Source organism: Talaromyces amestolkiae, assembly GCF_001896365.1.
Source record: "Talaromyces amestolkiae strain CIB chromosome Unknown scaffold2.1, whole genome shotgun sequence".
In the NCBI taxonomy this organism is placed as follows: Eukaryota; Fungi; Ascomycota; class Eurotiomycetes; order Eurotiales; family Trichocomaceae; genus Talaromyces; species Talaromyces amestolkiae.
Window position 1 is genome coordinate 1,009,242 of NW_024468038.1, and position 1,092,497 is coordinate 2,101,738.

Sequence of the window (1,092,497 nt, forward strand, 5' to 3'; positions counted from 1 at the left end):
GACCCTCATCAGATCATCGTGGCAGACAGGCACCATTACGATAATTCCATTCTTGTTAATCATTTCCCTACCACGTTACAGAAACGACTGCAGAGCGACTGCAGCTGTCAAGGTAATGTCCTTCCGCCGTTAATCCGATCATCCATCGTGAAACCACCCCCTTTGCATTGCTGTCAGCCCCCCCCGGAATCGACAGACTAACTCTTTGCCAGCTTCTCCAGGCTCCAACGTTGATTGTTCATGATCGCTTCGCAAAGACACGATATAAGACTAATAAACTCCACGTTATAATCCTCATGCGCCAGCACCGGTGATCTAGAATAATTGGCGATGCGTGCCGTTGACTAGAGCAGTTGCCGGCAACCATGGCATCTAACAATAATCAGGGCCACGTTCCCGGCCAAGATCCGACACAACGAGCAATTCCTTTACAGAATCTTTCCCGAGATGAAAGCGACGATTTTGAGAATATCGATGATCGCCGAGGGAGGAGGAGGAGTAGCGGCGCAAGGACTGGACATGGGCCGAGACGGTCACTACTTGCGGGCGGAACCTTTAAGACATACGAGCGCGTCGCGGAGGACTCACCTAGTCCAAAAGAGAGAGTCGGCCTGCGAATTACGCAACCATCGAGCGCGAGGCTTAGAGAGAACAATCCGTATGCGCCTGATGATCATGACTTTGTCGATGACCCAGGTGGTTTCGCCGAGGCCATGGGTTCGATAGGGTTTGGCTTTCGTCCACCGTCACCGCGGCGGCCTGATAGCGAAGAATATATGATGAGTTCATTTCCAGGGCCGTCTGGACACGGTGGAAGGGCAACTCCTGACGATTATTTTTCTTCTCCAATCGTACCGATCGATGACACCGCTCCGTTGACGGACAAGAAATACCTCCAACCTATCAGCGGCGCAAAGGAAGGAGACTCCGAAGGTCGAACGAGCATGCAGAGCATAAGGCTGGGGAATAGTTACAGCAGCTCCCGCTTAGGTGATGATTTGGAAACTGGTGCAGGAAGAAGACGGGGCAGCAGCAGTGCAGGCGGCAGTCCTTCGCGTTCGCGCTCTTTATCACCATCTGTGTCCGGCTCGGCTTTGCACAGAGCCGGTACCGTCATGCAAATGATGTCGCAGCGTGTGGTCAACTTGAGTAACGAGCCTGTCGAGCAGGCCATCATGCGCCGAGAGTCGATGAAGAGGTCAAAACACGACGAGCCACCGAATTCACCCTCGCAACACGAGTCTGATAATATTCCGCATCGAATGGAAAGTGTGTCTGAGAAAGGGAGCACTCAATCGGCCTGGAGGACAAACGTTAACCCGTTTAAAGGGAAATCACTCGGTATATTCAGCCCGGACAACCCACTGAGAACAAAGCTATGCGATGTCCTTGTGCACCCGGCTACGGAACCATTCATTTTGCTGGTCATTGTGGTCCATGCCGTATTGTTGACTGTGCAGTCTGCCCATTCAGTGTGGACTCACCCAAGGTCTGATCAATGGGGCTCACAGGCAATCGATTACGCCCTATTCGTCATTTTTGTCATTTATACAATCGAGCTGTCTGTTAGGATTATAGTATCCGGTTTTATCTGGAACTCAGCAGAGTACAGTACTATGGACAGGTCACTCGGCTTCAAAAAGGCGATTGCTGAGAGAGGAAAAAGCCTGTTATCACTCCAACGAGAACCTTCAACAAAAAAAAAATCGGTCAAGTTCGAGGACGCTCAGCCCTCATATTTGCGCAAGACTGTTACGGGGCTGCAACCATTTACCGACTCCTCAGATGATCCTCGCCACGGGTCACGTAAACGACTTGCTTACAGGGCGTTTCTCAGACACTCTTTCAACCGATTGGACTTTCTGGCTGTTATTTCATATTGGATCGCGTTCGGCTTGCAGATCACGGGGTACTCCAGCAAACATAATATATATATTTTCCAGATGCTCAGCTGTCTGCGTTTACTCCGACTACTCGGTATCACGGATGGAACTTCGGTAAGTCGATGCATAAATGTTATACTCTATCGATCTAACATAATTTAGGTCATTCTACGGAGTTTGAAAAAAGCGACTCCACTACTTCTTCACGTTGGTTTCCTCATTGGCTTCTTCTGGCTGCTCTTCGCTATTGTGGGCATTCAAAGCTTCAAATCCAGCTTACGCAGATCTTGCGTCTGGATCGATCCAGAAGGTCAGAGTAATTTTACTATGAATGACCCTTATAATGTTATCCAATTATGTGGAGGATATCTTGATAGCACTACAGGTGAAGCGCGACCTTGGGTCTATGCAAACAACGAGCCTTCGTCGTTCAGTCCTAAGGGTTACCTTTGCCCTCAAGGCTCCATGTGCATTGAAGGAACCAACCCGTACAACGGAACAGTGAGTTTCGACAACATTTTCAATTCTCTTGAGCTCGTTTTCGTTATCATGAGCTCCAATACGTTCACCGATCTCCTATATTATACGACAGACTCGGATTATCTTTCTGCCGCCTTGTTCTTTGCTATCGGATTTGTGCTGCTAAGTTTGTGGATGGTGAACTTGTTAGTCGCGGTTATCACATCCTCATTTCAAGTCATTCGAGAGGAAAGCAGGCAGAGCGCTTTTGCCATGGAGAAAGTAGAGGAACCTGAAAGCGATGAGTCGGCACATTACAAAGTCAATCACCTCAAAACCCTCTATGAGAAAACCAGATGGCTATGGATAACCTTGATCGCATACGACCTGATCGTTCAATGTATGCGAAGTGCAACGATGAGTCCCTCGACAGAAAGGTTCATTAGCGACACCGAAACAGCCGTTACCTTTGTTCTCTTGTTGGAGATCATTCTACGTTTCGCGTCTGACTGGAGACATTTCCATCAAAGCAAGCGCAACCTTGTAGATCTGGCTCTCGTGATAATAACATGCATCATACAAATTCCGCCGATCCACTCCTCGGGCCAAGTATACATGGGACTTACGCTCTTCCAAATATTGCGTGTATACCGCATCGTCTTGGCATTTTCGGTGACGAGGGACCTCATCACGGTGGTGTTTCGCAACGTTGTGGGTTTGTTGAACTTGATCCTCTTCGTGTTTTTGATCACATATCTCGCGGCCATATTTGCTGTGCAGTTATTCCGCGGTGTGATCCCAGCCGAAACCGACAATGGGAATACGATTGATATGACATTCTTCACTATATACAACTCCTTCCTCGCCATGTACCAGATTTTGTCTAGTGAGAACTGGACTACAATTTTGTACGGCACTACTACATTCACCAAAATGTATGGCACCTCCTGGATATCAGCATCATTCATCACAATATGGTTCATCCTCTCGTGTTTCATCATCTTGAACATGTTTATTGCTGTCATTCAAGAGAGCTTCGATGTCTCGGAGGATCAGAAGCGTCTGCATCAGGTGAAGGCTTTCCTACAACAAAAAGAGCTCGGGTCTTCCTCGGCCAGTAATCTTGCCCTAACGTCTATATTCAAACTCGGCCGCGACAACGCTCGGCATCGGGAGCCTTTGGATTATGGCCCTGCCACTATGGACATGCTTCTCAAGGATGCCGTAGTGCAGGAGTTTCTCGACGAGCACTTCGAGTCCTTCGACACCCAAACGCCACACCAGCCATCTGTGGACAAAGATGCGTTACAGCCAGGCTGGCTTTCTACAATCTGGACTAAGATCTCAAAGACATTCCTAAACAAGGAGCCTAATCCATTCTACTCCAGGTTAAAGTTCTCAAAAGCGTACGACGAGCTTGATCCTCGAACTTTGGCGAAAGAGGTGGTGATGGCTTCTGAGCAGCGCAAAGTCGCACAAAGAGAATACCTTCAACGTTACCCGCTATACAATAAATCTTTGTATATCTTCAGCACCAAGAATCCAATTCGAAGAGGATGCCAGCGTATGGTCGGACCAGGACGTGGCAGTCAACGATATGAAGGTGTCGAACCCTACAAACCGCTATGGTACACCTTCTCGGCCTTTATCTACGCCTGCATCGTTGCTATGGTCTTGTTGGCTTGTATCACGACGCCGTTGTATCAGAGAGATTACTTTTTGACGCGAGAGTACACTCCTGATAACTGGTTTGTTTGGACGGATGCAGGATTTGCAGCAGTATTCACTATCGAAGCCGTGATTAAAGTCATTGCTGATGGATTTTTCTGGACGCCAAATGCCTATTTCCGAAGTTCTTGGGGTTTCCTTGACGGTGTTGTGCTAATAACGCTATGGATCAATGTTTTCACTTCCTTGTTTACCGCCGGAAGTGTATCTAGAATTGTCGGAGCTTTCAAAGCTTTGAGGGCATTACGGCTTCTCAACGTTAGCGATAGCGCCCGTGATACATTTCACTCTGTTATCATCGTCGGTGGTTGGAAAGTTGTCTCTGTAAGTCTTCAAGTCTAATGGGTTTTTGACACCTCTAATCAAACACTAGGCTGCATTCGTTTCGTTGAGTTTCCTTATCCCCTTTGCCATCTACGGTTTGAACCTATTCAATGGACAGTTGGTATCATGCAACGATGGTTCGCTTTCAGGAAGTCTCGGTGGTTGTATCGGGGAATATCAAAGCTCGCCATACAATTGGAATGTCTTGGCGCCTAGGGTTGCTGCAAATCCATATTACAGCTTTGACAATTTCGGCGAATCCCTATTCATTCTCTTTCAGATTGTCTCTCAGGAAGGATGGATTGATGTTCAATCGAGTGTCATGAGCATCACGGGGCTTGGCCAGCAGCCTCAAGATTTTTCATCACAAGCGAACGGTCTTTTCTTCGTTGTTTTCAACTTGCTCGGTGCAGTTTTCGTGTTGACTTTGTTCGTCACTGTGTTTATGCGAAATTACACGGAACAGACTGGAGTTGCCTTTTTGACTGCGGAACAGCGTTCGTGGCTTGAGTTGAGAAAACTTCTACGACAAATATCGCCATCTAAAAGATCGAATAACGCTTTTGCTGATAATTGGCGCAAGACATGCTATCGCCTCGCATCAAGAAAGAACGGTAAATGGGCGCGCTTCATCACGGGCTTACTCGTATTCCATCTGCTGCTGCTCACTTTGGAGTGGTATCCATATCCGGTTATGTGGGATCTCATTAGAGGTATGTTGTCGTTTGTTAACAATTGAGCCGAGACTAATGCCGACCTAGATGTACTCTTTTTCATCCTGACCTTCTTCTATATTGCGGATATTGCGATACGTATTATTGGACTTGGTTGGCCTCGCTTTAGACGAAGCTCGTGGGATCTTTATTCCCTTTTGGTCGTCCCAGGAACTTTCATTACTATCGTTTTGGCGTTCATCTTCCGCAATGTCAACCGCATGAACGCCGTACTGCAACTTAATAAGCTGTTCATTGTCTCCATCACACTGCTGATCATCCCTCGCAACAATCAACTCGATCAGCTTTTCAAGACGGCTGCTGCTAGTTTGACGTCTATCGTCAATCTACTAGCAACTTGGTTTGTCCTGTTCCTCGTATTCGCCATCGCGATGACGCAAACTTTCGGACTCACGAAGTTTGGAGCGAACGAAAACAACAACCTCAATTTCCGGGACGTTCCGAATGCGCTGATCTTGCTCTTCCGGACAAGTGCTGGTGAAGGCTGGAATCAGCTTATGGAGGACTTTGCAACCATGCAACGACCGTACTGTACATTGAATGATGAGTTCCTTCAATCAGACTGCGGAAGCCAAGGATGGGCTCGTGGTCTTTTCATTGCGTGGAACGTGATCAGCATGTATCTCTTCGTATCGCTTTTTGTCTCTCTCATTTTCGAGAGTTTCTCCTACGTGTATCAACGAAGCAGTGGCCTTGGTCTCTATACTATTGACCGAGACGAGATTCGGCGTTTCAAGGAAGCCTGGGCTAATTTCGATCCTCGTGGTACTGGGTTTATCACGAAGGAGCAATTTCCGAGGCTACTAGGGGTAAGTTGAACAATGCCCACACTCATGAAAATATATTGACTTGTGTTTGTTAGGAACTTTCCGGTGTCTTTGAGATGCGCATCTATGATGGAAATTTCACTATTGGTCGGATCCTTGAAAAGTGTCGAAGTGGTCCCAATCCCCGAGACTCTCTAGTTTCTTTCAATCCTTCGGAGAGAGCGGGAGGCAACGAAGTTGATATCGCAAAGCTAGCTCGGATCCTTGATCAAATTCCGGTCGAGGAGATTCGTGCTCGCCGAAAACGCCTGAACATCTTCTATGAGGAAGTTTTGGTGTCGGCCGACCCAGAGCGTGGAGTGTCGTTTTCTGCGTGTCTCATGATTCTCGCTCACTACAAGATCATTGTCGATAGCAAAAGTCTACGTCTCGAGGAATTCCTTCGGCGTCGCACCAGGCTTCAACGCGTTGAAGAGGCTGTTCGACGAAACACTGTCATCGGCTTTTTTGATACGCTGTACTGGGCTCGGCGATTTCGCAAGCATATCGAGAACCGCAAATCGGCACGTCTCACAGCTGTTCCTCAATTTTCAATCCCTGAAATTTTCGTTGAGGATCAAGAACGTCAAGAAGCCGATGACGACTTTTTCGATGGCGAGTCTAGTCTGCAGAAGGACTCCAGGTTGACACTGTCTTCAGCAATCTCTCAAATAAGTGGGATGTCACCTACCACCTCTCCTCGACCATCTTTGCAGATCGATACCAGTATTGCGGCAGATTCTTCAAGCGAGTGGTCGAGAATCGGCGCTGCGCTATCACCACGATCAACCGCCGCAGAGCTCGGTGTTGMCCCCCCCGGCCGTTCGCGATCCATGAGTGGTCATTCATCACAGGGCAGCCAGTCGCAAGACAACAGTGTCATTGTGCAAGATATGATGCAAAGTTTGGGTGATTCGGCCTGGGGTCAAAGTATTCGCAGGAGCTTTACGCAGAGACGCTCAGGTCAGGGTCCTCCTCCGTCGTAAGACTGCACTGCTGGGATTGATATATCTGTTCTCCGGCTTTCTTACTAATCTTCGTTTAATGTGCCATACTATGTACATCGGAGTTATGTGTCTGTCCTTCCTTCCTTTTTCATTTCCTTGTTCCTTCTATCATGGATTATACACCTACTACATCTTGTTTCCTTTTCAATCTTGATCTCTTCTGCTCTATGCTTTCATAGATTGCGGCATTAGCACGATTCGCACGACAGGGCATAGGCGATGGCGTTTTGGATCTTACCATCAATCTTCGATGCATATACCATTTTGTCAAAGTCTTTTCTTTTCTTTTCTTTTCTTTTCTTTTCTTTTCTTTTCTTCTTTTTTCTGGTTTCATGGCTTTGCGTACGAGTCCATAGACTGTTATTGAGAAATGGCATGTATGATTCAAAGAGTGATACAGGTTTGACCTGATATATTGCTGTTCAAGAATATCACATATTACCTCAACTTAAATGCACATAAATACAATCCGTGGCCTTCCCTACGGCATTGATAATGAATCAACACACACCCAAATCATAAACAGAATCCAAATCCGTCGGAATAACACCTGCAGCCACAGCATCCTGATAGGACCATCGATAATCACCCAACTCCGACTTCCATGACCAAAACAGCCAGCCATCCTGCTTCTCGTAGGCAATGACCTGCGCCGCAAACCACTTTGCATAAAAGTCTTGGTTCGTGCTCGGGTCCCAGTCCGCTGTATACTGCACGTCGTCGGGGACACTCAAGCTCCACTCCGAGACGATGGTGGGCGTGTTTCCGCCGCGGTCGTCGTTGCATGATGTGCTAATGTAGTTATCCTGGCTCACGGCGACGCTGGTGTCCCATTTGATGTAGCGGTGGTCGTCATAGGCGGCGAAGTAGTTGTCCGTCAGGTATTCGGTGGGGTCACCGGAGCCCCAAAGATTGTTCATCATTTGGATGTGGAGTTCGTTGTTGGCGGTGATGTTGAGGGCGCTTTCGGCTGCGCGGATTCTCTGCATCAAGTTAGGCGATGTAATTTACAGACAAAAAAAGGAAAAGGCTCACGCTGAAAGCATCAGGGTAGTAGGTTGATCTCATTGTTCCAACGGAGCTGGAGTCCTGCACGGGTTCGTTCACAATCTCGAGCATACCGACGTTGCGGAAGCTGTTGCTCGAGTGAATCTGGGTAGTCATCCACTCGAGGAATTCAAGAGCTCGCTCGAACTGGTAGTCGACATAGAAACCGGGGGTGGAAGCCCACTGTCAAACGACATCTCTTAGCTTGGGAGACAAGGCAAGCATGTAGTGTAACGTACCTGTCCAGTGTCTGCATTCTGTGCGACCTGAGCACCAGGGGCACCATGCAAGTCAATGATGATGTAAAAACCATAATCCGCAGCCCAATCACAGATCTGCGCAAGATACGACAACGCTCCCTGAGGGAAGTGCTCGCTATCACTATACACGATATCCTCTCGCACCCAGTATCCAACCGGAATGCGAATGGCATTCAAGCCATAGCTTGACATATTCGCAATATCATCTTCAACAATCCACGACCCCCAGTGATCCTGGAAGTTAGTATTGGCAGTATCCTGACCCAGGGCGTTGACGCAGTCAAACTCCGAGTTTTGACCTGAACATCCAATGCTGCTCCATGAGTTTTCGGCAAGCCAGGGCTCAAACACAAACAAGGAGCCGAGGTTGACGCCTCGAATCTTGCTGGATGATGGCAGCCAGCGCTTGGTGATGGGGTCGGTCTTGTTGAAAAGGTTCTCGCCGGAAAGGGAGACGATGTCTTTGTGCACGCCTGGCATCCAGGCGGAGGCAAGACCGGCAAGGGCTGCGACTGTGATTAATGTAGTCTTCATCTTGGACTGTTGGTGCCCTGGTATCCTCGATGGTGACTCTCATCACCGCTATCGAGGGCGCGTCCGCCATCTTATATACCCGATATAGAAGTTTCGCCTCTTCCCCGTATAGGAAATAAATGCTTTGAAGTTCTTACCACCGACGGAGGATTCGTTTATTTCGCGGCCAGTGGATACTCGAGATAGGGTCACTTTCCTGGGACCGCCGGTCACTCTACAGAGAATGGGACGAATAGCATTTCTTTGTCAGAAACAGACCATGTTTAATTGTATATAGCACGCAAATCATAAGACCTTTTCTGGTTACTTCTCGGTGCACTAACGTGCTTAGCGGGTCGCTATATGTAACCCTGTCCTTGACCAGGGGAACTTGTTGACCCTTGACTCGTTGATATTTGCGATCTGTCCAGGGCGGCCCGAGGGAGTCACGCTTAGCGAAGGTCATGATGGTCAGGTGTGTAGGAATGTAGAGCTTTTAGCATTCCTGGGGCCTTTCCATGTGGAGGTATGTGGTCCTATGATGGATGTCCTTGAAATCAGGTACGTGTAACTCGACTCACGACCGCCGAGTGGGATTCAGAAGAACACCCGACGGACTGAGTATTGTGAAACGGGCACGACACTTTCTCGCTCATGTTGCACTCGTTCTTTGTCATTCGTGAATAGTGCAAATTAGTAGGCAAGCCTAAACGTTCTACAATCGACTAGGAAGGTGGTATAGAAGGGCATCTGTGAAATTAAGCTTCCCTGCGGGATAAAGTGACACCTCTAGCCTTATGGGGAAACTGGTGTATAAATTTAAAACGGTCCTAAAGTCCTGAAGGCCGAGGGTAATTAGAGTCACATTCCACGGATTGCCAAGTCCGCTAGAGGTCATCATATCAATCACTAATTCAATGGTTCTGATCAGTGCCTTATTTGGGCTTTTTTGTTTTTACAATGACAAGTGTGCAAGTTCTGGGAGAATATTTGGGAGATCTAAGAGTTCTACGACCGTCCATATGGGGCAGATGTCAATAAAGATGCTCATCGGTAAGAGAAACAGTCTCTGGGTAAGATGAATTTGCCACGAATAATATTAGTCAGAAACCAGGAGCCATTAAAGTAAAACGTGATATCTAAATCGAATAAACTACCCCGATGTTACCCTTGTCCATTCATTTTAGTTTGGCCAATCATATCAACTGCAATTAACCCTATCGTCCATGTAACCCTAATCGGAGCAAGTTTAGTGCTTACCCTATCGTCAAACATCGAGATTCAGGAGTCGAGCGTCAGAATGCGTGCGAGATTAACTTACGCCTGATCGCGCGATCCATAACTGAAGTTTGAACGATATTATAAGTGACTGCATACGTACGTGGCGGACAAGAAGGAATCTGGGGAATGAATTAGGGCTAGGAACGACGTGCCGAATATCTGCCTTGGTCAACATCTTGTTGAGTTGCGATACAGATATTCAGATCGTCAATTGGCCACGCACAATCTCGAAGTTCCATAAGATTGTTTCAACTCGTTTTTAAGATCCCAGACTCGCAGGCGCCCCCGGTCGAGGTTGATATTGGGTTCACCCATTGACCTTTCGCAATCATCCAATTTATTGATAAGTCATAACATTTGAATATATCTATCGGGGGGCAGAATTCATGATGGTCGGAGAACCGGTCAAGCTCAACGCTGAAAGGTACTACATTCATGTTATATTTTCCGGATGAAATAATACACCAACATTTTACTTTCTCTATTCAAACTTTAAGATTATTCTTGACCTCGAGAATCAGTCACGGGGAAAAAGTGTAGGGCAATCATCGACACACGAACGCATTGAGTATAAATTGACCGCACCAAGGAACGAACATAATGGTCCAAATAAAAGCAATAAATATCTAAGTGTACATAACTAGTAGACAGGAGAAGGCTCAATGCATAAGCATGGATCGCCGGAAACGGATAGCGTGTGTAGTAAGAAGCCTCCTGCAAGCCACCGGAATGTGGAATGCAATAAACCGTATTTGCGAAGGAGTCGTGTGTGTTGCAGGTGCGTTGCATGTGCAATATATACTCCGTACATGATAGTTGGCTGATTCAATACATACATATGTAGTGAATCGATGAAGGAAGGACGCACGCAGGAGGTTGTTATCAATGTTATGCTTAGTGTAGTTTATCCCTCGCAATGACCCATGGACGTCGATATGTATGTAACATATTTTGCTCGACTAGACTGCCCCTGGTACCTATATTGCCTGATCCTGTATACAAGTAAACATGCACAATGAGAGATGATACCAGTCGCGTCTGAGTCGGTCTGACATAGGGACGTGTTGCGCCCCTGGGTACTTAGGGTTGTGCGGTCATGGGGCTTGGCTTGGCTGTGCAATTATTGACATGACACGAGGCAACAGCAAGGATCTGCTTCTGTAGCATCACTATCTGAGGGTTGATTGACGAATTGCTTTTTACCAGCTCCGTGGTATCCGGTCAACTGAAAATCAGCCAGGGAGTGCGATAGGCATCTCCATTTACTACATACTCCATAGTACGTAGTCCATATTAAATCGATGCCTGGGGAATCAGGATACGGATACATCCGTTCCGTGATAGTCTAACCGCATGCGGTCAGGAACGCCACCACGATGAAACCGGCGATCTCCTTTCTGTAACAGTTGGCTTCAGTCAAGACAATTCATACCTGATCAACTGAATGAAATTGATGCAGTCAAGTCAATGGAAAACACTCGCAACAACTCACAATAGACTGAATCATATTCAATCAATGTATGCTGACAACTGAGACATCGAGCCACAGAAGCGGTACGGTGGGCCAGCTCAGCCCCTAAAATCACGAGTCTTTACACGTATGTACTAGTTCGTAGTACTATTTAGTAAATAGTCGGCCGCTAGAAGCTTCTATCGAGTATCCTTTTTGAACAACAACGCATTGAACACGGTACTCGTAGGAACAAAGGACTGTTGACGAACGCAATCATCTGCATTGAATGCCTGTATGCATCCAGCGTCGCAGTCAAGCCCTGACAATACAATTTCCGTCGCAGGTCGAGTCCGAAACCAGGCACATCGGCATGAATTCTTGAGAACTGACAGGGCTAAGCAGGATCAGGCTAGCTCTAAAAATAATTAAACGCGGCGCCCCCCCTTTTTCTCCACTTGGCTCTGTCTCTCCTGGATGGGATACGTAGTACGATGTAGGAGGATGAATCCATACATATACGTCCTCGCCAGCTACATGTCCCGGCAGCCGCCGTCATTCCTGTTCTTGCTCCCTCGTGTGTTGCTGTGACTTGTCTTATTGTCGAGAACGGCGCTTATTGATTCTTGTCCTGTTGTTGACATTGTTCTTCCTAACAATCATTGGAAGACTTGATTGTGGACTGTTTTTCTAGAAGCCGTTATTGTGGTGCCTGTCATTTCAATCCCAACGTCTTTGCAGCTCAGCTCAGCTCGACAGCTTAACTCACCATCTTATTCGAATCGACTGCATTTTCGCTTCGAAAAGCCACAGCAAATTTTTCGTACCTGATTGCCTCCCTCTGAGCGGCTCGACACGGACTGATTGGTAATTGGAGTCAGTTGCTCGGGATAAATCTTGCCGTTCGTCCACAACGTCATCACTTGCCTGGCTTTTCCGTCCAACACAACACCTACCTCAACCACAACAACAAACACAACAGTACAACAATTTTATTCAGAGTACCTTGCTGGATTACTCTGCATACAACCAATTTTTTCACTCCTTCAACTCATACACAATGCAACCCAAACGTCCCTCCAGCCCGTCCAAATCCCTCGAACCCTCGCCCATGGCCGACATCAGCCTCTCACTCCGCACAGCCTTCATGGACAACACACACTACCGCCGCGAGAGCGACTCTCTATCCACCAGCGCCCTCAGTTCCGCCAGCGGCAGCCCGACCTCCTCCCCAACCTCCGGCTGGCCCTGGCGCAAGCACCGATTCTCGGGCTCCCACACCACTGAGCCGAACAGTCGGGATCGCAGCCAAAGTCCATATGCCAGCATCATCCCATTCTCATTCCGTCGCTCATCCCCCTTCTTCCTCCGTCGACGACCATCCGCGGTGGATTTGGCGTTGAGCGAGGAACGGTCGCGCTGCGACGAGGATGCTATTGAGCGAGTGGGATTGAGCATGATGGAACCGCGTCCAGTGGACCCCGTCCCTATCGCGATGGGTTTGAATACCAACGTTCTCAGCGATATCGCGAGTCAACGAAGCTCGTATGCCCCGTCGTCTCAGGGCTCGATTCGTGGCGGCTCACAACCGCGATACGTGATGGGCGGTATTATTGAAGTTATGGAGGGGAGTGCTTAATCTCTTTCCCTGAAACGAGTCACTCAATCCATCCGTCTCAATGACATCTGCCTTGGACATTTTCTCCTCGGCGAACTCAGACCCATTCATCCACATTCTACATTTCATACATCACAGCAACAGCATTTCAGGGAGGACCGGGCAACCCACGATTACTATGTCTTTTTACTGGCGTTATTTACGGAATATATATCTACGGAACGGGACGGAGTTTGGTTTACTATTTCTCATTTGGTTGATTCACTTTGATGAATGGACTCTTTCATGATATCACTCGGCGAATGTTCACGGTGTTTTTTTCTGCTCGGATTATGAGCTTACTTCGGAGGATCTCTACCTTTTTTTCTACGATTCTTTGTCATCCTTTATCCGAGTCATGGACGTAGATGACAAGAATGGAATTATTAGATTTTAATTCATGATCCTATTTCAACAAACTGCCTTTTCATACCTAGGTACAAGTGTCAAGACATCAATTAGAAAACAAATGGGTATCATCAATTCAAAGACTAGGGACGCTATGTATGCCAGACGCTGTTCATTACCCATAAGAAAAGTTGGTGTGCCGGAACACCACGCTGATTCGCTCTGACGCCTTCTGCGAAGATTTTAAAAAAAAAACAGACATTAAAAAAAAAAGACAGTCGCACGACAGGATGACTCTTATTCCAAGAGTAACAACAAACCGCCGGAATTTTAGAAGATCAAACATTTGTGCTCTTCCGCTGGTTCGGCCACAATTGTCCACGGCACTTGGCCTCCCCACACAAACACTTGACAGCGTTAGGGTCATCGCTATTCATCTCGGGGGTCCAACCAGGGTTGTAGTCAAACGTCAACTCAACCCCCGGCGGAATATCGCGGCGTGCGAAGAATGCGAGATCGTAGATCTTTTGGTCGCCGTGATGGGTCGAAACGGGGATCATTTTGCAGTTGGGATTACACGAGTGATTCATGAAGCGAGAGGGCCCGCCGAAGCGCTGCCCATCGACGACGTAATGCGAGGAGGATGTGCCGTCCTCGTCGTTGTCACTCTCATCGTCGGAAGAAGGGGGAAACCAGTCGAGAGAGAAGAGGTAGGAAGGGCTGCTATGAGAGCCGTTGCTCCCTGCCGTAGCGTCTTCACGGAGCTCAGCCTCTGCAGAGGTTATCACCTCCCCAAGATAGGTATCGATGAACTGGCCCTTATGTACAGTGTCAAGTGATCTAAGCCCAAAACCACGGTCCCCGGTGTGAAAAATCTCTAGTCGTATCTTCCTTCCGTGTTGTACCAGGCGATTCCAGCATGTGGGTGGGCACGGACAGAGACGCGAGCACTCGTATATCATAGCTTTACGCTTCAAAAAACTCTCCTTCAGCAGAAGCTTCCCATTGCGGTGTTCATAAGCTACCATGAGTTCTTCCGAGTCCTCTTCCTTAGACAAGCAGGTACAGCTTGACGGGTCACATTGGAAACCGCAATCGCAGCCGTAGTTGAACTCCTCAGCCACCCGAGTAACGCCCTGTCGCAGCTTGTAGGTATTGGTGAACTCGAAATTCGAGGCAATACTTCCCGTACCGTCCCAGTCCCTCGCCATTGTCACTGGTGGGCCCTGAATTTTTCGCAACTTTTTCTCCAGCATTTCGCGTAAGTATAGCTTTCGACTCTGAGGGGGTTTCGGATAGCCTCTGGATATGTTGCCGTTGGGGGTCGCAGGCCGTGTAGGCAGAACAAGAGAGTCACTGTTTGTTGACCGTGCCTTCGGATACCGGCCCATATCTGCCTGCAAGTCATACATTTCAATGGGATAGTATTTCTGCTTAATCCCCTTGGGCTCGTCAGGATCAGATTCTTCTTCACTCTCAGAAGACGCAGACGGCAGCCGATTGATCTTCCTCTTTGAGAGCGAGCGGGTATCTGAGACGGGTAGTGACTGAAGAGGGGGTATAACGACCTTGACTTCAGGAAGTTTGGAAAGCTTTGTCATGACGGATGGGGATGGAGTGTGGCGTGAAGTAGATATCTCTCTCGCCTTTTTTGTAAAGCCTGCAGAGCTGTCTCTTGAGGAGACACGGGAGTCGACTGACGTAGAGGCACGGGACGTAGTCTTTGCCTTGAACGCAGGTCTCTTGGAGCTGCTTCTCGAGGATACATTGGACGAGTTGGTTTGAGAGTGTAGAGATGACATGGAAGGTAGATGAGACTGAAGAGAGGTAATCGGACGGGGCGGGGGGGGCACACCAGCAAACGACTTTGGGGTCTGGTCTCTCGACTCCCGTTTGACTCGTTTCCCAGATGCCGCAAAAAGAGACCATGGCTTAGGGCTGCTAACAGCAACCGAGATGTTTTTTTCCACGGTCTTATGATTGTCTTTGGGTTCTGGTAGAGGACCCAGAGGTGCTTCACGGCTGAATACTGCCTCGTGGTTCACTGGTATTGCTCTCACTTCAACCTCGTCCACAGGCGACTTTCGCTTCAAAGGCCGCGACTGCCCAAATGTAGGTTTAATAAACCTGGCCAAGAGGGCTTGTGCCTATGTAGTTGTCAGCCCGAACTGAGCTCCAAAAGAATGTCATGTCGCGTGCAGCGTGCGAATTGAGCCTGGCGGCCAATACTGGCAGGCCCAACGGGCCCACGAGTCGAGCATGCCCTCACCCAAAAAACAACAGCACTTAAAAACACAAAAATAATATCAAAAAATCCGTAAAAATCGCAGCAACAAATTAATATAAATTTCATGAAAATAACGAACAAATAACGCGCGCTGATTGGCGGGCGCCGCGGGCCAGCGGCGTGCTGTATGGTGGTGTCTGTAGCTTACCTGATCCGCATCATCCTCGTCCTCCATGTCGTCGTCGCTGTCTTGAGTCAAATCAATCACTTTAACCTCGCGAAGTGGCGCCATTGTGCCCTTTTTCCAAGACGGTCATCCAGTCTCAATACTTTTCATCTCTTTCATTCGTTAAAACGTTGTCGTATCATGAGAGAGGAGCAGAAGTAAGCTAGGGAAAGGCAGAGTTAGCTTCCCAACTTTTGGAGAGGCCTAAAATAAATAATAGACAATACTAGCCTCCTATTGGTTGATAGCTATCACGTGAGCTCTTATATATTATCCTTTCTTCATATATTTCTATTACTTCCTTTCTAACATAGTTCCTGGGCAAATTTAGTCTAAAAGGAAAATATATATAAATAGTTTTTTTTATTTGTAATTTTATATAATTTTTTCTCTTTTCTTGGCCCTAATCTGTGAGCTTTATCAGATTACACGCGTTGTTGACGTAGCCTGACCACATAGTAAATTACCGCCAGTTAAAGGGTCTAGAAATGCGTCTCCGGGGCTAAAATAAGTCTCCATTTTGACCATTTCCTTTTGTTGGTTTTCCAGGCCGCAGAGCCCTGCTAAATTAGTTAATTTGATACCTTACGCTGAAGAGAGATCTATCCATTCCTAGCCCGGCAATTTAGTCTAGTTTCATGTCGTCGATGGTGCTTGGTTGACAGACAAAATGCGTGCTTCCTTTCATCTCGAAATGCTCCAAGCTGCGATCTGATTCGTCGGAGGACGGGGGCGACGGGAGATAATCGTCACGTGATATCAAATAGGGGGCCGACAGACCAACCACATCAGCCAAGAGACATGAGATCCTCGATTGTGCAACGCTGCGGCCGCTCAATATGTTCCTTATGCATCATTTGTGCCGCCTTGCTGTCGCTGCGGTTGGTGGCCTCTATTGCACGTGGGTTGGTTGGATCTGATCTCCAGGATACATAACCTAGTTTCTAAAACAGCAGCATATTAACGGATTCAACCAGACTTCATCGATTTCGATCTGGAATTGAGTTGATAGGGAGATCTGAAGGAGGAAGTGCCGCATATTATTCACATATCTATCTAGCGACTGTCGGACAACAAGAAAGAAGCTATGCGATGCCATGCCATGCCAGTATAACTCTCTGTAATCAAACATGATTCTATAATATACAATAGGACAGAGAATAGATGAAGATACACAAATAATTAATTTCAAGGTAGAACCCGCTGGCAAGTTGCAATTGCATAACGTGTTGATGGAAAAGGTAAAGAACCGAAAATAGAGAGGGATCAATACAGGCAGATTTTCATCAGGGGGCATTTAAAATATAACGCAAAATAGAACACAAGGAAAAGAAGATAAGAAAAAGGTATGCAAGACCCGCATGATCAATATGTAGCAGTCTAAAGTCTCAAAGCGTCTAGTATCCGCTTGGCCATTTCTCGGTATTGCCACATACCACCTGAGACCTTCTTGAACTGGATGCCATGCAATGAAAACAACGGCACCTTCACAATGAGGATCTCGAAGCGTAAAACGAGGTTTTCGCCAGTATCGCTCTGCACCCGTGTCGTAGTTTCGCCGACTACACGCTCACCCACCACGTTGTTCTGGGATTGGCCATAATCATCAGAAGCCTCCGAATTGGACACGAAACTGCGGTCCGGAGGGCCTTGGTTGCGCCGGTTATATCGTGATGCATGGGCCGCTCTTGTATCGTCTCTGGCTTCTTCATTCGCCCGCAATCCCCCAAAGCTGATTCTCCGCCTGTGAGCAGAAACTTGACCCTGTCTTTCCGGGCTCGAAGGTCGGGCATCTACCACGCGGTCAAGGTCAATGCTAGGTGCATGTCGGCAGCTGAATCCACCCTTGATTTCTGTATACTCAACGTTCAGCTGTCTAAGCACGCGAATAATATCGGCCCGGATGAAAGGAAGAGGCTTGCTACTCGTGGTAGACACACTGAAAAGACCTTTCAGGTAGACCGGTTTGGCAAAGTCCTCGCCAGTGTTTGGTGCCTCTAATGCGTTTCCAGTATTTGATAGATCGCCGTCATCTTCATCTTCAGGAACGGTGGCTTCTCTAGCTTCTTCTCGACGAGCCCTGCGGGCTTGTATACTCTCCCGTCGTGCGTGACCAAGAGACTTGGCCCGCATAGCCCCTGATCGTGGTGCAGGTTTGGTCTCATTCAACGGAGCCGACTCTCCAAGACTAGGCTTCTGTTTCTCAATGTCACTGCCACCTAGACCATCAGATCCACTTGTAAGAGGCGGCTCATTGAGATTGGAGCCATTGCCATCCGCACCGTACTTTCGCGCCAATCTGCGGGATCGATAGTCAGCAGAGTTGACGCTCGTAGATCTCTCCAAGTACTTGTTGGATCGCGTCTCTTGAAGTGGTCCTCCTGCTGACCTGGGGGGCTGGAGCGGGTCTTGTTGTGTTTGGCTGCTTGACTCATGCAGAGTAGTCGGTGATGGCTCGGCACGCCTTGTTCTGCGGATACTAAAACCACGATGCGGTGTTGAGGCCATGTCGGCAGGCGGCTGAACATTGAGACTTGGTACAGTTTGTGGAAAGTGTTTCTCTCTTTCGCCAGATTCACGGCCTCGGTCTTTCACTCTACGGGTGCTGAAGCGCCTCAGAATACCAGCTGCAGTACTCTCCTTCTTGGCGGGCGAGTCACCTTGCGGTGTAACAATCGTCGGGTTAGTATTTGGACTAGCGGACTGGTTGACGTGAAGTTTCTTGATTCCGTCGGCCAAATCGTCATCGCCATGAGTCCTGGCTCGTGGGCGGCTTCTGCTGCTGGTATCCTTCACTCCGGGTACATCATATTGATTAGTATGTGCGGTTTCGGGTGCGGCTAAATCGGGCATTTTTAATACGGTGTCAGACGGAATAGAAAGAGCTCCCGGATTCTTTGAGGCTCTTTCCCGATCAAGCTTCTCCTTGACTAGAAAATAGACCGAAATGAGAGGGCTGTAGGCATTAAGAGGATCGCTTCCGGTCTGGACTGCCTCGACAGAGGAATTGGACAAGGTCTCTCTGCTTGCCGAGTTCCGTCGTCGATAGAAATCAAAGACACCTCTTCTCTTGTCGCTGCTTGGGTTTGGAGTTGCTGATTCTCGAGTAAAAGATCTCGCAGCAATTTGGTAGTCTTCAGATTCCAAGGTCTTTGTTAACTGAGCCGTAATAAATTCAGGAGGGCCAAAGTCGAAACCCGTCATCTTCTCTACCACCTCTGGATCCAACGGAAGCTGAAGCGGTTCTCGTACCGGGAGGTAGTTTTCTGGTGGCCCATTGAAGCCTTTCGTCATCCACGGGTGATTCATAATTTCGGCCAAGCTGGCCCGTTTCTTTGGATCTGTAACTAGCATTCGTGATATTATGTGACGACATTCTACGCCAATAGATTAGTATGTGACGGCCCAGAATGCATATAAACGCAGCTTACCTGATGTCAAACCTTGTGGGTACTCGACCTCACCCTTTTTGATTTTGGCATGAAGGTTTGGCATGCTTTGGTCGTCGAAAGGAACCTTGCCGCAGACGAGGACATAAAGGACAATACCAAAACTCCAAACGTCTACTTCAGGGCCTGTGTACTGGCGCGCCTGCAGTAATTCTGGAGCGGCAAAATACAGACTTCCACAGAATGTACGCAAATGGCTCCTCGGTGAAAATAGATTGCTCAAACCAAAATCGATAATCTTGATGTCACCGGTCTTGCTAATTAAGATGTTTTCGATCTTGAGATCGCGATGAACGATACTGTTGCGATGACAATAATCCAAAGCACTGGCAATTTGCCGAGCGAACTTCCTCGCTTGCTTCTCTTTCAGTTTGCCGTGTGATATAATATAATCCAGCATCTGGCCACCGTTGACGTATTCAAAGAGCATGTACCAGTGATAAGGGGTACGAACGACATCACGCATGCCGCAAACATACGGATGATCCACGAGGGACACGATGGCGGCCTCTCTCGCGGTACGAATTTCTTTTGACCGGTCGGCGCGCTCAGCGTCTCTTCCACTTCGATGTTCCTCGGTGGTTTGCCTCGGAACAACCTTGACAGCGACCTATGTAGCATTGAATAGTTAGCAACCAAGACGTGCATTTGATTAATAATAATTCAGAAGGCAATGATTACCTGCTCGCCCGTTTCTATATTTTTGGCAATCTTGACTTTGCCCATGCTTCCAGCACCGATAGTCTTACCGAGAGCCCATTGACCCGTTGGCGTGGATATCATGGTGCGTCGTTTGGGCTGAACTGGGTTACTGTGGCCTGCTTGTTGCGCCGAAGCAGCGGCGGCGGCGACGTTGGCCGCATTCGCATCAACAACGGTTCCAGGCATATCGACTGAGTTTCGTCTATGTCGAGAGGCGGTGCCGTGGTGTTGAGGGGCCCGAGCTGGGTCGGGGCGGTGGGAGGTGAGCGGGCGCTCCTGAGAACGTTCCCGAGAGGAGTCTCTGCGAGAGGTGGACGGACGGGCAAGGTTAGAATTCTCGAAATCTCGACGTGCTATGTTTGCAAAAGCGGCCTGATTGGAGGGAGGTCGACGGTCGTACGATTGAGATCGTGAGGAGGAGTGTTGTTGGGAATAAGATGACGGGGGCCTGGCGGTTGTGCTTCGAGTCCTGTGGGGAAGATCCGATGATGGGGGGCGATGATGCGCGTGAGGGCGGGAGGACGAATGGCTGCGAACAACCGTTGGACTCGTTGAGGTCGATGCCGCAGCGGACATACCGTTCAAGTAGCCAAGTAGAAAAGTACAGAGCTTTTCTCTCGGTGCTAAATTAGATATACACGGGGGAGGGGAACAATGGTTTGCGAAATCGAGCGGTCGCAAACAAGACAATGTTCAGCAGCCCAGCCTCCGAGGACAACTCTTAGACCTGCCAATCACAAAGAGGAACAGAAAACAAGCGAACACCAGTCTGTACTCCGTAGCGGATGCTCTATATTAATAGTCACGGGAATTAATACCAAGCCCCGCGAAGCAACAGACTGGGTGGTAGCCAGACAACAAGAGCCTTGGGGGCAGAAACAAAGGAGAAAAGGTCGGCACTGGACAGAGGCACAGGGCGATAGTTTAGTAGAGGCAGAGGGTTAAATGCGCTGGCGTAGATGGATGCAGCTGGAGCAACGGGAGGCTGGAGGAGACGGCGGCGGGAGTCAACTCAGTCAAGACTCCAGGGTTAAGCCCAGGCAGCTAGTGGGCGAGCTAGTCTGAGCGGCGTGATGTAGGTCACTAGCTGATTTGACATGAAATGACGCATGCAATGCAGAGACAGAGAGCAAGACTAGCGTGGAAGAGGTAAAGATGTGATCAAGCAAGAGTTTGGTGAGCAGCTGGAGTGGAGAGGTGGACATAGTAGGATGAGTGCCTGAGGGAAAGCGCGGACTGGGTCGGTTGGTTACTGGGTAACATAGTGGCTGATGGATGCGGCAACAACCTGGAGATACCAGACTCACTGTACTTGCTTACTATGTACACTTTCCATGTTTTAGCTACGGATGATGATTATCCCAAGGAAAGCATATTTACACAAGCTGTCTATATCTTGATCCCGACATGGCTCCTTTTTTGATCACGGACCCAGAAGTCCGAACCTTTACCTTGGAAATGGCTGCCCCGGGAGGAGGCTAAGAAACCTAGAACTCTTGGAGACCGCGGCCCCACCAGGACGTAGTGTGCCTGGTGCCCAAGATATCTTTTAGAACTTACATACCATTAGACTCATCCTGATACGTCCCAAGAACCTTAGCCCAATAGGTTTGTTTTTTCTCTACCTTAAAAAGTAGAGAGATCGGAATTTTCTGCGGAAGCAATTACGTTGGATCTGTTCCTTCTTTAATTTTCCCTGTGATACTCGTCATCTGCATGTGGCAGCTCTCAATCTTCGATCGAAAGAGATAGTATACGTATTACGTACTCTGTTATGTACGTACTTCACCTACCAGTTAAATAATTATGGAGGTTGGAGTACTATGTAAGTAAGAGGATAGAAACACATGCAATTTGTTTTACGCTTCAGCCACAGATTGTGTGTTGAAAACTTGAAAGACACCAGCCACATTGCAGMCCCGCCTCCAGTGGCGGTGCCATAGCGTCAGACAGTGATCTGACATCCGGGAAGGTGCAAGCTGCGTGGTTGCCTTTGCAACTATTCACCTGCGCCGACGATGGCTCCCATGTCAGAATATCTTGTCTCTTTCTATGATTGACTGAATACTCTGGAACACTCACCCCGTTCCCAATAATATCACCTTCAAGCAACCATGGCCAGCAAAAGATCGCGCGGCGCCTTTGAAGCCGATCTTCAAGCGCTCCAGTCGCCTTACGCTTTCTATGGCACACCACTTCCCCCTCTCGACCCCGGTACGCGCGACGATGGCTCTTACGTCCCCGTCTGGAAGCAAGAAGTAACCGACGAGCGAGGACGGAAGCGACTGCACGGCGCGTTTACCGGAGGTTTCAGCGCCGGGTGAGCTCGTCGCGTTTGGATTTTCAATCAATGGGAACATAACGACTAAAATATGATTTGGAACAGGTATTTCAATACGGTGGGCTCAAAAGAAGGCTGGACACCGTCAACTTTTGTCTCTTCAAGGCAGAACCGCGCAAGAGACACAAAACAGCAGAAGGTCGAGGACTTCATGGATGAAGAGGATATCCGTGAGGCGGAGGAATCCAAGCAACTGCAGACGTCCGAAGACTTTGCAGGTTTGGGCGGTGGGCAAACTCAGGCCACGGGCAGACGTGGCATAGTCGACCTCCTCAAGACGGAAGGTGAAACTATGGGTGTCAAGCTGTTGAAGAGGATGGGTTGGAGGGAAGGGCAGGGCATTGGACCGAAAGTGAGGCGAAGAGCCAATCTTGAAGACAGCAGCAACCTCCCACAGCACGCGATCCATCAACTTGAAACCCATTTATTCGCCCCTTCAGACGCCCCGATGGTCACCTTTGTGCGAAAAGTTGATCATTTTGGTCTCGGATTTGAGAGAGAAGAACGGCTTGACTCCAACTTGCGGCTGAAGGACACCCCGAGTCGCCAGGATGAGGATGAAGATGAAGCGGGTGATTCATTCTTCGGCGGGCGACTGACAACACAAAAGCCGAGGAAAGTGAATCAGGCTCCGCGTCGAGGAGTGTTTGGGGTCGGCATCTTGAATGATACTGGTTCTGATGACGAAGATCCATATTCGATGGGACCCCGAATATCCTACAACCGTACTATAGGAGGTGACAAGAAGAAAAAGAAGAAATTACAAAGTACCGAGGAGGGAAAGGCGGTCTCAGCAAATCCTCTTTTGAGTAACAAACCCGTTTTTATCTCCAAGAAAACGTCCCTAGCTGGGTTCCGGAAGTGTCACGACGGACGTCTACCACTCGACGGTTTCGTTCTCGCGGATGCAGTTTCCGGGTTATCACTCTCAGCTGGTAGAAAGTTCACGCCGCCAGATATACCCCCTGGTTGGAAATCGGCGAAGGCTCCTGCAGCCCAAAGTGATTTATCGAAGTATATGTCAACGGCGGACGCGGCAAAGTCTTCCAATCTCGATCCGAAGTCTCGTGCCGAGTTGCTCGGTGAGGAACAGCTTCCAGGGAAGTCTATATTTGATTGGATGACACCAGAGGCTCGTGAGAGGCTTGTCAAAGCCACTGGGAGGACTGATCTTCCACCAGCCTTGGGAGAAAAGGCTCCAAAAGGCTTTCACATATCAGAAGCCGAGCGGCGGAGGAATTTATGGGACCTCGTGCCTAAGCTTGACAAGGAGGCTGCCGTTCAGGCTCTGAAAAGAGCAGTAGGGGGTTGGATGCCATACTCGGAGGATGAAAGCAAGCGAGCACGTTATCGTATTTTCCTTGAGATTTCGGCTGGTCTGAAACAAGGTCTTCCAGATCGTCTGCCAGGATCAACAACAGATGAATGGGTAAATGAGATGCGAGAGTTCACTAGAGCAGCTGAAGTATTTAAGCCTATATCTGGCGTTATGGCCTCGCGATTTACTTCGGCAAGCTCTGCACCGAAAGTTACATCTGATCAACCAGATTCCTCTACAGAGGCTCTACTAAGTCGACCGCCTGCTAAACCGGAAGATCCGGCCGAAGAGGCGGCTAAGATTGGTATGTTTGGTCCGTTGACTCGCAGTACGATATCGTTTTATCCGACTCGCTTGCTTTGCAAGCGATTTAATATCAAGCCTCCGGCACACGTTCACATGGACCCTGGGGATCATCTCACGGGAGGGACCGGAGGCCCTACAGGAACTGCAGGCTCAACAAAGACTTCACTCGTTTCTCAGGAGACAATGGATCAGCTTCTCTTGGAATCCGGGATAGCGATGTCTGGCAAACATATTTCTGCTCCGGCACCAGAGCAGAAGCCTCTTGTGATTGAGCCTGAACGAAACGAGGCACTGGAAGGCGAACGACCAGGCGAAGCTGTTTTCAAAGCTATCTTCGGCAGTGACTCGGAAGAAGAGGATGAGGATTAATGTATATTATTTAGCATGAGACATTTACAAGCTACTATCAGGTCTCTACACTTATTATCGGCATTGTAGAGTTGAACCGGAATTGCTAAGGATGCTAAGCTTTCGGAGGATCAGTGACTGACGTCTTGGCGCGCTTTTCATAAATCAGACACCGATACACGGATTTCACTACATGTACGTGTACATTAAATATTATTAGAACGATTTTGAGAGACCAGTCGCCCCTTCTTAGATGAGGCCTTGTTTTTCCGAGACAGGTCGTCTTGCTGAACGATTGGACCGATCGGACCGCCTGCAGACTAGCTTACGAACCTTAGCTTGGCCCCTCTTTTCTGCTTCTCCTCTTGTCTCTGTCTCTGCTCCACAGATAACCGCCAACATACGACTGACTGGCTCCGTCACTATTCCCTCGACTTCTGATAATCATACTATTTGATGATGCTATCAGTCGTATATTTGCTGATTCCAACTTCGCACCTGCTTAGCGATTGCGGATATCTTTGACAGGAGTTTTAGGGAGCCCAGCATCCCATCTACATACTTCGGAATCATTTCGACTTCTGCTTGTCTATCGCTAAACTCCGCGGACTTCTTAATATACAATCATATTCATCAGCATCTTGTCTGCTTTATACTAGTCCTATCGTCCTTCTTACCCGGCGGCGACTGAAGTCTTTTAATATCTGGCGAGCGTTGCACTTTACTATTCACTCGAACGAGCATCATGCAAAATGGTGAGTCTCTTCTGTCCACTAAGCGCATTTGCTGCGTCATCTACACCGCATTATCCCGCGATTCTCTCCATGAACTAGTATCATATGCTAGAAATATAATTTTGAAACTCATTATCTAAAGGGTTGCTGTCTTTCGCGTTCGAGCAATGACGAACAGCCCACAGCGACACAAGAGCGTCAGGAAGACGCTCTTTCTACCCACCAGTCTGAGCGTCATTCACGTCAACAAGACTCGAATAGTTCGACCCGTCGCCGCTCTCGCCCCCGACGTCAGGGCGTGGCGCTCCCGCTAGACCAACATTACAACCAACCGATCAAGCCGCACGTATGGCGCAGCAAACGTCGCCTCTGGACACGAACGCAAATCGATCGGGAGCGGGATGAGTTTTTCGATACGAGGGTTACTGGCCGCGCAGAGGTGTGGGCTGCCCTCCGCGCAGCCCTGTCGCTATTGCGCGAAAGCGAGATTGAGACGGCGCAGGGAATAATCGACGCCGCTGGGGTCACTGTGCCTACTGGCGATCTATGCGAGGGCGCATATGACGAGAATGGTGTGCTGTACCGCTTACCGCAATGTATTGTGAGCGACCCGGACAACATTGTGGATGACTCTGGTGGCGCCGCCGGCGAAACCGACGGAGGCGATGATGATATCGAAGATGGCATTTCAGATCGCAAAATTGTTTCGGAAGAGTCGGACGAGGAACTCATTTCCGACGATGTTGAGAGACGTCGTGAAGAAAAGGGCAAAATGAGCGAGCGCGATATGATCAGGGTTAAAGCAAGGTTGAGTGACCGTGGTGGTCCAGATGTGATCATGCCTATTGGAAAGACGCAAAATGTGGGTGTGCTTGCTCGCAAGATACATAGTGAGGCCAAGGTATGTTCGTCGTATTTATTCTGTTTCTCCGATCTAACATTGTTTCAAAGTTGGCCAATACTCAACGTATACGAATTGTATACCTTGGCCGGATGCTGAGAGAGAACGAGCCCTTGGTCGACCAAGGCTGGAAGCCAGGTCAGGTCATCAATGCAATGGTGGTCGCCAAACCATCTTAATATTAATGAGTCTGGATTCATTTTCAAAGTTCAAAACCGTGACCACGACCGGCCGTCAAACTACTTCATATTCATCATCTACTCTCTCTCTCTCTCTCTCTCTCTCTCTCTGTGCTGCATCTTTCTTATATTGGAGTTCTGACTGAATTTTTTGCACAATACCCCAACTGTTCTACATACTGATTGTTCCATTTGTTATTTGAGCTATCTCTATTTAATTCATGAGTTTGTACTAATTGTACTTGTTCATGCATCAACACCGGCGCATTATCTCTTGTCTGGTCGACGTCGGTAGCTGCTAGCTATACCGGCTTCCCTAATCTCCCCTAACCATGTGACAATATAATTTCCACTGATTTACTATCGTTGAATGCATATTTCGATTTTGTCGTAACTATAGCGTATGGACTACAAGTTCAAATCACACATTGTAAATGTTACTACGTACTACATAAATAGAAGGATCTTATCAGATGCACCGATAAGAAGGGCGGTGAAAAGCGGAGCGGAGCTATTATCGCATACAAAAAAAAATAATCTCCGCAGCAGAAAAAGTTGTCCAGTCGGACATCGATATTGCGGCACACAATCAGGACAATAGTTCGACACCTCGGATCTTTTCTTATATGGTCTAATTCTAGAGTCCATACTGCATAGAGACGATCGCCTTGTAGCACTGCCGTCATGGCTACCGCAGATATTCAAAAAACGCCGTTCGTGAGGGAATTGGCATCGAGTGGTGAGTTCTCAACTTTATGGCTGAATGTCAACCCAATGGCGGTATGAATAAAAACTAATTGATATCGGTATAGACCGTAAAACCCGTGACAAAGCCTTCGAATCATTGACCCTCTTCCTCAAAGCTCGCAAAGACCTAAGTCTCCTCGAACTGCTCAAAGTCTGGAGAGGATTATTCTTCTGTTCGTCCCTCCTTCCTCCTCTTCTCTTTTTTTCTATGCCTAACAACAGAAACAGGCTTCTACCATTCCGACCGCCCCCTAACCCAACAAGCCCTCGCGCGCGCCCTCTCATACTCCCTCGTCCCCAGCCTCCCGCGCGAAAGCCGGCTTCGCTTCCTGCGCGCGTTCTGGATTACTATTGGCACTGAATTCCACAATCTGGACAGATTGCGACTTGATAAATACTTGTTTCTGATTAGGTGCTATGTCGGCGTTGCGTTTGAGATTTATCTGAAGGGGAAAATTAATGATAAATCGGAGACAGGAAAGGAGGAGGAGGAGAAACAAGATGAAGGGAATAAAAAGAGAAAAAGAACCGGAGAAGATAAAACCAAGAACGGCAAGAGGAGAAAACAGTCCGGGGGCAATAACAACGAGGCAACGTCAGCGCAAGGCGGGAAATGGACAGAGTTGGAATCATATATTTCGCTACTAGAGGAGGGACCGCTGTGTCCCATCAACTTTGACCCAAAAGAGCAAAAACCCGGCAAAGATGAGATAGCCATGCCACATGGTCCTGATGGATTGCGGTACCATATTACTGATATCTGGCTTGACGAGTTGGAGAAAGTTGTCTCTTCATATGATTCTGACGACAAAAGCGAGGAAAACGTACCGGTAAAAGACCGTCTTGACGTCCCCATTGAACTACTGCTCAGACCATTTGAGAAATTGAAGAAAGAATCTCAGACGAAGTCAGTGCGGGTGAAGGTGGTTAGTGAGGTGTTGGATGATGAGCGGTTGGTTGAATGGGGGTTTAAGGAGAGAAAGAAGAAGAGGAGTGTTGGAAGTGGGGATGAAGAGGATGACGAGGAAGAGGAGGATGAGAATGCATCGTGGGATGGGTTTGATGATTAGGTGTTGGCTCTGGTTTGGTTTGCACGTACTTATTCATGGGATTTGCATTTGTAGAATAACAACTTTATTAGCCTACGTCTTCAACGATTTTCTACATGTAGCACTTGAGAGCAGTTGGAAGACAGTCCGACTGATAGGTTGAGTCAACAGAATGGGAACGATATCCATTCAGCATCAATGGTTCAGATGATCATGATATAGACACAAAATCAGAAGCAAATTTAGAAAAGCACACTCGGTGATACTATATAATAGAATGGAGGACGACGGTGAATCATTTAGAAGTAGAATAGATAAAAATAGATAAACGTAGTAGCGCCACCATGAATAGACCCGGGACATGACAGACAAATACAATATGAAACGAAAAAAGTGATTATATCCATGACTTTCAAGAAGGTGTGAGGTGGGGGAAAAGGGGCAAAGTAGGAGAATTAAGAATTCATGAATGAGAAATACGCTGCGTCCTGAGTTCGTAAAGGGGAAGAAGGCGAAGGAGAAGGGTATAAGAGTATAGGAGGATATAGACATTTTGAGGAATAATGTTGGAGGCCTTCAGCCTTAGGGATAACGATTCAAGTCCTGGGCTGTATCATTGTACCAATATAACACCAGTAGTTCGTCATATGCACAAGTACATATATTATCCAGATGCCCATCAAATGACTATTTTAACGAAATTCGATCGCCGGAGTGCATCCGCGATCCGGAATATGCTTCAATTCGAGTTTTTGATACCTAGAAGGGAGGTAGTTAGCAGCTGATATAATAGACGGCGTGGGCTACATACTTTTCGCTTTTCGCGTGAAAGTAAATTCCACTGACAGTTCCTTCTATCTGATTGAAACAGATGTAATAGAACCCTTCAAAACTGGCTCCGGAGATCTGCCGCACTCGATGATCGGGTACTAGGAAATACTCTTTCCAACGCATAAACAAATGTTCGCGCTGTGCATAGTTTCGGTATGTGAAATCAGCCTTTTTGGCCTGTTTGGCGAGCGGTCTCCACGCCTCGAATCGGGCCCAATGCTGCATATCGGTTTTTTCGTTGGCACCCCAGGTCTCGTTCTTGGTCACGAATGTGTGTTTTGTGCCGATGATTTCTCCTTCAAAAAAGGTGGTCAGGGTAGGGTGTTCCTCTGTGAGGCCTGTGTCATGTTAGCTATATTCCATTTAGACTAGAAGTGAACAATTGAAAACTTGCCTTGGATACGCAAATAACCACAAAGGTAAGACTCCGCCATGTCGACGTGTTTGATTTCGACGTGCACATTGTATACTTGGTGGTCGGACTCTTGTGTACCTTCGAATCTGCTTCCGGCGCGAAGAAACGAACAGGTATGGTTTGGGACGAGCTGTTTGAAATTAGCGAATCGATTCAATTGTTCGATTTTTACCATGACATACCCTGACATTAGAAAACTCGTGGCTGAGCGACGAGCTTGTGGATGAGGTTGAAGTGACTGATGACGTCTGCGACGTCGGGCTGCCTGATGAATCGTCCTTGCTATCCGCGGGAGAACTGGCAGGACTCGGAGAATCCATATCGGTATCATCTTCGCTTTCTCGTCCCTTCATAGACGATGAGTCTGGGGTTGTCGCGATTTGTAGTGACGTAGCATCGTCGCCAACCCGTTCCTCTATAGCTGTGGACTCGACGGTGGCCGACACGGTCCCTTCTTCGAGGGCACCGTCATCGCCATCATTGACAGAGCGCTCCTCGGTCGCGATGGAAAATGCAGATGCTCGTATTATCTCTGGCGGGCAGGTAGTGTGCACGATCTGGTCATCGACGAGGGCGCTCGCGGTTAACGGTGGAGTGACTTCGCTCGGCGTCGGCATTGTACCGGTTGAGATCAGAACAAAAATGACATCGGAGGAGGAGAGGAGATGATGATGTTACACAATCGTAGGAGACATAAGGCAATTAACACAAGAACAAAAGAGGTTTCTAAGACTAAAGGATGAGATCTTTTCGCAGGAGTCGAGAAGATGAAGTGAGGAGATATGAACGTGGTTGTCTTAGCCCAAACGGGAAAGGGCAGGCATGCTACGTCTTGTTCAGGCTGATCAGGCGATCGCGGGGAAGAAAGAAGCACAGGTCACTCCCACTAATATTCAGCTTTATGAGAAGATCATCTGTGCAATGATAGCATATACTATACTATATAGTATAGCCATAACTACCAATTCTCTTCTGTCTGCGGCAAATTGAGCGATCACGCTGACTCATCGAGTATACCGGCTTAAGGCCCAAGCACCCCGGATTTGGTACAGATTCAAGGTTCGATGCCATGATTGGTTCAATTTGCTTGATCAAGTCTAGACACGCCTTTCAACAGTGAACACTCGTTTTGCCACCAATTATATGCCAATGAACGCCGCTCGTTAGATTGATATTATCATTAATTCCAGGCCTTTCACACCGCGAAAGCAATCGAAGACTAGATGGGTTTGATCTGTGTGCGTGAATATGGATTAGCACCTATGGTATGGTAGCGCGCTCTGAAGAATATCAAGTACCTTGAAATGAAGAGAGATCAGCGAGAAGACAAGTGCTTTCAGATCTTGCACAAGGTAGTAAAACACGCGGAGTCCTTCCGGGTCGGCAGATTCGGTCACATCTACTAACGATCCAATTTTCGCCGTCTATGATTATATCAGCATTCCCCAGTCAATGAGGAGAAAACTTGGGCGAAATACCTCAAACGAGATGTGCTCGGTGCCTAGTCTGATTTCCAATTCCTGTCGTCCGTCCTTATTCTTCTGAGGCCATTTGGAGTCATCTTCCCTGGAGGCAAGTTAGCATGATGCGACGCCGATGAAATACCTGGCGACTTCGTACTTCATAATCTCGCTGTCCTTGATGATGCGCTTGATCTCAGCAATCAACAGCGAGCTAACACACACTGTAATCTCACTTAGTATTACCGACGGTTGTTGACAACAGGGACGGTGAGCTCACTTTCTTTGCGGATGAGCGAGTCATTTCGGTAATTCGAGTTGTTCGCGTATCGCGCAGAGGCACTTCGTCCATCGCCGAGTGTACGAAAGTCGAATTCTGCGCGGTGTCAGCTTTCTGTTATAAAGACACAGAGCGACGGTCTTACCTAGAAACTCATGTCCAAACCGCCCAGAGTGACCTGAGCTGCTGGCTGTTAGCAGCGGAGGAAATCTGGGCCATAGTTGCGCCTTACTAGTATCTGAGGTAGAATGGTTCGTTGGTGTCCGACATGGCTGTAGTTAAGAGGTAATGCTACAGTTGGTTGATGTTGATGTCTGATTCAATGTTGGATGTCGAATGATAATAAAATGGCCTCGGCGGGGGGCACAGCAGCGACATCATTGGCGGCCAGCTGGGCTTAGTCATCCACACACTCCGGCCAGGTTGCGCTGCCCGCTCCTCCAAACAAACCAAATGGACAAGTAGATCTAGACACCCGGTCCCTGAATTGTCTGTGTTTAACAAGTGTCAACGGCTGTGGAGGGAGCTTGGAACTTTCTATTTCTGTCTGACTGACTTCTATTTGATCGAGGAGCTTGTTGAGGTATAAGGTACAACCCMCCCCGCCGATTTGTCTGCCGCTGACCACCCTTTGTAGCTCCTGATTCAACGTTTCGTTATACGTTCCTTCACCACCACTCAGCAGCAACCATGGCGTCGTACCTGGAAAATGCATACAGCCTGGTCCACCAGGATAACTCGGCGGATCAGCCTAGTCTGCAGGAATTGAAAATGCAATTGGAAAAGGGGACCGACGAGACCAAGCAGGAGACGATGCGGAGAATCATAACAATCATGCTCAATGGCGACCCAATGGCCGGACTGCTCATGCATATTATTCGTTTCGTCATGCCATCGAAGAACAAGCCTCTAAAGAAACTCCTCTACTTCTACTACGAGATATGTCCGAAGCTTGATGCCAATGGCAAATTGAAGCAAGAGATGATTCTAGTCTGGTGAGTTAGGCTCCAACATACCGTACATATTCGAGTACGCGCTGATATCACTGATTAGCAACGGTATCCGAAATGACTTGCAACACCCTAACGAGTACATTCGAGGCAATACCCTCCGCTTTCTTTGCAAGCTCCGCGAGCCCGAGCTTATCGAACCCCTCCTCTCCTCCGCTCGCTCTTGCTTGGAACACCGTCATGCCTACGTCCGGAAGAACGCAGTGTGGGCGATCTCATCTATCTTCCAACACTCCGAGTCGTTGATTCCCGATGCCCCTGAACTCCTTCAAACCTTCCTCGAATCAGAAAGTGACCACACTTGCAAGCGCAATGCGTTCGCCGCTTTGATGTCCATCAGCCACCAGAAGGCCTTGGAGTATTTGAGTACAACTTTCGACAGTATTCCCAATGCCGATGAACTGCTTCAGTTGGCCGAGCTGGAGTTTATCAGGAAAGATGCTGTTCAGAATGCGCAAAATAAGGTTAGTCAGGAGACACGACGAGAATTTGTTTCGGTGCTAATATACACCAGGCACGGTATCTACGTTTGATTTTTGACCTCCTAGATGCCTCAGCAAGCACTGTCATATACGAAGCTGCCACTTCCCTTACCGCCCTTACCAGCAACCCTGTCGCTGTCAAGGCCGCAGCTTCGAAGCTAATCGAACTCAGCATCAAAGAGGCTGATAACAACGTCAAACTCATTGTTCTTGACAGAGTAGATCAGCTAAGAATCCGAAATGAGGGAGTGCTCGAGGATCTGACCATGGAAATCCTGCGCGTTCTGTCCAGCCCTGACATTGATGTTCGTCGCAAAGCCCTCGGCATCGCAATGGAGATGGTGTCCAGCAAGAATGTGGAGGAAATCGTCATGCTCTTGAAGAAGGAACTCGCCAAGACCGTGGATGAACAGTATGAAAAGGTATGTCTATTACTCTATCGACTGGATAGCAGCTGACCACATTATACAGTCGAGCGAATACCGACAACTCCTTATACAATCCATCCATCACTGCGCCATCAAATTCTCAGAGATCGCCGCCAGTGTTGTCGATTTGTTGATGGACTTTATTGGCGACTTCAATAACAACTCAGCCGTTGATGTCATCTCCTTTGTCAAGGAGGTTGTCGAGAAATTTCCCAAGCTTCGTGGCTCTATCATCGAGCGCCTGGTAGCCACTCTCAGCGAAGTACGAGCCGGCAAGGTCTACCGAGGAGTCCTATGGGTAATTGGAGAATACTCATTGGAAACAAGTGATATCCGTGAGGCCTGGAAACGTATCAGAGCCAGTCTAGGAGAGATTCCTATCTTAGCATCAGAACAACGCTTGTTGGACGAAGTGCCTGACGACAATGCTGCTGTCCTTGAGCAGGTCAATGGCCACAAGGCAGCAGCTCCTAGCGGATCTCGCAAAGTTCTGGCAGACGGCACATACGCCACTGAAAGCGCTTTGACAAGTCAATCAGCTGCAGCTGCTAAACTAGAGGCAGTCAAGGCTGCTCAGAAGCCCCCACTGCGACAGCTTATTCTTGATGGCGACTATTACCTCGCAACAGTTTTGTCATCTACTCTCACAAAGCTCGTCATGCGACACGCTGAGGTCTCTCAGGACGCCGCTCGAACCAACGCTCTCCGTGCCGAGGCTATGCTTATCATGATTTCAATAGTCCGAGTCGGTCAGTCTCAGTTTGTCAAGGCCCCTATTGATGAGGACTCGGTGGATCGGATTATGACTTGTGTGCGATCCCTATCTGAATTTTCCGAACGAAAAGAGCTTGAAACTACATTTTTGGAAGACACTAGGAAAGCATTCAAGACTATCGTGCAAGCCGAAGAGAAGAAGCGCGCTGCCAAGGAAGCGTCCGAGAAGGCCAAGACTGCCGTCCAGATTGACGATGCCATTCCCATCAGACAACTTACCAAGAAGAATGCCGGAGAAGGTACCGATGAAATTGAGCTGGATCTCATCAAGGCTACCGGTGGAGATGCTACCGTGGAGGACCTGTCATCGAAGCTTAGCCGTATAGTACAATTGACAGGCTTTTCGGATCCTGTATATGCCGAAGCGTATGTCCAAGTACATCAATTTGATATCATCTTGGACGTGCTTTTGGTCAACCAGACAACGGAAACTCTACAGAATCTTTCAGTGGAATTCGCAACATTGGGAGATTTGAAGGTCGTCGAGCGCCCAACGACACAGAATCTAGGTCCTCGGGATTTCTTGAATGTCCAAGCCACAGTCAAAGTGTCCTCAACTGATGCAGGCGTCATCTTCGGAAATGTTGTCTACGATGGGTCTAGCTCTACGGAGACACACGTTGTCATTCTCAACGATATTCATGCTGATATCATGGACTACATTCAACCTGCTTACTGCACCGAAACGCAATTCCGCACGATGTGGACGGAATTCGAGTGGGAGAACAAGGTCAACATAAATTCAAAAGCCAAGGATCTTCGCGAATTCTTGAAACAGCTTATGGAAAGTACTAACATGACCTGCTTGACGCCTGACGCATCCCTTCAAGGTGACTGCCAGTTCCTGAGCGCCAACTTATATGCCCGCAGCGTGTTCGGTAAGCCATTTCTTCCTTTAGTATCAACTCCGCGAACATCGACTAACTCAATCATAGGCGAGGATGCGTTGGCGAACTTAAGTATCGAGAAAGAAGGAGAGGACGGTCCTATCACCGGCTTCGTGCGGATAAGAAGTCGCTCGCAAGGTCTTGCATTAGCTTTGGGCAACCTCAAGGGCCTCAAAGCTTCTGCCGCATAGAATGTTAATAATGGAAGGTTTGCTTGGGTTTGTCCGCTAGCGGTTGTTGTACTGTCCTTATGTCTAAAATTCTAACGGGGGGCATTTTTCCTTGAAGGCATGTAGTATTCTTAATTACTTATAAAAGGATTGCATGTAATGGCCTGAAGGCTGAAATGAACGGACTATGTTATCTGCGCATAGTTAGCCCTGAGAGTCCTCCACGACATCGGAATACCACACGCACAAGTGAACAGCCTAGCAGAAACATCTTAGAAGAGCATATACAAGAAAACGCGTTGCCAGAGTAGGAAGTCATCCCTGTAGGCTTTGAGAAAGGGGCTTGGCAGCTCAGCCCGGATTGCCGGGCAAAAGTCAATTAATTCCGAGGGATTCGACTAAACTAGCTGCCTGAAGCATCTCTTCTACCAGTACTCTTTCCCATATACTTATACACTGCAGCCCTATACTTACCAACCTCCACTCGTTGTCTCTACTCCTAAAGTACTCTCCGGCAATGTTGCAGACTGTATAGATAAGAATGTCCGCAGACGAAGTMCCCGCCGACGCTTCCGCCGCGAAGATGGCGGCCAGCGATATGGGAGAGTTGAGCCCGGACCTATCTCTTGCAGTGGGAAATAATGTCACTCTGACTCTGCAGTCTGATGCGCTCTTCGTGAATGGTATGTACAAGAGTATCTATGCAGTGCTGCAACCGCATTGACCTGCCCCCACTGTCCGCTGATTCCGAGCAATCGCGTATTCTGACCAGTTTCTAGATCCCGCGACAAAAAAGGACGTTCGCTACTGTGGTCTACAAGTCGTCGGTATGCATACAGCTACAATCGGTCATTGTCCAGCTACTAACTCACTCAGCTACTACCGCGTCCCAATCAATCCCCTACTACGACATCCTCTCCGCACAAATCTCCGACTCCGCTCTCATCCTCAAATACGCAAAGCCCGTCGTGAAAGACGACTACGCCCCCAGCACACTTACATACGCGCTCGACAACGACCAAACATCACTCGCCATAGCAGAGGCATGGATTGAGCAACTCCTCAAATCCGCATACGGCCAAGCTCAGCGCAACAAGCGACTACGGGTCCTGATCAACCCGTATGGTGGTAAAGGATACGCCAAGGAATTATACAATGAATATGCAGCTCCCATGTTCGAGGCGGCGGGGTGTAAAGTTGATCTGGAGCTGACCAAATACGCTGGCCATGCGACAGATATTGCTGAGAAAATGGATATCGACGCCTACGATGCAGTCCTCTGCTGTTCCGGAGACGGTCTTCCCTATGAAGTGCTCAACGGATTCGCGAAACGAGCCAATGCCGCCGAAGCACTCGCCAAAGTCGCCGTTGCCATGGTGCCCTGCGGCTCCGGAAATGCGATGGCATGGAACCTTTGCGGGACTAACAGCGTCAGTCTTGCGGCGTTGAGTATCATCAAGGGTTTGCGCACGCCCCTGGACTTAGTCTCTTTGACCCAAACGGGTACTCGGACACTATCGTTTTTGTCGCAGTCTTACGGAATCGTCGCAGAGTCTGATTTGGGCACGGATCATTTACGATGGATGGGCGCCGCGCGCTTCACGTATGGCTTCCTCACGCGGCTTCTGCGTCAGGCGACGTATCCATGCGACATATCCTTCAAGCTGGAGACGGACAGCAAACAAGCAATGAAAGAGCGATATCTTGAATACAAAAACCAGAAACCGGCCCTACGACCCATCGGCGGCAGCCAAGAAGTCATCGGTCAGGGTCTACCGGCACTCAAGTACGGCACCGTCGACGACGAAGTGCCGAGTGACTGGCAGACGATTTCGACCGACACACTGAGCAACTTCTACGCCGGTAATATGGCCATTATGACTGCCGACGCGAACTTTTTCCCGGCCACCGTGCCCAACGACGGATTGATTGATGTCGTCATGATTGACGGCGCGATTGGTCGATTGCGAGCATTATCCATGATGACCGCCGTCGAGAATGGGGGGTTTTTTGACTACCCCGAAGTCGAAGTTCGCAAAGTCCACGCTTATCGTCTTACTCCCAGGGGTAGTAAAGACGGGTATATCAGTGTGGATGGTGAACGGATCCCCTGGCAGCCGTTTCAGGTAGAGGTTCATCCGGGTCTAGGTACGGTGTTGTCTAAGAGCGGGCATTTGTATGAAGCTCAGGGACCTGTATGAGTTTGGCTCTAGTTATTGGTTTGATTTGTCTTGATTCCCTTGGTCTCTCTTTTTTGTGCGTTTCGCTCAATGATATCCTCCTGTATAGCTTCATCCTTGTATAGTAGAGAGTACATAGGTATATGCATAGTCAGGTCTACTGAACTCAATCATAGCATTATTCAGATACAGCCTTAGACGTGCGTAGTATGTGCATCAAACTGGCTGTAGCGGCTGGGGGKATGTCGTACATTTCACATTTTTGAACTTGAATGAATACTAAATGATAAGAATATACAGATGTCATGTACTACCTAACTAGGCACAGGAGACCAACAGAAATGCGGTTATGCATTACATTAAGAGGTACTCGAAACGAGTCTCGCAAGATAAGAAAAAAAGGTGAAACATGTTTGTTCCGGGTATCGATGTCGTGTACTGAAGAAGATGGTGTATATAAGAAGACAGGTGTGAGAATGAGAACGAGAACGAGGAAAATGCTAGATTCTGAGCAGATCGAAAATTATAGATATGTGCTCGAGTTATGTCGGCTGCTCGCAGCACTGGAATTACTGGCCGTCGAACTTCCGGCATCGCTAACAGGCGTCTGCGGCTCAACGACGACTTGGTTCCTGATGGATACAATCCATTCGTGCTGCAGTAATTCCGCCGCGGTGGGCCGTTTCAGAGGATCGCGCTCGAAGCAGCGGCTCAAGAAGTCGATACCGATATCACTTAGTTGTTCGCGAGTCGGGAGTTGGGGTTGGTTGCCCTGTGCAATGTTGTACATGATTGCCCACTCGTTGTCAAGGCTTGACCATGGACGACGGCCCGTGGCCATTTCTAATATAACGCAGCCAAGAGACCAGATATCGATCGCGCCCTGGCGTTCAACCAACTCGGATGCATCGCCTCGAATCACTTCGGGAGACATGTACATGGGTGTACCAGTCATGGTTTTTTGGTTCTTGCGCTGTGGCTCTTTGGCGCCGCCCAATCCTTCCTTGTGCCCACCACCAACGCCGTTTGTAAAGGCCTCGGCGTTTGCAACCGTTTTGCCCTGGCGCGCAATGATCTTGGCAGCTCCAAAGTCGACATATTTGATCACGCCATTGTGATCCAAGAGGATGTTCTCGGGTTTGATGTCACGGTGGATGATGCCAGCTTGGTGCAAGTATGCCAAACCTTCTAGCAGCTGGAGAGCGTAGACCATGATGAAAGTCTCGTCTTCCACACGACCGTGTTCCAGCAAGCCTGCTAGTGAGCCTCCAGAGCAGTACTCCATGAAGATGTAGACCTTGTCGCGATGGACTTCGATGCCATAGTAGGAGACGATGTTGGGATGATCAAGAACTTCGAGAACACCCATTTCATCTCTGATCTGTTGAGCAATCACAGGAATAAGTTGAGGATCTTGAAGACGAATCTCCTTAACAGCCATGAGGTAGTTGCTATCAAGATTGATCGCAACGTATACAGAGCCGAATGTTCCGCCGCCAATAAACTGTCCTTGCTGCCAGCGAAGTGAGACATTTGTTGCAGACGAGGACAACACTGTAAGCGACCTATCAGCCTCATTGGAACCTTCCAATACCTTTCCAACAGCCTGTCGTTTGGCATTCTCTTCGACTCGCATGTCTTCAACCGTGGCAATGTGTGCAAGACGCTGCTCACGGACAAGTTTTGTTGCCTCCTCGTCGCTGAGAATTCTTCCMCCGCCGCCATATCGCCTCGAGCCTCCGCGTGTTTCGTCCAAGCGTTTGTTCTCAGCCTGGGCGGCCAATGTTGACCTGGCGCCCATGATATCAAAGTGAGAGATGAGCACCGACATGCAGCCAGCAACCTTGACTCTGAGCTGAGAATACTGAGCATCATCCATGGATAGGAGATGGTTACTCGAGGTGATTGCCATCGCAAACTCCAGAGCAGCCACCGCCCATTTAAACGTTCTTCTATCCGAAGCATCGCAATCATCGCAGATAAAAGACACCCACTCCAGGGACAGTTCTACCAAACGAGCACTGTTCATGGCCCGTCTGTTCGCATCCACATAGTTAGAAGAGCGCTTTCCGAATTCAGTCGCGAAAGCATAGCAAGCTTGGATTAGCTCAGTATTATCGATTGCCTTCTCTCTGAGCTGCTGTCGAATGACAGCAACACTATCCATGATGGTCATGGACAATTTGAATGAGATTTTTTTGATTTTATTCAACTCAGCATTGACTCTACCCAGATTAGCACGTTGCTCAATAGCGATATCGAGATTCATGTTCGTCAACTGAGCTAGTTCATGCCGTGCGCTGACAAGTCGTTGCTGCGTGCCGTCTGCAACGAGACGGAGCTTTCCTGGACGAACATCTGTCGGATGCTCCAATCCTTCAACTTCCATGACCTTGCCCATCCATGACAGCTGACGCTCGGGACGGATAACAAGGATGTACGGAAAATTTGATCCGTCCTTGGGATGATCCTCTTCGCGGAAAGAAGTACCAAGGATTGATTGGATGTCAACAGGCTGTTCCCACAGAGCGTGATGAGCAATCAAGTAGACCCCTTTCTGGCCTACAGAGTCGTTGGAGGTAATAAGGAAATGGTCAGAGATCAGAAGGGCCTCGAAAAACTCATCAGCAATGTCTCCACCCATATTGTATTCCGTAGCATTTTCAAATAACTGTCGGAGAAAGCGCGAGAAACGATAGAGCTTTCGCTGGCGGACGCGAGTCGAATCCAAACTGCTCTTGTAGCGCTTGTCCATATCCGCGGGATCTTCATCCGAGCGCGGTGACAATTCACGTTCGAAATGAATCATCAGTCTTTGCAAAGACTTGGCAGTCAAAGCACTGTTATATTGTTAGCTCTGTGTGTGTGGAACCGAAGGGTGATTATATACCTGAACTGTTCGGCCACCTCGATATCACCGCTCTGAAGCCGACGACCAATCTCATTCGAGAAACCCCACTCCTGCTCCAAAATTTCAGCCTCCTTGAAAGTGTTCTTGTTGGCATTCAATTTCCAGTTGAGAAGTCGGAAGTAGTATTTCATAGCGTCGACCACAACGTTGTCGAAATTCTCGTCGATACAGGGCGGCAGATCCCAGCCTGGTTCGACCTTGGATATAACAAGGTAACGTTGCTTGATTTCAACAGCAACCCTCATCAATATTTGGAATTGCGAAATCATTTGGTCCACAAGTATAGGCGACTGCTGTGCTGGATCTTTCATTTTCTTAGCGTATGTGAGACGGACCCGAATGATCTCTTGAATAAGTCGAGACGGAAAATTGATTAAAGTAAGCAGCTCCTCGATATATGGTGGAAGATGGCGTTTCGAGAAAGCTTCCGCATTCTCGATTAGCGTAACTTTGGCTTTGTTGATTACTTCTCCTATGCCGATAATCATATTATGCTCGCCCTGTAAAGTTTTTAATCCATCTTCCTTCATGATCCGGTCAAGAAATGATCCATCGTCAGACAAATCAGTTCTCGTTGATCTATCTCGTGGCTTCGTAAAGTCTAGCTCATCATTGCCAACCCAGTTTTGTAGAATGGCCAATTCGGTATTAATGAGCTGTGTGATATTGTGCCAGGCACAGACGGCAGCGCAGCTTTCATGAAACTGTTCAGAAGCAGCTCTAGGATTGGCGAGTTCCATTTCCTTTCTGGTAGGATAGAGATCTTGGCATTGGCTGATTTTGCGGACGACGTCCTCCACCTGCTCGGTAGCAGGTTTACCAATTTCTTTCTCACCTTTAATCTGAAAGTTGATAATGTCTTCAATGACAGTGCCCAGGGATGCGCGAGCATCTTCAATGAGCTTCTTTTGCAATGGAACACTTCGGCCGCATGCCTTGGCCCGGACACCCAGCCAGATATCACCGTTCATAGCAGCAGAGCGCCTTGTTTCCGTCGATCCAATCAATCGCTGTTTTTCCTGTTTGACCACATCACCCTTGAGCACAGAAGCCAACATAGCGTGCCATTCTAGACGTTCCTGGTTCTTGGGATTCTTCAACTCCTCGATTGTCGGCTGATTATCGTTTTCGGCGAGAAAGAGTTGAATGTCAGGATCGTATTGGTCGTCTTCAAATGGCATTTCGGAGGATGGAGAGGGCTCGTCAACGTCTGAATCTATGGTGGCCATTCCCTGAAAGTCTCCAAATTGCTGGTACCAAGCTTGCGGGTTGGCGCGTAACCGCTGTACATAGGCCTTTTCCTGAGCGCGATATTGAGCATTAGGGTCTCGCCGGGCATTCCTTTTTGTGGACGATGAACGACGTCCATCATTTTGTAGATTAATAAAGTGCGGCGGCCGTCTTTGAGGTGCATATGTACTCGAGGGCGTTCTTGCAGGTCCCGACGGACGTTGCAGTCTCAGGTCGCGTTCGGTCAAGGGGACTTCAGGTTCGAATGCAGGAGTGCCGACAAGGCTGCTTCCTCGGGGGCGTCCCGTCGACCGTGATGACCATGTTGACGCATATCCGGATGAGAGGGTGCTGACGAGAGACGGAGGTGAGGTAGCTAAGGGCGTGGGCTGGCCTTCGAGATCGCTCAAGTCGGGGGTTGACCGGACAATAAAGGCCGGCGGCGAACTGTACTCATCGCCAGAGCCAGACCCATCCGAATCGGGGGCGTTCATGATGATATCTGCAGTGTCCATGTTTGATGATGGGCCAGAGGACACAAAGCAGTATCTGTGAAGGTCTTCGAGGTAAGCCGTAGCTGCGGAGGCTGCAGTGCTAAGTCCCAAACGGGAATGGATGTTTTTGCTTTCCCAACGGCTGTGGCGGTGCCAAGAGTGGCTTGACTTTGATAATTCTTAGGCAACAACTTACTACTTATAGTAGAGCTAGAAAGAAAAGACGAAAGAAACAAAGTGCCCAGAATGGGTTTATTGTCTTTGGCAAAGCCGCTTCCTGCATTGTGATTTGAGCATCGCGTTGTCGTCTGTCAGCTGCCCGACAGCTCAATGAGGCACGCAGCGGGATCGACACGCGCTGTATTGCTTCTCACGCTACGGCGAGACCTCTATGTGGCAGAACGTCTGACGTCTGATCAGATTCGACGCAGCTCATACAGCGGGGTCGCCGTATTGATTATGATCTAGAAGATATTCAAATATAGGATCGAGGAGCTACAATATTAGATGTAACACTGTTACTTGCTCAGATAACTAGGTCCCCTACCCATCATAGCAGCGTCATACTCACTCAGTGCAGTGCAACGCGTATGAGTCTGCACTAGTTTCTACGTATTTTGATCTTTTTATCTAATGGTCCGCTTACCGCGAAAAGTGTATGCTGGAGGATAATCACGTGACTCGACGAGAAAAGTACAGTGCGTTCCGAGTCATGCCGAGTCTCGACCCTGGAACAACTTCCTTCCCAAGCCTGGTACGGAGTACTGCTGTCGTGTTAAGTGAACAGTGGAAATAAACATAAGAGAAGAAGCTGGCGGATTCAGCGGAGATGCGAGAGTCAGATGCCGCACCGGTCCAATCAGGCGTCGCGGGCTTATCTTTTGCTTGACAGGTTGACGGACTATTCTTTATAGCCAAGCGTTTTAGGGCATGGCACTGACAACGGCTTATCGAGTCGTTATCTGCGCTGGCATTGTCGCATGTAGGTAATGCAAATTCATCATTCTGCCTCGCGATTTCAAATTGGTAGATGGCTCCATTTGGGATTTTTGGATAGCTGCCGTACGGTAACCACGGTGTCACAAACTGGAGGCTGAGAATGACAATGTCATCCGAGCCACCCTAGCCTTGCTTGGAAGATATTTTGCTCCTTTGTACTACAATCGGTCTCAGCTTCGAGTGTTTTCGCCCATCTTAGTCCCCGAAGGACTGCTTTGTGTAGAGACGTTAATCGTAATGCATACGGAGTACTCCTCCGTAAAAGATCAGAGTCGCCAACTGATGTCATGCGTCAAGGCAGGAAGACAGACACACGTGGATTCCTCCATACATGATACCCCAGTCCGTGCAGAGACGCGCGCGATATCTCGATGGCCGAAGACTCAATGACCTCCATACGTACATCATGCAATTACTTCGTGCTAGATCCAAGCGATAGGCGATGCCACTGTAAAAGAGAACCGATTAATTTCTAATGAGAATAGAAATCTCGTCCGGTGATTGGTTCTAAAAGGCGTAGATAAGAACGATTAGGTTCACCAATCAGTGGGGGCCCTTAAGATTAGGCTGGGAGGACCGCTTAGGGTTGGCGCGTTTGGGAGCTCGTATCTTTAATGCAGGTACTATGTAGAACTCATGGTCTCCATACACATTCACGAACAAGCGAAACTAATCATGACTAGTCGCCGATGTATGGCCGATGTTTATTGCCTCTGAGTGCCTTTGAGTCTTCAATGTTTGTGCAGCAAACGCACTGCGATCAAATCGAGCGAGATCAACAGGAGAGACGGTGCTTAAGCTTAGAACGCCGGACATGCAATGAGCCCATTAAACCTGTACCGCGGTGATAGACTGCAATATTGAAACCGTACATATTCAAAATTGCCAATAGACTGATTCCGCGGAAGTGATGGCTCTCCAGGATTGGGCCAGCAATTGTCCGACTTCCAATAGATTGAACCGATCCACAGTAGTCGGAGACCCCCAGCGTAGTGGATATGCCCTAAAATGGCCCCATCCGACCCTAGATTCCCAGCTGAGCTTAGGCGCTGTAATTCCACGCTATCTTCGCTTTCGAGAAAAAAGAAACAGCGATGAATATTAGTCAATTGGATCTGTTATCTCTTGGCATGATAGTAGTGGAGTCCCCATTCATGACAGCTTCCGCCTTTCAACCCATCAGAGCAGAGAGTCATGGCGAGCAGTCTGGGTCGCTCCGCGATATTATCGCCTGCTAATGTTGCTCCATGAAGTCGTAGTTTTTTATATATCCCTGCATCGTTCCTTCCTATACTCCCTTGGTGTTTTCTTTTGCTCCTCCACTCTCCATCTCCATCTCGACCTCAACCCTCGACACACCTTCCTTCAACAGTCCACCTGCTGCGCGGGCGTTCTCACTCTTCCCATTAAGAACTCGACTAAATGAATTCGAGACATCATTCATTCGACTTGTCAATTGGAATCTGGACATTATTAATATAACGCCATGTCGGACAGCGGCGATTACGTTCCCCTGGTCCCCTACAATGGGACCACTGCCACCGGTGGTGATTCCTTGACCGAGGATCTCAACCTCTATTACAATGCCGGTGATATTGCATGGATGATTACCTCCACCGCTCTCGTCTTGCTCATGATTCCCGGAGTTGGGTAGGTCAACTATCGTCCTTTCTAACATGGACAGCGTCTAATACTTTGTCCTATTACAGATTCTTCTACTCCGGTCTGGCCCGTCGTAAATCAGCTCTCTCCCTCATCTGGCTGTCCATCATGTCCGTCGGGGTTATCTCCTTCCAATGGTTCTTCTGGGGCTACTCCCTCGCCTTCTCTCACTCTGCCGGCACGTACATCGGTGACTTGAGCAACTTCGGTTTCAAGGATGTCTTGGGTGCTCCCTCTGTCGGCAGCTCCAAGGTCCCTGATCTTCTATTCGCCGTCTACCAGGGAATGTTCGCTGCCATCACGTGAGTAGCACCTGCTTGATCCTTTGAAGAGAGGTATACTAATGAATCATAGTGTTGCTCTTGCTGTTGGCGCCGTTGCTGAGCGTGGCCGCATGCTTCCTTGCATCGTCTTCATGTTCGTTTGGTCGACCATCATCTACGACCCCATTGCCTGCTGGACCTGGAACCCATCCGGTTGGGTATTCAAGCTCGGAGGTCTCGACTTCGCCGGTGGTACTCCTGTGCACATTTCGTCCGGTGCCGCCGCTCTCGCCTACTCCTTGATGCTAGGCAAGCGTCGTGGTCACGGTACTCACGAACTCAACTACCGCCCTCACAACGTTACTCACGTCGTCATTGGTACCGTCTTTCTCTGGGTCGGATGGTTCGGATTCAACGCCGGTTCTGCCTTGAGTGCTAACCTCCGCGCCGTCATGGCTGCCGTCGTTACCAACTTGGCTGCTTCCGTTGGAGGTGTCACCTGGTGTCTCCTCGACTACAGACTCGAGAAGAAGTGGTCCACCGTCGGTTTCTGCTCCGGTGTCATTGCTGGTCTCGTTGCCATTACTCCTGCTTCTGGTTTCGTCCCAGCTTGGTCTGCTGTTGTCTTCGGTATCGTCGGTGCCGCTGCTTGCAACTACGGCACTAAGCTCAAGTATGTCATGAGCATTGACGACGCTCTTGATATTTATGCTGTTCACGGCATTGGCGGTCTCGTTGGAAACCTCCTTACTGGACTCTTTGCTGCGTATGTCTCCTTTTTTTTTTCACTTAAATAACCAGTTGGCTAATCTTTCACAGTGACTACATTGCTCATCTTGACGGTGCTACCGTCATTCCCGGAGGCTGGCTCAACCAGAACTACATCCAGCTTGCTTACCAGTTGGCCGACTCCGTCAGTGGTCTTGCCTACTCTTTCTTCGGCTCCTGCCTCATTCTCCTTGTCCTCAACTTCATTCCCGGTCTCAGCCTTCGATCCACCGAAGAGGATGAGATCATGGGCATTGACGATGCTGAGATTGGAGAGTTTGCTTATGACTACGTCGAGATCACTCGCGATGTGATCGGAGCCACTGACGGAAGCTCCATCCCCGTCAGCAAGGTCAACTCCATTGAACGAACAGTCGAAGAGTCTAAGGTTTAGTGCCTTGACTGTTTTTTGAGTCACAGCACTCGTCTGTCATTTTTGGAACGCTTATAATTATCCCTTCATTACTTTTTCAGTTCTCTTGTATTTATCATCGCATCAGGATGGTGTTACACATTTGTCGCCGCACTCTGATTTACTAGATTCGATACATTTTACTTAATTATTCAGGATAGATACCCAATCAACGATTACTATGTCACTTCTCCATTGTAGAATATTCGTAAGACTATATAATAGAGTCATAAATACAATGTCTGAATGAAGAACGTGATCAGGTCATTGGACAATTGTATCCTAGTCCGGAAGAGCTGCGAAGCTCAAGCTCCGGCCCCACCAAACCTCGACTTGGCTCCGACAACTTCATCCTGTCTACAATCACATTAAATACCACTTTATTGCGATATCAGAACCCAGTACACACTTATACGAAAGCAGATTGTTTTTTATACATACCGCTGAGCGAACATATACCGCCGACCGCAAACATGGCGGAAGAAGAGCAGCCGGCAACGACATCAGCAGGCGGTTTCCCTACAGACCCAGCAGATTTCGACAGCGATCCGCGCATCTCCTTCTCGAAGCTCGATAACAAATTCATCCTCGAGACGGAAGATGGCCAGGAATATGAATACGACTCTGCGCTGAAGCGATGGGTGCAAACCGTACGTCTAGTCGCATCCTCAGATGTACAGATCAATGATGCACTGACCGAAAGTTTGTCTAGATCGATGATGCTCTACTGGAACAACAGCGACAAGCATATAGAGTCGAAGGTGTGGACGAGACAGAAGAAGTAACGCCATCCGAGTTGCGAAAGAAGAAACGAAAACAGCCTGATGAGGTGAGACACCCTCTACATCTCTTGCAACAGACGAACTGACTGTTAGACAGGAGAACGGCCAAAAACAAAAACGACAGCGCGTCAATACTGCCGTATACATTACCTCCATCCCGCTCGACGCAACCCTCGACGAAATTCGCGACGTATTCTCTAAATGCGGCGTCATCGCCGAAGAAATCGACAGCGGCCGACCACGAATAAAAATGTACATGGACGAATCCGGAAACTTCAAGGGCGAAGCGCTGGTTGTCTACTTTCGACCGGAGTCTGTGAACCTGGCAATACAGATGTTGGATGAGTCGGATTTTAGGATAGGGCAACCTGGGCCGTTGGGGCCGATGAAGGTGCAGGCGGCGGATTTTTCGTATAAGAGTCAGCAGAATGCGCCTACGAATACGAATATGAGGGACAAGAAGAAGATTATGAAGAGGACGCAGAAGCTGAATAGGTCAGTACTCAAAGGAGTTGTTTTGGTTTGGTGTCTAACGTTTGCTCATAGTAAGCTTGCCGATTGGGACGATGACGAGCCTTCTGCGCTTCCGGATACCAGTTCGCGTTTTGATAAGGTGGTGGTCTTGAAGCATATGTTTACGCTAGAGGAGATTGAGGTACGAGTCTATTTAGTAGTACAAGTGAGCACAACTAACTGCTTATAGGAGGATCCCGCGGCCATTCTCGACATCAAACAAGATATTCGCGACGAATGCTCCAAACTTGGCGACGTTACAAACGTGGTTCTCTACGACAAAGAGCCTGCAGGCGTTGTGACGGTGCGTTTTAGTGATCCGGATGCTGCCAAGCAATGTGTACAGGTAAGAAGTCAGATCTCCTCTGATAGCTATACCTCTGCTAATGATAAGCCAGACAATGGGAGGTAGATTCTTCGGCGGCACGCAAGTCGTCGCGTATATAGCGGACGGCTCAGAGAAATTCAAAAAGACCAACGAAAAGCGAGCAGCGCTGGAAGACTTGGCTGAAGGGCGTGATCCAGACGAAGAAGCCGATCGACTCGAAGGGTTTGGTTCGTGGCTAGAGAATCAGCATGAGAGCGAGCGAGTGGTGGAAAGTTTTGCTCATTGATCTCTGTCTGTAGTCAAATACTCGATATCAGATAGACTGTATTGTATGTTGAATGTACGTTCTATGATACACCATGATGATTCTCCCAGGGACGACTAGAGTCTTGGCCAGAGCTGGTGGGGTACGGCCTGATCAACAATTCTTAGTCTACTCTAACTAGTACAAGTCTGTTAGTAGTCGACGAGCTTGCACTAACATGGCATGGTTGATTGGCTAGCGCGGTCAATGTTTTTCTGCACGTAGTCAGTCCAAAGCACTCGACACAGAGGACACGCGATGTTTTTGAATTGAAAATAGCTGTAGAATATCCAGATGTAGATGATGTTCGTTCAGACAGGTAGATTCAAAATTCAAGGTTGGCTGGTCGTAGTAAATACTCAACGCGGTATGTTTATTTGTTGTCCAGCGCTAACCGCATCGAGTCTGGGCCGCCCCTGAGTGGCTCCTGCGTTCGTGCACGTCTCTCACTCGCTCGCCCTGACCGCTCAAGACTTCTTTCCTCTTAGACTCGCTCACCTCGACCTCTCCTGTTCTTCTCTTCTTCTGTCCATACCATCTTGTGAATACTACCTCCATCCTCTGTTCATATCCCATCTTCTAATTCCCATCCACATCTTTCAAAATGCGTGAGATTGTAAGTCATTCTTTCTTCTGCCCGACGCGTCTCGGGTATTCGTGTTTTGCACAACCCCCTGATCACCCCACTTTGTGTCTGCTCTGATATGTGTGTTTTGAAATGCTACATCGTGCTAATCAACGCTTGTTCTCGATATAGGTTCACCTCCAGACCGGTCAGTGCGTAAGTATTATCGATACCATCCTCGTGGAATGCTCGTCGGGTCAATATGGAAATAAATATTAAGATTGCGTTGTGATAGGGTAACCAAATTGGTGCTGCTTTCTGGTGAGTTTGACTCGTCCCAAGCTACTATCAATTGTCGCGACAGCACGCTGACTTATCCAGGCAAATCATCTCTGCTGAGCACGGTCTCGATGGCTCTGGTGTGTAAGTATTTCACAGTTCGAATACACCTACAGTCCGACAACATCTGATCATCGACAGCTACAATGGCTCCTCCGACCTCCAGTTGGAGCGTATGAACGTCTACTTCAACGAGGTGCGTTAGAAAGTCTCTCGACTCCTATAGAACAGACACTCATTCATCTAGGCCTCCGGCAACAAATACGTCCCCCGTGCCGTCCTCGTCGATTTGGAGCCCGGTACCATGGACGCCGTCCGCGCTGGTCCCTTTGGTCAGCTCTTCCGTCCCGACAACTTTGTTTTCGGTCAGTCCGGTGCTGGTAACAACTGGGCCAAGGGTCACTACACTGAGGGTGCCGAGCTCGTCGACCAAGTCATCGATGTCGTCCGTCGTGAGGCTGAGGCTTGTGACTGCCTCCAGGGTTTCCAGATCACTCACTCCCTCGGTGGTGGTACTGGTGCAGGTATGGGTACACTCCTTATCTCCAAGATCCGCGAGGAGTTCCCCGACCGTATGATGGCCACCTTCTCCGTCGTCCCCTCTCCCAAGGTGTCCGACACCGTTGTTGAGCCTTACAACGCTACCCTTTCCGTTCACCAGCTCGTTGAGCACTCCGACGAGACCTTCTGTATCGACAACGAGGTATGTCTAAATCCAATCCCTCCGACGTGTTCGAACTAACGAAATAGGCTCTCTACGACATCTGCACCCGTACTCTCAAGCTTTCCTCCCCCTCCTACGGTGACTTGAACCACCTCGTTTCCACCGTCATGTCCGGTGTCACCACCTCCTTGCGTTTCCCCGGTCAGCTCAACTCTGATCTCCGCAAGTTGGCCGTCAACATGGTTCCCTTCCCTCGTCTCCACTTCTTCATGGTCGGCTTTGCTCCTTTGACCAGCCGTGGATCTTACTCCTTCCGTGCCGTCACTGTTCCTGAGTTGACTCAGCAGATGTACGACCCTAAGAACATGATGGCTGCTTCTGACTTCCGTAACGGTCGTTACCTCACCTGCTCTGCTCTCTTGTATGTTCTTCTTCTCGACTAGGTGGATAGACTAGGTGGATATGTACTGACTTCTTACAGCCGTGGTAAGGTTTCCATGAAGGAGGTCGAGGACCAGATGCGCAACGTCCAGAACAAGAACAGCAGCTACTTCGTTGAGTGGATCCCCAACAACGTCCAGACCGCCCTCTGCTCTGTTCCTCCCCGTGGTCTCAAGATGGCTGCCACTTTCGTTGGTAACTCCACTGCTATCCAGGAGCTCTTCAAGCGTGTAGGTGACCAGTTCACTGCCATGTTCCGTCGTAAGGCTTTCTTGCATTGGTACACTGGCGAGGGTATGGACGAGATGGAGTTCACCGAAGCCGAGAGCAACATGAACGACTTGGTCTCCGAGTACCAGCAGTACCAGGATGCCTCCGTCTCCGAGGGTGAAGAGGACTAGTAAGTTCTTCGTGTCATTAGCTGTATGAATGATGCTAACTATTGCAGTGCCGAGGAGGAGCCCCTTGAGGCTGAGGAGTAAATTCAGTTTGCTAGAATATCAGCTTAATACCCTCTTCTTTTTTTTCTTTCACATGATTCTTAGCAAAATGCAGACAAATACTTAAAAGATTCAATATGTCGATACATTCATCCGCGGACCTAGTTTGTGTGATGTCTACTGTTGTCAGACAGAGTAATTAATTACCACTTCATGAGCATTCGCCTGCTTGCTTGATTTTCTATCTAGCTGTCAATTCTTGAGGAAACACGTAGAATGGTGGGTAAAGATCATGACTTCGTATAGTTCATATTTGTCTATCTAATAAAAGCAGAAGTGGCAAAGCTAACAATAAATATCAGGTAGTACAAGGGAATGCAATCATGAAAGAATCGCTGAACCAGCCTCCCACCTTGAGCACCTGTGTATGCATGTCGTCAAGTCATGGAACATGAAAAAAAGGTCATCCGGTCAAAGGAGAAGAGCTACATGAAAGGACACTGCCCCGTCCTTTGTTTCTCCATTATATTCATCTCCCGCTCCAAATACTCCTTGCCCTTACCCTCGAACGACCTTGGGCCCATGTCACCCAAGTCATACCCCTGAGGATAGTACTTATCACCCTGATCACCCGGCAAAGGGAAGCCCAGGACACGCGCCACAACAGCAGATGGACTCAACCATCTATTCCACAGCGTGGGCTTGACATAGAAGGGTTCAGCAGTCCAGGTGGTGACGTGATACGCTCCCGTTTGGGTATCCGGCTTCTCGGTAAAGGCGACATGGCGCATGAACTCGGGTCGAGGAAGACATAGGTTCTGGAGGAAGAGTTTGCGTGCCTCAAAGGCGAGCCAGAATACATTCTCTACGATCCGGGGCGCGCGCGGGTAGAGCATTGCGGTGCGGAGACGGTCGTCCATCATGGAGGAGACGAACCAGTTCCCTATAAACTTGAGTGGGCGCGGAAGGGCGTAGGTGAGTATGGCCGTTGTCTGATCCGCGGTATCCCTGTTCGTCTGAGCGGGGACCATGGCTTTCTTTTCATATTCCTGTGCCCAGGCCGTGATTTCATCGAACCAGTGGATTCCATCCGTGTATCCATTGGAACCTTCTCCAGCTTCCGCAGCTGCTTTTGCAGAAGGCAGGAAAGCAGCATAGTCAATACCCAACGCATCACCGACAGATTTCCAAAACACGCCCATGGCACAACGCTCCAGGTCCGTGGCGGCACGCCATTCGTATAGATTCACGAAACGGATGGGCTCCGTTGCGAAGAGAGAAAGAGTGTAGAGCATGTCTTCCTCGCGGACAGAGCCTGATTTGCGATACCCGCTATGCAAGTACTTTGTGCGCGCGAGTCCTATTCGAGAGCGCACTGTGGCGGGGCCATGGACTATGAACTCGCCGATTAGGACGCAGGTGTCTACGTAGCGTTTGCCGGAGTAGAGATTGTTTGAGAATTGTTTTGTTTTCATCAATGTGTTTGAGATTGTGGGGATTCCATACGTCTGTTAACAGTTAGTATCAACGAAAGATGAAATTGAGGGGGGATGGAGGGAGGGAGCATACGCGGAAAAGCGCGAATTGAAGACTCTTCTCAACGGTGAATGGGAACTCGTACTGAGCCATTGCTCGCTGAATCTCCCAGGCTTCGTGGTCCGTCATTTGAGCCATTGAGGCGCGAGTACGGTAGTTGTAATGGGCCTCAAGCTGCCTGATTCGACGATGGCGAAGCGAGCGCACAAGAAGCACGTACGCCCCCAGAGTCAAGGAGATATATAGAGCCATCTCTGACGTAGAGAGTTGCTGGACTGAGGAGATGGTCTCTTGAAGATAGCTTGGGGTGCTTTCCATTATCTTCATGCGGATTGCGCTGAGACTGAATTGCTCCATGGTGAATCCAAATCTGGGGATTGATTTGAATGCTTGAGAGGAGCTAGAAAGAAGAGGAAGGAGGATGTTTGAGGAAGGAAGTGACGAGGGGAAGAGAAAGGTATGATTAAAGTTTTCGTGAGTGGTGGCCATGTTTATCTCGTGTCTATGGTTCAATGTTGTATGCTTGCATCTTTCAGGTGACAACGACCCAGGGAATGAGTACTCTATCCAACGGCAGAGTAGACAGACAAAGAGTTGATCAACCTTGATGAAAGTCTAGATCTGGGTCAGCAACAGAACAATCAAAATGTCATCAGGTCCACCAAAGAAGGAAATCCAGGCAGTTAAATACCCGGGTATCAAAAATCAAAAAGGTCCATAAGGCTCACACGGAAGATTTCGCGCCATTCAAGGCCCCTCCGGGCATATTTCCATTCCAGCAAACCCACTCAACTGGCTAGCTATAACGCCCTAAAATATACCATCTAGATTTAATGGGACGCTAGGGCATGTGTTCGACCGCTGCACTGTCGACTTTAGTTTGGGAACCGTCATGCATGAAGTGCAATCTAGATACGTAGGAACTGAATCTAGAAAGGAGTCTGTCCACGGTCCAACGACAGCAGGCTAAATAGGTAAGTAGGTTGGTTGGCTGGTTGGTTTTTTATTATTACAATTTTGGACCCAATGTTCATTGGACGGAGATTTTAAATTCCACACTTATTGACACGAAAAGCGCCTAATCGGGTAGCTAATATCTGTCAGTCTCGCTCGCACTTCGGCGAGCCGAATCCGCTCCACCTTTTTACCTCGATCAGTGATTTGATTCTGTGCATTCAGGTCCTCCTTGTTTCTCGCTTGATGTGTCGATACAGTGCACAATGTATCTATGATGTAAAACCCTGGCCCAGGTATGGTGGGTGATACCTTCTCACCTTCCCTGTCTTTCGTCTCACATTCCGTATCGTTCACCATACATCTACCACTTACAGCTCAGACTCAGCCTATATGAGAATGTGACGAAACGAACACACCCACCCTCGGCGTACGGCATCCTATCCCCTTCTTTCATGCGCTGATTCTAGTCTTTTCTAGGGTATAACAATCGACATGGTTCATGGAGCCAACCAGAAAACACATCTCGGGATTTCCAACGTATTCACCAGCCTGGAGAAGCAGATACCGAAACAACCGAAACCAACACTTTGTACTTACTACCATGACTCAAAATTGCATCACTCAATAAAACCCTGCTTATATAGTGCTATAACTCGCTTTGCTAGCCAGCTGACTCATGAACAGGGCTGGCCTTTATCTCATTTCCCTTTGTTCGTTTCTCCCGTGTTTCAGGAAATCGTGATCATCGCTGAGGTTGAATTCCCTAGCGCTTGAACGTGGCTTTGATATATCTGAGTAGAAAGTTCTGAGGTTATTGTCTTCCTTCCTCGATCTATCATCGCTGACTCGTAGTCCAAAAGTTCAACAAAATAAGTACTTCCTTTTTTGGGAATTATGTCTCGAATGGGAAATCTTCCGTTTTTAGTGCGAAAAGCCGGCGGCAACACCAGCGCTTGCCAGTGAGGACTGAGTCCTCGGGCAGTATATAAGTGCATAAGTGCGTATACTACACTGCATATTAAGCTGTATAAACTACCCTGACTCGGTAAGAACCGCCTTAAATTATGTATAATATAGATCTTAAAGCACCGAGGCGGCGCAGCTCGAATACCCTTGCTGACACATACCAGGCTGACATTTCAAGGATATGACAACTTCCCCACCATACCACCATATATGTAGGCAGATTCGAGCTGTGCCGCATTTTGTATCTGCTCTCCGTCACTGCATAATGGGATGCGAGGCCATGCGATGCGATGCATCTGCCAGACTGCGGGGTGGATGTTTTCCTGTCGGGTCTATACGGTATGATTGGCTAAGCAGTAATAGCCATAACAGGAGAAAGTTGCTCAGAGCCAGACCCTTTATTCTCCGTAGTGCTTTGTCTCTATTTCATACAGTGTGGTAATGTCTTTGTCCAACTGCACGATGATGTACAATGTACTGTACCAAGCGAGATGGACCTTTGTTAGGGTTTAATCAAGGATCCAGTACCAGGAACCACAGATTCCCTTGAAACTCTAAGGTTGTACAAGGTCCCAATTCGTGCACCGCTCTGCGTAACCTCCCATGTCGGTACGGAGCTATGAAAGGAAATACGGTAATTGCATAGATCCTTGATGATAGGACACGGTATCATACACCGTACATCGAACATCGTAGACAACGCGGCGCTGGCAGTCAGGTGGATGTTTTTCCTGAATCTATTCCCAGCTAGGCAGTAAGTGCAATTTGAGAGCGCAGTAGACACTAAATAGTAGGCAACCGGCGACAGGCAACAGTGTGTCAAAACGACGAATCGCATTCTCATCACATTTCCCTCCAACGGCCCAACCTATGTTTGCCTTCTCTCAGCGAGTCTTATCCATCTATTCTCGCCTCGAAGCGCTGCTGTGCCGCACTTATATAGTTCGAAAAATTACTTCTCGACCTCTGACTCTCACTGCGCGAAGAGCCAACCAGCTCGTAGCCGAGACTAATTAAGTATGTACCTAGAACCGGGCTTGCTCGCTTACGGGCCAATGAGCAGACATATTGACTACATCCACCCGTGACGAAGATGTCACTAGCTACATACACAACTCTACGCATGTATTGTGAAAATCTACGACTGCTTGGCTTCTTGTGAGTTCTGTCACCCTGGCGCCACTCTGATGAATTTGTGTGTTGGCCGTGGAGAAGGAGGGAATGTGAAAATCACATGTTCATCTCCGAGATCTCGACTAAGACTGGTCAAAAGAAGAAAATACTATATGTAGCCCTACCTACTACGTACCCCGTAGACCTACTTCACCTACCTAGGCACTAAACCTAGGGTACTCGGAACTGTTCAATCCAACATGCCGGTCAACCCGTTGTGTCTGATGAAGTCGCTTGAGATTTACGCTTTGTAGACCCGTGCAAGCTTTTGTAAGACCCCCATCAAGTATGCTTACACCGCTTCTGGGACGCATCGGCTCGACTCATCCATTGCACTTTGGACTAGGTCATGTTCTACAATGTACGCAGAGAGGGGTCCAGGGGGTTCAAGGTCAAGTAGTGGTCTACTATGAACATTGAGCGAAAGTAGGCAGTAGAAAGCGAATCAGAAGGTGGATGATGATGATGCATCATGCAATTGCCACTTATGGCCAGTACTCCGCCGCTTACTGCAGGAAACTGGACCTAATGCGAAGGTTGGGAATTTCAAATTCTTGCGATGATCATTGAACTTTCGCTCTGTTCTTCGGCTGTCTCTTGTCGAGTATTCCAAATGCTGCTTCATTGTTCTACGTGTGGCTATTACGAAAGAAAGAAAGAAAGAAAGAAAGAAAAAAAAAAAGTGTGCTGATCATTGTCGATTGGCAACTAAAAACTCCTATCTAACGAATGCATATCTCTATCCCAGAGCTATCGAGCAAGTAATAAAATCAATAAAAATAAAACATGTACAAGCGAATGTAAGAATAAGAATATCAATGCCACGCACTTTACGGCAAGTAAACCGAGCAACAAGCAATCAACAACTCCGTATGCTATGTTTGACGCCCGTCTGGCAGAAACCGAGTACCATACCCGACGAGACCTCGACAGGATAATGAACCAGTATGCTTTTGAAATCACCAAAACACCACGCCACCCAGTCTATTAAAGTAATTAAGCCTTTGGGCATTCACTAACTCCTGACAAGAAAAAAAAAAGCAAAGAGAGATCCGGAAATATCAGAAAGAGATAGTAGGCCATACATTCGGCTGACGTGTTCACTCGAACACCCGAGACAAAGACCAAGTCTATTGCGGCGGCGCTTGTGAGTGGGAGGTGGATCGTCGACTATTGAAGGTAGTCATCGTGTTTGACCGTGACCGTCTTGAAGTAGAGCGTCGTCCACGACTCGGCACGCGATCCGGTGGACCATGTTCGAATACTGGGATGAGATCAGGATTCTGACTGGGTGGGGTCGAAGACGATAGTAGATTGTAGTCGTTCACAATAATGGGGTCATCCTCGGCAGTTTGTGGGTGAATGTCAATCCCTTGTTGTTTGTCCAACCCCGAGTGTGGACTGGTGCTTGACAAATGCCACGATTCTCGATCGCCTGCATTACGCTCCACAGGCGACCAGCCAGCAATGCTTCCTGCGATAACACCAGCCATCGCAGCAGCTGGTCCAAATGCAGAGTTTGACCGGGATCGCGGGGTGCGATTCCGAGAACGCGACTCTGGTGTTGCCGGAGGAGGAGAAGCAGTTTCGGTGGGCTCGCCGTTGTTTGATCCAGCAAAGATCGATCCCTCACGAGAACGGGATCCGCTACGCGATCGAGGGAGGAGAGTTTCAGGGTGCTGTAGTTTGTGCTTGATGTTCTTCAAACGTCCACCGCGGACCTTCTTCAAGAATGTGAGCTGGTCGCGAATCTCCTCTAGAGCGGGATTCCACTCATATCGCCGCTCTTCATCCGACACTAACACTTGAGGGCTCTGGCTCTTCTTGCGCTTCCAGAATGATGGTATGAGTCGTCGGACGAATTCATCGGGTATCAGTCGGATGATGATGGCCACTGGAAGAGAAATTGCGCCAAGGATCAGGGAAACTGCCCACTCAGGACCGTTCAGACGCGTAATAGCAAACGCTTGTCCTCCGACAAAAATAATCAGGACTTGTCCGCCGATAATGATCAGTTGAATTCCCAAAAACCAATAGTTGCGGAACATTCCTTCAAAGATGTTGAAGCGGTTATCCAGGCGGCGAGAATTGTACTGGTTGAAGATCTGCATCCAGACAAAGGTGTTGAAAACAACAGTCTTGAGTTCTTTCGTGGCATTTCCGGGATCGTTCGGATTGGTGAACACACTCATGCTCGATAAGATGCTTAGTCCAGCAAAATTCAAAATCAGAGTGATAACCAGTTGATAAATAGCCTGCCCAATCACCATCTTCCACATGGTGGTGGTGATGAGAGGAGCAGATTTCGGTTCAGGGCGGCGCTCAAGAACAGATGCAGCTGGTGGATCAGTAGCTAGAAATATGTTAGAATCGTAATCTTCTCGTAGTAGGATATTATAACTAACCTAACGCAAGAGCTGCGAATGTATCCATGATCAAATTGACCCAAAGCAACTGAACCGCGGTCAAAACAGAGTTCTCATCACCACTAGCAACCGCTGACACAAAAGTAAGAATGACGGCAGTGATGTTAACGGTGATCTGGAACTGTAAGAACTTCTTTACAGCGTCATTAACGGTACGACCCCACGACATAGCTTTCACAATGGAGGTGAAGTTATCATCCATTAAGATGATATCCGATGCCTCCTTTGCGACCTCAGTGCCGGCAATACCCATTGCAAACCCAACGTCGGCCGTCTTCAAAGCTGCAGCATCGTTGCTACCATCGCCTGTCACGGCAACCGTCTCGCCGAGTCGGATAAGTGCGGACACAAGAGTCTTCTTGTCTTCCGGACTAGATCGCGCCAAAACTTGCAGACGAGGGATAATCTGGTTCATTTGCTTTGTACTCAGCTTCCTGAACTTGGGACCTTCCATAGCGACTCCGCCGGCCGTGTAAATTCCACATTCCTGAGCAATAGCTTTGGCAGTGTTGATGTTGTCACCAGTGACCATTCGGACAAAGACCCCTGCGCGCTGACATTGCTGGACAGCCTCGGTAACACCGGGACGTAAGGGATCCTGAATTCCCACCACGCCGACTAGTGTCATATCCATAAAAATAGAGTCAAAAACAGCCAAATTTTTATCATCCTCTTGTGTAGGAGCTCCACGAGGAGGCCACTGTTCGAAGTCGCGGTAGAGCAAGCTGATGGCTCTCAAGGATCGCGATGCATATGTGTTGGCAATATTGAGAAGACCGGTACGAGCATCATCGCTGAGTGGGATGCTGCTCAATCCATTTTCAATCTTGTTGATAACACGGGTCGACTTTCCAAGAAGAATTTCTGAAGCACCTTTGACAAACATACGGTACTGGCCTTCCTTGCGCTTGATGACAACAGCCATACACTTGCGACCTGAGTCAAAAGGAACCATTTGAACCATGTTAGCATTAGATCGTTCTTCGTTCAAACTGCCAAGGCCAAGATAGTCTCTTGCAAATGTGAGCAAAGCCGTCTCAGTTTTAGAGCCGACATATGTCAATCGTCCGTCGTCTTCTTGTGATTCAAAAGCCGTTGAGTTGAGAGTAATAGAGTCCAGTAGGAGCTCTTTAGCATCTGCAGACAAACCAGATACAAGTGTGGAAGGGGAAACTTCTCCCGCGTCAGAATTTCCGTTCTCGTCGGATTGGGATGATTCGTTATTCTGACTGTCGGAAAACCGGTTTGAGGTGCCCAAACACCCAGCAACCACCTTCATCACATTCTGAGTCAAGGTGCCGGTCTTGTCGGAGCAGATGGTGGTGGCGTTACCCATTGTTTCACATGCGCGCAGTAGTCTGACCAAGTTGTTATCCTTGAGCATTCTCGTTGTTGCAAAAGCAAGGGCCAAAGTAACAGCAAGTGGCAATCCTTCAGGAACGGCAACCACAATGACTGTAACAGCGACGATGAAGATTTGCAAGAAAGCCTGACCCTTCTCATTGGCGCTGTCTATAGAGCCCAACTGGGCGAGAAATTTGATAAAAAGGACGACGAAGAGCAAGAGACCAGCTGCAAGACCAAGTTTGGCGATGTATTCGGCAAGCACGTTGAGTTTGGATTGCAAAGGCGTGGTTTGGCCCTCGTCCTGAAGAGACATCAAGGTCTTTCCATATACTGAATGTACGCCGACAGCGGTGACCATAAACTTGCCAACACCCTCTGACACCTTTGCTCCGGAAAGAATGAATGGATCCAACTTGTTCAACGATTCGTGGTTGTCGATGGCACGCATTACGTCGTCCGCGGAGTGTTTTCGCAAAACATCTGATTCGCCAGTGGTAGATGACTCGTCGCATTTCACGTTGTGTCCTTCGATGAGAACCCCATCGACCGGTACAAGATCACCAGGTTCGAGCAGAATTACGTCGCCAACCAGAACATCATGAACGGAGATCTCGACCGTTTTGCCGGAGCGGATAGCTTTGACCTGGCGGTCCTCCTTCTTTTTGTTGAGTTTGACGAATTGTAGTTCCTTTTGATAGTCGTTCACAGCTCCAACCCCAACGACAATTAAAATAGCGACAATAATCGCAACACCTTCAACCCATTGTACTCGAGCTTCGCCATCTGTAGCTGTGACAGATTGATAGATTCCTAGCGCCAACGAGATGACTGCAGCAATGGAAAGCAGGATGAGGACTTTGTCATTGTAAGCAATCCAAGCAAGTTCCCAAATTGTCTTGACCTTCTTTTCAGGAAGCTCATTTGCTCCGAAAATGCGTTTACGATCAGCAAATGCCTCTTTAGACTGCGAATGTCGGCTTGCTTGTGTTCGATGGGTGTCTGTTCGGCTGACTGCTTTAGGTTGATTCGCTTTTGTAGCATGCACGGCATCCTCAAAGGATACGGTACCATCGAGATAAGCTTCGTCAACGCTCAAGCCAGAGTTTCGGTCGGATCTTAAACCTTTTTCCAAACCTTTCATTCCACCCACGGCGTGGAGTGCACCCAAGCTTTTAGGGTTGAAAAACTTTTTCAAATGTCCTGGTGCAAATGCGAACTTGTTATCTTCGACTTCAAAGTCCTCCTCAGTCCCAGGATCTGGCCGCAAAGCTTCCTCATCATTTAAAACGGTGAGTCCGCGACTGAGGTCCTGCGATATGCGTTCGGTGTGCGACGGACTGGATTGCACATAGGTCTCACCGCCGAATGAATAGTCTGTGTTGGTGCCGCTCTCGGATTCTATGGAGTTCCCACGGGATCTAGTCCCTGGTACAGCGAGAAAATTTGAGTGACCTTCGCCATTAAACTTTGATGTAGGGGAAGAGAAATTATGTGGAGAGGTTGGCCTGCTTTCTCGGTACCACTCGGAGGATGTTGTTGACCGTTCGTCGGTGGGCGAGATGCCCGATTGTACTGTAATGTCTGAGTTGTCGCGTGATAGCGATGGAGCACCGGCCGGGCCTGTCGGGGATGTCGGTTGAAAGTTCTGCTCGGTAGGCGTTATCGGGCTCACTGCAGAGGTATCTATAGTGATTGTGGGCGCTCTTGCACGGCGCACGGGAGCCGAGGTGTGAGAAGGCTCTCCATCTTCCGAGACGCCAGACATGATGCCTATATTCAGACTTTCGATATGCCAATCTTTCCAGGATGGCGATTAACGAAATGTAGAAATGAGTGTCAATTGAGTCCTGGCCATCGGGAACCAAATTCAAATCGTAAAATTAGGCAATGGAAGACGCTCTTGACAGAATTGGCAATTGTGAGTGATATGCTGGGGTAGTCGATTGTAACGATGCAAGGCTCGGATATGGATGCTAGATAGTAAGCGTCAAAGACAGAGTCAGCCGTGCCACAGGCCTGAAATGGAGGACAGGCTGCTTCATAAGCTTGGAGAATGAGCCGTATGTTTGCGAGTCACCGGAGAATGAATGGTTACGTCTGCGAGTCACTAAGGCGAATCTAGGAGGCGCAGCACACCCGGCGACGTCCGTCTGATGATAAAAGGAGGGGAGAAGGTATAAAGAGGCAAAGAAAGGCCGGTGGACCTCTTGGAAGTCTTGACTGCAATACGAGACAGTTGTGTCTGGGATGTGCTAGAGGGATTGGTCGTGTGGTAAAGAGACAGAAGCTCTTGAGGGACGGAAGGCACGATGGAGTATGAACAGGGAAGGAAGGCGCCTGTCAGGGAGATGCGGCCAATCACGGCAGGCGGCAGCTTGGCGGTCAATATGCGGGAATTGCAGGCCTGTCCCAGAGCTTGAAACTTTCCAGACAGGAATGCTCTGAATCTGTGATTGAGAGCGTAAGCGAGAGGCAACCGAGGTCGTGGATCGGCCAGAGGAGGTCTCTCGATGGCGACCAAGCCGCTTAGAGTGTCTACGCTCTGAAAACTTTGTACTAGGACATAGGATGTTCCCAAATCTCGCCACTCATCACACGCGCGAAAAAACATGAGCCTGAGGAGTATCAATATTACGGAGTACAACATGCATTCCGTTCGTCAAAGGTCTTGGCATTAGCACTGCCTCAGAAACGGCGCTAGTGTTTCCACAGTGGAGACAACCGTGTTTAGTCCGTACTACATAGTATACTCCAGCAGACACTTTAACTAGAGAGGGCTAGTGTCCTCCTTACTCAATGAAACTCACTGCAGAGTACTCAACGACTACGTACATGGTATATCAACTCTCCCTATTCTTCGGTGAAACTTCCAAACATCGATGCGGATAGACTTGGAGGAAGCGTGCACGGTCGTTTGGCGCCGGCCTGTACCCCATGGCAGTGACTTGGCGCGCGGAGATGCATGAAACGCAATTTGGCTGTGATTTCGGTCTATGACGCTCTCCGTTGTTGCTCTCTCGAGTGCATGATTCATGATGTGCTTCCTACCCAACTTTCGAGGAGCACGCAGGGGTGCCTTAGAAGTTGGCCCTTGGCCTAGGCCTAGGCTATACCGCATTCCACCAATCACGGCCTGGGAATCGTTCCCTTTAAGCCAGATCAGGTCTAGTTCCTCCGTCGATGATCTGCTGCGATTTGATTGGCTGCTCCGTCATGATTGAATTTTAGCCACCAAAGCCAACGACGTAATTACTTCTTCTTCGTCTCTGCTTCAATCTCCATCCTCTGGTTGATCTGATAACTTTGGGCGCCATGCTCAGGCACAGGGTCTGACCGCATCGTTATCAATCACTATCTACAAAGTACCTACCGATATACGTAGTGTCCACTATCGGCTGACTTGTCAAGCGACTGCGCCATTTGTTTTACCATGTGATTTGTTCACGATACTCGTCCGCTTATCAGATAGATCAATATCATAGTCTCGTCTTTGATCGCCGAGTCAATCCAATATCTGTATCCATGATACCATCTCGCAGCCAATAAAGTCATTTGATCCATATTAAAGAAGACCTCTCTCAATCTTCACAGCCCCCTTGCCAATGCCGCTACATAGTACGTACCACCTTCCAGATCCAGACCAGCTCAGCACTACCTTGGTGTTTCGTGCGAACCTAGTAGGTACGTACCACTATCAACTACTCATACGGCGCCATCAACTTATTCCCCATAACCTTCGCAGGAAACTCCTCCTCGCCGAGCGCCGTCGTATGAGCCCAAGGCTTCAATCCATTCTCCTTGTGAATCGTCTCCACGAAACAACTACTCCATTTCAACCGTGGAAACGCCGTCGACACAGCCTCAATAGTATCTTGGTGCACCAGATCCGCATAAGCTCCGGTATTATCTGCTCGCCACGTTAGCCATTCTCGCCTTCTCTTGTCGATGAATGAAGAATGATGGGATTCGCACCGAAAATCGTGGCTAGTTGAATCAACTGTCCCACGGCAGTAATCGTGCCAATCTCGCACAAATCTTGATGCCGAATAATCGCCTCCGCTACACTTTCGGCCTGTTCTCTGGGCGCAACGGCAGCGTCATTTTCGTCATTCTGAAGCACATCCAGCGCAAGAAAGCCGCCGTAAAACTCAAAACTGAGCCGCGTCTTGTTCAGATTCTCCTCTGTAGTTCCAATGTCATGTAACAGACAACTCAAAAAGTACGTCTCGTCGGAGAAATCCCATACTGATGACCCTCCAATATGGCCAAATCGGTATCGCTTGATCGCCTGCCCAAAGTAGTAGACTCGCAAGCTATGGTTGTAAGTGGGTTCAGGCAAATGGGTCTTTGCGTAGGCCTGGATGCGCTTGGCTAGGGCTGTGTCTGGGATGGGGAAAGATGACACCGTAAACGCTGGTGGTGGCGATGAGGGCTTGGTAGTAGGATCATTGAGGAGTTGTGTTGGGGAGGCTGGGACGGCTGTGAAGCCGTATTCGGTGATGGGGTTTGATGACATTGCACCTATATTGCTTGCACGAATTGCCAGGATAGGTTGCTCTGATTCTAGGCAAGGCAACGATTTGCAACGAATAGGTCTAGGAGAATGACAGCCTACAGATAGCTGGTTACAGAAAGTCTCGAAACAGCACGTCAATTTATACTCCGACAGACCAAGGGTACGTCCACCCAAAATACAACGTTTGCCCCTCTATGAACCGATTTCAAAGACACACCAGTCAATTGCAAGGCGTAGAACGTCTCGAATCTGGGGTTTACCCAATCAAATAATCAGTTGGTAATCATGGTCGGTGGTTGTGGTATATCCGATCCGATAAAAACGCATGCCAGAGCCAGGGCGTAGAACCAGACATCCGCCTTGAGTTCCAAGGTTGACTTTCCCAGTGTGCAACCAGCCAACCGGATACAATAAAACCTATAAAAATCATTGAATGATGCTTAATGATGAATAGTTTTTCGCCTTATACTCAATACAATGATTCCTCCTATGCTCTGTACTTTTGCGAACGAAGAAATCTAGAAGCAAATACAAGTGACCAAACTGTCACCACATTAAGACCTAGTAGAAACCCTGCCATCATTATTGTCCTGCGCCACCTCGATATTCCAGATATCGAGTCGAGTTGGCCCATCCGCCTTCTTCCTCGTCTTAGCATCAGCGGGAGCGTTCACCATTGCTACTGACGCCAAAGCCATGGCGTCTGCCAGTTCTCTTAGGCGGCCTGACTGACGGAAGCAATCAAGAATCTGATTGTCCTCTGCAAGCAAAATCGCAATTTCCATGTTTCTGGTGAGCAGACCGCGATTGAGCTTCAGGCTAGCGTAATACACGGCACTGAGATAATTCAGAATGATGTCGGGGAAATAGGTAACTCGGATGTGTGCCAGTTTCTTTTCTTCCTCAGCTGTTTTTGTAAACTATTAGTTCTCAGGACCCAGAAAAGGGAGAAAATGGGCAGCTGATCATGCGACTTACGCTTTGACCTCTGAATGAGCGTTCCCCATTCTTTGTCGAAAAGGGCCTCTACATGCTCTGTTGCCTGTTCAATGGCTTCTTGTAGAGCTTGCGAGAGCTCTGTGATCTGCACATCATCTGCGTCTGCCGAGTTCTTGAGCCTAAACATTCAGAAGAAAGTATTGTTAGCAATCAATTGCAAGGGTAGGGTAACGAAAACTTACAATTCGAAATGCTCCCAAATCTCGGCGAAATTGTCCAAAGCATTGTATGCCCAAATGACGAACTCCAAGTCAAGCAGAACAAGAGCTGCGTCGTACTGTCCCTGTCGTTCAGCCTCAGTCTGAGGCCGGCGAAATCTTGTACTCTTCGAAGGGCTTTTTGTCGGACTCCGAAGAACCGAGTTCTCATCTATCACGGAAAGCTCTTCGAGGTATTGACCCGCGCGAATGTCATATCCAAGGAGCTTTTGCGATAGTTCAGAGAGGGGCAACCTCAAACTAAGCTCCCTGACTTCCAATAGCATACCGTTACCTGCAACACAATTAGATATTGTAGTTTGATCGGTGATCCTGCGTATACTTACCAAAAAACCTTTTGTAGAGAAATTCCAGCGAAGTGCACACTATGTCCCAACCCGCTTGGAGATCTGCAAGCCATTCAACGCATCGAATCAATTCCTCCGTCTTCGCACTGATTTCATTCCCTGTAAACCTTCTACTAACTGGTAGCAAGACCACGACTCCTTTCGCCTGATCACGCTTGACCTTATGATCCATAGTAATAGTACGGGTTTCGGCCTTTGGTGATGTGTATAGCACATATTCAGTAAGAGCCTCCTGCACTGCGACTATGTCAATGCTGTGCTTCTCTAGGAGTTTGATCATTCTGCTCTTGTCGCGAGGTTCGACGACGTCAACCAGCACTTGCACAATGACATCTGGAACCAATCGAGTCGGCATAAAAGAGACATAGAGTGGAGTCCAGTCCGTAAGCCCAGCTTGACGAAGGTTCTCAGCATAAGCGATCACAATGAGCGCAGTTGTTTCTGAAAAATGCGAGTCTGAACGAGTGTATGACAAGCGCTGAGTGATGATAAACGAATGGGCAATGATGCGCAAGGCGTCTTTATCTCGAACCGCGATAAGTGCTGAGCTATCGACACCTGTGGCTCCAAGATCCGGTATCAAGGACGAGTACCGCGAATCCTTGTTGCTCTCCGATACTGCTCTTGCCATTGATAAAAAGAACGAATCGAAGTTCCGGCCTAGAATAGCTGATTGAATCGTCACGTAGGGATTGCGAGCTTCCATGCCAATGGTTTCATGAGCCCTCAAGCTCTCCAGGAATCTTTGGACAGCGCCGTAATCCATTGGCCCAGGGACAAAAGGCACACTTGCCAAAGGGGAGTGGCTGAGCTTTCTAGAGAACTGAGAACAGAATTCCCTATAACGTGAGAGGAGGATATTGTTGTAGAATACATAGAGGTGGTCATCCCAACTTTGGCACACACGGTATGCCGGCTCTGTCTCACCGCTAAGCAATGCATACACTGCCTTTTCATATTCGCCCGTGTTTGGATTACGAGCGAGAGCGGAGCAAGCAGCTCGCCATGTGTCCTGCGACCTGCAATTCATCATACGTGTCATGCTGTCTTCTGCCTGCTTTTTGGCGCCTGATGCTTGAGTTTCAACCCTTGAGCCACAGAGGCTCACTGCACGCCAACTTTCGAGACGTTCTTGAGACCACTCTTGGATTTTTGTCCAGGTTTCTCCTTGTCTGATCATTTTCCAGCAAGTTAACCAGGTAGCTTGTTCGTAGAACTGGTCCTGTTTCTGTAGTCCATGCTTTTGACGGATGACAGCATCTGGATCGAGTTGGGTGATTAATGGTTCTTTATTGTCGGAATCGAGTAATGAAGCCAAGAGACCAGGGTCGCCTGGCTCTAGCGGTTGCGGCAATGCTCGCAGTCGCTTTTGACCTTTGATGGATTCCTTAGTGTACAGCCAACCGTGAGCCCACAACCCGCTGCCCCTGTCAGCTTGAGCTTCCAGATTCGCAATCATTGTATCCAGATGTTGGGATGACGATTGTGCCTTGACCTCAAGCCACTTCAGTACCATCGCACACTCCGAAGCATAGTTATCAGCGCTCAAAAACTGGTCCCAGATTTCCTTATCGGTGGAATAACGATGCAAGTTTTGGAAGACTGTTTCTTGTGCGTACTTGAAGTTTCGGATCGATTCGGAATCACCTGTAGCAATCAGATTGAGGAAAAGATCCCAAGTGTCGACTTCGAGCTGCAAGCGTCGCAAGTCTTCCTGTGTTTTCGCATCCGGTTGCTCTGCCACGCGATTTGTATTCCAGCCCATCCTGGCCTTTTGAAGAGTGTTCTGGCGGGATGCATCTTTGATTGCGTCCGAGGCATGCTGTTGGTAGCTTTTAATTAAAGTGTACGCGGCTTGGTAGGTAGATTCTTGTGTACGACCCTGCTGTTTGAAGCGATCAAGCTTCTCTGCAAAAGCTTGCATTTGCCGAGTAACGCGATCGGCAGTGTGTCGTAAGGGATGTAGGGCCTCTTGAATACCCGAAGAAGTGAACATCGAAGTCTGAGGAAGACGAATGGCTAGTTTGTGTAATCAGCCATGTTGAACACATAACAACCTCGGGTTGTAAAATCCTACCTGGACTACTCTGTAAAGTCCTCCTGGTGGTGAAAACATCCGTAGAATCAATACCATTGACTTTTCCGAGTGATTCCACTGTGAGTTCCTCCTCCTCCTCTTCTTCTTCCTCCTCCTCTTCACGGTCATCATCGACATTGCTCTCCTCTTCTTCGTCTTCTTCTTCGTCCTCGTCTTCGATTACTTCATCTTCATCGCTTTCATTAGCGTCGTCACTCTCATCTTGGTCCATTTCATCGACGCTATTTTCGGTGTCGCCAACTCGATCATCGTCATCGTCATCGTCAATCTCAATAATTTCGGGTGCGTTGTTGAAAGATTGGGTTTGGTTTGTCTGCGAATAGGGTACTTTGTCAACAAGATGCATAAACACCCAAGCTTAGTCGTCACTTACCCTCCCAAAAACAAAGCTTGGCGCAGTGCGCGTGGGGGCGGGTGAGTTGAAGACCGGCGCCATGCTTTCGAGTTACTGCTCGAATGGAACAGTAAGCTTGAGATAGCACGCAAGTAAAGTAAAATGAAGTTAAAGTGTCTGCAATGCAGGAACTGAAGGAAGGAAGCTCTTTTGGGCGGCGACTAAACTGGGAACTTTTGGCGCGTCGAGGCCATACCTAAAGCGGATTAGTGCAGTAAGTCTCCGCTCACTGTTTAAAAACATTTTTTCCTTCCCATCCTTCTTCCTCTTCTTTTCCTTCTTCAACAAATGTCTTTAGGCAACTATTAGAGTCTCGGATCTTACGTTTCAATGTTTGACAAGCCGCGCTCCAGTTCGCCTTATATTCAAGTTGTCAATTTCTACAACTAGTCCGGCTCTTTTCGATTTTCGACATGAGAGTTTAGACTGCAAAGGAATTGGTAAATACCGCAATCAGTATGCTGGAATTGTCGGTCTATCTCTAATCAACAAAAGAATGCCTATGTCAGGCTCCATGTACAAGGATCTTTCTCTCTCGCTAGATCTCAATTAAATGGGTCATCATATTCAGCTCTGTTGCGCCCTCTGCCTCATTTTAACCCTGAGTAGGGTGGCTTTTGGACAACTGGGTGTTTTTGCATCCTCGCCGCGTTCCTTGTAGAAGGCGTTGCAGCATTCGTACAGAGCGTCTATCTGAGCTTGACACTTTTCTTCGTTGTAGGAATTTTTAGTCAAACATGCTTGACAGCGCGGTCAATATACGGTTGGCAATCGTTCAATGAGGAGGACTCACCCTGGATGGCACACTAGAGTACCAGTGTCATTAGCGATCATTTTCTAAGGATGGTTCGATAATTTGCAAACTACAAGTAATACTTACTGCTCGAGGATGACATGGGGGGTCATGCGCAAGATCATCCTTCAGATTACCCTACGATTGCGTCCGTTTGTCAGTCTTTGTCGTTGATGGCAGACTGATCACGACATGGTTCATACCATGTTGAAAAACAATTGATGCAATAAATCAGTCAGGCAGTCACAATCAAAATCAGTCGATCTGAAATTCAACTTTCAACTGAAAAAGATACAAGGGAATAAATGTCTTGCTTAATTACACCGACTCCAATGACGTCTGGTGAACCAGGCAGCTTAGGCCTGAGGCTACCCTGATGCGCCGCAAGATAGATTTTCCGGGACAGTGGGGTTCTCACTGATTGGGCGGTGGCGGCCATTACCTTCGCATTGCGATTGCCTCTCATTCTCTTCTTGACTGCGCCAACCAATTTTCACCTTATTTTCTACTCAACTCCCTCTTAATCTTCAACGTTTGCGGGATTCAAAAGCATATCTCATCTTTGCTCAGGTCCCTCCACGCGCTTTGCGTTTCTGAGTATGTATCTGCTCTTCTCATATGCTGCCAAGTCCAGCTGCTTTGGACCTGAATTTATTGTCATTCCAGGAATACCTCGCATAACTAACCTATGCTGACTCGCAGACATCTCAACTCTCATACTATTATCTCTCGTCACCGAAGTTAATATTCATCCATCACGTCTCACAAATGGCTGACGAATCTGGAGACGCTGGCCCAGCACCTGTCGAGCACCTTAACATCAAAGTCACCGACAACCACAATGAAGTCTTCTTCAAGATCAAGCGAACAACTCAGCTGAAAAAGCTCATGGATGCCTTCTGTGATCGTCAAGGAAAACAGGCTTCGACCGTGCGTTTTTTGTTCGATGGAACACGAGTTCGTCCTGAAGACTCACCAGACACGGTACGTGTAGCTTATTCTTCTCTTTTCTTTTTCGAAAATGATGTGGACGTCGAGCCAGAATGTTTCTTTGATATTATACATTTGCTAACGTGAACTTTGGTATACAGCTGGATATGCAGGATGGCGATACTCTCGAGGTCCACCAAGAGCAGATTGGAGGTTAAACCTGACCCCGCGTCCGAAACCGCAGACCTCACTCTGGACGACTTTTTCTACACGTTTGTTACGACCGGGAGTTAATTGCCTCAAAACATGGGATTTTACCAGCTAAGCGATGATTTTTGGCGGAAATCGGATTTGTCGATAACAACGTGGCTACGGGGACAGAATTGACTTACTTCATACATATTCATGACTTTGTGTCACGGAGTTCGGACTCAACACAAGCGCATTTCCCTGCGGTGCTTTCATCAATTTAGCATATGCAGCCTTGTGACTCCATCTTAGTGTCAAAGATAGTCTAATTGATACCACAGTACTGCCTTGTTTCTGCAAAGCTTGTATCATTCGCTTCTCAAACTCCATAGACAGAAATGATTTTTTATAATACAAGTAATAAGTAGAAGATGCAAGACTCCAAGCGTCAAGCATCCCATACAGCCGCCTTTGCACGTTCCTCTTCTTGTTTTGCTTTGGCCGCTTCCTCCTTTTCTTTATTTCGCCGTTTGATCTCCTTTTCCTTCACAGCTCTGTCATAAGCACGTTGCTCCTCCGTTCGTTTCGGAGCGCGTATGCCCAACGCACCAGCAATCAGCCTGCTAGCTACCGCAGTTTGTTTCTCCGGCCTAGCGCGAGCCCCATCTCGATCTCTACCGGGAGTAGTAGTATTTGTGGAAGGAACTCTACCCCACTGAGGCAAACCGTAATCATCTCCGGCGTGGTGGGTACTTGGTGTTGAAGGAGGTGCCAATGGTCCCTCGGTTTTCGCAGCTGCCAGCGAGCTCTTTAATTGGGCATTTGGGTCGTTTTCCTTTTCTGTTTCGGTGGCGGAACCATCCTCTTCTTCATCGGAAAGCTCGTCTTCCCATGAGTCGGCTACATCAGCCTTCTTTTTCTTTGTCCCTCTCTTGTCGTTGCTTCCTTCGACAGCCGCCGACAGGCTCAGCCGCGAAATATCAGGATCGGGCTTCTTGCTCTGTATGTTCAATTCTTCTAATGACTTCTCGAGACTAGCTATAATGTATGAACTGGCTCCAAATGTTGGCCATCCAATGTATTAGCCTTAGCTTTTCGAAATATGGGTATCATCTTACAGACCTTTGGACTCTGCGGGGAGATCGCTGGCCATAATCACTCAGATTGTGCGAATTTGACAGCAGTTGAGAGATGAAATGCAATAGCGACGATGTCCAAGCCGTTCCTGGATGTATTGGAGGACAGATCAAGAGGACCAGGTACAAGTTGTCGATGTCCCACAGAGACAAGAATTCGATAGAGAAATGCGTCATTACAGACATGCAACATGCCGCGGTAAGTCCGGTCCACCATACATGAAAATTACATGAAAATTACAGTATTTTTAACCCCACGTTTTTCCGGGGTGAGCGATCGCTGGTCTGATTGGCGAGATCTACGAACACATACCATACATCTGGCGATCTTCATCTTCTTTATTGTATTTATTGTATTTGCGTGTCATTTGGAGGTAGTTTGTAGATCAGATCGTGTGCTGACCTGATGACGTCAATCATATTCTTTCGGGAACGCTTCGAGAATATCAAAAGTAGCTAGCTGTATTAGTGTATAACATGTTATTCGGCTACTAGGACTAGTATGCAAAAGGATTCGTCTGAGACAATGCCGAGAAGCTCATCTTCGGTACTGTTTTTCCTATTTCTTCGACAGTGGCGTCCAAGCTCCGCAAAAGGATCTGTATGCAACCACTTTCTTCGCCTTTGGGGACAGCATTCGATACCGTTGATGGGACTTCTTCCTGATTGTTGCCATTGACTAGATTGTCGCCCCCAGTTTTCTTCTTCAAGTAATCGGCTTTTATTCGCTTGGTGCTTCTGTCCAGTTTGACTTTCAGTGATACCAACACAGAGCGTACATTTGAGAGCGCCCGTGTAATGAGCAGAGCCGTCACCAGGCTGTGTTCTTCTGGTGAGGCCTTATATTTCCCTATGGTAATTTGATTCCCATCGAGTAACTGCGCGGACGAAGAAATGGCAGAGCCCTCGTCAACTTTATGGAGGTATATTGATTCTGCACAAAACCGCTGAAGAAGTGCAAGAACTGTCCGAATTGTCATGGCCGAAAAGATAAGGACCCCCTGATCATCATCGCTCTCACACACGGCACACTCGTTCAAATGATTCCAAGGTGTAAGAGCCTGCTGTACCGACACCAAGACATCGTCGAGCGATAGTAAGTCTTTATCGTTTTTCAAATTGCTCAATTGCAGGAGAAGAGCAGCGTGGTGCGTCATGCAGTCACATCCATTCCTCTCATCGCGGGTGGATGTTCGATTGCGATGTTGGAATGGACCGCTGGATTTATCTTGCCGTTCTGCACTCCGGCTCATGTCTTGTGACATACGATCAGCCAGACTTGGCTTGAGCCCAGCAGTGTTAACAACCACACCATCGTTCGGCGCATTGAAAAATGAGGATATATCAAAGTCAAGTGCTTCCGGATAAGATAGGCTGCCCTCCTTATTCGCAGTACCAAGCAAGTCAGCAAACGGACAAGTGGTGTAGCCAGATTCCTGTTCCTTTGAGATGGCGGATTGTGAAGTTGGAATGGTCTAAGTTTCAGTTTTAGGACATTTTTGGCAAAATCAAACACAATTATGGGAGCATGATCAGCAGGAGAAAATTTACCTCTGTTTGTATATTCTGTATATCATTCAGATCATTATTAAGTAGGAAGCCCGGTTCAATCATGGTTTCCTGACTCATCAAATCCCAAAATGACTTGGGACTCGGGACAAATAACGCATCTTGGGCTATTTCTGATGGCGGATCGACTATCATACTATCCTTCATAGGCGATGGATCCTTGTAAGGTTCTGACGTCGCAGAGCTGGAACGAGTAGTACTCGATAAAGCGGAAGAAGTATTGACTGTTCGCTGACGTTGAGTCCTGTACTTTGTTGTCCCTTTAGGTCGCCCAAGTCGATTGGAGACGCTGTACGTGCATTCAGCTCCTGAATTTTGACATCCTGTGCAGGGGTTGCCACCAGAACATCGTGTCTTTCCTTGATGACAGATATCGCAGGCTGAACGAAGTCTCCTCGTTTGCATGGTGTCATGCAACGGTTTTTGTAATGGTCTCGACATCAGTAAGTACTCGAGACAGAAGCGAGATCAACTTTGGATTTGGTTCACACACGAGTGTGTGAACTCCCATCAGACTTAGACCTTCAACTTCAGATGATCACACACGTATTTATCCTCTTGCACTAAACAGCTTACTAGTGGTACCAAAAACATACAGCTCAGTCGATTCGGGATCAAGCACGTTCCATACCGAAAAAGCAACTAGTAGTGGTTAGGCAGAACAGAGTTCTAGCATAGTCACATATGAATTCGTCACTATTCGTTGAGACTGCAACTCCTCACTATACCGACATGGTTGAAAGATTCGGCGGTATGGAGATATGTATCAGCTCACGAATTAGATACCTAAGTTGATAAGTTAAGTTGACTTGGAGGTTCAATTACTAATCAAGGCCATAAGTAACGTACTCCGCGTCGAATCACAAGGTTCAGAAAAGAGCAAGCGCTAGTCAACTGTAGTTAGCGAATATAAACCCATGAATGTCAAATGATTGGTGAAGAGAATTATTACCAAATACTTGCAATTGTTCAGGTTTTAGCCTTCGGATTTACCGATATAAGCCTTTACACGTGACTTGCCTGCCCTATTCCCTTGCTAGTATTGATCGATGTTGCAACAGCAGTTGTAGAACACACAAACCTTGCTTCAGGCACGATTCCATTTCTATAGACCGATTAAACACCTGTATGTACATTCATATGGATTGATCGAATCTTTCATCCAACATCGATATTCCTGACACCGGTTTCCCGTTGAGTGACTGTACTCGTAGCCGTATGGGCTGAAAATATCATCCCTGTCTATTTCCGGAATAAAACCAAATTGTACTGCGCCATTTTCCGCTGCCAACTCAGCGAAAGCTGCGACTCAGCTATAGTCTTCAAAGCACCAGAAACCATCATAGCATCTACCAATCCCAAGCACGAGACCGAGAGGAAGCCTTCTTCGCCTGTGAATTTAAGATGTCTGAAAAGCTCTAGGACTCGCTCAGAGATTGACCAAAACTCCCACATGCATTGGTCTTGTCGTCTTAAAAACAATTTCCGTTGCTGTGGTGTACATACCGAAGAGCGAGAAGCCGCTTGAAGGAACATCAATACAGCAGATGAGATATGCAATCTGAAATTACTCAAGTAAATGCAGTTAATTATAGAGCGTAAACTCATGTTATTGGGGTTGAGACTCGGATGCGATGCTAGCGGACGAGGAATGATGTGGTCGACGGGGTTGGTAAGAGGTTCGACATTCTCTTCTAGGCAGTCTATCTCATGAAGCACCGATGCGGACGTTGATAACACATGACTGAGATCATTCGTCTGAAGACAGGCTTGTATTTGACTGTATAAACGTGTGCAGTGGTAGACATACGTGAATAAGCGAACGAGCAGTCGGTCGGATGATCTGGAGCTGATTTCAGAAATGGAATCAAACCACAATGGGCCTTCGACAGGAGGCTTGCGACTGGTTATTAGGCATCTGGAATACTTCAGAAATCGAATTGTTAGCTATGCATGCCGCTACATAACGGATCTCTTTTTTTTTTTTTTTGACTCACTATACAGTAACTGATTGCCCATATGAGGTTCCGGCCATCTTGTCGAGTGAACTGCTCCGGTCCTCGTAGGCGAATCATCCATAACATATTACTATCCCAACCCCATCCTTGATTGGACGCCTCTGGAGGATTCACGTGTGCCGTGAGCAACAACTGATATGACTAGTCAGAGCCAAGCTTTCTTCATGAGATGCAGAGGGCCATGGCTCACCTTGTACACATCGATCATCAATACCGCCACTAGTGTGCTGTCAAGTGTCCTTTGCCGAGGATGCCGGAGAGCTACTTCAACAGCTTCAATCGCTGATTGACAGGCACGAGCCTTGTTGTCGTTGAATGCAGCAGGTTGGCTTTCATCGGTGATATAAGCAACGCTAATCGCGTCACAAACCCGTTCAAGCAGGGATCCAGCCGTTGCTTGTCGAATATTGCGCAGTATGACATCGTTTACCTCGTTGAAATGGTGGACGTTCTTTGAAACATGATTACTTACTGAGCCCGATACGATTCTGGTCATAACGAGGACCCGAGGGTTCGTCTCTACCGGATCCAGGGGATAGCGTCCAGGCGTCATATCAATAGGGGATGTTGACTTGATGCCTGATTCTATGTGATAATAGTGGTTGTAGTAGGCCTCTCCATCCCTCTCTTCAAGGGTATTGTCACATGGTCGTTTGTTGGCTGTAGTAGGTGATGGCGATGGTTCTGGCGTACGTCTCTTACGATTGTCCCGGCTCAGCACAGATGGGTATGACGAGATGTCCTCTACGATAAAACGTAGGTGTATCAGATCCCGATAACCAGGACAGACCTGTCCACGCCGGATACACTGACTGCAATGCGGATGAACGAGATCACACTACTCTGGATTAGCTGCGTATTCTTTTGTCCCTCTCTGTCAGTGTTCTATGCCGTCGTTATGACCTTGAGATACACTCCTAGACACATACATAACTCACCTTCGCTCGCCGTTTCCGGCAAGCATGACATGCTTGACTTGGTCTCCCGGTATTAGGCATAGGTTAAATCTAGAATATTGGAACTGCAGCTTGTTGTTATGCTTAAATATCCCCCAATCCGTTAGTCCATTCGAAACGCACGCAAATGACTACTTATGCTCTCGAAATCTCAAAATAGTACCTGCCAAGATGTTCTCCGGAAATTCCGTAACTTGTAGTAGCCACCGCCATGAATGATGATTGAAATCTCAGAGTATAATTAGAATGATCCCATACTACCACTAATTGGAGTCTCTCCGATTGGCTAGTAGCGGAATTACGGAGTAATCATCCATGATATACGTATAAAAACTATTCGGGGGGCAAAGTGCCTGCACAAAGTCAACGAATAAGCTACACCCCCAACTTAAGTAGTGGGCCTGGTGGCTGATTTTTTTGAGTAGGCTAAGAGCTGTGCAAGCCTATCTTTTAAGGTTTAGATAGCAGGGCTCCGCCTCTTTTTTGAATTGAGCTATAACATTATCAACGTCATGTTGGTTAACCACCATAAAAGCTTTCGTTCGCATTTGAGGCAGTCCCCGGAATTGCTAGGCAATAGTGGACTATAGGAGAACATGCAGTCAAATGCCTGCAGTATAGATTTAAATGTGTTCGCTGCGTAGTCTACCATTTTCTCGAGCACGAATTTGAGTAGGCCTCGAAATGTGTAATGACACATTGATAGAAAGGAGAATAGACTCCGCAGAGTGGATCCCCTAGGCGATATGTAACTTCCTAAGGACAAATAAGAATGAGCACTTAGATTTTATTGGGGGTTACTCTCTACCTACTCCGTAACTCCGTAAAGACTAACGAAGGCGGCGAAAGGCCTGGATAGCTTCTTCCTGTGGCTGATCGAGTGGGAACTAGGAGTTCCACAGTACCAATGTTTTTGTAGAATTTAAAGATAAACCAGACCATATTTGGAGATCCATACGTACTTACTAGAGCTGATCAGAGACAACGAAGCTTGCCAGCGAAGAGCGGCTATTGAACTGAGATGAGGCTTTGGCATGCTGAAAGACGAATAGTGTTTACATAAGTATGTTTGACCCTGCTCGAACACCCTGAAGCTATTAAATTAAAAAGCAAAACGAAGAATCTAGACTGCTCTTTCTTATCAAGCGAAATCGAGTGATCTAGTCACATTTCTATATCATCGCCTCCACTAACCAAGTACCGTACCACAACTGAGATAGAATGACCGACAATGGTGTGCATCAGGCTGAACAGTACGACACAGGTCCAGTGGGCATATTGACTACATATCAGCTAAACCGCCTCGGCATACGTACGACTCACGCCGAGAGGAATTTGGAAACAACAAGACGGCCGAAGATGGACCTAATTGACTGCAGGAGCATGGAGCTTCTTAGAGTACTGGGTCTGGCAGATGAATACAGATCCCTGGCGGAGGCTGTAAGTATCGATGCCGACTTCGATTCAATTTTGTTAACGGCCTCGCCCATGCGAGACGCGTACTCGGCTCGTGGGTAAGTTTGTCACGCCAAACAATTAATTTCCTGTGGATATCCCGCTCACCGCTGTGCATACAAAATATACTGAGGGGTTAGATTGATATAGAGAATCCTACCGGTCTGCGAACAGACAGAGTATATCGAGCTGCATAATGATGGTACTCAGCCGGCTGAATCCGGCCAGCGACGCTCCCAGATTATCTTCGAGGCTTGGTTCAAGCAGGTCATTCAAAAGAAGACGGACGTAAATTGTCTGTTTGGGTGGACGTACACAGGCCACGTTGAAGCGACGGATGGGATAATGGCGACGCCTGTAGACACTAAGGGTCAAACACGTACCCTCCGCGCCCGCTACCTAGTAGGATGTGATGGTGGAGGTAGCAGGGTTCACGCAGCACAAACATCAAGGTGGTTAGTGGTCAAATGTGAGGATTCCCTTTCAAACAACACGCATCCTCATTTCCCTTTCTGTTCCAAAAAGGACAGGCCCGAATGTCACTCTAACCTGTGCCTAATATCGTGAATAAACAGTTCACTTCAAATCAGTCGAGCTCGCAGAAAATTTTCATTTCGGACCGTTCTGGCACGCTTTCCAGGCTGGAACGGTATTTGTTATCGATCAGGATGAAAAGGGTACTTTCACAGCCCATTATTCCCTACAGGTATACAGCAGCAACCTTGATCTTCGTGAGGTAGTATACAGGATGATCAGCGGCTGTTTGGGAAGCTGGGAGATCAATATTGACGAGATCCTTGTTCATAGCAAATGGCAGCCCAGCTTCAGCATTGCGGAGCGCTATTACAGCGCTGCTGGACATGTACTGCTTGCGAGTGATGCAGGTATATACAGAAAAGGAAAAATAGGAAAAGAGCCGCTTAGCGAGAGAGGAATATGATTTTAGCATACAGATCTCGACTAAGATCTGTATTCAACGTAGACCTGAACATCTTCGGAAGATTGGGCTGATGTTCAGCTGCAGCCCGAACTATGCCGATATAATATAAAGACTCTTGCAAAAGCAAATTGGAGCCATCATTTTAATTTTGGGACCGAGGGCTGATCCGAACCTGGCGAGCTGAGCCAAAACTCAAAGCAGACCGCTGCACTAATTATGTACCGCATCTGACGGTTTATGATGCATCAGTTGCACGAACACGTAGGGATATATTGATTTCGACCTCTCCTCGGCCCTTGAATAAAACATAAATCACGGCTAAACGTGGAAGAATGCTAAAATTTACAGAATCATAAGTGAGAATTTTTTTTCAACGACATTCACTAAGGCTGACATCTCGAATCAGCCTCCGTAGAGTCGCACCTTTTATGTTCAAAAATGCAATAATTCCCTTCTGAATAATGAATTACAATTTAAGTTTAATTCTTGGCTTGCTGGTGAGTTTAATTTTAATGGCCGGAAAAATTCGCCTGACAAAGTCGCCGGGATTATCGTGTATGCGTATGCCTCCGTGCCCTAACTCCATGCTGTTCTTGAGCTGAGTCCCCAATTGGTCCACGACTCAGATTTGATTAGAAAACCAATCGAGCAAAAGAAATTTGTGAAAAGTGATTTGAAGCACACTGCTCGGCCTATAGAAACTCACCCCTCAGCCCTCTGTGTTTTAAGGCTGACTGAAGAAACACTCTTCCAGCGCTGGTTACAGTATATTACAAGTACACTCTCTAGGATTTCTCATCGACTCAAGTGATCTAAGGTTCCATCAAAGACCAGTGCGAATCAACAGTACAGTTTATTGCAAGGATTTAATGGTCGACCGTTCTCCTACGCATACTCCATGCTCCCCAAACCGGCCGAAATGACCGAAAAGCTTGACTCGGAATCTGTGCCGACAGCAGCTATTGATGCTCTGACGGAAAATGATAAAGCTTCTACATCGAACGCCATTATCTCTGGAGACAGTACTGATATCGAAAAGAGCGAGGATGCGCAAGTGGCCGCCTCGTCCGCTGCTGTTACGGAGGAAGATCCCCATCCAGTAAAAGGGATCAGATGGTGGTTATTACTCTTGGCAATCTACAGTACGACTTTTCTTTACGGACTGGATAACACTATTGTCGCCGACGTACAGGGTTCTATTTTGGACAAATTTGGTCAGATCGAGAAGTTGAGTTGGATTGGTACTGGTTTTCCTTTAGGCTCAGTTGCCGTGATTTTACCGTTGTGAGTACTCTCTTATCGAAAGGACCTTGGTATTTAGGGCTATGGCAAGTCTTCAGCTAATGCACCGTTTAAGTGGGTTTGCATATGGTAGTTTCGATAACAAATGGGTTTATGTTATGAGCATCATTATATTTGAAACGGGAAGTGCAATATGCGGCGGTGCCCCAAACATGGATGCTCTAATTGTTGGACGAGCAATAGCAGGTATAGGTGGCGCAGGGCAGTATCTTGGGTCAGCTTGATATCCTCTCTTTCCCAGACAATCCATTCTTGAGTCATCCTGGCTAATGTGTAGTTTTCAGGGTTCTGAATCTGATTACACGCTTTACCACATTGCGCGAACGATCACACTACATGGGAATGACTGGGTTGACATGGGGTGCGGGCACGATTTTAGGACCGGTTATTGGGGGAGCATTTGCAGATTCTTCAGCAACTTGGCGATGGGCATTCTATATCAATCTTGTCATTCTAGCTGCGTTCGCCCCGATATACTTCATCTGGCTTCCCGCTATTCCTGTGATACCGGAAAAGACTTTTGTTGCAAAATTTCTTGCAATGGACTGGACAGGAATGGCTCTTAATGCTGGGATTTACACTACCGTACGTAATTTTTGATTTCACTTGGCCCATCAATATTTAACCCCAAATGCTAATCGATTTGGCACACAGTGGGTTATGGCTCTCACATTTGGTGGCTCTATGTACCCTTGGAACTCCGGCAGAGAAATTGCGCTATGGATTGTCTTTGGCGTACTATTAATTGCATTTTGTGTCCAGCAATACACTTGTCTCTTCACAGATCGCAAGCGACGTATCTTTCCAGCGCAGTTCCTTCAGCGCCGAACGCTCGTCCTCTGCTTCATATGTACTAACTGTGCAGCGACAGCCTTCTTCGTCATTGTCTACTACTTACCCATCTATTTCCAATTTGTGCATAACGACACTGGTCTGGAATCTGCCGTCCGTCTTCTCCCCGTCGTTATCTGCTTTGTGGTTCTTTCTATTGTCGCTGGAACAACGATGCCCTATGTCGGATATTACTTCCCTTTCTACATCGTTGCCGGCGTTTTAATCGCTACTGGTGGAGGCTTGATGTACACAGTCGATGAAACAACCTCTACATCCGCAATATACGGATTCTCTGTACTCATAGGCTTGGGAAGTGGTTCCATGATGCAGGCTGCGTACTCCATTGGGCCGGCCAAAGTCATCCCAGTATGGGAGGATATCCCTCCCGTAATCGGTTTTATCAACGTTGCTCAAATCGGTGGAGTTGTGCATTCTCTTGCCATATCGGGAGTCATCTTTCAGAATTACGCTTTTCGTTACGTTAGCGCAGCTGTGAAAGACCTTCATCTCTCGCCCGAACAGATTCGGAGTGCCATTGCAGGTACCAACAGTGCCGTCTTTGATACGATGACCACAGAGCAGCAGTCCTTAGCAATTGGAGGCATCGTGAACGCAATGCAGAAAGTCTATATTCTAATTGCTACGGCTGGAGCTCTCTGCGTCGTTTGTGGAGCGTTGATGCATCGTGAGAAGTTGTTCTTGGAAAGTTCTGCCGGTGGTGCTTGATCTGAATCAATACCTGTTTTTGACTCCTTCTTAAGATGCTGATAGAATAAGTTTACGAAGATTTTTATAGTAATGAAATCAAATTGTATGTTTTTTGATTCGTCGTTCAGTCTCTCACGTAACCCTAAGAAGAACGTCATCAGCTAGCCCTAATCCTACGCGTATAGAATTTCGCCGACAAGACAGTGAGCCAACATTGACAGCGCCATTAGCAGCGCTCACCAGAAATTGAGTATTTAAGACCTAATAGCTGTGTGACTGTTAAAGAAAAGATCGGAGAATAAACCGGTGGTAGGCTTAGGCATTACGGGGATATACTAGGCTAATAAGGCCCCTGCCAAATAGCCGAGCCGAGACGATCAAATCGGCTTCAACAAAGCGAGTTCCGGACAGGTACTCCAGACTCTTTCTCCGCATTCTTGAACTCTCCTCTGTGAGCTGTCCCACGGTTTGGCTGTTGTGCTTGTGCCATAATCTACACGCCATATAGCCTACTGTGTCCGAAAGAGACTATTTATTCATGCTATAAGAGGCTTAATTGGGGCCTGTTACTCAACTGCTTCTCCTCCGATTTCGGGATCCTTTGTGTGCTACAGCGTACAATTAATGACTAGAGCCAGCATTCCATTCTACCAATCACACTTTTAGAGTCTAGCAAATAAGCTATCTTCTAAAAAGAGTCGGAGGAAAGGGGATGACGATGCGGGCTAAGTTATTTCCACACGTTGCGGTCCGGCTGTCAAGTGCTCGCACTGCTAGCTTTTCGACATCTTCAAGAGCGCTTGGCTATGCTGACACGCTACCAAACTTGAAGATTGGTGCGCACACAAAGGTCTTATATCAAGGATTTACTGGTATGTACTGAATTATTTACTGTCCTCAGCTGAGCTCAACATTAACTTTTTTTTCAGGTCGCCAGGTAGGAACAGCCTTGTGAGATACTGCGCTTTTCAGTACTAACCTTACCCTCCAAGGCAACTGCAAATGTCAAAGAGTCATTAGAATGGGGCACCAAAATCGTTGGAGGTGTCAAGCCCGGGGTGGAGGGTGAGCATCTGGGCTTGCCTATCTTCCCCTCGGTGCGAGTAGTAAGTTACACTAACTCCATTGTAGTTGCATAGTCATATGTACTAATAGGATATAAAAGGCCAAAGAGAAGTCAAGTCCGGATGCATCTGCTATCTATGTGCCAGGAAATCAGACGGCGCAAGCAATTGAAGAGGCGATAGAAGCCGAGATTCCTCTGGTCGTTGCCGTTGCGGAACATGTTCCTGTTCATGATATGCTACGAGTATGTGGACTGTGCTTTATAGATATTGCGGCCGTTGTTAACGCTTTTCTAGATCCATTCCATACTTCAGACACAGTCCAAGACGAGATTAGTAGGAGCTAATTGTCCTGGTATAATATCTGCCGTTGGCAAGTGTCGTATAGGATTTCAGCCTTTGCCATGTTTCACGCCCGGTAGAATCGGAGTTATTGCCAAATCTGGCACGTTGAGTTACGAGGCTGTAGCGTCATTGACCCGAGCTGGTTTGGGGCAGAGTCTGTGCATTAGTATGGGAGGTGATGTTTTGGCGGGAACAAACTTTGTCGATGCGTTGAAGGTCTTTGAGAATGACGGGGACACGGATGGCATTGTCCTCATTGGAGAGATTGGTGGCACTGCTGAAATAGATGCTGCAGAATGGATTAAAGATTACCACAGGAGGACGAAGAAACCGAAGTGAGTTTTGCATTTCCTGAAGATTGATTGATATTTGCATCTGATGATTATTCCAAGACCGATAATGGCCTTAGTTGGAGGATTGGAGGCTCCTAAAGGCCGAGTAATGGGACATGCTGGAGCATGGGTTGCACCCGGCGAGCCTGATGCCAGAGCTAAATATGACGCACTCCAAAAGGCTGGGGTCACTCTTGTGAGCCACCCAGAGAAATTTGGACCTGGAATGAAGAGCCTCTTGGGGAACACCGGACGTGTTTCAAACACTAGCGTAAGTAGGCAACTACAGGCCTCTGTTTTGAAATAGTACTGACATAAGGTGTAGACGACACCGACATCAGCCGGTCAACGCAGAGGGTTTCACACAGTGAGACAGACTAGAGACAGAGTTCAACCTGTTCAGTGCCGTTTCCTTCACATCAAACAACATCAAGCGTTCGATATGCTTGAAGTAGCACAAATCCAATCGCAAGCGAAAGAGGCTTCCTCAGAAGACTTTCACCTATCAATTACTGTTGATCGAACATATCTTTCGCCCTGCGTTACTGTCTCGTCTGGTAGTAAATCTCCAGAATCATCATTAAGAATACCGTTCAATTACGAAAATCCCGAGTTTGCCACGAATACAAACAAGGCAATTCAATCTGAGATTGTCTCATTCCTGGGCTTTGAGGCAGAGTACCAAGAGGCAGTGCGCAAGTACTTGCAAGAGCTTTATAAGATATTTAAGGATAACGAAGCATTTGCGTTAGAGACAAGAGCTTCATTTTCGGCAGGCAAGAAGATAGTGGTGCACGAGACAAGATTCGGATTTGATGATGCTGCCTACAAGAGCTCTGGACGACATGAAAAGCTACATCAGCTCCGTGATGTTGCTGCTGAGGTTACTGAAGAAGTCAGAGCTGAGAAAAGTGGTATAGTCTATGTGAAGTACGTTCTATGATGTGGTCAGAGAGTGAAAGTTGACTAACATGCTGGTTGAACCTTGTCAGACTCGACGGTGAAGGAAGTATTGGTACACTGGGTAAGTAATTTCTATGCGTGTGTTCTTGAACATAACTAACTATCATTCGCAGTCAATGGAGCCGGCCTTGCCATGAACACCGTGGATGCTCTGATCCTGAAAGGCGGCAAACCAGCCAACTTCCTCGACACTGGCGGTAAAGCCACGGCGGCCACTGTGAAAGAGTGTTTTAGCATATTGTGTGAGGATGCTCGCATAAAGACGATCTTTGTCAACATCTTCGGCGGATTGACCAGATGTGACATGATTGCGGAGGGCATTATGGATGCTTTCAAAGAACTCGACATGAAGGTACCCGTCGTTGTACGATTAAGAGGTACCAACGAAGAAAAAGGGCAGAAATTGGTTAGAGTGTCTCTCGTTTCTTCATGGCATTGCGTTACTGACAAATGTGTGTTTGTAGATTGCCGAAAGTGGACTTCCATTGCATGCCTTTGATAGCTTCGAGGCAGCAGCAGAGAAGGTCATCAGTCTTACTAAAGCTTAAGCGTCATGATCGATTTTCAACAAGTTTAGAACAATCTGGATTTCAGGAGTCTCAAGACAATGGTTGAGAGACTTTCGGCACTCGGGTGTCGTGTTAGGCACCAGTATTTGGACTTGGAAAAAATTGCCCGTCGCATTATGCCAGCACGTATAGAATAGATCTAGTCTGCTAGATAGAAAGATAGCGAATACTCAGCAATTATGATTATTGATCAGTCAAGATTTTATGTTGGGATTCTAGTTAAAGTTGCCGAGGTATGTTCTGAAGCTGGTTCCGCGATGGACGGAATCCGGCCGATAGCTACCAAGATTTCGAAGAGAAAACATTGCTAAACAATAAGAAAATTATTCACCAGCTATGCTTTCCAATGCCGATCAGGTACTGGGTGATTTCACTTTCCAGTACAACAGTCGAACATTCTGATACACAAAAATAGAGCCCAGTATCGGGCTCTCGGCAACCAGCTCGGAGTATCAACGTCTTTTGTATGGGGAAAGGGTCCAGGCTAGCCCCGAACGGTGCGGAACTCCGCTGGTCCGCTCTCGGTCTCTTTTTGAGCTCTCAGATAAACATCCCGCCTCAACATTTTCATCTCTGAGAATTGTCGGTCTGCACAGCTCATACGGCCGTTATTGAGGATCTGAATTATCCACTGGGGGGCCTCTGTGGTCTGTTTCCACATGTTGTCCACCAGATCTACTGGGCGGGCCATCGCTGGCGCCGTGCCTACAAAAGTGCCGCTCCCCTCGTCCAGCTGGAATATCCTGGTGCGTAATAGCCAGAGACGATTACTATCTACAAGATCTTCTACCGGTAGGCCTTCCATTTTTTACCATATATTTCAAGGTCATCACCCCGTACAGCGTTTCTGACAATTACTACGAATAGGATCAACGGTCCCGAAACCGCGGTCCAGAATACGTCGTGTCATCGGATTCACCTCCCTCGCCGTATTTTCATATTTCGTTGGATCGGCTATCCCGCTTAATAGAACAGTCATGGAAATCGTCACTGGCGGCATTCCTTCCGACGAGGAATCCCTCACCATCTTTCGGCCAACGGATGAAATATCCCAAGAAATCGAAACCCATATCATGACACACCCATTAGCTCAGAAATATCGCAATGACCCGGCGTTTACTGAATCGCGACCGCACATGAAAATCCCGGAGAAGCTTCGTGGGCGACACTTGATTACGGGTACTCTGCTTGGGCCGAAACGGATGGCCGTTCCGCCACTAGTTTTTCTGGAGGAGAACGGAAAGGAAATGATTGCTATCACATATTTGGGTCAAGAGGTGTGCGGGCACCCGGGTATCGTTCACGGAGGACTGTTGGCGACCATCTTGGACGAGGGATTGGGACGTTGCTGCTTCCCTGTGTTACCAAACGGTATCGGGGTCACTGCAAACCTTAGCATTGATTACCGGAAACCTGTAACTGCCGATAATTACATTGTCTTGAGAGCCGCGACAGTCAAACACGAAGGTCGTAAGGCATGGGTTGAGGGGCGTATTGAAACCTTGCCGGAAGGTGATGAGGAGCCGATCGTTCTTGTGGAGGCGAAGGGGTTGTTTATCGAACCGAAATACGCAGGTGTAAGTCATCTTGAGTCTTCAATAGGGTTGCGCGTTCTTAACATCATTTAGGGCCTATCGAACCTCTACAAAGCGACTCGGAAAAATGTTACATAGACTTTGCGCGGCGTTCGAGGATGGTTTTTGGAGTGGTTTCGGTTTTTCGTAGCATGTTGTATTTGTTACGACTGGTAATCTGCATAGACATTAAGCCTGTAATATTTCTTATATGTTGAACCAGTAAAGTTGATATTGTCGCCAGGCACCAGAGTGGTTGTAGGGTGGAGTCTGTGTGATGACGCCGGACGGAGATCCAATAGCAACCTTGGAACTAACTAAGTCCCGACTCCCCCATCTTAAGCTTCCCAAGCTCAACCTCAACAGCTCTCACACCTTCCGATATTTCCGCACTTCGTGCCCGCTTAAGAACGAGCGCGGCAGCAGGCTCGAACTACACCAGAAATCTGGTTCAGTAACACCTATAGGCGACCGCAAACATGTCGAAAAACACTCTGTACCAGTTACTTTCCCTCCCCACCACGATCGTTCCCTCGCACCACCATGACGACGCCCTCGAAGCTATCTCCTCAACGATCGGTGTCGATGGATCGGTCTCTTCGTTCCCCATTCCTGAATTCAAGATCGGCACATTAGATGCTTTGGTGCAGCAAGCGGAGGAGCTGGCCAAGTTAGAGGGTGTCTGCCAGGCCGTCGTGGGCAAGGTCGGAGAAGCGCTCAAGGGTGTCTTGGGGAATGATGAGGAGCAGATTCAGAGGATGAAGACGGTCAATGATAGTACGTTACTTTCTCTCTAGTGTGATGTGGAAAGTCATCCTTTGGGTTTTGCTGATTGAATAACAGAACCCGTCGACCAGTACCTCCGTACATTTCAATGGAACAAGGTCAAGTACCGAGCCGATAGATCGATTGGCGAATTGATTGATCTTTTGAAAAAGGTAGACTTGCTATGATCGGTTCACTGGTGTGTAATTGTTAGACTGGAACTAACGAGCAATAGGAAGCTGCCAGCATTGATAGCGACATCCGAAGCAAATATTCTCAGTATAATCAAGTCAAGAACACCCTGGCAACATTACAACGCAAACAAACGTAAGTATGTACCGCGAGAATTTCTGTTCACTCGCTGACTTGTTTCTATTAGCGGAAATCTAGCATCGAGATCCCTAGCATCAATTGTCGACCCGCAAAAACTGGTTCACGACTCGGAATATTTAGAAACACATCTCATCGCCGTCCCATCCCAACAAATCAAAGACTTCTTGAAGCTATATGAAACGATATCTCCGATGGTGGTGCCACGGTCTGCGAACCTCGTCGCCGAAGACGACGAATTCAGCCTGTATGCCGTTACGACGTTCAAGAAACACGGCGCAGAATTCACCCATAAGGCTAGGGAGAACAAGTGGATACCTCGCGACTTCAAATACACTGAAAGTGGCCGGGAAGAAGAAGCCAAGGAGGTTGAGCGAGTGGGCGGTGACGAGCGCAAACTTTGGGGCGAGACGATCCGACTTGGTCGGACAAGCTGGAGTGAGGCTGTCATGGTCTGGATTCATGTCCTGGTATTGCGCGTCTTTGTTGAGACTGTGCTCCGATATGGATTGCCTCTGGATTTTGTTTCTTCTATTGTCAGGGTGAGTCTTCCATGCCATTCCTCGTAAGAGAGGCAACTATCTAATAACATACAGACAACGTCGAAAGGCGCCGAAAGAGCAAAGAAGAACCTGGACAATAAATACAACTATCTCGCCGGAAACGCGTTCGGTCGCGACAAGAAAGGCCGGGTCAAGAAGGACGACCCGAATGAGATGCAGGTAGCAGGTGAAGGAGGCGGAGCCGATTATACGGCGTATGTGTACTATGAGTTTGAGTTTGAATGATTGCTACATATTGAAGTCTGTATATGTCTTTTGGAATCAGAGCAATGCATTTTGATAGAGGGTCAGTAGTATGCGTGTCTAGTTAGGTGACTACGTCTGTACAGAGAACCTGAAGGTCTAAACTTTTTATCATTCTAGATAAATATGGACATGAAAGGTAATTACAGAAGCATGAAGAGATTTTGTATATGAACAGGGAAACAGAAAAGCACAATCATGATATCTAGTTGGCAGTCTTTGCTGGCAGGTATCCCTTCGAGTCGAGGTAAGCAATAATCTGAGCGACAGCCTCCTGAACAGTGACTTCGTGATTCTTGATGTGCACCTCGGGCTTGAGAGGAGCCTCATAAGGAGCACTGATACCAGTGAACTCTTTAATTACACCCTCCCTGGCCTTCTTATACAGACCCTTGGGGTCTCTTTGCTCAGCAACCTCAACGGGGACATCGACATAGACCTCGACGAACGGTAATCCAGTCTCTTCACCAGGAGTAGGCACCTCATGCAATTGASGAGCCGTATCTCTGTCCACACGGTATGGAGAAATGAATGAGGTAATAGCGATAGAGGTACTGTCAGCAAACAGTTTTGCGACTTCGGCGATACGGCGAATGTTCTCATTGCGATCCTTCTCGCTGAATCCTAGATCCTTGTTGAGTCCGAAACGAACGTTGTCGCCATCGAGGCGGTAGGCGTGTACGCCACGGGTGCTGAGGAGTTGGTGCTCTAGTTCGACGGCGATGGTGGATTTGCCGGAGGCTGAGAGGCCGGTAAGCCAGATTGTGAGGCCTTGTTGGTTGCGGAGAGAGGAGCGCTCGGAGCGGGTGAGGGCTGCCGCGTGGTATGTGATGTTTCTGTTTAAGTTAAGTCAATAATCTGATGAACTGAGTGATTTGAATTGGAGCTCATGTCGCTGCTAGAGAAAGTATCGCGATTGTCTGTATCTCCAGCATGCGATGCGGGGAAGTAGACGAGGGGCAGGAACATACGTTGCCATTTTTGATCTGATGGATGGAATTGCGGTCTGGTTTCCGTAGTTCGAAAGGAATTTATATTGCAGAGTAATCCGAATCTTCACAAGACAATTGAGATAGTATAAAAGGGTATCACGAAAAGGAAGTTGTAGATGTTGTTCCATAGATCAAGGAAAAAAGAGGCCGCATCGGAGAATCCCAAAATGGTAAGGCGCAGGAACAGCGATGGCGTGATTGTGGAGCTCTACTTAGCCCTAATTTCCTGTTTGGGAATGCCTCTCGATATGCTAGTTTCCCTTCTATACTCGGGTTTCTGATATGGTCAAGTCACTCTTGGTCTTTATGGACTATACAGTGTTTCTTGTTCTTTCCAAGTGTGCTTTACTGAAAAGAGCATACGTCAAGAGTCTCTTTTAGGAAGTTTCATACCTTAGCTCCATTCCAAATATCAAAGCAGTTGCAAGGAATAGCACAAGTACATTGTGTGCTCTTCACATGCCTCAATAAACAGACAAAGACTTGGGAGCTTCTCAAGTTTTAAGACTTTGTCTATCCTGATCCCTCGTTGTTATTGCAATGTAGCAATAATGAAATAATTTTTCTATGCAGTGAGAGAGTTGTGGTAATCATTGCTTTATAAACTACCTAGATACAGTACCATCCGCTTACCACAAAGATAAGAATTAAGTGACCGGCTGTGAGCAGACACAGGTCATAATTGTATCGAGCTAAGGGATTCTCCCTGAAAAGGGCATCAAAAGAAGTCATAATAATTCTTATTATCAGGGAGACTGATTAACCCCAATCTACTCACAAAAGTGTCAGGATAACCCTTGGCCATTTCACACAAACAATGGCTCTTTATTGTATTATTTCCTCGTCAATAACCTGTCGGTCATTCCAGTAAAAAGATCAATGAAACAAGCAGACATTGTCAGTCTTCCCCAGCGAGTGATACGTCCAGAAAAGGAACTCTTCCCTCTCATCAATGAGGTCTGCCACTCCCATATGAATTACTTTTCAGATTCCATCATCACATTCAAACATCTATTAGCCTCGAAAAGTCGAGATTACCTGTAAGTATACATCCGAACCTGTTGTCTTTGGACTGGGGTTATCTTGGAGACTGATACTAACTCAGCCATCTCGATCATAGCAGACGCACAAACTCAAGCAAAAACTTTCTTTTCTATCAATATATTCCAAGCTACTGATTTCAATATCCTGCTGAGAATCCAGAATCGCAGCATCAATGGTGGTCGTTTCATCCCGTGGGCTCGAACCGCATCGGACGCCAATGCCGTCCATGCTGGATTATTTCAAGATGCGTCTTTCTCCTGGTAAGTGGCTGGTTAATCCGAGATTCCAATCCCGACGCAGTCTAATCAGCTCAAAAGGTACACGGCACAAGAACCAGGTCTTTCCCTGTCAGATGCCATACACTTTAGGGCTACAGTTGAGACTCTTGAAGCCTACCACGGCGGGAAAGGTCTTTTTGGTCAATAACAGCCCGATTCTAAGCATGCTTTTGCACGAGAAGATCTTCAAGGTTGGAAGTCAGGCAGTTAAATCTGCAGAATCGCCCACCGAGGCACAAGGACAGAACATCGACGCCCTGCCTGAAATGGAACAACCTGCAGAACCAACATCTGAGACAGAGGAACAGAATATTTGTGAGCTACCTCAAGCAGATGAATCTACCTCAGGGGAAGTAGAACCAGCTTTAGGTGCTGAAGAACAAGAAGATCAAGCCCTAGAAGACAAATGGCCAGATTGGATGAGTGACACTTCGTCAGTTTATACTTTCACGGTGACAATTCTTGACAAAGTTCTCTCTAGTGGCGGCCAACATCCCATTGTCAACTTCGGCAATTTCAACTGTGTATCAGAATCAGAGAACCCGATACCCCCTGAGTATGAGGCAGGCACTGAGTTTCTCAATGCAGCACTGAAACAGGCCCCGTCACCACGACCAAATACTCCATCAACAGCCGATACTCGCTATCAACCTCATGAAGATCCGCTGGATTTTATAAAGACGCGTCTTACCGAGAAGAATCTAGAGAAGAACCGAAAGGCTTGCATGCCGTCGATTCCCATCCTCCCACGTTTTTATCATTTTATGAAGAATCCTAGACACCCCGACCCTTGCCAAATGCCCTATGATAGAAATGGGACGCCATTGGGGTGTTGGGATGGTTGTCCAGACTGTGAAGTATGGCCCTCGGATTATGGTTCAAGGATTTGGCTCGTTAATAATTGGTTTGAGACCTACTTTACGCCTCATGAAATGGATATGTGTGATTTTCTGAAAAATCCATCACATCCTTCACTCAAATACCCGGAGCCTGATCCGAATGATGACGATGACGGCAATGTCACAGTAGACAAGCGCGAACACGATGAGGATTTTCTGATGGGAGCCGAAGGGCCCGATGATTTCCCTGGTTTCAAATGGCTATATGATAATGAGCCCGAAGATACACACCAGGACGTCGTCACTTTGTTGGCTCAATACATGCAACTTTGGGAATGTATTCATGCTGATGGAGGTCGTTATGGATTCGACTACTACTACGGTGAACGTTGCAATGCCATCATGAACGAATATGAGCCCCACGTTCTTCCCAACGTCGGGTTCGGCGCCGAAGATAAAATGCATGTTCTTCGTTATCCGGGGATAGATGATATGAGCAAGCCTATATGGCATACTAGTGGCTCCCCGTGGCCGATGCAGTGTGATTACAATACTCGTGTAGAGTACACTAGGAAGGAATACAACCGGAAGATGCTTATGTTTCGTGGACAAGATGAAGCACGTCAGCGATATATCCAGCAAGTGAGGGAAGCTGCTCGTTACGAATACGTTCAGAAGGGACATGTGGAAGAGGCGCAGTGATCTCTTATGGGCTGGTGGAGAGATCTGATTTACTTCTTGGTGCACATGTGAAGCGTGATGGTTGTTTACACATGAGGGAGGAATCACATTCAATGTTCATAATAGCTAGTATTTTTTGTTAATCCACATTGGAAGTCTACTAAAAAGTCATATTTTAAATAATATTTGACATTATCACCAAACAATTTTATTTATGTAGTCTGCCATTCAGATAACACTTTGAGGACCTTCTGACAAGGATATTGATATCCTACTGAGAGCTTCTTTACGGCATAAGAATACATACCGATGTAGTATCAGATGATGCTCGACACCCATATAAGGAGATACTGAAAGAATTGGCTAGGTACACAAAAGAGGTTCTTTGTTCGAAGCCAACTCAACGAAATCAATGAAGCTCACCGGTACATGTAGCTGCTTTATTATTATGCGATGACGAAGCATTCCTTGCCTGATATATACGATCCGGTGAGCCAATATTGGTTAAAAATGCAGAGCCTTTTCACCGAGCTCCTAATCTTTAATGAAAATTTCTGGTAATCAACATCGATATCAGTCTACATCAAATCTGGCACCATTGCAGGATGCATACATACTACATGTCGATATGTCAGGTAGCCCTATCGCCTAATGTTACCTTCTCGGTCCTCGTCAGCATTCCATCTGAAACAACACTCACATCGATCAAGGCAAACTCGCAAAATACTTTGTATGGCATAGTAGACATTGATGAGATATCTTGGTTTAAAGTTGACAACCACATATCCCTTGCGTCCCAATGATCTGCACTAACCCAAGCCACGCCAGTCTGGACTCGGGTTTGGCCGTGTCTGCTTCCATGGCTTGAGGTATATATTGGTAAAGGGGACTTATCCCTTGATACGATCAAGCGGTATAGACGATGTATGTGTTCGAGTAAAGGCACAGGGCCAACAACACATTTGATAGTAACTCAGTTAGACCGACAACCACTGAAGTCAAACAACCTTGGAAACATCAATAAAGTTTAGAAACAAATGCATCCACGACGATCATATCGTGGATTCCATTCCATCGCTCCACAACCACGATTTTCTGAGCGTCCATACTTCCATAGCGTGGTCACGGTCAATCCCTTCTCATTCCATTGAACCCAACAGAGAGTGGAGGGATAGATCTAGAACAGGCTTAGCTGTCAGCCTTTGACCCCTTACTTTGCATATCTCCCTTTATCGGGTCGATATAAATAAGCCAAGTAAGAGATCTGACCGCGTGGCTGCCATTCACCATTTCCTCCGTACTTCATACATATCTTCATGATACACTGAAATCATGCAAAAAATAGACAACACAGGTGGTCTGAGTAGCTGTCCATTCTTAGCAGAAGTTTAACCGTTTTTAAGAAATAAAGGGGCCCCTTGCTGAGGTGAGGGATATCAAGATGCTGTGCTCTGTACACACCGCAATGCCTCTTTTTGACTTTCACAGAGATATGTCGCATCTTTTCATGCCTGATTACATGTAAAAATGTATTTAATATCCGTATCTTTCAATACACCAATACCAAAATCCAGTGACGGCTCTTTCTGGAAAGTCTCTCGAGTGACACTTGGTGACCCCAACGGTGAACCGTCATACATAACTCGCCACAGTTGAAAAGGTGACATGCCATGGCTGTTAGTGTTTCAATAGGCGAGCGAGTTCGTACAACATGCAATAGCTAGCTCTTCTCTTCACAAAATTTTCTCATGTCATTCGCGCCAAAGTCGGTCTAGCACGGTATACCCTCCAAGGCTGGTAAATAGGCTTGGCAGATCGACACTGGGGCTGAACGTTGGAATTGCAGCTAAATATATGGTCTTTGTTTTTGCTCTGAGAAAAGACTGAAAATCACGCAATGCCATTCCTCTTCCCCAGAGTAATTCAACTCGATAAAATGATAGACAGTTCTAAACTACATCGATTCTCGGTGTGTCCGTTTTATCTTACTTGCATACGCATGTACGTAATAGTAATTACATACATACAATACTTGTACGTAACACATAAACCGACTAGCGTACCACGCTAAGGTCGATCATCCACAAAATCAAGACAAAAAACGCCTTCGACGCCATTCCCGCCGGACCTTGTATTCATACCGTTACTAAGCTCATGTCATGGTTCTCAACGAAGAAATAGCAACTACGTCAAGGCGTACATACATTAATTACATAGTAGACGATTTGAAGAACGCATGATGTACACTCAGTTCAGGAAATCTTCTAGAAGGAAGCGGGACTTGATGATTGTGTCCTCAGTTTTTGATTGTGATTGACATGTCAAAGGATTGCTACTCCATATGCCGGTGGATCTATCCACATCAGTGCATACTTCGAGACTAACTAAACGAACAACGTATAATACTACACTGTCTGTTCTTAAGCGCCGTCGTTAAGGACTCGTAGTTCATAGTCTTTCAGCAAAATACTGCGGAGTACTCTAAAGCCCGAGCGACTACCGACAGTTCGTAGACCCAGCCAATCCTCAGAGCAGGGAAAACTCTCCTAGCTCTCAGCCCGTACATGCCCGGAGTGACAGTTCATCATTGTAGCAATCTAGCAGAATTTTGGTACTACCTACATTGTGCGAGTGTCGTACGACAAACGACCGTTCCGGCTTATTGGTAAATAGGTATTTCGACAGGTTACATTGTCCGACGAACTATGAAACTCTCAAGACTTGAGGCATTTTTCAAAAAGGAAGTCCTAGGTATATCCTTGGTTGCACAGAATATTGAATATCTCCATCTCACAAGATTTCTGCCCAAACCTTGTCACCCTGCCTGACGGATTTGATTCTGGGTGCTTCACTGTTGGTGGTGAAGCCAAAACTCGAATTCTCCGCATGATCGCGAAACTTTGTCCTTACCAGACACGGAAATTGTTCGCGCAAAAGAGTAAAAGCAAAGCAGCTAGCTGATGCAAGCTATGCCGGAGCCGCGGATGCAACGACACTCTATTCTACCCCATGGGCCGGAATGTTTTTCTTCTCGAGCAACGTGTCTCTTACCCCGTGGGATCTCCAGACTCGTTTCCTTGGGTTTGTTGGTTTGCAGTGTTTGCATGAATGACTCGTGAAGGTGGTTGACGATGTGGTTATGACGTCGTAACCAGGGCAGAAAAAACAAGCTTTGGAGCCGCCACTTCTTTTATTATGTTACTACCTCCTTACCAAACTTACTAGTTTCTGTAATGGTTTGCTTAGTCACTGTTACGTACCTTGGTTCCGGCAAAAACAATTTAAGGGCTCTGATGAACCAAGATACAGTTCAGCACTTGGTCTCAAACCAAACTCTACCCTAGATGAATTCGATTTTTCGTACATTTTTGATCGGGTTATAGCAATCTATAATATAGACAGATAAAGAAGTTTATAGTGGACCGGAGCGTGACCCGGATCCAAAAACATGGAAGTGCGTACCTGGGATGCCGTCATCGGGGTTCAGGAAAAAAGTACTTCCGGGTAGCACTTCGGCTAGCCTGACAAAAAAACGAACTCGGCCTGCCGAGACCTGGTCCCTATGCCGAAGCCTCCATTTTTCCTTTTCACTTGGGCCCAGAAGGAGTCACTCCTGAACATTCCATGGATCTATGCTACATTTTGACTTTTTTTTTTTTTTTTTTTTTTTTTTCGAGTTGCGTTCCTATTATTTCCCGACTCGTATCGATAAGGAGAATTTCCTCAGTTGGGAAGGTAATTGTGCAACACTGCAACAGCAAGCCACGGCTCCATCCGCGTTCGGACATTCCGTCCAGTCACACGATCAACAAGTCCCCCAAGACGGGTAGATCTAGAGCATTTGTTCTGAAAAAAACCCAGTGTAAAAAAAGGTTACCTTAAGAATAGCACATGTAGAAGAAGAATGCTTGCGTGCGGCCTTAATGTCCTGATCGACGCAGGAGTCTATTGCTCTGTCCCAACTTCCCACCAAAGTTTGCTCACCACAGTCGAGAAGCATTAAGGATGACTAAGCGTTTTACGGAGTATTTGTATTTGTACTATGTAGGCCCAATGATCAGTGGAGTAAGTCAGTGCTTCTTCCCAGTCGACTACACAATGACGACAGAAGCTGGATGTAACAAGCGTCTCTTGAGTGATGATAGCGACTAGTCCGCTTCGGGCCATCGAATGAACATTGTCAAGGCACGATTCGGGGCTCCACTCTGCGCCACTTAAGCCAACTAGGTCTGCGCTCGTCACAGTGCCCTGACCGGCCGGTATCCAAAGTACGGTACATACGAACATTACCAACCTTACCGACTTTTTCCAGGTAGTTTCAATTTGCCTCTTCCAACATAACTATTTGTCAATTGTTGTAAGCAGGGATAGGTGGGAAGGAAGAAGGTATTTCCGCTTGTGGAGGCAAATAACGATTATGCCACACGCTCAGATATTAGTCAGTCCGTCCGTCCGTATGTGTTTATCCCTTGTTTATACCAGCGGAAATACTTTACCGGAATTACCGTAACCATGACTTGGCTGAAGTGAAATGTGGGTATACGGTATCGTATCGATACGATATGGAAAGCCCCAAACCAGAAACAATCCCTTCTTTTCTTTTCTTTTTCACTCTTTCGCTCTTACCTCTTCTTGGGGCCCCAGTTCCTTCCCATGTGCTAGCCAATAGCCCCATTTTTTTCTTTTCTTTTTCGTGGATCTCTGTATCTTGCTCGTTATGTCCTCTCCGGACGCAGCCTTGGTCGGATGCGGACTGGAAAACGTATATGAACGATGGTCCACCCCTCCTCGACACTGGTTTTGTTATTCCTGTTCCTCTCTTAGCTTTACTCTCTAGACAGCAAGTAGAACGGTGATCTTTCACTTTTCTTCTTTCTCTACTTCTATTCAACCTCACTCCAGCTTTTGTTGCTGTGAGAGTAAGCTTCACTATAAACAGCGGGCCTGTTGCCTGAGGCACAACTGTCATCCTACTGTCGATCACCTGTCCATTTTTCGACAGTCACCAAATACTCAGCTTTTGCTCTCGAGGTAAGAGACTTTTTCTATCTAATGTGTTTTGCGCCCTGTTGAATCCACGTGATTGCCTGTCGTGCCTATCGCACCTACCACACCAACTGTGGTAATTGCGCCCTGAGTGCCTTCCTTCCATTTTGGGGTGTTTGTGCTCGTTTGCTATGCAGATTGGTGAGCCATTGGCTCCTTCCTTTTTTGTTGACTCACGTGCACTTTCCTTACAACGCGCCTGCCACACGGCTCCTACACGGCTCCTACTCAGCACCGTCACGGCTGCCCCTCGAGATCTCCCACCTCTTCTCCTGTCTTCTTTCTCTCCTCTTTGTCTTCTTTGTCCTCCCATCACACGCTCAATTTCCGTTAGTTTGGCCATCGTCAAGCCTTCATTCTTTGTACCCAATCGTTCTTTCGACTGGTCGTCGTCACTGTACTCATCTCATCTATCACATTTGCTGATTAATCGTCATCTGAAGTCCATTATCTACTACACGCTGTCTGCTTGACGACATCCTGTCAAAATGGCACCTGGCAATGAAGTCGACCAGGCCCCAAAGCCTGTTCCTGTCGAGACTAACGAAAAGGTCCACGACTCTGAGACCTCCTCCAGCACTCAGGCAGATGTGACTGGCACTGGTGCTCTTGACGCTGAGAAGCCCTCTCGTCACACCCACTGGACCGCCGACAACCAGACTCACGAACTCGAGCCTACTCCTAGTGTTCGTAGTGATGGAAAGGTTCTGCTCCTTGAAGAAGATGTCTATGACCAGCTCGGCTACGGATTTCCAAGCTGGAAGAAGTGGACCATCCTTACTGTCATTTTCTTGGTCCAGGTTTCCATGAACTTCAACACCAGCCTGTACTCCAACGCGCTCGGTGGTATTTCTGAGGAGTTTCACATCTCTGAACAAGCTGCTCGCTGCGGTGCTATGATCTTTCTCGTTCTCTACGCTTTTGGCTGTGAGCTCTGGGCCCCATGGAGCGAGGAACTTGGACGCAAGCCCATTCTCCAGGCTAGTCTGTTCCTTGTCAATATTTGGCAACTCCCCGTCGCTCTCGGTAAGAACTTTGCAACAATTATGGTCGGTCGTGCCCTCGGCGGTCTGTCTTCTGCTGGTGGCTCCGTTACTCTCGGTATGATTGCCGATATGTGGGAGTCCGATAATCAGCAATATGCCGTTGCCTACGTTGTCTTCTCTTCCGTTGGTGGTTCCGTCTTGGGTCCTATTATCGGCGGTTTCTGCCAGGAGTATCTACACTGGCGCTGGTGCATCTGGATCCAGCTCATTTTCGGTGGCTTTGTCCAACTCTTGCATCTTTTTCTAGTGCCCGAAACTCGCTCTACTCTCATGATCGACAAGATTGCCCAGAAGATGCGCAAGAGCGGCGAGAACCCCAACATCTATGGAGAGAACGAACTTACTCCATGGAAAGAGCGCTTCTCAGCCAAGGAGATCATCAAGACTTGGATGCGTCCCTTCCACATGTTCTTGACCGAACCTATCGTCTTGACTCTTTCTTTGCTCAGCGGTTTCAGCGATGCCCTCATTTTCATGTTCATTCAGTCATTCTCTCCAATCTATCAGCAGTGGGGCTTCAGTCCTTCTCAACAGGGGTTGACATTCATCGCCATCCTTGTCGGTTATCTCCTTGCTTGGTTCTCGTTCTTCCCCGCTATCAAGCGTAACGTCCGCGAGCGTCGTGCCAAGCCTGACGATGAAGTTGCTCAGTACGAATCACGACTGTGGTGGTTGCTTTACACTGCTCCCTGCTTACCCATCGGGTTGATCGGTTTCGCTTGGACTACTATGGGTCCACCTCTTCCCTGGATTGCCAGCATGATCTTTGTAGCGATTGTCGGCATCGCCAATTACGCTATCTACATGGCAACCATTGACTACATGATCTGTGCTTATGGCCCATACTCTGCATCTGCTACAGGCGGAAACGGCTGGTCTCGCGATTTTCTTGCTGGTGTCCTCACCATTCCGGCAACTCCATTCTTCAACAACATTGGAGGACGTTATCACATCCAGTATGCGTCGACAATACTGTGTAAGTTTTTCCTCGCCACTTTGACTTTGATCAGAGCACATTGCTAACAAAGGTTCCAGTCTGCATCTCCTTCCTCCTCGTGTTGGCCGTCTACGTGATCTACTGGAAGGGGCCTGCCCTCCGCAAGCGATCTCCTTTTGCTCAGCAGCTCTCCGATGCACGTGCTACCACCGATCCCACTGGCAATCGCTTGACTCGTTTACCAACTGGCTCTCGTGCAAACTCCTTTGCTCGCTCTCAGCAAGAGCTTCGTCTCCGTCAAGCTCTTGGCAGCCGCCAGAACAGCTACTACGGTTCACGTGCTAATTCTCGAGCCAATTCCCGAGCCAATTCTCGCGTAAACTCTCGCCGCAACTCTGTTGCCGAGGTCTCAGAGGTCTAATGACAGTTTCGTTGATTGTGTCTTTTTGGGTCTTTCTTAGGATCGCTCTCCGGGGAGGCAATCAGATACGAATAAACAAATGCAGGCTATGGAGTCAATGAAAAATGGGTTGCTAACGACATGGTTTTGCAAGTGCTTCGTTGATTCTCGAAGATTCTCTATGTTTTCATTCTATCCAGTCTTGTGATGTGCAGGGCCGAAATTCGCTGTTACTGTTTGAGTTGATACCCATCTCTTATTTCTTTTTTCCTAGTGATGCTTCATGGTGCATGGTTTTGGTTGATGAGCGGATGTTTCATTTACGACTGAAGGGGGGCAGGTCATACTACTTTCCAGGTCTCTGCATCGAGAAGCATATTGCAAGTTAGCCTGTTCAGCATCGATATTAGGCAGGAAGCAATTAATTCATGTATCTTATTCGATCCACTATCTGCGCTCGACGGCCAGCCAGTTTCTAATATTGTTTGTATGTATGACTACTATCCGTACGTACCTAGGTAGCTTACATTATACTACAAACAGTTCATGCACTTCTTTTGCATATCTATTGAATGTTATGGTATTCAGAATCTCGAGCATGATATCGAAACAGTATCTCTGTCGCACAGAAGTCCACCAAAGTGACGAAAGTAAGGGAAAACGCTCAAACACAGAATCAAAATTTCTTTAACTGACATGGGTCAAGAAGGACGATGGAATTTACTCTCAATCCACGGCATCGGCGTTACTGTGGCCTTACGTAACTTATTCCTCACCAAGACCGCGACCTCAGTACCCTTCTTGTGCAGTCCGTTCTTGATATATCCCATAGCAATATTGGTGCCTCCGAGCGAAGGACTAGGCAACCCAGACGTGATAACACCAATCTGAGTAGGCGTCTTGTTCTCTTCGGTCACGCTGCTCGGATCAATAATGATAGCACCCTCGCGAGCCGGCGCACCCTTTTCAATAGTAAGACCAATCCGGCGCTGGGAGATGGTCTTGGACGGTTTCGCGAGTTGAGCAAGGATGATGGATGACCCGTTGAACTTGGATGCTGGGGATGACTCGTCTCGTCGCTCTTTGCCGACGACCCAGCCCAATGCGGCCATGGGAGGGGTCTGGGCGGTCGAGATATCGTGGCCGTAGAGACACATACCGGCCTCGAGACGGAGGGAGTCACGGGCCGCGAGACCTGCGAGACGACATTTGTCGGGTTGCGAGATCAGGAGTTCGGTCACCTGGTGCGGGAGATCGGTTGCGCCGTTGGCGGTCGGGATGGATATCTCAAAGCCATCTTCGCCTGTATACCCAGTTCGGGAGATGAGGAGTCGATGGGCTGTTTTGCTTCCGTCGGGGAGTTGGAGGTAAAGTTCTCGTGATTGACCAAAGTATAGTGTGTTGAGGTCTGTCGAGGCGGGGTCTTCGCCTTCACCGGTGTAAATGTATGATTGTAAGAGGGAGGGTGCCAATGGTCCTTGGAGAGCGATGAGGGCACGGTCACTTAGAATCTCCCATTTGATGCTGTCGGCGCCGTGCTCGCTGCGGTAAGCGTCAATTTCAGCTGTGAGGAAAGCTAGATCTTCTTCTCGTCGACCGGCGTTTGTGACGAAGTAGAAAGCCTCGGGCCCTTGTCTGGTAATGACAGTGTCATCGATGATGCCGCCGGTACCGTCTTCGAGGAGACAGGATAGGGTAGATGTGTTGTTAGCGAGTTTGTCGAGAGATGATGGCGTGACTTTCATGAGAAGCGGGAGAGCCCCGGGACCTGTCAGACGGTGCTGGACCCTGTACACAATTGATCAGTTAATCCGAACCCAAGGCAGAAGAAGAAGAAGAAAGGAGGACGAACATATGGCTGACATCGAACAAACTGGCCTTTTCTCTTGTCCAATGGTGACTCTCTGTATGCGAAAGATCGGAATATTGCAACGGCATATCGAAGCCGGCAAACGGGACCATCTTTGCTCCATATTTGAGATGCAAATCATACAATTGCGTGCGATTTAGGGATGTGCTGCTGCTGGAAGACGCATATCTCAGAGACTTCCCTGTGTATGTCGGTACTGTGGCTATTGTTGGCCTGACGATGTGTTGCTGTGCCGGAACTGATTTTCGGAGACCGGTGATAGCGGTAGTAGATGATACCGATTTGGGGATACGACCAGCGACGACGGTAGACAATTGTCGCGCATTCTGAAGAGATTTTGCGCCCCGGTACACGGATCTCGTAATTCCAGACATTTTTTATATTTTTCAATTGATCTTGTAAACTGTGTAGAAGAAAAGAAAAGTCAAAGAAGGGGAAAAGAGGGAAAGAAAAAGGTACACCGCGAGATAAAGCTTGAATGCCGATGCGGAGAAGCGGGCAACTGCTACGATAACGGAAAAGTCACGTGAAGATAAGCCGGGGATGCGTTTACCGACATGCGCCGAAAGAAACCCTAACTCGGCTTCATAAGCGGCTCTGCAAATATCCTTACGACCTGCAATCAAGACCAAATCAGATGTATCAAAGATAGGAGTCTTGCAAGGTAAGTAATTACAAGAATTCAAATAAGGATATGAGAAGAGAAGAGAAACGCGGTTTATTTAGAGATCCTTATTCAAACTGCAAACTGTGGTAGAGAATCAATCGTCGAAACAATAGCAAATTCCTAAAGCAAGTTGCATCCATCTTTCCAGAAGACGGTCGTCGTATCTAAAGACCATTGTTGGCGCACGAGAATGGTCCGCCGAATCCGCCTTCATTATAACTCAGAACGACACTTTCGATAGATGCCTAAAAGATGTGTTAGATCGTGTGATACGTCGATTGAACGAGATGACTTACGTAGGTGCCTGCGCCTAAGAAATAGAAGCCGATAGCAATCAAAAAGACATTCACAATAACTCCAATCCAGCCGCGAATGCCACGCTCTTTGTAGAAGCTCGAGCCATGGTCTTCTGCCCGCATGCGAAGATAGGCCACACCCCAGAAAATGAAGCCAAAGAATGAGTCAAAGAGCGAACTCATGATCGATTCAAGGTCCGAGAAGAAGGGGACGATTTCGGCGATTATGAAGGCAAGAATCCAGAGAACAGCGAGAATACCAGCCCATGACGCCCATCCAACCACGGTATGCTGCGTCTTGTGGCGTGTTCCATCGAAGAATTGCAAGAACACGAAGCGAGCAGAAACAGAGGCATATAGAACACCCAGGAAGATGAGAGTCGGAATCATGAATGAGAAAGCGACCTTCTTGTACAAATCATCTCCCAAAGAGCCAAAGGCGGGGGCTGTCATGTATTGGTTTCCAGTGTAAGCGTAAATGACAGCTCCGACGATGCTGAAAACGATGACCTCGGCAATGGTCACAGCAGTGACGGACTTCCAAAAATCCTCTGGCTCCTTCATTTCCGCAATGAAACTTGGCAATATGATCTGGCCGATGAAGGTGTAGCTGATATTGAGGAAAGCGCTCATACCACTGACGAAAGTAGTACCAGAGACGGGGAAGGCCGTCACTATTGGTTTACCCAGTTCCTCGGTGTAGTCTGCGGGATGAGGCTCAATACCGGCAAAGATGGTCGCCAACAGGACTGAAATGAATGTGAAAAATGCAGATACTGTAGCCATGTGGGAAAGCCCACTGAATGTTCTAGGCAGTGAAAAGAAGAACGAGATGATCGGGACGACGCAAGAGAAAACGATGGTACAAGTCGCATGTCCGGTCATGGTGTTTAGGTACTCGGCGCCGACCAAACAATGAAGACCCTGCAGTTATTAGTTTCGTAATATTGGAGATGAATATCGCAGAAAATTAGCTTACCTGAATGAAAGTATTGTTCAACAAAAACATCACAGCAGTGGCCCACCAGGCAATCTTGGAATCCCAGAACAGATACTGACCAATGTCGCAGACATCGCGGATTTCAGGGTGACGCAGACAGAATCGCCTATAAGAAGAGTGAGTATGTGAGTCTGTAGTGACATTTGGTGCAACATACCAAATTGTGAGTGACGTGTACAACACAACGAGAGCGACGAAAACCGTCAAAATCAAACCTGGAACCAGACCCAAGACGGAATACGCCCACGGAAAAGACATGATAGCCAGACAAATGTACTCGGAGAAGAGCAATGCCGCGGTCTATCCAATCAGTACAAGTACTAGCAAATCGATCCACGAAATCAACCACTCACCTTCTGCCAGCTGCATGTCCGATATTTGATAGCACTCTCCGCCTCCAACTCCAGCTGCTTCCCGATAGTAGCCCTATCAACCACCACGTCGCCTATAACGCTAGTACGACGAGTCTGGCTTTCTTCGTCAGATCCATGTTTACCGTAAATGGCATTTTCGGTTTGCTTTTCCGGGTTGTGTGACATGTTCAACGCCATTTGATCTGACGAATGAACTCCTTCTCGAGGAGAACGGCGAGGAGGGAGGTGAGTGAGCGAGTTAAAAGACCTTGTAGCTGCATGAAACGGCAGTCTTTATAAATGCTGTAGTCGGTATGTTCGCAGATAATTCGGAATGGTGATTAATTCGAGAAAACTGACTGATTCAACTGATTCGGCACTTTCGGCTGACAGATTCAATTGGTTCTTTCAATGGCGAAGGGAACAATAGTCGACGAGTTTCCGAGAGGGCTTTGCAATCAGTAATTCTTGGGGGTCGAAACGCAGACAGAAAGGAAAGCTTTGAATATATGTCTATTAAGAATGAACTAAATTAGCATTCGTTCCTTCATCATACTAACGGACACAAAGCAAGGTTTCCTTTCCACGCTAAGCTCTGATCGCTCCGTGGTAGTGTCAACCATGGGCCATTATCTCCGGACATACCTAACTGGAGTTGTTGAGCGAAAGAACACCGGGAGAACGTGGCGGAGGCAAGGCAAGGTACAGTCGATGTATCAAATTACTGGGACAATAGTCATTAAGGAGCAGGCGGCGACTTAGAGTAGAAAAATCGGAGGAGAGCGAACTGCATCATCGAATCCAATGTAAGCCGGGTCAGTAGCATCTTGACATGGGGTGGAGCCGAGGCAGATCTAACTTACCATTGGCGACTGGATGACCCTCATCCCATAGTATGGAGACTTATGGATTTAGTATGGAGCTGGTGGTGAAGCTAGACGTCGCTGGCTGACTTTAGTGCTTCTTGGGAGCCATCCTAATGGGGCTGTATGCGTATTAGTATGGTAAACCGTCAGAAATGACGTACTTCGGTAGTGGAACTCGCGCTGACCGTCCACTCACAGACTGCTACTTGCAGGACATGCGGGTAACTCTGTTATTGCAATACAATGCAATACAGTTGCAATTTACTCTTGCATGGAGGATCAGATTCACGCAGAAGGCTTTTTGTTTCTAGAAGTACCAACGTGTACATCATTTTCACAAGTTCGTGCCGGCACAAATATACTAACATGACTTGCAATGCTTCCTACGAAACTTGATTCCTCTCATTTTTCTGTGAACAAGCATTGCAGTCCGAGATCGATTTCAGCCCGCCGCATCGGGACTCGGGGAAGGGTACTGTCTTGGCTTTCGATCTCGGCCGGTTCGCAAACATCGTACAGCCTACAAACTTCGAAGAAAATTCTGCTTTCTCGTAGACTCGTACAACGTTTAATGCAATTCCAAGATTCATCGCAAAATAAGATTAACTATTAATAATGAAAACACCATCACTGGTCGGAGACTCATCTAGTTGGCGCACTAACCAGGGACAGTGCGGGTACGGCGTCACCGAAAAACTTGAAAGGCTGAAAGAAAAACAGTGGAGATGCCAGGTGGATAAGGCATTAAGGCGACAAGGCTGCATTCGGCGGGATCGTCACTGTTCGCTGCTTTTGGACTAGTGCCATTATCACCCGCCATGGCTTCAGCCAGTGGCTTGGACCCTGGCGCCACAATATACTTATGCTTAAGTGAACTGTCTCTTCTCGATTCCTGCTTGAAGATGGCAAATCGAGAATATACCCCGAGTTCTGGCCGAGATAAAGATTATGTAAATACTTCCATTATCCATGTGCCATGATCTGCACCAGGTAAGGGGATCAACGGGGAACTACGTACCACGTGGCATGACGTGAAAAATGCGATACCATGTGATTCGGCTTACCCTAATCATACGAGATTGATGAAATACTAAAAGCTTTAGTAGTAATCGAGACGTAGTGCCTTCGCTGGATGTGTTGACAAAAGACCGCTATTTACATTCACAACGCCCAGTACGTCTTCACGAGAAACCAAATCACATCATACCATCGTCCTCGTCCGCCAACAATGCCGCATAATCCTCCATGGAGGCAAAAGTAGGCAAGTGACGAAGCTTGCGTTTCTTCGACTTCTTCTTGTTGGCGGCCTCGTCCTCTGCAGTAGAAGGTAGAGCGACTCCACCCATGTCAATATCAAGATCCGAGGGAAGATCTTCATCACTGTCGCGGAAGGCCTCTTCGTCAGATACGTCCATGTCGAATGAGTCTTCGTCGTCTTCATCCTCGTCTGCCTTGGATTTCTTTTGCTTGACCTCTGTATCAACATCTCCTTCTTCGTCGTCGATCTCTTCCACATTTTCATCAGACTCGTCGTTAAAGATAACACCCCCATCTTCGGAACCATCGACTTCATCCTCATCATTGTCATAAGCTGATTCAAGATCGTCCATGTCCAAATCATCTTCATCGTCATCGTCCTCAAGACCAGGCCGCGATTCAACAAGTGCTTGCCAAATCTCGGACTCGTTGTCGCTTTCATCCGCTGCTTCCTCGTCACGAGAAACAGGATCCTTGGACTTCTTCTGGGCTTTCTTGCCAGTCTGGCTCTTGCTCATCCGGTTGAAGTATTCATGGAAGAACACATCATCGGCAGCAACATCCTCAGTGCGTTTGCGCCAGAATTCCTCCGAATTGACTGGCACTTGCGCACGTGCATCCCCAGCAAGACCACTTGCGCTGACCAGTAGATCATGGCTGTCGGTACCTGCGAGAGGCTGCATGATCGACTGTCCACGCGGTGCGCCGCCTGCCTTGGCATTGCGGTAGATGAACCGGTCCAAGAAGTGGCTCAGTGTGTGCAAGGTGAGATCTGGCTTTCCACTTAATGGCTCGTGGTTGAGAAGGTGGGAGGTCAAAGCGGAGACTGAAGGATGAAAGTGGGATAGCAAAGGTAGCTGAAAAGCATTAGCGATATCTTACCAAATACACATATCAACAAACTTACCAATTCCCACAAGCAACTCTTTTCGGCATTGCTATGTTGGGGGTCTCTTTTGCGAGCATCGTACCCATCGTTGACTTTCTTTGTCAGTTCCACTTGCTTGCTCGTCTCCGCCTCTGGCTGATCATCTTCGTCGGGTACGTCCCGGAATACTTCTTCCTCATCGCTTTCGTCTTCCTCCGGTTGATCTACTAGAGACAACAGACCAGGGTATGTCTTCTCCAGTTCCCGTATCAAAAAGAAGACACCACAAATGAACGACGGTTGATGCAACCCCAATATTTGAACAAGACGTTTGACAAACGCCTTGACTCGCTTGATGCTCGAATCGTTCTTAAGCGATTTATACAACAGATTAAGGTAGAGTGACTGCTTGGAAGAGGTGGCAACTCGAGGATCAAGAAGGGACTCGTATAGAGTACGATAGAACCGATCAGCTGCAACTTGATGTGTGACTGTGAGTTGCTGAATCAGCATCAATGCTTGAATACTCGTGTTGAAATTGGAGGAGTGGGTGACTCGGAACAATGTATCAATATGCTTGGAGAGACTGCAAATATCGGTTAGTCTGTTCCAAATTCATTCTTAGTAGGGATATGCACATACCGATCAGAGTCAGAGCTAGTAAACGGATAGGCTCGGTTGACTCCCGTAAGAACAGCAGAAATCAACTTCTCTTTCAGCTGGTCGTCATGCTCCGCTTGGGCTTTCTGGGTCTTTGCATCATCGCTCTTCTTGCCCTTCTTCTTATTGTCTGGTTTCCAGCTCTTTTTATCAGTAGATTTGAGCAACTGAAGGAAAACTGCAAAGTAAATGTCCAAAAGGTGAATGGCAACTTTCTCCTCTTTCGTGCTGAGGATAGTCTGGTTGAGTGTGATGATTGCATAGTATCTAGCGTGCGGACTTTGACCCGGGCGGAAAAGAAACTCCTCCACACTTTTGACGATCGTTGGTTTCATCAATGGATGTGCTTGACATAACTGAAGCAACAGATATGATGCCCTTGAAGCGATCTTCTTTCCAGTATCACCTAATTTGTTCACCAATAGACGCAATAGATTGGCCTCTTGCTCGGGCTTCTCCTTGAGCAGTTCATAGACGTAACTGACGGCTCGTGTGCGCGAGAACTCAATTTCGTCATTGCACCAGATTTCCAAAACTTTGAGAATCTCGAAGAATTGAACCTTGAGAAAATCCTCAAATGCCCAGAGGATCAAATGTTGAGGTTGAAGGTCACCTGGCAAAGGATCACGTTCGGTCCATTTGGGCCCGGCTTTTTGAAACGATGCCACAAGCTCGGCATGATTCGCAAATGCTTTCAGCTTGCGGTCGCTAGGAAGAAGTGTTCCTTGCGCAAACAAGTCTTTGAGAGACCGTAGAACATCAACCGCCTGAGCACGGCTTCGCTTTTTGGACAATGCAACAAGATCTCCTAGAGCCTTGGTATTGTGAATTGGTGATTCTTGCACGGCAAGAGTAAGCGCTGAAATCTTATCACTCAATGTTCCAGATGTCATGATAGTCGAATAGAACTTGTGGGATGATGAAGAAGATTGCTGTTGAATTTGCGAGTATAGTTGATTTTCTTTCTCGAGCAGTGAGGTGGCATGTTGCTGTATCCGATCCATAAGGAATTTGGGAAGGCCAGTGGTCACTTTTGGGGCGGTCACAGATGGTAACTCAGTGCTATACCAGTCCGCTCTGGGCATGACAGTCTATCAAGGACATTAGTACTTTTCCATGAACAAGTTGAGTTCGCCAAATGACTTACCAATCGTGAGTATTCCTTGGGGAACTGTGACTGAGTCTCCGCGAAAGCGGCGTTTTTCTTGTCGGGAACTTGTGTAGCGATCTTGGACTTGATTTCTTTAGAGGGCATGTTGGCGTCATCCGCCTCGGATGCACTGTCTATCTCCTCATCGCCATGCTCCTCAACCTCCCCTTCCTCATCTTCCTCCTCGCTTCCATCTTCACTCGCAGGCTGTTCTTCTTCGACTTGATCATCGGCAATTACAGGATTGTACTGCCCGGCATCTTTCAATAGTTGAGCCAATTCTTTTCTCAGTGCATTATCGTTCGACCCTGCCTTTATGTGCGAACCGGATGCCTCTTCAACTTCCGAATCCGAAGCTACCTCCGCCAGAAGATCGAAATCCTCCTTGCTGCCACCCAAAGCCAAAATTTCCTTCCTTAAAATATCATCCTGGCTCTGGTCGTTCTTGGAATTCCCGCCTTTGGCGAGTTTCTCGATAACCTCTCCATCCCGGCTCCGCTTCTTGCCCTGATTTGAGTTCTGTGACTTGACAGCAGTATCCTTCTTGTCTTTGAAGTCGTGAACCGGCACCTTTTTCGTTTCGGTCTTCGAATTGTTTGTGCGTTTCTGAGACTTGTTGTTCGCGGTGTTTTTTCCGTCTTTCAATTTCTGTTCGATATTGCGGGTGAGGTTGGCAAGTGCTCCGGCGTCGAGAGAGATGAAACTTTCGTCGGTAGAGACCTTAGACTCGCCGGCCTGCGGAACACTTCCTGTCGAGGAGCGCTTTCCTTTATTTTTTGCCATGACCCCTGTAGAAAATTACTGGTTTGGGTCGAATTGAGCAATGCTCTTAATTTGGGTGTTTTTTTCTGCCGGATAAAACAGAAAAATTATGAGCTCCGCCGGAGAATAGTTTTGCAMCCGCCGATATCAGAAGCTCGGGCCACCAGCCTGCAGAATTGGGTTTAGTTCCTATCTCCACTCATTCTCCAGCTTCATTCGACCGATAATCTTGTTCCTGATTTCTTACATTTTGTGGTAAATATCATAATCTGATCTTTCATAAGCCTTCTGGCTAGATGTTTACAAATTGCAGGCTGTTAACACGCCCGAGGCCTTTTTTCGGCCTCCGGCCGGCCTGCTCAAACGAACGGAACAGATATTTGATTTTAAAGTGCAACATCCATGTAAGCATACTATGTTAATCGGTTCATTCGTGTCTTTGCATTGCTAATCATCTACAGTATGATGGCCGTAATAGAGCCTCGAACTTCTGGCTACCTACAGGCGGCATTGAAAGGAAAGCGGATGAAAGAGAGAAAGGTTGTCATCTTGCCAATCAGCTTCTAAGCACTTGTGCTGACAAGAGCGTACAGAGGATGCAAATCACCTCTTAGTCAGAGCTGGATTCATACGCCAGGCTTATGCGGGTGTCTTTCATATGCTACCGCTGGGTCTTCTTGTTCAGAATAAGCTAGAAGCTTTAATCGATACACATATGCAATCCCTTGGTAAGGATTGATAGGCCTTAATCAAGCGATCGGAGTGAACAAAGATCTGACTTTACCTCAGGTGCATCAAAAGTTTCTCTTTCATCTATATCATCTCAAGAGCTATGGAAGCAAACAGGGCGCCTGAAAAGCGGTGCAGAGGTACGAGTAATCGCTACTTTGATTGGCTGAAAGCTAACGCTTAGCTCTATAGGTCTTCAAATTCGAGGACAGAAGAGAAGCTCGTTTTCTACTTGCGCCCACACATGAAGAAGAGATAACCTCCCTTGTCGCACGCTTGGTCCAATCATACAAGGAGCTACCACTCAGATTATATCAAATCTGTAAGAATTTTCAAATAGCACTTTTATACATTTTTGGATCATTAATACTTCTCAGCAAGGAAATACAGAGATGAAGCTAGGCCACGACAGGGTCTTCTTCGTGGCCGAGAATTCGTCATGAAAGACCTGTATACGTTCGATTACAATGCGGAACAAGCGCTAGTGACATACGAAGCAACGCGGGAAGCGTACAAGCGCATATTTGACACATTGAAAGTACCCTATTTAGTTGCTGCTGCCGATTCAGGGAACATGGGCGGCAATCTGAGTCACGAATTTCACTTCATCAGTGACAAAGGAGAAGACACACTAATCAGCTGCTCGAATTGTGATTACGTATATAACGAGGAAGTATCGGACGGCCGCACAACCGCAAGTGTTACTGAGAACCCACTGGCTGCTCCTATGCCATCGGAAACTGGCGTCGGGACTGATAACCCCCTGGCTATATCCATGGCACTGTGGACTGCCATTTCAAAGGATAAAAAGACTCTAGTCAGAGCTTGGTACCCACGATATTCGACTCAAGATCTCGGCAGTGAGCCGAGGGAAAGAGAAATCAATTCGCACGCTGTCAAGGCTGTAGCCAAATCTGCAGGGGTTGATCTCGATACTAGTGTGGAAAATCCTGTTAAACTTTGGTACGAGCACGTTAAGAATGGTGAGATAGAGACTCTTGGCTCCTACGAAGAATCAGCCCGAGCCCACAAGATTCTCGATCTATATGATTCGCAGGTTGCCCCCTACAGTCGTCCCCCTCTCAGTGGACTACCGGAGGACTTCGACAAAGTCAAACACCCCGTTGATTTTGCCCTATTGAACTGTTTCCCTGGTAGTCAAGACGGATTCAGCTTGACCCGAGTCATCGATGGCGAGAAGTGTCCGAAGTGCTCCACGGGTTCTTTACATACGCACAACGCAGTGGAACTCGGTCACACTTTTTACCTTGGTACCCGTTACTCAGAAGTTCTCAATGCCAAGGTCTTTGTGGACGACTCGGCTCTCAAGTCCAAGGAACCCATCAGCAACAAATCCCAGAAGGTTCCGATGGAAATGGGTTGTCATGGCATCGGCGTTTCTCGAATGATATCTGCAGTGGCCGATGCGTGCTCCGATGTCCACGGCTTGAATTGGCCGAGAGCAATTGCACCATTTGAAATCGTTGTTGTACCGGGTCGAGACCTCGAGTCCGAAGCTGAGAATGTCTATGATCATCTGAGACGGCATACAGATACCAGCGATGTCATTCTGGATGATCGTGCCAAAAAAGTCGGATGGAAACTTAAGGATGCTGACATGATTGGATACCCGGTGATCGTCGTCGTCGGAAAGGCGTGGCAGTCGTCACAGAAACTTGAAGTGCATTGTCGACAGTTGGATGGTCTACGGGAGGATGTTCCTGTGGACAACCTGGTTGATTGGATTCGATCGCTGTTGGAGAAGCTTTAAGCAGAGCCAGAAGCTGAATGTATACTATTCATGTAACATATCTTGTATTATTAAAACTCGTACATAGGATCAAGCGAACTGTTCTTTCCGTCTTTGTTCGGAGTCATGATTCCCTATCTAGGTAGACACAAGGCACCAGTTGGCAGATGGCTATTCTACGCAAAGCAGACTGGTACCATTGCAAGCTTCTACACCGTGGTTGCCTTCCAAGGTTGTCATCTTGTTATGGCTGTGTTTTCACTAGAGAGCTCATGTTGCTGTCTTCAAGGTGGTGGAAGAAAAGGAAGAATTGAAGCTTTCGTTGCCCCCGGCCTGTGTACGTGCGTATACTGTACTTCGTCTAACGGTACCTGACTGGCCTAATCTCATGATCGATCATCTCGCATCTCTAGGTCATTATTACAGGCGTCAAACAACTCTGCACGCTCCTTCTCCGTCCTTAATATTCTTTCTACGGAGATTACACTAGAATAGCCTTCGATACCAGATGTAATTTCATTCCATTCCCTCTTCGCGACTTTTACCATGCTTTTCTGAAAGTATGCTGCTCAGCTATTCATGATACCGTCTCTGGACACGATCTGAGCGGGGTAAAGTGTATGTAAAAGGTCGGCTCAATTAATGACTGTCTCTGGCGCCCTAGGCTATCTTCGACGGATATACCAATACTGATGATACTGTCAATCTGTTCGTCAAAAACGAATAGAAAAGAAAGCGTAGTTGGTCAAATGATGTTTGGTGCTGAATATATAGACAAGTGGGTAGTTCCCCACTTGCGGCGAGAGCTTGGATGCTTCTCCCACAACTTCACTTTGACCTAACTCCCATTCTGCATTGCACCGCGCGCAAACACTCCGGTCACTGACAGGGGCGACGATTTCAAGCAAGCCATATTCAGGTATTGAACGGAGCATATTGAAGTCAACACGCACGATTGACTCACCATCGACGATAGCCCAGCGCTCCAAATTATTCAACATCAATAAAAATGTCTACCCCCGCCTCCGGAGAAGTTCCACCAGGAGCAGGTACGTTTCTCAATCGACCTCAGGAATTGCGCCTGTCGTTTATATGATCGTCATTCTGTCATCGAGACACTGACTAACCGCAAACAACAGTCGACGTTACAACCCTCTCCGTCCCCCAACTCCGCTCTCTCCAAACGCGACTCAACTCCGAACTCGAACAACTCACTAACTCACACGCAAAGCTGCGCGCAGCACAGTCCAAATTCCGCGATTGCGTCCGGACAATCAACGATGGCGTCGTGGGGAAGAAGACGCCGCAACCACAATCCGCAGATAACAACAGTATTCTCGTACCGTTGACGAGTTCGTTGTATGTCAAGGGGAAACTTGCGGATAGAGAGAAAGTCATTGTGGATGTTGGGACGGGCTTCTATGTTGAGAAGGTGAGAAGCTTCTTTTTCCGCGGAGGGATTGTGTTTGCTGGTTTCGCTAATGGAGCTTGTTGCAATTAGACTACCGCCAAAGCTATCGAATTCTATAACAAAAAAGTCAAGGAGTTGGAAGCGAACATAACTGATTTGGAAAAGATTGTTCAAGGGAAGAGCACAAATTTGAAGATTATTGAAGATGGTATGCTATCGACAATTTGCTCCCTATCGAATACACATGGCTAACTATGATTAGCACTTCGACAAAAGGTTGTGAGCGGCGAAGCCGTCACCGCCCCCTCCGGCTAAGTCTATAAGTTAGATAATGATGAAAACTCCAGCGTGACAATTGTTCAATAACCAAGGCTAGCCTAGAATACAGAAATCGGGAAAAGCCACAGCGATATATGGCAATCGGCATAATACTACACATGCAGGATCGCTGTGATAGCCACATGAAGCGGATTCAGATAATAAACCACTGATATGAGACCATTATTTGATGATCTCTTCGTTGACAGCTTTGCCTCTGTTTCGCAAATCTTCAGAGCCAAATCTAGTTTTCTCATAGCACGAAACAATACTTGTCAAGCCATATGCTGTGCGATTTCATAGATTGCCATGATCATCAAATATTATCCATTCGTATTGTCGAGCTCTGCGCCTAGTCCAGATCGATCAAAAACCCTTCATTAACAGACATTTTGGTTGTACGGGATGTGGATGATGGTCGGGGAATGGATTCCATAGGTCGTGAGCCAGCAGGATTCCAGAGCCCTGCCACATTTGTGGCAATCAGGATAAATCGTTCGAAGGCGTCTCTCGGCGTCTCTCGCCCCTCGGGTTTGAAAAGAGCATAAAGAGCGGAATTCAAATCGAAGCTTTCCGTGCCTTGTATCCTGCCGAAGGCCTTCGTAGCATTGTCCCAACTTTGACCATACAGAACAACTTCGCTGAAGGATGTGGGAGGGTTGAACTCTAGGTACGAAGTAGAGTCTGCAGCCTGGCGTGCCCGACTTGGCTTTGGATAGTAGATATCATAGCGAGCGATTTCTAAAAAGTAGTCTGTATTTCTGACTTGATATTGCACCGTGGCCTTTTCTACAAGACGGAAGATTTTTGCGCCGATAGGAAGCTTCGAATGCCGTTTGGCCGGTGCTAGAAAAGAAAAGTCGACAGTGTCATTTTCGGATGGCCTGAATCGAATACCTTCTAGTATATCACGCATAGATTGATCAAGTTGACCAGGGTCCAGTATTGTTTTTTCTTGGATCTTGAATTCAAGATCAGCTCTGCATAATCGTCAGCTATCTCAAAAATTTAAAATAGAGGTCCATCCCTTACCTCTCCGGGTTCAGCATGACTGCTTGAAGTAGTGGTCGGTTCCCAGCTGTTGATCTACCCAGATCAGATCTCACCCAGCGAGAATTCACCTTTTCATAATGCCCTTCGGATGCTCGGAAATCGACCTCTAAGTGAATCAATTCGTTGTCTTTTGGTGGGAATTCCACCTTTACTGAACGACGAGCTGTTGAAATTGCGCTTTGATCGTTTTCAAGTACGAACATCTCATTTGCTTGCCTTATCTGGTTAAGCAATTGATCGAGCGAAAGTCTAATGATGAGATATCGCGTTAGCGAACTTTTTGTATAATAATATTGCTGCTCTCACCCCGAAGTGATACGGCCTCTAGTCATTGGCTGGGACAGCATCTCATTAAATTCGTCAAATGAGTAGCCATTCTGAGGATTCTTTGGATAACGATACTGCTCAAAAGAGAACGAGCCCAAAGTGACTCGCATCTGAGCAACTCCTTTAAGTGAAGGCACGCACCGAAAAGATTCTTCAAATGCAGCGAGCAGACGATTGATGTTGGTTGACCACAGCTCAGCTTTATCGATGAGCAGTCCCGTAAACCTAATCTCAGTCGTCACGAAATTCACTTTCGCTTTTTTGGTCTTTTGCTTATCTTCTGGTTGAATATCCAATAGGATGGATTTGACAAAGCGTCCGGGGCATGGCAACCCCAAGAGGTACAATTTCGTGCTGTTACGGCGGTCTGATATTCCCGAGTTTGCCTGGGAAAGGAGAGTCAATATTGCTCTCGAGTTGTTCGGCTAGGCAGTACTTGACCACATAAACTCACCGTGTATTTGGCACTTTGAGCTCCTCCATACCCAAAATCTGGATTTCTGGTGACATTTGGGAATGCCTGCTTTTGCAACTTTGGCGCCTGCCTGTTTCTGGTAGCCATATCTCACTTGTAGAGGGTTTGACGTCTACAGCTAAAGATCAGACGTTTCCTTGATGTTTCGACTAGAACGAACTTCGGATCAGAGCATTGGATGTAGGCTCGATAGCATTTGTCTGATTCGGACGAATAAATTGCTGTCCCCTAAGACCTTAGAGAAAGAGATATTCAGAGGGTCTCCGCTGCTCAATTTGGTAGTGGTCTTGACTTCACGGAGTAGAAGTTGAGATGGAAAGAGGAGCAGACATCTGCTGACCTCTCTCCGCGCATCCATACAAAGGAATGTCGCAGGATTGAGAGAGGAAGAGAAAAAGGAAAGATACAAAGGAGATTTCTGGGTTGGACCTGAAAATAGTCATGGTTGGAACGTTCCAAACTAGACTAGAAAGCTTGTGCATATAGTAGATGATCTAGTATGGTAGTATACATAGAGGCAACATGATTGTGTAGGATATAGACATGACTGGAGGGGGAAGGGAAGGAAGTTTCCCCTCCGTTGATGAAGAGGAAGAAGGAAGAAAGTGATGGGAATCAAAGTCCTTCGTGGGAGGAAAGAACGATTCATCTTTGGCATGCGGAAGTTGCCCGTTTGACAGGTCGCTCCTTCTCCGCCTGGCAGCAGCTGACCTCCCAATCAGACATGTCCATTTATCACACAATGAACATCGAATCCCATAATAGCTCTTCCGTTTGTTCTATTTTGTGTTTTGTTTGTCCTTTTGATGATTGACAAGCTGGCAGGCCTCGCTCCACTCAGCCAGAGCTTACTGCAAAATATTGTGTATGTGACTGGCGGCCCTTACAGCTATTCATGTAAAATCCGCGAAACGGATCTTAATTTTCTATAGTACGTAAGAAGGGAGAATATCGTGATGGGACGAAGGAGGCTATCGTTGGGTGGCACTAGTCCACTCCTGATCTAGCGGGAACCGATACACACTAGCCAGATGCAGGAAAGTGCGACGCGTCCCGCAACTCGGGGAAGGAACGCGTGTACCAGATTAGGCAAGATTGAAATTTCGCGAAATTGGCAGCACCAACTACGGGTGACAGGACGACCAATGCGGAGAAAATATGTCTGACATCTGATTGAAAATACCCACCCATCGACTCCCCGACAAGTGCCTACAGCCCGCGAACACAATGGCTGCGCAAACCAGGCCTTCATCTGGCCAAAACGTCCGAGATACCAAGGAAAAGGCTCGGCAATGGCTTACCAAGGGAGCCCTCGTCCGTGAAGACTCGGACGATGAACTAGGTTACGATGATCTTCCCTGGGAATGGATCTACGAAGAGGATACAAGCGAAGATAAAGAAAACAAGCCTCATGTATCGGCGACCGAAGAAGACGACCACGAATCGAAGACTTTGCGACGACGTTCTGGCCGCTCGAATAACAAGAAACGAAAGATCGTGGGCGCTCGTATGGGTACATTTGAATGCAGACTAGGACATGTGGTACTGCTGAAGTCTCCAGAGGCCGGCAAGGACTGGGTGGGCTTGATCACGGAATTCGTCGAGGAAGACGACGAGGATGACGACGAAGAGATAATCAAGTCAGCCAATATCATGTGGTTTGCTTCGCCAGAAGAATTCCTGTCGGCAAAAACGAAAAACAAAAAACGAGCGGACGCTTTACCCAACGAGCAATACTTAACAGCGGACTTCAACGTGAACCCTCTTACCTCGATCAATGGCAGAGGAAGGGTAATGTCGAAAGATGCTTTTTTTGCCAGATATCCAAATGGAATACCGCCCAAAGATAAAGAAGAGCTGGCAGAATATCAGAAGTGCATTGTCTGTCGAAGAGGAGTCAATCAACTCCAAGGGAAATATACTGAAGAGTTCCTTTGGGAGGATGTTTACAAGGGCGATGAAGCAAGCGTGTACAACTTGATTGAATTGATCAAAGCGGGCCTCAAAACGGCCAAGAAGCGCAAGGCCGCTGACGATGATGTGAGTATTCCTGGGCCGTTGTCACTCTTTTAGCTGCTAACAGCTCTGCTACAGTATGTCGATATGAATGACGGGGACGAGAAAGCGCCCATTACACCTAGAAAGAAGCAGCGTACGACCGCTCTAACAACGCCGCAGTCAAAACGAAAGATTTTTACCACACCGACCAGCAAACGGTCAGTCTTCTTGAGACTCATTACTAATATGGGACACGTAGCTAACATGTTGCCACATACAGGATTGTGGTGAAAAAACCACTAGAATTCACTCCACTTGGAACTCGTGTACTTGATCCTACTCATTTCACGTCTTCGCCATATCGTCAAGCACGATCATTACTGCATGTTTCCAGCGTTCCGACCTCACTACCTTGCCGTAGTGCAGAGTTTGAAACAGTGTATACTCATCTCAGTGCCGCTATCGCCGAAGGTAGTGGTACTTGCATTTATATATCAGGCACGCCAGGCACCGGCAAGACAGCCACTGTCAGGGAAGTGATTGCCCAATTGAACAATGCGGTGCTTGATGAAGAAATGGATGATTTTATCTTTGTCGAAATCAACGGTATGAAAGTGACGGACCCCCATCAGTCCTACTCTCTACTGTGGGAAGCGCTGAAAGGAGACCGCGTATCACCCTCACACGCACTTGACCTATTGGAAAGAGAATTCAACCATCCATCTCCGCGTCGAGTCCCGTGCGTCGTTTTGATGGATGAACTTGATCAGCTCGTAACGAAGAACCAGTCGGTCATGTACAACTTCTTCAACTGGCCTGCTCTCCGCCACTCACGTCTTATCGTCCTTGCTGTTGCGAATACTATGGATCTGCCAGAGAGAACACTCAGCAATAAGATCTCAAGTCGTCTTGGCCTTACTCGCATTACATTCCCTGGTTACAAGCATACAGATCTCATTGAAATTATATCATCCCGACTCGCCAACGTCCCGGGTGATATTGTCGATCCCGACGCTATTCAATTTGCTAGCCGCAAAGTTGCAGCCGTTAGCGGAGATGCTCGTCGAGCACTAGATATCTGTCGACGGGCTGTTGAAATTGCCGAGCAAGAGTGCGAAGCAAATACCTCGAAGAACGATATTGACGACGCAGAGTCACTTCCACCTACCCCAAGCAAAAGTGCCATACGCAGAACCCAAAGTCAGAAGGGTAATAGCAAGTCTCTTGTCAAGATTGAGAGTCCTCAGAAAAAGCCACCGACACAAAAAACTATTCCACGAGTCACGATCGCTACAATAAAGCAAGCCATTCAAGAAGCAACATCCACCCCTTTACAACAATCCCTTCGCTGTCTTCCACTTGCCGGAAAATTATTCCTCGCAGCTCTGCTTGCCCGAGTCCGCCGCACTGGTATATCTGAGTCTACAATGGGAGATGTCTTAGATGAAGCACGACGAATTGCAGATGCAGCAGTGGCGGTTGCCGGGCTCGCAGGATCCAGCATCAAGAATTACCTACTTGGCAAGGACAATCCGGGTGCAAGAGTACATGCCATGGTCTTTGCCGCCATGGAACTTATGAATTCAGGCGTTGTGGCTCTTGAAACCGGTGTTGGTATTAGGGTTCGTGGTGGTGGAGACAGAAGTAGTAAAGTGAGGTTACGAATTGCTGCTGAGGAAGTCAAGTCTGCCTTTAGAGATGACATTGAAGCTAAGGGATTAGGCTTGGGTTTTGATCAATAGATGTATATATGAATTTATTAATTAGAATATTGATGCATGGGTACGGCGTTGATTTGCATGTCATTAATAGCATAGCCTGCTTTCTATATTATGAACATTCGATTATAGGTTGAGCACTAGCACTGCCTAGCTTGTGAGCGTGACTATGACAAGCGTAGCGAAAGATCATTTAGAATGTTCAGCTCGAAGAGGCTATTTTCCGACGGCCTGTTTCCTGGATCTGTTTGCTGTACCATGCCTATTGAAACACGTTAGGTTAAAGTCTCATTTCTTCACAAATTGTACTCACAGGCTCAGCTCCCGAAGTAAGAACCTTGATTCCAGTCCACCTAACAAGCCACGGAGCCGTGATCTTTTTGTAAGGAAGCTGCGCCTCTTCATCAGGAACCTCATTGTTAAAAATAATACTCTTAGGAAGGGACGGCATTAGAACTGCAGGACGCGCAAGCCCAATCAGGTCACACGAATTGTTCTGCATCGCCGCTATCATTCCCCGTCTCGTACGGAAGCCACCCGTCAACAAAAGAGGGATTTCTGGAACTTGGCTACGAATAGCGTTTGCGAACTCCAAGAAGAAAGCTTCACGAGCGACTGTATGTGCTGATTTCGGATTTTGAGATTGACCGGTACCTTCTATGAACTGCTCTGCCCGTCAGACGTGTATGTCAATAGTATGGATGGGGTCTCTGTACCGTAACATCCTCGTAAGATCCACCACTAATCTCGACGAAATCGACTCCAGCTTCAATTATCATTTTGAGCTGTGTTATACATCCTTTTAGGGCCTCAGGAGATTGATGATCGACAGAGTTCATCTTGAGACCAACGCAGAAACCTTCAGGGGTTGCAGCACGGACGGCATGAATGATGTCAATGACAATCTTCGCGCGTTTTTCGGGAGATCCTCCGTACTCGTCCGTACGATGGTTTGTATCTGCAGTCAAGAACTGTGTAAGAAGGTAGCCGTGGGCAGCATGAATCTGAACGCCATGAAACCCGGTCTCTGCAGCGAGTTGACTGCATTCCACAAATTGCTGAACTACCAGATCAATATCCGTCTGATTCATTTCGCGTGGCGTACCAAAGACGAATGCAGACGCAAATTTTGCCAACAGACCCGGTCCCACGTTCAATGGGATAGCGCTGGGTGCTAAGTTTTTGGCAAAGAAAGGGCGAGTTCCTGCTCCGGCTGGCGATTGTCGTCCTGGGTGGTTGATTTGCATGATGATAGGCGTATCGTTGCTCCTGCAGGTCGATGCATATGCCTTCCATTTGGAGAGAAGCTCAGTCTTTCGGGACGGGTTGACTGCGACGTCGCCTGCGTCTCCTTTGTATGTTCTATCCACCATGACATTGCCTGGATAGGAATGAGCGAAATGTGCAGAAAAAAGGTGTTCAGTGAGATTTACCGGTCAGAACCATGCCCCATCCGCCCTCAGCCCATTCTGTATAGACACCATTGTGCACGTCAGTTGGCATGCCGTTTGCATCGGCCATGTTCTCTGCCATTGATGCCTTTACGAGGCGGTTCTTCAACTCGAGACCGCATTTTAGCTTCAATGGTTGGGCGATCGTTGACTCCATCGTTTAAAATGTCGCCCTCCGCTTCAATACTTGAAAAGACAAAGTGTCAATCAGAATTGGCAGGGAGACTGGTGATTTATGTGGACATCTCGAAACCACTCACCATGCTTGTTGCCACATGGGTAATAAGCCGAGGCCGGCTGGTACTGAAGCCTGCGGAGAAAACGGACGAATCTTATCCTGTCTCGCCGAAATCGAGAGCAAAATCATCAATTAAAATCAAAAAGTGGCGCTTGAGGTTTGTACGTGCGAAGATCCTGAGGAAGGCTATTGGACTTCACCGGGGTTAGTGCCTAATCAAGTAAGTGCAGGGGTCCACTAGATTTTCACATTACGATGCGGACACTAGGTTGAATGTAGCAATCTTCCAGAAAACTGTAAAAATATTAAATAGTATGATACGTATGTTCAATGTCCATAGAGGCTTTTGAATTTGGTCTCTTCATCCTTGCTATAACTCCATAACTCCCATGCCATGCAAAACAAGAGTTGCCACAACCTTAATACTTTTGTCTTCCCAGAGTCGGTTTCCAGTCCAAAGGATGGGATTCTGGTGTAGCTTCATCGTCCGGTTTCCAGATCTTAATCGTCTTATCAGCTTCACCAACAATCAATCGGAGACCTGTACGGTCGAATGTGGATGACATGATGCCAGCTTCGGCATCCAGGGAACCCGGCTGAGCTGTGGTATCGAGGGATTGGAATCGATGACCCGTCTTCCAGTCCCAGAAGGACATGGATCCATTGTCGCCGCCGGAGAAAAGAACATTATCTTCATTTACTGCGATAGAATTGATGACTGAATTCTGGCCTTCGAAATTCTGCATGAACGCGCCTTCGGGACATTTCCATTGTTTGATGCTGCCCGTGCTAGCACTTGCGAATGTAAACTCCTTGGGATGTATGGCAAGGCTTCGCACACCTTTCTTGTGGTGTGTCAATACCCCCATAGTCTTGCCTGCCGCGAGATCCCATAGACGAACGGTTGAATCCAGAGAACCGGTAATGATCTGAGGATCGGCCTCCTGACACTTGACATCCGCGACGGTACCCTTATGGCCGGATAAGACGTGGATGTTGCTGCGCGTTCGCATATCCCATACTCTGGCGACACCATCGCGACCTCCTGTAACGAGCACATCTAAATTTGGGTGTATAGCAAGCGTGTAGACACCACTTAGATGGCCATGGTAGTGTCGAATGACTTTATTCGCTTCCAGATCCCAGCATTTGACCATCTTGTCCTCTCCGCAAGAGAATAGATACGGGTGACGAGGTGATACCGCAAGACCCCGCACTGTCGATATATGACCGGTCAAAGTAAGACGCAGCGACCCAGTAGCCAAATTCCAAATCTTGATAGTCCGATCACCGGCACCACTAGCAAACCATTCGTTATTAGGCTCTACGGCCAATGCTCGTACCCAGCCAAGATGACCAGAAATAACTCTCATAAGCTTCCAAGGAGCATGCCAGTCAGGGCGTTGCTGTGGCGTCGCCGTGGGCCGCGCAATAAGGCTTTTGCTTTGATTTTCAGCGGACGATGGTCCTGCCGGAGTCGTCTTAACCAAGGCCTGTGAGCTACCACTTTGCTGACCCTGACCCGAGATTTTGGGCCGCTTTGTGCGAGAAGCTGTTGCTTTTGCTTGTTTTTCGGCGAGCGATTTGGGAAGCTCTTTTACGTCTTCATATTCGGCCTTTCGTCGATACGAGACACCTATTGAACCATCTCCGAGTGTCGAGGGCGTCGCCATTAGGTAATCGGATCCGAATAGCTCGACAGTGCGTTTGGCAGATTGACGCACAGCTTGGTCGGCTGGCAGTGGATGGGGAACCACGTCCATTGTGAAGGAGGAGACGAGGCTTCTCGCGTGCGCGGTAGTCAAGCTGACGATTTAAAATATTTCTTCGCGGTCGCTGTACAGTTTTAGCTCGAGTAATAATTGGCGAATCTGAGTATTATAATCTGCAAACTGTAGTCGCTTGTGGTGCGCGACAGGAGGGCGTAATTTGCAAGTGTTGAATAGACGTGGAAGAAAACTGATGGTAGAAGGCGACGAATTGCGGCGGACTTGCGAACTTTCAACTTCGACTCCAGAAGCTCGGGCCACACTTCTTTCCCCGTTGCGATAAGTTTGGCCCCGCATGATTTCTGCTTCGACATCTCAACATCTCCCACACATATCCATCTCTACATCGTCATATTTTGTTCTTTCTTCTCTCGAAGCTTGCATAATGGCTGCAGAACCTGAAGCAAAGTTCGCCATACATGAGGCCGCCCGTGAAGGCAAGAGTAAGTTCATTCGAGAAGTATAAATCAAAGTCTCCGCTGACCATTCCTGAGCTTCCGTGGTGGAATCACTATTGAATGTGAGTTTTCCTCGAATAGAAACATGTCCTTCTTATCCTAGACCTACCCTAATTCATTTTCAATCAGGCAAACCCAAAACTCGCTTCGCGTAAAGACGACGATGAGCGTTTACCGATACACTGGGCTGCAGCATACAACCGATTACCAATCGTCGAATTGCTCGTCTCGAATAAATACTTCGATCCTGATGTCACGGTTCGTCTGCCTCTGTTTTTCACTCTATTCGGACTTTCTTTTCATACCTTTTCTAGGACGGCTCCGGTTGGACGCCACTTATGATCGCCGCGAGCTTGAAGAATGCGGAAGGAGACGCTATAATTGATTTATTACTACGCAAGGATGCCGATGTCAACATCAAAAGTGTATCTGGTCAAGTAAGGAGCTGTCTAAAATCTCTTGATAGACCGCTTTCTAACGTTCGTTTTCCGACAGAACGCTCTCCACTTCGCAGCTTCTAAAGCCAACCTATCCACCGTCAAAATTCTCATCGCCCATAAATGCAGTGCGCGAGTCAAAGACAGGCGAGGCCAGCTTGCACTACATCGTGCTGCCGCTGTTGGCTCAACTCCTATATTGAAGATATTACTCGATGAAGGAAAGAGTCCTGTCAATGCTACCGATGTGGACGGCTTGACGGCGTTACATCATGCTATTTCCGAAGGTCATGGTGATGCGGCGATATTGTTGATGAAGGCCGGCACAGATCTTGAAAAAAGAGACGGTGACGGCAACCTAGCTATTGATTTAGCGCCAGATACCAAGGTGCGTTAACCCTTCTTCCAAGTTGAAGATCATTCGTTAACATGACATACGCAGGTTCGGAAATATATCCTACAGACTGCAGAGCGCGAAGGCATAGAACTACCTTGATGGAAATAGCTGGCATGGTCTATATGGCGGCTTATTAAAATCAATATAAGTTTCATCAACATACACAAGTTCGCTTGCTTGCGAAATGACACATGTACCAATGATATATATACACTATACGCAAATGATGATTGATAATACCGGGTGGCTAGAGACTTAGCCTCATTTCATGGTGCTATCAACCAACTCCCGGTATATCTTCTTGAGATCTGCAATATCGGCTTGCAGCTCATCGACTTGCTCACTCTTCTCTCCAAGGAGCTCTAGTGTCGTTTGATAGCGCTGGTCAAGCTCCGCAACTTGCATTTCCAGTTCCTCGATACGCGACTCCGCTTTGCGCCTCTCTTCGGATTCTCGCATTAATTCGACAACCTCTTTCCTGGCTTCGTCTCGCTGTGCTGTGATGCGCTCGAGCTCATCTTTTGTCGCAGCTCGTTCACTTTCGAGCCGTCGGACAGTCGCGCTCATACGCTCAACGAGCTGTACAGATGGGCCGGCTCCAACCGTGGACACAGAGATTATTTCGTTGATGCCATTTCCGCGGGAGTGGCTTGTTTGCGCTCCATAAGCCGACGGCGTGGCAGGCGTCCCGCTGTAATATTCATCTGGCTCCAGTGTGTGGATAGGCGGTGCACCCAACAAATTGGGATTGGGGAGACCATTTGATGCATGGGGCGAGCCCATACCCTGGAATGAAGGGAAGGAGTTCGTTCGTGAAGGAGCTCCCATCTCTTGAGACGGCAGAGTGGATGAGCGGCGGCTCAGTGGACGGCTATCAATGGTCAGAGGATCGAGACCTGTTGATCTACGGCTCGAAGCGACAGGCGACACTGTTCGAGGTTCTTGAAGAAAAGGCGGCGGCGAAGCAACCTGGTCTCTCCATCTTACCCTTTCTTCTTCGAGTTTCTGAGTCCAGAATGATTCGACCGACTTCTCCTTGTCTGCCAATTCCTTTCGAACTGCGTTGAGGTCTTCTTCTGACTTTTCAACTCGCTGGTCAAGTTTCTGCAATTGCTGCTTCGTCTCTTGCAGTGAGCGGTCCAAGTCCGCAATCGTTTCATTTGCAGTTTCGAGCTCATCCTCTGCCTTCTTGGCTCTAATGTTCTATTCAACCCGATTAGTATGGAAATGAATCAATTTTTGGTTATGGTGTATGCACGTACCACTTCCCGAGTTTTCCGTCGTAAGTCTGCCTCTTTACGGGCAATTTCGTCACGTTCCTTCTCCATTCCGTTCAGCCTTGACAGTAATGAACTCTCAATACCTTGCCAATTTTCACTGGCCACCGCATACTGTGTCTGCAGTGTCTCGATTTGACGAAGTAATTTCGCTTGCGTCTCTCCGGCCGTGCTAGAGGACACCTCCTCGGCTCTGGAGCGAAGACTCTCCATCTTGCTTTCCAGCACTGATTGTTCGCTCTTTAGTTCGGCTTCTAACAATCGAGCGTTCTCCTTCTCTCGTTCTAGATGATCTTGCAAACTTCGAATCTCTCTTCTCAGTTTCTCCTCGCTGAGTTCTCGTTCTATCTTTGCGCTTGATAGATCGTCTTCAAGTTCTGTGATGCGCCGTTTCGAGTGTTCCACAACCTCAGCTTGAGCTTTTGATTCTGCTATTTCGGCGCGAGAGACTGCCCTGGATAATTGACTCCTAAGTTCCTCCACTGTTGAGGATAATGCGTCTCTTTCAGATGTGATAGATTCGAAGTCCTTGGAAGCTCTCGATTGCGAAGTCAAGCTTTCCAGTGCCTTCTTCTCCGATGCCTCCGCCCTTTTCGCTCGTGCTTCTGCATCGCTAATGTCTCGCTCTAGTTTGGCCGTGCGTCGCTTTAGCTCAGTTTCCTGTTTGTTGCTTTCTGCCAACTGTTGTCGCAACTTCTTGATGACGGTACGGTTGTCTAACTCTGTTTTGGACAGTTTCTGTCCCTCTTCAAGTAGCAATGCTATGCGCTCATCCTTTTCGGATAGTCGTTTTTCGATGCTGCCTGGTTTCGCGGCGGTGGCTGCGTCGCGTGCGGAGTCTGCAGCTTCTTTAGCCAGATACATCAATTTAGACTGTAATGCGTCAATTCTTTCGATGTATTCGTGCATATCTTCCTGCCATCTAGACTCTGCAGCTTGGTGTTCAGCCCTTAGCTCCTCAAATGGGTCATTTGTAGGTGGAGAAGGCGGCTTTGTGAATTCGGGCTGTACAATGATATCTGAAGCGTCAAAAGTATCTTGCTTGGCTGAGTCGTCTGCTACTTCCGGCTCAACGATCTCTGGCACTTCGCCCTCGGCTTCTTCGTTGTTGTTATCCGGCATATGCTCAATCACGGACAATTCCTTGGAAGTCCGCGGTTGACTGACTGAGTCGAGACTATCTCTGGTCACAGTAACGGTAATAGCTTCGTTGTTGCGGGCACTGGATACACTTTGATCTAAGCTCGTCCTCGTACTGTCCAGACTAGCGCGTGCTTCGGTAGGTTGTAACGGGGTCGACGAACGAGACGGTACATCAATGGACGAGCGGGGGCTACCGGACATTGTCGGGCTTTGTGACTTGGCCACGGCTCTCGCCAGACGTTCTTGCAAGCGGTCATTTTTGCGAGCTGTGGAGGAGGTTCGAGTAACTGTTTGGCAAGATTATATTAGCCTTTGATCCCGCAAATTGAGCGTATGAACTTGTTGCTTACTTCCGGCCGGTTTTGCGGCCGTTAAAGCAGACTTGGTAGCTGCATCCTCGGCTTTGGGTCCAGACGTCTTCGGTGATTCTTCATCATTTGCCAGAATTGTATCCAGTCGAGATTCTACTCCCGAGACTGCTTGCTGTAGTAAGGCGCCAACACCCCATCTGGATTTTGTCGGCTGCGCATTGGACGTCATTGCGATAGTGGGTGCGGTCGTAGTCGGTCAGACTAAAATATAAGGATCGGTCAAGCGGGTGCATTCATGGAAAACGCTCTAGTACCAGCAGCGAGCAGAGCTGATCGGACGAGAACCGTAAATGGTACTCTTGTTGCAAGTTACGCAAGACAAGGCCAATTCCGGCGGGTCATCTACCCACGCCGGAGTCAGATACGGCGAAAGCTGTTCATTGGATCTGTATAAACAAGAATGCGATATATGTGTCACGAGAGAAAGACTGGTGAGGATGGACAGCGGACAAGCAAGGATATGGCACGGAGTGTTGAACTTGACTCTGTCCACCAGGTACCAGCGTTAACAATAAATACGGAGCGGGCTAAATTAATCTATGTCAGCCACCTGGCAAATCAGAGCCGGCGCGTGTTTCTCTTGGCGAAAACGTCTTTGCATTCATTACAGCACCCCCAGGTCTTTCTCGCTACATTCAGTACGTGTGTACAACTCTTAAGATGAAAGGAGGATAACAGTGATGAGTACTGGTGGAAAATCATGAAGCTCGATGTATTCGTAATCCCGAAGTACGTGCGCATCCCGAAGCTTGAAGCCGTCCGCGTAACTACGTATACCCAAGTACAATATACGTAAGAGCGAATGCTATGGTACATAGATTAGAAGCGGACTAGTGTCTGATCGAAACGTGTTCTGTGCAACTGGACATATCGTACAGTCAGGTGTAGCTATGGCGGAATAGCTTTGCCTAGGGACGGCTTTCACGCCTATTGCTTCGATAGCCGTTGTTACTCCTTGACGGCCCGAAATTGTAGGATATCAAAGCTGTAATTACCTGAAATCGAATAATTAATGTCTTTGCTGTACTGTTTTAAGGGAATGTGATGGTGTAGTTATTGTAAGAGTAGATTGAAGTGGGTCCTCGCCTGGTCAAGCTAACTCAAGCTCCGTCCCTGCCAGCGTCTGCGGTGCCTCTACGACATCATTCCGCCTGAAGCACTTCGTCTCTCACCCATCCTACCTGTGCTCACTTCACTCAGAATCAGGATCAAGAAGTTCTTCTCGGTATATTCTCAGTCGACGCAATGTCGCTCGAGCCGCCCACCTACCTCAACTCCCTCCAGAACAATATCCGAGCTCGACCTATTCCATGGGATGGCGCAGTGCGGGCTGGGAACATCACCGATGAGCACTTGCGCAAGATCAAAGCAGTCGACAAGGTTCGGAAACAAGAACGCAAGCAGGCAGTTGAAGCCGACTTGAATGCTTATACGACGCTTCTTGCTGGCAATCCTCCGGACGTGAAGAGTGTCCTGGACTCGGCTTCTCGACGGACTGATATAGTGCAGTATATTCTGGTACTAGCTGCAGACTTAATCAACGGTATGTGTTCAACAATAAGCCTTTACTAGGCCACCGCTAACGACTTTGTGCAGACGTTCCTGCTCTTGCCTCGGCGCTCATCTCGCATCCCAATCCCTACAATGCATTCCTTCCATTTTTACGGAACCTCACAAACCCCGAAGACCCCATCCCTCTACTCGCATCCTCGTTTTTAACGAATCTTCTTTCGAGTGCGCTTATTTCAGATCAAACTTCCGATACAGAAGAGGCAGCTCTACCACCTTTATATACATACCTGGCGGATTTGACGAAGAATCAGGATAGTGGACTACAGGATATCGGCGTTCAAGGGTTTTCGGCTTTGCTACGCAATAAAGTGGCTAGAGAGCTGCTCTGGAAACAGCGCGCAGAGACCCTTGATCCCTTGGTGGAGATACTTCGCACAGCGGCCGGCGGCAAAGACAACGGGTCGATCAACCTGGCTAGCTCTGCTGCTACCAGTAGTCTTCGCACTGCCGATATCAGCATTGGGGGTGGAGTGGGACTGCAACTGCTATACCATGTGCTTTTGGTTATCTGGCAGCTCAGTTTTGAGGGTAGTCTCGTCGGAGAAGAACTGCAGTCGTAAGAACGGTCTTCGAATCCTTCTTCAAAACTTTGCTAACCGTTGCAGGCAATACGATATAATCGAGCTATACACACAGTTACTACGGCTCTCGCCCAAGGAGAAAACTACACGCCTTCTCCTCGCTACCTTGAACAATCTCCTTGCTGCAAATCGTACACTCCTGCCTGTAGCAACATTTGTCCGCCTACCTGCATTACTTTCGAATCTGAGCGGCCGCCATTTGACTGATCCCGATCTTCTGGAAGACCTCCAGTCGCTGACGGACTTGTTGGAGGAGTATACAAAGACGCAGACTACCTTTGATGAATATGCAGCCGAACTACAATCGGGACACCTACGCTGGTCTCCTCCTCATCGCAACCCGACGTTCTGGCGAGAGAACGCGCGCCGCATTCTCGAAGAGGAGCGCGGTGCCTTACCCAAGAAATTGGCAGAGATTATTGCAAAGAGCTGGGAGAATGACAAGCAGGTTCTGGCGATCGCATGTAATGATGTCGGTAACTTGGTCAAAGAAGTTCCGGAGCGTCGTATCCAACTCGAGAAGCTGGGACTGAAGACCCGAGTGATGGAGCTGATGACTGATCGTGACGAGTCAGTGCGGTGGGAGAGCTTGCGTGCAGTAGGAGAGTGGCTTCGATACAGCTTTGATAAATAGGCGGGKCTTTTTAGGTGTTTCTCGTTGTATATACCTCTTTTCCTAGTGCGTTATTCACTGTCTGTTAAAAGACTCGAGAATCATCCGGTCTGTAATGGGGCATTAGTGTGGGGAAGAATTGCTTTAAATTGAGCACTAAGGCATCAAGGCACTAACCGGTCATGCCTTCCTTTGCAGGCGGCGATGCCATCCAATCGTCGCCGGGCGATAAGACCCCTCATCAATCTAGACTAAAACAGCCTCAACTCTCAAGTTTTCGTTTTCAATCAATTAGTTCTTCTCTATCTCTCCGAGCAGGCAGAGAGTCCCTTGTCACAACAAACTTTGGTGCTCCACTCGATTGATTGTGCTCCATTCGTTATCGCTCAACATTCTGTTATCGTATCGCGATAAGCACGCAGCGCATTTTGCGTCTCAACATTGCTACAAGCGCAGGACGGGGAAACTGTCTGATTTAGCCCATCCCCGTCCTCCCCAGATTCAGTACCCACCATTGGTCAAAAATAGATTATCAAGATGTCTCGGTCCTTCAAGGGCTGCAAGCGTTGCAAAGCAAGGAGGCAGAAATGCGACGAGCAACATCCAGAATGTACGTTCAAGCCCATGTCCTCTGATTCTCTCTTCGATACAAAGAATGCGATCTGACGAAACCTTGTGGCAGGCGGTCGATGCAAGGCAACCGGAGTGCAATGTAGATACGCCATGGAGCTGCAGTGGGGTGGACGAGCGTTCTCACGATCGAGATTTGGCGACTGCGGGCCTGGAATGCAGAAACTGGGTATGTATGGCTATTCGTCGTGGTATTTCGCAGTGCATTACGAAGAATGCTAACTGGCTGTCAACTCTTCCACGTGCAGAATATTCCCCGGGACAGTTTATCTACACTACAGTGAAATCTGAAGGTGCCTCACCTGCATCGTCGCCAAAAACTACTACCGCTTCTTCACCATCTCCCTCGCCATCTGCGGACTTGTCAATCGCTCGCAGGATTGACCCGTTCTCTTCCTTGTCACCTAGTCAAAAGGCGCTTCTCCACCATTTCATTAGCGATGCATCACGTGTCACGTCATCTCATGGTGGAATGCAGCAGGAGATCTGTCAGATGATCGTCCCCATGGCTCTGCAGACACCATCTCTTCTATATGCAACCATGGCTTTGTCCGCCATCCACATTGAGGCCTTAAACAATCATTCCGGAACAGTCAAGGCCGCCCCAGATATTGCGAGATTGATGGCACGCAGTCTGGAACACTTCCGCCTAGAATTACAGGATTCCTCGCGCAAAGGCTCGGACGTTCTTTTGGCCACCGCACGCACGCTATGTCTGGCCGAGATACATTCCGGTGCTATCCAGCCAAACACGTGGAGAGCACATGTGGAAGGGGCTAAGGCGTTGATGAGCACAACGACACAATCGTCATACACCCCGGCGACGGCGTTTCGCAAGTACCTCGATCGTTGGTATCGATCGATCGTTGCCCTTACAGCACTCAACGGAAATGGGCCTCCTATTGGTGAAACGTGGGCTCAAACGGAGACGTCTGTATCTGATGACCCGGATTATCTGGATGATTATTGGGGATTCACTGTCCACTTAGCTGACATTTTCCGAGAAATCGGAGCTTTGGCATGGCAGCGACATCAAGACGCCATCACCACGACCCAGCTGAAAACCTTGGAACCAACGAAGAAGGATGAGGATGCAGAAATGAATATTGACGAACAAGCAGCGAGATTGGAAAAGTCTGTTCTCGGACTGATAGCTCGTTATAATCAACATGGCGGACTTGTCTTTTATCCGGGCGTGAAGGAAAATCTGTCTGAAGAGTCGGTACAGGAGTTTATGTTATGCAACGAGGCTTTCCAACACACTGCACTGATACATATCCACCGCCGAGTACGTAAAGTGCCTGCTTCCTCGCCTGACGTACAGTATTCAGTTAAACGAATTCTGGCATGTACATCCCAGATTGTCCCCCGGAGCGGACTGAGTCCATGGGTGATGCTCACCACACCGCTGTTCACCGGTGGTTGTGAAGCGCTGGGTGAAGATCGTGATGCTTTCAAGCAACTGCTCACGTCATTGCATAATACGACGCGCATTCCGAACGTCTTGCAATCGCTGGAGTTCCTGGAGAAATATTGGTTGCATGGGGCGCATACTAAGAATGAAGATTGGAGCCATTTCCTAGGTATGCTCTTCGTGACGCATGAAGGATCTAATACTGACTCATCCTTTGTAGACCGAATGAGCTTCGACTTCATTCCGTACTAAATCCCTATATGGAACTGATTGTGATAACGAATACCCTTGTCGAAGGACACGATAATAATGTCGGCATATAATTTGTAGTTTTGACGGCTTGCGGCATGACCTGTGTATAGTCGGTTTATTTGGAGTTGAGGTTTCTTTGTGACATTTGCGATATACCCAGTCTATATAAATGATACTTGTTCTCGTTCTGAAATGTTTTAACCTCCATTACCGAGGTACGCACTACGTTGTCCTACACTGTTCTATATATGCAACCGAACCAGATGTCATATTCTAGATCTTGATAGCCCTCGCCCCTCCCCACAACCTCGGAATCGGTCTCCGGCTACCCTACATGTATGTGAGTAGTGCATTTCAAATTTGACTGCATGGACATCAAATAAAGGTACCAACGAACTCATATCTAGGTGCCTGTATCTTGCGTACACAGCCATGCCAACATCCAGGTCCGTGAACTCAAAGGCCATTCCGCCCCGAGAATTGATACACATACGTAGTATGGCTATTGACGGGTGGGAAACTCCGTAGGGATTATTGGATAAATCTTAGTGCTGCTAGCACACTAGTCACAACTTACTAGCAAGTAGTACTATGCAGTGCTACATACGTGCATAGATCAGCTGGTTGACCGTCCGGATGGGGATCACTCGAGAGATAAACTTAACGAGACTAGTATGATGCCGATCAATGGCTGCGAGGACCCTGATTGCGTACTCTTATGGCCGTTCAGACATACGGGTTGATAGAGCAAGGTGCAGTTTCTGATAGTCTTTGCATAATACTTGTAACTGGATGTAAACATGGTTATGAGTTCGATGATAGTCAGGCACGCCATGAGAAAGAGTCTCTTACCTCCATACTCCGCAGAGCAAAGCAACTTGATAAAAGCGTGCTACTGCATGACATCTTCACATAGTACTATGAGTATCCTCCGTACTATGTAGACTAGCCGGCCCCTCACAGATGAGCCCCTGAATGCTAAGGCCGCCATGATAAGGAGATCCCGTGATCAGCCAATGAAAGCCGCGGCTGGACAGCATGCTATTATTCGCCCCGACCGATCCTCAAAGCGTATGTACTCCGTCTATTGCCATCCCTCGCTGATGTCAAGCTCAGCTTGTTGGTAGCGGTCGCTGACTCGCTACGTTTAGTATTACCTCCCAACCTTGGCAACGTTGGTACGCAGTTCCTGCTTGCACACCAATAGTGGGAGGCAGGGTTACAAGGCTGGCAGCAGCCAGCCACTGCATTGAAGCCATCTCCAGGAACAATGCACTCTTTACTCTCACTGGTCGCGCAGCAGGATGCTGATCTTGCAGATTTCCGGCCACCGTCCAATCACCGAATAAACCGAACAGCTTCATGAGGATTGGTCGAATCCGGACTGGTCGCTCCAACCAAGGAGACGCTCGGCCGCGGTGTGCCGCTTCGTTCTCCACCAACAGCCGAAAGCGCAAAAAAAGAAAAAAAGGAGACAGGGGAAAAGTCAGGGGAGACACTGCCAGACAACCGCCCATTGGACCATCTGCATTAACCCCCTTAAGCGCCCACCAGACTAATAAAGTCTAGTCGACTTAGACTCCTTGACTACTGCCATACTAGGGCGAACTACCTGCGCGAACCGAGGAAAATTCGCATTTTGTGCAGCGACTATGGCTTGCTCTAACGATCTTGGGTAATATGGGCTATCCCATCTTCTGCAGGCTAAGCTTGCACTAGTCAACTAGCCGCTCTACTACGACGACGTCCTGTTCCTTCTTCCACTGCGTGCAGCTGTCTCCTTTTCCACCTACCAACAGTCCACTGAACAAACCAGGTCAAAGTCCGCCGATTGCTACGCCAAACCACTCATAGTGCTCCGTACGTACCTACTAGACCGCTGCTTTCGCGCGTGTGCACTTGCCCGTGCTCGTGGTCATGACTTGCCGATCAAGCCCATTAGTGCAGTCCCTTCTCTTGGTTTGTTTCATCTGAAGAAGGTTACAGCGGATGGCCAGAACCCTTGGCCTGCCCTCAGCGTGCCACTGTTCCCCCCCCAAGACCAGCGACCATCGATATTAATAGTTTTACCCTTTTTTCCTACGCAGCGCACGCTGTCATTTGCTCACGATGAGTAGCATGGAGGGAGTTATCAGCGCCAATCATCCACCGCCAATCGCTACTGGTTCCGGTGGCTTTTCCTCCTCCTTCCTCCGCCGTCAAAGGAAAGATACCTCGAGCTCAAGCTTGACCTCTACCTCTACCTCGACGACCACTGACGACCACGACCTCCCTCCTCCTATCCTCCCTGACACCGATCACTCTGCTCGATCGATCGTCGCATCTAGCTCATCCCCGGTCCGCAGGAAACCTTTGCCGAGCAATGCGTCGCCCGTGATCCTATCTAGACTATCCCAAGGTTCATCTTTATCCTCACCACTACTCTCGCCGCCACCAACTCGAATACCTCCACCCTTGCTTCCACAAACACCACCTTCGTCCAGACCTCTTGCGACTGTCCCAGCTGGCAGACAATCGACAGATTCTTCTTCAAGGCAACTTGAAACCGTCGACGAGGTACTTCCTTTTGTCCCAAGGGATCTTGACCGGTGAGTACCGTCCTTGTTCCTTCTGTCTCTCCGTCATATCAATGCGACTTCTTTATCTTATCATATCCTCCCTTTCACAAATCGTCTGAGCTTTATTGTTCCGGAACGTTACTGCTTTGGTTTATATGAAACAAGAAACCCAAGCTAATCAGAATATGGCATTGTCCCAGCTATCCTCGAGGCCAGTCTCCATTGATCCCCTTTCCCATTGATACCTCTCGCACCTACAAAGACTTTCAGCAAAAACAATCCAATTTCTCTTACAATAGAGTCGACGACGACTTCTATCTGCCGCATGGGACCCCTATCCACTCCCGTCTTTCAAGCGAACCCATTATCCCGGTGTTGAGGTCGCCGCCTCCGTCTACTAATCATAAGAGGTCCGAGACTATGGCCTTGCAGCCTCCTCAGAGCCGGCCTCCACCTCTAAATATTGACGCCAGTTTATCAGCTATGCCCAGTCCAGGTGACAGGCAGCCAAAGACGCCCGGTAATAAAATCACTTCATTCTTCGGATGGAAAACAACTTCATCTCCCGGAGCGGAGTCAACAAGCACTGAAATTAGTGATACCGGCCGTTCTCCGTTGCCTTCGCCCTTACCACAGTCTGCTAGTGCTCCTTCTTTCACAACCAAAGCCACTTCTTCTTTTCCTACCTCGATATCTGAAAATAACATCCATGGATTTCCTTTACCTCCCGCCCGTATGGGATCGCTCAGTGGCCCGGCTTCCGGTAGCAATGCAGACTTCATGAACAAGATCTCAGACCTCGAAGCCGAGCTCCGAGAGATTAGTTCTGAGCTTGCTGGTTCTATCCGTCGGGAAATGGAACTGGAGGATCTTGTTGAGAGGTTTCAGCTAGAGTCACACAACGATGCCAACCGAAGGACAAGTGATTACTTCTCGGACTCTGGTATGAGTGGTTCGATACGAACAGGAACGGATGGCGGCAAAGTTGAAGATATTGAGCGGATAAAGCGAGCCGCAGAGCAGGAACGGGCTCAGTTGAAAGTCGAGCTGAGTCAAAAATGGCAGGAGGAGCGTTCCAAGCGAGCGGCTTGCGAGTCACATGTCCAGATTCTTGAAAATCAAGTTCAACAGGTAATACCTTTGATTCTCTTGAATTATGTTATGCTAACAAGGTTTACAGTTCCGTGCTCAACGCGTCGACAACTCAAATCTATCCTCGAAAACAAGAGAGTTGGAGGTTGCCCTGGATGACACTCGACGAAAACTCCTCGAGGAAAGACAACTAAAGGACAACTTTGAGGACTTACTGACAGCTATGCGTGTGGAACTAGAGCAACTTCGTAACGAGCGTGATCATTTCCGTGACGAGGTTGTTCCTGCTTTGCAGGCAGGACAGGCAGGACAGAAAAACCGATTCCAGTCCATAGCAGAGGAGGACGGTGTCGTCCGTAACCGTGGATCTATGGTTGGCTTGTCGAGATCGAATTCCCTGGCCCGGGTGCCGAAGCGGTCGAGTATGGCCGGTGGTGGTGGTCTATCACGATCGAATTCGATCTCAGCGGGAAACAACAGACAAGTGGAGTCGCGCGAATCATTAGCTGATCGAGTAAAGGACGTCGAAGCCCAGCGGGATGCCTTGCACAAGGCATTGAAGAGTCTTTTGGATCGACAAGCATGGCAGGCTCGTGAAAATGAGAAGCGGATCACAATTCTTGAGATGGAGCTGACTAAGGCCCAAGATATCGGCTCTCCTCGAAAGCTAGGCTACGAAAGGGAAGTTCGAAATCTTCGGGAAGAAATCAACCTCCTGCGACGACGGGCCGACGATGCTCTCGAACAAAAGTGGCAGTGTGAGAAAGGTTTGAGTGGTCTCAAAATGGATTTGGACCGTGCAGAACAAGAGACTACTTCGTTGCGTATGCTCTTGCAGGAGCATGACATTGCACTACCGGCAGGAATGGATATGGCTTCGAATGAAGAGGGACTGGCCAATATGCAAATCACCTCGTCGGCATTAGAATCGGCCTATCAACAGTTGCAGGCAGAAATGGAATCGGCTGAAGCAGAATCCTGGTCTCCAGAAGATGTCAATCGTACGGAAAATCTAGCTGGGCAAGTCCGTCAGCAACTCGAGACGAACAACGCTTTGCGTCGACGCCTTGCAGAAGCCATCGCCAAGGGAGAACGAGAACAGAAAATGTCCGCATCACGCATCAATGAGATGCAAAACCGGCTAAGGAAACTAGAGGACACCGTTATGGACGCCCAGCATCACTCGGAAGATGAGATGGCCAAACATGAGGAAGAAGTCCGGGCATTAAAAGACAGTCACAGCGTACAGCTTATGCGGGCCAAGATGGGAATCAAGACCCCGGTCTCTCTATCTCCAAACCCTGCAGCCTCGCCATTCTTGGGGGCACGATCTCCGCGTCTTGATGTAACGACAACTGGAGAAGGTGTTCCATTGAGTGAAGCAGTCTCAGTAGCCAAGCTCGAAGTCAAGGTCAAAGAGCTTGAGAAGGCTCTCCGGGACGCCGATTTCGAAATGGAAGAAGTCGTGCAACGTATGAACAAGGCGCAAATTGAGGTTGCAGAACTACAATCTGATCGGTAAGTACTCTGCATGTTGGGGTACTTGCATAATGCTAATTTGTTATAGGGACGAGGCACTCCGCCAAACTCGCCGTCTCGAGGCCGCAATCAAGGCTGAACGCGAGAAAGTGAAACAATAAATTAATGAACGCTACGAAACGATCTTAAACCTGTACAATATCGAAACATTCTGATTTTGCAGTATATACACCATACACCCCGTATACATTTGAACAATTATACGGTCCTCGAGATTCATCGACTTATTCTTCGACAGCATCGGTGCCCCTGTTGGCTACCATCATGACGATACTTCTTTTTATACTTCTTTTCACCGGCGGTTTGCGACGATCAGACCCCGCGTTGTTTGCTTTCGAATACCCTTGAGCATATCTTTTCTATTTTTACAACCTACCTTCTTGGATTTGGAGAACATGACGTCGAATCATGGACGGATTTTGCGATATTGTGTCTGTACATATTTCTTGGACATTTGGAGTTTGGGGCGTGAGGGAAAATCGGCGCATGTATATACTGGTTATTGCTTTTGTGGGCCAGGCCGAATGTGGTTGGCTACCTATTTTATAATCGTGTTGATAATATCTGTTGACAACATCTATCTTGAGAAATTCTTTATAACGGAAAGTCGTTGGTAGTATTATACTAAGTACAGTGGAGACGACTTCGATTCTGCTGAAGCCACGTCTAGTGAACTTGGTATATGTCATACCTGGATGATCATTGGAACTACTAGATATCGCAACGTGTTCGAAGGCCAGGGGGTCCGAATCAGCAACGATAGACACATAGAAACAACTTGAGTTCAGAATTCACAATGACGAGAGACAAGCCTTGCAAAATAGTCGGAGACGAGAACGAAGGTGACTGATGTTGCGAATATCGCTGTGAGAGACTTTGACGCAAAAATGTAGTATGAAGAGGAAAGGCATGTAATGGTATAATTAGGTTAAGCCTGGTGGATAGGTGACCAAAAGATAAAATGTGCGTGGAAGAGTGAGAGAAAGAGAAGAGAGTGGGAGAGAACAGCGCTTTTAATGGTTGAGGAAAGATCGAGACAGACTAGGCATCCAGGCAGCAGTCCGTTTTTTGTCTGATATGTCCAAGCATTCAGTCAACAGAAACTTGATGGGGAGCTCCCGCTGGAGAGATCAAGCAAAGTTTAAGCCAGTCCTTGTCATTGACATATCTTCTTTGATTCAAATAGAAATCCTAGAAGGTCACGTCACTTGAATCAAACGGCAAAAGGTAGAGCTGCCATTATAAGAACCAAGCGCTCAATACATGACTTTTCAAAGTGACACACAGTAAACCCCATTTCAAAGTGATCATTGATTCGACGCTGTTGAGAATGTTGAAGGTCTAATGGTGAGGCAGGGTATGAGTTGAGCGAGTGTATCGACCCTCCTGGCTTGGAGCCTAGCAAACATGGGGATGGATTAGCATATTCAGATCAAAGACTGACCACGAGACAGCGATTTCCTGTCATGTTGATGTCCTCTGGTCGATGTTTTTGACCAATGCATTGAATAGCACTGAAAATGATGTCTGATAGAACTTTAAGGGTCTGTAAACACCTTACTCAAAACAGTAAGGTGATCGCCCAGCCGCATTGTACTAGGGCTTAGGGCTAGGGTGATGACCTTACATCACCACAAATAAAACCGAAGCATGAATCTTAGTCAAAGATCTGACCGCTGATTCAGTAATGCCATGAACAACAATGCGATAAGGCCTCGAGTAATTGTTTCAACTGAAGCCTCACGATTGGTTCGCAAGGGTCCCGGATAGGGCGGAAGTAACTGGGGCTTCCGAGGCGTCCTCCGAGTTCGTATTGAAGATCATTAAACGCCAGCAGTTTTGGGAGACAGGAAGATGCTACAGCTGCTTGGCTGTAAGAGGGAGAGAAATAGCTCTTGATTTACTGGTAGCTACTTGAGATAGCAACAGGTTATGTGTTCATTGATGGTAAACTCAACATTCTGTAAGATCAGACACAAAGTAAACAAGAATGTATCGTTGTTACGCGACATGTATCAGCTAGTACCAAACCGGTAAAAGAGTCTCAGAGATGGACTCCGTAAAGCCAATAATATATCTCAAAACAGGCTCATGGGTACTAAACGGGGACACTAGTATTGTACCTTGTAAGGGAGGCACCACCGTTCCTACCGAGTCTACGTCACGCATCCGGCCATCTTCAGCTTTCACCCACTCTCTTAAACAACATTTAAAAACTGATGTCTTATTCTCTGTTTGAATGATTGATCTGCTCCAAGATTATTTGTCTGTTTCTGCCTACCTTTTCAGTCGACCGTCTGTCCGATCCCTTGTTCCGGTCCTGTCTAGAACAGACCGTGAATCCATCCCACTTCGGCCTGAGCTTTGATCGTTCGCTAGTTCATCGCTCGAAATAAGAAATATGGCGGAGCATTGGCCTCATTTTCCATTCATTCCCTATCCGCCGTCCAAGGCTGGATATTGGAGTCCGGTGACATCGACCTTGAACTGGTGTGAAGAGGTATATTCCTCTCGCGATCTGATTTTCCCATGGTAGTTGACTGGTTGATTGCTAATGATATCCGATTGTAGGATTACTATGCCACGCCTTACTCCGCAGAGATTGTGAACTCGTTGACGAACCTTTTGTTCATGTTACTGGGTATCAAGGGCATCTTAAATGTTCGCAAACATGGCCACGACAGGGTGTTTGAGATTGCTTTCTATGGATACCTGCTTGTTGGAACGGGCAGTTTTCTGTTCCATTCGACTTTGAAGTGTAAGATTACGTTCTCCCCATCATGTGCGCGTGACCCGCTAACAGATATTTCATTCATGTCCAGATCCCATGCAATTGGTCGATGAACTCTCCATGATCTATACGACCTGCCTCATGTGCTACGCTTCCTTTTCATACTCGCGATCATCACCAGTGAAAATCTTCCTTGCCGTGGCGCTCGCCGGACTCGCGGTATTCATTACACTATACTATCACTACCTACAGGACCCCGTCTTCCACCAGAATGCCTACGCACTCCTCACCACTGTTGTCGTGCTCCGAAGCATGTACACCATGGAAGTCGCCCTGCGCCCGAAATGGCGCAAGTCCCGCGAAGAAGATCGTCTCGCTCGGGAGAGACAAGGTCTCCCGGTGCCCAGTAAGGAGAGACAAGAATATGAGAATGCACGTGATCTCAAGATTCTCAATACAATGTGGTTCATGGTTGTTTATGGTCTGAGCATGTTCCTTGGTGGTTTCGGAATCTGGAACTTGGATAATTTCTTCTGCAGCACATTGCGGAGCTGGAGACAGCAGATTGGTCTACCGTGGGGTATTTTGCTTGAGGGCCATGGTTGGTGGTGAGTCAAACTTTATTTTTGCAGGCTTCTACCCGTATACTAACTCGTTCTGCGTAGGCATCTGATGACCGGAATCGGCGCATACCTCTACATCGTCTGGGGAATCTGGCTACGACACGTCTTGAACAAAGAACAAGATGAATACACTCTTATATGGCCGCATACATGGAACTTTCCCGAAATTATCCGCAAACCAGGTGTTCCCTCGAAAAAGACGGAATAGATTGTGAGGATATGGAGCTGGGCTCTTGCACTCTTTAGGGGAGGTAGTGCGTGTCAGGTATACACACAAAACGACGGTACGATGCGACGATTGGCGGGCTCTGATCACTTTACTTAGACATGCTTGATGGCGGTATCAATGTGGAGTTTTTTAGATAATCCGCGAGCAGAGGGCTTGCATCACACTCATTATCGCATAGGTTGGTATGGATGATGCTGAAGTATTGTTAGAGCCCCTTTTAGAAAATGAATATCTTTGCTTCGTCGAGTTTTTCTCTAGACTATTTTATATACATCAAGCGTCTATGCTTTTACAGCTTCGGCTTAGAATTTCCATCCGTAGTCTTCGCAGCCCTCGCAGGCGGCGGACCAACCTCCTTCAACCACCTCTCATCAAAAGTMGACTTCTCAACCTGCGATTTCTCACCCCACATCTTCTGGAACACTTCCTCTTCCTTTCTCCAACGCTGCAATTCCCTCCCGAAAAACTCTGCTGCTGCCTGCGCGCATTCTTCGACCGCTTCTTGCGCCAGTAAATGACCCTTGTCCTTGAGATAGACTGACTTGACTCTCCCGGCTGCGACACCGCCGCTTCCACCTTGTCCAACGCCCGTATTGTCCATTTTATCCTTCATCATGGACGGTAGACACATGAACGACTGCCCCGCAAATATATACAAAACACTAGGTCTGACTCGCGGTAATTGACTAAAGACGAAATTCGGCTCCATCCGATAAAACGGGAATGTATTTGGTCCTCCGGGTAAAAGATCTGGCGTATCAAACCTATCGGCGGGTTTCTCCTTCTCACGGTCATAATCATAATTTGGCCTCGAAAATGTGAACACTTCCTGATGCCGTGTCGTGGCCAAAGTAACAGGCTTATCATCCCCTGCCACTTTGTGTTTTGACTCATCTGGATGAACGACAGTTGGTAATTCGCGAAGGCCGTATTTTACCCATCGATCAACCACGCGCGGATTCCATGCTTTGTAGAATGGGCTTCGTTTGAAGCCCTCTGCTGCTGCTTTCCTGGATGGCCAGATGTCGCGTCGATGCGTTGAGAGGATAGTGTTCATGGGGACAAAGCGGCCTTCGAATTTGTCGGGAAATTGGGTTGATTCATTTTGAATAACGGGATCTAGAAGTACTAGGCTGTGGAATAAGCGGGGTTGCAGAAGTGATAGATATGTCCTGAAGAACGTTAGATTGGGTGAATATATAATTGGAGAGATCTGGAGAGATATCACTAACAATTGTGCGCCGCCCATGCTATGACCAACACCTACTATCGGGCGCGGCATCTCTTCGCGCTTGAGATTGATGAGATGTAACAAGTCCCGCGAATGATCAAACCAACTTGCTGTGAATGGTCAGCTCCCCAAGTCATACATCATACACACGGCTAGCAACTCACGATCATTCCCAAGCTTATTTTCATTGATCACGCCGCTCTGACCTTGATGCGCTACATCAGCCATCCAGATACTGCGTATCCTGAACCCATGTTTCTGTGATTGGCCATATATGTCTTCCCACAATGGTTCGTAGAGCTCCTACATCACAGTCAGAATGACAATACCGAACAGCCTGTGGGTCAAGTTCTCACCTTTGGAAATCCATTCGCATGCGCAGCAATAAAAGTCACGTCTCCCGGCTGTGGTTCAGGGTTGTCCAATGGGATATATTGCTTTACAGCGAGATGCAATGTCTCTTCTTGCGAGGTTGATGTTGCTCGGGGGTACTCTCTCAAATACTGCCCGGGAATGACATGTTCCACGATGCGAAACGGAGACGTCATTACGTATACCTATAAGCTTAAAGTAATGAAGCTGGTGCAGAATTATCCTAGAAGGAATTGAAAATAAGGGAAGGTGAATTGATAGTGGTCTAGGTCTATATTTACGAGGGCTATCCGATGCAATTGCCGGGTTCTCCGCATTTTGCAATTGTTGATAAGAATACCGTCCCTTTACCGTACCATATAACCTTACGCCATGTACCGAGGCTGTTAATATGACCGAGCCAATCACAGTACGTCCCTGGATTGAGCTCACGTGACAAATCAACATTCATTCCAACCACTCGACATCTTGTTCCTCAACAAACTATATACAACAAAGTCAATCTTGAAGGAATCTATAGATTTACCGTGAGAGGTTAGTGACTATCCCTGATAAGATCAGCAGCTTTCTCAGCGACTGCAAACACAGTAGCCTGAGTATTTCCCCGAGGAATAATAGGGATGATACTGGCATCAACAACCCTGAGATTCTGCGTCCCATACACCCTGAGATGAGAATCGACAACACCACCCTGCTCACGCGGCAACATCGCGGCGGTACCCACGACATGATAATGGCAGATAATTCTGTCACGAGCTAATTCTTTCGCAGTCTCGAGGCTCATATCCGGAGACGACCTTTGCAATCGCCGACCATCAGCCTTGAGAAGAGAAGCCAATGGCTCAGTCCAAGCAAGTGTCTCCAACCAGCGGACGTGGCGGGCATGAAGCTCCAAGTCCAATGGATGTGAGAAGAAGGCCGGATCAAAGACGGGAAGAGCCTTAGTATCGGCAGAAGCGAGATGAACGCTTCCGCGAGAGAAGGGACGATTAAGAACTGAGACGATACTGACAAAGTTTTCCGGCTCAGTCATTCCAAAGATTCCCTTCGGGCTAGGTCCTTTTTCGGGGAGAATTTGGAAGGGTGCCATGGTGTATTGCCCTGTGGGCTCCTCTCTGTCCTCGAGCATTCGTCGAAGTACTTTGTACTGTGTTTTGAGGAGCGGTGAGATGGCTTCCTCTTTCAAGTACGTATCAAACAGAGCGCTCAGCTGGCCATTTTGTGATTCTGGGAGTGGCATGAATGCAGAGGGTAGAGGGCAGAGACCGAGCGGACCGGCACCAGATTGTTGCCAGGCCGCCATGGCCGCAGCTCCAATCTCAGGATTGCGAAGGGCTTCGGCTGTGGCCTGGCCTTCCGCGGCTTCCCAGCTGAATGGAACAAAGCCGTGTTCTTGAAGGTTCTCGCCGACGTTGGCATTGTCGATGATGGTCTTGATACCTTGTGATTTGAGGAGGGCGCTGTTACCGATACCGGACAGCTCCAACAAGTGCGGTGTCTTGATCGAACCTGCGGCGATTACGACCTCTCGATTAGCAGACACAGTCTTCTGGACACCATCTTTAGCACAGTACAAGACCCCAGTAGCAATGGCATCTTTGCCGCCATCTTTCTCGAGAAGGATCTTCTCCACCAGAACTTCCGTAACGACCCGGAGATTTGGTCTTTTGGCCACCTCTACATTATAGTACGCTACACCGGCGTGGCTCCGCGCTCTGGTCGTAGGATCAATACTGCCTGGACCGCAGAAGGCTCCCTTTGCAACACCAGACATAGGATCACCGGTCAGCTTGTAACCGAGATTCTCAAAGATCTTGGGCCAGGCTCCATTGAAAGCTGGAAACGGTCCATCGCCAAACGACACTTGAAGTKGGCCGGATTGACCCTGAACGGCCGGATCGATGTATTGGAGTGAAAGCTCCTGCTTGATCTCGTCGGAAGGCGGGGTCAAAGTCTGGGATTTTTTCAGGTAGTGTGAGATTGATTTCCAGTTCCATCCTTCATTGCCTAGTTCTTCCCATGCGTCGATATCGGTCCGGCTGGGGTAGATGACCATGCCCAGATTGATAGCAGAGCTACCACCGAGGGTTCGGCCGCGAGGTTCGGCGAGACTTCGTCCATTCAGCCCTACCTATGTAAGAACTTGTCAGTTGTAAGTTCCAAAGCTTATAAAATGGACTTCTTCATATGTAGACTCACCTGAGGAACACTGGTGACGCACCAGTCAAACTCAGGATCAAAATAGGTACTCGCAGCGAGACCCGGAATTGCGATCCGTGGATCACTGACACGATTGCTTCCAGCCTCGAGCACAAGCACGCTGACCGCTGGGTCTTCGGTCAAGCGGCTAGCAACTACTAGACCTGAAGTCCCTCCGCCTACAATAATGTAGTCATATTGCTCACGCAAGTCAGTGAGCGATGAAGTGTCGACGGATGCCATTGTTAGATATGAGAGTTGTGGATGATCTTAAAATCAAGTGTCCCGCATGCCACAACTATAAGAGTAGATATCGTGGACACTAGACTCAGATTCAGGAACGCAATGGGACATTGTAAGTGGTCAACGCTACGGTATGGTCTCAAGCAGACTACTGCAGGTCGCCAAAGCGGTGTTTCTTGAACCCACATCTTATCTCATGCAAATACAATGCCCAGACAAGTCGGACAGCATCACATATGCACACTTTACCATCATTTCACAGCGGAGGGTCACCACGTGCAACGCACCACATTTGAGACGTTCAAGGATATGCTCGAAACATGACTGGTGAAGTATAAACCGTCGCTCGACGCTCGACGCTCGATGCAAGGGTGGACCCTGTCGCTAATAACCCAAAACGAGTCAGTACACACAAACCCTAACACTCTCCTGACTAGCCCGTTTTTGTTGTGCAAACTCGGAGACATAACCACACCCGCACAAGCCTGAACTCTGAATGTCAAACGATAGTACGAATTAGGTCGAGATTCTCGAACATATATCTTAAGTGACCGATTCATCGGAATTGACGACAAGTACGTACGAAGTAAAGCATTCTGACTGTTGGGTGTGGTGGTCAAGGTAGTGCTAACGGGGACTGCCATTATATGGAAAACGGCTGCGGGATATGCCGAGTTCCTCAGTTGACCCTATTTGACAGTTCAACGTCCAGTTGAAACAGCTCTAATCCAACCCTGTGGGTTCGGCCCCATGAGGATTGACGAATTTCATTTCACAAAAACTCTACCCAAATACCGAAGTCCTTACTGTTCATGGCGGTTACTGATCCACTGCCTAGCCTATGCCGCGTTGTACATCCGGCGAATCCACGGAGGGCAGACGATGTGGATGAGTCCACTGTTCAGTGTTTGCAGTCTTGCACAGCGCACAGGTGTCAACAAGACATGAGACATTCCGTTCTCGAATATACTATGTAAATGTACTCCTCGCTTATTTCCGTTGTCATGATTAAACAGCCAACCTGGAGTACGAGGGATAAAATTTAGACCTGACCAGCTACCGAACCTTCTTGGTGGTGAGAGGCCCGGGGAGGATGAATAATAAGTCTGAGTGCTGGCTCCACCGTAGCCCCAGAGAAGGCTTCATACAGCCTAGCCCGCGACTATAAAACAGCCATCTAACGTGCTACTGCAAGCATCAACTCTTAGCCTGCTAGGCTAGGCAAGAATAAGAACCATATCACGATGCATCCCTGCGGAATTGACGGAATATAGTACATGAAAGTTTTGGCTTTGGTCTCCACGAGGTGGGCAATGCGGCAATGGATGGTGGCCATCCTGTTTCTTTGATAGTGCCCCAGCTACGCGGAAGAAAATGTCCAGATTTGTACGTACGTCGTAGAGGACTACCGTGATGGACTAAATTGAAAAATCTTCCCGTTTGGTCCATGCAACTATAATTGGACCATTCAATGTTGTCTACCCTATATACTGAGTATTAATGTTATATTCTCAAACTCGTTTAAACTTTCTACTGCATTGCAGTTGGAGCCATAAGCACGGATGCGGTGATCACTACCTTCTTGAAATGAGCCTAAGGTTCTAAACAACCTCAGGGTTTTGATGAAAAGTGAAAAGCCGAATGTGCGTTGAAGCCTCCTTGCCCAGTATAAAATTCGACTTTCCAGAACCAGCGGCCACCACGACTCACGACTGTGACGATTTCGCATAGTTCTGTCTGGCCGGTTGATACTACAGATTGATGAGTTGAACGATTTCTTCCTTGCGGAACAGATCCAGTGTGCCCAGGTTGGCTACACTTCACCATGGCCATTACTTATGCGCTGAATACTCCATTGAGCCGAAACCCTTGCATTGCGGTGACTGTGCTGGGTGCTGTAAGCACCATCACAACGATATTGAGGTTCTATGCCTTGCGGCTAAGAGGAGTGAAGCCGGGAGCGCCAGAATGGCTCATCGTCGCGGCATTGGTAAGACTGGCTTGCATAGCTCGGTACAAAGAATCTTGAACTGACACTCGTCATAGGGTATTGTTTATGTTGATATTGCCATTGAATTTATCCGTACGTTTGACCTCTTTAGACCCTGATATGCGGATTGTTTCTCATAGATATCTCAGTCACCATTGTTGGTGGAGCAGGCCGCAAAATGGGAGAAGTTGATCCATCATCCATAATCGTCACGCTCAAGGTACACAAGGATGATCTGCTTTTATAGCTAGTTTGCTGACATAAGGGTCCTAGACGATTCTCCCCCTTGAAGCTCTTTATGGAATCGTCCTAGGCTTAATCAAAACGTCCATCATGCTCTTCTACTTCCGAATTTTCGGCTCCAAAAAAAGCTTTCGAATTAGTGTTTTCATCACCATGGCCATCGTCTGGGCGTGGTCTGTTAGTGTGATTCTAGAGACATTCCTTCTGTGTCGGCCGCTGGCATACAATTGGGACACAACCATTCGCGGCACATGTGGCAATCGCAATGCGACGTATGTTGTAGCAGGAACAATGAACCTGATAACCGACTTGCTGGTCATGGCTCTCCCTGTGCCTCATATTTGGAAGCTGCAGCTCGACATTGCGAAAAAAGTGGCGCTGTCCAGTGTGTTCTGTTTGGGGTTATTGTAGGTTCCTTGTACTGCGCTACCATTGCGATGACTAATTGTGAATCTGGACAGTACATCCATCATCAGTATAATTCGTTTGGTAGCCCTCATGGCAATCGACTTCACCGACATCACCTATTCCGTTCAAATGGGAGTCATGTGGACGGTCATCGAGCCCGAGCTTGCCATCATCTGCGCCAACATGCCTTTACTTAAAGCAGTCTTGTCGAAGGTAGTACCCGGTTTGTTCTCAACAGCCCGCACGAAATACGGCGCCAGTGGTCCAGAGTCATTCGAAAGACTTCAGGATCCGCAATACAAGAATACTCATGTGTTGAGTCGGCTCGATCGGGGTACAATGAACACGCACCTTTCTACTACTCGGGGCACCGGAGAGCGGGAAGGTTCTGAAGAAAGTATCCCAGACGACTTTTCAGATGAGCAGCGCCTTCATAATCAGCCTGAGCATGACAAAAACGGCATCAGAGTGGACCAGAACTTTGTTGTGAAGTATGGCCAATAATGCTGGTCGTCAAGAGGAACAAGTTTTGTATCTAACCCAGGAATTTGTATAATGCTAGTCAATAATATAGAATAACGTCTTATATGATGCGTAGATCTGATGTTGCGAGGGCCATCGATCTGATAACGCATGAATTAAATGGTCCACGTGACTCGGCGTTTGTTGCGCGCGTCCGACGACCGCGTTCCGTCATCTCCTCCGCGTTTTCTTGACAAACAATTGTCAAACAATCTTCTTCCCCATAACGTCCCCGCCAACAGCTTTGGTTTTGTACTTTCTTTGCCTTGTATTTACTTTACTTTGTTGCGTTGCATATTTTGATACTCTCACAAGAACCTCCCTACTGGGAGAAAGAAGAGACGAATCATGACCGAGCGCGCGCCACTACTGAGCGACTGCAAGATATGCATCGCATGTAGCAATGCTCTGGAAGAAGATTCTGTGATGCAGGTACGCGTTCATCTCCCAAATTAACTAGCTTTATTTTGGAGTATTGAGCTTCAACTGACTCGTTTACTCGATCAGTTGGATATTTCAATCTCAGAACACGGCGGCGAGGTTGTCATACACGAAGAGCCAGCACCTTTCCCACCCGTCGAGCAATTTACGCACATCATCTCATTGACAGCCGACTTTCCTGCATATCAATCAGCATGTGATGCCCTTATCCCAGTCGTCAAGCCTCAATGGCTACAGGCCTCTATTGCAAGAAACAAACTCGCAAMCCCCCGCCAGTACAGCCCTGACCCAAGAATGTTCTTCAGCGATGTCGTGGTGACGTGCGGCGATATTCCAGATGGCGATAAGGACGCGATTATTGGTGGGGTTATGGCAATGGGTGGTCTATACTCGCCTCGTGTGACTTCACAAGTAACTCACCTTGTCGATCTCAGCATGGAGTCAGAAAAAGCGAAACTCATCGTTTCGAAAAGCCTGGGGGTAAAAGTAGTCTTACCTCACTGGTAAGTGATACATTGTGCGAATTCTTTCATACGCTTCGCTCATGACAGTTTCACAGGTTCGACGATTGCTTGAAACTCGGAAGAAGAATCGATGAGCGCCCCTACACTCTCCCAAACCCCGAAATTTTGAGCGCTGGACCAGGTGTGCCTATACGTACTTTTGGCAACAGAGACGTTGTTGGGGCATCTACACCAGAGCCTACCGCTCTGCCAACACCCAGTCGTTCGCCAAACAAACGTAGCCTAAATGTTTTGGAGGGCAAACATATTATGTTCTCTTCGGATCTTGGAATCGGAAAACATCTATTGGAGTCAATCGAAGATCTGGTGAAGCAAGGGAATGGCACAGTCACCCATGATTTGACAAAAGCGGACATGTTTATATGTCGATATCGCGAAGGGTTTGAGTATCGCACAGCATCGAGATTGAACAAAGACGTTGGCAATTTGTCGTGGCTATTTTATCTCATCACGCACAACACTTGGACATCACCTCTTCGACGGCTGTTACATTATCCGATTGATCGCCAAGGTGTCGAAGGGTTCAAAAAGTTGCGTATCAGTTTGTCCAACTATGCTGGTGAAGCCAGAGCATACCTCGAAAACCTCATTCAAGCTGCAGGTGGCGAATGCACAAAAACGCTGAAACAAGATAACACTCATCTTATCACAGCACATAGCAACAGTGAGAAATGTGCGGCCGCCAAAGAATGGGGTCTACAAGTCGTCAATCATCTCTGGCTTGAAGAGAGTTACGCAAAGTGGAAAATGCTACCAGTTTCTGATCCGCGATACACGCATTTCCCCAAACGAACAAATCTCGGAGAAGTTGTTGGTCAAACCAAGCTTGACAAAGCTGTGCTCGAACGTCACTTCTTCCCTGCAGATGACAAGGCTGACGAAAGTCGAGTAATGCAGCAAAAGAACCAGAACGTTGCTGCAAACGTCGAAGTTACTAAGACAGTTTCACCACAGGGACGAGCGAAGTCCGTAGCCAAGTCATCGCCTGCTCCGTCCAAAACAACCGCAACTATTACGCCTCAAACCAACAAGTCAACACGCAAAACGTCAAATTTGGCAGATGCAAAAACGCCAATCATTTCTCGATTCCTAGCAGATGAGAAGGAGAATGTCACCCCCTCGACGACCAGMAGCCGCAAGTCTAAAGAAGCTGCTGCTGCGCGTATTCATGATATTGCTCCAGATATTGCACTCTATGAGAAAGAAATGAAACGAGTTGGCGGAGTTGTCTACGGAGGACGGCGCAAAACAGACCCAGATCTTGTCGTTCCTGCGAAGAACAAAAAGCGAAGATCTGCTGAGCCAGATGAAGAGAGCGATGTTGAGGAGAAGGATGCTAAGCGGCAGAAAAACGCGAAGCCTCCTGTGACTATGCAATTGATGATTACTGGCTTTCAACGATGGGTCGGCAATATGAAAAAGGAGGATGCGGATAAGGTGAGTCTTGCATTATCTATGACTAGCAAATAAGTACTAATCAATCCAGCGACAACTTCGCAACCTGGGGATTGCCATAACTCAGGACGCCAAAAAATGCACCCATCTCGCCGCACCGTCCATCCTGCGTACGCCTAAATTCGTCAATGCCCTTGCATATGCTCCAATCGTTGTGCATATTGATTACATCACTGAGTGTCTTGCCAAAGATGAGCTGCTTGACCCTGATGAGTTTGCATTGGTCGATAGAGTCACCGAGAAAAAAGCCGGCATCAACTTGAAGAAAACGCTTAAGAGGGCCGCGGCTAACAAGAACAAGCTTCTTCACGACTATAGGATCTGCTGTGTTGAGACTATTCGTGGTGGCTTTGACGCATTCAAGTCGATTGTCGAGGCTAATGGAGGTGAATGCACACTGTTTCGCGGACGTGTCTCCATGAATGATCGTCGTCGAGAATCTGGTTCGGAATCAAGTCAGGACGGCAAAGGCCACCCAATGAAAGATGATGTGTTCCTTATCAGCGGCGACGAACCGGAACATGTCAAGGTCTGGCCGCGTTTCCGCCAGCTGGTTCTGGAGGCCGGAAGAACACCTCGTATTGTGAATGTCAATTGGCTATTGGACATTGCCATGTCTCAAGAGATTGGTTGGAAGGATGAATATGAGTACACAGATCGTACTGCTTGAACAGGGAGATCTTGTAATGCTCAGAAATAGAGGAAACAAGATCGTACATAGTACATAGCAAAGAGTAATGAGTTTATGTCTGCTGATCAACATATGAGCTGGATTGGTTCTCGGCGTCGAGTTTCAGCGGTCCTGGCATGTTATGATACCTTTCTGTTTGTGCATAGTGTCACTAGCGTGGATCGATACCATACATAGCAACAATAATGAACAAACTTTCTGCAAAAGATCGTGTATGTAACCGGCGGTCCCTACAGTTGTGTATGCAAACGCGAAAAGGCTCAAAGTTTTATAGAGAGGGGGCTGTTTTTTAAAAGAACTTGACGCCCTTTTCGTCGTCGTTTCCGAATACCTGGGCTTTGCCGCCTTTGACGAGGACGTTTAGCGATTTGAGCATGACGTCGGCATCCATGCCGTGGAATTCTAACAAAGTAATTAGTTTCCAGTAAGAGCCTTTACGTGTCAAGGATCATGACATACCTTGCGATGTAGTAGCCTCTCCATGTATCAATTCATAAACCGTCAAAACGGTATTCTTCTGCGCCGTTTCCTCGACCTATTACTCCGTAAGCCAGAAATTCCATGAATCGTAGAGAGCACATACCCAGTCCGCAATCACCTTCGCCCACTCCTCCGGCCTCCTCCACCATATCCACGCAATCGTCTTCTCACTTCCCCCGGCCGCAGCGGCAGGAACCCATTCCGCTCTCCTCCCACCACCCCCATCTTCCTGTGACATCACCATCCAATCCACAATGGTCTTCGCCTCCTGTATTCCTACTCTTCTCCGCATTTTGGCATTATAGAATAACGGCGACTCAACAGCTTCAGTCAGCGACAGGCGGAATGTGCGGTGATACCGACACCAGTCGGAGATGAGGTTTGCCCAGCGACGCATCTGGGCTTGACGGGTTTGGGTGTTGGGTTGTAAGGTGAAGAAGGCGGGCCAGTCGTAGACGTCAGGGAATGTATAGCCGGAGGGGGATACTGTTCGGGGACGAGTTGAAGCAGAAGTATTGCTGGGTTCGCGGGATGAGATGGTGCTTGCTGGTGTGAGGACGTTAGCTGCCGTTGTGGGCGCGGAGAGGTATGAAGTTGCAGGCGAGTTGGTTGTCATTTTGTATTTTGTCTGGTTATATGTTCTTATATCGTTTAAACAGCATTCCGACTCGACTGAAGTAGGCGGTTGTGATGATGCCTAGTGCGGGGTGTCAAGTTGTGTTGATTGATATTGAGCATATAGCCAGTGTCCTTGCAAGAAAAGCTCTGTATGTAGATTGAGTTTAATTGACTAGAAGCTTGTGTAAAATTTCAAAAATTGAAGTCGGGATTTGTTATAGAGATTTGTGTAAGAGTTGAGGTTCAAGTTTTCAAAAATTGAAGTCGGGATTTGTTATAGAGATTTGTGTAAGAGTTGAGGTTCAAGTTGAAGCTGTAGAGTATATGAACGGTCCCCGCTCTAGCCTGTCCGCGGAGACCCACTACGTCAGATCAACCGCGAATTTTGACTTCATCTTTTTTTTTATCGTTCTTCAATCAAGTTGCCTTTGATCCCAATTGAGTATTCAAGACCTTGGAAAGCTTTCTCGTTACCTATAAACTACTGCGAATATCTTTGCTTCATCTCAATTCCTTCATCTAGGTCTGCAGCATACAAAATGCCTAGTAAACCCGTCCGTCGCAGGGACTACCTCAATACGCAAAAGACATTACGGGCAGAGGGCAGCACAATCGACCTGCCCAAGAAACGCTTCTATCGTCAGCGAGCACACGCCAATCCCTTTTCGGATTATGCTTTGGAATAGTACGTCTGCACCCTGTCCTGCTGCTTTGCGAAGCTGGTTGAATGTGAATCGATTTACTAACATGCTGATAGTCCCTTGTCCCCGGCCCATATGGACTGGGCGTCGCATTATCCCGCCTTCATAGACCCGGATGCGTCGAAGCTTACTTTGTCTGGTACACGAAAGCTTCTCAAGGATGTAGAGGTTGCTGATATCGGATGTGGGTTTGGTGGACTGTTGATCGGATTGGCGCCAGTGCTACCAGAGACGTTGATGGTTGGTATGTTCGACTGCGTCGACTCATACTATTAAACTACTTTGAGCTGACGGCCGTGTTTTCCAGGTCTGGAAATCCGAGGCCAAGTAACAGAATACGTCAAAGTCCGTGTCGCAGCTCTGCGCAACCAACAACTCAAACTCCGCACCGCCTCATCATCAACCTCAACGCCTCTCCCCACAGCAGAAGAGCCAGAAATCACAAGCAACGAGAACCATGAAGATCTCCCAGAAGACGCCCCCGCCCTCCCCGACAGCAACCAACAAGCTCAGACTTTGATCCCAGGCGGTTACCAAAACATCTCCGCCATTCGCGCCAACACCATGAAATTCCTCCCCCGATTTTTCGCGCACCACCAACTCTCAAAGATCTTTATTTGTTTCCCCGATCCACATTTCAAAGCCCGCAAACATAGACAACGCATCATCTCGTCGAGTTTGAATGCGGAATATGCGTTTGTGCTGAAACCTGGTGGACTCTTGTATACGATTACAGATGTGGAGGAGTATCATTATTGGGTTTTGAGGCATTTCGGGGTTTTGGACCATGCCAATCCCGCCACCTCTGAAAATGGCGCTGAGACTACAGCTCAGGAGAAAGGTAGTGCAGAGGAAGATGATGAAGATGAGGATGATGAGAATTCGGGTGTAGCACGTGTCAGGGAGTTGTTTGAGCGTGTATCAGATGAGGAGTTGGCGGCTGATGAGTGTGTAAAAGTCATGCGTGAAGAGACGGAGGAAGGGAAAAAAGTTGCCAGGAATAAGGGGCCTAAGTTTGTGGCTGTTTTCAGACGGTTGCCGGATCCTGACTGGTCTATGTCATAAACATCATAGGTATCAGAGAAAAAAATGTTATAGACGTGTATTCAACATTTGACAGAACTCTTATCCTTTGACCTGACCTAAATGCACCCCCTGAAAGGATTCAAAATGGACACTAAATCAAACCTCGTGAAACATCAACCGAGAATGCTCGTGCCTGTATATAAGATCGTACCCAACTTAAAAAACTAAACCAAACCCTTTTAGGTAGCATCACGCCTTCAACCGTCGAGCCTCGCAAGCCTCACATACAGCCAGTTGTACAGGACCACCTATAATCCGGCCCTTGGCAGTACGTTTCGGCTCGCCTTCCTTCACAAAGAATTTACCCTCAGGCCCAAATCCACCACCACAAGTATGACAGACGAAGCATTTGTCGTGCCATTGGCCGCCGAGTGCAGTGACGACAACGTCTTCGAGGACTGGGTGCTTGCAGCCGAGGCAGCGTGAAGCCGTGCGACGGGAGTGGCAGCGGAGACACCAGGCAAAGCCGTCTTTTTCGACGAATGGGGTTTCTTGCGAGAAAGGCTGTAAAAATTGTTAGTGGCTGAAAACTTAAATTAGGGAGATCAATGGACGTACGTCACCGCATTCAGCACAGAAGAAATGACCAACGTGCCATTCAGCACCACACGCAACAACAACCTCTCCTTCAATCGGAGTCTTGCAGCTCTTGCACCGCGGGCTGAACAGTTCGTGAAAGTCAAGATGGCAGTAGAATCGCAAGACACGAGCCTCGTCGTCTTCAGGCGAAGCTTGAGATAGTCTCTCTTCTCGCTTGGCGTCTGGTTCTTGATAGAATGCGACGCATTCAAGACCTGTGCCGCAGTGGTAACAAGAAAAGCATTCAGGATGGAATCGGGACCCAGCGGCTGTGACGACTCGGCCTTCAATGGGCAACACACAATTTGTGCAGGTTGCAGTAGGGACGCCGGCTCTGGTAAAGGGAGAATACCATTTGCCTTGGGAAGTTGGTTGCATCCCTTGAGGGTTGTCGAACTTGCGGCGTCTAGATGCAACAGACTCAGTCGCTCCGGCGGTTTCTAATTTGGGTGGTTCAACAGCAATGGACGGGACATCTTCCTTCGGATCATCGGGGAAATTGATGGTTGGAACACCGTCTGATGCGTCAACAACGTTGATAACAGGAGGACCGTCTCGGGAGTTGTTCTTTTCCTCAGGAGGCTCCCATGACGGATCAAAGCTAACAATAGGCTGGCCTGGCCGGTCACTGACGGCCGTAGGCATTGGCAGCTTCTCACTTCGGTCCTTGAGTCTCATGCTCGTAGCTGCTCTGATGTCGTCACTTCGAACTTCTATCCCATTCTTCATGCGCACCTCTTCTTCCTCTTGTTCTTCTGCCTCGTCTTTCTTCTTTGACTCTCGATTCGGCTGTATAGGTGCATTCGTCGTATATAGAGGATTTCGTGTCTGAGTTGGCGGATTTTTATATATATCGACCTTATTTTTTCTGTCAAAAGGAGAGTTTCTTATTCGAACGGGAGGATTTGCGCCTTGCGGTAAAGAATTTCTAGGCTTGACTTTCAGAGCAGACCGCACATTTGTAGATGATGTCTGGCCGTGCGTCTGCATGCTCGAGTCCTCCGGCTCTTCATATATCGAGTCTTCGGGATTTCGGAAGATACCCTTCGAAGACTCGTTGCTCACCGTCCTTGTCCGTGGCGCTACACGGTGTGTCTCAGGTGAACCATCTTCAGAGGGCAGGGCGAAATTGACTCTTCCCTTCTTCTTTATACTGTCCTTCGTAGATGCGTTTGAGCTTGTTGGTGACTGCGCCTCTTCGTGACTCCCAGATTCCGACAGAGACTTCCTGTGATTGTAGGCAGTATCGGCACCAGGCACGGTCTGGCTCCTGGCATGACTCCCCTTCTCTAAGTGTTGTCGGAATCGATTCGTGCCGTGTAGGTCTGGATTGCGATAAGCAGCGTGTGGGTTTTTGTAGGCGGCCCCTGGGTTCTGATGTTCCCAAACCAACTTCGTAGCTTCATCCTGCGCAGCAGAATGCAAACGTTCCTCGTCCTGCAAATCCATCTCCTGCAGCGCATCCCGTAGCGAGCGCGCTTCTTGCTTCTCCATCCAGCGCGAGCCGCTCTCACGATAAACTGCACCAGGCGACACGGGACCTTCATACTGCGAAGTGATTCTGGCGCTAGGCGCATAGCTCGAGTCTACAGAGTAGCCATTTGGCTGCTGAACCAAGGGACGTCCCGCGGAGCTGCCGCGGTTCATGTCCGAAGATCGCCTGCTATTCGACATGGCGCTTGCTGAACGAGGGTACGGGTCGGTAGGCGATGGTCCGTTGGCCGGGGAATCGCGCCATTCGTTCATCGACAACGCGGATGCGGCCCGTGGATGAGGTTCTTCGGGAACCTTGGACACGGAGGTGGTGGAACGCGATGGGAGAGGACGAGAACCATTTGGTCTAGAGGGACGACTGGAGCGAAGATCTTTCAAGTAGCTGGCTATATGTGATGCGCACTCGATATTAGGGCCATGTGTGGTGACGCGACTGGTTGCGAGAACTCACCAACTTGGTCATCGGACATATAAGTCGGTCCCGGAGGACTGACTTTCCTCGACGAGTCTTTCATGCGGTTTCTGTGTATCATGGTTGCGTTCGATAACTGTGGAATGCCACTGTGCTTCACAGTCCAATCGATGGCAGATCGAGAAATGTGAGGGAGCCGGCGGATAAGCGCAGTCGATGTGTTTACATACAAGCCTCGGGGAGAGCCGACGATCTGGGCCCGACCTCCACAATGCGGGCGGGCTATTGATAACAGGTTTACTCCCACAACTTGAGCAATTGCCCGCAGAAAGAGTCAAATTGAATATAAGGATTGGGCGAAGTGCTTATTGTATGGTGTGAGTCAGAATCGAAATGGTGAATCGTCAGAGATTAAGAGTGTTCTGGAAGTTGGAGACTGGCTGGGCTGGCAGGGAAGGAGGAAGCTATGACCATCTGACAACAAAGCATCGCATCCACTGTTTATGCTTATCGCCAGCAGAGCTTCAGGATTGATCTCTGGGACAACCAGACACTCGGGAGGCTAATGCTCAGATAGATCATGAAGAAGGAGAATTATTGTCTACATCTGATAGAGCGTATGGAGTACAAATTAAGGTGAATCGTATTAATCATCAATAAAAGAGCCCGGAACGGACGCAAAACAGATCGTCGCGCGGCCAACCGCGGGGCGGCCCTAACATACGGTATGACGAAGGTAATAATACCCGATCTGTATTACTGCCCTACACGTCCGAAGTTGACTCATCCTCTCATTGACTTGTCAGCTATCTCATAATATTATCAATCACACTATACTTTTCCTAGAATGAGCATCCGCACTTTGCGTTTGCCAGCACCACGTCCGCCTTCTTCCTTGACCGAGCTGACATTCACCTGGACTCTCTCAAACAACTCAACCATCAGAGATCTTTCAGTCTCTGGATGGGTCTTGTCCCACACGCGTAGAGTGTACTCTTCAGCATCATATTCGCTCTCCCGTCGGTGGGCAACCTCCCTCATCTGTTCAGGATCGTGCACGTTAGGTAGTACCTTCTCTCCAGGCAGCATAAAATCTTCCAATCGCACAATGCCCTCGATACCGAATCGAGGAACAAAGACAACCACGCCGTTCTCAAAGACTCGCATGATGTAAGCCTCTTCATCGACACCGAGGTTCTTGTCATTGCCCTTGTTCTTAGCCATCATCTCACCCCGAGCCTTCAGTGCTTGGCCGACATAGTATTCAATACTGGCTCTGCCCGCGAACTGCGCATTGCGATGACGGAAATTGATATTTTTGCAGACGTCCTCTAGCTGACTTCGTCGACTAAGACCTTCAGCTGAAGTATATCCAATCGCGGCAGCAAGTTGTCGATGGACGACAAGATCGGCATAACGACGGATAGGAGACGTGAAATGTGTATAGATAGGTGAAGCAAGTCCATAATGTCGGAATTCAGCTTCGGCGTGTTGACCGGCAGTAAAGTACTCGGCTGAAGTCATACAACGAGTGGCCAAGATACGGACCAAGGTGTTGAAAAATGGATTCTTAGGGTCAACACACTTATCAAGCGAATCGGCCAAAGCTCCTGAGCTAGAAACATCGAGATTAAGGCCTCGCTTCTTCTGAAGCTGTGCAGCCAACTGTTCGAAATTTTGAGGAGGAGGTGAGGCGTGCCTTCGTAATAGGGCGGTTTGAGGGAATGCGCTGTAGATCTTAGAAGCGACTGTGATGTTGGCGAGAAGCATGAACTCTTCGACAAGACTATTTGTCGCCAGATGCGCCTTTGTCTTGACATCAGTGAGCGGGTCGTTGAGTTCCGACTCGGTTTCAATTCGAATCTCAGGAGATGCAAGGTTCAAAGCACCTGCATCCATACGTTTTTGCCGTAGGATTTTGGAAAAATGTAAAAGTGTGCGCATGCTTTGCGTCAAGTCATCAGTCTGAGACGCGTCGTCAATTCGTAACTGGGCCTGCTCGTAACTGAATGCCTCCCGTGATCGAATAACAGACTTTGTGAAATCAGAAGACACAACCTCTCCATTGGGTGTCATCTCCCAGATGGTAGAAAACGCAAAACGTTCTACATATGGTTTGAGAGAGCACAGATCAGTTCCCAAGAGCATTGGAAGCATGTCAATTCTCTTATCCACCAGATAGACAGTGGTTCCACGTAAACTTGCTTCCAAGTCCATCGCATTGTTTGGCTTGACAAAATTGGATACGTCGGCGATATGAACACCCACTTCGTAGTTTCCGTTCGGCAAGAGGCGTGCATGTAAAGCATCATCAATATCTTGACATCCAGGAGGGTCAATACTGCAAACTAGTAGATCTCGTAAGTCTCGTCGTTTTTGCCAACCAGGGTGATCCATATTTGTCGGAACCCTCCAGTCGTGGCCTTCGGCAGGCAAACAATCCAAGACCACTTTTGGGAATGGTCGATACTGCACATCATACTCAAGTAGCAGGGCTTCTGTTTCTGCGGCCTTTGTTTCTAACTCTCCTAGTGATCGCACAAAGTGGCCGGTAGGATACCGAGAATCGCGATCCCAGCTGTCCACGGTCACAAGAATTCGTTGACCGAGAAGCTCGGCTGCTTGCCGGGTTCTGATTCGAATCTTGGGTATACGCTTGTCCATGGGAAGCACAAAGACGGTTTGCTGACGCCTTCCTGAATTACCCTGGAGTGACGTCGATGATGCATCGACGTGCCCAACATATTGGCGCCAGTTTCGCTTGACGATGCCCACAATTCGAGCAGTTGGCTGGGCTTTTCCCTCGGCGACTGTACCATGGGCTTTCTTTACTTCCTCCTGAAGAGCTCTCTTTTCCCTCTCGTTCACAATAACTTCTGTCTCCTCACTGTCCGGATTCTCATTTTTGGTGACTGCTTCTTCATCTATGATCTTTGAAGACGGCGACTTCCACTGATCTTTCGGAAGCACTTCGACGACAACTACATCGCCAGAGACGGCTCGGTTGCTGTTGTCACGCCCAAGAATGAGCAGCGATTTCTCAAACGCAGGCACCTTCACAGACCCTTCCAAATAATTGTAAGGTGAAATGTTGAATATGCCTTGGTGCAATGTTCCTGCGCGTACACCCGTCATCATTTTTGACATTGTATAGTATTCCGGGTAGAAAAATTCTGTTCTCTTTCCTCTCTCCTCACGAGAATCATTAATCATGTCAATCAGAGTATCAGAGTCCTCAAGACCTGACACATAAGCAGCGAGTGACAGAGCTACAACGCCTTCCTCTTTCGCTTTGCGGAGATTCTCTTTATCATCAGTGAGTACAACAATTGCCGGAATACTTTTGCCTTTAGCGGCTTGACGGAGATGTTCAGTATACCACTTTGCGACAGCGCGCACAGCTCGGTCATTTCGGTCATTGATGGATTCATCATTCTGTCGGCGAACGTAGGTCTCAAGTCGAAATTCATTGAAGAATAGGTAGAATCGTTTCTCATCGGACTTGATAAGGGAAATAAGACGGTTGTAGAGGGGTAGCGAAAGATTTCGGAGCTCTTCCAAGACGGTTTGTAGAATTATCACGTCATAGAATGCGCCAGTGTGCTCGAAAACATCCATCCCATTCAACAATGCATTTGTATCCGGAATAATATAATGGCCTTGTGGGAAGGCTTTCGTACCGGCAGGGCGATCGGAGAGAACGAATGGTGCGACTATTTTGAAGATAAATGTCAATGGCAGATTCTATATAACCGTAAAAAGAGAATCACTCACTATTTCCACTCGCATCTGCTGGTGCATAGGTCGCACATATTGTACATAACTGCGAAGAGCATGGGATATCTTGTCTTAGGTATAATTCGCGAACGATTTTCTGAACCTTGCCGCTTTTTGTCGACCTGATGAAGACTTTGCTGGATACATTCTGAGCCTGTGGGTTCGAGGAAAAGTCTCTTCGTAGACTTTTCATTTTGACTGAAAATAGGAAACTGCCCGACAGTTCTTCTTTCTTGAAAAAGGTTGGGCTAGCTCGAAATGAGCTTTGTCTTGCGATGGACTAGCACGGCTTGTCGTCGTCAGATGAAGCAAAAAAAGGCAAGTGCGGAAGTCGACTTGGATCTGCAAAGCTTATCGGCCGGCTTCAATCACCTTATCGTTATCGCTCTCGCACGCCATGGAGAATGCCCTCATTCATCTATCTCACTTGTATATATTTATATAGCATTTTGTTGACACTATCGAGGATTCATCAATCGATTAATTCTATTATATCTGCATATGACTCATAGCGACAACAAAATGGTGAAAATTGCACGTATTTTACCTCGATCCTTGCTTCAGATAACTCGCTGACACATCCCAGGCGATAGGGCAGCTATGCTCAACAGCGAGCATGGCACACAACCTCGCTCAGTGTCAGACGTTAGTGAAAAAAGCCGTAGCTGCAGGGGCCAAGGTAATATGACTTCAAGTCGACTCATCGCAGCAATTTGGCGATTTGATCTCACAGAAAAGATAGGCGCTCTTTCTCCCCGAAGCTACCGACTATATTGCATCTTCGAGCGCTGAAAGTGTGTCACTAGTGCGCTCCGTACAACAAAGTGAATTTGTTCTTGGTCTTCAGAAAGAGGCTAGGAATGCAAAGTTTCCTATTAATGTGGGTATTCATGAGCCTGCCCAAGGTGGTATCAAGGTGAAGAATACCTTGATTTGGATTGATGAGCACGGAGAGATTGTGCAACGGTATCAGAAGATACATCTCTTTGATGTTGAGATTAAGGATGGCCCGACACTCAAGGAAAGCGCGTATGTGTATTGCAAAGATGGGCATCATTATTTGACCTAACCCATGCAAAATAGGAGCGTTGAAGCAGGTACCCAAATCCTCCCACCATTCGAAACCTCTGTGGGACGAGTTGGTCTTGCGATCTGCTTTGACGTGAGCTGAACTGACCACACCTATTTTTTCGTGCTAACGACTGGACAGCTACGATTCCCTGAGATCTCCATAGCTCTAAAGCGCCAGAATGCGCAGCTCATAACCTTCCCATCAGCCTTCACTGTACCTACAGGACAAGCACATTGGGAGGCTCTTCTCCGTGCTCGTGCCATTGAAACACAATCATATGTCATCGCTGCGGCACAAGTAGGAGCACATAATGAGAAGCGAAGAAGCTATGGAAACTCAATGATAGTTGATCCATGGGGCCAGGTGGTTGCGAAGCTGGGAGGAGAATTCAAGGAGCCTGAAATTGCGACTGCTGATATCGATTTTGATTTGATTGATAAAATCAGGAAAGAGATGCCTTTGCTGCGTCGGACTGATATCTATCCTGAGGTATGATCGTTGCTATGGGAAGCCACTTCTAAGTATCTTGACGTTCCAGGCTGATATACATATACGAGCACTATATCTCTGAATAGTTACCTTTGGTAATACATATTTAGACAAGCAGACATTGCTATGTTGACACAACCCGTTCACCACCTCTATGTTGTCAGTGTTTCTCAGTAATACATGTAGTACGCTGCCCCCAGCTAAAATAACGAATTTTCACATAACACATGCTAAACAAGTCATATTACGGAAGCGGAAAAGGAAAGGAATAAAAACGTGTCTATCAACGTGACCCAGCCATCTTTGATATGACTGCGGTACAGCAGATCAGAAAAGATAATGGAACCGATCTTTTATGTACAGCGCAGTATAACATCATGGAAAACAAAATAATTTAAAAAGGCTCACCGAGATCGATTCTTATTTCTGAGCCTTCTCGGGGTCCTCCAAGATACCCTCTGCTTCCAATCGTCGGCGAGCCTCCTCCAAGGCCCATGTTTGTATCCTGCATGACAAGCGTTAGCAACTTTGCCTCCATTCGATGACTTCAATTGTACGCATGTGTTGTAATTATGTCCACGAACAAACAGTCGAATGACTCGAAGGAAGACTCACGAGGTGTCCGGCTTGAAGACATATGCAACACCAGCAGCGACCAAGCTTCCAATAAATCCAAAGTACCAGATATTCTCCCAACCTTCCTTCACATACTTCTGACCGGGCTTGACGCCGAAAAGCCAACCACTGGGGGGGTCGTAATGGTTTCCATGATCGGCAGAGCGAAGACCGCTTTGTGTTGAGAAAGCGCGGCTAGTCTGTGGTGTGCGCAATAGGCAACGAGAGCGGAGAGCGATGGATGTAGCTTGACGCATTGTGAACGATGCTAGCGAAACTGGAGTAGCGTCAAGGGTGTGAGTGCAGAGATGAGTTCGGTAGAACGACCTGGGCGGTGCGGGCCGAGTTCTTCAGGCGGTACGACGCTTCAGTAAAGGCTGGAAGCGATTTTCGTTAGATAAAGAAAGTAATTGAACGCCCTTGATGGGTTTTCTTATGGGCTTGTGGGCGACAACTTCTGGTAGTCGCTCGGGTTGATTGGGTTGACGTTGGAAGTAGCAGTGGCCGAAATTGAAGCTAACGTAGGAGGTTTCTCCGAAAAGGCTGGACCGTTGATGCCTTACAGGACAGGCATCAGTTATGCCTTGTTGCCTCAGGCAACAATAGCCCATCCAATCTACGCGGAAAGACGCGTTTTCGTGTCGAGGGCGACAACAACCATACACCACCGTTTCAATGCGAGTCCTTACTTGGATACAACAAACCTACACATAGGCAATTGGCAGGTTTTATTTACAATGATCTGTATAATCTAGACACGGAATATCGAGGCAAGTGTTTTCCATCCGCGTCACTATATGGAATGTTGACATCGCTAACTCCATCTTGTAGATAGTAGTGTCACAGCTACATACGTCCATCATGACCACGAAACAAAATCCTTACGTTTCAGCTAGCTCAAAGTCGAAATTGAACAACTTTCAATATGTTCCTACCAACAATGATGCAATTCCCAAGAAGAGTTCGTCAAAGAAATCCGCCCAAGCTATCGCCAATGCCGACAAGGAAAACCATAAATCATGGATAAATGGTGTGATGGAACCACCCAAGTCTCCAGTAAAATCTCCAAGCAAGTCTCCCGGCAAGGCCTTGCCGTCGACACAGACCAAAGAAACGAAGCCCTTGAGTGAATGTCCCAAAACGCCGGCCAACAGAATTCCTCTAGCCGACCTGATAAGCAACGCGGAAGATGTGATGGTTATGCCTTCGGGACAAGAATTGACGCCCGATGATTATGTATCATGGCAACCAGCTCCTCCTCGCAGTTCAGCTACGCGACGTGGAACAAGCAGTCGAAGTAAAAAGCGTCGACACAGCTCGTCTCCAACAAGTTCGCCGCTTAAAGATGGTACTTCGAAGAAGCCAAAGGGGTCATTCGATATGAAGAACTTTCAACGTCTTTTGAAAACACCCCAGACCGATATGGCAACCGATCTATGGAATAAATACATTGGCCAAAGCAAACTGGAAGGAACACTGGATATACCGACAAAGTTCACAAACTTACCCTCATCGCCTCAAACTCCCGCGTCGCAGAGAACAGGACGGGACTCTTCGGCCTTGCGCAGGTCGGTCAGTTGCAATGTTGACTGGCCTTCATCCAAGACAAAAAGACGAAGAGTTGAGGGCGTTGATGGCGCTCGCACAGCCCGAGATATCTTTTCTCGGTCAAAAAGCAATGTTCTGGACTCTGGAAGCTCAACCAAATTGAGCTTTCTGTTGAACAAGATTCAAGATACGTTAGCAAGCACGAAACCAAATCCCAAGATAATGCCGCCTTCATCACCACCGCCTCCTCTTCACGATTATGTGCGGGAAGACCTCTCTCCATCGCCATCCAAGAAGCAGCAGTCCAAGCCTGCTAGCCGGCGCCACATTCCAGAGGTAACTATGGAGGAAAAAGTTCCTTGGGATCGACCACAAATAATTCAAAAAACTCACAACCTAAAATCATCATCTTCAGATTTTGGTGATGATGATTTGGATGATGATCTTCTGGCATTAGTGAACTCGTCGACATCACCAATTATGGATTCCGGCCACGAAGACAATGCGGTAGTCGACAACAATGCTCCACAACATTGGTTAGTTGAACAAAGTAACCAGCCAGATTTACCGAAATACGAACAACCACCTTCGAAAGACGACGATGATGACGAATTTGATGACGGTGTTGAGTTCGGAGAGGGTATTGAAGAACTGCTCACACAGTATGAGAAACAAGCACCTGAAATACAGAAACAAGCGTTACCCCAACCTAGTCGAAACTTGAGCCATGAACAGCCCATGATGAAAGTTTCACCAGACACGATCACACGAAATGCCGGCATTTCAGATGAAAACTCTCTCTCGGATGATGAATTTGAGGATGATCTGGACCTCAACAATGTTCTTCAAGAGATGGAACACCAATCAGAAGTCGGTTTTCCTTAGCTTATTTATATATTAGATACTTACTATGATATATGTGAATAGAAACCTAAAGCTAAACAAGCTATCAAACGCTACCTCATTGTACAGATTGCTGAAAGCACGTATACAACTCAGAAAGGGTTTGAACAACCAGAACAGGTCAGTGAAAGTATTTACTTCCTACTTGAAGCCAATTTGTAACTCACCATAAAATCATTAGGTGCTTTCCGTGATGGACGAGAAAACAAGTACTCAAAAGGTCATCATTCTTCGGGAATCATGGGCCGACAGTCCCTGCACGAAAAATTCCTACATCCATCTGATCGGCGATTACGACCATAAAGACCAATGCATAGTGGACAACGCTCACAACATGATCATCCTTCATCCGGACCACCTCATCTCGGCTACCGTCGTCGCTGACGCCATTACTTGTCAGAGACGCGCCGTCCTACAGGATCGAATCAAGGCTACCTCTGATATCAACAAGCCTCAGGTGTATGGTCATATTCTCCACGAAGTCTTTCAGGAAGCCATGAAAGTCAATCAATGGGATCTGCAGTCAATGAGAACATTGGTCGAGCGGATTCTTGTTCAGTATGTGGAGAGTTTGTATGCGATTCACGTTAGTATGATTGAAGCTGTGGAATATGTGATGAGCAAGGTGCCTGAGTTGAAGGCATGGGCAGACATTTTTCTTCGTCCCAAGCCGGATGTAAGTGCCTTCCACCACTGTGTAAGAGAGCATAAGTTGATACAATTACAGGCTGAATGCATGGTTGAAGACCGTAATGGATCCAAAGCCAATCTCAGTATCAACAAATTGCTCGAGGTTGAGGAACATGTTTGGTCTCCAATGTACGGGCTTAAAGGCAATGTCGATGCAACTGTGCAAGTAGCTTACAACGATGGCGGCAACCAAAAGACATTGACTATTCCTCTGGAAATGAAGACGGGMAAAAAAGACMCCAGCCATAGTCACCGAGCACAGACTTCATTGTATACACTTTTGCTTTCTGACCGTTACGGTAAGTCTCGACTGGGTAGATGTTGGAAAACGTGTGCTGATTTCTCTAGATGTCGAGGTTACTTTTGGATTGCTTTATTACTTGGAAATGAAGAAAATGTTTCGGATCAGGGGCATCCGTCATGAACTCCTACAGATGATCCAAGAACGAAACCGGCTGGCGGGKTTCATACGGGAAAAAATGGAATTACCGCCAATGATACAACGAAAACATCTCTGCAACCAGTGCTATTCAAAGACAGCTTGCTTTGTATATCACAAACTAGTTGATGATGGCAACGGTGAGACCAGTGGGCTTGGCCCGAAATTCGACGAGGTGGTTGGCCATTTAGACGCGCGTCATTCAGAATTTTTTAAGAAATGGGACAATCTTCTAACTCTGGAAGAAAAAAATATGATGAAGTTCAGACGCGAGTTGTGGACAATGACCAGCACAGAGCGAGAACCTCTTGGGCGTTGTTTCAGCGGTGTGGTCATTGAGCCTGGTTCTGCCTATGAGGATCCGAGCGGCTCAAAAATCAATCGCTATAGGTACAACTTTGTCAAGTCAAAAACAACACCTGGATTTTCTTTTACGGAGTCTCAGATTACTGTGGGTGAGCCCATCGTCATCTCCGATGAGAAGGGTCACTTTGCCTTGGCCAATGGCTATGTTGTGCGTACCAGTCCAAAGAGGATCTCGGTTGCTGTTGACCGCAGACTTCACAATGCGCGCGTCAGATGCAAAGATTTTGATGCAGAGCGCAATCAGAGCTTCAAGGGTATTATGGAAGTTGGACAAGGCAGCAGTTCAGAATACCCAGAGGAACAAATGGTGTACCGTCTCGACAAGGATGAATTCAGCAATGGCATGGCTACGATTCGAAATAACCTCGTCAGTCTGATGGAGAACTTCTCCATGTCTATACCTCTGAGGAAGGTTATCATCGAACAGAAGACACCTGAATTCAAGGAGCCGTCTTCGTCCGCAGAGGCAATTTTCAGCTCGTCTCAGGCAAACCTCAATATTGATCAGAAACAAGCAATCGATAAAGTCATGAGTGCAAAGGATTATGCTCTTATTCTTGGTATGCCGGGTACTGGAAAAACCACCACTATCGCTCATATCATTCGGGCCTTGGTCTCGCAAGGGAAGAGTGTGCTGTTAACGTCTTATACCCACACTGCCGTCGACAATATTCTGCTCAAGATCAAGAACGACAATATCCGGACTCTTCGTCTCGGGGCTGTTGCAAAAGTGCATCCAGAGGTACAACAGTTTGTCGACCTCGCAGCCATCCTGAAGAAGACGATTGAAGAGTTGCAAGAATCCTACCAAGAATCGAAAGTAGTGGCGACAACTTGCTTGGGCATCAATCACCCGATTTTCAACGAGCGTATATTTGACTATTGTATTGTCGACGAGGCTTCTCAAATCACGCTACCTGTTTGCCTGGGCCCGATCCGAATGGCAAAGACCTTTATTCTTGTGGGTGATCACTATCAGTTACCACCACTTGTTCAGAACAAGGCTGCTCAAGAGGGTGGTCTGGATGTGAGCTTGTTCAAGCTCTTGTCTGATGCGCAGCCTTCATCTGTTACGAACCTCGAGCACCAATACCGCATGTGTGAAGAGATCATGTTGCTATCCAACACACTTATATACTCCGGACGCCTGAAATGCGGCAGTTTCGAGGTTGCTTCACGATCCGTCAAATTGCCGAATCTGCAGAATGCTATCAAGACCCATCACGTCACTTCGCTCGCAGATATAGCCTCCGGCCGCTGCCCCGGCCCAACTCGATCTCGCTGCTGGCTCAGCGACCTCCTCTCCCCCGCCGCAAAGACCCTCCTCGTCAATACCGACACCCTCTCCAACCGCGCTCCCGAGACTCTGGTCGGCTCCCGCCTCACAAACACCAGCGAAGCAATTCTTTGCGTCCAACTCGTGCAATCCCTCATCTCATCCGGCATATCGCCCCGCGACATCGGCGTAATAACATTCTACCGCAGCCAACTCTCCCTACTCCGACAATCTCTAAGACAACACTCCTCCGAACTCGAGATGCATACAACCGACAAGTTCCAGGGCAGAGACAAGGAAATCGTGATCCTGAGCTGTGTGCGCAGCAACGGCGAGAAACAAGTCGGCGATCTACTGCGGGACTGGCGCCGTATCAACGTCGCATTCACCAGAGCGCGCACGAAGTTGTTGGTGATTGGGAGTAAATCCACCCTCAGAGACGGGAACGAGTTACTACAGAAATACGTTGAGCTCATGGAGTCGAAGCAGTGGGTTTATGATTTACCTCGCAACGCATTGCAGGACCATGTCTTTGAGTCCCTTGAGGATGGCGCAGGAATGTTTTCGCCTACACAGCGGAGAAGTATTCAGTACAATAACGTCAAGACCTCGCCTTCACCGATAAAGAGGTCGATGAACGACATACGAATGACGCCGGACAAGAACCTCAAACGGAAATATATCAATGGACCTGGATCACCGACTGGTCCAGGGGGAAAGAGTCCATTAAGTCCAGCCGCGCAGCAGCGCAAGATTATCAAACGAGAGAAGAAGATGAAGACGCCTGAGAAAAGGGGTAACAGAGTCCCGGGTGTGGAGAAGCTTGTGCATAAAAGGCCTGTTCTGCAGGATTTGTTGAATGAGTTTATGGGATGATAGGTATGGAGTTAAGGATACGCATTTGTTTTGGGGTATTGGATTACCATGGTTTGGTTGTGTGGGCATCTTGTACTGGGACCCTTGAAGGGATATCGTTTACTAGACTTGGCATGGTATAGATGTAGGTAAATAATGATATTAGTCATGAAATAGAATCGTGTGCAACTATTCGAAGTTCACCACGTTCCTCATATCGGGAGAAGGGTTGGCGTCAAGGCCATCTGCCTTGGTCGATGTCTTGACCCTGGAAGTCTGCATGCACTGCCAGTCTGAGCTATAACATGGCTCCAAAGCCTACTTGGATTATCTTTTGCTTGAATTAACCACAAAATTTTGAAATGTCGATACCTCCATAGTAGTCATCCCACAAAAACCAATCAAATACGTGGTCTGACGTTGGCCCGTGGAAGTATGTTGGTTCATCTTCCATTTTGCGGCCTGAATGATGGAGATTAGAAGCATGGATCTCGGCTTCGAGTATCCGTGATGTAACATCCATGTCGACCGGTAAACAATTCAAGTAATTCATCATGTTGAAATTACCTAGATCTGTGCCAGTCAAATCATCCCACGGCTGTGCAACATGCTCATCCATCCCGAGGCCATTGGGCTGTTGGTATGCATCGTCTTCGGCAGCAGGCTCTGTTGAGTTACTATGGTTGTGGTGGATGTGAGACTGAGCAAGTCGCAGGAATACAGTAGCAGTATGCTGAAGCTTGGAGCATACACCAGCTAGAAGCCTCATTTGGGTTCTCATCTGGGAGTAGTAGGTTACTGACGTGTTAAGTAGATGTAGATCCTGCTCAAGTGTCGGGTACGGGCCAGATTGATGGACGATGTTCTCAAAGATCACAAAGAAAGGAACGAACGGATAATAGAGAAGCTGCCAAATAACCCCGTTGTATACCGAGCTCCAGTTCGATACTAAATCTGGAAGAAGGGAAATTGCTTCGCGAGCACAAGACAAACGCAGATTTGAGGTCCAGCCAGTTTTCAGTAATATAATCAGCACGTGCAAGTATTGAAATTTGATATTACAGATTCCCAAATTCATTTCACGGGTTTTCTTGGTATCTGATAAGATACGCTCGTTGTCCATAGCCTGCGTCAATACCTGGTCTCGAGAGTTGGTCATCTATACCATACGGAAACAAAGATTCATATATGAGAAGATGGTTGCTTACCATATTTGCGTTTGAAAACCAAGTGTCTAGTTTTATTCGCATGGTATCTCTAGCTTCTTCGGAATGACCCACGGTCAAAAGATCCAAGACATCGCCCACCATCTTCGCAAACTCAACAGTATTTTGAAACAGCAAAGCACCAAATGTGGAGCTTTTATTTTGCTGCTGGTTGGTATCATGAGGACAGAACTTGAGCATATATTGTTCGTCAGGCAGCGGGACGTGGCGGTAAAGGGAAATAGGGAGAAAAGCTGGCCGGCCAAATGCGAGAGCACAGGACTTGTCAAGCGTGAATAGCATCCAAAACAGACACAACCTGTGCTGTGAATCGTCCAATAATGTATCATTGCTGGCTTCTACATGCAATCCCAAAGCTTCGGCCTGGCGGCATGCCTGGCTTAACAGCATCCAAGACACGTTGGGTGCAGCAAAATCTTCACCGTGCACAGATAGCAATGTCAAAGCTTGAACATTCGCAATACATGGTTCAAGGAAAATTCGGCTATCGTTAAGGGCCAGTCGAGCATTCTTTCGGAGTTTATCCTCATACTCATCGAGCTCGGTGGAAACAGCAGCAAGTAAGATATAATTAAAGGAGACGATCCACCCTTTCTCCCTGATTTTATGAGGCTCGAAAATGACGTGCCTTAGGATTTCGTCTGACGGAAAGCGAAAGAATGGCTGTCCGAGCTCGGCTTGCTCTAAAAATTCTTGTAGAACAAGTTCTAAGTTAATGAGGTCCTTTGATAAGAGAGAGATATGCGGCGAAGTGTAATGAGCTTACTACCAAGAAGTATATATCCTACAGCTCTCGGCGGCACGTGAAATGGTGTTGAGTTTTCCATTGAATACCTTGCTGGAGCTGTAGATAGACTGGATGACATATCACGAATCTCTGTAATCGCACGCTCTTCGAGCCCTTGCTGGTTTACGTGCTGGATGCCCACAGGTGCCTCTCGTAAGAACGAGAAGGAATGTGACGGGCCAATATAGAGCTGCGAATCAGACGCATTCTCTTCACTCGTACTCTTCTCGTGCGATCTTTCGTTGAAGTTCCTTTGTTGGGAAGTGGAAAAGGCAGTCAACGCTTCATCAATGGACTTCGCTAGAAACTGAACTGTGCGTTCTAAGCTGTCAATACGGCTCTCTATGCTTACTTCGGTAGCTGTACGAGATGTCATGGCCCCGACCCCTTTAGTGGTGGATGACGACGACTCTCGCGAATATACGCAACTACTGGGCCACGGCTTGCAAGTACTGCATTTTGGCAACTCTCGTGAACATCTTGGAATCATTAGCCAGAATTAAAACTCATGTGCGCTCAAGAAAGGTTCAGAAATACTTCAGTTTCTTCTGCCGACAAAAGTCACACTACTCCTGTCAGTTTCTGCACAGCTCGACCCGCTCTCGAGATTGTTGACTTACGGCAAATCGAGCAAATCCCGGTGCTTCCATGAAACCGGAGCCCCGAACGAACGTTTCCGGGTTACTGATTAATATTTGTTATACTGATGAGCTTTCAGCGAGAATGGCAAAGTAGTTGGGTTGGTCCAGAGAGTGTAATATCACTGTCCCCGGAATGTCTCCGGAGGGTCCGGATTCAGCCAATCAAAGATGGCGGACTCGGAGCTGGATGTATAGAAAAAGTATAGAAATTTTTACTATATATTGAGGCAGAGAGACCACTTTTTGGAAAGACTCAAAATGCTCTATATTCTATATCATCCATGTCATTCCATATCTCATATGAACATATAGATCATCCTGTTCGAACATATATTTCACCATGACTTCTCCACCCTCCATCGCAATCATCGGTGCTGGACCTGCCGGTCTTCTCTTCGCACGGCTCCTAGAGGAAAATGGACTGCGGGACTACGTTGTTTACGAACGTGATGAGTCGTCCGCCCCTGGTTTGTGGCAGCAAGGCGGCTCTCTGGACCTCCATGGCCCCTCAGGCCAACTGGCCCTCAAAGAAGCAGGTTTATTAGATGAATTCAACAAGGTCTATGCACGCTGGGACGCCTCAAAGATACACATCGTCAACGGCCATTCTGGAGAAACAATTGGATGCTTTGGAGAGGGCCGGGATGCTCCAGAGATTGACCGCTTGCAGCTACGTCAGCTTCTGCTTGAGTCTATACCTGCACATAAAGTCGAATGGGGTCACGGCGTACGCTCCATTGAGATAAAAAATCCCGGAAACTCTGGAGACAGGGATAATGGATGCATTATTCATTTTACCAATGGTAGCTCGGCTACTGGGTTCAAGTTGATCGTCGGAGCTGATGGTGGTTGGAGCAAAGTCCGTCCTCTGGTGAGTCAACATTTGATTGAAAAATAAATAATTTTAACTAAGATTAAAATATTTGGTTTAGATTACTTCCGCAAAGCCGGTGTACTCTGGAAAAATGTATATCGAAGGCCAGCTCTCGCACAACAACCCGGTTTACCGCACGGCCAAAGAGTTAGCCGGGCCTGGGACGATGATGGCGCTGGGCCCTTGTAAGAGCTTAGCATTGCAGCAAGGATCAGATGGAACGTACAGAATGTACTTTGGTCTTGTCGTGCCTGAAGACTTTTACAACCACCGCAGTGGCAATGCCGTGGAAAAGACCGAAGCTGTGCGGGAGCTCATGCTATCATCAGACAAATTTTTCGCAACCTGGGCTCCACAACTCAAAAGCATCGCTGCGAATGTCGAGGGTCCTTTCCGTGCTTGGTCCTTGCACCATCTGAAAGCAGATGAAATCGGATGGAAACGTGATACAGCTCCGGGGGTAACCTTGCTTGGAGATGCAGCGCACCTTTCAACACCGTTCGTAGGCGAGGGAGTCAATTGCGCCATGTACGATGCATTATGTCTGGCTAAATGCCTTGTCAATATTTATGAAGAAGGCTTGGGTTTCGTGGAAGCGAGTTTGGACAAGGCTTTACTTTCGTATGAAGAGGAAATGTTCGAGCGTGGCCGAGACCTCATCCGGCGCAGCGCGGAGAGTGAAGCTGTCCTGTTTAGTGAGAATGCAATGGAGGGAGTGCTAGGGTTTGTCGACGGTGAACATGAGGAATTGTTGTATGATGTGAAGGCTTCTAGTGATAAATAAATTTACCCAGTCTATTTGAGACATTTAGTTCCAAAACTTCCTCTGGTTTGCCCCAAAAGAAGCTACCTATTTCTCTAAAAGCGGCGAGGGGGTGAGCACTATAACGGAAAGATAAATCCCAGTACGCAGGTAATGCAGAGCGTGTTCAGATGAATGATTGTGGATACATGGGTTATTTACTTGATATTGAAGGGCGGTATTGTCAATGAGTATACTATCTAGGTAGGTTGAGTGTGAGTAAGGAAACGCCAGTCTTGTCCTCGGTCCTCAACCGAACTTGATTGAATGGAAGTGAGATATAATTAAAGTCTTGATGAACTTTGAAAGAGACTGATATTCATTGAAGAGTACAGAGAATATGTGTGCGACACAGCTTTTGGTCCAACATGCTTCAAATCTATAGGGACTTAACACCGTCAAGAGCAATGCAAGTGTAAAAAGTGAACTTCATGAACTCATATTCACTTCCCTCCATTACCCTGACCATGCTGATTGGCACCTTAGTTGCCCTCCTGATGACGTTGTCGCTCCTCTCGTCGTTTCTCCGCCGCCCCTGGCGCGTTCAAATACCGCCAGCCCGCCGTGGTCGAATATTCGAAGCGGCCATGATTATCAGGATTCGGGTAGAAGTCCGTCGACATGGACAGCTTGTCGTGGACGAAGACTAAAGTATCCTCGGCTCCTTTTCGCCTTTTGGGCCGTCGCCGTGCTCGCGGTGAACTGGGCTGGCTTCTCTTTGGCGGCGACAGCGTTTCGGAAGACGTATTCGAAGAGTTCTTCGAATACGTATCTGGCATTGCTGCCAGGGATGGGCGCCGTTGGGGTGTTGTTGGCGGTGTGTTGGGAGACGAAGAGATCTTCAAGTGAGTATTTGGCAAAGCCAAGGGTGCATGTATGCCAATAGGTTGGCGTGCTTGCTGGCAGGTACTAACCCAACCGCCGTTCAGCATATAAGCGCCCCCGTTTGTGCCATCGAGAAAGGCTCCGTAACTAAATCCTTGGAAAGATGACTGTTCGATTGGAGTCTGGAGGTCGATCGGCATGTTCACGTTTGCGCTTCCTGCAGTGAAGTCAAACGGTGAGAGAGCGCCTGATGCGGCGAGATTCGACATTGGGAGGCTGCCTGATACGTTGATGCCTGCGTTTTGTGTATGTATCGGCGAGCCGATTGTCGTGTTGGCGAGAGCGCTTTCTGCGCCAGAATTGAACGTCGAGGGGGCACCTGACCTGATATCTGCACTTCCAGCAGTAACGTTAAACGTCGGGGGGGCACCCGAAGTGTTGATGTTGGAGAAGCCTGGTCCGTTCCCGGCAGGCATATCAAAGTAAGGAGCGCCCTCCGGCAGCTGATCTTCTGTTATAAGATGATAATCGTCCCAACTAATGCCAGGCAGTCGATCGCTCCCGAAGCTGGCTTCCAAGCCTGTGAGGTCCCCGTTGGCGGTAAAGAGGTCGTCAAAGAAGCCATTGGGGTCGTTCTCTGAGGCATTGCAATATAAATCAAGAGAATTGCCTGGAAGAAAGGTAGGATTCATCTTGACATGAGAAGAAAAGAGAGAAAAGATGGCTAAGGAGAGAGGAGAGGAGAAAGATGGTGGGAGAAGTGGAATTGAGCAATTGAGCGATTGAGAATAGGAGGCATCCGAGTCTTTATTAAAGAAAGCAAGAAAGCAATTGGGTATAGTACAGGAAGGAAGGAAGACACTGGCCGGAGGGCACCTGCCTCATATACCTCACTCTGCGGCAGGCATCAACTGGCAATTGCAACTCAACTCAGGCAGACAGCGAGGCGCCGACGAACTCCCAGGCTACAAAACCAATTTCTCTGGGTTTCGTACTTTCTGCCATTGACAGAACTGTATATCCATCACTATTCTCAACTGCCACTCGACGGAACGTTGACGCAGAAAGAGCACTCCAGGAACTCAGTTTGTCGGTGTGGAGCCTTCGTTCTAGGCTACTTATGGTCAGTATGGTAGACCAAGGGACCGTCGAGAAAGTCAAAACGGAAGACAGACACTCACAGATAAGAAGTAAACAACTGACTGATCCAACGTGATGTTATGAACCCTTGCCAACGGAGACTCACTAGAGCCGTAGACTGGGGTTGTAGGGACTCGGACCGGGGCACGGCATAGCGACTTAGGTATGTATCGATTACATCGTCTACGGAGATACGAGGGGATTGTAGAGAGACCAGACCAAGCCATTCGGAGACATCGTTACAATAGTCCTCCAAGTCAGCTGGCGAAGACTGCGAGCGCACCTCATCCATGGAAAGGGGCGGCACATTGACGACTGGGTGCGCGATTGTCTCAAGGTGGCAGTCTAGAAGCCTAGGCTGATACTTCTGGAGGGCAGCGGCAGCTAGGTATTGTGAGCAGGCAGCCTGACGTGAGCGTAATAATACATCATACCTTTGTCTAGGGAGGTTTGGGAAAGCGCATTGCAAGCCAGGAGCCAGGTGACCGAGGCATTGAGTACATTTCGACAAGCCCAGACGATCCGTTCGAATCCTTTCTTGCCGTGCAACATCGACGGCTGGCGGAGATCAAGCTCGATTACTAGAAATGTCTTAGAAGTATGACAAGATAGTCTCCGTAAAATGAACTAACCGAATCTTTCCTTTGCATGTTTTCTGCCTCCACTGCGGATTGGTTTTCCTGTGAGGCCGGTGCGTTCGTATTTTTCTCTGCTCATTTGGAGGGTAAGGATTCCTATAGAAGGAACAACCGGTCAGCCATTACCTTGTTCAACACTATGAACCATTCGTCTTTGGCTTATACACTTGAGAAATCTGGTTTATTTTTGGTTTAGTTAGACTGATTTTGGAAAAATTACCTTGCTCTAACGAGAACAAATCGTCTACTCCAGGCCGACCTTCTGACAGCATCGAAACAGATCCTACGAGCATTAGACAGGGGCACAATGGAGTCCACGAGTACTAGTACATACCAGGCTTGACAAAATCGTTAAAAAAGTCACCTTCAATCAATGCGATGAGTGGCATAATGACTTGGATGTATCGTGGCGTTTCGACCTTTTCCTGTATTGAGCTCCATGTCGCGGTGTAGACATCCCTTGGCAGGATAAATTCTGTCTAGACGAACATCAGAAAAAGATCTGAGCCCACATTTGGAATAGAACCTACAGTATGCACAAGCGTATGTTTTGATATTATCGAAAAGGGCGCTTTTTTCGATTCAGGGTTCGCGTCTTCTAGGATCTGGCCAATCGTGATGTAACTTTTTTCATGCGCGGATGCGCCGTCTACAAAGTCGAGCATTGTGGTAGTTCGTATCTAGCTGCTAAGATTGCATGGGTCGGACACTACTGCAATGTTTTCTCAGCGTCGATTTAGATTATCAGAGGAAGCGTGAAACTCGAAAATTTCAATCTTCAAATGAGGCTAGGATAAGCTCAACCTTGTAGAATTATGTGGGGAAGCTCTATGCCCTTTGATAGACCCTTCATAGGCTAATTGAAAAGATGGTTTTGTACAAAACCATCTTTTCAATTTTCGGTTAGCGTCCTTGACTAGCTACATTGACCAGGACTAACTTAGCTAACTTAGTTATGTACTCCGTGCTGACTTAGCTTTGTAGCGTGCTTCATTGTCGAAACGCGCAGCTTGAGCGCTTTACCAGAATAGGCCAAAAAAAAGCACATGTGCGATTTTCGGCTTATTCTGGTTAGCTCCTTTTGTTTGACTAGCTATGTACCAGTGCACTTTGATATCGAAATGCGTGACTATGATTGTGGCACAACCATACAGGTCATCTTGGTTAGCACCCTGACTGGGTCTATTCAGCCGATGATGCTGTACGTAGTCGCTGTGCTGACAGCCTTTCAGGGACTACCCACAAACGTCTTTTTCTTTGGAGCGTGCCAGCCTCCCTCTCAGAGCCGAAAATGTGTTGGTACCACATCAGACCCCAAAGGCGAGCAGAATATCTCCGAGTGTGCTTTAAGCCATTGAAACTACTGTAGCAGAAGGTGTTGTTGAGATACAAGATGAGTTCTGGCGGTAATGACACCAGTGCCATATTTCAGGTAGAAAGAAGTCGAAGAGGTTGCTTGGAGGTACCAAATTCTCGGTGAAAAAAAAAAGGAGAGAATACTGTAATCAGGTATTAAGCTAGTTTGGTGACAACGACAACTACTTATTTTCGCGAGAGACCGATCATGAAACATTCCTGTACAGGTCTTTTGCTGCTAGTTCTCATTCATAAACAAAACCGATCATCAGCCTTCGGCAGACTTACTATGTAGACAGCTTATCGTACTACGTACTAATATCTTCTAAGAACCTTGAGCGTTTCTGGCCTGGCTTTGTCGAACTCGAATAGACTGACAGTCTTTCTAGGCACCTTTCGGTAAGTGGCTGATGCACTCAGCAGGGATCTAGCTTCTTACTTCATCATGCTGTGAAATATCATAGCAAATATATCTGTACAGTAACCCAGAGAGATCATATCAAACACATCATGAATCATTCCTATCCAGCTCATAATCCGCCCCCAGCAGCACCCACAATCCTCAATCCACCCGCATTACTCCCCTCCGCCATGAGCGAATATGCCAGCCAATACCTCGTCGGATGCCACGCAACCGCAGGCACACCCGCACTTGCCGCAATTTTATGCACACTATCCCCTGTCTCAGCATGAAAGATCTCCAGCCCGTTAGGACCAACTTCTTCGCTCGAGCCGCACAGGAACCTGCCATCGAAACTCCAACTTACGCCCCGGATTGTGCCGCCGCCTTCACTTGATACGGTGCGTCGACAGACCCAGTCCGTCGTATCCCAGAGCGATATCAAGGCGTCACTACCTCCGACGGCCAAGTAACGACCTGTAGGTGCGAGTGCGAGTGCTAAACAGGCTGAACTGTGTGCGTTCAAAGTGTGTTGGAGATTGAAAGAAGGATACGAAAATATTCGAACTGTGCCGTCACCTGTAGTCGCGAGGAAATCGAGGTCCGGTGCGGAGGAGGTGGGTATATGATATGAGAACGTAGTCGCATTTGTCTGCGTATTTTGCGGGTGAGACGGTAATATCGTATACGTCGACGCCGCTTTCTGCTCTCCCACCGAAGAAGAACTTGCCCCGTTGCTTACTGCTGGCGTCGACAAGCTCTCCACCGAAACAGGAACGAGTGTATCATCCTTCCTGCCCACTACAACAACCCTTCCATCCGCCGACCACGACAACGTGAACGCCTCCCCGCCAACATCCAATTTACTCACACACGTTTTTGAGCGCACGTCCCAAAATCTCACCGTACCATCGCTAGAGCAACTCGCGAGCTCGGCGTCGCGCACCGGGTTAAAGATCACTTTTTCGATGCCGGCTGTGTGGCCGCGCAGTTCGGTTGAGTAGCGCGCGTTTGCGCGCTCCGGGTTCCAGATTCGGAGCGTGCGGTTTGCAGACCCGGTTGCTATGAGGGTGCCAGTTGGGTTCCAGGCGAGTGTTCGAATACTATGACGACCATCAGTCATGTCCTCCTCCTTCTTTGTGCGTAGAAACTTGCGCGGTTCGGAGGGAGGACGAACGTGTGCGAACCAGGCCCGCGCGCAACGGGATCTTGGTAATTCTGTGTCTTCAAGTTGCCGAATACATAGCCAAAGCGATCTTTGTGTATAAGCCGGCGGTCGGGCTGCTTGGAGGCCATTGCTCAAGCTCCCTTTGTGCGCGTGAAGAGAGCTGGAGCTCCCGAGTTGGGCTGGACGTCGTCAAGTGCGCGCAACTGTACGAGTTGAATAAGATCGTTCGGTGACTCAATTATTATTCCTTATGATACTCTGCTGCTTGATATTTGGTCGTCACGGAACATTTGTTTCATATAATCGTTCAATTGGTGATCTTTATTGCTGTTAGAGAAGATCACGAACGGTGGGACTATCAGTTTATCACTTTATCGACTCTTGGCTGCCTCAGTCTTCAGGCAGCAACATGCTACCACGCTACTTTGTACTGGATATTTTCATCAAAACTCAATTGTATTGTCCTAAAATAGAGATATTTTCGAAATTAAAATCAATATATAAGAGAAGAGTTTTCAAGAATAACAAAGATTACTCCCAGGGTATGAAGACATCGTCACGAGTCAGAAAAGCCAAACGCCATCAGAAGGAGACCACAGTCCAGGTATTCATGAATAATTCACGTATCCTCCCAATATACATATTTGTGCACAGTCCAAGCCTCGAAAAGGCGTACGCCAAAGTAACCTAATCAACAGCAGTCCATTTTCAAGCTTGGTCATTCCAACCATTCCAACCCATGTTTTGAAGTAACAAGTCGAATTGGCGGTCCGAAAAGTTGTTCGTATTGCCCATCATATCCCCGAGTCCATTATTCGCAACGCCGGGGTTTTGTTGCTGTCCTCCCCAGCCGTCATTGAGAGGTAAAGGATTTTCCATGCCTATTGCGTTGATACCAGTGTCCATGGCATTGGAATCAAAGAACGGCGAGAATGACACATTGCCATTCATCGAGAAACCGTCTAGGCCGGTACTAAAATCTATCAGACTTGGGTTCATAGGAGATTTAACATGCACATTATTCAATTGACCGCCCATGGAAGTTTGCTCCATGCTTGGGGGGGTGAATGCAGGATTGGAATGGTTAGAAGACGAATTCATCGTCTGTGGTGACGCATTTTCGGAATGCATATTCTCGCTGCCGCCGCTTACGACAGGTGAAATGTCCATGTCAAAGTTCGTTAACATGGCGTTGTCATCTTGTTGAGAACTAGTGTTGTTGGAATCGGTCGAGTCCAAGGCTGTGTTGCGGGACACGTTCAGCGTTTGCTGGTCGCTTCTAGGCGTGTTGTTCGATCTTTGACGATTGGGGAGGGATCCGAAACTTTGCGAGGACGCCGAGGTGCCGACGGGCGATGAATTGTTTGCAGCGGCATCTCTGTTCAAGTTGACCTCTGCAAGGGCATCTGCTTCTGATGAGCGTATATTGGCAATAGGGTTACAGTATTGATTGCTACCGGTATTGGACTCGACCTGTCGATGTGTTAGTTCCTTTCAAGGATGCATCTCTGTCGGGAAGTCAAAAAGAAAAGGTGATTGCGATCAGAGTTGGTGGGTTATCAACACAGAAGAGAACTTCCGTAATTATTTTGAGAACTCTTTCTGACAGGGATAACAAACGATCATCATAAAGCGAGGGGAAAACGGCGAGAGCGAGAAAGCACTTACCGCTTCTTTACTACGCATACTTCGCATTGATGACCCAAAAGTTGTCCCACTCAAGTCGACATCTAGTTGAATGAGGAAAGACTCGGTCAATGCACTGAATTGCTTCAACGCGCCTAATGCTGTGAGCAGGAATTGTAACGAAGATTTGACTGCCTGGCCTTCGGGTCGGGATTTGAGATACTGCACGAAGACTCGAGCAGCGACGTATAGACAGAATGCGCTGAATGGATTCAACTTTGAAAGTATTAGTTTATAGCTAGCGACGTGAGGAGCACGAACTTACCAGAGAAAGATCGGTATGGCTGACCATCTTCATGATACTAGATATTTGGTCTGCCGCTATGATGCACCTTCTTTTACTTTCTGCGGCAATTTGTGTCATATTCTTGTGCTTTTCCGCTTTGAAAATGGCCGCTTGGTGTAAACAGATAGTAGACGTATGTATAGCCATGTTGGAGAAGATGATATTCGGATCTGCAATGCCTTGAGGCAAGCGAAGTGAGTGAGGAAGTGAGAGAGAAATGTTTAGTAGAATGTTGTCGTAGGCGCGATGGCGTTTCCAGAATTCCCCGTTCACATCATCTTCTCGGTCATGAGGGTCGGGTCGGTGAAGATGCGTCAGATTGAGACCAAAAATGCACGCCATAACAGCTACACTACCCAAGGGAGACAGATTGGCGATATCTCCGGCTAATACATCTTTCAGCGACGGCGCCGTTTCCGGAGTACCTGTCAAATAAGCCTCTTCGCTTGAAGGCAGGTTTGTCATGATCTATAACACAATGTCAGCTCTTCTCTACAAATTCCCCTATTCGAGAAACACATACATCTCTCTCGTCAAACACCATTGGCCATCCAGTTCCAATACTTGCATATCGGTCTTCAGAGAAGCACATCCAAAACGTCCGTCGTCGTTCTTCTCTTTCGACCCAGTCAACCGGTGGGGGAACGCAATGCTTGACGTCCAATCCGACTCCATCCAAGCGATTGAAGCACATCATAGCCGCCATCCTCGCGCCGCGTCCCACGCTAACCCATGCTCTTGGGAAAAACATTTGTTTGAACTCGTACAGTGAAATCAAAACCCAGGCTTGACAATGGCTGACACTGACCATATGCTCGCCATGACCTTTCATTTCGTCCAAATGGGCATACTTTCGAGCTCGAGCATAAAGATGTTCTTCTAAGAAACTGTATTTTGGCGTGATAGATGCAGCCAATGCCCACATGATATAACGTAGACAAACAGGTGGGCGCATGTGGGGAGCTAAATTCATGGAAGCAAAGAATCGAGGACGATGAATCATAGGATGGGATGGGTGGATCTTTGTGAAGAAGATATCGAATCTTGTATCGTAGTCAGTGACTTTTTGTTTTCTCAGAACCGACTGAAGTAAGAAAACTTACAACTCATCGATAACATCCTGGGTCGGCAATGGCTCTTCCAAGCCTAGACTAATAACCTCCCAGGACGATTCATGATCAAAAGTCGAGTTTGTGGTAGAAGCTCCATTTTGAGAACCTTGTGGTTGCCTCATGGCATCTGGAACTCGTGTTGTCGACCCGTTTACAAAGCTCATGAGATTTCCTACTCCTGATAAAGGATTCGATGCTGTTGGCGGCATGGATGTGTTGGGAAGAGCGTTGCGACTTGTCTCGTTCCAAGAATTCTCTGGCTCCTGGTTTTTCAAGAGAATTTCGACTTGCGCTGATTGGAGTGATCAGTCAGCTCTCCCTGAGCAGCAGCGCTACCAACTCGATAACATACCTAACCGTGCCTCCAACTGCTTGACATATCCCCTCTTCGGTCCACTCTTCTTGCGCACTTCATCATATGCACAATTGTGACCCACACGAGCACATGTCCCGCAACTCGGTTTCTGTCCGTCACATCTCAATTTCCTCTTCCTGCAGACGATGCATGCCATTCGTTTCGGACGAGGGACGGGGTTACCGTCATCTTCGGTGGGTGAAGTGTTGCCGCCTGTGTTTCCGGACTGTGATTGAATCGCATCTTGCGACATGGACTGACGGGAAAGGTCGTTGAAGTAGTCGTCGTCTTGATCCGCCATGATCAAATGGGGTAAGTATCGCGATCGTAGATGGATGGGCTGCGGTTTCCTCCCGTTGTGAATCTGGAGGCTGTCCAAAAGTATCAAGCCCTCAGGCTGACTAAAACTCTCGAGGAATAGAATACCAAACTACCGTACTCCACGAAGCATATACAAGTTCAGTTATCGATATTTGAGTCGGCGGGKGGATATTCAAGAGATCGCAGTCGCCATCTACCTACTGATTGGAAAGACAAAGATACGGGGAGTCCGGATTCAGTAAGGTCGGTCAGATAAGCAGTCCAACGCGCGCTTTTCAGCACTACCCTCAACAAGCTGATGGCGGAATCTTTCGATCTGCAATTTGTCGAAAAGTCAAGTCTTGATCATGCTGAAGTTCGATTGCTGTATGGTAGTTGCTTCGAAAGAGAGATAGAGTGACTGCCTAAGGGCTAAGGCCAGTGAGCTGAGCATGTTGGCTGATAATTGGGCGAGGGGGCCGTTGGATGGGTGGATTAGTAAGGCCCAGGTCGGACGATGTTCTCCGACATTCCGACCGTTACGATGCAGGATGATGACATTGTATAGAGACAATAGTTCAGAGAAAAAAGAATATAATACAAGTTATACAGAAGCTAGTCCCATACTCAAACTATACATTGTCCCATAGCAGAACTCCAGAAATGCCTGCATAGAGACTAAGCAGGGATTAGTCCCACATATCCTATGACAAATTGAGGAGAAAGCGAGCAGATGTAGTATCGATTTTAGTTGTAGCCTCTGCGGCGCTTTCCTTGGTTGCGCACACGAGGAACGACGACAGCCTTGTTGATTTTCCATTTGGGACGGGTCTTGTAACCGGATTTGGTCTATCGTAATATGTCGTTAGCAGACGGACAAGGCACGGAAAGCATGAAGGCTAGAACATACCGGAATACCCCAAGGACTCTTCGGGTGCACATTACCCTTGGATTTACCACGACCACCACCGTGAGGATGATCCATAGCATTCATGGCCAAACCTCGTACAGTTGGGCGAATGTTTAGCCATCGTGAACGACCAGCCTTTCCAAGCTGTGTGTACTGGTAGTTGGGATTGCTAGCAACGCCGACTGTGGCACAGCAGTCCTTGTGGATCAATCGTACTTCACCGCTCTGAAGACGGATGGTAACGTGGTTGGCATCACGAACAGTCTTCTGGCGATCTCGCTGGGTGATTCTCTTTTGTTCGGTCTCGCCAGTACCGGCCTCGGCTTCTAATTGTTGCTTGCGTTCCTCGTTCTTTTGTTGTTCGGTTCCCTTGGCGATGACCGTAGCAAAGGTACCTGCGCTACGACAAAGCTGACCACCTTTGCCCGGTCGTAAACCGACATTGAAAATCAGTGTACCAACAGGAATCATGTGGAGAGGCAGGCAATTGCCTCTCCACGCTGTTCGCGCAGCAAGCACACCAGGGTCGATGACTCCACCCATGCTCTTCCACAGATCATCGGGAATACCGGGCATATAACTCTGAATCACATCACCGGCTCTCATGCCATCGGCGGCTAGAATATAGCTCAACTTGCCATTGCTTTTGGCACGAACCAAAGCGATATGCGCAGTTCGGCCTGGATCGTGCTCGATTCTCTCCACGACGTGTGGGCCCGGATCGTTCCTGGCAAAATCTACCATTCGAATTCTCCTCTTGTGACCACCACCTCGATGTCGCACTGTAATTCTGCCGGAATGGTTACGACCACCCTTGGCATGACCTCTTTTGGGGAACGTCAATCTGTGTACAGGACGACCTTTCCATAAGTGGTCGTTGATCGGTCGCCGCAAATGTCTCACACCGGGCGTGCGAGGTTTGTATGTTCTGACTAAAACACCGGCTTCGTCTCGGGTTGGGGGAGGTGCGAAAGCGATACTCGGATCGAAGGAAGAGGTATCTTCGACGGGAGGTCGTTCGGTCTCTTGGATCACGCTCGAATACGACCGGAAAGATGAGAAAGAGACGCCACGAATTGGCAGCTGTAGAGCTCTTAAAAAGAGGCGAGGCTGGAATGAGACCGCCATTCTGATAGCTACTTGTGAAGGTCGACCGAAGCCGCAGTTAAAATTTCAATAGAAGGAAAGGGCGGCCAGCCTCTCCTGTAAAAGTCGAGGAGAAAGATTAGAGAGAAAGAAAACCACGCTTATAGCATGGCACCAATGAACCTTGACCTTGATGGCGGAAAATATAATCTGCTCTAAAAGAGCCCCCAGGTCATAGCAGTTCAATTGGTCAATCTCCTTATTGATGTCGTACCTTCCGATCTTTTGATGGCCCGGCGGAAAAGTAGAGTGTGGCTTGGAGATATACCACGTGATCCAAAGCATACCGCCACAAGTTCCTGGCAGTCTGTGTGGCTGGTGTGTATCACGTGACTCTTACACGGTCACGTTGGCACGTTTGTTGCTGGGGCGACGCTGTGTTTTGAGGCCCACTCGCGCGCTCCTCGCATGCTGAAAAGGACCCGCGTATTTTTGGCGTATTCTGCTTACCCGTCATTTACATAGTATGGCTTTTCGTGACCGAAAACAAAGCTCTTTTACCTCTTGGCCGCGTTCCTGAGCGGCAATCTGCAAGTCATTTCGAGCGTGAAAAAGAAACGAGAAAAAACTACCCGTATGGTACCGTCACGCTGTTCCAATTGCCCGTCTTCTAGTACAAAACTGGCAGTCGCGTCATCACCTACTCCTAAGCTCCAACGAAGCTACTTTACACATCGCGACTTTCACGTCTCTTCTTCTCTTGATACTCTTTACCGACAACGACCTCTCACAGCTCCTCTTGTACAGATCGTCATTCCTGCCTCTGTATTCAATTGCCTTTCAGCTTTATTCGGTAAGCAGCATTTTTCGTGTATTCCAATTTCCCGTCATCAAAAACGACGCGAGGTTTGGCCTGGCTGGCAGTGGGGCCTATTACCGTCACTGACACCAGGATCCACGCTAGAGCCCAAGCCAAACATCGCCTGTGTGTCCGTCAACCTCTTCAAATCTGCTCCATATCCGCTACCTTCACGCTGTGCTCTCATTCCCTCTTCCCTCATACAAAGACGTGCACATTCCCCAATCTCTTTTACTGACTCCATCCTCACCTCGACTGTACAGAACTGCTTTACTGCCACATTCACCACGCTTATTGCTTACTCGTCGCGCTAGATCGAACGTGACTGAAGGTAAAAACCCTGTCAACAACGCGGTTGAAGCTTTGATAGGTTTGATATTGCTCGTCAATATTGAGCTGTTGAAGTTTGAACGCACTTGCTGATCTGTCTCTGGTAGTCTTCTCGCCATTGAATATCTTTCCACGTGTGGTATGTCCAGGGATACTCCTCATTCTTTGATATCCACAGCTAGATCCAAGGCTAATGGAATGCAGCACGACTACTGTGACAACCGATCTACACCTCAGTCACCGGCTGGTACATTACCTTGATTTGTCCAGTCATCTCTTGCTGCATTGTCTTTTGACGCGTTCTTTTCCTTGACATCGATTAATATGCCTCCGGTAAGCTATTGAAAACTTCTTATATCACGTCCTTTACCGGTTACTTGGGCCTCATCACGTCCGAACATGTCCTCATTCACCGTTCTTCAGGCCCGGAGTCTCCGTCAAAGGACGGTCACTAATGAGAACGACGAAAATGCCACCTCGACACGCCTAACCAGGGCCAAGGCGGCTGCCCTCACTTCTACCGACCTCAATGGAGGCGCGATCAAAAAGCCCCTCCAGAGCAAGAGGGCGAATGCAACAACCGCCACCACAACTGTCGCACAGAAGCGACGCCCTGCCCTTGGTGATGTTAGTAACGTGACAAAAACAGATCTTGTCGACGCAAAGGATGGCAAGAAAGCTACCAGCAAGGCTAGCCTCACTTCCAAATCAACTACACATGCAGGTGGCGTACAGAAGCTCAGCAGATCAAACACCACTCGTGCTGCTCTTGGTGTGAAAGATACAAACAAGAAAGCCGCTTCCACCGAAGTGAAGCGCCCCGGAAGTGGATCTGGTGTCAAGCGTTCATCTAGCCAGAAGTCTATCAAGGATGACCTCAATCAGGAAGAGCCACCTCGCAAGAAGGTTGATGTGGAGAAGAAGACCGAATTCATCCAGAAACAGATCGTTTCTGAAAATGCTTCCGAAGTTGGCGTGGACGTGATGGATGAGAAAGATTTGGAAGCCGAGGGCGTTCTAGATCTCGACACAGAGGATCTTGACGATCCCTTGATGGCGGCTGAATACGTGGTGGATATTTTCGACTACCTCAAGGACCTCGAACACGAAACACTTCCAAGCCCAGATTACATCGACCACCAGCCGGAGCTTGAATGGAAGATGCGTGGAATTTTGATTGACTGGCTGATTGAGGTTCACGCAAGCTTCAGACTTCTTCCTGAGACTCTCTTCTTGACTGTCAACATTATCGACCGTTTCCTGTCTGCCGAGATTGTTTCTTTGGACCGCCTGCAGTTGGTTGGCGTCACCGCTATGTTCATCGCGTCAAAATACGAAGAAGTCTTGTCTCCACATGTTGCCAACTTCAGTCAAGTCGCGGATGAGACTTTCTCGGACAAAGAGATCTTGGACGCGGAGAGACACGTTCTTGCCACGCTAAATTATAACATGAGCTACCCCAACCCAATGAACTTTCTTCGACGCATTTCCAAAGCCGACAACTACGATATTCAGACGCGTACATTGGGCAAATATCTGATGGAAATCAGCTTGCTTGACCACAACTTCATGCCTTACAAGCAGAGCCACGTTGCAGCTGCAGCTATGTACCTCGCGCGTCTCATCCTTGACCGTCCTGGCTGGGATGCCACTCTTACACACTACTCTGGCTATACCGAAGAAGAAATCCAACCTGTATTCCTTCTGATGGTCGACTACCTACGCAGGTCTGTCGCGCATGAAGCTTTCTTCAAGAAGTATGCCAGCAAGAAGTTCTTGAAGGCGTCTATTGTTACCCGCCAGTGGGCCAAGAGATATCACTCCCTATATCTTGACGTCGAGTCCGAGGAGGCACCGAAAAAGTAGTGCCGAATGAGCCATGACACCTTCATCCTTATGACGTCCTTCCAGGGCTTACAGTTGGTCGGCGCTATATTAGGGTTGATTCTGTTTTATACCGGGGCGTTCTCTCTATATTCATGCGGGCGCTGGCGAGGGTTCATTTGCATATTACGATGGCATTAGTATTCAGCTTTTTTTCCACTGGCGTTTTACTTTTCTTCTTCCCCTTAACCTGTTGTTTGCATCTTCAGTACTTTCACAGTACTTATACAGTGCTCACGTGCTTCTACAAAATAAAACCGGAGGGCTTCTTGTGCTACGCATGCGTGATGCATGTGGTTGCATGCTGGCATGAGGCGGGACATGTTTATACAGACTTGTTTAATTCTGGGGGTTGCTGACTGAGGTGGCTTGTTGACTTGTTCGCTTGTTGCGAGGTATTTGTTTTGGCTGCGAGGATCGGGATACTATAGGCTTTGGATTGCACTTGAGTTATATTGATTGTTGTTTGTTTTAATAGGCGTTGTAAATACCGTCTTGAATTGAGCATTTCAAATATTGGTTCCCTATATACTAGACATTGTAAACATATCCTCAGAAAATATTGACTAAAATCTTTCAGTTCTAAGGAGGATCTCCGCAAAGCTCGGACAGCGCATCTCGCGGGCCGCGGCTTGGACTAAACGAGCATCAAAACGGAGATAATCCGGGGCTGGCGAATGACCGATCACTTCGCCCCCATCATTCAACCAATTCTTCCACCTTCCATACAGCCCTGTATATCTCAACCCAATTCAACATACATTCGACATATACAACTAGGGTATCATAAAGAAAGAGCAATGCCGACGACAACATCCCCAACATGTCCCTTTTGCTCTATCGCAACTGCACATCCACCTCTCCCACCATCGTCAGCATTACAAACAATCCCCCAACAACAAGACAATTCCTATCCCGGAAGTAGTCAAAGATCACATGCATTCCTGGTCCTATCGACGAAATATGTCCTCGCCTTTCTGGATATCATGCCCTTGTCAAAGGGACACCTTCTCGTGGTGACGAGGGAGCATTACGAGAAGGTTGGGGAATTGGGGGTTAGGATTGGGGAGGAGGTTTATTCATCTCTTCCTATTTATTGAAGGTTAAATGGACTGATGAAGGTTTACATGTAGCTGGGTAGATGGCTCCCGATTATCTCGCGGGTAGCTATGCGCGTCATTTTTGGCCAAAGCAGTGCGACGGAAGAACATCATTGGAATCTTGTACAAAACAACGGTATATCCTCTATCCCTCGACAACTTTTGAACCGATCTACTAATTACACTGCCAAAATTGTACAGGCGAAAGAGCAGCACAAGTAGTTCCCCACGTCCACTTCCACATCATCCCCAGACCACCTCTCGTCTCTGCAGATACAATGGCGGCATCGCCCAGTTGGACGATGTTTGGTCGTGGCCGCAGAGAGGATCTGGATGATAATGAAGGTGAGGAACTTGCCAGGCTGTTGAGGGAGGAGCTGGCGAGGGAAGTGATGAGGGTCAAGCAGGAGGAGGGGGTAGATCTGGATATTGATAGGGATTATAGATTGTGATTTTTCGGCCATACTACACCCTGTACATAATCTAGATATTGTAATCTTCGATAGATGTTCAGATCTGTTCTGTTGTAGGGCTTTTTGCTGGCTTTTTTGTAGCGAAGTACTATTCATGTCATTAGCTTTGTCCAAGCATTGCATGCTGTACAGTCGCACATACCAGTCGTCTAAATTCATTCAATTCATTTGCCGTAACACCGTTCGGGTCATCCGTAGCTGACTTGATGCGAGAGACAGACGACACTTCTCCTTCCGGCAATTTGCGATACGTAAGTAAACGACGTGACCCTAGAATAATCAGTCAGTAAGACCATTTCAGAAGAGCTCCAGGGCTGATTCACGTACAAGTTGAAAATGTCTGCACGCCTATACTGGCAATCTCTAATCTCGGATGAGTGGGTATAATGAATTCAACATTTTGTTCATTTGCAGTTGGCATCCACATTGCAATCCGGCCTCCAACAACCAGAGTTCGAGCTGCAAAGTTCAGGATGTCGTGTTGTAGGGTGACGAAACCGTATGGTCGTTTAGGGGGTACCCAGTCGTCCTGTCTGGTTAGTCTCAGTCAGCTAGCTCTTCTTCTACCAGGCAATTGAAGCGGATACTAACGTATAAGCCAGTACACCATCCTTGTACGCCGGCTCCTTAGACTTCCCCTCTCTCACCCCGAGAACACGGAGTCCCTCACGAATCCCATACGGCGGATCACAAATGATCCCATCCAAAAACGGCACATCCCGTATTGGCGTATTTGTAAGATCAGACATGAGCGCATCAACAAACTTATCCTCAATTCCATACTGTTGGAAATTCGCCAGTAGTCCCATGGGATTCTCCTTGGTGATTTTGTGTCGGCCCTTGAAACTGCGCCCATCGATATCTGCGCCGAACGTTGCGGCACCGAAATGTGCAGCTGCGATGAGGAAACTTCCCGTTCCTACAAAGGGGTCGAAAAAAAGCTTTCCGGGGGCGGCGTGGGCCATGTTTGCGGTGACGAGAGAGAGTTCTGCATCCATAGATGTAGTGGATATGTATTTTCGTTTTTTGAGATCGTATTTATCCATCATTGTGCGACTGCTGGCGCATATCCAGCGGCCAAAATATACATTCTTCAAATCTTTCCGTTTGCCTTGTTTGGGCGGTTTTTGTTCTTGTTGTTGCTGTTCTTGCTGTTGAATTTCTTCAGTGTCCGAAACATAGTCCTCCAAAATTACAAACAATTCATCAGGATCCTTCAATTGGATCGGTCCCTGGAGGTCAAGATACGCAAAACTCTCGATAAGGCTTCTCTTTTCGGCTTGTGACCTCTTTACCGAAAAGGTGTCTATCAAGAAACGGAAGGAGACATCCCTGTAGTCCTTCCAACGATGTTCTGTTCTGTGTCGCACATCTGCATGAAGTTCCTCGTGGGTTGCACCTCGACCCCAGAGTTCAAAGACGTCTTGGGCGAGGACGCTGCGAGAGATCACTTTGCGAGCTGCCTCCAAATCAGAGAATTTGGCGATGCAGAATGGTGACTATTCCTTCTTAGCACTTGTTCAATAATTGACAAATCCAAATCTCAGAGTGTAGCTCACATATTTATCGTACAGCACAAATTCGACATCGACCCCTGCGAGGCTGGCGAGGGCTTCGATTTCCGCCTGTCGAAAGGTCTCGTGCGATTGCGCAAAGCGGATCACGCACTCCATAGTGTCGATTGCGGCTGTTACCTCTGAAACTGAATTGATGCCGATTCTTCCTTTCTATGACGGGCCATGTAAACAATTACTGATTTGTTTGTGGTACAACTTTAGGGCTGGTGGTGATCATGAGGGGAGAAAAAACCCCTCCGGCAGCGGCAGTCGAAAATATAAAAAAAATTATTCAAATACTTCAATGTTGTGCAACTTCCTCGCCATAAATTTCGATTTTATAGCACACAACGACGTTCCATAGAAACGAACAGTTGGAAATATAGTATTGAAATACCCCTTTGATAGTTTCGCATTCTAGATTTCATCCAGTTAAATTATCGAAATGAGACTTCCCACTCTAGATGTGCTCCACGAATAGGTTGAATACCGTGTACTCTACTCTACATTGTAGGGTTGTCTTGACTTCAGTAACCACTCGAATGGACACAGATTGATTTCTTCTCAACAAATAGACCGTCAAAATAATATCTGAATCATCGCATAATGAAACCACAACGCCATGCCTAAGAAAGTATGCTCACAAACGTGGTCGTGACAAGCCTAGACGCCTTGCTAAACAACCCTGAAGGTATGTCGGGATACATAGCCTTCTTCTTGAATGATCTCAACCTTCTGATCCTCGGGTATCATGCTATGTTTCAAGTCCCACCCGGCTCGTCGACATAGCTCTGACACGACTACATCAGAATCTCCTAGAAGATCGATATCAAAGCCGATATGCGAGACAGGCTGGATGATGTTAGCTTTGTGCATGCAAAGTGTTGTTAGACAAGAACATACTGTGCGTGAGATGTAGATCTGAGGGACAGTGCTGGGTATAATGCTGGGAACGTCGGCAACAGGCGCCACCTTCATAGACGTTCCAATCACTATGACCAAGTCTGTCACCTCGCGGTCCTCCTCGACCAGTCGTCTTCCAAACTCGTCAGGAAGGTCTTCGCCAAAGAAGGTGATATCAGGCTATTCCATAGGCTTAGTATACTGAATAGCAAGAAGAGGCATGCATATTGACTCACTTTCATAACACCAGGCGTAGGGATATCATAGTCCTCCTCATCAGAATCATCGTCAAACGTACCCTTCTTGCGACTGGTTTGTAGGCCATTCGAGCTACGTTTCCGTTTCAACATCTGCGGTCGCAGAGCAATCTGTTCTTTGCAGGGCTTGCAAAGAGGTATTTTGCCAGATTTGATGGTGTCGAAAATGGCATCGCCCGGTACCTTGAAGCCGCACTTGGTACAGGTTGCGGTTGCGAAAGACCCGTGACATTGCACAATCTTCTCTGGTTTGACACCCGCATTGGCTTCGATGTTGTCAATGTTTTGGGTGTAATTTGTCAATAACTTGCCCTTGTCTTGTAACAACTTGATGAAAGCGTGCGTAGGAGAAAATTTCTTCTCGGTGGGGAGTATGTCTTTCGCGACTGAAAAGAAGATACTTGGATCCTCATGAAACAAGGAAATATCAAACACTTCTTGAGGATCACTGAGTCCGAGATGTTCTAGTCGCGAGTACAAACCGGTGTCTTTGGAACGAAAGTCTGGTATCCCAAGACTTGTAGAGATCTAGTGAGTCTCGTCAGCAACCAGATATGGAAATTTATACGGATCCCACTTACACCGGCACCAGTAATGACAATAACGTTCTTCGCCTTTTTCAGCAAGTCGACCGCATCGTCGATAGAATTGTACTCATCCAGCTTCTGACGCTTTGCAAACTCTCGGGATATGACAATACCCAATAATGGATGGTATGCCTCGTCTGGCGCATCTTCAAGGAAAGACGGAGGAACGACACCGAACGCAGTCAGGAGTTTCTTGGCCGTAATCGTACTCTTCCCGATCGTCTCTTCGACAAAGGCAACCTTTCCGATCTCACGTAATAGTTTCCGATAGGCGGTCGCCTCTTGCGGTGTGCATGCATCTGGGACTACATAACATAATGGTCAGGGACTTCCTTGAGTGCTAACAATTAGACTAAGGTACTCACCAGTCGAAAGTTGATCATCCCGAACAAAATGTAATGTCTCTTCGTACAACGAATCCGTCTCCCACTCCTCACCCTCACAAGACTCATCACTAATATCATCCGCGTCAGATGTCGGCGATTTTGACTTCTGGATAGTAGGCTGCGATGGTGTACTATCATCATCTACGTTCGTATCATCCGCCGCCTCCACCACATTCAACTCCACGACCGAGGACTTGAGCGTCTCGGTCGCATCTGGCCCTGGCGCGAGATCCATGGCTAGACGAGAGGTCGAAACACAAGCGCCTTCCCCTTGGCGCCTCTTCCCAGAGTTGAGAGGGTTTGGTCACATTGGAGTTGGCCGCGGATAAGGAAGGTCAAAGAATTAAGCCTATCGCTAATCTTATCATACTTATCGCCCGGAATGTGTGTTAATCCGGGTTCCGCCGGCCGATATGGCCAATCGGAGTGTCGCCGCAATAAAAGATTCAGGAACATTTCTACAGATATTCTTTGATGAATATAAATATTGAGGTGTTTGTTCATGACTGTACAATCTCTTCAGAAAACTGGTTGTGTCAGAGTGACCATACTTTTCTTTGTATAGAATGTATTATAACAATCATCATGAATCCTCCATCTCATGATCTTCATCGTCATCATCGGACTCTGCCTCAATCTCCCCATCCCACTCTTCATCCTCCCCTTCAGCACCCGGGAAAACAGGCCCATCGTCGTCGCTGTCATCATCCATATCATCACCGAGCTCTTTGTTCAATTCCTGAACTAGCTCAAGTGCATGGTCCCTGAGCCTCTCATCCTCATATTCGAGTTTCTGATACAGCTTCAAGCTCTGTTTTAGCCATCCGCGACTGGCGACCATGGACTCATGGCGTTTCTCTTCAGATGATTCTTCTTTCTCCTTTTCTGCCAACAAGTATAAACACCACCCACCCAGATACCAAGCCTCAATGCTCTCATCATCTTCAAGGATCAATCGCTCCAACACCTGAAGTGCCTCAACCTCCATTTGTACTTCCATGAGTAGTCGTGAAAGACTAATGCGCGAAGGGAAATCTGGGATTTTGGGGTCTTCAGGCGGTAAGTCTTGCCATAGCTCTAGACTGCGGGAAAGAGCAGCGCGCGCATCGTCAATGCGTGTCTGGGAAATTCTTACAGACGCGAGGGTCTGTAGGCAATCTGGTTGATCGGGTGCGACGAGGAGGGCTTCGGTAATTAGGGTTTCGCATCGTGTCTCGGCGTCATCTTCCCATCTATAGTAGTCAGTGTTAGCTGTAAAACCTTTTGACATTGTACAAAAAAAACACTCACGAAAGATCAGTCATATATAATTCCACCACGCCGCATAGAGCAACTGCCAACTTCTTCCTCTTCTCTTCTAACACCAAAGGCGTGTCTGTGCCCCCATTATGTTCGAGAGTTTGGATAATATGTCTCAAAGCGCTAACGCCCTTCTCATACCATGCCACACTATCCGCACCACCTTGCTCACTCAATTGCGCAAGCCACAGGAACTTCTCCGCCCCTCCACCTTGCGACTCAGGTATTATTCCTTCTGGATCAAGTTGTACAGCATGTAAAAAGCTCTCTCGTGCGGCATCGATTTCGCCAAGTTCGACATATATCTCTGCGATGAGGTTGATCGCCAATAATGTGTCCTTGGGCGAATTTTCGTCGGAGATTTCGATCACACGTTGAGCTAGAGGGAGAGCCGCTTCGGCTTGGCCTGTTTGTAAGAGGATGGTGGCCTTTTCGAGTAATTCTGTAGAGCTGTCTGCCATTTTGCGTTTGGAGACGGTGCTGCCCACTGAGTGGAGGACAGACTTTTCGGATTTGGCTGAATTCTTTTTGTTTTTTGTTCGCGAATTGCCCATAATCTGTTGAAATGAGGTTGAGATGCCAACAAGTAAGGATATTTGTTCGGGAATAGAGATTTATGATGTGTCGTTAAAATATAAAAGTGACGTGCCCAACTGAGATTTGTAGATAATTTTTGGATCTTTTTAGACATGTTTGCGGTGTTTGCATGCGGGACACAGTTCTTACTCCACCGTCCAGGAAGAAAGACCCGACTTTGCGATATCAACATAACCAAATCATATGAATTTATGACTCGAAGACTTCGAGTGTGCGCTTTTGAATAAACCCGACGGCCTTCGATCTCTCCAAAGCGTACAAGGATTGCACGCCGCAAGTTTTTTTCTCCTCAATTTAGCTATGGGTCGCGAAGAGCAGGTGGAGGAACGAGAAGTTCTCGACTCAATCTTTCCAGAGGAAATTACAGGTACATATAGCAATATGAGGCCGTTTGGGCATTCGCTAACCCATACGTCTCGGCTTCAGATATATCAGACACTTCCTATCGAATAACTATAAACCTCGACCTCGACGAAGACGAAGAAAATGATGAAGCACCAATTCTTTTATTACAAGTCTCCTATCCAGAGGCATATCCCGACGTCGCACCTGACCTTGAAATACTGACACCACCAAACTCCGCAAAACATACTCGCTTCGACATACAAGAGGACAAGGCGCGCCTCATGGAAGCAATTCAACCTAGCATCGAAGAGAACCTCGGCATGGCAATGATATTTACTTTATACAGTACGCTAAAGGAAGCGGCGGAGACCTTAATAATGGAGCGTGTAGCATCTGAGAGACAAGCGCGCGAGAGGGAGATTGCGGAAGCCGAGGAGGAAGAGAATCGGAAGTTCCAGGGCACTCTTGTCAACAAAGAGAGGTTCCTTGAATGGAGGGAAAAGTTCAGGAAAGAGATGGAGGAAGAAGAGCAGAGAGAAAAGGAGGAAAAAGAGGCAGAAGAAAAGAAGAAAAAACCGTCTGCTCGCGAAGAGCAAAAGCTTACCGGACGACAGCTCTGGGAGCGTGGCCTGGCAGGTAAGGGCGATTATGATGAGGAGGGCGAAGACGAGTTGGCGTCAGAGGGCGTCGAAAAGTTGCAGATTTCAGCATAGAAGATATCCTCATACTATACTGTGGCTTCATCTCCCACATAACACCGCACAAAGCAATGCATCTGGTCGGCGAATCATATATGTATGTATTGTAAATGACTTGCCCTGTTGGCAGATCGCCTAAATTTGGAAGACCGTAGCGGCCGGACTATATCACGCGAAAAGCTTTGCGCGAAGGGTTCTTATCAGAGATTTCCAAACCCCAATCAAAGGGGGTCTCCAGAAACCATCTGAAAGTCCGCTCTTCTTAGCTTCCTCTTCTGCAGCTAATTTACGTTCGGCGAGAATGACCTCCCACATTTTCTCTGCGAGAGCCTGTTGCTTCTTCTCAAACTCTATATTATCGTAATACGCCTTCTTGTAACACTCCAAAGGGCTCTCTAGCCAAGTTCCTTCAACCCAAGCCAAGTGATTTTGTGCATGTATCACTTTCTCGGTGAGAGTTTGGCCTGTAAGGAGCCGATCCCAGTCTTCCTCATCCTTTGCAAAGAGTGTTTCGACAAGTAATCGATCCCGCCTTTCAATGAGTTTGTCTTTGAAGCGGAGCTTGTACCGAATGATCCGACTTAGGTTCTGCGGCTGCGGTTTCTTGATTCGCAGAAAGGGTACACCGCGTGCGTTGACGAGCTTGGGTACCTGCCGCTGACCAGCAACGGAAAGTCTTGGGCGCGATAAAATAGGTTCGACGTCGGGGTGTCGGTACATTGTTTGTATCTGGAAAGCTATATTTTCGAGTCTTTTCTTTTCGCGTAGACCAGGCTTCGTCGGTATTCGAGCTTCGTTTCGTTTCGGCGTCGGCCGACTCTCAATATCTCGAACAAGTTGGTTGATTCGCAGTATGGAGTGGCTATCTCCTTGCGCCGCTGCATGCATGAGATCTAAAGCCTGTATGTTTCACTGAGCGAATGCCCGCTGCCGACGACGAAACCAGTTGCTCATACCTCGTAGCCTGCCTGCAGACTATGTATCGATTTTGTTGGACCCTTGAAAGTTCTACTTCTGTTAAATTCTCTCCTCACAATTCTCGACAGTGGTTCCTTTCCGCCAGTCGTCGGAGGTAGTTCTGAACATTGGCGCAAAAGCGCTCGATATAGGGCGAAACCTATTGAACATTGAGTTGTTAGCAATTATAATATTCCTTGCATTCTGTTAACGTACATGTATGGCGATGTACGCCATTTTTTCCAGCACAATCACCCCACTTCATCGGGCTCAGCGATGTTCAAAATTCACAAGTAGTGGTGTTGAAGCTGTCTTATTCTAAATTAAATTCCAATCCCGTCCGGGGAGATAGCATTATCACCACGTGACTTTATCGTTCTTATCAGCATGTCTGGTCAATCTACGTACGACGTCACTGGGAAATCAAATAGAAAAAGACTTGGGCTGAATATCAATAGACCCCTGTTCATTGCCTCAATTCTCCTAAAGTAGCTCCTTCGGCAATGCAGATAAGAGATTGAATCAAAAGCCCGCTAATACATAGATAAAAATGCATGAACCCCCATATACTCAAAGAAAGAAAGTGACGAGCCGTTTCCTCATAATACACCATGTGTCTTGTATAATAAGATGTCTCTCCTTAGAATGTGGTGCCTTCAGGGGGCTGGGGAAGCTTCTTGTGTTGGGGTAATGCCATAAATCTGCAACTCAAGTCTTAGTCATACTGTGTATATTCAATTGGATGGTACAAACCTGCGAAGCTCCAAAAGGATAGTTTCCATGGTGTAGTCCCTCTTCCATGTTGCTAGTGTGGGTAAAGTCGAAAGATCGACCTGTATAGACTTAGCCAAGTGTCATGGGAAACAGACCCGATAGACCAACCTTTCCGGTTCGTGAATCAACACAGGGCAAGTTGATTTTTGATACAAAGTGTAGAGTAGGTGGCGAGTCAGGGTATTCGGGTCCGCACTGAATATTGACGCTGTATATCCGATTCTCGTGCACGCTCTGTAGACGGTTGTTCAGCGACGATTCCTACGATTCCTTCCTGGTTATACGCACATGAGGAGGTCCGAGAATGGTTCCATTCCAATTGGTCATGGTAATATCATCTCCGTCGGCGAGACCGTATGAGCATGCCTCTAATGATTGCAAGAAACACATCGGTTAGTCGGGACTTCATTGACGTAGGAAGTACTGTACTATACATACCAGCTCCTTGGCCTTTCTCGCCCTTCTCCAACTCTTCAAGTAGGCGAAAGTTTCTGGGAACCTTGGCCATGGTTGCGCTGTGGTTTCTGAATGTTTCCTTGGGGGTTTTTTATGGCGGTGGTGGTTGCAGTCAAGGAAACCTTGGAAGCAAACAAATGTTGGAGGGGCAGCAGATAGTTAGTTCCTTCCTAGTGGCCATTGGCCAGCGGAGGCACTGCGGAAGGTGCGGGTCCACCACACACGTGACGCAGAGTCTTTACCGCCTTGCTTCGAACCAATCATATCGGATAACCCACTCTCCATGCCGCGGGATCCTGAGGCTTGGCGACACGCCATCACCCAACAAGGACACGCTTTCATGTATACTCTCGGTGTCTGTATAGATCTCCAGGAATGATAGAACGCATATTCAAATTGTCTCGAAAGCCTTGATGTACGGGAACTGCATCCCTATTCGCCCTGTCTCGCCAGAACTCCGCATCCGAAGATATCGCCCTGATGGACTGTTGAGCTCCGATTGCCAAGCATTGAACGTACTGGACACAGGTTCACATGAAATGTTATAGCTACAATTCGCATGATTGGATATGTCCTCTCAGATCTTGCAGACAGAGCTCTCAAATCTGATCCAGGAGTCGAAGCGCAAATACTCTGATCTGAAAAATGTAAACAGCTTGTATGGATTGCTTGAAGCCACGTCTAACGATTCGATGTAGGCGGCCGAACAATCACTAAATGAGTTGAAGTCATTGCCTTCAACCTCGGAGGCACAGATAAAAGCCGGTATGTCTATTGCAATACAACCATCTGTCAACTAGTCAGCTAATAGATCGACCTTCAGATCTCATACGGCGCCCGCACTTTGTCACTCCATTCATTCTTGCCTGTCAGACACGACAGTCTAAACTTGCGTCAATCGGAGTTGTTTGCCTGCAGAGACTCGCAACATCACATGCTATCTCACCTGCTAGGCTCAATGATACTCTATCTGCCTTGGGGGACATTACTGGGCTGAGTACGTGTATCATTCCCACGTTCGTTTACCCTTATTGACTGTCCATAGACCAGGATGTGCAGCTTAAAATCCTTCAAACATTACCAGCCTTGCTTCACAACTACTCTGATAATCTGAGTGGGGAACTGCTTGCCCATGTTCTAGAGGTATGTGCCACTTTGCAAGCTAGCAAAGTTGCTGCGGTCTCAAATACCGCAGCTGCTACCTTGCAGCAACTCATTAGTTCGGCTTTTGAAAAAGTATTGGTTGAAGATGGTAAGATGCAGCCTCTCCCCAAGCTTTTGCAAAGGATAGAGGACTTACTTACATATCACTCCATCCATAGGCTTGCAAAATGCACTTACTGTTCAGACGCAAGTCGGAGGTTCGACGGTGGACATCGGGGTGGCTGCGCACGATGCTCTTCAGGTATGCTTAGGCGTTATGCCAACTAGTCTAATCACTGATGGGGTTTGCAGATATTGAGTGATCTATGCCGTGCCGTCGAAGGCGAGAAGTTGGAATTTCTTCACATTAAGGCTCTTCCAACCAATTTCGTCCTGGAGCTCATTGAAAGTATCTTGATCAACAACATCAGACTATTTCTGAACCACCCGGAGCAGATGCAATTATTGCAAACCCGCCTCCTGCCATTGACTGTCAAGCATCTTTCAGAGAGACATAATTTTCCCCCGACTTTGCGAGTTGCCCGGATACTGCTGGTTCTTCTGCGCAATTTTATGAGCCTGCTGCAGGATGAATGTGAAATGGCTCTAGGTCTTTTGATTCATTTACTGGAACCAGAAGCATCACCGGAATGGAAAAGGGTTCTTTGCATGGAAGTTTTCCGCAGCCTACACTCAGAGCCCAGTCTGATCCGGCTTATTTTCACTTTATTTGATGGTACTCAGGGAAGAAAAGACATAGTGAAAGATCACATGACCGCTCTCTTCAAGATAGCGTCAGAAAGTCCGTCTCTCATAGGTGTCAGCCATCAGTCTACGGTACCACAAGACGCTTCGCAAACCCGATCCAATACCGATGATCAGATTACGCTCGAAGCTGGAGGCGTCGATGGGGTCATTGCAGCAGCCGTAAACTCGGCGGATGAGAGTGTGACGGGGATCAGCAGTCAGTGGAGCACGGTTCGCACACCGTATCTCGAGCTCCTTGACAAATCAGAGCCACCGCCCCCTCCAGTATCATACATCTATAGCCTCGTTTTGAACTGTCTAAGCGCACTAGCCGAAGGTCTTGCCAGATTCATCATTCCATTGACAGTAACAGAGTCGAAAAGCAAGCGGAGGAAAAGAATCGCAACTAATGATCGAGAGCAAGGCTCGAATGACTTGCATAGATCAGACTCCACAAAATCAAATGGATCTGAATCTAGAAGGCAAACAGTGCCGCTCAATCCGTTAGACCTTCAAGAACATCCACAGCGTTCCGCTATTACTTCTAGTGCTGGGATTATTGAATCATGTTGGCCTGTCATTCTGACCACATGCTCCATTTTCTTCTACGCAGCTTTGGACGCGGATTTTTATCACAATCTCGTACGGTCGTTCCAGAAACTAACACATGTCGCTGGCCTTCTCCGTCAATCTGCGGCGCGAGACGCATTTCTATCCACACTCGGGAAAGCTACTCTTCCTGTGGACGACGTGACCGCTCACCTTCCTAGCACACACGCTCCTGAAGCCAAACAATCGAGGAACTCAGATGCAGGCCATGAGCAATCGCTAGCCGCGCACTTTGACACACCCAAAGCGTCTTTTGAAGCTACAAGGGCCTCATTGAGCACTAGAAATCTCCTCTGCCTTCGAGCTCTGTTGAACCTGGGCATTGCTTTGGGACCAACACTAGACCAAAGCGCATGGTCTATACTTCTGGAAACCTTACAAAATGCGGACCTAGTAATCAATGCCTCCGCGACGGCCTCTGGTAAACAAACGCCGACTATCGGAAACGGAGAACAGGCCGCACAAAGTGGTAACGATGTTCCTAGAGCTAACATTGGAAACGAGATACTTGCTGTTTCGACTGCTGCATCGAAAATGTTTGAGAGCACAGCAGATTATCCGGACCCATCTTTTCAAGCAATTCTCGAGGCGCTTCTTGGATTGCTATCCGCTAAGGGACCAGGGGCGCTACCAACGGCTCTATCCCCCGTGAAATCTGCGAACCAGCATTTTGCGAATTCTAGAATCCAAGATGACGAAATCAATCTCGTGCTGGATCGGACCAAGGAACTCTGCGAAGCAAACATTGAACGTTTATCAGTCGTGGGCGAGGATGAAGACTTTGCTTGGATTACGTTGAATAAGAACCTGAAATCGATCATAACAAGTGGCACACATCACCGGACTCTTCGTTTGAAAGCGAGCGGTATCCTCAACTACGTTATTCTTCAAACTATGAAACATGGCTGGTTCGAAGACGACTCTCGAAACACTCTTCAACTTCGAAATTTGCAGTCGTTGCAATCGCAAATCTCATCTTTGTATGAACACCGCGACAAACTAACAAGTGTGGATGCAGAAGCTCATGGGCAAGCTCTGGACACACTAAGAGTCATGCTTGAGCAATATGGCGAGGCTTTTACATCTGGATGGGACTTGATCTTTGAGTTGATCTCGAGTGTCTTTGAAAAGCCCGAGACTGAACAAAGTGAGACATCTTTTACGAGAAAATCCCTGTCAAAAGCCAGAAATTTTAAGGCGAGATCTCCACGTTTGGTGCGAGTAGCTTACACTTCGCTTCAACTTATCGCATCCGATTTCCTTACTTTACTCCCACCGTCGTGTCTCCTTGAATTGGTCGATTCGTTGTCATTTTTTGCTTCACAGAATCAGGACTTCAACATCTCTTTGACTACCACCACCTTCTTCTGGAACGTCTCAGACTTTCTGCAGAGCCAAGTCGGCACATTCTCGATTGAGGAGTCTATGGATACATCTATAAGCGAAGAGTCACTTGCCTCGTTAACTGACGATGATGATATCTCTACATCAAGAGGAGCGCTGTGGCTACTATTGCTTCTACGCATCGTTGATCTTACTACAGATGATAGGTCCGGCATTCGCAATAGCGCCATCCATACTCTTCTTAGAATCTTAGATGCGTACGGCCCACAGCTTACGCCAAAAACATGGCATCTTTGCTTGAACCGAGTGCTATTTGTCATGATGGTGGATGTCCAAAACAAAGCACTTGAGATTGAAAGTTCTGCCGACGGGGGATCAGATGCAGTGAAAGAATGGATTGAAACATCCGTGGTTGTCATCAAAGGCAGTGCTGACCTGATTGCAACCTTCTTCGACATAATTATCCAAGACCCACGATTTGTTAATTCCTGGAAGCGAATGCTCGAATGTTTCCAAGCATTGGTCCGTATCAACAACTACGGAATCAAAGAAGCGATATTTGCTAGTACCTATGACATTGTAAAACATGCAACTTCCAGCGAATTCACCAAGGAAGCTATTGAATGTGCTTGGCTTTTATGGACAAATAATCATTTAGCCCCTGAAGGTGCCCAGTTGAATTTGGATGAGCCGAACCAGGATGCACTTATTGCCTACTTCCGGTTTTTTCAACAGATCTACAGGTTATACCGGGATGAATTGTCGAAAGAACTGGTCGCCCAGGTTCTGCATCACGTGCGAACGGCCATTTATAACGCAGTGGTTTCAAGATACTCGGTCGACATTGACCATCAGTCGACTCTGCAGGAACTGGTCCTCGATTGCATCAAAACGCTTTGTACAGATAAAGACGAGTCGCAATCTGACATTGTGATGTGCCTAGCAGATTTCAGCGATGCCGCTCTAACTCAGTGGTCGACAGACAGAGACAAGAGTCGACCATCATATGTGGCGTTCTCCAAGAGCGCCATCGATCTTCTGAGTTGGTACATTGCTGAGCATGGCATCAAAGCGGACATATTCTCTGATGGGACATTGACAACGGCACTTCAACATTTAGCTCATCCTATTACTCGCAAGTACGAATGGCGTGGCAAAGACCGTGAGCAATTGATTTGGCAAAAGGCGACGACAGCTGCTATCAAGATAATTCGTGTTGCTGTTCCGTATGTTGAGAGCAAGTATGCCTCGTCCCAAAAGTCTCTCATCACTTCGTTCTGGTCTACTGTCATTGATATTACTCGAGGTATCATCTCGGCGGACGGATATGACGACTTTGCTTTATCGACCTCGCGAATTGAGGCTGACGAAGATTTCGACATTGACTCTTTCAAGACCTTGATACCGTTGCTCATTCCATCTCTAGGAGCGAGCAACGTACCCGATAGCACTCGGAGAGATTTGGCATGCGCTCTATTCCGATCATCGCTTATCTACTTCCCCCAAAGAATGGACACGCCCATGGAAACATTGCTCGAAAACCCGCTTCATGACCTGTACAAAATCCGTCGTGGAAGGACATATGACCCATCACCCACCGCAAGATCCCGCATAGCAGACGTCCTCATCGACACAATGTTCACACTCGCCGAAGCATCGTCACTTTCCTCAACAGACGAAAGCCAAAACGCATCTCGCATTGCCATAGCACGCTCAATCCTGCCGTATCTAATTCTCCGATCTTTCCTCCCTCTCAAATCCTACATTGCCGATCAACCTTTGCGCGGATTACTACCACAACCGGCACCGGCGCATCGCGAGTTGGTCCATATTCTGGATCGTCTATTCACTCTAAAAAGCGAACCCGCAGCGATACCCGATGCACCTTGCGGAATCGTTTCGTCGCCTCAATCCACATCATCCCCTTCCAGCAAGAACGACAAGCCTGGCTCCCGATCAACCTTCCATCTGGCATATAGTAAACATCTAGGATGGGTGTATCCTCTCGTCATAAAGTGTGTGCGTGTAGCCGGAAAGCAGAAAGGGCGCGGGAACAATGATGTCGTGGTATTGCATCATTTGACGCGAATCTTGGATGCTGTGTGCGACGATGAGTATGAAGATGAAGATGTGGTCTAGAGTTTGTGGTTTGGATTGGTTTTTTACTATACTGTTATGTACTACTTGTCTTGATAGATACATAGATCCTGAAATCAGGACCGTGATTATAATGAATTGGTTTCGTATTTTCAATACAAGTCCAAACCCTTGTATCAATTAAATTATCTCATCCTGTATAATCTAGCAGACAAGCAGTACGACAAGTACATCTCCATTCACGCTCATAACTATTCATTGATATACTATACCGCCATATTTACGCACAACCAACCAAGCCCCATCTCAAACCTCAACCCTAAGCCTGAGCCTGCGCTTCTGTCGCCGGGGTAGGATTCAGAGATGAAGAAGCTTCTGCTGCTGCTGCAGCTGGAGCTGGAGCTTGACCCTGAGGCTGAGCCTGGGGAGGAGGTTGATGATACTGCGGATTCTTACTGGGACCCACGAGGACTTGCTGCTGTCTCTGCAGTTGTTGTTTTTGAATCAATTGCTGCTGCGCAACTTCCGGTGTGGGCGCGATTTCAGGGGCTTGGCGGTAGAGGACGATTTCCGACTGTTTGAAGTAGCGGCGGGCATCTGGAACTCGTTAGTTAGGAGTATATTTAATATTGCATTGAAGATCGCGTGAGAGGCAGAAAAAATTAGTCTGTTCGGGGCTTTGTTCGGGGGAAGGCAGAGTCGGCAAGTGTGGGGGATGTGGAGGCCGAGGTGATACTAGTTGTATTGTATTGTTGTCCGCGTAATGACAGCGTTTCAATTGCCGTCGGTTATAGAAGGCTTCATACCAGGAGTACCGAGTATCACACAGGGATGTATGAGGTATGGATAAGAGTTGGGGTATGAGGGGAAGAAAAAGTGTGCCAGCAGAAAGCGTGGATAGACTAACCTTCGTCGATCAAAACCAGACTGAGATAATATCGGGTTGAGTATTTCTTGTTGACGTCGCGGAAGGTTGGTGATAAATCGAATCCGCCGAGGAATAATCTGATAGGAATTGTCTCGCCTGTGTTACTGGTCAGCAATGTACTTGTGCTATCCATGCATTTGGGTTGAACATACCTCGTGAAGGAGAACCATCCATAATCTGTCAGACACAGTAGCATTAGTGACTAGTCACCTCAGCCAAGGATTGCGACAAGTCTGTAGCTTACCTCAAATCGCACCAAAGTCTCACTCTCGTTGTACTGATTAGGCGCTGCGCCCGTCGTCTCCCTCCGAATGATCGAAAGTTCCATATGCTTGATCTTCAGCCGGACCAGCAAGAAGTATATTCGCCCAACGATAACATCCTTGAGATGATACTGTGACTTCGAATACTCAAACTCAATGTGCAAACAATCCTCAATACCGACATCCATCTTAATTGGGCTGTTGGTCTCGGGGGGCATGCGATAGGAGTAGACCCAAAGGTCCTTTTCGCGGATCACGTCGGCCATGCGCCGCGATACTGTGACCCGCACAAAGTATCGCAGCTTGACGTTGATGCCGTTGTATGACTCGTATTGCTTTTCGACGTTTTTGAAGTTGAAGGGGAATGTCTGGGGGTGTTGAAGCTCGCCTGGCGCGGCGAGTTCTTGGACGAGAGAGAGGAATTCGTAGTGGTTGCCGCGGTCGAAGAACATTTCTTTAACTCGTTAGCAAGGCGATATCAAATATCGATGCAAGACAGAACGGCAGTATGCTTGCAATTGTGGGTAAAGGCTGCCTACCAATTGACCCAATAAACTGCACTTTGATACCGGTGTGCTCTAATCGCTTCCCATCCTTCGGTCGCACTGTGACTGCACCCTTGACAGACTCTCCATCCATGTAAAGCGGCGCCTTTTCACGACGGCCCTTGTCCAGTTTCATGTCGACGGTCTGTCGTTCATCGCTGTCCTCGAGAACGACGTCGATGTCGACGGGTGTCGAGAAGAAGAATGGAGCCATTGCGACTCAGGAGCTCTAGCTGTGCGTGCTGTATTAATTGGTAGCTTGTACGAAGTCAAGCATTTGGCGATATTGTACTGATTGGATCACTTGATTGGTTTCAGGTGAGATTGTAGCTATGTAGCTGTTGATGGTGGTTGTTGATATGGTGGTTAATGATACTGCCTACCCTCTTTGTGGCTTGGCTCTGCCACGAAATATGCCTTACGTAAGCAGGAGCTCAACGGCTTCGTCATAGGAGATGTATGTCAATTAGACGTTGCGCGGAGACTGTGAAGTAAGCTGTATAGATAACCTGGCATAGACTGATGACAACTACTCGTGAGATATATCAATAACTAATTTAACGTATCCTTCATGTCTTAAGTGGACTGTTTACTCCGTACAAGCTCGTGCGAGTCATTCAACGGCATCAAGAACTTCAACCAATCAGTTCAATCATGGACAGTAGGGGCTTTACTTTATCAACACGTGGATTGCATTGGCACATTACGTAGCTCCAGTCATCTTCCAATGGCCAGAATCACGGCTAAACTCGACAGAACAAAACAACAGGTTCAATATGAGAATAGTCGAGGTTTAACCAGCGGAGTACCCGGCCTGTTCTGTAACCACTAACGTATGTAATGGATGTATCAAACTCGTAACAGATACATACAGTTTCCTGCTTTTCCGCTCGGAAGCAGGTGGGGATGCTAGCGTGGGGGGCACCGATTTAGCCTCCACGGATTAAACATCCTGTAATCTATGTATTGCGTCGTATCGGGGGAGAGAAATGTCTGGCCCTCCGTGCTGTCTGGTTGGTTGATGAGGAAAGCTGGTATCGTTTCGTCTGCTGTTTTACATCCCCTGTAATTAACCCAGATTCTTCATGAAATACCGATACACCGCCGCTGGAGGCATGCAACATGCACCTGCAGCCCAGAACAATATCATGGTCATGCGCCTGCCAATTGTTTTGATCTCTGCCATACTACGTAGTACAATAATCACCTTGGGCGTGCATAGAGTGCCCAATCCGTACTGAGTATGTACATTCTACCACGTATGTACAATGTATATCGTCATATTCCGCTGACTTGCGACGACTCATGGCGAGTGGATGCCTTACCATACCGTTGGAAGGCCAGTCTGCTCCACTGTGCCGGGTCTGGCTAAGATCAAGGAAAATAAGTCGGTAAATGTGACTGGGTCTGGTAATTTTGACGTACTGCGCATGGGGGTATTTATACATATTTCAGATCGCCCTTGCTACTACTCATTTTGTGTTCTTTCAATTTTCAACGTTTTTCTCAATTTCTCGACAATTCTAGAATAACACTAATTCCAGCTCACGGCTCAGCTGACTATATTCCGCAAGCGCCAAAGGAGTATATGTGATATATCCTCCGGCACCAGGCTGTTTCGCAACGGCAATTAGACTCGTCTGTAATTATTCGGCATAGAAGAAGAGCTAAGCACTTTCAGACTCACCGATTGTTGCGCAAACTAAGCGAGAACCCGGAAAAAGAGAAGAAAAAGACGATTCATCCGTAAAGTTCGTCGAGGGAGATAGGCTATATATTGGGCGCCCTTTCCACGGATCCAAGGCGTACTTCACTACCAAGGAACGCAAGAATCAACCAACAGAAATAAAGAGAAGATGCTCTCTGCAAACGATAAACCCTCGACGACAACGTCAAATGGACTCACCTCCAACCTCTACGGCGGATGTACTGCACAACCACAATCACGACACACCGGTCCCAAAGCATATATGCGCAACCACGCCATGAACTCGGAAAGCTCGCTACAACATATATGGATAGTGACGGGACCGGCAGGGTCGGGCAAGACGACAGTTGCAAAGAATCTTCAGGCTGAGATGGGATTGCCATTTTTGGAGGGTGACGATGTACGTTTGTTTGTCTGCTGTCAGAGCATATGATGCAAGTCTGTACAACACGAACTAACCCGAATGATTGTTTGATAGTTCCACCCTCCGGCCAACAAAGAGAAAATGGCCAACGGTATCCCGCTCACAGACGCAGATCGATGGGACTGGCTCATATCCCTCCGCGATGCCGCTATCGACATCCTCACAAAGCCCCCTTCAACAGAAACCGAAACCACAGCAGCAGTAGACGGCACGTTACCCCCTCCAACGGGCGTAATAATGTCTTGCTCCGCCCTCAAACTCAAATATCGCGACGTCATCCGCGTCGCTGAATACTACAACCCATCTCTTCGGATTCATTTCATCTATCTGAAAGCCGACGAGAAGACGCTTATGGAGCGTGTCAATGGACGCGCAAGTCATTATATGAAGGGGAATATGGTACATTCGCAGTTTGAGGCGTTAGAGGATCCGTCGGATGAGGTTGATGTGTTGGCTGTGGATGTTTCGGTGCCGCCTGATGTGGTGCAGAGGAGTGTGTCGGATGTTGTGAAGAAGAAGCTTGCAGAGTACAACTCATAGTCCTCAGGCTTCGAATTTTTTTTGGCTCTCTGTTTTAGCATGGGATATAGCGGATAACAAGCTACAGCGTCCGGAGTTTCTAGAGTATGGGAACATCGACTACCATCATATTGTTGGTGATTAGTATATCTCGGCTTGTGGGTTTGGTTTTTTTGTTAGTTGCTGTATACATGACCTGGCAGTCTTTAATTGTAGACTTTTATCAATTGAATTGTTCGAGAGTATGCAGTCTATGCTATGCAATTTACGTACAAGCATCAATCATCGTAATCGTATCAACATTCTGTCAGGCTCCTCCACAAATTCTTTGACTTTACTCGCCATTCTCGCCATCGTAGCACCATCAATCACCCTGTGATCCGCACTCCAACTGAAATTCACCATCTCCCCCTTCGTCACTTGACCATTCTCATCAAACACGGGCAGAACTCTCGACCGACCAACACCCAGGATTGCAACCTCCGTCGGCACAATCACGGGTGCAAGGTATGTACCGCCAATGTTACCGATGTTAGACACAGTGATTGTGCCTCCAGTGATATCAGCAGGCTTGAGTTTCCCTTCTTTACCGAGCGCACTTAGACGGGAGATTTCAGCGGCGATCTCAAAGATGGATTTGGCGCCGACGTTTTTGATGTTGGGTACTATGAGACCCTGTGGGGTATCCATGCCAATACCGATGTTGTGGTTGGCGCGCATAATAAGTTTCGGTGACGAGGGGTCCGATGCGTCGACTTTGGCATTGAGAATGGGATATTCCTCAAGGGCTAGAGAGACCGCTTTGATAATGAAAGCTAGTGATGTAACCTTTTGGGTGTTGTTTGGGTTGCTGGCAAGTTTGCGACGTAATGCGGTCATGGTGTTAATGTTCAGTTCGTCGGCGTAGAGGAGATGGGGGATGGTCAAGGACTTGGTCATGGTCTTGAACATTTGGGATTGGATGTGGGTTAGTGATTGTGTGGATTCAACTTGTTGTGAATCATTGGATGCAGTAGCTCGCAATCCGCTGGTGGGTGTACTGCTGAAATCTGTAGATGATGCTGCGCCATTTGATTTAGGCTGATCTCTCTGCGAGACGAATTTCAAGACGTCCTCTTTCAGAACTCGACCATCCTTGCCGGTGCCTGTTATGTCGAGAATGTTGAGATTGTGTGTTTTAAGCATGCCGCGCACAGCTGGTGTCGCGAAAGAGGCATGTTTTGACTGTGACTTTTTCTCTTGTTCAGGCGCCACATCAATTTGAGCTTCGGTAGTCTGAGTGGTCTCGCCGATTGCAGCTGACTCTGCAATCTCTGGTGCGGATTCTGCCTGAACTGCTTGTGTGGGAACGTTATCATCTGGATAAAGCGCATCGTCGACTTCGATATCGCAGAGCGCCTAGCACAATGAGTATATTTTCTCACTTCTCTGAGTTGTGGAAAGGCTCAAGAGAACTTACTCGTCCTGTTGGCACCGTATCGTCTGTCTGAAAGTGGAGCTTCTTGATTACCCCGGCATATCTCGATGTAATCTTTGAAAGTTAGCTCCTCATATTCTAAAAGACGCGTGAATACAGAATATACATCATCAACAGCCTTGTCAGACTGATACTGACAAAGTGGTTTCCACTCTTCCACATGCGCACCCTCTTCCACATACCACTGTATGATCTGGACTTCCGTGATGCCTAGAACAAAGGACATATTAGCTGATAGTCACAAAGACAGCTCATATTTTGGCTCACCCTCTCCAACATCCTTCAAAACCTGCGACCGAATCCCCCAGAAAGCTGATGATCCATGAAACGCTCGACGATGACGGGCCAGGTTGAGAAACGCAGGAGCGATTGGAGACGCGCCGTGATGGACGCTGCGACATAGGAGTCGTCTCGAGAGACCCAGAGACCTCATCATGGTCTTTCCAGTGTGTGCAGATTCATACGATGTATTGGAATAAGCAGAAAAGAAAGGAATAAGTCTCTGTCCCTGTTATTATTGTCAACCACAGAGGGGAGTGGAGCGGTTAGACAAGGAGTATGAGTGTTATCGGGAGGCCGGTAATAGCCGAGCTCTTATCGCTGACTAAGTACGTAGCTGTGAATCACTCCGCCACTTTGTCTACAGCCGTTTGATGGCTTTGTGTATTGATTGTATATGCTAACAGTAGCTGAACTCTTTGTGCCAACGGTTACATCCTTGTGAATGCAATTAATGTATGTAACTGCTGGAACTCCCAACGTATCTAAACAAAGGCTGTCTGGGGTAATTGATACAGGAACCAACAACGCTCAACCTACTAATGAAGAGTTCCGAGCATATAATACAATCTAGTCTCAGTACATAATAGGGAAGAAGCAATTGGAGCTACACAACTGTATCGGCCTCAGGCAGACAGCAAAATTGGAGTCTGTTTTGATAGGGTTAGGGTTGCTGTCGGCTTCGATATGCCATCCCATTGTATACAACATTGAAACTATTGAATCTCTTCTCATGGTTTCCAGCTAATGGCTCCTATGGCTAGAAAATTATCCGCAAGCATCGAATTGTGAATTATGTGAATTATCTTGGTGACTGTTGAGATGGAAGACGTCAGGACAGTACGAAGACTCCACAATATCACCCCGCACCTAGAACAATTAAACTACGCAGTCAGATCTATCATCCAAAGGGCCAGTATCATCCGCCCAACAGCTCGAATTGTGTCAATGGATAATGCTCTCGTCGCACAGAATGCCAATCAATCGCCAAGAACACAGCCGTATGCTGCACGCAATGAGAGGGAATGATTGGCGCTCGTGGAGGCATGGCACACGCAGCACGATGTATCTCCACTCAAAAGCTCTTGCCTGAAAATCACCCCCCATTAATCTGAGTGATCTTTCTCTTCCCTCTTGTTTCCTTCCTTAACTGCAATTGTCGCAATCATCATTGTATACAAGTGCTTCAAACACCGCCAACATGGCCCAAGCACTGACAATCCGCAACTTCACCTCCACTCCACTGGAATTGAAGGTCATCGAGCGCTTCGCCCCGCAGGAAAAGCGCAAAGAAGATGGCCTCCAAGCCTTTGGCACAATGGCCAAAAACTTCACCCGTATGGTGACCGACGCCGCAACGAACGTGACTCGAGCTTCGAACTCCGCTCAACCCGTTCCCCAGGACGCGCAACCATTTGCTCATCTAGACACTAATATACGTGTTGATCCATTTGCTACCAACAAGACGGACGTCAAGACCTTTGAGAACAATGACAAAGAGCGCTTACGTCTTACCTTTGAGGTTGACGGGGAGCGACATGTCATTACCGTTCCTGTGCCGACAGTCGAATCCGCCGAGATGCGTTGCCTGACGGACAACCCTCGTCATCGATTCACTGGTGTCTATGTTACGCAAGAGGGTTATCTTGCGATATACTCTTCTGCCCAGCTCAATGCGTGGATGCGCGAGCTGCGGGATGAAACTATGCTGTCTTCATTGTCGATTCCCGGCACGCACAATTCTCCTACTTGCCATGTTGCGCCTCCGTCGGTCCGTTGTCAGGCAGTCAGCCCTAAAGAGCAGCTAGAGAATGGTGTTCGTTTCTTTGATATCCGTGTCCAGCCTCAGTCTCCTGACGATCCCTCCAAAGACGAATTAATCCTTGTCCACAGCGCGTTTCCTATCTCACTCACTGGAAACAAGTATTTCAGGGATCTGCTAAATGTCGTGAATGAGTTCCTCGACCGCAACCCCTCCGAGACCCTGATTATCTCTCTGAAAAGAGAAGGAACTGGCAAAGCAACAGACGAACAGCTCAGTCGCATCATTCGCGATCACTACGCCACTCCTGAAAGCCGCTGGTATACCGACCCCCGAACGCCAACACTAGGCGAAGTCCGCGGTAAAATCGTCCTTGTCCGACGCTACAATCTCGASGAGCCGCAAAAGGGAGAGCACGAAGGCAGAGGCTTCGGCATTGACGGCGCCGGCTGGGCTGACAATACTCCCAACGCAACCTGTCCAGGTGGCGAACTCTGCATTCAAGATTTCTACGAAGTGCTTGAAACGCAAAACATCGACAAGAAAATTCAGTACGTCAACGAGCACATCTCACGAGCAGGTGCTGCTCGCTACCCCTTTGGACGCGGTGATCCAAACCAGAAATACCCCTTCTTTGTCAATTTCTTGAGTGCCAGCAATTTCTGGAAGACTCAGACATGGCCGGAGAAGATTGCCGCGAAGCTCAACCCGGCGACTGTCAAATATCTCTGTTTGGATCATTGTAATCATCCTGACGGAGATTGGGGTACCGGTATTTTGGTGACCGATTGGGTGGGTTTGGACGGTGACTGGGATTTAGTCAGGTGCATTGTAGGTATGAATGCGAAGTTGAAGCTGAGGGAGAATTAGCAGTCAAGAAATGGCTGGGGTGATGAAACTACACACATTTTTAGTACAGAAGCGCGATGCAATTGATATAATATAAAGTATAGTACAGATGAAAATATTTAGTCGTACAAATCTAAGAGGACTCCTCCTTTTTCTCCCCACCATTCTCCTCCTCTTCTAACACACTCCGCCGACTCTCCATGGTAAGATACAAACTCTTTCCCGCACCCTCGAGAGTAGACGTGACACCAGCTCCAACAGCTTGCAAAGCATACACAAGCTGAGCACGAAGACCGTCAATACCACTCTCAATGCTTCCCACCCATTTCGTGCCTTCAAGATCGAAAACGCGGCCATCTACGCGAGCAGCCACGACCATTAGTTTCTGTAATCCGTCCTGAACGGTCAATTCATGATATCCCGGGTTCGCCTTGCGAGAAGGCGCGGAAAAGCCCGATGCCTTGGGCGCGAGAATTGAAAGAGCGGCTTTGAGATGTTCCGGCGAGACGTTGGGGATCGTAAGAACAGCTAACGGACCAGACAGGATGGTGGACAAGTCATGTTTGCCCTTCATATGTCGTACGGCACCGTGAACGGTACGCGACAGATCATGCAACAAAATATCCTCCTCTGCCTCCGCCGCGGCAATTTTATCGGCAAAATTCTCCGGCTTGAAATAGTCAACGATTCGCAGCGCAACCTCAAAGATACTCGTCTGAATAATCTGTAATTTCACATGTGGCGCTATAGGGGTCGTGCTTCGTCCCTCGGAGGCTTGTTGTTCGTCCACTTTCCTCAATGCAAGCGTCAATTCACGCCTGATCGCAGTCCATTCTGTAGACTGCAAATTGTTATGTTGGAAAAACACCATCAACGGCGCTGTGCGGATGAGGGATGTGTATTGTCGGAGTAGTTGGGAGCGGCGTTCCTCGGGTCTTCTGTGAGAAGGGGGTTGGACGGAGGGTGTGCGGGCGATGCGAGATGGGCTTTTTTTCATTTGTTCCAAAGAGGGAGGAGGGACAGTAGCTGATGATGCGGCGGCTGCCGTGGCCGTGCTGGCGTATCGAGTGCTGTGTATCATGCCATTTTGTTGTCCTAGGCGTTTTTGCGTCCGTACTGGCCGGGAGAGATGTGAGGACGAAAGACGAAGACGAGGTGGCATTGTGTTATACAGTAATTCGATCGTCAGGCCGGTTGAATGAAGGACGAAAAGGAAACTAGTCGACAATGAAGCGTAGATCACTTTGCAGGCTCCTGATCTAGCTGGTCAAGAAAAGCTTCATAAAGTTTGTGCTAGATGCGCGGGCGGTGAATTTCTGCCGATGTTAGGATGGACCGCCTAGGCTACGTATTAACCAATAAGAGCTCGAAATTCGAGCATGTCTGTTCTGCCGCTGAAATCCGCCTGAGTCACAGATAGATTCATCTGGACAATTTGATACCCCGCGCTCCATTGTCAGATTACAAGACTGGCAATTGGGAATAAAAGACTCTTCGCTCACTCAATTACGCCTAGTAGTTGCCGCTAATTAGTTGCATCATGGCTGAGGCCCCCAAGCCCGAGCCCGTCTCGATTTCGCCCCTCCTCCAACGCCTCGCATACCCCGATGTCGCCCAAATTCAAGTATCCGCGGAGGAAATCGCCGCCGCTTTTGCGCTGATATTCGAAGATAGATTATCTCTTATACAGACGGCTGCTCTGTTGACGCTTCTACATTCAACGGGTAAAGATCGTGACGCAAAAGTCATCGCGCTATGCTCGCATCGCATGAGAGAAGCTGCCAGCACGGTGGATAGGCCTGCGTTGAAAGCTGTGGTTAAAGCGAGAGGGAAACCGGAGGGACAATACAAAGGAGGATTAGTATGCGCTCTCTTGAATTGAACACAAAAACACCATAGACTAATCCATGCATAGTGTGACATTGTCGGCACCGGGGGCGACTCCCACTCAACCTTCAACGTCTCTACAACCTCGTCAATCATCGCCTCCGCCCTGCTTCTAGTAGGCAAACACGGAAACCGCTCACAAACATCCTTTTCCGGCTCAGCAGATGTCCTTAATTGTATTCTCCCTGTGCCGCCCAAGATCTCCGCGATCAAAGCAAACGATATCGCCAAAGTGCTCGAAGAGACCAATTACACTTTTCTGTTTGCGCCCAATTTCCACCAGGGCATGAAATATGCGGATCCCGTTCGTCGTGGGCTGGGTATTCGTACGATTTTCAATTTAATGGGCCCTCTGGCGAATCCCGTGGACTGGGCACTGGAAGCTCGAGTCGTCGGAGTTGCGTACCAAAGTTTAGGACCTATTTTTATCGAAGCTTTGCGGCTGGGAGGATCAAAGAAAGCGCTCGTTATCTGCGGTGAAGAAGACATGGATGAAGTCAGCTGCGCCGGTCCGACAAACTGCTGGAGGCTTTCCGAATATCCCAACCCAGCATACAAACCCGAGAACGATGACGACGAAGAGGATGACGACGAAGATGAAGAGGACTCTAATCCGCGCACACTCGCCAAACTCGACATCTTCCAACTCCACCCCCGAGATTTCGGCTTCCCTACCCACCCCATAACGGACGTCTACACGAAGAAAATGCCCAAACAAAACGCGGAGAAGCTTATGAGTATCCTGCGTAACGAGCTTGATCCCGAGGATCCGTTGATGCATTTTGTTCTGATAAATACGGCTACGCTGTTGGTGACGTCGGGCGTATGTGAAGCTGAGACTAGTAATATGGGTCCTGGAGATGATGGAAAAGTCATCACGGAGCGTGGACCGGGTGGCGGACGTTGGAAAGAGGGTGTTCGACGAGCTCGATACGCCATCACAAGCGGCCAGGCTCTGGAAAGTTTAGAGAAGTTCATAGAGGCCACGAATCGCTTGTGAGTAGTGAAGCCCAAAAAAGGAATATGAATGGAGCGGTAAAATGATATGAATATGAAAAGTTTGGAAATCAGAGCCCAAGTTCTGGGGCGTTGGAAATTTTTCACGGAGGCAGAATGGATGGAAAGCTTCGATATGGAATATTTGTAATTTGACTATGACTCCTTTCATGACCATCAGGTATATTTAAAAACCAAAGAGAAACCAACGCGCCAAATGAATGCGTAAAAACACCGATAGAAGCGGTCTATAGCTGTAGCATCTCGTGAGCATCGAACCCCAGAGAAAAATCGTAATGCTTGTTCATCGTGCCTCAAACTGGACGATTCTATACCAAAAGTCAGCATCTCGACCCTGAAATGCTTCACCAACAGCCCCAAAAAAGAGAAAGGGAGAACAAACCTCTTCGTCCGCTCCTTGTACAATATACGGTGTCCGCACTCCGTGCACCGCAACGTCGCATTAGGCGGCAACGAAAATTTTGCGTCGCATTCACCACAGATGTATCGCACGGATTGCACTTGTGGTTGAGCATAACCACCAGCACCGCCAGCGCCGGCGCTGTTCCCAAAGGCGTTTTGGTTGTCAAGGGCGGGGACTTGGTATGCTTCGCGGGACATTTTGGCTTGTGTAAATTTGACTCAAAATGCGCAGGTGTGAAGGTGGTAAGGAGGTCGGGCGCGAGGTTGTTCGAGTTGTCTTGAAGTTGAAGGTGGATGGGAAATTGATTGATTACGAGAAACTTCGATGCGTTCTTCTAAACCTCGACTCACCGCCCCGCCTCGATCTTTTATGCGCTAACCAGATACGGAAATGTTCTAGAAAAACTTCTGCCCGCCTCGAAATAGCCGATATCGGGGGCTAGACGGAGAAGCTTGAGATGTGAGGGGGGTTGTGACTCAAAAAAAAAGAAAACATTGAATCGCTCATTACTCTATGATCTAAAAATGCAAAATGGGTATGTACATATGCAAATCATCAGCATCTACCATCCTCCTCCTATCTTTCCGGCAAGTTCAGCAACTCGTGTAGTATCGTTGACATTTTTGTCTTTACCCACGTCGCTTTCGACTTTCCGGAATGTCGTATAGACAAGATCTTCTAACCGTACTTCGGTCAACTTCGTCCAATGCTGAAGAATACTCTGAGTTCTCAATTCCATGTCACACAACGAGTTATCTGCTGCTGCTGCTGCTGCATTGGCCTCGTTTTCGGAATCTGACTCCGCGGAGAAGTAGGCTTCGTCCACCCGTGAAAGCCACTCACGCTGCTCATGGGTAGTGTGTTTCTGTGTTGTAATAGCCGGATCATTGGAAGTGGTGCTATGTAAGCTAGCATTTGCTTCTCGAGCATCATCGAGGCGAATCTGTCCACCTCCATTGGTGCAGCCACCGGGGCACGCCATGACCTCCACAAATGCGTAATCAAGTCCAGACGAGCTGGCACCAGAGCCAGCAGCTCCACGTCTATTTGCACCGGGTAAGCGTGAAGCACGCGCTGGCTTCATCTTGCGAACGAGATTCTGGATATTGCGAAACCCGTAATAGCGAGCTGCTTTCATGATCGTTTCGTTCGAATCCGACAACAGAGAGTATTCAATGACATCAGAGTTTCGTCCTCGTTGAACTGCGATGCGGCTGCCGGGGTGTTTTTCTTGGTGCGACGATAATATGTAATAGAGGTAACCCCCCGAAGTTCCGTAGGCCGAGCTTTGTTTGGAAGTTTGGGAGCGAGAAAACAGGAATGAGTCAAGAGTAGAATCCGGGAAACGAGGAGCGTATGTTGGAGACAGGGACTTTAGGGGTAGTGATGGTAATGATATATTCCGCGATGATGCCAGCATCAAAAGTTCGCGCGAGGTAATAACACAGTCGACATCTCGTACAGGATGATTGGAACCAGTGTTCCATGCCGCATCCGTCAATTCTTCGCGGCTAGCCTCTAGCTTCTTATCAAAGCAAGGCATGACTGCTAGATGCCAGATCTGAGACGGAGCGATACCCAAATTGCGTCTTAATATAGATTTGACTAAAGTCCCAGATAACGCTTGAGGTGATTTCAAACGTGAGAGATGCGGCAAGACATGTGGATGTGTTTTTTCAGCGTAACAAATCCACCCAGGGCAGGCAGATGATAATATGGGCTTCTTGGGGCTCGTATATTTTCCGCTTCCACTTTTTGTAAAAGATGTCTGTAGGGTTTCTGTAACCTCTTGAGCAGCAAGAGTAAGGACCATTTGTCGTAGGACATCAGTATCAATAACCCATGTAAACCCATTTCCGTGTTTTCCTCCACCACGCAGACCTTGTGGCCCACTAAGAAGTTGATCAATCATATATCCAGCCTTGCGCTCGGAGATACCGTATGTTGCAGCTAGACTAGCCCTAACCTGCGGACTGACACTCGCAACGAATATCTTTTCATCAGGTTCGACCTTGCGAGAGACACTAACATTTCCATCTTCCGCGACTATCAATGGAGGTGGTCGATGAGCGTCTAGCGTATTCAAAACCTCCGCATGAGATTGTAAGGAAATCAACACCGCTTCGGCAGAAGTAACGCAACCTGAACAGGCGAGGCAATCTGTGAGCGAGATCTGTGTCGGCGCTTGATTTTCGGGCTGAATTTTGTCTTCTGTCGTCACTTCGTAGGCATTCTGTAGTCGCGATGAATGATTTAGAAACGAGTACTTTTCTAAAAGGGTGACTCCGCAATCTTACCTCGGTGCTGGTTGTACTGTTCTGAGGCAAAGTCTCGACGGGTTTGATACATGCCAATCCGGGAGAAATGAAGTCGTTCAAGTCATCGGCAGAAAGAATGGCGCTCATGGTCACGGTCTCGCGTGAAGCGACTCGGGTTGATGGCTTCGGCGCACGACGTCTGGCAACACTAAAAACGATCCTGAATGCTGCTATCGTACAGCGCTGCTACGAGTTGTTATCATAAAGGGAGAAGAGTCATAAAAGAGTCGTCAAGTCTAGGACAATAATCTGACTGACAAATTGAAAAAGTTGGATTTGTCACTCTCCGTGTTCACCTCTGATAAAAAGCGGCAGGTGGAAGTGGCAACCTACCCCGCCGGAATCGGCGCCAAGCGTGATTACGATAAGATTAATTACATTAGCCGCGATTGGTCACGCGTCTTCAAGTAAATTTATCAAACGACATAGACATCTCTTCTCCAATGTATTGAGTTGTGCAACTACTTGATATTGAATGACTTCGTCCATGATTTCAATCAGGTACCCATTGTGATATTTGCACGAGTGACGACGGAAGCTCTCTGACAGCCTCTCCACATAACAGTGCGATCCTGATCTCAAACCATATTACTTCTCTCAGTCGAAACTGCAACATGCACATAGATCACAGATAGATGATTCAAAATGAAGCGTGGATTGGATTGTATTCAGAGTTGAAATTCGAGTCGTTCAAAGATTGTCGTCGGCTAGAAGCATTGGATCAAATTGTCCGGATGCTAACCACTGTCAAGCAATATTGACATCCTAGAGGCATTTTCGTTGGACATACGAGCAAATGCCAACATATTATATCTGAAGCATTTAAAATACCTGCGGCGTGACCTTGATTCTAGGTTGGAGCCCTCTTCATTTGTTCCAGTTGATTTAAATTCGTGTCTCGAGCCACCCTCAATCCCGTTCTTTCTTCACACGTCCCTGTGTGCTGGTCTTTGCGCCGGATCTGGTGGATCTGGTACCCCTTTTGGATGCTGCTCGCTTCAGTGCGACTACCTCGTCTTTGACATCGTCCTCGTCCTCCTCCTCTTTCACGGCTGCTCGCTTTCGCTTGCCGGTAGCGACAACCTTCTTCTCCTTCTCATCCTCCGGATCTTCATCGCTTATCTCCTTTGCCACTGGTCCAGTCTTTCGTTGAACTGAGGGTACAACAGCACTTGTTCTACCACCAACGGTAAGGAACACGATCTTATTGCCATTCGGGAGCACGGAAGGTTGATTTTTCTTTCCTTTGCCCCATCTATGTTTGAAAAGCCATTCTTCTGGAAACTGTTCCGAGTCTGCAAGTACGCCCACAGATGTCGTGCAGACGTAGTCAATAGAGGTATGAAGTTGTTCTATTTGTTCATCGGTCAACGTATTACTATATTGCTCTGGGTGTATCTTAGAGTGATACAGAATCTCGTCACTGTCATTGGTCAGCTATAAACGAAGTGAAATCCAAAATTCGCTGGGCTTACCCCATCCAGTTGCCAATACCACTGATGTTGGCTTGATCAAGCAGCAGAGCCTTGATTGGAACTCTTTTGCTCTTAATTTTATCTTGTAACCATTCGACGGTCAAGATATCCTTATCTGTGACGGGATCCGGACCATTTTCTTTGAGAGGAGTGTATTGTCGAATTTCGTCAGCTGGACAATCAACAAGACGAATCCTCGCTAATCTGCGAGGATCTACAAAGGCTGCCTCTGTCTTTGGGCTTTCGTCGGTTTCAAGTAAAAATTTCCAATATTTCGGCGGCCACTCTTTATCATCAGCGTTGTTTGTACGGTAATAGTATGTATCCGCGTTTCTGATCTTCATCCAGCCAGTCATGCCAAAATGCATCACCACATGCGGAGGTTTTGACATTGTGATCCAAAAATATTTGCCCTGTTGGCCAGCGCCGATAACTTTGTTGCCCTGCATTGCCTTTTGAAATTCTGCAGCGCTTGTGCCAACTTTGCCATAGACAATATCGTCATTTTGCGCTTGAACGTTGGCCAGGGTCTTGCCCACGAGATGTTTTCTGATGAAGTGCACGATACGCGCAACTTCCGCAAGCTCAGGCATGTCGTGTTACAGATAGGGAGTTTCTGCGGATGTAGATCGATAATGTGATTACACTCTTATGAACACGGAAAACTAACAATCAATAAGTGATGAAAATGCGAAGTTAAGAATCATAACGATGTTGTTGGTGACGGCGAGGCTGAAGCGCGTAAAGGAGTTCTGTTGGCGCGCACGCGTGTTCCCGTGACCAAGCTCGACCATTGAGATGGACCGTGCTCATCCTTAATTGCTTTGTCAGGAAACCATCCATGACGTGCCTTACTTTGCCGTTGTACATATTTTTAATAATATAGACAAATCCAGCCCTATCACACAGGGTACTTCCGGATGCATCTGAAGTGGTTCTGGGCGCAACAGTCGAAACAAATACAGGTGGAAGAACAGGCCACTGGCAGGATGTCGACGCAGTCCTCGGTCAACTCGCCGTCGTTGACTCCGCAATTCTGCTTTAACGAACGAGTCTTACGAGGTATAGAGCTTCCATCGGATATCTTGGAGCGCGATGTCTCTAGATCTGTTCTTACACTTTATTACCAATAGATTTCCTCCGCTTATCTCGATCCACCATTGACGATTCCATCACCCAGAACCTAAATGCCTTGTTAACACCTGCCCGCGAAGGGTTCAATCCAACATCCACTGACGTCCGACAGCTCGGCACACAAAGCAGACGAAATCCCTCTAGAGGGTCATGCGATAGCTTCAAAAACAACGTTGTGTTTCCCTCATGGCAGAGCAGATCAGATGTACTCAATTACTGTGCCATGGTGGCAACGAGTCCTGATCCAGAAGACCCCGACCTTGTTACACGACAAGTGGAAACTGCGAGAGAGCAAGAGCGAGTCGTTAACGAACGTTTAGACCCTTACTCCAATCGACACTTCCCCCGCGAAGCTCGCACTGAGTCGCTGGCCAACCTTGTGCGAAACGAAAGGAGCGTGGAACAGATTATACGAACACGGACTTGGGGTATAATATCTGATAGATGCGAATCTAATGGGTCGTGGGAAGATGCTTTGAACCAGTGGCATGAAGGTGAAAAGTGACCCTCTGATGCGATATAGGATCCGGCCTTGGGTCATCACGTCAGCTCAAATTTATTGTGCTGACGAGTATATACAGTTGTACGACTATGGTGCATTGCATGGCGTTTTATATGGAAACAGCATTGGGTGTTTATAGTTGAATGATAGTCTCCTTTCGTCATATACTTTCGTGAATATAGGAACCGACTGCTCCAATGGATGGATAGATAGCTACTGAGAGCGAGAAAATCAGCAAAATATTGCTATTAGAGACTGTAGTTGAAAGCAGACATGCATTTTCAGAGATGCAAAATACGTAACTGTTCTAAAGGAGAAATCATCTGAAAATTGCTGATCAAATGTGAGCCACTGCAGTGATGGCCACAATGGAGCTGCTCCGCCGTTAGCGTCTTCTTCACCAGACGCTGGTCCCCGCACTCAACCTACCATCCACCCACATCACCAGGCTCATCTTGCTCAGGACCTGCGTGTGTTACCAACAAAGCGCTTGCCCATCATGCCTCAGCAATTGGGGTCCAAGGACTCGTCGCTGTTCCGTCAAGTGGTCCGCCACTACGAGAACAAGCAGTACAAGAAGGGTTTGTGTTATGAACACTTTGCGGTAAACTTGCAAAGAGGTGTATGAGCATTTTTCGAGGCTAACCACTCTTCTCGATGGATAATAGGTATCAAAACGGCCGATCAGATTCTCCGCAAGAATCCCAACCATGGCGATACGCAAGCGATGAAGGCTCTCATTATGAGCAACTTAGGACAACTCGAAGAAGCGTTCGTTTTGGCCAAGACGGCGCTTAAGAACGACATGAAATCCCATGTGTGCTGGCACGTGTTTGGTCTTCTTTATCGGGCAGAGAAAAACTATGAGGAGGCCATCAAAGCTTATAAATTCGCTCTGAGGCTGGAACCCGAGTCGCAGCCTATTCAGCGCGATCTCGCCCTTCTTCAGATGCAAATGCGGGATTACCAAGGGTATATACAGAGCCGCAACACAATGCTGCAAGCCCGGCCTTCGTTCAGACAAAATTGGACAGCATTAGCGATTGCTCACCATCTCGGCGGAAATTTGACCGAGGCTGAGAATGTACTCAACACCTACGAAGAGACCTTGAAGACACCTCCACCTAGAACCGACATAGAGCATTCCGAGGCTGTCTTGTATAAAAACACAATAATCGCAGAGTCTGGGGATCTTGAAAGAGCGCTTGAACATCTCGACACTGCCGGAAAGCGCTGTTCGGATGTCTTGGCTGTCATGGAAATGAGAGCTGACTACCTTCTTCGTCTCGATCGCAAGTCGGAAGCGGAGACGGCATATGCGGCTCTTCTTGATCGGAACCCCGAGAACTCACATTACTATGACGGTCTCATCAAGGCAAAGGGCCTTGCGGATACCGACCACCAAGCTCTGAAGGCCGTTTATGATGAGCTGGTGGAGAAATTTCCTCGCGGTGATGCGCCTAGGCGCATTCCCCTAGACTTCCTGGAGGGCGAGGACTTCAAGAGAGCAGCGGATAATTATCTTCAGCGGATGTTGCGCAAAGGCGTGCCGTCCTTGTTCGCTAATATCAAAGTACTTTATGACCGTCCAGCAAAGCGAGACACCGTTCAGGAACTTGTAGAGGGATATGCGGCTGGAAAGATAGAACCACAAACAAATGGATCATCCGAGTCACAAAAGCCAGAAGACAAGACTAGTTTTGACGCTTCGACCTTCTACTTCCTTGCTCAGCACTATGATTATCATCTCAGTCGTGATCTACAAAAGGCTATGGACTATGTCGAGAAAGCGATCAGTCTTGTCCCAAAGTCTGTTGACTATTACATGACGAAAGCAAGGATATACAAACATTATGGAGCTCTTCCCAAAGCAGCAGAGGTCATGGAGGAAGCTAGGAAACTTGATGAAAAAGATCGTTACATCAATACCAAAGCTGCCAAGTACCGACTTCGTAACGACGAGAACGACAAAGGACTTGAAGATATGAGCAAGTTCACTAGAAATGAGAATGTCGGTGGTCCTCTAGGTGATCTTCACGAGATGCAGTGTGTATGGTACTTGACAGAAGACGGAGAGTCATACTTACGGCAGAAGAAACTTGGACTTGCATTGAAGCGATTCCATGCAGTCTACAACATCTTTGATGTATGGCAAGAGGACCAGTTCGACTTCCACAGCTTTTCGCTCCGCAAAGGCATGATTCGGGCCTACGTCGATATGGTTCGATGGGAAGATCACTTAAGAGATCACCCCTTTTATACGCGCATGGCCTTGTCCGCGATCAAGACATATGTGTTACTGTATGACCAACCCGATCTCGCTCATGGTCCGATATTCGCGGACATGAATGGTGTGGACGAGGAAGAAAGGAAGAAGGCGATCAAGAAAGCTAAAAAGGAGCAACAGCGGTTAGAGAAGGCCGAAGCAGATAAACAGGAGCTCAAGAAGGCCAGTGCTGCCAACGCCAAGGGTGCTGATGGTGAAGTGAAGAAGGAGGATACTGATCCTTTCGGCAACAAGCTGGCTCAGACGACCGAGCCCCTTAAGGACGCCCTGAAGTTCCTCACACCTTTGCTGGAATTCAGCCCCGGTGATATTCGGGCTCAGACCGCTGGGTTTGAAGTATACATCAGAAGACGTGAGTTTTTATCCCCCTTGAAAGCAATTATAAATCAAGTGAACTAATGAATTTCTAGAAAAATATGCTCTTGCATTGAAATGCCTGCTCGCTGCACATGCCATCGACTCTTCGGATCCGACATTACATGTTCAGTTCGCACGCTTCCGCCTCGCACTCAACAATCTGAAAGAGCCACTACCCGAAAAGATCTCAGACGTTGTCCTCAAAGAATTCGAGGCTATTCTCCCTAAATCCACAAACCTCAACGAATGGAACGACACTTACTTGACATCACATAAGGAGAATGTGGACCATGTCCGCGCTGCACTTTCAGCTCGTTTGCTCATTGCCCCTAACGAAAAGTCCGCCTGCGAGAAGGAGTTTGTTGCCACCATCGACCTCGCTAGCGCGACTCTAGAAAAGGCAATCTCCGGATTGGAGACTCTGGACGAGTGGAAAGCCGACGCAGCTACCAAACAAGCATACAAAGAAAAGGCCCACAACAAGTGGAAAGAAGCCTCGGCATTTGTTTCGAAGTAAGCGTAGAAAGCAGCGCTCAGCGTTTTGCTTAACCTTCTGCTTCTTGTCGAATTCGCATGCATTTGAAGTTTGTACGTTTTAGCGTCGATGGTGAGGCTGGCCATGGGAATTGAATGGGGTATTGGCGGTGAAAAGACTTGATGAAAGTAACGATTGAGGTGTGATTCTAGCGTTTGCATGCTTTCGTGATTATCATATCATTAACTAGTATGCAATGCTCATGTATCATAGAGCCACAAAAAAGGAAATAGATGGGAAAGTGAAGGAGGGTGCAGAAACCAAAATGATAAAACTTAGATCAACGTTCTAAACAGGCAATCCACTGGTTTGTTTGATAAGATACGAAATAATGGTAGGACGATGTTCACCTTATGATAGATCCATCTAGGTGGTCACTAATCTCAACCAAGGATATTTCAGGGCATGTAAAAATCACACTGCGAGTTGAAGATACATTTGACATGAATGAGAATGACGTTGTTTAGAAAAGTAGGTATGCTAATATACAAGGTGCAAGATGCAATTATAAGACAGCCTCGTGCAAATAGTAGTGTTACATATATCGAGAATAAAGGAAAGCGCCAGAAAAGAAGGGGCATCCATCTACTCTCCCTCGTTATCAATATTTCCAAGAATGGGCTTCCGTTTAGCAACCTCTGGATCTTCGCCATAACCATAATTGATCCAGGCACGTTGCCAAAAGGGCAATTTCTTGGGTCTTTCGCCCTCGCCTAGAACCCATTCTAACCCTTCATCGATGCGTTTGGCGCGTGCCTCTTCCTCCGGTGCGAGGATGTATCGACTCATTCGGGCAGCGATGCGGGGATCAATGACGACGTCGTCAATCCATTCACGCTCTTCCTTCAAAATACCGGGCTTCTCTGTAGCTTGGATGTCATCGCTCACACTAGCTGCATTGTCTTCTTCAGCTTGCTGTTTTCGGGCTTCGGCAGCTTTGCGCACTGATTTGTGCCATTCCTTCTCTTCATGTTCGAGGAGGGTCTGCTGCTCATAGATTTGCTGTGATTGAGTTTCAGTTGTGAATGATTCAGTTGAAGGGCCTACGTCGGAATCAGAGGAGTTGGTGAGGCCTTCATAGTATGGCCTGCTTGCAGAGGCTAACACAGCTGCCGCGACTTGTTGACCAACGGCGTCCGCGAGATAACGCTTCGTCAAGTAGCGGTAGATTCTGATCGGGGTGTTCAAGAAACCGAGAAGATGGGGAAACGGAACTGGTAAAGAGGCCTCGAATGTTGCAGGGATGGTCGCAGGAAGGTTCCGCGATGAGTAGTCTACAGTAGAGATGTATGCAGGGGTCGGGCCCTTCGGCTTCTCCTTCTCTTTTTCCTTTTCAGGTTCGGTGGGTTTTTCTTCAGGCGTAGATATTGGAGAGCTGTCGGGTTCTCCGGATATTTCAGCGGCAGAGATATCAGCAGGCACCTCGGATGCGCTGATTGGGCTGGGTGATTCGATAAGTACCGGAGGAGGCAGAGGAGGATCAAGGGGTCCCAGCCAGCCTTCATGAAGACCTCGAATGTATTCCTTCCATGTATGCCGTCCAATCACGATATCTCCCAATGGCCCAGGTTCATCTGTAACACCCATCCGCCGTCTAGTTTCGGCAATGATCAATTCTTTGCTCGGCTCTTGAACCACGGTACTCGGTTCTCCAGCTTGACGTCTGCGTTCACGAATTTTCTCGGCCAAACCCGCTCGAACATCGCCTTCTTTTCTTCCCTCAATAACCTCGTAATCTAGAGCCGCAGAAACAAGAACAGGCTTCACATATTCAATAAAGTATTCACGAGCAGATCTAAGACCGTCCCCCGGAGGTGCCGACAAGAACACTGTAAGTTTCCGTCTGTTCTGCTCTATCGGTAATGTCTCTTTTGATATGTGAGCGACGAGGTCAGCCCATTTCTGCTGTGCGCGCTTCTTCTGTCGGCGGTCGTAGGTTATAGCAGCTGTGAAGCCTCCGGTGATTGAGAGGAAGATCATCCAGTTTCGCGAGGGTAATCTGAGACGAAAATTTGGGAGTCCTTTGCCGGTTAGCTTTAAGCACGATTCTTGCAAGACACTATCACTGAAAACTTACCCATCATCTTAAAGACCGGGTTCTGCGGTTTGGGCGGAGTCGGAGGCTTCGTTGTCGATGCACTTGCCGTGCCCGACGTTGGGTTGTGATTAGCATTTTCAGACATGGCTGCTGATACGGCCAGATATATTCAGATTGAACAGATATATCCCAACGGCCCAGAGCAGGCTGATGCATAGGTAATAATGTACCTAAACAAGACGGAACGTCTCAAAAAAAGTTCACGGGCCGTCCGAATGTTTTCCGGTGCATTATGTAAGCGAGCGCTAATTGGATGTTGAAGAAGTATACTATGAAGCTTGAACGAGTCGATATTGGACCTTCTTACGTGGTTGTTATTACTTTATTGCTTTGGATAATGAAAATCGATAGAATCTTTAGTGCGCTCCAGATATTTTAGACTTGCTGGTTCATTATCATTTGAAGCGACTGAACCAACAAGACCAGGTCAAATACGAAGTGCTACTGTATGCCCCCACGTTGCAACCATGATGTACTAGTTGGAGCATTCAAGAATCCAACCTTCTGTCTTGCCCAAGAAGTTGCCTCCTGTACGTCTGATAATTGTGCTATCAAGAAGCCATTCAAGATTCGTGACAGATCCCTCACGATCTCCTTACCCTGGCCCTGAAGCCACCATGCCATGGCATTTCCTTTTTTCCCATCACATCCAATGGAACACCAAATACATAAAGCTCTGAGTTTCTGGCCGCGTCAAAGAATTCCGGGTTGTTGACAGAGGCAACTATCCAGCAATAGTTTTTGACCACATCGCGTATCTCCTTAACAAAGCTGTATTTGATATGTGCAATAGCAATTTAATATATTGGCTGTCCCCAAAAAAACCTGGAAGGCTCATCATCTGTTTCTGGTAATTCGATCTGATGACTGGTTGTGCTCAGTCTGTCCAGGGAGGCTGCTGTTTCGGAGTTCAAAAGGCTCAGTATGTTCAAGTCAACCTGCGATATTATCTCAAAACTGGCAATCAGGGTGTGAAGCCCCGGTAGCTGCTGGAAACATTTTTTTGCACTGGCCATCATATCCAAGGCTGGAATGAGTCGGTCGATTTGTTCGCAGTTGAGACGAAGTAACAAAGTCGAAAGCTACCATAAGCAATGCGAAGGGATACAGCTCATCGATATTTCCGGTTAATGATCTTTAACTGGCCACGCATTTCGGCTGTGGCTTTTGCATGATACTCAAGAGCGGGCCTCAAGTATGTCTTCTGTCTCGAGTAGGCCAGTTCTGCAGCTGTAAGCGCAAGTATGCCATTCATTAGAGAGAGCTATTGATCAATGCAGCTTGTGTTGAAGCACCTCAAGATATGCTGTATCCTTGGGAATCATATAGAAGCACTACGCTGTCCTCGTCAGCTATCAATGTATAAGCTCATTCTATGATTGGTTTCTTAGAGAGGGGCTTAGTGAGTGAATAATAGGCGGACTGTGACTGAGCGACTTGTTTATGAACAATGATGGTTCTCTGACTTGTGGCACGCGGCCCCTTCTCCTCTCTAATAGTATTGCCGTCGATGGGCAAGAACTTGAATCTCTGGACTCCATACCCCGTATACGGAATCTTTAAACGTGCACAACGAGAGTATTTATCAGGGGACTCTAGTACATCACACTGCAAACAAATAAGCATCGCTGCCTATACTAGCTCCTGTCTCCTGTCAGAGAGTAACCTTCTTTTTTCTTTTGTTTCTTGCAGCCATCGCAGCCTCTGCCAAATGGAACACCTGGCATTGGAAGTAATTCAACATATCACTATTGACTGAGGGATAGTCTTGTAGGCCAGTTCCTTCTTATACGAGCATGCTGATGTCATGGCAAGCTGAATATCTTGTCTTAGGGTTAGTGCCCGTTCTCACGTGATGTAACCCAGAGTCGGCCAATCAACATATGCGGAAGAACAGTTTTTCCCCGCCCTTTTAGCCGAGTCTAACAGACCCTCAACCTGACAAAAAGGGCATAGCGCGTTCGCCCATTCTATACAAACCATCAACTACGCAGTCGCTCCCAGTCATTGCACAAGTCCGTACGAGGCAATTGTGAGATACACTTGTGTCCGTTGTAGGCACTTCGAGAATATTGCGAGATTTTGAGACAACTACAGCTTGTTGACGTGTCCTCAAGCCAGAAACTCAAGTTCTGAAGTTTGAGAGAAAACTCCACCGTTCGCCCGTCCCACACTGCCGATAACTGGCCCGCCAGTTAACTCCCCCCTTTCCCATCCTGGCCTTTGGCGCCTCGTTCTGGGCCGGGGACCACTCGACTATGCTCTCCCGTTGGTCTATCGCCCTTTGATCGGTGTGCTGTGTGCTTAGTGCTGTGCTCGTCTGTCTGTTCTTAACCCTTGATCAACCAATGCCACTTTGTGACTTGTGTCGAATCCTGAGTTGCCCTGGGATCTGGTGTGTTCCCTGTCTCACCACGGCTCATAAACATTGAACATCATCTCGCGTCTGTGTGACTTCGCTCGCTTTGCCTGGGCATCGGACGTATGCTGTCTGTTTCACATTTTTGGCTGCCCTGAAACCGACCCGTCAACCCTTGATTTCTCCTCCAACTCCTCGACCCCTCGTTCCTCCGCCCCCTTTCTTTGACCACGGTCGAGACGTCAGTTCTTTCATCCTACAGCTTACAAGCCAAGTCGAACAAACCGCTCAATATGGATCCGAATAATAATCGATTGCACTTGAACTTTGGCTTCAACAACAATAACAATGATAGAAACTACAATGCGGCCAACAACCGTGTCTACCCCACAACGCCCTCCGCATTCCCGCAACCTATATACCAGGGACAGGACTTCATGGATCCTCATGGAGCGCAGAACACCGGTTATGGTCAAGGATATTTTGTGAATGGTCAATATGCGCAGCAGGCTCATTACCCCATGCAACAGCAGCAGTATGCCCAACACAACCTCCCGTCTCCTCAGCCCGCCTACGGAGCTCGTGCCTACAACAACGACGGCACAAATGGATTGATTCAACAGTTCTCGAACCAAGACTTGAGTGCATCGCCTCGACCAGGATTGTCTCCGCGAGCTGCTTCTCCTGCGCAGCGACCTCGGACCGCTGGCTCGACCGGACCGCAACAACATGGTGGACACTTGGCTCCCGGAATTGCTAATCGCAGCTCAAAGCCACCTGGTGAAGAAGAGGAGCTTCAGAGATATCCGGAGCGGTATTCGGAGAACGTTCATAAGCGTGGAAAGGCTGCTAAGGAGCTGATCAATGTATTCTTCCAAGAGAACATCGAGCGTGCCCGTGAACGCAATATGCGGTAAGACACATTCGTCTTGACTTTGAATAAAGCCGACACTAATCTTGTAACACGACGGCAGATCCGTCAATCTTGACAAGTTGGTGCAGGCCCATAGCATGCCGGAGGCGAAGAGACGCTCAGAAGCGGAAGCTCTAGCGAAGAAAGAGTCGAACTTTCTGCGTTTCCTCCGTACCAGGGAAAGCCCATCGAACTTCCAGACAATCAAAATTATTGGAAAGGGTGCATTCGGTGAAGTCAAGCTCGTGCAGCGGAAGAGTGACGGCAAGATTTACGCTCTCAAGTCATTAATCAAGACAGAGATGTTCAAGAAAGACCAGTTGGCCCACGTTCGCGCTGAGCGTGATATTCTTGCAGACTCCAAGGATAATCCTTGGTTGGTCAAGCTTCATGCTTCGTTTCAAGACAGTGCCTACCTTTATTTGCTGATGGAGTTCTTACCTGGTGGTGATCTTATGACAATGCTTATTAAATATGAGATTTTCTCGGAAGACATTACGCGTTTTTACATGGCCGAGATTGTCATGGCCATTGAAGCGGTGCACAAATTGGGTTTCCTTCATCGGTAAGTTCCTAAGCAAGGTATTTGGGACACCGTTGATTATCTAACATATGAATAGTGATATTAAACCTGACAACATTCTGCTGGACCGAGGCGGTCATATCAAACTCACAGATTTTGGATTATCTACCGGTGGCAAGAAGACACACGATAATGCATACTATCAGAACTTGTTAAAGAATTCAACGTCCAAAGATAAGAATCGAAACTCTGGCTTCTTCTCGGACGCCATCAACCTCACAGTGTCGAATCGTGGACAGATCAACACCTGGCGAAAGTCTCGTCGTGCTATGGCCTATTCGACTGTGGGAACTCCAGATTATATTGCTCCAGAAATCTTCAATGGACAAGGTTATACCTACCTGTGCGATTGGTGGTCCGTCGGAGCAATCATGTTTGAGTGTCTTGTCGGCTGGCCTCCTTTCTGTGCCGAAGATACCACGGATACATACCGCAAGATTGTGAACTGGAGAGAATGTTTATATTTCCCAGACGAGCTTGTTTTGTCACGAGAGTCCGAGGGCTTGATCCGAAGGTACGCACTCTTTGCTATTAAAAACCATTCTGAATTGCTAACTAATTTATTCTAGCTTCCTATGCGATGCTGAGCATCGTATTGGTAACGAAGGTGGCCAACACGGTGGTGCTTCACAAATCAAGAACCACACCTTTTTCCGCGGTGTGGTCTGGGACCAACTGCGCAACATTCGTGCTCCATTCGAGCCCAGACTCAGCTCTAATATCGATGTGTCATACTTCCCCATTGACGAGATTCCTCAGGAAGATACGAGCGCGGCGCACAGAGCACAGGTCCGCGCAATGCCTGAAGAACAGGAGGCCGAAATGAGTCTTCCCTTCATCGGCTACACCTATAAAGCCTTCAATGCGTTCCAGGCGAACTAAAGTCCGACGCATCTATAACATAGAATTTCCTTGTTACAAACTGCATATTTTATGCATGCAATGATGAGCTTTGGTCAAATTCATAGGAGCAAAATGTACTTGAAGAACGTACCAATTTCCTAGATATACTTGCAGTGGAAGATATCTACAAATATGAACTTCGAGAACATTCTCAATTCTCTATACAGACAGTTATTATGATTTGAAAAGACAAGCTTAGTTCTGGTTTCCTACCAGTGTAGCTTACAGCCATTACATGGATCAATTTATTGAGTATAGCTGCTATGAACTGTCATGTAAAGGGCACCAGATAGATAGGAGGCACGATTGGGACAAAGGTCAACGTAGAATTGCCTGATATCAGACAACTAGAATAAAAATATCTAACTACAGGATAATGCGCCATGACAAGACTATCCTAAACGCCGTACGTACCAAGACCAAGATAGAAAGCAAAGAAATAAACTTTTCCCCGACCTATAAAAGTACTAAGGCCGAGGCGCCAAACCAGGAACACCACTATATCTCTCCTCACGCTCAGTTTTGAACATAATCTGTATCCAAAACTCCTTACTATCTTCGTCAAACCAAGTCCAATAACGCCCTTCCCTCCGATCAATATCGCGAGCCTGAAGTTTAAAGCCACAAGTCTGATATGGCTCCGCCGCGACGAGAAGATATTGAAAGTTCTTGTCCGGTGGATCATCCACCTTTTGCTCAAAAGCGGACATGAATCGTACACGGGGCACGACTCCTGGTGTAATTTCTTGATATTGTAACTGGAAAAGCAGACCCAACTGCCTCGTCATGGGGTCGCGTGTCTTGGTAATTTTATAACCCGGTCGGCCGATCTTAACAACATTCTTCTTAACCTGCACACCCATCGCACCGGGTACAACGCCATCTTGAGCTTTGCCTTCTTTCTGTTCGCGAGCCGCTCGACGGGCTAGGTTTGTCTGATGCTTGCGACCTTGGGTATGCGCGAGATAGGAGCCGTCATTCTGGTGCACGGTCAGACATAGACGACACTCGAAGCTGCCGAGATGGTTTTTGAAGAAGTAAGGGTCCTTGGCAAGGTCGATTGTTTCGAGAGCGAGTTTGCGAAGACGCTCGCGACGGTCTGCATTGGTTGCGGATTGGGATGCGACACCACCGCCACCGAATTTGGAGCCGGCGCGATTCTATAGCTGATAAGCACGTATCTATATGAAATGGGAGCATCACGGCAGAGAATTCTCTTACCTGGTAGTCCATGATAGCTCTGTGTTTGACTTGATATGATCTGTTTGAATCTGGAGAGCAGTCAGTCTTGAGGAGAGCCGCCTTCCTTTTCCATAATTTGAGTGGCGGTAGGAAATGGCAGAATAGCTGGGACTTCTAAAGGTATCCACCTTGAGCGCTATATCTGATTGGACGACTCTCCGATCTCAAGTGTGCAGGCCTATCAACAAGTTCCCCGGTATAGTGTGTTTACACTTCCAAGCCTACCTCTACAGTGGCCACAGGTATGAGCCAGAAATTCAATACAGGCGATCGCCTCTCCTTTGACGGCGCACTGTGTACTGTGCGATATATTGGCGACGTCGAAGGCACCAAAGGTGACTGGCTTGGAGTGGAATGGGACGATCCATTTCGAGGCAAGCATTCGGGCGAGCATAAGGGGAAGAGATATTTCACATGTAATTATTGGCTCCCTTTCTCTCTGGATTTCTGAGAGTATACCTTGTTAATAGAAGTCATAGGCATCAGTAATCAACCCACAGCCGGCTCATTTGTGCGGCCTACTCGGCCCATAGACAAACCCCAATCCTTCCTGGAAGCACTTCATCAGAAGTATGCATCTGAGTTCGAGGAAGAGATTGCAAAGCGGAAAGCCGCGAATAATGATGCGGGCTTTCAGATGAATGATACTATCCAGTTTAATGGTAAAGTCGTGGAGGAAGTTGGCTTTGAGAAAATTAGAAAACAGCTTGCCGAGCTTCAGGAGCTCAAGGTTGTTCTTCTTGATGGGTTGCGAATCGCAGGTGTACTTGCATATGATGGTCAGGATGAGTCCAGATACAGTGAAGAGTTGCAGAAGATTGAACGGACGTGTCCCAAGATTACGGAGTTGGATCTTACTCGGAACCTGATTCACCGCTGGCGGGATGTGCATGACATTTGCAAGCAGCTGAAGAAGCTGAGGAGTTTGAAATTGAAGTAAGTCTTCAGTTTTCTGCTACTCGGGAGATGGGATCTGACTTCTGAAGCGGGAATCGATTCGAGAAAGTTCAACCTGGCTTCGTGTTTAGTGGAATAACAGAGTTACATCTGGATCAGACACTCATGCCGTGGGATGAGGTATTTTCCTTTCTTCTAAAAATTCTCAATACAGTGGGCTTACTTGAATATTGATTAGGTATCTTCAATATCAGCTCAATTTCCAGACCTGCAATCCATATTGGCCTCATCAAACAGTTTGGCTTCCATAACGACGACCCTACCGGTCACTTTAACGAGTGTAGTCCTCGAGAACAACGACTTCACATCTCTTTCATCGCTCAGAGTTTTGACAGAGCTTCCGAATTTAACGCGGCTCATACTTCGCGGAAATAATATAGACACGGTCTTTGTTTCACAATCCGGAGATGACAAGGACAAACCTACTTTTCAATTTTCACGCACCTTGACATACTTAGATGTCTCTCACAACAAAATAGACTCATGGCAATTTATCAAAGATCTAGCTACAGCATTTCCCGGCTTGGACTCCCTACGAATATCCGGAAACCCGCTGCATGACAGAGCCGTCGCTCCTATGAGCGTTACAGGATTACCTGAAAAGCCCATGACAGTGGACGAGGCTTTCATGCTGACTCTAGCTCGACTCGAGAATTTAACCTCTCTCAATTACAGCAAAATCACACAACAAGACCGGATTAATGGAGAGTTATATTACCTTTCCTTGATCGGCAAAGAATTATCTGCTTCCTCGGCGTCGGATGAGGCGAGAATCCTCGGCGCGCACCCAAGGTATTCGGCTCTATGTGAGACATACGGCATACCTACGATTATACGTAAATCAGAAGGAGTTCAGGGGTCGAATATCAAGCCAGGTTCAGTCGCTGCACGATTAGTGACATTCGAATTTTACCAGATGTCGTCAGACTCAACATCAGAAACTGCCATCGATGCAGCAAGCAAGTTGTGTCTGATACCAAAGACGTTCGATACGTATAAAATAAAGACAATCGTGTCCCGACTATTTTCTCTCGCACCATTACGATTTCGTCTGGTGTGGGAGACAGAGGAGTGGGATCCCGTGGAGGAATTCAATATTCTAGGTGGAGAAGAATGGGATAGCGATGATGAAGGTGATCACCAACACAAAAGAGGTGAAAGAGGTGGCCAGAATAATGATCGCACCGAACCCACGGTCGTCAAAGCTGATGGAAGCAAGTTTGTTCGACGTGAAGTCGAGCTTGTAGATTCCACGAGACAGGTCGGGTTCTGGTTTGATGATAATACTGATAGAGTGCGCGTTCGGATAGAGAGACTATAATGAAGCTATGAATATGACCAATCTCAACAAATATATGAAAATGTTGTTATGTGATCTTTAATCAAAGTATTCGTGATGGCTGTTCTGGATTGTCCATACAAATAAGGTTCACCGCAAACGAGTTAGCTCCGATCCGTCGCCATTTTTACATGTTCAGCTTCCAACGTCATACCTTCACCACATCACATACAACAGATCTTCAGAGATATAATACAAGATGGCGGAATATTGGAAATCAACGGTACGCTTACTCACATTATATCTCGTTTTGAAATAGACACTCACGCGGAATAGCCAAAATACTGGTGCAAGCACTGCCAAATCTACATTCGCGACACCGCATTCGAAAAAACCCAGCACGAGGCCACAGGCAAACACCAAGGAAACCTGAAACGCTTCCTTCGAGATATCCACCGTAATAAAGAACGCGAAGAAAAAGAGAGCCAACGAACAAAAAATGAAGTACAAAGGCTTCGAACCCTCGTGGGTGGAAAACCAGCTGGAGGAGATGCGTCGCAAACCCGCCCGGCGGCAACGGCAGCATCAGCTGCCGCCACGCCAAGACAAGCGAGTGCAGAGGATCGAAAGAAGCAAATTGCACAACTAGCGGAAATGGGCGTTGCGGTCCCTGAAGAATATAGAAGAGAAATGGCGCTTGCGGGAGATTGGGAGACGATATCAGTACGGAGGATAACGCCAGCTGAGTTTAGCAAGGACGATGCAGAGAATAAACTTAATATCGGTGTGAGGAAACGAAAGTTGGAGAATGAGGAAGATGAGGAAGAGGCTCAAATGGTTGCTCAGCCTAGACATAAAGGATGGGGCAATACGACGAGAGATTATCCTGGGGCTGGTGGTGGTGAAGACGGTGATCTGGACGCTCTTCTCATGAATACGACGACAGTCAAGAAGAGAGATGTTCTGGACTTGAAGCCGACATTGCAATCATTAGAGGCAGAAGACGAGGCAGAACCGGGGACTGGTGAGAACACGGAAAAGGACCCAGACGTCTCAGACATGAGCAAGCTATTGAAAAAGGAAGAACCTGGCATAGAACACTCGATTGAGGCGCCACCACTGCCAGCGGGTGATGCTCCAGTTGTCTTCAAAAAGCGTAAAAATAAAGCTGCAAGGCAATGAAAGTCACTTGATGGTCTGAGTATTGACAGAGACCTCTTTACGTGCTGCACTCTTTTCAAAACCTAGAAAATGCTTGCTGCTATTAGCCGAAATGCTTAATACATACAATGCAGAGCATAGACTTAGCTATTATGTCTTACTCATTTTGTAAATACTGGGTGATTGACTGCTTGAACCTTTTGAGTATTGCTTTCTGGGCTGTGATTGGTTGAACACAACTAGTTGCTTATTAAGGCTAAGTCCGGACTCAATCCAAAAAGTACAATTTGTGCTCCAACCAGGTATTTCGATATAGATTTTAGATCCATTTCGAACTCTTGATCTATGAGTCTGACCTCAAAAAGATTCTGCTCCAATGCATTGAGTTTTAGCTGTGCAGTCGAGTCTAGATCCTCTGTCCTCTCATTCTCGGCGTGCTATCTGATCTAGTCCCACTCTTTAACTGCGGCTTCTTTCCAACCCGCAGAAATCTTAGCTCACCACTCAACATCTTCATTGCTTCGACTGTCTTGCCTGACCACTCGTGGAACGACTAGATGTTTGCCAATCGCAGAACACTCCACATGTCTTATCTATTTATATACAGGTGAGTAACCCCTGTGTCCTATGCTCCTGCTGTACTGTCCGCGTCATGATTCTCATGCATAATTTCTAGTGGTCGTGTTCTGTGTTAGACCGAGTCTCTAGGTACGCAAGACAAAGCTCTTTCTTTTGATTAGCGCGCCTTGTTCTTATGGCTACACACAAATGCCTTTCATTCTATAACTACCTAGCCCATTTGCTTTCCTAGGCTTCGGCTGAGCCTGCGATTACTCGTCATCAACTGCTACGATGCTCGAGGACGGCTTCTCGAGTGAGCTTTTCGCATTACACGGGGCTTTCACCACTTGCGGTCCACCTGCCAGAATCGCTACTTCACATGTTTGAATACTTGCTCGAGCCATTGCAGACATACTAACAAACTTCCTGGCCGCAGAAAATCCGACGACGCCACGCAACGTACGAATCCGCCCATTTTAAGCGGACACTTCGAAATGTCGGAGACTCAACCAGGTCACGTCCCTAATGGGGCGTCGCCTACTCCTACAGCTACAGCTACGGCAACCCCCGACGCTACCACGCCTGCTCCAGCCCTATCCTCTGCTTCGGCTGCCGTTGCTGCTCCTGCGCCAACGCCAAATCCTGCAGCTTCTCAACCTGCTCCAGCAACAGCACCTGCTCCGGAGCCTCTCGCAGCACCTGCAGCAACTTCGGCAGCTCCAGCTTCCTTAGTGTCTGATACTGCTGCTCCTGTTTCGTTTCCCCCTCTTCCGCATATATCAACGGATGATTTCGAGAGAACTACGGATCTTACAAGCACCGTTCCAAGTGCGCACGGCACGTCTCAAGACGTTATAAATTCCGACGTGCCTACTACTTCGTTCACTGCAGTCAATGCGCCTCCTGCAGTATCGGCACCGGCACCAGCACCTACTCTAGGAAGCGCACCGGCGCAAACATTCTCTGCGCCCCAAACAGTAGCCACGAGCGCAGCGATGCAGACATATTCTTCAGCGCCGGCATCAGCGCCTGTCCCAGCGCCTCAGGCGGTGTCTACAACTGCACCCGCACCTTCGCAAGCACCTTTGTCTCTACCCCCAACGACATATACGCCAGCGCCTTTATCTGTCCCACCACCGCCTCCAGTAGCGACGTCAGGTCCTTCACAGTCTCCGTCAGTTACTCCGGGGGGACCTCTTCCTCCGTCAATGTCACAATACCAGTCAACACCGAACGTTCCATCATCGAATCCTCCGCCGATGCAAGGGCAACCTCATATGGGATCACCGCATCCGTCTACTGTGCCTCCAATGCAATCAATGGGTCAGTATAATCCGACGTATTCTCCACAGATGGGCCAAATGGGTATGCAAACGCAAATGAGTTACCAGCTTCCGGGTAACAACTCGCGGTCACGGGCGCATCAAAGAGAAGTAAAGAGACGGACGAAAACAGGATGTTTGACTTGCCGTAAGCGCAGAATAAAGGTAAGACCTCGCATAATCTCAGTGAAAGAAAGGCAGAAGAAAAGGATAAGCAGGGTTGGCGGGCTCTTGGGCGGGTGCGGGAGGGCGGGATTTTCCATGTTTCGCGGTCGTGTCGCTTAAGCGTTGCCGCAACAGCTCCGTGACTAGCTCGCGCGTCCATCCCACTTTGCCATACAACAGCCCCGCCAGCCCTCTGTCGCTTCCCTTCCACTCCGATCTTTTCTGCCCTGCATAGCTTTCGATGGGAGAGGACTCTCGCACTTCGCAATGATGCTAACGCATAATTGGTAATTTCTAAAAGTGCGACGAAGGTCATCCAGTGTGCCGCAACTGTGTCAAAAGCAAACGCGAATGTTTAGGCTACGACCCGGGATTCCGACCACAGCCTGCGCCCTCCGATATACGACCTGCCAGCAGCACTCCCCAACCTTCGCTTGTCGTGAATCCGCAAGAAAATCACACCAACAATAATCCTTATCCTTCTGCTCCCCCGGGTTACATCCCTGCTTCAGCGCAACCCTTCGCCCCTTCTGTCCAGTCGGACTCTTCAATTCAGTCGTTCGACCAATCCAACAACAACCGACAAGGACCTGCCGAGCCCTCTGTAGAGGAAAGCGATACCATGTCAATTATGGCAAGCGTGCAGGATACTATCGACGGTTCCATGTCTCAACCTGTGGGAACGCCCGATCTATCGACGCCAGCACTCATGCCGCTCCCTGGTCAAATCAGCCAAGTCGGTCGACAAGGTGTGTTTACATCGAAACAGTCTTTATGAGCGCGTCACTGACTGTTCTAATTGCAGAAAAAGTAAAGATACAAGACCTTTTGGCGCTTCAAGGTATCGCGCCGCCTCCACCATATCCTATCGTTCCCATTCAGCAGGCTCGCTTGGACCAAATACAGACTGTTTACCTTCACACATACGCGCCAGCCATAGATCGGTTTTTGGAAACTCGGTGGTTTCGCGACAAGGGGTTGTCTCAATTGTTGACCAATGCGCAACTCATGGCCCAATATTCGGCTCTTATTGACGCTTTCAATGACCCAAAATTAGACGACATTGCCGTACGAGGGCGCGTGGAAAGCTTTGAAGCTTCTGTTGTATGGGATACAATGTCCATTTGCCGTTCAGCCCGTAATCTTGTGCGAAATGGTTCTACCGAGCCTATGCAGGAATACGATTTACTCACAACGGCGAATCGGTTCGATATTCTAGAAGCTCTTATCACCGATGACCATCTCAAGGACAATCCATTACGAGCAGATCTCGCTCGCCCGCCTTCAACAAACCTGAATCCTCTTGAGGGTCAATTGCGTACGCGGTCCTTGAATTTCTGGAACTGCATCGGGCACTTCCTCACACTCCACGATAACGAGGCATCTTCAGCCGTGGAAATTGATGAGACTTTGGCTCGTTGTCGTTCGCTACTTGACGAAATTGAGAACCGGGACGTCTTGTATTCCATGGCTATTGGACGACATCTTGGACAGCGTCTATCAGACTTCCACCCTCGCAACAGACCAGAAAACTCTAGTGACGAAAGAAACGCCAACACCAAGCTCATTGTCGCGCAGAGATTTATCGAAGATGAATCTAAAGACAAGGGCACCACGCAAGTTGTCAAACGTCTCTGCGGCATGGTCCATAGACTATGGGAGCTGAAGAATTTACTGCTACCGCGTGCATAACGATTGATGACGGAGATTTGGAATTTGAATGCATGAAATTTTGATTTGATAAGACATACAAGCTTGCGGTGTTATGGTGTTCAAAAGAAGAGACTTGACTTTTTCTGTTCATGTAATAAGACATGGCGTTATTTGTTTCCTGTTATCTTCAGCAATGGCGCTGTCCATTGAGGAGATAATATGATGCTCTTTGTGACTATACCCTTTTATTTGGATTTGCTTTAGAGCGCCATGTGGTGTATGATAATATCTGAGGCTTGTATGAGTTCTCGATTATCACATTCAACCTCACTTGAGTATAAATCAACACACATTACGTACACTTAATGTTCTTGACAAACGGATCGGGAAAGAAGATATATCGAAAAAAGGGCTCTATATATTCTGCGCTCTATAATCTGTTACCGCTCATCAAAATCTATAGCAAAAGGAGCACAATCTATAGGTCCACATGCTCAGGCACAATACTCTTCAACGTCCCTTTCTCAATAGCCTGGCGCACATTTCCAATAGCCCATTCCTCCATCTCAGTTTGTGTCTGGCTACAGTCAGTTCACACGGTCAAAAGATTACCAAAAGATAATGTAAAGAAAAAAGAATACATACCTCATAAGACCAAGTTCCCATATGAGGCACTAACATCACATTCGGATTCCGCAACAGACCAGGGTGAATCTTGGGCTCTTCCTCAAACACATCCAACCCCGCTGAAAAGACCTTGCCGCTGTCCAGGGCCTCAACGAGAGCGGCTTCATCGATGACTGCGCCTCGCGCTGTATTGACGACGACAACGCCATCTTTCATTTTTGCGAATTCGGGTTTGCCGATGATGTGGTATGTGTGTTTCTACGAAATGTCAGTACTTGTATCAGATGAAGAGAGGAAAGGGGCTCACGTTAAGAGGCAGATTCAAACTAATGACATCACTCTTCGCCAACAAGTCATCAAACGTAACATACTCTGCGCCTGCAGACATGGTCTCACTAAGCTGCCGTCTATTATGATAGATAACCTTCATCCCAAACGCCTCTGCTTTCTTTTTCAGATTTCTTCCAATACCGCCCATGCCCAGGATACCGAGGACTTTACCCTCCGGGTCATGTCCCAAAGGAGGCGCTGGGTCACCGCGCCATTTGCCCTGTCGTAGCGCGTGCATGCCCGTGTTGAAGTTGCGGATTGCGCCGATGATGAGGAACATGTTCACGTCGGCGGTGGAGTCGTCGACGGCCGTGGGCACGTTGCTGACCCGGATAGGTGGTGTGCGTTCACTGCAGGCGTGGACGTCGACTTGGTCATATCCCGCCCCTGTTCCCTCCCCTCAATCAGTATTCATCTCATACATATACAGAGACAGGATATGGACAAACCGCAATGAGCAAGGAAAAGCAAAGACTTGGGTAAAGCCGCTACGAGCTCCTCGTCAATCTGGCCCGTGACGGCAAAGGAGCCAAAAGTGCGATATGCCGCGACCACGCCGTCGAGCTTGCCGTCTTTGCATTCTTGGATGAATTCAGTGCGGTTGGTGGCGCTTGTGGTTATGAGGTCGGCGATGTCGCTGAGGTCTTCCCATGTTTTGCCAGCGCTGTTTGTATGTTAGAATGTACAGGTTCAGTTGTAGAGAGGTATGGCTTGATATACTGGACTATTTCGCCTAAGAGGAGGACTTTGGGGCGGGCCATTCTCTTTTCTTTTGGTCAATGTATGTCTCGATTAATATATATGAGCAATTCTCAATTAATCATTCGCCGTGTCCCAGCCCAATATGAGATACAAGATCAACAACCAAGGCTCGTAATCAGAAAAGAAATCGATCAAACGTGAGTCACGTCAAAAAAAATCGCTATCTCAGGGCAATTATCCCGCTGATAGAGTGCGGGGTCCAGGGGAACGGCGAGATGTCCGACTCGGCGAGTCGTGTATGTTCTATCCTCCATCTCGCCAGCCTTGAACTCACCCGAATGCAATTTCATTGGTGCAAGAACTATTTCTATAAGTTTGTATGTGTACCGTTTGCTTTTCATGTAAGAGTGATTGTTGCTAATTACCAGCTACATTTTCTTTGCCGTAATTAGAAATTGAGAATCCATTTTCCAACTGGTTCCTCTCCTTCATGTCATATTACAGGATATTGTACAGATAGAAAGTCCCGGTACTAGGAAGGTTCATGGAGCGCTTAGCTATCCGACACTGTGGTAGCTATCTGCTACGTGTTCGGGGATTCGGGTAAACAACTGCCGCACAATGGTTGCCATCATTTAGATTCGAGGAGTAGGTCGGCCTCTCAAGGAGAACATAATTAACAGCGATCGTGGCATTGTGCACTGTCTCGCATAGTTTCCAGAAATTCGTACGTATCGCAAAGATTGATTATTGACCCTCGGTGAGAATACGAGTCCAGTCAAACTTTCGCCAGCGTTTTCGAAAAGGCTCGACACGTCGATCCCCGCCTCTACTCCACCGGCCCTGTCTTTTGATAACATCCGGAGGCAGATCCAACATACCCCCTATCGTCTCTCGAGCAAAAAGATCTCCGCGCGGCCATCGGTGAGTATCCTCCACAACATGGCCCAAGCCACCATCAAGCTCAAACCAGACGTGAAAGTATGGCATTTCCTTGACTAGCGTCCGACGGAAAGCCATCTTGCCCAAGCCTTGTTTGGACTTTGCTAGAGTGTCAATTAGTTTTCGATGCTGAGTCCATTCTGAATCTGCTGCCAGTATAGACTCTCTAAAAAATGCCGGCGATGTTTCGCCTAGACTGTATGGCAATGGAACAGCTTCTAGAGATGCATGGCGTTTTCGATCCGGATGCGCTGCGTTCTCATAGAAGATTACATCTCGGCCCTGATCGTGGTACATTCGAGTCAAACTCTTCATGAAATTGCGGATTTCCTCCCACTCATCATCGTCGCATTCCATTAGATTCGTGCGGTGCTGGATGGGAACAATAGTAGCGCTTCCTTCACTGAGTTCCGGTTCTGTTGGAAGAGTCAAGAAGATTCGTGTCGCTAATGACACGATGGGGGCCACTGGCGGTGTGTCCGTATCTTCATGATGGCACAACGGGCAATTATCTAGTATTCTGTTCATCTTGTGGAACTCGCTGATGGCCGTATTTTTGAGGTTTAATTCTGATTTCTGTACACGCTTGGCGAGTTTGGCCGCATTGTCATCCATATATTCCAAATCATTCTAGGTTTCAATGTTAGTAGATATCCCTGAATAGAGTGTGTTGGCTTCACTAACGTCGAATTTGACATCCTTTGCAATTCTTTCGGCTAGTCGAAGACCTTCTCCACCAGCTTGGCCGCGCGTTCGTCGCTCTTCCACTATCATATCTTCAATCGACATATCCTCATTCTCCTGTAGCTGACCACGTTCACGGCCTCGGCGATTTTCAACCGGTTTGACTTCGCTTCTAGTGCCGCCGGCCAGCATTCGGTTTTCCATAATGCCAAGAACCACGACGTCGCCTTCTTTTCGGTTTGCCATCAAACCAGCAGCAGCATTATACTGTTCCTCCAAAGAAGCTGCATCAGACGAGCCTTTCAATTTTGCTTTCATCATTTTTGCGCGAAGTCGGTTCAGTGCAGTGGCATCCAGATGTTGCGTGGTCCTGGTAGGTTCCACGGTTTCCATCGACTTGCCCTGTTCCTTGACAGGAGATGCAATGTCCCTAGAATAACTGGCTCGAAGGTCTCTGTGAACACCTTGTTCGAGCTTCCTTTCTTGAAAAAGCTCTCCACTGGGTTTGTCTTTGCCCACATATGACTCTCCATATGTCTCTCTGCGATCCATTTCTATCTCTTCTTCTCGGGCGTCATCGAAAGACCTTAAATCTCCATACCGCTCAATCGCAACATCTTCCACCTTTTTACCCTTTTCTTCGGCTTCTCGGTAAACATTTTTCAATTTTATCATTCTCCATTGTGAGCCCGCATCGCCAAATGTATAGTCGACTTCATGTTGCGCAGGCTGATTGTCAACTTTTTCTGAAACCTTTCCTTCTTTTAAATCACGTAAATGAGTGTTGAGTTCCTTATCGTGAATCTTCAAATCGAGATCGATTCGTAGCGATTTCGCTTCGGGCTGTTTTTGGGCGCTCTTATCCGGTCTGTGTATATAATCTATGTCGTCGGCAGAGGGGGGCTGCATCCATGAATCACGTTTCAAATCATGCGCACTGACTTTAGCAGCTGATTCCCGGGCTTCACCTTGGCCGAGATCGTCATCATCGCGATTGCGGTCATGGCGATGCCGTCTCTTGAGAGAGCTCTCGTCGTCGCCATTGTCGTCTCTTCTGGACCTTTTGTGCCTATGTCTGCGCTCTTCATCTTTCTTATCGCTTCGATGATTGTGGCTTTCGCGCGTTCGGGACGAATCACGGTGATGATGTCGGTGATGGTGGTGATGGCGATGTGATCCCGACCGATCTTTGTCTTTGTGGTTATCGGATTCTCTCCGTTCGTGACCTTCCGCAAGCGATTTCTCAAAGTCCTCCAGCGTCATATTAATGGTCTGTATAATCGCGCCGGTTATTGGTGAATTGATTCCGCCCTCATGAGACGGACATGGACAGAAATTGACAAAGTAGCTTGAAGAAAAAGCTGAGCTTAAGCTCGAGCGCGGTTGCCCAAGGAAATGACGTTTCGAGCAGGGCCCCACTTGCCCTAGGACGAAACCCAAAAGTTTCTCGCCCCGCCATGGGAAAAAACTACAACGACTTGCTTGTCCAGCACCATTTGATACAATACTCAACGACGAACTACTTTCTACGAAAATCCTATTGGACGGTTTATGGGCGATAGTCGAGTAACTGGTGGAAAAGACTCTGAGATTTTGCTCCAAAAGCACAAATTGTGGCAATATGGCGGCGGCAACGACACCAGAAGCGCCCGCAGGCGAATCTGCTTCGCCAGTGACGATAGTATGCGTGGGCATGGCCGGTGAGACACCGTTTGCTCTTTTTGTTCAAGAAGCCGCCGTAGACGCTGTAGCATGGGAGACGTGGAAGTCGACATGGACAGAGTGATTCTTCAAGCAGAGGCTGACGTGTTTGACCGACTTAGGCTCAGGAAAGACGACCTTTATGCAACGAATCAACTCACACCTTCACTCTCAACGAAAAACCCCTTACGTCCTCAACCTCGACCCAGCAGTCCACTCCGTGCCGTTTGAAAGCAACATCGACATTCGCGATTCGATCAACTATAAGGAAGTGATGAAACAGTATAATCTAGGGCCCAATGGAGGAATTTTGACTTCGCTTAACCTCTTTGCGACAAAAGTAGACCAGATCATTGGTCTCTTGGAGAAACGCACGGCTCCAGTTGATCCCGCTCATTCCGGTGGACAACCGATTAAGCACATCCTAGTCGACACCCCTGGTCAGATCGAAGTGTTCGTGTGGAGTGCGTCTGGAAGCATCCTGTTGGAAACTCTTGCGTCCTCGTTTCCAACTGTCATTGCATACGTGATAGACACGCCTCGGACGAGTTCCACCAGTACCTTTATGAGTAACATGCTCTATGCTTGCAGTATCCTCTATAAGACCAAACTTCCTATGATACTAGTCTTCAATAAGACCGATGTGCAGGATGCAGAATTTGCCAAGGAGTGGATGACCGACTTTGATGCTTTCCAGACTGCTTTACGCCAGGAGGAGGATGCTGGTGCATTTGGAGCGGAAGGTGGTAGCGGTGGCTTCGGTGCTGGCAGCGGCTACATGGGATCCTTACTCAATAGTATGAGCTTAATGCTTGAGGAGTTTTACCGTCACCTGAGCGTCGTTGCGGTGAGCTCGATGACCGGAGATGGTATCGACGAGTTCTTTAGTGCCGTGGAGGAGAAGCGACAAGAGTTTGAACGTGACTACCGGCCGGAGCTTGAGCGCAAAAAGAACGAACGAGCGGAGCAGGCCACGAAGAGACGCGATATCGAGCTTGGTAAGCTCATGAAAGACATGGCTGTTTCGAACAGGGGTAAGAATAAATTGGCGGATGATCCAGCGACTGTAAGTGAAGCAGAGGACGACCCACATGGAGACGACGACGCCATTGGCGGTGACGAAAGCGACGGCTCCTCAGGGGAAGAGGACTCTGCTTCCCCGGATGGTGGTCTTGCCTCACGCTACCAGCAAGCGCTGGCGGATACTTCGCAGAATCCCACTCAGCCTTCTGATGAAGACATCAGTTTCATGAGATATCTTCGATCCAGCCAACCTTAATAAAGAGATTAGCCCAGTGTGTTTATTTTCTTGACCTCCTCCTTCCCGATAAGTACCCAGTGTTCGGCCAACGCGCTACTGCTGCAGCGCCACCGGGAATCCTCAGCTAAAGCATCATGAGTCATAAGTCACTCAAAAAAGAATAGAAATTGACCCCAAGGTTTCGTGATACAATGCGCTTTTTCACATTGTCATGGCCGACCATCATGATCCAAGTGGAGCTGCAGCGATGCTATGACATATCATTGCCTGAGTGGGATTTCGGCTCTGGTGGCTTGTGCTTTTTTCTCATGTAGGACCGTTTCTTTTTCCTTGAGCTGCACTGACCGGTCTTTTCTTTGACGCTTCCAAATTAATACACTTGTTTGCAATTTTTGGCAGCCTGAGCTTGCCGTCATCGCCCTGATCCAGCTCGACTACGGAATACTGGCCGGCCGCTCTAGAGTGTGTTTCTGTTGCGATCATTGGTGGAGATGCAGGTCATGTCGCATGCAAATTTCCTGTATTGACCGGCCTGATCGGCAGCCATCTTGTACGGTGTCACTAACATGTACGGAAACTCCACATGTTTCCAAAATGTTGGAGCGGCGGTGCTGGAATCGAGGCTTCCGTCAATTCCAAGTGAGGTCGTGACGAACGAGCTAGTGCGCTTTACCATATACCACGTAATATGATCACTTTCTCTGTGCCTCACCGAATGTTGCGATGTCTCAGTCTCTCAGACCGCGTCTTTTTTTTTTCCCTTAATCGGAGAAAGATTAACCGGACTATTAATAGTGTAGCGAGGGCTTTTCAATGACCGCACGTGAACCACCGAACCTGTGTCCTTAAAATGGAAGAATTGGCGAGGGGATGTTTCTGTAATGGGCTGGCTCGATAAACGTCTCGATTGCCGATGGCGCCAAGTTCGGTACGGGGGACTCCGTACTGGGATGGCGTTTCCCGTAGAGTCGTTAATCCTGTATCTTACTGACTCACCCTTCAGTCTTTGGCTACAGGGGCCAGTTCTACGGTGATTGCGTTGATCTTCCGACATTCCTGACAGCACTCGTGTGGATGAGCATTCGTCGTGTGCGTGGTCGCAGATTATCGTGGCTTCTCGGGAACAACAGCCGCTTTGTCGCGAGAGTTAATCGACCAAAGTCGACCCCTAGATCGAGCAGAAGCCATACGTACGGATGCATTTTCCTGTGTACCTCGATGATGTATGATTGACCGAGGTGGCTGTTGCAGACGGATGCAGCAGCTGTCACACTTGCAGGGGAGTTCATCCACGTTACTGACACGACAACCCACCGATGCCAACCTATTTCGAAAAAAGCTCGAGCGCCAGGATCTGTGGCGACAGCTGGTGGCCAGGCGGTCGTTTGCTGAGTCTCCGCAATGGCATTGTGCATGTAACTAGGTGCTTGTTGCTCTATCCATACTAGTACGATGACCAGGACAATTAGTACTTCCACGACCCACCCCCGAATGCGATTAGCTTCTGCCCTCTGCGCTTCTAGTTCGCTCTCGGGGGCGGCTAGTGTGTATGTATGTACGTAGTGCGTACATGCTGCTGCTTGAGCCTTGCACTACGTGCATGAAGCTGAAGGGAGTAAAAGGAGTGACGCGAGACGTGAGTGGTCCTTGCGCGACAAGCGTTGAGACCGGCATGGCTTCGTGGGCAATGATAAGTTGATAGTGATAAGGCTTGAGCGTCCGGTCGAATGATACTATATGCATGGATTGCCAGGGAAAACAGGAAGTCTTCCCCCGCGTGATGATTAATGATTTAGTGAAGGTCCAGAGTGGGCTATGCTGTTCTGGGCAGTGACCGCTCAGTTAGTAGATGGCTGCTAAGATGCTAAAATGCTGAGATGCTAGGCAAGGAAGGTCCTGACAGAGGTAGGTCCCTTCCTCCTTCCTTGCAGACCCGGGCAAACTGTCAGTCATCCGCGGCTGCCTCCGAGGGGGCATGCAGAAAAAGAAAAGAAAAAAAGAAAGAAAGAAAAATGTCAACAGAAACATCAGGAATTAAAAAACCCACGACTCTGTGTCAAGGTCACACCCCAAGGCTGAAGAAAAAAGAAGAAACCATCCTCGCTTGCTCGTTCAATCCCAGGACAGACACAAAGAAAGAAAGAAAGCAGACACGTAATCGGCAGCTATGATTTGAGAAGCTGATCGCTTTGCGTACCTGGTGCTTTCTTTTTCGCTTTTCTTTTTCTTTGCCTATTTCTGGGAACACATCTCTGTGCCTGCGATCTTTCTATTCAGACTGGGCTATCTTGATTATTTTATTTCTTTATATTACCCTTTTAGGCTGTTTCTCTTCGCATGCCAGTCTACGTCCAATCAGTGACCGCACCGAACTATTGCCTGCCAGCAACTTTCCCCAGAAGGATCATACGTCTTCGCAGCACCGATGTGTACTAAAGGAATGAGACTGTCGTTGCATAAATTGAGCGGATGGCTGCGTCGCTTCTACACCGGCAACAATCATCGAGAAAGTCATCCGAGACGACAGAACCCGAAAAAGTCTGACTTGAACAAGAATTTGGAATCGAGGACTTCGAGTGATACAGAGACAGAGTGTGTCCAGCATCATACCATCGTCAAGGCCAGCACGATGGCTCCTCATATGCTTGAATCCGACTCTCCCATAAGGACGAGAATTGGTATACCGGACAGCGAGGAGTACGACAAAATGATAGCAGAACTTCCGTGAGTTGTCACTTTACCGAACGACCTCTGGATCGGGAGTGTTGACATAATGGTGTAGTTTCCGAGTCATATCTTGCCCTCTACTCCAGGCTAAGAAGCTTGAGGCACGGCGTTTCTGTACTAGATATAATGTCGACGATGAGATTCTTAAAGACGATACGATACCCTTACATGAGCTGTTCATGGGTCTACGTAAAGAGCGAGAGCGCTTGCTTCGCACAGTCATCGGGACTGTTGGTCAAGGACCAGTCATTGAACCACCGTTCCATTTTCAATATGGCTGTAACATTATCCTTGGTGATTCATTCTACGCAAATGTCAAGTCCGTCTCCATCTTATATCTATTTGAGCTTTGTGACGTCTGATTACTGACAAGTATCTCAGTCTACGGATCATGGACAGCGGGCTTGTGACTATTGGCAATCGAGTTTTGATCGGACCGAACGTCACCATAGTCACCGAGCTCCATGAGAAGGAAATTATGTCTCGTCGAAGTGGCAAGGTGTTTGCCAAACCAGTTACGATCGAGGACGATTGCTGGATAGGGGTCGGGACCACAATCCTTCCTGGAGTAACGATAGGCAGGGGCTCAGTCATCGGCGCTGGGTCTATTGTGACTAGAGACGTTCCCCCTGCTAGTGTTGCATGGGGAGACCCAGTACGGGTGGTCGAACCCGTTAGCGACGCCGATGCCGTCTTTGCTGAGATGACTTAGACCCAGTTTCGTTCTATCACATTGATCGTTAGACGTCGGTTGCTTTTAGCCTTTTACGACTTCATTTACTACGAGGTGGATGATTGCATACGGTCACTAGACGATAAGGCGTTGAGGAATCATATTTGCGGGTATATATTGACATGATTGGATTGCCTCATTACGCTTACTTGTTCCTTTTTTTCGCTACATTTTCGGGCTGGTCTGATCATGAATTGCATCTCTCGCATCCCTTTATCGCGAGCTGGCTCAGGCATACAGGATATTAAATTAGTGCCATCTGTACAAAAGGTGCTAGGCACTAGTTTGCATATGCGGAGTAGCTAGGTCAGGAAAAAGAACTCGATTCTTTTTGCATACGTATTTAAGTTTCGGATCTCATATGCAATGTCACACCACGAAAGATACATCTAATGTGGTGCAAAAAAACCGGATCTGGTATCCGCTAAGTGGCTTCCACTGCTCGATCTTAGTGACTTGGTCCAAGTTAGTAGACTTGGGGGTTATTATAGTGCGTTTTAGTCTAGTGCAGTATGTCGAGTATGTAGTATGTAACTACATAGCAGCATGTAGTCAACTACTCGGCGGGTGAACTGACTAAACATTACATCATCTGTCCAACCTGACCAAACCGATCGCAGAGCTCAATTTAAAACTTCACAACTTAATCTTGCGAACCATCAATCTTTAGATCCTCTCATCAACGATCAAGTCGTGATCGAGTCAGGTTTGGAACCAAGCTGCATTAATCACTATTATTTTTTCACAGGGTTTTTCCTAGTTCTTATAGTCTGTTTCGATCTCAACTATCGTCGTTGTCCCGCGGATCGACTGAATCAGAGCAAGCACTTACTTCGGAACACTTAACCAACCAACCAAGTCCTAAACATGGATGTAAGCTATTCCAGACTCTTGAGATACGAAGTCTAGAGCTCTTTTTCTCTTTTTGGCTAACGGAAAGCATCTTGGATCAGGTCTTCTATCTGTACAACTACGGCTCAAGCGCATGGCTAGCGTTACAGGGCGTAGCTTTAGTCGCAACACCGAAGTTGATCATAACGCTGCTGATTGATGACACTCGAGCTGCGTCAGGTAGGTTGTTACCCTCCTGCAGATCGAATCAGTTGCACTGCAGGTCCAGATCTTGGGGGAAAAATCTTGGAACCAAAGCCTCACTCATGTATCTATTCTAACGTTCATTGGGTAGATATCGAAGCCTATCTATCCCGAGCCTTTGGTCTCGCCCTACTTGCAGTTTCTATACTGACCATCCTGCTCACCGGATCGGTGCCGTTGGTGTCCCCCGTTGGCGATGTTGATGCTACTACTCCATCCCCGGAAGACGAGAGTGCGCGGGCCCCTTATGCCGTACCCACACTGCTCGTGACGACCTTGTTTCAAGCCACGCTAGCATTCTACAACTATACCTGGTACCTAGCCAATGGCCAGAAGGCTTTAGGACTGGGTATGCTTGGATCGGCTGCCGTGGCCTCGTTGGGAGTCTGGTGCCTGCTTTTCGCCACGAGCAAAGGTCACATTAGCAAGAGGACGGGTGCGGATAAGAGGACGTCGGGATTTCCGTTTAGAAATACCGAGTCTGATAAGAGACACCCTGAGAGGAAGCGGTTGTAGGTCTTCTCAGTAATGGAAGGAGTTATTCACATGGGTGGGAATATCGCATGCTGCTTTAATGGTCTCCAAATATGGCGTCTCCCAAGGGTTTGGCACAAAGATTGAAGTTGTTAACCTATTGATATAATATCATGGGTCTGTGTCTGCAATAGCTCGAGCATAGCAAGCTGGTATTTTGTTCTATACTTACTGTTCATATATCTTCGCGCCTGTACCATCGTGTAATGACATTGTTCAATTGTCGCGTCAATCAATCTCAGCTGGTGCAATTATTCTTATCGCAAGCAAGGGCCAATTGATAAGCGGATAAACAATAACTCCGCCCGAGCTGTCCAATGTCTGTAAGCTCTCTGCTCTCCACTCGAACCACCAAAGGAAATCCAGTGCCGCTTCAACACAACTTTATCCCCTAGCTCCTGATTATTTGTTTTCTGCATACGTGCAGACTGTATATCGTATTGGCGCTGTATATTACATTTCTAGTGACACAGATCTTATTTATCTGTCTTTATGCAGCATGGAAAGCTCAGAGCTGCCGCATCTACCTCTGGGCTCACAGTTGCCTTCTGGCTTCAATCCTCATGATGTCCAGTCGTTTCAGAGTTTCTCTCCTGCTGATATAGATCACAGCTTACAAGCTGTTAGCAACTTTGTCCGTATACGACAATTTCCTCTGAAGCCTCACGTTGACTACTTACTTACCATCAACAGCCGCAATTCGATAATGCGAACGGCCGATATGATATAGCTCCCGCCCGAGGATCAGCTCATGGCCTGACAGCCAACAATAACCAAATTACCCCAAACCGAGCACAAGTCTGGAACGGCGCTGGTGAGCTCGAATGGGTGGCGGCATCTATATCTTCATCCTTGCCGAATGCGAAGAGCCGCGCCCAGCAAGTCGATACTTCTCTGCATGTGGGCGGAGACGGTTTGGATGTATCATCTGCGGCTGCAGCAGAGATTAAGGATAGCCATCTGGGTGGCCTGAAGATTGTGCCGAATCCCCCTGACCTTAATGCTTGGAGGGAGCGGTTGTTTAATGTTGATGAGCCTATTACGTTGACGGAAGAACAGTACGCCTCTAATATCTCACATCTCGTATTTAGCGATTGAGAACTGAACAGAAATAGGTTTCAAGTTTATTTCCCGCACGTCGACAATGTCTACTCCCATCGGTCGACGCAAAAATACAAACGCAAACCATTCGTCTCTCATTACTGGGACTGTCGCCTCAAAGGCCGTCCCTCGGGGACACCCAAATCCGATGATCCCAACAAGAAGAAACGCAAACGAGTCGCTCGAGAACGCGATTTGTGTGATGTGAAAATCAAGATTACGGAGTACTTTCCTGAGGCCACTGCAGCAGATATCGCGCATCACCAGAGGAGCGCTGCAGAATCTCCGATGTTGTCGAGCGAGAATCATCATGGTGCCACTGCAACTGGTACAACTATGTTCTTTACTACGAATGGGAGTGAGGCTCCTCGTGGTAATGGCAATGCGCAGCCATTTGGTATGTTGGCGCCCAGTGCGGCGCTATCTGAGAATCCGTCCGTTGTTCCGGGAAACGGCCATAAGTTGTACACTATTCAACGAGTCAATGGTAACGGCGGCAATGGGAAGACAGATGGCGTTGGCGGCGGTCATAGGCATACGCTGGAGGATAGTGACCGTGTCAAGAAGAATAGCGTGCATAGGTATCTGCTCAAGAAGTCGAAGGACGAGAAGAAGATTGTGGTGAGTGGACATTTTTCTTAGGACTCCTATTAGCCCCAGATGCATACGAGTAAGTCAAGGCAGGGCAGTAGGGGATCATTTGTAGTGGCCTTTTCTTGTGGATGAATGTCACGGATGCGCGTGGGGTTATGCATACGTCACGCACATATCTACCCCAGACCTCTGCTGCCCTGCTGTCAGTTGCTGCACTTGCACTTCCTCGAGTATGAGATCAAAACAGCTTTTGAGATTCAGACTACATCCCATTACCTCTACCGGACGAAGACTTCACTATCTACTATCACATCATCGCGGCTTATCAGTCATGACTGACCAGCAAAAGCAACAGACACAGCCGAAAACCTATCACAAAAAGGCCACTGGCGAAGCTAACACCACTGTGCAAAAACGCTCGCAAGAAAATGACCTTAAATTATTTGGAAGTTGTTTCTGGTAAGCCAAGACCTGATTGGCTGCTATTTACTAAACAATGAATAACTTATCATGTTCAGCCCCTTTGTCCAACGTGTATGGATTGCGCTCGAAGCCAAAGGTATCCCTTATCAGTATATAGAAGTTGATCCATATGAGAAACCGGCGGAGTTATTGGCTATAAACCCTCGTGGACTGGTGCCGGCTCTTCTTCATGGAAATTGGGGTTGTTATGAGAGTACTGTGCTCTTGGAATATGTCTGTCCTTCTTCCTGACCGACCGGTGATCATTTCTGACTCGATATTTGAACAGCTGGATGACCTTGATGAGGGAACTCCCCTTCTCCCTCCTGGTGACGCCAGGCTTCGCGCTCATTGCCGGCTCTGGAGTGACCATGTTCGTTACCTTCCTCCCATGGGAAGTTCGTACTTGATTTCATATCACTGACTTGATTGTTGTTAGATCAACCGCCACATAGTTCCCAGCTTCTACAAAGTCCTGATGGAGCAAACTCCTCAAATGCAAGCCAAGCATGCAGCAGAACTGCAGGAAGAGATTGAGAAATTGGTCAACGCGTCGCACGTCCACGGTCCATTCTTCCTAGGTCCTAGCATTTCGTTTGTCGACATTCAGCTTGCACCTTGGATACTCCGTCTAAGTCGTGTGCTCAAGCCGTATCGAGGATGGACTGAGCCAGCGATGGGTAGTCGGTTGGGTCGGTGGATCCAGGCCATTGAGGACAACGAGCACGTCGTTGCGACGACCAGTAGTGATGAGCTTTATCTGGAAAGCTACCAGCGGTATTCTGGTGAGTTTTCAATTGGCCTCAACACCATGGCCTTGCTGAATGAGCTGACATTCGTAGAAAACCGGCCGAATACCTCGCAACTGGCAAATGCAATCAACAGCGGCAGAGGTCTACCGTAGTCTGCTCCCGTTAGCTATATATCCCCCCTCGAATTGACGAGCATAAATACCATACCATAGTCTGACGCTGCTTATATTTTCTTTGTGCTTTACAAGTCTACAAAGACCTTAAGTAGAAGCATCTCTCGACAGCAAAGTGCCTCTACCCCGAGGATCAAACCCAAACCCACCCCGTCCACTTCCATCCGGGTTTCTAGGATTTCTCGTAGGCCTTATAGTCTGCTGCTGTTCACCATCCCCTCGTTCCGTAGAACCCTGCGGCGGTCTCCGTTGCGTATTCGGCTTAGTCGAATAACCCGGATCATACAACTGTCTCTGTTTATTCGGCGCTCCACCTTGCGAATCACGCTTTTCGCGACCATTGCTGTTGTTGTTTTCTCTGCCGCCAGGGCCCCGATTCCTCCCACGCCCACCACGAGGGCCACTATTCTCATACCCCGAATCCCTATCCCTATTCCTCGATGGCGGCGGCGTCCCACCAGGCGACGAAGCACCCGATCCCGGCGCAGACGACGAATTCCCAAACAGTCTCTCCCTCGCTTCTTCATATTTGCGTTGCTTCTCCTCCCTATCCTTTAATGCTTTGGCCTGTCGCTCTTCGGCAGTCAATTGGGGTGGTTTATTGGCGGACTCGTCGTCGGAGTCTGATAGATTCGCGCTGCTGCCGTTGATGCTCAGATTTGAGATACCTTCGCTGGCGGCATTGATGTTGTTGCTGTTCCGAGAGGCGATTTGGGGTCTTCGACTGAGGACTGTGACGGCGGGKTTGAAGTCTTGTTTTAGTGGGACGGCGGAGCGGGATTCGACGTAGTGGAATGTCTCCGGTGCTTCTCTTTTCAAAGTTAGTGTTTGTTCACGGTCCCGGAGGAAAAGACATACGCCTCCTCCCATAGTTTCCTGTTGAATTCTGCTTGTGCCGCTCGGCGTTGAGCTTTGGTCACTTTTGAAGAGACTTTTTTGGGCTGCGTATTGGCGGCGTCGGATTTCTGATTTGATCAGTACTAAACTCTCGTAGAATGGGTGTGTAGAGTGTGTACATCGGCGAGACTCTCCCAGTCTGCTTCCCATGCATCAGGGACATCGTTCTGTTCTTTGCTCATGTCTCGGGTACCTTTGAGTGCCTGGGCGAAAAAAGATTCTGATATGCTGAGGGAGGGATATGAGACTCAGATATGCACAGTGAGCCGCGTATAGGACAATTGCAGATATATACGAAAGGATGAAGTAAAGAGTACAGAGTCCTAATTCCTCATAATGTGTGCTCGTTGAAATAATTATCAGATGGTTGTACGTAGTTGGCGTTTGGACAAAAATCGGGTCTAGCTTGCCCGCCTATGCAGAAGTGCGCCCCGGCAATAAAATGCGGGGCGTCCGCCTTGTCTGTTAACGTGAACTAAGCAGCACATCAAACTCCATCATCGTCATCGAATATTTTCCTGACCACCCTCATTCACTGCTCAACCATCTATCGCCCTAGCAGCTCTGCATACATTACTTCAGTACCTAACTGCATCATCCTCAAGTGTATTTGTATACAATCGACTATCACCATGTCTGCCGGTGCGTTGCCTACATCTACCGTATTTCTCTTCTTACATCTAAGCTAACGCTCAGTTGATCTACAGACCTCGACGGCGACTCCGAAATGCTCTCTTCCTCCGGCTCCGAATCCCCCATCGGCGCTCGCACACCCACATTCGACAAACCCATCGAACTCTCACCTCCCGGCTCACAAACAGCATCTCACCACGAAAGCTTTGGCGGCGCTGGTAATGCGCTTGTATCTGCATTTGGTGCCGGCACCTCATCCTTCACATCCGCGTTTGACAAGTTAGCTGGAGACGGGAACAAGTCGGGGGCCCAAGGAAAAGATGCGCCTGGTGCGTCATGGAACAATCAGCGGGCGCAGGAGGAGTTTAATAGGGCTTTGGAGAATGTGGTAGATAGGGAGTTTAGTTTGGGTGAGTTTTGTCTGTCCTGATGCATGTTACCAGTGTGCCGCTTGTTGACAGCAATTATTTGATTAGGCGAATTTGGAGACCCGTTTGATGAATCGGATATGTTACAAGGCCAAGCTTGAGCTACACGGCTATTGTGGCTTACCGTCAGACTTGCTGCTTGTGAACAGTCATGATTGCGCATTGATAAGAGAAACGATTCGGACATAAGACATACACCACAGAGACATCTTTGATGCCCATCATACATGGCAAAAGCTCTCAAAGCGGAGTCCTTTCGAGCCGCGGCCATCAGGCCATGTCATGGAACGCTGTACCACGAATTTTGGTTCTTCGAGAATGATCGATGAACTCATAGAATACCTAGAATAAAGTCTCACGATAGCTAATGAACTTAATGACATGATATTCGACTGTATCTTACTCCAGTGCTCCGATCTAAGCTGTGGTGGTTGGCACGGCAACGCCACTGTTTAGGCATAGTCTCCTACCACGCGACTTAACTCCCCTAATCTCAACTCTTCAACAACAACAGCACGATACGTATACTTACACAGCAGGAAATAACGATCACCCATATCGACATTAGACTCTGCCTTGCATTATTTTAGCTCTGCATATCACGGCCCGTACCTCTTGTCTTGTTTTCTACAATAGCTATTCTTCCGAGCGACTAAGACGGAGAACAACAACATTCCTCTCGCGTTTTTTCTTCTCATTCTCCCCCCGCATGCGAGCCCCATATCGAATCGCAAAGGGTTATTCGATTGGCGAATTGAAAAAGACCGACAATTGAAGGAATTCCATCTGACATTCGACATTCCATTGGCGCGTGTCACTAGTAAATATGGAGGGTGTGGAAATGACGGGCATGGCCGATGTGGTCATTCCGATTTCACAAACAGAGTTGCCAAAACTGTGAGTCCAACCAGTTCGTACTCGTGGCTGTATTAGATCTGTTCCTACAGCGAAGCTGGATGATGCGCTTCAAGCGCGTTCGCGATTCAATACAATCGACGTAAAACTCTTGAATTAGAGCCTGTGACTAACGAGTGACCCCCATGGGGACCATCTGATTATAGCATCACACAAATAACAAATCAAATCAACTTCGCGCCGACCGCGCCAGGCAAAAAATCAACTCTACGATCCTGGGAACGTCAACCCTCCACGCCATTTCTGGCACGACACAAAACTCGCAAAATCTGGAAACGGTTCAGAAAGAGCATGGAAGCGATTCGCTCGCGGACAGGGCCATCAGCTGCACCGAGTCGCATTGAGGAGAGTGATTATGTGAATGAGATCAGTCAGTCAGCCAATGCAGCATATCTTCGTGCAGTGAAACGACAACGGGTACTACATGCGCATACGGAGCGGGGTGGTTCGTTCTTGGAGACTAAGTGGGAGCTGGAAACTGGGAGAAGAAAACGTGAGCAATTGGATTATTTGTGTCTGCAGATATGCACGTTGCACCCGATAGGTTACTAATTACCGGAACTAGGCAAACTTGCTGGCCGTACAGGAGACGAGCAATTGGTCACAAATGGTCAGGAAGTCGAAAATGAGGCGGATGGCGAGATTGCCGAGCAGTCATTGGAGGAAATTTCGCAATCTGTTGGCATGAGTGCCGCAGTCGATTCTGGTGAAGAGGAAGAGGACACCGACCAGAGTGCTGTTATTTCGGAGATAGTTGATTTGGCAATTAATGCGCAAGGTGGTCAGGTAGCAGCAGAAGTGCGAGAACTTATTGCGAAGAAGGAGACAAATTTAGTCCGGTCGGCTCTTCGTATGAACTCTCTGGACGGCGAGGACGCAGCTTTGTTAAGTGAATTTTTGTCTCGTGCTCAAGCGAAACGGGCAGCGAACGCGGCGATGGCGGGTGCAGAGAAGACTGTAGTTCGTCAGAAGAAGGAAGAAGTGTTGAGCTCACCGGCAGTACAGTCGCGCCGAGCACTTGAAGAGCTGGATGTCAATTCGCCGTCTATCAAATCATCAACATCGACTCCAGTCAAAGCTGAGAAATTACCAGAATCTCCTGATGCATCTGAAACAGCCGATATTGATCAATTGACGTCGTCGCCGACAGTCGCACGTCGCCGTAGTGGTCGGACGAAACCCACGGAGCAAACACGCAGTCTACGACCAGCGGTGCCAAACCAGATTCCAGTGCGACGGGCGAATGGGACGGAATTTGTGTTTTTGCAACGAACGGAAGCTCAAGAGCTGGCACTTGCAACCCGGAAAAACACGCGCCGCAACAAGGGCAATGCTTTACTCCCGAGGTACTTGCTACAGGCTATCGTTAAGCAAGAGAGAAAGGATGAAACGACGCAGCCGTTTGCGCAAATCGAAGGAAAGGATGGATCACGTCAGGCTCGGAAGCATACAGCGGGACGTAAGCAAGTGTGCTGGAAAGAAGACCAACTCGTCGAATATGCGCCAGAAAAGGAATCATCCCCCGCAACCGAATCCCCTTCTCCAAGCAAGAAGAAGGGTAGCTCGTCTCGACATGAAGGAAACAAGTCGGCGTCAGTGACAACGCACGCTCTGCCAGCAACACCAAGCAAGAAAGTGCGCAGAATCAACATGTCAACGTCTGGTACGAGCACAGATGACMCCGCACGAGCCATCAGCAAGCCAATGCCCGTTGGCACGCCAGTTCCGAAGCGCAAAAAGCTGACACCGAGGCTTAAGAGCACATCCGTCGCAAGCAGTGTTGAGTTCTCGTCCGACCATCCGTCCAGAGATATGCTGTCTTCTGCCGCTACAAAGACAGCCGCCAAGCATATAGCACCACCTGCACAACAAACAGCGTCGAAAATGAGTGGCATCCCAAGAAGCAAAAGTCTAATCAAACCTTCTGTGCCATCAACATTGACGACCACATCTTCGGCCGGTGCAACGCCTATGGTGAGACGGATGCGAGCACGACGGGCCGTTTGATATCATTCACAAAGTTCGGATTTTTTTTGTGCGTGGCATGTATGGCATGGCATGGCATCACCCTGTCGTTGTAAAAGTCATGGTACTTTGATAAGTTGATACCCGGTTTTGACGTTTGTTATTCTTGTATATATTATCTGTTGAGTATGATTGGTTGTCATTGTTATTGAACTTTTCACTACGTTCTCTATCGGATTGTGCTATGATCCATCAGATCTTTCCGTTTCCAGCGTTAAGAAACATAACCGTAAAGATCGATTTATCTACCCTGAGACGGTACCTGAAGAGATACGGCAACCAACCCTACCCTTACGAGTCATATCCATCTACAAACTCAATTTCAATTTCAATATCCGATACCAAACTCCACCTCGAACTGCAAGGTAATATCCCGGCCTCCAACGGAAAAAAAAAAAAAAAAAAACATTAGATTTTCAAGTTACATCCATCTCCCCGACACCACGATAATCACGAAACACACCGACACGCCAATATCCAATCTCATCCAACCATCTCCTCGTCTCCCAAAGGCATGAAAAAAAGCCGCAAAAACGGAAGACAGATCTCCGACCAGATCAGATCACTAAAAACTTAGAAAGTACCTAGTAATTAACACGAAGACCGTTGCTCGACTAAGAATTACCCAATCTGGCAATGGAGACCAAGTGGACTCAAGTGGAAACGCTAAGATTGATAGTAGATTAGCCGTAATTTAGATCCCGTATTTGTGTAAGATCCGTTACAGTGCTGTAGACCGGCGTGTATTGATGATGTATAGTGGTGACATCACCGGTTCCAGGATCCGGCGAGATGGGCCAATGGCTGTGATGGACAAAACAGGAGATTTTTGGAGGAGGATGAAAATTTGAACTGATTTTGCAGAACGCCATGTGAAAATTGAGTTGCCCGAATAGTAAGTAGCCTACAGAGTTGCTGGAGAGAGCTGATTCGCGGTTCATTCTGGACGATTCTTGAAGTACCTTCAACTTCGACAGACATCAACTTTACGATGTGTTGGACTACAATGCGCGCTGTTTTTGACACATACGCCTTAACGCAAAGCGCCAACATGTGATTTAAAGAGAACAATCATATTAAAAAGCTTGTCACCCGAATGATCACCAGATCTAGACTCTTCTGTCGGATTTTGGAGTCTAATTCTGAGTTATGACGCCAGCACTACTTCATTCAGCCATCTTCACGGAAATTACTTTTCTAGCCTTGATCAGCAGGAACAGCAATAAATTGGCGAGAAGAAGAAGAAGTTCTAGATGTTTTACAATAGGAATTGGATGATTTACAGTAAGAGATGTAAGTATTGTGTAGTCGTAGTTTGTCTATCGTCAAATCGTGGATATCCATGCATGCAAATTTGTACCGAAACAGAACATCAAACAAAGATTAGGTTGTGTCATCACCAACTTCGTGTCGAAGTTTCCCGAACGCCACAGAAAGTAAACGAAAATCTTTTCAACCAATGTAAAGCAAAGTAAACAAAGAGAGAGCAAATTACTCGACAGCAGAAAGACTATCCCCACCGTGAAGTACAGGATTGATCTTCTCGTTCCACTTGAACTTAAACTCCTTACCCAGCTCTTTGCGCACGACGGCTTGGACAGCTTGCAAAACGTTGTCGAACACGCCAAAGCTAGCCGGACTGTTCGGATCGTTTTCTCCTGGTCCACCCTGGAACACGCCGGTGCGCACCAGACAGGTGTTCCAGCCATACATGTTGCCACCAATGATGTCGGAGGCTGGGTTGTCACCGATCATGTACACGTTTTGGGGGAGACGGTTCTCGTTGTGGATCTGCTCCATCCAAGCCTTGAGGACTTCGTCCGCGTATTTGTAGGTTGCCAGTTCGGGTTTGCCGTAGACGACTCGCTCGAGGTCGGTGCCGGTCTGGGCCTTGTAGATGGCTTCGATGGCGATACGGAAGGCGCCTTGGGTCATGCGGGGGGGACCCTTGAATTGGGTGGGCATGACCATGTCGCCCTGTGAGAAGTAGATGGGGATGCTGCCAGACTCCGGGTTCTTGGATCGGGTGCCAAAGTATCCATCTTCAGAGAGTAGCAAGTCAATGATGAGTTGCATGTCTGTAGCGTAGTCGCGGGAATCGGCAAAGACGAGGATGGCATCGAACTTGACGCGCTTGAAGTCGACGGGGTGGGCGTCGGCACGCTCGGCATCGCTAAAGTTTCTCCAGGGGGAGGCTTCGGCGTCCCAGGCCAAAACGTCCTTGGGGGTGTAGACGTGCTTGAAGCCGTAGTTTTGTGCGACGCCGCGGCACTTGAAGCCCTCACCACCAACGACGAGGACAGTCTCGTAGTATTCGGACAAGGCTTGCATGGGTGTATGGGACTGAATGAACTGGTCAACGGAGATGGGACTCTCCAAGATCTCGGTCAATTGCTGGCAGCGCTCTTCTTCTGTCTTACCACCACCGTTGGTCAGCAAGATGTGCGGGATCTTGATACCCAATTCGTTGTCTCCGTTCAGCATCTTGAGGACCTCGCGAGCCTCGAGAATAGCCTGGTTGCCATGGGCCAGGACACCGTCAATATCAAAGGCGAAGGCCATGTTCTTGGCAGCAGCGACCTTCTCCTTGGCCATGTCCTGGACCTGAGAGGCCAACAGCTCGCGCGAGACGGCAGCTTTGGCGCTGTCAATGCCCGAAACGATAGAAAGGCGAGATGGTCGTGGAGAGCGGGGGATGGGCAATGAAATGCCAAACGAGTTTCGGGAGCCGCGCTTTTCGCGCATGGACGGGTTCAGGCTCAGATTGTGCATGTATTGAGATGCATCGCTGATGGAGCTGCGTGTGGCAGGCACTTCGACGACTTCACTTTCCCGGCGACCGTGATGGAGGTCGGCGGGAATGGGGAGCGTGGTGCCATCTGAAGCTGTGATGCCGCCGACACTGGGTCTGGCGTCGCGAGGAGAACGGGTTTGAGTCAAATCGGCTCCAATATCGGAGTCGTCGAAGCGAGGCATGTTGTCGTTTTTCTTAGCAAGTCAAAATACGTGATGTAAGGTAGATAGTGCTGTAGATGTAGCAATATAGTAGTAATGTAGTGAAGATAAAGAGGTGAGGGTATATATGATGTCTGAGGAGTGAGATGACCTATGAACCAGAAATTAAAAAATGTAACCATGGATTGGAGGGCCGTCCAGGGTATTTATTTACGCAGGCAGCCAGAATGCTGGCGAAGTAATAATCATCATCATTATGGCTGAGTTTCTCCAACGATATCGATACATAGTTGACCCTTCTGAAAACGGTTTAGTAGTGCTGGATCCAGGCTCCACAGAGTGCGTATCATCATCCCTAAGAATTATCGTCATCGCCAACCAGTCACCACATGCAAAGTAAATCAGCGGGCCTGTCCGTCTACCAGCTTGACAGGTAACTGAGTAAATTACGTCTACAAAAATTCAGAAAGGAAAAAGGTGGATCTAGCGGGAGGAATCTCTGGCAGACCGTGACATTGCGATGCGGCGAGAAAAGAGTGGTTCGTCCTATCTTGTCGCTCGATGGCACGCCACTGATTGGGGCGGCTTATTACGGAGGAAATGAAGTTGCAGTACTATTCGTTCAATCCAGTTGAAGCTTACAGTTTCATTTCGTTTGATCAATTTCTGAAACAGTGAAAAGCCAGTATGTAGTATACAAGGATGTATCTTGTCGGGAAGTTAGGGTTTGCTCGTTCGGTTGCCCTCGGTCGCCCAATCAGTTCGCAGATCTTGGCGTGCTACTTTTCACCGAAACGCTGCTTCGGACTGCTCCAAGCCGAGTCCTTTATCAGCACGATGCCGAAACTCGGCTTTTGTTTTGTTTTCTATATGAGTATCCTGACCGACTGCGAGGTAACTGCCGTCTGTATCTGTACAGTAAGGACGACCAGGCTGAATCCAAACAATGCCGTCATTCAACATGTATCTAAACAGCTACAATATAATCGCGTCATGCCACCTGTAAGCGCAACAGTGATGGAGCACCACACCTAACGAACGTCTTACACGGCGGACTAACTCTGTGCATGAGTTATAGGGCGTGGACCCATTTCAGTAGCACACCGTCATGAACCGAGGACCCGACTGTATCAATAATCACACTACGTATGGAGTACAGACAGTGGGATGAAATAACACTATCACGGATTGACGAGAAGAGAGAGATACGAGACCCATAAAAAGTGGGTGGATGGTGGACACCTTGATGTTTTGTTGCATGAGTCTCATATTTGCCTGTGTTGTATCGCACACTAGAAGAGTCGATCCATGCATTGTCGGCTTGCTGTGTTTGTGCTTCCCGAAGAGCCAGCCGGTGCTCAGCTCATATCAAACAGGTGGCTATCCAGAGCGACAAAAGCCTTCCGTCGGCACTCGGGAAGTATGTAGGCAAAGAACGCCTCCTAACGCCATGAACACACTGCATCCAAACCCAAGTGGATACAGAGGCGCCGCCACTAAGAGATCTGAAAGGCGCCACAAATACCCTCGCCCGTACCAAGACCCCAGCAGTAGACTAGAGATGCCCTAACGACCCTAGGAGGAACTAATGCCAGGCTAAGGCTTGCCCTAGGAACAATCCTAGAACCACCTGCAGCGAGCCGTCTAGGAACGGGCACGGGGCTGATAAGTAAATACAGCCGATAGTGATACGAGAATTGAAATTGGCTGCATACACACCTTGGAAAGATTAGGATGCATGCATTGTAATAGAGGGGAGGGACAAAGCATCCATCCTATCATTGCGAGACACTTATCCTCCAGTCCATACTCCATACTTAGTACTTGGCACTTAGCACTTACTAGTAGTCCAACGTACTACTACATTCTCAAACTGAGAGCCCACAAAGACCCATACTGACCCATAGATCCGTCGGCTCTTGGACGTTTAGTGATGTCATGGCCCTCTCTTTTTTTTGGTTGATGTAATTGGATGTACTCTGTGCAAATGTTTCAGCTTGCGAGAATATCGTCCAATTATTGACAGTACATATGAAGAGTTTTCGAGGTTGCATGGGCAGAGTAAAATGCAGAGAGTATGTACCAGACGGAGTAGTAGTACATGTTAGAAGGTAAAAGTACCGCGGCTGCCGGAATGTATGGCAAAGTATCCAACGAGGGGCAACATGACGGAATTACTCCATCAACCTAAAAAGATTCATCCAGCAACTTTTAAGCATAGCTCGGACGAGTACAATCCGGGTCGAGGTCGTGCGAAAAAATATTCAATGATGCAACAGCTTCAGAAATTGAAAATTTTACTTGATAAAAAACAGAAAACAAGACGCATTCGTGGAGACAGGAGCAGTGTCCGTGGTGGGTGAGCTTCGCAGCGCATACGTAAATATTAGTACTTAGTAAATAGCTACCCCGCGACAGCCACCGGCTCAATTTATCTTCTTACACTCCCCCAATTCTCGATATTCACTTCACCCAATTCGTTTACTTTATATATCTCCATATACATTAAATATATACTATTGCTATCAAGAAGAAAAATGTCAGACGGCAAGACATTCAAGCTAAGCAACGGCGTCACTATCCCCGCCGTTGGCTTCGGCACCTTTGCCAACGAGGGCGCGAAAGGCGAAACATACAAGGCCGTCACCCATGCCCTGCGCGTCGGATACCGCCATCTCGATTGCGCGTGGTACTACTTGAATGAAGACGAAGTCGGTGATGCTGTTCAGGACTTTTTGAAAGAAAACACCTCTGTAAAGCGCGAGGATATCTTTATCACCACCAAAGTGTGGAATCATTTGCATCGCTACGAAGATGTGATCTGGTCGTTGGAGAACTCTCTCAAAAAGCTCAAAACGAGCTATGTCGATTTGTTCCTGATACATTGGCCCATCGCTGCCGAGAAGGATGGCCAGGAGAAGCCTAAGATCGGGCCTGATGGAAAGGTACTACCAACTCTCCACTCTCTAATCATTTGTACACATAGCTGACTCGAGCAGTATGTAATCCTACACGATCTAACTGAAAACCCCGAACCAACCTGGCGCGCCATGGAAAAAATCTACGAGGACAAGAAAGCCCGCGCGATCGGCGTCTCAAACTGGACCATCAAGGGTCTCGAAAAGCTCAAATCCTTCGCCAAAATCCAGCCACACGTCAACCAAATCGAGATTCACCCATTCCTCCCCAACAACGAATTGGTCGAGTACCTATTCAAAAACAACATCCTCCCACAAGCCTACTCCCCACTTGGATCCCAGAACCAAGTCCCCAGTACAGGCGAAAAAGTCAACGAAAACGCAACCCTGAAAAATATCGCCGAGCGTCGTGGATTCACTCTCGCGCAAGTCCTGATTGCGTGGGGTATTCGCCGCGGATACGTCGTCCTCCCCAAATCCTCGACGCCGTCGAGAATCGAGTCGAATTTCAAGTCTGTGGAATTAACAGACGAAGATTTTGCGGATGTCAATTCCGTTGCGGATAATCGTCATTGCCGGTTCGTGAATATGAAGGATACTTTTGGATATGATGTCTGGGCTGAGGAGGATTAAATGATTGCCATCACTATGATTTATGTTACATTTTCGAGGCTGTCTAGAGCTACTATGATGTTATGTATTTTTTGATAGATTAGTTCAAAAGAATTAAGGAATATTAGATGTCATCTCATCTTGATGCGGAGTCACATTAAATATTCAAATTCAGGCACAGCCCTAGCCCTTGTCTTATCTATCGTAGAGATAAGGCGTCTCACCTTCCCCACGTTCAGTTCTAGAGCACATTGAGCGTAGGGCAGGAACTTAGACCTCAATTTACTTAAGCATTGATGATCTTGTTGGACTTCTACCCATGAAGCGACATCACTGTATAGTCCTGGGCTGTGGGAAGTCGTTATCGCGCCCGTCTACCTGGAGCGTTACGCACTGAACCACTCAAATACCCAGTAGACTTGCAATAGATGCACTGCCACTTTCAAACGGCTTGACCCCCTGGGTGTTTTTGTAGCACCACTGAATCCACTCATTGACATACTAACCAGATGATGATGTAAAACGCCACAAAGATCGGCATGCTACGAAAAATCGAAGCGCTGGAGGTGCTGGTTCGGGCGTTCTGCAAACGAAGAAGCGATTCTTGAATCTTTCTCGTGCTGCATATGCAGAATCTACTTCGTCTGTACAGTCTGGTCCCAGGCGAAATGAGATTCCGGACGAGTTTATTCATGCAGAGATTCATAGAAAACCCTATCTACCTAGTATACATGAGGGCGATGCCTCTGATACGTCGGACGAGTGACAAGGCATGTTCAGGCTTGATATCGGCATGGGATCCTCAAATTGCAGATTACATTCTGTCAATCCAGTCCAGTCCGCAGGGATGCTCAAGTCTCAAACGGTGCGGCTCAACATGAGCCGATTCAAAATGATCCCCTGGGTGACATGTACCATGACTTGACGTTTGATCTTGTACACTACAATGTAGCTGTATTCACAACTTCGCGATATGATTTCTATCTACCAACAGATGCTGGTCGGTACGACCAGCTCAGCAGTCAACTGAGGTCAGATCCTGACTCGAGAATCAATATGCGCAGTCCATCTCAAGGGATTATAAACACGCCATTCTACCCTAGACCTGGGACAAGTCCTACACGTGTCGCTAATCAATCAGACTATCCTAATGAGACACCGGTAGCCGGACGGAGTCCTTTGTTGGCCTCTTCACCAACAACCGCAGTGTGACAAGCACGCCGTGAATCTTATCTGCCAGAGTATCGCAACTCGTTCATGTCACCGTTTAACCGACTGAGGATAGGCCTTCTATTTCAAGTACAACTGTACGTAACAATCCATTGCTGATTGCTATACCCTCCGATAAGCGAACAGAAACACTTGAGCTTATTGCCGAGATTCGTCCACTTCGCCAATCCTGATAAATAGGAACTTTCCAGAACTCTCACTAGCAACCATGCAAACCTACCTCGATTCATTCTTCAAATACTTCAACACTTCACATCCGATATTGCATTTTCCACTCTCGAAATTTGAATCTCGATCCAATCTCTCTGCTGTCTTTCATTGTCATGGGTGCTACTTACCAAGATAAGCACGCGCATCAACTTTCCGTATGCTTATACGATGCGATTATTCCTACGTATTCAGTGGCCTGTTGAGCAGCATAGTGCCATATATCGCCATTCTACCAGCTTTTATAGTTCTGGAATGCTACGGCATGTACCGTGCTGGTCTATAACAGCGTCGGACTTTGGTGGTTTGATTGCATATGTCATTTAGACGATGGGATCTCGTAGAGATATTGTAGCATGGCGTTGGCTCTTTATTACTGAAGGCGCGATTCCAATCTTCTCCTGCAGGTTCCGCAGGCTGATATTTTCTCATACCCCGGAGACGGCGTGGCTCCTGACCGAACAGGAGAAGGCTCTCATACGCGCCTGTAAGCGGAGAGACATCGTTTACAAGGATCAAGACGAGTTCGAGTCCAAGTGGAATAAAGAGGCTTTGAGAGACCTATTTATTTACTTGGGTACAATCTGCTTTTTTATCGTCGACTGCTATCTTTGGATTTGGTACATTTCTACCAACAATCATTAGAGGTCTTGGGTATGATCCAGACATGGAGTGCTCCCCGGAAAGCTATAAGATTGACTCATTGACTATATCTAGATACTCAAAGTTGCAGGCCAAATATCTTATCATCCCGGTCTATGTCACTGGAACCCTGGTTCCTATTCTAGTGACATTCCTATCAGATCGGTTCAATAAACGCTCACTTTTCTTGTTAATCACACAAATTCCTCCAGTGATTGGATATTTGATTATTGTTGCAACACCGAGTGCAGGCGCCGGTTATTTCGCCATGTGCTTCTGCTGCTCTGGCACCTATTTTAAAAATGCCTTGATTCTTACCTAGGTCACCAAGAATCTTGCACCGTACTATAAACGATCTGCCGCTATGTCCATCTTTACTTCTTTGCCTGAGATCTCGTCTCTTATTGCTCCTCGATTATATCAGTCAACAGACGCGCCAAGATATCAGGTCGGAAATGGGGTATCGATGGAATTTGAAGCTGTGGCCGCAATCATTCTTTCGTTTGTGTACTTTTTTCCGAATTAGAGAAATGTGACAAAGCAGAATCTGCTCTCAGAGGAACAAACTTCTAATGCAATGGATGGAGATCGGGCTTTAGGTTTTATGTATGCGTTGTGAAGCTCTTCTTACTTAAATGCTTAGACAATATTCACCTATATTTCAATCCACCTGTATAATCACCTTTCCTAAATGCGAGCCCCCATACAGGTAGTCCAACGCCTCTCTTGCCTCATTAAATCCAAACACACGGTCAATCACAGGATGAACCTGAAACGGCTCATATACAGTCTTGATCATCTCCTCAGTCCTATCTCTAGGCCCGACATTGATCCCCTTAAGAGTGGCATTCTTTCTTATTAAGCTCAGGGCTATAGCTTGACCTGCACCTTTTCCTTGATCAGTAGTCCCCGATAGCACACCAATTGCGTTAATGTTCCCCCCTGCTGCCACGCATCGTATACTCTGCTCCATTGTCGCAGGACCGCCAGTCTCAAATATGATGTCTGCGCCCCTTCCGGCTGTGATGCGTAGTACTTCGGCGGCCCAATCCGGTGTGGTTTTATAATTGATTGTATGGTTTGCGCCGAGTTCACGGGCACGTTCTAGCTTTGCAGCCGAGGACGACGTGATTATAACTATGAACCAAAATTAGTAACCCAGTAATGGAAATCATTCTTGTGCTCTATTCTTACCAGTTAATCCCAATGCCTTAGCCTGCTGCAACCCAGCAATCGACACTCCTCCTGTCCCAAGCAACAAAACAACCACATCCTTACCTCGCCGTGGTCTCCCAATCTCCCGATCCCAGTTCAATGCCATCCACGCTGTAGTCGCCGCGGTAGGCAAAGTACAAGCTTCTTCGAGAGACATATAATCGGGAATAGCAACAATCCCATCTGCCGAAAAGACGCGGTACTCTGTCAGGACACCGGATCCCGGTATCCCGATTCCTGAAGCTGCATGCTCGGGAGTTGTTGGCCCTGTCAAATGCGTAGGTCGCATCAAACTCAAGACTCGATCCCCCCTTTTCCATTTTCCGGCGGCGGTGATGGAGTCGCCAACTTTCACTATTGTGCCACTAGCATCGGAAGCTGGAATTAAGGGTTGTGATGGAGTTGGATAGGAGTCATTGAAATCGCCATTTATTACTATGCTAAGTGTTAGTCCAAGGCTCTCCACTTTACTTGTTTGCTCAGCTATGCATACTCTTTGCATCGCGATGATTCAAAGCTATGCGATCAATTTTAACGAGGACTTCGTCGTCTTTGATTTCGTTTGGTTGTGGTACTGTGTTCAGCTGGAGGCTGTGGATGCCGTCCATCAAAGTCGTCCATTGTTTCATCTTGAATGTATGTCCTTCCATCATCTGAATGTGACAGTGAATCCATCACTGCGTGCTATTTGTATATGACTACTGAGTCTTTCCAAACAACATCATGTTGGTGCTGACTAATTTCAACATAAAGTCTCCGTCTCGCGGGATAATTGAGAACGAATGAACCTTAGATTTCAATGTTGGTTGGTATATCGCCAATGATCCGCCCTAAGGTTATCATCGAAGTAATTGAGTAGTTATATGTGTCTTATGATCAACCATGACAGGCGGCTAAAAGTATATGCGCCGGTCTTGTCTTTCTAATCCTTGCACATAGGGTGGATTAGCCCTAACTTGAAGAGATTTGTTCGGCAAGCACGCTACATCAATATGCAGGAAAGCTCAGGCCTTGCAGATCCTCTAAATTCTATTCTGACTATATGGGCATGTAATTTTGATTACCTACTACATACGTATCGGCACTGTTTTCTACTGGAACATGAGATGTGTGAACGTTGCTCCAAAACAGGTAAAATTGAGAGCTCCGGATAATTGCCTCTTTGGGCGCCTGTTTCTTCTTCCGGCGGGGTGCTCTGGCCAAACCCCTCCTCGTCTTACCCCAGATAGGAAGGCAGCTTGACATTTGTAAAATCAGAATGGCCTATATAAAGACTAAATTAATCTCCTCACGTATCTCTCAACGTATGATAGAAAGACGTACGTGGAGGAAAGTTCAATATGGCCTCACCTAGCGACATCCGCGACGTCACCCTCACCTCCACATTCTGGACCTCAATGCAAACCCGTTCTCGCGACATCACAATCCCAGCAATCATTCACGCCCAAAAATCCTTACAGCATTGGTACTGTCTAACATGGAAGGAAGGCCACGAGATCAAACCGCATCCGTTCTGGGACTCGGATATCTACAAAGTCACAGAAGCGGCTTGCTATTTCCTGCTGAAGAATGATGACGCAAATTTGCGACAGGAAGTTGAGCAGGCTGTTGATATGATTCGTTCTGCGCAGCATGAGGACGGGTATCTGAACTCGTACTACACCGTCAGGGACATAAGCAAGAGGTGGACGAATGTGAGGGATATGCATGAGTTGTACTGTTTGGGCCATTTGGTGGAAGCCTGCGTTGCGTACGAGACTTTGACGCGGAGTGGACGACTTTTGGAACCAGTCATGAAGGCGTTGAGACATGTCGATTCGGTATTTGGGCCCGAAGAAGGGAAACTCCATGGGTACCCCGGTCACCCGGAAATCGAGTTGGGATTATTGCGACTTTATGATCTCACACATGATCCTTTACCTCTCAAATTGGCAAAATATTTTATCCTGGAACGAGGCCAGAAAGACGAGAATGGTGAGATCTTTTATGATCATGAAGCTAGAGCCCGAGGAGGTGATCCATATGATCATATGAGTGCAGAATTGCCGAATCCTTACCATTATCCTAGGTACTACGAATACCAACAGGCACATGCCCCGATTGTTGAACAGGATGAAATCAAGGGCCATTCAGTCCGTGCAATGTACTTTGTCACTGCAGCCACGGAATTGGTTCGTTTGACTGGTGACGCTGAAGTCAAAGCAGCCCTTGACCGTCTGTGGCGAAGCACAGTCGACAAAAAGATGTATATCACCGGCGGTATCGGCACACTACGGCAGTCAGAAGGATTTGGCCCAGAATATTTCTTGAGTGACACCGAAGAGAGCCATGCCTGCTATGCCGAGACGTGTGCGACTTTTGCCTTGATCGTATGGTGCTCCAAGCTATTGCGCCAGGAGCTCAGGGGTGAGTATGCCGATGTTATGGAAGTGGCTTTGTATAACGGGTTTCTGGGAGCGGTCGGTCTGGATGGCAAATCGTTCTACTATCAGAATCCACTGAGAACGCTTACTGGGCGAAAGAAGGAACGCAGCACCTGGTTTGAGGTCGCTTGTTGTCCACCAAATGTTGCAAAGCTCCTGGCACAACTCGAGACGTTGATTTATTCTTATCAGCAAGATCTTGTTGCTATCCATCTCTGGATTGCGAGCGATTTTACTATCCCGGAGAGTGAAGGCACCATCGTTTCACAAAAGACTAATCTCCCCTGGTCTGGTGACATTGAGCTCAAGATATCAGGACCAAAAGCAGTGAGACTTGCACTGCGAATCCCCGATTGGGCAGCATCGAACTATACATGTTCGTTATCAGGTGGTGACCTCAAGGACGGATATCTCTATCTCCCAGCCGTGACCAACACAACCATCAACTTGACCTTCCCTTTACAACCACGCAAGGTTTATGCACACCCCAAGACAGGCAAAGACGAGATATGTATTATGCGCGGGCCATTGGTCTACTGCATTGAGGACGTTGACAATTCCGGCGTTGACATTGATCACATCGCCTTGATCGATGGCCCTGTGGCCGATGCCCCGGCCGCAACAATTGCTGACGTAGAGGACGTGGTGACTGTCAATTCGCCCGGGAGGGAATTGGTCAATACCAATTGGTCATCGTTATACAGTTCTGAGGGGTGGAAATATGGCGAATCGACTAAAGACTTGACCTTTGTGCCATATTTTCTGAGGATGAATCGGGGTGGTAATGGTGGGATGAGAGTGTGGGTGAAGAGGATATCATCCTAACTCGTCTCCGATGTTTGTCAGTAATATTAGACGTACACAATTAAAATGGACCAAATGCTTTTGCTATAATGATTAGTAAAGATACCACATATGATACAGTTGCTATTATTTGTAAAGATATCATGAAAAGTAATCATGATTTTATCGTCTATATGATGACCCTTCACTCATTTGTTCGGCTGATTTTTTGATATACAACTCGACAACCACTTGAAAACTCCAAAGCCTTCCGTACAGTCACACCGACCTAACGCACCTGGATGTAGAATGACTACTCCTCCGACCAGCACTATACCAATCTCATGCAGAAAGTCGCAATCATGCGTGCTTATCGCGTGCTCTGGATAGTCCTCAACTGGAGGGAGTGATGTCGAAGCTGCTGCTACGGCTGGAAATCAAAGACTTCATCAATTATGATCTGGGTGAGTAGACAGAAGAGTTCGTTGATGAGCTGATATTAGCAGTCAAGGAAAAATCAAGCTAGGTGACGACAACAATGCGTCGTCGCAAAGTGGGAAGACTTTTCTCGGACGTGAAATCTTTTATTCACCGGAGGTAGTCAAGGGAAGTTGATCACAAAGGTCGTAGACTGAAATATGACTTTTTGTGACAATTTAGTCAATGCCGATGGATTTCCTTTCCGATCTGAGTATGGGATAAGGAAAATGAAAGATAGAAGCCAAAGTCTAATTCACTCAAATCAGAAAAGTGGAACATCAGACTAAAAGACACCCCTGAATCTTTCCAACAATGGCCTCCGCTGTGATTGCCCCGACGATCCTTCCACACCACTGCTGGCACCCTGTTGAGCAGCGGCAGCCGAAGCCGCATCCAGTCGCCTTCGCAGATCTGCATATCTCTCGCCATCCTCAGCATCACCATTTCCACTAGCAGCAGAGGAAACGCCTGCAGGACGCCTAGACTCTTTTTCTCCGACTATCCAAGCGGGCACCCTCCAACTTTTAGATCCTGGCAGAATATCGGCCCTCCATGCAGTTCCTACGGCCCAGCCGACAAAGGCGGGTAGAAGTGATGCCGGGAATTGCGACAAGGCTAGCTGAGCCGCAACGAGGTAGGTCGTTGATTTGTCAGAAAGCAATATTGTTAGCGAACGTTTGGAACTGTTGTTGGTATTGTCGTTCTGTGACGTGCTAGGTTGGCGGCTTATGCTTTCACCGGTTGTCGAAATGCGATATTTAAATGTATGAGGAATTGACGCGTGGTATTGCGCCAGGAGAGCAAACATGACCGCAGTAGGTCCGGACGGCAGGTAGTTCAACGTACCGAGCGAAAGAGGGCGTAACACAAGGGCGAGAAGAAGAGGTGTGATGATTGTAGTGTACGGTAGGACGGCCACCACGAAGGTCTAGGAATGCATCAATTACGTTAGCGACCCCGTTATAAAAAGTTTTATAGACCAAAGTACTCACGGCCAACTTCCTAGGCCCCCAGACTCTCTCTACCACCCGCATATGATACGCTAACATTGCGGCGAACAGAACTTCCGTCGAATTGGCATACCCTGCTACCTGCCAGAGGAAGACTCGTGAAAACTGTCCATATCGCCATAAATGAACATCGACAAGAATATTGGCGAGGTGTTTGACGTCAAATATTGAAAGAGCGATTGACGATGCGACTATGTAGATGACGAGGGATTTGGAGACCGGAGCATTGGTGAAGCCAGATGACAACATGTTTGTATGGGTCGTTATCAGGAATTCGACACGTATTGTTCAGAAATTGTGCGACTGTTGTGGATTGGCTGATTTCGTTTGTTGTATAATGAGCGGGGTGATTAACGCGATGGTAGCGAAGAGATGATGTCGACGTGGCGGTTATCGCGAGAGTCGCAGCTATATTACTCCATGAGCAGCCACACAGCGAGCGTATTGTGATCCAATTGACCGTTGGAGCCAAATATAATCAGTACGCAGCAAGCGAGGCAACAGCCCAGAGCAGTAGATGAATTGTGTGTATCTGCAGGGTAGGATGGTGTATGAAGATAGGTCAAGCGGAAAAACATGTGACTTTGAAGACTCCCGCTTCGGATGATTGCATCAGACATGCGGATAATCTTTCCCTCAACCCAACATCAACAGTGCATCGTCACTCCCGGTTTGGGTGCACATTCTACTTGAACATATTGATAATATTCTGAAGTGTATCGCCCTTATGTTTCACCTTGCTTGCCGAGTCTATCCCTACAGAGTACTTCTATGTGAGATACTAATCATGTCTGCTGTCAACAAAATCGATTGACAAATTGTCATCCAGACAAAAGCGCCAAGCGCGCCAACTTGACTGATTTTTGAGTCTGCTAAGAATAAGCAGGAGCAAAGCCACTCAACAATCGAGCTTGTATTAATGCGCAGTCTGAGGTCGAGGGCTTGGCGACACGGGACAGAATGAAACAATTCGCAACACATCGTGGCTATGGCATCCGGTTTGGTTCGTTTCGGTAGTGTTTCCAACGGGAGATTCTGCTTCGCTAATTGCGTTCAGATAACCTTTGCAACTGAAAGAGACCTTAGTGGGTTTGCTACCTAGCATGATGTTATCCAACATTGTGAGAACAAGAGGGGCCGCACGTAGTGGCCCTTGGTGCATCCAATCCTTGGTGGATGGGACCAGTTATCAATTCCGGCCCAACTGAGGAAGCATGGAATTGCCCGGCAGTAAAGAAGAAGAAGCTGATAGGCTCTTCGGGTCACCTACCCTACACCCTGCAAATAGCACGATTGATGTAGTATCGGGTTACCGAGGAAGCAGGATGAGCAGAGCCCGGACCCGTAAGTGCCGTCACCGATATCTATGCCCTTGTCTTTTCAAGTGAGCACCCATTACACCATTCGTGGACTTATGTTTTATGCAGCAATTAATTCGCGTCTCAGGCTGGAAACCTGCGTCGATCCACAACGCTAATGCTGCGTATTTAACTAAATATACTTTATGCAGGATCCCTGGCGATCATCCGCGAAAATCATTCGTCACTCAATCCAATCACCACCACTAAATGAACCATCCGTTTAGATTCTCCGGTCTAGATGCTCGCATTATCGTTGCCGAGCTTTCCTCCGTCATCGTTGACGAATATGTCTAAGGCTTGCACTTCCCTTTTCGAGAAGATGTATCGTGCTTCTTTCGCCTTCTCGAGATAGCCAAGATAAGACCAATGCAAGATAGACGGAGATATTTCGATAACAGGAAGCTCGAATATCCCTTCTGCTTTGGGTTGCAGTTACAATCCTTTCGTATTGACGCACGTTTCAGAGCCCGCTGTCTGGATAAAGGCTTGGTATCTGTGATTCTGCAGATGGTATACATTCGCATTCTTCACGTGTGTCAGATGCAGTAAATCATTGCTGCCTGACGGAGTTTCAGTGGGAAGTTATGACAGAAAGTCAAACAGCGTATACCTGCATTGCTTGAAAATCCAGGCAGTGTAAGTAGCGTGTGTAACTGATCTGCGTAACAGGTCACATAATGGGCCGGGCGTCGGTAGGGATGTGATTTGTTCCCCTTGCCCGGCTCCCTATACGATGGCAGCCCCTCCAATATTCGTATATAGTAGCCATCACAACCTCGATTGTCATGCAAAAAGTTGTTACTCATTTTCATGAAAGCTTCAGTATCGATGATAGGCATTACGTCCCGAGGTTTCCGAAGTAGTAAACCTTCTTTTTAGTTTTCATAGCAATTGCGGACTTGCCCCTTGTTTTCTGGATAGGAGCCTACTAGCACGAGAAGAATGACTAGATTCGATTCGACAGACGCCCCATTCGAGGCATCAGCCTCTTCATCAATAACAGAGGCCGAACCACCATATCACATCCTCTCCAAAAAGCAAAAATGGAATCTCGTTATCTTTGTCTCTCTGGCCGGCGCCTTCTCACCTCTATCTTCCAATATTTACTTCCCTTCAATAGCAACCATATCCCACGACCTAAATGTGGATTCATCCCTAGTCGCTTTGACAATCACCGTGTACATGGTCGTTCAAGGGCTTGCACCTTCTCTCTTCGGCACTTTCTCGGATACTTGTGGTCGTCGGCTCACGTTTGCGATTAGTCTTACCATATACACGGCTGCAAATCTGGCTCTTGCTTTTACGTCGAGTTACCCTATGTTGATGGTGCTACGAGGTGTGCAGGCTGCAGGTTCTGCGGCGACTATTAGTATATCAGCTGGCGTTATTGCTGACATTGCTTCTCCGGATGAGAGAGGCGGGTTTATGGGGACGAATGCTGGTGTGCGGTTGGTCAAGCCTTGACTTCGATACATCTTTCTGATTCATATCCCTGACTTTGAACAGTATGACCGGTCAAGCCATCGGCCCTATTATCGGAGGTTTACTTAACAGTGCATGGGGTTTCCGAAGCATATTCTGGCTGCTTTTCGTCATGAGCGTGATTGTCCTCGGTGCTCTTCTTGTGTTCCTACCTGAGACACAACGCAGCATAGCAGGGAATGGCAGCGTTCCTCTCTCCGGCTTCCGAAAACCATTGATATACATCCTGAAACCACCTCAAGCATGGCAAGGCGAATCCTACACAGACCCGAAAGCAACAACAAACCGCGCTTCAGACCAAGCCCGTGCCAAAATCTCCTTCAAAAAAGCCTTCGCGCCCATGGTATACCTCTTCGAAAAAGATATCGCCGCACTCCTAGCCTGGGGTGCCGTCGCATACACAGCCTGGAGCATGGTGACATCCTCCACCACAACGTTACTCCTCCACAGCTTTCCGTTCCTAACGCAATGGCAAATCGGTCTCTGTTTTCTGCCAAACGGACTCGGCTGTATCTGCGGTTCTCTCAGTACAGGCTGGCTTTTAGACCACAGTTTCCGACACGTCCAGGCCCGTTTCAAGGAGGAGCACGGCATTCTATCACATGAAAATGTCATTAAAAGATCCGATTTCCCTTATATAAAAGCTCGTCTTCGTCTCGTGCCGCTGTTTAGCGTCATTCTCATGGTCTCTCTTGTCCTTTACGGGCCGAGTTTCGAATTCAACGACTTGCACAAATTTTACAGCCCTAATCTTGCGGCGCCGCTTATACTTCAGTTTATCATCGCGTTTACGGCCACGGCGATATTCAATATTAATTCTACGGTGTTGATTGACTGTTTTCCAGATCGGCCTGCTAGCGCCACTGCACTTAATAATTTGTGTCGTTGTCTGTTGGGCGCGGCCGGGGTAAGTGTTATTCAGCCAATGATCAATGCTGTGAGAGCCATGAAGGCTTTTTCTATTGTGTCTGGGGTGGTGTTGTTGTGCATGCCGTTGATATGGGTCGAATGGAAATGGGGCGAGAAATGGAGGCAAGAACGAGAGAAGAGGCTAGAGGCTAATTAATTTTTATTCTTACGTGAGGAGCTTGGAACTGCTGCACAGAGTTTGGAATCGAAAAAACGAATGTTTAGTTGGAATTGAAGATTAGATGCGAGTTAGGGTTTCAATGACCTAGCCCTAACTATATAGATACATAGACTTTAGATTGAAATGTCATGAAGGCTTCTTAGATATGACCATTCCCTTGTACAGAGCTTTTACGCATACTCCAAATTCAACAAACTGACACCCTCTACACTCAGTCTTCCAATAAACCCACTCCGCCGCCTCCGCAGCCATCCCATTGTCCCCATTTAAAAAATGCTGCAGCGTCAACAACAACCATACAACCTGCTCCGGCTCCTCCAATTGCGCCAAAAACGCTTCCCATCTCTTCGCCAATTGTGCCGGAACATCCACAATCAATTTTACAGCTGCTTCGATCTGTTGCGTGTCCATCACCAGAGTGGGTATCGATTCGACGCAAGGGTCAATGATACCCGATTCTGGATTTGGAAATTCGAAATCAGCAGGCAGAACGGCGCACAAGGGGTCGAAAATTGCGCTTGTTATGCAGGATGAATTGGAGTTAGTGGATGGGATGGATGTTGGAAGCGGGGTGTTGTGCCAGTCGCCTTTTGGGTCACCGAAGGTGACTAGGCCGATGAAGCTGTCGAGGACAGGGGAGGAGACTTGTTTTGAAGTGCTTTGTGGGCGACGAGGGCACTTTGTCTATTTCAATATCAATTGTCATGGACTTTTTTACAAAAGGGGAAGGTGTTGGGAATAGGTACCTCCATCCCGAAACGACTATCTCGCTATCAGGATACTGCGCGTTGTGCGCCGTGACACTGTCCGCCATCGATGAAGCGCCGTTGCTGCTACCGCCTTCAGCTAGATAGCCTGACAGATCAACTGCATGAACATCTGCATCACCACCCTGTAATGTCACAGAGCCTGATACACCGGAGATCTCGCGGAAAAATTGAGGTCCGACCCAATCGCCGCTATTCGCACCCATTCAACAATCTTCTTGAGGATTTAATCAAATGAAAGGGTGACTCGAATGTCCTCTGGCATAGATGACAGCTAGAGATGCGCAATCTGCGTCGCCATTTGCGGTGTCGAGCATGCCATTCGCAGTGTCGTTGAGGTTTTGGCCTGTTACGGCTGCTGCGAGGCCTAGAGCTGCGATAGTTGGTTTCTTCATTTTTCTTCTCTCCCTCTAACAGTGATTAAGAGTTGATAATGTGGCCACGTCGAACACTACGTACTCGTCGTCAATCTTGAGAAGGATCCGGATGTAGGATTGGGGCTACATCTAAAAAAAATCGCTTGTTCATTGATCGTCTAGTCAAATGGTGTCCAAATGCATACGTATATTACACCCAAATAAAAGCATATCATAATGCCATAGAATCTTCTCTAGCAGATATAGCCGTCGCCTCCGCCAACGCTTCTTTATATTTATCAACCGCCAACTTGAGCGCCGATATAGTCGGCGCAAGTAACTGATTAACCACTTTCTCTCCACCGCCGACGCCAGCTAGATTGACACGTATTTTCTTGCCTGTTGCTGCAAAGACTTCTCTCGCGTGCTGTTTCAGTTTGTTGATCTCTGTCTCTTTCTCGGCTTCGGCGTCTGTTGCGACGGCTTTGATGCGCTCCATAGCACGGTTGAGGGATTCCACAAGTGAGGCGAGTTCGCCGGCGCGTTCCGGGTTGCCAGAAAGAAAGGCGTTCCAGAACTGGTTAAGAAATTCGGTAGTAGTGGCGTGTGTGAGGGATAGACGGTCAAATAATGTAGACGACAGACCCCATGTACCCGAGTCCGAGGTCACGTCTGCCTGTGCTCGTCGTTCACGGATAATAGCAAATATTTCACTTGAGGCTTTTTGCATGTTGATTTTCGATCCTACTACTTTGCTAGCTTTGGTCTCGTCTTCCTCGTCGTCTTCATCTTCGTCCGGTTCAACAATTTTGCCCAGATGAAACGATCCATCAGCTGGTAAAGTTTGGTTTAAATCTGTCTGTAAAGACACTATAATCTCCTTTGGATCACGCTGTGCAAACAATGCCTCCTTCTCCTCTTTTCCTTCCTTCTCCTTATCCTGCCCGAAGAATCGACTTTGGTCGCGAATATTCAGAACAACGCGGCTTTGTTCTTCGTCGCCCTTAAGATCTCGTAGTAGTAGCTGGTTATACGTCTCTTCATCCATGCCAACCGGCGCAGATGGATCACCGTCAGCAGGCGCCACATTAGCCATGATACTTTCACTCAATGCATTCAAAGTCCGAATGATAGGGACTTTATCAATTGAGGCAGGCCGCATATCGAAATCAGGCCTGTTTCCCTGTCGTTGACTGTGGTTGACCTCATTTCCCGCCAGATCAATGAAATGCGGTACCTGCGTATCTCGTACTCGATCGGCATGCTCATCAATTTTCAGATATTTATCTAAAATCGCATCCGTAGCATCAGAATCAGATATACGTTCTCCTCGCAGCTTTTTGAATAGCCGACTCTGGAAGAACCGCGACCAAAACTGCTGCTCACTAAGTTTTGGGACATTCTCATCGTAGACCTTCTTGACCAAGGGGTGTTGATTAAAGATCAACTGGATTTGCTCCTTAGTAATATTGAGTTTCGTGACGTTGTTGTCTGTACGCGGTTTCAAACTCGATAACACATTATACGAACCCCGTGTCTGCGCTCTTTCTATTGCGTGTGCCCGCAGTAAATGGACGCGACTCGACCAAAACTGCGACGCAAACTGGCCAACCGACAACGTTTCCGGTCTCGTGCGAAGCGACTCCATGAACATTCGTTGCAAGTTGGCATCAGACTTGAGTAAAGACTGCTGCAACTCGGCATCCGCCTTTAATTTATCATCATTATCCCAGATCGCGAGTCCCGTGCCCGAAGACGAGATTGCATTCGCCATCGCCATCGCTGCCGATAATCCTCCTCCGCCTCCTTCGGCGCTTGGTGTGCCTGCCCCGATGGCAGCGGGTGCAGAGGCAGCTTTTGCAGCTGCAATAGCGGCGCTGAGAATATCCTTGATCCCATCTGCTTCGGGGCGGGCGTTTGCGCCAGACGTGAATGTGAAGACGTATTGTTCTTGGGTTTCATTTTGTTGCGCGAAAATTCGGAGCATGACTTTGGGGTTGCTTGCGGGGGTTTGTTGTAGGTCTGCACCATATCAGCCACCATTCTGTCATTCTCCTCGTGGAAGGAAGCTTGAGAACGTACTAGTCATATTCTGCACGGGCACCGTCACTGCACTCCCAGCACCGCCCGCCGCCGGAATCCATGATATCGACTTGTGATCCTTGGCAACTGTAAGAGTGCCATCCTTCTTTTTGTACGAAGCCGACGCAGATCGAGTAGCCATTTTAAGTTGGAGCTCAGCAGAGCGGTTTCACGGTACTGGAACCGGATTTTGGACACTGCTTCCCCCACCACCACCTTCCATCGGAAATGTAGCTCTCGTCGATATGTGACAATGCGAAGCTGTAGATTAATTCGTAGTCGTGATTTGGAGTAAATATGGAGCTGTAAGGGTGGTTGTGGTTGGAAGATGAAGTTCGATGTCTAAGGAAAGAAAGAATTATCTCAGTGCCTAGAACGCTCTCCGTCATTTCGATAAAAGTCACGTGCTACGTCTACAGAAGCCAAAAAAAATATTATATTACGAAACTAGAGAAAACAGTTTGAATTATTATGATAAGACTTTTTGGTAATTGGTGAGAAGTATATGACAATATGATAACGCTCTGTAGCGATTATTTTTGAATCATATCTGCCTGGCCGCTAGCAATGCAACAGTATATACACTTTTGATATCACAGCAATCGTTAACAAATAGCAAAAGGAGAGAAGAGAGTTCGAGATGAGAGAAAAAAAAAGCCGCTAGCACGTCAAAAGCTATGCAAATTAAAATCAATCGTTTCATCGTCGAAGCCTGCAAAACGCTCGATAATCCTGCAACTCCTGTTGCATGCAACAATAGACCACAAAAAAGGAAGTGAAAAGAAATCACTTTTTAAACATATAATGGCCATATAGACCTCCAACCTCGCCAACAGTGACAGGAATCTTCCTCATTCCCCACCATCGAGCTCCCATCTTCCACGAACGCGATCCATCGTCGATCATCCATTCGGCGCCTTCAACTTTGATGGGCTCTCGGACGTACCAGCCTCGACGACCAAGTTCTCGCAATGACCAGCCGGTTGATTTTGCGGACTTTGTGCGGTCGCGAAGAGGAGTGATGAGCTTCTCGCCTAGTTCGACCACCTCTAAAGGAAGACTTCGTGGGGAGACAAGCACGCATAGTCTAGGGTTGAAAAGTGACTGTAGAGTAATGGAAGTAACTTTACTAACGTCCAGATAGTGGAGGGCTGATGGCTGCCAGGACTTTTCAGACTCGAGATCTTGAGGGACGAAGAATGAATTGATGTCGCTAGCCGACAGGTCGGCGCCGCTGAGTCCTAACTCTTCCAAATGCTTGGTCAGAGGAATCAGAAGTGGCACATGCTCGGTAGTGATTCGTGCGCCGTTCAAGTTCAAAGATCGAAGAGTCGATGGCAACACTGGGAGGAGATTGGTAACGTCATCTGATTCGAGAAGACGATAGCGGGAAGGGTCAGTCATCAAATTGAGATAGACCAGCGATTCGGTAACGGCAGGGKGAGTTGCTAAAAAGTTGACAACCTGCGAGCCAGATAGTCGCAAGCATTTAGACAGATTCAGGTGTGTAATCTGAGCAGTAGTCGGCAAGGATAACAACGCCGTTTCAGTAACCTGTGTCCGCCCAAGATCCAAATGAGTCACATTAACCAGTCGTGGAAGCAGCTTTTCAAAAATCGCAGACGGCAACCCACTACACTCGTGCAGAGAGATCCTTTTCAACTGCGGCAGAAAGAGAGGGATGGTAGAGTTCACTGTAAATGCCTCCATGAATCCCGTCGAAAAAGTCTGCGAAGAGCAACCACAAAAGTCGACAGCCCGAAGCTTGGGCAACCCAGCAAATATCTTTTGCACCACCGCGGTGTCGATATCCGTCTCCAAATGCTCTTGGAAAAGACCTTCCATCAAGTTCGGAAGAAGATCCAAGCATTGCAGCAGTGTCTTTGAAGTCAAATTCTGTATTTCAGCGTTCATTTGCCGTGTCCGACCAAGTCCTACCGAAGTAAAGTGCGAGAAATCCAGGCGACGGACAATAGTCCCTAGAGCCGGGAAGTGAGTGAGGTGTTTGAGCAGTTTTGAGAAGATGACTGAGTGAGGAACGGTGATGTTGCGGTAGAGTACGCTCAATGTTGCCGAGTGGAGAGTGCGAGATGTCAATAAGCAAGAGATAAGGTCGACATTTCGGGGCGTGTAGCCATTTGGTGGAAGTTCCACAGCCAGATATGATATGACTTGTACTACGTAGTGATGTTAAAACGTGATCCATATATTTATATCAGCTCAATCACTTACTTAGTACTTCAACAGGTAGATCTTCAATAGTCAGAGCCGGGCGTTTCTCCTCAACTTCCACAGGCACTTCTTTGATCGTCGGACGTTTGCTCGTGGTGTCCCACATCCACCCCGTCGATGAGCTCCTTTGTCCCAACATACTCAAATCACTATAACTCTTGCTCATCTTGCGGCCTCCCAGACGAATCTGCTTCCAGCCCATGAAGCCCCCGCAGGGACAGCAAAAGTCGGGCATTTGGTCGACGGCGGCCGTCATGTCGACGAGATGTGCGTTGTCCTCTGATGAACCTTCTTTGGGTCTGGTAGTATCCAGAAAACTCTGAGCGATGCCTTCAACGTCTTCCTTGACAGAGCCAAAGGATGAGCGTCGAACACGACTTGAGGATCTAGAGCGTGACTTTGACGACTCTCTTTGCTTGATGTCACCCTTGACTGGATGAGCTAGTGCTAGAGGAGAAGAATGGGATGTGCCTGGAGAAGACACCATCTTCGCGGGCGAGGGAGTCATCGGATCCCCTTTATACACCCAGCGCAGACGGGAGCAAGCGGCGTCACAAGCCAATCAGATACCAACAAAACCTCAATGTACCCCGGATTTTGGTAAAGTTTCGACCGATCACCGAATTTGTTGTGCTTTGTGCGAGATTGTAGGAATGCTGAAATAAGGGGAAGAGCAAAAGAGGGGCCGCAAAGTTCTAGTTGCAGCAGAAGAGTTGGGAATGGGGATGTTGTTAGTCACAGAAATCGTCGTATGGTACAGGGAAGTTGCCAAAGGTAAGCACGCGGCTGCCGTCGGACAAGTCGCAACCCAAACAAGGAGGTACCCTAATATTAATAGAATGGCTGTCTGATGACGGCAGAAGCTCAACGTTCTTTTCTGTGACGAGGCGGATTATGGATCAGAGCCACTACTTTGTTATTGAACCTACGGAGTATGGGCACATGACTGGCCAAGCCCCGATGACTCAACTTCAAGATTATAAGTTATCGTGAGATGCTCTCAGAGATACAAAGCCGTCCGAGCCGTGATGAGACCTTCTTTGGCTGGGTTATGGTCAGCAGTTCTACTTATTCTCTTGCAAAACGCAATTCGCCTCTCTGATAGTCAGTGTGGCTGCCAGGGGGGCAAAGAGTGAAAAACTTGAAGGATGGCAAACTGATCGGTCCACTTTACATCTTTGTGGGTACAATTCGGATAACTCTCTATTTTTTTTTCTCAACATCCAAATCCAGCATACATTTTCCAACGCATTAATACTACATCATAGGAGGATTCCAATCGAAACCGACCATACTTGCTAGCTCTTGAAAATTAGGGAAAAATGAATAAGAGAAATAGAGCAATATCAAATCACATCCCAGCCATGCTGAGCGTGCATTCGTTGACTAACAGAAACCGTTGACGACAAATTGCATCAGCGTGTCGAATATTGTTACATAAGGGCTCTGTGCTAGCTTTGTGTAGCACGGCTGTCCTCAAGGTACGGTGGAGTGTGCCATGTGTGGGTGTACTATGTAGTACATATTAGAGGTAGAGTAACCGCCATCCGAATATCCGACAGCTACCCCGGTATTGTACTGTGGCAGTCCCAACATGAAGTACGTACATAGTAAGTATACCAGGACCCAAATGCCAACGTGGTACCTACTGCCCAGCAAACCAATACGTAATATCCAGCCACAGAAAAAGAAAAGACCACGATCCACCCTGCATAATTCTAGTGCTATTGCAGTACACAGTAATACTTACTACGTAGTATTACCCCAGAGTTCAGGCCCGGCGAGATCCTTGCTAGCCGCCCCGACAGATGGAGTACTTTACCTAACGAGAACTCGCTGTGCCAATACTACCTACACATGCGCCGACTTTTGTCTTTCGATCCAAGATTTTGAGCTGCCAGAAGAAAATCTGATCGGCCTCGTGACTTGGTCGACCTACTGAGTTCGGCCGTAGGTCAGGTCCAAACTTCGTAACTTCAGAGGGATCAGCTGACCCGTTTCCGCTGTTTGCTTGTCTACTGCCTAGTACATAGTAGTGCCCTACCAAGGGACCTACCAAAGGAACTTATGGTCAGCCTCTCCGCATATTCGTCAGGAGCTTCCCCATTCGTCTACTGTCACTTTACTAGTCATTAGGCAACGAATAGGTTTAGGGCTTGTATCGGAAGACATATCCATTGATCTACATAGTAAGTACACACTCATATCGATAGCTATGTAAGCAAGAAAAGAATTCATTTAACTCGACCTGTTCATTCATTCTGTACCACCATACACATCTGCACCTGTCGCGTATATAATGTAGGTAGGAGACTATCGAGCCGACACTCGGCCACGCTTCATACTCTCCTTGCACTCCGTGCAATACCATTTCACTACACCAGTTAGCACCACGACTTAACAAGAAAAAGAAGAGAGACGTACCATTTCGGCCAGGCGGCTTTGCCAAGCCCACGCACGACAGGTGAAACCACTCCGTCGGACAAGCATCATTGTCGCACGCAACCATCTCTCCAAAACTGACCTGGTTGCAATAACAGTACCGCGGCTCACTCTCGTCGTCCTCATCGTCACCTTCGCGCGACGATTCTTCTTCTTCCTCCTGTTGCGCGATCTTGGCCTTGTACGCTGCTGACACGGTGCTGTTGCTCTTTTTGTGAGTGTTGCGTTTCGTTGTTGCAGCCGTCTCAGAATTGTTGGTAGCGTTATTGTTGCGCGAAGAGCGGGCTCGCGTTTGTGATTCTGCAAAGGTAGATACCACCGGGGTCGATGTCTTGGATGTGCGTCCCTTTGTAACTCCAATAGTGGAAAGTGCAGGCGACATCTGCACCGCAGAAGTGATAGCTTCCAATGGCTTCACCTCGGACCGGTCTTCCTTATCAAGTGATGGGGTCGGCTTGGTCTCCAAAGCATCCTTTCTAATATTATCTCCAGGAATCAGTTGGGGCGTTTTCTCCTTGGCGGAGTCTTCTGTCGAAACGTTGACCTTGGCATCCATTGGTTTGTCTACTGTTGCCGAATTAGAATTATTACTGAGGGGAACATCTCCAGATAGAGGGAACGTACTACTGCCATTATTTGCGCGACTAGAAGCTGAAGGTGGGCGTTGCCGCGAAGTAGCCTGAGTCGTAGCTTGTTGAGCGCGTGAAGATTGTGGTCGAGGTCCTGGACTGGGGGCGCTCCTGGGAGGATTGAAAGTTCCAATGACGGGGGGAGATGGCGCCAAAGGTGAGTCCACGGCTGATGTAACAGTATTGTTCCTGTAACCAGCCACGCAATCAGTAAAGCACATATTCGACTTGTAGATAAACATACCTCTTGCGACCAGCAGTAGTAACGGCATTCGGCGCTCTTGCCCTCTTCTTAACCTCCATACCAGCACTATCCTTGGACGCCGTACGCCCATTATTCGTTACAGTGCTGGTGGAACGTTCCATTGCAGCACTACCTGTGTGAACAGCAGCTGGTTTATCCACAACCCTCCTCCGCTTTGGCACAGGAGGAGCGCCAGAGTCCACACCATCACCACCAGCAGCACGAGCCTTTGCAGCAGCATTCTTGCGCTGTGTTGGACGTGTCTCATCGAAATCCGAATCTGCCTGATTGCGACGCGGTTTCCGGACTGCTGCGTCTCGGCGGGCTTCGCTTCGATGCGCTGCGACGTCTGCCTCGTGTAGAGCTTGAACGAGGTGCGATGTTGCTGTGGCAGCTTCACGACGAGGGCGCTCGGTTGTGGTCGTTTTGGCCGCCGCTTTCGCAGTAGCACGATTCGAGTAGGCCCAGTGAGTGAGGCTACCCAGTCTGGCCTCATCGCTGACTTCATTGAAGATGAACGGGTGGACGGCGTCGAGCCGATACAATTGGTGGTCGAGCTCCTCGTTCGCATTCGTCAAGACATGATTTTTCTCGTCCGCGGTCAACATGAGGTCGGACAGGGTGCGTCTGATTCGATCGAACAGCAACCGACGCTGTTTGCTTTCTTGCGACTCGACATTTTGCGCATCACCCTGACGAAACCAGTCAGCTCGAACGAAAAAGAGAACGTGTAAATAAATAGATAGATAGAGACGTACCAAAGTATGAGCATAATCTCTGACCTCCCCATCCACAATCGGCGCCGGATTCTGCGGAAAAGGTACCGGTCGCGAATCCGACGCACTCAACAACAACTGATATAAATTATCCTCCAACGCCCAGGCCTTGGCATCGACTTCCTTCAGCAGGGAATTATGTCTGCGAAATTCTCGCGGCAATGCCGTAATCGCATCTGTGAAGTGGGTGAGAGCTGGGAATAGGCCGTGGGGGACGTTGTTTGCTGCTGATTGTCCGGCACCGTCGCTGGCGAGTGAATGCCCTTGTTGGGAGCCGTAATAAGGAAATGAGCGAGCGGCGGTCTTGGAGACGCGAGATGGGTTTGTGCGTGTTTGACGGGCGGTGGTGCGAGAGCCTGGAGCTTGGGAGAGGGAATTGCTGGCGGTCGCGCCGTTGAGAGCTGAAGCCATGCCGAGCGTCGAGACAGTGAGCTTGGAAATGAAAGTTGGTTAGATCAAAGTGAAGAAAGAGAATGCCAGATAGACTCAAAGACAAGACAGTCCCATGCTCTTGACTGACTCAGAAAACTCGACAATCCTGGGGAGATTTCCGAAGATGCGAGACGAAGAAAAGGATTGTCATGAACGAAGACGGACGGCCGGCCTCATTTGCATTGCCGCATGCCCGTGTCCTGAAGCGGTTAGTCCCGCGATAAGCTGTTATCAGTCTTATCGGCATCAACATCAGTTTTTGGAAGATAAATTGTGATAAATTGTCATTTCCAAACCATTATATTAGTTTATAAATGAGTGTAAAAGAAGCGATGAATGGTGTATAGGAACAAATAATACAGATGCATTGCTATTACAAAGTAAAATGCTGAAACAAAAGAATTATCCAGTTTTACATCAGGTATCCCGACATTGGTTCACCGTTCTATAGAACAAAAAGGCCCGGAATCAGGCCTCACCATAGTTGCACACAGATTACTCCCCCTTAAGACGCTCCTGATGCACGCTAAAAGCATGCTCTAACAAATCTTGCTCTTCCTTGACGTGGCTGGCCTTGAGACCCGTGGCGACAGAGGCGCTAGGGGCACGACCGGCGTACATGACGTGGCGGCGGTTGTGGTGCTCAGTGGCATTGAGCAAGGTCTCGATACGGGGCTGGACGAAAGACCAGGCACCGGCGTTGAGGGGCTCTTCTTGAGCCCAGACAATGTCCTTGGCGTTGGGGTAGCTGTCCAAGTTCTCCTTCAACTGAGCCCAAGGGAAGGGGTTGAGCTGTTCGACACGAGTGATGGCGGTGTTGCGGATGCCATTGGCTTCACGATGCTTGGTGAGAGCAGCGTAGACTTGACCAGAGCACATAATAACACGCTCAATCTTCTCAGGCTCGTCGATAGTGGTACCGTGGGCTGAGTCGGGGATGATCCACTGGAAGTGAGACTCGCCAGTGAATTCCTCAATGTCGGAACGAGCAATAGGATGACGCAACAAGGATTTCGAGAAGAAGATGATGAGGGCTATAAAAATTAGCGGGGTTTTCAAATACAAATGAAGAGAAGGATGACTCACGTTTACGGAATTGACGGTTGATCTGACGACGCAGAATGTGGAACAAATTGGAAGGGGAAGTCATGCAAACAATCTGCATGTTGCAGTCCTGGTGCTGACGGTCAAGCTTGTCAGGCGAAGGGAAGACACGAGGCTCCTCGTTGGACAGCTGCAACCAGCGCTCCATACGTCCAGAAGAATGCTCAGGGCCCTGACCATCGTAACCGTGAGGCAGCGAGACAACCAAACCAGAACGCTGCAACCACTTGACTTCACCAGAGGCAATGAATTGATCAATGATACACTGAGCGTTGTTGGCAAAGTCACCGAACTGAGCTTCCCACATGACGAGGGCATTAGGGGAAGTCAAAGAGTATCCGTACTCGAAACCGAGACTATAATCATCAGCACTGACCTAACTATGAGACAGAGAAAATACTTACACGCCAAATTCACTCAATGAAGAGTTGGAGATGACAAAGGTACCTTGGTCTTGGCTAATGTGCTGCAAAGGAGTATAAGTAGCCTCAGACTCCTGGTCGTGGAGAACAGCATGACGCTGCGAGAAAGTACCACGCTCAACATCCTGTCCCGAAACACGGACGTGGTGACCCTCCTTGACCAAGGTACCGAAAGCGAGAGCCTCGGCGGTAGCCCAGTCAATGTTCTGACCCTCATCAACAGCCTTCTTTCGGTTGCCCAAAATACGCTTGAGGTTGCGGTGGACGTTGAAACCCTCAGGAGCTCCGCCGATCTTGTCACCAATAGACCTCAAGGTTTCAATGTCAACCCCAGTAGGCAAATGAGGCAAGACCTCAGTGGCCAACTCCTTGGGGCTCTTGAAACCGTTCCATGCAGAAGTCAACCATTCCTTACCAGTAGGCTGGTAGTCTTTGCTGCGGTCGAAGCTGTCGTTCAACATACCCCAGACCCACTTCTTGTGCTCGTCAATGTCCTCCTTGGTGAAGGTACCCTCGGAAATGAGCTTGTTGACATAGATATCGAGCTGGTTCTTCTTCTCAGCGATACGCTTGTACATCAGAGGCTGGGTGAAGGATGGCTGATCAGTCTCGTTGTGACCCTGCTTACGGTAGCAAACAATGTCAATGACAACGTCGCGCTTGAACTCGGCGCGCCAATCGGCAGCAACCTGGCAAACGTAGTTGACAGCTTCGACATCGTCACCGTTGACGTGGAAGACTGGAGCATCAATAGCCTTGGCGATATCAGAGCAATAAGGAGTAGAACGAGCAAATCGAGGATCGGTAGTGAAACCGATCTGGTTGTTGACAACAATGTGAACAGTACCGCCAGTGGAGTAAGCAGGGAGAGAGTGGAAGCCCATAGTCTCGTAGACAACACCCTGGGCAGCAAAGGCTGCGTCACCGTGAAGCAGAACACCCATTGCGGTGTTGAATTCTGTTTCGTCTCCGTTGTAGTGCTGGATAGCACGAGTCTTACCAAGAACAACTGGGTCCTCAGCTTCCAAGTGAGACGGGTTGGCGACCAACGACAACTGAACACGCTTTCCAGAAGGAGTAGGACGCTCAAAGTTCATACCAAGATGGTATTTCACATCACCGGAACCTTCATCGGAAGGTTCGGTAGAACCAGAGAACTCACTGAAGATAGACTCGTTAGGCTTTCGGACAACATTGGACAAGACGTTCAAACGACCACGATGGGGCATTCCGATAACAATGTCCTTGACTCCGTAGTCGACACTGCGGTCAATAAGAGCCTTCATACCGGGCACCAGTGTCTCACAACCTTCCAAACCAAACCGCTTGTCGTTGGGGAATTTGGTAGCCAAGAAAGACTCAAAGCTGGAACTCCAGATCAGGCGATCCAAGATGCGGCGCTTCTCATCGACAGAGTACTTGTATGGTTGAGGGATTTCGAAACGATCGCGGATCCAGTCGCAGGGCTTGCGGTCAGGGATGTGGATGTACTCGACACCGTAGGAACCGCAGTAGATCTTCTCGCACGCAGCGATAATCTCACGAAGAGTCATCTTCTTACGTGACTCGGTCTCGAATCGGGGCAGGATACCAGGACCAAGCGTAAACTCCTGGTCGAGATCTCTCTCGGTGAATCCATAGTGATCAAGCTCCAATTCCTTGGGTTTGTTGTAACCAAAAGCCTCTGCCTCGCCACGGATACCGAGGGGATCGGTCTTGGCTTTGTGGTGACCACGAGCCTGGTAAGCGCGGACGAGAAGTTGCACCTTCAAGTGGTTCGTCAAATCCTGCCCTGCGGCGTGCATATGCTGTGGCACACCTCCGACAGGGGTAGGAACGATGGTTGGGGGAGGTTGGAAGGCCTGGGAGATGGGCATGTCGCCATTCTCCATGTTTTTGAAGTATGTTTGCCAGGAAATGTGGACGCTGGAAGGATCTTTACGCCAGGCTAGGTACATCTCGTCGATATAGTTTGCGGTGTTTCCCTGGAGGAAGGAATCGTTGGCATCCTATTCAGGTCATCTCGCGGATTGCGCAAGATGCGCACGCGAGAGTCATAGATCAGCTTCAAAAGCTTCAATTGCTAGATGAGAACTTCTTCTTACCACTCCCCGCGAAGTCTCCTCCGCACTCTGCGCATATTCCCTCCGGCCAGCAAAGACCCGATCGATAACGGCCAGCGGTCTCCGGGCAGTCAATTGCAAATTCGATCGCGCACCAAGAGCGGCAGTGGTGGTCTTGGAGGTAGCAAGAAAATGAGATCGGCGACACGCGGAGCAGGCAGAGCTGGTGCTGCCACGCAGTAGCAAGCTACCGCTCGTCGCCTTTTTCGAAGCGAGAGCTCTCATCATCTTGAGAACGAACAATCAATAAATTCAATCAGAAGAAAAAGATAGCCGCGAAGGCATTAAATAAGGGGAAAGCTTCTTGATGGAAGATTGACACGCGGTAGAGTAAGAGAAAAGGTCAGGGTATGGGGGAATGACGGAGTGGAGAGGTGTGTATTTTTTCCTTTCCCGTTCGTCCCTTGCCCGACACTAGAAATCTCAACAACGACCAAAGAACAACACAAACAAGGATACACAATAACAAGGTATCTTTATCTTGTTTGGAGAAGTTTTGGTAATGATGATAATTAAGGGAAAAACAAGCCCCCAGAAATCCCAAGTAGCGAAGATCGGATCGATCCGGACGGGCCTTACTTTAGTTGGCAGGCGGAATGATGTCGATTCGGCTATGGGAGTCTATCTCAGCTTCCGTTCTTGCCGTAGACCCGTGAATATATCCCGACTTTTGCTTCCTGAGTCTAGATTGCGAACAACAGAGTTGACGGGTCGAATTTGCATTACTATGTACTATTTCGCTGGGGCAGAAAATATGAAAGGTCACAAGACTGCCCCTATATGTATTAAGTATACGTAAATGCCATACAGACAGACACTTGAGTCATTTGCTCCTCCTGCAGACGAATGATCCTTGGAATCGTGGCCATGTAACATCTACACAGAGTCTCAGATGATTGGTACGTAGAGTACAAAATGCGCCATTTTTTGTCCTTCTCCTGTGGCGCAGTTACGGCTTACATACAAGTTTCTTGTTATTTGGTGAATCCTGACTGGCTGTTGTTTTGTCTCAGTAATCGCGCTAGCTGGGTTCGTCACGTATTACGTTACTGGGCTAGTCAGAGTCCTACATTCTATGATTCAAGGCTGGTGAGGTTAGTGACCTATCAGTCTGCTTGGATGATATTATTATTATATTACTACTTATTATTTAGAGATAAATTCAAAACGACTACTGCAAATGACCACCATGATGTCAGATCTGCAAGTCAAAAAGACCTCCCCCAAACGCCAGGAAAAGGAGGTGAAATGGCCAAAAATATCGAAGGTTGATGCATTCGTCAATTCGTGAATTCGTAAATATCGAAGTTGTGATTATGAAACACTTGCAGTAAGTCTAGGTGGTATTGCCGACAGAGCTGCGTCTCTCGCCACCCGTCAACCTATCAAGCGTAAGCGTCGGGCTGCCAGGTAGACTCTGGCCCTCTGACAAGGGTGACTGGTTCATGTTACTGTTGTGGTAGTAAACACCACTAAGGCCACTGCCATGTTCATAACTTTGTTGAAATCCCATGTCCGGAGTCAAATCTACAGGACTGTCTTCAGGGATACTGAGAAAACTGCCTCGATTCGAATGACCGACAGGTCCAGGTTGAGGCGACAAGCTCCCTGTACTGCGGAGACTGCCGTTACTACCACCAAAGGCACCACGACGAAGCTTCATAAGTGCGCCGAGGGACATATCTTCTTCGTTGTATTCCATATCGACCAACTGGGACAGTCCAGGGTTCGGCGGCGGTGGCTGCTGCACAGCACTTGGGCCATGAGTGGTTAGGGAAATGATCGAGTTACGAGTACTCCATTCACTGCGTTCGGTGATTGGGGTCAAACTTGGTTCACGAAAACCTGCGCCGCCACTGTGACTGCGATTTAAGCCCCCGGCCCCTGAAGGACCAAAGTATCCACCGTAAACCGGCTCATCGATGCAGTTTTCAGTATTGGAACGTGCATAGAAACCAAATTCTTGTCCGTAGAATCCTTCATCATCATTCTCCAAAGCGTCTGCGTTGGCCTCTGCGATTATAAGATCGTCATCAAATCCATCGTCGTCATCGTAATTAAAGTCATCGAGAACCTCATCATCGAATCCCGAATGCTGGCTGCTCACACGGTTATCATCCAAGACCAGACCGGGATGTGAGTCTGCCAGCTGCGAATTACTTCCCTGGCCGAGTGAATTCTCACTCAGGCTAGTATTTCGTTGCAAGCTACCCGCAGCAGCCTCATCCGCAACTCGAGCCAAGGCACTGTGAAAGGCTTCCAGGTTCTGTTCAGAAAGCACACCACCAGGTGCTTTTGTATTCTCACTAGCACCACCAGTGGCTTTTGCTGGAGGATTCCCGTTTCGAAAATCCCAAGACTCCGGGCGAAACTCACTAGCTAAGCTGGGAACATGTCGGATTTGAGATTCTGTATTCTGCTGCTCATCCCCTTCTTGCAGAGCAATTGGTATTTTGGTACCGGGATAGAACTTGCGTTCGTATAATTGGCCGCTTTCTTCGTCAAATATGGACTCGTCAAACTTATCATTTTCTTCGTTGTCGGGTAGTTCGCCAAAATCTCCATCGTCATAGTACATGTCGTCTTCATCTTCTTCAATCAGTGGAAGCGGCTGTCCACTTAGGGTTGTTGTCAAATTCAATGTATTGACCACAGTTCCTTCAATTTCATCGTCACTCTGGTCAAATCCATCCTCCTCCTCCTCCTCCTCCTCCTCCTCCTCCAAAGACGTGTTTAGATCAAATGGCGCTGTCATATCTACCGGAACATCACTAACACTTGCAAGCGGAGTGCCACTAGCAGCATTAAACACACCCACCACCGAATAAGAAGGCGTAATCGGACTAGCAGCAATGGTAGGCAGCATCGGAACAAATGTAGATGGCTCAGAAGTCCTGACCACCCCTGAGAAATTCTGAAATTCGTCGTCGTACTCATCCTCGGCATCAGCGTTGATCCCAGGTATTCGCTCCTCGAACCCGTCATCATCTTCCATTGCGTCGTAGTCAAAGTCGTCATCATCATAGTCACTGAAGCTAGATCGTTCTTGTTGTGCTTTTTCCTTGCGCGCGGCTTCTTTTTCTTTGCCTTTTTCTTCTAATATTTTTTCCTGCACCGAGGACCCTACGCCGTTCATGTCGAAGCTGAATCGTGAGGCATCGCTTTTGAGACGGATGGGGATACTGGAGGCCTGGTTCGGTGCCACTTCAACTGATTTCCGTGGGCTGGATCGTGGCGTTTGCTGAATGGAAGCTGGAGGTTGCGGCGTTACTGAAATAGTATCTTGACTATCACTCTCATCTTCGACCTCAACAGGCTGTTGATGTTGATTATCATGCACCGGCAAGCTAGATGGCAATCTGCGCGCAAATTCAGGCAACTCAACAATATCGTGATCAGCATCAGTAAGCAACGATGACTGCAAAAAACCCTTTTTTTCTATCTGCAAGACTTTGCCATCTTCTTCAAAATGTTCTTTGAATACAGGTGAATGCTCGCTATGCCGTGTGACTGCACTTGACGGCAAGCTGCTCTTCTTGGCAGACTCACCACTACCATCTCTTCCGGCTAACTGCGGACGTGGTCGCGGTGCAGAAAAGTCGTGTACAATATTTCCACGGATTCGAGGATCATAGTCATCTGGAATTGCAGGTACCAAATTCCGGCCTCCCAGGCTACCTTCGTCAACGCGTGATCCAGTATTTTGCGACGATCTCCGCCGTGCCAGTAAAGTCATGGGATTCAAGAGATGACGTTTGGTCTTACCATGCTTCTGCTGGCTCGTATGTTCTTGCTGTGACTGTGGTTGTACTTGTTGTTGTTGCTCATGATAGTAACTATCCGTCCTCAATTCCTTCAATGTAACCCCTCCAATGAACCCAAGCTCGCCATCGACATTCGTATTGATCCGTAGATCCTTCCCGACAGTCTTCCTAGGATATGCACCTCGGTGATCCTCAGCCTGATTGCGATTGAAACCCAATCTCCATGATCCATTGTTCGACCTGTGCTGCGACTGTACATCCGGTTGAACTCCATATGCGTTCGACGACGGCGACTGAATCGAGTCCACCGCCAACAATGACTCGTCATTCTTTGCCGTGTTCCCTGGACTCGAATGAGGGCGCACAAGGTTATCCGTTGACGTGGTAGACGGTACTCGAAGGTTATTATATGAATGCTGCGAGCTCAGAGCACTTGATAAGCGCTTGTCTCCTGCGCCCAGATAGACCACCGAATCTGGCCGCTGCTCATATTCAGGCAAGTCGTGCGCATCAATGAACGTCTCACTCAATGTTGTCGGTGCTGGTAATCCTGGCAGACGCGGCGGGGCATTGGTCGTCGTTGGCGAATATGCTCCTCCCGTTGCAACAGCTCCAGGCGAAACCGATCCGGGGGCAGGGCTTGTTCGACGATGATCGCGACGCCAGTACGAGAAAACGGTAGACGGGGGCATTGTCGTTGTTGTACGGGCAGTTGGTCTTGTAACGCCCCCAAGACCAGGCGCTCGGTGGGAAAATGGAAACAATTGTCGCACCACTTAGGGTGTTGCTCATAATTAGATTTTCATTGTTATAAGAGAGTAATCGTTTGTGTCATGAGACAGCTGAAATATATAAAATTGATGGCTGCAAAAAGAACAAGAGGCAGATCAATGATGAGGAATAGCTCTCAGTGGCAGATTGTCTGGTGTTGTTGCTGAGCTAGGCCCACACGTGCTGACTGCAATGCAATCTATAAAAGAAGAACGTTCTAGAGGTCGTGCGTCAATGAGATGCAAGGGAAAAATATTGGAAAGAGAAAAAAGTGCAGTAAACCGCCGAATCTTGAATAACAAGGGAGAAAAATAAATTATAAAATCGTAGAAAAATTTGGAGGAAATTGTCAGGATGTTTCAGTTGTTTTTATTTATGCTCAGCAGACGGTAGGGCGGGCAAGAGCGGGCCTGCCCCAGAGAAGTTAAGATGCACCGAAAGAATGTAAACGATACGGAGAACTGAGACAGGCTGCGAGCTGACGCACGCTCATCACATACTGAATATATTAGAATTACTTGAAAGGGTTGGATGCAGACGGTTGAAGCTATATTAATCTATAACTCGCTATGGGCTTCTCTGTGACACTAACAAAACTGCTTTCCTGAGGTCATATACCATCCAAGAAAGACAAAAATAAAATTGCATTAGGGGGAAATAATTGACTCAAGATAGGAAGAAAAAACTGGGGTATGACTCAACATAAAAATCAAAAGACCACCGGGTACGCTATGCTGATGCGAATCGCTCATATGCGGCAAAATATCATTCACAAAAGAGATAGAAATCGTAAAGTAGAACATCTGCCAGTTGATAGGGGACTATCTGGCAACACTTTGGCGCCATCGATCAATGACATCGGCCTGTCTCGAGTCAACAATGTTTTGCTGCATCATTGCTGCATTATGTGGATGTTGCATGCCCCCGCCGTAAGCGTTCATGCCTGCTGCTGCACCGGACATAAATGCTGCATTGTATGGCATATTTCCGTAGGCCGGCTGGGTCTCGTAGCCAAGCATTGAAGGGTGGTGACTGGGGGTTTGCGCAAGGCCCGTGTGGAAGGTCATGCTGGGTGGTACTGTAAATCCGGTGGATAATCGTTGAGTATGGACAGAAGCTGGTCTCAAAGATGTCTGACGAGCGTGGGCGTTGCCAGAGACAGGAAACCCAGCGTTGGATGCGGGATATGCCGAAAGGATATCAGCCATACTGCGGCTAGCTCGCACGTTCTTCGATTGTGCCTGCGCAGCTTCGGCTTGCAGGCGCTTTCTACGCTGAGCCAGTGTTTCTTCCTCTTCTTCCTCACCTGCAACGACCTTTTCAGCCGCCTTGGTAGTCGGTTCCGGTTCTGGTTCTTTGACAGGCTCTGCTGGTAAAAGTTTGCCCAGTTCGCTCATGATTTCAGTCTCAAATTCAGTCGAGATGACGCTCTTTGTCTTGTCCTTCTTCTCCTGTTTTAGACGACTTATTCGCTGGGCAAGAGTCTCGCCTTCATCCTCGCTGTCAGATTGTGCCGCAGGGAATGACTGCAACTGTGTCATTGTGCTAGCGCGCTTGTTGGGCATCGTCGCAGGAATTACCTCTCCACGTAGTCGTGCTCGACGTTTACTCAACGGTTCGTTCTCCTCAAGCTCTCGGCGCTCCATGAGACCCAGAGGTCGGTCTTCTTCCGCAGGGTTCTTATTGCCATATAAAATGCCAAGCGGTATGTCTTCGTCATCGGCATCGTCGGGATCTCCAACGGCTTCAGCCTCCCAAGCCAGAGTAACATGTTTTTGTCGTCGTTTATTACTTTGTGCTTGAGCAACAGCGTCGAGCTGCAACAATGTCGAGTGCAATCCATTAGGGAATGCTTTAGCCGCTGAACGGTTTCGCTGTTTTTGTTCCTCTTTCCTCATCTGTAACTCTGCAAGAAGTGTTGTTGGGCGACCGAACAGCATTGACTCGTCATTGTCGAATCTCTCCGGCTCACTGGTACTATCTTCCTCCTCGTCATCGTTTTCATCGCTTGTGTGTTCCTCACTACCGTGTTCATCACTAGATTCAGCGTCCGACGAAGACTGCGAATGGGAACGATGCTCGTGCTCGGAACCACCGGGGTGCATTGGATCTCCCTCAGCTGCGTCTGTGTCAGAGTATGCGTGCAATCCTTGACCTGGAACGAAAAGTGCGCTTTCACGAGGGCCAGGACTTGATTTGATCCTATCTTTACTACCCTTCCCAGCCAATAGCCGAGACGCGCGCTTCTTGTCCGCCGATCCATAGACCTTGGCTCCAGCACTGCCCACAATTGGGTGATCTGTAAATGCAGAGACAGGAGCATGTGTAGAAGCATCCAGAATACTATCCAGAGTAGTAACTGCAGAGTGGTCTTTTAATTGAACTTCAAGAGATGCGAGATTGGATGATGGTTGATCAAAGAAGACACTGGCTCGTAGTTGCGGAGGTAGAGTTGAAAGTCTTTTGCTGACACGTTGTGCATTCATTTCCTCGACCTTGGCTTCCTTGTCTGTAGCGCTAATGATGTCCATCAACTGTGTGCGACGCTTCTCATTGTTGACTTTTGCGGACTGTTTCGAAAGACGCTGCGGGAGATTCAAGAATTTAGGTATGGGAGCTGGATAGTAGACCATATCCTTGCCAGCCTGTGGTTCTTTGTGACGTTCGGCGGATGTCGCTAGTGGTGGCCTGTTCAGTGACAATTGACGCGAGAGACCGGGCTCTTTTGGATGTGGAACGAAATGGACGCCATCGAAATCGAGGAATAGATTGGTTGCCTGTTGATAGGTATCGGTCGACTGCGCAGTCAATGGCCGATCAGGCACGTCCTGAAACGGTTCCTCCGGCGCGTAGGGATTGTGTAATTCGACCTCATTGTTGCGAGCATGAGCTGGCAAAGGACGTGGCGTCAAAATAGGAATGTCTTTATCGTCGAAATTGTCAACTGCAGAGGCTTCCATCTCCTCCTCGTGGCCTGGTTCGTGAATCTCCTGTAACGGCGAGGTAACGGAGGTTGACCGAAAGCGCGAACCTGAGATGATCGACCCACGCGGCGAAGTAAGAAATCCTCCTGGAGAGTACCCTCCTGAACGAGCGGCGGAATTTACAGCGATAATAGAGTTTGACAAGGAACCGATCGACATCTGACGCGTTGACGGAGAATCAGGACCCTGATAAGCTGAAGAAGCCGAAGAGCGTCGCTTTTGCTCGAGATCTAGCTTTCGGAGCTCGACCCCTATGTCGGAAGAAGTCAAGCTGAGGCGCTCGGCACTCTTCTCTAGCCTTTCAATGTTGCCGACATAAGCGCCTTGTAACGATTGTAAATCAGGGGTTGGGTGGCGTAATGGGATGGAAACATCGCTCGAGGTACGAACTAGCGGCTCCGGCGACGTGGATCGTGGTGCTATTTCCGCGCCGGTGGACAAGTCGGCGACCGTTGAAGTTTGGTGAGCGCTATTTGTCCCAGCCACTGGAATTGGTTTGTTTTGCTCGGTAGTCTCTTCATAGTCGTCGTCTTCGATTAACTCGTAACTGGATGAATGATTTCTGTCGCCGGTATTGATGCTGTCGATCAGATTTTCCATTCCCTGCTGGACAGAAGCGATCGACTCGTGTGCTTTGTGTCCCGAATTGGCAGCCTTGACAGATGGATGATCTGCGATATCTGAATCACTTGACTGGGATGCAACATCATTATCGTCAACCTGAGCAACAGGATTGTAGTCCATCGTGAGAGAAAGCACTGAGGATCATGCAAACAATGGCCATCAAAGCAGGAAAGGAAGTCTGTTCAGTGTTCACGACTGTGTTCGTTTGTGAGGGATGTTGTTCCAAGATAAGAGATTGTCAAGTGGCAGCAAAGATAAGCAAAGTGAACGACTGAATAATAACTGAAAAGCCAAAGCCCAACTCTTGAATGATTTACTCCTTCATTGTGTAGGCAACGCTAAGACCGGGGAGTTGTCAAGGACAAGTGCAAATCTAAGGGAGAGTTTTTGCAACCAACAAATTCAAGAATCTTGTTTATCTGACTTGGAAGGTGGTCACTCGTCCCTCCCGCGACATTCCTCGGTCTGGAAGGCCTAATAATAACAATGACAAACAGGCTCACCAATTGAACTGAAGGATCGACTGTACCGCCACTACATCATACACATCACTAAGAAATTGAGACATCGCTCAGAGCCCACAGCCCACAATTATGGTGGAGTTGTGTCCGGGTCTAGACTTGTGAGCCACACTCGGGCGAGCGTTGATTGAATCGGTACCTGGGCAGATTACGAACGTTGTGTAAATGGTAAAAAGTAAATTCTTAGATTATGCTATACAACATCCGAAAACAGCGTCGCACATCCAGGGGTTGATGCAGATACAAAGCACAAATAGCGTACGTAGCAACCCATCCATGCTCAGCTGGAATGAGAATGTTTCACCGGCCTGGTCACTATTTCGAGACATTTCAAGACATTACAAAGTTACCGACTCCACTACCCGAGGCTGGCTCCATGTATCGTAAGCTGTTACGTTACATGTGGAATAGTTACGTAGAAGCAAAAAATATTCTGTGATCCATACTACTACACTCTACATGGTAAAAGTGTTAGTCCCAGATAGATTGAAAGTATCTCCTTGGAACATCACTTTCGTGTTCCCATTGTTGTTCCATTGATTCTTCTGTTCCATGATTAGCCTTCCCCAAGTTGTTAATTAAAAAGGGCTCTGGCTTACCACTCGATATTGCTCCTTGGTGGCTTGCTTCTCCCATTTTTCGATAATTGCCTTGGTACATGCCCATGCGCTCGCAGAGGCAAATTCTCTCCACAGATCATTCTTATGGCTATCGGCGTAGTCGCTCACGCCCTTGACAACAAGCGTCGGAAGCTGGTCCCATACCCCGGCCGCCTCCATCTCGAACGCAATGACCTTTTCCGCCTTCGCAATTCTGTCTCGATGGATGCCAGACTTCATGACCGAATCGCTAGACGCGACTCCGCCGAAGTGGATGTTTGGCTCACTATGTGATCGTTCTCGAGAAATCGTGGGGGGGCTTCCAGCCAACAACTGGTCCTCGTGTACCCCGGGAAATCTGGCCGTCTCAAAGCCGGGCTTCTCAAGCAACATAGCAAGATAGCTTAACGTGGTTGCGCTGATATTCGACTTGTCAGATTCTAATTTCGCGAGGAAAGAACCAATCTCTGGCGGCGGTTTTCTTAGGTTGTCCCGGGTTGTGTCCTTCCTGTCGAAGCCCTTTGGGGTCCACTGTCCAAAGTCTGTTTGGACGACACTCGTACCAATAACCACGTCTCCCAGAAATATTCGCTCTTCGTTAGCACCCTCTGGCACTCCACCGCATATCCCAATAAGTAGCACGAGTTTCAAATTCCTGAACGTGGACTTAAGGGTAGATCCCGCCGCTGCAGCATTTACCTTGCCCATTCCAGGCAGGTGCGCCAGCACTACCTTATGCTGTCCGATTGACCCTTTGGTGTATGAATTCAAATCACCCGGTTCCTTGCCATCGAACTGATTCTCGCTATAAATGGTATGAAAAATCTCTTTGAGTGCAACTGCTTCTAGGGGAAGGGCGCAGATGATACCAATCTCGAAATCGGAATTTCGAGTCGCTTCTGACGCTTCTGCATTCATACCGTGATGTTTATTGGCGGTGGATCTTATGAGATACCCAGGTGAGAAGGATGGGTAGCCGGAAATTAAAGAACAAGGGGGTTGAAGGTCAGGCCGATTATCTAAGTTCGATTTATGCTAACTACCACTGGTCTTCCTTGTGGTCGATAAATTGATGTATTAGAATATTTGCGATATAAGCTATGATCCAAGAACCGAAAAGAGGCGAATTGCTCAAAGAATTACCGTCGACAGCCTTGCGATCAAGCCTCAGCCTCAGCCTTCTTCGACATTTGGATTGCTTGGTGTCTATTTACGGACCCCTGTTCGCCCGCGAGAACATTGCTTTTTTCGATGGGCTTCTGCACGTTCTGTTAGGTAGTCAATCAGGCGGTCACCCAGTCACTCCCAATCAATTCTAGAAAAATCTCAAAACTACTACCAAGTTTCAGAAAATCTCATAGCAACTGCATTTTTTAACCCTCAACCATATTCTCACAAAGAGATAGCAGAACCCAAGCGAGATATCACACAGAAGTCAATCAGGTATTACACAAAGTGGATTCAAGACTGTTCTCAGTTAAGGCGCGGGGTGTGATGGACTTGTGGACGCCACTCATTGTGTGAGACAGGGTTGCAGATTACAGTCCAAGTACGAAAAGGCAGTATTAGCCTATAGTTGACCTTGCCTATTTTGACTCTGGTTCTATTTGTGACAGCATAAAACGAGATTTTGATCTTCCAGGCAAGCTCTCGCTTGTAAGTGATACGGCGCCTCAGCACTAGATTATTCTTTTGCTTTCAAGAATGAGGTAGTGCATGTCAATATGGAATTAGAAGACAGTAATTTCGGTGCTGTTCATAATCATGGGGGTAGTTATGGGGTGCAAGCACGAGAATTCAACAATAATGGATCCATGACCATTAACATCACAGGATCCAACCATACAGAGGACGAAAAGAAAAGTAAGATATTACGATTCTAATAGCATCAAGTCCATTTCTAATCAGTCCAGAATGTCTCCAAACTCTATTTTTCAAGAATTACGATTTACGAAAACAAGGCATTTCAGAAGCATTCAGTAAGACCTGCAGCTGGCTCCTTGAAACGTCCGAGTTCAAACAGTGGCGTGATCGCTCCCATATAATAGAAGACAACGGAGTTTTCTGGCTGAAGGGAAAACCTGGTAGCGGCAAATCAACCATGATGAGCCACATCTCACATCATCTACAAGAATCTGAGAACGCTGTCCTAGTGGAACATTTCTTCAACGCCCGCGGGAGTGGCCTCGAAAAGACTTTTCTGGGATTACTTCGATCTTTAATTTACCAACTCGTGAGCGAAGTCCCGGAGCTTTATAGTGCATTTGTCCCCATCTATCACAAAAAGGACATGATTCAAGGACGGTGGGAATGGCGACAAAACGAGCTCAGAAACTTTTTGCGGTCTGAACTGAAACGCTCTAAGCTAAGAATCATCATCTTAGTAGACGCAATAGACGAGTGTAGTCTTGATGAGATAGCGTCGGTCGTGTCATTCCTTGAAGACTTAAGTTTGGACGCAGTGGAAGCTGGCTTCAATCTCCGGATCTGCTTGTCCAGTCGCCCTTACCCTAACATCAGTATGAGAAAGCACTTGGGATTTACTCTTGACGGCAACGCTGCGCACGATGAAGATATCAAAATATATGTCCGAGCTAAACTAAAGTGGGAAAATCTAGAGATAGAGAATAAGGTTCTCCAAAAGGCACATGGTGTCTTCCTCTGGGTTGCCCTCGTTGTTGCAATGCTCAATGAAGCCGTCGAACGTGGACGTCCCGAAGATATGCAGAAGACGCTGGAAGACACTCCAAGTGATCTCGACAAGTATTTCGAAAGGATTATCTTTGGCGATCCAGAAAAGAATCCTGAGACACTTCTCATGTTTCAACTTGTTCTATTTAGCAAAGAAGAGTTAACTCCTGCAGAGCTAGTGTTTGCTGTGATCGCCAGACTTCAAGAGGTCTACCTGAAACCCAGGCGTCAATCCAGAATGACTGATGCCATGCTGAAAGCCCGGATCGTCGATTCATCTAAAGGATTGATTGAAGTATATAGGGAGAGGAGAGTACAATTTATACATCAAACTGTTACAGACTTCTTTCTTCGAAACAGAAGACTCGAGAGACTTTATGCTACGTCCGAGCCAGACGCCATAGCCGSGAGCCATGACCGACTAAGAGCTTGCTGCCTAGACTATATCTTGAAATTTCCAATCGACTCTCAATCGCACAATGGCTGGTCCGCTGAGGAATTGAAAAATGAGTATCCATTTCTCAACTACTCCGCAATGTATCTATTAAGCCATACTGAAGCCGCAATAGAAGGTCATCAGTTGGGCATTGAGAGTGCGAAATGGCTTCTATCACCAGATCCTTGGTTCCAAACCTGGAAGCGCGTTGTGTCTGCCGTCGAGTCGACCTGGTATCTCCATGGCGATCTCAACGTCGGCTTAGTATACGTTCTCCTCCTTCATAATTTTCATAATTCTCTTGCGGTGGTCTTGAGGCGCGGTGATGTGGATGTCAATACCCAGGCAGGATTCTTCAACAATGCGTTACAGCTTGCATGTGCCCAAGGAAACCACAGTCTTGTTTCTATGATCCTAAAGAGAGGCGCTGATTTGAATGCTTCGGGTGGACATTACGGAACTGCACTCCAGGCAGCAGCTGCTCGGGGGAACATTCGCATTCTGAAAACTCTGCTTGAAAGAGGTGCTAAAGTGGATATTTCCGGGGGCATTTATGGAAGTGCTCTTCAAGGTGCCGCACATAATGGCAACCTAGAAGCCGTCAACCTCCTTTTAGAACAGGGTGCCTTGGTAAATTCCCAGGGTGGCATATATGGCAGTGCGCTACATGCAGCTATGGAGCCCCGAAAAACCGAGATTTTCCAACGCTTGCTACGGGCAGGAGCTGATGTGAATAGCTGCGGTAGGATATACGGATCTTGGTTGGATCTAGACGGAATGATTGATCGGTATCTTAAATTCGTCCGGTCATTTTCATTTTCATCTTCATTTTCACCTATATTGAAGGGTACAGCTTTTAGCCTTGAGAATAGTCCATCAATAGTTTGGGCAGCGAGAAATTTGGATTATGATCAAGTCAAGCTACTTCTTGAGAATGGTGCAAATGTGAATGCTGCCAGTGGGCCCTGGAAATCCGACGTTCCTGTGGTGTTCCGAATGGACCACACCGGATCTTTTAATTTCGAATTAGGTATGACAGCCCTGATCTGGGCAGCTCGAAACGGAAGGAGAGACATTATTGAGCTCCTACTGGAATATGGGGCTGATATAGAGGCACGTACATCCTCTGGCCAAACAGCGCTTCTAGCTGGATCAGAGGCTGGGCATGAAGGAGCAGTGAGGTTTTTGATCGAGTGTGGGGCTGATCCATTTACAAAGGATAATTCTGGACAGAACGCTTTGTTCAAAGCTGCCGCTAATGGTCATGTAAATGTCATGCACCTTTTTCTCGGCCACGAGGGTTTCCACGACATCCAGAATCAGAATGTGAGAGACCCCAATGTGATCAGATATCTAAATCGAAATATCAAAACAATCATTGTCAATGGCGGATTTTTCACATACCGGCCCTTCGACAACAGTAACTATTCAATTCAATGTCTGGTCATGAATGGGGGCTTTTTATACTATCAGAATAGCGTTTCTATTCAGAGCTTTCAAATCAATGGCGGTATCTGCTATTTTGATATGAATAATGGCCTCGACATTCGAAAGCTTGAGGTGAATGGTGGCTCTTTTCATTTGATGGTACATAGCGGGAATGTGCGTATCAGCAGCCTCGAGTTAAATAATGGACACCTATCCATTTCTGCACAGCGTGTGAATTTCGATGAAGTTTCATTACTGGGAGGGTCATTCATTTGCAATTCGAGGTCGAAAATCTATGCTGAGCATGTCAAGATGGGCAACACCCTTTCGCATTCTTCTGACAGACAGAGCACAGCAGGTCCACTGTCCACCGGTGGCCTGCCAGATATGTATATAGAGAATTCAAAAGGTCGGATAGAACAGTACGGAATTGCACGAACTGGAGAACAAAATATTCAAATCGACGCCGTGCTAAGTCCACTTGATGTGGCAGTCCAAAATGGCCATCTGGAGGCTGTACAGCTCCTTATTAAGTCAAAGGCCAAATTCGACAAAGTGCTGCCTACAATAACACCCTTGGATATAGCTCAACGACATGGTCATCGTGGAATAACTACAATTTTGAAAGCAGAAGACATAAAAAGGATAATGGAATCGAGGAGAAGAAGGAAGGAAGAAGCAGAAGACAATGAGAATGTAGGAGAATTGGAAGAAAGAAAGGGGCGAGTAGGAGACGATAAAGGGAAGGAAATGAGAAGCACAAGAGAAGGAGGAGAGGACACGAAGCAGAATAGCAATAATGAATGGCAAAACGGAACTGAAACAAACGAGAGAGACTGTCGGATACTTTAGCTCTAGGTTGATAATTGTGATGCCCTGTCTTCTGAATTGTTGCGTCAAACCTGTCAATAATTCGATATCACGAATAGGCAAGGATACAAGAATTTGTACGTCCAAAGTAACAACACTATGTACAAGCAGTCAATTTCGCATGGCGACAAATGATCGTGCCGTATTCCACCATAAAGCAATGATTCTAGTAATCGAGATAGCGAGCAAGTAAAATGCTGACAGGGACATCTTAAGCTATCACAACCCCTTTTTCCTATGTTTGAAAAATAAATGACACATATCGCCTCAATATCTCTGGATATATTACATGGGGAGGCAGCTCAAACAATCCCTTCTATAACAGAAAACGAAGAAAATAGGTGTTAAAAGCAATGAGCTAAGCTTTAACATTACATATACTATCAATGGTTCTCACCAACACACTTACGGTTCTTATACAGCGTCGCAGTATCAAGCACAGATCCATTGCGGCTCGCAACGAAATCATGCGTCAAGTGCGTGCAATTGTGGAACGTCAAACGGCTCCAGCCATACGCCGTATCCTGAGCGTATTGATTGTATTGCTGAAGGGGATAGACCAGACTGTCGAGACCATCGTAGTGTCCCGCAGCGCCGTTTGTGATGTACCAAGGGCTACTAGGGTTGTCCAATCCCTTAGGGTCAACGTTAAATTTGGCCACGGGCGAGTTTCGCTCGTAGACGTGAACGTGCCCGGACAGGACGAGATCGACGTCGTATTGCAGGAAGAGAGGCTCGAAGACTTCGCGGCACTCTTCGCAGATTGTGCTGCTTCTGTTGGAAGCGCTGACGTACCAGGGGCGATGGCCGGCTACGATAAGTTAGCTATGTATATCAAATCACCCCAAATCGGAATAAGTTCGGACTGACCAACGACAACCCATGGAGTCTTCTTGCGGTCTACGCTCGCGAGGTCCTTTTGCAACCAGTTCGTTTGCGCGTCTTTGAGAGTGCTGAATGGGCCGGCATCTTCAGCCTCAGGACCGCCAGGCTCATCCGGAGCAATCAAGCCGTGACCCAAGTCAGTCTCAGTGTCGAGCTGGATATAGTGCACCATGCCATGGTCAAATGAGTACCAGAAATTGCCAAGGCCGCCGGATTGAGGACTGGGCATGCGGAAGTGGTTGATATAACCGGTGAAATTAGTTTGGCCTGGCATGCAGATATCAACAGTGTAAGAGATGTTGTGGGTCTTGTCGGTGGTGCCGCCATTGTCGCCTAAAAACGATTAACATTGATAAAAGTAATGTGGTGCTAGGGCAGAACGTACAGTTCGCTTCATGATTACCGGGACCAACCATGTATGGCTTGACGGAAGTGAGGGGAGTAATTTCATCATAAAACTGGTTCAGAAGAGACTCGTAGACTTTATAGCCATCGGCAATTGTCGTGTTAGGGAGATATCCCTGGATTTCTTCCTTGAGCCAGTAGTCTGCGTAAGCAATATCACCCGCTGTTCATGATGTATGGTTAGCACAGAAGGTTTGAAGAGTGTGCACGAAGCGGGAGAGTTCGCGGACATACGGTGCCAGATGAAATCAATGCCATCAAGATGCTTTTCGATAGACTGGATAGTGTTGGTATCGTTAGGACCGAGCGGGTTTGCAGCGCCAGTTCCAACGCGTGTGCTCAACCCATCAGGTCCCATGAGCCCCATGTCCACAACCACTGCCATTGTAAAAGGCGTCTTGTCACCAGCACGGCGGCTCGTCCGGAACGTGTAAGGCTCGGTAGCGTTGCTGTGTTCTGGAAGATAGTAGTAAAGCGTATCCTCCTCCAAGTGCTCGAGCGTTACGTGGTTGTTGTATGTGGTTGATGTTGGGTAGGTGACCGACACATCCGATGATGCTTCGTGGATCAGAGCATCGGGGGATCGTCCGTATTGAACCATTGGACGCTCCAACTGCGAGTATGTGTTCCAACTGACAATCATTCCCTTTGGACCGGCATAAGCCAAGCGGACTTGCATGGGGATGATGTCGTCGCAGGCCGCCGAGCCTGGAGCGAGCAGGACAGCGGCAAGCGCGAAGCTTGCTGCAATCCTAGGAACGTTCATCGTGTTGAACATTTCGAAAACCAAAGGTGAGCTGTCAGACTCAGTGCAGATCGAGAGGCTCGAAGTCTGACCGGCTAATCGTGTCGCTTTATACCTTAGTACATCGAGACGAGCGTTACATCCGAAATAGGCATATGGATATGGTAAGCAATGAGCCCGAATACGAAAACTAAGCTCAGTCCCTGCAGCTTATCAAATATCTTCGATATGTCACTCTTCCGTACAGGAAATTGCCAGTTTGAGTAATTCTCGATAAACGTGCCACGCACGGTCCTCATATCTGATAGCTAGACCCTACTCGAAGTTTGTGTTGATCGTCTTCGTCTGCGGCTCGTACATGGCAGATCTACATAGTACATGGCACGTGGAACAAGGGCATGTCTGGTTGGTCGTAAATCGTCGAAGTCTTCATAGGCGCTTGCTTGGACGGTTTAGTCTCCACGGTTAGCCCGGATAGAAATTATGGACGAGGCTATCATTACTTGAAGAGAAGTTTTCCTAACCCGAGCACGAGCACGTGTACAGTCGAGTTCTGGAAACTACGTAAGTAACATGTAGTATACATATATAACAGTAGAAGCATGGGAAAACCGGCTTCATCGGGATTGCACCGATTTAAATGAATTGGCAAAACTTAAAACGAGCCCTAACGTCGGCTAAGTGACTCAGGTACCTGAGTATATACTTGTACATCACGGTCTATTATTTCGCTACCAATGTCAATTAGGACCAGGGACTCGAGATTACAGTCCACCGCAGGGACTGTACACGGTACAGCCACATGGATGTGCATAGCTCTATGATTGGCCTCTTCTTCGAGTAGAAATGTGATGCCTAAGGCAGAAAACGCGAGCTGAGTCTGCACGTGACGTAACGCGACCTGGATGCGCGAACCAATCAATCCTGCTGCGGGGCATCTCCAATCTGTTTGTCGCGTTCTCGACACAAGTATTACTACGTATATATCTGTCTGTCGAATACATTAAAAACACCATGTCTTACTACGATATTGATGCCATTTTGACGGATGCTCAAGTATGTGCGCAGTCGAAACTCTACAATGACAGCCCAAGCTCACTGATCACCTCAATGTACAGAAGCTCCCATGCACATTCGAATTGGAAGTACCTGGACTTGGGTTCCTTGAGGGGAATCCAGGCGAAAATGTGCGTTCCTGCGACGAGTCTCAACAGACAGTGCCTAATTCGACCGACGGTCACAGATCAAGACAGGAACCCAGGTAGACTTGCCGTTATGGCTCSGCGAGATGCTCTCTATCGGGTAGGCCGACTACACTCAATATCCTGTCAGACACGCGTCTAAATCAAACCACAGTGCTCGACTCGGCACATCGCGACTCGTCACTCTAGATCTACCCTCGGCGCTCTCCGAACGCGTCTTGAATGCCCTCAAAGCAGACCCTCGAACCGTCGACCTTCGATCGCTGGCGCCGCATTTCTATAGTCTGGGAATAAGAGTATTGGAATTGTTTGAAGCAGATAACATGGCGGATATCTTGAGCGATGTACGTATATTCGAATGCTCGTCATCTTCACTGGGTTGCTGACGGTGGTGATTCCGCAGACGTTCCGGAAACGAGCATCGGAAATCGCAGACCACGCGCACAACTCACGCGGTGCTTTGGGTGAAGGAGTCGAGTTCTTGAGAGGGTTGGACGAGACCGAAAGACAATGTAAGTCCTCTTCTTGCCCAATGATTACGAACAGATTGACTGACAAACGTAGTATTCCGCATAGCTCACGACAGCGCCAAGGAGATTCGGATCTGGTCAGGCGAAGCCAAAAAGTCAAAGTAAAGACAAAGTCGGTGGTGTATCTGTTGCAGGTTTGTTTCATGTCACGACGTCACGAATGGAGTTGGAGTGTTTCTGTTATACCAGTGCCATTAATTGCCATTGATGGTGCGATGGATTGGGCGTTTCGTCATTTCTTGGTCCATGCGGGGGCTAGTCCAAGTTTAGATTCTTTGTTCTCGTCTCATACATAATACTATGTATGTAGTACGTACAATAACCGTACATCGATTGTGTTTGAGTTGATTCGATCTATCATAGTTTCGAGATGAGGCACCATTGTCGACTCCATTACATAGTAAATGTATAAAGTCAATGTATCCGAAGATTAAATGGCATACTACGTAGTGAAGAGGCACAAAAAAGGGCATTCCCAATGAGGCTTAATGCAAGGGGTAATTCGAGCCAGCCACTTCTGCGGGCATTCTTCCGATTGGGCGTCCAGGCCACTACTGCACCGTCTTTCTTTTGCTCTCGCAGACACCCCCAATCACCGCGTCCATCCCATATCAGCTCTATCACCGTCCAATTACTGCCTCGGGACGCAGACCCGTTTTCGAAGTCTAGACGAACCATGGCGGCGCTAGCTTGTGTGATTTCCTGGTACGCTTTTTCACTGACAGAATCTTAACGGAGTCCTTCCTCCTGATTGCCGACTCGACTCGTCACTGTCGCTTTTCAGCTTCAATTTTCGCTGTTGCGCCATACTAATCGTCCCTCGCTTTGTTTTTCGGACCCCACCATGCTGGTTAAAGTATGCTCAGTCAATTGCATACATCTGATTCACGTTTAAACTCAATTTACTCATCGGCGCACTCTTTTGTCTGTACTCGAAGCACCCGTGCGGAGTATTCTCTTCTTGTGTGCGAACTCACCACCCCCTCGCATATCTCCAACCCCTTTATGTCGACTTCAATGCGCTTTGTCGTCGCCCTCGCTGGACCTGCCAATCAATAATTGCTTGCGCACTCTGTCTGCAGGCAATTCGAGGCACAAATAACCTCCGACACTGGCTGCGTCTGTGGGCAAAGAAAAGTGCTGCAGGACGGGGTCCCGCCTTCCGATTTATTCGATTTTCGCTGTGTACCTTTAAAGCAGGGCCTCACCTGCAACCTGTGGGACAAGATGAGTCTCTTCGATCAGAGACGCAGGCCCTCTCGCTCTCCTTCACCCTCACTGTCGCCGTCACCTTCCCCTCTACTGCAGCGCATTCGTGGCGTGTCGCCAACACAAAGGACCTCCTCTCAGCGACGAACACACAGTCAAAGGCTTCCTTCGCGTGAGTTCCTTTCTGAACATTTACTTGTTTACGTCACACAATACTAACAGTATTCTGGTGCGAAGGAACCCCTAATACTGCACACTCACTTCGTCATTCATCTTCCCGGAAGATCTCTCGCAATAATCCACCCCACGTCAATCATAGTATGTTATGAAGGAATTTCACTGTCGTGCTTCGGATGTTGATGTTAATCTGTATTCATTCTAGACATTGCAAAATCACAGTTCGCCATCATGAGCTCCCCAAGCTCACGTCCCCAAACACCAGATTATGAGAACTTTCGTATGCCTCTCTCTATCCCTCACTCTTTCACTGCACTACTAACCGTCATTTACTACAGTTGGCACTGACTCCTCCTCCCCCTCCACCACACTCGTGAATCCAGTGTCGAGCTTTCTTCAAGATGCGATCGAAGAACGACGAGCAAGTCGGAATACCAAAACTCCCCAGCCCTCAGAAATTGTTGATAATAGACCTACAACCTCGGGGTCGCATTCCAAGTCACTTGTGGCTAGTCGCTCTGGGAAAGAGAAAGAGAATGAGCGATCCGATCATAAGAAACCGCAAGACATGGGCCTGCTTGCAACGAAAGAGGTTTGCCTCCTCTCTGTCAGGGGTAAAGTTCTTGACTAACGAGTTTTGATAGTACATATCTAAAATAAGCAAATTAAATTTCGATTTGCAAATGCGGATTGCCCTGCGCGAACAACAGCTCGCCACCTTAGAGAGAAAAGTGGAGCGCATGCATCAGATAGAGCAGGAGTTGGAACGAATGCAAGGCTTAGAGGATGAGTTGCACCGATTACAAGCGGTCGAGGAGCACAACCAACGATTGCAAGAAGTCAATGATCAACTAAAGTCAGAAATCGACGTAAGAGACCAAGCTGTCCGCGAGGCTGTGGACTTGATTGATGAGTTGGAGACAAAGAACGAGGAGTTACGAGCGGAGTTACGAGCTGGTCGTGGGAAAACATCGCTACCCAGAAATGGTTCCACCGATGATGTCTCTGAAGTGTGCACTCCAAAAGCTCAAACCTTTGTCGATATTCCGGACCGAACGTCTTCAAGAAAGGGAACCGTCCGTCGGCCACGCAAATCCCCTTCTTTCTTGCTTGAAAAGAGCGGAAGCACCGCAGCTCTACGAAGCGTCTTTCTGGCCGAAGAAAACAAATCGGTTCGGTCTGTCAGTGCCTCAACGATAGCTACTACTGTTGACTCGAAGGCGGACCCACAATCACCGAGACTGAGTACGCTCAGCGAGTGCAGTGACTTTTTTCCACAGCTCACAGCTACTGGATTTGACCAATTGGATCGCTTGGATGTACTTACTCTTGTCAACAACGACCACTCACCTGTGGTCGCTGCTCCTACAGAAAATCTTTCACAGGGCCGCCTCTCTGACCGAATCAGTGAATGGATGCAATTCGACGAGCACAGTCCACGACGTAGAAATAGCAACAGACCACGTGCTCTTTCTGATGTATCTAGAGTCTCACAGGTTCCTATTACTCCTCTAGACGAGCCGTTTCAGCCGATGCGCAAGACGAGACGTACTCAACGAGCGAGCCCACGTCAACAGCACTTGGCTGATTTTGGAGGCAATCTGCCACCAACCCCAGATACGATGAGCACCTTTCGCCCTACTTTCAAGAACGGATCAAATGCTAGTCTTCGCATGGATAGGTCATTGAGTCGGCCACGTTCTGCTGGCGAACTCACTACCCGAAGTGCTAGCATGAGCACACACTCTGATGGTATCGATACTGCAGCAAGTGTGATTTCGCAGTACAACGTGCAGAACAACTCTATCGCTCAAAATTCGACCTTCAAATATTACGGCAGAGGTTCGGCCAAAACCACCCGCGTGCGAGGGCCCGGAAGTCCAATTGATCCCCGAATTAGCTACCACGGCGGGGATCTGCTTTTTAACGAAGAAGTGATTGAGAATGCTGTCTCGGACATGGATATGACGCGGGCTTTGTCTCTCAAGGCTACTACTCCTGAAGCCTCTGGTGAGTCGTTATACGCTTCAGCGTTGACGCCACAGGATTGGCTAGACGCAGCAAAGCCAGAACAGGAAAAGAGTAAGATGCAATATTCTAGTCCAGAGCTGGAAACAGACGAGATGTCGCTTGAGGACAACAATCCCATCGAATTTACGACTGAGGTCAACACTCCGCGTAACTCACCGCTTCGGCTTCATGCCTGGGCTAACGAATCACAGCCTATGCCGGAGGTGCAGCAACATCGCAGGCGATTATCACGATTCTTCACTCGAAACCGTCAGTCAAAGGATGCACAGCCGGAATCGGTCCCTACGCCAAAAACAGGGCCTTCGCCCATTCCACAGAAAATTGTGCTGGTTAAGCATCGGCGAACAAGCTCAGGACCCGGACTTAATTCCGACGAAGGTACCGCTGCTATTGGTCGTGCTTCTGGCCGCGCACTGTCAAAGTCGCTTTTGGATCATCGTCCCTCGACAGCTTCGCGGCCAATCACCTCTGACAGCGCTGAGCCGCGCAGCAAAGGATCCGGTTTGTTGGGCTGGATGAAGAGCTCCGCCTCACACAACAAGGATAATGAGCCATCTCCCAGTGGCCACCTACGGTTCGCTCGTTCTACAACAGAACGGCCTCAATCTACCGCCAGCCTTGATGTTTCGAATCTTGGTCTTGGTCTTGACGTAGCGGCGCCTGATGATGAACCTGCCTGGCGAGCCCGAAGACGGTCTAGAAGGATGGCATAGACTGTACCAACCACTACTGCATCTTGTTCCATATCTACTCTATCACCACCGACCACTCATTGACAATAGCCAGGTGTTTACACACGCTTGGCTTCACACACACATGATACCCAAATTTGTACCAATACCAAACTCTGTTTCATGCACAACTCTTTCCCTATTACTACCAACATCACTTTCTTTTTCATATCAAGTTGATGCTGTTCTTGCCTATATGTTTCATTACTATCTTGCCACTACTGGAGAAACCGTCTCCATTTCTCTTTGTCTTATACAGTCTCTATCTTTCTTTCTGTCCTTTGCTTCCCTCTGCTTATCAGCGTTCTGATACTTTCCTTGCCTCCGTGCTACGGGCTACGACTATACTTATGTCTTGCATGTATATATTGAGACAGCAGTGATGTATGAATACAATTGACAATGCTTCATCATGGATACACGAGAAGTAGGAATGACCTAAATAGTATGATACGGTATATCTTCATTAAAATTATGTCGTAGGAATACCTACCTCTGTGTACTAGACCTCTCCTCGTTTCCTTTATATGTACTACGACTCAAGCGTATCAAGCAATCCATCCCACTCAACCCTCAGCTCCTCCATCTGCCGCCAACACTCCCTCCCCAGTTCCTCAAACCTTACTTTATCCTCTGCAGTCGCAACCTTCATGCCCCTCCGCCTTCTTCTCACTCTATCCGCCTCTACGACATGTTCTCCATCAACGACGCCGCCATACCCCCACCCATCCGTCTCGGTACTAGCCACAAGTGGCCGTCCCCAAAAGTCGACCGAAGAGCCCCATTTCGCGTGTCCGCCACCTCGGTCCCGATATGGTTTCTCGGCTGCGTCGAGGGTTGATTGTGGACTCAGCGCGAGCCAGACGAGTGAATTGGCGCCTGGGTACGGGAAGATGGTGTGCCAGGGCGACCCTAACCAGCGCGCAAGATACATAATAGCTACAAAGGACCAGTACAGCGGAAGGATAAGGGGCACAATCGATGTGCCGCAGACGCCTGGGTGGCTGAGATATGTGACAGGCGCTGCTGATTCTGCATCTGTTCCTGTTTCTGTTTCTGCTTCATCATCGGCGGACAGAAATTTCCGCACCCATGGCGCGGTACTCGGCAAATCTGACGTCAAAGCCAATATATCCGTCAGCGTCTTCGAGCTTTCATACGACACGTCCGTTCTCAGTCCCTGTATGTCCTCGACATCAAACGACTCGGCCCTCGCCTCGACACTACCAACCCAAATCACGCGTCCGGGACTCTTCGACCGTCTAAGTAACGGCATCACATTATGAGAAAGCATATAATGCCCAAACACATTTGCGCAAAACACCGATCCCAATGGGTTTTCCTTCGGTGATTGGGTCTGTTTCGGGACCACCATACCGACGTACCCGAGCTTGAAACTCGGCCACGTTGCGGCGTGGAGTGTATCGGTCAGCACATTCCAGATGGCCACGGGCCAGTTTATGCCTGACCAACCACCTATGCCCGCGTTCAGGATTATGGAGTCGAGTTTGGGGAAGTTGCGATTTAGGCGTATGGAGAGCGCGCGAATGGAGGGTAGATTGAGTAGATCGACGGTTTCGGCGAGGATGTTTATACGTGCTGCGACCTGAGTTCCGAGACGGACGGCATAATTTCGCATGTCATCTTTGAGCGTCTGGACTTGCGCGGGTGGACGGCGCGTGGTGAATATGAGGGTTAGTTGTTTGCTGTTATTGGCCGGGTCTTTGGCGAATTCGTCGATTAGGCGGAGGCAGGTTGAGTAGCCGAGGCCACTGTATCGTTTTGCATGCGATTAGCTGGTGGGCATTCTGAGATTGTTCTTGAGGGGACGTACGAGTTGGCTCCCGTCACGAGCACGACGGTATGGTTCTCGAGCTTGTCGTCGGGTTCTAGTTTGAGACGTGGCTCGTCCTCCGTCGGGTAGGGAGTTTTGATTGACATGGCGTAGGAGAAATAGAAACGATTCAATGTTCCTGCAGATTGCTCACTGCGCAGAGTGAAGGATAACAGGAAGAAGTTGGCGGTTACCCCGTATCAGAAGAAAAATAATATGCGGAGCTATACAAACAATGATTGGTCACTGCTCAGCTCCCTCCCGCGGCGCTAAAATTAGGCTCGATATCAAACTCGGACAGAATAAGGTACTCTTTTGTACTGATGCTTTCAACTACTTGACAATGCCCGGTATTTGGGATGAAAATAATAGTATTGACATTTATTATGATATTGAAGTTTTAACAAAGTATTGTTCAATTGCAGTGCTGACCGACCAAATCACTATCTTCTCTGGGTCAGGCACATCCGAGTCGTTCGACGTTTTCTCGATCCACTTCCGTTGACTCTCACCTATGAACTTTGTTCTCGGCACGGTCTCAGAGAAACAATTCATAGTATAGATTGTTCGGTTGGTTGAGCATAACCTCCATTAAACCATTTGCACCTTGCGTGCTCAGCCACTCGTGCGTGACTGAATGGCCAGCAGCCGCATTTCCATGTTCGTCTTGGTCGTATAGGGCCGACTCGGCAACCACATGCATGAGATGGTTCACTTGGATAATACACTCCAGCAACTTTCTGTCGATGCCGTCAAAGTCAATCTCTCGTTTCGTTGCGGGTATGACCACAGTAGCGCCATTGTCGACATAGACTTTATATTGCACACCGGTGTTCCGAAGACACGCCAGGAATGTGTGGGATACTTCGCTGCGGAGCTCATCGGGTTCGTATCTGGTCGTATTTTGTGACGATGCGGTCACTAATTGGACATATGACCACACCGGCAGTATCACGGCCAAGAAAGGCCTCATACTTAGGTTCTGAGTATATGTATAGAAACGACGGATAAAATGAGAAAGACAACCTTGCTAGGCAGAGAAGAGTTTGTTACTCGGAGGCAAGCAGGGCTTTTAAATATCTTAGGCTTGAACGAGAACCAGATGAGTTGTTGGTCATAGATCATCAATCCAATCAAGTATTGTTATTTTGCTTAACCGTTGGTAGATTGCCCGTCCTCGTATTAATTCGGAACCACCCCTGGGCCCTGGGTGTTCCGGATGAGTCAGTATTGATGTAAGTCAGCCATCTGCTCACCGGCTTTCCATCCAGCATCGTCGCGCTGATAATCAAGTCAACCAGTCCAGTGTAATCCGCTGCTCAATAATTGCAGAACGGCTTCCAGTGAGTCCTTTATAGAAACATTGATATCGTCAACACGACCACGCAATCTTTTTCTTTCGTCATCGGTACAGTCAACGCATACACAAAGGCGTTTGAAGCAGAAGAAAAAATGGGTTGGTCTTACCGAGGATGGTTTCTGGCTGCTGTCGCCAGACATTATCCAACGCCTTTCAGAATGACAGACGCTGTCAGACCGTGTAGTATTCAGCTTGGTATCTCGCTAGATTTTGCGACGCGGCAGGAGATAGGGACCTGGGTACATATGATCTGCGAGAGTCGGAAGTCTACAAGTTCGGAGCATATTTTACAGATCAACTAATGGTGCAGTGCCTGATATGGAGCGGCTAACTGGTCAAGGTAGACTCAAGCTTGACCATAAGCCCTCGCATGCACAATATAATGCTTTCACGGGGTGCCAACCTATTCGCAAATATCTTGAAGCCCATGGAAGAATTCTCATATTTCGTGATTGTGTCTACTACCAGCTAACCAAATCAAAATGGAAAGCTGATCGCGCAAAGGATTTTGTGGAGCTTCAAAGCCCTTGACGTAGAGTTTGAGGATGATGCTATGGTTCAAATAGTGACTGACCTTTAGATTCCAAAGTTGCTGGTCATTTAGACTTGGACAGCAAATCGTCGATACCATCACAGAGATATCAATGGAGTTGTGGCCAGCGCACGAATCTTACTGTGGGAAGCTCAGTTATTCAACGCTTCCTATACACACTATAAACTAAATCCTGCATCACAAGATAACAGTTGCCTCGAACAGGCCATGCTAGCATTGGTATGACATAACAGTGTGGAATAGAATGGGGTCTTTGGGGCAATATCCCCACAATATTGGAGCTATTGATGGATAAAATTGAACGACCATGCCCTGTACAGACGTGTATTAGGCTGGCCACTCGATCATACGGCGTGACGCCATCAGTATCTTTCAGGCACACCCGACGAGGGGCGAATCAGGACGAGAATAGGGTTTGCCTGGATCCTTACAATATGCATATGCAGTTCGACACTGCATCCTATGCTACGGCAATAGCCACGGTGTCGAAACACTACGGCGGGCAGCGCAACTACACGTATCGACTTTCCCACGGGCAGGTATAACCTTGTAGTGAATTACCACGATATCACTGGAGATATACCTCGATGGAGACTGTTCTTCGGTGATAGACAGATTGGAGAATGGTCTGGGTAACACGAGTATACGTTGGGGCACGCTCCAAATGTGTTTTTGTATAGCCATTCTACTTCGAGAACTAAATTCAGAGGCATCTCGATCAGGAAGGTGATGACCCCATTCTGGAGTCAGCCCAATGGAATTGAGCAATCTGCATTTGTTCATGTAGTCTTCTTACCTGAAGGGTTGGCATCTAACTGATATTCGTCACTTCAGGACAAAGGGTAGACCTTGAGTTGTCAAGCAGCTATGTGGTTAACGAGACTCCTACACGCAAGACTTGGCTCTTCGCGATATTCAATGGTCAACGTCTACATGGTCTCACAGTTCCTCGGTGGACGATATTTGTCTTCCTGAGTTTTGTCGGTAACATTTGCCTTACATACCCAAATAGGAAAGTGAGCAAGATCAGCTTCGTACGAGGTAGATTTCATGCATGTTGTAATATTATAATATTCTATATCTGAATCATATTGTACCCTGTCATGTAACTCTCTTTTGTCTACAGGTACTTGCTCCGGTGGTTACACAAGAACGCACAAGGGCACATACCTAGGCACCTCATATGCAAAGCCGGAAGAAGCGAGAACCCTCGATATACCTAGGTAATTTTGTTGGAGGAGTGACAACTGTTCTATCATTCAGTCCGAGATGTAATCTAACAACGCGACTGTCAATCAATTTTGTTTCGGATCGATGATGGACGGTCATCACATTCCGCCTCACTGCATACTGCATCAATATACAAAGGTCAGGATGCATAACGAATATTTTACCCGAGCCGTATTCCAAGAAAAGATCAGCCGACCTAACTTACCCAACAGCATTGCCTACTGCGTTGTCCCCTCGAAGATCCCCCCAGAACTGTCGGAACATCGACCCAGGGATATCAAAATGTGATACAACACATTTTCTGGCAGGACAGATAAGACCAGCGTCTAGTACATATTCGTACTAGAATCGCGATTCATCCTCTATCATTAGAAGTTTAGCTTAGTCGCTAAGCATGAATTTCGAGGCAAGTGTCGCCGTCTCTAACCATAGGATCAAATTGATCGGCATTCACTTTAGACCTGATATGTAACATTTAGGTTTCAGCGATGACAATAATAGTTACCAAGATATTATAACTCATAGTGGCCACAAAACCTACCGGCTAGTACTCTCCAAATGATCATCATATATATGATCTAGAAATTACGACGCAAACTTCGTAATCTAATACATGTACGTGCCGCGCTGATGGCATGAAATCATGCCAATATTACTAGTTCACACTACTGTGAGTAAGAAGACAATCAATTTGGTAGAAGAGACTGTTCCTTTGCGAGTAATGTGAACTAAAACAGAGCTAAGGAGCCGAATATCAATCCAGGTGGTTTTAGGGCATACATTATGTAGTCATCGTTGCCAAGCGAAGTGTACTAGGAAGAAACTAGGTATGCACGAAATCAGGATCTCGGAACATAGTGTCCCAGAGAGTTAGTATCAGCTCTCTAGTCAGCTCAACCACGTACTTTAGTAACATACTTTGAGATTCGATACCACGGGATCAAGTCAGGAATGTTTATTGAATGACAGTATCCAATGAATTGATCTCGATCTCAATGAGAAATCCAAAGTTTATTAGCTTTCTTACGTACATTCTTTGGAGTGATAAGAGGAAAGACTACGTAGTTGTCTGTCTGCTTCATAGCCCACGAGTATGGACGGATGGATACTCTCTCATCCTAGCGCCGATCTCTTCGCCACCAGATGACTGCCAAACGTATACAAGGCCACCAATCAACTGCATACAGGACAAGTGGGCTTGGAAGACCGAAGGTCATTCTCGATATCAATTAAAGTTCGGCGTAAGTCATGCCATACCCAGTCTGATAAGAGATTCTATCATATGGAATCAAAGTGAGGGGGTGTTTGCCAGTGGTCGGCCGATCGCCGAGGGTGAAATGTGAAGTCGTACGAGCAGACGAAAGTCGTTTCGTATGCCTAGGCACTCTAATTGCATACGAAGTTCTCTCCCACGCGGGGGCTTTGTCATAACGAATGCATATACTTATATAGTTAGTGGGTCTCATGCCTAGGTATTATACATATGCTCAATCAAATCTATCGCCAATCAATAACCCGAGATTTAGGTTTGGGGTGCCCTGTTTATCATATACATCTTAGATGCGGATTCAATTTCCAGCAATAGATATCGTCAGCTCACATTGACTATAATTATATGCTCAAATCTTGTTACTTTGATCTCCTGGCTCAGCAATCCGTCGTTAGTTGCAGGGTACCTATACCAGATAAACGGTGAATGAATTGTCTACGTACATACTCACCGTCGGGATATGAAACTTCATGTATAATCTTATCGGGATATAGCATCATTCCAAATATGTCGAACCTAAATTCTGTAGTCGCATACGTTGTAAATGTTCGCAACACTTACCATCCCTACCCACGATGAACCAACATTGTGTTGGGCTGAATCAACACAACCAATCATTTGTATCAATCAATCAGTCACCGTTGTTGGCTACTAGAACCGCTTCGGTATAACCGATCAAGCCGGCGGCTGATGTTCCGCGTTCTTACTGGCGAGGACGCCGAGACAATATATCAACTAGCGAACTGTGGCCGGCGTCGCAATGCTTTTATTTCTTTTACTTTCCATGCAGCTGAACCGGTGATGCGGGGTCTGTTGTAATGAGATACGTACTTTTAGTTCGCGACATACCTATCTGAGAACGGAACTTCCGAGCAGGTCAGCTGTTCGGCGCCTCTTTTTCCCTGCAAGCAATTAGAGGCGTCCCGAGTGATTATTTTTTATATTGAGAAGCAATCAATTAATTGCACAATAATCAATCAGAATGATGAGTGGCTTGAGAAGGATGCGCCGTGGTAACTCGCAACTGACCGAAATGGGATCCACGAACTTCTTTTTATAGAATAGATGGAATGAAATAGAGAATTGTCGACGAAAGGAAAAAAGCCACCATGTACGTGCTATGTACGTGCTACTGTAGTCAGACAGATTTTCCACATGTCAGAAACGCAGGTCGTCCGTCCGTATGGCTTGGCCGAATAGGGCAAATGATAACGATCCTTGGGAGAGAAATTTGGGGCTTTTGAGCCGAGGAGGTGTTACCTCGTCGGTACGTTAGGCGAGGTATGTCTCAATATCTGCGTCTCGGCGCCAATTGGCTTGCTTGGCATGGGTATTGTGAATGCAATGCCATTCAAACGTTGCATTCGACAATGGGGTGTTATACATAAAGACTTGATTATTATGCATAACGAAGGATTCCTAGGTAGGGATGTGGGAATTTCGGACGCGAGATAAGTAGTTTTAAATATAAATTTGGATTCGTATATTAATCATCACCAACAAGAATGAATCGCCGGATTGTGCGATTGTTGGTGTTTTATTGCCTCTAGCTTCGACTCTTCGAGAAGGCTGACAGCTGGTGAAAGAAGGGAGGAAGGTTGATCCGACCACCCAGACTGCTGGGTCGGTCTAATTGTGACCTACGTATGTAACGCGTTACAGTAGATCTACGCTATTTCGTGTATTATTTATGTATATCTACGTATTGATAAGAGTAATGTTGCAGTATGTTTCCGTCAGAATACAAGTATTACGCTGATTACCGTATACTTCGTATTGCTCGTAACAGTGCAGCCAATCATCTTGACCAGATATAAAGTGGCTTGTAACTCCATATTCTCATTATAATCAATATACGCATGTTCGCAAGCCATAATGAATATAAATCCCGAACGATGAACGATATACCTTGACCACAAGAAAGAGGTGTAGTTGCGCGTAAAGATACTCGGCCAAATCTTCCTAATCGGGAACTAAATATACTAATATATCTCATCACAAGGTCGCAAGAGGTTCGCAGATGATCACAGAATATACGCTGAGTAAGACATTCGGCCAGTGCGAAAGAGCTCATCCACTAAAAGCGCGAAGTTGCCGAGTGACCGAGTCGTTGAGGCTTGCTGCCCGATAATTGGAAAAGAGCGACATACGTACCCTTTATGAGTGATCAATCTTGAAGGGAAGTATAAACCATGGATTCTGCCGACCGGCCAACTAACATATTATCCACAGTGTTCTTTTGACAAGCCCGAAGTCGGGTTGTGACTGATTCCGTCAAGGGAGATAACGACATATACCTTGGGTGGGTGGAAGTATACAACCATGCCAATGATATATGTTTCATTTTCCTTTCCCACCGAGTAGTGCAATGAGCCTCATAGGATCCTGTAGATAATCGGTAGACAACCGCCAAGAGACTTTGAATACTGTCGATCCACTGCCAAGTGACTTAGATAGACGGACCAGTATCCCTATCGAGTCTGTATGACCGTGATCACCCCTCGATGCGGATGATACGTAGTAATCAGGTTCATTAGAACATGCATCATGCGCACATGGAGATCTGCATTGTTACATGGCCTCATATGAGGTAGAGGTACGTACTGCACTCGCAAATCCTGGGGTTGGGCTGCCCTATGGACAAGGGCTATGATCCTGTAGGCCAACTAGTTTACCCCGTGGGAAGCTAAAATGTCTGGAACGTAGTCGATGCCCGTGGGTAGCAGATCTAGCTAGATGTCAGGAATGGCAGATGAGTTATCCTTCGGAATGATTATTCTGCGGGTCACTAGTAATACTTACTAGCATATCCCTAGTGAGGCAAAACTTGCTAGATCTGTTCGCGAAACAGCCACAGTACACCACACCGACGACTCGGAAGAGTATTCGATGCAGAGAGGCTTTCCGCATGGACACAAACTGCATGCCAACCGGTGCTAATAACCTGACCACGAGATTTGGCCCTTGGCAGTTGCCAATCTGTCGGGTTGATCCGACTTAATCGAACAATGATATAATGAACATTGCATGATGGGATTTGAAAGTAAAGAGTATCGAACGGTTGAAAAAAAAATTGAAAGAAAGCTGGGACTCGGTTCAGGGTCTACACCTAGGCGGAAAAGAAACGTGGCTATGGAATGAGGTTTCGGTGTGTTCGAACAGTCCCAGGTGATTGTCCGAACTGTTCTTAGTGCCCTGAGGCTATTCCCGCGTCCTAACCATGCTTGGAACTTGGGAGGGAGCTTTGAACAACACCTGAAAGTTACCAAAGTTGGAAGCTCAACCAACACAGAACTGTAAAATTCCGTCGCTTTCATTCGTGAACTCTATTATCCTTGTTGCTTCTTCAATCTTGAGTTGTCTGCATCAATACTTTGTACCTCAAAATCAAACTTGAAGTATCTGTATCACCTCGCATCTAATACGACAATTGCACGCCGTTTGTCATCAGCTCATCGAGCGATAGATATATTGTATAATCTTACTAAATATTAAATATTAAAAAAATATCATTAGGATTTAATAACTTATCTAGAGTTCGAGAGGCTGTAGTAGCCTCACGTACAACTGTGGGTGCCGAAACAACTGATCAGAAATTGCCGGTGAAGTGACAGATTTGGCTTTATCATTATCCACTTTGAACTCTTCCTCCCCCTATCATAGGTACAGAGTCCAAACCTTGTTGACCCTGAAATGAGGGGATCCACCATTATGCACTATTAGCAAAAGCAAAGGCCACAACCTAGAAAATCTAAAACGAAAGAAAGAAAAGTAAAGAAGGCCATGATACAGAGTCTCGGAGTATCGTTGCGAAGTACACACTACATAGTAAGTACGTAACTTTACACGCCTTCACAAGCCATTTGTGTAGGGGTTATGTATTGACGATTGACAAGTGACCGTAACCATGCTGACCAATCGAGAGACAATACAATGCTAGCCTGAAAGTACTAATCCTCAGGTGTGTCAGAAAAGTCAAGAATATTTTGAGTTTTGCCCCAGAAAGCCACCAAAAGTTAAATTGACTAGACTGGATGACCTTGGTGCACTCGGTGGTGAAAGATCTGACCAGGGGATGTATGATAAAAAGACGCATACCAATGATTGCATTTCAAGCTTGTATGCCTGTACTACGTAGTACGTACAGGGTAGTACGTATGCACTGCACAGTAACGTAATTGGAAGGTCTGGCCAGTCCGGAGTGTAAGTAGGTGTTTTGCTGACTGGAGTTGGGAATTGGGCCAGACCGCGGCCATTTCTAGTGACTTCACCGCGGACTAGACTGACTGACTAAACTTGTTGACCATCGATCTGGCCGATCGTCCTTTTTCTTCCATTGCCATCGTCGAAGTACAAGGATCTTACAAGGGTAACTGGGTGGATCAATTAGTTATTAGGTAATTAATTACTGTCAGAATCAGGAAAAGAAAAATACGTAGACGCGTATTCAGTAATGTATTACCAAGCTACCAATACGGCGTATTATAATACATCGTCCCAAACGTAATTTACGGAAAGGTGCGGTGAGACTACCACACACACTAAGTGCGCGCTTTCACCGTCCCGTTAGGTCAACCCTGTCGGGCTCCACTCGTGTTTGCAAGTCGACCCGAGACACTGGAGACTGGAGACGCGGGCTATATGGTTTGGCCAATAAGAGTTGGATGACTTGATTGCACAGTGTTAACTGGTCAGTGGTCACCGGGTGTGTGTTTGTGGTATTTGCAATGTAGTCTGGTTGAGAATCATCAGAGATTGCTGGGCATCTTGATCAATCTGTGAGACTGTGCTCCGTCGTTACTGAGATACCGTGAAGACTCCTCTGATACTGGTATATGACACAGTCTGCATCGTGGCATGGCATCTTGGCGCCACTTGGCGCCACTTGGCGCCAAGTTGCCTGCTTATCTGTATGCTGTATGTATGCTGTATGTAGGGAGTACATTGTGCGGGGAAGGAGAGTTTGCATGACTGTGGGCCAATTACACGGCTCATTTGCTCACCCACTACGTAGTATGCAGTTAAATCGCGATCGAAACAGTGCTTACTGGGTGGCCTCTTACTCTGTACTATGTATGCCGTTGGTTCTTGGCCGCTGCCTCTGTCTCAGCCTCAGGCATTCATTGGAAGATCAGGCACACGAGCTGAGTGTCATCACCTGAATCCGCGTAAATACGAGATATGTACTAGTCCTGTAAATTACCAGCCAGGCCGAGCTGTAATACTGTAAGTAGTATTTCGTCCGAATACCACCGTAACGACGTATCAACTCAGTGATGGACCACCAAGATAAGGACAGGGTCCGGACGGAAACTCACGACGACCCACCCACTAGGATAGTATCGGATGAAACTACGCTTGTGAGCACTAGCTCTGTATTTAATTGGCTCGATTTGCTGGCTGCCTGTCACTACCCCGGTAATAATACACCTACCTGCGCGATACACAGTACAATATCCGCTAGTAACAACAGCGGATGTTGCCATCCTTTTTCTTATTTCCTCGCCTTCGTTTTTCTCCCTATTGATGTTTGAGACTAGACTGGGATAATACGCATCTGTCGACGTTTGCTTTTTTATCGTCACTTCGTGTCTTCTACGCGGCTCGTAAATTAAGTGTGATTCTCAACCACCCCGTGTGGTTAATGGCAGACACTAAGATTTTCACCGGGCTGATGGACTTGCACCAAGAGCGAACTAACTAATTTATGCTAGCCCCTCTTGTCGCTCGTCCCATGTTCGTAAAAAAATGTAATCTAAATTAGCCCTTAGGATGTCATTTTAGTCGGCGGGTCATATAGACACATTTGTTTTTACATACGTAGGGGCATGCTGGTAGAGAGCTTGAGAGGGGATGTTCTATATTACTCGCCCTTTTCCTCGGTGTTATGCTGAGTTAATGTCAATTGTAACTGCACCACAACATGTTAAGCTTTTGACCTTCCATCCGGAGCTCTATACATGATTTTATCATAATCTTCTCCTTACAACTCGGCGTTCTATAACAATCACCAACATTCCGCAACCCGTCTCCCCCTCTCCGTCTTGACTCTCCTCTTTTCTCTTTCCATCGCGCAATTCATTGAATCACCGCCATCTAACCCAGTTGATTACTGCTCGTTCTAGCCCCCTCCCCATCCGGACTGCCAATTATAATACCCTGCGATCCCCCGTTAGAAGGAGACGGCGCACCCAGAAAGTCCAGCCGGTCCACCCTACCAAACCCCGGGCTTTTCGCAACCTTGGATTCACTTAAAACAACTTAGCTCGAATAGCCTTGCCCATAACCAGTGAATCACCTGTTTGTTGCCTCTGATCAAAAATCGAGATATATTATTCCGTCGGCCTGGGTTCTTTCTCCTTTCCTTCCCTCATCCACCAACGTTCTTCCGACTATTTACCAACCCCACTCTTCCTTCCCTTTTCTTAATTTCTCTATTTGCTCTCCACATACAAATCCTCCATCTTCGTCTCTGCATATTTAACTTCGTTGCAACTTTCAATTATTTCGCAACAAACACAATTCACAAAAATCATCATGGCTCCTGGAGGTTCACGAGGGTTCAACTGTTCGTGGGAGAGATGCGGAAAGGTAAATACCAATACACTATCTCTACTGAGCTAATTTACTAACTCGACTAGTCGTTCAATCGCAAATCCGACTTGTGCAGACACTATCGCATTCATACCAATGAACGTCCATACCATTGCACAGTGCCCAGTTGCAACAAGAGCTTTATCCAACGCAGTGCGCTAACAGTACACTCGCGGACTCATACCGGCGAAAAGCCCCATGTCTGCGACCACGAAGATTGTCGCAAGGCCTTTTCTGACGTGAGCATCAGCATCTTTTGATTATCTTTCCTGGTCACTGACTTTTTTTCAAGTCATCGAGTCTGGCGCGCCATCGTCGTATACACACCGGCAGACGTCCCTACATTTGCTCCGAGCCTGCGTGCGACAGAAGGTTTGCTTTACTCTTGGCCAGCCATATATCAAACACGACTAACTATTTCAGCTTTTGCCGGAAAACCACCTTGACAAAGCACCAAAGTCGTACTCATCAACCAGGTGGAAACACTCGCCCATCGTCTGAAGAGGCGCCTACTCCAGAAAGCATGACCTACCAGACGCCTGTTATTACAACGATGACTCCTAATTCTAATCAATACATGATTGCGCAACAACCCTACTACCACAATGGACCTCCACCAACTACAGTCGACTTCTACCAGAATTCCCAGCCGGCTATTCATTTCCCTCAGCCCCAGGCAATGGTGCCTCAGCCTATCCCCACCGCTGGACTTCCAACACCACCTTTTGAGCCTCAACACTATGCGCAAATAATGCAACAGCAACAACCCAGATACGACCCAAATCCTCATCCAACTTACATTCACCCGCAATATCAGTCTCCAACTCCGCCGTTTGTCGCGCAACAGCAACAGCAACACCACATGACAGCGGATGTTCGCCCTCTGATGGCCACATATCATCCTGACCAATTTAAACCACCTGCTCGGATCTTGAGCTCACAGGAAGGTACGGACTGGTCGTTCCTCGGAGTAAGCTGAGCGGGTCGCAAATATTGAAAAAACTCGTGTTAATCAATTTTTCGTCCTCTTAGTGCCTTGACTGGAGGTGCAACCCCGGGCCCGGAACACAGGATTACGCAATTACTTTCTCGGGTAATGAGAAACGGCCACTTCTAGGACTGTCCTGACTATTCTGTCTAACTGGTCTTCCCGCAGCGATGGATTTTTTACTTCGTCGAAAGACAGCGTTCTACATAATGAACCACCTAACGAACCCTTGTTTTGTCTTCTTGCCAAAATGATTCTTCTTCTGCTTTTTCCTCCATCTTTTATCCTGAAACGCTCTATTGTAATTACGGATATGCAATTGGCGGGATCTTGAGGCGGTTTTTTGCCTGTGATTTACGACTTTTACTGGTTTTGGCTGGCATATTGACTTTACTGGGAGGTCTGCGTCGAGACCCACAAGAGGGCTCATTTTACTGTTCTGTTCAGTGTTCATATGTACGCCTAATTGTTCACAGCCTGTCGTTCGTCCACTAGTACTGTTTATCTGTCTGTGTCTGTCTTTCTTTATTGCAATAGGGATCGGCGATCACTCGCTGGTTCAAACGGTTTTTAGCAGCCGTTTCTATGTGACTACTTGATACCCCATCATTCCTTCGATCGATCGATCAAAATGCAATTCTACTCATTATTTGCCTCGGCGCATATGCCTTCAACATCTAGATATGAAGTTTCTATCGGTATTAGCCATCGGCAAAGCACCTCAAAAAGGACTAAGTTTTGTGAAATCTAAGGTTTCAGATGTCACTTCCCGACAACCTAAATACATGTGATAACTATCCGACATTGACAGTGGCAAGATGCATATTCGCCTTCAGAAGACAACAAACCGGGACTGAGCGGCTATGTTCGGAGGAAGTGCCTATCTATCTAAACGGAGGGGCTATGTGTTCGGGGACAAGACCGAAATGATGAAGCGACTTGACTAGTAGCCTGGGCTATATCGACTATCAGATATGATTGACAATTGGCGGGCCTAAAACTCTAGTTGAGACTCTTGAGAAGGAGAGGGGGGGGGGAAGTCAAGTCAAAATTCAATCACGGGCTCTGAGTCTCTGACTTTGGCCAAATGGGTCCCTTTTTTTTAAGTTCTTATGCACCTAGTAAGAAATAGGTTAGGAAAGAGTGTGATTTCTCCACTGTAAACAAAGTCAAAACGACAACATGAAAGTCTAATGTCGTCGACATGGGATTACGCCTCAGTGCTTCACTGGACTAGAAGGACGACAGTGGAAATCATGAATGGAGTCAAATATCCACCTTCGCGGGCAAAAGGGAGAAGTATAGCCTGCCAATAAGACGTTAGTCTCGGCAGCCTGTCGGCAAGGGTCTAGTCTAATTTTTTGATTTATCTTGTAGATTTGTACGTACTGGTCTGTGTTTAAACTTCGTACATCTAGAGTTTGGTGTTGATAGGGACTAGCGAAGATTGAAGTAAGTTGGCGAAATATTACCTGTTGTGGCAATTTTCGTGAGTTTATGGTTCCTCCTTTTTTTTGCCCCTTCACGCGATTTTAGGACTTAAACATCAGGCACTTTGATGAGACTCAGATTGATTCTTCACTACATGTACATGTTATGTGGAAACTGGGAATGAGGATAGAGAATATCCGGGTTTGTTAGCGTGGCCGTCATCAAGATATTTGTCGGGGTACTACGAGCGTCTAAACTAGGTCGACAAAAAACCTGCTTTTCCTTCTAAGGTAATAGTATGGTGATCACATTCGTATAGAAAACAGAAAATTCGCACAAGAAAGGGAGATGGGCAAACAAGTCTAACTGGACACTCTCAGATAACTCTATGCTCGATGATGGAATTATTGTCTCCTCGATTCCCCCCTGCAACTTTTCACGAATTTACGGGAAAACGGAGAACATCCTTGTCCATGTCGGAAAATTGTTGCGAGAAGATAATTGTTGAGGGCATTATTGCAAGGATAATTTCAAGGATGGCTCCAGAATTATTTGGTTTGTTATTTATTTGCTTTTTGGTTTTGGTATCTTGATTGGTAGCGGTACGTCGTGGGTGCATGGCTACATAGCTAGGTACATATGTATTATGTACTGACGGGTGGTAGGTACGTAAGCTTGTGATACTGCTGATCTATTGAATCTTGACTGGAAGTAGATCTTGGAACTGTCGTTCAATACGTAGTGCATGAAATCAGTCATCTGATTACTGACTAACAAAAAGTACATAACTAACAGCCCATACGTAGTTTGCAGTAGCGAGATAGGTCGATGGTTTTTATCCATTCCTTCCTTTATCGCATCCGATCCCTATCCCTAGTGCCTTGCCTACCCATGAATCAACGTAGAAAACATGCCTAAACAGGCAGTTTCGGTCACCTTGAAAGGTAAATAGAGTTAAATAGACAGAAAAGGCTCAAAGATTGATCGCCGACCAATTATTAGCACTATCGGCAATTGAACACGAAACATGGTACGGAGTAAAGAGCTAGGATAATCATCAATTTGACGAATCCAGCCGGTAATTCTTTCTCTCATTTCTTTTTCCTTCTCGCCAGGAAAAAGCAAAGATACTCCGTCTCTCATTCCCAGTTCTGCGGAACAGATATATAGGCAAACACGGGGTAAGAGAATGATACTTGCCGAATGTGATTGGCCAACAGAGAGCTTTGCCTTGAAAAAGCTGGGGCCAGTTTTTATTAATTAGATTAATCCCGTAACCCAAGAGGTTTGGAGGTTCGCAACAGACTGATCCAAGCTTGGTTCTCGACTTTCCAGGTTTCCATGGATCTGGATTATATTCATCGTAGTCCTCCGGTTAGGTCCAATCATGTGTGACATATGGCAAGCTTATGGATGAGTTCCTCCTTGAAAGCTTTAAGTTGTTCAACCGACAACGGTTCCCGAGTCCTGATACAGCCAATCATTCACCCTCGTGCTGTTGCCGTAACTTTCCTTAGAAAAGCTGAGACCAGCAAAAGGGAGTTGGAAGTCTATCCCACCGGTAATGACGATCATCGTACTCCGTATACACAGCCACGTCGAGGAACCAGCTTGAATCCATCTCTTGTAAGGAGTACGGAGCAGTCCGCACCGTGTCCGTCGTAACAAAAGCAACAAGAGCAGTTCATTAGCCGTCAGGGATGAAGCATCATCAAGAGTGGAACAAAGAGCGCAAAGATTTATATAGCCGCTTATTGGCTCATCGGCAGAGACGGATTACATAATGGACATGCCTGTACAAGCGGACCCATAAAAGCTTGGCTGTGTGGAGACTMCCCGCCGCTCCACTATTTACAAATCAGGAAGGTAACTAGCGCCATTGGCTGGCCGTTGATTGGCGGGCAGTGAAAATGTTGAGATGGCTCCTTACTACGTACCATGAACAACGTAGTACGTAGTAACTTACCCAGCCTCTAGCAGCCCGTAGAGAAAAAAAAAAATCAAGTAATGGCTACAAAGACTCAAAATAATTGACGGCGAAAGAAGCAATGTTACGGTTCGTATAGGGAAGAATACATCCGCCTGTCTGGCCAAGCTTCGGCGAAGGGAGAGTGATCCATGGGCCAGGAGACGTTGAATGTTCGTGGTCTACATACTACGTGGAACATAGTATATTATTGTATGGAGATGGACAATCATTGAGAAAATGTACGATGATCTACCCTAATTTCGGGGATAAGTCTTTCAGTCGAGACTCTTTTGCCATACTGCTGTATTACAGGAGTACGCTCCGAGGAGACTCTCAACTCAAATGACGTCCAGAGTGCAATCTGCCTGCCGCGTGGGGCTGCATCACGAAACAATGTCATTGACTGAAGTCCTGGCTGAAGGTTTAGTTTGTGTCAATCAGAAGTTTATCTAAACTCTGACTCTCTGAGCTAAATCATCCTTTTCTCCTTGCTCCTTTTGCCTCCTTCACGTGTTCTCGGCCATGGTATTCTGAACATTGGCCATTCGGCCGACACATCGACGATCGAAAACCGTTGGAGCAGCGAAGCAGAGGACCCTGCATTTTTTTTGAGAGTTGAAACGAGTCCAACGACGCAGCCACGCTGCACGAAGTATGGAGTAGACCGAGTCACGGGTATGTGATTTGATGCATGTACAGTAAATTATCGGGACATATGCGGTGATGGCTCGAGACCAACCAATAAGAGAGCCTGCATTAGTAATGGAGACCACAGTGGGTCGTGGAAATGTCTAGATGATCTATGCTCTACCTGGTAACCAGGAATACCAGATGATACGCATCATGATCCAACAGCACGTATTACGAAGAACGAGGAGGCTCATTTAAGTTAGTGTCCGTGATGGTCAGTGTTCACCTGTCATCGATATCCGTGAAGAAAGTTTAACCCAGATTCCTGCCTTAAGGATGCCAAGATACTTTATTGGCAATGTGAGAACAAAACGTACGAGTCAAGTACTTACGGCTTKTACTGTTACAATCTGTAACATGGTCGAAATACGACGAATGGAAACCGGCTGGCGCTCATATCGGTATTACCAGGAACCAACATGTAATCTTTGTTACACGGCGCGACCACTGTATTAACCCTTTACGGAATATGGGGTAGAAAATCATTTGAACTTGTGTAGCCAACTTTCAACCTGTCAACATATACTATGCGAACCGTAGTGGAAGCATGTACTTCGTACAACATGCTAGGCCTCATACGTAGCGACTATGTATTACATAGTGCGACAACGTATGTACTCCGCTTTCTCAAGTGTCAAATTTCATGCGCGTGTCGTCTAGGAATAGTCTCGGAAGTTCCGGCGTCTTTCGATCCACAAAGCATTTTTCAGACTAAGTCAACTCTACCTGTCAAGTCGCAAAACGAGATTATTTCTTTCGCGTGGCTAGAGACCCTGATCATCGTCTGCCTATTGGTCAAAACCGTTGTATCTTTTTGCAAACCCCCTTACATCAAATTACATGAAAATGACTCAAACCCCATGATTTCATTCACAAAAAGATAAACTGTAACATTTCTTTTCCCTTTTTCTTTCTGCATGGCATGAATTAGGTTTACTTCGTAACATAGCTTTTAACCCCCAGGCGGCCAGATAGAATGCAGACGTACAGCTTCTCTTTCCCGCAACTGCGATCGAACCCATCACAGCTTGCTAATTGGAGGGAACATTGTCCCGATGGGGCATCTCCGAATAAGCATCTCCTCCTTACATTTCCTCGTTTTTCAAGATTTTTTTTTTTGTTCGTTGCACGTGAGATTGACCGTTTGGTGAAGCGTTGTTGAGTTGGCTATTCTAGACTTTCTAGCAGAACAAGATTCGTCACGTCCTTGATTCGCTGAGGAGATATACCAACTTTCTCTCCTAGATGCGCAGTGTATGGCGCGAAGGATCGTGAAATATCATTAGCCTCAACGATGGGACCAGACTAAACCAACACCCAACTACTACTACGTACAAGCCACAACATGCCAGGCAAGTTATCTGCCATGTGGTTCTTGAGAAACTCAATTCAATGTAACATGGCTGGTACATATCAACCTGTCTTCTATATACTCAGTGCAATATGTCGTAGAAGACATGCAAAGTCGTACTAAATACTCGGAATCAAGTTCCGGCTTATGCGTCATTTCATATCCTAATACAGACAGGCATGTGTTACGCTAGTACGTATGCAAATGCACGCTATCCGAGGAATAACAAGCAATCATGGGATGTTTCGAGTTTGTGCCCAGGTAAAATTAGATGGAACTTGGAAAAGCTGCGGCAGCTATCGATACTCTGTTTCTCCATCTCATGTATTTAGTCAATAATGGGATTAAAATACTTCATGTTTGCTTACTTGATACAAAATGACGAGGTGGATTTACATGGTACGCGCTCTGTATGTACTGGTACTTACAGTTACACGTCCGACGCTAAGACGGGGTGTAATTACGATGTTTTACCGCTCTATCTCGGCATTCTAGCTAATCAACGTAAACAGCATTAGCGTTAATACCGGGATCTGAAATCGTCCAAAACCAACACAGCGAAAAGCGGGAGTGTAAGACGTGCGTATCCCTGTTATTTTGCTTCAGACTGGCTTGGTAACTGTGTTGCCTTGTAGTCCGTAATTTATTCGATCGGGAATCGAGATCACGAGAAATGTCATCAGTTACATCTCATTGGCTCCCGTTGTCCACACACTGCCACAGCCCCATAACCCGCTTACAACTTGGTCTAAATAGGTTAGCAGGTCGTAAACTAAGCCAATATAATCATCTCCACTTGGCGTACGTTGGTTGGTAATCTGGGCGAAAGAAAAACGAACACTGATGTCAAGTCTGCGCACTAACCGATTCTGTCATTCTGGGTCTAGAGTAGAAGAGCTGGGCAAGCTAGGCTAAGGTTTCAAGGGTTTGGGAATTTAAACTCAAATTCTAATTTGTCTGCGAAGCCAATCATAACTTCGAATAGACGAGGTGGCATGTGCTAAGTTAGAGTAGGCTCCCTAGTCCGTGATGGCGGATCAACGGAGTGGGAACGTTTTCTTCTGTGGAGCATATCGTTTGATTGTGATTAACGTTTTGATATTCAATGTCGGAATCTATGGCGATGGTTACTCAATAAGTTAGCTCACAACGGGGGGTATGTACGTACACACTACGGCGGCGGTTAGCTAGTTCGTTGCGACGGGATGTCAGCTCGCGAAGACACTATTCAACTATACGAGATATCTCTTGCATCTAGAGCATCGGATTCTGGTTCCCGTAACTTTGTTTTCAGCTTCTTATCTTAAGTTACGCATCGGCTCCTCAAACAGGACTCCCGGCGGCAAGCAGTCCGACTCCGAGCGAGATCTTCTCTCCTTTATGCGTAGGAAATGAGGCCGAAAGCACTGAATGACTCGAAAAACAAACCTTAAACCAAAATCAATCCATTTGAATGCGTCTTCTTTGTCAGACATGTGCCTGGGTAATTTGACAGGAGTTTAGCTTTTCAGAAAGTTAGGTAACTACGCACATACTACTAATTTGCCTGTGCTCGTCGATCAAGTTTGATGAGTGATCATTGCGCAGGTTCGAAACCTACCTACCTGTTTGAGTAATTTTTCCCATATGTCAAAGTTCAAGGGACTCGGAGATGAGGAGCAAGACCACGAGGATTGGCACGTGGAAGGGACTTGCCAAGGTTGTTCATAGACCTTGTCAACGGCTCTGACATCCGTCTTACGTATGGGAAAGAGAGAGCTTTGTACTGTGTCGATTCTGCCTTTGTGGCTCSACTGTTGCATCGTTGGCTTCCGTAGTACATGGTCATCATCACATAACATCAGCATACTGGCATACATTCATGATTATAATTTATACAGTCAATAAAAATGAAGTCAAAGACAAATAGAATAGCATAAGCCAAATCGCCCTTGAGTAAATATCAAAAAGTCATCATATGCATAAGTTTCGCAATGAAGCCAGGATACCGCGAAGTCAATTCGAAGAGAAATATATTAGAAAGAGATAACTATGCGCTAAATGATCAATTCTTTGCGTTGTACTTTTCGTTAAAGGCGTTAACAGCTATAGAGACACATTAGCAAGTCCTCACTCGAACGATGATGATAGCGACAAAAACTAACCGATAGCAATCTGCCTGTACAACCAATTCCGAGAACTCTCATCCTGCACTGGGATATATGGCCCATTGGCACCTCCTTTGAGAGTGATGCTCATGCCCGTCCGCTCTTTAGAAATGGTTTGGATATCTGTAAGCTTAATCTCCCATTCAGAGCGAAGTTTGTCGGAGCGAACGAGTAGTATGCGGTCGTAGGTTAACATCACGATCATGTCTCGGCCCGGCAGTTCAAGATGAGCAATGTAGTCTTCCTTGAAGAATTTACCATCATCGGTGGTTTTGAGCCAGAATTGTCCGAGTGCTTCGCGCTGAGAGTAGGGTCGGACAATGCCATCCATGCCAATGAAGCGAGTGAGACGGACGCGGTCAAGGCCATCAGAGTCAAAAACGGTTGTAGTATTTCGAACACCCTCGGCAAGATCTGTATTCAAGTTAGCAAGAAGAAGTAGCAAAATCTATATAAGTATACTCACTAGATGCAAGATCAAATGCTCCAATTGCTGGCTTGGTTACAACACCGAGCATGCCCACGCCAACACCTTTCATGAAGCCACCAAAGCCACCTTTCTCTGCGCCTTGAAGGGGATGACGGGCAAGACCTTCGATACCGCTCACAATACTGCTAGCGAAAGCATTACCACCAGAAGTGACACCATAAAGCGCATGTTTAGGTCGATTACGTGCTTTTGACATACGCCGTTGATCTTGGAACTCCTTATCAAGAGTCGCAGCTGCGAGGCCCTTGGACATACTGCCGGTGATTTTGGCCATACTATCCGAGAAACCAAAGACGGATTTCTTTACAAAGCTAGAAGCACCTTTGGCAATGCCATAACCCAGATCCTGAGGTCGATCGGTGACAAGACCCTGGTATGGTTCGTAGAAAATGTCCGCTACACCTGAGCTCACGGTGTTGAAGAGACCAACTGGGTTCCCAAGGAAATCCGCAGAACCCAAGACGATGTGTATTTGACGGAGGAATTCCTGAGTGTAGTGCTTTCTCATGTTGGATATGAGCAGGGGCACAGATACCCTGGCGTTCTCCAACATGAGTGCATTCAGTCGGACTGGAGCGTCATTGACATTGCCAATAGACATTGTCATGACATTAACGAAGAACATGAGTGGGTTCGATGGCTGAAGTTTATCTTCAGCGTTCACTCGTTCAGTGCGCATAAAGGAAATATCCAGCTGCATAGGCTGAAGATGCAAGAGCTCAAAGTACACGTCTTGTCGATTCTCCTCGTACTTTGGTTCGGGGATATCGAGGTCTTCATCACAGAGCTTGCCCTCTTGTTCGATAGACCAAGAAGCACCTGGCACTTTGGCAAAGTCAAGCATGGCGAAAACAAAGTCCTCGTCTAGTTCCAGAGTCATCTGTTGCAAGAGCAAGGTGGCATACTTGATGTACAAGACTCCATACGAATCGTCCTTGACTCTCGTGACCATAGCATGGAAGATAGGATGGGCCTCCATCTCCTTTCCAGTCTTTGGCACAACACTGGGATAAAGCAGAATGGGGAAAATGCCTCCGTACAGCTGATTATCGATCTGGATCCATTTGATCGTGGTGTCCAAAGTCTGATATACCTTGCTCTCTCGCAATTTAATCTCAATCTCTCGGAACGTGCAGTAGAGCAGCTCTTTCATGTTTTGATTGATGAGCGAAATGCCCACTCCACCAAGCCGTAGCTGTGCTTTGAAAGTTACATCGGAGTTTTCCACCTTGACTTCGAAGCCAGTTGCAACACTGGCTTGAGACGTCTGGCCCTTTTGCTGTCTATATATACTCTTGGATGGCTTATAGTTGGACAAGACCAACGTCTGCGTCGGACCCTCTGCGACGATGTTCAGATCGACGATGCTCTGACCATTAGGGTTGTTGTTCGAAGGAACCCTCATGGGAATCAAGTTTCCAATTTCTGCCAATCGAATGTGACGCTCTTTTCCGTTGCAGTTGAGAACAAGTGATTTGCTCTTCGCAGCAGGATAATCCCAAGCATATGGCATGATACTGCGAGGTGGCAAACGGTACCGAATGGGCCGCCATCCGCTGCTTGTATCTTCATACTCATCCTCGTCAACATTAGGGTTTGATTGATAGAAGATGAACTCCATATCACTTTCATTCCGCATAGAGTATGGCCAATGTCTGGTCTCCATTCTCAAGTGAATGAAGATGGTCGCATTCTCCATCACCACTTCCACCTTGATCAGTCGCTGTCGCTGAGATGCCTTGGCCAGTTTCACATGTATGATACCCACATCGGCAATATTGAAAGGCGAGGACCATTGGTTGTTGACACCAGGGAAGCACAAACACAACTGTTTTTCTGGAACTTGACGTAGGAAATGAAGAGGAACCAGATCTCCGGCTTTCATCGTCAACACATTCGATGTTCCTGGCTCCCGCACCTGAAGCTCTTCATTGAGTTTATTGTTGAGAATAAATCTCGGTGTTATCGTGACCACCCTCGTCAGTTTATATTTGCCCTCACCCTCAGCAACAGACACGCCGGCATGGAATTCAGCTCGCTCCGTTCTCGCTCCGACGATGACCTCGAAAGTACTACCGATCGCATCAAAACTCTGTGGCTTGCTCCATCTGGAGTCACCTATTTTGATGATCGATCGATTCTTCTGGTCATCAGTAGGATAAGAGTACATATAAGGTTTCGCGTGACCAGCTGCCGAATCAGCATGGATGCCTTGCCCGGCTGATGATTTGGCAGATTGCATGAATCCTTTACTTTGGACTTCCATGCTCAACCCAGTCTTGTTCAATACAAGATACGGGCTGTACACGCTGACCTTGAAGGCACCTCCACTGTCCGGCAAGTTGAAGTAGTGCAGTTTAAGCCTCAGCTCTACGCCCCGCTCATCCTTGAGCGATAACGCATCTTCTCGCCGAAAGTCTTGAGAGGTTCCATTGATGATGGCAAACTCGCTTTGCTTAAATACCGAGTCTTGTAAATCGATACTGAGGAGAAGCAAATGAGACAGTTCCACTACATGTACTGGACTGACACCGCCCCGCCTGAGAAAGTTTGTCCAATCTTTGCGAGTATTCTTGTCGTAGATTCGATACTTGAAATCATAGGGAAGCAAATTTTGTATCTCGACGGGAGCTGATAATCGAAGCTTCATGTGAGGATAGTTGTTGATAATAGGGTCACGTTTGTCATATGAAGCATTCAGCTGGAAGTAAAATGGTGGAGCCTGCTGTCCACTTTCACTGCGGCACTCAATTGTTCGCGTTGGTCGGCGCAAAAGGTCTTTCCAATACAATTCTTCTTTCGACCAATCATACCCAAATCCTTGATCAGGGCGCACGAGTAGTTGATGCAGGTACGCAGACCCGACTGGTGCGGGTCGGGCATCACCTGGTTGAATCTTCTCAATCTTGAGGAGGTGGCCATCTTCGGAACTGAAAATCCCCATCTCAACAGGTATCTGCGTGTTGTTTTCCAATAGCAATGGAGATCGGAAAGTGATATATTTGACATTATCTGAGCCCAGCTTGACTTCAACAAGTAGCTTATGGAGGACCTTGTTCTTTTTGGGCTTCAAGTTGTACAGAGTTTCACCTTCCCTGATGACGGGTATGCGCTGAATACTGTCAAAGCCACTGCCCTCCAACTTGATGCCCACCAGGCCTGCGTTACCCTCTGGGGTGAGGTTTTCACGCATCGTAGTTGCGTCCTCAAAGCGCCAGGGATATTCCTCACCGTCGCTTAGTTTAGCGGCTGGTCCATTCTCTCCATCTTCGACGTCTGCCCACACATTGAGGTCAAATCCAGTGTGATTGCGGATCCTATATGGTGCGTCGGCTCCTCTAGGTTTGGACAAGACATCCTCGTCAGTGTTAAGGAATTGGAATGACTTGGACGCGAGAGCGATAGTTGCAGAGGTTAGAGTCAGATCCATGTTCTTGTGAGAGTAGGCCTCGACTGAGAAGACATCTGGATTCACTTCCTTAGACATGTGGAATCCAAGCTGCCAGGGTTCGATGAGAGGCTCCCAGGCCGATTTCGAGAAGTTGTAGACATTGATAAAAGTGTCAAATGATGTATCAGCATTCAAAGTGGACGACCAGTCTTTAACATCGACACTGAATTTCTTGACACTCCAATCAAGCAAGGGCAGTTCGTGCAGATCTCCAATGAGAATAACTCGAATGCCATCAAACTGAGCACCCAACTCCTCCCTTCGAATGACTGCAGATTGCTGTGGTGCGAGCCTTTGTTCGGGGACCAAATGACTCCTTGACTTCAAAGCTGTTGCTGAACTAGCTTTTCCTCCTATCGTAGAACGCCTCTTCGATGATTTCTTGCCAGTGCCCTTGATTTCCTTGATTCTTTGCGGCTCATCAGTCTTCTCTACTTCAGGTGGCTTTCTCATCTCGGACACCTTGTTCATGATCTGAGTGGCAAGGAGAATATCACGCAATGACAGTCTCAAAACCAGGGGCTCCACATGGACATCAATGCTAGTCAGAGCTGATCCCTTGTCTTGCGAACGGCTATCTACAGACAATTCCAACGTAAAGTCGTCTAAAATGCGCAGCCGGCTTGTTTCGAATTTGTCCATCCGGCAGAGAAACATGCCAACTTTGTTGATCTGTAGAGTGGAGACGTTTTGATGAGAAAAGAGCACCTGTTTTGTCCCTAGTACGATTGCTTCCGTGTTTGCTATTGCAGGATTGGCAATCATGATGACCTGAGCGTCGACGATATCAGCTCTAAGCGAGAAAGTCATCTGCTGTTCTTCTGAAGAGGTGCGGAACTGTTCATCAGTAGATGATTTTATACCGCTTACTGCAGCGCTAGACGCGGCATCGGAGTCCTCGGGCGTCTCGTCGATTTCTTCGATCTCCAAGGGCTGATCTTGCGCGAATGCTTCACTAGCAAATGTTTGCAGTGCTATCAAATAATCAAGTGCAAGTATGATGCGTGGACTATCAATAGTAACCATGGCTATGACATGCTTCTTAGGTCCCGGAGACATTGAGATACTAGCCATGAATTGTTGCTGAACGTCGTTGTTGATCAGCGACATGATCTTCCGGAACTTGTTCGTCTCTTGGGCGCGACTATCCCTGATTGAAAAGGAGTGTATCAAAAGTTCCGATTCCAAGGCACCATCGCTCAACATGCGTAATTTCACCCTAGTGTTATTCAGTGAGAATCTAGACAAGCTAGAATCCTCTATTTGGCCAACAGGTTTGTTCTCCTTTGCCAAGAGCAGCTCCAAGCCAACGCTTTCCACCTTGAATATCATATCAAGTTTCACCCACGTGTCCTTTTCTGTACTGGTGGGTGGACTTGGATTCGCCGGCTTTTTTACCTGCTGAATTTCTGGGCTCTGCTCCTCGTTTTGTGTATTGAGTGAAGGAAGTGACTGCATTGCTTCAAGTTCCTGCTCATCAAGATCTGGGGTAAAGACACCCGGTACTGTCTTCAAAATCTCTAGCAGAAATTTGAGTTGTGGTTGCGAGATGCGTAGCTTGATTGGAGACATTGTTCCCTCAACCTCAATGTCAGGACGAGGTTGGTTCGGTTGGTGTTCGAGATAACAAATACTGAAATCAAGATTAACCTTTTGGATCATCTCCAGTTGTTCGTGTGTAGCATCATCATAGTACAAATCAGACGTGAGGCGGATGTTGCGAATACCAGTCGTGATCATATTGACCGCTGGACTATCTTTTCGGTCATCCAAAGGAACAAAGGTATTATTTGCGTAGATCTCTCCGAGCTCTGCAGTAACGGTATCACGTTGCTTGTTTTCTGACATGGCTCTTGGAAAGACCACAATTGGGGTGCGAACGATGATATCAAATCGCATACGTGACGCATTCTCTTGAAGTTGATTAGCCTGGTTTGCCGCTGCCTGTCGAGCCGCATTGAATATCGCTTGCATCTTTCCGAATTTAACCAGGAAATTGACAATCTTCCGGTATGGCTCCTCCAGAAGCTGGATCTTGATCGATCCAGATCTCAAGAATACTTCAGAGTCATAGCCAGGGTATTCTGCCGAGTCCGGATCAAAGGTTTGATATCTGAAATCAGCAAAGTTCTCGCCCTCGATTGTCATAAGTCTCCTAAGAGAGGAGTGCTCTGACGCGCCAACATTCACGTCATCCACTAGCGTCAAACTTCCAATCCGAGATTGGATCTGCATGGTCCGGCCGACTAAGAAAATGCCGACATCTCCAGTATTGAGACTCAAAGTTGCAAGTCTCACACCGTCGTTATTCAAGATCAACGCAATACTCTTCAATTGCGACTTGATTCTGATTTTGCGAACCTCTTGCGATTCCGGTTGCCCTTGAGAAACGTCCACGGCAGTACTATCCGCCGATTGATCGACCGCTTTTGGCTGTTCAGGATTTGTGAAAGTAATCAGCACGAAATCCAATAATGTCAAAAGCGTCCTTCTGGTGACTATGATATTGATTGTGGACACTGTAATGTCAAGATTCATATCAACGCCCTCATATGTCGAATGAAATTCAGGGGAATCCGGTCTAACTCGAACGAATTTGAGATTGAACAGATCCTTATCTTCCTCCGCATTGAAGCCTTTGGAGGAAACAATCTGTTTGAATTCTGGTGTCGCATTCTGTTCTATGTAGTCATCCACGCTCAGAGACTTTAGTGTCAGCTCGGCTACCATATCAAATGGTCGAAGGTAGTAGTCCAACTCGAAGGCTTCTGCAACCAACTCGGCCAGTAACTGGTCAGATTTCGCTTCTCTTGGATCAGATCTGAACAAAGAACCACGAAGCTTTCCCACAGTGAACTTGAACTCAAAGATTCGCTGGTGCAAGTTGATGGGCTGGTCGTCTTTCTTCGCGACTTCACGTTTCCCAGAGTCTTCCGAATCAGACTCCTCGTCGAGAAGTGGGATGTCTCTTCTAAAAGACGGCTGAAACGAGGCTGATCTCGCTCTATTCCTCGCTTCCTGTTCGGAAGTTTTATCAACAATTGCTTCTGGGCGGTCAGACTTTTCTTCACAATCCTCTTCAAAGCGTGGGATAGCTATTTCTATAAGTTTCATTAGATTCTTATACTTCGAATCTGACATTGAGGCATGCAACTCTGGCAAATGACCGGAAACACGTGTTCTAGTGAGGGCAGTGGTTTTCGGAACAATACAAAGTTCGAGAACAAAATCCACATTGATGCGATCGACGATATGGAGGTCTTTGGTCGGGTCGTTTGAGGTGAGTTGCGCTTTGGTAGCTTCGATGTTTGGGCCTATGAGCAACTGGATCGAATCGAGCTTGATCAAGAATTTGTCATAAAGAAGCTCTTCCAGCTGTTTGTAGTCTTCTTCGCTATACTGCCTTTTCTGCTTGTTTTGGAGCTCTGACATCGTTCCTCTATCAACAAGCTCGCTGTTTAGTCTGATGTGACCGGCGTCAAGGATGAGACAAAGCGCGCCTTCCTCTGTAATACTCTCTGGTATAATGATGAGAGGGGCTTGCAGATCGAACTGAGCGTCTACTTTTCTGTGCGCTTCAAGAGCGTATTCAAGACCTGCTCTAGTTTGTTGCCTGATTTCTTGTACCGTGGCCCCAGCGGAGTCAAGAAGGGCTCCTACCGACTCCATATGGCGCTCAGGGGGTTTGAAAAAGCGGGCGACCTCAACCACAAATCTAGGATTATAGATGACCTCAATACTCTTAAGTTTTACCTTGACAGCGGTATCGGCATCGCTTTCGAGCGGATTCTGTTCGACTTGAAGGTGGAACAAGTTGTCATCTTGCCCGCCGTCGTCTGATTCTTCCTCGTATTCTAATTCTTGCGAGTCGTCTGGGGATGAATTCTCTATCTGGCCTTGAGAATCTTTGACACGTACGATCTGCGGGAAGATAGTGCCTTCCGTAGTCCCGTCGTATACTCGCAAGCCACCAAGATTTAGATCAACAAAGAATGAATCAGGTCGCTGTAGAGCTTTGGCTCTAAAGTTATCGAACACAAGCTTCATAACTTCTGTTGCCGCACCATGTGGATCGCGTTTCAAGGTCAAGCTACCAGCTCTGAGGCTCGAATTGACCTGTAGCTTGACTGATTCTCTAGGAAGTTCCACACTCTCGGCCAGGGCTTTTTTCTCGTCCCAGTCGATCGCATTGTATAGTTCCTGTCGTTGCTCATCCGTCATTGTTTCTGTTTCATCTTCCTCTTGTTTCTTCGCTCCCCACATCCATTCGCTCCATGTTTGCGCCCTAACGGGCTTCTTAACGCCAACGTTCTCTTTCCGTAGCTGATTTCGTGCTAGAGAACGCCAAAAGCGGAGATCTTCGTAGGTATATTTCCTTTCCAATTCATTTAACTCCGTGTTCTGATCCACTGTAAGTGCCTCTTCTCTTTTCTTTTTCTTGAACAGATAAATATAGGCTAGTCGATCATCTCTCCGCTCTTTGATATAATCCCAAGTCCACACTCTGTTCCGTTCATGGATCTTAGATAGGATAGCATTTCCGGCAAATCGGAACCAGGCTCGCGGATCCTCCTTCGGGTTCTTCGAAGGCCGTAGTTTCTTATACTCTTGATGGCGGATGAAATAATGAAACAAATCTACCAGCATCAATGTGTCACGGTACTGATCACTATCAAGAACGAAACCCAATTCATTGAATAAGAGACGGGCTTTCATTCTGGGCCTCTCAAGCTTTCCCGTTTTGTCCATCTCGAGCCCCGCGCGACCACTCACAGGTCGCAGGATATACTGGTTATTTTCGTCCAGTTCGATACCATCTCTGAGTTTGGCCATGAGCTCTGCATGCGGTATACCTTGGGCTTCCGCGCCAAAGTCTGCGCCACTTCCGGTACCTAGTAGCTCAGTGTCGGTATTCCAGTAGACCGCTAAGGCTCCTAAAACTGCTAGCTTGTGTGTCGTGCCAGATGTAGATTGAATGAAAGTAGGACGCCATTCTGAGTCTGTGCTCACGGCACTCAATTCTTTCAAGGTCATGCCGACAGCGAAGGGGTGGCCGGGAGAAGCAATAGAGTCCTCATATCGGATATGGACATTCTTGATGGAGACCTGCAGATTATCAACGATGGCAGTTGTAAAACTCTGTGTAAAGCTTTGATTTCTCTTCTGCTCCTCTTGAGTCATTCCTTCTGCGTTACGCTCACGCAGGATCTCCGCACTCTCGAGTTTATCCATCTTGATATTATGAGCCCGTTTTTCTTCCTCCTCTGGGTCGTAGTCGGTCTCCACCTTCGGAGCTGCGAGAAGAAAAACATCCTCGATTTCCACCCTAACCGGCTTCCCTCGTAGGTTCGACCAGGGGATGGATAATGTAAGCTGCCCGATGTGTCCTTCGACGACGTTGAGGGGGAGGTGGAGTTGATCAAGTGCTTCTCGGCGCAGTTCGAGGTCATGCAGTTTAACGTCGCCCGACCAGATTCCGATGTTTAGTTGTTTCCCATCGAAGTTCTTGACGTACATGCCCAAAAACCTGTTGAGCAGGTTTGCAACCACGCCTTCCAACATGGCGGGCAGTGCGGGCCGTTACCCAGGCCGGGAGCGATGCTTTATTGTACCGAGTCGATCGTTGCTTATCGAGGGTCAAATCTCGCTTGATAATTTGCGAAATTCGTTGGTTAGGTGGTCAAGACGTGATCCTGAAGTAGATCCTCGGTGGTCAGTTAACTATCCAGAAACATTCAAGAAAAGTGCATCGCATGTTAACACGATTATAATAGCACCGGATAACACCAATAAGGCTTACCGAAAATATATCGGAGCGATCCATTCAGATGCGCTGTATGTTCTGCTGTAATGGTATCTCTTTGGACGCTCACTTGACCAACATCGATAGCAGGCCACAAGAACTCGAGTACAGCGTCGTTCTCGAGCCTTTTTGCAATTATGAAAACTTCGACTTTGAGATCAAAAATTTAAAAGGAAGATCTTTCGTGGCTGTTGAGATGAACAGGGCCGAAGAACGATGAAGTGTCGTCCCTGATGCCTAGTGTGATTGTCCCAATCGTATGAGGAGGATTGGGCTTGTTTGTGTTGGATAATCTCGCGGGGAGGTGACGTCGTCTGCTTGGCAGCCGCACATACAGGCTTCATATTATATGTACCTGGTAGTCAGTCCCCACAGACATTGGGCTGTGCAAAGGGTTATCATACACTGTTTACGATCATGAGCATACTGATATGTATGGAATTTAGCTAGCTGCACTATATGCCTCAAGGCTCTTCTATGCGCTATCAAAGTATCTGATTCATGTTTCAGAAATTTGTCTTTCCGAACCTATCTCCGGAGCTTTGACGCTGTTGACACATGGAACGTATGATTTCTTACTCGCTTCCTCCAGGAAGGACTTACCTAGTTGGTAGTATAAGTATCCCGACCATCTTCATCACTTAAAAACGCTGTTAAATCTAGCAATTGAGTTTGTTTTTCTGTCTCACGAATAGAATAGACTAGTACTAGTTCGGCCTGAGGCACAAGTGCGGTCATGGTCGCTACGGGCGGGCGGAACGAGAGCAACTTCGGCTCAGTTCCTCATGCTTTCATCACCGGCAGCAGTCTATCTTCAGACCTCACGTCAATCCGCCAACGCCGCACCCTCGCGTCACACGAGAGTAGCTGAAGCTCTTTAGAGCAGACAATCACCCATCTCCACTCCAGAATCTCGTTTTCCTTGTCTCTTGGCTTCGATTGGGCAATCCGCTGGTTGTCCATCTGAATTCCTACTATACCCGAAGCTTTTTGCAACCGTCCACAACAATGCTTTACCGCATGTCCGCTGCCCGCGCGGCCTTCCGCGCTGCTTCCAGCTCCAATGCCTCTGCCGCTATTAGAGCTGCTGTTCCTGGCAATGTCTTCCGGGCTCAATTGACCTCCGCTAGCCGCCAACGTTTGACCACACCAAAACTCGCTTTGGCCGTCCGCAAGCCAGTTACCACCGCCCTCGTCCGTTATGCTTCTACTGCTACAGAGAAGGCTGGTTCTTCGGTCAGCAAGTCACTGAGATTGTTAATGAAAACATGACTGATGGATTAATTGCAGGCTGCTGGTCTTCCCGAGGATGAACCCGATATGCTCGCTGGTGTCAAGAACGATGCGGTACGTTGAATAATGTCTAGCTATTTTGGGCTATAGCATGCTAAACAATCGCGGTACAGAAAGTCATCAAGGAGACCTTCACCCTCAATGAGGTCCCCAAGGAGGCTCTTTACTTCGGCCTTGCCGGTGTCGTTCCTTACTTGGTTACCTCTTTGAACACCTGCTACCTCGCATGGGAAATCAACAACAACGTCATCAATGGCTCTGGCTTTTTGCTCTCTGGAGAGACTGCCTCTTTCCTCCTCCACCTTACTGAGCCTATCCAAGTCGGATACGGTGCTGTTGTAAGTTATGACCGCAACACTAATTCAGTGGGGATTTCTAACGACTAGTCATAGATCTTGTCCTTCCTCGGTGCTATCCACTGGGGTCTTGAATGGGCTGGATATGGTGGTAATCACGGCTTCCGCCGTTATGCCACTGGCGTCATCGCCCCTGCTATCGCTTGGCCCACCTTATTGCTCCCCATTGAGCACGCCCTTATCACCCAGTTCCTCGCCTTCACTTTCTTGTACTACAATGACGCCCGTGCTGCCAGCCGAGGGCTTGCTCCTCACTGGTACGGCATGTACCGCTTCGTCTTGACGTTTGTTGTCGGTGCCAGCATTGTTGCCACCCTCATTGGTCGCGAGCGCATTTCCCAGAGCGACTCTGAGGAGCACACTTTGACCGAGAAGATCCAGGCTCTTCTCTTCCTCCGCAAGAAGGAGATCGAGGAGGCCAAGAAGCGTGCTCAGGAGGCCAAGGAGGCTCTTGAGGAGTAATTGATCCAGAATTTGGGTATAGGAACAGAAACAGTGGACTCACCCAGCCTTTAGGGCTGAGATGACAAAAGTTGTTTCATTATTGGATGCCGCTGCTGCATTGTGTATTGATCAATGTTTCTGGCTAGTCGTTTCTTCTAAGCAGACTTTCCTTTTGTCTTTGTAGATTATTCAAAGAGTGATTTAAATACGAGCTGTTTGGTGAATAGATCTACTTATCTGTTACATATATATATATATACAACTGGGTAGAAGAAGTGTTTCCAAGGTTCCGTAGTACCTACGTAGAAGCTTGCTAACCGACCCATGGATGAAGAGAAATCCGTTCTCATCGTGGCGGAACCCTAGAGGCCCAGCACCAAACGATCGACATATCAACACAGCCTCTCCGGTCGCGGTGTACATATTGATCTACACTGAACCAGAGAAACTGATTTGTCAATTCTCGCGTCGACCTCGGAATTGATAATTGAATCAAAATGAGACGAATACATGTGTGCCGAGAGGGGCCGACAGAATCAGACACAATCAAGATTGACCAACACACGGGAAGAGTCTGGACCGTGAAAGCGATATCACGAGGACGTAGGCTAGGTACATCTTTTCTCAGGTAGGTAGGTAACTAATGCACCGAGATTATTAGGTCTCCGTGGGGAGCAGTCAGCATCACGTGGACCGCTATAAAATCTTGCATTAGCATCAGTTAGTTGTTTTACCCAAGATGCGGACCTAGATTGAGCTGCAGTGCCCCTTGTATAATCATATTAGGTGTTCATTAAATTGCAGCATATATGAAAAATAGACATTGAGCTAATTGGCATCGCAGCTTATCGCACACGACCTTGGTAATATGAAACCGCGCATGAAAAAGGGTCGTGCTCAATTGATCGTCGACTGTTCAGTGTGTATTGGAAATTGAATAGATACAATCAATGTCTACCTTCAGTAGGTAAATAATGTTCACCACAGACCCGAACCGATTATCGGCATACGCATGCCGGGAGGGGCACAGGAGACCCGAGACTGTGATTGCTGGAAATATAAAGCACCGAGGGAAAGCAATGCCTAAAGCCCGGTGGCTTGGGTAGAGATTGGATCGCAGGAAAAAGAAGAAAAGAAGATGGAACGGAAAAGGACGAAAGGGTCGGTCCAGACAGACACTTGATGGAGGATAATGCTGATGCAGTGGGGGGGCAACCTATGTACTCCGTCGAGAGACCCAATTTTCCGAGGTCGCCTGATCAAGAAAAAAATTTTGGAGGTAGATTGAGTGTATGTACTCCAGTCGAGCACGCAAAGCACGCTCTATGGCTGCGGGGATACTTTCTGAGGAACCCCCACCATTGCATATTTTTAGCTGTTCCTTGCTTGTTCTAGCCTTCCAGCCGGCCTTTGCTCCGTGAATACATCCGATTAGTTAAGTTACATAGTAGTAAGTACACACGGTGCACGGTGCTAACAAACTGCACACGTTAAAGCCGGCTGCCTCCCTTCCCCCTCCTCGTTCTTTCGTTTTTCTTCTCCTTTTCCTCGTCACCACATCCTAATCATTCTAATAATTTTTAATATTTTCTTATTCTCTTGCATTGCATCTTCTTTGCCGGGTGGATAGACATAGAACGCTGATATACTTCTATCGGCAACAAGCATCCTCATTGGTCGAGAGCGTCCGTACTGCGTCATCATCAGCCGTACGTCACAACCCACCAGCAAGACCGAAAAATCGAGCATTGCGAACCTGCTTCTTTTCCAACTGGCAACTCCTCCTGCCCCTGAACTTGCTACTCCCCTCTTCGCTCCCTTGTACATTTAGCTTCATCTAGCTCCCTGAAAAAAACTCGCCCATTGCATCCATTGCATCCATTGCATCCATTGCATCCATTGGCAAACTCTATAAAAAACCGACATCCCGCCCTGCCCTTTCCCCTTTTATAGATATAGATATTTTTCTTTCGGTCATGGCTCCTCATAGACGTCGAGAATCCGTGATCAACAAAACGACCACCCATGACGGAGACCGGTCAATCATCCAAGATGAGACTTCGCGCACCGATAATCTGAAGGACAAGTTTATCGGTGCCATCGACCAGGGAACTACGAGCACCAGATTCATTGTCTTTGATGGCACGGGTCTGCCGGTTGCTTCGTATCAGTCTGAATTCCGACAGATTCATGCTCATTCAGGGTGCGTTACCCCGAAGACCTAATTAGAAAGCACTAGCTAACACGGCTAAAACAGATGGCACGAACAAGATCCTCGAGAACTCGTGTCGACGGTCGAGAAGTGTATAGAAGAAACCATGAAAGCCTTCCTGGCTCTCGGCCACTCCAAATCCGATATCGTAACCATCGGCATCACCAATCAGCGTGAGACCACGGTCGTCTGGGATTGGGAAACCGGCGAGCCCCTACACAATGCCATTGCGTGGCCTGATACCAGAACAAAGGGGATGGTACGAGAGTTGAGATCCAAAGAAGGAGCCGATGAATTGGACAAGATTTGTGGACTTCCGCTATCTACGTATCCTTCGTCCGTCACTCTCATGTGGTTGCTCCGCCATCGACCGGATGTCAAAAAGGCCTACGACGAAGGTCGTTTGGCATTCGGAACAGTCGATTCGTGGCTCCTATACAACCTCAACGGAGGCGTCAAGAATAAAGTATTTGTCACTGACGTGACCAACGCGTCGCGTACCATGTTCATGAACTTGCACGAATTGAAATATGACGACAAGCTGTTGAATTTTTTTGGACTTGACAAGAATAAACTGCGGTTACCGAAAATCGTGCCGTCAGCAGACCCAACTGCATTCGGCAAGCTTGACGGTGGACCATTAGCCGGTACGACCATTACCAGCTGTCTTGGAGATCAATCGGCCGCCTTGGTGGGCCATTGCGCCTTTGAGCCGGGTTATGCAAAGAATACATACGGCACAGGTTGTTTCTTGCTTTATAACGTTGGAGAAAAGCCAGTTATCTCGCAACATGGGCTCTTAGCGACGGTGGCCTTCCAGTTGGGCGCTGACCGAAAACCGGTATACGCTCTGGAGGGTAGTATTGCTGTTGCTGGTAGTGGTGTCTCGTTTTTGATGAACAACATGGGTTTCTTCCGTGACTCTAAGAAAGTGAGTGAAGTCGCTGCAACTGTGCCAGACAACGGAGGTTGTGTGTTTGTCACAGCTTTCAGTGGTCTTTTTGCCCCATACTGGATTGATGATGCCAAGGGGACTATCTGTGAGTATTCTCTCGAATCGACGATAATGACTATGGCTAAACCTTTTCAGTTGGTATCACGCAGCACACACAACGTGGCCATATCGCTCGCGCAACACTAGAAGCTGCATGTTTCCAGACTAAAGCCATCTTGGATGCAATGGCCAAGGACAGTGGTCATAAATTGACCGATCTGGCCGTGGACGGAGGAATGAGCAATTCAGATATTTGCATGCAGGTATGTACAGCCTGCTCTAATGTTTTAAAAATTGGAGCAACGAACTGACTTCTTTCTTTAGTCTCAAGCGGATATCATTCAAATTCCAGTCGAGCGGCCCTCGATGCACGAAACGACTGCTCTCGGTGCAGCGATTGCAGCTGGATTCGCAAGTGGCATTTGGTCAACATACGACGAACTCCGACACATGAACCGAGCTAACAGAAGCGTCTTMAAGCCATATCTTGATGCCCAAGAGAGTGCGTTGATGTATAAACAATGGACTAAAGCGGTAGAAATGACTCGCGGCTGGCTGGACGCCAGTGAAATCGGCATGGACGAGGATGACGAGGACGCTGCAGGCGGCGAAGAGCCATCACACGCAACACATGAGACTGCCGAGCACGTCGTGCGAGTACTACAAAAAGAAGAATCCGACAACAGCGCCGACGATGTCGCCGTTGGTTCGGAGTCGGATTGATTTCTCTCACCGTGATGATTAGACTTGTTTTCTACATGATGATATAATGTCTGGGATCTTTTTACGTGAGCGGCATTCTTGTTTGTTCGGTATTGGGCTGGATTACTGTGCAGTAAGCGTCCATGGCGTGTGTGCGCATTTTGTTGGGGAGTGTTTTATATATAGTGGTATAGCGGTTTTAGACAGGATTTAAATGAATGATTTACTATAGATTGTGTCAAGTATTAATCTATCGTACAGTAAGCACCATCCAAGACCCAGCAGCAAATACGACTTCATACATGATAGAGTCGCCATGGTCCAGATGGCGTGAATCATTCTCCATAATTGAACTCCCCACACATGTAACCCCCAGGAAACCAATCTCAAGTGCGGAGGAAACATTATCTCAAATTTAGTGCTTGACATTAGCTTCATAGGATCTGGGGTATGACACTGATGGCTTTCAAACCTCATTAACCTCCTCCATACTACCCAGTCAGCTTAGACGGAATCATTAGGCACTTACTACTTGGGTATACTTGAAGCGGAAAGTGACAATATGATTGTTGAGGTATCTGCCTAGTACCTAGTCAGTACAAATTCCTCATTGAACGTTGATGACATGACATCCATAATGTGGATCGACGAATGTAATGTATGCAAGTCAATTCTTTGAGTCAACTGACTGACTGACAAGTGAACAAAGCTAATAACAATAACTTACCTACGTAGATCCTGATTTAGATACCCTCACATGTTGTCGCAGCAATTGCAGCGTACGTAGATGTATATGCAGCGGTGAAAGAAGAAAAGTTGATACATCCCATTTCCCCTCAAGACTCAACTTTCGAGAAAACCAATCCCATCATTGATGGTTTAGGGTACATCGCTACTCCGTAGATGTGTAGGATATGCAGGTGTGTTTCTTTGTTCTCTTTCTCCATTCGGTCTCCAACACGAAAACAAAAAGTCAAACCAGACGGAATTTTACTGGCTTCTTTCCCTATTCGGCGGATGTTCTCCGAGCATTACAGATGAAACGGCGTCATCTTGTTCAAAAGGTCAGTGCAGTTGATAACCGTTCTGAAGAATCAAGAAGGATCAACTAGAGTCTGTTTTGGATGTAGCACACTAGAAGCCTGGAAGAAAACCGCCAGAATACTTTACTAGGACTTAGTACAGACTAGATATTATTTCCCGAACCTCTCAGGAACTATCGAACCAACCGGATAGCACCGCCGGCGCCGCGCATCCTTCGTTAGCACTACTACGAGCCTAAGGCATGCATGGACTAGTGCAGTGTCAAATGTCTGTAATTTTTGTCTGTCCAAATGTCAGCTCGGCCGTGTCATCCGTCGGTAACGGAGAGGTCTGAGTGAGACTTGAGCCGGCAATTGGCATTCGATTCAAATTGACTGTAGCCCTTGCTTCAAGCCTTCAATGTCCCCTGCCCGTCATAAGGCCGCTAGAAAATAGAAATGCACTTACATCCACTTGTTCCAGACTCTGGCAATTCCGTTTTGTTACGTGCATTAGTGCCAATACTACGGATCCACTGTCCATAGTCGTACTACGTAGAGTCTAGTACGACTCCAACCAACCCGTACCTGAAACATGGAGTTATGGAGAGAAAATTTTATTCAATCAGTCCGGTTGGTCTTGACTTTGTCAAACGTTGGCTGGTCAAACTCAATTGATTTAGTGTTTTCGACAGAGAAAAGAGAGAGAGAAAAAAGATCCAATGCGGGGCCTTCTCGTTTTATCGATGGTGTCGTCCCGGCTGATGCTATGGGATGGACAGTGCATGGCGTGCCATGATGCATGTAACAAGTGTCAAGACGCAAGAAAGCAAGCGTCGACGCCCCTACCAACAGGTTGAAACCAAGCCAGGGTGATCCTTAAAGCCACTAGACCTAGCAGACCAAAGTTGCAGGGATTGCTTTCCCGTCCAAACTTCGCCAGGATGTGTTCGGGATCTGGAGCTGAGGCCATAGCATGGCCCTTGTCTTCCCGGCGGATTAGATTCTTTGACTTTTCCATTCGAGGAAGTAAATCAGAAGGATCCTGGGTGTACGTAGTCTCATCGAGATTGAATATCCAAGGTCTAGGTACTCCGTGAGACTGACAATAGAAAGACACGGTAAGTAGAATGAACCTTGTCATTTATAAGTCTGACCCGCTCTGCTCATCCTGTCATACATGCATTGCATATGTATACAATACTAGTCTGTCTAAATATTAGTCTAACGGCAACGCCACTACGTAATAACATATGGTGATATGATAAGTATAAGAAATAATGTAATATATGGGGATTCCAAGGCAGAGAGTTTCCTGATCCTCGCTCCATTTCCGTACACACAAAGTTGACGGCAAATACTACTAGTAATAGATAAGCACAAGTAAGGAAGAAAATATTATTCTAGAAGGAAAAAGAAAAGAGCGAAAGAAAAGAGCCCAAACTCAAAAGATTGAAAAGTAAAAGCTTCTTCGTATTTACCTTGCCGCGTTAATGTACAGCACCATCAGACTCTTTGCAGTTCCAGGGCAATTTGCATGGGGGTATCTTTATTCAGAACTTTCTTTTCCCTCATTTCCCTCTTTTTTAATCATTTTCATTTTTTCCTTTTCCTCTCGAATCAATTCAAATACGTACTTTAATCGCGATATCGCCATTCAAAAATTCGGTACATCCTGTGATCATTCCAAACTTGGTTTTTTTGATTCGTACTCATCCAAGACCTATTAGATATATCAGTGACCTGAATAAAAGCCAAAAAAGGAAAGAAAAGTAAAAAGACGTTGTATGTGATCAAAAGCAAATTTACATTTTGATGTCTACATATTTAAGGCTAACTGTTTGCTTCAGAATCCCTTGTTCTCTTTCTCTGGATATGTCTTCTCATCAATGATCTGCAACCTGCATCGTACATCAATCAGCACGCCTTTGAAGGAACGTACAGCAAGAGAAAAAGCAAAATACGGGAAACCACTTCAAAAACAGGAACCTTATCTTATTTTACACAACGAAGCAGAAAAGACAAAATGTGTGACCATTTCGAGGTCACGTTTCGTTGCGGCCATATGCGAATATTGGTCAATGCCTGGTGCACCAAATATGCTAGCACTCATAAGCCTTGCCCGGCGAACATTGTTGCGAGGTAAGGGCTGAATCACGTGGCCAACGAATCATGAGAACTGATCGAATGGTTTCCTGAGCAGGGAACGCAGAATTGATGAAGATTGTGGTATGTCTTTCTACCTAGGAACCTGGGTACCGAGGTACCTGCACACACCAGTTGACTATAGATGGTGTTTGTATATGCAATTACATCAATCGTCTCGAACAAATTTGACACTCGACTTCCTAGAAAGCCACACCGACAAAACTGACTCGTGTTTTCTAGGATCATGCAAAAACAAAAAAGGGTAGCCCCCTTTTATTCTGTTCTGTCGACATTTCTTCAACTCATTTCGCGGCTATCATATTTCTAAAATTCGTCTTCCACAAGCATCAGTCAGGCAAAAAAACAAATTCGATGATGCCATGGATTTTTTTTAAAAAAAAGCAAAACTATATTCCATTGCTTAGGGCGGATAATCCTTCCACAGCCTCGGAACCGAAATCGTTTTAACTTTCTTTCTGGAATTTTCCTCACGAATTATCGAATGCGTTCTCCGGGGAGCAGCAAAACGGAAAACATCGCAAACGGCGCATGGCAATAAAATCGATCTCATTTCCTTCGACGGCATTTTCCCGGTGACTTTTGGATCTACGGACGACAAATTGTTTACGCATTTACATTGATTATTACCCGGCCGGCGGCTTGGACCGCTACGTTCCTGGAATTGTTTCGGGCGTTTGAAGAATCGCTTCCTTTCAAAGCTTACTTGCTTTTTTCGTTCTTCATCATCAATCCTCTGGTTCTGGGATATCTGTTACACATTTCCTTTCTCTTTTTTCTTTTTCTGCCTTGCGCGCGGCATAGATGAAATTCGGGACATGGGCATTTAGCATTGGTGTTCAAAACTGTTTCTTTTTCCTGTTTTATTATTTCCGGGATTGAATCCTTACATATAGCGTGTCTGGAATATGGTCAGAGCTTCATTTAATTCCCGTATTCACAAGTGCCGTCTGGGCCGTGGCCATTTCATCATTTCCATGGAGTTATGGACCATGTGGCCCACTGTCACATCAAGCTAACTAAAGTAGCTGCTAATTATGCCTGCTAGGCTGCTTTGCTCCATGCGTGTCAACTGTCTGTACCTGGTTTATATTCTAGTTCAGCCAGACGTTCTAATTTCCTGCTTAACGGACGGCGTGTGCATGTAACTTGACACTGCTTTATCTTCCTCAGGGTGTGCGCAGCAGGAAAGAGAAAGGAAATAGATACTTCATGTCGTCCGTCGTTCGACGTCGCGTGATGAGGGCAAGAGCAATCACGTGGTCTCGTCGCTCTTCGGACTATGTCATCGCACGAGAAATTCCCCACCAACTCCGTACGTATTTGTAGTAATATAAATGAAACAAAAACCGTTGAGAAAAAGGAACAGGTTCGGGAATTTTTTTTTACATGCCAGGTGATTGCCTAGTACGTATATATACAATTACTACAATGCTGTCGGTGCCCACTATTCATCATCGATAGACCAACGGCCCGCTCTGCCCGAGCCGGACCTTGTACCTAGTAGAGCCCGTCCCGCAAAAATATCGGACGAGCAGCGAGTAATATCACCATCTTGATCCTTGGATAGTGATACAATGCATGAGATCAGATTGGGTTTGAGAAGTCTATGAGTCCACGTTCAGAATTACATGGTCTGTGGGATTCCTCTGAGAGGTTCCAAAATTATGGCTAGCTTGCACGTAGGTACTCCGTCGGATTTCCTACAAGTCAGGATGCTACGTTGTGTGAATTTCCGAGCTTCCGGACCCATGATCCTATTCTTCAGGTTAAATTACACGGATGAGGCCATCATGGTTGCATTGACCACTGGTCATTGGTGTAGAGCTATCGCGAATTTGGATAATGCATATCTAGTCAGAACGATATGAGATCATGCATGATGCCGATTTGATCCTTGTTTTTAGGTAGTTCGAACAAGTCGATCACCAGCCGCTGACAAGTAAAGAAGTGTAGTGACAAATAGGAAAAGGGGATGAAGTGGTAGAGACAGTTGAGAGGTGACGAAGAAATGTAGTAATTTTCTGGTAGAAATTACATGCAATAAAGTTATACATGGAGACACTATGAAAAAAAAAAAAAAGTATCAGGCTTCCGTCGAGCCTGTTCAATCTTTGATTTGACAGGACGTGGAAAAGAAGACGAAATGGCTATGAAAAAATCAAGAAATATGCAATGGAGCGGTACTATTTCGCCGTTGTGTCGGACTCAGGAAGTTGAGTTATCGGATTCAGTCTCACCGCAGTCAACGCTTCTGGCAATTTGAGTGGCGCCGACGGTGTGGACTGCATCTTGTCGAGTTTCTCGCCTCTGAGAACCTTCTCCATTTCCTCTTTAGTCAGCGTCTCGTATTCTATGAGTGCTTTGGTGAGCAGCTCCAATTCTTTCCGCTTCTCGGTCAGAATCTTGGTAGCACGAGATCGACCTTCTTCAACAAGGCGTCTGATTTCGGCTTCAATTTCTTGTTTTGTTTCTGACGATAGCTTGTCGTAGTTTGTTGATAAGTCGACGTTTCCTAATTTCTTGGAATAACCGAATTGTGTGACAAGTGTGAAGGCTGTCTCTGTGGCTGATTGGATGTCCTATGGTAATCATGTCAGTGATCAACTATACAGTAAAAAGGGAATATGATGCTTACCGCGGAAATACCACTGGTCACATTGTCAGGACCAAAGATCAATTCCTCCGCAGCCTTGCCACCCATGGCGACATCAATATCGGACAGATACTCAACATAATTCCTAGAAACCATGTCCATTTCAGGCAAGAAATGAGTGATACCTAACGCCATACCACGAGGAACAATGGTAATCTTATAGAGAGGCGTAGCAGATGGAGAAAAGTAAGCAACAAGGGCATGACCGGCTTCATGGTAGGCAGTAAGCAGTTTGTCCTTATCTTGAATGATACGGCTTCGAGCCTCTGCGCCCATCATGATCTTATCCTTGGCCCAGTCAAAGTCCCTTGGTCCTACTCTGTCTTGTTTGTGTCGGCTGGCATGGACAGCTGCTTGGTTTACGAGATTCTCCAAGTCGGCACCAGAGAAGCCAGGAGTACCACGTGCGACAACCGCAACATCGACATCGGTACTGGTTTGTACACCTTTCATGTGATGCTTTAGAATTTCCATACGGCCTCTCACATCTGGAAGACCAACAACGACTCGTCGATCAAATCGACCAGGACGGGTCAAAGCCTTGTCGAGTAGCTGAGGGTAGTTGGTAGCTGCGAGAATGATAACACCGCTAGTTTGAGAAAAGCCGTCCAATTCGGTCAATAGCTGGTTCAAAGTCTGCTTGACATATGCCGCATCACGTTCGTTTCGCTTAGCGCCAATGGCGTCCAACTCATCAATGAAAATGATGGCAGGAGCCTTTGCACGAGCTTGAGTAAATAGATCACGTACGCGCTTAGCGCCAACGCCAACGTAAACCTCGTCAAACTCAGATCCAGACATGTAAAAGAAAGGTACMCCAGCCTCTCCAGCGACGGCGCGTGCAAGTAGCGTTTTTCCGGTACCGGGAGGTCCAACCAAGAGAACACCTTTGGGAAGTTTACCACCCAAGGTAGAGAATCGTTCTGGGTTCAACAAGAACTCAACCACTTCTTGCAGTTCATCCTTGGCTTCGTCGCAACCATGCACATCGCTGAAACGGACCTTTTGTTGTTGAGGCGTAGCTTCGTTGGTTTGAGTTCCTCGGACGTTCTTCAGAACACCAGTCGTTTCAACCAAGAGAGTAATCACCACAAGAGACATGTAGGTAAAGAAGCCAAAGATGAGAAGGAATCTCACCCAGCGAAAGACAGAGCTGCCTAGGGATTCCTCGACAACGACATATAATGGAGACTCTTTTGCGCCAGTTCCGGCTTGTTTTGTTGACACGCCAACCTGACTACCATGAGTACGAGCCGCTACCGCTTGTCCAACAGACTGCAGCTGCTCAGAGTCCAATCCTTGGCTGCCAGAAAATGAGCCTTGAACTGCGCCGTCACCCCCAAGTCGCTGGAGAGCCTTCAGGTAGATGGTCTCAGTAGCTGCGTTACTGGCAAATTGACCGGTTCGATAACGTTCGACGATTATGGCGGGCATGTTTGCGCGTAGGAGAGCTTGGTAAAAGGTGTTCTGAGCATTAGCACTGCCAGGATTGCTATTCGCCGCCCTTTCCTTTTGCGCAAGGAAGTTCTGCGATAGTCCTCCAAAAATCGACCTCTGTTGTTGGACCTTGGGACCCGACAGTACATTTGGCTTTCGAAATCCTTTGAAACCGATAGTTGACAACGAAGAATAGTTTCGGGTAGAGTGAGCGGAATGACTTGCGCCAACAAGCAAGCTTGCCGTTCTTAACGTGTTTTGTCCAAAAGTAGGCCTTCGATATACCTGACCCAGCGCGAGTTGAGATCTCATCTTGTCGAGAGGTACCGGTCGCAACGCTTCTTGGAGTGAAAATGGTTCGACCTGGAACAGAAGTTTAGTATGCAACATACATCGAAAATGATCGCCACGGACCCTTACCGATACCGGTGACGCTTCGGTGTGCTGTCTGCGAGTAGAAGGAGCTCTATAAACTGTATTGGCACGGCGCCAATGAGAATTCATCAGCGCCCAGATGTCGGAAGTAGCGGATTGTATGTTCTAGTCGTAATTCAACTGTGTTAGTCTTGTAGAGTAAGCCCGTCGCAGAGAACTCCGACTCACCGGCAAATTGACTGTAGCGTTGAAAGCCATGACTGTAGCTCAGCGGCACCTGGCCGCAACCACACTGAGAAAAGACCACAGTCCGAGCGTAAGTGCGATTATACGTCCTCGAGTAAGACCAAAAAATATCAAAATGCAATGAGATGGATTATGCGATTGGGAGGATGAACTGAGGGTGGTGATGATGCGCTCAGCGTATCGTACAGATGCCTGCTGGAACTGCGGCGAAATTCGTGGACGGCCGGATATCATTTGCCACGATCGACCTCCGCTTCCATATGCAGATTAGTCATATCGGTATATCACGTGACTGCATATAATCAATTAGGTGCCCGCTTGCTTCTACCTTGCGGATTTGCTGAATCGAGTTATTATAAACACAACCATGTCATGATCTAGCCAACTACTACAATAGTGTAATTGACTATGCCATCCACAGACAATGTCGCGGAAGACCATCTTTCTGATGGGAGCTCCATCCGGAAAACTACAATGGGATGATAAGGATCTTCTCCAGGTCGCTGTACCGCCATTCACTAAGCTGTCTACTACCATTCCATCTACAAGCAACTCATCCGGGACGGATTCGACCAAATGGAGGGTCTTACAAAGCGCCGGTACGGCTAGGCTGCATCATCCAGAGTGGACGCAGGATACGCTTTTTCTAGATACCGCCAACCTGCCTGCTAAAATGCCCAGGATGTCCGATGATGTTCTTCTTTCGCAATTTTATGAACATTCACTGTCTGTTTTAGGGACAAGCTTCTCCTCTGAGTCTGATAACAATGACACTACTCTGCCTTTTGATGAAGATAGTGACATCAATGAGATCACAAGCTCCGGGATTGCGGGCAGCGCCGAAGCAGTACCTTTCCCTTATCCATGTGAACTGCATAATATCAAGGATATCCCCAATACAACGTATCTTCGATCCATAATTCCGCAAACTCCGAGTGTCAATCTTGTTGTGGCAGTCATAGGCATCAACCCCGTACGGCGAGTGACAGCACGACAATCAAAACAAGAGCTAGATATCTTGGAGATCATTGTCGGAGACGAGACCAGGACCGGATTTGGAGTTACTTTCTGGCTTCCCAGAAACCATAAACAACTAAACACTCTTGCCGCTGAGTTTAGAGAGAAAATTTTGGGCATACGCCTCCGCGATATCGTACTTATAAGGAACGTGGGACTAAGTTCCTTTCAGGACCTGGTATACGGTCAAAGTCTTTGGAAAGGTATGACCAAAGTGGAACTCTTGCATCGACAACAGGTTGACTCGCAAGATGTCCAGGGGGCATACTCTACAGTCGCGATTGAAACAGCGACTCGTGAAGATAGACTACTTTACAAAGTATGCAATGTGCGTAACTGGTTGATGAATTTTGTCGGGACTAAAGCGCGATGTGGCCGTCATGATGTTGGACAGCCATTACCACCAGACACTCAGTAAATTGAACTCGTCATTCGATTACTCGTCAGCGTTACACCTACTTATCTATCTATCTATCTATATATATATTCATGTAACAATAAGGGATGATTATTGTATCCATATCATAAATCATTAAGTACTATTCATCATAGTTGAGCGAGTTCGTTCGCTTTCGGCCACAAAAGATGTTCCCGTCTGTCACATTCCCCAAAACGGAAGTTGACCCCTACGTATTTCGACGATCCACATGTAAGGATGCAATAGATATCTAATAAAAAATGGGAAAAAGAATGAAAATATGACTAGAATGTAAACATTATCGTCCTAATCTTGGCCAAATTCCCTTGCTAAAAAATAGCCGTATAGTCGACTTTCAGGCTAAGGAGGTAGACCCTACGCAAACCCTAGACGCGACACCTTGCAAGGAGAGAAAAAGCAGCAAAATGATCGAAAATCAGTCAGAGAAGAGCGGCGGCCAGATATTAGAGCACAACAATAATAGCAGCAGCAGTCGCGACATTGAGAATAATTTTCTGAGTGAAGGCTCTACTCCTCCTATCTCGAGTGGTGCTACTACACCTCCGCCAAAGCCTGTCTTACCAGAAGGTGGCCGGCAAGGATGGTTGGCAGTGTTGGCTTGTTGGTGTATTATGTTCAACACATTTGGATATATCAATGCTTTTGGGTATGTTTATCCTTTTATGTGAGGTTGTGGCTTCGTATAGTCGATGCTGATGCCATTGGTTAGCATTTTCGAGGCATATTACAAAAGCACTATATTGCCTCATGAAAGTCAATCCAGCATTGCTTGGATAGGATCCATCCAAGTCTTTTTCATGTTTTCAGCAGGACTCATATCTGGTCCGCTAATGGACCGATATGGACCAAGAGTCAGTATTCATTGCCGCTTTCTGAACCGAGAGGCTAATTGAGAATAGCCGATTCTGATTCCATGCTCATTCCTCTTTATTCTGTCGGTTATGCTCACAAGTTTGTGTCGCGAATATTATCAATTCATTCTCGCACAAGGCATACTAGGAGGTCTCACCAATGGTCTTACGTATACTCCTGCGCTGGCCGCAGTTGGACACTATTTTTCGAAGAAACGACCTCTTGCCATGGGTATTGCTTCGACCGGCGCTTCAATCTCCGGCATTACACTCCCAATTGCTCTTAACCGTCTCCTTAATCAAACGACAGTCGGCTTTGGATGGTCGGTTAGAGTGTTGGGGTTTGTGATGCTCGTCCTAAGTGTCATAGCGTGTCTGTCTGTTAGCTCGAATGCGCCCAAAAGACGCAGTGGACCTCCTCTCCTGCTGAAAGCTTGGAAGAATCGAGCGTATTCGCTCCAGGTCGCTGGTACATTTCTGGTGATATGGGCTGTCTTCGTCCCATTATTCTACCTGCCAGGGTTTGGACAATCCATCGGATTGAGCGTGGATTTGTCTTTTTATCTCCTTGCAATCCTCAACGCAGCATCGCTGTTTGGTCGACTTCTTGGCGGCGCGGCTGCTGATCGCATGGGTCGAATCAACACTTTATCATTCGCCTGCCTAATCTGCGGTATTCTGATTCTCTGCTGGTTACCTATTCGAACCCAGGGAGCGATTATCGCATTCGCAGCTCTGTTTGGATTCTTTTCCGGAGCAGTCATTGCTGTGTTTCCGGCGACAATTGCCATGACGGCGCCTCAACCAAACGAAATCGGGTCGTATCTGGGAATGGCGTTGGGTGTGTACAGTTTTGCAGGTTTGAGTGGCACGCCCATCACGGGAGCCATGATCAACGATCATAACTCGTACCGTCCAGCAATCACTTTTGCCGGCGTGTCAGCCTTGCTCGGAGCGCTGATCATATTCGCGTCGAGGTATTATATTGCAGCAACCAGGATGGTTGTGTGACGCTGTCGGAGACCCATGGATGACATTCGGTCAGGTGGTTGACTTGTGAATGGTTTCATTCGGCGTACAGAGGGGAAATTGTTAGGTGGCGTCCTTGTCCATTGGTCAATGGCGACCAAGGGGTTGTCATCACGTGTTTTGAGGGAGTCGTTGACTCGTCGACGGTCTTTCCTGTGGTTGCGGCGGCAGGCTCCGTTTGCCACTCAATGCGGAGTATCTCATGTTTGTCCATCACATGGCACGTACATAATACTATGTAAATACTACGTATCAATAAAATTTTCGTATCCGATGCGTATGTCATGGACGAAATTGAAACATGCCAGATTCGTCCAGAACAACTGTTATACGAATCCGGCTGTCAATTGGCTGTGAGAGGTTTTATTGCTCGGTACCTAGGTCCACCGAGGGACGGGGCGAACGCGTACTACATAGTACATCACATTCGTAAACTCGTAAGAGGCAGTTAATGGCGGGCGATTGGTGGTACTTGGCACTCCAGACGCTCTGGCTTCTTAATGAGCAGGGTCAATTACTATAACAGTGCCAGTTTCAGGGGGGAAATAGCCAAGTGGCTGCAAACGAGTGCCTCAACAGTCCTCGGGGGCCAGGTGACCAGTGGTGTCCCAGAGCGGCAACACTCTTAGGGTCAAACTGCCCCACATAGGCAAGCTCCCAGAACTTCCAAGCCACGATTCACCTCAAACTAGGCCAGGCTCGCTTTGCATGACAGTTGTTCTCTACGCATACCTTTCTCCTTCTCTTTTCTTCTTACTTTCTTTCTCTTCGCCCATACCATCGCGCATTGGGTCATTGAGCATCGAACATTGGATTTCACGGAAGCTTCATCAACTACGTACTACATACCGTACTATTCTCTAGTCCTGTCGCCCACTACTGCGCTGGTCGTCATCGATTCGAGCCAGGAAAAGAGAACACAACACTTCTATCCTTTAATTCACAGTATTCTCTCTATCCACAATGAAAGGTAAGCTCCTGCTCATCAATCAGTTTTTCGGCACAAAGCTAATTGATCGGCAGCTTTAATTCTCGTCGGAGGGTTTGGAACCCGTCTACGACCCCTCGTACGTTCCCCTCCGCTGCCTACAAGTCTAGCCCAGCGTCAATTGATTGCGCAACTCATTGAAGCTAATTTTTGACTGCATAATGATAGACCCTCACACTCCCAAAACCTCTGGTCGAATTTGGCAATCGTCCCATGATTCTCCATCAAGTTGAAAGCTTGGCTGCAGCCGGCGTCACTGACATTGTTTTGGCTGTTAATTATCGTCCCGATATTATGGTGGCAGCTTTGAAAAAGGTATGCGACTGTCGTAAGAGTCCTTAATCTAGGCTAATACGTTATGACAGTACGAAGAACAATACAATATCAACATCGAATTCTCCGTCGAGTCTGAGCCCCTGGGTACCGCCGGTCCCCTGAAGTTGGCAGAAAAGATCCTTGGCAAGGATGACTCGCCATTCTTCGTCCTAAACTCCGATGTCATTTGCGAATACCCCTTTAAACAGCTGGCCGAGTTCCATAGAGCACACGGCGACGAAGGCACAATTGTGGTTACCAAGGTCGACGAACCATCGAAGTACGGTGTCGTTGTTCATAAGCCCAACCATCCCTCGCGAATTGACCGTTTCGTCGAAAAGCCTGTCGAGTTCGTCGGAAATCGTATCAACGCCGGTATCTATATCCTCAACCCAAGCGTTTTGAACCGTATTGAATTGCGCCCAACTTCAATTGAGCAAGAGACTTTCCCCGCCATTGTCAAGGAGGGAAAATTGCATTCTTTCGACCTTGAAGGTTTCTGGATGGACGTCGGCCAGCCTAAAGACTTTCTAAGCGGTACTTGCCTGTATCTTACGTCGCTTGCCAAGCGAAACTCGAAGCTCCTTTCGCCTTCTTCCGAGCCTTTTGTGCACGGGGGCAATGTGATGGTCGACCCCTCTGCGAAGATTGGCAAAAATTGTCGCATTGGTCCCAATGTCGTGATTGGTCCCAACGTTGTCGTCGGTGATGGAGTACGACTTCAGCGATGTGTTCTTCTTGAGAACAGTAAGGTCAAGGACCACGCCTGGGTCAAGTCGACCATTGTCGGATGGAACAGCTCCGTCGGCAAGTGGGCACGTCTAGAGAATGTCACCGTTCTTGGTGACGATGTCACCATCGCCGATGAGGTTTATGTCAATGGAGGATCCATTTTACCTCACAAGAGCATCAAGCAGAATATTGATGGTAAGTTAGGTAGTCGTCCAAAAATTGAGGTATCAACTAATGTAGTTTCTTCCTGCAGTACCCGCTATCATCATGTAAGCTGCTACAGCTATCACCTTCGGCTTCCGGCGCATTGATGCACTTTCACGCCCTGTCCGAGTCGCTCATACTCCTTCTCATCCGCTCTACAACAATTTACCTTCACATGTTCATCTTATTTCTCCTTAAGCCCTGGTGGCGAGAGGGGCTTCGTTTGTCTTCACTGTATGCATCTAATCCAAAAGGCGCACATTGTCTGAGTTGTCCTCATCTACTCAATTGAGTGACGATCATCAGGCACTGCGCTATCAGCCACGTTTTTCACCTTAGTCACACGCTTTATAACTGAAAAGATGCCCCCTGCATCATCATCTTGCGATTCCAGCCCTGTCGCGCACACACATACCCCCGCATCATCTCTTCTCGTTTTGACTCGAGACGAATCTCCTCTGCTCTCTTCAATTTCTAGCAAATCCAATTCTAATCAATTTAATGTCATTTCATTTCCCCCTCAGTTCTGCGCTTCTACAATTATGTATAATGCGATTTCTGCCACTGCTCCTCAAAAAGAAACTATTTATTCGAATCTTCTAGCTTAGCTGCTTGTTTTTGTTCGTTGTTATTTTCATGGCATATTTTTAGGGTGGAAATGAGAAAATCTTGGTGGGTTTAGAAAGGAAAGACACAGTATGGAGCAACATCGAAGTATACGGAGATTTAATCCCTATTTCGTCTACAGCAGACACCAAAAAAAAGGTTTCAAAACAAGATGATGTCGAATATTTTTGGGAAGGGAAAGGTAGAGGAAAGAGATACGGAAAAGAATATCTTTGATATCAATGTGAAACTAGGTGAGAAGGATGATTGTATACCTATATAGCAAGTAGATAGGTATGTAATGAGAGGATTTCATTACTTGGAAAGCAAGAACGATACACTTGCCAGTGGCCTTTACTAACTATTTGCTTGATTTAAGCACCGAAACGCTTTTCAGCAGCCTTCCAGTTGAGGACCTCCCAGATAGCCTTGAAGTACTCGGCCTTGCGGTTCTGGTATTGGAGGCTGTGGGTTCATTTGATTAGTCTCGCTGTTCCTCTTGGAGAAGTTAAGAAATGGTGACAACTTACTAGTAAGCGTGCTCCCAGGCATCGACACCGAGAAGAGGGGTGTATTGGCCAACGACAGGGTCCTGGTTCTATTCACCCAGTCAATCGTGTCTTCTCATCCAAAGGAGAACTGAGTAAACTCACAGCATAAGTCTTGATCGAAATATCCCCCGTCTCCTTATCCTTCACCAACCACGCCCAACCACTACCCTGAATCGCAGCAAGAGCAGTGTTGAACTTATTCTGAAACTCCCCGAAGCTACCATACGTCTCATCAATAGCCTTACCAAGCACACCGCTGGGGGGTTCACCACCACCGGCACTCTTAGGAGCCAAATTCTCCCAGAACAAGGAGTGGTTGATGTGGCCACCGCCGTGGAAGTTGATGAGCGGCTTAAGGGCGATTTGAGCTGCAATGTCGTTCTTGGCCTGCGCTTCTTGGAGCTTTTCGATGTTGGTGTTGTAGCCGGTCACGTAGACGTTGTGGTGGCCCTTGTGATGTATTTCCATGATTTTGCCGGAGATGGATGGTTCGAGGGCGCCGTAGTCGTCTTCACTTTTTGTTAGTAACTTGTCGTTAAGCTTCTGAGGTTCGAGGTATGGCCTGGTCTTATAGCCGGTTGCAAGAGTGCGGATAGCTTCGGGGACCCAAACTATGGCCTGGCATCCAAGAAAAGCAATGAAATAGAGAATAATTCATGGAAACCTACATGACAGATCAGGCAGAGTGACCTTGGTGCGAACAAAGCTGGTTCCAGCAAGACCAGCACGAGAAGCCGAAGCTCCAGAGCGCAGAGCTGCGCGAGCGGTGGAGTTGCGCAAAAGAGTAGCAGACATTGTTAATTTACTTGGGAACTGAAGTTAGCTTGATTCTTTACCCAAACTTAAACTCAATTGGAATGGAGAAGGACTTACTACAAGATTCCTGACTCAGATAGATGATGTTTTGAAAATTGAAGATCCGTATTTCAAATGCTCGGAAGCTGGGACTGGCGATAACCGGAAGGAGCATAGGCCAACAAAACGTCATCGGAAGTAACGTAAACCCGCGGCTTGCTATTGGAAATTCGTTTTTCCGTGTTCCGCCTAGAAGCTTGAGTCTTATCTCCGTTCGGAAAATTAAAGGTGCCACGATAAACATGTCTAACTTTGTATATATTTGAACCACAAGACGAACAGCGTCTTATTTGACTGAAGACAACGGTCTACCCATCAGTTCGCGTCGGAGGCGAGGTTTCGAATGATCATCAAGAACGACAAGATGGACTACGACGACGATGAATCCCCAGCGCGATCGCCTTTTGCAGGACAGAAGCGCAAACTGCGGGAGGTGAGCTCTTCAGACGAGGAAGAAGAAGCTACTGCTCGGCCATCGTTTGGATTTCAGCCTTTCCGGCGCGCTGCTTCTCGCTCCGAATCCCCGCCAACGATGACCGCCGGCTTGGGTGGCGGCGCTGCTCGAAGCGCCTGGAACAGCACTGCATCTACCCCAACCGCTACAATGCAAAGTCGTGGGCGCGGAGGAGGAACTGGTGGAGGTGACAATAAAGGCGGATCTACCATGGGGAAGAACTCATTTGCGGCCAGGATGATGGCGAAGATGGGTTACGTCGAAGGCCAAGGTTTGGGTGAAGGCGGTCGCGGTATTGTCAATCCGATCGAGGCGCAGGGGCGTCCACAAAGAATCGGTCTCGGTGCTGTCAAGGAGAAATCAAAACAGGCAAGAGAGGAGGAAAAGCGACAGGCTGCTGCGAGAGGCGAAGTCATTGAGGATAGTTCTGACGAAGGACGACAAAGACGGCAGAAGCGCAAGGCTCAACGGCATAAAGCTGATGATCGTAGTGGAGTATCAACGCCAGCTGGTCCGCCCAAGACTAGGTTTCGGACAGCCCGAGAATTGGAGGCGGAGGTCGAAGGTCTTGTTGTGCCTAATGTGCTCAAGTCACTGGTTGATGCGACGGGAAGGGAACAGAAAGTTCTGACGTCTACCGCCGGATTAATGACTCCTATGGAATTCGTGAATCAAGCAGAAGGAGAAGCTTTGAAGATTGCTCGGCGTGCACGCCATGATCTCGAAGCATTTGTCGATGAGTGGAAGGGCCTGACGGAGCGAAAGAAGTTCATTGACCTGGAGGAAACCCAAGTTGTCGAAGAGATGGATAGTTATCAAGTCAAATCAGAGCAACTGGCACGTTTGGTATCGGCTCTCGAAGGCATCCAGATAATGGAACCCAGAGAGACTATTTTACAACGATTCGAAGAAGTTACGAGCAAGCTTGAATTGATCGAAGTTGAGTATCGGGATGTTATTGACGAATATCGGCTTTCGGATGCAGCTGTAGCTGCCATTCATCCTTTGTTCCGCGAAGCCATGGAGGAGTGGGAGCCCTTGAAAGATCCCACCTTTCTTGTTGCAGACCTCTCGCGTTTACTCCCCCTTCTTTCTAGGAAAAGTCAGCAGATTGAAGACGAGCAAGTACAAAGACACCGGCAGTCTACATCACCCTTTGAAAGTCTCATATATTCTATTTGGCTTCCTCGCGTACGTTCTGTGCTCTTGAACGAGTGGGACGTCTACGAGCCGTCGCCCGCTACGTCGCTTGTTGTTGCGTGGAAGGATGTCATCCCCACTTTTGTCTATTCGAATATCCTCAATCAAGTCATAGTGCCTAAGCTTAGCGCTGCAATTAGGGAGTGGAAACCTCGCAGCAGTCGTCGACATCCCGACTCATCACAGGGGTCTCGATTCCCATGGTGGCTTTTCACATGGTTGCAGTACCTGGATGAACGACACACTAACCCCAGACATGCAACCGGACTGCTTTCTGATGTGAGACGAAAGTTCCGCGTCATCCTAGACACATGGGATCTACGAAAGGGTTTGTTGAATGGGGCTGATCTATGGAAAGAGGCTCTTGGCTCAGAGTTTGATGCTGCCCTTCACAAACACCTACTTCCACGACTCGCGCGTCATTTGCGAGAAAACTTTGAAGTCAATCCTCAAGATCAGAATTTGACTGCATTCGAAGATGTGCTCAAATGGAAGGATCTATTTAAACCAAAGGTCTTCGGTCTACTCCTGGTTGCGGAATTTTTCCCCAAGTGGCACAATATTCTGTATATCTGGTTGACGAACGATCCCAACTTTGAAGAAGTCGCCGAGTGGTTCACATGGTGGAGATCTCAGATCCCCGCGGATCTCAATGAGATCGTCATGGTCGATGAGGAATGGACCCAGGGCCTTAAAATGATGGACTTGGCCTCCCAACTCGGCGATCGTGCCGCAACAGAACTTCCTGCGCCTGAAAAGATTCCCACAGCAGCACCAATCACTGCCGCCGGTCTTCAACCTGAAAAGACCGTCCCCGCCAAAGCGGCGAAACCAAAAGCTCCTGTCAAAGAGATCGCTTTTAAGGATATTGTGGAAGAATGGTGCGCAGATCAAGGTCTTATCATTCTGCCACTGCGAGAAGCGCACCCTCAAAATGGGCAGCCTTTATTTCGGATCACCGCCAGCGCGAGCGGCAAAGGAGGGGTTATTGCATTTTTACAGGGAGATGTTGTCTGGGTGCAGAACCGCAAGGCACGGGATACCTGGGAGCCGATGGGTTTGGAGGATCAATTGGTCGAACGTGCCGAGGGGAAATAACATCATGGACATGGCATATTAGTGTGTGACACACGATTAAATGACTTATACTGTATGATAGAAGCAGATTCTCAAAAGGAGCAGTATGCATAATGATTACATAGCAATGATACCATATTGATTTTGTCAGTATTATCTTGCAAATTATCAGGTACCTAGATAAGGCTTAACTAATGGCTGTAACGACTTGACCTTCCAAATCTCGCTGTATACATAATTAGTGTTGTTCTAGTCGAGACCGTATTAATCTCGACAATGGCTAGTATATCTGCTTTTCTGCCTTCTATCCATCAATCTTTATCGTCTATCCGTCATTTGGTATGCAAGTAAAACAACATCAATATTTCAAAGGCATCAACACACTACCATTGCGTCTCATCACCAACTAACCAATCCCTTTTCTCTGTCAAACCCACCTCGCAACTGATCCGGCTTCACAAGCTTACCCTGCAAAATCGTAAACTTGATGATGTTCTCACACTCCTCTGGACGCACTCGCGCCAGCCAAATACCCTGAGCCGCACCTTCATCTTGACTCTGCTGAGCTTGAACCTTCTCCTCCTCCGTAGCTGCTGCCGCCGTTGACGAAGACGCAATCTTCTTGTGCCAATCAAAATCTCGTCGTCGGTAGATAATGACATTAGCAGAGTATTTGTGACCACCCACGTGGCTGATAAAGTGAACGGCGACACCACCGGGTCGCTCATCGTGGGAATCCCTGTATAGACCGTGAGTGCGCAGATGGCGCTCAAATTCGCGTTTCAGTAGAGGAGCGGATTGGCCGCAGCGAGCGTCGCGAGTCTTTTGGCTGCAGAGGAGGATGACAGCTGCATGAGGCAGGGGCCGGGATCGGAGTGGTGTCAGTGACGATAAATCTTGCTCACTGATCCCGTTAGCAGGGATTGTTGTTGTTGATGGATTGCTACGAAGTGGTGTCGTGGTGGTAATCGATGGATTGACAAAGTACTTGATCAGATCCGGCGCAAGGGCTGGGGTGACGTGGTCAATGATCTTGAATGCGGGTAGCAAGACAACTGTGGTAGGTCTGGCGCCATCTTCTGCATGATGATATTCATCGGGGACCGGAATATTAGAAGCAGATAGCTTCAGATTCTGCAGATACAGTCAGCTCCCATTCCAGAGGATGATGAGAGGTGTGAACACACTCCATTAGTAGGTGTCAAACCGCCTTTATCAATAGCCTCCATCACACTCCCCTTCTCATCCGCCACATCCCTAACCCAATCCGCCTTTCCTGTCGCAACAAGTACATGAGTAGCCCACCCTTTTACATGTCCATACAACTTATCACTCATCTCAACTTCAAACCTCGCCGGGTAATGGATCGTACAACTAGAGCAGTCATGATCACAATCCTCACCGTCTACTGCGGGATCAACCTTGGGAAACAAAGCGGTCTGTGTCGATGCTGTTTTGAAGCCGTAATTCTCGTCGTCGTCCGTGGTGGCGGGACTGCCGGTGCGCGGAGATAGGAGCTCTGCGCCGCGGCGGAGAAATTTCTGCATGTTTTCGTGATGAAGTTAGGGTTTTACACACGCACTGTCGGTTTGAGATACAGCGAAGCCTCTTTTGATTAGGAAATATTTGTGAATCCAGTGCAATCGAGGATGTTTCTACAAACAATACTCAAGTTGTGGTCTTGTAAACGCTGCACGGTGGGGTGTTGACGCAACCTCGGAGATATCTTATCTGATCAAACGTCATCTCCGAGCTCTCGGAGTTGTTGCTACAGCACCACTTCTTCGGGTTTAAGCGTGTTTACGACGTCTGTAAAGAAAAAGATTCTGTTGGTATTAATAAGACGATGGTATTATGTACTAAAATAATATATGTACAAGGTGAATTAAAAATTAGATGTGAGGCTCATACAGAGCCTGCAGTGTTCAACCTTGATAGGTTGATCTCGTACGGAAGTTCTGACGGACTGCGCGTTCTCGTGAGACGAATGACGCTGCCGCCGCCGGAGCTCTGAGAAGCAATCGATCGAGCGCGCGATACAGACCTCGACCACGGGCTTTGCAGGCCACGACTCGCATACCGGTCCGTATGTCGAGCAAGTGTCGGCGAGGAGCCAGAGGGCTCCATTGGCGCAGTATGCACGGAATGGAAACTACTGCTCCATGTCGACGAGTCTGTGCTCCGTTCACGCCGCAGAGGAACAATACTCTGTTCCGAATTCAACGTATCGGTTTCCCCCTCTTCGTCTGATGGACCGATGAATGACTCGCTATCAACCCTAGACTCAAACCCTCCAAGTTCTTGCAAATAATGGTAATCCAACTCCTTCATCCCTCGCAAAATCTCCGCAAATATTCCCATCAATGCCCGAAACTCATCCTCGAATAACGGACGAGATGAGAAGCGTGACTGCTCATAGATAACCAAGAATTCAGATCCCAACTCAGGCGGATTGATCAAACCAAAAGTTGTAAGGTGTGCAATATACTCCCGCAACCCCATCGCCGACGGTCTTTGCAACAACTCGACCAACCGCGGGTCGGGAGCGTCGTCGTCCCCGGGCATTGTAGGATCAATAAAGCCCCTCACAGGCTTTGAAGGAACGAGAGAAACCGCTTTAGCTTCGATCAAATGCGGCAGCTCTTCGATGACCGACTCATATCGTAATCCAGGTAAATCAGTAGACGACGGCGCTGACCATCCAGCATGCGATACTGCACCCCACGGCGGTCGATCAGCCGCGATAGAGAGCTCAACATCATGGACCGGTTCGCTGCTTTCGTCTGACACATTACGTGGCCGTGCCTGAAACGCAATTATCGCACTCCGATTCAGACCTTCCTCCACCACTCTCTGCACCTTTTTATCCACCTCGCCTTTCGAAACGGGTATCCATGCTTTTGGGATTCCGCTAAGCGCGGTACGATTCGTATATATACGGCTTGCGTAAATCAGCAGGCCGAGCAGGACCGTGAGGACATATACACCAGCAACGATGAAGATATTCGTAAATCTATGGTTGACGCGACACTGATAGATGAAGTCGCCCGGGGTGAGAAGGCTGAGGGCGAGGAGAACGATCGTGAGGATGAAATAGACCGTCGAATTGAGGATACTAAGAGCATTAAAAATCATTGTGGAAAGGTAATTCCATGGCTTCGCAGACCGGGTTGTTCTCGGTGCATGTGAGCGGACAGCTCACTAGACCAGCGAACCCTTTTGCTGCCGTTGCGATGTGGTGATAGCGGTTACTCTAGAAAATGAGGAGGAGCTCGGATGAACGTATGACGGAGAAATGGAGATGACGATGTTTGTTGCTGGTGTATCACGTGATTGCAATGCCGATGAATACCTAGGCAATTGGACAGTTAGTAGCCGTGGCTATACGATTTCCGATTTATTTTCAACTTATTAATATCAGCTGACGGCCGTAAGCTAGACATAAATGAAATTCGTAAATCCCTCATTCAATATATGTTCATGTATCTACATCCCAAAGGCAATTCTCTCTTCATCCTCGGTTTACAGATCTCCAGCATCTAGTGTGTATAGCAAAATCTCACGAAAATTGCAACATCGCTTAATCCTCCTCAATGGCAACCTCATCTTCCAATGTCGGGCCTACATTCTCTCCTCTGGCGCGACGGACGACACGTTCAATGCCGTCCAAACCCTTCTTCAAGACTTCCATCTTGGGTCCGTAACTGAGACGCACGAAGTGATGGCAAGGACTATCGAACAAATCACGACGCTTGGCAGGGTTCAAGTCGAAGAAGATACCAGGAACGACAATAGTCTTCTCTCTCAACAAAGCATTGAAGAAGTTAAGACCGTCGGAGATGTTGGCACTTTCGGGCAGAGGAGGCTCGATTGAAGTCAAGTCCAGCCAGATGTAGAAAGTGGCCTCTGGGATATCCTTGATACGGAAACCAATCTCCTGGAGACGACTAACGACATAGTCGCGTTTGTTACGGAAATGAAGTTGCAGTGCCTTCATCTCTTGCTTTACGAGGGATGGTTCGAGCATAGGAACGGCTGCTTCTTGGAAAGGGACGTTGGCACCACCGTCCAAGTAGGAACCTGCAGACCCGAGAGCCTCAACGAACTCCTTGGGTCCGACAATCCAAGCGATACGCCATCCTGGAAGACGGAATCGTTTGGTCAGACCGTCAATGAGGAGAACATCTGATTACATTGTCAGCCTCCGTTTTCTATATTAAAAGACTCAGCTGACGTACCATCCTGATCAACATCGATAACATTCTCAGCACCACTCAATGTCGTTCCGTCACAGTCAGTGGTGTAATTGTAACCGCCATAAAACTCATCCAAGATGAGGGTAGCACGATCACGGCAAATATCTTGAATCTTGGCAAGATTCGGGTTCTGGATAACGTGACCAGTGGGGTTACGAGGGTTTGATGTCAAAAGCACCGAGGTACCACGCGCAATCTCCTCTGCGATCTTATCAGGGTGAATTTGATAGTGATCACCTTCCGAAAGGGGGATGGGAATAGGAGAGAACTAGCACGGGTCAGTATCTTTTCCTCGACAACAGTCAAATTGGCTGACATACGTTCTTGAACAAAGACAACATCTCCGAATAGGCGGTATAATCGGGGATAGGGAACGACAAGTACGAGTTTCCCAGAATAGCCGCAATTCTGATCAACCCGGCACGACCACCAGGCACAATGCACACATTCTCCCATGTGTATTGGCTCTCCTTGCCCTGTCGGTACTGCTCATTATAGAGCCGAGCTACAGCAGCACGGAGAGACTTGATACCGGCAGTGGGGCCATATTCTCGGGCAGCCGAGTCGATGGGAATCGTCGTCGGACGAGGGAAACTGCCAGCAATATCGTCGTCTGCCTCGGGAGCACCCTGGCCTAGATTGGCCCAGTCTCCAGGACGTTCTGAGAAGCCATGCTCATTGGCACGCTCTGTGCACCAGATGACACCTGTAGAAGCACGGGAAGCGTCGAGACCGGCGTGGGGTTTGTGACCTTCGTGCGCAGAACGGAAGTGACGATGGGTTTCGGAATTCTTTTCTATTTAGATAGAAGCAGGGTCTTTGATTAGCGGAGATCTAACGCATACTGCGATGGAGAAAAAGGAAAGAAGATGTGTGACAATGCTGGAGGTAAGCGTTTGCCAAGAACGAAGTTTGACCGCTCCGACTGGATATGAGGGGGAAGATTTCAATACTTCGACAGGAAGCACTCGACAAACATACCGTTCTGAGAAAGATCCTTGCTGGCAGAAAAACGCCTGGTTTCTGCAGGACGCAGAATGCTCACACGGCGACCGGAGAACGACATCTTGGATTTGTAGATGGTTGTTGCGATAGGTTTGTGTTCAAATGTTTTTCTGGGGTAACGACTTTCCACGGAGTTAGCACTTGGCACAGGTCAGGTACAGATCTGCCAAGACTCAACGAGATGCATACCCAGTTTTCCCGGACAGGCAGTATCAAGAAGAATTACAAGTCCCTTTTTGATCAATTCAACGATTATGTATGATGTTCAGAAATTGATCTTAAAATACTTCATGTAAAATCTGTCAACAAGAGCAAGAATTAACTGGAAGTAGTACGTAGTAGATCTACTGGAGGACGCCACGTATTTATTCGTTAGGTAGCCGCGCGCTATCCATGAATCGTTGTCTCATCAGAGTCACCACCAAACTCATCATCTCCTTCGTCAAACACGCAAATGCCACAGTGCAATTTAATCACTCATGTTCTAGCCCTGAAGGCTGACGTGACGAAACGCTCGGGTCAGCAATGGTTATAGCTCATCGGGATGATGAATCCGATGAGACATTTTATTTTTCTTCTTCTTCGAAGAACGACTACGTACTGCGCCACTTGGCTTCAAGGTTCACAGTCCAAACTTGCAAGCCTTAGCCATAAAAAAGAGGTCCTTACTGAAACAGGAATACGCCGATCGGCCCATAAGCCGGTCGGGCGCCCCGAAAAAAAGCGCTGCATGTACTATGTAAGAGAAAGGCTGCCCAAGTTTCTTGCACTGGCTAACGGCGCAAGAAAAAGCAAAGAAAGACGAGAATAGAAAATCCCGCCCCCTTAAGTCACAAGTGCCCAACCCGAAAATGTGACCAAAATGTCGACTCCTTTGCGCATATCGCGGAATGTAAGTATGTCATGTCATTGGCTTGCACAAACGCCTCCCTGCCTTGCCCATATGCCGGCTAGCCGATCGTGTATCCCTGCTAGCTTTGCATTGCAGGGAGTTCTGAATCTGTTGAGTCGCGTTACAAGGACATGGATGATCACGTAGGCTATTGAGTAACTAGAAATTCTGGCAAACTATTAAATTGGACTCAGTACATGCTGTCAAACAATACAAATATCAAGATTCATTTCGAGGTACATGACGGTTCGTTCAATGCTCATTAAAATGCAAAAATGCCTCTAAGAAGAAATTTGTAGCACCAGATTGCGGAATCCGATCAAATGGTTATCGAGTACAGCTGGCCAAAGACAACTGAAACAATTAATCGGATCGTAGATGAGCCACAACGGGCTATTAGTAGAAGAAGCAGAAGGAGCAAGAATAGCAGTAGTGAATCAATAGAGCAAGGCTCAACACCGGGTACTGGTCATAACGAGTTGCATCATACCAGTCTCTTGCTGATGAACAAATGTAGAACGCTTGACGATCATGATCTTGCGAAACAGCGAACAACACCACCCATTTTCTTTCTATCTGCAACCGGAATGAGAACGCCATAAGACAAAATAAACGCCATAAACTGCCTCATTGAATGCTACATGAATCATAACGTAGGAATGTTTGGTTGGTCAATCAAGCAACGCAGCAGTTTGATCCAAGGCGGACTGGAGACGACCTTAGTTTTCGACGGCTTGACAGAAAAGCTGAATCTCGCCGACCTGGCCTTGAGCGAGGCTGTCCTGATGCTGATCCCTCCATTCCATAAATGCGAGTTGGACCGCTTCATCACTGTCAATAGTGATGAAGTCGCCATCCTCATCTTTATAACGTAGTCTCACAGACCTATTGCCGATGGAGCGATTGGTAAAACGAGCAAGTTTGGCATCAACCCGGTCAGTCAAAGAGCGGAAAAGGATGTTGCTGGCTATGACAAGCGTTACATAATTGTCATCAAAGTTGACTTTCGCCTTGAGCTGAGTTGGCATGATAGGCTCTTGAGAAGCCTGCGTGTCTGGTTCGAGGGTGCCAGAATTGGCTAGAGGATGCTCCGAGAGTGAAGACTGGCTGTTGGCCATCATGGGGAAATATCCATCACTATAATCGTTTCCTTGCATGTGTCGTGACGCCCCAGATGGCGTTTGAGTCGCGGATCGGAGTGGAAGTCCGTTGTTTGTAGGCGAATTATTCTGACTTCGGTTGACTGGTGCTCGCATACTCGCGAGTTGGGGCGGAATTGGGGGTACCGGAACGTTATCGATTGTTTGCATGGAATGCCCATTCATATATCTGGGAGTGTTGTGGATATCCGGGCTACTCGCCGATCGCATTCGTTGTGACATTTGGCTAGACCCTGACCCTGACATTGGCGGTAAAGAAGGTCGCTGAACGCGGCCGTTAGCGCCATTTGATGTACTGAAATAAGGATTGCCATTAGTCCCATCTCTTGAAACTCCTCTAGATAGAGCTGGCGCAGTATACCGATTTGATTCTTCATTCCACGCATTAGTTGGCGTCATCTGTCGAGGATAATTGAATGTTGACTGTGAACTGGAGCGCGTAGAAGGGGTTTCGGTGACTGGAGAAAAGTAAGACGTGCCAATCACTCGTTCACCAGGAGACAGGTTGCCATTTGATAACTGTGTTTGCAACAACGGCGGGACCTCCGGCAAAGGGAAACGAGGAGGCGGACGGGCCGCAGGAAGACCGATCGACCCGCTGCTACCTCCTGTTGCTGATCTGGCTCGAAGGCTGGTGCTTGATGCATTTCTGCTGACCGGGAATTCCGAAAAGGAGGCAGATTGGATGTGAGGTACTTCTTCAGAATCGTATTCCTGCTGATATGGATTGACCATTCCTGCGGTCATACTCTGCATATACGTGAACTCGGAATCCGATGTTCCAGTGTTGCGAGGATTACGTAGGCCGACACTCTCAACCCGTAGCCTGTCGATATCCTGGTACCACTTCTTCATAGTGTCTTCATTAACATATCGGATAATGAAATTGTCAACCACGCCTGGGTCACCTTTCCAAAAGATCTGGATACGGTAAGAACCTATGGAAAGATAGTCCTGTTAATGCAAGAAGCCAAGCAACGCTTTGATCGGGTGCTATACAAGGACGTACCTGGTTTTTGAAGCAGTACAACATCTGTGACGTTCGCCATATAGATCCGGCCCTTGAGCTGAAGACGTGGCTTGCCTTTTAGATTTGCTGATGGCTTATCCTTTGAGCCCATAAGTTTGGTCTTTTGTTTATTAGGATTGATATCCTTGCAACAAAGAAGAATTCGCTGGAATAGATAGATATGATACTGTTGAACAGCAGTTAGCAGAAGAACATGCAGATATAGCGACGAAATTCTAGCTGTAGCCAACTATCGCAAGGCATCTGAATACCAACTTACTTCTCTTTCTGAATCCTTGTTGCCTTCTCCTTTCAAGACAGTAAAGGTTCCGAAGCGCAGCAGTTCTCCGAAGCCATCGACTTTAAGAGCTTTCCAATCATCAACACGATTTGCGAGGTCGACCATTGCCATTTGCAGATGTTCCCTATCAATGGCGGCATTCGCGGAATCAAGGACAGATTGAATCATGTTGATGGCTATGGTGATCCTTGACTGTAACGCTTCGTCATCGATTTGCTTTCGAAGTTCCTAATTTTTGAATTAGCGTACAAAGTCGCAGTCAAGAAAAAAGAGAGAGCTTATTTCGACCGAATACGTACCCCGAGCATGAGTGGATACTTAGTGAGTCGTTGAAATGGCTTGACAAAGAAGCTGTTAAGAGTAGCGGGCATTGCAACCATTTGCTGTAGGTCTGAAGACCGCGGGGCGACCCTGATCTTGTCCCATTCACGAAGACATACTTCATCACACTGTAATTGATTCGAGATGAAGGGCTCGTATCTTCGTAAAAATTCTTCATTCTCGACAAAAAGATGGCCCCAGTCTTGACGTTCCTCGGGCAAAGCATAATGTTGCTCCATTCGGATAAGGAAACGCTGCGCAGAGTCCAACAAATCGTTCAAGTTCATGAAGATTTGATGGCTCAAGTCACCAGTGATTGCGCCAGTCTCCTCAAGCTCCTTCTTCAGCGCCTGAAGATTCTGTAGATGATGCACGTAGTCACGTTCCGTGACAAGCAGTTCCTTAAGGATGTGTTCGCGTTTCGTGAGCTTCACGCTGCCCTCTGGACCTTCTTGCAGGCTAGATACTGCTGCGGAGGGCCGGCGAAGACGACCTTGCATCTCTAGTATATCCAAGACACGGTTCACCATTTTGATAACCTATTCTCGTGAGTTAACCGGATGAGATATTTGATACATTATTCAAAGAATCCGAAACTAACCTTGATGAAACCAGTTGTGTTTTCACCGTAAAGATCGGTGATCAGAAAGCAGTCCTGCTGAGGAAATCCCATGTCCTGAAGACATGCCTGAAGAAACTTGAAAGTAGCAGCCTTAGGTCTCTTCGCTTCCGGTACTTTTTCAGGGTCGATCTCGAGCATCTCATCAGGTTGCGAAGCGTTGAAGATGGTAATCAGCGGGTAACCTGCCCGAAGACAGGTCCATAAAGAATTCACTGGGTCTGCCGTGTGTCGTTCTTCAGCTTCCATCTCGTCTAAATGTTGTTCGAAGCCTGGAACCTCTGCGAGACGCAATTTCAAATTCACGCAGCTCTGGTAGATGGACTCGCCACCTCTTCGGTTGATGATATTGTCCTCTGCAACCGGCCCTCCAACGGGAAGTCCATTACTCAACGGAGTATCCATATTGAAATCCTCCCCTACTTCGAAACTCGGTCACGCCGTGTTCTTTAACTATAATCACTCAAGTATCTGTCCCAGCCAGCGTACCTATTGCGCTTTAAGACTTGTGTATCATGGATATCGAACGTGGTGCCGCAAATCAATGCGTCCGGATCGGGAGGAATCGAAAGGTTGACAGAAGCGACACGGCGAAGTTCCAGTCGGGGCCACTAGGATCTTTCGCAAAACGAATGGGTCCGAGTTGTTGGACAGCTGGTATCTGCCGCACGACTATTTCTGCGATCGCGAATCAAGCGAGGAAGGAAATAGAAAGCTACCGGCGTGGCGCGCAGAGGAAGGGGAGTGGCGGAATAAATTATAGTCAGCGGCCGGCCCCAGTGGATTCGAGTCGTGGTTGCTGGAGACAGCGCTCAGTATCGGGGTTTGTAAGATGGCGGCAACACCCAACAACACGCAGCAGCAGCGACCAGGCAGGTGATCTGTATCGACGTGCTTTATGAAGTCTCTTGTGATCGAGAAGGGTTGGAGTCAGATCTATCCAGGACAGCACTTACCAGGGGGTTGCAATAGTGGTGGGGGGGAAAGGGAAAGTTGTGTGGTCGGGGTGTGGAGAGGGGGGATAAGCAGAGGAGAAAGTTGCCAAGGGTCTCAGAACGGGAGCGGCTTGAGCAACAACAGAGGAATTATACAACAAGTATTATGTTACTACATACAATATAGCGAGGAGCAGCAGTATCAGTCGTGGGAAGGAAAAGACTGAACGAAAGGGACATGGATCAAATGACTACCTTGAGTTTCTTTAACAGTTTGCGCCTGACAGACTAGTGGCCTCAGTCATCCTAATTGCAGTGTGCTCCCGTCGTAGCGTGTTTCGGCAACGCGGGCTAGCCGTCATTGGGGAAAGCCTGTTCAATTAGTTTAAAGATGTCGAAGAGGTGAGAACAAACAAAACTCCTCGTGCAATCAGTGTTTATTCGGACTAGGGATGATCATTTCCCTACAACTTCGGCTTGGAAGACGATTCACACTAGAATCTCAGAGTAGTCCTCGTCGGGCCATTTTAAACTTCCATCAGGACGTGGGCATATACCATACATAGTTGTAAAGTCACTGCTGGTAACAAGCACATGTCGTTTAATGAAACGTTTCACCCTAGTTCCGTCTAAGAAGATGTGGATTGGCTTCTAGATCATGGCTCCCACCCAAGCCGCCACTCATCACTGTGACTGGAGAGATGGGTTCACAGCCTTATGTAGAAGCGAGACTTTGCCCAGATTTAGTAGCCACCAACTCGATTATCTAGTAAACCTATATTATTGTAAAGTGAAATCCTATGACAGCTCTCGACTATGTAGCCACCTAAGCTAGGTAACGCTACCTTCCATGACTAGCCTCGTGTTTGTGGCGTAACAGCACTTTAGACTCATTGCCCATTACTGCAGTCATGGTCCTTATGGATAGAGTAGTACTACTTATAAACACGAACCTGTTGATTCCTTGAACAAAGAAATATTGACAGGCCTGAGGCATCCACCTCATTATGGGCGCGCTAACCCCAAAACGTCATTAGCCCGCGTCTCCAGCAGCTTCCACCGTTCCAGCCTTCCAGCGTCCCCGAAGGGTAGCGAACGATCTCACGCTAGACTTCGACGACGGTCACTAGTCACTGACTTGTCGACGAGGTCTCGTGTGTCACACGCTTCTCGCTTTCTTTATCGTACGAGTCCGGTATCCCTTCGCCCAAGGTAACCACAGTCTATGTACCACTGACAAACTACTTGGTCGTTCCCCCACATGAGAGACTCTGGTACCACCGCCACCAAAGAAGAAAGGGCCTTTGGTTTGTTTTGGTCTGGTCCGACTCGGCGTGCTTTGTAGGATCACTCGGTGGCTCAACTATCCTTGTCACTTCTCCCATTGACGGTCTTATCTCCAGTGTCTCCAATCGGAGAGACGGTTCTGGTCCCCTTTGTTATGCACTCATCAGAGGGTCTACTGCGAATGCGCTCTGATAAAGCCGCGTACACCGCGGCGTCATTGGCGGCGTCCTACAAACTGGACGAGGGCTATTCCGACGACACACGAAGTCAACTAGAAGGTGAAGACGGTGTCGCTCAAAATGTATCTATGCTTTTACCAGACTGGATCCTCCCCTATAGTGATTCAGAAAGAGCTGGTGCGTGTCTTTCGTCATGTTGTCTCCGTACTATGTAATTAACCGTGATTCACAGAGCTTGCCCACTCCATACTCACCAGCTTACCAACAAACTTGGTCGCCTCAGTCGTAGAGCGACTGACGCCACGGCTTCACATGGACCCCGTCCTCAGACTTCCACCCGAAATCACTGCGGAGATTTTCTCATATCTCGATCCAGCCACCTTATTCACTGCATCGTTAGCCTCGCGAGCTTGGAGGAACCGCATCATCGATCCACGCTTATGGAAGGATATGTACATCAGAGAAGGATGGCGAGTGGATATCGACGCTGTCGCAAAATATGAACAACTGCATACGGAGCGATTCGTGTCCCAAATTCGCAAGTCTCGTTCTCGACTCGCCGATTCTGACTCGCCCGAACCTCAGCTCAAGAGGCGTGTCACGGAGGCGAGCCTCCAGTCGCGAGACCCCTCCGATTACAATGCGCAGTCTAATCCCCCATGGAATGAACAGCATCCGATGGTAGAAGCTGATGTGCCAGTCTCTCCACTCGATGCTGATAATGACCGAGAAATGCGAGATGTGAATGCTGCATGTCAACCACTATCATCTGCCGACAGTCCCTTTGAACCTACAAAATCACCAAGGCAATCGCCCTGTGTGATTCGATTACCAAATGGAACTGCCAAGATCAATTGGCCCTACCTTTATAAACAACGAAGACGCTTGGAGGACAACTGGACCAAGGGCCGCTTCACCACCTTTACACTTCCCCATCCAGCATATTCGGATGAAGCTCATCAACAATGCGTCTACGCTATTCAATTTGTAGGTAAGTGGATGGTCAGCGGTAGCCGTGACACAACTATTCGTGTCTGGGATTTAAGTCGAATGCGATTATGCCTTCCACCGCTTCGGGGCCACCAGACATCAGTACTATGTCTTCAATTTGATCCCAGCCCAGAGGAAGACGTGATCATGTCCGGCGGAAGTGACAACAATGTCATCATCTGGAAGTTTTCCACAGGGCAAAAACTTCTCCAATTAACAAATGCGCACCAGGACTCTGTTTTGAACCTGAAGTTTGACAAACGCTATCTCGTGACATGCTCCAAGGACAAGTTCATCAAAGTATGGAATCGTCGAGCACTCACCCCTATGGACAAAGATTATCCGTCAGTTGTCAGGGGATCAGTCAACAAATACCCTACTTATATAATTGACACAACCCAATACTCTCCTTCCTGGCTAGAAGCGAACCTTGCGAACGGCCACATCAAAAAACTTGAACCGTATAGCCTGCTAATGACTCTTGAGGGTCATGATGCCGCTGTGAACGCAATACAAATCAATGACGACGAGATAGTCTCAGCTGCAGGAGACCGGTTGATCAAAGTATGGAGCATACACAATGGCTCATGCTTGAAAACCATTCTGGGTCACAAAAAGGGGATTGCATGCGTTCAGTTTGATAATCGACGGATTATTAGTGGTAGCAACGATGACACGATTCGTATCTACGATCACGCATCAGGAGCGGAAGTAGCTACTCTCGAAGGACACAGTAATCTGGTACGAGCCGTGCAAGCCGGGTTTGGTGATCCTCCAGGCGCAGAGGAAGCACTACGACTGGAAGCTCTTGCAGTGGACACCGACTTCTGGGATGCTGCTCGTAATGGTAATATATCTTATCAACTTCGAACACCCGTGTTCCGTCGTCGTGCGGGACCGCGAAATACAGGGTCAAGAAACCCGAATGATGTCATGGCATTAGGTGCTCATATTCCACCGGGCGGCGGAGGGAGCCGATGGGCACGAATTGTTTCGGGCTCATATGATGAAACTGTTATTATATGGAGAAAGGATCGTGATGGCAGGTGGCTAGTTGGGCATCGGCTTCGTCAAGCAGATGCTGTGACGATGGCGAGCTCGTCTAATTCAATCCGCGCTCGAGACCAAGCAATGCGTCACATGGAGACGCTGCAGTCACAACCGCGAACCGGGCCGATAATACATAACCAGGCCAGGAACCTTACCGCTGCAGCCGTGGCTGCCAACAACAACAATAATATCAACAATCAAGCACCGGGCGCCGTTTTCAATGCTCTGGCGGCACCACAACAAGCCAACCAACAAGCTGCCCCCGCAGCAGGCAATAATTTCGCGCCAAATCCATTGCAACAGGCAMAAGCCGTCAATGACATCGTTGCTCAGGCTCAGGGCGTCGCGCCTGCGCTTCAAGCGCATGCAATGGCAATAGCAGCAGCGAATCGCCACCAACACGCCCAGGCAACCACACCGGCGAGAATATACAAGCTTCAATTTGATGCGCGTAAGATCATCTGTGCCAGCCAGGATTCACGAATCGTGGGCTGGGATTTTGCCGCAGGTGACGAGGACATTATGGAAGCGTCTCAGTTTTTTCTAGGCGTATGAATGCGCAAACCTTACACATATAGCGGATGGTTCGGTGTTACTTGCCTTTTATCATACGACAAGAAGCCGAGCACTCAGATAGTCTGGACCGACGAGGTCTACGGCTCTACATCTCTACAATCAATGAAATCATAATTCTTTACCGAAATAATCAATTATTCAAATCTTATGACGACGACACGAAAAGATGCTCATGAAAACTCTGCATTTGACAAATTCCGGAGTCAACCAGTTTCTGGGAAAATCGGCCATTATTGCATGTGTCTTCTCTTGTCTTGATTCCTGCTAATATGATTGACGTCGTGTACTTATTGAGTAGTACATTTTTAGAGAAAATGCATGAAAAGGCTTGAATTGAGTTTTCAGATGTCACTTTTTTGAGTAATCTTAGAAGTATATACCCGAATAACTCGAATCATCACACCCAAAGCCCTAAGTCAGAGTATCAAATATATACATTAAATATACAAAACATTCCCTAGAAACGAAAAATAAGACAGACAGAGAAATCCGGCACATACCAGGAAAACATCCTGTTAGGTGAGTTGTGTCACCTCACCAGCGTATCCGAAAGAAAAGAAGGGAAATTATAAAGACGCCCCCCTGAATCCCCCTATATCTATGTAACAAGTTCGAAAATTCGCTATATATGTATCTTTTCACACAGGATGCAAAACAATAAATTTGAAAAAAGATCGTTTGGATCGTTTCGTTGCCCTTTGTCATCATATTCGGAAATCTTTCAAATGCGCGAAAAAAAAAGTTAGACCATAATCGATTAGTAAATATGAAGCGTGTACGTTGTGGAGCGGAGAAAGGTCTAGGTGACCATGCTCTGGTTGAGGGTTGGTTTGCCAATTGTTTGTTCCATTTTGAGACTGCGAACCAGCGCTTCGAGTCTTTTTCGTTCTTCTTGTTCGGCCTGGAGGAGTTCCTATTAGTATGATAGTTCATCAATCTATAGTGATGGGCTGTCTTACCCTGAGGAGTTTCATATTTTCTGCTCTCGTATCCCGCATCATCTTCTTGAACTCATTCTTCAGTACCATTGTCGATGTGGTTTCTGTAGCTCCGTCCCTCATGGCCGTTTGGCTCACACCCAACCATGTGATGCGTTCATCACTGAGCTGTGCTTCCAACTGCTCAATGCGATCGCGCATATTATCAATCGCGCCTTCGTATCGTTCGCGCTCCTTCTCAAACTCAATGCTTGCTTTGGTCATTGCTTCGTAATCTTCGATCGTTTCTTCGAGTTCCTTCTGCAGTGTCTCGACACGCTTCTGAAGCTCGCCTTGGCCCGCTCCATTATTGACTTGCTCGGCTCGCAGGGCTGCTAGCTCCTCTGCAAGGCTGATGTTCTTAGTGTTGAGGTCTTCTATTTCTTTGTATAAAGCTGGGCTGGCCGCAGCTTCGGCTGCACGCTCTGCACGAGTACCATATGCACCATCAAGCTCGGCTTTGACTACAGTCAACTCAGTCTGCGCGCGAGCAAATTCAGTTTCAAGGTCGTTCAATTCTTGTTGAAGCCGCTGGGCTTCCGTTTCTGCACCCTGTGCACGTGCGTACTCCGCTTCAAGTTCGTTCAATTCTGCCTGAAGACGTTGGACTTCTGCCTCCGCAGTCTGTGCGCGTGTAGAACCCCCTTCAAGTTGGGCGACTTCACCCTGAAGACGTTGGACTTCTGTTTCTGCTCTCGATCGTGCCTCTCTCTCAAGCTCCAACGCTTCGGCCTGCTCGCGTGCATATTCTCCCTCGAGATGATTCAGTTTCTCCTGGAGGTGTTGAACTTCTGCTTCTGCCTTGGATCGAGCTTCCTTCTCGTTTTCGAATGCTGCTATTTGCCCGCGCTCTCTTTGTTGGTCTTGAATATTCTCCTGTTGTCTGACTGAATCAAGCTGCTCCATCACCAAAGCCAGCTCATCTCTGACGGCTTCCAACTCGCGCTCAGAAAGTTCATACTGTTTCCTTGTCTCCACGATCTGTTGCGCCAAGTCCGCGACGTGAGCGTCCTTTTCAGCATCCGATTTGGAATTCAGTTCCCTTTGTTGCTGAATCTGCGTAGTCAAAATACTCTTTTGGTCTTGTAAGCCCGCAACTCTGTTCTGCAGATCCGACATTCCAGACTTTAGATAATCTATATGACTGCTGAGAAATTCGCCAGTCGGACTAGGCGGCGGCGGCAGCGTAGGCGATAGGTGAGAGCCGGCTTGTCCCAGTAAAGTCTGTAAGCGACTGTTGATGGCACTAAGCTCAGAACCCATTTCGGTAGCAGAAAGCTCCGGTTCGCCTTCGCCCCTCCGAATCCCTTCGGTTTGGAGAGTGTCCAAGCTTCTTTCCAGGTATGAAAGGTGATCTTGGACAAACGTCAAGGAAGTATCCTGAGTGACTCTAAGCGGCAGTGGTCCTATATCATGGGTGCTGTGGTTTTCAAGCAGTAAATCGCGTAGTCGTCCATTAAGCTCCTCTAATTTTTGTTCAGTATTTCGGAGAGTGTCAACGTCTGCCGTCAATCCACTGACTCCGCTGTATGATCGCAAACCCGCATCATCCGTCTCCAATTCTCTATAGAGACTTCGATCGTCAAATTCGAATGTAGTACCATTAAGGCCGTTATTTATGCTGCCGCGGTTGGCATTCTTCTTCAATCCACGATGTGTTAACTGAAGTATCCCGGCCGTGTGTTCTAGAAGGCGTTTGTGAACATCTTGCGCTCTCCTTTCCAAAGCCCATAGTTCCTGAGAAAGCTCTTCGCATTTTCGAGAACTGACAGTATATTCCTCATCTTCGGGATGATGCGCTACGCCGTTCGTATCGCCGTTCGTCACGCCGTTCGTATATCCGTTGCTCTTCAAGCTCGAAAGGCGGCGTAGAGATTGCGCGGCGTCTCTGAGCTTGGTTTCCAATGCAAGTTTTCGCTTCGTACTTTCGACCCGGCTCGACAAAGTAGCATATTCGCGTTTCAGGTCTTCAACTTCTTCGAAGGGGAGGATTTCGTAGCCGGCGCTGTCTCCGATCGCGGTTTCGGTTAACAGATGCAACAATACCGGATCGTGGGTGTCGATAGAAGGCGCATTCATCTGAGGAATTGCAGCGGAATGCTGCAAGGCATTGCACTCGTCAACAACCGTGAGATATTGCGACGAGGGTGAGAAATCAACATACCCCACTATATCGAGACCTATCATCCGTTGCCATATCTGACGCACTTCGGTAGCCATCCACCAGGTCCCGCGACGGAACCAGAGAAACGGCGCCGTTGGGATAGCCAGTCGAGAGGTACCTAGGATCCCCATACGAGGATGTGCTCGATCGGAGGCTATCCATAGTCACCACCAAAGCAATCAATCACGCCTGGAAAAACGGCAATGAAAAGGCGTAACAAAATATGAATGCGAATATTATATAAAATGACGATAGTTCACGCGGAAGACATGACGGGACAGAAAGGATTGACTGCGGTCAGTAGTGAGGAGAATAAAGCGGAGAATGATGCGATCAGCTGGTTCGTATACCCGGGAATCTCGTTGTTTCTGATGGACAGACACAGTGTCAGTCGGGAGACTCACGCTAGAACAAGAGGAAAAGCAAATGAGAACACATCAGCCATACCTTTATATCCTTCCCGGAGTTTCTAAGCGAGACGAGAACTGGGCGCTGTATAATTTGACGATAGCCGGAGAAGAGAAAAAAGATTAAGAAGGCTCAGGGGACTTTACCTAGTTGAGCTTACGGGGGTCAACCGTTCTGGTGGCTCGATCGGGCGGCGCAGTCGAGATCCGCTTTACTCGTCTCCCCTTTCTTCGTCTGTTCGTCACTCCAACTCTTCCGATTTTCGTGGTTTTGTACAACGTGATTTCTCCGTTTATTATCAACTCGGTTTGCACTACATCTAATCTCCTGAACCCACACACATGTATTGTCATACGAACGTCTGTGTTCCTTAAAGTGACTCGTCATGGTTGACACGGAGCCTTCTCCGTTCAGGAGAATCTGACAGGGTCGAGGATCTAGTCTAAATGCTGCTAGCGTATTATGTTACTGCTACCGATCACATCCTATGCATAAATTGCATTGAAGCTGAATTTTTCATTTCTTATATTGCACATAGTCTGATGGCACAGAGTGACTTGGCTAAGGTTTGGTGTACACTGTCTGCTAACCCGGGACTTCCAAATAAATACCAAAGGCACCCGGACAAATCCTTGATCACGATACAAGCTTTATGAAAAGTCACCATGCGTTGGATTTAGATTGGGTTCAGTGTCGGTCATAAAGTCGAATAAGTTAAGGTCCGGTTCGAAAAAGTCCATAAAATTGAATCCAAGGAGGCTATCATCTGTGTATTCATTCGACAGCAGGGAAACGTCGTTCGGGGAAAGCTGCTGGCCGGGTCCAGTAACCGATTCTAGGAGATTGATCTCACCACACATGTCGAGCGGAAAGGGAAATAGTTCCTTAGCATGGACATCAGAATCCTGGAGAATAACATCAGGGCCTCCGTTGTGTCGTGAGCCTTTCTCAACAGTGTCTCGCAATTTCGTCATTTTTTCTAGAACCATACCCGCATCTCCGTATCTATCTCGCATTCTGTCCAAGATAGAATAGATGATAGCTACGTTCCTTTCTCGCACCGCAGTCCCGGGATCTGACTGAGGATAGTGGCAGATTAAAGGAAGAGAGATGGCCAAGCAGAAGAAGCCATGATTCGCAAGAAGAAAGACGATTTCCTCTCGACAGAGTATCTCATCATATAGAAAAACGGCGCATGACGCAGCTACGCGTGACGGAATAGATACCCGCCATGGCCTGTCTCGCTCCTTGTACCTCAGCATCTGACTCATCACGATAGCAACGAGGTACTGGATAAACATCTCTGAAGCAGGGCGATAGTATGCTCTCCTTTGCCCAGCTGCATTGTACAGCTCAAGATCTTCTGGGAGATTGTTCACCCATTCACACAAAGTAGCATCAATTCTCGACAGTTCGGCTTTTTGAATATGCCTTCTTTCCATATATAGCTCGGCTATGCGACTCATGATTGTGCATAGCTTCGTGGTTTCTATAAATACTAACGATTGCGTATTCGGCACTTCAAAATCCTCTATTGTCGGGGGCCTCACATTGAAATCTTTCTGTCGTAACCGTGAAGGACGACCCCAGCAGGCTACCTGTAGCGAGTCGTTGTTCTGAAGCAAAGGGTCAGGAACAGAATCCACATATAGAAAGGAGTAGTACGAACGTATAGGTACCAGAATATTCGCCGCAGACATCTTGAGTCAACCCTGGTTGCATATGTGCTTTCTATATGCAAGCCCATCTGTATCACTAGCTGTATAGCCAGCCCTGTCCAATGCCATGGCCCATCGAGACTCACGGGAGTTGAAGGCTTAAGACTCCAGCATGACATGAGACAGAGTATTTTGAGGGTTTGGACGCAGTCTTCTTCGAAGTTGATGGATAACAGTAGCTTCAACTTTTGATACAGCTCATGAGCTTGCTCTGGACCGCCGGAGTCGTGCGTCATGAGGCCGCCTACCATGCAGAGTCCTTGCTGCAACAAGAAGGAGGATCCAAATTCCAAAATATCGCTTGAGCTGATTACTGGACATTGATGAAAGATATGGGTCATATATGCGTCCGTCCTGGCGCTTAGCAATGCAGGTCTGGGAAGTATCGAGGCTTGCGTGGCCCTCAGGATAGCATCTCGCAACGGGGCAGAATCTACGGTCCCTAAAGAACCGATTTCTGTAGGGCCATTAAGGTGCTGTATTATCGAACAATGACTCACGAAACCAGCATTTTGGCGAGCGCGTGGTTCTGCCCTACTGCTTCCATTATCCGACTGAGCAGTAGATGTGAGCGGATCAGATATGATCGAATACCGGAAGCCATCTTGAACAATCGGCTCATTCTGTACTGATGAAAGGCGGCTTCGTTCTCGCGGCCTTTCCGAATTTCTCTTACGAATACCCCTGCGTTGCCTATTATGGTCAGCGTTCCTGAGCCGAGTCTCAAGCCGGAGACCTCACTAACATGCATGGATCGTTTGAGTGACGGCAGTTCTTGCAGATACCATCTGGACTCGTCTGTAGATCACATTTTATCTGTCTTGATCTTAGAAGCTGAACATCATAGTTTGGCTTTCTTGTTGCTCGGCAATGTGAGACTTACCTTGCGAGAGTGACATCGGGTACAGACTATATTTGCTCGATCCCGTGTGGGCATTGGCTCGACTGCTGGTACTTGCTAGCTTGGAATGTTGATGATCAGATGTGAAGAGAGTTCGGTATGCAGTTGGCATGAGAGCGAAGAATCAACTACTGAAGAGCGGGAAGGCAATGAAAGACGGCATTCGGCATTCGGGAAAACCGGTGCTCTTGCCGAGTCGCCTTGTACCAATCAGAACTAGGTATGATTTTGGATCATAAGATCTTGGATGTGTAAAACACTACTCAAAGAAGTTGAAGTGAATACGAATATGCGTTTCCGAAGACCAGTTATGGTTCGTTCCCAGGACTTTCATTTGTTCAGGAAAGGTGGAAAGCGATTAGGGCTAGGTTGATACGGAACAAGGAGAATCGATTTCTATCACTAATGAAACACTGCTGCGGAGTCTGTGTGTGCCAATAATAGGATTTATTCGAAAAAAGATGAGACGATGATCTGCTTATTGTCCAGACATAGCTGCAGGGATGAAATCATCGAGGAAAGTCCACAATGTCTTTTCCTTCCAACCCTTGTCCTTCCAGTCGTTTACAGTCTTTGGGAACAAATCGACAACATCAAGAATTCGCATATCGTGAGCGAACACAAAGAACACGTTATCCTGTGCATCTGCTTCCTGCGTCTCTTTGATACTCTGAATTGCCCTAGGTATGTCGACGGCAAGGACTGGGTCAAAGAAGGTCTCATCGGGCTCGCGGCCTCGTTCCACATTCAGCTTGCGGAATTTCTCGCCGTCAAGAAAGGTGCTTTCTTGGAGGGAGCCTGTTCGAGAGAATTGCACTTGGCTTGGAATCGAAAGGTAAGGCGAAGGTCTAATCTCTCCTCCGTGATGACAAACATCGCCGCCCATAAAGATGAATGTGTCAGGTTCAGTCTTCGTTCGTGCGAGACCTGACATGTGGCCAACAGCATGCCCAGGAGTGTCGAGAAGGTAGAAAGAGCCGTCGCCGAAAAAGTCCACTGCACGAAAAGGGCCATATTTGAGGGACAATTTATCGTTAGAGAAGTCTATTTCTCGCACATTCCGACCTCTGAGATTGCTCATAGTTAGTAAGGATACCTTTGGAGGGGATGAGTGTGGACCAGGGGTAGCCTACTCAAAATATCTTTCTGATAGCTCGACATCCGGCTTCGTTGGATAACCAGGGCAGAACGCTTCCCTGAAACCCGGACCAACAACTAGTTCTGTTGTCGATGGGAATACCGTTATGTCTCCAACGTGGTCCCAGTGCCCATGGCTTATTTTGGCTATTAGCGAAAGTCAAAGCATGGACGACTGGCATGATTATCAATACCTTAAGATCACGCTTTCAACATGAGCAAGCTCAATTCCATTCTCCACGAGAACATCTGCGACAGTCTTTGTAGCCTCAACTTTAGCGTCAGCTTGCTTCACAATATCAGCTACCAGAGGAGGAAACTGATCGATATCAGCTGGACCGCCAAGATCGAATAGAATCTTTCGTCCAGTCGAGCCTTCGATAAGGAAAGACCACGAGCCAACCCCTGGTAATCTATCGAAATGTTCAACTGGTGGGGTGAGGAGTAAGTCGGTAGCTAGGCCGGAGAGTCGAAATCCTGAATCGATGATCGAGACCTTTGCGGCAGCGCCAGCTGGCCCGGTGAATGAGACGTTTGAAGGCATGATAGGAGATTCAACTGAGTACTTTTTTATATAGTTCAATGTGAAGATAAATACGGATTTTATCTGAATAACTCATTTTATTGCTTTTTATATCTGGTGTCTCGGTATACGGTACTCGGCAGCGACGATTAAGCCGGCTGCCGTTTGTTAAACATAGGCGGTTAGAAGAGACCTGCATGCCTGGTAGAGCGAATTAGGGCTGGCTCATGGGAAACCCTAGCCTCGAGATTTTCTACAACGATCAATATGGCATATTTTAGTACAAAACAACCGATTTCATGAAATTATTGTTTTACTTCTACCAGCGGGCTTTGTACTAGATTCTTGAACATTGGTGGTGAGTCATAGTCTTTGGTAACTTCAACCCTTTCAATGTTGATTTTGGCTAGCAAAGACATTTCAAACTACAAGAGACTGTACAGTATTGAAGCAGTGCACCCATATGCAAACTTAAGGAAGTTCAACTAAAAGCTATCGATTTAAACATGAAGGTAGTCCTTCATTTAGCAAACGAGACTTCCATACATCCACATAAAAGTTCATTCATCCTCACACGTAGAAAACTCTGTCTGCGATTTGGAGAACTACTGTAGCCTAATTGACAGCTGCAGACCAATTATTGACCGTCAAGGTTGTCTGGCTGCCGGTAAATGGCTCCGTACCGAATTGCAGATCTAATAGTTGAAGCAATCATGTCAGATGAAAAGAATCTGAAATGTAACAGAAGAAGTGTATCACTTACCAATCAGATACTGGCTACTGGCTGGGAATCCCTGATTCTGGGACAAATAGTGGAAGAACTGCAAGATATCACCGCTCCATGACGTTTGTTGGCTTGGGGCGACGAAACTGTATGTCTTTTGTGATCCGTTTACACCATACCACAGCTGCCAGGTTATGCCTGCCACGGTGGCTGTACCAATTTGGCTGCCGAGGGGCTGAATACTACCGTATTTACCCAACCTGAAGATTGATTAGCAGGAGATATCTTATACTTGAATGCGAGGAACTATATTCACCAGATCATGAGCTCATAATCGCCACTGTAGGTAACATGATTGATATCCGCTGCCGTGAAGAGATCATACGAAACATCGGCATTGATGTTGGTATTGCTATAGCTCCACTGTACTGAAGTAGGAATGCTTCCAATGTTGCTGACGAGCTTCTTGGTGAGACCACTCAGCTGCGAATTGGCGTAGCTCTTGACCTGGCTGTTGCTATTTTGCCAGGCCCAGGTAGTGGACCATGAAACACCAGAGTTGGAGATTGAGTTGACATAAGTGCACTGGGAACCAGATCCACTGCTCTCACCCCATAGATTGTTGTTTACAGTGTATTGGCCGCTGGTGTAGCTAGAGTACTGAGAGCATAGACTCTGCGCGTACGCAGCAGAGGCCAAACCCAGGAGAATAGTCAACTGCATTTTGAATGGAATTGTTTTAAAGCTTTGGAAAGGAAATTGTAGGTGTAAAGCTGTGATGAACTGATGATAAAGGCTCAAAGACAACCTTGGAAGTCTAGGAATCGAGGCTTTATATAGACAAGTCAATCAATACTGACACGCAGTCTTTCCGAGCAGGCAGGAATTTCTGTCTCGATAACAAGCTTCGAGGTCTCCACAAAGTAAAAGACGGGGATTGATTTCATTTCGGCTTTTTGTCGGATCACGGAAGAGGGATACAATATGATGATTACCCTATAAGAGCGATATATAGATTACACCAGCCTTAGGCTTTGCAATTATTAATATAGATTATCAGTGCAATAACACTTTAATTCGCAAGTACAAAAATACATAGAAGTGGATGGGTCTTTCCTTACAAGATACAAACAGACATCATCTCGAGTTTTTTGCTGGTTACGCCAGGTTAAAAACAAAGGCATGATTGTACATTCATACGATTAAGATCTAAGCACTCATACTTGAAATCAGCTTCAATTGCCCGTTTGAATGACGCATCAAAGCATTGGAGAAAGAAGTCAAAAATCTCTAGAAGTCTCTCTGCTTAGGGTTTCTGATGCACGTGAACAAACTGGCAGACAGGGGCAAAGGACTTGAAACATCTTACTGTAGCGGAATATCGCATTTGTAACCATTTGGATTGGTAATTAACACGTCGATCATTTATTGACTGTTTTTATTAATTAATAGTTTGATTCTGGATGTTCATGCGAGTAGGTAACGTGCATAACAACAATTTCAATATTTCTCAATGCGGTTCACGCCGCCGAGCTGTCTTGAACAATATCCGAAATCACATCTACCTATGTAGCTATTGATTGTGTAATCTTTGATGTAGAATTATGAATACCATTTAAAACGTGTATCATCTCTCAGCTACGTACGGCCACAACTCGAAGAGAAAGTTCTTTGGTATGCCCACTGAACGCCTCCACAACCTCTAAGTCCCAATTGGGCGTTCTTAGAGCAAATTCGTATCTCGAGAAAAGGGTAGCAGTGAGCAGTGACATCTCAAAATAAAGCGATATTCCGTCCTAGACAAGCCCGATTGCCCCGCGAGAACCTCAAGAAACCACGCGGTATCTCATTACATCCAGGTTTCAGCCATCGCTCCGGCCTGGATTCTTCAGGCAAATCACGCGAGAAAGTGGGGTCACGTTGAATAGTTTCAAAGAAAACAGACAGCATGATACCTTCATCAAACCACTCACGACATGCATACCACCTGCAGGTACACGCGGCAGTTCACCGGGGAGAGATGGGAATGGCCTCATCGATGCATGCGCGGAAGTAGGGCAAAACTTTGACCATGTTGTAGGTTGGAGGGCTACCAATAGGAAGACCCTTTGCGGCATATGCATCGTTCAGTTCTTGCCGCAGTCGTAAATTAGCCGAAGGAGTCCGTGTCAACAGCCGGACGATATTGGTCAATGTAACCTGAGTTTTTTTGCCGGATGCACTGAACATGTTTTTTGTGCCTCAGTAATCAGTTCGCCAAGCTCAAGACAGAGCGGCTCATTCTTGTCTTTAATATCAAACAACAGGTTTGTCAGAATGTCTTCCAACGGTGGCTGGCCCTCACGAATCTGTTCGGTGTCCATACGTAGTCATTTTCGAATCAAATAAATCATAACATCGCGTAGACCATCACCATCGGACCACTCTTTACGCCATGCTTCATGGCTTTGATCCAATGGGTAACCCGCGAGGCCCAGCCGGCACTGATTGCCATATGAGCTGCACTCCACACAATCGGGTACATATCGACACTGTATTTCTCGCCAGCAAGAGTCTCCGTCGTAACCATAGTGTCGTTATGTTCCAAAAACTGGGGGTTGAAGCTGAACATAGTGACATTCGAGATGTTATACATGAAACTAAACATCTTCTGCCTTATATCTATCTCCTCATCAACACTGTCGTCAATTAGACGGGTAATTCGATTCAGGTAGTCTTGAATGACAGGCTCTGATTTCTAGATATTCTTTTAGGCAAAAGCAGCAGCGAAGCGTTCCCGCTTGACGCCATGTACATTTTTGTCTTGCGTATCTGACACGTCTAAATGTCCTGGGTGAAGAGAACGTAGGAGTTGTCCATGAGCGTCGGAGTTTCATTGCCGGAGGCACCCACCGTGGAGTTGTAGGTATGTGACGGCCCTACACGGACAATTTTGCCGTATCGTAGATGTGCTTTGTGTACGGCCCCGGTTCGAGTGTGGCAGAATTGGGGTATGACTCCCCATGCATTGGTGAAAAGGGCGACAGAAACTCCGGGGAAACGTCGCAATGTGAGAGGGTCTCGAAATACTTATTTATAGGGTAGGTAATGAAACGAAGAGTAGCCAGACCGATGAGTATTTGAGCACAGAGAAGTGTATACATGTTTTAAGAGTAGCCCAATAGAGGACAGATGCGTTGCAGAAATAGTCGAGAAACAATCATTAAAGGTTCATATCTATCAGAGGAAGCAGGAGGTACACTGCAGATTAATCAAGGATCTTACTATTGATTTGACCTGACTTGTGAACTTATACCCAACTCGACTTCTTTCAAGTGGGCAAAAGTGGACAGCATAGTGACGAGCCGTCATTAGTCATGATTATTGCATCTGAACTGCGTGGAACATTTCTGGCAGGCCATGTGTGACGACCCAGTGATATCTCTTCACTCGCGACTCATCTAGATTCGAAGACCTCACGGCGTATACATCGAAACAGACTCACGCGGCAAAAAATCACCAAAAATGGTAGCCAGGGGCCCGAGTCAAAGAAGCTCGAGTTCCGAGTCAACAAAGTATGGTCCATCTTCACTTGATGTCCCACGCGACTATCTACATATCGAGCTTGAAATCGGTTCTGTTACACTCAACTATCAGACTGGGGACCACATTGCTATCTGGCCCATCGACAATGAGAGAGAAGCTGATAATATGTGCCGGTCATTTGGCTGGGACAACGCCATCAGACAAGCTTCAATTGATATTTCACCAAATGAAGAGGACGATGAAATCAGCCTCCATGTCCGTTTCCTACCCCGACTACACGAATGATCGCCCTGAAGTACTGCCTTGATATTGGTGGCCCGGTCTCAGAAGAAACGATTAAAATGTTGCGTTCGAAGTATAGTTGGGACATGGTTAAATGTGACGAGTTTCTGGACTCTCTGCAATCAGAAGCACGTCTCAAAGAGGATGTATGGGCATAGAAGAGCGCGCTTTAGCTTCATTTGATTATTATTAATTAACGTCCCAGAGCAGCGATAGTTCTCATATAATATAGACGTGCACTTACACTTATCAATCGTGACACGTGAAGACGATTGTTTCCAAATGCGGAAAGTCAGCTCATGATCTCGTCGCCGACTCGTCAGCGATAAAGCCACAGTATACGAAGCACTATAAAACCCAGCCTACCCCAGGTAGTGTTCAAATAACGGGACAAAGCGTTATCGCGTGGGTACCCAAAAAAAGCAAGCTATCCTAGACATCCTCGGCAATGGTCAACGGGCTGGTCAAGTGCGACTTGTCTCAAAAGATAAGTATCACAAGTCCATAGGTTGCTCAGCGTATCAAATGCAACCCAAGCCCATTTCCCCCGCATCTACCATCCATCCATGACCAACACAACTTTCCACAAATCCGCAATGAGGTAAAAAGGTCCATGCTTCAAATACTTAAATTTGCGTTAGTACATAGTTCCAGGTTTCTTTAATGTCGGCGAGTTTCTTGCTTTTTTCCTCAGCAGTTTTTGAGATGCTACCAGTCCCATTCTTGAATACGAATACGAATGACAAGCTCCTGAAGCTATCTAAAACGCTACTTCGAACTTTAAAAGAAGAAGAGACTTGAAAAACTGTACTTGCGCAACCAACAACGGGCGTTTTGGGTATTGAAAGTTTAAGTGAATGATTTAATCTGCGACTTTTCTCAGTGCACGAGATGATCTAGGGTTGGAATCGTGTGGTCCAGTGTCGAGCAATGAGTTCTCAGAGGAAATCTACAGAGTATCTGACTGGAACATCTATTGATGAAGTTGCAAACGACACACTAGAGCAGTCCCCATCGTCTAATTCTTATGGAGACAAGAAAAGTAAGGACATCAAAATGGCGTCGGGAAAATCCGCTTCTCCTGATGAGGTGACGACGAATATGGCAACGGAAATGCCTGTTTACAAAGTCTACAAACGACGGTTCTTTGGCTTATTCCAGCTGGTTTTGCTGAATGTTGTTATAAGTTGGGATGTACGTCACATTCAAGTTGGGTATTTTGTTTGCGCGACGTACTAAAAACAAGCATTTAGTGGTTGACCTTTTCTGCGATCTCCAGTACGTCAGCCCAGTATTTCAGGGTGTCAGAAGCCACAATTAATTGGCTAAGCACTGCTTTTCAGTTCGCTTTTTGCGTGGCTACACCGTCAGTGAAAACGCCTGTCTGCTCTTTCGTCGTTGTTACTGACAACCCGTTCTAGCGTTGTGATGTACATGTTGAACAAAGGAGGTCCTAGAGTCGTCTTCATCACCGCTTCTGTCCTGATTCTAGTCGGCAACTGGATTCGTTACGCCGGCACCAGAGCCGACAATGGCATCTTCGGCTTGGTTATGTTCGGACAATTGTTGCTGGGTCTAGCGCAGCCCTTTGCTCTAGCTGCGCCTACCAGATACAGTGATTTGTGGTTTTCAGAAAAAGGTCGAACGAGCGCGACTGCATTGACGACTCTGGCGAATCCGCTGGGAGCAGCTATTGGCGAGCTTGTGGATTCGGCGTGGACTACACAGCCCGGAGATATACCTAATATGGTTTTGTATATCTCCATAATAGTAAGTCCTTTCTTGATCTTTCGAAGTTTTGTTCGCGGTTTGAATACTGATCTGGTATGTGATCATGCAGTCAACCATCGCCTGCCTTCCATCATTCTTCATTCCAGCCAAACCTCCAACACCACCTTGCGCATCAGCCGAAGTGTCCAAAACCCCATTCCTCGAATCCGTAAAGGGCATATTCCGTATTCGCGAATTCTGGCTCATGTTCATTCCTTTCTCCATCTACGTCGGCTTTTTCAACAGCGTCTCAGCCCTAATAAACCAGATCCTCGAACCATATGGCTTCACCGAGACCGAAGCCGGAATCGCAGGGGGCGTACTGATCATCGCCGGCTTGATCTCATCCGCAATCGTGTCTCCAATCAACGATCGCTTCAAGAAATACCTACTCATAATCCGAATAGCCGTACCCATACTCGCAATATGTTACATAGCGCTCTATTTCGCACCCTCGAGCCCCTATGGACTTGCCCCTAGCATCGTCGTGTGCGCACTCCTAGGCGCCAGCGCGTTCGCACTTTTACCCGTCGCACTTGAATTCATCGTCGAGATCACATATCCATACTCTCCCGAGATCGGAAGCACAATCCTCTGGACTGGTGGCCAGATACTCGGTGCAGTATTCACGATTATCCAGACAGAGCTCAAGGCCAGTCCGAATGCCAATCCACCGGCCAATATGAAAAAATCGCTGATATTCAGTGCTGTTGTGGCTTGTGTGGCTGCGATATTCCCGTTGACGCTGAATGTGTTTGGGCCGAAGATTGTGAATAGGCGATTGGAAGCGGATCATGCGCGAAACAATGTAAATGGTGTGGAGTTGGGACACAGAGTTGATGGCGAAGTAAAGCAGGTTGAAGTGGCATAAATCTAAATGATGACCTCGCCATTATTTCTGTTAGCGTTGACATCGAATCTTCCTTCTTTCTCTCATATTTTTTCCATTTGTTTCAGCGCAGTCGGCGTAAGGTGTGATGTCTGATGACTTTATGGTGTACATAGCACAACCAATGGTACATATTCCACGATTTCTGTACATTTCATACAATCATCGAGCATATGACCACGATGTTAGCATGTATTATGAATCATGTGCAAGATATAAGATATACTTGAACCAAATCTAACGTGCACAAAGTAAAAAAGACATAAGAAAATAAACATTGAATCAATATAGAAGAAAGTCACTAGCTACCTGTACATAAAAAAAGTGAAACATGACGATCTATATTCACTTCTTTTCTCTTTTGGGCTCTTTACCAAGATCAGGAAAAAAACTCCCCCAACATTTGACAGCTGGGGAGGTTTATGCAACACTTTGAATGATAATACATATAATTTGCAAAGGAAAGAGTAATCAGAACAAAGCTGAAACGATTTTTCGAAGCCAGTATGTCTATTGCCGTTCCGTAAGCTCCGATTTCTTTTCCCTTCTCTGTTCTTCGGGCGTTAAGCGTCATTTGCGGTGGAGATTCGATGGAAAGATGCGTTGTTGTTATTCTCGTAATCCGATTTTCCTCGCATGTATAATGACGCATGAACGTGATGGCGTCAAAGATGGGCGATTTACCGCAAGCTCCTCCAGAGCTTGGGGGCAGCACATTGGGTGGCGCAGTGCTGGAGGTGGAAGACTATGGAATAGAAATGTCAGCAATTGAATCATTTTCACAAATCTATACAAAGTCGATAGATTTAATTGGAAAGGAGTGGCAATTGGTGTCGCGTGCTTACATTCTTCAACGCAGTCTTCCTGGGGTCCGCTAGAGTCGCCGTCTTCCTGTGCGCGTGTGACACGCTCAACGCATTCGTCGAAGTGGTGCTTGAAGGGAGCGCATGTCTTGGAGTTGGCGCAGTCTGTTTGGTAAATCTATTAGCCGATTGGTCATGCTACATCTTTGACGAATTAAGTGTAGATTGCTCTCCGCATGACCTCATTGTTATGGATATGCAGAGATGCACGTTCGCAAGTGACAGCAGGCTCTAGAATGGATAAAATAAATCCATTGAGTATACTCACCCTCCTCGAGTTTGGGCTTGATGTCCTCAGGCTCTTCCTCCTCTTCTTCCTCTTCCTCCTCTTCCTCTTCTTCCTCCTCCTCTCCCTCCTCAGCGTCTTCGGCCTCAGCCTCAGGCTCAGCCTCCTCGGATTCTTCAGTGGACTCTTCGGTGGGCTCTTCGGTGGGCTCGGCAGACTCTTCTGTCTTCTCTTCCTGCTCTTCGGCAACGCTGTCGTCGTTCTGCTCGGCGGGAGGAGCCTCAGCGTGGGCTTCGGCCAAGCCGAAGCTAGATACCAAATCGGAGAAAAAATCCGTGAGACCCATTTCTGACCGCGTCAGCTCACTCGATGAGCGCAATTGAGGGTAGGTGGGAAGTGTAAAGGGTGGTTAAACAAGAAGTCGTGGACGGGATCGGTAAGCAGGGTCGGAAGTTGAGGTTGTGAGAGCTTCCTTGATGGAAAAACGGGACGCAGCGGTCTTCCCGGTCCCGATGCTGACTGGTCAATTCCCTTACACGTGATTGGCCGTACCCGCTCCCACCCGAAATGTTTATAAGATCAAGCATCATGCTTATCAAAATGGGTTTGAAGTAAAGCATCTTAATACAATTACAATCTTGAAAATAAGCAGAAGGTATTTCTTTCAGTATAGAGCATCCATCAAATATTCATAATTTGGCCTGCGTCTTATTAATTACGGCGAATATCAACAAAGCCTAGATTCTGCGGGTGACTACGAAAAATGCATCATACACTAGATGCTGTGATACTTAGGCATAAAGATGATTTGTGGACGTGGGCTTTCAGGTGCTGAAAATAATCTAACCTGATAAAAATGGATTAACAGTAATCTCAAAAGGCTACGCGATTTAGCGTGCCCTTCGGAGCTGCTCTTCAAGCTCTTCCGCTACACTCTGTTGCTGCACTTCTTCATATCCTGGTGGAGGCTCCACTGGAGCTGGAGAGGTTGTATTCGCAGTCTCTCTGATAGGTGGTTCGACAGCAACATTGACCGACTGATTCCGATCAGCGCTCGAGACGTTTGGCCCATCATAAGCAGGAAGTTCATCGAGATGTACGTTGGTGAAATTTACCCCACGGCCGGCTGTAGCTTGAACAGACGCAGTTCCACTGTCTCTTGCATGATCAACAGCTTGCTGTAGACGGTCTTTGATACGTTCAAAGTTGGAGTGGAAATCGAAAGCTCCTCCTTCATTGAATGTGACCTTGAGTTCCACAAGCTGTAATGACGCGGGTATACCTCCTCCAGACACTGGCTGTGCTAGGACAGTCCATGCATTCGGGCCAAACCAAGGTGCTGAGACGTGACTATCGTGAAGATTCAGGAGGGGAGCCGTGAACGATTGAATACGTTCGTTCGGTTCGGTCGGAAGGTAAACGATCTATAAGAGAATCGCACAATCAGCATAGTCGTATGCCATACGCAATCCCAGGAAATCGCACTCTTTGATTCGTGAGATATAGGCGTCCGGAGCTGCTAGATATCGAGAAGTTTTCCTTCCCTTGCCATGCGCTAGGAGGTTTGAGCGACAGTGCTGTGCGTGGCGGAGAGGTGTATATGATATGTTCGTTCGGAAGGCGGACGAAGCCCTCCTTACTCGAGAGCATAACCCAACTGCTCAATAGATTTCATTAGTCTAGAGTCTTGTTAAATGCGTTCAAATACCGATAGCACGTATGAGCCTCTAGATATGCAAAACCGATGTAGGAAAGTCATACTTCAACGACATTTCCAACACAAAGGAGTCTCTCAGTCCAGACAAAATGTTCTCGTTTGTTTCGACAAAATGTGATTTCCTTCAGGCGCGGATATTATTTGCTTCTCAGCTTTTTGACTGCGTGGATGATCGAAGGTTGTTGTAGCTTTGTTGAAGGCTAATTGCGCATTGTAGACGGGTTGAGGCTTGGAGGGGCATTTCAGATGACATCGGCACCAGCGGCAATAGTCAACATGATCATCCTTAGTTTGATCAACCTAGATCAAAGTTTTATCGGAGTTCGAATAGGAAGTAGATTTAGCGAGTGAAGTGTGTTGGAAAACACCGATTGTATAAGCATATAGAAAGAGGTAGAAACAGAGCTCCGTGTGTCCTGACTACTGCGGGCAGCCTCAGGCAGCAAGGCAGCAATGTAGCATTTCATCATGGGCTTGTGATCCTGCCGTTATTTTTAAAGTTCTAGAAGCGTCACAACGCGCCTCACCCCACTGTCGACCTTCGCATGAGATACATTCCTTGATGTATCTGCCACGAATGTCGTTTGAAGAATCTATGGTCGTCGCTAATATTTTTCGGAATCTTACTTAATATATCAAAACAACCATATGTGAATAGACTCGTGTCGCGCTGGTAAGCTCCGCTACGTCATTACCCCAGATGCGCAGACATTGGCATGGTGTACTTCAGGAGCTGACTACTAGGTGGTTGTACGCAGGAACCGTACCTCTAAATCCCAACTCGCTGCTCTCCGGCCGATACAAGAAAAGTCGTTCCGAGAGAAGTGAATAACCAATTTGTATACAACTTGACGGAACACCTGCGAAGCCTTAAAAATGGCGAAGGCGCCATATATTCCACCCCAGATTGGGTGGTTGTATGATCTAGTGCTCTGGACATTTTCGGTGCTGGTAGACCTCTTTTTCCGGGAGGTGCACCCGCGCGGCTCATGGAAAGTACCAAGAAGAGGGCCTTTGATCATCGTTGCCGCACCACATGCCAATCAGGTACAACATGCTTGCTTGCCTTGGATCATAGCGAAGAGTTACAACTGACAGCTCCTATTACATAGTTCGTCGACTCACTCATTCTCATGCGCGTCGTTCGAAGAGAAGTCGGTCGTCGCATCTCCTGGCTTATCGCAGAAAAATCATTCAAGCGCAAGTTTATCGGTCTCCTATCACGAGGGATAGGAGCGGTTCCCGTAGCACGAGCCATGGACAATTTGAAACCCGGAGCTGGAACGATTTATCTACCAGATCCAGTCAATCAGCCGACTCTATTGCGCGGTAACGGAACGAAATTTGATGGCCCCGGATTTGAGCCAGAAGGAACCATACATCTACCCACAATCAATGGCAATTCATATAGTGCAACCATTGCCGAGATCAAAGGACCCGAGGAGATTGTTCTAAAGAAGCCAGTCAAGGAGAAGGACGCCCTATTCCAATTGACGGGTAGAAATGATATCACTGATGATGGGAAATTCAACGGAGAAGGCTCTGGTGACAAGTCCGACTTTCAAGGCACTAAATTCAAGTTCGCGCCGCACGTGGATCAGAGTGCAGTGTATAAGGCAGTTTTTGGCAGACTAAGCCATGGTGGCTGCATTGGTATCTTCCCAGAGGGTGGTAGCCACGACCGTCCGGAGCTGCTACCGTTGAAAGGTATGTCCAGAAATAATCACTGAGATCAAAATAAGCATCATGTCCTGATAACGTCTTATAGCTGGTGTTGCAATTATGGCACTTGGTTCTCTCGCTGAAAACCCTGATTCTGGCTTGAAAATTGTGCCATGTGGAATGAACTACTTTCATGCGCACAAGTTTCGGTCACGAGCTGTGGTGGAATTCGGCAGCCCGATAGAAGTTCCTCGTGAGTTAGTCGAAAAATATAAGCGAGGCGAGAGACGCGAAGCTGTTGGTGAACTTCTCGATACCATTTACCATGCGCTCTTGGCTGTAACTGTGAACGGACCGGATTACGAGACATTGATGGTAAGCGTGCTTCCCTTCTTCAAAATAGCTGGTTGCTCTACTAAAATTGCTCTAGGCTGTTCAAGCTGCCCGTCGTTTGTACAATACAAAGGGAAAGAAGCTTCCTTTGCCAATGGTCATAGAGTTGAACCGTCGCCTAATTACAGGTTACGCACACTTCAAGGATGATCCTCGTATCGTAAAGCTGAAGAATTCCATCACGAGTTATAACAAACAGCTTCGCTTTTTAGGCCTTCGCGACCATCAGGTCGAATACGCTAAATTCTCAATTCTCAAAGTAGTCTTCACCTTGGTTTATAGGCTAATAAAACTCACGCTGCTAGCCATCGGCACTTTACCGGGTCTCGTCCTATTTGCGCCTGTCTTCATTGCAACAAAGTCTATATCGAAGAAGAAATCGCAAGAAGCCTTGGCTGCATCGACAGTCAAGCTGCAAGGGCGGGATGTCATGGCAACGTGGAAACTCTTAGTTGCTTTAGCCTTTGCACCCGCTGTGTACGCATTTTACACTGCAGTCTTCACATACTGGACTTATCGCAATCGTATTCAAGGCTATGTGCCGGAATGGGTTCCATTGTGGGCAATGATTCTCCTGGGCGTTGTGCTGTTTCCTACCATCACATTTGCCGCCCTTCGTATTGGAGAGATTGGCATGGACATCATCAAATCTCTTCGACCGCTCATGCTGTCGCTCAATCCCTCATCGGCCAACACACTCGTGAAACTCAGAGAACGTCGAGCCGAGCTATCTCACGAGGTGACTGAAGTTATCAACACGCTTGGTCCGGAACTTTTCCCAGACTTTGATTCGGCTCGCATCGTCGCCGACCCCTTCAAGGAATCTGGGCATGTTGAAGGCGAGAAGAGCGCGGAAGGTTACGGCGAAACTCGCTCACGACCTGGGATTCAGAAGAGTTATAGGACACAGGAACCACTACCCCGGAACGAGTCATTCCACGACTTGGCCAGCATCGGATTCTTTTCCACACGGCCGGCGAGTCGCAGTCGAAGTCGCAGCACAGCTGGCGGTCTTCGTCTTAGTTCTAGTGGCTCAGTCCAGCCTTTAAGTGAGATAGATGGACATGATCGACTCGAGGAAGTGAGCAAGCGCATTCGGGGTGCGATGAGGGAACGTGGTAAGGAACGTCGGCAACGTAGTGAAGACCTTGGTTGGGAGTCAGTCAGCGCAGGATCCATCACACCACCTGATGACGGAGAAAAGAAAACTCGATGATCAATTTTTGATAGTTGATGATATTCAAGAGAACATACCCCTCTTTGTTGGTCTGCATTTTTTTGGATTTGGAGAATAAGATACCTATATGTATACTAATGATTCAATGCGATTGTTTGTCTGTACGGAGTGACCTTGTTCGATGTCCCTGCAACTTTTTTCTTTTTGGGTAGGGAAGGAGTGCCTGCGGCATCATATGACATGTTTGATTCCAACCACAAGAATGACAAAGAAGGCACCATGGTCCGGGAATGATTCACTGAAGAACCAAACTTGGGCAATACGAGATATTGGTTTAATCATGCACTTACCAACTACATATTTGCTAACTTGAACTGGGACGCACTGAAGATAATCAGAGGCAATTGGTTATGATAGTAGGCAATGAAATTATACTAGTTGAAAAGCTGGTCTCTGCGACCCCCGGCGCCATTGGAAAGAAGATTGGTGCAGTTGTCCAAGTCTTTGTTGCAGAGCACATGGGCTACCACTTTGAGCCCGATCAGTTTGCATCGGAGCTCACGCTATGGCTCAAGTTGTCACTGCGGCTTTATATAAGAGAGCGAGAGATAGACTTTAATGCCACAGAGGGCAAATTTAAGCTGTAAGGTCTTTCCGAGCCCGTGTCGACGCTTTGTCGCTACGATAGAACTGACTTATGTTACCGATAGACTTCCATTTTGATTATTGATATCACAAAAACCTCTGTCAAAAGTAAGCGGGCTTGCAATCTACCAATTTCCGCTGATCGATCGACCGAAATTGCATGAACGGCTTGTCTCATTGATGAACCTTGAGGAAGGACCTGCAGGATTTATTCAGAGGGATCTCAAGGCAAAATGTCCATCCGCTTACATAATGCTTGCTAGCGTGGTTAACTAGTTAGTTCCCGAGGTATCCTGACATTTAGTGCCACGCGGCGTCAAAGTTAGGTCCGTAACACCATCTCCGCATTTTCAGTTTGTCCCTGTTTCCTGACCAGGGAAGATTCCAGCTTGTCATCTGATTCACACTCGTTCGCTTGTATATTTGTTTAGCTTATACCCATGCTTTTACATACATAGACTGAATTACACGAACTTCTCAAACCATCAACACCTCCCTTTCGACATACGAAGTACCAACTCCAACTGTGAGAAGACATATCAAAGAACTTTGCTTTCTACTTCGTCGTTCACAATACGTACCATAGCTTCCGACATAATCTCCTCCTACGCGTTCATATAAATTCGTCAAAATGTCGTCGTCCATGCACTTCTCGCATCTCCGAAAATGGTTCATCGCTTCTCCCCCCGTCGAATTCGTGATCAACAGAGTGCGAGAGTTGCTCCTCGGTGCCTTGAGGCAGGGTCCCATACCACAACATATCGCCTTTGTCATGGACGGAAATCGGCGCTTTGCAAAGAGCCATGGAATAGAGACTATTGAAGGACATCATCTCGGTTTTGAAGCTTTAGCTAGGGTAAGATCTCGCGCACCAAGATTGCCACGATTGAAGATGGAGTACAACTGACGTTGAATTGGTGTAGATACTCGAGGTTTGCTATAAAAGCGGAGTGAAAGTAGTTACAATCTACGCATTCAGTATCGAGAACTTCAACAGATCGCAATTCGAAGTGAACGGGCTTATGGACATGGCGAACGTGAAACTCGCGCAACTTGCTCAACATGGAGATATTTTAGACAGATACGGGGCTAGCATTCGATTCCTCGGGCGCAAAGACCTACTCAGACCCGACGTGGTTGCAGCAGTGGACCGAGCCGTCGAAGTTACGAGTCGCAATGGAGATAAAATCTTGAATATATGCTGCCCTTATACTTCGAGGGATGAAATGACGCACGCCATACGGCAAACAGTGGTTGACTATAGCACACCTTTGGAAACAACAAGGGCGAATGGGGGACGAAAACCGTTCTCCGAATCACACATTGCATCAAATATTCGTGCGCAGACCCTTCAGAATATGAAGGACCAGGATGGCAGTGCAGACTCGGACTCGGCATCTGCATTCTCACAAGATGAAGATAACGGCTCSCCCMACGTCAACCAAGCAAACAAAGWATATGACTCGCCCTCGTCCTTTTCATCATCTACTACCCTCCACCTTAACGGACAAGCCGCCGGCAGTCCGGACTATCTATCATCAGAATTCATCACCTCTCAAACACTGACAGAGCGCATGTATACCGGAAACAACCCTCCTATCGATATTCTTGTGCGAACCTCCGGCGTTGAGCGACTGAGCGACTTTATGCTCTGGCAATGCCATGAAGACACCGAAATAGCGTTCTTAGATGTCCTTTGGCCGGAATTCGATCTGTGGCATTTCCTTCCCGTCCTCTGGAAGTGGCAGCGACGGATGACGAAAGCGTGGAAAGGCGAAAATGCTCTGGACAATGACGAATGGAACAGTGCGAAGAACGCCAACATTCTCGTTCCGGAGACCAAGACGCAAGTTGAGGCATTTTAAGCATATCATGTATTGTATTCATAGTGAGCTCAGAGCATGAAGAGCTGCCAGCTTATCGCTCATATGTAAATTAGAAATTACCTTTTATCCCTGAACCCATACGGCTAGTTGCGACTACGCATAAAATTAAATCATCACAGCAACGTACTCATCGATGCTAACAAGACAGATTTTGTACCTTACTACCTATCAAGGGGAGTAAGCGAGATATTTGGCGGTATTGTGCACTACTTTACAAATATCCCTAGTGCTGCTAATGCTTATCAATTGATATTGACAACCACCTTCACTTTCATTCCCCATCCCTGTCGCCCTCCAATTCTATTCTTTTTCTTTCCCACTTTTTCTATCTTTCTTTTGGCTCCCTCGATGACCTCCTTTATCATCATATGATCAGAGCTAGCATGGGCAGTGAACGTAAGCTCGATGCCAAATTTATCTTGACGCTTTCCCAAATCGGATGCCCATCGGACTGACAGCAAGACACGCGGCCAAAGCGAATCAATAATTCCAGTAGGATAGAGAATACCTAATACCAGTCCAAGTTTCCCGACGTACCGTATCCACCATCTTTCTTGCACACTCAAGAGATCTTGGAATGCTGATTTGGCCTTTTCTTCTCGAGGGGGCAAGTGGCCGCCATATCGCTCTTGGAGCAAGAGGGCTAATCGAGTTCGGTCTCCGTGTGAGATACCGTGTACCTCTGCTAGTAGACCGGTGCTAGTGCTATAAAGTGCTGCAGTCGAAGCGAGTTCCTTCGAGATGCCTGCATGCGCATACATGAAATTGGCAAAGGCTTGAATTATATGAACATTCAGTGTGTTCGGCATAGAAAATCGGTTCGCACTAGAGGATGGCGGAATGGCCGTAAGAAGTAAATGACCGATAGAACCTGCAGATCGCGTTCTGAATGGAGTCGTTGCGACTTCCAGAGGATCCTGTCGGCGAATGACCGGCTGAAGCTGCCGGAATAGAATGCCTTCTCGAACGCCTCCTTGACAAAAGTACACTTCCTTGATCCCATGCGGAAGCGATTCGGCCAGAACGTTTATTAAGAAGGCTACTGCTGGGACCTGCTGTCGACGACGGTCTGAAACACGGAATATACGATCTGCTGTTCGAGCTATCTCCTTTAGGGTTTCTGTCTTTGCAAAATCGTCTCTGCCAGCGCGATAGCCGTTGATGATCGATATTGGATAATGACGACCCTTTGTTTGATGTAGGTAGAGCAGCAAATATCCCCATCCACGAAAACCTCCGCCGGAGATATACATGCGAAATCCTCCGTTTTGCTTGGCCTCGTCAGCTAGACGATCCGGTATTTCCAGTTTGTTGTATGCATCCAAAAAGTTATTTTTCATCTCTTGACGCAATTTGTCCCTAGCGTGCTTTGCTTCCTTCTTACTTTTTCCCTTCTCCAGTTCCGCCAGTGTTCTTGAAAGAGCCCCAGCACCATAAGGGAAACTGATAGAACCCTTTGGGCTTATGTGCAGCTCAGCGCCGTGAGAGACCACCCATGTGATTTGGGTGCTCCCACCTCCAAGATCCATAGCCAGCCCTTCGACATCCGAGTAGCCACTAGCAATCCCCCAGGCGCCGAGAAGACCCTCGTCGGTCTTTTCCAAGAGTTCGACCTCATAGCCAGTTGCATTCTTAATTGATTCAAGAATCTCCGCCGAGTTTATTGCCGTACGTGTTGCCTCCGTTGCAACAATGCGAATGCGAGATGACGGCACATCAAAATGCACACAAGTTGCCTGGAATCGCAAGATTGCTCCAATTATGGACTGGACAATCGACCGAGGAACAGGGATTTTAGAGCCTGATTCGGTGTCGTATTGTGCGTCATAGAGAGAGATTCCGACTCGATGAGCATGCACTGTAGGAATTATACGTCCAGTAGGTGATGAGAGATCGGATATGGAAAATCGAATGCCATTGCTACACATGCAACGATTGTTAGCTGTTTGTCACATTGCTAGAGGAGTAAGGTAAGAAGACGACAGAAACCAGACTCACCTTCCGATATCAACTACAGCATACAGGTTGTTAGAACTTGGAGAAGGATCTTCTGCCAATTCCGCGCCAGGCCGCTCAGGGAATAACGGACCGCCTCCCATTTTGGGCTCTCGTAAATTAGAGGATTATTTTGATCAACTTATGCATTGTTTTTCATCTTTGATACCTATCATGTTCACTTACACATGTATCTGTAGTGTTTCATGTGTTCTAACCGGTTGCGGAAACTTATATGACCTCACCACTTTGCCATCAGGTTCTAATAAAGCCGTCCCTTGAATGTTTGGATTATTCCATATTAAAGAAACCTGCTTTGATAATAAAACATACCAAGTTTCTCGCGGAAAGCCTATATGTGTTTGTCCCTGACACATACAACAGAGCTCAAAACGTCCTGCAAAGTGCATTTGAAGTAAGACTTAGGTTTAATAATTATTGTCCTCACAAGAGCACTATTTACCTTCTTGCAACTAACAATTGTGATCGATGTAGCTTATACCATTCTTTATGATCGAGTCGCCAATTGTTTATAAGGTCAATGGTTTTTGTAGTGTACAGATAGTGAGAAACTGGGTCAATAAAGAGAAATGTTTCACTTGCATTACTAAAAGTCGAATAATTGTCATCATTAAGCATGTTGGCCGACCTTAGTGTCACTCGATGCTTTGCCATTTAATCCATGCTTGTCATAGATAGTTGACTACATGTATACAAACTTGATTTTCCCTTGTAGGTGATGCTTTCCTTTTTAAGCCGGTACTACATGTACTTTTACTCCGTATACAAGTAAATATATATAATCTTACTTAGACTTAGTTATAACTCAACTAGCTATATTTATATTGAGGCCATAAGGGCCACAATTCCCAGAGAGCAGCAAATAGCTGCGAATAATATTTACACCTATGTTTCTAAACTCCATCTGCCGCCCATACTACTACGCTCTCGTGAAACCCTCTTACAAAATATGTCTGGAAGCTATTCCGCACTTCTATACCCGTAGCGTTGACCACGCGATCAGGAGAATCTTTCATGTCCACCCTATCCGGAGCCGCATGGCTTGAACAACGTTTCCCTGCTTCTGAATAGCCTCACGTCAAACTATCACACCACGAAGCTCTCGATCAGCATACCCAGGAAAGCGGGAGTGCACACTAAATATATGACTAATCCCGGTTATGTAACTTAGGGCTATGAGTGGGTGCGTGTCTGACTATGGAATCTTAGGAGTTGTATTATTAGTAAAAGTGACATATTATGACTCATGATCAATCATTGAGAAAAGTTGAAATTTACCTGGTCCTGGTGTGAGAGTAACTATCCACCGCCCATTACTCACCAGTATGGTATTGGCTGTCAGTCATAGCTGCACATGATCGAAACTTCTTCGTAGAAACCATCCATGCTCAATCCTCCTTTGTAGTACAAACAATGCAGCAAAAATGGCGCAGTATTGCATGAATAGTACATTTAGGGTACTGTAATCTTGCCTATAAGATGTAGTCGTGCGGTCCTCTCTCCCTTGCAAATTCTTGATATATCCAAGGTACTTTCTCTCAATCATAGGTAAGATAAGCTTTACGTCTTGCGCACTCCTTTTCTATGATGATTATTCTTCCTTCACTCGCCGAAATGACTGCACCCTTTTTGCTTAAGTTTGGTGCTATCTTGATTATACTCGAGGGTTACTGAGACTCTTATCTGCGAACTCTGCTCATGAAAAAACTGGTTGACACTTCGCTAACTATCTACTTAGCAGATTGGTCACTAGCACTCGCTAGAACCACATTGAAAGGACTTGATCAGCGAGTAGGCCCACTGCTAACACGAAGCCATACTCAGTTCTGCTCAGGGAGTAAAAGCGGCGACGGCGTGAGCACTAAAACGGAAAGAGAAAGCCCTAGCGCATCAGGAGAAATGAAATACGTAGGGACTACAGTGGAATGATGTCTAATCTTATTGCAATGTACTCTACCCAAGACGAGTTACGGATAAGTGCGTGCAAATTCATGTATTATATCAAATAACGAGCAGAGGCGAGCTAATGGCTCATGTTTCTTTCCATGGCCTTAATGTTGTCCAAGGCGTCACGCGCTATATGTAGGGAACAGATCTGATGAACTGAGCGCAAGTGGGAGGCTGTTAGATGGCATTCAAATCATCAAGAATCTTAGAGTTCCTGCGTCAGTCAGCAAGTGCGAGTCTATAAACTTACGGTGATATCCTCTGGTATGATCCGTTGAGTCTTCTCTTTTTAGGACTTTATCAATTAGGGTTAGTGGCAAGTTTCTGTACGGTTTTCGTTTCGGCGATTGTCTCTGTGACTTTTTCTCACCAAGTGCCCAAGTTAGAAATCATCCAAGCACTCCTCGTTTCTATTCTGTACATATGTTCGTCACTTCTCGACCACTATGCTCTTGTTCCTCTGCTCTCTGATCCCTTTGCAGTCTGATTTCAGTGACGCATCAGGTCACGTGAGCGACCCCTGGTACAGGGTTAGGGCTTCCCCATCCTCACATTCAGTTGGGAGAGAAACTGGGAATGACAACATCGTGTAGATGACCGAGTCAAGCAGCCTAGATATGAATACAAAAAACAAAGCGTAAAAAGAAGCTATACGCTGGCTCGTTGAGAGCTATCAACAAGTTCAAGATGACTAAAATCCCCACATCAACCGCGCAATTGCATATCATTGGCTGCTGATGCTTATCCTCATGCATATACAGCAAAACGAAGCATTTTTCAATGGGTCTTTCAAAGCGCAAATGTGTCTTATTCGCTGCCATTGCGAATCAATGCATCACGTTTCTATCAAAATAGAGAAAAATTCTCTGGGGCCTGAGGGCTGTTTTGACGTCACGTGAAATCCACACGTTCAAGATATAAAGCTCTCCGTTTTCGGAGAAACCCCGCGTCTGTGATTCTAAAATATCTATCTTTTAAACTATATTACTATATCAATTGACTATTTCCTTTTATCACAACATTCAATATGGGCAAGGATATATCTGGATCTAAGGTCCTTCTTTTGGGCTCTGGTTTTGGTATGCAATGTCGAATATGTTTTGTAGATAACAGAACATTGTGTGAGAGGGGAAATTGTTAACACGACCTCATTTCTAGTTGCCAAACCCACCGTTGATATTCTGGACCAAGCTGGTGTCGAGGTCACCGTCGGTAAGCACCTATTTCAACTTCATTGACCTGCAACGAAAAGAGCTAACAATTGATAGCCGCCAGAAACCTAGACAAGGCCCAGAAGCTTGCTTCCGGCGGAAAGCACACCAAGGCCATCTCTCTCGATGTCAACGACGCCGCCGCTCTGGACAAGGAGCTTGAGAAGGTCGATCTCGTCATCTCCCTCATTCCCTACACCTACCACGCCCAGGTCATCAAGGGCGCTATTCGTACCAAGAAGAATGTCGTGACGACTTCCTATGTCTCTCCGGCCATGCAGGAGCTGGAGGCGGATGCTAAGAAGGCTGGTATCACTGTCATGAACGAGATTGGCTTGGATCCTGTGAGTCTATAGAGATGATAGGAGAATAGTATCCGTACTAATATAGGGTAATAGGGTATCGATCACCTCTACGCAGTCAAGACAATCACCGAAGTCCACGAAGCCGGCGGCAAAATCACCTCCTTCCTCTCCTACTGCGGCGGTCTCCCCGCGCCCGAAGACTCCGACAACCCTCTCGGCTATAAATTCTCCTGGTCCAGCCGCGGCGTGTTACTGGCCCTCCGCAACACTGGCAAGTTCTACCGGGACGGCACCGAATTCACCGTCGACGGAACCGAGTTGATGGGTGAGGCAAAGCCGTACTTCATCTACCCTGGATACGCATTCGTTGCATACCCTAACCGTGACTCAACGCCTTACCGTGAACGATACAATATCCCCGAAGCACAGACCGTTATTCGCGGCACACTTCGTTACCAAGGATTTCCCCAGATGATCAAGGTGCTTGTCGATATCGGCTTCCTTAGCGAGACCGAGTACGATTTCCTCAAGACACCCATCTCATGGAAGGAGGCTACCAAGAAGATTATCGGCGCCAACTCGGAGAAGGAAGCTGATCTCCTCGCAGCCATCTCCTCCAAGACCACATTCGCCGACAACGATGAGCGTGACCGCATCTTGGCTGGGTTGCGTTGGATTGGTCTGTTTTCAGACGACCTCATCACACCACGCAACAACCCGCTTGATACCCTGTGCGCCACGCTTGAGCAAAAGATGCAATACGGGCCTGAGGAGCGGGACATGGTTATGCTGCAACACAAGTTCGAGATTGAGAACAAGGATGGCTCCCGCGAAACTCGCACTAGTACGCTGGTCGAGTACGGTGATCCCAAGGGTTACTCTGCCATGGCTAAATTGGTAGGTGTCCCGTGTGGTGTGGCCGTCAAGTTTGTGCTTGATGGTACCATTAGTGAGAAGGGTGTTTTGGCGCCGATGGGTATGCAGCTTTGTGCCCCTCTAATCAAGACTTTGAAAGAGGAGCATGGTATTGAGTTGATTGAGAAGACTCTGTAAATGTTACTTTGCGTCTACGGAAAGTCGTTAGAATATGAACTCTAGAGGAACCAAAAAATTTACAGTTTTGAACAAACATCCGCGAGATTTACGCATGAAATGCATTTGTCTCAAGTAAGGTAAAAGTCTTGATATGATGTCTTGATTTATTCTATTTTCATTCATCGTTTGCTCATAAAAGCGACAAAAACCGTATGACCAGAAAAGCATCTCCTGATTTCAGCGCCTTGTATCTCATGCTCCAACTATCTCTAAAAAGGGAACCGGTTCGAGTGAAATGGACTCTTCCATCGTGCAGAAATGGGTTTGAACTAGGACTGGAAGAACTTCAGGATCTCAGAGTATCGTGCCAAACCTACGCCAAGAAGAAGAACAAAGAAGAACATCAGCAATCGTGTCACCAAAGAAAACTGATTTGAAGAGGACGATGAGGTAGAAAAAGAAGGGGGAGGGGCATCTCGGGGGACAGTGGTGATGGTAGCGAAGGAAGACGGGGGACTGTACCCGAAGGTCTGCTTAATACTGCGAACATAATATCCGTCCCAGTTACGCTGCACAACCTCTTCTTGTCCAACAGGGACACCGGTCCAGGTAACCCGCATCACAGTCACACTATCCACATCGTTCTGATCGAAGACGATTTCCTGTGTACTGAAGTGACCTTCCGGCCATTGAGCCAAGCGCCATTTCTGGACAACTCGCTTCGAGGGTTCGAGCGTAACGTACTCGCCGGTCACGTTGCCGTCAAAGATGGCGAATTTGCCGCCAACGTTGGCACCTTCGAACTGGCGGGGTGGCCCGCGAGTGAACGCTGCGATGCGTTGGGGATCGGTGAACGTAGTGTACAATTCTTCCGCGGTTGTGCGGAATTCATCCGACGCAGTCACAGTCGTCGTGTTAACAGAAACCTTGCCAGTGGATGTGGTGGTTGTCTTGGGCGTACCAGCTGCTGGGCTGGGTGATTTGTGTGGGTGATAAGCAGGTGTCGCAAATCCGCTGGAAGGGTTTGAGCCGGGAGCGTGCTGGATATCCTTTCCGTGTTCCGTGACGAGAACCTTGGGAAGTTTGGCGAGTTCCACGCGTAATTGAGGAAGAATCTTGGACCGAACAAGATCCTTTACAGGCTGCTTTGACGACGACTCCGAGTAGACGCTGATTTCGAACTGATCTCTTGTCAGACCATGAATACGACACAGCAAGAGAATACAAAACATACGACAAACTCATCCTCTTCGGTATCATGAGCGACTTCGGGAATGGTGATGGTGCCGGTGACGGTCTCCTCATCCTTAGTTTTACCTACAAGTTGACGAGAAAAAGAGTGAGTCTTTATTATCCTGAGACAGACAAAAAGAGAAAACTCGCTTGAGTGAGGGGAATGATGAACCTTCGTATTCTAGCTGCAATTTCACATCATAAAGAGTAATAACCTTTCCTTTACGCTGGCTGACATCTACGTCGCCATCCATACTGAGCACTTTCTCAACCTTGGCAGAAACGCCATCTTCTTCGGCGGAGATCTTGGACAGGCTATCCTGGAGATAGGTCTTGGTCCAAGGGGCAACATCCTTATTAACCCAGTGCCAGTTGTTGGGATTGTGGAGAGCCATTGTGTGTACACGAAGTCTCGCTTGGAGAGATAATAAGACTAGAGAATTGACCAAGATGCTGCCTGACGCCCAACAATTTTGCGTGTGATGTGAAGTCTATTTCCTAGCCATGTACGTTAGCTACTGGTGACCAAGAGATATTCAAGTCAAAATAAAGCAAGGAATAATTCAGAGCGTTGGGCCGACTAAGCGACCCGTTGCAAGCAAGTCCGCAGTGAATAGAGAACAAATCTTTCTAGGACTGGTGCCAGCTATATATCTCATCATATAATCGTGGGCGAGCATCAATGCATAGCATGACGTCGAGCAGAAGTGAAGCAATGAAGCAATTGCAATGGAAAAGAGGGCAGGTAAACGGGAAGAGGGGATTCAAGTACTCACAATTTCACACACACCACAGAATAAAAAGTCGAACTTCAAGTCTAATAGCAGGTAGTAAGTACTGGTTGCTTACACTGGGATGGAGTATTTATTAGTCGAAAGAGAGGTCACAGAAGTTGTTGGGGGAAGAAGAAGGACACATCTTCCCTGCCAAAGAAAGTCGCGGAAAGAAGATTTTGGAAAGAATCAGCCGGGAAAAGGAAAGCTCTAGAAGGACGGCGTCACGTGACGGCTCCACTATCCTTCGTCACTCCATACACTCAGACGCTGAATTGCTTATACGATGATACATGTACTAGAGATAGATCATTGTAAGGTCATATATTCATAGCATTAGCGACAGTGGGTATATTGCTCTCCTCATCTCACACAATCGGAATCAAAAGGGAAAAGAAATAAGTGACAAGAAACGAGACAAAAACTATATCATCAAGCCCCCCTAATCAAGTCTTCAAAATTCATAAAATCAATTATCCCTACTCCAATTGCTCCGAGGTCTCATCCCACCCATCCTCGGCAAGAAGATGACTTTTCACCCTCGTCCGTAGACTCTGTATCTGGCTCCCCAGCGCCTCTGTCCACTGTCCCTCGACAGTGGAGACTTTCTCTTTGAGGTCGGCTGTCAACTCTCGCTCCTCGCGGGCTTGCACCTCCTGCATCTCCCTTCGGACTAAGTCCTCGGGCTCGCCGTGCCGGGTTTGCTGTGCGGCCATCAAGCGGCAGTTGGTCATCATGACCCCCGATCTCACTTCGTGTAGGAGACAGAGGAGGTTAGTCTGGGATTCGATGAACTGATAGGATGATTTCTCGGCGTGAGACAGGAGAGAGTAGAGATATTGTAGAGGGAATTGGTAGTAGCTGGGATTCTCTTCGTATTCCTGTGCCGGGATCTCAATTTGAAAGTTCGACAGATTTTCGGGAACTTGTTGCACCAGCGTGAGCAGTGAAGGCGCAATATCCCAAAATGCGGATAGATGTGTTTCAACGCCGCGCTTGACGTTCTCCTCAACGACATCCATGAATCGCTCCATTCTAGCAAGAGCCTCTGACTCATACTGCACGCGGCGGTCGTAGGAATCCTTGACGAAGAATGCATCGGCCTCACGAAGTTTTTCATCGTTTTTACTTTGCTTGTACGGCAAAGTGACGATTGCTCGGTACTTTTCATTGCTCTCCCCGAGAAGATCGTAGATTTCTCGATATAGCTGTTCGSGAGCCTCAAAGAGCCATTTCAACTGAGTAAGCTGCTCTAGAATCTCTGGCTTTTCGTCACCTTCTTCCTGCGTGCGGTCCGGATTTTCATGCTGAATATCTTCCTTGAGTTTACCGCTCAACTCATTAATCCGCTCTGTAGCCTTGTTCACCCGGTCACTAAGAATAAGATGCAATGGCTCCACTACTTTCTTTTGGTACGTATCATATTCACTCTGTGCCAAGTCTCTCTCTTTCTTTTGCTCTTCTGCTTCAAGTGCTGCTTCCGCTTCCGCGGCTTCGGCGTACTTGATGCTACCTTCTTGAATCTGTTGCTGAATATTGGCAGTAAAGAATTTGCGATTTTCTCGCATCTTGCTCTCGTGCTCCTGCTTCAATTGTGCCATTTGCTGTTTGTTTTGCTCCCTCGTCGCCCTCACCTCAGACAAATCACTGATTGAGCGGACAGTAGTCCTGTAGATGACGAGATCAGGATGGCTATTGTTAACTGCAGGATGATGTCTCGGATAAGGTGGAGGAAGCGTCACCAATCGTGAAATATCCATCTTCTTCGGTCCACGGGTTTCCCGATAATGACTTGCGTGCGAGATTTCGAGTTGGTATTGGTGGTATTGCGCGGAATTGGACTCAGGTTCATGTAACCCAACCTTTTCAGGTGGATACTCGTCCGGACCGTAGCCTCCCTGCGAGAAGTTTTGTTGGTCGCTGTACTGTTCCTCCTCCGTCACGGAAAGAGGTCCACCGTAGCCTCGTTGCATTTCTTCGCGAAGTTCTCGTGGTACCCCCATGTACTTGGATTCACGTTTCGATCGTTGGGATACTCGCTCCCCACCTTCACTACTTGAGCCAGTCTTGGATTCCCACCAGCGACTGGGCGGACGACCCCGAGAACTCATCTCATCAGCATCGATACTTATGCTGGCAATGGGGGACAAGCAGGGCTTGTAATTGTTCCACCACATAGATTCAGGCCTGGTAGGCATATTCCCTGGAGCCTTGTTGGGCTGAGTGAACGACGTGTCCAGCTTGATACCAGTAGGTTTCTCTCGAGGAGGTTGCGGGGGCTGTGGTTGCGTGAAGAGCTTCTTACGTGTGCTCTCAACGTCGATTTCGGCATCTGCAATAGCACGCACATACAGACGTCGCCGAAGTTGTGACTCGGTGACCAAAAATTCCATGAAGATTTTCAATGCCTCTGCTTCACTAGCTGCGGCAGCTTCTTTTTCGAGAGTTGCCCGATACCTTTGTAGGCCGCCTTCCAAGAAGTCGTTATCCTTGTGAAGAACCGAATCAAGTGACGGCGTCTGAGTCGTCGACATACGGCGTGGAGACAGTGGCGGGAGTACAGAAACAACATCATTCGGGATATGCAGCAGGTGAGAGACTGGCCGTTCCTCGAGTCTTGTCCCAGGACGCGAGGACGATTTTGACTCACTAGCTGGGCTTGATGGAGTTGTCGGCAGGGGTTTGGAGTTCAGCATATGCTGCTTGTCCTTGGCTAACGGCGATTCATTGTCCGGCGAGAAGGGTGGCGTTGGCGTAATCTCCGCGTGCGAGAAGATCGATTCCGGCTTTGGCGTTCCGTACGACGATTGGTCCGAGAATAGTCCAGATGATGTCCGAGAACGACTGCTGGAGGGTATCTCCTCCGATTTTGCGCTTCGTGCACTTGAAAGTGGCTTTGGGAAGGCTGATCGGCGCCCGCTTGGGGTTTTGTCTTCAGAAGTCTCAGTGTCGTTGGTACCATGAGCGCCATTGGTGCTATTTAGAACAAGATTTGTTGGCGTCAACGCATTTGCCCATGGATTGCTGGTGTTGGATATGGCGGAGAGATCTTCAGAAACTTGCTGGCGTCTATGGCGATTTTCAATTCGACGTTCACGTATACCTTTGGCGCTGGAGTCTCTTTTCACGGCAAGACTGCGGAATAGCCCCCCTCGGCTTGACGCGCGTCGAGATGATGATGGCTCTGCAGGTTCTGGCTCTGGTTCTCGTTCTCTGGCAGCTGGCACTGCCGGTGCGTTGTATGTTACTTCCGTATCGATATGTAGCCTTTGTGCTCCGTCGGCAACTCGTCTTGATACAACAGTCTCGTCTACCCAGTCTGCTGGGGTTGGTGGAACTTGGCCGAGAGATGTGCCTAGGATCGGAGGACCTCGTGAGCGCGGGACTTGCAATGCACGTCTCGAAGAAGCATCCGACGTAGTAGTGCTCGCACTTCGAGATCTTGCAGCTGGGGGAGGCCCAGGAGGCGGCGGTGGGAGCGGCATTCCAGGCTCCCAGCTATTCCTCGGCGATGAACGTTCATACGTTGGATTCAACGATACCGACGAAGTTGCCGTGTTCAAAGCGCCGGTAGAAGCAGCTCTCTTGGATGATGGAGCATGTAATGGCATATCAAATTGGCGCATATTGCTCAAGTCGCTGTACGTTGCCTGCTGCTGAGTCGCGCTAAGGTAATGGGAAACCATCGGTTCAGGTGTCGTACTGCCGTAACCGGAATCCATACTGGTCTGATAGCGATCTGCATCTGCTCGAGATGACGACCTGGAATTCCCGGCCGGAGGCGGAGGAGGAACACTATACGTCGATTGCCAACTTACGTTACCTTCAGTCATTGAGATCATCGAGAGAGGTCGAGGTTGAGAGATTCCACTATGATACCTTGCATTCCCACTAACAGTATCGTTTGATGGGCCATGTTGTGGGGGTTGAACTGATATGGAGGTTGGGCCCGAGGGTGATGGTGCTTGAGTCCGTGGAGTGTATGGAGGTGGTGGTGATGGCACGGAGTCTATATGAAAATCAGCGCAGGACAATACTATAGAAAGGAGATTTGCTACCCAAGCTATGCTGCAAATGCGATGGCTGCACAATGCGAATTGCATGACTGCGCTGAGAATGCGTAACCTGAGCAATCTGAGGCGACCCGTCTCCATTCATAGGCGCCCATTCCTGAGGATTGTAAGGCGCACTGTATGATGACGATGACATTCTCATGGTCATTGGAGAATTACCTCTCTGCGCAGCACCCGGCGATGGTAGGTAGGCCGAGTGCGGAGGTTGCGAGAAGGGGCTCGAAAGAGAAGTCGCCGGAGAAGACATGAATCCAAGACTGGCACCAGCACTGTGGCTCTGATGGTACTGATGCCCATTTAAAGATGTCATCAACGCCGGAGGCTGAATGGCATGATTCCTTCGTCCGGGCGATAAACCAGCAGCGGTCGATTGAGCAGTAGCCGGGCTGCTTGTATGACTCCAACTACTTTCTGTCAGTTCAATCCAACCAGTTCCACCGCCTCTTTTGTTTCCATTGTTCTGTTCGAGAGGCAAACTCGTGAAGCTTTGTAAATGAAATCAGCCCACCTATTAATATTCATGTTGACTGACGCCAAAGGCCGAGACGCGGCTATCAGGCGGCGTAGTTGGTATCAAACTGTTGTATGCGCCATGTCTGCCAGTAACAGAATTTCAGACCTTCTTGTGAACGAGTCAGTAACACCAACGCGAACAAAGAAGCAACAACCATGGACCGTCTCGACAAAATCGAGTCAAGTGGTGCTTGGGTGGTAAACAAGAGGGTAAGAGGGGACAGGAGAGAATCAATGCGGCTGGTTTCTATTCTTTGCAACGACTAACTGGCGGTTTCCCCATCTACCTAGTCCACAACCAGATAACATGCTTATTTTAGAAACCGCCAGCGCAAGTTAGCAGCAAGTGGTCGCAACGTGGGGACGCGGTGTGCCAGACCACTGGCGAGGCTAGCGACACTAGGGAAGCTTTAGGGTTGGTGATCGGATGGTATTTCATCAGGCTAAGGATGCTCAATGACCTGGAGGCCACAGCAGAGTGTATATAAATAGCTCGTTTGTGCCGAATGAGATGCAAGCTAGTTGGTCGGCTCATGTATGGGCCAGGGTACGACTCAAGAGCCCGCGACAAGCTTATGCGCGCCCGCAGGTCATGCCGACATTCACACAGCGAGAGGAATGGTCTAAGAGTCTGAGGAAGCATCACCCAGACGAGAGTTGTATGAGAGGAGAAGACGAAAGCTGATACGTGCAATACATGCAGCTAACCCTCGACTTATCACATGCTTGGCATCTAGGAAACTGTCCGCCGGCCCAATCACCGCCTAGAAGTAGCCGCTCATCAACTAGCTCTCGGCCAATACGTGCAACAGATAGATGAAGATCCATCAGACCATGTATGGTCTAACTGGATACAGAACACAGAGGGTGTATGGCCATGGCCAGTGGCCGCATCGTGTGGAAGACACGGCGATTCATGACTGGTTGAGCCTAGCTCGCTACAACTACGATACACTCGTCTCGACTCTGTATCTGTGTACCTGGTGAACTTAATGACAGAACTAATGCGGCTGGGATTGTGTAACTCAAACCTGAAGAATCCTGAGCTCGAATTGACCTTCCTACTATGGTTTACAACGGGACATGTCTAACATGCAATGTCATGCCTTTATAATGATGTGAATGGAGTACGTTCAAGAATCAACATGGATTGAGAAATTGGAATATATTTTACTTTTATGATAATGAATTTTCTAGTGATCGACGGCCCAACACCAAATAAACCAATGCAATCGTGCCGTCATGAACTCGAAAGAGCAACGATAGACCTACGTTCTGAATAAGCGTTAGCTTAAACTCGAAACCATGCATGAGTGGTGCGAAGAAAATTGAGAAAGAGTGTCAGTTAAAGCCCTGTCACAGGCAGTGGTCATCAATTTAAATTCCTTATGTTGACCGTCGTGATAAAAAATAAATAACTCATCATATGAAAGAAGTGTTGCGAGGGTGTCCAGCAAAGAAAGGATTAATGACTTACACAATAGCTTGAAGATGTAGCTTAGCAGAAATAAAGCCTACGTCTGATCATGTCGGTCAGCGAATGCACACGACGACCATACATGATATTTTTGCGGAAGAGACTCTCAGTCCGGACAATTCTCGTCTTTGCAGGTAAACCAGCTTGGACATATGCTTGTCTTTGATTTTGTCGAGAATTCATCATTGGAAGGGAAGGTGTAGATTGCCAAGTGGGTACGTACCTTGTAAGAATACTACACGTGTATGGCGGACAATCAAGAGCAAGCTCATCTATATATGCATCTAAAGATTCGCGGTCAGCATGGTTCGCAAATAGTATGAGCAATATCAGAAAGTAGACATGTTATTCAGTAAAGCATGAATGGTTAAAAATAAAAAGGTTGTCTGCATCGAAAACTCGTATAAGACTCGTCATCTAGGCAATCATCATGTAACAAGAAAAAAGGACACAATAAAATAAAGCTTACCATATCAGTAGTATTTCTTTTGTCGGCAAACTTCTACACGTTCTATCGAGCCAGACGTTAGACAACGCATCTACCATTTGGCAACGAGTGATAATATGTGCATGTCTCAGTGGGCGAGGTTTTCTAGGCCTGCCACAAAATAGGCGTGTCCATCATGACCGAACTGCTTTGCAGCCGTCGGAGCCCAGTGCCGCTTCATCACCGACAGAAGGATTTGTATTGTGACATGAAAGCACGGAACGAGCAGACAGAGCATACCTATAGAGGAACTTGAGACAATTAGCCGATGAAACGAATGATTGGAATAGATAATATTGTGGTGTGGTATAAAATCAGTAATAGCCATTAGATATAATCAAAGACCCGAAAGCCTCAGCCGGTAATTTCCAGCGTATATAATACGAAATGATCATCATAAAAATAGGAGATAGGGAGACGCAGAGTTTTCACCTACCCAGTAGATTTCCCTAGACTTGATCGACTTCACATTGTGTTAAAGAAGCAGTAGCTCAACATCTGTAAAACTAAATGAGGCACGTTAGCACGGTGTCTCTGAAGAGCAGCAGTGGCATTCAAAGCATGTTGGTACCAATATCAGACTGACGTGTCAATTCGAGTTTCATTCCTTGGGAGGTCAAAGACTCTAGTTTGCGGTTGTAACAAATCATCATAACAGAGGGGGAAATGTGCAAGGATCGAGCAGGTGAAGATTTTTCAAACATACCAATTGAAGTGACCTATAGTCTTTTTGGTGTTAGTCGTTTAGCAATGGATCAATCATTTAAGTTGTCCATGCTGACTTTCTTGAATAAAGACAATGCCTGTCCACAGCATTGATGGAAAGTTTTGTCTTCATGAGTGGTTAGAAGAAACAAAGCTTTGCTCAATAATTTTTTCTTCCGCAGTTTTGAAGGTCGGCTAAAAAGTGGCGCTTGACTAGATACGGCTAAAGGGTTGTCACATGACCTTTTGCAGTGTTTGCACTCTAATCGAGAGGTATGGGTCTTGGCATTAAAATGAGCAGTTACATGGAAACAGCACTATTGGAAGCTGTCGCTCAGTTCAGTCTGTGTGCTAGTCAAGATACTTACAAACATAGACTCAACCCCGATAAGTAATTAGTCCAGGGGTCTATCCCAATCAGATCCTCGGGACAACACAAGCCTTTCCGAAACAACAAGGAACATTTATCCGTTACAAAAATGAACACTCAATCAACTAAACTCGGGCCGTTTCCGTGGAGCTCTTATCACGATGCTTCGATTCTTTGATTGCTAAGTGGTCATTGATAGCTGATGCCATGTCTAGAAAAGCTCGAATTCCTCTGACATTCCCCTGAAGCAAAGCTCCTCAAGTCCAGAGCATCCTGAATTGGAATCAACTGTCCACGTGAACCCACTGATATATCCCTCAGCTAGATCCATCATCCCGCAACTTAATTTCTCCGTTGTCGAGAACATTGGGGGTAGTCAGCTGGGCGTCGATATTTTCCACCAAGCAGCCGATGCCTACGGATAACGTACCTGGAGGAGATCGGAGAGCTGTCCACACGTTCTTTTTACTACTACTTGCCAAACAGCGGAGAGGACCGGAAAGCGAGCCGGCATTTCATTTCTGCGCCTCGAAGATAAGCCGGAGCTACGGATTGCGTGTGTCTGCTTCAGGCTTAGTGCGGGGGAGCAGGAAGGCGGATCTGGACCCATTTGTATGATTTCATATACAACAGCTCCGTACATACATTGGGTACAATTAAAATGGGTAACGTGACGAAATCTTGATGTTGAAGCTTGCTGTTGAACATGGTACATAGGCCGGTTTGTTAAGTGTCTCGCCAGAGTACCTACCGAGCAAAGATCGGGACTGACGCACTGGTCCACCCGATTGGAACCTGTTGTATCCGTACCTAGGAATTCTGCTACCCTTTATATACTGTAGACTGGCTATTTTGCTCAATTGTTTCTGTAAAACTTACATTAAACCCTTGAACACTTCGAAGCCATTCTGACGTACCGAATCAAATTCTCATTTCACTCATTCTGCGCTGGTCGTGTTACAACTCAAGACTTCTGCATCCCACTTACACCTTAGGTACGGTCTCTTCTCCGCTGAACCGAGGTAATACGCTCGTTTAAACACGGATCTGTTGAGATTGGATGACTTGAATTCTAATAACTGTCTCAGTTCCTTGACTTTTTGCTCCATCTGCATCAAAGCAAAAACCAATACAAAACAGCAATCACAATGGCAGCCAACAGCAACGGCGGTTCCGGCGTTGGCCAGGAGAACATCAACACAGATATCGTCACTCTCACACGATTCCTGACGGAAGAGCAGCTTCGAGTCCCAGAGGCCACTGGTGATTTCACGTATGTTATAATGTGGACTACGTATCTGCTGTGATGACGGAGGCTAACTATGCGGTTGTGCAGTCTCCTCTGCCACGCCCTGCAATTCGCCTTCAAGTCAATTGCCTACTACATCCGACGAGCCAGCCTCATCAACCTGACTGGTCTAGCCGGTTCTTCCAACATAACTGGCGACGACCAAAAGAAACTCGATGTAATCGGCAACGATGTCTTCATCGCCGCCATGCGCGGCTCCGGCAAAGTGCGCCTGCTCGTCTCCGAAGAAGAAGAGGAAGCAATCATCTTCGACGAGCACCCAAACGCCCGCTACGCTGTCGTCTGCGACCCCATCGACGGCTCCTCCAATCTTGACGCCGGTGTCTCCGTCGGCACCATTTTTGGCATTTTCCGTCTTCCCGACGAGATTCTGGGCGCCGGCAAGACCGTCTCTGGCAAGGACATCCTGCGCGACGGCACAGAGCTCGTCGCCTCCGGATTCACCATGTACGGCGCCTCCGCCCAACTCGTCATCACCATGCGCGGCGGCTCCGTCAACGGCTTCACCATGGAAAACTCCCTCGGCGAGTTCATTCTGACGCACCCCAAGATGCAACTCCCCCCCAAACGTGCCATCTACTCCGTCAACGAAGGAAACAGCATGTACTGGGACGACTGGGTAAATGATTACTTCCACCAACTCAAATACCCCGGTGAAGGTGGAAAACCTTACAGTGCTCGTTATATTGGTAGTATGGTTGCTGATGCATACCGTACGTTGTTGTACGGAGGTATCTTTGCCTACCCGGCGGACAAGAAGAGTCCCAAGGGGAAATTGCGTATTCTGTATGAGTGTGCGCCCATGGCGATGGTGTTTGAGAATGCGGGTGGGTTGGCGATTAATTCGCATGGAGAGAGGTTATTGACCGTTTTGCCGGAGCATATTCACGATCGCAGTGGGGTGTTTTTGGGCTCGAAGGACGAGGTGCAGAAGGCTATTGATGTGTATAACAAGCATCATAAGAAATAGGTCAACTATTAATGTGAAACGATTCTGATTATGAGCTTTTAAAGGAAAATCCAGGAAGTGTAATTACATGAGCTTCAACCTGTGTTGAAGCCGATGTTGACCTGGAGGTACTGATGTGTCTAGCGAAATTAGAATATAGACAGATTCATTGTAATCTACATTTCTACACTATGCCACTGTTATAGATACAACAATTTAAAAGAAAACAAAGAGCGAAAGAATGCTTAATCAACAGGATCCTCTTCAAGAAGTGTCTTGAAGCTAAACGGCTGGAACGGAATACCGTCTCCAATGAAATGCTTGCTCATGGCTTCAACCCAGTGCAGACGCAACGAGTGCAACATGGCACTGGTGCCTTCCATGACACACAGAATGGCCACGGTCAAGAAAAACCAGAGATAAAAGCCGACAACGATCATGATGACACGGGTAGTTGGGCTCTCAATGCCGAAAGAACCGCCGAGAGTCATGGTCCAGAGAACGATGGAGAGTTGCTGGTGAGCAAGTGACAGTGCCCACAGACGGAGATAAGATGCAGTGTGAGAGATACAGTTGAGACAAAATTCTAAAAATAGTTTGTTAGTGTTGTATAAATCAAAGACCGCGTGATGTTGTAAGCTTACCGATGGTATGGATGACTTGATGGATCATTTCGTCTGAAAAGTCAAACTCTTCATGCTCACCCTCGTCGATGTCCTGCGCAATCATGGCAACTCCTTCGCCATCGCTAGCTATACTGTCACGCCCTTCGGAAGCGCGACCATTAAGATCTCCATCTTCGTCCAAAGCACTCACATGGGCACGTTCACCAATTCCTTGGTAACCGAGACCTCTAGCCCGATTATGCTCTCTTCGTAGCCAAAGTGGTTTGAGAAGGAGCATGATAGGAACCTGTAACACAGCCAATCCTAGCAAGAATTTCTGAACACCAGCTTGTCCTGGGTAGAGCTGTTGTTCGATTGTTCCGGGGCTGAGGAACATAAAGATCAACATGTTCAACAAACCAGGTGGAGAGTCTCCTCGAGCATTCCAGTCGATAGACCATTTATAGACAATGGTAAAGACGAGGTAGCCGAAGATAGATTGGAAGAAGATCATGCCCGGAAGGAAATTGCCGAGAACGTCAACTTTGGACTTGAAGTGACGAGCGTTGATGTATTGCAGAGAAAGCGAGTAGGTCATCTGCATTCGAGTTAGTGAGATTTCCTAGCATTTCTTGGGAAAGCACTGGTGATAAAGAATAGACTTACATGAGCCCATCCCATGAGAATACTGAGCTTCATCTTGTAGCTGTTTGTGAATAGCAACGCATTTTCGGCCTCGTGCCAGTTCCAATCCAAACCGAATGGGTAGCGGTAACCCTGCTTCAAAGTCGCCTGCACAACTTGACCCTCGTCGATGTTACGAGGCCATTGCCACTGACTGGGGAAGATCTCAAAAGACAAAGAAAAGACATCGTTGTAAATCAAACCGGTGTACATCGAAAAGATACCCATCATTAACATGATGTAACGACCATAGAACGCCATGTACGTCAACTCGTCCAACTTGGTCCGTAAAAGTGTCTTCTCAAATACAATCATAGCGGTAGCAGTAAGAGTCATCAAGAACCCATGACCAAAATCACCAAACATGACGGCGAAAAGAAATGGGAAAGTGATAATTGTGGGTAAACCAGGATTGACTTCACTGTACTTGGTGATACCATAGGCATTGATGATCGTTTGGAATGCTTCCGTGAACTTGTTTGTCTTGACATAAGTCGGAGGTGTCTTGTTCGTTCGAATCTGGTTGACGATGGTAGGCACTGACAATCCAGCGCGATCATTAACGTCCTGGAGAGTTGACTTGATCGATGACAAAGAGTTGGTCGGGACCCAAGCTTCCGCAATCAAAGTCTTTCTAGCCTGGTCATACGAGAATTTGTTCAGTGTATGATACACGGATTTTTCTTTCTTGACGATAATCATCCACGCAGCGAGTGAGCGAGCAATCTGAGTCAACTCAGCATCCAACGTATTCTTAGTGTTTCTCAAAACGCTTTCGACGTCTCCAAGGCGAGTGTTGACTTCGTGAATCTGGTCACGACGAAGTTCGCTGTTCTCGTCCACACCATAGAGACTTGATCCGAGCGACTCGGAAATCTTTCTGATTTTCGCCAAAATCTCTTTTCCATGAGCGAAGATGACAAAGACATTCTTGTGAATCTGTTCGTTCGTAGCAGGATCGATGATCGGCTCTGGAATCTCAGATTGGTTCATGTACAAGTTTCCACGCAAAGTACGCCACAGAATGCGCTCAAATGAACCGATGCGTTCTCTGGGGATGACACCAGCAACAAAGCCAATATTCATGACAGAGAAAGACTGCTGGCCTTGCGTTTCGCCGTTCTGGTCCCGCCCAACCTGGTGTTCAACGTCTTGCAAAAGTGGAGCATCATCGCCATCCCCGTCCACAGATGTCCTGATTTCTTCGGTATGCCCATGTGCCTGAATATACGGTATTAGCAACTTAACACCCAAAATGATCAGCAATCGTAACTTACGCGATCGAAGAACCCTCCAGCTTCCCTCAAAACCCAGCGCCATTCGGTAAGCTCCATCTCACGTTTCTTCAATGTCTCATAGCTATCATTCAGCGATACGATGCGTTGTTCGAGGCTTTCGCTTCGTTCGGCAAGCTCATCGATTTCAGCAGAGGACGGGGCAGTAAGCGTATTGCCAAACTCGGAGGAGGGTCGCATGGTGATGTTTGCTTTCTCCATTTGCGAGGAGAAATAGCGTAGCTGTCTTTCGACGTTGTCGAGCCGTCGGATCTCCTTAGTGAAAGTACGCTGGAATGCATTCGTATCCGGGTTAAGCTAGGAACCTGTTAGCTTGAGTCCCTTAAGGATGTATGTAGTATCGAGCATTAAACTCACATCTCGGAACTGGACCTGTCCAACTTCACCCAAAGCGCTTACAACCTCTCGACCGATTTCATTTGCGATATAGAGCTGAGTCAAGCTCATGTCCGCCGAGCGGAAGAACGTATCTTTCGGAGCCATGTTGTAAAGGATTGCTGGCCTCGAGAGCCAGAAGAGCCGTAGACCGAACGATCGAACCAGGTAACAGCGATGAGGAACACACTGCTGATCAACAGCTGAAGCAGTTCCTGCCAGACAAAGTGTAGCGACCGCCCTATATGAGTACAAGAGATCGTACACCCTTTTTGATAGATATAGAGGGGTTCTCTTGTCTTTCGTTGCAACACCTATCCTAACTTGAGTATGTTGTTGATGGGGTGTTTCCAAAAGCTAGAGTTGCCGATGAGTCACGTGATATCATGTGACGTCGCTCGTGGCTTGATCGATATATTGATCTGTCTGGTCATTGAACAGCAAGTATTTTGAGTTGATTAATTTTTTCTTATTTGTTTTCAAGTCACTTGCTGGCTTTTAGCCATTTGCAGATATTAAGCTGATGTCGATTATCTCCGACGTGGTCTCTTTGACATTCACTGGAAGCTATATAATTTCAAGATCTAACACACCATTGCAATATTGTACTTCACTCTCCAGTATCAAGACTCAAATGACCGCCGAGAAAGAATGCAACTGACATGTACACCGTCAGACTATACACTAGCTATTCAGCTAGTCCAGAACATAAGCTCGGAATTCGCGACATCTGGATGTCCTCTTTGCATATACTCTTCTAACATCGAGAACGCTACCTAGGTCTCGGTACACAACATGAATTACCTGCCAGCCTATTTACATATTGAACCTACAACAAGCTATAAAGGGTTACGATGCTTTTTCATCGCCTCAAATACTGACATACCCTTCTCCACGTCCGCCTTGACTTTGTCATCCTGAGTCATTAGTTTTGGGCACAACTCCAAGACATCATCAAGCAGGTTTCTTGGTATTACCACGACACCTTCCAGCGGGTCACAAAAGATGATGTCTCCCTAAATCTAGCATGAGCATTTGCCTGAGACAAGTCAAGTGTTGAAGATTAGCTTACAGTATCAACGGTCACGCCATTAAAGTCAATGGGCACATTTCGCAAGCCCGCTTTGGCCTCTGCTCCGGTACCTACTGTAGATGTTGCTTTTGACCATACCTGCGTCGAAAAATACTGCTCAGTAACCATGTAGAGACTTGGAAGCATCTTGGTGTAAAAAGTACTTACATGCAACCCCGAAGCACTCAATTCCGCTAAATCTCTAACCCTTCCATTAACCACAACAGCCTTGACTCCAATATACGACATTCTCGCCGCCATGATCCCACCGAGCACAGCACAATACTGTTCCGCCGGCTGATCAAGAACCGCGATAGTGCCTTGTTGATTCCAGTCAACCCAATGCTTCCCAGGTGGGAAGCCGTTCTTTTCAGGATCTGCGACTGTTGGAGCAGCCTCGCCTTTGGGAATGAATTTGAAGGTCACCGCTGGTGCAATTATCTTGGGTTTATTTGGCTGTCGGCCAATGAAAGGGGATATCGGGGCTACATTCTCTGCATTAGTCTGATGAAGTGCAACTATAAAATCCCATGGACGTACTAATGTCGGCCAATTGTCCTGCTCTTACTGGAGTGCCGGGAGGCACTTTTTGTAATTTCACCAATGCATCTGAAACCTAGATTCAGGTGTTACTATTTGGAGATCGATTAATAACGACGATTTTGGTTGAACTACGAAACATACATCACAAGCTGACAGGCTCTCCAGAGCCTTGAGTTTCTGCTCAATAGACCCAGCAGAAGACATATTGCGCTTATATTGATCACCGAATCTCACTGAAAAGGCTTGCTTTCTCGCAAGGGGCCTTGTCACTGTTGAGGATAGGCGGAGTATCGAGGCACCGGAATATGCTAAAGGGGATCGTTTCATTAAGGCAGTCAGGAGTACCACTTCATTAAAAACAGGAGCGTAGCATCTGAATTGAATTTTAAAGAATATACAATGTCAATCAGGATACCTAGGTTAAGCGCAACTGAGGTTACCGTCGGTTATCTCATGGGGTTGAAGCCGGGATTGTCCGTTGGATTTGATTGGAGCAATTCTTGATATTGATTATGATCGAAGATCCATTGTTCCTTTTAAAAAGATGTCTTGTTGTCTTAATATTTGATTTCTATATGAGATTTAAATGATTGACTTTATGATATCTTCCTATGTGCTGTTAGATTAGAACTGTCGTGGGTATCTGCAAAAGCAAGTTCCGGGCAAATTCTACAACCCCTCCTAGTGAATGGAATTTAGGCTAGATCGCAGAAAAACATGCCATACAAGAATGACAGGAATTCAGAAAACAAGCAGTAAAACCAGAGCCGGCTACTATCGAAGTGTGTGAATGCGGTAGATCATTGTTGAGTCGGGATCGCTCTAGTTAATCTCAACTCAAAGGTAATGTTGGAAAAGCGGTTATTTATTTCTATTTTTCCTTCAAAAAAGACACGGTTTTGCTTGCAGCCGGTGGCACATGTCGGAGTTAACTGTACAAAGGGGACCCTGAGAGCCACGGTGGAAAGGTAATTTGAATATCGTGAATGAAAACCTGAAGACAGAATGAAAAACACCGCCGCATCTAGTATTGTCTCTTCTCGAGCTATTGAAAGAGTCAATTTCTAGTCCATCCTTTTTGTAGAAAAGAGCTCACGTACCTTCCATGGGTTGCTGACTTCGAAGCCAGTAGGGGCTTCTACATTGGTAGATTGGCCTCTCATGCTTCCTGTTATCCGGAAATCTCTCTCCATCACTGCGCGTTTGCGATTAGCATCTGATTATATTCCTCCAAGTTGTATTCGATCGGTATCGAATAGAATCACACATACTTTGCTAAAGAAAAGTTAGCTTCAAGGTTCTATTTCGTGATATTGGTTTCGGCCAAGCCTACCTTATCCCAGACATCTCTGTTCCATCGTGCCTTCTTGTGATCGTTTGCATAATATTTCGTAACACTGAGGCCGACACCGGTAACGCAGTACATCTGTGCCTTGAATTAGCGGTGCTGAACGTTGTAAGGCGCTTGTCAAAGCTTACGCCGATGATGATGCCATAAGGAATCAAGGCCTCGAATGGGACACCCATTTTGGCGAATCAAGTCGTGACGATTTTATTGAGTGACCGCAACGTTTATCTGGCGTTCAAGAGCGGAATTGCGATACAATTGACGGCAGATAGTTAAAAATGATCGTTGTTGCGGAGAGCTTGCGGTCGGTGGTGGAAGGAGTCTCACGGCCATAAACGGAATAGCGGATTCACCTGGCTTGGCATGCTAAGTCAGCGGCAGTAACACCAATTGTGCCGGCACGACAAGGGGACTTCGGCGCATCGTTGCTTAGGAACGAGTACAATTTTGCGGTATTGTGCACCGAGTCCCTACAAATCTACGCGTCAGCTACGTGTTGAACCTATCTCTCTGTACGTTGAGCTCATTAATTCTCCGTTTTGGACAAAAGCGCATACGTATTTACCTCTTCAAGCCGCACCAAGCTAACGCCACAGCGATCTGCGAACAGACTTCGAATACGTTTTGCGCCTACAGCAAGCAACTTCGCAACGAGATTCACGCCAATTTCTTGAGTTTCTTCTGGATTGGTTGAGGCATTGTCATGCCTATCTCCGATGCCTTGCTGCTCTAGCCTCAAGTGACGGCGGCCTCCTCACCATCGAGGAGCCTACCCATTCTCTCAGTCGTGCATCTGTTAAGAAAACTATCCAGGGCTGGCAGCGCTAGTTTCTGAGTTCATTTGGCGACAAAGGGGCGTTGAAGGGGACATACGATATGGCCGCGATCATGCCTGCTAGCCACGAGCTAGGGGTCAATTCACATGTCGAGGATCGAGTGGACAGTGACCAGGACGCTGAAGGCGAGGAGGATACCGATCTCTACCAGCTGGATCAGGAGCTGCAAAGTGCCGTTCAGAAAGCAGATGCTGGAAGCGCGGTTGAAGAAGAAGAGCCCATGGCGGAGTCGGACGCTGCGGAGGACGATGATAAAAGTGAGGAAGAGGATTATGCAGAGCAAGTCAACGATGATGCGGTATCGAGGGAAAGTGAGAATGAATATGATGAAACACCGCGAAGGCCGCGCCGAGTTCGGAGAAGTGCCGCAATATCTTCAAAATCTGACGACGAGGAAAGCGATGCAGATGTCGCTTATGGAAACGGTGATGCACGCTCAGATTCGGAGTCGGAAAGCAATGCATCGGACAGGGAGGCAGAGGATTGGGAAGCAGAAAGCAATGGAAACGATGAAAATGATGCGGACAAGTTGATTCGATCGAATTGCATGTGAGTCGCTGCTCGCTACCGAAATTTGTGGTTGGAGTTTAACATTCAAAAGATTCTGCGGTCAGGATGAAGATCATGATCCGTCGGAGGATTTCGAAGAGTATTTGACATGCGCAGTTTGTGGCGATCACTGTAAGGCTTTTGTTCCCGAAGCTCGGGTTTTGTTGCTAAAAACAGATTCTACAGCCCATCGGCAATGCGCGCGAGAACAAAGCGCCTTTAATGACGACGAAGGTAAGCTACAGCTATATTATGATGACTTTTCAAGCATCTCTAACTTATATGAAGATGCGGAATGGTGGCGATGCACTACCTGTGTTCAGGATAATCTTCAACCTGACCCAGAAACTGACGCAGCTTCACGGAGATTAGCTGCGGAAAGTATTGCGGGCGATTTACAAGCTGCCTCAGCAGATGGTCAGCACTCTGTTTTTAATAACCTAATAGTTGACGACGATCCGATGGATGGGACGCGGTCATTGCGGAAACGCAAAACTTCACCTACCGACTCGGAAGACCACGTTCCTGCATTGCGTAAACGACAACACCGTACACCTTCGCAAGGCGCAACAGACAGCGCAGATGGCTCTTTGGATGCAGACGGCTTGCCGCGCACTCGGCCGCGCAGGGCGCGTAAAGCAGAGAAAGAGCTATGCCGTGTTGTGGAAAGCGATGTCGGCAGGTGTATCATTGCACTGCACCTAAACTTTCCGAAGATGGCCAAAATCCTCAACTCACGACCGCGGCCGAAGCAACGGCGGCGCAAGCAGCCGAAGCCGCCTCCCGTAGAACAAGAGCCTCTCTCTCATTTCGCCCCAATCCCACCAAGCTATACTACACCTTTCTACTCTTTTCATGATCGCGAAGTTGACGAGCTCAAGTCGAAACCGTACGGAGGGATTCTATCAGAAGCCGATGCCGATACTAGTCGAACGTTGCCAACGCAAGCGGACCGAGAGAAATTCGAGGCTGCTCGACGGAGCGCCGAGGAGGACTGGCAACGGAAGGTCATGGAGTCGGAACCTGTTGGAGAATTGAATCACCGTGCTTCACAAAAAGTTTCTGGCCCGCCGAGCAAAATCAAATGGATCAATTTTGGCGGTTACGAGATCGAGACATGGTATGCTGCACCATATCCTGAAGAGTACAGCCGCAACAAAGTGTTGTATATCTGTGAATTTTGTCTCAAGTACATGAATTCGGACTTTGTGGCCTGGCGGCATAAATTGAAATGTCCAGCCAAACATCCACCGGGCGATGAAATATATCGGGAAGGTTCGGTGTCCATCTACGAAGTGGATGGGAGGAAGAACCCTGTTTACTGCCAAAATCTTTGCTTATTAGCAAAGCTGTTCTTGGGCTCAAAGACACTCTACTATGATGTCGAGCCCTTTCTTTTCTACGTGATGACCGAATACGATGACTTGGGATGCCACTTTGTCGGGTATTTCAGCAAGGAAAAACGGCCCAGCTCGTCGAACAACGTTTCATGTATTCTGACGCTTCCTATTCATCAACGGAAAGGTTACGGAAACCTACTCATTGACTTTTCATATCTCTTGACACGAGTTGAGAAAAAGACCGGATCTCCTGAAAAGCCGTTGTCGGATATGGGTCTAGTTTCGTATAGAAATTACTGGCGACTTGTTCTCAGCTATCAATTGCGCGACCAGAAAACTCCAGTTAGCATTGCAGAGCTTTCTGACCGCACAGGAATGACTGCGGACGACATCGTTTCTGGTCTTGAGGGACTACGAGCGCTTGTTCGGGATCCAGTCACAAAAACCTACGCTTTACGGCTCAACTATTCGTACTTTGAAGAGTACATCAAAAGTTGGGAGGTTAAGGGCTATGTGAAACTCAACCCGGATGCCCTCGTTTGGACACCGTACGTCATGGGCCGTAGTAACCAGTCACATTATGATCGTGCCCAGCTACACACTGTCGCTCCCCGCGAAGACCCCAACGATGAAGACGAAGAGGGAGCCGACGAAGATGGAGACCTTGGTCTGGGCGCAAACGGAACGTCAAGAATGAATGGCGATTCCACAAAACCAGACGGTCTCTCATCCTATGCGCCCGCCGGTCCTCCTTCGACAGCAGGCTTATCATCATTCGGCGAAAACTCCACCGTCCTGTCCCAAACAAATGGCGAAACAAGGTCAAAGTCTCCTGATCCGGCAGCCGGTATCCCACCAACTCGATTTGAGATTTACCCTCCTGTGCGACCGCCAGTCTTCAAGCGCCGACCTGGCCGACCCTGGGGCAGCAAGACGAAGTATAACAGCGCGTATATGTCGACACCGCGAAACGCACGCTCCACACCCCGGCGCACGTCGACCTCTATGTTTGGGATTGGGTCGCCTGCGTCTACGAATGCAGCAGCTACTTCCGCGCGGAGGGGCCGGAGCGGATTAGTCTCGGAGCTTGCCTCTGGTCCCGACAGTCCTTTGGTAAACGGCACGGAAGGTCACGACGATGACGAGGAGGAAGAGGAGGAGGAACAACAACTGCAGGATCAAGAGATGGACGAAGCAGCTGAGCCTGATCAAGAGCTCACGAATGGAAATGGTGCTACTCCCGACGCCGCGATCGAGGCTGAAGAACCCTCGATCGACGACGCAAAAGGCGAGGATGAGCCCATGACTAATGGCATTGGGCAACCCGATTCTGTCTCTGTCGTGGCCGAGTCGGGTAATGATAACGCCACTACCGCGACAAACACGACCAACAGCACGGGGAATCTCACGCCTCGTCGGACTACGCGACGATCCATGGCAGATGGCGAGAAGAGGGTGACGAGGACGACGCCTGTTAAAGCTGTCTCTATCACCGCTGCTGCGAATGTACTAACAACAAATGGTAACGGAAGCGGAGATGGGAACGGCGACAGCGATATAGACGCCGACGGCGAAATTGACGACGACGTACCGATGGGATTATAACCCTCAAAATCGAAGCTTCACCTTTCACTTTTGTTTACATCTTCCTGCCGACTGTCATATGGACCATTATTTCATTCTGTTCCACTCTCCTTGTTGCTATACAGATTCAATCTCATTCTAACTTATCGCAAATGCGACCGACCCTGCCGAGACCGGGATTTCCACGAATTACCTGACCAAGGGGGGGGATAGGGGGTGGGGAGTTGGCGTTTACTTTTCTTTTCTTGCTTGTTTAAATTATATGAAGTATACTACCTAGTTAACAATACCATTGTCGTCTATTACCAACTCTCTCCAGTTTACCAATTATCACAAGACTTGACGAGCATAAGTGTTAGCACGTCACTAGACCTCCTCCCCAATTAAGCAAAACAGACAGACCCATCCCCAAATCCATGGTTGTTAGTGTCACTAAAACTTAAGCATCAAGCTATCGTACCTAGGTACACTCAAATTCACAGCATTTGGTTGACAGCGGCTCGTTAGTTAGAAGGGGAGGGKCCCCTAGTACTGTATGTACCGGATTTTGCCCTGAAACACAGGCTTTCCCTCGCCGCTTTTACTGACTGAGCACGCCGAAGTCCTACATAAGCTCACGCAGTTGAGTAACTTTACACTTCCACCCCAGTAGTACTGGCAGCACTTCTACTACGACTTCACTCGGCGAGTTTTATATTTACCATGTGAGACGTAAATCTATATGCTTCGTATATTAGATAGCATGTTGTCGAGCAGTACGAAGATACTGAGCGCCCTTACAAAAGCGGCGGCAGTTGTAGCTACCTAGGTACTGCCCCTAACTAGACCCCTCGGGCCCTAAATACCACTAAGTTAGTTAAGTCTCGGGACACGTTAGGTGCGTCCATGGTTATGGACTGGGCTTGGGTAGCCCCTGTAATACGAAGAGTTCCATGGTCTTGGGTGTCGCTATCTACTTAAATCTACCTAGGTACGTATGAGTGGGTAGCTGTCAAAGTATTTAAAGTTTGGTGGTTCAATGTTTCCATGTGTATTGAGTCTATGGATGGTTTATGCTGCTAGTCAATTTTAATGATGACTTGTTTATTTGTCAGGTACTGACGTCAATATAAAATTGACTCGTTCCTTTTTCTTTTCTTTTCTTCTGAGTTGTATTTTCGGTTTAAATGCGTTGTCACTTCACCTGCCAAACGACAAATGACAGGTAAGGATCACCGATCGGAGTAATTTCGGATACTTCGTATAATGTGTGCACAGAGTCATAAGTGTGGTAAAGTATGTTCAAACGAAGCGCTGCATATTCAGCTTCTGCCTCATGAAATTCAAATCTATGTACTCACGGCGTTTGCGATACCTGTAAGGGTAGTACCAGGTCAGCCGGAAACCACATTCCTAGTATATGAGTATATGAGTATCGTCAGTTTGTGACTTGTAGTAACGAGAGCTGTCAGTGGCAGGKACAACTTTTAGATAGCCCACACTGCGAACATTGTCACAAGTGGGCTACGAAGAAGAGGACAGCGGGCTCCTCCCCGAGTATCGAGTACAGACCACACGTATGTGTGACCCACCTGCACTGAATGATGGAGTTTGCCCCTTAGCGCCTATAGAGTGTAGACCCATGCAGTTGTGTAGCAAGCAGTCACAGCTCAGATGCCGGGCTACTAGCGAAGACAAGAGCACCCCAAGCATATGTAGTAGCTTCTTTGGGCGTCAAATGCAGAGACAGCTGCTTATCAACATGACAGGTCAATTTTTCTGCATGCATAGCGGCAACTCACAGACGAGCGCCTTAATTCTGTAGAAGGTAACAGCCGACAAGTATGCCAAGTCAGCTGATCACATTGCACCCGGAAGTATACCCCAGTCCAGTTATCGTCCTCGTCGCGCCACAGCCGAATGTCCACTGTGTGTTCATTAAACTTCATTCTTTCCTTCCACCTAGTCCAGAAACTGGCACCAGAACTTGGACTAGATTGATGCGAGGGCGGCCACTTATGCGGCTAATCGAGTAGTTCGTGATGTAGCGGCGCAGCTTAATGTTTAGTGTCGATACGGCGATACAACAATACGCGTACGGGTGGGTTGACATCATCTAGGCGTTGCGTAAGCGTAGTTGACGGTCGTCAGCCGGCGTAACTAAGGTGCACGTTTATCCGCACGAACCGTAAATGCTTCTCCAAGTCTGTATAGTTGTGCCATCACAAGGTTGACGATTATATCGCACGAGTTGTTTCGTACTAGTGCCGTTTTCACTGTACCGCATTCGATAATGGCGTAAGTGAACATTGCTTTTGCTTGAACTGAATCAAGGCGACATGGCAAGATGTCCAACTAGTCGTTCGGTGGTCAGTGTAACATACTGAAACTACTTGTGTGAGTGGTGTTGTTCCTGGTCGGCTCCGCTGCATCGCTTCTCTAGGTACGGGGCGCAATAGTCGGTGGCTTTGACATCTTCCCATTCTCGGCTCTCGACTCCTCTATTTGACGATTGTATGGATACCAAGTCAATCGTGCATATTGACCCGACGTCGCTGTGGATGCGCAAAGCGTCCATTTGCCAAGCTGATCAACCTTCTCCTAGCATGTGCTGTCAAGGTAATCGAGTAAAGCGACCCTCGAACATAATGGGACCATCATAACAATCGATATCCGCGTTTTCTTTACCTTGCGATGTAACAGTTTTAACGAGGACCGACGATCACATGGGGGGAGGGTTGGGCAATTCGTCCGTCCAGCAGGTGATAGAGCAAGACGAGACCCTTTTTCGTCACGGAGCAGTCAATCGAGGGAGATCCGATGGCAAAGGGGATCAAGCGCGTCAGAGGATGAATTCGGAGAAGGTGAGTGTTGGCAAGTTGTCGAGGTCATGGTCGCGGTCCAGGGGAAGGAACGCCCTCATAAAGGAAGGGGCTGACGACACAAAGGCAGTCATCTGACATTTTTGGCAAGACACCCGGATAATGAAAGCGTGCCTGCCTGTCAAGTAGAGAGACTGTTCTTCTTCAGGATGGAAGGTTTAAGTGAGTTACAATGTCGGGCTTCATTCAGGAGAGCCTCGAGGTTATAAAGCCAGGGCATACTCTGGTACACTAAGCATGCACTACGGCATTAGCTTGCAAAGTACCACACACTGGCCAATTTGTTTGCTACACGATTGAAGTCACACTTCTTTTGTCGCCATGGATAGGGCTACCGTACTGCAACAGATATAGGTGATGCTTGGACTGCAGTGAATGATATGGGACGATACTGGGCTACATGCTGGTTGTAATCTATTGTTCTGATGAGTATACAGAATACAGAAAGTGCGTAACGATACGGCGTATTATAATAGAGTTGTATTGACTATAACCGGGGAATCAGGGATGGAATGCTAGTCACAGGCATCCCACCCTTAAGGCCGATCTCTAAGATTGCCCTTGCATGGCTGGGGCCTGCAGCAAGACATCTTGCATATGACTACTCGGTACTAGGCGAAGTAAAAGAACAACTACGCCGTATCAAGGGAATTACCGGCAGCCGGCTGAGGGCGGCTATGCGGTCTGATTGGACCATTGCGATAAATGCAAATCTGCACAGTGGATCCCGCTTGTCCTGACTGGGAATGGCTCAGCCAGAAATCTTCCTGCTTTTCCCTCGTTTGGACGCTAGTGTACGGAGCTAGACCGATTGCGGCATCAGCTTGCATACAAGTAGTACTGTACTCGAAAGCGTATTGTGTAATATACGTGCTCACGTATTGCTTTACATAGTATTTAGTACACAGAAGATCGAGTCTCTTGTTGCCGGCATGAGTGATTGCTTCTCGGCATCATCATCGTCGTCATAAATGTGATGCCCCAACAGTGCAAACCATGGTCCCCGAACAGTCACGCTTCCTGGACTTCCGGCGACCACTGCTGTCATCTGCGGATCATTACCCACTGCATGAACCTTGCGAGCCATGGCATGGGTTCACGCTGTGGAAAAAGAAAAAGACGGATGGTGGTGTGGACTCGACAAACGGTCAACCTGCATTCGTGTGCTGATATCCACCACGAAAAATTAGCAAGCGATCAGACGAGACCTAGACCATTGTTCAACCCCTCCATCGGAAGTGTAAGAGTAAGACAGTACAGAAACTACGTCCTCAGCCCGGCCAATCGCCGACTTTTGATCATGTCATCATTGACTTACTAGGCCTATTTGAGTCAATTTTCGCTTTCTTTATTCAGTCAGTCTGATTCCTTTCGTCTTATTCGCACGGGTTATCGATAAAGACTGGCTGTGGTGGGGTGATTCATCCCTTTCATCTGCATCGATTACGATTACTTATCCAATTCTTTCTCTCATCTTCACATGATCGGACTGCAAGACTAGATTAAGCTTCTGGTTCCAAACTGTCAAAGGGTCATAACCAGCTCAAGGGCCAAGCACGGCGTGCATCGTGCTCAGTTCTTTCCATGGGTGGAGGTTGTGTGGGATAATCGATCGGTGTATCGTACCGCTATGAAACTTTCGCGGTGACCAAAATTACCGGTGGGCACTGTGGGTATGGCATGTAACGTTGTAACAGAACGTATTTTGACGCATTCGTCTGTCTTCTCTGAAGCATTGACATACTAAGTGGTAGTTATGTACTGATGCACATGTAGTTTTTGGAGAGTGTTTACTGATTGACGACACGACCAAATGACATGCAGGTGTATAGAAAAGAGCAATACAGAGTCAATGTGAAACACCAAGCCAATCACCCGAGCAGACACAGTTGTGGCGCTGCAGCTTGATTAGCAGCTGCAGCTGTATGGAGGGACGACAGATGGATCTCTGTAGCGTCTCGACCAATCTGGATGCGTGCGTTAAACCAGCCAATGTGTGTGGCATTAGCGCAAACACAGCGTACAGTGTAGTGTACAGTGTACGTACTTACATACTATGGAGGAGACTCTTGTTGCCCTAAAAGCGGAGGGTTCGTGTCGTCAGTATTGGTACCAAAGTATACCTACCCTAACGTGCTGCACGCAAGCGGCAACCACCACCCCTCCCTCTTTCCCAAAGGCAAAAAGTAACTTACCGTACTAGCTCACTTGCCTCTTTCCATTAAACAATCCACATCGCCTTCTCCATCTCATCTCACCATCAACCTCATCATTCCCATTATTCATTCTCGTCCACCCTTACAAAACGTTCCAGACCCAAAGTCTACTACGGCTGGTACTGTTGCCTTGTACCTAACTCGTACCTCACTTCTTCCTATCTTTTTACATACTAAACCAGAACCACACCCACACCCACAAAGCCAACCCACCTACGTATTATACTTATTATCTTCGAAGCTTCCATCTTCTCAATAATCTTGGGCGCGGCAGAGGACCGCGAGCTTGTCGTCTTGTCTCCGAAAATTCTCCCTTATGCCTCGCTCCGATTCCCAGAGGTTGGTCTACTGACGTCGCCCGTGTTTCTCTGCCTTCCCCGTTCCTGGTCTTTAAGAAGCTCTGTCTTCTTTGCCTTTGATTTTCTTTCCCCAAAAGTTCCTGCCGTCAACAAGACAAGCTTGGTTAAGATTGTTCCTTGTTTCCAGCACTAACCATGCTCTCCAATACTAGCCCTGACTTCGAGTTGATTGTGCGCCAACAACCGGAGCAAGCTCGCGTGGCCGGGGGCAAGGAGAAGGGTACGTTTTGCCTTTTCTCGTCTGGACGAGCTTGTAACTCACTCCCCGCAGAGCGCAAACCAGTTGATCCACCGCCGGTGATTCAGCTCAAAGTCTCGCCAGAGAACACCTATCTTGCCCAGTAAGTGACTCTTGCTTTGAGCTTTCAGGAGCAAGCTGGAAGCAGCTACCAATTCAAGGCAAAGCTCACAGTTGGCAGGCATTATCTTCAGAGTCCCTATTATTTCATGTGCTGTAGCTTATACCATGCTACCGAGGACCACCCAGTTCACTCCAGCCAGCCTTCCACAGCACTAGCCGGCACTCTCGTTTCTTCACTGCATCGTTTGAAGGATACAGACAATACTGGTGAGTGTGTCTGTTTTGCGTCTCTTTCAGCCAGCGCGTGTCTGGTTACTTGAAAGATTTGGAGAACTGCTGACTGATGCGTCGAACAGATGGAGGATTCTTTGTCTTCGGAGACTTGTCCATCAAGGTCGAGGGCGAATTTCGACTGCAGTTCACTCTTTTCGAGATGCAAAAGTAGGTGTTCTATTAAAAGATTCGGGCGAGCTTGGACTAATTGTTGTTCAGGGATAACGTCGTGGCGTTAAAGTCGATCATTTCCAATTCATTTCCAGGTCAGTATTAACCCCGGAGTCATTAGCTCAGTGCGCTAACCAGGTCAGTGTTGACACCAAAGAATTTCCCTGGAATGAGAGAGTCCACGCAGCTTTCGAGGTCGTTTGCCGATCAAGGGGTGAAATTAAGAATCCGCAAGGAAGCGCGGAACGCACAGTAAGTGTTACTCAAGCTACTCGAGAAAAAGAAGAGAGGACGTTCATTGACAGACGCAGAAAACGTGGAGGCGCAAGCAGACATGAGGAGTATGCTCCAAGTCTACCTCGCTCACCTGATCGCCCTCAAATGCCGCAAATGGTCTCTAGCGCTTTTTCAGGATACCCTCAACACACCTTCTACCCTACGACGCCAGCTCCCAAGCGTGTTCGCACGTCGATGGACATGGACCAAAGAGTTTTTGAACCTGATGCGCGGTATGCGCCCACCTATCAACCCCCAGCGATGTACTCGAATCAGCCTGGACCTTACCCAAATCCGATGTTCAGCTACACCGGGCCATCGCAGCATGTAACCGTGCCAGACTATGGCGTTCCGGTTCGACCGCAGCAGCCATTGACGAGCACAGGCTCGTCATACCCTCCCTCGGAAGATCCGATGCTGGCCATGAGATCTTTCAACAATACCGGGTATAGGTATCCCACCTAGGCAAGATGAGGGAAATGAAAGAGAAAAAAAAACTACGTGTATTCTATTGTTATGTCGTACGAAGAGAGCATGGTGGCGTCTACCATTCTTTATTTGGAGTTCGGGGTTATCCTTCTTTGATTAGAGGACGCATGGGAGGTATTGTGTGGTGTATCTTGTTCGGGTGTTCTATATTTCTAGCTATCAAGAATTTAGATATTATTAGTTCATGAAATCGGGAAGCTATTGTAAACACCCTGGCTAGAAGTTCCTTTGAGGATTACCGATCTCCAGTATTCTGTGCCACAAGTTCTTTTAGCTTTATACAGTATGAATCCAAGCTCTTGAACTAACTACTTGGCCGATAGAGACTGATATACAGCATATATTAGGATGATTTACATGGAGCCCCATCCCAGACACAGGGCTCAGTAACTCGAACGAAAATCCGCTATAATTGGGCCCTACATTTTAGCGTATAGAAGCTGATTTGATGTTCGGTTAGGGCTGTTGGGCGGCTTAGCGCTTAGCGCTGTGTTGGTTTCTTTCCCTTGGACGTCTGGACAATTTTTTATTATTGTCGGATACTTCGTTTGTATCACCGCGCGGAGATATGTTCGCATAGATACTCATGGTTGGAGCTGTTCAGAAGATTTATCTATTTGGGATAGCTGCTTGTCTGAACACTGTTGCCTGAAACAATGATAATCCCCGTTTACTCAGGCCAGGCTGGTACATAAAAATGTCCTCCAACCTCAACAACCCCGGACACATCCAACTTAAACCCCTCCCAACACTAAGCTGCGAATTCTGCCGCCACCGCAAAATCAAATGTGACAAACTTGATCCTTGCACAGCATGTCAACGAGCGGGCGTGAAGTGCGAGTCTATCCGGCGCAAGAGGTTGCCTAGAGGTCGACATATCGCCAAATCTGTTGCGGGGAGAGGGAGAGGTAGTACTAATGATAAAATGACGCGGCACGATGCTTTAAAGGAGAAGATTGATAGGTTGGAGGCGCTTGTTAATGTTGCGTTGAGTGAGGCTGATGGGAAAGGAGGAAGTGGCGGTGCGGGAGAGACTGCTTCTACTTCTTCGGCGGCCGGGATGACGGGGAAAGTCGTTTCGAGGGATGGAAATCAAGGGAGTGATGGTTTTGAGCCCACGCCGAATGCGTTGGTTTCGCAGTTTTGGTCTAGTGTTATTAATGAGATTCGCGAATCGCGTGAATCGCGCGGGTTTGCGGGTGATGATACGGAAGGTGATGATGATGAAGATGACGAGGAGGAAGAGGAGGAGAGTGAGGTCGAGAATGAAGAAGCTAAAGGCGAAAGAGTGCATCTTGCACAAGAACCGGCTCGTGCTTATTTGCCATTCATGGGCCTGTCGCTAGGACGGCTGGGCCATACCCTACCGCACTCATTGMCCCTACGCCCATCGCCCGCCATTACAGCTGCACTGTGCGATATCTACCTGAACCAAATTGACCGAATCATAAAAGTGCTACACCGGCCTTCACTGCAACGGCACCTTTTAGAAGGAATCCCCTACCCCTCCTCGCTTAAAAGCAAAAGCTCGCGCGAAGCTGAGAATGCGCTCGATACAGCAGTTTTTTATTCAGCGGTTGCGAGTATGACGGATAGACAGTGTTATAAACTTTTCCAATGCAGCAGAAATGAAGTACTGCCGGAATATCAAAGTGCATGCGAAATGGCGTTGGAGAGGGCTGATTTGATGCGGACTACTGATATGATGGTTCTACAAGCGTTTGTCCTTTATCTGGTGTGTTTATGATCGGATCGATACAGATACAGAAATGACATGCTAACGTCGGATAGGTGGCTACTCGCGCTCACGACAAGTCCCGCGCCGTCTGGACTCTGCTGGCCACAGCAGTCCGCGTCGCTCAATGGCTCAACCTGCACGTCGAGTCCCTGAGCCAGACAGAAACGTTCTTCAACCAGCAGATGCGCAAACGGCTCTGGTTTACTATCTGTTTGCTAGACCTTCAGACCTGTTTCGACCCGGACTCGCGGCCCCTGATAACCCTTGAAATGACACAGCCCACTTTACCGCTCAATGTGAATGATGCGGATTTTGATCCTTCGTTTGACAACAGCGGCAGCACTGCGTTGCAGGAGCGCGATGAGGTGACGGATATGACTTTTGCTTTATTCACGTATAACTTACAGTTCTGTGGGCGGCGATTGTATTACATCCCTCGCGGCGCGCACTCGGCACGGGAGGATATCCTGTCGGATTTTAAGAATAGTGTCCTGCCGCTGACACGACATTGCAACCCGGACGATAACAATTATTCGTGGCTTGTGTACTATGCATCGCAGAATCTGATATCATCGACGCAGTTGCATACTTTCAGACGGCCTGACTTTGTTAGTCAGCAGCAGCAGCAGCAGCAGCAGCAGCAACAACAACAACAACAACAACAACAACAACCATCTCTACTGGAACTGTGTCTAAGAAATCTCGAAAATATCCCGCGCATCCATGGTGATGACCGCGGAGAAGGATTTAGGTGGTATATACAACCCCAATGGCCCCAGATCCTGCTCGCTATCAAAGAATGCTTCGTTACAACCGACGCAGCTCTGCTGAAGCGTGCCTGGCCACTGATCGAAGACGTCGTCGGCCACTACGAGAGAACGCACCGTGGTCCAAACACGAGCTCGCGGAAGTCGATGTTGCGAAAGTCGCTGAGAAGGGCGCGGAGAAGAGTTGATTCGATTATTCAGTCTGCGGAGGAAGATTATCAAAATATCCAGGCGAACGGGTTTGAGGATCTGCCGGATATAGATGTTGGATGGGACGAGTTGTTTAATGATTTTTCGTTTGGAGAGTTTCCGTATGGCGACTGCATTGATTGGACGGGCTCGAATGTTTTTTGATCAATTACAGGATGAGCAGTACATAAAAATGTACTTAGTTCTTCATGAAGTTCACGTAAATCGAGCTCAAAGCACTGCGAACAGCTGCTAAAGTATGTAAATAGTAAATCAGCTCATCAACCAATCGTGCTCTCTGATCCACCAGATTGCGGCTCCCTTTTAGCCTTAATTGGCTCCATTATCAAGAAACTTGTATATTCACAGCTTAGTGCTTACTGCTTATGCGGAACTGCTGCTCGATATGCAACCGACTTCGCTCGCATTAATTTCCTAAAATGAGCCTACGTACTCGCTACTACTCGCGCCCCAAGCCTCCGGATTGAGCGGTAGTACGTAATATCTTTTTTGGCAAACAATGCAGAAGCGCAGACAGTTCCACAGCTGTGATCGCTGCCGCCAGGGCCGCCGGGCCTGCGACGCCGCGAAACGAGGAATCAACCCCTTTTCACTCTCAGCCACGAATCAGGATGCCGCCCAGAGTACAAGTGGCCAGGCCTTACCGGTGCTTGCATGCTCGCAATGCGAAAAAGCTAACAAGACATGCAGTTTTACATGGCTGAAGCAGCGGACGCGCGGGCAGCTTCCGGAGTCGATTAAGAGGAAGTATTTGAGGGAGATGCCGTTGCATATGCCGTTGCCGCCCTCAGAAAATTTGCAGAACACGACTGGTAGTAGTTCGGCTAGTCCGGCGACGAGTCAGGGGTGCATTTGTCAACTTCTACCACTCATAGCAAACCGCCGGCTGGGAGTGAAGTATTCCTCTACCGCGAAACGCAATCGCTAGTCTATGAAGACAACCTCGCCCGCGAACTCGGCAAGGATACAGCCTGCGATAGTTTTTTTCATGTATATGCCTCAAGTTTTGAGCGTACAATCTCTGAATGGGCTATTCCGACTGATCATGCTTCTTCGGGGATTGTGCGCTATCCCGCTTTGCACAATACATTGTATGATAGTGTCCAACGGCTTGATGGGAAAGCCTCCGCATTGATTGTGCGACGCACGAGTCCCGGACATTGTCATCGAGCAATCAGAGCTTTGAGATTGACGGTTATGGCGTTTGCGAGTCAGTCGAATTGTATCAAAAGAGCGGTTTCGCGGGATGACAGAACGCAAGCGTATGGAGAGGTGTTTGTCTCTGCGAATGATTTTCAGACTCTCCTCTTTCAGACGCTGTGGCATGAAGCGCGGCGGTCGCTAGAGTGGTTTGTGGAGGAGGACTGTCTTCAGTCGATTCTTGCAAAGATTATCTTTTGCTTGACGCACAGTCCGTACTATTACTTGCGATACGAGGACTCTGTTTCGAGGCGTGATCCGCTTGCATACGATAGTCCTGATATAATGGCATTGAGAAAGACGCATTTCGACAAGGCGTTGCAGTCTTTGTCATTGTGGAAAAAGGAGTTGCAGCATCTCTTCCAGGACCCGGAACGACTGCAAAAGTCCAGGGTCGATATTGACGATGAAGATATAACCAGTTTCTGCCTTTTTGTCAAATTTGCCATCATATGTGATGAAACGAGTGCCGTGCTGTGGAATAGAGATTTACTCATTGCTGAAGAAGAAGGAGATGTGGCCTGGCCTCAAAACGGGTTTAGTAAATCCTTACAGACCTTGTCCACGGGATTCACGAACCCAAGTCCAAGTCCATCTGCGCAGTCTGGACAGGTCACGCCGCAGAACCAGAATCATACCAGTCCCCCACGACAACCGCTGAAATTACCCTGGAACAACCTCATCACCGCCGATATCTTCCTTCAAGCGAACTTCCTCAAAGCTTCCCTGTGGCGGAAGCTAGGTCAAATACGCAGATTCGCTCGTCGCAGCCCTACTCTCACTGGAAACCCCGAGACGTACATCCAAGAAACACTTCAACTATTCCACGAATGGGGCACGTGCTGCGCATCCTTCATCGAGAACTGCATGGCGTCAATCACCACTTCGTCCTTTGATCTTCAAGCGTTATTTTTCGGGCACGTCATGCACTGGCATCTCGGCGCGCTCCTTTTCGCGACTGAAGTCGAGCTATTAGATGCCACTAGTCGTTCGGACAGCGTACGCAGTTCCATTCGACGCTCAACGGGCCTCACTAGGGAACTGAGGAAGGACAGCGTCTACGCAATCTCTGATTTGGCGCGTGCAGCAAATCGACTTGCGATAGAGGGCGTGAGTCGCCAACAGGTCGATACACGAAGAGGAGATTACTACAAGCATCCGTTACTCGTCGGCCCGCCGTCTGCCGTCAGTCACATTGTGTTTAGCGAAACGTGTGAGATTCTGATGGAATGGAGGAACCAGCTGCTATTCAAGCTGGGGGGTCATCGACCCGGAAGTTCAAGGTGTCAGGATGAGGAGTATCTTGCTGATATAGTGGGGCGGTTGGGTCATTGTATCAATACACTTGACTTGTTAGGGGCGAAATCTGTTGTTTCGAAGGGTTATGCGCATGACTTGAGAACGAGGCTTGATATTGATCGGGGGTTGTATTGATGAGAGAGATGAATAGGGGAAGAAGGCTACAATGATGTCGTTTGTCGACAAAGGCATAGTTATAGACAATAGGATTGGGCTCATTGAATGAAGAAAGTGCCAAACAAAGCGTTCCATGAGTTAGTATTGTCTGTGTTGGAGGGTATTGCCGTCTCATTTCTCCCAGGTCTGTTTGAGCAGCCTACAATTTCTTTCTCAACCTCGACATCTCTTTCTTCTCTCAACTTTACTACTCTTTATCCCTAGTATCAAGTCTCAAATCTCATCCTTACCAACTATCGCATCTTACTTCTCTTTGTCCTCGGTATCAAGTTCCAAAATCTTGTCTTGGTACACCATCAAAAAGAGCTGGCTTTCCAGCAACCGCGACAATGCCCAAAACCCTCCAGCCATATAGCATGAGGCTAGTCATCGACTGGTTCGAGCTCGAGGATGATGCCTATCCCGACGTCGGCTTGCCGCTAGGCATCACCGTCTTTGTCGAACTCCAAGTTGAGCCTGACTCTGTGTTTACGGTGATGAGAGATGTTGAAGGTGTGATCAACCTCGAATCGACTTGGTACAAAGGTGTCACGAAGATTGCAGATAGAGCGCCGGCGTCGAGCGTTGAAGATGTCGAAGACCAGGATACGAGTCTCAAGACTGAGGAGGAGGACCACAATCTTGATGCTCGAGGAGATTCGTATTCTGCAGACGATCTCGACGAAGGCGAGAGCTTCGCATCATCCACAAGAAGCTCAGATACCGTGCGACCCTCTACAATCAGACCAAAACTAAGCAGAATCCCTATCCGCAAATCAGGCACAGACGGCACATTCGACGACCTCGATCTCGAGCTCGATATGCCCCCAAGCCCAACACTGTCATCTCAAGATTCATTACCCTGGTACTCCACCAAGGATACCGGCGATAATCACATGGACGACGAAAACGGCCCGACAGGAATCGACCTCGACGACCTATTCACCGATCTAGAAGACATCTACCATCCCTTCCTGCGCTACGAGAATGGCAACATCACATTACACGCCGCCCGCGAAGTCGAGCCGGGGTTTTATCAAGTCGAAATCGCATTTTATCGGCATTTTGTCAGGGACACGCAAGGCTGGTATGGCGTTGATTTGTGTGATGTCGTCAAAAGCTGTCCCCCTATTCCGGGCAAACTCGTCTTTAATATTCAAGACCACCCTTCACTGTATCCCGACATCATTGGTCCTGACGATCTGCACGACATGGAAGATGGTTCCCGCGAAGCCACTTTCGATCCAAGAGAGGAACCCTACCTGGCATTCTGGGCGTGGACGCATGCTACATATCTCGAGTTCTGGGGCGATGGGAAAGTTGACAACAATTATTATGATGATTTGATTGCGCCGAATGCGTATTTGGATTCAGATGAATTGGTGGACTATGTGGATTTTATGTTTAAGACGAGGGATGATGAGGAGGTGGTGGATGGGGCGAGTGAGATGGCTGAGACGCCGGAAAAGGTTGCGCAGTCGAAACAATATATTTCGCCTATTGCCGACCAAGAAGATGATGATGAAGATGAAGAGGAGGAGGAGCAGGAGGAGAAAGATGGCCAGGTCGATGGTTTGATACTGGGGGATGTCACGGAAGTGAATGTTGATCATGTCGTGTCTGGTCTTGAGGAGCGCCCCATGTCTCCTATTCCTGAAGAGGAGGAGTGCGAAAGTGGGGATGATGAGGATGTGATATGGGAGGATGTTCCGATACCAGGTGTTCAGAATTTTGAATACAATCCCGAGGAGGGCCCCGAGACGGCTAAAAAGGGGGGAGTTGAGGATATGTTAATGGATAATGTCACAACACCGAATGTTAAAGATGATGCATCACAATCTGAGGAGACCGTCATCGAAGAAGAGGCCCATGATGTGATCCTGAAGGATGTCACGGCACCATATGTCGACAATGTCACGCTCGAATCTGAGGAGCTCCCCAAACCGCCTACTTTTAGAGAAAAGGCGGAAAGTTCCACATCGGAGGATATCACATCATCTCACGACGACAATCCCCCTCCTCTTTCTCCTGACGGCAAACCCCCTGCTGATGACAGTAAAGAAAACAACCTCAAACTCATCACCTTTTACCACCCGCTTCCCCCACCCCCTCTCCCTACCTATGCAGAAGCCCTAGAAGGCTACGAAAAATATCAAGCCATGATGACCTCACGAGCAATCCTTCGAAGACGCGCGATATTCTGTCTGTCTCGCATCTTACCCGCACTATTCGTCTTGGTGTTCACGATATGCGCATGTATAGGTGGTCCGCCCACAACGATCTCAACGCCGACGGCTACGTTGCAAACGGTCAGGTACTACGCCAACCATCTGGGCGGGATGGGGTACAATGCATTGATGCAAGTGCCGACATTTGCTGATTTCGGTGCATATCATCAGCGTGATTGGTATGAGGATGGCGTGGCTTTGTTGGAGAGTGGAAATGAGGGCGAAGATTTGGGCGATGTCGAGGTTCATTTGTGGTGGAAGTTGGTTGATGAAACGCTGGAAATAGCGGGTATTGCTGATTCTCCTGCTGTGCCTGAGTCTGCCGAGCCGGTGGTAGAGAGTGTGGTATCACCATCAAGATCAGAGCTTGATGCAAAGAGTCCACCTCCTGAGATTGCGGCAGAGGCTTTAACACCGAATATGTCAACTCCCGTGCCTGCGCCGGACGTCAAAACACCAGTCCAACCAGAAACAGCATCATCCTTCAACGCAACAACAGCAGCCCTCTCTCTCGCCATCAAACCACCTCCCCTCCCACGCCTCTGTCCCAACCGACACCGGCAACCCAACACTCCCTACCCACCCGACTGCCCTCTTCCTTCTCCCCCAAAACCAGCCCTAACCATCCTCGCCGACCTCACACAGGAGATATTCCGACACATCGCCTGCTCCACCTCACCGATATGCACAATCTCACGCATAAGCGACAAATACGAGCATCCTGGGGACATATTTGCGCGGTTTCAGTGTGATGGGAAAGGTGGATGGGAGCCGGAGACAAGGAGGGATGGATTTGATTGGGGTTTGGGTTGGGTGCCGGATGAATGTAGATTGCTATGATCTTTTCATCCCATGCTGCTGAGTAGATACAAGGCGGAGGTGTTTGCCTCGCTGGTCTCAGCACCTTCAATTCATGTTGATTAACCTATTGAAGGTTGGAGGTGGCTACCTGGCTCGCCTATCGCAACTTGCGGGCAAGTCGATTTTGACATTTGATGTTCTGATATTGTCTTTTCTGAAGATACCATGTTGTGATGGAAACCGTCGTATTCACATTTCAATTGTATTCTATCATATCTTCAATAGACCGTCAACATATTTCTAAAAGCATCGCTAAACCCCATAACCAAAGAAAAAAAAAGGCCCAGACTAATTAGTCTTGAAAGCCGTCAGCCGCGCCTTAATCTCCTCCTGCGACTCCTCCCCACCATCCACAGTCCTCAACAAGCCCGTCGCAACATCATAAATCAGACCCGAGACCTTGAGTCCCCTCTGCTCGATCGCCTCCAGCACGACAGACTTTTCTTTGATTTTCGCAATTCCATCCAACACATTCAACTCGGCCAATTTCACAATCGCCGCGTTTTTGGAGTCTAGCTTCTCGAGAGTCGACAAATTCTGCGCGCGCAGTTTGCGTAGCGGCAAGAGCCAGGTATCCAATACGCCCAGCTTCGCATCGCCCAACGCAGCGTTTACGCCCCCGCAAGAGGTGTGGCCGCAGATAACGATTTGCGAGACTTTAAGTGCGCCGACGGCGAAATCGATGACGCATGAAGAGCTCAGGTCCCCTTCGTGGATAATGTTTGCGATGTTGCGGTGCACAAAGACGTCACCAGGCTGGAGACCCAGGATTGTGGTCTCCGGGCAGCGAGAGTCGGAGCATCCGATCCAGAGGATTTGGGGCTGTTGGCCGCTGCCGAGAGAGGCGAATTTCTCGGCGTAGGAAGGCGCCCATTGGGATTTGTTGAATTCGAGACCTGACTGGAGTTTGTCTGTTTGATGCGAAGGGGTGGTTGAGAAGTGGTTAGTCTGGGGTTGTCTTTTGCGTGTTGTTGCGGAGTTTGTTAAAGATTTTGAGGGGTGACACGAGTGATGGTGATGACAGGAACGGCGTTGGTAATGGACATGTCGCGAAACAGCAAGAGCAGACGTATTGCTTTCAGCAAAAGCAGGACGTAATAGCGACTTGAGTGGTAATTGAAGGGAAGCCATTTTCACAATTGTAATGCCAATTTTATGTCCGGCAGCAGATGGAGATGACTCAATTCAACCAACCCGCTCAACGTTCAACAACGACGACTGCGCCAAAGAGATCATTCAAATCGATCAAACGTCCAACCAAAACTCCAGAAACAGAATAAAATCAAGTCGATAAAAAGAATGCGACAGAAATGTGCGACATATACAGGGTGAGCGTAGAGCGAAGGAGGTTAAGAGCGGAGGAAAGAAATTGGACGAAAGAAGAGGGAAAAGCGCGCCAAGCCGAAGAAAACCGTTATCAAAACGACGATCAGAAGACGAACGTACCTGCCATGATGCTGTCTGTCTTTCGACTCAACGTGTTCTAGTTCTTGCGTAAGATGGTGATCAGTCGAAGATGGCGGGATCTCTCTGATATGAAGTTTTTAAACAGTCCGAAAGTACGCAACTTATAAAAGCTGATTGAATATGAAGGCGCGCAGGAGCGGAGTTTCAACTCAATCGAGCCCCGCGGAGCAGGAACGGAGTGCTCAGTCGCTCAACAGAAAATCGATCTGCTTCCTGTTTGGACCGTTTGGGACTGATGGAAATCCCGAGGCTACTACAGTAACTCACCGGGTCAGTCGCGATCCAATCACAAGTCGCGTATAACGTAGATGGCTTGGAATGTCAGGGTCTGGCCCCCCCCTCGCGTTCGTTATCCGTTATCTCTACTGTATGGCTACACATTATCTAGCGGATGTCGTGATGTCCACTGCCAGTCACCAGTTGAGGCATCTGATTATATGCACTCATTCTGTGATTGATCCAAACCATCCATTGATTGTATACCAAATAGGTTTTGGCGGCTGGCAAGTCTCGAGTTGTTCGGTGGGGGTTTGCGCATCACCCGCTCTCCGTGGCTATCCGCGCCGATTCTGGCCCATTATGCGATTTGATTACTCACTTGGCAGACGGCAAAATATATCTTTTTAATTGAAGGAGATGATGCTATGTACAATATTGTCCGAATGACTGACAACCAGCGCCGTGTCTGTTCACTATTAACCCTAAATCAACGCCACCGCATATTCGCTTGCTATCGCTATCAAAACGTGTCGGGTATATCGCTAATGCTTTTTCCGTCCAAACATAGATGACAACCGGCGCCATTTCTTCGTCTTTGCTTTTGAGTCTTCTTCGTCCGCGTGGTCCACTTCTCGTCGTCCAGGATCCACTGAAAGACGTTGACCGCTCTCTATCGCTTTATCGACCTCGACATCCGTCCAACGCTCACCGCGATCCGCAGTCGTCAGACTTTTGCTGCGTCGCCGATTATCGCTTGATGCGTCGTGCTCCGAGAGTCTTTCGCGACTGACATCGGAATGCGTGCTGCGCCGATTGATCATTTTCTTTCGGCTAAACGAGTTCATGCGGGAGATTGTCGGTGTCGATGGGCCGCCCAGCGATCTATCTATTGACGATTCCCCTTCGACGCTGAGATAGGTCGATGATCGGATTCGCGGTGACAATGGTGAGTCGGTGCGACTTGCGTCTCCATTTACAGGCGACTTGGTGGACCAGCCCTCCATAAAAGCAACCCATGTACCAGTCATGACGATCAATTGTCGCAGTTCTTCATCCGTGGTAATGAGACCTGCTTCAGGTGCAGATCTAGTCGATGCAGTCGAGGGCGATGCTGGAGGGCTCTGTTCATCATCGTGCTGGATTGGATAAGAGTATTGGTCGAACACAGTCAACCCCTTTCGAGTCATGGATGCAATCACGGGATGTCGACGCGAGTTGGGATTAATAACGCTAAAAGTAAATCGGCCAGGGGTAGATGATGCTGACACGGTCGAACCCGACAAACCTGACCCTTGTCTAGGTTTCTTGTCTCGTGCCACCCATCGTATTTTCTTCGAATCTGCAATCCCGCTCTTGGATACAAGCTCATAGGAGCCGTTCGGCATTGCAGTACCCTCCCAGCATGCCCCCGAACTCAGAGCAAGCTCGACTTTCGATCCACGCGGAAAATCCTCAGCTGACCCAGTTTGGCAGATCGTCGCTACTACTTCTCGCTGCTCAGCGCAAGCTTCGTCCGAGGAAACGCTGCGGTCATCGCTCGTAGACACCTGCTCATACATATCACTAGTCACAATAACCAAATCCTTCGACCCAAAAGCGCGTACATTGCCGAGTGGTTTCGAAAGCCTACAAACTAGCTTTGTCGTCATATCAGGTGGAAGAACATCGTATTTCGGAAATGGTCGAGAAGACGGATTGCTCTCATGTAGCTGAAGCAATAATTTTGGTCGCAACTTTAGTCGCCGCCGACTTGCGACGGGATGACAAAACTGGTACAAGGTCTTGGGACGATTAGGAACCTGCCGAGACATGGTATATTTCTTTGCTTTTTTCTGCTCATTTCCTCTATCTTCTTCTTCCCCTTCGCTCGATGAGCTTAGTTCAGTTTGACTCGGCCTGGAAGTGATGATGGGTGGTGGTGGTGGTGTGATGTAGGAAGTCACGCCGTCTTTGAGCGGCTTCACGAAGCCCAAAGACTGCGTGATTTGCAACATGGGACAAGCCGCCGGGTTTGTCTTGGAGTATTCGTGGCGATGAGCTGCGGCTGCGTCCGCAGTGAAGCCGAGACTGAGTGGCATGGGTTGGCGCCAGCACAATCAGTATCAGATTCGAATGAAGATTTATAAGAACATGACATCAGATATAAACTTTGTCTCGCATAAGCTTCTGTGACATGGGCAGTCGACAGCAAGCAAATACCCCGCGATTGTCTGCTCAACGAGACGTTAGCCCTCGCGTACTACTTTGGGTAGATGCACGTATTCTCGGACTTTTGATCTAGAGTAGCCAGGTAGAATGCAAATAACATGACAATAGTGGCGTGGAGGTTGGAATCGTGTTGGTTACGCCGAGGAAGCGTTACACAGATAATCAGAGTGCAGGTGACCGAATCTGCAACATGCGCCGACGGAAGGTGGACGAGAGCAAAACTCACCAGCTGAGAGAGTCACTTTATAGCTGAAGGGCATAAACTCAATTCGTTGTATTACTGTCGTAGTATATGCCAATGTGGTATTGTCGAGCTTTAAAACATGTATGCCTAGAGTGCGTGTGGTAGACTTGTATAGAAGAAGTACCTCGTTACAAAAAGCAGGCAGGCAGGCAGGCAGGAAGGCAGGTAGTCTAATTCCAGTACATATGAAACTTTGGTATAAAAATCCTATTCTTAGCTCCGCTGGCTGGATCGTATCGTCGTATTTGTATTCCGTAAAAAGTCGTACACTTCTCAAAATCGTCTACGTGCGTAGCCCGGCAATGACACACTAAMCCAGCCGCTAGTGGGCTAGAGCTTTTCAGCTAGTTTGGCGGTGGATCAGCCAAGCCAACGCCTTTTGCCTCTTAGTTGATTAATTCTCAGCCCGCTGAGCAGTGAACCCAGTTGGATCCAGGAACGTCGACGTGTTTCCAGCTTATGTGTAATTCTAGCTGGACCTAGCTTGACGCTGCTTATGGTAGAGTTTGCGAGAATTGGCTAAGCATGACAGATTTTTTTCAGCCAAGTCAATTGCCATTGTTGAGTAATCAGCACCTGTTTAGGTAAAGTAGGATGTAAAATTCCGGCCGAATAAGAATAAAATACGTACATCGTATCAGATCAATTACGCCGACCCATAACTGATTCAGCGCTTTTACACTGAAGAAACTATACCGGACTCCGGCTGAAACACATCCATTACCATACAACCCGTAAAAACTGTATACAATCGCTCTGGATTCCTCCAAAATTGAGTAATGCCAAGCCTTGCCAGAATTGTATTACGCTTACATACTCCGTTCACCGTCAGGGATTAGGCCAAGTTAAATTTTAGTTATGTCAGAGCTTATGTCCGTCGATTCATACACAACGACACAAATGCCGGAACGGATCGCCCTGGGTTCCTAAAGCGGGGACAAGTATCGTGTGATTATCGTCTGGAAGCACAAAGAGACAAGACCATGCCTCAAGGAGTAGTAGCGATGTAGTACCACTACGTAGCCGCTCTCGAACATACATGGTAAGGTTTAGCGGATTTTCTACCTGATTTGAGTCCTCATCCGAATAAAATTGCTGAAGCATATGAGTATGCCATAGTCATACCATGAGCTTGCCAAGTGTCTTGTTGATCCTGGGACCCATACGGACCCGAGGCGTTTAACGCCCGAGATCTCGGTCCTTCGGCTGTCGCGAGTCCCGCGTTCGGGAGTCGGATAGTCTTTTCCTTTGCTTATCAACTACATAGTTTTTGCTTCAAAATCTGCCTGGCTGGATTCAGTGGACTGAGGCATTTTTTTTTAGGAGCATATACAAAGAGAACACATGACTTGCAAGTTTTGAGCCGTGAATCTAATCTCCTGCAGAGACAGTGCGTCATACATTGAATTGCGGGGGTTCAAATCCGGTCGCGGAAGTCTTGGCACGAGCAGGTGTCTGTTGTTACGGACGAAAACGTATACAGAGTATATTACCCAGCACGGTCTTCGACCGATCTGTATGTCACACTACCATTACAGTCAAGTTGAACTATCCCCAACATGGTGTCGATTACGACGTACTCGTATTCTCGTATCTGCGTTACTGGAATTCTGCGCCGTATTTAAGTATCTGGAGACGGAACAGGCAACGAAATAAAATAGACTCAAGTCTAGTTCGCAGTATGCCCACTTAAGAAAGATCTGATACCTGAAATCCGTTGGATTAAATCGGTTGCCTGAATTTGATGTTGTTCCTCGTTAACTTGGAACATCTTCGTATTGTTTCCTGAAGAAAATCATCTTGTATCGACCTGCATCAATCTGTACAGATAATGCGTGTGCTAATTTATTAACTAGTTAAGACGAGTTCTATACTGAAGAAGCGCTGCATATCCGTGCACAAATGCACAAGTGTCAAAACCCGGCCAAAATCCGTTCCAGATCCGGTATCGAATACGAGCTGAAAGAGTTAGGCGCGCCTGTCGAAGACCTGCCAGTGCCAGGACATAATGGGTTAGACTAGACCGGCTCACCGCCAAAAGATTGAGGGGAGCTCCACTTCTGCTCCCAACGTGACTTGTTTGGATAAGCTCTCCTGAGCAGCCACTGCTGATCTAAAGTCATCCAATCGCAACACTGCGAGATGTAGGCATTGAACAACAATTCGATTGTCTATTTGACCACAATTCGACAACAAGACTGATGCATAGAAGCAGCAGCATTGCTCGTACCACTAGTGGCCGCTGCGGGAGGTTCACACAACACCCTCTGCCATGAGTACACCCACAAGAACAAGCAACCCGATGGACGATGGCTCCAAGCGCAAAGCAATTGATCCATCTACTGATCCGTACTATCTTCGCCACCCCATCAGAACGCTAACGCTGCTATTCTTAGCCTGGAAAGCGATCCTGGACCCCATTATTGCTATCTCTCCTGGTCTTGGCTACGATACCTCCACAAACCTGTTGGCGGTTTCTTCACCGTCGATCGCTTTTGATGCTGATTCCTTAGCCACGTGGTTTGACCTGCTGCTGTCGATAGCAAATTCTTCGTCCTCGGGGATTTGGAACTTTGTGAGATGGGATGCTATTTACTTTGTTCGCGTGGCTGAAAGAGGGTATCTGTTTGAGCAAGAGTGGGCTTGGGGCTATGGATGGACGGGGTCGTTGAGCTTCCTCGGTTCTGGTACATCACTCTGTCTGTCTATCTGATGATATTCTCAATTAACTTGCTTCAAATGCAGCTTTCGCAAACACCAATGGCTCCGTCCCTTTATCGGCAATCGCAGTTAGCGGCATTGCGATCTCCCATGCCAGCCATTTCCTATCGGCATTAGTTCTGCACGCCCTCACGAAATCTTTGTTTGGACACGAAACACAATCTCAGAAAGCGTTCTGCCTCGTCTCTGCTGCCCTTCATATAATCTCCCCGGCGGGGGCGTTTCTCTCTGCTCCATACGGCGAATCGCTATTCTCGCTGTTGAACTTCACTGGCTTCTACGTTTATTCGTCCGCTTTGCTTGCCGAGAATGCTAGACACCAAGCACGGCGTGATATTCTCTTTGTGCTGGCGGGKATCATATTTGCTACGGCTACTACAATCCGGGGAAATGGTATTATAAGTGGTTGTTTGTTTGCATATGATGCTGTGCAGGGGACTTGGCAGTTTCTGAACAGCGGACTTTCGATTGACTTGATCCGTCGGACGGCCTTTGTTGTCCTTGGTGGTAGCATCGTTGCTCTGGGTTCGATCATACCCCAGTACATCGCTTACACGGAGTATTGTGTAGCCGCCACCCGGCCATGGTGTGAGCGACTATTGCCTAGTGTATATAGTTGGGTTCAAGTTCATTACTGGTGAGTTCTACACTTAAACGGATCTGCGCTTCATGTCTCTGACATCTACAGGAACAACGGCTTCTTAAGATACTGGACTGTGTCTAATCTGCCGCTATTCATACTAGCAGCGCCTGTGCTCACAGCAATGCTATACTCCTCGTTCAGAGCACTGACAGGGCGTCTCGGACCATATCACATCGATCACGTGTCTATATCCCAAATGAACACCTCCCAAACTGTGGTCCTTCGTCTCGCCATTGCGCAAGGCATCCTCGCAACGATGACCCTTACTAGTCTCCACATTCAGATCATCAACCGCATTGCGTCTGGTTATCCCGTGTGGTATTGGTATCTCGCTACCTCGGCATGGGCTTCTTCCAAACCACTCAGCAGTTGGGTTTTCGCCACGGCAATTCAAGGAATGGCCATGTACGCGCTGATACAGGCGGTCCTGTATGGCTCGTTTCTCCCACCAGCATAGCTATAGATAGAAATGTCATATCTGGTTCGCTCACAATCGAGATGGAGTCGATGGACTAGCATATTTAGAGACCCCGACTGCACCGCAAAATGGAGACACCCATCGCGCTAGACCAAATTGGTCAGCTTTTGGGTGGCTCGGACCTCCTCACCGACGAGCTATCACCATGCTAGACGCCGTCGATTGCTGGATAGAAGAGAAGAGTAGATTGTAGAAAGCAACTAGCTGATTTCTAATCTGATGTCCTTGTCTGGTGATACGTGCTAGAGTACACCTAGGCAGGCGTCGAAGATCACCGTGGCGGTAGCTTGTCAGTCTAGAATTGTATGGAGACGGGCAATCAATTGATCCGTGACCACCGCACTATGTCATCCTTAGTGGGCGGGCCCCAAAGCAAATCAGCGCTGCGGAGCTAGCTCTCGTTAGCCTCTCTCGTGACAACTACTTAGATGCTCCAAACCCCATCACTATATCATATCGTTCATTCATATCCATCTAATCGCTTGTCGCCCTTGCGAGTTGATTATAGTTAATCGAGTTTTCATCTATCTCGTATTCCGGAACCTATTCGTCTTTGCTTGTTGTCGACAGAAAAGGTGCTGCTCACTATTGCTTCACCCGCACTGCACCTATCTCATTATTATCGTCCACCCTCTTACTGCAGGTAGAGCGAAAATCAGCTGTCCTTGAAAATATTAGAAAGTTACGACCGCTTGCCGCATTCCCGTTCAGCAGATGCAAAACATATCAGGGTCGTGTCAGCTTCTCAAACGCTCCACTAGTCCCATTGAGAAGTTTCCCTTCTCATGAGGCACTATATTGAATGAAACTGTACGTCCAATCATTCTTCATTCACGACTTTTATTCTCTGCAGATTTGCCTCTGATCTACTCATACTCACTGGTCTAGTACGTATACTTGATTTGTCATTTCCACGCTTCTACTCCCCGAACGTGAACGCCGAAACGAGTTCTGCGATGGACAGAAATACTGCAGACCGCATCGCCTCAATCCTCACCTCCGAAAACTTCCAAAATGGTCACGAAATGTCAAGAGCCACATCTCCGGGTGGAGAACCCGTGGAAACAGATGGCTCAAAAAAAGCCCGAGTGCGACCTCGCACCTACCCATATTTCAGCTACTTGCCCTACCAGGCCGAAGACGACAGCCAGCGAGAGCACGATTTACATGAGATTCTGAGTTGTTTATATGTTGCTATCAAGGCGGGGGATTTTAGTCCCGGCGCTGTGCACTGGACGAGAGAGTTGAGAGGGTGGCTTTCGCTGAAGTTTGATCCTACTCGTGAAGAGCGCATTAAGCTTGTGAGGCTTTATTATGAATTGTCGCTTGCGCCGGGGATAGATCCGAATGTGGCGGAACGGTTTGCGAGCATGTTTATGCTTCTTACAAAGTAGGTGGTTCGTTCGCTTGTGTCTTCCAGCGACTAACGGGCAATAGACGGAAACATTACCTTCGACCCGTGAAAGATCTGGTGCTGGACTGGAAACCCCTGTTCAAAGAAATTAAAGCTTTCGTTTTACCGACCGAATCCGGCTTGATTCAATCGACGAACTTGAAGCGCAATATTAAGACTCTCACAAAGCTCTGTGCATTTGCTCAGCTTTATTTTGATCCATGCGAAGTACCGGCGATGCTGGAGGAATTCCTTCCTCATTTCACAACATCGTTTTCAGAAGGCGCCTTTGTCGTTGTTGGGTTGATGAATTTATTGCTGCCCACATCTCCCGCACCAGAACCCCGAGATGACCTCCGGCCACAGAAATTCCTGCCTACCTACTTCCACCTGTGGTCTCTTGTCAACCGGTCAAAGACGTTTGACATGAATTTCCTGGATCTTTTGTCTCGACTTGCAAGAGACTCCTTGCCAGCATCCCATATCCCGTTTTCCGAATATGGTATCTTTACCAAGGATCAATCCTCCGTCATCTTTACAGCCATTCTTAGACTGCTTGAAATCCCCGTKGGGMAAGCCACTTCTCCATATAGTGCCTTAGTTGATATCTCGTCTGGTTTGGGTATCATGCTCGACCGCGATTCAAGAAAGCACCCTGTTGCGCACCATATAGCCCGCTGGATTGTGATGTCCTTGTCCCCTGCATGCTTGGATTCTCCGGATTCAATCCTTCATCAGCTGGAGGGTCTCATACAGGCTGTAGAGACATTTTTCCACCCTTCCAACTCTGGAAATTGGACCAAGACGCTCGCACAGTTGGTTTATTACCTATCTGATTTCTTCATCATGCGATGGAACCGCGAGCACAATGGGGAAATGGAGGTGCCTCCTGAAAGGAAGCTCAACGAGCCTTTGAGGAAACGATTTGTGTTGTGTCTGCGCGATGTGATCTTCATGGGTATCTACGCAAAGAGCGGAACCGCAATGAACTTTTCTCTCTCTACCTTGCAAAGTCTAGCGTATCTTGAACCTCAGCTGATCTTACCCGGTGCTCTGCAACGAATATATCCGTCTATGCAAGGATTAGTCGAAGTGCATCGAACAACTTCATCACTCAGGTCTTTACAAATTCTGTCCAGGATCATCGCTCGCACCAAAGGATTCCGTTGCCACATGACGACTTTGCTAGGTCTTGCTCTACCTGGTATCGACGCCAACGATCTGGAAAAGTCCATGCACGCATTGTCCTTTATCCAATCAGTCTGCTATAACATCCCGTTTGAAGACTTGACAAAAGGACGAGATGACGTTAATTGCAACATGCTGGCTATGCAATGGATAACCGGTGAGGTTGAGAGAATGGAGGTCGAAGGCGCCAATGTGCAGCTCAATTACGACACAGACTTGAGTGACGAGACCGAGGAAATGATTCTCCGTTCATCCACCACCGGATTTGGCGAGTTTTTGACCTCATTTCTCGGACGAGTCTTTACTCTATTGGAGAACCTTCCTGATGCCTCACGGGTGAAGAGCGGCTCACCTGAGGAGAACGTTGTCAATACACTTCCTGCAACTCTTATGCCGTTATTATCGGCCTTATCTCCTGAACTGTACGATATGGCTCTGCAGAAGGTCGTTGATTTCGTCTCGAACCACGTAATCCACCAGGCCAGGGACGCAATGGCTTTCATCTGTAATGCGGTTTGCAAGGTGAACTCTGAAAAGGCTCTCAAACGTTTTGTGCCCCTCTTGATTCAAGCTATCCGTTCTGAAATCGACGAGAATGGTGCAGCTTCTACACGAACAACCGGATCAGAGGTTCTTCCAAGAGATAGGGCCCTAGTATGGAATGTCAGCATGCTGAGCATGTGCGTTGTTCACGTCGGGAGTGCAGTCCTCAATCACAAGAAAGAGCTTCTGGACATCGCGATTTACATGCAAGAAAAGTGCAAAGGCATCCCGACTATTCACGTTTCGAATTTCATCCATCATCTCCTACTCAACCTCACGGTTACCTACACCTTGGATTTCGGCCTTTTCGAACATGAAGATATCAAGGACGGAATCAAAATCGAGCACTGGGGCTATCGTCCCGATCCTCGCAACCTCAACATCAACTGGCACATACCCAACCGGGAAGAGATTGAATTTGCTGTAGCACTCTTCCAGAGTCAAGCAGAAAGCGCATTGTCACAGCTCACTGCTTTGACCGACGGAACGTCTAGCGTGAAACGTGATGGAAGTGGAAAAGAGTGGTCTGATGAAGTGACACGGAAATTAGTGCTGCTCCGACTCATCATTTCTGGCATCTCTGTGCTTTTTGATCCAAAGGCTGCTTCCAAGGCTGGCGATGACACCAATGGATCTGCCAGTGACGTTGAGATGACCAACGGGCACGTTACCGAGGAAGAAGACCAGGATAACAATGATTCTTCTCTTGACAGCTCCGACGAAGAGGCCGTGCGGGAGACCTTCACCTACCCCACTGGATACTCATTGACAGAGGATGATCCTCTGTACCATACCATACATAGTATCCGGAAGCGGGCGGGTTTCATTCTTCACGATGTACATCGATTCCTTACCGACAAACAAGAAGATGATGTACCTTGTTTTGGAGCTTTGTATACTGCTTACAGGTCCTGGTTCATTGATGTTGGAATTGAGAGATCAGCCCACGTGCTGGATCGAGTCACACGTCTTCTTGCCGCGGACATTCATCCTTACAAAGTGAGTGGAGTCCGCAAGGACTACCCACGACCACTTCTCGTTCGAAGAGCGAATGTGTATCATCTACAGCGTTTGAGACATAATGCTGCGCCTCGACCAAGATCGAAGCTTGATGAAGTCCTGTTCCTTGATTTAGCCGAATCGAGTGTCTCCCTTTATACAGACATCAGAAGAAATGCCCAGAACGCTGGCGAATCTGCGCTGAAGGCCGTCTGGGGATCTCGGCTAGTGGTTATACCTCCGCTACTAAAAGCTCTGCAAAAAGCCATCAAGGAAAATGATCATGCCAGGATAAAGGGTGCTTTGTACTCACTCTTGTACGGAAGTCTGGCCAAAACGGTCGGACGCCACTGGAAATATACTCCGGACGTCGTTCGAGCTTTCATAGACGCCAGTAGCGTCGACAAGCCGTCCGTGCAAAAACTGTGCTCGGGTGCTATCTTTCAGATCATGGACTACGGCCGGCCTCTAGAACGAATGGCTGTGCTCAATGAGGAGCTCGTCAATGCAATTGCACCAGCTGAAAATGTTGAAGACACAATCATACAAAAGCGTAAATCGATCAGCAAGAAACGTGTGCAGATTGAAGGCAAGAAAGCAGAACTTGCCGAAGAGCTGGTGGAGATGGCCCAAACTTCGCACTGGAAGATTGCTAGTCGGGCTGCTAGCATTGTAGTCAGCATGGGTTTGAGATTTGATCATATCGCAAGCGAGAAGCTTATAGATTTGGTGACCAAGGGATCTATCGATACACATCCTGGTCTTCGTGGAATGTATTCGCAGGCTCTGATAGCTCTCTTCACTATGATTGATGTTCGTGCCATCTGCAATCATAGCTACGAGAATTACATCCTCGGGGAGCAGACTTTCCTGGCCCGGATACAAGTCGCTACTAAACGGTATGAGAAAGGATGGACAGAAGAGTACTTGGCTAGCTTCGCCAAACCTTCAGCAGAATACTACATCGACCATGATTTCCCTGGGTGGCTGGTATGGTCGAGCAAGATGCCTGCATACAAGGCTAACATTAAAAGAGACATTGAATATGACGATGTAGAATGGACGATTCGGAAGCATATGGGCCAGCTTCTTGATCGCCAATGGTTCCGCAGTTTCTTTGCCTATCTCAAACAAGAACCTCGTGATGCATCTGCTGATAAATTCCGCATGGCATGTGCCATGATGCTGCTGTATACATTTGAGTTGATGATCAGAGACGGACTGACTGCGGCTACCTTTGAAGAGATTAAAGAAGAGGTTGAGCTGGTTTTTGAGGATGGAAGTGACAAACATCAACACAGAGCGACAGCAGAGATCCTCGGTGCATTGATTAGCTCTGTTGCAGACACCGACGTTGAAAAAAGGAATATGGTCTGGGAATACGCCTTTCCCATGGTCAAGAAAATCTTGGAAGACGGTCTTACTCCTGAAAATTCCGGGTACTGGACAACTTTCTTGCACATGATTCTTCAATGCAGAGATCCTCGTCGTGCTTGGCCGTTGGTTGATTGGCTGGCGTCGTTCAAGCTTGACATGGCGTCCAATGCGGCTTTCAAAGAGAGCTCCAAGATTAGTCTCTTGCACCAGTGCATTATAGACGCAGGCTGGCACTTTCAGCTTGAGAAGCCGATTGTGGAAGATTTTGTCGCTCATCTGGATCATCCATATAAGGGAGTGCGTGAGGCTATGGGTCATACTTTGGGATCGATATTTCGGACTAGATACCACGAATCCCATGCAGATGTCGATAGCTTGATCGAGGCTCAAAGCTCTTCATCGTCTATCGGAACCTATCCTTATGATCCATCAAAGGACTTTTCGGAAATGCTGACCACAGTCTTCGAGAGGCTCAAAGTGTGGCGACACGAACGTCAGCCAGGCCAGCAGACTCCTTCGTCGTACACATCCGGAAGCAAGACGGTGCTACTCTGGCTCGACTCGACACTGTCTTCCCACGAATGCACGCAATTAGTACCGTTCTTTGCGACGACATTTACCGAAGAATTGCTGCATATGATGGATGTCAAAGAAGACCCCGAACTCCAATCACTCGCGTACCACGTTTTCCGCCATCTCCCTAATATTCCTTATCCAGCCGAGAATGAGTCCGCCTTTATCCAAACCCTGGTGCATATCGGACAGCGTGCGACATCATGGCATCAGCGACTCCGTGTCATGATCAACATGCAAATCATCTACTTCCGCCGCTTGTTCCTGCTCTCTGCAGGCGACCGCGACAAGCTCTTCGAATGTATCGCCAACATGCTCCAAGACAGCCAACACGAAGTCCGCGTCGGCGCATCCGCAACCCTCTCCGGCATGATCCGATGTTCCCCCATCGCCTTACGAGAAGCATACGTCGCAAAATACCAAGAACGATTCACAAAGACCCTCGTCGAAAACCCATTACCCAAAAAACCGAAAAATCACATTGGTCGCTCATCAGCTACATCCAGTCGAACGGGTACACCGACGCCTGAACACACGCGATTAGTCATAGTCCGACACGCCGCTGTTTTGGGCCTGGGCGCTTTGGTCCAGGCTTTCCCTTATGCAAGTCCGCCACCGTCTTGGATGCCGGATGCGTTGACGACGCTGAGCACCAAAGCCGCGCATGACCCTGGCGTCGTTGGTTCGAGCGTGAAGAGTATCATTAGTGAGTTTAAGAAGACGAGACAGGATACTTGGCATATTGATCAAAAGGTACCTATCCCTCTCCCCCTCTCATTTCTCATTTCTAAAGACAGATATGCTGACGGTGTATAGGCTTTTACGTCAGATCAACTCGAGGATCTGTCGGGAGTTTTGTGGAAGAGTTATTTTGCGTAGATGTGCCTGTGACCGTCCAGTGTAATGAATAGACATTTTGGTTTAATATAATTTAAAAATATCCTTATCGTTGTTTGATTGTACTTGTAGAACTAAATTCATGTAGTCTTGATTCTACATCTGCATATGGCTTTAAAGAAATAGCATTCATGAAATAACTAAATATACATCGAAACAAGCGCCTATGACCTGAATGAATCTAACCAGTCCAGATGCTGGATAGGGCTGTGTAGTCTACTCCGCAACCCAAACAGCAGCCATGCCCATCCCCGTTCCAACACACATACTCGTAACCCCGATCTTCTTATTCGTCCTCTTCAGCTCCGTGAACAGGGTACTAACCTGTCTCGCTCCCGTACATCCCAACGGATGCCCAAACGCAATCGCGCCACCTTTCGGGTTAATTTTTTCGAAAGGTAATCCCAACTCCTTCACACACCAAACGCATTGCGACGCAAACGCTTCATTGATTTCGTAAATGTCTACATCATCCTTTGAGATTCCAGCCTTTTCGAGGGCCACGGGGATGGCTTTCCATGGTCCGATACCCATGAGTAGAGGCTCGACGCCGACGATGGAGGCCGTGACGAATTTTCCGATGATAGTTTGTCCTAGTTTTTCGGCTGTGGAGCGCTTCATGAGCAGTACAGCGGCAGCGCCGTCGGAGACTTGCGATGCGTTACCGGCGTGAATACTTCCGTCTTTGGCGAAGGCGGGTTTGATTTTGCCGAGAGACTCAGCTGTGATTCCCTCGCGCACGCCGTCGTCAGCCTTGACGGTGATGGTCTTCTCCTCGCCGGATTTGGGGTCTGTCCATTTCACGGTCAAAGGGTAGATTTCTTCGTCAAATAGACCCGCCTTCTGGGCTTTGATGGCTTTTTGGTAGGATGAGGCGGCAAAGGCGTCTTGGTCGGCGCGGGTGATGTTGCGGTCTTTGGCCATGTTTTCGGATAGGACGCCCATGGGCACTTTGCAGTTTGCGGCTTGTAGGTGGTTTTCGAGGAGGTCGGAGAATTCTGTTACGGCACCGGGTCTGTCGTCGTTTATTAGTACAAAACCGTTTTGATGATGAAGGAGAAAAGGAGGGCTAACCCGTATTGCAAACTCATACTCTCCACACCCGCACCAACACCAACCTCAATCTGACCCGCGCGGATGGCATTCGCAATATCAGTCACAGCCTGTAATCCGCTCGAACACTGCCTGTTCAAACTGCGCACAGCAGTCGACTCTGGGAACCCAGCCACAAGCGCCGCAGCTCTGAATTCAGTTGCTCCTCCGCCGGGTGGCAACACCGATCCAACGGCAATATCTTCAACGAGTTTCGGATCAATACCGCTGCGCTTCAGAAGGCCCTGGAATGCACCGACGAGGAGGTCAGAGGCGGCGGTGTCTTTGAAGCCTCCCTTTCCGCCCTTGGTAAAAGGGGTGCGGAGAGCGGCGGTTACGACGATGTCATCTGGGTTTTTGGAGAGGATGTTGTTGGAGGTGGATTTTGGCGTGGAGAGGTGCGAGGACACCTGGGAGAGGCGTTGTTGTGCTGTTCATATTGTTAGTTGGATCGTTGCAGAGATTAGATTGGTCTTACCTTGAGACATGGTGATGATAATAAACGAATCGTATACAAATCAATAAAGCGAAAAAGATGTATATATGATAAGACTTTACAAAGAAGAAGTCAAATGCAAGCCGTTTCCTTTTTGTACTTGCTTCGTCAGCGTCGTATTAACTATCTGGCAGCTGTTGAAGAATGGCCTCAAATAGCCGGCCCATCTATTATATCATTGCTCGTGAAATGCCCGCTGACAGCCGAGGCACTCGGATTATTGTTTCCCCAGCCGAACCTGACATCTCATTGGCGGACATTTAGACGACACGTGATCTGAGTGCGGCCTTAGTAATCAGGTTCTCCGCGGTTGTTGCATGTGAAAGTCAAAGTCCTCGCTGTCAGCTGATGATGAATGTCCTTCTATCGTACGTAAATTACACATGATTCTGATATACATTCCGCCATATGATATGATTTGACAGAGTCTTTTGATTTTGTTCACTAATCATCCTACTCTTTCTTCTTGATGGGTCGCTCAGGAGCCGAGAATAGCGAGTTGATCGAAGCGAAGAAATCCTTTCGGAACTATCCTCATTATCAGTATTGCTTAAATATTGCAAGTCCGGCAAAACACTCACATCTTCGAAAGGATGCTCCTCTCCTTCCTTGCCCCATTCCATGAAAAGTAGCGAATATATCACAATAACTGTTCCGACATCTGTCAGAGACTAAAGACATTTCCAGAACGAAGTAAGACACTCACAGATGATAATCCCCCACTGGGCCAGCTTTGTAAACTTCACCCATCTGGGCCGCGCATATTTCAGCGCTGCGCGCCGTCTATATTTCCGTTCTAGTCGTAACTGGTGCTTGGGCGAGAGTTTGGACATGTCCGGTGGCCATTGGCGTTTGGGTCTGTACGGGCTGTAGTATGCGCCTTCATTTTCTGCTTCGTATTCGTAGCGGTATGCGTCTTCGTCTTCGGTGGGTTGGGGTTGGGATTGAGATTGTGGCTGTTTTGGGGATGAGCTGAGCCGGAATGGAGAGGAAGATGTCGAAGCGTAGGTTGCTCGTTGAGTGTAGAAAAGCGTTCGGGATAGACTCGTGTTTAGCGATTTGTTCTTTTCAAAATCAATCAGCACAAGTCATTCACTAGAAGAGAAGCGCTGCGAGGAGAGTTGCCGTACATTCCGACATGAGCAATTGTAATAATTCCTTGATGCGACTGTAAGCGCCGACGATTGACGGGGAAGAGCGACTTGGCTTGGTCGCATAGCCAGCTCAACCAACGGCCGTAGAAGTCGTATGCTCGCCATTGTCGTATTGTGGGCTGGCAATTGATCTTCGGATATTGGTCGCCAACTCGACTGAAGTCTAACTTCACGATTGTCAAGCTGTGGAGTCGCCGAGCTTATGTGGAGCTAAGCTGTTGACCCCATAATTATGACTAACTTGTTAAGTACTAGTCGTATATTGAATGAGCCCTAACTTCTAAAACTACATACATGGACTTAGTACGTCCTTAATCGGTCATTTGAAGGTTTAACAGATCGAAAAAATAGGGATGACCGGATCGGGGCTCGTAACAAAGGAAGTATGTGGAAAGAGCGAAATGCCATACTCAGGCAGGAGCCACTACTGTTCGACATTGAACACCACGGAGATCCGATCATAAAACAGATATCAGAAATCTACTATAGACGAGCTTGGTTCTTTTATACATCTTTCAAATTATCAGCAGGGATCATACCAATTCAAGAAAGAAGTGGTGAATCACGAAGCCGTGTCTTGCGATGAATGGCGGTATAGATTGCAGAACTACTAGAATGAACATCAGAGTGCAATACTTTCACTATCACTTCGCCACTTACAAACGCATTAACAATCACAAGGTGTAATTTCAGATCCAGGCTTCCCTCCAATCGTAAGATGCCACCTCCAGGCATTTTCCGCGAACTTTCCTGGAATAAAAGCCCTCTTGCCATGTCTTTCCCATATCCCTCTCTCAGACCTCCCAACAAATATAACCTGCGGCCCTCCAAAGTGCATCAGACCTAAATGGGCCAAAGCATAGACTCGGGCCTCGCCCAGAACCACCACGTGCGACCCCGTAACGTTCTTTTGATCGACATCGCTGAAATCAAATTTCTCTCCATCGCCGCTCGTGATCGACGCACCAGACACGTTCTGGAAAGTGATGGGGAATATTTTCGCGCAGATGAGATCACCATCAAAAATACTCGTAGGAGAGGTTTGTATCTTGATATCATATTCATGGATGTACGTCCCCGACTCGGTGTATCTATTAGCAGGCACCAACTCACGGTCAATATCGTACGAAGGCATGTCATTAGGATGAAATATAGGTAAGGCAGGCACAAGCCCAAATCGTGCATCAAACGGGATATCTTCCCCTATATCCAGCCATGACGGTAGGTCCTTCGTCTTTCGCGCTAATTCTAGGATAAGATCCTCGCGCGTACGGTCATAGTCAACCTTAATGCTCACACCTAACAGGTGCATGACGCTGAAGACCATGTCTTGCGGTTTTGTCGACGTGCGCAGGTATATAGACCTCCATGCTGCGGATCTCTTCATTTCATCAGTATGGCCCCTCAACACCCCCTCCAGGGCAGTAATCAAGGATTCGTCGGCACCAAAACAACGAACGATGAATGGCACGCGGGTTTTCACTTTTGTTGATTTATTGACTCTGGTAATCTCGAGCCCTCTCTTACGGCAGCTCAGCAGGTTTTGGAGTTTTGAAAGTGCGAGGTCATCGTCTACCTGATCAATTTGATATGTAGGACCCGTGGTACCATACTCATAGTCGTAGTTCGTTGTATCCCATCTCGGTTCCTTGATTAGTACATGCACGTTTTCTGGGGACAAGGTCGCTTCTTGTAACGTCCAGGCCCGCGTTATCCATGGAGCGGTATTACCCACACCCTGCGCCGAAGCAACACCTCCAGGCATCACGATCACTGCTACTGATCTTTGGTATACATGCCCCATATGCTGAATCTGCAGCTTCTTGTCTTCCGACGAGTTTTGATGCACACAAGTCAAATCCAGCCAGATAAATACACAGCCCAAATGCTGTGCTGCTTTTGCGGCCTGAACGAGCCCTTCCCAGCTGATCGTGTGGTATTTGTCGTTACCCAGGTCGATTCTAAGCGGTCGATCAGCGATTTCACTAAGTCGTTGTACTTCGTCGCTGGCAGCCCATGAGTGCGAGATGGTGGCGTATTTGGGGATGAACGAGTCTCCCGGGTTGGTGATATCTAGTCCGCGCCATTCGGAGAGGATGAGTGTCGGATTGTCATCGTTCAACAAGTCGGAAACTGTGATGAGGCGTAGCCAGCCTGGTTTCCAGTTAATTGATGCATAGGTCCAGTCTCTGTTGTCGCGCTCTTTTATGAGTTGGATGGGATAGCCGGGCATTTTTATTTCTTGTGCCGATGACTTGGATATTATTGACCTTGGTAATTACAATATGTGTTGACAGATTACATATATCTTCGAAACTAACTCTAGAATGAGAAGACACATCGAGTCTTTTATATGAGTATTGAGAGCGCAACTGCTGCCGCATTCGGGTGCTATGTAACTTGTCCTTAATAGCTAATTATTTCCGAGTTGAGACTGTCGAAAGCCACTTGCCTATCATCGACCGGCTCAGCTAGCCATTGAAGGTGAGGGGTGTATGACCCCGGTCGCTCATGACCCCTCGGTGGGAGGCGTTGCCGATGATAGTGCTGATAGAGCTGTATTGGCTGGTAACGAGGCTTTCTTTTTTTTTTTTTCATGACGGCAATAACATATCTTATTTGACATGAGAAACCCGGAGTATATGGATATGTGGTCGGATTTCAAAAAATGAATACGAAGTAGACCCCGCGCGTTCGAGCAGCCCGTTGACTCGGACACCTTAGCTTAAAGTGTCACAGAGACGCTTTTTCTTGTAGACTTCAATTTATCTTCATTTACATCCCAGTCAATTTAGCTGCTCTTTATCTCCAAATATATATCATCCCCAATGATATAGCAACATTCTTAAACATGTGTCTAGAGCGGTTCGGTGCGAACTACATACGTGATATGCAACGAATATGTGTAATGTACTCATGATGAAGAATCTGAGCCCCATGCTCTGAAAATATAAACGTGTCTTTCTTCAATTGGTTGGTGAGACTTGCTACCAGCGCTCAAAGTCACGATTCGGCATCTCGTACTACCTGGATATCTAACCCACTCCTCACTCAGCTACAATTTTCAAAGGAAGAACTGGACTATTTATTTCATTTTTAAGCAGGTACTAGACGAGTCTCAATGAGAAAATTAGATATCCGAAAACAACAGGCTAATCTCATTTAAGAATCTCCATCTCTGTCATTTCAGTAGCCTAGCCCTAGCCCTAACTCAATTACTTAGGTTAATCCTGCTGGTTATTTAATCTTGATATCTAGTATGTCTACAAGACGCATTTTTCGGCCTACAATGTTTCCTACACTTTTAATCTCAACATCAGTGTCCAGTGGCAAAGTCTTCCGAGCTTGAGAGTCAGACTAAGTCCGGCTGACAGGTAAATGCATTAATGGAATGAACAGTAAATGATCACTTAACGGCGAGAAAGTCGACATGATAGGACAGAAATGCCTAGCATATGCTGAGCACGATCAGTCTACTCACATACGTATTTCTATCAAGGGCAGTCTTCTATAATCTGGCAAGAGGACCATCTGGACGAGCAATGCCAATCGATGCCTTTGATATTTCGGCCACTGACTTACAACCAGCCAGCTGCATCACACGTTTGAATTCATCGTAGAGAATATCGAGGGTTTTCGTCACACCTTTCTCTCCATCATACTGTTAGGTAAATGCGTCAATTTCTTGCTTCTAATGAATATAGATACGGTATAAATGTACTTACTCCAAGACCCCAGATAGCAGGTCGACCAACCCAACAGCATTGTGCACCAAGAGCAATAGCCTTGAAGATATCAGCACCCGTTCTGAATCCACCATCAATATGAACAGGAATCTTCCCGTCGGCAGCTGCGATGCACTCCGGCAAAGCATCAAGAGTAGCAGGTGTTCCGTCGAGTTGGCGGCCACCATGATTACTGACAAGCACACCGTCGCATCCATACTGGCGGGCCAATAGAACATCTTCTGCAGTCAAGATACCCTTTATCCATATCTGCATCTTAGTCTTGCTTCTTAGCCAAGGGATATCGTAGGCCCACGAATGTGAATCCGAGTTGAAGACAGTGAACGATTCATCATGCGTCTGGGATTGGATCATTTCCGTGGTCTTCTCAAGCATAGGGAACGCAAGACCGGCTGGKGTACGCCAGTCGTTCCTCCATTCATTGTAACGAAACCCCAAGACTGGGCTATCGGCAGTAAGAAAGATGGCTACACACCCTGCGGCCTCAGCACGCCTGATAACACGTTCTTGGAGAGCTCGGTCCTGCATGGTATAGAGCTGCATGACGTGTGCAGTACGCCCAAGGCCAGTCTCTTTACTAGCTGCAATCACTTCCTCGACTGTGTAGTTAGAAAATGACGAGACTCCCATGTGAACGCCCCTCTTGGCGCATGCTCTGGCCGTGGCTAGCTCGCCATCAGGATGGGCCAAGGCTTGGATGCCGGCCGGTGAGACACACAATGGGAAAGCAATCTTTCTACCTAGGACAGTGACGCTGGTATCTGCATTGGATACATCTTTTAGAACGCGGGGTCTGATGCGATACTTGGCAAATGCTGTGCTATTTTCGCGGACAGTGACCTGATCTGTAGAACCGGAGTTGAAGAAATCTAGCAGTGTGAGTCAGCGGCTAAGCCTGAAGATGAGTCGGTTGCGAAAGGCTGCTTTCTTTACCAGTTGAGCTCTTTTCCAACTTTTTTTCGGCCTCCTTGCGGATGTCATCAATGCAAAGAATTGGAGTACCCATCTCGCCTGATTATTATGAGTTTGTCACTTAGATACGAGCTTATACTTCTGTACTCGTATGATATTAGCAAGGTCTCTTCGCGGGTGTCTGCTAATGAAAGAATTCATTATTTTATATCCTTGAACTTATCTAGGTACATCTGCCTGAGTCATATGCGAGCAATAGAGGCAGAAGCCCCCACCATTCGGACATCGGACAGTTGTCCGGCGCTGATAAGACAGATCTAGATGTCGGGGCCGATGTACAACACTCGATGGGGTATACCTATATCTGAGTTATTAATTTTCTTTATCGTAGGTCGCTTGAGATAAAGTAAACTAGTTTCACAATGATATCTGCCGTTGCAAGCATGACATGGTCACAATTGAAGTATAGCCGATAGATTGAAGTGGTTTTACTCAGATACAAATTTCAAAATAACCCTAAACCAATCTCTCGCATACTTGATCAGAAGCACTCCATGTTCAATGTTGTTTTGGAAGGTCGGGGGGCTACTTTGGACTATCCTTCCAAAAATTTTTGTGTCTACAAGGTGCTGCTCTCATAAATACTCAATATGGTCTCAAAACTATCCACGAATGGCATTTCAAAAGGGACCACAACAATGATCATTGACACTCCGTTTTCTCTATGATATTCCCCGGCGAGAACTACATTCAACACCTCGTAGCTTTTCGTTGTCGATCAACGACTAGAAGGCCAGAGGATAGGGGTAATGTTCACGGTGGGCTTTCTTGAAAGTCTTTAGAACTGTGTATAAAAACTATAGAACATGACTGAAGTTGCGGCGTGATTCTTAATGATCAGATGCATTTTCGGTACACACAAAATGTATATTAATATCGATAGATCACGGGAAAATATGTGGACAAAAGACTCATCTCTATCATTCAAGGAGTATTAATTCTAATTGTAGCAAGACGGCTAAAACAGCAAATCTGATCAAAACATAGTACAAATTAAGCAACCACATCCTGCTTCGTGCTGATAGTTGCTCCATCTTCAGTGAAAGCAAGAGTCTTGCTCAACTTGGTAGTCCACTCACGGACAACATGGCCCTTGAGAATAAGTCCAATCATGATGATATCGACGAATAGAATGAAAAAAGAACCCATCCCCCACATCCAGCCCACACCAACGGCATCTTCCCAGTTAGTAGTGATGAAGACAGAGATCAGACCGAAGGTAACGCGGTAGGCATTCAGGGAGACGGAGGCCTCGACGGGGTTATGCAGGAAGCATTCGATGATGTAGTTGTAGCAGACCGGCAGGGCGAGAAGAGCGCCGAACCAGATCAAGAAGGATCCTAGAGCAAGGACCATATAATGGAGATGATATTGCAGACCAGCACCCCACAAACCGAGACCGATGGGTAGCATGATCGATGGCAGGATGGTGTTCGCCAGGCGGTACTCGGTGTGCCAGGTGCCACCGCGACGACGAGCCACCCAGAGGGGTGTCTTATCATTGAAAAAGAAGCCATAGATCTGGGCACAGAGGATGCCAACCCATGCGGTCATGGTGAAAAAAGCCATTTGCAGTGAAGAAAAGCCATAACCGCCAGCGACAACGGGAGGCTCCATAAAGGTAGCCAGAGTGGAGGCTTGCATGATGGGCAAACCAAGGGCGACGAAGATGTACGTTCCCATGAGAAGGGTAATGGGAGCAAAAGTGATTTGGAAGGGAATGATTGCCCGTCGCACCTACTTGAAGGTTAGCGTGTTTTTCAATATAGAGGGCGTAAGGCGTGATGATGACTTACAAACTCCTTGCCTTTGCCAGCAGGCTGTGTTCTTGTGCCAGGGAAAAAGGTGGCAATTCTGTTGGCTAGCCAGTTCTTGGGTAGAGGAGGACGGGGGACGGCAGCTTCGCGGTTGTATGTAGTTTCCTCAACGAAGATAAAGACCAGAATCATCGCAGCGCCGATGGGGCCGAGGGTCCACCAGAAAACAAGGTCCCAAGGATTATTGTTGGCGATGAAACCTCCCAGTGTTCCTCCGCCGACGACGGCGAAGATGATCATGATTTCGAAAACAGCAAAAGCCTTTCCACGCTGGTGCAGAAAGAACATGTCAATGATGTATCCGCTGCCAAGAATGGCTGGAATACCACCAAAAAGGCCAGTAAAGAGTCGAGAGATGGTGAACGGAATGTAATCATTGGCACCAGTCATCTCACCACCCCAAATCTGGCCGGCGAAGATGCAAACGAGACTCCAGAAAATGACAGCACCTCGTCCGATCACTCCAACCAGTGGAATAAAGAAGAAGGGACCGGCGACCCAGCCAGCGAGACCAGCTGAGACGGAGTAAAGCAGGTCGTTTGGGGTCTTGTTATATACTGGCACCTGGGACATGAAGGTGAGCATGTTTGAATTGGGCGACATCTGAGCTGCGAAAGCAGCCAGACAGACGGAGGCGAAGATGATTATCTTCTTTCTTATCGGCCAATTCTACATGCATTGCGTTAGAATGTTCGACTTCTGATGATTTAGGTAGAGCAGCATACCAAAGGATCCTCTGGATCGTCCGTAGGCTGCGGAATCAGAACTACATCACGGCCCTGCTTGTCCTTTACCATCTTTGGGGAATCCGCATTGGCAGTCGTAACTGCCAACGTGGTCTTCATCTCCTCAGAGGCAGTCTCAGACATGATGATGTTGTTGATAATGCCAGGTACACGAGAAAATATTCGTCACGCGCAGTATGACGAGGAAGAGAGATATGCAAGTGACAGGGAAAAAGAAAAAAACAACGAGACCTGGAGACATGGATTATGTATGGGCCGGTTTTGGGCCATCTCGGAATATTTCTCATTTATCCTCCATGCCAAGTGGCTCACTGAGTCGCCGGCCAGACGGGTCGACCATGCATGATTCGATGCACAAAGGGGGATCCCAGTTCTGGGATTGATTTGATCTAGAAGCTCTCTTTCGCCAGCAGCAACACTAGTACTGCGCCATTGGTTACATCGTGTAGCTATACGTGGACTCGTTGGACGTTCTGGATGGCTTGACCAGGGTGAGGCATTAGATAATGCTAGTGGCGTTTTCAATATCGGTATAAAATAATTGTGGAATATATACGAGAGAAATATACAACAGAGCCAATAGGAATAGAACCTGGAGTGAGGATAGTCAAAGACAATAAGGAGTAGAGGCTTGTTACGATACACAGACGTTACCCGTACCGTATGTACCCGTATGTATGGGTCAGGATGTAAGCCCTAATTTCGTTCATGCAGGCACTTGAGCTTTCCCAGCGGACACGCATTCTCGGTATTCTAGAATCCAATCTACTAAAGTTCTTAATCATGGAAAGGAACTAGATTAGGCATTCTGCAATGTGATGATTCCACCTCCCAGCAATCGAGATGCGTCTGGTACGTAAAGACTTTATTAGAGTCATTCATGAGCACACAATCTACCTAGATAGTTCTAAGAAATACGTAGTCTAGCGTAAAGAAATAACAGACTCTCCTCCCCATCTAACGACTCTGCTTTGGGTATACCACTGCGTCCGACACCAGCATCTCATCACTCGACCGGTCTGTTCCCCCTTCGCGACTCGAGTGAAAGACCGACACATCGGTCGTCTTCACAATACCGTGTGTCTTGCTCTCCCACAACTTCTTCTGGCTGCTACCATCCGACCCAGGCTCTTCGTCAGGCAGCTCCTGCATCTGATCGCGTTGTGATCCCAGCCAGGAACGATGGCGCGACCTCTGCCCGGAGCGAGACATGGTGTTGAGTGGAACGGAGTGCGATCGCGAGTTCGATTTCGAGTAGGATTCTGTGACGGAGTTGTGGCCGAGTAAAGGACGGACGGAGGGTGCCGCTGCTGCGATAACGCCGAATGTTGCTTCAAGTCTGATGAAGAGGTCTTATTAGCGGTTATCCATTTGAGGAATCCGGAAGTTGAGACTTACACTGCCCACTTGAAGAGCGGAACTAGATCCCCTGTTATTGAAAAGTAGGTCAGTAGATACTTCCAGAAAACAGGCGTATCAAACTCACAGGTCGGGTCATGGGTTGCAGTCAAACTAGGAACCAAAACAGTACGCGCAAGGGCAAACCCTCCGCTCCTATTGCATTGTTAGTCATTATACTGTAGAAGAGACGAGCGACAGTTTGCCGACGACGTACGCAAAACCCAAGGCCATAATAGCACAAACACCAATCTTCACTCTCCAGATAATCTTGATATTCCAGAGAAACACGATTGGCAGAATCGAAAGAACGAAGTCGGTCGCGGCAGCAATTGCTGCAAATCATGGCATTAGTCATGAGAATACTCCATGAGGACAGAATGATGGCACTTACTTCCCTGCGCGATTCCAAGCGCATTGATGGCAGTATCCGACCAGCAATGCCCTTCAATCGTTTTGTCCCAGTTCAATGCAACGGGGGTGCATTGCGGGAAGATGACGGCGGCGTCGATCAGACTTGTAAGAGTGTTAAACACAATAAAGGCCCAGAAGAAAGCCTTCCATCGTTTGCTGGTAGGACTGTCACAATAAGTCAGACCTGTATTCAGTGAAATCAAGTCAGTACTATAGCAAGCACTTACAAGAGACGTTTCAGGAACAAGCTAATCGAGATCTTCACAAAGACAGTGGAGATGATCAACATAAACTCAGCGATTCGCATGAGCATGATACTATACGTCGCGGCGTGTATATCGTTCTCTAGGAACTGAATGTGTCGTCCTATTCCATTGGATGTGCCGCCAATGACTAAACCCATTACTACGAATGTAGTAGCCTGTAGTCAGAATAGAGATTAACTTTCATCCTCGCTCAGGCCTTTTCTTTTCTCTTTCTTTTTGAAGAAACTTTGTAAAGTATCATTGAAACTCACCATGGCTAGCACATTGAAGAAATCATCCCAGTCCAGCAACTTAATAAGTCGTAAGCGCACATAGATTCGAAGCGCAGTCACAATAAAAGCAACGATTGTGGTCAGGATGGTGGGAATGAGGAGCTCAGAGGCCCTATTGACATCGACCACTGTCACCTGCGAGCTCATGATGGCCGGTCTATCACGCAGAATATAGGAAGTCGTGATGTGCTCATGAAGAAAGGAAGAAAGGTACAGCGCTGGCAACTTGTAGTATATTATGGCCCGTCTGGGATATCTTGCAGAATCTGCATGTGGCTTGTACAGGGCCTACAATCTAGTAATCTACGTACTCTTACTACTCCGTAGGTACAATCCAATGAAACTCCCTGTCGGCATTCGCCATACTCGATCAAGCCCCAGGGATCTGATGCAGCTAGTACATATACACCCCAGTACCTGCAAATCAAAACACGAAGGATCGGTTACTGCTGTGATTGTTGGATGATGATTACAGACCTAATGGATTTGCTTTTTCTACGTTTGCAGGATCTCATGCAGACTTGTCACACGGTGATCACTATGTCTTGCTGATAAAGATTACCTAAAGTTTTCTTCTTTCAAAGTTCTTGCAAGTCCGAGGGGTCCAGGGGGGGAGAGACCTCGGATAATTTCAAAAACGTGAAAATTCCAGAAAGAAAAATTACCATATTCCGCATGTGGTAAAACGTGCGAAGCTATGTATCAAAACCCTGGAACCGACCTCTACACATAATTACGTACTAGTACGACTGCGCAATAATCCCTGTCTCTTCCTCGACAAGCCACATTTCGCCGCAATGTCGTACTATGTGTACGTTCCCAGCATACCTACTACGATAGTAGGTATGAACCAAAGCCCGGAGGATCGACTACTTCATGCATACTACGCAGATATCTATCGCTGATTTGTCCAATGCGTTACATGCATGATACTAGTGGCTTTTAGGGTCGTACATGGTCGTACAAGAGCGTGCATTGGACACCTCAAGCTTTACTTTGCTCATTGGAAATGCCTGCTTGTGTACTAGTGCGGCACAGTCAAAGTGTCCAGGGTCCAGGATAGTGTAAACTAATATTCCGAGTACTAAGTGCTAATTAAGTAGCTTTATACGACCACGAGAATGCGTCTAGCCTCTAGCCTCTAGCCTCTTAGACTCTGCAAATTCTGGGTTTTCGTCAATGGTTTTGTTTTTGGAACAATCAAAAGACGGAAATGTTCTTTTGTGGTTGAGAATGAGGTGGGGAATAAGTGATCTTTGTCACGCTCAGGTCGTACGGAGAAGTACATAAAAATCTTCAGCACATAATTTAAACCTGCACAGTCTCTGAAGATAAGTTTTAAAAAAGAAAAGAAAAGTAAAAATTTGAACTAAACTTGCAAACAGCCAATAATTTCCCGGGGAAGTGATTGCTTCTATAATAAACACAGGCTATGAACAGGGGTTTTCAGGGCTAATGCAGCCGCAACCCTATTAGCCCTGATACAGGGATCCTCGCGGAACACAGCGTGTTACTCCCGTCGTTTATCCCCTCAAGCGATAAGTCTTCGTGGCGATTTTGAGTCTACCTAGGTAGAATGATTTATTTATTATTTGAACTTGTCTTCGTACGGATTGAAGTACGGTTATTCCGGGAAGCCCTCTATAGGATTAGTAAGTTAGTAACAGCTCGATACCTGTACTAGTATGTTTACATATCAGTGGCATGATATTGCACATGAAAGGATTAACATAGTAGAAGACGAGACTAGAGGTTCGGGGAACATTACAAAAAGAGAAGACGAGGGACAGAAAAAAGAAAAGAAAAAAAGGAGAGGTGAATACGAGCGACAACGTACCATCGAACGCCAAACTGCCCAGGCAAATCTTAAACATGGAACGCTCTGAAGAATCCCCCAAAAAGCAATTCACCGTCGCCATCGTAGGCGGTGGCATCGGCGGCCTGACGCTCGCTATCGGTCTTCTTCGGCGCAATGTCTCAGTACGCATCTACGAAGCAGCCGCTGCCTTTGGCGAGGTCGGGCTGGGCCTCTCCATCGGCCCAGCAGCACATCGCGCCATGCCGCTTATCGATCCCCAGATTCGGGAAATATACGATTCACTCATCACTACGCATGCTGATAGTCCTGGCTTTGAGAAATTTAGGCAAACCTGGTTTGAGGTTATATGGGCTACAGGCGGGCAGGCTGGGGAGAAGTTGATGACGCTTAATGCGTTGCCGTCTGGCCAAACGACGGTGCGACGAAGTGATTTTTTGAATGCGCTTGTCGGTCTTGTGCCAGATGGAGTGGCGCAGTTTGGGAAGAGGCTGGKTAAGCTGCAAGAGAACACCGAAGGKGTGACGCTGAGTTTTGAAGATGGTACTTCCGTTGTTGCTGATGTGGTGGTCGGCTGTGATGGTATACGCTCCAAAGTCAAAGAGGCGTTATTCCCGGATGAGGGTGATCTCGAGCGCTTTAAACCAAAGTATAGTGGCATGTATGGCTACCGCGCTGTGCTCGATATGGAGACCATGGTAGAAGCAGTGGGTGATCAGCGCGCGAAGGTCTCGACTTGGTATGTTGGTAAGGGTGCGTATGCAATCACATACCCCATCATGCGCGCCAAGAAGGTCAATGTCGGCCTTTATACGTTGAATGATACCTGGGACAGCGACAGCTGGGTTCGCGAGGCTAGTAGGGATGATATGGAAAAAGATTTTGGGTATATGGGGGACTATGTCAATAGGATTATTAAGGTATGTCTATCCTCATTGCCCGTAAATTCCTCCTCTAATTGATGGCAGTATATGACCGACGCTTCTCAATGGGCCATTTTCGAGCATCCTCACATCCCAACCTTCGCGAAATCCAAAGTCGCTATCCTTGGCGATGCAGCGCACGCTTCTACGCCGCATCAGGGCGCTGGTGCCGGACAAGCCATCGAAGACGCACACGTGCTTGCAGAATTACTAGCAGACACACACATTACTTCCCCAGAGCACGTCGCGCTCGCTTTTCAGGCATACGATGCCGTGCGGCGGGAACGTAGCCAAAGGGTTGTGACGAGTAGTAAGGAGAACATGGATCTGTTGTGCCTATGCTATGAAGGCATTGGCGACGACGGAGATAAATTGAAGGAAACATGGCAGGAGAGGTTTCGGTGGCTGTGGGATATTGATATTCAGGAGCAGGCGGAGAAGGCTAGGACTATTATGCTTGATTTGATACGCCAGCAAGAGTTGAGATCATAGGCCCGCATCTGACGTAGTCTAGGTTTAGAGCAGCGTACTCGACATAGAGATTGCACGTATTAGAAAAAAAATCATCAATTCATTCCTCAAGTCATTATATACGCCTGATGTAATCATAATCATGGTCTGGTCATGGTCATGTATGCGCGCTTTCTGAGTCCAAATGGACATGCACAAAAGATGCTGAAAGGTGCAAAAAGCCTGTTGGCACGAAGCCAGCAAGCTGAGACAGTCATACTGAGCTGAAAAAAGCAGATTGCATCTGCAAACTCCAAATGCCGATACTCCAACGCCCTTATCCACATACGCCGTTCATAAATGTAAGACATAGAAACACATAAAAAGAGAAGAGAAGAAAACATGGTGGTTATACTCAAATCCACCCATCAACATCGCAAATGCGACTGGGAGACTTTTTCTCCAGGTCAATGTCAAGGGCCAGCTTTGGTGGCTCTTCAACAGGCTTCTTGCTGGAAGTTTTAATGGGTGACTTCTTGGGGGACCCAGGTTCTGGTCCCTCGCGGACGAATTTGAAATCCCAGCCATCGTCCCGAGCTGCAGAGACCCATGTCTTCAGACAGTCGTGGACTGCGCCGTAGAACTTTTCCTTGCAAGTGCGCATACTTCCTCCCATGGCCTTTTCGAAGCCTGAAGCACGGAGGTCTTCCCGAAGAGCGTTTCGCTGCTTGGGCGTAGGCTGACACGCAATCAATCCATTCATAAGGTCGAGGTGCGTGGCAAGATAGTTTGTAGCGTCCCATTCAACACCGCCGACATATGGAGCAGCTGGTACGGGGGGCCTGGGTGCAGGGAAGTGTTTCTTGAAGTAATCTCCTTCCTTTTCAACAACAACATTGTCACGACTCAAAGGAATGACGTTCAAATGGTGAAGAAAAATCCAAAAAACTTCTTTAGTGACGTTGGTCACTTCTCTGCACCACACACGGTATGGACGGGGCTGGTAAATGTTTGAGATGAACTCAACCTGGTGTTTGTTGGAGGTAGGGTCGCGCAGGTAGGCCAGAATCTCCGCGGCTCGTGCAGGCATTTCGCCTTCAGGAGCAGTTGAAAGATGCGTGAAGAGAAGGCTGATGATGACGCCTCGAGTGGTGAACTCGCTGGGGCCTTTTTTCTCTTCGTCAAAAATCATTCCCAGCAATGCCGGGAAAAGCTCCTTGCTTAAGGCCGTCAACCGTTGCAGAGCAACAGAGGTCGTACAGAGAGCTTTGAGACAAAGCAAAGCTTCGTGGAGTAAGTTGTCCTCATGTTCCTCCCTGTATAAGGTAAGTAAAAATACAAGAACTATCTCTTAAGATACATACCTCCATTCAACCTTCATGATGCGGTAGAGAAGCTGAATGATTTCATCCATTCCATCACCCGCAATGAAGGAGTCGACCCACGCTACGGTCTCATTCCGTAGCAGGAGACGAAGCTTGTGTAGCTTGCCTACTTCGACCAGCTCAGGTTTTTGAACTTCCCGCAAGTAATGTATAAAATCGGCCGGATCCGCTGAAGTGTCAGTCTGGTTCTTCGCATGCAATGAAGTGGAAGAGGCGGACGCAGTAGGCATCATGTATGGCCGTGAAAGATCTACTGATTTTGGACGCTTGAAAGAGCTGGCACTATTCGATTTCTGATGTTTCTTAGGTGAAGTATCTCCCCTTGTAGAGCTAAATGGTGAACGAGCACGCGAAAGTGAGCGCAAGCTCTTGTCGCGAGTTTGGGAGGGGGCAGATCGATCATTCTTCCTTCCACGTCGGCCGGCACTATCAAAAGTGCTAGACGTAGCGGAGTTAGGGATCGAACTTTCGGCGTGATTCTTTTGGATAAAGTCAGCCTTGATGTTGGTATCAAGCGATCTCATCTTGTCTCGCATATTCATAGGAATGTTCCGTGCGTCCTGTTTTGGTCAGTAAAGGTCTTCTATCCGCCAAAGCTTGCATAAACTCACCAGAAGCTTTTCAAATTCACTCTCAATCTGCTTACTGTCCTGGTCCTTACGAGTAGAGTCTTTGGCTTCCAACGCCGACACGACCGCCATCACACGACCACCGCTCTGGGTAGAGTTCCTCTTCGACTCGTGAATGGAGCGAGCATCAGGTGCAGACTGAGGTTCAGCCTGCTTTTCCGAGTGACGCTGCTTGCCCGACGGAACGCGCTGAATCTGTCCGAGCATTTCTCTGACCTTCATTGTGCCGGACGAGATATAGTCCGATTTGGGTCTAGGCTTCTGGACAAGAGTAGGCTGGTTATCGTAAAAGTTCCGTTGCTTCGAGGGTAGGTATTGCTTTGGAGTATACAGAGACATTTCGTCTTCCAATGTCCTCTGACTTTCTGGGACATATACATTGCCCGTCTGGTCTTCCACTGGCTGGGTAGCGAACTGAGCCCAGATGGGAGAGACAACTTCTGACACTGGTCGTCGGTTCTCCTTGTCCTTTGGCTCAGCAACAGTCTCGCCTTTGCGTCCTCGGTTCGACCTCTTCAAGATAGCAGACAGACTAGCCGTAGACTTCATCTTCTTCATCGTCTTTCCCAATGAACCCTCCTCATCCGGTGAGTCCGACGAGCTCCGACTCTCTTTCTTCTCGCGGTCTCTCAACAGAGCTCTAAGTGATACAGAGCTTTTTGTCTTCTTATGCAACCCATCCCTCCTGGGTTGTGTACCCGCGGCGTCCCGATTGTGTGCTCTTTCCCCCAACGGCTGAGCATGGGGGTGATCGGCCGGAAGAAAACCGGCGTTGCCTATAAAGCTTGTTCCTGGCATGACTGATGGTAGAGCATCGCCAGCCGAGGTGTTTCTTTTGTGTGCTTTGGACGGCAAGATAGAGCGGAGCATGGACGTCTTTGTCGGCGAGCGAGTCGCGTCGTCGAAGATGGTCGGGGCTTGGGTGTTCGAAAGCATGACGCGTAGACACTAGAGAACAATGAGTATGCGAACAAGGCAAGCTATGATTATAATTAAAGACTGACCTGAAGTGTTGGTATTGAAAACAAACGCCTCTCGCAAGGTTATGCAGATAAAAACAAAGAGAAACAAACGCCCAACACGGAGTCTGAGGGAAGCGAAGCAAGGGTCCAGCCAGAAGAAACAAACATGAAGATAGCAGAGGAGAAGAGAAATCAGGGACACAGTCTCTACTGGTGACGAAGAACAAGAGAGGAAAAGGAGGAGGAGGAAGACCGAAATTAAGAAGATTTGGGATCACGGGAAGCTCGCAACTGGAGAATGAGTTGCTCCGGTTTCCTGGGTAGCTTGTCTGTTCTGAGATAGGCTCTCCACTCGAGAGAGAGAGTCAGTAGTCAGTCTACGACATGAGTAAACTAAGTGGACTAAGAATTTATGGAGCTTCCATCAGTGGTTGAAACCTTCCGGCCCCGTGCAGCCCGTAAACAGTGGGGGAGCCGCCGTTGCTGAGACAACCACCACCCACTCTCTGATAGCAAGGCCGATTTTCAACGTCCTGATCCTTGTCTAGATCATTAAGATGGTCTATAATGTAATTACTCTAAAGACCGATGACATCTCTGATCAGCGAATATGACATCTGCTTGATTGTCTAGTCTATCTGTTTCATCATATACCGGAGAATTGTGGTGATTCTAGGCCACGATCTGACTCAACTAGCTTTGATGCTACATTTAGGACTCTTCCTTGATCGTAATTGAATTCATAAACATCACTTTGCTTTGACCAGTGACGCGGAGTCTTCCGATTCGATTGGATGTTTGTTTTCATGCAATCAAGGGTTAGGGCCAGCGGACACGTAGATACATGCCTGGAGAAACTCAAATCATACACCAGACCGCTCTTTGAGTGGTTCGTGTGGTGTGGAGGGGACACGAACGATTGTGTTGACATATAAATGAGAGTATTAATGCAGCATTCTGGATTTGTCCGTTGTCCAGGTACCGACGATTCAAGGCGACGCTGTGAGAACAGATAGGGCACCGAAGCATGAGATCTCACATCGATATTGACAGGCAGCAAATCTGGGGTATGACAGAGTAGGCTTTGGTGGCTCAGAAATACATGAGAGACTAGAAAATGAGATGTACTTGACGAGTTCTAGCCTCAGCTTTGTCATAGTCGTGTAGTCAACTGGTGTCAACTAGTGGTGTGGCTAATAGATTACCTTAAAGTAGTGCTATTCTTCCCGTTGGACAGTATACATGACTGTAACGTTGAAAACAGTACTCGCCACATATATGAGTAGATTTCTTATTTTTCCACTCCGAAGTAAAGCTTCATGTAAGATATCTCTTCAGCACGGATAGTTGTAGATCTTGTGGAGAAAACCGGAGAATAAAGCTAAATAAAAATGACCCCTCCAAGACGTATCACATCGGAAATGCAATTTGGGTACGTCGGTAGGCACCTAGGCAATCGTCAACCCGCAAGTTCCTCATTTCGCAGTTTGAATACGAGCGATTACGGATATTCCGATACGATTCTCTTGTCGATTTCGGGATTCGGTTGTCTCAGAATGAAGAAAGACCGCGGGCAGAATCGGGTGGATCTGAGAACGTCGAAGTGTTCCAAGTCTGGGACGACGGCATCACGTAAGTCAGAGTAACCCTATTTCCAACTTCACTTCTTCAACTACCGACTTATATATATGTTGAAACGCCACCAGTTTGCTCAATTCACAGCGTATAATTTAACAATCTACACCATCAGAGCATATGCATTGAACAGCCATACCAACCAAGGGCTTCCAGAGGCACCAACCCGTCCACCACCAAAATGAATCAACCATCCAGGACTGACGACACTCTGGAACACCCAGGCTGGAACCAGAACCCGTCAGCCCTCAATGCAGACGCAACAACCAGAAATGATTTCAACGGCATAATCAATCTTAGAAATCGAAGAGATCATTCATTACAGACGAGCTCACAGGATGAGTTAGCCCAGATAGCTGTGATACCTCCACCGCCAGATCCATCTTCTTCACCAAAGGCAGCAGCAGGAGGCGTCTTGACGACCACGACAGGAAATGATACACCGCAATCGCGCAGTAAAGCACTCACTATGTCCATCTCAGTGCCCAAATTCCTCCGTCCCATCGTCAAATTCGCCTCCTTTATCGGCCCGGGTTTCTTGATTGCTGTTGCATACATCGACCCGGGCAACTATGCGACAGATGCCGCTGCCGGCGCCCAGAGCAAATATGCTCTACTCTTTGTCGTACTAATGTCAAATTTATTTGCTGTGTTTCTGCAATCTCTCTGCATCAAGCTGGGCAGTGTGACGGGCCTCAACCTTGCGGAGAATTGTAGAGCGCATCTTCCGAAATGGCTTAATATCATATTGTATATTCTGTCGGAAGCGGCTATTATAGCTACTGATATCGCGGAGGTGAGCTTCAGCTTTCTCTTATCCTCTGTTCTAGCCCTCAATTTGAGACTAACAATGGTACAGGTAATCGGCTCAGCGATAGCACTAAACCTCCTCCTCAAAGTTCCCCTCGTAGCAGGCTGCGTCATCACCATGGCCGACGTGCTCATTCTTCTAATCTTCTATCGCCCACAGGGATCAATGTGGGGACTTCGAGCCTTTGAGTTCTTCGTCATGCTACTTGTGCTCGGCGTGGTGGTATGTTTCTGTATTCAACTGTCCTTAGTTAAGACCCAATCCGTCGGTGAAGTGTTTCGAGGATATCTGCCCTCGCCAGCGGTCATCCAAGGCTCGGGACTGTATCAGAGTTGCGGTATTATCGGGGCTACCGTCATGCCTCATTCGCTCTTTCTGGGTAGTGGATCTGTTCAACCACGGCTTAAAGAGTATGATCTCAACGCTGGTTATATCGAGCCTTCCTCCGAACATGACGACGAGATATATCGTCCTTCGATCCACGCTATCCGTGGCTGCTTGAAATATTCCATTATTGAATTGACTCTGACCTTATTCACATTCGCGCTCTTTATCAACAGCGCCATTCTTATCGTCGCCGCAGCTGCGCTGTACGGTACCCCGGGAGCAGATAATGCAGATCTCTTCGGCATCCATGMCCTCCTCTCGCAATCCAYCGCMCCCGCCGCAGGCACCATTTTTGGTCTCGCATTACTGCTCTCAGGTCTATCTGCAGGCATCATCTGCACAATAGCCGGACAAATGGTCAGCGAGGGCATGATAAACTGGACCTTCCGACCATGGGTACGCAGATTACTTACCCGCGTTATCAGTATCGTGCCGAGTGTTATTATAGCTGCCTCCGTGGGCCGGCAGGGGTTGAGCACGGCGTTGACAGCATCCCAGGTGGTGCTGAGTGTTATATTACCATTTGTCATTGCGCCGCTCATCTATTTCACGGCCAGAAACAAGTTTATGACTGTCCGAAACGAAAGCGTCGATCTGTCGGAGTTGAACACTAACGCCGAGCAAGCGCAGTCGCAGCCCCAAGAAACGGCTTTTAAAATGAGGAATAGTTGGCCTGTGTCGGTGTTGGCGTTGATAATTTGGGCTGCTATAACTGTCATGGATGTTGCTGCGCTGGTGTTGATTGGCCTGGGATTGGCGTAATTTCGATCTTGGTCTGGTTTTTCGGTGTTCACTATTAGTTACGTACATATATATTACATATAGCTTGGTGGAGTTTTTTATTTAAAAAAGGATATCATACTATAAACCTATCCTACTGAGTAGTCACAACCCCAACAATAGGCATGATGTTAGCCAACCCCCCCAGCCGCTTCTTTGACCTTTCCCTGCTCAGGCGGCTCATCAACAAAACTCGGCGGCGCAACCTCATCCTGCAGAAAGCTTGGTACAGCCTCTGAGTCCCCCATCGGATTCTCGAACAGACTCTCCTCTCCCAACGCCTCCAACTCCGCATCCAACTCCGCCTCATCCACATCCTCGGGAATATCATACGCCCTGGATATACTCTCGTTAATCTCATTCCCGATATCCATCAAATCTGCCATCTCATCCTGCATTCTTTCGATTTTATCAATATCGATTTTCCCGTATTGTTTTTTCAGAGTCTTCGTAGTTGTCTTCATCGCATCGACGGTGGTCATTACGTTCTTGAGATTGTCCTGCATCATATTCGCCTGCTCCATGTTCCAGGATTGTTGCGAGAGTTGGTCGCGTTGCGCTTCGTACTGTTTTCGGCGCTGAAGGATCTTGAGTGCCTTTTGGCGCAGGGCGGTTTTGCCGGGCCCGTCGCGCATTTTGGAGAGGCGGGTTTGGTAGGTGGAGAGTTCGGAGTTGAGGGCGGCGAGTTTTACGTCGATTGAGGAGACGCGGTTGTCTACCTTTCAAATTCATGAGTTAGATGCAGATGACGTTGATCATTTGGTGACTTACATTTGAGATTGCAGAGTCCAGGGTTGGCTTAGGGGCCTGGTTCTTTGTGCCGAAGAGTCGATTCATTTTGTTAATCAGGTATTGGGGTTAGAATATGTTGTATTGAGATCATTCGGTCAGACCAGTGTAGTGTTGACTTGGACGGTTGGAGGGGTAACAAGAGTCGAGCAATTCCAGCCTCACCGCCTCGACATACAGCGCCTTCGACAAGCCAGTCCCATGCAGCGATAGAAATGTAAATCGAGGTTTTGGCTACGTTCTATAGCTTCACGTTGCAAAACATGTGCTGGGCTAGCCAGATTGTTGTTGGTATTAGAGGTGGTAGTGGCGACGTCAGAGTGTAGCCTAGTCTTTGTATGGACGGCGAATCGGGTTAGACTGACATGGCCATAGCATCCTTTGTACTCCAGAGCCACATGGACTTGGCCTGTTCACATGAATAGGTACATACGTAGTTCTAACGTTATTTATCATTTATCTTCAGTTCACATGAACTCTTGTCTTTTGTTCATGTGAAACATGATCCTGTATAAATGTAGCTGTCTTCTTCTATAAAATTTCCTGAACCGAGAAATCAAACCATATACGGAGTAGTAAATACTTGACTCTAGTCACTCTCCTACATCTGATGAAGCATAGCCGCCATATGCGCAGTCTACAGATAAGGCAGCAATCGAGGCCTCAGGAAAATGGCATGAAACAGTCTCGTGCTGACCGTGTGTTCTAATTGGCCACAGCCAATCGGCACCCGAAGCGGCCCCTTCCCGCAGAATCATCACACTACGCTCTCTTCAGTCACTCTCCAGCACATTATTCATTCACTGCTACATCTATCTACGGTTGAATCTTGTTGACATCCGCCATTCCATACCTACTCACTTCTCCAGAGACTAAACTTTCATGGGCTGTGTGTTGGTTGTCTCTTGTGCCATCCGCCAGCAAGGCACTGAGTCCGCCCAACAATAATATCACCAACCATCCCCCACTCGGAGACAAAGGAAACCTGCCTGCCTGATAGCTATTTCGCTATCGACAAGTGACCACTTCAGCCTCACCTGAGCACTCATATCTTCTTTTCTGTCTCTGATTGATCCATCGATACGAAGTCCGGGGTCAAGCAAGCACTGGCAGAACGCCCGTCATTCTTTCAGGTGACACGGTCCAGCCAAGTCAATTACCTTTTACGCACATGCCCCCATCGCGTAATCCGTCACTCCTTTACATCTGAACAGGTAAGACAGTTCTTTGACTTCCCCAGATTCATGTCATGTCTGTAACCTATGTGCACTATCCTGCAGTTGACTGTCTTTGGCTATTTGTCTCTGTTCCTTGATTGAATTACGCTGACTAACTCGACCAGCGCGGTCGCTAATTGTGTGCCTGTCTATTACTGATCTCATTCTGCTACGACTTACGACGCCTGATACGACTAATAATATCACGATCGAGAATACGCCTTGTATCACTATATCCATCTCATCAACACGACCAGAGCTGATAGAGCATTGCATCGAGCGCATAGACAGCAGCAGACTTGCATTCATCTTCGCACTCAACTGGACTCATTTGGGGAACTGCATACTAGATCATATGACTCTATCGTCCATCGCTCTTAGTCCTAGTTCACGATGTTCTGGCGATTCGGGGGGTACGCTAATATCTCCACCGTCGACACTCTACTCGACAAACCCGATGTCAGTCTTGAGGAGCTGTTGGACGAGCCGGAGCTCATTTCCGAACTGAAACAACATAATACGAAACTCATAGAATATTTACGAGAGGACCATATACTGAAAAAGCTGTTGGAATATGTGGTCGCGCCGCCTTTAATTAATGACGATGATAATGACGATGACGACGATGATGACGCAAAGAAAAAATCTGATGAGAAGTCCGCCGCTGAAGATGATACTAAAAAGGATGAGGATATCCTTGAACCCGAGGATCTGGAGAGGGCCGATAAGCAGCGTTCCAAGTTCGCCTACATGGCTTGCGAGATCTTATCCTCGGAAACGTGGTCAATTCTGGAGTCAATAATGCTCAACGAAGCGTATTTGCGAGAGTTTTGGAACTTTATGAAACGACCAGCGCCCTTGGACTCTGCTCAGGCCGGCTACTTCACCAAAGTCAACGAAGTTTTGTTTGATAAAAAGACGGAAGAAATGCTCGAGTTTTTCAAGTCGCTGAAAGGTATCGTTCCTGCTATATTGCAACATGTGGACAATCCCATGGTGATGGATCTGCTATTGAAAATCATTAGTCTCGAAAAGGTGGAGGGTGGACAAGGCATCGTCGACGTAAGTTTTCGTATGATATTGAAGATCAGCAGCTAACAAGTAACAGTGGTTGAAAGACGAGGATCTTATCCCTGTCCTGCTCTCTTACATTTCATCCGAACACTCATCTTCCATGCAGACTTCTGCCGGTGACTTTTTGAAAGCAATCATCACCATCTCAGCAAATGCAACCCAAAACGAGCAGTCCTGCATTGGACCAAACAGCCTAACCAGGCAACTTGTCTCGGCTCCATGCGTTGAACAACTCATCGGGTTCATGCTCCAAGGAGGAAATTCGCTTACTGTGGGCGTCGGTATCGTCATTGAAGTCATTCGCAAGAACAATTCCGACTACGATGAGAATATCGGAGGACCAGATGCACGGCCCAGCATATATGACCCGATTTACCTGGGAACTCTACTCCGACAATTTTCAACGCACATTCCCGACTTCATGGCTTTGATTCTCAGTTCAAAGCACACCGTTGTTGAAAATGGGCAAATAAAGATCAAGGACCGTGGACAGCTCAGTTCTGCATGGGGCATGAAGATTGAGCCTCTGGGCTTTGATCGCTTCAAGACCTGTGAATTGATGGCGGAGCTTCTTCACTGTAGTAATATGGGCTTGTTAAACGAAGTCGGCAGCGAGGATTACATCCGACAGCGCGATACTGAGCGGGAGAACTTGCGAGCCCAGGGCGCGTTTGACTTGAATAGGAAGGAAGCTTCTGGCATGGCTTTCAGTGAAAATGCTGGGGAGTCGGAACAAGAACAAGCCTTCAGAGTCGAACCCCAGTCAGCGACAGTAGAAAACGTCAATGCCAGCGACGATGACGGCTTCGAAGATGTTGGTTCCACGAAAGACCTTGGTCCAGAGATCAAAACAGATGCGGGAGAGCAGCCTCAACCGGAGAAAGTCGAATTCCATGCGCAAAGTCCGGGTCTTCGTATTGAAGACAGCATTGTTGAAGAAACCTTGAAGAATTCCAGCAAAACTGAGACTGGTCTTGCTCCTGTTGAGTCTTCGGTTGATCCTATATCACCTACCGCATCTGGTCTTACAGAAAGTGTCAATGAGATTACATTGAACAAGAGTGAGCAAGTTTCTGCAGTAGACGAGCTCAAAGACCAAGCCAAACCCACGGTAGAATCTCATGCTGAAGATACACTTACGTCTACGACACAATCGGAGCTGCAAAGTGAATTGAGACCAGAAGGGCCATCTGGCACAAATGACGAGGGGCAGTCAAATGACTCTCAAGCTACGCATATCGAAGATGAGTTTGCACCTCAGATTCAATATGACCATTCTGGTCAGCCTGTTGTTGGTGACTTTTTAAAAATTCAATTTGTGGAACATAAAGTTGTTCCAACAATTTTGGTATGTTCTTTCTCGTGATCAAGTAGCTTGTGGCTAACAATTTAGGATTTCTTCTTCCGCTTCCCTTGGAACAACTTTCTACATAACGTAGTGTATGATGTCGTTCAACAAGTTTTTAATGGATCAATGGATCGAGGATACAACCGATGCCTTGCTATCGATCTTTTCAATGCTGGCCGCATTACAGAGAAAGTTGTTGAAGGTCAAAAGCGCAGTGACGAGGCTCAGACTACGAAAAATACAAGGCTCGGCTACATGGGCCATTTGACTCTGATTGCAGAGGAGGTTGTGAAATTTACCGAGCGTCATCCTGCTGAAATTCTCTCGCAGAGTGTCATGGATAAGGTTCTTCATCCCGATTGGGTTGAATACGTTGAGCGAACACTCTCGGAGACGCGCGAACGTGACAATGCTATTCTAGGAGGCACCCGACCTGACCTTATGGGCCACCGCCAGGCTGTAATGAACGCCGTACAGGGCTTTACTGGCTCAAACGCTCTCGCCAACGCCGGACTCAATGGAGGAAACGGCGGTTCTAGTTTCGAAAATTTCGACTCCATGACGCATGGCAGCGCATCCAGCGGCGCGTTCGGTCTAGGAGGTAGCAACTCCCTTCTCAGCGGCTTTGGAAGCTCCAGCGATGATGAAGACGAGGAGATGGAAGATCAAGACGACGACGACACCAGAGGATTTTCAGACAACCTCGCAGAAAGCGGAATAGAAAATGTGGGTACTTCTTTTTTTGCAGACATTGAGATGCAGCAGCTATGAGAGATAGTTTTTTCTGGCATCGGAAAGACAGTAGCCAGGCTCGGTGCGGCTGGACATGGAAGTGCTACAGTGTAAGAAGCGTTGATAGAGGTTTTGCGGGTTTCAATGCCTGTCTCAAAGGTGTGCGAAATCCGCCCACTGTTCTCTCTGCATCTCTTGTTTCATTGTTGCTTCCGCGTTCTGCTGCATTGGCCGGCGCTTGTCGCTGTAAATAGTGATATCATCGATCTTTATACCCATTTACCCCCGCATTGGCCTTCGGGTCATTATTAATGATTCTCTTGGTCACATTTTATATTTTAGCTGGTTGGGCACAAATGTCTGAACGTTGCTGACATATTCACTTGCAGGAACCCGCATCATCATCAACTAGCCAGCCTATCCCCATCCTGGCTCCCCCACCTGCCCCTCTGAATATCGTCCCATCACGGGCACGTCGCCAGCTGGCTGCACGACTAGCCCTTCACAAACAACAAGCCAATGCCGCTGCCGAGAACTCAAGCGACCAGTCTAATGCTGAGGAATCGCATCACAATGGACAATGGCAGTCGAATCCGTTTATCATTGCCGATCTCGAAGATGACACCCGTGAGCTAGGGTCTGCTGAGTTTTCAGCCATGGATGAGAATGACCAACCATCTTCGCCGACATTCCACACTGGCTTTACACCCCCTGGCTCGCCGTCCACCAATTCTTCAGATGACACTAGCGGCGATCCCAGGGAAACAGTAAGACGCAAAGTCCGAATACCTTTGGAAGTAGAAGATGACGATGACGATGAAATGGGAGAAATGGTCGGTCCCGGCTCCGGCTCCGGCTCCGGCATGATGGACTCTGACGAGGAGGAAGAAGCCATCATCAACGAATCACTCGGCTATTCGAACTTGTTCGGGGCCGGTAGATACGGCGGTTTCAATCGCGCATACGGCCGCAACGGACAATCTTCATTCGACGACGATGACGACGATAACGACAGTAGCGATGGAGAGGATGGACTTGTCGAGATCTTGGTCCCTGGCCGCAAATCATTTTCTTCTAATTAGTTTCTGTTGATTCGAATTGTACATCATCCTTCCGGGTTGCGATTGCATTCGAGGAGTGGGGATTTAGTTTGTTGTTTGTTATTTGTTCTTTGTTATCGGATGGGTAAGCAAGCTTATGAGGTGAAGAGCTGACGTCTGAAATATGGCGAGATATACCACTGTACACTAGTTGCATGCAATTTGATTGTTTTCTTTTAAAACCTGTCAACTGTAGACATCGTGGATATATATATAACGTAGACATATATCTAATGTGTAGCGTAGTGTCCCGCCATCAATGATTAACGTCAGGTTCCCGAGAAAAAGTGGAACAAGTCAATCATTCAAACTTTTACAACTAAAACCCCAAACTCAATCTGTATGAACATTGAACCAAAAATAAAGCATCTCAAGTGCTGCGACTCTATATGTCGATGAACCCCACAGCATTAGGTACCTGACTTATGATCAAAATGATGGAAGCGTGGACCCATAAGTTCGTCTTCATCCCTCTCAAAATGCCTACATACTCGTCCAACTCACGGATTCCAACAGAACCCCCAACGAAACCCTCAATGCTCACATTGAGCTGGAGGCATGGGTAACCCAACACGGCGGCCGACTCGATGACACTGTCCAGTTCGCGCATGATGCGCAGCGCGGTGTACATCTGCAAGTCAAGCCATCCACCACCGGCACAACAGCAGTAGCAGCAGCTACAAAAGGGACATGCGTCATGAAAATTCCCATAGAACTAACAATGTCTTACTTTAACGCAATAAATTACCAACCCCTTTCCTCAAGCACCACTCCTCAAAAAGAACAGAGCGCAAAAACATTCTCATCCCACGGCCTCCACCTCCCCCAAAAACTGATAGAAGCAATCGGCCCCGAAGAAACGACCGCTTTCTTTCTAATGGGGCAATATCTCCTTCAAGAAAAAGGGTTTTGGTTTCCGTATATCAAGTCTTTGCCAAGAAAGGAGGATTTGACGACGCCGTTGTTTTTTGGGGAGGAAGAGGATCTGGAGTGGTTGGGGACGACGAGTCTGGCGGCTGAGAGGGAGAGGAGGTTGAGGATTTGGAGGGGGAATTATGAGCATGGGGTTCGGGTTATGAAGGATATTGGGTTTGAGGGGGTGGAGTTATATACTTGGTTAGTATATATTTCATACCTCTTTGGCAAATTGTGTGTTGCTGATTTGGGAATAGGGATTTGTATCTATGGGCGTCAACGATAATAACCTCGCGCGCCTTCACGGCCAAGGTCCTTGCAAGCGTGATCCCAACACTTCAACAGGAGGCTGAAGCAGATCGAGTGTCTGTTCTGTTGCCCTTGATTGACGCTACGAACCACAGGCCACTGGCCAAAGTTGAATGGAGGGCTGGGACTGATAGTATTGGTCTTGTAGTCATGAGCGATGTCGGTGCTGGGGAGGAGGTGGGAAATAATTATGGGCCGCGGAACAATGAGCAATGTAAGTGTCTATCGTATACCACGGCAGTTTTGTCAAATTCCGTCTCTTTCTCTAACGTGGATGGCAGTGATGATGAATTACGGCTTTTGCATACCAGACAATCCATGCGAATACCGCGTCGTAAGTCTCAGAGCACCGCCAGACAGTCCCCTGGCTCAAATCAAGGCCCAATATGAGCAACATTTCCCCAAGTCCGGCAGCAACAACAGCAAAGATTCAGAAGAAGATAAATACTACGTTTTCTCCCTACCCTACCCACTCATCGACCGATCTCAACCACTGGAATATTCAATGTTCTCCCCAGATTTGTTGCATGCATTATCAGTCATCGTCGCCAACGACCGCGAATTAGAGACCGTAACCATCGACGAGGATGGCTTCAAAATTTCGCGCAATCAGTACGCGCATTCGAGGAATTTGATTGCGTCGCTCAATCAGATTGTCGTTGAGTTGTTGTCTTATATTCGGAGACTTGAAGTGTCGGGGAGGAGATTGGGGGAGCCTAGGAATTTGAAGCAGGTTTTTGCAAAACAGTTCCGGGAGAGTCACGTCGGTCTTTCGAGGACGGCTGTTTTTGTTGCTAATTGGACGCTAATGAGGTCGAGAGGGGCTATGGAGAGGGGAAGAGAAGAGGTTCTTGACGAGTTGTTATCTCGCATTCCCTCGCAGGTGTTTGATGATGAGAAGAAGGGAAAGATCAAGGAAAGGATTCTGAGTAGAAATAGTTTACTTTCGGATAATCAGTCCGGAGAACTTTTTCGATTCGAGGATTTATTCCAGCTTCTACCCTCAGCTTTTCAGACTATTTTCCGGCAGTGTCTCGAGGATCTGGCTACGAGAACCAAGCAAGCAATTGCCATTGACGATGGCACGGGATCTGTATCTGGGACAGAAAGTGGTCCACACGCATTATTCGCCTATGCAAGCTTCATCAATCTCGTCATTGCAGTCCACAGACATAACCCATCACACCTCCCCTCTCGTCTGCGAACATGGTCCCAGTTTTTGCTGAACACATATCCCGCTCCACCAAACGACGTAGCATGGACACTCCCCGATGAAACCGACGAGACTATCCTCTCTGCATTTGACTCATTCATTAACGATCATCTCCCAGGTGAAGTTTTAGCAGCTTTCACGCCCTGGGTAGGCACGCCGGTCCCGGACCAGGGCGAAAGGGATGTTAGTGACTGGTGGCTTTCGCCGAATTGGTTGCGCTGGGCGTGGTTAGTTCTTGAGCAGGAGATGGTTATGAATGTTGTTGATGATCCATTAGGGGAGATGTCTAACGGGAGGGGGATGAAGATGAGGAATTTTTTGTATATTCCTGCTCTATAGCACTAGTGATATGAATAGAGGAAAGCTTTCAAGTCTCTCGTTATGTACTGAATTGTAGATGGTCAAATTACAAAGTTGATAATAAGATGAATAAGCTGGAAAGTCACGTGCATTCACAACCAATCAGCGTCGAGGTAAAATAAACGCGAGCATCCCGGGACCAGCGATCTCACAGGCTCACACCTTCTCTCCGCCCGCTCAGCGATTCCTTCCATTAACCTGCTCCCCGCGCCATTGAGCGTCCAGATCAAAATGATGTCTCGAGCAGCGGTCCCTTCGACCTCTACACTCGCCCACATCTCCCACCGGGCCGCCGCCCTACCCTCGTCTGCCGCTGCCCGCTTGTCGACAGCAACCCGATCTTTCGCCACCGTTCAAGATGGAGCTGCCCCGAAGAAGACATACGGCGGATTGAAGGACCAGGACCGTATTTTCACGAATCTGTACGGTCACCATGGTACTGACCTCAAATCGGCGATGAAGTATGGCGATTGGCACAAGACCAAGGAGATGATTCTCAAGGGTCATGATTGGGTATGTCAGGATAAGAATACGGTCAATTGCAAGGATTGATGGTTGACTTGATGTGAAAACAGCTTATCTCTGAAATTAAGGCTTCTGGTCTTCGTGGTCGTGGTGGTGCCGGATTTCCTTCGGGACTTAAATATGTGAGTGTTCACTGAGCAACTTGCTTACCAATGAAGCTAACACATACAGTCATTCATGAACTTCAAAGATTGGGACAAAGACTCCCGACCACGATACCTCGTCGTCAACGCTGACGAGGGCGAACCCGGAACCTGCAAAGATCGTGAAATTATGCGCAAAGACCCCCAGAAACTTATAGAGGGATGCTTGGTTGTCGGTCGTGCCATGAACGCTACGGCCGCCTACATCTATATCCGTGGTGAATTCTACCATGAAGCTACCACTCTTCAGCGCGCGATTCAAGAAGCATACCAGGCCGGTTTGATTGGCAAGAACGCTTGTGGATCTGGCTACGACTTTGATGTCTACCTCCACCGTGGAGCCGGTGCCTACGTCTGCGGTGAGGAAACCTCGCTCATTGAGTCTCTTGAAGGCAAGGCTGGTAAGCCTCGTCTCAAGCCACCTTTCCCTGCTGCTGTGGGTCTTTTCGGCTGCCCCAGTACTGTCACCAACGTCGAGACCGTCGCTGTTGTTCCTACTATTGTGCGTCGCGGTGGCAGCTGGTTTGCTGGTTTCGGTCGTGAGCGCAACCAGGGTACCAAGCTTTTCTGTATTTCGGGCCACGTCAATAACCCTTGCACCGTTGAGGAAGAGATGTCCATCCCTCTCCGTGAATTGATTGATCGTCACTGTGGTGGTGTCCGTGGTGGCTGGGACAACCTCTTGGCTGTAATCCCCGGTGGTTCATCCACACCTATCTTGCCCAAGAACATCTGCGACKACCAATTGATGGACTTTGACGCCCTCAAGGACTCCCAGAGTGGTCTCGGAACCGCCGCCGTCATTGTCATGGACAAGTCTACGGATGTCGTCCGCGCCATCTCCCGTCTGTCTCACTTTTACCGTCATGAATCTTGCGGACAATGCACACCCTGCCGTGAAGGTAGCAAATGGACACAACAAATCATGCACCGAATGGAACACGGTCAAGCCCGCGAGCGTGAAATCGACATGCTCCAGGAATTGACCAAGCAGGTCGAGGGCCATACTATCTGCGCTTTGGGTGAGGCCTTTGCCTGGCCTATCCAGGGTTTGATCCGCCACTTCCGTCCCGAGCTCGAGGCTCGCATCAAGAAGTATGAGCAGGAAAATGGCAAGCAGCCTTTCGCTGGCGGTTGGGCTCCAGGCACCAGGGATGAGGGCAAGCTTATCGCGCCGGGTCAATAAATAATCTCCTCTTCTGATTTACCTCGCGTGTTCGTTTAGATTGGTTTTTAAAAGCAAGGCCAACAAGTGTAGAAGGATCGATGTGTTATTTTACTGTACAGTCTTAGTCTAGCAATTGATTTTCTTTGTCACAATATACTGTAGACTCTTAACGACCTAGCGTCTACCGCGAATAATAAATCACACAACCATCCAACTATCACTTAAATCAGTTCTTTCCCTGTACCGCATGAACCGGCGAGACTTAACACTGCTCGGGCCGGGCCTTTCAAAGAGCTAAAGCTGCCCGGGATCGCCCCGGAACCGGCCATCGCCACTTAATGCGCTCCAAAAACCCTATACACGTGAGCGGAACCGGTATTGTTGTATTAGACCACTAATTCGCACTTAACCACTCAATTAGCTGCATAATATTTTATCCATTAAGCATGGCTCGAGTATATAAGACTTGCCTGGACCTTCATTCCCTTGATCTTTCAGTCGAGCAAGGTAGTTGGGCATAATCCTGGTGGGGTTTGATAATTCAACGTGATATCTACGTTCAGGGATTTGAGGTTCTATTGTTTGATTACGACTAAATAGAAGATCAGGTATGTATACACCATACTTATAGAGAACTTGAGCTGATATAGTCATAGCCAACTCATCGCATCCAAAATGACAACAATACCCGAAAAGGAAACCGCGATGATGCGCGATGATCCAAGCAGACACTCAATATCAAATGACACAGAATCCAGCCACGAAAACAGTCACAACACAGACCAAGCGACACACCCCGAAGAGATCGAAAAAGACGAAAAAGAAATCGAAAAAGAAGCCGCAACACCAAAAGACGAGCTCACCAAAACGAGCACAACCCTCAGCCAAAAACCATACACATCATTTAGCACAGGCCAGAAATGGTTCATCGTCGGCATGGCTACAGCAGCATCCTTCTTCTCGCCTCTCTCGGGACAAATTTATTTCCCTGTGCTACCAGTCCTAACGCAATCGTACCATCTGAGTCAGACTCTGCTGAATATATCAGTGACGACGTATTTGATCTTCCAGGGCCTGGCGCCAAGTTTCATGGGCACATTCTCAGACGCCAGCGGACGACGACCAGCGTACATTCTCGCATTCATAATCTACACAGCGGCGAACATCGGCCTTGCGCTACAGAATAGTTATGCCGCGCTGCTTGTGTTGAGGTGTTTGCAAAGTGCAGGGAGTAGTGGTACCGTCTCCTTTGGCTACGGCGTTATAGCGGATGTGACCACGACAGCGGAACGGGGAAAGTTTTTAGGTCCTATGGCTGCGGGTGTGATGGTTGGGCCTGCGCTGGGCCCCGTGATAGGTGGTTTATTGGCGCAGTATCTGGGCTGGAGGTCTGTGTTTTGGTTTCTGGTGATTATCAGTGGTGGGTATGTCGTCGTATACGCCATCCTGGCGCCCGAGACGCATAGGAAGATCGTGGGTGATGGAAGTATTCTGCCGGCTGAATCATGGCGTTTGTCGTTCTTGCAATACGTCCGTATCCGCCGCAGGATAGCACGCATGTCCCCCGAAGAGAAAAAGGAATACGACGAGCAACAAGCCGAACTTAGGGAGTCACAGAAATCGCGAAAGATTGGATTTCCGAACCCGTTGTTGTCGTTTGTGATCCTGCTGGAGATGGATGCGTTTTTGATTATTCTTTACGTTGCATTGATGATGTTTGGGGCGATGGTGATGATGACTTCGTTGCCGACTTTGTATCCCGAGTATTATGGGTTGGATGAGTTGCAGGTTGGATTGTGCTTTTTGTACGCCCCTTCCCCTCTACTACTCTTAGATCTTGAATTGATTGACTAACGACAACAGACCATTTGGAGTTTCCTCCGCCATCGGCGCAGTCATCAATGGAAAACTGCTCGACATCAACTACAAACGCATCGCACGCAAACTTAACTTCAGCATCGACCGCAAACGCGGCGACGACCTCACAAACTTCCCTATTGAAAAGGCCCGTCTGCAACTCACTTTTCTCTGGAGTATTGTACTCGCCCTTGCATTTCTGGGTTATGGCTGGGCACTCAACTACAAGGCACCCCTAGCCGTACCACTAGTCATTTCGTTCCTCATGGGGTTTACGTTGATTTGTACGATGAATAGTCTAACTACTTTGCTCGCGGATATATTTCCTGATAGAGTGAGTACGGCGTCTGCGGCGCAGAATTTGCTGCGATGTTTGCTGGGTGCCGTGGGTGCGGCGGTTGTGGATTCCATGTTGAGTGGGATGGGGGTTGGGTGGTGTTATACGTTTGTGTTTTTTATTATGATTGCTGCTGTTGGGTTGTTGTGGTTTGAGTATGTTTGGGGCATGGGATGGCGGCAGAAAAGGTGGAGGAAAGTGGCTGACAAGGCTGAGAGGGAGAGGCAGAATGGTGTTGTTTAGCGGAATGTCTCCGGTTATAATACGTACAAATAATTTGACAGCAATGTAATTAGATAAAAGTTTTCTATGGTACACTTTTTATTCGACATCAACGCTAATCGACTGATCGATCCAAAATTCAACACAAAGCAAGAAAGTAAAGGCTAATGAGCAGTAGCCATGACCATGCTGTAGTAACGACGACCTATCTCAGCGGTATGTGCTACTCTCGCTTCCCCGGTCAATGGCAACCGAAGAATAGCAGACAGATCCACACCCTATCATCAGTTAGCAAGCATTCAGCACGATCAAGATTTAACCACAACCAATAGGGAAACTTACATCCTCCTCTCGCGCMCTCCATCCCGCCACAACACGACTCATCTCCATAAACGCAACTCGCTCCTCCAACCCCTCCAGGCCAGAGGTCTGTTTAGTCTTCTCACCCATATGACCCAACGATGCGATCAGACGTTTCAGCACATTCGCATCTCGCGATCCCTGCGCCGTAACGAGCCGCAGGTAGTCCTCATACACCGCTCCTCCACTGCTCCAACCACGCACTTTTCGATCTGGCGACTCACCAAATCCTTTAATCAGCGCACGTAAGAGACCCCAATCGCCTTCTATGATGGTTCGCGGTCCCACGACACGACAGAACGTTGAGTGTGCCTCGTTCCAGTTCTTGGCGCGAATGAGATAGCCAACTTCATTGGCAAAGTCGCCACTGTACCTAGCGTATAAGGCCTTGGCGACCCAGATCCATGATTCAGGTAATTGCAAAGCTTGAACGAGGTAGTTCCAGACATTATCAGGCTTGCCATCTGACAGTGGAGATGGCAACGAAGCGGCAAATTGGCCAAGGGTCTCTTTGATGGCACGCTCTCTGGCAGTAGCGCGCGACAAGTGAAGCAAGACGAACAGAGCTGGTTCCACGGCATTAGAAGCTGCCAATTCCGATGCATAGCTCCAAGTCAGTTGATCCGTGCGAGCTTTGTCAATCGTGACACTATCATTCTGACCGACTATGGTGGCAAGTGCTTGGTGGAGTTGGAATGACAAACGGCTTGACAACCGACTGCCAGACACAGCCTCTGGGGATATCGCGTCAGGAAGATTGACTTTCAAGTCAGAAGCAACATTTGTCGACATCGTAGCAGCATAAACTTTCAATACAACCCAAAGAGGGGACTCCAAGAAAGAAGAGTTGACACCTTGACGCAAACCAGCAAGTTCTCGTTCTAAGTGCGCCGGAAAAGGGTATGCGGGTTCGTCACCTGCGGTGATATCATCCAAGAAACGTGCAACAGCAACCTCAAGAGGTTCGTCTTCTGTGATGCTGTACCATAGTCGCAAACCAAAGGCTTGGATCCAGTCAAGTTCAAATCGCTCTGATAACGTAAAAGTAGACGCGCGGTCTTCAGTGGCTCCCGAAGAACGACCAACTGACCTGAGAGCGTTGCCTGCAAGTAATTCGTACAGCGCACGGATTGGCTCGTTGAACTCGGAGTAGACATTGTGTTGACGCCATGATTCAACTTGCTTCTGCATGTTGCTTCGAATAATATGATCTCGACCTATCTGGGCAAGCATGGTCGCTAGATGAAGGTTTCCGCTATCTACCAGAGTCTTACATGCATCCTCAACACGATGTTGCGTGAGATAGGCAATAGCCACTTCTTCCGGAAGAACAAGTTTCCCCAAATCTTCACCGTGCTTTTCTCGAACGATGTTTTCCCAAAGTCGGCTGAGACGGTCCTTCTTTATACGGTGCAGGAAATTGTTGCGAAGCTGTGGTGGCACGCCAGCCGAGATGTCATCCTCAATCTCATCATTGAAGAGGATATTGACCAGTTGCCAGACATACCGCTCAGGGCCCGTAGAAGATTGTACGAATGACCGGAAATCAAAACTGTTCAAACGAGCAAATGGTGCGCTATCAATAAGACGGATTGAAGATTGGCGCCGCTGAGCTTCTAGAACATCGATTGACTAATTATCTGTTAGTTGAGAATTGCACAAATTGTTATGACTGGACAAACCTCTGCTGCCTCAGCAAACCTGAGCACATCAATCTCGCCAAAAGAAATACCACTCGACCATGGCTGATTTGAGCCCTGAACGTTACTGTAACCATCATTCACCTTCACCATGGTATCCTTACTTGCCCAGCGAGGTTTGCGTGTACGATGAAAAGCGACTTCGTCAGCAGACAGTTCAAAAGAACTGCTTGCAAAAGTTTTCGGCGTTTTCGTATGAGACAACTGTGGACAACATTTAGCTTCTTTCAATCACAATTTCCATTCTGAGGTACAATAACTAGCTACGGGTGAATTCAAGCACAAGGCTCAGAATTCTTAAATACATTGTGCTGGAACGACAGGAGTAGATGGGGGGCAAACCTCAAAAGCCTTCAATTGTCCTTTCTGCTTCTTGCCTGGTGATCCTGCGTGAACACCCTTGTGCGCAAAGAGCGAGTGCATCAAATCGATGCTCGAGGTGATAGTCTTTGTCTTTGCAGTAGGAACCCCGCGCGATTCGGGTCTTTTGTCTGGTGAGTTTCTGTCAACAAAAGCGTCGGCCTGCTTCTCTCGCAACAAGTCACGGTTCTGTTTTCGTGGACTAATCGTTCGTTGTAGCTGGTCGGCCCAATCGCCACTAAGGTCAAGGCTTGGCTTTGAGGGAGTACCCCAATGCGTGGTGCGATGTGCAGTCAAATCTTCAGACTCCGCGTCGTCAGGAGGTATCGGAAAAGAACCCGCCATCTCCATATCCCCATCATCAATAGATACATCAGAATTAATACTCTCAGTAACGTCGTCAACGTCTTGCAAGGAAATCGAGCCGGTCATGTCGTCATTTTCTACTGTAGATCCATCATCATCTTCTTCCCCCAAACTCATCTCATCACCCTCAATTTGTCCTTCCTGGGTTCCGAAAGCTCCAGGTACCAATTTACGCTTCTTAAAATCAAATGTGTCGTCAGCAATGGAATCGTCGAACGAAATCGTCGTATCGAATTCGGAGTTAACAGTGGTCTCGGCAGCTCGGTCTCCTGCGTCTCGCCGTACCTTCGGAGTCGGTGTGTCAGGGCCCGCACTTAATGTGCTTTGGTTGAGGCTCTCACCTTCATCGTCTTCATAATCAAGACCATATGTAGTAAAATGAGCAACGCGGAAGACCCAGACACCGGTGTCTTTCTCATAGGTTACAAACTCGGTGTTAGTCACCTTGCTGAGGCGGTCCACATGCTTATCGAAAAGAGGGCCGCTGATGATGCTCGACGAGGTCTTGCGATCCCTTCCACGAGGCCAAGAGTTCTCGATTCGTAGAGTTGAGGGAACATTCAGTCCTTTGCCACGGGGAGGCTTCGTCGCTTCGTCTGGATAGACAGTGATGGAACGAACAGTGATCTGCACAATACCGCCGAGGACGTTGTCTAGATCAATAGTAGTGAGATCAACCGGGCGATCAAATGTAACTTGACCGCATTTTTGTCGACCGACGGTATATCCTTCAACCTGCTTGAGCTGATCTCGCGACATCTTGCTTAATTCGGCGCGAGATGGTTTCATCCAGTATTCGCCAGGCTGGGGATCGACGGTAACACCTTTCGGGGTACCATTTGTTGTAGGCAGACCGGTTTCTGGTACAACAGCTAGTTCGCTACCCCGGGCTTGTTCCATTTCCGGTTTCTTAGGCTTGCCAGGAGCGGTTCCATTCGTGCCGTTGACTTGCTCACCCTTGCGTATAGAGCGCAAGAACCCAAGTTCTTCAGCGGTAGGTTCAGCGCTTTCGGTTTCAGCGCGAACCAAGGCTCCATTAGTCGTCGCCTCAAAACTAACACGTTTCTTGAGCTTGTCGGGGGATTGTGCTGCATCCTCGCCGTTGGTGATTGGCGCGGGAGATGCGGAAGGACGTTGGAAGAGGTCGTTTCTCAAGCTTCGATCAATAGTCAATCTCTTCAAGCTGCCACTGGAGTAACGAGATGCGGAGCCTGTAAGAGCTCCCGGTGCCAAGACACTATCGCTGTCCGGATCGAATGACTTGCGAAGGTTGCTGGTGGAGAAGCTCTTTCCGAAGCTACGTCCGAAACTGCCGTTGACATTACCTCCGCGAAGACTGCTGCTACCAAGCAAACTTCCGCTGAAACTAGAAACGCTTGAAGCACTGGCCGGGCTGCCATATGTGGAGTAAGAGAAGCCGTATCCTTGGCGTCGGGGAGGGGTGATGAGACGGTTGGCAGCGTTTGGCGTGAGTTTGTAGATTGGAAGAGGTGTACGTTGCTTCTGTCTCATGCTAGCTGATAGAGGGGTGGCGAGAGGACCTGGGCTGGGAGCGTTTTGGCCCGGCAATCCCGAGAAAATGGATTGGCCGCCGTACGGATTGCCATCAAGAAGCGAAGCCTGGAAACTTCCGGGTGCTGGAGCCTGTGCCTGTTGTTGAACCGGTTGTTGCTGGTTCTGTTGAGACGTAGAAAACATGCTTGTGCCAAACCCAGTTGTTGGTTGTTGCTGTGTCTGGCCTCCAAAGAGAGATCCGGTGGGCTGAGTGGTTGTACCTCCACCAAACATCGAATTTCCACCAGCGTTCCCGAATAGACTCGGCTTCTGCTGTGGCTGAGTCTGGGTGTTGCCAAACAAGCTGGTTGTTCCTGTTTGAGCGGGCTGATTGCCACCCAAGCCGCCAAAAGCAGAAGTGCCAGTAGCTGCCGTATTCGTACCAAGACCACCAAATAGACCAGGCTTTTGCTCTTGTTGTTGCTGAGCCCCACCAAACAGTCCAGTGCCACCGGTCTGTTGAGTTTGACCTCCTCCAAAGAGCGATGTTGTACCTTGCGGCTGTTGTTGTTGCTGATTTCCGAAGAGAGACGTGCCTGTAGTGCCACCGCTGCCAAACAGGCCTGTTCCACCTTGCTGCTGTTGAGTGTTTCCGAACAGGCCTGGCTTGGCCTGCGTCTGGGCCTGTTGACCAAAGCCGCCGCCAAAAGCAGAAGTAGTTGTTCCGGGTTGTTGGGCATTTCCAAAACCCGTGGTGGTTGTAGTACCTCCAAAAGGAGTAGTTGTGGAAGTTGTGTTTGTGTTTGCTCCGAAGCCACTAGGAGTACTTCCGAATCCAGTAGTTGTAGTTTGAGTATTACCGAACAAACCAGGCTTCTGTTGCTGTTGCTGATTTCCAAACAATCCTGAGCCTCCTCCAAAACCTGTGCCCGTCGTGTTGGTGGTATTGGCGCCAAACCCACCAGTGGTAGCTGTATTTGCTCCAAAGAGACTTGGCTGAGTAGTAGCGGTGTTGCTGGTTCCGAACAAAGAAGCGGCTGGTTTGTTTGCTCCAAAGAGTGAGTTAGTCTGGGTTGTACTAGCGCCAAACCCACCAGTGGTCTGTGTTTGAGCACCAAATGCCGGGGCACTGGTAGCAGCTGCACCGAAACCACCACCAGTAGTTCCGAAACCTCCGGTAGCAGCTGGTTGCCCGAAGCCCGAGCCGCCGAATGCTGGAGCACCAAAAGCACCTGCTTGACCGCTTGCATTTGCAAAACGACGGCCAGCCTGGTAATCTGCTAGGCGAAGTTCTTCAAAAGAATGTCGCGCGTAGGGTTGCATATACGATATGCTCTGGTAGACATTATTTGTGGTCGAGTTTGGATCCTTCTCAGTCACTGGATTGAACGGAGTGCCTGCTGTTCCATCTGTGGCTGGTGCCTGGCCGTTGAAGGCAGTGCCAGCGCCAGCTCCACCTCCAAAAGCAGGGGTTGCTGTCTGACCAAAGCCACCCCCGGTGCCGCCAAAGCCTGTGCTAGTAGTGGTAGTAGTAGTGCCAAAACCAGTAGCTGGTTTCGCTCCGAAAGGATTGGTGTTTGCGGCGGTGCTGTTGCCGAAGGCCCCAGTGGTACCTGTACCCGAGGATCCAAAGCCTCCCGACCCAAATCCGCTCGATGTGGTGGCGGTATTGTTGCCAAAGAGACCTCCTCCAGTCGTGGCTGTGGAGCCAAAGCCACTCGGTTTGTTGCCACCGAAAAGGGAGTTTGTTTGTGTTTGGTTACTACCGAAACCTGTAATGATAACTGTTAGTGAACAGTCCGAAATATGGTTGATTACAATAAAGCATTTTAATAGGGCATGAAGATTGACATGGACAAGCTTCAAGGTAACTCAATGATCAACGACAATCCTGAAAGGCCATGGCTCGAGTCCGAGTCGTTGTAGCAAAAAGCGAAAAGGTTGCCTTCCAAGCTCGACAGATGATGACTGGTAACTAGAAAAGCCTCCATGACGATTTATGTATTTGCATTGCGTTGCATACCTCCGCTGGAGCCGAAGCCTCCCGTTGTGTTACTCCCAAATGCACTTCCCCCAGTCCCGGTATTGGCAGCACCGAAGGGAGTTGTGTTACTTCCGAATCCTATATGTGATAGGTACCGTTGTCAGAGAACTGAACTGGAACTGGAACTGGAACTGGGACTAAGACGGGATACGTCGACTTCGCAGAAAAAATCGAAGCGGACACAGGACGTCGCGAAGTCGTGACACTTTGTTTTGACGTGACCCATCATTTTCGATGCAAGTGGAAACGTCGTCGCGAGCACCAGCGCCACAACATATGGAAGGCACAAATTTCGGGCCTCGAAGAGGCGTAATGATGCGAGAAACCCAAAGACGCAAGAAGGGGATATAACGTAAAACTAAGAACAAATTTCTGAAAACCTACCTCCTGCAGTTCCTGATCCTCCAAATCCTGAGCTGCCAAAGCCAGAGCCTTGCTGCTGATTGTTCTGCCCGAAGGCGTTTGACGAACCAAACCCACCGAACGACATGTTGTTTTGTCCGAATGTGTTGTCCTCAATACATTCGGTTTTGTTTTGATGAAGTAAAACTAGGTCTGAAGGTCGCCACGAGGCGCGAACTTTGACTAAATGAACACAGCCAAGTTTTGGGATAAGGTGTATCGAGTCTTGTTTTCGAATCGAAGAAAATGCGATCGAGTATTGAAAGTCAAGTCGCGACGCGCTTTTTTTTTCTCTAGCTCAGATAGCCGCAATTTCAAACGAAATGGTCGCGTTGCAGAATAAACAAAGAGAAATAAGAGAAAAGGAAAAGGAAAATAACAAGACAATCACGGGCTATTATTATATTAAGCCGTGAGACGAGAAAGAAGAGAGAGATGGAAGGTCGCAGCAAGAGGTGGGAGGAGAGACAGGTAGAGGAGTGAAGAAGAGGAAGCGAGGTTGGCTGGAGGTTGTTAAAAGAAGGTTGGCGGCGGAAGTTCCTTAGGCTGCCAAAGGACAGCGCAGCCTGCGTACTTGGTAAGTTAGCTGTGCTCCTGCAGAAGGGAGCAGCGCTGTCCGGCTGGCCAATAAGAGTACTCTATACTGTAATCATGTGACTGGCTGACTCATCAACATAGGAGTTCTCTCCTCCAGCCAACCAATCGGAGGTGAGAATGCTTGTCACAGCACAGTGACTGCAAGATGATTATAAATAGGGAGTATGGCTCTATTTGCTCTATTGATGTTGGTCATGTGAGCAATTCATTGCTGTCTGTGTAATCTAATGGCTGGGCAGTGACTGCCTACAGTAGGCAAAAGCCTGATGGTTATTCATGACATGATGTAAATGACACAACTAGTTGTGCCCTACCTCTCACTCACTTAACCCCCATCAGCTCACTCTACGACTCCGTAAAATTCTCAGAATATAAAAAGGTATCATTTTCGCATATCAACATCAGGAAAGGAAAAGAACAGAAAGAGCCACTTCTCAATGAAAGAAACAGGGGAATACAGAAGCCCAGATCCACCTCCTTCTTTCAACGCACAGATCCAAGATCATACAAGAAAAAAGTCTTCCAGAATGAAAACACATGCTCTTTAGTAGTAAGCTTGTTGATGGCTCCCCTCCAAGCCTTTTTCTGCTTTTCTTTTCTATTTGCATCTTATTTTCATTGGCAGTCGCTTGTGTTTATTTGCGCAGAGCTTTGACTGCTTCGGTGATCTTGTCAACGACGCTAGGATCCGAGAGCTGTAGTTGACAAAAAATGGAGATTAGAATTTGAATCATCACATGAATGGAAAGGGCATACCGTAGATGTATCACCAAGGCTATCCTCCTCGCCACTGAGAATCTTGCGGAGAATACGGCGCATGATCTTGCCACTACGAGTTTTAGGGAGGTCCTCGACGGGAATAATCTGCTTGGGAGCGGCGAAAGGTCCAATTGACTTTCGGACTTGCATGATGAGGTCTTTGCGTACTTGCTCGGTAGATTCGTTGCCGCTCTTGAGCGAGACAAAGGCATTGACAGCCTGTCCGGTGAGCTCATCTGCAACACCAACGACGGCGGCTTCAGCGACCATTGCTGTAATATGATCAGTACAGCTTCATGCTCTAGTGGTATATGAGAACCTACGATGCTCGAGAAGAGCAGCTTCAATCTCGGCTGTGGAAAGTCTGTGACCGGAAACATTGACCACATCGTCAACACGTCCACGGATCCAGTAGTATCCTTCGTGATCACGGCCAGCTCCATCACCAGTGAACTGCGGAAATCCATCAGTATGAGACTTTGTGATTTGTTCAAAGATCACTCACATAATAGCCCTTGTACACATTCAGATATGTGTCCATGTATCGCTTGTGAGCACCCCAGACGGTACGAGCCATGCTGGGCCATGGTTGCTTGATGGCCAAAACACCCTCGACGTCGTTTCCGGTGATTTCGGCGCCGGAGACGGGGTCAATGATAGCGGGCTCGATACCAAAGAATGGAAGAGAAGCACTGCCAGGCTTGGTAGGAGTAACACCACCCAATGGAGTGATGATATTTGATCCGGTTTCCGTCTGCCAGTAAGTCTGTTTGTAGGGGCAAATGTTAGTAACTAGTGATAATTCGAGTTATGTCGGAACAGCTTACGTCGACAATGTGAGCCTCCTCCTTGCCGACACTCTCAAAATACCATTTCCACACTTCAGCAGCGATAGGCTCGCCAACTGATCCAAGGACACGAAGGTGCTCCATCTTGTGGTGAATGTGCTCATCACCCGCACGCTTGAGCAGACGAAGTGCAGTAGGAGCGACATAGAATTGAGTGACCTTGTGCTTCTCAATGACGTCCCAGTAACGCGAGAAGTTAGGGTAGGCAGGAGTACTCTCGAAGACAACAGTTGCCACACCCAGAAGCAAAGGAGCGTAGACCACATAAGTGTGACCAGTGATCCAACCCACATCACCACCGCAGAAGTAGCGATCATCGTCGTGAATATCAAAGACGTATTTGCCAGTCATTGCAGCTCCGAGCAAGTAACCGGCAGTTGTGTGCATGACACCCTTGGGCTTACCGGTAGAACCGGATGTGTACAGAAGGAAAAGAGGGTCCTCAGAGTCCACGATTTCAGGAGCGATGTAGTTGGGGTATTTCTCGACCTCGTCGTGCCACCACAAGTCGCGGCCCTTGGTCCAAGGAACATCAGCACCGGTGCGCTTAAAGACAAGGACATTTTTGACGTCGGGGCACTGCTTCAAAGCCTCGTCGACGATCTTCTTTGTGCCAATAATCTTTCCGCCACGTTTGCCCTCGTCGGCGGTAATGACGAACTTGGAATTGGCATCGAGAACACGGTCACGCAATGAGTCGGAAGAGAAACCAGCGAAAMCCACAGAGTGAACAGCACCAATACGGGCGCAAGCCAGGAAAGCAACAAGCGCCTCGGGAATCATAGGTAGGTAAATGGCAATGGTGTCACCTTTGCGGACACCTTGCGACTTGAGCACCCAGGCGACTCTGGACACCTCACGGAGCAATTCGCCATATGTGATGCTGCGGCCCTCGCTGGGCTCATCGGCCTCGTAGATGATGGCCACTTTGTCCGGGTTCTTGATCGCATGACGGTCGACACAGTTGAAAGAAGCGTTCAACTTGCCGCCCAAAAACCAGGAATTATCTCCGTGCTCGAAAGAGCCGACGTGTGTGGTGTGGAAGTCCTGTTCGAAAGTAAGGAGCTCACGTGCCATCCGAGCCCAGAAGACATCAGGCTGTCGAATTGATTCTTCATAGAGCTTCTTGTATTCTCCGAAACTGAGATGTGGTCTGGTGGGGTGCTTCTTATGGAATGCCGCGGGGACATGGAAAGTGTCAACTTCATGAGCCTCTGCGACCTATTGAGATTATTTGTTAGTCTCCAATGCGCTTTGTCTAGCTATAGTGACTGGACGCGAGGAACTTACCACCGAGGCCTTTGGAGGCAAGACATCTCCTTCAGACATGGTAAGTGCTGATGTCCCAAGAAATTCTTATTATATGCTGTCGCGAAGTAAAATCAGTGAGGCGTCCGGAGAAAAGGGAAACAAAAGTGCATGTTATGAAATTGTAGAAGTTGTGATTGAAAGGGTCCCCCGGCACCGGAAGTAACATTACATGTACCCACAGCGCAACTTTACCGACGTTAAGGGAAGGAGGGGTGCGGAACACCGAAAATGGAAACTTACTCTCTGCAAAAGTACAGCGTGTAATTTATGCAATCAGCCTTCGAAGCTCTGTATTGAAACGTGCGGTTTATGTCCCACTCCGACAAACAATTTCCAATACAAGTCTGTTTGTATGTGTTTACTGTCGCGGAGGAGGGGAAGAGATGGGAAGAGAGGAGAGAGTTGCGATGACAAGAAAAGGCAGAACCAAATCAAAGAAGCGACGAGAATGTGCGGCTGAGGGGGGATGAACCCTTCTTATATACAAGCTTGCTATGGAGACAGCATGGAAATAGTACGGGGTCCGTTTGAAGGCCCGGGGGCATGGAGCAAGACCAGACCTGGAGTCAACTCTGACTGGTGCCGAGAAAGACAGCGCCTGATTAACGGGAATATCCATGAACATTATTAACCGGGACGAGTCAATCAGAACTCTACGCAACTCAGATCCCATGTTAGCCTGAGTGGCCAGTTGACAAGGTACGCGGACGGGCTACGGAGAGATGGAGAAAATTAATGTAGCATAGAAATGGACTCGTCTTACAGTAGGTACTTTAGCGACGATTAGCTCATTAGATTCGTGCCACAGTAATAACAATGCGGGGCTGGGCACATGAATTAGAGCAGGTCTGCTCAACAACTCGACAGCTTCCGTTACCCCGGGTGCGCGTACAACAATCCCAGCTCGAACTATGTAACCGGGACACTGAGCTCGGGTATGATCTGATAAAATCCAGTTCCCTATCGTACATTCAATACAAGATTGTGTTCTCATATTGACTACCATAGGGATTGTTCCTTCCTGGAGACAAGCACGAGCACTCGTCGTCTCCCCGCGGGGTTCGTATTCTCCGAAGCTGAGCTGGTCAGTCCATATTGATTGCTCGACAAATAATCTGTCCTACATGAGGCCTGAGCGTTCTTTGAGCTAGAAAACCCTCCGCAACACAGTAAAGGCCCTTGTACCCCTACATAGACCATGCACGCCTTTATACCTAGGCATCCTAGGTAGCTTTGCGCAATGCTCTAGCGAGGGGTACTTCTTACTCGGCGTAATTGATACACAATTAATTGTATTCGTGACGGAATCGCGTGGGGTTAAAGGAGACCAAAGCCGGAAACCATGTCACGGCCGTACGGAGTCTCTTGCGAAGTCTCTCCTAACATTACCGCCTTTGACCGTCGGAGCTGGAACCGTCGATATCGGACTTGGGGGGTTATGGGCAGCTGGTTTCAGGATCAGTGCGACTTTTTGGGTTCATGTGAGATTGTACGGGATTTCCGACCGACTCCGTTTTCAGAGGAATGGGTGATACGGAATTGATACCATACGCGTAAGTCGATACATACGTACAGTAATTGAATGGATGATGTGGGGTAAGCAGCGATCATTTCATCATGTGATTAAATTGGAGGCACTGGATTTGAACGTGAATTGCAAATCGTTGTTTATTCAACTTAATAGAAAAAAAGCAAATAGAACAATGATCTCAGTGCACAGCACGGAGTAGTGTATATAAACTTTGCAGTCACTCAACATCTACATATTGTATTCGTAATGTGTAATACACGCCGTACGACGGTATCCGCGAAACTAAAACTGTGGGGCCGGCCTGTCGACAAGCTTAAACGAGCTAGAAAGACGGCAAACTCTAGGGACATCCGTTGGACCGGCACTAGTTATAAACATTAAATAAGCATACTATAAATGACAATAGCTTGTCTGGGAGAAGAGGTGCGTAACTATACTACGTATATTAGGGGATTGTCTGCGATGGCTATTACGTAGGAGAACATGCGTGGCATTTCTCAGATATAAATAGGTGCTAGGTATGCAACATTGACAGGGATGTCACCGTCACTGTCTCTGTATGAGGACAATGCATTGTTCTGTTCTGTTCTAGGTCTCAGGTTATGCATGCCCACGAGGCAGTAGGATGAAACATCTACAGAGTCTAGGGTAGATCAGGAGCTAGTGGTATCGTTTTTGATCATCATAACAAAATATCAACTATCGTCTGCCTACTGACTTGCAGCTACTTGCCAACCGCCATTCCACCACGATGCAGCACCTAGAGCAAAAATAGCAATACTGCCATCTCTCACAAGCGTTCTGAAAATATGCAGCCCGGTAGCCAGCGTCCCCTGCTGAGTCTTCCCGAAAGCCACACGGGCCCCAATCAACAACAGTTCGACAGTCATGAAAATCACAAACGGATTCTGCGCCGTTGCTGGTGGCGGCGGGTTAACTCCGTAGGTCGTAACAGCCGAGCCCACAAGCGTAACCAGATAAACACCGATAACCAACGCGAACAATGTATGCAGTAGCTTCAGTATCCTCTCTCTGTTCTTCTGCTCCGGCGTTTGCTGCGAAGCTCCTCCACCGAAAATCATGTTGGACAGCAGCGGCGGAATGCCCAAAGCCGAGGTCAAATCGTTCATTCCTAAATCTCCCTGGTTGGGGGGTGCCATCCCGGCACCAGGAGCTGTGTTCTCGGCGCCGGGGATGCCACCGAGCATGGAGCTCAGGACCTTCATCATGGGGTCTTGGTCGATTTGTTGTTGGGCTTGTTGTTCGGGTGGGTTGGCGCGTAGGAGGGCTCTTAAATATTCTTGTTGCGCACGGATGGTTTCGGCGTCGGGCTCAGCTCCTCCTGCTGATGGGATGGTTGCTTGAGGTGAGGGCTGTGTAGGTGGATTTGGGGTAGGTACGGCTTGAGGGCGKGGKTGTGGCGATGGTGAAGGCGAGGCATCTTGCACTTCAAGGGTGTTAGCTGGATTCAATGATCGTCAGACTGGCCGTGGGAACATACTGCTAGCAGGCGTCCGTCCACTCAAACTCGTGATTTTGTCCAGTCGAGCACTTCCTCCTGCTTTGATTTTGGCTTCACGGCGTTCGCGGCGTAGGCGGGCGGCCTGTTGCGCGGGTGACTCTTCTGCGGACGACATTTTGCCCTATTTCCGTTTGTCTCAGCTTGGTAACTTTGTTGATTGACTCTCAGCTACTTTTGTAAATAGATCTCAGTGGGAAATCGACTAAGAAGATTGACGTCGCTGTGACAATGTGTGTTCCATTTAAGTCTGTATCTAACCAAAAGCGGCTAGCGGTACGATTCTATATCGACACCTTGTTTTTGAGGCGTGAAAATCGCTCCTCTTATTCTCTTCTGTCCCAATTCTCAATAGCTGATCTTTGACCGATCAAATATTAACTTCATGAGCATCTTTCTTGATGCTATTTGATACCATCATGCATCCAGTAGAGTAGATGTACATGTACGTCAGGAAAACCATCAATGGCCGCCCTTCAGACCGCATCTTCACAGATGATCTAGCCCACGTCATGGCGGAGTAGCACGCTGTACAGTAGTCCTGCTTTACCTAGTACATAGTAGCTCTTGAGTATGAGATCTAGATCTAATAAAATGCATTGATTAAGCAAGTGAGCGCTGTGATACGCACAGCAATCACTGAGTGGGTCGCCCGGGGGAAGACCGATGACGTAGCCGCCCTGCTGTCTGAGCTCGATGATATCAGTCGGCTTGGCTTCTGTATACTACTATATTACTAGTATCCTCGGGTTGCCCACGTCCGAGATGTACGGTCCATTGCGTCCTCAGAGGGGACTTCTCTACCAGCTGTTTGCTACTCGTCCATTGACCCGACAACTCGATTCCAACTGGTGGTGACGATGGTGTCTCAAGGAAGCGCCCAGCATGGCCCTGCTGGCCATTGGAGCGCCGCCAATCCAATTCCCACCATCCACAAATTCGTCGAGAACCTTGACAGGGACAAAAAAGAACGAGACAAACAGATCGACGAGGAAGTCCAGCGCAGACAGCAAAATGCCCAGGATCAGGGCCAGTCTTTCGATAAAGAAGCAGCCGATATTCAGAAGAAAGGAACCCGGAAGGTCACCGACCCGGTGACGGGTAAGGAAATCGAGATTGAGGACGTACAAAAACATTATTTGAAGGAAGCCAAAGATCCAAAGGTGAGATTTTTGGTACTATTGCTGAATCTATTGAAACAAGTCACTAATTGGCCGAATCATAGCTCACTGTCCCAAACGCGAATCTGAATAAGCCAACGGTATGTCTATGAGGCCAAACACCTGTTGAAAATTGCTGACTTTAATAGAATGTAAAAACCGATCCGAATCAGGAGTACTCGGAATACAGACACAACCAAGACATCACTGCTCCCCCAGAGCCCGTGGCCCAAGGTACAACCTCGGATGTCCCTATCCACGGCGAAAAGACGAACATTCTCTTCCMCCCTACACCGTCCGTTACTTTCCAGCCGATGTTCGATGACATTGAGAAACGTGCCAATGGTCTCGTTGCTGGCATTTTCATCGGTATCATCATAGTCGGCCGTACATTTGGTGGATCCCTATGGGGTCTTATACCTCTTGCGGCCTGTGTAGCATCAGGGGTATTTCTTTGGGTGAAAGAGCTTATTCGCAGTGGTCGGGATGCTGAATGGCGAAGCGAGCAGCTTCGAGGTGAAACGGTACGTTAAGCTTCCCTCCGTATCTACTGATACTAAGTATTGACGTCTCAAGGCAACTGTAAACCTACTCCCTGAGTCGGTAGAATGGATGAACGCCTTTATGAGCGTTACCTGGGGCTTGTTGAACCCCGACATGTTTGCTAGTGTTGCGGACACCATTGAGGATATTATGCAGGCCTCGGTGCCAAGCGTCATCGAGAACGTCCGTATCGCCGAAATTGACCAGGGAAACAATCCTATCCGAATTCTCAGTATTCGATCTCTTCCAGATGAACATGTCGAAGACTTGAAGCACAACGTCCGTGAAGAAAACAAGAAAAACAAGGACCCTCAGGAGGCAGCTGCTGATGACGAAGGGGGTGATTACTACAACTTCGAGGTATCTTTTGCGTATCATGCAAAACCAACCGAAGGATCCGCTTCTGCCAGAGCACGCAACATGCACATGCAAATTGTCTTCTATCTTGGAATCAAGGGTCTCTTTGGCGTCCCTTTACCAATCTTTGCCGAATTGATTGAGCTTATTGGCACCGTCCGTGTGCGACTCCAGATGACACCCCAGCCTCCATTTGCCAAGTCACTTACCTTCAGTTTGATGGGCTTGCCGCATGTACGCGCCGGTTGTGTTCCTCTTGTCAAGCGAGGAGTGAACATTTTGAATTTGCCATTGATTTCGAACTTTGTCAACTATGCCATCGGAGCCGCCGCCAGTCTATATGTGGCGCCCAAATCGATGTCCTTAGATTTGAGTATGATGCTCAAGGGTGATGATATCCAGAAAGACACTCAAGCATTGGGAATTTTCTGGATCCGTATTCACCGAGCAATCGGACTCAGCAAGCAGGACCGCAGGGGTTCTGAAGGCGGTGGTAGTGACCCATACATCAACCTTTCGTTCTCCAAATATGGCAAGCCGATGTACTGCACTCGTGTTATTACCGACGATTTGGATCCTGTCTGGGAGGAAACAGCAGCACTCTTGGTCACTCCAGAACTGATTAAAGCCGATGAGCAGCTCAGCGTCGAGCTGTGGGATTCGGATCGTAATTCTGCAGATGACATCGTAGGCAAAGTGGAGCTTTCTATCCAGCAGTTGATCCAGCATCCTGGCAAAATGTACCCTCAGGTTTCGAAACTACAAGGCTTAGATGAAGGAAGCAGCATGCCTGGTGAATTACACTGGGAAGTCGGCTACTTTGGAAAGCCTCGGGTACGACCTGAACTGCGAACAGACGGAAAGAACCCGGAACTCCCAGCCACTCTCCGGGATGAGCCCTCACTACAAGATGACAAGGGTGTTATCAACACTGAAGAAGAAGAAGCAATCACTAGTACACCACCCGATCCCCTGTGGCCTAGTGGTATTTGCAGTATTGTCGTGCATCAGATTGTCAACCTTCAGTTGGAGAACATCTATGGCAGCCAGGGTAATCGCAAGGGCAGAGAGTATGAACCGGCCAAGGCATATGGAGAAAACACCGAAGAGCAGGGCAAAGAGCTACCTACCAGCTATTGTACAATATTGCTCAATGACCAATTGGTAAGACACTTCAATATGCGAAATGGAAAGCAAGCTAATTTGGACCCAGGTTTATCGAACTCGTGCTAAAGCAGTTAGCAGCAAGCCTATTTTCAATGCCGGGACTGAAAGATTCGTCCGTGACTGGCGCTCTGCTCTGGTCACTGTGACTGTTCGCGATCAACGACACCGAGAGCATGACCCAATCCTCGGTGTTGTCTCCTTGAGATTGTCTGACTTGATGAAGACCTCTTCCCAAGTGACGCGCTGGTATCCACTAGATGGAGGAATAGGTTTCGGTCGTATCAGGATTTCTTTGCTATTCCGTAGCGTTGAGACTAAGCTTCCTCCAAACATGCTTGGTTGGGACGTGGGCACTTTTGAGTTTTTGTCAAACCGTATTGCATTGAAGAATTACGCGCAAACTGCTAAGATCCGAATGCGCACTGGTGGCAGCACCGGCAAAGTACCACGATCTGCGTGCAAGAGCGATGGAAACGGCGGACAGTATTTTGAGTTTTCTGACGCCATAACAGCACCACGCTTGCCAGTCAAGTACCGCTACCGCTCACCGGTTGTTTTTGAGTTTCATGTCGCAAGCAAACGTGGTGCAGCAGCATACGCGGTCCTGTGGCTGCAGCATCTCGTCGACAACGAAGAGACACAGATCGACATTCCAATCTGGACAACCAAGCGCCCAGGCCGCTTGATCCAGAACTACGTCACAGAACAGAACTACAAATCACTCAACTTACACTGCCTTGAGGATTTGACAGAGGTCGGCCGCCTCCAATTCACCGGCCGCTTCTCAGCTGGCATGGACGAATCCCACGAGAAATTCGTCATGGACAACAATTCGCGCGAAACATTCGAGACATGGGAAGCCTGCCTAGCTGAAGGTATCCGTAGCCGCGAGGTCATTGCCAAGACGCCCGAAAACGTTCAACAACTCCATGAAAAGTCTCTCGTGCAGGGTCGAGATGTCCTAAGAGATATTGATCCAAAGGAACGTCAACGCTGGATGACCAAGGAAGGCGTTGACTGGAGTGGCGCATTTGGCGAGGATCCTAAGGAGTATGTCGATCAAGAAGCCAATGAATCAAGCGCCAACTTCTACAACGCGGGCGAGCACACTGTAAAATCTCACGACCACGCTGAGGATCCCGATGATGACGATGACGATGACGATGACGACAGCAGCTCCGACGAAACCCAGTCAGTCCATGCCCGTAGCATCGGAACAGCAACCACAACCACAACCACCTCCTCATCGAGTGCACAGTCCTCCAAATCAGGCAACAAAGCCAACAAACGCACTGAACAGCGCCAACAGCGCGGCCTGATGCAATGGAAGCCCGCGCGCAACGCCTTGTTCGCGAAACACGAGGCGACGTTCGCGCTGAGGAAGGCGAAGAAGAAGTTCGGACTGGGCGATTTGACGGGGAGGGAGCCTGATGTTGAGACCGAGACTGGTTCATAGTCTACCCAAATAGGGCGTTTTGTATGTATTGGAGTCATGCGGTATTGATACGTAACGAATTTCTTTGCTTTATGTATGGCGGTATATAATGTGATCTGTGACTGTACTTTTTGACATAACCTGCAAAATTTTAATTTTGTATATCTAAAATGGTGTATATAACCAACTGCTCCCTATCGTATGATCTATCTCGTCTAACCCACCTCATTCGCGAGCAGAGTAGAGATTCACTCAGACTTGACTATATACCTCTTCAATCCCCTCAACCTCTCCTTGGCCGTCTCCAAAACATCATCATTCTTACAAACCGCAAACCTCAAATAATCCTCCGCAATATGCGCATTCTCATCTGTATAAAACTCCGTAGGCGGAATTGCGGCGACGCCGACTTCTTTGATTAGGAACCAGGCCAGTTTGAAGTCTCGCGGCCGGCTGGCGACATGTGGTGGGAAAGGGTAGTCAGATGGAAGTTTGACGGAGGCCATGTTGGCGAGGACGAAGTAGCCGCCTTCTGGGTCGGAGTACTTCAGAATACCAAGTCAGTCAAGAATTTGTAGTTTGGGGTGTCAAGTAGGACGGACCGGAATATCCAACTCATCAAAAATCTCACAAAACCTTCTGATTTTCCCTTGCATCTCATTGCGCGATTCCTCCCAGAACCCCTCGGCATCAGCCTTCTCGAAAGCGACGGCCGACGCTTCCTGCAACGGCGACACGCTACTATAACATATCCTTGTATGCGCTGCGGCGACATATTTAATCAAATGAGGCGGTCCGATGAGATATCCCACTCGCCAGCCCGTGGCATAAAACGCTTTGCCGGCAGAGCCGACAGTAATGGTGCGTTCGTACAACTCCGGAGATAGAGTGGCGATGCGCGTAAAGGGAACATAGTAGAGTCTATCGTAGACTTCATCGGAGAGGATGATGATATTGTGTTTTACAGCGAGGGCGCCGATGCGTTCGAGTTCTTCTTTGGTCAATACTTTGCCGACGGGATTGTGTCTGTCAATATTAGTGCTGTATTCTTCATGAGTCAAGTTTGGTCTTACGGTGAGTTGAGAACCTATGCATTAAATCAGTATTGACAATCATACCAGCTGATAGGGAGAATTTACAATCATCTTTGTCTTGGAGTTAATCGTCTTTTCCAATTGCTCAAAGTCAATCGTCCATTGAGAAGCCGACGAGGTCCTGACTGCACCATCTTTGGGCGGAAGTAAAGGGACATATCGAATAATACCGCCAGGCATCTCAATGTTGCTGATATATCTGTTCACCACTGATCTTAGCACTAAGAGCTTCTGGGTAGTAGTAGGTAATACTGACTGATCAAAAAAGGGCTCGAAAATTATAACCTCATCGCCTTGCTCGATGAAAGCCATAAATGCACTCAACATTCCTGCCTCATATCAATACCAAGAACGCAGTGTCATTGCATATTAGCTAATAACGCACCCTCATTCGCTCCAGTGGTAATAGTAACTTCCGTCTCCGGGTCAAGTTCGCGCCCAAAGGATTTCGAATACGCAGCAGCAATAGCCTTCTTCAGACGGGGGCGGCCCTATATAACCCGTCAATCAACCGTTTATGCATTCGTATGTCCACCGGAACGGATTGTACCTTGGTCGGAGAATACTGGTTACAATCAACCTTGTCGAGAGCTTCCTTGGCAGCATCGAGCGCGAATTTGGGTGGGTTGTAGCCACTGTACACAACAAAATGGAAATGTCAATCCTATATCCTTGCGTTGGGTGGAAGGAGACGTACAAGAACCCCTGTCCCATGTTCACAATTGGTTGCACCGGGGAAGCGGCGGCTGCTTCATTGACGATGGACCTGACCCGAACAACAGCTTATCAGCGCAAAGCTCAGAGATCCCACGTAATACAAAGAATAGTATACCAAACATCTTGTCGCTGTCCCGCAACTCTGGCCGCGGGCTGGAAAGGGTCTGATTTGGGCGCGGTAGTGGACATGTTGCGATGGTGGTGGTTGCGGCGGGGKGAAGATGGGATCGGCTGAATCACCGAGGGACGATTAGACGGGGAGATGGGGTGAGTAGCGTAGATAGCCGAGCGAACAGAGTCTCTATAGATTGAAAGCGTTGACGAGACTGATCGAGAAATGAATGAGGATATTCTTGAAGCACGAAAGGAAATCATTAGGGTCACTTCCAAGGTCGGAGGGTAAAGCAAAGTTGTTGGAGAAGATCGGGCAGATATCGGAGGTAGAGGGACGGATAGGGAAGCTGTTTGTGTCACTCACACGCCGAATCGCGTGCTTGGCTCCACCAGCTCGTTTTTTACTCTTTTGGGAAATTTCTATAAAAGAGAAGAAGCCCTAAGATCTGTGATTTTGTTTTGTTTCATTAATCCTTATGCTAAGTTGTCATTTATTGTTGAATATGTCCTATCCTCCATCGCAATGCTTTCAATTTCCAAATCCAAATGAAACGCCGTGTGGTATACCCAAACGCTTTCCATTCCAAGTCCCTTTTTAATGTACTGCCAAAATCGGTCTTTCCAATATGCTGAATAGTGGTTATAAATGTTTTAGTTGAGATGATCTCCAATAAATGCGAAGTCTTCGCCAGCAGATGGTTCAACGCCCAAGTCGACAGTGCTCTCCCGACGAGATATGGTTAGGTCTGGCACATCAGGAGGCGGATATGTTGTATTGGTGATTCCACTTCCAACTTGGTTGCTAAATATAGCTTGGTCATCGCTGCTGCACAGAGTAGTCGAATCATCATGATCTGCATCTGTGTCGTTCCGAGTCATGTCGAGTGGTAACAACGAGGGATCGATTGTCTGGGCCATGTTCTCACCGAATTCTGAGCAGAGGAGGTCACTGACGATATAACGGATTTGTGCGAAGTCTACCGAGCCACATATCCCCTGAATTTGTGATCGAACTCCAATTAAGATTTCAAATTCAGGTGGGCCGAAGTCGAAAGTATGATTTGCGTGAGATGTTGGTTTGAAGTTTTCATCAAAAAACAAAAGGCGTAGAAGGTCCTGTAAGCCCTGAAGGCGAGGCTGCGCTTGCGCAAAAATAGCAGACATCAACGAGTTCGGCCACTGCAAGTTGACCATGTCATCAATGACCTTCATGTATAAGAGGACAGGTCGCTCAGACTTTCTGGTCGATGATATCGTCTTGAGGGAGTCATAAAGACCCTTGGCCAAACGTAGCGACACCTCGTACAACTCTATTGTGTATATAGTCATCAGGAAAAACACAATCACTCTGGCGTTTCTGATGTTCACCGGGTCTGTCAAGCAATCAGACATAGAAAGTCCTTTGATTGCTGCAAGCAACCTAGAAGCCCTTTGAGCATCCCTCGAAAGATCATCTGATAGATCCGATTGAGGAGAGACAAGCAGATCCATCAAAGATTTCCCCAGTGTGGTATCAGCTTGACGCAAATCAAGTTGATCAGCAGCTGAGATTAATGTCTCACGGTATCGTTGATTATCAAAAACCCAATGAACCACAACCGGAAAAGAAAGTGGTCGTAGATTTTGCTTTAGATTCTGCAATGCGTCTTGGGCCTGTGCAAATATCGCAGGATGCAGCTCATAGTGGTCGTCGTGTTTGACTGTAAATGCCATGCATAAAGAGGAGTAGCCGCCGCGGACGCAAGGAAGATTTTTCTGTTTGCAACGATTACACGGCATTTCCGCGTCACATCCTTTCTTGCTTTTGGAGCAGAAAATACAAGAGCCCCCGGCGTCTATGGTCAAGCGCTGCATTAACGCATCTCGCTTCTTGTGGGAGCCTTTGGGTGTCTCTGCTGGATTCTCGGAAACCCATTGGAACTTCCGTGGACGATCAGCCTGATCGACATCTGATCACCATGTTAGAGGAGTTGTTACTGAGCTCAATTTCTGACTCACCATTGTCCTGTATGTATGGGAAGCCATTTCTGGCACTCTTTTCGCCAGGGGTCCCAATGTGCCCCGAAAGGGGCACGGTGTCTCGACCAATGCCATGAGCAGCAGAGACGGGTGCATTAATATCAAAGGATTGCCCTCGCACTACTTGTCCCGGGATATCATGTACGCGCCTTGAATGGGCATCTTCTGTCAGTGTTTCCAAGCCAGTCTGTATGCTAGGCCTTCCCAAGAGAGGATTGAGACGAAGATCGAGACGGGATTCGTGGAAAGGCTCAGAGTGTGAAGGCATCCGTGTGTTTGGTGGATGAGCAGGATACATATGAGACGGTTCTGGGTTCGTCGGCGGCATCGAAGAGGCAGTCGAAGGAGCAATAGCTGGAAGAATGGGCGGTGCCGTTCGTGGATGGGATCGACCGGATCTCTTATTTTCAGACGGCATCTGTAATAATCCATGTCAGTATGTAGTAAGCTGGATCAGACGTAGCAACAAAGGGTAATAACTAACTGTTTAGCATTAGAAAAAGCAAGCTGACACAAGAAGACTAAGTGCAAAGAGAGGCAGGTAGTGATGCTTCAAGCGTGTAAGGATAGGCTGGTTCACAATAAAGAATACAAAATCAACTGAAGATATTTATTCAAGCTCTAGATCCGTATGAGATGCACAAGAAGCTCTCCAGTCAGATTTCTTGCAGCTCTCTCATCTCATCTGGGCTGTGTGAGGGAGAGGACGACAAAGACAACATCGATACTCACCGCCAGGAACTTAGCGTCGGGTCCACCGGATTGAGTTAGCGATAAATGCGTGCGCGTCTCTTATTAGTCAATGGAGGCGGTAAGTCGAATATTGCCGGCAAAATCAATTGTTTACTCGCGTCAAAAAGTGTGCCACACCAGCAGCGGCAAGCTTATCTTTGAGGTAGCAAGACATTGACAGTCGAATATTCAACAGGACATACCTATGTGGGTATTCGATGCAACACACTCTAACAGTAAGATCATTGTTGAAATAAGTGAGCGCTGCGTCGAGAGGGAGGGGTGCGTCCTGCTGAGTTGCGTCATCCGTGCTGGTCTTGGCGGGCGGCCTTGCGATAACGATAAGCCGCAAGGCTAGCTAAACAGCTCAGGGTCAACGATATCGCCCAAATCGTTGTCTTCGAGGAATTTTCTTTCTTGCAGGCTCTCTGGCAGATACTGTTGAACAACTTGGCCATCCTTGTAATTAGGATTGTACTTGTACTCTTTGCCGTAGCCAAGCTCCTTCATCAGCCTTGTGGGGGCGTTGCGGAGGTGGAGTGGAATGGGTAAGCTCGCGACCCCAGGTTCTGACAACGCCGCAAACGCGTTGTTGAGGCCTCTATATGCCCTCGTACTCTTCTTCGAGAGCGCCATTGCGACCGTGGCATGGGCTAAATTGATTCGAGCCTCAGGCAGACCGACTTTTTCTACCGCACTGTGAGTGGAAATGGCGAGCGTCAACATGGAGTTGTCAGCCAGGCCAATATCCTCGGACGCGACGACGATCAAACGACGAGCGATGTACAATGGGTCCTCGCCGGACTGGATCATGCGTGCAAGATAATATAGAGCTGCGTCAGGGTCGCTGCCACGGATGGATTTATGGAAAGCTGAGATGGTGTCGTAGTGTTGGTCGCCGGCTCGGTCGTAGACCAGTGTCTTTGTAAGTGATTTCTTCAAGACGTCTTTCGTCATGCCGGGACGGTTGGACAAGCCCATGGCCAGCTCGAGCAGATTCAAAGCTGTTCGAGCATCACCGTCTGAGAATGTGGCGAGATATTTAATGAGTTCGTCGTCAACCAACTCGGATGGCGAATAGGTCGAGCCTTCTGTAGCCAAGGCGCGCTTCAAGATGGAGGTAAGGTCGTCATTCGTAAGCTTCTCCAGCGTGAATGTCCGACATCGAGACAACAGAGCATTTTGAACTTTGAAGCTGGGGTTCTCCGTCGTCGCAGCAATGAGCGTCACAACACCGCTTTCCACTGGTCCAAGAAGCACGTCTTGCTGAGTCTTTGAAAACCGATGAATTTCGTCACAGAACAGTATGGTCTTCCTCCCCGTCAAGCCAAGCTCATTTCTCGCTTCTGCAAATATCTTCTTGCATTCGGCGATGCCGCTGGTAGTGCTATTGATTTCCACGAAGCGGCTGCCAACCATGGATGCAATTACCCTTGCAATTGTTGTCTTTCCTGTACCCGCACCGCCCCAGAGTATCATACTAGGTACCCTGTCCTGCTCTATTAGAGATCGTAGGATGCCATTGGGCCCAACCAGGTCTTGTCCGCACACTTCGTCGAGGGATTTGGGACGCATGCGTTCTGCCAAGGGGGCTGCTCGTTGGAACGCCGTGGGTTTGGATCTCTTGACGGTGGCATCTTCGGGCTCTGCAGTCGACGAAGAAGGCTCTAGCTCTCGCTTTCGTTTTAGATCATCTTGTGCTGGTGATGGCTTTGAAACTTCATTGTTGCGAGACGGTGTGGACAGCGTTGATGGGTGAATGACGGTAGAACTAGCCTTGCGAGCAGAGGATGGCTGGAAGAAATTAATGGCCGTGCCATTCTTTTGAGAAGACGCGGAGTCACCCTGACTCAATGACGAGTCATCGATGACAAAGTTCTGGCAGTCTGAGTCGATATGGGCGTTGATATTGGCTTCTTTGACATTCTTTGCGCAGATGGGACATGACACCATGGTTGAGTTGAGCCTTGACTATTGACTCTCTTCCATGTCGCGTCTGGATGAAAAGGGTATTAGAGTTGGGAGGAAGTTGGGAGACAATGACGGGCACGATAGGAAAGATGATGGGGACGGCAGTCGCGTCCAGAATATCCGCTGTGATTGGTCCGAACCATAGTGCTCTTTGATAGTTCACAAATTCACAAACATCGACAGCTTAGCATTGTGGACTGTTATTTGACATCAATCCATTAACAAGGCTCACAGCATGGCGATGAGTACGAGGTCGCTGTATGGACTGAGGTTCTGGTGCAGAACCTGGTTGATACTCCATTATGCCTTACTAGGTAGTATAGAACCCTCGTGACAACGACAATTATCAAGATACAAGTATGTTGTTTTCTATAAACATAAATGTGTAGGGCGTTCCCAGAGCAATATCAAATCAATTGACTTCTTCACCAGTAATGTTGCAGTTGAACTATTCCGTGTATCTAGACCTGCCCAAAGCGGTAAGCTATTTTGGCGCGTCGCCGCGTTTTCCAGCAGAACAAAGCGAGCTGCAAGAATTTGACCGACGATCCTCCCCTCCCCGCTTGCTACACTTCACTTGGACTCACTAACATGCGCAAGACTGTGATGTTTTGAGGCTATTTACTTTCTCCGTCAGACTTGATCAGCTCTATTCAACATTAAACAGCAGAAGCAGACCGTTTCACTCCCGGCCCTCGGGCCTTTCTTCGAGATCGACCACATCCACCACAACCAACTCTGTCGCAAACCGCGCATATACCTCTCTTCAAAAACCGTATCTACACGCCCTCAAAAACCCTCAAAATGGCCGCACCACATCCCCCATTCGGCTCACGCTCCGCCTACGCAGGCGCAGGCTCAAAACTCCCCGAGCGCCCAAACCCACTCCCATTTAGCGCGTCAGCTTTTTCTCGGAATAGAGGCGTTCTCGGCAGTGTGAATAACAACATCAACAACAACAACAATACAGAGTCAGCGCAACAACAACAACAACAACAGCAMCCGCCTATACCGCCACAACATTCGCAGAATCATGCTAGTAGCAGTGCAGCAGCAGCGACGATGATGATGGGGACCGATGCTGGTAGTGGCGCGAACCCGTTGAGCCGATTGACGGAGGAGCAGCGGGAAGAGATCAATGAAGCTGTACGCTCTCCTCCCACCTACTCTCCTTTCAAGATGCCAAATGCTAATCACAAGCGCACGATCATATAGTTTACACTCTTCGACCTGGACCGCGACCGCCACCTAGACTACCATGAACTACGAGTCGCCCTCCGAGCCCTCGGCTTCACCCTCCCCAAACAAGAACTCATTTCCCTCCTCACGACATACGGCGTTCCGCGACCCCAAGTCCAGCAACAGCAACAACAAGGCCAACCATCAACAGCACACCCCAACAAACCAAACAACAACAGTAAAGACCCCCCACCGCACCCATCCTCGCTGCTCATGCCACTCTCAGCCTTCCAAACCGTCACAGCACACAAAATCCTTGAACGAGACCCGCGCGAAGAAATTTTGCGCGCCTTTGAATTGTTCGATGAAGGCGGGAAAGGGTACATTGATCTCGAGGATTTGAGGCGTGTGGCCCGCGAATTGGGTGAGACGGGTCTTGAGGAGGATGAGCTGAGAGCCATGATTGAGGAGTTTGATCTTGAGGGGGTGGGTGGTGTGACCAGGGATGGCTTTTTGAGTATTTGTTGGCAATAATCTTCCTCCCTCCCTCTTTCCTCTGTGTGCCATCTGTTCTCTGTTTCGAATGTCTGGTTTTTTGTTTATAGTCTGCTGCATATCGGGTGTATGATTCGTTGCAGGTTGAGGTTCGTCTTTTTGTTTCTCGTGTGATTGAGTCTTTCTGAGCGAGAAGTGTAGTTAGTCGGTCAGTATACGGCTTAAATCCGTTTCGCTTCGATTTGATATTTTCTACATATAGTTAGCTGTCTCTAGGTGTCCGGGCATTCAGCGGTGAATTGAGATTACTTCTACAAATAATGTCCACCTGTGCATATAGGCAATCATCATCCTGTAAGCGGCAAATATATTCATCATGAATGTTCATAAATCCCTATATACCCAAAACTCCCTATCCAAGCAGTGACATGCAATAAACCCATACCCACAAATCTAAGCGAAATACCATGCGACATTGAACCAAACTTATGCATATCGTGGCTGCACCCCCGGCCAAGGCGCGCCGTTATGATCGTATCCAGGCGGCGCATATGCAGGTGGTGCACCATATACGGGATTCCCTTGCTGCTGCATCGCAGGCGGCATTGGTCCCGACCAACCTCCAGCGTTTGTTGGAGGCTGTCCCGGCGGCCCACGATATCCCTGATACCCTCTCCCACCAGGCGGCCGCGACGCAGGGAGCGTCTTTCTAAACCTGCGTCTTCGGCACGAAGAAATAATGCAACTCAGTATAATCAGCACGAGTAACCCGCCTATACCAGCCGCCAGACCGATCACAAGAGGTTTGTGTTGGTCGACCCAGGACTTGATTTCGCCGCCTACTGAGGAACCCTGGCATTGACCGTTATTGCAGTGCCCATCGCCGTTGCACGGTGTTCCGTCGAGGAAGTTTTGTTGCATGCTGCCACATTCGTTGGAGGGGAGTTTGGAGGATGCGCACCACAGTGTGCACGAGGAGTCGTCGCAGGCGTAGGTGTCGTTACTGCCCAGGACGGCGCCGAGGATAGTGCGACATTGGAGGTCACGGCTTGTGCATTGTCCGCTGGCGCAGGKGAGTCCGGTGGTGTTTCCGCTTGTGCAGCTCTGGCCATCGGCAACGAATTGGTCGGCGGGACAGGCGCCGGATGATCCTGAGCAGACTTCAGCGATATCACAGGGACCAGTGCTGGCGCGACAGGTTGTGTTTGCAGCTTTGAATTGGCAGCTGGAACAGCATGCTTCGTTGGAGTCGTCGCAGACCGCGTTGTCCTTGAACTTGCAGGTAGTGGGGTCGCAGCAGGCGTTGTCGCCGCAAGCTGCTGTTCCTCCGCAGTCGCAATCTTCGCCGCTCTCTACAATACCGTTGCCGCATTGGCTGCCAGTATAGGTGACCACGTCTTTGTTGTTTACCAAACAGTTGGATTGGACGCTGTTTCGACCTAGGGCTGAGCAGATATTGCCAACTGTGCATTGTGAGAAGTGTTCGAGATTGGACGATGTCGAAGGGTTCATGATATATTGCCCGTTGGCATCACAGGTGCTCGAAGTCAGCGGGCAGCATTGTGAAGTTGTCTGTAGGCCTTGCTGACATGTCGAAGAGTCGCAGTCATGCACAGCACCAAAGGTATGTCCTGACTCGTGTCTATTGAAGTTAGCTTTGTCAATTCGGAATTAAGAGGTAAGACTTACGCAAAAACCTGCCACTCAGTCGACGTTTTGACTACGACATTTGCTCCTGCGACCGAAGCATTGCTCGAGCCATGAACACACAATTGCCCTAACCAGGACACTCCAACTTCGGAATCTGTAGGACAATTGGTCATCAATGTCCAGTAAGCATTTGTATCATTCTGATCGCCACGCCAGGCCGTGAAATCACTTAGTCTTGAAGAGATATTTCCCGAAGTGCATGGCATATTCCAGGGGGTGGCTGTCGACGAAACGTCAGGACAATCAGCAGGACTCATAGTCAAATTCTTCAAACCCAGAGAGATATTGAATGTGCTCTCATACACACTCGATGCAGAATTGAACATTGAAATAACATCCGCGCGAGCCGCAGACTGATTGTTCCCAAAAGCATTCAAGAAATTGCAATCCGTAGCCACGCCGACGAGAGCGACCAACTTATTTTTGGGACAGCCTGTGGTATCACCAATCGTCGACGCCAAGTTGATACCTCCCGTATTTCCGCCCACGTTGCCGGTATCAGACTGTCGCTTGGACAAGCCTAATAACTGATCAAACGTCATGGCAGCAAGATTAGTTGACTGCTGCGGAGGTCGGAAGACAGGATGGTTGGGGTCCGCATTAAAATCCAGCTTGTCCGCATGACAAGAAGGGTCGGGAACCGATCGTTTGAGCTCTGTATGTTCTTCGTCCCAATACATATCCGAGTTTCTGAACATTACCATATAATCGTCATCCTTCTCAGCGGGTATGACATCGGAATCGGATCGCGTCCGCATATAACTCGAGCGCAGTTTTATATTATGATAGTCATGCATCAGACTAAACGTACCCTCAAACAGAGGATCAGGTCCATCGCGTTTAACATATAAGCGTGCCCAGCCGACATATGTCCAATGATCCGGCTCAATCTCTGTCCATGCCGAGCCTTTAAACACCCGGTGATCTCTGCGATCGATACTCTCCGTATGGCTAATGGTACCATCAGCATTCAAGTATTGAATTTCAGCATCCTCGGCCAAAACATCATGATTCGGTTCTAGCTTGAGTTTGATTGCTTCCGCGTTGTTGTGTATTGTGAATGTGATGTCGAAGCTGGAAAGGGAGTGTATTCGATGGGAAGGGGTGTGTATCACGACGTTTTCGAGTTCAGAGACATGCTGAATTGGTGGCGGGGCTTGCGAGCGAGCTGCATATGCATCAGAGCTGAACAATGAGAAGTAGAAGGATGGAGGACTTACCATCACCGCGTTGTAGAAATATGGCTGTCGCAGTAAGGGTCGCGGATAGCCAGCCAATCCCGAGTTTCATATCTGGATGAGTCGCACTCGCGAGGCCTTCAGCGGTTGTCTCTGCGAGTCGATAGTCGAGTTCCGGCGGTTGGTGTATACAGCCTCGTGTGGACAACGTTGATGATCGCAAACAGTCAGATCAGCCCAGATCAACAATGCCAGAGTGATCGATAATCAAGACGCGCAATGTACTGAAAGACAAACGAGAGACAGCGCCAATACAGCAGCCAGCGCATAAATTATATATCGTACCACACACACTGACAGATGTAAGAAGTTGGAGCTGATCTTCTTGGAAGTTGGCGCAGCAGCCTTGGCGATCCATCAGCCTATCGCTGTCAATACGCAGGAATTACCGTGTCTCGGTAATATTACGGTCTGGGCCGCTGTCAAACAGGAGGCTCTTGGCGGCTCTTGGCGGCTCTGGTCCTTTGGGTCCGTAATAGCGCTGTTTCGGTCATCGATGATAAAGTCGATCTTGATGATTGCCAGCCAATCAGTGAGGGCTCTCAGCCGGCTGGTCCGGCAACTCCTCTACTATCTAGGCCAGCAAAGACATTATAAAGGTGAGACAAGAGTGCTATCACTGAGGAAACGCTTATTGGCAGTAAAAATAGAGGTACTGCCTTCGTTTTACAAAGCATGTGAGACATAATGTCAAGTTGAATAACTTACGGAGTACTCCGTACATAGCATGCATAAAGCTGACACCCGCAGCTCGTTCGTGGCTTGGATMCCCGCCGCTAACCCTAATCGAGGTATTTCCAAGTACAGCCTGTGACTGGCCGGCTCGATCTAGATACGGTACCTTGTACAGTATCATGATGGAGACTGTCTCTCTGCCTCTCTTGTCTAAGAAGTAACAATTGATGTCTAGTTGATGCAAAGTAGTTAGTACGCTTGCTGTTAGCCAGTCGATCGTCACTGTACATGTTTTAGACAAAAGAAACCGCAGCCGAAAGCTTGCCGATTTCTAGAGCGCATTGACAAGGTGAGGAGTTCAAGGACCCATGGAATGCGCTACTCGCATCCGATGTCGACCGGTTGCCAGGGCACTTTTATAGGTACGTACTAATTGCAATTATTACAAATCAAGTAGCACCATTGGATGGTTAGCTAGCATAGGCCATGGACTGTACCGACATTGGGAATATCCTCCACATCCCGACAGTAAGGGCTCAAAGCTGTAAACGACCAAACGGACTGCCAACGGTTCGTTCGGAATAATTACTAATAACATGTCGGAATGAGAGGGAAATAGGATAGAAATGTGAGAAAGTAATGAGGTACCAACAGACACCTCATTAATATGACTATTAGTTGTACTACAACGGCGAAGGCCGTCCTTAATACAAAGCATTGAGTGCTAACTCTCTCAGAAGTAGTTGTCTGCTATGTGGAGTCGTTGAATGAAATCTACAACTTAGCAGCCCTTTCCTCCTTGTTTTGCATATAACGACGCCACTAGGAAAATGTTAGTAAAAGCGATAACATGATTCAAACGTTGAGACTCACTCTAGGGTTCAACAAGTAAACCGGAATACCAAGCGCAAAAACCCCCGCATTGATACCCGCCAAAATCCCCATTGTAGTTTTATAACTATAAGTATTAACCATGGGGATAATTCCATAACTCAACCCAAAGGCCACAATATTCTTCATTCCCACCACAGCCACAAGCGCCGGGCCGGGATTCTTCTCCCAGGCCTCAGCAGCAAAGGAAGTAGATAGAATCAGAACAGAGACGAATGTGATCTGGTACAAAGTCCATCCCATGTACGGTCCACCCCAAGTTGCGCCGCCACTGGCGGTGAAACCGTAGAGAATGAGGGCGACTATGGCGAGGATACCCGGGAAAATGAGCAGAATCAAGCGATGCTCGGGGGCGTGAATGCCGTTGTTGCGTTTGGCCATCCAGATAATAAATTTGTCGCCTAAAAAACCGGCATAAAACATACCGCCGAAACCGCCGAATACGCCGCCAAGGTTGATGAGGCCGATCGAGCTGGCGGACCAGTTGTAGCTAGTCTCGAGGACAGTGTCGTACGTGAGTGACATGCCGATTGACGAACCGAGGACGATGGCAGAGAGCAAAGTCGAGTAGAGAATGGCGGGAGACGAGTATGCCTCAGCGATATGAAGAAAGACCTGCGGAATGAATGTCAACGCATTCTCCGTCGGAGCCGACCAAGGCTTTAACATCTGCACGTAGGTCTTTTTCTCTCGCAACTCATCCGGCACCTCGTCATTGGGGTGAACGCCCCTGGATTCGAGGTATTCACGCGTTTCATGTTCGGTAAGCACGCGAGTCACTCCGAACTGGTCTGTGAGCACCATGCGGCCATTAATGAACTGCGAACTGCGCTTGTAGCTAGTCTCGAAGCTGCCAAAGACGACCATGACGAGACCCACTGCAATCGTGATCGTGAAGACCCAGTAATACCAGCGCCATCCCAGGGCGGCGACTTCGTACGAAGCGGCTAGAGTAAGGCAGCCGGTGATGGCGTTTTGGGCAGCCCAGTAGAGACCATAGACCATGCCGTGTTGGTGGACGAATGTAATCTCGGCGAGGATCAGGGGGAGGACCTAGCTTATTAGTCTGGCACAAATCTCAAGTCTTGTTGTAAAAAGCTTACAGATTCGGTAGCACCGGCTGCTAGACCCTGGATAATTCTCAACGCAAGATGCTGTTCCCATGATTTATTGAGAGCGCATCCGATAGTAGCTCCCAAGAGGACAATTGTCGACACGATAAAAGCAAAACGACGACCATAAAGCAGTCCAAGTGGGAGAATCAAGAAGTTGCCTTGAGCTTAGTGTTAATTCAACAAGTTTCAGTCAAGTAAAATCCCACGTACCAATTCCGACAAAAAGGGAAGGAAATGTAGACAACCAGACAATCTGATTGCTGCTGTATCCTTGAGGAGCGTACATCTCGAAGAAGACACCGAGAATCGCACCGAGACCACCAACACAGGACAGAGACATTGCAGCTGCCAACATCATTAGTAAGCCGCATCCTCCAGGGCTAACAATTGTAGCTATTCGTAACGACTCACAGAACCAACAACAGCTCACAATAATCGACGCCTTCTCCTTCCAGGAGAAATTCAACGGATCATTAGGATCCTTGCTAGGCACCGGCAACTGCTGCACCAGCCCATCAGCATCAACCAAGACATGGTCCGCTGGCTTGTGCTGTTGACCCTCAACATTCTCCGTAAATTCGATGATAGGCTTGTCCCCGGACATGATTGAATCTGAAGAGTCTCGGATGAGACGAGTTGCACGACAGATAGTTCAGTACCAACGAGAGATTCCAAGTTAGAAAACTCCGGGGGTGGAGGGGGGTTATGAATAGATCCCCGTCACCGTGCCTGGAGTTAGTCTCTGGAGACGCGTAGTGTCTTCCCCATAATAAGAGCCATGTCTCTTAGGTTCAAGCAAATGGAGGAGAAGATTTTGCCGAGGAGGTCTGAGCAGTTGCGGAAATGTGGAGGAGACTCCGGCACGTTTAACAAATTTTGTGGGGAGAATTTCCTTTCTCCGCAATTTTTTGACCACCCGTGCCGATGTCCGAAACATTTTCTTTGGTCGTTGCTAGTGACCTGCCCGCTGGATTCGGGGATTTATAGCGGAGGAGTAATCAGCGATTCAACGTTTGATGTACACTGGACTTACTAGAAATTGAAGAACCATCATTGGTTTCATTAGCTCTTACTGAATCATATAGTACATACACCAAGGGGTCGAGTCACAGATTAAGGTTATTTTATAGTCTCCAAATTTAGGACAAATCCCCCAATTCCCTGATCAAATTACATAGATTTCCCACCAGCGGCGGCAAGTTGTCTCCAGAGCCCTGGCAATTCCCTTCCAGGACCTGCCGCGCAACCTCCATAATCAAATGAGGACTACATAGCTGTATGGACATCGAGACATGACCTCCCTCGGGACTGGCTGAGTAATACGTCAACCCCGGTTGGCCAACGGCTCCATTGACAAACGCCTTTGTGAATTCGTTCTCAGGACCGTCCAGCGCAATCAACGGCTCAGTTTGTTGTCCTCCACCACTACTACCGGGTGGTAAGTTCAGAGCGTCGCGCGGCTTTCCGACGCATTGCAGCAACCCGAATATCCAGAGGACCAGTGTAGCATGATATATGGACAAAGTGTCAAAACCGCGAAGTTCGAACGGTGGAACCTCTCGCGCAGCCCTAAGGACCTGACCAGCATGCCAGATTGCAGTGCGTGCTTCTCGTGTAATGCTCCAGTCTCGTAGACGGGGATATTCTTCTCTGGCCTCGAGTTCGCCGAATTGACCCGCAAAGCGTTGTATTGAGTCAAGGTTGATGTGCAGATACATTGTGGCGAATTCGGCGAGTAGAGTTGCGATTGCCGGGCGGTTTATCATATCCAGTTTGGCCGCCTGGATAGATATTGACCTGCATCTACATCAGCTGAATGATCCTTTTACACCCATGTGAATGGACTTACAGATCCTCCTGTCTGCTTTTCAACCAAAGCTGCGTTAACGCCCCTCGCTCCGAATGCCGGTTTGGTGTCAGTAGCGCCTGTTGTCGAAACTCCCAAACCTGACTCATTAGTCCATGTAGTAATGAAGACTTGCAGACTACCGTGTCCACATTAATGGGAAGATGATTCAGTATCGAAGGATCGGCGAGAAGGTCTCGTAGAGACAGAGTGGGGGGTTTCAAATGAGCATATTTGGTCACTAATAGGTGTTTCCAAGCTGCCGCTGTTGGTGCGAGCCATAGTTCACGAGAGCTCGGGAAGGGGAGTGTAAATTCCGTGTAGCTGGTTAGTGGAGGTCTGTTCATGGCGGCTGTAACTTCTGCGTCGTGTTCGAACAGGTGATATGCGAGCCTGTCTCTTGTCAGGATAATCTCAACAGGGCAGAAAAATGCCTTACCTTTTCCAAGACTCCTGCCTAATCCAGTCATTCCACGTTTCTTCCAATGTGTCGTCAATCAGATCTGGGTACAACGTGAACTGAGAGTAGAAGGACCGGTCAAAGGCACCAGCTCTTCTCAAAGCCTTTACAACATTAGATCAAACAACACAGAGGAAGTTTCTCATGCTTACAGTGCACAATGGTTGTAAATGGCTTTCTGCAATTTGCATTTTGCGTTTATGGCCACAGAAGATGCCAATATCCAGCCACATCATAGAAGCTTGAAAGTATTGTAGATCTCGGAGAACACTATTGTCCAGTTCGGCCTGCATTATAACAGCGTGGGTGACTGTCACAAAAGAAAGGTTGCATGGCTCGAAATACTTACTAGTTGTGCCAGACTGACTCGAAGAATCTCCAGTAGAAGGACCCCAGTCTTGTTGATAGACGAAATGCCACAACAAACACACCCAGCAGCAACTAAAGCTGTCAAAAGCTCAGGCCTCGAGTCCTGCCGGAAAAGTGTATATGGATGAATCCATGCATCGGTTTCCGTTCTCTTCGAGATACCGATCTTGATCAGTGCATCTAGAGACTCGGCGGATGGGAATGACGGGACGGATAGTTGTGATCTTGCAGTACTAATGATCAGTCGAAAGATATTGTCTCTGGACTGAACTGTGAGTTTTCCGCGTATATTCAAAGACTCTAAGCGCGATCTGTGCAGCCTAGTTATAAAAGCAGTCATGTCGCCATCCTCGAGGGGGATGTGGCCTTCGCCGCTGAATCCATTTTGGTTCTTTTCGGGAATCCAGAGCCTAGTATAAAGTCAACGCACACTTACAATTGTGAATTATTGGTAGATATACTTACCATAAAGACCTTCTAAAAGCAGCCACACGCTGTTTGGCAGTCTGATCATCAACAATAACGCCTGGATCGAGATTGGCGGCGACAGGAGATGCACCAGATCCGAGAATTATGTCCAAGTCGGTAATCGTATCAAAGTTGAACAAACCACCATCTGGACTCGTGAACTCTGGGTCACACATAAAATCAAAAACGCCCCGTGGTTGCTGAACACCTTGAAACCATGGCCACGGAGATGTATCCGGCGGCAACATGACCTGCTCAAAAAAAGCTGGAATCTCATTAACTTCCCGATAGATTCCCATCTGCTGTTCAGGGAGCTGATCTCTATGACGCGGCGGAAGCGCCCCCGTGAGTGGAATAGCTTGGGGAATGGAAGGATCGGACAAGCGATATGCTCCATTTCTATCTGCAAATGCGGCTTGTGGTGGCTGTGGCATACTATAGTCAGCCACAAACGGCTCTGTTGATGATGGAGTGATTTGCGACTCTTCAATAAAGCCGACCTGCATTTGGGTGTCAGGTGTTCCGTCTTCTGAGATTGGAGTAGATAAAGTCTTATTGGGGGACTGTCGAGGCTTTCTGGGGGCGCAGGCAAAGCCTTTTCGTCGGCATCTCTAAATTCGTAGTTGATTAGCGGAAGACAAAGCATAAAATGAATAGCAGTCACTCACGGTACATGGTCTGTTATGATCGCAGCTTACTTTTGAAGCTGCACATTCCTCGCAGGCTTGAATGACCCTTCCCCTACGCTTTGCATTCGGTCTTCCTTCTATGTGAAGCAAGCCGTGTCGCTGCAGCACATCCCTGTTATTCTAGTGTCAGCAACCACACAAGTCTTTCACATGAAGTAAGCTTTTGACCTTCGATTGAAGCCCCTCCCACAAATATTACACTGAAATGTCCTCTTATTCTGATCTATAAGCTTCCATTAGCCAGTTTGATGAGCCAAGTCAACCTAGCCGCTTACGGGAATCTAGGTGCCGCGTCAAATGATCTGATCTTTCATAGACTCGGTCACAGTGTGGGCAGTAGTGCAGAGACTCTGCATCCTTTGACCGAGGAGACTTGCGCGATTCTGCTAGTTCGGCCATGGTGGCCGGATATGGGCGGTTCGTTAGCAAGTGGGAAGCCGATAAAATTTGCGGAACCGACTAATGCAGGGTCCAATGCCTGCGATCTCAAAAAGGATCCGTCTTTAGCCAATTAAATAGACAGTGTATTGAAATAGATTAGAAGCAGAGCTATAGAAATCGAGTCGCGAGCTTTTGACAGGGAGTAGATGCAGCAGAAAAGCGTGTACCTGGAGAGAAAAATCCGGGGCCCCTCATTGCGCTGAGAGCCGATGTGGAGAACAATGTGCCGATGTTGGATTAGGGTTATTTCACGAACCCGGTTATGTACTGCAACGAAATGACTCGAACTATAAGCTTGGAAGTATTTTTTACATATTTTTATGTTCTATCATATAATCTAAGCCTGGAACTAGTCACACCGGTTTGCGACTCCGTTATGCCTGCTTTTGCAGCCACTCTTTGGCGCCGTTATACATGCAGTTGTAAGCCATGAATTCATCCGGCCTCCTACATGTGAAAAAAGTTGTTAGAATGAATCCAAAACCTCTGCTATGTAGGGTGCTACTGACATTGTGACCGTCTTCTTCCCTTTTGCTGTACCGGGTTTTGCAGCTTGTCGGCTATACGCTTGTATGAGACTCGCACGAGCATGTCGACTCTGGAATATGTTCTGTTGCTCATCAGTTACATATTGTTAGATATTTCGTATTTTTCAGGACATACTGTGAATATAGAACTTATTTCTTTGATGGACGGCTTCTCAGTGATATCCTCGAAAAAAGCACCCAGGGCCTCGGAGTCCTCAATTGCTTGACTGGCTCCTTGACCCTGTGTAGGAAGCATTGCATGGGCGGCGTCTCCCATCAAAATGAGGCGGCCTCGAGACCATTTCTCCAATGAGTCCTAGTATACAATGGTTAGCATGATTACGAGAAAGATCGATTGGCTATTTTGGTATATGATGATACATACAATATCTCGCAGTTGCCATAACCCTAGATCTGTTGAATGTCTATAACAGGTCAGAGGAATTTTCAAATGAGAGAAACAGCCACTCACTTAAATATGCTTGTTATCCAAGAAGGGAACTCGGAGAAAGTCTCCTGCAATTTTTCCAGGCTTCCTTCCGAAACCCAAGACTGGCTTGCATTGGGATCCTCGTTCATTCGCTCTAAGCAAAGTCAGTAATCAGTATGTACCATGACACTATGAACTGGTAACATACCATCCGAGACCATTGCAACAATACCAAAAACATCACCTTGTCTTCCCGGACCCATGATTAGCCGGCAATCGTGGGCAATAACCATTGAAGTGAATGGGCTTCGAGGATTGATTCTGTCGCAAAATTCCTTCTCGTGTTCTTCAAGCACCCTTGTGGGGAACTATTCAGTAAGCATAAGCCTTCAAAGCTTTCTAGTATTGCTTACCATCAATCGATATGCTGATCATAATTAGGTTAGCTCTTCGACTGACGAGGTTTGGATCTCACCTGAATGGCCCGTGGGCTTTGGAGTCTGATCATGATCGACTACATAATTGCGCAAAATGCTATGTCTGTCATATAAATTGATTAACAAAGTTAGTAATCAATTACTAGAGAACGTTATCCTACATTCCATCTGCCCCAATAATGACATCTCCCTCAATCTTTTCACCATTCTCAAGATGCACTATCCCGTTCAACGGATCACAATCAACCACCCGGGATGCAACCCTAATGGTAGAAGTCTTCTGTGCAGCTTTTTTAAGTGCATCATGCAAGTCCATCCGATGATAGACAATACGGCTAGCGCCATATTCTATCTTCGTTGTAAGTGGGACTTCAGTCACTAATTTACCCTCTGTTGAATACACCCGGAAACCCTCGTCTACCATTGAGCGGGCATCCTCAAGCTCTTCGCCCAATTTCCATGTATCATACACAATCTTTGTAGCATTTGGCTGAAGAGAAATCAATGCTCCGATCTCTTTATTGAGTCGAGACTGCTCAAGCACTGTGATTTGCCTGTCAGGGCCGCGGAGCGCAATAGCAGCCGTGAGGCCGGCTATACCACCACCCACAATAACAATTCGAAATGGGTTGCTTTCTGTCATTGCGTGTATGAGATCTGAGACTGCAAATCTGAAATTAGTATAGCACCTTCCTTTTAGTGTTGACGCCGATTTGTGTCAATGCTCTGAAATCTCAACACTTTGTCGATTCCTCCACCCCCACACCGATATACCGACACCGAACATTCGCCTCCTCCGCTTTTCCTTCCACCTCTGTACCGACATATCAAAACAAAAGCTTGCGTATCCAGCTGACAGACGAAGACTGTCTCTTTAATTGTTCAAATCGGAATAAAATGTGGGCAGTGGGGAGATGGAAGGATTCGACAACATCATACAGCGCAACGAGGTATCCAGAGTGCACAGTATAAACTGTCCGTTGCGATCTCTCGACATTGGGTTTGATCTTCGAGATATCAACAATAACAATCACACATTCAATTCTACATCATGTCCACCACTACTGTTACTGAGACCATCGCCGCTCCTGCGCAGAGCCTTCGCATGCGCGTCGACGGCACGGACCCCAAATTCGGCGATTTCAGAGATGACCTTGCCCGTGACGGCTACGCAGTTGTCAAGGGCGCCATACCCCGTGACCGGGCTTTGAAATATGCTGATGATATGTATTCGTGGCTAGAGGGCTTGTAAGTTTAGCTTCTGCACGTTTGTTTTTAGCAAGGCTCGTGCTAACAAAAAGCAGTAAACTTGGCTACGACCGCAAGGATCCTCAGAGTGTTCACAAGGATAAACTTCCTGTGATCAATGAGAAGGGCATGTGCTTGCAATATGCTGTCGCACATGAGAAATTTACCTGGGATGTTCGCTCCGAACCCGGCGTAGTTGAGGCATTCGAAAAAGTCTACGATGACAAAGATCTCATTGTTTCTTTCGATGCAGTTAATTTTGGATTCCCCAAGTAAGCCTCTTTAAGCTCCAATCACTATCTCGTTTTGGATTCTAATACATAGCAGCCGTACCGACCTCCCTGCCAACAAGCCATGGCCACATCAGGACCAGGACCCTTCCAAGCCCGGCTTCCGTTGCCTTCAAGGCTTGGTCAACCTCCTTCCCAACGGTCCCAATGACGGTGGTCTCATTGTCTGCCCCGGCGCCCATCTCCTCTCTGAAGAATTTCACCGTGACATGGCCGACGAAGAGCGCATTCCCGCCTGGACACCTGAATGGTACGGATACACCGAGCGAGGAATGAAGTGGCTCGAAGACCACGGATGCAAGTGGAAGAAAGTCTGTGCTGAGCCCGGTGATCTTCTCATCTGGGACTCTCGCACCCCTCACTATAACCTCAGCCCTAAGGGTGAGACCCCCCGTTTCTGTATTTACACTTGCTATATGCCCGTCGCGGATGCCACACAGGAGGACCTGCAGCGCAAGAAGGAGGCATTCGAGAAGCGATTGGGAACTACTCACTGGCCTAACGCAAAGCACACTGGTTCCAACATTGCTAAACGTGATGGTCAGGAATGTACCAGCAATCGCTTCGAGCCGGTTAATGGAGTCGATCTTGGCGAGCGAGCTTTCAAGCTTACAGGCATTCCTTATATCAAGGCCCAAGCTTAGATGTGTATTTAGTATAACGAATCTATTTTTTTTATCATTAAATGTTTAATAGTCTTAGATCTCTTGCCATCGCTTTTGTTAAGTACATATCGATGAAAGCATTGATAATATCTAGGCCTTCGCGGAATATTGCACAATCTATCTAGACAATCGGGCGAGCTCCTGCAAGATCCGGCACCCCCTCACCTTCAACAATCTTTGCCTCGACAATATCGTATATAGGAAGCTCGGCCAATCGACTAATTACATGGTGTAAAGTGGGTAACTGTTCCCAATCCAATGGGTCAATCGCAAAGCTGGCCTTCTGAGCCTTGTATGTCTTGTGGACCTTAGCTTTGGTCTCATCGGTAATTGCGTCATATAGGACAGTATATTCTTCAACAGCCTTGCCCTTGTTCTCGGGCCCAGTGGTAGGTAAGTACTTGTATGTAAGAAGGGCTTCTTCCGCTGGCTTTTCTTCGGTTAAGGATGAAGAGTCAACCTCCTCCAGACCTTGTAGCAAGAAGTCTCCCCACAAAGCGCCCTCCCAGCCTGTTCTGACACGGTAGGACGTATTGCGACGGTAGATGTCAATCGTAGAGTAGATCTTGGGCATACCTAGCTCTTCTCGGCCGGAGATGATAGGATCTGTCAACGACTCGAACAGGACGGGAAGGTAAGCTCCTTTGACAGCTGAGCCGTCTTCGCGAGTATATTCGACCCCATGGATGTACAAGCCAATGTGATTGTAACCAGACCCACCCAGCCAATCTAGCTTGTTGAGGGTTGTTTGTGAGAAAGTTGCGTACGCCACGGTGTCATGGACGCTAAAGCGCCAGCCACTGCGCATGGGCGGGAATAAGGCCTCCAAGAGGGTCCTCGAGGTTTTAAATTTAATTGAAGCGGTGCTGAAAGTCGACTTTTGACTATTTTGTGCAACGCCGAAGTGTGTTTGTCGCGGTCCGGGCATAGGTCCAAAGGCAATTGGCATACGCCAGTAAGCGTTTTTGTTACGTTTCCATGTCCATTCTCGAAGTTTTTGAGTCGAATTATCCCACTCATCGTGGCCGAAGTTGTAGTTTTGGAAATCCCATACTACAAGCAACTGGTTAGCAGTGTATCAAAAGTATGAAATATGGTGAACTCACTGTTAGGCTTTTCATCGCCTGGCTTGAGGTCTTTACCCACAAGTCTGGAAAATGACTGGATTTTGGTTGCCCTAGTGTATCGAATCTCGTTGTACAATTCTAGTCGATCCTCGATTTCATCGGTAGTCGTGTCTAGAGACAAGACTACAGCCAAAGCAGCTGCGTCCTCTATAGCAACAGCCGCACCCTGACCCTGATGAGGCAAAAATGGATGAGCTGCATCACCAATTAGGGCCAATCGACTTTCATTGAATTTGGGCAGAATATCCATGTCTAGTAACTTCCAGACACGGACGCTCTCGGGTTCTGCCTTAGACAGTAATTTCACCATGGAGGGGCTGAAAGACGAGAAGATCTTGAGCATCTTGTCGAGATTCACGGATTGATCCCAAGTATCCGATCCAGCTGTTTCGCTCGCCGACTCTTCATCGGGGTGGATGTTTACGAAGTTGAGTATACTATTGTTCGACGTCGGATACATGACGATTCGACGATCGACACCAAACCACATACTTAGTTCACCAGTATGCTGAACCAATGCTGCCGTTTCCGGGTCATCTAGCGCTTTCTGTCTGGGGAGTAGAAAGCGGAACGCGCTTTTGCCGCTAGGGAAGGGCTTAATGTGCTCGCAGTTTGGTAAGGCGGATCTCGAAATCGAATGAACTCCATCAGCGCCGACAATCAAATCTCCTTGAATTTGGGTTCCGTCGGCAAAAGTGATGGTTGCATTATATGGATCGACTCTCTCGACGCGGCTAGAGGTTTTGAATTCAATGGATGCTTTACCATCAGAGGTGGGTGTTGAGACGGCTCTTTTGAGAGCGTCGTGTAACTCGATACGATGCGCCAATTGCCATGGCTAAGATACTGTTAGAGAACTGACAGTTGCGTCATTGGGGATATTTTTGAAACCTACATGTTGCCATCGTGTGTTGGCTTCTTCGACGGAATGTGTGTGCAACTGGTGGCCGCCTGCAGTGTACTCGGTAGTCTTAAAGTGGCAATATGTTAGCACTCATCTGAGGTACAGATACTCGGAGAAAATTACTCTTTGAGTTGGATTTGCCCCAAAGTCTTCTGGAAACAGTCCCAGTCTTCTTAGGATACCATTCGCATTAGGAGCAAGGTGAAGCGCGGCTCCAGTCTCAGTAGCAAACCTCGACTGCTCAAAAATTTGTACATGGTGACCTTGTTTTCGAAGAGCAATTGCCGCTGTCAGACCACCTATACCAGCTCCGACAATCAAGATCTTCAACCCAGCTTTTTGCTCTGTTCCGTTTGTCGGCGCCATTTTGTGGTCTGTCTGAGCGGTTTCGGGTCGATGAGATAGCTCGAGAATACGGTTCCAATGGTTTAGAGAGCTACATCGGCATGATAAATATAAGATCACTTGGAAAATACCTATCCTCATGAATTACTTGCGACCCCACGCAAGAGTCAACATAGTCACGCGTTGTGCAACGGGACAGGTTCGGGTGTATACATTGATATCGGGACCACCCTCTTACGATATGAATGCTCCCTCCAGATGTCGACCTCGCAATTTTGTCCGAAGTGGCTGTTCTTAGTCCCCGCAAAGCAATTCATCTGTTTGGACGGGTTTATCGGACTTACCCCGCGGCGATGTCTGGGACGCTCTAGTACTGTTCAGATTCTGAAGCGATAATATGGCGGGGAATTGTCTTTTCATTCGGGACCTTTCTTTTCCAGTCAAACATGGCTTCAAATGAGTTTTGTGCAATATTTGATGTTAAAATAGAATTTTATTTTTCCAATAAAAAGCTCTAGATATGATTAAAAATCTATGAATGAGATGCTGGTACTCCATCCATGCCATGTCCGTAGTCCTCTCCTAAGGCCTTTCCATCCTCCAACCGCAAAGGCTGCGATTCCTGCAACACAAAAAGTACACGAGCCCATTCCGTTTTGCTGGGATTTCTCCATGCATGCATTGTACCCCGCTGAATTGCTATATCTCCCCTCTTCATGTGTCGAACTTCACCCGAGTCGAGGACAAGGTCGACTTCACCCTCAATTACGACCCCATAGTCAAGACTAACTGTTCGATGCATTGGCGAGAGCGAATCCGGATTCATATCGACGATACGTAGTACCGAGCCACCAGGAATGGTAAGACCTGGTGGGCTTTGAAGATAAGATTGATATTTACCAACATCCTTACCGTCGTTCAAATTGACGGGGAATTCGTTCGTGGTATAACTGAGCGCAAATGCTGCACCGTTTGGCAATTTTTGCCAGCTCAAAGGGGCCGGAATTTCAGTGTTGAAGACAGCTTTTCCATCCTGTCTGTGATCTGTAATATAGCGATTCATTTGAGGTAGCCCATTATCGAGGATCTGTTCTTCGGCCATTGTTTTGAGGGTAGAAAGGTATCTGCAAGGTTCGGATAGATGAAGATTGAGTTTTGAAAGGTCTGCTTTCTTTGAGCAAGTCTGCGAATTTCAGTTCAAAGTTGCGCGAAATGAAAGAGATTCTTTTTTCTTCGATTCGAGCAGAAATATTCAATTCACCCTCCAAAAACCCCACCGGATGAACGTGAGGAGGTGCCTGCGCAATCTCACCCGAGTTAGGGTTTACAACCCCAATCGGGTCTAGCGTTATACATTCTTCCCAAATTGACTTCCCGAAGTGGAGGAGCCGAGGAGTAGGGTATGTGGCCCACTTACCCATACATCTTCGTACCTGAATCGCAATGCTTGACGTGAACTTTTGTCTTGGATTAGAATATATTTCTTACAGCTTCTTTCTTCCTTTTTTCCGAAAGAGAATTGATCGCTGTTGTAAAATCAGATTGGTACGAATTTCCAGACGCTCACCATGCCGAACGAAATAAAGGATATCAGCTCGGTTGACAGCACGTCATTCCCTTATATCTTCGAACAGAATGTAGACGTGCCCCTCAAAGCTGCTAGTGGTCTCGTCCGCGTGAACGTTTACAGACCCAAAACCGAGGATGGCGCTCGTGTACCTGTTGTTGTCACTTACGGACCATACGGAAAGGATATTCATTACAAGGAGTGCGTGATGCGCAATTGCAATGTACCTACTTTGAAGGTTTCAAACTAAGTTTATTTTTGTGAATAGTTTCCATCCCCAATCATACTCTGAAGTGAACCCGGAGCATCACTCAGACCATTCAGCTTGGGAAACCCCAGATCCAGGTTTCTGGACTCGCAATGGGTACGCAGTTGTTCGCGCCGACGAGCGTGGACTTGGTCAGTCCCCAGGTGTTTTAGATACCATGTCTCGTGGTACCAGTGATGCCTTCTTTGATGTGGTAGAGTGGGCAGCAGAACAGCCATGGTCGACGGGCAAAGTTGGTCTTTTGGGAATTAGGTACGAACACTTGATTCCTTTGTCGCATCCTGGTCATGACTGATATCTTGTAGCTACTATGCTGGAAGTCAATGGCGTGTCGCAGCTCGACACCCTAAGGGATTATGTGCAATGATCCCTTGGGAGGGTATGTCCGATTATTACCGGGACCGATGCCGTCAAGGAGGCATCCTTTCCAACGGATTCATCAAGTTCTGGTGGAATCGCCAGGTTATCACCAATCAATACGGTCGTCCAGGAAGATCTGCTCGCAACTGGGGTCCCGATACAATTGAGGGAGACCTAAGCGAGGAGGAACTTGCCGCCAACCGCAATGATCAGACTGAGGATAACGCAGCAAACAAATTCCGTGACGAGCCTTATTACGCCTCCAAAGAATATAATATGGGTGATATCCAAGTCCCTTTGCTGAGTGTGGCCAATTGGGGTGGAATCTGCTTGCACCTTCGCGGAAATGTGCAGGGATGGCTCTGGGCAGGCTCTGAATTCAAGTACCTTCGGTTCATTACTGGTCGTCACGACCTTCCATTCTACTACCATGAAGAGGTCGAGATCCAAAGAAGCTTCCTTGATGCATTCCTCAAAGGCGAGGACCGCGAGGGATGGTCCGTTAAGGGTAAAGTGGCTCCTGTCAGTATTCTTTTACGCAAAGGTAACGTAGGGTTCAACGACGCCGAAGCTGAAAAAGTCTATACTCGACGCGAAGAAACCGAATGGCCCATCAGCCGAACGCAATATACAAAGTTCTTCCTCGACTCAACCGGCTCACTTACGACTTCTGAGCCATTGGTGAAGAGATCTGAGAAGCTATCATACAAGGCACTAGGCACAATTGAGCAACCTGAATTAGTCAAGTTCGAAACAAAGCCTTTCGAGGCTGAAACTGAAATCACCGGACACGTGGTGGCACACCTGAATGTATCTGTGACTCCTTATTCGGGTAGTGAGTCAATCCCAACTGATATTGACTTGTTCGTCACTTTACGATACTTCGGTCCGGATGGAAAAGAGGTTTTCTATACAGGCACAGCAGGTGACCCAGTTCCATTGACCAAGGGATGGCAACGTGTTAGTCTACGCAAGGTTGACTCTTCTCACTATAAGAACAAGACCTGGCTTCCTCACCGCAACTACACATCTGCTGATGTAGAGCCAGTCATTATTGGAGAAGTCTATCCAATTGATGTGGAGATCTGGCCGACCAATGTGGTTGTTGAGAAAGGAGGAAAGATTATTTTCGAGGTGGCATCGGGCGACACCCAAGGAGCAGGCATTTTCTTGCACAATGATGCTGTAGACAGGTATGTTCAACCCTTGTTGCTTATTTCGTTCGAAAATCTCTGACATGATGCTTTCTCTTTTTAGATCGAAAGAGAAACTTGACGGATTGAACCATATCCACTTTAGTCCTCACTTCTCGAACTATCTTACACTACCAATCATACCATAGTCATGAGTGAATGATGTTGCCATGAATGTTTATCAAGAAAAATTAGCTCCTCTATCTCAAATGTGAAAATTTTCATCCAAATTTCGCCCATGGATTGCATACATGAGCCCTAAAATATCGATACATTATTAACGGTTTAAATTTCAGCACCAACGCCGGTTCCTTCAACCTCAACGTATAATAATAGATGGCCAGAAACAGCTCTCACCTCCATCTTCTGTCAGCCTCTAAAATTCCGCTTGGATTAACGGCCGCAGAAATTGTAGCATGTGCGGCCGCATCTTGTCCTCTTCGTGAGATACACCGTCAACTATGGTCAATTGACATGATATTCCCTCGCATTCCCATGCTCCTTTTAAGTCGCAAATAGATTGTAATCTGCCCTGTTTCATCCGTTGCAATTCCTCATTCTGCCCATCTTTGTTTTTTTTCCTTCTCATCTTCTCCAGCTCTAACCAGTTCCAAAACTCCTCGCTCCCATGAACCTGATCATCTGCGGATCCAACAGCCAGTTGTATAGGAACCTGTTGGATTAGTTCCTTCCGGGTAGGTCGGCCAAATAATGTCTCCACGTTTGCTATACCCTCTGGCCATGGTTTTTCGAGGTTCAGCGTTGTTGTACGGCCCGGGGCTCCCACGCTGACTGCCAATAGTCTCTCGGGATATAGATAAAGAAATCTTTGAGTAAATTGACCACCGCCTGAGAACCCCATCATAAAAAATTTGTCCGTCCGAATACCTGGCCATCGAGCCACGACTTCTTCTAATATGGACACAATGGCAAGGTCCGCCGAAAGAGACTTTGAGCGAAGTGTTTTGTAAGAGTCTAAATCATTCGATCCATCGAGACCGCTGGGAAATAATGGGGCGAGAATTGTGCAAGGGGTCGAGTTGGCAAATGAGACTACATCTTCGGCATAGAGTGCGGTTATTTTACGCCGAGTGCCGTGCACCCAAACTATAAGTGGGAGTTTTTTTGGATCTGAAGTTGTGTCGTAATGTTTTGGGGGTATATAGAGTGCGTAGGATACCCGAGGATCCGAATCAAGGGCTTTGAGTGGTGTATGGCCAGTCAAGTATGTGGCCTGGAGGAATTGAGGAGGAACCTCCGAAGTTGACAGTGGTTTGTGCATTATCAAAGTTCTTAACACGAGACAATTGAGGAGTCTCGATTTCAGACGACTTAATGCTTACGACTTTTATAAATGCGGATCAAACAGCGAGCATCGGTTATCAATGCGAACTTCGGTCTAGGGTTACCATGGCTCTATTGACATATCTGTATCAATCAACAATCAATGAAACAATCATGTTGATTCCTTAATTCGTCTTTCCTTGTGAAACGAAATGACTAAAAGTTATGCTCCTGCTTTAAAGTACGAGAAAACCAAATATCCATCCATGAACCTTGGAATATATTACCATTCTCCACCAATCTTGTATCCAAATACCTGATCATTGATCTTTTCACCGGTCATCCTCCACAATTTATTTAATCGCTGTACTCGGTACTTGCATTAGTCTTTGCGCATGACCATCCGAGGGGGAGGAGGGGGACAAGGGCAGCCCCAAACATACAGCATTGTTCCTCACACCCAAAAACATCATTGTAATAAAGGCTCTCTCTGCACCATTGATATACACTCTTCGTTCCCCTTGGTTCAAATCATGGTTGATCGGTCGGTATGGTGGAATCCGGCGATAATGATTTGCCCATTCTGGGCCCTCACGGTCCACGTGTGTCGGTTGTTGGGATGTTGATGGTAGCTCATCTTGAGTTTCGTTATCAAGAGAAGGTGATGAAGGAGAAGTGTTAGAATGGTGTACTTCGTAGTCTGATGGATAACCAACGACTCGCAGACGGGTTTGCGACTCGGTCGTGGAGGTGAGGGTTGACGTTCGTGACATTTTTGATATTGTGGTGGTTCTGGTTATCCTGGGTTTCGAGGATAGTTGATGCGGATGCGTATATGTTGCTTAGTCTTTAATCCAATATCCCGGAGGCACTGTAGTAATACAAACCAAGTGCTGATGGCGTCTGTTACATTGCCTGTTCTCGGGTATGTGGAGGGGGGCACACCCACCTCGGATATCAACCCTACGTGATGTGGAGGTCCCCAGGAACCGCCAACTCCGAGCTCTGCCTCACACACGATCACATGTGCTATGTTTTATATTCTTTAAAGCTGATAAGCTAGAACAAACACTTGCGTCCTCATACTGTCTTTCTTGGTTGCAGCTTAGCATACCGCAATACCACACATCATGTCGCAGACACTTCGACCAATCCGTGAAGCAGTCATTGATGGGCGCACGAAAAACATCATCTGGCGTCAAATTCAGCTTGAGAATTTGCAGCGCACCTTAATCGACAATGCGGATACAATTCAGGCTGCTATTCGACAAGATAGCGCATACACCACCACCGAAGCCGCCATTGAGTACTGTCTAACTCTAAAATGTCTGAATGAGAACTATGAGTCGTTGGATGTCGAGCAAGCTCTGAAAGATGAGTATGCGGTCGCACGAGGAGAGAATGCCGAAGATTTTAGAGATCCGGTAGGAATTGTGTATATTGTTCCCACGACGCATAACTTCTTCTATTCGATCGTTAGCGCTGTAGGCGCAGCAATCACAGCTGGCAACTGTGTCGTTGTTGAGGTATGTCGTCCCATGGTCAAGCGCATTATTCGAGCCAATCTTTACTAATTTTACGCAGCTTCAGATCACCGGTGGGCAAAAAGCCGTCTCTGAAATACTACAAAACCTTTTGAAGGCCTCTCTTGACCACGGTGTCATCGAATTTGTCTCAACCCGTGCCAGCGACGAAGACCTCTCACCAAGCCACATCCGGCTTTTCCAAGAAAAGTCACAGAATGAACGTCAACCCGCTTCCTCTAAGAGTCTCTTTCCATTATCATCCGCCACCCGGAGTATCGCCATCGTCGACCGTACTGCTGATCTCACTGGCGCTGCAGAAGCGATCGCCACGGCGCGATTTGCCTATGGCGGTAACTCTCCCTATGCGCCAGACTTGGTGTTGGTGAATGAGTTTGTGAAGAGCCAATTCCTTCGCGCACTTATACAAGCTACTATGGATCAATTATCGCTTCGAATGTCGGTTGATGCAAAATTTTCTCCGTCGCGGAATACTCAGCAGACCGCGAGTTTGATTGCTGCTGAGATTGAGGGGAAACGAGCTATCAGTCTTTCCAGTGTTGGCGAGGGAAGCTTGGTAGATGTTACTAGCAGGTATGCCAGATCATTGATTCTGTCTCAGTGAGAGGAAAAATTACTAACATTGCGTACAGAGATTCACAATTGCTACGGAGCAAAATCCGAGGATACAATATTCTGCTCCATAGCGTGCGGTCGTTAGACGATGCTATTGACTTAGCTAGTCAGTGAGTATTTCTCCACGGTAAATTAACAGGACTAAGATGTATTTACTAACTTTCTCATAAAGACATGGAGAACTACTAGCTGCATACACATTCGCAGACCCTGCTTCAGGGAAATACGTATCTCAATTCGTCCCTTCGCAAGTATCTTTCGTCAACCAGATTCCGTTTGAAATCTTAGGTAAGAATCACCTCGCTCCCAACTTTTCATCGCAGCCATAACTGACACTAGACTTATTTCACAGTTGGGCCCTCATTCCCCGAAACATCTCCCCTAAACCAATCCCTCCATATTCGCTACCCAACAGACCTGTTCTCCATCCCTAGGCCCCAATATATCCTTAAAACACCACTTTCCCAACAAATCCAGCAATACTTCCTCCTCAAGGGCAGCAGCAGCAAGAACACATCCCCAGCCGTCTGGCAGAAAACCTTGATAACCAGAATCTCAAAAAGAATCTCCGCTACAAAACAGAAACGTCGTCCAGGCGGGCAGGTGGGATTCTTTGAGCAGGGGATTCTGCTTGGATTGGGAATGACTGGTGTGCCGATTTTGGTTTGTGTTGGTACATTAGCTTATTATGGATTGGGGTTTGCGTGGAGGCATTTTAGGCACTGAATATGATGTGAGGGTGGGATAGAAGAAGGAGGGTTTTCGTGTATAAGTATGATGCTTTAGCTTGAAAGAGAGTCGTTGAAGATACATGATTTGTTACTTCAAAATAAAGATAGGTTCCCGTACACATTTGTGTGGTGTGGTATAATGTGTAAATATCGTTATATCATACAAAAAAACTACCAAGGTACAATCATAAAGCCATAAATCATGGCATCCATGGTAGGATCTCATTGCACACCATCACGTTGTCTCTCAATCAAATGTATCAAATTCGCCACCAAAGGCGGTTGTTGCGAGAACTTCCACCGGTAATTTTGTTCCATCAATCTGATCATTAGATCCAATACTTCCTGTGGATGATATATATGTACTGGCATAGCATCACCTTCAAAGCCCTGTAGAACCGGGGTCCCTCTTTCAAGCGCAATATACCGGTTTACATCATCTGCTTGTATCCCGTCTACATAGACTTTAATCGGGTCAAGATCCATCGAGTCTCGGCTGTAGGGTGGGAGCGGAGCAATAGCAGTTGATTGTTGCATATCTATGTTCGGTGCAGAGGAGATCATAGACGGTTGTTGGAGAATAGGTCCTCGTCTGACAGTACCATATGCCCACAGAGTCAGACCAGCATGATAAAGTGCAACTGCACCGAAATCTCGAAGGTCTTGCGATGGAAGTAATTTTATGTGTTTGATTATCTGACCTGCATGCCACAGGGCCTGCCGAGATTCTTTGCGGTTCGCCCATTCATGGAGGGATGCTCGCGCTGGGTGGTACGTTTGTGGTTCAGCTGTAGTCAGGAATTGGACGTCTTCCAATGAGACGTGCATATTCAACAATATGACATGCAGACTAAGCGCGCTCTCATTTTCGTATGCAATTCGATAGTAATCAAGTATTCTAGTAAGCTCCTGATATCGAGATGTGAGGACTAAGCCATTGTCCCAATAGCGCGGCTTGTTCTTGAGTAATTGGTCGAATTGACGATACTCTCTAACAATGCCCCAGAAAGCATATATCACCGCTTCGCAGGACATCTTAAGGTCGATGAACCTCTGACTCAAGTCAAGGAGGTCCAAGTTTGCGACACATTGAATCACTGTGGGCACAGACATGGAGTTCATTGAAGCCAATTCTTTGCAGTACAAGTCGTGCCACTCGAAGGCCGAGCTTGCATTCCAAAGAGCCGATGTTGCTGGAAGTGGGACGGCAAACTCGGCATATGATATTAGTGGAGGGCTCAGTATGGCCAGCGACGTCTGTGCATCATGTTGGAAAAGCTGAATCGCAAGTCGCTTGAAGCTCTCCTGTCTAACCCAAGTCCTCCATGCCTCCTCGAGCGAGTGGCCTGTTTGATCATCTGGCAGGGGAATAAAAGGATAAGATGACTGATAGTACCACCCTCCGCGCCGCATCATTGTGATCAGCAGCTTTTGGATGCTCTCAGCGATCTCAATCTTCCGACTATTTCCGCTCCATAGTCCGATATCTAGATAGAGAAAAAATGCTTGATGCATCTCGAGATTCCGGGCAGCAGTGTTATCTTCCTCTACAGCGGCTGTGAGCTGGATCCGCATCACTTCGTGCATGGCGTAGCCAAGTTTTCGTAATGCAAGATCAGGTGCAAGAACAGCACCGGCCGCAGCCAATCCGAGTAACAACTCGGGCCGAGATCTCTTGAAATTAAGTGTCGGTAGATGAACCCATGACCGGACATTTGAAAATGGTGCAGTCAAATAGTATTGGATAAAACTGTCCAATAATTCTACTGACGGAAATGATAAAGGGTGAGAAATATTCGGCTGCTTCATCTGGCGGAGAAAGATACCCAGTATCTTGTCTCGCGAGGACAAGTCCAGCTTCTCGTTGGTCGTTCTATGCTCGACTTCGACAAGACTCTGGGGTGTCGGGTTCGACTCGGGCTGATCTGGCAGTAGCAGATTATCGTGCTCTGCTAGACCATGGTCCTGAGGCGCAGGAATAAATCGCCACATCAACTTTCCCAAGGATGTCGAATCGGTGATTGCTCTATCATCTTTGGTTATATTAACCTCAGGTGTAGTCACGCTCGGTAGCGGTAAGGGCTCGGGTGGAAGTTCTCCGAACTCAAAAGGATTCCGGGTATTGTACGACTCAAGAAAGCTCAAGTCCACATTACTCAAATCAAGATCGGTTTCAAGGCCAAACGCAATCAAATTACGAGGTGTTCTGATGCCGCTAGGGTAATTTGAGCTAAGAGTGTTTAAAAAGGCGTCATGATGATAGTGCCCCTCAGGGGCTAGCGAGTTCATTTGTTCAGGAGGTACGATGGATAATGCGGGCTCAACAGATACCGAAGGAAAGCTGTCAGGCACCTGTTCCGACTGGCCTGGCTGTTCTGCCAGCCAATGAGAGTCTTCTGGTTCGATTTGTACATGCGACGAATCATCATGTCGGCTGGGAGAAGTATCACGAACAGAGTTCGCATTCTGCTCTAATCGTGGCGAAGATTCGGAACCTTCGTTGGTCCGAGAAGCCACCCTACACACAATATTTCGGCGCTGACATCGGCCACAAGGCTTCGTGTCATCGCACCTCAGATGGTTTTCTGCACAAGCAACACATGCTTGCGAAGTCCGAACCGGTATACTTCGGTCATTGGCGCCGCGCCGACGCTTCCGTGAAGAGGGAGAGTCGTTGTCGGCATTGTGGAGAGCGGAATGCCGACTTAGCAGATCACTAATTCTCGAGTATCAGCATGGTGTAATACTTACAGTGATAGTAGACTCACATTCGGCCAAATTTCTTGGCACACACATGGCATTGATACGGCTTCTCTTGAGTATCTTGAGTACGGTTAGCAGGAGGTAAGAATAGCCGTGTCCCGAAAGACCTACGTGTCCGCACATGCCGAGAAAGATGGTCGATGCGTTTGTACGTTTGCGAACATTTACCGCATTGATAGAGATTCGGATTCGGATGGCTAGTGCCTGGCAACATGTCTCCCCGGGGCACCATCTGATCCTCCGTTGCTGTTGTTGACATGATGTCGGGTAATGTTTGAGAAGGTCAACTTGTCCAGGGAGGTTGGAGTTGATAAGAGGGAATGTGGAGGTGCCTCGGACCCCGCGTTTCCTCCGGTTGCCCCAGAATCTGTGTCAAATTTTTGCAAGGGTACTCAACGCTTCGTCCAGCCAACCACGTGGGTATACCCTTCCAACTCAAAAGACGAACCAACAGCTAGCCCCATATTTAGTCGTCTGGCTTGGCTGAATTGATAGCACTAAAGGAAAAGAAGCTGTTCTAGGTTAGCTGGATGGGGCACATCGGGAGCTGCGTCCTCCACCTCGGAACATGACCTTTGCGATTGGGGGTATGTGGGGGTGGGGCCGGACATCCAGCTATCCACCAGCATAGAAATGTCCACACCGTCTGTGGATAACTGTCTAAGCTAGGTAGTTAGAGATCTGAGTAGGAAAAAGTCACAGGTGCGAAATCAAAAATCAATATGGCTAGTATGCATTATCCCGTTGTATAGATCGAGAGAAAGTGTCAGCTCACAATGTCTGCAGAACCAACACCAGTGCATTTCTTCTCCCATGGCTCGACTATGATGTTGGGCGAGGAGTCCACATCGGCCGATTATTGGAAGAAGTGCGGCGATGAAGCACTTGCCAACGGCATCAAGGGAGTAGTGATGATGGTATGCCCATTCTGGTAGTTCTATTTTTTCTCTGTCGGGCAGATAATTAACAAAAGCACAGGGAGCTCACTGGGACTGCTCTGGACTCAACAAGATCCAAGTCGCAATGAACCCTAAGCCTAAAAAATCACCAGTCGCATATGTGCATCCATCAAAATATGTCGATTATGAGCTTGCGCCAGACCTAGAGCTAGGTCAGAAGTGTCTCGATCTCCTGAACAAAGATGGCTTCGATGCCTCCGCCAACGAAAGCTTCGACTGGATTCACGATACATATCTCATTTTGATTCGCATGTTCCCCGAGAAATGCCCACCGACTACCATTATATCTGCCAATTCTCGCTTTGATCCTCATTTCCATATGCGTGTTGGAGCTGCGCTGCGACCACTTCGTGAACAAGGATATCTGATTATTGGCACTGGCGGCGCTGTACACAACCTTTACCGTAATGTTTGGGCACCCATGCTCAAATACTCGGATAATTTTGCACAACTGACGCCTCCCGGAGACTGGGCAATGGACTTCCGGCAGGCGTTTGAGGACGCTATTGTTAATAACAGTGGACCGGCGCTTCGTCGAGCAATCACGCGATTAATGAAGCACCCCAAGTTCAGAGAGGCACATGCAACTGATGACCATTTTATGGCTGCATTATTTGTCGCCGGTGCTGTTGGCAGTGAGCAAGACAAGGGTGTTTATGGAAAGCTATGGGCTGAGACATGGGAGCTCACGAATATGTGCAATTCGCAATTCACTTTCGGAGAATGGTCCAAGGCTCCTCAGGCAGTCTATTGAGCGTTTTGACAGTATTGCTATAATGTACGTTTATAATTGATGTTGGATCATATCTATTTCAAAGTATCACGTGCTTGAGTAAACCCATCATTATCAATGTTTACCTGCTGAAGCAATTAATGCATGCCTAGGTCTAGCATCAATTTTGGCTTGAATTCATAGTAAATTAGCATATTCACTACTCATATGCAGACTATTGGCCTCAATGCTCAGCTTATACACATATCAGATAGGAACTAAAACAACCATTACACCCACACATTTTTAAATTCCCTGTAATCACTTCTCTGCAATCTTAGACTTAGAACCCCTCCTGCATTGGCATTTAGATTTCAATTTTTGCACCATCCACAGCATACTTGGTGGTAAAAGAGCGAATCTTCGCGCCAAAGAAGAACACAATGAAGCCAAAGGCAGAAATGACTCCCATGATAATAGCACAGATATTGAAAGCGCCATCGTATCCTTGCTTAGTGACGAAGTTGGTCACACCAAAAGAGATACCAAAAGAAATTATACCACGAATAGCACAAATTAGGGTTAGGATCGGTACAGCACGCTCACCATAACTGTCAAGCGAGTAGGTATAACCAATCAAGATGATACCGATGAAACCGAAGTAGATACCATTGTAAGTGGTGACAACAGCCCATGATGACCATTGTGTTGGATTCTGTCCGGCTTGACCAAAAATGACAGCAGAAACCAATGTAACCACTACCGGTAAAGTGATGGGGATAAGGCGCAGCTCAGAATTGACCATGCCGTCGCGATTACCGGCCATCCATTTGTATAGTATATCACCACCGTATCCAAGAACAGGGACCATGAGCATGGAGACCACGATCTGACCTCCCTGGACGAGGCCCAGGCTTGTGGACGGGTATAGATAAGGTGGTGAAGCCAGAATGGCAGCAAACTCAGTCGCGGAAACAACGTAGATGCCCAGCACTGCACTGTTCATCAAAACCACCCAAAGAATGTTGGGAAACAAAATACATTGGCCCATCTGTTTCCAGCAAGTAGTGAACTTTGTCCAGTCCGCGGGGCCGTGAAAAATCTTGAGATTGTATGAGAGCGTTCGTGCATGGTGCCTTTCGAAGTCGAGAGGTGGTCGGTTCCTTGTTGTTGCACGTACAAAAGTCGTTTCCTGGGTTTTTTCGTTATGCACATGCACAAGGCCATTGTATGCATCATCTGGTCGTGTGTAGCGAGACTCCGGGATCAGGAAGAAGGCAACGATCAATGTAAGACCGCTGAAAATGGAGAATACGCCGTACCACCACCGCCAGCCTATACTGTTGACTAGATACCCAGTCGCAATAATCAAAGCTGCAGAGCCGGTAGACTGAATAGCGCTGAACCACGCGAGTCTTCGACTACGTTCGTGCACAAAGTGAACTTCCTGTCAAACCGAAACCGATGAATTAGCTTCCATCATACAAGACGCACACAACGAATCGAACATACCTGGATAATTAGAGGGCACAAAGCTTCCGATTGCCCAGCTGCCAAAGAGAGAATATCACGACCAGCTGTATGTGAGCCGAGACTATGGCTTGCAGCACACCAGACAGCACCGACTGTCAAGAGGAGAATAGATGCCAGAAACACAGGACGTCTTCCTACTGCCATGGCAATAGGCATAGCAATCAGATTTCCAATACCCATGAACAGAGTGGGATAGGTCATGAGGTCGCTAGTTCGTGGATTGCCGTCGTAATAAGCGTCGATCGTGTTCAAAATCGCTCCCATACCACTAGTCCACGTCACAGCCAGAATGGAGACTGAATTATGCTGAATATTAGCAAGTTTCTAGCTTTCATAATCAACCCTGAACAATGTCTGGGGAAGAGTTTCTGGGTGTGCTTACACAGTCCGAGCACAATCGTGATGGTCCATTTGTGCCATTGAGGGAGATTGAGGGGATCTATGAGAAATCTAGTCAGCAAACTGCCAAACATCAAAATTGAAGCTATTCATACCTCTTGGATCCGGCGACGGAGTCGGAATAAGAATCACCTCTCCATCTTCAATCAATCTGACTGTACCAGTCGCCTGGTTCTGCGCTGCCTCCTTGGCTAGTGCCAATTCCTCATGGTGTGTTGCGTCCGCACCTTTATCCATCGTCGCAGAATGAATAATACACAAGTTCGAAGTCGAACAAGAGAGACTCTTAATTTGACAGATGCCGTATTATCCAGATGTCAGATTTGGCCTGTCATTCTTATATTCCTGGTTCTACATGTATTTCCCCATGGGGTTTCCAAAGCTCGAGCAGACACCACGGCTGGTTACAACCAGGGTGGGCAATTCCCGAACCGATGCCCTAAGTCCTCCACATTAGATGTCCATCTTCCGAAGAGCTATATTTCATATTAATATGATATTGTGGGCGTACTCATGATTGGTGAACACTAGATAGTGATATTCCTAGGACACGTAGACATGGCGATCTGTTGGACCAATTAGGAGTTGTACCCGACGTCTTTGAGTGCAGTTGTAAGTCTAATATGTCCATGTGATGCTGATGTTCCGACTAAAACTTGCGATCAAAAATCGAGTGTGCGCAAGGAATGAAGATGTAAGCCGTGTTGAAAGCATTGGCCCTTAATTGATAGTCAAGAAAAATGCAGGAGCGCTTTTGATATTATTTTCTGATGGAATAGATGTCTATTCAATTATGTCATATAGATGAAAGAAAGTATTGAGTGACAATTTGTACAGCTAGCTAAGACTCGTAAAAACATGGGTAATCATTAATCAGTAAGGAATCACTCCAGCCAACTTCAACAATCTCTCAGTACGCTCCGGCTTCGTAAGAGGCTCCTTTCGCTCCAATGGATCAGGTACCTCCTTTCCATCCACAGTAAGCGTGGCGTCGCCATGAGTATACAAATTGGTATGTGGCCAGTGAGTAGTTGTCTCCCAATTTTCAAAAAGGTCCTTCTTCAACTTCTGCTCCTCTTCCGACATCCATGCAGCTGGGGTATATGTCGCATACACAATGGTTCGAAGCACATCTGACTCTCCGAATTGAGCCCAGTGCATCTCACGCGAATCCCAAATGATTAAATCACCTGGCTCGGCGCAGACTTTGACCAATTCACAGCCGTGTTCACGGTACCAATCCAAATCCTTCTCGGCAAAAGGATGGAAATCCTTGTGTTTGGCTGTTCGCCAAGGAGTAGGTCCGGTAACAGGGTTTTCTTCAAAAAATTTATCGAACAGCGGGGCAGAGCGTTTCATAACGACAAGGCCACCGTCGTTAGGACCGGACTCGGACAAATTCACGATACCCTGAACGCAAACCATGCCACTACGCTCGGGTGCCTGGTCACAGTGTGGCCATGGCTTGGAGTCGTAACCTCCGACAATCTTTGCGGGCAGAGTGATGTTTACTGTGTCAAAGGAAACAACGAGTTCGTCTGTGCCCCATAACTTAGCAAAGGGCTCAATTACACTTGGTTCACTATAGGCAGGAATGTGTTAGCTTTTTATATACATATCGTTTCCAGTATTTCTTACGTTCGAATGTCCCAGACATATTTCTCGTGAGCAGCCCGGAAGTGAAGGTACATGCCACCCTTGAAGCTCTGAGGCACATTTTCTTTTTTCCAAGTCGATTTGTCATTGCGGTCAAATCCAAGTGGGAAGGACTCGAGCCAGTCGAGGGCCTTGCTCTGATACTCCTTTGCACGTTCTTTGCTCAGAACACCCTTGATCACTGCGTAGCCGTTGGCGTAGAATTCGTCCCGGAAGTCACCATACGTTGTCTGGGCATCAAGTTTATTCGAAGAAACTGTGGMGGCCTCGGAAACCTCAATGCGAGATGGTGCCATATTGAGTCTGCTGAATTTGATAATGACAGTATAAACTTGAAGGCTGTCTATTAGGAGATAGATGATCAAGTATGAATGGACTTTAAAGTTCTTGAAAGTCAGGGGCGATTTATATGCCAATGATCCGCTCGCTGAGATCTTTTGGGGCCGTATGATTCAGATGTACTTGTTTCAGACGCGGACTTTGATAGAGTCTCATAATTTGCCACAAAAAGACTGATGCATCGGCTCGTACATCTGAAATCTACCATGCTCATTTGAACTTGCTGTCATTCACGTTCCGAGTGGGGGATGTATGAATCCTACCCGAGATGCCCACACAACCCCGATGAGAAGGCCTCCTCGAACCCAGCAATTGACGAAGACTCTGGAGATGAGCGCGGGTTTCGTGGCAATGTAGCTCAGGTCCGCAGAAAAGATCTAAGTCGAAGGCGGAAGGTAGTAAGAAATAAAACCTTCTGCAGAAATTTCGATCTTGTAGAAATTGACAATTCCTACCTTTTCCTGCTTCCCATCAGATACAATTCACACAGTAGACAAGCATTCTGACACCATGCCTTCTCCTATACCTATTGCTACTCGTCCCATCAACGAGCCTAAAGTGGGGAGGAATAACTACCAACCTTTTGGCTTTCGAGAGGAGGTCTTACCAGCTGGTTGGACAAGTCAGGAAGGCTCACTGCCCCTTCCATGTGATATTCATGCTTCACATGATGTCAAAGTTACAGTTCGCGACGGTGCCAACCTATACATTGATATATACCGACCTAATACATCAGAACCGGTTCCAGCAATCCTTGCTTGGAGCCCCTTCGGAAAGAAGTTTAATGGCATCAGCATGCTGAGAATGCTGCCTTGGGGCCTCGGAGTTCCCAAAGGAGTTATCAGTGGACTTGAGAAGTTTGAAGGTCCTGATCCGGCCTCTTTTGTGCCTAAAGGTTTTGCCATTGTCAATGTGGATGCTCGGGGTGCTGGTGACTCGGATGGAAATGTGCATATCATGGGTACGCAGGAAGCCGAAGATGGCTATGATGTTATTGAAGCCATTGCAAAGATGCCATGGTGCAACGGTAACATTGGCTTGGCCGGCAATTCCCATCTAGCAATTGTCCAATGGCATATTGCACAATTGCAGCCGCCATCGCTTAAAGCCATCGCGCCATGGGAAGCATGTGGTGATCTGTACCGAGAGCAATTTGTGCGAGGCGGTATCTTTGATGCCGGGCTTTTTGACCTCATCATCGACCACAACATTCAGGGTCATGGTGGAGTGGAAGACTTTCACGAAATGTACCGAAGATACCCCAAAGCCGACTCTTTGTACTGGAAAGATAAGAGACCGGACATTAGCAAGATCTCTATCCCGACTTATATCACAGCCTCCTATACAAGCTTTGTACACACAATGGGTTCCTTGCGTGGATGGCTCCAACTCAGCACCTCTGAAAAGTGGTTACGAATCTGCCCGTGGCAGGAGTGGTTCGACATGTGGAATGATAAAGACTCAGCAGCCGACTTGGCGGGCTTTTTCGGTCTCTATCTGAAAGGAGAAAAGAACGGATGGGAGCGAACTCCTAAATTTAGGACCACTGCGTTGCGATTTACACAGGACCCAGTCTTTGATATTGTGGAAGAAGATTTCCCAATTCCTCGCACAGACTACCGGAAATTATACTTCCAACCTGAGCAGAAATTAGGACTCGAAGCACCTGTTGAAGCCTACTCTGTGTCGTACGACTCCGAAAAATACTTGGACCATGCTGGCTTCACCCATACATTTTTCGAAAAGACGCGACTGATGGGCATTCCCAAGGCGGTCGTCTATGTGTCTTGCGCGGACTTTCATGATCTCGATATTTACGTTCTCGTTCGAAAGCTAGACGCCCAAGGCAAGCCTCTACTCAACTTGAACATTCCTTGGTCATCTATTGCTTCTCAGGGCGCGAGCCCCGATAAGATTGATGAGATTCCACCCAGTCATAAAAACAACCTCTTGTTCCACGTCGGATCTCAAGGTATTTTACGCGCATCAAGGCGGGCTATTGACTGGTCCAAATCAATCCATGAGAATTTTCCATTCCATCCGCACGACCGTGATGAATATGTGACTCCTGGTGAGATTGTGAAGTTGGAAATTGGTATCTGGGCCATGGGTGTCGAGTATGAGGCTGGCGAGAGTGTGAGGGTGGAAGTCCACGGCAACAGTCCCGCTTTAAGAGGAGAGTTCAAGGAGGATAATGAGTTTGCCAGTCTGGCTTCTCACGGAAGGCATCAAGTGTACATTGGTGGAGAGCACGCATCGTACATTATTCTTCCTTTTGTATGATGAAATGCTACATCAGATAAGAATGCAATGTATTCGCTTTGTTGGTCCAACTTATTGGCTGAATTTACTTGGCTCAAATGAATGTTTTGCATAGTCAGCTATACATAATTCTGGGGAATTGCGGGGATTCATGAAAGAATTCATTAACTACGTATGTCAAAATGCAGAAAGCCCCCACCGGATCGGGTAGGTGGAGGAATTCAATAATTACTCTATATGAGTGACGAATGAATGTCAAAGATACTTTAAATCTTAAAATGAATCCAATCTGAAAGTTTTTAAATCTGAGAATTTTACGGCAAAAATGGCTTTCACAATCAGTGTTAGCGCGGATTCCCCCTTTACCCTAGACAACATACCATTTGGGGTAATCTCAACTGATTCTAATCCCAAACCACGCTGTGCGACGGCATTGGGTGATTATGCAATTGATTTGGCAGCATATTGGAAAGATAGAACATATGCTCAACTCGAAGGAAGCAGAAGTCTGTACGGTATTTTCAACCAGGTATTTGACACACCATATCCAACAGCCCTCTTGATCTGAGAAGCTAATTCTACTTTAGGGCTCACTGAATGAATTTGCTGCTCTAGACTCCTCAATCCGTTCAGATGTTCGTAAGCATTTGGCTACGGAGTTAGCCGCCGGAAATGTTTCTGAAACATGCGCAATTCCTCTGAAATCTGTGAAGATGCATCGTCCTATGGCTATTGGAGGGTTCGTCGACTTTTTGTGTTCGCTTGAGCATTGTAAGAATGTACGGCTCCATCTCCCATCCAAGAAGATGGATGTGGGAACACAAGGAATTTCAAGATCAAAGCTTTGACTAACTAGTCAACAGTGTGCTCCCTTGGCCGGTGGAGCGGTTTCCAACAACTTCTATTATGCGCCATCCGTATACAATGGACGAACATCAAGCATTGTACCCTCCCCAGAGCCAGTTCGTCGACCTCACGGAATCATTTACCATCCAGAAACAAAGGAACCAACATTCTGCCCTTCGAAGAAAATAGACTTTGAATTAGAAATGGGAATCTTCGTCTCCAAGCCTGTTCCCATTGGAGAGAGAATATCGATCGAAACTGCAGCTAGCCATATCTTCGGCTTTGTCTTGTTGAACGATTGGTCAGCTAGAGATCTTCAAGCATTTGAGATGAATCCTTTGGGCCCTTTCCACTCTAAGGGTGAGAGATACCATCTCCTGATATTGTCAATGAATTACTAAATTATCTATTTCCTTTTCAGGTTTCGGAACAAGCATCTCGCCATGGATCGTTACCATCGATGCTTTGATGCCATTCACCTGCAAGCCATGGCACGATCATACGAGCACAGAGTTCGAACACCAGCGTTATTCAGATCGAACCAAGGCGACATTTGATATCAAATTGGATGTGACTTTAGTTCGTAAGTTTTCCTTCTTAATGGCCACGAGTCGAAATCCTTGTACAGAATACTAATCTGAGGGATTTGCAGGAAACGGGGAATCTCATAAACTCGCAACCAGTAATTTGAATTATCTCTACTGGACACCATATCAACAAGTTACACATCATACTCTCGCCGGCTGTGGCTTGGAGACCGGCGACTTGCTTGGTACAGGAACTATTACTGGAGAGGTACCATAGCACTTCCCTGCACGTTATCTAAACAAGCTTAGTTAACTAATTTGTGCTCCGCATTTTAGACAAAACAAGAACTTGGCTCTCTATTTGAGGCTACTTACAACGGCACCAAACCCATTGAATTGGCCAATGGTGATAAGCTTGGGTTTTTACAGGATGGTGACGAGATTATTCTCGGTGCGTCTTGTGGAGGTGAAGAAGGTCAACCTCGTTTGGGCTTCGGGGAATGTCGTGGAAAGATCCTGCCTGCTAAATAGAGATTCAGTCCTCTGTAAGTAGAAATGAACTCGGGGCGCGTGCATGTCCTTAATGACGATATAGGGTTACGATAGCCTAAAAAGGACAATTTAGGGGTTTGATATTTTTTCCTTTTCTGTTCAATGCGTCATGTAGACTAAGAGTTGGGGAGGATTTGGTGCGCCCACAAGCTGTTTGCAGGCCAACAGGTTTGCTCTCCAAGCGACTCAAGATTCTAATTTTTTCTGTAAGCATTTTATTGCCGCTTTGTCGAACTTATCGATTGGAATTTGGCTGCGTTATGTATTCAATTGTCTACGACGGATAAGTGGTAGCCTGGGGTATCTCCAGATCGAATCATAGTAACATAGAATCATTAGTTCAAAACAGAGGAACAATGCTTCCAGGTCCTTGAGTGTGATTATTTTATAGTTCGATGGCCCTGGAATATGTCCTTTATTACGTGTTCTTTTTTTAACACATACTGAGATATTTGAGGGAATTGCGAACAATTTGTTGTTGTGCGAACGAAACGGGGGGCTACATTGTACTATCCAAGGGTTGGAGCGATCGAGTAGGTAACAATGAAATGACATCGGTTGTCTACTTTATTAGATCATGGAGACCTCTGTGACAGTCATTGGCTCATAGATTGCTTTCAAGATGCCTGACTAAAGTTGTCGTGTCCAAAATCATTTAAATATCGTGAGGTTCTCAACTCCTGGCCACCTCAGTAAATTCCGTCTAAATGTATCCCACACTAGTAACCAGGGCACATATTAACGGCCCAATTTTGAAAATTTCCCAAACTTTGACCGAAACTTGCTTGCCAGGCTTTTTCCAGTCTCGTCACCGTGTCCAATATCTCGCTGAATCATTCTTTTGATGTTCTTGAACCACCACCCTTTTTTTCCTCTCTCATCACAAGAACGACACTCAATGCAGAGAGCAGGCGAGGTCCAAGTCCAGTACGTATTATTCAAATCGAGATCAGTCATGCCAGCTTCATGAAAGAATCGTTGGAGCCATTCTTGGGTACTATTATGCTCATACACTGGAGGTGGTTGTCTTCCTCTCTCTGCGAAAAACCTCCGTGCTGACCTTCTCTCGTCCCTAAGGAACCTCATCAAGAACCCCTGTTCTTGAAAGCCATACGTACTTTCCACCACCAAAGTATTGGTATCACTCTCCCAATAGAGGACTGTGGAAACATAAAGCGATGAATACTCAAAGCCATTGAAAGCGCGGACATGGCTGCGGTGGCTAGGGCCTTCCCACCTCTCTGGACTGATAAATTTCCAAATCCAACTTGTTAGAACGTTCCTTGAGAGACCATTGGGCATGTCAACATATCTTACTGTCCTAAAAAAGTCGAGTTCCCCATGGTGTTTCAGGCAAGGGCAGATATCAATTATACCAGCAAAGGGCATGCAACCTAATTTGTAGGGAAGCGATTCCTTTGAGCCCAAAATCTTAGAGCTGCCCAGCGCAGAATGTCGATGGAGTTTCCAACACATACGGCAGAATCTCCATCGCCTATTCTGAATCCGATGAAGCAGTTCCACTCTCGGGGCACTATATAAAGTGCCACTACAGCGTGATCGGCTTTCATCTGGTAATAATTGAGAGAGATTATGATTCTGAGCTTCGAGATTTGATAGAAAAGATATCCATAAGGGTTTGCAAGCCAAAGCCAAACAGACTTGGTCTACCTTTGAGAGATGAGAGACGATTTCGTTCAGTACCTCAAAAGGTAGCTTGTCGAATGAGGTTGCATCATGCTTCGGTTTGAGAATTTTAAGACGTCGAAAGCTCATACTGAACTCGTTTCAGATGTAGCGTTACGAGATCTCTGAGCAGCACAGGACTTGATGCAGGACGAATGATCTCTTGAACGTGGAGGACAATGAAATCTGTGAATCTGCCTCAAAGTAGTGTCCTCAGTAAAAAGCGAGGATATTTCTATATCGTTTCTCCCCATTTCAGGCTAAGCTACTGATGGGGGCGTCCTCTAATAAAAGAAGAGGTAAAAACCAATGCTGTCTATTCACAGGCATGATGCTCGTAGTTCACAGAAAACGATGCTATTCACCGGTGAACATGGATAGATAGCAATTTAGGAGATAACAACCCTCACTAAGATTGTTCAGTGCACTCTGTACCTGCTATACCCAACAAACAAGAAATCTTTATATTATTTTTTGTCGTTTCCATGTTGCAAATATTCTTTGTTTGGTACTGGACCTGAAGGACAATGAGCAGCTCTATGTGATAGAAATAAGCCTCTATCTAGTAAACTTTGTGGTAAGCCCACCCACAGACAAGTCACCTCCGAAAGTACTACTAGGGTATTAAATTACCAGAAGACAGTAAGTCGTAGACGCAGTCTAATGAGCGGAACATATTTATGTCAGCTCGTCGTGAAAGAAGAAGTACTCATAGCTCGTCAAGATACCGCGGTTGCTTCAATCAACCGAGGAAAAAACCTTATATGGTTCCAGAACAAGATGTAGCAGATTAAACATTTTCTCCCTTTCAAGCTGAAAAGCTCAATTCTTACAATCGCTGAACGCTCGATTATTGCATTGCGCAATACCAAGTTATTTCGATTCTGTATATGATTCGGGTCAAGATCCATCCAAGAGGTGAGCTCTTCTCCATTCGCTGTTTATTGGCGGGKAGATATGCCGGAATAGCAGCTGGGTTTTATTTAAAGATAGTTGCGTCTAGCCTTTATTCAGGGTCTTAGGCCCACGACATACCGTTGATCCTTGCTTCGATCGATGGAACATCTAAGCGATGTGGACCCGGGTAATAGATCTGGAAAAGAACAGCTGGGGAGATCGATGCACTAGTACAACACTTTGATCAATATTGACGATATCAAGGAAAGATTCATGGAACAAGTGACGGAATATCGATGAAAAGTGACGAGCAGTTCAAAATTATTCATGATATTTTGGATACGAAGTCAAGTTTAGCAAGAAATTCTCAACGATGTGGATAGCTGAGCGTCCACATTAGGACAGCAGTGTACAGTCCAACTCCACATTGACTACACATTTCAAGGAACACTGATGGCCCGAACAGTCGACCTGGCTTTAGGGATAATTACATATCGATGACCGTCTATGATGATTTCCAAGTGAATCGAGCACGAATTGACATATATAAGAGGGTGTTCTCTCCCTCGAAAAGCATTCGATTCAATATCAATCCCATCAATCAATCTACAAAGACAAAAACTACTTTTACCAACACAAAACTTCTTTACACTTCCAACTATCACAATGGCAGACAAGTACAAGCCTACTGGTACGTTCTAATCTTCACCATTTCGAATCTTTTGTCGATTTTATTTGCTAATCAACTCTCCAGAGCACGGCGGCAAGCGCGAGGACGGCCAGCCCGACAAGCGCACCCAGCAAACCGAATTCGCCTATGGCAAGGTTGACCCTCACAAAGCCGGTCAACAGGGTGGTTCTACTTCCGGTGCTGGTGGCAGCGCTCCAGGAGAATTTGCGCATGGCAAAGTCGATCCTCATGAGGCTGGAAAGGAAGGTGGCAGCAACTAATTGGAATTTGGCTGGAAGTGTCAAGCCTATTACGATAATGACGATATGTAATCAGCACGATAATATCTGACTTATGTATGATAATTCAATCAACACGTATATCCTGACTGAAGTTGCATGCCCTAAGTTGATGTGACTCTTAATTTTCAACCGTAAGCCGTACGGCTGACAGAGACTGGAAAAATCTAAACACTGAATTAAATCTGAAACCCCCCAAATTTATTGGACCTGTCTACTTTTCCAATACTGTAATTAGATGTGGTAGGGTGTTAGCTTACTCTGTCATGACTCTGAGTCCTTCCTATTAGGGTTAGCATGCACTATCTTGACGATGCTGCCGATCCATCTAGCCTCCGCAGACAACATCCATCGCAACTTCGGAAGCCAACCTGACTGGATTCGATCCTTGAGAATTGAAACTCGGTGAAGTGACATATTCAGAAGCGACGCTCCACGTCAATTTTTCACCATGGCTCCAACATCCTCGATTCACCTAACATGCCTCTGCGGCTCAATCTCCGAGTCTGGCTCGATTCTATCCGACCAAGAAACACCAGTCTACGCAGAAATGTGTCATTGCGAAACCTGTCGATATACAACAGGTGCCCTGAGCGTAGCATTTTCACCACTCAAATCATCACCCTCTCAGTCAACACTCAGCAAATTACAAGCCTATAGAAGTTCTGACATTGTCACTCGTTACTTCTGCCCTAAATGCGGCTGCTCCTGCGTTTTCTATACGGCCCCACGAAATCAGTGGTATTTCATCAGCGGGGCTATTGAATATGTTCCAACTACAGAAGCCCCTACAGAACCAAACAATATCTTCAGAGTCATGCGCCATGCCCATATTCTTGACACTAAAGATGGCGGTCTTGCGCCGTTTCTACTTCAGCTGGGTAATCGATCCATTCCTACCTGGACTGGAATTCCGCCACCCATGTCTGAATCTCAGGGCTCATTTGATCTTCCGCATGAAAAGATTCTCTCTATTCTCAATTTATCGTCTGAAACCCTTACAGAACCCCCGAAAGAGGACTCGTATTTAACAGCCAAATGCCATTGCGGGGGCGTCAATCTCCGAATCAAACGTGCCAATAATGCACCTGGAGACCAAAATCGCTGGAACTATCCAGCCGACCCAACCAAATATCCAACATATCTCTGCGCATGTCGCTCCTGTCGTCTTTCGACGGGTATATCGCTCTTCCCATGGGCGCTCGTGAATGCCGATAATGTATTCAGTGGCAAAAGCGCACCGGACAGCCCCGCACGCATAACATTCGGATTCGACGCTTCGACTCTCGGCTCAAATCCGGGCCTATCCTTGAAGCATTATTGGTCTTCGACTGATACATGTCGAAGTTTTTGTGAGAAGTGTGGCGCGGCGGTGTCTTACTGGTGCGCTCAACGGCCGGAGGAGATGGATATTACGGTTGGGATTCTGAGGAGCGACGATGGGAGTATGGCGAGGAAATGGCTTGGGKGGGKATGGGGTGAGTGTAGTTTCTCTGAGGAGAGTACTAATATAGAACTCTATGAGGCTTGGACAAGGGCTCCTGGGTTGATCAGGGGATCAATTCGTAGTTAGACTCTGTGGTTTCTAAAAAAGAAAATGATATGTTTGAAGAATGAGATATGGCTTCATGAGTGATCAGAAGGTAAAAAGGCATCTGGAACTCACAACAGCTTGAGCAGCCGTCTATATACGGACCATTCTTTTTCTCGACGTGGTTCCAACATTGAACGTGAAGGTTGATAATGTAATCCAGCAACGAAGAGTAATCCACGGATGGATCGGTGTCAACTATATATTTGACACAGATCGGGTGATTAAAATTACAACAGTTCCCCTAGGCAAACACCTAATGCAAACGCATATCTCACTTTCCTTCACACCAAAACATATGTTCAATAAAAAGCAACACCTTTTCGGAACAGTAAGACTTATCCCATCTTCTCACACTGCTCTGTCTTACGAGTAACACATAGTTTTGCTTGATGTAGCACTTTTCTTCGGTCCCATACATCAATCCTCAGTGGTCTACCGGTCATGATTGGCGCTTGTCACTGCAATAGCAGCAACCCGCGCTAGAACAGGGTTCGACTGGAGGATTTCCTTTTTTACTTTTTCCCCAGCGTATATGATCGGACATCGTGCTGGTTTTGTTTTTAACTTTTTAAATTTTTTTTTTTTTTTGGCTTTCTCCAGATATCATCGTATGGTGTTTGTCAACTGATGTATGTAGGGTGGGAGATGAAATCATTGTGCAGGCTTTTTACTGCCAGTGCGGTTGCCCTCGACCGACTCATATTGGTCCGAGAATGTTTTGTAGTACGTAGGTAGTTTTATTCTTGCAGTTGAACATTTGATACAATATTGGGCTTATACTTGATTTGATAAGCGCAAATACTTTCTACCAGGACGGGTTTGGGTTCATTTGATTCAACTTAAAGCGACGTACAGAGGAGACCTCTGGAACGGTAGAATATATATCGAGGGATTGATTTCAGGTGAAGGCCATACAAGTCAGAACCAGCAAAGCCCCAGTCTATTATTAGAGCACGTTATGAGATTGTATGTATGTTCCGTTATTAATCTCTATCGACATATGCTTGATATGTAGAAGAAAAAAGAAAAGTCATCTGAAAGATGAAGAAAATTAGTCTTGCCGCTGAAGCAGACAGGCTATGTATGCAAAGAATGTTATGTCCAATGAAACTGCCATTTCCCAGAACGCCGACGCTAAATGAAAGTCGATACATATGCCGACTAAATGAGTTCGTTTATTTCATGAAATGACTGTATCGTTGCCTATAGGCGGTTCAGATGCTACAGGTCGTTCGAATGCGATAGGCTGTTCGCATGATATTACTGGTTCAGATGCCACAGGCGGTACGGATGGTGATTGTGTAGAAGGAATGGTTCCGAGCTTCGAGTCCGACTCGGTTGATGGTGAATTGCCTAGCGTCCAGCGCCATTTACACCGACGTTTCTGACTGGTTGAATCGGGCACTGCTGAAAGAGCGGCAGCAATACGATCGTTGTCAATACCATCTCGAAGCGCAGCTGCCCGGATCTGTCGCTCACTCGGAGCGGATTTCCGTTTCTTCCTCCGTATCGGCCGGTTTTGTGCGTCTCCATCGTCCTCTCCGGATGAGCTGTGGTCTGACTGTGAGTCACCAGAGTCAGAGGACTCGGAGCTATTGCCTTCTTCACCCTCAGAAACCGGTTCCTGTTCACTCTCAGAATCGATATCCGAATGTCGCGCCACGAATCGAACGGTCTTGATCTCCTCTTCTAGTTGATTTCGGAAGCCGACTTGTTTCTTGGCGGGGAAGTACACGCGACGATTCTCTGCCATAGCGCCGGCAGATATAGAAACCGAGCGACGTAGCATCATCTTTTTGAGAGGTGAATTGCGAAGAATGCTTCGTACACCGAGCGGCTGCTGATAGGGCATACCATCCGATCGATAGCTGCTAAAGGGAAACGGAGACCCATGACGAGCGCTACCCCCAGCTGATCTACTGGGTGAAGGCGAGTCAATAGCAGATAGCGTTTGCCTTATATCATAAGCATTGCTGAATGTATTGCGAATAGTAGGCGAAGCTGTTATACACGATCGAGCGACGAGCCCCGTGTTCGAGTTTCCGAATGTAGCAGGAAGAGCGGCCGTTTGTAACGAAAGCTTCGGCCTTTTCGTGATGGTAGTGTTGTGCATCACCGATGGTGTTGCTGTGGTTGTAATGGCAATCATCTTTTGCGCGGTTGTATGAGATACAGAGGATGGCGATTCACGAGCGACAGGGGAGATGTGCGATAGCTGCAAGGTCATTTGTATGCTGAAAGATCGTGGTAGAAGTATATATATTATCCCAGTGAAAGAGATGAGACAACCCGGTTGTCAGATCCGATAACAGCACTCTGTCCCACCAGCGTCTGAGGCTAGGTCATTGACGGGGCTGCTTTGTTGAGTACGTATGGTAATGTGTAGAAAGTTTGGACCATGAGCTGGGGGCCAACACAATCAGGCGCAGTCCAACATAATAAACATTGAAAGCTGAATCAGATTGAACTCGGTCAACTTCGAAATACACTTTTTTTTGGCAGTCATCAAGAGAAAATGGGGGTAAGAGCGTATAATAAAGCCATTCAGGACAGTCTTTCTTGTGGTGAATAAGTATGTGTGTTGGTGGGCGGAGAGTCACACTGTATAGATATTAATAGCAAGACGGGGGTGGAGTGAGCCGGAGAGTGGGGGAAGGAGCGGATAGAAGCCAAAGACAAAGAAGGAAGTTGCGTACCCACGGACCAACTGGAAGCTGGCCATACGTAAGCCTTCCTTTCGTCGTCTCCACCTCTCACGTGAGCCAATCAGCAGCGATTGATGCCAACGCCCACGATCATTGGACGCCATCGGTATCTATACTTAGATAAGAGTTCATTGCTAAATTTATCGACCGCCCATAATTAGCGTCAGTCTGCAACATAACTTGGCCAATTTAATTCGATTTAGCTCAATTTGCTGCATTATGGCCGGAATTACCTTTGACCGGCAGCGAGACCAGAGGCAGCCATCCAAACAGCGTCGGCCTGGAGTCGCCACCATCAACATACGCGCCAGCCATACCTCCCTCATGCGATCACACAGCATAGTCACATCGCGACACCGACTACCATGTCGGGCATCCTTACGGGTACCTACCTTCTAGGGTTACTAGACTTCAATTATGATCACCCACTGTCGGATTGACCATGCGGTCACAGCATGCGGTGTTCCTTGCTATGTGACTCCAGTTACATTCACGCCTAACTATCTCAATCCTAGCTTTCGCCAACTAAATGTACACTCCGACGCCTCAAATTGCCAAATTTAACATCGAACGTATCGTGACGTCGCCCTCGCATTCGACTCACAGAGTCACAACCACGAAGTACTACCTGGTACTGGAACGTTCGTCGTTGATCGATTCTTCATGCGTATCCCTAGAAAGAGAGGTCGTCTTCCGTGCGACTGATCAGCTAGGTCCATGATGCAATCGCATACCATCGAACGTCAACATTCTTCCCTACTTGCGCGGGTTACCGCATTATAGTGATCGTTGTCTTCATAGGTAGACGGAACACGTCAGCGTCAGGGGAAGGTCTGAGGACCTGATAACTGTGGAATGATTAGAATGAGAACCAATTAGTCGACCGTCCATTCCACAGCGGCCTGCTGGCCCAATGGCAAGGCGTCCGCCTACGGAGCGGAAGATTGCAGGTTCGATCCCTGCGTAGGTCAGCTTATCTTTTTACATTTTTTGCACTTTTTTGCTTTTGATTTCTTCCTTCATCGCCTGGATTATGATACGATTTTTGAGGCCGACATACATCAACTGGCCTGCTGGCCCAATGGCAAGGCGTCCGCCTACGGAGCGGAAGATTGCAGGTTCGATCCCTGCGTAGGTCACGTGATATCTTTTTGCATTTTCTTTGATTTGATTCAGTGATCTACGGATCATGAATAGCATCCCAATGCTTGCTCGACATATGGGATGGGAACGTAGCCTACTATGAAGACTGTAGAAGATCTTTTTTTGAATACTCTTTTGGCTGAAAAAATTCTCACATGGGTGGGTGGCACTGTATAGTGGACCTGGCATGGCACCGAAGTGAATTGCAGGGCTAGGGCCTAGGGCTCTGAATAGTACCCACTCCGTGGAGTAGGACAAACTTGAGTAACCTGTGCATAGTTTTTCTGAGCTCTCATCGTCTATACACATAGAACATACAAATGTACCGTGTAGCCTCTCTCTATCTTCTACTTCTTACTTACCATAGCCGTAATCGAAGACAATATCCACTTTCTGGTGAGACGATAATGGCATTTCCTAGCGAGTCCGTCAATTATTGGCACTCCGATATCAGCGAAAAGGCTCGCAAGTCAACCACGAGAAACACCAATCCAGTTCCATGAAGCATCCCAGAGAAAAAGAAACAGCACTCGACATGATAGGCAGAGAAAGGAAGGAAAATTGCAAAAAATTGCAAAAAGAAATTGACCTACGCAGGGATCGAACCTGCAATCTTCCGCTCCGTAGGCGGACGCCTTGCCATTGGGCCAGCAGGCCATTCATGAAAGAAGCTCCAGCCTTTTGCCTCATCAATCAAAAACCATCACACGACACGCGTGGCAAGAGTGGCCTGACGCTAGCTCAAATAAAGCTTAGCGTGGCCGAGTTGTCTAAGGCGTTAGGTCGGGGTATCCACTATCCAATCACCGGTACTCAGCCTTCTAGCTTCTTTCTCCATCATTGTTCATACCTGTGACAGGCCCATCATCAACCTTCGAAGCTGCAAGGTGTAGCATCTCATCACTTTACCAAATCGATGAAGGTGTCAAGCGCGAATGGCAGCGCTGCGTCGCGATGACAACCGCGTCATTATTCATTTTGTCAGTCCACAACAACACTCAGACCAATCTACATTGACTAACAAAGTTGTAGGACTATGACTGTTTCTACGCCAGTGTCCTCGAAGCAGAGAATCCAACCCTGAAGACTCTGCCCTTAGCTGTACAGCAGAAACAGATTGTAGTAACTTGTAACTATGAGGCTCGTCGACGGGGTCTGCGGAAGCTTCAGCTCATCAAAGAGGCGAAGCAAATATGTCCCGAAGTCGTCATTATTCTTGGGGAAGATCTGACCAAGTTCCGAAATGTTTCTAAGAGTCTTTATGGATTCTTAAAGGGTTTTACTTGGACTCAGAAGGCGGAGAGGCTGGGATTCGATGAGGTGGGCATCAAGTTTCTGATGAATGTTAAAGGCGCTAAAGTGATTGTAAGGTCTTTCTGGATGTTACGGATATGGTCGACTATAACCTATCGCTATTGAACCATCATGATTTGGCAAATTCATTCTTTTGCTTGGATAAGCAAGACCCGACAGTTGGGTTTCAATTTGATGCCGCAAGTTATTGCGGTCCAACTTATCCCGAGTTCACGGAAAATTCCCTGTCTGGGAGTACAGCCGCCGGAGATGACAATTTGGCGCAACGACTCATACTAGGCAGTCATTTGGCAGCTTATGTGAGATCTCGCCTCGACAATGAACGTGGGTACACAGCGACCGTCGGAATTTCCACGTCGAAGCTATTATCAAAGCTGGTCGGCAACGTGCACAAACCCAACAGTCAGACAACACTCATCCCACCATATTCGTCAACCGATGAGATCAGTAATGTCAATCGATTTATTGACGGCCACGAAATTGGTAAAATACCAGGGATAGGATTCAAGTCTGCACAGAAAATCAGGTCCTACATACTACACCGCGAGGCTACATTTGAGCCGTATACCGAACGGAAGGAAGAAAATCAAGTCAAAGTGCGAGACGTTCGTCTCTCTCCAACAATGGGCCCACCAAAATTACTAGACTTATTAGGTGGTTCTGGTGCTCCTAGGGATGTTGGTGCTCGAACATGGGGGTTGTTGAATGGTGTGGACAACAGTGAAGTCATGGAAGCGCGATCCGTTCCTACCCAGATTAGCATTGAGGACTCGTATATGGGACTTCAGCATTTTGAGGATGTCAAGAAGCAGCTCCAGCTCCTTGCCACGAGTTTGATAAAACGGATGAGAATTGACCTCGTAGATGATGAAGATCGCGACGATACGAAAGAGAATGATGGTCCACGTTGGATAGCGCACCCTCGTACTCTGCGACTATCAACTCGACGCAGGTCACCCAAGAACGCAGATGGTTCACGGGACCATAGCTACGCCAACGGGCGGATATCACGTTCGGGACCTGTACCAAACTACATGTTTACCCTTGCAGAAAGTGCCGAGGCAGTGGCGGAAAAATTAGTGGATGACTGCCTTGTATCCATGTTTCGAAAGTTGCATCCGGATAAAGCTTTTGGAGAGCTTAGCTTGATCAACGTCGCGGTTACTAATATGGTGGAGAGTGCGGGAGACGATAAACAGAGTAACGGGAGAGATATTGAGAAGATGTTCAAACGACAGGGTTCTCTTGCAAGTGCGGCTGTTGAAACAGTTCACCGGAATGATCAGTTGTACCAGGGTTCTGCTTCTGGAAACTTACCGGATGCGACTACTGGCACTCAGGTTGATGAAACGGCCTGGGAAGAGAGCGATGAAGAAGATGTACCATCTACTCAGCTATGCGATATATGCGGCAGTCATATTCCACTGTTCGCTTTTCGTGCGCATGCTCTGTATCACGCTGCTCCGGACTGACAAACTAACCGCTGCCGGTGAATGTTTCAATGTTTCATGTTTTGTATGCCATCTCCATAGAACACGTAGATCGCATGATAGACGTCCTGCCCTATGAATAGCTCTAAGAAAGACTCGTGCGGTTTCAGGTCGATTGGAGGCCACGAAATGATTGGCTGAGGCTGCTTTACTTTAGGCGCGTGAATCCACGCTAAAACAAGACTCACCGCTTCTAAGCACATTTATTGGCTGGAGGGTTGCTTAGAATAGCAGGACTGTACCCAGAAATAGATTAGCGTGTCTTATTCACGATCTCTATTCCAACACCAAAACAGTCTATTGTTCGAACATTGTTCGCCAAAGACCTCCTCGTCAGTTGACTGGATTGAAAATACTTGAAACAGTTTTGAATGTCTGTGACTCATGGCTATGTTTCTCAAGCAAAAGTCAAGTAATCGGGTGGAGTCTGCAAACATGAATATGAAGGCAAGAAGTCATTTAACTCGATACTCGAATTTGCTCTGTGGCTTAGCTCACGATATTACGTGCCTACAGTACCACTGGCTCTTCTTTTACACAAGAGCCGCTTGAGATCGAATCTGCGGGGAATAGATGATTGGCCATGGAGCCTCAACGGTCGCAGAGTCGCGACCCCTGGCGCTTGTAAGCCGCTTGACTCATCGCTGTCTATGAATACTTCCACTGAGTACTAGTACACGAAGGCCTCGAAAAACAACCAATCAGACCCAGCATTGCTAAATATACATTGACATCTACCTAGGTAGACTCGTTTTAGAGTATACGGACTCGCGACGATGACTGGCTGTCTGCCGCCCTGCGTCGACAATACTGTCAGATCTACTTGATCGGGCGTCAGTAGAGGAACAGTCACCGAAATTTAAAACAGTGCATATGCCCTTTCGACCAGCACAAAAGATTTGAATCACTCATTTTACTGTGTGACAAACACAAGCCCATTGTCATTGTCTTATTGTTCGTTGACTGACTCCCCTATTTAGACAACAATAGGAGTCATGCCCCAATAATCACATTGTCGTTTCTTTTCCTATATTTTAATTCTTGTCTATATTTCCCTTCTACTAAAACGTTGATCTGGGTAATGCGCTTTTTTGCAACGTGATCTTCTTCTTCAATTTCTTGCTAGAACCTTTCTATCCCTGGAGGAATACGAAGTCGTCGCCAGTCAGATCTTTTCCTCCTTACAATCTTTCTTTGCATATACGATACCAAGCGCCGGTCGCTTTACTCAACATACAACTACACCATGAGGCTATTCGGTCGCACAATCTTTCCCATGCTTCCGCCCTACGGCGCTCACGACGGCAGCGATGCTCCTCCACCATACGCAGACCCGGACAAACCAACTCCTTATCTAGGGCTCAAAGCACGTCTCTCGCAGATATGGATCAACCGATGGACCATTCTGATCCTGCTCGTTCTCGTCCGTGTTTTGCTCGCCTCGACAAACCTCCAAGGAAACATGGACAATGCGCAATCACAGGCTCTTTCTGCTTGTAACTCTGTCCAATCTGCAGGCAGTGCGATGGCGTCTTTGCCGCATTACATGGCACAGGGAGTCAATGAACTTGCGGCTGATGGAGTCACGAAAGCGGTGAATGGGCTGGTGCAAGTTCTGGAGTTGATGATTACTGGTGTTGAGGGGCTTGTGGTTTTCTACATCAACTTCCTTACGCAAATGTATTTGTGTCTGTTCACTCTTGTGGCCCGTGGAGCGGCGCAGGTGGCTCTTGGTCTTGCGGAGGATGTGACAAACTTCCTCAATCAGACACTGCCAAGCATTGGGAGTGACCTTTCCTCAGGGGTGCAGACTGCCGAAAGTGGCCTGAATGCAATTGCATCAGCACTAAACACTGTGAAAGACGAGTGTAATAAAGTCAGTATATTGGGCGATTCTCTCTGTGGAGACATTCCTACCGTCCCTACCCTCAACTTTACCAGCGAGATCAATTCCCTGAATTCTCTCACACTTCCATCTTCCATCGACAGCGACATTCAAAAGGTCAATAGCTCAATCCCCACATTCGACGAAGTCAAAAACCTCACTACAACCGCCATTGAATTCCCCTTTGAGGAACTCAAGAAACTCGTCCAGACCAATCTCGGCAACTATTCTTTCGACAGCTCCGCCTTCCCTGTCCCAGCCAAACAGTCGCTCTCTTTCTGCGGCGAGAATGATGGGATCAACGAGTTCTTCCAAAAGACAGAGGATGTCATTCTCGAAGCGAGAAAGATCTTCATTGCGGTTCTCGTCATCTTCGCTGTTCTTGCTTGCATCCCCATGGCCTGGTTGGAGATCCGAAGCTGGAAGCTGGCTCGAGACCGTGCCAAGATTATCGAGACCGGAAATCACGACGCTCTCGACGTTGTCTACCTTGTCTCTCGCCCGCATAGCTCTACCTATGGCATGAAGGCCGCAACATGGTTCAACAACAGCCGTCACCAAATCCTCGTCCGCTGGATTTTTGCCTACGCCACCACCATCCCGGCCCTTGTGCTGCTCGCTCTCGGTTTGGCCGGCCTCTTCGCCTGCCTGTGCCAATACATTTTGTTGAGAGCCGTCGAGAAAGAAGTCCCCGAATTGACGGCCGAAGTAACCCAATTCGCCGACAAAGTCATTGACTCCTTGAACAATGCCTCTGCTCAATGGGCGCTAGCCACAAACCACGTCATCAACAACACCAACACGGATATCAACAACGATCTATTCGGATGGGTGAACACCAGCACTTCCGCCCTCAACAACACTCTAAACACCTTCCTCGATAAATCCAACGAAGTTATCAACGCCACCTTCGGCGGCACACCCCTCTACGGCGCCGTTACGGGCATCTTCGACTGTGTCGTTGAGCTCAAGGTCGAAAGTGTGCAAAAGGGACTGACTTGGGCTCACGACAACGCATACATCTCCTTGCCTCAACTGCCCAACAACACGTTCTCCATCGGCGCAACGAATAGTGTCAACACAGGTGATAGTTTTCTCTCGGACCCGGGCTCGACGACATCAAACCAAATCACCGAAGTCGTAAGCGAGGTCATCGATAAACTGAAAGAGGGCATTGAGACTGAAGCCAAGATCTCTGCTGTTTTGGTGCTGCTTTGGTTCTTGCTGATTCTCATGGGTGTTCTTCGTGCGCTTATGCTCTGTGCGAGACGGGAACGTGTTCGTGGGAATGGTGGTGGTCAGGAGAATGTTGTCCCCGGGGGACCAATTGAGCCTGTCGCGTTTCATACTACGTCCAATACTACTGTCAGCAGAAGCAACGACAACAACGCGGCGATGATGACGGGTGGCATTGCGTCGAATAGTACTCGCGAAGTACACATGGATCCACCTCATGAGAACAATCCATTCGAATACGAAGACGAGAAAGTCGGCTATGCCGGCGAGCGTGATTACTCCTCCGCTGTGCACGCAGATGCACGCAAAAGCGCCTATGTCGAGTACGGCGGAGACGAGAAGCGTCGATAATCCTTTTCTTCCTGTCCATATGTTCAAAAAGCATACCTCTCTATCATCTCTATTCAATTTTCCAATTTTTGATTGTTCATATAGCTATTGCATTGATCTCAGGCGTCCTGTTATTCTGCTTCGTGGCATACACATACTTACGATACCCTCATTCCACACACATGCTCATTTGATATGATCTGTTGCTGTATGAGAAACCATATCCATGTCAACTACCTGCATTTACCGGGGAGTGTGCGCTTGTAATAGATAGCCTTGTTCGAGCCCTTATACAAAATCCATATATTCATTAATTACATGAAATCAAAAACCAAAAACGTCTTCCAATCTATACACTCGTGATAGAGATCTGGTATCATCTAAATAGCGACGAAAAAGCTCTTCTCCCCTTCCCTAGGCACAACACGCGCCCTCTCAACAATCGGATCCGCACAACTAACCCTAATCCTCTCTGGAGTCGCAGGGCTTTCCAGACGCAGAACATCCGTAACACCCCATTCCTTGCGCGCGGCTTTGAGTGCGTCGCGAATAGCAAAGAAGACTGAACTGCCCATAAACAGCGGCGGTTCACCCACACCGCGCGAACGCTGGATTGTGCGCAGATTCTCCCATTGCACGTCCTTGAGCAGTGAGATGTTGAAAGTTTGAGGAATATCGCGGAAGCCTGGGATTTTGTACGCGCCCGGTCCCTTGGTGAAGATCTGGCCTGTGCCGCGGTGCCAGAGACTTTCTTCGGTTGTGAAGAGGCCCTGGCCCTGGATAAAGGCGCCCTCGATTTGGCCGTAGTCGATAGTCGGGTTAATGCTGCGACCGACATCCATTTTGATATCGGCTCGGAGCGGTGTCCAGTCTCCGGTCAGTGTATCGATTTGAACTTCGGCGGCGGCGACACCTTGCGTGAAGTAGTAGAACATTTGGCCCTTGTTCTCGTCCCAGACGTAGCCGATATCCGGCGTGCGGTAGTACCCGTTTGCGGAGAGGTTGACACGGTCAAAGTATGCGGCATGGGCCAGTTCTTTCATCGTTGCGTTGGGCATCTTTTCGCGATAGGGGCGGAGACGTTCGTTGATCTGTTCGCAGGCGTTGTAGATGGCATACCCGTTCAGGTCGGAACTGGCGGAGGCGGCTGTGGAGGAGGTGTTGGCGACGGTGTTTGTGCCTGTTTCGGAAATGTGGACATCTGATAGAGGGACTTGTAATGCCTGTGCCGCTATCATGCTCATCTTCGTGTGCAGACCTTGGCCCATTTCTGTGCCTCCGTGCGCGACAAGGATACTGCCGTCATGGTAGATATGAACCAACGCACCGGCCTGATTCAAAAACAGAGCTGTAAATGAAATGCCAAATTTGGTGGGGATGATGGATAATCCACGTTTGGACCATTTGTGCGTTTTGTTGTATTCGTCCACAGCTTTTCGTCGCTCCGTATACGAACTTTCCTCCTTGACTTGTTTGTACATGAGGGGAACGAAATAGTCTTTGAGTTCTTGATTGAAGTGTGTTGAATCCCCGGCTTTGTACATATTCAAAACGCGCAGGTCATCGGAGGACATGCCGAGATGGTCGGCAACTTCTTCAATCATTGATTCGCACATAAACATTCCTTGGGGACCACCAAAGCCACGGAACGCAGTATTCGAGACGGTGTTGGTTTTGCACAACCATCCTCGCACATGCATGTTCGGGATTTTGTAGCAACCGTCGATATGAGATAATGATCGTTCGACCACAGCACCCGACAAATCCTGGGTATGTCCTGCATTCGCAAACACATCAGCATCAAAGGCTGTGATTTTGCCTTCCTTGGTGACGCCGACTTTCCATCGACAGAGGAATGGATGTCGCTGGCCAGAGGTGATGATATCTTCGTCACGGTTGAGCATGCATCGGACTGGTCGTCGCGTCTTGTTGGCTGCCGTGGCACAAATTCCTGCTAGTTGGATAGAGCGAGTTTCTTTTCCGCCAAATCCTCCGCCCAGTCTTTTGACCCGAGTGACGACCTTGTTTGCAGCGACACCGGTGACTTGAGCAACATATGTTTGACTGCCATACTTGTTAACGAAATTTTGCTGAGCATGAGAAGGGGGACTTACGTCTCGGTAGGATTTTGCGTGCAACTAAACACCTCAATCTCCCCATCCTCCGGCTTAGGCACAACCACACACGCCTGTGTCTCTAAATAGAAATGTTCCTGACCGCCCATCCGAGATACACCCGTGAACACATGGTCAGCGTTCTCGAATGCTGCCTCAGTATCCCCATTCTTGATATGTCTGAAGTGCTGAAAGAATGACTTGGCTTCAATGGCTTCTTCCATCGTCAGGATAGCTGGAAGTTCCTCGTATTCGACTTGGACGAGCCGTGAAGCCTCCTCTGCGATTTTGGCGGATTTTGCGAGAATCATGCCGATGGGTTGACCGGCTGTAAAGACTTCGTCGACGGCGAAAAATTGCTCGTCGGAGTTGGGAGCTCCCCACCAGTTGGCTGCTGGAGAGGGCAGATCGTGGTGGTCAACGTAGTCATGAACGCCGGGGACGTCAAGGGCTGCCTCGACATTGACGCTTAGAATTTTGGCCCGGGGTTTAGTCGACAGGACCAGACATCCGTAGAGTTCATTCTTCTGCACGGGGATATCATCCGTGTATTGAGCTTCGCCTGTACACTGCTTGAGAGCAGAAACATGGTTTCCAGACTTGCCGACAATTTTCTGCTCATATGCAGCGGAAGCATCATGATCTTTTTGACCGGAGGAGATATTTCTTTCAATCTCGTCAATGATATCTTGATCGATGTCGCTTGCTTTGACTTCGAGGGTTGACAAGACGTCATGGTAAAATCGATAGAAGAAGCTCAGCGCCAACGTCTTACGGTACGTTGCCATACCTCCTGGAACACCAAAGCGCAAATCAAAATCTTTTTCTAAAGCATTCATGACACCTTCCAGAGTCTCTGGATTTGTCAATTTCTTGCCAATAATATAAAGCTCAGCATTCTTTGCCGGCACCGTCATCGGCGCCATACCACCATATACAAGATTAGCACTCAAAACTTCATGTGTATCCGATAAGGAGACCCTCAAAGCAGCATTCACAATAGCGATGTCATCATCCTTCCGCTTTGACTGTTTATAAGCCCGGAAGTGCTCGCCTTTTGCTGCCACTGGAATGCGCAAACTAGCAATAATCGCGTCTGCAGGAAGGGCAGTGGCACGATAACCCTTGAAGAATTGCGTCATTGGGATCTCAGTTTCTGTGGTCAATGACTTGGCGACTAGAACTGTGTTGGATGCAACAAACACGGGGTTCAAGTCAGAAATCGGAGAGGCGGTGGCCAGATTGCCAGCGGGCGATGCGACATTTCGGATTTGTCTTCCCGCAAAGTAGCGCAGCTGCTTCTTGATGACAGTGAATGGTTGTCCTCGAACCGGTCCATAGCGCTCAAGTGCTTCGTCGCAGATATGCTCTAGATCTGTCAAGGAGACGTTTGCTCCTAGTTCGAGATGGTCGTCCTTGAAAGTGTATTGTTTAAGTTCAGCGATGTCGCCCACGTAGACAGACGGATCGTAACGCAGTCCCTTGAACTTGATTTCAATCTGAGTCTCAGTACTTCCTCCGATGAGCTTCGCAGATGGATACACATCTTTGATTTCCAAAAGCTGTTGAAGCGTCACTGGACGGTACCATCTCTTCTTCTTATTACCAACTGCTAATGCCTTGAAATCATGTTTCATCAGAATCGGAGGGAAAATCAATTCCGTCTCTTTGTTGTAAGGAATAAAATCTGGCTTTGGAAGATTAGGCAACTTCGAGGTATCTCCCTCAGAGACGCCATTCGATTTGCAGCAACCTCCAGCACCACTCTCTTTATTATCCATACAGCATCCCGATCCGCCATTTGTTGTACTCTTACTGCAACCCATTGGTTTCGAGAAGCTATGAGCTACATCTAGGATAGGACGGTATCCGGTACATCGACAGAGGTTTCCGTCGAATGCTTCTTCAATTTCGTCTGTAGACGGTTCGCCATCGTTGTTGCGTAATAGAGCGTATAGACTCTACACATGAATTGTTAGCACCCAATCGAAAGAGCGATACATTTATGAGTGGTATACATACCATGACAATTCCGGGTGTACAGAAACCGCACTGACTGCCGTTTCCAACAGCCATCCTCTGCTGCGCAGGATGCGGATTCTTGACGTCTCCAATCCCCTCCACGGTAACAACATGTTTCCCATCAACACTGATAACAGGCGCTAGACAAGCATTCACCGAAGCATGATACAGCTTTCCCGTCGTCGGATTGATATGTGATACCACCTTTACCAACACGTGTTATGATTAGAATCACTATCAAAGCTTATCTTTTCAAAAGGCTACTTACCACGGTACAAGCACCACACCCTCCCTCCGCGCATCCCAACTTTGTGCCCGTCAAGCCAATCCCGCGCAGGTACTCTAGGAGCGTCAATTCTGGATCGATGTCGTCCAAAACAACTTTTGTGCCGTTGAGATAGAAGCGGATTGTGTCGTGGTAGTCTTGGGTTAGGTGGAGCAGGTTGGAGATCTTTTCTGGCGCGACGGCTGGGGCAGGTTCGACGATGCCCGGCGCCATGGTGAGAACTGTTAATTCTTTATTGAATTAGGGTATAATGGTGTGTATATGATGATGATGATACCCAACATAGAAACATCTTACAGTAGATAGATAGATAGAAGACTAGAAGAATGAATGCGGGGATCGCGGTGTTATAGATACTGGAATATCTCTTATCGGCGGTCCCCACCAGCCAGCCTGCTCGCCGGCGATCGCCACCGTCCGACGCTTACTCTGGGGCCTCGCATTGGCTGAATAGGCACACTGAAGAATCTATTACCAACACAAAATACAAACATAACGCCATAAGATGCTGTCGCAACGCAAAGATTGCAGATATTTACACACAAGAGAAGTAGACGAAGATTATGTCAATGAACGTCGCGGATTTGAAGTTGTCTTTTTAGTCAGCTTTGGCTCCGATAAAGCTCTTTTCTTCCTCCTCCCATTGCTCTCGTTCAACAACACTGCGTGCTCTGTATCAAGTAAGTCAGTAAAAAATCGATTACATCAAATGGAAGAAGACATACCTATATGCTTGCACAAATCGCCACACCTCAATATCTGCCAGATTCCAGGCTTCTGCAACATTGCGCAGACTGATGCGACCCGACTTATCTCGAAGCATATCGCGTGCTTGGCTGATTAGCTCGTACTCGTGGTCTAGAGATGGCTTTTCTTTGGATTCCTCTTCACCCTTCTTGCCTTCATCTGTAGCATCTCCGGTCTTGATCTTGAATCCAAAATGCCACTCTAGCTCGGATACTAGCGCTGTAGGAAGATTGTCTCCGTCTTTTGCTGGAAGAGTCTCAACCGTCATCCAGAATGTCGACGATCCGAATTCACCACCGGCAACCAGCTCTTTGAAAGTGACCACGCGCGCAGAATTTCCACGAGTAGGCCCGAGAAGCTCGCTGGTGACGGCCGCTAGCCATGGGTCACGAGGTGTCTCCCGTCGGATGTAGCTGGCATCAATCTCAACCGAATCATGTTGAAGAGCAATCAAAGTAAGTGGATGAGGCAACACGCCAATCGAGTAAGCGTTGGTGTCATTCTTAAAAGGCTGTGGTTGATTGATTGGGATTGCCTTCGATTTCGAACAGGGCTTGCACGACGAACGATTAGGCGGGCACGAGTCGGCAAACTCGGACGTAGGGCAGTTGGAAAGTGCTTGAGCGAGCTGCACGGCGGGCTGCACTAATGCCGTTGTGTGGTCGGGAAGGGGTTTCAAAACTGTAAATCCAGATGTAAAACTATTCAGAAATGTTGTATGGAGATGCGCATCAATCATTTCGACGAGGGCTTGTCGCTCGGCACCTGGACGGGAATTATATTTCTCAGAAAGGTCGTGGTAACTGGTAGCAATGGTATCTGGGGTATAATATGCCAACGCTTTGGATTGCTCTTCCTTGAAGAGATCCTTTGGAATAATGTCCAAAATAGACGACGTTTTTTCGTTCGCGTCCAAGACTGCAGCCTTGATCGCAGCATTAATACGAGTCTTTTCACCAGCAAATAGTGCGCGATCAAGCATATCGAATCGAGTAATAAACTCAGGAATAGCGCCAGCACGGAGGTACGTAAATGTCGGGTCGTCGTATCGAGCCATTGGAAAACACAACCAATCCGCAAACAATCCACTACCCATATGACCCCAAGCCAGCCATTTGAAAAAGTCCAATTCAAGTTCCGTGTCGAGCTGTCGTCGTTGAACCTCTTCGTACAGGGGGTTCTTCATTGCTTCAGCTCGGCTGAGAACAACAGGGCGGAAACCCTTGGCATACCAAGCGCGTCTCCATGCCAAAAGTAGCTGGCCATCGGCCTTTTGTAGAGCTTCATCGTTCTTGCTATTCAGTTCGTAGAAAGTGTACACGGGCGGACGTTCCGGTAGAGGCGGGAGGACGGTACGGTGTTCGTCCAGGGTAATCGACGACGAAAAGGGATTCAACCACTGCCAATCACTGAACCATTTTGACTCGCCACTGGTACTGTGAGCTTGCTCGGGCGGTTTGTGAGCAACGGGACGGAAAGGATGGCGAATGTCTTCAAAGGAGGGTAGTTTAGTTGGAATGTATCGCGAGGGACCGAACTTGACGTTCGATACGGACTCAAAAGTGGTGTTTGTTGTTTTTGAAAGAATGAATAGCGCACACGCAACGATGGCGATGATGGCGATTAACGAAGTCGTCCGTTGAACAATCATGGCTGCTGGTGAACAGACCCTCTATGCTCAACTCCGTATGATCAGCGATGTGTCGGAGATTAGGAGCGATCTGCCTGACCGTGGATCGGCCGAGAAAAAACCGCAATTATCTCGACATGAACGAGATGAGGTCGGGGTAGATCGTGAGGCCAGATCTGATCAGGAATCATAGATAAATCGTGTAAATGATTCCGTCTCCTGAAAGCAAAGTGATTAACCTCCAACAGCCAAGCGTCAGCCTCACCATTTGCGGCCGGAGTTCATATCCAGCCATTCCGTTTCGGGAATAGTCTGTTTCACCCTGAATCTCTCAGTTTGAAGATTCCAACATTTTACAAGTCAATAGCGATCATCAATGATGGGAATTGGATGCAAAGAGGCGCCCGTACTCTCTCAATCTTCGCTTTTCATCTTCATCGACTTCGCTCAGCTTTTTATTGTGGGACGATCTTGCTTATTTCTCAATATCTTCTAACATTGGCACACTCAAGATGACTAGTATGATTGATGAATTTGACTAGCTAATCATTATTCTAAGTTCACTCTAGATACAAATCTATTTCAAGTCGACTTCTATCACCGAGAAATTTCATTTTGATAATCATTATACCGAATGCCTTCTAGATACATTCGTATTCGAAGCTGGCTTGATAAGGTTGGAATAGATGATCAATAACTTGGGTTCTCTCTAGATATCAATCTCTTCCAAACCGGCTTGTATCACTGTCCAAGTAAAAAACATACAAATGCCATTCCAAGGCCCTCCAGATAAAGATCCCTTCCAAATTGGCTGATTTACTGAATGATTCAGAGGTAGGCATTTGCTGGCCTGAGTCCCTCCCGATGCCGATCTACCCCATTCTCATGTCCGTGTCAAGCTTGGGAACCCTCTCGCTGGGTGGGTAGGCAACCTCTTCATCATCATCGAATGTATCATCAAGAGACTCGCTAGAGTGGACCTTCACCGCTTAAACTTCCACTGAGTGTCTTCGGTGAGGCTGTTAGCCGGTCTAGTGGAACCAATTGATGTCGAGTTGTCCATGTTGGACACTAGTTCAGGAGTCTGATTCTGGGAAGAAGAAGAATGTCGAGAGCGAGGTCCCTCCACTAGCTCATTCGCCGCTTCGATAAGCTCATTCCTTGTTTCTTTTGTCCAGTCTCGAGCATTCCGGTATGCTGTTAGCCCCTGCCGAAACGCCCTCAAGCTACCTATCATAGAAAAGCTGTCAAGCAGCGTCATAATGTACATGGGGCGGCCATCTCGACGCGTGGATTTGGTGACATGGGTAGCATATATTTCGAGATGACCAGAATGGTAGGCCGATGTAATGACATATGCATTGTTGTCATAGGACGGCTTTTGCCCATAGCATCGTAGAGCTTGCATGGCTCGAGCTCCTAGTGCTCCATCATAGCACGCCTGCCTTCTGATTACCGCCGGGGTACCATCGGGACCTTTGAGTTCCAGGAAGAAATTTTGACATATGGCAAGATCACTTTGTGTTGATGGAACGATCAAATGATTCAGTTCATCACGGATCTGACGATTGACATCTTCCGGTCTAACGCCGAAATGATGATCTGGTTTGGCTATAGCCAGTGATCCATCAGTCAAAGGGGCAAGATTAGAAAAGAGATAATCCCCTCCGGTGCATTTAGGATCATCATTGAGTTCACCATCGAACATCGGAATCACTGAAGTGGCAACATCCTTTTTTTTTGGATGCGCGATCTTCTGCTCGTTGGAACTTTCGAAATTCGCTTTCAAGAATCAGAGATTTTCGATGTTGAAATAGCATCTCCCGAAGTTCCTCCACATTGCTTGGCTCTGGGACACGTTTGCCTTTAATCTCGTGGCCTTTAGGATAAACACCATGTTCGACTAGATTCTGTTCAAAGTTCCTACTATAGGCCGAGGTAGCGGTAGTCTTGGTGGTTGTCTCTGTTTTCTCCGCGGTTTCTGACGGAAGATGGTCTGCCTGGAGTTTCTGCACGCGCGAGGAGGTCCGTCTAGGCTCCATGGTTTGGGGTAGGGGGTACTTGAATGATGTCAGCACACGATATTAGTCTCGAATAGTAGTTACATACATTCCTCAAATCGGTCAGATCAGCGCCCCCTGATTCTGCAAGGCTTTTGATCTCTTCCAATCGAGAAGGCGAGCAATCACGGAGGAATTCAGGCGCGAACTGAAGGTGCTCACGTTCTTTCTTTGATGAGTGATAGAACTGAGCTGCAGATCTGTTTCTTCGATCCAATTCTCGTAAAGCCCTAGTTGTCAACCAAATTTTTGATAGGTTGTCCCAAAATTCTGCAGGCGGATGCGAGTTCGACCTCTCTGGAATTATCTCAAAAGAGGAAGACTCTGAGCTCTGGCATCTGCGATCTGAAGAATATCTGGAAGTCATATTGTTGGAGTACGCGGTGGGAAGAGATGAGAAAGACACTTATTGACAATGAACCTTTCTCAGGAAAAGTACGCGTAGATATTAGGCGGGGGGTCCCGTGTGTAATGATTCGCTTGAAGATATTTTCTTTGACATGTTGACGGAGTACTTTAGATGTCCAAATCGGGACCTGGCAGGGTTACCAAATAGGCATAGCGAAAGTATATCAAAGGCGGTAGAGGCCTGCTTGAGCTACAGAATGACACGGAGGACTTTTCCAAGAAGAGTCTCAAAGAAAGAAACCACAGGCTGATATTTCATGTCGGGCGTTGCCCGATATGACAAAAAGATATGACTGAATCATGAGGTGCTCGAGAGTGTTCTGGTACATAATGAAATTGTTTGAAGAGATTCTTGATGAGGGCTCATACGGCCTTGATTGAGGCATCTCACTGACTTCTGTGTGGCCTCTAGGCGAGGTTTGATATGTGCCCTCGCCTAGGGTAGCACTATGCCCAACTAGGGCCCGTTTACTGTTTGACTCACGGATCAGCTTAAATTAGGAGTGCTTGAGCAATCTATTTATAACACGCATCGCATGCAATTCCAAGTCCTTTCTCCGGATAACTCTGTCGCATATTTTCTCTTGGCACCGATACCGCATGGATAGATCTTCTCAGAGGGTTATATAATAGGCAAATTGCAGACCTGGTGATCAAATAGTAATATGGATCTTGAAAGGTTGTCGTAGCCTAACTATGTAGTCTTACTATGGAGTAAGGGGTTCGAATATAATTTTGAGCCTCACGACGCTAACTCCGACCGCTTACGGAGTTAATATCCAGAACAGGCATAGCGCCCGCGGACCGTGCCAGGCATCGAAACGAGTGCAATTTGACGCCTCAGGTATCCAAGCAGAAGAAGATTCCAACATCATCGACGACGTTCGACATCAACCTTCACCTTTGTTCTTTGTATACAAGCCACGACAACATACTCAACCTTGCCATACAACTAGAGGGTTGATTCAACTTCCACGACCTAGTTAATTCAAAACTTTTCAGAAATTTCATTATGGGTTCTATGGTCCTTCCCCATCTCCAGAATGCCTGGCAAGTCGACCAGGCCATTCTCTCCGAAGACGAGCGTCTGGTCGTAGTCAGATTCGGGCGCGACTCACATCCTGACTGGTGAGTTTGTCTTGTTGCGAATGCGCTAGCATGTCGATATTTACCACTTATTGCTTATCATTTTCACTGGCGCTAACGCATGGAAATTTTAGCCTGCGACAAGACGATGTTTTGTCCAAGATTGCAGACCGAGTCAAGAATTTTGCTGTTGTATACCTGTGCGATATCGAGCAGACGCCGGACTTTAATGCTATGTATGTTCTGCACTGATTTGTTTTGAGATGTAATGCTAATATCTGTCTAGGTATGAATTGTACGACCCGATGACGATCATGGTATGTTTTCATCCAGACTCTTGGTATACAACCTACTAACTCGAACGTAGTTTTTCTTCCGAAATAAACATATGATGTGTATGTATCGCTATTTACTCCGCTTACGAGTAATCATTGCTAATCAAGTGTATAGGCGATTTCGGAACTGGTAACAACAACAAACTGAACTGGGTCTTGTAAGTACTCTTTTACGACGATTGATACATCGAATGCTAATAGCTTCATAGGGAAGATAAGCAAGAACTCATCGACATCATTGAAACTATCTACCGCGGCGCAAAGAAAGGTCGTGGTCTGGTCGTTAGCCCTAAGGATTACTCGACCCGTTACCGATACTAGTCTACACCATCTCTAGTTCCGGGAACATGCATGGATTGTGCTTTAAATAATGAGTTAATGATAATATATTCTACTTGATCTATCTACACCTTCAAATAACTCAATATCTCATCCACAGCCCACCTCAACACCTCACTCATAGGCATCTCACCCTTCCCAGGCGCCACCACAACACCCGCATCACTCCTTAGATTAACAGCCTGCCCAGCCAGCCTCAATAACTCTTCCTCGGTCTGCGTCGAACCAGCCGCATATCTATCAGCTAGCGACTGTCGCTCCGCCTCATCATCCTCCGCCACCAACAACCACGCATGATCCTGGACATATCTCGGCCAAACGATATCATCCACATAACCAGGGGGATCAGTCCAGAAGTTTTGGGGTTCGCTTTTGTCTTCTTCCTCCAAATTAACTGGTGCCGATGATGATCCTTTATGCTCGTCTCCTCGTTCATTTGTATCTTCTCGCTCGGCGGATGGTGTCGGCGCGGGCCCGATAGTTACATATCCACTCCTCGCCTCTCGTCGAGACTTGACAGTATCATAAGGCGCAGATAGAAAGATATGTAAATGGATGTTGTCATGAACATGTCTCAAAACATGCCCCGGATTTTCCGTAGCGGGTGGCGCGAATAGTAAAAAGCCTTCCAAGAATGCAATTGTCACTTCTCTCTCACCTTTTAGAAGGCCAGCCTGGTTCAGTTTTCCCTTAACTTCTTCCGTAATGGTTTGGATTAGTTCTTTTGCAACACCCGGATCCTTGGCTTCGTTTTGATCTTCTTTACTCCTGAGCCGAGGGGGTAAAGTACCATGGTCACGCACATAGGCCAATGCAGAAGATAAGAAGTCTACATCTATGGCACCTATGGTATCCCAGTCTTGTACTAACTCTCCTTTTTTGGTTCGAGCGACCGGTATTCTAATAAATATTAGACCGCGTCTCTCGAACGGAAGTAAAGTGAAGTGGACTCACCGGTCATCAGGGAGATAAAAGTCATCTTCATGGATAATAAATGTTCGGATCTTGTTGTCCGCGGAGAATATGGGACGCAAGAGTCTTGCTAAGGTCGTCTTGCCGCTTGATGATGGACCTGAGAGGCCGATTATGATGGTTTTGCTGTTGGCAGAGGATTGCCCCGCTTGGCTGTCGGACGACATTTCTTTCCCTTGCTCCTTTCTTCCTTCCCTAGGTATTCTTCCGTTCCTCTGCCTGTCCGCTTTCAGGTGCCGATGAGATTTATTGTCTGCTTGTCGTTAACTATCGTCCAAGCTCCATGACAAAGTCAATAAATTGTCATGCGAAGAGATGGTCTTGATAAGAACGGCCCCACGTCCAGAGTGTCTGTCAGGCACGAGCCTAAAAATAAGCAAATTTAGGGCGTGTTTAGCGTGGTTTCACCAACAACGCGATGTTCCTCAGACGCTTTGATTCGACAACATCTGGCACTTTGATCTGAGTAAGGAGACCGTTTTGGTTGGTCGCATAGACTAAATTCTCACGAGCTCAGCTATGACAATAAAAAAATAATTAGCGTTGTGGGCATTGACAAGGCTGAGAACTTGAAAAGGCCTCAATTTCTCTCAACATGGACAAACACACATCACCTTCTGCACTTGCAGTCATCTGCAGCGTAGATGCAAGTCCAGCACCATGGCGCAGCGAACTTGGATCTTTTTGATGGTATTCGCGCTGATACAGGGATCACTAGCCGCCTATCTCGCTAAGCGCACGACTATCACAATCCCCGACGGCGTCACCTACCACCCCGAGTCGCAGGACATCTGCACGCAGACCGCATGGACGGACGTGGTCTCGTTCTTCGTAGGCAACTATTTGTCGCACGTCGCAACTATCGTCAAGGCTCCCGGTGAACCTGTATACATCACCGGCATGAACATGGTCTTGGTTTTGTTATTTCCCTGCTTCGGAGCCGGTCGCGGCCTTATCACGATCTATCAACGGGCAAGCTTTTACAAAGACCCGCTGCAGCAGGCGCTCAGAGCCCAGGCGTTGGTTATGGTGATTCGTGATCCTAGACAATGGAAGCCGCAGACTGGAGACTCTTTGCGCTCGCTTTCTTTGTGGCCCCCGAAAAAGGCGCAAGGGACCCGTGCACGGATGGATCCTGATGAGTACTATCAAGCAGGTATGTAAACATACCTCAAAATCTATATTGGATGGTTATTGATTTCGGCATTAGCCCTTAGCAAGAGCTGGACGAAAATCAACTCAGAAAAATTGTACGTTGCTGGATATCTCTGACATATCATAATTCTATCTGACAGCCTCGTTTTTAGCAAGGACTACATCGGCCAATTCAAAATCATCGTCGCACTACCTCCTTGGTTGACCATGAATTATGGGCTGAGCAAATTGCATATGAAGACTGAAAGAGGCTACCACGTCTCAGGAACATGCAACCTACCGGAGGGATATCGACTCGCCTACGTTCCACCTAACGCGCAGGTGGAACATGTCATGCCTGAAGTCGCATTGAGCCGCATTCTCCAAACATCGTATAGCTTAGCCTCTGGCGTCATTTCCATCGTCCAGATATTCTCCGCTTGTTCTGCCCTGTACCAATCCAGGGGCTATCAGATCGATGCATATGGATACGCTGCATTCGGATTCACCGTCACACCGTATCTGGTCATGTCATTTCTGAACTTGCTTGCCAATTGTTTCACCCCTACGTTTCCGAACTTGTACCTTGTTCATACTGAGACGATGGATGAGGCGATAAGCCGTGGCGGTCATTTTACTGATCTTGTTGGAAAGCTGGAGAGCGAGCCACTTCTTGTCGAGGATTTGACTTTGTTTAGTGCTTCGATCGAGCCGCCGCAGGTAGGCAAAGATAATGATGAGCTTATGTGTCATATTGCGACTCGGATATTTGAGCATGGGAGCACGGAGCCGATGTCGTCCAATGAAAATACGAAGCCCGAAAGACAGGACGGCAAGCCTTCTTCTATCAGCGATAATATCGTGACATTGGCCACTCCTTTGGAAAGTATCGCATCGCCAGCAGACGAGGAAACAGCGCAGAAGCAAGCAACAGTGACAATCGAACAAAACCACATCCCCGGAGAACCTCAATCTCAAACCGAGGACGGTGACGATGACGACGATTCAGTGCCAACACTAATCATCCCCAGCTGCTACAAATTCAAAATCGCCTACTCCAACACCTCCTCCACAAGCATCCTCTGGAAAAAGAGACACTACGGCCTCCGCGGCTGGCTCATAGGGGCAACTACCTGGGGCGTAGCCGCACTGCCATTTATCCCGCTAGGCATAATGTCCAAATTCCGAACAGGGTCCAGCAGCACCGTTGCCCAGAGAGTGTGGCTTATGGCTTGGTACGTCGTGGGCATCGTGTCAGTGTCAAACCCGTATTTTACGGATAATTTGGTGGATATTATTTTTCACAACTCTCGCGCATTGATGAAGAATCATGAAATTGATAGGTTTCGGCGAGCGCAGATCCTGTTTTTGAGAGCGGCTTKGGKGGTTGGTATGTTAATTTTTTATGTTACCCCGGCTATTGGCGGGTTTGCTGTTGTCGGGCAGATGTTGATTGCGTATGGGTCTTGTACGAGTCTCTAGACTTTCTAGAGAAAGAAGAAACGCGGGATATTCAAAGAAAACCTCTATTCTGAGATCTATCGATCAAAGTCCTTATTCTCAATTGGGAAATATTCAACATAGAATGTCATCGTTAACGTAAACATAATCATAAACCATAGAAATCCAACTGTAATCATGGCAAACACAAACCCTCCAATGCGCTCAAAAAGCATCTCCTCCAAACAAACTAGATCCACGTATAGGTAGTGATGACTCATCTACACCCCCAGGACTCGCGGCCGGACTCTGATAATCCGACGCCGACGGCGGCGATCTCGACGCTCTAGACGACGACCCTCTTCTAGGAGGAGTCATCACAATCCCCTGCTCAGTCACAATCTGAAACGTCGAGACTTTCTTCTTCTTCACAGGCGTAATCAGATCAGGCGAAAGATCGACTTCAATTTGTGGGCTGGGAAGGGATCCCTGAACCAGCAGGGGTACTTTTCGTTTCTTGGTTGGTGTTGTCGATATTTGTGTCGATTGCTCCACGTAGTCATCAGGTATGGGTAGTTCATGACGGTCGAAGAATCCACATGCTTCTTGCAAATACGCTGGTTCAATAAGGTCGTCATGTTCCGGCAACTCATAGAACCGTTCGTGTTGAATTATCGAACTCATGGTCGAATCGTCAAGCATATCCTTTTCGGCATGTTGCATTTCGGAATTGGACATTTCCTGTCTTCGATGTAGCATTTTCTCTTCGAGTGTATCTTTGAGAACGAGAGTTTCGACATAAACAGGTCTCGTCTGTCCGATACGGTGGGCTCGTTTGATGGCTTGGCTCTCGACGTAGGGCCGCCAGATAGGATTCACGATAAAGACACGAGATGCACTAGCAATATGCAGTCCGTGCGATGCTTGTCGTAGATCCATGAGAAGGATTCTCACACTAGAAGACTCCTCGAATAATGATAGATATGCCGCCTTTTGGCTCGTCTTGAGAGTGTTGGCATAGATGCGGAAGTCAATACCTAACAATTCTAGTCCTTCTGCAATCCAAAATGCCGTGTTGTTGTTCTCATAAAAGATGATGATCTTCTCTTTTATGTGCAACTCCTGAACCCGGTCGAGCAGATATGTAAGCTTTGCAGATGTCGTTGCAACCATCTTCGTCCGCGAAAGCGGTGAATCCGGCGAAAGTTTTCTGCTAATACCTTTGAGGAACGTCTTTTTAGGCGATCGATTTTCCGTCGGCTTGTTCTTATGTGTAAGATTGTCCGCAACGTTTGACTCATTCCTGGCCGGCTTCTTCTCGGATCTCTGCATTAATTCACGACGAGCACTAATACCTGCTCCTGCAAGTCCCTCCGCTGGATCATCAGCCATGAGATGCGACGTTATGAAGGTCTGCGCGAGGCGTGCTTGCGATAAACCTAGCAATAGAGGTTTTGCTTCATCGGAGCTTGAAGTCAGTGACCAGTACTCGCGGGCATGGTCTGGAAACCTTTGAACATATACGCCGAGCTCATCTGAATGGCAGAACGAGCTAAAGCTCTCACTGGTAAGTGCTCGATGCGCAATCTTGAGGCCCTCTTTCAAGAGTTGAATGTCATCCGCCGCCATGTTTTCCATATTATTTGTCAGGTATTTCTCTGCCACCTCGATTGTAGACTCGATATCTTTAGGTTTATGGCCAGTCCACCAGAAGCCCGCCTGACGCAAATGGTTAATCAAAAGACTGAGATGTTTTCTATTCCGGCTTTGAAACATATAATCTTGATCCTTGCGCTCAGATGTAATCGCATTCACGGTAAGATTGAACAGAAACAGATTGATTGACATTTTGTCGTAGAATGTCGGCTCAAGACTAACAACTTTATTATGCAGTCGAGGTAGCGGAAGTTCTTCGTTGATGACATCCAAACGGTGTCTTACCACAAGACCTTGAAGTACAGCCCGCAATGACGGTGCTTTCCTTCGTTTACCGTCTTCGCCAACCGGTTTGATGTATTTCGTCCAGTTCGCCGGATCGTCATGTCGGGAGTTCGCCCAGGGCTTATGCTTCAGAAAGTCGACAACAATCAGCCGTAAATTGTCCACATCTTTCAATTCCTCGTCTGTTCCTGTCTTTTTGCGAGAATGTAACACTAAAGATGGCACATCATCTTCAGAGCTCGTGTCGCCCGCCAGTCTCTGATGCGAGGCAAGACTAAGTTCTGCGCCGTACAGCCCATTTGACGGTGTTCCTGACACGACCCATCGACGCTCGATATGCAGCTGATCTAACATGTGCATAGTGCTGGACTTGTACCCATGTCCGGCAACATTATGACCTTCATCAACAATAATTCGAAGCCAGTGGAACTTCTTCAGAGGAGATTCTGCTGCAGACATCGAAAAAGCCGAAGGGGTATGGCGACTGGTCTCTGGTTCTCCGGCTTCTTTCTCGAATCGGGTTCGGGCGAATAACACGATATCATATTTCAACAGCTCCTCCTCTGAAGGAGTCTTGTCATTTCGGCTTCTCAATACAAGAACATGAAGCCCTTCTGTGTGGGATGCGATTTCAGATGTCCAATGATCCACAAGATTAGGCGGAACGATTATGAGCGTGCTGGAAATGAGACGAAGACGAACAGCTGGTGGGCGAGACATCCATCCACCACGGCTCGTATACCTTGACGGCGGTGGCGGTATCGTATACTCACCTCTATGCCGTTCGCACTCCTCTTCGCATCGTGCGTAGTTGACACCAGTTTCTCGCAAACGTCGAAAGTGACTAGGCCATGGAACAGAAAATCGGCCCGCTGTAGCGGCTGCCATCTGCATGAGCGAGCCAACAGACTTGCGAGTTGGATTCTTAGTTTCCTGATACTCTGTCGGAATGCGAGGGAAATGGCCGCGTGTTGATAGGATAACCGCCAAGCAAATTAATGTCTTTCCGCAACCCATAGTCTCTGCAAGAATCCCTGCAATCAAATTAGCGAGTGAAAGGCACTAGCCGGAAATAGTGTACTCACCACCACAAGCCTCCTCATAGATGCGTTTACTACGTAGCATGGTTCCCTCTTCCTTGTCATAGTAGTATTCTTGGCCCAACGGTGTCTTGTAAACCTCTAACCGCGGATCCAACATTTGTCTCGGATGTACTTCTCGTTGAATCATAGTGGCAGCCGAACGGCATTGATAAGGGTGTAAAGGAGTCTTGAGTCCAATCACACTAAATATCTCTTGTACCTCCGGTCTTGACTCTCTTGAACTTGCAATCAGTTCTTGCATAGCCAACTTGCCGTCTGCATCTCGCACATCGTCTATCGTAGGATTCGGGTTATCGAGGGTATTAAATATATACCACAGCGATTCGTCGTCGGCCTTCTTACTCTGCTCCTCAGAGTTCGTGTCAAAATCACCATTCCAAGCCGCCGGAGATCTGTCAATGTTCGCCATCACAACCCGCAGTGCCTTCCTAAGCGTATTGCTCGTGCGTGAAACCGCAATCCGTGCCACATCGTGAGGTAGGACGTAGACTTGAACAAACGACCAAACGGGATAAGACTCGTATATGTTCCAACGTGTTTGTATCCATTCATGATTTTGCAGGCTGTAAAGCTCCGCCTCTGGAAATTGTGCAGACGATCTTCGCAGTATGCCGACGGGGACATATTGGTCGCTGATGACCGATTCTTCTTTAGGATATGATTGAACTGTGGATGCTGCTTTTAGAAGTGACTCAGCTATTCGGGGGAGACTCGAGGGTTGTGGTGTATCCGTCTGAGGAGGGGTGATAGCGCCGAGGCCAAGTTCGTTCGTCACAGACGATTTTCCATCATTCTGTATTGATTTTCATTAGAACCATCAAATACAAATCACTCGAAAATTACATTGATGGAGAAGAAGCACTCACATCGTTGTACGCCTCGATGCCCGAGAGAAAAGGATAACCAGCATCGGCGACAGCTGCTGGTGCCATGCCGGCGTTGGCAGTGGGCGAATATCAAGCGAATGAATCCGATGCGAGGGGAAAGGAGTGAGGCGCCAGTTTCTTATGTCATGGACTAAACTAATAACAAAATAGACTTGAATAGTATGTTTGAATCAGGGTTAATGAATGATGCCGATGGGTGAAGTTCTTTTCTTATCGGTTACTGCAATCCATTTTCTCTTGCGCGACTCGTCACACAGTGGGTTGTACACTCGGGTTGCCAATAACTCAAGAGGCCATCGAAAAAATCAAGTTTTCAGACAGCCAGAACCCTGCCTGATAAAATATAACAGATGTGCAGTTTCCCACCAGCTGGGAGTACTGGGAATGAAGTTGAATGCGGAGAAGAAACTCTGATAAGAGATTAAGTGGCAGAATAAACCAGGCAACAGTAACAAGCTTTATGGTTGGTCACTCTAATTTACCGCCTTCTAACCCGCTATCTGCTCAACTTCGACGACCTCCTTCTGATTAGAAATGATTTATTGGGTTGATTGAACTTCAATTGACCCTAGACGCTGGCCAGAATGTGCTATACTCTCTATGTAAGAATTAGAAGTGATACATATGAAAATGTGAAAAGAATGGAACAGGATTAGGTGGTATAGAAGCCAAAAAGAAATCACCGAGTGAGAAAGTCCTCAATCTCGAAGCCGACACGTCTCAATGCTTTTTCCTCGATGTCCTTTGACGGATCAGGCACTCGTCGAACGACCAAGGTGCGTGCTTCGTCAAGCCGTATCTCTACAGGGTTTGGATTACCGGGGCCATGACGCTCGATTTCTTCACACTCACAATTTCGAATGTGTACGATCMCGTCAGGGCCGATGCAYCCCCGCCACAGGGAGGCCATCCATTGCCAATGGTCCAGAAATGTGTAACAGTCATTAACCGGAGTTTTGCAGGCATATGCGTCGGCGGCTGTGAGCTGGTATCTAGGAACTAGTGCAATGGGAATGAGTGATGCGCTATATTGAGACAGCGTTGGTGAAGGGCTGGCTGTTGGGCAGCTACCTGAAGACTCCGGTGATCTGGTGCTGCAGCCGGTTGAAGACTCGCTGGAAGCGGACCCTGAAGATTTCGGGCTGATGAATTGGATAATTTCATTTGAGATGCGATGCCAGTTTGAAATAATGCTCATATATTCGACCATAGCATTCTTCATCTCACCAGGAGCCGATTCGTTGCGAGCAAGGATATCTGGCCCTTCGAAAACTCGGACAACGTATTTTCCGTCATCCATGAGAAGCTGACCAAGATATTTCATCATGACCTTGACCTGAGCTGCGTCCTGGCCGTCAACTGCAATAACGGCGCCTCGGGACGGTGTATTGTCTCGCCCAGAAAGCGGAGGAGATATTTTGGCTAAAAGCTGGATCTTATTCAAGACAGGGATTGTCATCACGCTATCAGTCTGGATGCGAGTTGTAGCAGAAGGCGAACAAGGAGAGTTGCCATCTGCTTTTAATGGCGGAAGCGTCAGACTCGGATCATAATAACCGTCACCTTCGTGTCGTGGTGGCTGTTGTTGCTGGTGAATAAGCCCAGTGTTCGACATCGACTCCACATGACTCCGGAAATAAGCGACACCCGGTCGAGAGACATAAGTCTTTTGGGACGAAAGAGAGTAAGGCTCCGTATCAGGGCTCTCAGTGCGTTGAGACGTGCCACCATTCAAACGGCGACGTTTGTTGTCTACAGGTGCGGAATCGGGTTCTTTCCACTGGTTGCTGAACATACGACGATCTGTATCAGTCGGTATGAGCAATTCATTTGGACGACGATTTGACTTGTCGTTGTTGCCTCGAGAAGAAAAAGAGGATGTGGAAGAAGAGGATCCAGCATGAGGAGACACTGAGCCCATAGAACGACTATTGGTTGGCGGTATGGTGGCAGTCAGGGGCGTATGGGGCGTGGAAGGCGGGTTCATCAGCTTTCCTCCACATCGATTACATGTCGTTGAACCCTGATTGCCCGAAGCCGACCCGTTGCGAGAATTATAGTCACGACCGTAACGTCGTGGCTGATATCGGTAGTCTGGGTACTGTTGTTGATGTCGGGCTTTCTCAGCCTGTTTTTTGTCAGCGGGTACATAAAAGGAAAAATAGGTTACAAACCTCCGCCAAAGCTTTCCATTGGTCCTTGCTTTCCGGTGATAGCGAACGCCACTGCTCTCCGATGATCTTGGAGATCTCCGGGTTTGCAAGTCCAGGATTCTGGGCAACGACGGCCCCCTGGTAATGCTGCCTGTACAGAATGAATGCTATGATTAAGATTAGCTCGTATCACATATCAGTCTTCTGTGACGCATACCATTTCTCGGCCTCGGAATCTTGGGGTCAGGCTGACACAAACAAAATTGCGCAGCCACCTCTTTAGCAGCCTCCAATCTAGTGGGACTGCGTGAAGCCGATCTATCTTCAGCTCCATTTGCCGTCGATTCGACAGTTGCGAGCACTGGAGTGTTTTGTCTAGTTGACGCCGCAGAGAAGCTAGCCGTCAGTTGGCCATTCTGAACAGCTTGCTCCCGATTGATAGCAGAAAGCTGCATCTGGGACAAGGCCGTCGAGCAATTGTCAGGCTCAATGGCTGGTCTGCTCGTTTGAATCTCTCCAACAGAGACAAGTGACATGGCTGCTGCTCTGGTGCGTTCGCTCATATTCATGATTTTGTGTTCCAAGAGACTGCTTGATTGTCTGTGCAGGAGTCGAGCTCCAGGCTCATCGTAGAGCGCCGGTGGGCGTGGGAGGACTCTATCGAAGGACATGACAATACTTTTCCAGGTGTGATACATACAATGATTGAAACACCTCGAAGCTGTCAACGTGTTGAGGTAGTTGACTTGACTTGATATGAGCCAGAGAAAGGGAAAGAAGAAAGCAAGCACAAAAGCACTTATATAGATGTAATCTATGTCTTGCTTGATGCAAAGCAAAAGGGTCAGGTGAGCAGTATCGAAAAGGAGGGGTGCAAAGAAATTCAATGAAAAGAAACGAATATTGACCGTTGAGAAATAGGTAAGAAGCTATTCTGGATATATCCGTCTAGTTGGGTTTGCAAGACTGTTTCGGTTCGAATTGAGTTGAATCTCTTTGATCTCCCTCCCCTCCGCCCTAAACCACAATGGACTTTATGGAGCTAGCTCTCTGCTTGACCTTACTTGCTTGATTATGTGTGCTGTGCACAACACAACACGGTACAGTACAAATACAATAAGGCAAATCGAGGCCAAGCCAAGACAAGTAAAAGGCAACAAGAGGGGCGAATGAGTTAAAACTTGACAAGAAGAAAAAAAATATTCCAAATGTCCGGAACAGAAAAGCCAACTTTTTCGTAGGACAGCCTTTGTTCCGGAACTTATATCATTCGTTCAAACGGTACCTTTTTCAAACCCGTGATCCATATTTAGAGCTGACTGGATGGAATCGATGAAGGAAACTGGGGAAACGTCGATTTWCTTTTTTTTTTTTTTTTTTGCTTTTTTGGATCGTGCTTTGACTCTGGCTTTAGCTTTGTCTTGTATCCTTGACGATTTGCCTAACCCTTACTAATCTGGCAGGTTGTCTGTTTAACTTACTAACCAGATGTCGTTGATAAGTGATGATGATCTTCCGGGCCGTTTATACTCTTTGCTTTTTTATTGTCTTCTATTTTTCAGGATTAATATTTCTTTTCCCATTTCCCTCCATTTACCGTATCCGGTAAGTTTTACACTGTTGTCTTTCGCGGCATACACATCTAATACCGAGACTTTCCCAATTACGATGCAAACAAAAACCCAGTTCCCTCTTCGTCTTCATCATCTTCATCATCAGTCGGTGAAGAAGGGTAAAAGGGCGGAGCAAATAAGAATCCCAACCCTCCAAAAGACAAAAGTGATGAGTGGGAAAGAAGAAGCTGCACCACACTCGAATAGGAAAGGACTCTTGTTTTAAGACCACCAAGACCCGTTCGGAAATAGGATGAATAAAGAGAATGAGTGGTAGGGCAGAACCTTTACCTACCTCAAATCAACTAAAATCCGTTCTAAGAATCAATGACAATAGAACGGATGCCGGACGTATGTAGGACGCTAATTAGGGAGATAAGGGAAAAAAGACGTGCATGCATGAATGACAGGCAGCTTTTTTAACACCTTTTCTTTGTTCTCTGGCTCAGCCTTCTGTCAGCCGCCCGCTCACTTCCCTTCTTCTAAAATCCTTCTCTTGAGAGTCTAGCGGCAAGACAGACGCTGCGCCAAATTCGGAAAGCTGCAGAGCTTTGGACACCTACGCATCTGTCTCTTGACAAGGAGTGACAAGTTGACAGAGTGGCAGCCTGATGGGGAATTCCCTTCAATTACGGGGAACTGGGATGGAATAAGGTCCGTCACCTCACCTAACCTACGGAATACTTTGTTTGGACTGGATCCAGATGTCGAATGGGGAAAAGGGAGAAGGCGCTGCACTACCGGGTGAACAATGATGCAGCTCTATCTTGTCCTGGCCTGAGATGGATGTGTCATCTACACCTGGTATAAGACGGACATGGTGGTACAGCTAGGAAGAAAAGGACAAATTAGTAAACAGTACGCAAGTCATCTATCAGTATAACACCAAGAATAGTTAGATACATCCCAAAATATATACATACATTTCTAGCACATAATATGTAAGTATAATATGTAAGTTATGTAAGTGACAGTATGTCAGGATGTACAGCCCCAAAGCTGTAGCTCAACTACCGGTCTCTTCCAATCTCAAAAGACATGATTGCATCTCGCAATAGAAACAGATTCCTGTACGTAGTGATGTCCGGACTCGACTAGCGCATCGGATCAGGGACACAGAATAATTTAGTACTGTACATTTCAGGCAACACTTTATAGCCCCACAAACAACGCAAAACAACTAGCCTGCCTCATAAAGAATGGCAACTCAGGGGTCGGTATCTCCCGAAATCTGCCAACCACGGTCCTCCAAATTATGTGCTTGGACAGCCAAGCGCGCGTCGGCGGTGTAATAAACGCCGTGATGCGTCTGTATGCATCTGCAGATGTACGTGTGTTGCTGTCAGTGAGTGTGGCAAATGACTGCAACAGACTCTATTCTCGACCAGCGAGAATATTCTCAAGTACAATATAACGTCGTAAGTCATAAATCAGAGCATCTGACCTTGGACTGAATCAGAGTCTTGTCTTAAAGAGGCTATAAATCAATTGAGCGCTCTCCAAGGTTAGACAAGCCCAAACAACCGATCATCTGACCACTAATGAGAGATCAGGTAAATCGCGGCTCGATGCGTGACTCCAAATGTGCAACCTTATGATGGAATTCTGGGGCACCAAATAATAGTTCTTTGTGAATCAAACACTGAGGTCAAGCAGAGTGCCAACTTCTTTATGTCGACTCTGTCGAATTCGAATCTTTGGCCCACAGATTCTCAATCTCGTGAAAGATCTCCGTAGCCATCATCTGATTCGCTGTCGGCCCGAGATGCAAGCCATCCCTGTAAGAATTGAAGATACATTGTCAGCAATTTTCTTTGTTATCCAGTTTTCTTTGTTTCCCAAAACGATTACTTTGTCGACAAGACGTACCAAAACAGGAATCTTTCTGGATTCTCACACCGCTGATCCTGGTTACCCAGGAATGGCAGCCAAGTATTTTTGCTGGAAACGCATGGGTTTTCGACATCATCCCACGGGGTTTGATTTCCCAGCCCTTGTCCATCGAGCATMCCCGCCATATAGAACTGGCGTGATCTGATTTGGTCGTTGAGAAATTCATTCGTGTTGAAAATTAACACCGACCCGTTCCCCCAAACATGAGCCTTTTCTTTGAGTTTGTCGTTCCAGTCGGTGACGATATCGATCATATCCTTCTGTCCCTGAGTTGGGTCGAACGCGGGCAAGAATGTGGGATCAATAGACATCATAAGCAGAATACGGAGGTCATCAGAATCGGTATACTTTTCAAGGCGATCTAGTTGCTGGAAGATGGTATCAAGACTGCGCTTCATAGATTTCTCCATGTCCTCCATCGACACACCGTTGAACTTCCAAATGTCCCATATGAGAAATGACAAAGCGAAAATGGTATTGTTTGTCCGTGCCTTCAAGCCACCGCCAGATGGGTCAGTCTGCGTTGCATTCAGCTCTGCAGCGAGCCATTGGTCAACCTGACTGCGAAGGTCGGGCAATGGTTCCAAGGAACGGGCGGCATCGGAAACGACGGTGTGAAGCTCGGTTTCGTCAACTACAGATCCGCAGACAGAGCTTTGGCAGACATGTTCCCTTTGCGCATATGTCTCCAAGCGACATGGCCACTATAAATGTGAGCTTTGGTTTGCAAAAACAATTTGAAGGAGTGTAATTGCTTACCATTGAACAAACCCATTCTGGCCAGGCTTGTCCTTGCGCGGCTAGACGCGAACCAATGGCACTCCAGGCATCTCCAAATACCACCAGTCTGTGATCGGAATTGGGTGGAATCGTTGTGGTAGGAACGTCATTTACTAGGTCTTCCTCGGCAACCTTGCCAGTCCCCTTCAGGCTCAGTTCATTACCGGCTGTGTAGAAGTTGCCGGATGCATATAAGAGAGACAAAGCGACTAATATGCTGATGAAGGCAAGACTGCCGAGCATATTCAGCCTTGTTAGATACCGCATTTTCATCCCGTCTATTCTGTACACCGTACCACCAGCACGCGGTTAATTCTGGTGTCAAGGGTTGCACAGACTATGAACTTTCCTCGCAAGAATCGTTTGTTCGAATTTGATACTTGATCTGAACAGAGCATATAATCTTGCAGGACGTCGAAACTTTGTAAAACAATGGAGTTGAAAATCCGGATTGGCGCCGAAGTATTGGATGAAACGGAATGTCTAGACTTTGTGAAACGAGAAACGAGCTGAAAAGCAGCCTCAAGGAGCAGAGACTACGAATGCTGGGTATCGAGTAGTTGCAAATAACGCGGTGATTAGGGATATTGTGACAGATCAGAGAAAGAGTAGATGAATCAGGAGAAGACGAAGTGTGCTTTCCTGCACAGTAAGCCAGGCACACGACAGAGTTGCAACTGATGCTGCTTAGTTCGCCCTAACGGTCGGATCGGCTGGTAATCTTGTAAGTTACGTACATCAAATTTACATGAATTTCATGAATTTCATGAATTTCATGAAATGACCGATTTACAGATCAAATCGACCAATAGTATGCTGAATAGATTATCTGATTTCAAGACAGTGACGCAATGACTGCAGAGACAGCGGCAATATGGGGCCCTTTCGGGGATAAGCTCAGACTCCTATTGGACGCTAATTTACATTACGCGTACCTATATCGACTCGTCTCACGTGGGGTGTTGCCGTTCCTGGTTTTCGCTTTTCAGTACGTTGTTGCGCGCCGAGATACTCTTTCTATCCAGCTTGTATTTCCCAGATATGGATATAGAAGACACATCAGGTTGACAGCTTTACTAAGATGTGACCGATCACACTTCATCGAAACACGGGAGAAAAGAAAGAAAACTTGGGCCCTTCCAGTTTCAACCAGGGTTCCGTTTACCGCCCGCTATTATCGGCATACGTAAGCCGCGTCGAAGCAACGTAAGCCAAACACCAGAGAAACGACAACGCACGTCTGCTTCCATTACACATGTAACAACATAGCCTATGTACAGAGACGGTGTGTCTGACCAAGCATCAATTTAGTACTCCCGTACTTCATATCAGAACTCTCAGATATTGCCAAATATTGACCATAATTCGGAGGTTTCGGATAGGATATGAAAACTCTAGATCGCAACTCCACAAAAGAACAAGATCTGCCTCAGCCCCAACACGGTTTGTTTGGCTTGGCAGAGGAAAACCAGGATGTTTGTATTCGGTAACTAACTCCCCGTTACGGCGCAAGCCATACAGTCGGACTAGTCTTCTTTGTGCACTAGTGAAATACCTTTCTGCCTGAGGCATTAATGTCTCGTGATCGCAGGTCACATGACCAATCTAGTCACATGACGGGAGAGCTAGCCCTACGCCAAGACCCTTCTACCTAAATAGGCTAGTGTGTCTTAGTCATCCCGCTGCCCACAATGCCTTAGCGTCGGTAAGCGAAATTTCCCACAACGCTCAGAGACAGAGGAAGAGGATCCGCGAGAGACTTCAACTTGAACATTCGACCTTCGACAATTCGCGTCTCCGTCTTGACCGCGCAACCACCCCCGTCAAGATGAAGCTCAACATTTCATACCCGGCCAACGGGTCACAGAAGCTGATCGAGATTGACGATGAGCGCAAACTCCGTGCCTTCATGGAGAAGCGTATGGGAACTGAGGTCCCTGGCGACGGTCTCGGTGATGAGTTCAAGGGCTACGTTTGTCTCCCTTTCCCATTCATTTCTTCACTTTACAATCGATCGGTACACGGGAGATTCGAATTCTGCATCATTGGGTTGGAGATTGGCAGGGACAACACTTGAAAGGAATTGTAGGATGGGTTCAACACAGTTTATAAAATTTCAGCATATGGGAAGAGACGGGCAATAAGATATGAAAAGGGAGGGGATCGAAAATCTATGAGCCCAGTGATGCAGAATACTCGAATTGCTCGGACTGAATCGATGGCACTGGTTCGAGAATACTTCATTCAATATCATGAATGAAACGGTCTCGAACAAGCATTTCGCACATCCTTCAACCCCTCTGATAGCATTGCTAACGTCTTTACAGCTCTTCAAGATCACTGGTGGTAACGACAAGCAAGGTTTCCCCATGAAGCAGGGTGGTATGTTAACACTCAATATCAGTATGACCCCAAGCCAAACTAATCATTCCACCAGTCCTCCTCCCCAACCGTGTCAAGCTCCTCCTCTCCGACGGTCACAGCTGCTACCGCCCTCGCCGCACCGGCGAGCGCAAGCGCAAGTCTATCCGCGGTGCTATCACCGGCCAGGACTTGGCTGTCCTCGCCCTCAGCATCGTCAAGCAGGGTGAAAATGAGATCCCTGGTTTGACCGACGTTGTCAACCCCAAGCGCCTTGGTCCCAAGCGTGCCACCAAGATCCGTAAATTCTTCGGTCTCGACAAGAAGGACGACGTCCGCAAGTTCGTTATCCGTCGTACCGTCACCAAGGAGGGCAAGAAGGAATACACCAAGGCCCCCAAGATTCAGCGTCTTGTTACTCCTCAACGCCTGCAGCGCAAGCGTCATCGCATTGCCATCAAGCGCCGCCGTGCTGAGGCTGCCCGTGAGGCTGCGTAAGTTCTACTTCCCGATCTCCTTAGTATCTGTCTAACCGCTATTTCAATAGTAACGACTACGCCAAACTCCTCGCTTCCCGTGTCCATGAAGAAAAGGCCAAGCGCAGCGAACTCCGCAAGCGCCGCGCCTCCTCTTTGAGGAAGTAGATGCTTGTGCGGTGTTGAATCGGGAAATGGAGAGGGGGTGGAAATCCAAAAAAGACGGTTTCTGGGGTTTTCTTTTTGACATTTCCATGTTGTATTAATGAAAGAGAGAAAAAAAGCCCCCCGAATCGAAAACACATAACTTCTTTCTTTCTGTTGTCTCTTTTCCTACTCACATGACCCAGAGGCGGGATATACCAGGAGAGTATGAAGGGAGGGAAAGGACAATGAAAAAAATCCCATAATGATGAAAGGAAACTTTACAGGCGCAATATTATTCTTTTTTTAGAATTTTTTACTTAAATCCTGTCTTTTCTCTTCATATTATTGCAGCGGGATGGGCACAACTCGTCGCTTTGGGAGGATTTTACAACGCAACACAACAAACACATACTCTCGAGAAGTTCTAGGACAGAATAGAATTTTCTCATTTTTCTTTTATCTGAATGTCTATCGGTCCTCTCCGTCTATGAGTCTCCTATAACGCCAAAGTAGCTCTATCATTCGCACTAGTTGCTTAATTGTTGTGTGCTACAAACCAGAGCATGGCCATGTCAGGCCAAGGGACATTAGGATATGGTATGTTTTCATTAGACTGAGTATTCACTCGACCTGTATTTGGACATCGTAGTTATCCTTTGGGATTGAATCTCTGCATACACATTCGATGTTGGTGTTGTTGAGATTACCTATAGATGCTTAAATATCGAAACAGGAATTCGCTATCTCATTATTGAATATGAATCTGAGGTTGATATACATCAGCAATAGGAAAAGTACAGACAGAAATAGCAACAACAATAAACAGAGATCATGATATATCATTTCAAACATAGAAGCGGAACGAAAACCCCATCACCCTTTCAATATGCATAGCAAATACAGCAGAAGTCATATATTTTACTCAACAGCATGCGAGAACAAGAAACTGACAGACTCGCCATTATGCGTCCTCCTACAGGCCTCCGCCAACGTCGCACTGATATCTATCGTCTCAATCTTGTCGCAAGCCTCCTTCTTCTCCGCATGAGGCACGGTATTCGTCACAACCAGACGACGCAGACAGCTATTATTCAGATTACTGATAGCGTTGCCCGAGAGAATTGCGTGGGTCACGATGGCATTGACTTCTTTTGCGCCGTGTTCCATTATGGTGTCGGCTGCCTTGACGAGCGTGCCGCATGTATCAGCCATGTCATCCACGATGATGGCGACTTTGTCCTTGACGTTGCCGACGAGGACCATGCGGGAGACCTCGTTGGGGCGCGCGCGTTCTTTGTGGATGAGTGCGAATTGGAGGTCGAGGCGGTCGGCGATTGCCGTTGCTCTATATCCAGTGTTAGCCAAACCTCAAACCTTATCATATCGAAGGAGGGGAATAACGCACCTCTTAGCACCGCCAGCATCAGGACTAACAATAACACAATTCGTAACATCCAGATGCTCCCGTATCCACTTCAACATACTAGGCTCAGCATAGAGATTGTCTACTGGCACCGTGAAAAATCCTTGAATCTGGCTGGCATGAAGGTCCATGGTGATGATATGGTTTGCGCCGGCAGTTTGCAGCATGGTAGCCATCAATCGAGCGGTGATGGGTGCTCGACTCTTATCCTTCTTGTCCTGGCGCGCATAAAAGAAATTGGGGATAACGGCGGTGATCCGTCTGGCTGATGCTGTTTTGCAGGCGTTGATCATGATAAGTAGCTCCATGAGACCGTCGTTTATATCGTTGGGTTTTGTGGATTGGAGGATGAATACTGTGAAAAAGACTTGACGTTAGGACATGACATGATATGATGTTCCGTGCGGAGTTGAGAGAAAAAATCGTACCATCTTCGTCACGAACACTTTCACCTATGGTCACACTCGTTTCTTGATTCGAGTATTGGAGGACCAGAATCTTGGTCATTTCAATTCCCAGTCTGTTCGTCAATTAGCCTCACACATCCTTGTAGCCTATGACAATATCGTCAACAAAAGGGTGATCACTTACCTATCTGCCACGAGCTTCGCAAGCTCGGGATGACTGTTTCCAGTCAAGAGTTTGATACTGTTCGTCGCCATTATGTAGAAATATCACTGGCGCAAAATGACAATATGAAAAAAGGTAGAGTACAGTTGAAAGCTCACTCGATCGACGAGAATCCTGATTGACCCCGCGGAGCGAAAGAGTCAAAAGTTTCTCTTTCCCCGAACTTTTTTTGCCATGTGGGGAGACTGCCTGTTGCGTCCCTCACCGCCTTGGGGCTTCCTTAAAACCTTCAAGTATACTAAGTAGCTACAAGTACAAGAGAATGGAGTAAAGTTGACTATGTTGATTGAACTATCGATATATCAATAATTCAGAGGATGTAAAGATAGCCACAAGTTCGCTCGTATTCAAAGAGACTGACTGACCTGCACTTCAAATCAATCCCCCGAAACAACGAGCTCTGCTCAGGCCATGTCAAAGTCCTTCTAACTGCCCATGAGAAGGACATGAATCTAAAATACAAAGGCCGTAAAGCGTCTCTGATCCTTCTGATGCTTTGCAAGAAACAAGAAATAAAAGTAAAACACAATTTAGTGGAAAATTACTCAAACAAACAAGCGCCCTCGCATGCTAGAACAACGTGCATAACCTTGAGATCATGATAAAACCCCAGTTATTTTTAGGCAAAGCCAAAGTAATCGCCGCCGGCAGTCATGGCTTTATACAGTCGTGAACGGAGATCCTCGTAGCTTTCGTACTCGGGCAGATCAAGTTCTATTAGGCGAATTAGTATCCGTCTCAGCATGTGTTGAGAGTGTATAACTTACGGTTGAAACATGTATGAGAACTTGGCAGGCGTTCCTTATTGCCATAATCCCGATGAATATTGAACCTGCTGAATCCATTCATACCTTCCAGCTCCTTGAAACCATTGAGTGGAACTTTACTCGTGCCGGTCACGAATTGGAGCAACTTCGCACGCTCTTCTTTGTCGAATGACCGGACTGCTCGCCAGAACCATTGAATCTGTTGCGACGAGGCAGAGTAGTTGTGATACTCCGTATTGTTCTTCCAGTCGTCAACGTCAATCTCGGGCAGACCAGAAATGAGCAGCTCGAGCTCTTGTTCATTGAAGATTGATATGAGATCAGGTGGGATAATATCGTGGAAACCTTTGAGGAAATTTTCAAGTTGTTCCTTGACAGAACCAGCCAGTTTGTATTCAACTACTCGCTGCACGTACTCCTCCTTGTTTTCCTGTGTCACGGGAATGTTGCGACCATTTGGTATGAGGTCGATAACCTGGGTCTCGCCGAAATCGTCGGTCTCGATGGCGAAGGTTTCAGTGATGATATCCGTGATATCGTTCTCCAACATCCACAGCAAAGATTTGTAGTAGTCCAAATCTAGCGTCTCCATATCTTTGATAGACACAGACTTTCCAAGGATGCTCTTGTACACAGCTCGACTGAAGTGACAATCAAGAACACGGCCTTCGTAAAGAGCCTTGCCAATGATGCGGCCGATAAATTTGAAGAACATCAAGTGTTCAGTGTTGACCCCACTCAATCGGTTTGGATGGAATGTTGTTCGATCAGAGGCAACTGGGATGAAAAGCGCATAATTGGGGTTGAACATGCCACGTGCAAGGACTTGGAACCATTCTCTCGTCACACCACCGGCATCGACACCCTCCTCGCCATGGAAACGAATGTTGAGTTTTCCATACTTGACTTCCTCTGCAGTCTTGAAGTACAGACTCTTGAAAGAGTCCAAGAACACTTGGTCTCGTCGAACAGAGAGTTGGAGAGGAGGATGAGGTTGTCGGACTTCGGCGCCCCGCGAATGGATGCGGCGGGTGAAGTAGTTTCGCTTGTTATCAAACTCCAAGACCTTCGGGTTCTTGACGAGCAGAGAGAATGTTCCGCTCATGAGTCGTGGGTTCTGACGGACAAGCTCGTTGAGAATCTTACGATGCTCTTCAGTAAAGTTGAAGAACAAGTTCTCCATTCCGGGGCCAGTTTCCGAGGTAGGCGTTGCAACCGAGTGTTCCCTAGTGAGTCGCGAAATGGGTGCATCCTTGAGGCTTGTGTTCTTGCAAACAACCATGAGAGCCTCAATCAACGGAAGTAAAGTCGTGGCGACGTTGAGCATATTCTCCTTTTGTCTAATGATTGTCAAGCACGCACTAAGCTTGTTCCAAAGAGGGCCAAATGTTGAGTTTTCGTATAATGTCCTAAGAACATCCTCTTTGGGTGCGGATTCTGGTTCAGCGCCCTTGACCTTGTCAACACGATTGGGATCAAACAGATAATCGAGTGCTGTCAAAATACGGAGCAACTTGGCTTGGTCGGAGCTAGCGGGTGAGAATTTCGACAACGCCAACCCTTGTACATCCGTGCCAGAGCTTGCTTGTTCGATATGCGGAAGCAATTCATCAAGATTGATCAAAATTGCTTCGCTTAAGGCCTGTGCTTGAGAGATGAGTTCTTTGCCGATGACATCCTTTGCGCCGGGAATCGCTGATAGATTGTTGATTGTCGAGAGCGTCTCCCGGAAAGTCTTGCCATTGCATTCACGGGCCGCAAGAATACCCACCACCAGCTGCAAATTGTGATCTGGAATTACTGGAGGTTCTATAGTCCGCTTCTTCGACTTCTCCTCATTCGCGCTTGGATTGGTGCCCGCAGCATCGGTAGCTTCAGGCATATCTGTATCATGTACCTCTGTAGCCTCAACAACGACATGACCTGAATCGTTCTCGGTTTCATCGGGACGCTGCGGTTCCTTGCCTTTGGAGGTTTCTTCTTGTTTTTCTTTTTCACGTCGAAGAAGAATAGTGAGAGGCTGAGTTACAGTGCTGAGAAGATGGGCCAGTTGTTCCATGCAATTCGGGCTTTCCATGATCATGTCTCTATCTAACAGCGAGAGAAGTGCATTGAGAGGATATCTGTTGTCCTTGGCCTCCTTTCCTTTGCCTTTGCGCAAAGCTCTAAGTTTGAGCATGGAAGCTGATTCGTGTTCTGTAAGGAAGAACCAGGATATGTGTGGATTGTACTGAGTCAGGAAAGAAAGGGTGTCAAGACATTGTTGCACAACAAGAAGAGGCGTTACGTCGTTATTGGCACCACTCGACGCCGGAGGGGCTTGATTGCGCTTGGCTGACTGAGGCGTTTTTTGAACGGGGGGCATTTTAGCACGTAGCGACAAATGAGCAAAGCTCCGCTCGATCGCTGCTGCGTCTAAGCTTCCGTCTTGGAGGATGGACAGAACAAGGCTGATCGTTTCTACCCGGTTTTGGCGATTCTCACAGACATTATGGAGGATGTCGTGTAACTGATGGCGCGCATTACCTTGTAGAGGCATGAACATCAAACGAAGTAGCGTGGCAACTCCAGCCTTGTCAAGAATCTGCACAATTTGACGGCGTTGGGGCTTTTTAGTATCATGTTCATGTACCTCATCTCGCTGTCGTTGCTCTACACGGCCGACATCTCCGAATTGTGCAAGCCGCCTTCCAGGAAGTGCACGGGCTTCTGTCAAGAACTCCGGTCCTAGTGTAGCTAGAATCTCATCGGGCTGATCTGCCAGCACAGACTGTCGCAGCGAAGGATCGAGGGTTGCCATGAAACTTGCAGGATCCATTTCTTCTGCGTGAGCTGGGGCTCCGCTCGCAGCAGCTTGTCGACGAGCAGACTCTCGCTCGCGACGTCGCCGAGCTGAGGCTTCGGCTTGAAGAATCTCCTCTCTAATTTCGGGCGGTAATGCTTCCAGGAACTCCTGGCTGATATCTGTAGGCTCCTCTCCAGAAGCAACGGCTTGAGATCGCTGTTCAGCCAATTGTTGCATAATGACCTCCTCTCTGAGATCTTCCGGCAAAGCCTCTAAGTATTCCGGATCAATGTCCATGCCTGTAATTTCTACTTGACGACCGCGTATATTGGTATAAACCCGCTGCGCTGGTTCGGAAGGTCCAGTTTCTTGAGCTTCAGCGGCGGCTTCGGCTAGCGACTCTGCACTGTCAACATCGTTCATAGGCTCATCAACCTCCTCAGCCTCTACGATAGGTGCTCCATGTTCGGCTTGTCGTGCCAACTCTTCCTGGCGCCGAGCAGCCTCCTCAGCCTCTTTTCTTCTTTGTTCACGTTCTTCTTCCTCTCTAGCGAGACGATCGGCTCTCTCCTTTTCCAATCGCTCTTCCTCCCGGCGTCTGCGGGCTGCTTCCTCTTCGGCTCGACGCTTCTTTTCTTCTTCAATGGCGGGGGGCACGAGAACACGCAATAGGGAGTTGATGACACGCTGGGTCTTTTCGAGGTGGTTACTGCTGAACAGAATGCGAGCCTCCTCTTGCCACCTAGCAGTTGTCGTTGCTAGAGCAAAGCTGATCGACTGCGATGGATCATCCCGAGATCTGCTAGATGGAATTTGTGGTCGTCCTAGTTCAAATATGCTTTGGAGCTGATTCCCAGGCAATAATGCGCGGCGGTCAACATGGACATGAATACCATCTGGTCGAGTAATGACACCAAAACCAGGGCCTCCTTGACCTTCAATGGCTTGCATGATGGCGTTCATAAAGCTTACAGGCGTGTCCATGGAAATGACGCGTCCTGCCGACGTTGAATCTACTCCATGAACCCAATCCGTGAAGGCTTCAGTGCCCGGGCCACGAATTTGCCCAGTGCCGTCAGGTCCACGATCAGTACGGATGAGGAGCGGATTCGTGCCATCGTCGGTGTTGCGAGAGGTTATTTGAGAGCGTTGAGAGCGATACGGGGGGATAGGAATGATTCCATTTCGGTTGAAGCCACTAGGAAAGCTTGTCCATGCTGGTGTTCCACGTACATGGCGATGATGGTGGTGATGATGATGGCGAGAAGTTGGTGGTTCCTCACCATCCCAGCCCCAGGGCTCCATGTCCTCATCTAAGAAATTGTTAGATATGATCAAGAAAGACAAGAATGAAGAAGGAAAAAGTAATTACCATCAATACCTTCATCGTAAGAAAGTTGATCATCGTCCATATCATCCATTCCTTCTTCCAATTCATCAACTTCATCTTCTTCCTCTTCATCTAATTCACCTATTAGCCTTGTCGAGAGCCAATGGCAGTGATGACTTACCCTCTTCTTCATTCATTCCATCAACAGCCAAGTCTTCCTGTGGATCGCCTCCCAAGCTGTTCGTTGGGAAATCGTCCATGGCACCCGCTGCTTCATGGATAACACGGAAGAGGTTCTCAAATCGCGATCCTTCAACATGAGGGTCGACCTGTCTCAAGTCACCAAATTCACTCTCAAGCTGGTTGAGCATTTCGGCTGCCTCTTCATTATCTTCCGACATGTCCTCGCTTTCCCATTCATCATCTTCATCGCCCTCTAAGCTGTCATTATCGCGATCGCCAGTAATCTCCCCAGCCATAATCTCATCATCTTCATCATCGTCATCCATGTCTGAATCATCGTCATCTTCGTCGTCTGAATCACTGTCATCATCTTCGTCTTCGTCGAGAAGGACCTCAATATCCATGCCGGTATCTCCTGGCAAGCCCTCAATAGGACCACGGCCATCAAGATCCTCATCTTCATCGCTGACAACCTCTCCATCATCTTCGGGAAGATCTTCATCGTAATCCATCTCATCACCATACTCATCATCGAACATCTCATCATCTTCTTCAGATTCCTCCTCGCTAGTGTCTTCTTCATGATTAGGCTCCAACATGCCCAGGGTGGAATGGCGGAAGAGATCTGGAGTTTCTTCGCGACCATTGTCGATATCCGAGACAGATGTCGCCGACGATATTTCGTACTCTTCGGTCTCGCCTGAAGTTGAGATACTTGAAGTTTCGCTTAGTATGACAGCAGTTTGCGTCAGCTTGTTCAGAGGCCTAAGAATGTATTTGATGACTCTTTTTGATGCGGGGAAGTTAAGATCGACATCAGCAATTGAAGCTGTCAACGAAGAGATAAAATGCTTTTCAAACATCGTCTTGGCGAGTTGTCTTGTAGACGATGGGAACGTCGTGTCACCGCTAGCAAATGTATAGCCGCTAAGCATTTTGTCAAAAAGATCTGCTAGGCACATCAATCGCGAGTACTTCATGTCCAGTGGCTCAGTGGAGGACATGGCGTCTTTGTATGCTTTCAGAGCGTGCTCAAGAGCAAACCTGCGAACGAACAGCAATTCAGGCTCTTCTTCCTCGTCTTCAACATTTCGCCGTCTATTATTTCCACCGAACTCGCCCGTCTTAGTGCACAATGCCACGAGCACTCGCATGGCACAAGAAGATGTGTTGCTGCGCTTCTTGGAAGTTACTGATTCGTCATGCTCCAATGTCCCTGTAGGCACTAGAGTATTGAGAAGGTAGTTCAGAACTCCTCCACGAGGTTTGGAAGGCGTGGTTGCCATAGGGTCTGCCTTGCGGGAATAATTTATAAACTCCACTTTCGTCCGGTTGTACGAGGAAAGCAGCTCAGTCAAACATTGAAGAAGGAAGCATCGGTAAATGTAGATGGGGTGGTCATCTGCTTTGAATGTTGGCTTTTCTTGCTTCTTAGTATCTCGAGCAGCACTGAGATCTGCAATTGAGGACGATGGCGATGTTTCAGCGACGGACATTTCAGACTCATTCTGTGGCTCTGGAATATTTGCAGTGCTTCCTTCCACGGCCTCTGAGGTGGAATCCTTGTCGTCCACATCACGATAGGACAGTAGTTCAGACAACAAGTAATGAATCACGCCGTCGGGATGCTCGATTACTGGCGGCTTCAGCTCGACGACTTTGCCCTTGTCTTTCGTTTCCGAAGGTTCCTTGTCTTCAACGGTATCCACAGCTTTGTCTGCAATATCTTTGCTCTCTGGTGCTGTTTCGGATTTGGTGACTTTCAAAGCTAGGTTCTGAGGCTTCTGACTTGGTTCGAAACGCTGGATTTTGAGTATCTCGTTTGTTACTTCAACAAACAGTTCGGGGGACCTCAAAACTAGATGGTACATCTGTCGCACATAAGCAGTCGTATCTGTCTGCCTTGAAGACCTAGACTCGAAGCTTGCAGTTATCTCGTTTCGCATGATTTGTCGAACAGTGTCATCATCTTCCACAATGTGGCGCAAGATTAGCATGAAAGCACCCTGTAGTTTATCATTGGAAGAGCTTGAGAGCTGTTTCAACATGACAAAGAGGCGTTGAAGATTACGTTTCTCGCCCATACGAACTGCAATGTGCCTAGCTCTTGTGAGAATAACAAGAATTCGACACACTGATAAGGCAAGACTTTCGTCCTTTCCGACTCTAGGTAAAACCTCAAGCAAGGATTCAAATAATTGCACCTTCTCATCGGTAGATAGCAGAGGTTGCTTGAGAGAAGCTGGTCCAGCATCTATAGGCTCATCGAGTGTTGAAGGAGCGTTCCACTGAATCTGGGGTGGCTGAGCATCGTCCGACAATAATTTCTCGATGACTAGCAGAACTTGTCCGACCCATGGTGAGGATTCTTTTGCTGCCTTGTCAGAAACAGGAATCTTGATGAACTCAAGTAGAGTCAAGAAGCACTCTTTCAGCTCTTCTATCGTTGCTTGGTAGATCGATCTGTCCTGGAGAACCAGCGCCAGTAGATTAGCGTAAGCCGCAATTTTCTTACCAGCAGGCTGGACATCGTCATCAATTTGTAGTGAAATCAGTGACTGCACCAAGGTTTCACCGACTTCCTTTCTGAATCCTTCTGGGTCCCGGTGTTTCTTCGTTGCGGATGCAATGAGATCGGCTAATTCAAAAGTGACATCGTGGTGAACATTGAGAACATCGAGACATCGTTCTATCATATTCTTCCGAACCTTGTCGCGTTCCGCATCGAGATCTTCGATCGTCGTGATCTCACGCCTGCGCAGCTCTGTTGACTGGCCTACGGACTCACTTGGGGCACGACGGTGCATTCGTGACGAGGGATCATTTTGAGACTCGTTTAGCAGAGCTTCTGGATCACTGAAATACCGACTGAGTGCTCTTGTAAGAAACTCCGCATTGCTACCGGCTTCATGATCCATATTATTGTTGGAGCTACCGTCGCCTTGCACTAAGCGAGGCGGTCCTTCACGAATAATTCTTGCTAAAGCATAATTGGTATCCGTCACCGACAAGTTAGAGGTTGCATCAGCTACTGGTGCTTCTTCAGTAGTTGCGTTGGTCCTTCTGGTCGACTCTAAGTCAGACTCTGGTTGCAGTCTTGGTGGTGGTCGCAGCCAAGTCTGGGCATGGCAGTACTCATCTGCTGTGGCCAAAACATTGTTGCAACGGAAAAGAGCCTCGTGAGCTAATTCCAAGTCATAACCTCTTTCGACAAGCGTGTTCAACCGCTCTTGGTTGAGGAAAAATTCCTTCTTCGGATACTCTGAATAAAATTGGTGGCCATTTATCTTCTGAACGACAGCCCCCTGTTCATGTTCACCATCAAGAATAGAGCGGAGAATTTCAACAAGACACTTCACGATAGAACTCGAAGCTCTATCGACGAAATCGGAACTCCAAAGCTCTCTAACCATGGGTAAAACTTCCATTCGCAGATCCACCAGAAATTGACCAGCACTGAAGTAATCAGGGCGGTCTCGCTCCCGCTCAGTGGATGCTAGGGCCTGCGCCTGGCTTGACTCCTTGGCAGAAGTAATCTCCGAGAAGAATGTCAAAATAATCTTCAAMCCGCCATAGGCTGATGCAAGGCGAGCCGATTTGTTGGGGTCATCAACCCCTCCGGCCTGGGGTGCTAAGGTGTTGATTTCTTGTAAAAACAATCCACAAAGATTTCTCATCATACTCAAGCCATTCTGTCTCTTGAATGCAAACAAAATGGCGGTTAGGCAGTGAGAATGAGATCGTTCAACGGGTGCTTCAAACAATAATTGAGTGAAAGCAGACAATATCACAATGAGGTACGAAAAGCGATCCTTCACTTCCGAAGACTTATTGGGAGCTTCCAGTTGAAGTTGACGAAGTACAACCCCGGCGATGGCATCAGCCACCATTGACGCATTCTGTCTGGAGTAAGTGTCAGGACGACGCTTCCCAAGGATACCATGTCCAAGCAGATGGAAGAACCCCGAGATTGTCGTCGGCAAAGAGCTGAGGAGGTAGCGAAGGGTTTGTGTGTTTTTGAACGCGGGCTTGTGATCATCTTCAGAGTGAGCACCTTCACCTGCAGATGCAGCTGGTGCGGTATCAGATACCTTATCATCTGAAGCAGTCGGTGCTGTAGAAGAAGTTGGTGGAGTTGGTTCGACATTGGACGGAAGATTTCGTCTGTCATCACCAATGGACAGCCCAAGCGCGTCGTTAGCTTCGTCACTGCCCAAATCGTAACCCCGCACCTTTGTAGCTTCAATCCAGCGTTGCGGTAAGTTCTTTTGTATAAGTATTTCGTCCCACACACAGGCAGCGTGAAGTTGGCCTAATGATTTAACGAGATTTGTATACTGCTCTGTCAGATTGACTTGGGAAAAAGCCGATGTTTGTTGGCTAGGGCGTGTTTGATACATCGGAGTTGTGTAAATCTCACGAAGAATATCAGTCAGTACATGTGTGGCAACCAAATGCTTCACATAATACGTCCCTCGTTCTTTCGCTAGCCTATCACTACCTTCGATTGACTCAGTGTCCATAGCATCTCCGAGGTCGGGCTTCGTTAATGAGGTGAAGAATCCTTCCGGTTTAGGTTCTTTGTAGAAGTCGGCAAGACATTCAACAGAATCTTGGGTCCGCTTGACTATTGATGGTATAACAAGATGAGGCTTCGTTTCGGCCATCATGTGAACCAACTGAGTCAATTCATTGTTTGCCTGGCGACTTTGAAAATCAAAAGTCAAGCTGGGCAGAGTGGCAAAGTCTAGAATAAATTCAACGCCTCCGGTCTCAATGAAATATGTGCAATTGACCTGGTTCTCGAAGAACGCTCCTAGGAAACGCATCACAGGATAGATGTAGTTCGCAGCAGTAAGTCCCCACTCGTCTGCATCTGAGGGAGCAGATCGAATAGTTCCCAAATCTGAGTCAGTGATTGGGCCAAGTTCAATACTACCGCCATTGGGCAGAGTTCCTTCCCGCAACGCAGGGTAAGAAAATTGCCCATCACGCTTCACTGTGTCCTCGTATGACTCGCCAATTTCAGTGAACAGGCCGTACTTGCCTCCTAAGACTTTGAGATTTCCTTGTTCATCAGAAGTCCATAATTTGGACCCGGCGCCCTTGTAAGCCAGCTTCTTACACAACAAACCAACACGGGCTACCATCACGAGGACGGCCGACATGACGGATTTTTTCAAAGCCGGATGATGCCTGACGAGCTCATCAAAAGTCGTTCCCAGAGACCGGACTAGATTTGCGTCCATACATTTAACATGCACGGGGCTCTCGAATATCTCAAAATAGCTTTCTAGGGCACCTGAAGATTGGAACAGCTCTAGTCCAGCCGCATTGAGACAGATGGCACCGAAAGCCTGCGGGATGCAAGACATTGCTTCTGAGGCAGGTATGATACCACGAGCCAGCTGCTGATCGGGAATTCGAGATAGGCGGTGGGAAATATTTGCAGCAGTCGAGGAAGCGGACGAAGGAGCACCAGGCTGAGTCGCAGAATCGATTTCCTCGGTCATCACAGTGGCATCAGCTTCCGGGGTCTTCAGCTCTATCAGAGTAATGGCTTCCAATAGACTCTTGCTAAGACCGGCTTCAGCGATGACAGCATAACTAGTGGGTTCGTTGTGTATGAAGCTGCTCAAGATGCTGACCGCTCCGCTCCAGACATGGGAACCGAATATTTTCGCATTTTCGAAGACGAGTCGGAGCGCAATCAGCAATGGAGGAGAATCGACAAGGTTTCGTAACAATCGATCAAAGCCTCCACCGTTATGCTGCATAATGTGATTCACGAATCTGAATAGCCATCTCAAGGATTGTTGTTGAAAATACGGAATGTCGTAATCAACCGATGGGGTGCGATACTCGGTCGGTATACCAATTCCCTCATTGACATTGTCAAAAGCAGATTTGGTCTCAAACCCTATCAAATCGGAAATCGCATCGAAGCCCTTAGCGTTAGCCAATGTCCCAAGGGCATCTCGCACAGCGTGTACGAATGTATCAAGAAACTCTAGAACACGTGGGTAGACACGTCGTGCCTTTTCTGTGCGTAGATTGAGAACGTCCACAAACATAGGAATCAGGCCAGCGGCGATCAAAGTTTCGGGCGTTCTTGAACTTGAACCTGGTAACGTCCGGAGTAACAGAAGTAGTGCGTCTCGCCAGTCATCAGACTCTTCGCCATCATCCTGGTCAGCAGAGAGCTCTGCAATTGCCTTACGGGTCAGGAACATGAGGATTCCGTGGTTGACGTTGACATTCAAGGCTGCGCAGACATCAGCAGACCTTGATTTGTGTTTCGTGAGAGCATCCAAGGCATATAGAGCTGCGGTTTGCGTGCTTCGTAGTACTGTAAGATCTCCGCTAGCGCCTAGATGAGCCAACTCAGCAAGCTGGTAGGTGATCTGTAGCCGTTTAGGCTGATCTGAATCTAGTTGCAATATTCTCTGCTGCATAATAGCTTCAGGATATAAGTATGCCAGGTTGGTAAGTGCAAGAATCCGGATGGTCAAAATCTGTTCACGAGTCAAGTCAGATTTCACTAAGGACTGGGCGACCCGGGCGCGGTGTAAGAAATCGTATTTGGACTCCGTCGGAACCTCACTTAGTTTTGCCCCAAGGATGGTCTCCAATGGGCTGGCTGTAACAACCATTGCAGGTATTTCGATCAATTTGGAATTCCGAGTGGATTCCCCTAGTCTAGAAGATGGCGTGGCGCCGTACACGGGAGACTCTTCGTTACTAGACATACGACTAAGGCGAGGCGTAGGCATGGTAGCGCTTCTTCGCAGTGGCGTAGGGGTAGATGGAGCTTGTTGCTGATGGGACTGCTCGCTTGACTGCGTTTCCGTCGGCTGCTTCTCTTGATCAGCAACACTAGGGTAATACACAGCACGTATAGTTCCCCATTCTTCCCACCCATCTTTTTCACGCAAAAGTACAACCGCGTCGTTGGCGTCGTGTCTTGTCTGAACTGCCTTCTCCTTTGCTTTCACAACAGGGGCGGTTGGTGCGGCTGGTGGCTTTCCAGACATAGTTGGTCTAGGAAATGGCGACGAGAGTTTTTGTACCCTGTCTAGATCAATATTGTAATGGGCAGCAAGCAGGGCTTGTTGGAAGTGGGTGGCGCTTGCATTGCGTTGCCGAGCGTGGTATCGTTGTGCGAGTAGAAGAGCAAGTCGAAGGGTGGTTATCAAAAGGGAGTTTGATGTTGTGTTCAACAGGTCGTTCAGTCGATCACTGCTGCTGTATAGACTGCGATTCCCACACTTCTCTTGTAGCAGCTGTGAAAATGCTAGAATAACCTCGACAAGTTCTCGATCGCCCTCGGAGCCGTAGCCAAGGCCGTTGAGTATCTCATCGACATTATCGTCCTGACCGGCGACCGCATCCTCTAAGACATATCGACCAAACGGCGTCACTTGAGGACCGATATTTAAGCCATAACGTTCAATGACAGAAGCCAAGATATCGTCGAATCGATCTAGCAGAGGTATCCAGTGATAAAGATCGCCTCGTGGAAATGGCCATGTCCGTGGAAGGGTCCTGAGATGTGATGGAAGCTGAGCGAGCGGGGTCTTGGTCGCAAGCTTAATAAATTCGGACAGATATGGCGACTTAAGATTGAGTTTGGTTGTCAGTTCTCAGATCATCAAGCAAATTCATCGATAAAATCTCTTTACATACAATTGTAGCCTCATGCTTTGAGCCTGCCGCCTTCTTGATTCTCCCCATTTTATTGGATCAGGAAAGAAATGGCCACCATGGGAGAGAAGTTAGCTCCCCAGGACGTGGGTTGGCGTTGCCAGTCTCGGAAAAAGGTGCGCGGCACCAGTCGATTACTGAGCAGGTGGATGACGTCTTGAGGTAGCTCTATCTGAAGTATCAGAATGAAGAATGAGGTCGTAATACACGTTCGATGACAAGAGAACTCCTAGGTAAAGGATATATCGAGTCGAAGTGAGCTGAAAAAGTGAATGTGGTTTTAAGGTCGATATCGAGCAAACAGCTTCTAGAAAAAGCCTGTACTTGGGAAAACGGCGGGAGGAAGGCAGAGCAGACGGTGCAGGTCGGCGCTCTGAGAAACCTCTTCAGCGTTTATGCTCAAGCCAGAAGGAGTGGAATAGAGGATAAAGAGAGTAAATTTCGCTCTTTGGGAGAAGGGAGAGAGGAAAAGAGTTTGATGGGGCTATCAGAATGAAAAAGAAGTTTGAAGCTGTTTGATGTGAAGGTCGATGTTAGCGCAGGTGGGGACTTTCCTTTCCGCGCGGTGGTCGACCTTAGTGAGGTCTTGGCTGCAATGACATAAACAGCCCTCTCCAACTTAACATTAACTAGTTAGTTACGATTAGGTATCTTCTTCTACGCCTATCTATCTCTAATTGCTATGTTGAGTTCATGAAACTTTACAGTGTCTTTATAAGTTCACTACAAATGCTATCCAAAATATGAAGTTCATCTAGATTAACCGCCACTCGGGTCTAGTTCACTCTGGGCAGCTTCCGGACCCTGACTGGATTCACAACCATACCTTAGTAGGTGCCCAGTTTCAACTCATCTTCAAAGTGATTGCAACTTTGAAGCACTTCTACCCAATGACTTTGGTGGTGGCTCATGATCTTCAATGAGATCTCGCCCAGCTATTCAAGATATTCAAGGCTGACAGAGCTGCTTCAATGTTTTCTGGTCTCCTCTACAGAGCTGCTACAACATATGATATATTTATATCTTCAAATGTTGAAACCAAACCGCCAACGTCCTTCAGCCCGATTGCAACCTTCAAGCCTGTCAATCAGTTGAAAGATAATTTATGCTATGTATGCTGAATTCAGCTTTCGAGTCCGATCGACAAATCTCGGAACGTGGTTTGATATGCTCTGCCATTCACGGAATGCGAAGAGATGCCGAAGGCATGGAAATATCGCCGGAAATATCGGGTGTCCTCTGTCATTCTCGAACAATTCTTTCATAAGACATATCAGTACCCTATCGACAGCGAAGAAAAGCCCAATCAATAGTTATCAAGAATATCTCCAAATGCTTTTTCTCCAAATGCTTTTCGGCCGCATATCGGGTGCAGTTCGAAGCACCCCGTAGCAACGACAAGATGTGATACGTATACCAAGCATTTGTGATGCATAGACAAGGCCCCGTCAATGTTGTATGTATGCTCTCGCGTAGTCACAGGCAGAGAGCAAGGGCAGTCGACTAGTTATCGAAGCGGACCCCAAGTTCCCAACAGAAGGTCTTGGCGGCGGCTTGCCTAGGCACTTCTGTCCCTCTACACGTGATTTATGCCATAACTCTTTTTCTTGCGATCGCCATTTCCTGTTTAATTGTTGGCGACTGACTTCTTGCCTCAGGTAAAAGGTGACATTCATTTATATCATCTGTGTTACCACACCACACCTCACGACTACTGGTTTCACTTCAGCAAATCCTTATTATCTCCCCGAGAGCGAACTGAGTTCTGTGATCCTCATTTACCACAATGTCGAGCATCGAGCTCGTCATCAACCCAAGGGGTATGTCTTGACTTGTTACTTTTCTCGGATCACTAGATACTGACACTCTCTTCCAGGTAAGCCGATAAGGAAGCTCCCAAAGGAGCTCACAGTGTCCACCAATGCTCCGGCTAGCGATATCTACAACACCTTGGCTCAAAAAACGGGTTATTCAATTCATCGACTGAGGATCACAAAGGGTTCAGATGGAAGCGTGTTGCCCAATGGCTCAGAGACTATTGATGGCAGTGGACTCCGAGCACAAAGTGTGATCTATGTCAAAGACTTGGGTGAGTGAAGGGACTCCGTCTTTTTCTAGACTAGTTGCAGCTACTGACTCTCTATTGTTCCGCAGGTCCCCAACTCGGTTGGCGATTCGTCTATGTGATCGAATATCTCGGCCCCCTCGTCTTCCCACCACTCTTCCTATACGTCTTGCGTCCCTACTTGTACTTCAACTTCAATCAGCTTCCTGAACCGTCATGGCTACAACAGCTTGTGTGTGCGTTGCTCTTCGTTCATTTTTTGAAACGTGAGATCGAGACTATTTTCATTCACCGCTTCAGCCTTGCAACTATGCCTGCTCGCAACATCTTCAAGAACTGCGCCCACTACTGGGCTTTGGCTGGTGCTAACATCGCGTATTGGGTGTTCCGTCCCGATTCTCCCACGGCAACCGATGACCTGAACCCAATTCTTTACTACGGCGGATTGTTCCTCTTTATTTTTGGTGAATTGGCGAATCTTAATGCCCATTTGATCCTGCGAAATCTTCGACGACCTGGAACCACTGAGCGCGGGATTCCAAAGGGGTTCGGATTCGGTCTCGTGACCTGCCCCAACTACATGTTTGAGATTATCGCTTGGATTGGTGTCTACCTCTTGACCGGCCTTAGCTGGAGTGTCTTGATTTTCCTCGTGCTCGGTACTTTCCAAATGTGGGACTGGGCTAAGAAGAAGGAGCGTCGTTATCGCAAAGAGTTCGGCGACAAGTATAAGCGCAAGCGTTTCGTTGTTCTGCCACCTCTTCTGTAAGATCTGGAAGAGCAAAATACCCTGCGACCGATAGACCAGATTCGAATTCGGAGAGTTTCAGGAGGGGCGTAGGTTACGGATAGCGGCTCGGAGGKGTACCGATTTTCATGAAGCTAGAAGAGGGAGAATAGATAAAAAGGTGTATTTTTAGATACGAGCTTGCGACTTCTTCGTAAGGCCAGTATAATAATGTCAATGCTAACCACAAAGTAGTGTTCATGAGATGTGCCACAAAGAGCTAGATGGTGTAGCTAAGGGGGAATATCGATGATCCGGCCCGCAAGTAATTAAGGTACCCAGACTCTGGAATATGGTTGCTATTGACATGTACGACATGACAGCTTAAATCTCCTCGATCAATATCCGGACTTTCTGAATGGACGAATGAGCTGGCAGTCGTCGAATACAATGTTCTCGGCCAGATAAGCCAAGGAACTTTTGGTGTGCCGTTTCTTTATAATTTCAGTCGCCCGCCAGCAACACCGATTGCGCAGAAGCCATGCATCACGCTTTACCGCCGCGAAAGTCGTCCAAAGCTCCTCCTTTTGCTCCGCGTACCTCGAATTTGTCCCTACAACGCCGGCGGCAGCTGAAGGCTTTGGGGCTTATTGTATTTGGATTGATATTTGTGCTTTTTGTTCTCTCACGGTTCTTCTCGTTTTCTGTCAGTGAACAGATTGCGGCTGTAATACCTTCGGGAACTGCGAGTGTTGTCCTGGTCACTTTGTTCGACAAGCAGGTTCTGAGCGATCGATATACACAATGGATTCAGACCAATCGAGAGGATTATGCGTCGCGACATGGTAATCCCCATCCACATCTACAAAAAAGGTTCGATCCAAGCTAAGACATTCACGGAAGGGTATGCGACATTTTTTGCAAACACCTCCGATTATCTATATACTCTCAATGAGAAAACACCGCGAAGCTGGACTCAAGTCCCCGCTGTTCGACATGCCATGGCCGAAAATCCACACTCGACATATTTCTTCTTCCTTGACGCCCATGCTTTCATCATGGACCCTACCCTACCCTTAACGTCGCATGTCCTTGAAGCGAAACGCCTCGAATCGCTAATGATCAAGGACCATCCGGTAGTGCCTCCGGATAGCGTCATCAAAACATTCTCACATCTTACACCAAAAGATGTAGAGCTTATCATCAGCCAGGACGGTGAGGACTTGGTTCCGGGGAGCTTTATAATCAAACAAGGGCCTTGGGCCAGATTCTTTTTGGACGTATGGTATGATCCGTTATATCGGTCATATAATTTTGCGAAGGCGGAGAAGCATGCATTGGTATGAACATACTCAAACCTGGCCCCACGAGTACACGTACAAATGTTATCTAACCCCATCTTTAGGACCATATCGTGCAATGGCATGCAACAATACTGGCAAAACTAGCCCTTATACCTCAGCGGGTAATCAACTCATATAGTAAAGATTCCCCTGATGTTGCCGCAGATGGCACATATCACGATGGCGACTTTGTCATCCATTTAAATGACTGCGACGCTGAAGGTCGGAGCTGTGAGGAAGAGTTACAACCGTACTATTCCATGTGGCAGAGGAAGACTTCCAGCTTAAAGTCATCGTAACCTTTGCTGTCCATCGTCATGTTTTCGCATATGTGTCATGGATAGTTGGAAGAGTTCTTTGTGAGCCATGTGAAGATTCAATGGGGCGTTTAAGGGACTGCATATCTATATGGATGTTCCATTCTGTTTGGGGCATCGGCCTGTACTATGAATAGATTTTCGTCATATCGAATCGGTTGAGCTTCTGTGTGTTCAGGAGGGCTTCCATTGTTATAATTGAATATCTTGATGAATGAGTTTAAACGAAAAGCCTAATAATAATGTACATACACATGCAATCAATCTACCCGCATGATCCAGATTCGCCAGTCATGATATGATACAGAAGTTCACTGTCAACTCTTTTCTCCGAATCATGCCAACACCGGTGCCTGCTCCTTCTTCTCTCCCTTCAACACCTCAGCCTCGGGTAACGACTCCTCGTTGAGAGGTGTCCCCTCTAGAGTTTCTGTAACTTCTCGAGCATCTTCAACAGCCTCAACGACCGAAGTAGCCTCAGTCAGTTGCTTCGCCTTGAGCCATTGTTCAAATGTATCCGGAGCCTTGGAAATCCCCAACTTCTCCCTCTCCTCCGCAAACTTCTTCTTCATGGCCGGAGACTGCATAATCCGATACCTCAATTTCCAACCCGCCAGACCCAACTCCTTTAATCTCGACGGCTTATCACACAAAAGATATTTGTCCAATCCACCAACTTTCCGAATCGTCCGCAACGCCTTTCGCGTAAGCTTGACAAAGACGTCTTCCCCTAAAGCTTCACTGGGCATTTTCTTCCATCGCACGTTGGGTTTCCATGATCGTCGTGTTTTGCCTTTATTTCTGCCCTTGGAGATTTTGTTGCCGAAACTGATTGAGACTCCGCCGTAGAGACCACTGTCGGCTTGCTTGTATACGCGGTTCGGTTCGTAAGGATATGGCGGGATGTGTTCGGGGATTGTTTTCACTTTTTGGACGGACAGGGAAGTTGAGAAGCTGCGCTTTATCGTGGTGTTCAAGGATAGTCCTCGGAATGCCGTATGAAGGGAGCCGGTTGATGCGGATATCAACCGGGTTGGTAGMCCCGCCATTGTGTATTGTAAATAGGCCAGTCGAACTAGCAAGCAATTATATTATTGAGATACTTTCGGGATGGTCTTGCTGGCATCAAATTGCCTTGCAATTGGAGTAGCGTATTGACGGTTGGTGAACAATGTCAAGGATGTTAGCTGATTTCGCGGAAAAGAAACTGGCTGGCCCAACCTGACCGCCTTCCCATGCCATCAACATGATTGGTGGGCAGCCTGCTTGCACCGCGAAAATCAACCTGGAGGAATCATTCAAAGCTCCGTCCATTCACACCACAAAGTGCTTAATCGCTTACCTTTGTTGAGATAATCTATCCAACAGTACTGAAATTTTCATTCTTGCTTTTCTAATAATATTACCTATATCTTTTTTCTCACCAGTTGCAGCTTCAGTCGAAGCTCTGATTCCTCAAAATGGTCCAGATCAGCGAAGTCAAGGGAGGTTCGCGCGAGAACAGGACGATGGCGCATACACACATCAAGGGCCTTGGTCTGCGCCCTGATGGCACAGCTGAGAGCTCAGCAGATGGATGGGTTGGTCAGACAACTGCCAGAGAGGTACGACTTATCTGCGACAGGCTGGTAAAAACACAAACTAACCTGTATCTTTCCTCTAGGCATGCGGTGTCGTCGTGGATCTTATCAAAGCCAAAAAAATGGCTGGCCGAGCTGTACTTCTTGCTGGTGGACCTGGTACTGGAAAGACTGCTCTTGCTTTGGCTGTTTCGCAAGAGCTCGGTACCAAAGTGCCATTCTGCCCTATTGTCGGAAGTGAATTGTACTCTGCAGAGGTCAAGAAGACCGAAACACTTATGGAGAACTTCCGAAGAGCTATCGGTATGTCGGGTGATCGCACAGCTAAAGGATGATGTATCTGACTGTTTATAGGCTTGCGAGTCCGCGAAACCAAGGAAGTCTACGAAGGCGAAGTGACAGAACTCACACCAGAAGAAGCAGAGAACCCCCTCGGTGGCTACGGAAAGACTATTAGCCATCTCATCATTGGTTTGAAATCTTACAAAGGCACAAAGAAGCTCCGACTCGATCCTAGCATATACGAAGCTATCCAGAAAGAGCGCGTGACCGTCGGCGATGTTATCTATATCGAAGCAAATACAGGTGCATGCAAGCGAGTTGGACGATCGGATGCTTATGCTACAGAGTTTGATCTTGAAGCGGAGGAATATGTCCCAGTGCCGAAGGGAGAGGTCCACAAGAAAAAGGAGATTGTGCAAGACGTGACTCTTAATGACTTAGAGTATGTCTTGTGTTTCCACCTTAGTCGCTACCAGCTAACATGTCACAGTATGGCCAACGCTCGGCCCCAAGGTGGGCAAGACCTCATGTCTATGCTTGGACAATTATCGAAACCGAAAAAGACCGAAATCACGGACAAACTGAGAGGTGAAATCAACAAGGTTGTGAGCAGATATATTGAGTAAGACATTACTTTGACAGCATTAATGTGAGAGCCACGCTGACAACTTGCAGTCAAGGTGTGGCGGAGTTAATACCCGGTGTCCTATTCATCGATGAAGTGCACATGCTTGACATTGAATGCTTTACCTACTTGAACCGCGCTCTCGAGTCACCGATCGCACCCATTGTCATCCTAGCTTCGAATCGGGGCAACACCGTCATCAAAGGCACGGGAGATGTTACAGCAGCGCACGGCATTCCTCCCGATCTTCTTGCCCGTCTTCTCATCGTACCAACCCACCCTTACTCTCCCGACGAAATCAAGACTATAATCCGACTTCGCGCCAAGACAGAGAATCTCAACATTACAGATCCTGCGCTCGAAAAGGTCTCGGAGCATGGTAGCAAGATCAGTCTCCGATATGCCTTGCAGCTTCTCACTCCCGCTAACATTCTTGCGCGAGTGAACGGGCGTTCGGCCATCGATGTTCCAGATGTCACCGAGTGCGAAGATCTTTTCATTGACGCGAAGAGAAGCGCTACCATTGTCAGTCAAGATAGTGGAAACTTCCTGTCATGATCAATCGAGAAACGATGAATGTATTTCAAAATTGAGGGTTTCTTTTGGGCAAGGAGTGTACGGGGCCGGGTATACTGTGATTCATATACAAGTAGAAGCTCTTAGCCAAATGACTAGTCTTGTAATATCAGCGTGTTATGATGATACTTTACTGTTCTTGTTCGTAGAAGTAGGAATAGGCTGAAAATGAACTGATAGCTTGGCATGCATTGCGTCACGTGGGTTCCCCGGCGATAAGCTCCAGCAAATGCATGTGCCTAGGATAGCCATCCAACCAGCCTCCTTCGTTCATCCTCAAACATCCGAACCGAGTACATCGCCTTGAAGAGACGCAGTTGTTTACGATTTCATGAAATAACGAAAGATCACATTGCAACCTTCATTCCGATCTGCAACGTCACAAGATACTGCGTTAATCTTCATTTCGACCTTTCTACACAGTAACCACCACGATGGCCAACCCACTCGACACAGACGCCGGCTCGGAGCTGTTCAGCAGCTACGAGGCAGAACTCAAACTCGTTCAAGCCGACCTGAACCAGAAATTAGATCAGATCGCAGAAACCACCGGCGAACAACGCAAGTCGGCCATAGGACAGGCAGAGAGGGCGCTGGATGAGGCAACTGAACTGGTAGGCTCCCTCGAACACCGGATAGTATCCTATTTCTTTGATCTTAGACTGATCGGCTGAATAGTTGGACCAAATGCGCATGGAGAAACAAAACATCCCCTCCAACGCCCGCTCAAAAGTCAACGTTCGCTTCCGCAACTACTCCAGCGACATCGACGAACTCAAACGCAAACTCAAATCTCTCTCCGACGACCGTCGCGCCTTATTCGGCGATCGATATACGGATGACCCCGAAGCTGGGGATGTGCATATGGAACAGAGACAACAACTCCTGTCAGGCACAGAGAGATTGGAGCGCAGTTCGGCTCGGTTACAGGAAAGTCAGCGGCTTGCGCTTGAGACGGAGGATATTGGTCGTGGCACACTTGCCGATCTGCATCAGCAGCGAGAGACAATTGAGCGGACGAGGCAGAATTTGCATCAGAGTGAGGGTTATGTTGATACGAGTATTAAGACATTGAGGGGTATGGCTCGTAGGKATTGTACCCCCCAATATTCCGGATGTCGACTCTACGAGGTGTATGATAGGAGGCTAACTTTTGATTTCGCAGGATGGCTACAAATCGGATAATCACTATTGCTATTATCACTGTGTTGATTCTATTGATTTTTGCTGTTATCTACAGCAGTTTCCGTTAGGTCATGCATTTGCGTTGTTTTATTCAGGCGTTAAGTGCGGCGATGCTCTCAATTCTATGGATCTTTGTTTATATTTGTAGTAATGCTTTGATTTGAGCTAGCAAGCATCTTTTTCAATCTTTCAATGATAACTTCATTTCAATAAATATGGGTATCTAACATGCTATGCAAATCAATCTATATGTACGACTATGTACTCCGTACAATCCTCATGCCCACATGCACCTTCTGAAAGGTGGATCATCAATTCATAACCCTCACAGCCCCAAAAGCAACATTAACGACCACCCCAACGAAAACCGCCAACCCTTTCCGCCAACTCCAAACCCCTTCCTCACGCCTTAGCCACATTGCGCACCCAATCGGCCAGAAGAACCCCATCACAGCGCCCCAGAGCATATCATCCAGCGCGCTATTAGACGAGGACCCAAACCCTCCTCCTCCTCCGCCTCCGCCTTCGTCACCACCACCACCGCCCACTGCTCCCGTCAATCCGACACCCGCGCCGTCTGCGGAGGAACCTTCGTCCATCCATCGATCCTCTAATTCGCGCATTTCTGCGCCTGTAGGCATGGTGTCCGGTGTATGATTGATAGACTGTAAAGCCATAAACTGAGACCTCAACGCGGCAACTTCACTCGGCGTGAATCCCGCTGACAATAAACGATCAAAGCCCCTTGGGGCAGGTGTCGTCGTCGCCATATTATCCACATCTTGCTCCTCTATTTGTTGCTTAGCCGGTAACGATATCGTTGACCCATTTCGTTGTTGTTGCTGCTGCTGTTGGACAAGGAACGTCGACGCTATAGCTGCCTCGGCACTCAAATCCGTTGCAGACAAGACGATATCTCCAATAGAGCAGTGCACGTAGACACGCGGCACATCAACCGGAATCACCACATCACGCACCACGCCCTTGCCTTTCCTGTCCTTCGAGGACGGTGACAAGAATCCATCTTCAACATCCGTGGTGGATAACGGCGTACTCGCGCGCGACGGCAATTTCAGCGCCGTTCGTAGTGAAGAGGCATCCTCAAGACCGCGGCCGGAATATATGAGTCGGATCCGTCGATTTGAGAGCTCAGACGGTAAGTGCGCTCGGATTAGTTGTTTGAGCCCGGCGACGGTTGTGGTTGAGGGACTGGGGATGCCGAGTTGGACGTCGGGGATGGAGGCAGAGAAGCGGATTATGAGGTAGAGTTCGGGTGCGGCTTCGGGGGATGAAGAGGGTCGTTTGCTGATAGTGTGGTGGTCCATGTTGCATTAGAGGCTGTTTCGTGAGTTGTACATTTGTATATGCTTGTGCAAGTCTGTAGATGAAGTGAGATCAGCGGTACATCCCCGGCGATAGCGCCACCCCGGAAGCTAAGCTTATCGGAGCTCCTGACATCCCGCATCGATACAGCCTATATGAATGGTCCTATGGAATAATCCAAGAAGAACACTACATTGAAGCTGGTTATGGGGAAGCCCCGTGAAAATTCAGTTCGAGAATTTTATACGTAGTTAATTACAAGACACTAAAGCAGAAAGAATATCACATTGACAATCTAAACTACATCTAACCCCGATCATGAAGTATATACAAATGGTATTGTCACTATCACGATGTAATATGTAATGTATATAGGTATGATGTAAACGATCAGGAACATCCCATTCCATGCAAGTCCGCTGTAATATGGTATTTAGCGGTCCGTGTATAGTCATATAGTGAGCATCTCTCACTGAGTCGAATAGAAACGCCGCCCAATGCACTGCAAAATCGAAAGTCGAGAAAGAAGAAGAGAACCAAATCAGACCATGAAGGATTCTCCGCAGCCACATTGTTCCTCTGAAAAACGGTTAGTAGATTGCCAACATTTGCATTGGAAGTGAGTACTCACTTATATTCGGGTTACGGAACACAAATCGTTGACTGAGTTTATCCTCGTGCCAATCCATCTCGCTACCTATGATGCTGAACAGAGCCTTGCTGTCAATAAGCACTTTGACTCCATCTTGTTCAACAACCTCGTCAAATTTTCCTGGCTTCTCGACGTATTCAAGATTATAAGCCAATCCGGAACATCCACGATTCTTCACACCGACACGAATCATCTTTGGGTCGGGCTGGGATAGCATAGACTGAAGTTGTGATACAGCAGTTGGCGTAAGTGTCATTGCTGCCTTCCTGGGGCGCAGTCTCGAGCGACGAGGTTTCGCAGTTTCCGAAGGTTGCGTGGGTGTGGCCTTCTGAGCTTCGCCTTCTCGTACGCTGATCGAAGGCTTGCGGTCTATAGATTGGAAAGCATTGTAAGCGGCTTGCGCATTGTATGGTGCATCTGCCGCAATCGAAGTGTCTGGGATACCGGCGTTTCGGGGAGGGGGCGGAGCGTCTGGGAGGGTATGAGGTCTGTAGGCAGTCGCAGTCTGCATGTCACGTCTGGAAGAATGATATTTTCCGGCGTGTGAGGAGAAGGACCGGTAGGAACACATGCATCCTTGCGCGGTTCGTTGGGTGACAAATCTGAAGAGCGCGGAGGATGATGTCACTGAAGGACGAATGACCTGATGTAAAGACATGTTGCGAAGTTGTATGAGCGTCGACGATGAATCAAGTGGGTTGAAAAGAGCTCGATAAGAACAACAGACAAAGGATCATGTCCTGTTGAGTGAGTGTGTTATGAGACAAGTCTTGATTTATAAGAGAAATCATGAGGAAGCCATTCGTTTTCTCCCGAGCGCTCGGCGGCAACTCGGCTGTTCCTTGCCGCAGTCAGGCGGTTGCACCAACTAGCCAATCAGCGTCGAGGTATTTCACATCCGACCTAGATCAGACGAGCAACAAACACAATACAGAAAAACAACATTTCTGATACATCTATGCAAAGTTATGGTGTCATCTCTGCCAGGGAGACAAGCAAAAAGAATCTGCCACTCAACAGATAGCAAAAAGATGGACAAACCGGTAATCGAAACCGGGACCTCGTCTATGCTAAAGACGCGTTATACCACTAAACCATTCGCCCTGATTGGTTGATTAAGCGCCTCATTTTCTGTCATATAAATTATTGGGTAGATGGTAGAGCTATAAATGAAGTGATTTGGATAAAATAATGGCAGTATATTGTTGGAATTTTGGAGTGAGTGTGTGTCTTGTGCTTGGGAAGGAAAGTTGATGGTAGAGGGAGGCGTCTAGAGTGAGGTCGTCTTGAGTCTTTGGTGGGCAATGTGGGTGACTACTTGGCGCTTCCTTTTCTCATTGGATAGAACATCACTGCTATTGTTATCTGGCTTGTCAGATCAACAGTGAAACACATTCTCTTGAACGAAACATCCCTAGGTTGTTTCAAAGTGCTCCATCGACCATATAAGCCGACCCGTCATGTCATGGTTGTAAATCCTGGCTCAAATTTAGGTCCAGGTTAGGTGCTCACCATGGAAGCATCCCCTTTGACTCAGCAAAGTAGACCAGAGGTATTTCAGCCGAAAATAGTCAAACTGTATGAAGCGCTCTTTCAGGTAAGTGCTTTTGTTATGAGTATTTGGATAAATTTTACTAAGCCTCGTCTAGATAGACGAGAATGTCGAGCCAAGCGAAGGCTTCTGGAGGGAGTTCTATTTGCTTCCTCCTGACAGAGCACACTTGCGCCGTCTCTTAGATGGACTTTCGCCAGATGATACATTATTACTGCAGGTGAGTGCTTCCACCATCTAATCCGCTACTATCTTTCTAATTGTCTCGCAGACAGTCACTCAGCGACTATTTTCACGCTCTATACGCGAAGCCGCATCCGGACTATCTCCAAATGACGCTCACGCACTTGAGGTGCGTATATCAAAATGTCTTAGCTTCTATTTTGAAAATTCTCTCTGACCGCTCTCAGACCCTCACTATATTCCTAGGAAGCATTTTGGTCAAAAAGTACACCAATCCTAGCTCCGATATTATCACCGTTCTCGCCGGACTCGATGAAGTGGACCAGGTCTTTACGGACTTTGTCGCCGTGCTCGACAAGATCATCCGTAGCGGCGGTCAACGTAAGCTGCTATATTCTATTTCCCGTATTAACAGCTCATTAAGTGAGGATAACAGTGGACCTCCGTCTAAAAGCTATCAGAACGACCATCGCCATGATCAGCGGAGCATACAAAACAAGCCTCGTCGCTTACTTCATGCAACGGGATTTCTTCCCTTCCATAATGAAAGTTTGTTATTCCTCCCACATTATTGATAAAGCTTTCTAATGAAATCAGTTTGTACATGATTTGGACACCAACTTGCAAATACTAGAGCCATTCCTGCTCCTCGGTTTACTGGCAAACTACAATAAGTTCGAGTTTCAGAACCCATATCAACAACGTCTCGATGACTTTGTCAATGAAAGCTCAATCCAAAAGATTGTCAAGGGTGTTGGCCTTTCCTGCGCCGGGCTCAGAAACTCATATGTTGCCATCCAGGACGATCTGCCAGAAGGCTGGACGATGAGCAATACTCTTGCTTTCTTTGGGTTGCGAGCTTTGGCGGGCGGAAATAAAGATAAAGCTACGACTTCGACTGCAGAAGAAGTCAAGGAGACTTTTGCTGCTCAGTATGTTTCTCAATTCTCATTGCAACTCCAAGTCATTAACGTGTGAAGGCCCGAAGCTGAAGCTGCCGTCCTCCTGGCTACATACGACTTTGCCAACGCCAACAAACTCTTCGGATACAATCTGGTGACTTCCATACCTGAAAAGCGGAACGAAGAGTCACCCTTTGCCAGTTTTCTCTCTTTGACATCCTATCTACTTCAACATGCCTACCGCTCCGAGAGAGTTGCAACATATGCCGAACTCAACATGTTTTCGCTTCGCATAATCGTTGAGGATTCAGTGCTATGTAAGCAGATTTGCAGCGATGACAACAAGCGTAGCGTTCGTCTATGCAGACAGAGACAACCGCATCTCCCTCTCGTCAACGGCGACCGAGTGCTAGCGACTGTCATTTTCGATATGATGATCGATACCATCACACACAATCTCCGGCGCCGATTAGACACCAACCTTTACAGGTAAGTCTTCTTTCTACATAATTTCGCGCACGAAATTGAAACTAATGCAGAACTAGTCACACAATCGCAATACTCATCCGACTCTTCACCTATCTCTCATCCAATAAAACTCGCCTCGCTTATCACTGGGCCGAATTGTGGCGCACTCTGCTGTCTCTCATGCGCTTCCTCACCACCTACTCCTCCGACCTCTCCTCAGCACCACACATCGACGCCCTGACAAGCTCCCTCGTAGACTTGATCGCATTCACACTCTCCACGGGCGACACATTCCTGCCAGATCCAGCCTCATACGACGACCTATTCTACAAAATTGTCGAAGCAGGTCCCATCATCGCTCGGTTCCGGGACGTATACAATCTCTCGACGACTACCCCGTCTACCTCATCACTACAACAGCAGCAACAAGGAGCGTCAATTAATACGTTACTGACTGTATCAACGCATTTCCTCTCCCTGCTTTTTCAGACGGATAAGCCCGCCAGCACCACTACGACGGAGTCCAGTGAAGTCGCGGCAGCAACAGCACGGAAAAAGAATCTGGGACCGAGGGAGGTTCATCAGATCATAAAACAGGGCTATGATACGCTCAGTATCCAGCCGCAGGAAGGGTTGAGTACGTGGGAGAAGTGGCGGGAGGCAGATAGGAAGCTTGAGTTGAAGAAGGCTGCGCGATGTGCGGTTGAGGATGCGAGGAGGCTTGTTCTTTGATAGAGGGGGCCAGGATTCGGTCTTTCTGGTTTGGCTCTTGTGTATTTATACATATTTTGTGTGTTTGCTGTCCATGATACCTCGTGCTGACATTTGATCGGTGAGGGGTTGTCACAATGACGATTGTCGATTCATACAGCCTAATTATCCTAACACCTATCGCACAATTCCAGAGTAGCCCCTGTAAAAAATCACCGGTTCCAAAATCCATCCAGCCACTGACTAATCCCCTAACTTCCACATCACTCCTTACTCTTCCGCTCCGATACTTAGACGAGACGAGAGGTTGCAGTACCCAGAGCTGGGATGGGTACACCAGTAGCCTTTTCCAGGTATTCGTTGCTGGCGCTAATGTACTTGTTTGAAAAGAATTTCTCAGAGTTGCGACTCAGCCATATCGTGAATTTGCTGAGTTCCTCGCGTAGACGGTTAATGGATTGCTGGTCCATGTTTGTCTGGGCAATGAGTTCGGGAAGGACAGCTATAATTGTCAACGTGAGTCTGATGAGGGTTATTCATGAGGTAAGAAACATACCGAACAGGCGAGCTAGATGGTGAGCTCCATAAATGTCAAGAGGCCCCTTGTCGGTATAGTTCTCTGCACCGCTTTCCCATTTCTGGCGCAGCAATCGGTACTGCTCTCTCTCAAACTTATAGAGCAATATCTTGTCCAGAGATTTGTCAAAGTACTCTTTGATGCCCATGATCACTTCTTCGAGGATGTCCAATTCAGCTGTCGTTGTGCGCTTTGGCTTCTCCTCATCAAAGTATAATTGGAGTATCTCATTCACGGAGTGAAGAGCTGGTAATGCGACAACTTGCTGGTTTTTGGTCACATTTTCCCAGTCATCCACAAGCAATGCTTTGAGACTATCGGGAAGCATGATGCGGATTGATGGCCGCAGATGAAATTGGTCCTCCTAGAATCGGTCAGATGCATGTTCTAAAGTACAAGTCCGTTAAGACGCACCTTTTCAATTTCATTGTCACGGCCTCTTTTGGTACCTTTGGCGGGAACTGAAGACTGTCGTTCTTCACTGCCTCGTCCAGAATCCGAGCCTCCTCTTCGTTTGGGAGTTTTGCCAGTGCTGACATTGGCTTTCCCCCACATCTGAGCGGTAACTTCTCTTCGAATCTGAGCGGCTAGTTCCCGATTCTCTTCAGTGAATTTGCGAAGGCGTTCTTGAGGGACCCAGTCATCCCAACTGCATGCATATCAGCTACTGTATTTACCACAATTCAATAACACTGTGCTCGCTGATACATCAATAGCCCCGAAAGTAGGCGTTTTACACGCTACAACAGGGTCCGGGGATGCTAGCACACCTGGTGGCTGTTGATGATGCGAGAACCAGCGCCAAGGCTTCCATAACGGAGGGGCGCTGAGGTATAATTGGAAAACTTACGTGTTTTTCCAGCCCTTATAATGAACTAAATATTCATAAGGACTCTTGCGATCATCGGGGTCGACATGCCTCATATCCATAATCTTGGCTTCGTAGAGTACTTCATGGTGGAAACAAAGAACCTTCTCATCTCGGTTGTAATTCGAGCTGGTCGGAGCCATGATGTCGCTTCAATAGTAGGTCTTTCACCAGATGTTTCCCAAAAAAGATCAACAGATCTGAAAATTCAATTTTTGGATGCTCTTTGAAGGTCTGCCAAATTTGTGGCCCCTGAAAGATGTAGAAATAGAAACCGAACTCTGGGATATGCTTTGACAATGCAGTTACCACATCCAACAAAGACGAATAACTCAGAGATATTCTCAAAAACTGTACTTCAACAGTAAATAGTACTCCTCAGTATATTTTGGGCCCAGTACAGCAAGTTTTCTGAAGATATGAAATGAGACTCTGGTGGAAAACAATGGGGAGAATAGGGCCAAACTCAGCTCACTTCTGGAAACAGCGCGCGATGTAAGAATGCTTTGATTCTGTATGATTGATCAAATTTCTTGTAACGCACAGATCGCAGTAACAGTAATTATGTCAATCAGACTGCTGTGATTATAGGTGCAGCAGACAAAGGTCGAAGAAATGTGAAGGGGAGGAAGGGAGTAAAAGCAACGGGGAGCGGAAGGAGGAGGCAAAACGCGTGCCTTCTCGCTTTGGCTTGCTCTTCGGGTGAGACCAGCCTTTATCCTGCATCTTCCTAGTCTACGTGCATTAGCATAATCTTACTTTGTGGTCAGCTTCATACCAGTTCTAGACATCATTTTTTACAGCTTTACACGGCAACTTGACAGGGTATCTGCCCTACTTTCCAGGATCTTCGTTGGCTGGTCCGATTGTACGCGTCTTCGTCTGATCTATTTGACCTCGCCCATTGCTAGCTTACAGCCCCAAGACGCTGCTTCAATAGTCATCCCAAGAGGATTTACCCTGATTAGACCTTTTCAATCCTTAAAGCGCGACCAGCGTGTTTTCAATTCATCCTGAATACAGGAAATTGCTCAAGACTGCCACAATGGCTCCTTCGGAGGAATCTATCCTAAGCAATTTCTTGCTATCTCCCGCCTCTCTGCCGACCATCGTCTCGCTGCAGAAATTCACTGAGCTTTTCCCAAAGCGCCTGCAATCGCATCCTCAGGTAAAGGTTTTGTACCGCGAATTGCAGGAATTGCGCTCTCAGGATATGGATATGATCACGGAAAATATCCTCAATGAAGTCCAGGCCAGTGAACAACCAAAGGCCGACTTGCTGGCTGCTGCAAAAGCATCGGGCGTCCATGGCTTTGGAGATGATGAAAATCGCGAGACGAAGCTTGATCTTGAGTTTTTTGGACAGACATCAACGACTCATGTAGTGGAACATCATTCATTTCCAAGCCTTCTTGCTGAAATGGAGAGTGCCTGTGCTGCTCTGGAGCGAGAGATCGTAGCTACGGAACAAAAAGTGACTACTACTCTGGCTACAGTAAAAAGGACTGTGGGTGATCTGAGCGATCTTCGTTATGGCAAGCTGAACAAGCCTGGGATTACCCCCGAGGAGTACACAGATGAAATTGTTCGCGGTCTACACGGGCTCCGAGATACTTGCGACCGCGCCAACAATATAAAGTGATGATGATGATGATGATGTGTGAACGCCTTCTGCGCAACGACACTACAGTCTACATGGTCGAATATTCCCTCTAATTTCGAGGAGAAATCAGCGAGTACGCATGATATTAAACCAAAATTCACTCAACCCCAAATCTCCACCTAAATACATGATTTCAACACTGGGGGAAACGTCAGATGCTAAACACACTCTTGCCTTGCGATTCTCTATGCATCTATCTCTCGAAGAAGCGAATCGCCAATCATCGATTCCACATTCAGATCGTCTTCTGTGGATGCCTCTTGCGGTATGACCGGCAGGCCAACCAGATCAAATTCATATGCCGATATTGGTGAACGCTGCTTCCAATTGACAGTTGGGTTTCCGGGGACTCGGGGGAGGGGTGGGAACCGGCTATAACCAGATCGTACTCTTTGATAGCCTTCATGTTTGCGCTCGCTTGAGTCCGGCCACGGGGCCTGTGGCCTTGAAGGGTTATCCAATCCGTCAGGCCTCCAGATCGTTGTTTGAGCTAACACGGTTGATCGGAAATCTTCAAGCCGTCTTCCGCCCAGCGCCGGCTTAATGTTCACATTGCAAGCCGAGGCTTTTTCTGTCCGTCTCAATGATATAGCTCGGTTGATCTTCTCGATATTGTCCTGCGCTACCTCCACACGGTGGGCCAGCCACCCTTTTATGTCTACTGGAACGAAAGGCGAATTTGGTGATATATACCCGACGTTCATTCGCATTCTACGAAAGCTATCTCGCTCTTTCGTGTCGTCCGAGATCCATGTCAGTGAGCCCCCCGTGGCCCCAGATACGAGGCTTCTTTCCGACGTTGAAACGATCCTCTGTTGTGAATCTGTTAGCTTTCAGTACTTGATTCGATCCAAATTGTAGATGTTACTATGTCATGATCTCCAGATCCGACGACCGCTCCATCTTCCTGTGTGTTGTGTGAACTTTCGGGGCTGCAAGTGGTTACTTGGGATAGGCCTAGAGCTGCTTCTCCTGACAGGTCCATGTGAGATTATTCCTGCCAGTGAAATTCGTGGGCTTCGGTCTATGCGGTGGCAATCTGTGGGTCGTAAAAGGCATCTGTAATGATGTTGGCTAGATGTCAGTCCTGGAAGGGGAGGATCACTTGACACTGTGGGCTGCTCATCGGATATCAGATGTCTAGTACCATAGAAATGTGACTCTTCTGGGATTCAGTCACAATCATTGAGTCAGGTTGCTGATCGAAGAAAAGTTGCTAGGCACCTCTTGATCTTCCTCTCGAGGTCTATGTCAGGACGAAGAGGGGGGAATAGGAGGAGAGGAATAAGAAGAAGAAGAAGAAGAAGAAGAAGAAGAAATTAGAAGGATTTCAGCTGGAAGATATTAACCAAATGACACAACCAATCAAAGGGTCATGCTATCTTTATTGAAAGAATCCAGCTGAGGGTACGGGACGTGATTTTTTGCGAAGGGACATACCAGCTATTGTATCTGTATGTATGTACTGTGACTACACCTCAATCTCCGCGGGTATTTCCAGCAACTGTATCTGAATGACTCAAATTTAGGCGGTGATGGTGTTTGCAGAGGTGCCTAGTAATCGTTTCTGTGTTACATTTTCACCCCTATCTGTTTGTTCTAGGCTCCATTTGTTTCCTTTGATGAGAAATCTTCAGATGGAGCGCTACGTTTTGTATTTGTATGCTTGATTTACCCAGAAGGGCACCGCCTAGACCTATTCTTCAGTACGTGCTAATCACGAGGCGTTGACTGATCTTTGATGTTTGCTTGATTTCAAATAACTATTGGACACTGCTGTATTCACACCACCGATGGTACATGTAAATAGCGTAGAGAATACTTCTCCCTTCAACGTTCCAAATGCAGTTCTTGCTGTCGTATATTTATATATTTCTGAATGCTTGGACACCCATGATATCTGTAATTGAGTGTTACCCCAAAATATAATACAACAGGCACGAGGCACAGTCTATGCACCTTCTATTGAAGAAGCCTAGTCATGATGCTAATTGACATTCCAGGTAAACAAAGGATAATCCAGTTGATAGCCAATTGTTGACTATTTGATGCTTTGGAACAATACAATCGGTTGTCACCTTATTTCGGCGGCCCTCGATAAGATAAGATGTCTTGGCAGAGACTAAACGCGTCGGCGCGTTCTTGACTTCTTTTTCATCTTCCGACTTACATGTTCCATTGATACAAATTACACGAGACAACCAGACAAGCAATCAGAAACCATGCCTTCAATTCCACTCCMCCCTCCCAGCAAGCCTATCACCGTCAACAATCCCCTCCCTGCAATCCTCCAAACACCCTCCGGACTCGCCATCCTCGAACTCCAAGGCACAATCAACTTCCCTACATCTACAACCGATGACGATGGCGACAATGACACTAACATTAACACTGAAGAAAAATCAGAAACAAAAACAAAAGTCGTCGAAACAGAACTAGGTAAAATCATGTTCCCGGATTACTCAGAATTTATGGATCCGGATAGCACAAAGTGGATGAAGCGTGTTTATCTGTATGCGGGTCGATATCAGCGGATGACGGGGGAAGTGAAGAAGTTGGCCAAGCCGTTGGCTGTTGTACAGCGACGAGAACGGGGTACGATTGAAGCTGATAGAGGAGGGGAGGAAGGAGGGGATGAGCTTGAGATTGTGGATGTTATCAAGTATAAGATAATATTTGCGTCTAGACCGGAACCTGTGTCATTGGAGTGAACAGAACAGAATGGGCTGGGTTGATAACATATGGGGTGACCATCATGCTCGAATGAACCGAACCACCTCTCCGAAAATAATCAACAAACTCAAGCAAAGCCAAAATTACCAATACCACCGACGCCCTACCACCCACTCCGGGAAGCAACGGCGCCCTTCAAGCCGCATTCTCAAAAATCACCGTCAAAACATCCCCCTCCTTCCTACCACCCAAAGCGGCCTTCAACGTCTGATGCGCCGGACACTCGGTATCATAAAACTTGACGTCTTCTACCGTCGCAAACGTCGTCTTGACGCCGAAATTGTATCCCTGACTCCGCTCGTCGGGGATTGCAGGACCAAAGGAGACGTTGCTTATATACGGTTTGCCGTCCTGCTCGACATTGATTAATTCAGGCTTGGGAATGGAAGAGAGATTAGGGGAGAAGGACATTACCTTGACGGCAGTCTTGACGAGCCGCTTATACTCCTCAACGAGTAGTGCGCGATCCTCCTCCTTGGGGATGTTGAATAGAGTGATTCGCTCGAAGGTTGACATTTTGGATGTTGTGGTGGCGGTAAATGTTCGACTGTGATTGACTCTGGTCGCAATTGCGATATTTGCACAAGCAATTGGGCGAAACAGAATATGTAGATTCGAGCGGGAGAATGGTCGTAACATGAATAATATATTTGTATGACTGATCAGAAAATGAAATATTGTGGTCATAACCCCTCATCGGATCGCATGCGATGTTCCCACTCGGATTGCGCAAGACAGCCTGAATTATCCGCTCGCGCACCCGGAGAATCGTCGCGTTTCTGCATCATGACTGGCTGGGAGTCGGCTGAGTTCCCCGAGGCTTGAGCGGACTCCGGAAACGAGAGAACTTACACGATATTTCGGATACATGGATGCGGAATGTTTAGTGACAAATGCGTGCTAGTCAAGCAAGCTGAGGAATGAATGTCATTAATCATATTCTTTTGATATAGTTTGATAATCTCATGTTTGATAATGACATGACTGACATATGGCACCTCTTCAGGCTGCGTTTCTGGTACAAGTCATATACATACAGGGAAAAACAAATCGATCAGACCTAGACCTGGATAGTCATACAAATTGGTATAAGACAGGATAACAAAGAATTGAGTGGGTACTCGACTGGGAGCCATGATCACTCTCACCCGACCAGGGGAATAAAAAATATACAGAGAAGAAGCAATCGCAACAAGAATGCTAGTTCAGATCATCCGTCCAAAGCCCTCCGGAGATCTGCCCATTTCTGTCTGAGGCCCTCGTGGTTTTCTGAGAGCTGTGTTGTGTATTTCATTAGCAATTATTATATTGTTTCAATGGTGTTTGAGTGTCTTACCTCAGCCCATTTCATCTTGGTCTCCACTAAATCTTTCTCCATCTCTGCCATTTGTTCTTCCATATTTCGATTCTCGTTCTGCACTTCCATGTTCCGTTTCATAATACGTTCCATCTCGGTCCTAAGCTTTTCCTCGACCTCGGCGGGCTGCTTGTCAACTACAATCTTCAGCTCCTGTACCTGAACCTGAAGACTTTCATTCGTGTCAGACAATTCTTCGTTTTCGACCTTCATTCGCACCAACTCGGACGCCAGTTGAACGTGTTCTTGGTCAGACTTTTCAGTGCGTTCTTCCAACGACCGTATTCGTGCAGCCTGCGATGCCACGGTATGCTTGAGACCTTCAAGCTCCTGTTCCCTTTCCTTCTCGGTTCGAACCTTGTCTTCCCACTCTGTCGTATACGACTGGATCATTTCAGCCGTGAGTGGAATGGCGCACGCATCTTGCACCATTAGATCAGCCCGGTAAATCTCCTTGTCGCTTCCACCAGAGCTGCCGAAGAATCCAGACTCAAGGATCGAGCTAGCGGATGGTTGTTGATCGATGTAAACATCGAATAATTTTTCCTTGAGAAACTGCGAGAGACTGGACATGTCTTTCATGCCGAGAAGCGTTTCGACGTTGCGTTGCATGATAGCGACGCCAAAGCGGAGAATAGTACTTTCTAGTCCTTCTTCAAAAATAAGATCGTAGATGCGGAGTACTAATTGCAACGGGAATCGATATGCGAAAAGAGTCAAGAACCACTGTGTGGCATACAATTGCGGGCTAACTCCGCGTCGTCGAAGGTGACAATAAAGTGCAGGTTCAAGGTCCTCCAGAAGTCGTTCAAACTGGAACAAATGCAAATGCAGACCGGGCATGTCCTGGATAAACATATCTCGTAGACCATATTTATTCATAAGTTTCACAAGAAGCGTAAAAGCCTCTCCCTCATCCATCTAGCACAGAAATTAGTACATCACCAACAAAATTCGCGCAAGAGTTCTTACGTTGAATAACAGCGGCATAGCAATGAAGTTGATACCTTGTGCATAGCCTACCGCCTCGTCATATAAAGCATAAGCCTTGCATAATCCAAAGAGAGCTTCCTGGCTCCCCTGTGAGACGAAATATTTCGAATAACTTGTCCGAGATCCCAAGTCTCTTCGTATAACTTTTTCTAGCCTACGAATCGCCTCGGTATCCTCTTTGAGTTTCTTTTTGCGAGCCGTCTCCGCAGTTATCGGGTCGACTTCCTTCTCGTGAGGGACTGGCGAAGTCGTAGTTTGACTTGATGGAGACGGGGAGCCTGAATTATCGGATCGAATAGAAGAGCGCGAAGAAGCCAATGACTCCTTCTCTGAGGCAGCACCGCTGGGTCCCTGTCCACTAAGACTCATATGACGTTCCTTGTCTGTTCCTCGTGCCACAAGTTCCTTGTATACTTCTTCAAGTTCTGCATTGCGACTGTCCGCCAAAACTTGCCAGATCACGCCTCTGATTGTTTGAGGGATACCGCGCTTGATAGCGGCATTGAGTTCTTCTGAGTTGGCACCTGACAATGCTTCCGGTCCATTGTTTACAATTCCTTCCCACAATTCCCAGTCAACTGGTGCCGCCGCATCAGTCGCAGATGTTGCGATCCCCGAAACTGTGCCAGGTAGAAGATTAGGGTTGATGGGCGGAAATGGCCCACCGGTGCCAGCAATGACTGGTGAAGGAGCTGGTAGTGCGTGTTCTTCTGCTGGGCTGGCAAGCCCTGCACCGATGGATACATTTCCCGAAGCGATGCTCACTTGATCGGTTTCAGGTCCCTCTTCCCGCATACGAAGAAGCTTGAATTGATCCTTGAGACTGTTACGTGTCGGTTTCTTTGATCCAATGCTCATACTGTCTCCTTCTTCCACCGTGTTGACCGTCGAAACCGATGCAGCGGTATTTCGGCGACTATTACCCAAGTTAGTAGGGGAAGACTTGGAGTCACCGGAAATGCTTGACCTGGAAAGCCACGAGAATGGGCTTGTCAGCTTCCGACCAGGTAGTGCGGGAGGAGCGGGCGGTGGCGGAGCAGGAGCAGGGACAGCAACAGGGACAGGGACAGGTTTGGACGCAGTCGACCATGGTACCGACGGTAAACTGGACATTAATGTGGACGACATGCTCTGTTTCGTAGCAATCGAATCGATGGAGGCTGCTCCAGGAGAGTCGAGAGATGAATCAGCTACCGGGCTGCCCACATCATTGAGTTCATCATCATCTTTATTGCCCGCCAAATTAACGTCGTCCAGCGAAGTTGTTGATAGGCGATGAGCTGTTAAAAGTGGTGATTTTTGGTATTTCTTCCGTCTAGGGGTGTCTTCGTTCTCTGAGTGAGGTGTGGGTGTCGGGCTGACGTTGACCGAATCGTCGTCGTCTTCTTCGGGTTTGGCATCTGTAGATGTAGAGGGAAAAGGAAAGCCGGGCGAATGCTCAGCACGCGGAGTCGTGACAGATCCATTCGACAGTCGCCGATCGGTTAAAGAGCGTGTGGACGTGCTTTGTGGCATTGGAGGAGCCGCATGCGTGTTTTCTTCGCTGGCATCTTCAAAGGATTCCTGGAAGCACGGAACGGCCACGGTTAGCCAGAAGATATAAACAGGATACCACACCCGCTCGTCGGGATCGCGAATGTGATCAACCTACCTCGCCATAATCCTTGGGCTCCGGGCTTGAACTCATTTTGAACAGACTGTCGCTCGCGTGATGGCTCCCCTTGCTTGAGTGCTGCGTGAAGGGGAGGCCGTAGATGTGACTGGTTACAAGTCACGAATGGCCATCAGCTGAGGATAGGAGGTAGGTACTAGGCTAGGGGCTACCCGAGGTCGGTGTGAGTCCACGGTATGAGCAATTGGCGCGTATGACTGCCGGCGATTGAGTCAGAGAGATGCGCTGATAAATGACTGAATATAGAATGCGACCGAATGAGTGTATAGTCACAACAGACAAAATGAGGAGGATCGATTGTGTTGGGGTGAGGATGCAACGTTTCCCAGCATGAAAGTAAATTTATTGGCGGGAGGATCGTCCTGCTTTTCCGCTTCCGACATAGCTTATCAGGTCCACCCGTTCCCTCCATCTTGTGCTCTCAGATTCGATACTCCGTCTGTTTATTATTAAATATTATTGTGGCGAGATATGTAACTCTGAAACGATGATCTGGCCTGAGCGGAAACATACATTTAGTCTCTACACTGTCTACGCGGCTACTTGATCAGCTGGAATTATAATCGTGTCGACACCAATGAGCAGCTTACGCGGTTTCAGGCAAACGCATTTCTTGCAAAAATTGAATTATCGACACATCAACGAATAGATGGTAGCGTTTTGTTTCACCATCCAAGTCTCAGATACAGCGTGTACTCGGGACATGATCGACTAGTCAAGCCTCGTTAAGCCAGTCGCCAACAGTCGCTAATCAAGTAGCGTAACAGCCAACTAGCGGGCGACTAGCCAGGGGTCTGCCAGGTACCAAACGCTGGGCGCCAACGGCTGATCCACCCGGAACATCGGCCTGGAGTTTAGGCTTCCCTAGGCTTGATCTCAAATTTGAATCTCAATATGAAGCTATTTCTTGTCAATGTGGTATCACGTCACTTGGTTCTCGATGTCTTTCCAGTGCCCCTTTCTCAGAGGATCCAGTTCATTCAAGGACTTTAGCCATTCCAACACCTCGGCTCGGTTCTCAGCGGACATGGTTCCTTCAATCTTCGCTGCGATCAAATTGCAGTCCACCAATCCCTGATATATCCATTTGCAATCCGTGTAGTCTTCCAACATCTCGTTGATAAGTTCCTTTTCATCCTGAACATATCTTAAACGATCGGAGTTTGATAGACCCGGTGCTAGAGTGCGATCCGCCAGCGATGGGTCGAACACACACATTAAATTCTGATGATAAAACCAAAGTGACTGATCGTATGGATCGATAAGAGCGTTATGGGATAATTCCAATTCTACGTTTCAAAGAGTCAGTCATGGTAATATCATAGTCTCAAAACAGTAATCATACCTTGTTCCAAAACTTCTTTTCGTTCTTCGTTACTTGCTGTCTTCTCATCAAGAAGCTTCTGAATCGCTTTGGTTCGGTAATGCCATGCCGAAAAGTTGGACAAATTAGTCTTGATCATTTTGGTTGTGTAGTCTATTTGCGCCTGTGCCATGCTCGGTTCCCCGTCATCGGCTAAATCTTCCAATGCATCGATCACAAAAGTCCTATAGCCCCAGCCATGAAAGTTGCGGCTATCTGCGGTCAACATCTTGCCCAAAAGAGCCAGTTCTCCTTCCCAGAACTGTCGAGCAAGCTGCCTTGGCAGTAGTCTCTTGCCTTCGTTCAGTATCCAGAGCCGATAATTCCAAATCCAATAACATTTTGGAAAGGAGCGAAGCAATGGAAAGAGGAACTCTAAATCGTATTTGATGATAGGGATGATCTGATCAGCCTCTGGTTGACCTGGTGAAGAAGTGGCCTGAGCAAATTCATACTGTCGTATTAGTCGCCGGTAGTTCCATATCGTATAATATTCAGGGTTCTTCTTCAATAGCTCCGATACTTGTTCCAGAGTATCATGTGTATATATATGTGCAGCGATCTGGCAACCAGTGAGTCCTTGGACATTCATAAAGACACGAATACAAGTACGGACCTTCTCATGTACAGAGCTTTCCAGTTCCCTGTATGTCTGGACTTCTTTCCGATTCTGCTCAGTATCCACCTCTGTCTTGACACTGGAGCGGGGAATGCCATGCTTGAAAATATATTAGCAGATCTCTTGAAAACGTAACAAATCACAAAAACATACGCTCGCCATCTTATCGACGTTACTTCCGAGTAGCGATAAACAGCAAAACACTTTGATTGTTGATAATTTTGATTGATGTTGAGAGCACGCGGAAAGAGCCAGGCACCGAAGAAACACAAACGGGTGTCACGTGCACTTGGTCTCCTTCCTAAATCGGTAACTATGCAACAACATAAATTGCATCGACGGCCGACTATCTCTCATACAACTACGAGCAAAGCCGGTCAATTTTTCCTTGAGCTGCATATATAACATAGGAACTTCGACATCGTTCTTTTGATGGGACTACCATATGCATCTCTAGTTGAGCTATACGCTGTACAGGCAGCCCCTACAACACATTCCTTTCTCATTTGCTTCCAAGTAGAGGTCTCTCTCCAGAAGCCAATTCAGTCGTTATCAGTTACATCTCACAACTCTCTTTCTTTGAACTTTCAAGTCTCATCATTGATGTCGTCTTACGGATCACGAAAACTACCTCTCCAAGCCCGCCTGAAAACCAGTCTCTTCAGTTTATTTAGAAGAAGCTTCAGTTACCGACATGCCCAATCTCGGCCATGTGCCCGGTCCTTCTTCCTCGGTAGACAGGTATAAAATCGCGGTGAAACGCCCGTGTCTCAGGCGAAGACTTTGCGTGAACAAAGATTCATCGCGTCCGAGAGATCGCTACATCCCTCATCGCTCGTACTCGGGTAATACAACATCAAAGTTCCATGTCCGAAAGCTACCGATTGAGCTGGCTGCACACGAGAAGTTACTTCGTCAAAGAGAAAAGGGCGAGAACCCTTTCGGTCGACGTCGAAAATGTGGATCTGGAGTTCACTTCGATAATGATTACCACTTCCAGCCGCCACATATGTCACCACACTTATTAGATAGTGAGGTGAACCCCCGACAATTTTCCACATCTGGACAAAGGATCTCACCGCGACAGGTGAGTGTTGGGGCTGTATGGAACGTCGGGGGGCCCTCCATTGCAACAAGAGGTCCGTGGTTAGGCATAGTCGATGGTCGAAAGATGTACTTCGAAAGAAATGTCACGGCGCCCTTATATATTGCACGCTATTGGATTGATCGGAACAAAAACATTTCTTCGTCAGAGGAGACTGAGATTAATAATTCAAGGTTGGCAGCAGCCTTTGATATGGATTTGGCGCATCGGCAGCTGCCTATACCGAAACCAGCTATGTCATCAGGAAGTCATCCCTGTGCTTCCTCGCCGCATTTTGAAAAGACTGTTCCCTTCACATGGAAAAATTGCACATGGAAAAAAGCTGATCTAGAGGCCGGTAAGTAGCTGGATAGAGGAAAGACGAAAGAAAAATGCTGACAAGAAGTCCTTTAGACACTCGTTGTGACCTGATCAAGAAGCAATCGTCAGTCCTAGGAGTGCCATTTTGCACGTTGGTGATGAGCCCTCCTATAATAGACGATTTCTATCATTCAGTGCTTGCTTACTGTCATTCTTCTGGGTTAATCGCATATGCCGTGCTGGATGCTATCGTTCTGTGGTCGACAAAAACCTGCAAGAAGGTCAAGACATTTTTACCTGGATACCCCTACGACTGTGTTACAGCACTAGACTTTTCATCTTTGAGTGGTGGCGAAAGTATCCTAGCAGTAGCGACTTGTAGCGGCCACTTGCATTTATGGGATACCGTGAAACTTCGGAGGAGGTTTGTCTGGCAACTCGACAACAAGGCAACATGTGTGGCATTCAGACCAACGACAACTTGGTGCCAGTCCGCGGTAATCCCAGGCGCCGAGGTTCCCGGGGAACAATTGGCTGTTGGGGACGAGCGAGGGTCCATATGGTATTATTCTATAGAGCTATCACCTTTCGAGGCTCTGTCAAAAGTGACCCTTCTGGCGAAAGTTGATGCACATCTTGCACGCGTATGCTCGATTTCCTGGTCGCCAGACAAGAGATTCCTCGCCTCTAGCGGCGATGACAACTATTGCCTTCTGTTCGAAATGAGACACATCTTACAGAATCAGCAGTATTTAAGATCACACCCTGAGATTAGAAATCTTTCTACATTGCAGCTTAGTGCAATTGTCTCACAAGTGGCTCGAATTATAAGGATTAGTTCTCTGATTCCTTCGTACTTGCATTCCGAATCTCAGCCACTGGAGGACTCCCGTGCATCTTCAACATCAGGAAACGTTCGGTCTGTGAGCATGGATGATGATGCCCAAGCAAACATCACAAATCGACGCGTTCGTGGCCGAGCACTAGAATCAACGAGTGAGGTTCCTCCCGGGGGCATATTCCAACCTTATCGACGTGTCGCCTCCGCTTATTACTCTCCAGCGATAAGAGACCATGGTACAACAGCATTGCACTTTTTGCACGGTAATCATATACATTCTTTCAGACATAACTCGGCGGTAAAAGCAGTTGCATTCGCGCCCTGGCAGCCAACGCTACTGGCCACCGGAGGAGGCATGTTGGACCGTACTGTTCATTTCTACCATGCACCGACTGGTAGCTGCTTGGCCGAGATTTATATGTGGTCTCAGGTGACAGGTTTGGTCTGGAGCAAGACTCGACGCGAGATTGCAGTTGTTTTGGGGTATGGCGAGTTTGAGCAGGGGCATCAATATCGAGTGGTGGTTTTCGCATGGCCCAGCTGCCAGCAGGTGACAGCCATTCCGTGGAATTCACAGGTCGATGAGAATTTCAGAGAGTATATGAACGTGGCAGATCGGGCTCTGTCCGTTATAAGTATTCCCTACTTTGTTGATTCATTACATCAAAAGACCTCGGGTGATGTGGATTCCAACCCTGAAGATGAGTGCGTCGGAATTGCCTCGTCTAGATATATCAGATTCTATCGCATATGGGCCAAACCGCACAAGGTATTTGCCGGAGTAGCCGGTGTCATGCGCAGTGAGATCTTAGAAGCGCTTGACGGGATTGAGGATCAGCGAGATGAAGTCATTCGATAATTGTATGATGTGTTGACAGGCACCAGTGATGTTTCGTGCTTGTTTCTTATCCTTAGAATATCATAACGTTCGCATCCCAGGGGACCTCCCATAGACAATCATATTGATTCGTCGTCCTTTGCGAGCTCTTACCTATTTAGCATACTCAATTGATATGATATCCTTTTGGCGCGTCATGGCGTGACAGTATTATTTCAACAATTGTTCAATGTTGAGACATCCTAACCATCACGGTATCCATAATGACCGTTCTCGCTACCTAGTTCATTCCATACTAGATCATCTGGTATGCGCGGAGATTTTTGGTGTCGTTGGTTATTCCAACATATATCCGACTACTGCAATAGTACCAGTCTCGAAGTCAATAAAACATCTCAGCATTCATAAAAAACTAAACCCCTATGTATGAAGTGTATGTATGATGTAAACAATGCCAATCAATCAATGAGATTTATAACAAACAAACACGGAATGGATGATAACGGTAGACCGATGGTCTGTCTACCTAGCAAAAATACTTTTTAACCCAAAACAAGAACAAAACAACAAAATCACCAATCAGCCGATCCAGAGGAAGAACGTCTAAAAAAGGCAAAATGCTTAGCGCCGCGATTTAGAATTCGATTTCGACTTCTTTGATGGTGGTGGTGCGGATTTTTTTGCGGGTGCTTCGTCTGCGGATAAGTCTTCGTCGTCTTCGGAGTCGGCGATGAAGTCGCGCATGTCACTTGCTGCGTCTGAATCTTCTTCTTCGTCTTCATCATCATCTTCTTCTTCGTCTTCGTCATCGTCGTCATCATCGTCGTCAAGAGATTCTTCGGCTTCGATGTCAATCATGTCACCGCCTTCTTCGTCCAGGTCTTCTTCGCTCCCTTCTTCCTCGTCGGAGTCGGATGCAAGTCCGCCAACCTCGTCAGCGATCTCGTCATCTTCATCGGCTTCGTCGTCGCCGCCGTCAAGCGCTGATTTCGATTTAATATATGACAATGTCTTCTTGCGCTTACGGCGTCGCTCGGCGTCACTGTCATCGTTGCTGACGCCTGCATAATGAGTGATGTGTTCCAGGGACTCACCGCCGTCGTCCATGCCGTGTTTCCTGCTATCGGCCATTGACTGTCGAAGATTAATCTGAGCGTCGAGCATGTCGAGTTTGCCCTTGAGTAGGAGCAAAGATGGGAGACTGCGGGAGCGTTGATCCATGACTTTGTAGAGTGTGGTCATGCGCTTGAGGATCTCGGTGTTGCCGGCGATGGCGCCTCCGTGCGCGATACAGGTCCATTGGACCCAGACGAGTAGATGTCCGTATCGGCCTGGTCGGGATGCCATGCGTTCTGCGAGTCGTTGGATCAGGGCGCCTGCTAGCGCGGAGTTTAAGCGCTGCACGGTGGCGCGGATGATGTTGACGTCTGAGGTACGGAAGCACGATTCTAGCATTTCCGAGTCGTTCGTTTTGAGGGCTTGAGTAAGAACCGTGGATAGGGATACGCCCGATGGAATCTGCGCAACGGTTTGGTTCGTGTTATTAGATAGGCCAGGTACTAGTGCGCCAGCGCCGGCGTGATCATCCAATTCGGCCTCCACGTCGATTGCTGAGCTCCTTTGGACGAGTTCGCCGAATGTGAGCTCCCCTCCTTCATCATCCTCGTCCTCATCTTGTTCCGCGGTAGTATCTTGCATATCCGTATCCTTATTAGTTCCGTTGATACCGTTGACTTTCTTGGTTTGACGCTTCTGGGTCGTCTCAATCTCGACGTCAGAATGTTCTTCGGCGTCCGATATCGAAACTGCATCATCTTCGACATGTGCATCATTCATCTCGACATCTTCAGAGTAAAGACCCGACTCGATAATAGTGCTGTTCTCGTTGACGTACGACTTGCTAGCCTGTTGCTCCTCAATCACGGCGGCAGACTTGAGCGCCGACGCAGACTTGCGCGCTGTAATCTCAGTTGCACCCGAGAAGGCGAGATCTCCAGTATCTTGGTCCTGCCATCTCACACGCTCAAAAATCACGTTCACACCACCCTCAGCCCACGCAATGTATAGCTCTGGTCCCTGGAATCCTACTTGAACGGCATAAACGGCCTTTCCGGTATCCGGTCTCAATATCTTTAGTATAGCGTCGGCTTTGCGAATCATTTGTTTTGCTCTGGCTTTCTGGCTGGTGGCTTTTGTGCCGTTTTGTGCGATAGTCTGTGAGAAGGGTCTGTTGAACAACTCGACTGTGCCGTCTTCAACCAAAGCGGCGAGAACTTGCTTGTCGGTTGAGCTCCTCTCTTCTTCCTCCGGCGGAGATAACGAGAGGGATGCGACTTCTTGCTCAGCAACCAGGTTGTATGCAATTCCGAGTGTCTTCGGATCAAATACAGTAATATAGCGCTCATTATCGGCCGCAATGAAGTTGGCGTCTTTGACTGAGTGTGTGGATGATGGAATAAGAGTATGAATGGGATTGGTCAAGGAAGGGAAGGTAAGAGATTCGGCGTCAGAGTTTTCGATATCGAGGATCATAGGAGTCTGCGTAGCGCAAATCACTGGAGGGTTGGAAAGTAGTGGTCGCGAGAGCGCCGAGACTGTGGAGGTAGTGGGAATATTTATAATTCTAGATAAAAATCCATTAGCGGTGCCAAAAATACTGTTTCTCGTGTGATCGCCTACCTGATGCTTTGGCGGGTGTTGAGATCCCATTGGACGAGTCTGTTATCGCCGCCAATACTCCACCCCTGGGATGTGGATTCTCCAGCTGTAAACTTGAAATCCTTGATACCTCCCTCGTGAACACCGCTCAGACTACAGAGCACCTTGTCTTCTGCAGGGGAGTACATGCGAATATCAGATGAACTCGTGCCAAACGCAACGACAGCCTCACGGCCAAACTTGTCTTCAGCGGAGCCATTGACATCAGACTTTCTCTTCCTCTTCTTCTTCGACCCTTGATCCCGCAGGCCACCCAGATATCCCCAGTCCAAAGAAGTAATCGACTCCTTGGGAGCTACACTGTGTTCGCATTGCAAGGCACCGGTGTGAATATCATGGATGCGGAGATGTTGCGAGTCAAGGCCTTGGATAACCGATGCAAAGAGGGCCAATTGGTACTCGGATGGCGAGAAAGCAGCCCGTATGATGGACGATTTTTTGCCGGTGACAGTTGCTCCGGAGGCTGCGGGCTGTGCTGCGGAAGCAGTTTTTGAAGCTGGAGGGCGCGACGACTTCTTCCCCATCTTGTTTGTATTTGTTAGAAGTGTCACTAGTCGACTGTAACACAATGACAACGATATGGGAAATGTCAGAACCAAAATAGATATTGCTGAAACGAGCAATATCCGTGGGCAATCAAGTCGTCGACACGGTCGTCGATATCAGCCAGTTCAAAGATGATAGAGGAGAAAAAAAGTTTCTAGGTTTGTACAGCGGCTAACCCTAGTATGGACTAGCGTATATACTATCTCTTTTGCCTAAGGCATCAACAATTTGTTATCTTATCTAATCGTAGCTAGCATGCTAAATAATTCTGCAGTCTGCAGCTACCAGTCGACTTTTGCATGTTTCTTGGAGAGACGATAGCTATGGCTGGAGACAAAATGGTAAAAGATGTGCACGTCAATACAGCTAAACTATCCTAAGCATAGATGCTTTGGATCACTAGGCCGCTGTCTAAGCATCTTATTACTTCTCTGATCGTTAAGTCTTAAGCTACGTAAAGCTAGTAGTGATCATGAGGACTCGGCAGTAATCTGCTAGAACGAGACTGTAGACAGTCACGTGAAGATAATGCTGATAAAATTCAAGTTCGAGGTCGCAACTCCTGCGTGATCATGTGATTCGTTTGACGAAAAGAATAGTTCTAGAAGCCTAGGGTTGACGGCCACACTGCGACTGGGTTCTGAATCTTGAGGGCTCTTGGGACAGGTACAATCTAGGCACGTGACTTTACTTGGCTACAAACAACATGCTATGGTGCTCCTACTACATAGCACGTATGTAGCGTACCAGAATCACTAAGTGGTGGAGTCCATTGGACGGTTCACCGAGAGGATCCACATGTACGACTTAGAGCAGTGATTCGTTGAATACGAGTCACACTAGGCCCGTTTGATCGGTCTGTAACCCACCCGGCGAGTCTGTGTTCCATCTTGCATCAGAGTGACGGGGGGCTAGGCTTTATCTGCAAGGAGCGAGGGCAAACCCTACAGTCCTCAGCCTACGGTGACTGTGAAAGTAGTGACGAGGAAAGGTGCAGGACTTCCAAGTATTTGTGGGCCGCTTACATGTGGGATCAAACACAACCACGAATAAAGAGCGGGATTACCGTCGAAATGTGACTCTGCAATGACGAATTACGACGCCGATGAGACAGAAAAAGCAGGCTCAAATACGATGAAAAATTTTCATATCAGGATGTGCGATCAAAGAGAACGAGAGAGACGGCGGACAGAGACGAGGAAAAAGGGGAGCCTGGTGGCTGAGGCCCACCAAAATTGTGCAAATTTGATTCTTTGCTGGGCGGCTTTTCGCACTAGGACAGCGAGGGCTCCGCTTTCGGGTGCGCTGAAACCAATCAGCKGTAGGTCGCAAAGCACCGATGCAGGCGGCGGCCAATCAGGAAGTGGCGATTGGCCTGAACCGGGATAGCTGGGTCGACTGGACGCAACGGGGCTAGCGGCATTCGACGGGCGAGCGCAATGCGGACTTTCATACTTAAGGATTCTGCCACCCCCTCCGATTTTTTCAGTGTCCTTCGTCCTCGGAACTGCTGTTGTGCGTTTTGTGTGTGTGTACTGTGCCCTTGTCTGACTCCTCTCTGAGACACGCGCCTGCTCCTGTGCCCAGCCCAGCCTAGCCTAACCCAGGCAGCCCAACACGCCCTTGTACATAGTAAGTTGTCTGATTACTGTTTGTTTCCCCCTTCCAGTGCCCACCCTTCACTATTCTCGCCCTATCCGTCCACTTCCATTTCCCATTCACACCTCAGGCATTAAAAACACGAACATGCCCCGACGCGTCTTGTGTGACGCGCTCTCTCCCTTGCTGCCCCATCCTCCCACAGCTTATTAGCTGCTTGCTTTCCGCTCTACCCTTCTGTTCAGTGCTCCGGATCGTGTCTTCTTGTTTTGCCTGACACCCACTCTGCTCTTGCGCTGCTTTAGGCTTTGTATTTTTGAAAGCATACTAACCGTCTTTAGGCACGTGTCAATTTGGCGATTGTACTGCAACCGCCTACGCGTACTGTACCAATCACATCACCATCCAGACATTCAAGTCACCTGATCAGCACCCGATCTGGTCCTTTTATACCCGCCCGGAGTCTTGGCCTGTCTCCGTCTTCGTACCTTCTACTTCTTTCCGCCCTTCTTGCCTCTCCCGCCCATTAGTCAACCTCTCGCCTCTCACGTGACCTCTTTCTTTCTTGGCAATATAAAAACGGCATCGCCGTCTCAGTCTCGCTTTCTTTATCTGATCGCATACTTGCGCTCTCATTGTACCCTTTTAGATCTCGTGCTTTCGAAAGTCTTTCAATCGAGGGTATTGTGCGCAACACTTTACCTCGCCAATTCAGTCATCTGCGCCCACATCCTTGTGTGTGCGTTTCAGTGTTTGTGAACTAGATTGACAGTACTCTTTCCTGGCCGGGCGTTGGCAACTTTTGCAGCCCGCCTTTGATATCACAGACGCTTGCCACCTGATCATTGTGTGCTGTCTGCGATCCTCTGCGCGACATTTCCATTGATTGCGCCTCTGTGTATTCTGGTCCGTGGGGACCTATCTCAAACTCTCATTATGGCTACTCCCCCGCCCGAGGGCACTACCGCTGTTCTGAAAGCAGACAAGCCGTTGCTGCCGCCGACAGTGACTGGTTTGCCCGCCGATTCTCCTATTAATAGGTACGGCAACCCTTCGTTGATCTTCATGCTCTTATCTCCTGTGTGTTGAATGAGCATTCACTTTGACTAAAAATAAACTGACTGTGCTGACTTTGACATTTCAGATCGCCTGATTCTTTACCAAATGGCATTTCACTTTCTGAGAAGACAGGTCTCACTTCAGCTCCTGTGCAGAGCACACTAGAGGAAGAGAAAGAGTCGACCCCTACTGTGAACGGACACTCGACTAGTCAGCCTCCTCTCACAAACGGAACAAGCCCACATATCGAAACTTCCACTCCACCAGCAGATGATTTGAATCAGTCGAACGACTTGAAGGAATCCGAAGGTTTGAATCAGGGAAGAGGAGAGGCAACACCAGTACCTCCTGTGAAATCTGAAGAAGATTCGAAACCAGCGCAGCCTCAAGAGAGCGCCGCACAACCTTCAGTAATGGAAGAACCCAAGGATCTTCCGTTGAGGGACAACGTCGAGCCTCAACAGTTCACTGAGACGTCTGCTGCCGTTACTGATTCTCTGGTTGAGTCGGCTCCTATCAAGGAGCCATCAGAACTCGCCCTTCCGCCGACAGATATCGAGATGAACGACGCCCCACTGTCCCCGACCAAAGTCTCGCGCGAGCGGGAGTTGGATATGGAAGACGAGCCCGCTGCGAAACGCGCCAAAGTGGATGACGATGTACCCATGGGAGATGGCAGCTTTGAGAAGGCGGATATATCTGCCTCGACAGAAGCCGCACCATCTGCACCCACTCAAACATCCACGGGTATTACACCTGTACAGCACAAATTCTTGGCTAAGCAATTGACGAACCTCAAACGATCTAACGACGCACGATTCTACCGAGAGCCCGTAGATCCCATCAAACTTAATATTCCTAGCTACTTCACCATTATTACCCAACCGATGGATCTGTCGACAATCGAGGGCAAGCTGAAGAAGAACCAATACAACGCCGTTGCAGAAATTGTGGCGGATGTTGATTTGATGGCTGGAAACGCAGCTAAATTCAATGGTCCAGACCATATCGTCGCGCAAGAAGGCCAGAAACTGAGGGCTCTCTTTGCAAAGCAGCTGGAAAAGCTTCCGAGACCTGATGAGGTAGAGGAAAAGAAGCCCAAGAAAATTGTACCTCCAAAGGAGCCTGCTGCGCGCCGTGAATCTCGAGTCATCGCACAACCTGCTCCTCCCAAACAAACTAGTGCTTCTCCCACATTTGCACTGAACCCTGAAGGTCTGCCAACTATTCGCCGTGATTCTACCAACCCTGACGGACGCCCGAAGCGTGCTATCCATGCTCCGAAACGGGATCTGCTCTATTCTGCGAAACCGAAGAAGAAGAAGTTCCAGTGGGAACTCAAGTTTTGCCAGGAGATTTTGGATGAATTGCATAAACCCAAGTACTGGGCTGTTGCAAGTCCCTTCTACTTTCCAGTCGACCCTGTGGCTTTGAACATCCCAACCTATCACAGCGTCATCAAGAAGCCCATGGACATGTCTACTGTTCAAACCAAACTGAAAGCTGGGCAGTACGAGAATGCCAAGGAATTCGAGACGGATGTTCGTTTGATTTTCAAAAACTGTTTCAAATTCAATATTCCTGGAGATCCAACCTACGTGGCCGGACAAAAATGCGAGGAAGTTTTCAACAACAAGTGGGCTGCAAAGGCGCGATGGGTCGAACAGCATGACCCAGATAGCCACAATCAAAGCGGGTCTTCTGATGAAGAGAGCGAAGAAGAAGAGAGCGAGGCTGATGAGGACCAGGAGAAGCTTCAAGCTCTTCAACGACAGATTGCTGAGATGTCAAAGCAGGTTGAAGCAATTACGCAGAAGAAGAAGAAGACTCCTCCTGCATCCAAGAAATCTGGAAAGTCCAAGTCTGGCAAGAAAGATTCTAAGAAGAGTTCTAAGGGAGACAAGAAGTCCAAGAGTGGCAAGTCTGAGAAACGTCATGTCACATACGCAGAGAAGCAAATGATTTCGAACGGAATCAGCACTTTGAACGATAAGAAGATGCAAGAAGCTCTTCGAATTATTCAGAATAACGTCCCGTCCCTCAAGGGTCTTCAGGAGACCGAGATTGAGCTTGATATCGACGAGCTTCCCAATGACGTGCTCGTCATGCTGCTCAAGTTCGTCAAGAAGAACGCTCCACAGGTCATGGACGATGAGGATATGTCCGCTCCAGTCTCGGCGAATGTCCAGGCCAAGCCCAAGAAGAACAAGCCCATGAGCAAATATGAACAAGAAGCCCAGATCAACATGCTTGAGGGTAGTCTTTCCCGATTCTCGGGCGGTAATGGTACACGATCACCAGAGCCTGTTAACTCCGTTGAAGATGACGATAGCTCTGATGATTCCAATGACGACTCTGAGGAGAGTGAAGAGGAGTAATCTCCTCGTCTCAGTCTCGGATACGGATTGAGGAGAGCGCCAGTGACAATCTTTCACTCCGGTTTCTGCTTAAGTTTTTTTTTTGAATCTTAGTCATTGATTGACTCAGGATCAATGTCTTGGGGACTCCCATAGTGTACTTGTACATACTAGTTTTATCACTTCATGTTTTCGCTCCATTTTAATGCGCTTAATTGGGCGTTTTTCAAAAGTGTTACTCGCCCACGCGATGACTTGATGAGGGTGTTTTGTTTCTTGGAAGGTTTCCCGGGGGTCTTTGCGAGCGTTTTTGAGTCCTTTTTATTGTATTGTTCCTGTTATTCTCTTTTTACAAAGAGAGTTCTATCTTGTTCTGCTATTTTCAAGACAAGAGAAGTTGGTGGTGGAAAGCTTTTGATGCGCAAGCTGGGGGGTTGGATGGCGAGGCAGAGAGATGCCTCGAGATGTCCTGATGATATACCCTTGACCAAGCTGTCACTTTGTATTAGTATGATTCAATAATCAAAACTGTATCATTTCCATAACACGGACAAGATGTGTATTTTCTTGTGGTAAAGAGCTCGGCGACGTCCCTATTGGCCATAGCCACTAGTAGCGGCGCATACATTGAATCTTCTGCCGGCATGTGAACATCAACATCAAATCATCCTTCGCCTGAACAACAGAATGATCCCGCCCTGCGATCCATCCATACTAGACAAGAACCCACAATTTAAGAAACTGCATCGACATCTAACAGCCAAACTACTCGATGCGGATGCGTCCACCAGAGCAGACGGAGATATTCCTGAGAGGAAAGCAGTTGTTGCAGTTCGTTGCTTCCCACCTGTTGAGTCTCAGAGAATAGATCTGACCACCTTGGACCCTACAGGAATTGAGAGATCTGCAAATCAAGAATGCTAAAAGAAAGATAATCAAACAAGCGCTGCGGCGTGCATGTCTTGAGGATTCCGTGGACTCACTGAATGGCAATGCGTTATCGAACATTGTACGATATTTTTCTTCCATTAGTGATTGATGTCATGATAAAGATAATGCTAACACTAAAGGCCAGCTTCGCGAAAACAGCGCAGTCATAGCGATGTTCCTTGATGCACCTTGTGGTTTGAATGAATATGAATCCAATTCTCTTCAAGACCGCCTACAGGAGGCATCGCTTCTGAACCGCGATATTCAAACCTTTCATGACAAGACTATCAATGCGTTAATGCTGCCGCTTTCTGAGTCTATCACATCATGGCTGAACAATCTCCGCTCGGTCGCTGAAATAGGCACCCCCTCGGCACAAACAACAACAAATACATCATCATCATCTTCTAACATCCCAACAATAGCTTCAGCAAACCAGTCCCGACCACGAATCAAATCACGTCTATCTATCGGCGCGAAAAGAATTCAACCACCCCGTCTATCCATCCAAGTCGACGAGCGAATTATGAAATTGCGCCAGATGCAGGTCTCAGATTTACCAGCCTCTAGAAACAAAGTAGCCATTACAGCAGCAAATCTTCTATCCTCCCGTGGCGAGGCAATGGAGCGCATGATTGTGCTTCTAGAGAGGACGAAGTACGGCTCSTTAGCTAGAGGTACAAAAGCGCAAGCTGATTATTTGGCGAGCGTGGCGGAGTGTATGAGCTACAAGGTCCAGTATGTTTCCCTACCTTATTTTGGTGCTATGAGTCGGTTAATCCGTCTGTCAAAAGGGTCACGAAATTCGAAACACTATCAACCATATACACGCCTGAAAATGTGGCCGCGCTGAAGAAGTACAGTGCACATTTGCGAGAGACACTGGGTCGATTGGAGGAAACTCAAATGATTGCGAATCAGACACTGGAAGAATACGACCAAGTCGGCACTTCTCAAAGCAATAGAAGTGGTAAGACAGGGCCCATGGCGGATATTGCGCGACGGTACGGAGACTTGGTGCAGGAAGTGGACGCTGTTCAGAGGGAGATTAAGAAGTTGAGAATATAGTTTCGATAATTGTATCGACAAGTGTGTATTCTTTCTTGATTGCATACTATATAAACTACTATGAGGTCACGTGCGTTCCGTTGATCTGATTCGTTCGTTCGGTGTAGTAGTGCCTAAAATTATTTCCCCGGCCGAGTGGCGATGGCCACTTTTCACCTCGCAACAGACTCATTCAGATGACAGTCGTGCCGCTTTCGGAAGAGAAAAGACAAGCAGAGCAGAAGTGATAAAGAATATACACCGATAACAAACTCGTCCATAGCCCTTCACCGTTCGATTCCACCAAATCAACCTCAAACCCCGCACTCCTACAAGAATCAGAAACGAACAAAAAAGGAACCAAATATGGCAGACGAAGACCAACTCTCAATTTACGACGAAATCGAGATCGAAGACATGACCTTCGATCCAAACCTGCAAATATACACTTATCCATGCCCGTGCGGTGACCGGTTTGAAATTGCGATTGATTCGCTGCGCGATGGGGAGGAGATTGCGGTTTGTCCGAGTTGTAGTTTGATGATTAGGGTTATTTTTGATGTTGTGAGTTATTCTATTCCCGTCAAGTACTGGAGATTAGGGATGGAAAGGTGCTAACGTGGTTTTTCTCTGTTGGTAGAATGATTTGGTGAAAGAGGAGCCGAAACAGGAGCCCGTTGCGAGCGAGGTAAAGGTGCAGGCATGATTGCTCTACGTCTATGAAAACAGAAGAAGATATATATCTTTCGCATTCGCTGTGCCTGACAGGCTACACTGTCTCGATACCACATCAAGCCGAGCCGCCTATTGCGACCACCCCAAAGGCCGACATACCCGCAACACCAGTTCGTCGATGACCACGTCAAGTCAATGCCCGAGCGACTGGCAGTCATACAGGACAGTGATAATGGATACGTTATGCGCGATTGCGTCCGGATGATGGATGAATGTCATCGAACAATCCAATCTAGGCACCATAGTCAGGTAGCATTGAGCGAGAGGAACAGCAGATATAAGAATTGATTCTTCAATCAACAAAATATCATTGTGACACTTAACAACCAATAATCATACAACTATATATCCGCTCAAACATTCTTCATCCGCATCAGATAAATCACTCCTCAGCCGCAGAGTAAATATCCTCCGGCAACTGCAACGTCAACTCATCATTCAACAAGGTCGTCAAATTCGAGCCATCGCGCAGATAGATCCATTGACCATTAATAAACCCTCTCGTATCCTGCTTTTCATGCATTTGGTCCCCCTGAATAACCCAGTCGTAGCGTTTGGGTCCCGAGATGGGCGAACTTAGCCAGATTTGGTGGTTTGGTGGTTGTTTGTTGAGGACGTATGTGCCGATGCCGGGAACGACGACGTTGAGAACGCCGGCCTGTATATACGTTAGCAATTCATTCTTAAAAAGCCAAAGGCTGAGGGGCTAGGACATACGCTGTACTCAGCTTCAATCTCCGACCCGTCCTCCTGAGTTCGCTCTATTTCTCCCAACAGAACTTCCAGATACTGGTCCGCTACTTCATGGTAATTCTTGTCCGATAACGGTGTTGCCTCGACTACGTGAGTAGCACCAGCTGCGACGGCGGCATTGCTGGACTGTGGGTTTGGAGCTTTGGGGTCTGAGGAGTCGGGTGTGATGCCCTTGCGGATCGCGGGGGTTGAGAGGAAGGTGCGACGTTGAGAAATTGTCTGTTTGTTTTGCTGATGGGAAATTGATTGTTGGGAAACGAGAATGCGTGACCTTGAGGGAGAGGTTGGAGCAGCGCTGCGGCGCAAGCGGAGGAGGGTACCTCGTGTTGATCGAGAGAGCATTTTGAAATGATTGGAATGCTCAAAAAAGTGTATAGAAGATCAATTGCTTGGATTTTTAAAAGAGTCGCTGAGCTTCCCTTTAATGGAGAGGGTCAAATGTCGAGCGGAGTTAGAGGTTGTTGACGAAGGAAGAGACAAAAACGATGATATAATCGTCATCAGCCCGCACTTGCCTAAGTAAAATGCGGGCCAATGAGAACGTTGATTACCGCGTATTGACATCAAAACGGTAATTTATATCCAGCTTCCATTAGATTTAGCTTCATTCATCATCCATCATTCACCATCGTAACGTCTTCCATTCCTTTCAGACTGCTTTGGTATGGATGATCTTCATTTAGAATTGACGACTACACAATACACCAGCTTGAGTACATGAGCTTTCTAAAGCTCTAATGCTTCACCTTCGGAGACATCGAAGCTATGAACTGTTAACGACACAATTCACTGATCCATCTATTTCCCCAAGGAAGAGCTTAACAAAACTTTTCAGTTTTCAAGTTGCTCCGGTGACGACCATGGCTGCAAATAACTTACTGCCCCAAAAGGAGAAAAAACCTCCACTCACACACTTCTTGTGTCTGCCTCTTGTATCGGAGACTTCACTGCCGCTACTAGAGAACTCACTCGCCAAATTCAAACACAATCTACTATCTAGCCGCAAATCTGGAGGTGATCACCCCTCGGAATGGCTTCCGCCGTTGTTCCCAGACTCCGCGATTCGACCGCTGGGCACCGTGCACTTGACTCTGGGCGTCATGAGACTCACATCACCAGATCGGATACATGAAGCTGTCAAGTTTCTCGAGTCACTAGAAATTGACGAGATATTGCAGGAAGTGCAGTCCGAGCTCGCTCTGGACACGAATGAGAGTACCACACTTGGTTACGGCAAACCTATCTCCGTGTCTTTAGAGTCTTTGGGTACATTACCAAAGCCAAAAGCGGCAACTGTTTTATATGCCAACCCAATCGATCCGACATCTCGATTGCATCCATTCGCAGTCAAGATACGTCAAGCATTCGTTGATGCAGGTTTCATCGAGCAAGACTTTATCAAACAGAGGCCGAAGAAGCACAAAATCAGAAAACAGATATCGAGCAGCCAGAACGCCGCTAATACCAATAACGGAGACATTAACGGAACAATTGTTGTTGCAGAAGCCGCAGAAGAAACCATAATACAGCAAAGGCCGAAACTGAGGCCGTTATTATTACACGCCACGCTTGTCAATACGATATATGCTCGCGGCGAGCGAAGCGCTCATCACTCTTCTCATCATGGCAACAAAGCAAAAAAGGGACGCAGGCATGTCGGGCCTTTGACGTTTGATGCACGAGACCTGCTGGCGCGGTACCGCAATTATTACGTTGATGGTACATGCATGGAGGAGAAAGAGCATCTTCCTGCTGATATTATAGAACAAAGTAGCCCAGAAGATGATGGCGATGATGGTGCATCTCGGTCATCAGAGGAGGAAGCTCATCCTTCCAGGGGTGTGGAACAGATACAGCATACACAAGAGACAGATATGACTAGATATCCATTTATATGGGCGAATAATGTTCCGATTGACAGACTGTGCATCTGTGAGATGGGAGCCAAGACATTGACTGAAGAGGACAATCATCTGGCCGCGAGGTTGGGACAGGAATATCGAGTTGTTGCAGAGAGGAAATTGTTCCAATAACACCCACAACGTCGGAGTTGATGTACCGACTACGAACAGCGATTGCGCAAGGATTATTCATATTCAGCCATGCCTAGGTACAGTGACAGTATTGGAACATATGCTATGTACATTACACGATCAAGAAGCATAAGTTGTGATAGCAGTATTAAAAGCATCATCAATCTGAGCCACAATCAGCGGCGCCACTCCAGCCCAAATAGGAGTCAACTTTGCAACAATTGCAGCCGCCAATTTATCACTATCGCTCTTGAGCTCCTTGAGAATCGTCTCCACCAAACCCGTCAAACTAGCAATACCAAGCAATCCATCCTCGAAATCCGCTTTCTTGCCCTCGATGGTCGTCAGGCTGGACTCGACTACCGGCACGAGAGAACCAATAAACGCTTCGGCGATGGACTCCGATTCTGCATCAGTGAAGTTGGCAGAGTGTTTTGCGTCGTTGGTTGTGCTGACAATTGCATTAATGACCGCGAAAGAATCGGCGAGGATCTCGACGGCGGTGATTGTGCCTTCAATGCCGCCGGGGTAGCTAGCGACGGTGTTGTTGAGTGTGAGTGTCGCGTTTGCGATCTTTTGGATGCCGGTGAGGACGGATGCTTCGTCTCTCTTGGAAAGGGCTGGAGAGGAGAGGGCCAGAGGAATAAGGGGGAGGAAGGCGAACGTCTTAAGAAGATGCATGTTGGTATTTGGCACAAGTCACCTATTGCAGATTTGCTATATTGTATAGATTTGACACCTGGTAGACCACAAAGAATATAGAAAAAGCAGTCCAATGCCTCTGTATAAATACATTTTCATACCCCTGTAACCCAGGCCTACTTTCAACTGTCAAGGACCAACACAACCCCAACCATCCTCACAAACTACCGACAATTCATTGTTGTTTTTAGATATCCCCCCAGAGAAAGGAGTAAAATCTTAAGTCATCATTTAATCTCTTTTACGGGGGAGTTTGAGCGTGGCGTTGACCTAAATCCGGGGTTCACCAATCATATGATATGTTTGTTCCGTTGAGGCTAGACTCGAGCAATATCATGCCGTGATGATGTTTGTTGTGCCTGATTCGATTGGTGCTTTGGGAACGCGGAGTAAATTGGCATGGTTACATTTTTGTATGCGCCTTCGTATGCCGAGGTGTATCGCGAAATCACGTTCATTTTTGCTTAGGACTTTGAAATTTGTGATCTATTGTTCACGAATCTCCTGAGATGCTTATAAAATTCTCCAAGGGGTTGGGTTGCAGGCCATTAATAGTTCTTCAGCCTCACAGTCCCTGTGTCTGTATCAGATACAAGGGTTCCGATATTCCGCTCGTCCAATTTAATCACCGGGCAGTGACTACAAAGACTTGTCAAACACATGATAATAGCAAGTACCTAGGTAAGTACAGAAGGCGCAACCAACAGTTGTAAAAAAGTTCAATATGTACAATGTGAAAACCAAAGTCATTCATTCATGACTTGGGGATCAAGATTGGTAGACAGCGACATAAGCGACCTCCATCATGCTACCATAACCCCCAAGGGTTGCAGAGTTTGGGTTTCCTGGCTATAAGGCAAGATGTTAGTATCAGGTGTCTCGTTCGAACGGTATATGAGTGAACTTACCCAGTTACCACCAACAGCCACGTTCAGGATGAAGTACAACGGATCATGGCACAACGTAGCCCAGACACCCGAGTCTCCAATCGTAGCACCACTGATCTGGAAAAACTGCTTGCCATCCATGTACCAAGTAATCGTCTCGGACTCCCAGCTCGACGGCGTCCGGTCCCAGGTCATGCGCCACGTGTGCCACGACTGATCCGGAATGACGATGTTCCCACCTCGTCCGTTAGGCTCATTGCAAATCCCGCCAGGATTAACATTGCAATGCGCAGTGCCGTAGCCAGTTAACAAACCATCCACAGTCTCGAGGATATCAAGTTCTCCGCACTCTGGCCACCCGGTTCCGTGTCGAAGCGAATCGCCCAAAATCCAGAACGCAGGCCAGATTCCCTGCTTATTCGCAATGGCGTTTGTGCCGAATCTGATATCGGCTTCGGCGAGAGTGATCACACCAGCGGCCGGGGTGAAGGTGTATTTGCTCTCGACACGGCCTGAGGTCCAGCCGCCGGAGACAGAGCTGTCTGCCCAGGGGACGAGTTGAATTGTGCTGCCGCCGCTCAGCTGGACGTTGGCGCTTGAGCTGGTGTAGGTTTCTAGCTCGTTATTGACGCCAAGGTTGCCGGTGATGATGTTCCAGTTGCTGGAACTCGGGGATGCGCCTCCAGCGCCGCTGAAGCTGTCACTCCACACCAGGGTGTAGCCTGAGTACGACGGGGGGGCCCAGGCTGAGGCCAGGGAGGCCAGGGCAGGGAGGAAAAGAGCGTGATGGCTATGCATTCTGAGGTCTTGAAAGGAGTGTGTTGTGTAGTCACAGGGCAGTAGCGGCAACGTACAGTGGACTTTGGATGAGAATCTCCAGGTTCCACAATTTGGGTCAAGGAATAAGGATTATATATGGGCGAAACATCGTAGGGACCCATCACCAAAGGTCACCGCTACTGTTGAGCTCGAAGACTCCTGAGGCATCGTGTAGATGATGCTATCAGGAGCCCTCGGGCGTGTGATAGAGGCGTACCAATGTTACAGCACTAAACAAACGGACAGAGAATGAGTTTGATCACATTTCATTTTTCAAATTGCTGTGTAGATTATAGAGGGTGCTTGTCAAACAATGTACGCCCGGTGAGATAGAGAATGGTTTGGTCACATACTTCCCACTGTTGTGCAGGCAGGAAAAGGTGGAAATTAAACATGTACGCCCGGGTGATAGTGCATAAAGGCGTTGCGTGAATAAAATAGGTACTAATGCTCGAAGTAGTACTCGAAATCTTCACACGTTATGACCATGTTACCCAAGACGGCGATTCGACAAGCCACAGCAATTTTATAAGCACTACGGAATAAACTAGACAAAGGAACTATAATAATAGCGTGGAAAATATGTGGCTTCTGACAGTGCCGACGTGATAACGTGCCGGACTCGGCGTCTCGGGACTCAATTAGGGCTTTGTATGAGGACCATCATGCCGTGTCACGAGCGCCACTCGGCAGTTTATGCTTATATACATGAAACTATATAGACATACCATCGCTCACACGCTCAACGCCCCTGAAGAACTTAAACAACTAACTTCAAAACTAATCCAATGCTATACACATACACGTAGTATCGGTCATAAAAGGTATGAGAAAGTAACGTCATTTAACCTTACTCATAATCGTCTCTAAACCCCTTTCAACGTTTAATTCAGCAGCTTTAGCTTTGATCGAACTGATCATCGACCGCTCAAAGTCGTCACGAGAGCGCAGCACGGTCTCTACCCACGACATTTGTAGATCCCAGTATTCGGTCTTGAGCGCTTCATAGACGTTGACGATACCAGCGCCCTTTTCGGCTTCGAGTAATCGCACAAGCCAGTCGACAAGGCGCCATTTATTCTTGATTGTGGTTTGGAAAGAGTCGGGGAATTTCTGGAAGAATGCAAATACGGTGAGAACGTCGTCTTTAAATTTCTCGGTGAAGGGATCCTGGCGCCGGAATTTGACGCCGCGGTTGCGGATGGCTGATAGATAGCGCACGAGAAGCTCATCTGATAGCTCCTCGACGAAGATTTCGCTGAGTGATGGATGTAACACTGAACCGTAGTCTGACATGTAGTCCTCAAAGGTGGAGATCATGCGCTTGATGGCGAATTCACCGTACCATTTAGACGTGAAGAAGTCGGGTAGTGTGGTACGGAAGTCAACGACAAAGATGAGGTTGACGAACTGGCTCAAACAGTGAGTACTAAGATCGACGTAACCATTTCGAAGAGCGTCCAGTTCGACTGAAGCTCTGTCGTCCATATAGTTCGGTGTGACGAGGGACTCGATATCCCGTTTGAATCGAGTCAAATAACCCACTTGACCAGTTTCTTCATTGTCATCAATACATGCAATCTGGTCATTGGCCACGGCGACCAGCCAATCTTGCAGAGGCTGCAATCCTTCAGCCTGGTCGAGGTTTGTATTATTATATTTAGCACATTCTTCATCTAGAACGGTCTGCCAAGCAGTCTGTCGAGCCTTGAGAGCTCGGAACATCGAGTCAACAATGCCTTCTATGACATCGGCACGATCAGACGCGGATGCAGCGCCAATCTGTTCATTGAGCATTCGCCACATATCTCCCAACATCTTCGTTCGGAAAAAGCCATCCGCGTTTGTTTCAAGGGCATCCGGCGAACGTTCCAGAAGCGCTTTCTTATCCGCGGCAAAGATACGATCCATCCATTCATCCACGGCATTGAGAATGACGCTCTGCCACTGGCGAACGAGCTCTGGTTCTCGGTCATCTAAAACGTTCGGTGTGAGGTCAGTTGGTTTCCAGCCCAGCTTGGACATCTTTTTGTAATATTTCGGCGTCCAGTGAAGGATTGATAGTAGGTTGTCGGGTGGTAATTCGGGATCTTCAACCAGACTGATCAGGAAATCATGCATCATCCGGTGGTACGTCTTTGTATAAGTAGCATATATCTTCCATTTTTTGGGCATCAGCTGTTGCATGCCTTGTTGAACCGTGAAAAGATCATTAAAGAACCATTTCAGGCTTTTCTCAAGACTATCTGGATCTCCCAAAAAGTCTTCTTTGCTAGCATCAAACTGACTCTGAGCATAAAACTCAATAGCCTGTAAAAACTTCTCCTTATAGCCCCTGACCGTCTTCGGTCCGATGTTCATCGACTTGAATCTGTTCGCCAGCTCCTCATGATCTCTTTGAGCCTCTTGTAAAGCACGGACATGCTCGTCATTTTTCTCTTCTTTCGCAATAACAATAGCCAGCCTCACCACCATGCCATTATTGTCGGATTGTAGCAGCGGGATCAGATTCATGCAGGCAGTACCGACATGATCATCAAACCACTCAACTATCGAATCCAATCCCTGAAAATAATCCAACAGTGTAGTCTCACTACTTGAATCATTCGCTCTCCGAATCTGATCGAGCGCTTCATCCCGAAAATCCCGTAGCTGCGAAATCAAGATATGCGCCTTCAATAAATTAGGCTGGTTTTCCAAATCATCGTCGTCGTCGCGAAGTAGAGCTTCAGCCTTTGCCAGATCCGCATCGAAATTCTCCAATCCCTTTTTCATCATAACCACAGCCTCAAAGTTGCGTTGCACCCTTGCCAGTTTATCGATCTGCGAGAAATCCTCCACCGTCTCCTGCGACTCGGCACATAGTTTATCGATACCCTGAAGCTCATCGCGGGTTTTGGAGACCTGGCGCTGCCCTTCCGTCAATACGGCGAGACTTCGTTGGACATTCTCGAGTTGTTCGCGTAGACCTTCGCGAAGCTGGGCGTCTACTGCTACTTTCTTGCGTTGGTATTCGAGCTTCAAGGCGGGAAGTTTGTCGAGATCTTCCGGATGGCGTAGGAGTTCAGCGAGCCGCGGGATCGCGGCTGCCTTGTCCAGTCCTTCCATCTTGTGACCTGCCAGTTGTTTTCAAGTTGTCCCAAGTTGTTCCTGTAGAGCCCGCGGATTCGATGTATCGGTAGATGGGGAGCGATTGAATGTTGTTTACGCGCTTAATGTGTGTGATCGGGACATGGCATGAATACCGCTCGCTGTAAACAGTAATTGCCGTGCTTCGCATTCGCATCCGCGAGTGTCCCGCCTGTCTATATTATCCCCTGTGTTGTCTGTCTTCTGAAACGTAGCTGTTGGCTGGGGTTGAGATGTATTCCGCAACGTCCAATCATATGCGTAGGGAAAGCCGTCAATTGGGCTCACATGACTCACCGCCTTCTGTATTGGAAAAACATCAGCGGATTTGCATTCGAATTTCCATCTCCATCCTCTCCAGCAGTACTTTCCTTCGTCTTCGAAATTGAGTTTTCCATAACAGAGAAACAGTCAACAAGCGTCTTCGAATCATTATACGCTTGTTGATGAATGATTTAGTCTAAACAACAGGCCTCGTGATAGGTCTTCATCAGCAAAAAACCGTTCAACATATGACAAAGTCTCAACCGTCCCATCACACTCAATTCTCGAAATCACAAACCATATACCATCCATACATTACAATCAAAATGGCCACCAAAATAACCTACTTCCGCATAACCCTTATGCGCTCCGCGATCGGTCTCCCCCTCCGCCAGAACATGGTCCTCCACGCCCTCGGCCTCAAAAAGCGAATGGCAACAGTCTTCTACCCAGTCTCGCGAGACGTGGCTGGTCAAATCATGAAAGTCAAAGAATTGGTGGATGTGCAAGAAGTCGATAGGCCGCTTACGAAGCGGCAAGTACATCTGCAACGGAAGCCGGATCCAGGGTATTATGTTGAGAGGAGGGCGGAGGAGGATTTTCAAGAGAGGACGCTTTCTTAGATCAATCGAATATTGGGATTGAATTGATTTCTGCGCCGCCAAAGGTTGATTGGCTTGTTTGAAGGGTTGGGTATGCAAGCAGACGGACTCTTTTATGTGCGTGATGCTTCACCGCGGAACCGTCGAAACAGGAGCGCTTGTATTATAGGAGCATCAGGTTTAATCAGGTTTACACATCCGGTCTGCCACCGGACTCACTGTGGTAGCCACAATACAAGGTACCACCACTGTACAATAGACAAAGAATGAATAATGAATGTAATTATACTCTTTGATCGACTGTAAGAATATCTACAAGAATAACCCACGGTAACCCGAACGCCAACCAATGTAAACGACACTGGAACAAATCAACCCGAGAAGCTTCATACGGTGATACCAGAAACACACTTTATGGCTTGTATAAAGCATCAAGGAATCCCTCGGCCAAGCGGCTGACAATACTTTTATCTGGCAGACTACCTGCCACACCGTACAAGGCCGAAGTATCACCTCGTTGCCTGGCGTATGATTTTCCTTGTCTTTGTCTCTCCTCCGCCTTTGCAAGCTCTGCGCTTACAACTTCAGTCAACTCAGTCTGGAGTTTCTCCACAGCCAACGCTGTCGGTCTCGTAAAAGCCATGTGAATAGCTGCTGGATCTTGAAGAGCATTGAGATGCCATCCCTTAGCTGACATTGCATCGGCAATATCGTATGTGTCAATTCCGACATTTTTGCTTGCAAAAGCTACCACACTAACTTCAGGGTTGCCGATAACTTCAAGGTTCGCTGACAAGATTGGGTCTTCTCGGATGGCAGTTTCGAATTGCTTGGCTGCACCCATGATTTGATGACAGCTAGCAACATATCCTGCCTCTCCAATGGTCATCAAGCTGACCCAACAACCTGCGATCAAGGCACCGGAACGAGAGCCTGCAATTGATGGCGAGGCATACACTCCTCCTGTCCATTCGGGGAAGATAAAGTATTGGTGGTTTCGGTAAGACCGATTGCGATATAATAATACAGAATTGCCTTTGGGAGCAAATCCGTACTTATGAGTGTCGACACTAATACTGGTCACACCTGGCTGACGGAAGTCGAACCCACCCTCCTCTTCGTATGGAGACGGGAAGCCGGCTTTCTTGAGAAAGGCAATAACGAATGAACCAAGACAGCAATCGACATGAAGTGGTATCTTGTATTTGACAGCAAGGCGCGAAAGAGCTGGAATGTCGTCCACGATACCATGAGGGAAATTAGGAGCAGAACCAACAATGAGAACGGTATTGCGGTTAATCAATCGCCGAACGGAAGGAACGTGAACTTTATAGTCCGGTGCTGGGCAGGGCACCTGATGCACCTTGATGCCAAAGTAGCTACCAGCCTTGAAGAAGGCGGCATGCACAGTTTCAGGAACAACCCTGCAATTGTTAGTACTTCATCTCGCCGCGATTACTTGCTACACTCACATTTCTGGTTCTGTAATTCCGCGCTCGGCACGACCTTTCTGTCTGGCAGCAAGGCATGCCATGAGAATAGATTCTGTACCACCACTGGTGGTTACACCAGCACCATCCGAGGGACCGTGGAAGAGGGAAAGGACCTAGTCAAAGTCAGGACAGACAACTTAAGTAATTCGAATGACAGTCCATACCATGGCCACAATCTCGGATTCCATCTTTCGGATACCAGGGAAGACATCAGGATGAAGTGGATTAGAGACAGCAAAAGTTCCAATAGCTTCGGTCTGTAGCTTCGAAAGATCTTCACCCCCATGATAAACGGCACCGCTGACACGACCCTCTTCCCATTTTGCGTGTTCCATACCAGCCAACTGAGTGAGCTCCGCGCGAATTTGTTCAGATGTCCATCCTTCTTTTGGAAGAGTAAGGTAGCTGTTAATACCAGGACCTCTGCGAACCATCTTCTCCTCCAGCTTGGTAACGGCGGTTGTGACCTGCTTCTCTACCTGGCCGCGGACACCAGGTGCACGTAAAAATAGGTAGTAAGCCCATAGCCGAATAGCGACAAGGACTCGTTTGATACTTCCAATAATGCCATATCCGCGGAGGGAATCGAATGTCTTGCGGGTGTATCGGAGGACGAAAAAGAGGAAAACCACGTTCTTAATACTGTATTGAGGACAATTAATTGGCCGTTCAATGATTTAACAGAAGGATATATTTCGCGCTCACAGGTCGAGATTGAGGTAAGTAAGAGTGGCGTTTGACAAGTTCCGCGACGAAACTCCCATCAGCTTGCTCTGCATGGATGCGGGAATCAGTGATGACGCCATGTCTGCCACAAATATCGGACAGCTGTGCAGTAAGACTGCTAGCTATGAATGCATAAAGGATATATACGATACTAGCGAGAGACTGTGTAATGTGTAAGAGAAGAAGAGGAAGTGTATGGAGGGGAAGTCAGAAGTTAATTAAAGATTATGTCTGGGAGGCAGTTGCCAATCCTTCTCGCATCATGGGAAGGCGCGGCCTCGGCTCTCGCATCAGCCCGCTTGCAATTACAGACTCAATACGGTATGTAAATTATGATTTGGGTTAGCCTGCGGCTTGCGAGGTGCTTGCGAGCCTGCCATCGTCTGCTTTGCCACAATTAATTACGATGCTGTATGAGAATTACGCCAAGCCTGATTATCGATCTTACTTGTCTGTATTATCACTTTTTATCAGCAACATATTCACGATTCATATCTAGAAAAGATGCGATTGGACCGATTCATGAGTTCCGAATACTACATACAGCGAGTCATCGATCACGATGCGCCTGTTGTCGTTGGTCACTTCTACTTCCACATAATTACATAGCTCGAAATGATTGTTGAATAAGGCAATTTGTATCAGTTCTAATAAACAATATGCTTTTCTTTGAATTACATCAAATCATGTCGAAGATCACCGTGCAAGTCCTTATATACAGGCGGCGACCATGCTTTTTGAACGCCGAGACCCTTTTGAGTTCCCTTTCTGAAGTATTCTTCTTCGTTGACAAATGAAATGCAGGTGGATTTTGGTATAATCCATTTTCAAAAAAGCCAAAACAGAAGGACCATGACCCAAACGCCAGAGCGCAAAATAAAGACCATTCACATCGTATAGATTAACAGGTAGAGCTAGTCATCGAGACCGACTGTTGCGTAGTCGATTTTTTTTGTCTGAATATAGGGTTACTTAGGCACCGATGTTTTCACCGTTAGCCTGAGCTGCGGCGATTTCCTTTTCCTTCTGGGCAAACTGGGCCCTTTCCTCTTCGTTGAGTTCCATCAGTGGCTTGTCAGTGCCGAGCTTAATATTGTGGTGGAAGGCACGGATGATGCTGTCGGCATCGTCAACAGCAATGGGACGAATGTCGGCAAGAGCCTTGATCTTGGCGGTACATTCCTTATATTGAGCATCGGTCATCTCCATGTTGAGTTGCTGAGCACGAGACTTGATAGCGTTCCACCCAGTAAGACGCGACGCGAAGTGCACGTAACGAGTCATGCCGAAGTCAGCGGGGTTAATGATCTCGTAGGTGCTGGGGTTGTTGAGGATAGCCTTGGCGTGGATACCCGCCTTGTGGGTGAAAGCGCAGAATCCGGTGATGTAGTTGTTGAAAGGAATGTTGACTTGAACGGACTCAGCGACCAAGTCTTCCAAATCCTTTAACTTGTCCAACCTGTACTTGGTCTTGACATATTCAGGGGCTTGGACCATCATTCTGGCCATCAACCCACCAAGAGGGGTGATACCATTGCGTTCACCGATACCAAGAACTGAAGTGTCGATGTGGGTGGCACCGGCTTCCAAAGCGCAGAAAGCATTTGCGATAGCGCAACCAGTATCGTTGTGGAAATGGGTTTCAATGTCACAGTGGACGACACCTCGGAGCACACGGACAAGCTCATAGACTTGGCGGGGAGAAGCGCACTGTGGCCGGTTAGTTCAGATCTTGCTATATTGTAGATCTTCAACCAACTTACACCAACGGTATCGGCAATACCAACTCGGTGGACACCAATTTGGTCAACGGCAGAGTAAATAGAGAGAAGGTCAACAAGATCTGTGGATATTTTATTAGTAGAGGGTCCTCGCATGAATGAGCACATATAATCTTACCTGAACGGAACGAGTCTTCACTCGAGAATCGGACCTCGATACCCTTGGACTTGACAAAGTTGATGACCTCAATGGCAGTGTTGATAATATAAGTGATATCCTTGCCGTGGGAGTGCTCACGGAGACTATATTTAGGTTAGATCATGGGCACGGCGTGTATCGACGAGTGTGATTATACTCACTAAGAGCTAGTGCCAATGACGACATCGACACCATCAACACCAGTTTCGACTAGTAGGGTCGTCAGCACGTGGAATTAATTACAGCCGTTGAACAAATTGGAACATACCGGCTACTCGGGCATCGTCCATGTGGCATCGAATGTGTGTCAAAATCTAAAGAGTATGAGTAACAGAAGATAAACATTTGTCCAGCGCGACCAACCTTAGCCTTGAGTCCCAACTTGCAGATAGCCTCGCAGTCCAGTCTCGATTGCTCAGATGCACAAGGGCTGGTCAATTCGATCTATTTCCGTATCCGATTAATGCATGATCAAACCCACAATAATACGGGCATGACTTACGTAGTCTACGCCAAACTCATCAAGGGCTTTGGCAATCTCAATCTTCTTCTCGGTATCAAAAAAGGCATTGGCGAACTGTTCACCCTCTCGCAGTGTGCTCTCTATGATCTTAAAACGGGAGACATTGCTCAGGAAATCGGTGACGCCGGCGTTGTGGCCGTAGGGATTTCTTGTGGTTGTGGGGTGAGGGTTCTGACGAGTTTCAATGGCGGTGAAGCCATCGTGGTTCACTATGTCGAGAAGATTATCAGCTCAGTCGAACGGAAGCAAGATCAAAATCTGAAGATGAAGGTAGCACTGTACCTTTTCCGTTGGCATTGGTAGTGCCATTGCCATTGGCGTGCCCATTGGCGGTGCTGTCTGCGCCGGGACACATTTTGAGCGCAGGTATGTCTGGAGTTTGGGTCTAAATCAAGAGAGTACCGCTGAACAATGGAGGTAGAAACGTAATGGGATGGAAAATAATTGGTAGGCAAGATGATGGAGAGTCAACACAGTGTTTCTTATACATAGAGAAGAAGAAAAAAAAGAGAAAGAAGAGTCATAGAAGGCGGGGCTTGATCCGGTATAATGACTCAACCGGCGGGCGATCCGTGATTGGCTGTGCTGGGAATGATGACTGAGGCAAAAACTGGGGAACCTTAAAAATTTCCTTTTTTGCCTGCAAAATTTGTTAGTCCTCTTGACCAGGCCGAAATCGCTCTCTGTTTCGTCGCCCCTCGCGATCAACTACTACGTAGCCTACACACATTAGTCGATTTGTAACGGATCAATGATGGAGTGGTAATTAATAATTTAACTGTTCTAGGCTCATCACCATCATTGGAATTTACCAGAATCAATGGCTGAGTTAGGGCACATAGACTCACACTTCTAACGCATCGCTGTGGTCTCCGTCGCGAGCGAATATCGGGCAGGATCAAGAATACATCATCGCATACACAATCCCTGCCTCCAATGCTCAGCGTCACGCCGCTTTATGCTCTTTCTGCCCAGTCGATCGCAGCGCTGAAAATGGCAGAAAATTGTCTCATCATTGGCTATATACGTTGAACTTACCGCCCCAGTAGCTCACAGTGACCACTTGGCATGCTTGTACCTACGAAGGTGTACTTCTTTTGGTTGATCAATCACGTGATCTTGCGTTAAAGCGGCAGGGGTTCTAGGAAGTAGTGAAAAGGACGCGTACTCCACGAACTCGAAAATGCATAACTAGGCATATTCCTAAACTGAATTGTTCATGTCAGAGACCTTAGAACACTGAAACCCCAATTTTCTAACATACCGTGAATTGAATGGACAACATTCGCGACATTTGGCGACTGCGTGATAGATGTATAGCCCAATGCGATATCATTTCAATGAATCAAAGTCATTCTGACCTCTCAAGAACATTATTCTCCGTATTTAAGCAAACACACGTGCAGGCTGTTTGCATTAATTATGTCCGGGGTCCGTACGCGGCATTAGTCAGTACCCCCCTATTAGCTAGCTCGGCTCGTGTATCATATTTACGGCCAGCTAGCCTCATCGAACATTCTGCTCGAACTTCTATCAACGTCAAGCCCGAGCATCTTCCGTTGACAAGCCAGCCGCTCTCTTTGCTTCGTTGACCTTCTTTCATCTACAAAAGCCATATACTTATTAGTTTAATACCTCTTTTTTACATCCGACCGACCTTCCCCGTCAACATGCGTGTCTCCGCTTTGGTCACCCTTCTCCCGGCCTTGGTCGCCGCTCAGGAGTCGCAATTCGCGTTCATGGACCAGGCCAAGGGCTGGTTTGACCAAGTCAAGTCCTTCATCCCCCAGGCCCCCAGTGTCGCCGAACCCGTTCAGCAGGCCGCCCACCACACTACCTCGAAGATCTCCGAACAGGCTGTTACCCATTTGAACATCAATAACTACAAGGATGTTCTAGAGCCAACAACCCAGCCCCAGGAATGGCTCCTTTTCTTCACTGGTGGAAACAAGACTTGCTTTGGTCGATGCCTCCGCGCTGAGCATGCTTTCAATGTATGTCACATCCGACGCATTTGATGTCGCGCAAAACAACAAGACTAATTGTTTGATAACCAGGACTCCGTCGCACTCTTCGCCGCAGACCCAACCGCACCAAACCTCGGATACGTAAACTGTGAGCAAGAACAAATTCTCTGCTCAATCTGGGCTGCCGCCGCCCCCTCCATCTGGCATCTTGACCTTCCGCAGGTCCACCCCGGCGAGAAGCGTCCCGCAGTCCCTCTGCACGTACAGAACTTGAACTTCACCACCGTCACCCCCGAGACCATTTACAACGTGCATGCCGAGAAGACCTGGGAGAAGGAGGACCGCTACGAAGGCTGGCTTCACCCTTACGATGGTTTCTTGGCTGAGTCTGGATTGAACGTTCCCCTCGGTCGCGTTATCTACTACTTCTCCGTGCTCCCAAGTTGGTTGACCATGATTGGTATCAGCTTTCTCAGCCGTAACGTAATGTGAGTATTTCCACGTTGACTGCATCATTTTTGATTATTGTGTCATGCTGATTGATCGTGTCCAGGGGTCGCCGTGCGGCAAATCCAGGCGCAATTGCCGGCCGTCGTTAGATTAGTTGAGTTGGCAATTTATTCCAATCTGCTTAGGTTATATTAATATATTCCTGTCACTAAATCGAATTTTACGCACATCTTCCATGTATATGATTATTTCTTAGGGCAGGCATTGCACTGGTAGTTATTGGGTTGAATTGTCTAAGGAAAGTGAGCTTTGCGTTTCAGCCTATACTGCTCTTAGAATGTATAAAATCTACAACTGCCTGACAATTCGTGGATTCCTCTGGACTGTCATAAAGCGACTGTCGGTGCGTTATAATGTTATGTCGAAGATTAGGGCATGTAGTTAGCTTCTCCGGATTGCCCGCCTAAAAAGGTACCGCCACGGCGAGCTGTTTTTTTCCCTCTCCAAACACATTTTGTACATACCAAGTATATACAGATATCGCCAACATGGCCGCACCAGTAACCCCCGACAACGTGCCGACTACTGCCTCTTACGTATTCGCGACCGCTATCATTGCCGGCGTCGTTGGCTACTTTGCTGGTCAAGGTGCTTCGCTCGGTTTATTCGGTTCTTCGCCGGCGGCGACTGGAGCATCGAAGTCGAAGCGCGCGACGAAGGAAAAGGAAACAAACGAGGAATCAGAGTCTGAGGAAGACGAAGATGGTGCTGAGTTAGCGACATTTGATGGTAATCAGGACGAGGTGAAACTTGTTCTCGTTGTGCGGACAGATTTGGGGATGGGCAAGGGTAAGAAATTTCTTTTCTACATAGAAGCTTCAAATCGCTTACCACGTTCTTGATATCAGGAAAAATCGCCGCCCAATGCTCCCATGCCACCCTCGCCTGCTACAAATACTACTTCTCCAAAGACCCCAACTCGCCCATCCTCAAGCGCTGGGAAAACGGTGGACAGGCCAAAGTTGCTCTGCAAGTCAAGACGGAGGATGAAATGTTGGTATTACAAGCTCAAGCGATGAGTCTGGGACTTTGCGCGCGCGTGATACAGGATGCTGGACGAACGCAGATAGCTAGTGGAAGCAGGACGGTGCTTGGTGTTTTGGGACCGAAGACGGTTGTTGATCAGGTCACTGGTCACTTGAAACTTCTTTAATGACTGCATAATATATTCCCCTACGAACATGCCAAATGTTACTATGAATTACGAGTAGCCTTGGATCTGCCATCAAAATCCTGCTCAAAATGAAACGCAATCAAAATAAGAATGTTGGCTAGTCATGGTTTTTCCCTAACCTCATCAGCCGACGGCCAAAAAAATCAGTAAAGGGAGTGGGAATATGACGCCGACAGCAACTCAATCCTCCAACTGAATTCACCAATCCCCGTAAAGGGAAAGGGAGCTCAAAGCCAAAGGGTGTTGAGAGCTGTACATCGATCTCAGATCTGTCGACAGGAAATTGACACCATAACAGTATAGGAACTGAGAAGTGGCTCCTTTGTCGTCGAACTGCCCAGCAATCGACCGATCACAGCTTGTAGAAACAAACTGGCCAGGATCGCTGAACACAGACCTGTGTAAATTTTGTGATGAGGAGAGAGAAGAAGGAGAGATGTGGAAATTTTCTGAACGACATAAATACTACTGCACTAGCGCGCATTGTGGAGTTTGTCCGCAGCGCTAGTCCTGGAATGGCTCGGAGCGGATAAACTTGCAGTAACGCTCGCCGCCTAAATATCAGTGCTTGTTTAATCTTGACAACTACCGGCAAGCAATTCTTATTACCCTCACATCCGCTGTGGTCACACTGTACCGAACGGTGTATTACCATATAAAACATGGCGGACGCTCTGTCGATCGAGCAAAACAACAAAATCCGAATCGCCCTCGGTCTCAAGCCGCTCCCCGTCCCTGGAGCAGAAGCGCCCTCCGGACCCGTATTCAAAGAAGCCAAAGACTCTGCCGAAGAAGATGAGCCCGGTAGTACGCTAGAGTCCCGCGAGGCTCAAGGATACCAAAATTGGCAAAAACTACAAGATGAAGCCGACGCAAGGCGCAAAAGACAAGAGAAAAATGCCGCCATCAAAAGAGCACGCGATCTGGCGCAGCGAGATGCGAAACTAGAAGGAAGGGGTTTAGGTGATGCGAGCGCTGAATTAGATACAAAGGCTTGGTTGTCGCAGCATAAGAAGATGACCAAAAAGATTGAGAAAGAGAGGGCCCGGAAGCTCGCAGAGGAGCTTGCTGAACGAGATCGCGCCGCTGAATATACCGCTGCAGACCTTGCAGGTATCAAGGTTGCGCATGAAATGGGCGCTTTTGAGGATGCCGAAGACGGACAGATCTTAACACTGAAGGATGCTACGATTGATGAAAATGAAGAGGAGGGAGACGAGCTAGAAAACTTGGAAATGGTTGATAAAGAAAAGTTGAAAGAAAAACTCGAGCTGAAGAAGAAACGAACTGCCTACGACCCTATGCAAGCAGATGGTACTGCTGGCATACTGTCTCAATACGATGAAGAGATTGATGGCAAAAAGCGAAAGCATTTCACACTTGATGCCAAGGGTTCTACAAATGAAGAACGAGAGGCTAAGCGACAGCATGTTTCTGATCTGCTTAACAAACAGGTATTTAATCTTGATATCATACCTGATGCTCCCGTGTCGGACTACATGGACATTAGCGAGGTCAAGATAAAAAAGCCGAAGAAGAAGAAAGCCAAGGCTACGAGGCAAAAAGCAATCGACGAGGACGACATCTTTCCTCTTCCAGACGCTAATGGGGCCAACAATGGTGAAAATATGGAGGAAGATTCAGCACAGACAATTACAAATGTCGCGCCACGAAAGAAAACATACGACACTTCATTCGTCGATGACGAAGATTTGCAAGCTTCCCTTGCGATACAGAGACGGGCCGCGTTCAAGAAGCGCAAACAACTTCGCCCAGAAGATCTCGCACGCCAATTACGGGAAGAAAGTTCTCAAACGCCAATGAAAGTGGATGATGGAGACGGAGCAGAGGAACCTGGCTTGGTTATTGATGAAACGTCGGAGTTTGTGTCTAATTTACAACGACCGGTGATATCCGAGCGCCCTTCCAGACGAGCAACCACCCCACCTGAAGAAAAGGATGAGGAAGAAGGGTCACCGGAGGCAGGTTTGGCAGATGTGGATATGGAAGGTGCTGAAATCAAGGAAGAAGGCGAACTTGAGGCAGCCGAGGCTGGAACTGCAAAGATCAGTGGTACTGGCCTGGATGAAGAATCAACGCTCGACGAGGGTCTGGGAAGTACTCTCGCCATGCTACGTCAGCGTGGTCTAGTTCAGCAGTCCGACGCCGCAGACATGAACTCATTACATCGTGATCGCCAGAAGTTCCTTCAAGAAAAATATAAGCGAGAAGCCGAGGCCGAGAAACGTGCGCGAGCACAGCGTGAGCGAGACCGTGCCACCGGTAAGCTGGATCGGATGTCCGCCCGCGAGCGTGAAGAATATGCTCGATGGGAGAATAAGCAACGAGACCAGCAAGAATCACGACAGATTGCTGATGTTTTCAACCGCGAATACAAGCCCGACGTTCAGCTCAAATACGTGGACGAGCATGGTCGACTTATGAACCAAAAGGAAGCCTTTAAGCATTTGAGCCACCAGTTCCATGGTAAAGGCAGCGGCAAGATGAAGACGGAGAAGCATCTCAAGAAGATTGAAGAAGAGAAGAAGCGAGAGGCTATGAGTGCGCTTGAGAGCAGTCAGCATACTGGGATGAACAGCGCGATGGGAGCCACGGCCAAGAAGAATCGGCAAGCGGGAGTGCGTCTTGCTTAATTGTACACACTTGTTATATACCTTAGACGAAATATGAGAGGATAAATAGCATCTGTACGTCTAGTGTTTCAAAACCTTGTATTGTATTCCGGTTAATTAAGCATCACGAGCTGTCATGTGATGGCCACCTCGCGGTTATCGCCGATTGGGCCGAGCCAGCGGAGAAGCGCCGATCCAGAACAACAGAGTCAGCCAATTTACCCGCTACCCGTACTTGCGCCTTTCTTTCGACTTCATCTCTGAGTCAATTATTAACTGTCATCTGTGTGTGGATGTCTCTTCCCTCCATCTCTTCCCTTTCTTCCCTGTAATCTGTCTTGCCTTTATTTCAATTGCCCATCCTTTCTGTCTGCAACTATGTTGTCCACTCTGAGAGTTGCCAGCCGCCAGGCTGTCTCGCGTGAGTCAAACATGCGGGTCTTGATGACTGGAGTGCGAGCTGGCTCTACCTGGGCCAATGTCCCTCAGGGACCTCCTGTACGTCACTAGAAGCTGAGAAGCTGATTGATGTCAAGCTAATAAAGCATTGATGATAGGACGCTATCCTGGGTATCACTGAAGCTTTCAAGGCGGACTCTTTTGCGGAGAAGATCAACTTGGGTGTTGGAGCGTACCGTATGTTCTTCTCCAGGGGCGCAAATCATTATTCTAATTGTGAATAGGCGACGACAAAGGCAAGCCCTACGTCCTCCCCTCCGTGCGTGCCGCCGAAGACAAGATCGTCGCATCTCGTCTCGATAAGGAATACGCCGCCATCACCGGCGTTGGCAACTTCACCGCCAAAGCCGCCGAGCTCGCCTACGGCGCCGACTCTGCTCCCCTCAAGGAAGGCCGTATCGCCATCACACAGTCCGTCTCCGGCACTGGCGCCCTCAGAATCGGTGGTGCTTTCCTTGAACGCTTCTACCCTGGTGCCAAAAAGATCTTCCTCCCCACCCCTACCTGGGCAAACCACAATGCCGTCTTCAGTGACTCCGGACTCGAAGTTGGCAAGTACCGTTACTATAACAAGGATACCATCGGACTGGACTTTGAGGGTCTTGTCGAGGACCTAAAAGCTGCTCCCAAAGGCAGCATTATTTTGCTGCATGCTTGCGCCCATAACCCCACTGGCGTTGACCCTACCGCCGATCAATGGCGCCAGATCAGTGATGTGGTCAAGGAGAAGGAGCACTTTGCTTTCTTCGACATGGCTTACCAGGGCTTCGCTTCGGGTAACGCCGACAAGGACGCTTTTGCGCCGAGATACTTTGTCGAGCAGGGCCACAACATTGCTTTGTGCCAGAGCTTTGCCAAGAACATGGTTCGTCTTCCTTTTTTCCCCTTCTGGAAGTCTAGATGTATTCAACTAACAGTGATAAGGGTCTCTACGGTGAACGTGCAGGTGCATTCTCACTGGTCTGCGCTTCCGCCGAGGAAAAGAAGCGCGTCGACTCTCAGATCAAGATTCTCATTCGCCCCCTTTACTCCAACCCTCCTATCCACGGCGCCCGCATCGCGTCCACCATCTTGAACGACCCCGAGCTCAAGAAGCAGTGGTTGGGCGAAGTCAAGGGCATGGCTGACCGTATCATTGAGATGCGCAGTCTTCTCAAGCAGAACCTCGAGGCTTTGGGTAGTAAACATGATTGGTCTCATATCACCAACCAGGTATGCTCTCCCTCCCCTCTTTTTCTTGATCGTAATTTTTCATGATTCGACGCTAATATGGTTTGTCAGATCGGTATGTTCGCTTACACCGGTCTCACGCCTGAACAAATGGATGTCCTTGCCAAGGAGCACTCCGTCTACGCTACCAAGGACGGCCGTATCTCCGTCGCTGGTATTACCACTGGAAATGTCAAGAGACTTGCCGAGTCTATTTTCAAGGTTACCGGTTAAGTTCGTTAACTCATCATGGGTTAGGGTACTTCTTACCGAAAGGTTGGAAAAATAGACTGAAAATCAAAAGATTGGATCTGTAATTGTAGTATGTTGTTGGAGAGAAGGGTTGAAAGAATGTCTATACGGTGGCACAATATAGAAATAATATTACATTGAATAACATTTCTATTACCTCAAATATTGCTATCTGGGGTTCCGTTGTAGATGGAATTACTATATCTATCGAGCGATGCATGATGTCTTGATCTTAACCTGTCTACCATTCGTGTAGGTGACCGGTTCGTGACCACTGATGCAGCACACTACTCTCATCAGGAGGCATACGTTAATGATTGGCTGGCTTAGGGCATAATTACTATAGTATGGTGGCTACAGATGTCATACAAAGCGCCGTCGACGAAAAACTGCGTAGCGACCTTCGTGCTGGCTGGTATTGGTCTGCGTCGACATTAGTTCAGCAAGTAGTATCAACACGCCTCGTGTATCAGAGAAGCGACTTTTTCGAAGCACAGCCTAGTAATGACTATGTCGATTGTCGTTCATTTTGACATTGCTCACATCAGCAACAGCAACACCAAGTATGTCTGGTGTATGACCGGACGTGTTGATCTGATACAGTATAGGGTTATGGAATATGTCAACCGTCGTGACTCGGTCAAATAGGAAGAAAGTGGGTAATAACGTAGTCGGGATCTACAGAGCTCGTATGAAGTTGTCGCTCATGGCATGGCGGTTCTTTGAGACGGCTAGGAATCGGCACAGTAAAGATCGGTTTTGGGTATGTACGGAATTGATTCGAGCGTCGGTATACTCTTGCGATTGTAGGGCGACTCGTGTTCACTGATAGGCTACGAGCAGTATCATACCAGAGACTGCATTGACAAGATCTCGTCCAGCAACCAGATAGACAAGGGTACCATGTGCTTCTTGCTAGGGTTGAGATCTGTCCAGCCGAGAGGGTCGTGTCTGCAAAATCCGTCGGGCAAGCCCTAAGTCACCGCAAGCGTCGCTGAAAGTGAACACAATTGATATGACTGTGGCAAAATAAGGATCAAGTATCGGGATCAAGTATTAGGACCAAACTTGATAACCATGTAAATCTCATTGATTCCATCAGCCAATCATTTTTAACGTATATAACTTACATGATCACAAAACGTGTTTGTTGATGCAATGTCCTCGGACGTATCGACAAGAACGAATGCCATCGGGTCGTTCATATCGTACATAGCAGTCGGTGAACTCGAGAATAGAAGACCCCCATGGTTCGTCGTGCCGTTGGTTCTGCGGAACGCTTGCCAGCCAATCGCTATGTAACTACATACATTTGAGTATGTGCCTTGAACTGATGTCGGGTGACAACTCCTATTGTCTAATAGGTTGTTCTTCGCAGATAACAAGATCCTTGGTCGTCGGACAGTTATCACCGAGTACAGCGCTAGTCATGCGAGAAGCTCGTTGCGGACTTCATTCCAGTCAAGAGTAGAATAATCGAGTATACGTCGCATTGGAAGCTTGGATTCTTCGACATTCGATCTCGATACGACTGCATTGTTCGATGGACTTGCCCTTCTGGGTTAGGCGCCTGGTAAACAGTCACAGCAGGCCCAGAGTCACAAACAGGGTTGACGGATGGTCGACTCTTACATCTTGCATTTGAACTGTAGAAACCAACAAGAGTCGCCTAGTTGCTTGTGCCGACGGTTAGTGAGGTAGTATCAGTCCTCTCAGATCGAATCAGACCAGATCAAGGCTGAATGTCTCCAGCGACCCCTCTGGTCTGCAGGATTAGTAGCTAGGCGAAAAGAGCTGGATTGGATATCGTGCCAGCTCGCTTGTAAGTCGGACAAGTAAAGTGGAGCATTCCAAATTCTGGCAAGGTCAAATTGTGTAGTGCTGTAGGCTGGCGTGTTTTGAACTTGGGACCGGTTTATTCTCCCGTTTTCCGGTTTCTCACCGATGCAAACGAGTTGGAAGATGCATGGTTTGCAGACAGTTGTCACTTGCGGATGACATATGGCGTTTCATACCCAATAGTAAAAGAGGAAAAACAAGTCCGGCTGCAGAGTGGCACGAGATTAAAGCAAAATGATCAGGAATGGGAAAGTAACATGTAAATCAAGGGTGGGAGGAAGGGAGCCTTAGAAGGGTTGTTTGGTTCCTCACCTCAACCAGAACCTTTCTTGGCGCAACACGCATACCCACAACTCTTTTGTCAACAATAATCTAAATCGTCAGTCGTTAATCATGTATCTTTGTTGTATGATACTATACACATAAGAGGGGTAGCCCTGACTCGCAATAGTACTGTATGTATGTGTAGTTTGCAGTGTTCCAGGCGCTGGGATGGCCTAACCCATTTCACCGAACACAGGCCAAATCGCTTAGTGTAATTTAGTCCCCGTTTTCGATGAGACCGCAACGCTCGAAATGCGTGCACTACTGGGAAGGATTTGTCGAGGTTTGCTGAGGAGGAGACCACCTGGGGCTTTCTCGGCGTAACGAGTACCAAAGATACCGTGTGGACCGGCACAGGCGTGAGAAAAGAAAGAAATGGGACGTTCTGGCCCATGCATGTTGATGTCACTGCTCTTTTTGGGGGAGTTTCTGTGCGGCGGATGACGGTTGGGCTGTGTTGCCGAGAGACAATCAATAATTAATATCCTTGTTGACTTTAGTCTTTTAGCCCGCTTTTTGCTTATTGTGCCGGATCCAGTCGTGTCCCTCTCAGCAACCGTGGGTTGATTTCATGATGATCAGGCCGTCCGTGATTGCCCGTCCCTTCTCCCTGAGTTCGAGCCTAGTCGAGTGTCGAGCAGACAATGTTCTGACCTGCTGTTCGTAAAGAGATGTTGTCCTTTTCCCTGACGCGAATACCGTAGGTGATAGATATAATAGGGACCGGGGGCTCATAGGCTGGCCTTATACACAGCGTAGAAGCAAATATAATTGGTATTCGACCACCGAATCAATGCTCGCGCCATTCAGACCGTTCAGACAAAGTCTCGACCTGATAGACAGGCAATGGGCAAATTGACTGACTGACTGACTAATAGGGGCATGTGACGAATGAGACAGGAGAGTTTTGCTCTAATCCCGTAAGCCTTCGTCGTCGCAATTCCCGTTCAGCCCCTAGTCTCCCTGAGCAGTCGACGAAGTTTACCCTCTCGTACCCAAGATCTTTTTGACGATCTCGCCAGGGAGAAAACCCATCTACGCAGTCTACGATCTCTAGGAAGCCACGCTGATTATATACGGCAGGTGCTCTTTCCCTGGCCTCAGGATGTGGCTTGCTCTTTCCTCGACGACCAAGTTGAAGCCAACCACTGTGTCAGTGTCTGGCCCTACGTAGGAAGGCACGACGTCATTGGCGGTTGTGCAGGCTTGGCACTGACCGCGACACGGCGCACGCCACGACGTCATAGCTTCGCTCTGATTGGTGGATGCACCCCACACTCGAAATGCTCTATTTTTTTTCTACTGCTGGCCAATCGCTGTGCCCGAGTCACGTTTCAATAGATACTCCGTACACTCTAGCAGACTAGCCAGATACAACATAGTGTTCGTGAGCGCTATATTCTACTACGTGTGGTTTCTAGTACGTAGTTCTGTCAGTATGGAGTCCATATGAGTAGATGCACCAGCTCAGGTACGGGTCGAGGCTAAGGGAGTTTTCTCGGCATTCACGTCATACAGATACCCATAAAAAGATCTCATCATGCATCCGTAGCGTGTCTCTCTATATCCGTGTGTCTCATAGGTGCCGGCTCTCTCCCATCTGCTCTGTCTGCGAACCGACTCTCTTATGACGCATCCTCAGTCAAGCAGACGACATGCTGACCGGGCGACCCGAACACGATCTGCAGCGATGATGATGTACATGAGCCCTACGTAAGTTCGTTGCGCTGGGAGACTTCTGCCGTTAGCGAGCGACATAAGACGCGACCTCGACTAAATATCAAGCAGACTCCGTCCTCGAGGGATCGCGATGGTGTTGACTCTCCGTGTCTGATGCCGAACGTATCAGTGAGTTCCACTTTTATCTCATATCGTACCGTTGATGAAGGAACGCTGACGGTGCTCGTTTGACGTAGTGAACCAGTAGTCATGGATGTGATGCAAGTATCTGTCTGAGTGTAGCGCATTGCTTCTGAGAAAACAAGCCCTGCAAGTAGCTGCTAACCTACTCCTTCCAGGAAAAAGTAAGGGAAAGCAAGCTGCAGCGTAGTAATATCCGTCGTCGTAATATCGAGGCTTCTGACAGTGGAGGAACTATTATTGTGTGTGTCCCACTGAACCGCTGGAAAAGCAACCACCGTACCAGCCCCTCATCCCGCGCGCTACGCTTTCCCTTAGTCCTCCTCTCTCTTCCCTCTCGCTCTGCCCTCCACCATCACTTTTTGACACCCGGTCACTTGAACAAATTATTTCCTCTCTGTCAGACCTGCGCCGTCGGCGAATACTCTTCGAGACGCTTATTACTTCCTGTCCAAGAACGTATCACCGAGACTCCCCTCTGTTATCTGATTGCCCCTCCACATACTGTCTCCCACTTCGGCTCTTTCCTCTTTTCTTCTTCTCTTTCTTGAAGCTATCTATTATCGCAGCGCCGGTACGTTGCAGGAAGAGTGATACCCCTGAACGTTCTTGACCATCATCCAGTATTCTTTGATTTGTTCTGAACAAAGGTATTGTGTATGATTTGCATGGCTTTGACTTGTGCTAATAAGTTTATAGTCAGGGTGCTGATAGATTCATCAAGCCCTACCCCTCCGTTGCGGCCTCCTCAACATAAAGATCTCTTTCGGCGACCCTTACCCAAAACATACCTCAGAATAGCAACCGTATACGGTCAAATTACAAATTCAGAAGACCTGCGCGGCTTTTCAAAAGGCGAGTACAAAAATCCTACGCCGTCACCCGCATTTCAGAAATGTTGACTAATCTTTCGTTTTTACAGTTACCTTACAATCAGCTCCTAAACCAATCTCTCTCCGCCAAACGTTCCGGTTGCTTGCACATCACTGGTCTGGTCTTTACGGTTGCGCGCGCAGACAACTCCAATACACGACTCGGTGTTAATCTGCGCACATCTCGATTTCTCGATCTAGAACGGAGAGCAGCGTCCAATTATCTGGACGAACCACAAAAGCGCTTTTTTCTTCTACAGAAGACTCTATAATCGCCTCCAAAATGGCGCCCAGTCAGACCTCCAAGGAGGCCTCCGTACGTGTGTCGTAAACCTGCTCATTAAGAGCTTGTATGCTAATCAATGGCACAGAAAAAGGAAGGTCCTCCCGATCTTACACATTACCAGGATAAGCTCGACTACAACACATTTGAGCAGATCCTTGAGATGGACGACGATGAGGAGGAGCGAGATTTCAGCAAAGGAATTGTGTTTGGATTCTTTGAGCAAGCAGAGGGGACATTTGAAAAGATGGAAAAGGCACTGTAAGTGACCATTCATTGGAGATCCATTTTCTTGATGGTGTTTTTACAAGGGCTATAATGGGCACGTGAGCAAGTCACATGAATGGTTATGACACGTGCCTATATAGTTCAAGTCTTAAAGTTCATCTTTGACTAAGTCATCATCATACAGAGCCGCAAACGACTTTGACGACCTCTCCCAGCTCGGTCATTTTTTGAAAGGGTCATCCGCCACCCTAGGCCTGACAAAGGTCAAAGACGCCTGTGAAAAGATCCAACATTGCAAGGAGGATCTACCAGATGAGAAGGACGAGTCGGAGCGAGAAAGGTCCATTGAAGGAATCAAGAAGACCCTGAAAGATGTACAGGTTGATTACAAGGAAGTCGCCAACATCCTACGACGATTCTTTGGCGAGGAGCCTGTCCTCGATGATACCCCGGACGAGAAGAAAACAAAAGAAGAGAAGAAGTCTGAAAGTCCCAAAGCCGAGAAGAAGTAAACTGTCACTTCGAACTTCAAACATCAAAAGCTGAAATCATCTACATTCTCCTTGCATGTGTTGTGGATTTTGTAAAGGGGGCCTGCTTTTCAATTGGTCGTGGTGTTTTTATCTTTCTCTCTTCTTTTTTGCCCTATATATCTCAGCTGTCTGATGATTCAAATCCCATTTTGAATAGACTTTGCATATCTCTATGATTCAAGGATCATATCATACCATTATCCATTCATATCCATCTTTCATATCCGTGCTCATCTGTCTGTGTCATCTTTTATCAAGTACTCCATCCAGCTGCTGTTATTGATTTACCTTGAGTCACTTCGAGCCTAGCATGCGTGAGCAGGTGATGTTGTACAGAAGGAGAGAATATAATATCTTGCCTCTCGCAATATGCCACTATATTCAAGATTAAAGACGTTAGTGTATTCGCTATTTCATCCCGACCTAGGTATATAACAATATCAAGCTATGTATGTGTATATGCATGTATCTACACCCTCGATGCCTACGTAGGTAAAGCTAATCCCTAGCCTTTCTCTCATCCTCTTTTTCCTGCTTTCTCTCCGCCTCTTCCCTTCTCTCCTTCTGTCGACGCTCATTCTTCAATGCCTCCGTCACCCGCTCATCCTCCTCATCCCCCCTCTCATCCCAATCCACATCATACTCTTCCGCAACAGTCTTGATCTCTCTCCTCAACGAATTCGCCTCCTCGATCAGCGACTCCCAAACCTGCAGATCGATTCCGCGCGCTTGGTAGAGTTTTTGCTGACGACGGTTTACCGTAAAATCGAGCGCGGAGCGGTACGAGATTTCGCGGTTGTGGTACAGAAACCAGGCATAGCCGCCCATTAGCGTGGATAAGCTGACGAGGTACGTGATGGGTTCCATGGTGTCCCATCCGTAGTCGGTCTCGAAGGTGAGTTTGTACACGATGCACCACCATGAAACCATCACGCCGAGGCCGCCGAGGGCGACTCGCTGCGCGCCGCGGTGGGCGAGAACGTCGCATTCTTGTTTGATTATGGCGAGATTTTTGAGGCTTTTGGAGAGTTTGCGTAGTCGCATGCGGAGATAGTAGGTGCGGTCATTGAAGGAGGGGACAGCTACAGGGATTTTGCCCAGGGGTGAGTTCTCGATTTCGACGAGAAATTCTTTGACACGCGCTGCGTCGCGAATGAAGTCACCCAGCTCGGTGGATGAGGACCATCGGACAAAGGAGCCCTTGCGTAGGGCTTCGGTCTCTTTGTCTGTCTCTGTATTGCGCTCAGCGTCAAGGCTCTTCCCTACATCCTCTTTCTCGTCGGAGACGTCCCCGAGTCGAGCTATCTGAGAGTCTCTCGTCGCTACCGACGACTTTTCTTCATCTCTGTCCAGCGACTCCTGTTCATCATCTTTTGACTCGTCGACCCAGTTTTTGGCTTTTGGTTTCCTGGGCTGAATCGTCCCGTCTTCGATCTCGACGGCTAGAAAAGAGACGTGTGGTGGACGCAGTTTGCCCTTTTCGTCTGTGATGGGCGGGACTTCTGCTTGGATCAAGCGTTCGAGATATGATAGTGGTTGCTGGGAGTGTAATAGGAGTGCCAACGGTTCGACGTCTTTCTAATTAGCAGATGAAGATGTGAAGAGGTGAATGGAAGGAAACTAAACATACCCTTTCTGTCATCATTATAATCCTTCGTCGTTACTGGTAAAATCAACTTCAAAAGTCGTGATGGTGTAGTCAAGAGCTTTCCTAATTCCAGTCAATATCACACCCCTCAAAGCTTCAGGAGAGCTTACCCTTCGTCATAGCGGATGCATCTCTCTCGCGTTTCACTGGCGGTATCTGAGAACCCTCTCTCTGCCATGGTGTCTTCCTCTGGTTTTGCTTGACATACGACACAGCCTCATCCAGTTTAGAGGACTCATCATCAGGCTCATTCTCAGATTTTCGCGTTGGGTTGGTTTCTGATGCCCTTGACGGAGTTACGTATTGACGCAGCCATGTAGTTCTTGGATTCGTCGGTACGTCCAATCGATTGTGGGTTGATAATGGATAAATCTGTGATTTCCCGCTTATGAATAGATTGCTTCGAGTGCTATATTTATTTGTTGTTGCCAGCGTCCTCGGACTGTTGTTCAGGCATAATCGCGGTTTCTGCAGATTACACTGTAGTGCCACCCTGCTGCGAGCATTGCCCATACAGACTGCCAGAGAGACCATTGTGCAATTGAGGTCTGAAACAGCCTCACAGCATGGCAGTCAAGATATCAAGAGAACCTGGCAACATGGCCAGATCGCCACTTAAAAAGAAACTACGGAGTAGTCTAGACGACACAAAAGATGCCGCCAGGAACGCGTGAGCATCGCAACTACGTCATTGTCGGTCGTTACGTAGACAGACAAACAGTGCAAACAGGAGCTAGGCAATCCAAGCTCCCCGATTGGTCGAACTATGTCCTATATCCTTCGAGTATCTTAAATCTTTTTTTCTTCATCCCTTTTTCAACTACTGGCACTCTCAATTGATTGATCGTTCAAAATATATTCATTCCCGAACATACGCACTCTATACAGAGGGTCATCAGATTCGTCAAGTCATTATCATCATCATCGTCATCACAGAGCATCGAGAAATGCAAGCAACGCTATCAGTTAAACCCCTATCATCACCATCCCGTCCACTATTCATCATCTCATTCAGTTCTAGCGGGGCAGATAGCATTTCATCATAATGGTCATGTCATTGATGTCATTAGGGTCGTCATAAATGCCAGTGAGGCGTCGGTTTATTCTTCGTCTTGATCTTTTCACTTTCTCTCGTTTCTCGTTTCTCGTTTCTCATTTCTCATTTCATCTCGTTCGTTTTTGGGCAGCGTCTCCTACAGCTATGCTGTGGAGCTAGTACCGGTAAGCAAGAGCGCGAGTAGGAACCCCATGACGGCGGTCATGGTGATCACGAGTCATCAATCGCGCTCCGTCGTGACTCTCAGGACTACTCCCGCCGCTCCGACTGCCACCACTAACTGAAGTCGAGTCGCTCTCATCATGGTGCACAGTCCCATACCGTGAAGAAACTCGATGGCTTCCACGCCCAGTCCCAATCGCAACGGGCACCCCCTGCAAAACTCCACCGTGGTCATGGCCAGCGGGATACATGCCGTCATTCACTGAGAAATTCCGACAAATCAGGTACGCGCGCATAGCAGCGTTCTCGCGGGCCATGACTTCGGACTCGCAGATCGAGTCGGTTTTGTATTCGCGGTTGTTCACTCGGACTACGCAGGTGAAGCCTGTGGAGCTTTGGAAGGAGTCATAGTGTGGTTCTGACCAGTGTCTGCGTTTGCAGAGACCTGTTACTGTCAGTCAGCACATATGCCACGAAATCATTGGCTTGTTGAGGATCAGTAGCAGGGATGACGAAAGATGAAACATACTTGCAAGGTAGAGGATGTAATACATGATGATCTAGAATGGAACCCCTTTTTCTGATGGCTCACTGCCCAATAGGTTCAATTCCAAGTCTCGACGGGGCGAATATGAGGCGCGAACGGAACTTTTTTTTTGTCGTGGTGGGGGTAAACACAAACGCACGCGCACACAGTCTTTCCTCAAGAGGATAATGAGTGAGGCATAGATGGTCTTGTGTCAGGTCAGGCCAGATTGTGTCAGTCAATTGATGCCCAATTCGGACCCTTTTGTGAGGCGGTTGCAATATTGTCTAGTTGTGCAGCTTGTGGTGTTGTTCGATATCATGTATCGACTAAAGGATCTTAGTGCGGGATGGAAATGATTTCTGAGGAAAAGAAGATCGGGGATCCAGTTGGGGTATAAATAGGATGCAGAGCCCGAGAGATTCAACTGTTGGAAAATATCTTTTGAATATTTCCCCTCGGCAGTGATGGGAGGTGGCAAGAAATGGTTGAAAAATCTGCAGTCGACAGACAGACAGACAAACAGTCTGTAATTTTGCTTGCCGATACGAACTGTCAAGTATCTTCTTATACAGCTCAAACAGCTTTGCAGCTTTGCAGAAAGCTCAATTGGAATAATTAAAGCACGAAGACAAAAGCAAAAATAAAATAAATTGAACGGAAAAAGAGCGGAAGAGGGGTCTACGCATAAGAGATACCTTTTACTTCTTCCAGTCTTCTACAACAATCCCGACAAAATACTAAGCCTCCAAGCAGATCCCCACGAGGATAAACCAGAAAACAGGCAAAGTCGCGCACAAGCGCGCTCACAAAAATTCCTAGTATGTTGTCTGTGTGTTTTATGTGTGTATGTATGTACGTGTGTATGTAAGTAAAGTTGCTGATTGAGCTAGTTGTACACTCTGGTAGGTATCTGGAACGGACGGACGGGGTTGATGTGCTGGCATGGCTGCTCTCCAGTTGATGAAACCCTAGGATCCAGTCTGAGGTTTTAGCTGGAGCCTATGACGAGTGAGGTTGCTTGTCGATCCAGCGTTCATACTGATTAAAAGAGAAAGCACACCGAGAGCTTATTCTGAGTTTTTGTCTGGCCTTGTAGTGCCAGTGGTAAGTTGTTGTTCTCTGATTAGGGTTAGAGATGTGTCTCTCACAGAAGATGACTGAGGGGAGCCAATTGATCCAATTTACCCTGGACATTGAACATACTGAAGAATTTTGTTTCTGCTACTTACTATGATCAATTGACACTTTAATCAACGCCTAGGTCCGCAACTCCGCTCCTACATATGTACAGCATCCAGCATCCAACAAACAACGTTTCTCCCCCGCAGCGACAATTGCCGCCGTACCATTTCAAGCACAGTAACCACAATGGACTCGCTCTGCATTAACGGCATTCCCAAATCACCCTAACCAAATTATTGCTCTGGATTACACTATATGATGGAACTAAACACGGCACCGAGGTGAAATTAATTGAGCGATCCCTCCAATTGGCAAGACCCGAGAGAGACTCCATAACGTCTCCATTAGTATGGCTCTCAATTCGATTGGAACACCGTATGCATTTCCGTGTCGAAAGAGAAACTCGACATGCCGCCAAATTACGGTGAATATATACATAAATCATCATCCTGGTCAATTCTCACGCACTGCCGACGATGCATTGAGATGCAGAGAAGGGTCTCAACCAATCCATGCATCGACGATGATAGGTAAAGTTCATCACCGGTTTCGTTCTAAGTAGTATTTCCAAAAAGACAACGAGCAGGCAACAAGAAGAGGGGCAATTAATAACGTTTTCGAAGAGCAAAAAGAAATCTGTTTTCCATTTCCAAGCCTGCATGTCATACATGCCCAGTTGCATTAGAGGCATCTTTTGGGGCTAGTGTGGCTAGTCAGACAGGCAGCGTCGAATGCATTGATGAGTTGTCAATTCCCGATGGTCTCGCCCGCTGAGTTGGAACTACAGAATTTGCGAGCTAGCATGTGGAGAGTCGTTGTGTTTGAAATCAACTTTGAGTACGGAGTTGCTGGTTTTAAATTGTTTATCTGTCGGGTTCAATCTGGACATTGATAGGGTGTCGCTCATGGTACTGTAGTCGAGTACATTAATGTACCCGGGTAGCATTGATACCTTCATTACTTCCAAGTCTGAGTCTCAGATGTCTTTGTGCACGTTAATTTCCCAAAAAAGCTCACTTAGATTTATCGCCTACAATTTATAATCTAGGACTAGCGTCTAAACAAATGCTAGATAATTATCGAGATCGCGGACGGCACAAAAGCCAGGCGATATTCCAGTCTTATTTTAGGGGAAGGTTACTCGATTCTCACTAGGCATCTCATAAACTACGTTCCTCGCTATCATAGATTTCCTGCGTGAACTCGCTTTCTCGGTGTATATCCGTTATTCCCATCCTTTGTACTCGAATCCGCTGAAAGCAGTATTCCGCTACAAACAAGTTTGAAATGGTGTTTCTCGGTGCTGACTCTCTCTGTAAAGATAGACCTCCCCTTAGCTTCGGACAGTATCTCACTGTCGCCGTCAATGAATCTATCCCGAAGATTACAAAGACCATGTTTAACACCACTGCGTTTACGACAGAAAGGTGTTTGATTTAGGCAATGAAACTCATTAAATCTCGTCATCTGACCTATTAATGCAACATTCTGATAGCTCTTTCAAAGATGCTATAGAGAAAGGAGAATTAAGGATGATTCAAATTTGTTGGATAGAAGGGAGGTGCTCGGCCTCCATAAGAAAGAAACTGTGTGTGACAAATCTGTCTACCTAGGTACAAAGAACTTTGGTAGGAAAGAGGATATAAGTGTCCTAGGTAGCCACAGGCATCATACAGGTCATATCAAACTTTCACCACAGCATCATTGACAGAATCAAGATATAACTACCTCAAAGGCAAACCTACAGGAAAGTAGGTCGATCCATTTTTCTTTGTGGTGTCTCATCTTGCGGTGTTTTCCCCTTGATGCAATTGCTATCTTGCCTTATGCTTTCTCTTCGATTATGATTGATGATTATCTTTCCTGGTGCTCTACATTCAGTTACGATGAATGTCTTTCCTGGCTAGTGCTTCCTGTTCTTACAGATCAAAGCTCTTGCTCAACATGTCTCGTACAATGATTTACACTGCTGATTCAATATGCAGATCGAAAATGTCAGCAATTCACCGTACAATCGCTATCGAGGATGTCGACACTCGGTGGCCGTATCGTGCCGGCTTTCCTCGCCTCCTTCGTCCACGCGTTAAATCACGACCCATCGAAAATGAGGCCGAGATTCCAATCTCCGAAGCCGATTTTGAAAGACTGAAACAGCGCATCAATGAGATCACGGAAGCCCACGGCATCACACACCTTGATACACCTAGAATGGTGTATCGGGCCCATTCGTCCTCCGTCTCTCAGGCTCGTATTGACTTGTATTGTGTCTACGACAAAGGTCTCAGTCACAGCAAGACATGGGCCAAGGCTGTCACCGAGATCTACGAAGAAGCGAACATGCTGTGTGTTCCAGGGAAGGATCGGTGTCGAACTCTATGACTACCATTACATGGCCACTTATCGTTTCGGCCCCTGCCCACCAAAAGAGAGGAATGAGATGTCCATGAACTGGGAAAAGGGTCAGAACTATCGCCAAAAGATCCTTCAATTGTTCGAAAACCGCCCGCACATGTGGCAAGTCATGGTGCCTATTGGCCTATATGCGGAAGGCAAACGTTCCCAAGATCACAAAATGGTTATCTACTTTGATGCACTGAATGCAGAAGATGATGCTTGGGATGAACTTGAAGAAGCAATGCGTTCCATACTTCCGGAGGATATTGGTATCGAGATCCTGCAGTCGACCGGCCCACTGTTTTGCAATGACAATTTGGCACCTTTACATAATGAATTCAAGCCCAAGTTCTCCGCCGATAACTACATCCGACCTCCGAGGCCAGGCTGTGAAGTCAGTATTGCGCGGAACGATTTATCTTCTGGGACAATGGGTGGCTACGTTATGACAGAAGCCAAGGATACCAAGAAAAGAACAACGTTCGGAGTCACGAATGCTCATGTTGTATTTGGTAGTAGGTTTTGATCAAAGCGTGGACTGTGTTGTTCGTGACTAACATGGGAGTTACAGAGCGTAGGGAGGCTACTTTCAATACGCAAGCCGGCGACAGTATCGTGATCCAGTCTCCGGGTGAAGAGACTCGCAGAAGAAACGAAATCGAACTTCGCACTGCCATCGCAGATCTTGAGGGTCAAATCTCGAAGCAGACTGAAATCATTGAGGCGGTGAAATTCTCCGATCCCTCTCTCGCTGAACGATTGGATGGACACGTGAACTTGATACAGCCTACTTTGATCGAGCTCAAAGCTTCTCTTCAATTGACGGAACGTGATGCAACTATTGGACCAGTTCAGGTCGCAAGACTTGGCTATCGCCATTATGAAAGACCATCTTCGGTGTCATCGGGTCCAGACTATACCAAACTGATGATGGACCTTGCATTGATTCGGATGGACTGTCTCGAGAGAGAGCATCCACGAGAAATCTTTCTCCCAGTGAACAGAGAAAATCCGCGTATACCCGGCGATACGACCTACAACTCATGGGAGGTGGACTCATTGGGGAATTCTATAGATACCAAGGAACGTATCAGTGTCGTTGCAAAACTGTCTCGGCAAGGTAAATACACCATGGGACATGTGACCGAATTCAAAGCCGAAATCGAATTCCCTGTTGACCTCAAGAATGGCGGCGCCAAGGAGATTCGAAAACGGTCTGCATGGGTTGTTTCCACGCCTCCCATTGATGGAAATGATCACAGGACCCAACTAGGCGATTGTGGATCGCTGATCCTTGCTGCGCATGGTTGGGAGTTTGGCGGCTCTGATAACGAAGTGGCGATGCCGAAAACGTTGAATGTTTGCGCTATGAAGCCATTCGTTGTCGGCCTACTTTTTGGTGGTACTGACAGAGGCGATGTGACACTCTTCACCCCATTCGACACAGTGAAATCGGAGATCGAGTCCTTGACTGGAGAAGAGATGGTGTGGCCTCCAAAGCATTCTACCTGTATGCAAAGATGGGAGGAAGGTTACATGGACGACGGACTCTAAGGCACTAGTCGTGCTCGGCCACAGCTTGCTGCGAAAGATTGTATTTGTGACTGGCAGCCCCTACGGCTGCTAATGTAAAATCCGCGAACAGGACCTTAAGCCTTCATAAGAATAGGAATAGTCAGACTATAGGATGTCGTTGCAACCAACTAGAGTTGATCCTAGTTCGCTGGCGTGTGCCCGCCTTCCAGTAGAATTCAATAATCAGAAACGTAGATCCTCCAAGGTATTATCTATTTTGTAACAAACGTTTCTCTTCCGGGAAGTTCTATATAGGCTTCTCCTCACACCACCTCCGCAACGCCTCCGCATTTTTATGCGGAATCGTATAAATCGGATGAAAGGCCACGAGTCGATCGCACTTGTCTACTATGTCCCTGCTGGCTTCGTCGTCTTCGGTCGTGGTGATCTTGGCAGGTACGCTCTTCCATGAAAATGACGAGGCGAATACGCCGCCTATACGTGATGAGGTTGTTTCTTGCTCGGTTTGGTAGTGGTAATATTGTATTGTGCTCAATCCGGTTAGGGTGTAGCATGTATGATATGAGTCGGGGTGTCTATTCAGCCATCAGAATGGGTATTTGTCTGTTTGTCGGGTTGCAAGGGGAACTCACTTTCCAGGCTTGTCGCGAAGACCTCCATTCTTATTCTGACAGCAATTCATGATATACCGCGCCAGACCTTCGCGACTAAACAAATATTGAGGCACTTTTGGGACTGCGTCTTCGTCCCCATGTGGCCCGTTCAATGCTGACTGTACTAATGGCCAACAATCGCCTACCCAGTGACTATAACAACCGTCGACGAGTTTGTTGGTACGACCTGAGAACCCGCCTTCAGGTGCATACTGTCGGGCTGAGAGCCAGGATACTAATAGTGGGATATCCATATACCTAATCATCGCTTCAGTTGAAGAGCTTTCACCTTCACAGATGTGGAATCTCACCTTGTTATCATGTCCTTTGGCTGACCCATGATACACAGACATGCCAACACACAGAATGCATATGCACCATGGGCCTCTGCAGCACCTGGTTTGCCGGATAGCCCGCCTTCGTAGGTTTGMCCTGCCACTTCGTCAGTGCTGGCTATCGTAGCGACTTCTCAAACTCACATCGAGACAGATACTCTGGAAGACCGTCTAGAAATGTGCGCAAGCCATGTTTGCGCACTTCAGCTTCTGGGGGCAGTTCCAGCGGTAGGTTTAGAAGAGATATTGTCACCATTGCGCAATAGGCACCTCTGATGCATATGTTAGTATATTTCAATCTCATATCCTGTCGTTCGATACTCACCGGACGTCTTCCTCCCCATCTATGACCAATTGAAMCCCTCCATCAGGTTGCTTCAGCTGTCCCAGCCATGACCACCTGCAGAGCGTGAAGTTAGTAGGGTAACATAGACGTCTCAGTTGAATCCTACATTGCTCCGCGATCGACCACCTTATATGCATCCTCACCCCCTACCAACGCCAAACTCAGCACAGCAGGAAACGTAGAGGCCAGATGCGACATCTGACCATGACCTCCTCCAAAGCCGCCTGTAGGATTTTGTGCTGCCGTAAACGTCGCCACCACCCTGCCAGCATGTCAGCACGAATACCCACAAAAACGAATATCAATGCAAAAATAAGAAATCCACGACAACCACACAGAATCCACTAATCCCTTCATCAACATCAACCCCAGGACAAACAAATTCTTACCGCTCTCGATATTTACTAACATCCTCCCCCAACAACGCCAACCCGGCAAGCGCCCAATAAGACATCCACGGCCTACTCGAATCCATGGCCACAAACCCTTCCGGGTAATCTTCAAGCGAGTCATAAAGGTACTCAATATGCCGATCTTTCATCAAATGCGATAACCCGAATTCATTCAGATTCGACTTTAATGTGCCATCGCGGCCTGTTAGGAAAGGAAGACATTTTGTCACGGTTTCATCTTGGTCTTGGCTTGTTTTGGTTTCTAGAGAATCTTGAAGTGGAGGTAGGGTTGTGAAGAGAGACGAGATAGAGGGTTCATTGGGCATAGTGCTGGTGGTGGTAGATTCAGGTGATGAGTTTTTGATGCGGCGTGTTGTTGAAGCTTCCCCGCGATATTCTGTTGTTGTCGCTACTGATGCTGCTGCTCGCGTACTCTGTGGAAATCGGATCTTGCGCCGTGACTTCCCTGACGCCGCCACAATCGGCATGGGATCACTGATTTTTTGTTTCCCTAGGTGCTATTAAATGTTGTGGCGACGCTGCACTTGGAGCTTGTACGTGATGATGTTGACGGAGGAAGATTTTGATTGGGTGGGCTGTTCTCGGTTGAGGCCGCCGAGTTTCTTAATTCGCTTACATCACGAGTTAAAAATCCTCCATTTCATGATGTCGTTCCAGAATCGAATGATAAGATGTATCTTTGTGATTTTTTGATACGGGTGGCAGGAATAGTATCCACGGTTATTGCCTTGATATCGTTCTCGACGTCAATATATACTCCTACCTGCACATTTGAATTTGAAGATACTCATTCGAAACAACGTTAACCTGTTCCCTATCAGAAGCTCTGTCTACATTTGATCACCTCAATGGTAGCAAGAACCCAGTGCTCTGTGTAACGTATAGATCTAGAAGAGCGGAATAAGAAATCGACCATGCCAATTAACAAATTCTCAGAGGACTGGATTTCGAGTCGCTGGCTACTCCTTTCATGGAGTTCACACACATTCCAGAACCAGCTCTTTTCAATTTACCGTGAATATTCTCGAAATACGATCCAACGACAGCATCGATCTCCATTGGACAATATGTCGGATGATCTCAACTATATACTGTGCCAAGCTGCTGACGCAGTGGAGGCTGATAGGTGCTCTCTTTGAATTTCATGCCAAGTACGGCACTAGAATCCTTGTGGATGAATGACCTGGAGACTGTCTGTATCACGAGGCATTTTTTGATCATTGGAGGAGTGGGTTGGTGGCGAGGATGCTGGCAAACCTTTTGAAGCAATCAGAACGCGTGTTCTTGGTATAGGAACCGAATAAACGTGATCAAATAAGCACGAAATCAAAGAGTAGAACATTAGAAAAATACCTGCAAGTCTTGTCATACAGAGATATCGCTAAACAGACAGATCACATCAATATCCGTAGCGAATCCGGGATAAACCCTGCTACAGCCTACGCAGCCTACGCCGCTTTACCTGCAAATGTGCAAATCTTGTCATTGACCTACCTGGAGGCTGGTCGCATGCTTGACAAGAACTAGCCTGGCATGAAGAACCTAAACTATTGATTTAAGTGCATGGATTTGCCTTTGGTGGATGTTGAACAGCTGTCATCTGCAATCCTGCCAGTGTCTGCCTTGCAAAGTGGACACACTATCCGGTGTCTGAGCTTCAAGCCTTGATTTCCCATCATGATAAGAGTCCAGTGGGACCTTCACATATTAATCCAAAAAGTTTACCTTGAAGGACGAAGGTTTGCTGCACAAACGCATGCGATTGACCTGATTCGTCATATTGCAGTCACATGCGCTCGGAAATGAAAAGACGCGAAATAGCCAAACGCACTGGTAATGGATAGATCCCCTGCATTGAGCATTGTGTGCCAGAGCCGCACCGGGTAAGTCAGATGTACTCGTGAGAATGAGGTATCTTCGTTCGCACTCCGCAATCATTGACGATATTTTCGGTATCCACGTACCCAAAGTGAATATGTATCGATAAGTACCACGCCCTGAGGATAATCCCCGATTTGTCGATCAGCCGAATCCCCCGCCACAGTGCTGTCAAAACATAGCGGTCTGAAAGCCCGCATGCCGAAAAGATCTTCATCTGCAAATAATTTCTGAAAAGGGAAGCGGCTAAACGTGAATAAAGATGATATGCTTCGTATGCGTGTTGTGCGTTTAAACGACGTATGCATGCTAGCCAAATACATTATTCAACAGATGCCGAAAATAGCGAGAAAGTCATGACCTGACTCGGAACTAGCGATATCTAGATAGTCAAGGTTTTGGCTTCGATTTTGTGCTGCTGACATATACGAAGCCAGGCGATTTCAAGAAGGTCGTAATCTGGACGCGCTAGCGCGGTGACGATCGAGCAACATCCCAGAAAGAGAATGAAAGTATTCGTCCATTCATCAAAGGCGCCAAAAAATCGACATGCAGCATGGCAGACTCTGTGACGCGGACGTGGCGCCATCTACTGTCATTCGCTTCTTCCAGTCTCGTCCGACAGCTGGAGTGGTATGGTTGGCTCGGATGAGGGATGCACAATGCATGGTCAGATATGGGACGGCAAACTAGACATGTGTGCAGTGCAGTGTGCAGAGTGCAGTCTGAGGGCGAGTTGGTGTACAAACTCCGTAGAGTCCGTACCGCAACGGATTCGGCCGTTTGAATCAATGAGCGTCGAGCGTTGTGTTCCCGTGACACTCATGCCATAATGTCACGACCCACCGAGACCCATTTCACTTTTGCAAGTTACAAGACTCAAGACTAAGACCTGTAGTAGATGGACGTGCGTGTCAAGATAATGCACAGACACGGACATACTCCGTAGAGTCCGCGCTAGTACTCGATACACCGTGTCGAATCATCTCTGGGCCATTGGCTGCGAACACGGTTGAGGAGATACTTACATAGTGATGAGTGCATGGAGGCACTGGTAACTGTATCGCGGTACGGGACGTACTGCGTACCATTGTCATGCAGTACGACTCCACGGCGTGCGCCTAATGACATTGAAACTTTGAGAGTGAAAACGAAAAATTCAGCCAGTGGGGCATCACCGTGTTATTACTGGATTGAGTACAGTCTCGCCTTGAAAGTTGCACTGTTGTAGAGTGTAGACTAACCAGACCAGGGAGGCTTGTCTGGGCGTGAGATTCGTTGGCCGATGACACCAGCCACCATCGACCGTGATGCTACCTGGTCATTAAACAACCTCGCGTATCGACTCAATCCGTCAGTCCATGAATAGTAAACACGTACAAATAAGGTGCTTGCATGAACGCAGCGATCGAATATATACATGGTGATTAGCGGACAATCGATCGGAGGCATCGCAGCACGAACGCGGGCTCATTAATGAGGCTGGACTGGCTGGCGACGGCACGGAAAGAGACAAGGCTCGCTTAGGCATGATCTTATCACGTTATCCCATGTACATACGTAGTAACTTATCAAAGCAGCGCTATCTCTATCAGCCTATCAGCCTATCATCAGCACCCGCTAGCGCTGTTTCGGACTAGCGCGAGCATGGTCCCGAGCGGTGATTGACTGGCGCACGGCTGGGATGTTGCCGCTAGACCAAATAGAGTAATATGGAGACCAAAGAGAAAAGTGGGAAAAAGTGGAAACTGGACGGATCACTTTGGCACTAGACCCAAATAGGCTAGCGACAGAGCTATCGATAACACAATTGGCGCACGCAGCCAATCAGCACGGGGTCTCGGCCTCAGGTGTCAACCCTCCATCTCCGCCGTGGATCCCTCCTAGCGTTCTCCCAGATTCAACCAACCGGCTCGGCTCACTCACCGCCTCTTTCCACCATTGTACGACCTCGACTTTCCCTCTTTCCCTCCCCCACCGCTTCCCTCCCCAACTCACCTCGCTCCCACGTTCATTACAAGCCCGCCTTTTCCCTTCCATCTCTTCTTTCCTCCACTATGAATCGACGAACCAACTAAGCTGAAAGAAGGCGTCCCTCTGTCCGACCTTCACCTTCTCGTCTTCCCTAGAGTTCGTTCTGCCTGTGCCGGCCTCAGAGAGCTGCAACCTATTGTGTGTTTCTCTCTGCAACGGAGATTAAACCAATTCATCCACACACACACAACATATCAGTACAACACCACCTCTTTCCCATCCAATTCTCCATGACTTTGTTGTCGTCTGCTGCCATTGTCGCCTGTTGATCCCCAGTATATGATGTCCCAACATAATCTCAGCAACGATGGCCTGGTAGATCTCGACTATGACTCGAGAAACTATCTCCAGGCCCAGAGTTGGCCACTGGCCGTCGACCAGAATATCCCGCGACACGATGATGCCCGCGACATTGCGCCTCTGCAGACAAGCGGTCATACCTTCGACCAGATCCCAACAGGTGCCAATTTGATGCCCGAATGGCAGTTTCAGCAATCGCTTCACAGTCAGGTGTCGTATCCTCATGTTGAGACGACTGGCCCTCAGTTCACTTCAAGTTATGGCGTCCCTTTGCAAACGTCTCCCGTCGACTTCCTGCCTGCCTCGCAAGCAGCAGCCTCTTTGGATGCCAGCAGTCTGCTCGATGGCTCGTATCTTTCGCTGTCGGCTCCGGTCGATATCACTATGCCATTTGCCTATCCCGACTTTCAGGGACTTATGACTTTTCCTAACGGGATACCGGATTTGACTTCCTATGGAGGTATTGCCCACAACATTCCTGAGAGTAGCTCACCCACGGACACGTATCTTGAGGTCCGCTCCTTGACCAGTTCGAGCAGCGACAATGGATGGGCAACTGTCGACCATCGTGCCATCGACCACCGTGCCATCGACCACTTCCACCACCACGATCATGCATTGTTCATCAACCCTACTCAGACCTTGCACGACCGAAGTCTTTCTGAATCCTCCTACTCGGATTTTGAGCCAAACCGCGCTTCATGGGGCAGTAGCTGGGTGGACGTTCAACATCCCATCAGCTCACCGGGATCTGATCATCTTGACTCAATTTATAACCCTGCTGTGGACCGACGAATTTCTCTTGATCACGCCTCCCACGGATCCGTGTCCCCAGTTGCTGTCAGCCCGGTCGCTATCGTACGACCAATCCCAGTACCCTCCAAGAAAGCTACTCCTCAATCCCATTCACCCAGATCATCCACATCGTCTTCCTCCTCCTCGCCTTCATCGTCCTCGCCTCCCGCCAGAAAGAATGCTCGCAAGAGCCCGATTGCCGCAAAAACCGCCGAAACAAAGGTTCGCAAGCAATCACAGACAGGCAAGCCAGAGACTACCGAGAAGCGTATCGGAAAGCGTAAGGGTCCTCTCAAGCCAGACCAGAGAAAACAAGCCAGCGAGATTCGGAAGCTGCGAGCTTGCTTGCGTTGTAAATTCCTCAAGAAGACAGTAAGTCAATTTCTTTGCCTCTAGAAGATCGGAAGATCAATTATCTGACTTGAACAGTGTGATAAAGGAGAACCTTGTGCTGGGTGCCAGCCTGCACATGCTCGTTTGTGGCAGGKTCCTTGTACTCGAATTGACATAAAGGAGATTGGTTATTTCATGAAGGACTGGAAGGCCGACTATGAGCGTCACGTTACCCTGGGATTCTCGGTTGGAAATATTAAGGGCTTTTCCGACCAAGAGAGAATCCTTTTTGTCACTCACGGCTACGGCGAGATCATGCCCATCAATGCCCGCGAGGTCTTTGTTCGGGACGAAGAATGTTTCAACATGGATTGGTGTGAGACTGTCGAACGGGAGATGGGCCATTACCAAGTGTCGACTATGAAGTTTTCAGCTGGTATCGAGGGTATCTCTCATTCAAAGTTGTCTGACTATTTGGACCGCCACATTGACGGTAACGGAAGTTATGAGAAGTTCGTGGACGACTACTTTGACGGCACGCCATTCCTGACCCAGATGCTGAAGACTGCATTCCGCTACTACTTCCGTACCAAGTTGCCGGTAATCCGCAAGGCTTTGAAGTTGATCCTTGCCTACAACCTCACTCTCAGTGTGACCATGGTTGAGGGTATTGGTGAAGACGAAGACTTCCTGGGTAAGATTGAGGGCGAGGGTTCCCGCTTCCGAGGAAAGATAATGGCACCCGTCATGATCAACTTCCAGATCAAATGTGCCATGGCCAACATGTGGCGTGAGTTGCAGAAGGACGTTCTTGAGGAGCTATCGGCTCTTTACTCGAGCGTGTACAGCGGTGATAGGCTTAAGAACTGGCCTACCATCTACATCCTCGCTACAATCCTCCTTGCTGTTTGGGAGGAAATGCAATTTGACTGCCATTACCGTGTTCCGGTATGTACCAGTGTATTTTTGAGGATAGAATTTCACTAATATGCTTTTCAGGATGTCTCTGCCGTCGACAAGTTCTGCCACGACATGGAGTCTACTCCCGTTGGTGTCATCGTCGGGCTTTTCCAGGCTATTTCCCAGAAATTGCCCGCTTTCACCGATTGGGAGACCAGCAAGCACCACCAGTTGCTTGCCTCCAACCCTGATGTCTGCCAAACTATGACCGAGGTCCGACATCACGTTAAGCAGCACGGTATGTACTATTCATCGTCTTTCTCTCTCTCGACTAATGATTTTAGAATCCTACCTGCGCAACCGCTCCAACACGAAATTCAACCGTACCGACTTCGACTGCCTGTCGAACAAATTCCTGTCACGACTAGTTATTCGCGCCAACTGAAATGATTAATGAACTACGAAAAGCGAGCCGCCATCGATAAAATTTGTGCTATTTATGTTATTACCATTGATCCGATTTACGGTCTTTACGAGATACGGCGTTGATGTACGCAAAAGAAAAACATTGAAAGAGTGATGATTTATGCAAACGCATGCGAAGAGGTCGGTTGACCTTGACGACCTTTGGAATTACGACAACGACTTCCTTTCCAGTGATTTTCGAGCTCTCGAAAGACCATTTTTGTTCATACCGTTCATCATACAGTACTGTATGATTGCGATTTAGTGTTGTTTCTTTATTCTAAGCGTGGCGATTGACGATGATGAAAGATGAACGAAACTTATGAAATGTTGAGTGTTTGATTTGCATGAGTTTCAGCTTTGCTGGAATGATGTGTTTGATTTGAGTGTATTGTTTTTGTTGTACTGGATTGGTATGGGATATGGATTGACTTTGTTATTTTTCCTTTGTATTTGATTTATCTCGCATTTCAGCGATACCGAGCGATTTGAGCCACTGTGCCAACGAACTACCTACCGACTCTGGACGAAGTTCTGAATCAATGACTGAGTGACTGCACTGCACTGCAGGACTAGGTACATAGTATTTGATACCTTGAACAAAGATATTGCATTTTCAGCTATGAATTATGTACTCGGCAGTAAACAATTGGCAATTCAGCGCGCGTAACGAAATCGCAAAAATAGATCGGCTCSTCATGCCTGAGCGACAAGCACAGGCACCGTCTGCCGTTTCAGCCGACTAAGGTTGGAAACGAAAACGGCACGGGCGAAGTCTTGCCGTGGCGTGACCTCATCGAAATCCGCCGTGGTGGAAAGTAAACAGCGCAGATTGTCAAACAAGCTAAAGGAAAATGAGCTACGTAGTCAATTCTTATCCAAACTGTACATAGTATTAAGCAGGAATTGTGCCATCCTTGCATGATTGATAGTTCCATTGTAGTAGTATTGCTAATCAAAAGACAAGCCATATGGCGTCATCGCGGGCGGACGCTGGCTTTCCTATCGATAATGAACTGATAGTACGTACTCCATCTCGACAGTCAAGTAGGATAAGGGGGTAGGAGATGTAAACAACCAATTCATGGAAAAATTTCTTCAAGATTTGTCACCGGAAGAATTATCGGGATCATCAGGGGTAAAAATTTTCAGATATCAGAGGTAGGTTGTGTCGATGCAGAGTTTGTCGCAAAAAGCCTCGAATATCGGATCAAGAAGGAAGGGCTGGATGGCGTCACACACTGTAGTACTTCTTAGTAGAGTTTGTTAAGAGGTGACTAGCGTGGCAGTACTAGCGACTGCTGAGGTTAAACCGGAGTACAAAGCGCTGCGCGACTCACCTGACTTTCTGCATCAGGCTTAGTGCACCGGGCTCAAAGTGTTGCGATTGGCGGGGGGCTTATCGTGAGTTCTAGCAGGTTCCCCAGCCTCAGCGCCTATGAGCATAATCCTCGAAGGTCCTTCCAGCCATACGGTCGCAGTCTGTTGGTCGCCACGAGCCAGAACCAGCCAGAAGGAGTCTCTCAGAGGAGAACTCAGAACAGCACTAAGAAAGTTCAAACAGGGGAAGCTGCCGATTGCCGGGTGACCAGTCAGACCGCGATTACTAAGGCTACTACGACGTCTTTCTACTTGCGGCAGTGCTGCCTGCCTTATCGCCTCCACCCGGCTTCCCGCCTTCGCTCCTGCCTGCGAGCACGTATAAGTACCTTCCCCTTCCCCTTCCCCGCTCGCCTTCTTCCTCTTCTCTCTTCCACTTCACTCTCATCACACATCTCCCTCTGTCATCTCTGTCAGTGAGGCTACCATACACACCTAACCACCCATTTCTACAACTCACTACCTCCTACCGATAAACGCCATTATGCAGATCTTCGTCAAGACCCTCACTGGAAAGACCATCACCCTTGAGGTGGAGTCTTCGGATACCATCGACAACGTCAAGTCCAAGATTCAGGACAAGGAGGGTATTCCTCCTGACCAGCAGCGTTTGATCTTTGCTGGCAAGCAGCTCGAGGACGGTCGCACCCTCTCTGACTACAACATTCAGGTATGTCGACTTATGGTGAGCGCAAGTGGCAAATTGACAGACAACTAACTTTTCTACAGAAAGAATCTACCCTCCATCTCGTCCTCCGTCTCCGTGGTGGTATGCAGATTTTCGTCAAGACTCTTACCGGCAAAACCATCACCCTTGAGGTCGAGTCCTCTGATACCATCGACAACGTTAAGTCGAAGATTCAGGACAAGGAAGGTATTCCTCCTGACCAGCAGCGCCTGATCTTTGCTGGCAAGCAACTCGAGGACGGCCGTACCCTCTCCGATTATAACATCCAGAAAGAATCCACTCTTCACCTTGTCCTTCGTCTCCGTGGTGGTATGCAGATCTTCGTCAAGACTCTCACTGGAAAGACGATCACATTGGAAGTCGAATCCTCAGACACCATCGATAACGTGAAATCCAAAATTCAAGACAAAGAAGGTATTCCTCCCGACCAGCAGCGATTGATTTTCGCTGGTAAGCAACTTGAAGATGGCCGCACACTCTCCGACTACAACATCCAGAAAGAATCCACTCTACACCTTGTCCTCCGTCTCCGTGGTGGTATGCAGATTTTCGTCAAGACCTTGACCGGCAAGACCATCACATTAGAAGTTGAATCATCCGACACAATTGACAATGTGAAGAGCAAGATCCAAGATAAGGAGGGCATCCCACCTGACCAGCAGCGATTGATTTTCGCTGGTAAGCAACTGGAAGATGGACGCACTCTTTCTGATTACAACATCCAGAAGGAGTCTACTCTTCACTTGGTGCTTCGCCTCCGCGGTGGCAACTAGATTCTTTTCTTCTGTCGCTATTTAAATGGGATTGCATCGGCCTTTTCTTTGGCGTTGGAGGCTTCATGGGTTTATGATTCACAATATCTTTTGACTTTCTTCAGACTACTAGCTAGTTATTGACAATACAATTGACCGACAGGTCTTGTCACTCATCATCTTTCATTCTTGTAAAACACTTGTAGCGTTCAGCCAGTGGAGTATTCCAAGTAAATGCGGAGGCGGGTCTTCATCGCATCAAGATGGCGAGACTAGAACGCCTACATCGCAGTGTAAGTACAGACCAGTAGCTTCAAGAAGCATTCAAAATAGTTAGTAAATGAATTCGACAGACAGCATATTCTATTGATAGCGCGGTAATCCGTATTGTATGGAGAGGATACTGCGACAAACGCCACTTGCCACTCACATGACATCCGTGCTCATTGGCCCAGCGGAACCACTTTTTGACGTTGACGTTGAGAAATTGACAGCTGCGCAACTTGCAACACAAAACAAAATAACGAGTCCACGATTACACGAATGGTGACGACAGCTCGAGTATCATCAAATCATGCGTCGGGATGCCCTCATACTTCTACCACATAACGCTTGAGCTTCTAACCTCCTCATCAAACATCGCACACGATCTCTACGACGACGGCAACGACAACCTCTCTCGTTTGCGATCGGACCGTTCACTCGCCAACGAAGCTGTGCGCGAAGCTTTCCTCCCTTTCCAGCGACATTCCAGCAAAAAGACGTCCGTAATCGCGCATCGACAGCACCGTTCTGTTGGGTCACAATCGGGGGTGGGAAGCGGATTTAATAATCTTAGCGGGGTTGTTCACGACGGCCATTACCGCCCAGCCAGTTTCGATGCGAAGTTATCTTCTCTATCGTTACAGGACCATACTTCTTCAGCGGATATAGCTATCCAGTCAGATCTCAGATTTAGTCAAATATTCATCCAGGGCGTCGATATGGTTGCTCCCGCGCACAACCGCCACCGCAGACCGTCCGCCGATACCAAAAGCGACGATCGAGATACAATCACAACGGGCATAGGGACGGATATTCTAGGCGGCCTTCATACGCGCGGCAAATATGTTCCCCTCGATCAGACACTGGCCGATAGCGTGTATGGTATTGTTCATCTCTACAGAGATGCGAAGGAGACCCCGTCATTGATCATTGATGATCATCCGTTGTATCTCAAAGGATCTTCAGCCGCTGCTCGACGACCACCGAATGACTCGCCGCATACTGCGAGCAGTGGGATGGTGCACAGGACTCAATTGGGGAGCGCACATGGCAGTAGTCGTAGTCGTAGTCATGGTTTGAATGATCATGACTCGGCGGAGTATAACTCCTCGTCATCTCCTTTACAGGTGTACTCGCCGAACGACGAGGATTGTTCGATATTGTGCATCCTTGCTGTACCGTCGTACCTCTCTCCGGCAGACTTTTTGGGCTTTGTGGGTGAGGATACGAGAGATGAAGTCAGTCATTTTCGCATGATCAAGACTGCGAGAGCGAATCGGTATATGGTTTTGATGAAGTTCCGGAGTGGGAAGAAGGCGCGTGAATGGCAAAGGGAATGGAATGGGAAGGTATTCAATAGCATGGAGGTATGTTATTCTATCGTCTTTGAGAAAGTTTATGTGCTAATATACGTATAGCCTGAGACGTGCCACGTCGTCTTTGTCAAGTCAGTGGAGATTGAAACTGCGAAGCAGCATGAGATGAGCGATGCTTCTGTTCAGTCTTCTGCATTAACGTCAAATACTACTCGATCCCTCGGAGCTGCTAATAGTTCTTCGCCCGGAATTTCGTCTGCGTCGCTATCCGCAAAACCCTTGGCTCCTCCAACTCCTTCTCTAGTCGAACTGCCCACTTGCCCAGTCTGTCTCGAGCGCATGGACGAGACTACCGGTTTGTTGACTATCATCTGTCAACATGTCTTTCATTGCACATGTCTCCAGAAATGGAAAGGTAGCGGATGCCCCGTATGCAGATATACACTCGACGACTTTGGGCGGCGAAGTCAAGTCGGATTTTTCGACGAAGGCAGCTCAGGCGAATGCAGCGTATGCCATTCCGAACTCAACCTCTGGGTATGTCTTATTTGCGGCAGTGTTGGCTGCGGACGTTACGATGAGGCACACGCCTTTGCACATTTTAAAGAGACCTCGCACGCGTTCGCCATGGATCTTTCCACCCAACGCGTATGGGACTACGTAAGCGATGCGTACGTCCATCGTATCATCCAAAGCAAAACAGACGGCAAACTCGTCGAGCTACCTGCAGCAGACAATTCCGCCCTCGACCCACCAGACTGGACGGACGCAGTGCCCCGCGAAAAACTCGAAAACATGAGCGTCGAATACACACACCTACTCACCAGCCAACTCGAGTCTCAGCGAGCCTATTTCGAAGAAATCGTCGAACGCGCTGCCGATAAGGCCTCCAAGGCAAGCGCGGCGGCATCCGCAGCCCTCGAAGCAGCCGAAAACGCAACTAAACAACTTTCAGAGCTGCAACAACGCTACAACGCCTTGGCGAAGGATAACGTACCCGGTCTAGAGAAGGAGAAAGATCGCGCCGAGCGCCGAGCCGAGAAATTCGAGACCATGGCCCGCAAACTCGAGAAAGAGTGGCGAGAAGAGAAAGCCATGAACGAGAACCTGGTCAAGCGCGTGGAACTGTTGACCGAAGAAGTCGCTAAATTGAAGGCAGAGAATGCGGATTTGAGTGAACAGAATCGCGATCTGACTTTTTTTATTAGTGGCTCGGAGAAGTTGAAGGAGATTGGCGCTGCGGGCGATGAGGATATTGTGGAGGGGACAGTTAGTATTCCGGAGCAGCAGTCTTCAAAGAGAAAGGGGAAGGGACGGCGGAGATAATTCTAATACTAAGAGATTGGATGGCGTGGTAATGATGGTGATGATGGCCGCGATGCATTCATGGAGTTGTTGCTGTTTCTTTGCATGTGTTTTATGATACCATTGATTTTGCTATTTCGCTATTCAATTCAATATTCTCTTGGAAGTCTATTGACCTGGCAGTCATTTCCGGTTCATCTAGTATTAGGAAATGGGCAAAGGGCTACGGCAATATTGAAAAAGCGGTTGAAGAGCAGTTGACAATAGGCTACACGCCGCCTACTCAAGATAGGGAAAGAATTGCATTCTCAGTGCCTACAGCCTAGGAGATTGCTACCATCAGCACATACAATAGAGCCTAATAAAGGACGAAAATCGTCCAGGTAGCGAGTCGATGTGGTTGGATATCTCCACTTACTATTGGCTCTATCTGGAGATACTAGTCTGTGTCACACGCTACTTATCCATGAAAGCTAGCCTGCTCTATATATACATCAATAACTAACCCATACACTTTGCTAGCCTCCAAGTTACTACTCTTCCCCACATCTCACTTCTTTATCTGGTAGCCAAATACATCACATCACAATGGTGCGCACAAAAAACCCTTCGCAAAAAGGACCACGGAGAGGCCCTATCGGCGCCAGCAACGCTCCCAAACCTAGATTCCCGATCCAACGCACCGAGATATGGGATAACAAGGTCAAAATCTTCGGCTGGCCATCACACGGTGGCGTGATCGTCCTGGACAACGCGACCCTCGTTGATTTGGATTTTCTTGGCTGGGATACAGTGAATCCGCCCCTCAAGCGCGACCGCGACCAAGATGCCGAAGATGAAGTGTGTCAACGTTTGTTGCTGCTTGGCGCAATATGGTTTGATAGCCAGGAGCGGTACGATATAGCTGCCGCAGTAGAAGATGATTTTGATCCGTTGGCGTCCAAGGTTGAAACTGGTGAAGCTCCGCGTCCAACAAAGATGGAACGGCGGTGGGTGAGGGTTGGATGGCCGAGTCACGGGGGCGGATTCTGGGTCGCTGAATTCGATAACCACGTTTTTGGGCCTCCATGGCAGGGTCCTGGACTGCCGGGTGAGACAGCACACTTACTCTTAGCAAGAAACATGGATGAGAAATGCGAGATCTTGCAGCAGCTAGGCGGCCAATTTCTGGCAAACCTGGAAGACTATCAGGGAGCCGGGTGCTTGAACGCTTGGAACAATAAAGAAACGGGAGAAGTTGGTCCGCTTGTGATTACGCGGTATGTTGAATGGTAATTATTGTGCCAGTCATACGTCTTGCGAGCCTGTCTCAGTCCTTTGGAAAGCCGTGACGGGACCTCTAAGCCCTAAGTCCTAAGAGCTTGTCTAATAGATTGTTCATTTTTTATTATACCTTCTTAGTTAGTTCCTACTATAAAATATATGATCTATAAAAGATTATAGTATATGAGGCGCAAAGATGCATGATTGAACCCATCTCGGATTAAATCTATTTCTTTAGAATCGACCGCCAGAAGCCATCTGAGCTGAAAGCGGACCTTTATAGAGTATGGCGCAGTGCTTACCTGGTCCGGTGTAGAAATCAATAGACAAGGGGTTTCTGTTTACTGTTTTGACCTCCAATTGCATCCAGTCTAGTATATCATACGCCGTGATGCTGGATGTACGCTGGCGTCTGCAGACGGCTGCACGGTTATTGATAGGTAAATTAGAACATATCCGCGAGAATTTGAGTGGAATACACCCCAATAATAGTGCTTTGATGTGGAACTCGTTTAAAAGGCAGTATACATTATTATACGTCATTACATGAATGAATATCACTGCATTCATTCGATCATGATAGAGGGGGGCAATTATCCCGTATGCGCATTGACTGTCCCCTCTTTGCCAGGAAGATATGCGAATGTCCAAGACAACTCCAAACCCTTATCAATACGAGAAATCTCCGAACAACGGCCTAGATCCAATCCATCTCCCATATCGACCAATGACCCTCAACGGTCTCGTCATGTTCGCCACTCTGCACAACATCTCCGAGAGGAACAAGCCCTTGGCACCGCTCTTGGCAGCGGAATTCCTCTCTGTCTCTACCAAAATATGCCCGTTCCGCGTGATGCCAAGATGCTCCTACATATCCAATCAAGTGACTTTCCGATTAGGTCAACCCGAGTAACAATGACTTTTCCATCGCTTATCAATCGCCGAGGCATCTAGAAAGTTGTTTGCGTACGACAAGGGTGGGTCGTCTCCTCCGGAATAGGAAATAGTCCGGGGAACATGCCCTAACCAGACATGGCTCAGTTAGGGCTTGGAGGTGGGGCGGGGCCTACATCATGACTTTTGGGTATGATGATTGGAAGACACAAACTTGTTTCGCTGGGTATAGAGTCTTGGAAGTACGTATGTATGTCTTGGAAGGCGATTGTTGATGTTTGTGAGGGAGTATAAGTAGGCTGATGTTCCCATCTTGGAAGGATTTGTAAGTCCAAGATTTCTGGGTAAACATTCATGGTATAGAATTTGATAGACATCAATCTATGATACCCATGTACATTTCTTTGTTCTCCATAGATATAAATACCATATGAAGCAAAATGCGACGCAAGTCCTCATCCTCGCCATCTACCCAATCCTACCCATCTCATCCCTTCCTCCTTCCCACCGATGAGATCACATCTCACTTGGAGACAAACATCGACACGGGCCTCTCAACTCAACAAGTTTCGTCCCTTCAAGCCCGCTATGGAGACAACAAGCTCTCCGGCGAAGGAGGAGTGACCTGGTACTCCGTCCTAGCGAAACAGGTCTCGAACGCCATGATACTCGTACGTCTCCGGTTTCATTTTCTTATCCACACAAGTGAGTACTAACCTAACACGAACATAGGTCCTCGTCCTAGCCATGGCCCTCGCCTACGGCGTCTCAGACTACATCGAAGGCGGCGTCATAACCGCCGTCATAATCGGCAACATCTTGATCGGCTTCTACCAAGAATACCGCGCCGAACAAAAGATGGACGCACTACGCAGCCTCTCCTCGCCATCTGCGACCGTAATTCGGAATGGCGAAGTTGTAACCATTCCATCGACGGAAGTTGTCCCCGGCGACATTGTGCTTGTCAAAACGGGTGATACGGTCCCGGCCGATTTGAGGTTGGTCGACGGTATGAATCTGGAATGTGATGAGAAGATATTGACCGGTGAGGCGGTGCCGGTTGCGAAGGATGCTGCTTTCGATCATAAATCGCTTGTTGAGGATTCTTCGGCGAATGCAGAAACGCACATCGGGGTAGGCGATAGATTGAACATGGTCTATTCTTCCTCCACAGTCACGAAAGGACGCGGGAAAGGTATCGTTGTGTATACGGGTATGTATACAGAAATCGGAAAGATCGCTTCCTCAATGCAAGGTAAGAAGAGACCCAGTGGAACCAAGAACAGGTCAATGTCAATGAAGAAATATGGTCCCTTGCAAGTCTTTCGAGGCGGGTTTCTCAGATCTTGGGATGCCTTGGGCAGGTTCTTGGGATTGACGACTGGGACGCCGCTGCAAAGGAAATTGAGCAAATTGGCTTATAGTCTGTTTGGACTTGCAATTATCCTTGCTATTATTGTCTTCGGTGTGAATGAGTTTCATGTTACGAACGAGGTTGCTATTTATGCTATTTCGACTGGTATGTACCCTTTTTTTTGGAAGCCCTGATTTGAAGTATGCTAATCGTTGAAGGTATCGCGATCATCCCCGAATCTCTCATAGCAGTCTTGACAATCACTATGGTTGTTGGTATGACTCAAATGCACAGACGGCGAGTCGTCATCCGCCAGCTTTCAGCGCTCGAGGCTTTGGGTGGAGTTACCAATATCTGCAGCGATAAGACCGGCACTCTGACTCAGGGTCAAATGGTCACGAGAAAGGCCTGGATTCCTGGCGTGGGAATTTATAGTGTCAATAATTCTGATGACGCTAGTGACCCCTCCAGAGGTTTCGTCACTTTGGACACTGCTTCGACAAATGAAGAAGAAGTTGAGAAGCAGAATGAGAAAACTCCGTCCACCCCAATAGACAGCAAAGAGCACGCAATCACAGAAGTGAACCCAGAGGTTGAAAGTTTTCTCCTCGCGTCTTCCTTGTGCAACCTTGCAACAGTACGATATGACAGCACAGCTGGCAAATGGCAGACAATGGGTGACCCGACTGAAATCGCACTACAAGTGTTTGCGCATCGGTTCGGCTACGGCAAGAAAACTCTCGAGGCAGACCTTAAATGGAAGCAGATTGCCGAATATCCCTTCGATAGCGCAATCAAGCGGATGTCTGTGATATACAGTCAAGGAGCGGATGAGCCCGTTATCTTTGTCAAGGGTGCTGTTGAACGCATAATCGACCTTTGCACATCTGTAGGAGCTGGAGGTCACCAAGAGAAAATGACGGCCGAGTTGAAGGAAAATATTCTGCAGCAAATGAAGTCTCTTGCAGAACAGGGTCTGCGAGTTCTTGCCATTGCTCAAAGACCTGTACCCGTCGGATACCAGAAAGGTGACGAGCTACCTCGTGAAGACGTTGAGACCGAATTGAATCTTCTCGGTTTAGCCGGGTTATATGATCCGCCAAGACTAGAGACGAAAGATGCTATCAAAGGTATTGTCCCTTCGTTATTCTTAAGTGCTTGGATGCTAACTTTACCAGAATGCATAAATGCAGGCATTCGCGTCCACATGTTGACCGGAGACCATCCGTCCACAGCAAGCGCGATTGCAAAAGAAGTCGGCATCATCCCCAGATACACGGAGTCCCTCTCGGCTGAGAAAGCTGCGTCGCCAGTCAAGACCGCCGCCGAGTTTGATGGCATGACAGACGATGAGATCGATGCTATGCCAACCTTGCCCCTGGTCATTGCACGTTGTGCTCCCGACACGAAGACAAGAATGATCGCTGCCCTGCACCGTCGTCGATGTTTTGCTGCCATGACCGGCGATGGAGTCAATGATGCCCCATCTCTGCAGGCTGCCGATGTAGGCATTGCAATGGGCATGGGAGGCTCTGATGTAGCCAAATCCGCATCTGATATCGTTCTTACAGACGACAATTTCGCAAGTATCGTCAATGCGGTTGAAGAAGGGCGAAGAATGTTTGACAATATTCAAAAATTCGTCTTGCATCTCCTGGCATCGAATGTGGCCGAGGTTGTTTTACTGATCGTCGGCCTCGCGTTTCAAGACAATGATGGCGTATCCGTCTTTCCGCTTTCTCCGCTTCAAATATTATGGATCAACATGTTGACTTCGTCTTTTCCTGCGTTCGGGTTAGGGCGCGAGAAGGCTTCGGCTTCCGTCATGCGGCGTCCTCCACATGATATGAAGAAAGGTGTCTTCACCTGGCAGGTCATTGTGGACATGATGGTGTATGGGATGATTATGGGAATTTTGACCCTACTCACATTCGTGATTGTCGTTTATGGTGTTGGCAACGGGACGCCTGATTTGGGATACGATTGCAACAGAAAAGACTCCGAGTCTTGCCATGTTGTCTTTCGTGCACGTGCGGCCGTTTTCGCTGAACTCACTTGGCTCATACTTATTTCGGCGTGGGAAATCAAAAGTCTCAGAAACAGCATGTTCAATCTTGATCCACTCCGCGCTGGACAAGAGAACGTCAAGTTCCCATTTTTTAGAGATGTCTGGGAGAACAAATTTCTCTTCTGGGCCGTCGTGATTGGAGCTTTGTCGGTGTTTCCGGCAGTTTATATCCCTGGTCTGAACACGGACGTGTTTAAACATCAGGGCATTACCTGGGAATGGGGACTGTCGTTTGGCGCCATCATTATCTTCGTCCTGGGCGCTGAGGCGTGGAAAGGGTTGAAACGTCGGACGGGCTGGTTCCGTGAACCTGACTCTCGGGAATATGCTTCCGTTTCAGAATCGGACTTTGGTCTCAAGTCATCTCTCTCGACTGCGAGGTCTATGACTAAAGATAGTCGAAGTACTAGTACATAAGAATATCGTTTGGTACTTCCGAAGTCGTATAATATGTATGTTTGTTGTTAGTTTCAGATTAGAATGAATAATAGATTTGCCATCCTTCATGACACGCAGGAATTCATCATCCTCGAACGTCAAGTATGTTAAGTAATGCATCGTATCTCCATTTGTCAGTTTCATTCTCAAGACCATTGTCGAACAAGCCTTAGTTAGCATGTATGATAATTATCCGAAGGCACTGGTATCACATCCCGCTAAGATCAACAGACCTTTCCAGATCATATCTGGACTTTTGCAGAACGATTGGCTGCTGAGCCCATGTCCAGAACCAGAAGAGTGCACGCCATTATTTGATTCGATAATTACAAGCTGCTCTGTCTCGCCATTGCGCTCTCTCGGAACAGACTCGGTGAAGAGAGAKCTCATGTCCAGAGGCATCTGAGTAAAAGTGGGCAATTGCTTCGACAAGACGTCCATCTCCCATATGTACCGTTGTTTCAAGAGCTGAAAATCTCTTCGTTGATACGGGGTGCAAGCAGGAATCTTCGAAGCATATGAAACGAAATCGACGGCATAGGACGAGAGGAGTATTCTTGTAATGTATTGATGTGTGCGAAGCTTCGACTCTTCTGAGTTGAGACCTGCATCATTTTGCAGGAGTTGAGACGGAGGGTCGATTCTCAAGCTCGCTATGGGCCCCTTTTCAGGAAAGGGTTCAACTTGCTTCTCGACATTGTCGATCGCCTGGATGATATCTGACGAGTTGGCAAGCAACTGAGCAGGATTATCCGCTTCGATCAAGCTACGGATTCGATAGCAAATGTGAGTGCAATGGAATGAGAAAACATATGTTCTAAGGACAGGCCATTCTGAGGGGTCACATAAACGAAAGAATTCGTGCAAGAAAGGGGGAGGCCCTTGTATGGGAAAATTTTCTAGTAGAAATTGAGTTTGCTATATGCTTGTCAGGTAGAGTAGACTAAGAATGAACTGGTGTTGCAGCTTACCAGATGACAGTGCGTCATGCCGATGAGATTTCGAGCATCTCGAGTAGCACACATGTCCGAGCCACGGAGACACATCAGATCACTCAATGCTTTTGTGTGGGCCTTGTACCCAGCAGAATCCACAAGAAATGAGCTATTTCCGGAATGTGCACCAGAGACGACCTAACGATAGACACATTGTTAGGGAGTAGTATGTACGAGTCATGATGATACTCACCTCGTAAAAAGCAAGTAAACAGATACTCAAGAAAAGGTCGTCTGACGTAATCTTTCTAGAGTCTCGAATAGCTTGCTTCACAGCAACAAGAGAACTCGAATATGCCTTTGCTTGGTCAATGATTGCTTTGGGGCTCTTTGTCATATTGGCTAGAAAGGCACTCCCAATAGCTTTGCAGGCCATGTGAAGGTGTGATGTCTCTTCCATCTTTCTAAAAAGACTTAAAGCGGTGTCGAAGACCGAAGGACCCATCACATAAATAAGCTCCAGCTTAGAGATGGCAAACGGAAGACAATGGACATCCCAGGACTCAGTCATGGGAACCGTCAAGGGAAATACTTGGTTTGATGGTATTGATATCCGATGCTCGAGAGCGGTCTGTGTCACATCAATTTCCAACAAAGCTTTTGAGTCTGTCTTTTGTTCTCGAGACTTGGTCTTCCGTCGTACCCTATCTGTGACTTGAAATGATGAAGCGCTACTCATGCGAATTCGCATTTCCATTTCATCGCGATAGCCAGGACATGACAGTCCTTTGCGCAGGCATTGGGTACATTCGGGGCGTATTAGATCACACTGAATAACGAGATTAGACAGGCCCATATCCACGTGTACTTGAGATACGTACCTTCAGTCGGCGTTTCCGACATGTATGACAGTCACGACTTGGTCGACCGACGTTGGGCATTTTGCAGTCACGGATCAATGTGAATGGTCAATCTGCCGATTTGTTCTACAGCCTGAGAAATATTGGAAGATTCTCGTCCTGCTATAAATAACGCGCGAATGCGTGGCTAGAATTTAATTTGATAGCCTAGTATGATGGTGTTGCATGGGGCTCTTTACCCCTGTAACTCAATAGGCATAACTCTATTTTGCGTATGAACCATGTAGTTGACTGTGAATCACTTAATTCGTCTGTCAAGCCCTGCTGGTGATATTGTCACCACTCGTCCAGCAAGTGCCAACAGGTTGCTGATTTCAAACTCGTGTAACTCGGGATCTGAGACTCCAACTGCCTGGTTCCGCACCAATCGTCTACGTCTTCCTATGGGCTGTCAGCAATACGTAGCTAGTATTGCAAACTTTGATAGATTGGATATGCCGTGGCGCATTTATGCATTGATGATTGAATGGTCGAACGATTCTAACTGTCGTTGACAACCTAACATCCAAATTGACCTCGGACCTCCCCGCTAACAAAACCCTCATCCCCGATGTTCAAGTCAGACTCGCAGTCAGCCTCAATAGCGGCCCTAGCGGTGCGGCCGGCGGGGGCCCATTATAAGAGACGCTAGGCGTTTAGTGTGGCCATCTAAGTCAACATTGTGTGCTGCTTGAAGCGTATCCCGGATTGGGGGCAGTCTCTCAGCGCGGGGCGATGCTCTTATTACGATATGCGAAGCAGCCTATTATTGGCGGTTGTCGCTATAGTCCGATTTTGTGGTCTCAACTCGGAAAAAGCAAAAACATCGGGGATCTATCCTGGAGAACTAGCGGAATTGGTGAGGTGAGAATATCTTGTCGGTGAGACACGTGATCTGCCGTGCATATGGTCCACTTGATAAAGAATTACACATCAAACGACCAATTGGAAATTATTCATTAGATTGACAGAGTACAACTTACCTACGTACTTGATTTCTCCTGACGCGCCGCGGCTTTCCCTTTCCGTTTTAGTGCTCACCCCGTCGCCGCTTTTACTCCCTGTGTAGAATTGAGCACGCCCCGGAGCGCCGTGATCAGATCAGTGAGCCTTACATAAGCTCGCCGAGATGCTCAGTGATCCGCCACTGAGAATACTATTACAGCGAATAAAGACCTAGTAATCCTATAACTTGAAAGTATAACTTAGAAGTATCATACAAGTATTAGCAAATAAGTAACTATCTATATAGTAGCTAAGAGCTTATACTACTATAATTGTCAGAGCATGTCGGTGAGAATTGAACGAGAATACGTATTGACAAGAGTTCTGCTCCACTGCTGAGCAGAAAGACTTACATCTAATCTCGAAATGGGCTGCCATGATACATGCGCGATGGAGAACGATATGGCTTACGGGAGAAAGCTATTGTATCTCAGATGGCGAAAGTAGGTGCTCGGCAATCTACAAAAGTGTTCTTCGAATGTGTGAGGCATCTGTTGTTACGGCCCAGTATGATAGTGATCTATATGTAAGGCACTTAGATGGCCATTGCAGAGTGCTAAATCTTGGGTGGATTCAATGATCAATTCAGTCAGGTGCTGTCTCTGATACGTTCGAAAAACATCAACAGTATATAGGTCCGCTCTTTGTAATATCATGACCATCAGGATAGGGTCCACGTTGTTACTTGGGTAAGATATTTTGTCTTAAACATGCAGATGTAACCGCTCCCGAAGTTGTTGCACTGATACCAGTGAACTGATATTATTTCATATATCGAACTCTAAAAAAAGTGTTACTCATCTCCAAGTACCCAATACCATCCTATATCCTTAAACCACTTTCGAATCCTTTAGTACTATCATTCTGGTTTAATGGCGTTGAAAGGTTGAAGAACAAACACTCTGTCGGGCATCTATTTGTTATACTCTGCGGTAATTCCTCACCCATTTATCTGCCCACTTATGTAACTCGATTAACATGTGAAATCCTACGTTTTTTAAGTGGTGCACTATTGCTATAAAACTTTCCAGATACTTCTGGTTTTCGGCGACGATGGCGAATGAGCAACTCAATACGTGCCCCAATAAGCTTGTAGTTCAGTCGACTCCCCCAATCATCATCGATACATACTTTTCCGATTCAGATTACTCAATCATTAGGATCAGACCTACGATCCTCAAAATCAGATGCCACCGCTCCTGTTGTCTGACCAAGGTTTCGTAGTTGGCGCCTGTACCAAGACCTATGATATACACAAGGAAAATTTCTATGACACTCAATGTAACGAGGATCCTTCTGAGTTCCATATCAACATCTACCTACAATTGGTGAATTTTCAATAACCGAGTCTAGTTTACATTATAATTGAATCAGAGCTCTTCCATCGAACTACCCGTAACTAGCCTTCCACCTCCGTACCCTCTCCTGAACCTGCTCCCTACCAGCACTAAGCGGATATTTACATTTCATTTCTGTCCAGTAGCAATTCTGGAGTGCACATTCTGTCCAACCAGGTAAGGATTCCGCAATTGCAAATCACCTAACCCCTTACCAAGAAGACCATAACAGTCCTTTAGAACCTTTAGGCGCGTTAATGCACCTATCCAGATCCCTGAAACTATACTGCGCATCTCCATCGCATCTCATGTTGTTAAATAACCAAGCTCCAGCATTTCCTGTGGGACCTTCTTCACCGATGTTCCAGGAAACTGCGGGGGCTTCAGCGTCGGTAAGGGAACGTAGATTAATGCACTGAAGTTCGAAAAGGTGATCGGCGTCGGGGCAGGACCCGCCTCCATCGCTATTATTATTAGAAGGCTCCGCTGCCCCAACCAAAGCCCAATTCCGACTATCAGACCGGGAAATGACTTCATTCCCATTTCCCTCGGATGCAGATAGTCGGGATTCATGCACCCAGACCGGAGGAGAAGTCCCTCCCCGAGTGGTTATGACCCAAGAAGTGTTGTATTGTATGTTGTACGATGCAAATGGGTGATCTTGGTCAATGTCGAGGTTATTAGGTGGGCTTGGCGCCGATTCAAGAAGAGAAAGATCGATGACATTTGAAAAGGCTGGCGATGCCTGAGCTCCTCGCAAGGCGAGAACAGCTACTGATGCGAAAGCGAAGGCATTGAAGAACATTATAAGCTCAAGTTCTAAAGTAGATACCTGACAAAAATTGAATAGCTTGAATGTAACAAGTCAGGGGCTCGCTGAAAGTTTGAACGTGATGAATTCTCTCAGTACTGCGGAATGACAGTAGTGAAGTCAAGGGGTGCTGCAGTACCAATCGTGTTGACACGAAATGATGAAGGAGTATACACACACACACACACATATATATATAAATATAAATATGAGTCAGGTCTGTTTGGATGAATGATGAATGCTTTGCTTTTCCCCAAAACGGCGATTAAATATATCTGCCTCAAAAAGCCAGGAGAACTCCAACCAACTTGCCTAGTAATTAGTGCACACTGCGATAAATGAAAAATTACCAAAAGTGGAAAATGCCAATGCTCTCGGACCAATAAGATTCTGCTTGGATATTCGTGATGAATAATTTGACCGTCTCATCTTTGAGATGATTAATCACTATTATACGTTTGAGATATTTATCAGTGGTAATTTTCCACGTTGGCTGAATCCAGGCGCCTAAAATAAATCAGAATCTGCAACGTGGAATGATAACACCCTCCCAGGGCTATTCATTGGTCTTGCTCTTTGAAACTAACTCCTATAGATGTGTTAGAAATGATATCAGTTACTGGAAAAGTAAATTTTAGAAACTACCCGTTTGAGAAAATGGTACTTGAGCGTATGCTACTGCCCAAGTTTAGGGATATGCCCATCTTCAACGTTATATTACAAAGTAATGTTGCATAAGACAACATAACTGACTAGTTAGTTAAGTAACCCAAATATTTAAATATCAGCCAGCTACCTGACTCTAGATATACATATACACTACAAGTAAAAACCAAAGTTTGCTCTGTTGCTATCATGTACCAAAAAATGACTTCCATTGTTCCTCCACTTGACTACGTCTTGGATGTCCGAGCTGAGATGAAACCAGTCAAGATCAGTCAAAACAGTACGCCTCAAGGGAAGTCCTATTACTTTCAGTTCATCGGTGGATATATCCGTTCAACAAATGGCGAACTTGATATTCCACTTCAGCCAACATTTGACGACGCATTTCTGCCCGCTGATGCCGACGTGGTTTCTCTTCGGGTGACTGCTGTGGGCTATGATCAGAAGTCAGGCGACTATTTTCAGGCGAGAAATAACGGATTTCTCAGTTTAAGTGATGTTAAAGGAGAAGCTAACTCCATTTCGGAATATGGAAACTCCAATTGCACGGGTAACTTCACAATCCAGACTGGAAACAAGGAATGGGCCTGGCTTAATACTTCCGTCCTCGTTGGGCCTGGAAGATTTGGATATGATGAGAACGGAGATATTGTCTGGGTTGAATATAAGGTCTTTCGTGTCAGGTCAACGTGGTAGAAAGGTTGGGTGTTCCTACTGATCAAGAAACGGAGAAGCCCAGCCCAGCCCTTCAACAGTGTAGGGGTGCCAATTTTTTTTTTGTATTATGGATTATAAATTTCCATATTACTATATATCTATTTCTTTAAATAAGTGGTTTCAGTTCTGTGTTGGTACTCAATAGCCAACAGTCGCTAAGCAATTGCTAGCCGCTTTTATTGGTTCGTCATTGTATCTTTCCAATTTCTACGTGTCGCCATCTCTGCGTATCAGTTCAAAAAAAATTGCAACGTCTGAGAACATTGTAAGGTCATATCTTGATTTAAATTACCTGGGTTTACTCCTTCATGTCTTTATAAGCAGAAGAAGAGGGGGGGGGGGCGGGGAAATAGCAGGTATAACATTCCAAAACTCTGGCCTCTAGCATATCATCAATCCAGTATCGATAAAGAAAGTCCGACGCCTGTAAAAATTTTCAATAGAGTTGACCAAGCACGCAATGAATATCATAAGCTCTTTTGCACACACAAACTGGGCCTGGAGATATGCTAATTCTTGGGGCAAGCAGAAGAATTGGACTTGGAATAGTTGAAAAATCGATAAGACTATACAAAACAATCAAACAAGGTTTACGAATGGAAATAAAATTTTTACATATATATATATATATGCAACTGTCTACGCGACTGTACGCCGAAGAATAGCGCGCTACGCAATGAAGAACGATATTTGACTAGAGTTCAACCCAGAGTCGATTCAGCGTAAGGCCTACGCAGCGATCAACATTCTCGGAATATGTTCTTATCAACAGTAAGTTTATAATAACCTTTGCCCTCAATGTCACTTCATACTAAAAGGGTGGCATGTTTGCTTCTCCCCAAAGTCTTTTGCCTGCCGAATCACCAGCAATGTCAAGCCAGAGGATTCGCTCAAGGATTAGCTTTAGTTCGGACCAGTCTGAGAGTCCTGCGTTGAATGACATGATTTGGAGTGCGCTAACGAACCATTGTCTCTCAATTGAATGGGATGCTGCAATACCACCCAGTACAATGGCCCACAATAAGAGGTGCGATACGTCTGATTGGAGCTGTAAGTTGAGTTTCGTAGACAGTTGTTCTTTCAGAAGCGTGGCGAGCAGCTGAAGTGGAGCGGTTGAAGCCGGGAGAGGGAATATTATCCCAACTCCAACGACCAAACATCCAAGACGGCAAATCTCGTATAAGGGATGAGCCATGTCGAAAATCGGACCAAACTCAGCAGCACGTGGCAAGGACAGAATTGCATTTTGGACAAAGTTGCGTTGATCGGCGATCATAGATAAGTCGAGGTTCGTCCATGGCGACTCACAAAAATACCGGACAGTATCGATATAAACGTTTGCTGTTTCCAGAACATTTGCTAGTTCAGCAGTCAATCCAATATTGAGCAGATATTGCAATCGCGAGTCCCTCTCAGCAGATCCTATATTAGAGTGTAGCGGCACGAAGTCATTCTGTACCGAAATAAAAGGAACCGATGGTCGTGACAGGGTACGACTAGCGTAAATAAGTCCGGAACTATGGTAGCGATGAGAAAGTATTTTCTCGTGAAATTCGACGGACGAGGGGAGCTCACTAGTGAATAATTGCAGACAGTCCTGGGTATTCAATCTTTTCAACACCTCCTCGAAGCTCCACCATTCGGGCGAGGCCACGTAAATGTGGGTTTTCGGTGTCAAAATAACCATACACATCTAACCACTGCAAATTACTAAATGGTGCTTCAAATGGTGATAATACTTTGCACAAAAATGATTCCGGCGCGGGAGTGAAGGCCAAGGTCATCACACTCATAATAACGGCATCAGATGTGGCCTTGTCAGGCTCCCGAAATGCTTGGTTGATTGATTCAATAGATTTAAGCTGGCTGTGAAGGAGGTCCCGGTCATTCCAGAGTCTTTCTGAATCATGGCCCTCTCCATGGCCAAAACGTAGGAGTGCTTGGTGAACTAGAGATCCAAACAGAAAGGCAGGGAACAATACCTCTTCGCTCAGGATCAGAGGAAACCAGTGAGATCCAGCGAGGCTGATGCCACTGGTTGACTGCGGTGTCAAATAAGGTAACAAAAGTTTCACGGCTGAACGTCTGAGTGAGTAACCCTGGTCGATCTAACCCGCAATGTAGTTAAAGACCCCACTTACAATGATGGATACATTTACTGACGGTCTTCAGGGAGAAAGGGTATGGGGACGATTGAAAGGGATCGACGGCGCCACAACCCACATTGTCAAAGAAGTAGTAGGCACCATAAATCCTTGCATTTCGCGGTTCAGCTACCGGGTTCCTGGATCGCGGAGTTTTGTCTTGCTGATCCTGAACGTCGTTGCGAGACGACGCTTTAAATTTGTAAGTCGACCTCGCAGGCCGGGCATGGAAACGTCTCGGTCGACCAGCCAATCTGAATTTCAAGACCATCGGCATTTTTTCGCTCGAAAGTGGAGCCGAGGTTACGGCATTTGCATTGGACATATGATGCGAAGATCTCGAGTTCTGTGAGGCAGCTACATGTTTTCGAACGAATGAACGTGAATCCTGATCCAGCTCGCCCATTCCAGTAATGTTCACGAATTCGAGGCGACGCGAGACATGGGAATCATTGTCGTCCGGATTATGAGATGCATTACGAGCAAGATTTGAAGTTCGTCCTTTCAAGAAAGGTAATTTCTCCGCCATGTTATGCGAGTTCCCACAGAGGGCACCGTCACCTGGAATAACAAGGTCAAAGCAAGATTCTTGTCACAACTTGAAAGAAGAAACCTCAAATAACGAAACAAGGTTTCCCTGGTGGAAACATCTTGATTCTGGACATTTGGCCCTCGAGTGTGTTAGAATTACTAGTTACCCCGAGGCTGTATCCTGGCCAATTAACCAGGTGGGAAACGAGTCAACTAACTACGGAGGTGGGGGCAGTCAAAGGCGATGGAAATGCGCTAGATATAATTAGCATACGCGCTAATCTCATGTACTACGATGTATACTAATTTAATGCTTTCTATTTCTACAACCAAACCAAAATGAGTTAAATAGGGGCTCTATCAACAAATGAGAAAGCTTCCATGTATTTCTAGTTATAATTAATTTCGATATACAATCCTAGTGCGATTCATCTTATCTTGGCGTTCTCCTCACTTTTGACCCCACCTTCGAAGTCAGTCAGCATATTCTTCCTTTATTTATGACTTTTTTTTTGGAGGTTTTTAATAGATAGCTTATGTGGTGGCTTATATTTTATCATAGTAAGTAAGGTATTGGTGGTGGTGTTGTTAATTTGATGAATATTGAAGTACTCGCAGGTCACATCTATGATATTTGTCGATGTAAGATGGGTAAGTTCATGGATAAGAGTATAGGCTCCTGGTATCTGCCAATCCAATCTCCTTGGTTTATTCGGAGTCGGGTAGATGAGGTCGGCCAGGGAGGCTACCTTATCTAATCCTACAGAATGATCCGCAGGAGGGTCAAGAACCTTGCACAGAGTCATTGTAGGAGTCCATGTACTTGTTACCTCGACCCTATCTTATTCGGTGTTGAATCGGGGTGTAGGAACGATAGTGAATGCATTCGCAGGATCGCATGGCCTTACATTTGGCCCAGTCGGAGTGACGGTAATTGCGTTCAGAGGTTTGAGAAAGAATGGCTGGACGTCAGCATTAGTGATCCCTGAGCCATACACATCCCATATTTAATAGTATGCTAAAGGATAGATCCACTTTATCGCTGCGTTTCCATTTTAGTCAATCGCAGGTTCAAGCCAATTCAGCTTGTCACAACCTGCATCGCCACAGAAGACGTAAGGCTTGTCTTAGAGGAATGCTGCGGTTGGAAGGCCTTGGCCTAAGGGTAAATCCTCCACTGCCCCGGAATCGCACATTGCAAAGTGAGTACCTGAATCTCACAAGCTGGGTAACCATCTGAATCACGCCAAACAATCATATAAAGAATTTAAGAAATCATACTAACCTTGCATCTAACATGGATAGATCTCATGATTCAGGAGGATGCACGAGCCAATTCTGTCTTGGGCATAAGTTTCATGTTATATCAGGCTCAGACAGCCCTATCAGTATACGAAGAATACAAATCGGTGAAACAACTACACCTAAAGCTCCTACAAGAAAACCTAGTTTCTGCTCAGGAGAGGACTGTGGATAATCTAGAATCCGAAGAACGCGATTTCAAGAAGGAAACAGACGCCGCCAGCAAGTTATTCCAGATCCTTGATCCAAGAATTGCTTTTCTCAAAGGAGTATTACGCCATTATGAACATGTCCTTCAGAGCTATGCAAAATCTGGACTATTTTCGGAATTTGAGAATCTAGAATCTTGTCAGGTTGTTACCGTCCTTTCTGAATACTCTGTCCGTATTAATAGCGTAGAGATATACCTATGCTAACTTCGATCTTTATGACAGAAGGAAAACCTTTCGCAGAGTATAAGAATGAGCCGCTGATCAAAGGACACTTGTCAATTCATATACAGTCGATTACGGGGATACCGGTAAATGGGACATGTTTCACTTTGGAATTGTATAATATCCGGGAATCGCGATTTCTGAGCAAATCCGGCTACACACCCCATTATGTGGAGTGGATGGGCACGGGGATTTCACTTGATTATAATGATGTCGATACTAAAACAGAGATTGAATTGATGATCTATGAAAACGACAAGACTCGGAGCCCAGTTGGTGCTGTTTGGCTTCGTTTGACAGACAGTCTACATTCCGGCAATGTAGCTGTCCATCGAGATGGCGATTCAACTACAGTTGACACGTGGTTCAGACTTGCCCCCGAAGGAAAGACACAGCTCAAGCTTGTTTTCAGTAAGTGCTTGTTTTATTCCCTTCTAATCTTCTACGGGTCACTCTTCCCATTCATCGCTAACCAGGAGACGTGTAGCCAAACATTTGGAAGAAACTGTCGAAGAGAAGGAAGACGGTTGGATGAATGATTACACTCGGTACAAACTCAATCATCATTTCGTTCGAACGAAATTCTATCATATTATGCGCTGTGCTTAGCTGCCACAAAGATTTTTATTATGGTGTGCAATGCAGAAAGTGCCAACTGGCCTGTCATCTTAGATGTCATTTACTGCTCCACTACAATAACAATGGTTTTGATGTGCCGTGCTTTGATGTGCCGTGTTTGGACACTCCCGAAGAATTGAAACAACGTTTACTGAAATTTCCAAGAAAACATCAATTTGTGCCTTTGTTCAATACATCGGCCAACTGGTGTTGTTATTGTGGATGTTTTCTCTCTCTGGGACAGGGGAACAGCGAAGGCGCCAATCGTCGATGCGCAAAGTGCGGCTTGACATGCCATGCTCAGTATCAAGTCTTGGTTAATAAAGCTTGTGACGAAAAAATTCTGAGAGAAACCTATAAAGCAGAGGAGGATTAGCTGCGTGGGATCAATCCACTTTGGAAAGATATCATCAAATGATACAAGCTCGTTCCAGCTGTGGTGATATCTTCAATAGTGCAAACAGTAGGTTGGTGCTATCGACATTATTTTCACAAAGATCACGAACACTTATAAAAACTAGATCTTTCAGTAAATATTAGAAAATAGTGATCAAAATGGATGTTCCAGTAGTTCTCGTATCAACCCCCTAAATGTATTTTGTTTTAATTAACTCCAGGTGCGCTCTATGTACCATATCATCACGTACTTTTCTCCAAGCTGCGAAATGTACAACGTGCAAGCTGTCGTGTCATACAACTTAGAAGACGGCAACTTTATATTTGCAAGGTTTAATATAAAAGCACTTGGAAAGGTATATCATACCCCTACACTGCTGACTTATTTGCTTCTATTTCCTGTAACGGATCTCTTTCTTTTGATATTTCTAACATCAGCATTGAGATAATTTTTAATGATATGCCACTTTACCACTACGAGTAATCTTCAGTGCGAAACAGCCAAGCTATGTAGAATTGGTCTCAGAAAATGAGTTGGTGTCGATTCATGTTCGTGTCAACGCTAGTAAAGCCTCGTTTGATGTAGAACCTACAACTGTCCCGATCAAAAACTCGGTCCATCTTACTAAGATGCTTTCCATCCCGATGTACTAGTTGAGTGCTGAGAAGGAATTCCTTATAGGAACGCTTAGCAGCCCGAACACGCCGTTCCATCAGACACTTTCTCACCAGATCGTCGTTTCTATCTTAGACGGTCCAAATGGTGTCACGACCACATGGCGAAAAACATGTTGCTGAAGTGGACTTAAATTTTTTATTTTCTGCCAGGCTTGTAAACTTTACGGGCTAAAAAAGGTCGTTACCTTGTTGAAAGCCAAATTGCCAAATCGAAAGAAAATGACACAGACACAGACGAAGTACTGGAGACACATAAATTTCAGAGTTTAAGACCGATTTGAAAATCATCCATTGGAATGGAAGTATGCTTATTCAAGGTCAATTGAACGGTTCTCACGCATGGACCGATCAGCAGCAAGAACAATACCGAGCGATTTAACCGCGTCTTGCATATGTTTTGACAAATCCCGATCCTCACGAATCGCATCCAACAGGAATTGCTGCTCACGCGCACAAAGCTCATAATGATCCGGTTCCCCCTCCATAGAAAGCATCTTATTCCGTGCCTGTCCATCGACCACAGTGCTCACGCGTATATTCGACGTTCGGGTGTGGCTGTTGATATCGGCTGAGCCGCAGCCATCCTCACCATCAGCAGTAGCCTTTTTACTTTCGTCCATCACAATCGATACCGAACCACGCGGCCCCATTATATCCTTGACAAAGTATGCCGTCTCAGACATCATTGGTCCCCATCCAACCTCGTACCAGCCGACCGACCCATCAGCAAACAGAATCTGCAAATGCCCATAATTCACCTGCCCTTGATCTGGAGGGAGCTCATCACTAAGCCGCAGTCCCATACCGCGTACCTGCACAGGCTGGCTATCGGTAATCTGCAACATAACATCCACGTAGTGAACCCCACAGTCAATTATGGGATTCTTCACATCCTCCAAAATCCGCTTATGAATCGCCCACGCATCACCACTCGAGCGCTGATTCAGGTTCATTCTCATGACGAACGGAGGACCGAGTTGGCGCGCCTGATGAATAAACTCAACCCAGCTTGGGTGGTGGCGCAGGATGTATCCTATGACCAGTTTACGGTTTGTGCGCCGCGCTGTACTGACGACTCTCTCTGCGTCGGAGACTGTTACTGCCAGCGGTTTCTCGACGAAGACGTGTGAGCCGGATTCCATTGCGGCAACGGCATAGTCAGCGTGAGTCGCTGTATGTGTGTTGACGGATACAACGTCGGGTTTCAGGGAGAGAGCTTCCTCAAAACTGGACAGAAGGGGGTAGTCTTTGAGTTCGTCGGGAAATGTCTTTCCTGGACGTCGTCGGTCGACCAAGCCGATGATCTGGAAACCAGGATTGTGATGGTAGGCCAGCGCATGGCTGTGACCCATCTGGCCGAGGCCGATGACCACGACGGTCAAGGGTTTATCTGTGGAAGTCATTTTTATTTATAAATTGTAGAGCTTTTTATGTTTTTAATGGTGTTGGAGTGTGAGATTTCAGCTTGGATGGAAGCGGGAAGGGTCAAATATATACACAATTTACGTGGTAGAACACATCAGACAAGTGCCATAATGATGTTGCCATGAGTCAATGTGGTACTGTAGTACTGCAGCACCTAACATGTATATCCCGTGCAAAAGGCGGCTGAACAATTCAGCTGTAGCGTTGCTGCCGAAGACATCTCGGTTGCATGCCAAAACATTTACGTCGCATTCGTGATGCGATGGGGTTAGGGTTAATGAATTTCTTAGGGCCCTCCGGGATGGAAGAACATTTAAGCGAGGCGATCTTGGATTGCTTGTTTTGTCCGTCGTTCCCATGCGTCATTGGCTATTATCGACGACATTCATCAATCACCCCAAATAATCAAATAATGGATGCGAGACGACAGGTAGGACTAAACGCGTGATTATACTGAGATTAAGGATTGCATTCATGCATATAAAGCCTTGTGCTGTTGAAAAGTCAAACATCTGATCTGAGCTCAAGCTCGGATCAAGAGCTGCAAAGTGCTGTATACATCAGAGGATTAGAATCGCTCCGATTGATACCGGAGACTTAATCGGTCAGTTCAGAATGTCGCATTATAAGGTCCTTCGACCTGCCACCGCGGCCGCAAGCAGGCTAGCAGGCAGCTCGATAAGAAGCAGTGGCTACATCTCCAGACAGACGCAGAAGCAGACATTGCGACATCATTCGTCCGTATCTGCCAATGAATTATCACACTTCTCCGGACTCGCCAGCAGCTGGTGGGATCCCATGGGTCCTTCGAGGGTTCTTCACCTCATGAMCCCTACCCGACACGACTTCATCGCGTCTTGCCTCTCAGAATCCGAGCTACAGACGAACACCCAACATGGTCTACGATATCTCGACGTAGGCTGCGGAGGTGGCATATTCGCCGAATCACTTGCTCGAACCCTCCCCTCTAAGACATCTGCAAGACTACATCCACGCACAAAAGCCGGGTCAATCGTCGCCATTGACCCTTCCACCAGCCTCATCAAAATAGCGCGTGACCACGCCAGCAATGATCCAGCAGTATTTGCGCATCTGCAGAGCGGTTCATTTAATTATGAGAATACTACGATTGAAGCCTTGTCGCAAACCCGCGGCGAGAGCGACAAAGAGTTATTTGACGTCATTACCCTCTTCGAGGTCATTGAGCACGTTGACCCGAGCACATCCTCTTCCTTCCTGACGCATTGTCTCAAACTCCTCCAACCGGGCGGATGGCTCATCGGGTCGACTATTGCACGCACAGTCCCGTCTTTCATCGTCAACAAGATGGTCGCAGAAGCGCCATGGCCGATTGGCGTGGTGCCTTGGGGTACGCATGAATGGAGTAAATTCGTGAATGCAGATGAGATGCGTGGATGGGTTGAGGAAGGTCTGATGAGAGCGGCGGATGGAGCGGCTTATCGGGCCGGTGGTGAGGCGTTGGTGGGGATGAAGTGGAAGGTTGCTGGGGTTGTGTATGTGCCTGGGTTGGGGTGGAAGATGGTTAATGGAGGGGAGGATTGGGGAAATTACTTTTGGGCTGTTCGGAAGGGTGTATGATTCATGGCTGGTAGCTGATTAGCGTTGTATGTACTATACTATGTAATTTGTATCAATCCGCATCTTGATTTCACACCGTTGAATTGAAACTGCAAAGACATCTGTCTAAAAACCTTCTAGAAGCCGACTAGAACAAAGACCGTTGCCGATGACAAAGCACAATTCCACTGTCTTTGTTGGCCGATCGACAGGGGATTTTTACCACGCAGATCATACGTACGTGTTTCCTACGTCGACATTCTTGATGATACGCTCCAACATCATTGGCAAGGCCCGTACCCCTTTAATCATATTCTAATTACCATCCACGAAGTGTGTATGTACGAACAGCACACTCCACAAAGGGACATTACTACATAGTAAGTACTGTTTACTATGTACACTAACAATCGCCGGCAGAGCTAGGAGCAACAACAATGAACGCATCCAATCGGTCCCCACCATCGTGACCTCATTGTTCCCTGAAACGATCAAAACAGCCGAGACAGAAAATCTTATTTTCTCACCCTTGATTGTCCTTCGCGTAGGGCGACGCCTTATCCTCCGCCTACCCCTTTATCTATCACACTACTACCTAAAGAGTCTACCTCCCGTGACCCTTGGCCGAGGGTCAGTGGGCTCACTGGCTCAGGGCTGGCGTGCCCCCCCTGATTTTCGTGCGATCAGATCCATTGCAAGTGGACACTGTTTTAGATTTCGACTCCGTACGTCTACGTAATTGTAACAAAGTCCTGGTATGAAGCGTCGACTTTTCTGTCCAGTGTGCTCATGTTCGATAATAAAAAGAAAAGTGGGCCCGCGAACGAGCCCCCTTTTTCTTCTCTTCTAGAAAAATACCTGATTCATCTAGCGTGACTGGACTCCGTAAAACCTGCTGTCGGTGGTTTAGTGTCACCCTACGTTTCACCCTGCAGCCAATGACCCTCGCATACCGCCCTTGCGCCTCGTTTCAGATTTGGTTTTGCTTTTTGTTTGGTGTTTGTACCCCTCTATGCTCATTGCTCATTCATAAGGATCTATCCGTGCTTGGCCGACAATGGACACTCCGTACACATTCCATCTTCGTATTAAATAGGAGTGAGAGTGCAGACAAGGAGCTGCAGGGGCATGCATACAGTAGCATCGGGGAGGGAGACCAGCATAAGCTAGAGTAAGACACTAACTACTCTTAGGATGTCTTCTAGAAAACGAGAAGAACAAAATAAAATGACGATGCACAGATGGCGCGCCTTGGCACCGTCGCTCCACTGTTTGGAATGCTTCTAGCGGCCTTCTGGAATAACTTTGTTAATTTCAGGGCTTTCTAAAATTGGATCTTACTGACGGCGTTGTATGCTTATAGTACGGCTTGCCGTACGATATTATACGAAGCTAGCCGTGAATCTCATGTGAGAATTCGAGAAGGGGGCTGTGCTGTCTAGCAATTATGTTGGATGTATGCACTCCGTACTCCTTAATTCCAGAGTATCCATCATATTCCGTATTTGTAATAACGAGTGTCCGGACTTCCATGGTGAAATCATAGCCAAGAACGTACGTATTGTGGATGGACGGAGCGGTGGGTAGCATGTCCAGCTCACGGACGGGGAGTTCTCGGCGGCTTGATATGAGTACGACAGCCACGCGTTGGCAACTTGGCGCCCGTCCTATCGATCCCGTACAGCGCTACGCTTAGTGTGGTAGTCAATCGCTCAGCTAATCCTTAGCGTTGTCGACAGATGTCCTCTATATAGATTCCTGACTCGTGCAGAGGAGCAGGAACAGTAATTGTTGGGGGCGTGAATTCATGAGCGAACAATTCGACAAAAAGTTGGCTTGTTGAGTCATGCTGTTGTATCATGCCTACCACTGCCCAGGACAGCGGACAGATACAGAGTACGTATCGTACAGAACCCTACTGTCGGAACCGCGACGGAACGGGGACTAGGGTAGCCCTGGCCCAGTGTTTAGGAATTTAGCGTGCATCGTTAGGCTTAGACCGTTTGTCGCCGCCAGCTCCATCGCCGGCCGGCGTCTGTGCTGTCCGCTTAGCTTGCATTCAGACGACGACATGACTGAGTCAAGCATCGGGTTAGTTGGTGGCCAGCTGGATGATTGATTATCCAGTCTAGCAGACTACACCTAGTCGTAGCCTGCCACATGGCTAAAGATACTCCGTGAGGTACAGAGTCCACGATTCATCAGTCTGTCTCCTGGCGTCGTACTTGGCGTGGATCTGTCGGTAGACCATGTAATGTAATGAATACCTTCGCGAAGACTATCGTGAACACTGAACGAGTAGGGACAGAGGATATAGGATAGAATTACCATGTTCCCAAATACGTATCAACTAAGTACATGAAAAACAAGCATATGAAATTAGACAAGAACACGAGACCAACTGCCCCCAAAGGCGGCAACTGCAAGCCAACCTTACGCTTATTAGGTCTCAGCCGTATTCGCAATACGACCCAGCGTAATTTATGCTAGCGCTATCCCTGCAGCTCATACTATTAATACGTGCCACTACCGACTATGCCGACTGGGATGCGAATTTTTATTTATTATTATTACTTTCCTGCGTCCTCTGTCTGATCATTGCCCTGTTGTTGTCATCCTACGTGCTGTTCTATCTATTTACCGCGCATGCTAATCTCGATCTGCCGTGTATCGGCTCCACTGTAATTTTTTCCCTTTTCACCGCGTCATTCTCCCCCATTGGGCTGGCCTGCCATCACAAATAATCATACCGCGCCATATCCGATCAACGTCCTTTTCTTCCATCAAACAACCTCGCTCCCTCATCCTACCGCATCTCTTCGACTGCGTCCTTGGTCTTTTGTCGCGTTTGGCAGGTACATCGAGACGGCACTTGTTGCACAGGCGTCATAGCGGATAGTGTAGGTGATGATTTCTTTGCTTGACTTTTACACTTGGGCAACGACAGCAGAACGACACGTACAGTTGAGGGACGGGCATCCTCGTTTCTTCCTACCTGAGTCCTCGGTCTTCACAGTCAATCTCATGCGAGATTACTAAGGTGATCGACTGAGGCAAGAGGCGAGGGTGGCCGCGACTAGCTGTTCTCTTGTCACCTATCCAGCGCCCCCTCTTTGTAACCGACGTGAATGGAAGCTTATTTCTTTTGACAGGAGCCACTTGCACTGCGATACCGAAATCAATTTCATCATCCTACGTTAAGACGACGATACGATTCGACACATAGCAACAGCTTAGTCATACGAACGCAGAATCAGCTGATTCTTTCAACATATCGACAACCTCAATAGCGAATCTGAACACAGTCTATCTCAACTACCGTGTTGATCTTACGATCCGATCAGAAGTGCGAACACACCCACCGAGCTCCTATTCAACGACTCGCTATCCACTCACAATACGAGGACGACGTTGACTTACCCGCAATACTTCTAATCAATTACAACCTGCCTCTAGGGCAGGTCATGGAGATCCCGACCATTTTGAATAGGAAAGCGTCCGCGGCAGTGGCTGCAGATCCTCGCTTCCAGGCACAACTCGCGCAGGCAGTTCATTTGCACACACAAGAGATGAGCGAACAGGCGAATGCTCAACCAAATCACGCCGTTATGGGTTACCCTCCCAACACGCAACCCCTTCATCAGGGACAATTGCCTGGTCAACTCTGGCCTACGCATCCAAACGGTGCTCCGATGATGCCGAATAATTGGGACCCAAATCCTTTTGCTGGCGCTCCACCGCAGCCTCCACAACCATCGCATACACCGCCTGTTCAGCAACAGCAACCCCGCGCTGAGCCAGCGCCTCGTGTTTTCCACTGCTCGACTTGTCAGAAGGGGTTTGCACGCCGTAGCGATTTGGCTCGTCATGGTAAGAGTCTCCCATACATACTAGGTCGATAAATGCTAACTAGTCTAGAACGCATCCACAGCGGAATCCGTCCTCATGCCTGCGATTGGCCTGGTTGTGGTAAACAGTTTATCCAGCGCTCGGCGTTGACTGTCCATGCCCGCGTACATACTGGAGAGAAACCTCACATGTGCGAGCGATGTGGAAAGGTGAGTCCGATTCATTGAGATGCAAGGCGTAGACTGACTGTAATAGCCCTTTAGTGATTCCTCGTCACTAGCGCGACATCGTAGAATTCATTCTGGGAAGCGGCCATACAAATGCCCCTATGCAAACTGTCAAAAAACATTCACCCGCCGTACTACGCTTACTCGTCACCAAAATCACCATACCGGAACTATCGAAGAGGCAGCAGCTCAGACAGAAGCTAGTCTACGACAAAACAGAGAAAAGTCGGCTCGGGCGTCTGAAAGTATCTATTCGGAAACAGGATCAGGCCACTCAACACCATCGCCTGGACAGCAAGCTGCCATGGGATTAGGCAGTGAGCTTCCACCGTTGAATATCATTCGTTCTACAGGGGAGTATTATATTCCGAATGGAGGAATCCCGCCACATGTGCGCGGCGACTTCCAGCAAGCAAGTCCTCGTGCTTCACCGGCAGCTACATCGCCTGCGCTGTCGAGTTATAGCAGCCATCCTCGACCTTCCATGACCTCGCATCCTAGCGGTTACGGACCACCCCAGCCACTCGAGCCACCGGCGACCACTGACCACCGCCCCGGCAGCGTCACAGGCAGTCCCCATATGACAAGCATGGGCTGGGCATCACCGTCTCATGCTAGTATGCCGTCACCTGGGTCTCCACACGAGTTTGGATACACTGAGCCGAATGTAGCTGCATACGCCAGCGCCATGCCGCCGCACATGTACTTTCCCAACTCGACTATCCGACGACCTGGAAGCACCGAGCCGGAGAACTACGAAATGAAACCCCGAATCGGGCCTGACGGATGGTCCACTCCTATCTAAGGCGTTTGTGCTTGACTTTTCGTTGCATTGTCCTGGTGACACATTTCCTTTTCAAAGCGAACCGATTCCCCTATTTGTTTCGTCTTTCTATCGCTATCTGTTTTATCTGTCGAGAGCATTGATTGATTCCCTAATATTCCCTCCATACTGATTACCCTTTGTTTATGAATCATGTATAGCATACCTTTTTTCATTTGTTCAGAGAGACCCAATGTCTTAATACTAGTGAGTCAGTCCTCACAAAACCACGCATTCGCACTGGATGGAGCTAGGAGTACGATTCAGGGCATGGTTTGAGTTGTTGGTTGGTTGGATTCGGCGGCGTTTGAGATATGGTCTATAACCAAGAATGGTGCGCCTGGCTTGTATGTATGCAGTTGCTTGACTTTTTGTTTTCTCATTTGTCGGGTTTTTTGTTTTCTGTGTTGTGTTTTTAGCATTATTGTAATAAATACTTGAATCTGTACACTTGCTGATGTCCAATCTGATTATATCGCTAAGCGCTGTGGATGGAAATAGTCCGTTGTTCCATGTTCGAAGTCCGCGCCTACATGTAGAAACGGCCAGTGACGGCGGTTACGAGAACCTCTATAGACACTACGTATGTACCTGGGGTATATAAGGATACAGGATAAGGTAACGAGATGAGCACCTACCTCTATCTGCTTTGTTTAGTAGTCAGTGTTCCAAACATGACTCAAAATCATATGAGCAAGCGCTACCAGAAATCCCTTGGATTCAACTCCAACACAAGAGGGGGTCATTATTCAGTCTTCATAATCATAATCATCACGGTACGCCAGTTGCATCTCGGGGGTAATGGTGTCTATAGTATGCTCAAATGCCGTTTTAAGCCAGGGTAACCAATCCCAGTTCACCCGGTCGCCAAAATTATAAGTTGGCGTGAGCTTCCATCGTAGAAGTGGAGAGACATACTGTCCCAGGAATAGATTCGGTTTGTATTCTGGAGGAACAGGGTCATCCCTTATACGACCAAAAATCGCTGCTGCAAAGTCAATGAATATAAGCCGTTTCTCTGGATGCTGATCCTCGTCAGAATTAGCATCCAGGGTGGATTGGGGAAGTTTCATCATTATGTTTCGAGGGAATAAATCCGCTAGTAGAATATCACGCTCGTAAACTCGGCTTTCGAAGTCAATGACTGAGCGCATGATACTCTGTCGACGTTCTTGTGAGAACGCTCTGACATTCATGACCGACAAGTTTGATCCGCGTATGAGCTGAATTAGGACGAGTCGAACTGAGCGGAATGTGTGACCAACAGACGGCAGTTCCAGGGAATACGATCCATAGAATTTAGGTATTTCCTTCCCTTGCATTTCGCAAAGAACATGATATGCGCGGGATTCGTGGGTGTAGTGCCGGTCCACGCACAAGAAGGGATTGAGAGAACCTTCTTCATCGTCGAAATAGAGCGGATCATATATTTTGGCAACGAGGCGATCTCCGATTTGAAATTTTTGCACCTCTTTTTCTTTTTTCAGTGTGTTGAAGCCTTCACTCTTGTGCAAAACTTGGACAACGACGACCTGCGCATTGCGACCATCTCCAACCTGCACAACTGGGCCGGTTAGTTCTAGTCGAACATAGCATGGTTTCTCGAGATTGCCTTGTAGCGGCGGGTGGCGATTGCATCGCTCTAATGCCTTGTCGATCGAATCGATGCCTCGCCGTTCTTTTATGTCGGTGGTGGTGTTGATGCAGTTATTTCTAATGACTGGGGTTGGAGGGGGAGGACGATGAAGGTGGACGGTCAACTGCGACCCCTTGACGTAGGGTGGCTCGGGTTTTGGTAGTGAAGTAGAGGGTATATCCATAAGCATGCTGTGTGGTCTTTTTCTACATATGTAGGTAGGAAGTGAAGCTCGGAAGTTGATTGCTAGGTTTGACTACGTGGTTGTCGKGTACAGATAGCCGAGTTCCTTGTACTATTTGACCACGCGTCTTTGAGACTGTCAACATACATGTACGGTGAACTGCGACCGCTTGACGTAGGAATGGTCGGGTTTGGGTGGTGAAGTAGAGGGTATATCCAAAAGCATGCTGCGTGGTCTTGACCTAGATACTTGTCCAAAGAAGGAAATTTTGTAATTTTCACAGGCCAGCATCACCTCTCAACTCACTCGGCGGCAAGAGATCGATCTCCATCATGGACCTAAATATTAGGGGAACCGAACCGGAAATATAGATTTACCAACCAACCAACCCGATGAATCTCCAGATTMCCGAGCCGTTTATCTACAAGCCGAGAAGACGCAGGTAGAGGTTGAGAGAGAGAGCGATCATATACCCGAAGTCGGAGAGGTACGCGTACCGATGGGACCAAATGGACGAGGACAGTGTGGATCACAAACATACAGAGTAGAGTAACTTGTTAAATTTGATGTGGGCAATTCATCCGTCAGCCTGTTGGTTAGACTAGATGGAGCACGCGCTTGGTGTTTTCAGTTGCTGTAGCCCAGTTATTGGGTGTTGTTGGATGTGTCTGTTGGAACTTGGTGCTGAGCGCGAGAGAATAGCCCTACATACCTACATGAGTCATACTTGGTCCGGCTCATCACATATACAATAGATAGTTTCGTGTTACGATTCTGTTGAACATTTACACGCTTTCTGGATAAACCGAAATATTACTCTCGGTCTTGAACACTAAAGTTGATCCTTGCTGGGATGTCTTCTCTCGTTCACGAAGATGCGTCTTCGCTTCAGCGCGAAACTTTTCAAGTCCAGAATGACGAGACCACTCCCAGGAAGATGCCCAAGATTTCCGCTACCGCACTCATCTTTTCTCTATCTTTGACTACCGCGATTCCTTCTTTTTTAAATGGAGCAATTGTAATATGTTTGCCAAATATAGCCGCGGAGATCCATCTTGCGCGCAGCTTGTTGCTTTGGTAAGATCCGTAACTTGAGCACGCTTTATACCCTAGCAAAGGACTGATTTCGAATATTACATGCAGGCCGTCATCTATTTCTCATTGATCAGTGGTTGCACCCTCCTTTTAAGCGGCGCCCTGGTCGACGTCTTCGGGCCGGCAATCATGTTCCATCTCGGATGTCTACTACAACTAGTAGCCAATATTGTCTGCGGCTTCTCTCAAACGGGGCCCCAATTAATCGCCTTCAGAGTTCTTGCAGGCTTGGCTAATTCATTGTGTCTTCCATCCGCGGTTAGCATAACGACGAAGCTCTTCAGCAACGGGAAACGACGGAATATTGCGTTTGCTTCAATGGGAGGAGGCCAGCCCGTCGGCTTCTCAATAGGCCTCTGCATGGGGGGTGTTCTCGCGGACACAGTTGGGTGGCAATGGTCAGTGTATCAACCTTGCGCCCTCTTGATAAATGACGTTAACTGGGACACAACAGGATCTTCTATTCTGGAGCTATATTAAATGGTGTGAACATATTGCTTGCCATCACCACGCTCCCGAAGCTCACATCGCCGAAAAAGATAACCTTTCACTATTTGCTCCATGGTATAGACTGGACAGGGGCTCTTTTGGCAAGCGCCTGTCTGGCAATCATATCATATATATTACTGTCAGTTGATCCATTCGCATTACTTGACAAATCGGCAAACTGAGTCTTGTTCAAGCACGTTAGCAAGCAACGGGCATAATATCGCAAAGCCTCTCGTGATTTCATTGATCATCGTATCATGCATTCTCGCGGGGGCATTCTGTTTATGGATCAGGTTTCAAGAAGAAGCTGGCCGAGCGGCACTCATTCCTACCACTATGTTAAAAAACCGTGTTTTCGTCAGTGTTTGTGTCAATGTCTTCTTAGTCTGGGGAGCTTCAAATGCAACTGAGACGCTAGCTTCTTTGTTCTTCCAATACGTCCAAGGTCTGTCTGCGCTTCAGACATCAGGTACGTTGCACTTCCAGGAGAACTTTGGATTCTGAATTGAACGCTGAGATGCTGGGTAGTAAAACTCTTACCTGCTCCCGTTGGAGGAGTACTCGCCAGTATTCTCGTCGGGCTCTTTGTTCAACGACTAAGAGCAGATGTGTTCTCTATTCTTGCAGTCATGATAGCCTCCCTAGCACCGCTTTTAATGGCAATCGTTCACCCGGATTGGTCATACTGGGCGTGTATCTTCCCAGCCATGGCAGCGAATGCAATCGGGGCTGATACTCTGTACACGATCTCGAATTTGATCGTCACTGCTTCTCTTCCTCCGGACAAGCACGGTATCGCAGGTGGAATCTACAATACCATTGCTCAGATCGGTCGAAGCTTTGGACTCAACATTTCAACCATCATCGCGAATTTGGTCACTGATAGGTATCCCTCTACTGATCAAGGCAGTCCCGAAGCTCTCCTAAGTGGCCATCGCGCTGCGTTTTGGTACTGCTTTGCCGCAAATTTGGTCACTCTGTCTGTTGTCCTATGGGGTCTCAGGCGGATTGGCAAAGTTGGTATAAAGGATGACTGAGCCAGCAATTATGCATAACGCGATGTGCGCGGTCATTGTGTCCATTACGACAAGGGCGTTACCCAAGAGTCTTGTACCACAAAAAATTACAATGCAACAGATTCAAGGCAGCTGATGCACTTGCGGAGAAGATACGAATTACTTCATAAATACTAGCATGGGCGAGATATGGTTGGGGATTCATAAGCGGCATTTTCATGGATAGCTGCAGTCGGAAGAAGAACATGCTTCAATAGAGCCAGCAAAACTGACCGTACCTGGTTCTACATTGATACTTGAGGATATAGGCGAATCGTGCCCGTATTTACTATCTGTCTCAATCTATCTACACTGTACCATATACCAATCAATCCTCGATTTTGGGAATCACTTAGTCAAGTGGCAATCAATCAAGACTAAACATAGGACACAGAAATCCACCCATTTATTCAGCTGCGAATCAGCATAATTATAAGATATAAACATACACCAACAAACCCCATAAACATAGATATATGCACACCAGCGAGGTAAGTATTAAACACTAGAATTAAATGCCGGACAAACACACGTCCCGTCAACGCCCATCGACGAATACGGCGCGCTCATCGCCGACGATGACGATTCCCGTCCGAGCAAATTCATCATCAAATTAGAGACAAACGATGGGCCGGCGGGATTCTCGGCTGCATGGTTGCTAGACAGTATTCCGAATCGGAGAAAGACTTCGCTTGTGGTGACGAGGATTGAGATTATGATTAGGATGATGATGATCCATGTTTGATCTGTCGTGGTCAGTATGGGGCTATACACAGTCAAGGGATCAGGCTTACGTGACTCGGTATTGTCTGCTACAGAATCAGACAGGATCTCGGTCAAATCGAGAAAGACTCGGCACCGCTCGTTGAGGACCTGGATGCGCGGTTTGATTTCGAGGTATTCTCGGACGGCGATGTAGAGTGGGTAGAGGGTTGGCTCAGACTCCCAGAAAAAGTTGGGCACATCCAACATATTCGATGCTATCTTCATTAGTTCCAGCCTTCTTCTCGAAGGCAAAAGGGGGAACTTACACAAATTGACTTCAACACGACTTTTGAACAATCGGCCCAATATCCGAAACACCTCATCACGCTTCATTCCAAGTTTGCCCGTCAAGGCAAGTCGGCGTGGCACATCCTTGGCTTCCGTCATTTCCTTTGACATGGCCTCTTCGAAAAAGCACAATTTAGTACTTTGGGCTATTCCGTGCGATATCGCTAATTTGATCATGTGGTCTCTCGACCGTAGTGTGATCATGTCGTTGTACACTCGCGGTCGAGAGATTTCAGTTGAGTACTCAAAGTGAAACTCTTCCGTCTCAAAGTCTTCTTCTGCAAGTGGCAGAGTTGCCAACGAGATTTGTGGCCCGGTGCCGGATGATGAGAAAGTCAGGTCGGCGAGTATGTCCTTTTCTTGCCGTTCGGTAAAGTTCCAGAATACTACGACTCCGTAGCTAAAGACGAACATCTCGGCGTAATCGAACACGTTTGAGGGTATTCGGTTTGCTGTTGTGGGTGTTGTTGGTGTTGTCGAGGATGATGTCGTTGGCTGAGGTTTATGAGATTCCGATGTTTCTCGCTCGCTGCTTGAAGGTCGACTGTCTCCGGAGTCCGTATCTTGTGCATCCGATTTATGATCGTTTTGATTCCTACCGCTGTCCTCAGACTCATTATTCTGGTTCCGTCGCCCACCAACAGAATGCTCATGCTCCTCCACATAATACTCATCATGATAATCCCTCTGCTCATTCCGCTCAATCTCGTCATCCAGCACAACCCGTCCACCGGCCCCTTTCAGCACGGGACTACTGCGTAGCCTATACCCGCCTCGACCAGGGAGTAAAGGCAGATGGTACGCTGTATACAAACAATCATCATACAGCTTCGTCCTCGCTCCATGCCACTCCTTGACAAAAGAAGCGGTAGCACCCATCTTGAATCCCTGCGCAGTGCAATAAGCCGTTACACGAGGTAATTTCTCTGCTCGTCGAGCCTTCGGCAATCGTTCGGCATAGCTTTTCGCCTTTTCCGGTGGCACAAATCGCTGTCTCAATGCTTCTTCCTCAGCCAGTAACGGGGCAAGATCATTATCAACTCCAAAATCTCCCTGTAGACGCTGCTGCGCCGCTAATTGTAGTCGTCGGCGTAACGTATCCGGGTCCATGTTTCTTTCTTCTGCGATCCTACGAACTAGTTCATCATCAACCGGCTCGGCAAGAAATTCTTCGTCTCCTCCATCGCCACCAATCCGACCGACGGTTTCTGCCTCTGTGGTGTCTTCCAAATCCGGCAATAGAACCAGCTTCTCACTGACCTTGGTCGATCGAGACGGCAATCGAGCCTGCGCCGCCAATCTACCGGCTGTACCTAATGTGCCCGATCCACCACCGCCAATACCACCACCACTGCTACCAATGACATTCCCACCGCCGCCGACACCGACACCACCAATGCCTCCGCTCAATGGCGCATTGGATCCAGACGCCGCGCCCGCAATACCAGTAGACGCCGAAAGACGTGATCGAGGCCTCATCTGCGGACGCTGTTGCATGGGCCGCCGTTGTTGCATCGATGGGATATCCGAGGCATATTGCAGGACATTGTCGACCGTGATGAGACGCGTGGCAGGCAGCGCGGCCCGGCGACTGGGGCGTTGAGCATGTTGGTCTCGCGAGTCGGTTACCTTGTTGTCAGCCTGTCAGCATGTCGAGATAATCAGAGTTATTTTCAGGCAGTATACCAAGACAGTGGGATTCCGTCTCCCAGCTTCGGGCGGCGCCATCTTCCCTTCTTTCGATGATGATGGTTGTTGCAAGCAATTGAACGCAATTCTTCAACGCAACCAATCTCTATGACTTTTTTCTCAACTCATCTGTAATCCCGTCCTCACTAATCAGACAAAAATAAAATCGATGTGCGTGCAATGATCAAACAGGCGGGGATCTGCAGAGTCCAATCGTCACCCAACGTCGCTGCCAATGATTGGCACGGGACATTTTGGGGAACTTTTCTACATGACGTCGAGCGGCAGTGCTTATATAATCATTACTTACAATCTGTCAAATACGCAGTACGACCAATACCGCTAACGTATGGAGGATGTAAAATACAAGCAGCGGCTAGCCACGTGCTGACGGTGGTCCGTCCAGTCTGGGTCTGCCCACCAGCAAGTCCACATTCGGGCCATAACATCCGTCCGTGACTGTTTTGTGTACTATGTACCGTCAGAAGCCAGAGCGTATCGCCGTACGGCTGTGTACACTGTACATGCACCAGTCGGCCCCAGCCGAGTTGGCATCCGCTTTTCTGGCAGCGCTAACAAAAACTAGCTGCACTAGATTACTACTTACATAGACTCCTTAAGAAAGGCAAAAAAAAAAAAAATCAAGAATCCATAAAGCAAAGGGCGATTTATCAGATGGGGGAGAGACGACTGAAAAGTCAAACTCCAGAAGATCTGATTACATCGTAAGGTCATCGGTCCCAACCATTACTTTTTTACATGTATCATCCTGTACTATAAATATGCATATAGAGATCTAAAAACAAATATATTTCTTTGTACATTTAGTCGAATTGGTCGAATGTAGTCCAACCAAACCTGGAACCATCGCCCTTTTTGGTAAGCTTTGCAGACAAAGCATTGTATTCCCTTTCAGACTACTATTGACCAAACGGTTCGAAAAATGGATACCAAAGTCTATTAGACGCCGGCTCGTTTATAATTTCCTATTTATCCCGTCGTACTCATTACCGTACCACGGTTTCTGATGTTCATGTGAACGTTTCCCCGAGAACAGTCAAAGTCAAATGGTTGGATAAAACATATGCTGGCTATGTAACCCAATAAAACTCCGTTGTTTCCTTTCTAGTTCAAACCAAAGAAACAAGATGCAAATATGTACATGCGATATCAATGATGCATTATGCGTGTTATTTTGTGTATCCCGTCGTCCTGTCTGTCCAAGCTGTTTCGACATGCTTATCTGCAATATTTTTGTGTAGAAAACAAAATGATAGAATAACAGTAGACACCAAAAAAAAGAGCCAGCCGTTAAGACTTTCCCCGCAATCGTCGATCTTCGTCCCAGATTTCCTTCTTCATCCGCTGCACTCGAGCATGCATTTGTTTCAAACGTGAAAGATCCGAGGGCGTGGGATCCATCTGGTTGACCAGAGAGTTGTGAAGATCTCTATACCTCGAGTATAGCTTCTTAAAGTCCATCGATTTCTGTCGTAATTGTTGGCGATGATAGTCGCGATTGTGCGGTGGTGACGCGCTTCCAGAACTCGTTCCACTTGGTGACATTGACTCAATCGGTCGCCGGCGTTTAATGTCCTCGCCATTCCGATTCAACCGACCAGTCGGCATCGGGTCGGGTAAGGCCTTTCTCTTCAAGGGGTTTGTCTGCTCAATTACCGGTTTCACCGTGCCATTGGGTTTCGCAGGAACTTTTGGCTTGATAACGGTAGTAGGGGCCGCAGTTTTCGTCTTGTTTTGCTTGGCCACCTGTGCTATCAGGGGTGATGAACTAGATGAGCTCGTCTGTCCAGAATTCTGACTAGAATTGTCGATATCAGAGGCATTGGTTGGTGGAGAAGACGCCAATGGAGACGGCTTGACTGGAGAAGTAGGTTTTGTTGCTCGAGATCCAGGCAACGTCTTTGAACCAGTTCCATTTCCATTGGTGGCAGGAATAGTCTTGATAGTTCGCGGTTGAGGTTTCAATGTAATCTGAGGCTTGACCGTTGGTGACTGAGCGGCAGAAGTGGGTTTAGAAGCCGGCTTTGCAGGTTTGCTGTCTACTAGCTTAGCTGGCAATTTCTTGTTTTCTGTAGATTTCTTGGCTTCCGGAGGTTTCTTGCTTTCTGTCGTTGCTGCTGGCTTTTTAGCTGCTGGCGGAGGCGATGGAATAGGAGGAGCGTCCGGAATGTCCGTGTCTTCGTCTGAATCATGCACAAACTCGGCAGATTTGAACTTGCCGGTAGGCTTCGGAGGTGGAGCCTTCTTCTCCGTCTTTTTTGTAATTCGTCCTGTGAGTGTACTGTTCTTGGCTTTGGTAGTCGGCGGTTTCTTCGCTGCAGGTTTGGATGAAGTATCGCCTGCCATAGCGTTGGGTGTCAATCGGCCGTTGGTTCGGTCAGTTTCGTTGCCAGTCAAATCGCCTTCTTTGCTTGTCTCTTCCGCAGCATGCACTTTGATAGGTGGTGGAGGTGCAGTTTGAAGTTTCAGTCTTGATTTGCAGATTCCTTTGGCTCGCTCTTCTTTCGAATTCAGCATCTGCCAAAGCTTGTCTGACGTAGAAACTCGCTGTCGGTCGAAAGCTGAGATTGCGTTTTCGATGGCAGAGGCACGATCGGACTCGCTTGGGTAAGGGAAGCTCCAAATATCCAATTCTTTGTAGCTCTTATCCTTCAGATTGAATTTAGAAGGGTCGATACGGTTCTCAACTCCATACTTTCTGGCTAATTCAAGACAATCTTCCTGCGACGAGCGGGTTGTTTGAGCGAGGTACTTGACTGACACGGGTCTGACAGCGAGAAGATGGATGAATGGTGTTTTCAAAGCGTCCTGTCGGGCCTTTCGCTTGTTCTGGGAGGACGGAACTGACGTCGGAGTGAGAGTTGGGAGAGATGCGGGAGATCGAATGGCACCCAGTGAGGGACTGCCGGAAATGGAGCGATTCTTAAAGAAACGTTCCTTGTCCAGGTCAATCTTGCTCAAGGGAACTTTGGACCGAGATTTTCGGTCGTCAGGCTTAAGATTGACAAGTTGTGTCTTCTTCGATTCCTTGCCCCGTTCAAAGGCGCTCAGGCTCTGTTCAAGGGTGGCCAGAGCTTCGTCTGTAGCAGCCGTTGCTTCTTTTGCCTTTTGTACCTCGAGACTGTGACTGAGCACGCCGGAAAAGTAAAGGTTTTCTCGATCGTCTTCGGAGGTCTTGTATAATTCGGAGCGATGGGTTTCGAGGTGGGAATGGAATTGCTGAGATTTGGAGCCGTAATAGAGGGTTTGGTGCTTTCCAAGGCGTAATCGAGCTTTCTGGTCGTTGCGAAGGCTTTCCACGAGCTCGTCCAAGGTGCTTTGAGCGAGGTTTAGACGCAAAATCTGAGTCTGTTTGGCATGGGGATCTGGAGAGAGGTTGCCGGGCTGGTCTCCACGCCAGAGAGACAGCCCGGTGTCGGGGACGGTAAGAGCCATGGCAGGAAGTGCCCGACTTAGTACAAACGGTGGAAACAGTCGACGTTGAATAGGCCAAGTTATGCAAATAAATTAATTTGACCAGAAGGGCACCGACAATTAGATCGCAGGGTGTTGTGGGAGTGTTGGTATCAAGGAGCTGCTGGTTCAGCAGGGTGGAGGCGAATGGCGGATTCCAGCTCCATAGAGAAGCACCAGCCAGGAAGGAAGGTTGGTCAAACACCACAACAAAGCAGCAAACAAAGCGGGCACTCGAGATGTCACGGCATCATCAAGCACAAAGAGGGTGACCACAACCTGGAGGGAGTAGAAAGAAGAGGGTGGCAGAGGGAGAGAAGGAGAGGTGAGGTGAGAGAGCCAAACGGACGATTGATGGAGTTACGTCGGTTTGTTGGAGGGAAATCAATCATGAGCGAAACAGCCCCGGGCTAGGCAGGATACAGCCGTCCGTCGTACGATACGTATGATACGGTGCAATACATGGTAGAACCAAGCCTATGCACGGATGCAGCGCGCCGTCATACATACAGTCTATTACATACATACGAGTACGGGCGCTGATACGCTGTCGAGGCGGGAGCCAGCGTTGACCCGCTTCAATAACACAAAGTTCGTGATTCGTGTAATTACCTAGTTTCAGGCCGTAACAGTACGTACGATCTTACGCCTAGCTTCGGTGATCTATATAGCTTCAGATTATTCTCTACTCCTGAATAGGAAGTTAGTGTAGAGAATTGCCTTGAGTAAGCACAATGAGTTTACAAATACGTCCTTGTACATGTACCTACGGCGTAGAGTGACAGTGCCAGCACCGACCAACTCTAGCTTTGCGGCGGCTTTGTTCGGGAGCCAAACTCAATGAAGGACGGGCCCTGTAGTAGCCAATACTAAAACTCCGGCAATCGGAATCTGTAAACCACCAGACAACGGTATTGTCCGGTATGTTGAAACGAGATCTTAAGATTCAAACAAGCCAATGAAAAGGATAATGATGAATAAAAGGACAGCAATGAGTATTATGACTTTGTATGTTTCGGGCAATTTTATATTCAACCCGACCATTGCCAGTTTGAAGCACGAATAATGACTACATCTGGCAAGGCAGAGGGCGGGTTCCTGACTGATACCGGGGCACGGCAAGCAAACCACGAAACAATAAGCTTATTGACTGTCTCTACGCCGTAAAGACTGGACAGTGATTCCCGTAGATGATCATTAATTTGCAATTACAATGATTACACATCACCGGTCCGTATCATTTGCAGACTGCTAGACTCACCGTTCGCTATGTCTAACCTGATATCCAATACCTGAAAGTAGTGAGTGGGGAAGACCCAGTCCACCTAGACCGGACTTAGTAATCCAGCTGTGGCTAACGACTTTCTTCACATCACAGGGAACTGATTGGAATCCGCGCTGATTAATCTATTTTACATGAATGATGAGTTGTACATAACACACACTACATACTACGTACAACGTACCAGGGGCTTGGCTTCAAGTACAAGAGCCAGCACTGCAGATGATGACAGTTCCATTAATGGGCCAGGTACAAACCTGTTTCACGTACATTCTTGCCAATTCTATCAGGCTTTACGCTGGACACTGCCAGTGGACAGAGTGCTCAAGTGAGCGATAGTATGATTAGTATCGGAGTTAGCCTGAAAATGCGGGCCACAATCTGCCCGTCACTCTTTTAGGCCCAGTGTCGCCACACCACGGCCCCACTGCATTAGCACCGGTAGTCTGTATTCGGTCGGAACTGCTTCAGAGGTGCTTGTGCTTCGTTTGAGTCTTGAGTCTTGAGATGAGTTCGCGGATTGAAAGTATTCACAATGATTGAATCTTGAGTCGTTGATGGACAAATCTAGAATCCGATACAATCATGCTGGATATGGTTTTCCCCACGACAGGGCCATGGGTCACCCAAACCTTCTCTGCCAACTCGTGATCGGGGAAGGTCTGGGCGGGGCCCACGGACATGTGTAATTACCGTATTCTGCCTGGGTAACGATAATACTCGTATCGATACACGCTTCGACGGTGCTTCCAAGGTCCGTATTCGTGATCAATGAACATGAATAACCACTCGAACCCATTCATATAATCTCCTAGTTTGGACTGATTTATTTAGTATACATAGTATGTAACTGCCGTCTCTCGTATGAAACGGAGAGCTGTCTAATCAACTTAACACACACATGACACAAAACATCGGGCGGACACTTAACCACGTCAAGTAAAACATCCATTGGCAGCTGTTACACAAGACCCAGGAACCGAAACGCCCTGTCTCTCCTCAGCTAACTACGTAAATTGTTGTTGAAGTCAGCTCTTACATACACATACACGCTTTGTAAATAACTAGCTGGCTAGCAGAAACCACAGCTACGGGTGCAAGAAAAAGAAAAGCGTGTGCCCCCGCGGAGAAAGCCTACTTCTTATTCGACGACAGGTCGGCGATTGGTATGAGTTCCTTGCGTTGCGAAAAAGCAAAGATGGGGTAGACTGGTGGCGAGAGTTGTTACTGTACCTGTTTAGTTCTCGGATCGCCTAGAGAAAACAAGTTGTCGGGGAGCGTAAACTGAGTTCTAGATTTACTTTACTAGTGAACGTGCTTTTCGTAGTCATGTAGCAACGAGCCAGCCCTTAGGAGGAGGGTAATACTGTTCTGCGCTTACAGTTGCATGTAATTAACCACGGAATAGAATGTGAATTTGGTATCGACAAATACATGAATCACGCTCTCTGTACCGGTACATACGGTACCCGATTCATGAATCATGAAAGCAACTGTATGACCCTCACCGTACAAAGCACTGTGAAGCGAACTTCAACTGGTGGTATTTTGTGAATGCTAAAATCGTCGAAAATCATGTCGTATCAGCTAGACCATTAGGAGTAAATTGTAACATTTCTGTACAAATTAAAAGGATCAACTGATGATCCGGCTCCTTTCCCCCTCTTATGGAACCGGGCCTATTATTATCTAGTCTAACCGGCTTCGATCCTGCAAAAAATGCTCCCCTCCCCTTCTAATCTCACTACGTACTCAACTAATCATCCCGATATAATCCTGTTTCTTATTTAAATGCTCCTATTATTCCGCCACTCATAACAAACTGCATCATGGGAGGAATGATTTTCATGCAGGTACCGAAACTGCTGACTTGGTCGTTATGATGAGTCCTATCCCTAGGCGAGCTGATCGGATGGGATGTATCACTTTTTCTCGAGCCTTATTGTGTGCACACAAGTAGGTTTGCTCAGCATTTCGAAGTTCCGCCTTCGATGTCGAGTTTCTGCAAGTCAGAAATAAAGAACAAAGCTAAACCCTCTATTCTTCTCCGGTCAAGTCTGCACCGAGCATCATTACATGCAGACATACATTACTACCTAACTAGGTAGGCCTTTCGCATGTTGAAAACCTGATCGTAATCTTGTGGAAGTCACAGTTCTCCGCTATTGTGTTACATGTACCATCTACAAAGTAGTACAATCATAGTCATGGTAGTCGCATACCAGAGGATCATAGCCGCGTTACATCCATGACCTCCTAGGTATGCAGCAGCCACGCCCGTCCAGATGTCGGTAGTTGGGAAGCCTGTTCTTCTTGTAATAGGTTATGGTCATGATGAAACATCCTGAAATCTCGGCTCTTCGCCGCTCTCAAGAGTTTCAATTGAATTAAATTCCGTCGATCTTCATGCCACCTTATTCTAGGATGATCTCCACAAGCGAAGGAATATCGGAGTATCATGGAATGGCCTATCCAGCTCGGATATATTAACGCTTTACGTACTTGACCTGCCTAGATGGTCATCTGGCAGTACTAGTGCGTGCGGATAGTTGACACTAATTACTAGACAGTGATACGCCGACACCAAATAATGTGTGCTAGTAGTGTTTTAGCAAATCAGGAAAATAATGGGCTCTTCTGCAACCTTGAGGTATTCGTACTGGTCAGCTTGAATAAAGTCCGCCCTTCCGCATGGTGGTGTACAGGCTATTATGTACACCATTATCCCATCAGGTACACAGTCATGAGCCACAGGTTTCTTTGCTTTTGTATTCAGCTGGATCCGGGACTGAGAATGGAATAGCTTGTGGAGCTTGGTCGATTGCAAAATACATAATCAAGATATATGCATTTGATCGACTACATACCTCCGCCACTTATGATCTTAAAAAACCCAGCAGTATTGAAATTTAACCCGTCATCTTTACCCTGATGCTACCCAGCACCAACACACCAAAATCCCCGGAGTATCGCCAAAACAAACCAACCTAAAGACTAAATTATATAATGTAACAACCCTAGAAGCGGCCCCTGCTTCACTGACCTGACCATCAGGGTCCGTCCTCAACAAACCACGCACGATCCAACTGTGCGTACGTACATACTATACTTTCAACCAAACAGATACGAACTTACGATTCATCTGTGAAATTACAAATTATGCTGACCAATCGCTTGATTGGACAAATCTATCTAACATCTGTACGGAGCCAAGATGGGGGTGTGGCAACGTGAGGTGATCAATGCACGCGGAGTGAGTCGGGTCTTGGGTGTATGGAAATTACTAGACCCCAGAGGTACTAATTAGACTTTCGAAACTATTTGTAGATGGTACCTAGATAGTAGATACAATGTGATTGTCAATATCTTGATCGCGGATTTAGGATGTAGGTTACCAAGGTAGGGCCTGAGCATCGGTCCTTTGGCCCGATTCTCCCCTCTTCATGATCGGACATCGAGCATGCGAGTGGTATTCTATGTTTCAAGAAGGCAAGAAACAAATTCCTAATCAAATCAGAATTCATAAAGCTAAAAGAAGGTTCACAGAGTCATTTATCCCCGCATTCTATGCTAACATCGTCAATATGTAGTAGGATTAGGGTTATCGATCCTGCATGCCTCGGCTCGTTGGATAGCCCTAACTCATCCTTCGTCAACATACTAGACACATCGATGATAGCCTTCAATCAGGAGTAAAGTAGATAGAAAATTACTGAGGAATGTGATTGTTGATAGTTGGAAAATGACCACGTCTACTTCATCTACTTCCGCAAGATTATCGTAATTCTCACCCGACAGACCCATAAAAGAGTCATCTGACGGCTGTAGGATTTCCCGTACGTATTACGATGTAGGATGTCGATGACTCAAAATATCTACGTATATACTTTACCAAAAACGCATAAGTAACAGACTGTTGGAATAGATTATTTAGATTGTAAAGAGCAAAGTGATAGTAACAATAAAATGCCCTCCAACAAAGCCCTCGTCACCTCAACCCCTAACATCCAGCTCGACCAAGGAACAATCCTAGCTCAGGGCGACATCAACATCCCAAACTCATCGTCGACAAAAGTATTTAACATTCTAATAGATACATCAACATGGCCCAAATGGAATCGATGGGTTCCCTGCTGCACAATTCGATATCAGCCACCCAGCAACTCAGCATCCGTCTTGACGAACAATGAAGCAGATTTGAACAGTGAAGAGTACTCACCCATCCTCCATCTCGGCACAAAGTTCTCAATGCACGTCAACATGTCTATGACACCAACGACAACCCTCACCGACTCCTTGCATCTCCACGAAAAAGGAAAATTGACGACACTCCACCTCATCGTCACCCTCATCGAGGCACCGGATTCGTCAACTGACAAGCCCGGGAGAATTGCCTGGACGCTAGACTACGACGAAATGCAATCTGTGCCGAGATGGCTGATCAGGATGGAGAGGATGCATGTTGTATCCGAAAACTACAGCCCAGAAGAAGGGAAGGTGGTAAATGTGAATACGTGGGAGATGATGGCGTCTTCGTGGACGGCTTCCGTTATGGGATGGTTATTGAGAGGCAGGTTTGAGGAGGTTTGTTTTCCTGCTTGGTTGAGTGGGCTGAAGGGGTATGCTGAGAGTAGTTGATGCCTCGGAACTTTGTATATAAGCGTATTTGTACTCTGTTGATATTCTCTACTCTGTAATATTATAATACACCGATCCTGTGAAGTCATTCGTAACTGCAATCAAATTCATATTCTAATGACATCTTTTCATACAACGTTAAATAGAATAGTCACTTCACATCTGCGCGAAATACTTTTCCCATCCGATTTCCTTAATCTTGGTACCCTTGATATCGAGGTTCTCTGACTTGGCGCTGGCCGCGTACTCCTCGACTTTGCGTTGGAGGGTGGGTTCATATGAGCCCAGAATGCGCACTGCCAATAACGCGGCGTTAATGCTATTGTTAATGCCGACTGTGGCGACGGGGACACCTGTATTATGAGTTAGTAGCTGTGTCAGAGATCGAAAAGAGTTGGACTAACCTCGTGGCATTTGCACAATGCTGTACAGACTGTCAACACCATCCAATGCACTGCCCTTCACTGGAACACCGATAACAGGCAGAGCAGTATGCGCAGCCGCCATACCAGGCAGATGAGCGGCACCACCAGCAGCCGCAATAATAACCTTGATACCCCGAGACGCAGCCTTGGAGGCATATTCAGCCATATAATCTGGGGTCCGATGAGCAGAGGTAATGTCCACTTCAGGATCGATACCAAAGTAATCTCTCAACAGCTTGAGACCGGGAACCAACGTCTTCAAGTCACTATCCGAACCCATGATGACGCCAACAGTAGGCGTGGGTTTTGCGGCGCTGGATTTGACAGCAGCGGTTTTAATGTCGCTGCGCTCAGCACGGATATTGTCGACGAGGTCAATCAATGGCTGAATATCTGTCTCGGCCTCGTACATGGTCGCACCAGTGACGGTGATGTGTCCCATTTTGCGACCCGGTCGTGCGGCGCCTTTGCTGTATAGGTGAATGCTAGCATTCGGTATTGAGAGAGCGTGCTCAGCAACACGCAAATGGGAATCACTAGTAGCTCCACCAATAATGTTGAGCATGATAGATGGTTGTCGAAGCTCCAAGCTCTTAGGCGGTATGGGCAAATCCAAGATAGCGCGCATGTGAGCATCGAACTGAGAAAGACCGCAGCCTTCGATCGTGTAGTGGCCGGAATTGTGCACTCGACTGGCGATTTCGCATAGCAAGATCGAGTCATCTTCCAACAGGAACATCTCTACGCCAAAAACACCTTTGCCCTCAAAGGCGGCTACGGCGTTACGAGCGAGCTCTTGGGCCTTTTTGTTGATGGCATCAGAGACATTGCGGGCCGGGGCATAGACGAGTTTGCAGATAGAGTCTTCTTGAACAGTCTCGACTGTAGGGTAGGATAGTACACTGTCCTTGGTTTTGACGACCATCACAGCCAGTTCCTATCCGTATTAGGTATGAGTTTATACAGTGTCAGGGGTATGGCTCACCATTTTGAAATGGGCCCATTTCTCGGCATACAATGGCCGATCCTTGAGTGCCTCAAGGGCGTCTGGAATATCCTCCTTGGTCTTGACTGGGTAGTTTCCTGTTGTATGTTAGTATCGAATATCTCTAGGCTACAATTCTGACATACCTCGACCATCATATGCAAGTGTCTTTGATTTGAGCATCATGGGATAACCCAAATACTCACCAACCTTGGCAAGCTCTTCTGGGGTATTCTCAACAAGCTCTCGATAATCCGCCATTGGGATATCATACTTCGACAAGTGTTTCTTTTGGTCATATTTATTCTGAATAATTCGAATGGATTGCCAAGAGGGCTCAATCTTGACTTGCGAAGCAACAGCTTCGAGCGCATAAGTGTTGACATGTTCAATTTCGGCTGTTACAACATCACAAGTCTTGGCCAGTTCTTGCACTGATTCCTGATCGTTGAAGTGGCCGATTGTATGGTTGTCATGAGCGCTAATCTGTTTTGCAGGCGCATTCGCAGCGTCTAATACATGCACTTCAATATTGAGTCTGTTTGCGGATTCTGTAAGCATGCGTCCTAATTGACCACCGCCGAGGATGCCGACTTTGGGTGAGTTCCAGGCCATTTTGTCTTGTAGCTGCCTGATAACAGTGCCCTTGTCGAAGTGTTGTGAGATGTGATTGACTTTGACTCAGAGATCAAGTGGATCTCGAAAAGTACAAAAACGGTTCCAGCAAAAAAAAAGTCACGTGTTTGAGAATTCGAGGTGCTTTAATGACTTTAGTTCAAATGACTGAGAGTCAATTCATGCGATATTCTGATAAATTCCACGATCTCGCTAAAAACATGAAACGAATCTGAAGTTCTACCAAGAAGAAAGTTTAGTGAAGACAATTGAAAAAATTTGTGGCTGCCATATTTCTCAGGCAGCTTCACGTGTTGCGGGGATTTTCGAAGTTCTTTCTTCTTTAATCTGATAGCATAATATCAACCAATAGTGGTGCATATACAGCTCCACTCTGTACAAACTAGGACTAGCTCAATCAGTCGCGATTGCGGCGTTTAAAGCTTCCATCACATCCTCCGTCACTTTCCCTCTCATTTGCTTTCTACATCACCCACGCTTCTCTGTTGGACTACAGCGTGAGGGCTTAAGAAAGATGATACTAGGTACGTTGCTGCAGAATATATGTCTAGCTTTACGCTTGCGCAGACTACCCAACAATTTCAATGCCTTCAGCCCCCGATTGCTTCAACGTTCTATTTCAGCTTCGCGCTAACTCTTGTCGGGGACACTTGCAGACGAAGATTTGCTAGAAAAGGTCGCCCAGGATGGGTCTATGAACTAGTAAGCCGTGGAATCTTTATTGTGCTCCAATTGAGTACTGACGCATTCAGCGACCAATGGCCTGAACAGTTAGAACCATTGATTCAGCGCCTCGACGAGGTACATATCAACTTGATCACGTTACAAGAATCAAGCTGACACCAGGAAGATTATTAGCCAGTTTCCCATACCGAAAGTACCTCCCGAAATAGCATCCTCCTACGCCTCCTCCTCTTACGCCTTCCACGACTCTCTCCAGAGCAGCAACAAGGAGAATGCCCCTCCTTCYCCCGCCGCAACCCAGACGACATACAACGGCGCTTCAACGTCAACATCTGAATATGCCACGGCAAATGAAACCATAGTGCCAAACTCGCAACCTTCGCAACCCGACACGAACTCTTTACCTCCTCCACTCCTGTCTCTCATTGACTCTATAAAGAGTACCCTCCGAACGTACTTTGCGTCGAAACCACCGCATACCGTTCAACGACTTGCAGAATTGATCTTGCGTCCTACGCGTCAGTATCGAACACTCCCTGCATATCTGAGAGCCGTGGATAGGGTAGTATCGGTGTCCAGCAGTGCAGACATATTCCCACTTCCGCGAATGGGAATATCCCCCGACGACGAGTTAGCGAATGGGATTACGAATGGCGCACGATCAAGTTTCATGGTTACAGATGAGTCGCTCGGCAGTGATGAGTCACTAGGTGGAGCATTATTAACACCAATTCCCTGGCTGAGAAATCATGACCTCGAGGCCGTGCAGGCCGAGATGGTAGCACAAGGTATCACCGCAACATGTCTTCCTCGGAAATCACTATACGCTAATCTTACATTAAGGTGCTGTCCCACTCCGTGCAGATGCCGCAGTAACGCAAGGCGAGCTCATAAGACAGGAGCAAGAGGCTGGTTTGATTGCTACATCACAAACACCACACGTCTCTTCAAGATCTCTAACCGAGAAAGAAGAAGAAGACGGCGAAAACTCGTCTCCTCAACCAGAAGAAATCCCGCATGCACGAGGGCCCTCCGTTCTCGGCGTCGAGGATCTGGGCCTCCAGGATGGCAAAGGCGTGGAAATGGTCCTTTCGGACCCGAACAAGTCTCAAGAAGAAGAAAAATCTGAGATGGACGTGTCTGATTCAATCGTGGACTTGATACCCGACGAAGTGGTCTCCGAAGCAGCAACGAAAGAAAATGGTGCTGACGACGAGGATATTATTCTAGACGACCAAGGTACTACTTCGTCGACAGAAACGAGCACGGAATTAGATACGGATGCTACGAGAACACAGGACGAAACGGGCTGATTCTGTCGAGCACTAGCGCTATTATGATTGGATGAATATTAATGACATTGTCGTTCTATCTACTTATGCTTCGAGCCGATGAATTTGAGTGAGCCCATTAAATGCTTTCTTTGTACCTAGATTTGCTACTTTTGATCTGTTTTCTTCTCTTTTCTGAAAAAGGGTATTGACCTTCGGCAGTTAATGAGAAATTAAATTATTGTGATTAATACCCCTCAATCAAGAATGACTTTTCATGACTAATAATACAAAATGCCCCTGAAACGGAAAGAAAATAAGCAGGTACAAAGACCAAATTGAAACTGAGCTGGGAATTGTAATTAGCAAGCAGAAACAGGCTTGGAAAGATAAGTCGACTAGATGTTTGGTTGACTCCAGATAATTATTATACGTCGTCTTATCGTGATGTGTTGTAAATATGTTCGTGCAAGTCGTGCTTTTGTCATATGTTGTTCTGTTTAATGTATCAACACAAGGTTGAGGGTCATGACTGATTCGATGACTGAATTGATCCCTGACGCTTCCTTTCCTTTTTGGCCCAGCGTACTGTAACGTATTAGTGATTGTCTTAATTAAGAAATATAATGAAGAGTGAAGACTTACGACCGCAAGCATTACACAATGTCTTCGGACCGCTGGGACCCTTTCTCCATTCCGGAGACGCCAATGTACCGCAATCAGTACATACATACTCCTCTGTCGTCTTGATTCGCTTCTTCTTGTCATTATCATCCGAACTCAAGCCTAGATGGTGGAGATCTGCTTGTTCCTGTACCAACACTGCATCTCTTTCACCCGTACTCAGGCCCTTGGATCGTTCGCCTTCGCCGTATCGCAGACCTGTGAGCATCTCAATGCCGTCTAGGACCGAGGACGTGTCGCTTCTCGAGATAGTATCCACATTGTTATCCAGCGTAATCATAGAAGTATACCCGTTCTGCCCAGAGCTTGACACACTAGGTCTAGCAGGCGGCAACATCATACCACCCTGCTGATCTGTGGTGGTGGTAGTGGTAGTACCCGGTGCACTGTTGTAAGCGTCGATCTCATCAGGGCTCATAGTTCCCGAATTGTTGTCTGATTGGAGCACCCACTGCTGCTGAGCTCGGAGTTCCTCCTCTTCTTCCTTTTTCAAGTCTGCTATTCTTCTGTTCAGGCGTATATTCTCAACCTTGTGTTCTAGAAATGTGTCGAGAAGCGCGTTGCTGGCGGTTGGATATGGGCGGCAGACGAGGAAGAAGCCATCACATGGATTTCCTTCTTTGCCCGTTCCGAGTGTGATTTTCTCGGAGGACATGTGCGCATGCCCTGAGGCTTCGACAATGGCGAAATCGCCGTCTGGCTTTCGGAAGCGAAAATGATATCTCAGACGATGTCCTGTGGCAATTGACTCATTGAACTCGCGAATAAAAGACGTTCGGTCATCATCATGCACAAACTCAGAAACAAACCTGCCGTCTAGGTCCTTTGGTTCGTATTTCGTAATCGGTTCGATTGCAGGCGAACAATACAAGACTTTCCCATCCGGGCTCAGCACAATCAGTATATCTTGCATCTCAGCTAGGATTCGCTGCGTCCAATTGCGTCTCCTGGTAAAATCAGTCACTGCGCTTGTCGCGCTCTTCTGGACGCCCGAATCGTCTGGTCGCGGCCCTTGTTCTTGTACATCATCGTCCTTCATTGTGATGTCCGCCGAACCGGTGCCTTCAATCCCCTGCTCGTCACCATCATCGAGTACCAGGTCGAGATCGTTGAATTCCATGTCGAAGGCGTCTCCAGTGATGTTGCTTTGAAGCATGACGAGAGTATCAGAAGCGTTGCTTCCGACGGCATCGTTGAGATACATTCCCGCGTGCGAGTTTGACTATGTACAGATCTGAGCACACATAATGTCAGCACCGCTCGATAAGCAATTGGCCGAAATAGAAATGTAAAGGAAATCATACAATGCAAATATATTCAAACAACCCCAAGACCACACTATCCATAGACGAAAATGTGCACGCAGAGACAGAACCAACGATAGCGATAGCGATAGCGATCTGCACACGGATAAAGCGCTACCTAGCGGGCAGCATTAGTATGGACTATGAGGGCATAAGTAGGTACTCATAGTACTCCGGTTGACCGCAAGCTAGAGCGATTTTCGGAGGCTCAGCAGGGATTAATGCGGGCGTTTTTAGACACGTTATAGGATGAGCATGGAGGCGCGATCGTTGCTGCCATTTATACTCCGGTACAGATCAGACATCTCAGGGTGGATCTGGCCATTGCATTTCCGCTAGGCTAGTTCCCAGAAAGGCAGCTCGCGGCTCGTGTCACGTGCTTTCGCGCCGTCCCCGCGTTGAATGGTTCTTGCCGTGTTGGCGCAGGCAGCTCCGTCTCAGCTCCCGCGAATTATCCGTCGTTTGTCATGAGATGATCCATCATCCCAGTTTGTGCTGAAAGAATTGCATGTTATGCATAGTTTCTAGCTTTCAGCACTATCTGAGGCAAAATGTGAGTCTTTTTGAGTGCTCGCATCTACATTCATTGACATCATTTTTAGGTGTACGTACATTTCTATGTGAGGAATGTTTGACATTTCATACTGATAATCACCAGCGAAAATCGATAAGCTTTCCATTCTGGGGTAAGTCATTCTGTCATCTCATGTTAAGACATATACTAATAATCTCATTTGCAGCGTCCGATCTTTCGACAACACCCGAAGCGAGACTATCCAATTCCACACGCCGTTGACTTTGATTGTAGGATACAATGGATCGGGAAAGACTGTACGTTGATCGATATCTGGGAACGCGGCGATTACCTGGTGAACAAACCTCTGAATTTTTTAGACAATCATTGAATGCCTCAAATATGCGACGACCGGCGACTTACCACCCAACAGCAAGGGTGGCGCGTTCATCCATGACCCCAAGGTGCGAATTGCTTTTCAACTTGGCTCAACACTCGCTGACTCAGGTAGCTGTGTGGAGAGAAAGAGGTTCTTGCCCAGGTGAAATTGGCATTCAAAGCTACGTCCGGAGCGAAAATGGTGGCGACCCGAAGCCTGCAACTCACCGTGAAGAAAACGACTCGACAACAAAAAACTCTCGAAGGCCAGCTCGTGATGGTCAAAGATGGAGAGCGAACGGCAATTTCTTCTCGTGTTGCTGAACTCGATCAGATTATGCCGCAATACCTCGGTGTGTCGAAAGCGATCCTCGACTCTGTGATTTTCTGCCATCAAGATGAAAGTCTTTGGCCAATGAGCGAACCCTCCGTACTCAAGAGGAAATTTGACGAAATTTTCGAGGCTATGAAGTATACGAAAGCAATCGACAACATCAAAGCATTGAGGAAGAAGCAGAACGAAGAACTGGCCAAATTTAAAATCATGGAACAGCATTCAAAGGAAGACAAAGATAAGGCAGATCGCGCAGAGAAACGATCGATCAAATTGCAAGAGGAAATTGAAGCATTGCGAGAGGAAACGCACCAGATCTCCCAAGAAATGCGAAATGCCGCCGAATTAGCAGATAAAGCCTGGAAAGAGTCCGAAAGCTATGCGCAGGTCATCGGAACCCTCGAAGGAAAACGTATTGAAGCAAGGAGTGTCCAGTCCACGATCGACAATTTGAAGCGACATCTCGTCGAAATTGATGAGTCTGATGAGTGGCTACATTCCACTCTTGAGCATTTTGAGTCCAAGCAGCTCGAATACCAACAACAGGAAGACGCTCAAAAAGAAAGATACATGGACATCAAGGAACAAATTGAGTCAACCCGCGACCAGCTAGGATTGAAACAGGCAGAAGTTGGCAAAAATGAAAATGACAAGGATCAATTTGAACGTCAAATTGGACGTCGGGAAAACATGATCAAAGAGTTCGCACGAGAGAACAATATTCGTGGGTTCGACGATTCTTTGGACGAGTTCAAGATCGACGAGTTCATGCAGAGAATGCAAAGGATGGTAAAAGAGCATACTCAGGCATTAGAGCGGGTCCGAAAGGAAGGACAATCCGAAGTACGAGAGACTCAAAACATTCTCAATCAGATTGCGCAGCGAAAGTCCGCCTTCCAAGAGGCCAAGAATGTTGCGAGAAGACAGATATCCGACAACGACAGAGAAGCAGCATCAGTACAAGCCCGTTTGAACGAAATTGACGTAGACGAAGGTACGGTTGCTGTTCTCGAGTCGCAAAAGGAGGAGGTCCAATCACGGCTTGAAAAACTGAAACAAGCTTCTCGTGGTGCAACATGGGATAAAGATCTCCAAGATGCCAACACTGAGCTTAGATCCCTTGAGGACGAAAGCACCAAGCTCAATCAAGAGCTTATTGCAGGGACTAAAAAGGCTGGTGATCTGGCTAGATTCGCACATATAAAGAAGGAACTCAAAGATCGCGAGCGCCAACTAGAGACTATGTCAGGCGCGCACGGAGATCGTCTTTCGCAGTTGGTGAGCGAACAATGGAGCCCGGAAAACCTTGAGCTTGAGTACCAGAATGTCGTAGCGGATGTCTCAAATAGCATGGCGTTGGCTGAACGCAGTCGCGATGGCATTGGAAGAGAGCTTGATCAGGTTGAGTTCAAGCTGAAAGAGTGCAGAACAGCGCTTGAGCAGCGGAAAAAAGAACGTGACCTATGTGTGAAGAAAATTCGCGATGCAATTGACGATGACCCTACTGAGTACCCTGACATCTTGCAAACAAGACAGAATCATATGGACCAAACCAGGAAGGATGTTGAGCAATTCGCGGGCATGCACGAATATTTCAACATGTGTCTTGAAGCACTCGACCAGAAAAAAATGTGTAGAACATGCATGAGGCCTTTCAAGAACGAAACCGAAATGCGAACATTCAAGAACAGACTAGAAGGTCTTATCAAAAAGAACTTTTCCTCTTCAGATGAGGACTTGAAGCAAGCCGAAGAAGAATATGAAAGTGCTCGAATGGTAAATGCCGATTACGACACCTGGCTACGCCTAACAGAGACAGCAATCCCTGAACTCGAAAAGAACCAGGAACAATATCAAGGTCAGAAGGAGGAAATCTTGAAGAAACTGGAAAGCCACGATACCACCGTCGACGAACGAGCGGAGAAGAAGCGAGAAATCGAATCTCTTTCCCGCACTGTAACGTCTATAGTTCGTATCGACAACGAAATCAAATCCCTACGTTCTCAAATAGAAGAAGTTTCGTCTAAGCAACAGCAGGCCGACTCATCGCGGGTCTTGGAAGACATTCAGAATGACATCGCAGCAATTGGCGAAAAGTCACGAGCAATCAAGCTTACCATTTCCAAGCTTTCTTCGGAGAAGGATCAGTCTCGAGATGACCTTAACAAGGCGGAATTGGCGCTTAGAGACGTGCAGAGCAGCCTTGCCAATGCTAGCCATCAGCTTGAGAAAAAAACCGGCCTTCTCGCTCGCGTCGAAGAGTATAAAAAGTCGAACGTAAAACAAAGAGAGTCGATTGAGAAGGCCGATCGTGACATTGACGAGCTAGAGCCGGAGATTGCTAAAGCTCAGACAAAGCTTGATGATATCAGTCGACGTGCTGAATCCAAAGAACGAGAGCTCCAACAAGCTTTGACACATCTGTCTGACCGCGTGCATCAACTCAACCTCGCCAATGATGAAATTAAGTCGTACGTTGATCGTGGTGGCCCAGAACAGCTGAACAAGAGCAGAAAGGAGCTAGACAATATCCAGCAAGAGATCAGGAAACTGGAAGAGCAACAAGGTGAAATCACACGCGAAATCAACAAGATATCCGCCCAGCTCAAAGACAGTGACAACACTAGAAGGCAGTATTCAGACAATTTATCTTATCGTCAATCATGCCGACTACTAGAGGAGGTTCAAGACGAGATACGGCAACTTGAGGAACAAAATGCAGAAATTGACCGGAGTCGGTTCAAGGAAGAGTCAGAGCGATGGACACGAAAGCACAATGCCCTTGCTGCTCAGCAAGCAAGTAAAATGGGCGAGATGAAGTCGAAAGATGATCAGCTCTTACAATTACTTGCGGATTGGAATACCGATTACAAAGATGCGGCTGCTAACTACAAGGAAGCGCACATCAAAGTGGAAACCACCAAGGCAGCGGTTGACGACCTTGGTCGGTATGGAGGAGCATTGGACAAAGCTATCATGAAATACCACAGTCTCAAGATGGAGGAGATCAACCACATTGTCGAGGAGCTTTGGCAACGAACCTACCGAGGTACTGACGTGGATACCATCTTGATTAGATCTGATAACGAGAACGCCAAGGGAAACCGTTCCTACAACTACCGCGTCTGCATGGTCAAACAAGGAGCAGAAATGGACATGCGTGGTCGTTGCAGTGCCGGTCAAAAGGTTCTCGCTAGTATCATCATTCGTCTTGCGTTGGCCGAATGCTTTGGCGTCAATTGCGGCCTCATTGCACTTGATGAGCCAACAACAAACTTGGATAGGGACAATATCCGCTCTCTGGCCGAATCGTTGCATGACATTATCAAGACTCGCCAGCAGCAAGCAAACTTTCAATTGATTGTCATTACGCATGACGAGGAGTTTCTGCATCACATGCAGTGTGCTGACTTTAGTGACTATTACTATCGGGTTTCGCGAAATGAGCGACAGAAGTCCATTATTGAGAGACAGTCTATTGCTGAGGTATGTACCGTCAAGCTACTTAAACGTCTATTTACTAACTCTGCATAGGTTATGTGAGCCCCTTTTGATAGCTTTCTCGATAGTCCGCGGCTTGACCTGGTCACTTGTACTCTCGCACTTGATAAGATAATGATGTATATCAAAACTATTTCCATAATAAAAAAGTCTATAATTTTGTAGTCTGACACAACATGCCCATTAGTCAAGTCTATCTTCATGAAAATAAATGGTGGATTAACCCTAACAGGACCTTATCGCTATCGGCGCCTTCTCGCTCCGGGCGGGGAAGTTTGTCAAAGATGCAAACATGTAGCTATGCTAAGTCGAGTTACTGACCTCACCAATGCCTGCCACTTTCATATCAAGACGCTCTGAAGTGAACGTGAATCGACTTCTTACAATCAGAGATAGCCGTCTGAGATTCTTTCGACCCATAAGACGTCTATCTCATAGCTTCTGTACTACAGTGTGCTGACCGCTCATCTACCAAGCGGAGTGGATGACATTGTGAATCCTCGATAGTGTCTACATTTATCAAGACTGAGAAGTTTCTAACGAAAAGAACAAAGCCATGGATCAAGCACACGCTAGGGCCCTTGAAGCCCTTCAGCCCTTCATCCATCTAACGACATCATCAACAGCCTCCTCCCCTCGCTTCGTCGCCAACATAATCTCAAACGCAACCTCAAACCCAAACACATACGTCTTTGCTGAGCTATTGGAGACTCCAGCTGTGCAGGCCCTCGGCTCAACAGATACTCCTGAAGAGTTTCGCGGTTATTTGAAGTTGCTTGAGATATTCGCTTGGGGGACGTGGCAGGAGTATCAAGGTAGGCTTAACTATCATTTTCAATGCACATCGAATAAATCTTGTTGACGCTTCTGCTCTAGAAACACCCGGCCTACCAGCTCTCAACGATGAACAAGCTCTCAAACTCCGCCTTCTGTCCCTCCTCACCTTATCCAGCACAATTCGCCCCCTCACCTACCAGGCCCTGATGCAAGCCCTCTCAATCCCTTCCGCTGCCAAACTCGAGTCCCTCGTCACAACAGCCATCTACTCATCTCTCATCGTCGCACGACTCTCGCCCGCCACAAACCCGCCCACCGTCAACGTCACAGCCGTCGCTCCACTACGCGATGTCCGACCTCAGACTGTCTCAACTCTGATCTCGATCCTGTCTGAATGGGAGGGTCGTTGCGGGGATATCATCAATGGCATCGAAGCTGAGATTGCGAAGATCAAAGATCAGACGATCAGAAACGGCGTGACGGATCGACAGCGTACTGAAGCTCTTGAGAAGGCTGTTATTGCCGCTGCTGATGCGGATGGGGATGATACTGTTGCCGGTTTTCGTGGCGTTGGCAGAAACTCTAAACATGGTCTTCGCTCTGGCAGAGGCGGTGGTGTCAGACCCAGTAGTTCCTCTGCTGCTGCGGCGGCGGCGGGTGGCAGTGGCAGTGGGAGTGGCAGTAACAGCAACAAACGCGAATACAGCGGCGATGATCTAGAGGATGAAGATAATGGGTATTTCGACAATGGGAGCGATGGTGGGTTGGATGTGTATGGTGGTTCGCGCATGGAGATTGATGAAGGTGCTGGTGCTGGTGCTAGTGCTGGGAGAGGGGGTGGTGCGAGCAGGCAGTCAAAGAGATTGCTTGGTGTGGGCAGGAAGACTTGATTGTTCAATGAAAAGCAGTCTGCATAGAGCTGACTGTTTTTCTTGATATTGCAGTTTATGCGGACCTACTTAGATTATGACTATGACTTTTTATGACACCAGTACTCTCAAAAGAAATTGAGCATATTACCAAGAATTATGATTTCAGACTCCATGCATTAGGTGGAATTCCGGCACTAAATACAGCATTATTGAAAACCAGATCTAGCTGGCAAAGACTTCTACATACATGGATGAACAAATGAAAGGCTGGCAAGCTCAACATGGACAAACGCAAAAAGGAAAAGAAAGACATTACGCTTGAAACGGAATAACCAAGAGTATTAAATGCAACGCTTCTGCATCCTCAAATTAGATGGAAAGTGAAAAAGGAAAAGGTATATCCGCAGGGAACGCCGGTGTCAGTCACGAGAAGAAAAACAGGTCGAACGCAATAAAGGTTATCACAGCATTGTACCCGGCACGAGAATGAAGAGTATACTCAACGCAGCAGCTATGAGAAGGGTATATGCCAGCGTCACCAAGGCGCGCTGATTGAGCAGAGATCGCACATATGGTTCTTGAATCCTTTGCCAATTCATGAAAGTATACTCACTGAAACCGAGAAGAGCCATGAATGGGTCGATTTTGTATTGGTATGTTGTGATGAAGTATGATGCCACCACGAACGGGAGTATGACCTGAATGCATGTTAATAACACTAGATAAACAGACAGGTTGTAGGAAGACATACCCAGCACCGTGTTGCTCTCGACTTATCAGTCAAAACAACATAAAACGACGCCCAAAACGCACCCCAAAACACAATCAATCCAAACGCTAGACGCGCAAGGATACTAAGCGGAACAAGGTTTCCAAGAGCTTTTGCCTGCAAAAATCCTGGGAAAGCGTCGCGCTCCATTGCTTGAAAGACGTAATCCTTGGCCTGATCGAAGACTTCCGGATCATCTCGACCATCGTGTTCCACCATCTCGATAATCGAAGTCAGCATCTCGGCGGGTAGGACGATCTCACGCTCCGAGTCTGGGATGAGATATGTGTATAAAATCTTTTCTGCGCTTCGACGAATGTCTGTTCGCGCTACTGTATGGCCGGGAGAATTTGATGAGTCGTATCGAGTTTCGGGTGTGGAGTTCATGAAACTGGGACGCGGTGGCCGTTCCTCGGACGAGTGCTTCTCTGAATGACCACTGACTGGCGGCGAAGGTTGCGATGGGTTCTCAGATCGCAAGAATGCGGAGAGTCTGGAATCTGCATCCTTTTCGGTGGATGGAGCATAATATCCCGATGGACCTGCTTCGGTGGGAATGTCGGGAATATTGTCGAGCATGGTTGAGGACGGTCTACTGCCACCTTCGGGTGTAGCTACGAGGACCGAACGGCGTAATTCTCGGACGTAGTGACGGCAGAGAGACATGTGCTGTGAGACATCGAGCCTATATAGCGCAATTGAATGTTAGGTCGCGCACAAGTGTCAGAGATTGACGGTGGTATATACCAGAAATCTAAATAATCAACCGAGCGCTGTTGGTCTCGCATGTAAATGTAGAATGAGAATAGGTCGACAGGAGCGAGGGTGTAGCGACTGAGCACTTCGAAGAGGGTCGGCAAGCGCTTTCGCTTCTCAAGATCGAGGCTCGTTAACGACGCCATTGTGAAGTACGCCGGGTGTTGTTTTGCAAAGCCGAAAACTTGACACTGGTGAAGTTCGATATCCTTGGTCTATTGTATCACTGGCGCTACACAAACACCCAGATTGAAATTGTGGATCAATCGACTAAGGAAAGAAACTGTCCAGAGAGCGAAAATCAGAGTAAATCGTGCCGTCTGCCAAATCCAAAGCGTGATCCCCTAGAGGCTAGTTGTGTAAGTCGCTGAAGAGCCAGTAATAGCTGACACGAAAGGAGAAGCAACAGTCGTAAGCGCACAGCGCCGTGAACCGAATTACCAACGAGCGAATAGAGCGACTGCTGTAATTGACGGAGAACTTCCAAACTGGACTGACTGGATGCTGTAGACAATATTGATTGAGGTAGTTGAGATTGATCCAAAGGGGGCACGTTGAAACATTAATCCGAAATTGAAAGTCTTGGCAGGTCGACGCGGGTCAGTCCGCACGTGGATCGCCAGCCACATGAAGTCATTTCGCACTCTCTCTACGGCATGGGAAAACATTCGATGTTCAGAAGTCTGGCTATCTATGTTGATTGCTATGAAGTCATGATCCAAGTACACCAAATATGCTCCTCCCAGCAACGAAACACCATAACGCCTCCAAACAACTGTCCTAACCCTAGATAATGCGGTGGTATATTGCGATTGTGAAACAAATGTCTTGATCATGAATGAACTGTCCCTCGTTACCTTCCTAGTGATTTTCCGCAAGATGCTTTTGACAGTTAGCGATGTGCATAGACTGGAATGTTGGCGTAAGAGCTGTACTTACCGACCACTCGGGAATGTTCTTGATTTGCTGCCACATGAACTTCTCAAGTTTATTGGCACTCTTCGCGTATGGCGTAGTCTCGTTATTGTATTTTCGACAATTGTCGAATATCAACATCGCATCCCTGACGAAATCCTGTGGCGTAGGATACAAGTCTTTCTCGTGTTTCTCCTCCATGGTTGACAAATCCATAGGCTCTTTGATCACCTCGTAGTAATCTGGGACTTCATCGCGGTTGACTGGCTGTACAAATGGCCAGGCTGCAGAATGATTCTGCATGTCATTGAGGAGATGGAGCAGCTGGTTGTAGTTGGGTCCATGTCGAGGTTGGCGTGCGAGCTCATCCATATCCGGTGACCAACCTGATTCCTTGATGGCAGGAATACTGAGCGGGTCAATCTTTACCACCCCGTTCTTCCATTCTTTCGGAGGCGAGTGAACAATATGTGATCTGCTGAATGCTCGAATTTTCGCATGCACCGCCTCTTTTTGCTTGAGAATCATGCGGCCAGACTCCAGATACCGGATCTTGGGCAGCATCGTGCACTGCATGATTGTTCCACCTTCGTAATCCTTGATATACCCCATCCATATTGATCTGTCGAGACTGATTTCTTTCGTAAACCCTTGTTTTTTGAAGTATCCGATAGCGTAATTGTCGGCGTACGTAAGGAAATGCATCACGTCCGAAGTTGCTTTCACATAGTCCTGCTTACGTTAGCTTATCATCAATATAAGACTTTCAGATGGTGTGTACCTTTAAGTGCGACATCAAATGTGCACCGTATCCCTTGACCTGCTGATCCGAAGAAATGGCGCAGAAGACGATTTCGGCGAATTTACGACCTCGAAACGGACGATATGTGATTCCACTAGAGATAGTTAGCTGACTGTTTCGAGGCTCCGCTTTTACAGTTTTATACGCACCCTACAACTTCTAGAGGGTGCTTGACAATGGCAATCGACAGATGTGTCCTATCGTAGACCAATCGCGCGATATAATCCTTCGGCATTTTAGGGAGTTGTTTCTGAAATATGCACTTCAACCCGGTGAGAATGATGAAGCTCTCCCTTTGCCCGTCATTGTTCACCACTCGAAATTCAATTTCGCCATTTCGTTCTTCGATCACGGCGGGCTGGTGGTAGAAACGTGTTAGGCTCGGAGCTATGAACGCAAGCACTGTGGATGGAACGCACCTTTTCGGGGTATGGGACGATTTTGAGGGGTGGCTTTTCAACTACATCTTCCTATGATGACACACGCATTAGTAAAATTTAATGGATATTCAATTTAACTTGTCTGTACCTTGATCTCATTGAAAGACTCCGTCCGAGCCTTCTTGCTTCGGTGTTTGCTGGAATCTGGGGTGTCGGCTTCTTCCGAAGCCTTGCGCTTCATATCTGAGGACACATTAGACCATGCGTTAACTAACCAACCACGAGAAAATTCGCGAATTGTTCTTACCCTCACTGACAGTTGACATGTTCGCGACCAGAATTTTGATGGAGTTGTGTCTGAACGATGATAGCAAAGTGGTTGAGATTGACGCCACTACGTTCGTCTGAGTCGGTCGCGCATACCCCAGCGTCCTCTTGGCGGTCGGAGCTACGGCCGGAGATTAACCAGCGGGGATACTATTATCCGGTGTCACTATGCCAAGAGGACAGCTTGTATATCGACAGCTCTTTGGTCTTCATTATTCTTGTTGTCCCAACTCAATTGAACTTGACAGTTATTATCACTTTCGCTTTATTTATCATTTTTGTCTTCTCAAGAACCAGTCGATCATCCAGCCAAAACCAATGTCTCTCAATACTCTCTGGGAGACGTCCAAAGCTCCGTACTATCCCATTGTCGCAAAGGAGGGCCAGTTTACTGTTGGCTTTGCTTTGCTATTCATTGGTAGGCTAAAATAATGGATCAAAGAAGGTCATTTTTCTGACAGCACATTTAGCTCTTTTACTCACTGGACTTTTCGGATTGAGTGGGTTCTATTTACCTGATTCTTTACGCATCGGCGACTAATCAAAATATAGATCGATCATTCCTGAACATACCTCTCCTCGGCCTCCCAGCGTCGCTTGCATTCGGGTATGCTATACTCTCCCCTCACCTGCGTTATTGACTGCTAACTTTGTAAAGCTTCGGAGCCGTATTCATGATCTGTGCTGTTGGTGTCTACGTTTAAACCGTCGCGAAACCTATCCCCACTACGCATGATCATGTACTATAATCGAACGATCGGGGAACTCTAGACTGCTAGAGATGTACATTTATCTTTGAAATTGAACTTGCAACTTCTTTCTAACCGAGTTCGCTTCGTCCTCTGAAGTTCACTTGTCGACCTCAATTTCTCCCGAGGCCCTGCCACCATGGAGCCTATCTTTTCTGCCGTTTCGAATGATGCCTATCATCTCTACACTCTTCTACGCTGTATCGGATTTGCCGAAAAGGCTCGCATACAAATAACACCCGATGGAATCCGATTCTCTGTAGAAGAAAGCCGGGTGATGCAGGGACTTGTGTTCCTCGACCGGGCCCTATTCACAACTTATACATTCAACGCTCCTCGACCTCAAGACCGCAACGATGATACTTTGGTCGATGAGGAGTCTGCCGGGGACATTTACCCTCAATTTCTCATATCTCTTACCGCTCTCTTAGAAACTCTTCAAATTTTCGGCATTGGCGACGCTAGTCAGTCATCTTTTCTGCCAAATGGCTCTTTCCAGAACACTTCTGGCGGCGCTTTTACTAGTCCAGCTGTGTTACTCGGCCGCACTTGTGCTTTGCGATACTCAAGTCCTGGCAGCTCACTTTGCATCACACTTTCAGAATCCGGGGTTACTACTACTTGCGAACTCACCACCTACGAGTCCGATGATCCTTCGTTTGGGTCTGCTGGTGGTGAGGTGGACATACCACTGCAACGCGACGCTATTATCATGAAAATTATTATGCGGTCTGCATGGCTGTACAACGCCATCAATGAACTGGACGCCACAGACCCTACCGTTCTGACCATCTCAGCCTCTTCCAAAAATGCACCCTTCCTCACACTATCTGGATCCGGCGGGCCATTCAGTGAGTCTAGCGTCAAATTCTCAGCGGACAAGGAGAATGGGGAAAGTGAGGCGAGTTACAAAAATCTACAGGATGAGGGAGCGAAACGGGCTAGATTGGCTCCTGCAGTGACCGAAACCTTTCAAGTAAACCCCCCTTCCTCTATGGGGTCTCTAGTCAAGGAGAACTATCGCTTTGCGCTCATCCGCAAAGCGTCTCGGGCCATGGCTGCTGCGAGCAAAGTGAGCATGCGGGGGGATATCCAGGGCGTCTTGAGTCTGCAATTCATGATTGAGCTAGGTGGCGGAAACAGTGACGGCGATGTCGGTCCTGCACGAGGAGGCACCAAGCATGTGAGCTTCGTTGATTTTAGATTTGTACCTCTTGTCGGTCAGGAAGATGATGAGGAAGGAGGAGAAGAGAATGGAGATTCGGAGGGATGGTAGACCTGTGCTTTATTCGAAATGATATCCACGTGAGTTCACATTAATACGTACTACGTAGTCGGAGGTACATTGGCTGTCTCAGAGCAATGGAGAATACTTCAAGGTCAAAATGAAATGGTTTTGAGGCTTCTCAGAGGTTTGAATCTGCTTATATTCATGAGGAAACATTCAATATGCCGGGTTTACCCCGACGAAGATGTTTTGGCCGTTGCGAGTCCATTTCTCCGGATACTCCAGATATCACAAGCAATTACAACGTTCCGTGTTCCAAGCTCATTTCCTAGGTACAAATGGCCAAATCATGATCATAAGCGGTAGACTATGATTTCTTGCGCTTTTTTGGGGGTGGAGTGTCGGACTGTCCAGTTTCTTCCTCGGACTCTTGGATATCCTCGGAGTCGTTGGTATCTTTATCAAAGCGCTCGTCAGACTGATCACTATCACTAGAGTATTCTTGTCGTTTAGATTTCCTTTTTTTCGTGTGCCGTTCCTTACTCTGTTGCTTCTTTTTCGGGTCGTGAAAGTCATCATCCCTGAGCCACCATTGCTTGGCCAAAGTCGACTCGCTTTGACCATCAGCTATGCTCCTAAGGTACCGGTCAAAGCTTCTTGCGGTTTTAGCTACTTTTGTGAAATGATCGGAGGTCAGCCTCGGAGGTTAAGGTCTTTCTCCCTTCGATTTTGCTTCTTCTTTGGCATCGTAGGCGGCGGTGGCAATGGCAGTTTGGAATGCATTGCGTATTTGCCTAGCGAAGTGAAAGCAATTAGTCATGAATATAATGAACGCATAAATATTTGATTCATTCACATACCTTCCATTCCAGACGGACAGACGCTCGCTCTTATCGGATTGCCGAAAGTGCTTCCTGGCAAATTTGAGGATAGCCTCAGTTTCGATGGTCCACTTGTGTTCGCCAAATTCTTTCTTTATCCTTTTCAAGGTGTTTTCCTATATTTTGATTGTTCCCTTCTCATCAAGCCTTGGATAAAGAAGACTGAGATGTATCCGGGATTTGAATGCTCTGTCCATTTGACCCACTCTATTGGTTGTGAGGAACAATATGCCCTATACAAGTCTTAATGAATTGATTTAAGTACGATGGGTGGCAGGAATGCTTCTTTCTCAGTTATTTTTGTCGCTCTTCGGACAGCAGCGAACCCAGGAATCCAGGGACTATGTTATGTCAACTGATCGGTCAACTAATTACCATTGCAGGCAAATCAGCAGCTGTTCCGGATTTGACTTTTCTTGACCATCGTTACATAAAGCAAATCAAAAAGAGAGACGTCCGAACGCTATGCGAAGTATTCGGTCTCCTGATCCGACAGCTCAAAACTGCTCAGATCGTGGTCTTCTGTATCATTGACTCAATTTCAGCATTTGAAGATCCCACTAGGAGTGACGACAATCAAGTGGTTCTCAAACGGCTTCTTAATATTGTCCATCAAAAACGGAGTAGAGGTTACAAGTTGCTATTCAAGTTGATGATTACAGCTCACATGCACAGTATCTACGCATGGAAACACTTTGACCAAGATGAGCGAGTGGAGATGAACGAAAATGCCCATGTAGGGGGTACCACGGATTTGCAACTGTCGAGGAGTGAAAAAAGGCTAAGAAAATAAGGGCTCAGCTCTGACATATGTTAACCGTTCTCTGTCTGGTTCCAACAGATGTGGTTGTCTGCCAGGCATTTAAACAACCTACTATTACTAGTGGGCTTTGGTCTAGCTAGTATCTTGACTCTGTAGAGAAGCTTTAGGTCCATGAACACGAAGCATGGATTAGTATGAAGCTAATATCCTGAGTCTGCGAGGGGCTAAGCGGAGCTGGTACTACGTTGTCCCGGTATATCCACGGATGTCTAGTTGTACTTTTTGTGTCTGGATTGTTTTGCGACTTATGTGACCGGATTTTCTAACTCTGCACTATAATATACACCAATTGAAAAACTCAAAGATCAGGATCGAAGTTGAAGATAATTCATTCACGATGTCGTTACCTTGATCTTCATACTTTAATCACCGGTCTTTCACATAGATCAACTTCTAAAGATAACATCGAGAAACCCAGTACGGCCAGCTCATCTCCTTTCCACAGCTCCTTGTTGCTATTGTTCAGCATCCGCCATTATCGCAGCAGCAGCTGTTAGTGCCGCAGCGCTCGCATAGAAGCTATCATGATCTACCATTGTATTTTCCACTTAGGTACCGATCACGTTTTCTCCATCTCAAATGAGCAAGGGCTACGAACTACGTAGTGTGCCTCAGGCCAATAGTACATAGAGCTAAGCCGGATTTGGCAGTTGCTTCGCGACGATCCCGAAAGTCGCACACGTGATCTTCGGAATGGCGGGATTGTTCAGCTGGCTTAGTAAAGAACTTGCGCAGGATGCATGCATCTCGCCTTGGAAATAGCGACTCTGCCCCTTCTTAATAGTTAATTGTTATAATTATTAATACCACCCCCTCTCTTCGTCCTCCTTTGGATCCCTCGCTCAACCTCAAAAGCCATGGGGAGTCTATTCCGTTAACATCATAATGAGAAACTATGATCTTATCAGATCTATAGATCCTCAAACGTCCTGACGCAGTTCCTGAGACTGTCCGCGTGTCGCCAACCACCCCTGCCAGCGTCTCATATAGACTGCGATAACGAGTCGCTTTTGCGCTACTGTAGCGCCGGTCTGATGTGTTATAATCCCCGTTCGCCCTGTTTACATTTTGCACATACCTTTTCACCAAGTATTTAAACAATTTATCGGCGATATGGCTGCGATATCGTCATCCCGAGCACAGCCCACTGCGGCCGCGACGACCTCTCTCCATATGGCAACAACTACGGTAAAGGTAGACGGCATGACCTGCGGCGCTTGCACATCTGCCGTCGAAAGCGCATTCAAAGATGTCGAGGGCGCTGGCGAGGTATCGGTCAGCTTAGTTATGGGTCGCGCTGTTGTTCACCACGACCCGACTACGTTATCGCCTAATAAAGTTGCCGAATTGATCGAAGATAGAGGATTCGACGCCGAGGTATTATCTACGGATATGCCACAATCTTCCGATAAGAGCGATAAAGCTGGTACACATTCTTCTGTGTCGACGATTGCTATTGAAGGAATGACTTGCGGTGCCTGCACCTCTGCGGTCGAAGGGGGACTCAAGGATGTCGCTGGTATATATTCAATCAATGTATCGTTATTATCGGAACGCGCCGTTGTCGAGCACGATTCTACAGTTGTGACTGCAAGTCAGATTGCCGACATTATCGAGGACCGAGGATTCGGCGCATCTGTTCTGGACACAAAATCGGCCGAGCCTATCGACAGTTCACCGTCGGATAACTCGAACAAGCTGATGTCTACGACTGTCGCTATAGAAGGCATGACATGCGGGGCCTGTACATCGAGTGTCACGAATGCATTTAACGATGTGGAGGGCTTGATTCAATTCGACATTAGTTTGCTTGCTGAGCGCGCGATTATAGTGCACGATTCTGCAGTTTTATCGCCAGAGAAGATTGCTTCTATGATTGAAGACGTGGGATTTGACGCTCGTGTACTGTCTTCTATACCCCATCTAGGTGTGTCTCAAAAGTCATCCAAGACAATACGACTTACGCTTTACGGGTTGAACGGCGCTGCCTCCGCATCGTCGCTAGAAGAAGTTCTCAGCCAGAAGCCTGGAATATCCTCAGTCTCCATTGACCTCTCGACATCTCGTGCTACTATTGTACACAATCCCACGGCAATTGGTATTCGGTCTGTGGTGGAAGCCATTGAAGAGGCTGGGTATAACGCGTTGTTGTCCGATTTTGAAGATAACAATGCCCAGCTGGAATCGCTTGCAAAGACCAAGGAAATACAAGAATGGAAGCGAGCATTCCTGTTTTCTCTCTCCTTTGCAGTGCCGGTGTTCCTCATCACGATGATCTTTCCCATGTATCTGAAATTCCTCGATTTCGGCAAATTTCGCATCCTACCAGGCCTATATCTAGGCGACGTCGTTGCTTTGGGCCTGACAGTGCCTGTCCAATTCGGTATCGGTATGCGATACTACAAGAGCAGTTTCAAATCGCTAAAACATCGTTCTCCTACCATGGACGTCCTTATCATGCTAGGTACTTCTGCTGCTTTCTTCTTCAGCGTTTTTACGATGCTCCTCGCGATTTTGAGTAGCCAACACAACCGACCAAGCACAGTTTTTGACACAAGTACTATGTTGATCACTTTCAATACACTTGGTAGATGGTTAGAAAACCGAGCAAAGGGTCAAACTTCCAAGGCTCTATCTCGACTGATGTCGCTTGCCCCTTCTATGACAACCATTTACGAAGACCCCATAGCAGCGGAGAAGGCAGCCGAGGAGTGGAACGAAAAAGACACTAGCACCGGTGGTACTTCGCAAGCTGGACAGACTGGTCTAAAAGCTGTGCCGACCGAGCTCCTTCAAGTCGGAGATGTCGTACTTTTACGACCAGGCGATAAAGTCTCTGCCGATGGAGTTGTCATTCAAGGTACAAGCCATGTTGACGAGAGTATGATTACGGGCGAGGCTCGTCCTATTAACAAAAAGAAAGGCGATTCCGTCATTGCTGGTACTGTCAACGGGGCTGGTTCCCTCGAATTCAAAGTGACTCGTGCTGGTAGCGAGACGCAATTGAGTCAAATTGTGAAGTTGGTGCAAAACGCTCAGACAAATCGTGCCCCAATCCAGCGCATGGCAGATATTGTTGCAGGATATTTCGTTCCAATTATCATCCTTCTCGGTCTGACCACGTTTGTGGGGTGGATGATCCTGAGTCATGTATTGCCCCATCCGCCGAAAATATTCAACAAACCTGAGAATGGTGGTAAGATCATGGTTTGCTTGAAGATCTGCATCTCGGTCATTGTTTTCGCCTGCCCTTGCGCCTTGGGTTTGAGCACCCCAACTGCCGTTATGGTTGGAACTGGAGTTGGCGCAGAAAATGGTATCCTGTTCAAAGGAGGCGCTGCTCTGGAAGCCGCCACGAAAGTCAACCACATTGTTTTTGACAAGACTGGAACATTGACCGAAGGTAAAATGAGCGTCGCCGAAACTAAGCTGGAACCGACTTGGACATCCAATGACTGGCGCCGCAAGCTCTGGTGGCAGATCGTCGGTCTCGCCGAAACCAACAGCGAGCACCCAGTGGCAAGAGCTATCGTTTCTGCTGCAAAACAAGAGATTGGTTTGATGAGTGACGATGCTTTGGATGGAACTATTGGGACTTTTGAGGTAAACGTTGGCAAGGGTATATCAGCTGTAGTCGAGCCCACCTCAAGTGTTGAGCGGACTCGGTATCGTGTTCTAATGGGAAACGCCATATACCTCCGCTCTAGTGGTGTAAATGTTCCAGAGTCTGTTGAAACTACTCTCGATGGCAACGTTTCTACTGGGCCGAAGATGGACGATTTCTCCGGATTCACACAAATTCATATTGCAATCGATGGTCACTATACAGGTACTATTTCACTACGAGACGCACTCAAATCGAGTGCTGTCGCCGCTGTTGCAGCTCTACACAAGATGGGCTACCACGTCTCAATTGTTACCGGCGATACCTACCCTGCTGCACTGGCAGTCGCTCAAGCTCTCGGCATTCCCAAAGCCTCTGTCAAGGCCGGCGTTGTTCCCAGCGGGAAAAAGGAGATTATCGAGTCCTACCAAGCTGCAGGCGACAAAGTGGCCATGGTTGGCGATGGAATCAACGACTCACCTGCCCTTGCAACTGCAATGGTCGGTATAGCCCTCGCTTCTGGAACTGATGTCGCCATGGAAGCTGCCGACGTTGTCCTCATGCGATCCGATGACCTCCTCGCCGTTCCAGCGAGCTTATCTCTCGCCCGCACCATTTTCAACCGCATCAAGCTGAACCTGATGTGGGCCTGCGTCTACAATATTATCGGCCTTCCATTCGCCATGGGAATCTTCCTGCCCTTTGGCGGCGCCCCCTTGCCACCCATGGCCGCCGGTGCTGCGATGGCGACATCCAGCGTGTCCGTCGTGGGAAGTAGTCTCCTGCTCAAATTCTGGAAACGACCCGGGTGGATGAAGATTGATTCACTCGAAGCAGACGCCAACGCTGGGTTCACTAAGTCCCCCACTTCAAAGGAATCTCGATGGAAATCAATCCCATTCATTGGCACGGGTGACAACAGACCCGGAACCGGCTCTCGTCTACGCACCATATTTACGAAACTTGTATTCGGTAAACAGTCCAAACAGGTCAGAGAGGAGGAGGGATACGTACCTCTGCAAACAGTTGAAGTTTAGACCTGTGTTTTTTCTTGATGCTCTATTTCCTTGCTCTGAGTCCTTGTTCCTGAGCGGCGTTGTTTTTGGTTTTTCTGTTTATATCTCGGATTGCATATGTTTATGAACTATTACCCCCCGGCACGATACCATTGCCGTTAAGCAAGCATGAAGCATCTTTATGTTAGATTTACGAATGAAGCATAAGACTTTCTATCAACTTCAGCCTATATCTAAAAAAAAAAATACTAATAGTAAAACATCGAGACGTCTAAGGCTTGATGCATCTAGGGTTGATATTCATGACAACCTTCAGCATTCATACGATGGAGCTACATGGACTTACTCCTCATCCGTGGCGGTCTACCAGTTGAGAGACGCCTGGTTTGACGAGGATGTTTATTCTTTCCCTTCTCCATGGCGTTAGCACTAACAGACACCCCCTTCATCGGCTCTGACAGGTCTTTCAATTTACTCCTCTGTTCCGCCTTCAATACCCACTCCTTCGATGATCCAGATTGCCTTTCCTCATACGGCGATTCTCTCATCCAATCCATCCACTTGCGAACAACTGCCACCGCAAGATCCCGCGAACACTCAAACCACTCGTCATGATTCTTGCCGCAACCCGGACAATTCTTCTCAATCTTTCTTAGGTTCTTCAATTCCAAATGTATAAGCTTTTCCACGCGGTAGACATGGTCGACTGCGATGATTTTTTGGGCATCGTCTCGACTTGGGTAATAAATTTCCATCGTTTTGTTGCACCTTTTAATCCACTCCTTCATGCGCTTCTCAAAGGCCTGCGTCGTATAGCCGATTTTCAGGTGTCCGAAATTTGATGGTTGCCAGTATATATATATGATACCGGTATCGCCAATCTCCTTTTTCCCTGTAAGGGGTTTCAGCAGAAGCCCTTCAAGGGCTTCAGACACAGAAAGTTTTTGCAAATACTTGGGAATATATGGTTTGAAGTATTGCAGCAATCGATAATCCCCTAGCGAAGTAATGCTGTGATCGCTTTCCTCGACTTTTGCAGAGCTGGACACTATGTTTTGTCGCGGAGGGAGACCTTTCCCCCCACTGAGTATATCAAGATAATTGGCGAGAGCTAGAAGACGATAATCTGCGGACACTGACGTCGATTCCTTCATGTCCGCGTGGATATCGCATAGTTTCTCGATATCGACCATCCACTTTTCTAGCTCTTCTCGTGCCATGCGTTTGTGCGTCGTTGAACATAATGCTGTAGAGATCATGTCATTCAGGCACTTTGGTAGCTCGCTACTTTTGAGCGTGGCCATGCTGTCTAAGTACTGTATCATTTTCGGGTGACTTGTTTCGTGAATCCTCTTGCATCGCCGGTTCTGAGTTGTCAATGCCAGGCAGTGATGGGTATCTTCTTCCAGCCACTCACGAATCTTAACCGGCAGAATATTGGAAAGTGACTTATCGATTGAGTCTTGCTCCTTTTTGGAGATTGAAGCGGAGAAAGCTTTATTTGATAGCAGAGACAGCACATGCTGAATTGTGCCATCGCCCAGCAATATATTTTTGCTAGGCGGTGTATTTGCATCTCCTATTTTATGATCTGTGCGATTCGCATCCGGTGGAGAGAGGGTGATTTCTGGGATAGATTGGCTCGTAGGTTTGGTAAGAATATGGTCAACATCCTGTTTCTCCGTGCGGGATACGACTGTCTTAGATGTGGGTTTTACGGCACTACCGAAATCGATGACTCTTCTTGCTTCGAAAATCCACGTCTGATCGGTAGAAAAGTTGATGTCAATATACCCGTCGGGTCCAGGCGTGCAGAATTCGATCAGCTGCAAGTGCATTGGTTTCTTTGACTTCGGTGGAGTGATTAATACGCCCCATATCTGTCCCTGATCAGAAGCCAACGTATTGCCGTCTACAGGAGAGTCCGAACCCTGTTTTCGTTTTTCGAATGATGTGACACTGATATCCACTGACCCTAGAGATAAGGTCCTAGCTTCGAAATCTCGTCTACTGGCGCTCTTCGTTCTTCTTCTCGGCGCTGTAGTTTGAGTTTGAGTGTCCAGCCCTTTGTCGGGCTTGGAGAGATCCTCGGCCCTCTTAATTTTGTCCTGGGTTTCGTTTTGAGGCGATCCGAGAATGTTTCTGTCTTCTGCGCGGGTCATCGATTTACCTTTGACTGGTGTGTCCCATCCATAATCATCCGCGATATCCGTGGTATCCGTGACGATTGATACCGAAGGACTGAAAATATCATCTGCAAGAGAAGGAGTAGAAACTGCACTATTGTCCAAATCGCTGCTAAAAGATGGCTCGTTGCCATCATTGGAAGTTGAATCTTTCATCTGCGCCAAATGATCTGGTGTCTTTCGGCCGCGGTCGCTATCATTTCGTGCCATTGTTGTTGGTCTTTGGGATTTGTAGAACTTGAAGATGAAACTTCGAAAGTTCTTTGAGTCGATCGATGAACGAGGAAGGTTCGTTATTCAATGCATTTTACCAGGCTTTTTGAAGGTGCTTTGGGTCGATCGATGAACGATAAGGGTTCGTTATTCAGCGCATTCCACGAGGCTGAAACTGAGCACTCTCCTTACGCAATGGCCATGATCACATGCCATGCAGAAGAAGACAAAATCCAACCCAACAGGTTACATTTGCGGCGCAGCTGCTTTCTGACTTGGCCCCGACAGTGCCATCCGTACATGTCGTATATAATCCAGATTCCCTGAGGGGGTTGGGATGAGCTGAGACATGCAAGGACGACGCCTCTCTTTGAATTGCAGGGATATGTCTTTTTAGTGTACCTCTATAGAAGTTAAGTCAGGTCAACTCTAGATAACAAGTAAGTTTTAATTTAATGCTACTAGGGTATCTCTAGATCAGGTTAGTCATCTGCAACGAAACCTTCGTCGATTCAGCCTTGCGTATGTTGTTCACGATATCTGAAGTCCAACATTAATTATAGACTTGACAGTATCTTTTGGCTATTTACATATTATACCAGCGTGGTCATAACCTCGACGGTCCTGTATTAAAAAAAGAAATTAAATGATCAGCGGAAATCCGATGTGCAGCACGATATTGTCAACTCGAGACCTGAACCGAATTTAGACTGGTTTTAGGGCTTGGAGGTAATTCGCCACTGACATTCCCGGCATTAACATAGCTAATCAGCAATCATTAAGACTCAATTCTCAACAAACTAACGCAATAGAAAGATACCCGAGCAAATAAAAATAAACCATATCCAACGTGGATGGAAGCATTCAAAAAATGATCAGCAAAAACTAATGACCAGTGCCGGGCTCGATCCGGCGACCTTATGTGTTAAAGTTGCTGTACATATACAGCAATGTTAAACATACGAGATAACCAGCTACTCCAACCGGCCATTGATTGGACGATCACATTTTGAATATACAATCTCTCGAGAGCTTTCATGGTCACTAGAGAGGTTTAATACAAGGGCCGTTTTGTCAACAATACAGTTACATGTATCACGACTTTAGTTAAACAGTGTTGTGTCGGGATACGTTAGGCTTGGCTGAACCACATAAATGTTCTAATAGTTGTTGTCGAGAGAGTAGGCTGAGTGATTAGAGTAACAATACTGTAGCTGAGGTATGGAAGTCTTAAATATAACAAGATAGAAGATTCCCTGGATAGCTTGATGCCCATACGAATATAAACGCCTTGCTGACTCTTACTGTTGTATTTGCGTGGCTTATATCAAAAAGCTATAAAAAATAACTAAATATATAATAAACAAGTATATTCATGTAGACTAAATTTCTTATATTTCTTTCTTCACCCATTATATATATGTTAGTATATATCTAATAGTTATCTTTTCTGTTACATATAATCTTTCTGCACTCGCGGTATTAGTCCGATTGTATTCAGTCATATGTTCCTAGCTTTTATCACCTATAAGCCTATATCCTTAGCTCACTGCTTTCATGCCTATTGTGGAAATGACTGGCCACAGTGTTAGCTGCTATAACCAAACGCCTCTCCCAAATAGCACTAGATTCTGCCTAATATCAGGTAAGTTGGTTTCGTAACATTCTCCACCCTCCTGCTGTGAGCGCTCTAGTGGAAAAATCGGTCAACATAATCGTGCTTCCTCAGCGAAGAGTGGCTGAGCTTGCTGAGATAAGTCTTTTCCAAGATCCCTTTTCTTCAGATTCACGGAATGTAAACCAGGATTAGCGCATTTCTACCCCGACAACTAGGGTTTCCATGTTGGGTTTGTACCCAAACCCAGTAGGTTGGAAATAAAAGTCCCCAAAACCCGCCCCATAGCCATGTCTATACAAATCCTCCGGCATATTTATCTGATCGTCTTATACCGAGTTACTTGGGAGCCATCGCTCAAGTCCACTACTGTTGGCTGTAACACATAACCAAACACCCGGGGAGCAAGAACGAATCGCAACACATAGTAGATGACCCCCAATGACAAGATGCCAAGAGCAACGACAGAGGTAAGCCAGTATGGAAGGCTCGTGTTGCCTTTACCATTAGGCGGACGAACAAAGGGCATGACAAGAAGAAACTATATATTCAAAAAGTTTAGAAAACCATGATCAGTTTGCCGTTTTTGGGGTAACGGAAGGGACTGAGTTGCTCTGAAAGAAATAACTTACAATGTTTCCAGCAATATAAAGTGCAATCACAAACCAAGGCGTTGGGCGTGTAGGATTCCACCTTTCGGTGTTCGACAGACGCAATTTCACCAATCCGATGGTGATAGCAGTCAGAAGGAAGGTTGTAGGGTATGAAGACAAGCTGACGATGAAATTGAAAGCGTCACCTGCTGGAGGGGCGCAAATGAAGAGGATTGTAACGCCCAGGTGCAAGGCAAGTGCGAAGATGGGAGTTTTAAATGGTCTGTTCTGCATTATCGTGTTGGGAAACGGAGTCACACCATCCTTAGCGAGTTCTTGAATCACGCGAGCTGAGAGAGATCTATCAGATATTATTCATATATTTCAGAGACTGAAGTATACCACTTACGGACTGTGAATGCAATTCCGAGAAGGTGGCCCAATGCAGAAATGGCCACAAGTGCTGGTAGAGCTTTTGTAGCTGCCGAATCCCCAAAAACATTCCGAAACAGAGAAGCAGCAATGGTAATCTTAGAGGATATAAAGTCTTCTTTGGGCACCGCAGCAAACTGTTGTTTCGAGATTAGTTAAGTTGATTGGTTGGCCGCGGTTGTTTGCAGGGAGAAAATACGTATGCTATATTTGCCAATAGATAGAGTACAGTAATGACAGCCATGGCGGATGGCAGGGCAATCTGTAGCGTCCTCTTCGGATCCTTGACTTCAGATAGGACCTGGCCATTGCTTTTGTTAGCAACCAATGATAAGAGTGTCAGTAACTCGTGGGATGAGCTTACCGCATTGACATTATCGTATCCCTGAAATGCGAAAATAGCATTCAGCAGCGCTGTTCCAATATTATATCCATTGCTAGATGTTCCCTGAAAGGAGGTCGAGATGTCAAAGTTATGAGGATTGTCAATTCTCAAATGACCTCCTAGAGCAGCAAAACCAGTGCAGACAATGAAAAATAGAGTAAATAACTTCACTGCACAGAGTATATCTTGAAGACTTCGTCCAAATCTTGGAGCAACCGTATGAATACCTACGGCGAATACAGCCGAAGCGGTGGCGACTCCACGGACTTTCCAAGTAGTTTGATCTACACCAGTTGCGAGCAGTAGGTAGGATGAAAATGTATAGGCATTACTAGCCGATACCTCTATTTTTCAAGTCAGATGGCTCCTGTCAGAAACCGGCGAAATGTTACTTACGAAGAAACACGCAATAGAAAAGATAAACGCAGGTCTGAAGCAGCTTTGGTGAGAATGAACGCTCCAGGTAAATTTTTATGCCACCGGACCTTGGGATGGCTGATCCAAACTCCAGCATCACCATAGCACCACAAGTTGAAATAATACCGGCAATAAGCCAGAGGATCAGAGACATTCCAACACTACCACTAAGTTTGAAGATAGTTGAAGGTGTGGAGAAAATTCTTGAAATCCACGGGTTAGAATAATACTTCCTTCTCTTCATCAAGACATATATTGATACAGTCAAAACTTACCCAGCTCCAACAATCTTATTCACTATGAGTGATATCGCACCTAAGATCCCGATCTTTCTTTCCTGAAGGATATTTTCTTCAACAACATGAAGGGAATCTTGATTCTTTGGTCCATCATACTGAGGGAGTGGCTCAGGCGACGAGACTACTATCGACTGAGTATGAGCATTGACATTTCGCATCTTTGTAGGGCAGTAGTATCTCACCAGTAGATATTTTATTGTCCGTTTCCATCATTTTCCGTCTCTGGATCACCTCTATAATCGGAAATGAAGTCCTGGAGAAATCGTCTGTTTCATCGAGAAGTATTTGTAGTCACGGCTAATCTGTCCAGAGCTACTCAGATAGAGCACGTCAGTACCAATCCACAATACACCATCCTAACACGATGAGGCATAATTGTTGAATTCCAAATTAGGCAAGCAATTAGGTAAGATAGTTAAGATTTAGCCAGGGCTCGGCATTTTCCGAGTGGCTTTTACTGATGGTTCTCATGCATGGGGCCCGTTTGGTTGTAAGTGGTGTCATTTGAAGATCGGATCACGAATTCAATGCGTTAGTGCAAAGAAATCACACAACACGGGAGGATCATTATAAAAAGTATGGAAAAAGAATGGACCTCAAAGATCAAAGCAGAAATATACAATCTATCCGTCATTCGAGATGGCTGTAAAGTTTGAGCCTTTTGATGTTCCTGGAGCACAGGTTGTGTACAGTAATGTATTTCCCTATGGTCTTCAAGTAAAGTCTGAGGAAGGAAAATTAAATCCTCCTGCTCTTGAAGATTCCGTGGAATCAATCAAGACACTGTCTGCATCAGGCCATCTCTCCGAACTTCTCAAGAAGCATGGAGCTGTTCTGTTCAAGGGAATCGGGCACCCAGCCGCTGAGTCTTTTGCAAAAGTTATCAACGCAGTAGAGAAAGCTCGTGGGTCAACACCATTTGTTCAGATTGGACTTGCGGGAAAGAGAACTATAGTTGCAGAAAATATTTGGACGGCCAATGAAGGTCCTCAAGATCGTCGCTTTTACCAGCATAACGAGGTAAGAGTCCAACAATATTTTCAAGACAACCTTACAGATAGCAGTTTGATTATAGTATTCGAGATATACAAGATTTCCTGCCAACATCCACTTTTATTGTGAGAAGAAAGCTCTTGAAGGTAAGTCGTAGCATGCTCTGATAATGTGGTTATTTGATTTCCGACTTATCTTGATTTGTTAGGAGGCGAAACCCCCATCGCGCACAGTGCTTTAGTGTACGAGAAGCTCGAAGAGTCCGTCCCTGAACTCGTTCAGGAAATCAAAAAAAGAGGACTAGCAATGAAAATGCTTTTCCGCGCTCCAGGCAAAGAAGGTAGAGGGAACGAGTTCAATTGGGCCGGTGAATTCAGCTTCGGACAGGAATTCCTCCCTGGAGATGATCAAGCCACCAAAAAGGAGAAGGTAGAGAAACAAGTACGGAAGTTGACCGATGACTTCCGCTGGACAGAGGACGGCAGTATTGAGCTCACACAGCATATTCCAGGTACGCTCCCTCTTCATGGCCGGTTTATCTATTTTTGTTGTAATTTTTTGGCTTACCCAGCAACAGGAATTCGACGGGCATCTGCAAAAGATCCTCCAGTATGGTTCAATGGACTAGTTGGGCGATTTGGCATCACTCGCGATATCGGAGCATTGGATCCTCCCTATATTGGACGTGATGGTATGACCTGTGAGTCGCAATATTGCTTCAGAAGATGTGATATCGTTTGTTCTGGTTTATCTGATAAATACCGTCTTTTAGACTTACCATGTGAATATGGCGATGGAACGCCTATTCCCCGCGAACACCTAGAAAAGCTCGAGGAGACTATTGATAAGCTGGAAATCAACCTGAGCCTCGATGCAGGCGATATGTTGCTTGTCGACAACCTCCAGGTGTCTCACGGTCGCAAACCATGGAAGGGCGACCGACGGATTCTGGTAAGCATGTGGGAAGGCGCTGAACCTACCCAAGCGTTCTGATGAAGTGGAGGAATCTTGAATATTGTTTCAGAAGAAAGAAGTGAAAACGGTTCTGATACTTCCATATCTAACAAGCGGCTGGGCTGGTCGTTTCAGGTGAAATATAACCAGGAACACAATATTAGACGGGGTTCGGCAGCCAGGGGCTTGAATTAGTTAGTGGGTCAGTAATGCCTCGTTGAGTAGGCGAGCGCTAAGCAAGAACTAATCTAGCGTGCACAGCTTTGTATAATATTCCTGTATAGCAGCCTATGCTAGGTATTTTTGTCTCTTTTAGTTAGACACACAGTATAATATATTATATATTCCTACGCAATTTTTAACAGCAGTATGTCTTATAGGTAATTAAAATGTAAGAGGGCTGTAAGAGGGCGTGACTGTGAGTGACGATTCATAGAATAGATCTGACCTGGCGTTTTCACGGCGCCTGTTACGATGGATAAGACGCCTACATTGAAGGGACCGAGTTTGAGGCGGAGCGTCTCGGCGATGATTTCGATGGATCGCTTGGAGGCTGTTTAGCTTCCTGTAAGATGCGATCAGTCTTCAGTACCAGTGTTTGCCTATCTATTGCAAAGTTTGGATGTGAACATGTCACAGCACAGTATCGTCGCTACTTACCCATTTATCCACGGCACATTAGCATATCCCCAAATAGAAGTAACGAACACAACCTGACTCTTCGCTTTAATGAGCAACGGGCGTAAACGCCTGCGTAATTGCCACCGGTCTCCAAGTTTTAGTCTTAAAGATCGTCCGAGTCTTATTTAAATCTTCATCCAGAGTGGGCATGAAATGATTTCGGCCTGCATTGTTGATGAGGTAGTCCCATGTACCCCCGGCTTTCTCGCGGACAGCTTTCACAGCTGCAGCGATGTGATCGGGTTGTGTCATGTCTAGTGATGAAAGGGCGACATTTGGGAGCCCCTCAGGTTTGGTCATTTCCTCGATGTCGCGGGCTGTAGCGAAAATGAGGTAGCCTCGTTGTTGGAAGGTTAGGGCTAGACCGTAGCCGATGCCATCGTCGCTACAGCCGGTGATGAGAACGGGCCGTTGCGACATGTTGATTGATGTAAGTAGTAGCCAGAAGTTGGAGGCTCACTCCATAATTAGTACAGTAACCCAGCTAGCAGAGGTAGACAACTTTCAGTGCAATAAACCACGCACTTAGGTAGCTGTCTATTCATATTCATATTGAGTAAAATTGTTCGAGGATCCCTAATTGTATTGACTCAATATTGATACTATTCTGTATCGTGATGTACCTGACACTGACATCAAACTTTATAAACATATCAAAACTCCAAAAGTCAAACCCGAAGCCGAATCCGAACGCCCCCTAGAATGAAAACAGAGATCGAAAGTTCAAATGAAGGTTGGTATATACGTTTATCCTTTCCAAAACAACAAACATTAATAATCAAGGCTATGAGAGCATGAGTCAGGACAACTATTTGTTAGCCTTCTTAGGCGGTGGTGGAAAGTAAGGCTGTTCCTGTGGTTGTTCGGCCGCTTCCGAGATGTTAATGGAGACGTGGCCGCCGTTAGAGAATGAAGACGTCTTGGGCGTATTCCAGTTTCGGAATGGGAGGTCACTGGATGATGATGGGGATGGGTCGTTGAGAGACTGATATTGTCCCTGGCTTTGGAAGAAATGTGTTTGATGATAAGGCGAGCCCATCGGTTGCAGCCCTGGGGTGTACGCGGCACCAGGCAGGGCTGGAGGAGGGAAAGCAGGTGAGTTGATGATATCCTCGTACTCGCGCAATGCACGGTCTTCGGCTTCCTTTTCTTCGCGTTTCTCTTCCTGGCGTCTTCGCCATGCATCCTTCTCTTCTTGGCTGACGAAGCAGGACATGATCGCCAGTATGGTCTCGACAAAGTATATCACAATCACGATAACAGTCAAAGCGAACAGGGCTTTTGCCTGTTGACAGTATCCGATGTTACTGGGGCTGTAGGCCACGGTGCATTTTTTGGTGATGTACCAGGGTGGCCCGCGTTGGGGATGACGAGAATCTGTCGTGTCGGAGCCGGCTTGGAAGCATGCAGCAGCAATATAGAGGATGCATAGGGTGCCGTGCACGACAGCCGAGACTGGAGGGTAGAAGAAACGAAGTACGTGGATGGGTACCTTTGTTAGGATGACGAAAGTGCTGAGGACACCAATGACAAGGTTGAAGTTGTACAAACTGATCGATTAGTTTTTATTGTCGAAATTTCAGAGAAGGTGAACATACAGTGAACTCCAGACAATCGGCACTTTGTATGTTCGGCCGTTTGTCAAAGCGTAGACGACTTGGTTGGGAGCGCTATTAAAGCCGTTGTTTGCTCCATCTTGCCATAATTTCGTCGTATATGTATTGTGTGAAGCGATACCGGTCAAAATGAGTACTGGCAGAATGAATGGTATCTCGGCGCACATCAAATACAGCGCCAGATAGTGGTTCTTGTATGCTCTGGGAATGAACACCATGATGGCGAGCAGGCCACGGTAATCGATCAACTGATGAAGTTCGACTTCTGAGTACCTTAATACCGCAATCCCTCAAGCCAGTCCGGCTGGCTTCAGCTCATGCCGTTAACAGTCGGAAGCATAAAATTGATGGAATTCGGATGGTGTTGAGGACGGGCATTCTTTAAAGGTGCGACGAGGAGAGGGAGAAGCTTATTGAAGAGGCCATGACAAAGAACTGCTGCTACTGCAGTAGGTTGCACAATGTGCCTGTGCCGCAAACTCTGGTGAGGGGGCATCGGACACGCAAAGTGCAATGCTCGAATACAAGGCCACCCATAAGCGCCGAGCAAGGCACTTTCAACGATAGCCAGCCAGTCAGGGTTGAGGGATGGCTTCTTGTCCGCAAAGAGCGGGGAACGAGACGGCGAGCGGGAGATGTGACGGACGTGCAGCTTCGGCCAATCACCGCTGCAAACACCACTTTTCGCTGCAATCCATCACATCTTAGCGCTTTTCTGGCCAGGCCACTCGATGTCCGTGGCAGGATTTCCTATCGCCGCTAGCGACTCATTGGCTGATTGATGGGTGATTTTGTGAGTCGGTCTGCATGTGCCTAGACGAGCACTGAGAGTGCGTAGTTTGCAGTAGTGTCTCGCCTTCCACATAATCACACTGCTAGCCTATGAATCAACTGTAAGATGAAGCCATTGTGTGATGAACATCCTTCAATCACCGATCAGATGTTCGAGGCGCTGATCTACATCCATGTCAAAAGTAGCTAGCATTAGGTGTAAGTTAAGTGAGTGTGAAAGAGGAAGAGCTCTCGGGAGGACTTCCGGCCGGGTAGATCATCTTCCCAACCAATACTATACAATCTCGGCCAATCAGAGTGCTCAGTCTATTTTATAGTGATTACGAAGTACAGTGTTTTCATTTGAATCCTGCACGGATGGACAACTTTTCTCGGCATCGAAGGCGTTCAGGACAGGAAAACAAAGGGTGATGGTTGGCAGTTCAATGCACACCCATATCTCCGGCTATAGATGTGTTTTATGCCCCGTCTTCGTAACCTCGCAATTAAATAATAACCATAATGAGAATTACTCTATCTTATAAATTTCTCCCGATTGCCATTTACCACAAGAACTGGGCATCTGATTGTGAAGACTTGACCATTATATGTCACAGCTTTTGCCTATAGGGTTATTTAATATTTGGGGTAGAGCTTTGTAAGCCATTGTGAAAAAGGTCTCACTATGCTGATGAAGCAGGGAGATACATTTTTTTTATCAAGCATGGCTCACAGAGCTTGCTAAAATAAGATAAAGAATGACAGGTGGAGGACATATGTATGCTCGATCTTGTTTAGACGTGGACTATCGCAGAGGTTAAGACCATTCCCAATATAAGCTTCTCGCTCACTTTCGAACCTCTACCACCAAGCTTTTATTCTCGAGGTGCCAGCACCCATTCACTGGGCCTAGGAAACCGAACGGAGTCCCTTGTTATTGCAGTCATGACCGCGATCTAGTTTACACCCACAGATGATATGCTTGTAAACACAACTACGCAGTCATTGCTTGATAATGTTGTTTCTGCGGCTACAGAACTTGGGGGCTCCGACTCCTTCATATACCTTAATTATGCGGGTAAATATTAGAATCCGATTACCAGTTATGGAAATGAAAGTGTTGGGTTGTTGCAGGAGGTTAGACAAAGGGTTGATCCGATATTTGTTTTTACAGAGCAGGTTCCTGTTGGGTATAAGATTCCTTCGTAAGGATGGATATACTTTGTTTCTCCTCCGCCACTTTCCTATGCTATAGATCAGAAAGAAGATTGATGCAAGACTATAGTATCGACATATGTGTGTGTTTTATCTTATAAACCTCTTACATTGGTTAGATATTGTATGTAATTTATAACCTACACGTATCATTACGGTACGTATACCTAGGAAAGAGACATTAGCATCAACGACGTCATACATACAGAACCTCCTCTAAACATCAACTTTGTTCTTGCAACACGCTTAATTATCAGTGATACAAACCGTAATGTTTCAGCCCAACTCCCAATGCGGCCGATTAGACTGATACATTCACCCAACATATGTAGTTTACAGTTTACAGTCTTCCATCGAGCGGGGCAGACATCCCGACTATCACTTTGGTCTCGCGGCGCAACAACCATGACTCCACGCAAGGACTCCATCCCCCATGAGACACGCACAGCGGCAGAACCACGACAGAACAAACTATACACTGTTCATGTCGCGCGTCTCGAGCAAGTCAATCCATCCATTCGACTGCTTCGGTTCGCACTGCCGCAAGAAGCGCCTGCGGACGAAACTGCCGTATGTTCGTTTCTTAACCCCCCGACTGCAAACACTGACTTTCCAGTTCGACGCCCAATCCCAAGAGACATTCTCCTTCCTCCCCGGTCAATGGCTTGATGTTCATATTCCCTCCATCCCGCAAGCAGGCGGCTTCACCATAACTTCCACCCCTGCTGATGCCCTCCCCCTCCCCATCCCCGATCCCACCATCATCCAAGACGGGACTGAGAACCTATCCCATCAACAAGGCGAATTCGGGACCGAGGCTGCGGCTGATGGAAGGTATCCGTATGTAGAACTTGCGGTTCAGCAATCACCATCCAATCCGGCGGCGGCGTGGTTGTGGAGACCACATAAGGAGATTCTGGGGTGTGAGTTGAGAGTAAGAGTCGGGGGAAGTTTTGTGTGGCCTCCTGCTTCCGTGAGGACGGATCAGATTCATAAAATAGTCTTTGTGGCGGGKGGTGTTGGGATCAAGTAGGCCTCTGTACTCCCCTGAAATATGAATCATTGAACTGACGGCAAGACCCAAGCCCTTTGATATCGATACTCTCCCATCTAACAGAAGACCAAACACTCAACCCTGCAATCCCTCTTCCAGAGAGGTCACCTAATCATCCACTTCACATCCGGTTTCTGTACTCGACTCAGATCCCAGCATCTTCCTCCGTGCTGGATGAGAAGACGCTCGATCAGATCCTCTTCCTGTCACGACTACGCAACATTCTGCAACGCACAAGAACAGTTAACAACCGGCCCGCAAATATCAAGCTGGATCTGGACCTTTTCCTGACTAACCTCTCATCCCCTACTGCGGTCGCACAAGCCAGCGAGATATTGAACAAGGTGACCGATGGTAATAACGCATCCGACAGCAGGCCATTCATACGCGTTCTTGGCCAACGCATCAGCAAAGACGATCTTGACCCAAAGCCACAGCAGGAAGACACGGTATATTACATCTGTGGCCCGCCGGCCATGACGGACGAGTTCGTGCAGTACCTTGAACCGGTGGTTGGTAAGGAGAGGGTTCTCTACGAGAAGTGGTGGTAGCGACTACTTCTAAAAATAAGACAAAAAAAGACAGATAATATGCTAATCACCTATTGCAACTATAGACTGTCCAATTGCAATACACTTCAAAAGTAATCAATATCCAGTGGGTATACTGTAAAATAAATACGAATGGTCTTCCTCCGTATAATGAAACGCTATGAAAGAAAGCAACAACAAGAATGGTATCAAGCTCGAACCTGACCCGCATCGACAATCATCATCTCGTCAATCCGCGACTCGGTATCGCCATATTCAAGACGTTTATATGTCACAATTCTGCCGGGGCCCATGTCGAATTCGTAAAATCGCATGCGCCGGATGAAACCTCCATAGCCGCCGTAGCCGCCGAAACCCGAGGCACCGCCGTAGCACATCCATATGTTTGGTTTGTTGTTCATGTCTCGGTTGAGCATGCAGTAGTCGTTGACGTGGTCGCTATGAATCTGGTTAGTTCAAAAGTTTCAAAGTGCAAGGATGGTAGACGGACTGTCCACAGCTCACGAATAGAATATTCTCTTCTATGAGAGCATCCATAAATCCAGAGTTGAAGCCCGGGGCTGTCGGTGCTTCCAGCCAATTACCTTTCCACGAGTTGGTATCTTCACGATACTCAGGTAACGGAATATGAATAAAAGCCATATCCATATGCATATGGCTGTATTGATTATGCTGCTTCTTTAAACTCTGAGATGTAGTCTTGAACCATTTTATCTGGCTCGGTTTAATCCAGTCATAGCCCCGGAATTGACGCTCATCTGGCGAATAAGAATGTGTGTCAAGAAGATATAAAGTCAAAGCGGAATGATGGGCACTCGACCGACCCATTACCTCGACAATGTAATTTCCGACACCGTCGACATCGTCCGGACCAGCGGTAGATACTGAATACGGCAATTCTTCGAGAAGCGCCATTAGCTGCGCCCGGTTGAGATTTCCTTCGTCGTCGTGATTACCAAAAATAGCGGCGTACGGGATCTTTCGATCGACAAGCGGCTTGACGAATTTGAAAACAGCGCTTTGGACATCTTTAGACGTCTCGCCATTGACTTCGTCACCCGAAAACACCACGAGGTCCGGCTTCTCCTCATCCAAGAGTTTCTCAACAAAGTCCAATGTTCGAGGATCAGCTTCACATTTTTCTCCCGGTACTCTTTCTTCAGGCACTGGATCTCTGCAAGCGCCAGTTCCTGTGCTCAGATGTAGATCCGCCGCCTGCATAATCTTGAACCTTTCGCTATCGTTTATTCTGAGCTCTGGCTTCTTCAACACTGGTGGTACCCCCCTTCGAACCGTGAGTCGTGCTTCCGTCGCCTCCGTCAAACTATTCAACAGCACAAAAGTATCTTTCACCTCCCACTGGGGTCGCGGATCGACTGCGTCCGCTCCAAATAAGACATCAACCGACGTAAGAGCCTGCTTCGAATCGCTCACATGCGGCTCAGAACTGCGCCTCAACCATATTCCGCCGGGTCTCGCTTCCCAGTCATTTTCATTCGAGTCGATGGCGTTGGGCGCACCGCCCCTCGGATTCTTTGTCTTGGAATCCAGTAGTCCCGGATTGAACCTACTGATTCGCAGATCGATTACCACTTTATCAGTTTCGAGGAGTTCCTCCTCCCGTTTTCGCTGGAAATGTACATAGGCGGCAGATGTCCACGTATTATCGAGGTAGAGATCCTTGTCGACGCGGGACCACACCGACGGGTCAAGGGTACAACTCGAGAAAAGGTTTATAGACGAGCAGGTCACGATCGTAACGTCCGTAACGACAAAGCCCGGGTGATGGGTCGGCAGATGGCCATGAATGGAATTCGGTAGGACGCGGAATTGTTTGTCGATGAAGAGGATGATAAGGAAGACGAAGAAACCAAAAACGCTGAGCTGAACTCCCGTTCTAACCTTTGCAGGGCGGACAGTCAAGTTAGAATTATACATCGCTTTGAGATGGACTTGCAATTGAACAAAAATAAAAGAAGAAAGCAATAGAAGAACATACTATACGGCGAGTCATTTTGACCCTTCGCCCGTCAAGAATGAGGAGTCCGGCGGACTGATAGCTATCAACCAACGGGATTCACGCGCATCTAGGTGTGCAGTAGCGACGAGGCGTCTAGCGAAAGTGATCATCCGATAAAAGTTGCAGCCTAGGCAGGCTTCCAGGCATGTTGCGGGGTTTCCGGAGCTGATAAGAAAAACGCAAGCCCTATGTCCTAAAGGAAGTGTAGAAAGAGCATGACATATATACCGATTTCCACCTCTTCGTCCGGACGTTGTGATGGTTGTCTAGAGTGTTGGACAAGGAGCGAGAAAGAAGGTCTGAGTCCGGGGAAGATTCCTTGCTGCGGATCGGCCAATCACGGAGTCTGTATGGGTCCGTATTGATCTGACGCCTTAATGATACGACTATTACGGTAAACTGTAATACGGTAAGTATATATTCCTTGCGTCTGGCATTATCTCAGTTCTTGAGAATATTTGCATTGATTTATGGAATCCTCTTGTTATTATTATTAATTGTATAAGGATGGGTCGCCGTCAACCATCAATCACAAAATTTGTACGAACTTTATTCTTCGACCTCGGACCGGGGTGGCGCCGGATTCGGTTCACAGATTAGCCCTAACTCGACCACAAGTGCTGAACTCAACAATCTTCTTACATTGCTGATTTGGCGGGCCGTTTGTACTGATTCTTCATCATTGGTATATGTCTATCCTAAACCACGATCTTGTCCTTCAATATTTGAGTATAAGCAGTCAGCATCTTACGGACTGACTGATCTCCTCCAGAGTTTGTGTCTTCTTTGTCGCCGAAATGTTTCCTTTTGTGGAAGACCACACAACCCTAGCATGCTAGAGCTAATTCGTTATGAAGAGCCTGACATAATCTCAGCCTCTATCCTTTGCGCTCTCTGTTCCCTCCATCCGGGGCCCCAATGCATCAGAACCCACAGAATCGGCGTCGTAGCAAATATGACCAATGAAATGAATGTAAAGCACCAACCGTATCCCATCGAGTCAATCATCTGGATGATGACGGCTGCTTCCCCGGCGCCCAGCAGACAACGACAGAGATTGTTACCCGCTGTGGCTGTTGCCGGAGACATTGGGTCTGGGGTTGTCAGTTTGTTATTTCGGAAAGCACTTAGCAATGAAAAGCACATACAATAATCAATCAATGCGACGCTGCAGCAATTGAAACTGCCGGAAATACAATAGCCAACGAAGAAAAGGAGCACAAGAGGAGCCGCCAATGGAGCTTGGATTTGCACGACCTATCATAACATATGAGCTCTGATTAGTTGTCTTTTGGTAGCGAGAAGAACAAACAAGGGAAGAAATACCCATCCATAGCAGAGCAATGCAGAATTTCCAATCAATATCAAGATCAATGCAATTGGCAATCGCACTTTTTCCAAAGGGAAATGTCTGGTATCAGTGGTCTGACCCTTAATTATTTCAAATCCAGCAGCTTTGGCAACTTGACGAAATCGCCAGTCTAAAGCTCGCCCATTGAACAGCGAGGCCATTAATGCTCCGATACCATAGGGAAGGTAAGTTAATCCGATTTGCAGGTCGTTGAATCCGTATTGTTGCTGAAAAACATATGGAAGACTGCTGGTGACACTGAAATAGGAGGCATATACGAGGCAATTGTATAGAAGCAGGAGCCCAACATCCTTTTCTTTTAGGATTTTGAGCGTTGCAAGCGGGTTTGGCATTCGGATCCCTCTTTTACCGTCTTTCAGATGCGTAGGATGTGACGAAGCTTGCGTTTGTGACTTGGCTAGACTCCGCCTTGCCCGTATGATACTGATCAAGTCTCTATTCCATCGCTGGGGTGGAATTGATCCGTTTCCCACCACGTTGCGACCTGTTTCTGGAAAGGCCAACACCATCAAGGTAAGTAGTACACCAACAAAGATCACTAAGAACCAAAATATAGACCGCCAGCCCAAAAACGCTGCTAGGATACCACCGAGAACGGGGCCCAGGGCAGGTCCAACCAATGCACCTCCATTTACCAAGCCCATATACGTTCCACGTTCGGCAGCGGTGGCAACATCAGCGGCAACGGCTGTTCCCAGTGCAATGGTTGAAGATGACCCCGTTGACTGTAGACAACGCAATACCAACAGAGCTGGGTATGATGTCTGTAGGGCAAGGCCAATACAGGCACCAAGATAGATTATGAAACCAATTATGTACGCCGGGCGACGGCCACTGGTATCAGCCAGATTTCCCATCAATGTCGGAGAAATACCTTGTAATATCATGTAGGTGGTGAGAGATATGTTGATCAGTGACTGACTGACATGAAGGTCAACCGATAATGGATTGAGTGCAGGATAATAGATGTTTCCAGACAGCGGCGAGACCATGCCGCATATGGCGGCCATGGTGACAATCCAGATTCGAGTGCCTTTGGGGAAAACAGAATGGCGCGCTGCCTCCGCATTTTGTGGTGGTTTCTCCTTGGAGCTGCTGCCATTGTCTGTAAGGTTGTCATGATTACTAGGGCAGTCGGCCAAGGAAGCGATGATGGCGTCTTGGTTAGTTTTGTCATCCCTTTCGACGCTGTTGTGTGCACCTTCTGCTGTGCAGTCTTGCATGGTTTGTGTATACGTCTGTAAAGATGTTGTTTCACACAAGAATTTCAACAAATGTCAAAGGAAATTAGGATGCGAAGTTTTGATCTCGGAGATCCCCTTTGTTCTTTATTTTCAGAATGTACCACCCCACTCGCACTATAGCTGTGCAAATGAAAAATGCAGGGTTATTGTTGATTGTCTACTTCTAGTTATCAATCTAACTTGCTTCCACGCACAGAATTTATTATCGAGTATGTTACCACTAGTACTAAAATAATTTATATAACTCATACTATAGACATGAAAATTAATCAATCTGGGATTTTCACTAACAAAAAAGCGGTCAATCATTACCAATCAAAACTCAAGAGTTCAGGCACTAGAAAGTTGTACTTCAAAGTTTCCATGCCTAGGTAGCTTTCGAGCCAACTCACTCTTCAGCCGCTGTTCTGTCGCATCCAAATACTCGTCCGTCATCACATATGTCTCTGGTTGCCCAGCCGAGATGGCCAGATCTTTAGTCATTATGCCATCCAAATCGACTGTGTCAATGCACGCCTTCTCCAGGCATTCTGCAAATGCAACAAGATCGGGGGAATCATCGAGTTTGCCGCGCTGGATCAGTCCACGCGTCCAGGCAAAGATGGTTGCTATAGGATTTGTGGACGTCTTCTCCCCTTTTTGGTACGCGCGAAAATGGCGCGTAACAGTACCGTGGGCAGCCTCGCTCTCAAAAGCTTTGCCGTCTGCGGTAGTGAGAACAGAGGTCATCAGGCCTAGAGACCCGAAGCCCTGCGCGACAAGGTCGGATTGGACATCACCATCGTAATCTACCAAGAGAAAATAAGGCCATGCTAAGTTTCTTGTCTGTGTGCGGGAGAGGCAAAATACTCACTCTTCAGAGACAAGACAAACCCACCCTCGCTCTTCATCATGTACGCTACCATATCATCAATGAGACGATGCTCGTACCAGATGTTCTGCTTTTTGAACTCAGGCTCGTACTGAGTCTCGTACAGTTCTTTGAAGACTGCAACGAAGCGACCATCGTACTGTTTCATCACATTATTTTTCGTCGCGACATACAAGGGAAGACCCCTACTAAGCGCAAGCCGGAAGCTGGTATGCGCAAACTTGAGGATAGAATCATCCGTGTTAAGCTGAGTTTGTGCGATCCCAGGCCCTTCGAACTTGAAGACTTGGATGCGAGTTTGTTCCTCGTCGGCATTTTCAGGAGTGTACACCATCTCTAAGATGCCAGGGCCAGGAGCAACAAGGTCTTTACCTGAATACTGGTCTCCAAACGCATGTCGGCCGATGATAATCGGCTTTGTCCACGTCCGAACAAGCGGAGGCACTCGTGAAATCACTACAGGCTCGCGGAATACAGTCCCACCAAAGGCATTGCGGATCAACCCATTTGCTGATGGCAAGTTGTTCCTCAATTGAAACTCCTCACGCCGCGCTTTATCTGGGTTTATCGTAGCACATTTGATGCCGACCCCGAATTCTCGGATTGCTTCAATGGCATCACGGACAACTTGATCATTGGTTTGGTCACGGTATGGTAGGCCTAGATCGAAATACCGTAGATCAATGTCAAGATACGGGTGAATGAACCGCTTTTTGATATCATCCCAAAGGACTCGCGTCATTTCATCGCCATCCATTTCGACAATGGGAGTTTTCACCTGCCGCATGTAAGCTACTTTCTCAGTCGAAATTAACAGGCCATACATACACTAATCTTTGGATATGCCGACATTTTCTTGGTTTTAACAGCTATGATCAAGGCAGTAGATACTATAAAGTGATTCAAAGATTGTGATGGTTTACCTTAGATATTTAAGAATTTTTCTACTTATAACATACTTCTTTATTCTAGTTTTAAATACTTATATTAATGTATCAAAGTACCTGGGTCACCTCCAAGGGAGATGTTAAAGTGTGTGGTACAATTGACTGCAATACTGAGCAAGTTTCCCCTTCCCTTCAAATCCATGTAATCTCGCTGATTGATAAGATGAGACCTTCTTAAAATGCTTTGGTCTTATTGCGACGCACCACGAGGACCAAGAAACAAACTCTTAGGTCCTGCCGATCTAGCCGCTTAGCTGACGAACAAGTACAAGGAAAATGGCATCATCAGACGCTAAAGTTCACACCGTAAGTCTCAATTCGATGCGGGGAAGTGGAAGTTGAGCCGATCATGTTGATCCCTGCGATTAACAGTGTGCTTAATCATGCTGCTTATGGCACTAGTCTTGTAGAGGAAATCCGTCGTGTGCCTCTGAATTTTGGCTGAAGGTGGCATTTTGATTTTCAGCAGCCTTGTGTTTTGGTTGACTATTACTTGTAGCCAATTAGGTATTTCGTTGTTCAGGCTATATGTCTATACATAATTCATCCTGGCTTCAGAGTGCAGCACACCCTGCTAGAAAGAGGTGTGGCCTTGGATGAATGGCCAGCCGTCCTTCCAACACACTTGCGATGAAAGAACTCGGTGACATATGCACCCTCTATCAGAGGGATATTTCCTTACCAGCCTTAATTGCATCAATTATAATGACCGGGCAATTTATTAGATTGAGTCTGATCGGCCAATGTCTTCTTAAAGCGGAAAAGATAATAGTATTTGAAGAGATTCTTGAACGTGTACGACCTTGGAAACAATAAGACGCATATCCTACGAGGCTTACTTATAATCATACGCATGGTTAATTTCCATTCAGACGACATGCAACGCTTTGGGTCTCAAAAAGATATCTAATTGCGTCCGTTGAATCAGTCTGTCTATGAGAGAGTCAGTTGAATAAGGCTTGAAATTTCGAAATCACACACTCCCTCGGCGCAGTTACCCAAAAAAGCCTCGTGTGACCAGAGTGTGATATGAAATATTCTTGCCTTTTAGGGGTATGTACGAGATAATCTAACATGAATCTCAGTGGCGTTGAATTCTGACTGGAGGGCGTGCTCGCAGCCGAAACCAACATGCATTTATAACCAGGATAGGTGGTAGATATGACATTTCTCTGTTGCAACACACCATCATTCATCTACTCGGAGCTTTAGGATTACTCCCCCAATTTCTGAGATCATGACGTTGGCCAGTGATCCCTGTTTCAGGGAACACACAGATAATCAATGCAATCTATGCAGGATTTTGCTTATCGTGGCGAATACTCTTTGGTGTCTGGAGGGCTACACGAAAGCAAATGTGGTGAAAACTCAACTAGTGTGGAATAGTAGTAGCCCATTCTTTGGGAGAAGTGTCCTCAGGCCCGTTTAGCTGTTTTCCGTTTATATGTTCGTACATTGTCATTACCTAGGTAGCTCACCAGTAATTCTCTCTCAGAATCGGGCTCTTCACACTGGATATTTGGTTTATGTTGACATCAATTGATATATTCTCTCAAGCACATCATTATGGCTATCTCAATCAGAGCTCTTCTCTCCCAGGGCAAAGACGTCGTACGTCTTTGCGAAACGCATGATATTAGTTCTACAGAAATCATCAGAAACACTATCACCGACGATGGCCAGCGCTTTGATGGCTTGTGGTTTGGTGGCCTGTGCCAAACGACCTATCTCGGCATACCAGACACTGAACTTATATCTCCCCTTCAGCGAGCAGCTCTGTTGCTTTTAGAGAACAATTTCTATCAACAACGCAGCAAGCCTTCTTTGCGGAAACCAGTCTGCGCAGCTTTTGATGCTGATAGCGGTGGGGCCCTTGCAGATATACCGGCATTGGTTGCCTTGCTGGATCTAATGGGCATTTCGATGGTGATCATTGAAGACAAATCCGTCTCTGAACCGGGCGAGAAGGTCAATTCTTTAGGCGAGAGTTCCGGTGCTCAGCCCCAGGCAGACAAACATGAATTTGCAAATGTGATTCGCATTTTCAAAGCTGCCGCTGTGAACAGAGATGTTATGGTGACCGCAAGGATCGAGAGTTTTACTGTCCGAAAACGACGGGCTGATGAAGCTGAGGAGAAAGCATCCGTTCAGGCTGCGTTGCAAGATGCCTTGGACAGGGCACAGGTCTACCATGAAGCTGGGGTAGATGCAATCATGATTCACAGCAAAAGCCGAGATCCAGGAGAAGTGAAGTCTTTCTTGACTGAATATCGGTCTAGAGATAGCGTGACACCACTGGTTGTTGTTCCAACCACCTACTCAGACACACTGCAGAGTGATCTTTACAATTCAGGCGCCAATGTCATTATCTACGCAAACCATCTGATGCGCGCAAAAATCAGCGCAGTCAGCAAAATTTCCAAGCAACTTCTAGCCGAGAATCCGGATTTATTCTCTGATGACCACGAACTAAGTGCATGTCTGGAGGCTCAGAACTTCGGCTGTCTTTTGCGCATATTGTGGGAGCGGAAATACTTGGGCAAGGAGTCTAAAGTGTCTCAGATGTATCGTATTATTGCTACTACATATGCATCGGAGAATATGAGGGCCACAGTCCAGGATCTATTGACTGGGGAGCAGTCGGGCTGTGAAGCTGACGAGCGAATTATACCAGTGAAAGATTTGCTTAAGATTAATGCTCGTCAGATTTATAACCCAGGAGATCTGCTTCCACGTCACTGAGCAGACAGTATAAGAGCGTATCTGATGTTTGTTTTTCAACGATTTTAGTTCAATATCTAACGAATTCTTCTTTCTACCATGCTACGTATTGATATAAATGTCTTTCTTCCCGCGCTCTGATTTCAGAGACATGCACTTCACATTCTGTAGTGGTATTAATTGACGGCTAGATATTTCTGATCATACCACATATAGACTGCAAACCACCTAGCTGGTTAAGGCACAATATCACGCGACCATGTGTCAATATGCATGATGAAAACATGCCTACCGGGGATGCCATGAGAGTTGACCTTAGAACATGCCAGTCATGCATAATGCATGTATGTAGGATTAGGCAATGATGTTCTCTACAGGCAGGTGCCGTGCAGAATGGCATTGTGCAATATAACTCAGCCCATAATGCCAATTTTCTTGTCAGGGATTCCACGGGTAGCTGGACGTGGCAATCCCGAGGGTTATGGATGCTGATAGAAGGGAATTCCCAAGTCAATGAAAGAAGTGCTGCGTGATCTCTTGCCATATCTGGAAATTGCTTTGACCTTGACAAGTTCCCAAAGTCCTCTTTATGCAAGATCCCTGAAGATAGATCCCTGAAGATAATGCAAGTAAAACCTACGAATCGGCGTTGTAAGTCTACATTATTGCCACGAATAAGTTCTCAACAAAAAGAAAACAACAAGTCACGAAGTTGCTCAAGAAGACAACGCATACTATCAACTGCATGAGAACAACAATGAAACCAAGCGGGGTTGAAAAATGTCAAATTGATATCTCCATCAGATAACATTTATGAAGTTACCTAATTGATATAGCTTTGTCCAATTGATCTTTGATATTGCGTTTTTGGGTAGGCTGATGAGATCATAAACTATATTTGATTTGCAAATGAGAATATATGTTGTTAGACATAAGTATTGTTCTAAAACCTCTTAACTTTGTCGAAACAGTTGGCTCTCCCGTCTGATTTAGATAGATCTAGTTCACCATATTAGTTGATCATACAGAAACCCTATCATGTTGCTCAACGGTGCATCCAAAGCAGGCTCTTCTATCAGAGGGCCATTGAAAATAAAGAGAGTTCTTGATAAATTCTAGTACTTTGATGTAACACCATGTATTGGCCGAGAATATGAAAATTTCAATTTCAAAGAATGGCTCCGGGCCCCAAATTCCGACGAGCTCATTCGTAATCTAGCCATCACCAGTATGATATTTTTCTACCTTGTTGAGTGAATCAATCTAAAGGTAACCTCTACTGTAGTTTCCCAGCGCGGCGTGGTCTTCTTCAAATCCCAAAACGACATGGATGACAACCTCCAAATGGAACCGGCTGATCATCTTGGAAAAAGAAGTGGCAAACCAAAAGATTCAGGTCTGCCCATCCATTCTATTTCAAACTTTAGGTCGTGAGCACGGCGGAAATGATTATCGAATCAATATCATCAGTTCAGTAGCGTTAGAAAAGCTCTATAAAAATGACCCAAATGAGAAGAAGCAGGAAAGCAAAATTGGATGGCACTCTGATATCAACTTTGAGCCCATTCCAAGTGATTTTACTATTCATAGGCTGACCGAACTTCCTGGCGTTGGCAGCGGTACAGTCTCGAATTCTCTCTCCAATTAAAATGGTCTCCTGAGATGCTAGACACCCTCTGGGCCTCCGGATATGAGCTTTAGGATCGTATCTCAGCCCCTTACCAGAAATTCATGACAGGCTGGGCCATCGGACGATTAGTTTAGGTGAAAGACCGTATTTCGATCCTAATGGCCTCTTTCGTCGGGAGGCTTTGAGAGACGATGCGTTGTGTTCTTAATTCCTACTTGCTACTCTATCCCTAGCACTATTTAGCAATGGTTTTGTTCGATGCCTGGACCTGCTTCGTACTGTAATTGTTATAAGTCAATTGTATACTCATGAATGATCAATATAGCGTCAATAATACTGCAATAGTAAGCCTAAACGTATCGCTTCTGATGAATTTTTTTTTGGATTTTATCCCTGACTCTGTCCATTAGTCGAACAGCCAAATTGTACATAGCCTTCCTAGGTCACATACCTAAAATATATTTACTATCAAGATACCACATACATCTTTAACTGATTTCCCTCAAGAATCTCGCACACTCAGTTGACCTGATCAATTGATGCCCTTCGGCTCCGTGAGCCTCCATCAAATGAACGTAATTTTGCACTCAGCCCTCGTTAACAATCCGAACAACACCCTCCGCCATCTTTTATCAAGCTAGTAATATCCCTTGATCACAAATTGCCTCTTTCTACTCTCGGACTCATTCCCAGCTTTTGTGCCAGCTTCGAGCATCAATTCAAAGTTTTTATAGGTGTGGCTTTTGGTAACGCTCGCCGGATAGCCATCCAGMAACGGAGAACGTTGCGCCTGGTATCATGGTGTTTTTTTTTTTTTGGCTGTGAGTTCCTCATGCTATCAACCTAATTATTTCATGCATTATTATAAATTTGAAGCCAATAGTGGCCTCTCATTAGAAAAGTTAAAGGGGTCCTAAATAGTACAGCACAATGTGCTATATCACTTGGACACTTCTATGAAGCAATTGTGAGAGATAGTTCATGAACAAACATTACAGGTATATCAATGAGATCTATGTAACATCAAGAATCTGTCGAGCCAGCCCTTACCCGTGAGTCCTCTATACTCTCCTCTATCACAAGGTCTAACTTTAAGACGACTTATTCTAAATCTAAAGCCCAGCTTCTCCGGCTTGCACCTTCTCTAGCCCTTGTTTTGCAACATTTTCGACGGAAACCTTGCCGTTGTAGATGTCCTTGGTAGTGGCAAGAATTGTGGACCAGTCCTCGAAGACGGTGAACGGCATTCCCTCGCGCTCGCAGAACCGAATCAAGTCTGCATCAGTTAGTAAGGATTGAATTCGAGCATAGTCTTGGGGAAATTTTCATACCGTGTCCCTTCTTGGCGAAGAGAAGGTCAGTCTCGGCCGCAGCGGACAAGTCAGACACACCGTCACCAGCATACAAGAGTATAGGACGCTTATCAGCCGGCAGGGCAGCATATGGCTTGATCTCGAGTGATTTGTTATGACCGAAGTGGCTGTCGTCCCGTCAATAAAAAAAGCTCCATATCCCTCTAATGTTAAATACGCACCTGTCATCGTGGTACTTGATCTGCCAACCTCCAGGAGTGTTAATGTCCTTGCCATCCCGACTCTCGACGTCGTTGGCCACAATAGCCAAATGCTTAGGATCCGGCTTATGGCCAAGCAACTCCTCGAACAATCCGCTAATGATCGGAACCATCCCCGAAGACAAAACAACAATGGGTACGTTGTTTTCCTTGGCCCAATTATAGAATTCTTCGAAGTATGGATCCAATTTCATGTTTTCCTTTAAGATCTGGATGCACTCGGCGAAACCGGGCTTGACACTGTCCAACATTTCGCGGAAGGAATCTCTGTAAAGAAGGGGCCATCAATTGGAAGCCACGGAGGTGGGGATTTCAGCATGAAACCGACCGGAAAGACGATTTGCCTGTGAGGACATCCTCGTTGCCTTGTTTCCGTTTGACCTGGCCGTATCCTAGGTTATCGGTCTAGAAGTGTACGTGTTAGAGGGGTACTCGGCGAGAGCGATGCGATGCGACTGCGTACCAAGAAGTCATTGCCTATCGACGGTGGATTTATCAGTACGAGGCGCATTCCAATCGCGAAAAGGCACAAAACAGAAGCAATTGATAGCTGACTCACTGTCTTTCAATGTGATTGTCCCGTCAAAATCGGTAAAGAAAATGATCTTCGGACTGGACTGAATGTAAGGAAGATTGGACGAATCGGTAGAACCCATGGTAAGTTTGTGAGAATGCAAGACGTGAAACGAATGGAGTAGTGTTGGAGGAAGGTGAGCGATGGAGTAGAAAAGAAATTAATGATCTGGAAGAAAAGCGCAGTCAAAGAAAGACAGATTTATGACGATAAAAGATCAGGGACGGAGTATAGGCCGGTGAAGTCTCCATGGAGGGGCGTTGCGGGGCTCCAGACAGCCAGCCTCTAGGCCCATGCCATAGCTTGGAGCGCCGCCAAAGACCCGCTCATGCTCACCGGATCGCCAGAATATTCAGTGGATTGGATTTGATGATGGATGAAGAGCCATTCTTGCGATTGCTTGAGATTTGGTGGAAATATCGAGAGAAAAGACTGCGTGGAATCACATGTGAATCGTCAGTTACACATGTAACTATCGAATAGATATATGTCGTAACTATCGTACCATCGTACGTATCTGGATTAAGACTTGGAATCAATACGTGCCGTAACGATACGTATTGTAACCATACAGTATCATAACCGCGGAATTGTTTCCTTCGCGTTTAAATCTACATCAAAAAAAGTTGTCTCTAACTTTGGGAACATCGACAGCATCGCAAACAAGCCACCCGAGTCTTGTCTTACTCTCACCATCAATTGAAAAGTAGCATCATTACAATGGGATGGCTCGCCTTCTACAATCCTTCCGTCGCATCTTAGGGATCGCTACAAGCTCTGCGGCGCCGACTACTTCGACCCGTTCGTCCTTTCCCCGATCAATCGATACAGACTTTTCTGTCTTTCGCGGTGCGTATATTCATGGTATCATAAGAGATCTAAACCAGGCTAACGATTTTATCATACGACAGAAGGCGACAGGGCGATCATTCAGGGCCGGATCCCACACATCACGAAACCGTTGAAACATGGCAATCGCACCGAAGTAGCTCGAGGATATCTCAATCACAGCGATGTCATAGGTAGTCGAGTCTGGAATCCTATCCAAGCACAAAAGGGTATGCTACGTGAGGGATCTGATTTGGCTATAAGCAAAGAACATAACGCTAACAAATTGACAATAGGCAAGGAATATCGGCTTAGCTTACCTACATTGGAAGAATACGTCGTCTATACACCCCGACTAGTCACACCGGTACGATTCATGTCGATGAGATTGATAAACTGGTATTGATTGTGAATAGTAGATCTATGGAGCAGACGCCAATTTGATTGTATCGTTGCTTGATATCCACGCCGTGCCCCCCGCCGAAGGCACCGGAGACCAACCACCTAGACTCGAAATTCTCGAAGCAGGTACCGGCCATGGCTCTCTCMCCCTCCACCTGGCACGAGCAATTCAAGCCGCGAATCCCAATCCCCCCTCTCTACCGCAGAAATCGCAGGTTCGCATACTCGAAGAGCGAACAATGAGTCCGTATGAGGAACACGCAGGAGAAAAGCGCACAGAAGAAGACATTGCTGGAGATCGGAAAAATACTACCATCCAAAAGGACTGGGACGAATGGCGCGCCCAGCGAAGAGCCGTCATCCATACCGTCGACGTCTCGCCCAAATTCTCGACACATGCAGAGCAAGTCGTCCGCGGTTTCCGACGAGGCATCTATGCTGGAAACGTAGATTTCCACGTCGGCGCGGTTGAGGATTGGATCAAAGATCAATTACAGCGTCGCCGCAGCAGTAGTTCGAAGGGATTATTCAGCAACCCCGGGAGTGCGACTGAGCCTTTCTTGTCGTATGCCATACTCGACATGCCATCTGCGCACCAACGGATACCGCATGTGGTACCTGCCCTAAAAGGGGATGGCCTGCTTGTCGTGTTCATGCCGAGTATTACCCAGATTGGAGACTGTGTGCAACTCATTCAGAAAGAGAAACTGCCGTTCGTTATGGAGAGAGTTGTCGAATTGGGGATGGGCATTAGCGGTGGTCGACTATGGGATGTTCGCATGGCTGTCAAGAAGAGTCGTGCGGATCCATCGTCATGGGCGAAAGAAAGTCGTGATGAAGCCGAACAAAGCACAACGGAGGAGACAGACATCACTGAGTCGGTCAGCACTTCCACAGCTTCTGAGCAGGAAAGTACTCAGGATAATGTGCTCGTGTGCAGACCTAAGGTTGGGTCCAAGATTGTCGGAGGTGGCTTTGTCGGGATATGGCGAAGAATCGAAGATTCGCCGAAAAAGAAATTATGATTGATATACACTGTATTATTAGACTATTGTGTAACTATATATAACTTGTACCATAGCAGCTCATTGCCTCTCAGGCATATAAGATACAAAGGCTTCCTCCCAGCGAGGGGAATTATAAACCCGTATCGTAACCATCAGCAAGCAGACAAATCAGGCATCATCCTTCACCAACCTCGCCTCAATCCACTCCGTGACGTCTTTCGTCATCCCCTCCCCAACCCCATCCGGCTCATTCATCAACTTATGATACGCACCCACATACTCCTTAAAAGTCTTATCTCCATGCCACTCCAACCCTTCCACCAACTTCTTCGTAGCCTCAAACCATGTAACCCGATCCTCCGTGCCATGTCCCACCCACAACGGCGGCACATCCCTCTTATGAACCGTCGCCTTTTTGTAGCACTCATTCAGCCACGCGCCACGATCCAACATACCCGCCAACCCTTCCAAGGTACCCGTACTATGAAATAAAACGCCCTTATCGTTGATGATATCCGCCTCAACGGCGGTGTTTTTGGATACCCATTTGGGCTCTACCTTTTGCACCATGGTCATTTTGGGCACGATGTGTCTTGCGATGCGGCCCGCGAATTCCACGATTTTGAGCGGTTGGGTTGACGGATGCACAGCAACCAAGGGTGCCACGGACAGGATACCTGCAACCTTGACTTTGGTTGTTGGAGTGCTGTCTTGTTGGTGATGGTATGGTGATTCGGGGTTCAGAACGTAGTACAATACGTTCATACCACCCATACTATGTCCCATCAAAAACAGAGGGATTGAGCCTTCTTTGGTGAATGGGATGAGAGACTGCAGGAAGAAGTGTAAGTCTGCCATGACGGTGGTTGTTGAGCCGAAGTTACCGCGGAGTTTGCGGTTGTTGATGACGGATCGTCCCCATCCTCTGTACGAAAATTAGCATGCATCTTATAACGCGAGATGGCTGAGACGTACCGTTGATCGACGGAGCGCACCTCGAGCCCAGATGATGCTAGGGTTGGGAAAAATTCAAAAAACGAGTTGCCTTATATACGATTAGTACGTGGAAGAAAGTCTAAAATAGCGTCACTTACAATGGTCACTGTATCCATGGTAAAACGCAAGGATTGCTCGGGGGGTTCCCTCAGGCTATCATCAGAATACTGTCAGTGATAAATCCCAGCTAAACGATAGAAATGAAGTAGACATAGAAAGTGACATACCTTCCAGGTCTTTGTATACAAGCTGGTTCCATCCGGCAACACCAACGAACCTTCTTCCTCGGTAAACCCGCCCATGTTGTTACTCGCAGTCGCCCTGTCTGTATCTGTATTGACTATAGGCGTATTCTCAATGCCAGAGAAAGCAAGCATATCTCGAATATTTTTCTGTTGACTATGTACAGAGTTAATGAATGTTCAAGTGATGGCTGGGGTCAGACTCCAGGCTAATCAATACGAACAAGGAGGAACAAATCACATGAAGATTCGTCGTCCCGGGAATTAGCCAGCTTTGGGTCCGGACTCGGCAAAGGGACAAACCCTAACTTTACCAGAATAAATTATTACTGATACTATAATATTTGAAGAAATGATAGGAAGAAGACTTGAAAAAAATTCCGCTGCCTGTCCTAGTTGAAATACTCGTAAGAACGCAAAACCAGATGATAACGTAGCAGCAAAACATAACGTTGAATACGTAGATGAATGGAAGCGCAAATTTCCAAGATACAACTAAACACAGATTGCCCCAGCCAATAAACGGTAAACCAAACTAATACAACGAATAAGAAGAGCGGTGATTTAGGGAATGAACGATAGTCATACCACGCCAGAAGTCTTTTTAGAATAAAGTTGTTATTTCAAGAAGGAGAAGAGGAAAGAAGGCAATGCTTGATAATACGGACCAAAAGTGATAACAATAGAGAGGAAGGAAGACAGGGAGAGAAGAGGTAGAGGTAGATCATAACACAGACCAAGGAAGCGAAGACGATGGGAGACAAAAGACATCAACCCGCGCAACAAAACTAAGAAACAGATTCCGAGATGAAAAGATAAAAAAAAAAGGCGAGCAAAAAGACGAACCCTCAATCAAGCACACAGTTGAACAACACCAGCCCCTCATTATATGCTAACATGCACAACTGAATTACATCAATCAATTCGACCTATCTCGTGACGGACCAAAATCCGCTTCTATAACCTTGCCCTTTTTCCCCTTGACTGAAAACTCCGCCAGCAATGCGAGATGGTCACTAGGAAAATGATAGTTGGGAAACCCCGGAACCCTCTGGAGATACTCCTTGTCCACCTCGCCCAGTAACGCTGACACGTGCAGGGCGGTAGACGAAAACCAGATATAATCAAGAATGGAACTGAAATCAGGCGTATAATTCGTAAAGGACAGCTCACCAATGGCGCTGTATGCAGATTTGAGTTTGAACGGATGGGTCATGCCGACGCGGCTTAGGTTGCCGTATAGACGCTTTTCCAGGTCAGGATGTGCCTCTGTCAGTCCACCGTGTGCGAGGAGGTTGTATGCTGCTTCGCCCGGCGCAGAGTTGAAATCACCGCAAATCAAGAGCGGAATTTGGTCGCCGGATGTGTAATCAGCAGACGGCGCAGGCTCGACCGGGGTTGTGGCCTCGCGTGCACCATCTTCGGCTTCTGAAAATCGGAATGCCGTCTTGTCTGTGCATGGCGGGAATTTGGAATACTTCTCGGAGAGTTTCGTAATCTCCTCCATCAAGATGGCCGTCTGAATGAGTTTCACATCTCTGAATGCCGGATCCCAGTAAAGATGAGCATTGACGACAATCAACCGCGTTCCGGTCATTCGGTTCTCCAAAAACACCACGACAGCAATGTGATCCTTTTGCCAAAGACGATTGTAAATATCATCTTGACCCTTGGCATCTGGTCGCCGCACAGCTGTCTGGCCAAAGTTGATCAACTGCTTGTCTAGAAGAATATACTTGCTAGCCTTGAAGAATGTTGCACAGCCATCAACGCTCTTAGCTTCCTCTTCATGCATACCCATGGCACGGCCACGAGGCCAGTATACGCCTTTGTAGTCGTTGTATGCAAGCTGTTCTCTGAAAAAGTCGTTGTAATTTCCTTGGTCGATTTCTTGGAGACAAGCAATATCCGCATCGTGGCTTCGAATCTCGTTGAGAATAAGGTCTCTTCGGAATTCCCACGCCAAGGCGCGCGATGGAACATATCCATAGTGTGATGGAGTTGCCGATTGGTCGCACAGAGTGTTGTATGATAGAACGGTGAACTTGTCTGCTTGAGCTTGGGAGGACTTGGTTTCGTCGAGAACGATCCAGTCTCGATCAGAAGGAGGAAGATGCACTGCATAATAATCAGTATTCTGTAATAATGAAGCTATCAAAAGACATCATACCTGGCATTTCTTCAATCAAATATTTGATAAGAGCCTTTGTGCCATGAGTCTTGATCTGAGACATCAAGACCTCGTTCAACGGATTGCCGTAAATGCCTAACATTTCTAGTCGATAAAGATAACCCAGTTCATATGGAAGGCTTCGTATATGGTTGTCAAATGCGTAGAGTGTGCGTAGATTTGTGAGCATACCGATCTCGACAGGCAATTCGGTGAGTTCGTTAGCCGACACATCCAAGTGTGTCAAGCTGCGGAGTTGGCCAAGCGCAGGTGGCAACGCTTTCAGCTTGTTGTTGCTCAAGTACAGTTTATTCAAAAATTTGTAATTGAAAAGGGCTGTAGATATAGCACGGAGTCCCTGACTTGTGAAATCAAGTGCCGTCCAACCCTGTCTCTTGCTGTCCTTGGAGGCCACCGCGCTCGGCCGGTTGTCGTTGGAGGTATCATTTCCATCTGCCGTGCTCGGAGCAATTTGAATGCCTTTTGTCTGTTGAGCAATTGTCCGTGCGTAGTAATGAGGGGATGTTGCCTGTCTAGCTTCATTGGCAAGCTGCAATTGCTGTTGCCAGTGTTCGTTTATGGAGTCGTCTATTTCGTCTTCAACGTTCCCGGGTGTTCCATTCTGTATGTGGCTAGGAGTAAAATGAGGAGTTGTGCTTGCTAAGGCGCCGGCGGGGAAGTTCGGTTGATGGCTGAGTTGATGAGTCGCTTGGTTGTGGTGAGTGTGATGGTGTTGTTGTGCATGATGAGGATGGTGGTTCTGGTGTTGAAACTTGGGCATTTGCATCGCAAACCGTTGGTGGGTCTGGCTGCCATTCAACATGGCCGCATGTTGAGCCTGGTGGCCTTGACTGTACATGCTGTAGGTGTTGGAAGTCGTATCAGGAATTGAGTGCGGGGATCGAGATGTTGGGGTAGAGTCGGATTGAAGTTTTGCTCTGCGAGGCGAGCCCGTGTAATTGCGTAAGAGAATCGATTGTTGGGCCGTATTCTGAGCTAATGGCGCTGGAAAAGAGAACTGCCCGACACCAGGCTGTTGAAACCTATAGAGACCATCTGCCATTAACGTGGCAGACGAGTCCGAAAAGGGAGCCCTTGGCGGGGAAGCTTAATCGAGGGGACTCGATTCCTCGCCAAGAACGTTTCTGGGTCTGACGAACAGTCGGAGGAGATGGAAATGAAAGATCGCACTCGTTCTCTCCTTCTCTTCAACATGGGGTCCTGGATGGAACCTCCTTCACACAATGCTAAGCGGGCAACGTCTGACTACCCTATCTCATTCGGACTCACGCACTGTGGGTTTGGAGTATCCGTCTTAGGAAGCTGGCATATGTGTTCTTTATCGCAAATCGTGATACGGCGGGRGGACAGCGAGTCAACGAGGCTGGGAGTCACGAGCTGGAAGTCAGTAGAAGTACGCAAGGGACAGTCAGAAGTCAGAACTCCGAACCGGTCGCAAGAGATTGATGCGCAGTATTACCAAGTGTTCTCTCTACACTCGATCTCGTAGAAATGCTAGGAACGTGGGTTGTGGTCGGACGAAGGTGTTCAATCAGCTGGCTGGTCGACCTGGTGGAAGCGGTTTGCATCGAAGACGGAGATCCAGTTGGCTCACGTGACTCGATGATGGCGAAAGCGGAAATATCATTGGCCTGCTGAAAAGCGCCAAGACATCGCACTTGGACAGCGGTGGGCTTGGCGGGACGAACTTCGAATGCTAAAGAACAACCTGCTTCTTGTCTACCTGGTGATTTTGATGTTGGGCAGTATAACTATATCCTGTCTTGCGAGATGCTCTCTAATCTCGTTGGTGGCGGTTGCAAATTCAGTTCCTGCACGTCAATTGTGAGCTTATGCCCGAAATCTTTAATATCGCGTGGCGTACTCGACCAGATCTGTATCAGTGCACGCTTGAGGTCATTGATTCAACAGGTTACCTCAACTCAAATCTACACGACTTCTTATTCTGAAATTGACAGTATCATTCGATTAAAGAAAATGCTACAAAGAAATCTACTGTTATTTCGGGAGAATTCCGAATGCTGCTTGGTTCCCAACGAAGTCACGGAGGATATATGCCCCGGGTACTGATCAATTCTGAACGCCTTATCAGGCGCCAGCTAAGCATTATTTTTCTATTCAACCAGGCCCTCGTTCTACACTAACCAGCAAATGCTCCACGAAACCAACTGTCTTTTCACATAGACTGCCAATTGCTCTTCTTCAGTTGAATCGTGACTCGATTCAACGGTCAGTAATTTATTCACGCGATTATTCGTCCATACACTAATACGATACTTACCAGCCGTTCTGGCCAGACCGTCCATCTTAGTGTCTTCACCATACCGCCCATAGCGGCCCTTGTAATTTAGGTTCAACTAAGCGTGGTGCTGTGATGATGCGACCATTTCGTCTAGATAATAGTTTGACTCATAATTGTGCTCGTTAACGGTCAGCGAGCTCACGAACATTCCGACTTCCAGTTTAGCCCTGAATCCTTCGACCTTATCCCCCGGCCGAGGCGTAAGTTCGCTCTATCTACTGTGTACTACTATCTCACGAGGGGCTGGCAGGGTCTATGCTACGTGAAACTTTTGCGGCGTAGTGCCCCCGTTAGAGGAGGCTGACGAGGGGGCGAAACAATCGACCGATTGTTCTAGGAAACTTCTGGCGCGAGAATACACACCACAATTTATATTAATCCACCACTGCTAGCTACGAACTAACTTGACTAAGAGATTATTTATATTAAATTTTGGCTTCTCTTTGATTAAGGCACGGCTTCTTTTTTTCTTCTTCTTTTCCCGCCTGCCAGAACCCGCATGCCTGCTTACCTTTTGGGTATTCAGTGTGCCTATCGATTCTTAATTTTGTTGAACCTATTTTTGTACTCGTGCTTTTTGCTTCCAACGATAACCTCAGCCTCATGTCATCGCCCTTCATTGGTCGGTAGACGCCAACGACTTCCGTGCATACCTATCACGATTCAGGACTCGCAGATAACAGTATTATGCACTTTCTGGGACGAATCGCGTAACAAAGGACGCCGCATCGAATCAGAACTCAAAGGTAAATCAAACCCGATCGCTTCAGCCGACAGATAAGATCGTTTATCTTATTATATATATCAGGTTAATGCCTATCATTATCAAATCCGTTTGTCACAACCTGCGTCCAGTCGAGATCAGTTGATTATCCAATTTCCCAATCGGATAATCATGAATGGTCCTTCGTGGGCGGGGTCCTCTGCGTATGTGCACCCTTCTCTCTTAGCATCCCACTTGGAGGCATTTGCGAACGCGCATGCACCTATCGGTTCACCCTCGACTAATTCTCGGCCTCGTTCTGCGCCCAACACAAATAGCTCTTCTTTATCTACTCCTTCTCAAACCACACATAATGGCGGCCCCGGTGGCCCTGGCGCTGCCGCCTCTACATCCTCTTTGTCTTCTTCTCCCCCTGCTCCACCGGATTATGTTGCGAAACCGTTTACCAGAATAAATGACCGGACGTACTTTCGCGACCCTGAAAACCCATACCCGCTACCATGCGATCTTCCAGAAATACATCGGCAATCTCTCCGGACGATGACCCTTATTCGAGTTTTCGGTACGCCGTACTGCGCGCCGCAGTTGAAAGATAAGCGACCGAAGAAAGTGCTCGAATTGGCGTGTGGTTCGGGTCTATGGTCGCATGCCTGCCACGACTATTTTCTTGAACACGACGTCGGTAGTCCGAAATCGCCAAAGGATACATCGAAGGATGACAGTAATACTACATCCTTTACGGGACTTGACATCGTCGCGATTGCGCCGAATCTGCGCAAAAAGGGAGTCAATTGGCAGTTTGTCCGACACGATATTCGCAAGCCTACTCTACCGTTTCCGTCGGAGCACTTCGATTTTGTATTCATCAAGGACGCCGGACTTTGTCAGTCTGCCACAGCGCAACAGATAGATCTGCTAGGTGAACCGTTGCGAGTACTCAAGCGTGGTGGTATTCTTGAAGTTTGGGATTCCGACCATGTATTCCGTGCTCTTCTACCTAATCCTACCGCGCCGCCCAACCTATCCAAAAAAGACCAAAATCATGCCGACGCCACGGCGACATACACCATTTCCTCCGCGACCCCGTTTGCAGCAGCACAGAACAAGTACCTGCTCAACTACAATTCATGGATCGAAAAGGCATTCGAGAAGCGCAAACTCACACCCATGCCATGCGCTACCATTGGTCTTTCATTCACAACCGAGGCCGACGCGTTCCAAAGCTCTGGCAGTCGTCGTATCGCAATCCCGCTTGGCGCAGAGGTGCGGTGGGAACAGACCAGTGGGCGGGGAAAGTTGAATGCTGATCAATTGGCTCTGCGACACACTGCACTCACCACTACCATCCAGATGATAGAGGGCATGGAGCCGATGTTGATGGAGGCTAGCGGGAAGAGTCGAGACGAATGGGACCGTTGGTGGGCAGCCATGACCACGGACCTGTTGCAAAAGAACGGTCTTGCCAATGGCGAGTGTCTCGAAGTCGGTGCTTGGTGGGGACAGAAGAGATAGTCGCACGTCCCTATTCCATCTTTGACGCCAGTGGACAAAGAGGGTGGATCGCTTTCACCTTGTTGGTTTTTGAAAAATAATGTAAGCAGCAAAGCGAACGTGACGGCATGGTGTATTATTCTCAAGGATACCCCGGGGATCATTTTGCTAGGAATAGGAACGGGCGTTTTGGCAGAACACAATGGAAAGCGGCGTTATAATGGCGTTATACTTAATCATCGGGTCTGATATCTTTGTTTGAGTGTTCGATATTTTTTCAAGAAATACCTGAAGTGAATCTTTTATCAGTGTTTTCTCAAGTCATTTGTATGATGGGAGAGGTGCCGTGTATATATCTCAGAACATTAAAACATAATAAACTTACAATGCTTCCACTTCTAATCAAGACAATCCCACGGTCAGTAGTCATATACTAGAAAAGATCGGACAAGACAAACCCTTCTTCACAAATTCAGCCCTCTTGATGCCCTCCTCAATCTCCTTTGTGTCGGTGAGATTCATCTTCGCTGCGAATGCGCCATGTAGTCTTGTCCGGAAGTAGTCGTATCCCAGCGGGTATTCACGGCCCAGGTAGAGTAACTCTTATGAGACGTCAATGTTGTATCAACATTATTTTGATGCAGTCAATTTAGTTACATACCCTTGTAGACCCGAATGACTTGTCTGCGAAGCTCTTGGGTTGCCATTGTTTCTCCGGTTATATGGGTATTGCGTGGGTTGTATGTCGGCAGATACGGAAAGTCTGTCGACCGCAAATCTGGATCCGCGCAAACCAATTCAATAACTGGAGTTGAAGGGAGGAAATTCCGATATCAACTCCAGACTAAATGAAAGGCGGAAGACAGGTATCCTAGATACTAGTCTTATCCAATGGTTTAAAACTCTGTTGTTGATTGTCAGACGTGAGAGAGTTAACAGAAAGATGAGTGACGTTATGCCCAGGGAAGTCAGGGACCACTCAGACCTTGGCGGCAGAGGTCTTATCTGTTATCGATAAGGGATATACAAAGGGATAAGCTTTGAGCCTTACGCCCAAGGCTCACAATCAGCTTACGTTTCTATTAGTATTGACAATACACCTGCTACTTTCATGCCACAAATTTGAGGACGAGCTTTGACAAATTAATGGATGCAAGAAAGCGCAGGTTATCCCAAGCCATCTTTGCTTACATGGGCAAGTTCAGAAAGACGCCTTACAAGCGGCGTCAAGTCAAGCCAGATTCTCCCAAGTACAACAAGGCTGGGATCAAATCACTGGGATATAGGAAATGATTGGATATCGTTTCTCTAAAGAGTCTGGCGGCACTGTCTGTCTGTCTGTCTGTCTGTCTGAGCCGAGCAAACAAACGGAAGTTTCCCGACAAACGAAATGACCTGCCTTTTTTACTGCATACGGGCTGGTGCAGCCTTGTGCCTTCCCAATCGACCAATTTGATGCCTGAAACTCGTTGATTGCCTGAGCTCTTATCTGACATATCTGCATCCTCCAAGACTTCTCTCTCTCTCTCTCTCTCTCTCTCTCTCTCTTCTTGTCCTCTCTCTTTCCCTCTTGATTTTACCATATCCATTCTCTCTAACCTTTCTGTCTCATACCTTCTCTCCTACCGATTCCATACTCCATGCAACATGACAAACAACTCGAGTACCCTGGAGCTCACCTTCAACCACCTCGCTTTCCCACCAAAACTTCCTGGGACGCGAGACCCCAAGGTCGAACTTGTTGAACGAGATATCTTGACGCGTTTACGCACTGCCGTGCACACCACCAAGGCATATTCATCAAACAATGACGCTATGTCTGTTTGGGAAAGCCTGGAAGGATCCTTGGAAATATGTCAGTTCGTCAATGAAAATGGCTTCATCAACCGAGAAGCCCTGGAGTCGACATTACGATCCCTCAATCCCGATCACACCCTCATCTTACATGTCACTCAGCAAAATGCAGGCCTCATCATTCGATCATCCGGGTAAGTATTGAGTATCCGTTAGTTTCATACTAGTATACCTTTCTCACATCCAATCTATTCAGGGAAGACTTCATCTTTGAATCGTTCGAAGCTTCCCCTTCAGCTGAACAGACCCTGGCTGCCAAGGGCGCCATGCAGTGGGATTTTCCCACCGTGGCCGTGTCTCTACCACGTCAAGACCTGGTGTCCCCCCAGTTCCAGGAGAATCTAACGTACTTCTTGGAGGGAGCCAGTTTGGATGCTGTTGATGAGTTTACCGCGAAAACTCACAAAGCTGGAATTGCCATTTCTGAGCCTCGAGACACTACACATCCCGCCCTCATAACTGACTTTCTCATGACATTGCTGGAAGTCAATGGTACTCGCGCAAACCTACCATTGCTTCGAAAGCGCGTCAAAGACGACGTTTGCTGGGACAATGCAGAGTTGCCCTGGCGAAGGAGCCCATTCTGGCTTATCCTCCGCGTCGCTGTGCAGCGATCACTTTACCTGGCATTTGGAGAACAGGAAGGACGCCCTCGTTACAAATTTCTGTTGTGCGTATTAATGTCACAGCTCTTGACAGATTGCGTACAAGCTTCCTTCAATCCAGAATTGTGCAACTTCCTGAGAGCCAAGCTGTGCAGACGTTTGGCCAAACTCGAGACTGAAAAGCTCCATGGAAATTCATCTGTTGTACATACATACTCGGAGCTTTTTGAAAGCATCGGCCCCATCTGCCGTAAAGCCATTGATATGACTACAACGTCCATAGAAAAACAATGGGTCGCATTCAAAGCACAATCTCTGCGCAAGATACCATCCCTTCCTCCGTTCGCTGATGAAGATGACCTGCATTTGACTTTACCAAATAGTGGCTCTTACTTGCGAGGTGTTCTCAATCAATCCTATTATCGACCACCAGCAAACCCCTCAATCATTGATGCAGCAACACTTGGGGCCAGTACTAGCAAAGCCACTACGGAGTTCTACAGCTCCCTACTTGCACGTTACAATAAATTACAAGATTGGGAAAATCAATTTGAAACGACTACAGCGGAAGTCCCCCAATCCCAATCCGAATGTTCCAAAAAATGTCAAAGCTTGGCCAAGTATTTACTTTCGTATCTGGAGGCTGTCGGAGATGCATACGATGGAAACAGTGAACAGATGAGCATTTTTATATTGAACGTTTTTGAGACCTGGGTCTACATGGACCAGTGTGCGCTCAAGGTTCATCCATTACTGAGTCAATATCATCCGTTTTTCGAACCAGGTATGCTTGACGTACTGCTTTTGACGCGCCTTCACGACATGAAACGTCTACAAGCCATTCAGGAGTACATCTCAAAACGCTGTACTCAGGCAGAGAGACTATTGGACATCTTCGCAGATCCTCAACAGGGCTATTTTGCGGACCAGATTTTCACACTCGGTGAGACTGGCACCATTACAAAACTGGATGCCCTCCATGCCATCATCGAAACCGCATCAGGACTTTCAAGAGCTACAAAGGAAGGGGAGCTGCAAAAAACAAATGACGAATATAAAAACCGCACCGAGAACATGATGAGACATTCATGTACACAACGCCGGAATCCAGACGGAACTCATGACATACGGGGTTGCACCCATTGTTGGCATGTGCGATCGCGTAGAAGACTGAAAATTGAGGTCCATGAGGATTTTCTGCCCTCTGAAGATGTCAAGAGGAAGAATAACCTGATTCATAAGCGAGCTATACTGTTTGAGCTTGATACTCCGCCGGCGTTTTCTGCTTATCGAACAGCCACGTGGGAAATTATTCAGCGTCTATCTTGTCCAATCCCACAGAATTCTTCGATTGCCCCAGAAATGCTTCTTAAGGATTATCCTCAACTTAAGACCTATTACCACGACTCTGGAAATTTCTCTCTGGCGTCCACCACGAAGTCATTTCTTGGCACCCACTACAATTTCAGGTTCCTTCCTACGACTTTAGCCAAGGTTCTTATGCCTTTTGGCCCAACATTTTACTCTTACTATGATTCAGGTCGCAAAATCTGGGCGAAATCTGTTCAACGACCACTGTCTCTAGCTCATCATTTTGCATTGCGGCTACCTAAAGAATTTCCATTTTCGACCCTTTACTCGTCGGCCGATTTTGCTGCTGATGGCAATGGCCCATCTTCGTATGATACTATCGCCAGCATCGCCGAATGTCCTTCAGATTTGACTGTTCACGAGTACACTGCCCACCAAAGCTTGGTATCTGGAAAGCATCGGAGATGGCTCTCTATCTTGATCGAGCTGGGATCCTCAAATGTCAACTTCAGTCTACAAGATACGATGATTCTCTTCCAGCACCTAATCCTTCAGGCAGGGCCCATGATGGAACATGACGACCTCCGCACTGTCAATGCTGTGTTTAGAGATGTCATATTTTGTCGTAAGCTTCTGGATCAGATTGAACAGCATATCAAGGCTATATCACAAAATTGGCGGGAGAATTATTATATGGAGACATTGTTGACGCTCGTAATTCGAGTGTGCACTCTTGGCCACAAACTTGTACTTCCTAGAGCTCAATCACTTCTCACATCCATACGGAACATTACGCTTACATGGATCAATACCTTGCGTCATGAAATGAGGACTACGCAAGAACATGACGTTGCTGAGAGGTCTGCCCGATATGGATTCTTAGCGGCTCTTTTGTGCCGGCGTACATTCTACCTCGCGGCCTACGATGGTACGCCAATGGATCAGGAACATTTCAAGGCGTTCGTGGAGGCAACTCTGGCTATGCAAGAGAATCTTGTGGTTGATGTGACTCGATTCACGGATGCCACCTTGAACATGCTGATTCGAGATATCAAGATGACATATCGTATGAAGTCAGCAATTCGCCACTCTGTTCACCAGCACCCACTAGGCTTACAGTCAGCAATTGACACTGTTTGGCCAAACGCAGCATCAGAGGCGCGGCAATACGGCGCATGGAAGCCTCTAGATGCGCCATATGAGTGGTGGGTGACCTCCACGGTATCTTCTACTGAAAATACGATATCACAGGTTGTACATTACCATCTGCTCGAAGGCCATCTTTTGATTGATGGGAGAGCCTTGGGGAAATTGCCTCCTGCTATACGTGACTCAACAACTCTTAAAGAGCTGTTTGGTAATCAACGGCTCGTCGCCTTTCCATCAAATGTTTATGGAATGAGCTACGTACTAGGCATCCAGCAAGACAACCATGACATCCATTTGGGATTCCGGGGCAGTGATCTCGTGGTTCAGGCTCGGAAAGGCCGCGACACCAAGGAATTTGTACCTTCACATGTTTTTGGAAGTGGCTTTAAGCTTGATCTCCCAAGGTCTCTGATTGATGACATCGTACACTGGGTAGACCTCCGGAGTGGAATCCTCGAAGCGCGACGCAGACCCAAAATTTGGCGAAACACAATGGGGAATTGGAATATAGATCTACGCACGTATCGGGCACGAAGGCATAAATCAACTTTGGTAAATCCTCAGAGCAGGATATTTGGTCTCATATCTCAGATTTTCCGTGATTTCGTACCCGCCCCCATGTTGACAGTGTATCAGCCATTGAAGGGCACCCTGGTTGTGGAAATCAAGAGCATGGATCTCATGTTTAGAGTCAATCGACAGAAATTACTTCATTGTGAACAGCTAGGGTCGGAGATAGACCCAAATCAAGACCCTGGCACGTTCTATGGACTCCGCAGTATGATCGTTTTACGGGATGCATCCAATCCTTCACAACGGAGCCTCCTCACTACCTTGGGTCCTGTGAAATATCGACGATCCGGTGTGCATGTGGAGGTCTATATGGAGAATGATGGAAGATATGCAAAATATTCAATTGATTCCACTTTGGGACGGCTACACTGTCCACCGGAACCGCGACTTCTGTACACCAAGGCCCAGTTGCATGCGTACACTTCGTTTGTGGTACCAGATCCCCTCACAGGACACAATGGCACTGAGGAAGCCTTACATTGCCTGCAATCAAGCTCGTGTCAACCATGGAATCCATTGATACCCCCCCTCGTTGCGATACTACAAACAATTGCAGAATTGTCACCGACGCGAAGTTATTACCCGAAGGACTTGAGGAAGCAGCAGTCGGTTTCTTGGAATCCCAACCTTACCACAACAATTCAGCATGACGCGTATCGGTCCGTCATTGATTCCATTGTCAAGAAGTCCGAGCGGTTGTGGCTTTTTCACGCCAAAGTGGCCGAATCTGAAATAAAAGCTACTGAAGCCCCCCCGACACTACTTTGTGAGCGTTCTTACTGGCGCCGGTCAATATATGAACGCCTAGAGTCTTTGGACCTTCCAACGTCAATTGATGACTTTATCTACAATGTCCGGGGGAAATGGAGGCAGCCTTGGAGAGCATCCAATACTCGGGAGATCGTCAGTTTACTACGCCACAAGCCGGAATCCCTCCCTACAACCCATGGTCTGAAAGACATCATGAGGACATGGCCGCTTATCGGCGGTTATGAAAATTCTTTTGCTCCGCGTGTGGTTGGTGACTGGTTGGGAGCCGACCTTGCCCAAGAATGGGGTGGGTTGGTGAAGATCTGTGGTGATAAATCTCGGGAGGGCTACAGCATAATGTTTATCTTGGGCCTCATGGCATTCGCTGATGGCGCTAACATGGAAATTCTACGGACGTTGAGTGCATTCAGTATCTTGCAAGATCTGAAAGCCCTTAATCTACCCAATGTCTCGTCGTTGAGTGGACCCCGTATGGATCAGGCACCACTTCTAGAAGAGCTCATAAGTCTCATACGTCCGTTCTGCGAAGTCTACAAAAATCCCATATCATCTCGTGGGAAGAGAAGTAGAAAAGATATACAATCCCATGAAGATGCACGACAGGCGCATGAGCTGAAATGCTCAGAGGCAAGTACTTCTTTTGCAAAACATCTCCTGCGCCAATGGCCGAATAGGGATCCCTCCGCAGATGAATTTAGCGAAGGCATCCTCAACAAATACGGCGCATTGGATGCTGTTGTTCCTTATTGGCACACGTTTCATGATGCTTTGCAATTTTCAAAGCACATATCTGAGGTGCAGACAATCCTCGATCGACACCACGCAAAACGTAGTCTTGAAGGACCTATGGCCATTCTTTCTGATGTTGAGGTGTACGGATCGCAGAAGAAACAGAACGCCGTAATCCCTCATTTGTTTCAGCTTCTTAGCAACAGGCATGGGAAAGTATCTCCAGTCGCCGAACATTTGATTGACAATATACATCGAATCAATCACAGATCTGCTGGTTCAGACGCAAAGCGGGGTACGAATCAGAAGCCGGTAACTAATGCTGAGATCAGAGAGCTGGAGAAAATTGTCACTACCCATTTTGTGCATTCTGACAGTTATGTACAATCAAGTTACGGGCGTGACTTGACACGTAGTATCGATGCTTTCAAACGTCTTCAACCCGAGAGCTCTCCGGAAGCGAGTCTAAACTTGGAGAACGAAATTATGAGTGCTAGAAAAAGCATGAGGCTCCATCACAACATAATTCAAGATCAGATTCAAGATGCTCGATATACTTGGCTTAGCCAAGCTAATCTCTGGCCATCTCTTAGTCCGATCTCGATATTAGAGCACCTCAGATCTCATAACAGCTTCAAATTGCAGAGCAGTACAAAAAAAGAACTTGTCGACTACGCAACATCTATCTCCAAGGTTCAGCATCTACGCCGAATGGAAAATGCCACCTTGAAACGCGATCGAAAACGATTGAACGCAGAACAGGGGAATCGTGGCTACATTAACTGGGTACCTGGTGACTTCCCCGACTGGTTACTCCTGGAAATCGACGCCAACATTCATATTCGAAAAGATCAGGTTAATGTGGCATTGGAGATGATATCCCCGACATCGGGCTCTAACTCTGTGTTGCAGATGAATATGGGCCAAGGAAAGACCTCTGTCATTATGCCGATGGTTGCATGTGTCTTGGCTAATAGGGAAATGCTTACAAGGCTATTGGTTCCTGATGCTCTTCTGTCTCAAACAGCGCAGATTCTCCAATCTCGACTTGGTGGCCTTGTCGGTAGGGAAATCACGCATATTCCCTTTTCTCGTCGAACACCAACGACGGAGAATCATATTCAGGAGTATCGCCGGCTCCACGAGGAAATGCTCCACTCAGGCGGTATCATCCTGACCATTCCAGAACACGTACTTTCATTTAAGCTGTGCGGGTTACAACGAATCTCTGATGGGAAAATCCCTGAAGCAAAACAGATGGTCGCCATTCAGGGTTGGATGAATGAAGTTTGCCGAGATATTTTAGACGAATGTGACTTTACATTGGCTACAAAGACACAACTCGTATACCCGAGTGGAACATTGTTAAATGTTGATGGCCATCCGGACAGGTGGAAGGTCACGGAGTTTATTCTTGACTTGATCGCACATCATCTGCGTGATTTGGCGCAGCAATATCCACGGAGCATCGATGTTGTAGAACGAGGGGAGTCAGCATTCCCCATTACCCATATTCTACGAAAAGATGTTGAGCAGGCTCTCATTCAAAAGATCGTCGATGACATTTGTGCAAGCCGCACCCCGATACTGTCGCTGTGGGAATACACATTCGAGCAGCGAAGGGCAATCCGAACATTCATCTCGCAGGAGGAAATTGAGGAAACCACCATCAGAATTGTGAACAAGACACTGGCTGATACTCCAGTTTTCAGGAAAATTGTGTATCTTATTCGGGGACTTCTCGTGCACGGTATTCTCTTGCTTTGTCTTAAGAAGAGGTGGAATGTACAGTATGGGTTGCATCCTCGGAGAGATCCAGTGGCTGTCCCATTCCATGCCAAGGGCGTGCCATCAGAACAAGCCGAATGGGGGCATCCTGATGTGGCGATACTTTTCACTTGTCTTGCTTTCTACTATCAAGGCCTTGATCAAAAGCAACTGCGACAGAGTCTACAGCTAGTTCTGAAATCTGATGATCCTGCCACAGAATACGATCAGTGGACACAAGCCTCGACCTCGCTTCCAGAGGCTTTGCGACACTGGAACATAATCAACATTGATGACGAGGGCCAAGTTGCAGAGATTTGGCGTCATTTGCGTTTTGCAACTGTTGTGGTGAATCATTTCTTGAACCACTTTGTTTTCCCAGCTCATGCAAAACAATTTAGCATTAAATTACAAGCCTCAGGATGGGATGTTCCTCTGTTTTCTTTTGATAGGGAAAACACTTCGAAAGGCAGCAGACGACCGGGTGTCACGACTGGCTTCAGTGGTACCAACGACAGTAGGAACTTACTACCACTGACAATCAAGCAGCACGACCTTCCGGGGCTTTTGCACACGAATGCAGAAGTCCTCACTTATCTACTACAAGAGAGGAACCGAGGGTATGTTTTGGCAACAAATAGAGATGGTAGGCGCTTTTCAGAGCATCAACTCCTAGAGCATCTGAACAACATGAAGATTCGTGTCCTTATCGACGCGGGTGCATTTATTTTGGAAATGGACAATAGGACATTGGTCAAAGAATGGTTACAGCTTGACTACTCAGCACACGCAGCTGTCTACTTTGGTTCCGATAACAAAGCTTGGGTCCAGTATCGAGCTGGCAAAATTGCTCCTCTACTCGCCACTCCTTTTGCGGATAATTTAGACGGCTGCTTGGTGTATTTGGATCAGGCTCACACTCGAGGTACTGATTTATTGCTCCCAGTCAAAGCAAAGGGTGCACTTACTCTGGGTCCCAATCAAACGAAAGACCACACGGTGCAAGCGGCCATGCGACTCCGCCAACTTGGCACCACTCAGTCGATAGCATACATTGTACCACCTGAAGTCCATCAGAGTATCCAAGATGTCTGCAATAAACGCACTAGGGATTTATTTGACTCCTCAGACGTTGTGACATGGTTACTCCATCAAACTTGCAACAACATTGAGGAATTGCAGCCGCTGTACCTATCCCAAGGCAAGGACTTTTGCAATCGAATGCAGGCGGCGAAAACGTACAAAGATTTCTTGGTCAACCGCTTCCATCAAGAAGCATTCATGGAGGTGTTACAGCAGCCTGAACAGCAGAACTTGGAGCAGCTGTACAGGCCTGGAATATCCCCTTCTAGTGAAATTTCTCAGTCTAATCTAGGGCTTACAGGACAACTTGTTGCGTTCCAGAAAGATCTGAGAAAGCGACAATTAGCTTCTAAGGATGCCTTCAGTTATGCTAAAAGTTCAGCGCTCGAAGAGGTCGAACAAGAACGAGAGGTCGCCTTTCAAGTTGAGGAAGAACGAGAAGTCCAACGACCCTCGCGCATGCGAGCTTTGCAATTCGCAGGACTACATAAGACTATCCGCGAATTTGTGACTACCGGCGCCTTATTTGGCCAGGAAGGGTATACAAAGGCAACGACAGTCCTAGAGAGGACCAAGGTCGGGACCAAATATGGAAACCACATATCTCGGCTTCTTGGGCATTTATATGTCTCTACCGAGTTTTTGAGAACCGTTAGGACTAAGGATAAGGATATCCTTGATAATTACACTGTAAGTTCATAACATACTATTTTGCATAGCGCAGCACTAAAGACTTTCTGTTCAGCGACCGGTCAATTGGATCCTCTGGAGTGAGGTTTCCCGTATTGCCATGGTGATCATCCCAGAAGAAGCCGAGGAAGTGATACCTATGTTGAGAGCTGCATGGGGTTCGCCCGTTCATCTGCTTCTGTACGCTGCACCAGTCACTCGTAAAATGCTGCAATTCGATGCCCTCACCTACTATGCCTCTCCGAATCTGCCGTTCATGTGGAAACCACCAACGTGGCTGCCATTCGAACTAGCAATACTTTCCGGGAGACTTTACTTCAACTTCTCAGACTATGAGGCATTGTTGCAAAGCATTAATGCTGCTGAACAAGATGAAGATAGACCAAGCTCATCATCGGACGACCAGGCAAGCGCCAAGAACGTCCTTGCATTCCTGAATGAATGGCTCGCGATTCGACGCCAAGGGCAGGATATCACACATACTCCCATGGGCTATGTGTGCCAGGGCCGCAAGCTTCGCAGCGACCATCCGTTCTTTGTGCAGCGGTCTGAGCAAGTCGATTTGGCCAGTGGGTTTATTGCAAGCTACCAAACTGGTGTCAATGAAGAGGAAGAAGATGATTTTTTTGATGACGACGATGAGATTGAAGGATCTGTTGGTGGTGATTCCTGCAAAGAGGAAGAGAACGAGGTGGCTGTGAAGGAGGAGGAAGATGACGATGTGAAGGGGGTGCAAGATGGGGACGTCAAGGGGATACAAGTTGAATATTTGAAGCGGGAGCAAGATGAAAAGGTTATGAAAGAAGAAGTAAACGAGGTCACAGAGGAGGATAACATGTCTGTTACAATGGACACATCTTCAGAACCATCGATTGTCTACTCATGATATGGTATTGTATGGTTTACGATGTTGTATCCGTGGGGTCATTTGATTACTGTCATGTACGATAGAAATTGGTTGCAAAGGGGTTGAATACTGATTTTTCCATTTGGTATTTAAATTTGGTGTATAAATTCTATTTTCTATTGATTTGTTTTTTTTTTTATAACCCCATGTACGAGTCCTTTAGATATTAAATTAGGTGCGCGAATCCGTCCGCGCGCAGCGCGCTCACCTTATTTGGGTGTTGAATTTGGTGCACAAATTCTCCAATCCTTTAATCTAGTTGATACACGCTTATATAAGAATCTAGGTTTACAATTTTCCTAATGAGGCCTCATCTTGATGTCGATTTCGGTGTGAGAATCCCCCTAATCCCCTAGTCTAACGCGCGCTCATGTACAAATCTAGGCTTACAACCTCATGTATGAGGCCTTCTTCTGGCGTTGAATTTGGTATGTGATTCCCTTCAACCCCCAATCTAGTTGACATGCGCGCTTATATATAAATCTAGGGCACGAATCTATATCAAGCCTATGAATAAGCCTACGTACGTACGAGATTGGTGGTGGATGAGGTGGTGGGTGTTGTGTATTTTCAGGAGCGTTGACGCGTCTCATAGCTATAATCTATGTTGGTAATTATATGTAAAACATAACATTTAAATACATGTATGAATATATAGATAACAATAGTAATAGTACTGTTATATGTTAAAGGCACTACTGTACTCTTACTTATAACCTTACCATTATGTTACAGAGATCTCACTGTTATCTTACAAAGATCTGTCATATGTTAAATCTTGTAATGATCATATATGTATTACCTTTTTCGCCAGATGACAGCGCGCTGTAGTATCACAGAGCTGTCACCAGGCCTTACTGGGCCCTTAAAAATATCCATATATTCCCGCTATTGGTTTACTTTTTCCAGATTTCTGTAGTTCCAAGAAGATTTCTCTAATATAAAATCTGCGTGATTTCGTCGATGATAGCTTGTCCCTCAGGTAAAAATTAATCAACATAGGTGTTGTGAATAACATTAAAACGTACATAGTCTTCAATTGCTAGTGTGGATTTTGACGTAGAATGTATAGTAATCGTGTCCATTTCCCCATCATGTTTGCCTTCATTGCTTTCATTTCTTCCTTTTTGGATTCGGACACGACGAGTGATATCAATATGTGGAGAGAGTTCCATTATGGAAGCGTATCGCTGAGTGTTCGAGTCGACGCATTGTATACTCCTCCGTAGAGACATCAATCCGAATACGCACGCATCCATCCAGGATAAAAGAGACGGGCCCGTGGTCTGATACCAATGGCATGCGGATCTATCTTAAGTTCGAATGGCACATGATTTAGGTATTTGCACCACGTCGCTCGACGACAACTGTTTCGATGGCGATGATGATTTGTTTGCAGTACTGGTAATAATTCTGTTTTGAGTCTCGATTTCTGCTGCTTCCCTCAGCGGTGGCGACCATAACAATGATTTTGACGACGACAACGAATGATCCATTGGGGATGATGGCTCTTTCGTAGTCCTGGTAGTAGTCTCGTTTTGAGTCTCGATTCCTTTGCCCTTCCCTTTGGGCGACTGTTCCAATGGCAATGATGAATTTTTCATAGCACTATTACTCGGTTTCGGCTTCTGTATCGACGAGCTCGACGACGGTTGGGCGTCTGACCGCGATGATGATCCTTTCGTAGTAGGAGGAGTAGGAGTAATTTTAATTTGAGCCTCAATATCTGTAGCCTCCTCCCTCAAAAACACCGATAACTGCTCTTTTATCGCAGTATTGTCGGTAGTTCCAGTGCCATTCTGAGCCTCGAGGTCTGTGGCTGTGGTTTTCTTTTCTCTGTTGCACCACTTGAGAAACCGTAGAGCGTAACGGCCCAAGAGTATAACATAGAAGAAACCAAGTATGGTCACGGCTACAATCTCTTCCGTTGTGAGCTCCATTTTGGAAATGTTTTTATCAATTGATTGATGCGCGGCGGTGGGATATTAGAATTGATGCAAGAAGATGATGTCAGGAGAAAAACGTGTGTTGAATGTGCGGCTGTGTATTTAATATGAAGGAAGCGACAGCTTGTATGGATCAATTGAGGAAGGAAAGATATAGGACTCTGTGGATTGGTAGTAGAGGGAGTCTGTCAATAAATAGACAAGACCTCAGGCAGAAGAGTACATGCCTAGGAAGGCAATTGCCGGAAACTCAGGCAGCCGTAGGCATTTATAGCCTTGAAGGGTTGCCTTCTTCGTACATGTTCTAGGTATTCAAATCTCTATATCGGCTATGAAATCTATCTCTTTGACCTAGATTGTCTTCTAAACTATCATGCACAATCGGCAAAAGTCAATTCATAGAAGGTCGTCGACCAGCGCATGTAGCAAGTTAGGGCTAGATATATTACGCTAATCCCCTTTGGCACGACGCTAATCCACAAAGGGATGATGGTTCCTGTTTGAACCAAATAATCGAGGAATTTTGAAAGGAAAAGTAACAATACATAACTATGGTAGAGAGAACAACATACTTGCTCTCAGGTCATGATATTTGTAAAGTTACTCGTGAAAAGCTTCCATGTTGCTGCTGGATATTTTCGGGGCATAGGAATCACTGGTCCAACAACCAAGACGTGCCTCCGCAATTTGGCTGCGGGGAAAGCGCCTAGGGAATCACGTAATTCCAAGCTACATTCAACCTCCGGCGGACATCTTCATGTCTGCACCGTCATTCGCTACGTTTGCCGTTGAGCACTACAGAAAACAATGTCTGCTACTCATGGGCTCAAAAGGTACCAATTGAGTCACTTACTGACATTGGGATCCTCACCGCGCAATGTGCGTCTCTTCTCCGCGGCCAGCTGGAGGTGCACCTCTCCTCACTCGCCGCCTTCCCGATCAACACCACCGCACCACAAACCATACTCTACAGTCGTGACCAAAGCGAAACCACACACGATAGACCCGCGATGGCTAACGGACACCAAACGACGGATCGGAAAATGTCTCATGTTCGGCTTGAAGCCGGCGCAGGTGGACGAGGCAGGCAGGATATTACAACGCTTGGCGAGGGATTGGAGAGAATTGATTGCTGGGAGTGACGGGTTTTTGACGCATGCAACGAGACGAGCGCTTTTTCAACGGGATGTTGTGTGGGGGGATATGGTAATTTTTCCTTGCTTGAGATTTCAATCCTGTGGCAGTGACTGATGTTTGTCTTGAAACAGGACTCCATGGTAAGAAACCATTGCATGAATGGGGCGTATTGATGGTGATGTCCTTTTTCGATTGATTATAGTCTCTTAGGGTCACATTAATAATGTAGCATATGTACGATACGCTGAAACAGCACGAGTCAACTTGATGCACAACTACGCAACGAACATCGATCCCGCGCATCAAATGGAATGGCTAAACACGGTCGGAAATAAAGGAATCGGCTTGATATTGCAAAGTATCAAGATAGATTATAAATTTGTCCGTTCCCTTTGCTGCAACGGGATAATGACGGTGCGCTAACGAAACCCCGATCTAGCCCATGACATGGCCCGACAAAATCACCGTCTACCACCGACTCACCCAAAATCCCTCCGATACTCTGAACAAATCATACTTCCAGCAAGAAGCTTTGATCCTGTCGGAATACAAACAGCGTCCAGCCGCACGAGTCATCGAGCAGAATTACCTATACGACTACACACAACTTCGCAAAACGAATACTCCGCCGGAATTCATTCTGCGACAGTTCCAAGAGACATGGGCGCTGCAAGAAGAGAGTAAAAAGCAATGGCAGCAGCAAGTTGCGAATATCGAGAATGAGGTGCGCAGGTTGGAGTTGGAGAGTTGGGATAATCCGGATGCCGTTGAAGATATGGGGTCTGCTGGATAGAGTACATATATATATATGGTCGCAAGTACATACCGATAGATTCGATACCTGTATATATACAAAGTCGCGTATGATTGGCCGTCATGCCAATATCACATGATGGCAACGATTGGATCATCTAGGTGAAACGTTTCACCTGCACCCTAAGAACCGAAGCTAAGCTCGTATGATGACAATCACATGAGGAACGAATCTGCAACTACCCCTTAGGCCGGCACTACCACTGTCCTCCCAAACGAAGACGGAGTATGGAGTACGTACGAAGTACGAAATACTAAAGCTGACGCAATTATTTCTACATGGCTTAATATGCCAGATGGTGTAGATAAGTGAAGCCTGATTTATAATTGGGTCGAATATTCTCCATGATCAGCCAACCAAACGCCGATGATCTACGGCCTGTGTCCGTATCAGGCCAAAGTCAAACAGAGGTTCAAATACATAGTGCGTATCGCTGCGTATTTGCGGTCCGTACTCTGTAAATATGAACGCAAAACGCATAAAGTTTTGCGTTCTTTTTTTGCAGATTTTCCTTGTTGCGGTGTTCTAACATCATGCAAGGACGATCATGTTTATTACCCCTCTTGTCGCTTAATCCTTCGACTGAGCCCTAAGCAAATTGCGATAGTTGCTGTTACGTATGTTTGCTTTGACCACGTCTGAGATTGGATCATCGGATGATATTGGCTGTTTGTCTGACTGATCTTATTACGAGGATATCATCAAATGTTGAATATGAGTATGAGTATGCAATTTTTTTTGGTCTTTTTAAATAGTTGTACGGAGAATAATCCGACCGTTGTGATTGGCGAATTAAATGTTGCTTTTTGTCGCTTTCGGCAAGTCTAGACGAACGGTATGGTTAGTAATGGTATTTCGTCAACTACCGCGGGAAGATTATGGTCTGTTGCACCGCGTTGGTGTACATGAAGTATATTGATGAGCCGATGGCATAGAGTCATTGTGTTCATTTCAATCGATGTAAGACAGCTTATGACGAAGTCGTTGTCTTTTGCCTATTGTTGGGCAATCGTCTCTTTGAAGTTTGAAGACCTATTGGTGAAACACGATCGTTCTGAATACTCCAGCGAACGAAACGTCTTGTCCTACATGAAATCATGAATGGACAGACCACTGCGAGACAGCTGTCCCTCCTCCGTGTGTTGATCCAGTCTCTTTGTGGGGGACTGTGGAGTATTGTATGATTATCGGATGCAGAGTAGATCAATTCCTCATACTCTGTAGGCAAGTGAATAGCACGTTATGCTAGTAGTAGCATAGGTACTACCTATGATATCAAACTGACCGCCTGTCAACGTTTGATGATCACTAGTGTACTGCATGAGAATGTGCCAAGCGCAGCCAGGATTACCTACATCCTGGACTGAGGAATGCTGTGCTACATGAGTTTGAAGAAGTATATCTACATAAAAAGTATATATATCTGCGCCACCTATGTACCGATGTATCTGTACCAGTACATAGAAAAATACGAATGCAGATGTTCCGCGGATTCGGATCGAGGCTTGTTTGGAAAGGTGCAGAAAATTGGAAAATAAAAATCAAACGCTGGCGCACTGGGCTTCTGATTGGGCAGCCTGCATGACGATCGACAGTTGCCCCCCAATGCGATCTAGCGCGCTGCATCAGCCAACCTAATTTTCTCGACTGACGCCTTGTTAGGGAAGGCGCTTTACTTCTTCGGGCCAAGTGCTTACAGCTGGGTGTCCCCTTCGGGTAATTTACAGAGCGCTAGTATTTGTGGTTATCGGTTTGTAAGCATACATTCCAGTGACTCAGTCTGATCAGCCACATCCAGCCCAGCCGAAAACTTCGTCCTTCGCTGCAGACTAAGAATACAATGCCAATCGGATTGCACCACCTCACGAACTCTTCTTGCTGTACATAGTACAATGTAGACTGTACGTACTCGACCTGGTAATACTATGTAATTCATTAGATTCGTTGAATGTACTGCGTACTGCCAATCATCATCTATTGCTAATGCTAAGACTAACAGTAATACTCACTGCTCAATACTTGCTGGGTCTTGGCAGATCCGTTTTTCCGCCGTGTCGCCTTCCGACCATCCCTTCTGCCCTTCTGCTCTAGCCTAAATTAATTTCCTTCCTCTCACTTCCACCTCTCTCTATCCATACCCTCTTTCCCACCACCACCATCCTCGTTGAGGAATCTCACAATACATATTATCCTCACCTTTCAGTATATACTCGCATCCCGTGCGACCGACTAATTTACCCTCCTCCACCCTTTAGCCTACACTGCCTGGTCCCTAGTCCTTGGCTGCTCGCTCGCCAAGCTGACTCGGTGCTGGGCTCTGACGCCGTTCGCTCGTCCATGCCACGCTCAGCCGCTGCGGCTCGAAGAGGKCACAACAACAGCAACAATAATACCAGCAGTGTCAATGGCAACGGTCGGAATGAAAATGGGCACCCCGTCAATGGAAAGCGTTTAAACAAGCAAAAGTCATCGAGCCATCTGAACGGCAATGCTAGCGGCAGCAGCACTGCGCACTCCGCCCACCATCTCGAGCTTCGTTCGTCTAGCGATTCGTCGGTCGTGACAACCTCAAGGGCAGACGCTGCAGCGACCGATGGACTCAAGGCAGACGGTGCCGACAACGTTTATACCAACGGTACTGACCACAAAACGAATGGCGATATGGCGTACGGACACTCCAACGGTACTGCCTCGGCGGATTGCGGATCGGCTTCTTCTAAACCGGCATCAGCATCCAAACGCAACAATTCATCGAGTGTAAATCCTTTTCTCTTGGCGTCGACAATCCTCCGGTCATGCCCTCTGTACGATACTATCGCCATCCTGATTTTCCTTCTACAGCTTCCTCCGATTGTCCTCACTTTGGTTCAGTTTCTGTTTGCCTCCTTGACATTTATGCCCCCGGGCGGTGGACATGGCTCGTTTACCTCGAATTTCGATWTTTTCCARGGMCCCGCCGGTACGCCTTCGTTTGGAACCATGATTGCCATGGATGGATTTTGTCTTTTACTTTGGGGTCTGTTTATGTGGACTTGGGCACAGAACTTTGCCTTGGATTTGGCTCATGTACAGGTTGCCATTACCCTCGGAGGCGGCGGTTCAGGTAAAAATGGCGGTGTCAATGCGTTCTGTGTCGGTATAGTATTACTTTTGCATATCGTCAGAAGTAAAGGCATACAGGACTTTGTCATCGGCCATTTATCCTCCGCCCAACTTATAAACCCGGATATTTTATCGCGCTGGTCACATTTGATTCCCCAAGAATTTCGAAGAACGGAGCCACAAACATCTCCAAGTTGGCTGAGAAGTCTTCTTGCTATTCATATTTTAGCACAGGCAGGTACTGCCATGGCCAGACGGTCGATGGCTCGAAATCGAACGCCTCAGCCGTCTCGTTCCGGAAAACGTATCGACGCCGAGGCCTCCGCTGGTTCTCAGGCTCAGATTGATTCTGCATTTGAGTCTACGGCAAGCATGACGTCTTACGGCGTTGATGGCTCGATATCCGGTCCGTCTGCGTTAAAAGAAAGCAGAGAACGACTTCAAAGCGCCAAAAAACGAAGAAGACAGGCAAATCAGGTTCGAAGTAGACAGCCGTTTTGGGCTGCACTTGCAAGCACCAAAGTTACCGTTATGAGAGAATATGAGCATTCCAGAGCTGTTTCGAAAACTACCCGCGGCCTTCCGATGACCGAGGATGACCTACAGGGTATCACACTTGACGACGGTTTGGTTTGGATTACAAGCGTGGACAGTTCGACTATCAAATTTGCTGCTGGCGACTTGGCCACAGCGGAAGACAATTCGAGTTCGACTAGATGCGACGATGCACAGCTGGAAAGTAACGAAGTGGAACCATTCTACGTCTGTGTCAACGGAGCGTTATGGGCTACGACCAATATGTGCAAAGTCACCGATGGACCCAAGGGCACCAGCGCTGTTCAGTGGAGGGGTGAGATTTCTGGACTGGCTCCAAATTGTGCTTACACATGCTCCTTTGTTCGCAACGACACAGAGGAAGAAATCTGTTCTCTGAGCGTCAAGACACCCGCAGCACCGGACACAGATCAGAGTACAATTTCCATGATGCCAACTCCGCCTCGCCCTTTCCATCGGCCTTCCTCACCGACCACAACGCTGAGGAATTCGATTGCTAACGCGGAAGCAAAGCTGAACGAAAAGCGCTCTCGTTTGAAAAAGGCCAAAGGTGACCACAAGATTGCCATATCTCGCATCAAAAAGGAAGTAGACAATTACACCCATCGACTAAGCAGTGGAAGTGACGAAAACAAACAAAAACAACGATCATTACAACTAGAACGAAATATTCGCCAGACCGAGGAAGCCACGGCCGCTCTTGAATCGCAACTCGGCAGCTTGGACAAGATACCCGAGGAGGAGCTTGAAGAGTGGCAGAAGCAAAAGGCCGAGTTCGATCAGGAAATGGAACGACTAAAATCCGCCAAAGAGGAACTATTGAACGCCCGTACATCCGTCTCCCGCGACCTCGCTAATCTTGAGTCAGATCTCGCCTCTTCTGTTCAAAAGCGTGACCGACTGCAAAGTCGTAAGACCCGGCTTAATGAACAGTATGAGAGAATCATCTCTGCCAATGCTCAAGGTCTGAACGAACGAGAACGACGAGCTGCGGAGCAGTTTGCTCGGGAGCAAGAACAAGCCAAGATCGAAGCCAATTTTAATGAGCAGCTAGCAAGCATCACCCGGGCCGTTCAAGACTATCAACTGCGCACAAATCAGTTGTGGCAACAAGCGTCCGGCATCGAGCAAGCCATACAGCAACAACAGCAACAGATGCTTTTTGAGACTGGGCCTCTGACTCCTGAGGGGATACTCCCTGGAACTCGTCATTTGCCAGAGGAAGGAGAAGAGGACGAAGAGGACGAGCTCGACAATGGCCCTGCTTATAACAACTTGACCATCACGCCTGCCAACAGTCGGTCAATCTTGGGCGCGAGCTTCTCTGCGCTTAGATCTAGCCCGCAGACGTCTTCCTCGTTTCTTGCTGGCTCGACCTCTCAAACTGCCAGTCCGTTGCAAGCTACCCTTCAACAGCCGACCGGATACCAAGCCTCCCCCCGTGTGAACGTGAACAACTATTTTGGAGGACGCGATTTTGCTTATCGAGATCGGTCGTCTTCCAACCGCTCAGCACGTAGCAGCTTGTACGCTGATCTTGATATCGACATCAACCGCTACCTACTTGATCCGGTTGATCGCCTCAGTTCTGGATCCGATGGTAAAGGCCAAACCAGCCCGACTTATGGTCCTGTCGGCAGTCCGTTCACCCGAGCCGGAAGTCGTGGTAGTGGAGGCAGCAGTGGTAACAGCGGAAGTGGCAGTGGGAGCGGTTCTCCTCGGTCTACGCGGGCAGAAGGATTGTAATGTCATTACGCGCGCGGCAGCGGTCGTCCATGCTTTGGTTTTCGTTCTGGATAATCCAATCTTCTTATCTTCTCTGTGCTTAGTGCGATGGTCTTGCGGAATGAACTTTTCGTCCTTCCAGCTGGTCGGTCAGTACTATTTCGAATCGTGGTTCATCCACATTGACAAATTCCTGGATGAATCCACATATGTATGTACTTTTTGACTAGATAGATAGATCAGCTCAGTGACAGCCTCGGAGCTTCAATCAAAAGAACCTGCCTATTCATGCTTCTATTATACTCGTATCTGGATATCTAAATATTGTACACTATTTATACATTCATTCAAACCTTCCGTTGTGTCTCCGGGCGTGTCACGACGTCTCCTCGCCCATTCCCCAAAACCGGGTATCAGCATACATCAAACAGAAATCCTCTTTCACATGTCGCCTTCCTTCTTCATTTATAGCATTTGTGCCACCAGGCGCTATGATCCTGCGCACATTGCCTAGCACAATCATATGATCGTATACCTGCACCGATTTGTCGGGCAGATAGTCGCATTCTAGAATAAACGTGAAATCTCCTCCTTCTTTTTCTTTGGTATTCTCGTCGACGCTGTGATTATTTCGCTGTCGACTAAGCCGCGGTAACAACATGGACTGATTCTCAGTCTCAGTCTCATGATCTGTAAATTCAAACCGATCTAGTTCGACATTCTCATTTCCGCGCGAAAAATTCCGCGCTAGCCTTGCCATTGACGCTGTTGGAGAGAGTATATGTACCAGAAACCGTCTAGAGGATTGTAGTGCTGCAAGAGTCTCAGAGGGTTGGCGTACGTTGAATGTTATTATTGGTGATGGGTGGAGGGTGACGGTATTGAAGGAGGAGACGGTCATTCCTCTGGGTATCGGTTTGGATGATGGTGGGGAAGAAGAGGAGGCAGTCACGATTGCGACAGGGTGAGGAATGCGGCGCATGAGGAGGCGGATTTTGTGGGATAGGGAGGAGTCGTTTTGTTCTTGTGATTCTGGTGTTTGGTTGTATTTAGAGGGTGTCGATGAGAAGCGTCGATATCGACATATTGATGTCGTTAGTTGTTGATATATGGGTTGTGAATCTATCATATCTCGAAATCAGTAATCAGTCTGGAGTGCCAGCACGAAGCTAGTACTTACTGCTGAGTTCATATAATATTCGTCTTTGCGCTGCTCGTCGCACGGAAAGCTGCGGCGATATCAGTAGCTTCATCTTGCTCTGTGTTGTGGGCGCACAAAAGCCACTTCGAAAATAATAGTACACGCGGCGTCTAGAAGGTCGCTGAAGTCATCATATCGTGTTCTAACGAGTTCAATGCTGATATCTGTTGTATATATCTTCATGATGACCGAAAATCTATCGATCAAGTTAAAGTTGATTTAAGCCTGTTTTGGTTAGAGGGCGCTTACATAATATAAACCTTAAATTATCTCGACCTCCGCAAGTTTTGTCGGACTTCCGCAACAACGACTCTGCGACTTTGTCAGTGTCAACAACGGTGTGCAATTGACTCGGCATACATACGATCAAAGCCATGTCGCTCAACACCTCCTTCCGCCGTGCTACAACCGGCACCGGCCCCTCCAAGACCCTCCTCAAATCTACATCCACAACATCTCCATCAACATACATCTGCACCCAATGCCGACACGCAAGTCTCCTCCGCCGCCCCAAACGACCCTACACATTCACGCAACTCATCGCCCTCTCGGACGGAAGCACATTCCTGCACCGCACCACCTCGCCCACGCCCGTTTATCGCTCAACGCGTGACACACGCAACTCCCTACTTTGGAATCCGACAAGCAAGAAACTGCTAACCGTGGAGGACGACGAGGCGGGTCGCTTGGCCGCTTTCCGTGCGAAATTCGGAAGGAGTTTTGATGCCGCGGGCACCGCTGCAGAGGAGGCTGCTGCTGCCGTTTCTGGAGGACCACCTACAGCGAAGGGCCAGAACGTCGATATGAAACAAGCGCAGGACGCGGCGATTGATGCTGCAGCTGAGAAGGCACTAGCACAGGAGGAGGCAGATCTCCAAGAGGAGGAGGATAGCTTGTTGGATCTGATTAGTTCGTTTGGGCAGGAGAATAATGGGAAGAAGAAATAGGGTTCTTGGTCTGATTGACTAGACTACATGCATCCAAGGATATACCGAACAATCCGTCAGATACAGCAACTTCTGTCCGGCATTCATGATTTCTTTTCTTTCTTATTTTGTACTTTAAGTTTTCGATGTATATTAGAACCAATATCCGATTCTATTTTCTTGTGTTCCCTTTTCTACACCAAACTAATCCAACTGCTAATCCAACTGGTTTTATGTATTCAGAACTTGACTCAATCAAAACTCAAACTCATACTCGGCAGTCGTACTCGACCCGAAGCCAGAGACACCTTCATGTCGCCAATTGTTTAAAGCATTAACATCAACGACCCTCCTAGTCCGTCCGCGGTTACGCCCGCCGCTACCACCATCAAATTCATCCAATTTATGTGCCTCCTGATCATCGCCTGCACCCCCTGTAGGATTATAATGGAATGGTCGTCGAGCCCTAGGGTTCGCGCGCCGAAGCCATCGTCCAAAGGGTGTGCAGAAGATGGTTGCCAGGAGCCATATGAAACATAGCACTCCGAATGCGATTTTGGCGAAGTTTGTGAATGGTTCGCCTTCTGCCATTTTGTTTATTTGTATAGGTTTGATGGGGTTAATATCTCAAGATTGGAGTTTCCCGTGTTGAGTTAGGTTTTCGTATGATAGAACTGTGTGAGGGAGTAAGAGTTGAATGATACATGTAGCGGACATACTCTCCCCATCTATATATGATTACTGGCCGCTCTATGTGTTTCCCTTTTGACGTCCTTCTCCATCAAAACCTGCTGCTTTTGGTACAGTCATCCTGGGCTTCCCTGTTCATTTCGAGAGTACCTGGAAATCTGGAAACCACGGGTAGTTGCCGCCGAAATTGCTATTTTTCATGTAAATATGATCTATTCGTAAACATCATCATCGTAATCCCGTCTCGGCCACAAATAGAATTCAGGATTGGTCTCATAGCCCGTTTCGCAGGAGCACTGCGACGTCTTCGTACTTCCGGCTCAGGTTGTGTAGCTGCGGGTGTGAATTGCGCTGGTTGAGGTTGAGCAGATTCAATAGGCCGAGTAGTGAAGATATAACAAAGTGCTCTCTTACATGTCAATATCATACAGCTTCTTTCACCTCCCTCCATGCTAGCATACATGAGACAGTAGTAGCTTGACCAAGCTGAAGGGTTGAGAGTGAGGCAGTATCAACCATGTTACATGTGAATGGCTTCGAAGGTAGAAGCATGCTTATGAATCTAGAGTAAGGAAGAGAGTGGTATCCATTAATCTACCGAGATAAGCAAAGAATCAATGTCATAGTCTTGCGTGCAAGATACAGGTATTTGAAAAAGCCCCATCCAGCCCCGGAATATCCATTCCAATCTGCTTCAAGTTTCCAAGATCATTCTCCAAGAGCTGGCAGTCGTTGCTGTGAATTGTTCACTGAGTCTGGTGTTTGAGGTGCCCTAGTCCCGAATAATGCAGTCTGCTTTCCATCATCAATCAGTCCTTCTCCTCTTGAGCGAAGGCCGAACATCGTGAGAAAGTTGACCCTGAACCACCTGACTCTTGATTCGCTGACTACCACCCTGTTTTCTACCCTGCTGCTCAAGGCCGGTTGCGATCTTCGGATAATCTTTTTTAGACTGCTCATCGATTTCCTCAGACGTACGTTTCTTGCCATGTAAGGCCCGACAAAGCCTGAACATAACGTACCCTGCGAGATACGAAAAGCATAACATTGCAAAAAGGACCAAGAAAGGAGTCAAAAGGAGCTGCACCAGATTCCGCAGAATCTCACACAGGCTGAACTCGATGCATTGAGGTCGGGATCGGGATTGAAGACGGGGTGGGAACATTGCGCTTTGTTCACAAGAGTCTGGTGTTGTTGTAGTTTGAAAGGAGAGATCGTCAGACCGTATGGCTGCGTGAGGTTTTTGTTGGCTTGTCAATCTTTGTAGAGAGGTATCAGTGTGCAAAGAGGCGTGAGAGAAGGTAAAGAATTCACAATATATATAGACATCCTTTTCTATTTATACCCTGCTGTTTCGAGTCCCTGTTTCCTTGTTTACGGCTTTTTCCATCAGGATGACTGTTTTGGGTACCGCCAGACATTCTACAAAGAGTATAGTGAACATCGGTGATTGCCGTTAATGTTGCTGTTTGATATGACGTGACTGTCAACAGCTGATTGCAGAATGTAGGGTTCACTCGTTATGGATGACCCATCAGAAATACAGCTAGACTCATAAAGGGTCCATTCATTTACAAAGAACGAAAAAAATCTCATAGCAATAATGGTATACTCGGTACAGAAGTGTCGAAATCTCCATCTAATGTGTTTCCTCTGCTGCCACAGCGGCAGCAACAGCAGCAGCCCTCTCCTCTTCAGCATCGGTTGCAGATTCATTGTTAGACTCGACTGCTGCTGGTTCTTCTTCATGATTCTCCGGCTGAGGTGGATACAATGGGTTCCCTTCTTCTCCAGCATCGAGTTGCAGCAAGAAGCTCTCCCATAGTTCAATGAGCTAGAAATAGTAAGCAATGAATCTGCAAAACGTGTATATGATTGATGTACCTCTTTCTGAGCCTCAACAGCTCCCTCCAAGAAAGTCTCTACACCCGACTTGAAATCCTCGACCTTCTCCTTCTCGAACCTCTCTAGTTCATTCCTCATCAATCGGCCCATATCCTCAAACAATAACCGACTCTGATGGACCTTTCGCTCTGCATCAGCCACATCAGCGTTGATCTGGTTGATACGATCTTGTTGCGATTTTCCTTGTCGAAGCAACTTCTCTTGCGTGTGTCTTCTCTTTTGGAGCTCTGCTTCTGCCGCATGCCAGCTGTGAAATGACTTTTGTCGCTGAGAGAAAGCGGTCTTGATACTACCAATAAGTCGGATATACTCGTCAATCGTAATTCCTAACGTAAGCACATCTTGCTGGGCCTGTCGCTCATAAAGTTCACGTATCCGTAGCTGGAGCTCTGATAGACCTTCTAGCGGACCTGAAAGAACCGGGGAAAGCTCAACTGCCGCTAAAGCATGGAGAGAAGCCGAAAAGTCACCAGCAGCCTCGGCGAGACCTTTCCGCTGAGCAACAACAGTGTCGATGCCTTTCATCAATGCTTTGAGCTGATTCTCCAGAGCATCGAGGTAGACTTTGCGATCATGGAACCACTAGTTTATGTCAGCTCAGCTGGCCTCGTAAGAGATGAAAAGGTACTCACATCATCATGCTCAATGAACTTGCCACCTCCACCAACGGAGATACCCAAAGAACTAAACATGCCCTTGCTCTGACCCAGATCAGGCTCACGGTTCTCTTTATTCTTCACGTCCGCTCCAAAGGTCTCGCTTTCCAAGAATATCTTGAGATCTGCATCATGTTGAAGGATCGGATGCGCTGCAATCTTATTAACCATGCGCTCCAAAGCAGCTCTTCGGGATTCTACAAAGTTGGTATCGAAACGGCCAACGGCTTGTTTCTCTGGTGGCGGGGGAACAACGACACCGGGGTTGTTGTTGTGTAGCTGGTTGTAAATCCACAGAAAGTCTCTGTAGCGGCGACTGACTTCGAATTCTGGCCGACGGTATGCTTTTGACGTTGTCTATACGCGATTAGCTTAGCTAGATGTGAGACTTTGTTGAACTTACCTTGGTACGAATCTGATATACGATATGACTGCTAGTCAAATCGCCAACCTTGTGAGGATCGCCCACCGTAATGTTGAACGTCGGCTTGGCAGCTTGTTCAATACTTATACTAGGCTGAGTCTGTCTCTTCTGCGTCGCCTCAGCACCCGGGAACTGCACCGGTGGTGGATTGACGGTTCGTTGCTGTTCCTCGCTGCGGTCGACGGGTGCCCCGGCCGATGATTGCGCCGCCGAATAAGCTGGCTGCGCAACTCGTACGCCTACTGCTTCTTTGAGTGGTGGTGTAGGCGCCTCCTCTATTATAGTTGATTCTCCTAGCGGTCCCAGAGGATCGGAGGTGTCGTCGACAGCTTCCAATTTGGTGACCTGCGCGCTGACTTTTCGCGCTGTTCTGGGTCCACGGCGAGCGGGCGATTGAGGAACGGCTGAGGGTTCGTGTGTCGTCGTTTGTGTGGTTGTAGAAGGGGTTGTTGAGCTCTCTATCAATCACTTGTTAGCATGTAACGCCGTTATTCTGTCCGAGAGCAACACCTACCGTTTGGTCTGGTCGAGGTCGAGGGTTCGTCTGGCACCACTATCAGCTCAACGGCTTATGCATAACGGGAAATTACCTACCACCCCAGGGTGATTCGCCGCCGTCCAAATCCATGCTTAAGTCAAATCGCGATTGTCTTAAACACCTGAGTCAAATAATGAGCACCTGGCAATGGGAGTTTATGAGTATGAGGGGAGATGACGGAAGTCGGGGCTGTGTGGAGATGGCGGCCGCTTCTAAGCTCGTGGTTGGACAGGCAGCCGCATATTTACATCTGCATAGTACACCCTCTAGAATTAATTGAATGCTGTTATTCAAAATCTTTTATTTAACGTCCTCAGGAAATTATCTTCATTGTACTACGAGATATTGAAAATCTTCAAAGGACGATTACCTCATGTAGACTCATACTCATTGGTCGCATTATCGGATATCGTTTGCTCGTGCGCTATTTTGCCTTGTTGATATCCCATGGAAGTCCGAGTTTGTGCATTTCCACAGCAAGTTGGAAGAGCCAGTCCAGACTCTCGCACTGGGTCTTCGCCTTGGCGGGAGTATCACCCCAAACATAACTAACATGGTTAGTACCTTGATTTGACCTTGAACATACTCAGAACTTACATTCCGTGACGACGAACCAACACCGCATATGTATCTGGGTTGGCGTTGATGGCTCTTTCGAGTCCTTCGGTAAGGTCCTCCTCAAAAGGGGTGTTTTCAATAATGGGGATCCGGAGCGTGTCGTGATAGTTGTGCATTCCCTTTCCTTTCCCTTTAGGAATTCCCTTGATCTGCTCGATATTGCTTATCTCGAAGTAGCCCTCTCTTCCGTACTCCCGCTCCACCAACAATGTCACGAGCACAGCCCATTGGGAGTGTGTATGGATACAGCATCCGGCCCCGCGCTCGAAGGCAGTAAGAAACAATGGCGTACAGTCGGATGGCTTTAGGTTCTTTGGTTTGCGAATATATTTCCTCTCGGAGGGCGGGTATTTGGGAGTTGGAAATTGCATCACAAACATATTCTCAGGCTGTATGAGCTCCTTTTGCACGCCGGACGGGGCAATGAAAATGTGATCTCCATGGCGGATTGACGTCTGCAAAGTCGGCATAAGCGATCGGATCAATAGATCAAGAGCGACTGTTGTTGTAGACACTTACCCCGCCACCAGTACCTGTAACCCATCCCCAAGTGTAGAACTTTCGGCACATCTCTGGGATCAGGTTTGCTGGATGTTGGGGATCCGAGGACTGGATAAGATGATCATTGTTGTCCTCATCTTCGTGGCCGTTCGCAACGGCGACCTGGTTAGAAGTCTCTGCCATGATACGAAGAATTGTTTATTCCAATCGTGGTTGTAAAGACACAACTTCAGTTGAATCTCGAAATTCTTTGGCCGCGGGGCATGATGTCGCAATCGCTGCTCTCATTGGTCAATCAGTCGCAACGAGGGAGGGGCGCCTGATTGGGTGCTGCGTCAATACAGCAGTTTGAACTTTCCTCTTATAAAGTCGCTGACATAAGCCAGTCACTCCCTCCGTATACCTAGCGCATACTGATCGATGTCTCTTAACGGACATAGCATGGCAGAGAATCAGCCAGATGTTGCAATGTGTCCAGTCCAGTGTCCAAAGAAGCTCATAGAACAGCGTGCGGAGAAGACTAAGTACGGCTGGGCTAAGCCGAGTGGAGTCGGCGTTCAATGTACGGGTTCAAGGCGCCGCATCTCAAAAAACAGCACATAATGTAAACAAGCAGAGTCGCGGGTAGTAGACTGAGATCATCGCAGGGGTACAATGAAAAAGCCAAAAATATCGACAATAAAGGAATAAAGAAAGAACGAAAGAAAAGAAAGAAGCAAGGAAGGAGCGACTGAAGGAACATTGCAGGAAGGCGGATTATCTAATCGAGGCTAATCCCAAAGAATCCACGGGAAGCTCACCCAACGGACCAGTGAGAAGAGGCCACCTTTGACGATTGCTTGGAGCTTCAAGTTATAAGCCAGATTTCCAGCACCCGCCCTCCACCACATCTTCCTTCCTCTTGTGTTGTTGTCGCTGCTGTTGTCTTTTGCCTCCCTCCACTGGAAGTTTGAAACTAATCTTTCCCTCTTCCACTTGTTTCTGGATAGCTGTTTGTCACTATGCGTTTCAACGCCGCTTTGACATCGGCCTTGGTCTCGTCGGCTGGCCTGATGGGCCATGTGCTCGCCGACGAGGTTGACGTGCCGGCACCTGATGCCACTTCCTCTGCCATTGAGCGCCCTACCTTCACCGTGAGACTATTAACTTCATCCTTTGCTTTATCTCTTGCTAACAGCATCGCTTCTACAGCCCACATCCCTCAAGGCTCCTTTCCTAGAGCAGTTCACCGATGACTGGAACAAGCGCTGGACTCCTTCCCATGCCAAGAAGGAGGATTCCGCCTCAGATGAAGACTGGGCCTACGTTGGAGAATGGTCTGTTGAAGAGCCTACTGTCTTCAAGGGCATCGAAGGCGACAAGGGTTTGGTGCTGAAGAATCCCGCTGCGCATCACGCGATCTCGGCCAAGTTCCCCAAGAAAATTGACAACAAGGGCAAGACCCTCGTTGTTCAGTATGAAGTTAAGCCACAGAGTGAGTCTTGTCATAGTCACAGCTAAACCAACGCTAACGTTTCAGACTCCCTTGTTTGTGGTGGCGCCTACTTGAAGCTTCTCCAGGAGAACAAGAAGCTCCACGCCGAGGAATTCTCTAACGCCTCTCCCTATGTGATCATGTTCGGTCCCGACAAGTGCGGTAGCACCAACAAGGTAAGAATCATTGCAAGCAAGTTAGAATGAAATACTGACTCGACTAGGTTCACTTCATCTTCAAACACAAGAACCCCAAGACTGGTGAATACGAGGAGAAGCACATGACCAGCCCACCAGTCCCTCGCACCGAGAAGACCACCTCTGTCTACACCCTCATCGTCAAGCCTGACCAGACCTTCGAGATCCTGATTAACGGCGACAACGTCAAGAACGGTACTCTCTTGGAGGACTTTGCTCCTCCCGTCAACCCTCCCAAGGAGATTGACGATCCTAAGGACAAGAAGCCTAGTGACTGGGTTGACGAAGCCAAGATCGCTGACCCCGAAGCTACCAAGCCTGAAGACTGGGATGAGGAGGCTCCTTATGAGATTGTCGACGAGGAAGCTACTAAGCCTGAAGACTGGTTGGAGGATGAGCCATTGACCATCGCTGACCCTGAGGCCGAGAAGCCCGAAGACTGGGATGACGAGGAAGATGGTGACTGGCTCGCTCCTACCGTCCCCAACCCCGCTTGTGCCGATGTCTCTGGCTGTGGCCCCTGGACCGCTCCTCTGAAGAAGAACCCTGACTACAAGGGCAAGTGGTCTGCACCTCTTATCGACAACCCCGCCTACAAGGGACCCTGGGCTCCTCGCAAGATCGCCAACCCTGACTACTTTGAGGACAAGACTCCTTCCAACTTTGAGCCTATGGGAGCTGTAAGTCTGCAAAGCCTTCGATTCCAGGAATGCTAGCTAACTATTCTAGATTGGATTCGAGCTCTGGACCATGCAGAACGATATCCTCTTCGATAACATTTACATTGGCCACTCTATCGAAGACGCTGCTACTCTCCGCGAGGAGACCTACGTTGTCAAGAAGGCTATCGAGGTTGCTGAGGAAGAGGCCTCCAAGCCCAAGCCTGAGAAGAAGCCTGAGGCCGGCGTTACCTTCCAGGAGGACCCCGTTGCCTTTATTCGTCAGAAGGTCGACCTTTTCGTCAGCCTCGTCCAGCAAGACCCTATTGAGGCGGTCAAGACTGTTCCCGAAGTCGCCGGCGGTCTGGGTGCTATTTTGCTTGCTACCGTCTTGTTCATCTTTGGTGCGATTAGTGCCAGCAGCCCTGCTCCTGCTAAGGCTGCCGAGAAGGGCAAGGCCGCCGCTACCGCTACCAAGGAGAAGGCTGCTCAGGCTGTCAGCTCTGCCACTGACGCTGCTAAGAGCGCTACCAAGCGTACCACCCGATCCTCTGCCGAGTAAATTAGTCGAGAGAGGAAAGAGTCATTTCGTGATATACCATGCAGCCTGTACTGCACCCACTCTGAGTCCGTTTCTCGTTTCAAACAATGGTCAAACCCAGATCATAGGAGAGGCATACAGCAGCAGATACAAAAGGTGTTTTGCTATTCGTTCATGGATTCGACAGTTCTGTTTAGGAAGGCGTTAGTATCTTAGTCTTTGCTTGCAGCACGTGTATACTGTTCTTATGCATTCAATATCACCATGTTTAAATGTTCATTGCTTCTAAATGGAGGTTTAACAAGAATATACGATGATACCGCATCGGACCGTTGTCCCGCTGATCCCGCATTATCCATATTATCCGTGAAGCGCGGAATGCCCTCGGCAGGAAAGCCGAGGGACCGAGAGTAACCTACAGTAGCCCTTTGTAGCCGTTGGACTTTAATTGTACGGAACTGAATATTTCCTCATATCAACTGCCTGGAGAATACACGGATCATTCTGAATGCAACTGAGATAGACATTGAACAATTCCGTATAAACAATAAAATGCGGTAATAGACAACAGCGGTGGACCAGCGGTGGGCTATCTAATCAGGGAGATAGGCGTTTCTCAGCGGGAGCAGCTCGGAAATGTCCGTTGCTTCGGCGACCCCAGCCAATCAACTTTACCTCGGTGGGAGCTCCCAGCTTGCGGGTTGAACTGGTTTGTGGGGGATAAGGGCGCGCCAGCTACCTCTCTATTACATACATCTACGTAGTACATCTACTTCTACTTCTGCTTCCTCTCAAACTATTTCTAGTTTCTTCATTCCTACTCTCGGTCTTTTCTCAAGTGAGTCTGGTTTGTGATTGTTGCCCCTACACAAGAACATCATCAACATGGCCGCTCGTCGTTCTCTGGCCCGGGGTATTCCCGCTCTCCGCACAGTCTCTCCCCGCATTGGCCTCACCACGAAACCAGTCGCTGGGACGTGGGCGACCTCGAAATCGCCATCGTCACTGTCGCAGTCCGTGGTGTCGCAGAACACCAGAAGACACATTCACATTACTGCTCGTCGCTCCTCCCAGCAGCAGTACGGCACCCAATCTGCCGCTTCTACCACCACCGAATATCCTACATCCCACGAACAGATCACAAGCCCCCTCGACACAACCAACTTCATCGACAACGAATTTGTCACCTCCAAGGCGTCCGAATGGATTGATTTGCACGACCCTGCTACAAATAATCTCGTAACTCGTGTCCCCCAGAGCACAGATGAAGAGCTCAAGGCCGCTGTCGCCTCAGCTGAGAAGGCCTTCCCTGAGTGGCGAGCTACCAGTATCATCGCCAGGCAAGAGATTATGTTCAAGTTTGTGAGCTTGATTCGTCGTGATTGGGATCGACTTGCGGCTTCGATTACCCTTGAGCAGGGTAAGACATTTGCCGATGCTAAGGGTGATGTCCTCCGTGGTCTGCAGGTTGCCGAGACGGCCTGTGGTATTACCTCTCAGATCACGGGAGATATTCTCGAGGTTGCCAAGGATATGGAAACTCGCAGCTACCGAGAGCCCCTTGGTGTCGTTGCTGCTATTTGCCCTTTTAGTGAGTCTCTGCCAATAAGTTGTCTCTGGCCATGAAGCTGATATGTATAGACTTCCCTGCTATGATCCCTCTCTGGTGTATCCCCGTTGCCACCGTCACCGGAAACACCATCGTTATCAAACCCTCTGAACGTGACCCCGGTGCGGCCATGATCCTGGCCGAGCTCGCCCGTGAAGCCGGTTTCCCGCCCGGTGTTATCAACATCGTCCATGGCGCCCACAAAACCGTAAACTTCATCCTCGACGAGCCCGCTATCAAGGCTATCTCTTTCGTCGGTGGCAACAAAGCCGGCGAATACATCTACTCCCGCGGCAGCGCCAACGGTAAGCGCGTACAGGCCAACCTGGGGGCCAAGAACCACGCCACCGTTCTCCCCGACAGCAACAAGAACCATGCCCTAAATGCCATTGCCGGCGCCGCTTTTGGGGCTGCTGGTCAGCGATGCATGGCTCTGAGCACATTGGTGATGGTCGGCGAGACCAAAGAATGGCTGCCCGAGCTTGCAGAGCGCGCAAAGCAGCTTCAGGTCAATGGCGGATTTGAGGCTGGTGCCGATCTCGGCCCTGTTATCAGCCCGCATAGCAAGAAGCGTATTGAGGATTTGATTGCTTCTGCGGAGAAGGAGGGTGCCACTATTCTTTTGGATGGTCGGGGCTACAAGCCGGAGAAGTATCCTAACGGAAACTGGGTATGCAACTCTCCTTTACTTTGAAAACTTTTCTTTGAGGATCGGTATAATTAATGTTATGGCAGATCGCCCCCACAATCATCACAAACGTTACGCCCGACATGACCTGCTACAAAGAAGAAATCTTCGGCCCCGTCCTGGTCTGCCTCAACGTCGAAACCCTCGACGACGCCATCGCACTCACCAACGCCAACGACTACGGCAACGGCGCCGCCATCTTCACCACCTCCGGCTCCTCTGCGTCCCGATTCCAAAAGAACATCGAAGCCGGTCAACTAGGCATCAACGTGCCCATCCCTGTTCCTTTGCCCATGTTCTCTTTCACCGGAAACAAGAAGAGTGTCGCCGGTGGCGGTGCAAGCACTTTCTACGGTAAACCCGGTCTGCAGTTCTATACCCAGCAAAAGACCGTGACGAGTTTGTGGCGTAGTGAGGATGCTTCGCATACCCGTGCTAGTGTTGTTATGCCTACCCATAAATAGGTATCAGTCTGTATGTAATTGGCGTTGCTTCCTCTGTGATTACCCAATGTGGTTATTTAGTTTTTCAAAAGCAAATTCAGTATGGAATAATTGGCGATATTATAATTGCAATGCATTGGTGTTCATATCAAAAACGATCTATCTACACGAGCAAGATCGAATGGTCCGTCTTTGATGTGTATCAAAATTCACTGCACTTGACATGTCATCGTGAAAATAGAGAGGAGACTCTATATCAGGCCGCTGCAACTCTACTAACCCTGGAAGTCGTATACCAAGCGTCCAAAGAGGTACTTGCCCTCTTGGGTAGCAACAACGAGACGACGGCTGTGGTATCGCTGGCCATTGATAGTCTCAAAGCCCCAGATCTAACAACTATCAGTATATGTTTTACGTCGGAAAGAGAGAATGCATACCTGCTCAGCAGACCAAGGAGCCTCCTCACTCCTCACAAAGCTTTGCAACCACAACCCCTCACCCTCGGGATAAGTCACGCCATCCTTCTCCTGCACATCATCCACCAAAAACCCCTCGGGATCTTCCTCGCCATCAACCGTAATCTCACCCCTCAAAAACCTCTGGATTTTCTCCTCCTTGGGCTCCGTTTGCACCTCAAACACAGGCCTTATTTTGCCATCTGCACCCTTCTGTCCACGAACAAGCCGACTCTGAGCCGCACATTTCCCAAATGTGCGATCCTTATGTTCGCGAACGCGCCAGTCTGTGGTGCGCGATTCGGTAGACTTTATGCCGCCTGTGGCGGTCTGTTCGATGTTGATTTTTGTGATGGGGGCGTTGGAGGGGTCGTCAGCGTTGGGCTCGACGTGTTGGGTTACGGCGAGAGTTATGGTGGCGACGCCGATTGCTTTGCGGGTTAGCCAGCCGATGCCTTGCTGTAATACTCGTTAGTTGGTACGGGATGTTTGGCTGGTGTGTTGAGGGGTAGTTTACGAGAGCGAGGAGGGCGTCAGTGTCGGTGGAGAGAGTTTTGTTCTGGAGATGTCAGTTTTCTCTTGCTATTAGTGATAATGGGAATGACTTACCAGAACCCAGGTTCCATTGAGGTTCTGGATGGTGGTGTCTGCGGGGGCGGCCATGTTGGATGATGGATGTTATGGATGGTACGAGATAGGTAGAGTATGGTAATATCGCGAGATGCGAGATCTAACAATTTATGAGGGAAGCAAAGTCAAGAGGTAAAGATAGAAAAAGACTAAAGGCACCGCCTGATATTTATACTCTAGTCCAGCAAGGCAGCCGGCATTCATGAATCATGTGAAAGCAAAAACAAACGTTCCTGCATCAACATGAACCAATTGCGTGTCCTCACAACATCGAACGAAGTTATTGCCTGATTTGTCCAAGTCAATCTGCTCGCAACCCTCGCTATTCGTTTGGACTTAAGTGGTCCGAGGTATCCAAAGGCGCAATGACAAGAGAGCTGAGGACACTTCCCTACGTAGATTAATTTGCATGTGCCCGGCTCCCCGCTCCCCGCTCTTGGGATTTACGCTATGTCACCATACTACTCTGGATACAGTCCTACAATGTTCTTTATACGTTTGACTCGTGGATGATGGAACTTAATGATGTAATTATACATTCTGTTTGACGGAATAATCTGTTTCGAGCCACAGGGATTGACGGTCCGAATATACGCCCTGGCTGATATCGTTCCTTTGTTGTAATCGGCTGTTATTGCTTTCTGTAATGATGCATTGCCCGTCGCTTGTAATCGCTGGGAAAAAAAATGCATTGAGTTCGTCATCGCCTAATATTGACCCTATGCATTTTGCAGTGATTACTCCAGCCAGCCTCAGGGCTGGAGTGGGACGGTGCCTCGGTCAGAGTGATGAGCGCTGCTTGCCAGATCGACTCGAGAGCTCGGAGGAACATAAATTTCAGTTCAAGTAATGGCACAATGCAGTCCAATGCAATAACACACTGGCTATTGTCGACTCATCTGGGATGTCGTGAATGACTGAATGTTGTAACCAAGTTGTACGGTAGAATTAAGAAAATGGCGGAGTTGGGTAAGCTTTGAGCTGCCCCTGGCGGTCCCACTAAGAACTAAGCCCAATCGCGCCTTCCGAGTCAACAACAACTCTTCTTCGTTCAACGTGTGATATACAACACATTAAGAGAAACCATGTCGCTGAATAAGAAATATGCCAATTTACCCGATCTGGTGTGTCCAAACATCTGCCCTGGCTCTACCAGCACCAACTAATTCGTCCAGGACCTTGCACCAGATGTCTACGAAACTCCAGACTTGACCGATGGCGCATCTACAGTTCCAGTATGTCTGGTCTACGCTCTACAAAACCATCGTATTATCAGCTAATTCGGGTATAGACAACAACTGTACGTACGAACTCCGACTCAGACGACGAATCTAACCCCGACATCGACCGCAACAATCTCAACGCCGACGAGGCAAGACTACACTTCCTCCGCGCCAGCGGCGTGAATGCCCGCGAAGTCGACTTTTCGGATACAATCGCCACAAAAAGGAAAGCATACAAATCGCGCTCGGGGCAGCGAAGACGTCGCCGTGATGATGGGACAGAGGATATTGGGGATATCAGTGACAGCGATGCGGAGGGTCAGGAGTCGTTTGAGCGGAAGTTGGCCCGGCTCAGAAGGGAGACGGAGGAGCTGAAGGCTGAGATGGAGAGGAGGGATCAGGCGAGGCAAAACGATGGGCCGAAAAATGAAGAGGAAGATGATGATGGGATCGACGAATTGAGCAAGGCTTTGGATAGTATCCATTACTCGTCTACACGGGCCAACGCTACATCGGACGCAATTCTTTCGCGGAAACTGGCAGCAGCTGTAAACGCATCAAAGGACGCCAACACAGCGGATAAGAAGAAACCTCCGTCTCAAGCTACATTGCCAGCACCGGCATCAGGCCTTCTCGAACATGCAGCATCCTTTGATACTCGTCTCACCCTGATGGAAGCTGCAATGGGCATCTCAAGCGGCTCGAATCCATTTTTCGCAGCAAAAGATGCTCAACCACGACTACAACCCGTGCTCCCTGCCCTCGAACATCTCACATCCCAGATCACCGCGCTAACAGGCACCCTCGGCGGACCAACCGCCTCATCCACCGCCGCCACCACAACAACCGCACAACTCGAATCCTTATCCTCGCGCATCAAACGCCTCACCGCCGATGCCGAGAATCTCGCCAACGCCCGCCGTCACGCCAGCGAAGTCGCAGCTAGAGCAGTCCCCGACTCTCCTTCTGGTGCCGGCGGCGGCGACGCATCAACATCCTCCGGCGGTACAGAAGTCAACAACAACACAGAATCCAACACCCAGCGTGAAGAGCAAGCCGCCAAAATCCAAGCCCTCTACGCAACTCTCCCAACCATCCAGTCCCTCCACCCCCTCCTCCCCAGCGTCCTCGAACGTCTCCGCAGCTTACGCGCAATTCATGCCGGCGCCGCACAAGCTAGCGAGACTCTCGACGCCCTAGAAAAGGATCAAGCAGAAATGAGTAAAGAGATTGAACAATGGCGCGAAGGGCTAGAGACCGTCGAAGGCAAAATTCGCGAAAGTGAGGTGTCGATGAAGAAGAATATTGAGTATGTGGGACCGTGGGTGGAAGATTTGAAGAAGAGGATGGATAGGTTGGAGCAGTTTTAACTTAAAAAGTGCATAGTGTAAATGAGGGGGCCGCGTCGAGTATTTTAGATACCCTTACCTGAACATATATTTCTAATTTGTGATTTGTATACTTCCATGGCGAAGTTGAAATAGTTGAAACACAAACAACCTACCATCTATTCGTCTATTTATCTATCTAATGCATTTCAAGTCGTCGACCCGTGAGAAGAAGAGGAGGTGGAAGAGAAAAATGGTCGCTAAATATCAAAAGAGAATCTATAAATTGAGGAGAAAAGAACAGGATTATAGCAATGGGTTCTCTTTGTATTCCGCTACGGCCGGAGCGTTGTCTTTCTTCTGAGCGGCGCTCTGGGGATCTTGTTCGATGACGGCGACTTCGATGCGTGAGTGTCCGACTTCAGTCTTAACGGTGGGTTCTTCGCCTTCGCCGGCTTCTTCTTCGGCAAGGAACTTCTCGGCTTCAAGGGCGGCGATACAGCCGGAGCCTGCATTCATATCAGTGACGAGTTGAAGTAAAAGTATATTTGGGGAGATTACGTACCAGCGCTGGTAATGGCCTGTCGGTAACGCTTGTCCTGCACGTCACCGGCTGCGAACACACCAGGAACAGAAGTGTAGCTTGTTCCGGGTTGAGTAACGATGTAGCCTTCGCTGTCCAATTCGATCTGGCCCTTGACCAAGGCAGTTGCGGGGTCATGGCCAACAGCATAGAACAAACCATTGGCATCGTGAGTCTCTTCCTCACCAGTGACCACATTCTTGACCTTGAGATGGGTCATGAGTCCTCGGGGACCCTCCTCACCAACAACCTGCGTAGCAACACAGTTGAAACGCACGGTAACCTTGGGGTTGGCCAACAGACGGTTGGCCATGGCCTTACTAGCACGCAGCTTATCCTTGCGCACAAGCACCGTAACATGGCTACCGTACTTGGTCAAGAACATAGCCTCCTCAGCAGCAGAGTCACCGCCACCAATCACGAACAAAGGCTTGTTACGGAAAATCGGCACTGCACCATCGCAAACAGCGCATGCCGAAATACCATTCTGCCAGTATTGTTCTTCGCCCGAGAGATCGAGACGGCGGGCATTGGCGCCTGTGGCGATAATGACAGCGTCTGCGGTGTGTGCGGGTTCCTCATCGGGGCCATCGGACCATTCTTTCCACAGGCGGAAAGGACGCTTGCTGAAGTCGACGCGAGTGATGGTCTCGGTGATGATCTCCGTTCCGAATCGCTTGGATTGGTTGCGCATGTTGTCCATGAGTTCGGAGCCGCCGATACCGTTAGGGAAACCGGGGAAGTTCTCGATATCGGTTGTGGTGGTCAGTTGACCACCGGCTGCGGTTCCTCCCGCAAGCATGCCCTCGTACATGACGGGTTTCAGCTCGGCCCGCGAGAGGTAGATGGCTGCGGTATGGGCAGCAGGGCCGGAGCCAATGACTTGAACTGTTTAGCATATTTTCTCCTCGATTGATTTATAGTTCCGAAAGACAGTGTACATACTGACGACCTTAGAGTGAACCATCTTTCTTTGTGAACCGGCACGCAGTGGCGTTACCGAAGCTGATGACGATGTGGTGTTTTGCTGCAAAGACGACGCGGCCGCAGCAGAAGCTCCGAGAGATCTAAAAGAAAAAGAAGAAAAACGTCGAAAAGCCGAGGAAAACACGGTGAATAGTTGTATCGCTCAGCGAGTGAGCGAAGTAAGCGGGGTTGGTTATCGGTAGGAGATTTCGAGGGGCAACAAAATCTGCTGTCTGGGTCAGTTAGATTCAACCGAAAAGTTTATTTTCGACGGGCGAACAGAGTAGATATACTCACGTCAGACGCAGTAATGACCTGGTGTGAAATAATGCAAAGACGAGACCAATTGATTTATCATCCGAAGAGTCGAAAGTTGCACGATGGTTCTTTCCACTGCGACACTGGTCACGTGCGCCGAAATCTTGCTTACCAACCGCCGACTGTCTCGACCACCAGATTGACTAACCACCAATCCGTCGCGGCGTCGCCCCTTTCACAATTCGAGAACCCTCGCTCCACAGAACCACAGAGTCCACTCTGTAGATGCTGGATACGGTCCTCATAGGCCGTGGCATCATCTGCCGCGAATCATTCCGAGCCGATGATTTTCGTCGGCGATTGATAAAGATTCGACCCACTATCTGGTGCTAGATCTTGATTCTTGATAAGCATACTGTACACAAGATGGGGGCAGCTTTCTTTTCGCCCAGGATTCGGCCCTGTCAATTGCCATGTACGCCAGTCTGAAAGTGAAGATATTCGCAACTGTAAACAAAGTACTTTTTGTACGTCATGATAACCAGTATATGGTAGGCAGCCATTCAGGCAGCATCTCTGTCTGAACTATAAGATGGAGAATAGGGGAGCCCAGCAAAGCTTGCATAGTCAGACTTTGCATCGTTCTGTTGGACTATTCTAAAGCAAGCTCGATCACCAGTGAAATACCAAGCAAGATGAGTCCCGTGATCTTTAATTGTGTTGTCTGTGGTCAATATGTTTATCCCTCGAGCGGTTCCGAAGCCTGGCTGCAAAGATATCGGATCCGTAAGTCTATTCATAGTTGATATTTGCACTCTAATGTTAACATCTGCAGTTTATTCTAGTCCAGAGGGAACATTTGTCTCTGGCGTTGGTCTTTACAAAAATCCTGGTGGAGGCGCCTTTGTAGTCCCTTTGGATTATGCTGCAAGATGGGATGATCCAGTATGTCGTCTCCATCAAATTGGCGTGATGACTCGTGGTCCGTTCGAGCAGCGTCATGGCTTCATATTCCACGAGGCCTGTTGGTCGCTTCTGGAAAAGACACATCATGCTCAACCAGTTCCATACTCGCGACTTTACGAGGTTTGCCATTCGATGCCATTCCCATTGCGAGATTGTGGCCTGAGCTTTGGCCATGACTTTGGCGGGCTCGTCCTTATAGATAACAAAAATTATTATTCATGGGAGGATAGGGTCTTTGAGAGGGACCCCCAAAACTTCAAACAGCTTCAACTTACCTATAGGAATCCACTGAATGTGCCAGAAGTTGGACAGCTTCTCAAAAAACGACGTCAGGTCATATCAAAATCAAGAAATCTCCGCTGTACAAGACAGACCCGACAGAATGGAAACAATCTCAGCAAGTCACCTTCAGAGGAAGACACCTTCGGCAAGTTACTTTCGAGTTCGCATATCTTCAATAGGTTGCCTATAGAGATACGCGACATGATTGCATATTTACTTCCTACATCAGATATATGCAACCTTCGTCTAGCCTCAAAGGCATTCTTCTCTGTTTTGGAAGATCAACGATTCTGGGCCACCCGATTCAGTCCACATTCCGATCGCTCGTGGTTACCTGAATTATGGAACCCTTCGGGACAAAAAAATTGGAAATGGCTGTATCGATGCACAAACGATACCCATTTGAAGTTTGCGTTCCGGAACAGGAAGAGAGTCTGGAAATTGGCTGAACATCTCAGGGATTTAGCTAGTCTGCAGTGGAAGGCACCATCTACAACATTCATGCAGCATAAAAAGGCTAGTTCGGGCTATCGACAAGTCAGTGGAGATTTGACGCTAGCAAATTCTGCTCATGGTTTTAATGAAGGCTGTCGTCTCTTGCATCAGCAATGCGTATCCATTCCACAATCGCTTACCCAAATTGCATTCTCCGTTGTTCATGTTGGTGATACCGAGTATATCTCAGGTTTACGATTTGTTTCTTCTGACGGGACTGCCATAGAATTCGGCTACTGGTCAGAGAAGAAAGTATACTCTGCGAATATCACGAGTTTATGGGGGTTTCATGTCGCAGCAGGTATACGAGGCATCCAAGCGTTACAAGTCATCGCCGATGAGCAGCATAAATCTCAATGGTGCGGTCTTTCGGACGAGTGTCCTAAGACACGATATCTAGCGGTTTCTAAGCCTGTCAAGGCTTTGAAATTGGGGTTTGATGTAAGTAACAGTCAAGCCCCATGGTTATTTTTTTCTAAAAAATAAAATTACATGTGCTGTAGACTCACCGAAATATAGGGATGCAAAATGGTCAGTCTTGGAATTGAATATGAAGATTCATCTGCCAATGATCAATCGATTGAGGAGACGAAGTCATTGAGAGACATAGAATTGTGGTTTCCCGGTATCCCAGGCCATCATTTATTATTGAATGAGTATCCGACTCTAATGGCTGATTACTATCGTCCATTATGCTGGGTCTCGTTCGGAGGTGCAGGCGGAGAATACCTCAAGTCCCTAACGGGGATGATGGCATATGGCAGAGGAAGTATACGTCACATAGAATTCAGTTATGACACGAATGATGTACCAGCACAGATTCGAAAGCAAAACGTCTATGAAATTTTCAAAGGTCAGGCAACGACACATTTCCCCATTGACGGAGCAAGCGGAGAAACTATCGACGCTGTAGAAGTTCGTCTGGAATACGTGACTTCACCAAGCGCATATAGCTACGCTAAACATGGTGCATTGACTTCCCTCAAGGTAACTCAGAAATCTACCAAACTCTCCAGGATTTTCAGCTTACTGTCTAGATTTCCACGAATCGTGGGCGAAATTGTACTTTTGGTTCACCTAGAAATGGAGAAGAAATTAAGAAGCATGCTATAAACATTACACGTGGAACCACTATTACTGGATTCTACTTTAGCCGGGTACGTCTATTCTACGCTTTCCCCAGCCCTTACTTATCATATACTTAGCATAACCAATGGGGAATCACCTGCCTCGGTGTCATATCGGAGGTCATTAGGAACGAGACAGACAGTAAGTCGGTCTGATGACATATCAGCAACTAAGGATTTGGCGGCAACTGAGGGCCATTGTTATATCTAGCGAGTGCTGACGGACAGACATTTCAGCAATCTCTTAGTCGATTGAATGGGTGGGCAAGACGTCTTGATATTGGATGAGAAGGCTTTGCTAATGTTCGCATTCTGACTTCCTGAATCTGTACTGTGCAATTCTAAGTTCCTGTCGGTCAAGAAGCCCGCTCTTTTGATTGTAATCACGTCCAATGGCGGAGGGTACGACTCCAGAGCGAAGTCTTGTTGAAATTATCTAGGTAGGTGAATTAATAAACTAGGATTCGAGTTTGCTTTCTCAAAGACGTTCGTCGTCAATGCATGTGATAAGATATACATGGAAAAATACACAATTCCTCCCCATGGTTAATAAAAGCTTTTTTGATTTTCGCAAACATCGTAATTGACTGGTCGAAATAGTAGTAGATGTAGGGATCTGGTATCTCAAGACAATCATTTCCACACTAGGGATTACTTAGCACTGTCAATGGTATTACGGACTGCTGAAGTTGCTGAAGCTGAATAGCTGTTGGCGGCTGTTTCCTTTCATTGGCGCGGGACTGCTGAACAATGGTGGGACTAGACCAATTGAAGACAAATTCGTATCCACGTTACCGTGGCAACCCGGAAATTGACAAGATGTCTCATTCTTTTATCGCGAACAAAACTCCTCCCCATACTCCACAAAGAGTTCTCCACAGGGAGTTTCCCCAAGTCGCAATGACACATTTTCTCCATAATTATCTTGTCCGTTGAACTTAAGCAATCGTGAAACGAGATCGGAACCAGTATGGCGACCAAGGCGCTCGAGGCTCATTTCAGGCATCTATCTGTTCATGATGAGAACGATGGACACGAACATCAAATCTCCAAAGTAAGTCCATTGCATGAAGCTCTTGCAACATGCGTCGAGAGCACAATTGATGACAAGTGGTAGCTTGCAACTACCAAGCTCCGTCCATCGGAAAGAAACCAACAACCAAAAAGCTCTACTGTTTTGCGAACTCGAAAGCCCCTCTCAGGTATTTCGATAAATACGCCTGAAGGAGTGGCCAAGACAAAAGAACATCACATCACTATCATCAAGCAACAAAGCACAGCCTTAGACCATGTTGCTTCGCAAGTAGCTCAAGCTAAGGGCGGACAAGCTCTTTCCGTGGCTCAACACCCCCGCACTGTTGCGTTATCGGAGGCATCCAAGGCAGAAAAACACTCCACTCAACTTATAAAGCAACCTGCCGCTAGGTCATTGCATCTAGGTATGTTCGAAATCGGCCGGGCCCTAGGAAAGGGCAAGTTTGGACGAGTATATCTTGCGAGAGAACAACAAAGTGGTTTCGTTTGTGCGCTAAAGGTGCTACACAAGGATGAGATCCAACAATACAAGATGGAAAAACAAGTGGCTCGGGAAATTGAGATTCAAAGTAATTTGCGTCACCCGAATATTCTACGACTATATGGCCACTTTCATGATCGGAAACGAATAATGTTGGTTCTTGAATATGCTTGCAAAGGAGAGTTGTACAAGCACTTGCGAAAGGCGGATCGTTTTCCAGAATGGAAGGCAGCCCAATATATTGCTCAAATGGCAAGTGCTTTACAATGCTTGCATCGAAAACACGTCATTCACCGGGACATCAAGCCTGAGAATATCCTTGTTGGTCTTTATGGAGAGCTAAAGGTGTCGGATTTTGGTTGGAGTGTTCATGCGCCAAGTGGTCGCAGACTCACCCAATGTGGAACACTGGACTACTTGCCTCCTGAGATGGCTGATCCGAGGAAGTACGGAAAGCCATATGATGAAAAGGTGGATCTATGGGCCCTAGGTGTTTTGATGTACGAGTTCCTGGTTGGAACGGCACCCTTTGAGGATACGCCTGCTATGACACACAAGCGAATCGCTCGGGGGGATATGAGGATTCCTTCTTTTGTTAGTCCTGAAGCTAGAGATCTTATCCAAAAGGTGAGTCCATATTCGAAAATAGTATTGACCAAGTACTAAAAATGATCAAGCTACTGGTCCTTGATCCGGATCAGAGAATTCCGTTGGAGAAAGTGCAAGAACACCCCTGGATTATCAAATACTGTAAGAGCGTTGCAAAACATGATAAATCCCCACCTCCCAAGATAAATGCCCGCATGCCTCGCCCTGTGAAGTGACGGAACGGCGGTTTGATAAGGCTGGCCGTTTTATCTGGAGGCTACATGACCTTTGTGGGTAGCGCTGATGTGGCCGCCACCACCACAAATACAACGCATTTCCCCAATAAATTTTGAGAGAAAAGTCAAGCTGCTGCTCGTGATGCGAGGTGTCTTTTCCCAAAGAAATATGCTTAGCAAAAAGAGAAGCAAGAAGATTAAAATTTGAGTGAACATACGTCTTCAGGATGCAGGTTTATGTTGGCTCGCCCTGCGGTGATTTCAATACGGCCCTCGAAATCATCTCCTGGGTATCGACAGAGGCCGAATAGGCCTAAGGCGTCATTCTGGCGGAGAAACTGGTTGAAGGCTGTATTTCGGGATCGCTTGGTGATTCAGCCTCGTCATTCAAATTGTCTTCTGGAGAGTGGTGGAACTCCTATGGCTGACAATCGTCGCGTTCCAAGAAGTCAGCTGCTTGGTCGAGTATTCTCAAGCATTGTGTCCCAGGGAACTGATGTTCCACGATATTTGACAAGCCTTTCGGCTTGGTTCATATCGAATTGTCGGTGGTTCAAGATGAGGCCGAAGGCGCGATCTGCGTTATGTTGTTGGAAGAGCACGTGGAAATCATCAATAAGATCTTGCCCTTTTTGGTAGGATCATTAACGCACCACATGCCAAAGCTGGCCACTCGGATGATGACCCCTGACATCCAACCTACATAATATAACGCCACTTCTATGGAGACATACAATTGGTTTATGTGGTTTTTCTCTGTCTCGGAACCATCCAATTGCATGTGGACATGGAGTATATGTTCTCCCCAACGGGGCCTCATCATTAAACCATTAAAATTTCTCACCCTTGTCATCTGAACATCATTTTTCTGTCAACCGGCCTTACCTAGGCAGTCTTTGAGTAGCATCATTTGAATTTCGATGAGAAGATAAAGTGAGAACAGATAGGTAACGAGGGCACGTCGTTGCTAGCCCTAGATAAAAATAGAAAACGATCATGATGTCATAAGAAACGTGCCCGTGGCCCTGATCCATTATTAGCATCTTTGATACGGGCGTACCCCGGCAGGCCAGATTATTGCCACAACGTTTGCTTCCTTGTGTACTTTTTTTCTTAGCCGTCGACTATAGGACTAGACCTGGGATAGATCATTGTTTCTGTTTCTGTTGCCAATTTTTTCACGATTTTAAGAAGGAGTGCTATAACATCCGCAATTATCGGCTTGACAAAGTTTCTGGAGAATAAAGTCGAGTGTTGATATATACATGTTGGAACATCCTACCAATCTCACAGCATTATGATCATCTTCACTAGCTATCACATACCATACTAGATCACCTAGTATGCGCGCAGCTTTTCGGTCTAGTCGGCTGCACCCAGAATACATGATAAGATATACAGCCTCCTCCTTCTTATGTACGTAAGTTCTTTTCTCTAGACCGTATTTCGACAACGGACTTCGCGAGCTTGATTTCGCCTTCTGTACCTTACAACAAAGTTTGCGCATCGAACTGGAGTTGAAGAAGAGTTTCAGCATAGCCAACTTCGACAGCAATAGTCGGCATTCCCATGTTGTCAGCAGGACAAAAAGCGGTGTCCAGTCCCTTGTTACTAAAACAAGTCAGTATACAGACGAAACTATAGCACATAGATGGTACATAAATGGTACAAATTGGACAACAACTTACTAGCTGCTGAAATTTCCCCTAAGTCTCTCTATCAAGCCAGCTGAACTCTGGGACGTCGAGAGTTGTGGGAGTTGTGCCAAACTCAAATTTTCAGTACCCTTCGTGTATGATCTTTGTTTTTCCAGGCAAGTCGTACTCGTCGTACGTGGTGTTGAGCGGCATGTACGACCGGAATCGGGGCAGAGGCCACAAGGCATGCCCAAATCAGGAAAAAATCAAAGAATTTCCTGATGACAGATTTCAATTTTCGGCCACGATGGCGTCGTTTTTCGTGCTTTTTACAGCAAATTGTATGTCAGGAGGGCGCCTGACATGCAGGTATCTGTACTACCCAAGAGTCAGCGTCTGATAACATGAGCAAACCATGAAAAGTAGCTCACCAACTTAGGCCATGGATGGCACGGCACTTCAATACTAAAAATGCTCTCAACTTGGAAGTAGAGTAGTAGAATAGAAGCCTATATCCTCTTTCTACTAACAGTATCCTCCAAAGAAGCGGCCGAGAGACGGTAGACACGAATCATGAAAACGAGTTGAGAGAAAGACAGAGAACGAGGAATATTTGTAGGGGGAGGAAGATGTGTATGAGAAGGAGGGGGAGAGGGAGAAGAACGGATAGGGAAAGATATCTGATCCGGGAAGACACCCTTGCCCTAAAAGGAAAGAGCAAACGGTGAACGATGTCCGGGCCCAGCAGGGCAACTGTTGTCACGTGTGTACGTCGGGTGCTTTGGTCCGGTCGAATCAAAAAACGTTTGCTTTACAAATGAATAGCTACAGAGTTTACCAATACGATATCGACAGGGTGTCCAATCCTTTGATGCCCGAGTGAAAGCAATTTTGATGGATTCAAAATTTGGATAATATTCAAAAACGGATATGACGTGCACGAAGCCTGCTATGCAGAATGATATAACCAAGAGAACAGAAAGTGCGCTGAATGGTGAATGCATAAGAAATGCTTGGGTATCGAGTTTGTACACTTTTCATCAAAAATCGAAGTGCGACTGAAAAACATGAAATGAGCATGCAAAAAGATCAAAAAACAAAAAGATTTCACGTCATTAGACAAGACCTAACCACTTCTTCCTTTTGGGCGGCGTTTCTGGCTCCTCATCACTGTACGCCTCATCGTCATACTGCTGCGAATCTTGCTGGTAAGGATGGGACTGCTGCACGCCGTGAGCAGCAGCTTGATGGTATTCCTCCTCGTACTCGTCATCATCTTCATAAGCATATGAGCCCCCATTCGCATCTCTCGCCTGCTGTGGACTAGCGGCATGGTGTTGCTCCTGATGTTCTTCATGGTGATCATCATGTTGTTGCGGATGTTGACCACGTTTAGGCTTCCCTCTACCAAGCCACTTCTTCCACCCTTTTCTTATAGGCTGTGGCTCTGGATCGAAGCCGTCACCTTCGAACCACAGGGCTGGAACGAGGAGTTTGTATGGAGTTGTGATACCGGCGGGATCTTGGGGGTTGACTTCACAGTTCAATGTGATATCTAATCCGCCTTCGAGGTTGACAAAGTTTTCTCCTTCGGTGTCCGGAGCTGCCTTTTTGGATGCTTTGGTAGAGAGGTCGGTGGTTCGACGATGGAATGGGCTTGGTCGTGGCTCGTCGGATGCGGCGAAGTAGCTGTCGCCGTTCTCCGGTGGGCGGTTTGTAGCGGTAGCGTCGGTACTGAAGCGACGTCGTTGCGCGTTGTCGAGGTTGAAGTCTTTTGTTGGTGGAGGACCTCTGCCGGACAGACGTCGAAGTAACCCGGTGCTTGGACGGGGTTGGCTCTCTCCGCGACCCAGGGACAGAGTTCGTTTGAGTAGTCCTGGTCGTGCACTGTCTGGTTCGATGTCAGGTGTTTCGACAGGTGTTGGTGGTGTTGGTGGGGGAGTCGTTCCTGTAGATCGTTAGGGCTAAAAAGCTAGAAGGCGCAAGGCAGGAAAACCTTACCTGGACGATACTCGCGAATAGAACACCAGTTTCTCCGCGGAAGCAATCTCTTATTATTCCTGTTCTTACCATCCACATCATGCGTGAAAATGGGGATCATATCTTCATCCGTATTCGAATCCATATGATGGATCTTGTTTCGCTTGTTGAGGAAATCTGACAGCATTTCGGGAGGCGGTGCGTTCACAATAGCGGATGAAATGACATTTGGCATGTAGCGGTAATCTTTGTCTTTGGAGATACCAAGAGTAGGATTTGAGTAGAACTGGCCGATGGCAGCGAGATGGACGTCGCCACTGTTCAAATTAGTATTGAGATGATTGCCAGAATGGAGAATGACGGTGCATACCCTAGTATTGTAATGCGCACAGACTTCTCTGCAGCGAGATCTTGCAAGTCCTCAATCAACAATGTTCGCTCTGTCTTGTGATGCTTCGCCGTCCAGTGGTCGTCCACATCGTCTAGAACCTCAACACCGCCATCGAATTTGTTGACTAAGCCAGAGAAGAGGCCTGCCTTTGTCAACGCTTTGACGGGATCCATTGCTCGGCTGCTTAAGAGGTTTTCGAGCCAGACCTGTACATCGGAACTGTTAGCAAACAGAGCACTCTCAGCATCGAAAGAATACTTACAAGTCGAGGGTAGGCAATAGGCACTCCTAAGAGTACAATCAAGTGTTTGACTTGACCTCGCTCGATTTCACGATAACATCGGTCCCAGATCAAATCGTACGTATGCTCGCTGACAACTTCATCGCGCTAAACAGACAGTCAGCATGAATTCATAAAAGAGAGAGACAAACATACCATGCGTTCAGTACGACAATCAATACCCAAGAATGAAACCCCTTTTCCTAGAGACATGAAGAGACTGCGGCTTCTTTCCTTGATATATGGGCCCACGTCAGCTCCAAGAAGCCAGCTAGGTTCGTCAGCCTCAGTCTCCTCGGGCAAACTTTGATGCTGGAAAAGCATATAGTATTTGAAAGCAACATTGCCCAGTCCAGAAAAGACAGGTGAACGCATGAGATGGTCAGGATACGAGCCAAATCCATCGATAATGTCATGGTCATCCCAAATATTGACCATGGGGATTTGACAATTAGCCAGACTGAAAAGACCGCGCGAGAAGCATGCAGCGTAATGATTGAGGTAGAAGGTCTCTAATTCAGCCTTGAATGCCGGGCTGAATGGTGCATTGTTCTTGTGGTGTGGATTCTTGATGCGTGTCCACTCTTCGAATTGTTCCGAATCCTGCATAACTTTGTCGCAGTAAAGCTGATCTCCGCCACCAATCATCACGTGGAAAGGACGTGTCTGATGTTCGTTGAGCACGTCTCGCCAAAGAGGGTCGGGTCCGCTGAACTTATTGCGATCGACAGAAAGACTGAATCCGTTGCATGAATGAAACATGATATTCATCGACTGACCCTTTGCCGGAACCCAAAATCCAATTGCCGGCCCTTCGTTGATGCGATATGAGATCCGCTCTTGCTTGTCGCCTAGTTCAACTTCGATGTTGAAACGCCAGAATGTCACATCTCTCGCAGGATCAGAATACAGACGGAATCCCTGAATCTCCTCGTACAAACCGCTGTTCTCGCCGTTAACTGGATGAAGTCTGTTACTCGGGATAGACGTCGAGCCTTTGTTCTTGTCGGTTCCGTAATCTATCGGACTAGGGAAGCTTTCGAAAAGACCGTCTTCACTTTCCACGCCTGATAGATCAACCCCTTCTTCCAAATGATCCACGGGTTTGACGTATAGGGCGCGTCCATCACGGCCGAGTTTCACCAAACCAGCGACAGGGTCTACATACTCAGGAGCTAGCTGAGCTCCCTCCTCGTCATTGATCTGTCGCGGAGGGGGTGGCAGAAGATCCATGGGCTGAGCAAAGAGACGCAAAGTTGGCGGTGTTTCTAACGACGATAAGGAGTCCGTTGTGACAATCATGACACTTCCGCGCCATACTTCCTGCTCAGTAGGTCCCTGCGGTCCATCAACGGTAGTCTTTCTGATACCAAGGTAGCGCAGCAACGGGCCACACTTCAAAAAGAGTAGAGGATTGAATCGATTGCGCTCGTTCACTTTGGGTGTAGGTTTGCGATAATTGTTCGGAAGACCACGGCTCTGTCGTCGCTTTGAGCTGCCTTTTTCCCACCATGCCTTCCCTTTATCCACGTCAAGACGCTCAAAGTCTCGGTCGATGAGACGTAATCGTGCCACCGGAGCTTTTCGCCACTCATCCAAGGGCGGAGGTGTTGGTGGTGGGACATCAAAGGAGACGGTATTTCGTTTTGATTTTTTCAATGCAGGGGTCACTTCACGATCTTCTGGGGTATGCTGCTGTCCACTAACAGCCTGGTTGAGACCCTCGCCAGCAAAATGAGTGGGCCGAACTCCAGTGTCGGGATCCAGGAATGTTTGTTCATTATAGGAGGTCACAGGACGAGTATCTTGAGCGGTGGTCATTGGCTGACGACCTGCGGAAGTTATAGGCCGCTGCGCATCATAGTTTGATATAGGTCTCTGTGCCTTGATGCTTCCTGTCCTTTGGATGCCTGCTTCTATTGGCGATGGGTCATAAATGCCTGGGCTGTACACGTTCCTATTGCGGTATTGTGCTGATGAAGCGGGTTGTCCATTCCCAGGAGGAATACGCTGGCTCCCACTTGGCTGCCTCTGCGGTGCTTGTGCAGAAGGGCCTGGTACCCGATGACTATTCTGACCGTGCGCGTACTGGGGCTCTTGAGCTGTCTGCACCGTTGCATATTGAGACTGTTCCGGAGCAATGGGTTTGCGACTGATCGATGGCTGTCGTCGCTGGGGTTGATAATCAGGTATATCTCTAGAAGAATCCGATTGCGAGACATCTTGTTGATTTTTTGCTGCGTCTGCTGCTGTGGCATTCAAGGGAGCATCTGGCACAGTAAGACTTGCTCGCTGGCTCTCACGTTTTGCCATCTTCTCACGCAATCTCCTTTCGGCTTCTATCACTCGCGCTCTCTTTTCTTCCTTGCTCATTCCAACGAGCCTACCCTCTAATTGCTGTAGGGGAGATCGACCAGTCGGTGCGTTGAATTTATCGCCCGTTGTGGATCGAACAGTGCTCGAGCGGCTCACTGGGGATGCCTGACTTCCTGATGTTGGCCGCGAAAGTGCCTCTGAAGGTTCTCGAGAGTTTCGTACTCTATTCATTGGCGACGCCTGTGAGGGCGAATTGGTCATGGCCGGTGGTGGACTTGCATATGTTGGGTGTCCTGTTGAAGCACGCCGCCCTGAAGGTGGATATTGAAGCTGCTCATAAGGTGCGCCGTTGCTAACATCATATCCAACAGCTTCTGGCGCATGTATATTTTCAGGAGTTTGGTTTCTCGACCTAACAGAAAATGATCGAGGCACGGCAGCTCGATATGGGATATCCGCTCGGTCTAGCATTGGGCTATTTCGGAACGAGACTGGAGGCCCTCTTGGCGCCTCTGGAGCAGCTGGTGCCATAGGTGGTATCATTCCATAATTTTGCGCTGCGAGCTCTTCTGCGCTTCCAATGCTCAGCCTTTTTGATCGAGCGGAGCCTGGACGGCCGAGTCCGCTGCCTGACCTCTGTGGGGGTCCATTGGGTGCGCTGTTGAATGGCACTGGGGACGTTTGTGAGCTTGTCGTTGCCATCTTGTCAGTCAGTTTTAATACTGAGTGGTTTTTGGTGGAGTTGATGATATGAATATAGCAGTCTGCGGTAAAAATAGAGCTCGCAATTCAGTAACCAAACTTATTGCAGCGTGTCAATTGACTGGACAGAGGTCACGTCAATCTGCCCGGCCGTGGAGTATCGCTCTGGAGCTATTGCATGCAAAGAATTCGAGCGCTGGCCTCGCGAGTCGATGACAATGAGATAAGAATATTCCTTTGAGTTCTTCGCAACCAAACAAACCAAGCGACGATTACTGAAGACCCAAGACTGCCAGCGGAGCCAGTGATAAACAATCAGCCCAAACGGGTAAAGACGAAGCGGAGCTTCCCCAGCCTTGTCTGTAAGGGCTCTCTCTCTTTTGGAGGAGTGTCGAGAATTAAAATGTAAACGATTAGAGGACAGAGACAAAACAAGAGAGAGTAAAAGATAAGTAGAAGAAACGAACAAGACAGAATAAAGAAAAGAAGAAAAGCAGGTGGTTGTCGAATTGACGTTGGGCCAGCCGATCGGATCAAATTAAGCTGGTGGCTGGTGTCAGACTAGCCATATGACGGCGTGCGTCCAGGTCAACAGCCAATAGTGTTAGTCTACAACACCGGACTGGCCAGTGGCTACTCTTGTTCTGGATGCATGGCTATGTATTGACTATTTATGCTCCTGTGGGTATTGTGTATAGCTGCAAGGAAGAACTGGAAATAGTTGTATGTGCGCACTAGTACTACACCTTGAGCGTCTTAACATAGACCGAATCGGCCAGCCCGTAAACCAGCTGGGGAAGAATTAACTGGATTACCTTTGCAATTTTCAAGTCCTTTCACCTTTGTTTAAATTAATACTGGGTATTCAGGTATCCAAATCAATCAGGTATCACCGAGGCTGGTGTTCTGTGCGAGTGGTATCTGAGACCCACTGCAGCCCGATGCACGTATATCGAGTAGTTGACAGTCCCGATGACGAGTCGGGAAAAAGCCAATAGGTACGAAATACGCAGATTGCATCACGAAATCTGCATAGTATCTACACAAGAATTGTGCACGTAAGCTGAAGAAGAAAACGAGTGTTAGACGGCGAGGATTTAGTGTCCGCAACACCTTTGCAAGGTGATTGGCCGAACCCCTTTAGTCAGTCTCCGCCTTCAAGGCGATCATTATTCATCCAGAAGAACTGTCTGTCCTCTTTAGCCATTTACTGAAAGACTTGATATTATCACTTTTGAAGTTCCATGCACATTTAATATATAATCAGAGCTCAGTGGTATCCTCGATTTTTCTACGACTCTACCATCAATCACTGCCATCCTTGTTTTTCGCCCCAGAGGCCAGCTTTCGTTGATGGCAAATCAGCTCGTCGGTCGCCTTCTGCATATACTGTGAAAACACCGCCAGGTGCTTTCATCCGACATAAGAGAAAATGCGTCTTTCGAATTCCTTATCGATACTCTCGCTGTTACTCACATCCTCCCTCGCCGAATTACTCCCACGTACCTACGAAACCCATGACTTCTTCGCCCTCCACTTAGATGATTCTCTAACGCCGGAATATGTCGCGGACGTTCTAGGAGCCCGTCATGAAGGACAGATTGGCAGTCTACCGGGGCATCACAAATTCTCCATAACTCAAGATCAGTCGTCCGCCGTTGAATCGTTGTTGGAAGATCTGCGCGGGTGGCGGAAATTGAATAAGCGTTCGAATATATATGACAAGCGCGGAGATGGGCTGGATGGTGTCCTCTGGTCGCAGAAGCTGGCTCTGAAGGAGCGTTTACATAAAAGAGCCCCCGTTGAGCTGGCCGCGAGAGTCGGAACGCCAGTGGCGGCAGCCGTGGAGGCGCGGAAGCGCCTTGAGTCAGACCTGGCTATCAAAGATCCCGAATTTGAGAAACAATGGCATCTGTTCAATACAGTAGAAGTCGGACATGATTTGAATGTCACCGGATTATGGCTGGAGGGCATCACTGGAGCAGGAGTGGTTACAGCGATTGTGGACGATGGCTTGGATCTGTACAGTGAAGACTTGAAGGATAACTATTTTGCCGAAGGCTCCTGGGATTTCAACGAAAACTACCAAGACCCGAAGCCATTGCTACGCGAGGACAAACACGGTACTAGGTGCGCCGGTGAGGTGGCAGCGGTCCGAAACGGCGTTTGTGGTGTTGGCATGGCTTACGACAGCAAAGTCGCAGGTATTCGAATCCTTGGAAAGCCCATTGATGATGCAGATGAGGCTGCATCCATTAACTACGGTTTCCAAAGGAATGATATCTACTCTTGTTCCTGGGGTCCTCGTGACGACGGTGAAACCATGGAAGCTCCCGGCATACTGGTTAAGCGTGCAATGGTGAATGGTGTCGTACAAGGACGCGGCGGGAAAGGCTCGATTTTTGTCTTTGCTGCAGGTAACGGTGGCGGTTCTGAGGATAACTGCAATTTCGATGGTTATACAAACAGTATCTACAGTGTCACTGTGGGCGCCATTGACTGGCAAGGAAACCATCCAACTTATTCCGAAGCCTGCTCCGCGCAGTTGGTTGTTGCTTATAGCAGCGGCGGTGGTAAAAATATCCATACTACTGATGTGGGTCTCGCTAGCTGTAGCGCTGGCCACGGTGGTACATCGGCAGCCGGTCCTCTTGCAGCCGCAGCTATCGCGCTTGCATTGAGCGTGAGGCCTGAATTGACTTGGCGAGACGTGCAGTATCTCTTGCTCGAAACTTCGGTGCCAATTCAAGCAGACGGCGATGAGTTGCAAATGACACCAATGGGCAAGGCATTTAGTCATCAATATGGTTACGGAAAGGTGGACGCCTATAGTTTCGTCCATAAGGCTAAAACTTGGGATCTTGTGAAGCCGCAGGCTTGGTACACTACACCTTGGTTGAGAGTGGAAAAGGATGTTCCCCAAGGAGATCAAGGCTTGGCTAGCTACTTTGAAGTGACTTCGGATATGCTGAAAGCTGCCAACCTTGAGCAGATTGAACATGTCACTGTCACTATGAACGTCAATCACACGCGCAGAGGCGATTTGAGTGTTGAGCTGCGTGGTCCGCAGGGCATTGTCAGCCATCTCAGTGTTCCTAGGAGTAAGGACGCCACACAAGCTGGGTATGAAGATTGGACATTTATGTCTGTCGCACATTGGTAAGTTCCTTATCTACCATTATTATTAAACGCGTCTACTGACTCAATTTTAGGGGCGAAACTGGCGAAGGAGTCTGGACCGTAGTGGTCAAAGATACCGTTGTGAACGATAATACTGGGGTATTCACCGACTGGCGCATGACCCTCTGGGGGGTTTCTATCGATGCTGCTATCCAAAAGCCCCACCCTCTTCCTGATGAGCACGACGATGATCATAATATTGAAGATGCTGTCTACGCAACTGTCAGCATTAAACCACATACGCAGGCCACTCCCGCACCAACTGCCACCGACCACGCCGAACGGCCCACAAAGCCCACCAATGTGGAATCCGCTCCTACTGCCACACCCGGAGTCGCTACTCCTGTTGATGAGGAGCTATCAACAGAACCAACTACCGGTTCCGACACCGCACAGCCGACTGCGTCCACATCTCCTGGATTCTTACCGTCGTTCTTGCCTACTTTTGGAGCAACCCCTCATACCCAAGTCTGGATCTACGCTTCCATCGCCCTCATCCTCATTTTCTGCCTAGCTCTAGGCATATACTTTTATGTCCAACGCCGCAACCGACTCCGTACCAACCCTCACGACGACTACGAGTTTGAGCTTGTCGACGATGAAGACGATGCCGAGGTGCCGCTGGCTGGGCGACGTGGACGCAAACGACGAGGTGGTGAATTGTATAATGCGTTTGCCGAGGAGAGCGACGATGAGCTTCTCAGCGGAGAAGATGAGGATGAAGGTCCTTTCCGAGATCAATACAAGGAAAAGGACGGTGAACATTAGGTTGGTAGGCCGGCACCTACTATTTGTTGGTTGGGTATAGTGTATATAGTTGTTGTTTCTTGGCGTACAGCGTATACATGAATATAAGCATACTGAGTTTTTCATTGACTTTTCCAAAGTAAAACTATTGATGGTACTTGATTCTCTGATAACCATTTTCATGTTTGTATTGTTTGCATCCTGCACCTTGTAAAGTATACAAATCCCACACGGACTCTCCGCGGAGGCTCCGAGATATTCGTTGCCTCCCCATGATCCGCATGCTGGGCTGATGGTCTGGAGTCTGGAGTCTGGGGATAAAGACCGGGGGAGGGCTCTGGTCTTATCAGCCGTCGGAGCCAGAATTTCTGAACTCTTCCCATCCTACCTTTCCACCGTTCGCGTGACCGAGGGGACAATGTCAATATCAACTAGAACACAAAACTAAAAATGCCCAAGCGCAGTCAGTACTCTAGCTGTGACGCCTGTCGCAAGTCAAAACGACGATGTGAACCCCAGTGGGAGACCAGTTCTTCATCTCAGGAGCGCAGTACGTGCAGTAATTGTTTGCGTCTACGATTGAACTGCACGTATCATTTTGCGACGTGCAAAACACAGGCAATCGAGAATCGAAAACAACAAAAAGAATCTCAGAAGCGACGTCTATCCAACGCAAATAGCTCCAGTAGCGCTATTTGGGGCCTTGAAAGCCTGCTTGATACGAGCAGCTCTCTTGATTTCAAAGACAATACTCTGCTTCCCCTGTTTCCAGAGATATCAGAGCCCTCTGGAAACTCGTTCAGTCTCTCTCCATTCGAATGTTTGGGAGATGAACTGATGATGGAGGACCAAAATCGTACCTGTCTTGATGACATTATGCCCCGAGACTCTACTACAACGGTCGACGAATATGAAGATCTATTTGATTTGTTACCTAGTGATATTCAATCCAACATCGAGGTAGAGCATGTGCCACTATCTCTAACGAAGTTCAGTGACGGAAGCTGGTCCTTTCAATCACTCACAAGTCCAGTGACCACTCTCAACCAGTCATACATATCCAGAATACTGCACGAGACCATGCACCGAATCTATAACAACATTATGTTTCTGTCCGTTTCGTCGTTTCTTGGCAGTGAATGTAATCCGTTTACTGATACAAGGTATTCGCTTGAAGAAAATGGAAATCAGGGGTCTATTTTCTGTAGAATATCTGACAGCGGCAAACATCTCCTGTCGCTACCGTCATGGTCTGAAAAGACTTCGTTATCCACACCTTCCTCTTTGATCCAGACAATGCTGGGTGCCGTGTCATTTCTAGATCACTTTGGAACTCTTTATGGGAATAAGTTGAGTAAGGAGGACCATCAACGTGCAGAGACTGCTCTGGGACACGCATTGCACGCGTTCTCAAGCCAGTGGATAACTGGAGGTATTAATCTGCGGTTGAACACACGTTCCGAGTCCCCGCCTCCGCTACAAACTGAGTGCTCCCATCAGGATATTCGGGCGTATTACTGGCATAAAGCCCGGTCTAGCCTGGCCGAGACAAAGCGGGTTAAGTGTTTCAAGATCGTATACGCCATGCTCCTTTTCAACATGACTACGCCCCCTGTGCCACTTGAGAAACCAAATCTCCTACCTAATGAACAACAAACCGATTTTTGGCAGGAATTCATTGCAATTTTGTGTCCCTTGCGAGTGAAGGTGTTGAAATATAGTGATAATCTAGGTTCTAGTTCTACCTACGCTGGGGCCCTAAGGGTTGGCCTTGGGATTATTAGCTGGCTAGCTTTCCTACGGGATACGATGAGATCTGCCATAAGTCTAAAACCGCCAATGTTCGACGATGTCTCGTTTGAATCTTACGGAGGTGTGTTTTCCACTCCTACAATTGATTGTTAGTCGACAAATATTAACATAACGATTAGAACTCTCGCATAAGTCGCAGTCCACATCGACGCACATCCCTATGGACACCGAAGACACGGCAATTTTCATGAAATGCAGCTCTGCAATTTCTCAGATGGTCTTCTTGTGGCGCCGACTCCATCCTGAACTTCATCCTAACCTCGGGAACTACGGTACAGAAAAGGAGCTAATATTCATAACTACTGTGGAAAGCCATGAAGATCGAATAAGAAGGTTCTTAAATGTAGCATCAGCGCTTGATGACTACGAGATGAAGTATAAAAGTCTGATGAGATACACGCTAGTTAACCACCAAGGGTTGTCCCCGCGGACAAAATTCTTTTCATGTGAGTTTTATTCTCTATCCCGCGAGTGGTGCGTCGCATATGCTGTTTACAGCTAACTTGAACTTCAATCCAGCTATCTGGATTATATTCTGGGGATACTGGGTTCTCCGCCACGCTGATGCGCTCGAACAAATGGCTCTATCTACGTCCACGACTTTCATGTCGAAAATTCAACAATTTAAATGGACTAGTGCCCAATCCATTGCTGCAATAACAAGCAGTGACATCTTGAATACACTGTCATCTCTCGAGTCATCACACTCGGAAGAATTGGTATCTTCAGCATCTGTAGATGACCTGTGGAGTGACCACCAGTCGACCCCTGTTATTTCCGCTCACGCAACATGTGGTATTGTTGTCAATGCCATCCAGAAGGCCATTGAGAGTTTGATTCACTTGTGGATTGAGACGGGTCCAAGACACCTACATGCCCCTTTTATGGGCTTAGGAATTGACAGTGATCCGCAGACTGTATGGTCACGGACGCTAAGTTCACTCTTGTCATCTTTGATTTCACTGCAGAAGGTTCCGAGCACATCGCAGATAGCTACCGCCAAAGCTGGCGAGCTGTTCCAGCAACATGGTGATTTGATTTCGGAGCACTGGGTGATGGAGTATTGAATAAATGACGTATGTTCTCCGTAGATAAACAATTAAATTACAACAAGTCACGTATTCAACAAGCCAGAGTCCACTGTTCAGGTTCACTAACATTTTTTTCTCATGGAAAGAGAAAGATTTCCATTAAAAATACTGTGATGGGGTGGAATAGCCGGCCTGCCTGGGTTGTTACTATTCATTAACATAATTTAACCTATGTTAAAACCATAACAATTGTTAGATAATCGGCATGATGATGCCTAATTTGCAACAGCTTATAACATTACCTGGAAACGCCACATATTAGTATGAGGGTGGAAATATAGGGGACATCGCTCTCACACAAACTTTATGTTGAAGGGCAAATAAGCGTACCCTTTTCTCGAATTTAATATACTATGTAATAGGTTCCATTTACAGACTTGCCAATGGTCCACCTGGCAACAGTAATTCTGCCTTCGCATTTCCAAGACATGCCTTTCCCGTTTCTGCTATAATAGCTTGAATCCAAACTCTTTGTGATCCCTCCCTCCAAAGTGAAACCCGCAGAGTTTGACCTGGCAGAACCGGTGACAGAAACCTCGCATTGAATTTCCTGTATGAACCAAACCTCTCCTGTATAATCCGACCCACGTAGCCCAGCGTGCATAGGCCATGGAGAATTGGTCGCTGAAAGCCTGCGTGTCGTGCCATGACAGGGTCGATGTGTACGGGATGTAGATCGGCATTTAGGCGATACAGGGCGGCCGCCTCAGTAGGAATTCGCTCCGTAACAACCAGATCTGGGGCTCTAGTACCACTTGGATCGTCCATTGCGGCCATCGATGACGACCGTCGCGTTGCTGCCAGCTCCATAGGAACGCCAGTGCCAGCACCACCGCGGACAAATATCGCCATTTCATTATAAAAGACCAACTCTCCAGTTTGTTCATTTCGGGTATTCAATTCAAAAAATGCATAAGCATTCTTTCCTTTATCCACAACATCAATCAGGCGGATATCAGTGACCATAGAAGCACTTCTCGGGATTGGAAACCGAGCTATTTCCAGGTACTGCTCTGCGTGTAGAAGATCCGCCGAAGAAACATTTGGAAACAAGTAATCCAGACCGTAGGGCGCTTGGTTCCCAAAGAGCGGAATGGATTGAAAGCCAGGGATTACGCCGAAGGTGGGGACTGCACAGAAGTCGGGAGCATTTTCATATACTAGGGATAAAGATTCCCAACGGGCTCCTACGCTGAGATCTGTTGGAAGAAGTATGTCACATCAGTGCTGGTGTCAGCTGACAATAAAATCGAAACAAGCTTACTATACAAGAGCACATCCTTCGGTGTGTAGGTGTACCGTACGCCTTTTGATTGCAAAGCTTTAGCCGCCGCAATGTTCTGTTTTGCCCCTACACATTGAGTTAGCCTTCAATCTGTGCCATGCGATGGTATATCCGAGTTACGGTTAATATCGAGATTGGCCGAGGAGCGCCGGACTGAATTTTCCATCTGAAAAGATGGAAGAGGAAATATTCGCTGTCTGGTTGCAGCAACCCAACCACATCCTTGCTCAAAGATGTAGTCACCAGTTGATGCAGGTGCTTTGTCACTCCCCAAGAGCGCTACAAGGGGACAGTTATATTCGGCCTTCAGGGACGGTGGAAGATTCCAACCTCGATTCATTGCATCTTGAGACCCTGCCACCGGAGCAATAGCGTAGGCGTGAATATTATGTGCCGCACCTTCACGAGCGAGTGCTTGTGTGAGGCCCACAATGCCCAGTTTAGCAGACGAATAGTTTGCCTGACCAAAAAACCCGTAGATACCACTTGTACTAGATGTGTTGATGATTCGACCGTAACCCTGACGGATAAAATACGGCCAAGCCGCCTTGGTCATCGCGTACGTCCCTTGCAAATGCACCAACATTACTGCATCCCATTTATCTTCGGTCAGCTTAAGAAACGTCTGATCGAGGAGGAACCCTGCATTGTTGACTAAAACATCTATTCGGCCGAAGTGGCGTATAGCCGCCTCAACGACACTGTTTGCAGCTTCGACAACCGAGTCACAGTTTGCTACAGCCTTGCCTCCCTGGTTGTTAATTTCGGCCACGACTTTTTCCGCGTTTTCTCGATTGAAGTCATTCACAAGGACATTTGCGCCGAGTTTGCTGAAGAGACGGGAATATGATGCACCGAGGCTGAGAGAGCAGCTCAACTTGTGTTCTGTGGTCGTTGAACCGGAAAGGGAGGAGAACTTACTTTCCACCAGCTCCCGTAATCACGACTMCCCTGCCGTTATATGAGATAGAATCGTTCGGTTCTTCGCAATGAGGGAGTGTCTTAGTTTTTTCGAGAATAGATATGAAATCATTGGCTTTGTCTGGATAAGTTGGATTCGAGAAGTCACGCACATGTGACCACTGCTTTAGAAGCGCCATGGGCGTGAAGGATGGGGAATCGGGATTCAAGAAAGATCCTTGAGAACGTTCCCATCGAATACAGGAAACACCCTTGCTAGTAGCTTCGAACAGTGACCCATTACTTGTGCTTGAAGATCGAGCAAGTTCTGCAATAAATGGCAGTCCTGATTCGATTGTCTCTGGGTGCAAACAATTAGCATATTTCGATTGCTAGTTTTCTCATTCCGGCGTCACTTTCGTACCGTCGACCAAGACCATGTTAACGCGCATGTTGTATTTCTTACCCTCTTTTGCAAGGGTTTGTACTAAGCCGTAAGCTGACATTGACGCAGCTATTCCCAGAAGACGTTAGGAACCGTTGCCTCTGGGTTATAACCGAAGGAAGCACAAAAATCAATACGTACTAGATTCAAGGAGACTCCCACTCCTCAAAGACTTTGCTGCGGCAACATGTATAATTGTTCCCCGGTTTTCTTTCCTAAATAAAGCCCACGCAGATTTCAAGGACTATGACTGGTTAAAAATCAAAGTGAATCTGCGCGGAACGCTCTCAGTCTTACCTTGAACCTTGATTTCTGGTGACAGCTCAGATGCTCTTGCCATTGATTGTCAGTAACTTGCGTAAACGGCTTCTCATTCTGGAATGCCATATCTGCCACGTTGATCAACGTATGGATAGTTCCGAACTTCTCATTCACTCGTGCCACAAATTTCTCCGTATTAGCGAGGTCTTCATGGCCAACGAGGACTCGGTCTCGGCCATTTTTGAGCGTATCAAGAGTCGCGGGTGCATTCGTTCCAATAACCTGAACAGCAATATTGACGCCTTGAGTAGCAAAGAACTGAATCAATGTACCAGCGGTGCTAACAGTAGAGCCAATAATTACGACTATTTGCCGTTGGATGTGTTGTTTTGAGGCCATACCGTGGTAAATTTGACCGGTTTGAATCAGTTTATTCGTCTGAACTATAGCCAACCGAAGACTATGTTTGAACTATACGTTATAGTTCGTATTTATAATCATATACTTGTAATGTAAAGATAAATATAGCATCAAACCATAGCAAGGTCGGAAGTGCGGATCCGACTGATAGAAAATCACCATTTTATTAGGGCTGCTGTTCTAAACGAAAAGAAACCCCACGGGTGTATCGGAGCCGGACGACACTGAACATGGATCGGGTCCGATACAAAGTAGGAGAGCAACTCCTCTCATATGAGCAATTGTGCACTCTCTCTACACTTATTCTAAATAAAAACAAGAGGTCATAACCGTACTAGGGTCACCACGAACTTAGCCTTATATTCAACACGATATTGTATCAGGGCCGACTTCTCTCCAATATGCCATTTAACACCGAGCTGACTCGACGATTAGGCATCAATAGTAAGATGGTGGATATACAATCAGATTGATTGGCGTTAATGAAACTATCTAGTTCCTGTCGTCCAGGGGGGAATGCAATGGGTCGGGTATGCAGAATTGGCGGCGGCCGTAAGCAACGCTGGAGGACTGGGATTGGTAAGCATATGACCCAAGCCTGGAGAATATGTGTCTTTCAGAGGTGTAATGGTGGCATTTAGATTACCGCTCTCACCCAACCTACGCCTGAAGACCTCCGTCAAGAAATCCGCAAGTGCCACGGCTTGACCAGCCATCCATTTGGAGTGAATCTCTCCATTCTTCCGGCGATCAATGCGCCAGACTACGATTCCTACGCGCGGGTTATTATCGAGGAAGGGATTAGAATTGTTGAAACTGCTGGGAACAATCCTGTGGCGGTGGTCCAGCAACTCAAGGACTCCAACATTATTGTAATTCACAAATGTACAAGTGTGCGTCATGCGCTAAGTGCTGCCAAAATGGGAGTGGACTTCGTGTCTATCGACGGATTCGAGTGTGCCGGTCACGTTGGAGAGTCCGATGTCACGAACATGGTGCTTCTGAATAAGGCACGCACACAGCTGCACATCCCGTACATAGCGTCTGGAGGATTTGCGGATGGGTACGGACTTGCTGCCGCATTATGTCTGGGAGCACAAGGTGTGAATATGGGCACACGGTTCATGGCAACGATTGATGCACCAATACATTACAACGTAAAGAAGGCTATTGTGGACGCCGAAGAAACAGATACAATTCTCGTGCTCCGGAAATGGCGGAATACGATGCGATTGTACAAGAACAAGATTGCATCGGAGGCAATGAGGGTGGAAATAGAAAATACCAGCGGCAAGTTCGACGAAATGGCTCCATTGGTGACAGGGAAACGAGCAAAAGAGGTATTTGCAAATGGTGACACGGAATATGGAGTATGGAGCATTGGCCAGGTAGCAGGATTGATTTACGACATCCCGACCTGTAGGGAACTCCTCGCTCGCATGGAGAGAGAGGCAATCACAGTCCTGACTCAAGCGAATGTGGCATTTACACCCAAGGCCCATGTTTGATAAATTATAGTTGCACATAACAATCGTTGCAAATTCTCTTGATACCTTTCGAATTTAAATCTCCCAGAAGTACACCTCGATATCGCCCGGAATATCCAATTATATTACACGCTAGCGGGACTTCTTAGATTTGATATTAATTAAAAATAGAAATAAGTAACTATTATCTAGGATAAAAGAGGATCCATGGGATATTCGAGAGTGACTTCGAAGAGTTGTCTAGGAACCCCGTAATTACATACATAACACAAACAAAGGCAGAGGAAGAAGGAAACCAATAGGACGCAGCTGTAACTGCTCAACTTTTCTCGACAATGAATAATCGGCAAGATGACCACTGTTCAGTTTGACACCTTCCACTAATCATACTCCAATTTCATTCTCACTTGAAGCGAACGGAAATATATTGTCACTACATGCCGTCAACGGCGGCTGTTCAGTGACATAAATGTAGCCAATGGTCCTAGACGGAGTAGGCGGCTATTGCTGTGTCGAAATCAGTGGAAAGCTGAGCTTGCACTGCGACAGCCGCGGCTTTTAGAAGAATGGGCTCGCTTGCTATCAAAGCGTTGGCGAAAGTGTAGAAGACCGTGTTAAGAGATTGGAGATCTTTCAGAACCAGAGCGGTGCCCCCTGGAATAGCTGCCCAAGAAGGCTCTTGAGCTTCAATAGCAACCAAAGTATCCGAGAGCGAAGGGAGCAGCTCTTGGACAGCGGCAAGAATAGAGGTTCCAGATAAAGTGCCGAAGGACCCGGCTGCTTTGATATCGCTAATTGCATGATTTATGACAACAATAAGATTCCCAAAATCGCTGTTAATATTTTCTGCTCCGGTTGAACCACTAGCAGGGAAACCATTGACGTCGCTGTTAAGGGTTGCAATTTGCGGGCCGATTTGTTGCGTTATATCATTCTCAACCGTAGCGGCATCGCGGCGGAGGATAGGTGTGGCAGCAGCAGTCAATGCCAGAACGAGAAGTTTAGCAAAAAGTACCATCTTGGTTTCGTTTTGGTAAGAGTTATTGGAGCATAATAATGGATTAAGAGAGCCGAAAAAGCGAGCCCTTGCGCACTATATATATTGCAACAGTCGAATAAAGGTAACACCGGGGTATGAGACAGGTGATCGTAACTCATTCAGCACAGCTAGGCTTATTCTGCAAATGCAAATTTGCCTAACACGAGCTACGCTTTGTCGCAGATGAAGAGAGAAGCATTCTCCACTACTACTTCTTTCCGCAAGATGCTGGCATAAACTCAGAACTAGCACAAGACCCTACCGCATTGGTCAAGCCTCTGCGGGCGGATATCGCGAGCTAATGAAGTTTAGATTCCAGGAGTCTTAGATACGGCCGTCTAAGACTACTGGAATCTAGCTTCGATAGGGCAATAGGTGGGCCATTCTGTCGATGTTTTGTACCGGTGCAGTTGAGTCGGACAACCGCCTGGGGAAGATCATTTAATTAGAGCGCTTCTATGACTAGTGAACTAGATAGTGAAGAGTAGCACGAGTGGATCGATGATTCTGACTATCGACAGTATGCGGGTAGGGTCTTGGGCACTCTTAACCTAGCTAGGTCGTCTAAAAGATAATAAATGTCGTGAGCCCTGAGAGAAGTGTATGGTGGATCCCTTGGTTCAGTCCCCGAAGGATTCGCTTTCTCGATTTTCGCCCTGTCGCATTTTTGAGGCTTTTTCGGACACGCGGGACGATCACAGATCGACCCAACCTTTCGCAGCCATCATCTACTTTTCCCGAATCAAATTCGCTACACCTAGACCGCTATTTGCGGTGCGACAAAATAATCAAGAGAGAAGTCTCCTATTCCGGATATTGAATCATGGACGATTCTTCATCTACATCTAAGGTAGATACTTGATTGAATGTACCCTCTTTGGCAAGATCGGATCGGGAGACACCAGGTTACTTTATTTTACACTAAAATAATCTCTATTCTGGTGAAATGGGGTCACGGACCTGGATCCACCTTAGTTGAACAGCGTTGTGTCGAGGTACGCCAGGCTTGGTTGAACCACATAAAGGTTCCTGGGATTGTCGTCAATACAGCAGGCTAAGTAAATAGAATAACAATAGTCAAATTCGTGTATAGAAGTCTTAACATAATTAAGGAAGAGATCCCCTATATAGCCTAGTATCTATACAAGTATAAATGCCATGCTGACTCTCACTATCGTTTTCACGTAACTTATATTAAAAAGCTATTACTAACTAAATACATAATAAACAAATATGTTTATATGCCTCCTCTCTTGGGATATACGACTGATCAACGTATTGGAAAGACTGTGCTGACGCTTTCTCATTCTGGTGGACTTATTTTTCTTGTTGGTGTGAGCCAACCAGTTACGAGAAATGAGCTTGTTTAGGATCCTTGATGTACAACAAGTAGGGGTTGTGCATGCCCGGTTCAGGCGCAAACAGTAGGACATGACAGCGGCAGTAAGTCCATCTGACTTATGTAGTTAACTCGTCGTCTGTGTGTAATCTGTTTTGGTGTGTTTTATATACCACTATCATTAGAATGTAAAACAAGATATAGTTTGATTCTATACCGGACTTATAGGTTTTATTTTAGTATATATAAAATGAGATACAGTTTGATTGCACCTAAAGTGACGGCCACCACGACCTCCTTCCTCTCTCGTTAGTCAACAAGATATTCTCAGACCCTAAATGTTCGGCAACAAACCCCAATCGATCAAACCCCCAAAAAGTGTCCCGCTTGCCGCTGGAGCTGGTGGCTATAATCCAAGGTAATCCAAACGATCCAGAGTCGAAGCATTCTTTGGTATTCTTTCGCAGTAGGTTTTTCACCTCGATACAATCGATTTGGGCCATAACATCCGCAGTTATTTCCTTCCCCAGAGCATTTTCGAGAATCGGTATCATTGCATTTAGATCCTGGACCGACTTACAGTCGACCCAAAACGCCGTGAAAAGCGCTCTCATAGCAGAACGAAGAAGCACCGTGTCCGACGAGATTGCTGCAAGTGCACGCTGAACCTATCTAGAGAGTTATTCCATGTACTGCAACGAGGTTACCTTGGTGAAATACCTTAATGGTCGAAGCTAAGGGCCACCCGTTCGGTAAATCTGTGGACATCGGGATACCACAACGCCGCGCCCATTCAAGGCGTTCCCTTTCTAACCAGCGACGTTTATCTGTAATTTATTATTCAAACTGTTAGAAAGGTTCCATATCCCAAAATAACAAGGTGACGTGACTTGCTAGTGACTCGCCATGGTGCTGATGAGCTATTTAGTGAAACTAAGCCTCCTATGGCGACGGGTACATAGGTAATATTGCACTCTCTAAACGTCGGCGATGACTGTAATCCCAACATGTCATGTTTAGAAGTGTTAGTTGAGAAAACAGGAAGCAGGTACGCACCTCGAGCACATGGAAGACCATGTACGAGAAGGGACTTTGCAAGTCAAAGTACAAGGTTATCGTGCCACGCGTCATTCTATTCTCTCTGCTTCTAAGATGCTTCCAAGTTGAAGAGTCTGCTCGAAATTATTTCCCTCCTATGTCCTATGTCCCATGTCCAATGTCCAATGTCCTGTGTTGTGCTCTGAACGCAAGGCTTCGCGGAACCAGGTGCCGGCTCCGAATCTGCATCGGCTCCGAATCTCAGTGTTAGCATGGGGCGGTACTGTAAGAACTATTCACACAGTTTTGCCCTAATGAATGGGACCTAGTAAAACTGAACAAACAATTTCACCAATAAATAATGGTTTCGAGACATTTACTGGTTTATTTTGGCATCACAGAGTAACGACTTTGTATGCTTCCTTGTTTCCACATCGATTACCATGGCCAAGGGACGTTCCTTCATTATTGGGGTCGGTATGACAAAGTTTGTCAAACCAACTTCAGAGGTTGATTACCCAAAAATGGGCCGCGAAGCTATTACCAAGGCCCTCCTAGACGCCCACATCACGTACAATGAGGTTCAGCAGGCAGTGGCAAGCTACTGCTACGGTGACAGCACTTGCGGTCAACGGGTGCTGTATCAGCTCGGCATGACCCAGATCCCAATCTACAACGTCAACAATAACTGTGCATCGGGATCGTCCGCCATTGTGCTAGCTCGGAATTTGGTCAGTCACGGTGCGGCTGGCTGCGTACTCGTTGTCGGTTTTGAAAAGATGTCTACTGGCAGTCTCGGCGCCAATTTCCATGACCGTGCTGATCCGTTGGGTCCAGTGGCGGCGATGTCATCTCGGATCAACCGAAACTATGATGGTGTTTCGGATCAAGTACCGTTTGCTATACGGATGTTTGGTGACGCTGCGCGGGAATATATGCAGCTATATGGCGCGGAGTCTGATGATTTTGCGGAGATTGCACGAGTTAATCATGCCCATTCAAGAAACAACCCGTACGCGCAATTTAGGGATGTCTATTCTATGGAGGAGATCAAAGGCTCACCCACGATATATGCGCCTCTGACCAAGTTGCAATGTTGCCCGACAAGTAATGGGGCCAGTGCTGCAGTTGTGGTTTCGGAGTCATTTTTGAGCTCCCATCCGCAGCTATGGCCTCAGGCTGTTGAAATTATCGGGCAGAGTATAGTGACCGACTCTCCGGCCACATATAACGGATCGGCGATGAACGCAGTGGGCTACGAGATGTCCAAGAAAGCGGGTGCCAATGCCTTGCGCGAGGGTGGCGTGTCAATTACCGACGTGAAGATAGTTGAACTCCATGACTGTTTCTCCAGCAGTGAGATGATTACACTGGATGCGCTTGGTCTCGCATCTCATGGAAAGGCACACGAGTACGTGCGTCGAGGGGGCCTGACATTTGGAAGCGGAGCGGCCATCATCAACCCGTCGGGGGGTCTTCTCTCCAAAGGGCATCCACTAGGTGCGACGGGCATCGCACAATGTGCCGAGCTTGTTTGGCATCTTCGAGGCTGGGCAAATAATAGGTACATACCATTGAAATCGAATGAGGTGACTCTACAACATAATGTTGGGCTTGGAGGGGCTGGAGTCGTGACTATTCTACGTCGAGCAGATTGTAAACCAAACACCAAGATGACAGACAAGGAGGTGGCAGAAATAACAGGCATAGGATATAATCCAGCCACCGAAGCAAGACCCCTTACCGTGGAGCAGGCACAGAAGGTTCGGGCTCTTGAGAGGAGTGATTGGATGTTTCGATATAAGCAAGAGGGCAGCGCGAGACCTAATATCTGAAACTTGCTAGGCACGGCCGCGGAGTAAGCGTAGGCACCGTTTAGTATTGTTATATTTATATTGAATATTTGAATTATAGAATTGCAAACGGTGAGCTTTCCCAATAGCATAAAACATCAGCCAATTGTAGGCTTCATACCTCGCACTGGCGTGCTAGAGTATAAGGATTTTGAACTGCAATTTAAGAATATATTATAGAATGTCAAAACAAAGTAGTCTCTAATCATACATTTCCCATCGGGCTCGCATAGACAAAGGACAAAAGTTTTTCAAACAGGTCTTCGTCGTCATGGACCAGCCGCGAAGAATTACAACTCATGCTTCCTGTCGTTAACAGATCACATGAAATTCGATGATGAGTATCGATCCGGTGCTCTATGTAAAACTTGACTTGAATCGAGTCTGATTGACTCGTTCGGTCATGCTTAACACTGAGCTGGGAGATGTTGCTATCCGCGGGAATGAGGACTCGCAATTTATAGCGCGAGAGGTCGCCAATGGATAGGTTAATTGGAATAGAAGACTTAAGCGGCATATCTTCAACAGCAGTATTGAGACTCAATTCAGAAGGGGAGTCAACAGGTATGGACGTTTCTTGTTGCTTTCCTCCTTGGGAACGGGAGAAAAGCAGTTCGTCGGAATGGGAACTACAGCACGGCCCAGTCCAGGAGTCAGAGGGGGTTGTGTTCACCATTGACAGCTTTCTGTCCGTGCTTTGTATCTCATCATGAGAACCACTCCTAGGTACAAACTCCAAAGTTATTTGCGATGTTTGCTGTGGTGGTAGTGGCTCSGGKGGKGATTGATCCTGTTGTTTCCGGCTGGACTGACTGAAACACTCTTGATGGGTTGTCGACTGGGAATATTGACAGATCCGCGCCTCATCCGCTTTGTCTAATTCCCCAGATGACTTGTGTCTCTTTCGAGGCCCTATTAAGCATCTCTCTCCATCTAAGCGACAGTTCGTACAGACAGAATCCTGGCTGTTGGTCATATCACACCGTACCTTGCGAGTACGACAGCGCCAACAGGCTATCGGTGCTCGCTTTCGACAGTAATTTGTCTCTCGGCGCTGATTTCTGATGGTATACATAGTACCATTAATAGTGTCATCCATAAGAGGGCTTGGAATAGATGGTTTTGGTTTTGTGGTTTCCATCTTTCTGATCAGAGTCATGCTCTATACACAATGATGGCTTCCAATATAAGGTTTCTAAATATTTGTAATTGAAAATAATACTATCTGGTGTAGTTTGCTTTGACGTTCGCTTAGCTGATGAGAGGTTGGGCGCTCTCCGACCCTGCGGCTCCGCAAAGAACAGGTCGGAACCGATGTAGCTTGAAGTCCGAAGCTGAGCAATAAACCAGGGGTATTTCATGTTCAGGTGGAGAAATATTTGCTTATACAAATGTCACGTAGTTTAACGTTCCTCTTGACTCAATACTTCGTAATCAGCAGTTTCGAAACTAATTAACATGGCCCCGTCAACGTCTCAACTGGCACAGCCTAGTCGTTCAAGGTGGACCGTCACCATTCCCTCCATCTCAGTACCAGAAATGATATTTCAGTCTGCTGCTGGATCTGTACCTCAATGTCTCCTCTATATTGATGCGGCAGCTCCAAACACGTTTCAGGTGACTTTTCATTCGCTTCGAGAATGGTCGAAGCGCCTCGCCGGTGGGTTGAGACGGCGTGGGCTGCAAAAAGGAGATCGAGTTTTGCTCGTCTCTCGGAACACGATATTTCTACCCATCATCATCATGGGCATCATGATGGCAGGCGGCATTTACGTTCCAGCGAATCCACGGTCCGTTCCTAGAGAGCTACTGACTCAGATGCAGGACGCTACTCCTCGCTTTGTGCTCACTGAGGAGGCTTTCGTGAATACCGTGCTTAGTGTACTCGAATCCGATCAGGTCCAGTCTCTAGGGAGAGATGATATTTTTGTCCTACAACGCAGCTTTGACGAGTCGAAAGGAGAGGCGGCGCCCGAGGGGTTCAAACATTGGTTTTCAATCCTATTACCCATAGAGGAAGCTGCTAGTTTTGACTGGAAAACAGTTGAGAATCCTGTTGGACCAGATGATACAGCCATGTTACTCTATTCATCAGGGACGACAGGGCTTCCCAAAGGGGTGGAAGTAACCCATTTCAACCTTGTAGCAAATGCATTGCAAATGTCTCACATGTGGGATCTTGATCCAAGGAATAGAGATCCCCAGATGCAAACGCAAGAATACCAGTCCCGATGGCTTTGCTGTCTTCCTATGTATCATGGCCTGGCCACTGTCGTTTATCTCACAGTTGCTCCTCTACGACGAACCCCAACATACATCATGCGTGATTATGAGATAAATAACATGTTAAGGTACATTCAAGAGTTTCGTGTAACCAACTTGTTAATGGTACCTCCAATACTGGTTGCTATGTCCAAGAATACAGAAGCTCGCCGTGGTCATTTCGATCTCAATAGCGTTCGGGAAGTCATTTGTGGGGCGGCTCCTCTAGGGCGAGAACAAGCTGCAACACTTGAGCAGTTATGGCCAAAAGGACATGTGAATGTGAAACAAGCATTTGGGATGACCGAGTAAAATTTCCGCTCTGACATGAATAGTCTGGCCTTCTTAGCTGACTGATATAGAATGTCTGGACTGCCTATCATGTGGGACCCTACCCTGTATTCCGATTCGGCGGCTGTTGGTGAGCTGGTGCCAAATTGCGAAGCAAAAATAATGTATGAGGATGGGCTGAGAGCCCTGCCAGATGGTCAAAGAGGGGAGCTCTGGTGCCGAGGTCCTAGCATGATGAAGGGATATTGGAACAATCCGACGGCTACCAAGAACACGATTGTCGAGGGAGGTTGGTTGAAGACGGGAGATATCGCCATTCGAGATGCTGAGGGCAGGTACTATATTGTGGATCGGAAGAAAGAATTTATCAAGGTTAAAGGCGTGCAAGTAGCACCCGCTGAGCTGGAAGCACTGCTCCTGGAACATCCGCAAATTCATGATGCGGCTGTAGTGGGAGTGAAGATGTAAGTAGTCAGAAAATAATCCGGGCATGACAGGATGACATACTAACTGCAAGGAATCGGCTATCGTATTTAGGGAGGACACTGAAGTCCCACGGGCATACATTGTTCGTCGCCAAGACTCCACCGTCTCTGTTCAGGATATACTAGATTTCATGGCCCCAAAGACTTCTAAAATAAAAAGGCTCCAAGGTGGAATCAGATTTGTGGACACTATCCCACGGAATCCGGTTGGTAACGTCCTCAGCTCCCGCATGTCGTTACTGACTCCTCCAGTCAGGGAAGATCCTCCGTAATGTTCTCCGTGCACGGGTGGCCACAGAACGCAACTCCGCTATTGTTCAGGCCAAGATCTGAAGGAGGTCCTGTGACAGTGGTATCAACAGCTGGCAAAGCGCCATCGCTGGTTGGGAAGGCTTATTTCCTATCCATTTGTAACCTATACATTTGTAACACGGATAAGTTCAGGGAGCGTGATATTGCCAAATCCGGCAAGACCGGGGATTTCCAAGATATCTCCGAGGTCAATTATAATATACCATCATTGATGATTGAAGCCATAAGACTCCGGATAAATGATATATAGTGTACCTACACCAAAGGGTAGATGTAATATAGTTGCCCCAGCAGTGTTTACTGTGTAGTATATAGTCGACTACGTATTGGATTGGCTTGGCAAATGAACTKACGGGAACGGAGTGGGTCCAGACCCAAAGGACCTCTCAGCTTGGTCGCGATGTCGCCCATTAGGATCGGTGACATCGTCATGGTTGATTTCATGCACACTACATACAACATAGTATCGGGAACACCGATCTGGCTGCCATCCCCTCCCATTCTGCAATAACTTTTTTCTCAAGAGTTCTGTCGAGTCACTGTACATCTAGCACCCAGCTCACTCGCACGGTGATTTATCCAGCGCGCTCACTTCATCCCGACCCAGCCCCGCCTCGTGCGGAAGCACAGCACCATGGCATCGCACGACGACGATTTCGACAGTGTCTCATGGCGAAACGACCCTAGCAGCGACGCATCGCGACCGACAACTTCCGGTACAGATGCCGATGACTCCGCTCAGCCGCATCGCGACACCAATGGAAAGCGCAGGATGAGTGTTGCTCAGGACGAACCCCAGGCAGGACCGTTGGCCGATGCAGTTGACCTCGCTGGGATCGGAGACGGCATGCTCGAGTGTTCCGTCGATGCTCCTTTGAAAGAAAACGATGGTACAAAGGATGCCTACATCTCGTACCTCGTCACAACTCACGTAGGTTACTTGAGTCAATAGTAGAATCCGCTGCTTACAAACAAAAACAGACAGACTTCAAGACCTTCCAGAAAACAGACTTCACAGTCCGCCGCCGATTCCGTGACTTTTTCTTTCTCTACAAAACCCTATACCGAGAATATCCTGCCTGTGCAGTACCACCGCTACCCGACAAACACAAAGTAGAAAGCTATGTCACCGGCGACAGATTCGGGCCGGACTTTACGCAACGCCGAGCATGGTCGCTACATAGGTTTATCAAGCGGTTGACACTACACCCGGTGCTACGACGCGCGCCGTTGCTCGCTATTTTTCTAGAGTCGCCTGACTGGAATGCGCATATGAGGTTGCATGGAGGTCGGACCTCGACTAGCACAACGGACTCTTCGGGTGGTATTTTTGATAATTTTGCCGACACCTTTGTCAATGCATTCACAAAAGTCCACAAGCCCGATCGACGATTCATCGAAGTGCGAGAAAAGGCCGACAAATTGGATGAAGACCTCAACCATGTGGAGAAGATAGTTGCCCGGGTTGCCCGCCGCGAGGCAGACCTTGAAGCAGATTACGTGGATTTGGCGACACAGTTCCGCAAATTGGTGCCGTTAGAACCAGAGGTCGAAATGCCGTTGCAGGTATTCGCAGCCTCTGTGGATGAGACGTCGCGCGGGTTGAAGGGACTCAAAGATCATACAGACCAAAACTACCTCGGCTCGCTGCGAGATATGGAGGCATATATACTATCGGTGAAATCGCTCCTCAAAACACGAGAGCAAAAGCAACTCGACTTTGAGGCGTTGGTTGAATACCGAAACAAAGCCGTGTCCGATAGAGACTCGCTCGTGAACAATCCGTCCTCAGCCTATGCGTCGAATCCGCTTACATCATCACCGGCATCATTCATTCGGTCAAAGATGGAAGACATGCGCGGCGTCGACCACGAACAATCCCGCCGCGAACGAATACGCAAACTTGAACTCCGTATCGATGAATTGACCCGCGAAGTCGACTCTGCAAAGACGACTTCCGAAATGTTCGACGAGGAAGTCGTGCGCGAAGTCGCAGACTTTGAGCGCATCAAAGCTGTTGAGTTCCGGGACTCCTTGGGTGCTCTGGCCGAGAATCATATTGAGTTTTACCAGGGGGTGATTAATACCTGGGAACGCTTCATATCGGAAATGGACAGCGAATATGGCGGTGGCGATGATCAGTTCCGGACAAGAAGTGAGGTTGTATCCTGATCGTTCCTGCGATCTTTTGTCAATTTGGCAGAGAACTAATATTAATATATTTTTTTATTGTTATGTATTATCTCTTTATGATATACTGGTGTTACTGATGTCGTAAATGCCATTTCTCATCTCATGGCTTTCCCTTTCCTGGTAGGTACTGTTTTGCCAAACTCTCGTAGCTTCATTTCGCGCCATCATCCCCATCATCCGCAAATCTATAGACATCGACATCCAACTCCAGCGGCCCCGACAACACAGCCGGATTCCGCGCTCTTAGGCTTCGTTCCTTTGCTCGTTCCTATCCCTATCAGCCAGCACCCTAAATCGTCTGCGGTAGAAAGAGTGGGTGAAGGGAATAAGCATACCTCTTCATAAACCTGACTAGCTGTCTTTTCGACACTATTGCTTTCGCCGGCTAGAAGTTCGAGGTATGTTTCGTGGTCGTATTGGATTGTCGAGGTTGAGGTTTTGCCGTGGGGTGGTTGTGTTGTCGCTGAGGCCGTTGGCGATGTTGGGGATGGTGATGCATTCTTGGAGGAGGGTTGGGCGAAGTTTGGGTGGACGATAGGTTTATCCATTACTCCTCCTGAGTTACCAGACAGACAGACTTGGGAAGAATCAAGATCAATTAATTTGGACAGAGAGTCCTGACTTAGTTCTCGGGAGTCCGCCTGACGGGGGCCGGATCTTATACCTAATAACCTATGTAGGTAATCAACAAGTATATGACTTCCTGATGTGCGCCCCCAGCCGTTCCCTCAAAATTAAAAATGAAGCAACAAAAGACAGATAATGCGAAACCGCTAGTTTTCTCCCAATATGATAATCCATTCCCTTCCTGGGCATACGGCTGACTGGGGCGAATATGCAACAAACCCGGAAATGTGGCTGTGTACAAGGTCCCTGCAGGCATGATGCATCGTAGAACACGAATGGAAGGTCTCACCGTTTATTTTGAAGTCTATATATAGAAGATATGGTGCTTCGTCAGTCGGGTACGTAATCATATAAATAACTAGGTGAGTCCTTTTCGGCAGTTATACCTACATGCATCGATGTACGTACGTACGTACATCGCCATGACGCCTGTTTTAGTGCATACATGTGAAATGACTGCAAGTCGACACACTTTGACGTTTTACATGCATGCATTGATATCATGAATATTAAATATGGGCATTCGAAAGTCTTGATAAGTAGATACAATACAAGTATGGAAATCAGAACCCCCCAAATTAGGGTTAGGTCCCAACCCTCATAGCCCTGATACAAATGTACAGATCAAGCAGCTTTATGCACTACTTGGGGAACCTGAATCTGATCACTCCTTGTGACGGCGCCAGTCTCAATCTGTATCGGCCCATCATTCGGCTTATAAGCCACTTTCCGTCCACAATTCCCGCATCTGTGCTCGATGTTCTGATACCATCCCAAACAGCTGGGGAGACAGACAGTGATTATGCCGCAGCATAGACAGCACAAAATCGCCGCGATCCTGTTCCACAGTCAGTGCCGTGCATAGAATAGAGCTGAGCCAGGAAATAATGTGGGGAAGTACGTGGTCTGGGAAGAATCAGTCTTTTGCACTGTCGTTAGAGATATGGCGTTGCAAAAGGGACAGTTTATGTGTGCGGGCGCTTCGCCGAGGCGTTCGAGGGGCGTGACTGCTATTCTGATGCGGGATGGATCGTAGCCGGGGTATGGATTATTGTTGGCAATGAAGGTTGTTGGTTTGTCACTGTCGTTGTATGGAGGAGGTACTGGTCTGGATCAACAGTTAGTATTTACGCTTCGTTGATTTCGGGGAATGAGAAAACTCACCCGTCCGAGTTGACGGGCAGGTCGGGCTCGATCGTGTGGGTATCCGGTACAGGATTGATATTCTCTGGTTGCTCGTATTTGACAGCATTGATAGATTGATCATTAGACGTGCTGCCGTGCATCTCTCTCACTGTCTCCGGAGCAGTTGAAGGCGCATTTTTTGACTCGTCCATTGTGACTGATGCGTTCTCTATTGTTTCCTTTTTTTACTTGCATAAGGTTTTTTTGTTCATGGGGTTGAACTTTGGAGAACTTCTGAAGACCTAGAGATTCTTATAATTACGCACGTATTCTAGTAGTGTGGTAGTACAAGGCTGTCTTCAGGGGCTAGATTCGAGACAAAAGTCAAGACTCAGCCACTCAGATCATTCCATTAGCCCCTTCCACTTTTAAGAATGCCGTTTTACCTATTCTATAGAACAAAGAATTTCAAATACAGGCCAATGATAGAGGTCGTACGAACACGCAATCCATCCTGGATGGCTATTCGCATTCTACTCCATAAAGATCGACGGGGCTGAAGCACTTCGGCGAGTATTTGAGATGACTTGATGATGATGCTCATTCATCTATAATATGCATGTTACGCATTGAATTAAGGGCTGTGTGATTATATCCTTGTAGTAATTGTTATTACAGGCTCATGAGGTGAAAGCCAATGGTCATTAGGGTTTGGGATGTACCCCACAGTCTTGACTGCTATAGCCTTAATTCATCGTGCCACTGTCAGACAACATCATATTTCAACCATATGCATGCATCCAGTCTCGTTTCCACTGGTCCACGGATTTATGCATGCCTCCATGACCTGTCATATTCGTTTCTGGGAGTTTACTATATAGGTGGTAATGACTCTTCCTAACGTTGGAAGTACTTCAGAAGTCAAACTTTTTTTCAATCTGCTTATTCGAATTACAAAGTAACAAAATGGATGAACTTGCTCCGCAGATCAAAGACTCGGCCACGGCACAGCCTGAGCAATCAGTAGCCATTTCGAGAAAAAGCTTGTATCTGAAGTAAGCCAAGGTTACGCGTTCTTTTTTTGTTTCCGAAGAGAAGTACTAAATTTCCAAGGGCCTTACAAAGTGAACGCATTCAGGTTCTTGTCGGCCCCCAACAACAAAGCTTTCAAGTTCCCAGAGACCTTTTGTTCAAATGCTCTCCAGTTTTCAACGCCATGTGCAATTCTTCCTTCAAGGAGTCTATCGATGGCTGTATCAAGCTTCCCGAAGTTGACGTGACAACATTTGAAGACTTTATGCTATGGCTTCATTGTTATACTCCTTCTCAGACAATACAGAAGGAATTTCCCGCTGTATTAGAACTTGCCATATTCGCTGATATGTATAAAATATTGCCTTTGCAAAACCAAACTTCGGATATCATTCTGCAATTGTTACTTGATGATCGGTCTGTCATTACCTCGGACATCATATCTCAAATCTATGAGTCTACACCAGACGGTTCGGTGCTCAGGAGACATTTTTGTTTGGCGTTTTGCACGCTTCACGATCCATCTTTCCGAAATCAAAACTCCAGTAAAGATGAGACGTCGTCAGATTGGAAAGCCGTTTTTGATGCATTTCCTAATTTTGGTCGTGATTTCTTCATCTACACTCGGAGTTCTCCGGAGACTGAATTCCAGAATAAAGATTTTTGCTCTTTTCATGACCATGGAAATATGATTGACTGGGTTCGTCAAGACAAGGGAAAACCTTGTCCATATCAAGTAGGAGATTGGTTCGAAAATGAAGTCATCACGGAGAAATTGAGAGAAGCGGAGAAATTGACGAAGGAGAGGGAGAAAGAAGCGCTGGCAAGGATTCGTAAGAAATTTGGTACCTTCCATTAGTGAGTGAAACAGAAAGAATAACCACCACCCTTTAACATTTTTGTTGACGTGGGAAAGTTTGTAAGAAGGGAAGAAATATTGCTTGATTGTGTTATCTAACTTATTTCTGTACTGGCTGTGGGCAACGCTCACTATTTATGCTTGTAGCCACATACCAATACTTCTAATCTAAAAATATCAATTTCTTGCAACTCCAACATAAAGCAATTTAGTCAAAGAGTTGTATCAAATATCAAACCTGCCTTTGTATATGAAGCAATCTGTACAAAGGCGGAAACGTATGGCAGAAATAACACAAAGATTATTTATGCCAACAATTTTGTTGAGATATTAGCCGTTCTTTGGCACAGGAAGTTGGTTTGATGTACTAGGCGGCTAGTCGGGCCTATTTCTCCCCCGCATAGCGGGTATCTCAACGACACGTACCAGTCAAACAGTCGGAACGATGAATAGAGAAAGCCGTAATGACCGTAAAACACCGAGGGTACTGAATGCCTTGCTTCCGTAATTCCTTGCTCTTTACTAAGAAGCTCATTCCGCGTCACGACAATTTTGGGCATTGGCATGTAAGTCATAACAAGATGGTTTCCGCTAACCATGATGTCTGCTCGTTTCTCGCAGGAACTACAATCGAATTGGACCAGACTGATACTCAGGACACCGATTCCCGGTAGGTCCTTAGGTACTTCATCCTTCTACGCCTCATTTATTTGAGAATTGCTTTTGTGCAATACTATCACTATCTATGTACCGACCCATGTAAGTTATTACACATCAATTGGACAATATTTTTGGTCCCTGGAGGACCTCCAGACACCAAAACACAAGCAATATACAACTTTCTTCTCATTCGAATGTGGAATAACAGTACTGCCTAGGTCAGTGAAGAAAATTCCCAGTTGTTTACAATAGTCCTTTGAACAMCCCTGACTAGCCACAACATGACCAGTCGGTTAGGGCTAATTACCTAATATAGTAATTTAAATAACATCTTCACCATTGCTTTCTCCATTTTTGCCGCCAAGTTGTGTTGCCCCTCTACCTTCCCAAAGCAGAAGCACGTCACGAAGAGACAAAGCTTTTATCTCCCTTAGCCTCTATTTATTCGCCTTCTCCCGTCTTCTCTTCCTCTTCCCTTACCCTTCCTTTCCGTCCCCATTCAACTTCTACATCACCATCCCCTTTTCTTCAACCCATCTCGACCACTTTAACTCATTCTCTCTCTCTCTCTCTCTCTCTCTCTCTCTGCTTCTATTCCATCTACGAGTTTCACCAACATGTTGGTTTTGATCTTGAAAACCAGAAAAAAGACCGCTGCACCAAAGACTAGTCCCTATTAGACGGATGCTATATTTCAATGGCCTGCGTGCCTGCCGATCCAGCATGAGAATGTAGGACAACAATGACCCTGTCATGACTGTCAAGAAGTTGCAATTCCTGCCTCTCTATCTGATCAACGTCGGTTTGTATGCCTATAAAGTCGATAGGTGCATTCGTATTGGGGAGATTGATGGCGTTTGTTTTCATAGCCCTGAATTTGAGGGAAAGATACTAAGAGATCCCATGAAGCTCAAGTATTCCATGCACTGTAGACTAGCAGAATTACTGAACGTGTGTTCTTGTCCATCTTCTGGCGGCCTATCTTCCCATAGTGGGCAACGCTGCACCCTGGCCGGTGAAAATGAAAGCTACCTTCTCAACTGGTGTAGAGCTTGACCTGAACCTGAAATTTTCGCCATTCATATCCTTGGCTACAGCCTGCTCGGTAGTAATGATGAAGCCCTTGGTACTTAAAACGCTGCGCTTATTGTTAAGTGTGTACCCCTTGTTTGGCGAAAGTACGAGTTGGGCCGATGGGTGTGAGGGACATTCATAACTGTAGATAGTGCTCCCCTACCCACTGCCATAACAATGGAATCACATTCTCGTACCGACAGCTCAATGGCCGAGTAGCTCATTTCTTCCAAATCGGGAAATGGTAATTAGGGTTTCCGCTTGAAGCCAATCAGGAGCAACCGCCTCCGGAGTATTTTGTCCGATGGCGACCAACAAGAGCGCATGTTACCATGCTATCTTGTATAGGTCGAAGAAGGAATATTGGTGCATGAGATAGCTGAAAAGCTGGATGGATTCGAGTTAGTGAGTAGATGTCGATCCTGTGAATGGCTACCCATGAATTCGATTTGATGTAGAAAGGCAGCCATTGACCTGGTCCCCTACTCAAATACCCCTACTCAAATACCCCTACTCAAATACTGTTAAGCCACCACTACCACCACATCTCAAAAACTCACATATACAGTATAAAGGTACCGGGAGACACTCATGTAAAGAAGAATCTATTGAGAAATGGCATCCAAAGTGTCCCATATCCCCATTGATCTTCGCTATACCGCCCTCATACTTGCAGACACTCGGAACGAACTTTCTAGCTCGCTTAGCGGCGCCCAAAGTGAACAGTCTCTGCAGGAAGTGCACTATATAATCCAACTGTTTCGAAACCATATTGCCAAACAGCGCACCATCTAACCTTCAGCTGATGGCCTAGATGCATACGAAGGCGTCCGCTAATCATACACCACGTCCTTCCGTACGGCTACAGCAACAACGCATTCATATCACCCTACAATAAACTCGCTCCATGTGCGAAATCCCTGCAAGAGCAAGGGTTCTTTCCTGTCCCTGGAGGAGCTACGAATCCTGCTACGCCGATTTTACCCGATTCCGGAGATATTGCTTCCCGAAGGTAGGAAGTTTGGAACCCCCTCTACTGCCAGCGCTACGAAAAAATCAAGTCGGTGAAGTCCACGTGGTAAGGCTTTTAGACCAGTACTTTTGGTTCAAGCGACTTACTGGGATGTCTGCATGCGCCGCGGAATTTTGACATGTTGCCTTGAGCGGATTGACGACTGTGGCTGCCATTTTGGGGTCCGTGAGATAAGGCGCCAATTTGGATTGTCAAATTGTGATTGCTAGAAGTGGGGTGATGGATGACGAGGATGAGGTTAATGAATTTGTTTTGGACAGGTTGTTACCAAAGTTTGTGGACATTGTTAAATAGACGACGTGAAGGGTTGGTTGTTTCACTAGCTCTATGGTTAGGAGTCTTATCAACAGGGTGCGTTGAGAATCCTGATTTATATAGATTCTACGGCGTTATGAGTCGAATGAGATTTAATCCGTTTATGATCATTAGTTGCTTAAATATGGTCCTGGCTTGTACTATATGATTGAGGATGCTGGTAAGGAGGCTGAGAGAAAGAGGGAGCAAGAATTTTCTTCAAACAATTATATCGATGAATCATAATGAAATATTATTGCACTTCTTTATCCATCCTACCTAAATAATTGATAGTCTGCTTTGTCACAGCTTAGACAATCATTAACTAATCAAAGAGGGCCCCACAGGCCACATATAAATGCTATGCTATACACCTGCAGGGGTGTCTTAGAGCATCCTATCAATCTCACGGCATCCATCACAGGCATCCTCACTAGCTTTATCATATATTCTAGTGCACATGCAGCCTTTCTGGTTGATGATCTGGCAGTGGCTTAGTAGCCTTGGCTGCATTGGATATGAGGCTATTCCGAAGTTGCATCCCACCGCACTCCATTTTTCACACATCACATCTAATTGATATGCAATGGACCTTCCATAATCGGAATATGGGGTAAGAATTTTAGAGTATCTAAGTTACGGTAATAGGAATAGTTTAAGCAGATAGATCATTTACGTACATATACGGACGCTAGGATCCATCTTCCCGCTTGACAGCGGGCCGAAATTAAATTGAAGCTCTTGGCCTGCATCTGTCAGAACTAACCAGAGACCCATCGAGTTTCTTCAAGCGGATTATTGTCTGCCATCCGAAACACCATGCCAGTGCATTTTCAACTGCTACCGGGGAATATAACTGTTCAGCAGTGTAGGAGCAGTTTACCTCTGCCACTAAGTTCAAGATCCCATGAGTTAGGAAACGATATTCGTTTCTCCCAGCCTGCTGCCATAAAAACTTCAACATCTGTTCATTGTATGTATGCAAGCAGATAAAATCCGAATAGCACAGTCACCGTAGCGTGTATCTCAACTACCCGTCTGGTGTCTCCACGGTTGTTTATTAGGCATTCCCACTTCCAACCCGTGTCTTATCCAAGAGGAAATGATAGGACGTACTTCATTAGAACTATGCAGGCCAAGAGATGGCTGTAGCGGTCTCGTTTGCAATTGTACGTACAGCTCCTTCAATTACTGTAGATGAATTGTCCACAAGGGTATCGACTAGCCTCGTCGATGGGTATAAAAGGGTGTTGGATTCCCAGGTTCTTGTCATTTTGATCATCAAGCATCAAAGCAGAAACTACTCAGACAGCATCAAACAACTTGTCTCGTCAATCGACAGAAATATTTTCACAATGTTCTTCTCCAAAGCCATCTTTGCCTCTCTTCTACTGGCCATGACTGCACCTGTGCAGGCATGGAACAGAATCGACAAGAATAACACGGTAAGCTCCTCGCGTTATAAAACAAAATGGGGAGAGTAAAGAGACTTGCTGATAAGCAACCAAAACGTAGGCCCTGCTTGTCATCGACCACCAAGTCGGTCTAGCCCAACTGGTCCGTGATTACAACACAAACGACTTCCGCAACAGCATGCTCGCGCATGCGGAGATAGGAAACCTCTTCAACCTACCCACTGTTCTCACTTCATCCTCAGATACTGGACCTAATGGTCTCTTGATGAAGGAAATCGTGGCAATGCACCCCAACGCCACCTTTGTCCATCGTCAGGGGGAGGTGAATGCCTGGGACAATGCTGATTTCCGCGCTGCTGTGAAGGCTACTGGAAAGAAGCAGCTGATCATTGGCGGAATCGTGACAGAAGTTTGTATGTTTGCATTATATGTTTCTCTTGGTGTATGATTGCATCCATGGATGTCCCTATTCTCATACCTTGACAGGCACCGAATTCCTAGCCCTTTCGCTCGTGGATGCCGGATACGAAGTCTATGCCAACACCGAAGCCAGCGGCACATTCGACGTTCGTCTTGCGAACGACGCCAACCGCCGCATGGAGAAAGCGGGCGTGACTCTGATGTCCATGTTTGGTATTGTCTGTGACCTCATGAGGGACTGGAGAAACACCCCCGGTTTTGACCAGGTGCTCCCTTTCCTTGACAAGTAAGTTCTCTCGATTCTACGCATTAACGGAGGCCTATACTAATCTTGAGTGTAGATACCAATTCGCTTATGGCTTKCTTGCTCGTCAATACGCTGGTGCTGTGCAAAACGGGACTTTGCTTGCCCCTGAAGCGGCCTTGATTAACAACTAATTCCATTCGCGGCAGTCCCTGAATCAAAGTGTTTGAATCAAACATCGCCCACCTGTGGGTAGATGGAATTTTAGATCTGTTTCGGTGTGATAGGAGGTGAACTTGTTCAGTGATGAATTAGAAGCTTAAGTCTCATATTATACATGTTTATACTTAATGTGCAATGGGATATAGAATAAAATAGAAAGTTGAATAGACAAATCCTCCTGCATCAGTCTTACGATGAAGCCCGGATATCAAACCCATACAAAAATATGTAAAGTTGGTCGGTAACTGCCTGGCCAGAGCAAGTGAAGGTAGTTGTAGAAGACGTCGCAGTAAAACCTCCTGAAACCGTCTGGAATGACCCAATAGTAGTCGTTGGGATGGGAAAGACCGTTGAGCCGGCAGTGCAGCGGAAAACGCTGCTCGAAGGGACGGCATACGGGAAATAATATTGAAATTCAACAGAATAGTATTGCCCCACGTAAGTGTTGATCGTCTGCGTAAGCTCGAAAGTGCCAACGCTGGTCCCGGTAAAATCAGAGAACATGATACAGTTACTGTCCGAGTAAATGAGGGTGTTGCAGGTGCTGTCCAGAGTTTCGTAGAAGTTATTGAGGGTCCTTGTCCAAGGGGATATTGCTCCACCTGTGAAACCGGGATTTACGAGGACGTTAGTTGGGGCCGGAGTAGTGGTGGTGGTGGTCGTAGCAGGCACGGTGACGGTTACATACTCGTCCACGAATGTTGCTGTGGCTGTGACGGTCTGGAAAGCCGTGACATCCTCAGTTTGATCAACCGTTGTGTAGACGGTCGTTGATTCCGTCAAAGTGGCAGTAGTAGTCACAGTCGACAGTTGGGTAACGACAGCGGTGAGGTCCACGGTGGACGTGCTGACGATGGTGTCGGTCTCACTGATGGTGCGGATGACAGCCACGCTCGAGGGCACAGTCGAGGGAATGACAATGGTCTGTGTTTGAGTGGTCGGTGGCAGTGTGGCGGTTACTGTGACAGTGTCGAACTCGACGCACCAGCACGCGTCAACCAGCTCATCATTGGAATAAGACTGTAGCACCGCTGGTAGGCCAACACTTCTGCGCTTGTCGGTGGGAGCGGCCTGGCCTGCAGAAGTGACAGTGACAGTTGTCGTGACGGTTTCAAAGATGATATCCTCAGTGGTCAGGGTAAAAGTTTGCGTGACTGTTGCTTGATGGGTCTGAGTGAGGGTGTTGGTCTCAGTGATGGGCACGGTTTCAGTGTCAACGGCCGTGGCCGTCACCCGCACTGACTGGATTGCAGTGGAGGAAAAGCGATTAGTGACAACGGCCTGAGAGGACTGGGTGACGACGGCAACCACAGAGGATGTCCGGCTAACAGGACTGCCTACGGTGCGGTAGCTGGTAGTCGTGACTGTGGCGGCAGGCAGGGAGTCGGTGATTGTGACAGTGGTAGGGCCGAGAGCTTCCGGATCGATCTGCTGGCAGACTTCCTTCACGTTCAAGAGTCCCAATAACACATCTACAAGCGGCTCCAGCGGCGGACAGACTTCCCACTCCGACAGGCACGCGTCGTCGGACCCATCGACGTGGGCGGCTGCGAGAGCCCCCAGACCTAAAAAGAGAGAAATACCGGAGAGACGCATGGTGAACGAGTGAACCAGCTTATCTGCATCAAGCGAATGAAAGAAATATCATGGGCATCCAGAAAAGGAACCACGGGGTTAGTATTTAAGAGCCAGGCCCGTTCATGGCCACTAGCAAGTTGGTGCCTTAGTAGATGGGTCCATCGCTTAAAATATCCTGTCTATCAGGAACGCTGGCGCGGCACCGTATGGTGATTGGCAGGCACTAGCTGCTCAAATTTCGACTTGTAGCTATCCATCCTATCTCATGGCCAGTTCTGGTATTTTATCGTAGGGCTAAGCTAGTGTGGCAGTTTTTTGTGTGGACGGATATTGCTACCAATGTCCAATGCTGTCGACCGTCGGAATGGATAATCCAAGCGAGCAAAAACCAACCACGACCCTTGTGGATTTTGTTGTTGGTAAGAAAGCAATTCACAAACAGAGTTATGAAAAGCGATGCCAGAGGAATCGCTACCATCAGATATAATGTCTTAAGATACAGGGGAGGGGAATAATGGGACGAAAGATCAAACTCTCCGGAAGGCGTCATTGTACTGTATATTCAATGCCTTGTAGCTCAACTCGTCATTACTTTTAGTGCAGTAGAAACTGGGTGATCATAACCCAAGGGATCATTCAATGAAAAACATTTCAGCAAAATATCTAGACAAGTTTACGAATCTTTCAGAGAAGTATGAAGTCGGGCGCGTATAGTACTAATCCATATCGGGACTAGTCTCGGGGGAGGCCGTAAATATCCGTCGTCATTCGACCAAGCTCAGACAATCTGTAAGTCACCATACAACAGCTCAATGCTATAGCAGACACAATGCGACTACTGAGCCAGTCGCTTTTACGCAGCTACGTCTGCCCATCATGCCGGTCTAGTTTGACAAAAGGCMCCCGCCGAGCCTTCTCGAACACCCCAAATGTCCGGACAACTCCCGACATCTACGATGTCGTCTGTGTTGGCGGGGGTCCTGCAGGTCTCGCTCTGGTCGCTGCTCTTCGTATGACATTTATTTACCCAATTCTTTCACATTTGATCACTAACAGTAATCAGGGGCATCTCCAGTTACTTCCAACCTCAGAATCGCATTAATCGAGAGCCAAGACCTCAACAAATCGCGTACCTGGAACCCGCCGGCGAGCGAATTCTCCAATCGCTGCAGCAGTCTCACACTTACATCGGTCTCATTTCTACAAAAGATTGGCGCCTGGAACCATGTCGACAATTCACGCGTTCAGCCATACCATGAAATGCAGGTATGGGACGGACAGACCGGGTCGAAGATATCCTTCGACTGGTCGGTGGACACATCGCCATTCGAGGATATACGGCCGGTGGCTACGATGACGGAGAATGCCAATCTTGTCCGAGGCCTGTTGCGTCGAATTCAGGAGTTAGAGGAGACTAATGGTAGTGGTAACGGCTCGCTTTCAATATTCTCCAACACAATGGTATCATCCATTGAAAATGGGTCTCAAAGTGCAGACGGTCCCAATCTATCAGCTTGGCCTGTCGTGTCCCTGAAAGCATCTCCAACATCAACTTCGTCAGTCTCCGGACCTATCGCTGCACGACTTCTCATCGGCGCAGATGGAATCAACAGTCCCGTCCGCTCTTTTGCCGACATCACGACAAGCGGATGGGATTACGACCGCCACGGCGTTGTCGCAACCCTCTCTCTCTCGGACGAATTCTCCTCTCTCCTAAACACTCGCACAGCATACCAACGATTCCTCCCCTCACTAGGCAGCCCAATCGCTCTCCTCCCCCTTCCCAACAACAAAGCCACCTTAGTCTGGTCCACCAAACCCGAAAACGCAGCATATCTCAAATCCCTTCCCGAGGAAGCGTTCCTGGCCATGATCAACGCCGCATTCCGTCTCTCAATGACCGACCTTACATACATGCTCTCTCTCGACCCCTCTGCCACCGTCGGCAGTCAAAGTCAACATGAAGAAGAACTCACCTGGCGACTCCAACACACCCCTCAACCTCCCTACATCCCACCATTCGTCACATCTATCCAACCCAACACCACAGCCTCCTTCCCCCTCCGCTTCCGCCACGCCTCATCCTACATCTCCCCTCGCATCGCCCTTGTCGGCGACGCAGCACACGTAATCCACCCCTTAGCCGGTCAAGGCCTCAATCTCGGAATCGGCGACGTCGCCTCCCTCAGCTCCACAATCGAGTACGCCGTCAACCACGGCATGGATATAGGCGACCATTTGGCGCTGGAGCCGTACATGACAGCACGGTATGCCGCAAACACGAAGATAGGCGCTATGTGCGATATATTACACAAATTGTACAACGTGCCTGGTAACGGGCCTATACCGTTTGTGCGCAGTCTGGGATTAGGGGTTGTTGATCGCGTGCCGTGGCTGAAGGGATTTGTTATGAAGCAGGCTGATTAATCTCTACTCTTCAGTATGGTTGTATATTATATATGGTTGTTTATGTATGATAGCTTTGAACAAGTGGAATATGCATTTGTGTCATGAGAATCGACTAAATCTATTTTTATCCATCCATCCTTCTCCCTATTTTAGGACGTCCATCTATTCAACAGACCCGACCAATAAACCCATCATAATGCATCACTATCAATGTAATAATGGTATATGCGCAGAAATGCAACGACAATTAAACGAAACGAAGATCTTCACGAATCAAACACCCGCATCTTCCGTCTTTTGTTGAGCGGCAGCGGCGTCACCCCCCACAGACAGATTCGCTGCTGCTGCAGTCGTAGACTCCACGGCGTCGGAGGTGGTGGTGGTCTCGACGCCTTTGTTCTTCATATCTATTCGTAGTTTGATTTCGTCCACTAGGTTCGTGATATCGACTGATACGCCTTCTTTCTCCGGGTGGCCTTCGGGAAGACCCATTTCTTTGATCTTTACTTGGCCGGCGGCGAGCTCGTCTTCGCCGAGGATCACGCCAAAGGGAATACCTGACGTCTCGGCAGCTTTGAATTGTTGTGGGAGCTTGGGTTTGAGTTTATATGAGAATTCGGCCTAGCATCTTGAGTTAGAAGAAGTCTCTTGAGTAAAGTTGCAACATAGACAAGGAATACCTTCACGCCTGCAGCCCATAAGGTCTTGCAGATATCCATACGCTCCTTGAGCATACCGGTGAACCCCTTTCCTCCAAAAGCCATGACGTACACGTCAACTTCAGAGCTACGGACCACGCTGGCCTTTTCTCTCTCCATGCGAGCTTTGGTGATGGAGAATATACGATCGACACCGAATGAAATGCCAACACAAGGAATCTGCGCCTTGGGGGAGAACATGCCCACAAGGTTATCATATCGACCACCAGCTGCGATACTACCCACACCAATAGTTGGATCGTTTGATCGGTCATCGTCATCGCCCGTCGTAGCTTTCGACTTTTTCGATGATCGCTGTACGGCCTTTGCTTCTTGTGCCGATGTCGATGTCGTCGGTGCCGAGCCTTCTGTGACAACCTCATAAATGACTCCAGTGTAGTAATCCAAACCACGTGCCAGACTGAGATCAAAAGAGATCGTGTCCAACACGCCGAAAGCTTCGAGATAGTCCATCAAAAGTCCCATTTCCTCAACACCTTGCTTGGCTGCCGCGTTGGCCATCAGTTCCTCATCTTTTAACAACTCTTCGAACAAATCCTTGCGACCCTTTTTGCTGACGTATTTCTCGATTTTATCCGCAACAGCCGCATCGAGACCCTTCTCTTCGACCATCTCCTTCCGCACATCTGCCCAGGGCGCTTTATCAAGCTTATCAACGGCACTAGAAATCGGTCGAATCTTATCCGAAGGCACGCCGCATACCTCGAACATACCATCCAGAACCTTTCGGTGATTGATTTTGATTGTGAATTTTCCCTGCCAGCCCAAATCCTCAAACACTTCATTGATAACCTTCAAGACCTCCGCGTCAGGCACCATGGGATCAAAGTTGGCACCCGCGATATCGAAATCGCACTGATAAAACTCGCGCATACGACCCTTTGCCACGGCCGGTTGGTCACGTCGGTAGACCTTGGCGATGTGATAACGCTTAATGCTGCGGATTTCGGGGTTCATAGCGAGCCATCGCGCGAAGGGGACGGTCAAATCGTATCGTAGCGAGCAGATCTCACCACCTTGATCTTGCAAATCGTAGATGAGTTTGGAGTCTTCGCCGTATTTGCCAGCCAAAATTTCTCGCAGCTCGAAAACCGGGGTATCGAGGGCGGTTCCGCCGTGACGTCGAAAGACATTGGTGATGGAAGAAAAGATACGATCGCGAATGAGGGTGTCGGCACCGGACCAATCCCTCGTTCCCTTGGGGGTCTTGAGGTTGAAAGTAACCTTGCTATCCTTATCTTTACCCATGTCGTCTGAGAGGGATCTGAGCGTTTTCGTGTAGGAGAGGAAACGACGGCGGTCGACCGTATGAGAGGTGGTGGTGTTGTTGATAGTGGTGTTTTTGCAGGGACCAAAATTTGTAGCAGCGAACCCCACCACCGCCTTCCCCCGCCGAAAACGGGCAGCAAGTCTGGCTGGGCTGGCTCTGCGCGCAAAGCAGGAAAGGCCGGGAGTGGCCTGCATATATCCTAATATCAATATATCGAGGAAATACAAAAATATAATCAAAGAATATAAGCAGTAAAACACAAATTCACTATTTAGTCAATTGAATACTAAATAATGATGCCCTTGGAATTGTTGATGCACTGTACAATGACTGTCGTCATTCACCAGCCAACCCCTGGACTCCGAGACTTTTCTTCGACAACACTTGGACCAGCCATCCGCATTAGGATGTAGATTAGGGCTTAGGGCTAGAATGTCTAACAACGCGGTCATCCTAACCCCACGAATCGACCTCCAACTACAATAACGTGTGCTCTTTGATAGAGAAAATCCTTAATCGACAGAGATAAGGAGTTCCGTATGATCACATGGAGCAATCTGAATGCCTGCCTAGCAAAGTCCAGTGGTCACTCACTCTTTGATAAAAACCCTGCATATAACAACCACTTGCATTTCTCCGAAGTGCATTAGAACCACATACTCAAGCTAGTGGGTTGAGACTTGCACCGAATTAACTACTTGATAGGGTACAGATTCGCTTAGGTGGCAAGCCATGACTCAGTTCCGCCCTCGACAAGGCGTCTGGGACTGAAAGAGACCCCAAGTCCCAACAGATCGACAGTGTCAAAAGCTGGGGTAAAATGAATTCATCCAGACGGGCTGCGTACTGGATAAATGAATGGCTCCGTACCGATATACGTAGACTGTATTGGAATTGGCTGGTTACCGTACGCACTACTATGTACACAGTATTGCATTGGCAGACCCATGAATACTGGTCAAACTTACCACGCCGACTGGACTCCGGTTCCGCCAATGACCACTCCGCATGAATTACTCCATCCAACTTACCAACCTTCCAAGAGTCTACCAAGCCAGTGGCTAAGGTACAACAACACAAGGCTGTATCCTAGCGTTTACGTACTGGCTAAGTGCGTACGTGTCTATGCAATAATCGCTGATATGTGCTAGGGTAGCATCAAGGTCTTTCGAGAAGTGAGGGGGTTGCTTTGGCCTTTGGTCATCGATCGGTCCACTCACAATCCCAGTTGACATGAACTCTAAGTCGTCTCTCTCCATGCGTAAAGATGTGATCTGACTCCCTCATCGGAGTACTTGCCGACTCGCAAGCCATCCATCAACTCTATCTGCTTCCTTGTACGGACAGAGGCATTTGTACGCGAGCGGGGCAGGCGGCGCAGGACATGGTAACTATACTGTACGTATCGGCGTAACAAAGTTTTCCGTCATGTTCTACGCATCTCGTTTAGCGGGCGTCAGACAGGCGCTAAACATGCAGGATGTAGCTGCAGCGAACCAACGCGCCGTCTTCGGTGGGCCACTCGCACATGTGTCTCGCGTGGCATTATCGGATCAGGCAAAGCGCCAGTCCCCCCGTGTCCCCCACTTGCTTAACGGCGAGCGAACGCTCGGAACTTTTGGTGTGTATTGATCTGTATCGGTACGTATTCGTACGTAAATCTGTAACAGACAGCTTGATGCCTGTACGTAGACTTTAATAAAGATTACTACATTAGGGCTTGATGATGATGCCCTTGTGATTGACTGTCAGCCATGGTTGGCACTTGTATGTACAATACGGGCATCATGCAGTAGGTATACTGCCAAGGCTTGATTGCAGTTCAACCAGCCAGGCGGCGCGAGTCCCGTTTGACTTCGCATTCTCCCAAATTGGAAATATCGCTCGGTCGCTTGTTTACCCTGGTCAGATGAGCTTTCGCGTTTAGTCGTGCATTGGCAGCTTAATCTATATTACTTTATCCAGCATAAACATCAACATCCAAGCCTCAATGCCAGTGAATCCTGATGGAATGTGACACAGGGATTGGTGCAATCGGATACTCGGTATTACGCTACTTTCCAGGAAAGATCGGCAGGTTCTGTCGTCACTTTTCCCACACAAACTGCTCGAGATCTGACATGAGAAAGTAAGGATTGCTGTTATCTACATAGTATGTACTTACTATTCAACTGTGGAACATACTCCGAATTTGCCGCGTAACGCAGTACCAGTGGGGAGTACCAGATACCGGCTTTCTGTCGGCATCAATTCCGCCCTGCACAGAGTCTAAATGATAAGGGATATTATATACTTTTTTGGATATTTCATCTCTTCAAATCCCTCTGAACATCGATATAGATAATAAATACATGATTTACCCGGGGTCAGGAGACTCTGAATCAGAGCACTTACTATCGGCGTATTGAGAGTCGTAAGTAAATAATACGTACAGTATTAATAACGAACCCAAGTATCCGCCACCCACTGTTCTCCAGCCAGTCAGAGCGCAGCGTCAATATCCAACAGCCAAACAGCTGCGCCGTCTGAATTGTCTCTGCGAACAAACTTGAGACTAACATGACAGTAAGACTGAGTGGGTTAAGTTATTTTACAGTAGCCAAATGCTAAGACTGCTACTTTAGTACCTAACAACGCGACACGCTAGGACGGGCTGTACTTAGTGGTTATGTCCGAGCTTAGAAATAGCCTTCCCCATTGCTTTTGTTGCCCGCAGCCCCAGACAAAGTCTCTTAGTGAACCAGTACCTGCGCCATCTGGCCTTCCTCCACCTACCCATACTTTGCCTGCCCTCTTCCGACTGTTCCTATTTCTTGAGCAATCTTTACATTTTTCCTCTTTATTTCATTTCCTGATCATTTTCAACAACTCATCTTTCGATCACCAGCCTGGTTCTTGAATTGCTGCGGATCAGCCTAGGAAGGTACAAGGCAGACAGAGCTACGCTGATCTCGGCCGTCGCCGACCATAGTGAGAAAACCTTACATCCCTACGAATCTCACGTCCATTGTTCGAGGGGCGGCTCTCGCGCATTGCATCTCTACGGTCGCCCCATTATATTGTCGACAATTGGTGGCCTTTTTTCTTCGTTGTCGCCGGACATTCTCACGAACTTTCTCGTTGCTCGCAGCCCGCGGCGTATCGCGGCCGGAATCCCGTTAACCTTGACCTCTATCTTTCGAACAGCCGACGACTACCTAGTTGGGATCAGACACCAGATGAGTGCGAATTGAGCGTGGTTCGATCAATATGGGGTCTTTTTTCAAGAATCTGAGGTCTACTAATGTATGTTCTTGTCTCTGCATTTTGCGGCTGGCTTGCTCAGGCTCAATTGCAGCCTGTGCCATCATCCACGGCTAGGCAGACAGCCATGATGGTACCTTCTTTCTCGATGTGTTCATACTAATTTGTTTATCGCAGGGCCCATTATCGCCCACAACGAATATATCGTCCCCGAAAAAAGACAATCATGTATTACCAATCAGCCCTCTGGAGCGAATGCTGCAGGAAGACCGGAGCCCTGTGSGAGCCGATGGAAGCGATAAGTTCTTTGGCATGGAGAATGTAAGTCATTTTCAATTTCCTCGTTCATAAAAATCCAAAACTAACAATACCTAGTATGGAAACACATGGTACAATATCCGTTCGGGTTCCGCTTGTCACCGCACTAACCGCTGAGCACAGTTATTGCAACTCCATCCTACAATGTCTATACTATTCGGTCCCCTTCCGAGAGTCCGTCATAAACTATCCGAAGCGCACGCCGATCGAATCGCTCGAAACTGCTCTTTCCAGAAACCTAAAATACCAGAGTCCAGAAGCCTTCTTCGAAGCCGAAGCGGCCGCCGCAAAGGCAAAGCATACGGCAGGTCAATCGTCATCTCGCAATGCAGGCGTGACTCCGGTCCAGCCGCAGAAACCTGAAGACAAAGACTCGCCCGAGTATAAGAAAAAGGTCGCTATTCAAACGCTCCCGCTCCTCGAAACGAAAGATAATTCGGCGAGTTATGGAATGTCAGAGTCGCTATTCACATCGCTGAAAGATATCTTCGAGTCCGTGGTGGGCAGCCAGTCAAAACTCGGCGTTGTCAGGCCACACCATTTTTTGGAGGTTCTTCGCCGTGAGAACGAGATGTTCCGCACTGCAATGCACCAAGACGCGCACGAATTTCTGAATCTTCTACTCAACGAAGTGGTCACAAACGTGGAGGCCGAATCGATGAAACAGATTGAAAACTTCCCCACCGATAACACCGATTCCGAGCAAACTGTCGCCGTAACGGACTCATCCACGACCTCCACCGGAACACAAGTGAGCGGTTCCACAGGATCGAAGACACCCAATACCACTCGCTGGGTGCATGAATTATTCGAGGGTACATTAACATCAGAAACGCAGTGTCTGACTTGCGAGAAAGTTTCACAACGAGATGAAGTGTTTTTGGATCTATCGGTAGATTTAGAACAGCATTCGTCAGTTACATCGTGTTTGCGGAAATTTTCCGCAGAGGAAATGCTTTGCGAAAGAAACAAATTCCATTGCGACAACTGCGGTGGTTTGCAGGAAGCCGAAAAGCGCATGAAAATCAAGCGACTACCAAAAATTCTTGCTCTGCACCTGAAGCGTTTCAAATATACAGAGGATCTACAAAGACTACAGAAGCTATTTCATCGCGTCGTCTACCCCTATCATCTTCGCTTGTTCAACACTACGGACGATGCCGAAGATCCAGATCGTCTTTACGAGTTGTACGCGGTAGTGGTGCATATCGGAGGCGGTCCCTATCACGGTCACTATGTATCTATTATCAAAACCGAAGATCGCGGCTGGCTATTGTTTGACGACGAGATGGTGGAACCGGTAGACAAGAGCTACGTGCGCAACTTCTTCGGGGATCGACCGGGACTCGCCTGCGCTTATGTTCTGTTTTACCAAGAAACCACCTTGGAAGCCGTACAACGAGAACAAGAGCAAGAAGGCCACAACCCAATGAATGGGGCTGCGGATTTGAGGAACGAAATTCCTCTGACTTCACCCCTCAATCATATCCACACTTACACAGGACCGCCCGAAGATGAAGCGCATCGTTTGACGCCTCTGAGAGCTGTTCCCACCGCACCTCAAATGTCAACTCATCCAGAACATGCATTCTCGACGAGTCCTCCCGCACCTGTTCTGCCACAAATTCCGGTGGATACAGGAGCCAGCAAAAAAGCCGAAGCACAGTCTCGAAAGGAGCGGGCCAAAGAAGATAAAGAACGAAAGGCGGCTGAAAAGGAAAAGGAAAAAGCCGACAGACTAAAACGCAAAGAGCTAGAGGCGAAGCGCAGGGAGGACTTGAAGCGCGAAGACGCCGAAATGAAGGCCGTTCTTGAGCTCAGCAAGGCAACAAAAGCCGAAGAAGATCGAAAGACCAGCACGGAGAATGGAGAGAACGGACAACACAAATCACTGGCAGGTGGTTTGAACCGGTTCCGACGAAGCAGCAAGAGCTTGAGTCATAGATTTGCATTACCGAAAGAAGGCGGCAAAAGAGCAGCGTCATCAGAATTTGCACGCCCAGATGTTCTTTCTGAGAATGGCCATCCTCCGGACATGAAGTTGCACGAGCATGTCATTGAAGAGGATGCCCCAGCGGAAACGCCGCCGCCACCTCGTAGCGCTATTCCAGAAACAGTCACCCAGATCCCTGCAATTGCTCCTCGCAGCAAAGCCGACAAAACCGACAAAGCCGATAAAGATAAGGGCAACAAATGGAAGGGTTTCGGAATCAGGAAAAAATCAATGAGCTTACTGGGCTGAGCCCGTTATATTATTTTCGCTTAATGATCTTCGATTCTGGTACATACTTAGGTGCGAAATGAGGTTGACTCTCTTTCTCCAAAAAATGAGCATCGGTGCATTGCTTTGCGTCGGTAGCGTTGTGTATTCGGTCTTTTTGTCACTACCCAAAAAATCTTGCTTTCTTTTTTCCCTTGTCACTGTGCTTATGTGCGTCGGCTCTGGATCTGTCAGTCCGATACCCTTTGCTTGGCTTTCTGTTGAATTGGGAACTGTCTCATTAACCGTGGCGTTTTATATCATGAAGGCAACTCGGTTCGGTGCGTTTGTAGCTTACTATCGCTTCTGTTGAATGACTATTATTATTGCATGCACACACTCGCTCGAGTCGGGACTTCGAAATTATACATTTGTACACTAGGTATCCTAGGTTTATCGCTTAATAGGATCTGTGCAATTTGCTTTACATGAACTCTTCGCTGATAAAATTTCCCTGTCCGAGTAATCTAGTCTATTAATGGTCTAAACTGGCATGATTTTCAGATCCTGTTCGTCAAACGAGCTACGTGACAGTAACTGATTCACTCGGATTTCCATTATTGCGGACAGGAAAGCAACATCTAGCCATGGAGAATAGAAAGAGAGAACAAAGATCGAAAATCAATACCAAAAAGCCCTATCCACGCAACCTTCCCTAGCCCATCTCCGCCTCCTTTTCAAAATGATAGTGCTTGGATCGCCCCCGCCGATCCAATAATTTGGCCGCCACTTCCAAGACGAATGATACTGGATAAGTCCTTACTATGTTGTACTCTGCGAAGGCAATCACCACACGAAGCAGACACATATAACCCTACACGTATGATAAGCGGAAAATTTCAAAGGGTGGTTTCTCTCGGCGAGAAGACTCAAGACACAGTAATTCTGGCATACTGTTGCTCACTAGTCGGAGTTTCGTCTGATTCATAGGCCAGTGGAGGATAATATCGATGCCTGACCCTCAACCTTGCAACTATCCGAGTCTTAGGGTCCTTCCTTCTCGGTGGATTCCTCTTTCAGGGCATCGTTTGAGCCGTGGATATGATACTTAGAAGGCTCAATTGTCGACCGAATACCGCCTCTAAGGTCCAACAACTCCGCAGCAAGCTCAAAGAGAAAAGGTTGTGGGACAGTGGAGCGGTCTTTGGTTTCCCGAAGCCATGTACCAGTCCCAGCCATCAAAAACATATCGACAAGCATTGTACGAATGGAAGCCGACTCCTTCGTATTGTGATATACATACTGGACTATCTGCATACCAGGATACCACAAGCTCCCATCCGCAAGACCTACTTGACTTGCATCGACAATGGCGTCTATCGTAGCGTCTTGAAATCCAACATCCATGAGCTTATCTCCAAGTGTATAAGCCTTGGCAAGATTAAGATATTCGACACCTTTCATTTCAACTGTCTCATCACAGACCACGGGCACCGTGCCGTAATAGAGCCAGTGAACGTAAATGGCGAATATTTCTGGTTCATCTTCGGGCAGCCGAACAGTGCGTTCACGGGACTCTTGCCACGCACCCGATAAGGCCTTGTCGAAGAAAGGGGATGATTTACGAATCAGTTTCTCATGAACGCTGGAGATCTCGCCTTGAGGCCCGACAGCGATGTCAACTGTTCTCCCCATGAGCCTGATAAAATATAAGCATATACAGTTGTGAACAGATATTTGATTGGTTCATACTTCTCCCCATCATTTTTAGAAACTCGGATCGGCAGCGAAGACATGTTGTCTAAGTGAGTCTGAAAGTTGTTTGGAATTTTCTCAAGGAGGGCAGCTTAGCGCGGGTTCGGATCAAGTTGATGTGGCTGAGATGCTTTGTGGAGGATGGCAGTTCGAGAGCTTGATAGGTTGAAAGTGGCAACTTAACAAGGATGTTTCCTTTACCTCAATGCCCCGGAACGGTTGGTACATATTGTACATGAAGCACAAAGCAAAAAGACCACAAATTCTGATGAGGGCTCATAACTGTCTGTATTGAGGCATCCATTCTATCTACTCTGTGTGCACCTAGGCGAGGGCATATAGATCAATACTATGCCTGACCAGGCACCGCCTACCACACACGGGGGATCTCGTCAAGTTCTGTCTTCAATACCTATCAAATTACTAGTAAATGCTTAGAATTTGCTGGTCAAATACAGCGCTGCTAGGGAACTGCCATCAATAAGAGAGACGGCCCCCTAAACGAGCTCAACCTTCAGGTCACTGGAGGCAGCCCGCAACGCTATAATCATTAGGTATAAGTTGGCTGACAATTGAGCGCCCAGCCTGTTGACGGTGACTCCCGAGATGTGCTGTATTCTACCAGCAGCTTCCAGCCAATTACTGATAGTTTTATAATCATTAAAGACAAAATGTCTAGTCTTTGTGCTTCTTACGGTATATGGATTGGCCCTTGCCGGCCGAAGATCGAGGGCCTCGTGAGACCGTTCTATATTTTTGTTCGAGATTTCTCACTTAATTTCCTCTCTTTCTGTTAAGTGCACGACTTGTTCTGCCGAAGGTATTTCCAAGACTGAGGTTAGCACGATGTTTTCCACGGCAATTAGAGTCGCGAAAAATGAAGGCGAAAAGTATGATGCCACACGTTGACCTTGATTCAAGATATCTCATGCTAATGTCTTATAGATTTATGGGGAGAGCAGTTGAATTCTTATTGGGCAAAGGAAAAGAGAGATTCTTCGTCCATGAAAAATTGATTCGTGCCTCGTCCCCTTTCTTCGATAAGGTCATGTCAGCTACCTGCCTCGAATCCATGCAGCATACTGGCACCATTCAGCTATCAGAAGACGAGCCAGAGATATTCGGCATCTACGTCCATTGGCTCTACTACAACAAGCTTCCTGTATGCTGTAACGAACCAGGATGTGCGGCAAACCAGGAATACCTCAAACTCGTCAAGGCTTATACACTCGGGAACAAATTGATGGACACGGGGTTCCAGAATGCAGCGATTGATGCTATTGTTGAGAAAAGTACATCGGCAGCATCGGATGGGAAGAGGTATTATCCTGTTACAGAAGTGGTTGAATACGCCTACAACAACACTCATCTTTTAGCTCCCATTCGTCGATTACTTGTAGATATGCACGTCTCTGTTGGCAGTGGTAAATGGCTTGACTATGGGAACTTCAACTCAGAGAGAGTGCCGCAGCGTTTTCTCTTTGAGCTTAGTTCAAAGTTGTTGGATCTGCGACGCGGAACTAGGGCGGAGGTCAAAGCTTCTGACTATCATGTTCATGTAGCAGCTGACATGAAAATGGAGACTGAGAAGACTGAGATGGAGATTTTTTGAGGCAAGTTGCAATTTGCAGAAGCAGGGATTCTTGATCATGTGCGACAAATACAATCAAAGCAATCAACAATACTCAATTGAGTTCAAGCTTGACCTGGTGGGCGCCTGAAGGGATTCATGCAATTTAGAGCCTTTCAAAATAATTCCAAGGGCTTACACACTCTTATTCTTCTACCGTCAACGCTGTAAATTGGCTCGCACACAAATCACAATGACCGACCTAGAAGCCTGCGGGCCCCGTCATCGATCATGTCCACTGGTAGCTATATATCTGGAGGGATAAGTATATAAGTAATTATTCGTAGCTTTACCTCTCATGTGTTGGAGAATAGATCATGACCATACTACCTTCCTTCGGACAGATCAAGGTCCTCTTGAATACCGATGGTCGTGACCTTGTAGAAAGCCCATCTTAGATAGTTTTAGAATAAGTCACATAAAATCTCATAGTAACCGAAATCATTCCGCGATGATATCGTTAGCCCTCATCCACCAGACCTAGCATTGTTAAAGAAAAGTGCGGATTAACGACTCAATTTCTCATGAACGCCAAAACTTTTAAGTTGTGGGCCCCCCCCCTTTTCCTCCCCAATAGATATGTCGACCATGCTCCCCGAAAGCCTGGTTACCGATTAAATTCGTAATGATACTTCATGGAAGGTCTCGCATACATATCCCCTTCCGTTATCGAAAACTACTCGAATCAATAGTGAAGCCATCGTATCTACAGCAATTAGAGCACTAAAACCAACGATATGCTCGAAAAGCGCACCTAGATAGTGGGGAGCTGCTGCTAGAATAAATACAAATTGGCATGACCTTGTTTGCAAAGGTGCTGTTGAAGATCACAAAAAAATCTTTCCAGGTTTGCCAAGATAGAAGCCAGCTGGATACATTTGATGCATCGTCTTCCGGTTCCAATCGTCACTTCCGCATATGTCAATTGATCACCTGGGCATTTTGCGTATGAGTGGTGACATGAATCAGAAAAAAATCTATCTTAAGAGTCGTCTGCAACAGATCAATCTTGATGCAAATGGACGATCTAGCATCAAAACTGTAAGTAAGACGCAGCAAATCAGCATGGCATGTTAGACTATTATAGTACATGAATAGAAACTCATCTGGTTTACTTTTCCATCCCTTAGATGTCAATATTCAGTGTTTCGCCTACACTGGTGAGTAGGACGATCAATACAGCGATTGGGCTGCTCACGACTTTATTCAAAGACCCATCGTAGGAAGGCTGAAAATATCGAATGTCGATCATCACCTCTTACCTATTATCATCTAACATCGTGTACCTAGTGCTTACGGTTGACGTCAACTTCGAGGGGTCCAAACCCTAATCCGACCCCCACAAGATGTCAAGCAACCAACTTACAGTTCTTAAACTATAAGAAAACTGCTTACATTTTACGTATGTTCAAAGTTTGTTTGATCGCGCGTGGAATTACTAGTATTGATTAAGCCGAATCCCAAATATAGAACTGGGCCGAATTTTGGGGCCAAAACCACATGCAACCAAGATCTGCGGATGTAGATACATAACTAGGAGATCGACAGATGCTTTCCGTTGTACAATAACTTATCAGGTCTCTGCAGAGACGTTTGCCAAGCGACTTAAAGGTTCCATTAAGGGTGATTTTCACGACATGTGTGCGAAGTCGGATGGATGCAACCGAGCATATTGCTTCAATGATGTTAATCATGTCATGAAAAGGCGAGGACGCCCAGATGACATCAACGTACGACCAAATCCAATAAAAGAGAGAAAATGCGATATTAGATGTGGTTACCATGCTTGACATTCTGGCTATAAGAAGACGATGTTTTCCCAGGTCAGTTGGCATTCATATCAACCACCACAACAAAGGAACCTTCGCCTAGACAAGAAAAACCCCATTCATAACTTATCTCAATCTCTACTTCGCAAATTAACATCATGAAGTCATCCGTAACCAAGATTCTCAGCGGCCTATTTATCGGCCTCCTCCTTGGAGCCCCTGCCTTGGGCAACCCTGTCCCTATCGAAGGTGAGAAAGGAGTCGAAAAGCGCCAATTCCTAGAAGAACTCATCATTGCTGCTATTACCGGCGCTGGCTCTGGTGCTTTGAATAGTCTCCTTGGCCCTGAACAACCGTAAGCCTGGCCCATATTCCTTACATTACCACCCCTCATAGGAAAACTAACTTGGTGAATAGAGGATGCACCTGGAAAAGCACCCATGACGACCAAAACTGGTGGGCACGAGTCTATACTGAGATATCCGGCACAAACTACACAGCAGCCGACATCTGCTGGACCCAAGGCGGCTACACCATCACCGACAATGACGCCCAAGCCGCCACCTGTCTGCTCAACGAACACATCAACCAGGATTTTTCATGCATCAGCCAAGACGACACCAACTGCAACTACCCGAACTCTGCGTTTGGGAATGTGCGTATCTTGCACGATTTGAGTACGAGTGCGCACCAGCAATTGGATTCTTTTGCTGGTCAACGGGCGATTAATGTTACAAACACGATCCCAGGTCTTGAGCATGGATTTGATATTTCGACCAACGTGAACATGTTGATATACAACAACGATGGAACATCGACTGGATGGACTGTTGAGCTTCGTGGCACTGGTGATGAGGACTGTTAAAAAGGGGATTGCGGAACCATGACGAATTAATTGATGTATTTATGCTTAAGCGATAACAATAGCTGCTCTTATAGTCCAAACAACCTCTACAGATATTATGTTAAAAAGTTCACCTCGTACAAACGTAGATTTCAAATATGAGTCTAAATTTGCACACTTGATAGTTGAAAAGCAGGCATGACGTGCTCGAATTGTTGCGGATCATAATTGCCTAAAGAGGAAACTTTTCTGACATCCCGGCGTCGTCAGTTTGTCAGAAAAGCCGAACCACGAACCAACGAAGCAGCCAGATATCTCATTAAGTTTATAGATTGAGCGTAAATCTAGTGAAAGCATCAGATTTCTGACATGCTCACAAATATTAAATCATGATTTATAATCGTCCTTTCGACATGCCGAGCGTAACTATGTTCGCTGAGAGCACATAAATACGAGTCAAAGCCTAGGATGTAGTCTGAAATTAACAATCAATACATTCAAATCATTTCAAAATTTGCAAGGCAGTCTACATACATCAGCACATTATCAAAATGTCCAAGCCAACCATCGTCATCGTCCCTGGCTCCTTCACATCTGCAGCAGCCTACGAGACACTCGCTTCCGTCTTAGCCAAACAATACAACTACGAAGTCATCGTCGGCACTCTCCAATCTACCATCCGCGCACCTCCCGAAAAGGCAGCAACATTACAAGAAGACGCCGCCTATTTCCGGGGAGTCATCGAAGCGCTCTTAAACCAGGGTAAAGACGTTGTCGTCGTTGGACATTCTTATGGCGGCATTGTAGCTACCGAAAGTGTCAAAAAGGTCACTCATAGCGAGCGTCAAGCGCAGGGCAAGAGCACCGGTGGTGTTACTAAGATTATCTATGTGGCTTCTATAGTTGCAGAGATTGGAGAGACTGCTATTCAGGCGATGGGAGGGCAATTGGGTCCTACCATCAAGATATTGGTGTGTCTTTCATTCACCCGTATTCGGAACAATATTCTGACTTTTTATAGGGCGACTACATGTATTTCGATACAGAAGCTGGTGCCTCTTACCTCTACGACGGGCTATCGTCAAACGAGGCCCTGGAAACAGGCCGGAAATACACTACCATCCATGCGACGACAAGCTTCCTTGATCCGGCCACAAACGCTGCGGTTGACCATGTCCCCGTGACATACATACACACTGCGAAAGACAATATCGTCCCCCCGGAAAGACAGCAGCAAATTGTGGAGAGTCTCAAGTCGAGGAATGCGAGAAATGTGTCTACAATCACCATCAACGAGGGCCATATGCCGCAAGTATTGGCTCCGGAGGTGTTGGCGAAGGCGATTGTTGAAGGTATTTCTCAAGAGTAAGAATTGAATCCATATTTGTACCTTGGTTCTCACACCCAGGCATACCCACCTAGTTCATATTGGCAGGTAGCAATAAGAAGTAGTACCATGTAAACATCAAGCTGATTAGATGCTCTTTGACTAAGTCACATACGCTGGCCGTATGAATTGTAAGCAGCAAAAATATTGCACCAACCGCCCAGATAAACATCTAAAAATAAAACTGCGCCGTAGAACAAAAGTATGGACCGGTGTTGTAAGAAATTTGAGACCCGAGCTCGTAAATCCCAGATGCATTATTCATATCGATTGCCAAAACCCCAGCATTATCCCAGTATCAACTCGTAGACAATGATAACCGTATTTATCACAATCAAGGGTACTATAGCGAAATGTTATCAGCACATGCCCCTCGAAATCGTAGTACTTCATCAAAGGACATACTTCGCATCACAGTCCGCACACTCGTAATCAGATTTACTGTCCGCGCTTTTATGCTTGAATTGTCATGACTCGAACCGAAGCCTGGTTCTGGTTGCGCACGACCCCAGCCAACTAATCAAATATCCATGTCAGAGTCGATTCTGAGATAGCAGCATGTATTGGAGATTATACGAATTGTAACGTACTTCTTGCGAGGAACCGGTCTTCTGAGAGAACTGCGACAGCATTTATAAGGAGTATTGCAACTGTTGCAATTAGCCAGTTAGTCAATCGGTCGTTTTGGGTAAAAGTGGTATGCAGAGGAGGATATACCATATATCAATCTGCCGAAGCCGAACAACATCTTGCCGGAGGATTTTATTATTCTGGCTGATAGTTTGACACGAAGTCGTGATATGGCAAGCTGCGAAAGGAATCTGTGATGTGGTTGTTTCTCGAAGCTGGCCAGGCTGGCGGATGATGTTGATGTTTGCTCTGTTTGACTGCTTTTCTGCCACCGCCTGTTGTGCTTTATTAGGGTTAGGGTCATACGCTTATCAGACCCACCGCCTAAGCATGTGGCCACTGCCGACTGGCTGGAAATCTATCTGATGAAGACATACTGCCACTTGCCAGATTGAACATCATCAATGCCATCCTCGACAAGATGGCCATATTAGCAGGTAGGCTAAGTCGATTGGGTTGATAAAGAACCCATACACTAACTCTAAGTAGGCTTGATTCTCTATGCATCTATMCCCGCCATCATCCTTCTACATCTGCTTGCCTCGCCACATACAAAAGTCGAGGAATCGTTCCACATTCAAGCAACGCATGATATCTTAACATTTGGGATTCCGTCACCTCTTCAACTCAATCGTAGTGCAATTGCCGAAAAATTCCAGGCTAACTATGATCACTTCAGCTTTCCGGGAGCTGTTCCCCGCACTTTCATTGGAGCACTAGCGCTCGCGAGTGCTTCGGGGCCCGTCATCTGGTTTCAAGAGAACGTTGATAGACAATTATTGGGTAAGTTATCCAGTGATGACGTGTAGCACCAGTGCTAATTGAAGCTACTTCATGATAGTTCGCGCAATCCTTGGCCTGTTCAATGCCGTATCCTTGATTGTATTCGCGCGGGGCATACAGAAGTCCTTCGGCAACGTGACGGCTTACTGGTACCTACTATTTCAGGCCAGCCAGTTCCACGTTGCTTACTATGCGTCGCGAACTCTGTCAAACATGTTTGCCTTTGGCATGAGTAAGCTTATTGCTTCATAGTCACTTTTGAATCTCATAATATTGACACATTTTAGCCACACTTGCGTTGCGACTTCTTCTTCCGGAGCCTGTCAGAAATGATGCAAAAAGTGTTAAATCTACAAGGACAAAGGAAAAAGCCACAAAAGCTACAAGGGACACCAAAAAAGGTACTACGGTCTTACCTAACTATTCAAGATATCGGCTTGCACTCGTCCTTTTCACTGTCGCTGGCATTATATTCCGTTCGGAGCTCGCACTTTTGCTAGCGACGAACACTATTTATTATTTCCTGACACGGCGGATTCGTATCTGGCAAGATATAATACCAGCCGGGATCATTGGGCTTCTTGTTGGTCTTACAGCCACTGTGATCGTCGATTCCTACTTCTGGCAAGAATTTCCCCTTTGGCCCGAATTCAGTGCATTCAAATTCAACGTGGTGTCAGGTCAAGCCTCCGCCTGGGGGACTGATCCCTGGTACTTCTACTTTACTAGTGCTCTGCCTCGCCTCCTTCTCAACCCATTGACCTGGTTGGTATGCATACCTGCTTCGCTCTTAGTATGCAAAAACAGACAGGCATCTCTATCTTTCATTGTTCCATCGCTTGCTTTTGTTGCGGTGTATAGTTTTCAACCACACAAAGAGTGGCGGTTCATTATCTATATTATCCCGGCATTGACAGCAGCAGCAGCTCAAGGCGCGGCGAATATATGGACCAATCGTGGAAAGTCAATACTTTATCGCTTACTCTCCTTCTCATTGGTGGTGTCCACGCTCGGCTCCTTTTTATTTTCCACTTTTATCCTCCTGCCGATTTCGTCGGCAAACTATCCAGGGGCTCAGGCTATTCAACGAGCTCACTTCCACGGTCAAGGCAGTCAACCCCGCATTACCCTGTACATGGGTAACCTGGCATGCCAGACAGGTGTCACTAGATTTCTACAACAATCTCAGAACTCTACCTTTGTAGGTGGGAGTGAAAAGGAGGCCAACATTGCCACAAAATGGGAATACGATAAAACAGAAGACCCGGTCTTGAAGTCTACACCAGAGTTTTGGTCAAACATTGATTATGCACTGGTCGAAGACCAAGAATTTGAGCAACTTAAATTACATTCATCAGACGCCGATTCGTGGGAAATCATAGATACTATCGTCGGATTCGGCGGATTCAAGCTCATCAAACCATCCGAGCCACGCCAGCACGACGATAGAAGCAGCATAGAGATCGACGCAATCAGATATATTGCGGGTGATAAAGGTGTTATTTACTACAAAATAATGCGAGACGAAATTACTCGACGCTTGACGAGAGGGTACTGGGCCGAGATGAGTCTGGTGCCGAGGATCAGGGTCGTGAGGCATTCGCGAGCTATCTGATTCGCTCTATTCTTGTATGATTATTTATTGAATCGGTTAATCATGTCGAATCCACATGAAAGCATATTGCAGTCAACTTGCATGAACCTGGGAAATCATCTCCAGATCCTACCTAGTGATAAGCCACTAACAGCAAAAGGAGTTGGGAAACAAAGAGGCACCATATTTGCTAACAAAGACCTTTGCACTAATAGTTCACTAAAAGAGAGAACGATGGCTAGCTATTGCCGTCTAGACTGAAAATAATGATCAAATGACATAAAGATTGATTATCCTCAATAATAGCCGGAAGGTGAGTGAGTTTACTGCGAATATGATACCGGAGCACTCTATCGTGGTTGCTTTCAGCCATTTTGAACAGACACCAGTAGCCATGCCTAAACCCCTCGAGTATTTGTTCTCGTTCTCCTACCTCGACTTCTTCTCCTTTTCTTCTCTTCTTGATCTCTCCATCTTGTACCTCGCACTTACATGACATCAGACCGGTACATCGAGTCAGTGCTTACACTACGATGATCATCAACATTACAATCGCGCTAGTTGGCATCCTTGCCAGCTTTGCTTACTTCCTGCTGATCTCCGGCAGTCGAGACAAGCGATTTCCAACAGGTATAGACCCATAGTGATAGATTTCCACTAAGAAGAATCATTTTCTGACATTGTATAGGTCCGCCAACACTACCCATCATCGGAAACCTCCATCAGCTTCCTCGACGTCGAGCCCATCTAAAGTAAGTCTTTTATTCTCATGTTTTTTAAGAGACGTCTCACAAGATCCAGATACACTGAATTGGCCAAGCAATATGGAGGCCTCTACACTGTCAAGGCCGGTCATCACACCATAGCCGTTATCACGGATCGCCGCATTGTGCGCGAGTTGATCGAAGAAAGGGGCTCTACGGCTAGTAATCGACCCTCATCATACATAATCCAGCATCTCATTGGCAAGAATGACCATCTACTCACCCTGCAATACGGCCAAAACTGGCGTGTTATTCGAAAGTTGATCCATCAGCACTTTACGGACTCGATGTGCGACAAAGCACACGTTCATCTTCAACATGCCGAGGGGGTGCAGATGCTGAGAGATTTTATTGTTGATCCAGATAATCATATGCAGCATCCTCGACGCTATTCGTGTAGTATCATGACCAGTACCAGTATGTTACGCCTGTCTCAGTCGTTGCTGCCACGGTTGCTAATTATGATAGTCTACGGTGTCCGCATACCCTCCATAAAGTCAACTTATATGGAGCACTTATATGAAATGCTTGATACATTTACTGCCCTTCTGGAACTTGGAGCCACCCCACCAGTCGATTTTTATCCATTCTTGAAATGGATTCCTGAACGTTTTCTCGGAAACTGGCGCACTAGATCCTACCACGTCAAAGGAATCATGGAATCCCTGCACCAAGGCATGTACAAACATGTTCTTGCCCGACGGGCCTCAGTCCACGAAAAGGAGAAAGCCACCCGCATCAAATCTCCATCTCTCATGGACAAAATATTCGACGTCCGGGAGGACCTCAACTTCTCAACCCACAAGCTATCCTTCATCGGTGGCGGTCTCGTAGAAGGCGGCTCCGAAACACCCGCCTGCATGATCCTAACCTTTATTGGCGCAATGACCAAATGGCCCTCAATTCAGAAAAGAGCACAAGCAGAAATTGACTCCATTATCGGCGAAGATCGTTCACCGACCTGGGCTGATTATGCGCGTCTTCCATATGTCGCGGCTATTGTCAAGGAGTGTTCTAGATGGAGACCCGTGGCGCCGTTGGGGATGCCTCATTCTCTTGATGCAGGTGAAATCCTCCCAATATCCATTTAGCAAGAACCCACTGACGTCTGATACATAGACGAATGGATTGACGGCCACCTCCTCCCGCGCGGCGCAACTCTAATAATAAATATCTGGGGCCTCAACCACGACGAAACTTATTACCCCAATCCTGAATCGTTCAACCCAGACCGCTTCTACATCCCCGGCACAGCCGTCCCCCTTGCACACGAATACATGAACAAAGCAGACTACAACACGCGCGACCATTACAGCTACGGCGCCGGTCGCCGCTTCTGTACCGGCATCCACCTCGCGGAACGCGACATGTTTATCGCCATGGCAATGTTGCTCTGGGCCTTCAACTTTGAGAAGCCTTTCGACCCCACGACGGGTTTGCCGATGGAGCCAGATCTGAGTCCCGATACGGGGTTTGTGGAGGGTTTGGTGGCGTGCCCGGCGCCGTTTCCGTGTAAGGTCTCACTGCGCTCTGGGAGGAGGTATGAGACGATCATGCGGGAATTTGAGGAAGCGAAGATTCATGTTTTTGCCAAGTACGATGAGAAGGTTGAGCTGTAGGCGATGCTGAGCCAGGGTGGCAGTGGATTAATGAGGATGAGGCGGACGAGCAAAGGTAGCTGATAGTCTCGATTGCCGTTCTATTAATGTACCTACTTGCTACAACTGATATAATCACACGCAATTGAACGATTCCGATACGCCTAATATGCATACATAAATTGTAATGATATCATGGATTCATAGATGCCCACATCTCAAACGTAAACCCCTTCGCAACTTCTATGCTCTTGATCTCATACTCTCTCATAGCTTGGCCCCACGCCTTGGCCGTCTCATCGTTCGTTCTCCTATTCACAATCATCTGTTCCTGATACGGCCGCTTAGTTTCTTCGTCGGCTTCGCGCCACATCTGCCCAAGTACAGCGCGAATTTCGTCTCGCGCAGCCTTAGCTTCGGGATTATTAGTGGCTTGTCGTTTATTTTCCTCGCATTGCTGTTTTGCGCGGATCCAATAGTCCTTTTGAAATGTGAGGAAGGGGTTGAGGGCGATTTTGGCTGGTTTGGCGGGTAGCTCGCCGATTTTGGCGCGGATGTGTTTCTCAAGGGCTTGTTTGTAGAGTTGCTGCTGTCGTTGTTCTTCGGTTGTCGGGGTGTTGGTGGATATGGCTGGCATAGGGGCTGGTACCGAGAAAGTTGGCTTGGATGTGGGAGCTTTGTTGATGGGCTTTGGCTTTGATGGCGTCGATGATTTTGGGCTCTGCTTTGCCGGTATGGATATGCTTTGTTTGAAAGAATCGACCGTCGGATAACGCACAGGTGTGATGTTGGCGTTGGGCTTAGATGACAGCGGAACTAACGGCGTCGGTATAGGAATAGGCCCTAGTATCTCCTCCATAATCTCTGCTGCCGCTCTCAATCCTGACAAGTATGCTCCATGCACAGTCGCTGGGTGTGTGGCACATGTAGCTTCGCCTGCAAAGTGAAGATTCCCAACAGCTTGTGCCATCAGATCGTAATCTCCAGGCAACGCATCAGCCGCTACATATGAGTATGTGCCACGGGTGAACTTGTCTGCTTTCCAACGCGTGACAATTGTTTCTAGTGGGTCCGGAACAGTTTTCGACTTGAAGATATTGCGAAGTTCAGAAAGCACTTCCGCGACAATCTCTTGATCCGGCATTGTTTCGGCTTGATGAGCAGCATCTCCAGCCATCAATGCAATCAGGACCGGAATACCGGATGTTTTGATGCAATTCCAAAACAAGTAGAATCTGCCTCGATTCTTGGCGTAGTGTGCTTGCGACATACTACCCGGGACTTCTGCATCGCGGAGAAGGCCAAACATGTCTCTATTGGTATCCCAGAATGGCTGATCAAATACCAAGACAACTTTGTTGAGCACACCAAAACCGAGACGATCCACTGCGCCGATTTTCCATTGCGGTAGGGAAGGAGCAAATTCTACTGAGCGATGTTTGAGTGTGCCCAATGACCCCGTGTATACAACGTGATCGGCATGGATGGGTCCATTTTCAGTATGGACAGTCGTCTTGCGATTCTTCGACTTGCCAGCCGCATCATACGTGATGTTGATAACGGTTTCATGGGTCCGAACGTCGAGTTTCGTGGGAAAAGCCCAAAGCCCCCGTGGTAGTTGTTGATATCCGCCAATGACCTGACTATGTTCACCTTCAAACTCATTCCCCATATCTTGATCCCATCCTGATAGGCTTAACGCGTTCAGATTGGTAGCATTAGCATACTCCAAATTTGCATAGTGCCAGTTCAAAAGCCGCATGTCCTTTGGTGTCAGAGGGAGCATATGCTGATATTGCCTGACACCTTCATCCATGACAGCTCCAAGAGTCTGCGTGGGTGACGTTTTGGCAATTTCATCAAGTTGTAAATCGGTCCGAGGTGAAACACCGCCCCGTAAATTCCAGCCCATGCTTTGACACTCCATGGCTGCCGGTAACTCTTCATCCGGGCCAAGATCTGGAATTTGGGCGGTTGATGGTGGGGGTAGGATTCGAGAAGCATTGTGACCTATTCCACGACGGAACCTTGCTGCAGGAAGCATCAAATGATGAGTTCCAGCGGCCCGAGCTTCTTCGTATTGATGTACTGTGACGCCATCATCAATAGGAATGTCACGACCATGGTTTATCATCTCGCGGTCTCCCTCTGCAGTAGGCTGAATAGCTGCTTTATGCCTATAATTACCGGAACGGTCGAGGACATCGTTGTACAGCCGTTCGTCCATTGCGTCTTGCATTTCGTCGACAGCCGAGCCGTCAATGTCGTAAATTGTGGAGATATCCCGGAGCAAGTGATAACGTAGCGCAAGTTGTGACCTGATAATCGGATCTAACGGATTCCCTCGGTCAAACCCAACTATAATCTGAGCGCCCATTTCAGCAGTTGGCCGCAGCCCCTTTGGAAGGGTAGTCTTCTGATGGCTTTTAAGGGGATGCGAGTATATACGTCCGCCGATTCGACGCCTTCCCTCGAGCACTATAATCTTCAACGATGTGACTTTGTCTCTATACTGCTGATATAACCCTTCTAACTGTCTAGCACAAGCTAGGCCTGCAACACCGGCCCCCACAATAACAATGACCGGTCCGTCATCTCTGCGCCGGCCTTTCTTGGGTGTAACGAGAGCCGGAGGAACCTCGACACAGCCAAAGTTGATATATCCATTGCGTAACAGCCACTCATACGCAAAGTCTGCCAAGCCCATCCATCTGAAATCTTTAGCACAGCCAAGTGCTTCCTCACGGGTCACGCTGATCATTGGGTTGCGGGTCCATAGGCGCAAAATGCCGTTTCGGATATTGAGGTATGTCGTGACATGAAGATGGCATAGATGATGTTGCAATACATTCTGCTCGTTCTTGTGAAGGGCGAAAGGATTGAGTCGTGAAGAGTATGCAGCTGTTATACATTGTTGAGCATAGACTGGTCCGGGAAGTGTACTCGGTATTGAAGAGCGTGGTTTGAACTCCTCGTAGTTGGGTGCCTCCACATCGGCCGCGTAGACCTGCTTCAGTATGTTAGCAGGCTTCGTGGCCGCCGCCGGAGACGTTGATTTAATTCGAGGCCACGGGGATGTGTTCGAAACGGAGGTGTTGGGTGTATTGTGGCCTGTGAGATCTGAATCCTGTTCTGCCGGGTATGACTTTTCGGATGCGCTTTGCAAAGAGAACGAAGCCGAGTCTCCTAAAACAGTATTGTGCAATATTCCATTTTGAGGTGATTGATTTAGAGAGTTCACGTTATACGAACCATTGAGACCTTGCGTGGAGATCTCCAAGTCGGCGCCCTTGATACATGGATATGTCGGTGCTGTTTCAATGATGCGTCGGCGTTTTGACGGAGGCAGGGGCAGCTGCTGAGAAGCAGGTGCGAATGCATAGTGTTTGAAGGTCAGTGATTTCAAAGCGCCTGCACTCATTCTTGCGCTATTATCTCCTTGCCCGGTCGCCATTGCCGTGGATGCGGAGATTGAGAGGATCGGAGTAGGGCTTCTGTCTGCCGGGGTATACGGATGCATGCAGGTGGATATGATTTTTCCTCTATTTCAGTTTTTTGAGCCCAGCGGCCATTTATTCAGGTGGTTATTCCATACACGACCGTCCAGATATCTCGTTCCTATCAATATCGTGTAGGTGCGGGACATGCATCTCGGATGTGAAGATGAAGATGATATAGTGGAGGGCTATCGGCCAAGGGCGCAGATTGTAGCCATTGATGGAAACTAGAATTTCATTGATCAGAAGATGTCAAATATAGCGATATCATCTCAGGTTCATGATAGAGAGTAATTGGTGTATCTGGTGCGGAGATGTATAGAGAATGAACAGATCAGAATGGGGAAGCGGGAGGGTCACTGTGGCCTTACTCTTTCCGGACGCTCTTTCCTTCGCACCTCTGCAGCAATTTACTTCTTAATCCCTTCAACAATTGCCCCGTCTTCTCAATTCCAGTTTTTCGGCAACATTTGATTCTACCGTACAGTCTTGACGACAGATATCGAACAATTGCTCTATTCGGCTTGGCTTTTTACTTCGTCTGTCCCGTTCGGCGGGTCCAGCGTATTTCTCAGACCGATGCACATTCTTTGCACGCTGACTCAACCCTATTATTCACGATAAATTTACTAACAATATGATCGTACCCTAGCTTTCTGTTGATACTGACAGACTATGTGTATGCTCGCCAGTGATCTGGCCATACCCGATCATATTGATGTCCAACTTAATCCTATCTCAGCAGCCTACCTGAACGAACGCCGGTACGAACAATATGAATCGAGATCTAGAGGCCAAGAACGGAGACAAGGAAATACACGAAGGAGCTACAATGGCAATCGGGGCATATGGTAGAAAATTGAATATATGTGATTATCAGCTGATAATAGAGCCGGCATATAGATCATATGTTCCGTTTATGATGATTGTATGACTGTACAGTGCCGCTACAATTTCGCCCTCTCCTTCTTGACCTTCTGATCCCAGCTCTTTTGCGAGCCGAAATTGACCGCCATATTCCACACCGCAGCAGCCACACCCACCGGCGGCGCAAGCAAAAGAACCCATGCCCACCATCGAGGACTATTGTCCTGGATCGTAAGAATCGCCTTATCCACCTCCTTGGCAAGATCGGCTTTATCACCATCATTCCAAACAATCACGCCACGCGAGCCCTTGTCGAGATCCTGCTCCGAAGCTTTATTTCTATACAATGCCTTCTTAACTTTTCCCTGCACATCACCCTGGCTCTTGACTCGATTCTCGGCATCCTCTGCTGTTAAATGCGGATCTCGCGCGCGTAATCGCGACATTTGCACCGCTGGATCCTTGACTGCCACCACAATCACTGTTCCACAGATGACATCCATTCCCGACTCAAATAGTAGCGGCACATCCAGCACCACAGCCCAATTACCGCGCAAGTAGTAATATAATAAAGACTTATAAACCTCCCATCGCACCGCCGGATGTACAATCTTATTAAGTATCGTCCTATCGCGTTTCCGTTCGTCGCTATCGCCAAATACTCGTCTACCCAGCGCGGGCCGATTTAATCCTTGTTTCCCTTCGGCATCTGCCGGTAGTAGCAGGTCTGGTGTGGTGGAGCCAAAGTAGTTGACTATAGCTTTGTAGCCTGCTGTACCTGGTTCGACGACTTTACGGGCAAGGATGTCAGCGTCGATAATGGGGAGGTTGTGTGGTGGCGAGGAGAGGAGGGAGGACACGGTGGATTTGCCGGTGGCTATAGAGCCGGTGAGACCGATAATCAGCATTTTCTTTGTTGTAGGTAGTCAGCTATGAGATCGGTTAATTTGCTTGGATGTGTTGCAATTGCAAATCAGTAGGCACTGTTGAGGACCACTGTATTAGGTGAGGTTTGATGTGGAGGCCTAGATTCTCTAGATAGTGATTAACTCTGTACTGAAGCTTGAATAAACATTGAAGAGAACAAGAGTGATAATTGACACAGGAAGATGACATCGGGACCAACGTCACTAAAGAAGCCGAGCCGAGGCCTCGCGGTATGAGCAGGGTTACTTAGGGTTACGTGTACTGTGCCAAGATATCGCCTTTCGTGCCGTCTCCCCATTCCTCTTTCTCTTCGCATCTTACATCTCCAAATTCAAGCATCGCCAACATGCCACACGAACCAGGAGCCAAATAACATGTCGACAAGAGAAACTTATTCAGGCGCAAGCTGAGCAGCGAAATGACACAAAGTCACCGCCGATATCTACTGATTTGGCTATCAAGCCGGGCTCTACGACCGCATTTCAGATACAGCCCAGTCGGAAAGAGGATACCAGTGCCAAAGACCGAGTCAAGAACCAAATGTTTTTAAAGTGGCGAAAACGACGTCAAAGAGAAAGCACTTGGAGATTGATCGATAGATAGAAGACAGTTTCGAAGTCTTCTATCAGAACATGACGCAATCCCTAAGACTCCTGCTCTAGTTTTGACTGCTTCCTCTCCCCAGCCTGCAACAGACTCGAACGCTGAAAGTAGATAACACCGCAAATTTACTCTAAAAGATAGACACGATGGCATCGCACATGTAGTCGACTTCAGAAAGAATCATTCTCTTCTATAGAGGAGCTGAATGCGCACAGTCCCATGGCAACCCAGCCAAAAGGTTTGAAACTACCTAACTTCTACTAACTAGGGATACCATCGCCATGGCCGTAACGGCCGAGGCAAGAGTGAGAACAAGCTTTAAGCCTCGAGCTTCCAACACCGTTGTTATCAGTCCTCGCAAGATCTCGAGATCTTCGGGTTTTGTAGTGTCCTCAATTGTCCCTGCATACTCCGATCACAACACGGACTTACTTGTGTAATTACCTTAGATACGTACTCTCTCATAAACGTTGTTTGAAACATCCTACTCAAGTCGCAAGAGAATGGTCCAATTCATCACCATAGGAATGATTGACTGCGAAGGGGGTGGTTAGTTGGGCGGCACTGGGGCGAGGTGTGTGGGTTGGTTGGAGGTATTCTCCTAGAATGATATCAGCGGCATTGAATGATGGTGGCGTTTAAAAGTATTAAATAGTAGATAGTATCTATTCCTGTATTATATAAATCTCATCTTTTGTCTATGTCCAGTTAGTCTAGTAGTAAAGAAAACGCCGTCCAGTATTATCCTGCCAGTCCGAAATCCCAAATCGCAATGCACCCGTAACAAAAGAACGCCGTTGTATGCAGTGAGCAAGTAAAATGTTCGAAAGCAAAAAATCTAAAAGGCAAAGAGTGTCGAGATAATCAATCTACCAAAGGAAGCCCCCCTTTACTCGGGTTCTGAGGCTTCCCATTCCATCCAATTTGCGGCCACCCATCGGGCAATGTCGAATAAGGAGGCAACGCGTAGCGGTTTTCGCATTCATCCTGAGTACATTTCAGATCGCACAGTCCCCAGACATTGCAATAGCACTCTGCAGCATTAGGACAATGAATCGGATCCATTCCAAAGATCACTAGACACATGTTAGTCACCTCAAGACAGTCTCTACAAGACCAAGAACGTACTATGCCATGAATACTCCATTATCCGACCGCTCATCGCATCATCCAAATTCGTCTTGAGGAGCCACTGCTTATACCGCTCGTAATCACTCTTTGGCCGCTCACGAATCTTCCACCGCGCAACCCCAAACTGTGCACAGCAAGACACCGCAACGGTCTCTGGGACCTTGGCTCCGGGAAACAATTCCCTAAATCCATTATAAAAATATGCGCCTGCATGAACAGTTTCATCACTGTTGGTGTCCGTCATAGGATGGATCTCGTCGGGACATCCGAGCACCCAGGCGCAACGCAGATTCACATAGCCGATCAACTCGAGATACGGGAGCTGGAATCGTTTGATCATTGGCACTCCGTCATAGTACGGATCATCGTTGTGCCATTGGTAGCGCTGAGAATGTATAAAGAGCATATAATCCGGCAATTGATCATAATTATCAATGATGTATCTGCAAATATCAGCACCAAATCCATAGCCATATTTCAGAGACAGACATACGTAAGATAGACCATGGACTCCCGGCCTTTGTTGGTTGACACCGTCAAGTCTGCATATTCATCGTCCACGATGTAGATGCTCTTATGCCAGTCCGGAAGCCAGTCGTAGAGCCAGGTGGTGTTGTCTCCAACCATACTCGCCACAATCAGATCTTTTTTGATTGCTCCTCTTGTGGAGGTAGGGCCCGGTGCGGGTATCGCAGCTTGAGCCGCCTCCATCTGTCGTGAGCGTCCATTGCTGTTCGTACCAAACCTCCAATTAGGGCTCGCGAAATTTTTCGTCTTTGGCGATGCTCTGATAGGTCCTTTTTGTGTGCTTAGCCTAGCTGACGAAGACCTAGTAATAAAGTAGTAGAGAGTGCATAATAGAAAGAAAACAATGACCGACAGTCGTAATCGACGGGTAGATGATGAGCGTCCAGTGTTGATAGCTCCGGTGTAGAGCATGTTGGCGGCGATTGGCCTGGTGGCGGCGCTCGAAGACCCCTAAATCATTGAGTCATAAAAATGTGTACTTGCGAGTACTATGACTACAATCCAAAGAGCTCAACAATATACAAAAGAACAAGGGTGGTGACCATTTACAAGAAGAAAGAGGGAAATAATAACAGAAGAGGGTTGTCAGGAATGAAGAATGCTTGCGTGTTTCCCTGCGAATCTCGGTGGGTCGTGCCTGCCTGCCGCCAGTCCAGTCAGTCAGTGCGAGACGTCATCCCCTTTTTCTTTTTCCTCTACACACTCTCTTCTACTGCCTTATTGCATTAATAGCATATATAAACACCATTAATGAAACAGTTCGTTATTCTCTCCCTATTTTCTCGTGTCCACTGTCGAGACTCCGTCGCATTCCATGCCACAAGCAAATTGATCAATGATCAATCCGATAGCTCGCAGAGCACAGACAATGTCTAGCGTACGTACTACGTGACGCCTCCACCCCGAACGGCCAGCACGCCGTCCAGAAACCCTGCGTGCTCGCGTTAGACTCCGTTAGTCAGGGATCCGGCCCGATGCCCACAAAAGTCTCGACTGCTCCTTGCCAAATATAGACGCTGGCTGTGGCTGAGTCGGTGCGGGATAAACAATTACTGTGGAGCTGGTGGATCTGATTCGAGAAAGATAGGCGATTAGAGGCATAAATAGCCTGTCCCGTCAGCGATCCCGGCTTGCCGATGACGATGTACGACCCCTGAACTTGTGCATCATTCGACAATCGAAAGTCTCCCATCCTTCCTATTGGAAACAGTTCGATATGTGGTTTTTCCTCCTTCTAGAAACTATGTCGCTCGCTCCTAGTCCTTCGGAAATAACAAAATGTTCGAGGCACCCTAGCCCATGTGCGAACCCCGGATTGATTTGATGCAATACAATCGCTCCGTATTCCCATGTGCCTGGAAAAGTCTTCGGTGAAATTGAATGGACCGCTTGCATTTCTTCACAGGCCAGCCAATTATGCTTCTTCAACATGCAGGCGCTTCATCTACCTGACAGTCACCAGGTTTAGCCCCGAATTCAACTTTTGACTACTTAATACTTTGACCGATCAGGAAATCTTACATGCCCTCAAGCTCTCCTAACACCTTGACAGAAAATGATCGACTGTCACAACATAATCAGATATCTCTTCACCAGAAACAAAGTTTTATTCTGCCCAATCAGCGAACTGGATATGTAGGAATACCATCATACAGTGTCTTGAAAGAAATGCCCCCCCGGGTGTTTTTTTGAGTTTACTGTGATTATACTATGATTATTTGCTCCATAAAATTCCGTCTAAAGAGAAACTAGTAAAACAATTGAAAGCAGCTCGAGAGCCCCACAGACCGTTAGAAACACATGTACTTCCCAGATTTTCAAAATCAAAGTTGCGCGGTTGGCAGCCCGGCGAACCGTCTATTATACCCAAGAATAATTGCTCTCTCGGTGTTATTCTTGATAAAGTCGAATTCAACCTCATCGAAGTCCCCTGTTGCCTCTTCTCTCAACGACAGAGATTTCCTATGTGCGTTGAATCCATTTCGGTAATGAAGGAGGAAAATGATCTATGAATGGGAAACCGACATGGGTATGATCTGCCGATACGTAGACACTGCGTAAATGACAAGCTCCTTCTCTGTCTATCAAGTCCCAAATCGTTCTAGCCGCCTCCTTCAATGGTAGGTCCCGATTTCGCCCAGAAAACGTCAGATCAAGTGGTCGGAGGGATCTGACATTTGGTCAAAATTCCGCAATACTGCAGTCTCAGAAAGTAGGTGCTGCTAGAGTATGAAACTGTGATACTAACATACTCTAGAGCAGGGCATCAAGGCTCATACTTTTGGATTAGCTCTGTTGATGACGGGGTTTGAAGCGGGTATTGGTCATTTTTGCTGCAACACAAGATTGATGATTCGCGCAATGTTGGACCATGTCTTTGAAGAAGCCAGTCTACTAAAGTATATGTCAGGCAACCTTGCAGAGGAATCTTTCTTAAAGGGCGTAGGCGCCCCAACGAAGATTCATACAAGGAGCTCATCAAATGCTAGTCGGTACCCCTAGTTGGCGACAAATTCAGACAAAGCGTCTCAAGCGAGTCAAAGTTGACAGTCTTGTTCATAAGCTAAGTATCTGGGGATCAAACACGCTACCAATATTAAGATGGCGAATTTTAAATAAGTCGGTGTATCTCGACAATTGTACTATTCTCTCATCTTTGGAAGTATTTTATTCGCCTAATCACTTCCCTCTACAGCCAGTTTTGCGTATCATGGCTAAGACTAAGCAAAGATTCAGTAAAAGATTTGGTGATATCTTACTACAGATAATATAGGTATAGTGTGAGAACTCACACACACACACACCATATAGTTCTATTTAGGTAGACAAGTGTTCTATAACCAAGATTAAGTAGGTAAAGAGCCGTGCCGGCACACCCAGCCGTGCGATACAGGCTTGCGTTGATTATACGGAAAGGCTTGCATCTGGTGTCCACGATCTTAAGAAATGTAATTAGACGGTCCAGTGCGCCCCAATTTGCCGTATGTCGTTGATCAAGGCAGGCGGATTGTCCAAGCCTGGAAAGTGTCCACCGAAACTGTGCTCTAAATCGAGGTTAATAAGCAAAAGACTTGTCTCATTTTACCTACGCATAAGAAACTTAAAAATGTTGACATACCATTATATAAAACAAGATTTGATACTGACTTCACTAGTTCCAAGGGCCAGAACCCAATATTATACATAAAGATACTAACCAGGAACGGCGCGTCATTATGAGACGACACATATTGGGGTGGAGGTGCCGCCGCGTTTTGATAATAGATGAAGGCGGACGAAGTGAAAGTCTGCGTCAGATAGGATAGTGACACTTGACGAAGGATAGCGGTGTGGTTTAAGACGGAGGGTGGTGTGCCAGCGCGAGGATCGGACCCTACAATCTTTGTTTAACGACTAGTGTAACTTTATTGAATGTAGCCGACACCAGAAAAATAGAATGCTCATGTATGGGGGGCTAATACATGGGAAGAATATGTGGAGAAGGAGGCAGGTGAACTCACATTCAATCATTTTTTCTCCGATCCACGCTAATTGGCCTACAGGATTATCTTCTAGCGCAAACCCAATAGTTTGTGGCTTTGAATCAAATCATCTCGTCAGTATCGTCTCGGCTGTAAGGGAGTCGAGATTCTATCTAGGTGGACACATCAAGGGTTGAGTTCCTCCGGTCAGCTCCTACTTACCTTCGTACCCTGCTCAACACGATAACCTTGTCCTGATTCTATCCAGTTTTCGGCAGCCTGGAGATTGATAGAATCCACCTGGTCGAGAGAAATATTCAACGCAGCAAGCTGCGTCCCATTCAGAATTGGAAAGGGAAGATATGAGAAATGTGCTGCCCGCACGGATGTCTCATAGCTATTGTACATGGCATAGCTTATGGGCGACCCCCAGTCAGTCCCTGACACGGCATAGGTTCGATAACCAAGGACATCCGTCATTAAGGTGTTGAAGACCCGAGCAGTATCCTCAGTAGTAAAGTTGATATTGGTAGGGGGACTAGAGAAGCCGAACCCTGGCAGGGAGGGAATGACAACATGGAAAGATACATTAATGCTATAGCTCCCAGTATAAGGGGCGGAAAATGTAGCATTGAGAGAAGGAATCTCGCTGGGTTGAACAAGAGCATCAACAAGGGGTAAAAATTCCAGAAAAGAGCTTGGCCATCCGTGATTCAGTATAAGCGGTATCGCCGTAGGTGATGCAGATCTCTCGTGAATGTAGTGGATAGTCAGGCCTTCAATATCAGCTGTATAATGCCGGTATCGGTTCATGGTGGCTTGTTCGTCGTACCAGGTAAAGTTCGTGAGCCACTCTGTTTGAAGGTCTTGAAGAACATCAAGATCTATGCCTGTTGACTCGCCAATACCGTAATAAATTGGCTTCTTTGGAAGTTGAGTTCTCCCTATGAGATCTTTCATATGTGGCACAGAAGATGAGAGATCAATGTGAAAGGGCTGAACATTATAAGAGCTTCCATTTTCGTGGTGTTTCATTGCCACCACCAAACCAGTGTGGACGATGCCGTAGACAATCACTATAAGTAAAAGTCGCAACATGATAGTAGCGAGCGTGAGAGATGAATTGTTGGATGTGTCGTTGGTCAGAGGGAGTGTTTCAAAGATTCGGAAGGTATTTTGATAAAGACTGAGACAAGACCACAAGCGCGAAAAATACAAATCTGGAAATCAATCCGTTCCGGAAGATCACAGCCAAAAGGAGCATAGCATAAGTACCATTCGGTAGGTATTTTGCGCGTTATCCGAAATGGAATAATGAAATTCTCTTTGGCTTGAAAATAGTAAGCCTGTGAGGACTGGCTTCCAAAATATAGCACCTAGATGTGCTCAGTTTTCTTCGTTTAAAACCTGGATGGAAATTAATGAGCTGTTGCCCGTGCCGCTTATCCGGAGGATAAGGTCGATTATTTCAGAAGTAACAATTGTCTCTTTCTGGTATGCATGCATTTTAGCACTCCGTATAATATAGCCTGAACACGGAAGGTTGTGCTGCCGAATTTGAATGCATAAAATGGGCCTAACAGAACAGATATGAAACGTACTAGAAAGCATACGTAGGCCAGAGTAAGGCAGATTGGAGGATATAAATGGTGTAAGGGACTGCTCCCAAAACACTTAATATTGTTCTAATCACAGTTCCAAAGACTCTCTCACAACGTACATCATCATGAACTCGACCGAAGCTCCCGCTACGCTCACAGCATTAAAGGAGAAGTATGCTGAAGAGCGTAGCAAACGGCTCCGTTCAGATGGAACCGCTCAGTATCTAAATGTTCGCTCCCCAGAAATCCAGGATCTGGCACAAGATCCTTGGGTGGACTACGAAGCTATCGCGAGTCAGGATGCGCCCTTGAAACCCGGTGGCAGCATAAAATTCCTCATCGTCGGTGCCGGACACAATGGTTGTTTATTCGCCGCTCGCTTGATGGAAGCTGGGTTTCGCCGTGAGGATATCGTTCTTGTTGATATTGCGGGCGGGTATGGAGGCACCTGGTACTGGAACCGCTACCCGGGCCTAATGTGCGACGTCGAGGGCTATTGCTACCTTCCATTGTTGGAAGAGACAGGATATATCCCAAAACATAAATACTCATTCGGGGCCGAGATCAGAGGCCAGTCAGAACGGATTGCCGCCCAGTACCGCTTCCAGGCCATGTTTTGCACGAAGGTTGACAAGCAGGTCTGGGACGAGACCAAAGGCCGCTGGATTGTCGATCTAACCCAATCTCTGGGTCACGTACGACAACCGACTCAGATCACTGTGGATGCTCAGTTTGTGCTCCTTGCGGGTGGTATACTCGCTATTCCGAAAATCCCCAACGCGCCGGGCTTTGCCGAATTCCGCACAAGCCACAAGGTATTTCATACCTCTCGGTGGGATTATGCTGTCACTGGAGGCAGCGAGAAACAGCCAGATATGGTCAACTTGCGAGATAAACGCGTCGCAATCATCGGTACTGGGGCGACGTCGGTCCAGGCGACGCCGCATCTTGCGAAGTGGGCGAAGCATCTCTATGTGATCCAACGAACGCCATCGTACTGCGGAGAACGAGGACAGAGAGAAACAACACCCGCAGACTGGAATGAGATAGCCGATGGGCCTGGTTGGCAGCGCCGCCGGGTTAGAAATCTAAACAGTTACTTGACTGCAGATCCGGAGTCCGTTGATCTAGTCAATGATGGCTGGTCCCAGAACCAAGCCCGAGCTGGCCTGATAGGCAGTAGCTCCAGATTAGTGGATCCCGAATCAGTGGAGGAGCATTACAACAAATTGGTTGAAATGGACCTCCCTTTCGCTGAAGCACTTCGTGCCCGCATTGATCAGTTGGTGAAAGACCCCGACACAGCCGAGAAGCTGAAACCCTGGTATCCCGGATGGTGCAAGAGACCTACATTCAACGATGACTATCTAGAGGCTTTCAATAAGGACAATGTCAGCCTTGTGAACACAGATGGCAAGGGGATCGAGAGTTATACAACACGAGGTATTGTGGTTGCGAACCAGGAGCTTGACATTGATGTACTTGTATTGGCTACGGGCTTCAGCACGGCGTCTCAGTACACTCCGGCTGGTCGACAAAATGCCCCTATCATCGGTCGTGGAGGTCGACACATTGATGACAAGTGGGACAACCCAGACTTTGGGACAATATTTGGTATCGCTTCGCATGACTATCCTAATTTCTTTTCCTATCACAGTAGAGGAACGGCAAGCTCGTTCAATATGACCTCTGCGTTCGATGCAGCAGCTCGTTTGGTAGCCTATATCGTTCGTGAAGCATCACAGCAATCCGATGACCCGGGGAAGCTGATCATTGAGGCATCCAAAGAGGCCGAGGATAGGTGGACTGATGAGGTAGCAAAGAGGGCAGCATGGTTTTCCGTAGTTGTGAGATGTACGCCGTCGTATTTCAATCGGGAGGGAGAGGGATCGGCTTCACAATTATCGCCCCAGGAGTCTGCGCGAAAGGCTAGGAAAGCTGCCTGGGGTTCGGGTATCAATGATTACGAGCGTGTCACTGAAGCATACATGAAAAGGGTTGAAAAAAGGCTTGAGGGCTTTATTCTCACTCAAGCCTCTATATAATTCGGAGTGACAGAGAAACTGGAGTGATAGAGAAGATAATCTGCATCCTTTACTTCGTCGGAACAGATTTGGTGGACAAAGTTAGATTATCAATAGCCTTTTCAACGAATCAACTTGCATAACGCGAAAAAAGTATCAAAAAGAGAAAATTACTACTGTGTAATTATACGGAGAAACAACGAGGTATCGGAGCATAGTGTCGAGACTTAAACACGGTCCGGACAGGCTGCCCCCCGTCGTTAGGAGCTCCCTCTCGGGTTACTCGTGCCAGGTAACCGTAACACAAATGGAGTGGGATCTTTGGATTATGCGCTTTGAACCACTGAAGTGCATATGCATAACTACTACTACTCCTACTATAGAAATGAAATAAATAGAGCTTGTCACAATAATAATATTAAATCGCCCAGTTATTGCTTCTATTACAAATTTAAATGAAATTAATCTCTTGTTTTAACCCCAATAAAGGATGTTTCTGCTAAATTTCTAGTAGAAACTGAAACAATTCAGAAGGATTACAGTGAACTTTCAAAATTTCAGTATGAGAAATAGATTAAATTAATAGTCCATAAGGTCCCTACAAAACCTGTCAATCACCATGACAAAAAGATATGTGCCCAACAGTATCCATTCTGAGGGTACACTGTAACAATAGAATAGCTAGATGGACTCAAAGTACATCAAGACGAAATTGTTTCATAGATTCATTTCACAAGCCATCCATTGCATTTTCAAGTATGTGGCCTCGGGATGCTTCGTCTGCATCGCAGCAATACCTAGAGAGGCGCAAAAAACATTCTCAAACTTCTGAATGCTGTATAACCACGGAAACACGCTTCATTGTCTAAACTCTCGCTTTTTGACTCGCGCATGGAAGTTACCTGGATGGATTCCAGCTCTGTGAGACCATATAAGCATATTCCTTGTCAATTGCATTTTGAAATGGTGCTTACCCGGAAACAACGGTCCAGTCGGACTTGGGATCCGGAGCTTCGAAATCCAAAGATAAGAGAAGTGATGGTACAATCTATTGAGCTTCATTAGACTTCTTGTTTCGATGGTCTACCCGGGAACGACGAATGACAGACCTTCCTCATCAACAGCCACGAAAGATCTGAGAACGATTAGAGAATACACTTTTGGGAGAGAGGAGAGGAGTCTGGTTTTACATACTTTTACCAAGACATGTCCGGGACCCTAGACCAAATCCCATCGAGAATCGTGCTAGGTATAGTGTCAAACCTGGATTAAACATGGGCACTCTTGAAAGAACCTACACATATTTGGTTGGCTATCCTCAAGCCACCGTTCAGGCACGAAAGATGACGTGTCCGCACCAAAGATCTCCGGCATCCGACTTATCGCGAATGCTGGTGATCCAACCGTTACCTATGTAACACAGTCTGTAAGCTGGGCTAAGCAAGAGAGTCAGGTGCTGGAGTTACATACTCCTGCTGGAATGCGCTGGCCGAGTATTTCGGCTCCGCCTTTGGGTGTTTCTCTAGGCAGGATACCACCAATACTGGGATACATACGTTGCGCTTCTTGAATGACTGCGTTAAGATAAGGACAGGCTGCAGCCTGTTGTGAGGTGCAAATAATATCCAATTTCCCATGACTTAGTTGTTGATCAAGCTCCTGCATAAGTTTGTCAAGTTTGTCTCGGTTGTTGATAAGATGGTAGAACACAGAGTTCAACCAAGAGCCACCATCAGTTACACCAGCATTCACACCAAAACTAAGAAGGTGTGTCACTTCCTCATCTGTGAATACGTTGGAACCCTTAGAGGACTGTACACGCAATAGCCTTGAGGCAATATTGCGTTGCGTTTCTCCTATATGAGTATTGCTGGGATCTTTGAGAGCCCCTAGGAATGTTCCGATGATTCGGCTGACCACATCTGGAGTCTCTTTCTGTGAAAACAAATGTTTGCTTACAAAATTTGAAGCCTTTGCAGCGTAAAACAGCCATGGTGTCATTCCATGCAAATGAGCCTGCTTGGTAAACCGGTCCACTGCGTCAAACGGGTTGTCCGCGGGACTACTATCAATGTATCCTACATTTTGTTCAAATGTGAGGTCCAACATACAATCTATTGAGTGTCAGCGATGTCATTTCAGCAAGATGAAAGACTTAAGTACCACACAAAAGTCTCTCGAACCATTTTCCGAGATTAATATTCGCCCCTTCAGTTCTCTGAATCTGCTCAATGAATTTCTTGATTGAACCATCGATATTTGCGTCCAGGTCTTTCAAGCCGCTAGCGCTGTATATATGCGAGAATTGTTTTCTGAATTTGCCGTGCAGGGTTTCGTTTTTCTCGACAAAAATATCGATCTTTGGACCTGGAATACGGAACGGTTGGTAATAATCGCTCTTCTGAAAAGGCGCTGCAATGTTGTAGATCTTGCGAAAGGTAGCTGCATCTGTAACGCTCCTGATGGAAACATACTTCGTGAGTGACCGACCCCAAGAATTATGGCAACTGACCGTCGTACAATTTAGAGGGACCTATTCGGACGACCGGGCCATACTGCGCATGCAGTTCATACAATGTGATATATTCTTTGCCTGTCAATATCACATTCATGTGCCATAGATTCGTGAGTCGGGCCCAAAATGGGCCTGGGAACCGTGCAAGAGGAGAAATAAACAGCCGATAAATGCTGCGGCATATAAGAAACAGCAGAAATACACCTCCCAGCATGAGTATGCGCTGGGGTAGAGTCAAGCCCAGGCAGGCACTTAAGAAGGTTGCCAGAAGCGTCATTTTGGCACTATAGCAGTAAAACAGGTAAACAAGAGAATACTTCAGGTGGGATGGGTCTTGTTCTTATCATTTGTGCTAAACCGTTATCAGGCTGCTTTCTATCAATGCGGAAATTCTGTAGCTTAGTAGTTGAACCCAGCGGAAAGTCCGTCCATCCTGGCAACTCCGCTCCTGAGATCTGTCCCAGATACGATTGATTAAGACCAACCCTTCAGGTAGTGCGGGGGTCCCACAATTTGGACCTGTCATGGCTATACCAAACTTCCTAGATCAACCTCGGAGCCTCTCTACTGACCGTAACCCACTGTCTGTTACGACGCTGTTTGCGTGTCTAAAAAGCCTGGCAACTCTCTCTAGGGGTTGTCCACGTCCCCAGTGGAGTTCTGCTAAGCGAATCGTTTCTTAAAAGCCCCTTAATCCCGGGCGACTAGATAGAATAATCCGAATTTCCAGATGCTCGAAAATTGCCGAGGAGATAAGCGTTCAGGTTCGGGGCGAGTGATTTGACAGTATGAGACTTGATACCTCGAAAGCCTTGACCAGACTTAGTTGCGAAAAGGGGATAGGTTCGGTATTAGGAGTCTCACTCTCGGAAAGTCCGACAAGTGAGCAACAAAGCTTCGATTTCCGAGGCCGACCAGTATATCATCAAAATAAGTAATTTTTCATAGAGTAGAGCTAATTACTATTAGCCACCTAGAGATTTACCACTTCATTATAGATAATTTTTTTAACTTTTTGTAACGATAGACGGTGAACGATAGTTTGAATGTGCGTATGGGCTACAGAACATTTGCCGAGCCTGGTCAACAATGAAGCGATCGATGAGGTCCCTGATCAGTACAGCTCCCAGGGAGTGAAAGGGGTTAGTGCCCTGAAACGAGGAACGAAGTGGAGGGGTTTACCCTGCGCGAGCTGCCCGAGGGTCTTCTGCTGCCTTTTCCCCGCGTCCCAACGCCTCGCCAATCCTTCGTTTTCGCGATCCTGATTGGTCCGTTTCGTGTGCTAATAATTGGTCTTATTTGCTATTGATTTCTGCCTTCTACTTTCCAGTTTGGATCATTGCGAAGTACTTGATAATGCACGTGATACACGGTTGTCACGTGCTTGCTTTGCCATCGTGCCCCGAGGAGTAGAGTTTATTTAGTCTATTCTCTTATACCCCCTTAACACCTCCTTTTTTATCAATAAAAGCTCTATGGCTTCTCCTCTAGGTTTCTCAGATGATTATTCTTGCTAAACATATCGGTTGACTGACTTGGTTATAGTGGACCCGAATGTTAAGTCGACTCCGTTTCGTTTCCTGGACTTGCCCTTTGAGCTTCGAAGTCAGATAATTAAATTGTCAATCGGCAGCAAGCGCCCTAAGTCAAAGCCGCAGCATGGTACTTTCAGAACCGGATTTGAGATAGAGCCACACGATTTCACTATTAGCTCCACGGGTCTCAAATGCCACTCCTTTACATCTTTCAACCTTCTTTCTATCTGTCGGCAGATCCGCCATGAATCAATGACCATCATTTTCCAAAACGCCTCAGTATGCCTTCAAGTCGAGATTCCCAGATATGGTGGATTAAGTAATGTGGCTGCATCAGTATCTAGAAACCTTGAGGCTCTGAAAGCATATCCTCTACTTTGCGACTTGGCACAAGGGGCCACCATTATTTTTCGCCCCGAGTCTGCCTACGTTAGTGGCCCATTAATAGAGACCCAGGGTAACATGGTCCCTTTGCTAAGAGAGCACCCGGCGGTCATGATGTTTATCGGACTGTGCGTGGGCATTTATGCTCCGGTATTCGCTTTGGCAAAGTCGGCTAGCTGGATTCACAGGACTGCTCCTTTCCAAAGGAGACACGCCGATCTTCAAGCTCTTGTTGACACTCTTGCACATGGGTTCAGAAGCCGCAAGTCTCTGAAAATAATTATATATTTAAACGACTTATATTTACAAGATCTGTCGATTATTTTGCGCTTGTTTGAAGCGCCGTCTGGCTCCTTCACATTAGAAGAGCGATGGATACAGTGGCATTACCCTGTTATGCAAGACCGTGTCTGGGAAAATTATGAAGCGAACTACAAATCCTTGATCCCGGCTGCTGCTGAAGAAGTTAGGCACAACCCGCTTCTAGCTGTTTCTCCGAAACTAGACATTTTTGAGGTGGATGAGACCGATGATAGTAATACGCTAGGCTCTAAGATTATTGGGAAAAGGCGAAGGATCTGGATCGAGGAATCTCTATGAGTCGCAATTGGAGGCTGTAGTACGTCTTATTAAGATGCAACAAACACGCTTTGTAATAATATCGGATGTGGGGCAATGAGTTTAGTAGTTGCCTAGCTAAGATAGGGTTTGCAGCACTCTTTGGATATATAGTGGTAGTGAAGGGTTTGTTAAAGAGGAGCGGTGGACGGGGTCTCCTTTCGCTGGTTCCAAGTGAGCACTCCGGGACCTAATAGCCAGGGATTATATTGGCCATAATCAGTCGTATATGAAGGAACCAAGAAGTATTATTCTTGCAGTGGTATTGGCTAAAAACGATTTAGCAAATTAGATTGTGCTTCGCCTGGCTCGGTGTACAGATGAATCCGGAGGTCGAACGATGGGCGTGGTAACTAAACCCGACGTACTGACTCTTGGAGTAGAAATTGAGAAAATGTTCGCTTCTCTGGCTAAGAACTAGGAAGTTGAGTTTCGTCTTGGATGGCATGTGCTTATAAATATGGACTCTGAATAGGCTCGTGGGACTCTAATTGATGGGATGCTCAACGGCAAAATATCTTCTCCCAAGGTGTTAAGGAATTTATGTCCAGAACGCTGCTCAAAATCTAAGGATTGCGAGATTGTCTTAGCAAGATCTTGCAGTGTCAAATCGCAACTGAGCTACCATGCTTGATTGAGGAGATTAAGGTTGAAGTCGATGAAGCTAATGAGCAAATAAAGTGCCTCGGTGACACTCGGGAGACATTGCAGCATCAGTAAGTGTACCTTTTCAGATTAGCCAATCGTTCCATCTGCGGTCAAGGCTGCCGTCGATGGCACGTGTAATAGCCATCTTTCCGGTGATATACATGTATGATCGGGATATCCAAAACGCCTACGGGCAGTGGTTCAAAATCTAAACGAAGAATCTGCAGGAGACTTCAACTTCCATAATACACGGGACATTTTCAGGATTATCTAGGACCCGCCTAATCTGATTGCAGGCTAGGATTTTAATTTACAAACTCCTATGGATATTGTCAAGATCTAGTCAATAGCTATTTCATTATAGGTTGAACATGGTCAGTGGAGCGAGACAGTTGACTGATCTGACGCCTTTTACGCTTCAGTGCCACGCGTGTTGCTCCAGCTCCGACTACTGAGGGATCTTCAACTTTATAAAATGATTGAAAGGATAAATCAAACTCTAAGATGACTGGAAATACTCAGCGCGTAGGAACGTATTTTCCCTTCGCGATTAGCGCGGCGTCCTGCATCGGAAGATAGCAAGCTTTGATAATTTGGTCATGCCTCGTTTTTGAAGGACTAGGAGGACTTTTACGATATTGCTTAAGCAAGTTCTCTAGCGACCTGGTCGTCTTTTCTATTCGGGTAGCTGTTTTGGGTGTCCTTGTAACGGACCCGGCAGTAAACCATGTGCCATGGCCTTACAGATGACGTTGATAGGGGGATGTAGTAATAGTAGTGGTGGTATTCATACTCGGAGCTGTCAGGCGTGAGCCCGATTTGCCGGCAGGAGACTGTGACTAGCTAGTACACTTACTACAAGAGTGATGCATGCAGCGGACTATCTTCCTCAAGCTTTGTATTCTGAATAGCATGGCTCAATTTGAATGAGCCTAAATGCAAGCTCTGGAAAACTTTCTCGGGATCGTAGACCTTGGCCACCTCGGACAAGAACTTCACGTTAGCGTCACCGTAGCTGCCAATAACATCCTGCCATTCGCCGGCATAGTTTGCGAAAAGAAAGGGGTGGTAACGATTCCGCTTTAGCGCTTCATCCTTAACCCTTCCAATAATACGTTTCTGGATGGCGATGACTTCGGCGTTATATCGTTCTAGCTTGGTGCTGAATATCAGCAAAAAGGAGATGAGGGGCTCCTTGATATCATCCAGCCCGAACACATTGCCTGCAGGACTTAGGGTACGAGGGATTGCATGAAACTCCATCGTCCCTCTGATGTGTGGTGAAACGGGCGCAGCCTCTTGGACGAAAACATTGAAAGCAAATTCGAGTAGCTCCTTATCTAGTCTGAATGTTAGGGTGGCAATCGCTGCACGATCTCCATTGAAATCTTGGAGATTGGCTATATTCGAAGCCAGGGTAGAGTAGTCGGTCATTCCGAGTGAAGATTCGGTTGCTGGCACTTTACGAAGGTCGTCAAACACAGGCAAATCTTCAACAGGTTCTGTATGGACAAGGTACTGAAGTAGCTGAAGAGGCCCCTCGTCGTAAGTGAAAATAATAATAGTATGGCCTTTAGGATTAGCCTCCAATTTTTGTACAAAGCCAGCGTATGCGTCGATGGCCTGCTTGGCGTGTACACTCTCGATAAATCGGCGACCACCCCACATCCCCCTGTATGGATAGGTTTCCAACTCGAAAGCCGTGATAATGCCAAAATTTGAGCCTCCACCCCGTAGGGCCTTGAAAAGGATGGGCTCGCTTTCTTGGCTGGCGGTAACAACACTGCCGTTGCTGAGAACAACCTCGAAAGATCGGACGTGGTTGATGGCCCAGCCACGGCGAGCGGCATAGAATGACAGACCTCCTGCGTTGTCCAGTATGAGTACGACACCCTTGAATTTGAAATTCAGCATTCACATACCTCCAACTAAGAAGCCCCCAACCCCGACATCGAAAGCTCTTCCACCAACCGCGATCAATCCTTCTTTCTGTAGTTTTGTGTATACAGACCCCCAGGTACTGCCTGCACCAACAAGCACGGTCCCTTTGCTTCTGTCAATGGAGATGGTATTAAGCTTGGCCAAATCTAGTTGTACACCCCCATCAAGGCAGGACTGCCCCGCGAAGTGCCCATGACCACCGCTCTTCACGCCAAAGGGACATCTTGATCTTGCGCAGAGAGCGACAGCTCGAGCGAGGTCTTGCGCGCTATGTGGTTGGAAGAAACATCGAGGTTTTAGGGCCTTTTGATTTCCAGACCAATAGCTATCCTGAAGAGATTTGTAGGAAGAATCGCTCTCGTCGAAGACCTGTCCGGGAAACTGTCGACGGAGCTCAGAAGCCTATGATAGCGTCAATAAAAGCGCAGAACGCAGACCGGAATGATCAATAGAATACCCACTACATCGTCAGTGATTGATGAAATAGTCATTCTGACCACGACTGGGTTTATGGAATGCAACTTGATGGGTGTCTTGGAGAATTGTGCAGGTTTCGACTTGGGTGGCAGATCTTGTCAATCGAGAGTTGCGCGCCTCGGGCCCTCTTTATTTGCGTACATCATGCAAAGATCTAAATTTGGGGCTAATTCCAGAAATCAAAGAAATTAGAGGAGAAGCATAACATAAACTTGTTTCATTGGCACTGCTAACGCTGTTGAGCTTGTCATTCCGATTCTGCGAATATCCGAGATTATAGAGATTGCTGGAATTCGGTACGTCTGATGGCTCACAGCATAGAAATTCCGAAGTTTCGGTTATTCAACTTCGCAAGAGTAACTAAATAATATTCGGAATTATCAAGAACCTAGTAAGACCTCAGGCTTCGGTCCACACTAGATTCCGTCGGAAACACCGAGCGCCTCTAGGCTTCTCGGAGGTCTATGCTCCGTAAGACGCGCGACGAAAACCCCCAGAACGTTCCTTGTTAAAGAGAGTACTGTTCATGGTCTGATCCTCTCTCTATGACTGACCACAAATTTGGTTCACGCAGAGCGCCTAACTTTTAACTCTGGTTGTTCACTACCGGTAACCCATGGATAATTCCTCTGCGCGGCTATTCGAACGAATTCTACTTCATTGCTTAATTCAGCGTCAAAAAAGATTCCAGCTGAGGATCTCTGAAGTAGAAAGATTTCGAAGTCGTTTTTGATTATCACTAGCCATCACTGCAACGATATATTCCTTACTATCACGGAGAAAATGGCGGCGAGTTTTAGGCCAGTCTCCTGTGTTAACGGTCCAGTGCATTTAGTGCTGAACAAATCAAGTCAAATTGCCTATATTTTGTACTAGATACGGAGGTTTTCTCAGAACATAGAAACACAATCGTCTTCATGGTAATATTCTCGAGTTCATCTGATAATGTCTCCCACGTATCCAGAAATCATCCAGTATCCATTATCCGAAATCCATTGAGTAACCGAGGGTTGCGGACCAGTGTATGTTCAGTGCTTTTCCACCTTACGCTCCATTGTGTTCCCCGTATTCAGCATTTCCCAATCAATCTTTGGTCCTTTAAATTGGTGCCCAAAGACAAACCAACCCACAATTATCAGGAGGGTAACGGCAATCAAGACTGGCGACGTGTAGTTCATGGATCCAACTGTGACTGGTAGACCTGGAGGCATACACACCAGAACTATCAGAACCGGGATCCAAAGGGTTGAGAATATATTGCAGAACAATCCGAGATACCCGAGTTTGAACGGCCGCTCTGGAAGGGCTTTGTTACGGCCGCGTAGGACAAGGATGGTCTGTGGTGCCGCAAGTGTGATGTTGAGAAAAAGAACTGCGGACGTAATGATAGAATTGAATGCAGTTGTACTAGCAAGGTAGAGCAGTCCGTATAAGGCGTTAAACGCCAGTGCTGCCACCGTAGCTCGTGCCGGAAATTCCAACTTCGTATCAACATGTGCAAAGTAGTCTGGGAACGGGGTTCCTCCGTCTCGTGCAAATGCCCAAGCGATACGACCGCAGGCAACAAACTGGGGTGGCATAGCGGCTGACATATAAAGGTCAGCTATATAGGATCGACAGTAGGGAAACGCATTTATGGGGATTCAATGGGACTCACAGGCATATACAATAATCAGCCAGGCGGCCAAGAATATCGTCAAGGGACGATTTCCAGTAGCCTGGTACATAAGATCAACAGCAGGGAAGCCAGAATTCATAACTTCCGTCATGTCGGTCATTGTGAACATGCCAGCCACCACGACAGGGACGCTGGTTAGTAAGCCAATAATCATGGTAAGATTCCTAGATCACGTATGTTAGCGGGAGACAAGAACGTAGGTGTATTAAATACTTACATGACCACAGGCAACCTACGTCCCGGAGCCTGCATTTCTTCCGCGATATGGATAGCTGAATCTGATCCTTGAAAACAGTACATGGCGTTTGTGATTCCTAAGGCCCATGCCGTTCCTTGACCCCAACCGCTAGTACCCAGGTCTGATTTCAGAATAAATGAACCATCGTTTGTATGCTGTCTCATCGCCAGAAAGATGATGAACCAGGCCAAGCAACCACTCAGACTCAGATACATCGAGCCAGACGCGATTTTTGGAAGCGACTTCGGAAATAGGAAAAGTGGAACGACTACTACTGGTCAGTTCAAGGCCCCCGAGCCAGGTTTATCGACGTACCAGAGATCACGGCCATCGCAAGATAGCAAAGGTAGATATGCCAGTCCTTAGGTGTGTAGCTTGGATTCACAAAAGCGGCCAGGCCAGTGCCCGCGATTGCCACCAGGGAAAGCCCAGAGGTCGTCGCGAGCCACCAAGCAAGAACGGACATCCACCCGACAACGAAAGCGCTGAACCGCTTGAATTTCTCGGGCGCAAGGATATATGTAAAATGATACTGGCCCTATATCGAGGTTAATATTGGAACAGTACAGAACTGGGGTAGACCTCGCGCGTACACCCGAGCTAGGGAAAGCAGAGGCGAGCTCTGCCAAACCCAGTGTAACTATCCATTGGACAAAGACGGCCGTCACAAGCGCAAAAATGGCACATTGTGGCCCACCATAGCGCAGGCTTTGTCCAAACGTACTCATTGCCCCTATCCAGGAATTCATAACGCTAATCTATCGTGTTAGCTGATCGTGCGCTGAAAACCCGGAACATAGAGGGAGGAATTACCAGAACATCAATCCCAGAGAGGACATAGCAGAGAAGAGACGAGGCATTGCAGCCTTGTGGCCCTGGGCACGTAGGATAGCATCGTCAATGGCATTCGCATCGCTCGACACGTATTCTACGCCGCCACTTTCGACGGAACCAATTCGCAGAGCCTGCGACGATTCATCCATACCTTGAGAGCTGCTTCCCTCTAGTTTGGTCTTGGTCCCAGCGTCAGAGTTCATATTGTAGAAGATAGTTTCCGATTGCATTTCGAATAAGATTGATTGTCTGCAACGCTTCGACGAAGGTGAAGCCAGCTGTTTAAATGTACGGATCCTCCGAAGGAGAACAATCCGAGAAATGGGTTATCACTGAATCCGGCTCCAAGACGAACCAATCATTTCGCTTTCATCGTGTAGGTTGCCTCTTATCTTACTACTATGTAGTAGTTTATAACCAAGCTACCGGTGACCCCAAACTCCGGAACGCGGGGATGCGGCGGTCTTTGAGGAGTGATAATGGTTGCTCCACCGAATTAAGTTTGCCCGCTAGCTAGCGCCTAAAACGAATAATAATAAGGAAAGTCAGGACGAGGGTTGAGATAAGGATGCTGTTCATGGGCCCGCTCTCTCTTCCGTTTCTGCCCTTCGGCCTTTCCACCCGCTGCTACCCCTAGATGGCATAGATAGCTAACGTCCAATCGGCCTCATTATGCTACGTCTGTGAACATACTATCATCTATGCAATTCAGAGTCGGGTCGGACAAAGCCCGGACGCGTCCAAACACCCTACCGGTATTCTCATGACGTAACGGACTCGGCAATCTGAGATCAGGTGATAGCCGCCTGCGTGCGACCGCTTAATTCCAGCTTCCAGGGGCTTCCCTAACACTATCTCGGAAATTACTCGAGTCTCCGGCTGATTTTCAACAAAGGCCAGTTTTATCGACCTGCCCCTGGACATTGGTTATACTATGACAGGGACAAAACTGCTCACGTCATGCGACGCCTGTCGAACGCGCAAAGTGCGCTGCCTAAGTAGGCCTTCCAGCCATAAATCGTGTTACTCGCTTCTTGTGACCTGACAGAATATTAGAGCAGCGCGAGGAAGACCTTACTTGTATTAACTGCCACGTACGCTCCACATCCAGATCTACTATGTATGCAGGTCCGGCGGTCGCCATGCTTACTAGTGTTAGAAACGTGGAGACACCTGCCAGTTCTCGCGTATGAAGAAACGACGAACGCAGGATCAATCAGCTTCCGGACCGTCCATCACCAATGTAGATATCATTGAAAGCACCGCTGTCGTAACACCAAGGCACTTTGAGAGTGGTACAACTCCTAGCCTCTCGACAGGAACGCCTAGGCAGCCATCAGGCTTATTGTCATCGCTTCAAACTACGTCTCGCCCAGTAGCACGCAGGTCGCCTGCAATTACACCGCCCCCTACGCGCCCCAAAGACACTTTACCTGAATTATGTATAGATCGGATTCTGAAAGGCGACTATGAGCCACCTACCTATATTCAACAATCGATATTCATTGTACGTCCACCCAAGCTTGATTCAAATAATTCAGCTGACTCTGCCAGACAAGCAATGCCCATGGTGAAGCTCCTCCCCTCCCGCCCAACAAGAAGGTCAGATTTGGCAAGCTGACATCGCAATACATCAGTCGCCAGTTCAACACAAGCCTTCTTCTCTGAACGCAAGATCAAGGTCCTGTCGGATATTCTCGGCCACAATCTATTAGGACCTCTTATTAAGGGACTTGACGATGCAACGTCCGCAAAGCTAAAGGGTTTCTCCCGAATGGCCGACAAACCCTTGGCAGCAGGGTCGCCTTTAACGAAAGCAAATATCACCGAAGAAGACATTTTGCATGCAAAAGTCTATGTTGAATCATTCTTCCAATATGTGCATCCGATGTACCCTTTCCTCGACAGGGATGAGTTCGAGAAAGCCACATCCAGGACAGATCTCGAGGACTTTCTTTCCAGAAATGTTATGTGGCAGGCTCTATACTACGCCATCTTGGGTCTTGGATCTATGTATCACAATGGTGGCTCCTTTCTACCGGGGGAAGGGTTATCTTGGAAGTTTTTCCAAGCAGCGTTGAATCTTATGCCGGAGCTCTTGCTAATTCGGAGGACGATAGAGACAGCACAGGTATGAAACAATAACACTGCCCTCCTTTGCCACTAAGTAGACTCAATAACATACCTACTAACAGTAAGACAGGCACTTATTGCTATGGTATCATGCCCTTGACTATAAGCAACATCCGATATATGTTTTCTAACATGAGTAGGCTATTTTTGCCCAGGTTCACGCGTCCCTTCCGGTTGATGAGATCCCTGTGAACGAGGCTGCCAGAATTACCATCTCGCTAGGTCTCGGGAAGAGACCTAAAGCGCCAAGTAGTTTTCAGAATCGCTCCAAAGCGTTTTGGGTAGTCTATTGTATGGAGAAGGATTTTGCATTCAATGTTGGCAGGTCCTCGGTTAGTATACTTCTTACCCTTCACGAACTTACCGCTCAAGGAAATTACTGAACAGGGGGTTCTAGCTCATCAACGATTGCGATATAGCTTGCCCTCTTCCATCTCATGTTGACCCCGTTCTCGGAGAATTGGACTGGATTCGAGCTTGGGCTTCGTTTTCCCGACTGACATCTAAAGCGTATGACCTTCTATTCTCTATCAGTGCAACTCTCTCGGAACAAGATACTTATTTCAGGCATACCGATTCCATTCTGGCTGATCTTGACGCTTGGAAAGAAGCCCTTCCTCAGCAATTTCGGCCTGGGTCGGCTATCAAACTTCACTTATTCAACGGTTCGGTGTCCCTGACTCTGGCGATCAGAATCCATTTTTATTATTACAATTTGCAAATTGCCATTGCTCGACTGATCCTACATCTGAGTGACGGTGAACATACAGCACGACAATCTCAAAGCAAGCTGATGCTCATGCACGCTGCACGGTCGATTGTCAGTCTCACAAACTTCCTGGCCATTGAGCCCTTCACCCCTTGTTGGTATGTACGGGCTTGGCGCTTTCATAGAATGGACATAGAGTGCTTTTTGTTTTATTAATATTCTTTTAGGATGCTTATCCAAATGCCAATGGTTGCTGTGTTCATATTGTTTGAACTAGTTATCCATAACCCAGTACACCGCGAAACTACGAACAACTTGATCTACCTTGACTTAGCTTCTGGATACTTTGCTCGGATGCAGATGACTCAAGGCGCCGATAGGGATCTTTCTATATCAATGACGCAGTTGATTCAATTGGCGAGGGATTTTGTCCAGCAATCTCGTCAAACATACACACACGCTGAAGAGCCTGAGCACCAAGTTGAAACCATATCCACCATATCCTCTTATAGCAATCTGCATGGAAGCCACGGTTCGGAAACTCGGCATATAGCGCACACACCCCAAGAAGCCCAACAAACTGATCTGAATACCTCAATCAACCCGCTTAACTTTAGGCAGTCGACTGATTTTCCGATTGATGGTGCGGTGAGTATCCCCAAGCTCTACGGGAAGAAGGAAGGATATTAATTACAAGATAGATCCCAAGCATTTACGCCGAGTCGATGGAATCTCTTGTTTTCCCTATCGATAGCGGGCTTTTTCACAATACTGGATTCCACGATTCGTTTGCTTGCGATGGGAATGACCTGAGATTCCTGGATTTTCTCGAAATAAGGCGGTAGCGTACGGAAGCGAAAGCCTGCAGTTACAGTATTATGACTGCTTGTGACAGTCGCTTCGTCGAATGGTCATGATGCTAAGGAGATTCTGAGTCTGGCAGAAGCCCCTCAGTCCATAGAGTCGGCTTGCACAATTTCCCCTACGGTTTTAGCCTAGAGTCCCAGCTGCCTATAGTCCGAGGATGCTGAGCCGCGATCAGATAACAATCAGGACTTGAAATTTAAAGGTCCCTTGATTTCTTTATCTGGATCTCTTCAAGATTCAGTTTTGTGTTCTTGATACATACAGAATTTACTTATACTGATTTACCACAGTTCCTCTGAAAGATTCTCATAATTAAACGAAGAGGATGGAACAGCCTCATCAAATATAATTGAGAATCCCTGAGCAGGTGAAGGTCAGTTTGACTAAAATTAAATATGCTAAAAGCAGGGTTACCTATCAACCCGAGTCACTCCATCCAAGTCCTCGATCTCAAAATCGTGAAATTGCACAACAAGAGGCTTAGTCGTGGTCCTAGCAGCGTCAGGTCTTGAAACATAAACTGCTACCCAGATATCTGGGTCATCCTTGCTCTCATTCACAAAACACCACGGGACAATACGGATCATTCTCTTCACTGTATGGGGTCCTTGTCCGTAGATGGCGTGAATGGCAAGACGATCGCCAAATCTCGAAATTTCCATTGTAATATCCTTTTCGTTTTCATAGGCTTCAGGAATTGCGTGCAAGCTCCAGTCAGTCAGGTCTTCGTGACTGGAACAGATCATATGATAAATTTTCCCTTCCCAAAACTCAATTCCAATCTTGATAAATGAAGGTGCAGTGCCTGAACTTCCCGGATGCTCTGCCGATGGCTCAGGAAGCTCCGCTTTTGGGCGCACAAACAGGAATCCAGCTTGATCCCATTCGCAGGAATAGCCTTCAGTCGGTCTAAAGCTAACGGTTGCACGTTTGAGGTGGGTGGATGGTAGTGCAACACGCGACATAGCGGACTTAAAGGAATAAGCCGGTAACGAAGGGTCAGAGGAGAGCGGCACGCCAAGGACATCGACATTATTGATCGAGGTGAGTGTAAGAGGGTTTGACCACTCTTGGTGATTGACCGGCACAACCTGATATTTTGCCATGGTGTGTGTTTCAAATTCGTTGACTTCGAACAATCTCAAATCTGTGAAAATTGAAAATATTTCTGAATGCGAGTCCTTCGCCTATATATGTCTCTGACATCACGGTAATGTGTCTGGGTCAAATTCTCTATAACAAATCCGCTCATAAGTCCTCCTGACCATGAATGAACTGTGGACCACACACAAGGGTCCGAACTACTATAATTTCTCCAGTCGGTCTCAGAACTCAAAGCTCTTTTCATCATTTGTCGGACTTTCGAGAGTGAGACGGCTAATGTGGATTTTCCGGTTGACTACATTATGTAGAGAGCAACATGAAACATCAGGAACCAACAAATTTAGACTGTTTTTACATAACATTCTGGTGGGCACAAAAAGTTTCTTCTGTAAGTGGCATGCTGCTTCCTCTTCCCCTTTCCATTTTGCCATCCCGAGTTCAACTGCTCATCGATTTTGCAGATGTCCGAAAGTCCGAGGGCGCTGCAAGTCGGTATTTCCGGTAGCCACAGCATGGGATCCCGAAACAGATTGCCTCTACTCCTTTCTTGACCGAGCCAAGTCCGAGGACGTAGCAAAGCCGACAGAGGTTCATATTGCCCATATAAATCGATCGCATAACTTCTACTATCTCCGCGAGAAATTCGATAAGCACATAACTTCCAGCTTGTTCCTGCATTGTCTAGAGAAGAACACTACTCCGCGATGGGTTCCCTCGATCATCAAATGCCGCCCACACAAGATGATTTTGCGTCGTATGAGGGCTATTCAATCCCTGATACCCCCATGGGTACCGCGCGATACCTGAAGATCATCTGCATCGGTGCTGGTGCGTCCGGTCTCAATTTAGCCTTCCAGATCCGTAAGAACATGCGCAATGTAGACTTTGTTATATTTGAAAAAAACGAAGATGTGGGTGGTACATGGTACGAGAATCGGTAGGTTTCACTGTATTTAGTACGTCACAAAAGATATCTTAGCTTATACGTGGATACAGATATCCTGGGTGTGCCTGCGATATTCCGGCGCACAACTACCAGTTCTCATGGGCTGCAAATCCGAACTGGAGTGAATTGTATGTCACCTACCCTCCGTCCTGTTAATATAGGACCTCGGTATGAAAACACCTCGACTAATGGTACTCCAGCTACGCTAAGTCGTCAGAAATTCTCGAATACTTGAGAGCTACGTCGTACAAATACGACCTTCGACGGTACATTCGGTTCCAAAACCGGATTTTAGATTGCACTTGGGATGAAGAAAGCGGCATGTGGAATCTCCATATTCAAGATGAAACTTCTGGGCAAGTCATCACAGAGTCATGCCACTTTCTGTTCAATGGCGGGGGCTATCTAAAGTAGGTACCTTATCATAAATTGTATTCAATATAGGCTAACATGTGGTTTTAGTCACTGGAAATGGCCTAGTATTGCAGGTCTTGACACCTTTGGAGGCGATCTCGTGCACACAGCAAACTGGAAAGAAGGTATTGATCTTCGAGGCAAAAGAGTCGGTGTCATTGGTAATGGCTCTTCTGGAATGCAGGTTCTTCCTGCTATATACCCAGGTAAGTTCCCGCCATTGTTGGGGTTCTCTCCAGGAAACCAAGGTTAATTTGAATTTAGATGTCGAAAGTCTCGTTTCATTTTCAAGGAGCCCAACTTGGGTGACACCGACATTTGCGAGTGAATTTGCAGGCCCAAACGGAGCGAATTTTGGCTGTAAGCTATTTTCACCGCCCAATACGTTCAATAATTCTGATTTTACCCAAGACAGCGAAGAACAAAAACGACAATTCTCGGAGGACCCAGAAAAGTTTTTGGAATATCGAAAGGCCCTCGAAAAGACAATGACTGGAAATTTCAAGCTCGTAAGTATCTGCTAAGCTGATACAGACGTAAACTCGAGCCTGACTTGGAGAAACAGAATCTCAAAGACTCGGAAATGCAAAAAGAAACACAACAATTTTTGAAGGATTATATGAAAGGGGTGTTAAGGGAAGATAGGCTAATCAAACCCTTGATTCCAGAGTTTGGCGTCGGCTGCAGGTAAAAATCCGAAAGCGAATTCCAGATTCTCTACTAACACCATATCAGGCGTCCTACGCCAGGGCTAGGATATCTTGAGACATTGACAAAGCCTAATGTCCGCTTGGTCACAGATGCGATTTCGGAAATTGTCCCACAGGGAATCAAGCTTGAAACAGGAGAAATCATTGAGCTGGATGTCATAGTCTGTGCGACTGGCTTTGATTATTCCTGGATCCCGCGGTTTCCAGTGACAGGGCGCAATAACGTGACCCTAAGTTCGCTTTGGAAGGACCGTCCTACAGCATACTTTGGACTGGCCGTCGCCGAACTCCCCAATTACTTTGGTGAGTCCATCCACTTATTTTATGAAAAGCATGTATCTCATGTTAACAATTTCACAGTGTTCCTTGGACCCAGTTCCGCACTTTCGCACGGGTCAGCCATACCCACCATAGAGGCAGTCACAAAGTACATGCTCCGTATCGTCTGGAAGGCACAAACAGAAACATATAAAGCTGTTGTGCCTTCGACGGAAGCAGTAAATGACTTCATTCTTCACAATGACACATTCCACCAGAGAACTATCTGGGGAACAAAGTGTCGATCATGGCTGAAGGGTGGCAAAGAGGATGGCAAGGTCTTGACTCACCCAGGGAGCCGTGTTCAGAACATCCACTGTCTGCTCAATCCGCGCTTCGAAGATTGGACCTGGACACCGCTTGCTAAGAACCGCTTTGCCTTTATGGGTAATGGCATGACAGTCCTTGAAGAGGATGGAAGAGATGTTACGTGGTATATCAATGACTCAAATACCGGTTACGAAGGGATTTTCTATTAGGGAACTAGGAGGAAATGGGACTTGATGTATTAGATTTTCATTTCGAATGTTCATATGTTATTTTTGAAATGCGTTAAGAGTAAAATCTCCCGCCGTCAATGTGGAGTAGCTGTACTAGTGCAAGATATCCTAACAGAAAACAAAGATGAAACAAACGAATGCTGTATTCTAGATACTCTTTCCACCATCTATGTCACATCTAGCGATGAAGGGACACGATGCTAATATCTTTATCGCAGTAAACTGTATAACCCAACAGTGACAACTCCGTCCACTCCTGGAAGATGTGCCAAACTTTCTCCAACTGAATTAGCTCTAAAAGTTTTATCTGAAACCCTTTTTTTCAGCACCTCTGGTCTGGAAATGCCGTCTAAATCTTGGATTACTTTTCAATTTACTAAGTGGTCCGCGCAATTCTCTTCAAATTCTAAACGACCTCCACTTGAAGAGCGTTCATTTACCTAGATAGCTAGCGCATAAAGGAAATATGTTTTCAATATTCAAGTCTTCCTGAACTCATCGCGGGTAGCATGCCCATCTAAGTGACTTTTTCTGTGATTAAAGCAAAAGAATATCAATCTTGAGATGATACTGGACCCGTCGCCAGTCTAATACGACATATTCTGGTTCAATATCTCTCAACAATGCTTCCTGATCACGCTGTTTCCAGACTTCCTCAATGACACATCGAGCTGCATGACGATTACTGATGCCTAATTTGCAGGAGTAATCCAACCATTGTCTCGCCAAGTCTCTCTCCTTTCTTGAGCACGCCTCCACTGCAGCAATGAAGACAGGCCAAAGCGAAACGCTACCACCCTGCAGGTCAAGGAAGCTAATGGTATCACAAAGGACGTTGAGAACATGGTCTCGAACAGCAATGGGCGCAACGTCATAAATGGCCCGATGCAAATAAATCACGGCAGCATTGCGGAATATACGTTGATGCAGGCTGTTCAGATAATCCTGGCGACTGTGAGAGGGCTGCGTGATTATCCAGTCTGATTTTGTGGTACCAAGCTCGCCGAGAATCTTTCCGCATTGAACTTCGACTTCTATAAGCGACTCACCACTTCCCAAAGCCTCTACAAGCCGATGCACCTTAAATATTGACTGTAACACAGCGCTACTCGCACCAATTGTGTAACCGAAATGACTTTTTCGTGATATGGACTCCAAAAGGTGATCAGTGTTACGGAAACAGTCAAAGGATCCTCCAGAGCCGGTGCGAGCAATCTCCAAAGAGAGAGCCAAGTTCTGTGAAAGCACCCAAGCATCGAACGACATTTTCCAGGGGCTGTCCTGTGAGAAAAAGCTAAGCAACCCATACATACCGAGAAGATGCTTGCGCCATTCGTCGTGTTCAGGCGCATAACAGCCCTGTCGCAGAAAATTTAGTCACTTGAGTGAAATTAAGAGTAAGTTCACTTACCTCTATCTGCGCGAGTGTGAAAAGCGTAGCAGCACAGGCACTGAAATCGTCGACCTGCTGATCCAGGCTGGTACGCAAGGACCTAATGGCGGAAGAGTATCGCATTATTGCCTGCAGCTTGTACCGCTGCGCTAAATCGTGTCTAGTATTCGCGTGAAGAACAGAGAGGTGGAAGGCTGACTGTGATAGCAGGGCGTCAAATAAGCCCTTACTGCCCAATGACCTATCCTGAATCGCAATGTATGGATAGACATGACGCCAAGGATTACTTTTAGTATCGACAGGCATCATGAGAAATGCGACGTGGTTCATGTAATGATGTAATAGCATATCTTCAATCCAAGTCCTATTCGAACATAGACTCTGCGATATTGGTGTGGTTGGCAAGGAATCTGCATTGCTCGTCACGTCTGAGGCGTTCCCTGATGAATCCACAGTATCCGTCTCTTGAGAATTATCTGCTTGTCTGAAGATGCGGAAAGGGTTTGACGTCTCTTGGTGTAATAAGCACTGACAGCATTCCTCTTCACAGCCAGTGCCTATCAAGTGCTCTAACTGGGAAGTGCTGTATGGTTGTTGTCCTGACCACGTTGAAAGTGGATCTAGTGAGCGTCGTGAATGAGACACATACATGCCCTTTTCGCTGTCGACCCAGACGAGTCGGACACTATAGCCTTCACACCTTCTTGAAACTTTCCGGCAGGTCGAACACGCCGGTGCGACGCCATCACACGCTACTCGGCGGCGTCGGCAGGTCCAGCATGCATGAAATGAACGTCGGACTTTCTTAGGCATGATGTTACTTTAGGATCTAAGGGTCAAACTCACGTTGATCGAATGAGTGATTCATGTTATGTTGTGTGATCGCCGAAACCGGGGGAACGTGGGAATTCAGCTTATCAGTGAGCCTTGAGGAGTTTCGGAACTTCGGGGTTTCGATTCATTTCGGTATCTAGCTCAATTACCGATCATGGCAATCAGGCCTCGCTTTCGGAGTATGCTACGTATATGCTCCGGAGTTAACGATGCTAGTGCACTTAATAGTAATATATACCGGCTCATGGACAGATCCTTACTGGACTCACTAGGTGGATGGTAGCTCTGTCGTCCTCGACTTCCTTACTATTGATCAGCCGTCCAGTCCCAACAGTGCTTTTGTACAACGAACCATTGTTGTAAATTGCCCTGATCACAAGTATAAAAGGGGCTGGGACCTACTTTTCTTTGTCACTCTAAACCCCCCCACACAGTACTTGGACTCAAAGAGGCACGGAAGAGCATACTTTTGCGACCCCGTCAAAATGGCCATTCATCCTGTCAGCGTGGCTCTCACGACAGCACGAGATAAATACATCCAGCGCAATCCCGTTTCGAAGAAGCTGCATGAAGAATCACACGAATTCATGCCCGGCGGGAACACAAGAACGGTTCTACATGTTTCGCCCTTCCCCATCACCTTTGCAAGCGGCAAGGATGCCACATTAAGTTCCGTCGACAATGACACCTATGTTGATTTTCTCGGAGAGTACAGCGCCGGTATTTTCGGCCACTCAAATTCCCGTATTGCAGAGGCTGTCCACGAGGCGCTCTCAAAGGGGTGGAACTACGGTGGTCATACTGTTATGGAGAAGATTCTGGCCAAGAAGGTTGTCACTCGATTCCGTCCCAGCGGCATGGACTTGGTTCGATTCACCAACTCTGGCACTGAATCCAACACCGTGGCCATTGCCGCCGCCCTAGCCATTACTGGGCGCCGAAAGATCCTGGTCTTCAGCAACGGTTACCATGGCGGCACACTGATCTTCCCAATGGACCTGATAAACAACCCAGCCACACGCAATGTCAACCTTCCTCACGACTTTGTATTCGCGCCTTACAACAATATCGAGGAAACCGAAGCCATTATTAGCGCCCTGGCCTCACAGAGTCTCGCAGCGATTCTTGTCGAACCTGTTCAGGGCTCTGGTGGGTGCCGACCAGCAACAAAGGGTTTCCTTCGTTATCTGCGTGAAAAGGCTGACGAGCAGCAATGCTTGCTGATTATTGACGAAGTCATGGCTTCAAGGCTCGGCCCCAACGGCTGCAGCGCCGCTATGGGGATTAAAGCGGATATTATAACCCTAGGAAAGTACGTCGGAGGTGGTATGACCTTCGGAGCTTTCGGTGGAAGACGAGATATCATGGAGGTCTTTGATCCCGAAAAAGGCGGCCTCCAACACCCTGGCACTTACAATAACAATGTCATTACCATGTCAGCCGGTGTCGTTGGGTTGGACATCTATAACGCCTCAGAGGTGGAAAGGCTGAATGTACTTGGCACCAACTTCAAGACAAACCTTCAAGGGGTCCTCATTAAGTACGGCATTTACCCTGAACATGCAGCTGGTGCATGCCGAGACATCATTGAGGTAGACAGCTTCAAGAACGATACCCTCATATACCCCGAAGATTTATCATTGACACCCCATGAACCGCTACCGATTATGTTTATCACCGGCTACGGTAGTATGGTGAATGTCCGATTCAGCGGGCCTTCCGCTGCGGATCTCAGAGCTCTATACTACTTTCACATGCTTGAGAACAATATTTACCTGGCTCCTCGAGGATACACACCATTGAATCTTGAGCTCAACGACAATGATTTGGTGAAGTACTTGACGGCATTTGAAGATTTTGTGAATAAGTATAAGGCCCTCTTGGGACTTTGAAGTGGATGGGGTTGGTAGTGATCATATCCAGGTCTGAAGTGGATGAGTAGATTATGGATTGTTTTATCGGAATATAGGGATGAGTCTCATTTTCAGGCAAATAGTGCTAAATCGCACATAATTTTAGACCGGGCGTTTGAGTATCACAAAGCAGCATCATATTTGGCTATCCGTTTCGATGGTATAGTATCCGTAGCTCCATTTTTTGCCCCTCACAAAAGATGACATAATCAGCGGAAAGTCCGAGATTCCGAGGTTATTCTGCCTTCGAGTATCAACCTAAAGACATGCTGACACCGTATATTTGCCTGGTTTCGATTCCCCTTGAATCTTATTGTCTTGATAGCGGGAAACTTAACCATCATCTACCGGTACTAGCACCAGAATATAGTCATTTGTGCTCAAAGCAAGAGATAAACATATGATTAATATTCTCGCCAAACTTAAAACCCCTTTAATAGGTCCATTAGTTCAATTCACAAACGCTGGAAAGGCCAAAGGTAGTGGGAAAGGAAGTCAAAATGGTTTCAATCTGACAATTCTGGTTATTAGTCCAAGCTGATGATCTACGAGGTACAGGAAAAGTGCGAGCAAGCCTGGCAGTTAGTCCAATGGGTATATGATGAATCAATCCAACTTAAGTACCCTCCGAATTCGCCGGCACTTCCACCTTGGAATAAATATATGGTCATGGGTTATGAGGCATATGGGATGCACGAGGAAGCATAACAACTTGTTTGCCATATTCATGATAGCTTTCTTTAGAATATCTGGCCCTTTCGCTCGCCAGCCCTTGTATATTGGAATGAATGTATGGTTCTGGGCTAAGAGGCCTGTGGGATGGATGAGGAAGCGTGGCAACTTCAATATCTGTTAAATTTATCAAAGTTTCTATGACTGATATTACCGATTTTCTGATTAGTCTCTGGACCTAAGATTGAACTTATGGTGCGGGAATATCATGCTTGTGGGGAGGACAAGGAAGCCTAGTACCTCACTCACTAAGTATATGATTTTGTTAATCAAGAAATTGATTATCCTGTATTCGTGACGCTCTTAGGACTCTTAGTGAAGATTCTTCAACGCTATAAATGCTTCGTTGAACTTCCCCGCGAAAGCTCCCTCATGGGCTTGATTACCTATGAGGAGAAACTGAGTATGCTTCTTCTTTCTTCTGAAAAACAATTGTCTACCTTCATTTACTCTTGGGAATACTGAGTATTATAGCTGAAAAATTTAGTACTAGCCTTTGCATTATAGACTACTACGTACTTGAAGGACTGACTGAAACTATATGGGTAGAAAACGCCTCTATGATGTTAGATTGAAACCTTGAAGGCGTAAATAGCCCCCTTATTGCACCGAGCACTTTCGTGCGACGCGAAAAATGAGGTATTAAACAGCGATATAGAACTTAAATGGCAAGTTCTTTCCTTCGGGTTGATTAGCCTCTAGAATATGTATGCTTAGTAGACCACTCAAACATTGTAATGTATTTCCTGGTTCGGGTTGGCCACCCTAAAACACTATATTTGTGATATTTGTTGGAATATATTGTATGGTCTGATACTGACTACTTTGGGTTTTAGTGATATAATCTATAACAGACCCGCCTACCTATCCTAAATCTGATGTTACTAAAACGCCAATATATAGAGTGGATGCATTAGTATACTATCTAACCCTCGCTAAGGCTACGAGTGCGTACATGGAAAAAAATGTGCCGACGAGTGTGTATATAATGGAATGTATGTTGTTGTATTGCCCGATTTAATATGGGACTAACTATATCGGCATCTAGCCCTATGTAAGTTAAATCTGTGTTATCCATGACAAGATGCTTGAGATTAGGAGTCAATACAATCACTTGGAAAATCACAGCAACTACTTAGATTTTCTCTCGACAGCCCACGAACTTGACCTATCTCATACTAGCTCTATCCGACGTGGCATTTTGAGAGGCTACCAGGGTCATTTCGAACTGCACTACTGTAGTCTCGCGAGCAGGCCCCCGAGCCTTACATAGCGATATTATGGCTATTCATCCATTTTAGGCTAAGGTTGACAGTACGACTTGCTGTACGACTGGGGTTTGCATTTTCTAGCGCCAAAAAATTCGCAGACCTCCCTTATCAAAAGTAGAGCCGTGGCCCGACATCTCATTCGACAGTGCTAGATCTGCGAAGCAACCCGTCGAAGCACGTGCTTCTCGTACCAATTTTATGGTGTACACGTCTCACCGGACGTTTTGTATATATCTATTATGAAGAATACTAGCCCACAGATCGTGCACTGCGTACGACATGCTCAAGGTATACATAATCTCACCATCGAGAATCACGGACTTCTTGATCCTGTCCTTACTGTTTTCGGTGAGCAACAATGCCATGAATTGGCTAGAGACTTCACTCGACACAACAACGTTGATTTGGTCATTGCATCGCCTCTTAAAAGGACGGTATACACAGCCCTGTCCGCATTTGCGCCGGTGTTGAGTCGCGGCCAAGCGGTCATGTGCTTGCCAGAGATCCAAGAAACCACGGACCTTCCTTGTGATACAGGCAGCGATCTCCAAACGATTCAGCAAGTATTCAAGGATTTACCAGTAGATCTAAGTCTGGTGGTGGAAGGTTGGCAGACCAAGGTAAGACATCATTCACGTCTGCATTTTTCAGTCACCGTTCCTTAATAAAATCGTTCACATAATCTCTATCATACAATACTGATCCTATGGGTATTTAAAGCGTGGTAGGTGGGCGAAATCAGTTACCGCAATTGAGCAAAGAGTCGATGGTACCCTCAAGTGGTTGAGATCGCGGCCGGAACGTGAAATTGTCTTAGTTTCCCATGGTTGCTTCCTTCACTTCCTCTCTGAAGACTGGGTCGATGCCGTGAACAATCAAGGTAAGTTTACCTGGAGCCCAACGCTGAAAAAGTATTCAGACAGTTGATTGAAAGTAAATCATTAGCAACTAGTTGGAAAAACTGCGAGTATCGGTCTTTTATCTTGGATGAGGATACTGAATGTCGAATTTTGTTGACTGAGACCAGTGAGTCACGACGTAGAAGAGGATTAGAAGAAATTGTACCAAATCGTGATCAACAGTTAAAAATGAAGCAAGTAGTGTTACAGACTTGGGAACAATGGGGTATCATTTCTAATAGTCGGGAACAACAAGATTGAGATAGGCTGCGACGTATTTTCAAACATTGAACAGCGGTTGTTGTACCCTAAGTTTGGTACTGGGCATGATCAGTACGCAGTCCACTAGAGGTTACTTAAGTACATTAGGTAGAAAACCATTCAAGTCGCTCTCTATGTGCACTTTATTTCGCTTTTCGAACCCAGCAGACAGATGATGGATCCCCGAAAACAACACGTTCGCTTACTGCTGAAGTCATCAACTTATCGAAAAAGTAAGGTTCAAGGACTAAGTGCATCGCGCAGAAAAGTCGACTGACCAAAACTGCTTAGCAAGTCCGGAATGGACCAGTCACTTACAGCATAGTCCTCCCGGCTCGACCTGGCATTCGACAGATGCTGTAATTTGTACCAAAATCTTCGATCAATGAGGACACAGTTATAGACTTGGTTCTGAACGAAGGCAAGCAACTTTTAATAGACTTAATAGACAATGTCGAAGCCACAGTGAATTATTCGGCACCATCGACGCAATGCAGTATCTTTTGGACTGTCTGACTGCCACTTATGCTCCATTTCCTCCTTCCGCCTACACTGCCAAGTTCATTGCTTTTAAGTCACACGGGCAACCGTTACGTTCTAACATTATACCTCTCAGACTTTGGGGCTGCGATTGGGCAGATTCAGTTGTGTCCCCAGCCTACTTTTGACTTAGTGGCCAATACAGATTCATAACTTATTCTATCTGTACCGTACCTGGTGAAAGCAGCAAGGTTAGCTGCAAGAATAAGTATGTGAGAGTCGTACGTCTTACGAGCTAGGCTCAGTCCTTTGTTATACCGTGACAGGACCCCGAGTCCTAAGCCCTGCGACGGACCATCCCTTTGTTGTCATGCCTTCCTAATTAGGCACCGCTTTCAAGGCCCCTACGCGACAGTTGTGCAGGGCATCAACCAATCAGGCCACGTATGTGCTCAATAGTTGATTAATATGTCACTAATCCCAGGTAGGCAAGGCGCTTATGGCATGTTCTTTGACATCTACATCCTATTGACTCTTGTTCTCTCGCCTCTTTCACACCCTGCCGGAGCACTCCATACTTTAAATATTTCAACAAACATGCCACTGTATTTGAGAAATAGACTCCAAGCCTACACTGAGCTGTGGCAGCCTATGGTGTATGGCGTATGGTGTAAGTTTTTAACTAACGAATGGTACTTTTCAAGGCAGTTAGCTAACTCGGCTGCTCGTTTCAAAGACTTTATCCAAAACCTTTCCTTTTCCTTGCATAGGGCTCGTAGTCGCGGTTTCGCAACATGGTATTCAAGACTTGGTTTGTATACTCATTTATCCATTTCAACGAATTCTTTTATTCGTTGATAAGAATAAGAATAAGAATAACAATGATGAATTGGGCATAGGCCAATATTTTGCTGCATATGAAGAAGCAGCTACACCAGTGCCGCGTTTAGTCGAAGCAGCGAACGGAGTGGTCTTGGAGATTGGGCCAGGCTCAGGAAATCAGTTTTCGCGATTCAACAAAACAGTGATTTCTCGCATATATGGTATTGAGCCTAATGAGCAGTTATTTAATCAACTTCGCAATGAGACGATCCAATTGCACCATCTCAGTGACATCTATGTTCCGATAAATGCTGCCTTTGAGGATAAGAACATCCTTGAAGAGTGGAATATTCGTGATGAAAGTATCGACTCTGTTGTATGCATGCAAGCATTATGTTCAGTCTCAGATTCAACTGCAGCTGTGAAGCAGATATATCGCTTGTTGAAGTCAGGCGGACAGCTCTTATTTTGGGAGCATACAGCTAGTCAGGATTGGGTTACAAGGCAAATACAAGGTTAGAGAAAAAGAATCATACTGAAAGTCAATAACAATAATAATAATGACATACTCGACAGGCATTTGGAATCTATTTTGGAAGCGATTGATTGGCAACTGTGATCTTCGTCGGAACATTGAACAAGCCGTGATGGAAGCGGGGGACTGGAAAATTATAGAGCTCGGCCATGATAATATTGAGCCGTGGCAGATGATGCCAAGAGTTTGGGGACATCTCATCAAGATTTAAGCCCTGGGATTGAAGGAAGGACGATGCGGATGTAGCCGGAGAAAATTCGCATTGAGGAATAATTCCCTCGCGTGATGTGTAGGTTTTCATTCATAAAACTAGACAGACCCAGGTAGCTACGTGCACCATCAAACTATTACAACTCAATCATCATTTCCATGCCATCTATGAGGATGCTCTTTCCTTGTTAAAACGCTCTTGTAATAGCAGATTTGTACTAGTCATAGTCTAGCACCGTCGAAGTCAGATTATATCTAACTGTCATATGTCGCCAATGTAGTGCATACTCTTGGAAGCTACTAGTACTATAACCTCTATAACATATTCAATATGTTTGTCACAATATGTCACTACTAATGGCAGTCTCTCTTGTAATGAAGCTCCCTTCAAATTCTTGAATTCTTGTTCTATTGACGAAATGACGGGGGAGAACTGTCTGAGCCCACAAGTACCTGGTATGCTGAGTAGAGCCCAGAGCTTTCTAATTCGAGGATTGGCTTCAAAGCCAATTGAGAGTACGACTTAAAAACATGGTGACTATCCAAATAGACACTTTCTAGGCCTTCGATCGAGAAGCCTAAACACATTCTGACCTGGAGAGCACTTCCATATGCTGGTATTTTAGATAATAGACCGTGATACTGATAGGATACTGAGAGTCTTTCGAATTGTTATTCCAAGATCTACAGCAGGACAATATTAACTGACATTTCCCAACCCAACAAACATACATGAAATATAGCGCACTTCCAGACAATCGGATGCATAGTTGTCACGGATACAGTTTGAATCTTCAACTTGTCACCTATCAAACTCCTACAGCCATCATTCCACACACTCCATTCCACTCGGAACCACGGCCAAAGAGCGGTAGCCCTAATATCCGCAACTATCCAGAAGTAGGCGAGATGCCTCTCAACTGCTACCGGGCGACTCAAATGCACTTCGCCACCTCATTAAAGTACCACAAATGAGCTGGAATGTCGAATATTGGAGGCGTTCCGCCATTACCGAAAGGTGTCTCTGTGCCACTAAGCTTCGTTATATCAGTCGTATGCACAGCCTGGCCCGTCGGAGCTCGGATCCAATACTCGGGACCCCATTGCAAATAGCCAAGAGCACGGCTGGGAAATTTCGGAATCGGGTCATCAGTATGAGTTGCTCGGAAGTTGATGGCATCATTTCCTGTGGTGACAAAAGTTGCAAATATGGCATTTCCGACACGGGGGCTGCCGTATGTATACTTAGGGCGTATTCTTAGCTGTTTTGGTTCTTCGCTGTACAATTTATATTGTCAACAGAACACTTACCAAATCTATAGTTGTAACAGCAGCTACAGGTGGTGTGGTACGATATAGGGTTGCTGCAAGGGTAGCCAAAGCTCCTCCAACGCCGTGCCCAGTAACTACAAGCGTAGTGAATGTGGTAGCAGCTTGGGCATTGGCAATTTCCCTGGTGATTCTGGCAGACACTGAATCCCAGGAGTCCTGAAAGCCTTCGTTCACCTGGCAGCCCACTGTCGCGCCGCACAAAGAGGTATCCACAAGTCTAGTATCAAGCGTAGTGATACCAGTCTCTACGCTTCGAATGCCACGGAAAGCTAGAACGAGGATTCTATTGGTGTTGTCCGCAGCAACAAAGCCACTGACACCACCTTTTCCGACACTACAGTCAATCTCACAGTCAGATCATTTCCTCTAGTCTGTTGCAGCTCAGACATTATCTTTACTTACTCCAAAAATGAAAAAGACACAGTGGCAAGGTTCGTTTCCACCAACGGACAGTTTCCTGCTGCGCAACGAATGGGGGTACCGGGTGTAGCAATGTCATTTGCGAAACAATACGCCGCAGCTGAGTATTGTTCGTACAGATTCAGATTACCCAGGGTCGTCGTATCGACATCCATGGCAGTTTCGTTATCTAGGCTGATTATCAATCCTCTCGTCTAAATGTAGAAAATGGCTAGTTTCAACATTCAGAATATGTCCTTACCACGACGAACCACCCCAGCAGTGACTGTAGCAGCCAATGCCGCAACTGTTGTAATCAATCTAAGTAGAATCATATTGCTCTTTGAATGCTTGAATGTTTTTGGTTTCGATATACTTGAATGTGAGGCAAATCACCTTTCTTATAAGGTTTTTTGATCAAAATAAAGCAACATAGACTAACTGGAATTCCTACCAGCCCTGGTCTCAAGTATATACATATATCTATTTTTAATCAAACCCATGGGCATCTACATATTGAGCAAATTCTCATACTTCCATTTCCCAAAGCTATGCACAAGCCTAAGACCGTGTGCGACTACAACAGCCTTCAGCACAGCATATGCATTACCCAATGTACCCACTTAGGTTTCGATGTGCTACCAGCACATGTCATTTTATATGCCTCACTCTAAAACGCGATTACCCTCACGCAAGAACCCTAATATCACCTGATTTTTGTCTTGAAGGCGAAGAGATTCAACGACAGTAGGCTATTAGGGTTGGCGATATACCGATTGTGTAACTTTTAAAGTAGTATTGATGATACTACCTATTACTACCTAGGTGCGCTCCTACTTCCGTACCTGAGCCTTGAATTCTGAAACATTGCTACATGTAGAGATCACTTGCAGCTACCTACGAAGCATACATTTTATATATGTTAAAGCCTAATGCATATTCCTAAGCCTTGAACGACGTCGGAGTTCTATACCGTAGAAGTGGTTTTGATAGCATGTGCACTGTAACATGCAGCTCGAGAAATCTAAACAAATATAGATGGTCTAGTTGCTGTCTCTATTGCAGTGAATTGGTGGACAAAATGATTGCATTCCTGATACTCAAGTACACCCTGAAACGCCGGCCAATAATCTGAACCTTGAACCTTTTGAATGAGAATTTACTAGGTCCCTTGAACTGCACCTCACCGGACGAAAGGTACTCGCCTCACTCTCGCTACTTCGATCATCCCCAAGTAGATCAATCTTGTGCATCCCTAAGATCAATTACACCATATCTCACGGACACCTACCAATCATTCATCTTGCTCATGTCAATCACGAAATCTGATCCTCCTGCTTAACCTCCGCCGCATCCTCCATACCCGTATCCTCACCCTCTGCTGCACCACCAGCACCACCCGCCAAAACCTTCGTCTTAAGCTCATCGATGCCCGGATGAGGCGTACCCGGTGTCACCGCGACAACATTATCATTCTCATCCACAAACTCGAAATTGTAACGCGACAACAAATGCGGAATAGCCGATAACTGAGGGCCGTATCTAGCCGTGTTGTCGTACAGCTCAAACAGTGGGACGGCGAGAAGTTTCATGTTTTTCGGCACACTTAACACCTCTATTCACATACATTAGCTCGCTTTTCGGACGGAGAAACGGACCGGTTGAATGGAAAGAGAAACGTACTCTTCTTCGGAAGCTGAATCAAGTACAACTTCTTACACTCCTTCGGCCGCGTAACATGTCCCGGCAAAAAAGGGTACATAAAAGTCTCAAAATTGGGACGCCACCACTGCGCCAGCGTATCGCCTACTTCCCAGTCCTCGTTTACGCCTTCGCCACTGAATTGGGAGCCCACGGGGGCCAGGCGTTCGTTCAAGCGGGTTTTGAAGCCGGTGATTTCGTCGTCGTCGTGGTGGAGGTAATCTCCTGGTCTGTCAACCAAAATAACCTTCTAGTCAGTATGCAGCGTGATACAAAGAATAATGTGGGTGAAGGGCGGACAATTTAAAAAACGCATTCGCAATCTGCAACATCAACACATGCGGATGATTATGCTCATGACAAACCAGCACACCCTCGCACGTGCGACGCATGCCATGTAAATCATAATGCTCCTCCAACCGTTTCAGACGCGCCAGCACAGAAGGGTCTTCTTCTGGTTGATTCTCTTTTGTGCCGAATGTGTAGTTGCTGAGTGGGTACAGGCGGATCGTTTGTGGTTGTTTGGCGTCGAAAGATTTGGGGATTATGGGCCTGTCAACCTGTCAGCTCAGTCCATTCTTTGTATGGTATCGAAGTGCTATGCGTTTTGTCTTAGCTTGGGATGGACGTACGGCTTGGAGCTCTGCATGGCAGTGACTGTGACTGTAGACATGGCGGCGGTAATGTTGGCAGTCCGCTAATCACTAAAATTTTGTGTACTTGATCTTCGACTGGTGAGACAAGGACTCAATCAGGAGAATGAGAGTTGCGATAGCGTTGAAGATGACCTCCGCGGGATGTTTGTCGAGGTTCAGTTAAGCTGAGAGCTCTGGCCAATCATATCGATATCAGACCCACTTTCACTTTATCTATTACTTTGTAGATTTCAACTTTTCTAGTTCTCTTTCAATAATCTAGTAGCTCATGACTCTATCTATCCACTAAATATACAGCCAAACGCAAAACTACAACTTTGAATCAAAATCCCCAAACTCACTCAAATCCACAATCGGGCTGGGCCCAGGACTGACGGGCAATCGTGCCTTGAACTGGGGCACGTTGGTGATGTAGATGGGCTGTCTGGTAGTTGCCTTGATGGTAGTCGCATCCCCATTGCTGATACTAACGCTCGTAAGCTGATTGTGTAGAGACTCTGCACCTTCAGCGGTCTCCGACGTGTCGACGGGCAAGTCGTCTGTCTCCGCGGACTGCGCGTTCAAGTGAATCGAAATCTTGGCGCGAGTTTCTGAGGAGGGTTCAATGTATTGTTTGAAAAATGCGACGATGTCTGGTTTCGTCAATGTGCGGACTGTCGCGGCATCGATCTCATGTTGCAAAAAGTTGAAGTACTCTGATCCAATATGTGTCCAGAAACGAGAGGTCTCAGAACCGAGGTTCTTCAACTTTTCAAGTCTCTTGTTGATGATACTGCGCTTGTGGCTCTCAAATTCTTCGTCTGTCATTTCGTCAAGCGTTTTGGCGAATTGGGCGAGGAAGTTGTCGATACGGCCCTCCAGATACTGCGCTGTACGCTCACTCTGGATGATAACCCGGTATCCAATCGTAGTAGCAGAGTAGCGCGCACCGCTCCAAACAACGTAGCCAAGCTGTTCTTTGCTTCGAAGCTGATCAAAAGCCGGCTCTTCGGTCATTTGGGCCAACAGCAGTAACTTAGCTCGTAGCACTTCATCTGTGATTTTACCGACAAAGAGATAGTACTCGATACAGTTATTGACGTTTTGAGGATCCTTCAACTGGCGTTCGTACACGTAGTTGCTGCCAGGTGGGAAGATGATGTTCCTACGCACATGCCATTGAGATTGCGGGAGCGTGCGGCTGCGCATGACATTCTCGACAATGTCGGTCATTTTCAGCGCATCCTCCTTGTACAAGTTTCCATGAGCCAGAACTTCAATGTGGTTTTGCTGTAAAAGTTGAGGGAAGAATGCCGCGACATCCTCAGCCTCAATATGCTCCAGCTCAGCGGCATACTGTTCGTTGATCCAGGTCTTTTCTGCCGTGAGATAGCGGGTCATGTCACCGACTTGATAGTATGGTTGTTGGTACTCTGCATTTCGATACGCTCTCGTCAACCGTTCCTTGATAATTTTGAAGCGTTCCGGGTGGACAACGAGATCCCGCATTGTAGCCACAACCTTCTCAAGAAGCACCGACATTTTATCATTGTACCCTCCAACCGAGACATCCAGACCAAAAATGCTTGCTGATAGATTGTAGTCCAAACCAGCGAGCTCGGCGTCGTATGAATACTCGACCAAAGCATCTCGCACCAACTCACAATACAGCTTGGCCTTGACATGATTAGCAGGCGTAGCCCAGACGAGCGAGTTTCTCAACGTAATATGGACCGTGGCCTTGGGTACCCAGAATCTATCGTCCTTCTTGTACCATACGCGAACATGGTCGTCCAATCGAATAAGTTTCGGCGTATTCGCTGGCTGAGCGACTTCCTTCTTTTCGACTGACAGCCGAGTAGGAATAAACTCGTTTTTATGCGGCATATGCAAGTCCGAAACTCGTTCCGCAGGTGAAGACGCCAGGGCACTGCCAATCTCTTTCAAGAAGTCTTGAGGGATCTTCTCTTCCTTGTAATCTGTTCCGTACCATTTCTCCTTTGCATTCCAATCACCCGGAACATGCTGTGACACAATCATAAGTCTGAAATTGTCGCTGCGTAGATACGACATGGCCTTGGTAATCAAATCGGCATCAAATTTTCGGAACAGATTGTTACCGCTGAGCAACCATTCACGTGGCAAAGGCTTCTGCATGACACTACTCAATCGGCTGGTGAACCGAGACGCGGGCGACTTTTGCTTGAATCTGAACTCGACTTCAGCGAGGTTCTGCATTTCATCAAAGATCCATTTCTCGGGTGCTCGCTCCTTGATCATGGCGATGTACTGGAAGATAATCTTGACAATCTCCTTGTAATGAGTCAGACCGTCCTCTGTCAACCGCACGGAGATGGTAAAGAAAGCCGATCCCGGCCCAACAGACATCGCACCAGCTGAAAGCCCATTTGCCCAACCCTTGGCCTTGATATACGACAAAATACTACCCGGTCCTTCGTGGCCGATCAAATGGCTGATATACCTGCTAGGCAGCGTCTCGTACAGCTCCTCCTCGTCCAAAAACGGGAAATAAATATCCAACGACCGCGAGTCCATAACAGGCTTTGCAAAGATCTGCGTGCAAAGCTGCTTCTCCGAAAAGGGTTGCACATCATCCCATTTATTCTGTGGCAGATTCTTGTTCTTTACCTCCGAAAATAATTCCACCACCCAACTCTCGAGTTGATCAAGCGATTCCCGACCCAGAACAACAAGCTTCATACGATTTGCCGAGTAGTGCTTCTTGTGAAACTCGATGAATTTGCTGCGCACTTCCACGCCTCGACTCTGCGGCTCATCGCGTAGAGTTTGCAGGTTTCCCGTGGAAAACTTGTGATATGGATGCTCCGGATTCGACAGGGACTTGTTCAGCTGCATCAACCGCCACACATCGCTCTGTAAATTTTTCTTGTTTTCTGAATCTACTGCCCTCAACTCCCGATCTAGCGTAGACTCTAGGAATAGCGGCGCAATGAAAAATTGCGCAAATCTGTCCAAAGCACCGTATAACGGAGACGTGGTTGCGCTATCCTTTGACAATGACGTTGTCGACGACGAAGGGCCGCTTTTCTCTCCGTTCGTAGTGCCGTTAGTAGTACCGTTGGTACTCTCTGAAGCTTCACTCTCGCCGGTGGCGGCGACTTCGAAGAAGTAATTCGTCTCTATGGCGCCGGTGTATGCGTTCGAGGAGCCCGAGTGGGCGGCGAGGTATTGGTTATACGCATTCTCTATGGGATACTACATAATGAGCATCCTCACTCAAGTCGGGGTCGGAATGACTCACCTTTTCAGTGCCCATGAACAATAAATGCTATCCCCGAGAAGCAAATGATCAGTATTCCCTTACAAACCAGTATATTCTCCCCGTTACGCCACTCGCAAATGCCACTCACCTCCACAGCATGCGCCATGCCCGGCATAGCCTCCTCATCCGAGAAATTCCCAACATTCACATTCGCTGACGCACTCGCCTTATCCGTATCCGGGTCATGCACCAGCAGCGCCTCTAATTGATTTCCCAGCTTGATGACACGGTACGAGCGATCATCGAGCTCAGGCTTTTCGAGCCGGTCGGTAATGTGTGTGACTTCCGACATGGTCGGGTGGTAGAACGAAAATCGGCGAGATGCAGTAAACGGAGCTGACGAACGACAAGAATGAAAAGAAGAAGTAAGCAAAGAAAGATGGTTTCGTGCAGTGCAGTGAGTCAGCCTCTTTCGGCCCACCGACGACAAGGGCGATGGCGATGATGATGCGATCAAAGATAGGGATGAAGAACTCCGCAATAGCGCTGGTAGGCCCAATGACGAGGACCTTGGAGGCATCCGTTGACGCAAGGGTAGACAACAAATACTTAAGAATTCTCAACAATAATAAAACCACAATTAATGGTTGAATGTGGTAGAAGTCCTGAGGCGAAGGCGCAATGGATCTCCGCCGTTAGTTTGAATAAAGCACGGACTTGATCCGCTGCTTATCAAATAGTATGGCCAAGCTTGGGAACTCCTACAGTGGCCAATTTTAAAGCCAACTGGAAATTAAGAATGAAGAAACGAAAGAAAGAGGAGAGGAGAGACCTGAAACCCCTACTGTATGAATAATTTATGAAGCAGACTAAGCAAGGGTGACGATGGCAAAGATGAACAAAAATGAGGCAACACTTGGTTCCTTACTTTTCAGGTATCTACCTGTCCATGAACAAAGTATATATCACTCTATTTTACTCAACAATGAGTGCTCGCTCAGTACAATTTCTTTACGAGGTGCAAATCTACCTAACATGCATTAGATAGGGAATAGGAAAGGAAATCTTATTTTGAGTCTATGCCTACGTAGCTACTACTGTCGCACATGTACCTGACCCAATGGTGCCAGCGCAGCCAGAATCAAAATTCCAGACCTGTCTTGACGATCGAGCGAATCACATCTGCTACAAAATCGAGGCTTGAATAATCACATTGCAATCATCTCATTGGTTTAGTGATCGAGATACCTGAATGATTCATGTAGAACAATAGCAGCAGGTCAAATCTGTATTCCTGCCTGTGTAAATACGACGCCTGGGATAACTACTTTCCTTAAACTCCATGTCCTTTAACTACCGCAGTCGCAAATACAGTGACAAGCGCGCGCATTCAAGCGTTGCCTTCGTCGCCCTCCTCTTCATCCGACTCAGCACCCTTGACCCGCTTCTCAATCCATGTAAACACCTCCCCCTTATGCTGAAGAAGCATCTCATTCAACCCCGTCTTGGGCGACCGTTGCAATCGGCCGTATCGCTTGGAGGGCTTGCGACGGTTCTCGTTGTGCCATACGCCGTGGGTGTGGGAGACGAAGACTAGGGAGTTCTATCGAACCGAATTAGTTCATGCACGCATACATATATTGTAGGATGAGGAAGAGGCATACATCTTTGTACCATCGCGAAAGCCAGGTCTGAGTTGGTGATGCGACAGCGCGGACGGGGTTTTCGGCGACGAATGAAATCACGCTATTGACGCGTTGGTAGATGCTGTCTGCTGGGAGTTAGCTTTTATGTAGCTCATGACTAGCTAAGAACTTACCTCGATTGATAAGAAGATTGGCCACGCCATAGAACGCGTCGCCGACTCCAATAAAAAAGACATGGGTAGCTTCATTTGGCCTGTCACGCAGTCAGTCTCAACTCATCATGGACTTTCGAGGATAAACTCTTACTCAATGTAATTGTCCCACAAATATCCCGCCAATTCTTCAGTCTGACTTGGACGATCAACATCTTCTTCCTCATATTTCCCCACGTCAGAAGTATCTGCAGTAACATGTTTGGGGATGTTGACGTCGATAACGGCGTAAGTGCGCTGAGTTGCCCATGCGATATAGTCCTTCACCGCGTCGGCCTGAAAATCATTAGCAGCTCGATTCTGGTTGTTAGGGGTGAGGTCATACCATCCAGCAGTTGTGTGGCTCCAGTTTATTTGTGACTGGGTGATGTACGCCCATCATTTCAGGTCTGTCGGTGTTAGCAAGCATCCTTGACGCGATGAGAGCTTAAACTTACGGGTCATGAAAAATCACGATGAGGGGAACCGCCCTGTCATAGTTGGCACTGTATAATGTCAGTCTTCCATCACCGAAAGCGAATGCCGATCGACCTACCTCGCAAGAACCTGATTTTCAAACGACTTCGAAATCGAGGCACGATAGATCCACAGACTAGTGAGTTTGTAATTGTTGTAGAGTTGTTGGGCCTGATATTGACGGATGACATCTACTTGAATCAGTTTTGCGTTAAATTCGAATACGGCGGGRTGAATTACCATGAAATCGGTCGGTGAAGAGCCCTTCCTGCGTTGGGATTTTTGGATACATGCACCGCCAATACTTCGACTGGGCAGCCATAACGGTGCGTACAACCTGTACAGCTGGATTGGATGGCGTTGTGGCTGCGAGTCGCGCGGGGGGCTCTCCCATGAGAGTCTTTGTCACTGCCAACGCCGACTTGGAAATAGAGCGGAAATTATAACCGCCCTTTGATGTGTCAGTTGGATAAACTTTACTGAGATGAATGTGGAAGAGGGGAAAAAGAAGAGATTTCTCACCTCGAGACAAACGGCCACTTTCCCATTAGCCAGCGTCATGAGCATATGGGTCATGTGAGAATAACAAGCAGGCGTCACAAAACAACCACCCAGCTCATCGCCAGCTGCTGCATCAAACCCTGAGGCCACTTTTGGTCAATTAGCCTTTGTTTACAATTCCTCTTTATGACATATCACAACTGTTTGACAAACAACAAGCAACTTACCAATTACCAAATCAGGATCAAACTCAGTTGCAATGGGCATTACAACCTGCTGAAATGCGTACATGTAATCACCATCTCCCATTCCTTGCGATGGCCAGGGTATATTGATATTTCTAAAGTCGCTTAATATGAAGCAATGCAAGATGGTACGGGTTGACTTACTTTCCCAGTCCAGCACCTTCTCCAACATGATCCCAGTTTCCCTCATTGCCTCCAGGATAAAATTTACCATCGGCATAGACATGTGGTGAAATGTAGAGGACATTAGGGTCATCATAGAATGCTTTTTGGATACCGTTTCCTGCAACAGTGAGTTTTATGCCGTCTCAAGAGCTAAATACCGCTTACCATGATGGACATCCCTATTTAAATTAGCCTTGTAAGTCAACAAAACGGAGGAAACTTACCAATCAACAATCAAGATCTTTCGACATGCCTCGCCCAATTGACGTTGACATACTTTAGCAGCTATAGATACATTATTGAACAGACAAAATCCCATGGTCTTATCATGCTCAGCATGGTGTCCCGGCGGTCGAATCACTGCAATGGCGTTCTTAACTTTACGGGTAGCGACTGCCAAACACGTCTCGATTGCGCCGCCTGCCGATAATAGAGCAGAGGCAAACGTGAGTCGATTGAAGTAGATGGAATCACGCGTCTCTTCAAGCATGATCAGAGTTTCGTCGGGTAGATCTATGCAAGGTCAGTCATCCGTCCTAAATGTTCCTAGAGGAGAAACTAAACTTACTCTGCGTATCCGACACAAACTGATAATGCTCATCCGTATGCACCAACTCAACCTCCTCCTTCGTCGCATTCCGCACATCAATCCTCTTCAACGGCATCGGCGCCAACATCTTCGGCGCCGGCACAATATCCAAATCCTCAATCAACCCCGCCCGACAAATCTCCTTGTAAATATAGTAAATCCTCCGCGGATCCTCAGGATGCACTTCCGCAGCCGGGCGAACCTCGCAATGATACCGCATGCGAATATCATAGCACAACCCAGTAGCCAGCGACGCGACAGGTAAACCTACTGCTGATGTCGCAGCAGAAGGGTCGTCGACGGACCAGTCTGAGTTTTCTTCTATTAAACTATCGGATTCTTCGCTTGATTTCATCATCATAGTGTGCAGAGCTTCATCTTCGATGGATTTGGTCAAGCCTGTGATTTCTGTAGCAGCCCCCATAGACATAGGCATTGGGATTGCGGCTGGCGGTGACATGAGACTTGATGGAAGCTTAGGCATTCCAAACAAAGTCGCTGGTTGTACGCCATCGCCATTTGGTCTTGTGCCAGTAGTAAATGTAGTGGCGGCAGCATCAGTAGAGGATGATGGCATGTCGGTCGAAGATCCAGGATCCCGCATCACCGTATCCTCATCTTGATCCATTTCTTCTGTGTCTTCCCAGTCCTGAATCCAAATAAATCCAAGATGGAGGAAGGCGCTCGTGGGCTCGTTGTACCAGGCCGTTCGAGAGCTTATCCCCTCATGGCCTCCTCCCTTCGCGTTTGGCCAGTTGATGCTTTTGTTGATCCCTTGCTTGCTTGTGACACAGCGGTGCAAAGTTTTGTAACCAGTAAAAATCTGGAACTGCAATTACAAGGAATCCTGCAACAAGTGACAGACACTCTCACTAGACAGTAGATGAATGCAGGACAACAACAGCACAAGCCAACACACAGGCAACAGATAACAAATAAACGTACACGATAGAAAAGCTTGAAAATTAAACAGCCAACAGATATAATGAAAAGTAAAGCACTGTTTTCCTTGTTAATAGATTGTATGCATACAAGCAGTCAGATGGGACGTGATAGCAAAATAGGGCAGAAATAGAGAGCTCCGGGTTAAGTAATTTCGAAGTTTGGCAGGCACGTGATAAAACATCTGTCAAAAATACAGCCTATGTTACCATTCCATACAACATGTATTTTTTCTGAATGCTTCGAAGATCACACGCAATTCACAACAATTATTTGACGTTGTCAAATAAAGCGTCATGACAGTGTCAAATATTTGTCGTGAAAGCGATCATCTTCTCGAAAACTCTCTAACCCAGGCATCGAATGGCATTCAATCTTCAAAGAAGCCTCGGTAACTGCCCAGGTGGCAAGACAAATACGCTCTACACGACATGCGACACAACTGAGCAAATAACATCAATTCATTAAACTATTTATTGTCATTGAAGTAGTTGATAACATCTTCGTTCTAATTTTCGGAGCACTTCATGATATGCCAATTCGTAACCCTCGTTCCAGACCTATCAAAATTGGAACGAGTTTCCTTCCTGTATATTGGGTAAGGACAGTATTCAGCATTTAGAGCACACTCCGAAGAGTGGCTGCTGATTCCTAGGCGCTAGCATCGACCTTGGAGATGTAGACTAGATACTGTTAGTTGATTTTCATGATAGGAAGACGAAAAACGTACCGATGAGGTCAACAACACGGCGAGAGTAACCCCACTCGTTGTCGTACCAGCTAACGAGCTTGATGAAGTTGGAGTTAAGGGMGATACCAGCCTTGGCATCGAAGATGGAGCTGTTGGTGTTGCCGTTCAAGTCGGAGGAGACAACGTCGTCCTCAGTGTAGCCGACGATTCCTACGTGGCACTGTCAGCATTGGACACACAAGAAAGAGATGACCTATGACATACCCTTGAGCTCGCCTTCAGCGTACTTCTTGACAACAGCCTTGATCTCGTCGTAGGTGACGGGCTTCTCAGTGCGGCAGGTCAAGTCAACAACGGAGACGTTGGAGGTGGGAACACGCATGGACATTCCAGTGAGCTTTCCGTTAAGGGCAGGAATGACCTTTCCGACAGCCTTGGCGGCACCGGTGCTGCTGGGAATGATGTTCTGGGCAGCAGTACGACCACCACGCCAGTCCTTGGCGGAGGGACCATCGACAGTCTTCTGGGTGGCAGTGTAGGAGTGGATGGTGGTCATGAGACCCTCAACGAGACCCCAGTTGTCGTTGACGATCTTGGCGAGAGGAGCCAAGCAGTTGGTGGTGCAAGAAGCGTTGGAGATGATGGTGTTTTCACTCTTGTAGGTCTCGTGGTTGACACCCATGACGAACATCTACACACGTCAGCTAAGATCACAGAGACAAGAGAGAGAAGACTGACAGGAGCATCTGCGGAAGGAGCAGAGATGACGACCTTCTTGGCGCCACCCTTCAAGTGGGCAGAGGCCTTCTCGGTGGTGGTGAAGACACCGGTGGACTCGACAATGTAAGCGGCGCCGGTCTCGGACCACTTGATGTTGGCGGGATCACGCTCCTGGTAGAACTTGACGCGCTTGCCGTTGACGATGAGGTCGGTACCGTCGACCTCGATGGTACCCTTGAACTGACCGTGCTGGGTATCATACTTGAGCATGTAGGCCTGTGATTGTCAGTACGCTCTGTTAATACTCCTTATCAAGTCGATGAGGGGCGGATAAGACACCCGGCGGATGCATCGGATATACGTACAGCGTAGTGAGACTCAATGAAAGGGTCGTTGACAGCGACAACCTCAGCCTCACCGTGCTCGATGCTAGATCAGTCAGAATATGTTCATCAGAGAAAATGGTTCGATCGTGAAGCATACACGTTACGGAAGACCTGTAGCTCGTTATTAGCTCGACGTCATCACGGTGCCATCTGTCCCGAGACAGACTGCTCAGAATGAACAATACTTACAATACGACCGATACGGCCGAAACCGTTGATGCCAACCTATGCCAGAATGTCAGTTAATTTTCTCCAGCTGTGGATTATTGACGCGACGTACCTTGGTAACCATGATTGCGGTGATAGTTGCTTGGGAAGAAAGTCGTGGCTAGCGGCGGGGTAAGCTTATCAGCAGAGCTCTCCACCACGAGTATGAAGCAGTCGACAGTAATAACTCACAGTAAGGTAGACGAGTGTGGATGAATTGATGGATGTAGAGAGAAGAGAGGAGAGAAAGAAGAGAGAGGAAGAGAAAGAATCAGGGGATAATTTTTTGTCTTAATAAGAAAAGGTGGTCTGGCGGGGTAGCTTTGACGAAAGAGGCAGACTCGGTGAATGTCCTGTTGTTGACGCAACGACTGGGTCACTAGCTTAGTTCTTTCGGCGTAGACTGATTTAGCGCAGATTCTAGCCTGGTCGTAGTGGCCTGAGGCAAACGGCTCTCTTTCGTCTCACCGGGCGGCCACACTTACATACTTCAGGCAAAATGACTGGCAGCCCTCCGTACTACGTACGGGTATATGTATTTTAAATCCAAATATTCCGTAATCATTGATTCTATTCACATCTCGCTTTCTGAGTCTACTATGTATGTTCAACTTCACCCCTCCCCCTGACCAATTCCGGATGCACCGTATTAGATCGCACCCGTCCGGTTGCAGACCACCGGGCAAAACAGGAGCACAGCTATCAGATCAGGTCGAGCCTCGTGCCGACACGACCAATTAGAGGCCTGCAACCGCCTTCATCGCAGCATTTACTGCCCTTCGTCGCTTGATGGTTTTCCCGGAGACACGATAATTGCCAATTGATTGTTCGGCTATGTCCTGTGTCTGACGTACGGTTGTACCCGATCAAGGCTGGAGTCGGATCGTGACCTGGCATTGATTGTTTGCATTTACTGTGTACAATATCAAATCCCAAGGTACTTGATGCAGTTGTAGTACGTACTACGAAATACATTACCATGTATACATGTACGTACGAGTGATCGGTATTACCGGTGTAACCGCACTCTAGCTCCGCACATCGTACATCAATACAACGTACCATCGGTACAGCAGAACAAGCTATAAAGAGTAAGGGGCCATCCGCCGGTCAACAGTATCGGACAAGCTTGCTACTTTGGTCAAGGCATGACCAGAGGCAAATACATGGGTCATGCCAGCAATGCAACTTCTGATTGTCCGCTGATGATCATCCGATGGCAACGCAGGTCCTGCTGAGAAATGCATCAATAGACTGACTCATAGCCACATCGTGCCGACTTGCCGGTCGCAGTGGCGAGTATCATTATTAATGTCGCCGTGTACCTGGCTACGGTGTACCAGTACGGAAAAACTACCGTAGTAGGTACGGAACTTTACCATCATGGGTCGTCATATGATATGAGCTTTAGGTAAGCCAAGCATACAGAATCGTAATTATATTTATTATATTCAGGTTTCAAGCGAGAACGTGAATCTCTAGTACATATGCAAACCAGCAATCCCTATATCCATGGATCGTCCAAATGAGCTATCCAAAGAGCAATTTTGAAGAATAGTTGGAAAGACGGCGGAAAATATTTACTCCTCCTTAACMCCGCCCCGCCAGTTCTTCTCCGCACTCTCAATCGAAGCCTTGTCGCTCTTGATCTCGCCCTGCCCCATTCCCATGAAACCAGCAGCAGCCTTGAAGGGGCGCTGAAGATCGCCAGTGGCCGGCTTTCCGAAAACATGAATCTTGACCAAGTTGGATTCGAGCGCGCTCTTGACGGGAAGGATCGACTGGATCAATAGCGGGTTGGTGTACTTGAAGTACAAGTGCATGACGGCCATCATGCCGACGCCCATGAGCTGGGAGCGCATCAGCTGGCGGAGCTGCTGCTTGTCGTACTCCATGACGGTAGTCGTCACGGGACGCGGTTCTTCGCCGGAGCCCATCGGGGCGGGCTCAACGTACTTGAGGGTGGTCAAGTCTGTCTTGGGTCAGTAACCGTTATTTCATTTTCCATCGATATCAAGGAGGAATACCCTTCTTTTTGTTGATCTTGGACTGCACATAGAGGTAGATGCCCAAAATGATCACGTTGGACACAATGTACAGAGCACGGACGCCGAGGAGCACATCAGGGTTGTCGAAAGGAATCCGCTTGGAGACCTGCATCATCCCGAGGATGACGACGAGGTTGGTACTATATCCGTAAGCATATGTCTGCAAGCATGTTGTCTCGTTGCGACGGAAGGCAAGACAATTTCGAGGTGCACGAGAAAAAAAGGAGAACTCACACTTGGGAAGCCATGATGAACGAGGCGGATTATCCAGAAACTGTGGAACGTGAAATTGATATCGCAATGGAATAGGTTACTATTCAGGATAGATGTAATTCGCAACAGAAGACTGGACGTGAGGTTGTCTCGTTACACAACAAGAAGGCGAAATGTTCTCGAGGAAGGAGGACACTTTGCCCGTTGGAGGAAATCGATCACGTGAGCCCACCATCCGTGGCAACGGCGGAGCACGGCGGACAGAGCGAGCCAACCAGCAGCCGTAAAACACAGAAGCTAATCTAATTTATAGAACGATTTGGAAGCTCTACGATGGCGCCACTGATAGCAGTCATGCTGATACATTGTATAGTGAGATCTGAGTATGAGCATTAGGTTTCCAAAGTATGAAAGACAATCAAATAGTTTGATACGAGTAATCAGCTATACAGAGCATTTATCACATTCTCAGCACAAGTACTTTGATTGTCACGTGACTTGTATCACGTGCCGCAATTTGCTATGCGCCGCGCCGTCTTGGATCTCCCCATGCCAGTGCTCTCGAAGCATCTCGCTCAAGAATGTCACCATCGACATCTTAAATGCCTCACTGGATGATAAGTGGAAAATGATCGATAGGCTATTTTGCGTTGACGTGCCCTTCTGCCTTATCCATTATGAAGCCTCTTTATCATGACGGATTACCTAGCTGATCGATCATGACGAGACTGTTGGACGGCACCCGGGCCTATGGCTGGGACCGTCCTCCACCACGGAATTTGGCAGAGTTGTTACATTTACCAGACTTGTCCAGACAGACACTCTACGGTTCAATAACACACGGACGATCACTAACGACCAGTCAAAAGACCCTCGATTGATCCAGCCATACCACCGCGAGTCGATGAGGGACAGAAGGAACGCCCAGACGCGGGTGCCCGCTGATTGGCCGAGCCGAGTGACAGGCTCCAGCTTGACCAGCCTCCTTGAGACAAAGTACTTCTTCTCCAACAAAAACAAGCCAGACAAAAAAATCCCCCGACAACGCGCGCGCTATCATCAACCCTTACCCGCCCAACACCATCGCACTACCATCCACACGTCGCTTCATCCCCAAATTATCGCGGTTTCAGTCTCACTCAACACACAACTACCTGAAATAGATCACAGAAAAAATGGCTGGCGGTAAAGGAAAGTCCATCGGCGGGAAAGGTGCCCCTGGCAAGGATGCAGCGGGGAAAACGCAGAAATCTCACAGCGCAAAGGCTGGCTTGCAGGTCAGTTATTTTGTTACTTGCTTGTTATTGACGTTTTAGAATATGCTTTTATTCTTATTTAAGATTTCTTTTGCGATGCTATTATCATGCGACACGGATACAGCGATGAAACAGTGCAAGCTGTCGACTTTTACGCGTCGAGTCGAGTGCGCCGGTTGTGGTGATGTCTTCTTTGTTTCGCTAGAACAATATGTGTTTTGAAATTTATTGCTTGTATCTTTGTCGCGTGTATCTGTTGTATACTTTGATGCTATCTTGCTCTTGTCTCAAGCCAACCATACTGATGCCGACTCTTATAGTTCCCTTGTGGTCGTGTGAAGCGTTTCCTCAAGAATAACACACAAAACAAAATGCGCGTTGGTGCCAAAGGTATGCGCTCTCATGGCCTTGATTACAAGTGACCAAAACAATTAACAACGCGTAGCTGCCGTCTACGTCACAGCCGTCCTCGAATACCTCACTGCAGAAGTGCTCGAATTAGCAGGCAACGCCGCCAAGGATCTCAAAGTCAAGCGTATTACACCGCGTCACTTGCAACTCGCCATCCGTGGTGACGAGGAACTCGACACTCTGATTCGCGCCACTATCGCCTACGGTGGTGTCCTACCCCGTATCAACCGTGCGTTGTTGCTCAAGGTCGAACAAAAGAAGAAGGGCAAGGTTGATGCTTAAATATCCTTTCGAATTTCACTTTCTCGACTTCGACCTGTTATGAATCAATCAAGCTGGACTTTGCACTTTCGATCGACGACTTGACAAGAGGTGGATGAACAGCTCTATTTTTTTCGAATCTCCCTTTCCGACCATTCTTCTGATTGATTACCCTTAGGTTGGGTTCCGTTTAATGCTACGCTTTTCTTTTGTGTTTCTACTTTGATTTGATCAAGGGCGGTGTTTACGTGTCGGGTTCTATTTCTCTTTTTATTTCTATTATCCTCTACTCTGATTTGTGAAAAGTGGCTGTCTATTCTATTTTTCAAATTATTTCTCTCCTTGGTCGAGGAAAATATACAGACAGAGATGGATAAAATTGGTTGGTTGGTGCTTTGTGCGTATAAATTGTGTGTCTATGAATACAAATCGTATCTTGCTTATACTATCGGCCTGGCAATTATAGTAGAACTTGGCTTTAATAAATTATCACTACATCGATATCAGATTAGATATTATCCATATGGATATGATCAGACACGTTGGTGTGTCAGACCGAGTACTCCTGTATGAACTCAAATCTCTAGATAACCGCTACAAATGTCTGAAAGTACAGCCAGGTTCTGTAGTATTCAATTAAAACATGCTGCCTCTGACCATCAACCCCAAGAGGCCTCCTCACCTGCAAATACCCTTCCACCGCTATTCACGGCGAAGTGTCCGGCCTCATGTGCCCATCCTCAACATCTAGTAATTTAAACTCAGTCTCTCCATCATCTCGCTACCAGGAAGGCTGCAGCCACACCCACTCCTCCGTCATCTTCTTGCTTTGTCTCGGTAACAAAGTGAAGAGCTTATGTTTGTAGTGTTATAAGAGAGCAACGAAATGATGACTGCGGAAGTAATTCACGTCAATCTCAGGGATAGTATACTTCAATTCTCGATCATGATGGCATATGAAGTTCTTGGGACGATATTTGGCTTTAGCAGGCTATAGGTAAATGCCCAAATGACATTCGAAAGGCAGATAATTTGATGCTAAACAAATTCATTATATGACGAATTTAACTCCACAGCATTATCGGATTATGCTGTCCCCCTGCCCCCCCTGGAATGTTGTCTGGACCGATTCTTTCTTCATAATGATCCTTACCATTACATCGTCCCGAGTGGCCTGTCTGTGCCCCAAGAGAGCATCCGTACTTTCTATCTAGACGACGGTTGGCTGGATGCTTTTATAGATGGTGCTCTGAGTCTAGTGAATTACTATGCACGCGATACAGACTGTATCAAGAAAACGTTTAACGGATACCTGAATCAAATCTGCCGAATGGTCATCCACCACCGATTCCTCGCTGGGATCCTTCTCCGGTCCGAAATTGTTGCCAATTTTCCAGGCCTAGTCTTATCACCACTTTGGCCAGAGACAGACAAGAATAGACTAGGTCGAAATCGAAAAACCAGATGCCGATCATCCTGCTTTGTCTGTTTGATAGGACACCAGAATATGGCGCCTTCCCGAATAAGATTACTTTCATACCTCCAGAGCACCAGGCGTCTTAATTTGGCGTCGAACTAACACCCGACGATTGAGTGAAAGAGAGTAAATACTGGCTCAGATTGTCAGTCGACGGATTACAGACCGCTGGCACACAAGACTTCAAAGCTGAGGACCACATCTTTGATTCCAACAATCAATGTTTGATCTTTCCATAATTTGCCAAAAGGGTGAGTTACACGTTAAAAAGAGAATCGAATTACGATGTTGCTCCGATGCCAGCATTGACTGGAGTACAGCTTATTACAGACAAACCGAAGCTAGAAGTTGGCTGATGGCACTTACGCATACAGAACGCCGGCTCAGCGACAGGTATATATTTGGGAACGAAAGATTGCGAGTCGCTCAATGATTTGTCTCAGAAGACTGGCTACGAACAGAAGAACAAAAGCTGCAAATCAAAAATCTGATAAAGACCAGGAGTGTCACGTATCGAACAGTCACAGCATCTGAGGAACTGTCAGCAGTAAATGCAGCCGTCAATAGTCACCAGGCTGCCCTCAGACACATCATCAAATAGCTCGAATATACCGAACCCGAGCGATCCGCCTTGTCCAGAGATCGCAAGGAACGCCTTACCGTCTTAGCTGCAATGCAGGTTCGTCTGCGGTGCATTATCTTGCGGAACTGAAATCCCAGTGAGCTCACTCACCCATTATTACCGCCGCCGGATTTTGCTTTTGAGGGGCCAACACCAGAGTGGTCCAGTCAATTACCTTCGCTAGGCGACCATAGCCATTTGACGAGATGGAGTTCTTATGGCTGAGCACCAACTTCTCACAGGTAAAGATTGCCCTGCTAACTGAACAAAGAGTTCTTTGACCAACGGACAACAAAAATTTGCCAGTGTCATCTAGTGGCAACGATATTGAATACAACAAGACAGTCCGCACCATTCCCTGTCAAACGAAGTCAATTGTTAAGTTCCGGGCTGGGACTTGCTTATAAAGATGGCGAAGTTGTAATTTCTCCTAACGCATCTATGTCTATGGGCCCGGTGACCGGCACACTAAACTCTTTATCTATATCTGTGCCCGTCAGTAAGCTTACAAAATTGAGAATTGCAGACATAGAAGTTTGCCTACAAGGTATTGGACTAACATTCGAGAAACATCCAATTGTCGATGTCTGGTACTCATCAAAGAGGACGACGTATCTTAGGCTGGTGGGGTATCCATCTACTAAGCCCCCTACACATTCATGGCTGGAGGAATATATCAATGAGCTTTACCCCAGAAAGCCCTAATTGCCTATTTAGGCAAACCTCCACAATCTGCTTGACATTTCAAATCCACGCTCTTCTCAACTTACCATGGGATTCAAACTAGCTTCCGATGCCTACTAGAGAATGTCGGAGATGAAATGGTAACGTCACAATCAGTTTAAAAGTCAATGAGATCAAATATTACTCTACTAAACTAATCCAGACAAATCCTAGATCATACCTAAACAACAACCACAACAACAAGCAAACAACCCACGCCCTAACAAGCCTTGGAAACATACATACCAGACAAGACGCAACAAAACAGAAGCCAAACAACCTACCCAACAAAGCCATTGCACAAACACGAATCCATGTGTAGAAGGGAGATAGATAGCTGGAAAGTGGAATGGAGACGATGTAGGGAAACAAACACAACACAACATAACGCGAAACACTCAACAATAACAAACAGGCAGGAGAGCAACGTTCATGGACAATAAAAACGTTACAAGAGGCGAAATTGCTGCTCTCGAAAACCAACGCAATAGGGACTTTTTGACAGAATTGCTCTTCCGGCTCGTCGTCGTTGTCGTAGTCCTTCTCCTCGATCAGGACAAATGGTATCTTTTCTTTTTTCGCTTTTCTTCGTGGCAGTCATGTTGCTCATTTCATTCTCGTGTGTGGGGGGGTCGGTCAGTCAGTCAGTCAATCATTTTTCATCAGACTTCGTTTCGATTGCCCCCGTTTTCTCATCATGATCATGATCGTTGTTGGTCGTTATAATCAACAGACGCTCAAACCCAAGTGCTCGCTGGCGCTCATGCTCGTTCATATTGATGCTGATGCTTCGCTCTCGCTCTCGCTCACTCTTCGTCATGCCATATACCATGCAATATTCAATCTTATCAAAACCATTCAAATTCGGAAAATTTTTGCTCAGTCGTTTGCGTCGTCCAATCATGTTCATAATCTGTTCATGCTGGGCTGCCCCAAGGAGAATATATCTAAAACATGAAGAATAAAGTAATAATAATCATAGTGGTAACACGCGACAAGGGGGAGAAAAAGGCGAATATAAAAAATCAAAGTGAATAGATAGATAGGATTATGAGCTCATCGCAGGAAAAAGATAACAATAGCATATTTTCTCTTCGGATTCTTTCTTTCTTGGAGTCATCTCGTCGTCCATCATCGAATCGTTATATTGAAAACAAGTCTGCATGTAACAGCGGAGACTTTCGTGTCAAATTACAATTGTCGTAATCATTTCCTCTCCCCAACTTTCTTCTTGTGCGATATTATTTTTTGTCATTCTCTTGAAACATTTGCACTTGCATGTCGTCTGAATCTAGACCTCGTTCTAGTCATAATCCAGTCATGATTTATCCGTCCTACTCAACAATAATTTCCACGCCGGACCCCGTACGAAGTTCGTCGCTGCCGCGCGATTGGTGGCCGTTTTGGCGTCTAAATCCGGAGCCGCGCTCAGGAGCGGGTCCTCGAGGCTGTCGCATAGGAATACGTTCCTGAGACTGGTTGTCAAAACCGACTCCGATAGAGCGATTGCTACCAATAGCTCCAGCTGGCGCACCTTGGTTATCCTGTTCCCAAGAAAACATCCCGCGTAAGCGTCTGGGACTACCAGCGGGGCCACCGAGACTCGTGCCGAGGGAAAGGCCTCCAAGACTGTTGACGAGAAGTCCATCATCTCGCTGAAGACCAAGGGAGGCACCGGACGGTGTAGGAGTCAAAGTAGGAGTGTTGGACGTGCCGCTTGCTGCACCATCATATTGTTGCTGGAGGCGTGCGCCATTGGTCTGTAGTGTGGCAGGAAAGCTTGCAGATGACGGCACTGGAGACGGTGTGTAGGAGCGCAAATCAGCGAACGACTTGGCGGCCCGCAAGTTCTGTGGGTTGCCGAATCCTCCAGGCGATTCCAGTACCCCTAGAAATCCAGATGTCTGTCCACGCATAGTACTGAACGGACCGGGTCCCTCGCTGCGGGACTCGCTGAAATCGATAGTCGCAGCGCGGTTCAAACCACGGCGAGATGCTTCGGCGGCGTGTACGGTTGCGGGGATCGAGGACAATGGCGGGCTGACGTTAGAGCCCGGGGGCGCGCGAAAGACGTGCACTTGGCGCTGCTCCCCAGTTCCTCGCGACGCATGGCTCAAGCCCATGTTGTGTGCAAGGGTGTGAACCGTTCGACGCTGAACTGGCGTGAGATTGGACGGGAATATCAGAGCTTCGCGGCCCATGTCTTCCTTGAATAAGAGCATCTGTGAGTAGAACTGCAAAGTTTGGCTATCGTTCAAATCGACATCTAATATCATGTTAGTCAAAAAATCTTGTAACCAAGACGGATGGAAGAAGTCAAATATACCAAGCTTTGGTCCGCGTTGCGAGACCGGTGAAGGCGATGTCGCCGGGATGTGCGAAGCTAATGAAGACATGGAGCTTTGTGTCTGCAGCTGGGATGCAGCAATAGGCCGGTGCTGCTCTTCTAATTGTCCGCGACGCTCTCGCTTCTCCCGTTCAATACGCTCCCGCTCCTGTAGTGGAAGCATCTTTTTATATTCAACGCGCAATTTGCGACCCTGGAGTTCGAAATGGTTGAGCATGTCGATCACGGTGGCAGTTTCCTCGGCGGATGTAAAGTTCGCAAAGGCAAGACCACGGAAAACGCCGTTGTCGAAGTGGTAATTAAAAGCATATGGAAGAGGAAGGTTCATCTCGGTCATCAGTTGCACGAGCTGTTCCTTCTTGACTGCAAAAGGAATGTTCTTGATTACGATCGCAGTAGGGATCAGCTCATCATCTCCGTCCTGGCTAGAAGAGGACTGCATTTGTGTACCAGCGAGCGGACCCGGGGCTAGGCCGGCCAAGGACGGAGGGACACCTGATTGTTGATCGAGCCAAGGCTACGTACGCGTCAGTATTATTATCCGCTACAAGCGACCTCAAGGACTTACCGTTGGAAGTCCAGTCCTGCCTCGAGAAGGCTTCATCCTACCAGTGGCAGAGCCGATTCCAGCAAGAGAATGTCCACCAGCGAATCCATTGGGATTCCAGGTCTGCGAACCAGAAAGTTCATAAGCGTAATTTGTGCCACCGTGGAGCGGGTTGAGGCGATCAAGCCGGGAGGTATCGTATCTCGCTAGCGGATCATCATAAGGATTCGTGGGCATCGGGCCGTACGCGTCAAACTGGCGTGATGGCTGCCTGTGGAGGGTTTGAGGATGACGTTGCGATCCTGGCGATCGCGATGAAGAGTTGTCGTGATACATTGTATGTCACGTCGAGTCGGATCGGAGTAAAAAGGAACAGACTAGTCAGATCTGAGAAGAAGATGTAATCGATTAAATGAGCATAGGCGCAGGTTACCGCAAGTAAATGAGTAATGGCCTGGGTGGTAGTTTTTAGCGACGGGGGCGCTGAGAAGACGAAAAGTGGGTTGGTTTGTTGGTAGATGCGGGATCGGATCGAATATTATTTATTGTGTCCAAGGGATCGCGAGGTAAGGATCCAAAAAATCCCGCTCACTAATAAATGTCCGAAGGCTTATACTCGGCCGATGCACAGGTATCGTAGGCGAGGAAATGCAGCGAAAATATAATGTGCAACAGAAGGACAATCGTTATCGCAGGAGTAAACAGAGAATGCTGAAACAGGTGGTGGCACTCTCCTCGCTGTTAAATTTTTCGCTGGTGGCCGGAGTGGATCGGTCAATAACAACAACACGACGACAGACAGGGAGGAAGAAGGGAGGAAAAGGCGGGCGAGGGAGAAAAAAAGGGAAAGTGATGAAGCATCTACTTCCTCAGGGCATCGAGAATCAAGAAGATAGAGAGAAGGAGAAAAGAAGATGGATGGACAGGACGGGGAGACGAGGATACAAAATAGAGAGGAAGAAGAGGAGGAGAAAGAAGGAGCGAAGGAGAGAGAGGGGACTGACGAGGGAAAGAAGGAAAGGGCGGCAGCCACTGAAAGGCGGTGATTGTGGACTAAGGGCCGCCAGTGTGGGGTGCCGGCCTTGGGCTAGTCTCCTTATTACCACTCCCTACACCTTACTGCGCCTTCACTTTACCACCTCTTATTTTGTCTTATATCGATTATCAAGCTGTGCAGACTTACAGTACTACGTAAGTGTCAGCAGAAGTCCTGGTCGGCGGCCCAAACCGTCAGACGATTTATTTCACAACAGCTCAGTTATTGCAGCTGAAGTTCGGCACTCATCGTTCTGTCTCAATCACTACAACGCAATCCCTGACATCTTCAAAAGGAGCTACGCACTACTATGGATCCATCATTCGCTGGACTACGCAATAAGATTCTATTTATTTGCTATGGGGCTCGTCGAGTTTATCAGAGACTGCTATAGTGCTCACAGTTCGACCGCCGTACATCGCTTGCCGTAGTACCCCTCCATATGTATATGTGCCATGATTCATTTGCCGCATGTTTCATGTCTGACCTGACATACGAAAAAGGAAAACAAATACAATGCGATATGCTACGGTTCTAATATCAACCCATCATCCAACTATAGATGTGGACTGCTCAAGCTCCGGAGCATGGGAATATGGGCCGCCCCGTGCAAGCGCCGGTCCGCCACGGCCGGATGAACGTCCCTAGCTTTTAGCATGTCTCTGTCCATTCAATTTCCTGGCATCTCTCCCATGATTTGCTGCTCACTTCCTCCTCTTTGCGACTATGCAAACTCAATCAGATTTAATCGGGTCCAACAACACGTCCGTTGGCTGTCGTCTTGTTCCAACCATCTGGAATTCGGAATGAGGACCTGCCAGTGGAGCACGAGACCTGAATGGATAATCACCCAGTTTCAAGTTTTAGGGCACCCCTTTCTGGTCATCCGTCCTGACCAGTGCTACGTACTGCAAATCTACGTACTAGATCGTCGGCTGTGTACAGGAAGTACTCGTAGTAGGTATCGTTACTACTAATCAGGCGGCGAGTATTCCATGTACATGCGCTCATAATTGGGCATACGAGGTCTCCGAGTCCTTCCTCTATCTGATCGAGGGGCTAGTATGCTATTCATGGTGGACCGGCATCCCAGCAACAAACGTTCCGGCGATCTCCTTATTAGTCCTTGACCGGGTTCCTTAATTAAGGGGGCGCCTGTGGAATACCTGGTTAATTCTAGAAGCAGATTCGACTTACTCGAGTCTTCAAAGTTTCAATCGCCTTTGCCACGACCCATAAGTGGTTAGACTATCACGGAGAAAGCTATTATTGTCGATACGAGTGTAACGCGATTCACATTGGCTATCACTTCTGAAACAAGACTCTTACCGGCAGTCGTAGGCCCTGGCACGGGAAGATCAGGGTTGTCTTGAGTCATCTGGCATCTGGTGGTCATTCCTGAGAACCACATGATTCGATGCAGTACACTGATTCGCGCGCATAGTCAAGGGTCGCGTCAAGAAAATAGCTTGCCAAATCTATTCATCTTGATCATTGCAGACAGTCATCCAAGACCGCATTTTTCGTATAACTGTCACAACCTGGTTCTGTTATTATGAACAAGAGCCCAAACTTTCTGGCCAAAAGGGGACCCCCATCACGCTAAACCATAATGGGATTAGTGTCACACAGCATCCAATAGTTGGGCGATCCGGCATCTCTTACCTTTTTGGCTTCGATATTTTGACTCTGACAGGCGACAGGACTCCACGACAAGACTTCAATCTAGTCCGGGTGTTCTTTATTCATCTTGACGACCAGCTCTACTATATTTCCCCACCTGTTGCCTACTAGGTAAACCCCTTGTCCCGCAAATGCATCCTCCGTGCCCTCCTGTCACTGCCGACAAGCATACTAAGACGGTGATCTCATGACTGCAATATGTGGTCATATGAATCTACACTACACACCACTATGTAACCCACAGTAGTTATGACCACACTCCTCGTGTTGTAGTCACCAAAACCGCGTCGTGATTTCCTCTTTCGCTCTTGCCGCTACACTAGGCCTACAAGTGTGGAGGCACCGTCTGGAATCTACTGTGGCGAAGTCGGCTTCACGTCGAACATTGGTCGAGCTATTTGTCCAATTGTTCCCCCTTATTTTCTTGTTCTGGAGTCGACTTTTAGCAAAAGAAACAAAAATGAGGCTGAGCCGTGGGTGATTACTTCATTTAATTACTATTGCATATCCACAATGACTTACTACGTACGCAGTCATATTGTGTCTTTCAATGCTGATAAGCTATATCTTTCATAGCTACTAATATTGGTGTACAGGAGGTAATGAATCGGTTGGATGAACGTGAGCGAAGGTCAACGCCATCAGTATCGATGATGCTATAGCTAGCTCTGCGGACGCTGCCTTGCTACCTTTCTATCGTCATCAGGTGTAATATCAAGTTCCTGTTGATCAGTGAAATTCATTACGCAGTTCGGAGTGTGGGACTACGAGCCCCCTACACGATATCGGAATAACCACTTCTTTCCGGCATTCATCCTTCTAGAAGCCTAGAAGGCGCTGTCACCATACGCCACAAACGCCTTTCCCTGCGCACAGTTCGACACGAATATTCTTGACCAGTACTCTCTTCATTCACTTAGTGGGGCCAGCTGCGCATGACTCCATATTACCATCACCGAACGTCATTGCTTGGGTCTCTTCACTAGGTCAATCTGGTCCGGATGGCCCGAATAAAGGGGCATATTCCAATCTCTTGTTCGCCTGTTTCTTCCCTCTTTCGCTGATTGTTCGTAAATTTGCTCCGCGTAGCAGTTCAGGAGCCTTCACAGCCTATGGTTTACTCTATCGTGGAGGCTCTTGAGCCTTGACACAGGTATTGGAAAGAACCACAACTCACAAAATATCATTTCTTTGGAAGAGCGCCATCGTCTCAAGAATCTAAGTACCATATCAATGAATCACGACTGTCCTCGCCCCAAGCATTCCAAAAGGCGCTCTGCGAAGACCGTCCGCCACGCGTGTTCATCTTCAAGCTTAACAATATCAAGTGAAGCTTCGTGTTGTTGTCTATCAGTGAATCAGTCACTTGACTTCTGTATAGACACATTGACTGAAGCTCAATCAGGAATAATAGCCTAGGGAGTCGCTGTTGTGTCTACCATTGAAACCAACTGCCATGGAGCTCCGAGTACAAGCCACGCTTCAACGTTGGCACCGATGACACTTTAATTTCTTTTCATCATCTGTCGATCTTTAGTAGGCAATCTTCGGCGCATGAAATGGTAAGACTCACATCTCAGATGCCGGCCTGCATTATGCAAGTTCTATCAAAAGTTTTCGAGCAGGGAATACTCACTCACGACAGCATTGCCGACTGTAAATGACATTAGAATGCATTATTATCGAGTAATCTTACAGATCGAGTCAAACTGGGATCATTAGTTTCACCAAACAACTCTTCTCTGCTCTGGGCTTGTACTCTGTATGAAGACATACGAAAATGTAATGCATCGATGGGATATGGTGGATGGTGCTGAAGTTCGAATAATTCTACAATCATTCATTAGCTTAAAAAATGCTGAGGTGGTGGTGTGAAATGTTGCATATATGTAGATTTAAATCAAATGCAACATAAATATGCTTTCATCATTTCAAACAAGATCTCTGGTTGATCAAACGTGTGGCAATGTTCCACCTCCCATAGCTATCAATTTGTGCCGTGTCGGAGGTGAGTCAGATGTCAGTGTTCATCGAAAACCCATGCTCAGCCATATACTTAGCCAAGTTCGCATCCTCTTCCTCCAGATTGACATCTCCACTCTCCGGCAGAAACCAATACACAATCATACCAAGCACACCAACACCACCAGCAAGATAAAATGTAGAGCTTTTGCCTGCAACTTGTTCCAGCGGCGTAAAGCATTCAGTACCTACCGCGGCTCCAGTCCGACCAAAAGCATTGGAAACACTATATCCCATCCCTCTCATCGCAGTCGGAAAAGCCTCAGAACTGATCAGGCCGATAGTTGCCCCAGGTCCCATGTGGCCAAATGCTTGCAATAGACCGTAGAGAACGACAAAGGCGGCAATATGATTCGACAATTTCGAATACGTGCCACCGATAATAAACCCCAAAACTACATACCCAGCAAACCCAATGATACCGGTATACCGTCGACCGACAACATTGCTAAGCCAAGCACCGACGACAACACCGGGGACCGGAAGAACTGCCAGAATAACCTGCCAAATTGCACTTGTTTGAATGTTGCCATCTTTCACCAAAGATGAAATAATAGTGCTTGACATAATCCCATTGGGAAAGTTGATGAAATCGTAGAGGAAAAAAGCTAGAGATGTAGTGAAGAGTCGGAAACGGTATCGACAGATCAAAAGCCAATAGAAACGCAGCGGTTTCTTCTTTTGCGACTTGAAGTTCGAGTGGTGATACAAAGTTGAGTCAACCATGAAAAACCGGAGAACCATGATAATAGCTGGGAGGATAGTTGCGATGGAGTAGAGAGCACGGAAAGTAACGGGTAGGTTGTTATTGCTTGCCTTCAGACAGATCAGGTAAATGATCATCTGAACAGGAGAAGCCACTGTAGCCATCAATGTTGTGAAAGAGATAAAAATCGGCCCTCGGTAGCGGCGAGCAAACTGAAAACATTAGCCTAGACTCTGATCTGACAGGTCAAGCTTCTTTCTTCTCACATCATCGGATTCCTCCAAACCGGCTGCTGCACTGGGCGGATATTCACCTCCCACACCAAAGCCACAAATACCTCGGACGATTACAAAGAACCACAACATGTTCGAGCTAGGTACTTGCAGGGCAAGAGTTGCCATTAAAGTGCTGATGGTGACTAGAAAAGAAGTAAAGAGCAGACCGGCGCGCCGGGATACCATATCAGTGACATAGCCAAACACAATGACACCCAGAATGGCACCTATCAAAAGCGAGTTACTGATCCTCGTCTGTATCTCAGCTGGATAGCCTTTCGCGCCGAGCAGCATTTTGAATATGACATTTGTGGGGTTGGCCAGGCCATTCTGGTAGCCATCACTGAAATTGGCTATGTACTAGTCACAATTAATTATTTACTATATATGAAAAAAAGTGATCAAAGCACTTACACAGCTCAATAAAGTCAGGTTACTCTGCCATTTCGTGGGACGATAGGCACGGCTATTTCCGATTCCGATTTCACTGTCTCTCACGACGGCTTCTTTCGAGTCGGGTACGGGGTTTATATCTGAAATCACCTCGGACATCTCACCGTTGGCTTGAACTTGATTGATATTTGTTGTCTGTGAAAAATGGAAAAAGAGGGGAACAGCGTACAAATTTCTAACATTGATAAGCGGGTCTCGGAGGGGTTCCTTTTCGGCATGCCGATCACCCTCGGGTCGGATCAACAGCAGTAGCCTTATCAGTACCAATGAATATATATGAGCAATGCGTTGTATCAAACGAGTTATTTAACTATCAAGTACAAAGTTGTCCAATTTGAGTTTGATAAAGCTAATAGATGCTCCGAAATAGAATTACAAATGATCTCCCGACTAACTGGGCACGGAGATACCTTTCCACATGATCCTCCTTTGCATAACCCATGCTTCCGTGTGCACCATAACAGCTCTCTCACAGGCCTGGAAGGCACTCCTATGCCAATAAAAATCTATAAATAATTACTCTCAGATCTCTTTCAAGGCTACCTATGGCTGTACTGACAGAAGTATGAAAACAACTAGATACGTACTAGGTAAATGGATAGATCAATCCTCAAACTTGTCTCTAACCGGGGGGGCTACAACCTTCAAACGAGCCAGATCGCGGATGGTGTTGAAAGCTGTCTCGTACGAGTCCACAGTGCCCAAAAAACCTAATTTGCGGGCCTTTCGCATACTAAGTGAAAGTGCCCAGCCTCCAATGACTGCAGAGTCTGTCATTGCAAAAATCTGTGTGCGGTTCGTTTCGGTGAATGGATCAATCACAAGACCGTGTTTCTCGGCGAGCTCCTTCCATGCTTGCTGTACCTCTGGACGCTCAGCCCATTCCTGCAAGCTGAATGTAGAACGCGTTACGCCAACGGGGCCGTATCTGTCAGATGTAGAGAGCATGTTAGCATTGGTGCCGCAAGTTATCTACGAGGCTCAAGCTCATACCCTCGTGGTGTTCCAACGTGTCTCGATTTAGTGATTCGATACTTAGACTCATCCTCTTCCGGGGGGGTCCATGTCGTCCCGAACCAATTGGCCAAATAGACCCAGAATCGTCCCCATGTAAAAGGAAGTCCGTCTTGAATGTTAAATGCTTCATTAGCAGCTCCCTGTGTCAAGGCAGCCCATTCTTCAAAGTAGGCATTCAGCAACGAAGTGCTTTGACAGTACTCACGGTCCCAAGCAGCATAATCACCAGGGAAGGCAAGAGATTGCTTCAGATGTGCTTGGATAGCTCCGTAAATAGCGAGTCCGACCAGATGATTTAAAGCACTATCACGCACAGCACCTATAATGTATGATGGACGAACGACGCTCCAGTCGACGCCCGTATCTTTGCAATAATCAGCCAGCACATCCTCTTGTGGGTAATAGAAGTTGGCTTCCAATGGGATCCTCGGGTCGCTCTCGAATGATGGGTTGGTTGCTGGTCCTATATGGAAGCCATAATGTTTCGCCCCTGTCTGCAACAAGAACCGTTTAGGTTGCAGGCCGGATTGACGTAGAGCACCAATAAAGTTTTTGATGAGCGTTGCTGCCTCTATCTTTAGCCTTTTCCGTGATCTTGATGGAAGTTGGAACATGTTACATACAATTGACCCTTGCCAATTCCTCGGCATCTGACCACATGCCCAAAATGTTGCCTTTTTGCTGAGGCTGCATATATGAGAAGAAGAAAACATAATCCCTTTGACGCGTCAGCAAACGATTTTCATTTCTTGTAAAGAGTGTGCATTACATACACTTTCTGGATCCGTTCCCTCAATCTGTCTGCAATCTCTGACTCTTCTTCCAGAAAGTCCACCAAAATATGCTCTACTCTCTTTGCGCCCTGCCCCAGGTCTTCGAAGAAGTTGCCAGGAGGCGATCGGCGGGACAGACAATAGATCTTGCTCCATCTCTCCGGCGCAGAGGCGAGCACGCGAACCATATGATACCCCGACATGCCATTAGCACCAGTTATTACCGCAGTCAAGTTCGAAAGCTCCGCCGTTTGTGGATAAGTAGGTAAGCCCTGAAAGGGACCATGCGACTGTACAACTTGAGAGGAAGCCATGCTTAATCTGACAACTGATGATACTGGAATTGAATATCCTCAGCAAGCTCCCTTCATAGCGCGCACAAAAGAAAAGGCACAGCCTCACAGTTTATAAATGTTTCATTCATCACAGTTCACAGAAAACCCAGCGTCAAATCAAATGAGGCCATCTCCTCGAGGTTAGTTTCCCGGATTCCCCGCACGCTCCACGGCGCTTGAGCACTTTGCGGGGTTCGGCTCGGCTTTTCCTGCAGTCTATTTTTGGTGATATTGGACCCTTCGTCTACTTAATGCCCTTCTCCTCCATCATTTTTTCAGCCCATAAATCACCTTTACCACCGTAGTGGGCTGTATAATTGCATAAATTGCTTTCCGCACCAGTGATCTCGGATTATAATAGACACATACCAGCACGCAAATCAACATCAGAATCAGTCTTCATTATCAGCGAAACTGTTCTATCTTCTCATCACTCATGATCAAATACGCTTCACGACCCCAAAACAATGAATAGATAAATCAGGGATCACCCAAGTAACTTGGAATCCTCTTACCAATACTATCCCTGAACATAATGGGCGGACTCATCTCGCTCCTGACCCAAGTTCTTCCTTCCCAAATCGCTTCATTAGGTTTCCGGCCCTCAGCTTGAATACGTTGAGCAACCTTCTCAACCTCGCTCCATACACGGAGAATGTTGTCACCAGCAAATTTACGGATTTGATCATCTGTTGCACCTCGTTCCATCAAGAGTTCTACCAGACGGGGGTATTTCGAGACGTCCTGAATAATTTGTTAGAGTCTAAATCGAATATGAGAACGTGATGAATTGCATACCTCTAAACCCTTGGGAGTCACAGGCGTTCCATCAAAGTCGGATCCAACACCAACATGATCCCAACCAGCGACTTGAGCGACATGCCAGATGTGGTCAACAACGTCATGAATGGTAGCTGCGTCCGGATCATCAGGTCTTAAGAACCTATTAATGAACGTAATCATAATAATACCACCCTTTTCAGCGGTAGCTTTCAAAACATCATCAGGCGCGAACCGTAATACTTTGGAAAGCGCATATGCGCCTGTATGCGAGAATATGACTGGCGCTTCACTGAGACGCAGTGTATCCCGCATCGTCTCATGAGATACATGCGACAGGTCAAGCATCATACCCAGTCGGTTCATTTCTGCGACATACTCTTCTCCAAAGAGAGTAAGTCCCTTATCTTCCCGACCGGCTGATACGCTGCTCGCCGCCGTACCAAAGACATTATCGCAGTTGTGAGTTGTCGTGATGTATCGCGCGCCGAGGTCATATAATTGTCTTAATGATGCGAGCGAATTGCCGATTTGATGCGCGCCTTCTATGCCAATGAAGCTGCCGATTTTGCCATTTGAGAACGCCTCACGAGCGCATGTCGAGTTTGAGCAAAATTGGAAAAGGTCGGGAAACTCGTCAACAAAGCGTTTTGTGATGTCGATTTGTTCAAGGGTGTCGCGGAGTGTCCACTAAAGATATCGTGAGCATTAACCCCACGTGGGAATATCACCTTTCCCAGTGGATCTTAAAACGTACGGTAGCCTCGTCTAACGGAACATCCTTCTTTGTCTCACTATCCTTCGGACAGTGAATATAAGCCGACCAAAACTGCCCTCCTACCATTCCATCCCTCAACTTCTTCCGGTCAGTATTACTCAAAAGCCCCGTATTGAACGTAAACCGTTCATTGTAGATCTGATGCTTCAACTCCGTACGAATCAGATATGGAAGGTCATTGTGACCATCAATAAGAGGTGTGGTGCTGAGAACATGCTTTGTTCGAGCTGCGTAGTCGGTGGGATCGATGTTTGGGATGCTTTCTTGGGGAGATGTGAAAGGGCTGAGGAGCACGCTGGTGAGAATGACGCCTAGTGTACCCAGACCGAAGAGCCAGGCTCGTCGTGAGTTTGGAGACCCTCTTGCGCCAGACAAGACTACGGCTTGACTGGATTCTGTACTTGATGAGAGGACGTTCGATGCTAGGCCATTTCCTCTGGTGTTCAGGGTAGCCATGCTGATAGCTCAGAGGATAGGATCATCAATCGATTCTAAACAAGCTTATTGAAGATTGATTGGAATCTCTGAAAAATATTTTTGGTTGTCATTTCTATTTCCCCCCATACATGTGACCCACGACAGCTTTGCGTGCTACACTGCGTACATACTTCCCAGCTCCATCGGCTTCACTCCGATAGTGGAGAAGCCTTAACACTATCAACCATATCGGCGACTCACTCGGGGACTCATTTTCATCTCTAGCCAACGGGCCAATATTATCGATAAGGATGTCTTAGCTTAATGAAAGTCGGCGAATGACCTTACTCATGGATCGCATGTGGTTATTCGCGCAATTATCGTTTTGAAAATTCGTCCTAGAGAGATACTTCAAATCAAGTCCAGGACCACGTAGCTAAGTTACACGATTACGAATTATTGCGTCTTTTTTGCTCAGTATATTGTAGACGTTTTATGAGGTTGATATCGCCCAGTATTCCTTGACAAATTTACCACCGGCTAACTATCCCCATACCCAGGGCGCTAACTCCGGCGAACCGAACTGCCCATCAATCGACATCCATGCATTATCCAATTGAAACGCAAAATCATTAGGTTGTGACACGAACCCTACAGCAGGATTATATGCAGCGGATGATGCCCCGTCCTCATCTTGCTGGGTAGCTGTCACCGGTGGTGCCGAAGACATCGAGGTAGCGACCGATCTGATCTGGAACAGAATTGCAGCAACTCTTCGCAGTTTCTGGTGAATAACCTTTGACAGAGGCCAAGTCTCGCTAGCAGACCTCAAGAGACCGTTCAATAGTCGGACTCGGTCGCGATGTTGTTCCAGACATTTACCGGCACCGTCGAATCGGACATGAGCGATGAAAGTCGAGCACTGTACAACGCCGCAGAGGGATAAACCAAACATGAAGAGAGGACTGTGCTTTTGCATCGAAGTACATATAGAAAACAGATTTGAGAGCCGTTTAGAGGCCTCTGTGGCCTTTATGCCATGAATATGTCGTGTGGATGATGGCGGCAGTTTATGCGAGATCGGACCGCAGAGAAGGTTGTCAACACAAGAAGTGTCATTTGCTTCAGGGTCAGCACAAAAGTCAAGGATCAAGTTACTGCGTGGGAAGTGAAGCAATATTGCGGCAAATTGTACCATCATGTGCGCCTGCAGTAACATTTCATCAATCTCGCCGTATGCATTAACAATATCGGTCTTGTTGGACGGCAGATAGTGCGCCCAGCTAGCGAGAGTGTTGTCAACTGCCTGCGCTTTATCACGATGTGCACGATTTGGGTCTCTAACAGCGAGAACCCGAGCAATAAGATCAATTGCATCGACACGATATGTGAATGAAGAGAGATCGGTCGTGTCTTCTGAGTCTACCTCTCCAAAGATACGTGCTTCAAGTTCTTGGCGCGATGAAGGATGGGGCATTGGCGCTCTACCCTCTGCATATATGCTTTCTTCGCAAGGCATTTCAACATCATTACTAATCGAATTCATGCGGAAGCTGGATGGGCCTTTTGGATCAATAGCTGTCAGGTAACCGTCAAGAACGTATAGTTCCCACCAGGTTCGTCTCATGCTCTCTGCGTCCAAATCGTTTCCTTGTCTAGAATAAAAGTTAGAGAATTCCTTTTTATTCATGCCCATTGCAAGGGCCATGTCTATAGCCTCATGAAGCCGGGTGCGAGCCTCTTTTATCTCGCCATTTCCATGTAACACAATTGCATAGAGCAATCTAGCTTGAACAATTTGTGGCGAATTCTCACTGCCAATAGTTCGAGCAAGCTCGGTCGCAGCGAGTTCTCTGAGCGGTGCTGCGGAAATGACGGAATAATGGCTACCGATGTACTGAACCACGGCATTCAAGTAACTTGGATATCGCCGACCGCTATCATAGACCCTTTTGGGAAATAATATAGGATGGGAGCGATGGAAGTTTTCGTAGTAAAGCTCGACTAGCGTCTCCTCCGCGGGACCTCGTAGCACCCCATCGCTGTCCTGTGTGACCCGTTGTTCTTGTAAAGAACGAAGTGACTGAGGTGAAGATGATACGATTACGTCGGTAGCTCCAGTAGCATGAGTAGCATGACCGATACTGGTAGCTACCGACACATTAACCAGCGACTGCGCATCAAGATTATGAACACCGGCAGTACTGTCCGTATTCGTCAAATCCGCAGACAATATGGCCGTCGGCCGTGACTGATTTAGATATATCAACGCAGCTGCAGGCGATGTATCCATCCACTGCCGTTGCGGTGATTGAGGTCGTTGCTGATGTTGGACCGGCGAAGAATCTCCCACAGCAGAATCTGTAACCGACCGGGAATACTTGCGTTTGCCCCCTCGCTTCGACTTCAAGTAACTACACCGGAAGCCTGCTTCGTGGCATCGGGAGCACACAGGTAATTTCGCGTCACATTTGAGATGTCTTCGTCGGCATTCGATACAAGCTAAGGCAGCGGGACGTGGTAGGCGCGCTTTTTCCTGCTGCGAGGGGGAGTGCGGCATGTCATCGACATTGGCAGCTCGGGTATGAGGCTAAGAGTGGACACTGGATGACTAGGAGTTGTGGTCAAGGGGGGTTGAAATGAAGAAAATATTCTATCGGCGACTCATTGCCGGAGGCTCCGTTACAATAAATCATGTTGTATTATGTCTACATCGGGATTGATGCGATGTGGACGAGAAAAGGAGAGATAAAGATCACGCCATCTTGCAGCAGATATCGTCAATTTAGAGTTTGAGGGGCACTGTGATTCGTCCGATTGCTGGTCTTATCTCTTATTTTGCCCTAGCCCTAGCCCTAACTCTAGATACATACGTCTCTACATCTCAGTTGCTCTATTAATTGTGATCTTATATTCAATTTATCTTAGTTTAGAGATCAATTTTGAACGCATTGCGTGGCTCAAACCTTGCCCGCGTGTGTAACGGTGGCGTCGATACTGAACTAGCTCCCCCACCGCCAGTAATGGGATCTGCCACACTAGCTGGCTCGTCATCTGTAGCTGGGAGAATTTTGAAATGCGCAATGAGGTGAAGGAAGGCAAGATAGAGGGCTTTATGCGCTAGGTTCGCTGCCACACACATACGTGAACCCATTCCAAAGGCGAATTGGTGGGCTTGTTGATGCGACTCGGAACCTGCGATCCAGCGTTCGGGTTTGAAATCATATGGATCTTCGAATAGTTCAGGATCTATATGACAGGTTAGCACTGTCGAATCAAAAAGCATAGTAGTGGCCCACCTCGATTGCATGCCCATGAATTCAGAATGATCATAGTGCCCTTCGGGATCGTAACGCCATTGTACACAACTGGTGCTGTTACCTCTTTCGGCATGGCGAGGCGAAGAATTGTGTAGTATCTACCCAGCTCCTTGGTAACGGCATCGACATACGGTACTTTACCGTTTCCAAATGGATCAGCGTCAAGGATATGGGACTTCTTGATCTCCTGGAAGGCCTTTTCTTGTATTTCTGGATGATGAGCCAGAAAAATAATTCCCCACGCAACCGTTGGTGTATTGCTGTCGGCGCCCTATGGCTCGCAACTCGCAAGTAATTAGTTTCGCGCTCTTGATACAGAATCTGATAGAAGATTAACCTACCGCCATAATGCTCAGGCTCACGCTGAGACGCTCCAAATCCGTCAAACTTCTCGTATCCGGATTTTTTAGCATGTTGCCTTGAATACAAGGTTTGTCGGTCTTTTGATTGATTTCCGTTTTCAGTCCCTCTAAAAGTGCTCCGTGGTATCTTAGACGTCGTCGTCCGATATCCAATGCTTTCTGCAGGGGATTTCCCGGAATCATGAGCATGATCGGGTCAAGTAAGCGTAACAGCGGCACATAGTTCTTGATGTTACTTGAAGTCGACCGGTATTTGCCAATATTACTCTCAACATCGTTGATTTCGGTAATCATAGAATTACCCTCAAAGTCTTTTTGATTGTCGGCCCTACATACTTGCATGTCAGTCACGGCAATCTTCCAATGTAACAGAAGAAAATATCAATTTACCTGGTTCCGTAATTGAGTGTCAAGGATAGATTCATAGAAAATCGTCGGGCATAAGATAAAAAGTTTAATGCTGTGCGACCGTTATCACATGCTTTGCGCAGTTCATGGATAAATTCACTTGACTCCAATCTTAAGATCTAAGTCCTCAATCAGTCAATTGTTTTTAATGGTTGGTATTTTCGAACATCATGAGACAAAGCCTACCGGAGCGTACGAGTCAACCTGGACCACATTCAAAGCCGAAGCAGCCGCTTTTCTTCTCTTCTTGCAGCTCTCGTCCCAAGGGCTAGTCCCAATACTCGCAATCTCTTTACTAACAAATTTATGAAACACATAGAATAGAGGCCGCGAATTCAGCGAACCGCTCTCCTTGATCAGTAAATCCTTCGCGGCTGCTGCGCTGTTGATGACCAAGATGGGCTTGTTCCCTAGCTGAATCTGGAATACAGGGCCGTATTTCAAAGACCATAATCTGTATTGTTCAGGTGGTATAACTTTCTTGCCAATTTGATGAAGATTTCCGACGATAGGAAGACCTCTGGGACCTGGGATTCCCCGAACGCGGATGGACCATCGGTATAGCTCGTTGAGCAGGAATATGAGGATAGTGACAAGAGCGATTGCTTTGATGTATGAAACTAGAGACGTGTTAACCACCGAGAGGAGGTCGACGTTCATCTTCGATAAATGGTTTGCCATGACGAGATGTATTTTATGAAAATATTTGCTTGGCGGAGAATCGTCTCAATTTGAAAATATCCAAGTCTGAAATATGAATTGAAAATGGTCAGAAGCGTAATGTCAAGTCCCACCCCACCATGATAGGGCTCATCAGACTACGCCATGGGCCGATGAAATGGTAAATTGACTTCTACATGAGTCAAGAGTAGACACCCAAAGTTCTAAGAATTATTGGTAATCACCTGATTGATTAACCTGATTCATGCCTGTCCGGCTTTACCACCGGGTCACCGAGACGGCGACTCAACATCGCGAGAAACGGAAAGGGGTGGAGACTGAACCGATATCAACTTTTTAGTGCTAGAATCGTCAACTTTTGTCAGGTTTCTTCGCTTCGTGTTAGTGCGTGGCCTGTGTCTAGAAAGATAATGATGGGTAACATACCAATCAACTAGCTGTTTCTGTGGCAAATTGCGACATCTTTGTCGCGATTGCGTTGAAGCTTTATGGATCTTTCCAAATTCTCTGTAGATGTCAGTCAATGTTGAATTTATGCCAGGTCTCTTTGTTTATAACTCTATCGAACTCGTTTCGGGAGCAAAAGGTATAATAGTGCCCGACCTATCCAATGATAGTTATCGTCGGTACAATTTAAGTCAGGTTACATAGACTTTCAAACACCAAATTCTTTGCTTGCCCTAAGGTTTTTCCTGGATTATTCTACCCAGATACTTGGTACAGTTTTGTGACTACCATGACCGACATCAAAGTTGCCAACTCGCCAAGCGTGTTGTCCGTCCCTACAGATCCGGAAAAGGATATCTCGACGCGCATTGATGAAGAAATTACTGGAAATGAATATGTCGATCCCAAAATTGAAAGATCCTTGGTTCGGAAATTCGATCTTTTCATTCTGCCAATGTGTGGTATGTATAAATAGGACTGTTGACATCTAAAGTCGTGCCGAGCAAGGGCTAACTCTGTTTTGCCATAACTACATAGCTCTTGTCTATTACAGCCATACACTCGATCGGGCAAACTTGGGAAACGCGAAAACAATGGGACTTGAGACAGACCTCGGCCTTGTAGACAACGAATATTCACTTGTCCTCATTCTGTTCTATATTCCCTACGGTTTGTGCAATATTCCCGCAGCTCTGTAAGTTTCACACCCCGGAATCGTCGTTGATGATCACTCCAGACTAATGACCTTCTCTCAGCCTTGCAAAACGTTTCAATCCTGCTAGAGTCATTCCCATTATGATGGGGATTTGGGGATCGCTCTCCATGATCACTGCTTCCACTACAAATTTTGGCGGTCTTCTAGCAGTGAGAGTTCTCATTGGCGTGGTCGAAGCCAGTTTCATGCCTTGCGTGTATTTGTATTACTCGCTGTTCTATACAAGAAAGGAACTTGGTTTGAGGACTGCGGCTTGGGGGTTTACCGGTTTCATTGCTGTACGTCTCTTTTCAATTTTGAGGGTAATAACGTCTTCTTGGCTGACAATATTCCGAACAAGGGCGCAACAAGCGGTTTGATTTCATGGGATGTTTCTCAGTGGCATCGGTCTTTGACCGTAGGTTCACCCAATCCAACTATGACAGTCTGAGGCTAATTCTATTAGGGCTGGCAATACCTATTCCTCATCGAGGGTGGCATGACCGTCGGCCTCGCCGTCATAATCTTCTTCATCCTACCCCGGGATACTAACACGAGATGGTTTACCGACGAAGAGCGACGAGTTGCACAGATTCGCTTACGTCGTGAATCCAACTTGGAAGGGGCTGGTCAGATCTCTTGGAATGTCGCTTTCCAGGTTGTTCGAAAATGGCAAGTTTGGGCTTTTGCAGCTATGGCTTTTCTATGTGGTGTTGGTGTTGCTAGCGCTTCCAACTTTCTTCCGGTAAGCTTTTCATGGCTTTACTTCTCCCTGCTTGTGCTAATAATCAAACCAGACCATGGTCAAGCGAATCGCGCAATCTACACCTCAAGGTAACTTGTACACCGTCGGTCCCAACCTTGTCGCCGCGTTTGTACAGATCGTCTCCGCTTGGTTGTCCGATCGCTACCAACAACGTGCGTTGGTATCCTTCTGCACTTTGATCGTCTCCATGATCGGTTTTATTCTTCTTGCTACTCTCGACCTCGTCCATCATACTCACGTGGGATATTTCCTTACCTACATGATCACCTTCGGTACATATATGCCCGAACTCTTGATGCCCCTTTGGCTCAGTAGCAATCTGACCAACGCGTCTTCACGAGCCGTCGCATTGGGCCTGTTTATTGGTGGGCAGAATATTGGTGGTATTCTTTCAAGTGCCGTCTTCAGGGCTCAGTACGCACCAGTATATGCACCGGCTTTGATTACCGTGGCGATCTGTCAGGGGCTTTTGTTGGTAGCATTGATTGCTATGAGACAATATTACGTCTTCCAGAACAAGAAATTGGCCACAGGCGAACTGGCACCGCCCAAGGAATTGGAGAATAATCATGACTTCAAGTATGCCATATGAGCTTCATTTGGGAAGCAATCATTAATCCTCGGTCACTCAGTTTGGACTATTTGATTTACCAGATCTTGATTATTCCAAGGTGGTTGAACAAAAACGTACGCATGTCCATAGCCCTAATTGCTACTTACTCTAAGCACTGAATTCCACGTCCAAGTACTATTCTTAAAATTCCATGGCCTTGTGCATGACAACTGGTGCTTAAGTATATTTTATGAACCCAGAGATCAAATCTCTACGTAGTGGATGACTGCCAGGTATGGTGATTTCATTGGGCCCAACCCTAATTCACATCTCAATCTTTGGTCTTTCAAATACAGACGACCTGGAGTTCATAAAAAGTACTAGTAAGTTCCGTAAATAACTTGGAATTTCCGCGGAAATTACCATTACTATATATTATATAAACACGCCAATGCCCCACTGTTTCCTTTAATTTTATACAATTCTAATTAGCTAATGAATTTATATCTCTCTTTCTAAAAGCACTTTTGTTAGGGAGCTTAAAAATAATTATGCTTTTAGCTAATATCCAGGGATTACGCAGGGAACAAAAAATTTTCAGAATTCTGGTGTGATAGATCGGGCCGTGCTATTAGCCGGGGATCTTATAAGCAAGATTTTCTGGAAATAAGTTGTGTTTAGACATTGCTGAACAAACTCAGACCAACAAATTTGCCATTCAACAACTTGTCGGGTATCATCTCACTTGTCGGGCCACGTCCAGTTCAGCAATGTTACAACCAATTCTCACGCCTGAAAATCTGTGGCCAGGCGGCATTCCATCGTTTATCCGTCCTCATCCAACTGGGGAATTAACCATTGGACCAGAAGATTGGAAGGATTAGAAAGAGGAATGTAAAGGATGGTGTCAGTTTGTAGAGGTATAATCCTTCAATTTCACAACCATGCTGCATACATTTTAATCCTATGAATTGCAGCAAGCTAGTACTGATCTATCATTAGGAGAAATGGGTTGCAAAAACCGATATTGATGAGGAAATGCAGCAACGACGAGCACTCATTACCAAATGGGCCTCCTCCGATCAGGCTTTTCGAGATGTACGCTATTGATTCAAATATGAAGCGATTACATTTGTCTAGAGTCGAACTAAAAGAAAAATCTAGTCTTACCAAGAACGCGCTCCTTCACGAAACTCGGCATTGGACTACCCTCCACATCTTCTCTCCAAGGTTAGATCCAGCCGGAAACGCTTCTTCTGCCTAGCCTCAGTGGATAAGGAGAACCATGCAGATAACTATATACGCTTGGTCAAATGCCTTATTCTTCTATATTTCCACAATAATAGAGCAGCTACCCACCCCCTATGTCATGCAAGCCGGGAGTCTTCTCAAATTCCCGATATTCTGGTTGACTCATCCACTACACCAGAGTATACTAATTTTTTTTTTTTCACATCACGAATTGTTGATCAACCTCTTTCTGCACCCAGCTGACTTCCGCGCTGTCTCTATGACCCACTCTGGCACGGTGGTTTTCCCCAATGAATACTCAACTACTCCCTATACCGTGATTAACCAGGACCATTTAAACAGAGGGCGGGTGGCGGTGATGACTTTTAAACCTATTGGGGAGATAGGAGAATATGCTGATCTACTGCCTTGGAATTTTGCTCAGATAATACAGTATCGTTATGGGCTGGGCTGGGCTTTTTCAGAGCTATTTGATTATGAGAATGGAAGGGCATTCGCGGCTCCTTATGAGAATGAACCGTAAGATCCCTCTATTTTGATATCGGTTGAAAAATCTGACATTGAATTAGAATCAATATGGCCGAGCCCCTTTTATCCATCGTGGACGTGCTTATACAAAGGCAAGATCTCACAACAAACCATTTTCAATTAGCAGACTAGGAGGACGAAATCGAGATTTTTGCTCCAGGGTTTCTGGAATTAGAAGCTCAGGGACGAGCAATTGATTTCGATTTGGCAAACTTGTGGAATGAGGATGGATTGAGTTACTCTCATCATACACGAGAGCAGAAAAGAAGACTGCGGGAAACGGGGTCTTTATTTTCGAACTATCCTGGTCAACAGATTTAATTGAAAGTTTCTAGAGTTAGACGCTGACTGTATTGAAAGGCGGCATTCGTGATTAACTATTTACAATGTCTATTATTTTGAGCCACCTCCAAGGATGAACACAGGGCAGGCATCTACTCAGGCTACTAGAAAGAGGGAGCAGTATGATTCAAGAACCCTTGTTTGCAAATTTGCTACATATCAATCGATGGCCGCCTAGGTTTTGTCAACAGTACAAAAATATTCTCTAATAAGATATATGGCATTTACAAAGATCTCCGAGATGTAAATTGAGTAGACCGTTTGAAAAAGTATTTTCCCAAGGTATCTAACTGAATTTGGAGTATTCATGGATGAAGGCTTTAGGTGACTTATCATCCTGACTAGTTTCTCTGTTGTCTCCGTCACAGACCACTGGGTAGGATAAATTCGCTGGCCTGGTGAAATTGTTGTCGATCGTTTTGCAGGCTATGAGACCTCCAAACAAGGACTACCTGTAATGTTGGCAACTAAATTTGAGAGGGAGTCCCTCTTTTCAAGTCCGTCATCGCTGGAATAGCTGATGCAGGTCCCTGGCACTCGTTCGATGGGATCACTCGGAAATACGAATATCAGGATTTTCATTCATGTTCAGCGCTACCTCAGACGAATCACTGCACATAATCACAAAATATCCAAGGTTCTGACTATGGCCGTTGACCGTCTGTCAACCTCACTTGAAATATACTCGGGCATAATAATACTTAAATGAGGTCGAAACGAGACCGTGTCATTATATTATCAACGCTATGTTGTATTCATTTTCAAATTAGACTAACGTTGCGTATTATATCGTCTTCTGCGCGTTACGACAAAGTATATTTTGGAAGTAGATTGTGCTGCTGGATGAAACTAGGCACCTAACGAATTTTGTTGGGATGCTTTGATCGAATAGTTCGAAAAGTTAACGCCACCAAAATTAGCCTTCCAAATTTGCATATCAAACTTCACGTCCACACATGCTCTCAGCGTTCTACCGTCGACGCTATTTCGTTAGTAAATTGGTATTGCCCCTTTGCGGCTCCTAGTCTGTGCCTGGCCCACTGTGGAATCTTATTTTGTGTGCTGCCTTCGGTTACGACGGTCCATCTGGAGTCTATGGATAATTCTTATTCCACGCCAGCATCGCTACTTAAGGAGCAAAAATAAGTTGAAAAGCTATTGTTTCATATGACAGAATGTTTTGGGCCAAGGCAGAATACCTCTAAGGTTACACATCACGTACTTATCAACATATCGGACCATATTTGGAATTGTTCATCAACTCAGTCCTATTCGCTTCCAGATTCCCAGGATATGTCCAATTCAAGAATCTCGCAACCAATACTTACAGCTGAGAAATTGTGGCCGGGCGGAATTCCAGAGTTCGTTCGTGTTCATCCAACTGACGACTTGATCGATGGCCCTGAAGAATGGAATTGGAAGAATTGGACAATAGAATGTAAAGGATGGTGCCAGTTTGTTGAGGTACGATCATCCTACCACGGCTCCTATGACTCACCAATTCCAATTATGCTAATATTCCACTAGGAGGAGTGGGTTCCAATGACTGATCTCAATGAGGAAATGCGACAAAGACGGAAGCTCATCGAAAGATGGGCCTCCGCGGATCAGGCCTTTCGAGATGTACGCCATACGGTCATATGAACCAACTCACTCCGGACAACTACTAATTCACACTTCTAGTCTTTTCATGCGCGCTCTCCTGAACGAGAGTCAGCATTGGACTATCCTGCACATCTTCTTTCGGAAGAAGGACTAGATGAACAGCCCTTCGTCTGTCTCGCTTCGGTGGATAAGGAGCTCTATCCCGACAACTATATACGATTTGTCAAGAACCTCATTCTTTTATATCTACACGATAATCAAGGAGGAGGCTACCATCCGATGTCTCGGAGAGACTGGAAGAGGGACCCATCCCCTACAATTCCGGATATCTTGATTGATTCATCTACAACCCCGGATTATATTAAGTTCTTCTCTCATCACGATTTATTGATTAACCTCTACCTACATCCAGCTGATTTCCGTGCTGTTTCCATGACCCGACTGGGAACAGTTGTTTTCCCTCACGAACGCTCAAATTCAATCTACACTGTGATCGACCAGGATAATCTGGATCTAGGGCGTGTGGCGGTGATGACATTCAAACCTAATGGAAAGATAGGAGAATACGCTAATGTCTTTGCGTGGAATTTTGCCTGGATGGACTCTTATCACTATGGACTTGGCTGGGGTTATGATCTGCTGTTTAATGGGGAGGACTGTAATTATGCAACCCCCTATTGTAACGAACCGTAAGGTTTCCGTATATTCTTGAACCATCCAATAGAATACTAACAGGACGATAGTGTCAAAATGGACGACCCCCTCATGTGCATTGTGGACTCTCTTATACAAAGAAGAAATCTCAATAGTTTTGGTTCTCGCTCAGAAGAGTGGGAGGACGAAATCCAAAGGTTGGCACCAGGATATCTCGCATTAGAAGCTCAGGGACGAGAAGTTGAGTTTGATTTGGCGGACTTGTGGAACGAAGAAGGCTTGTGCTACAATCACTATACACTGGAGCAGAAAAAACATTACCGGGAGACTGGATCATATTTCATGCCCCCTCGTCGCTTCATACCTCCTTCCCCCAAGCCTGTCCCGGCGACCACCCTCCCACCACCTTCCGGTGCTCTTGGGATGTCCTTTCATCAACTCTTTCAAGACAAACTTGGGGTAAAAGCCGACAAGAAGTGAAAAAATTGAGGGTTGTTTGGGTCGACGATTTTCTGTAATCAAAGGCAATGATAGATACAACTTGGTCTGAAAAAATAAATCCGAAAAAGCAGTCCAATCATCAAGGCACTTACTACGTCACTAATAGCCAGATTTTAATTAGAATTTTACCTCCCGATTGGACTGATAGGAAGACTTAATATGATTTGCTAACTTGATATATAAACATAAGACGCATCATCACAAATTTGGGTACCACTTATATATTGTCCCAGCCTCTTATGCTATTATGGCTTCTTGGATGGTGACATAACATTAATGCTGGCTGATCTCCACCAATGCAATATTTTATGCCCCGAATTATCGAGAGTCCGGTAAATAGCCGGCAATGTAAAGAGGAGACATTTAGCTCAATATTCGACCAAAACATCCCACCTTTAGATTGGTGCACATAGAAAAGATTCTTACGAGACTTGCGTATCCATTTTAGGTAGGTGATCAAAAGCCCAGATGTATCGACTGATACAACGCGCGAATTCTAAATGTATTCAACATCACAAGCCTCTAGTTCCTATCATTACCCTTTGTGCAGTATGAATGAGATTTCCTTTTGAAACCAGAAAAAAAAGGAGAAAAAACTACGGTTCCACTAGGAACGAACCTTATAAAATACTGGGAATGGTCACGCTGCTCAACGACCTGTAGAATCTTAGTGATTCTCTATATTCAATGCATAAAAAGGTGGAAGAGTGATACGTCATGATTATTTCCCCGCTCCTACACTGAGTATACCGAGGGTAGTTGTAAAACATAGCTAGGGGAAACCTACCCTACAACTACCGCGGTACTTAAAGCATCACTTCCTACTCCAAATAATCTACTTGCCGTGAATTTCATCCGATCCAGCAGCACAAAAACACCAGAGTCGACCTCCATCAAGAACGGAAGGGAAAAGGAAAAACAAGGCCAAACTGCGGGGTCCTTAATGCCTATGTTGCCTGAAAATTGCAACGCTATAATAGAGCCCAGTCGGCTCTTATAATATCCCCGAAGAAATCATTCCAATCATCAGCGAGGATGGCATATGATTTGCAACCATGGTGTGCAGCTAAAAGTGTCTAAAATGTGGAGAAGGCTGAGGATATGGGGTAGAGACAAGGTTAAATGGGGCGGGAGAGCGGACTGTTACTCGATTAGGAAAGTACTTAGGGCTTTGTGATCACGTTGCCGGCACGCAATGTAGCTGTTCAAATCGTCACTGCTGGCAGAGTCAGAATAACGTATGGTCAAGTTGTGGGACATAGCAGAGAGTTCAAGCTTCAACGGTGGAGATCCCATCAATCGGATAAATTATCTGTCAGGAAAGCCCCGCATGATGGATTGGAGGGAGAACGGTTTTCAAAGTACTATAAATCAGAGCATGACGACTGCAGAGGATTTGAGGACTAGGAATTGTTTCGTCACTCAGACGCCTAAGTCCCTTTAAAGACAACATGGTGCCCGACTTATTCCCTCGCAGTTTGCTGCTGCTAAATATACTCACTTCTGCTTCTGCAGCAGTTCTTGGAAAGAGAACCTATGTCGAAACCGACAATGTCCCCAAAGGAGCTCCAACAGTAACCCTCAAAAACGGAAGTTACTATGGAGTTCACAATTCCTACTATGACCAAGATTTCTTCTTGGGCATACCCTACACCCAACCACCCGTAGGAGAACTTCGATTACAGGTACCACAATCACTTAATGAGACATGGACCGGGACAAGAAACGCCACCCAATACAGTCCCGAATGTATCGGTTATGGCAGTGATCAATGGGTTCTCGGCAACGATATTTCAGAAGATTGTCTAACCATCAATGTCGTGCGACCTAGTAACATCGCTGCTGACGCAAAGCTTCCTGTTCTGTTCTGGATTCATGGTGGTGGCTTTTTCGAGGGCGGCAGTAGGGATCCTCGATACAATCAATCGTTCTTAGTCCAGCGCTCAGTTGAGATTGGAAAGCCCATCATAGGTGTCAGTGTGAACTACAGGTTGTCTGGGTGGGGATTCCTCTGGGGCGAAGAGGTTGCTGCAGCCGGTGTTACCAATCTCGGTATTCGTGATCAACGTTTAGCACTGCATTGGGTTCAGGAGAACATTGCTGCTTTTGGTGGCGACCCATCTAAGGTAACTATTCAGGGAGAATCTGCTGGTGGAGCCTCCGTGGGTACGCAGCTCATCGCTTATGGAGGCCGTAACGACGGCCTATTCCGAGGTGGCATTGCGCAATCTGGTGGTCCAACGGCATTAGGTTCTTATGTCAACGCTTCAGCCTGGGAACCAAACTATCAGAAAATTGTCGAGCTAGCAGGTTGTAGTAGTGCAAGCGACACCCTCGCTTGCTTAAGGACTCTACCAACCGAGCAACTTAGCACAATCTTCAATTCTACCGGTGTCACTTCGTCAGGCGGTGTCGTTATCGATGGCGATATTCTCACAGAGTCGGCTACCACATTGACCAAGACTGGAAAGTTTGTCAGAGTACCCCTCTTGATAGGCACAAACTTTGACGAAGGCACGGCGTTCGGTATTCCTGGTATCAACACCACGGAGGAATTCAAAGAGTCGCTTCTATACGAGGCGCCGTCGCTCACGGAAGAGGTTATCAACAAAGTCGCTGAGCTCTACCCCGACGATCCTAATCAGGGTATTCCATCTACTCTCAAGGGTCGCCCTCCACCAGGATCACCTTTTGGAACGCAATGGAAACGCTCAGCTGCATACGGCGGTGACCTGACAATGCACACCGGCCGAAGAATCTCAACCGAGGCTTGGGCCCGGTACGGCGTTCCCGCATATTCATACCATTTCGATGTGCTCGTCAACGGAGTCAGCGAGTACATCGGCAGCACGCACTTTCAGGAAGTAGCCTTCGTATTTGACAATACTGCTGGCCAGGGCTATGAGAATGCGGTTGCTGTTGATCCTTTTGCCAATGAGCCTGCGACTTTCGACGAATTGGCTAGTATCATGTCTACCGCTTGGATCAGCTTCGCGCACGACTTGGATCCCAATAATAATGCTTTCAGTAATAAGAAAGGTATCAATAAGGAAGGCTTGCAGTGGCCTGTCTATGGTCAGAAGAATCCGTCAAACATTGCGTTCAATGTGAATGTAACGGGGCTAGCGTATGTCGAGCCAGACACTTTCCGGGCTGATGCCATTGCTTATATGGCGGATAATTTTGAGAGGTATTGGGGACGGTAATACATTGATCATGTTATCTCGGCAGAGACCTGATGTAATTGCAGGTAGTCCTATTAACATTACTTCAATGAATCACGCTGGTTCTCCAATCAATTGTTTGAAGCCCTTGACCAGACCTTGCCATTCTTGCTGGTGTTCTCCACTAAACTCCTCAATCTTTGAAAACAGCTCCAGATCCTCTTTCATATGGACTTCACTCTTCGTTCCATCAAGCACCGAAACCTTTCCTAGACTCATCACAAGCGCGTACAAAGCAGCTGCAACACTGATCCCCACATTTTCTGAAAGTTGCTGTACCTGCTCACTCTCGATAAGCTCCGGGTTGGCCGTCAGTGTCCAGAAAGACTGGTACATAATGTCATTTTCGCGAGCAAAAGAGCGTAATTTCACGTCGTAGTCTTCATCAGGGTAAAAGCGATTCTGAACCACAGCCGGCTTGATTTTGATCTCAGGTGAGGAACAAAGCGCTTTCAGTATCGGAAGTGGGCAATTTGATATTCCGAGGTTGTGTATAACGTCGGGCACAAAGCTCTCGGCTGCGATCCAGGCCTCTATAGTCTGTTCAATGGCTCTTAACGGTGAATGGAGTACCAGTGTGTCGATATAGGTACCATTAGCCGTATTTGCCTCATCTTGTGCAAGGCCTAAATTGTGGAGAGACGAGTGGATTGATGCCTTGACTTGCTCGCTTATACTAAGACTTGCATCATATGGCATATCATGTGGATTCTGTCCTGATATCGGTGTGTATTTTGTTTGGATCTTTTGGTCCATTATTTTTTGGATTTCATATAGAGAGGTCTCCTGGGATGCATGATTCCAAAACACTCACGTAGATTTCCTCGCGCTTGACAATACCCTCGGCAATCGCTTTTCTAATTCCTTCTCCCACTAGATCTTCACGATAATGTTTCGGCTGTGCTGCAGTGTCTACGGCACGAAATCCGGCTTTTAGAGCTGTATATACAAGCTCTGCGCTACGGTTTTTTTTCCAAGCCGTCCCATAGATCAAAGTGGGCATCTGGGTTGGAGGGGTGCGACCATTGGATCGTAGCAGCAGATAGGCAGTGGGCATTTTGAGTATATTAGTTGCAGGTTTGGCCATTGAAGTGCTTCAGCCTTGAGAACGGATGAAATATGGTTTCATAAATGGTATTTGAGGTTGAAGCTGACCTCACGAAGCCCTGTCTGAGGCTGATTCGGAAGGGGCCGTTGGTACTAACCTCAAATGGTTAGCGTTAATTATCTCGCTCCTGCCCCACAATATCCCCTAAAATACGTAGTACGTAACAGTGATGCTTATTCATTTCGTTAGTAAGCAGACTCCTTCCCTAGGTAGATTCCTTTCGGGAAGGTCAGCAGATATGCTGCAACATTCACTCTCGTCTGAGGACGTCTGGCCGCGAGGAATACCATCTTCGGTCCAGCTTCACCCGGAAGATGATTTGTCCGAGGATGGCCTGACAAAGGAATCAAAAGACTACGTATGTATATTGCTTTGATGATGTAAAAATGATAAGTTCTCAATTGTAGGAGGAATGGGTCCCAAAGACTGGCCTCAGCGAGGACAATGCGAAAATGGCGAGCGCTAATTGAAAGATGGGCTTCTGCGGATCAGGCTTTTTCTTACACACCCTCATGAAAAGTCTTACGCTCTCTGATCATTTTCAATTCTACTGTCATGATAACCTTCGAGCTGATTCATTCTAATCCTACCACAACCGTGCGCCTCTACGAGAATCGGCAATAGAGTATCCGCGATATCTCCCCAACCAGGCGCCTGACAAGAAGCGCTTCATGTGTCTAGTCCCCGTTGATAAGGATTACCATACCGACAACTACATAGATCTTTTGAAAGTCCTTATTTTAATTCATTTCCATGTATTCTTATTGGGATAATCCTCTAACGCCTAGTATAGTTATTAATCCATCATCTACCACGCCCAATCTGTTAAACACCAACTCTTATAAAAATCTGTTGAGCAGCCACTACCTTCAGCCAGCTGACTTTCGCGTAGTTTTTATTCCTCATAGAGAGGGTAAAATAGAAGCTAGCAGGATTTAATTGTAGTAGATAAGAACTCTATAAAAGATAATTGAGTCGCGCTAATGAACTTTGAACGTAATGACTAGGTAAAACACTAGACAAAGATTACGATCTCACTCACTGGTCCGTACAATAATATATTGCCATGTCTTATGCTATTGGGAGTATATTAGTCCTAATGGTAATACGTTTCGGAATAATCTGTGAGGCTTGTCCATTCTATCTGGATAATCTCAGAAAGAGATTAATATAAGCAATTTTAGCATTGATGTCAATTCGCCTTTTACTGCTATATTAGATATATTGGTAAGTATTGCTACACACAGAAAAGGTCCGAGTCGGTATCCTCTAGATTATTGGGTGTGTGAGATGAGAAGTAGAAGACTGAGAGCTTGACTAAAATCTAACAACCCGATCTACTATGACCTTGTATATGATTTTCATTCTCTGCTAGAACAATAAGATAATCGATCCGATCGATACAACGAGCGAATTGAGGCTGAAGTCATAAAAGCACACGGCGACGAGACTAGGCAGTGCTATCTTGAGAACTACTAGGCATTTTGATGGTAGGGAATTGCCGAAACCCTACTTGAAAAGCTGATGCATTGCAGAAAGCAAAGTATTAGTGTTGTTGAACTCATTTCTTCAGTTGATGCAATTGAAATAGCCTAAACCTAATATAAATAAACGGATCACGTGGGTGCACGAGTCACAGAGCGGTCAGGACGCGGCGTGACTTCACATTGAAACAAGCTCGGGGCGGGATGAAGTCAGTTTGGCCGAAAGAAAACTAAAAGAACCAACTTACGACTGAACTCATCAGAAGCAAACCAGCGCGCGCTGCCCTCTCCTCTCTATCGACAATCCCTAATAATACCTACGACTGGCTTGGGTTTCCACTTCGCATACAATATCTTCTGCGACCATTGTCCTCTGCGATCCACTGAAAAACGTTATTCTACCCGCATCGGTGTTCGCTCATCGGCAGGCTTCTAGATTTACCAGCTCGCTGACTACGAACAATACCACAACCTAGCACGCGTTTCATCCCCTATTGAACATCCTGCGCGACTATTGTGCCATTTACAACCCGTTCCGGTTGAGAAAGCCATCCTATTGTCTTCAGCTGTCCCAGATCATTGCGTCAACTTCAGCCCCCCCACCCGCGATACCATCACATAACCCATATCAATGCGCATTTCAAATAATTGGTGTCACAACACGATTTGACTGTTCTCGCTTTTTGGCGCTGCATCTATCAACGTATCTCAAGACTACGATCGACTTTGTTCAACTCCGCCGGCCTCGTCAATTTACAAGGCCACGATAGTGAAGAAAATCAACTTTTCAAGAGTGACCTTTGGGTCCTCTTCTATCTTTTAATACCCACCAGCAAGTTGACAACAGGTAAATCACACAAACACATTAAAGATGACTTCCCAAGGGGTGCCGTCTCGTAAGCGTGCTGCCCCAGGAACGTCGCCTGTTGTGCATGCGCCTATTGGGTCTATCCCAAGTTACACAGACACCACCAATCAATTGTCAGACGACCAATTTCTTCAATGGGGTCAAGATCCTCATGCCGCCGCTGCTGTCGCGCAACCATTTCCTATCGATCCGAACCCATATACCACCATGTCATATGTCGCCGCCAACCAGGACATTCCAGTACCCACAAATCAACCCTCCAACCAGCTCACCAGGAGACCTGTGAACCAGTTGATGAATCGAAATCGCTCGTTTGAGCAATCGTCTGTTTCGTCTGTTCCAGAGAGCGGTGGCGATGGATGGGGAGAAAGTCTAGCAGAACTCGAACAGCGAGCGCTAATTGCGAAGCGGGAGGCTCAGGCCAAGCGAAAGCAAATTCCTCCTTTTGTTCAGAAGCTCCGCAGGTATGTTATGTTTCTTGTCTGTGCTCATCACATGGTGGGAATTTTACACTAATGGTTGGGTTCAACTAGTTTTCTCGATGAACCACAATACGCTGATTTCATTCGATGGTCGGATGACGGAAACTCGTTCATCGTGCTCGATGAAGACGAGTTCGCCCGCAGGCTCATTCCAGAGCTTTTCAAACACAACAAATATGCCTCCTTCGTACGTCAATTAAACATGTATGGCTTTCACAAAAAGGTCGGCCTGTCCGATAATTCGATGCGAGCCAGCGAAAGAAAAAACAAGAGCCCGAGTGAATACGCCAACCCGTACTTTAAGCGCGGTCACCCGGATCTCCTTTGGCTGATTCAGAAACCCAAGAATGCGCCTGGTCAGGGTAGTAAAGGCGCCAAAGGTGCTAAGATCAAGACTGAGGATGGCGAAGAGCATGATCCTGACGAATTGGTTGATGATATCGGCCGCGACGAACGACCACGACTTGGCGGTCAGCTTGCGATAACCAACGGGCAAGATGTCATGCCCAAAGATCAACTAGCAGGTGTATATCGTGAGCTCCAAACTATCCGCCAACAACAGCAGATTATTTCAAGTACGATATCCAAATTACGCCGTGAACATGAGCAGTTGTATGCCCAAGCTGCAAATTTTCAAGAACAGCACAGCCGCCATGAAAACTCTATCAACGCAATTCTCACGTTCCTTGCTACCGTTTACAATCGCAGCCTTCAGGGGCATGACGGACCACAAAATATCGCCAATTCGTTTTCCGGAATTATATCTCAAGATCAGGGCAACTTTGTTGATGTCGGTGACGACTTTGCTCTGAGTACTTTGGGCAACGATCTTGCTTCAGGGACACCACGATTCAAGAAACAACCATTGCTTCTTAAAGCCCCCCCTCAGGCCAACACGACGACCAGTGACCGCGCCACCACATTGTCTCCGGCCGCCAGCAATTACGATACACTCTCGAACCGTAAATATTCCCGCCCAAGTACTACGCCGTCACATACTATTGAAGAAGTGCAAGATGCCACTAGTCCCCAAACGACAGCTTCCTCAAAACCCTCGCAAGATCAGCGCAAGCCACAGCGTGATATAATGTCCATGATTCAGCTTTCCAATGCCGCCAATGGGATTCCAACAACTTTTGCTGATTTTCCAAACATTGTTAATTCTCTCGAAACTTCTGGTGGCAAGTCGGCGCTTACTCCAAAACAGCGGGCAGACATGTTGCGGCAGATTGCGCGCGACACGACCGTTAGTGATCCAAGCTTAGCTTCTTCCAACAACGCCCTCATCACTCCTACTCCTCCACCAATGCCAGCCGACTATTCTGCTCAACTTGCAAACACCCGTACTGAAATTGATAATTTGATGAAGATGCAAGCAGAACAGGACCGTTCTGTACAGAACCTCACCAATTTGCTGCAGCCATTGAGCCCTACTGGTCAGATTCCAGGGCTTCAGGAGGGCCACGTTGTCCCTCCATCTCTTGACCTCGATCAGATCTTCAATAGCCAAGATTATTTCACGGACTATAATGATCTAGAAAACAAGGGAAATCTTGACCTTGGAGACACGTCTGCAAACTTAACGACAGGGATACCTTCCCAGGCTTATAGAGCAACTGCAAACGATCAAACCACCACCGATGATCTCTTCAACTTCGACAATCTCGGCAACGACGCTGTAGATACCGATCTATTCGGTGACGCTCGAGCTTCTAATGCGGGAGCAGGATACTTTGATAATTACGACGACTACCTCAAACCCGGCTTCAGCAATGACGACCTCAGCAACCGCAACACGGCTGCTACTGTCGCTGGTAATGGCAATAACACGAAGAGCGCCACCTCTCCAGAGACAGGACGAATCATCGAGACACTTACCGACAGCGAATCAACTAGTCCCACGAATACGGTGGATGAGAACTACCAAAGTCTCAACGCAAGCAATACATCTGACGTGAACACACAGAGCCCAAAGCGGCGACGGAGGGCTTGATTTCTGATCATACAAGTACGGATACCTTTATATACGGGAGGCATATATCTTCTTTGTTCTGAACAGCATGATTCATAATGACACGAAATACACTTATTCACGAGACTTGTCCAAAATTAAACATGGCGCAACTGGTTATCTTCATATACGAAGGAAAGGGGTGGATAAATTCAAATTGAGGAGACGCGGAGTACGGATTCTTCTCTGGTTTACTATGATACTTTTTCTTGACCTTGGGCCTGGCTACTATTCCCCAGGACTCATGTACCATCCACATATGATATGCTAAATCTACATACCGAGGCTGTGTAGGTTCATGGTAGATAAATATCTCATAGATCGTTTGATGGAGTTGGGTTATGCTTGACCAGTATATCATCACTTGATAGATCTAGACTCATTACCCAGGAATTCCAAACAGTAGTAGATGTAATGAACGGGAATGCAACGCTGCAATGATCACCTTAGCTTTACAACAGTTACAGGGTCTATGCAAACTCGAAACAAATGAAGTGATGATACCACCCCAAAACAAACCAAAACAGGGCCAATTACAAGCAAATTCAATATCGTAAAAAGTCATAATACATTATCATCAGTCCTACATAACAACGCAATCTTTATCTCTAGGTACTTGTCCCCTTCGGTCCGGTACGCTTTGCAGTGGTTGTCGTCGACCAGTTGACGACGGAGGTGTCCCACCGGGGTATTGCTGAATTCTTCGTGTTCCGTACTCCGTGTTTAGGGGCATTCCTGGTTGCGCTTGTTGCTGTCTGTTGAACATTTCTGCGGCTTTGTTGCGTGCTACTTGCTCATATGAAGGGGGCGGTGCGTCGTCTGCTATATCGTCGTCGTTATCGGTAACACCAGGTGCGTCTTGGGGTATGTTGTTTTGGTTATTATTGTTGTCGTTGGGTCTACGAGGAGGTGATTGGATGGAAGATGATGATACTGAGGGGTTGCGGAGACGGCTTGTTGAGGCCGATGCGGAGGATTGGGAGTATCGGTGTGCGGGTACCGTGTTGCGGGCGGTCGTACTTGCTACCCTGGTCGAGGAAGAACGAGCGTGTGGTTGTTGTTGCCGTTGCTGCTGTTGTTGCGCCTCTTCTTGGTATTGAAGTGATAGTGCATATGCATAATCTGCATCTTCTTGTTCGGTGTTGTGTGAAGGTGTCGAAGAAGTTGTAGTAGCATGGTTCCGGCTTGATGTTCGTTGTGAAACAAGATGCGACGGTTCATTAGGACCTGGAGCAGATGGAGCGTGGCCGACTGGCCTGAAATCGCCAGCATAGTATTCAGTGTTTGCACCTGTGATATCTACGAGCGACTCCCATACGATTTCTGCATGGTCAGCGTAGCCGGCATCGGTGATTAAAGTAAAAAGTTGTTCCGACTGTGGGTGTTTATAGAGAGTTGAAAAATGATCATTGCGGAACAAAATCGAAACTGATCCAGGTGGAAGCGTTTTGCCCAAATGATCAAGTCCGAATTCAGTCAGCTGTGTTGTATTTTCAACATTCACGAATTGATTGATGATCTGAATGTCGTCCATCATACGTTCCTCATCAGGAGTTAAAGTTGCCCCATTGCGAAACACGCGATCTTCTAATTCTTCTTTGCGGAATTGTAAGAGTTGAATATCCTCGTAGTACTGAGCAACTCGTACCATAGCATCGTGGACTCCACTTGTTGGTGTAGCGATCCATCCATGAACCAAGGGGACTTTGAACGAATCATATAACTGGATGTCCTTGGTCTCGTAAAATGATCCTAGAGCTGCCGGGGAATTGAGTGTGAGACGGGGATTGACATTCATTCCGGTATGCAGCATAGTTAGAAACCGACTGAGAGCCTCAATATCAGGAAGCTCATCATTCGAATATGTGACTAGCTCATCAAATAGAGCCTGAATCAGTAACCCTAATGAAATGTTCTCTCTGGTTTTCAATGCACGAACTATCGGCGGTTCGGTCTTTCTATCAGAGCGCATGATGAGTCCATTGACAAGAGCAAGCAAAGGACATGGTCCATTTCGACTCTGAACAAGCACGGGAGATTCACGCAACTGTCCTGTATAATCAGTCCAGTTTATGTGACGAATCGCATAGGTCTCCGCTTGTTTCTCTTGGAAACTCTTCAATTCAGCTTCAGACATCGGCGGCGGCGGCAGCGAATCCGACGTAGTTTGAGGCGGTCGTGAAGTCGGCGGTTGGGCTTGCATATTGTCCTTTGGGGGTGGATCCGGTCGCTTTTCGCTAGACCATGGATTGTCTTCAGTGTTTGTTGGGGTATCTTCAAGATCTATGAGTTGTGGCGACGAAGCCCGCGGAATCTGTTGTGAAGAGGACGCATTCGACGTATTGGCGGATTCCGGTCGTAGTGACAGTTCCTGCCAGTGATTATTCGTATCCCACTCTTGTTCGGTTTGGTTCAGAGTATATGTGTTGTCAGCGCCGCTTTCCGTGGAGGGCATTTTCCCCTTGTCCGACAAGGCTTGTGTAACCGTTCCGGCATTATGCAGAGATACTCCTCCATCTGGCTGTTGACTAGGCTGATTCCATGGATCTTCTGGTTGGTCGAATATCGACAACCGCGCTGTCATGGGGATAATCCCTGAAGCTTGGGGAAGTTAGCATTAATTTGTAAACATGAATAGTTACACGGGGACTTACTTTGGCTGTTTCTTTCAGATTGGTCCGGAGGCAGATTCGATGTAGATGAACCTTGTTCTGAGTGAGATGGTAACCGTTCGCGCCGACTATTATCTTCCCAAGGATTTGGGCTCGAGTTTTGAGCACGTAAAAAGGGGTTGTTGGAGCGGAATCGCTGTGGCGACGTCCCTAATACCGACTCTCCAGCCGACGGCTGTTTCCCAAAACCATCATCACTGTACTGTATGCTCGAGCCTGTATGTTGATACGCTGCGTTATTCGAGCCCGGCATCTGCTGTGAAGCTCCGCTCATATGCGCCATTCCCACAGGCCGTTCTACCAGCTCATCCTCCCACGGGCTACTGCTCGCCACCGGGGACTTTTGTGCTTCTTCAAGAGGCATTAGGTCAAATGCTGGGCTAGTCCGTAGGTCGGGTGAATATATAGAGTCCGTGTCAAGCTCCCAGCTATCTTTTCGAGAGGATTGCTGATGAGTAGCCGACCGTGGCGAGGTAGAGCTCCGCGAGACAGTCGATCGAGGATCCGAACCGTTTCTGGCTCGCGAAGGAACGTTAATCCCAGGCGGTGGAGATTTTCGGAGCACCATGGACACGATATAGTTTTGTGTTGTCAGTAATCAGAACGCTGGCCGCTAGAGTCCGGTATGTAAGTGTAGTTTATTTGACGGCATGAGACAGCTTATATTTGTCTAAGACAGCTATATCTTCTGGTCAACACTCAACAGTTGGTGGCGATGATCAGGGATGGACGTTGTCGTAGAGTCGGAGATCCGAGCGTAAATATTGCAATATGCAGGACCGACTGTCGTAATTGGAATGTGAGCAGCGAACTATACGTAACTCCCAAGCAGCAGTGACATAAATGTAAAAAAAATTGTTGAGCAGACAAATAGATGAACGCTTCAGTACTTGGGGCCGGTATAGGCTGCCATTTTTTCCCGCAGGCACACTCCAAGGCAGAGAAGATATGCCAGATGAAGTTGACTCTAAGCGCCGAAGGAAGGAAGGACGATGTCATAACGCGGGGAGAATGGGGCCTGTAGAGCCTAGGCAATCGTGTTACCACACATTACATGCATCGCGACCAGAACGCTGAGCAGATAAGCTGTTATGGCGTAACGTACTGTAATCCTTATCCGGAGCGGCACCACTTGTTTTCCCGAGGCGGGCAAGGTTGTGCTCCAATCAGAAGTTGCGATTGCGCCGCAAACAACTTTTTTATCCCAGTTCATTGCCCTCGCTTCAGATAGCTGAAGAGACTGTGAAGCTGAATCAGCTGGACATGGATTCATTTGTACGGCCTAATCAATGGGTGGCCATCCGGCTGTCTTCGGATATGTACAAGCTGGTCAAAGCAACTCCCAATACGTTAGTCTCAAATTTCTTGAACCTTCAAATGCACAGCTAATGTTTGTGTGAAACAGAACAATTTTGCTTGGTAAATACGGCAGCTTTTATACAAACCAGATCCTCGGTCGACCATTTCATTTAACCTATGAACTCTCGAATGAATCCGAAGAAGATGGATACAGTCTGCGTGTTGTGGCAGCCGCAGAGCTCCATGCGGAAGCTCTCATCAGTGAAGGATCCGGAGAAGCGGACGGCATAGTAGAGGAAGCAGACTCTGCAAATATAGAACAACCTATTCGTTCGAATCGCGATATCAATGACGACGGTTCGGCGCAGACTTTGACGTGGGAGGAAATCGAAGAGTTGAAACAGAATGCTACAGGCGCTGGAAAAGAGATTATCGATAAATTATTGGAGTCCCATTCGACCATTGACAAGAAGACGGCCTTTTCGCTGGCAAAATATAAGCTGCGCAAAGAGAAGAAGTACCTCAAAAGGTTCACCGTTGTGCCTTTGGACGTGAATATATTGACGGAGTACATGCTCGAGCAAAAAGAAGCAAGCAGGATAATGGAGCTTCGTCACGAGTCGATAGGGCTGTTAGGATGTTGGGGAAATGTTCATCACAGTGGAAATTTAGAAAATATCGATCCGAGCGGCAGATATCTTGTTCTAGATGACACAGGCGGCCTTGTCATTGCGGCCATGGCTGAGAGGATGGGTATACTCTATCCAACGGACGGAGATGAGGATAATGAAGAGCTTGGGAACTACTCGAATGTCAACGGAAAAGAAGAGACGACGACAGCTCCAAGTCAAACGAATAAGAAGCAAACAGGGGCAAAACCGCAGAACCAGCAACGCATCAGGAAACAGCCCATGACCGCAAAACAAAATACAATTACAGTTATCCACCCTCATTCACAACCCAACCTCAGCCTGTTGAAATATTTTGGATACGAAGCAGAAGAACCCGACGAGACACACCCTCTGTTTGACCATCTCAAAATGGCTACTTGGCTTCAAGTACTCGACCCAGAAGCTGACAACATATATTCCGACAAGCCAGAGGAAGTCGACGATGCGACATTAAAGTCGTACAAACCTCGACAACGCGGAACATATCACCGCAAACATGCTAGATGGGCTCGAGTCCGGGCTGTTGTTGACGAAGTACGAGAAGGCGGATATGACGGCCTCATAGTGGCCAGTGTCATGGATCCGGATTCTGTGCTGAAACATCTCGTTCCTTTACTTAATGGTGGTGCTCCAATTGTGGTATACTCGCCATCAGTAGAGCTACTCACGAACCTAATGGATCAGTACTCCACAGCCCGCCGCACAGCATACATCTACAAAAAGGCAGATCTTGAGAAAGAGCGAAGAAGCATTGACCCTGAAAACATGGATGTCGATCTTCCTTCCATTGAGTCACAATTATCGTCGGAATTCCCTCTTGATCCGACTTTAATATTAGCGCCTATGCTTCAGACATCGCGAGTCAGAGAATGGCAGGTTCTTCCGGGCCGGACACATCCTCTAATGACCGGCCGAGGCGGTGCAGAGGGATACATATTCCATGGTATTCGGGCCATCCCGCAATCACAGCATGTTCAGGCACGCGGAATCTCGACTCGCAAGAAGCGGAAGTTGGATGTCGGCGATATCGGAACACCTGAGGATGCATCGACGCCGATTACTGCATGACATCAGTCGGCAAAGACGGTGTTTGTATAGTAGATCTAGAGTAAGAGCGTAATGTACAATGATACGCCGCAAAGTTCAGAACAATGGAATCACATTGGTGCTACCTAATATTGACATCAACAGACATAACATTTATAGACTTTTTCCCATGAACTTTCTCTTTGCAAAACTAAGCCAGAACTACACACAATTAGCATTCGAGCGAGAAGTAATAGCAATAAAACACTGACCTTGGAAGGACCTTCACCACCGGGGTATAATCTAGTAAGTAAACGAATAGCGAGCTCTTGTCGGACTTGAGAGAGGTATCTACACCTATCAGCCAACGCATACTTTCCAAAACAAAGAGTCAATCTAACTCACTGTCGGAGCTGTTCTGCATCCTGTCGGTCGCGTGGACGCTCAAAAGCTTGGTTTAGAGGAAACGAGACATCGCCCGGAATAGCGAACTGTTCCAGCGCAACATTGATCAATGCCTAGCCACGATAATCAGTCATCAATTATCCCATAGATAATATAGAAGAATAGCACACCTTCTCGGCATCCCTCGCCGTCATAGTAGGCTTAACCTTTCCCAAACATTCACTCAAAAACAGTATACCATAAATCAACATGCGGTCCGCCGGACCCTTGATCTCAAAGTTGCGAAAGAGCACATTGGCGCGGAAAAGGGATAGGATCTCGTCGATGCAGTCGTACGACTCGCTATTGGGGTCGAGGTCGAGGTCGGACTCTGAGGGTGGAAGCGCGGGGAGTACGTATGCGGGGCCACGAGTGCGAGTGCGCAGGGGCAGGAGAGGGAAATTTCCTGTGTATTCTGTTAGATACGGTGGCCTAGAGCTAGCGACACAGTATACATGTTTATGCATGTATACGGAGACCGATTGGGTTGCGCACCGATAATTGGGAGATCGGCCTCGTCGAGGAAGATTGAATGGTATGCCTAATGCATGGTGAGCATGAGACGATCCTTGCGGTCAATTGCCGGGGAGTAAAGATACATACAGGCATCTTGTAAGACCAAATGAGTGACTGTGCTGTACTTTTGGTTTTGAGCAGAGCCTATCAGAGAAGAGTTGAATATGTGAAGTTGATGTTAGATAGGCTGTTGTGATGACGGAGCTGTTGGCGGTGCGGAGGGCCGGCTCGCTGTTGCTGCCTTGATGCCTGGAACTGCAGGCTGCAACATAGCTTTGTTGAGCTAGCTGTAACAGGTTAGCTTATCACTTTCCGCGAAGAACCTCTTTACGCGCTGTCCGCCGTCTTTACGCGTCAAACAATCGATAACAGCATTTAATCAATTACAGCCATACTCTACGTTCACAAGGAATCTTGATACACAGCTGCCACATAACAGAAAATACGAAGAGATAAAGCGACAGAAAATGTCGGACTACGATGAAGATGTTGACATGGATTCCACGGCGCAGACCGCAATAAAATTTAGCTCCGACAACACCAATACCAAAGGCAAGAAAATTGTTGCTGATCTACCCATTGGAGCTGAGGACAATTTACCATGGTATGCCTGACACTAGGCTATAGCTAAAGGACGGTTACTGACAGACCTAGGGTTGAAAAGTACCGACCAAGCTCGCTGGACGAGGTTCAAGGACACCAGGATATACTAGCCACAATTAACAGATTCATCGACTCACATGTATGTCAGACTATCCTTGGTTTCGGCATGAGTCTTTTCTAATTATATTCAGCGACTACCACATCTCCTCCTTTACGGGCCCCCCGGTACTGGAAAAACCACTACAATCCTCGCCCTCGCCCGACGAATCTATGGCAGCAAAAACATGCGACAAATGGTCTTGGAGCTCAACGCATCCGACGACAGAGGCATCGACGTAGTCCGCGAACAAATCAAGACTTTTGCAAGCACAAAACAAATCTTTTCCGTGGCCGCTCCCGCCGCAAAGGAGAATTCCCTGGGGGCATTCAAATTGATCATTCTCGACGAGGCCGATGCGATGACGGCTACTGCGCAGATGGCGCTTCGACGGATTATGGAGAAATATACCGCCAATACGAGATTCTGTATTATTGCGAACTACACACATAAGCTCTCGCCAGCTTTATTGTCGAGATGTACGAGATTCAGATTCAGTCCGTTGAAAGAAGTGGATATTCGGTCGTTAGTAGACAAGGTCATTGAAGCGGAGAATGTGCGGATACAACCTGAAGCAACCGAAAGTCTTGTCAGACTGAGCAAAGGTGATATGCGGCGAGCCTTGAACGTTCTTCAAGCTTGTCACGCGAGCAGTACGTCAACCAATCCATAGACCAAAGCAAAGCTGAGAACTAATCTACAATTAGGCATCCCACTCCCCATGCGCAACGCGCCCAAAGACCAACCACCCCCCGAACACGAACTCATCACCGACGCAACAATCTACAACTGTATCGCCGCCCCTCATCCCTCCGACATCCGCGAAATCATGACCACCCTCTTGTCCACCAGCGACGTAACATCGTGCCTCAACACAATCAACACATTGAAGACAAGCAAAGGTCTTGCCCTAGCGGACATACTCAGCGCGCTAGGTGAGCAGCTACAAACGCTAGAAGTCCCCGCTCAGACTCGGATTAGTTGGTTGGAGGGATTGGCGGAGGTGGAGTGGCGGKTATCTGGCGGAGGGAGCGAGATGGTGCAGACTGGAGGTCTGGTAGGCGTCATCAGGAATGGATGTGAGTTGATGGGTGATAAGGGTGTGGCGATGGAGTTGTAAAGTACATCTTATGGATGGAGTCAGGAATCTGGAACGATGAGCATGACCATGTATGAAGAAGCATACACCATTCAAAAATAAGATACTTTGATATTAATAGTATTACCACTATAATTTCAACTGAATTAGATTCAAAGCTCATAAGAATAAGCGCACAAACATAATTCATCGCTCATAACATCTTTTCCTGCCTATCCCCTCTACTTTCCAGCAGCAGCGCTCTCAGTGCCTGCAGCAGCCGCAGCCGCCAGGGACTTCTTCTTCACCAACCTCAATCCACCCAGCAACATAGCAAGAACCTCCAACCCCAGAATTACGCCAAGCGTAACCATAGCACCAATCACTCCCGCAACAGCATTCGAAATACCTGATCCACTGCTCGACGACGACGCCGAAGCAGACGAAGAACTCGTCGAAGCAGTGCTAGTCGCACAGACACCGGTAGTATTACCACAAACCTGGCACCACTGATCCTGGCTAGTGATGGCAAATTTCTGTGTCTGAGTCACAAAGTCGGACCAGGGTAGCTCGATCTCCGAGCCACCAAATAGCGGGTACGCGGTCAGATTTGTGGTGGTTGCTGAAGTGCCGTTGTTAAACAGGAAACGCACGCTGATGTCGGATGCAGATGGCAACGCGTCGCTGGTCACAGTGGCGTTGGTGACGAGTTCCCAGACCATGCTAGATGCGTAGTCTGGGATACCGTAGAAAATGGGGTCGGCGGCAGGGAGATTAGCAAGCCCAAAATAAGATTGGAAAGTGCCGTATGATCCGAATTGGACGTTGAGGAGGGGATCGGATCTCGTGGTGATGGTTTCATTGAGAGCAAGCAGGGCCTGGCTGGCAAGCTGGGCACCGGCAATGGCACGCGCGGTGCTAGAAGCGTTGTAGGCGAGATTGTATTCGTGAATGTTGGCCAGGACGAAAAGCTCATGCATAGTCTCGTTGCTCACGCTGCTCAATGCCGGGTAAGTCGTGGTCGAGTTGTGGATCAATGCAACATTAAGCAGATCCCAGATAACATATGCATTTTTAAAGCTCAACTGGGACGTGGTGAATGTGGCATTCACTGCAGGAGCCACACTCTGGTACAAATCAGTAGTGGAGTTGAGATACTCCAAGTAAATATCCGAGTTGAAGAATTCGTTACTGCTGATCAGGGCATTGTTGCAGGACGAAGAGCTCTGAAGCCAGGGGTTATTTTCACTTCCGCTGCCGGAGCTCGTGATACTGATCGGGATAAGCTGGTATCCATTCAGGGGAGCTTCAACGACAGTTCCATTGCGGAGAGTTTGGTTTGATGCACCACCGACAGGTGGGTAGAGACCCTGAAGCCAGCCCGCGGCCGAATTCTGGAGTACATTATCCAGAGGTGCACTAACGGCCAATTGCGACAATTTGACAGTCTCGCTCTGGATGCCATAGATCTGGGTCGCTGAGCCATCGGCAATGTAGCGATCGTGGAAATTGGTGCCTGCACCGAGCACTTCATGGTATCCCAAGTCAGTGAGGGAGGCAGGCGGGGTGCTTTTGGATGTGCGGTCGCCGTGGCGGTGGAAGATGTAAGCACCGAGAATAGTTTCAGCAGCAGAGAGCTGGATGGCTGGGACGAGAGCCGCAGCGGCGAGAAGATTGATTTTGTAATGCATTTTGTCTGATTGTTTCTACTTGGCTCAGAAGAGTTTCTACTTAGCTAAGAAGAGAGGAAAGGAAAGTCGAGAGGGGAAGAGGGGTAGACGCAGCTTAAGAAGGCAATCAATGAATCAATGACTCTCTTCTTAACCCTCAAGAAGAAGCATAATACCCACTTTACAGGCTTACCACAGTTAGCATTATTAGTTGCACGAATGGGTATCTTCCCTTTTTTAGCGGGATCCGCGGAAATATTTTTCTCGTTTCCCCTCGGAGATGGACAGACCACAGATACTACGTACTGTCGTAGCTACGCGGGGTAGGTGACTCTCTTCAGAGGGACTGAAAAGGATGTCCATTCGTCGATGCGTCAGTCAAAGCGGCGGGTTGCGATGCTCGGCCAGGCCCGATAAGCATGACACAGACAAAACGCACGCTATAGTTATCTCCGAACATCTTCCGGTTGGTTGTCGTGGCGTACTTGGCATTTGTTATCTGATTGATTGCTGTATATGGCTAGTACGTGTTGACTCACAGATCGAGTCACAACCAGAACGGGATTGAAGAAGAGTGGTCGAGAAGCGGGGTCACCACGGAGCCTCCCGGAGCCTTAGTGTAGCCTCATGTCGATGGCACCATCTTCGACAACTTACCGTCCAGCAACAAAGAGGTTATAGCGATCAATCAGTATAGTGGCGTTTTTGAAAGGTCAAAGATCGTCGGTGATAATCGTGTTTCCGCCATCCGGACCGTTGATTGACTCGGCAGTGGCTGATTATCGGGTGCCGTTTAAGCTTAATTATTGTGTCACCTGGTGTTAGGGCTGGGCATACAAAGCCCTAAGACACGACTCAGTCTACTTAACTAGTTTCTATTTTGATCTAAAGAGCTTTTTAGGCGGTTTTCGTCATGGAGTAGAATTTGTAAATTCTCACGCAAAGTCTACAATTGCCAAACGGTCGATAAACTCTTGATTGTGGTAGCGCATCCATATTACTTCGGGGCTTTGAATAAATGCCCGATTGTCTAGAATATTCTTACCCTCGCACGGAAAATCTCACAATTATCTTCAATCAAGGTCGGTACATATGTATTCGTGAACACTCGCAGTTCTCTTCTGGCGATAGTAACCAACTGAACGAGTGTCCCGGTCTAGTCGTTCATGTTACGTTGTACAGTAATAATCTGAGATACAAGGTATTCCAGCGAATATACTGCCGGAACTAATCGACCCTAGATCTCTATGAATCTACCATCTCATACATCGTGAAAAACGAAACATAATTCACCACATGCACTTCCTGGAGAATAAGAACCGCAAGCAGAAAAAATGAAGTTGAAACAACCGACTACAAACTAACGACTTGAATCGACAGCTCAAGTACCTAGCAACATTTGAACCTCCTATATATCCGCGTAATCAGCGGGGCGGGTTTACGTACGTCAATAATCACAAGACTTCAAATTAAGTACTTTAATCTCAACGTCAAACAAGCTTTTCGGCATCGTATAGTAGCATAATCAAACGTACAATTTTCAATGGGACGGAGAAATTGTGGCTTTGGATATTCCGTTTCAATGTCGATCGTGTTGTCTATATGAAATGAAGGAGCGGATCTAGAACGCTTGGAAGCAGGTGAGACCCAACTAAGCATTAAATTGACGATAAGTCGCTGTGATATTAATTTGATGGTTTGCTATGATTCGTTTCGTTGGCACTTGCAAGATGATGTAGACCGGGGAGTTAACACCGACTGTTTACTAGCAAATGTCGGCAGCATTTCCGCAGACAAGGTTATCTAAGGAGCAGTCTCAAATCTGAAACGGATGTTGACGACGACATTGGTGCAATTTCCCGCCACTAAGATCCGTCTTGTAAAACATGATATCAGCCTATGTGAAGGGAAGGTATATAAGATGATCCTTACTCCATTGACAATCCGAGATTCAGGAACCGCAACACACTCGTTTCAGTCAGTTCAAACCTACGCACAGGATGCCTTCTCTAGCTCAAGTCTCTCTTTTCCTTTCTTTGACCATCTCAGGTCTCGTACAGGCTGCGCCTGCGCCTGCACCTGCGCCTGCACCTGCACCTACCGCTCCTCCAAAGCTATCTGAGCGAGCCTCTAGCTGCACCTTTTCCGGTTCCAAAGGTGCATCTTCAGCGAGCAAGTCCAAAACGTCTTGCTCGACAATTGTCCTCTCCGACGTGGCTGTGCCATCCGGAACAACTCTGGACCTGACTGATCTGAATGACGGGACTTCCGTCATCTTCGAAGGTACTACCAGCTTCGGCTATGAAGAATGGGATGGACCTTTGATCTCTGTTTCCGGAACGGATATCACCGTCACCGGTGCCGAGGGCCATGTCATCGACGGTGATGGTTCTCGCTGGTGGGATGGCGAAGGCTCAAATGGCGGAACCACCAAGCCCAAATTCTTCTATGCCCATGATTTGACATCCTCGACAATTAGCGGTCTGAGCCTCAAGAATTCCCCGGTTCAGACGTTCAGCATTGATGGTTCTACCGACTTGACGCTCTCTGACATTACCATCGACGACTCTGATGGTGATGATGGTAGTGCGGCAAACACTGATGCTTTTGACGTTGGAGAAAGCACTGGCATTATTATTTCTGGTGCAACTGTCTACAATCAGGATGACTGCTTGGCTATCAACTCTGGAACGGTTAGTAGCTTGACATCTGGCAATATCATCATGTCGACGCGTAGATGGCTGACTTGACTAGAACATCACCTTCACCGGCGGCTATTGCTCTGGCGGACACGGACTTTCCATCGGATCTGTTGGTGGTAGAGACGACAACACAGTATCTGATGTTACTATCGAGAGCTCAACCATCATCGACTCAGCAAACGGTGCGTTCTCTCACACAAACTGATGAGTATGGCTGATTATCATAGGTGTTCGCATCAAAACCGTATACGATGCCACCGGTTCAGTCTCTGGAGTCACTTACAAAGACATCACCCTGTCTGGAATCACCGATTACGGCATTGTCATTGAACAGGACTACGAAAACGGCAGCCCTACCGGCACTCCTACAACTGGCGTACCCATCACTGACTTGACAATCGATAACGTCCAAGGAACGGTGGAGAGCGACGCAACGGAAATTTACATCTTGTGTGGTGACGGAAGCTGCTCCGACTGGACTTGGACCGATGTGAGCGTCACGGGCGGCAAGTCGAGCGACGCTTGCGAGAATGCCCCTGATGACATTAGCTGTTAATTTAGGATCGCACCTTGTTGAGGGTTGGTTGTGTTGCGTCGCGGTAAAATGCGCTTCAATACCTAGGTAGCAATAAATTATACCATCAGGGCCATTTCGGAGCTGAAAAGACACAATAGGAGTGACGAATCATAGGACTTGATTGAGCTATAATACGCACGTACGCACGCAGTAAAAAGTGCGCGAGTTCGTATCGACAAGGTCAGCCTTAAAAGTAATGGTAAGACTGAAGAAAGTAAAATAAAGGGGCAGGCTGGAAAGTCACGATGATAGGCGGTGCTTCCCCAAGAACAGGGGCGAGCGGGGGCCATGTGACCTGGCGATTGGCGGGCAGGAACGGGCTGAAGCTGGCTAGCCGCGCGCCTTCCCTACTAACCACCACACTATTACGGACGCAGTCAAGAGCAGAATACTCAGCTGCAGCCTCAGGCCCCCCGTTCGCAGCCTAAGGCGTCAGCTCAAACGCCCTGCCTCGTCTATCATCGCCATGCTCCTTCCTTGTTTTATCTTCTCTGCCTCCCTCCTGCTCTTGATTTTCCACAAAAAAATGATGCTCACCCTGACATGTTTCGCATTCGATCCCAGTAATAGGTGGCATTCCAGATACGGTGACTCCGTCASGAGCCACAAATTTAGGCGCCAAGCGATCGACAAACTGTCCGGCTGAGAGCCTTACAAGTGATTTCTGACGCAAAGTTCAGCACGTTCCGACTAGTACTGACTAACACTAAGTGCTATAAAAAGTAAAAGTCTCCGCTGGCGGAGCATTTCGCGCAGATGCCGGTGGTCAATAAAGAGTCTCTCAGCACGACTCTGGGTTCAAATTCGCAATCTCAAGGCAGCAAGAACAAGACTATCACTACTGCCACTGCCCCTGCTGCGTCAACTGGGGCCAGCAGGCCTGTCACCAGAAAGATTACAGACCCTAATATGTCAGATGGTCGACTGCTGGTCAATCGAAGATGTATCTATGAGCGCAAACTTCCTGGCGATGCATATGTCACCGCTCATGCAGAACGCCTACAACATGGCTACTTTAGCAGCAAGAACACTTCAGACCCCGAAATCGCCCACGTGGACTTTCTCGCTGTCAATATTGTGATGCATCCTGGCGACTCTGGGAAGCATCGCTTCAAATCTGCGACGATCAAAGCGAGCATACAAAATTCTCCCGTGGGCCCTAGTACTGAAAATCCCTACCCATATCCTCAAGAGAATCCCAAATTTTTGATGCATGCACCTCATCTGATCTATGGCGCCGTTTCTCCCGAAACCTTGCAGTGGACGTTTAGCTTGGCCGGATCGCTGGGCATTTCTGAAAGCCCAGTTGCGGCCTCAGTCACCCCGTCAGGCACAAGAAGTGCATCGTACAAAATTTACGAGATGATGAAGATTCAAGGCTCATGCCGGACTCTAAGAAGCCGTGATGGCCCGGAATTCAATGTGGAGGATGGTGAAGTCGTCTGGTCACTCAGCGAGAACGGTCTACAGAGATCTGGTCTTCCCAGGGAATTCACTTTCGTCATGTTGATACAGAAGCCGAGCGCCGACAGCAAAATTACATTCAAAATTGACATCGACCCAGTGATCGACGTTTGGTATGGGAGATATCCCGGTTGGTGGATCAACAGACCCATCTATCAACCTCTACACAAACGGGGAGTTAATTTCCGGACCGAGTTTGGGCAACGCTTTGCTCCTATCGATGACTCAGAGAAAAGATTCAATTTTGCTACACTTGCACAATCACTAGATGACTATGTGAACATGCCAGGTAGCACTTATTCGTCGAATGTATGTATCTCCCTTCTCATAGAAACTTACAAGCTATCACTGCCTGTCAGGCATCGCTCCGCTCGGCCGCATCTTGTGCTATGAAAGATTATGTATGTGACCGGCGGCCTCTACGGCTACTGATATAAAATCCGCGAAAGGGACCTTATATTTCTATAAGAAAAGAAAGATTCTTTATGCAGATTATACATAAGTAGTTGTAGGGGCCACCAGTTACATACACAATAATCCACTTAGCCCCAGCTTGCTACATAGGATCATGTATGTGACTGGCGACCCTTATGACTACTTATGTAGAATCTGCGAAAGGACCCTCTTCTCCATCCTCATGAAAATTCAAGGTTCTTTTCGTAGAATTTACATAACTAGTTGTACGGCCGCCAGTCAAATACCCTATGCACGTAACCAATGACTGGCCCACGGCTGGCTTTATACAATCTTTCGCAGCAAGCTGTGGCCAAGCGGACCGAAGTTTGACAGCTTGTGCACTATGGTAATTACAAATGATACTGACTGCTTTTAAACATAGGTGTCACCCGATGGTGTTTATAACGATCCCACTGGCACGAAAATCTCGAATCCAGGAAATGCCCCCCAGTCATCACTTCCTTCCGGTGATAATAGCAACAATAATGATTCTCAACCAGTGTATATTCCGGAGTACCCACAATACCCAGGATATCCTCAGTATCAGTATCCTCCGTCTCAGCCAACATATTACCCTCCGTATCCGAGCACAGGTCAGGTCTGGCCAACCGGTTCGCCATTTCAACGCGGCTGGCCGCGAGGTGGACCTTACTATGGAGGACCTCCTGGTAACGATGGCAACAATGCTGAGAGTACTATCAACGTAAGGATTTCTCTGGACAGCGCTATCGCCTCGAACATCGTGGCTGCCACTTTGGGGTCACCGATTCGACGTCCTTCTCCTTTTTTGACAGCTCCAAACAAATCAAATAATCTGGATTCGTCACCGCTTTCTAAAGCACCGCCATCTGATGGAACTTCGGCCATAAGAACAAAATCACTGCGACGAACCAAATCCCGTGATCGGCTGGACAGACTTTCATCAAGTCCGAGATCCTTAGTCAACACGGATCCCGCAAAGCATGATTCGTTCTATCAGAGACAATCAGATCATCTGAATTACGGAAACACAACAACCGATGATACATCGAACGGGTTGATAGCCAGTCCACAGCTTGATTCACCGACGATGTACGAAATCAACGACACTCCGCCCCCTAACAGCATCCGGGATCCCACTGTTGTCAACGGACATGATTTGGATACTCCATCTAGGTCTACGAACTATACCGGACTGTCGAATGGAATAAAACAATACACCCCTCTTACGAATGGCGTTCAGAGTACTACACCTCCCTCGAGCGGCATACAACGCATGCGCAATGGTATGGGTACTGGTCATCTTCGTCGAAGATCGGCTTCTTACGCGCAAAATGGATATCAAAATCAATACAATCGCTACTCTTATCCGATGGTATCAAATGAAGATGATCCTGGGATGTTTTAATGGTTTCTTATGTCTCGTCGCTTTGCACCATCTATTTTCTGTGATCTGGACTGCGGAAGTCCTCTAATTATGCATTTTGGGAGTTGAATATATAAATTGTTGGATTCAGCGTTTAGCAATTACTCTACATGTTGATTCTTGCTCTGCATTCCGCTTGCACGTTTAAAATGGGTGGTGTCTGTGAATGTTTCTCCCCTTAGAATATATCCAATTGAGATTGCTTTTTTTCTGAGACTAGGAATTTTCTACGTACTAATCCGTTCTCATAATAATGCCTAAGTGCGTTAGATTACGCCATCTAAATTCTCAATTTCTACGTAGAGGAATTGTTGTGATGATCAGATAAGATTAGATCACTGCAAGGCATATAATTGGCTAGCATGTCCGGGTCAATAAAAGCTGCCGTCGGAGCTCCTCTTCCGCTGACCTCACGATTCGCCCTGTGCTATTTTGTCGCAAAGCACTTGAGTTTTTATTGGCATAGAGGAACTCTCATTTACTGAACTATGACTTCAAAACCAGGCAGGATAATCTTCTATGTTCTATTTTGATTTTGAAAATCAACGAATCAACTTCCTGGCCATCAATCGTTGCTCGCGAACTGGCCGCGAAGTGCCCGAGCGACACATGAAAAGCGCGTTCGATACTCTCGACTGTCCGCAAAGTAACGTTATATAAAAATAAAACCCTCACATATCCAACGCCATGTCTTCACATTATAACACCGAACCTCCACCAACCGCCTCGGTGACACTCAACACAACCATCGGCGCCCTGCACATTTCCCTTTTCGCAAAACAGACACCCCTCGCCTGCAAAAACTTCATCCAACACTGTCTCGATGGCTACTACACAGGCACTGTCTTCCATCGCATTGTCCCCGGATTCGTAATCCAAGGCGGCGACCCGACGGGCACCGGTTCAGGCGGCTCATCAATCTACGAAGACCCGGAATTCGAATATGACCCCGAAGCTCGCGACCCGAACGAGAAAGTAGTCTTTCGCGATGAAATACACAGTCGATTACGATTCAACCGGCGCGGTCTTGTGGGTATGGCGAAAAGTGAGGATGGAACGTACGGGAGTCAGTTTTTTATTACCTTGGGAAACACAGAAAGAGAAATGAATGGGCAGTGTACGATGTTTGGGCGGATTGAGGGTGACAGTATCTATAATGTGGTTAAGATTGCGGAGGCAGAGTTGGTGGAGGGTACGGATCGGCCGGTTTTTGCGGTGAAGATTACGGGGKGTGAGGTTGGGGAAATGGGTCAGTTTGAAGGGAAGTTGAAGAAGAGGGAAAAGGTTGCGAGGGTGACTGAAACGGAAAAGAGTGACGTGACGATCAAGAAGAAAAAGAAGGCAAAGGGCGCGAAGACGTTGCTCAGTTTTGGAGGTGAGGAAGGAGAGGATGGGGAGGATGTGTCTGTCCTCAAGTCAAAAAAACCAAAATTCAACACCAAACTCGTTTCAGCTGGGGATTCACTGGAAATGGATCCGAAGACCCGTTCGATAGAAAGAAGGAGTTCCGTCACGGAAGAGAAACAAGCGGCTAAACGACTTAAACCTTCTACGGATATCCCAAGCACAAACAACCACGTACAAAAGTCACGACCTAAAACTCCAGATCCGTATGCGCAAATCCCAGTGAAAGATCCAGAAGAACCAGAAAGATCGCCATCTCCAACTCCGCCTCCAGCTGCCAGACAGTCAATACTGGAAAGAACGAATGCGCAGATTGCGTCTCTCAAGGCGTCGATGCGACGGGATATAGTGGCGCCTACAGAAACAGGCAGGGAGAAGTCGGCACTGGAGGCCATGATACCGGAAACTTCTATCAGAGGCCGCAAACGACCGGCGCCTGGTAGCGCAGCTATGAAGAGTGCAGGCAGAAATGGCCAAGGCTTTGGTTCGGGAGCTGAAGCTGACGCATTAAAGCTATTCAACGCATTCAAAGCGAAGCTCGAAAATTCAGATGTACAGAGTGGCCCGGGCAAGAAACAGAAAGACGAACCCAAAAAGACATTACAAAACACCAAATCCGAGGAGGAGGAGGATGAAGAGGGGCAACTATGCGATCTACACTTTATTGCAAACTGTCAGTCCTGTCAAAATTGGAACGAGAACGCCGAAGGGTCCAATGCAGAACAGGATCAAGACGAAGACTCGACAGATTGGCTGTCGCATCGATTGCAGTTTGGAAAGGACACTTTTGGAAAAGATTTGAAATGGAAGAAGGAGCATCGAGAGGATGTGGACTCTCTCATGGTTATTGATCCCCGTGAAAAGGAGAAAGAATATGTCCATCGAGGCGGCAAGAGTAGGAAGACGGGAAGAGACAGGGAGAGGGAGCATAAAAGAGAGAGGGCGGGCGAAAGAGAATGGGATCGACGATAATATGTAATCTAATGAAAGAATGATCTACAGCATATCAAATTACATTTGGCACTGTAACTACAAATTAACTTGGATGGCTGAAGCAAAAATCGCCATATCCCATCAACGCAAATGAGGCCCAAAATATTGGGCTCGTCCAGTCAATTTGAGGCAGCATCATCTTCTGCAAGGTCAGTAAATATCGTCCATCAGGCACAAACTCTTCTGGGCTTTTACTGCCAGAGTCTGTCACAGAGGTTGCGTCCCAAGCTTCTAGCAATTTATCAAGGAAAGCCGTAGCTTTCTCATTATCGAAATGCAAAAACTCCACTTGGGCACGGCGTAAGGATTCAGCCAACGACAGACCCGGAGCGTCTTTGATCTGCCGGTAAAACAGCGTCATCAAAACCATAGACGCGAAATCACTAATCTCAAACAGCGTGCCAATATACGCCTGACATCCAGTCCCGAGCACGACATGCGTGAACCCCAAAACATCGTTTCCAGCCGTGGCTTTCCCCAAACCACTAAGACAAGCCGCGAAGACGATTAGATTCGCACGACTCTGTATGGGTGACATGTCGATGACTCGAAAGTCTTCGCCGATGGAGATGGAGGAGAGAAGGGGACTGCCAGCGTTGACGGTTCCGTGGGTTCCTATATGCAGAATTGAGTTGTGGCCTTGGATGTGGTCGCGAAATTGAGCACGAGAGAGATTCGATGCTTCGATGGGCTGTAAACGAATTAGCTTTGTAGATATCAAAGACGAGGATGGAAGAAGACAATACCCAAGTTGAGAACATATTAGAGATACTTATTGCTTCGACGCCTGCCATCGGGAGAAATGTCTCTTTCGTGGCTCGATCGCTCGTCGAGGGCTGATCTCCGGCCAAGGCTTTGGTGAAAACTGAAACTGTTGGCACAGCTGAAGCTGCACGTCGTTTCGACAGGTGGTATAGAGCCGTCAAACTAGGTGTTTGAGAAACAGCTGCGTGCAAAACCAATGGCTTCCCGTCAAATATCAGGGCTGAAACCGGGAATGCAGTTAGGGGTTGAGATAGAGAGAAGATGATGTGACCCATTTTTCGAATGATAACCGCAAAAGGAGTCAAAAGAACGCCTGATATTTGCTCTGAGAGCTTCTCCATTCGTATTTTGCGCTCTTCTTCTTCGGGTTCTCGTAGCCCGGACATCTCTCTCATGATTTGCATCAATTCCATCGTCCATTTTCTAATGTCGACGTCACGAAGAGCGTTGGTTTCATATGCCTGTATGCCTTTATTGGTGATAGCCATCAAGATACATCCTGATCTATTAAAGCTCGCCTCAATTACAATCGTATCATCGTTAAGATGGCTGTACAAGTCACGCGGCAGTATTGTCGAATTCATAGTATCCATAAGATCCTTTGCTGATGACGACCAAGTCCCAACGTCCAGACGTTCGACATCTTTAACCAGCTCATCCAGCTCTCTGTCCTCGTCTTCGGTACGTTTCTGGATAGATCGAAGATGAGTTAGGGCTCGGCGTTTATATATGCTTTCTGACATTCTCCGTTTCTCTTCCTCATCCGATTGCTGCTGGGCTGATGCGACAAGTGAGTCGATCAAAGACCTCGCTCGCCCTTCTTCCATGAAAAGTAGCGCGTGCTCTTCCCAAGGTACCTGTGGATGACCGTGATCATATGCGTCGAGGATGCTCAGGGGCAAATTTAGACGAGCACATTGCAAACATATGATAACCAATTGTAGGAAGGTTTCAATCAGTCCTCTAGACAAAACTCCGACTTTGACATCCGTGTCACTGGCTTGACTCCGTCGCAGTTCAATGAGATATCTTGCCTTGAGCAACATCCGAAAAGCCAGTTCTGGTCGACAGTTCTTCAAGTAGATAGTAGCCGCATTGGCCTGTCTTATTGACAAATCAATCGGACTCTCACTCGGTGACTCATCAAAATAATTTGGACGAATCTTCGTGATCAGGTCTAAAACTCTCAGCCCTCGTTCCCAATCCGTGGTACTCACGCACACAAAGATTGCGTTATTGGCCAACGAGGGAAAAAACATGTCGACATTTTTATCTGCCAGAAACTCATCCAGTCTGTTATTGAACAACTCCTCATCGGTCACCGAATCCAATATCTCCCTCATTTTGGTGACGTCTCCGATTCGGCCATATGCAATCATTTGGTACATATATTGAGTGTATACTCTTTTGAATCCTCGCGCAGTCTTGATGAAATCATGCATAAACGATTCGGCTTTGTCCAGATTTCCGTCCAATATAGCCTGGTTGAACTCCATATCAGCGGTCCAGTATTTGTCTGATATAAGAGTGTCAAGCGCGAACACATCCATTACATCATCAAGAGATTGACCGAAATACTTTTTCGCGACGTCGGATTGCATTGGACCGGATTCTCCTCTGAAGAACGCAAAACTCTCGTCATTTTGCTCATACCAGAGAAACTTCTCCTTCCATCTGCGATAATTTTCTAATGTGTCCAAGGAGTCCCTTCGTGCGAGAATCCGGCTAATGCTACTGTTGAAAGTGGACATGAAATCAAATTTCCGAGTCAACAAATGCCGACGCTCAATGTTTCCAATGGGCGTCTGCGAATCGATCTTTTGGATTTGTTGACTGAGGCTTTCCACGACACTGTCGAACATTGTAATACACTGATCCCCCAACACTGCCGTAGCAGCGATATTGCTCATTTCGTTTTGAAGACCTACTCTGGCGAACAGAGATATGAAAGCTGGAACGAGAGCTCCGAGCTCTGTGCAACATTCATAGGCACATTCGTAACATGCATTTGCCGTATCAAAACGAGAGTATTTTCCCCATTCTCGCCGCGCAAATCGTATCATCACCGTCCCAATGTGAAAGGCGATGAGTTCATTTTGAGACTCGCGGCCCCATTTTCCGATTTCGCCAGCACGTTTTCTGAGGTCTGCAATATTCGCATTTTCCTGCGAGATTTCGACGAGAATCTGGTTTGCTTTGACGATCTGCACGTTTGCCTCGTCCATGTCGAATAGATCTATTGCATTGTCCAGGTACTCGCTCGCCTCCTGTAAAAGGGCTACTCTTTCGGTATCTGTAGGGTCATAATTGTAAGATTTGGCATGCAGTATACTGGCTTGACGTAGATAAACGGCAGCTTTCCCACGAGGACTGTTCGATGTTTCAAAAAGTTCTAATGCTTCTGTATAGCATCGAGAAACACCGTCAGAGTCTTTGGGTGTAATCTTGGCTTCTGGCGCATCCCAGATGGTGTTTTCTCCAGCGGCGTGACAACCGGGTACTGGGACGAGATTTTGAATTATCGGACTTGTGAATGGAGGCGAGTATAAACTGTCACCTTCAATAAGTTTGGCGTTTGCCATCCCAGCCTGATCTGAAAGACGCTCGTGTGCATGAAACAATTTCGCTAACAACGTCTCTAAAGACGGAGATTCCATGGCGTAATGAAGCTCAATATTGAGTCTGTGCCCGTACAAGAATGTCAAATCGGTCGTTTCCTCCAACGGTGCCATTTGCAAAAATTTGTGTAGATAAGGCGCTACAGAAACAATGACCTCCTCCGGAGTTTTGCCATCATTCGGCTTCCAGTTACCGTCTGGATAGGAAGAGTGTCGTAACGACAGTATTCTCAACTGTTGCGGAAACTGGAGCAAGACGAGAAAAAGCATGCAGGCATTGAGATCCGTTTGGTTATTGGCTGCTTCTTCCTCTGTTGCATTTGCGCAATACTTTTGGACATTCTGATTCAACTCTGCTGTGATCTCGTTTGGTCCTGAGATGCCTTCTATTAAGGCCGTGTTTGTTGGAGTCTGTGATTCATGCTGATACCGGAGGCAAGGCGGATATCGTCTGTAGTAGTCTACGAGGAGTTTAGACGCAGCGTATCGCAGACCCCAGTACGAAGCAAGTCTTTGTGGTTCACCGAGTACGTTGTCATCAACAAAAGTCTTGAACTCGTCTAGTGCAGCATAAGCATCGTTTAGTCTGCCGCGCAGCGTCAAAACTTGTACTTTTGATCGGAGAAAGTAAGCTCTTTGCTCAGGGTTGGACTCAGGATTTGTGTCCAGTTGCGATTCATGTTGGATAATGTCGTTGTATGCTCGGCGAAGATCTCCACGATATTCCTCCAGGAATAACGACTGTATATTGTCTTCAATCAGGGCTTGTAGATCCATGATGCACCCTAGTATTCATAATCTGTACCGACATAAAGTCAGAAGCCTGATCGAACGGACCGATCCCCAGAGTTCCACGTGGAGTTGACCCCGCTTGACTCAGCCACATCGCTTCTTTATCTTACAAACTACGAAGAGGAGTTGGCGTCAACAAGTATGAAGAATCAAATCAATTATCGTAACTGGCCACGGCCGCGTCCTCTAAGAGTTTTGGGGACAGGCTTCTCTTTACCCTCGTTTCGATAACCATCATCCAATAGCTCCTGTGGTGTCTCACCAGCTTTATTTCGCTGTTCCATCGAGCCTCCAATCTCTAGAAAATATTTGACCATTGTGTTATACATCTCCATCTGCTTTGTGTATCTTTCTTGATTTGGGTGGGTTCTTTTCAACCATTTACCCTGCCATCTGGTCAAAACGTGTAGAGCAGTATCGCCTTCCTCGTCAGCGTCGTTGATTCTGCCTCCATGCGCCACTAAGAGATCCAGTATGGCTCSATTGATGGGTGAACTTCCTACAATGCCACCCATCGTGCCTATATGATGAAAGACACTTTGTCCCTTTGGATCTTTTATCGCAGCATCCGCCCCGTGCTCACACAGGAATCGAACCACCTCCTCGAGACAACGACATGAAGCCCGGTATATCGCATGGTCCAAAACATAAAATAGAGCGGTCTTGCCTTCTTCGTCTTGGACGTTGATTGTGTCGGGATTGCTCTCTATAAGCAGCCTCAAAATACCTATGCAGCGAGCAGAGTCTTCTGCGTCACAGACATGACCGCTGTATGAACCTTCAAAGCCCCCGGCTGCCCAATGTATGGGAAGACATCCACGACTATTGCGCACAGATACCATTTCTGCAAGGTCGATTTCTCCGCGATTGTCTAGCAGCACTTTAAGTCCCTCAAGATTCCAGTAGAGACTGCCTATATGTAAAGCCGTCGTTTGATCAGCCTCGTCGAATCTAAAATAATCGTTCCACCATTGTCGAGCATGAACATCTGCCCCTTCGGCGATGAGACGGGATATCAACTTGGCGCTTGCACGAGTAATAGAATTCCCAAGCACGGTTCTCAAAACTTGATCTCTGTCCTTAACGTCGTTCTGTTGGTAGAACTGAATTGCGTCACGGACGGATGCGCCTCGGTCAAGGAGCATGTTAATCAAAGCCTCGCTCTCGTCAATCCACTCACGTAGCCACTCTGGTTCCTCATCTCTGCACCAGCTCAAATGCACCAGGGAATCTGCCGCCGCCAGCAGGGCCTTTCCACTGGGGTACTCTTTAGCATATACTGTGTCGCGTAAAGGATCATCGTCAAGCAAATACTTGACCATGTCAAAACGGCCAGAACTACACGCAGACTCCAACGCCGAGAAATTTGGAGGCCTATGGCATTTGCTCTGCGTGGGATTTGCATGAAAATCGGGATCTGTATGATAATGATCAATCATAACACGCATAGCGTCAACACTTCCACTTGACGCAGCAACACAGATCGTGTCATCTGAGTCCCCACATTCGCCCGGCCAAAAGATGTGCTTGGGATGCTTTTCGATGTAGTGCTTCAGTGTCGTCACATCGTTGTCGGTAATTATTCGACGTAGAAGATTGCCCCAAACATTTTCGTAGAGCAGTGTGCCACTTGAATCGAGGATGGGATCCCAATCTTGCATCTCCGGATCGGGAGTATGGAACGAACTGTAATCGAATCTAGGTCTTTTTTTCATGATTGGTTGATTTCAAAATTCCGTTTTGGCACTTCGTGTAAAGCGGTTGATGTACCATATGGTCAACACACATCATATTTTCCTGCACCGGAAATGCTCCGAGGTCCAGATGCTAGCACTTAGCTGCATCAACACACCAAGAACCTTTGACGACAACAAACAATAACAGGCTAACAACGAACCACAGTGGATATAATCCGAGTTTTAATGCTTGACTATAGTAAAGCATCGGCTATGATGAAGTCTAATTGGATTGGATCAGACGGACCGACCCGATCCGCTATCAGATCTTACGGTTAGGTACCAGTAACCCCACCACTATCACCTTTCTATTGAACATAGCGCTCGTGTATCGACTGCTTGGCACCTCATAGTTCCAAGCTAGCACCAGACCACAATGGACGACGACTCCTTCTTCCTCTACGGTATTGGCGAGAAACCGGATGCCCTGACTCTCGGTAGTTTGGTACTGGAGAAGTACTGGATGCCCCTCATCGCGCGGCATTACACACATGATCCACTCCGGTAGCCCCTCTTCTCTCCCTATAACTTCACAATATTCACATCTTCTTGATCCCTGACGAAGCAGTTAGAGGAGAGAAACTAGAGTCCCATGCCTGGACAAGTAAACTCAACAACCTCGTCCTCCACGGCCGCACGCGCTTCACCCCAGGCATCGGCGTAAGCGGCTTCGACATTGTCGATTTGCGCCTCGCTTGGAACAAAGATCAGGAGCGCTATGTGACTGCCAAATCAGGGCAAAAATTAACCCTAAAAGAGTAAACTCCCCCCTTCTCCTTCAACCCTCTCCCCTCAAGCGCCCAAAAAATGGGAGGCTGCTAACTAGCCCGTAGCCCAGAAACATTCCTAACAACCCAAGTCCTATCCAACCCTCAAGCCCGCGCCACCCTAAAACTATGGCTCTCCTCCGCCCGCAGCGACTACGTAATGAACATGCGGTGGGCGCGGCGACCCAAAATCTGGTTTCTCACGGGCCTTTACATGCTCTCAGACGCACACACAATCGTCCGCAAATCGTCTTCGTCTAGCATCGACGTCGGTCTCAGTTCTGCGATTGTCGGCGCATTGAGTGGTGTTCCCGTCGGCGGATCGGTCTCGTTGGGACAGGGCGATGCGTGGGAAATGGCCATGGGGATGGAAGGGGAGCATGTTTGGGCTGCGCAGTACCGTCTGCTGGACGCGAAATATATCTCTGCCTCCTCCTCATCGTCGCTGAGGAAGGACGTGGAGGTGGCGACTATGTCGTTGTATAAGGATATCCTGAGCGTGCGGAATAGACGCACGGCGAGTCAGATTGCGAGAGGTGCGGTGGATGTGGATGTTGAGTTGGGATTGGAGCCGTTGGTTGATACGGCGGATGTAGTAGTTGCGGAGGATGCGGCGCCGATGAATCGGACAGCGGAAGTCGTCGCTCTTGTTCCGCAGGAGGACAACGAAGCGAACGCTGCTGAAGAAGATGAGGAAGAAGATGAAGCGTCGTTTGAGGAATATGAAAAGAGACTTGAGGAGGCTATCCGGATGTTTGAGGTTGCGCCTCCGCGGTTTCTTGAGCGGTGATGTTTATATTTTAGATGTTAGGGGTTTTGTGATAGTAGCATTGTATTATACTTTAGATGGTAATACCCTTCTACATATAAATACTGAAGTACAAAGTCACAGTATCAGACGTCAAATCTATATTCATACATTTACATCGATCTCATCAACCAGCACAAGCCCCTAGCCACAAAACCTACTATACAATACAGTCACGAAACGGAATTAAAAACAAATGAAATCTCTTATAGACAGACACTGATATGAACAGACATCATTACATCTCTGTATACTTATCATCTCGATGGAGGCGCGGATCCTCCCTGACTATATACCCTATGATGACTAGGATGTTGAGGTTCGTGCGGGTGAGGATATGCATTGTGGTGCATATGTGCGCCGCCGGGTCCGTTAGGATACGGAATCCCTCCTAGCGTAGGAGCTGGTGGAGGCGCATGGACACCGGAGGGCGGTGTATAAGGTCGTGGAAGAGGATTGCCGAGTGAGCCAGGGCGGTACGGACCTCCAGACTGTTGCTGCTGCGGCTGCGCTGGAGGCGCTGATGATCCGTATGTTGATGGAGCGTTGGCGGCCATACCAATGGATGGTCGGCTAGAAGGTGGTGCAGGTTGTCCTTGCTGTCCGCTCACCATCGCCTGCACATGCTGTTGGTATGATTGATGACCGCTGTGGCTCGATCGGKGCTGAGGCGCCAATGGATGAGGTGACGACGTCTGTGGATGTGCCGACGAGCCATACGAAGGTCCAGGGCCAGAGGGTTGACGAGGCTGAGGCATACTTAATGAAGGGGCAGGGGACTGAGCCGGTGACTGCACCTGGCGCGAACCATACATCACATTTTGATGAGGGGGAGGAGACGCGGCATTTTGGCGGTAGGAGTCACGAGGATCGCGAATATCTCGAGGATCACGGTTGGACGCCAAAAGCGGCGGTGTAGGTGCACCTTGACCGTGTGGTGGCGGATATCCCTGATACCCACGATGACCTCCGCTTGGAGCATTGCTCTGAGGAGTAGGGGGTTGACTGTTTGATCCAGCTTGCGAAGATTGATAACCAGCACCATACTGACCCTGAGGAGCTTGCCGGACGGGTTCTGCAGATTGCTGGGTTTGACTACGCGGGTCAAACCTAGCCATCCAATCGTGATTTGGTGGACCGCCAGCGGGGGGGTTGCCTAAAGATGGTGCGTACGGAGGATAATCATATGCCGGACGTCCAGGAGGTGGCCCATGCGACGATTGTTGCTGAGCAGGAAAGTATGATGCTTTTTCCTCGTGGCGAAGATTTGAGGTCGCTGGAACCGCATCTGTCTGACCATAGGCCAACCTTGGCGACGAGACCATCTCGCTTGCAAAACGTTTGCGAGGTGGAAGTTCTTCTGGTTCGTCATTTAGAATGCTCATGATGTTAGATCGCTTGGCAGGCACCTGGCGAGGAGGCTCTTGTGAAGCAACGGGTGCAGGTAACTCCTTGACAGGTGAAACCGTCTTTGGAAGAACATTGGCTGCAGCATATCCATAGTATCCTGGCTGCGGTTGCGTCTGACCGAACGAAGAACGACGAATCGGAGAAATGTCAGGTGTATGCCGACGCAATTGTTGTGCTGGAGAGCCAGGTGCCGTTACGCCAGTCAGACTAGCATTTCGAGAATGTGAGCCTGGCATAGCTGATGGTTGTACACCTTGCTGAGCCTGCATATAAACCGGAGGTTGTCCAGGTTGATACTGTCCAGGCCCGTGGAAATCCGGTCGTGCTCGCAACTGCTGAGGCAAAGGCTCCATCCGACCGACATCATGGCTCTGCACAGTTGGGGCGACTCGAGGGGATGGCTGCAGTTCAGGACCACGTGATCCAGACAATGCGCCTCCTGAAGCCGTTCGTCCTTCGCGTCGATCTTCTGTAAAATATCCCATACGGGGACCGGGACCAGTGAAGCTTCGAGGCGCAGGAGGAGCTCCAGATGGACGCAGGCTACGCAACGGGTCATCCGACATGATCACACTTGTACCAGGTGCCCCAGTAGCTTGTGCCAATGGTTGGTACCTGCCCACGTTTCGATCGGGAGCAAGTTCTTGGACAGTACGCGGCGGGGATATAGCCGCAACCTTCTTCTGCCCCATACGACCATCTTCAGGATGATCCATGTCGGTGTGCGGAGCAAGTGGTCGGGGTGTTACTGCAGACGGTGTGGCTTCATAGCGCCTCTTGACGGTAGGATTTGGCGTTGGCAAGGGGCCAGTAGGTTCGCCTCGCATCTTCTTGACTTCGGTAACCTTGACAATCTCCTCGAACTCATTATTGCCGGAATCAATCTTGCGTTGGTAGTAATTTTTGACCTTAGAAGTTGTCAGTAGACAGAAAAACAGAGAAACAAAAATCAATCAGCACAAAAAGACCGTGCAGCGCTAATGACCTCACGGGACAGGATTGATGGTCCACGTCACAATCTGTGGGACAGTCCGGCCCAATCGGGGCTACCAGCATCGGAAGGATAAAAACACCGGATATAAAGGAAAAAAATATTGAGAGATGAAACTCACCATTATCGGGGTCTTTGTCTTCATGAAATTCGATATACCCTCAAAATCGCGCCCAAAATGCGCCAGCAAAATCGGAAAGTCTCGCACTTCCGGAACTGACCAGTAACTTGTCGGCTGCATTGCGCCATATCCCATTTCATAGGAAGGCTTAGGAGCGTCATAATCAACAGAAGCATCAAACACATAGATGGAATCTTTGTTGCGACGGGCAGGCTTGTTCCGTGGGATAATGTCCTCGTTGTTTGGCTCCGGCTCTTTGATCTTGACGGCTGGTTCGTATAGACTTTCAACCACATGAGGTTCCTGCTTCGCGATGAGCGGAACTCCAGGAGCGAGAGCTGTTGAAGACGGAAGAGGTTGCTGAGGAGGGGCAGTTTGTGGTTGTGCCTGTATGTGCAAAGGAGGCTGGACGGCTTGCGTTTGCTGTGGTAAAGATTGCGGTTGTACCTGGGGAAGCTGCGTAGGCGGCGGCTGCTGCGGTTGCTGTTGCTGTTGTTGTGCAGCAGCTCGACCTMTTCTTCCTCCTCTCGAACCAGCACCACCTCTACCACGTCTGCTAGCAGGCTTCTCGCCCTGTTCGTTCTCCTTGGTATTACCGCGACGTGAGTTTTCAGCTTCGGTTGTCGAGTCACCTCCAAACGTCGGAGCAGCTGCACGACGAGGTCGTCCGGTTTCGGTCATTTGAACACTCTCTTCATCATCACCATCCGCCTTCAAATCGGACATGAGAGCATTAGACTTGGGTCGCGTAGTCGACTTTCTTGCGCGTCGCTGGGATCGCCACCTCTTGTTCAGTTTCGCCTTGTACTTGATTTCCTCCTTGGTCATGTAATAATGACTGATGCATTGAGCATAAGTACGTCCCGGCAACTCTTCAGCAATTTTGCCCCATTTCTTGGGATAGGCCATGAAAGCGTCGGTAAACAACTTGTGTTCTTCTTCTGTAAAGTCGTCCGGTGGTGGATAGAAGCCATAAACCACCAAAGCATCGGCAGGGTCGATCTTGTTGTTGGTATCTTTGAAGATCCCAGCTTCAATCTCGTACTTTTCAAGCATATCCGGCACGACAGCCTCTTTGTCCAGGTCCGGCCGCGCTGTGGCCTCCATCCGACGACGACGCTCAAACTCTTCCTGGGCAGAAATTGCAGATGCTTTGAGCGCGTTCTGGAAATCGAGCTCGCTGTTACCTTTGTATCGTCTACCTTCACGGCCTTCAGGAGCTGGAGCTGGAGCTGGTGTCACAGGTGGTGTGGCTGCACTGGGCGTACTTTCTTTTCTCTCCTCGTCTTTCTTGTGGTCTAGTTCTCGTACAGTCAATCGCCAAGGTCTGTATAGCGTAGCATACTCCTCTCGTAATCGTTTGTTCTTTTCCGATGCATCTTTGCGCTGTTTTGCGACGGTGTTGCGAATTGCTTCTTGAATCCGCTCGTGGGTCTTGATATTCTCTTGATAAACGTCAAGTTCTGAAATCGGAGTGGGAGGACCAGAGACCAAGAACGGCAAACTATCAACAGTGATCGTCTCTTTCTTGACAGCCTCAGCTGGAGTGACTTCCTTTGCCGGGGCAGTAACAGTCCCATCAACATCCATCTCCTCTTTGTAGGTTGGAGCGGGCACTGCTTTGTTTGAAATTTCGTCCACATAAGTCTCAACAACAGATGCTTCTGGTTCTTCGGGGACACTGTCATCAATCATCATGCCCAACAACTGAACTTTCATGAGCAAGTTAACAATCACGGGATCCTCCAATATTGGCAGTGGTATTTGGCTTTCCAGAGCGCGCATGTCCGTTTCGTAGCGATTCTTTCGATCTTGAAGATAGTCTTCGGTGAAAATCATATTTTCTTCTTCTTCTTCCTCATCACTAGAACGTGTAAAGTCAGGTATAGAAGGAGTTCCATCGCCTTCATGCTTTGCTTCCAGACTTTGATCCTGTATCTTGGCTGCCTCAGTTGGTGCTTTCACTGACGGTGCGGTATCAAGTGGTTTGTCTTTTTCGATTTTGTGCGATTCAACCTTTTCAAGCACCTTGTCAACAGGCTGAAGTTCTTCGTCATGCTTGTCCTCAAGGGGCCTCTTCTCTTCAACAGCGGGGTTTGATTCGTCCAAGTCTGCATCTTCATGTGACTCCTGCCGGTTACCGAGGGAGGTGGTTGACGGAGGAACACGATTATATCCAGGACGGAGCCACTGCTTACTTTTTGCATGGCCACCGCGAGAAGACTGTCTAACTCCGGCACGAGGTCCAGTGGGAACACTGCCAAACGTCATTCGCGGTGAAGTCTGGGGAGAGCCACCACGACCTGCGGGTGGTAACTGTGACCGCGATTGTACTGGTGAGGTAGCTGCGGGACCTAACGGGGGAGAAGCGGTAGCAGAATTGTCATGGTGAGCTCGAGGCTCTGCTGGAATCGAGTCTCGCTTCAATGAAGCTGGAGCAGTGGGAGGAGACACATCGCGACTTGGTTGCTCGAGGGAGGCTGCGGGTCCCGTTGGAGCCGGCTTGGAAGCTCGACTTGGTAAATCCAAGCGAGAGGATTCAACATGTTCCTTCGGAGCAGGAATGCTGACCTGTGCCTTGTCACTGCGGTAGGCTTTGGGTTCTGTCGGAGCTTCTTTGGGAGGTTCCTTCGTGGCAGAAGATATGATATCTGCTCGACTCCGTTCGGGCTTGTTGGGTGTTGCTGTGACTGGCGGTGCTTGCGAAGGTGGCTGAGATGAAGGTTGTGAAGAGGACTTTTCAATCGAAAGAAGACTCGGAGGAAGAGTAACAGATCCAAAAGCAGGAACCTGGGGTGCAGATGGCGGTGGCGATCCCTTTGGCGCGATTGATTCTCTGAGCATTTCTGTGCGCGACAATGGAAGGTCGGGTCGGTCTGAATCCCTGCGAGGATCTCTTACGGGTGGTAGAGCTGCCACGGAAGGTTTGCGAGTTGGTTCGGCTGTTTGTTCTGGTTTAGGCTCAGGTCGTGAAGGATTCAGTGGACCCGCCGGTGAAATGGAACTGCTTCTTGGGCCGGAGGGAACACGAGCCTCTGACCGAGGTGGAATGATATCCTTCTTCCATGGTTCGATCGGGCGATCACGGTCATCTCGATCTGGTCGTCGTTCGTCATCGCGACGATCAAATCGATCTCGTCGGTCAAACTCGCGGTCGCGGTCTCTAAAGTCCCGTTCTCTTTCCCGCTCCCACCAACCGTCGCGGGACCTACTTCGACGGCGAAAGTTCTCGCGATCATCTAGAAAGTGTCCTCGACCTCGTCCGCGACCACCTTCCCAATCACCGCGACCACGACCGCGCCCGAGTCCACCTCTCATTGGAGGCGGATGCCCTATGCCCTGATTTCCTCTGATCTCTCTGATTTCTCTAATTTCAGATGGTCCATCACCGGGATTCGATGAGCTCGATACAAGACTATCCCTAGAGTTGCGCCGCATGCGCACAATGTCGCCGTCGCGGGGTCCAAGGTCGCGATTGTCTCTAAAGTCTCGCGGATCGCGTGGTTGAGGTGATCGCGACCGGCGAAAAGGCGGACGACCGTCGCGGGCATCGAAATCCCGATCTACGCGATCTCGACGAGGCCAATCTCTATCGCGGTCATCTCTGCGAAAGGGTGGTCCATCGCGAAAGTCTCGGTCACGGTCTCTGTCGCGATCTCTATCTCGGTCTCGATCGCGAAAGTCATTGCGTGGTGGATAGCCTCGACCGCGGCCGGAGTACCCTCCACGAGGCGCATCAATCAATGCCTTTGGGCCTCGCGGCGGTTCGCGACCTAATGGGGTCAGGTTCGGGTCATCTCGAGGACCCGGCGGTAATGAAGGTCGGCGATCTGAATAGCGCTGAGGTGGTGAACGATCTCCGCGGGAAGAATACCCGGATGAATTGGGGAAGCGCGAGGACATCACCGGCTCATGCTCAGTACGGAACCGTATCAGAAGGACCGAACAATGCGATTCGGATCAAACTGATCCTTTGCCAGGTACGTAGATCAGATCCAAAACTTGAAGATGAGAAACTATTGGTCTAGAAACGGTTAGTCACGGGACGCGCAGCACGTGACGTTGAAAACTGGGGTTGAGGCGACTCTCGGCCTCAGGCAGGGAACGGGTGCTGGATGCGGTTTAGTGCAACCGAGTGCAGGCGCCGGCGGCAAGAAGCCAGCCTTGATCAAGTCGATGTCGGAGCGTGTAGACGGTAGAAGAGAATCACTTAGTCGATGCGTATGAGGCGATGAGACACTGTAAAGGGTTATGCAGATTCCAAGGGATAGATCCGTGGTTGGCGGATGTTTGTCGCGAACAAGTCGTGCCAGTAACACAGGGGTTGGTGGCACGCGGTTCTTTTGGCCGGAATTCTTAGTGTTCTTGTCTTTGATGAACCTTGATGGAATTAGACGAAACAATGCGTAGTACGTAGTCTACCAAGTTCAATAAAGAAAAATCAAAGGAACAGTCAAAGCTTGATGTCGGTAGTTGAGTTGGGATGGTTTGCGACCGTGATAAGCTGCAGGAGCTGAGAGATTGAAATTTTGTTGGGCACACGTCCAATCGAGCAAGGGTGCAATCAAGCCAGACAGTCAAGAGCAGGAATGTGTGTATCAAAAGAGTGACCTAATCAAATCAAGAATCTTGTACATCATTTGATTATTCCAATGATGCACAGTGTATTGTGTGGTGATGACCCTCTGCAAGTGCGAATACCTGAAGGATGATCTCAGATTCAAGGAGAATAGAATGATGAGAGTTGGCAGAGGGAACGATGATCATGGGAGAGGCTAGCGTGGGAGAGACTAGCGTGACGGTGGTCTTACTGAGGCAGCAGCACTAGTGTTGGCCAGGCGGGTGGTTCCAGCGGTCGGCCAATGATGGGTGACAGCACGAAAATTCTACGATATACAGACAACTTACTACGAGTTAGAACTTTGGAAGAAGTGGTCGATATTGATAATTTGATGGCCGAATGTCTACCTGTATATTTCCGAGTATCTCGCAGAACGGTCAGCAATAACTGCTCTCGTAGTTAAGGACATAGAAGTAATGGTTAAGTGATACGTACGGAGTAGAGAATTCAAGAGTGGATCCATTTCAGATTCGTTCTTCTCTTACCACATACGTAGTAGTATGGTACACCATACTACTACGTAGTACATTCTTAGAGTCCAGCCCGCCCGCCCAGATCGCCAGGTCACATGCATTGCTGCGCTCTTATTGGCTGCCCAGCGCCTTTAAATTTAAGGTCATGCTGCACTCTTATTGGCCGGAGAGTTGAAGAAGGTCTGTGCTTGGCCCACCGCCTGCGCCGCGTGTTTCTTTTCTTTTTTTTTCTTTTTCCTTTCTGCCCTAACCGGGTTAGTACGGGGTATTATTCTATTTCCCGACATGCACAGCCAGCGTGCAGCAGTACTATGTACTACGTAGACAGCAGACAGGGATCTCATTTGACTAATCCAAATGATCTAACTTTCTGTAATTCGACTGATTCGAACGATTCATGAGTCGTGAGTCGATAGTCGGTGTGATGGATGATCAGCATACAACCAATCAGATGACGGATCAACGTCTTTCAGTCGCCACCTGTCCCCAGTCTGGTAGGTCCCCTATTACTACGTATCCACTATGCACAACCTCCGCTCGACCTCGGAGCCATTTGATATGTACTTCATTTGTATGGTTTGCACGACACAATGATAGTGATGTATTGTAAATCAATCTGGAACCACACGACTCTCTATACGATCTAGAAACAGTCACAAAAAGCATCATCTAAATCATGAAACAACATACATCAAAAGAAGGAAGCCAAAATCAACTCCACACCCCTTAGGGTCTCACGCAACTTGGGGTATTTTCAACATAAACAACGAAACGAAATAAACCTGCCCGGCGGTAAAATTACATTTTGTAGATCTTGACCACCTTGAGCACATTCTTGCGGCATATAGGGCAAATCTCGACTTCACGAGCACAAGTAACGCACGCACAAACGTGTCCACAGTCATAGAAAAGCGCATCTTGTTCCTCGCCGTAGCAAATCTGGCAGAGATCCATCTCCTCGTCTGCCACTTCCCAGTAGCTGATACCCTTGCCATGGCGCTTGCCCTCTTTGTAGCCACCGACGTATTTGTTGCCCGTCTTGCTCTCGATGAATGTGCCCTGGCCGTGGCGCTGGTCTTCTACCCAGTCACCCTCGTAGGTATCGCCAGATGGATACTCCATCTTACCTTGGCCATGACGCTGGCCAAATATGAACTCTCCATTGTACACGGTGCCGGTGTCGGAGATGTGTGTACCCTTGCCGTGGTAGTAGCCTTTGCTGAACTCACCACTGTAGTAATCGCCATTGAATGTGGCATCCACAGTCTTGGTGCCGGTGAAAGCACGAGTTGGGTGTCGTCGAGATGAGGCCCAGATATATTGAACTAGCCGGTCAGGGTTGGTAAACAATCCAGCTCCACCAAGTTTGGCACGTCTAGTAATCGTTAGTTTCAATAGTCATGTACGTAAGAGGAAGAAACTTACTGTTCTTTGTTGAGTCGGTCACCCACAATGAAACAATGCCCGTCGCCAACTGACATGGAAAATGTATCATTGCGAGAAACTGTGACGACCGAAGTGTTGTCAATACGAGACCACATAAGGAAGTCTTTGTTGTCCTCCCAGCCTAGATTCTTGCGAATCTCTGACATAACATTGTCGCTCAATGACGAGACAAAAGCACCAGCAGGCTTCAATGCTTGTTTTTCGGTGTCGAAGGTCTGGATGAAGTAGTACACATGAGGTACAGTGGGAACAGCTTCGGGCACATCAGCAGGTACTTCGTTACTATCAGGGGTCGACTCGGCGCTGTTTTCTTGACTGACGGATGGCGAGTCTTCCATAATTGTATCCTGCGCAGGCTGCTCAGTCTCAGCAGGCGCTGTCTCAGCGCTTGGCGCTTCGACAGATGTTGTTGTATCGATATCCATCGATTCTGCATCAGTGGCTATTGTGGCAGGAACATCGGATGTAGGCACATCAGTAGTGACAGTCTCAGATGGAACAGAAGCAGCTTCAGCGACTTCCGGTTGTTGGTCTTCCACAGGTTCAGCCACAGTAGCAGCGTCTGTCTGCGCAGAGTTCTCAGGCTCAGGAACAACTGCCGCGCCACTTCCAGATCCTTCAGCCGAAGATCTCTCCTCATCCGAGTCCTGAACATCACGAACCTCCACCGTCTCTTCAGGCTTCTCTTCCACTGTCTTGGCGACTACTGGCTCAGGTATAGCATATGACTTGGCTGCTTCCTCGGACAAGATATGAGTCCAGAATCGCACAATATTATCTTCCTTGGCCAAAGTCTCGGTCAAATCATCTTGTCGGTCGAACAAAAGACCAGCTCCAAGCTGCTTCTTGGTATGTCCAACTTTCCAGAGCTTCACGCGATGACTAGCAATCTGGTTGTTATCGCCAGACTTGGCAAAAGCAATCTTCTTGCGAAGTTCTGCAAAAGACGTGCTCTTTGGTAGAGTCAAGTACATGACATTGTTCGTGCGCTTTGCCTGAGACATCAAGTCATAGGTATCAAAGATGCTTGGAAGTGATTCTTCGATGGCAGGAAGGCCATACACTTCAACTTGAACGGTTTGCTCTGTTTTGGATTCGGCTTCCAAGTCTACTGCAGGGTAAGACTCTGTTTCGAAATAGGTTCTGAGTGGCTCAGCAACGTCCCAGTCTTCCATTTTCCCAGGAAGGTACTCTGGAGCAACATCGTGACGGACGTAAAGGGCCGCAACAGCGAAGTCATGGCCGGTCTTGTCATTAGCATCCTTGAGCTTGCTATCATCAAGTCCAACGTGAGACTCCAAAGCAGCCTTTCGTGTCAAGCACTCAACTCGGTTGTGGCTGCCATCGTCAAAGGCAACCCACTTGGAACCAGGACCACCAGGTCGCAGAATGCTAAAAAATTTGCCAGACGTACGACGGCCACGGTGAATCACGAATCCATAAAGATCATATTCACCGCACTGGCCATTGGCAACGTAGGGTGCCAAATCCAAGACCTCATCGAGATCAATTCGATTGTAGAGAAGCTTCCACTGACGAGAAGACTGATCGAAGCGTTGGCGATTAAGCTCAACGTGAAGAACAGGAGGCAAAGACCATTTTCCAGACTGCTCTTTAAAATACCGACCAAGAGCGCCTTGGATATTCTTTTCCTTGTCAACTGGAATTCGAACGCTGGTGATGAGCTGGGTGGGCAAGGTGTGAGTGACGTTGGATCCTTGAGGATCGCTCACAGCGACGGGGGGACTATCGAAAAGTCGAGCAAGCTCCTCGACTGCACCAGTACCCTCAAGCTCGATTTCGAGAGTTCGGCGCATTCTCTCCCAGAATTCCACCACATCGCTTGAGTATTCATGCAAGTTGCGCAAAGTCGATGTGACTTTATCGGTATCGACACACTGACTCTCTGGGCTCTGATGACGCAACCGCCACAAAAACTCCTGTAGAGCTTCACACAACGGACGAGGCTTCACATTACAGTTGCGGCGATGTTCCTGAACATCTACACTCTGAATGATCTTTCTGAAGGGCGCAAGATTGACCCAAGCAGCCAATCCCGCAACTTCGGCGCTGTGGTTGAGGACCGAATCGCCAATTGGGCGGTAGCCCGTCACGGCAAGACTGTCCCAAACCGGCTCCGAGTCGCTTGGGTGCCACCAGAGAGAGAGCGTTGGATCGTCGAAAACCCGAATATAAGCATCAAAAGCTAGAGTGTCGTTACGCAACAGTGCCTGGCGTTGGCCCTTCTGGCGAAGGTGAATCTCGTCCCAGGGACCGTGGAAATATGTCCAGCCCCAGTCAAGGTTGTGTGGGTTGAACTGATGGCAAGAAGACTGCATCCAGCCTGTGCGGGGCTCATTGGGGTTGTACATGATAACACCAATCTGTGCCGAAACTCTCCAAACATTCTTAGAACCTTCTGTTGTAGTATCTGTAGGAGTGCAGTCGACGCCAGTGTAGCCATAGCACTTTTTATAATTCTCGTACCATTCCTGAGAGTTTTCCAAGGCAGGAATCTTGATGCTCATTTTCGGCTCGCTTTCCTTCAAATTGTCCGTAGCGGCACCAGTGCGGACGGTAAACTCGGTCTCAGGAAATTTCTCGTCCACTACCGGCATATCTTTTGAGCATTCAACGTAGATACTCAAAGACTGGCTACCGTTTCCTCGCGGGAAGAACTTGATAGTCCACCAGTATCCTCCAACGTACGCAGGCGGGGAACGCATAACCTTTGCTCGATTTGGCTTCTCCTTGGTGCCTCGTACACCTTTGATTTGCCATGTGAGACGGGATTTTTCGGCTGGTCGATATTCTGGGTCATCGACGTCGCTGTAGAAGGATTTCTCCCAGTAATCATCTATCGACGAAATCCATTAATATCCGTTAATCTGAGCTACAAGCTCTTAAAGGGAAAGATGACATACATTCTAAAGCACTGTAATCGCCATCGCTGGACTCGATCTTTTTCAATTCCTCTTCATCAGGGGATGAAGTGTCCTCTTCAACACCAGCCCAGGTGGCAGGCTCCTCTTCCGGAGGTGCCGGAGCAGAGTCTGCTTGTTCGGTGGACTCGGTTTGTTCAGTAGTCTCAGCATCAGTGGGTTGAGCGTTTTCCTCGATAGTCTCTTCCGTAGCTGTGGGGTTGGACTCTGGGACCTCTGTCGCCGGAGCATCGGTTTGCATAGTGGTATCATCGGCGGTTTCTGTTGCGGCTTCTACTGAAACTTCTGGTGCAGTCTCTACTGCGGGCTCGGTGCTTTGAGTCTCTGCAGTAACCGATTCCTGGGGTTGTGTAGTATCTTCTGAAGTATCCATTTCGGTGTTCGGGGCTTGTCCGACCTCTTCTGGTCGATCGGGTGTGTTTGTGGGCTCTGTAGTGGTTTGGACGGCTAGACCAGCTGGCTCCGAGTGTGTCACGGAGGGCTCCTGAACGGGATCCATGGTGAGAGGAAAAGTAAATCAGAAAGACGACAAAAACCAAAACGAAGAATTCTCAAAATCAACTGCTTCTCAACCAAAAATCAACGGTACGCGAAAAACGAGAAAAACGCAGCCGGCAACTGTAATCTGCTTCCAGCACAGATCAAAAGACGCAGAACAGTTGGGGTGATAAGAATATAGAAGAACAAGGACCAACACCTTGAACGTAGTCTATACAATCTAAGCAGACGTGATGGGAGAGAAGTCCGGCTCTCTTAAGGCCAGATGAAAGAAAAGGAAGAAATAAGGAGAGGGAAAAAATAAATATGAGGCACGAGAGGGGAAGGAACGATAGATAAGTGACTGATTGGGGCAAGAACAGAGCGATTAGGCTAGGGCAGCTGATAAGTGATTAGCTGATTAGACTAGTGCGTGGACATAGTGGGGCACGGGGATTCGCCATGTTGGGGCGGGTAATCGGTATGGAGGACGCTGTACAGTGTATTACAGGTACGGCCGTAATTACACATGATTACTCCAATGATTAGCGGTCAGTCCTCGAATTTGTGCACAATATGTTACATAGTTTCAGAACCTGAGGCAGTCCACTAGTATTACTACATAGTAGTCTTCGTACTCTAGCCGCTGCGAAGCCGGGGAAGAAGCTTAGACGAGACGATGCGGTGATGGCCCAGCCCAGTCTACCAAATTCAAGTGCCTAGCTAAGTCTCGTGCAGCATTTGACAATGATACCCGGTCCAGATCTTTTTTAGTCTTTTGAACACTGAAAAAATTCTGAAAGTGGAAAAAGGCCTGTTCTGGATGTCGAGATCCCAAATCACTGGTCGGCTGGGCGGTAAAGTGAGGCGAAGCCGAGCTGTCAACGATCGACCCATCCTTTTTTTTGGGATCTGAAGGTTTTCTTGCTGCAGTTTCTCGTAACCTGCTCAAGTGTGAATACTCGGTGTGTAGTGCAGCCATCTATTTCTTCAGCCACACATCCATAACAATGCACAGCCCTGTGTAGAGTGCAATTTCACCAGGCTGACAGCCGGGTGACAGCTGATGAGGCTCTGGCATTGGCATAGCCAAAATAGTAGGACGGTAATATATCTTCAAGGCACTGTTTCGGGATTCCTAGCTGTCTATTATCAAGCGTTCGACTGGCTGACAGCTCTCCACCGCCATTCATCCATCCACTTTTGTACCGCTGTACTGTCACGATACACGTACCGCGCCGGACCCGTTCGGGACTTGCTCTCCCTCTTCCGCCAGTTCCTGCGGCCGGCCCCAATTATTTGGTGGAACCTCCTGGCACACCGCCTTAGCAGCTCTTCATCCTCGGTTTTGGATGCTCGGTTCAACTTCGTCTACTATCTACGGAGTGAGTCTGTGGCAAACTCGCTGACTTCCCGGCCAATACGATTTGTACAAGATTTGCAATTTGCAATTCATTCGGCGGAAAGAAAAATCGTTCCTGATTCGAGTATCGTAAGGAACCGTTATCTCCTCGGAAACTTTCCACTGCATAGACTGAGTCACCTATCATTCACTCATCACGTGCGTCAAGCAGAGCGCATTAGCCTTGCGGTCCTGCGTTTATTTCTGGCCAATCAATGCCTCGTGTTTCAACGAGCCCTTTTTTTCTTGACGGATACGGATGAGTCAATTTACAGTTACATATTTTACAGTTTGGAAGTGTAAGGAGATGTCTCTGCTGCCTCGTAGGCAGAAGCACACTTATGCATATTCAACTGAACGAGTCAAGGGTAGCTGTCAGATCACTGTTCTCGGCCAATCTGGAATCGTGGCATGCCTACTAGCTGCAAGACGGGAGGCTGACTTGTCGCAACATCTAATGCAGGTGGGCGATGCAGATTGGCCGCGCGTTTGATACGAGTCTGCCTTATTTCCCCCTCGTTCCCGACTACTCCTATGACATACATAGTAGATATGAATAGCTACTCGTAAATTGTCAACTGAAACAGAAACACATCTAGCCAGTCGTATGTCCCGTCAGACTCCGTAAGAAAGAAGACGAAGCATCGGATAAGMCCAGCCGATAAGAAAATGCTCCAGATGTGGCGGGCCCAGAGTGGATCGTCTGAAAAATCGGGGATCCAATTCAACGTCGCTCTAGAATTATACCGTATTTACAGTCCTGTATCGTACTGTATCGTATCATATTGTGCATAATACCGTGCCTTGTCGGACGTTACCCTTTGAGGACGCTTAGCTCCTCTTCATTGATCCACGTTGTGTCTGCTCTATGGATGGGTACAGTTGTCAAGATACGGAGTCATGATCTTCAGATATTCACAAATCACTTGATCGACTCGCTTTTACTCTGTACAGATAGCGAATCAATTCTCTGAAAAAAAGGAATTGAGTGTTCGATAATTTTCGATGGCAACCCACGGTTCCACCCATCCGGTATCGGTCTGGATGTGATTGAATTAAGGTACAGTGGCAAATCTGGAGCTTATGTTTATCCGTAACGTCTATGGACGGAGTATTATTCGACGTGGAAGATTTTATAATTTAAGCTCCATTTGATTCGGCAATTATGGACAGTGTTTCCGAATTGACTGTTTGATAGTATTTGGACAAATATGGCGGGCTATAACAATGGCGATTCGCCACGTGCCTTCAACCCATGATGTTTCGCGGGATATCGATCGAGCGTTGTCGAGTGACTCGAGTCATTTGGTAGATTATCATCTCGCCATAGAGAAGAGATATGGATACACCAGGGTGCCAGAGCTTATGCATAATGCCCCTCGGCCCACTTGGGGCTACGGCGGCGAACAGCATGTAGTCCAGACATGGGACGTAGCACATTGGTTCAAATGTAGTGCCAGATTCTGAGATCCCTGCAGTGAAGGTTCCCCGGGAATCTATTCAGGATCGACGAGACAAAAGTCAATCCGCTCAATTCTGCGGGGTCCCTTACTTTGATCCAGCATCGCCATCCCGACTGGCCCTTGCAAAAGTACTGGCAACAATCAATGGGAAAGCAACTGTAGCCTCCGCATAAACCTTGACACTATCCGCGCCAGCCTTGATCTTGCCCCAGCTAACGGCTTCGTCGGGACGTGCCCCCGCGTCACTCCCGTCAAATTCCTGGGCTGTATTGATATACACCGCGCTTTCTGCGCCGTTCCGCATCAGACATGCATTGGCAATGTGATGCTTAACAATTCCGCCTCCCAGTATAATCATTCCTGCCCTTTTAGCGCGTACAGACATGGTATTTATCCGTCTCACGTCGTCGACAATATCCACTCGGAGACGTTTGGGCGAGGTTTTGAATGTATGAAAGTAGAGCATGTCGCCCAATGATCCATCCGTCAATGCAGGACAAAAGATTGGAATGTCGTTCTTCCATGCCCAGTAGCACACCGACTCCTCATTGTTGATCTCTTTACCCAATCTGTTTATAATCTTCGATGGCGTCCAATGTAACTCATCATCTGGATCCCCAGACTTGGCGGCTACAACTTTCGAGTCCCCCTGCTCATCAACCATTTTATCCAGGATAGGAATCAACCAATCCTCAAATGCACAATAATTGCTATTCGGGACGATCAAATTTCCAATTCTGTTCAACCCTTGTGCCCTGAGCCCTGCACCCGGTGTACTGAAAGCGCCGAGATACGTCGGCGCAAGACACTTGATCAAATCCTCTTCAACGCCGCCAGCTGTGGTCACAATCGCCGAGACATGTTTATGCTGCACCAAAAACCGTAACGTCTCCCTCAACCCGGACGATATCAAATTACTCGTATACCCCATGAAAACAGTCGTGCCTTCGCCAGTCTCCGGATCGCGGAATGCGCGCATGTCATTTATGATCCGTACGGCCTCTCCGATGGCACTAGCCTGGAATCCCATGGTCGACATATTCGATACAAGCTCGGATACTGTTATGTCGCGATCGACGTAGTCGTTGAAATCGACGCCGCGGACTTTTCGAACGTCGTCTGGTACGGGCGCGGAGGGGACGAGGACGGCGGCGGTTGCGGAGGAGGGTGCCTGGTCGACATGGCTGGCATTGTTTGTCTGCTGAGTGGGCGTTTGAGATGACATTTTGAAAAGAGTGACTTCTACTTTCGAGAATTGGTGAGGTGCGAAGGATGAGTGCGACGGAGAAAATTTTTTGTATAAATGCCCCGCGGCGGGGGACGAAAGTCCTCTTTGAATTTGCGCTGCTTGTCGATTGTTTGGTTTCTTTTGTAATAATTACTATAGCTGCAAAGCTGTATTTATTGTGACGAAGGGAATTCCTATCAAATAGTTGCACTATTATGTAGAAAGAATTTGGTGTGGTAGCTGATGTTAGATCGTCGTATCCGTGTCGATAACGGAAATTTTATATTTCCGGTCAGTTCTTGCCTTTGAAACGGGCCAACGGCATTAATCATACGCATGTCTACAATAGTCATTTGGAGATATGCAACTATCTGAAAGAGAAACTCACGGAGGCTTGATTTACTGCTTACATAGTAATGAAGTTATTCTCGATTTTTTAAGGTGCGACAATTGTGATTAAGACTAACGGCATGTGAACTAAAAATGTCGACCAATGAGCGAGTCACGATTAGAAACACTCTATCTTTTCAGTATAGATTCGATTCCTATTGGCGCTAATGGCCCTGTTGTAACCTTTAAGATCTACCGAGTTCAGCCTCGGCTGAGCGCCGAGTCCGGTATAGCGCCCCTTCCCCGGATATCCTGTCAGCTGTTACTTGCTGCTTATATTTTCTTTGTCTTCATCTTCTCTTTTCAGACGAGTATATTCCAATCGATTGGTATGTCCAGTTAGGTCCTCATTATATGATCACTTGTTATTTGAACTCTTCCAGCCAGCACGAAGTTCATCATGCCGCACTCCGCCCTTAGCCGCGCCGAAGTGGCCAAGCACAACACCGCCGAAGACTGCTGGGTCATCATCGATCACAAAGTCTACGATCTCTCGGACTTTCTCGATGCCCATCCCGGTGGAAATGTGGTGTTGGCCCAAGTCGCCGGGAAAGATGCCACCGTCGACTTTTACCAGCTTCATCGCCAGGAAGTCTTGACGAAATACAAGGATCTCTGCATAGGAACACTTGAAGGCGAGACACCTGAGGTCATTGATCAGAAGCCTGGTGACCTCAGTGCTGTACCATACGCCGAGCCTTTGTGGTTGCGACCGGAGTTTAGCAGCCCATACTTCAATGAAAGCCACCGTCGTCTGCAGAAGGCTGCCCGCGAATTCACCGACAAGTATGTCACGCCGGAAGCCCAACAGAAGGAGAAGGATGGCACCTATATCAGTCAAGAAATGATCGACCGTATGGCGGAAACCAATATCTTGGCTATGAGATTGGGCCCGGGCGAACACCTTCACGGCCGCCAGTTGTTGGGTGGCGTGGTGGATGGTAAAGAATTTGATTCTTTCCACGATATGATTTTGACTCAGGAGATGGTTCGATCAAGTGCACGAGGTACGTCGTAAAGATTTGGCCATTGATATCAAGCTAATCGCGATATAGGCTACCAAGATGGTAATATGGCCGGCATGTCTATCAGTCTCACAGCTGTCAAGCAGTGGTTGAAGAATAAGCCTTTGAGAGATCAGTTGATGGAAGAGGTACTTTCCGGCAAGAAGAAGATGTGTCTCGCTATCACCGAGGCCTTTGCAGGCTCTGACGTCGCGGGTCTTCGCACCACTGCCGAGAAGACTCCAGATGGCAAACATTACATTATCAACGGAACCAAGAAATGGATCACAAACGGCATGTTCTCCGATTACTTTGTGACTGGATGCCGAACCAAGAAAGGTTTCTCTGTGATCTTGGTTCCCCGTAGCGAAGGCGTTGAGACCACCCTTATCAAGACGTCCTATTCCACAGCTGCAGGAACCGCCTTTGTGCAATACGATAATGTCAAGGTCCCCGTGGAAAATTTGCTGGGTGAAGAAGATAAGGGTTTCGTCGTTATCATGAGCAATTTCAACCACGAGCGATACATGATGGCAGCCGCCGTGATTCGCATGTCTCGTGTTATTGTTGAAGAATGCCTGAAGTGGTGCAACCAACGGGTTGTATTTAAGAAGCCACTCATTGAGCAGCCTGCTATTCGTCAGAAGTATGTCTCCATTCCACTCACACATTGTATAACAATTACTGACACAACTCGAACAGACTCGCCAAAATGATCTCCCAAGTGGAAGCAAATCAAGCCTGGCTTGAATCCCTCACGCACCAAATGTGCCAAATGAGCTACGCACAACAAGCGAAACATCTGGCCGGTCCCATTGCACTCCTTAAATCCTACTCAACCCAATGCGCCGGCGAAATCGCCAGTTCCGCAACCAACATCTTCGGTGGTCGTGGCCTGACTCAATCCGGTATGGGCAAGATTATCGAAAACTTCAACAGAGGTTACAAATTCGATGCCATTCTCGGCGGTACGGAAGAGATTTTGGCCGATTTGGGTGTTCGACAGGCAGTCAAGAATTTCCCTAAAGCCATGCTCTGATTTTTTTTTTAAATCGTTGGCATGACAAGTTTGTATATTATAGCATTTTTATATACTGAAGTATATGGGTTACACATCATTTACGTCTCCAGTTTCTAGCCCAAGAGGGAGCATTTCAATATACGAGTGACATGCACAGAGTTTTATTGTCTATTGATCATTGTAAAGCCTGAGCTAGACAGGAATGACTATCTAGAATCAAATATTTTTTTGGCTGCTTCTCTTCACAAACGTATCAGTACCTTATCTGTTGCAATACGCTAGATATAGACAAAAGCTTAATTAATTTACCATTAGTTAGGCAGCTCGCTTCCCGTCAGCTGGTCAAATAATCTGTCCCCCTCTTGTAATTGAACAGCCACCATGCTGTATCATCCCATCAAATCACGAGAATGGGATTGTCGGGGCCTTTTGTCTGCATAATTCCGGACTGTAGCAAGTCCTTTCTGCGCAAAGAGCATCTCAACCGCCATCTGGTGAGCCACACGTCCTCCCGCCCGCATAAGTGCTTGATCTGTGACCGAAGCTTTGCGCGAAAGTAAGTATGGAGAAGACATCCGTTTGCAAGAAATTCTATTGATTTCATTTTTTTCAGCGATATTCTGAGTCGTCATATGCTGCAGCACAATGTACCATCTCTAGACGAAGCTAAACGCACTCCGTCAGCCTGTCAGACCTGTCGGCGACGAAAGACTAAATGCGACTCTGCTCAACCATGTTCCGCATGTGTCGATTTGGGTGAGCCTTGCGTACGGGAATCGTCTGGCACGCAAGCATTGTCGTCAGGGACGCGAGACAGCTCATACTCGGGAGCAGTCACAGTAGTAGAAAGCGGTACAATCGTATCGAGTAGCATTCCTAATAGTGGAAGCAATAGCCTCTCCACAACGAGCATGAATCTGGATCCTATGCAGCTGCTTACAGAAGAAACCATTGAAATGCCTCCGGGAACCTCTCTACCCACCTCAGGCACAGATTCTTCAGCATATTGTGAGAACGTTCCTTCAGTCAAAGCATTGCCATTTGAACTCCCGCTACCTCTGTCTACGGAGACGGGGGGCCATTTGCCCTCTGATCTGTTGACGGAGATGCAGATGGTCGACAGCACAACTTTTGCGCCGCCTAGCCAAGCTCAGCTCATCACGGCACAAATAAAATCGGCCGAATTCAAGCAATTCCACCAGGCTTGGCCACTGCTGCATGTACCGACCTTTAAGGCCGAGACAACGAGTACACTACTGACGAGCGCTCTTATGTGGATGCAGAATGCCAACCGACACCACCTGCTTCTTGATGAGATAAGCCAGAAATTGACACGGGCATTGATAGTGAGAACAGTGAGTACTTCGCGCAACTGGTAGCTGTAGTTTTGATCCGAGACGCTGAAGGACGAAATAGACAGAGCAAGACTTAACCGATAAACCCGGGACGGAAACTCCATTGCAAACCCTGCAGGCGCTGGTAATCGCTTTGATCTACGCAATTTCGGTAGATGTAGGCCTCATCAAAAACATCCCGAGGTCAAACGAAACAGCGTGCTAACTCTTCACAGGCGTCAACATCCACCTTGAACTGGTCTGCGCAATGGATCGACATTGCCGTTTCGATGTTTCGACGGCTGGGTATCTTGAACAATCAATGGCTCCCTGAAGATCAAGGACAGTTGGCAGAAGAACGATGGGTGCAAGCAGAGCAGATGAAACGGTAATCCACAGCTTTCTCCCTTTCTCCAGAGTCTTTGTTGATCTTTTGGTGTTCTTCTTCTCAGACTGGTCTATGCTGTCCTGCGTATTGATGCATACCTGTGCATCATATTGGATCGCCCACCCACTCTCCGCTATCAGGAGATCCGACTATCGCTCCCTGTCTCCGACGAGCTATGGCGCGCTGAAACAAGAGAAGCTCGCACCCGCTTACACTGGTACGAGCCTGCAGGTCGGTCCCGAAGCGCCTTCTCGACCATGATGCGTGACGGGCTTGAAACACAGGGATTTATGACTGGGTACCTGCGCATGCCGCGGCTGTCCTTGGAAGACAATCACTTCAGTTTGTGTTCATTCATGTCTGAATTATGGGGAATTTGCCGTGAAACTCATGAGGAGCATCATCTAAGTTACCGATCACCTGAGCTCAATCGCACCGCGGATCGCGTCCGTACATGGAAGGGCTATCTTCAAGATTGGCGGGCCCATATAGAGCAAACAGATGATCTGGAACATACATTCTTTTCGGACTCGGCTGGAGATGTAAGTCCCTTTCTCGGCCTCAATCTCACTCTGCACCATCTTGTCTCGCTCAAGATGTATGCCAACCTCAGGCTCCTGGAGTACAAGCGGTGCTGTATTAACTGCCATGATGCCGACGTTGAGAATGTGCTTCGTGCCTGGACCCAGTCTGCCGATGGTCGCGAGGCTGTCTATCATGCTGTGCAGCTGAAAAAGATCTATGAGCATCAAAGCACATTATACAAGTCGAGCGATCACCGACTGGCGAACGTGCTCGGATCTGCAGGCCTGCTGGCCAGTGCTGTCGTCCTCTGCTTCTACAGTACCAAGGTATCAACTGTTGCTGCTGGAGGCAGAGGAACTGACAGCGATGAGGCTATCGTTGCAGAGAATGGAATAGAACTGGCGCAATCGAAACTCGTAGGCACGCCCGACTACCATACGTGGATCTCGCAAGGTGGACTTGCAACCGTCAATGGGGTGCCGTTACATGTATTCTCGGTGCCTCGTTTGTCATCATGGTATCATGATGAGCTAGCGCCTTACCCAGCATATTCATCACGGCTGGTAGATTTCCTACTCACTTTGAAGACATGAAATAATGTTGTAGTGGAAATCGTGTATGACATCAAGTTCCCTCATAGCAATAGTGTGTAGATATCAGATAAAAAAGGAAAGACGGAAAACTAACAAAACTTTTCGGGCCCAATCTCACAATATTGCCCGAGTGTGCTAATTATTCGTGAAGTAAAAGTGAAAGAAAGAAAAAGTATGCCATAACTCCAATGTAGTGGCTGAGTGGGATCCGGGATACCAAAGGATCATCCCACCTGATTCCGGCCGGATCCCACATGCTAGCCCTAATGTCCTTGCCGAAATTGCCAGCATGATCAATTCGTGATTCACTGAGAATATTCATCTATTCTTTCGGATAATGACGCTCAATCTCCTTAATGACAGACGTAGAAGTCGAATCCCAGTCAGGTTTGACGCTGTTTCTTATCCGTGCCAGGTGGGATGTAGTCGATTGAGAAGGTTATAAAAGACAGGATAATCCCCTTGTAAACATCAGTTCCTCTAGCTAGACAAACTAGCACTGTTCAACACATTATCGAATTTAGAAACTTTCATCCGCCTGATCCAACCTCTCAAAGGCACCGTGTACCAATCTGCACTTTCTATCTCTTTTGCTACATACTCGATACCTGTTTGGAACCTTCAACCACCACGATGCAGCTACTCCCCTCTATCCGATCCGTGACCGATCGCGACCAGCTTGCCATTGTCTTGATGCTTCGTGAAAAAGAAAAGGAAGAAGAAGAGGAGGAGGAAGAAGCATTCGCCAAGAAACACGCTATTGCTTCACTGCCTTCGCGAAAGACATCCACGGACTCAAATTCGGTGATTCGTTCCATCAAGACAGGTGAGTATCCAGTTATCTCAACTACACAGAGATTACCGGATTGCTGACTATACTTAGCATTTGAAGTTATTACTCATACTGACCGGAAGTGAGATGTCTCGATCCCGATTTTGTCTGGATATTCAGAGGAAAGGGGGCAGATGAGACTACTATGGACGAATGCCGAGTTTGTGGTTTAGCAACGGCCATTCATTTATATAAGATTGTTATGGTGCAGGAATATGATGTTTTTATACCATTTCGAGATTGATACACAGGCAGCGATTTAAAGTGCAATACAACGAGATTCGGCCCTCTGTATATGTGAATTAAGGTAGCCACTTTTGCTCAAGTCCACCAGCAAGAAATAGGCAGAAAACAGTAGCTTAGAATGACCATCCATAGAGATATCCCAGGTAATCTTATAAGACTCCTGCAATTCTTGTACTGCCCAGGGATTAAACTCATAAATACCCAGTCACACGTAAACGCAACAAACCCTATCTCATTGAGGCAGCGGTCATATATAGCAATGAAACATTACAATAAGATAGGATTCACTTTGAGGAATTTTGATTACAGTAGAAGACAACCGATGTACAATAGATAGATTCAACTTTTTCATAAAACGCCCGACCCAATGCCTGTAAACATGATAACAGAATGAACTTAAGCAAGTAAGAAGCATTGAGGAGGAATTTTTGCATAATTCACTCTCTACTTCTTTACCTTTTTGGTCTTCTTCGATTTCGAGGAAGAGGAAGGCGAAGAGGATGCATCTGCAACGGGTTTCTCTTCTTCCGGTGCTTTAGCTTCAGCTTCGGCAGCAGGCTTCTTTTCCTTCTTTTCCTTCTTGGAGCCCTTCTTTTTCTTGTCTACACTCTCCTCTTCTGTGGATGGTTGTTCCTTTTCCGACGCAGGGCTGGCTGCGGCATCCTCTTTATTGGCCTTCTTTTGGTCTTTCTTCGCTTTCTTGTCCAAGACGGCCTTGGGGTTGATACCCTTCCTCCTTAGTCGGTTGCGTTCGGCGCGAGCAATGAGTTCGGCGTCCTCGTCTTCATCGAATGGCCCAAAGGCTTCTTCACCGACGGTGTTGCCATTGTCATCTGTGATAGGGGTCTTGTCAATGACCTCGACATCAGTATCGCCAGCTTCCGAAGCGGATTTATCGGATTTCACGCCGTTGGAAGCTGCGGCACCATTCGTCTTGCTGGCTCCGGGGCTGGGGCCGGTCTTCTTGAGTTTGCAGACGAAAAACCCATCGACGTTCTCTCGGTGCGGGAAATAGCGTCTGGTCAAAGTCATCTTCTCGTCAAACTTCTTGCCCATGTAGCTCGTGAAACCCTCAGATCCGAAGCTTCCGAGACCGGTATCCACAATCTTGACGTTGGGACGTTTGCGTAGGACGTATTGGACGACTTGTTCATTCTCTTCGACGGTAACACTACATGTCGAGTAAACAATGTAACCCCCAGTCTTGGAGTGATGGTCTGTCGAGTCTATCGCGGCAAGCAAAAGTTGTCTTTGCATGTGTGGGATAGCCAAGAAATCGCGTTCTGACTTGTTGGTCTTGACACTAGGATCCTTGGAAATGACACCAGTACCGGTACAGGGAGCATCGAGCAATACTCGATCAAAACCACCGAGGATCTTGGGGAAAGCTTCTTGACCGTTGTAATTGCAGACGATCGTGTTTTTGCAGCCGAGACGGTGGATGTTACCAATCAAACCCTTGGTACGGACTTTGCTGGCATCGTTGGCCACGACTATACCAGTGTTGCGCATCAAGGCGGAGATGTATGTTGTCTTACCACCGGGAGCGGAGGCCATATCGAGAACGCGCTCGTTTTCTTGCGGGGCGAGCGCCATCACGGGAAGGAAAGATGACGCAGCTTGCAGAATGTAGTGGCCTGCAAGATATTCTGGTGTAGCACCAAGAGGGACAGCAGATTCGAAAACTTGCAACCCGACTTTGGACCATTTACCGACGGGTTGCAAAACCACACCTCGATTGATCAAAGCCTGTGCAAGTGTACGGCGATTGGTGCGCAGAGTATTGGTACGAATAACCACGGGACGAGGGATTTCGTTGGCCTCGAAAAAGGCGAATGCTTCCATAGGAGTGAAGAGTGACATGAGCTTTTCGGCCAGATAGGGGGTATAGCCGTAGTATGTGCAGATGTCGTCTAACAAAAGTTGCATGTAGTCTGCGCGAGACTTTCCAGGTTGCCCAAGAGATGCCATATCACCCAAGACTCTCAAGGTGTCTGTAATACGAGTGCGAAGTAGCTGCATGTTTGGCGCGATTCCTGCTTTTGCTGCTGTATCAGCCTCACCAAAGATATCAGGCCGTTCGCCGGCAATATTAGTCTGCATGGCCGAGTCTTGCAATTCCTGCCTAGCCTCTTCCTCCTCTAATTCGCGCTGTTCGTCGAGTTTTCGGGATAAGCCTTCAATGTTTGCTGCTGTAAGCTTCTCTTCAGCATCTGATTCATCTTCGTCGTCTGAAAACATCTTCTCTCGTGGGTGGTCCTCTTCTTCAGAGTCGAATACCGATCCTTCGTCGAATTTTCCATCTTCGGCGTCACTTCCATCGCTCACATCGTCCAATTCACCGAACTCATCTTGCATTAATTGATCGAGATCAGGAGCACTGCCGCTGCCCCAGCTTTCGTCATCGTCATCTTCCGATTCCGGTTCAGGCTCGACAGCCTTTTTTGCTGACTTTTTGCTCTTCTCAACCTTTGCAGAAGTTTTCTTGGGCGCTGCCGATTTCTGTTCTTTGCTAGATTTACCATTGGCGACGGCACCATTAGCTTTCGCCTTGACTGCTTTTGTCTTGATCTTCTTGGTTTCGGGCTCAGGCTCAGGTTCGGATTCTGCGACTGCCTTTCTTCTTTTTTTCCCGCCTTCTGCTTTCTCAGCTTCAGCAGCCTTTCGTTTCTTGATGAGATTTATGGTGGCCTGATCCAATGGAGCAGGAGGCCCCTGTTTTTTCATTCGACGACCGACACCCATTTTGTAGTCTGTAAAATTCGAGCAAACAAGAAAAACTGATCGTGATAAAAATTCATGGAGCAAATCTCACCGCGCCGACGATAAGAGGCTAAACATTTTTTTTTTCGGTATCGAAGCGGTGTGGCTCGGCAGAATCGGCCCCACTGTTTGTGGGCGGTGGAACTGGCCAGAGCTCCTTCTCTCATGACGCTTGATACACCCGACCAGACTGTTTACTTTCATTTGTTCTCAGTAATACAGATTACAGTTGGGGAAGACACATACTCAAAATGACCGAAGCATCATTCACCAGAAGCTTTTTACAGTCGGTAGACACAAAGCCCATCAGGCTGCCGTACGACTATGTTGCCGACCCGGTGACGACACGGCTGCCCGTGCCAGTACGTATCTGTCTTGACTGCATTGTGTCTCGGTCCCTCATTTGATATTTTGGCTCGATAAGATATATTCTGCAAGTTGAGGGCATAATGCTGACATCTGACCTTCGATAGTATACACTCCCCCGCCTACAAGCCCCGCACCCTCCAATGGCAAAGAAGATCAAAACCTCAGCTGCGCCGGGCTCCGCGAAATCAGTCACCATTCAATTGAAATCTGCAAGAAATCCCGTTCTCGACATATCGCTGGACAATGTCCCCCTCACGACGACAAGCATTCACGACTTGCGCGAAGCAGTGCGCCAACGGACCGTTGCGGCTGACGGGACGCAGCCGCCAGCAGCGGATAAGATCAAGATATTATATAAGAAGAAACCTGTCGGCGGGAGCTCAGAACGGACCCTAGCCGAGATTCTAGGCGATTCAGAACCCGAAGTCCTCGGCGGAGGTAAAACAGTCGAGTTCGGTATCATGATCATGGGAGGCGCATCGGTCAAACCAGAAGTCACAGAGTCGCCTACGGGTGCGGGAGCCAAGGTGACTGAAACGGAGCCGTATCCCTCGAAACCAGCGGAGGGCGCCAGTGGATTTGAGGTTCTGCAAACCGAGGAGTTTTGGAAAGATTTGGAAGGGTTCTTGGAATTACGAACAAAGGATACGGTGGAATCTCTGAGATTAGCGGGTATTTTCAAGAGGGCATGGCAGGCTGATGCTGCCCAGTCTAAGTCGTAATACAAATTGGCTATCAAAATCGAATTGATACCACTTGTACATTCATGGTTCCTTTCTTTGGACGAATGTAGGATGTCTTCGTAGAAAGTACATAGATATAGATCTGGCCAATCGGGGAAGTGAACGAAGCGGGGCGATCTGTATCAGATCCTACGTAATTGGCTGCCCGGCTGGAGCCTGCGGAATCCAGATGTGGCGGCCTTCACTTTCAACTTCATTTTCTCTTTTTGCAACCACAGTCTGGTATTGAGATCGATCAAGTCATACCATCATGGAGAGMCCTACCACTCCGCCAGCCCCGGCGGTGCAACAAGGCCAGCTTCCGCGTGGCCCTATCACGCCAGAACAACAGCGCCGAATAGTATGATCTACAACCTTTTGCATTTCATTTCAGGTCTAATTTGAGCAGGAAATCAACCGAATGAAAGCCAAAGCCATACGTGAGCAACGCGAAGCCGAATCTGCTGCAGCAGCAGGCCAGTCAACGAACGCTTCCAAAGTATCCGGCGTAAAGCGATCCTTCAACACGATGACATCAACCCAGGGACCTTCCACACTTCGCGATGCAGCCAACAACCGACCTCTCGAAAGCATCAAACCCGCGCGGGCATTCTCCAAATATGTCGAATACGAGTTTAGTAAGATGACCGATACAAAGGGTGGTTTCCTGACGCAGGAGGATGATCCACATAACAAAGTACTGCACGTAAGTGATGGCAAGGAGCAGAAGCCGGCGAATATGACGCAGAAGGAATGGGAGCGGAAACTGCTCTTGGACGATTTGAGGAGGAACAAGGCTGGTCCTTTCGAGCCAGGGTTGAGTGTGCTTGATGAACAGGCTAGTCAACGGGCGTGCAGAGAGTGTGGTAGCCTAGAGATTGATTGGAAGTGGGAGGAGGCGTTCAAGTGTTGCGTGTGCAACACTTGCAAAGACAAATTTCCAGAAAAGTATAGCATGTTGACAAAGACTGAAGCAAGGGAGGATTACCTTTTGACGGATCGTGAGTTCTATCCAGACCATGCAAACTTCTTACATAAATCTAACTTCTCAACAGCGGAACTTAAAGACGAGGAGCTTCTCCCGCATCTCAAAAAGCCCAACCCTCACAAATCCACCTGGAACGACATGATGCTCTACCTACGCTTCCAAGTCGAGGAGTACGCATTCTCACCTAAAAAATGGGGCTCACCGGAGGCTCTCGACGCAGAGTTTGAGAGACGCGAAGCAGAAAAGAAACGCAGGAGAGAAGTCAAATTCAAGCAAAAGCTGACTGACTTGAAAAAGCGAACTCGAGTCGAGGCTTATCGCCGTAATCGGCAGGGACCTGCTGGTGGTAATTTTGGTGATGACCTCGGTGGGAAGAAGAAGCATGTGCATGAATGGGGTCGACAGGTAGAAAATCCGGAGACGGGGATGACTGTGAAGACTTGCTTTGAATGTGGTATGGAGGTTGAGGAATTAGAGCTGTAACGAACGGCGGGAGGATACAGTACGGATTGGCGTTTGGTTTTGTGTTAGATACCCTATTGTTTGCAAAGTACTAGACGTTTGATTGAAATATCATTCATGGAAAATATTCTTGGTGTTATGCATACAATTATTTTTAATTCCAGGTTCGTATCTATGGGTGGTTACTTCCCACGTCATGGGATTGGGAAGTGTTTCCATATCGAACCTGTTTAAACAATTATGATTGGGAACTCCCTCCGTCATTGAACCTACCAGGGCCCAGATACCACGTATAGATATGAACCTCCCATTGTTCGTTATAGCAGTTGTGATGAGCTCACCTTAAGCAACCTGATTAAAATCCCCCGAGTATCCTTTGCGTAGCTTCTTGTACCTCCCGAACGATAGATCCTGCATCCTTAACTTCGCGAACCAATCCGACAGACGCCCCAGCGTAAGTGGCCAGTCTTCCCTCCGGTCCCCAGCCGCTGTCTCCGGCTTTCAGAGCCTCGTCATGAAGTTTCTTAAGATCCTCAAATGATGCACCTGCCAGCTGCTCTACATGAGACTTGTTAATGATCGTCCGTGGCATATATTCCTCCGGCCAGCCAAAGGTGCCTCGAAGGTGGTTATAAAGTAAGGTTCGCGTGGTGTTCACAGCTCCATCGTCAGCTCGCACAACTTCGTTTTGGTAACCACGACTAATGCGTGTCTCACTGGCAGCAAGGAACCGAGTCCCCATGACAATACCAGAAGCACCCAGACACAAAGCAGCAGCCGCGCCTCTTCCATCAGCAATTCCTCCCGCAGCAAATAGAGGAATCTGGCTCCCTTCAGCCATATCAGCCACTTCCGGTAACAGGGAGATAAGGCCTAGACCATCTTTCGCACGACCGTGACCGCCAGACTCCGAACCTTGAACCACGATTATATCCGGTAGCTGGGAGCTACGCAGAAGCTTTTTTGCCTCGGCCAATGTTCCTATCTGGATCCATATTTGTGTTTGAGGAGAGGCTGTGCGGATTTTAAGTGACCACTTATCCAGGTCCATTTGGCCGTGTCTCGGCGCATAAAGCCATGCAGCGCAAGGTTTGATTTCCTTGACAGCATCAGCGGCAATTTCGACATCGTCACTCCATAGCTGAAAGCCCACGCCAATGGGTAGAACCGAGTCAACAGAAGACAATATACTGGAGAACGACTCTGATCCGCGAATTATTGACGACGCTTCTCGTAAATCTGCCATAGAGTCTTCAGTTTTAGCACCTGGTCCGATGAATCCCAAGCCGCCGGCGCCGGAGACGGCCACAGCCAACGCTGGCCCTGACATTACACGCATTGGAGCGCTGACTATAAAAGGCTGCGAAACCCATGGATATCGCGACGTCAAAGTCTTTGCCATTGTGAGGAGCCTGGACATTTTGGTATGTTGATTTGATTGCGTCAATACGATTTTGGAGATGTTGAGCAACGCCTATATGTATCCCTTCATGTTACCGTTGTAGCCGATGATCCCGCACGAACCGACACTACATTACCGTATTCCATGAGCGCCTCAATTTGCCGGTTTGAGACTGGGAATCACATGAAGAAGACGATCGTTTTTTATTTTTATTTTTATTTTTTTCACGTAATCAAGTGAAGCTCGTTATACGTAAAAAGTTGAGGATGGTTTGAACGACAAGCTGTCTGGTATATGCTCCGAGACATCCTTGCCAGAAGTTCTTTGGTGCTATTTATATTAGAAAGAATAGGGATAAAAAAGAGTGATGGTATTTAATACAATATTCTTAACATCTATTTTCTTGTTGATTAGTAAAGTGTTTGATTTAAGTTGATACTCGAGCATTCTTCTCAATAATTTTGTGTAATTTAGACTCTGAATATCCATAGGCGCCAAATTGGGCTTAGAAGAGTGTTGTTATTGAGCGAGCGCGTTATGTAGCCTCATGTTTTGTTTTCTTCCTCATGCTTAATATTCTCGTACACAGAGACCAATCCATTCAGTGTTGCTTGCAGGCTTAGACACACATCTAGAATTCTAGATAGTAGCTCTGAGACAGTGAGACTATGGCTAGCCATAGTGGGTATATCAATTCCACTACTACTACTACTACTACTACTACTACTACTACTACTACTACTACTACTACTACTACTACTACTATAGTCAGGACAGCTCTCATCCAAACCAAGGGGTTTGCCTTATTTGACTCAAGTATTCACTTCACCGTCTTCATCAGCCTTGGAACTTGGCAATTGCGAAAACAAAAACAAAACAAAAAAGAAAACATTATTCCAACTCAACCAGTCTTCTCAGACCTTCAGCAGCGATTCCTCCCAGTCCTAAAACCGTTCCACAATTCATGATCTCCAAGACACTAACCTCTGCGCCAAAGCTCTGTTTCCACCACCTTCGCAACTCAATCGCCAGCAAGGAATCCAATCCTACTTGCACGAGACTAAGAGTTGTGTCAATGTCATCATCGCGTCCCGTGGTAAAGCTCAAAATCTTTTTGCCTATTTCCTGTGCCAAGTACTCCACGCTATCCTGTTCTCCTAGGAAATCAGGCTCATTTACCGCTCGACCCATGAATCTTTGGAACACGCTTCTATCGGGCTCATTCAAGAGTGTTGACGATGAATGGTTATTCATGGCGTTGTGATACGCACCCATTCGGCGGTCGCGTCGCCATATCGTGCGATTAGATGGATCACCAAGGCTTACTTCAGATCGGAGACCCATGACTATATGGCTGTGGTTGACCCAAGACTCTTGTTCGGCGTCTGTTGTAACTCCAATGTTCGACGCCACGATTGCCAATTGTAAGAATTCGAGTAGTACACGCTCATTTAAGAACCAATGTCCCCGAGACTTCAACTTCCTACGGGCATCGCTGTTCTCAGCCACAAAACCAACACCTTCAATGGGGCAAATGTTTATGACCGAGGCTGGAAGTCCTAAGCTGTGCCGATATTGGCAGAATGACTCCATAAATGTGTTCGCCGCGTTATAATTACCTTGACCAGGTTGACCGAGCACAGTACTAAGAGAGCTGGCCATAACGAAAAAGTCCAATGAGGTACCGAATTGCCCGTGTAGATTCCAGGTTCCCTCAACTTTCGGCATAGTGACGGTTTTAAGCTGCATCAGCAACCCTGTTTTCTCATGCAAGTTGCATGTTGCGCTGAGGCGCTTACGAATCTGTAAGTTGCACTAGCTTGGACTTTTGGACACAGACAAGGATCACCGCTCACCTACAGTACCAGGAAATAAAACTAGACAACAGAACCTCAAAGAATCCCTAATTTATTAAGATCTACATGCGACGCGATATGTACGAGTTTCTGTCAGCAGAATGATTGTGGTGTGGGAGTTTCGGATACGGGGGGTGCCAACACATATTCCTTTCCACTGTACTAACCATCTTACTTAGGTTTAAACACCAGGACTACTGCTGGCGATAACAAGTTATACCTTGTCTATTTCAATAACCCTCGTAAATAGCAAGCATGTCGCCAATAGGAAGGTGGGGAATAGAGTGGGCTCTTTTTTTCTTTGTTCTAATGCGGCTGTTTGCGTTTCTTATTCAATCTGAAAGCGAGTAAACTTCTATTTCCACCATCTTTCATCTAGTACCTAGGTAGACCACCAAGGGAAAAAAAAACACATCCTGGCTGCCGCAATGGACACACAGAAAATCATACTCGTCACCGGCGCCAACCGAGGCTTGGGTTACTGCATCGTCAGTGTCGCCGCCGCCCGACATCCCTCTGCACACTTTATCCTCGCCTGCCGCAGTGTTGAGGCGGGCAACAAGGCTGTTGATGAGCTCAAGAAGAGTGGCATCACAGCATCATTGGAGGTGTTGAAGCTCGACGTCACCAAAGATGATGAGATAGTTGCAGCGGTCGATGCAGTGACCGCAAAGCACGGTCGATTGGACGGTTAGTACTTTATCAGTGAGCTTTATACATTTAAATTAACTGTCTTTACCCAATAGTGCTAGTCAATAACGCCGGCATCTCCCGTTTTTCCCAAGACAGTTCGCTGCCTGCACTCCGTGCTGCCTACACAGATATGCTTAGTGTCAATGTCTCGTCAGTGGCCTGTGTAAGCGCCGGCTTTCGACCTCTGCTCGCCCAGTCCACCCAGCCAAAGGTGATTAACATTACGTCTGGTCTAGGCAGCATTACCAACTGCCTAACAAAGAAGATGCATAGGTTGCCGCCGTATGGCACGTCCAAGGTGGCTGTCAACGGGCTGACAGCACACCTCCAGACAGTCGAGAATGACCGTGTGACTGATGTTGGTATATTCGGGGACGGCGGTCCTAAGGTGAATTACTATTCAGCCGCACCTGGCTTCCTTAAAACAGCCTTTACACGGTTCAATGAGCGGGGAAAGGACCCATATGCAGGTGCCGAAGTGATCGTCCAGCTTATCCAAGGCGGTCCCGGAGAGTATCCAGGTGGCACTCAGTGGGAATTCGAGCAGGGAAAGATGCAACGGGTTCCGTGGTGAACAGCCAGTGCACCAATAATTTGTGATTGCTGTTGCCGCGATCGTGTTTATCGGGCATATGCAAGCTATTCTGTCAACAAGGAGAGGAGGCCGGGGGTGATAGCTGATAGCTGAATGCTTTCGCTCAGTCTTGCATGATTGGATTGCATGTTGCATCAAACAATGCATACCCTGTTTAGGAAATAATATGCCCTTCCAAGATGTCCGTATATCCATGAATGTTAGAAGTCCGGATAAGCGCAGATAGACCTATAAGTGTAAAATTCCCCTGGAGTGCATAGCAGTATGTACTATACCCCCTAGTCCGACGACCTAGCGTAATTAATATTTCCCTTGCATTATCAAACTTAGTGGCAAAGAATGAGTCTCCATTCAAACCATGTTGCATAAAAATACGGCCTTAGGATGGACAACGTTTTTTACGCTAATAATTAGGGCTGGTAATTTTACAGGTAAAGATCCTGCATGTATGGTGTCAGATGCCTTGCGTATTGTAAGCTTTTGTAACACAAATTTGCTAATAGAATTGTATTTGTACAAGTGATTGATTGTTTGTCCAACTTCTTCTGTTGCTAACATTCGAATCGGGCTTTCCAGTTGCGTTCAATCGTCACCGGGTTGACGAAACCGTGATCCGACGCTCTCATAACCCAGCAAAATGTCTACAACCCTTGCGGCATCAACACGACGAAAGCTCGTTCAGGGACAAAGCAGCATCCAAGCCCTGATTCATCAACTCAATGAAGAGGGTTTTTGGAGCCGTATTCAAGTAGATGCGGCCAATCGGCTGACCGCTATCTTCTTTGCCCATCAGAACTCAGTGACATAACTGCTGCAGAATCCGGATATCCTGATACTGGATTGCATCTATAAAACGAACAAGTATGGGCTCTCACTTCTTGATATGATCGGAGTGAATTGTTGCCAACGATCCTCTCTGTATTGCGTTTGCGTTTCTCCACAGTGAAGTAGAAGAACAATATACATGGGCACTGATTCAGCTCAAATCGCTCTACCGGAGAGCACTCCAATCCATCATCCTGACCGATCACTGCGTGGCAGCAATGAACACTGTTAAAAAATCTTTCTCAATGTCGAGAAGTTTGCTTTGTCTCTGGCATGCCAATCAAGCGGTGGTACACCACTGCCAGCCATCCTTTGGAGTAAAAAGAGGACAAGCAATCCATGCAGAGGAAAATTTGTGGAAAGAGTTCTACGCGCGCACGTGATTCCCGTAATCCCGAGCAAGAACCTGTAGAGAGAGATTATGAAGCATTAGAGGATGAGATGCAAGCATATAACAGTGACTACTTATTCAAGCATGGTCATTTACGTATGGGGGATGCGGACCGATATGATAAATATAGTATGCGCAGCTGTCGACATAGATCCTAACTATCCAATCCACTGAATGGTTCTTCATATACGAGGCAGTAAAGAAATTGTGAAGCCAATATTGGTGCAAGATTTCGATGTTTTCACATGCTTCGTCAGACTAGCACCCCGGGTATCCAAACTTGTAGTGTATTGGCCTTTGAAACAAGCGGATGACTCATTTGTGTGTTCAAATTTTGACGCTTGATTGCAACCGGGCTATAAAAAGGTTTCTATGAATGAGGATTTCTTCGAAGGTAATTTAAGATTGCGGTGACCATATGGCCGGGCTGGCCGTACGTCGTAGTGGGACAGTGATCGAGAACAGCTGTAAAGACAAGTCTAGGTGTCTGAGTGCGCCGAGGGGATGTAGACGTAAGGCCATGGCCATGGACATATGGGCACATGGATCCGTCCTGATAACCCCCGTGGCTCTATGGCCCCGGCAATAGAGCGCGAAAACCTCACTTTTAGTAATATATAGGGAGATGGTGAGAGCGAGGTATCCATGGATGTATGTCATGAAGCGGCAGAATGGGATTGGCGGTGAGCCGGATGAACCTCCTCGGCGACAACATGAATGATTTCAACCATTCCATGAAGTGTGGCCGTCATATCTAACCATGCTAGGCCTACGTCTACCGCACAGAGATGTCCCATATGAATGACGAATTGTCGCCCTTATCATCCGGAATTGACAGCATCACCCCTTTCCCTCAATTGGAAGACGACGTCGGTCAAACACCGGCAACCCACGACGACGATGAAGCACTACACATGAAGGCTACGTCTCGTCGTAATCGTGCTGGCACATCTCATTCTGTGATACGCGCTAGCCCATCCCCTGAATCGAAAAGCGAATCGCAATCGTCCACAGAATTGTCGGAAGATGGGAGAAACCCCAATGCTGATCAGATTCCATCGCCTAGCATAGAGATTCAAGAAGATTCGGAAGATGCCGAGTTCCAATCGCAGTACTACGTGGAAAATGAATCTTTGGAAGGCACAGAAGATATTTCGCTTGACTCTACCGGCGAGGAGTTCAATGACGACGACGATGACCTACAAGAGCTAAGCAGCGATGAGGACGAGGACGGTGAGGAGTCTCACGAGGGGGGTAGAAATAGCGTGAACATGCATCGACCATTTATGCAGTCCACGTCTTCCCTCACAGGCCCCAATGCGTTCGCGCCGCCATTCTATAATCGACCACCAACACCTCTACCACCTTCGCCGTCATTGACTTCATTGTTGCGACCCCCGTTTTCGACGACGACGTCGAGACCAACCACACCTGATACCTCTGACGCCGAGACGCCGAATGATACGGAAGCTGCAGTCGCGAAGTCCGCGCGAATCGCGACAACTGTTCCGAGAGCCAGTCCGAAAGTGCCGACGTATGAATATTACGGCTTCGTGCTCTACCTTACGTCTTCATTTGCATTCTGTATGTGGAACGGTGGAACACACAGTGGCAATTCTATGATCCACGGCTAACAGAGTCTAGTGATGTACCTCCTATGGTCGTATCTTCCATCTCCGTTCCTCCACCAACTCGGCATCTACTACTACCCTAATCGATGGTGGTCCCTTGCCATTCCGGCATGGCTCGTCATGTTCCTCGTTTACGTCTACGTTGCTCTAGCATGTTACAACACCGGCTATCTGACACTCCCGATGACATCCATTGAGAACATAGTCGACGACGCAGCCAATATCGCGGTAATTGACGGCAAAGGGCGGCGACGGCTTGGTGGTAGCGAGAAAATGAAGCCTGGTTCAGCGACGAGTCAACCCATGTCCACCGCACAGAACCGACGGGTACCTGGTCATGCCTCAACCAATAGTGCTAGCGGTAGCGGATACCTACTGTGGAAAGATGTCTGGGCCGAGAGCACCGATGCCGTCATGGATATACCAGTCGGAGGCGTATGCGAGATACTATATGGTCGAGATAGGGAAGAAGACCCTAGTGTTAGTGTCGATTCAGAAGGCTATGAATCGACGCATGATCCTCGGCGCAGGCGTCTCCGTGAGGATATACCATCCTTTAACAATTCGAGATATCGCCCCACCGAATACTCATCGCTTACCGATACTAGGCGTTCCTGGTAGAATATTTGTACTTATATAAATAATGAATGATACCCTCAACAAGATAAGTGATGTTATCAGTCAAATTAGTAAGACAATAAGTTAGTTATCATAAAATGCTAAGAAGGTCAAAGGGGCTAGAGCGGCAGCTGGACGATTTATTTGGCAGGCGGAGATCCGGCCAATAGCAGCAGCGAGCTAACTCCAGCTAAACACGCGCAACTGCCATAACGGACAGCTTCCCCATCTAAACTGAACTGTCGGAAAAGTCAACCACCTCACTTCGTCTCAACCACAGCCACCGAATTATCGTTGTACCGCTGTCTATCTACCTATAATTGCACACGACAACTCGCTGATGCAGATTACGTGTCGTTGCGCCGCCATACGGTACTCGGAAGCGTCCATACGGAGCTGATTATTACAATCCCGGACACACCTCCGCGCGCCGGACAGTCTGTGCTTTCAGCCTTCGACTTCGACATTCTTCATCTTGAGCTAATCTCCGGCGGAACAACTCGCAGAATTTTGCCTTCATGGCCTGGCAGTCTCCTTCTGCCATGGCTGGCAATGGAGGAGGACTCGGGGGTGCGCCAGGTGAGGGGATGCCAAATCATCCTCACCCACAAGGGACGGAGTACACATTACAAGGTAGGGCTCGGTCGAGGAGAGATATCTCTGCTTAATTTGTGTTGTTTGATTTTTTAATTCTGACGATCGCAGGGGTTATGCGCTTTCTTCAGACCGAATGGCATCGTCATGAGCGAGATCGCAACGCCTGGGAAATTGAACGTGCGGAGATGAAGTCTCGCATTGGGCGACTGGAGGGCGATCTACGAACGAGCAAACGATTACACGAATCGCTAGGCAAACATGTCAAAATGCTGGAAATTGCCTTGAAAAAGGAACGGGAAACGGTCCGCAGTCTACGCAACGGAGAGAAAGTCGAGGAGATTCGCGACCCCAAGGAAGTCGCTAGAGAAAACTTGAAACATCTTTCACAGAGTGCGTTACCTTTTTTTTTTTGCTATGGGTGGCTACTTACTAACTATAACAGCCAATAAAACACAGACTGCTTTCCTAGTCCCTGAAATCGACAACGACTCTGCTCATGCCGACTTTCGACAGGACGCAGAACGCGAGAAATCTCGTGTATATCTAAGTAAATGTGCACAAGAAGTCTCGTACCATGTTATACCTGCCTCGCATCCGCCCCCAGAATTCACCGGACAGGATTTGCAGAGCAATCTATACGGAGAACAACAGCTACCTCAGCAAAGTCTCGAGGAGGCTTATCACCAACAACGACAGAAACAACAGCAGCAGCAACAGAATAATATTATGGTTCGAGAATCTGCCATACAGAACCACCAGTCAATTCCCGCGAATTATGCAGAAAACCCTCGCTCAGCCATTTCGGCAGCTCATGCCGAGCGTCGACACCTTGCTTCCCAGATCCCAACAAACACCGGTGAAAATTTTGCGTCCGACATTTTGACGAATAATCAAAGCCACGGAGATGACTCCAGCATAATCCGTTCCTCCCAAGCTCCCCAGCAGCAAAAGCCCCAGGAGACGGATTCAGAGACCGGTGGCTGGAATTTTGAAGAGGCCGCTCCGATACCTGACGTGCAGGTCGAGTCGACACCGCATCATCGACCTGATACAGATGCGTTTCCAAAGGCCAATTTCGTGCCAGCTAAATCACCACCACGCGGATCTCATCGGCGCAAGAGCTCAGGCGCGACAAGGCGGAAAAGTGAAGGCGCTTTAGACAGAGAGTCTAGTGCATTGCAACAGAACATTGACACAACGTTCAAAGTTCGATTTGCTCTTCGTGGTCATCTCGACGTTGTGCGATCTGTTATCTTTACTGGTGGCGGCAGTCCATCTGAACCTGAAATATGCACGGGTAGTGACGATGGAACGATCAAACGTTGGATACTGCCTGCTTCCTACGGTAGTTTCGGGCCTGGTGCCGGAAACGATCTGGATATCACTAGCTACTTCACACATCGCGGTCACGTTGGTGCTGTCACTTCGCTTGCGGCTTGTCCTGCCTCGCCCAATTTCTCGAATGGTGGCCGGGCAGTAGGTGACGGCTGGGTTTTCTCTGGTGGACAGGATGCCAGCATTCGAGTCTGGGAACGTGGCCGAGTTGATCCCAAAGCCACTTTGGATGGCCATACAGATACCGTCTGGGGATTGTGCATTCTACCTGGTACAGCTGGGTCGGTCTTCGGTGATGTTTGCAGCAACTACGGTGGCCCTGATCGCATTCTGCTGGCTTCCGGTGGCGCTGATGGCCGTATTATCATCTGGGCAGTCAGTGCACCGCCTCAAGTCACCTCTCCTCAACCTGGCGCTCGGCGAGGCGCTGGCGGCCGTCGAKCCAATTCCATTTCTTCTGGGTCCAATTTCCCGTCTTCTCCACAGCCTCATACAACCACCAGCACAGTCTTTCACTACGCCATTGTCCACAATATCGTCCGAACCGAGTCACCGTCGCCGACCTGTATCAGTCCGTTGTCTCTTGCGGGAGTCAACTTTGTCGTCTCTTATACGGACGCGTCGATCCTCGTATATGATACTAGAACGGGTGAAGAGGTTGTGGGAATGGCCAGCCTGGAAACATATGATGGAACACCATCAACAGGTGTTAACTCTGTAGTGACTTCTACTATTGGCTTTGACGGAACGGCCAGTCTTGATCCGAATCGAGCATTGACAGAAGAAGAGGCAGTTGTCCATGGAGCAACAGGAACGAGTGGTGGCGTGGAGGGTGTTATTATTAGTGGCTATGAGGATAGATATATTCGATTCTTCGATGCAAACAGCGGTAAGTCAAACACATTTTCAGACTCAAAGTTAGCCCATCGTCTAACGGAATTGACAGGACAATGCACGTATACCATGCTGGCTCATCCCTCTGCCATTTCATCTCTGTCCTTGTCGCCCGATGGCCGCGAACTCGTCTCCGCTGGACATGATGCAAGTCTACGGTTCTGGTCGCTGGAAAAACGCAGTTGCACCCAAGAAATCACCAGTCACCGACTGATGCGTGGAGAAGGCGTATGCTCCGTTGTGTGGAGCCGCGATGGCCGCTGGGTAGTCAGTGGCGGAGGCGATGGTGTTGTCAAAGTATTCTCTCGATGACTGATGATGTAATATCTTGCTACTTTTTCCCCTTTCTGGTATCTGTATTTTCATTTCCCATGATAATTTTCTTCATCGCTTGCATTCTTTTTTCAACCGACTTTGATCTCTGGATCTACTATGAGCGAGCATTTGCAATTGGGAGTCGTTCAATAATCATCTCTTTTTGAAAGACGAGACGTGCATCTCTATTTGTTCTGACTCTTTCTGTCGCTGTTTTATTACAATACCAAAAACTTGAACCTTTCTTGTGGATACATGTATAATTTTCTTTTTTGTCTAAGAACTTTCCTATTCATCGAATTATGAGCTTGGATTTTTGGTGCTTGCCGCTGGACTGAGTTGTCTTGATACGTCTGCTCCATGTCTGAGATGGGATTGTATTTCGAGGCGTTGGATGTCTGCAATGATGAATGTCTATCCTCGAATATTGAATCACTCTTTTAGCAAGCCTGGTCAAGGAGAATACAGTTCCACCTTCATATGCTCATTCGTAAATCAGGTTTCCTCCCAAGTGTAATGAAAATATCATACAACCATGCGGTACTGCTTTCCATGATGAGAATGCATATATCATGTGCCCTCCAGACCTGCAAACGTGATACAGGCAGGCTCTGCCTGTTTTCAATGTTTTGCACCCCAGCCTCAATCAGGTAGACGATGCTGTCTGCCTAGCCAGGCAACTGATAGGGCAAACGCTCCACATATGAACAATCTCTAGCTTTGATTGCAGGAGTCAGGATTTTGACCAAATATTGCAAGCAGAACTTGTTCTTTTCCCCCCCTCGTGAGTGCAAGGCTATTTATTTAGTTCTGTAGGTGCTGTTTTGCTTGATCTTTTGATTATCGTTCTTATTTGTCCTGTATATTTCCCTTTTCAAGGAGATATTGTTTTTTAATTGTGTATGACTTTTTTCTTCCGTTCAAAAGCTTCACTACCCCGTTCAGGTTACAAGGCCAGATACCATTGCTCCTCAGATACCTGTCTCGACGTAGAAATTTGGTAGGGAACGATTTCTTCGTTGTCACAAAACACAAGTATATGTGTCACTTTTTTATCTACTTCTTGAAAATTATAAGCTTCTTATTGATGCTTGCCGCTGGATTGACTTGTCCAAATACGTGTTTTACATACGCTCAGCTGTATTTTGAGATGTTGAATATCTACAGTGACAGTTGTATATACTCATTCTTGGATAATAAAGCAATCCTTTATCAATGGCATTGGCAGACTGGTAGACAAGAGAATAAGTCCGTGATTACGAATTTAATTGCTCCAATTAAAGATATTCATACGCAAGTAACAAAGTATTAGCAGAGCGATGGCAAACGCGCAGTGTTCGTGAACTTTCACGGGCAATGCCTTCCTTTGATGAGCTACCGGGCGTAAATGCCTCTGGGGTGGCCTCCTCTATCTCATCCTCCTTCTCATCCTCCTTCTCATTCTTCTCTTGCCCTAAACCTCATCTTCATCCTCACCTATCATTTGTTCCAGGTCTTTCAACTTGATGCTTTCATCTCCAGCCATAATGGGTGTTCAGGGGCAACAGAAATCGGAAACGGAGGGGCAACAGGAAGACCAATATGGGAATTGCTACTAAAATTGCATATTTCACGACCGCTCCAAGCACAAAGACGAAATGGCTTCTATATGCTTCAATCAATGTTGAGGAATCCAAAAATCTAGGTCATTACAGACTTCTCATCCTTTAGGAAATATCTCAAAAGCATTTTCTTCTTTTGCGAACTCTCATCAAGAAAAAAGAACCAGGTTCATTCAGGTCAGAGGACTACAATTTAGAGGAGAAGATGAAAGAAGCACAAAATCTACTAGAAAGAACCAGAATTTCCAATCCCACCTCGACGCAATCAAAGACAAAATAGAGAGTGGCGCCGGCCACTTCTCTGAGGTGCGCAAACACCAGATCGAAATTCTACAAGGCACGAACGATGGCAATCCCCTGACAAAAACTGATGAGACCCCTATAAATTCGTACTTTATCATCCTTTTTTAGGACACTCGAATCTGTGGTACCCGATTTCAAATACTCGTGGAAATGGTCAAAACATCGCTTCGCCTTGAAATTCAGTAACAGAAAAACCAGGAAAGGCCAGAAATGCGGCTACACTGCTATCACAGATGGCCAATTACAAGATCGAAGATCTCACAACGTCCAGGCATTGATTTAAGGCAAAATGGAGAAACGGGATCCGACTAAACCAGCTGTTGATATGCAAGAGGCAGCACAAGTCGTGCCATGGATAAAAGGTTACCCATCTAAAGGAAGATTGTAAGTTTCTCCTAAAATTCTAGCATTACATAGCTAACAAAGATAGGCGTATGACACTTGCGCAGGCCGGCCAGGAAATGTACATCATCATATCCAAGTACAGCGACAATTATCTGGAATATATCAATGATAACCAGCCGACTGCGGATTTCATGACCATGACACAATATGGGTCATATAGCATCGATAGTGCGTAGTATGTGGCTGAATTTGCAAAAGTTGTCTTGTAATTCCTGATCTAGAAAACTGGGTACATCAGCTTCTACTTGTGTCTCTTCTTTCGATTCACTACCTTGCGCAGTTTTGTCTAGATTTCCTGTGGGTTGGCATGTCGCCCAGATATCATGTATAACCCGAGAGATGTATGCAGGGTATTTCGAAACGGTTTCCCCTGCAAAGCTTTATGCATATGTGTCAATAGAACTCAGGAGATTTGAACTAGGGGCGCAAATCCGCGCGCGCGCTCACGTACGAATCTAAGCTTACAATCTCACCAACGAGGCCTCATCTTAGTGTCGAATTCACAGTGCGAATCTCCCCCAAACCCCGATCTAGTTGACATGTGCGCTCACGTACAAATCTAGAGCACAAATTTACATTGAGCCTACAGCATTGAAACGAGCCTACGTACGTACGAGTTTGGTATTGGACGTGGTGTTAGGCGTGACCTTGGGTATTGTGTATATTCAAGAGCATTAACCTGTCTTATAAGTTAATCAATATTTATAATTACACGTAAAATATAATCTATGATTGTAAATATATAGATAATTATAGTAATATTACTATTATATTTTAAAAGTGCTATTATATTTTTACTTATAGCCTTACCGTCATGTATAGAGATCTCACCATCATATTGAAAAGATCCGTCATATATCAAATCTCGCAATAATCACACATTTATTAACTTTTTCGCCAGATGAAAATGCGCTGTAATATGATAGAGCTATGACCAGGCCTTACTAGGCTCTTACAAATATCCATATATTTCCGCTATTTTAGGGCTTTTAATCCCAATGTATTCCAATGAAGGATTTTGCATACGGTTGTCCCTACTAATACATACTTGTTTTTTCGAAGTTGCATTCGCTAGACGTAGAAGTATAAAAGCATCACTCTCAACAAGGACAATGTTTACACTTGTCAGAAAGGTATGAAGAAGCCTCGAAGTCTAAGCTCATGCCAAATATCACGTACGATCTTCGTAGCTATTAAACTGCTCACCTTCCTGGATGGGAAAGTATGCCTAACTTGTATACCACATAATTTGGCTAGTTTGTAGTATTTGGTTAGTAATTAGTGAAAACTCTGACACACAAATAATGAGGAGATACGACCAAGTCAGTTGAGTTAGAGCTTTTTCAAGAATACTCGAAAAGTCCTACATCCACGTTGCTAGAACAAGGCATCGTAATTCTGGCAACTTGCCCATGCTCGTCTCTGGCAGAGGATCTTTGCTAGAAGAGTGAGCAGACACGTGGAATTACATCCACGAACACAAGCGGTGTGAACTATGTGGAACAACACATACATACCGTTGGCTGTGGCGATTGAGTATTAGCAAATGACACCTCCTTGCATCTGCGCAGCTGCATGGCATAAGCCTGACAGACACCAAAGTGACACTTTCCCAGGAAGATTTCTTCGGGTTTAGACATGGTTCATTAGTCCGATTCTCCAAAGTAAGATTCTCATTTATCGAAGGTCATCAGTTTATACGAGAGCCAAACTCGAGAAGTTCTGAAGGCAGGGAAGAGAGCCCCAGCAACTAATCGAAGTTACACAACGTTTGGGGCTTGCATCAATTATGAACCGTGCTTTCTAGAATTGTGTGAATTTGGTGGGTATTTAATGTTGCATTGACCGGTGATTTCCATCATAGGGATACTTCGTGAGAATTATCTGCGCTGTATCAAGTAGATAAGTAATTAGTGTATATCCTTAACATTCACTTTCAGGATTCGGTTTCGATCCGCAATATTACACAAAAACAGCATCAAGATCAAGTTTGTTGCTTGAGGTACGATACGACCAAGGAATACAATACCACTTATGTCATAGAAGCAAAAATGGTGCACGTAGTATGACCTGGATGGAATGTTCGCAAAGAAGTGTCTTGACATTATGACTTTACTGTTATGTTTGTGTGTTCTCCTCACGGAGCGTCGTCAGCTCAGGGCTTCAACCATGTAAGTAGCTACGGAGGAAGAGAACAATCGGCTGCTGAAGGGCTCACAGACATGGCTTGCCATCAGTCTCAGAGCAGTGCCACTATGATTCTCTTCCAATCTTTAAGCAGAATCCGCATTACCCTCGTTTGTAGAAGCCATTGACCCGGATGGTCTGCATACCCATATTTTTAGCCATCCCAGTACATCTGAAACGCCGCAATAGTAAGGCTGAGTCGATTAGCCTAGCTTCGAATGGACTCTTTGTTTCAAAGTCCCAATTTGTCGGCAATAATTCGGACATTCACTGAATGACAGTGAAGAAAAAGAAAAGTGAACATGTTTGCATGCTATGTAGTTAATGAAGCGACTGAATGGTCAAAGTGAGCATTGACCTCGCTGATCGATAGAAAAGTTACTAAGCACACTATTGGAGCGCTAGGTAGGCATCGTCGCACGCTTGTTGCTGTCTGTTGTGCGTAGCTTGACGCTACCAGGTAGATTTGACACGCTCATTCGCTCATACCGATTTGGTATCTGCCAGGTTCCACTGCGTCTCGAATTTGGCACTTTGGGTTCCGTGCGGTGGTGGGTCGAATTTTCGACGCTAAATGAAGATTCTCCCCTTTTCGAATTTGATGGTCAGCCATGCGGTTTTTTGAGATACTGGATGGATCCATTGTAGTCATTGTGATTGAGCTAAATGGGGGCGAATCGGTAGATATATCGGCTTKTCAAATGAGGAGTCACTCTTGTGCGGCACGTCCAATGCAAAATACCTTGACCCAGGCAGTTAAATGCATATTCTAGCCCGTAACAAAAACGCGCATCTCAATCGAGTTGCTGCTCTTTTGCAGAGATTGACACATCAGCCTAGCCCTTTCCTGGAATTCAACCGGCTCCGTGTAACATGGCAGTCGATTGTAGAGTCGTTAATTGTCAATCAGCTCGCCGAGAATGATGATGTACTGGGTCAATGCATGACTGGCATGCGCAGCACTGTA

The 1,092,497-nt window shown here is 47.5% G+C and overlaps 348 protein-coding genes across 348 annotated transcripts; 164 read left to right on the plus strand and 184 right to left on the minus strand.

Moving 5' to 3' along the window:
- Positions 1-365: 365 nt before the first annotated feature.
- BHQ10_001619 (uncharacterized protein) lies at positions 366-6,920 on the plus strand (the record flags this gene model as incomplete). The annotated part of the gene is made up of 5 exons (XM_040873675.1): positions 366-1,997; positions 2,046-4,394; positions 4,444-5,107; positions 5,156-5,937; positions 5,991-6,920. The coding sequence occupies 5 exons, from the start codon at positions 366-368 to the stop codon at positions 6,918-6,920; spliced, it is 6,357 nt and encodes a 2,118-aa protein (XP_040730124.1).
- Positions 6,921-7,441: 521 nt separating this feature from the next.
- On the minus strand, positions 7,442-8,782 carry BHQ10_001620 (uncharacterized protein; the record flags this gene model as incomplete). Its single annotated transcript, XM_040873677.1, has 3 exons — positions 7,442-7,924; positions 7,977-8,171; positions 8,228-8,782. 3 exons carry the CDS (start codon positions 8,780-8,782, stop codon positions 7,442-7,444), a joined length of 1,233 nt encoding a protein of 410 aa, XP_040730125.1.
- A 3,770-nt stretch (positions 8,783-12,552) lies between these two features.
- On the plus strand, positions 12,553-13,131 carry BHQ10_001621 (uncharacterized protein; the record flags this gene model as incomplete). The annotated part of the gene is made up of 1 exon (XM_040873678.1): positions 12,553-13,131. The coding sequence occupies one exon, from the start codon at positions 12,553-12,555 to the stop codon at positions 13,129-13,131; it is 579 nt and encodes a 192-aa protein (XP_040730126.1).
- A 704-nt stretch (positions 13,132-13,835) lies between these two features.
- Positions 13,836-16,016, minus strand: BHQ10_001622 (uncharacterized protein; the record flags this gene model as incomplete). Its single annotated transcript, XM_040873679.1, has 2 exons — positions 13,836-15,644; positions 15,933-16,016. The coding sequence occupies 2 exons, from the start codon at positions 16,014-16,016 to the stop codon at positions 13,836-13,838; spliced, it is 1,893 nt and encodes a 630-aa protein (XP_040730127.1).
- A 1,314-nt stretch (positions 16,017-17,330) lies between these two features.
- On the minus strand, positions 17,331-20,677 carry BHQ10_001623 (uncharacterized protein; the record flags this gene model as incomplete). The annotated part of the gene is made up of 3 exons (XM_040873680.1): positions 17,331-19,297; positions 19,382-20,009; positions 20,081-20,677. The coding sequence occupies 3 exons, from the start codon at positions 20,675-20,677 to the stop codon at positions 17,331-17,333; spliced, it is 3,192 nt and encodes a 1,063-aa protein (XP_040730128.1).
- Positions 20,678-22,215: 1,538 nt separating this feature from the next.
- BHQ10_001624 (uncharacterized protein) lies at positions 22,216-24,435 on the plus strand (the record flags this gene model as incomplete). The annotated part of the gene is made up of 2 exons (XM_040873681.1): positions 22,216-22,421; positions 22,488-24,435. The coding sequence occupies 2 exons, from the start codon at positions 22,216-22,218 to the stop codon at positions 24,433-24,435; spliced, it is 2,154 nt and encodes a 717-aa protein (XP_040730129.1).
- Positions 24,436-25,159: 724 nt separating this feature from the next.
- BHQ10_001625 (uncharacterized protein) lies at positions 25,160-26,228 on the plus strand (the record flags this gene model as incomplete). The annotated part of the gene is made up of 3 exons (XM_040873682.1): positions 25,160-25,169; positions 25,334-26,049; positions 26,100-26,228. 3 exons carry the CDS (start codon positions 25,160-25,162, stop codon positions 26,226-26,228), a joined length of 855 nt encoding a protein of 284 aa, XP_040730130.1.
- A 684-nt stretch (positions 26,229-26,912) lies between these two features.
- BHQ10_001626 (uncharacterized protein) lies at positions 26,913-28,045 on the plus strand (the record flags this gene model as incomplete). Its single annotated transcript, XM_040873683.1, has 3 exons — positions 26,913-26,967; positions 27,041-27,148; positions 27,204-28,045. The coding sequence occupies 3 exons, from the start codon at positions 26,913-26,915 to the stop codon at positions 28,043-28,045; spliced, it is 1,005 nt and encodes a 334-aa protein (XP_040730131.1).
- Positions 28,046-28,716: 671 nt separating this feature from the next.
- Positions 28,717-29,887, minus strand: BHQ10_001627 (uncharacterized protein; the record flags this gene model as incomplete). The annotated part of the gene is made up of 4 exons (XM_040873684.1): positions 28,717-28,783; positions 28,836-29,193; positions 29,259-29,400; positions 29,453-29,887. 4 exons carry the CDS (start codon positions 29,885-29,887, stop codon positions 28,717-28,719), a joined length of 1,002 nt encoding a protein of 333 aa, XP_040730132.1.
- Positions 29,888-30,489: 602 nt separating this feature from the next.
- BHQ10_001628 (uncharacterized protein) lies at positions 30,490-31,280 on the minus strand (the record flags this gene model as incomplete). The annotated part of the gene is made up of 7 exons (XM_040873685.1): positions 30,490-30,504; positions 30,569-30,694; positions 30,749-30,836; positions 30,891-30,954; positions 31,011-31,106; positions 31,156-31,193; positions 31,243-31,280. 7 exons carry the CDS (start codon positions 31,278-31,280, stop codon positions 30,490-30,492), a joined length of 465 nt encoding a protein of 154 aa, XP_040730133.1.
- Positions 31,281-31,700: 420 nt separating this feature from the next.
- BHQ10_001629 (uncharacterized protein) lies at positions 31,701-34,782 on the plus strand (the record flags this gene model as incomplete). The annotated part of the gene is made up of 5 exons (XM_040873686.1): positions 31,701-32,005; positions 32,064-32,484; positions 32,535-32,924; positions 32,974-34,582; positions 34,640-34,782. 5 exons carry the CDS (start codon positions 31,701-31,703, stop codon positions 34,780-34,782), a joined length of 2,868 nt encoding a protein of 955 aa, XP_040730134.1.
- A 520-nt stretch (positions 34,783-35,302) lies between these two features.
- Positions 35,303-36,962, plus strand: BHQ10_001630 (uncharacterized protein; the record flags this gene model as incomplete). Its single annotated transcript, XM_040873688.1, has 3 exons — positions 35,303-35,444; positions 35,541-35,588; positions 35,638-36,962. 3 exons carry the CDS (start codon positions 35,303-35,305, stop codon positions 36,960-36,962), a joined length of 1,515 nt encoding a protein of 504 aa, XP_040730135.1.
- Positions 36,963-37,464: 502 nt separating this feature from the next.
- Positions 37,465-41,597, minus strand: BHQ10_001631 (uncharacterized protein; the record flags this gene model as incomplete). The annotated part of the gene is made up of 2 exons (XM_040873689.1): positions 37,465-39,781; positions 39,832-41,597. The coding sequence occupies 2 exons, from the start codon at positions 41,595-41,597 to the stop codon at positions 37,465-37,467; spliced, it is 4,083 nt and encodes a 1,360-aa protein (XP_040730136.1).
- A 2,464-nt stretch (positions 41,598-44,061) lies between these two features.
- On the plus strand, positions 44,062-45,662 carry BHQ10_001632 (uncharacterized protein; the record flags this gene model as incomplete). Its single annotated transcript, XM_040873690.1, has 4 exons — positions 44,062-44,225; positions 44,285-44,539; positions 44,592-45,266; positions 45,320-45,662. The coding sequence occupies 4 exons, from the start codon at positions 44,062-44,064 to the stop codon at positions 45,660-45,662; spliced, it is 1,437 nt and encodes a 478-aa protein (XP_040730137.1).
- Positions 45,663-46,153: 491 nt separating this feature from the next.
- BHQ10_001633 (uncharacterized protein) lies at positions 46,154-47,589 on the plus strand (the record flags this gene model as incomplete). Its single annotated transcript, XM_040873691.1, has 6 exons — positions 46,154-46,330; positions 46,393-46,509; positions 46,560-46,957; positions 47,009-47,117; positions 47,166-47,321; positions 47,374-47,589. 6 exons carry the CDS (start codon positions 46,154-46,156, stop codon positions 47,587-47,589), a joined length of 1,173 nt encoding a protein of 390 aa, XP_040730138.1.
- Positions 47,590-48,211: 622 nt separating this feature from the next.
- Positions 48,212-50,098, plus strand: BHQ10_001634 (uncharacterized protein; the record flags this gene model as incomplete). Its single annotated transcript, XM_040873692.1, has 9 exons — positions 48,212-48,223; positions 48,365-48,388; positions 48,468-48,493; positions 48,554-48,595; positions 48,653-48,707; positions 48,759-49,214; positions 49,262-49,596; positions 49,657-50,016; positions 50,065-50,098. 9 exons carry the CDS (start codon positions 48,212-48,214, stop codon positions 50,096-50,098), a joined length of 1,344 nt encoding a protein of 447 aa, XP_040730139.1.
- Positions 50,099-50,541: 443 nt separating this feature from the next.
- BHQ10_001635 (uncharacterized protein) lies at positions 50,542-51,949 on the minus strand (the record flags this gene model as incomplete). Its single annotated transcript, XM_040873693.1, has 2 exons — positions 50,542-51,564; positions 51,626-51,949. 2 exons carry the CDS (start codon positions 51,947-51,949, stop codon positions 50,542-50,544), a joined length of 1,347 nt encoding a protein of 448 aa, XP_040730140.1.
- A 3,869-nt stretch (positions 51,950-55,818) lies between these two features.
- On the minus strand, positions 55,819-60,226 carry BHQ10_001636 (uncharacterized protein; the record flags this gene model as incomplete). The annotated part of the gene is made up of 2 exons (XM_040873694.1): positions 55,819-57,041; positions 57,094-60,226. The coding sequence occupies 2 exons, from the start codon at positions 60,224-60,226 to the stop codon at positions 55,819-55,821; spliced, it is 4,356 nt and encodes a 1,451-aa protein (XP_040730141.1).
- Positions 60,227-62,159: 1,933 nt separating this feature from the next.
- On the minus strand, positions 62,160-62,977 carry BHQ10_001637 (uncharacterized protein; the record flags this gene model as incomplete). The annotated part of the gene is made up of 2 exons (XM_040873695.1): positions 62,160-62,368; positions 62,434-62,977. The coding sequence occupies 2 exons, from the start codon at positions 62,975-62,977 to the stop codon at positions 62,160-62,162; spliced, it is 753 nt and encodes a 250-aa protein (XP_040730142.1).
- Positions 62,978-63,531: 554 nt separating this feature from the next.
- Positions 63,532-67,075, minus strand: BHQ10_001638 (uncharacterized protein; the record flags this gene model as incomplete). The annotated part of the gene is made up of 6 exons (XM_040873696.1): positions 63,532-63,884; positions 63,956-64,095; positions 64,159-64,468; positions 64,521-66,560; positions 66,619-66,952; positions 67,013-67,075. 6 exons carry the CDS (start codon positions 67,073-67,075, stop codon positions 63,532-63,534), a joined length of 3,240 nt encoding a protein of 1,079 aa, XP_040730143.1.
- A 1,519-nt stretch (positions 67,076-68,594) lies between these two features.
- BHQ10_001639 (uncharacterized protein) lies at positions 68,595-68,974 on the plus strand (the record flags this gene model as incomplete). Its single annotated transcript, XM_040873697.1, has 2 exons — positions 68,595-68,810; positions 68,918-68,974. The coding sequence occupies 2 exons, from the start codon at positions 68,595-68,597 to the stop codon at positions 68,972-68,974; spliced, it is 273 nt and encodes a 90-aa protein (XP_040730144.1).
- A 419-nt stretch (positions 68,975-69,393) lies between these two features.
- On the minus strand, positions 69,394-70,098 carry BHQ10_001640 (uncharacterized protein; the record flags this gene model as incomplete). The annotated part of the gene is made up of 2 exons (XM_040873699.1): positions 69,394-69,983; positions 70,068-70,098. The coding sequence occupies 2 exons, from the start codon at positions 70,096-70,098 to the stop codon at positions 69,394-69,396; spliced, it is 621 nt and encodes a 206-aa protein (XP_040730145.1).
- Positions 70,099-70,578: 480 nt separating this feature from the next.
- Positions 70,579-74,637, minus strand: BHQ10_001641 (uncharacterized protein; the record flags this gene model as incomplete). Its single annotated transcript, XM_040873700.1, has 4 exons — positions 70,579-71,556; positions 73,648-73,800; positions 73,859-74,412; positions 74,607-74,637. The coding sequence occupies 4 exons, from the start codon at positions 74,635-74,637 to the stop codon at positions 70,579-70,581; spliced, it is 1,716 nt and encodes a 571-aa protein (XP_040730146.1).
- A 3,280-nt stretch (positions 74,638-77,917) lies between these two features.
- On the plus strand, positions 77,918-79,881 carry BHQ10_001642 (uncharacterized protein; the record flags this gene model as incomplete). The annotated part of the gene is made up of 4 exons (XM_040873701.1): positions 77,918-78,303; positions 78,377-78,507; positions 78,599-78,906; positions 78,976-79,881. 4 exons carry the CDS (start codon positions 77,918-77,920, stop codon positions 79,879-79,881), a joined length of 1,731 nt encoding a protein of 576 aa, XP_040730147.1.
- A 700-nt stretch (positions 79,882-80,581) lies between these two features.
- BHQ10_001643 (uncharacterized protein) lies at positions 80,582-86,593 on the plus strand (the record flags this gene model as incomplete). The annotated part of the gene is made up of 16 exons (XM_040873702.1): positions 80,582-80,735; positions 80,793-80,800; positions 80,856-80,969; positions 81,029-81,172; positions 81,225-81,607; positions 81,665-81,875; positions 81,930-82,534; positions 82,597-82,628; positions 82,681-82,944; positions 83,733-83,882; positions 84,004-84,713; positions 85,178-85,487; positions 85,554-85,648; positions 85,711-85,802; positions 85,855-86,347; positions 86,402-86,593. The coding sequence occupies 16 exons, from the start codon at positions 80,582-80,584 to the stop codon at positions 86,591-86,593; spliced, it is 3,957 nt and encodes a 1,318-aa protein (XP_040730148.1).
- A 223-nt stretch (positions 86,594-86,816) lies between these two features.
- BHQ10_001644 (uncharacterized protein) lies at positions 86,817-87,590 on the minus strand (the record flags this gene model as incomplete). Its single annotated transcript, XM_040873703.1, has 2 exons — positions 86,817-87,447; positions 87,583-87,590. The coding sequence occupies 2 exons, from the start codon at positions 87,588-87,590 to the stop codon at positions 86,817-86,819; spliced, it is 639 nt and encodes a 212-aa protein (XP_040730149.1).
- Positions 87,591-88,819: 1,229 nt separating this feature from the next.
- On the plus strand, positions 88,820-90,466 carry BHQ10_001645 (uncharacterized protein; the record flags this gene model as incomplete). The annotated part of the gene is made up of 2 exons (XM_040873704.1): positions 88,820-88,907; positions 88,965-90,466. 2 exons carry the CDS (start codon positions 88,820-88,822, stop codon positions 90,464-90,466), a joined length of 1,590 nt encoding a protein of 529 aa, XP_040730150.1.
- Positions 90,467-95,979: 5,513 nt separating this feature from the next.
- On the plus strand, positions 95,980-97,895 carry BHQ10_001646 (uncharacterized protein; the record flags this gene model as incomplete). The annotated part of the gene is made up of 2 exons (XM_040873705.1): positions 95,980-97,513; positions 97,573-97,895. 2 exons carry the CDS (start codon positions 95,980-95,982, stop codon positions 97,893-97,895), a joined length of 1,857 nt encoding a protein of 618 aa, XP_040730151.1.
- Positions 97,896-98,575: 680 nt separating this feature from the next.
- BHQ10_001647 (uncharacterized protein) lies at positions 98,576-100,118 on the minus strand (the record flags this gene model as incomplete). The annotated part of the gene is made up of 2 exons (XM_040873706.1): positions 98,576-99,662; positions 99,727-100,118. The coding sequence occupies 2 exons, from the start codon at positions 100,116-100,118 to the stop codon at positions 98,576-98,578; spliced, it is 1,479 nt and encodes a 492-aa protein (XP_040730152.1).
- Positions 100,119-100,575: 457 nt separating this feature from the next.
- Positions 100,576-102,258, minus strand: BHQ10_001648 (uncharacterized protein; the record flags this gene model as incomplete). Its single annotated transcript, XM_040873707.1, has 5 exons — positions 100,576-100,656; positions 100,708-101,631; positions 101,687-101,813; positions 101,865-102,007; positions 102,061-102,258. 5 exons carry the CDS (start codon positions 102,256-102,258, stop codon positions 100,576-100,578), a joined length of 1,473 nt encoding a protein of 490 aa, XP_040730153.1.
- Positions 102,259-104,122: 1,864 nt separating this feature from the next.
- BHQ10_001649 (uncharacterized protein) lies at positions 104,123-107,644 on the minus strand (the record flags this gene model as incomplete). Its single annotated transcript, XM_040873708.1, has 4 exons — positions 104,123-105,040; positions 105,091-105,637; positions 105,694-106,802; positions 106,859-107,644. The coding sequence occupies 4 exons, from the start codon at positions 107,642-107,644 to the stop codon at positions 104,123-104,125; spliced, it is 3,360 nt and encodes a 1,119-aa protein (XP_040730154.1).
- A 1,147-nt stretch (positions 107,645-108,791) lies between these two features.
- On the plus strand, positions 108,792-110,123 carry BHQ10_001650 (uncharacterized protein; the record flags this gene model as incomplete). Its single annotated transcript, XM_040873710.1, has 1 exon — positions 108,792-110,123. One exon carries the CDS (start codon positions 108,792-108,794, stop codon positions 110,121-110,123), a length of 1,332 nt encoding a protein of 443 aa, XP_040730155.1.
- A 988-nt stretch (positions 110,124-111,111) lies between these two features.
- Positions 111,112-111,828, plus strand: BHQ10_001651 (uncharacterized protein; the record flags this gene model as incomplete). The annotated part of the gene is made up of 4 exons (XM_040873711.1): positions 111,112-111,151; positions 111,242-111,534; positions 111,604-111,721; positions 111,776-111,828. 4 exons carry the CDS (start codon positions 111,112-111,114, stop codon positions 111,826-111,828), a joined length of 504 nt encoding a protein of 167 aa, XP_040730156.1.
- A 355-nt stretch (positions 111,829-112,183) lies between these two features.
- On the minus strand, positions 112,184-113,773 carry BHQ10_001652 (uncharacterized protein; the record flags this gene model as incomplete). Its single annotated transcript, XM_040873712.1, has 4 exons — positions 112,184-112,811; positions 112,864-113,133; positions 113,191-113,597; positions 113,666-113,773. The coding sequence occupies 4 exons, from the start codon at positions 113,771-113,773 to the stop codon at positions 112,184-112,186; spliced, it is 1,413 nt and encodes a 470-aa protein (XP_040730157.1).
- A 1,140-nt stretch (positions 113,774-114,913) lies between these two features.
- BHQ10_001653 (uncharacterized protein) lies at positions 114,914-117,426 on the plus strand (the record flags this gene model as incomplete). The annotated part of the gene is made up of 3 exons (XM_040873713.1): positions 114,914-115,726; positions 115,781-115,902; positions 115,965-117,426. 3 exons carry the CDS (start codon positions 114,914-114,916, stop codon positions 117,424-117,426), a joined length of 2,397 nt encoding a protein of 798 aa, XP_040730158.1.
- Positions 117,427-117,604: 178 nt separating this feature from the next.
- BHQ10_001654 (uncharacterized protein) lies at positions 117,605-119,010 on the minus strand (the record flags this gene model as incomplete). The annotated part of the gene is made up of 4 exons (XM_040873714.1): positions 117,605-117,664; positions 117,716-118,066; positions 118,119-118,783; positions 118,836-119,010. The coding sequence occupies 4 exons, from the start codon at positions 119,008-119,010 to the stop codon at positions 117,605-117,607; spliced, it is 1,251 nt and encodes a 416-aa protein (XP_040730159.1).
- A 500-nt stretch (positions 119,011-119,510) lies between these two features.
- BHQ10_001655 (uncharacterized protein) lies at positions 119,511-120,854 on the minus strand (the record flags this gene model as incomplete). The annotated part of the gene is made up of 1 exon (XM_040873715.1): positions 119,511-120,854. The coding sequence occupies one exon, from the start codon at positions 120,852-120,854 to the stop codon at positions 119,511-119,513; it is 1,344 nt and encodes a 447-aa protein (XP_040730160.1).
- A 391-nt stretch (positions 120,855-121,245) lies between these two features.
- On the plus strand, positions 121,246-122,251 carry BHQ10_001656 (uncharacterized protein; the record flags this gene model as incomplete). Its single annotated transcript, XM_040873716.1, has 6 exons — positions 121,246-121,303; positions 121,355-121,380; positions 121,448-121,576; positions 121,633-121,755; positions 121,814-122,143; positions 122,198-122,251. 6 exons carry the CDS (start codon positions 121,246-121,248, stop codon positions 122,249-122,251), a joined length of 720 nt encoding a protein of 239 aa, XP_040730161.1.
- Positions 122,252-122,413: 162 nt separating this feature from the next.
- On the minus strand, positions 122,414-125,112 carry BHQ10_001657 (uncharacterized protein; the record flags this gene model as incomplete). Its single annotated transcript, XM_040873717.1, has 3 exons — positions 122,414-123,355; positions 123,415-124,859; positions 124,923-125,112. The coding sequence occupies 3 exons, from the start codon at positions 125,110-125,112 to the stop codon at positions 122,414-122,416; spliced, it is 2,577 nt and encodes an 858-aa protein (XP_040730162.1).
- Positions 125,113-126,188: 1,076 nt separating this feature from the next.
- BHQ10_001658 (uncharacterized protein) lies at positions 126,189-127,730 on the plus strand (the record flags this gene model as incomplete). The annotated part of the gene is made up of 3 exons (XM_040873718.1): positions 126,189-126,486; positions 126,540-127,071; positions 127,121-127,730. The coding sequence occupies 3 exons, from the start codon at positions 126,189-126,191 to the stop codon at positions 127,728-127,730; spliced, it is 1,440 nt and encodes a 479-aa protein (XP_040730163.1).
- A 516-nt stretch (positions 127,731-128,246) lies between these two features.
- On the plus strand, positions 128,247-130,005 carry BHQ10_001659 (uncharacterized protein; the record flags this gene model as incomplete). The annotated part of the gene is made up of 4 exons (XM_040873719.1): positions 128,247-128,319; positions 128,392-128,508; positions 128,588-129,922; positions 129,974-130,005. The coding sequence occupies 4 exons, from the start codon at positions 128,247-128,249 to the stop codon at positions 130,003-130,005; spliced, it is 1,557 nt and encodes a 518-aa protein (XP_040730164.1).
- Positions 130,006-132,114: 2,109 nt separating this feature from the next.
- On the plus strand, positions 132,115-135,295 carry BHQ10_001660 (uncharacterized protein; the record flags this gene model as incomplete). Its single annotated transcript, XM_040873721.1, has 4 exons — positions 132,115-132,593; positions 132,764-133,694; positions 133,744-135,173; positions 135,223-135,295. The coding sequence occupies 4 exons, from the start codon at positions 132,115-132,117 to the stop codon at positions 135,293-135,295; spliced, it is 2,913 nt and encodes a 970-aa protein (XP_040730165.1).
- Positions 135,296-137,595: 2,300 nt separating this feature from the next.
- Positions 137,596-138,756, plus strand: BHQ10_001661 (uncharacterized protein; the record flags this gene model as incomplete). The annotated part of the gene is made up of 4 exons (XM_040873722.1): positions 137,596-137,694; positions 137,766-137,952; positions 138,017-138,533; positions 138,591-138,756. 4 exons carry the CDS (start codon positions 137,596-137,598, stop codon positions 138,754-138,756), a joined length of 969 nt encoding a protein of 322 aa, XP_040730166.1.
- A 310-nt stretch (positions 138,757-139,066) lies between these two features.
- On the minus strand, positions 139,067-140,556 carry BHQ10_001662 (uncharacterized protein; the record flags this gene model as incomplete). Its single annotated transcript, XM_040873723.1, has 4 exons — positions 139,067-139,949; positions 140,010-140,118; positions 140,173-140,311; positions 140,365-140,556. 4 exons carry the CDS (start codon positions 140,554-140,556, stop codon positions 139,067-139,069), a joined length of 1,323 nt encoding a protein of 440 aa, XP_040730167.1.
- Positions 140,557-140,915: 359 nt separating this feature from the next.
- Positions 140,916-142,822, minus strand: BHQ10_001663 (uncharacterized protein; the record flags this gene model as incomplete). Its single annotated transcript, XM_040873724.1, has 2 exons — positions 140,916-142,511; positions 142,580-142,822. The coding sequence occupies 2 exons, from the start codon at positions 142,820-142,822 to the stop codon at positions 140,916-140,918; spliced, it is 1,839 nt and encodes a 612-aa protein (XP_040730168.1).
- A 1,825-nt stretch (positions 142,823-144,647) lies between these two features.
- On the plus strand, positions 144,648-149,075 carry BHQ10_001664 (uncharacterized protein; the record flags this gene model as incomplete). The annotated part of the gene is made up of 9 exons (XM_040873725.1): positions 144,648-144,812; positions 144,869-144,905; positions 144,953-145,032; positions 145,086-145,462; positions 145,517-145,949; positions 146,301-146,417; positions 146,493-146,929; positions 146,986-148,387; positions 148,437-149,075. 9 exons carry the CDS (start codon positions 144,648-144,650, stop codon positions 149,073-149,075), a joined length of 3,687 nt encoding a protein of 1,228 aa, XP_040730169.1.
- A 310-nt stretch (positions 149,076-149,385) lies between these two features.
- On the minus strand, positions 149,386-150,192 carry BHQ10_001665 (uncharacterized protein; the record flags this gene model as incomplete). The annotated part of the gene is made up of 3 exons (XM_040873726.1): positions 149,386-149,498; positions 149,556-149,631; positions 149,680-150,192. 3 exons carry the CDS (start codon positions 150,190-150,192, stop codon positions 149,386-149,388), a joined length of 702 nt encoding a protein of 233 aa, XP_040730170.1.
- A 541-nt stretch (positions 150,193-150,733) lies between these two features.
- Positions 150,734-151,960, plus strand: BHQ10_001666 (uncharacterized protein; the record flags this gene model as incomplete). Its single annotated transcript, XM_040873727.1, has 3 exons — positions 150,734-150,879; positions 150,952-151,139; positions 151,203-151,960. The coding sequence occupies 3 exons, from the start codon at positions 150,734-150,736 to the stop codon at positions 151,958-151,960; spliced, it is 1,092 nt and encodes a 363-aa protein (XP_040730171.1).
- A 210-nt stretch (positions 151,961-152,170) lies between these two features.
- Positions 152,171-154,587, minus strand: BHQ10_001667 (uncharacterized protein; the record flags this gene model as incomplete). Its single annotated transcript, XM_040873728.1, has 3 exons — positions 152,171-152,485; positions 152,540-154,440; positions 154,506-154,587. 3 exons carry the CDS (start codon positions 154,585-154,587, stop codon positions 152,171-152,173), a joined length of 2,298 nt encoding a protein of 765 aa, XP_040730172.1.
- Positions 154,588-155,297: 710 nt separating this feature from the next.
- BHQ10_001668 (uncharacterized protein) lies at positions 155,298-158,436 on the minus strand (the record flags this gene model as incomplete). The annotated part of the gene is made up of 2 exons (XM_040873729.1): positions 155,298-158,179; positions 158,241-158,436. The coding sequence occupies 2 exons, from the start codon at positions 158,434-158,436 to the stop codon at positions 155,298-155,300; spliced, it is 3,078 nt and encodes a 1,025-aa protein (XP_040730173.1).
- Positions 158,437-158,765: 329 nt separating this feature from the next.
- BHQ10_001669 (uncharacterized protein) lies at positions 158,766-159,810 on the plus strand (the record flags this gene model as incomplete). Its single annotated transcript, XM_040873730.1, has 5 exons — positions 158,766-158,781; positions 158,830-158,888; positions 158,986-159,272; positions 159,327-159,405; positions 159,454-159,810. The coding sequence occupies 5 exons, from the start codon at positions 158,766-158,768 to the stop codon at positions 159,808-159,810; spliced, it is 798 nt and encodes a 265-aa protein (XP_040730174.1).
- A 414-nt stretch (positions 159,811-160,224) lies between these two features.
- Positions 160,225-160,676, minus strand: BHQ10_001670 (uncharacterized protein; the record flags this gene model as incomplete). Its single annotated transcript, XM_040873732.1, has 2 exons — positions 160,225-160,309; positions 160,420-160,676. 2 exons carry the CDS (start codon positions 160,674-160,676, stop codon positions 160,225-160,227), a joined length of 342 nt encoding a protein of 113 aa, XP_040730175.1.
- A 604-nt stretch (positions 160,677-161,280) lies between these two features.
- Positions 161,281-166,517, plus strand: BHQ10_001671 (uncharacterized protein; the record flags this gene model as incomplete). Its single annotated transcript, XM_040873733.1, has 5 exons — positions 161,281-162,837; positions 162,895-162,990; positions 163,052-163,546; positions 163,598-163,859; positions 163,909-166,517. 5 exons carry the CDS (start codon positions 161,281-161,283, stop codon positions 166,515-166,517), a joined length of 5,019 nt encoding a protein of 1,672 aa, XP_040730176.1.
- A 2,973-nt stretch (positions 166,518-169,490) lies between these two features.
- On the plus strand, positions 169,491-170,808 carry BHQ10_001672 (uncharacterized protein; the record flags this gene model as incomplete). Its single annotated transcript, XM_040873734.1, has 2 exons — positions 169,491-170,021; positions 170,083-170,808. The coding sequence occupies 2 exons, from the start codon at positions 169,491-169,493 to the stop codon at positions 170,806-170,808; spliced, it is 1,257 nt and encodes a 418-aa protein (XP_040730177.1).
- A 500-nt stretch (positions 170,809-171,308) lies between these two features.
- On the minus strand, positions 171,309-172,343 carry BHQ10_001673 (uncharacterized protein; the record flags this gene model as incomplete). Its single annotated transcript, XM_040873735.1, has 1 exon — positions 171,309-172,343. The coding sequence occupies one exon, from the start codon at positions 172,341-172,343 to the stop codon at positions 171,309-171,311; it is 1,035 nt and encodes a 344-aa protein (XP_040730178.1).
- A 238-nt stretch (positions 172,344-172,581) lies between these two features.
- Positions 172,582-174,094, minus strand: BHQ10_001674 (uncharacterized protein; the record flags this gene model as incomplete). Its single annotated transcript, XM_040873736.1, has 8 exons — positions 172,582-172,765; positions 172,833-172,849; positions 172,898-173,175; positions 173,226-173,372; positions 173,424-173,525; positions 173,650-173,712; positions 173,764-173,908; positions 173,960-174,094. The coding sequence occupies 8 exons, from the start codon at positions 174,092-174,094 to the stop codon at positions 172,582-172,584; spliced, it is 1,071 nt and encodes a 356-aa protein (XP_040730179.1).
- Positions 174,095-175,315: 1,221 nt separating this feature from the next.
- BHQ10_001675 (uncharacterized protein) lies at positions 175,316-176,481 on the minus strand (the record flags this gene model as incomplete). Its single annotated transcript, XM_040873737.1, has 2 exons — positions 175,316-176,288; positions 176,363-176,481. The coding sequence occupies 2 exons, from the start codon at positions 176,479-176,481 to the stop codon at positions 175,316-175,318; spliced, it is 1,092 nt and encodes a 363-aa protein (XP_040730180.1).
- A 580-nt stretch (positions 176,482-177,061) lies between these two features.
- Positions 177,062-180,093, minus strand: BHQ10_001676 (uncharacterized protein; the record flags this gene model as incomplete). Its single annotated transcript, XM_040873738.1, has 6 exons — positions 177,062-177,826; positions 178,022-178,255; positions 178,305-178,793; positions 178,849-179,368; positions 179,429-179,729; positions 179,790-180,093. 6 exons carry the CDS (start codon positions 180,091-180,093, stop codon positions 177,062-177,064), a joined length of 2,613 nt encoding a protein of 870 aa, XP_040730181.1.
- A 746-nt stretch (positions 180,094-180,839) lies between these two features.
- Positions 180,840-182,130, minus strand: BHQ10_001677 (uncharacterized protein; the record flags this gene model as incomplete). The annotated part of the gene is made up of 2 exons (XM_040873739.1): positions 180,840-180,941; positions 181,003-182,130. 2 exons carry the CDS (start codon positions 182,128-182,130, stop codon positions 180,840-180,842), a joined length of 1,230 nt encoding a protein of 409 aa, XP_040730182.1.
- Positions 182,131-183,676: 1,546 nt separating this feature from the next.
- BHQ10_001678 (uncharacterized protein) lies at positions 183,677-185,143 on the plus strand (the record flags this gene model as incomplete). The annotated part of the gene is made up of 1 exon (XM_040873740.1): positions 183,677-185,143. One exon carries the CDS (start codon positions 183,677-183,679, stop codon positions 185,141-185,143), a length of 1,467 nt encoding a protein of 488 aa, XP_040730183.1.
- Positions 185,144-186,771: 1,628 nt separating this feature from the next.
- On the minus strand, positions 186,772-188,407 carry BHQ10_001679 (uncharacterized protein; the record flags this gene model as incomplete). Its single annotated transcript, XM_040873741.1, has 5 exons — positions 186,772-186,822; positions 186,877-187,004; positions 187,062-187,267; positions 187,326-188,233; positions 188,294-188,407. The coding sequence occupies 5 exons, from the start codon at positions 188,405-188,407 to the stop codon at positions 186,772-186,774; spliced, it is 1,407 nt and encodes a 468-aa protein (XP_040730184.1).
- Positions 188,408-188,965: 558 nt separating this feature from the next.
- On the minus strand, positions 188,966-190,658 carry BHQ10_001680 (uncharacterized protein; the record flags this gene model as incomplete). The annotated part of the gene is made up of 5 exons (XM_040873743.1): positions 188,966-189,142; positions 189,194-189,373; positions 189,430-189,978; positions 190,032-190,342; positions 190,403-190,658. 5 exons carry the CDS (start codon positions 190,656-190,658, stop codon positions 188,966-188,968), a joined length of 1,473 nt encoding a protein of 490 aa, XP_040730185.1.
- Positions 190,659-191,006: 348 nt separating this feature from the next.
- BHQ10_001681 (uncharacterized protein) lies at positions 191,007-192,276 on the minus strand (the record flags this gene model as incomplete). Its single annotated transcript, XM_040873744.1, has 2 exons — positions 191,007-191,655; positions 191,714-192,276. The coding sequence occupies 2 exons, from the start codon at positions 192,274-192,276 to the stop codon at positions 191,007-191,009; spliced, it is 1,212 nt and encodes a 403-aa protein (XP_040730186.1).
- A 343-nt stretch (positions 192,277-192,619) lies between these two features.
- BHQ10_001682 (uncharacterized protein) lies at positions 192,620-193,377 on the plus strand (the record flags this gene model as incomplete). Its single annotated transcript, XM_040873745.1, has 2 exons — positions 192,620-192,686; positions 192,746-193,377. 2 exons carry the CDS (start codon positions 192,620-192,622, stop codon positions 193,375-193,377), a joined length of 699 nt encoding a protein of 232 aa, XP_040730187.1.
- A 153-nt stretch (positions 193,378-193,530) lies between these two features.
- Positions 193,531-194,250, minus strand: BHQ10_001683 (uncharacterized protein; the record flags this gene model as incomplete). Its single annotated transcript, XM_040873746.1, has 1 exon — positions 193,531-194,250. One exon carries the CDS (start codon positions 194,248-194,250, stop codon positions 193,531-193,533), a length of 720 nt encoding a protein of 239 aa, XP_040730188.1.
- Positions 194,251-194,959: 709 nt separating this feature from the next.
- BHQ10_001684 (uncharacterized protein) lies at positions 194,960-195,601 on the minus strand (the record flags this gene model as incomplete). The annotated part of the gene is made up of 5 exons (XM_040873747.1): positions 194,960-195,020; positions 195,073-195,152; positions 195,202-195,327; positions 195,382-195,461; positions 195,532-195,601. 5 exons carry the CDS (start codon positions 195,599-195,601, stop codon positions 194,960-194,962), a joined length of 417 nt encoding a protein of 138 aa, XP_040730189.1.
- Positions 195,602-196,118: 517 nt separating this feature from the next.
- BHQ10_001685 (uncharacterized protein) lies at positions 196,119-201,531 on the plus strand (the record flags this gene model as incomplete). The annotated part of the gene is made up of 6 exons (XM_040873748.1): positions 196,119-196,196; positions 196,248-196,314; positions 196,373-196,546; positions 196,595-196,801; positions 196,872-196,954; positions 197,005-201,531. The coding sequence occupies 6 exons, from the start codon at positions 196,119-196,121 to the stop codon at positions 201,529-201,531; spliced, it is 5,136 nt and encodes a 1,711-aa protein (XP_040730190.1).
- Positions 201,532-201,808: 277 nt separating this feature from the next.
- On the minus strand, positions 201,809-203,439 carry BHQ10_001686 (uncharacterized protein; the record flags this gene model as incomplete). Its single annotated transcript, XM_040873749.1, has 5 exons — positions 201,809-202,086; positions 202,397-202,513; positions 202,570-202,594; positions 202,662-203,134; positions 203,220-203,439. The coding sequence occupies 5 exons, from the start codon at positions 203,437-203,439 to the stop codon at positions 201,809-201,811; spliced, it is 1,113 nt and encodes a 370-aa protein (XP_040730191.1).
- A 1,642-nt stretch (positions 203,440-205,081) lies between these two features.
- Positions 205,082-205,897, plus strand: BHQ10_001687 (uncharacterized protein; the record flags this gene model as incomplete). Its single annotated transcript, XM_040873750.1, has 2 exons — positions 205,082-205,333; positions 205,412-205,897. 2 exons carry the CDS (start codon positions 205,082-205,084, stop codon positions 205,895-205,897), a joined length of 738 nt encoding a protein of 245 aa, XP_040730192.1.
- Positions 205,898-206,158: 261 nt separating this feature from the next.
- BHQ10_001688 (uncharacterized protein) lies at positions 206,159-207,789 on the minus strand (the record flags this gene model as incomplete). The annotated part of the gene is made up of 4 exons (XM_040873751.1): positions 206,159-207,274; positions 207,336-207,407; positions 207,460-207,563; positions 207,621-207,789. 4 exons carry the CDS (start codon positions 207,787-207,789, stop codon positions 206,159-206,161), a joined length of 1,461 nt encoding a protein of 486 aa, XP_040730193.1.
- Positions 207,790-208,833: 1,044 nt separating this feature from the next.
- BHQ10_001689 (uncharacterized protein) lies at positions 208,834-210,264 on the plus strand (the record flags this gene model as incomplete). The annotated part of the gene is made up of 1 exon (XM_040873752.1): positions 208,834-210,264. The coding sequence occupies one exon, from the start codon at positions 208,834-208,836 to the stop codon at positions 210,262-210,264; it is 1,431 nt and encodes a 476-aa protein (XP_040730194.1).
- A 112-nt stretch (positions 210,265-210,376) lies between these two features.
- BHQ10_001690 (uncharacterized protein) lies at positions 210,377-211,405 on the minus strand (the record flags this gene model as incomplete). Its single annotated transcript, XM_040873754.1, has 1 exon — positions 210,377-211,405. The coding sequence occupies one exon, from the start codon at positions 211,403-211,405 to the stop codon at positions 210,377-210,379; it is 1,029 nt and encodes a 342-aa protein (XP_040730195.1).
- A 378-nt stretch (positions 211,406-211,783) lies between these two features.
- On the plus strand, positions 211,784-213,130 carry BHQ10_001691 (uncharacterized protein; the record flags this gene model as incomplete). The annotated part of the gene is made up of 2 exons (XM_040873755.1): positions 211,784-212,104; positions 212,159-213,130. 2 exons carry the CDS (start codon positions 211,784-211,786, stop codon positions 213,128-213,130), a joined length of 1,293 nt encoding a protein of 430 aa, XP_040730196.1.
- Positions 213,131-213,430: 300 nt separating this feature from the next.
- Positions 213,431-213,747, minus strand: BHQ10_001692 (uncharacterized protein; the record flags this gene model as incomplete). Its single annotated transcript, XM_040873756.1, has 2 exons — positions 213,431-213,455; positions 213,530-213,747. 2 exons carry the CDS (start codon positions 213,745-213,747, stop codon positions 213,431-213,433), a joined length of 243 nt encoding a protein of 80 aa, XP_040730197.1.
- A 365-nt stretch (positions 213,748-214,112) lies between these two features.
- Positions 214,113-215,955, minus strand: BHQ10_001693 (uncharacterized protein; the record flags this gene model as incomplete). Its single annotated transcript, XM_040873757.1, has 2 exons — positions 214,113-215,783; positions 215,848-215,955. 2 exons carry the CDS (start codon positions 215,953-215,955, stop codon positions 214,113-214,115), a joined length of 1,779 nt encoding a protein of 592 aa, XP_040730198.1.
- Positions 215,956-216,777: 822 nt separating this feature from the next.
- Positions 216,778-217,936, minus strand: BHQ10_001694 (uncharacterized protein; the record flags this gene model as incomplete). The annotated part of the gene is made up of 2 exons (XM_040873758.1): positions 216,778-217,291; positions 217,344-217,936. The coding sequence occupies 2 exons, from the start codon at positions 217,934-217,936 to the stop codon at positions 216,778-216,780; spliced, it is 1,107 nt and encodes a 368-aa protein (XP_040730199.1).
- Positions 217,937-219,478: 1,542 nt separating this feature from the next.
- Positions 219,479-222,140, plus strand: BHQ10_001695 (uncharacterized protein; the record flags this gene model as incomplete). Its single annotated transcript, XM_040873759.1, has 3 exons — positions 219,479-219,560; positions 219,648-221,618; positions 221,677-222,140. The coding sequence occupies 3 exons, from the start codon at positions 219,479-219,481 to the stop codon at positions 222,138-222,140; spliced, it is 2,517 nt and encodes an 838-aa protein (XP_040730200.1).
- Positions 222,141-222,743: 603 nt separating this feature from the next.
- BHQ10_001696 (uncharacterized protein) lies at positions 222,744-224,341 on the minus strand (the record flags this gene model as incomplete). Its single annotated transcript, XM_040873760.1, has 2 exons — positions 222,744-224,179; positions 224,236-224,341. The coding sequence occupies 2 exons, from the start codon at positions 224,339-224,341 to the stop codon at positions 222,744-222,746; spliced, it is 1,542 nt and encodes a 513-aa protein (XP_040730201.1).
- Positions 224,342-226,908: 2,567 nt separating this feature from the next.
- Positions 226,909-228,993, plus strand: BHQ10_001697 (uncharacterized protein; the record flags this gene model as incomplete). The annotated part of the gene is made up of 4 exons (XM_040873761.1): positions 226,909-227,528; positions 227,590-228,093; positions 228,149-228,625; positions 228,681-228,993. The coding sequence occupies 4 exons, from the start codon at positions 226,909-226,911 to the stop codon at positions 228,991-228,993; spliced, it is 1,914 nt and encodes a 637-aa protein (XP_040730202.1).
- A 488-nt stretch (positions 228,994-229,481) lies between these two features.
- Positions 229,482-230,247, minus strand: BHQ10_001698 (uncharacterized protein; the record flags this gene model as incomplete). The annotated part of the gene is made up of 2 exons (XM_040873762.1): positions 229,482-230,174; positions 230,236-230,247. 2 exons carry the CDS (start codon positions 230,245-230,247, stop codon positions 229,482-229,484), a joined length of 705 nt encoding a protein of 234 aa, XP_040730203.1.
- A 253-nt stretch (positions 230,248-230,500) lies between these two features.
- On the plus strand, positions 230,501-233,674 carry BHQ10_001699 (uncharacterized protein; the record flags this gene model as incomplete). The annotated part of the gene is made up of 4 exons (XM_040873763.1): positions 230,501-230,672; positions 230,757-231,192; positions 231,778-232,507; positions 232,829-233,674. The coding sequence occupies 4 exons, from the start codon at positions 230,501-230,503 to the stop codon at positions 233,672-233,674; spliced, it is 2,184 nt and encodes a 727-aa protein (XP_040730204.1).
- Positions 233,675-234,708: 1,034 nt separating this feature from the next.
- On the plus strand, positions 234,709-237,393 carry BHQ10_001700 (uncharacterized protein; the record flags this gene model as incomplete). The annotated part of the gene is made up of 4 exons (XM_040873766.1): positions 234,709-235,055; positions 235,106-235,541; positions 236,003-236,450; positions 236,507-237,393. The coding sequence occupies 4 exons, from the start codon at positions 234,709-234,711 to the stop codon at positions 237,391-237,393; spliced, it is 2,118 nt and encodes a 705-aa protein (XP_040730205.1).
- A 439-nt stretch (positions 237,394-237,832) lies between these two features.
- BHQ10_001701 (uncharacterized protein) lies at positions 237,833-239,072 on the minus strand (the record flags this gene model as incomplete). The annotated part of the gene is made up of 5 exons (XM_040873767.1): positions 237,833-237,931; positions 238,000-238,239; positions 238,289-238,698; positions 238,761-238,975; positions 239,032-239,072. 5 exons carry the CDS (start codon positions 239,070-239,072, stop codon positions 237,833-237,835), a joined length of 1,005 nt encoding a protein of 334 aa, XP_040730206.1.
- A 688-nt stretch (positions 239,073-239,760) lies between these two features.
- On the minus strand, positions 239,761-241,902 carry BHQ10_001702 (uncharacterized protein; the record flags this gene model as incomplete). The annotated part of the gene is made up of 2 exons (XM_040873768.1): positions 239,761-240,585; positions 240,640-241,902. The coding sequence occupies 2 exons, from the start codon at positions 241,900-241,902 to the stop codon at positions 239,761-239,763; spliced, it is 2,088 nt and encodes a 695-aa protein (XP_040730207.1).
- A 358-nt stretch (positions 241,903-242,260) lies between these two features.
- Positions 242,261-243,619, plus strand: BHQ10_001703 (uncharacterized protein; the record flags this gene model as incomplete). Its single annotated transcript, XM_040873769.1, has 2 exons — positions 242,261-242,339; positions 242,463-243,619. The coding sequence occupies 2 exons, from the start codon at positions 242,261-242,263 to the stop codon at positions 243,617-243,619; spliced, it is 1,236 nt and encodes a 411-aa protein (XP_040730208.1).
- Positions 243,620-246,041: 2,422 nt separating this feature from the next.
- On the plus strand, positions 246,042-247,040 carry BHQ10_001704 (uncharacterized protein; the record flags this gene model as incomplete). The annotated part of the gene is made up of 3 exons (XM_040873770.1): positions 246,042-246,325; positions 246,384-246,647; positions 246,710-247,040. The coding sequence occupies 3 exons, from the start codon at positions 246,042-246,044 to the stop codon at positions 247,038-247,040; spliced, it is 879 nt and encodes a 292-aa protein (XP_040730209.1).
- Positions 247,041-247,928: 888 nt separating this feature from the next.
- BHQ10_001705 (uncharacterized protein) lies at positions 247,929-251,751 on the plus strand (the record flags this gene model as incomplete). Its single annotated transcript, XM_040873771.1, has 8 exons — positions 247,929-247,934; positions 248,015-248,132; positions 248,248-248,540; positions 249,384-249,748; positions 249,806-250,412; positions 251,137-251,220; positions 251,287-251,632; positions 251,690-251,751. 8 exons carry the CDS (start codon positions 247,929-247,931, stop codon positions 251,749-251,751), a joined length of 1,881 nt encoding a protein of 626 aa, XP_040730210.1.
- Positions 251,752-251,859: 108 nt separating this feature from the next.
- On the minus strand, positions 251,860-252,642 carry BHQ10_001706 (uncharacterized protein; the record flags this gene model as incomplete). The annotated part of the gene is made up of 1 exon (XM_040873772.1): positions 251,860-252,642. One exon carries the CDS (start codon positions 252,640-252,642, stop codon positions 251,860-251,862), a length of 783 nt encoding a protein of 260 aa, XP_040730211.1.
- Positions 252,643-253,301: 659 nt separating this feature from the next.
- BHQ10_001707 (uncharacterized protein) lies at positions 253,302-253,831 on the plus strand (the record flags this gene model as incomplete). Its single annotated transcript, XM_040873773.1, has 3 exons — positions 253,302-253,311; positions 253,377-253,712; positions 253,779-253,831. 3 exons carry the CDS (start codon positions 253,302-253,304, stop codon positions 253,829-253,831), a joined length of 399 nt encoding a protein of 132 aa, XP_040730212.1.
- Positions 253,832-254,936: 1,105 nt separating this feature from the next.
- BHQ10_001708 (uncharacterized protein) lies at positions 254,937-256,652 on the plus strand (the record flags this gene model as incomplete). Its single annotated transcript, XM_040873774.1, has 2 exons — positions 254,937-255,138; positions 255,211-256,652. 2 exons carry the CDS (start codon positions 254,937-254,939, stop codon positions 256,650-256,652), a joined length of 1,644 nt encoding a protein of 547 aa, XP_040730213.1.
- A 1,509-nt stretch (positions 256,653-258,161) lies between these two features.
- BHQ10_001709 (uncharacterized protein) lies at positions 258,162-259,646 on the minus strand (the record flags this gene model as incomplete). The annotated part of the gene is made up of 1 exon (XM_040873775.1): positions 258,162-259,646. The coding sequence occupies one exon, from the start codon at positions 259,644-259,646 to the stop codon at positions 258,162-258,164; it is 1,485 nt and encodes a 494-aa protein (XP_040730214.1).
- A 2,516-nt stretch (positions 259,647-262,162) lies between these two features.
- On the plus strand, positions 262,163-263,176 carry BHQ10_001710 (uncharacterized protein; the record flags this gene model as incomplete). Its single annotated transcript, XM_040873777.1, has 2 exons — positions 262,163-262,570; positions 262,625-263,176. The coding sequence occupies 2 exons, from the start codon at positions 262,163-262,165 to the stop codon at positions 263,174-263,176; spliced, it is 960 nt and encodes a 319-aa protein (XP_040730215.1).
- A 2,719-nt stretch (positions 263,177-265,895) lies between these two features.
- BHQ10_001711 (uncharacterized protein) lies at positions 265,896-267,078 on the minus strand (the record flags this gene model as incomplete). The annotated part of the gene is made up of 3 exons (XM_040873778.1): positions 265,896-266,371; positions 266,429-266,884; positions 266,943-267,078. 3 exons carry the CDS (start codon positions 267,076-267,078, stop codon positions 265,896-265,898), a joined length of 1,068 nt encoding a protein of 355 aa, XP_040730216.1.
- A 711-nt stretch (positions 267,079-267,789) lies between these two features.
- BHQ10_001712 (uncharacterized protein) lies at positions 267,790-269,697 on the plus strand (the record flags this gene model as incomplete). The annotated part of the gene is made up of 1 exon (XM_040873779.1): positions 267,790-269,697. The coding sequence occupies one exon, from the start codon at positions 267,790-267,792 to the stop codon at positions 269,695-269,697; it is 1,908 nt and encodes a 635-aa protein (XP_040730217.1).
- Positions 269,698-270,418: 721 nt separating this feature from the next.
- On the minus strand, positions 270,419-271,394 carry BHQ10_001713 (uncharacterized protein; the record flags this gene model as incomplete). Its single annotated transcript, XM_040873780.1, has 2 exons — positions 270,419-271,063; positions 271,128-271,394. 2 exons carry the CDS (start codon positions 271,392-271,394, stop codon positions 270,419-270,421), a joined length of 912 nt encoding a protein of 303 aa, XP_040730218.1.
- A 2,054-nt stretch (positions 271,395-273,448) lies between these two features.
- BHQ10_001714 (uncharacterized protein) lies at positions 273,449-275,054 on the plus strand (the record flags this gene model as incomplete). Its single annotated transcript, XM_040873781.1, has 2 exons — positions 273,449-273,954; positions 274,013-275,054. 2 exons carry the CDS (start codon positions 273,449-273,451, stop codon positions 275,052-275,054), a joined length of 1,548 nt encoding a protein of 515 aa, XP_040730219.1.
- Positions 275,055-275,686: 632 nt separating this feature from the next.
- On the minus strand, positions 275,687-276,051 carry BHQ10_001715 (uncharacterized protein; the record flags this gene model as incomplete). Its single annotated transcript, XM_040873782.1, has 2 exons — positions 275,687-275,762; positions 275,825-276,051. 2 exons carry the CDS (start codon positions 276,049-276,051, stop codon positions 275,687-275,689), a joined length of 303 nt encoding a protein of 100 aa, XP_040730220.1.
- Positions 276,052-276,433: 382 nt separating this feature from the next.
- BHQ10_001716 (uncharacterized protein) lies at positions 276,434-278,425 on the minus strand (the record flags this gene model as incomplete). Its single annotated transcript, XM_040873783.1, has 2 exons — positions 276,434-278,223; positions 278,284-278,425. 2 exons carry the CDS (start codon positions 278,423-278,425, stop codon positions 276,434-276,436), a joined length of 1,932 nt encoding a protein of 643 aa, XP_040730221.1.
- Positions 278,426-279,069: 644 nt separating this feature from the next.
- BHQ10_001717 (uncharacterized protein) lies at positions 279,070-281,002 on the minus strand (the record flags this gene model as incomplete). Its single annotated transcript, XM_040873784.1, has 2 exons — positions 279,070-280,460; positions 280,516-281,002. 2 exons carry the CDS (start codon positions 281,000-281,002, stop codon positions 279,070-279,072), a joined length of 1,878 nt encoding a protein of 625 aa, XP_040730222.1.
- Positions 281,003-282,828: 1,826 nt separating this feature from the next.
- Positions 282,829-285,017, minus strand: BHQ10_001718 (uncharacterized protein; the record flags this gene model as incomplete). The annotated part of the gene is made up of 5 exons (XM_040873785.1): positions 282,829-282,890; positions 282,940-283,524; positions 283,582-283,775; positions 283,831-284,522; positions 284,589-285,017. 5 exons carry the CDS (start codon positions 285,015-285,017, stop codon positions 282,829-282,831), a joined length of 1,962 nt encoding a protein of 653 aa, XP_040730223.1.
- Positions 285,018-285,533: 516 nt separating this feature from the next.
- Positions 285,534-288,915, minus strand: BHQ10_001719 (uncharacterized protein; the record flags this gene model as incomplete). Its single annotated transcript, XM_040873786.1, has 4 exons — positions 285,534-286,072; positions 286,125-286,498; positions 286,547-288,573; positions 288,670-288,915. The coding sequence occupies 4 exons, from the start codon at positions 288,913-288,915 to the stop codon at positions 285,534-285,536; spliced, it is 3,186 nt and encodes a 1,061-aa protein (XP_040730224.1).
- A 1,108-nt stretch (positions 288,916-290,023) lies between these two features.
- On the minus strand, positions 290,024-293,143 carry BHQ10_001720 (uncharacterized protein; the record flags this gene model as incomplete). Its single annotated transcript, XM_040873788.1, has 1 exon — positions 290,024-293,143. One exon carries the CDS (start codon positions 293,141-293,143, stop codon positions 290,024-290,026), a length of 3,120 nt encoding a protein of 1,039 aa, XP_040730225.1.
- A 900-nt stretch (positions 293,144-294,043) lies between these two features.
- On the minus strand, positions 294,044-296,950 carry BHQ10_001721 (uncharacterized protein; the record flags this gene model as incomplete). The annotated part of the gene is made up of 1 exon (XM_040873789.1): positions 294,044-296,950. The coding sequence occupies one exon, from the start codon at positions 296,948-296,950 to the stop codon at positions 294,044-294,046; it is 2,907 nt and encodes a 968-aa protein (XP_040730226.1).
- Positions 296,951-297,929: 979 nt separating this feature from the next.
- On the minus strand, positions 297,930-298,868 carry BHQ10_001722 (uncharacterized protein; the record flags this gene model as incomplete). Its single annotated transcript, XM_040873790.1, has 1 exon — positions 297,930-298,868. One exon carries the CDS (start codon positions 298,866-298,868, stop codon positions 297,930-297,932), a length of 939 nt encoding a protein of 312 aa, XP_040730227.1.
- Positions 298,869-300,054: 1,186 nt separating this feature from the next.
- Positions 300,055-303,357, plus strand: BHQ10_001723 (uncharacterized protein; the record flags this gene model as incomplete). Its single annotated transcript, XM_040873791.1, has 1 exon — positions 300,055-303,357. One exon carries the CDS (start codon positions 300,055-300,057, stop codon positions 303,355-303,357), a length of 3,303 nt encoding a protein of 1,100 aa, XP_040730228.1.
- Positions 303,358-303,758: 401 nt separating this feature from the next.
- On the minus strand, positions 303,759-305,443 carry BHQ10_001724 (uncharacterized protein; the record flags this gene model as incomplete). Its single annotated transcript, XM_040873792.1, has 4 exons — positions 303,759-304,186; positions 304,246-304,593; positions 304,646-304,828; positions 304,900-305,443. 4 exons carry the CDS (start codon positions 305,441-305,443, stop codon positions 303,759-303,761), a joined length of 1,503 nt encoding a protein of 500 aa, XP_040730229.1.
- Positions 305,444-306,424: 981 nt separating this feature from the next.
- BHQ10_001725 (uncharacterized protein) lies at positions 306,425-307,247 on the plus strand (the record flags this gene model as incomplete). The annotated part of the gene is made up of 6 exons (XM_040873793.1): positions 306,425-306,466; positions 306,529-306,597; positions 306,654-306,712; positions 306,767-306,956; positions 307,016-307,124; positions 307,177-307,247. 6 exons carry the CDS (start codon positions 306,425-306,427, stop codon positions 307,245-307,247), a joined length of 540 nt encoding a protein of 179 aa, XP_040730230.1.
- Positions 307,248-308,759: 1,512 nt separating this feature from the next.
- BHQ10_001726 (uncharacterized protein) lies at positions 308,760-311,272 on the plus strand (the record flags this gene model as incomplete). Its single annotated transcript, XM_040873794.1, has 3 exons — positions 308,760-308,808; positions 308,867-309,120; positions 309,173-311,272. The coding sequence occupies 3 exons, from the start codon at positions 308,760-308,762 to the stop codon at positions 311,270-311,272; spliced, it is 2,403 nt and encodes an 800-aa protein (XP_040730231.1).
- Positions 311,273-311,822: 550 nt separating this feature from the next.
- BHQ10_001727 (uncharacterized protein) lies at positions 311,823-313,231 on the minus strand (the record flags this gene model as incomplete). The annotated part of the gene is made up of 2 exons (XM_040873795.1): positions 311,823-313,062; positions 313,125-313,231. 2 exons carry the CDS (start codon positions 313,229-313,231, stop codon positions 311,823-311,825), a joined length of 1,347 nt encoding a protein of 448 aa, XP_040730232.1.
- A 431-nt stretch (positions 313,232-313,662) lies between these two features.
- BHQ10_001728 (uncharacterized protein) lies at positions 313,663-314,097 on the minus strand (the record flags this gene model as incomplete). The annotated part of the gene is made up of 1 exon (XM_040873796.1): positions 313,663-314,097. The coding sequence occupies one exon, from the start codon at positions 314,095-314,097 to the stop codon at positions 313,663-313,665; it is 435 nt and encodes a 144-aa protein (XP_040730233.1).
- Positions 314,098-324,074: 9,977 nt separating this feature from the next.
- Positions 324,075-325,259, plus strand: BHQ10_001729 (uncharacterized protein; the record flags this gene model as incomplete). The annotated part of the gene is made up of 5 exons (XM_040873797.1): positions 324,075-324,128; positions 324,179-324,370; positions 324,424-324,503; positions 324,555-325,101; positions 325,164-325,259. The coding sequence occupies 5 exons, from the start codon at positions 324,075-324,077 to the stop codon at positions 325,257-325,259; spliced, it is 969 nt and encodes a 322-aa protein (XP_040730234.1).
- A 7,345-nt stretch (positions 325,260-332,604) lies between these two features.
- Positions 332,605-342,210, minus strand: BHQ10_001730 (uncharacterized protein; the record flags this gene model as incomplete). The annotated part of the gene is made up of 4 exons (XM_040873799.1): positions 332,605-332,645; positions 332,705-333,121; positions 333,174-338,489; positions 338,550-342,210. The coding sequence occupies 4 exons, from the start codon at positions 342,208-342,210 to the stop codon at positions 332,605-332,607; spliced, it is 9,435 nt and encodes a 3,144-aa protein (XP_040730235.1).
- Positions 342,211-343,459: 1,249 nt separating this feature from the next.
- BHQ10_001731 (uncharacterized protein) lies at positions 343,460-344,562 on the plus strand (the record flags this gene model as incomplete). The annotated part of the gene is made up of 4 exons (XM_040873800.1): positions 343,460-343,687; positions 343,742-343,798; positions 343,858-344,082; positions 344,137-344,562. The coding sequence occupies 4 exons, from the start codon at positions 343,460-343,462 to the stop codon at positions 344,560-344,562; spliced, it is 936 nt and encodes a 311-aa protein (XP_040730236.1).
- Positions 344,563-346,520: 1,958 nt separating this feature from the next.
- Positions 346,521-348,473, plus strand: BHQ10_001732 (uncharacterized protein; the record flags this gene model as incomplete). Its single annotated transcript, XM_040873801.1, has 4 exons — positions 346,521-346,747; positions 346,802-347,796; positions 347,847-348,013; positions 348,075-348,473. 4 exons carry the CDS (start codon positions 346,521-346,523, stop codon positions 348,471-348,473), a joined length of 1,788 nt encoding a protein of 595 aa, XP_040730237.1.
- A 5,353-nt stretch (positions 348,474-353,826) lies between these two features.
- BHQ10_001733 (uncharacterized protein) lies at positions 353,827-356,366 on the minus strand (the record flags this gene model as incomplete). The annotated part of the gene is made up of 4 exons (XM_040873802.1): positions 353,827-354,222; positions 354,279-356,096; positions 356,154-356,273; positions 356,337-356,366. The coding sequence occupies 4 exons, from the start codon at positions 356,364-356,366 to the stop codon at positions 353,827-353,829; spliced, it is 2,364 nt and encodes a 787-aa protein (XP_040730238.1).
- A 436-nt stretch (positions 356,367-356,802) lies between these two features.
- Positions 356,803-357,789, plus strand: BHQ10_001734 (uncharacterized protein; the record flags this gene model as incomplete). The annotated part of the gene is made up of 1 exon (XM_040873803.1): positions 356,803-357,789. One exon carries the CDS (start codon positions 356,803-356,805, stop codon positions 357,787-357,789), a length of 987 nt encoding a protein of 328 aa, XP_040730239.1.
- A 425-nt stretch (positions 357,790-358,214) lies between these two features.
- Positions 358,215-359,672, plus strand: BHQ10_001735 (uncharacterized protein; the record flags this gene model as incomplete). Its single annotated transcript, XM_040873804.1, has 4 exons — positions 358,215-358,456; positions 358,520-358,661; positions 358,710-358,984; positions 359,048-359,672. 4 exons carry the CDS (start codon positions 358,215-358,217, stop codon positions 359,670-359,672), a joined length of 1,284 nt encoding a protein of 427 aa, XP_040730240.1.
- A 981-nt stretch (positions 359,673-360,653) lies between these two features.
- BHQ10_001736 (uncharacterized protein) lies at positions 360,654-361,998 on the plus strand (the record flags this gene model as incomplete). The annotated part of the gene is made up of 5 exons (XM_040873805.1): positions 360,654-360,660; positions 360,714-360,757; positions 360,847-360,993; positions 361,044-361,920; positions 361,979-361,998. The coding sequence occupies 5 exons, from the start codon at positions 360,654-360,656 to the stop codon at positions 361,996-361,998; spliced, it is 1,095 nt and encodes a 364-aa protein (XP_040730241.1).
- A 911-nt stretch (positions 361,999-362,909) lies between these two features.
- Positions 362,910-363,881, minus strand: BHQ10_001737 (uncharacterized protein; the record flags this gene model as incomplete). The annotated part of the gene is made up of 4 exons (XM_040873806.1): positions 362,910-363,000; positions 363,066-363,133; positions 363,189-363,697; positions 363,755-363,881. 4 exons carry the CDS (start codon positions 363,879-363,881, stop codon positions 362,910-362,912), a joined length of 795 nt encoding a protein of 264 aa, XP_040730242.1.
- Positions 363,882-364,284: 403 nt separating this feature from the next.
- BHQ10_001738 (uncharacterized protein) lies at positions 364,285-366,693 on the plus strand (the record flags this gene model as incomplete). The annotated part of the gene is made up of 1 exon (XM_040873807.1): positions 364,285-366,693. One exon carries the CDS (start codon positions 364,285-364,287, stop codon positions 366,691-366,693), a length of 2,409 nt encoding a protein of 802 aa, XP_040730243.1.
- Positions 366,694-367,071: 378 nt separating this feature from the next.
- On the minus strand, positions 367,072-368,219 carry BHQ10_001739 (uncharacterized protein; the record flags this gene model as incomplete). Its single annotated transcript, XM_040873808.1, has 3 exons — positions 367,072-367,806; positions 367,860-367,948; positions 368,075-368,219. The coding sequence occupies 3 exons, from the start codon at positions 368,217-368,219 to the stop codon at positions 367,072-367,074; spliced, it is 969 nt and encodes a 322-aa protein (XP_040730244.1).
- Positions 368,220-368,577: 358 nt separating this feature from the next.
- Positions 368,578-369,807, minus strand: BHQ10_001740 (uncharacterized protein; the record flags this gene model as incomplete). Its single annotated transcript, XM_040873810.1, has 1 exon — positions 368,578-369,807. One exon carries the CDS (start codon positions 369,805-369,807, stop codon positions 368,578-368,580), a length of 1,230 nt encoding a protein of 409 aa, XP_040730245.1.
- Positions 369,808-370,252: 445 nt separating this feature from the next.
- On the minus strand, positions 370,253-371,994 carry BHQ10_001741 (uncharacterized protein; the record flags this gene model as incomplete). The annotated part of the gene is made up of 4 exons (XM_040873811.1): positions 370,253-370,857; positions 370,911-371,196; positions 371,249-371,724; positions 371,910-371,994. 4 exons carry the CDS (start codon positions 371,992-371,994, stop codon positions 370,253-370,255), a joined length of 1,452 nt encoding a protein of 483 aa, XP_040730246.1.
- A 1,550-nt stretch (positions 371,995-373,544) lies between these two features.
- Positions 373,545-376,640, minus strand: BHQ10_001742 (uncharacterized protein; the record flags this gene model as incomplete). Its single annotated transcript, XM_040873812.1, has 5 exons — positions 373,545-374,923; positions 374,995-375,181; positions 375,275-375,523; positions 375,595-376,155; positions 376,218-376,640. The coding sequence occupies 5 exons, from the start codon at positions 376,638-376,640 to the stop codon at positions 373,545-373,547; spliced, it is 2,799 nt and encodes a 932-aa protein (XP_040730247.1).
- Positions 376,641-378,611: 1,971 nt separating this feature from the next.
- BHQ10_001743 (uncharacterized protein) lies at positions 378,612-381,231 on the plus strand (the record flags this gene model as incomplete). Its single annotated transcript, XM_040873813.1, has 2 exons — positions 378,612-378,813; positions 378,869-381,231. 2 exons carry the CDS (start codon positions 378,612-378,614, stop codon positions 381,229-381,231), a joined length of 2,565 nt encoding a protein of 854 aa, XP_040730248.1.
- Positions 381,232-382,051: 820 nt separating this feature from the next.
- BHQ10_001744 (uncharacterized protein) lies at positions 382,052-384,524 on the minus strand (the record flags this gene model as incomplete). The annotated part of the gene is made up of 2 exons (XM_040873814.1): positions 382,052-382,165; positions 382,212-384,524. 2 exons carry the CDS (start codon positions 384,522-384,524, stop codon positions 382,052-382,054), a joined length of 2,427 nt encoding a protein of 808 aa, XP_040730249.1.
- Positions 384,525-387,898: 3,374 nt separating this feature from the next.
- BHQ10_001745 (uncharacterized protein) lies at positions 387,899-389,101 on the minus strand (the record flags this gene model as incomplete). The annotated part of the gene is made up of 3 exons (XM_040873815.1): positions 387,899-388,487; positions 388,554-388,694; positions 388,752-389,101. 3 exons carry the CDS (start codon positions 389,099-389,101, stop codon positions 387,899-387,901), a joined length of 1,080 nt encoding a protein of 359 aa, XP_040730250.1.
- A 594-nt stretch (positions 389,102-389,695) lies between these two features.
- On the minus strand, positions 389,696-390,527 carry BHQ10_001746 (uncharacterized protein; the record flags this gene model as incomplete). Its single annotated transcript, XM_040873816.1, has 3 exons — positions 389,696-389,775; positions 389,844-390,064; positions 390,121-390,527. The coding sequence occupies 3 exons, from the start codon at positions 390,525-390,527 to the stop codon at positions 389,696-389,698; spliced, it is 708 nt and encodes a 235-aa protein (XP_040730251.1).
- Positions 390,528-394,667: 4,140 nt separating this feature from the next.
- On the plus strand, positions 394,668-396,252 carry BHQ10_001747 (uncharacterized protein; the record flags this gene model as incomplete). The annotated part of the gene is made up of 4 exons (XM_040873817.1): positions 394,668-394,805; positions 394,865-394,977; positions 395,033-395,381; positions 395,452-396,252. 4 exons carry the CDS (start codon positions 394,668-394,670, stop codon positions 396,250-396,252), a joined length of 1,401 nt encoding a protein of 466 aa, XP_040730252.1.
- A 698-nt stretch (positions 396,253-396,950) lies between these two features.
- BHQ10_001748 (uncharacterized protein) lies at positions 396,951-397,705 on the minus strand (the record flags this gene model as incomplete). Its single annotated transcript, XM_040873818.1, has 3 exons — positions 396,951-397,015; positions 397,116-397,238; positions 397,402-397,705. The coding sequence occupies 3 exons, from the start codon at positions 397,703-397,705 to the stop codon at positions 396,951-396,953; spliced, it is 492 nt and encodes a 163-aa protein (XP_040730253.1).
- A 544-nt stretch (positions 397,706-398,249) lies between these two features.
- BHQ10_001749 (uncharacterized protein) lies at positions 398,250-399,009 on the minus strand (the record flags this gene model as incomplete). The annotated part of the gene is made up of 2 exons (XM_040873819.1): positions 398,250-398,783; positions 398,845-399,009. The coding sequence occupies 2 exons, from the start codon at positions 399,007-399,009 to the stop codon at positions 398,250-398,252; spliced, it is 699 nt and encodes a 232-aa protein (XP_040730254.1).
- Positions 399,010-399,952: 943 nt separating this feature from the next.
- BHQ10_001750 (uncharacterized protein) lies at positions 399,953-402,347 on the plus strand (the record flags this gene model as incomplete). Its single annotated transcript, XM_040873821.1, has 4 exons — positions 399,953-400,123; positions 400,189-400,783; positions 400,845-401,113; positions 401,169-402,347. 4 exons carry the CDS (start codon positions 399,953-399,955, stop codon positions 402,345-402,347), a joined length of 2,214 nt encoding a protein of 737 aa, XP_040730255.1.
- Positions 402,348-403,584: 1,237 nt separating this feature from the next.
- On the plus strand, positions 403,585-404,818 carry BHQ10_001751 (uncharacterized protein; the record flags this gene model as incomplete). The annotated part of the gene is made up of 2 exons (XM_040873822.1): positions 403,585-403,809; positions 403,877-404,818. The coding sequence occupies 2 exons, from the start codon at positions 403,585-403,587 to the stop codon at positions 404,816-404,818; spliced, it is 1,167 nt and encodes a 388-aa protein (XP_040730256.1).
- A 263-nt stretch (positions 404,819-405,081) lies between these two features.
- On the minus strand, positions 405,082-406,938 carry BHQ10_001752 (uncharacterized protein; the record flags this gene model as incomplete). The annotated part of the gene is made up of 2 exons (XM_040873823.1): positions 405,082-406,759; positions 406,838-406,938. The coding sequence occupies 2 exons, from the start codon at positions 406,936-406,938 to the stop codon at positions 405,082-405,084; spliced, it is 1,779 nt and encodes a 592-aa protein (XP_040730257.1).
- Positions 406,939-409,829: 2,891 nt separating this feature from the next.
- On the plus strand, positions 409,830-411,371 carry BHQ10_001753 (uncharacterized protein; the record flags this gene model as incomplete). Its single annotated transcript, XM_040873824.1, has 4 exons — positions 409,830-409,881; positions 409,961-410,014; positions 410,071-410,357; positions 410,412-411,371. The coding sequence occupies 4 exons, from the start codon at positions 409,830-409,832 to the stop codon at positions 411,369-411,371; spliced, it is 1,353 nt and encodes a 450-aa protein (XP_040730258.1).
- A 311-nt stretch (positions 411,372-411,682) lies between these two features.
- On the minus strand, positions 411,683-412,981 carry BHQ10_001754 (uncharacterized protein; the record flags this gene model as incomplete). Its single annotated transcript, XM_040873825.1, has 3 exons — positions 411,683-412,534; positions 412,588-412,670; positions 412,720-412,981. 3 exons carry the CDS (start codon positions 412,979-412,981, stop codon positions 411,683-411,685), a joined length of 1,197 nt encoding a protein of 398 aa, XP_040730259.1.
- An 857-nt stretch (positions 412,982-413,838) lies between these two features.
- On the minus strand, positions 413,839-417,201 carry BHQ10_001755 (uncharacterized protein; the record flags this gene model as incomplete). The annotated part of the gene is made up of 1 exon (XM_040873826.1): positions 413,839-417,201. One exon carries the CDS (start codon positions 417,199-417,201, stop codon positions 413,839-413,841), a length of 3,363 nt encoding a protein of 1,120 aa, XP_040730260.1.
- A 4,931-nt stretch (positions 417,202-422,132) lies between these two features.
- On the plus strand, positions 422,133-423,263 carry BHQ10_001756 (uncharacterized protein; the record flags this gene model as incomplete). Its single annotated transcript, XM_040873827.1, has 2 exons — positions 422,133-422,257; positions 422,321-423,263. The coding sequence occupies 2 exons, from the start codon at positions 422,133-422,135 to the stop codon at positions 423,261-423,263; spliced, it is 1,068 nt and encodes a 355-aa protein (XP_040730261.1).
- A 224-nt stretch (positions 423,264-423,487) lies between these two features.
- On the minus strand, positions 423,488-428,020 carry BHQ10_001757 (uncharacterized protein; the record flags this gene model as incomplete). Its single annotated transcript, XM_040873828.1, has 10 exons — positions 423,488-423,828; positions 423,887-424,445; positions 424,514-425,752; positions 425,809-426,123; positions 426,184-426,416; positions 427,088-427,217; positions 427,274-427,372; positions 427,442-427,758; positions 427,814-427,889; positions 427,958-428,020. The coding sequence occupies 10 exons, from the start codon at positions 428,018-428,020 to the stop codon at positions 423,488-423,490; spliced, it is 3,372 nt and encodes a 1,123-aa protein (XP_040730262.1).
- Positions 428,021-430,052: 2,032 nt separating this feature from the next.
- On the plus strand, positions 430,053-433,494 carry BHQ10_001758 (uncharacterized protein; the record flags this gene model as incomplete). The annotated part of the gene is made up of 4 exons (XM_040873829.1): positions 430,053-430,549; positions 430,602-430,681; positions 430,736-430,783; positions 430,838-433,494. 4 exons carry the CDS (start codon positions 430,053-430,055, stop codon positions 433,492-433,494), a joined length of 3,282 nt encoding a protein of 1,093 aa, XP_040730263.1.
- Positions 433,495-439,044: 5,550 nt separating this feature from the next.
- On the plus strand, positions 439,045-440,395 carry BHQ10_001759 (uncharacterized protein; the record flags this gene model as incomplete). Its single annotated transcript, XM_040873830.1, has 7 exons — positions 439,045-439,129; positions 439,181-439,250; positions 439,368-439,477; positions 439,567-439,651; positions 439,703-439,749; positions 439,798-439,906; positions 439,966-440,395. 7 exons carry the CDS (start codon positions 439,045-439,047, stop codon positions 440,393-440,395), a joined length of 936 nt encoding a protein of 311 aa, XP_040730264.1.
- A 721-nt stretch (positions 440,396-441,116) lies between these two features.
- Positions 441,117-445,768, plus strand: BHQ10_001760 (uncharacterized protein; the record flags this gene model as incomplete). Its single annotated transcript, XM_040873832.1, has 3 exons — positions 441,117-442,154; positions 442,211-443,235; positions 444,010-445,768. The coding sequence occupies 3 exons, from the start codon at positions 441,117-441,119 to the stop codon at positions 445,766-445,768; spliced, it is 3,822 nt and encodes a 1,273-aa protein (XP_040730265.1).
- A 371-nt stretch (positions 445,769-446,139) lies between these two features.
- Positions 446,140-448,857, plus strand: BHQ10_001761 (uncharacterized protein; the record flags this gene model as incomplete). The annotated part of the gene is made up of 1 exon (XM_040873833.1): positions 446,140-448,857. One exon carries the CDS (start codon positions 446,140-446,142, stop codon positions 448,855-448,857), a length of 2,718 nt encoding a protein of 905 aa, XP_040730266.1.
- Positions 448,858-449,166: 309 nt separating this feature from the next.
- Positions 449,167-450,009, minus strand: BHQ10_001762 (uncharacterized protein; the record flags this gene model as incomplete). The annotated part of the gene is made up of 1 exon (XM_040873834.1): positions 449,167-450,009. The coding sequence occupies one exon, from the start codon at positions 450,007-450,009 to the stop codon at positions 449,167-449,169; it is 843 nt and encodes a 280-aa protein (XP_040730267.1).
- Positions 450,010-451,106: 1,097 nt separating this feature from the next.
- On the minus strand, positions 451,107-452,642 carry BHQ10_001763 (uncharacterized protein; the record flags this gene model as incomplete). The annotated part of the gene is made up of 1 exon (XM_040873835.1): positions 451,107-452,642. The coding sequence occupies one exon, from the start codon at positions 452,640-452,642 to the stop codon at positions 451,107-451,109; it is 1,536 nt and encodes a 511-aa protein (XP_040730268.1).
- A 2,676-nt stretch (positions 452,643-455,318) lies between these two features.
- On the plus strand, positions 455,319-463,810 carry BHQ10_001764 (uncharacterized protein; the record flags this gene model as incomplete). The annotated part of the gene is made up of 6 exons (XM_040873836.1): positions 455,319-455,703; positions 455,762-456,374; positions 456,426-456,809; positions 457,823-458,248; positions 458,296-463,684; positions 463,748-463,810. The coding sequence occupies 6 exons, from the start codon at positions 455,319-455,321 to the stop codon at positions 463,808-463,810; spliced, it is 7,260 nt and encodes a 2,419-aa protein (XP_040730269.1).
- Positions 463,811-464,044: 234 nt separating this feature from the next.
- BHQ10_001765 (uncharacterized protein) lies at positions 464,045-465,408 on the minus strand (the record flags this gene model as incomplete). Its single annotated transcript, XM_040873837.1, has 3 exons — positions 464,045-464,843; positions 464,903-465,350; positions 465,399-465,408. The coding sequence occupies 3 exons, from the start codon at positions 465,406-465,408 to the stop codon at positions 464,045-464,047; spliced, it is 1,257 nt and encodes a 418-aa protein (XP_040730270.1).
- A 461-nt stretch (positions 465,409-465,869) lies between these two features.
- Positions 465,870-471,322, minus strand: BHQ10_001766 (uncharacterized protein; the record flags this gene model as incomplete). The annotated part of the gene is made up of 8 exons (XM_040873838.1): positions 465,870-465,944; positions 465,998-466,065; positions 466,123-466,480; positions 467,110-467,180; positions 467,249-468,724; positions 470,153-470,231; positions 470,296-471,185; positions 471,250-471,322. 8 exons carry the CDS (start codon positions 471,320-471,322, stop codon positions 465,870-465,872), a joined length of 3,090 nt encoding a protein of 1,029 aa, XP_040730271.1.
- A 959-nt stretch (positions 471,323-472,281) lies between these two features.
- BHQ10_001767 (uncharacterized protein) lies at positions 472,282-473,974 on the minus strand (the record flags this gene model as incomplete). Its single annotated transcript, XM_040873839.1, has 3 exons — positions 472,282-473,025; positions 473,085-473,774; positions 473,831-473,974. The coding sequence occupies 3 exons, from the start codon at positions 473,972-473,974 to the stop codon at positions 472,282-472,284; spliced, it is 1,578 nt and encodes a 525-aa protein (XP_040730272.1).
- Positions 473,975-474,808: 834 nt separating this feature from the next.
- On the minus strand, positions 474,809-476,348 carry BHQ10_001768 (uncharacterized protein; the record flags this gene model as incomplete). The annotated part of the gene is made up of 7 exons (XM_040873840.1): positions 474,809-475,190; positions 475,250-475,280; positions 475,338-475,405; positions 475,467-475,584; positions 475,644-475,828; positions 475,891-476,084; positions 476,181-476,348. The coding sequence occupies 7 exons, from the start codon at positions 476,346-476,348 to the stop codon at positions 474,809-474,811; spliced, it is 1,146 nt and encodes a 381-aa protein (XP_040730273.1).
- Positions 476,349-478,073: 1,725 nt separating this feature from the next.
- Positions 478,074-479,432, plus strand: BHQ10_001769 (uncharacterized protein; the record flags this gene model as incomplete). Its single annotated transcript, XM_040873841.1, has 2 exons — positions 478,074-478,937; positions 478,986-479,432. 2 exons carry the CDS (start codon positions 478,074-478,076, stop codon positions 479,430-479,432), a joined length of 1,311 nt encoding a protein of 436 aa, XP_040730274.1.
- Positions 479,433-479,805: 373 nt separating this feature from the next.
- On the minus strand, positions 479,806-482,340 carry BHQ10_001770 (uncharacterized protein; the record flags this gene model as incomplete). The annotated part of the gene is made up of 3 exons (XM_040873843.1): positions 479,806-480,706; positions 480,755-481,335; positions 481,387-482,340. 3 exons carry the CDS (start codon positions 482,338-482,340, stop codon positions 479,806-479,808), a joined length of 2,436 nt encoding a protein of 811 aa, XP_040730275.1.
- A 1,842-nt stretch (positions 482,341-484,182) lies between these two features.
- BHQ10_001771 (uncharacterized protein) lies at positions 484,183-485,961 on the plus strand (the record flags this gene model as incomplete). The annotated part of the gene is made up of 2 exons (XM_040873844.1): positions 484,183-484,797; positions 484,861-485,961. The coding sequence occupies 2 exons, from the start codon at positions 484,183-484,185 to the stop codon at positions 485,959-485,961; spliced, it is 1,716 nt and encodes a 571-aa protein (XP_040730276.1).
- A 149-nt stretch (positions 485,962-486,110) lies between these two features.
- BHQ10_001772 (uncharacterized protein) lies at positions 486,111-486,816 on the minus strand (the record flags this gene model as incomplete). Its single annotated transcript, XM_040873845.1, has 2 exons — positions 486,111-486,698; positions 486,751-486,816. The coding sequence occupies 2 exons, from the start codon at positions 486,814-486,816 to the stop codon at positions 486,111-486,113; spliced, it is 654 nt and encodes a 217-aa protein (XP_040730277.1).
- Positions 486,817-488,378: 1,562 nt separating this feature from the next.
- On the plus strand, positions 488,379-492,221 carry BHQ10_001773 (uncharacterized protein; the record flags this gene model as incomplete). The annotated part of the gene is made up of 4 exons (XM_040873846.1): positions 488,379-489,047; positions 489,094-490,407; positions 490,453-491,133; positions 491,529-492,221. 4 exons carry the CDS (start codon positions 488,379-488,381, stop codon positions 492,219-492,221), a joined length of 3,357 nt encoding a protein of 1,118 aa, XP_040730278.1.
- Positions 492,222-492,673: 452 nt separating this feature from the next.
- On the plus strand, positions 492,674-496,890 carry BHQ10_001774 (uncharacterized protein; the record flags this gene model as incomplete). Its single annotated transcript, XM_040873847.1, has 7 exons — positions 492,674-492,696; positions 492,756-493,355; positions 493,412-493,677; positions 493,745-494,903; positions 495,180-495,549; positions 495,612-495,683; positions 495,733-496,890. 7 exons carry the CDS (start codon positions 492,674-492,676, stop codon positions 496,888-496,890), a joined length of 3,648 nt encoding a protein of 1,215 aa, XP_040730279.1.
- Positions 496,891-497,547: 657 nt separating this feature from the next.
- Positions 497,548-499,309, plus strand: BHQ10_001775 (uncharacterized protein; the record flags this gene model as incomplete). Its single annotated transcript, XM_040873848.1, has 2 exons — positions 497,548-498,677; positions 498,736-499,309. The coding sequence occupies 2 exons, from the start codon at positions 497,548-497,550 to the stop codon at positions 499,307-499,309; spliced, it is 1,704 nt and encodes a 567-aa protein (XP_040730280.1).
- A 143-nt stretch (positions 499,310-499,452) lies between these two features.
- BHQ10_001776 (uncharacterized protein) lies at positions 499,453-506,102 on the minus strand (the record flags this gene model as incomplete). The annotated part of the gene is made up of 6 exons (XM_040873849.1): positions 499,453-499,566; positions 499,631-501,280; positions 501,331-501,552; positions 501,691-505,340; positions 505,592-505,690; positions 505,997-506,102. The coding sequence occupies 6 exons, from the start codon at positions 506,100-506,102 to the stop codon at positions 499,453-499,455; spliced, it is 5,841 nt and encodes a 1,946-aa protein (XP_040730281.1).
- Positions 506,103-507,246: 1,144 nt separating this feature from the next.
- BHQ10_001777 (uncharacterized protein) lies at positions 507,247-509,547 on the minus strand (the record flags this gene model as incomplete). Its single annotated transcript, XM_040873850.1, has 6 exons — positions 507,247-507,306; positions 507,368-507,642; positions 507,694-507,823; positions 507,876-508,136; positions 508,198-509,439; positions 509,509-509,547. 6 exons carry the CDS (start codon positions 509,545-509,547, stop codon positions 507,247-507,249), a joined length of 2,007 nt encoding a protein of 668 aa, XP_040730282.1.
- A 2,223-nt stretch (positions 509,548-511,770) lies between these two features.
- Positions 511,771-512,697, minus strand: BHQ10_001778 (uncharacterized protein; the record flags this gene model as incomplete). Its single annotated transcript, XM_040873851.1, has 2 exons — positions 511,771-512,507; positions 512,562-512,697. The coding sequence occupies 2 exons, from the start codon at positions 512,695-512,697 to the stop codon at positions 511,771-511,773; spliced, it is 873 nt and encodes a 290-aa protein (XP_040730283.1).
- Positions 512,698-513,439: 742 nt separating this feature from the next.
- BHQ10_001779 (uncharacterized protein) lies at positions 513,440-517,262 on the plus strand (the record flags this gene model as incomplete). Its single annotated transcript, XM_040873852.1, has 5 exons — positions 513,440-513,742; positions 513,805-513,840; positions 513,889-514,263; positions 514,316-515,803; positions 515,853-517,262. 5 exons carry the CDS (start codon positions 513,440-513,442, stop codon positions 517,260-517,262), a joined length of 3,612 nt encoding a protein of 1,203 aa, XP_040730284.1.
- Positions 517,263-517,489: 227 nt separating this feature from the next.
- On the minus strand, positions 517,490-519,241 carry BHQ10_001780 (uncharacterized protein; the record flags this gene model as incomplete). Its single annotated transcript, XM_040873854.1, has 9 exons — positions 517,490-517,786; positions 517,844-518,267; positions 518,315-518,328; positions 518,381-518,534; positions 518,592-518,664; positions 518,721-518,826; positions 518,886-518,970; positions 519,033-519,101; positions 519,168-519,241. 9 exons carry the CDS (start codon positions 519,239-519,241, stop codon positions 517,490-517,492), a joined length of 1,296 nt encoding a protein of 431 aa, XP_040730285.1.
- A 576-nt stretch (positions 519,242-519,817) lies between these two features.
- Positions 519,818-521,513, minus strand: BHQ10_001781 (uncharacterized protein; the record flags this gene model as incomplete). Its single annotated transcript, XM_040873855.1, has 2 exons — positions 519,818-521,115; positions 521,165-521,513. The coding sequence occupies 2 exons, from the start codon at positions 521,511-521,513 to the stop codon at positions 519,818-519,820; spliced, it is 1,647 nt and encodes a 548-aa protein (XP_040730286.1).
- A 758-nt stretch (positions 521,514-522,271) lies between these two features.
- On the minus strand, positions 522,272-523,870 carry BHQ10_001782 (uncharacterized protein; the record flags this gene model as incomplete). Its single annotated transcript, XM_040873856.1, has 1 exon — positions 522,272-523,870. One exon carries the CDS (start codon positions 523,868-523,870, stop codon positions 522,272-522,274), a length of 1,599 nt encoding a protein of 532 aa, XP_040730287.1.
- Positions 523,871-524,692: 822 nt separating this feature from the next.
- Positions 524,693-525,601, plus strand: BHQ10_001783 (uncharacterized protein; the record flags this gene model as incomplete). The annotated part of the gene is made up of 2 exons (XM_040873857.1): positions 524,693-525,034; positions 525,104-525,601. The coding sequence occupies 2 exons, from the start codon at positions 524,693-524,695 to the stop codon at positions 525,599-525,601; spliced, it is 840 nt and encodes a 279-aa protein (XP_040730288.1).
- A 447-nt stretch (positions 525,602-526,048) lies between these two features.
- On the minus strand, positions 526,049-528,562 carry BHQ10_001784 (uncharacterized protein; the record flags this gene model as incomplete). The annotated part of the gene is made up of 3 exons (XM_040873858.1): positions 526,049-527,204; positions 527,252-528,440; positions 528,493-528,562. 3 exons carry the CDS (start codon positions 528,560-528,562, stop codon positions 526,049-526,051), a joined length of 2,415 nt encoding a protein of 804 aa, XP_040730289.1.
- Positions 528,563-529,959: 1,397 nt separating this feature from the next.
- BHQ10_001785 (uncharacterized protein) lies at positions 529,960-531,795 on the minus strand (the record flags this gene model as incomplete). The annotated part of the gene is made up of 5 exons (XM_040873859.1): positions 529,960-530,007; positions 530,059-531,129; positions 531,180-531,349; positions 531,402-531,536; positions 531,603-531,795. The coding sequence occupies 5 exons, from the start codon at positions 531,793-531,795 to the stop codon at positions 529,960-529,962; spliced, it is 1,617 nt and encodes a 538-aa protein (XP_040730290.1).
- A 535-nt stretch (positions 531,796-532,330) lies between these two features.
- Positions 532,331-535,009, minus strand: BHQ10_001786 (uncharacterized protein; the record flags this gene model as incomplete). The annotated part of the gene is made up of 7 exons (XM_040873860.1): positions 532,331-532,988; positions 533,041-533,430; positions 533,477-533,601; positions 533,650-533,784; positions 533,847-534,276; positions 534,332-534,863; positions 535,003-535,009. The coding sequence occupies 7 exons, from the start codon at positions 535,007-535,009 to the stop codon at positions 532,331-532,333; spliced, it is 2,277 nt and encodes a 758-aa protein (XP_040730291.1).
- An 829-nt stretch (positions 535,010-535,838) lies between these two features.
- On the minus strand, positions 535,839-537,501 carry BHQ10_001787 (uncharacterized protein; the record flags this gene model as incomplete). Its single annotated transcript, XM_040873861.1, has 9 exons — positions 535,839-535,911; positions 535,974-536,074; positions 536,128-536,307; positions 536,377-536,416; positions 536,464-536,575; positions 536,630-536,789; positions 536,835-536,848; positions 536,897-536,961; positions 537,020-537,501. The coding sequence occupies 9 exons, from the start codon at positions 537,499-537,501 to the stop codon at positions 535,839-535,841; spliced, it is 1,227 nt and encodes a 408-aa protein (XP_040730292.1).
- A 408-nt stretch (positions 537,502-537,909) lies between these two features.
- BHQ10_001788 (uncharacterized protein) lies at positions 537,910-539,040 on the plus strand (the record flags this gene model as incomplete). Its single annotated transcript, XM_040873862.1, has 3 exons — positions 537,910-538,106; positions 538,163-538,378; positions 538,434-539,040. 3 exons carry the CDS (start codon positions 537,910-537,912, stop codon positions 539,038-539,040), a joined length of 1,020 nt encoding a protein of 339 aa, XP_040730293.1.
- A 142-nt stretch (positions 539,041-539,182) lies between these two features.
- BHQ10_001789 (uncharacterized protein) lies at positions 539,183-541,458 on the minus strand (the record flags this gene model as incomplete). Its single annotated transcript, XM_040873863.1, has 4 exons — positions 539,183-540,114; positions 540,168-541,026; positions 541,084-541,158; positions 541,216-541,458. 4 exons carry the CDS (start codon positions 541,456-541,458, stop codon positions 539,183-539,185), a joined length of 2,109 nt encoding a protein of 702 aa, XP_040730294.1.
- A 511-nt stretch (positions 541,459-541,969) lies between these two features.
- BHQ10_001790 (uncharacterized protein) lies at positions 541,970-542,539 on the minus strand (the record flags this gene model as incomplete). The annotated part of the gene is made up of 1 exon (XM_040873865.1): positions 541,970-542,539. The coding sequence occupies one exon, from the start codon at positions 542,537-542,539 to the stop codon at positions 541,970-541,972; it is 570 nt and encodes a 189-aa protein (XP_040730295.1).
- A 466-nt stretch (positions 542,540-543,005) lies between these two features.
- BHQ10_001791 (uncharacterized protein) lies at positions 543,006-544,974 on the plus strand (the record flags this gene model as incomplete). Its single annotated transcript, XM_040873866.1, has 4 exons — positions 543,006-543,205; positions 543,273-543,524; positions 543,578-544,825; positions 544,890-544,974. 4 exons carry the CDS (start codon positions 543,006-543,008, stop codon positions 544,972-544,974), a joined length of 1,785 nt encoding a protein of 594 aa, XP_040730296.1.
- A 2,265-nt stretch (positions 544,975-547,239) lies between these two features.
- BHQ10_001792 (uncharacterized protein) lies at positions 547,240-548,994 on the plus strand (the record flags this gene model as incomplete). The annotated part of the gene is made up of 5 exons (XM_040873867.1): positions 547,240-547,635; positions 547,694-548,226; positions 548,286-548,378; positions 548,441-548,556; positions 548,621-548,994. The coding sequence occupies 5 exons, from the start codon at positions 547,240-547,242 to the stop codon at positions 548,992-548,994; spliced, it is 1,512 nt and encodes a 503-aa protein (XP_040730297.1).
- A 227-nt stretch (positions 548,995-549,221) lies between these two features.
- BHQ10_001793 (uncharacterized protein) lies at positions 549,222-552,021 on the minus strand (the record flags this gene model as incomplete). The annotated part of the gene is made up of 4 exons (XM_040873868.1): positions 549,222-551,517; positions 551,572-551,715; positions 551,768-551,822; positions 551,874-552,021. 4 exons carry the CDS (start codon positions 552,019-552,021, stop codon positions 549,222-549,224), a joined length of 2,643 nt encoding a protein of 880 aa, XP_040730298.1.
- A 517-nt stretch (positions 552,022-552,538) lies between these two features.
- On the plus strand, positions 552,539-553,475 carry BHQ10_001794 (uncharacterized protein; the record flags this gene model as incomplete). The annotated part of the gene is made up of 2 exons (XM_040873869.1): positions 552,539-552,679; positions 552,741-553,475. The coding sequence occupies 2 exons, from the start codon at positions 552,539-552,541 to the stop codon at positions 553,473-553,475; spliced, it is 876 nt and encodes a 291-aa protein (XP_040730299.1).
- Positions 553,476-553,800: 325 nt separating this feature from the next.
- BHQ10_001795 (uncharacterized protein) lies at positions 553,801-555,602 on the minus strand (the record flags this gene model as incomplete). The annotated part of the gene is made up of 4 exons (XM_040873870.1): positions 553,801-554,880; positions 554,946-555,262; positions 555,349-555,405; positions 555,461-555,602. The coding sequence occupies 4 exons, from the start codon at positions 555,600-555,602 to the stop codon at positions 553,801-553,803; spliced, it is 1,596 nt and encodes a 531-aa protein (XP_040730300.1).
- Positions 555,603-556,238: 636 nt separating this feature from the next.
- Positions 556,239-557,317, minus strand: BHQ10_001796 (uncharacterized protein; the record flags this gene model as incomplete). Its single annotated transcript, XM_040873871.1, has 2 exons — positions 556,239-556,947; positions 557,004-557,317. The coding sequence occupies 2 exons, from the start codon at positions 557,315-557,317 to the stop codon at positions 556,239-556,241; spliced, it is 1,023 nt and encodes a 340-aa protein (XP_040730301.1).
- A 553-nt stretch (positions 557,318-557,870) lies between these two features.
- Positions 557,871-561,526, plus strand: BHQ10_001797 (uncharacterized protein; the record flags this gene model as incomplete). The annotated part of the gene is made up of 6 exons (XM_040873872.1): positions 557,871-559,637; positions 560,210-560,401; positions 560,486-560,828; positions 560,890-561,051; positions 561,121-561,263; positions 561,332-561,526. The coding sequence occupies 6 exons, from the start codon at positions 557,871-557,873 to the stop codon at positions 561,524-561,526; spliced, it is 2,802 nt and encodes a 933-aa protein (XP_040730302.1).
- Positions 561,527-564,796: 3,270 nt separating this feature from the next.
- Positions 564,797-565,081, plus strand: BHQ10_001798 (uncharacterized protein; the record flags this gene model as incomplete). Its single annotated transcript, XM_040873873.1, has 2 exons — positions 564,797-564,821; positions 564,885-565,081. The coding sequence occupies 2 exons, from the start codon at positions 564,797-564,799 to the stop codon at positions 565,079-565,081; spliced, it is 222 nt and encodes a 73-aa protein (XP_040730303.1).
- Positions 565,082-567,873: 2,792 nt separating this feature from the next.
- Positions 567,874-568,920, minus strand: BHQ10_001799 (uncharacterized protein; the record flags this gene model as incomplete). Its single annotated transcript, XM_040873874.1, has 1 exon — positions 567,874-568,920. The coding sequence occupies one exon, from the start codon at positions 568,918-568,920 to the stop codon at positions 567,874-567,876; it is 1,047 nt and encodes a 348-aa protein (XP_040730304.1).
- A 2,556-nt stretch (positions 568,921-571,476) lies between these two features.
- Positions 571,477-573,327, plus strand: BHQ10_001800 (uncharacterized protein; the record flags this gene model as incomplete). Its single annotated transcript, XM_040873877.1, has 3 exons — positions 571,477-571,521; positions 571,574-571,861; positions 571,912-573,327. The coding sequence occupies 3 exons, from the start codon at positions 571,477-571,479 to the stop codon at positions 573,325-573,327; spliced, it is 1,749 nt and encodes a 582-aa protein (XP_040730305.1).
- Positions 573,328-574,591: 1,264 nt separating this feature from the next.
- Positions 574,592-576,817, plus strand: BHQ10_001801 (uncharacterized protein; the record flags this gene model as incomplete). The annotated part of the gene is made up of 1 exon (XM_040873878.1): positions 574,592-576,817. One exon carries the CDS (start codon positions 574,592-574,594, stop codon positions 576,815-576,817), a length of 2,226 nt encoding a protein of 741 aa, XP_040730306.1.
- A 359-nt stretch (positions 576,818-577,176) lies between these two features.
- Positions 577,177-581,431, minus strand: BHQ10_001802 (uncharacterized protein; the record flags this gene model as incomplete). The annotated part of the gene is made up of 4 exons (XM_040873879.1): positions 577,177-578,860; positions 578,911-580,871; positions 580,933-581,136; positions 581,201-581,431. The coding sequence occupies 4 exons, from the start codon at positions 581,429-581,431 to the stop codon at positions 577,177-577,179; spliced, it is 4,080 nt and encodes a 1,359-aa protein (XP_040730307.1).
- Positions 581,432-581,816: 385 nt separating this feature from the next.
- Positions 581,817-583,616, minus strand: BHQ10_001803 (uncharacterized protein; the record flags this gene model as incomplete). Its single annotated transcript, XM_040873880.1, has 2 exons — positions 581,817-581,889; positions 581,944-583,616. The coding sequence occupies 2 exons, from the start codon at positions 583,614-583,616 to the stop codon at positions 581,817-581,819; spliced, it is 1,746 nt and encodes a 581-aa protein (XP_040730308.1).
- Positions 583,617-584,577: 961 nt separating this feature from the next.
- BHQ10_001804 (uncharacterized protein) lies at positions 584,578-585,637 on the minus strand (the record flags this gene model as incomplete). Its single annotated transcript, XM_040873881.1, has 2 exons — positions 584,578-585,377; positions 585,523-585,637. 2 exons carry the CDS (start codon positions 585,635-585,637, stop codon positions 584,578-584,580), a joined length of 915 nt encoding a protein of 304 aa, XP_040730309.1.
- A 1,438-nt stretch (positions 585,638-587,075) lies between these two features.
- Positions 587,076-587,805, plus strand: BHQ10_001805 (uncharacterized protein; the record flags this gene model as incomplete). The annotated part of the gene is made up of 6 exons (XM_040873882.1): positions 587,076-587,191; positions 587,284-587,385; positions 587,436-587,466; positions 587,517-587,544; positions 587,600-587,642; positions 587,694-587,805. The coding sequence occupies 6 exons, from the start codon at positions 587,076-587,078 to the stop codon at positions 587,803-587,805; spliced, it is 432 nt and encodes a 143-aa protein (XP_040730310.1).
- Positions 587,806-587,888: 83 nt separating this feature from the next.
- Positions 587,889-588,962, minus strand: BHQ10_001806 (uncharacterized protein; the record flags this gene model as incomplete). The annotated part of the gene is made up of 2 exons (XM_040873883.1): positions 587,889-588,723; positions 588,778-588,962. 2 exons carry the CDS (start codon positions 588,960-588,962, stop codon positions 587,889-587,891), a joined length of 1,020 nt encoding a protein of 339 aa, XP_040730311.1.
- Positions 588,963-589,455: 493 nt separating this feature from the next.
- On the plus strand, positions 589,456-591,411 carry BHQ10_001807 (uncharacterized protein; the record flags this gene model as incomplete). The annotated part of the gene is made up of 3 exons (XM_040873884.1): positions 589,456-589,951; positions 590,006-590,045; positions 590,103-591,411. 3 exons carry the CDS (start codon positions 589,456-589,458, stop codon positions 591,409-591,411), a joined length of 1,845 nt encoding a protein of 614 aa, XP_040730312.1.
- A 183-nt stretch (positions 591,412-591,594) lies between these two features.
- BHQ10_001808 (uncharacterized protein) lies at positions 591,595-595,345 on the minus strand (the record flags this gene model as incomplete). The annotated part of the gene is made up of 3 exons (XM_040873885.1): positions 591,595-594,344; positions 594,396-595,206; positions 595,280-595,345. The coding sequence occupies 3 exons, from the start codon at positions 595,343-595,345 to the stop codon at positions 591,595-591,597; spliced, it is 3,627 nt and encodes a 1,208-aa protein (XP_040730313.1).
- A 634-nt stretch (positions 595,346-595,979) lies between these two features.
- BHQ10_001809 (uncharacterized protein) lies at positions 595,980-598,124 on the minus strand (the record flags this gene model as incomplete). The annotated part of the gene is made up of 3 exons (XM_040873886.1): positions 595,980-597,428; positions 597,475-597,620; positions 597,671-598,124. The coding sequence occupies 3 exons, from the start codon at positions 598,122-598,124 to the stop codon at positions 595,980-595,982; spliced, it is 2,049 nt and encodes a 682-aa protein (XP_040730314.1).
- Positions 598,125-600,735: 2,611 nt separating this feature from the next.
- BHQ10_001810 (uncharacterized protein) lies at positions 600,736-602,012 on the minus strand (the record flags this gene model as incomplete). Its single annotated transcript, XM_040873888.1, has 3 exons — positions 600,736-600,844; positions 600,936-601,663; positions 601,719-602,012. 3 exons carry the CDS (start codon positions 602,010-602,012, stop codon positions 600,736-600,738), a joined length of 1,131 nt encoding a protein of 376 aa, XP_040730315.1.
- Positions 602,013-603,567: 1,555 nt separating this feature from the next.
- BHQ10_001811 (uncharacterized protein) lies at positions 603,568-604,744 on the plus strand (the record flags this gene model as incomplete). Its single annotated transcript, XM_040873889.1, has 4 exons — positions 603,568-603,711; positions 604,067-604,121; positions 604,177-604,594; positions 604,648-604,744. 4 exons carry the CDS (start codon positions 603,568-603,570, stop codon positions 604,742-604,744), a joined length of 714 nt encoding a protein of 237 aa, XP_040730316.1.
- Positions 604,745-605,641: 897 nt separating this feature from the next.
- On the minus strand, positions 605,642-606,808 carry BHQ10_001812 (uncharacterized protein; the record flags this gene model as incomplete). Its single annotated transcript, XM_040873890.1, has 4 exons — positions 605,642-606,068; positions 606,129-606,501; positions 606,575-606,666; positions 606,738-606,808. The coding sequence occupies 4 exons, from the start codon at positions 606,806-606,808 to the stop codon at positions 605,642-605,644; spliced, it is 963 nt and encodes a 320-aa protein (XP_040730317.1).
- A 587-nt stretch (positions 606,809-607,395) lies between these two features.
- On the minus strand, positions 607,396-619,575 carry BHQ10_001813 (uncharacterized protein; the record flags this gene model as incomplete). The annotated part of the gene is made up of 5 exons (XM_040873891.1): positions 607,396-607,490; positions 607,544-611,641; positions 611,701-611,790; positions 611,840-619,457; positions 619,528-619,575. 5 exons carry the CDS (start codon positions 619,573-619,575, stop codon positions 607,396-607,398), a joined length of 11,949 nt encoding a protein of 3,982 aa, XP_040730318.1.
- Positions 619,576-621,331: 1,756 nt separating this feature from the next.
- Positions 621,332-623,979, plus strand: BHQ10_001814 (uncharacterized protein; the record flags this gene model as incomplete). Its single annotated transcript, XM_040873892.1, has 6 exons — positions 621,332-621,365; positions 621,422-621,634; positions 621,700-622,375; positions 622,857-623,182; positions 623,241-623,677; positions 623,743-623,979. The coding sequence occupies 6 exons, from the start codon at positions 621,332-621,334 to the stop codon at positions 623,977-623,979; spliced, it is 1,923 nt and encodes a 640-aa protein (XP_040730319.1).
- A 353-nt stretch (positions 623,980-624,332) lies between these two features.
- BHQ10_001815 (uncharacterized protein) lies at positions 624,333-625,046 on the minus strand (the record flags this gene model as incomplete). The annotated part of the gene is made up of 1 exon (XM_040873893.1): positions 624,333-625,046. The coding sequence occupies one exon, from the start codon at positions 625,044-625,046 to the stop codon at positions 624,333-624,335; it is 714 nt and encodes a 237-aa protein (XP_040730320.1).
- A 411-nt stretch (positions 625,047-625,457) lies between these two features.
- On the plus strand, positions 625,458-627,042 carry BHQ10_001816 (uncharacterized protein; the record flags this gene model as incomplete). Its single annotated transcript, XM_040873894.1, has 5 exons — positions 625,458-625,601; positions 625,661-625,880; positions 625,932-626,301; positions 626,350-626,481; positions 626,535-627,042. 5 exons carry the CDS (start codon positions 625,458-625,460, stop codon positions 627,040-627,042), a joined length of 1,374 nt encoding a protein of 457 aa, XP_040730321.1.
- Positions 627,043-627,494: 452 nt separating this feature from the next.
- Positions 627,495-628,245, plus strand: BHQ10_001817 (uncharacterized protein; the record flags this gene model as incomplete). The annotated part of the gene is made up of 3 exons (XM_040873895.1): positions 627,495-627,674; positions 627,739-628,138; positions 628,226-628,245. The coding sequence occupies 3 exons, from the start codon at positions 627,495-627,497 to the stop codon at positions 628,243-628,245; spliced, it is 600 nt and encodes a 199-aa protein (XP_040730322.1).
- Positions 628,246-628,556: 311 nt separating this feature from the next.
- Positions 628,557-629,570, minus strand: BHQ10_001818 (uncharacterized protein; the record flags this gene model as incomplete). The annotated part of the gene is made up of 1 exon (XM_040873896.1): positions 628,557-629,570. One exon carries the CDS (start codon positions 629,568-629,570, stop codon positions 628,557-628,559), a length of 1,014 nt encoding a protein of 337 aa, XP_040730323.1.
- A 539-nt stretch (positions 629,571-630,109) lies between these two features.
- BHQ10_001819 (uncharacterized protein) lies at positions 630,110-630,791 on the minus strand (the record flags this gene model as incomplete). Its single annotated transcript, XM_040873897.1, has 2 exons — positions 630,110-630,147; positions 630,200-630,791. The coding sequence occupies 2 exons, from the start codon at positions 630,789-630,791 to the stop codon at positions 630,110-630,112; spliced, it is 630 nt and encodes a 209-aa protein (XP_040730324.1).
- A 942-nt stretch (positions 630,792-631,733) lies between these two features.
- Positions 631,734-634,057, plus strand: BHQ10_001820 (uncharacterized protein; the record flags this gene model as incomplete). The annotated part of the gene is made up of 8 exons (XM_040873899.1): positions 631,734-631,817; positions 631,870-631,992; positions 632,044-632,124; positions 632,183-632,336; positions 632,392-632,504; positions 632,553-632,887; positions 632,936-633,346; positions 633,403-634,057. 8 exons carry the CDS (start codon positions 631,734-631,736, stop codon positions 634,055-634,057), a joined length of 1,956 nt encoding a protein of 651 aa, XP_040730325.1.
- A 269-nt stretch (positions 634,058-634,326) lies between these two features.
- Positions 634,327-635,624, minus strand: BHQ10_001821 (uncharacterized protein; the record flags this gene model as incomplete). Its single annotated transcript, XM_040873900.1, has 4 exons — positions 634,327-634,538; positions 634,593-634,977; positions 635,028-635,262; positions 635,464-635,624. The coding sequence occupies 4 exons, from the start codon at positions 635,622-635,624 to the stop codon at positions 634,327-634,329; spliced, it is 993 nt and encodes a 330-aa protein (XP_040730326.1).
- A 902-nt stretch (positions 635,625-636,526) lies between these two features.
- On the plus strand, positions 636,527-637,123 carry BHQ10_001822 (uncharacterized protein; the record flags this gene model as incomplete). The annotated part of the gene is made up of 1 exon (XM_040873901.1): positions 636,527-637,123. One exon carries the CDS (start codon positions 636,527-636,529, stop codon positions 637,121-637,123), a length of 597 nt encoding a protein of 198 aa, XP_040730327.1.
- A 2,243-nt stretch (positions 637,124-639,366) lies between these two features.
- BHQ10_001823 (uncharacterized protein) lies at positions 639,367-639,855 on the plus strand (the record flags this gene model as incomplete). Its single annotated transcript, XM_040873902.1, has 1 exon — positions 639,367-639,855. The coding sequence occupies one exon, from the start codon at positions 639,367-639,369 to the stop codon at positions 639,853-639,855; it is 489 nt and encodes a 162-aa protein (XP_040730328.1).
- A 157-nt stretch (positions 639,856-640,012) lies between these two features.
- BHQ10_001824 (uncharacterized protein) lies at positions 640,013-640,393 on the minus strand (the record flags this gene model as incomplete). The annotated part of the gene is made up of 1 exon (XM_040873903.1): positions 640,013-640,393. One exon carries the CDS (start codon positions 640,391-640,393, stop codon positions 640,013-640,015), a length of 381 nt encoding a protein of 126 aa, XP_040730329.1.
- A 694-nt stretch (positions 640,394-641,087) lies between these two features.
- Positions 641,088-646,043, minus strand: BHQ10_001825 (uncharacterized protein; the record flags this gene model as incomplete). Its single annotated transcript, XM_040873904.1, has 8 exons — positions 641,088-641,153; positions 641,214-642,155; positions 642,207-643,790; positions 643,879-643,987; positions 644,825-645,188; positions 645,245-645,824; positions 645,879-645,980; positions 646,035-646,043. 8 exons carry the CDS (start codon positions 646,041-646,043, stop codon positions 641,088-641,090), a joined length of 3,756 nt encoding a protein of 1,251 aa, XP_040730330.1.
- A 1,640-nt stretch (positions 646,044-647,683) lies between these two features.
- BHQ10_001826 (uncharacterized protein) lies at positions 647,684-648,986 on the plus strand (the record flags this gene model as incomplete). The annotated part of the gene is made up of 2 exons (XM_040873905.1): positions 647,684-647,710; positions 647,778-648,986. 2 exons carry the CDS (start codon positions 647,684-647,686, stop codon positions 648,984-648,986), a joined length of 1,236 nt encoding a protein of 411 aa, XP_040730331.1.
- Positions 648,987-649,586: 600 nt separating this feature from the next.
- BHQ10_001827 (uncharacterized protein) lies at positions 649,587-652,207 on the minus strand (the record flags this gene model as incomplete). The annotated part of the gene is made up of 2 exons (XM_040873906.1): positions 649,587-651,588; positions 651,645-652,207. The coding sequence occupies 2 exons, from the start codon at positions 652,205-652,207 to the stop codon at positions 649,587-649,589; spliced, it is 2,565 nt and encodes an 854-aa protein (XP_040730332.1).
- Positions 652,208-654,764: 2,557 nt separating this feature from the next.
- BHQ10_001828 (uncharacterized protein) lies at positions 654,765-657,265 on the plus strand (the record flags this gene model as incomplete). Its single annotated transcript, XM_040873907.1, has 2 exons — positions 654,765-654,868; positions 654,973-657,265. The coding sequence occupies 2 exons, from the start codon at positions 654,765-654,767 to the stop codon at positions 657,263-657,265; spliced, it is 2,397 nt and encodes a 798-aa protein (XP_040730333.1).
- A 1,081-nt stretch (positions 657,266-658,346) lies between these two features.
- BHQ10_001829 (uncharacterized protein) lies at positions 658,347-659,242 on the plus strand (the record flags this gene model as incomplete). The annotated part of the gene is made up of 2 exons (XM_040873908.1): positions 658,347-658,912; positions 658,969-659,242. 2 exons carry the CDS (start codon positions 658,347-658,349, stop codon positions 659,240-659,242), a joined length of 840 nt encoding a protein of 279 aa, XP_040730334.1.
- A 1,096-nt stretch (positions 659,243-660,338) lies between these two features.
- BHQ10_001830 (uncharacterized protein) lies at positions 660,339-661,051 on the minus strand (the record flags this gene model as incomplete). Its single annotated transcript, XM_040873910.1, has 2 exons — positions 660,339-660,614; positions 660,674-661,051. 2 exons carry the CDS (start codon positions 661,049-661,051, stop codon positions 660,339-660,341), a joined length of 654 nt encoding a protein of 217 aa, XP_040730335.1.
- A 518-nt stretch (positions 661,052-661,569) lies between these two features.
- BHQ10_001831 (uncharacterized protein) lies at positions 661,570-662,742 on the plus strand (the record flags this gene model as incomplete). The annotated part of the gene is made up of 1 exon (XM_040873911.1): positions 661,570-662,742. One exon carries the CDS (start codon positions 661,570-661,572, stop codon positions 662,740-662,742), a length of 1,173 nt encoding a protein of 390 aa, XP_040730336.1.
- Positions 662,743-662,862: 120 nt separating this feature from the next.
- On the minus strand, positions 662,863-663,423 carry BHQ10_001832 (uncharacterized protein; the record flags this gene model as incomplete). The annotated part of the gene is made up of 1 exon (XM_040873912.1): positions 662,863-663,423. The coding sequence occupies one exon, from the start codon at positions 663,421-663,423 to the stop codon at positions 662,863-662,865; it is 561 nt and encodes a 186-aa protein (XP_040730337.1).
- A 789-nt stretch (positions 663,424-664,212) lies between these two features.
- BHQ10_001833 (uncharacterized protein) lies at positions 664,213-665,129 on the minus strand (the record flags this gene model as incomplete). The annotated part of the gene is made up of 2 exons (XM_040873913.1): positions 664,213-664,293; positions 664,353-665,129. 2 exons carry the CDS (start codon positions 665,127-665,129, stop codon positions 664,213-664,215), a joined length of 858 nt encoding a protein of 285 aa, XP_040730338.1.
- An 861-nt stretch (positions 665,130-665,990) lies between these two features.
- On the minus strand, positions 665,991-668,258 carry BHQ10_001834 (uncharacterized protein; the record flags this gene model as incomplete). The annotated part of the gene is made up of 1 exon (XM_040873914.1): positions 665,991-668,258. One exon carries the CDS (start codon positions 668,256-668,258, stop codon positions 665,991-665,993), a length of 2,268 nt encoding a protein of 755 aa, XP_040730339.1.
- Positions 668,259-668,869: 611 nt separating this feature from the next.
- Positions 668,870-669,166, plus strand: BHQ10_001835 (uncharacterized protein; the record flags this gene model as incomplete). Its single annotated transcript, XM_040873915.1, has 1 exon — positions 668,870-669,166. One exon carries the CDS (start codon positions 668,870-668,872, stop codon positions 669,164-669,166), a length of 297 nt encoding a protein of 98 aa, XP_040730340.1.
- A 391-nt stretch (positions 669,167-669,557) lies between these two features.
- BHQ10_001836 (uncharacterized protein) lies at positions 669,558-671,444 on the minus strand (the record flags this gene model as incomplete). The annotated part of the gene is made up of 4 exons (XM_040873916.1): positions 669,558-670,569; positions 670,618-670,751; positions 670,803-671,280; positions 671,344-671,444. The coding sequence occupies 4 exons, from the start codon at positions 671,442-671,444 to the stop codon at positions 669,558-669,560; spliced, it is 1,725 nt and encodes a 574-aa protein (XP_040730341.1).
- Positions 671,445-672,336: 892 nt separating this feature from the next.
- Positions 672,337-674,162, minus strand: BHQ10_001837 (uncharacterized protein; the record flags this gene model as incomplete). Its single annotated transcript, XM_040873917.1, has 8 exons — positions 672,337-673,074; positions 673,128-673,207; positions 673,264-673,388; positions 673,446-673,494; positions 673,553-673,598; positions 673,648-673,728; positions 673,787-674,016; positions 674,090-674,162. The coding sequence occupies 8 exons, from the start codon at positions 674,160-674,162 to the stop codon at positions 672,337-672,339; spliced, it is 1,422 nt and encodes a 473-aa protein (XP_040730342.1).
- A 1,315-nt stretch (positions 674,163-675,477) lies between these two features.
- On the plus strand, positions 675,478-676,373 carry BHQ10_001838 (uncharacterized protein; the record flags this gene model as incomplete). The annotated part of the gene is made up of 3 exons (XM_040873918.1): positions 675,478-675,801; positions 675,865-676,262; positions 676,328-676,373. The coding sequence occupies 3 exons, from the start codon at positions 675,478-675,480 to the stop codon at positions 676,371-676,373; spliced, it is 768 nt and encodes a 255-aa protein (XP_040730343.1).
- A 399-nt stretch (positions 676,374-676,772) lies between these two features.
- Positions 676,773-677,437, plus strand: BHQ10_001839 (uncharacterized protein; the record flags this gene model as incomplete). The annotated part of the gene is made up of 2 exons (XM_040873919.1): positions 676,773-677,073; positions 677,133-677,437. The coding sequence occupies 2 exons, from the start codon at positions 676,773-676,775 to the stop codon at positions 677,435-677,437; spliced, it is 606 nt and encodes a 201-aa protein (XP_040730344.1).
- A 683-nt stretch (positions 677,438-678,120) lies between these two features.
- BHQ10_001840 (uncharacterized protein) lies at positions 678,121-680,112 on the plus strand (the record flags this gene model as incomplete). Its single annotated transcript, XM_040873921.1, has 1 exon — positions 678,121-680,112. One exon carries the CDS (start codon positions 678,121-678,123, stop codon positions 680,110-680,112), a length of 1,992 nt encoding a protein of 663 aa, XP_040730345.1.
- A 357-nt stretch (positions 680,113-680,469) lies between these two features.
- BHQ10_001841 (uncharacterized protein) lies at positions 680,470-681,993 on the plus strand (the record flags this gene model as incomplete). Its single annotated transcript, XM_040873922.1, has 5 exons — positions 680,470-680,589; positions 680,649-680,727; positions 680,775-681,415; positions 681,475-681,762; positions 681,832-681,993. 5 exons carry the CDS (start codon positions 680,470-680,472, stop codon positions 681,991-681,993), a joined length of 1,290 nt encoding a protein of 429 aa, XP_040730346.1.
- A 5,196-nt stretch (positions 681,994-687,189) lies between these two features.
- BHQ10_001842 (uncharacterized protein) lies at positions 687,190-687,929 on the plus strand (the record flags this gene model as incomplete). The annotated part of the gene is made up of 3 exons (XM_040873923.1): positions 687,190-687,222; positions 687,278-687,450; positions 687,602-687,929. 3 exons carry the CDS (start codon positions 687,190-687,192, stop codon positions 687,927-687,929), a joined length of 534 nt encoding a protein of 177 aa, XP_040730347.1.
- Positions 687,930-688,448: 519 nt separating this feature from the next.
- BHQ10_001843 (uncharacterized protein) lies at positions 688,449-691,371 on the minus strand (the record flags this gene model as incomplete). The annotated part of the gene is made up of 5 exons (XM_040873924.1): positions 688,449-689,524; positions 689,581-689,661; positions 689,709-689,884; positions 690,818-691,262; positions 691,347-691,371. The coding sequence occupies 5 exons, from the start codon at positions 691,369-691,371 to the stop codon at positions 688,449-688,451; spliced, it is 1,803 nt and encodes a 600-aa protein (XP_040730348.1).
- A 3,149-nt stretch (positions 691,372-694,520) lies between these two features.
- On the plus strand, positions 694,521-696,476 carry BHQ10_001844 (uncharacterized protein; the record flags this gene model as incomplete). The annotated part of the gene is made up of 3 exons (XM_040873925.1): positions 694,521-694,891; positions 694,959-695,437; positions 695,494-696,476. 3 exons carry the CDS (start codon positions 694,521-694,523, stop codon positions 696,474-696,476), a joined length of 1,833 nt encoding a protein of 610 aa, XP_040730349.1.
- A 268-nt stretch (positions 696,477-696,744) lies between these two features.
- Positions 696,745-698,510, minus strand: BHQ10_001845 (uncharacterized protein; the record flags this gene model as incomplete). Its single annotated transcript, XM_040873926.1, has 7 exons — positions 696,745-697,033; positions 697,091-697,369; positions 697,423-697,507; positions 697,591-697,718; positions 697,772-697,846; positions 697,899-698,054; positions 698,182-698,510. The coding sequence occupies 7 exons, from the start codon at positions 698,508-698,510 to the stop codon at positions 696,745-696,747; spliced, it is 1,341 nt and encodes a 446-aa protein (XP_040730350.1).
- A 3,886-nt stretch (positions 698,511-702,396) lies between these two features.
- On the plus strand, positions 702,397-704,890 carry BHQ10_001846 (uncharacterized protein; the record flags this gene model as incomplete). The annotated part of the gene is made up of 4 exons (XM_040873927.1): positions 702,397-703,584; positions 703,642-704,493; positions 704,545-704,743; positions 704,790-704,890. 4 exons carry the CDS (start codon positions 702,397-702,399, stop codon positions 704,888-704,890), a joined length of 2,340 nt encoding a protein of 779 aa, XP_040730351.1.
- Positions 704,891-706,774: 1,884 nt separating this feature from the next.
- BHQ10_001847 (uncharacterized protein) lies at positions 706,775-707,751 on the plus strand (the record flags this gene model as incomplete). The annotated part of the gene is made up of 2 exons (XM_040873928.1): positions 706,775-706,960; positions 707,020-707,751. The coding sequence occupies 2 exons, from the start codon at positions 706,775-706,777 to the stop codon at positions 707,749-707,751; spliced, it is 918 nt and encodes a 305-aa protein (XP_040730352.1).
- Positions 707,752-708,314: 563 nt separating this feature from the next.
- On the plus strand, positions 708,315-710,636 carry BHQ10_001848 (uncharacterized protein; the record flags this gene model as incomplete). The annotated part of the gene is made up of 5 exons (XM_040873929.1): positions 708,315-709,361; positions 709,413-709,490; positions 709,547-709,665; positions 709,716-709,820; positions 709,868-710,636. The coding sequence occupies 5 exons, from the start codon at positions 708,315-708,317 to the stop codon at positions 710,634-710,636; spliced, it is 2,118 nt and encodes a 705-aa protein (XP_040730353.1).
- A 567-nt stretch (positions 710,637-711,203) lies between these two features.
- Positions 711,204-711,890, plus strand: BHQ10_001849 (uncharacterized protein; the record flags this gene model as incomplete). The annotated part of the gene is made up of 1 exon (XM_040873930.1): positions 711,204-711,890. One exon carries the CDS (start codon positions 711,204-711,206, stop codon positions 711,888-711,890), a length of 687 nt encoding a protein of 228 aa, XP_040730354.1.
- Positions 711,891-713,212: 1,322 nt separating this feature from the next.
- Positions 713,213-716,611, plus strand: BHQ10_001850 (uncharacterized protein; the record flags this gene model as incomplete). Its single annotated transcript, XM_040873932.1, has 4 exons — positions 713,213-713,443; positions 713,505-714,291; positions 714,345-715,256; positions 715,305-716,611. The coding sequence occupies 4 exons, from the start codon at positions 713,213-713,215 to the stop codon at positions 716,609-716,611; spliced, it is 3,237 nt and encodes a 1,078-aa protein (XP_040730355.1).
- Positions 716,612-716,821: 210 nt separating this feature from the next.
- BHQ10_001851 (uncharacterized protein) lies at positions 716,822-718,508 on the minus strand (the record flags this gene model as incomplete). The annotated part of the gene is made up of 5 exons (XM_040873933.1): positions 716,822-717,398; positions 717,458-717,531; positions 717,604-717,765; positions 717,821-718,396; positions 718,449-718,508. 5 exons carry the CDS (start codon positions 718,506-718,508, stop codon positions 716,822-716,824), a joined length of 1,449 nt encoding a protein of 482 aa, XP_040730356.1.
- Positions 718,509-722,474: 3,966 nt separating this feature from the next.
- On the plus strand, positions 722,475-722,981 carry BHQ10_001852 (uncharacterized protein; the record flags this gene model as incomplete). The annotated part of the gene is made up of 1 exon (XM_040873934.1): positions 722,475-722,981. The coding sequence occupies one exon, from the start codon at positions 722,475-722,477 to the stop codon at positions 722,979-722,981; it is 507 nt and encodes a 168-aa protein (XP_040730357.1).
- A 6,432-nt stretch (positions 722,982-729,413) lies between these two features.
- Positions 729,414-730,508, minus strand: BHQ10_001853 (uncharacterized protein; the record flags this gene model as incomplete). Its single annotated transcript, XM_040873935.1, has 1 exon — positions 729,414-730,508. The coding sequence occupies one exon, from the start codon at positions 730,506-730,508 to the stop codon at positions 729,414-729,416; it is 1,095 nt and encodes a 364-aa protein (XP_040730358.1).
- Positions 730,509-731,145: 637 nt separating this feature from the next.
- BHQ10_001854 (uncharacterized protein) lies at positions 731,146-732,129 on the plus strand (the record flags this gene model as incomplete). Its single annotated transcript, XM_040873936.1, has 1 exon — positions 731,146-732,129. One exon carries the CDS (start codon positions 731,146-731,148, stop codon positions 732,127-732,129), a length of 984 nt encoding a protein of 327 aa, XP_040730359.1.
- Positions 732,130-735,572: 3,443 nt separating this feature from the next.
- On the plus strand, positions 735,573-736,989 carry BHQ10_001855 (uncharacterized protein; the record flags this gene model as incomplete). Its single annotated transcript, XM_040873937.1, has 3 exons — positions 735,573-735,978; positions 736,027-736,166; positions 736,213-736,989. The coding sequence occupies 3 exons, from the start codon at positions 735,573-735,575 to the stop codon at positions 736,987-736,989; spliced, it is 1,323 nt and encodes a 440-aa protein (XP_040730360.1).
- Positions 736,990-737,756: 767 nt separating this feature from the next.
- Positions 737,757-738,833, minus strand: BHQ10_001856 (uncharacterized protein; the record flags this gene model as incomplete). The annotated part of the gene is made up of 1 exon (XM_040873938.1): positions 737,757-738,833. One exon carries the CDS (start codon positions 738,831-738,833, stop codon positions 737,757-737,759), a length of 1,077 nt encoding a protein of 358 aa, XP_040730361.1.
- Positions 738,834-740,747: 1,914 nt separating this feature from the next.
- BHQ10_001857 (uncharacterized protein) lies at positions 740,748-741,448 on the plus strand (the record flags this gene model as incomplete). Its single annotated transcript, XM_040873939.1, has 2 exons — positions 740,748-740,880; positions 740,940-741,448. 2 exons carry the CDS (start codon positions 740,748-740,750, stop codon positions 741,446-741,448), a joined length of 642 nt encoding a protein of 213 aa, XP_040730362.1.
- Positions 741,449-741,964: 516 nt separating this feature from the next.
- On the minus strand, positions 741,965-744,247 carry BHQ10_001858 (uncharacterized protein; the record flags this gene model as incomplete). The annotated part of the gene is made up of 4 exons (XM_040873940.1): positions 741,965-742,212; positions 742,261-742,446; positions 742,498-744,148; positions 744,206-744,247. 4 exons carry the CDS (start codon positions 744,245-744,247, stop codon positions 741,965-741,967), a joined length of 2,127 nt encoding a protein of 708 aa, XP_040730363.1.
- Positions 744,248-745,519: 1,272 nt separating this feature from the next.
- BHQ10_001859 (uncharacterized protein) lies at positions 745,520-747,664 on the minus strand (the record flags this gene model as incomplete). The annotated part of the gene is made up of 1 exon (XM_040873941.1): positions 745,520-747,664. One exon carries the CDS (start codon positions 747,662-747,664, stop codon positions 745,520-745,522), a length of 2,145 nt encoding a protein of 714 aa, XP_040730364.1.
- Positions 747,665-753,758: 6,094 nt separating this feature from the next.
- On the minus strand, positions 753,759-755,627 carry BHQ10_001860 (uncharacterized protein; the record flags this gene model as incomplete). Its single annotated transcript, XM_040873943.1, has 4 exons — positions 753,759-753,955; positions 754,007-754,964; positions 755,013-755,110; positions 755,159-755,627. 4 exons carry the CDS (start codon positions 755,625-755,627, stop codon positions 753,759-753,761), a joined length of 1,722 nt encoding a protein of 573 aa, XP_040730365.1.
- Positions 755,628-756,162: 535 nt separating this feature from the next.
- BHQ10_001861 (uncharacterized protein) lies at positions 756,163-757,645 on the plus strand (the record flags this gene model as incomplete). The annotated part of the gene is made up of 5 exons (XM_040873944.1): positions 756,163-756,172; positions 756,305-756,350; positions 756,401-756,449; positions 756,499-757,120; positions 757,176-757,645. 5 exons carry the CDS (start codon positions 756,163-756,165, stop codon positions 757,643-757,645), a joined length of 1,197 nt encoding a protein of 398 aa, XP_040730366.1.
- A 484-nt stretch (positions 757,646-758,129) lies between these two features.
- Positions 758,130-759,443, minus strand: BHQ10_001862 (uncharacterized protein; the record flags this gene model as incomplete). Its single annotated transcript, XM_040873945.1, has 2 exons — positions 758,130-758,191; positions 758,249-759,443. 2 exons carry the CDS (start codon positions 759,441-759,443, stop codon positions 758,130-758,132), a joined length of 1,257 nt encoding a protein of 418 aa, XP_040730367.1.
- A 550-nt stretch (positions 759,444-759,993) lies between these two features.
- BHQ10_001863 (uncharacterized protein) lies at positions 759,994-765,985 on the plus strand (the record flags this gene model as incomplete). The annotated part of the gene is made up of 7 exons (XM_040873946.1): positions 759,994-760,051; positions 760,250-760,277; positions 760,332-760,422; positions 760,486-760,569; positions 760,617-764,303; positions 764,866-765,133; positions 765,195-765,985. The coding sequence occupies 7 exons, from the start codon at positions 759,994-759,996 to the stop codon at positions 765,983-765,985; spliced, it is 5,007 nt and encodes a 1,668-aa protein (XP_040730368.1).
- Positions 765,986-766,428: 443 nt separating this feature from the next.
- Positions 766,429-769,915, minus strand: BHQ10_001864 (uncharacterized protein; the record flags this gene model as incomplete). Its single annotated transcript, XM_040873947.1, has 9 exons — positions 766,429-766,665; positions 766,719-767,421; positions 767,484-767,707; positions 768,432-769,139; positions 769,189-769,303; positions 769,359-769,567; positions 769,629-769,679; positions 769,738-769,832; positions 769,897-769,915. 9 exons carry the CDS (start codon positions 769,913-769,915, stop codon positions 766,429-766,431), a joined length of 2,361 nt encoding a protein of 786 aa, XP_040730369.1.
- A 319-nt stretch (positions 769,916-770,234) lies between these two features.
- BHQ10_001865 (uncharacterized protein) lies at positions 770,235-770,620 on the plus strand (the record flags this gene model as incomplete). Its single annotated transcript, XM_040873948.1, has 4 exons — positions 770,235-770,334; positions 770,387-770,416; positions 770,469-770,523; positions 770,575-770,620. 4 exons carry the CDS (start codon positions 770,235-770,237, stop codon positions 770,618-770,620), a joined length of 231 nt encoding a protein of 76 aa, XP_040730370.1.
- Positions 770,621-770,804: 184 nt separating this feature from the next.
- On the plus strand, positions 770,805-771,941 carry BHQ10_001866 (uncharacterized protein; the record flags this gene model as incomplete). Its single annotated transcript, XM_040873949.1, has 1 exon — positions 770,805-771,941. The coding sequence occupies one exon, from the start codon at positions 770,805-770,807 to the stop codon at positions 771,939-771,941; it is 1,137 nt and encodes a 378-aa protein (XP_040730371.1).
- A 2,769-nt stretch (positions 771,942-774,710) lies between these two features.
- BHQ10_001867 (uncharacterized protein) lies at positions 774,711-778,238 on the plus strand (the record flags this gene model as incomplete). Its single annotated transcript, XM_040873950.1, has 1 exon — positions 774,711-778,238. The coding sequence occupies one exon, from the start codon at positions 774,711-774,713 to the stop codon at positions 778,236-778,238; it is 3,528 nt and encodes a 1,175-aa protein (XP_040730372.1).
- A 311-nt stretch (positions 778,239-778,549) lies between these two features.
- Positions 778,550-780,613, minus strand: BHQ10_001868 (uncharacterized protein; the record flags this gene model as incomplete). The annotated part of the gene is made up of 1 exon (XM_040873951.1): positions 778,550-780,613. The coding sequence occupies one exon, from the start codon at positions 780,611-780,613 to the stop codon at positions 778,550-778,552; it is 2,064 nt and encodes a 687-aa protein (XP_040730373.1).
- Positions 780,614-782,547: 1,934 nt separating this feature from the next.
- On the minus strand, positions 782,548-784,212 carry BHQ10_001869 (uncharacterized protein; the record flags this gene model as incomplete). Its single annotated transcript, XM_040873952.1, has 7 exons — positions 782,548-782,772; positions 782,864-783,174; positions 783,234-783,393; positions 783,486-783,557; positions 783,621-783,760; positions 783,869-783,985; positions 784,038-784,212. The coding sequence occupies 7 exons, from the start codon at positions 784,210-784,212 to the stop codon at positions 782,548-782,550; spliced, it is 1,200 nt and encodes a 399-aa protein (XP_040730374.1).
- A 784-nt stretch (positions 784,213-784,996) lies between these two features.
- On the plus strand, positions 784,997-786,343 carry BHQ10_001870 (uncharacterized protein; the record flags this gene model as incomplete). The annotated part of the gene is made up of 5 exons (XM_040873954.1): positions 784,997-785,377; positions 785,433-785,496; positions 785,559-785,861; positions 785,928-786,050; positions 786,123-786,343. 5 exons carry the CDS (start codon positions 784,997-784,999, stop codon positions 786,341-786,343), a joined length of 1,092 nt encoding a protein of 363 aa, XP_040730375.1.
- Positions 786,344-787,030: 687 nt separating this feature from the next.
- Positions 787,031-787,405, minus strand: BHQ10_001871 (uncharacterized protein; the record flags this gene model as incomplete). The annotated part of the gene is made up of 1 exon (XM_040873955.1): positions 787,031-787,405. One exon carries the CDS (start codon positions 787,403-787,405, stop codon positions 787,031-787,033), a length of 375 nt encoding a protein of 124 aa, XP_040730376.1.
- A 388-nt stretch (positions 787,406-787,793) lies between these two features.
- BHQ10_001872 (uncharacterized protein) lies at positions 787,794-788,819 on the minus strand (the record flags this gene model as incomplete). Its single annotated transcript, XM_040873956.1, has 2 exons — positions 787,794-788,535; positions 788,584-788,819. 2 exons carry the CDS (start codon positions 788,817-788,819, stop codon positions 787,794-787,796), a joined length of 978 nt encoding a protein of 325 aa, XP_040730377.1.
- A 2,173-nt stretch (positions 788,820-790,992) lies between these two features.
- Positions 790,993-792,192, plus strand: BHQ10_001873 (uncharacterized protein; the record flags this gene model as incomplete). The annotated part of the gene is made up of 3 exons (XM_040873957.1): positions 790,993-791,157; positions 791,204-791,510; positions 791,666-792,192. The coding sequence occupies 3 exons, from the start codon at positions 790,993-790,995 to the stop codon at positions 792,190-792,192; spliced, it is 999 nt and encodes a 332-aa protein (XP_040730378.1).
- A 188-nt stretch (positions 792,193-792,380) lies between these two features.
- BHQ10_001874 (uncharacterized protein) lies at positions 792,381-798,456 on the minus strand (the record flags this gene model as incomplete). Its single annotated transcript, XM_040873958.1, has 7 exons — positions 792,381-792,638; positions 792,697-794,089; positions 795,147-795,306; positions 795,361-795,469; positions 795,539-796,689; positions 797,221-797,616; positions 797,682-798,456. The coding sequence occupies 7 exons, from the start codon at positions 798,454-798,456 to the stop codon at positions 792,381-792,383; spliced, it is 4,242 nt and encodes a 1,413-aa protein (XP_040730379.1).
- Positions 798,457-800,212: 1,756 nt separating this feature from the next.
- BHQ10_001875 (uncharacterized protein) lies at positions 800,213-801,388 on the plus strand (the record flags this gene model as incomplete). Its single annotated transcript, XM_040873959.1, has 1 exon — positions 800,213-801,388. The coding sequence occupies one exon, from the start codon at positions 800,213-800,215 to the stop codon at positions 801,386-801,388; it is 1,176 nt and encodes a 391-aa protein (XP_040730380.1).
- A 2,721-nt stretch (positions 801,389-804,109) lies between these two features.
- Positions 804,110-805,226, minus strand: BHQ10_001876 (uncharacterized protein; the record flags this gene model as incomplete). The annotated part of the gene is made up of 6 exons (XM_040873960.1): positions 804,110-804,273; positions 804,329-804,477; positions 804,532-804,837; positions 804,899-804,975; positions 805,034-805,047; positions 805,130-805,226. 6 exons carry the CDS (start codon positions 805,224-805,226, stop codon positions 804,110-804,112), a joined length of 807 nt encoding a protein of 268 aa, XP_040730381.1.
- Positions 805,227-805,869: 643 nt separating this feature from the next.
- BHQ10_001877 (uncharacterized protein) lies at positions 805,870-807,399 on the plus strand (the record flags this gene model as incomplete). The annotated part of the gene is made up of 4 exons (XM_040873961.1): positions 805,870-805,993; positions 806,056-806,202; positions 806,269-806,339; positions 806,392-807,399. The coding sequence occupies 4 exons, from the start codon at positions 805,870-805,872 to the stop codon at positions 807,397-807,399; spliced, it is 1,350 nt and encodes a 449-aa protein (XP_040730382.1).
- Positions 807,400-807,549: 150 nt separating this feature from the next.
- Positions 807,550-808,754, minus strand: BHQ10_001878 (uncharacterized protein; the record flags this gene model as incomplete). The annotated part of the gene is made up of 4 exons (XM_040873962.1): positions 807,550-808,306; positions 808,357-808,426; positions 808,476-808,530; positions 808,605-808,754. 4 exons carry the CDS (start codon positions 808,752-808,754, stop codon positions 807,550-807,552), a joined length of 1,032 nt encoding a protein of 343 aa, XP_040730383.1.
- A 784-nt stretch (positions 808,755-809,538) lies between these two features.
- BHQ10_001879 (uncharacterized protein) lies at positions 809,539-811,648 on the minus strand (the record flags this gene model as incomplete). The annotated part of the gene is made up of 2 exons (XM_040873963.1): positions 809,539-810,737; positions 810,790-811,648. The coding sequence occupies 2 exons, from the start codon at positions 811,646-811,648 to the stop codon at positions 809,539-809,541; spliced, it is 2,058 nt and encodes a 685-aa protein (XP_040730384.1).
- Positions 811,649-814,007: 2,359 nt separating this feature from the next.
- On the plus strand, positions 814,008-815,348 carry BHQ10_001880 (uncharacterized protein; the record flags this gene model as incomplete). The annotated part of the gene is made up of 1 exon (XM_040873965.1): positions 814,008-815,348. One exon carries the CDS (start codon positions 814,008-814,010, stop codon positions 815,346-815,348), a length of 1,341 nt encoding a protein of 446 aa, XP_040730385.1.
- A 360-nt stretch (positions 815,349-815,708) lies between these two features.
- BHQ10_001881 (uncharacterized protein) lies at positions 815,709-816,034 on the minus strand (the record flags this gene model as incomplete). The annotated part of the gene is made up of 3 exons (XM_040873966.1): positions 815,709-815,725; positions 815,786-815,929; positions 815,989-816,034. 3 exons carry the CDS (start codon positions 816,032-816,034, stop codon positions 815,709-815,711), a joined length of 207 nt encoding a protein of 68 aa, XP_040730386.1.
- A 940-nt stretch (positions 816,035-816,974) lies between these two features.
- BHQ10_001882 (uncharacterized protein) lies at positions 816,975-826,745 on the plus strand (the record flags this gene model as incomplete). The annotated part of the gene is made up of 3 exons (XM_040873967.1): positions 816,975-817,315; positions 817,378-825,859; positions 825,915-826,745. 3 exons carry the CDS (start codon positions 816,975-816,977, stop codon positions 826,743-826,745), a joined length of 9,654 nt encoding a protein of 3,217 aa, XP_040730387.1.
- A 1,334-nt stretch (positions 826,746-828,079) lies between these two features.
- On the minus strand, positions 828,080-828,706 carry BHQ10_001883 (uncharacterized protein; the record flags this gene model as incomplete). Its single annotated transcript, XM_040873968.1, has 1 exon — positions 828,080-828,706. The coding sequence occupies one exon, from the start codon at positions 828,704-828,706 to the stop codon at positions 828,080-828,082; it is 627 nt and encodes a 208-aa protein (XP_040730388.1).
- A 1,585-nt stretch (positions 828,707-830,291) lies between these two features.
- Positions 830,292-830,642, plus strand: BHQ10_001884 (uncharacterized protein; the record flags this gene model as incomplete). The annotated part of the gene is made up of 1 exon (XM_040873969.1): positions 830,292-830,642. One exon carries the CDS (start codon positions 830,292-830,294, stop codon positions 830,640-830,642), a length of 351 nt encoding a protein of 116 aa, XP_040730389.1.
- A 2,358-nt stretch (positions 830,643-833,000) lies between these two features.
- On the plus strand, positions 833,001-836,066 carry BHQ10_001885 (uncharacterized protein; the record flags this gene model as incomplete). The annotated part of the gene is made up of 1 exon (XM_040873970.1): positions 833,001-836,066. The coding sequence occupies one exon, from the start codon at positions 833,001-833,003 to the stop codon at positions 836,064-836,066; it is 3,066 nt and encodes a 1,021-aa protein (XP_040730390.1).
- Positions 836,067-837,620: 1,554 nt separating this feature from the next.
- BHQ10_001886 (uncharacterized protein) lies at positions 837,621-838,193 on the plus strand (the record flags this gene model as incomplete). The annotated part of the gene is made up of 1 exon (XM_040873971.1): positions 837,621-838,193. One exon carries the CDS (start codon positions 837,621-837,623, stop codon positions 838,191-838,193), a length of 573 nt encoding a protein of 190 aa, XP_040730391.1.
- Positions 838,194-840,501: 2,308 nt separating this feature from the next.
- Positions 840,502-842,475, minus strand: BHQ10_001887 (uncharacterized protein; the record flags this gene model as incomplete). Its single annotated transcript, XM_040873972.1, has 6 exons — positions 840,502-840,696; positions 840,747-841,349; positions 841,400-841,780; positions 841,827-842,305; positions 842,362-842,391; positions 842,442-842,475. The coding sequence occupies 6 exons, from the start codon at positions 842,473-842,475 to the stop codon at positions 840,502-840,504; spliced, it is 1,722 nt and encodes a 573-aa protein (XP_040730392.1).
- A 334-nt stretch (positions 842,476-842,809) lies between these two features.
- Positions 842,810-843,687, minus strand: BHQ10_001888 (uncharacterized protein; the record flags this gene model as incomplete). The annotated part of the gene is made up of 3 exons (XM_040873973.1): positions 842,810-842,933; positions 842,983-843,458; positions 843,523-843,687. The coding sequence occupies 3 exons, from the start codon at positions 843,685-843,687 to the stop codon at positions 842,810-842,812; spliced, it is 765 nt and encodes a 254-aa protein (XP_040730393.1).
- An 818-nt stretch (positions 843,688-844,505) lies between these two features.
- Positions 844,506-846,396, plus strand: BHQ10_001889 (uncharacterized protein; the record flags this gene model as incomplete). The annotated part of the gene is made up of 5 exons (XM_040873974.1): positions 844,506-844,637; positions 844,696-844,978; positions 845,024-845,154; positions 845,202-845,855; positions 845,905-846,396. The coding sequence occupies 5 exons, from the start codon at positions 844,506-844,508 to the stop codon at positions 846,394-846,396; spliced, it is 1,692 nt and encodes a 563-aa protein (XP_040730394.1).
- Positions 846,397-847,260: 864 nt separating this feature from the next.
- On the plus strand, positions 847,261-849,136 carry BHQ10_001890 (uncharacterized protein; the record flags this gene model as incomplete). The annotated part of the gene is made up of 3 exons (XM_040873976.1): positions 847,261-847,966; positions 848,017-848,654; positions 848,720-849,136. The coding sequence occupies 3 exons, from the start codon at positions 847,261-847,263 to the stop codon at positions 849,134-849,136; spliced, it is 1,761 nt and encodes a 586-aa protein (XP_040730395.1).
- A 254-nt stretch (positions 849,137-849,390) lies between these two features.
- On the minus strand, positions 849,391-850,233 carry BHQ10_001891 (uncharacterized protein; the record flags this gene model as incomplete). The annotated part of the gene is made up of 4 exons (XM_040873977.1): positions 849,391-849,504; positions 849,553-850,029; positions 850,088-850,129; positions 850,180-850,233. The coding sequence occupies 4 exons, from the start codon at positions 850,231-850,233 to the stop codon at positions 849,391-849,393; spliced, it is 687 nt and encodes a 228-aa protein (XP_040730396.1).
- Positions 850,234-851,285: 1,052 nt separating this feature from the next.
- On the plus strand, positions 851,286-852,793 carry BHQ10_001892 (uncharacterized protein; the record flags this gene model as incomplete). Its single annotated transcript, XM_040873978.1, has 3 exons — positions 851,286-851,324; positions 851,376-851,435; positions 851,492-852,793. The coding sequence occupies 3 exons, from the start codon at positions 851,286-851,288 to the stop codon at positions 852,791-852,793; spliced, it is 1,401 nt and encodes a 466-aa protein (XP_040730397.1).
- A 264-nt stretch (positions 852,794-853,057) lies between these two features.
- BHQ10_001893 (uncharacterized protein) lies at positions 853,058-854,972 on the minus strand (the record flags this gene model as incomplete). Its single annotated transcript, XM_040873979.1, has 6 exons — positions 853,058-853,260; positions 853,317-854,216; positions 854,280-854,401; positions 854,598-854,693; positions 854,731-854,878; positions 854,939-854,972. The coding sequence occupies 6 exons, from the start codon at positions 854,970-854,972 to the stop codon at positions 853,058-853,060; spliced, it is 1,503 nt and encodes a 500-aa protein (XP_040730398.1).
- Positions 854,973-858,398: 3,426 nt separating this feature from the next.
- On the plus strand, positions 858,399-859,768 carry BHQ10_001894 (uncharacterized protein; the record flags this gene model as incomplete). The annotated part of the gene is made up of 3 exons (XM_040873980.1): positions 858,399-858,482; positions 858,546-859,571; positions 859,622-859,768. The coding sequence occupies 3 exons, from the start codon at positions 858,399-858,401 to the stop codon at positions 859,766-859,768; spliced, it is 1,257 nt and encodes a 418-aa protein (XP_040730399.1).
- A 2,752-nt stretch (positions 859,769-862,520) lies between these two features.
- Positions 862,521-867,074, minus strand: BHQ10_001895 (uncharacterized protein; the record flags this gene model as incomplete). The annotated part of the gene is made up of 5 exons (XM_040873981.1): positions 862,521-863,353; positions 863,476-863,702; positions 863,756-863,982; positions 864,039-864,164; positions 864,213-867,074. 5 exons carry the CDS (start codon positions 867,072-867,074, stop codon positions 862,521-862,523), a joined length of 4,275 nt encoding a protein of 1,424 aa, XP_040730400.1.
- A 1,432-nt stretch (positions 867,075-868,506) lies between these two features.
- BHQ10_001896 (uncharacterized protein) lies at positions 868,507-871,022 on the plus strand (the record flags this gene model as incomplete). The annotated part of the gene is made up of 2 exons (XM_040873982.1): positions 868,507-870,233; positions 870,287-871,022. The coding sequence occupies 2 exons, from the start codon at positions 868,507-868,509 to the stop codon at positions 871,020-871,022; spliced, it is 2,463 nt and encodes an 820-aa protein (XP_040730401.1).
- A 1,275-nt stretch (positions 871,023-872,297) lies between these two features.
- BHQ10_001897 (uncharacterized protein) lies at positions 872,298-873,880 on the plus strand (the record flags this gene model as incomplete). The annotated part of the gene is made up of 3 exons (XM_040873983.1): positions 872,298-872,874; positions 872,933-873,259; positions 873,333-873,880. 3 exons carry the CDS (start codon positions 872,298-872,300, stop codon positions 873,878-873,880), a joined length of 1,452 nt encoding a protein of 483 aa, XP_040730402.1.
- Positions 873,881-874,273: 393 nt separating this feature from the next.
- Positions 874,274-877,194, minus strand: BHQ10_001898 (uncharacterized protein; the record flags this gene model as incomplete). Its single annotated transcript, XM_040873984.1, has 7 exons — positions 874,274-875,103; positions 875,169-875,255; positions 875,310-876,049; positions 876,111-876,450; positions 876,514-876,603; positions 876,676-876,778; positions 876,832-877,194. The coding sequence occupies 7 exons, from the start codon at positions 877,192-877,194 to the stop codon at positions 874,274-874,276; spliced, it is 2,553 nt and encodes an 850-aa protein (XP_040730403.1).
- Positions 877,195-877,616: 422 nt separating this feature from the next.
- BHQ10_001899 (uncharacterized protein) lies at positions 877,617-878,723 on the plus strand (the record flags this gene model as incomplete). The annotated part of the gene is made up of 3 exons (XM_040873985.1): positions 877,617-877,659; positions 877,712-877,794; positions 877,857-878,723. The coding sequence occupies 3 exons, from the start codon at positions 877,617-877,619 to the stop codon at positions 878,721-878,723; spliced, it is 993 nt and encodes a 330-aa protein (XP_040730404.1).
- Positions 878,724-879,186: 463 nt separating this feature from the next.
- On the minus strand, positions 879,187-879,720 carry BHQ10_001900 (uncharacterized protein; the record flags this gene model as incomplete). Its single annotated transcript, XM_040873988.1, has 1 exon — positions 879,187-879,720. One exon carries the CDS (start codon positions 879,718-879,720, stop codon positions 879,187-879,189), a length of 534 nt encoding a protein of 177 aa, XP_040730405.1.
- Positions 879,721-882,561: 2,841 nt separating this feature from the next.
- On the plus strand, positions 882,562-883,953 carry BHQ10_001901 (uncharacterized protein; the record flags this gene model as incomplete). Its single annotated transcript, XM_040873989.1, has 1 exon — positions 882,562-883,953. One exon carries the CDS (start codon positions 882,562-882,564, stop codon positions 883,951-883,953), a length of 1,392 nt encoding a protein of 463 aa, XP_040730406.1.
- A 1,476-nt stretch (positions 883,954-885,429) lies between these two features.
- BHQ10_001902 (uncharacterized protein) lies at positions 885,430-889,493 on the plus strand (the record flags this gene model as incomplete). Its single annotated transcript, XM_040873990.1, has 5 exons — positions 885,430-886,541; positions 886,596-886,988; positions 887,062-887,092; positions 887,905-888,252; positions 888,303-889,493. 5 exons carry the CDS (start codon positions 885,430-885,432, stop codon positions 889,491-889,493), a joined length of 3,075 nt encoding a protein of 1,024 aa, XP_040730407.1.
- A 172-nt stretch (positions 889,494-889,665) lies between these two features.
- Positions 889,666-891,478, minus strand: BHQ10_001903 (uncharacterized protein; the record flags this gene model as incomplete). Its single annotated transcript, XM_040872574.1, has 2 exons — positions 889,666-889,782; positions 891,476-891,478. 2 exons carry the CDS (start codon positions 891,476-891,478, stop codon positions 889,666-889,668), a joined length of 120 nt encoding a protein of 39 aa, XP_040730408.1.
- Positions 891,479-897,573: 6,095 nt separating this feature from the next.
- On the plus strand, positions 897,574-898,491 carry BHQ10_001904 (uncharacterized protein; the record flags this gene model as incomplete). The annotated part of the gene is made up of 4 exons (XM_040873991.1): positions 897,574-897,663; positions 897,734-898,046; positions 898,120-898,339; positions 898,395-898,491. The coding sequence occupies 4 exons, from the start codon at positions 897,574-897,576 to the stop codon at positions 898,489-898,491; spliced, it is 720 nt and encodes a 239-aa protein (XP_040730409.1).
- Positions 898,492-898,708: 217 nt separating this feature from the next.
- Positions 898,709-900,115, minus strand: BHQ10_001905 (uncharacterized protein; the record flags this gene model as incomplete). Its single annotated transcript, XM_040873992.1, has 1 exon — positions 898,709-900,115. The coding sequence occupies one exon, from the start codon at positions 900,113-900,115 to the stop codon at positions 898,709-898,711; it is 1,407 nt and encodes a 468-aa protein (XP_040730410.1).
- An 811-nt stretch (positions 900,116-900,926) lies between these two features.
- Positions 900,927-902,524, plus strand: BHQ10_001906 (uncharacterized protein; the record flags this gene model as incomplete). Its single annotated transcript, XM_040873993.1, has 2 exons — positions 900,927-901,107; positions 901,161-902,524. The coding sequence occupies 2 exons, from the start codon at positions 900,927-900,929 to the stop codon at positions 902,522-902,524; spliced, it is 1,545 nt and encodes a 514-aa protein (XP_040730411.1).
- Positions 902,525-902,779: 255 nt separating this feature from the next.
- BHQ10_001907 (uncharacterized protein) lies at positions 902,780-904,689 on the minus strand (the record flags this gene model as incomplete). The annotated part of the gene is made up of 2 exons (XM_040873994.1): positions 902,780-903,127; positions 903,187-904,689. 2 exons carry the CDS (start codon positions 904,687-904,689, stop codon positions 902,780-902,782), a joined length of 1,851 nt encoding a protein of 616 aa, XP_040730412.1.
- Positions 904,690-907,993: 3,304 nt separating this feature from the next.
- On the plus strand, positions 907,994-910,298 carry BHQ10_001908 (uncharacterized protein; the record flags this gene model as incomplete). The annotated part of the gene is made up of 3 exons (XM_040873995.1): positions 907,994-908,059; positions 908,114-908,127; positions 908,180-910,298. 3 exons carry the CDS (start codon positions 907,994-907,996, stop codon positions 910,296-910,298), a joined length of 2,199 nt encoding a protein of 732 aa, XP_040730413.1.
- A 1,002-nt stretch (positions 910,299-911,300) lies between these two features.
- BHQ10_001909 (uncharacterized protein) lies at positions 911,301-912,052 on the minus strand (the record flags this gene model as incomplete). The annotated part of the gene is made up of 2 exons (XM_040873996.1): positions 911,301-911,955; positions 912,009-912,052. 2 exons carry the CDS (start codon positions 912,050-912,052, stop codon positions 911,301-911,303), a joined length of 699 nt encoding a protein of 232 aa, XP_040730414.1.
- An 805-nt stretch (positions 912,053-912,857) lies between these two features.
- BHQ10_001910 (uncharacterized protein) lies at positions 912,858-913,623 on the plus strand (the record flags this gene model as incomplete). The annotated part of the gene is made up of 2 exons (XM_040873998.1): positions 912,858-912,901; positions 912,957-913,623. The coding sequence occupies 2 exons, from the start codon at positions 912,858-912,860 to the stop codon at positions 913,621-913,623; spliced, it is 711 nt and encodes a 236-aa protein (XP_040730415.1).
- Positions 913,624-915,568: 1,945 nt separating this feature from the next.
- BHQ10_001911 (uncharacterized protein) lies at positions 915,569-916,275 on the plus strand (the record flags this gene model as incomplete). Its single annotated transcript, XM_040873999.1, has 2 exons — positions 915,569-915,765; positions 915,828-916,275. The coding sequence occupies 2 exons, from the start codon at positions 915,569-915,571 to the stop codon at positions 916,273-916,275; spliced, it is 645 nt and encodes a 214-aa protein (XP_040730416.1).
- A 530-nt stretch (positions 916,276-916,805) lies between these two features.
- Positions 916,806-920,669, plus strand: BHQ10_001912 (uncharacterized protein; the record flags this gene model as incomplete). The annotated part of the gene is made up of 7 exons (XM_040874000.1): positions 916,806-917,225; positions 917,276-917,619; positions 918,662-918,708; positions 918,761-919,054; positions 919,113-919,286; positions 919,342-919,819; positions 919,916-920,669. The coding sequence occupies 7 exons, from the start codon at positions 916,806-916,808 to the stop codon at positions 920,667-920,669; spliced, it is 2,511 nt and encodes an 836-aa protein (XP_040730417.1).
- Positions 920,670-921,181: 512 nt separating this feature from the next.
- BHQ10_001913 (uncharacterized protein) lies at positions 921,182-923,031 on the plus strand (the record flags this gene model as incomplete). Its single annotated transcript, XM_040874001.1, has 5 exons — positions 921,182-921,278; positions 921,337-921,400; positions 921,450-921,829; positions 921,881-922,477; positions 922,532-923,031. The coding sequence occupies 5 exons, from the start codon at positions 921,182-921,184 to the stop codon at positions 923,029-923,031; spliced, it is 1,638 nt and encodes a 545-aa protein (XP_040730418.1).
- Positions 923,032-923,203: 172 nt separating this feature from the next.
- BHQ10_001914 (uncharacterized protein) lies at positions 923,204-926,464 on the minus strand (the record flags this gene model as incomplete). The annotated part of the gene is made up of 1 exon (XM_040874002.1): positions 923,204-926,464. The coding sequence occupies one exon, from the start codon at positions 926,462-926,464 to the stop codon at positions 923,204-923,206; it is 3,261 nt and encodes a 1,086-aa protein (XP_040730419.1).
- A 990-nt stretch (positions 926,465-927,454) lies between these two features.
- BHQ10_001915 (uncharacterized protein) lies at positions 927,455-928,282 on the minus strand (the record flags this gene model as incomplete). Its single annotated transcript, XM_040874003.1, has 1 exon — positions 927,455-928,282. One exon carries the CDS (start codon positions 928,280-928,282, stop codon positions 927,455-927,457), a length of 828 nt encoding a protein of 275 aa, XP_040730420.1.
- Positions 928,283-929,768: 1,486 nt separating this feature from the next.
- On the minus strand, positions 929,769-935,122 carry BHQ10_001916 (uncharacterized protein; the record flags this gene model as incomplete). Its single annotated transcript, XM_040874004.1, has 5 exons — positions 929,769-929,980; positions 930,033-930,478; positions 930,529-930,864; positions 930,916-931,013; positions 934,247-935,122. 5 exons carry the CDS (start codon positions 935,120-935,122, stop codon positions 929,769-929,771), a joined length of 1,968 nt encoding a protein of 655 aa, XP_040730421.1.
- A 628-nt stretch (positions 935,123-935,750) lies between these two features.
- BHQ10_001917 (uncharacterized protein) lies at positions 935,751-937,670 on the plus strand (the record flags this gene model as incomplete). Its single annotated transcript, XM_040874005.1, has 1 exon — positions 935,751-937,670. The coding sequence occupies one exon, from the start codon at positions 935,751-935,753 to the stop codon at positions 937,668-937,670; it is 1,920 nt and encodes a 639-aa protein (XP_040730422.1).
- A 949-nt stretch (positions 937,671-938,619) lies between these two features.
- BHQ10_001918 (uncharacterized protein) lies at positions 938,620-940,261 on the minus strand (the record flags this gene model as incomplete). The annotated part of the gene is made up of 7 exons (XM_040874006.1): positions 938,620-938,697; positions 938,759-938,784; positions 938,844-938,894; positions 938,948-939,059; positions 939,120-939,763; positions 939,816-940,097; positions 940,162-940,261. 7 exons carry the CDS (start codon positions 940,259-940,261, stop codon positions 938,620-938,622), a joined length of 1,293 nt encoding a protein of 430 aa, XP_040730423.1.
- Positions 940,262-944,204: 3,943 nt separating this feature from the next.
- On the minus strand, positions 944,205-945,781 carry BHQ10_001919 (uncharacterized protein; the record flags this gene model as incomplete). The annotated part of the gene is made up of 3 exons (XM_040874007.1): positions 944,205-945,214; positions 945,272-945,692; positions 945,752-945,781. 3 exons carry the CDS (start codon positions 945,779-945,781, stop codon positions 944,205-944,207), a joined length of 1,461 nt encoding a protein of 486 aa, XP_040730424.1.
- A 1,014-nt stretch (positions 945,782-946,795) lies between these two features.
- BHQ10_001920 (uncharacterized protein) lies at positions 946,796-948,747 on the minus strand (the record flags this gene model as incomplete). The annotated part of the gene is made up of 6 exons (XM_040874009.1): positions 946,796-947,352; positions 947,425-947,609; positions 947,663-947,951; positions 947,999-948,221; positions 948,277-948,436; positions 948,497-948,747. 6 exons carry the CDS (start codon positions 948,745-948,747, stop codon positions 946,796-946,798), a joined length of 1,665 nt encoding a protein of 554 aa, XP_040730425.1.
- A 959-nt stretch (positions 948,748-949,706) lies between these two features.
- Positions 949,707-952,049, plus strand: BHQ10_001921 (uncharacterized protein; the record flags this gene model as incomplete). Its single annotated transcript, XM_040874010.1, has 7 exons — positions 949,707-950,024; positions 950,072-950,087; positions 950,155-950,648; positions 950,721-950,735; positions 950,791-950,982; positions 951,048-951,517; positions 951,587-952,049. 7 exons carry the CDS (start codon positions 949,707-949,709, stop codon positions 952,047-952,049), a joined length of 1,968 nt encoding a protein of 655 aa, XP_040730426.1.
- Positions 952,050-952,636: 587 nt separating this feature from the next.
- BHQ10_001922 (uncharacterized protein) lies at positions 952,637-953,332 on the minus strand (the record flags this gene model as incomplete). Its single annotated transcript, XM_040874011.1, has 1 exon — positions 952,637-953,332. One exon carries the CDS (start codon positions 953,330-953,332, stop codon positions 952,637-952,639), a length of 696 nt encoding a protein of 231 aa, XP_040730427.1.
- Positions 953,333-954,034: 702 nt separating this feature from the next.
- Positions 954,035-956,197, plus strand: BHQ10_001923 (uncharacterized protein; the record flags this gene model as incomplete). Its single annotated transcript, XM_040874012.1, has 9 exons — positions 954,035-954,267; positions 954,327-954,404; positions 954,477-954,686; positions 954,739-954,896; positions 954,955-955,050; positions 955,102-955,199; positions 955,256-955,377; positions 955,426-955,703; positions 955,761-956,197. The coding sequence occupies 9 exons, from the start codon at positions 954,035-954,037 to the stop codon at positions 956,195-956,197; spliced, it is 1,710 nt and encodes a 569-aa protein (XP_040730428.1).
- Positions 956,198-956,755: 558 nt separating this feature from the next.
- BHQ10_001924 (uncharacterized protein) lies at positions 956,756-957,734 on the minus strand (the record flags this gene model as incomplete). The annotated part of the gene is made up of 2 exons (XM_040874013.1): positions 956,756-957,577; positions 957,630-957,734. 2 exons carry the CDS (start codon positions 957,732-957,734, stop codon positions 956,756-956,758), a joined length of 927 nt encoding a protein of 308 aa, XP_040730429.1.
- A 1,196-nt stretch (positions 957,735-958,930) lies between these two features.
- BHQ10_001925 (uncharacterized protein) lies at positions 958,931-960,337 on the plus strand (the record flags this gene model as incomplete). Its single annotated transcript, XM_040874014.1, has 1 exon — positions 958,931-960,337. One exon carries the CDS (start codon positions 958,931-958,933, stop codon positions 960,335-960,337), a length of 1,407 nt encoding a protein of 468 aa, XP_040730430.1.
- Positions 960,338-966,503: 6,166 nt separating this feature from the next.
- On the minus strand, positions 966,504-967,634 carry BHQ10_001926 (uncharacterized protein; the record flags this gene model as incomplete). Its single annotated transcript, XM_040874015.1, has 4 exons — positions 966,504-966,812; positions 966,880-967,234; positions 967,303-967,514; positions 967,572-967,634. 4 exons carry the CDS (start codon positions 967,632-967,634, stop codon positions 966,504-966,506), a joined length of 939 nt encoding a protein of 312 aa, XP_040730431.1.
- A 981-nt stretch (positions 967,635-968,615) lies between these two features.
- BHQ10_001927 (uncharacterized protein) lies at positions 968,616-969,673 on the minus strand (the record flags this gene model as incomplete). The annotated part of the gene is made up of 4 exons (XM_040874016.1): positions 968,616-968,914; positions 968,983-969,250; positions 969,366-969,552; positions 969,633-969,673. 4 exons carry the CDS (start codon positions 969,671-969,673, stop codon positions 968,616-968,618), a joined length of 795 nt encoding a protein of 264 aa, XP_040730432.1.
- A 292-nt stretch (positions 969,674-969,965) lies between these two features.
- BHQ10_001928 (uncharacterized protein) lies at positions 969,966-973,231 on the minus strand (the record flags this gene model as incomplete). Its single annotated transcript, XM_040874017.1, has 3 exons — positions 969,966-972,872; positions 972,919-972,945; positions 973,028-973,231. The coding sequence occupies 3 exons, from the start codon at positions 973,229-973,231 to the stop codon at positions 969,966-969,968; spliced, it is 3,138 nt and encodes a 1,045-aa protein (XP_040730433.1).
- A 1,038-nt stretch (positions 973,232-974,269) lies between these two features.
- On the minus strand, positions 974,270-977,321 carry BHQ10_001929 (uncharacterized protein; the record flags this gene model as incomplete). Its single annotated transcript, XM_040874018.1, has 14 exons — positions 974,270-974,482; positions 974,544-974,650; positions 974,699-974,778; positions 974,832-975,013; positions 975,063-975,126; positions 975,175-975,222; positions 975,273-975,384; positions 975,434-975,644; positions 975,716-975,843; positions 975,922-976,034; positions 976,084-976,222; positions 976,270-976,283; positions 976,329-976,617; positions 976,673-977,321. 14 exons carry the CDS (start codon positions 977,319-977,321, stop codon positions 974,270-974,272), a joined length of 2,349 nt encoding a protein of 782 aa, XP_040730434.1.
- A 965-nt stretch (positions 977,322-978,286) lies between these two features.
- Positions 978,287-979,724, minus strand: BHQ10_001930 (uncharacterized protein; the record flags this gene model as incomplete). Its single annotated transcript, XM_040874020.1, has 8 exons — positions 978,287-978,318; positions 978,366-978,536; positions 978,591-979,017; positions 979,065-979,322; positions 979,412-979,475; positions 979,530-979,543; positions 979,622-979,657; positions 979,713-979,724. 8 exons carry the CDS (start codon positions 979,722-979,724, stop codon positions 978,287-978,289), a joined length of 1,014 nt encoding a protein of 337 aa, XP_040730435.1.
- Positions 979,725-981,219: 1,495 nt separating this feature from the next.
- BHQ10_001931 (uncharacterized protein) lies at positions 981,220-981,802 on the minus strand (the record flags this gene model as incomplete). The annotated part of the gene is made up of 2 exons (XM_040874021.1): positions 981,220-981,611; positions 981,667-981,802. The coding sequence occupies 2 exons, from the start codon at positions 981,800-981,802 to the stop codon at positions 981,220-981,222; spliced, it is 528 nt and encodes a 175-aa protein (XP_040730436.1).
- Positions 981,803-983,527: 1,725 nt separating this feature from the next.
- On the plus strand, positions 983,528-983,849 carry BHQ10_001932 (uncharacterized protein; the record flags this gene model as incomplete). The annotated part of the gene is made up of 2 exons (XM_040874022.1): positions 983,528-983,546; positions 983,602-983,849. 2 exons carry the CDS (start codon positions 983,528-983,530, stop codon positions 983,847-983,849), a joined length of 267 nt encoding a protein of 88 aa, XP_040730437.1.
- A 4,135-nt stretch (positions 983,850-987,984) lies between these two features.
- BHQ10_001933 (uncharacterized protein) lies at positions 987,985-989,880 on the minus strand (the record flags this gene model as incomplete). The annotated part of the gene is made up of 3 exons (XM_040874023.1): positions 987,985-988,916; positions 988,977-989,514; positions 989,566-989,880. The coding sequence occupies 3 exons, from the start codon at positions 989,878-989,880 to the stop codon at positions 987,985-987,987; spliced, it is 1,785 nt and encodes a 594-aa protein (XP_040730438.1).
- Positions 989,881-994,276: 4,396 nt separating this feature from the next.
- Positions 994,277-995,818, minus strand: BHQ10_001934 (uncharacterized protein; the record flags this gene model as incomplete). The annotated part of the gene is made up of 3 exons (XM_040874024.1): positions 994,277-995,203; positions 995,258-995,626; positions 995,681-995,818. The coding sequence occupies 3 exons, from the start codon at positions 995,816-995,818 to the stop codon at positions 994,277-994,279; spliced, it is 1,434 nt and encodes a 477-aa protein (XP_040730439.1).
- Positions 995,819-996,322: 504 nt separating this feature from the next.
- BHQ10_001935 (uncharacterized protein) lies at positions 996,323-999,858 on the minus strand (the record flags this gene model as incomplete). The annotated part of the gene is made up of 7 exons (XM_040874025.1): positions 996,323-996,647; positions 996,713-997,301; positions 997,360-997,454; positions 997,510-997,807; positions 998,360-998,588; positions 998,643-999,314; positions 999,382-999,858. 7 exons carry the CDS (start codon positions 999,856-999,858, stop codon positions 996,323-996,325), a joined length of 2,685 nt encoding a protein of 894 aa, XP_040730440.1.
- A 505-nt stretch (positions 999,859-1,000,363) lies between these two features.
- Positions 1,000,364-1,002,112, minus strand: BHQ10_001936 (uncharacterized protein; the record flags this gene model as incomplete). Its single annotated transcript, XM_040874026.1, has 1 exon — positions 1,000,364-1,002,112. The coding sequence occupies one exon, from the start codon at positions 1,002,110-1,002,112 to the stop codon at positions 1,000,364-1,000,366; it is 1,749 nt and encodes a 582-aa protein (XP_040730441.1).
- Positions 1,002,113-1,002,748: 636 nt separating this feature from the next.
- BHQ10_001937 (uncharacterized protein) lies at positions 1,002,749-1,004,590 on the minus strand (the record flags this gene model as incomplete). Its single annotated transcript, XM_040874027.1, has 5 exons — positions 1,002,749-1,003,068; positions 1,003,119-1,003,410; positions 1,003,481-1,003,829; positions 1,003,892-1,004,028; positions 1,004,096-1,004,590. The coding sequence occupies 5 exons, from the start codon at positions 1,004,588-1,004,590 to the stop codon at positions 1,002,749-1,002,751; spliced, it is 1,593 nt and encodes a 530-aa protein (XP_040730442.1).
- Positions 1,004,591-1,005,326: 736 nt separating this feature from the next.
- Positions 1,005,327-1,007,089, plus strand: BHQ10_001938 (uncharacterized protein; the record flags this gene model as incomplete). The annotated part of the gene is made up of 6 exons (XM_040874028.1): positions 1,005,327-1,005,498; positions 1,005,575-1,005,731; positions 1,005,793-1,006,030; positions 1,006,093-1,006,149; positions 1,006,198-1,006,476; positions 1,006,529-1,007,089. 6 exons carry the CDS (start codon positions 1,005,327-1,005,329, stop codon positions 1,007,087-1,007,089), a joined length of 1,464 nt encoding a protein of 487 aa, XP_040730443.1.
- Positions 1,007,090-1,010,464: 3,375 nt separating this feature from the next.
- On the plus strand, positions 1,010,465-1,011,910 carry BHQ10_001939 (uncharacterized protein; the record flags this gene model as incomplete). Its single annotated transcript, XM_040874029.1, has 4 exons — positions 1,010,465-1,010,635; positions 1,010,699-1,010,794; positions 1,010,855-1,011,465; positions 1,011,520-1,011,910. The coding sequence occupies 4 exons, from the start codon at positions 1,010,465-1,010,467 to the stop codon at positions 1,011,908-1,011,910; spliced, it is 1,269 nt and encodes a 422-aa protein (XP_040730444.1).
- A 1,472-nt stretch (positions 1,011,911-1,013,382) lies between these two features.
- Positions 1,013,383-1,015,137, plus strand: BHQ10_001940 (uncharacterized protein; the record flags this gene model as incomplete). The annotated part of the gene is made up of 1 exon (XM_040874031.1): positions 1,013,383-1,015,137. One exon carries the CDS (start codon positions 1,013,383-1,013,385, stop codon positions 1,015,135-1,015,137), a length of 1,755 nt encoding a protein of 584 aa, XP_040730445.1.
- A 72-nt stretch (positions 1,015,138-1,015,209) lies between these two features.
- On the minus strand, positions 1,015,210-1,016,212 carry BHQ10_001941 (uncharacterized protein; the record flags this gene model as incomplete). The annotated part of the gene is made up of 2 exons (XM_040874032.1): positions 1,015,210-1,015,899; positions 1,015,970-1,016,212. The coding sequence occupies 2 exons, from the start codon at positions 1,016,210-1,016,212 to the stop codon at positions 1,015,210-1,015,212; spliced, it is 933 nt and encodes a 310-aa protein (XP_040730446.1).
- A 2,406-nt stretch (positions 1,016,213-1,018,618) lies between these two features.
- BHQ10_001942 (uncharacterized protein) lies at positions 1,018,619-1,021,090 on the plus strand (the record flags this gene model as incomplete). Its single annotated transcript, XM_040874033.1, has 2 exons — positions 1,018,619-1,019,079; positions 1,019,149-1,021,090. 2 exons carry the CDS (start codon positions 1,018,619-1,018,621, stop codon positions 1,021,088-1,021,090), a joined length of 2,403 nt encoding a protein of 800 aa, XP_040730447.1.
- A 601-nt stretch (positions 1,021,091-1,021,691) lies between these two features.
- Positions 1,021,692-1,024,348, minus strand: BHQ10_001943 (uncharacterized protein; the record flags this gene model as incomplete). Its single annotated transcript, XM_040874034.1, has 2 exons — positions 1,021,692-1,023,709; positions 1,023,763-1,024,348. The coding sequence occupies 2 exons, from the start codon at positions 1,024,346-1,024,348 to the stop codon at positions 1,021,692-1,021,694; spliced, it is 2,604 nt and encodes an 867-aa protein (XP_040730448.1).
- A 695-nt stretch (positions 1,024,349-1,025,043) lies between these two features.
- BHQ10_001944 (uncharacterized protein) lies at positions 1,025,044-1,026,818 on the plus strand (the record flags this gene model as incomplete). Its single annotated transcript, XM_040874035.1, has 2 exons — positions 1,025,044-1,025,129; positions 1,025,186-1,026,818. 2 exons carry the CDS (start codon positions 1,025,044-1,025,046, stop codon positions 1,026,816-1,026,818), a joined length of 1,719 nt encoding a protein of 572 aa, XP_040730449.1.
- A 132-nt stretch (positions 1,026,819-1,026,950) lies between these two features.
- Positions 1,026,951-1,027,829, minus strand: BHQ10_001945 (uncharacterized protein; the record flags this gene model as incomplete). The annotated part of the gene is made up of 6 exons (XM_040874036.1): positions 1,026,951-1,026,998; positions 1,027,049-1,027,127; positions 1,027,182-1,027,294; positions 1,027,352-1,027,626; positions 1,027,716-1,027,761; positions 1,027,824-1,027,829. 6 exons carry the CDS (start codon positions 1,027,827-1,027,829, stop codon positions 1,026,951-1,026,953), a joined length of 567 nt encoding a protein of 188 aa, XP_040730450.1.
- Positions 1,027,830-1,028,203: 374 nt separating this feature from the next.
- BHQ10_001946 (uncharacterized protein) lies at positions 1,028,204-1,029,556 on the plus strand (the record flags this gene model as incomplete). The annotated part of the gene is made up of 4 exons (XM_040874037.1): positions 1,028,204-1,028,340; positions 1,028,391-1,028,478; positions 1,028,531-1,029,089; positions 1,029,144-1,029,556. The coding sequence occupies 4 exons, from the start codon at positions 1,028,204-1,028,206 to the stop codon at positions 1,029,554-1,029,556; spliced, it is 1,197 nt and encodes a 398-aa protein (XP_040730451.1).
- A 200-nt stretch (positions 1,029,557-1,029,756) lies between these two features.
- On the minus strand, positions 1,029,757-1,031,205 carry BHQ10_001947 (uncharacterized protein; the record flags this gene model as incomplete). Its single annotated transcript, XM_040874038.1, has 1 exon — positions 1,029,757-1,031,205. One exon carries the CDS (start codon positions 1,031,203-1,031,205, stop codon positions 1,029,757-1,029,759), a length of 1,449 nt encoding a protein of 482 aa, XP_040730452.1.
- Positions 1,031,206-1,033,184: 1,979 nt separating this feature from the next.
- BHQ10_001948 (uncharacterized protein) lies at positions 1,033,185-1,034,442 on the plus strand (the record flags this gene model as incomplete). Its single annotated transcript, XM_040874039.1, has 3 exons — positions 1,033,185-1,033,877; positions 1,033,939-1,034,068; positions 1,034,114-1,034,442. The coding sequence occupies 3 exons, from the start codon at positions 1,033,185-1,033,187 to the stop codon at positions 1,034,440-1,034,442; spliced, it is 1,152 nt and encodes a 383-aa protein (XP_040730453.1).
- A 777-nt stretch (positions 1,034,443-1,035,219) lies between these two features.
- On the plus strand, positions 1,035,220-1,037,770 carry BHQ10_001949 (uncharacterized protein; the record flags this gene model as incomplete). The annotated part of the gene is made up of 3 exons (XM_040874040.1): positions 1,035,220-1,036,236; positions 1,036,287-1,036,328; positions 1,036,766-1,037,770. 3 exons carry the CDS (start codon positions 1,035,220-1,035,222, stop codon positions 1,037,768-1,037,770), a joined length of 2,064 nt encoding a protein of 687 aa, XP_040730454.1.
- Positions 1,037,771-1,038,475: 705 nt separating this feature from the next.
- BHQ10_001950 (uncharacterized protein) lies at positions 1,038,476-1,040,164 on the plus strand (the record flags this gene model as incomplete). The annotated part of the gene is made up of 1 exon (XM_040874042.1): positions 1,038,476-1,040,164. One exon carries the CDS (start codon positions 1,038,476-1,038,478, stop codon positions 1,040,162-1,040,164), a length of 1,689 nt encoding a protein of 562 aa, XP_040730455.1.
- Positions 1,040,165-1,040,228: 64 nt separating this feature from the next.
- BHQ10_001951 (uncharacterized protein) lies at positions 1,040,229-1,044,345 on the minus strand (the record flags this gene model as incomplete). The annotated part of the gene is made up of 3 exons (XM_040874043.1): positions 1,040,229-1,040,876; positions 1,040,932-1,042,113; positions 1,042,168-1,044,345. 3 exons carry the CDS (start codon positions 1,044,343-1,044,345, stop codon positions 1,040,229-1,040,231), a joined length of 4,008 nt encoding a protein of 1,335 aa, XP_040730456.1.
- Positions 1,044,346-1,044,518: 173 nt separating this feature from the next.
- BHQ10_001952 (uncharacterized protein) lies at positions 1,044,519-1,046,075 on the minus strand (the record flags this gene model as incomplete). The annotated part of the gene is made up of 1 exon (XM_040874044.1): positions 1,044,519-1,046,075. One exon carries the CDS (start codon positions 1,046,073-1,046,075, stop codon positions 1,044,519-1,044,521), a length of 1,557 nt encoding a protein of 518 aa, XP_040730457.1.
- Positions 1,046,076-1,046,472: 397 nt separating this feature from the next.
- Positions 1,046,473-1,047,653, plus strand: BHQ10_001953 (uncharacterized protein; the record flags this gene model as incomplete). Its single annotated transcript, XM_040874045.1, has 3 exons — positions 1,046,473-1,046,600; positions 1,046,669-1,046,854; positions 1,046,930-1,047,653. The coding sequence occupies 3 exons, from the start codon at positions 1,046,473-1,046,475 to the stop codon at positions 1,047,651-1,047,653; spliced, it is 1,038 nt and encodes a 345-aa protein (XP_040730458.1).
- A 275-nt stretch (positions 1,047,654-1,047,928) lies between these two features.
- On the minus strand, positions 1,047,929-1,054,096 carry BHQ10_001954 (uncharacterized protein; the record flags this gene model as incomplete). Its single annotated transcript, XM_040874046.1, has 2 exons — positions 1,047,929-1,049,989; positions 1,050,194-1,054,096. 2 exons carry the CDS (start codon positions 1,054,094-1,054,096, stop codon positions 1,047,929-1,047,931), a joined length of 5,964 nt encoding a protein of 1,987 aa, XP_040730459.1.
- Positions 1,054,097-1,056,085: 1,989 nt separating this feature from the next.
- On the minus strand, positions 1,056,086-1,060,174 carry BHQ10_001955 (uncharacterized protein; the record flags this gene model as incomplete). The annotated part of the gene is made up of 3 exons (XM_040874047.1): positions 1,056,086-1,056,662; positions 1,056,713-1,059,590; positions 1,059,658-1,060,174. The coding sequence occupies 3 exons, from the start codon at positions 1,060,172-1,060,174 to the stop codon at positions 1,056,086-1,056,088; spliced, it is 3,972 nt and encodes a 1,323-aa protein (XP_040730460.1).
- Positions 1,060,175-1,063,102: 2,928 nt separating this feature from the next.
- Positions 1,063,103-1,064,242, minus strand: BHQ10_001956 (uncharacterized protein; the record flags this gene model as incomplete). Its single annotated transcript, XM_040874048.1, has 1 exon — positions 1,063,103-1,064,242. The coding sequence occupies one exon, from the start codon at positions 1,064,240-1,064,242 to the stop codon at positions 1,063,103-1,063,105; it is 1,140 nt and encodes a 379-aa protein (XP_040730461.1).
- Positions 1,064,243-1,065,035: 793 nt separating this feature from the next.
- BHQ10_001957 (uncharacterized protein) lies at positions 1,065,036-1,066,678 on the plus strand (the record flags this gene model as incomplete). Its single annotated transcript, XM_040874049.1, has 3 exons — positions 1,065,036-1,065,642; positions 1,065,691-1,066,285; positions 1,066,342-1,066,678. 3 exons carry the CDS (start codon positions 1,065,036-1,065,038, stop codon positions 1,066,676-1,066,678), a joined length of 1,539 nt encoding a protein of 512 aa, XP_040730462.1.
- Positions 1,066,679-1,067,571: 893 nt separating this feature from the next.
- On the plus strand, positions 1,067,572-1,069,500 carry BHQ10_001958 (uncharacterized protein; the record flags this gene model as incomplete). The annotated part of the gene is made up of 4 exons (XM_040874050.1): positions 1,067,572-1,068,015; positions 1,068,077-1,068,172; positions 1,068,231-1,068,382; positions 1,068,447-1,069,500. 4 exons carry the CDS (start codon positions 1,067,572-1,067,574, stop codon positions 1,069,498-1,069,500), a joined length of 1,746 nt encoding a protein of 581 aa, XP_040730463.1.
- A 633-nt stretch (positions 1,069,501-1,070,133) lies between these two features.
- BHQ10_001959 (uncharacterized protein) lies at positions 1,070,134-1,070,418 on the plus strand (the record flags this gene model as incomplete). The annotated part of the gene is made up of 2 exons (XM_040874051.1): positions 1,070,134-1,070,326; positions 1,070,384-1,070,418. 2 exons carry the CDS (start codon positions 1,070,134-1,070,136, stop codon positions 1,070,416-1,070,418), a joined length of 228 nt encoding a protein of 75 aa, XP_040730464.1.
- A 604-nt stretch (positions 1,070,419-1,071,022) lies between these two features.
- On the minus strand, positions 1,071,023-1,073,323 carry BHQ10_001960 (uncharacterized protein; the record flags this gene model as incomplete). The annotated part of the gene is made up of 1 exon (XM_040874053.1): positions 1,071,023-1,073,323. The coding sequence occupies one exon, from the start codon at positions 1,073,321-1,073,323 to the stop codon at positions 1,071,023-1,071,025; it is 2,301 nt and encodes a 766-aa protein (XP_040730465.1).
- Positions 1,073,324-1,073,592: 269 nt separating this feature from the next.
- On the plus strand, positions 1,073,593-1,074,432 carry BHQ10_001961 (uncharacterized protein; the record flags this gene model as incomplete). Its single annotated transcript, XM_040874054.1, has 2 exons — positions 1,073,593-1,073,703; positions 1,073,815-1,074,432. 2 exons carry the CDS (start codon positions 1,073,593-1,073,595, stop codon positions 1,074,430-1,074,432), a joined length of 729 nt encoding a protein of 242 aa, XP_040730466.1.
- Positions 1,074,433-1,074,703: 271 nt separating this feature from the next.
- BHQ10_001962 (uncharacterized protein) lies at positions 1,074,704-1,075,903 on the plus strand (the record flags this gene model as incomplete). The annotated part of the gene is made up of 3 exons (XM_040874055.1): positions 1,074,704-1,074,793; positions 1,074,842-1,075,433; positions 1,075,488-1,075,903. 3 exons carry the CDS (start codon positions 1,074,704-1,074,706, stop codon positions 1,075,901-1,075,903), a joined length of 1,098 nt encoding a protein of 365 aa, XP_040730467.1.
- A 334-nt stretch (positions 1,075,904-1,076,237) lies between these two features.
- BHQ10_001963 (uncharacterized protein) lies at positions 1,076,238-1,077,302 on the minus strand (the record flags this gene model as incomplete). The annotated part of the gene is made up of 1 exon (XM_040874056.1): positions 1,076,238-1,077,302. The coding sequence occupies one exon, from the start codon at positions 1,077,300-1,077,302 to the stop codon at positions 1,076,238-1,076,240; it is 1,065 nt and encodes a 354-aa protein (XP_040730468.1).
- A 2,266-nt stretch (positions 1,077,303-1,079,568) lies between these two features.
- Positions 1,079,569-1,080,407, plus strand: BHQ10_001964 (uncharacterized protein; the record flags this gene model as incomplete). Its single annotated transcript, XM_040874057.1, has 2 exons — positions 1,079,569-1,079,830; positions 1,079,887-1,080,407. The coding sequence occupies 2 exons, from the start codon at positions 1,079,569-1,079,571 to the stop codon at positions 1,080,405-1,080,407; spliced, it is 783 nt and encodes a 260-aa protein (XP_040730469.1).
- A 2,034-nt stretch (positions 1,080,408-1,082,441) lies between these two features.
- Positions 1,082,442-1,087,031, plus strand: BHQ10_001965 (uncharacterized protein; the record flags this gene model as incomplete). The annotated part of the gene is made up of 6 exons (XM_040874058.1): positions 1,082,442-1,083,228; positions 1,083,289-1,083,813; positions 1,084,240-1,084,526; positions 1,084,619-1,084,880; positions 1,084,933-1,086,714; positions 1,086,772-1,087,031. The coding sequence occupies 6 exons, from the start codon at positions 1,082,442-1,082,444 to the stop codon at positions 1,087,029-1,087,031; spliced, it is 3,903 nt and encodes a 1,300-aa protein (XP_040730470.1).
- A 2,196-nt stretch (positions 1,087,032-1,089,227) lies between these two features.
- On the plus strand, positions 1,089,228-1,089,519 carry BHQ10_001966 (uncharacterized protein; the record flags this gene model as incomplete). The annotated part of the gene is made up of 2 exons (XM_040874059.1): positions 1,089,228-1,089,322; positions 1,089,369-1,089,519. 2 exons carry the CDS (start codon positions 1,089,228-1,089,230, stop codon positions 1,089,517-1,089,519), a joined length of 246 nt encoding a protein of 81 aa, XP_040730471.1.
- Between the last annotated feature and the right edge of the window lie 2,978 nt (positions 1,089,520-1,092,497).